The sequence below is a fragment of the Myotis myotis genome, unplaced genomic scaffold (genome assembly GCF_014108235.1).
Source record: "Myotis myotis isolate mMyoMyo1 unplaced genomic scaffold, mMyoMyo1.p scaffold_m19_p_2, whole genome shotgun sequence".
Lineage (NCBI taxonomy): Eukaryota > Metazoa > Chordata > Mammalia > Chiroptera > Vespertilionidae > Myotis > Myotis myotis.
The window spans coordinates 170120469-171253042 of NW_023416324.1; the positions used below are offsets into that span (position 1 = coordinate 170120469).

The 1132574-nt window shown below is 40.3% G+C and overlaps 1 protein-coding gene, 4 long non-coding RNA genes and 1 pseudogene across 15 annotated transcripts; 2 read left to right on the plus strand and 4 right to left on the minus strand.

The window, feature by feature from the left end:
* Window positions 1–98464: 98464 nt before the first annotated feature.
* Window positions 98465–763960, minus strand: LOC118675946 (LIM domain containing preferred translocation partner in lipoma). Of its 9 annotated transcripts, XM_036348971.1 has the most exons (14): window positions 763837–763960; window positions 705257–705380; window positions 689535–689646; window positions 689278–689405; window positions 583901–583949; window positions 525670–525871; window positions 461757–461869; window positions 429993–430115; window positions 349463–350152; window positions 261035–261161; window positions 208727–208896; window positions 111216–111394; window positions 103167–103287; window positions 98466–100289 (listed from the first exon to the last, which is right to left on the minus strand). In XM_036348971.1, the coding sequence occupies exons 6-14, from the start codon at window positions 525860–525862 to the stop codon at window positions 100161–100163; spliced, it is 1845 nt and encodes a 614-aa protein (XP_036204864.1). In that variant the 5' UTR covers window positions 525863–525871; window positions 583901–583949; window positions 689278–689405; window positions 689535–689646; window positions 705257–705380; window positions 763837–763960; the 3' UTR covers window positions 98466–100160. The 9 variants fall into 9 exon arrangements, with proteins under 9 accessions (XP_036204866.1, XP_036204864.1, XP_036204861.1 ...); XM_036348973.1 differs by lacking the exons at window positions 689535–689646; window positions 705257–705380; window positions 763837–763960 and adding exons at window positions 534692–534871; window positions 701306–701472 and having other exon boundaries at window positions 98465–100289; XM_036348968.1 differs by lacking the exon at window positions 689535–689646.
* Window positions 763961–818546: 54586 nt separating this feature from the next.
* Window positions 818547–844240, minus strand: LOC118675746 (annotated as a pseudogene).
* Window positions 844241–886990: 42750 nt separating this feature from the next.
* On the plus strand, window positions 886991–912666 carry LOC118676604. The gene is made up of 3 exons (XR_004974163.1): window positions 886991–887061; window positions 888964–889010; window positions 912132–912666. It is a non-coding gene; the product is annotated as an uncharacterized LOC118676604 (long non-coding RNA).
* A 24736-nt stretch (window positions 912667–937402) lies between these two features.
* LOC118677697 lies at window positions 937403–967884 on the minus strand. 2 transcript variants are annotated; one of them, XR_004974474.1, is made up of 3 exons: window positions 967578–967884; window positions 964397–964450; window positions 937403–940281 (listed from the first exon to the last, which is right to left on the minus strand). It is a non-coding gene; the product is annotated as an uncharacterized LOC118677697 (long non-coding RNA). The 2 variants fall into 2 exon arrangements; XR_004974475.1 differs by lacking the exons at window positions 937403–940281; window positions 964397–964450 and adding exons at window positions 964506–964870; window positions 966552–966763.
* Window positions 967885–1036343: 68459 nt separating this feature from the next.
* Window positions 1036344–1050537, plus strand: LOC118677162. 2 transcript variants are annotated; one of them, XR_004974339.1, is made up of 3 exons: window positions 1036344–1036502; window positions 1037857–1037927; window positions 1050072–1050537. It is a non-coding gene; the product is annotated as an uncharacterized LOC118677162 (long non-coding RNA). The 2 variants fall into 2 exon arrangements; XR_004974340.1 differs by lacking the exon at window positions 1050072–1050537 and adding an exon at window positions 1038273–1038408.
* Window positions 1050538–1066461: 15924 nt separating this feature from the next.
* Window positions 1066462–1093888, minus strand: LOC118676768. The gene is made up of 3 exons (XR_004974216.1): window positions 1091843–1093888; window positions 1074322–1077900; window positions 1066462–1066663 (listed from the first exon to the last, which is right to left on the minus strand). It is a non-coding gene; the product is annotated as an uncharacterized LOC118676768 (long non-coding RNA).
* Between the last annotated feature and the right edge of the window lie 38686 nt (window positions 1093889–1132574).

The following is a 1132574-nucleotide window of genomic DNA, read 5'->3' on the forward strand; positions in this document are numbered from 1 at the left end:
GGCTATTGTTTCACATAAGCAAACCACTATTGAGTAAGCAAACCATGAGAAAAAGAGCAATGAAGCAAGTTTTTGGAATAATTAGAATTAGGAACTTAAACCACACCCCTCTCTCTTTCCATGTCTTTTTATTTTTTTGTTCTTCTCTCTATGTATCATTTCCCTTTTATCTCACTACGAACAATCTTTTTCCACATAATAGGAAGCATAGTTGCCAAGAGTTCTTAAATTTTCCACCAAAAGACAAAACTAACTCTATTTCTCAATTACATTTTAAGAAATACTGGAAATAATTTTGATTAACTAATCTGGTTCGTGACCCACCTTTAGAATAATAAACTGTTTACAGGGAACAAAGCACTCTGATTGGTTAAACTTGAATAATATGCCAATAAACTATGGCCAAAGATGGAATCAGATCGTGGGAAATCATGGTAGGTAAAACTAAAACCAATAGGTTGGAATGGGAGAACAGTTTCCAAAAGAAATGAGTTGTATAGACTAGACATTAATATATGTATCTTTATTAGATGGTTAACTAGGGTGAATAAATTGAAAAAGTGATGATAACAATCATGGTCCAATGGCAGAATTCAGCAATGTATTTCTAACTATTTGAGTAATTTTCCAGAAAGCCAGATGGCCTGGGCCAGATGGATGTTTTCCCATTCACTATTTCTACTCTTAGACAGTTTACTCATCAGGGAGAGTTAGATAAACCAGAACCATTCAATTACATTTCCCAGAGTCCCCTTTGTTATATGAATCTAGGTTATAGAGTTTGCCAATAAGAAAAACTCACATTAGATTTTGAAAGGCAGAAGTGATTTGGAAGGTCAAAGTGGCCACATGGGTGGCCAAGAAGCAAACCACATAGCTAACCAAAAGAATTAACTGGGAACTTTCCTGAAGACTAAAGAGTTACAGTTGTTTCCTGGTGAAATTTTTGTAACTACCCACTATAGGGTTTTAGGCTGTCCCTCTGATATTTTGACTGAAGCTTCCTGATCTTTCCTTTCCCAGGTGACCCCTAATTTCTCTACTAAAATGTTATTGCTATGTTCTACATATTTTATATAAAAATATTATTCTTGCATTACTTAGAATGACTCTGTTCTCCTATACTAAAAGAGACTGGTACAAGTAGAGATTTAGTTAGATACAAGTAAAGAGATTCTAGGCTGGTTGACTATGAATTACTTATAAGGGATTTGGTAAAGAAAAATAACAAGAGAGAAAGAAAATAAGGAGATTTATTGCCCAGTAAAATAATAGAACAAATCTTAACGTCCAACATAAGAGGACACATTTTTCTATAAAATGTTGTGAGTTCATTTCTTTTTCTTGTGCTATGAAGAATCTAAGTGCTATAGTTAGTAACTATAAGATTAAATAATATTAAATTATATATATATATATATATATATATATATATATATATATATATATATATATATATATCAATGGATGTTTTTAACATTGAAATGTGAGGGAGAGAGAACATTTAGAATACTTTAAGAACAATAGAAATTACCCAATCTAAACAACAGAGAAAAATATATTGAAGAAAAAATGAGCAAAGCCTGAAGGGCCTGTGGGAATATAACAAAATATCTAAAGTTTTTGTCATTGAAATTATAGAGGATAAAAAAGGGGCTGGGGCTGAAAAAAGTTCTCGAGGAAATAATGACTGAAAACTTCCCAAATTTCACAAAACAAACACAAAAAGAACACATAAACCTACAGATTCAAGAAGATGAGAAAATCTCAAAGAGGAAGCACCCAAAGAAATTTACATATTGTAGTCACAGTTCTGAAAACTGAAGACAAAGAAAACATATTGAAAGAAGCAAAGGAGAAATCAAATTACACCTATATGAAAAACTCTATTCAAATTACAATGAATTTCTCATCAGAAATCAGAGGCTAGAACAAAGCGGCACAACATGTTTTAACTACTTAAATAAATGTCAATACAGAATTCAATGTCCACTGAAAATATCCTTCAGGAGTGAAAGGGAAATCAAGCTATTCTCAGAAACAAGAAAACTAAGAAAAATTTACCATCAGAAAACCCAATAGAATTTCTAAAAAGTTCTCTAAACATTAAAAAAAGATGACCTTTAAATATCAGAAAGGAAAAAGTACATGGTAAGCAAAAACATAGATACATAAAAATAGATGTTTCTTCTCCTTTGAGTATTCTAAATTATTTTTGACAATTGAAACAAAAATTATAAAACTGTCTGATCTAAATTTAAATGTATGCAGAAAAATATTTTTAAATGTTATATTTTAATTGGGGAAAGTTTAAGAAATAGAAAGGGAAGCAAGATTTGTATACTGAAGTAAAACTGGTAAAATTATACCAGTGAAAAGTGATGTATATGTAATATAAAACCTAAAGCAACCACTAAAACAGCTATACAAAGAGATAATGTTCAAAAGCCTGTAGAAAATCAAAATGGAATTCTAATAAATATTCATGTGGCCCAAAAGATGTCAGGAAAAAGAAAACAGAAACAAAAAACAACAGAATAAACAGAAAACAAGAATAAAATGATAAACTTAAAAGTCAGATATTAATAATTATAGTACATATAAATGATCTAAATAAATGAATTAAAAGACAGAGATTTGCAGAAGAATAAAGTGGTAGAAATCACTCTACCTTATATTAAGGCTTAATATATACCTATAGTAATCATATAGTTTGGTATTGGAGGAGAAAAAGACACAGATCAATGGAATAGGATAGAAAATTCAGAAATCAATTTACAAAAATATACCTGACTGATTTAACAAAGGATCAAAAACAATTCAATTGAAGAAAGACACCCTTTTCAACAAATGGTGCTGGAGTAATTGAATATCCATAAGCATAAATAAATAAATAAATAAATAAATAAATAAATAAATAAACAAGCAAACTTCAACCTAATCCTCATATCTTATACAAAAATTAACTGAACTGTTTCATGGACTTAAATGTAAAATGCAAAACTTTAAAACTTTTATTAAAATAATGGGAAAATGTATTTGGAATCTTAGGTTAGGCAGGAAATCTTCTAATTAACACCAAAAGCATGACCCAAGAAAGGATAAAAATGATAAAGTGAACTCTATCAAAATTACATATCTGTGCTCCAGGAAAAAAACAAAACAAAACAAAAAACAACAACAACAACAAAAAAAAAAACTTTATTAAGGAGATGATAGAACAAGATATAGATTGGAAGGGAATATTTGCAAAACATACATACATACAGAAAAGGAATATGTAGTGAATATATAGCAGTGAATATATAGAAACTCTCTCAAAGCTCAACAGTAAAAATAAGCAAGCAAAAAAAAAAAAAAATACATGAAAGCTGTCCATTTGTCAGTTGCCATTAAAGAAATGTGCATCTATTTATATAAAAGCCTAAGAAACCATCCAACTATTCAATCATTTGATGGGTAGCTATGATGCACACTGACCACTAAGGGGCAGACGCTCAATGTACAGGCATGGAAACATGGAACAGACTAATGAATCTCAGAGAGAAGGAGGGATGGTGGTTGGAAGAGATTAACCAAAGATCTTATATGCATACTAGAGGCCCAGTGCACAGATTCATGCACCGGTGAGGCCCCTCAGCCTGGCCTGCAGGGATCAGGCTGAAACTGGCAGTCTGACATCCCCCAAAGGGTCCCAGATTGTGAGAGGGCACAGGGCCAGGCTGAGGGACCCCACCAGTGCACAAATTTGTGCACCCAGCCTCTAAACCTATATAATAAAAGCGGAGTATGCAAATTGTCCCCTCGACCAAGAATTGTCCAAGAGTTCAACCAGGGGGTGGGGTTGGCTGGGGGAAGGGAGGGAGGTCCCAGCTGGCAGCCGCTAGGGACCATATCAGTTAATACTATAATGCTATATTACTACACACCTATCAGAATGGCTAAAATAAAAAATAGTTACAATACTAAGTGCTGATGAGGCTCCAGAGAAACTGAATCACTTACACATGGCTGGAGGAAATGTGCAATGGTCTAGCTATTCTGGAAACCAGTTTGGTTATTTCTTTAAAAACTAAACATGCAATTACCATAAGAACCAGCAATTTTACTTCTGGGCATTTATCACAAAGAAATGAAGACTTGTATTCATTTGAAAACTTTTAGACAAATGTTTATGTCACTGTATTAGTTTGCCACTATTGTCATAAAAAAGCACTACTAACTGGGTGGTTTAAACAACAAAACTTTATTGTCTCACTAGAGGCCCAGTACATGAAATTCGTACGGGGGGGGGAAGGGGGGTCCCCTCAGCCCAGCCTTCACTCTCTCCATTCTGGGACCCCTCAGGGGATGTTTGACTGCCAGTTTAGGCCTGATCCCGGGGATCAGGCCTAAACTGGCAGTCAGACATCCCTCTCACAATCCTGGTCTGCTGGCTCCTAATCGCTCACCTGCCTGCCTGGCTGATCGCCCCGAACTGCCCACCCCCCCGCTGGCCTGGTTGCCTCACACAGCCTGCTTGTTCAGTCATTTGGTCATTCCTCCCTAACCCCCCTGTCAGCCTGGTAGTAGGAAGCTATCTTGTGAGGGTGTGAGGGTTAATTTGCATATTATCTCTTTATTATATAGAATAGGTTTGAAGTCTTGAAGTGCAAGATCAAAGTATCAGCAGAGTTGTTTGCTTCTGAAGGCAGTGAGAGAGACTCGGTCCCATGCTTCTTGCCTAGCTTTCTGGTGGTTTGCTGGCAATATTTGGTGTTCCTTGACTTGTTGAAGCATCACACAGTCTCTGACTTCATTTTCCCATGGTGTTCTCCCAATGTGCATGTCTGTCCCCACATTTACACTGTTTCTAAGAACACCAGTCATATTGGACCAGGGGCCATCCTAATGACCTCATGTTAACTTGAATACCAATGTAAAGACCCTCTCTGCATAGCCTATCTAATCTAATAAAAGAGAAAGATGGTAATTGGTGTATGACCGCTACCCTTCCCATTGGCTAATCAGGGAGATATGCAAATTAACTGACAGCCAAGATGGCGGCCGGCAGCCAGGCAGCTGATGCAAACAGGGAGGCTTCCTTGCTTCAGTGATGGAGGACTCCAACGTTCCCCGCCTGACTTGCCGGCCTCTCAGCTGCAACTCTAAGCAACTATGTTGCAAATATCAAAGCTAAAAAAACCCAGAAACCTGCTTTACTCAGCTGGGCTTCAGCCAGCCGGACCACAACATTGTATCAAATACAGATGGTAAACATAGGCCAGAAACCTGTTTTCAGCAGCCGAGGCCTCAGAGCTAAAGCTGGCCCAGAATAAAAAAAAAAAAAAAAAAAAAAAAAAGAAAGAAAGAAAAAAAGGAGTGGTTGGGAGCTTCAGTCACCCGTCAGCCTGAAAACAGACCTCAGTCCCCCAGCCAGACTGGCCAGGCACCCCAGTGGGGACTCCCACCCTGATCCAGGACACTCTTCAGGGCAAACTAGCCAGCCCCCACCCGTACACCAGGCCTCTATTCTATATAGTAAAAGGGTAATATGCCTCCCGGCACCGGGATCAGCGTGACAGGGGGCAGCGCCCAAACCCCCTGATCGCCCTGCGGCTCTGTGTGTGACAGGGTGCAGCGCCCTAACCCCCTGATCGGCCCTGCTCTGTGTGTGACAGGGTGCAGTGCCCCACCCCCTGATCAGCCCTACTCTGTGAGTGACAGGGGGGAGCTCCTCAAACCCCTGATCAACCCTGCTCTGTGTGTGACAGGGTACGGAGCCCCAACCCCCCTGATGGGCCCTGCTCTGTGTGTGACAGGGGGCAGGCCCCAACCCCCTGATCCGCCCTGCTCTGTGTGTGACAGGGGGTGGCGCCGCAACTTCCCTATCGACCCTGCCTTGAGTGTGACAGGGGGCGGTGCCCCAATCCCCCAATCGGCCCTACCCTGAGCGTGACTAGGGGTGGCATCGTAACCTCCAGGTCCGCCCTGCACTGTGCATGACAGGGGGCGGTGACCCAACTCCCCAATCGGCCCTGCTCTGAGCCTGACCAGGGGCTGCACCTAGGGATTGGGCCTGCCCTCTGCCACCCGGGAGCAGGCCTAAGCCAGCAGGTTGTTATCTCCCGAGGGGTCCCAGACTGTGAGAGGGCACAGGCCGGGCTGAGGGACCCCCTCTTCTCCCCCGAGTGCACAAATTTTTGTGCACCGGGCCTCTAGTAAAAGGTAAAAGCCTAATATGCTAAGTGTCCGGTTGTCTGGTTGTCTGTTCAACCAAAGAATAATATGCTAATTATATGCTAAGGCCACTCAACTGCTTGCTATGATGTGCACTGACCACTAGGGGGCAGACGCTCCGACTGGTAGGTTAGCTTGCTGCTGGGGTCCAGCTGATCAGGAGTGAGTGAGATGGGCTGGACACACCCTGAAGCCCTCCCATAGTCCCTCCCCAGCTAGCCAACCTCCCACGCCCCTCCCCAGCCCCAAAGGTGCACCATTGGGGTCCCTCAGCCTGGTCTGCACCCTCTCGCAATCCAGGACCCATCAGGGGATGTTGGAGAGCCAGTTTCAGCCCGATCCCGCAAGCCAGGCCAAGGGACCCCACTGGTTCACAAATTCATGCACCATGCCTCTAGTGTAACATATTTTGTGTATCACAAGTTAAGAGTTCAACATATGACCCGGCTGGGTATGGCTCAGTGGTTGAGCATCCACCCAGGAACCAAGAGGTCACTGGTTTGATTTTCAGTCAGGGCACAGATCAGGTTTGTGGGCTTGATCCCCAGTGACGGGCATGTGGGAGGCAGCCAATTGATGATGTTTCTCTCTCATCATTGATGTTTCTATCTTTCTCTCCCTCTCCCTTCCTCTCTCTATAAAAATCAATAAAAAAAACATATTTAAAAAAAGAGTTCAACATATGAATTCTGGTGGGAGGAACACAATTCAATTCAAAGCATATTGAACACAATTGAATTCAGAATATCCATAACCATATGAATATTGAATTGGATTGTGGAATTGAATTATGCTTACCTTTAATTGTAATATCCTATAACTGGAAACAACCCAGATGTCTTTTAACAGGTAAATATTTACTCAAATATTTATTCAGCAATAAAAAGAAAAAAAAAACCTGGTGATATGCAAAAGAAGCTAGATGACTCCCTGAGAAATTATGCTAGCGTTGAGGAGGAATGGGCCAAGAGAGAAGTGGGTATAGCTAATGGACAAATGAAAGGGATCCTTATGATGATGGAATGTTCTGTATCTTGACTATATGAAAGTCAACATCCTGATTGTGATATTGTACTATCATTTTGGATGCTGTTACCAAAAGTAGAAATTAATTAAAGGGTACACAGGATCTCTCTGTATTATTTCTTAGAACTGCATGTCACTTTAAAATTATCTCAAACTTTAAGAATAAATACAATGTTTTAAAAGTCTGTGCTAGTTTTCCCAGATTATAATAATCATATATGACAAAAAATATTTTCAAACTACTCACAATCTAACATTTGGTTGGACTGTTATTTCCAAAAAGATAATGAAGTTACAATACATATGCAACCTAGATAACATCTGGGATCACCTTACACCTTAAAGTATAGATGAGATTGAATCAAACACATCCTTATTCTCATCTCCCTTTCAGTTTTCAATAAAAAAATAGGAAGATATAAGGTAGTGTATAAGGAATATAATCAATAATATTGTAATAACTATATATGATGTCAGATGGATACTAGATTTATTTAGATGATTGTCTCATCCTATATCAGTGATGGCGAACCTATGACACGCGTGTCAGAGGTGACACGCGAACTCATCTTTTTGTTTGAATTTTCTTTGTTAAATGGCATTTAAGTACATAAAATAAATATCAAAAATATAAATCTTTGTTTTACTATGGTTGCAAATATCAAAAAATTTCTATATGTGACCCGGCACCAGAGTTAAGTTAGGGTTTTTCAAAATGCTGACACTCCAAGCTCAAAAGTTTCGCCATCACTGTCCTATATAATAAAAGCCTAATATGCAAATTTACCAAACAGCACAACAACCAGTCACTATGATGTGCACTGACCACCAAGGGGCGGATACTCAATGCAGAAGCTTCCCCCAGCCCACAGGCCCCAGGCCAGCCAAGGTGGGTGCCAGCAGGGGGCCCCCCAATCACCTTGCAGAGGGAGGCAACCAGAGGTGGCAGGGGGTGGGGCTGGCCAGCCACCCAGTGGCAGCAGGCCGGCCAAAGCAGGTGCCAGCAGGAGCCCTGCAATTGCCCCACCAGTCATCCCACAGATTGGCCCTGATCGCTGGCCAGGCCTAGGGACCTTACCCATGCACAAATTTTGTGTACCGAGCCTCTAGTAAGTTATATAAATGTCCAATCACCATAATGTACATCCAAAACTAATATAATATTGTATGTCAAGTATAATAAAAAATTTTAAAAATATATATACACATATTTTTAAAAATGGAAACAATATCCCCAAATTTCTTGCCTGGAGGTAGGAGTAGGAAGAGATTACAGGTACCTATATTTCTGAAATCCTGCTTTGATTGAATCAGTTCCACTTGAGGATCATCTGCCAAATCTACTCATGACATATCCAATGCCCTTTCAGCTTAGCCCCTTCTCTAAAAAACTCTGTTCTCTTGAGATAAGTGTATTCTTAGTATGTCTTGGTGATTATCAAAGGAAGGTAGCCTCAGAGAAAACTACATCATACTAACAAAAATATATTTAAAGTGAACATGGGACTCCTTTGTTCTAGGAAGCCTTCTATTCACTAGATAACCACTGTCTACTTTTCTCTCAAGGTCTTTAACCTTGTGCTACCTTCTAAGATCACATCTTTTTCCTCTTATCCCCTCACTCTTCTCTCCATACTCCTAAATTCCTGTTTGATTTATTTAAAGAACTTTAGCCTTCTCTTGTGTTAACTTGGCTCCTGTAGCCCATGACCTCTGAGTACCACTTTCCTACCAAGAAGCTTGTCAGGAACTTTTCTAAACCCAGATATCCTCTCCCTTAGAGATTTGTTAAACAAATCAATTTATTTTACTTTTTACCACATACATGCTAAATAATATGATCCCAATGGATATAGACTGGCCCTGTATTGAGGAACATACCCAGAGAGAGATAATCAATTAGTCCTGATCTGTTTCTCTGAATCATTTCTAGTATTGGTTTGTTCAAAACTGATTACACTTGGAGAATATTATTTACCACATACATGCTAAATAATATGCTCCCAATGGATATAGACTGGCCCTGTATTGAGGAACATACCCAGAGAGAGGTAATCAATTAGTCCTGATCTGTTTCTCTGAATCATTTCTAGTATTGGTTTGTTCAAAACTGATTCAATAATCATTGCATTAAAAAGAATAACGCTCATGGACAGCACTGTGATGATTGCAGGAGAAGGAGGATGTAGGTAAAAGAGAGTATAGGGGGGATAAATGGCGATGGAAAAATAAAATAAAGAACCATAGATAGGATAGAACATTAAAAAATAATAACACTAATAAGAATCCTTGAGACTTTCTTCCATCTTTCTTATTAAACGAACCCCAATGTTACCTGAGCAGTAAATAATAAACTAAACCCCGGAGGACCAATTAGGATGGCTATTATGAATTGTGCCCCCCCCCCCCGAACTCATATAATAGTGTTTTAAGCCCTATTACTTCAGAATGTAAGTATTTTTGGAGATATGATATTTAAAGAGGTAGTTGAGTTAAAATGAGGTCATTAGGGTAGGCCTTAATCCATTATGGCCAGTGTACTTATAAGATGCAGACAGGCATAGAGGAATGACCTTATGAAGACACAGGTAGCAGACAGTCATCTACAAGCCAATATGAGAGGCCTCAGAGAAAAACAACCCTGCTAACACCCTGATCTTGGACTTCTAGCCTCCAGAATCATAAGAAAATAAATTTCTGCTGTTTAAGTAATCTAGTCTGTGGTACTTTGTAATGGCAGCCTTGGGAAAATAGCATAATGGGTCTAAGTCAACCAAGAAATGCATTTACTTAGTATTTGGCACAATTATTTCTAAAAATTAGATATAATGGGGACCCTTTTTGGTCTTTCAAAAATGCCTCTTATATTGTGCTTCAGATATTATGCTATGAAGAGGTAATGCATGAAACTGTAACAATCATCTTGAAAGCACGAAAGAAAGAAAAATTCTAGGACATTGATCTTGGCCTTTGACATTGTTGAGTTGTTGATCCAACTTAAGAACTGCAAATCTCTGGACATCTTTTTTTTAAGTTTTATTAATAACTCTGAATTGTTTTAATTAATTTAGTAGAGCCAAAAGCATCAAAACTTACACTTTCAAGCATTGCATTAACTCTTTTCATATGACGTCAGTTTGACTCTTTGTCTGAAATCTGGAAGACTCACTGTCAGAGGTAATATTAGTATAGCAATCACAAGAATGAGTTTCATCACATCAGGAAGTTGAGGGAAATGGATAGAGGAACACTAGGAAAATACCATTAAAATATACCTAACATCACTTGGTAGAAATCTCTCTCTAGCCTTTGCATATTAATTCTTTCATTCAAGAAACATTTACTGAGCATGACTGCTTTTACTGTGCTCTGTGCCATCTCCATTGAGATATTGGCTTGTTTATATTTTTTCCTGACTACCATTCAAAATTGTTTATTGTGACCCTGGTTGGTTTGACTCAATCTGCGGGTTCAATTCAGGTCAATGGTGCATACCTCCGTTGCAGGATCATACCTCAGGGCACGTGCGGGAGGCAACCAATCAATGTGTCTCTCTCACTCTGTCTTTCCCCCTCCCTTCCATTCTCTCTAAAAATCAATGGAAAAAATATCCTCAGGTGAGGACTAACCAAAAAAGAAAAATTGTTTATTGTGAATATGGAGATTAAATGTTTTCCTAAGACCCATTCGGCCAACAGAACCAAATGAGTGAGGTAAAACCTGGCCTGTTGCCTTTGGCTCCAAAAAACAGCAAGACACTGTCTCTGCCCCATGCCATGATAGAGAGTCCACCTGTAATAGGAACACCAATGGTCATCCAGACAATACCTAAAGCAACATCAAAAGGCACAGACAGTTGTTAGCCACAGGGGTCTGTGCAGCTGCGCGTCTCGGCTCCAGAAAGCAGCCCACTGGCACAGGCAGCAGTCCAGAGGGCAGTCCAGTTTGAAAGCCTGCTGGCGCCACTGAGACATGGTCAACTGCCACTCTCCCTTAAGCCTTGCTGCTCCAGATGTGGGAGAGCCACTAGCACAATTGGTGGCAAGTTCAATCATCTTTCTGAACTGAGCAATTCATAACTGAAATGAGGAGGGAAAGGTTTTTTTAAACCTAGGGGTTTTTGTTTTTGTGTGTATGTGTGTGATGACAGCCAAGGACTCATTATTTTCCTGCCAGGTGCCAATGACTGAAGAGCCACTTTTGAGGGCGCCAAAGCTACCGTCTCAGTATTGTTGTTGCCCCACTGCAGGGTGGGTAGGGGCTGGCAGTGGGACAGGCTGTGTTTTAATTGGCCTCCTCCTGGAAGGGAAAGAGCCAAACATTTGCGGGATGCTTACTAGAGCCAGTTTCAGAGTAATAAAAGTGCATCTTTGATACACAGAGAGTTTATGTTCTTCATAAAAATGCTAATTGCGATCTTTGCAGAAAGGAGTGGCAAGAATGCTTTTCCCTTCAGCTTTTTAATATGAATATGGTTGTACTATGTGAATGACCTTGTAGTCATTAAAGAGGGGCAAGGCTTAAGTCCTCTCTGCAGCCTTTCAAAACCCACTTCAAGGTTCTACCACTACGAATCTGAGAGCATTCAAGCTCTTTTCATGGAAAATTGGAAAGCAAGCTATTTGTTTCTTTATAAAATTTTTTTCTCTCAATACAAATACACAGGGGGAGCTTAGAATAATTTTTTCCTTCAGTGAGTATGTTTTTCCAAGGTCAATTTGGAGGTTCTTCCTATTTGGCTGAGAAAAACTGGAGCCCTGGTAAGCGCGTTCACAGCCCTCGCTGTGGCTTGGAAACCTTCCCCACCTACAGATGCTACAAGAAGTTGCTGATGTTTTTCCAGGGCCCCACTGTTTGCTCTCTCCATACAGAGAAGGAAGACAGGGTGATGAGTGAGATTTTATTTGTCCTGTGGGATGACTCATTCAGCAAGAGTTTCCGACCCAGAATTCTAGTCTTGCTTTGCTCTATTCATTCCCCCTATACACAGCTATGCCCAGCCCCTTTTATTTTTTTGGTCCTTGGCAGGTTTTCATTCAAAATCTCCTGTTGTCCTCTCCCTCAAATCTCAAAATAATAATAATAATAATAAGACTATTTTTAAAGTTAAATTTCCCTCAATTGCACTCAATTGACTCTGGGAACTAATTTAAAGGGCAGGCATTTTGAAACATGATCAACAAAATAATCAGTTCTGGGTTACATTAAAGAGCATCCTTCCAGACTGAGCCAAGTCTTAAGAGGGAAAATAACTCCTTCAATCCATCCTACCATGAAGAAGGCTCTGTCTCAAATACTTTTTATTGAATATTTCCCAAAATGACACCTTTCTTTCCAATAGGGAGAGTGTGCAGTCTTTCTCAGAACCCAGTCCCATCTTTGGTCCAGCTGCAGGCAGGTGTTACTCAGCAGCTGTGGGTTGCTGTGGTGCTCACAATGTCTCCACAGCAGATGTTGTGCATTCTCAGAAAGGCACAGCATTTTTTTAAAAGAAGTGGTGGTGAGTGGGGTGCTGAAAACATAGTGGACTAACTGGAAAAAAAAACAAAACATCATACCATCTAACCAACTTTCATTGCAGTCATACAAATCCAGGAGAACAAATATTAATGTTTGTGTTCATAAAATCTGATTCCTAATATCTCTATCTTTTCTTCTAATTTATTATAACATATACAAGATACCATTCTTTAACCCTTGTCTTTCTACATCTGCAAATCGGACAAAGAGAAAGAAGAGAGAGAAGTAATATTATTTCATGAAGATGCTGCTGCCCAGCTTTGTAATGCATTGCCCTTTTATTCTAGGTCAATTAATAGTCATATGGAAACTGTCTCCTCTGCATGTTTTAAATCTGACACAACCCAATAGTGACCAAGAATCCAAGTCTAATAGTAGCTTCGGTGGACTTCAGATTACAGGAGACAGGCTCTACCCCAGGCTACAGTGACCAAGATCGGGAGGGACCAGCCAAGTCAAAGATCATGTGCTAGTGAAAGCAAAGGTTTAAACTCAAGGAAGACATGCTACAAACATCAAGTTTAATTCAAGGCTAGTGTCACAGCATTAAGAGTCCACAACCAGATTAATCAGCATTAAACGCTATGATGCTCTCATAAAAGTTTAAAAAGTGAAACGAATGAGTGGGATGAGGGGATAAGGAAGAAGCTGGTGAGCATGTTATACTTCCGTAAGGAGTGGATAGGTCTTCCTAGAAGTATTAATGATAGTATCTCTTCAATTAACCAAGTGAAGGAAGGGTGTAGTGAGCTAAAGAGAGGGTACCACAAGAAGAAGGAACCACATTAGTAAGAGTATGTTGACAATGAACTGCAAAGTGTGCATGAGAAGCACAAGAAACTATGAATGGTGAATGAATGAATGGCTTGAAATGAGTAGGTAATAGCAAAGGGCATTGATGGCATTTGAGAAGGCAAGTGGCACAATTAGATAAATGGGTATAACAATGATCTTGGGAGAGTCAGAGGACTGAGAGATTTGAGACTTCCTCTGTTTTTCTCCTATGGTCACACTAAACATGTCATGTGATAATTAGATTTTTAATGTGTATCTTCCCCTACAAGAGCAGGCACAGATACTTTTTTGTCTTGTCCACTTCTGTATCCCAGAATCAGCTAGATGTCTGGCCTATAAAAAGTATCCAATCACCTAGCCAGCATAGCTCAGTGATTGAGCATTGTCCTATGAACCAAGAGGTCACAGTTCAATTCCCAGTCAGGGCACATGCCTGGGTTATGGGCTTAATTCCCAGTGTGGGGTGTGTGGGAAGCTGCAGATGAATGATTCTCTCTCATCATTGATGTTTCTCTCTCCCTCTTCCTTCCTCTCTGAAATCAATAAAAATATTTTTAAAGTATCCAATAAATTTGTGTGCTGAATGAATGACCATATGAATAAATGGATATGTAAAAGGTAAGGAAACCTGGGGTATTATCCACTAGAATAGAAACAGAGATAGACCCATGCAAGTCTTTATGAAATGTTAAAATCAACAGCACTTGGTAACATTATATTTGAGTCAAAAAAAAAGGGAAGAGTCAAAGGTGACATATTTAGGAAGCAAGTGTCTGAGAGAATAAAGCTGGTTTGGGTGGAGATGGAAGGCCACATTCACTGGAGCCAGAGTGGGACCAAATCCAAATGGAGATGAGGTTGGCTTTGGTCCTATTGAGTTAGGGTAGTGATAGCTATCCTGCTGAAATGTCTAGAAAAGCAGAAAATTCAGCACTGGAGCTCAGAACAAAAGTCAAAGCTAAAGAGAGGTTTGATCATACCTGTTGAGAAGCATCATTAAAGCTGTGGGCAAGGATGAACTTGTCCAGGAGCGAGGGGAGAGAAGAGAAAGCAAACAAAGGATGGTGACAAGATGAGCTGGTGTGTGAAGTTTGAGAATCAGGTCTTGATTTCTTGATCCAGGTGTCTGATCTCTTACCAACCATGGCAACCCAGAAAACAGTACAGATCCCTGTCCTGCCTAGGGAGATGATATACATGTTGCATTGCAGCCATCAACTACAATCACCAGTTCTTGCCTCAACCATTAACATCTTCAGAGCAGCTCAGAAATTGTCACTCAAGGCTTTACATTGCTAACTTATTTTTCCCTCTGATGCTATTTAGTTTCTGATGATGTTATTAAAATAAAAGGAATTTTTTAATGAGCTTGGGAGGGAATCCACTTAACCAAATTATTCCTAAAAGAAATAAAACACATCAAGACTTTTTGCTTTGTGCCATTGCGGGAATATAGGATCCTGCATTGCAAGAACCTTCTTATGTAAATATTTACAAGGTGAATAAAAAAGGAAAGTGGTTTGGGAACCACCAGATGGAATACTACAAGAACAAACTTGAATACTGTCAAAATGGGCTCCACCAAACTACAAGCATCCTCTCAGAAATCCACTGTTGCCTGGGGTGAGCAATGAAGAACAGAGTTAAAGAAAAAAGCAGCTTCTGGCAGCATGTCCCTAGACTCCCATTTCAGCTCATCTCTGAAAATGGAAATTTTGTTTTTCTTAAAATCTTGAAAAACTAATTATAATAAACCCCTTAGTAATATTTATGAATTGATTCATTGTCTATCATTCCTTTATAATCACCTCTACTCTTTCCCCAAGGCCTTAAAAAAATGCTATTTGGGTGTTTAGGAGTCTGTAAGTAGGAGCAGAGCTTGCTCCTAGGTCGCCATCCCCCCTACCAAAGTCCCCAGGGCCAGCCCCTTTGCATTCACTTCTGAGCTTGCAGGGTCTGTTCATGCTGCTACTCATAGGTCTATGATGCTTTTTCAGTTTCCATTTTTCCATCTCCCTTGGGTAGCTTGATTATAAGGAAAGGATCATTAGCAGATATATCAATTATATGATGTTTTTGTAACTGCTCTCCTGCCCTCCCCTCACCTCTCTCTGGGCTCTTCTATGCAATCCTCTTCTAGCTCATAGCACATTTAAAGCAAACTTGGCTCACAATGCACTTTGAAAATAAACCACAAAATAACTTGATTGTAAAAATGTTAGCTGCAAAAGTAATAAATAAGGAAATAAATAAGTGCATAACCATAGAGGCTTGTCTGGCTCCTCGACCCTCTGCCCACGGGGCCCTCTGATGTCTACCCTCACTAGTGGGGCAGCCAGGAAAATGGGAAAGCACCTCATCCTTGCTCAAGGTTCTCTTAGGTGAACCTTACACAGAAATAGATTTTTTAAAATCCCATTGTAAGATAGACAATTCGATGTCTGAGTTATCCAACAATGAAAACAATTTCACAGGGTGAGAGAGGTGGGCTGCTACCCAGATGCCATTTCAGAGCACATAACAAAGGTCAGGCTCTGTGCTTAGATGCTTTCTTGTGACATCTCTTTAGTAAACCTGAGAATTGAATATGACTAGTCCCAATATGAAGATGAGGAAACTGACACCCATCAAGGAGCAAGTAGAGCTTAGACTACAAGATTTCAGAGATGCTATGAAATCTCCTTAATGACTGAAGTGCCGTGGAGGGTTGGGTAGGGGACATAGAGGAGATCTTCGTGATTATTTTTCACTTACTTTCAAGCCTGGCTGTTAAGATGTCTCCATTTTCAAAGATTTGGGGATTAAAACACCAAAGGCTAAGCTCCAGGCTTGCCAAGTTGTTTACTTATTGCTACTTTGAAATCCTGATAGCCCAGAACTCCTCTTTATCAAAAGATCTCTATGGCCAACAGATTCTGCCAAGGGTATAAGCAGTTACAGTCCAATCCAACATGAAATGGGAGGCTGAGAGCTCAGCCTAGAGCTGAATAATAGACTCCAAAATGTTTAATTCAGGGCCCAGAATCCAGTATTCTACAATATTTTGTGCCCAGGACAGGGTTCAGATATTAATAGAAAAGAGATCCACTAATGGTTAATAGTTGTAGAAACAGCAGTATGCTGGGCGCTTTGGCCAGGGTCCCTGCATCACACAACCTTTGAGGCTCCTATTCACACCCTAGTCATAGGAATGGTACCCCTCCCCACTGTTGTTCCCTGCCCAACAGAGCTGCAAAGCCAGTGAGCATAGCCTGTTTCAGGGAGGTGCAAAAAGACCAGAACAAAATAAAAAGAAAACAATAAAAACACCGCCTCAAGTCAAAGTGAACACACAAATGAGGAAGACAGAAGGGCATGCCGGTGACAACTAGGAGTAGGGCAGTTAGAAGTGCAGTGGGTGGACTGAGAATGAAACCACTCGTCAGTTTGTCAGTCTCACATCCATTAATGTCTTTGGTTTTAACAACTCCATAAATAGGAGTTATTATCCCCATTTTTCCAAGTGGATTCAAATGAAAGTGATGACTCTAAAATCTCCAGCTCTTAGGTGGGAAGCCCAGCCCAGAGCCCAAGTCTCTGGGCCCTGCCTCAGGGATTTCCACCACCCCCCGCCCACCACCACATCTGACCTCTCACTGTCATACTGGAAATGCTATGGAAGAGGGACCCACAGCAGCTAGGTGGGAGCTGCTGAAAGACAAAGTTGGGGGGTGGGGGAAAGGCCTTAGGAATGAGGCACAGAGATGATAAGCAGGAGACTGGAAAAGGGGTGTAGGACATAAAAGGGCCCACAGTACTTTTGGATTTATTTAAATTCAAACCAAATTGCTCCTTCTCTAAGATGTAGTATTCCAAATGCTGAAGGTTTATGGTTTAAATACAATTTTTGTAACTCAATCAGGATGGAACTCTTTCTAAAATCAATTATGCATTTGTCTATATTGTAAAAGCATAAACAATATAATCTAGCCTTTGTGGGGGTGGTGGGGACAATAGGCCGCTACTGACTTCACTGAACTCTAATGTAGGATAACATTCTGGAGGACACTCCAAATTTAAAGAACTGCTTGACTTCCATGCTCAGACAGCTGTGATTTTTTTATTCTCTGGGACCTGTCTTGTTTTTCTGTCTCCTCTCTTTTTACCAAGACATTAGCTTTGTACTTCCCTCCATTTTCAGTAGCCTGCCTATGGCAGTCCCTTTTCCACTTCTGATTTGCTGGTTTTGGTCTCATATTTGTAGGTAACCAAATTGATTAGCAGTTTGTATAAACTAAAATTAATCAAGTTCTGAGTGAAGGACTATAGTCCATTGTCAAACTATGTAATATTGGGCATTAAGCTTGAACCATTCGTGTGGCTGTACCCACATTGCTTATTTTCTAGGTTGACTTGTTTTTTTTCAGTGAGTGGCCTTCAAGACCTAACTCAAATAAAACCTCCTTCAGAAAACAGTCCATGAATCCCCCAGCACAAATTACTTCTGTTCTGAACTCCAAAACTACCAGATGTGCCTTGGCAGGGGAAGTTGGGGGTGGGCACCACTGCCTTCCTGGAGTTTGTTGTCAGTGGGGTGCTCCCTCTATTATAATGAAAGTTTAAAGACAGATTTGCATTTTATTTGTCTCAATATCTTCCCCTGACAAGGGCTTTGTCCATAATTAAGACATTAAGAATGTCTTAGAAGAGATTTTATCCTTGTAGAAGGGGCAAATGGGGGGAGGAGACAGGAGAAAAAGTTGGGGGGGAAAGAAGAAAGTGAAGGTAGTAGGGAAGGGGAGGAGAAGGAGAGGTGGGAGAACTTTAGTTCCTTAGTGTCCAGCATTTCCTGAGTCTCTTGCTAGTTTCTGTCCAGTGACTGCCGACAAATATAGCCAACTGCCACCAGAGCTAAGACTGAGGAACACAGGCACCCAAATAAGCTCCCAATCGTGTGCACCAGAAAGGACACCAAAGGTCAGGAGGCCCCGCTGCCTGGAAGCTCGAGGGAGGAGGGAGCAGCCCAGCTGGCAGGAGACAATACACTGCTGTGGCTGTAGGCTCTGCCCTTTCCTGCCTCTCGGCAGCCTGGCTCCATAGCTGAGCTTGTCCTGGAATGAACTCCTCAGAGGCCCTCCTTCTCTCAGACAGGTATTCAAATGAGTAAATGTTTTATTTTAAGAAATTTTGTTTAAAAAAAAAAAAAAAAACTGGTCTCAGAACTTTCTCTGTTCCTCTTGCTCTCATACTCACCAATGCCAGTAAAAGAAAAATAGGCTAGTTTGAAATCAACAAAATCATAGCAATTGCACATTGGTTAGACTCCCAATATAAGTCCTATGAATATGCCTGCTTCGGAACGTTTCACAACCTGTCTTCCTTTAGATTTGTGGTTGAGTGAATTGATACTATTCCTCATGCAACACAGATTCTGATTTATCATAGCATTGTCTCAAGATATGCAGCCTAGTACAACCACATAGAGCATCTGCCCTTTTAAGATCTTGTAGCTTTGATTGAAAAGCCTGCCACGCTGACAGTGCATCTCTGTCATCTTGGCCTTTACAGCACCTATTCTCAACAGCACTTTACTTTTCCTTTAGAGAGCCACCTTCCTACTCTTCATCTGGTTATGAGGAACTGACCTTACTCCTCTACGTTCACTTGTAAAACAAATCCAGGCTTGGCCAATCAGTGTCTCTCACCTGGCTGAGTTAGAGATGGGCACATGCCCCTGTCAGTCTATTGAGTCAATTGTGGAATTTCTGCCAAAATTATGTGGAGATAAAAACAAAAAAAGCACTTTTGGTTAACCTTTTTAAACTGATATAAACATACAGCTGCTAAAAATCACCAAGAAAAAGAAATGCCTGATAGAAAAGCTAACACAGAGAAAAGCATAGCTGATAGAAGAGAAGCATAGTTCTGATTTTCTTACTTGATACTTACAATTATTCAGCTATGCGCCCCAAAGGAGAATTTTTGAAACCTACTTTGAATTGAGTTTCTGTTAGTTTCAACCGAAAGAGTCCTGGTCAATACAAGTGCAGGCTAATGTAATATAAAATTCCTATCTTATAATGCTTAGTTGTTTATAAAGTACCATCATATGCATTATCTCATGTGAATACCATAAAAATTCCAAACATTGGCCATTATCATGCTCCCTATTTAATACATGAGAAAATAGTGGCTTATTTGCCGAGGCACTGATAGCCAGGCAGGAATCTTGGTCTCCTGCTCTAAATCCAGTGACACCCATCCTTGTTTCAAGGAGTTTACAGTCAAGTACCGAAGACAAACTGAGCCTATGTGTAAAGCAAAACAACACAAAACCAGACAGTCCATGCAACCGTGAAATACACCTAATGAGGCAGCATTTGCTTGTCAGTAACCCTGATGGTCCTTAGAGCATCAATGCCTTGTTTGTTGAGAGGAGACAGAGTGCTGAGGCTTGGCCACCATTAGGAGAATGTATGCAGAAAAACAGATTGCACTGTTCATTGTTCAATTTCCCTGTAGAATTTTAAGGCATCTTGGGATATCAGAACCAGAAAGGTCTTCAGAAATCTTCTAGTCCCGTGGTCGGCAAACCGTGGCTCGCGAGCCACATGCGGCTCTTTGGCCCCTTGAGTGTGGCCACGAAGTTTCAATCGCACTGTACGTGTGTGCCTGCACATGGTATTTTGTGGAAGAGCCACACTCAAGGGGCCACAGTTTGCCGACCACTGTTCTAGTCCAATGCCATCTTCTTACAGAGAGAGAATGAAAGAGAGAGAGAGAGAAATAAGAAAAAAATGTCTTATTATTATTTGCCATTCATTGACTTTTAAGTTCCAGGCTCTACTTCAAGCATGTCAAACTTGCAGCCCACGGCCACGTGCGGCTCACAACGAATATTTTTGCGGCCTAGCCAATATAATGGTATGTAAGAAATGTTTTAATAAAAATTTTGTGATTCAATTTTACAATATCCTGTTATACATAATTATTAATAACAAACTACAACATTCGCTAATGACTGATTACTATAGTTGTGTTGCATTCATTTCCCTTATGTGCCTTACACGCAGGCGCACCATTTTTCTCCACTAATACTAGCAGCAAATATTTTAGCAGCCGATTGCCACGTCATTAGTTTTGTATTAACTTGTTTGGTGTGCATAACAGGAAATATTTCGCTTTCGGAGAACAAGAAAAATAGGTTTATTTGCGTTATGCTTATTAATTTGTGTAGTTATTCAGTGTCTGGTAAGTTAATGTTCGAGAAAAATATTAATTTTTATTAAAATGTTCTATTATTTTATGTTAATGATTACTCATTTATTTTAGCCCTTTGTATTCAGTATGTCTCTATCAAAATAAACCTACATTTCTATGAAAATTGAAGCTTTTGTTGTTTTTTTTGTAGCCCACATAAACTTAAACCTTGTTTATTTGGCCCATCTTAGCCTTTGAGTTTGACATGCTTGCTCTACTTTATCTACATTATTGCCAATGTTCCCATAAACATTGCAAGATAAATATTATTTAGACATTATAGAGTTAGAAAACAAAACTCCAAGGTTCTCCCCTCCCCTTTGGTTTCTTTGTACAAATTGAGTTCTTATCTCAAATATCCCTACTTTTCTTATCCAAATGCAAAGTACTTACTTCTAAGAGACCTCAGAAGATTCTTTCCATAGAGACATTTCTATCCTTCCCCATTACTGTATTTTTCCTCCATTCAAGCCACAACCAGCCCTATCAAAGCACTAATAGTTCATTAGACGTAGAGGTCTTTGTTCCCACATTCTAGCTCCCCTCTACCAGACTGTTGGCTTCTTGAGATTAGATTCTATGCTTCATTTGTCTTTGTATACCCAGTGCTCACCACAAGTGCTTATACCGGGGCTGATGAGAGGAGATAAAGAAGAGAAAATAGAGGACACAGGCTTAGACTTAGGGAAATGTCCAAAGTTCTGAGGCTGCAAAAGAACTGAAGAAGGCCAGAATGGAGGTGGAGAAGAACCAGAGTAATATTGGGTCTCAAGAAACACAGGAGAAAAGATTGCCAAAAGGATGCAATGCTGAAGAGAGATAGAAGAGAATGGGACTGGAGAAAAGGTCAGGCCCTGGGTAACCATGCTGGTTTTGCAACCTGCTGGTAATTCCTTGGAGAAAATTATCAGGGGTTTCAGATTTATCGAGAGAAATGCTTTTCTCTGCCAGCAATCTGGAGGATCTATGAGGTTGAGTAATGGTGTAATTACCCTTTTATGTCTGGCTTGCTTAAATGACCTAGGTTGAAAGACCTTCAGGGCATAAGGTTTTCATCTTCTAAGCAAGGATGGGTTGTATCATCTTAGCTCTCATAAGAGGGAAAAAAAAATAAAAATAAAAAAATAAAACACAGCACAGTGATGGTGAAGCCCAGTGTGCCAAGGAAATTAGGATTTAAAACCAAAGTACAAGCAGAACTAATAATGAGCTTCACTGAGTTTAATTAAACCCATAGGTAAGAGATTCTTAATGGATTACTATAAGAAATCTAGAAGCCTAGGAGCTGCTCTCTTAATTTTGGTTGTTATGGTCAGAGAGACAAACCAGGCTCTTCTCCAGAATGGTCTCCTTGACCACTACCAGAGACGCAGTCCTGGGGTAGACTAGCCTTGGATCTGTTTCCAGGAGGAAGAAAAAACAATGAGCCAGAAAAAATCTAATTTTAGTGCTTCTACTTACAGATGTGTGCCAGGTGGGCAAGACATTTCCCCTCTCTGTACCTCCATGAACCTAACTGTGAAGTGGATAGTATACTAACAACTTGCCCACAGGGCTGATGAAGGAATCCAATAAGATACTGGCCTTGAAAATTATTTGTAAACTCTAAAGTGCTGTATCAATACTACAAATTTCCAGCAGTAGAAATAAAAAAAATAGAAATATTTCTAAGGTTTGAAAACCTAGCCCACATAACTCAATCGTTTTTCATTTTTTCCTAATCATTAAGATTCAAGTATCTGCTGATAGGGACTTTTTTTGGAATTCTTTCAATAACCCATTCATTGTTTAGCATATAACTGTTTAGGCACTGACAATATAAAGGAGAGAACAATGGTATTAATGATAATAAATACCCAGTATTTCTTGAGCATTTTCTATGTTCCAGGTTTTATATTAAGCACTTGACATTACAGTAGCAATCCCCTCCCCCCCTTATCCATGGGAAGTGCATTCCAAGACTCCCAATGGATGCTGAAACTGTGGATAATACTGAATCCTACAGATACTGTTTTGTCCTATACACACACTTTTTCACTTGAAGGAAGCACTTTATGGCTTTCCTTTGGCATATTCAAATTTTCAGCATCACTACTCTTGTGCTTTGGGGCCATTATCAAGTAAAACAAGAGTTACCTGAACGCAAGCACTGTGGTACCTCTGATCACTAAGAGGGCTACTAAGGGTCCAACAGGTGGGCAATATGTAGCATTGGAGGCCCTGTACAAAGGGAGGATTCATGTCCCTATTGGGACAAAGCAAGATTTCATCACACTATTCAGAATAACACAAATTTAAAACTTAGGAAATATTTATTTCTAAAATTTTCCATTAAATATTTTTGAATAGAGATTGGTCCCAGGTAACTGGTACTGCAAAAAACAAAACCATGGATAAGTGGGGACAACTATATTGATTCATCTCATCTTTTTAAGGTCACTATGAGGTAGGCATATTTATTTATTTCATGCTACAGAAGAGAAAACTAAGACTTAAAGAGGTTCAGTAATTTGCCTTAAGTCACAAAATAAGTGGCAAAGCCAGGACTGGCATTAGGACCAACCCAAGTTGCCTATCCTTAAACGCTGTACAGTTACCATTGCGCCAGACAGTCACAATGTGGGGGATCCTTACTCTCACAGGACTTACAGACTCACCGAAGATGCAGACAGGCCAACAGGCAACTATAATAACTGCAGCCATGGGGAAGCACCTTGGAAGAACAACCCCTCTCAGAGAATGGGAATATGTGAGTCTGTGCACCAATGCCTGGGAGCCAGGTCTGATGCACAAATTAGTACCTAGCTTTAACCATATGCTTTGAGTACTGAATATTTCCTTCTGAAATATTTATAACCTTTTAGATCTACTCATAATACTACCCCTCACATTTTTATAGATTTTATGATCTGTTTACAAGGTATTTTAAACTTATGATCTCATTTGATCCTTCCAACAGTAATGTGAGTTGGGAGGGCCTGGAACAATTATCCCATTTTCCATATGAGGAAACTGAGGTCCTGAGAGAGAAGGCTCCTGGGCTCAAGTCATCCACTTAGAAAGTGGAAGACCAGAGACTTTAAAGCAGGTTACCAGTCTCAGGTCCAGGTCTCACTGACATCCAAGTTCAAGAAAATATCATCCAGCATCTTGGTCCAGAACCTTTGAGAACTAAATTACTTCTCTGGCCAAACCTGCAAATCTATAATTATAAAAGCATGATATGCTAATTAGATCGGACTTCCTTCTGGACGACCTTCAGGATGAAGCCAGGGCTGGGATGGGAGGGAAGCCCAGGTCCTGGGTGCTAGAGAGAAGCCAGTGCTGGCAGCCAGGGTAAGGAAGGCCTACCCTTGCATGAATTTTGTGCATGGGGCCCCTAGTGTGTTATAAGAGATCTCAGAGTAGGATGTTGAAGTCCTATTACCATAAACATACAATTTTTTAAAGTAAAGCTACATTGTATTTATAGAGTTTCTTTTGTCACTTACTTGTAAACACAGGCTCAGAGTTTAGAGAATTTTGCACCCTTGGGATTGCTTAGCTATTGAATTTGATCATTCCTGACTTTGTCTAATGTTATCATCGAATGTGATCATTTTGGTCATTTTAAAACATTGCTGGTACAGTACAGATCACATAGGGAGGCCTGGCACATGCAAAGCATATCAGTATCAGAAATGAACCATATTTACTTCCTAGAGCAAGGCAAGCCCTCCAAGCAGAGTCTTCCATTGGGCCAGAGCTGAAGAATATCATTAGGGTAGAAAATTGATTTCAAAGCATTATGAAAAAAAGAGTCTTCAGAGACTTTGGACACATTTTCTATCTGCTGAGTATAGTCCATATAGTTTTAAATACCAGAATGAGTTTGGGGTTTTTTTGTTTTGTTTTTTTAAATAATTTCTATGGCTGTTATGCTTTTATTGAAGGGAGGTACAAAATGCATCAATACAAAAGACTGTTTTCCATATTCATTATCGTAGTGATCAGTGCAAATTTAGGAATACACATTGTGTTAAACCTCAAAAACTACAAAGTTTCCTGCAACTTAAAAAATGGAAAGGCTGTTTTACCCACCACCTTTATTAAAGTTCTAAATGGTGTCTGAGGTGGAGGGGAGGGAGACTAAAAGTAATAGAAGGCTTTTTTCAGCTATGGTTTAAGAATTCCAATGAAGTTGTATGGCAAATGACACAGTCAGACTATTAAATTTCCCCCAAAGGCTTTCTAGTTGACAACATCACAAACTTTAAAAGTATTTCTAATACCATATACCAAGGCACATTGAGTGGCTTAAGAGTTTTAAGGCCTGGAAAGCAGCTATATCTGAGGATTTAAAAACATTATAAATTCTCTCCTACAGAGAAACTTTATAAAGTGTAGAAGTGACTTTAAGGATATTGAGAAAAACCCGTTTTCATAAAGCTTCAATAAACACCTTAAGGCACAAATGTTCAAAACGGCCTGTTCACCAAAATGTCACTGCATTATAATTTTAGAGGTAAAGCTACACTGTGCTTGTAGTAAAAGGACATTAAATTTATCCCTAGTTAAAAGCACCAGATGCCAAGCTCAACAAAATAAGTTTCCTCTCTCTCTCTCTCTCTCTCTCTCTCTCTCTCTCTCTCTCTCTCTCTCTCTCTCTCTCTCTCTTTCTCTCTCTCCTTCTTTTCCTTCTTCACCAAAAAGCACCCAGGCATGTAGCCAGGAGAAACTCCACACAGGCAGTTACGTTTATAGCGATTGACACTTAGTAAGGGACAGAAATTGTTACAATTGACTCATGTGTGTCTCAGTGGTTATGAAGGATAAGAAAGTTATGAATGACTGAGTTCTATAGGGAGGTTTGAAAACTATTAATTTAAGGCTCATTCTTCTTTAAATTTTATCCAGTGTGCTTCATATAACCAAGCATCCTTGAGTTTGATCTTGGTTGCTCCTGAATACATCATATAGTTTCTGGGAATAACTAAACTGAACTATGGGCTTTTTTTTTGGAAGTCCATGCTGAAATATATTGTGATCTTATTTATCAAGTTCAATACTTGGATATGTGATCTAAAAAGTATGAATATCTTTATTAGTGACAACAGAGCAGAGAACCGATGTAATTTGTAAAACCCTGGCATATGATGATCACCAGGAGGAGAGGGTGTGGAAAGGAAGGACCAGCCAGTCTGCAATTTGAATGCTTATCTTGAGGATTGAAGGATATCAGGGCAAGCCACTGGACCTCATAACTGTGTAAAAGAGAGCTTCTGAAACCCTTACCCTAATCCCCAATACTATCCTTTGAAAAACACAGCTCTGGTCATGAAACTTAACAGTTTAAGATGCATTCCTTTCCATCTAACTCCTGAGTGGTCTGTGTTCCTCCCTGTTCTCAAGTCAATGAACATGCTATTCCATCTCCTTGGAATGCTCCTCTCAGACTTTTTCCTCCCTGGAAAACTCCTACATCCTGGTACCTGGCAAGCTCACATGTTACCTTCTCTGAGAAATCTTCCCTGACTACCAGCACAGTTAGTTTCTTCTTCTGTGCTCCCTTATCACTGGGCACATGTTGCATTGCAATATTTTACAGGTCTCTCTCCTTCACTACATTAGAATAGAAATCATATATTATATACTAGAGGCTCAGTGCACAAAAATTCATGCACGGGGGGGGGGGGCGTCCCTCACCCCGGCCTGCCCCCTCTCACAGTCCGGGAGCCCTCAGGGGATGTCCTACTGACAGCTGTAGGACATCCCCCAGTCTGGCCTAAGCTTCAGTCTGGCCTCCCTCTGAGGGAGGCAACCAGGCTAATCAGGGGAAGGTGCTGCCCCCATCACCCCGCTGCTGCTGCCACTGCCAGCCACAGTGTCAGTGAGGCCTGATCCCCGGACCTTGCAGCCACTAGGGTTCATGGCTGCCTGAGCCCTGGGCCTCACAGCTGCCTGAGCCCATGGCTGCCTGAGCCCACAGCTCCCTGAGCCCTGACCTCACAGCCACTATGGCTTTATCCAGATGGACATCTGCCCTAATCAGCATATTACCCTTTTATTAGTATAGATTCTCAGTGTCTCACAAAATGACTGCTACATAGCAGGCACTTAAATGTTTGATGGAAAGAAAAAAGGAAGAGCAATATGGAGGAAGGAAGGAAGGGAGAAAAGGGAATGCAGGAGTAAGGAAAAGAAAAAAGAATGCAGGAAGAAATGTAAGAAGGAATGAAAAGAACTTTGGTTTCCCAACTAATCCTACTGTGAAATAGGAATAATCTCAACCCCTCTCCACAAATATGGAGAATCTATATTTGTTTCACAGTCTCTCAATTAAGATGCTCATTTGGATCTAATAAGACATTCATTGATTTTTGGTTTTCTATTGATTCTGAAGAGGCTCCTAGGAAGATTTAATAAGTGTAGAAAAGATAAATAAGTGTACAGGTAATAAACTAGATTACATAAGCAAAACATTACTTAATTACATTCCTATTAATATACTGACTCTGTAATGAATTTCTGAGGTATTTAATTACCAATTTGACAAGATAATCTAGGGGTAGTTAATGATTATACCAGTAAATTGTTTTTTAAAAAAATAACTGACAATTATTAAGTTTCATAACAGACATCAAATTAACTTGCTAAACTGTCTGGTTAAATAGACAGCAGTTAATTATGAGGTACTTACACATGCCTCAAATTTTAATATGCAAGTCTTTTTAATTGTGTAATGTCAAAAGTGTTGTGTAAGGGAACAGTTTACCCACAGGGAACACGCACAGGCCCTGTAATGTGGCCACTGGACAAGCAGGAGTGTGAACTGTAACACTTAGCCTGGTTTGTTTCACTTTTTATCGTGGAACAGAAAAGATAGAACTCCCCAAAAGAGACAAATAATTGTCATACATAGTCGGGTCTGTGGGGCTATTTGAGCGCTCTCTCAGGGGGAACTATGGAGAAACAGCCAGATTGCAAAGGTTTAGGATAATGATGGTAAAATAATGCCACCTTATGAGCATCACCTATGGCTCAGACACGGTGCAGGTGATTTATACAAGCTTTTTATTTTCATGTTCAAAACATAGAATAGCCCATAAATATGCAGGTTTTCCTTGTAATGCTTAGTAGGAAAGGAAGAATAAGAAATCACACCCACCAGGTCACTGAAATGACGTGACTGTAGCTTAAAACGGCAGCCCCAGGCTGCTGGCCACTTCGTCTGGAACCAGACAGTTGCAATAGTCCCAGTGTTGAAGACACAAACCCACTCAACAACCATTTGCTTTTCAGGGACCTAGAGTATGTGTTTTTCACTTTTCCTTTTATTTATTATTTTTAAATTTTTATTGTACTTATTGGGGTGACATTTCTTCATAAAATTATGTAGGTTTCAGGTGTACAATTCTATAACACATCATCTGTATATTGTATTGTATGTTCACCACCCCAGATCAAGTCTCCTTCCATCACCATTTCTCCCCACTTTGCCCTCTTCTATCTCACCCCCACCCCCGACCCCCGGCCCTTTCCCTCTGGTTATCACCATACTATTGTCTGTGTCTATGAGGTTTTTTCTCTTTGCTTAATCTTTCCACCTTTTCACCTAGCCCCCCAGCCCTCCTCCACTCTGTTTTTCAACTCTCCCCCTACCACCCAAACTCTGGTTCCAGAAGACCCCTATCAAAACTCAAGTTTCTTGGGTCCAGCCCCTCCCTGTTAGCTCTCATGCTGCTTTGTGGAGTGGCCACTGGCACAAATTAAACATTGAAGAGAATATTTCTTGGGCTGTATTGAATTAAATTGAATAGGATTGAATGGGATGCCAGGGCATAGAATAGCATGGGGTGGGTGTGATAGGATGAGATTCCATTGGATTCTATCCCATCAGATTGGACTATATTGAACTGAACCTTAGAAAGAAGGAAAACAGACTCCAGAACCTTATGTTACTTTACTACTAGTCCAAGGCACATTCAATGCTGGTGAAGTAGCATGAGAGCCCTGCGAAGTCCTATGTTCCAACCTCAGTACTATCACCAGTTATATGATGTCGGTAAGTTCCTTAACCTTCTTGTGCCTTCCTAAGTAAAGCTAGATAATGGTAGAAACTACTTTAGAGGACATTCAATTAATTAATTTGTGTAAAGTCCTTTGAATAATTCCTGGTACATGCAACTTAAAAATAAATAAATAAATAAATAAATAAATAAATAAATAAAATAATTTTAAAAAATCACCACTTTGAATTGTATTCCACCTTCTTTTCACATATGGTAACACAACACATGCATAGGGAGGCTTATCTCTCTTATTCCCCATCTGGCCAATAAGAAAATTAAAGCTTCTAATAGCAAGTGCAGATCAAGAAGTCAAATAGGACATAAATGGTCAGAGAACTTGAGCCCAGTTCTGTCTTATTTAAGGCTATTTTGAGTTCAGTTGGTACCGTCTTCTTAATGTATCCCTACAGTTTCCATATGTAGTCCTAACAACCGTGTATGCCATTGGTCACCTGATAGGCAAGAATTATGAGATGTCATTGTGATGTTGGAATAGCCTTTATGTTGCCCAGTCTTCAGCAAAGAAAAGCATTCCAGCCTGGATTAAAGTGAACCGTCTGTGTTTGGTGTGACACAAATAGCCCCAGTGAGAAAGTGAGGAAATCTGAATTCTGAATTCTGAATTCACTGACTTTTGTGATATTAACAACTAACATTTGTTGAGAGCTTAATCTGTGCCATGTCCTGCATTTATATCATTTAAACCACACAACAAACCATGGACATTGATACTTTTATTAATTCATTTTGCAGAAGAAGCTGCTGAGGTATAGGGTACATAAGTAACTTGTCCAGCTGCTAGTAAGTGCCATAATAAATGTTATTTGTAGAATGAGGAGAGCAGACCCATATGACCTCAAAGGCACTTTTCAACCCATTCCACCTATAATCAAGTGAGCTCTTGCCTAATCTTCACTCCTCTTGGGGGTAATTCTGTGGTTCTGGGAAACTCTACATAAAACCTCATACATCTCAAGGTCTCCCAGGATACCAAAGTTAGAAAATTGGTGAGTCATTGCATAATGTGGGATTTTCTAATCATTGAAAGAATAAGACATGAGAAATTGGCAAAAAATGAAAATATCAAATCTTCCCAACCCACTGGTTTCACATATACATTTATTACATTTCTAATCATGAGGTTCATTCCATTTTGCATTTTCTTCACTTAATATACTATCATAAATATTTTCCAATAATTATTGCTGATATTGTTCATAATTTTCATTTCATGATTACATAAACAACCAGCCACAACTACCAAATAATATTGGGTGAAAACATCACAATGAAATGATTACTCTGTTACTAAACACTTAGGTAGTTTTGCTGTCTTTATTATTACATATAATGCTGCATGAACATTTTTGCCCAGTTAATTTTTTATCAGTCATATTTTTTCTATAGCATGAACTTCCAGGAAAAAGCTAAGGCAAAGAGCGTGTCCATGTTTGTGGCTCATACACTCTGAAAAGGGAAAGTATAATATTAATAGACCACATATGACCCTGCAGAGTTGAAATCTTAAGACATTGAACAGTGAACCTGGGTCCAGATTTTGAATGAATGTGACTAGATTGCTAAGATGAAGAAACATTAATTTAACAGAGATTTTGAATGCTGAATTCTTGGCACCTGGATCCAAGGCAAAGCTTGCTTACTGTCAAAGAGAAAAGGGTCTGTGAGAAGCTCCTGCAAAAACAAAAAAAAAAAACAAAAAAAAAAACAGACTTCCAACAATAAAAAGAGATATTACAGGAATTTTTAAAAGCTCAAACCCTCAAGAAATTAGCACTTAGGAGACACAAATAAACCAGTTTTCTTGGACCTCACTGTGATATTTTAATCTTCATCATAAAGAATCACCAATGTCAGCTAATCAGAAGAGTTGGTTCAGGCTGGGAATCATATGAATGCATATAATTAACTTGACATTCATTTGCCAGTCAGCAGGCCAAGTCCTTTTTTTAAGCACATATTTTCCAATTCCAGAGTTTCTTCTTGTTTTTCTTGACAAAACCACTCCCATAATGTACCCCCCATTATTTACAGTTTAGGTTGTTTTTGTTTTATCTGTCTGTTTTTGTTTTGCTTGTCTTAATGGACGAAACTTAAAAACTTGCAGAATTCTCCTAGATTTTTTTTTTATCACTTGTATGGATACCTCACCCACAAACTAATTTTAGAGCATCTTATCACTTTGAGCCTTTCCAAAGCAATTAACTTAGTTTTCATTGGAACAACTGTTTTTATTTCCATACTTATACTTCAGCTGTTTGCATAATATTTAAATTATATAATTATATTAAGTAATAAAAGTGACATAAATATGTTTTTTGGGGAAACCAATTAACCCATGGTAAACATACAGCTCAATTAGCGGGAGGAGGTGAGCACCAGGACACTTGAGAGCAGCCTATCAACCATGAGTATTTACTAGTAGTATGCTAAGCCTGTCTGTCAGAATGGAGGGTTTCTGTCAGCTAAGCAGAAGTTGAAGCTACTAAATAATCTTCAACACAAAATAGGAGAGAAGGAGAACTGGGCCCCTGTCCCCTGAGTGCAGAAGCAGTGGATATCTGCTGTTTCTATGTCAACAGGGGGCTAACACACTAAGTCTGACTCAGGAATGAGAGCTAAATGTCAGAGCTTATGTCCTTTACTTTCTTGGAAATCTTATTCCACTGTTAATTTTAACTCAGTGATTTCATCAATTTTGATGTGGTCCTAGATCCTTCGGATGAAATCTAAGGATGTTTTTCTCCAAGACAATGTGCAGATGCATTAACAACTGCATTCCTCTTCAGAGAGCTCATCAATTTTGTGGAGCCTGATCTTTCAGGGTTCCTTTGATACCACATCCAGGATCCCTATTCTAAAAAGGAGGAGTGCTGCTGTAATGAAAACAGTTCCATCATTTGTTATGAATTCTGAGCCAAGATACAATGTGTGCTTGAAAGCCTTATACATTTGAACTAGACAATCCCTTAGAGATCATACCATTTCCCCCCCCCCATTTTATTTATTTTTTTAATTCTATTTATTGTTTAAAGTATCACAAATAGTAGTACATATGTCTCCTTTTTTCCCCACTGACCTTCCTCCAGCCTCTCCTCCCCCTCTACCCGCCCGGCACACGCCCTCACCACCACCACCTCAGTGTCTTGCATCCATTGGTTATGCTTATAATGCATGCATACAAGTCCTTCAGTTAATCACTTACCCCCCACTTCCAACTCTCCTCAGCCTTCCCACTGTAGTTTGACAATCTGTTCAATGCTTCTTTGCCTCTAAGCCTATTTTTGTTCATCAGTTTATAATAGAGACCAGCAGTTTGTCTGAGGTCTTCTATCCATGACATAGTGCTCAAAACCAAACAAATTATGTTTTTATGCTCTATTAGCTTAAAAAAATAACTTCTTTTTAATGGCTAGTGAACAGGATCACAGCTATATTTGAAGCCCAAATATCTGACCAGGCTCCATCTTCCAGATCCACTGGAGGTGAGAGACTCAGGAAGATGTAGGAATTGGATCTTGAACCTAGAGCACCAGCAAAAGGTCTTGGGTTCTACTTCAAGCTTTACTACAAAGTCACTGATGTTGGGGCATTACTTCTATTCATTTGGTCTAAGTTCTCTTGTTTGTGGAATGGATCATTTGACTAGGAAATTTATAAGGTTCATTTCCAATTCCAGAAACAAAGTCTGGTTGTCTTCATTTTCTTCACCTTTTTTCCCTTCAGCACAACCCAGAAATGGTGACCACTAGGGGTCAGACTTGCAAGAAGAAACTGAAGTCTTGATCTTTTTATTTTTTATTTTAACTAGAAGGAAACAAGAGATCTTCTAGCCTAGCAAGTAGTACCACATTTAAACAATTTCAACATGTGAAACTATTATATTTTTAAAGATTTCTAAGAAATAGAGGTTTCACAAGATTCACTTCTAAGAAAGTCCTCATTATATTTAACTTAGGCCTCTCAAATAAAATTTTAATCTATCTCTTATTGTGGTATTTGAGGGAACACTGGTAATCAGTGGCTATTATCCTCTGAGTGAGATAGGCCTTCTTCTGAGCAAGCATCAGTTCATATCTCAGTTGTCATATCTGTAAAATGAGGGTCAAGAATTATATTTACTTTTTCAATAACTAGCACCTTAGTACCTGGCACTGTCCACAGGAAACACAGACATGTGAAAGCCTGTAAGGAGCTTTAATGATCTCTAAGACCTCTGGGGTCAGCTCTAAAGTTCAATTATCTAGTGAGATTACATGCCATTTTTTTTCAATCTTTATTGTTCAGAATATTACAGATGTTCCTCTTTTTTCTCCTATAGCTCCCCTCCACCCAGTTCTCACCATACCCCAGGCCCTCACCTCCTGCCACTGTCCTCATCTATAGGTATAAGATCTTTGTCCAATCTCTTCCTGCACCTTCACACCCCCTCCCCCTTGAGAATTGTCAGTCCACTCCCTTTCCATGCCCCTGATTCTATTACATTCACCAGTTTATTCTGTTCATCAGATTTTTAATTCATTTGATTTTTAGATTCACTTGTTGATAGATATTGTCACTTTGTTCTTCATAATTTTTTATCTTTCCTTTTTTCTTCTTCCTCCTCTTCTTAAAGAATACCCTTCAGCATTTCATATAATACTGGTTTGGTGGTGAACTCCTTTAGCTTTTTCTTGTCTGTGAAGCTCTTTATCTGACCTTCAATTCTAAATGATAGCTTTGCTAGGTAGAGTAATATTTGTTATGGGTTCTTGCTACTTATCACTTTGAATATTTCTTGCCACTCCCTTCTAGCCTGCATAGTTTCTGTTGAGAAATCAGCTGACAGTCATATAGGGTACTCTCTTGTAGGTAATTAACTGTTTTTCTTTTGCTGCTTTTAAGATTCTCTCTTTGTCTTTTGCCCTTGGCATTTTAATTATGATGTGTCTTGGTGTGGTCCTCTTTGGATTCCTCTTGTTTTGGGTTCTCTGTGCTTCCTGCACTTGTAAGTCTATTTCTTTCATCAGGTAGGGGAAGTTTTCTGTCATTATTTCTTCAAATAGGTTATCTTGCTCTCTCTCTTCTTCTGGTACCCCCATAATTCTAAGGTTGGTACACTTGAAGTTGTCCCAGAGGCCCCTTACACTATCTTCATTCATATTTTTGTCTTCTTTTTTTCTTTTGAGCAAAAAGAAAAAAGTTGGGTGTTTTTTGCTTCCTCGTATTTCAAATTTTTGACTTGATCCTTGGGATCCTCTAGTCCAGCCGTGGGCAAACTACAGCCCGTGGGCTGGATCCAGTCCATTTGAAATGAATAAAACTATTGAAAAAAAGACCGTACCCTTTTATGTAATGATGTTTACTTTGAATTTATATTAGTTCACACAAACATTCCATCCATGCTTTTGTTCTGGCCCTCCGGTCCAGTTTAAGAACCCATTGTGGCCCTTGAGTCAAAAAGTTTGCCCACCCCTGCCTAGTCTATTTTTGAATCTCTGTATAGTATTCTTTATTTCAGTCAGTGTATGCTTAATTTCTGACTGGTCCTTTTCCTTTTTTTTTTTTTTTTTTGCATTCTCACTAAGATCCTTGAAGGTCTCACTAAGTTCCTTGGAGATTTCTAGAAGATTCTTGAGTAACCTTATAACTGTGGTTTTGAACTCTCTATTCAGTATTTTGCTTTCTTCCATTTCTTTCACTTGTGATATGTTTCTTTGTCTTCACATTTTGGATGCTTCCCTGTGTTTGTTTCTATGTATTGGGTAGCTGCTAAGTCTCCTTGAATTGATAGTGGCCTTGTGTGGTAGGTGTCCCATAGGGCCCAGTGGCTTGGCCTCCCCAATCACCTGAGGTGGACATTCTTGGTGCACTCCTTTGTGGGCTGTGTGCACAGTCTTGTTGTAGGTAAGCCTTGATTGCTGTTGGTATCACTGGGAGGAATCGACCTCCAGGCCAATTGGCTATGAGGACCAGCTGTGTCTACAATGGAAGAGCTGCTGTGTAGGAGACACCTTTATGGGGCAGGGCTTGCTTCAGTGGGGCTTTGATGCTCACTGAGTCTGTGCCTTGAGTGTGTCACTTATGGATGTGAAGAGTTGTAATCTGCTATGATCTCACACTGACCACCGGGTACACTGGCTCTTGGATCACCAAGGAGGTGCAAAATCAGCCACTGCCTGGGGCCACCCAGCAGGAGCTATAGAGAGATATGCAGATTCCTCCCTTTTGTATCAGGTTTGGAAGTGCCCAGACAAGGCCCAGCTGTGAAACAAGGTAGGCTGCTGCTGTCAGCTTTGGGCCTTCTTTTAGTAGCTTTGGGGCTCCCTGACCCAGCTGCTGCCTGTTTGACAGGTTTTAGGCTGAGGAAGGACAGGCCATTCATATGCAAAAGCTGCTGTGCACAGCTTGGGTGGGGTTATAAATTGAGTGGGGTGGGGTCTCAAGGAATCACCAGGGCAGAAAAAACAGCCCTGGTGATTCCAATCAGCCCTGCACCAGAGAGTTCCCAGCGCAAGAACAATGACCTCCACTGGCACCTCCGTCTGAAATAAAGCCACCCTCGTGTTCCTGCCCCAACACCAGACAGTCCAGTTTCTCCCTGTATGTGTGTGGGTCCCCCAGAGTCTCACCCAGAACTGGAGGTCAGAGCAAGTGGGAGCTTGTATCTCCTTCCCAATTAAAAAAGCAGTGCACCTGGGTGCCAGCCTGTTTTGCACCTCCGCACCTCCTACCAGTCTCAATGAGCTTTCTTCACCTCTCTGGTTGTAGTACTTCCACTCAGCCATCTTTCCCATGGTTCTGGATGATAGTTGATATGTCTTTTAGTTGTAATTTTGATGTGGTTGTGAGAGGCAGCAAGTACAGGTGTTTACCTATGCCACCATCTTGGTTCTCCCCTATTTTCTTAAATAGGGTCTCATTTTTCAGTTTTCAAAATAAGAGAAACATAATAAACATCCCTTAAATCCTCTCACAGATCTATGGCTGCAGGAACCTATGGCTCTGTGTTTTGAGTTATTCTAAGTCTATGGTTTTTCTTTCAGAATTCTTTCTTTCAACCATCTTAATTACCCTTTATACTTCTTCCCCTTAAATCCTGCCCATATTTTAAACCTCTAATAGATCTCTCCTCTAACTATTACTCTCATCCAGAGCTTTCCATCACCACTCATTATTTAGGCTTTTTTTTTTTTATTCAGTAGCACAGACCATATTTGGGCAAAGGGGAAGCCAAGAGACATGCCTGTTGGCTCAGGCAGCACAAGACCCAAGCCCTTTTATCATCCCATAGGAGCTTAGTTTAATTGTTGTTTTATTTTTAAAATATTTTTATGTTTTTAATATTTTAAAAATTCTATACATGCATATAATTTTGAACAATATATTAGTGTATAATCAAGAATAAAATTCCTCATTTTTTCCTCTTGCCCTGATTGCATGTTTTAAAGGTAATACATATTGTGGTGGTTACCCTACCAGATTTTTTTCTGCTTATACACACACACACAATCGTTTTTGTTTTTACCAATTCAGTATTTTCTAGGTGGTATGTGCACCACTCTCTAAAGATAGCTTTCTAGTGGGAACAAACAAACTGTCAGTACATATAGTTACAAGAATAAGTATTGAAAACATTATGTGAGTAAAAGAAGACTTTTACAAGACAAGTGTATACTATATTATTCCATTTATACAAAGTTCTAGAATAGGCCAAACTAATCTACAGTGGAAATAAATAAGAGCAGGGTTTTTCTCTAATTGAGGAAGACAGGGACTGACTGGGAGGAGAAAGGAGAGAACTTTACAGGATAATAATAACGTTATTTATCCTAATGGAGGTTTGGAATATACAGATGTATACATTTGTCAAAACTTGGTAAATATATAAGTAATACTGCATTTTGTTGCATATAAATGTATATTAAAATAAAAAACAGTAAACAAGTATCAAACTCTAACTAATGATATTCATGCTGAAGAATTTAAGAGGAAATATACTGCTGTCTGCAAATTACCTTGAAATACATAAAAACTGTGGATTTATAGATGGTGAAGGAATGATAGATAAGTGATAATACAAGTTCAATAAATGTTAATGGTAGAACCTATAAATGTCTGTTATAAAATTATCTTTGAAATTTTTCACAATAAAATAGAAAAAAAAGAGTGTTTTGAAAACTTTTAAACACATTACATAGAATACTATTATCAACAATAACAATAAGTCCTCACATTATTGGGCCCTTAAGAAACAGTGTGAGGGCAAGAGGCCTAATGCTCTTCCATATATCTTCACAAATTAGTAGCTATATCATTTGGATAGGTTCTAGAAGACCCTCAAGAAATAATAATATATGGGAACACAAGTCAGTGTGCAGATGATGTTTTGTTGAGTTGTACACTTGACACCTGTATGGTTTTGTGAATCAATGTAACCTCAATAAATTCAATAAAATATATAAATAAATAAAAAGATTCTACATATAAGTGAGATCATATAGTAAAAACAGAATAATAATAGCTACAATTAATTGGACACTCTTGCATACTATTAACTTCAAATATATTATGGCACTAAATCCTTTCTCTTTGAAAACTAAGTATCAGTATCCCTATTTTAAGAAAAAGCAAGGATAAGAAGGTTCAGGGTTAAGCAACTAATTCAAAACTCATGGCCAGTGAGTAGCTGTGCCAGGATTAAAACTGGGTCTTACATAACCCCAAGCCCATGTTCTGCTCACTGGAAAACACTGTCACTCACATTGTGCTCCTCCTGGCCTCTGCCTGCTAGTGAGAGCCTTGGACCTTGCATGAAGGAATGCAGGGGATGAGAGAAGAGGAGTCCCCAAAGTTGTTTTGGAACAATCAGTGGAGCAGGTGCCTTGGTCATCTTCACCACCATGGTGAAGGGCTGGGGTTAACTCCAGAAACCCTTGGCATCTCTCAGTGTAAGCTTCAACATGAAGTGGCAAACAGCAGGCTTTAGGAAGGGAGCTAAAGACAGTAAACTCTAAGCCAGCAGTAAAAATCAAATGTGTCCTGATGTGTTGGATCAAAACATGGGAACCTCATGGGCTCCACCCTACCCCCCTCCCCTCCTAACAGCTGCAAATGTTTATTTCTCTAACATCTGGCCAGCCCATGCGTAAACAGAACGAAGGGTCAGCATGCAGAAAGGATCTGAATGCCCCATTTCTCAGCCTCTTAAGGATTTAGTGAAATGGGACAGAGCCTGCATTAAGAAACTCTTCATTTCATTGGGACTTGGGGAACAGTTTCCAAAGGCACTTTAGGATCTTTTACCTTTGAGTTCTTTTTCATTTCATCATAGAAAGATAGTGCTGGGAAGTGGTGAGAGCTCTGGATGGAGAATAGATAACCCAGATTCCAATTTAAGCTCCTCCAGTAACTGCCCATGAACTTTCGGGAATTTTTTTTCTTTCTAGGTCTCACTTTACCATTTGAGTTATATGAGGGTATAGTTCTCTCTAAGGTTTCGTCCATTTTAATCTTCAAAATGTTGGCATAATTTGGTGGCTACCATATTATTTCTCTGTTTATTCAATAAGTATAATAAATTAAGTTTTACCTTGTTTTTCCTCCTAAAGAACATGTATGTTAGGACTAACCTCAGTGCTAAAACTAGAATTCAATCTATCAATTACTACTTCTGTTTAAAAAGCTAATTATTTAACCAGTGTCTTTTTTCTTCAAAATTATAAGCAGATTAAGCATTTTCTGAGCCAAATTTTTCATGTGAAATATATGACTTTGAATTCAAACATATTTAAAATTTTAATACATTTTCATTTCTTAAAAACGAAATTAAAGTAAAAGTCTTGTTTAAAATAAACATGCTATTAGCCTTGATAAATGAAATGCAAATAAAATAATGCATTATGAATTTACAAATGTATCTTGAATGCTAAGGGAAAGAATGTTGACATATTTAGTAGGCACTGGATAGCTGCTGAAAGTTTTTTAACCTAGGGAATAATCAACCTGAGATTAAAAATTGAGTTATTTTAAGAAATTGGTCTTCATAATCCAGCCATTAGGCCTCAAGAAGATGGTAAAATTCATAATTTTGTTCCTATTTCACTAAACCCTATTTCCCCTATTTAAATCCTTTGTTTTTTCATCTCAAGGTGATCTTCTAGGTTGAATTAACAGAGTGAATTATTTCCCCAAATACCAATCAGCAAAATGAGACAAAGAAATAAATTTAAATGAAGAGAATGATAAATGGAGAGGAAACAGAACCTCATGAAATGGGTCCATCTTATTTTGTGCTTGTGGTTAAGTAGGAGTAGCTTAGCATTTTCCTGAGTGGGAACCCATCTCTCAAGGAAACGCAATATTCCTTTCCATCCTTTCAGTGTTCCTATTGGCTCCACTTCCAGGTATTTGAGACTGCTGGGTCATGCTCCAACCCAGCAGAGGGCGCGCTTGGAGCAGAATTGGGGATGGTGGTGGGAACTTGGGAAGACACTCAACCTTCTGCACTGGCGGATAGCTTGGTGTTTGTTATCTGAGCCTTCTGTGCTGACCTAAAAGACAGATCATTGAACCTTCTTGCTTTGCCTTATAGAATTCCACTCATAGTCCAGTTAAACTCTGCTGAAGACCCTGTTTTCCAGCTCTAACTTTCTTCCCATTTCCAATAAAAAAGTGACTAATTTATTTATAGGACATGAGTTTCAGTAATGTGACATCCAAGCCATTGCACAGAAAAGATGCTGAGAACTGAGAAATCAGAAAAAAGGTTAATCAGATAGGTGTGTGTCAGAAATAGTCAAATCAGCTTGAGCAAGATTTCCTGTCTACCTCTCCCTACCTCACCATTTATAAGGAAATTCATACATATTTTAAAAAGTGGTCGCAGATATCATGGACAGAGCCCAAATAATAACATAAAATGAACTAGGAATTGGTAGCAGAAATCCACAAAGGTTTTAAGCCCAAGAATGATGCAATTAAAGCTTAGCAACTGGGTTGCCTAGAAAAAGATTTATTCATTGCAACCCAGAGACTGAGCTTTAGCCAGCAGCAAAAATGAGCACCAAGAAACAGGGCAGGTGTGGCCTCTAGCCTTGGCTCTGAGACTTGGCTTTGTGTCTTGGGCCAAGTCCCTTGGGCAAGTCTCCTTAAGCCTCAGTTTCCTCTGCTCTAAATAATTTATTCCTAGCATCCTAGAATTATAGTTTAAATTTTCTTTAGGCAACCCACGTAGAGCTAGTTAGGGGTAGCTTCATTCAGTCATTATTTAGTTAACATACATGTCCTTCAGGGAGAAGAAGAGATTGTGTCAGGAACTTCCCACCACATCCCTACCCTTATCCATATATGACCTTCACTCATCAGCAGTCAGGGTGTGGTGTGGGGACTATAGGTGAGGGAGAGCACATTAGGTTCTGAGCTGGTTTATGGCCCCCAAAGTGAATTAGTGGAATTTGATCAGCCAACTCTTGTAGATTCTGACTTTTAGGCAAATAGAACACCCGCACTAAAAGAAACTTCAGAGTTCAGCTGCTCTCCCTTATCATTTAGTAAATGCTGAGACACCAATCTGAGGCCACACAACAACTGGTAGAATAAACTTGGATCATAGTGTCCTTATAGGCTAATCACAACTTTCACCAAAAAACCTCCTCAATTGCCAAGTCCATAACTCTATCAGGACTATTTAGATTTTCTCCTTCCAGTTATCATTGGGTCCTTGCACTGCTTACAGATAATCACAATCCCTTCAAATCTTTACACAAAACCACAACTCAAATATAGGAGCATGAAGTCAATGGTTTGAGTGAAAGCTACTTTTAACCATGATGTTCTACAATTTGGATCTTTTACTTCAATTAAAGTTAGGAGGGCTTCAGTCAGTTCACTATTCATAAGTGGACTTATTTCCCCACTTCATATACTAATTTGGTCCAACTTAACCCTTATTTGTTTATTTACTTAGTTATGTAAACCTACTTGGAAAAACTATTTGAGGAAGCTTACAATAAAATACGTAGGTATCTTTAAACCCAACTGTAAAACAGGAGCATACATAATTGCATTAATTATCCCTGAAACTAAGGGAACTATTGAAACCATATATATATATATGATTTTTTAATGATATTTTCTTTTTGGCTATATGAGTTCACCAAGGGATTTCCTGTGTGAGTTTTTACATGAGAGCCATTAAATAACTTACCAGATAATATCCTGATAGCAACTTCATAATAAAGAACCTACTATATGTCAATCTTATAGCAGACCTTGGTAAATGTCTTCTAAGGCAGAGTTCTGAAGACCCAAGCCATGTAGTCTTGGCTGGTAGAAGGCTTCCTGGAAACCTAATATAGGATAGTGTGAGTTCTGAAGCATCTTGAGGAACAGCTGGTTAGCACAAACCTCAATGCAGTCTCCTCAAATATCACTGTCTCAGCCAGGCTAGGAAGTAAAGAGCAGACAAGTCTAGACACAGGTGGCTGAGCAGGCCCTAAAGGGCAGATATACTGTTTTGGGGTCTGAAGAAAGATCTTTGGGCTCTGGATACTCAGGGAGTCCTTCAAACTTGGTTGAGATCATGAGAGTAGTCAAGCATCCTCCCTGAAAGACAAGGCTGCGTGTCTAACAGAGCAGTTATCTCATTCCTACTTCTTCCCCTTACCCAGACACACACACACACACCCATGCAAACTGTTTCCTCAATCTCTTTACTATACAATCAGCACGTGTTAAAGCTATTCAGGGCCATCTTACCCATTTATTTTAGAGACGGAAACTGAGACTCAGATAAAAGGGCACCACCATTTACTTAAGGCCAAACTGAAATGTGACAGACGCCAGCTCCAGAGTCTGCCTCTCCCTCTCATAGATGTGTCTCACTGAAACACACTGCAGATCCTGCCGTGCCCATTCTCAGTCATCTCCATTGATGTTCCATAACCCTCAAGAGAGAACAAAATGTCCTACCCATCATGGAAGCCCTCCATACATTGACCCTGTTTGCTCTCTATTCTGTCTCCCTGTTCCCTTCCTGATGACTTATAGGACTCTTGCTCCCACTCAGACAGACCAGACTCCTCCCACCTGTCTTGAGACTGATTCTCCTTCCCATTTCCAGTTTCTAAAAGGCTGTTCTCAGTGAGTTGAGGTGTCCCAGCAGCTAAAGCAGCAACATAAAATGGCCTCACATACCCTCCTTGTGTGCCTCTCTGGAGAGGCAAAAACACACAGTATATTTTTACTTTTAATGATATTATTTTGTGTAATTACTAAGGCTTCTTAAAGCCTCAGCCCCCTCCTGGGTGGTAGAGATGGCAAATACACCCATTTTATAGGGGAGATGAAGGAAGTGAGACCCAGTGCCGAGAAAGGGCATATGATTCATCCTCCAGAAAGCAAAGCAGTGAGTCAGAAGGAGAAAGAAGACCCAGGCTTCCTGACGCTATGCTCCATTCACAAGGCCAGGCATCCTGCCTGCTGTTATTTCCAAATGCTTGATATCTTTAAAAATAAGTCAACAAACACTCACCCCAATTGGCTTACTTTTCATTACTATGATGCAAAAGGGCAAGGGACTTGTCTTTCCTAACCTCTGAGTTGCACCTAGAATATTAACATAGTTTATAACAAACTAGCTCTCAGCTTTCCAAGTTGTGACCTCCTTCTGAGGCAACTATATAAAAGAAGGTAATTCTGAAGAGTTAGACTTGTCAAAGAAATTAGGCAGAGCCAAAAATCCAGCTGAGGTTGGATATGAGGGCTTCATCCCACAGACCAGGTGACCTTCTCTGGTGTTTGATACCTATTTCCAACAGCCAGCTGCTGTCCTGCTGGGTAGGGGCTGGAAGGATGGGAAGAGCTGAGGTCAACATTCTTGCTGGGTCAGAGCATTTTGCAATCCTGGAAAGGCCTGTCAAAAAGAAAGTGGTCTTTGGGTCCTTCCGCTGTTCTTCCCCAGGGAAGAGGAAGAGGAACAAAGGGTAGCATGCCTCCAGTTTGGTGAAAAGGGGTGGGACCAAAGCCCCAGAGAACTGGGGAAGGGACAGCTCTGCTGTGTTCTTCAAAGCAGGTCATCAGATTTGCCAAATCTCTACTCATTGTGCTAGGTACTTGGATAGAGACCCTAAGTAAGGTGACCATGTAAGTTATCGTTTAAAACATAATACTTCAGGGTGAAAGAGGGAGCTATTAATGGTGACAACCAAGACAACAGAGATAAACTGGGAAGGCAAACCAGACTATAGAGTTGCCTTAGCTTTCAGGGTTGAGACCAATAGCAAAGGGTCCCCTATCCACAGAGAACCCTCTATAAGGATATAATAAGCATAAAGGTGTCATAAGCCAAGGCTGGCTGGTTATTGTGAAACATTATAAAAACAGTTGCAAGGAAGAGTTGAAGGAGAAAGAGATGACATCTAGAAAGGAGAGTTGGCATTTGAGCTGAGTTTTGAGGATTTCAAATGATTTCAATATGTGGCAATGAGATATTTTTAAATCCAGGTGATTTTTTTTTTAAAGCCTCAGCCCAGGCCCAGTGGCAGGGGAGCATGGGGCCTCTATGGGGCATGGTGAGGAGGCAGAACAGGTCTGATGTGGCTGCAGTGGAAGGTGTAGTGAGCCCAGGAAGGGTTGAGGCAGGAAGGGTGCTGATGCCCCGGTTGGACTGGTTCTGATTCTGAACACCGCCAGGAATGAACTGTCCTTTCATAAGTGGAGTTTCACAGACCAACTTTTCCAAGTTGTGACCTCCTTCTGAGGCAACTATATAAAGGAAGGTAATTCTGAAGAGTTAGACTTGTCAAAGAAATTAGGCAGAGCCAAAAATCCAGCTGAGGTTGGATATGAGGGCTTCATCCCACAGACCAGGTGACCTTCTCTGGTGTTTGATACCTATTTTCCAGCAGCCAGCTGCTGTCCTGCTGGGTAGGGACATTTCATTCCTGCCCTTTCTCAACTTCTGTTGAGACTCCCCAGATGTCTAGACTCATGTCGCATAGGTTGCTGTTAGTCTCATCAGGCTGACTAGCTTCCCTACCACAAGTAAATGAGTCTCATTATTTGAGGAACTAAGTACAGGACCTCTTCTAGTTTTAGTACCAAGCACTTTCTCTCTCCATCCAGCTACTGGAGGAGGGGGAAGTGTCTGTTTATCAATCCAGCGGGACTAAACTGCTTAAAGAAGGTGAATTTTAGGGGTTATCCCCTTGTGAATATTCAAACCTCAGAAGCTTCCTGGTAAGACAGCCACTTGTATTCTTATTTTTCAGGAGTACATACAAGTCCAAAGAAAGTTTGGACCTGGGAGCTTTCAGAGGGGTGAAGGTCAAGGTAGGGAGAATATCTCTGACACTGAGCAGAGCTTTGTAGTTTTAAGAGAATTTGACCTGTGGGTCTCACAATTCATTGTTACTGTAGGTCGGGAAGGTGTTATTACTGAGGACATACAAGGGAATTAAAGCACAAATGGGTGACTTATCCAAGGTCACACACAGCAAGTGACAGAGCTCAAGTCTCCTAGAGCTAGGACATGTCCTGGTGTACCAACCACATAGCCTGGTCTCAGAAAGAAGGAAACTAGAGAGAGAAATGGGGGAGAAAAAGGAAGAGGTGGCAGAGCCCAGCCGGAGGATGGCAGGAAGAAGGGGGAGAATTGGAGGAGAGGGATGACAAAACCTTTCACTGTAGTGGGGTCTAGGATGAACCTAGCTAGAACCTTTTCCCTCAATGTTTTCTTCCCCACTCCTTGTTTTTCTCCAGGACCCAGAAAATGGGCCCTAGGCTGTGCGGTATGGAAGGGCTGCTCAGTAATGACTTTCCAGAGGTGCTAGAGTGGCCCTGAGGGGTTGCTGGGCTTTCAAAGGCCACTTGTACTTTGGGACACAGCACAGGGATGGAGGGCCCAGGCCAGGAGAAGGGGCCAGGCCTGCCTTTGGTGCCTAGAAATCAAAGCCGCCAGCCTTGGGCTTTTTCTTCCCTTCACACTGAGGCGCTTTTATTGACGAGATGAAGGGAGGCAGAGCCGGCCTACAGTCCTCGCTTTGCTTTTGGAGGTTAATGACCCAGTTAGCAGCTCTTGGCTGCATTTCCGACATTTTGCAGACATCAAGCCCCGCGTCTCTGCCAAGTACATTCTGTTCCCTGGAGCTCATCCAATGCATCTCGGATTACTATGTAATGCGACAAAGAGGGAGAGGTGGCTGGGAGGGGCCGCGGGGGAGAGGGCGGGGCGAGGGGGCAGGCCGGGAGAGGGCGGGCTGCTGGAGCTGTGGGGCGGGGTCAGGAATATGCCACTCTAAATATAGCTGCCCCCTGAAACGTATTCCCCAAGGTGCCTATTTACTCCTCTGCAGTGGTCCCAAAGTGAGGGCGCAGAGGGTCCTGGTGTTCAGGCAATATTACGTGCAGGAATCCTGAAGTTGAGAGCCATCCCCTGACCCAGGGCGGTGCCGAGGATGACTCCGGGCGAGGAGGGCGGGGCAGGGGAATAACAGGGGGGAGGAGTTAGGGAACTAGGCCCCGCCCAAGGCCCTTTCCTTGCAGAGCCCGCGGCTGCTGCAGCCTACACGCTAATTATAGATGTGAATGGAAAGCCGCAGCTTTTGAATGATTGTGTTGCTCTCGCTGCCTTTGGAGGCTGAGGAGCAGGTGCTGCCCTGCTAGAAGCAAAGTGATTCATTTAAAAGCCCTCTGTCAAGCACGCACACTCACCGAAGTACAGGAATCCTCTAACTCACGCCTACCACTGCCAGTTGGATTCTAAAAATGGTTGGGCCTGGCCAGGACAGAGACTGGGGGTGGTTGGGGGGAAGTAGGGGGATGTCCTATCTTTTTCACACGATCCTTAGAAAAACTCCCTTTGAATGAGCACTCCATGCCTTTGCAACATGTTGGGAAGTAAACAGTATCTTGCTTCACAAATGAAGAAACAGGCTAGGAGAAAAGTTGAGATGTGCTTGGGGTCACATGGTGAATCTGTGCAAAGCTGAGAGAGCCTGGTCTCCTGGCAGCATTGGAACCTGAAGCAAGTTTCACTTCAATAACAGTAATTTGCAGGCATGTATCCTTTGCATGGGAGCAGCTCCCTCCTCTCCTGATTCAGCTCCGCCCCCATCCTCCCTTGTAGCCCCTCTCCCCTCCCACACAGAAAACTTGCTAATGCCAACTGATTCTCATGACTAGGCTCGCCAGTTCCAGACCTGGAAAATGGGTAATGTGAAAACTGTGCCATTTTTCTGTGTTATGTGTGAGTCAATCTGGTGTGCCTCGTGAGCATAATCCTGTTGTGGGGAGGCAGGACCTAGATGTCTCTTCTTCCTCAGCATCTCACATGCACCAAGCATTCATAGTCAGCCAAGTGCTGTCATGAATATTATGACTAATCCAGGCCACACAAGCACAGTAAATGTCTTATACCCAATTTAACAAATTCCTGTAGAAACGGGGTATCAGAGGGGGAAGTGACTTGCTCACAATCATCTGATGATGAGTGGCCAAGTTGGGAGCCAAATCCAGAACTCCCACCCCATTCTGGTCTGTGTTTTGTACTTGTGCCGTGACCTGCAAGGTGAGGAGAGGGTGGAGATGGGGGTGTAAGGATCCACCTGGTCCTGGAGAGGGGTTGCTCTAAGTGATCATGGACTCCTCTCTCCATAGGACTTGGGCCACCGCTCTCACACCTTACCCCCCATCCTAGTCCACAGTGTGAAACTGCAAATGAACAACTGCTGTCTTCTCCAAGGACAGAGTCACCAGTCACGGCTCCTGAGTGCAAATAACTAGGCCAGTCCCACTCAACTCCTGTATCTCTCCACATCCCTTCACCTTTGGTGACCACTCAGGACTTAACTCTACCATCCCCTCAAGATCTCTGCCAGGGAAGCTTGATGCTGCTTCAAGATCTCTGCTTGAAGCAGCATCAAGCACCATGTCGAAAAAAAGAAGGGAGAGGAAGGAATAGATGTGAAGGATAATTTAATTGTTTTTTTTATTTGCCTATTAGAAGCAAGGAATGTATATTAGTCTTTGTAAGTCCCCACCTTACCCAACATATACAGAGTCCAGTTCAATAAACTGAGCATAGCAGACACACAGAAATGTTAAAGAATCATAAAACATTGACATGGCTGAGGAAGTGGGTATATGCGTAGGCCGGCCATTGTCACATCTCTCTGAAGACACAGATGAATGGTTCAAAACATGGACTTTGCAGGTATAAGGCTGGGCTGTGCCCTGATCAGTTACACAATATTGGCAAGTTGCATAATCTCACTAGATTTCAGTTCTCTCATCTGTAAAATGGGCATAAACATACCCTATTGAGGCAGTACTGAGCAGTGCTGGCAGCCTGAGTCAGGAAAGAAGGGAAATGCTCATGTGTGAATGTGTGTCTCTATAGTCACGACATAGTTTGGAAGCCAAATTCAGCTATGGGACTTGGGTAAGTTTTTTAACCTCCATATGCCATAATTTCCTCATGTATTAGATGAGGATAGCATGCATGGCTAACTTATAGAGTTGTGTGAATTAAATAAGTTAGATATAAAGGGTTAGATATAATGCCTGAAACAGAGTAAGTACAAATGACTATTGTTTTTATTTGGAAGTGGATGAATATGGAACAATGTAACATGTGGAAAGTTCTTATCATAATACCTAGCAGAGAGTCAGCACTCAATTAATAACTGTTATTATTACTTCTTCATCTGTAAAGTGGGATTATACTAGTTTCTTTTATACAGGGTTGTTCTGAGGATTCATTTAGATGATATATGTGAGCATTCTCTGTAAAACTATATAGGACTATTCACATGTTTTAAGTTTAACATTGGGGTTTTGATTCAACAAATGTGTTAACTGTGCATGATACTATTTGAAATACAATGATAAATAATATCCATGCTTTCAAGGTGAGGGTAAGTAGATAAGGCCTGGGATGGATATACAAATAACTACATAACACCAGGCAGAGGGTGAAGAGCAACTGGAATAGCACAGCAAACCAAATGCCATGAGACATTAGAGGAGAGCAAGCAGATTCCCTGAGGTAGGGAAAGGAGTTCAGGAATGGCTGCAGCCAGGATAAAGGAACTTGAACAGAGCCTGGAGAAAGGAGTAGGATTTGGACATGTGGAGATTAAAGTGAAAGGCATTCCTGCTAAAGGGAGGTAAGCTAGGATGCCAGGCAGCAGTGTCCTAGGGAGGCGGGGCAAGCCCAGGAGGGCCCTGTGATCCTCACTGATGACCTAGGGGTCAGATGAGCTGGGGATAATCTCGAGATGATGATTCATGGTCAAACTGAAGAATCTCATGTAGCAGAAGTGGTGACAGAGTGGAGGAATGTTTCTCCAGGGCCAGAGCTGAAATGGCAGAAACTAGGGTGTTTTCATAACTCCTTCATAACACCTCTCAGAGTTCATAATTGTGTATTTACTTTTGTGTTTCATTCTTTACATTGACATGTAAGACCATGACAGATGGGAATGACAGTCTTTTCTTCCTTATTTATCCCTAAGGCCTGCCACAGTGATAGGAACATAGAGTAGGAACTTGATAGAAATTTGCTAAGCCAATTAGTGCTTCCTTCATCCCAAGGCCTAAAGGACTACCAAAGTGGTCAAAAGTGGTTAAAAAATCTCCAAGAAGGTTTTTCCTATCTTTGATTTCAGAAAACAGGTGGATTCAAGGTGATGGAAAAGAGTTTAAAATTTACTAAACAGGAGTGCAGAACTTGTCTTTATGATTCCTCAAATATATCTACTTTTTAGAAAATACAATCAGAAAGAACTAAAGAACTGGAAAGGGAAAAGAAGAAACTTGGAGCAGAAACAAAATTCCTTTCTAAATCTCCATCTCTTATTTAGTTACTTTAATTAGCCATCTTCTATTTTTAGTCCACTTTTCCTGAAGGAGGAGGAGGAAGAGGAGGAGGAGGAGAGGAGGAAAGAAAAGAAAGAAGAAAAGGAAAAACAAGAGAAGAAAAGAAGTTACCTAAGGAAGCTATGAGTATAGGCAACTGGTTTTGTTGTCTTCTAAAACCAACTGTGACCTGGATCCCTTCATAGCTCAAGGTGGGAAGGTGGGAAGCAGGAAAGAAATCCAACTGGTTTTGGCTATCAAGGATTTGGGACAAGCAGCTAGCTGATAGAAGAAGCTTTGCCTATCCTCCTATCCTAGTCTTTTAAATTTCAATGCCATTGCTTTTTCTTTATCTCTCTTGGGAAGGCAATTTGGTGCTATTTCTTGATCAGAGGCACAAACTGCCAGGGGTAGAACAAACAGAATCTAGATGTTATCTATCAACACCTTTATGCTATAAATGAGAAAACCAAGGCAAAAGAGAGGGGAAATGAATTACCCAAGGTTGCCCTGCTCATTTGTGGTGGAGAACAGGACCCAAGATTTCTAGTTTCAAATTTCCAAACTCCATGACACCTCCTTTAATGGAGTAATACTTATATTATAACATATCACATCCATATTTCCTTGAACAGAGGGTAGCTCTAAAGGAAGCAGACCTGGGTTTAAGTCCCAGGCCTATTATACACTAGCTGTGTAACTTTAAGCAGGAAGCTGGATCTTCTACAGTAACAATAGCCATCATTGCTGAGCAACTATTTGGTGCCATGGAGTTGAGACTGTTTGGGGACATTTGTAATCAGTGTTTCAGTGGAAACTCAAGCTCATCGTATTACACAAATAGATTTCTGGACACTAAATTCTACATTTTTTCTGAATCCCTACTGTGATCAGTACTACACCAAGTCCTGGTGACACAGAGACTAGATCTCTGTAAGAGACATGGGGTACCTCACTCATCACTGTATATCTGGTACCTACATCTGCTTCTGATACCTACATAGTAGGTGCACGAAATACTTGTTGGTCCAATGAATGATTGAGTAAAATAAGTAACACATGGTTTTACCCAAACAGAACCCTCTGACTGGTGGATGGCATAAAATGGTGCAGTTCTTCCTAACTCAGAGCTGGTGTCTATGCATGTGACCACTGAGGTGCCAAGGGCTCTGTAAGCACTAAGGGGATAGAACAGTAATTTCTGACCTTAGAAATTGGAGAGGCTCTTTCCTCCCCCCAACAGGGCCCTCACATACACATTTCTCATTGCTCCTCTCGGTTCATCTTCAGAGCTGTCTCTTCTAGAGGAGCCTTCCCTGATTCTGTACACGCAAGTTAATATCCCCTCTTCCCTGGGTCATTCTGCCTCATGGCATCTGTTCTTTTTCTTCCAAACATGAAGCATACTTGTTATTAATATTTATTTGTGTACTCATTGGTGTAAAAGTCTATTCCTGCAATAGACTGAAAGCAACAGTGTGTGTCTTATTCATGGCCATCTCCCAACATCTAACACAGCCTGAGGCCCAGGGGTGCAGAGTAAATATTTTTAAATTATTCCTGAAATACATGAATAACTTTTTATAAAGGAAATAGAACTTGTGCAGAACCTTGGAAAAGATTCTGACAAAGAGAGAGACAAGAAGAGAATCCAGGAGGCTGGAGCAACAGAGCCAGAAGCAAAGGAAGAAGAAAAGCACAGACAGGAGTGATTGAAGAGGTTGCTAGGAGCAGACAAGTCTTCCCCACAAACGACATGCCAAGGGATAGCAGTGGGAACCATCAGTGGCTTTTTGAGGAAGAAAAACAAAATCACCAAACTTGGAACTTAGAAAAGTGGCTCAAGAAGCTCTATGAAGAACTGATAGGTGGAAAGAGAAACTGGAGAGAAAGAGATAAATAGGAGCCTCTTAAAGTGATCCATGGAAAAAGTGGTGGGGTCTGACCAAGGCAGTTCTAGTAGAAATGAAAAGAGCGGAGACATGACTACAGGGTGACTGAAGAATTATGTGAGAGGAGAAAAGAAAAGGAAAACTCAGCAAATATCTCAAGTTTCTACCTGGGAACATGGGTGAAGGGACTGGAGCTGTGAGTAGAGATTGCAAATACAGCAGAAGGAGGAGGAGGTTGGGGGTGAAGTAAGAGATTTGATGGGAACATCTGGTGTTTGAGGTGTTGAAGAGTCATCAGTGGGAACTACCAGCAAGAAGAGGGAGATCAGCATTAAGGTGTCATCAAACCTGCTCAGAGTGGATACTGGAGTTGGTGAGCCTTAGAGGAGAACTCCGTGGGACACTTGTCCTTTATTTTCCCTGCAGAGAAGCTCAGTTGGAGCGTCAGACAATAGTCCCAGAAGAGGGGTTTCCAGAATCCTCCAAGGCACTAGAGCCCCATTTCTGCCTCCTTTGCTGTATACTAGGTGGCAGGGGCACACCTGCTTGTCTTTACATTGTTGACACCAATGCAGGCATTGCTTTTGGATACGGAAAAATTGCCTTTCGCCCTTAAAGACCTACTTGACTATCTCTCCTTCTGCTGTGCACTTCAAGCCAGTGCATATAGCCGGCCTAATTCTCTCCCATCCCACACTCCTCCAAGTAGCCTCAGCTAAAATCCCCGTGCCATGAAGAACCCTGTGCCTTCATCAAGGAAATGATGAACTCAAAAGGAAAAAAAAAATCCCACACAGAGCTGGAAAAATTTTTTTCAATAGTAGAAACATTAGCTTTGACTGACAGAAAAATTACCCTCCTAAGAGTTTCCAAACTTAAATAATAAAGAAACGCAGTTAAGTGCCAGACTGGTGTGAAGAAATTTCCCAAGGTGAGGGGTACCACACGGTTATCTGGTCATGACAATAGACAGCACTGTTTATCACCAGTCATGCAAGGTCAGGCCTGGGGAGGGGTGCAGACATGATTTGCTCTCAAGGATTTTTTCCTTGAAAGAGAAAAAGACAAAGGCAGGATGAGAACTCAACCAGCTGCTTCCTTTAGAAGACCTGCTGAGGCAGAACAGCCCCTCACAGATCTGCCAAGAATGGAGCTTTTAAATTACTACTGACAAGGACACAGGGTCAGAAGTTCTTAGAATTGCTTCCTACTTGAGTCAAAGAAGCACTGGGGGAGGAGGGAGGTCTGCTGTAGGGGTGAGTGACTTTGAACACTGGCTTACTTTGAACCCTGGCTTACACTCTGACACTCTGACCCTTTGAGAACTGACTTAGTCTGGAGGTAAAAGGGGGCTACTGCCTACTGACTGACAAACAACATCAGTCATTTGTCCTTTTTGTTGTTGTTAATCATCACCCGAGGATATTCTTTTTCCATTGATTTTTTAGAGAGAATGGAAGGGAGGGGCAGAGAGAGAGACAAATATCAATGTGAGAGAGACATATCGATTAGTTGCCTTCTGCACATGCCTGCAACCAAGGTATGAGGTATGTGCCCTTGACCAGAATCGAACCCGGGACCCTTCAGTCCGTGGGCCAACACTCTAACCACTGATCAAAACTGGCTAGGGCAAGTCATTTGTCTTTTTAATGCCCCAAAATATTTATCTTGGGCCTTTCCCGCATACACATATTATCTTTTCTTCATAACAACCTGAGAAAACTCAGGCAAGGGTCGCCCCGCACTGTGATGCTCAATGAAACTGAGGCCCGGGGAAACCAAGAGGCCTGAAAGTGGCAGAGCGGGTTTTGAACTCGGGCTGTTTCCCATCAGTTTTGCTGCCTCCCTTGGGAAGGAAAAGAATATCAACATCAAAAGTGAGAGAGTTTTGAAATTAGACAAAAATGATGGGCATTTTTTAAAAGGCACTGTTCTAGGAGTTTCACTTATATTGACTCAGTTATTCTTCTCGACAACTATTTTCAGCATCAGGTCACAGGTGAGTGAGCTGAAGCTCAGTGAGATTAACTACTGACCGGAGGTCACATAGGTCACAGGGGCAGAGTCAGCATTTAAAACGGGCAGCTTGACACTGATAGCATGGCACTTGCCACCCATGCTACAGTGCTTCCTGTGACTGTGCATATCAACTTAAAAGATTATATCTTCAGCTTGATTCTGAGATTTGATACTTAGGTTTTTTTCCCCTCTTATCAATATGGAGTGGCTTTCTAGAAAATACATATTTCAATTCATTTTTTTAATATTGCAAATGTGTTTTCCTGTCATTTATAATGATTCAGCTTCTGACAAGCTGATTAATTGAATGTTATTTTTTCTCCTGCATGAACTAGCTACCTTTGCGAAGTTCACACACACCATATAGTTATTTATGGTTTGAAGAAGAACATCATATGTGTAATCTGAAGAATGCTTATGAAAGTTAGACTTCACAGTGAATGATTTGATTTCACTGATTAGGTAATTGGGGAAATGAACAGGTAATTGGGTATTTATAGAAGGAGGTCAGGAGCAGTTTCTGGGAGGGGCCGGTCAAATCCATTCCAGAAACCTTAGCTCAGCCTTTGCCTCCCCTAAAACCACCCCACTGATGGGCAGGAAGGAAATCACTATATCTCATTTGCTTAGGGCTGATTCACCTTTGTCAGGAAAGCTGCACTCTGATCTGATCTACTCTAACACCTCCAAAGGCCCTGCTGTCTCGGACAAAAACCAAACCTCAGCTGGCCTCAAGGGTACTCTACCCTTGCCAGGCTCCAGACCACTTCTCCAGAGCTCCCCTCCCACCACTCTTCAGACCCTGCTCTTCCCCAATCCCTGTCTGAGCCCTTCCTCGCCCAGGGCCTTTGCACAGGCAGGTCCCTTTCATTCTGCCAATGCTCTACTATGTTTTCAGGACTATTTCAACTACACTTTCCCCAATTCAGAATTAATCTTTTCTTACTTGAGTTTCCCGCTGCTAGAGGAATTATACCTCTAGTTTAGCATGGATCTCTGATCCCTTGCATTAAATTGTATGTGTATGTCTGCTCCTTCCACCAGATAAGCCCTTAATGTGTTTTAATATCTATGGTTCTCTGACAGCATTTCAGAGACTTATTCTCAATGTTTTTGTCCAAGTTCCCTGCCTTCAAGAAATAACTGATGTCCTAACCCTCTAAAACTGCTCATCCCTATGACCTTCACCCTGCACCCAAAAAAATTTAAAAATGCTTTATTCTTTCAAATCTTTTTGCAAAGTGAAATTGGTGATATAACTGCATTCAAAAGAGGGGTTGTTCTAAGTAAGCTAAATCCTCATCTATTCTAGTAAGACATTAAATCCCAGTGCAAGCTCTCTGGTTGCCTAGAACAGAGCTTGACAGACACACAAGATGCCTGACACATATTTATTGTGGAATATGGAGGATAAAACAGAAAAAATAATGTTAATAAGCATATTATTTAGAATTGTGGTGATAATCCCAATGAAAACTAGACTAAGGATGATTAGAAGCCATTGCCTATGAGTAAAGTGACTTATGGTGAGAAAGACATGAATCAGGGCACTGTTGCCTTTATTTTATTTTATTTTTTAAATATATTTTATTGACTTTTTTACAGAGAGGAAAGGAGAGGGATAGAGAATTAGAAACATTGATGAGAGAGAAACTTTAATCAGCTGCATTCTGCACACCTCCTACTGGGGATGTGCCTGCAACCAAGGTACATGCCCTTGACCAGAATCGAACCTGGGACCTTTCAGTCCACAGGCCGATTTTCTATCCACTGAGCCAAACCGGTTAGGGCGGGCACTGTTGCCTTTATTATATGCCTTCTGTATTTGAGTTCTGGGAGAGGACAGCCTAATCAAAACTGAAGCCTTTTCTTGGCCTTTCGACCTGCAAACTGCATGCCATCCCCATCTGAAAACTGAAAACCCCCCACTGGGGAGCACAGAGGCCCCAGGTCTGCACCTGTTTGAACCATGTGGCTTTGCTACTTTAATAAAAAGTCAAACATTACATACAGTTTACAAATCAGGCATTTTAGATTCTTTGTGACTTGTGGTCTTTAAGTTGCATAAACAAAGGACTTAAAGCCTCTAGCAAAAGTCCTGTCTTTCATTATCCTCTCTGCAGCCTAGAACAATGAAGCCAAATGGGAGAAATAAGCACACGCCAGCAGGGGACCACACAGCCCTTTCTCCGTGTGCCACACTGTTTCCTTCAGCTTGGGTTGCTCCACCATCTCTCCATCTATGCTCTCATGAACCTGTGTCCCAGCCACCCTCCATCTCCTGCTGTCCATGTTGAGTCTCAGGCCTGCTGAACCCTGGGCAGCACAGCTCTGGTGGAGGGCAGGGGGCGAGTCCTGCCTGTTGGTCTAACAGAAACTCTGATTAGCCTGACTCTGGGACTGAGTGAGGATGGCATTCCATACTGGAAATGACACAACTGAAGCCAAAGATCAAAATAAATGTTTAAGCCTGAACTGAAAGAACAGAGACAAAGGAAGATGTGTGCTCTAGGCAAATGTCCACTGCCAAGTGACACTGGGTCCCTGAACAAGTCAATTCTCTGAACCACGGGAGGCTCCCACAGGAGATGAGGACACCATCCTGCCTCATTGGGTGGCTGGGATGGTCAGAGGAGTTTTAAAAATCTCGGTTTTAAAAATCTACAAGGCGCTGCATATTTTGAAAGATTTTTGTTATACATTGGACTGGAAGGTGGAGGAGAAATTGGTTTTCTCCCTGGCCTGAAACTTTGAGTCACAAAGCGGCTAACTCAGCAGGAATTCTGGGGCAGCAGCTTTGGGGCAGACATGGGGAGGAATTCTGGCCTGTTGCCTCCTGTCCCAGTTGTTACAGCCCAGCACATTGCCCTAGAATAGAATGTATCATATAGATGCAATCTTTAAAGCAAGCTCAGAGGGGCCCACGTGCTGCTCTCCAATCCCTCAGGCAGGACCCAGGGGAGTCCTGCTGACTGTCTAAAACCTGTGTTTTCTCCCCTAGGCTTAACCTTTCAGAACCAGATGCAGAAAATAGGTATTGAGGGCCTTTGTTTCTGGGAAAGATTCAGGACATTTAGCTGAATTCCAACAACCCTGTGAGGCAAATGCTATCATCACTCCATTTTCCAAGATGAGGACTGAAGTTGAGAAAGGTCAAGTGAGTTCCTCAAGCCTACACAGATCCCAGAGCCAGATCTCTGCCTGACTGCCTGGCCTCTGTGGTGATTAGATGTGCGGCTAGGACACCAGTCTGTCTGGCGTCGGAACCCAAGCCTCAGGCTAGATTAGGCCAAAGGTAGGTAGACAACACCACCATCCCCCCTCCCTCCCTGTGAATCATGTTCTCTCTAGGGAGGTTCTAGAGGCTTCCAGGAGGGGTGTCTCAAACTCTTTAACAACAGTGCTGCCAGCCGGGTGGGAGACTGACAGGCTATGCCTTCTCAGGTCTGTTCCTGGCTTCTCTGCTCCAGGGGCCCCTTACAGGGGACTGTTACACCCACAACAAATCCATAGGGGTCCTCCTATGGCAAGGGACCCTCTCCAGGTGGCACACCCATCTCAATCTTACATGGGCTGAGTAGGCATTCCCAGTAAGCCATGGCCACATCTGAGAGCACCCTGGTTCCCTAGAGGTGTCTGGGGACACCTATTATAGGTTCTAGAAGGGGATGGCTTTTGGTCTGTGGTCCAGGAAGGACTCAGGAGAGATGGTTGTCATTCTGGAGGTGGGGCAATCATTATCTCCTCTAAGGCCAGATCTCGGGAGGCCCTGCAATCTTGGTCTCAGAGTGTATTCCATCTTGCTCAGTTCTTGATGAAAATAGGTTCCCTTTCAAGCTTAGAGGATACTTGCTCTATGGCATTGTTAAGGCAGAAATTCCACTGACTCATTGGATCTGAAGATAGCTCTGGAGCCAAGGCTGGATGAACACAGGCCTCCACTGGTGCTGGGCATGGGAGCTCCCAGAGGCCTACCAAGCAGTTCTTATATCCCCCATAAGCTTTGGTTATACTGTTATGGTTATACTTCAGGGCAGCATAGCTGCCTCCAGCTCCCACTCTGAACCACTAGGAGGAATATGGGTCTCAGGGGGCCTCCCAGCTCAGAGCCTCATCCTGCCTCTCTGGCCATGGCCTGAGGCTTCCTGATCTGGGTTTAGGGAGTCAGGCTCTGTTGTTGTAGGAGCTTTATGCACATAGGCCAGCCTGATTCTGATCCTGGGCTGCAGAAAAGCACAAGACTTGGGCCCATTGCCTGCTCAGGACTGCTGTAGGGAAAGATGGGCAGATGCTACTGCTTAGGCTCCTCTGACCGCAGCCTCTTCAGGGAAGAAGCAGGTTGACTTCCCCAGCGCCTGGCAGTGGGCTAGTTGGGATATAATTCTGGTACCTGCATTCTGAAAGGGCAGTTGAATGACTGGGGCAGGAAGGGGTCTTGGCTGGGCCTGTATATACATCCAGGAAAGGGATCTCTAGGGCTGGAAATGGGCAGGATCTCCCCCTCAGCAGAATGAAGGCTGCAGGGTTGGGCACAGTCCCAGAATTTAAGATACTTCAGAATCTGAGGGATCTTGGTGGTTCAGAATGTATGTACCTTCTAGCACCCTATGAAAGGGGAAGGGCTTGGTGTTGCCTGGAACATGCCTGGGCTTGGTTGGAGGGCTGCAGGAGCCTCTTTCTTCCCTAAAGCCTCTGGAAATAAGTCCCCAGGTCTCTTTCTCTGGGCTTTCCTGGCACAGATGGGTTCCTTCTGGCACAAATCCAGGAACTCACAGGTGGAAGGACTAGGTGTGAGAATGTGGTTTAGAGTGGATGTCCTGGCTGACTGAGAGGACATGAATGTTCAAGTTCAGTCAACCCCTTCCTCCTCCACATCCCAACCCTAAAGGCTATGAAAATCCAGACTTGTGGATACAAGCAACTTGTCAGAATATAAGCCTCGTCGAAGGGAGAAGACTGCCAGGCCCGGTGCTAGGTTGGAAAGGCCTTAGGAGGCTCCTGAATGACAAGCAGAACATGGGAGCATGGTTGGGGACAAGCTGTGATCAGAAATTCAGGTAGTTTTGGGGGTTGGGGGACCTGGAGCAGGTATATATTCCCACCATTCCCATGCCTGGGCGAGGCTCAGGGCTAGGTCAGGTCCTGTTAGGGTGGGGAACAGAAAAAGAAAGGATGTTAGCAAGAAGATGGGATCCATTCCAAGAGCTTCTAAAGGCAGGGCCTCAGGCAGAGGAGAAGCAGGTTTGAATCCGGGATCTAAGCACCTGCAGAGGAATGGCAACACCAGGACCCAGGGGGACAAGCTACCAGTCTGGTCCGGTCTCCATTCCCCAGAGCTACTGACCTAGGACTTCTTAATTTCTAACTTACTTTGTTTTCTTACCAGTAGTACCTGTGGCCAGCCTGAGACTTTGCCAGGCCTGTGTGGAATCTGGTACAGGTTACTAGAAGGACCCTAGAAAGTGAGGAGGGGCACTATAGAGCCCAACTCCATTGCTAAATCCCTGTTTGATTTTTAACAAATCCCATCACCTCCTTGGGCCATAGGACTCCAGGTGAGAAATGAGGGTGTAGGGTTACTGCAGGAACGTCCACATTGCTTCTGGGAAGCCCATGGGTCTGAGGAGAGGCCTCCCTGGCTGCCATGAGATCTGATAGAGGGAAGCTCAGAAAGGGAGACAGTAATCTGCTACTCCAATTGCCTAGAGCAGTTCCATTCTTAAGTTTAACATGTTGGGTTTCCATATAAGATTTAGGTGAAGGCACAGCATATAAAGGAATGAAAAGGAAAGGACAAAGGGAATAAAGAATAGAAAAGACAAGAAGACAAGTGAGAGTGCTGGGCTACATGATCTCCAAGCTGCCTCAGTCCTGTTGTTCTCTGACTCACCCGATGCTCCCTGCCCACGTTTTCAAGAACCACTTCTGTTCCTGTCTGCATGCCTCTAATGGAAGGATCCATACATACGCCCAGAAAAAGCCCCTGGTTAGATTTCTTTGCCCAGCTCTGAGGAGCGCTGGCTCAGAGATGGAAGTTGGGGGGTTGATGTGGGCTGGGAGGGAGGAGACCTGAGGCTGAGCTGTTAATCAGCCTCAGAGGTTTGGGCTCCCTACTGCATTGCTTCAGATACACTTCTTCAAGCTAGAAGCCTGCACACTCACACCCAGGCTGCCCCTGAAAGCTGGGCCCACTCTCAGGAGTTGTTTTGATTTTTCAGAAATAAAACTGTTCAATGCCAAACTTTCCCTCTTCAAGAACAACACAGGCAGGGATTTTCGATGTGCTTGGCAGATGAAGGCTCTGGGAGGATCTTTGCCATTTCTGGCCATTGGGATCCACAGGTAGCATCCACACCTGACTCAGTATGTAAGGTTCAAAATTGCTCTTTCTTTTTTTCTAAATGCCTCCCACTCTTACCAAGTCTTTGGGCTTCCTGATATTTTGTAAGTGGTTTTATACTACCATTTCCCATTCTCACTGTGATGTTGTACACCTCTCAATATCCAGCTCACAAATCCAGGAATTCCATAGGGGCTTGGAGATGTGGCAAACCCAGACTGAACTGAGGATTTCCTTCATGTGCACACACACTATGCCCTGAGAGCTCTCTGCTGCTCTCCTACACAAGAGGAGCATTACTTGAAACTACCTGAGAGTGTAGGATAGTGGACTGAGCATCAGTCTGGGGGTCAAGAGAGGAATTCCCTGGAGCAGCACCAAGTGACCCTTTCTTTGTGTGAGCAAGTGAATCACCTCCTCTTTCCAGGCCTGTTTTCTCCTCTGTGAAATGAGGGGGATCCTTCACTCACTCAACCTACATTTATCATGTGCCTGCTCTCTGGTGAAGTGGTTCTCTTTGACCAAAATCACAGCTCAAGTAATGGCATGAAAGAAAGGCATATCAGAAAAATTATCTGGAGATCACCAGGGTCTTGGATGTCTATGCCAGTTTTGCCTCTGTGAAGAAAATGGATTAGACACCTTTTCATCCCTCTAAAAGCTGAAGGAGCAGTTAAGGAGAGCCCTGTGTTGAAGGACAGTCAGCAAATGCTTTGATAACAATTACCCCCCTATGGGGACACAGAAGGCATGTCCCTAGAGTGTGTCCCAGAAGAGGTGACCCCTAGGTTAAATTTTAAAGGCTGAGCCCAAGACAAAGAAGGGAAGGAAGGCAGAGGGAAGAATATGGAAAGGATAGAGTTTGGTGGGTTGGAAAATTTCAAGTAATTCCTTGATGATGAATCATTGTGGAGAGAAGGGAAGAGTAAGTAAGACATTATTAGGTAAATCACATTCCCAGGAGCTTGTGTAGGTCAGACTATGGGGTTTAGTTTTTGTTTTGTTGTTATTTTTCCCCCTTAAGTTCAATAGGAAAACACTGAAATGCAGAGGAATAACCTAATCACATTTGTGTTTTAGCAATCTCACTCTGGCTGGATGGGTGGAGAGGAAAAGAAATGAAAGTAAGGAAGATCACTCAAGAAGCAAAGCCAGTCCTGCCAGCATGGCTCAGTGATTGAGTGTTGACCTATGAACCAGGAGGTCAGAGCACATGCCCGGATTGCAGACTGCAGGCTCAATCCCCAGTGGGGGGCATGCAGGAAGCAGGCAATCAATGATTCTTTCTCATCATTGATGTTTCTATCTCTCTCTCCCTCTCCCTTCTTCTCTGAAGTCAATAAAAACATGTATATTTTTTAAAAAAAGAAGCGAAGCCAGAGGTGATGGTGACCCAAGCAGGATCAGGTGTCATGGGAATAAAGAAGAGGGAAGTGAAATCAAAGTATCATAAGAGCCCCGACTAGATGAGCATTTTCCATTTCTGACTTTCTAGGACTCTACAGCTAAAGAAATCTCTTTGCACGCATTTCACCTCCTGTTTTACCCCCCCCTCCCCCTCCCACACACTCCAAAGTCTGGCTGGCCCCTCCCACTCAAGGCTGGAATAATAGGTGTGGCAGCAGGCCCAGGCGTTCCCGCCATCCTCACCAGCATGTTCTGCTGCCTGAGCAGTTGGCTGCCACCACGAGTGTTAATTGGAGAGACATCTGAAGTGACCAGACTGGTTACGCTGCCGCCATGATAGACACACTCCATCTGCTCTAACAAGTCGCATCTCACTGCACTAGGCCAGCCCGATTTGCTGTGCCCAAGACTTGTTAGAAGTGAGACTCAAAGAAGTTAGATTCACAGGCTTTTGAACTGAATACTACCTCAGAGAATATTGAGTCCTCGCCCTTTGGTTGGATGAGGAGGAAAATAAGGCCCACTCTTGCCCAGGGTTACACTCCAAGCTCATGGCTAGGTCTCCTGACCTGTCCCCTGCCCTCTGTAGGTGGGTGAGGTATGAAGTAAGGAACTGAGCTTCCAGAATCATCAGCTGAGGAACACAGTTCCCTGCAGAAATTTGCTCAAACCATCCACTAATCCATAAGTGACTTAACAACTTTAGGATGGAATGTTGTGCAGTGTCAATCAATTCCTCAGAAAATTTTAATTTAACTGATTCTGTTTTTTAGCTGTAGGGGACTTTAGAAATAGTCTAGCCCAATGGTTTCCTCTCTAGTATTTGCTCATTTGTTTTTGTTTTGTTTTAGTAGCTAAGCCTTTCTCAGATGATGAAATGGCCTCTCAGAAAGGGGAGATCTTGGACAAGATGACATAGTAAATAAGTGGCAAAGTATGATTAGAACCATGCTTGGGACCCCAAGCACATATTTCACATCCATTATTTTATTTGCTCTTCACAACAGCCCCCACTGCCACCCACACCCTGTACCCTCTTGGTAGGGACAGAGAGGAGGGTTCCACAATGAATACATATCTGTCTTATTTCAAGCCCTAGAACCTTCCAGAACAGATTCTTCCCATATTACCTGATTGTTGAAAGGTATTTTTTAATTATTCCCATTCACATATATAGATCCATGTTCACTGTAAAGAATGTTGTACTTATTTCGCAGAAGACAAAGAGAGATGAATTGCCACACAGTCAATAGCGGGAGGGCCAAGACCCAGCTGTCTCCGTGTTTCAACCCCATCCAGGGACCCCCAGTTCCCGTGTAGTTACCACTTGTCTGGAAAGTACCCACACTAGTCGGTTGCCTTTGTGGACTGAATGCCAGTGGTAAATAACAGAGAGCCCCTGTTGCTAAGCTGCAGGATTACAAATAACACTGCAACTTCCTGAATTGTAGTTCATCAACAAGGGAGATGGAAGTTGTTAAAGAGACTAATCTGGGACTTGTAATTAACTGGGAGCAAAAGCCTGTTGAGGAACCAGCAGCAATAGGAGGACCCAGTGAAGAATAGAGGGAAAGCTCCCTTCTGAAATTCAAACACCTTGCAGCCTCATTTGGCCTTCTCTGCTGCCCCACATACTGAGAAGCTGTATACTTCTGGACCAGACCTACAGAAAAAACAAAGGGGAATCTCTGTCCTTGGTCCAAAGGTGTTAATGTCAGCAAGGTCTGCCGTGCAGGTAAGATTGGATGCCAGGGACCTAGGAAATGATCCTGGAAGACCTTAGTAGTCTGTGGGCCCAGAGCACATCCTCCCATCTGAGTGGGAGAGAGAGAGGGCAGGCTGTGAGAGGCTCAGAATTGGGTCAAACCCTTTGCCCCCAGCACTTCCATAATAGGTAAAATTTGGCTAGAGTGATCCTGAGAGGGAGAGAAAATCAGGAGAAAATGCAGCAATAGCAGGGCTATGGTTTTTTATGGAAGGGGGTTTACAAATGCATTATAATTTAGCACATTTTTGATCTTATAATGATTGAGTCACTTGGTAATGACAGCTGCCTGATTCTTGGAAGCAGCTAACAACTCTCCCATGATAATAATAATGATAAAAATAAAAAAATAGCAGCACTAATTATTAGAATAAATATTATATTAAATAACTACAGTTACTTTAAGGCAGCTAATAGACATAAACAGTTTTTAGTCTGCTATATTCTTTACTGCTCATATCACATTTGCTTTTCACAAAACCCATAGGAGGCAGGAATGGCAAGCACACCCATTTTACAGAAGAGAAAACCAAGGCCCAAGACTAGGAGTGGGGCTGTCAAAATTACAGGGTAAACTAGTGGAAGAGCAGGCAGGATTTTTAGGTGGAAGAGTGGGGGAGGAAAGTTTATAATTTGCACCTGCAAAGTCCCAGTGAAGCAGGTCCTGGTTTCTCTTGGGAGGAGATGCATGTTGTACATCCTTCTGGGCAAGGTGACATTGAAAGGCTGCGGTGTTGTGGGGAGTTAAGACTCCCAAGGATCCAGCTGAGATGTGGAATGTGACAAGAGGGATACTTTAAAAGGAGAGATTCTGATCCTGGGGCCCAGCAGAGTGGACAACATTCACTGATGCCTGGGCCTCACTTATGAGATAGAAGCCATAGAACTGATGGAAAGAATTAATAAGTGGCAACATATACACACACCTCTAGCATTGCTCTTTAAATATATATATATACTAGAGGCCCGGTGCACAAAATTTTGTGCACTCGGGGGAGAGGGGGGCCCCTCAGCCCGGCCTGTGCCCTCTCGCAGTCTAGGACACCTCGGGAGATAACAACCTGCTGGCTTAGGCCTGCTCCCGGGTGGCAGAGGGCAGGCCCAATCCCTAGGTGCAGCCCCTGGTCAGGCTAAGAGCAGGGCCGATTGGGGAGTTGCAGCACCTTCCCCTGTCATGCACAGAGCAGGGGGGATTGGGAGGTTGGATGCCACCCTCAGTCACGCTCAGGGTAGGGCCGATTGGGGGGTTGGGGCATCGCCCCCTGTCACACTCAAGGCAGGGTGGATGGGGAGGTTGCAGCGCCACCCCGTCACGCACAGAGCAGGGCCAATCAGGGGGTTGGAGTGATGCCCCCTGTCACGCACAGAGCAGGACCCATCAGGGGGGTTGGGGCTCCGTACCCTGTCACACACAGAGCAGGGTCAATCAGGGGGTTGAGGAGCTCCCCCCTGTCATTCACAGAGTAGGGCCGATAGGGGAGTTGGGGCACCGCCCCCTGTCACACTCAGGGCAGGGCAGATCAGGGGGTTGGGGCTCTGCCCTCTATCACCCACAGAGCAGGGCCGATCAGGGGTTTGGGGCGCCGCCACTGTCACACTCAGGGCAGGGCCGATGGGGAGGTTATGGCTCTACCCTGTCACACACAGAGCAGGGCCCGTGAAGGGGGGGGGTGTTGGGGTGCCGCACCCTGTCACACACAAAGCAGGGCTCATCAGGGGGTTGAGGCACCGCACCCTGTCACACACAGAGCCGCAGGGCGATGAGGGGGTTGGGGAGCTCCCCCCTATCAGGCACAGAGCAGGGCTGATCAGGGGGTTGGGGCACCTTCCCCTGTCACACACAGAGCCTCAGGGCGATCAGGGGGTTTGGGCGCTGCCCCCTGTCATGCTGATCCGGGTGCCGGGAGGCCTCGCGGCTCCGCTGATCCCGGTGCTGGGAGGCATATTACCCTTTTACTATATATTATAGAGGCCTGGTGCATGGGTGGGAGCCGGCTGGTTTGCCCTGAAGGGTGTCTGGATCAGGGTGGGGGTCCCCACTGGGGTGCAGCCTGGGTGAGGGGATGATGGCTGTTTGCAGCTGGTCACACACCCTTCAGGGTAGGGGTCCCCACTGGGGTGTCTGGCCAGTCTGGGTGAGGAGCTGAGGGCTGTTTTCAGGCCAACTGAAGCTCCCAACTGCTCCTTTTTTTCTTTTTCTTTTTTATTCTGGGCCAGGTTTAGCTCTGGCTCCAGCTCTGAGGCCTCTGCTGCTGAAAGCAGGTATCTGGTTTGTTTGTGTTCTATAATCGAAACAATGTATAACTCCAGCTCTGAGATCCTGGCCGGCTGAAAGCAGGTTTCTGGGGTTTTGTTTAGCTTCTATATTTGTTACAATGTTTCTTAAACTGCAAGCTCAGAGGCCGGCAAGGCAGGAGGGGAACGTTGGAGTCCTCCGTCACTGAAGCAAGCAAGCCTCATGTTCGCCTCCAGCTGCCTGGCTGCCAGCGGCCATCTTGGCTGGCAGTTAATTTGCATATCGCTCTGATTAGCCAATGGGAAGGGTAGCAGTCATACGCTAATTACCATGTTTCTCTTTTATTAGATAGGATATGTCTATCTCACAGAGGGAATCGGAGAGAGAGATAGAAACAGCAGTGATGAGCGAGAGTCATTGATTGGGTGCCTCGCGCAGGCTTCCTACTGATGATCGAGTCCCTAGCCCTGGCATGTGCCCTGAACCAGAATCAAACCCAAACCTGTTGGTTCATAAGTTGACACTCAACCACTGAGCCACATTGGCCAAACTAGCATTGCTCTTAAAGGTCACATGAATACCTCGCCCTGTCTATCCCTTCCCTGTGCCAATGTGAGCTACTACTTACCCAGGACTTTATCTTTTTCTTCTCTGGGTCATTGGTGCCAACTTCATTGCTGGCACATAGTCCAATACATGTTGAATTCATGAACACATAAAATAATAGACAAATGTGTGAAGAGCCAGTGATTTTGTGAAGGGGATGCATGGAGTGCAATTCCTACCTGAAATAACTGGCTCCTTCCTGCTCAGAACTTGGTCTGTGGTACCTTCCCTAGACCACTGACATTTATTCCCATGGAAAGTTCAGCAAGAATAAAAACAATGTGGAGTCTGAATGACAAAAGCTTAAATAGCAGCACAAGCCCCAAGGCCCCACTGAGAGGGGCTTCTTACTAAATGCCACTCATATTCCCACATTAGGCCTGGCAGCATTACTAAACCCAAGAAACCAACCACCTAAAATGATTCCCAGGTTCCAGTTCCAGCCCACCTGGCTCACATGTATAGCAATTCCAATCTAGTTCTGGGACTTCACCCAAAAGACCATTTGATTTAAAAATCAAAAGAGGGCATTTGATTTAAATTAAAAGGCACATTATCCACTGACCTGTGCAAAGCCCTGTGTTATATACACAGGTGATAAGCCAACCTGATTGGTTCTTGCTTTCAAGGAGTTGGTATGAAAAACAAGATAGTAGCAGGCAAAAATCATTAATGCTAAATAGAGTATACAAGTTACTCTTTCAGGTTTAACAAATTTAGTGGCTTAAAATGACACAAACTTATTATCATACAGCCCCCAGAGGACAGAAGTTTAAAATAGATTCACAGAGTTCCTTCTCAAGGTCTAGAGGAGAATCTCTTTCCTTACCTTTTCCAGCTTCTGGAAGCCATCTTGGTGCCTCGTCTCTGTCTTCAAAGCCAGCTGTATGGCATCTTCTCTCCCCTCCAACCCCCTGCCTCTCTTTCATAAGGACCCTTGTGGTTACACTGGGCCCACCTGGATAACCTGGAAAATGTTCCCATTTCAAGATCTGCAAAGTTGCTTTTGCCATGTAAGGTAACATGGTCACAGGTTCTGGGGATTACAGCATGAGCATTGTTGGGGCCACTATTTTGTTGACTACATGAAGGAACAATTAGATGCTTCAGGTGCACAGAGAAAGCCATGGTGAATTTCAAGAGGATTAGGAAGTATGTTTTTTGGAAGCAGCATTTGGATTGATCTAGGAGAATAGGTAGGATTTTATAGGACAAGCAGACAGAAAAAGGAGGCAAATAATCTGGTGAGAATGGAATATAAGATATATGTGGGAGGGAGACGAACGATATTGTCTAGGCCAAATTGAGTTGGACTGTGGATTCCACCTGAAACCATGTGTGTTCCTTATGCAAAGATAGACCTCAAACATTTTTGAGAGATGTTTTGTCCTTCTGAAAGATCATTCTAGCAATAGCATGAGGGGTGTACAAGAGAGGCAGGAGGCTAAAGACAAGGTGACCGATTTAAAGTTGTTACAGTAACCAAACCAATGGATGATGACTATAACCATTAGTCACAGGGCTGGAAAAGGGGAAGATTCAGAGACACTAAACAAGTATGTTTGTCAGGATTTGGTAACGAATTATATATAGACGGTGAGAAACTTGGAAGAGACAGAGCTGAAAATGCAGTAACTTAAATTGATACCCTTGTAACCATTGTTAGTTAGGTGAACCATTAGCCAAAATGTATATGGGAAAAGGAGCAGGTGTGGGGAAGAAAGAGGCTGAGTTCAGTTTAGGATAGGCTATTGAATCTAAAGTGCCTGTGGGCTTCCAGGTGGAGGTGCCAGCAGGTAGGTGGAGCTTCAGAAGGGGACCTTAACTGAGAGATCATCTGGCTGCCACCCATTTGTCATAGTTCACATACGTTTTTTAAAATGAGTCACTGGAAATTGTCATCACATGGCAGAAATTTCAGTTCTTAAAATTGCAGAAGGCATGACAAGAAGACCCACCACTAGCCTCAGGCTAGTGATTTCCAGACATGACATTTCGACATGACACAATGAAGGAGCTATTATGGGTGCTGTCTTCAGAGAAACAAGACTAGTGCCCCTGTGTTCCTATGATCAAAGGCAGCCTATGTGGAGCTCAGGCCTGTGAGCCAAGGCAGAGAAGTGTGGGTAAGAAGACAGAGCTCTTTAGGAAGTGGGCTTACTCCCCTCCATATACATGTACATGTTCTAACCAAACTCTCCCTCCACTTCTCCACTTCTATAACTTATTATCACTTCTGATAGTTAGATTGATCTTTCGTCCTTTCCATCAAGGCTCAGCTCAAATGCTACCTCCTCTGGGAAGCTTTCTGTGCTTCATATTAAAGGGAGTAATGCTCTCCTCCTATCATTGGTTGTATTTTATGATTCTCTGCTTATATTATCTATTACTTTGTATTATAATCTGTGTATTTAAGACTTTTCCTCATCCACTTTCTTGAAAGTGCAGATTCTGCCTGATCTATTTCTGTGAGTATGCTAGCACCTTACATAATGCCTTGCACTCTGTCAGTGCTCCATAAATGCAGGATGAATGGATAAAAATGGTCATTTGTGCACTTATATTATTCCCTCTTCTCTCTCCTACTCTTTAATCAGTAGACCTTGTGTGACCTTCTTGTGGGCAAGGGCCAATTCTTACTAAACTTCCAAACCTCCCCTTTCATTTGACTGTAGATCTGTCAATCATTATTGGCCTCAGTTGTCTGGTGACATGTGACTTTCAGCAGAGAGACTTAGAATAATGAAGTCTGGGATTTGACTGTGTTGAATCAGTATGCCATGAGAGCTTAAGGATGGTTTAACCTTGGCCTAGGCTTGAGGGAAGTAAGGTATATTGGACCTGGAATAGAAGAGTATCTGGGCCAGAGGCATGTAGATTTGGTTAAATAGGCAGACATATGGACTCAAAATTCAGAAGGAAAACCAGCAGGGGTCAGTGAGTACAGCAAAGGAAGTTCCAAGTCCTAGATGCTTGGTCAGGGTTGATTTCTGATTAGCTCTGTAACCTTAAGCAAAATTTCCATGACTTACTTCTTCACATCATTTAAGTTTCTAGCTAAGTATCATTTTCTCACAGAGGCCTTCACTGACCATTCAAGCTATAAAAGCAACCCCCCCCCTACACACACACACATACACATGTGTGCAGACACATATTACCTTATTTTTGATTTGTTATAACACCAAGAGAATACATGAAATTATTCATATATTTGTTATATGTTTACTTCCTGCTTCTCCTACTAGAATACAAGCAGGTTGAAGGCAGGATTTCTGCCTGTCTGGTTCATATAAGTATCCCCATATTTAGTGTTTATATTATAGGAACTCAATATTTGTTGAGGATTTAGCTATCTATAAGATAAAGAAAGGTTTGAGAGTAAAAATAGATAATTTCTAAGAAAGTTCTGTCTCTCCTAACTATTATCTTATTTTACAAGTGAGAAACTCAAAGCTCAGAGGGATAGAGTGATTTGCCCAGGGTCACGGAGCTTGGCTGTGGCAGAAATTACAGGTCTCTTGACCCCAAGTCCTCTACTTTCCCATGAGAACTCACTACATCTTAATTAACCTGTAAAATAAATTTCTATACTGTATGAAAACCAGTTGTTTGTAAGACAAATTCTGTAGTCTGCCGTTACTGACTCTTCCATGCTGGCCATACACAGGTGGGCTCACTGAGCCAATTAATTCTATTTGCCAATGCAAGATCAGTTTAATTGTGCCAAAACACTGGGTTGTGAGTCCCAGGGAGAAAGAAACTGTGACCATGGAAGGTAGAATGGTACATAGATAATCACCTACTTTTACCTTTTGCCAAAGAAGTGGAGAAACTGAGGCCAAAACAGGAAGTGACTTCCCAGTTCTCTTAAATTTGGATCTTTAACTCATTGTACCTTGACTATGCAGTGTCCCATGAAGACACAGAGGAAATAAAAACTGTATTTTCTGCTTTAGCAAGGGGTGAGCCTGGTTAGCATTTGCCCCAACCTGGTGGGGAAAGTCTGACTTGATGAGGCAAGAGCCCCTTCTCTCAGGAAGTTGAGAAGTATAAACCTCGATCCCTCAGAGCAAATCCCACAGCAAAGATGCTCTCAGAGTCCAGGGAATTGGAACATCTGTCCCTTGAGGAGTGAGTGTGACAGCCTGACGATAGCCGCACGCTTTCTTTACCTGACCAGGTGGGCAGGAAACAGGCCAGGCCCATCCTTAATCTGAGTGGTGCCCCCAAGGGAGGGCCCACCTCAACAGTCTCAGATCTAGACAACCTCAAGGGGACACCGGTACAGGATTTGATTTTCCCTAAACTCACTGAAAAAGACAAGCTCAAGTTCATCATTTTTTTTCCTCAGTAGAGTGGGGGAATTAAAAGTGATTTCATCTGTGATAGACAAGTGCACAGTGGAACATTACTAGTATTATGTTATCTTTACTTCTAAAGAAATGGACCACTTTATCAACAAACAAGGCAAGAAAATGGTATTTTCTTATTTTTGGTGTTAAATAGTATTTTCTCAGTGCTTCAAGACCAGTATAGACAATCAGCATTTTCTAGTTTATCAAATGTTTTCATAATAATCATATCACTTCACTCTGCTAATAACTCTGTGAGGGAGGCAAACCAGGTACTCACTCATTCACCAGGGCATTACCAGGTGATTATGAAGACTTTACTCTGTGCCAGAAGCTGTGCTAGATGCAGGGAACAAGTGTGAAAAATGTGACAGAAAGGGAAACTGAGGCTCAGGGAGATGAGGTGAATTTGCTAAAGAGTACAGAGCTATTCAGTGAGGGAACTGGAACTCACACCCAGCTCTGCCAGGTGGCTTGGGGCTCTTTCCTTGTCCACACAACCTCACTGCCCATTTCTGCACAAAGAAATTCAAAGTCAGGATCATCCCTTTCCTGTCACTCTCTCCGTCTTCTTTTCTTCTCCTGATTTACATATTGCTAAATGATGAAATTATACAGTACATAATTCCACAGCAACTCTGCTGCTTTAAAAGAAATAGAAATGGAGTAATTAGGCAGAAAGTATTCTCAATTAGGCAGTGGATTCTGTTTCTAACGCAGTAAATGGGGAAGAGATATTTTTTAACTGTCTCTTGAATATATTGCCACGAAATGATTGCCGCCTTAGAGAGCAGCAGGACGGTTCTGAACTGGAATCTTCTGAGATGGCTTCCAAGCAGTATTTTGTATCCCAGTTTCCTGCCTAGTTCTAGGTTTTCAGATTTCAGAGGTAACCTCACGCTTTAGTATCTCTGGCACCGAGATCACCACTTAATTCTTGGTGTCTTCTCCCGTTTTCGTTGCCTGTTTTAAGGTGGGAAATGTGAAAAGGAACATTCAGAGGTCTTGCCAGGATGCTTTAAGCTGGGCAACAGCAGAAAATTATGGCAAGTACTGGGCTTTCCAGGGCTGGTTCTGAATTCCTGACAAGCCACCTTCAAGTGGGGTGTGGCGGGGGAGGATCTGTAGAATTCCACCTCTCCGGGCTTTAGAGAGTTAATGAACATTGGGTAATTCCAACCACATACAAAAATAGTGAGAATGGTGGGAGGTGATGAGAGGTGCTAGCAACAGTACAAGCTACATGGAAAGTTCATTCCCTTCCCTAGGAAAGAATGTTCACTATGTTCAAATCAAGGAAGGGTTGCCATTGGGAGAAAGGGGCAAATTCTGTGGCATCAGAAGATGTAACTGGAATCAGTGGGTAGAAAATCAAGTCAATTAGAGCTTAACATAAAACACGACTTTTTACAGAGTTGTTCAACATTAAAGCTCATAAGAGGGTGAGTTTCTCATCACTGGAAATAATAAAGAAATGGCTCAACAATTATTTAGAAGTGGATTCCAGTTGCTGGTAAAAGTTGAACAATTTGACCTCTTAGGTCTTTTCCAAAGCTGAATTCCATCATTCCAACTGTGGTCACTTTTCTTTTGTAGCAGAAGGAAAAGACCAACACCTAGTACATTTGCAAGGGTACATCTCTGCCCCAAGGAGATTGAGCCCAGATGTACTTTTACAATCTTGGTCTTTCTTCTTTAGCATTACTACTATGCCTTGGGTTAGCACAAACAGCACTTCATTCTGTCTCTGGGCCATAATTTCCAGGAGATTGTTAAAAGGAACCACAAGTCACATTTAGAATGAAGGGAAAGGAGTGGGCCTCATGGCCTCTGTGTCTTTTCATGCAAAATAAAATCTGAAGGGCCCCATATAACTATCCACAGTGGAATACTGGCTTTACTGATACTTTAGTTACTTGGTTGTTTCTTGGAAGACAAATCATTTCTCAGGTGTGGACACCAATTTGGAGGCCACTACTCATTGTTACAAACACCGCTCTTGTGGGTTAGACTGTGTCTTTGCCACAGTGCCCAGTAAAATCTCCCAAGTGTCTTTAATGGATAACCCTCACAAAGCTAAATGGAGTGTATGCCAGACTTTGAGTGAAATAGAAAGCGTAACCAACCCTCTGAAGTTGACACATCTTAATATTTGCATGAAAAGCAGAACTTTTCCTTTGAGTTTCTTGGCAAGGTTCAGTCAGACTTAAGCACATGATAGGAGAAACACCGACAAGAATAATCCTTCACGTGGGCTGTTATTTCAAAACTATGTTAATTAAAAATGTATAAATAACCCCACTTTATGGTTGGTTACAAGACTTCCCAGGAAGGGATTATAGAATCAACCTATGTAAGAACCAAGAGAATCTATGGCAGGGGTGGGGAACATCCAGTCCTCGGGCCACATAAGGCCCACAAAATCATTTGGTCTTGCCCTGCCAAGGCATTAGGGGAGAGTTAATTAAATGTTTGACCAAATATACCAGGCTAATTTTTAAGTTGATAATTTTGTATGGCCCATGAATAATGTTATAAATATCCAAATGGCCCTTGGCAGAAAAAAGCTTCCCCACCCCTGATCTATGGTTTTAGTTCAAATAGTTTAGAGAAATTAGCAATGTGTCTTTTATAGTGAAGTCTTATGTTAAGCCCACTCTATGTAAAAAGAAGTAGATGTAGAGTTACTCTGGTGCCCATAAGTAAGAGGCCAGATATTTGTAGTGAGGAAGCTGGGTTAGGAAGTAACATTTGAAATCATACAATGACAGGATCAAAACTGTGACCTTTGCCTCCTTTGTTGGGGATGCATGAAGGAACTGGTGAAAATGAAAACAAACAGGGAAAGCCCAGTCCTTAGACTCTGTGGAAGCACCTGGCTCTCCAAGTGTGTGAGGACGTAACACCGACTTCAGAATCGTGGGCCCAGCATTCAAACATCTGCGTAAGAAGGAATGCAGAATGGAGCCTCAATCACCAGATTTTAAATGTGAGCTTGTCTGTACTGATGAGAAGATCTTGACAACCAGGGAAGAGCACCTCCCACAGGAAAGGAAGCAGCAACACCCTTAATACCAAGCAATCAACACATGTTCTTTAAGCACCTTCTCTAATAGCACTAATGATACCTTACGTTTGCATTGATCTGTAGTTTTCAAAGGACTTTCACATTCACTGTTTGGTTTGATCTTCACAACAATCCTGTAAATTAGTGGGGACTGGTGTCATTATCCTCATTTTACAGGAGAAGAAACTGAAGCTTGGAGAGGCTAAGTGATGTGACTGGCCAAAGTTAACAAACAGCGGCTCTTGAGTGATAACTCAGCTCTTAAAACTCCCTGTGTAGTTCTCCTTCAACACCATAGTCTCCTGCTGTTTAGGCGGGTATTCTGGAAACAGAAGGGAAGATGTTAAAAATTGTTCTAAACATGAGCAGAGCATAGCTCTGATGTGCTGGGAAGGTTTACACCTCCAAACCAGAGGCTGATATTATTTAAAGGGTATTCATACCACCAAACACAGGCTATCATGAAAGTCATTTCTCCCCTCTTTTTCCTAAATGCTATTAAGGAGAGAATAATGGAAAGCTATCTGGCAGGGGCACTTGACAGCAGGGATTCTGTGAGGTTCATCAATTTTTAAAGTTTATGATCTTCAGTCACATTCTTCCAAAAGGGAATAGAAGATGACATGTCTGATCTTCCTAAGATATCATCCAAAAGAAACATGATTCTTGGACTGGTTGGAGGATATAGACTATGCATTCCAGAAACAATTAGGGAACACATAGATGAAAATATATATGCAAATATATATTTGAAAAATATATATATGAAAATATCATATGCGGGCAAAGCAAATCATTCTTAAATGGAAGTAATGTCTTATAGTTTTGAACAAAGTAATTAATTCACAGTGGTTATGTGTCAGTATTATAAATTTTTATAATGTTATCTGTCATTTATGACTAATTATTAAATTCTATGTACTATAGGGAAGGTTTTGAAGGCTTTAATAATAATAACAAATTCCATATTTTCCTTATACCACACTAGCCTGGCATGTCTGGGAGAGAAATGGCTGGAATTCAGATGTCAGAGGAGCACAACTCAACTCCAGAAAGATCTGAAATAAAGAGGGAAATGCCAAAACAGGAAATTGGATGCAATATTGGAAGCAGATGGATAAGTAGGACCACACATTAGGCAAGATCACCAAATGATGTGCATTTGAGTGGAAATTGAACCAAGCCAGGAGGAAAGAGAGTGTGCACAAGCATCAAAGATCTGCAGTACAGGTAGACACATGGAGGAAGTTGAACCAACATAGCCAATAAAGCAGAAGGGGCAGCTGAGATCTCTGCTGAGCCCGACAACCCTGCAGGGCTCTTTGCTGTCTAGGATTTGATGTGTGATTCCAATTTGACAATGCTCCAATTTTGGGGGGCAACTCTGAGTAACTTGATCAAGGTCATATCGAAAAAGATTTAGGGCTATACATAGGGCCCTGGACTCCACAGATTGTCCCTGTTGTCTGAGGACTCTCAACTCTGCAGAAGACAAGTCACAGAGAGCTCACTCTGATCTAGGATGTGGTGGGGAAGTCTAAACCAAGCCATTTGGTGTGTTGTAGCATTCCCAGCTCTGGTTTAACACAAGCTATGTGTTTCCGCTCACAAACTGGCACTGAGAGCTCATTTACATTTAAATAAGAGGCTTGTTAATGGCAGCAGGAGGACGCTGTCAATGCCAAGCCTGGCTCAGGATTCCTGCCAAGGAGTTTCTAAGAGCATCGCTCTAGGAAACTCCCCCAGAAGAGAAGCAAGCATGCCTTCTCATTAAGACAATTCCACCACAGTGACATTTGCCTCAGAGCGGCAAGCCTTTGGCTGGGCTGGAAGCAAGTTGTGGAATCTTAGAAAGTTATCTGTTGCCAACATAGTGTTTAGTTTGATTTGGCTCCACACACACTCAGAGACCACCTGGCACATGTCGGGTGACCTGGTCAGGAGGACAGCAGGCTCATTTCTGACCTCTGGGCCCTTCAATCATTTGTGGAGGACTGGGTGTTATTAAGAAGCACATTCAGAAGACCATCTTACAACGTAACGAAAGGGAGGGCTTACTCTATTGCCAGACGACTCTTAATATTAGAAGGTTCTTTCTGGCATTAACAGGAAATATATTTGTTGGTTGCAAGGATGGTGTACTCAATGCCTACAGATGCTAAGCAGGTAACGTAGAGGAATGGGGCAGGCAGTTTATAAACTTTCTAAAGCTGTTGGGATTCTGGTAACCTAAAGTATACCTGTTTAGTCTAATGAGGAATGCACTACTTAGCAAGAACTGATCTTGGGTTTTATGAATATGGATCTAGTCCCATGTAGCTTAAAGACTAATGGGGAAGTTAAACAATTAGACAAGAATTACAACACAGTTAATAGGTACGATCACAGGAAATAAAAAGTGCTGCTAGAGCTCATGGGGATGATAGGGATACATTGCTCATAATTTAAAGGTCACAAAGAGGTTGATGTTTAAATTCAAACAAAAGGTTGAGAAGTTACCCAGGCAAAGGTGGGTGGGAGAGAGGGAAAAAGAGGTGCAAAGGCCCGGGGACAAGAGAGAGAGAAAAGAATACTTGAGAAGTTGAGAGTTTAAAATTCAATGGTGTTCTATGTAGCATTGTTTGTAAGATGAAAAAAACAACAACAATTATACATGTAATTTAAGTCTCTGCTGAGTGGATATTTCTTAAGTCCTTCATCCTACTTAGGTCATTCTGACCTGTAATATTTAAACAAGGCTATCTCAGTTTCTCATCTCACATGCAGGCAAAAGCCAATAGCCGCAATCCCAGTACCTCTGGTGGTTCTTGTTTGTCCTAATTGCCTCTGCCTCCCAAATTGGCTTAAATGTCCATCTCCACTCTGTATTTGCACCTGCACCTGCTGCCCCATTTTTGCAATGAACCACTCTGCATAACATAATCCTTCACTCCCCCAGGGCTGTGGCCACAGGCAGTGAGTAAGTTCAAATTTTACTAAGGGTTTGACAATCAAGGGTTGATATTCAACAGGCAACTACTTTTCCCAAGCCCCCTCTCCATTCTAAGCCTCCTTCCATCTACTATCCTTTTCGTGTTCCAGGATCCCTCATTCTTGGCCTCTTTGGCTAACCACCTCTAAGCTATTTCTTTCCTTTATAGTTTTCAAATTCATCTGGCTATCTACTCCTCAATTCTATGCTATCCTAACCAGAGACTCATGAATACAGTCTACTTGGTATCTTACCATGAACAGCACAGAAGAGTATTATTAACTTAAGGTTTCTCTCCTTTTCTTGCTCCCCCAATGATCTTCTTAAGCGGAAGGTTGCAGCATGAGCATTTATTTGCCCATGTATATGCACCATGCCAATCTCTCCATTTTAGAAGGCTAAAGAGCCACAATAATTTTGTTTTAATATTCTTTCTACACTAGAAATAATCTCTGTCATGAAATTGGGGATGAAATAAACCTTGGTACAGCCACACAGTGGAGCACAATTGAGAGGTTAAGTTGATGTAGAATAGGTATCAACAGGGGAAATGTTAAGGATCTATAGTTAAGTAAAAAATGAAAATACAAATTATTATATATTCTTAGAGATCTATTTTAAAATATGATTTTTTTGTATGTATGCAGGAATAAAGACTGGAAAAATGGCTTCACTGGTTGTCTCTAGAGCAGTGATTCTCGCTGGGAGCGATTTTTATCCTAGAGGGCATATAGCAGTATCAACACTTTTTGTTGCCCCAAATGTGGGGACAGTGTGCTAATGGCACCTGGTGAGTAGAGGCCAGGGATGATGTTAAACATCCTACAATGCACAGGACAGTCCTCACAACAAAAGATTCTCCAGCTCAAAATGTCATAATGCTGAGGTTGGTAAATTCTTCTCTAGATGATGTGCTTTGGATACTAAAACTTTTCTTTTGCTTGTTCATATTTTCCTCTTTTTCTACAATGAGCATGCAGTTCATGTGTAGTTATTTTTTAAAAAACACATTAGTGAAGATTTCTAAAAACAATCTGGAGCAAATGCCTATATATTTGCTATGAGATAACTCAGGTGAAAATACTTAGCACAGTGCCTCAGATTTCCTTACCACCAACCTGCCTTTCTCTAAACCCACTCATTTAAATTGGGATGAGGAGAAGGAGGCCCAATACCCCAGAAATAGTAGACGACTCTCTCCCTAGCTGGCTGTGCTTCCAGGCATCTCTACATCACCCCAACCAAGCATCGCATAGTCGTTCCAATGAAATTGCTGTATAACTTTGTCACGTATGTGGTCTCCTAAGGCATCTCGATAGAAGCAGAAGTGGAGCAGGGTCTGCCTAGAAGAGACAGGGTGTCCTGTGCAAACCCAGAGCTCCAGGCTGCTGATCCTACATTCATGGAGTCATGTCTTGGGGATGCTATTGCCTTGGAGAACCTTTGCCAGGGAATGGTTCCTGTGGTAATCAAAGAGTGTTCTCTTGGAAGTTTAATCGCTTGAAGAAGTGGTTTATTACCCCACAGACTCCTGAGCTGTGAACATCAGACCTAATTAGTAACTGAAATAGTGATGATTTAGCACAGCCTCTGCATTTGATGGCTGTGGTTTCTGGGCCACCAATCGAAGTTGAAAAGGAAAAGGCAATCATTTCTGCTATGTAATGAATCCTTCTTCCCAATTCCCAGGGACCTGAAAGACCTTGCGGGGGCTGGCTTTTCCTTTGACCCTAAAACTGGTAGAAACTCAAAGGTTATAGAAATGACTCACACCCTGAGAAAAGTAAATTGTGCAATTGTAAGAGGCTTTGGTCAATATATGTAGGGGCACCGTGCCTTGTCATGAATGCATCTAGCTTTATGCAGTGAAAGAGGCAAAATCTCAGGGAAGAGGAGATTCTCCTGTTTGCCCAGGGATAGCAGGCTTTCTGTGAATGTAGCCTGGGACAGTAACACCTCTGTCACGCGATTGGTTAGAGGACAGGAGAAGCTGAGGCTGCTGTTTAGAACCAAGCCTAGAGATGGAAACTAATTGGGACCATGGGCTGGGAAGAGTTGGATGAAGCAAGGGCTGACATTTTCCCAGGTTTTGGAAAGAGACAAAAAAAAAAAAAAAAACAACAGAGGAGATATTGGGACAGAAAGGCCTGAATTAGACAACTTTAGTTCTCCATTATCCGTTACTGATGTGGGAGAAGGGGCTCTTTGATTTTCCAAAGGCACATTTGATAGGAGTCCTTTCTCTGTGTTCTCTCTTTAAAGACATTCCCAGAGCTTTGGTTCTGCTCATTTCTCCATTTGCTTTCTGAGAGAAGTCATTACCAATCTGTCTCTAGAGATCTTGTCCACATGGAACAGGCTCTGAGTCTCTTTCCATCTCTGCAAACACCACTTGTTTCCCAGACAGCAGAACTAAAAGGAATAGTCTGCAGGGAGGCAGAAGAAACTGCTGGCAACCCAAAGGTGTGAGGACTTGTTTTGGAGAAAACAAAGTTCCTTAAGAAAGAGAGTGTTTACTGTAGCCTGACTGGCTTGGAGGGGATGTCATGGTGACCTAGCAAATCTCAGGACGGGCAGGGAAATTGCTATCTCCTCACTAGACAACAAGGTCCTTCCCAACACCAAGTTGGCTATTCTTTGTTAGTTTCATGAATAAGCCAGGACAACAAAAACAAAACAAAATCCAAGAACAAAAGCCCTTGCTAAACTTAAGGGAAGTCTTGTCCCTATTTCATTTTTTTTCCTCTCTCAAGTAGTTGTGATGTGCAGGAAGTCATTCTGTCCAGACAGAGAAGTGTAACAACAGCCTGGAACTTTTCCATTCTACTGAGTAAAAAAAAAAAAAGAAAGAAAAAAAAAAGTGCTAGAGGAAGTAATATTAGTCAGTACTTAGTCACACTTGAAAACAATGGGATAGTTTAGGTTGGCTTGACATCACACATCTGCATCTGGTTATGGCCAAGATGAAGCCCTTTCAGTTGGCAAATTTTGTCCTGTGTTTGAAGGCAGTTGAGGCCTCCTTCACCCTTATATTACAGTAAAGAATACAAAACGGCTCTTTGCAGCCCCTTAAAGGGACATGGTGTTGCATACAGACTTAGATAGACTTGGGAAGGGGAAAAAGTGGAGTGGAAACTATCTCCACGAGTAAGAACGGACAAGTCCATACTGGTCAATCTTCCTCTGCTGGAGGAGTGTAATTGCCTTCCTCCTCCTTGGCAGCCACACCTCTCAGCCTCTGTTTCCTTTAGGGATAACTCTAGAAAGAGATCAAGTCTTAACCCTTAACATCCAAAAAAGAAACCCTCATTCGCTCATTTCATCCTCCACTTATTACACAGTTATTCAAGGCCTGTTACATACTGGTTCCATGCATACAGAGGTGAGGAGCACATAATTTCCAACCTTCAGAGTTTAATTCAGATGGAAGTTTGACTACAAGAAAAGTACATTTTAGTTTAATATAGTAAGTATCTTAGTATATATCTGCTTAAAGTTTTATGGGCTTACATATAAGAGTGACAAAGAACATTCTGGAAGTTAAGAGAAGAAAATGTCCTCGAGGAGGTTACATGGAGGCTGGGCATTGAAATGTGAGCAGTGTCAAAGGTAAACAAAGCCAGACATTAGTTAAAGCGGATAAACATTTTATTCTGTAACTACTGACAGAAGGGAAAGATCTGAACTCTGTTTCTATTTGTGCAGGGGTGACTGGGCCTTTTAAAGGGAGAATGAAGCAACAGGGACGGGGAGTGGACAGGGGCTCAACTAGAGTCAGGGAAGTGAGAAATTACAAAGAGCGAGTAAAAGGTTGGTCAGTGAATGTGATTACTCCAGCTGTGTCTGCTAGCTGTCAGTCATGAAGTAAGGACTCTGTCCTCCCACAGAGACTGGGCCACAGAGGCCTTGTCATTCCTGATGATGACAATTCAAAGGAATGGCTTTCAGGTTCTTGAGAAGACTCTCCTCGCCTGTAGGAGAGACATACATATACTAGTATAGCTCAAAGGGACAGAGGTTGGTTTTATAATTCTAAGACCTTCTTAGTAAATACTTGAAGGAAGGGAGTCAGGGGCCTATCATCATGTTGTGGGCTAGAACAAAAAATTGTTTTGAGAGCCTTGAGCTTTTATAGACAGGAACTCAAAGGGGGCCTGGGTCCCAGGGATGTGATCTTGGACTGCTAGTAGCCATGAGTAGGTGTGGTTAAGTCTCTTCTTAATACAGGGGTTTGGATGGAATTAACAGCCAGAGTTCTTTTGTAGGGCTCAGTAGGTGCCAGACAGGAAGGGGAAAGGGCAGTCTAAATACAAGGAAGTGAGGACAAAGGCAGGAGAAGTGAGAAGTCATGGTCTGTTTAGCAATGCTGCATGGTTTAATGGCAGGATGTTGGAGGAGGAGTGGGAATAGATGATTCTGGAAAGATAATGCAGACTTCAAGGTCATGCCAAGGAATTTGAATTCAATCCTAGGGGAGATGGGGAAATAGTAATAGTTAGGATCAGGGGAGCAGTGTCCTTTGATTTGTGCCTTGGAAATAGGTGGCCATGGTGGTGCATGGTGTAGAGGTGATGGTGAGGTGGCAAATTCAGAAAAATTGAGACAGGGAGATAATGTGGATTCTGTGAAATGCTTCTCTAAAGAAATGGAAGCCTGGTCAATGGTAGGGTAGACAAAGTGAGAGAGAGATGGATTAAGGAGAAGGAAGGAATAGAATGTGGGCAGTCACTAGATGAGGAAAGAGAGGGGAGAATTTGGGATAAAACTGAGGTATGGGCCTTGGGTAACCCAAAGGACCTTGTTGACATGATCGCCTGGTGTTTGTGTCTTCCTTCTTCCTATATACCTGGATGCTTTTGTTTTAGAATTCTCACCTGTAATCAATTTGCATATTTGTCTTTTTTATACAAATAATATACTGTCTTAATTACTGTAGCTTTATAGGAAGTCTCATCTGCTAAATAAAATTATTCTTCCTTGTTCAAAAATGTCTTGGGTATTTCAGCATTTGCTTTTCCAAGTACATTCTTGAATCAGCTTGTCAAAGTCCATAAAACATTCTAGTGGGATTTAGATTACAATTCCATTCAATTTATGGATCAATTTAGGGAGAATTTACATTTTTATGATATTATTTCCCTACCTTCAAGTATGGTATATCTTTCCATTTATTTAGACCTACTTTAATGTATTTCAGTAAAGTTTATGATTTTCTCCATTGTCTTTTACATTTTAAAAAAAGATATTCTTAAGTACTATATATTTTTGTTAATACTATATATAGTTTATTAGAAATATATTATAAAAGTCTTTGTGGCTCTTACACAGAAAAAAAATGGAATTTTAGTATATTAATATTATAGTTTACAAACGATAAACTTTTTAATGCTCATTATTTGCACATTATCTTGGGTTTTTATGTAAAGTTTTCTATAGTTATAGTATTTATGATTAATGACAGTCTTGTTTCTTATATTACATTCTTTACATATTATAACTACTGGTAAGAGAATATTTAGTATAAACTTGAACAGAAGTGATGATAGTATTCTTCTCTTCTTTATAATGTTTTACCATTTGGGGTGATTTTTCCATAGATAGTCTTCACTCAGTAAGAAAGTTTGTTTCCATTCCTAGTCTCCTAAGGAATTGCTTGCTTTAAAAAAACAAACAAACAAACAAAAAAAAACAACTATAAATTTTTGTATTGTATTATTCTTTTTATGAACCTACTAGAGGCCCAGTGCATGAAAGCTGTGCACTGGGTTGGGGGGGGGGGGTCCCTCAGCCCAGCCTGCACCCTCTTGCAGTCTGGGAGCTCTCGGGGATGTCTGACTGCTGGCTTGCTCACCAGCCATGCGCCCACAGGGGGAGTGTACTAGGGGAGTGCGCTTACCACAAAGGGGCAGCTCCTGCATTGAGCATCTGCCCCCTGGTAGTAAGTGCACACCATAGTGACCGGTTATTCCCCGTTTCAGTTGATTTGCATATTAGCCTTTTATTACATAGGATTGAGATATTATGCTTATTAGACCTTCTTATTTTGTTCTGTAACATGGTGAATTACATTAGTAGATTTTCTAATGTTCAGCTGCCCTTATATTCCTGGGATGAACCCAACCTATTTGGAAATGAAATACATAGTTGCCATTTTCTTTGCTTGCTCCCTGCTACTGCATCATGGTTATTCCTTCTTAGTTTACTTTCATTCTTCCTGAAATATATCTTCTAGAATTTCTTTTAGTTAGTGTCTATGGACATTAAGACCTCTCAGTTTTTGCTCATTTTGAAATGTCTTTATTTGTCATAGAAATGGAAATTATAAATGGAACTCTTTTCCACTCTTTTCTACATTGTTGAAGTCATTGCTATGGTAGCACTGGGCTGAGGTTGGGAACCCAGGACTCATGATCCAGTTTTCTTATTAAATCATTTGTGGCCTTGGGTAAATCCCTCCCTATATCCAAGACTTACTAACCCCCCACAAAATCAGATAAATGCTGTCTAAGGGCCTTTCTAGCTCTGACATTCTATGAATGAAAACAAATGAATGAGTAGTTAAAATACAGAGAACAGAGAGGGCCAAAGAACATAAAATGAGTAATTTCAGAAAAATGGGAAAAGGGAAGGCAAGTTTATAAGTCATATTGCTTTTCTTGTGTACAACTTTCTGGCTGCTGCCCTGATCGCCCCTCAGGAGCGGGGCGGGGGGGGGGGGAGGGTGGAGAAGTCCTCAGGGCAATCAGGGCCAGCAGCCGCCTCTCAGACCCACTGACGGTGCCAAGTGATTGGGACTGGTGCTGGATGCCGGCTGTGGGCGCTGGCAGAGAGTGTGAGTGGGGGCCAGCGCCGGCAGCAGTTATGAGTGCCAGGCGGGACTGCAGCATGCAGGAGCAAGGAATTTTCAGTAACCACCAGAGGCTCACCCCATGACAGCAAAGGGTGCTCCGCCTTGGTCTGGTGCCCTTGCTCACCTGTTCCACCATCCCAACACACATGCCCCCTGGTGGTCAGCACATGTCATAGTGACCGGTTTTTCCTTTGTTCAGTTTATATGCATATTAGCTTTTTATTATATAGGATGTGAGGGTAAAATATCACAAGACTACTAAAAATAATATAACAAAACAGTAATAATATTGAAAGTGCTAAGTTTCTCTCCTATGTGTCTGATTCTTTCTTTTCCAGCCGTTATTTGTATCCATATCTATCAGCTCTACTAGACTATAGGGAAGCAGGAACTGTATGTCTGACTTATATCTTTCCCCTAAGGTGCCTAGCACTGAGCAGATTCTCAGTGTTTGAAAGGTATGCATAGTACAGTTGGAATAAAAGTGAAAAAGTCAGCCAGTTGTTGGTGACAAGAGTAAACACCCATCACCCCCCATCCCTAGGGACCCATTTATTTAGCTCCAGCTTTTAAAAAGAAACATGCTTTACTTTCACAAAGTGGTCAAGTCATGTCAGAACACATCCAACCTTAAGATCTTCTGTGCTAACAGTAGAGGAGAGTGTGTGCCTTCATACTACTATTGGTTTCATATTTGCTTTGAGAGATATTGTTTCTCAGAGGACTGTATGGAAAGCAAATGATACAAAGTAAGTAAAAGTAATAAGTTTATTGAATTTCTAAATATAATAAAGTAGTTGCAGTTCTCTTACAGAAAAAAAGAATGATTTTCATAATTATTCTTATAGAGCATTGGAAAAATATAATTGATAGAAAAAACTGATGGAAGGTAAATAGAAACATATTTTAATATAGTTTGATAATACATAAATACAACAGGAAATACCCAAATCATTTGCTTTTAACAGGTTTTATTCTCTTATTTTCATAAGGAGCCACATAGGTTATTTTGGGTATGTAAGTGATGGTTCATGATGTAGTGGAGAAATAACAAATGGAAATTTACATTTCAGGAATATCAGGTCTTGGTCAGTATTACACATGTGAAAAAGGCATATTCCCTATACATTTTGTGTATGGTTTTCCCTAATTCAGGGAATGTTGGTGATCACAGAGGAGCTGTGACTGCGCTTAGTTGGTGGGGAGTTCTTGCTCTTAGTAGACACATTTAACATAGAGAAAACCTGGCTTCTCCCTGACACCCCCCCCCCCCAACACACACACACACACACTTTTCCTAGATCTATCCAGTTGTAAACACGACTTAACATTTACATAAAATTCTCTTTCATAGCCATGATCATCAGACTGAAACCTGGAGGAAAGCTATGCTCCTCCCCAGTGCATTGTGTTTCCAGAGTTGAAAACCTCTATATCCCATTGTCCCTTCTGACATTGCACAGGGATTTTTGGACAAATGTCTTGCACTAAATTCTGATTTTCTATAAAGTAGAAAATGATTAGTGTTCAAATTGGATAAGGTAAAACAATAAAAGGAACATTAACAGAAGGGCAGGCACTGTTGGTGAAGAGTATCACTCTTTCTCCAAGAAGCCAACTGGTCTCATAAAATGATGACCATTAAAGTAGGGTGAAATCCTGAAATAGTTATCTCTTTCACCCTCATCGCTAGTTTCCAGAGTGGGGCTCCTTATATGGAAAGCAGAATGGTGGCTGCAATAGCATGGAAAGCATCGTCCACAGCTTGGACCCCTGTAATTGTATTTGGTGAAACCTGGTGGGGTAGGAGACAACTTTGTGATTAAGATGTCAAGAGCTTCCTTGGAGAAAGGCTAACTGGAGGTGTCTCACTTTCCCAAAGCAGAGGCCTATTCAAGTGAACCTGGAGCCAACTGACTTAGAAGAAAAGAGAGCGACTTGGCAAGTATAATTTGCCAGCTGGTTGAGTCAGACGACACATTGAGAAAGATCTTTTTTGGAAGCACGTCCTCCCTTAACCCTTTTCCAAATATGGTGGAAACTGTCTACCTTGCCCTAATTACCTGGGCCCTCTCCTATTGTCGCAGCTGTGCTGCTGCTCCATCAACAAAGTCTGCAGTTACAATGTCAGGGGTGGAACTTGGAAAACAAAAGCCATTAAATAACACGTGCTACTCTTTTTAGGAGTCATAGTAAAGATGCTCCAAGGATTTGGCAAGGACATTTGCCCCCCTGAGCCTCCAACCCTCACAGCCAAGACTTTTTCTTTCGTTTTTACTAATGTTAGCCTGAGAGATAGGAGAAGAAATGTGCTGACATTATGAACCCACCGATGCTTAGTTTATAAAACACACATATGACACATATCCTAATACAGGCTCTGGCTCTATTCTCTTCAACAATTTCTTTTTTCCTGACTAAATGTTCCAATTGCATAAAGCATATATTCCCTTGAAGCTGAGTACAAGAAACCTCAGCAATAAGCCAGCATCCAGGAGGATATAAATATAAAGTGGCTGTATCAGCACGGAATTCTCAGGGGATGTGTTTGCAACCCATTTCACGGTGCCACTCGTGAGGGGATATTGGAAATGAGTGACTTTCTTCCATTCGGTAAGGTTTCCTTATCTCAGCACCTACTGTTGCGGATGGTGTGTTTTTGAGGCTGCACAGTAGGGCTCTGGGTATCGTGTGTATTCATACATATGGAGGAATAATGTTTATATTTCTCAGAATAGGCACTTTTTGAAGGCAGTAAATCTAAAAGTAAAGTTAATAGAGCCTATATTTAGGGCTCATCTTCTCACTTTGCTGATGTGTATGCTGAACAGAAGATCACAGATTTGAGTCAGTCTCGCAGAGGCCGGAGTCGGCAAATGGCTATATTCAGAGCTAGGGGAAGTCTTGCCAACTCCACTGTAGCTGTTAAAAGGCAGACTTGGAGAAGGTGCAATCATTTTTCTCAAAGGTGACAGCACAGAAGGGGAAAAGCCTGTGACAGAGCCATGAAAGAAAAGCGTGCATGTGCGGCTCAGGGAAAATGACTGTCCTTGGGCTCTGCATCTTCCTGCGGCGCCTGCTTCATGTCACAGCCTTGCTACTTAGAAGGTTTTTCCCTTCCTTTTCTGGATGCGCATCATAATTGCACATTTTCCCACGAGAGAGAGAGAGCCCAAATCTATGACACTAATGAAAAGGTGAAGTTGCAAAAACAAAACCAAACAAAAAGTCGAAGTAAATAATTGCATAGAAGACATGGTAAAAGCTCAGTGCTACAGTCAGCTGTGAACATTTTGCATCTAAGTTTTCACTTCAGGCACATCAAATCACATGATAATCTTATTCATGTTAAAGAATCAGACAATCTAGTATTATCTTTAATTCCATTTTCTCTTTGATATGTTTCCTGAAAAAGAATGAGGACATAATTCAGATTTTTAGGGGAAAATATTCTGACTTTGTTTAATAAGAAAATAATTTTCGGATAATTTGTTCATCAGCTTTCCCAGGAGAATAAATGGGTAGTATTAGAAAGTAGTTTAAAAATTATTTTGCAAATTATTTCATAATAAACTATTGGTGAAAAGATCTTTCAAAATTTCTCTCATCAAGGATATACCTCACTTGAATTAGAGGCTGGCACCGTCTATACCAGTTTCAATTTTCTACCTTGTGAGGAAGGTGGAAGGCATTTTAACTCTTTTTTTTTTGGCAATTTCACCCTCAAATGTTGATGTACTTGATATTCATCTAAAAACTAAGCAGAGAATATACATAATTAGTAAAATGTAGACACTGCCCACATATCAATTTGTCTTTTACTATTTGAGAGTTAAAATATGAGGTTATTCCTATTGTTGGTATTTAAATTGTAAAACCCCTTTTCATCTCAAAGTCTATGTACAAAGGAGTGAAACTCATTGGCAAATTCATCCTAACCTGGCTTTTCTATTCTTCTACTTCTGGTTTATTATCATTATTAAGTGATCATCAACTGTTACCCAAAGAGAAAAATAAATTGGAAGAAACTAGATCCCCCCCCCCCTCCCGCCGCTTTATATATACGTCCCCAAGGGGGAAAAAAAAAAAGAAAGGAGAAAGGTATCTAAGAAAAACTAGTTCTCCTTATTTCACATTTTCTAAACTAGTTCAGAAACAGAGTTAAATAATTTGATGGGGAAGACATACAGGCTTAATATTTACTCTCTCTTGACAGGGGAAATGGAGTCAGGAAAGCAACTATTAATCCTATGCCTCAGTGCAAAGCAAAGCAGACACTGTACAAAGTGGCAACATAGTAATCACCCAGGAATAGTGCCTTACCCTTTCCCAACAGATAAAAATATAAAAAGTGAATCAAGCAAGAGAGAAATACCTTAGTTTCCAGCCCCATCTCAAATTGCTTTGGAATATTTCAAGAGATAATTGGATCCATAGATAATTTAAATAAATTTTCCTTTTCCTTGTTGGCAGCCACACACACACACAAAAAAAAATGGGTCAGGTCTAGGAATTATTAATTTTCTGGCCTAAAAACCCAAGTGTTTGAAAATAAGATTTCTATTTTGAAGGATCAGCTTTCTTGGAAGATGTGTGTGTGTGTGTGTGTGTTTGTTCATGCACGAGCAAGGGTGTGTGTTTTAAAAAGAACATAATTGTATTTTTACTAAATACAGGGGACTGTAATGTGTAAAATAGAGGAAGAGCATTTTTTATTAATAATTTTCTTTACATTACAGAAAGATAAATCAGAGGCTGTGTCTCCTTTTATATTTTTAAAGGGTGTCTTTTTCATATTCATTGCCTAACTGTCCTGTTATGTCATCTAATAACAGGTCACAGGTTCCACCCAAGAGAGTCTCTTCTCAGGTGAACTCACCCAGATGACTCTGCAAAGTTCTCAAAATGCTTTTTCTATTAATCCACCCCTGGGTGGGGGTGCTCTGTCTACTTCACAAGAACTGTTTTCCAACCCATTAGGCACCTTCCCAAACTCTAAATGTTGTCATCTCAGCCCAGGTTACTACTCTGTTGGCCCGGCAGGCCCCGCCTGTAGTTCCCAGGTGTGAAGAGTGGAAAGAGGTTATGTAGCTTGGCTTCGTTAATCCCTAGGAATAAGCAGACAGATGATGATGCCTGCTTGAAGGATGGCAGACTCGAGGGAGGGAAAATGTCTGGAAAGCTTATTAGACAAGATCACTTTAAAGGTTTCCTGCATTAGATTCAACTCAGATGAAAAAGAATATCTTTCAATCAGAGTCACAGATTTTAACCGAAAGCCAAACAACTCTATGAGAGAAATGGGATGAAACAAAAACCCAAGAGCAGACATTAAAAGGCACAGCCTCCTGAGGGATGCAGATCAAGAAGGACGGCCAGTTGTTGAACTGCCATGTAGGACAGCTTCCAGAACAACACAGAGGCTTCCCAGTGAGCATCCTGGAAACACAGTACCAAATCCCTGCGACAGCATGCACAAGTCACAAAATTACAACAGCCCTTGAAGTCCGGTCTACCCACAGCAAAGGCCAAATCTCAGGATCACCGTCAGTCCCATCATATTTGTTCACAGACTTTTGAAGGTCATGGGTTGCTTGTCTGGTTTGGAAGTGCCTGGGAGAGAATGATATGCATTGTTTACCTTCAGCAGTTTTTCCCTCCGTGGGGCACACATTGTAGCCCACAGGAGAGACACTTGTCTTAAGGATCAAGTCACTTGTGCACTCCCCTGAATTCTAAACTATAGGAACTCGGCTGATGTTCTGAACCTCATAGTCCCCAAGAGCTTTTCAGTTAATGTAAAGTAAACCAACCATCTCTGGGGAAATTTGTGCAGTGTGCTTCCATGCCACAATTGTTTGTTCTTCACGGTGGCCTTTGTTCACTGTCTCCATCACAGTCATTTCCCACAAGATGACACAATATGCTAGCTCTAAGTGGTCTCCTACAGTGCACAAATGGATTTGCCACCTGGGAGCTAAATGGTTTACATGAATTTCCTTGGATGCCCCAGGACAGGAAGTACTTTAGCCTGTGAGAAGTATACACTGTGCCCTGGCACTTTGTGCCATGACAGTGGCCACTGAAGAGAACACCGGACTTGCAAGCCTAGAGTTCGTCCCAAAATTTGCCACTTACCAGCTGCATCGCTCTTGGCAAGTCACTGAACAATTCTGAGCCTCAGCTTTCTCTTCTAGGATAAGGCTATTAATAACCTTCCTCCCAGGGCTGTTTTATGTGCAAAAGAAGTTTGTAAGCTCTCTTAGGAATTATTATTTTAAACCTCAGAATGCCACCCCCAGGTCCTGCCCAGGAGACTGATGACAGGTTCTGCCGACAGGGCTCTCTAATTCAAAACTGGGCTGGAAGGAGCCGCAAGCCTTGTCCGAAAAATGGTATTGAAACTAAATAGCAACCCAGGGCAATAATAAAAGAACTTATACCTTTCTACATAAAACCATAACAGAATAATCATTCTTTTGCCCAGGACTGGCTAGAAGAAATGAGGTTTTACAGAACCACTGTCTTTTGCTTGTGACTTCTCCCGTGTTAAAAGTGAAGATCACCCTGACATTTCCCAACAGTTTAAGGCCAGATACCTAGAGGGTGCTGTTCATGGGACAGTTTCTGGGAAAATCCATACAGCTACATAACAATTGACAGGAAAGTTTGTCTTTCGAAGAAAGAAGTAAAGAACACAATAAAACACTCATGACCTCTAAGCCTGACCCTCATAGCCTGATCCTTCACTATTTTTAAGAATGTTTAAATATTTTTATAAGCTTCAGCTAAGATTCAAAGCTGTTTTTTTTAAACAAGCAATATATTGCCCAAAACAAAATATATATTTTAAATGAAAATGGAGGAAGGAAGCTACATTTTTTTAAACTAAAGATGACTTTTGTGTGGCACCAAGAAAAAGATAAGCCGCAAAAGCTGGTTCTGTTAGAGTCAGGGGGGGACTTGGAACAAAGTGTAAAAGAGGAAATGGAGGACCCTAAAAAGTGATGAGCTCATGGACACAAGTGATGTTTAAGCAGAGCCTGTATTATCATTCAGCAATGAATATATAAGGGAATTTTAACACTAGATGGAATAGGTTGTTGTGGAGTCCTTTCTAATTGTGGACCTAAAAGCCATAGGAAAATAGGGCTGCCTTGCTCACTCTCTTGTGGGGGTCCAAAAGACAGGCATGTTTGCTGCAAGAGTGAAGTATGTAGCTATGAATCAGTTAGAATACACATTTTGTATGTTATAATTAAAGCTGTATAGCTGTAGTACATTTTGGCAACTCATCCTATCTTTCAATTATGAAGAAGTAAAACAGCAAATAAAAAATTGAATTTGGCTTCCTCTATGACCTTTCCTTCCCATTGACCCTGAATATCTGGAAGACTTTTCTCATGTCAGGGTAGTTCCAGAATCCATGATACTTAAAGCAGAGGGTCTTCTCTGAATGTAGCTTCTGCTTCTCTGTTGTTTCTGGTGCCTTAACTATTCTTCCCTCAACTCTAAATCAGTTAATGCATCAATTCAAGATCTCTTACCAGATTTTACTCCTCCATGAGCCTTACTGGGGAGAATTATTCTTCCTGACTTTATCTGACACTCTATTCCTTCCTATGGAGTACCAATGGAACCTGCTGGATCTTATTGCAGTTGTCCTGAATCAAAGTTACTTAGGGGCTAATTCTCTTACAGAGATGATTAAATTAAAGAAATGAGTAAGGACAAATGTAAAGAAAGAATATGAACTCCTAAGGATAGTTGTTAATTGCTCATGTAAGAAAGCTGCTCACTTTGTCTAAAGTGCAACATCTCTGGGTATAAACACTGGAACACAGAAGAATGGAAGTGAATCTCAAAACAAATCAGCCAGTACATATTTATGTTGAACCTATAAAGTATCCAGGAGTCTTTTGCATATTCAGTATGGAAACACCTTATTTTTGAGAAGACAGGAAAAAAAAGGAAAGGGTTGAAGAGACTTAATGAATATTTACCAAGTAGCTTGCTTCTTGTTTTCAGAATGGCTTTGATTTTGGCAACATCAAAACCAGTATAATATATCAAGTTTTGTACATGGGAGCTCTGTCTGATCTAGCATTCTCTCTCCTGGATTTGAGACCTTGGAGGAAATTTCTACATTGACAATCAGTTTTCTTTCAGTGATTCAAATTCCATTTACTTTCAACTCTGAAGAAAGTATTTTCACCTAGCTTGAACCAAACTGATTGCTATGTTCCACTGGATATATTAAAAGAAAGTAAGAAATATCTTTTGGTCCAACTGTTCAGAGGAAAAGCAGAAAGGTAATTGGCCTTGGCATCATGTCAATAAATGTGAGAAAATTGGTGACGTATGATCTGACCTACAGACAAAATTTAGAATTAAACTTGTGTCCATAGCACCAGGGGCGCAGAGTGTTTTCAACAGAAGGAAGAACTTAGTGAAAGAGAGGGACCCAAGGTAGAGAAGGGACTGCGTGGTAGTCCGAGAAGAGGGGGTGTGGACATAGTGCAGGGGAAGAACAAACAAAGAAGACAACAGGGATTGAAATCTTGGGGCCCGTTCCAAGGGAAAGCTGGTCTGTCCGGCAGCGAGCGAACTTGAGGGCGGCTTTCCCTCAGAGGTGCTTGCAGCCGTTACCGGAACACTGAGACGCGCGACTCTGGGCGGAGAATCGGCCATGGCCGCTTTCTCCGCCCTCTGACTCCCTGAGACCCCGCCCCACCCAGACTGCCGCAGAGGCTTTTGCATGTGAATGTACCTAACTGCAGCCGAACCAGGCAGACCTGGAACTTCCAAGAGAAGGCCCAAGGCCCCGCAGCGGCTTGCATTACTTCACAGCTGAGCCTCTTCGTGGCTCCTGCTGTGTGGCCTCAGGCAGAGGCTGAATTAGCACCTCCTTAGATCCAGGAGCCACTGTACCCAGTGGTCAGAGGGGGTCCATCCAGACTGCAACTCCTCAGATCCATAAGGGACGCACTCAGGGAGCAGACTCAGTGAGCACCAAAGCCCCACTGAAGCAAGTCTTGCCCCAGAAGGGTGTCTTCAGCACAGAAGTTCTCCCACTTTAGACACAGCTGATTCTCACAGCCAATTGGCCTGGAGGTCAATTCCTCCCAGTGATTCTACAACAACCAAGGCACCAAGAGTGCACCAAGAGTGTCCACCCCAGGTAACTGGGGAGGCTGAGCTACTGGGCCCTACAGGACACCTGGCGCACAGGGCCACTCTATCAACACAGGGAAGCTGCCAAAATGCGGAGACAAAGAAACAGGTCACAAATGGCAGAAATGGAGGAAAGCAAACGATTGGATATAGAGTTTAAGGCCACGGTTATAAGGTTTTTCAAGAATTTTATGGAAACCGCCGATAAACTTAATGAATCCCTCAATAAGTATAGTGAGACCATGGAGGACATGAAAAAGGACCAACTAGAAATTAAGCATACACTGACTGAAATAAAGAATAATTTACAGAGATCCAGCAGCAGAAAAGAGGATCCCAAGAATCAAGTCAAAGATTTGAAATACAAAGAAACAAAAAATACCCAACCGAAAAAGAAAAAAGAAAAGAGATTCCAAAAATATGAAGATAGTGTAAGGAACCTCTGGGACAACTTCAAGCGTACCAACATCAGAATTATAGGGGTACCAGAAGGAGAGAGAGGGCAAGATATTGAAAACCTTTTTGAAGAAATAATGACAGAAAACTTCCCCTACCTGGTGAAAGAAATGGACTTACAAGTCCAGGAAGCGCAGAGAACCCCAAACAAAAGGAATCCAAGGAGGACCACACCAAGACACATCATAATTAAAATGCCAAGAGCAAAAGATAAAGAGAGAATCTTAAAAGCAGCAAGAGAAAGACAGTCAGTTACCTACAAGGGAGTACCCATACGACTGTCAGCTGATTTCTCAACAGAAACCATGCAGGCCAGAAGAGAGTGGCAAGAAATATTCAAAGTGATGAATAGCAAGAACCTGCAACCAAGATTACTTTATCCAGCAAAGCTATCATTCAGAATAGAAGGTCAGATAAAGAGCTTCACGGATAAGAAAAAGCTAAAGGAGTTCATCACCACCAAACCAGCATTATATGAAATGCTGAAAGGTATTCTTTAAGAAGAGGAAGAAGAAAAAGGAACTCTTACCATTTGCCACAGCATGGATGGAACTTGAGAGCGGATAAATACCACAGAATCTCACTCATTTGTGGAATATAATGAACAACATAAGCTGATGAACAAGGACTGATCCAGAGACGGAGAGGCATTGATTGGACTGTCGGGACTTGGAGGGAAGGTAGGGGAGGGTGGGGGTAAGGGGGAAAGATCAACCAAAGGACTTATATGCAAGCATATAGGCCTAACCAATGGACATGGACAACGGGGGGGGTGAGGGCATGAGCGGGGGTGGGGGGGGTGGGGGGTAGAGGGTAACGTGGGGACAAGGACACATATGTAATATCTTAATCAATAAAAAAAATAAAAAAAAATAAAAAAAAATAAATGTGAGAAAATTGTAACTTATTGATATCTGACCTACAGACAAAGATTTAGAGATTAAACTTGTTTTGCATAGCCCCAGGGCCAGATTTTTGTTCAACATAAGGGAGAACTTTAGTAGAAAAAGTGACCCTAAAGGTAGAATGGACTGCTGTGAGTAGTCTAAGAAAATGTGGGATGTGACATATCAGGGAAAAACAAAACAAAAAAACAACAGAGGAAATTTAAAGACTTAAAGGGTCATGATTCCAAGGGACATGTTGGTCTTAAGAGTCTAGGAACAACGCTGGCATTTGGCGTCAGCTATAGTCCTCTGCACTGGTGTAGGATATAAGATGGCATAGTGACACCAGTCTCATTCTTGGTAGATAATTCTACTCCTGGGGTTGAGAAATGAATTAGAAGCTAAGTTCTGTGCCAATTTGATTGAAAGCATTTGTGGATCCTGAATAAGGCCTCCATTTGGGTATATTAGATAATGTCTATCAGATAAAATGAAGTTGTCTCTTGCCCCTAAATGGATGGGAACCTCGGCAAAGTTAATAAAGACATACAGTAGGGGAATCTAATGCAAGCATCTTAAAGTTTTCCAGAGGAATTAGTATAGGGTTTCCTCCTCTTTAGTGTACATTTTCACTTGTAAATATGAATTTTTATTTATAACAAAGAATGGAAATAGATATATTTATTATTGTGGTTAGAGAGTGCTGTACACTAAATAATTAGAAACAAAGAGCAAAGAGTTTAGTAATTTCTTATAACTTCAAAGGGGGGGGGGTCACTGAGTTTAGTAAAAATGCATATTCTATACAATTTTCCCCAAAATAAGCTACCTGCATGTTGGATAATTACAATCAAGTCACAAATTTTTTGGCACAAGGGGCAGGAAAGTATAATAGAGAAAGGAATAAGTGTCCCTCCTTTCTCTATTGAAGGGAAATATGCTATTTTATATTTAGTTTTCTGTGTTTACAACTAAAAAGAAAACAACTATGAATCAATTATAGTATAGTTGTTAGGCAAGACATTACAGAAAGTAGATGATATGAACAAGAGAACCACAGAAAAAATCCTACTTACTGTGCTCACTAGGTAAGTACATTGGAAAGGGATAAAACATTGTGCGAATACGGAAACCTCTTCCTGCAGAGATGCTCAGCATATAGAGCAGTTTGCCAAAGAATATGTCAGAATATGCATCACCAGCTCTCAGAAAGAGGTGAGCTATGCCCTCCTCTCAGAGGGTATGAGCTATGCCCTCCTCTCAGAGGGGATGAGAGGTCATGCAGTAAACATTTCTGGTGTAGTGATGGCCATGCCATGGGACCTAGCAGCAGCTCTCATTTTACTCTCTTCTGATAGGGGAAAACATATATTAGTAGTCATTGTAATTTTTAAAAACCTCATTAACTTGAAAACACACGTATTTTACCTTCTTAAACAACTGTGATTGCTGATCCCTAAAACGAGTTATAAAAATTCTCAGAATTACACTATGTAAGAACTGTGTTGCCATAGTTTTAATTGTAGACTACCTCTGCTCTCAAATCCCTCCTTCTCCTCCTGAATCCTTCTTTTCTTGGAAATAGGTTAAACAAAACCAAAACCAAAACAACAAAAAAATTTTAACTAGCAACATATACTCACTGGGACTTCTCATTATTTCTTGGCAATTTCATTTATATATTGAATTAAGTATGCATTATGTTTTACTTTCCTCAGAGGTGACCCTCCCCAAAAAGAAAATCAATGCCAACCTTGTGAAAACATGTAGAAAATGGGAGTGAGGATAAAAACAAAAATTGGAAACATAGTCCTAGAATTATAAGTTGTTTTTTTTTTTTTTCACACACACAAACAAAAGGATAAGAGGGCATACTTTTTTAACAAAATACTTCAATGTGAGACACAGATTGTTCTCAGATTGCTTTTATCAACAGACTAAAGGCCAGTAATATGTGTTCTAGGAACAACTCTGGTGCTGACCTACCCTAAGTAAAATATTGTGATTCAACTATTAAGATTAAATACCATTGTCAGGGGCAAAATGCTGATATGTATAAAAATTCCTGAAGGATAATAGTTTTTCCTTGCCTTAAGAAAAATTATCAAGTTTCAGTGGAATAAAATAACATGGCACCACTATAAATATCATTGTTATGTTGGTCAAAAATGCTTTGGATTAAAACAAAAGAATCTTAAGCTAGTCTTAGAATGATTACTTTGCATTTACCTGAGAAAAGAAGGCCAGTCATAAATGAATTTACCAAGAATTCTATGATCTGAGTCCTTGATGAAAGCTCATTAAAATAAAAATCAAAGACTCTATTATCTCATTTTACAAATAAACACAATCTGGAAATATATGCCCCTTTAAAGAAAGGGTTTATGGATGCCACATATATTTTGTGGTAGCCCTTTTCCCTTATTATGATCATAATATCATAAGGACTATAATGCATTGATTTATTTATGAGAATCCCAAGCAGGATAGCATTAATAGGCAGGAGAGAGAGGAGAGAGGCAAGATGGTAAGAGAAGAAGGACAGAAGAAAAAAGGAGAGAGGAAAAGAAGGAACAATTCACTAAGTTGCAGTTTTAATCAGATCATCTTTTAAAGGTTTGAAATTATATGCTAACCAAGCAACAGCCTCATGAGAACACTTTCATTATAGTTATCAGTGAAGTAAATAACTTAACCTGAAATGTTCATGGTTGCACTGTAATAACTCAGAACAAGGATTCTCAACTTGTGCTGTCCACTATTAAATTAAAAAACACACAAACAAACAACAACAAAAAACGATGGCAACTTAAAAAAGTAGATATGCTGAATGGCTGTTAAAGGTCTAAGGTGAAGTCTTGTCTTCATTATCTGACTAAAACCAGAGTAAGACCAAACATAATCACTAACAACATCCAATATATCACCTTGTGGCCATTAAGAATGTTTCCCCAATTTAGGAATCCATAAGGTACTTCCAAGACATAAAAGAGAAAAGAAATACTACTAGCATAGTTTAAGATGAAGAGTTCAGACCTCTCTGGATTTTGTTGGACATTTTTGATGAAGATATCTCTGAGATTTAGGGGTCAATATTTATGTTATAGATGCTTCAGTGGATTATTCTTTTGTAGTGTAAAGATTCTTTAAAAATAAGGCACACATAGATGCTGTTCACTGATTGTCTCCCACGAAAGTGCACCAAAAGAGCAATCTCAGGAAAGGGACTCGAGGAACATTTCGCAGAGGTATATCTTTTTCAGCCTACTGGTTTTCTACAGATGGCTAAAGCAGGGTATGGAACATGCTGTCATATTTCATAACACACATGTACTGTAGCTCGAGGCAACAGATGGACAATCGCTTGTTTAAACTACAAATGTGAAATACTAAGGTAGTATAGCAATATTTCTAGAAATGTATATGGAAAAAAAGTCTTTCCAAGCCAAGAGGACTGGCGAGAGGCTGTGAGGTTACACCAGTGTTTCCCTGATTTTCCTAGCAGCTGCCAGCATTTCCCCAACACCCTTCAGAACTTGATAACAGAGGGATCAGGGGGCCACAGACACAGATTTGACAAGAGTAGCCCAAACCATATCACATAGAAATAACACTGTTATTCCTGGCTGGTTCACATTAACAGGATTTTTACTAACGAGGAAAACTGTGGGAAAGTTGTGTTTTCAGAGCCCTTGCTATGTTCCACAAAACCCTCTACTTCAGCCCTATGGTAGAAGTGCTCTCTTTCTTTCTCTGGACCAAGATAAAAATACTTGTTTAAACATAGTTAGCGTTCTATATACTTTAAGCATCACCGTAAGCATCTCTGAAGGATCTTTCATAGTGAGAACACAGTTACAGTGTTGATAACTCCGCTGCATTAATCAGCATATCCACAATGCAGTAATTTTGATCAGGGAAGTTGCTCCAACAGAAACAATTTGTTAATGAGAAGAAAAAGAACCCACATCTTTGAGCTGCAGAGATTTCCAGCATCTCAAAGCCTTGTTGCTTTATGCTGGAACAATGACTTCTTTTTACATTTTAAAGGCAATTTTGTTTGCATATGGTACTTCCACATTGAGTCAGCAGGAGCTGGAAATCAAGGCAATGAAGAAATCTGGTTTTAAAATGATGTGTACAGCCCATGACAGAGTGGGTTTTTTTCCCTTCTCCCATGTCTCTCACGTTACATAGAATTACAAAATATTTGTGTTCTTGACAATTTTTTAAAACCAGTATATTTTTACCAACTTTCTCTTATAGACTCCATGATATTTTTCTATTATTTTGAATTTAAATGTCAACAATTAAGACAATATATCAAAAGACAATAGAACTATAATCATTAAGGTAATACGATCTTTAAATCTCTGTGATAGGCAACATTTCATGTAACTAAAACAGTAAGGAGTGATTTGACATTGTTTAAACTAAAAGGTTAATAGAAAATATAAGAAAGCAATATAGATCATATATTTAAGAAATCCTGGAATAAAATATTGTAGGATCCTTTCCTTATTATACCTTGTGAAAGAAAAAGAAATCTAAATATTTCTGCTTAAGTATGTGTGCACATTCATTATTATATAAAAGTATAATAAGTCTATATTAAAAAAGATTTACTTTTTAAAAATCTTTGGTAAAGATACTCTGAGGTTATGTGATAAAAACGCACTATAAAGATTGCAAGCAAGCAGTATCCTGTCACGGCCACAGTGATGGGTCTGTGACAGTATTTTCTTCTAACTTTTTTTCTTTGTTGCTTGTAAACATTCAGTTACATAAGGACTTCAATGTAACAAACAAGTAGAATGTTATTGCAATTCATAGTATAAATATTTCATAAATTCTTCCTTTTTTGGCAAAATGTATAATAATATGACTGCTATTCAAGAGATAAAATCCATTTCTTAATAAATTGGGCTCTTTGCTTTGGGCCTAAAGACAGTTTTTCCCAAGCATATCATAGAAAACAAAGTTACTGAAGCAATTCAAACAGATTATATTATCACCCCGATTGTCTAACAGTCAGTGCTCTTTGAGGTCAGCAGCATGGTCTGGGCTTTCATTTGGAAGACAGAAATTCAGAGATACAATCGCTATTGTCTCCATGCTACTCAAAGTGAATCCCATTGTAGTTCACATTATGAGAAATTTAAGATCAAAGATAAGAGCAGTAAGGTAAGGAGAGGACAGTGGTCAAAAACAACTTTAAAAAGATATGATGTTGGAGGTTCTAAAACAAAACTGTTTGGTGACCAAAGCAAATGAGCCACAAATCAACTTGGATGAACTATAGTGACCACAGGCTTAAGAATTTCTTATTGAAAAAAAAAAAAAAGAAAAGAAAGAAAAAAAGAACCATTTTTATGATTATTCTTACTAGAGTAAAATATATTTAATTGGAATTCCTGAGGCATGGGTTGCGATTTAAAACATGCAGAATTTTTTTTTTTTTCATTTCTGTTCTACGTGTTCAAAAAAAAAAAAATCAGACTGAAAAACTGACTCTATTACTTTCGCCGAAACCGGTTTGGCTCAGTGGATAGAGCGTTGGCCTGCGGACTGAGGGGTCCCAGGTTCGATTCCGGTCAAGGGCATGTACCTGGGTTGCGGGCACATCCCCAGTGGGAGATGTGCAGGAGGCGGCTGATCGATGTTTCTCTCCCATCGATGTTTCTAACTCTCTATCCCTCTCCCTTCCTCTCTGTAAAAAATCAATAAAATATATTTAAAAAAAAAAAAATTAAAAAAAAAAAACAAAAAAAAAAAACTGACTCTATTACTTTAAAATCATGAAAAATCTATTTGTGGAATCAGGGAAGGGTACACAGGGGAATGTAACTATATTTGTTATATTTGATTTCTTAAACTGGGTGTTACATATACAGGGACTCATTATATTATTATTTATACTTTTGTGTATATTTAAAATACTTCATAATTTAAAAGTATATACTTGTGGAAGATTTGAAGAAAGGTTTAAGAAATCTCAATCCAAAATATTAATCAGTTTTAAAGACTGCAACCTGCCGTTATTAAGATAGGTATCTCTTCATGAAAGAAACAAGTTAGAACCTAATGAAGTATGGTTCCACAGTCGGCAAGCAAGCATTTCCTGCCCGGCAGAGTTTGAATAAAGATTCCAGGCAGAGACTCTGCATATTTTTAGCACAGAAAGGCAACTATGTTTTTTCAGTGATTGTCTTTGAAAGTGTGGTGAAATGTCACATCAAAAGTCTCCTATGATATGTAATTTCAGTTGCAGAAGGATTAAGAGAATAATGAAACTGTGGTTTCACACTCTTCAAGTTTTCCTGTCTTTTTAAAGTAAACTAGACAAAACTACACAATTTTATTTTGTGTGCCCTGATTAGCAATTACCAGGCAAAAGGACCTGGGCCTGGGGAGCAGGGAACTGAACAGCTCTTTAAAGCTATCTTTCACTAGAGAAAAAAATCAATTTTGGTTGTCATGTTTGAATATTAGAAAAAAAATCAAGATTTCTGATATGAAAAGTAGGACAGTACAGAAAATGTTATATTCTAGAGACAAACAAGTTTGTCTGTAATGTGTCTAGGCGGCAAAGGGGAATCTTCAGATGATATTGTGGGATAATAATGGGCTTTTCAAACTTAACCCCAAATGTTTTTTTCCAGCATATTCTACCTGTAATTTCTTTAGAAAAACATTGAAGTTTGGACCTCTTTTACTAATACCGGTTTTCAAATCAGCCCTGACAACTGGTCACTATAGATTTGGATTTGGATGGTTACAAATGTGGGCTTCTTTTAACCTATCTAATTTACAGCTTAAATTCTTTATAGTCTAACATATAAGTTGTATATTTCCCTCCCTCCCCTGCCAAGGGACATGACCGTTTAGAGCAACAGAAAGATATGATTTTCGATACACAAAGAGAACAACTATCATTTATGATCAGAGGCAACGTGGACATGATAGGATGGAGAGACTTCAAGCCTAAAAGCACCTGTGAGTGGGCAGACTCACCCAGGAAAATCTGTGTGACAGCAAATACCACACTAAAAAAAGCCATTCAACCAGATGAAAAGTGAGACAAACAGAGGGATTAAAGTGTACAGGAATGCAGAAGTGAATGGGATGGAGCATAATCCGTGCAAAAATGTGGAAGTCCTTGGGAACAAAGGCCCATCAAGGTCCTACATAACTAAATGTGAAATGTGTAGTTGGTAAGAACGTTTAAAAAAAAAATCTTACAATCTATGTGTTTCTACAGAAAGGTTCCTACTACATGAAGAACAGAGACCATCCTATAGCTTGAATGCCTTTCTTCTATTTTCCTATTGCTTTTCTTAGTATTCTTCTTCTTCTTCTTCTTCTTCTTTTTTTGGTGTTTTATTCTTCTCAGTACCACCAACTAACCAGATGAACAGGCCACTGAACTTAAAGGTCGGTGCTGGCCTTGGCGGTCAACACTCTGATGCGGGCAGAGTTGCAGGTCTTGCAGAGGATGTGTCCATCCAAAGGGTAGCAGCCTTGGTTATCTCCTTCAGACAGGAGGCCACCACAATCCTAGGAAAATAAAGACAGTTGGAAATGATGCACGTGAACATGAAAACGACATATGTGAAGATCAAGTTCTTTAGCTTACCATTCAAGGCCTCAAGAATGTAGCCACTTTTCTTCCCACTTCACATACCACCAGGCCCCTCCAATCCATCCCCAGTATACAACACAGTATGTCTTAAATAAAATTGAATTAGATATTAAAGATATATAGTAAAATAACTCTCCTAAGGTCAGTTAATAGGAAATACAGGTTCAGGAAGAGAAGGATCCAAACTTATGAGATCTCAGATGGTAGCTTTGTTCCCTAACCCAAATGACAAAACAAGCACAAGAGAAAATAAAACAGATCCCTAACCACTAATTCATTGTTAACTTTTATCATCAGTGGGGGATAAGAAAATGTTTAAAAATCATTTTCTGAACGTGCTGCCCTTTGGAGACCTGGATTCTAGGGGAAAGCCTTGCTCCTCTTTGCTGTATAAATGACTACATGTCCCTTGGGCAAGAAGCCTTCATTGTCACTTCCAGCCTGGATCACAGCTGCTATATATCCTATCTAATAAAATAGAAACATGGTAATTAGCATACGTCTGCTACCCTTCCCATTGGTTAATCAGGGCGATATGCAAATTAACTGCCAGCCAAGATGGCGGCCAGCAGCCAGGCAGCTTGAAACTAACATGAGGCTTGCTTGCTTCAGGGATGGAGGAAACCAACGTTCCCTGCCTGCCTTACCGTCCTCTGAGCTTGCAGTTTGAAACATAGTTACAAATATAGAAGCTAAACAAAACCCCAGAAACCTGCTTTCAGTGAGCCGGGATCTCAGAGCTGGAGTTGATACAGTGTTTCGATTATAGAACACAAACAAACCAGATATCTCCTTTCAGCAGCAGAGGCCTCAGAGCTGGAGTCAGAGCTAAAGCTGGCCCAGAATAAAAAAAAAATAAAGGAGCAGTTGGGAGCTTCAGTCACCTGCCAGCCTGAAAACAGCCCTCAGCCCCTCACCCAGACTGGCCAGGCACCCCATTGGGGACCCCCACCCTGAAGGGTGTGTGAACAGCTGCAAACAGCCATCATCCCCTCACCCAGGCTGGCCAGGCACCTCAGTGGGGACCCCCACCCTGAAGGGTGTGTGACCAGCTGCAAACAGCCATCATCCCCTCATCCAGGTTGGCCAGGCACCCCAGTGGGGACCCCCACCCTGATCCAGGACACCCTTCAGGGCAAACCAGCTGGCCCCCACCCATGCACCAGGCCTCTATCCTATATAGTCAAAGGGTAATATGCCTCCCAGCACCAGGATCAGCAGAGCCTTGAGGCCTCCTGGCACCGGGATCAGTGTGACAGGGGGCAGCGGCCAAACCCCCTGATTGCCCTGCGGCTCTCTGTGTGACAGGGGGCGGGGCCACAACCTCCCTATCTGCCCTGCTCTGTTCGTGACAGGGGAAGGCGCCCCAACCCCCTGATCAGCCCTGCTCTGTGCCTGATAGGGGTGAGCTCCGCAACCCCCTGATTGCCCTGCGGCTCTGTGTGTGACAGCGTGCCCCAACCCTCTGATCGGCCCTGCTCTGTGGGTGATAGAGGGTGGCTCCACAACCCCCCCCCCCCACAGGCCCTGCTCTGTGTGTGATGGGGTAGAGCCATAATCTCCCCATCAGCCCTGCCCTGAGTGTGACAGTGGCGGCGCCCCAACCCCCTGATCGGCCCTGCTCTGTGGGTCATATAGGGCGGCGCCCCAACCCCCTGATTGGCCCTGCTCTGTGTGTGACAGGGGGTGGCGCTGCAACCTCCCAATCGCCCTGCTCTGTGCATGACAGAGGGCGGCGCCCCAACTCCCCTATCGGCCCTACTCTGTGAGTGACGGGGGGAGCTCCCCAACCCTCTGATTGACCCTGCTCTGTGCGTGACAGGGTACGGAGCCCCAACCCCCCTGATGGGCCCTGCTCTGTGCGTGACAGGGGGCAGCGCCCCAACCACCTGATTGGCCCTGCTCTGTGCATGACAGGGGGTGGCGCTGCAACCTCCCAATCGCCCTGCTCTGTGCATGACAGGGGGCGGCGCCCCAACTCCCCAATCGGCCCTGCTCTGAGCCCGACCAGGGGCTGCACCTAAGGATTGGGCCTGCCCTCTGCCGCCCAGGAGCAGGCCTAAGCCAGCAGGTCGTTATCTCCCGAGGGGTCCCAGGCTGCGAGATGGCACAGGCCGGGCTGAGGGACGCCCCCCCTCCCCCCAGAGTGCACAAATTTTTGTGCATCGGGCCTCTAATATATATATATATATATATATATATATATATATATATATATATATATATATTCCTGTTCCTGTGGCACTTTGTGCATAAATCTTCTGTAGCTCTTAGCAGTCACCTGACCTGTGGTATAAAGTGCTCAGTCAGTTCTGGCTAACTTAATGAATCTCCATGACTTTGAACATGAAGTTCCAACCCCTCTTAAAGGAATAAATTTTTATCCTCCTCCATGGGGGACAATGGTGTCTCTGCCTCACAGGAATATCAGAGCCCAAGTGAAAGATTCAATATAGTAACAACAACAACAGCAATAACTTTTCCTACTCACTTAGCACTTTGTATTTGACAGTCTTCTTGAACATGCAATTTTGCATTTTAGTCACACAGCCATGTTTGGGAAAGATAAGAATGAGTCCTTTTAATAGGTGTGGAAATAGAGAAAGAGAGAGGTAAAGTGACTTTTCCAACATCACTAGCATTAAGTGCCTGTGTCAGATCTAAAACCCAAGTCCTTTGAAGACAGGCACTCGGGCTGTCCCAGATTGAATAATTGCTATGTTTATGAAAACCTGGCTCTAGTGGGCCTTTCAACGCCTGCCTTGTAAGATTTGAGGGTGCAGACCACAGACCTCACACCGGTAGCAGTGAACATGGAAATCACGATCCAGAGCCACAATTCGGACAGTCTCCTCCTGGCCGGGGGCTGGCATGATAGGCTCCTTGCATACAGAACATCGAGGGGCAAATTTCCTGAAAACAAAGAGATAATTCTGGTTAGGTACTGAGCATAGACAATGACAAAGAGATAAAACACAAAGATTAAAATAAAAGAATAAAAGGTGTAAATTGAGAGGACATTTGATCTACCATTCTGTGACCTTAAGCAAGTCATTTTCCTTCTTTGGTTCTGCTTCCTCAACTCTAAAATAAAGGACTTAGACTTACTGACTGTTGAGGTCCTTGTAGATCATAAATATTATGATATTGGGTGATGTGGGGGAGTGAGAGTGTGAATTGCTTTTGCATGAGAGCACCTGGGAGCTACTGGCCATTTGGTATGTGGCATGGAATTCACCTGTGAACAGATTCCAAACACACACCCTGGGCTTGGGCAAGATCACCTGAGGGGAAAACATAAGTCCTGGAGGTCCCTACTTGTCTCTGCTATTTGATTCTAGAGTTTTGCATGTGTTCCCCAGACCTGACCAAACTTTCTGAGCTTGATAACTTTGCCTCCTTCCCAGTTATCAGAGCCTCTTCTTTGAAATGTGTCTTGAATTCTAGGAATTAAACCTCAAATGACTATTTTTCAAAATAACAGAGGTTAGTGAGTTTAAATACTCTTTACACCAAACTTACTATGGCCAAGTCTTCATTTCTTACATTTTGCTTATGTTAAACTTTTGTTCGAAAAACAAGAAAGTTATTAAGAAGAATCAGTCCTCTATTCTTAGCCTCTGGGTTGGTCTAGATCAGTGATGGTGAACCTTTTGAGCTCGGCGTGTCAGCATTTTGAAAAATCCTAACTTAACTCTGGTGCCGTGTCACATATAGAAATTTTTTGATATTTGCAACCATAGAAAAACAAAGACTTATATTTTTGATATTTATTTTATATATTTAAATGCCATTTAACAAAGAAAAATCAACCAAAAAAATGAGTTCATGTGTCACCTCTGACATGTGTGTCATAGGTTCACCATCACTGGTCTAGATTGTAATCTTCAGATGTCCAGTGATCTGGACAATGAAACAATTTCTTCTCAAAGTCACTTAAAGGAATGATGTATGGACAGGCATTGATGTACAATGACCTGATGTTGGTCCAGGTATTCATGCAGGACTGGAAAGTTCAAAAGTTTAAGTTTCCAGAATCAGTTTAAAAAGTATAGAATTGCCCTCGCTGATTTGGCTCAGTGGATAGAGCGTCAGCCTGTGGACTGAAAGGTCCCAGGTTCGATTCCCGTCAAGAGCACATGACCAGGCTTCTGGCTTGGTCTCCAGTGGGGGGCATGCAGGAGGCAGCCCGTCAGTGATTCTCTCTCATCATTGATGTTTCTAAAGAGTGTCCCAAAATTCATGCAAGAAGTAATTTTGATAGAAAACACAGGTTTATAATGAAAAATTGTAAACGTTTTATTGATAAAGTATACAGTATCGGGTTATGTATGGAATAGCATATCGGGCAAATGGCCTCCACGGCTTTGCTGGCACATACGCACTCTTTTGTTGAAATTTTCCATGACCGTTTTGCATAAATGTGGCTGAATTTCATTGATACAGTGCTCAATTTCCTCCTTCAAGGTGTAGGTGGTCGTGGGCTTATTGGCATAAACCTTAGACTTCAAAAATCCCCAAAGAAAAAAGTCCAATGGCGTTAAATCGCATGATCAGGGCAGCCAATTCTGACACCAAAACGGGAAATTACATGACCAGGAAATGACTCATGCAGTAATTGAATTGTTTCTCGGGCTGTATGGCATGTGGCACCGTCTTGTTGAAACCACATGTCGTCCACATCCATATCTTCCAATTTAGGCACAAAAAACTGGATTATCATGTTGCAATAGTGAGCACCATTAATTGTTATTGCCTGAGCAGCCGCATTTTCGAAGAAAAATAGTCCGATGATGCCTCTAGCCCAAAATCCGCACTAAACAGTGACACGTTGTGGATGCATTTGTTTTCAACAATCACTCGTGGATTTTCTGAACCCCAAATGTGACAATTTTGTCAATTAACCAAGCCATCAAGATGGAAATGAGCCTCATCAAAATTCAGCCATATTTATGCAAAATGGTCATGGAAAATTTCAACAAAAGAGTACGTATGTGCCAACAAAGCTGTGGAGGCCATTTACCTGATATGCTATTACATACATAACCCTATACTGTATACTTTATGAATCAATAAAAAAGTTACAATTTTTAATTATAAACCTGTGTTTTCTATCAAAATTATTTCTTGCGTGAATTTTGGGACACCCTTTATCTCCCTCTCCCTTTCCCTCTGAAGTCAATCCTATACAATAAAAGGATAATATGCAAATTGACCCTAACAGCAGAATGACTGGGAATGACTGTTAACTATGACACACACTGACCACCAGGGTGCAGACGCTCAATGCAGGAGCTGCCCCCTGGTGGTCAGTGTGCTCCCACAGAGGGAGCTCTACTCAGCCACAAGCCAGGCTGACGGCTGCCAGCACAGTGGTGGTGGTGGGAACCTCTCCCGCCTCCTTTGCAGCTCTAAGGATGTCCAACTACAGCTTAGGCCTGCTCCCCGCTGGCAAGTGGACATCCCTAGAGGGCTGCCAGGCTGCCAGAGGGATGTCTGGTGCCAGCTTAGGCCTGATCCCTCAGGTAGCAGGCCTAAAGCAGGTGGACATCCCCCGAGGGGTCCCAGACTGCGAAAGGGCACAGGCTGGGCTGAGGGACTCCACCGAGTGCACAAATTTTTGTGCACTGGGCCTCTAGTAAAATTATATTAAAAAAAAAAAAAGAAAAACAAGAAAGTTAAAGATTTGTTAAGTTTTGTTATTCTATAATGGATTTTAGCACTTCTGAAGGGTAAGTGTACATGAACACAGAAGCACTTACACCTACATACACATATATGTACAATTTTTGAGGTTAACTGTTGGTGAGGAATTTTAATATTTCTTAATATTGCTTACTATGACTGATAGCCCTAAGAATATTTTTTTTCTCATAACAGATTAATAAGAGGCAAATATCAGCCATATACCCATCTGTATCTGGCATTTAGGGGTGGCATTTGTGAAGGCATGAAATGAGACATGCTTTGAAATAGGTATGAATAAGAAGTGAAAAGATAAAAAAAGAAAAACACTGTGCAACTTTCTTTACTTGTGGCAATGGTTTTAACATTGATGATTTTAAAATTTACTTATTTGTGGTGAGACTTAAAAAGAAAAAATGATAGTAATCTATATTTTGCAGAGCACTTTATGGTTGTCGAAGCATATTTACGTATATTATACTCTATATGTACATATTAATTTTCCTGGCAGCACCCATAAGGCAATCTGCATGGCTGAAATCTAAAAGACATATAAATTAAGCAGTAGATAAATTGATTGCTATGAAAGAATAATTAAAAGGATCATGGTACAACTGCAGCTGTAATCAGGGTTGTTATAATTGGTATTTTACACAAAAAGTTTATACTCAGAGGCAAAAAAAAAATGCTTTGGACTATCTGGTTATTTTTGAATTTGGGTCACCAGTAGCGAAATGAGAAGGCTTCTAGAATCAACTGCAAAATTTCATTTCCCAAACCCATTTGACTATAAATTCTGTAAGGCCAGAAGTATGTCTTGCCCATCACTGTATCCAGGAGCTTTACCCAATTTCCCCCAGTGGGGTTACTTACTCCTCTAGGATGTCTCATTGCATATGCTTATTATAGTAGGAATCATTTGCATATCCTTGGGGACCACTAAATTGTGACCCTCCATAAGACAGGTTGACTGAGTCCCCCAAGACAACCACTGTGACTGGTGCAGAGAGCAGAAATTCAGGCTATATCCAATGAAATGAAGTAGCTGCATTATTTCTCCATAAAAAATATGTTACATGGGCCTTTATGTTCAATCTCAAGGTCCTTCCTTTTTGGAAAAGCATAAACTGTATTCTTACTGAATAATGATTTCTTCCTACCAATTGGCCTCATTTCCATGAACAGAAGAAGTAAAAGCAAGAGGCAGGAAGTGGTTTCTGCAGCCCCCACTCTGTTCATTGGCCAGCGTTTCAAGGACTGTTCTAAATCCCAGGTGGTCTATTTCAAGGTTCAGCTCACTGAGCAGACAATGATAATAAAAAAATATAAATTTGATAACACTTTTGATGGTTAAAATAGCTACCATTTATTGAGTGCTTATTATGTACCAAACCCTGTTAAGCACTTGACCTTGTTTTCTACTGACAGCAATGTTATGAGGAGCTACTTTTATCATTTCTACTTTACAGCCTCCAGAGCCAAGGCTCAGGGAGGGATGGTCTTAATCATTTTGTGTCCTGGCACATTTCTGGCAATCCACAAATGGGTGCTGAGGAAACAAATGGCTCAGTGTAATATGCATGATAAGAAAGCGCAGATTGTGGAATAAAGGCTCAATACAATGAAAGGGTCAGTTAAAGAAGCCTGCTTTTCTGGGCTCACTGTGCTAGCATTGGGAGTACAGGAATAAACTGGGACTGCAGAAATCAGACTGGTGAGGGAGTTCTATCTATTTCTACTTGAGATATATATATATATATATATATATATATATATATATATATATCCTATTATAGTGAAAAAATCATTTACGGTGATTACTATGAAAGTTTATAGATGTGTATGTCCATGCATGTGTATTTTTATCACTAGTCAGACTATGTTGAGTGTTATCTATAGCTAGTAAAGGATACAAAGTGAAATATGGGGATGGGGAGGGATTGAGATCAGAGAAAGCTTCTTAGGGAAATGACAATTAAGTTGTGCCATGAAAGATGGCCATTTAGGTGAAATGGGAAAGTGTGTGTGTGTGTGTGTGTGTGTGTGTGTGTGTGTGTGTGTGTTGGGGATGAGGTACAGTCAGTCTCCCTGGAACTGCATTTGAGCAATCCTCCAAAATGACATATGGGAAAGAGTTTCTATCTAATAGGCTGGAGGACTTGAGCCAAACCTGACTGCAGGTGGTTATGTAGGGGATGTCCCATTAGCAAGGCCTCAGTATTTCACAGGCTTTTACTCAAAGTGCAATCCAAGACCACCTGGATGATTGTCAGAAATGCAGAACCTTAGGGCCCACCCCCAACCTACTCAATTAGAGCCTGCAGCTAATTAGGTCCCTGAGCACCTGGAAGTTTGGGAAGCACTGGTTGTAAGCAGGCAAGATAAATTCTTTCTCATGGGCTTCCTGTATCTCACAGTATCCCCATCCCCAAGCTACAGCCAAGCAAGTCTTCCTTGAATGTAGAGAAGCCTTTCCTAACTCCATACCCTCATTTATTGCCTGGGCTGTCCCTTCTGCTAGGAATCTCCTAGCTTCCCATTAAAAACACTCTTGAAATGCTGCTTCCAGAAGTTGCTCAGAGCCCAGGGCCAATGAATCTCTTCTGACTCTGGCTCAAGCTTTTGCCCATGCCTATCTCCTGGCTCTGAGCCCTTCCAGCCCAATATCACACATATTCTGTACCCTCCTCCTGACGAGCTCCATGCTGACAAGAGGCTTTTCTCTATGTATCTGTGCATTTTCAACTTAGGCAATTTCTCTCCTTGAGCACTTAGTACAGGAATGAACACACAGAAACCTCTGTGTTTACATTTACATTGAATTAAAATACATTTCCTAAAACCTCACAAAGAGAGACCTATTTAGAATGACCAAGAAAAAGCACCCCCCCCCCCGCCAACTATTTGCAGAAGTCTGCACTGCCCTTAAACTACCCTCTACTTAGCCTTGCTGTGCCCTCGCGCCCCCCCCCCCACCCCCGCCCCCACTTCCCGGGTTTGATTTTTTTTTTTTTTTTGGTATATGATTTTATTGATTTTAAAGAGAGAGGAAGGGAGAGGCGAGATAGAGGAGAGAGAGATAGAAACACCCATGAGAGAGAAACATGGATCAGCTTCCTCCTGCACGCCCCCTATGGGAGGTTGAGCCCACAACCCAGGTATGTGTTCTGGCTAGGAATGGAACCAGTGACCTCTTGGTGCCTAAGTCAACACTCAAATACTGAGCCACACAGGCTGGGTGGGGTTGGATTTGTTAGCTGTCTTGTGTTCTAGTATTTTCAAGACTCAGAAACAGAGTTCTGTAAAATTTTCTCATATTTTTCTTTGAGAAACAGGGAAAAATAAAAAAGAAGCTTTCCCCCCCTAAATCATTGCTAATCATACAGACAACCTATTTTTTAAAAATAATTTGTGTTTTAACATACCACTGAATTAGTGGTGGTGGCAGGGAGACAGTTGGGGGCTTGAAATTTTTTTTTTTTTAGTTGCTCAAGTCTGCTTTTCTGGGGCATTCAGACTCACACACTTATGTCACCAGTTGCAAGTCTCTAATTATGCTCCCCAGTCCCTGAAATGAAAGATAAATGCGTAGATACAAACTTCCATTTGTCAGAATTGATTTCCTGTTTTAATCGAGGGTGTAATCTATCATTCTTTTTCGAAACATGTGTGCTCTGATTATATCTACCACTCTTTCTTGGATTAGGGTAAGTCTAAGAAGGAAGAGAAGCAGTGACAGAAACATACTGCCCATTGGTATCTTTTCAGTTCCCTTAAATAGATGCAGGTTTTTTTTTTGTTTTTTTTTTCATGTGTAATTACAAGCTAAAAATATCAATAATGTGAAGTACAATTTATGCTGTGAATGCCCTTTCAAAGTGAGGCCTTCCTTGTCTAATTCAGGTGGAGAATTTCTGCTTTATTTATTTATTTATTTATTCAGCCTCACGTCTTTTGGTGAGGTTTTCGCTTTCTTTGCTACTTGGAAAGCGGTCAGGAAATTCATTTTTAAACTATGAGTCTCAGGTCCCCCAACTGCTTGTGGCAAATACCTCCTGGTTGTTGACAATCAACAGAGCGGTGAAAATGAACCCACAAGACTGCACATCTGGAGGCCCTAGAACGGATAGCCACACTGGTGAGCCATACATACCTCATCTCGTTCAGAGCCTCAGACTGCCTGCCTGGAAAGCCACCGCCCCACAAACATAGTCCAGAAGGGCTCTGCATCTACTGTCTACAAATCACATCTAAGCTTTCACATGGTTCCTAAAAATATGTTAACAAATGTGACCAGCCAACGACCCAACTAACAAAGTGGTGAAATAAAAATAAGCAAAACCTAAAACCATAGAACTTTCATGAAAATCCAAGCTATCATAGAGGAAAGAGGGACCTGCAATGAAAGAATTGTGGAAGTGGGGACATATTTTTCCAGGCCCATGAGTAATTGATCTTGACCTTCAGGCTCTACTTTCTAATCCTCCTCAAAAGACTGCACAGTACTGCATTCATTAGAAAATATCATGGGAAAGAGAAGGCCTGGGTGGGAGAAGAGGTGAGGGGAGGGTATGGATGTGTTGATGGTAGTGTTAAGCTGCCTCTATGTACGTGAGAGGCTTTCATTAGTAAGGACTGAACTATTCTCTGTGTCTTTGCCCCATAGTTTCCTATCTGTTGAGTGGCAGGATGGAGAGAGAACCCTTGGCTCAGAGAGAATCCTGGGCTGTTATAGCTGGAGACCTTAAGATAGGGTCTAGTCTAATGACCAAACCAAAGAGCTCAGAGAAATTGAGCAATTTGTTCAGAGTCACACATGTTGTTCAGGTTTAGGCCAGGGAGGGCTAGCCCAGGGTTCTGCCCTTCTCCAATACAAATCCTCTGTAGCTGAGTGAACTTTCTCACAATTACAGCCACACAAAGATGCAGGGAACAAGCCCCAGGGAAGCTGTGAAGCAGTGGACAGGCTGCCAAGACCACATGGACCGCCTGATACAAATTTCTGCATTGCACGAGGAGGATCAGTAAATTCTTTTGAAGGCCCATCAAATCCTGAGATCCCATAGCTCCAAGAGAAGACTGTGTGGCTCAGGTGCCAGGCAGTGAGAACAGATTCTGAGACTGGCAGGCTGGAGGCAGGAAAAGAGATTGCCTACTTGTGGAAGTCCTCAATGCAGTGGATGAGGCCGCCAGCATCCACGGTGAATGGGATCCCATCCAGGCTACGGTGGCACATCACACAGGTGAAGCAGTGAGGATGGTAGGCCTTCCCGGTGGCTCGGAGAATCCGCTCCAAGATGGGCTTGGAGCACACACTGCACTGCTCCAGGGTATTCTGGAGAGAGAAAGAACAGTGCTGATGATGAGGTGGCCCTTCCACAGTGACTTACAGCACGATGGGCACTGTCACAGGACACACTGGCTTTAATGCTCACCACAGTCAGTACTTTTATAATCTCTATTCTTGAGAGAAGGAAACACAATCAGATGGATCCCATGGTTTTCCTCATGTTATAGAGTGCAGACTTCTTCTGCAAATGTCAAATTTAAAACATGTCTTCTGACTCCTCCCCTTGTCCCTTCCCACTACAGCCAGGTTGATGGCAGACTTTTAGATAAAGGCCCATAGAGGACATATTTCTGGCTTTCTTTCAATAGTGCGATTTTGCCATTGTAGTGCAAAGGCAGCCATAGACGTACATAAGCAAATGGACATCATTGTGTTTTAATAAAGCTTTATATACAAAAGCAGGTGGTGCTCTGGATTTGGCCCATGCTGTAATTTGTTGACCCCTGAACTATCCAACTCAGGTTTTCCACTGGAAGAATGCTTCACTATTACTTCTAACATTTGCTTCATCATCAAAGACCTAGTGGGGTCATCAAGGACCCTAACATTTTCCAGTGTGGTCTGTCTGGTAACAGACTCACAGAGCATGCAGGCTGCTGACCCCAGTCATAGCTCAGCACAACCAATGAGGCCAGTGATCATGAATACTTGATTCAAACATCAACTCCAGTTTAGTACTGTAAGCTCTCAATGGAAATGTTGAACCTAGAGGGGTTCAAGTTTTGAGAGATCAATTAAGAAAGTCAATTTATCTGGCTGAATACATATACTGAGTTTTAAAAATAAATACCCCCCCATAAAGAGGATACCCTTTATTGAGTCAGGCCTCTGAAAAACTGATAAAATTAGCTGTTAACTTTTCATCCTTCCCTAGAACTTCATGTGCTCTTTCCTAACAACCATGTTTCGCATGTAATATGCTATATTCCAACTGAGATGTCTGGACTGAGTCACTGAGTTTACAATCTAGAATAAACCTGGGATGGGTTGCTGATGAGAAAGATGCAGAACTAGAAGGGATATGGAAATTAAGGAGTAACTGCCCTCATACCAGGAGAACCTTTAAATGGCCATTAGGCAAGAAGTACCTGTGGGTAGATAACAAATGTATTAACGTCTCAACTACAGCAATGGTCTCCAATGGGCTTCCTTATTTGCATGTTGCTTCTTTTGTAATACTTCCCTATCCCCAAAGTGACTGCCAGTTTCCTTTCCAAACCACAGATGTAACCAAATAATTTTCCTGTTAGCAAAAACTTATATGGCTCCACAATGTAAAAAGAGCTAGTTCCATATCTGACATTCAACCTCCCTTTCTAGGCTGAGTTCCTTAATGTCCTGGACTTCTTACACACACTCACACCTATGAGAAACTTCCATACTCCTGCGCATTGGCTAATTAACTGCAATTTGCCATATTGACCTTTCGAAGTATGGGTCAGAGGACAACTTTACAGTGAAGCTTTCCTTGATGTCTTCATTTGGAATAAACTGGTTCTTTCTCTCCCCTTCCTGAGCTTTTGTGCCCACAGGGTTCACTTGTATTAAAATTATTTGCACAGATGTCTATTTCCTCAACTAGACTGCAATTGCCTTAAGGGCTAGGACTATGTCTTAAGAATGTATTTCTCTGTCCCATATTACACCTAGTATACTACCTGAAATAAAATCAGCAGGGTGAATGTGTGCTAAAAGAATGAAGGGAGCATATTGTTTACACCTCACCTTGCAGCACACCATTGGCCTGACTCCCCTGACTCAGGAATCTCTCCTAAGATGAATTAGTAAATTCATCACTGTCCTCTCATCAAAGCTGTGGTTGCTGGGGTTTCTGAAATTGCTCAGTATGCCTCTGGTCATAGTCTAAACTCATGGAAATTATCAACCTACCCCCTAACCCCTCCAATTTTAAAGTGGTAAAATTAAAATAGCAGAAAAACATAAGATGAAAGTCTGGAGACAATGATGGTCTGGACAATGAAGGCCTTGCTACTTTTCTATCCTGGTGATCTGAGCTAATGTGGCTGGAAACCATCTTCCTGAGACTTGTGTTTTGTTCCTCTTGTGGGTTTTAACTTTTTAAGTTTTTTTAAGGGCAGCCTGTAATGGAGTTGAACAAACCAGAAAATGCTTGACCAGAAAATGTTATTGTTTGTATTGAGGCTTGGCTGCAAGTTTCAGCCAATTTACTTAAAACCATCATGACCTATAGAAGCACCATTTAAAGGACAAGTAATCTGAACATTTCTTCTATAAAGGCAAAACTGTGTAAAATATGCCTAAAGTGAGACTATTGTGAAATGCCCACATATGAGAAATTAAAGGTTCCAAGAATGTAGCTGTTAGCCTAGACTAGCAAATGGTACTGGAGGACAAATTAACCTTGTCTATTCAGTTCCCTTTACTGTACTCATCTCCTTTCAGTCTTCAATTGGTCCACTAGGACCCTTAGACATATATTCTATTAGAGAAAGGATAAAGACTCTTACAATGTCAGGGAGGAGGGCACTGAGCATTCCTGTAGTCCAAGCCTCTGATTTCAGAGGTGAAAAAACAGACCTGGAGCCCTGATGTAGTTGGACCTGGGCCATGGAGTTCAATAGGGGCAGATGTCGGACTGGCATTGTTCAGAGAGGGATCAGATGAATTCATTATGTAGCAATAGAGAGGGAAAGTTGCTAGATAAAAACTATGAGTTATCCTTCTGGCTTTGTCAACATGCAGCGTACAACCTTGGGTAAACAATTTTTTCTCTCTAGACCCCAGTTTTCTTGTCTGTAAAACAATGATTAATTTTAACTCTGCAATTTTATTACTCTGTGCTACATCATTGTTAACAACAATAGGAAAAGGCCAATGTTTCCAACACTAGCTATATACTAGAAACAACTGGATAACCCCTCGTTTGATATGTGAAAGGAGGGTTCATGTATTAGAATTCTACACTATGTAACATCTACTCTGTCTGGAATTTCACTTGGAATTCCAGAAATTGCTGTTGGTAGAATTTCAAGCACCATAGATGATCTTTGTGTCTTCACAAAGTAGATTAAAATGAAAAGGTTAATAAATAATTTTTAAGAAAGTAAAACAAAAGAAGGTCTTCAAGCAAAAGAGTGGAAGAAGGATGTCACTAAGTATATCTACTCAAATCACATTTGTATGTGGAGTAAGCATGCTGTGATTGATCAATGGCGAGGTAGAAGGGAAGAGCCTACTCCAGCATAAGAACCTTCAAATGCAGGAATGCGTTTCATGAGCTGGCTCTGGATCAGCCTCTGCTGCTCTCCCCACAGCCTCCACCTTCCTGCTGTCATGAGCTTTCTGCCACATCTTTCATAAGCTATGTTCTACAGGCTCAGACTGATTCATATCCTTTCTTTTTTGCCTCGGGAATACCTAGTCATTCTTCAAAGTTAAGCTCAAATGTTACCTCTTCTGTACAGCCTTTCCTAATTTTCCCTCTGCTATCCTCCAAGAAAATAAGTCACTTCTTCCACTCCCATAAGTTTGTATAATGTTTCTCTTATGACACTGAATGTAATGTACTTGATTTAATGGTATGACCAAACTGAGCCCACACCTCCTGTCCCCACCCCCACAACAAGGAGCCATAGACATAGGTTGAGTTTCCTAGGAAGCATTCTCAAACAGAGATTTGCACATGGGAAGTTACTGAAGAGTGTCTTTGAGATCAACACCTGTGGGAGAGTGCAGGAAGTTCCTGAGTAGAGGAGTTGAACTAAGATGCAGCTACAACAAAGGATTCTGAGGGTTCCATGGAATAGTCTGGAGCTGGAATGGCCATGCAGAATTGTTTTTCCTTGAAACTAGGGGATAGAGAACTTACATCACTGCACCTTGAGTGAGGATGAAGTTCCCTTGAGGGTAATTAGCAGAGAAGGACTCAGCTATGAACCATCAACTGCCAACAATCCCAGCATCTGGAGGAATGAGAGCCTCAGTTCTGAAGAGGGATCTGGGCAGTGTATTACAACATCCCCAACAGCAAATATCCTCACCCATGCCTGCATAGTCCATAGCACACAGGAGACAACTGGTAACCAGCTATGACATAAATACCTTATAGTTTACTCTGAATGAAGAGTCTAAATTTTATTCTTTTTAAAATAAAATCTTGGCATTATTTGAAGATTTTAAGGATTTTTATAAATTGTTTTGGGCAGCTACTCCAATGAAAGTATAGTTAAAAAGAAATGATGTTATAGAATAGCAGAAAAAAGCCAAATAAAAAATTAGCTGTTAAGATGCACAGCTTTACACTCTTTTGAGATGATGGCAATATGACTGTGATTAAAAACAAAAAAAGTTAAGTAAAAATAAAAATAAAATCACACAAAAAATCTTGTACACACAACTTCCCAAAGCAACCGTTTTTAGAGATACAATCTGGTTGTATCTTTTCTATCCTTGGATATTGTATAAATAACTTTTCCAATTCACAGTCAGAAGCTGGAAGAATCATCTGAATATAAATGAAGCATATAGGTAGCATAAGCATTAGCTACTAGTAGATTATAAAGAAATAACATTTTTATAGTTTATATATTGCATAGGTATACATGTGTTCAATGTTAAGTATTTTATTTAAAGAGATATAAGTATTTGAAGATTCAGCAAACTCTAAAGTGTTGCCATTTAGAAATGTTAAATTTTTCATTTCATAAAATTAAAATGTAACCTTATATTCAATCTTTATTTTTTTAAGGTAAGAAAGCAATATTGAAACAGGAAAGACTCTTGGAAAGATAAGGGTGACATCTCACATTCTAGATACAGTTTTCTTTTGTTTTTTGGATAAGAATTAAAAAAAAAAAAAAAACAGAGTTAAAGAATACCAAACCTTTAAAAGTCTTTAGCGATTATTCTAGGTCAGGAATTTTCAACTTCTCTCACTTGCCTGTCTTTCCTATAATCCTTTGTTCAGGGAAATAATTTATGAAGGAGACACATACAAAAGAGCCCCAAATCACTTCTGGATGAAGAGTGTGAAAGGATGGAGCTTGTAGGGGATCCATATTGTAAAGTTTATAAATCATGACTCTAGTCCAGTGATGGCGAACTTTTTGAGCTTGGTGTGTCAGCATTTTGAAAAACACTAAATTAACTCTGGTGCCGTGTCACATATAGAAATTTTTTTTAATATTTGCAACCATAGTAAAACAAAGACATATTTTTGATATTTATTTTATATATTTAAATGCCATTTAACAAAGAAAAATCAACCAAAAAAAATGAGTTCGCGTGTCACCTCTGACATGCGTGTCATAGGTTCGCCATCACTGTTCTAGTCTAACCATCAGATTCAAGAAATGAAGAGAAAGAGAAGTAAAAGAGCTAGTGACAGATTTGAGGTTAGAATATAGGTCCCCAATTCTCCATACAATGGAAAATCCTTCTCCCATATCAGACTACCCAGAATTCATATTTCAGTAGACCCAGTCCACATTGCAAATATAAGGCATTCAGATTGACTACTTGCAAGTTACATGCTTACAAATCAAGGGAGGAAACATGTCCGGATCTCAAGACAGTTTGTCTACTGTTCATTTCATTGGTTCTCACAGGAGAAGACAGAAAACTCATTGTTGGATCCCCAGCATCTATAGCAGTGCCCTTGCATAAATTTGACGATCCACAAATATGGGTTTGATAATTAAGTAATAAACTCTGGATAAGTACTTTATATAAAGTAGAATTATTCTATTTAACCATGAAAAAATAATTCTCTAATCCAGATCTTGCCTGTCAACTATCAGGCTAAGAAACTGTAACTCTAGTACATTTCACATTTGTCACATTTGGGGGCCAGGAAAAGCCTCATTTACTTATTCCAGTGCGCTGAATGAATGCCATCATTTTCCACATGAATCATGATGTAAAAAGGGTTGGGAAACACAGCTCCAGGGTAGGTGTTCCCACCAGAACAGCAGTGCGGTACAATGAAAAGAGAACAAGGCTATGATTCAGCAAACCTCCACTGAATTGCCAGTGCCACTATTTAAACTCAAATAATTATATCACCTAACTTAATTTTGGAATACAAATTTATTCCTCATTCTGGTCATCAAAAAGGCTACCTGATGATGGCAGTACTTTAGGGTTTTCTTTGCAGACGAAAACATCATTTTACTTTGATAGTTCTCCCATTGAGCGATGGTACAAAACCTCCTGACAGCTCTGCCTCTCAGTGAGTCATACATGTCTTACTAAAAGTTTCCTTGCACTTTCTGCCCTGGCAGGTGGTACAGTTGGTTGGAATGTCGTCCTGTACACCAAAAGGTAGGGGTTCAGTTCCTGGTCAGGCTGCCTGTTAGGGTGCATACAGGAGACAACCAATCGATGTTTCCCTCTCACATCTTTGTCTCTCCCCTCTCTCTCTTTCCCTCCTCTGTCTTTCTAAAAATGAATACAAAAACATATCTTTAGGTGAGAATAAAAACAAAAAGTTGTCTTGCTCTTTCTCTCTCCAAATGTCCTTCACCTACATCTAAACCTTAATGTTACTTTATACCTGTATCTGTATTTCAAAACAGATAAAAACTAATAACAGTAATCCTCATGTCATCCATTCCTATCATGTTCTAATTAGAATAAAAATTCTTATTCTATAGATGAAAATTCTAATTTTTAAGATAGGAAACATTTTGAGTCAATTTATTAGGTGCCGTTAAACCCTTAAAATATGTATTCTTTTGATGTCATGACCCACACAAGAAAGGACAGTTATGAAACATGTAACAAAATTCAGTAAAAAAAAAACCCTTCACCTTTCTTGTTTTTTTTTTCTTGTTCATTTCCACTAATGTTTTTGAGCCCATCTCTTTGCATCCAATGCTTATATTGCTTCAGCTTTTGATTAAATCCCCTTTAGAGAAACTTTTCATAGGCTTTCTGCTGAGCAGAGCTGCCTGCCCACTATATTTAGCATCGCAGAAAGCTAAGGAGTGGAACAAAGTGTTCAACATCCTGGCAGGTACCGAGGAAGAAAGGACAAAGCACCATCCCAGTCCTCCAAGGTTCCCAGTGTAGTGGGAGAAGTAGACACTGCTATAAATAACTGATCAGAGGCAAAGGGCACAACAAATTGCTGTTCGAGAAGCATGAGTAATGTATGATGGGAACACAGAGGAGAGAGTAATTACTTATGAATGGTGAGGAGCAGGCAATGTGGTAGCATATGATTCTGGGAACCTATTCTAAGTGGGATTTGAATTAGCTTTTGAAAAAAGTGCATCACAACAGTCTTTGAAATTAATGTTGGGTTAGAAGAAGAGTCTTCATTACCCAAGTCCCAGAAATGCCTACATTGAAACAAAATTAATTTCACAGAATATTTTAAGGAAATTAGTATATGGTGCAGCATTGGTGAAGGGGCACTCAACATTGCCAGAGATAAACATCTGTGTCAAACTAACACAAACAAAAACACATGTATGACTATTAAGATGGAATTTAGGAAAAAAAAAAAATCCTTATAGGATTTTGTTTTATTTTAACTAAATAAACTGAAATTAAAATTAAAACATATGTCCTAAAACCACAAGGAAAAAAAAGCCAACAAAAAGGACAAAAAGATCAGGACAATTAGGTCATTTTATTTAATTTTGTAATGAGCTGCAAATCACATTCTTCACAAAGTAAATAATGCCCTGTTGTTTATTCTAAAGAACCTGAGTTGGAATTATGAGCCCAACTTAAGTAAATTTTTAAAAAATTAAATTAAATTAAAGAATTTAGTTTGTCTATACCTCAAAGCTCAGAGAGATGCTCTTTTACCTTAAAATGTATAGCCCTTGTGGTATGCTAATTCTTCTAAAATTCTTCTAAAATTCTTCTAAAGCCAACAAAAAGGACAAAAAGATCAGGACAATTAGGTCATTTTATTTAATTTTGTAATGAGCTGCAAATCACATTCTTCACAAAGTAAATAATGCCCTGTTGTTTATTCTAAAGAACCTGAGTTGGAATTATGAGCTGATGGTGATGAAGGGCTGGGACTTGATGAGTGGGTCAAACCTTCGTGCCGGGAGCAAAATTGCAAGATCACAGCACTTTATTGAGACTATCATGAGAGAAAAAAGAAAAATAAATTCCTTTCCTATTAAGCCAAGTCAGATCATAGATTTGGCTTTACAACATCTCAAGGTACAATTTGTTGGGACTTGTAAAGAACATCTATCATATATGGCAAAAGAATTAGTGATAGATTCAAGAGACCTGGGTGTGAAAATCCAGGAATTTTTTTGACTTATCTGGCCTTGAGTTTCCTCATCTACTAAACAAGAATGAAAATGTCTACAATGCAGTATCATGAGGACTAAATAAGAGCACATATGAAAACAAATGCCCCGTGTCTGGCTGTATAACAAATGTTAGTTTTGGGTAATTCTTCTTACAGATTCAGAGGGGACTAGGACATATATTTAATTAACTTGGCATTTTACTTATCGAATTGAAGTACCATATTTAAGCACTACTTTTCTAATTTTTCTATTTTTTTATTCACCATGTATCATTCTATATTTTACACCTCTATTTTTTCTTTAAATGTTCTTATTGATTTTTAAAGAGAGAGGAAGGGGGAGAGAGACAGAGAGACATTGATGTGAGAAGGTAACATTGATCAGCAACCTCCTGCACGTCCCTTACCAGGTATTGAGCCTGCAACCTAAGCATGTGTCCTGACAAGGATTTATCAAACCATCAACCTTTCCATACATGGGATGATGTCTAACCAACTGAGCAACACCAGCTAGGGCTACATCTCTACTTTTAAAAAATAGATTATTTAAGGAATTCTCTTACGATACTCTGGGACAACTGGATAATGTCATAACAACATGGGCTAATGAATCCTTAGTAATTTTGTGGAAAAGCTGTTCTTAATTCTATGTAAACATTATTATACCTCAAACCCATAGATTTTTAAATTCTTCATAAAAGTAATTTACATGATGTTATACTCTCAAAACAAAAATTGACAGCTTGCTCTGTTAGAGTCTTTAAAGTTTACAAACAGGAACTCATTTAATCTCTACAACAATATTATAGTAGGTAGAAAGATAGAATTCTTATCCACTGAATGGTAGAATTCTTATGTCACATGACTCTAAACATGGTCAGGATTGAAACCTATGTCTTTTAAGTCCAAAGACAACTTGTCCTTGGACTTAGAAGGCATAGGCACATTCTTCTCCACACTGTCTTCCAATTGATAGATTTTTCCTATATCTTTCTATCAAGTTCCATATAATGGCAATTACACTAAATGCAATTATTGATCTTCCGCAAACTGCTATGCCATAACTTTTCACAAATGCATAGTTTGCTTGAGTTTGAAAAGATTATTAAAATCATCTTGTCCGACTCTCTCACCTTATATACTGGGACACTGCATTCAGAGAAGATGATTGCCTAATGTTATAAACTAGTCTAACAGCTGAGTTCAGGACTCAGGTACTCTGGTTTCTATAGTGTTCGTTTCCAAACCCCATACTAGATCCTTTCTGGACCAAAACATCTCTTTGATATTTTAGCTGTGTTAGTAATAAGAATATGACAACTGATGTTGATTAGTTATTAACATAAATATTTATACCAGTGAAAAATCATTAGGCTGAGTATATTTCATTACTTGGGTTTTGGTACTGTCAAAACAAGACTGTCAAAAACTGATAAATATGGAGGCCCTCTGGCCAATAATTCAGAGGAGCTAATCCTATTTTCAGCTTTACTGCATGATATCTTAGGTTCAACTTCCATAATTCCTGCCACTAGAAACTTGTAAGTAGAGGTTTTTAATAGACACTCAAACCACTGTACTGAGGTCACTTTCCAGAGTAGCTGCAATTTCACAGCATCTTGAACAAAATTCCATAATCTGAGTATCAATTTTCTCATCTACACAATGTGACACTAATTATTCAGCCCTGTCTACATCCCAGAATTGGAAAAATTAAATAAGATAAATATAAAATGCACTCTTTAATAATGTAAAGAGATTAAAGATATTGTTATAAAGTCAGTTTCTCTGGGTAAAATTACTATTTCATATGAGGATTGACCTTAATTCTTGGTTCTTGGGTCTCTGGCTCATCAAATGAGCCTACTTTCCTATATTGTTATTGGAAACAGACAATATGAGATGCCCACATAGACATTCACAAGACTATGCATAGTGAGTTTGGGAAAATTTGCGTTGCTGTGTTTTTGGTTTTTTTTCTTTCCTTTTTGTTGTTTTGTTTTCAACAGATACTTTTTCTGTTATATTTTTCTTTGGTTTACATACTTGGAACACCTAATAAGAAATGGAGTCGTCACATTCATTCATTTAGAGTGCATATAGAGAAGTCTCATAGAACATATAGTTTGGCGCAGAAATACTTGGCAGGGTCTATTTTCTTGACTTAACTATAATCAAGGCCCAACTAAGCACCATCTTGACAATGCTTAATCATGATATCTTCAATTAGAGTATACAGGAGGCTCCAGTGGGTAAAACAGCTTACCTTTGGGCCACACTGCTAACTTCAGCATTGTTTTAAACTAGAATTGTTGAAATAAATGTTTGTTGAGACACTGCATGGTATAGTGACAAGGAGAAACAAGCATAAGCCAAGGGTTGTTCTCTTGTCTTGTGAAGACAAGCCACTGGGAATGATGCCTGAGCAAAGCCTTTGCTTCTCTGGCCTAAATTCCTTTGCCTATACAATAAGAGACTTAAGTTAATAGACTTCTTGGTCCCTTGAAGCTCTGTGATTGACTTAGGGACAGAAGTTTGAATAGGGTGGGGCTCTTTGTCTTGTTCACTGTTTCACCCCTAGAGTTCACCCATCAATGACTGGAACATAGAAGAGCTAAATAAAGATTTTTATTTAAGTAAATAAATGAATGACTGGGAATGAATGGTCAAAAGAGTCATCCAATAACACTCTAAATTTCATCATCTTCTTCAGATGGCCTGTTACCACCCTATTTAATTGGTCCCTTCTCCTGATCCAGATTCTATCTCTTTACCCTATTATTGCCTTCATAGTCCTTATCACTATCTGATATCACCTCCTGTACTCAGTTGTTGACATGTTTATTGCTTATCTCCTCACCAGTCTGTTTGAGACACTACTGCATTCACAGCCTCTGGAGCAGTGTTTAACACAAAACAGGCACTTAACAAGTATTTGTTGAATGAAAAATGCAAATAACATCCTACTGCCCAACAAAATTCCCTTCCAATTCTTGGGTTCTTTGATTCTATCGCAGCAGGAGTACATTTGTCCAAATTAAAAAAAAAATGTAGTGCTACACTTTTTTTTTTATCCCTACCTGAGGACATGCTTATAGATTATAGAGAGGGGGGAAGGAAAGAGAAGCAGCTATGTGAGAGAAAAGCATCATACCTGCCCCTACCTGGGATCAAAGCCCCAAACCTAGGTACATGCCTTGACCAGGAATTAAACCTGTAACTCTTCATTGTACTGGATGACACTCCAACCAACTGAGTTACAACAGCCAGGGCAGTGTTACAAATTTTGCTACATGATCTGAAGTTAATCACACAACATAGGTAGGCCAATGCTCTTCATCCAGGGGCAAAACCTAAACCAAGGGTTTAAGCAATGATGATTTAGCTACGTGTATACATAGCAATGACTGACTGCCTGCACATTTCAAATCACAATTAAATCCATTGTGAGTCATCCATTAGAATCAAGATCTGCAAGCAGAGACTAGAAATGTTCCCAGCACCATTTTGCTCACACGTCAGTTCCATTCAGAGTTGTGTGAAACTCAGGCTCTGGCAAGATGTTTATTTCTACCTGGCTTTAGGAATTGCAATTATTTCCTAAGTTATAGCAAGCCACGAGTGGTCTGAGCCAAACAAGTAGGGTCACAGAAGGTCTTTCCTTGTGTTTCTGGGGATGACAGAAAAGCTTGTTTGAACCAAACTTGATCCTCTTTCAGAAGAAAGGGAAAACTTTAAGCTTTTAACTCCTGGGAGTGGCACAGAGAACAGCCAGAGGGTCATGAGTTAACTTCGATTCTATACAGATCAGTTGAACAGATTTGGCAATGACTTGGCTTCGGTTGAAAACAAGCCCTTGTAATTAAACTTCTGCCAGATGCAGACAACAGACAGCACCAAAGCTTAGAAGCGCCATACAGACACGCCAGCATCATGTTGCCACTGTGTAGTTTTTTCTTCGGAGCACAGCACAGTTGATGGGCACAAACACTGGCTCTGGAACCCATTCACAAGACCGTAACCTTCTGCAGCACATAAAGGGAAGTAGGAGAACTTGCCCTCCTTAGACTGTATCTTGGCTGTGAAATATTTTCTGAGACTGGAAATAAAATAATTCCATGTTTTGGTTCCTCTTACCACCCCAGCATGCCCAAAGTGTTTTAAATTAAGTAGGTTTGAAAGGCACAGACAACAAGTACAGGGTTTTCCATCCTGTAGCTGCTGAAAGACAAAGGGGACAGAAAATCCAGATGTTTTCTCTTCGCTGCTGCTAAAGGGTGGTAGGGCTAATTCTTTCACTGTCTCTGGAATGCAAATTTTCTGTCACAGTTTAGCAGTCTTTTTTGGATTTCAGCACAGTGAACTAACACTTTCCTGGATTCCAAGACCTCCAGAGAACCAGATGGATGATAGGATTTGGGAAAAAAAGAACCCACACTACTTGAAAAAGGTATGAATTTCTCACTCTGTATCCAGCCAAAAGCTTTGAAAAGTAGAAGAGTGAAATCACTTAGGTTTGTTCAAATGCATGCCATCCTAGCGTTGTTTGTGGTGGGTAAAAAATAAAAAAAAATCTAAAGTGATTTGATGGTTTAGCGTCTGCGTTCAGTTTAAGCTAGGAAGCACACTTTCACAGGGATGATATGTTTACTATCAAAGGCAGGGAAGATTGTAGATGGAAAGATTACTCAAGAAGAGCATTCTATCTATATGCCTGTGTGCTAAATCCAGTGACTGCTCCCCAATGCCAGACTCTAACTTGACACTCAAGGCTCTTCAGGATATCGCCTTACTTCTTCTTTCCACGAACCTATCCCACCATTCCCCCAACACACAGTCCTCACTCTTATCTACCCAAACAATTTAACACTTCATGCTTGTACGTGCAGGACTTTTCTTCCACTCTTGCCTCTGCCTTGCACATTTTTTCTAAACAACTTAGATGGCTCAACTTTTTTAGGATCCAGGGCATTTGAATGTACCACCTTTACTGGTCATTTCCCTACTCCTCTCTTCTTTCACAGCACTGTCCATAGGTTCATTATAGCAGGGAGCCTGTGTATAATGTTACCTCTTTATATACTATGGGAAATGCTATGACAAAGTACATGTTCCAAGATGATATCACCTATTCCATCCCACATGCTCTTCTTCCTACGTGATCCGGACAGTCCACCAGGAAACGGTGGGGGCCTGGGAGGACATTTGTAATGGCTGCTCAATGGAATGTGGTAGAGATGATATTATATGATTCCTGATGCCACTTATACAATGTGATATGGTTTGCTTGAGACATATACATTTGAAGCCCCGAGTTGCCATGTTAGAAGTTGAGTTATCCTGATGCTGCCAAGTTAGAGAACCTCCAAATTTTAGCTAGGTATATGGCTGCCAAGAAAAAATATTATATGTTTCCATCTTCCCTGAAGCTAAGTTGAGCCATGAGACTGAGTTCCAGCCAAAGAGTTTAAGGTAGAATATAGGTGACCTCAGAGAAAAGGGGTTTTACCTCAGTCCACTGGAATGAAGGAGCAGCCAACTTGGACCCCTTAATAGAAGTCCCATGCTGAGCATGCAGAGGAATACAGGAGACAGGGTCCTAGCCTACTACTCATTGCCCTGGATTTCCTACTTCCTTCAGTGAGAGAGAAATTAACATAGTCTCCTTTCATCACTATTCCAGTCCTCTGTCACTCCATCTGAACCTAAGTCTAATGAATACCTTTGTTTCGTGATTCAAGTCCAGTTATGTCCCTTCTCTGTGCCTCAGTTTTCTTATTTATGTAGCAAAGAGGTGGGCTTAGGTGATATTTAAGGTCCATTTCAAGTCATGCATTCTCTATGACTGAATAAGACATGTCATAAGGAAATGATTCTGAATTGAAAGTAGGATCTTGAAGAGATATCTTCACTCCCATGTTCATTGCAGTGCTAATCACAATAGCCATAATATGGAAACAACCCAAGTGATAACTGGCAGGCAAATGAATAAGGAAAATGTGCATATCTATAATGGAATATAAGCTAGTCTTAAACAAATAAGGAAATCCTGCCATTCACAACAACATGGATGAAATGGGAAGACATATGCTAAATATGTTATAGCAAGCCACTTATTAAGTGAAATAAGTCAGTCAGAGAAGGACAGATATTCATGATTACATAAGGTGTCTAAAATGCTCAAATTCATATAAGCAGAGACTGTGATAGTGGTTTCCAGGAACACAGGGAAGAGGGAAATGGAGACTTGCTATTAATGAGTATCAAGCTTCAGCTATGCCAGATGAGTAAGTTCTAGAGCTCTGCTCTATAACAACCACAGCTAACAATGTGGTATTGTGCATTTGAATTTTTTTAAGAGGCAGATCTCATGTTGTGTTCTTATCACAAAAACAAAGCAAAACAAAAAAACAAACAAATAACCAAATGGACACTCTGTGAGTTTTCAGACATGTTGATTACCTTGATTGTGGTGATGGTATTGTGTGTATTTAATGTGTACTCAAATAATGTACACATTAAATATATGCAGTTCTTTTCATATCAATTATACCTCAATGAAACCGTTAAAGTAAAAAATTAATAATCCAGCCCTAACATTTACAAAATGAAAACAAAAACCTCCTCCCTCCATCAACGTGACACACTAATCTGCTCTTCAAAATCCATGAGTGCTACGTCAATATCAAGGGATGCTACCCCAGAGACGGATTCCTCCACACAGGATGCCAGTATAAATAGCTCTCAAGCAATTGCCTATCACTGCATATTTCAGTGTTATTCCACAGGGTGCAGCACCACCTGGAAACTCATGAGACAGGGCTCGAGGCTTTGATAGTATCCACAAGTCTCAACCCAGACAGAGCGTGTTCTCCCTGTATCATCCCACAGTGGGAATATGCATAAGAATTAGATAAGATTATAAATCTCAAATTATTAGTTATAAAAATGCCCATGGAATCTCATGGGGCAGAGAATAACATTTTATGATTTATGATTTGTTTATTTATAAAAACTCTACATCAGGGCCAGGACTAAGGTGAGGCAAGTGAGGCCCTGAGAGAGCAACATTTAACGAGGTGCCCACTTTCAGGATACTATAAGGGCCTGAGAATAGCCGTCTACGTGGTTCCCAGAAGCCTCACTTTTCTTATCTTAGTTCTGGGCCCTGTTTCTTGTTTTGTATTAACTTTTTTCCCCCCTAAGAAATTCTACCTATTGGTTATAACTCATTTAAAACCCGCATTTTAATACGACCCATTTATTTTACATTGACTGAAATAAGAACTGTTTCTGCAGTCTCCACTGTACAATGCCACTCATGGTTATAAGCTCACAGTAGGCATGCCATGAGTTCCCATTTTCTTACATTTTTTCTTGGTTTCAAGAACAGATATTTGCCTTATAACTTGTTAGAGTTCAAGATAAAGTATATGCAATAGACAATGAAAAAACAAAACAAAAACAAAAACAACACATATGACTGTCCAGGTCATAATGATAAGCTTTTACCCTTTAGCACAGCACTTTCTAACCAACTACTGGCCTACAAGTATATTTTCAAGTGCCTTATCAATATTTTCCAAAGCCTTGAATGACAAAGAGACATACCAGGTACACAGACATCTTTCCAAAACCTTCTATTCCTCCTCTGTTTCTGATTGTATGGGAATCTGACTCACTTATTATGCAAAATAAAATCCCCAGAGTCTTCTTTGACTTCCCTATCTCTCTCTCTCATTCTTTACACATCTAAGCAATCTGCAAGTCCAATCCTTGCCTTTTTCTCCATATCCAGCTTGCAGCCTACTTCAAGGTTTCATCATTTCTGGCAGTAAAATATATACACCAACTCCAGTGAAAGATACTTCTCATTTCTAACTGGTTGTTGCTAGGCAGAAATTGTGAACTCCACTTTTTAGCAGAAACTGAAAATCTAGAATTTTGTTTGAATTCTCTGAAATTTTAAAAGTTTACAGACAATTTGAATTTTTAAAAAATCCTTTAAATATAAAACAAAACACATCCACAGGTATTTAGTCTGAGAGTATCCAGTGTGCAACTTCTTCTTTACTTTAGTTTAGCAACTATGCTACTCTGACAGAGCACACTTCTAAAGCACAGCCAGCATCATATCTCTTCTTTGCCTGGAAACCATAAAAAGCAACCCCCTTCCCCCATGCCTGCACTCCTTGGCAGCATGGTAAGAAGTTCTATAACTTTAATTCTGCTGAACACTCAGCCATTTTTCTTATGTACACTATACTCCGGCCAAATCAGATTGATTGCAGTTTCCTGAATATATCCTACACTTCTCCCCCTTGGCACCTCTCTTCATATTACTCTTCTCACTTAATCTCTAACTGGGCCACTCAGACTCCCGTCATATGTGCCCTATAACCCCTTCCTGAGCTAGTCCCTCTCAGGCAGAATTGATTGCTACCTTTTTTTCCATCCATAAAACAATTGTAGGAATACCCTTCTGTCATTTTTACATGGTGTCTGGTTTTGTGTACATGTTTTTTCTTTAAAAAAAGCTCTTTTTTAAAAAATATATTTTATTGATTTTTTACAGAGAGGAAGGGAGAGGGATAGAGAGTTAGAAACATCAATGAGAGAGAAACATCAATCAGCTGCCCCCTGCACATCTCCCACTGGGGATGTGCCCACAACCAAGGTACATGCCCTTGACTGGAATCGAACCTGGGACCCTTGAGTCCGCAGGCCGACGCTCTATCCACTGAGCCAAACCGGTTAGGGCATTGTGTACATGTTTGTCACCCTATTTGAGCTCCTTGAGATGGGCCCAAGTCTCACCCAACTTTTGCTTCCCCTCGCAGTGTCTGGTACAGAATGGGAGGTGTGCAGTCAGCATTCCTTAACTAACGAATGACAAAATAAAAGCACAAATGAAGTAAGGCTTTAAGTGGAGTCTGTTAGGGTTGACAGTGCGAGTCCTCATTGAGCATGGCTGAAACTATTAGAATTCACAGAGTAAAACTGGGTTTAGAAGACAAAGGGAATAGCCTAGAAGTTTCAGCGATGTTATAACCACTTTCCATATCTGAGGAAAGCAATCATAATAATCATGTAGCATCTATCTCAGATGAGCTCTCCATTCATTGCAGATCTTCTTCACCTTGTGAGTGAATCAGCTTGCTCAAGAGTGAGAGTCAGTCTTTGGCCCAAACAACATATGTAAGAACCCTCCATTCCCATGTCAGTGCTCTGAGTTCCAGAGCCTGCCCCTCCATGGACAGTGTTCTTCTTGTGAAAGGTACACGGCACATCCATATTATGGAGAAAGTTGGCTGTGAGATCTGGTTAGATGTGCTTTTCGCTCATGTTTGATCAAGAAAAACAAAACACAGACACTCCAAACAGTTATCTGAAGAGAGAACCAGTCCAAAATTCTAGATAAATAATGTCCCTTGCAAGTGAAAAGGCACTTTATGGCGTGGACTGTTTTCATAGCTCACTAATCCTCCCTCAAACCCATTGGTTGAATTTTTAATCTCTCTTAAGCTTCTCACCATCTCTTCTTACACGTTCTAGTTATGGGGGATGATTTCCAGATTCTAGGGTTGGCTGAGCCTCAGCTGTAGAATTGGGAGACATATCTCCCTACATAAAGGTCTTATCTCTGCAATGCAGCACAGAGGGCAGTCACCTGATAAACATTCTGATTATGTCCCTCTGGGTCCTTCACTGGAAAATAGCATGCACCAGGCCTTTCAAATATAATTTTCTGGATCGAATCACAATTTGGTAAGATATAAGGCAATAGTGAAAGGTCTCAGAAGCTGTGAGTGTGAAAATGAAGTCTTACACTTCATTTTAGAAGTACCAAAGTTACAGTTGGAAACTTCAGGCCTTACTTTTGATGTTATAAGAGACCTAATGAAAATGACATCTCCAACGTAACTGCATTACCACCTTTATTGAGTTCATACTATATGTGTCATGAATTTTAAATGTGTTATCTAAGATTCTCAAAACAACCTTGAAAAAATATATATTATTCCCACTTTACAGAGAAGAACACTAATACAGGTCAAATGATTTTCTAAAGTTGTTCAATTAGAACATAGCTGGGTCAAGGTTAAAAAAACAAAACTACCCTTTCTGATTCTCTAACTCCATGTTCTTTCCTATTCCATACAGCAAAGGATATACCCAAGAAGATGGATAATAAAAATGATAGATGCTTTGCAAATCCATTTTTGTTTAGAAATGGAATTTTCCACTATAAATAGGCAAATATACCAAGCTCTAAAGTTCCCTGGTATTAAAAATAATTCTATCATTGACTTAAGATAAGCTGGAAAAATATCCTCCTTCACTGATTGACTCCCTCCAGTTCATTTGATGCTAGAGACAGATACTATTTCTGAAAGTGAAGCAAAGTCTGCCCTTTAAAATAAAAAATTCATAGAAAACATTTCCCATAGTGAGAGGGATCATATTTCAAAGGCCATTTCTTCTAAGAATTGTGAAGAGAAGAAAAGGAGGTTTTAAGAAATTGAGTGCTAAAGTAAAATAGACATTGCCAAATGAATAACATTAGCCCAGGACTAGCTGAACTACACATAGTTCAGCACTTTGACTGTCTGGTGCTTAAACTCAGATCACACAAGTACTATGACAGATCAGAAGAAAAGACCTCATGCTAATAGTTTAAAAGCTACCACCAGCGACAATGGTTTGGACATGGGAAGGAGACAGAACAAATTCATAATGTAGTTTTGAAGTGAGATAAAAAATATGATACACCTAATTAGCTTTGCAAAATATAGTATTCCAAGAATTTGACAAATAGGTGAATATTTAAGACCAAATACTTTCTAGGAAATCTTTCTTGCAGCAAGCTCATTGGGCAACATTTCTTCTCCATGCTCCAAGTCTGCAAAAGGGAGTGTGGGGCTTGGACAAGGATAATAACCAGATATATTTTCTTGAATAATTCGATGCCTTGGATACACAGAGATGTAAAAGAGTGAAATTCCAGGATTGACAGAGAAGGATGAGGTATCCAGAGGCCAGAGGAGGGATTTTCAAAGACTCTAGGATGTCTGCAATAAAAGACCCCAGGGATTATCTAGTCCAACCAGACCATTTTACTGATAGAGAAATGAAGGCCTGGTGATGAAGTGGCCTGTTATACTGCAGAGTGAGGGCAAAGCTGCTCTTAGAACCCAAGATTTGGCTCTCAGGCCAGTGTCCCTCCCACACCCACTTAACATTCAGTGAAATGACAGGAATAACTGGAGATTACAATAAGCAAAGGCATGTGCCTAATACTTTGGGTTGGTGTCAGGAGTCCCTAGTGACAAATATCTCAGGCTCTTAGGCCTGAACAGAGATGGATTTGACACAAAGATTCAATACTCATATTTCCATGTTTTTTACTTATCTAAATTCATGATCAAATAAAAAAAAAGAGGAGAATGGATAAACTATCTGGGGTATATTCATGCAATGGTATACTGCTGGATAAAAAGGAACAGATTGCTGATCCAACAGCATGAATGAATGGATGAATCTCAGAACCTGCATGTTGAATGAAAGAAGCTAGATACAAAAATAAATAGTGTATGATTCAATTTATCTGAATCAAAAGAACAGACAGAAATAATTTATGGTGATAGAAGTCAGAAAGGAGTTACCTCTAAGGGTGTCAAGTGGGAATTGGCTGAAAAAAGTCATGAGGGGACTTTCTGGAGTGATATAAACAATTACCAAATCTTATCGTCGATGGGTGCATGTCATTTAGGTGGTACAGCTGGGTTTGATACTCAGGCTCTCTGATTCAATCCTATGGCTTTCTGGCACAACTCCCTCCCCCTTTGCTGTTTATCCAAATAAATAACCCTTTTAGAAGATGTGTTAGCCCACTCTTGTCAATAATTGCCACATTTATTGCTAGTCCTAGAAGTGATGTGTAAAATGTCTGTGGAGCCTAGAACCAGTCATTCTAAGAATAGTCACAAAACAGAGTGATAATACATTTGTATTGAAAAAATACTTTGTCTATACACACAGTATCTTGATAAGAATTGTGCAAACTCCCAGTTCATTCACTAACTATAAAAAATGCAAATTTCTCAGCTTCCTCATCTGTAAATGAGAAGGATTTAGAAAGCTTGAGCTCAAGCAGCTCTGAGAGTTTAGGACTTTATGCCACATGAACACAACGTTAGGCAAGCAAGCTGACCATAAAACCCAGGAATTGAGTCACATGGACCCAATGCCATTTTGTGGGAAGGTACTGAAAAAAATTAACTCTGTAACTGAAACTATTTCAATCTCTGTTCATTTGGGCTCTACTGAAAGTGAAGCAAATAATTTATTAAGTATTAAAAAGCAATAAGCAATATGTACTAATGAAATGTCTTATGAAAACCTAGGTGGTGCATGTAATAGAATCAAGCAGCTCATGGAATCAAGCTGAAAAAATCACCCATGCATTCATTCATGCATTGAACATCTATTGTGTGCAAAGCATAATTATAAGCCCTGTAGGGATAGAGTGAGGAATCAGATCATAGATGCTACCCTTGTCAGGTTGCTTACACAGAAATAAGAATGAACTCCATATAGGATTGGAGAGTTGACAAAACTGAAAAGTCATGGAACACCAAATGCTTATAGTATAAGGCTAGGGCAAATATGACAATCCTAAGACCAGCATCAATTACTGCTATAGAAATATGAACACACAGGAATGTTTTGTGCTTGCCCTCCTCCAAGCCTGTAGACCAAAGAGAATAATCTTTTATGTTAGGCTTAAAGGAACAACATCAAAGAGCTGAAGTCTCAAGATGTGGGAAAGCCAAAGCTTACACAAAGAGAAATCAAAACAGTAGTTCAGCAGTAGAAACTTTTGATACATTTTTTCTTTATTCTCCCCCTTCTTTAAAGAAAATTAAAATAAACATTTCCTAGAGTTTTTAAAAACCTAACATGACCCTATAGTTGTGGACAGAAGTAATATATAAGATTTTACTAAAATAAAAGCATATTGCCTGAAAGCATTTGTTCTAAATCCTGGCAGACAGGTGTTCACACAATATTTAACAAAGCCCTTGTTTCCTTATCAAGGATGCAAAGACACATACACAGGATAAGAAGCACACATGAGACAACTGTAATGGTTTCCCTGCAATGTAAACTATTGTCCTTGTCTGTGAAGAAAGAACAGAAGGCTGGCCCTTGATTAAAGAACTGCCAACTACACTAACAACAAAATTTTTGAAAAAGAAATAAAGAAATTGATCCTGCCCTAGCTGGTTTGCTTAGTGGATAGAGCATCGGCCTGCGAACTAAAGGGTCCCGGGTTCGATTCTGGCCAGGGTACATTTCTGGGTTGTGGGCTCGATCCCCAGTAGGGGGTGTGCAGGAGGCAGCCGATCAATGATTCTCTCTCATCATTGATGTGTCTATCTCTCTCTTCCTCTCCCTTCCACTCTGAAATCAAGAAAAATGTTTTTTTTTTTAAAGAAATTGATCCTACTTTCAATAAAATCAAAAACAATACAATATTTAGGAAAACAATTTAACTAAGGAGCTGAAGATCTATATACAAAAAAGTACAAGGTTATCATGAAAAATATCAAAGAAAACTCAAACAAATGAAAAGGTATCCACATTCATGTATAAGAAGAAATCATATTGTTAAAATGTTGAAATTACCAAAAGCCATCTATAGATTCAATGGAATCCTTTTCAAGATTCCAATGGCATATTTTACAGAAGTAGAAAAAAAAAACACTCCTATAATATATATGGAATCACTAAAGACCCTGAGTAGCCAAAGAAATCCTGAGAAAGAAGAACAAATCATGTGACACCATACTTCCTGATTTCAAGCTACATTATAGAGCTATATCCATCAAAACATTAAGGTTTTGGGGGAAAAAATTCAGAAAAATAGTCCAATGGAACAGTATCAGGAGTCCAGAAATAAACCCAAATGAATACAATCAACTAATATTTGAGAAGGGAACCAAGACTACTCAATGGAGAACAGACAGTTTCTTAAATAAAAGGTGCTAGGATAATTGGATATTTACATGCAAAAGAATGAAATTAGACCCCTATCTTACACCACTCACAAAAGTTAACTCAAAATGGATTAAATATTAAATGTAAGACCTGAAACCATGAAACTCCTAGAAGGAAACATAGAAACAAAGCTCCTTGACATGGGTCTTGGTAATGGTTTTTTAGATATGATGCCTAAAGCACAAGCAACAAAATAAAAATTAACAAGTGGGACTAAGAGGCATGAAACAGAATGATATACCTCAAGGTAGGGCTGGGGAATGATAAGAGATAAACCAAAGAACTTATATACTTATAGGCAAAGCTCATGGACATAGACAATAGGGTAGTGAAGACATGGGGGTGGGGGTAGGGGCTGGGAGTATGGGGACAAAGGGCAAATATCTGTAATACTATCAACAATAAAAAGTTTATTTGAAAAAGAAAAAAAAGTGGACTATAACCAATTTAAACATTTCTGCAAAGCTAAAGAAACCATCAACAAAGTGATAAGATAGCCTATGAAATAGGAAAAAATATTTACAAACCATAGATCTGGTAAGGAGTTAATATTATCTACACTAATAAAAGAGAAACATGGTAATTGGCATACGACCGCTACCCTTCCCATTGGCTAATCAGGGCGATATGCAAATTAACTGTCAGCCAAGATGGCGGCCGACAACCAGGCAGCTTGAAACTAACATGAGGCTTGCTTGCTTCAGTGACGGAGGACTCCAATGTTCCCCGCCTGCCGCTGCAGACCTCTGAGCCTGCAGTTTGAAACATTTTAACCAGCTTTCAGCGAGCTGGGATCTCAGAGCTGGAGTTATACATTGTTTCGAACCGAAACAAACCAGATACCTACTTTCAGCAGCGGAGGCCTAAGAGCTGGAGCCTCAGAGCTAAAGCTGGCCCAGAATAAAAAAAAAAGAAAGAAAAAAAGGAGCAGTTGGGAGCTTCAGTCCCTCACCCAGACTGGCCAGGCACCCCAGTGGGGACCCCCACCCTGAAGGGTGTGTGACCAGCTGCAAACAGCCATCATCCCCTCATCCAGGCTGGCCAGGCACCCCAGTGGGGACCCCAACCCTGATCCAGGACACCCTTCAGGGCAAACCAGCCGGCAACCACCCGTGCACCAGGCCTCTATTCTATATAGTAAAAGGGTAATATGCCTCCCAGCACTGGGATCAGCGGAGCTGAGAGGCCTCCTGGCACCGGGATCAGTGTGACAGGGGGCAGCGCCCAAACCCCCTGATTGCCCTGCGGCTCTGTGTGTGACAGGGGGCAGGGCCACAACCTCCCTATCAGCCCTGCTCTGTTCGTGACAGGTGAAGGCGCCCCAACCCCCTTGATTGGCCCTGCTCTGTGGGTGATAGAGGGCGGCGCCCCAACCCGCCCCCCGTCCCCCTCCACGGGCCCTGCTCTGTGTGTGATGGGGTAGAGCCATAACCTCCCCATCGGCCCTGCCGTGAGTGTGACAGTGGTGGCGCCCCAACCCCCTGATCGGCCCTGCTCTGTGGGTGATAGAGGGCGGCGCCCCAACCCCCTGATCTGCCCTGCTCTGTGTGTGACGGAGGCGGTGTGCCAACTCCCTATTGGCCTTACTCTGTGAGTGACAGGGGGGAGCTCGTTACCCCCCTGATGGGCCCTGCTCTGTGTGTGACAGGGGGGAGCTCCCCAACCCCCTGATGGGCCCTGCTCTGTGCATGACAGGGGGTGGCGCCACAACCTTCCCATCGACTCTGCCTTGAGTGTGACAGGGGGCGGTGCCCCAACCCCCCAATCGGCCCTACCCTGGGCGTGACTGAGGGTGGCATCACAACCTCCCAATCCGCCCTGCTCTGTGCATGACAGGGGGCAGCACCCCAACTCCCCAATCGGCCCTGCTCTGAGCCCAACCAGGGGCTGTACCTAGGGATTGGGCTTGCCCTCTGCCACCCGGGAGCAGGCCTATGCCAGCAGGTCGTTATCTCCCAAGAGGTCCCAGACTGCGAGAGGGCACAGGCCGGGCTGAGGGACCCCTCCCCTACCCCGAGTGCACAAATTTTTGTGCACCGGGCCTCTAGTAAAATATAAAAAGAATTCACACCCCTCAATAGCAAAACAACAAATTACCCAATTTAAAAAATGGGCAACGGACCTAAACAGACATTTTTTCAAAGAAAATATACCAAAAGCCAACAGGTACATGAAAAGATGCTTAATATCACTAGTTATTAGAAAAATGCAAATTAAAACCACAATGAGCTATCAATGCACACCTGTTAGAATGGCTAGCATAAGAACAATAGAGCTAACAAATGCTGGCATGGATGTGGAAATAAAGGAAACCTTGTGTACTGCTGGTGGAAATGTAAATTGGTGCAGCCACAAAAAAATAAATAAAATAAAAACAGTATGGAGGTTCCTAAAAAGATAAAAAAATAGAACTACCATATGACCTAGCAATCCCATTTCTGTGTATATACCCAAAGAAATGAAAATAGAATGTCAAAGAGATACCACATTCACTGCTGCATTATTCACAATAGCCAAGACATGGAAACAACCTAAGTGTCCATTGATGGATGAACAAATAAAAAAGTCCCATTGTATATATACAATAAAATATTGTTCAGCCATTTAAAATGAGGAAATCCTACCATTTGTGACAACATAGATGGACTTGAAAGGCATTATGCTAAGTGAGATAAAATCAGACAGAGAAAGATAAATTCTGTATGATCTCACTTATATGTGGACTCTAAAACAAAAGACAAACCAGAAAAAAATCAGATTTGTGATTAGCTAAGGTGAGGGGTTAGAAGGAGGGAGAATTGGAGGAAGGTGGTCCAAAGTACAAACTTTCAGTAATATGATAAATACGTACTAGGGATGTAGCCTACAACATGATGACTATAGCTAACACTGCTCTATGATATATAAGAAAGGTGTTAAAAGAGTAAATCCTAAGAATTTTCATCAACAGAATTTTTTTTCCTTTCCTCTTGTCTTTTTACTGTATTTTATGAGATGATGGATGTTGGCTGAGTCTATTGTGTATCATTTTACCATATATGTAAATCCAACCATTATGCTGCATGTGTCAAATTTATATAGTGATATATGTTGATTATTTCTCAATAAATTAAAAACAAAACAAAACAAAAACAAACCTATTACCTTATTACATACACCTGGCCCTTTAGATAAACATAGCCACAGCCACCTGCCCACTTAGCACCTCCACTGAGACCCTGTGGGTTAAGCTGTTCCTTACAGCCATGGATGTCTTTTCTTACCATCACTACTGATGGCTGCTGCAGCTACATCTCACTTACCTTTAGATTATTCTCTAGCAGTGTCAGGACATCGTGAATAATCACTTGATCTAACTAACACTGGATTAAGTGTACCACCTTGTAGGCTAAAGGAGGCAACTGATTGATATATGTGTCTGTCATGAAATGAGAACAGGCAAGAAGGAAAACACACTAAGCCTCGTAGGAGTTAGTTCTTCCACAAAACCTTCCCAGGACTCTCAGCAACACAATGCCCCTCTCAGGGCTGAGTGGCTTCCTCTGGGAAACAGGCAGGCTGAAATGAATTCTGTTCAGCTCTATAAACTGTAATACTCATTCATCTATGAACTAGTGAGTCATAATCTATCTGGATTTTGGGAGCTGCCCACACGAATTTTCACTCATCATTGAAATCCTCTCACCCTGTAACCCCAGTGATATGGCAAGATCTAGAATTGCATTATCTAGTCCATGGGAAAAATGTCACCTACTAACATTCATTCATTTATGAAGTAAACAGTCATGGAACAAGAGCTTTCTGCAAGGCCTAGTGCTGGGTGTGGGGGTTAGAATGAACAAAAGGAGTAGTTCTCTGCACTGCAAAAGCTCACCACCTAGTGGGGGAAACTGAGGAATTAAACTGATAAATGAACATTTCAATGGTAAGTTTTATGGTTGGTTAGTGACAATTTCTCCAGGATCAAAGATGAGAAAACAGGTAACTTTCCTCATAAAGAAGGCTGGTAGCATGACTTCGGAGCCACTGCGATGTTGGGCCAGAGGAACTCCAAGGAATCAGGCTCAAATATTTCACGGTAGCACTGAAATTAGCCCTGGACCTCAGGCCCAGAGTAAAACTCAAAAACTAACAAAAAACAAAAGCAAAGCAAAGTCTCCAACCTCCCAAACAAACAAAATCTAAAAACTGAAATCATGGGCAAAAACTATGGTTGATGGAGGATGAAGATACAAAATACCATGCCGACAGCACGATTTGTAGGTTCCTGCCACTTGATACACGACATGTATCATCATGCTGACAAGAGAACAGGGTGTGTACAGACATAAAAATTCAGACCATAGGTAGGAAACATTTTTGTGGGACCAAAATAAAAGGCATTTGGCTGACAGAACAATTTTTAATCTGTTTTTAAAAAGGAGGGGGTTGCGGAGGACTTTGGTTTTAATAATGATATCTTGGTCTTGTTCTTAATGTGGGCAAAACAAATATACAATAAAATAATGATGCTTTGAATAGTAATCTGAGCAGTGCAACAGAAATATAGATATGAAATATATCCTAAAAATACATGTATGAGCCTATTTTTCTCTTCCAAAGGAGGGAAATTGCAATATGTAAATTGTCTATATAAAAGGAATTAACAGTGCTTGCTGGGACATTATCCAATGGACAGATTAAACATTCTCATAATTTCTTGGCCTCTGGAGGATTAACTTATTTCTTCGTGGTTGGTGGTTGGAGAGAGATCTCTAACAAAAATAAATGAATTGGGGCCTGGATTTGTAAGTGAAGACATTTTGCTTAGTGAAATCTTTCATCAGATAAACTGTGAAGGTTCCAGCAGCCCTTACAGAACACAGAGACATGTTCAAACGAGTTTTGCCTGCAGACAGAGGACGCTTATTTCTCTCCCCACATTCTCTTGAACCTTCTTGCATGCAGACGCATAAAAATAGCCAAGCTGTACACTATGCTTGTAGGATCCAGCCCTCCACCTTTGGAAAGGAATTCAAGTTTCAACGCTGTCTTGCTACCACAGGTTTGCTTTGGAGCCTAATTACCAACTTGAGTTTTGATGACAAGGTAACTGGCTCCAGGGGTTTCTTGTTCTTCCCAAACAAAACAAAAACAAATTCCTGAAGCAAGACCTAAAACATAGGATAGTAAGAGAATGAGTGATGCAATTCCAAGCAGGCCAGTCTCCTCCTTATCTCCACATCACCAGCTTCCCTGGAGAGCCTGTCTCCATGATTGTGGACCAGCTTTGACAATATTTACTGACAAGTGGCAGTTATTTTAATAATCATCCTTTGTAATCATTTGCTGATTTGCAGCCAACAACGCTCTCATAGGTGAGACCTCATTTGCTGGCCACAACTCTGAGGAAAGTATGCCGCCCAGGGCTTATTAACTTCTGTTTACACTGCTGCATAGTAGTAAAAGTGGGAATGAGAGATAGTGTTGGACCTGTCACATGAGTCCTTCTCAATCCGCTCTATTTTTTAAATATATATATACATATTTGTTGATTTCAGAGAGGAAGGGTGAAGGGGAGATAGAAACATCAATGATGAGAGTCATTGATCGTCTGCCTTCTGCATGCCCTGCACTAGGGATCAACCCCACAACCAGGGCATGTGTCTTGACTGGTAATTGAACCCTGACCTTCTGGTTCATAGGTTGATGCTCATCTACTGAGCTACACCGGCTGGGCTAGTCTCTCTTTTTATGAAGGAGGAACATGCTGGACTGTTAGCCACTTGGGGCAGTCCAAAAGCCAACAGAGCCAGGACCCTTCACCATCCTAACTGTGAATCATGGCACATCCTAGGCTGTTTCTGCAGGGTGCATTACCCTCGGGAGAGTGGAACTTGACAACGTGCACACCTGTTGAACACTAAAATGGGCTGACCTGTGAAATGGTAGCTGCTGTCACTGAAGATGTTTTAGCAGAAACTTGATCATCACCATCTTGAAAACTGTAAAAGAGATTCCTTTATTGGGTGAGATTTTTCTAAAGAGTATCTTTCTAGAAAATAGTGAAGAGTATTGTATTAGCTTTCAGTTTCTTCCTAACAGTCACAGTGGCTTAAAACAACATATTTATTAGCTTATAATTTCAGAGGGTATACACATGTCTTTGCTGGGTCTTCTGCTCAGAGTCTCACAGACTGCCATCTGGGTGCTAGCTGAGATACATTCTTATCTGGAGGCCGGACTGGGGAAGAAGCTGTTTCCCAAACATATTCAGGTTCTTGGCAGAATGTGTTTCCTTTCAGCTGTATGACCCAGGACCCTGCTTGTTTGTTGGCTGTTACCTGGAGGCCACCCTTAGATCCTAGAAGTAGCCCACAGTTCCCAGGGGCCTTGTTTCATGGGTTTCTCCAACACCATTTCCTAGTCCCTCAAGCCTAGAAGAAGAGTTTTGCACTCCCTTCTGCTGAAATGAACTCAGGCATAATGGACTGTAATTATGGAAGTTACTTCTCAATGCCTTTGCCATCTTCTATTGATTAGAGAAGCCAGTTACTTACCCCCTCTTTCTCCTACCCCTCAAAAAAAAGGGAATTATACAAATAAACACCAAGAGGTGTCACCATAGAGCCCGTCCCCCACAAGAACCTATGTAGAATATCCGAGATTCTTTGTAATGTGCCTTCCAAAGTCTCAGAATAAATATCACACCTTTCCATCCACTGCAACCTCATCAAAATCCAAGAGACACATATTTAACACCATGTTTATGAGACTGGCCTTTGCTGTTCTGAGGGGTGGCAGTGGTAATGCATATCCAGAATGCGTCCCAGCCACACTCTGATGTCAGCCTGTGAGACTGAGCAGAAGCCCTGCAGAGCCATGCACAGAACCTCTGAACCACACGATAGTAAATGTTTGTTGTTTTAAGCTACTGTTTGTTAGTATGGCCTGCAAGAAGAATGCTTCATGAAGGATTAATAGGGCCATACAGCTTGATAGACTATCCTAATACAAGGAGGTGCTGCTTTACTACAGAGAGGGAGAGAGACTGAGAGTCAAAAGACTTGGGTTCTCATTTAGTTCTCCCATGGACTTGCTGTGTGATCAAGGGCAAGCCACATCCAAAATGTTATGAATCTAAAATTAAGTTGAGGAAAACCAGTAAGTGCTGATAGATCTGTCTAACCTGGGTCCTTGCCTGGTCTGTGTAGTGAATATCTAATACCATGCAGGAGGAGTTTGGGTGGGAGGCAGACCCACAGGGTTCTCTGCTTGGCCTCTGGGCTCCCTGCTTAGAAAGCATATCCTTGTCAGATGGTATAGAGAGAGCATGTGCCTGGCTAGAGACCAAAAATATCACTTTAAATCCAGGCAGGTGGAGCTGAGCTGAGGTCTGGCTGCTCAGTCCTAAAAGAATCAGGAATCTTTAGCAGCTGTTGGCATAACTAGTATCAGGGAGCTCCCCTCTTCTCTGAAGTGTGGCCTGAATGGCTTGAGCTCTAATCCTTAACTTTGCTTTCCAGATAGATGTCTAGGTGACTTTATCCAGAGTACTGCATGATCCTTTTACTTTTTACCATGTTGTGGGTTTCAAAGCTATAAGGATGCTGACATGTCTGTGAGGATATATTGCTCAACTCTTTTCTCTCCAACCTTGTCAACTTTGGTGTTCTGGACCAAAATCCATTAAAATATGGAGCTTTTGCCCTAGCCAGTTTGGCTCAGTGGATAGAGCATTGGCCTGCAGGCTGAAGGGTCCCAGGTTCGATTCCGGCCAAGGGCATATGCCCAAGTTGAGGCCTAATTCCCAGTAGCGGGTGTGCAGGAGGCAGCCAATCAATGATTCTCTCTCATCATTGATGTTTCTCTCTCTCTCCCCCTCTCCCTTCCTCTCTGAAATCAATACAGATATATTAAAAAAAAAAAAGGAGCTTTCGCCTGGCACCATCTTCTAGTAGTCCCTTGCACATATGAGGAGCAGAACAGAATGATGATAGAGAAATCTAAGCATCCACACACATATTCTTTTCACATCCAGGCCACAGATATAGACAGTCCTCGGGTTATGTCAGACTCAACGTACATCATTTCATGGTTACATCGCCATCTCCCATTTATTTATTTTTTTTTAAAAAAAGGTTCCATCATTTTGACATATGTACATATGAGCTTTATGTTTTTTATTATTTATTTACCACAAGTAAAGGTCAGGAATTTTTGTCTTTCTTTTATTTATTTTTTATTGTTTCACTTCGTTACTGCTGTGTATGTGCTCCAGTGAGTGACGTAGGTGCTTATGTAGGTGGGTTCCGACTCATGGGGAAATAAGTCGCGCTGTAGGAACTGATCTCCGACGTAACCCGAGGACCTACTGTACTTGCTACAAATACTACCCAATTTAATTTTACAGATTTATTGAGCACCTATCATAAATATATATATATATATCACTATGGAATTCCATAATCTCTACACAACATTTTTTTAAAAATATTATTTTTAATCCTCACCCGAGGATATTTTTTCCACTGATTTTTAGAGAGAGGGAAAGACAGAGAGAAATATTGATGTTAGAGAAACACATCGATTGGTTGCCTCCTGCAAAAGCCCTGACCAGGGCCCAGGTTGGGAGGAGCCTACAACCCAAGTACATGCCTTTGACAGTAATTGAACTCGGGACCCTTCGGTTGCAGGCTGATGCTCTATCCACTAAGCCAAATTGGATAGGGCTCTATAAAACTTTAATATTTCCAAGTTCCCAAAGCATAATTGATTTGTGATGCAACAGTCAGTTCAACAACATTCAGAATAACCATGGGATTTGAATAGGTTCCTAGACTCTGCAAGAAGCCCACAATGTTGAGCCTCTTACTATAACAAGATAGATCAACATGTCACTTAGTATCACTAAATTTTATAAGGTGATATAAAGAGACCTCTGGGGTTTGCTCACTGCAATGAAAGAAACAACCCACTTCACTATTTGTCAAGTGTGTGTTCCTGGGGAGGGGGCTGTTTTTAAATAACATTTAGACTCTGGGGGTTGTGCATACTCTAAAAAGGCTTTTATGAACTTTACCAGCAGTGTCAATGCTTAGATATGCCTGAAAATCCTAAAGAGCTTTTGCTTTTCTGAAGTGTGTGGAAATCACAAGAAATGTTGATTTCTTTCCTTTACATATATCAGTCATATTTTTACAGAGTTTATTCCTGTTTCTGATATGTCCACATAACAATTTATACTTTCCAAAATTTCTTAACATGCCTTTTAATCTTCAAAATATTGTGAGTCAGGGAGGGCAAGAGTTACTTTAATCTTACAGAAGTAAAAACTGAGGATTTAGGCATTTTCCAGGGTCATAGGGTGAGGAAATAGTAAAACTGACATGAGAATGCAGGTCATCCAAGGGCCAAGCATGAACATTTTCAATTCAGTATTGTTGCTTCAGATAACAGGAATTCAGGTGTTGACTCTGCCATTTTTAGCCACGTGTACTTGGAGTTTCACTTCACCTCTCTGAGCTTCTGTTTCCTTATTAGAAAATAATATCTGAAGTGTGTACCTCACACAGTAGTTCTAAAGACTAAATGAGAAATATGCATAAAACTGGGTCTTCTGCTAGAAAGTGTTAAACATTTGTAGAAGGGCATTATTCGTAGAGGTTTAGGGCATGTAGACAGGTTTTGGGAAGGGAGTGTGTGACTCCCACTGGACAGAAAAGGTTAAGATTGTGTAAAGGTGGAATGGAGCTACTGGAAATGGCTGGATCCATTGTGCAGTAAGACAAGGACCATGAGTTTGGAATTCTGTCAGAGGTGGGGAGGAGTGGTGATTAGTAGGGAGGAAGAGGAGGTGGACAGAATGAAGTTCTTTTTCAGATGTGATACAAGAAAGATGAGAATCAGAGAAGGGTTCTAAATATGGGCTTCAATGGAAGGTTATTGGGCTTCGAAAAGGGGCATCCCATCTGTTTCTGATTTAGCATGCAAACAGATTCTCCTATGTGCCAGGCACTCTGGAGAACATAGTGATCAACAAGATGTGGTCCTTGCCTTTAAAAATTCACAGTCTAGCAGGAGAAAGATAAAAATACAGGTATTTTGAGAAAAAAAATGAATATTACAAGTTAAATACTATTACTATATATATATCATATACATATATACACACAACATTTATTATATATGTAATATATAATACAATATAAAGCAATGTATAAATAGTAATACAAACTAACAAGTGTTTATAGGGAACCAGGCCCTATATTAACACTTTACATGTATTAGCTCAATTAATGCCTATAACCACCCAAGAAGACTTAAATTTCCCTTGTGATTCTGTTTTGTTTTTAATATATTTTTTATTGATTTCACAGAGGAAGGGAGAGGGAGAGAGAGAGCTAGAAACACCAGTGATAAGAGAGAATCATTCATCAGCTGCCTCCTGCACTCCCCTTACTTGGGATTGAGCATGCAACCTGGGCATGTGACCTGACCGGAAATCAAACTGTGACCTCATGGTTCATAGGTCGATACTCAATCACTTAGTCACACTGGCCTGGCTCCCTTGTGATTCTTGATACACAGATGATACTGAGGCCCAGTGAGGTCTATTAACTTGCCCAAACAACATGACTGGGAAGGATGAATTTAGGATTCCAAATCCATCTTAAGCTGTCTGACTGCACTGAGACCTATAGCTTCCCCACCACCACCCCATATACCATTTTTCCTCCCAGCTAATTTCTGTCCCAGCATGTACTACCTTCCAATATTCTATATAACTTACCAGTTCTTTTGTTTATTGTCTCCCCATTCAAATGGAAGCTCCAAAAGGGCGGGGATTTTTGCCTATTTTACTTACTGTTGTATCCTCAACAACCAGAATGGTACCTAGGCCATAGTTGTGGTCCGTAATATTTGTTGAAGATACATGAATAAATGTTAAGCTGTCACATTATACTATTCTGCATCTCATAGCTAGGGGGAAGTAGGGCTAGATGGAAACTTTTGAAAGAAGAATCAGATGCACCACAGAAAGGTAGACAAAAAAAAAAAAAAAGGATAAGAGTATGGAAAAAGATTTGCAGGTTCAGAAAGACAGAAAAGCAGGTGGTAGGGAAGCAGTTGGGAGGAACAGGGGTTGTTCGCAGGTCAGTGAGGAGAAGGATGATGAAAGAGATTTACAGTTCACATTCCAGGAGGCACTCAGCTCAGAGCATACTCGAAGAGCTGAATTCACTCACGTAATGCTCTGTTACATAGTTGGAGAAAGGAATCTTTCCCCCACCCTACCATTTGGCTGCTGCCCTCATTTCTTGCTAAAGTGTAGGACCAGCAATATTTTTTTTTCTCTCCCCATTGTGGGAATGTCAGCCAGCTCAACTCCCATTTCCTGTCATGCTGTCCATGACCAGACAGCCTGAACTTCAGCCATTAAGTCTTTCACTATGTTCAAAATTGAGTAAGACTTATCTCCTTACCCAGGTTTCTGATTCAACTGTGCAGAATCACATAAATGATAGAAGTAGTCATGTTTCCTTTTTGTTTGTACTATTTATATTAGCAAAAAAAAAAATAAATGTCAGGGAAGTAGTATGTTTATGTCACTATTATTTTAGTTTTGTTTTAAAAAAAATGCTATGTTGGATGCTAGATATGAGTTACAAGTCCTAGCTCTATTATTCTCTTACTATGTGATCTGGACCATTCACATACCAATCTTAATTTCCTATTTGAAAATGAATATGGTATGACATGGGAGGTAGTGGCTAGATTTCTTGAAATTTCCTGTCAACTCTAATATTCTATTCTATTAAAATTTCTCAAATCTCCTTCAATAGCCTCAGTCAGTGGAACCACTTGCATTGGCATGTATATGTTGTTTTTTTTTCCCTTTTTATTCATTCAGTAAGCATTTTTTAAACAGCTACAGTGTATGAGGAAATAAGCCTGCCCTAAGCCTAATTAGGGAGGGGGCAGAAGAAGATAGATAAAACCTGACCATCTTGAAATTTCATATCTAGTAGTAGAGATAAAGCATATTCAACTAAATCACACAGACAAAACATGATTGAACATATAAGAAAGAAGTAAAGAGATGACAGTAGGAGTTCAGAGGAGAGAACTATCACTTTCAGCCAGGACAATTAGGGCAATACCTTTTCAGGGAAAGAGGTATTTCAATTGGGTGTTAAAGGGTAGGAGATATTCTGCTGGTTGTGGAGGTAATGGTGGAGGCGGAGGTGGTGCTGGTGGTGGTGGTGGTGGTGGAGGTGGTGGTGTTAGAGTAGGAGATGGAGATGGCAGAGGTGGTGGTGATAAAGTTGGAAGTTGTGGTGTTGGAGGTGTTAGAGTTGGAGATGGAGGTGGTGGAGGTGGTGGTGGTAGAGGTAGAGGTGGTGATAGTGGTAATGGGAAAACCTATTGCTAACTAAGAGAGTATAAAGGAGTCAAGGTAGATAGAGTTAGAAGTCATATCATGGAGAACCCAGAACACCAGGTCAAGATATCTAGATAGCACATGATAGATATTATTCACATTGCACATTAAGCCACATTCCTATTTGCCGTCTTTGGCCTATTAAAATGTCTATCCTCAGACACGCTAACTAATAGGGCAGAATTTTCCATATGAGACCTTGAACTAATTACTGATGACAGTTAATGGGACAGGAACGTCTCCAATAAATAAATCTGTAGAAACTAGAGAATAGCCTGTTAGCCCCTCCTACCCAAACCAAACATAAATTGGATGCATTCACAAATGGCAAAAAAAAAAAAAAAAAAAAAAAAAAAAAAAAAAAATCAGTGTATAAGAAAGCTGTTCCCTCTCAGGGCAGCCTGTACACTGGAGAGTCTGCAAGTGCTGGCAAGTGTACTTGTTCTCTCCAGTCAGTTTTCTGGCAGCTTCTTTTGAACCCAAATAAGTGACAGGCTATAGAGTACAAGCTGTACTCCATGTAGAGTGTCACATAAAGACCAGGGTAGGGTAGAGTAGGGTGAGGGCAGAGGCTGAGGGGGGTGGAGAAAGAAAAGAAAGGCTAGGTATGATTATGTCGACAGGTATCCTTGGTAACCACAAAACATCTTGTACATTCTGCTTGAGAGCTCAGTGGCACATGGAGAAAAAACGTGCCCTATTTCTCTCAACATCAATAGCATCGGAACAGGACATCTCTATGCCCCAGTCAAGGTGAGAACAGAGATTTCCAAGGCCCTTAAGCCTCAAGCATCTGGCAAAAGAAACACAAAATGCTGAAGTGAGTGCTTGTGTGTGTGTGTGTGTGTGTGTGTGTGTGTGTGTGTGTGTGGGGGGGGCTGGGGGATAGGAGTGGGTTTGAAGTATAAAGGTGAAGAAAGTTCTCAGGGTGCAAAAGTTCAGGGGGAGATATTGTAAGGTCCCAGAGCATTGGGGTTCACTAGTTCTGAAGGCAGCATCCAATCAACCTAGTTGGGTGGATATCCTACAGGGGAAGGGCTCAACCCAAGTGGCTTACACACTCCAGAGACAGGACATGAAGACACCTATTATCATCCCCAGTTTGGCAGACAAATCGGTTCTGGGGGAGATGGACTTTGTATGTCTACCAATGAGCATATTAGTGTTCTAATAATTATGGCTCAGTCATAGCTAATACTATAAATAGCCAGGGATGTTACTGAGATGTAAGTATATACGTATACATGCATACATGTAAGTGAATATATGTATATGAGTATACATATAAAATGCTCACACACAGTCTCATTTAATCCTTGTCCTAATCCTATTATAGGAACTCTTACTATCCTCATTTTAGATAAGGCAACTAAAACACAGAGAAGTAACTTTGTCGAGACGATCTAAACCAGTATGTGGGGGTTTGAACATAGTCAGTTTCAGAGTCATGCTGGGGGTTGGGGGGAGTTGAAACTGCTATCCGTAAAGAAAAAAAATAGTTTCACATCCTTGTGAGCTCCAGTGTGAGTATGCACACACACACACACACACACACACACACACACACACACACAATACTAAAAAAAAAAAAGTCAGGCACCTCTGCACCTATAAAGAAATGAACCTCAGCCTCAAAAGGGAGCATAGATAGATGGTCACCCTATATGACTTTATCATAATGTAAAAGAATCATTGACGGTATTAATAATCAGTCTAACTTTGGTATATGGTTTTATAGTTCCTGAAGAACTTTCACAGTCAGACATGTACATAGAATGTGGCAGAGTAGCAAACCATGAACAGAAGCAGCAAATGCTTTCTGCTTAATATGTAGCTGCTTCTGGTCAGTTAAGATGACTTTCCGCCAATCCATAATAGCCGCATAGTTCTCAGATGTCCCCTCGCTCCTCATTCCCAGCTCTGCTTCCCCACCCCACTTCAGGCTTACGAAGCGCAGCATGGCATCATCACCTTGGCCTTTGACAGCTACATTCATGAAGGAGACTGGGAGGTTTCATTTTGGAACTCATATGAAGCCACAGACATGTGCCAAAGACAACACTGGACACATGGTGCTTAAGAATGATTCTGATGGAATTCGGAATGAGCATGCCCCCTGATACCACTTCTGCGGTGATGCAGCTGACATGCCATTCAGCACAAAGTAACCACTCCCTGGTGAATGATCTCCTTGTGGTTCAAGGCGAGACAGAGTTCTTTGAGGATTGTATTATTCCCAGCAGCTCACAGAGCAACTTAAAGAGATACCATCCACACTCAAGCAGCCATTCCCAGAACTCTGGAAGGGGCTGTCATTCCAGAGCAGTGAGCTCTGACGAGTCTCTGGAGTGATGAAGTGGTCCTTCTGTGCTGTCAAATATGGTAGCCACTCATTATGTGTGACCACTGAGCATTTGAACATAGCTAGAGAGACTGATAAGTTAAATTTTTAATTTTAAAAATGAAATTTAATTTTTTTTAATTGCTTAAAGTATTACAAAGGGTATTACATATGTGTCTTTTTTTTCCCCCCCGCCCTTGACTATCCCCTGGCCTCCCCCACCCCCCAGCGTCCCATGTCCATTGGTTATGCATATATGCATGCATACAAGTCCTTCGGTTGATCTCTTATACCCCTCCCTCCTGCCCCCCAACTTTCCCCAGCCTTCTCACTGCAGTTTGACAATCTGTTTGAGGCAGCTCTGCCTCTGTATCTATTACTGTTCAAAAGTTTATAATGGTCTCTATTATCCATGAATGAGTGAGATCATGTGGTATTTTTCCTTCATTGACTGGCTTATTTCACTTAGCATAATGCTCTCCAGTTCCATCCATGACGTTGCAAATGGTAAGAGTTCCTTCCTTTTTAGAGCAGCATAGTATTCCATCGTGTAGATGTACCACAGTTTTCTAATCCATTCATCTACTGATGGGCACTTAGGCTGTTTCCAGATCTTAGCTATGGTGAATTGTGCTGCTATGAACATATGGGTGCATATATCCTTTCTGATTGGTGTTTCTGGTTTCCTGGGATATATTCCTAGAAGTGGGATCACAGGGTCAAATGGTAGTTCCATTTGTAGTTTTGTGAGGAAACTCCATACTGTCTTTCATAGTGGCTGCACCAGTCTGCATTCCCACCAGCAGTGCACAAGTGTTCCTTTTCTCCACATCCTCTCCAGCACTTGTCGTTTGTTGATTTGTTGATGATAGCCAGTCTGACAGGTGTGAGATGGTACCTCATTGTTGTTTTGATTTGCATCTCTCGGATGATTAGTGACTTTGAGCATGAAAATTAATTCAAATGAGCTGCATGTGGCTAGAGGCTACCATATTGGACAGTGCAATCCTGGATCACCCAGACCAGCATATTCCTACCATGAGTCATCACATATCCCCAAATGAGTCAATGCATTTTTCAGAGGACAACACTGAGGATACAGGGGATAAATTGCTTGCTCAAAATCACACAGCCATTCCACAGCACAACCAGGATTGCAATATAAACCTCCTGAGTACTCTGATTCTTCTCCCATTAAAACACATAGTTCTGAACTGAGATTATGATACACATAAATAGATTATTGTAAGTCAAATTACAACCATTAAGCTTCTACTTTCTCCCTAAAATTAATGACTTTGGTAGTGGAGTGTACTTAAGATCTAATAGTTTTAAGGATTAGCAACAGAAACAACAAAAACACTGTCACCGAGATTGGGTAGATACACATAGAATATGAGAGTTTATGACTAACAAATAACGGAACTGGCAATTTGAAGACATAATTTGAGGACTCTATATTAAAAATTATTAATAGCATAATTTTTGGACTAGTAAAAGGCCCCATTAGAACCCTTGCCAACTAGCTACAATAATTCCCATAGTACCCTCTGTTATTCTTTGACTTTGCTTAATTTCATTTATTCTTTGCCATTCTATACTAAAACAGTTATAGATTTTCATCAAATCCAAAAGTATTTTGGAGTCATGGGAATGCAAAAAAGCCTCATCAAAACAAACTATTTTAATTTGTTTTACTTGTGTTGTATTAACATTTACAACATAGAAATTGTGTTTGTTTTTTCCTACCCCCAGCCCCCACCCAAATCTGTACCCAATAAAAACTGTTTCCAAATCAGGATGCCAAGTTTCCATTGAAATCCCAATTTATTTTATATCCCTGGGTGAACCCTCCTTAAAACAGAGATTTACACTGAAGCTTGGATGGTCTTACTGTTGCAACAGGGAGATGAAACACCCTGTGGCCATCAGACCCCTCCAAGCCTGGAGGCCCCAGGGGGTGGTGTTGGTTGCGGGGTGGGGTGGGGTGAGGGTGGGTGGAGGGGTGGGGACTGTTTTTGCAAGGCCAGTGATGCTCTCTCTCTGGCTACTAGGGAAAGTTGCTGTGGTCCTGAACACATTTATTCTCACTCATCTCTTCTAGAAAGACTTAAAAATTGCATGTCCCTTTGCCACATTATCTTACTATCCTGGCTTGCTCCTCTCTGCCTTACAGATTGGCCAAGATTCTTAACAGGATGCTGGGAAGGAAGTAATTAAATCACAAATGTCCAAGACAGACCTTTACAGAAAAATACATGCCCTCTAACCTGTGCCCAAGACTTTGTGCAGGATTGCTTCCCTCCTAAAACAGTTATCCCAGGACAAGGTTTACAGTTTTCTGTATATATATATATATATATATATATATATATATATATATATATATATATATATAGAAGGGGATTTACTTTGGAGGGATTTCATATTGACATAAGAAAGAATTTCCTGTACATATGGTTCCCAATTTTAGACACAATACATTCCTGGAAATTTTATCATAAAGCAGATCACCAGAAGGGAAAGCTGTGATTGTGTGTGCTTCTTTCATTCAACAAACATCTACCGAATGCCCACTATTCCCAGGCACAATGGTGAGCTCTGCCCCATTCACATGGCCTAAAAAAATGATCCATGCATCAAAATGGAGAACAGAAGTAAGTGTTCAAACTGGGTCTCAGAACTTTAAAAGTACCCAGGTAATTCTAAAATATGTTCCTTTCAGCCATATTATTTACTTTAAATATACAAGTTCAAAAATTTTATTATAATTATGTCACATTCATTAGAATTGTTGCAACTAAAATCTGAAAACGACAACAAAGAAAAACATCAAAGACTACAGAGAGGAATGAAGGAGAAAACTACCAGAAACCTAAAAAGAAAATTACTATAGCACAGCATTAAATTTAGCCTTGAGCTTCCTGGCAGTCAGTACAAAGAAGGACACTTAACATGAAATAAGAATAATTAATTTCTGTTAAAGAAGCCTAGAACTAAATTCTAAGAGGAAATTATCTTGCACATATAAAAAATGACAGTGACATAGTGAAAAACATCTTTAACACCAGTTTCACACCAAAATACAAAGGGACCTTTTCTTATACTGACTTCCCACAGGGGCCAAAGGTAAGAAAATAAAAGCAAAATTTAAATTATTAGATCTTAATTTCATAAAATCATTTCAGTGGCAAACGGAGCTAAATGGTCTGGACTTAATTATAGGTGACATTGTATTTATTTACAATACCGAAGTTATTCAAGAACATGGAAAACTAAAATGTGTATCTTTTTTTCATTGAACTTCATATCTCAGTTTAATACTTTCTGATATGTAAATTCATCAGGGTTAGAAAATTTAAGTTGGAATATGACAGGGTGTGGGATGCAATGGGGAGAAGCAAACACAAAGAATATAATAATTCATATCAGAAAATATAAAAGTAGGTTTTTGGGGAAGACTCTTCAATGTGAGCTTTTGAGAACTCCTTTCAAATTTTTGCACCAATTAGTCACACAAATTCACAGAGATGTGAATAAAAAGACACACACACACACACACACACACACACACACACAGCATGTGCACTTTGTTATTTTTAGTGATAACTTCCAAAGTATATTTCTAAGCATTTGTGTCAAAATAACTTGATAGTTTCAACTTTGAGTCTGTTCTGGTCTCAGCTGAACACACTCATGTGCACAGAACATACACACAAGTGTGCAGGACAGGAAAAACACACCAAGGGAGGTTAGTAAAAAAGGTCTAAGGAGGAAACATTTTGACCTTTAACACAGAAGCAATGATTTATTAGCCAACAGTACTTAATGTGATGGTTTTAGAAATGTGCTTACCACACTTCCTTGGGAGAATCTGCTGAAAACAAAACTGACCCTATTACACAACAGTGAAATAGCTCTCTAGTCTTGTGGAGGATGCATGAGTAGTTGAAGTCACAGACACTATGTAACCTTTTAAAACCTCTAGTCTGCTTCAAGTTAGGGCAAAGCTTTCTTTTCAGGTAACATATAAATAATACATATATTTTTACAATTTAATGTCTTCAAGCATTTAAATGGATGGTTGGCAGAGTTAGTTGCTTAAAATACAGGTTTGTTCATGCTACCCCAGTGCTCACAAACCTTCCTGGTGACTGCCTGAGGTGAATTCATCATTCAGGGCCTCTCATGAACCAGAACTGAATGATCTTCTATCTTTATTTCTCCTTCTGTCCATTCACATTCCTGTTCCAATAGCTGAATGACCACCATACTTGTGTTGACTTATCCCACCTCTAATTCTTGGCTTGGGCTCTTCAATCTTTTTCCTCCTCCCCAGTCAACATTGTTGGTCCAAGATCCTACTCAGTCTTTAAGACCCAGCTCCCACCTCCTTCATAAAGTATTCCCTGATCACCTAGTTAGGATATATTTCTTTCTCACCCAATTTTATAGTCTATATCTATGCAAATGAAGTGAACAGCAGAACAACCGAACAACCGGTCACTATGAGGTGCGCTGACCACCAAGGGGAGTGTGCAGAACATGGTGGGCATCTGCAGCAGGAGGCAGAGAGTGGAACATGGCGGGCATTGGCCGGTGGGATGGTGGAGCAGGTGAACGGGGGTGCCAGACCAAGGCGGGGAGCCGGTTGCTGTCATCAGGGTGAGCCTCTGGTGGTTACTGAAAATTCTTTGCTCCCACGCACCACAGTCCCGCAGGGCGCTCGCACCCACTGCCAGCGCTGGCCCTGCTCGCACCCACAGACGGCGCTGGAGCCGCTGCTCACACCCGCTGCCAGTGCCTGGCACCGGTCCCTATCACTCAGTACCATTAGTGGGTGCAAACAGTAGCTGCTGGCCCTGATTGCCCCTGAGGGTTTCTCCACCTCCCACTGCTCCTGAGGGGAGATGGAGGCAGCAGCCACTGCTCGCACCCACTGACGGCACAGGACCCACTCTGACGCACTGCTGGTGCTGGCCCCAATCTCTCCTCACTGTCAGCAGGTACAAGTAGGCTGGTGCTATCAGCACCTGGGAGCAGTGACAGCGGGAGAGGGGCTGCAGGCAGACAGGGGACCAGGGGCTGTGGTGGGAGGGACTGGGCGGAGGCTTGGAGGATGGGCCGAGACCCACCCCTATGTCCACTGCAGCTTTGAGGCCCACAGTTCCTTTCAAGTTGCACAAATGTATGCACTTGGCCCCTAGTCTATTATAAAACCCTACAAATTCAGCTTTTTTTATTTTCTACTTAAGTTTTTTGATTCTTCTTAAAAATTCCTATAAGGCAGAGCCTTGTTTTGTGGGTCTCTGTAGCCCCCACAATGAGGCATATATTAAAAATAACAGGGGATTCTAATTGCCACATGTTTTAAAAAATCTATTTGGATTTTTATGACCAGGCCAAGCAAATAGTCATACAGAAATAACAGACGTGGCAAAAAATTTTATAAAGTATACACATACACAAGTAACATGTGTATTGAAACTCTCTACAGATGTGGGAAAACAAAAACTTAAAGTATCATCAACTGAATTCTCTCAACAATTATCATCAGGACAAGTTATCTTTTCCTCTTCCTATACCCAAATCTGGGTTGAAAACAGATACTGACCATAAAAGGCTGGGAAGGAAGCTGGCAGGTGTTATGTGTTTACAAGGAGTCAGTTGATTCACATTTACAATCCAATAGTAACACTACAAGGGGAAGACTTTTTATTTGAAGAAACTGAGCCTCAGAAAGTCAGAAATTTGCCCAAGGCCTCATTGCTAGAAAACAGTATATACCAGTGTTGGCGAACCTAAGACACACGTGTCAGAGGTGATACATGAACTCATTTTTTTGGTTGATTTTTCTTTGTTAAAATGGCATTTAAATATATAAAATAAATATCAAAAATATGTCTTTGTTTTACTATGGTTGCAAATATCAAAAAATTTCTATATGTGACACAGCACCAGAGTTAAGTTAGGATTTTTCAAGATGCTGACACGCGGAGCTCAAAAGGTTCGCCATCACTGGTATATACCATGGTCTGTAGAACCACAAAGTCTATACTCTTTCCACCACACCAAACTTCCCCTCACATGTACACAGGTAAGAACCTAGTGGAAGATTAAAAAGAGAGTAAGTCTCATACAACCCCATTTTTTTTGCAGGGCTTTAGAGGAACACATGCCCAATGGACATGGAGCTACATATTTACCAACCCCAGCGATTGTTGGAGACAAAAGGGAACAAAGAGCTCAAAAGACAATACAGCAATAGAAACTATCAGGGCACTCAGAAGAGTTTGAAAATCATAAATTACAAAAAGCAAAGGAATACTAGGGCATTTAAGTTCTATTCAATCTCCAGCAAGTAGATACAACGCATATTGCTATCACCTATTAAATAGTTCTGTATGATTACACAGATTGTATGTCATTTTTCACAAAAAGCACATGTAGATGAACCAGAAAAATGAAAACAAAAATTAACTAGAAGTCATGAAATTTTGAATTCAGTACAGAAGACCATGAACTTGCAGTAGTATCCTGAGCAAGTCATTTCCTTGGCTCGGTGGTTGTTTTTGTCCATTTGTTCAATAACAGAATTGATTGCATGATTTACAGTACACCCGTTAGTTGTAACATTCTATAAACCTGGGAATACCAACTGAGAGACCTACAAGAACTCACTTTTATGCCGAATATTATTTGATGGGCATCTATTTATGACGCACACTGCTTTCCTACAAGTATTTATTGCTCATTGATGATCCTAAGTTAAGAATCAGAAGAAAGAACAAAAATGTAAACTCTTAAAATAGATGTCTGAATCTGGTGATTCCCTCCCTGCTTTCCTCTGAAGTGGGCCCAGGCATCTCACTGCACTGTAGCATCTGTTTCTTCACTCCGGATTAGGATTTGGAATTTCAGTTTGAATACAAACACAGGATCTGGTGTTCCATTTTTGTTCTATATACAAAGTGAAGTCACAACCATTTCAAATTCAAGCAGAACTCCTTTCCATCCCACAGCCCACAAGAATTCTAACAGGGCTGGGTTTTGTTTTGGGGCAGGGAGTGGCAGTAGCAGCAAAAGTACTTGTAAAATCAAGAAGGTGTGATATGCTGCAGAAAAGGGAGAAACTGCCAGGAGCAGCAAGGAGGGGACAATCTGGCATCTGACTTCAAACAGCTGCCGAAGAGGCATCCAGTTTGTTATATTCATTTGTGTATCGCTACACCACAGAGATTACTGCTTTAGCAGCCCTTTTAAAATCTGAAAATGGGTTTCCCATTCATTCAGAGCTGTGCATTGGCTCAAACTAGCTCTTGTTCAGAAAGGTCGTCTGGCAGGTCATTGCCCTTGTGCAATGGAGTCCGCGTGGAACGTTGATAAAGCTCTGCGAAAACAAGGTAAGTGCTGCTGGGAGGATCTGCAGAACCTCACCAGCATCTACTCCAACACAACCACTCTGGTAGCCAGTGCCCATAGTACACAGTGTTCTTACAAACACTTACAAATAATGAAGAGATGACAGGGAATGGGCCCATTTGCCCTAAAAACTTAATGTGGACTTCTGTATTAGTTTATTTCAAACTTATTTAAAAACAGGCCTGTCTTTTCAAGGAGCCAAATGTTCCCCCCTCGATTATTTCAAAGTGCCTGTTTCCCTGAAAGAAGAAAAAAAGCAAAGGAATAGCAGGCACTGCTTGCTTCCCATTGCTGAGTCTTGAAGGAGAAGAATAAAGAAGAAAAGTAGCTTTTCCTCTATCAGTGAAGTGGCCAATATCAATGTTTTATAAGTAATTTCAATTGTTGCAATAATACTGAGTACTAAGCACTATGCTAAGTGTTGGGGATTACAGAAGATTTTTATAGTATTTAGGAACACAAGATTAGTTATTTCATATAACTTGGTATTGGCTTCCCAAATATATTTAAGTTCTATTCAATCTCCAGCAAGTAGAAACAAAACATTAATTTGTTTGGCACTAATTCCAAATGGCATAGGATTTCAGAGGGGGAGGGAGTAAGTAAGAGAGAAGATCTCAGGAAAGGTTTCATTACTGTTGATTTTAATATATATGGAATGGCGCTAGCCTGTTTTGCTCAATGGTTAGAGCATTGGCCCTCAGGCTGAGGGGTGGGGGGTTCGATTCCAGTTAAGGGCACATACATCAGTTGCAGATTCCATCTCTGCCCTGGTCAGAGCACAACCAATTGATGTGTCTCTCTCACATTGATGTTTCTCTCTCTGTCTCTCCCCCGCCCTTCCACTCTCTCTAAAAATCAATGGGAAAAAATATCTTTGGGTGAGGATTAACAATAACAAAAGAAAATTTAAAATATATGGAACAAAGTATAAGCTCTGCCTGATGTAGAAGGTGGAACAGGGAAAGCAAATCAGAAAAACTGTGCAGCGTAAGAGAAGGAGATGTTTGGTTCTGGCTTAGATAAAAGGAATAAAAGCAATGACTAAGAGGCACAAAAGTATCTATAGAGCATTTTATAATTTACTAATTATAGTTTCTGAATTCCTATCAATTATGTAATTTGAAGACAAGGTCAAGAGTGGGCAGAAAATTTACTCAGTTGAAAAGAAAAAGCTTTTAATAAACTAAAAAATTATATGGGCAGAATATATATATATATATATATATATATATATATATATATATAATTTTTTTTCTTATACAATTTACTTTTGGATTCTCTGAATGATTGAAAATGACACAAGTGATCCAGTGATGTGAAGACCTTCAGTAATGATGTACACCCCCGTGGCTGCATAAGCTTGCCTGCAGCCCACCACTGGACCGAGGCAAAGAAAGCAGTGAGTCTACCCTGAATAGTTGCTAAGGGAACAGCCAGCATTTTATGACATTATGGTCAGATTAGGGGGAAACAGACTGACCTGTAACAATGCCAGGAGAAGACCAGCTGCTTGGAAAATCACAATGATTATCCAAAGTCTTCTTTCAAAATATGCACATAACAACAGAAAATTGAAACCAATACATATGACCATGAAAACAATTGCTTTTTCAACAAATCTATTATGGAGTCCTGGCCTGAACATAAAAGTCAATTATTGCTTGTTCTTCTTCGTCTTTTTTAAAGCAATTAGAATCCCTTGTTATTTTGTCTCATTTGAAGAAATAATCTTAGGCCCAAACTTCTATTATTTTAATCAACATCAGCCAGAAAGGAAAGGAGTCTGTCAAAGTGTTTTAAGAGCAAACCTTTACCTGGCTCTCCTGTCCTCGGACATCTTTGCCCTCCAGTAGTCACAAAACACTCTTGGGAATAGATTTAAAGTCTAATCATGTATGTAGCACATCAGTGTTCTTATGGAAATGCCAAAAAAAATTATTGAGGTGGCCTAGGACTGGCTTGACTACAAGGGATAGGCTTGGGTTTGGAACTAAATCCAAATGGCATAATAAAGTTTTGTTATCTGTATGGTAGATATCAGCATGAAGCGTCGGGGGCACTGAATTCTAGCTTATTGACTAAGTACTTATTTAATGACTGGATCTTCGTAGATGTTTAACACACGTTGGCTGAGGATAATAATAATTAATGTTTATTAAAGCTTTTATTATATGTGAAGTACCAAGTTGGCTGCTTGGCATGTGTTTTCTCTTTTAATTATTACAATTACCCAAAGGGAGGAGGACATATTATCATTGTCCCCATTTTATAGATATGAGCACTGAACCTTGCAGAGGGATAGAGTAACTTGCCCAATACTTCACATCTCTTCTGAGCCCTGCCTCTAACCACTCTACGACATTCCCTCTAAGGCTAAGAGACTAAAGCAATGCAAGGCCCAGCTGCCCATGGTGGGTAACAGATGAATCACATGTTGTTCCTGACAAAGAGCTTACAAAATAGTCAACGTTTAAGTCCGTACATGTGTTTGCATGATAGCAAAATTGAGGGATCGAGATACACACATGTACAGACAACGCTGATCCAACCAGAAAAACTGATACTACAAGACAGCAAAGAGGAATATGGGGAACAACAAAGAGGAATTCTAATCCCACTTGACTTGGTGAGAGCCATTTCATTTATTCAAAGGGAAAATATGGAATCCAGGTGAGGAGGCAGCTAAATATAAGTTGAATGGCTAGAAGTGAATAGAAAAGCTGAATCCTTTACCCCAGAGCCATTTCCAGGAGTGTGGACTTTAATACTGAGAGGGTATAAAAAGAAAGGGGAGAGGAGGTGATAACTGGAGTACTAACAATCTTCACCTCTACTTCTAAGCTGACATATGAATTATATTGGTGAAGTAAGGGGTAAAATTGCTCCCCAGATGCTGATTACTTATTGTGGCTTGTCTTCTCAGCTACTATAACAGTGTATAGTTTTGGGCAACCTTCTCATCTATTCATGCAGAGAGGTAGACCAGATGATCTCTCAACTAAAAGTCCATAGCATCTCCTAAGATGACATTGGGATGAACTGTTCATGGTAGAGACTAAATGAATAGTTTGTTAACCAAATCCCCTTGGTAACCTAATTCCTTTAAAATAAGCCAGATTTTGGTCAAATCTGTAATAGCATTAACCTTGTGAGGCCTGGCAGCTCCAAGGGACAGAGTGTAGCCTTTGTGTGGGATCTAGTATTACATGGCTGGGAGCTTAAAAACGTAAACATAGCTGATAGTTTTTCTGTAAGTTTGGATTCTCTCCTTAATGTACACAATGCTAGCTGAGTCTGTGGACACTGTACTTTTGTCATGGTGATTTATCAGCTACTTTTGAAAGTTGTTCTCATCTATATTAATTTTTTAGTTTTTGAATAGAATATTTTAAATGGTCATACTTCAATTAATATAAATACTTAAATTTCTGGATTTATAGAACTTTACAAAGTTAAGTGTACTCAAATTTAAGTTGATGGGATTGTCTTTTTCAAAAGTTAATTTTAAAAGAATTTTTTTCATTAATTTCTTGAGAGAAAAAATGCCAATGTTGGTTTAAAAAGTGCAACTGGAAGAAGCCTAAAACTCTGCCTCACACATAGAGTTCAAATGTATAAACCAATGAGTACTGATTAAGAATTCATGTTCTGGAGGCACTACTTGGAATTACATTCCCCACTACCTACTAGCATTTTAACTCACCATAACCTACTTTTCTTTTTTACCATCAAGTAAACAATCTGAATGATAGCGCTTTAATAGATCACTGATACAATGAACTAAGACCAGGTGTGCAAAATGCTCAGCACAAACACTAGCACAGAACAAAGCAGGTATTAAGTGATATTACTGAAGAAACCAAAAGGACATGCATGATTGAATGTTGGCATAACTGCAATTAAGTAACTAAGGCATTTGTTAATCTCACTACAGACCAACAAATTCATGCATGTAAGACTATATAAGGAGCATATAATTTCTATTGTTCAAAGACCATTTTTAAACCAAATCATGAAATAATATATATTCTATATAATAAAGAGGTAATATGCTAATTGACCATCACACCCTCACAAGATAGTAGCACCCACAGCCACAAGATGGCAGCGCCCAGTCCCCTCAGCCCTGCCAGCAGTGAATTTTTATGCACTCATTACCTTTTAAAAAAATTCTTACCCAAGGATATGATTATTTCTTTTAGATCATCTGTTCTCAAGGAGCAGGCCTAAGCCAGCAGGTGGGCATCTCCCAAGGGTCCCAGACTGTGAGAGGGCAAAGGCTTGGCTGAGGGGACCCCCTGTGTGCATGGATTTTCAGAACTTACAGATATATATATGTGTATAGCACAGGTCTGTAAGTTCTAGATGTGACTTCTGTTGCCAGGATTGCCTCTTAGAAATTGGAGGAAACAATAAAGAACTTCATAGTGATTCATAAGCTATGTTTTCTATATGGTGACCTACCAGTTCCTCTATTCATTTGGGTTCATTCTCCTCCCCTTAACTTGCCTTCACTGATTGGTACTTTAATTAAATGAAACAACATAAAGGACATTAAAGAAGTATACTTTTCTTTTGACTCAAGCTTGTGCCTGGAACATTAGATATCTGTAGTAAAATGTATTAGATATCTTAAATAATAAAAGCCTAATATGCTAAGTGTCCTGTCATCTCGGTGCTGTTCAACCAATCAAAGCATAATATGCTAATGAGATGCTAAGGCCGCTCAACCGCTTGCTATGATGTGCACTGACCAACAGGGGCACATAGTCGACCGGTCAACCAGTTTCTATGACATGCACTGACCACCAGGGGGCAGATGCTCCTACCAGTAGGTTAGCTTGCTGCTGGGGTCCAGCCAATCGGGACTGAGTGAGACAGCCTGGACATGCCTAATCTCCTGCATCCTTCCTGGCCCCGATTGTGCACCAATAGGGTCCCTTGGCCTGGCCTGAACCCTCTTGCAATCTGGGCTGAGGGGACCCCCCTCCAAGTGCATGAATTTTGTGAACCAGGCCCCTAGTAATATATGAAAATAGTAAAATATAAATAGCTCCTGGGCGAAAGGGAATACAATATTAGAAATTACCTATGAATAAGGAGAAAAATGTCATTTTCGGGTTAGGCCCTTGAATTATTTAATAATTATATCTACAAAGAACACACTAATCTACCCCATCAGTGAACATTTTGGAAACAATTTGCTTGGTTTTTTTAAGTATGAACTTAAAAAAAACTCAATATGCACAAGAGAAAGAGAAAAATAAACACAGATGCGAAAGAAACAAACTGAAATGTGCTTTTTTTAGGCCCTCCTAGTCATCTTTGCAAATTCCTTTAAAGTATGCATTTAGATCTTCTTATGTTCTGATTACATTTACCATTAAAAACATTGGGCAAAACCCCCATTGCTACCATTGTGGAAATGAAGGTTTATGCTAACTGCAAGAAATAAGCTTTCAGACTTCTCTGGTTGCAGGAAGAGTGCTGTTTGCCCACTGGCAGTGCAAGAACCATTAAAAGGAATTGGGAAGCATTGTGATGAAGAATTGTGTAGATGAGAACCACAGAGGAAAAGGAGTAACCACTATTCTTCAGATTTTAATTTATTTCCTGTTGTGTAGATCATCATCTGCCTAAACTACTCTTGATTTTGAAAAATAAGCATATTTACAAAATATTTACTTACAAATATGCCCACCCTTGCCCTTGAATAGGCCAGGAGGAATGTAAGATAATAGCAATTATTTCCTTATTTCCACAGAGATCCACAAAGTATATACACAGGTTTTGTGGAGAATAAAGAGAGGAGTAAGACAGTGTTCAACCACTCAGAGTTTTGAGAGTAGCCAGGAGTTTCCAATGGTACATATCTCAGCAGAGTGTAACCCTGGGCAAGTCCCTGCTCTCTCTGAATCTCAGTTTTCTCATCTGTAAATGAGAGTTTGGGACTCAGTTATTCCTATGGCTCTGCCATTCCTTGCTGGAGAGTTCTAAGATTATTTCTTCCAGGGTAAAAACCAAGATACCTTCAAAAACGCAGGTAAAACCAGACTCTATGTTTCTTTCCTAGTGGAACGACTCTAAGCTGTGAAATCTCAGGAGATGACTGTGAGAAAAAAATCATGTCAGATGTTGATGATGTTGGATAACATTCCTTGAGCACTTAAGATGTGCATGGTGGCACATTACGTATGTTGATATCACAATTATTCACATTTTAGAGAAAGGAAGACTGAGTTTTACCAGCTATTTTGTATAGAATTACAATATAAGCCCAAATCTCCAGATTCCAATTATTTCTATTTAGCTGATATTGATACTACTTTACTTCAAAATGAAAGAGAATTACCTATTTCAGGCAAACAAAAATTAAAAGGGAACTCATTTCCAGCAGACCTATGCTGCAAGAAATGTTACAGGAAGTTCTTGAGGCAGAAGAAATATGATACCAGACAGAAATCTGGATTTACATACACAAAAAATGAAGCATTCTAGATAAGCCTACATAAATAATTTTTTCTTATTTTTAATTTCTCTAAAACTACTTAAGCAAAATATACTGTGTTTACAACATATCTACAAGTCAAAAAATGAGGAACACAAAGGACAGCAAGGAGATTGAGAGTATACGATGGTAAGGTCCTGACACTATAAATATAGGGATATAATACTATTTGAAGGTAGACTCGGATCAATTAAAGACGTATATTGCAAATCAAAGGCATTAAAAGTAAGAGTATAAGTAATAAGCAAATAACAATAAAATTGTGAAAATACACATTCCAGAGAAAGGCAATAAGAAGAGATAGGAAAATTTTTAAAAAGATAATGAATTTTAATCCAGCTATATCAATAAGATACAGTTATAGTCAAAGGATTCTGTAATTGAGTAAGCAGGTAGAAAACCAGTAGAGAAAATTGAGTATTATTATATTGAAAGAAACTTAACCTAATCAACATTTATAGAACACTCAACTCAACAACAGCATACTAATACTTTTGAAATGCATGGAACATTGACCAACATAGACCACATTCTGGGACATAAAAGAGATCTTAACAAATTTAAGAGAACTGAAGTAATTCAAAGTATGTTCACAGACCATAAGGAAATGATCTAGGAGCCATTAATAGGAAGGCATCGAAAAAGAATCTAAGTACCTGGAAATTAAACAATAAACTTCTAAATAACCCATGGGCTCAAAGGAAACCACAGGGAAATTAGAAAGTACCTGGAGTGAAAATCAAAGTACAACATGTTAAAATATGTAGGAGGCAGCTAAAGCAGGGCTTATTAATGAAATGTTTATATTAGAAAAGACAGTAGAGCTCAAATCAATGATTAAAGCTATAACTTTAATGAAATAGAGAAGAGCAAATAATACCCAAAGCAAGACAGAGGAATGAGATAATAGAACAGAAATCAATGAGATTGAGAGCAGAAAAGCAATAGAAAAAACTGTGGAACCAAACGTTGAATCTCTTGAGAAAAAAACTGATAAACTGTATCCACAGTGATTAAGAAAAATTTAGATAAGACATTCTATCTAATAAAAGAGAAACATGGTAATTAGCATACGACCGCTACCCTTCCCATTGGCTAATCAGGGCGATAGGCAAATTAACTGCCAGCCAAGATGGTGGCCGGCAGCCAGGCAGCTTAAAGCGAACATGAGGCTTGCTTGCTTCAGTGACGGAGGACTCCAACGTTCCCCGCCTGCCGCTGCAGGCCTCTGAGCTGCAACTCTAAGCAACTATGTTACAAATATAGAAGCTAAACAAAACCCCAGAAACCTGCTTTAGTCGCCGGGCTTCAGCCAGCAGGATCGCAACATTGTTTCAAGTACAGAAGGTAAACAAAGGCCAGAAACCTGCTTTTAGCAGCGGAGGCCTAAGACCTGGAGCCAAGCCTCAGAGCTAAAGCTGGCCCAGAATAAAAAAGAAAAAAGAAAAAAAGGTGCAGTTGGGAGCTTCAGTCATCCGCCAGCCTGAAAACAGCCCTCAGCCCCTCACCCAGACTGGCCAGGCACCCCAGTGGGGACTCCCACCCTGAAGGGTGTGTGACCAGCTGCAAACAGCCATCATCCCCTCACCCAGGCTGGCCAGGCACCCAGTGGGGACCCCCACCCTGATCCAGGACACCCTTCAGGGCAAACCAGCCGGCCCCCACCCGTGCACCAGGCTTCTATATAGCAAAAGGGTAATAAGCCTCCCAGCACTGGGATCAGCAGAGCCGCGAGACCTCCCGGCACCGGGATCAGCGTGACAGGGGGCAGCGCCCAAACCCCCTGATTGCCCTGCGGCTCTGTGTGTGACAGGCTGTGGTGCCCGAACCCCCTGATTGGCCCTGCTCTGTGGTTGATAGAGGGCGATGGCCCAACCGCCCCCCACGGGCCCTGCTCTGTGTGTGATGGGGTAGAGCCATAACCTCCCCATCGGCCCTTCCCTGAGTGTGACAGGGTGCAGTGCCCCAACCCCCTGATCCGCCCTGCTCTGTGTGTGACAGGGGGGAGCTCCCCAACCCCCTGATTGGCCCTGCTCTGTGCGTGACAGGGGGTGGCGCCGCAACCTCCCCATCGACCCTGCCTTGAGTGTGACAGGGGGCGGTGCCCCAACCCCTCAATCAGCCCTACCCTGAGCATGACTGAGGGTGGCATCACAACCTCCCAATCTCCCTGCTCTGTGCATGACAGGGGGCGGCGCCCCAACTCCCCAATCGGCCCTGCTCTGAGCCCGACCAGGGGCTGCACCTAGGGATTGGGCCTGCCCTCTGCCACCCGGGAGCAGGCCTAAGCCAGCAGGTCATTATCTCCCGAGGGGTCCCATTCTGTGAGAAGGCACAGGCCAGGCTGAGGGACCCTCCCTCCCCCCTGAGTGCACAAATTTTTGTGCACCGGGCCTCTAGTAGATTATAAAGATCATAAAAGGAACAATATAGCAGTACCTTTCTAGGTGAGACAATAATAAAACAATACTGTAAACCACCACTGTGCCTACAAATGCAGCCAGTTAAAATTAAATAGACCATTTTCTTAAGAGATGTAAACTGTTAAAGTTCACTTAAAAATAAATTTGTAGATAAAACCCCTTCTTACAAAAAATTCCAGGTCCAGATGGCTTCACTAGCAAAGTCTGCCAAACACTTAAAGAATAATACCAATTCTTGCAATTTTTTTCAGACTATGAGAGGAGGGAACACTTGTCAACACCTTTTATCACACTAGCATTACCTTGATACCAAATCCAGACAAAGATATTACATAAACAAAAACCCAAAAAACACACACTAAACTACAGTTGACCTTTGAATAATGCAGAGATTAGGGGCACTGACCTTCTCCCCTCCCTGTGCAGTTGAAAATCTCCACATAACTTTGATTCCCCCAAAACTTCAGTCCTCCCTCAACATCTACAGGGAGTAGTTCCAGGACTTTCTCCCACACCAAAATCCTCCAATGCTCAAGTCCCTGCATAAAGTGATGTAGAACAATGTATACAGTTGGCTTTCTGTATCTGTGCATTCCCAACCAGGCACTGAAAATACTGTTTTACATCCTCAGTTAATTGAATTTGCAGATGTAAAACTCGAGGATGCAGAGGGCTGACTGTAAATTTATTGAAAAAAAAAATCTGATAAGTGGACCTGCACAGTTCAAACCCATGTTGTTTAAGGGTTAACTGCATATACCAATAACCCTCATGAGAATAGGTGCAAAAATCCTCAACAAACTTCTAGCAAATTAAATCCAACAATACATATAATGATTAGAAGCCAAGGCTAATACAACATTAAACAATCAATGTCACTCAAAATATTAACAGCCTTTAGAAGAAAAAGATCATTGCCATATCAACTGATGCAGAAAGTCATCTGACAAAATTCAACATCCTTTCATGATTAAAACTCTCATAACTGAGAATAGAAGAGGACTTCCTTACTTGATAAAAGCATCTACTAGTAAAATAAACCTATATTTCACATTATACTTAGTGGCAAAACACTCAATGCTTTCCCCTAAGACTGGGAAAAGGCAAGAATGTCCACTCTCACTACTATGCAACATATCACTGAATGTCCTAACCAGTGCAACAGGGCAAGAAACAAAAAAGGCACAGATCTGAAATAAACAAATGAAAATGTCTCCATTCACAGAGAAAAAACAAATAAGCAAACGAGCAAAAAACACCTCTGGTATTAATAAACTAGTTTAATAAGGTCATAGCATACAGGGACAATATACAAAAAACTCATTGAGATGTTCTATGTTTGCCATTTATAACCTTTCCCCTTCTCTGTGACAATTCTTCATATACAAAATGAGGTCCAACTAGACCATTTTGGTTCCTTGCTTAAAATAAAGTGGAAGCTTAATGTTTCTTTGGTTGAACCTAGATGGTTTAATATTTTGTACTTGAGATTGAGAGAATAATTTCCATTTCTGTCACCAATTTTGTAAATTAGGATAAAGAGTTAAACCTCACATAATATAAGTAATATGCTCCTTAAATGGATCCTTAAAAAGGCCTGCAAGGGTTCTAAAAGACCAGTGCTCTTTGCTATCAGATATCATCTACTGCCACTTCCTAGCTTGCTCACTTCAACGTTACTCTGGACCCTCTGGTGTTATTCCAACTCTGAAGGCACATTCCTGACTTAGAGTCTTTAACACATGACACACTGCCTCACAGTTTTCAATTCAGTGCTCAAAGGTCATCTTCCGGAAAAGTCTACATCCCACTCAATTAAAATTGCATGGTTCCATGTACTGCTTACTCTTTTTTCCACTGCACAGATCACATCAAATATGTTATACTAGAGTCTCAGTGCACAAAACTTTGTGCACTCAGGGGGGTCCCCAGCCCAGCCTCTGCCCTCTCGCAGTCTGGACCCCTCAGGGGATGACTACCTGCTGGCTTAGACCTGCTCCCTGGGGTATAGGGCCTAAGCTGGCTGTCAGACATCCCTCTGGCAGCCCTGGAGCCCTCAGGGGATGTCCACTTGCCAGCGGGGAGCAGGCCTAAGCTGCAGTTGGGCATCCTTAGACTGCTGAGGAGGCGGGAGAGGCTCCCACCACCACCGCTATACTGGCAGCTGGCAGCCTGGCTTGTGGCTGAGCAGAGCTCCCTGTGGGAGTGCACTGACCACCAGGGGGCAGATCTTGCATTGAGCATCTGCCCCCTGGTGGTCAGTGTGTGTCATAGTGACCAGTCATTTCTAGTCATTCTGCTGTTAGGGTCAATTTGCATATTACCCTTTTATTATATAGAAGTGCCTGGCCAGCCTGGGTGAGGGGATGATGGCTGTTTGCAGGCTGGCCACAGCCCCTTCAGTGTCGGGGTCCCCACTGGGGTGCCTGGCCAGCCTGGGTGAGGGGCTGAGGGCTGTTTTTAGGCTGGCCACGGACCCCAGCCACCCAAGCTTCTAGGGGAGGCTGGCTGGAAGCAGGTATCTGGGATTTATTTATCTTCTATAATTGAAACTTTGTTGCCATGAGCGGAGTCCTCAGCTGGCCAGGGCAGGCAGGAAGCTTGGATTCCTCCATCGCCTGGGCAACCAAGCCTCCTGTTTGCTCCAGCTCTGTGGCTGCTGGATGCCATCTTGGTTGGGTTAATTTTCACATAGTCTCTCTGATTGGCTGATGGGCGTGACTTGGGTGTGGCAAAGGTATGGTCAATTAGCCTCTTTTATTAGTGTAGATAATTTACTCTCATGTTAAGTTTATTATTTGTTGTATGTCTTTTCCTGCTAGAAGGTAAGCACCAGAAGGCAGGAATTTCTGCTGTTTTATTCTCTAATGCATTCAAAGACCATGGGATGTCTGCTGAAAGAATTACATAAATAATTGTGAAATGACTGTAGATATCTAAAAATTTTTAAAAGGAATAAAGAAGATTTTTGAGTATGCAAGTGCAAATTATCTTATAATGTTAATACCCACCACTTTCCCATTTAAAAAATCTTTTTTGAATAAGTCTTTGAATAAATCTGTTATAGTAAGTCTTATTTAATGATTAAACTGTTACAAAAAATGTCTTGTAGATGACTGAAGAGATTAGGTCCTTCTTAAAACAACAAACACAGAAGCATTCAAAAGAATGTACTCATCGTACTACCTTTGTATCTAGAGTTATTACTCCATTCTTCTTTCAGAAAGAATGAAAGCCATAGCTATACCTTCTTTTTCGAATCTGAAAAAATTTGAAACTGGAAAATATCAAGTTCATTTTAGAGGAGACTAGAGCTAAAATATCAATGCTGGTCTACGTGACAAGGGAATGCGCTAAAAATAAAATGTTTAATTACCTTAGTGGCTTTTCAAACTAGCAATTCTACTTTTAACACCCTAATAAAGCCAACAGATACTTGCACTGTTCCTCACATTTTTATAAGGTACTATGCTATTCACAAACAGTAAGAACATTCATTATCCTACCAACTCTTCACTAGTCAGGATGACAATGCATGCAATAGTATTCTCATTGAAAGAGAGAAAGAAAATACTGAGGTTCAAAGATGTTAAGAAGATCTGTTCAAGATTTATCACTTAAGAATGGCAAAAGGGACCCTGGCTGGGTTGCTCAGTTGCTTGGCACATTGTCCACACATCAAAGGATTGCGAGTTTGATTCCAGGTCAGGGCACATACTTAGGTTGGGGTTCTATCCCTGACCTGAGAGCATATGGGAGGCAATCCATTGATGCTTCTCTCTCATATTGATGTTTCTCTCTCTCTCTCTCTCTCTCCTTCTAAAAAAAAAAAAAAAAAAAAAAAATCAATAAAAAAACCCCAACATGTCCTTGGGTGAGGATTAAAAAAAAAAGAATGGCAAAGTGAGAAAAGTACACTGCACTAAGAGTCAATACACCAAGAATCTGGGTACTACTCTAGTTGAGATTCACTCTCCATTTACAGATTTGAAAGCTTGATTCAAATTAGCTACCCACAACTCTGGACAACAGATTCATGCTTTGCCTTAAGTTAGCAAAATCCTTGGGTGAATGCATCATCTATAAAGTAAATAACACAATAGATAATAAACAAATAAATAAATGAGCACCAAAATAATCTATAATAATAAAAGCATAATATGCAAATCAACCAAATGGCCGAACAGCAGAACGACTGTCTGAACGCTCTTCCAGAGGACCTTCTGGACAAAGCCACGGCTGCGAGGGCCGAGGCAGCCACCGGGGCTGTGAAGGCCTACTCTTGCATAAATTTCCTGCATCTGGCCTCTAGTGCTAAAGAAACCCTAAGCATTGTCTATAGAGATATGCACACTTCTAGTTTCAAATATATGTTCAAGCTATTGTAAAGAATAAAACACATAATATTAACATATGGAATTTGTAACAATTATCTATCAGCATTTTAAATATATTAACAGTATAGTTGATAGGTTATAAGTATCTGTAATAAAATAGAAACTTAATATTTAATATTTAATCTCTCAGGATTCTTTCTCCCATAAGCAGTTTTTTTTTGTTGTTGTTGTTTTGTTTGTTTGTTTTTTATCTGTCTTTATTCCCAGGAGCCTTATTTAATTAAGCTCAAAGCCTGACATGAAATGCAGGTTAAGGCTGGGTACTTTGCTGAACCATGGTGTGTGTGGTTGTAGTAAGGACTGGGGGTGAGACCATGGAGAGCTCTACCAGTCAGGCACTTCTCCCGACTCAGGGCCTTCTCCAAGGAATCCACAGGCCTCTGTGCTGCAGCTTCAAAATAACCACTGAGAAAATGTTACAACTCATACAAATTCTAATTTATTAATATGCAAAACATGAATAAGCCCACCAATGAAATGCACAAAGGATGTAAATAGGCAAGTGGCTACTAAGTATGTGAAATGATGCTAAACTCACTAAGAATTATAAAAATGTAAAAGAAAACAACGGGATCTTATATTAAGACTAGAGGCCCAGTGCATGACATCTGGTGCATGACATTCGTACACTGGGGGGTGACCTCTCAGCCCAGCCTGTGCTCTCTCGCAGGCCAAGACCCCTCAGGGAATGTCCTTAGCACTGCCGTGGAGGTGGGAGAGGCCCCAGCCACTGCAGCTGTGCTTGTGAGCTGTGAGCCCGGCTTCTGGCTGATTGGTGCTCCCCTTATGGGAGCACACTGACCACCAGGGGGCAGCTCCTGCATTGAGCGTCTGCCCCCTGGTGGTCAGTGTGGGCCATAGTGACCAGTCATTCCACCATTTGGTTGATTTGCATATTAGCCTTTTATTATATAGGATATTTTTACAGAGATTTAAAAGATGAACATCTTCAAGGCTATGGAGAATCAGAAACTCTTTCACACCTTTGAGAAGAATGAACAGGTACCCCTTCTGAATGGCTATTTCAGTAGATATCAAAATGGTAAGATACATATACTTTTGACTCAGCAAGCTTATTCTAAAAATCTATCCTACAGAAGGTCTCAAATGGCAAAACATGGAAATAATGTAAATATTCCATCAGTAGAGAAATGACTAAGTTATGGTTCATGAATATTATGGTATCTTTAAAAAGATAAAAGTAAACCCATATGTGCTATCATTTCAGAAATATTCCAAGTAGCCCTAACCAGTTTGGCTCAGTGGATAGAGCATTGGCCTGTGGACTGAAGGGTCCCAAGTTCGATTCTGGTCAAGGGCATGTACCTTGGTTGCAGGCACATCCCCAGTAGGGGGTGTGCAGGAGGCAGCTGATCCATTTTTCTCTCTCACTGATGTTTCTAACTCTCTATGCTTCTTCCCTTCCTCTCTGTAAAAAATCAATAAAGTATATTTTAAAAAATATTCCAAGCATAACCTGTTACAGGAAAAAGTGAGATATAGAACAATATATGTACTACTGTCTGTGTGCCTACATATATGCACAAATAAGTGTTTGAATTGTATAAACATTCTAGATCCTGAAAATAGATACACAGAACTATTATCAATGGCTTTCTCCAGGAGAGGAATTGAGGAGAATTTCAGTTTTGATTCTAGATATTTTCGTATAATTTGATTTTTCACTAGCAAATAACTTACTTTTATTAATAAAAATCAGCACTCTGTATTGTACAGCATGCTGGCTTTCTACATACAAGTTGCTTGGATGAGGAAATTTAAGCCTAAGTTACAGCTAAGTGCAATAGCATATTCTGAACTCCACTTACATATCTGTTTGCTGATAAACCCTACAAAATGAAGGTGGAATGCACACTTTATGGGAAGTTCAGCACATACACATTCTTAAGACAGAAAATATTAAATACTTCTAACAACGAAAAGAAAAAGGATTTCAACAATAATAAAAAAGAATTTAGTGGCATTAATAAAGAGTGTACTTAAAACAGCAAGTCACTGTTAAAATAGTTAATAGAGTGAAGAGAATATAAAAATGGAAAGCAGTGGATATTGAAGCTTGGAAGTTTTCAGTGACCCCTCTTATCATGCTTCACAACTCTTGAGAAAAATATCTCTCAGAAAAAGTGGATCAGGATACAAGCTCATAAAAAGAGAGGTTTAAATTTTAAGTGGTTTTGTATCTGTTGCAAATATAAAGGTTAAACGGGAATTTCAAAAGCAATCATTCTTTCTGATTAAATTTTTTATCCAAAGATAAAGTAAAATGTTCAAAATAAAGTAAAGACATTATTCACAGGAGATGATGTGAGAGTTAAACATCTGACTGGCTGAGTGGGCCCTCTCATTTATTTATTTTTCTAAGTGAAAGGTGATGTAAAATTGGACTCTTCTTGCTGTGGCAAACTGAATGAAAACCTTTTAAAAGGCAGTTGACTAATTCTGGATTATTTTTATTATTGAGAAGACTTGGCTTACAGTGAAGGGAAAGAAAGCAAAACAACTACACACATGTGGTTGAACTGGCAATTAAATAATTATTCATCACAAATAGTTAATCACCCGTTTAAGGGAAGAGGGTGGAGCCCAAACTGCAGCTGTATCTTACCATAGATAGTGAACAAGAAAATTCACCACCATTTAGAGTTCATAAAAGCTAAGCATGTAGAAGCTGCACAGAGGGGGAAATCTCACTTTTCTTCAGCATCATTCCCTTATTTCTGTCACAGATCTTCCCAGCTTGGGCTTCCCAAGTTATTATAAGTGCTGGCCCAAGTCAATAGATGGCCACGTTACGATCTCACTAATCACTAAAGTGTTCATTGACACCAGGAACTCAATCTTCTCTTTCTCCCACTTCTCCTAGTAGTATTTCAAATCAATGATATCTTATACTTCAGAGGCACAGAAAAGAATGGGAGTCTGTCCAGGGCAGGGAGACCGAGAGAAATGCAGGGAAGCTTAGCACTTACACATTCTGAAGAGAGAAAACATTAAATGCAAACCTAAACTCCGAGGAAAGATGGAATGGACTTGGGAGGTTTGCCTTGCAGAGAAGGTGGTTTATTAGGGGAAAAAAACACTGAGCTTTACTTCTGAATATCTGGGAGAGTAAGTAGACTTTAATTTGTCCCTAGACAGGGATACACTTATGAATTGCATTGTCTATTAACATGGACAACATATTCAGAAGGCTGTGTCCAGAGTACAGGTCCTAGCATCTGACTGCCAGAGTTCAAGTTCCATTTCCCCTGATATCTGTGCCACCTCAGATATCTGTGCCACCTGGGACAAATGTCTCAGCTGCTCTCAGTCTCGGCTTTCTCTTCTATGAAATAGGATGTAACCGAGTGCCCATCTCATGGGATGAAATATACTATATATGTATTCATCGAATATTACAATTATCATTATTACTTCTAACTTTTTTGTCTTTCAAATAAACATTATATATCAACCACAGACATAGAAACATATGCAGAATATAAAGTATTGTTTTATGATTATCTACTATAAGTACGGCCCCAGACCAAAAGTTCTCCTAAAATTGTCCTCATTTATTCCATACCCATGAGATTTTTCCATTCTGCTGGTGAAGAATATAGGATGTTAAGATAGGTTAAGAAATTTGTCCAATAGATAAATGTTTTAATCATATAACTCAATTTGAACTTCATTTTTACTGACCTCAAAACACATACCCTGTAACATGAGCTCCAGGAAACAAATACAAAGATACACTATAGGCCCCTCTCTCAAAAGCTGTCCTTTTAGAGAACATGAGACAGACACATATAAATGCATCATATATGTAAATAAAGATATTCCACATTATAATGTGGGCAGAAGAGGGAGTGATTACTTCTAAATGGTGAGACAAAGAAAGGGAAGCCTCAGGGATAAGAAGGCATTGGAGTTTAGACAAAAAGATGTGGGGAAAGGCATTTCAATGCCTGGCACAGAGAGGCAAATCAGAGGGTCAGAAAGAGTGGGGCTTTTGGGGGAATTCAAAGCAGGTCAGGGAAGCTGCCATGAAGAATGTGTGAAATCAGATGAGACTGGATAAACGGGCCGAAGGCAAAGCTTTGATCTCTCCAACTCTTCTATATCGATAAATCTAGAAGATTCCATGCTTTTAATCTGTAGGAATGAATGTCATTAGGCAGGCTGTACAGGATCAACTGGATTAACTGCACAATGCCTTACTACAATTTTAATCATGATGAATCCAACCCTCTTGCATGGGATGTATTACTATGTACAAATTGTAATATGTGAGATGTATCTGCCTGTGTATGAACAAATTGAGGATGAGCACCTAATAAGTTGACCATAGTTTTTTATTAAATTCATAGCAAAGACAGACTTCATGTCCTGTCAGTTTCTGTCTTTCCTTGCTTTAGGTCATCAAAGCCCACTGTGGTGTTTTCAAGAAAATTAGCTGAAGACAATTCCCTCAAGCAGCTTTTCTATTCAATGAGAAGAAAGTGAAATCAATCCATTTGCTGTCAGGGCAGAGTCTGTGGAGACGGGAGCCTTGATTTCCAATTTTAAAGGTAGTTCAAGTTTTAAAAAGGCAAAGAAAGATCATCTCAGTAGGGAGAAAAAAGGATGAAGAATAAAAGACCTAGCTTGGTCAGAGGAGATTTTTTTTAAGATCATGGAGAAGGGAGAGAACTACAGTTGGATCTGCATGGAAAGCATACTGAACAAGTACTCAGAAGGCTGTAATCCAGACCCATTTCTGGAAATAACCACTGGAAAGTTGCTGATAAGATGGAATTGTCTAGCAGAGGAAAGGCCTAGAAATGTGATTCCAAATCCAACATGTCTTCCCACTAAACCATGTAGCAGAAAAGGCAGACAGGGCCCACATTTGGAGCAGGAGAAACCTTTCTCTCTCCAGCTTGTGTTCATCGCTAAGCCACGTTTCCTTCAAGCTGGTCTGCCTTTCAGCTCTAGAAAACAACAAGAGCTGGAGAGATGTGGGATACATGTGGTGTGGCTCAAAACCACAACACTTAGGGAAAGGTTCTGCCATTCGCTTACTCATGATGTTGCTTCTGTATCCTCCCTATTGCCAAAGACCTTTCAGGAAAAGCCTGTGATGGATGAGTGGTGTGGGAAGTAATGAAATAGCTGGCTTTCCTTTACTTTTGGGAAAAAGGTCAAAATCCTTAGCATGGCTCAAGTCCTTCATGATCTATCTCTGAACACTCGACTCATGCTTCTCCCTCAAACTCTGAGCTCTAACCACAGGGGCCTTCTTTCAGTTCCTCTAATCAGCATGCTCCACTGTCTGCAACGTCTGAACTCCTACTCATTCCTACAGCTCAGTGAAGTAGCACTTCCTCAGGAATGCTTTCTCCACCCCTCTGTCTAGGTCAGGTTCCTTTGTTTTATTTCTTTTAAGACAATACTCTTTTCTTTGCAAACATTCTGTCCATCGGCACTAATAGAACACAAACTCCCTGAGAGCAGACTCCTTGTCTGACTTCGCTCACCTCCACTGATGAGCCAGTCACTGATGTGTGGTGGGTTCCTGACAGAATATTTACTGAGTAACTTAATAAATATTTTCTTCTACAAAAATAAGGTATATCCCCCAATTATGGACTTGGATGAAATAGAGTTTAAATTGTCTAGTTGGGGCAAATTAAATCTTATCTGTTACTCATGATGTTAAAGCAGATGATCAAGACAGAAAACATAGAGAAATAAAATATATTATATAGAAAAAGTATCTTTTACATACTTTGTTAAGTTAAGTAACCCCAAAAGTTTGATTTGGCTAATGCTAGGAAAGTACACTGACTCAAACTGAACTGTGGTGATGATAACGATGATGATGATGATAATGATGATGATGATGAAGGAATGGCAGACACTAGCCAGACACCCATAAAACCACTTCCTCTTCTTTCAGAGTATAGTTACATTTCCAAGCATTCTTTGAAACTGTAGCCAAGTGACTGAGTCCAGCCAATAGAATATAGAAGGAACACAATGCCACATTTCCAGTCTGACCCATAACCCTCCCCCTTCCACCTCATGATATCCTTGATGCCCTTTCCTCATCTGCCCGATGCAGAGAACCCAGCACAGGACTCCCAGGTTCTGTGGAATGCACCTGCCACATATCTAATTAGATTTTATCAGAGAGAAACAAACAATTGTGCCAAGTCACTGAGATTTGGAGGGTTGTTTGCTACAGAAGTTAGCATTAAGTACCCAAAGAAATACATAAGGTAAGACATTAAGAAAAATTACATTTGCCCTAACCGGTTTGGCTCAGTGGATAGAGCGTCGGCCTGCGGACTGAAAGGTCCCAGGTTTGATTCAGGTCAAGGGCATGTACCTTGGTTGCAGGCACATCCCCAGTAGGAGGTGTGCAGGAGGCAGCTGATCGATGTTTATCTCTCATTGATATTTCTAACTCTCTATCCCTCTCCCTTCTGCTCTGTAAAAAAATCAATAAAATATATTTAAAATAAAAGAAAAATTATATTTATTTTTAAGTTATCTTTCTTGATAAAACTCGAGGTGAGAGCCTAACATTAGATTTGATGAATCAAATATTCTTCTAACATGGCTTTTCTACCCAGTTTTACTGCCTCATTTTTTCAGTGGTTGTGGATTCCCAGGGCTGGGCAAGTCCTTGGGGACACTTTGTCCAGCTCCTGCCATGCAGAGAGCTCTTTGTCATCACAGGTCATTAACAGCCTCAGCCCAAGGCCTTCCTAAGACAGAAGATAGGAGGATCCCTTGAGGTAGCTCCTCTCAGCCCGAATTAATGGTTAAAAATGTTTTCTTCTGCTGACTCCCAAATCTCCTCTATGTCCTACTAAATATAAATTGGGAGCAAGATAAGAATGGTGGGGGGTGGGGTAGGGTGACAATTACAGAGTCACAGTTATTGCTATGGTTATAGAATATGCCAGAAATTTTGAGAAAAAGTCTAAATTCACTTGTTATACAGGTAGTTCTTAGGGACTGGGAAATTATCTTCCCTATAAGTGAGTCATTAAAAGTCACACTTTTATGGGATATTTGATTATTTAATGATTTGAATATATTGCCAATGTCTGGGCCTTACTTGCATGTGCACTGACCCGGAATCTCCTAGTTGATAGGTCAAAACTCAACCCCTGAGGCTAGGCTGAGCCTTACTTTTAAGGATTTTAACTTTATTGCTCTAGAGTGGGAACCTGGGCACAAGAATTTAAAAAAAAATATTCTAGTGATTCTAATGTGCAGCCAGAGTTGAGAAACAGGGAAACACATATCTACCTATCAACTATTAATATAATTATCGATATAGGAATATTCCAGGGAATAAAATATAATATTGCTTATAAAGATATCTGTCCAAAACATCCTTAAAGTCAAGCTGAATCCATTTCTTGAAGAAAAGAAAAAATTATCTCTTCTTGTCATGCATTTTACCCACTGAGTATCCTATGATGGAGGCTGGTGAAAGTCTTGGTGAGAAATGCAGGGCTGGAGGTCAGCTAAACCAAGGGCTCATGTCCTGATCCACTCCTCCAAAGGAATGACACCAACAAGTCACTTTATTTATTACATAGGAGGAGCCCAGAGACCCTTTCAGACACGGGATATGTGAACTCCTTGAGGGCAGGGACTAGTGTACCTTGTTACCAGCTCTGTTCTAGCACCTGCAATATTAGCCCCAGCACCATTGTACAAGTACTCCTTAACGGTTTGTTGAAAGATACTGAACCTGGTTGTATGGGAGACCAGAAATGCTGCCCACTTACCCATATGGGAAGGGGATAGCTTCCAAGCGGCCCTGGCTACCATTCACTAATAACAAGCCCAGTCCCCATATAAGCAGGCTTCACTTAAAGGGCAGGGTAGTGGCTACTCTGGCTTCAGAGCATCAGTGAAATTATTGCTTATAGACCTCAGTGGGGTCTCAATTTCACTCTCAGTGCCATGGAAAAGGGAGATTTGATTCCCTTATCTTTATAGTCTCCCTTCTGGATTTCTAAGTTAAAAAGACCCTTCTCCATGCCTCTGACACTGTCTGCTGGCCCTTCTGAAGCTAACAGCCACCACAGCTGGGCTCCCTGTGATGTGGACCAGTGCCCACCAGAGGGACTAGAGGCACACACACTTGCAGTCCCGGGCCCTGACTTTTCCCCTCTAGGGAAGCTTCAAGAAGCTGCTACCCCTACTCTTCATAAAATCTTCCCTTATGCCAAAAAGTGAGGCATTTTAAACTAAATGTAGTCCCACCAGTATTGCAAGCTGTCCATACAGCTGATACTCAAATGCAGTTACCTCATGTATTCCAAAGGTCTTATTCATAGGGTGGGGTGACTGAGCAGAGAAACTCACTTTGATTTTACTTTAGTTCTGATTTCAATATAGGCTATGAGTGTGGGGAAGGAGGGACACATTAATCTGATCTATTCTCCGTTGCCCTTTGCTATTTCTCCTCTGCCTTAGGGTAGGTTTGTTCACTCCTAGAAGGAACCTGAAGATTTTCAGATGGTTTCCACTGCCCAGTCCTGCATCAGTGAAGGTGGTCCTGCCAGAGCAACAGAACCTTTTCCGAAGAAGAGAGAAGGAGCAATGCTGAAATTCTGCCAGTGCAAACATAAATTCTGGTCTCAACACTCTGAAGAAGAGGTTTTCCAACACCCTAAGCAGGCCCTGTTTTTTCCCAGCGGCAGAACGGGAGATGCCCTGTATAGTCTGGGGTGGAGGCAGTAAGCCTGTCCTGTTGGGAGGAAGAAACTTTAGTATGTGGTGCTGCTCCCAAAAGCCATAAATGCTGACTGATACGTGAAGAACCCACCTGACTGGAGATGAAACTAGGAAAACAATCCCCAAACCGTGAACCATTCCAGGACATGTATCTTTTTCCTGGGAAACAAAACTGATTAACTCCCATCCTGTCCTAAAATCTCCGGTAATAGGATATACATGATGAGGCTGCACACCACACTTGGTTCAGGGAACAGCACCAGAGGAAGGCAGTGGGAAGAGAGGCTGGCAGAGAGGCAAAAGAAGGGTGCTGGGCTCATCGGACCTGGGGTCTGTCTTGTCTAGAGCTCATGCATTCAGTACACACTAATTCAGCATATACTGTGTGTGGGGCAGGGGACATACTAGTGTCCTCAATATAAGGAAGGGCAGGAAGTCTCCCTCTCCTCCAAAAGTGGGATACAGAGATTAAACCATAGTGGCAAAAGGAATGGGTGTTAAGAAGGGAGACCCACAGAGTGCTGTGAGCAGCATGGATCAGCAGGACAGTGTGGAGAGGCCAGGGAGGCTCCACGGAGCACCTGAGAAATCAGCTGAGACCTGAAGGATGGGAAGGTGTTAGCCTGGGAGAGAGCGCTCTAGGCAGAGACTGATTATGCAAAAAGGCTGGACTGGAAAACTGAAAGTAGCCCAATATGATTACAGCCCAGAGTGAGGCGACTGGCTGTAAAGATCCCAAAGGCCTGTCTTATCTCAGCCACTTAGTCACAGGAGCTCATGCCTTCAGCACATCCATCGCCTGCTCCATGCCAATGACAAAAGGTCACATAGACAGGGCATATTAAAATATGTTAAGAAGCTTTGCTTTTATATACAGAATAACTAGGGACAGGATGCATTGGGAAGAGGAACCCATTGAAGGGTTTTAAATAGGGAAGCGACATGTGCTTTAAATTTCAGAAAGATGATTCATTCTTCATTTAATTCTTTGCTAAAAGGAGAATACTGTTTGTATATAAAATTAAGAAGGTATTTTGGCAAGTGCCTGACTCCAGGTGGCAAAGGGACCCGAGAGAGCAAAGAGTGGACAGGCGGGCACTCACTCATTTCTCCCAGAGGCAGGACCCCGATCTGCAGAATGAGGCTATTGTTGAGAGGTGGTGGTTAGCCTCTCAGGGTCCAGTCCATCTGAGGCCTACATTCCATGACTGTGGACAGACCGCAAGGGGCAGCAAAGGCCAAAGATTAGTTACCTGCTTTCTATTAGGTTTCAGGGCTGACAGTGGAAATTCTTACTTGCTGAGTGAGATTATTTTTTTTTTAAGTCATCTAAATCTAAAGCTTCTGAAGCATTTTTCTTTTCTTTAAGGTTTTTCTATTTGGGTCAATTAAAATGGGCAAACCAATGAACACCATTGTAGCTCACTAGAATAAGAATAACGGTCTAAGCTAGATGCTAACTTTTCAAATTTATATATCCATTCAAAAATCAAATTGGCACAGAAGAATATAAAATGAAAAGTAAAACTCTTTCCCAGAGATAATTGTCTATGCCTATATATGTGTGTGTGTGTGTGTGTGTGTGTGTGTGTGTGTGTGTGTGTGTGTAGTATGCACATACACATGAACTTTGGAAATGGGTGTTTATGTGTGTGAATGTATGTGTATATGTGTTTATCTTTAAACCCAAGTGAGATTCTTTATGCACTGTTCTGAGCCTTGTGTTTTTCTTAAACTAGTTTTTCTTGGGTATCTTTTATAACACACACAGATTTACCTTATTTTTCAAGTAGCCTCCATGTTTAATGGATAAATTTGTTGTCTTATTTATTTTGTAATTTTATTCAACGAGTCTCTTCACACTGTCACAAAAATGCCACAATGTGTATTCTGGAACAGGCATTGCTGTGCCCTTGTGCAAATTATCAAACAAAACATTACTGTTTGAGATTAAACCATAGTGGCAAAATATGTGTAAAATTAAACTTTTGAACGATAGTACTAAATTTTGTTTCCAAAGGTTGTATCAATTTGTACTCCAATCAAAAGCACATGGGAATAGTATGTTTTCCCACACTTTTGTCAAAAGCAAATGTCACAGCCAGTTTGAGAAGGGAAAGCTGATGTTTTAAGCTGCATTTCTGTAGATAAAAGAAGGTTCATCTTTTCATAGGTTTATTAGCTATTTTCATTGCCTCTTCTATGAATTGCCTATTGATGTCCTAACTCTTTTTTGTCTCATGACTGGCATTTTTACAGATAATTTTCATGAGATCTTTATATGTAATGAAAATTATTGTTTCCACTGTCTATTAATTTTGTTCACATGACCACGTCACTGAGCCTCAGTTTCCAAATGTGTCAGGAAGATGAGGTAGCAGCTGTGAAACCACACTGAGGACTGTAAAGCATCTTATAGACAAGTCTTACGTTTTTACAAAAATTCCTTCCCTGGAGTGTTTCAAATTGCTTCACATGCAAAATCTGGCCACATAGTGGGACAGAATAAGTGTTTACTGACATACAATAAAGACCCTGTAAGAGATCCTGGGTTTCTCTTTGTGATTTAAATGGATGGGCACAGTCCATTAATCACACCAGGCAGCCCCCCGAGTCAATGGAGTCAAGGGGACCCAACTCTCAGACTTCCCAGTTCAATGTACTTTCCACTACACCAGACATTATAATAACGGTCAAAACACAAAACAAAAGATTCACTGTGGGTGAGGTGACATATTAGGCTGAAATAACAACTGAGGTTAGAGGGACCACAGCGCGGGAGGCTCAGCAAGGTCCTCCTGCCAGCAGAGGAGCCACCACAAGAGACTGATGATGCCACAAGTACAGTCAGCAGGTCTAGACCCTGATTCACTCTGGTCTATGCATTGTAGGAGAGAGCTTGAGACAACAACTGAAAAGAGTACTGGCAAGATTCAGAGACAATGGCTACAGGGGTGGAAATCAGGGGCTGTGCAGCAGGGTAATGAAAACTGGAATCATTTACCCAGTACATGATCACTTACCCCATAGCCGCCCCTTCAGTGCTCATGCATATGGCCTTGCAGCCAGTGATCTCATCTTTGTTCAATTTAGTATCATCCATCAGTCAAGAAACATTTATTGAGTACTTACTGTGGTTTGCAATGAGGAACAAAATACCATCCCTGCCCTTAGGGAGAGTTTATAGCTAATGGGGTACATGAGAAGTAAACAGGTAATTTAAATTCTAAGTGTTATGATGTTGGTGGTGGTGGGGAGGGGCGAGCAGAAGATGCTATCACAGAACATAGGGGAAGACAGTTGCAAGAAGCACACTCACTCCTAAGGGGAAAGTGGTGTCTCAATGGAGGCCTGGAGAAGCAGAGTTCTTGGCTCAGCCATAGAGACAGCATTCCCAGAAGGGAAAGTATTTGCCCCAGAGGTAAGGTGACAACCTCCCCATTTTGGAAGCAGGCGTGTATGTCCATGTGCACATGAGCACACTCATGTGTGAGTGTGGGTAAAGTATTACATCAGAAGTTGTTGAGTGAATGGATATAAGGAGAAGGGGAAAGAAGGGAGGGAATCCAGGAAAACTCTTGTGCCTTTGCTGAAAGGACAACCAGGTGGTGACACTCACTGAGCAGGAACACAGAGAGGAGGAGGTTTGACATAGAGAATTGTGGGCTCTGTTTTGAAAGTGTGGAATTTGCGGGCCAGTGAGCCTGTGTATGAAGACTATCTGATAGATACACAGTCTGGAGCTCAGAGAAAGTTCTCAGCAGCAGGTCTGGGCCGCAGAGTTTTCAGCACATGGATGATATCCATAGTCAAGGGAGCAGATAAAAATCACTCAGGAGAGTGTATACAGAGTGAAATAAGAAGAAGGATGAGAGTAGACCCCAGAAAAACACGGGCTGTAAGGAATGAAGAGAAGAAAGGAAAGCTGTGGAGTTGTGAGTAGAGAGGCAGGAGGAAAGCCTACGAGTGTACAGTGTCACAGAAGCCAAATGAAGAAACTGTTACAAGGAGACAGTGTCAACAGCTTTCAATGCTGTAGAGGGCTCAAGAAAGAGAAGGGCTAAAAAGCCCTCAGTGCATTTAGCATCAAAGCAGCCAATGGTGATGTCGAGGAGTGCAGTGTAGTGGAAAGGTGAGGACAGAAGCCGGACTGCCGGGAGCTGAGTTGTAAGTAGGAGGTGAGAGAGCATCAAGAACAGAGCTTATGTGTATGTGTGTGTGTGTGTGTGTGTGTGCATGCATGTATAAGCATGGACATCCACAGATATTTAGATCTTGGCAATTTACTACATGCATAGATTCATGGTCTACTACCACAGCCAAAATACAGAACACATCCCTCCTGATGCCCTTTTATAACCACATCCACTCTCACCTGTTTTTAGCCCCTCACTCTTCCCTTCAAAACTAACCCCTGACAGCCTTTCATCTATCCTCCATTTTTATAAAGCCATTTCAAGAATGTTACATAAATGGAATGATACAGTATGTAACCTTTTGGGAATGGCTTTTACTACTCAGCATAATTCTCGAGATTCATCCAAGTTGCTGTGTAGATCAAAAATTCATTCCTTTTTATTGCTGAATAGTAGTTCAGGAGAAGAAAATTCCACAATTTAGCTATTCACCTGTTGAAGAACATCTGGATTGCTTCTAATTTGGGGCCATATACAAATATAGAAGCTATAAAGAGATTTTTGAGTCGACCTGTCTACATTTCTCTTGGGTAAGTGCCCAGGGGGTCATATTACTTGTAGTTGCATATTTAGTGTGTAAAGAAACTCCCAAACTGTTTTCCAGTATAGCTCTACCATTTTACATTCCTTCCATAAAAGTACAAGTGATCCAGTTTTTCCATATCCTTTCTAGCATTGATATTCAACATCATTGGCCATTAGGGAGATGGCAATTCAATATATATATATATATATATATATATATATATATATATATATATATATATATATATGGCCTGGTGCACAAAAATTTGTGCACACGGGGGGGGGGAGGGGGGTCCCTCAGCCCGGCCTGTGCCCTCTCGCAGTCTGGGACCCCTCGGGAGAAAACAACCTGCTGGCTTAGGCCTGCTCCCAGGTGGCAGAGGGCAGGCCCAATCCCTAGGTGCAGTCCCTGGTCAGGCTCAGAGCAGGGCCGATTGGGGAGTTGGGGCACCGCCCCCTGTCATGCACAGAGCAGGGCAGATCAGGAGGTTGTGATGGCACCCTCAGTCACACTCAGGGTAGGGTCGATGGGGGGTTGGGGCACCGCCCCCTGTCACACTCAAGGCAGGGTCGATGGGGAGGTTGCGGCGCCACCCCCTGTCATGCACAGAGCAGGACCCATCAGGGGGTTGGGGAGCTCCCCCCTGTCACACACAGAGCAGGGCCGATCACGGGGTTGGGGCGCCGCCCTCTATCACCAACAGAGCAGGGCCGATCAGGGGGTTGGGGTGCCGCCACTCTCACACTCAGGGCAGGGCCGATGGGGAAGTCACACACAGAGCCTCAGGGCGATCAGGGGGTTGAGGAGCTCCCCCCCTATCAGGCACAGAGCAGGGCTGATCAGGGGGTTGGGGCGCCTTCCCCTGTCACGAACAGAGCAGGGCGGATAGGGTGGTTGTGGCCCCGCCCCCGGTCACACACAGAGCCGCAGGGCGATCAGGGGGTTTCGGCGCTGCCCCCTGTCACGCTGATCCCAGTGCCGGGAGGCCTCGCGGCTCCGCTGATCCCGGTGCTGGGAGGCATATTACCCTTTTACTATAAAGGATAGAGGCCTGGTGCATGGGTGGGGGCCAGCTGGTTTGCCCTGAAGGGTGTCCTGGATCAGGGTGGGGGTCCCCACTGGGGTTCCTGGCCAGTCTGGGTGAGGGGCTGCGGGCTGTTTTCAGGCTGGTGGGTGACTGAAGCACCCAACTGCTACTTCTTTTCTTTTTCTTTTTTATTCTGGGCCAGGTTTAGCTCTGGCTCCAGCTCTGAGGCCTCTGCTGCTGAAAGCAGGTATCTGGTTTGTTTGGGTTCTATAATCGAAACACTGTATCAACTCCAGCTCTGAGATCCCGGGTGGCTGAAAGCCGGTTTCTGGGGTTTTGTTTAGCTTCTATATTTGTAACAATGTTTCAAACTGCAAGCTCAGAGGCCAGCAAGGCAGGCGAGGAACGTTTGTTTCCTCCATCACTGAAGCAAGCAAGCCTCATGTTAGTTTCAAGCTGCCTGGCTGCTGGCCGCCATCTTGGCTGGCAGTTAATTTGCATATCTCCCTGATTAGCCAATGGGAAGGGTATTGGATGTACGGCTAATTACCATGTTTCTCTTTTATTAGATAGGATATTTGAAAAAACACAATCTGTCTATCAGAATGCCTAATTTTTTTTTTTAAAAAAAGTAACAATAATATCCAGTTATCTATCTGAGACATGATGATATTTTAAAGTTTGGGAGGAAATGAGAGTTATTAAAGTAAAGTAACTTAGAAAAACCAGACAATTTGGGGGTCATAAAAGAGGGAACAAATGAAACAGAGAATCTGATTAAATAGAAAATCAGAAGTCTGGAGATGCCAATAAATTTGGGAGGAGAAATTTGTAGGATGATATGACCATCCCCTGCTGAGATACCAAGTCTCAAATGAACACCAATATTAAACAAAGGTTTTGGAAATATGGGAGTCATAGGTTACAGATATTCTCAGCCAGGTTAGTTGAGGAAGGACTGGTGCAACAGGGGGTCAAGCAGAAGAACAGACAGAATGTGAGGTAAGGAAATGGAGGCAGTATATGTAATAAACAACTTTCTAACATCTAGCTGTGTGGAGAAAACAATAGCTAGAGAGAACTGTGCACTCAGTGGAAGGAAATATAGGCAATGCTAGAACATAACAGCATGCAGGTGAGAAGAAGCCAATCAACAGGGAGAGGCCAAAGATGCAGGATGAAGAACAAGTGCCCTGTGGAGTGAGGGTCCTGAGACAGGGGAGATGGGATCAGCACATTTGTGTAGGCCAACTGGAATTGGATATCTGATGGGCTTTTCTGCTACTACAATAGAGCGGATGGGCACAAAGTTGATGGCAGATGCTGAAGGAGTGTCTTCTAGTGGCCCTTTTCACTGTGAAGAATGGGAAAGTTGTCCCTCGAGGAGAAGGAAGGGGGGATGGGGCACAGTCTGAAATTGGGGCCAAGTGGTAACAGTTGAGTGCAGAGTGTAAGAATGTTGGCCATGAAGTGGGTCAAGGATGGTCACAGTTTATAATGAAATCCATGTGCCTGGCTTTGGGTCAGAGGCTGAGTTCTAGGCACTGCCTTGCAGCCTTCAGGTGCACAGAAATGAGCCAAGTGGCAAGGATGGTTCTGAATGTCATGAGACACTGAGTTTAGATCTTTGCATCTTGATATTTCCGGATGTAAATTTGTATTGTAGGTGAAGCTAAGCACCCTTTAATTGCAAAAGGCATTGACTAGTATTACCATTATTTCCACCTAGGGCACGTGAATACCTATGCTCTCCTCAAGGAGAGAGCATATAGCATGTGGCACCAAAGGATTCATGTACAAACTTTAGGTCCTTTTTTTTTTTCTCCTTCTGTGCTCCGCTTTCATGTTGAAAATATTAATACAGGTCCTTTTATCCACTCCCCCATCCTTTACAGAGTTTTGTCCATCACATCTCTGTTGAGTGGTCAATCTAATCTCTGCCCATTTCCTTCCACTGACAGGATGTTCTTGTTTCACATGACATGCCCAATCTCTTCAGATATCTCTCAAGTGTCCACCTTCTCATTTTTTTAAAAAAAATATGTTTTTATTGATTTTAGAGAGAGAGGAAGGGAGAAGAGATTGAAACATTAATGAGAGAGAGCCATCCACCTGCTGCCTCCTGTACACTCCCTACGAGAGATCTAGCCCACAACCTGTGCATGAGTCTTGACCGGGAATCGAACCTGTGACCTTTTGGTGTATGGGATGATACTCAACCAACATGGCCAGGGCATGCCCGCCTTCCTTTTAATGCAGTACACATTGCTGAAGACTGAATATGTCCCATAAATGGCAGTAGCCTCTGTCCCAAAAAGTTTTATTTGAATTCATAAAACCCTTATAAATGTTGTTATAGCCAATTCACATAAATGAAGAAACTAAAACCTAGTTTACCTCTCCCAGTGGTTTCTGCCCAATAAATGAGTACACACAGGACCAGTGTAACTGCCCTTTCATCAAAAGTTATTCAGTGTTTTCATTGTGGGTCCAGAAGGGCCTTCCAGCATCCAGACTCTTTCTTTAAATACAACTTGAAAAGAGGATTGCTCAATTGCTTTGCAAATGTAACCCATTGCCTAACAGCCGAAAGTGTCTCCTCCATTACTGGAATCGGATGCCCAGTACTGGGATTACTGGAAAGGGATGTTATGATTGAGACACTTAAATAAACTGCAAATTTTTAGGAGCATTCTGGAAGGGAGAGTGGGCTGCCATTTGGTAAGGACATGGATACAGCAAAAGAATGGTGTGATGAGAAAGTGGTGGTGGGGAGGGGGGCAATACTGAGGTGGGTTGGGTCAGAGAGGCATTGAGGATGAAGTGTTTTCACTAGAAGGGAGAAACAAATAGAAGCCTTGGACTTCTATTGCAAGTCCAGAATGAACAGAAACTTGGGCTTTTGTAGGACTGTATCCAACTGGCTAGAGAAATTCACTGGAGTCTAGAAGGCCCAAGTCTGAGCTCTTTTCCTGACTCCATAGCTGATTCATTTGGGAACTTCAACGTCTTCACTGAAGCCTCATTTCTACCATTTGTGCTTGTGGATTTGGATACAAAATGAGCCTCTTGCTGGGAACCCTTAAAGGGGTTCCATTTGTGGCCTCAGTCCTGGCCCTCACTGATTACCCATTCTCACACAGATTTATTTTGGATAGAGAGACTGCAGTGCTCCAACGAAATGCTGAACAGCTCTTGGAAACCCAAAGGATTGCTTTCAAATTTACCAAAAGCCCTTGAATTCGAATAACACCTCTGACAAGGGTATAAACATCCAAGCACTTTCTTGCCTCAAACCATTTACAAATATATCCTATTCAGGCAGAAACCAAGGAGGTGACAAAAAACTGAGCCACTGAGGCTCTGGTCTAAATGACAGGTTAGAGCCACGCCTTGCATTCAAATCCTCTGACCAGCTCTGTGTTCTCAGGCAACTCCTTAAGCACTTAAATCTTGCTTTCCTCATATTAAACACCAAAACAAAGGACTTGACTGTATGCATGCATATAAGCCTAATCAATGGGCACAGACACCAGGGGGATGAGGGTATGAGTGGGGGGTGGGGGGCAGTGGGGGGATAAGGACACATATGTATGTAATACCTTAATCAACAAAGAAAAACAAAACAAAACCAAAAAACCAAAAAACAACAACAACAAAAACAAAAAAAACCCTGCACACCAAACTCAAATTTTGGTTGGAAATGTTTTACAAGTTGGAAAGTGTTCAATAGTTATCATTATTATTGTTCCTTAATTCAACAATTAATGGATATCACCTATAGCAAAACAGTGCTGAGGGCTAAAGGTGCAAAGAAATGAGTAAGTTATCCCTGGATAGCTATGAAACATATAGCTTAATGTAAGCTAGAAAATGATAAATGTCATAAGCCTCATTTCATTGCTGCTTAACATAGATAGAAGAGAATAAGCTCTAATATGCAACCTTACTAGAATTGGGAAATGGGTTATAAATGTTTCCTTCAACTTTAAAACATTCAACAGAACTCAGATATTGTTTTTCTGTTTGTCTTTTTAAAATTTTTATTGATTTTAGAGAGAAAGAGAAAGGGAGAGAGACAGAGGGAGAAGCAAAAATTTTTGTTCCACTTATTTATGCATTCATTGGTTGTCTCTGGTATTTGCCCTGATCAGAGATCAAACTCACAACTTTGGTGTATTGAGACAATGCTCCAACCCACCTAGCTATCTGGCCAGGGCCTTGTTCATCTTTTAAATGAGGTTCTACATTTCCTTTTAGGTCATTTTTTTATTTACTTAAGGAAATTGAAATTCTAAGCGCTGCACTAGAAGAATGATATCAACATAGTGGATAGATCCAGAAGAAAGTGGTCAAGGTGGCAAGAGGCCTGATATCAGCACAGACAATAAGTGGGTGGAGGAATTAGAATTTAGCCAGGATGAGGGAAGATTCAGACAGACGAGAACTTTTTCTAAGTAACTAAAAGGCTTTGAAGTGGAAGACACATTAGCTACCTTCTCAGTGGATGGGGATGAGTAGATATTGCAAGGAAACAGACTTCTGTCCAAAATAAGAAGTAACTTTTTAACCTTTAGAGAATTCAACAAAGAAAAGAGCTGCCTTGAGAGCTAGTGAATTTCCCATCATTGGAATTACCTTACTTAAAGAATACAATGCTGAATCTATTGCAAAACAATTTTGTAACATTCCATTGCAAAAACACTCCTTTTGAAAAGTGAGCAAGCACCCCTCTGTTTTTTTCTTTACTTGGCTAGCCAGGCACAAAATGAAAGGAGACCTCCATATGCCAAGACCCACCCATAGACAGAGAACCAAAGGGCACACATGATAAGTGTGAAGGGGCCTTTCATGTACTACTTGGTGAGCCCCTGCCACCATCAGATCTCTGTGCTCCTGCCCACATTTGATTCCTTCCTGCTTTAATGCTGTTGGTTGTACTAAATGAAATAATTCATTGCCCATAAACTCTGCTTTAAACCCAGTTTTACTTATCAAGGGAATGTGCCTGTAATATACACTTTCTCTAACATCCCTATTTGTTGAGCACATTATCATCAGGTATTTTTTTCAGAAGGGGAAGTGACAAACTACTTCAAACTGCATGAATTTCTATAAGTGCAATAACATTCCTCAGTTTCTAAAGGGTATCTTTTTTTTTTAAGTTGTTATTTGAATTCAAACTCTGGAAACATGTATAATAATCATAATGATCCCATTGAACAGCTTAAATTTAAATTGTGGAGCATTTGAAATACCATGCTGGCAGCACTTTCCATAAATTACCCTCAAATTCAATATATCCCTACACACACACACACACACACATACACCCACACCCACACACACACACACACACCAGTGCCACACTCAAAAATATTTTAAATTATAGTTTCCTTTTCTTGTTCCATTTAAATTGTTATTTGGTTAAATTAGTTCTATAGTGACTGCTTATAAATTTCCATATTATTTTTCAAGAACATAGTTTTGTGGTAGGGATAAATTGTTATTTCCCCTCGGGATAAATGAAGCTTCGCTTTGTGGTAGGGTTCCTGGCTCTGGCTCTGGTGTGAGCCTGTGTTTGTGTTTGAATGCACACATGGGTGTGTGTCTTGGTGTTTAGCAATTCAAGTCTGATTTACTCACTCACCTTGCAATTCACTCTGTATACTACCATTTTTAGGAAACACTAGGAGACTGAATCCAAAGGTCACTTGTGCGAGGAACTGCTCAGCTAGAATCTTTGTAATGAGGTCCTACCTATAGCAGATCGAACTAATTACATTTTTTTGAATTTAATGATTAAAGGAAGCTTTTTTAGACATATGAAAGATTTCATTTTCACTTTATTTCTAGTATCTTTGAAAATTAATATTTGTTCACACAGCTTGCCAATAAGATTTCAAAAACTAAAAATGCCTGTCAATGTGCTGTGATTTATTCTATTTGCAATAAATGGCCCAAATAAAGCAATACAGAATCCAGGCATTGTGCAGCAGAACTCCAAGCTTGTGCAATTCACAAAATTAATCACAACTTTGCTCTGAGGAAAATGTCCCCATAATTTTGAACATATGGGTGTTCTTTGCCACTGAATTGCACTGAAATCTATCCTCTCCAGTGGAAAACAGTTGGAGTGCTTGATATCACTTACAGCATCAATGGAAGAGTAATGATTAGCTACTTGGAAATAATTAGAAACATTTTTACTGATTAAAGGCTGTTTTGATGTGTTAACAGTCCTTAATGAAAGTCACAATTCTGTGATTTAAGAGTATAGTCCATACAAGTACAACCCCTGAGACTGCAAAAGTAGGGCATTAATTGGTGAAAATAGAGTATCATTACTGTATTGAGAATGTGAGTATTGAGAAGCTATCCCATAACATTGTTTATTTTCCTTAAAAATGATTTTTGTTAAAAGGCCAACTGAAATTTGTGGATTAAAGTCTATTATACCCAAGGGACAGCAGAACTCCTCTCCAATGTTCTAGAGGTCAGAGGGAAAAATCAGCATCATTATCAACAAATATTGACTGAATGCCCTGGAATTGTGTGGCCTGTGCAAGGAGCTTCATGGGAGGCAGGGAGACACAGGACATGGGAAGACACTTAATGTCTACTTGAGGAGATAGGACTGTGACATGCTTCAATAAATACCTACAAAATGTGTCCCTCAATCTTGTGTAAGTCTTCCCCAGCCTAACCCTCAAGACAGAATCCTACCCAGTATGCACTTAACATTCTACACATTGGTCTGTTTGTGGTGAGTTTCTTTAAGGATTGGGGACTGTGCCTTTTCCAACTTTGTACCCACTACAATATTTGAAATATAGAGGTGCTCAGGAAAAACTCACTGGATGGATAAATGACTGAAGACCATTTACTAGTTGGTAGGCAACTGAGAAGCAGAGATAAGAAAACCAGACCATAGTCAGAGAATGGATGTCAGATCCTTGTTTTAGTTTCTTAGCTCTGTGGGGGCTATCTTCTTGAGCCTCATTTTTCTCATGTTTAATCCAGAATGACACCTGCCTTGTGGGATTGTTGTGAACATCAAATGAAAAACAACTATAAAAAAGTGCTTTGGGCACATGCATTTAAGTATAAGGTATTATTATGCTAAGCAATTGGTACAGGTGGTAAATGCTAAAAGATATATAATTAACATAGTAGGGAAACAGGTAGATTATTAAGTGGAATTGCCTAATACATCCAACGGTAACTCAGGGAATTGGAAGTTAAGTTATTCTTTTCTGAAAAAGCCTAATTAATCATTCTCTTCCATGTGAAAGTAGAAAATTCACATGACTCTCTTATACATGGAAAAATTACATCTTACTGGGCTTCAGTTTACTAATCTGCCAAAGAGGGGCCTGGGTTAGAGCATCAAAGTCCTTTCTAGCTTCAATGGCATCAGTACTGACTTCACTCAATTCTCTATCAAAATGGATTTAATCTGCCTAGATCTAAAGTACAGCTTCTTTCACAGGTTTTTTTTTGTTTTGTTTTTTGTTTTTTTTCAGAAAAGGAAGGACAGCGACCACTATGGCTTTTTCTTTGGCTGTTATTTCTTATGGTCCCCAGACAAAGTAATGTGACCTTCGTAATGAATCCCATTAAGATGCCAGAGGAAGGTGATGAGTCCAAGATAATCTGACATATATGCAGAAAAACCTATCAATCTGATGATATTTTTAACCTCCTCTGCTTCCAAATTTTCTGCAGAATAATACACACATTTAAGAATGCCTACCCTAGTTGGTTTGGCTCAGTGGATAGAGCATCAGCCTGCAGACTGCAGGGTCTCAGGTTTGATTCCATCAAGGGCACATGCCTGGGTTGCTGGCTCAGTCCCCAGTAGGGGGGGTGCAGGAGGCAGCCGATCAATGACTCTTTCATCATTGATGTTTCTATCTGTCCCTTCCTCTCTGAAATAAAAAATATATATTTTTAAATGCCTGATAAATACTTAGTTACCAACAAGCTGATTTCTTTTTCTTTAATCCCAGAAGTTGTAAAAGAATTCAGCATGAAAAAGAAATGTTTTGAAATTGGGACTGTTCTTTCTTTTCACCCTAACAAATCTATTCCACTTTCAGGGTCTGACTAAATTGCTGCATCATGACCTGGGAGGACTTTCTGGATGCTGGACACCCCCGCCCCCATTGCCAACCTTTCCTCTGAGCTCTCACCTCTGCCCAGGTCTCTCTCCCTGATAGATTTTGGCTTGAATTACAGTTGTGTGCCATGTCTGGAGCTTTTCATTCATCTAAGGGCTCTATGAGAGCATAGCTTGAGTCTCATGCTCTCCTGTGTCTTGATTAGCACTGAACTTAGTCCTTTGTACACAGAAGGTGCTCATTTAATGGCTCTTACAATCAGCAAATAGTTTACTCTTCAGTGAAGAATATCTAAGAGATAAATGTTTAAATGCTCATTTTCCCCAAGGTAATGGAGACAGTAATCACCCAGCTTCCTCAGAAACACCCTGGAGCAAAATCTGAGAGTGCATTTCACAAAAACAACCTTCTTTCTTTTATTTCACTTTGAACTTAATGAATAGTAATGCTTAACCTACCACCTCTTAATGACATTGGCAAGTTGGCGAGGCTTATTGATCCGTGCATGAGGAGTTAATACCGACAGAGGCTTTGATAGCAAGCACTTTACAGGAGAGCACATCGTTACTCCAGCTTTGCTGGAATGACCTGCGGACATTGCCCAGCCAGACTCAGGCCAGTCTGGATTTCTGCCACTTATACCAATTTCCAATTGATCTAATAGGAATGCACAAAAACCCTCTCAAGAACAAAGCCCTTCTCTTTCTTCTGGTCTTAAAATTGCGGTAAGATCTAGTGGGTAAAAGTGTGTCCTTAAAGAAAATTGAAGCAGGGACATACAATGTGTTAAATGTGAATAAGGTCCTACAGAGTGTCTAACAAAATTCTTTAAAGCCATAGGATGATCAATGAACACCTGTTAAATACCTCAATAGATAGCTTCTATACCTAGAAACATAGGATATTCTAATCACTACTTTATTAATCAATGCCAATAATGCATACACAGACCTATGGCCAAAGGGTATAATTCATTGTTATGGACTAAATTGTGCCTGTCCCCAATTCATATATTAAAATCCTAACTCCCAATGTAATAGCATTTGCAGATTGGGCCTTTGGGAGGCAATTAGGTGTACATGAGCTTATGGGGGTGGGGTCCTCACAATGGGGATTTATGCCCTTATAAGAGAGATACCAAAGAGCCTGCTACCTCTCTCCCCATATCATGTGAAGACACTGAGAATGTGACCTTCTGTAAATCAGAAAGAGAGCTCTCACCAGAAACCCACCATCCTCCCATCTACATTTTTGACTGTCAGCCTTCAGAACAAGGAGAACATTTTTTTTTATTGTTTCAGCTACTCAGTCTATGGTATTTTGTTATAGCAGTCTGAGCTGATTATACACTCATCAAAAAAAAATTACTACGTACCACACCCCCCCCCCCCCTCGGTAAGAGATACTACTCTGAGAACTTTAAAAAAAGATATATAGCAAGGTCTGAAGGGTGAATGCAGTAAAGAAAAACAGAAACAGTGAGCTTACTCCTAGGAGCTCACAGTCTATTTACAGGACGGTGAGACCATCTGCCATTGTAACATGGAGAGAGTAATGGGTTAAAATAAGGTGAAGGATAAAACAATGGTATAGATAAAAGCTCTGAGGATGTAGAGGAGGGCATGCTTATCTTCAGTTAGAAGGATATACCTAAGGATTCTCAAAACAGTGGTAACCAAATTGGGACCTGAGGGCTCTAAAACATAAAAAATAAAAAGGGTTGCTGATTAAGAAAAAGTTTTACTGATGACAGGCCATCTGTTAACTTGACTTTACTTAAGAGAAAGGTAGAGGTTGATTTAGAGTGCAGGAGCTCAACATTCTGCTGCTATCCTGGTCTAATTCCTCATTTTCCAAAGCCCTTGGTTTTCTAAGCCTCCTGTCCCATTCAAAGTCATCAGAACATCAGAGAACCTCCACTCAAACTCCCTGGCAAATTTCATCTGCAAGTCAGGTCTGTGTGTTTGACCTTGAGTGCTGCCGCTGGCTTCACTTTCACATCTTGGCCTTCAAACTTTTATGTTTATTTTTCAGCAATAACTGCTCTTAGGCTCCCAGAGCCAAATTCTGTTTGCTTCTTATACACAAGAGTCCCAGATCCAAGGTACATCTAAGGGCCAAGAGTCAACAACAATCTTAGGAGATACTGGGACCTAGAGTGAAACAGGGTTTTCCTACAACCTCCCTTGCCCCACTCCCATAGGTTTATCTATTGAAAAAAGAAAGATGTGACACACACTCCCAACCCAATACAACACCCTCTAAGGGTTTCACATCAGTAAAAGAGAATGTCAAAGACTCAAAGACTATAGAGGGCTAAATCCAATGAGAAGGAGAAACCAAAACCTCGCATGTTTAGGAAAGGCCACATCTATTTGCTGAAGTTCCAGGAAAACTTTTTAAGATTGGTTGATACAGATGATCAAAAGATGGCATTGGGAAGAAGTACAAGGCAGACAGCAGCCTGGGGCACAGACAGAGATGCTGGAAGGTATCAATGTCCAGGAGAAGAGAGTACAGTCTGGCAAATGCTGCAAAAAGCATGCATAGGAGCATATTTTGGGACTTCTTTCGGAAGCTTGGCTGGAAGGACAGATACATGATCTCAGACCTTGGTGTGCACAAGAAACTTTCCCAAAAGTCTTGTGAAAGATGCAAATTTCCTGGCTCCGTGTGCAGAGGTTCTAGGAGTGGTGCAGAACTCCACTTCTCGGATGAGGACTTTGGGATGATTCCAAAGTAGGTGACCTCCTCCATGTTTTGGGAAAACCCAAACTTTCAGAGTCTCATGATTTGCTGCTGCCCCTCAGACTCCAAGCTCTCAAACCAACAGCGTGCAGGTAACATTCCAGAGATGGAAATGCTGACTATTAACTGTCCTATGGTGATTCAAGTTAGACAAAATTCTCCTCTGCAGATTTTGTATGTACATCCATGGGGCCCGGCACTGTGCAGCTACTTACTGCTCAAAGCTCACACACTTTGATTTTTGCCCATCCCTATCAGCCTCTTGGAACCCTCATTTAGCCACAGAAGTAAGACATACTATTCTCATTCTGTTTGTGGGGAAATTTAAGTTAAAAAAAAAAATGAGGTGAATGAAGAATAGTAGCTGGTCAAGTTGGCGACAACCAGATCTAATTTTAAGTTCCATATTTCTTCTTTAAAAATCATTCCCTGCCTCATACCAGGCTGCTTATGCTGAATATATTACCTAGGACTTGAATTTATTTTCAGGTTTATTTTAAAGATCAGTTTTAAAGCATATTCATTCTCTCTCTCTCTCTCTCTCTCTCTCTCTCTCTCTCTCTCTCTCTCTCTCTCTCTCTTCCCTCTTTCCTGCCCCAGCCTTTGTTCTTATAATTGGAAACGATATAAAGGTATGTATGTTTTTCTCTTCTGAGGGTACAGAGCATTCATAAGACCCTACTAACACAGATTCCATGCTGTAGCTGGGAAATTATCATTCCTTTATTCTTTAAGAGATATAAGATACATATGAAAGAAAATGAGGAACAGACTCCTTCCCTATTTTCTTTCTATCCTTTTATCTCTAAAGTAGGAAGTTTACTGAACCACTGCCAACAATTCACTCAGCCTAATGAAGTGTATAAGTAATAGGATTAAATAATCTTAAATCATTATTACAGTGGCCCGATGCTGACATTCATCCAAACTCCGGCAAACACCGAGTGGTGAGTTCATGCTTGATTTAAAAATAAACAAACTAGGGCAGTGGGAAGGTTCTAGCATAAAGTTTCAGAGGCATTTAACCTGGAAATCTGAGACTCCCCATCTTGGTTGGGGCTGAAGCAAACACTGGCCTATTTCTACACTCTCCAACCAAAATTGATGGAATCCAACATTTGCTAGGGATGTTTTTCTGGAGCCTGGAGCCACATATGGTTAAACCTCTTCATGTCAGTCCCAAAGAAAGCAGTTCTTTGAAGGCATCATCAAGGTTTATGGTTTCTATTCCTGTCTCTGCCATTAATAAACCATGTAACCTCAGGCTAATCAGTCAGCTTTCTTGGGCTTTAGTAAGTTTTCTCAGCTATAAATGACGTTTTTGAATTTCTAAGGTTCTTCTAAGACCTTAAAAAACATTCGAATTCTGTGACAACAGAAATTAATGTAAGTTGGAATTGGAACTGGAGGAAAAGTTCATTATGTTTCATTTTCTTCCATTATGTTTTTCTTGGTCTCATTCTTGTGCTGTGCCTGATACTTACAGGTGTGTGTGTCACTATCCTTACCCAGGGCCACCTTGGAGCCTGCAGGATGTGGTGAGCAGTAACTAAGATCACCGAAGTGCTGGGGGCTATTCGGGGGAAAGGGCTAAATAAAAAACATTAGCAAAGGACAGTGCAATAGCTATTCTTCCCCCACCCATACACCTTGCTGTTGGGTAATTATGGGGTGCTAATATGTGGAAGGGAGAGGTGCTTTCCAAAGCATATTCATAACTAAATCATTTTGCTCATGAGTTAATCATCCCTGTAAAATTTTATAGTATTCTTAGACCACTTACACTTTTAAAGGTTTACCTAGGTATTTTGTATTTTTTGTTAATTCCATATGTGTTCTTTTCCTGTTGTATTTTCTAAACCTATATTTAAATTTTTATTTTGTCAGCTTACTAAACTTTTGTTAATCTAACACTTTAGATTTTCTAGAAGAATAATCATATCATCTATAAATATTTATACATCCTAATCTTGTAATACTGAGTGAAAAATTCTCAGAAAAGGGGTATGATACAATACAATTTATTTAAAATTAAGAAACATTATATGCAAACAACACTATATATTTTTAAAATTAGTAGAAAAATATAAATAAATGCATAGATAGAATGTAAAATTAGCATAGTGGTTACCTCTGTACAGAAATTCTGAGCTGGTGATTAAGGATAGAACCTAAAGGATTTCATCTGAATTGTTAATATTTTATTTCTTAAATAATGGATACATAACATTTAATAATATTATGCCTTATATTTGAATCTGTGCTAGAAATATTACATAATAAATTCAAGTGTATATATAAAAAGTCTATTATATAAAAATATCCATATGACTTTTGCTTCCCAATTTCCAAAAGAAAGGCTAGAATGTTCAGAACAATCTATATATATATATAAAAGGCTAGTATGCTAACTGCCCCTCCGCCAGTCTGACTGGTTGCTATGATGCAGACACTCAATAAAGGAGCTTCCGAGCTGCACTGACTCGGCAGCGGTGGTTCTTGGGTGACGCACCCTGAAACCAGAGAGGAGGTATCCTGATTCCTTGCAAGGCCCCATGATTCCACCTTCGGCAGTGACTTATGTTGTTGCTGGGGCACTGTTGGCCCAGAATTTGGATTACTGCCCACTTGCATTTGCGTTTCACATCCTGTATGACAGCAACTTTGCAGAGTGCCCTCTCGCACTTCGGGAACCCCTTGGGGGATGTCAGAGAGCTGGTTTTGGCCCAATCCCCTCAGGCCAGGCCGGGGGACCCAACCTGACAGAGGGACTTGTTCACTTGCAGATGCTGGGGAGGGACCATGGAAGGTTGGCTCCAGGGTGTGTCTGGACCCTCTCACCCAGTCCTGCCTCTCTGGCCACCTTCTAATTAATTTCCTTTTAATGAGGACGAATCTGTGCACCAGCTCTCTAGTATTACTATAATAGTGGTGATTCTGTGCATAACTAATAAGATTTAGGAAGAAGGCTGGCCATTACTTTATTTAATCATATTGAACACTTATTTTTTCTTCTATTTTAGAGTTTTTTTGTGTGTGTTATTGTAATTTTTTTAAAACAAGAATGCATTATAAATTTCATTAAATGCCCTAAAAACTAACTAGTATTTTTAAAATTTGATAAATCAATACAATGAATTATGTTACAAATTCCTAATATTGTCCTAACATTGCCATCATGGAATAACTTGGGATGTTTCATTACGTGAAATTCAATTTGTTAACTTCACTTGGGATTTCTGCATTGGTGAAAGGTTAGTATAGTTATTTTTTGGGGCAAGCTAGATTAGGTATTAATTGGGATTTATAAAATGTTTTGGGAAGCTTATCTTTTTTACTTCTAGGCTTTGAAAGTTGAAACAACGCAGGAATCAGTCCTCTAAAGATCTAAAAAATCCTGTCAATAAAATTTCCTGGTTCTATCTCAGGTAGTATCTCTACATTTCACTCATGCTTTTGAGGTTATTCAAGTTTTCTTCTCCTGTATTTTAGATTTGTACAAAAAATAGCCTCTTTTATATAAAATTCTAGGTGTAATAATTTCAAAATGTGTGAGCTACCTATGCTAAGAACTTCTTTTTTATTCCTAATTTTATCTCATTTTTGTTTCTCTTTTTCTTATTTTCATTGGATGTTTATCTTATTTATTTTTCCAAAGGAACATTTCCTGTACCTAATAATTCTAGTATTTTTTTCCATTTATCAATATGTGCCTTTATTTAACTAATTCCTTCCTCCTTTAAGTAGATTTTGTTGTCCTTTTCTATTGTTTTAGGTTAATATATTTTCACTCTTGTTGCAATTAACGACCCCAGCTTTGCTTGAAGTTCCACTTTGGCTTCACTTGCTTCTCACCATCATGCAGAGCTACCATCATCACTACTTCTAAGAGCTCTTCACCACCGGAGTGTGTTTACTTGTTTACTCATCTATAGATGTGTGATTCTGCCAGCCAAAGTAAGAAATGTCTACCTTTCCCTTTCAGTCTGTGATATGCCATATTTTTTAAATCTTCTATAGATATTAGGAGAAAAGATACAATCTCTTTAGTTATATAAATTAAATCAATCCTATTATTCAACTTCTATAATTGGTTTGTCACAAAGACTGCAAGGAATGTGTTAAAGTTTTATAAAGAATATGGTTTTACCATCTTCATCTCATATTTATATATTTCAATGTAATGGTATTTAATAAAGAGAAGCACAGGACTATTCTTCAGGAACTGTGACCTCTATCTAACCTAATAATAGACAAACATGGTAATTGACCGTACCTTCACTATGCCTCCCATTGGCTAATCTGTGAGATATGCAAATTAACCACCAACAAAGATGGCGGTTAATTTGCAAATGTAGGCACAAAGGGGTGGAGCAAAGACTGAAGGCGTGTCCAGCCAGAGCGAAGGCCTGGGTCCCGGGTATTGGAGGAAAACTGGTGCCATCAGGCAGGGGAAGGGAAGGCCTATTGCATGAATATTTTCATGCAACAGGCCTCTAGTAAAAAAATAATGTTCTTTGTCCTATTTGATAGTTTTTTCTTGAGTTGTACTTTATCTACTATTAATACTGTAGTTAGTAGGTAATAAATATTTTCTTTTGGTCAGAATTTAATGTTACAGCTTTTCCTACTTACTTATTTTTAACTATTAAAAATAAAAACCATTAGTTTTATTGGTTCATTGCTTAGTACCATTGTATTTGCTCTTGATTGTCCCCCACCAACACTTTATTTTAATTAATTTATTTGTCTGCTGGGATATTGAAGTCATTTTTTTCATAAAGGTGATATGCATTCTTTTTGAATGTCCATGAAATATTTAAAAGAAACTATTTCTATAGAAGGCAACACTGTTATGAAACAAAAACAAGTTACTAATTGGTACAGATGGTATGATTCCACTGTGTGTATGTAAACACATGTATAGAGATGTGTCATTATAGCTATAAACATATATCCATACTCACATACATTGAAATAGAAAAGAAGTGTGTGTTAAAAAATATAAGCTGTTATGCTATTGAGATGGGGTAGTTATGCACCTTTGGATATATTTTCAAATTTTTTTCTCCTAGGCATATAATACTTAAAAGGTTTATTTTTATTTATTTATTTATTTATTTATTTATTTATTTATTTATTTATTTTGTGTGTGTGTGTGTGTGTGTGTGTGTGTTTGTTTGTTTGTTTTTTTGGTGTTTTTAATTTCTATTTGAAAGCAGCCCAAGTGCCCATCAGTAGATGAGTAGGTAAAAAGCTGCAGTACATTTACACATTGGAATACTACTCAGCTGTAAAATGAAAGGAATCTTACCGTTTGCGACAGCATGGATGGACCTGTAGAGTATTATGCTAAGTGAAATAAGCCAGTCAGACTGCAAATCCATATGACTTCACTTACATGTGGAATCTAATGAACAAAATAAACTAACAAAGTGGAGACAACTTATAGACAGAGAACAGACTGACAGCTGTCAGGGGGGAGGGGGTTGGAGGCTGCATAAGAAGGGTGAAGAGATTAATCAAAGAGAAAAGAAGACTCATGGACACAGACAACAGTATGTTGACTACCATAAGGAAGGGGGCATTGGGGGCAGGGAGTAAAAGAGGGCATAAGGGGGATAAATTGTGAAGGAAGAAGACTTGACTTGGGGTGGTAAACATACTATATAACATATAGATGATGTACTATAGAACTATAAACCCGAAGCCCATAATTTTACTAACCAATATCACCCTAATAAATTCAATAATAAACAAAAAGATATGCAGAGCCACTGAAGAATTTTAATCTCTGAAATAGCATTGTCAACTGACTAGAAGAATGTCAGTAAGGAGAAATGAAATAAAAATAAAGGTTATATATCTGAATAAAGAATAAATTACGGAGAACCAAGATGGCGGCATAGGTTAACGCCAGAGTTTGCTGCCTTGAACAACTACTTCAAAAGTGAAACTAAAAAACGGAACGGACATCACCCAGAACCACAGGAACGCTGGCTGAGTGGAAGTCCTACAACTAGGAGGAAAGAGAAACGCATACGGACACTCAGAGGAGGCGCGGTGCTGAAGTCAAATTCTGAGGTGCGGAGTGTGTGGAGTGGGCTGGCGGCAGAGGGCCTGGTTGGCATTTTCAATCGGGAGGGAGTCGCAGACTCTGAGCTCCAGATACAGGCGAGTCTTTAGGGACCCAGACTTAAACAGGAGAAGCGGGACTGTCTGGCTTCGGTCAGAGCGAGTGCAACTTTCTCTCCGAGGTTTGCAGCGGGTGCTGGGACTCAGAGAGGCAGAGCCCCTGGGGACAGGACTGAGAGCCGCCATAACAGCTCTCTCTGGCCCACCCTGTTGATCCTGTGCGACCCGCCCCGCCCAAGCCCTGCACACAGGCATTTGCCGGATAGCCTCAGGCAAAGGCTAGATTAGCACCTCCCTAGAGGACAGAAGTTCTCTCACTGCAGACACAGCTGATTCTCATAGCCACTTGGCCTGGAGGTCAAACCCTCCCTGGTATTAGCTACAACAATCAAGGTTTAACTATAAGACTGCGAACAAAGACCACTAGGGGGTGCACCAAGGAAGCATAACAAAATGCGGAGACAAAGAAACAGGACAAACTTGTCAATGGAAGATATAGAGTTCAGAACCACACTTTTAAGGTCTCTCAAGAACTGTTTAGAAGCCGCCGATAAACTTAATGAGATCTACAAGAAAACTAATGAGACCCTCGATGTTATATTGTGGAACCAGCTAGAAATTAAGCATACACGGACTGAAATAACGAATATTATACAGACTCCCGACAGCAGACCAGAGGAGCGCAAGAATCAAGTCAATGATTTGAAATGCGAGGAAGCAAAAAACACCCAACCGGAAAAGCAAAATGAAAAAAGAATCCAAAAATGCGAGGATAGTGTAAGGAGCCTCTGGGACAGCTTCAAGCGTACCAACATCAGAATTATAGGGGTGCCAGAAGATGAGAGAGAGCAAGATATTGAAAACCTATTTGAAGAAATAATGACAGAAAACTTCCCCCACCTGGTGAAAGAAATGGACTTACAGGTCCAAGAAGCGCGGAGAACCCCAAACAAAAGGAATCCAAAGAGGACCACACCAAGACACATCATAATTAAAATGCCAAGAGCAAAAGATATAGAGAGAATCTTAAAAACAGCAAGAGAAAGAAACTCAGTTACCTACAAGGGAATACCCATACGACTGTCAGCTGATTTCTCAACAGAAACTTTGCAGGCCAGAAGGGAGTGGCAAGAAATATTCAAAGTGATGAATACCAAGAACCTATAACCAAGATTACTTTATCCAGCAAAGCTATCATTCAGAAGTAAAGGCCAGATAAAGAGCTTCACTGATAAGGAAAAGCTAAAGGAGTTCATCACCACCAAACCAGGATTATATGAAATGCTGAAAGGTATCCTTTAAGGAGAGGAAGAGGAAGAAAAAGGTAAAGATACAAATTATGAACAACAAATATGCATCTATCAACAAGTGAATCTAAGAATCAAGTGAATAAATAATCTGATGAACAGAATGAACTGGTGATTATAATAGAATCAGGGACATAGAAAGGGAATGGACTGACTATTCCTGGGGGGAAAAGGGGTGTGGGAGATGCGGGAAGAGACTGGACAAAAATCGTGCACCTATGGATGAGGACAGTGGGTGGGGAGTGAGGGCGGAGGGTGGGGCGAGAACTGGGAGGAGGTGAGTTATGGGGGGGGGGAAAGAGGAACAAATGTAATAATCTGAATAATAAAGATTTAATTTAAAAAAAAAGAATAAATTACTACCATATGAATGAATATTCTGAGCTCAGTATTTCTCTAATAAGGCAAAAGCCACATCTATAAAATTCAGTTTGCTTTACCTATATATTTTTTTAACTTGACATTATAGAAAATAGTAATAGAGAAAAATTAATTAGGAAAGAGAAACCTAGTAATAACAAATGATATTTCCAATCACTGTTTGGATATGTGGGAAAAGCTGAACTTGAGAACCAAAGGCCAGCATCAAGTCTCAGATCGGGCACTTATGCTCCATGGAACCGAGCAAGCTGGCCGTTTCCAAAACTCTTACTACTGGAAATGAAGGCGGTTATAATTGTACCTATTTTCTTGGGTCCTTAGAGGATGACACGAGATAAAAGAAAAGTACTTTGTAAAAGTTAAAGCACTACATAAATATTAGTTGTTATGATTATTTTTAACAAAAGAAAATTAAATAAGAGATTTTTGCCTTAAAACCTGAGGCCTTTCAGGGAAAGCCACATGTACAGGTAAATGCTCAAGGAAAGACAGGGACTGATTGCTTTTCATCAGTATAAGTTCAGCACTTCAGATACTGTAATACAGTAAGATATAATCCATGTGGTCATCACCTAAAAGGTTGAAAATGGAAGACTATAGTCACAGGGAGCTATCAGTATGTGCATATTTTTAGGAAGATGAACATTAGTTTCAGGATTTTATGAACCCAGCAATAAAATTAGAAGATCAGTTCCTAATCTTCATTTTGTCTTTTACTTTGAAACTATCAAAATTACTGCAAAATGAGACTAATACTCTCCCCTTTGTCTGTTTCACAAGGTTCTAATAGGTGTGATCATGTACAATAATAGATGCTCAGAAGCTTTGTAAACTGCAAGGAACTATATAAATGGAAGATAAAACTATTCGTAATTGTTAGCATGGTTAAATATCTTAAAATAATAATTGACAATTTTTCATCTTTCTTGAAGCATTCTCTCCCTGTTTCTGGGAGAGTACTTGTGGAGTGACGATGTGAGACACCCAAAGAAAATGCCTTTATACTGGTACTAGAGGCCCAGTGCACAAAATTCCTGCACTTGGAGGGGGTGGGGGGATCCTAAGCTCAGCCTGAACCCTCTCACAGCCCAGGAGCCCTTGGGGGGTGTCTGACTGATGGCATCCTGTGAGGAGTGGGCTAAGCCGTCAATCGGACATCCTTAGTGCTGCCTTGGAGGCGGGAGAGGCTCCCCGCCACCACAGCTACGCTCACCAGCCCTGAGCCCCGGCGTCTGGCTGAGCGGTGCTCCCCCTGTGGGAGTGCACTGACCACCAGGGAGCAGCTCCTGCATTGAGTGTCTGCCCCTTGGTGGTCAGTGCACATCATCGCAACTGGCCAACCAGTTGACTATCTGCCCATCGGCGGTCAGTGCACATCATAGCGAGCAGTTGAGCAGCCTTAGCATACCATTAGCATATTACACTTTGATTGGTTGAATGGCTAACTGGATGACTGGACACTTAGCATACTAGGCTTTTATTATATAGAATGTGTGCATGTGCATGTGTGTGTGATGTGAAAGGAGAGACAGAGACTCCTTGGAGATGAGTGAGCAGAGGTGGGCAATCAAGAAAAGAGAAGGAGGAAAGTTCATGAGGATTTTTCAGACTTTAGTCCGAACTTTCAGTTCATTTGCCAGCACCCACATAAAGTCCTAGCCATAACTGCCTTTAAAACATTTTATTAGATAAAACCTAAGCATAAAAAAAGAACAACTTTCCAGAAGAGGTAGAACACCTACCTCTTAATGTAGGTGGAAAAGATCGAATACTTTAATTGTAGCCATTGAGTGACATAAGGAAGCAAAGGGCCACTCAAGTGTTGGCCACTAATGTGCCAAATTCAGGAAACTCTAAGTGTTTAGTCTCCTGTGGAGTTGGCCTCCTACTTCGGGAGGCCTTTTAATCACTTGGATCTTGACTCTAATAAAAATGTCTACACAACTTCCACTGCTGGAGAGCCAGGAGCTGGGTTCGCTCCACTCTGAGGAAGAGCCCTGGGTGAGGGGAAGACCTTGGCTGCCATTTCATAAACAGGCTTGCTGAGAATCTCTGATGTGCTGTTTGTAGGCACAGACTCCTTGGCTATGCTAAGAACACAGAAACTGTTTGTAAATCTACACTTATGGGTAAACCTGTCTCCTTCAGGGCAGAAGGGCACACAAGTAGGAGGCTCTGTTGCTACTCTTCAGACTTATAACAACATAAAAATATTCTTAAGCAAAGCATGAAAATCTTTGTCCTTCTCACATATGTCTTCATATTTCTTCTATGGCATCTATTTATTTTGGTACTTCCACAGAAACTGCAGCTATGAAATTACCCCAAAGTTAGAGAGTTTCTAAATTGTATCAAATTTGCAGAGGGAAAAAGCAATGACAATAATGCTATTAATCAAATCAAACCCTTATATTAGTAAACAATTTCATGATGTACAAAATAAACCTGCTCATTTCTTCTCTTTGAAGACAGGAAAAAAGTTAGTATTTCCCTTTAATAAATGTAAATACTGGTACTCAGAAATTAAATGACACACCAGGAGAGCAAGGACTAGAACCAATATATTCTATCTTTATCAATTTGCTTCCGAAGGAAGCTTAGTGTTCTTAAATTTAATCCATAAGAATAATCAAAGCTAAGATTTTAAGAGATCTATCACCAAAGTAGAAAAGCATCTCATTGGTTTTGCTAATAATTCTACAAATTAAAATTAAAATACTGCACTCAATAAATTGATTCTAAATAAATATAAACACAAATTTTCAATAGTGAATAGATTATAGTTTAAAATGCAGTCTCATTACTATGATGGTTCTGTAAACTGAAAAATATTTCTGAAGAAATCTAGCAAATGTTCTCCAAATTGCCATAAACTAAGTAATATAAATTAAGAAAGTTATTAAAAATAAAATAATATAAAAATTTTATTTATAGGCATGCTATTAATAATTCCAAGAGATTAGAAAATATCCAATATCATTCTAGTGGCAAATGGCTTGAAAATTTAGTGTGTAAACATATAAAACTAAACAGATAAAAAAGTTAAAAATAATTATTATTAGTCATAGGAAGCGATGTGCATATTTATATGAAGTCAATCAATAGGAAATGCAAAACGAAGCATGTACAGAATGATTAAGAGAATTACAATGCTGTACAGAGTCAAGCTTGTTTCATTATATATATGTATGTGCAAGGATTAAGGATTTAAGAGAATATAGGAAAAGATGAATAATCATTAAAACAAAGTTTCCCTCAAAATTATATAAATGTTTAACTTAAATATGACTTAAAGTTGATGAATTCAGGCAAGAGTAAATTAAGTTTACATTACACTGGTCTCCCCCATAGACTCAAGAGCATCAAACATGGGTGGTCTTTACAGAGAAATGAATAAACTACTATCTTCAATGTTCTGATGCTATCTATTTAAAAAACAAATAAAACAAAACACTGACTGAGGCCTAGGGCCTGGCTCTCTCTGCTTTGTACAGGATGTCTTTCTTTCAGACATTAGTTTCCACCAATGGAATGAGAGGCAATTTGAATGCCATTGCAGGTGTTTGTTCTAAGGGCTTTGGTTCCAAGAGGGATACATGCACGCAGCTTTCCCAGTCCCCATATTTCTAATGTGGCAACTTATTGGACTTATGAAAGTTCAGAAGAAATTAAAATGCTAAAACATCCATGAGGGGCTTGAGGCCTGGGCTGACCTCTGAAATCAATATTGAACAAGGGTCTCTGAATAAATCTTAACTGAACTCTGATAAGAATTCAATTACATTTTACAGTCACCATGGATAAATCTCATTAAAGAAAAATCACGATTAAAGTTTCTGAGGAGGAAGAGAAGTCAAAAGGATAGTAAGAATTTCCATTATTTGAATTCACCCAGGTCTTCGAAGGATGTGCCTGAGTACCTCCCAGGCAGTGTTCATTGTTATAAGCATTGTATAGCATCAGGCAACCAAAGCAAACAGCTGTGGCCTGAAGAATCACCAAGTGCCTACGCCTGGAATGGGAAGAGAAATCTGAGCCTGCACATTGCAGAAACCCATAATTTAGCCAGATTGGACATTTTTTTTTTTTTTTTTGGTTTTATTACATACTCAGGAGAGCAAGCAAAGCATTTAAAATGCTATGTCTGACAGGCTAAAACAATTTCCTAAAGCCTGCTGAATCTCACTGCACATGTAAGGTCCTCACATTCAGACTAAATAGGCCAGAAATCCTGTCAAAATTAACCTCAGAATAGCATGTATTTCACTACCATTCCTTGAGCAAGCCATGTGTGCTTTACAAAGATTGCCTCATTTCATATCCACAAACCTTTGGGGAAAATCCAGAAAGCACTCCATTATATAGATGAGGAAACTGAGGCTTAGAAATATCAGGTAACTCTCCCAAGGAGACAAGACATTAAGTGATAGCACCAAATTGAGACACGTATTCTTTACACCATGTTATATTGTTTCCCAATATCGTTTATATGATTCCTAGCTCATAAGGGACAAAGAAAAACTGAATGAGGCTCATTAAAGTAGCAAGAATCAACAAGGCAGTCCAAAAAGGGATGGAGAAAAGAAACAAGAGCTACAAAATCACAGAAGCCTGTGCTCACTTAGTATAAGGACAAACAGCCATGCATAGATGCTTCTCTAGGCTCTGCTGACGTCACTGTCAGAGCTCACTATGACTAGCATATTTCATAATGGTGGTCCTATGTGAATGTCATTGCGAATGACAGTCTGCACAATCTAATGACAAAGGCAGGGGATTTGTAATTTTCTTTTGTCAACACAGAATTCAAAGGGTGATATTTGAAATATTCTCATTTACTACAGAGGTAAGCTTTTGTTCACTCACTTCCTCTGATATGCAATTGCTCCTTGCAGATCAACAGGACCTTACTGTGTTGGTGTTTATGTTCTGGACAAACTAAAATAGTGTGACGCCTGTAAAAATAAACAAACATACAAACAAAAAACACGGGACTAGGGATGCCAACAACTGAATATAGCCCTGGCTTGGACACTAATGATAGAAGAAGTCACTTTATTCTTCTCTGCTTCTCTGTGTTCTCACTTCTAAAGAGAGGAGTTAGACTAATGATCTTCAAAGTTTGTTTGTTTTTTCCAGCTCCAAAATTGCGTGGCACTATAATGATGCTATATGTGTGTTTAAGTTGTCTTTGGGAAGAAAAAGGAAATAAAATTGAACCTAAAAATGCAAAACAATATTAAATCTTGTAAGATCTTTAACTCGAAGAATCTTTAGATCTGTGCTACAGACTCCAGGGCTGTAATGAGTTAGAGCTGTCAGGTTATGGGAAAGTGCCAACGAGCCAGGTTCTTCTGCAATCAACTTGAAACGTGGGGATCTGCAAAGCTATTTATAACTCGCATTGTCTTGCACCAAAAGCTCCCTTTATGTTGACATTCTTGGGCACTGAGGGCCAAACCATGGCTTTTTTGGGGGTTTGCAAAAAGCACTACTTTTTCCACTAACAAGTGTTCAGCAGACACATTCAAATCATGCAGAAGGATAACAAAGACATTTTCTTTAGGTTAAAAAAAATCTGTTCACCCATTAAATTGCTGTATCATATGATTGCTTAATGTATACATGTGAATAGCCTGGCCCAAAACTAAGATAATGTGACTACGAGTGTTTGTTAGTCACCCATCGATGTGATTAAAGTATAGTTGTCATGTTCTTCAAAAAGACAACATCAACAATTGTTAGCTCAGTCAGCATTACTATTCATGTTCCTTTAAGGTGCGCTATAATAAAGCGTTTCTCAGTGGGCATCATTGAAAACCTCTGGGGATGATAGGTAAGAAATCTTCAGGGTAGAAAAGAGGTGATCCAAAGGACCCAGGAATTTAAAAGTGCATTGACAAGTCCAGAGGCCCTATAACACTTCTCAACAAATACTGACAATTCAGGGTGACACCTAATAAGGAGGGTGTAATGTTGCCACTTGGGAAACTCTCCGATGCTACAAGGGATATCATGATAGCTAGCACATACAAGCTTGAAATCCACACGGTGATGATCTTCCCAGCAGACCACTAAATGAATGGCAGCCCCATCCCAACACACCTTTTCCACATGAACACATGGGAAAAATTAAGATATGCCAATTTACATGCACACATATTGTGAAGTCTGGGCGAAGTCAAGATCTGATGGCAACATTCTATCTGAAGTGAATGGCACTTTGTCAAAGAAGATATCTTTGCAAAGTATCCGAGGATCAATTCTGAACTTACAATGTAGCAGGGCTCACAGTAGGCTTTCTTCTCCATGGCGTAGAAGGGCTGCCCTCGGAGCTTGTTGTTGCAGATGATGCACGTGAAACAATCCACATGGAAGACCTGGTCCATGGCAGTGCATCCTGTCCCTTCCCCAATGACATTTTCCCCACAGCGAGCACAGCGGCCTGAAAGAGAGAAGGGATTGACTGTTAAGAACACACAGAGGAACACTTCAGTCTTGGGATAGAAACCAACACGGGAAAGACAGCAGCTTCATAATGTCTGCAGCAACAGCAATGAGACCACCACTATCGCCATCACCGCCATGAGCAAGATCACCAGGACAGTCACCACTATGCCCTGTAAGGCCAGCAGGATGGGGATTTTACATCCTCCTATAAAATTGAGGAGTTGACTGTCTCAGCCAAAGAGCCCGCAGAAAATGACAGAGTGGAACTCAAGTCGAGGCCAGTGCCCTGACTCTACTCTCACATGGGAGTCTAAGGACAATGGCTCTCGGGATGGTAGGAATAGGTGGGATTGACTAGAAAAGTCTTTCTTCTCAGGGAGTCTGCTTGTCTGGTTAGACTGGGAGGAAATGGGGTCCAAAAACAAACTTCAACTCTTTTCACTAAAGCCCTGGTTGTAAAACCTTTGCATCTAGCTCTTGGTGACAGGCAGGTCAAAAGCCAGGCCCTTTCATTTCCAGACAGCTCTGACTGCCAGAAAGTTCTTTCTCATGTTGAGCTGGAATGCTTGCTCACTCAAATGGCTACCCAGTAGTTCCAGTTCTGTCTTCAGGGGATTCATGAAACAACTCTCCTCTCTTATACTTGACACTCTTTAAAATATTACACTTCAGTTAGTGTTGCCTCCAAGTCTGTTCTTGGGTTGAACATCCTTAAATCCTGCAACAGTTCCACACACTGCAGGGCTTGGGTACCTCATGACCCAGGGTTCTGCAAATTTCCAGCATTCTTAAATGGATGCATGGGGCATCTGGACCACAGATGCACATCAGGTTTAGCTTTAAAATATTCACATTAATTCTTAAATAACAATAAAACATCATTTCAGAGAAATATTTATGTCAGTGAGAGACATTTTGCTGGTTGCAATCTGTCTCTGTATCTGGCTCCATCGTGGGAATCTTGTCAGAGGTCAGATCCACATCCAGGTTCCCATCTCATTCTTTATTTCTTCTAAGTAATTACAGGTCACTGGGGATGTCTGCAAGGATCTGCAGGCATTTATAGGTAAGCTATAGCAAATCTAGTGCTTCATATGTGTCAGGCATTTTCTAGGTGCTTTTTATATGTTAAATCCTTTCATATTCACAACAACCTATGTGATAGGGACAGTTATTATTCCCATTTTACAGATGAGGAAACTTAGTCACAAAATGGTTAACTAACTTCAAACTCAAGCAGTTTAGTTTCAGTCCTTATGGTGTTAACCACTATGTAATCTTGCTTCTGCCTGGTTCTATGAATCAAGATGGAACACAGATCTGACATTATGGAGAAATTTCTCACTGAATGAAGACTGCTTTCAGCACTCCGTCACATTGGATTGACAACCATTTCACACCTAAAAATAGGAGGGCTAAATGTTTCAACTTGGAGAAAAGAGGAGAATATATTTCTAATCCTCTCTAGTTGCATTTGGCCCTGTAAAAAATTTCTTTATATTCTGTTGCAGGATTTGAATGTCTTTACAGTATAGTCCATTATCTCCCTCCTAGAAAATAAAAAATATCAAGTGTTTGAAGAATAGTTAAACCCTTGACAGCTAAGTCATATCCACTATAATTGACATATTATAAAGTCAATATATTATTGACATTTGTCAAAAGGTGTGGCTTTATTTTCAAACTTCTGTTGAAGAGTTAACTTGTACCTATTTTTATTATAAAAATGTATAACCTTAGACGGGCATGTTTAACATTATGGATGTTCATTGACTTTAGTAACCAAAGCAGGTTATTTAAAATAGCACTATTTTTTGTGATTATTCAGAACAAAACACTTAATTGGTTTACTAGAAAGTTCACTGAGCTATGTTTGAAAAAGATGCTAAAATTCTGAGAACTTCATGGTATTATCTGACAACATTTCATTACAGAAAACATATTGAGGATAACAGGCAATCCATAACATCAAATTTTTAAAAAGTCATCATTAGACTTAGTGCTTAAACTCTTCTTTTTCAACTGCTTGTGCGGAAAGATCACATTCATCCCAGCATATACTGATTCTTTTTCTATATATGTTGGAAGCCTGTTCACTAAAATTTACATTGTAATATTAATCTGAAGTAGTATTTATGGTATTATCTTTATTACTATTTTTTCCACCTTCAATGAATCATACTTAAATCACTGACCTCCTTTGGTTGATCTGAAGAAATAAAGCAATACAACAGTAAATAATGAAAAATGTAGCTTAAACATCAGCAGAAAAAAATCATACTAATGACATGAAAATATTCTGGGCTGAATGGCACTATTACTAAACATTGATTTAAAACAATTCAACAGAGGTTTTGTGGCGCATGCGATATTTTTATAATGTGATGAGTATTAAAAGAACTTATATGCATATATGCATAGCCCATGCACAAAGACAATAGTGCAGTTAAGGCCAGGGGTGGAGCAGGAGCTGGGTGGAGTAGGGCAAAGGGTGGAAAAATGGGAGACATTTGTAATACCCTCCACAATAAAAATAAATTTAAAAAAGAGTAAGTTGAATTCCTGAGAAAATTATTTCAAATTTAACAAATTTTAAAGTAGTTAAGTGCAGGTCAAACAAATTATTTTTAATTAATTCCCTTTTAGACATCAAACTGGATTCCCTGATAATCCATCAGGGACTACTAATGATCTCTGGTGGAAAAAAATGCTTTCAATCAGATGTTATCAACTGTTGGTCATGCTGGTCTACAAGGCAGGTAGGGGTAGCAATTATGATCTAGACCACAACCGCCCAAAGGGTAATATCTGGAGTCCAAGAGTCTGGGCCTACAAGGCTGACAGAGAGTCTGAGAACCTGGGGGATATTTCACTGATTAGATGGGAAGATCAGAGCAGAGCCTTGAAGGACCGGCTGCAAAGTAAATGCTGGAATTCTCATTCTATTCAAGACATTCCCCAGGTATCTACTCTTTGTCCAGTACTATATTTGGCTTCCCTGTGACATAAAACAGTGGATCAGACAATATCAGTACCTTTTACAGTCATTAGGGGACTATATAGATTCCACAATCACATGAGAAAGTGTTACATGGGAAAGTGCAGTGGAATGTGGGAGGAAAATCACATCTGAGAAGGTTCAGAAAAGTTTTAGTGGGGAAAGAAGTAATTGAGCCCAACCTTAAAGGATGGAATGTTGACAGGTGGGAATGGAAGAGAAAACTACCACACAAAAACCAAATGCTTATTGAACCCAAAAATTCTGCAGTGATTTGGTGCTGGCATAATGAGGTTTTGTCTTCTCAGCGATGAAAGCCGATGGGCTGAATTCATAAGGAACAATCTTTTCCTTTATATTTTGGAGAATATTCTTCCAGAGTGGGTCAGGCAAATATGCTGGCCCCAGACATGACCAGCTCTGCTGCCTTCAGTATTTTTCCTATTCTTGGGAGAAATCAGGGACACTAGGCTCGAGGGCAGTCAGTCTGGCACCTTTAAAATCACAAGCACAGAAAAAGAGCGAAGAACAAAAATTAAAAATAGCCCTGCACATCAACAGGACAGTAAAGGTGCCCGAATGTTCCCTTTTTACATGGACAAAAACTTTAACCATGGCTTTTAGGGAGGTATTGAGAATGGAAAGAAAGTTCCTCAAGCATAGTGCATTCTTGCTCCTACCGGGGCTCATACTACACATCACTGAAAACATACCGCACTCTTAAAGCCCTTCTTTAAGACAAACATCTCAGCACTTTCAAAGGAAGAAAACCAGGGGAATAGTACAGGACTAGCAGGCATCAGAACATCAAGAAATGATAATTGATTAGGGGCCAGTAGGAATCCCAGGGTCAGGTTCAAATGCAGGGCTGGTATGAGAAGCTTAGCACAGGAACTTAACAAATCCAAGCAACAGTCATACAGCCTGGGGAGAATTTTGTCAGTGAATTAAGTCACCTGAGCAACAACAACAAAAATGAGCTTGTTTATGTATTATTGCTTATTATATATGTTGCTTTATTTCAACTGTGGAGATAGTCGTGAATTCTTCTCACCCATTACTCCTCCTTTTCCTCCCAACTATAGTAACCTCTGCAACCTCTCTGAAATGCTTCCTTCCCAACACAAGCCTGCTATGTAAATTGAGCTTCATTATCTCCCTTGGGCCATTGCAATGGCTTCCTGATTACTCCCTTATCTCTGGTTTACTTCCTCTTATAAATGGAAAGGCTGTATGGAAATCTTAGTACTTGAGCTAAGTCTGGAAGGTTACAGTTTTTGAACAAGTTGTCCTGAGGAATGGCATGGGTAGTGGGTGCTTTTACAAGGCAATCAACAAAGAAGCAAGGAAGGTGGAGTAATGGAATATGTTTTCATATTTAATGGTTCCCACTTTCTCTTTTCATAATATGAATTTATTTCCTTTACACTATGAAAATAAAGTGTTATTTCTTGAGTGATCAATACACCATTAGGCCATATAGATGGTCCTTTGCAAACAATGCTGGGTTTGGAGGTGGGACCAAAAATGTCCATAGCCATTTGGAGAGTTAGTGCTATGGTGATCAGGGGTGACAGACTCCCAAACTCATATATTATTCAATATCAAAAGTAAAACAGTAAATTTATGCAGACATCAAGCCACGTCACATGTGTCTTCATGTCCTCCTTGCTCCTTGATTTATAATAGAAATTTTAGGCACAAGCAAAATTAATATTCTATCTTTAAATATTATAAAGAGCTAAAACTTTACATGCCAATTCTACAACATATCAGCTTTCTCATTAGATACCTTCTAAAATATATTCTGAACAAAGTCCTGCTCCAAAAGTTAAATCAATAAGGTTATATCAGGCCAGGGAATTGATGGTCATGTATACCTAGAAAAAAAGCCTGCCCCAATTTAATATATATATATATATATATATATATATATATATATATATATATATATATAACCACTGGCGTTATTGTCTTAAATCACGAACTCCATTAAGGTGGTTCACAAATTATCTTCCACTGAAGATACAAAAGTATAATAGAACAAGTTTGCTTTCTTTATGTAATAGGTCCATAATGATATTCACTGATGGTTCTAGGCTGATGGCATTTTCTAATGGCCAAAGTTTTTATTTTATAGAACCCTGCAGCCTCAGTGCATATAATAAGCAGTTTTCTTAAAACTTGCTTAAGTTCTAGGACAGTGATCCTCAGTCTTGCCTGTATGTTGGAATCATCTGAAAACTTTTAAAAGAAATACTGATCTCTGGTCTCTAATCCAGAGATTCTGATTTAATTGGTCTGAAGTGGGAGACCTAGGATGAGATTTTTAAAAGCTTCCAGGTGATTCTAATGTTCAGTCAAGTCAAGTTGAGCCACTTTCCAGGAGGTGTCTATTTCTGTGCTACTTGTCAGGAAAACAGCTAACAAGTATCACCCAAATAGGTTTCATCTGCATGCAAAGCAGTGCAGAGGCAGTCTGGTAACAATGAGTTGGCTGGAAAAAAAACAAATTCTGTGGCATTGTAATATACATTTCTTTTCCTCAACAAGAGTCATTTCTCTTATGTCTTAGTTTGAAGAGTTTTCAATGGCTTTCCCCCCAATTGATAACTACATAAACAGAATCTGCTAAATTTTCTCATAAACTATTGACAGTGCTGCGCCAGAGAAAAGCAGTTCATGTGTATTGATTAGAAGCACTACTATGGAACAGGCTTCTTTTGTGTCACAAATGAATTGATAATATGACACTGCTGTGTGGCCTAAGACAATATAGACCCTACAAGAATGTCAACTGACAGCCATGTAAGTAAGGTGTGGCATCACAAATTATATCATGCATCAAATTTAGTCATTACTACTTTCTTGGACTGTCTTTAAACAATGTAGCATTATTTAGCCTCTTATGGTAGTGCTTTTGATTACTATGAATACTTGAATCCTTATCAGATTCTAAAAGCTGGACTATAAGATATATCCAGTTCTGTCACTCTGCTTATTCTATCTATCTATCTATCTATCTATCTATCTATCTATCTATCTATCTATCTATCTAAAGCCAGGGTCCAAAATGACCGAATGGATGACCAAACACCAGAAGTCAGTTCTGCAGTCAGTGCTGGGTCGCCATGGTGACCAGCACTGACTCACTGCTGCAGGTGCAGTGACCCAGCACTGACTGCCAACGGGGCTGCGGATCAGGCCTGGAGAGAGGTCTGAAGAGAGAATCAGGGTCTGATCCGCAGGCTCTGTGGCAGCTGTTGATCAGCCCTTGCCTCTGTCTTTCTCTCTGGACCTCACCAGCAGCCCTGCCTCTCTTTCCAGGCCTCACTAGCAGCAGTGGGGGATGCTGATCATCCCCGCCTCTCTGATCAGGCCTGGAGATAGACCCAGAGATGCTGACTGGCATAGAAACTGACCAATCAGAACCTAATCTGGGGGAACTGTGAGGAGCCAATGGCTGCCTAAGAGGCAGAGCTTTTGATGCTAACTGGCATAGAAGACAAGGAATCAGAACCTAATCTGGGGAAACTGAGAAGGCAGAACCTAAGGTGGGGGCTGAGGAGGGGTTTTAAGGGCAACAGCTGTTTGGCATACGGTGTAAGAAAGTGGTTCAATTTTTTAATGACCAGTTTGGCAGTATGGTGCATATGGCTGGCTATCAGTCCAGATATAGGGATTATGTATTTTTGTCTGCCAAGAGCACCTCCTCCTGCTGAAGAGGCTCCCACCCCCCCAATTTAAGCAATCCTACCCTACATAATCTATATTAATAAAAGGGTAATATGCTAATTAGACTGGGTCAACTGGCCATCTTCTGGACGTCCGACTTCCAGACAAAACCATGGTGGTGGGGGCCAAGGCAGAGGCTGTTAGGGGGCGATCAAGCTGGCAGGGGAGAGCTGTTTGGGGCGAGATTAGGCCAACAGGGGAGGGCAATTAGGGGTGATCAGGCAGGCAGGAAGAGGGGTTAGAAGCAATCAGGCAGGCAGACAGAGGCAGTTAGGGGTGATCAGGCACGCAGGCAGGTGAGTGGTTAGGAGCCAATGGTCCCCGATTGGAGAAGGTGCAAGTTGGGCTAAGGGAACCTCTTGCCCCCCTTCCCCCATGCACAAATTTTGTGCACCGGACCACTAGTATGAATATAACTGCATTCTACTACTACATTATATTATTGCTTAGGTGGGCCATGCAGAAATGCTTGAAGACTCAATGGACATGTGGATAGCAAGGTGAAGGAAGGGGTAGATAGCTGTTCCTCTCTCTCCTTTTTCTATACAGTACACACACACATACACACACACACACGCACGCACATACTTGCAGGATGACAAAGGAAAAGGAGCAATGACTGCTATGGCACTAGGACCAGTGATAGACATGTGAAAAATGGTGAATGAGAAACAATCTAGTGTCTCTTACTTCACTAACAAAGGAGAGACAAATAAGAGAAACATTTGAAATACAAAATAAGAAATTAAGCTAAGGTAAGACAGAAACAACATAAAACAAACCCCCAAAATGACAGAACAGTTCAGGAATGGGTAGACAAAGGCCTGGCCAACAAACCTGATGTTATGGGGGGGGGGGGGTGAGGAACCTATTGTTAAAAGGAAGTCATTATGAAGTCTAACCATGAGGTGACTCATTTATAGATATATATTTGCTTAGGTTGGACCTTCAGGTAAGGAGGTGAATTGGAGGGGGAGTCCCACATAGGGTTGCAACAGCAAGTATGCTTCACTGATTTAAATATACTGCACTTTGAAGAAGTATTGCAAATATATGAAAGAAAACCACTGTACTGTTTTCTGTTCCAGGCACTGTCCTACCCACTCTTCATACATTCTTTCATTTAGCCCCATCAACCTTTATCTATTCTTATTTGATAGATAAGAAACCTGAGGTTAACTGACTTGGCCAAGGTCTCAAAGGTAGAATGAGGTGAGGCTGAGATTAGAACCAGGTCAGACTTGCAAAGACCACCTTCTTAATCAGCATGTTTTTTCCCCTATGAATATATTTTAGTATTCAATCATAACTCTGGTACTTTTAGCATTGTCTAGGAGGGGGGCCCATTCCATCTCCCAGGGCAAAAAGAGCCAGCATTGCATCAGTTCTCCATCATCTTGAGAGGAGGGTCCAGAGTGTGCATCTCTGGTTCTAGACATAAGGAGCTCTTCATTTTGAAGTTGTCCAACACCTGCTGTAGTAGGAGGGAGAAAGTAGAAGGGCCTCTAGTAGATACTTTGTAGCTCTTACCCTCATTGAACTGCATGGACAGGTAGTCAAGACACTTGTTTCATCTGTCCTTTCTACAGAAGCTGAGAAAGGTGACTTCTGTGCAAAGTACTTGTCACAGAATAGAGTCAGTGTGAATTCAGGAGTGCTCAATGAACATCAGGATATGCTTAGAAGAGGAAATCATTATAGGTGAGGGTCCTTCAAAGAAGATCGTGAGCTGTTGAACCTCAAACTCTGGCTTCCCACCAGGAAAGTTTTTAAAAATACTGATGCCCATGATCCACTTGTAGGGATTCCAATTTATTTGGGGTGGGACTCTGCAATAGTGATGTTGATGTGCAGTGGGTTGAGAGCCATTGCTGTAAAGGGAGCTGTGTGTTTATGTGTTCCACATACTGTAGTTTGTCCTGGAATATTCTTAGACATCAATGATGTCTAGAACCAACAGCCCTGGCTGTCTGAGCTACATTCTAGGAAACTACTATTTGTTGGAACTATGTACCTTTGTCCCAAACTTCACTAAACTAATTCACACACACACACACACACACACACACACACACACACGCACACGCACACGCACATGCACACGCACACGCACATGCACACACACACAGTAGGCAGGAAAATCACTTTCTGATGACTTCTATTCTCAGGAAAAGCAGCACAAACAAACCGCAAAACCAGACAACAAGAACAAGAACAAAACAAAAAACAACACTGCTTTGCAGTTTGGGATAATGATAGCCTTTAAACAAAGTTCTATATAATGTGGTGTAACGGCAATCAGACAGAACTGTGGGTGTGAACTCACTAGTTTTGGGAGCCTGAACAAGTTTCCTAAATTTCTGAACCTGAGGTCCCTTGTTTTCAAAACAAGGAAAGGAGACAACTAGACTCCTGGGAGGCCCAGGTGGTCTCAGTGAGTCATTTATCTAGCCATTTTGTCAACCCTTCAAACACACTGAGTCTCTATTCTGTGCCAAGTACTATGCACAGCAGTCACCTTTTCTCCGTTTCTGTAGAAAGGAGAGATGAACAAGTGCCTTGACTACCTGTCCATGAAGTTCAATGCAGGTAACAGCTACAACATATGTACTAGAGACCTTTCTACTTTCTTCCTCAACTACAGCAGGTGTTGGACAACTTCAAAATGTAGAGTTCCCTATGTCTAGGACCAGAGATGTATGCTCTGTCCCCTCCTCTAAAGATGACGGTCAATGTGGGATAATAGAGATAGCTGCATCTGTCAGACAGTTATGTAAGATTTATATTCACCAACATGCTATGCATAGAATTTAGTGCTAGAAATTCAGTTCCAAAGCTGAATATTTCTGTGGCCCCAGAGAGATCATAAAGATCAAGGTATTCAGCACATACTATTTTCCAAACATTGTTTTAAGTATTTGAATGTACTATCCTATAATCTAACAACCCCATAAAGTAGGTCCTTATCATTATCTCTACTGTCCTTGAAGAAATGTCAGGAGATTAAGTAACTTGCCCAAGGCTATAGAGTTAAAAAACTGAAGCTGGAATAGGGGCCCAGACAGTCTGGCTCTAGAGCCCTGCCCTCTAACCTGGCTTATTACTTATCAACTCCAAAAATTCCTGAAAACTCTGGCCTGGCAGGAAGCTTGTGCAAACCTTATCACTTCCCTGACAGGAATATCAGTGTCTGTGTTGGCTAAAGCAAGATTTTTCTTCAAATTAATTTTTATACATGGACAATTTCATATTCCTGCACTTAATTTTTAATCTCTTCTTTTATACTTAAAATTTGTTTCATGATTGATCTGCTGACAGAAAAAAATCAATAACTACGAGTAGTGTTACAACTGCTACTGCAATGATTATTTTTGACTTATGATTTGAATCTGGTGTGTAGTATCTCACATGGGGATTTGTGTTTCCCTCAAGCTCCATGCAAAGCTAAAAATCTTGACATTTCCTGGGTACTTTTACATTTTTGGTGGAAAATCCTAAATGTGTTCTGGTTATTTAAGAGCAAACGTAATACTGAGGTAACTCAAGAGGGTGTTTCTAAAGTCACTGTATTTCAATGCTCCACAATAGCCATGGGCTTCTCCTTATGATGCTAGTAGGCACTCCTTCTATTTACACAGTGCTTTATAATAGACAATGTACTTTCTCACCTGACACTACCAAAAAGAGCAAAATAAAAGTTATAACTAATATTACTTACAATAGCAACAGTGTGGTGAAGGCCTGGGGCAGGGGAGCAAGTGTGGGCTAGAAGGGGTCAATGGAGGGTGGGGGAAGGGAGACATCTGTAATACTTTCAACAATAAAGACAAATTAAAAAAATAAATTTTTGATACATGAAGATGGAGAGCAACTGCAAGTTCATATAAGACATCATTTCCATGTTGTCATTTAAATCTTACAAGAACTAAAAGCTAGATGAGACAATTATCCTCTTTTGACAAATGAGTTAACCTTATGAATGACTTAAAGGGTAAGTAGCAGAGTTGGAATTCAAGCTCAGTTAACCTGGCCCCAGTCTAGTGGACTTTGAGCTAGACCACATGACCTGTGCACCTGACACTGGACCCACAGATGGGTGATGTTCTCACCAATCAGAAGCTCATTAGTCTTATTTGGGTTTTGGTTTTCTATTTTATACTGAAATGGCTGTTATACATTGTTAAGAGAATTTAAAAAGTCCCAGAATATAAGAGCATGTGGAAAACATAGACGGCGTACAGTCCAATCTAATCTACAGATACAAAAGCAACAGCAAGGGAGAGGCAGCACCTCAAGAGCCCATTGCAAGTCAAGAGCAAATATGAGGCCTGAATTCAAGATTGCAGGCTCTCAGTGAGGTGCTCTTTCATCTGCACAGGTGTGCCACCACAGTATTAGTTTCTTCCCACTAGTAGGTGCTGTTGCCTGGGCATGAGGAATTTCTCCCACATAAGGTAAAATTTCATTGCCAATAGGAGTATTGTGTGGAAAACTGTAGTCCGCAAGAATGACTTTTACATGATTCCAGAAGAAGGTTAACTCCGTCATCATCAGAACCAGGGCACCCATCTTATTTCTGTCTAAAACACCCGGCATGTGCTTCTGTCTGTTTTGAAATTCAAAGCAATGGCAGCAGAATGTGGGGTAGTGGGTTTTGCAACATACCTCGGGGCCAGAGAAGGCCAGGCTCTGGTCCCTGTTTGACCAAAGGTGGTCTGAATTTATTTGTTTTGTACATTAGAGTTACATTTAATAGTCACTTGATAGAAGGTTCCTGACTTTATTTTGTTATTTTTAAAGAATAAAAACCCCATTGAATGGAATAAGTAGTAGATTTGTGGTTAGAAGAATTGGGTTTTAGTTCTAGCTGTACTAGATATAAGATCTGTGACTTTAGGAAAGCTACTCCATCCATCTAAGCCAGTTCTAGGTACCTCAATAGTAATACCAGCCCTACTGAACTCAAGGAGCTACTGGGAGGATATATATTATAAAAGTCTATATAATATGTTCATATATATGGTATATAAATAATTTGTGCATATATATAATTACAAATGACAATAAAAATGTAAGGAATTACATCAAGATGTATCACTGTAAATAACATTTATTATGCATATTGATATAAATTACATGCACAATAGAGCAAAAGGTACTTATGTATCTGGGTCTCCTATCCAGAGATTACATTCTAAGGAATACCTATGCAAAATCCACAAGATGGAATGCATTGCTGAATGTGAGTAGATAGATTCTGAGGACCTGAACTCCCTGGAAATACTGGCAGTGCCATTTATCTTCTCAGAGGAGTAGGCAGTTGGATATCATCAATATTTGACAGATGATACTACCACAGACCTTATCGGGGAGACCAAGGCACAGAGCTTTAGATAGCGCAGGCCAATCCCACCCTATGTGTCTGTAAAATCCTCCTCACTAAGCTGCAGTCTGCATTGATTCCATTTCTGGCGCTTGCATAGCAACACTGAGCTCTCTGAGCGCTAAAGTGACGTCTTGGGAACAGTTATTAATACACGTATGTATGCACACAGTATGTGAAAATATGCAAGATTGAAAGTGACTCGTGTATTACTTTTAGGCAATACTTCCCACTGGGAGTATGCTCTGCAAAAATTTCTCTCTCTCTTAAGACGCTTGCACAGTCATCTGCTATCACTTACCAGAATGTTTAGGATAAAAATGGTGTCAATTTTAAGGAAACACACTTCTCAATTTTCTTTGTTAACATCTGAATAAAACATGAGAAGCTTCCAACTTTTCCCTTCTCCCCTTTCATTCACAGAATAAGTCTCTTCACAGTCTTATTTTGTGTGGAGAGGAAACAGTCACCCTTGTTTGCCACCTCCAAATTAGCAGAATTCACTGGGTTTGAAAGGAGAAAATTTAAATTCCACTCTAATAAGTTCCACTAGTTATCATTATTTCTGAGGTACAGCACAATGTTTTATAATAAGAACACAATAAGAAACCATGTTTCTACCTTGTAGGAGCTGATAGCCCTGTGAGATCATGCGAGGTCAGCAGAAGGCATGAACCAGAACATTCTACAGGCAGGATTGGGCTGGGATTGAAGGTACACTTTCTGGACCATGTAAGAGTTTGGAAAAATGACATGTTTCCTTAAGAAGCCATGCACCCAGGTTGGACCTATGCTTTCTATCTCCTTCTATTAAAATAAATACATTGAATCAAGTGCTTTCCTGAAGACCTTCCATTTTCCATTCTAAGATACATGTTATAAAATGAAAAGGCAACTTGAAGTTTAGATTAAGTTTGCCTGAGGGTAAGGAGAATATGCTCAATGGTGATCTTTGGAAAATCCTTCAAGACCCACTTTTTAAAAAATATTTTTATTGATTTCAGAGAGGAAGGGAGAGGGAGAAAGAGATAGAAATATCAATGATAAGAGAGAATAATTGATCGAGTGCCTCCTGCATGCCTCCTACTGGGGATCGAGCCCACAACTTGGACATGTGCCTTGTCTGGGAATTGAATGATTACCTCCTTGTTCATAGGTCGATGCTCAACCACTGAGCCACTCCGCTGGGCATGATCCAATTATTTTTTTTTTTTAAAGACTGTTAAAGTTAAGAAATACAAGCCACAAGGAAACGAAGCAATAGGCATATTCTATTTATGTCAGCAGAGCATTTCTGGGAGATTCCTCTTGTACTAATGTAGTTTCCAGTTTTAGATTATCATATTCAGTAAACACATTTAATTTTTACAGTATGACTAATACCCAAGTGCCTAGTAGCTAGTGAGATAAGTTAAAGACTCTCCCTTCCTAAGGCTTTATAGGAGCTCCCAGAAACCGTGTATATTCACAGAAACTGCACCAAAACAGATAAGCTCAGTAATGGGTTCTTGCATCAGCTCCTGCTACGTGCTTATTTGTAGTCCTGTCTTGAGCAAGAGATAGCACACAGGGGGAATGCAAAGTTGAAGGTCTTTAACAAAAATTTGGACTGTAAACACAGCTTGGCATTATCGGCATTCTGTTAAGTTCAAAGATGAGATAGTTACAACAAATACAGCTTGCTTTATTTCTGAAACAAAACTGTGCACATATTTGTGGCCATACTACTAATTAACCTGTAGATTGTTCCTTTCATCTATCCAGTGTTTTTCTCCTCCCTGTTCCAACATGTTGGGGTTATTTTTTCCCATCTGGAACATAATCAAACTGTTCTCTTCTAGGCACTAGAGAGGAGAATTGTACAAATGATGAAGAGACTGGAGAGACTGACTTGTACAAAAAGATTAAAGGAGCTACATGTGCACATAAAATGAGGCTGAAGGATGACTAAGGAGTGCCATGAAGAAGGGCTAAAAATATTTGAAAAGCGTAAATACCGAGGAATAATTTAGCTTGGGGCAGGTTATATTCAAGGAAAGGAAAGATCACTATTAAAGAAAAATTTTTAAATGTGTAAGATGTTATTCATGGGATATGAGAAAACTGCAGCAGAAGGGTAGTTGAAAAAGCAATGGAATAAGAGTCAGCAGACATGAATTCAGGGGTTGGTTTTACCAGAGATAGCTGTGTGGCTAGAGGAAGGTCATTCAACCAACACGGGCCTCATAGCACTCTTGCAAATTAGAGTGTGAACCAGGATTAGGGATTTGTAAAGTGTCCAAACAAACTGTAAGAGTTCTGAGGATTCAGCTATATTGGATTTTTAAAACAAGTGGAGGGGAGTGCCGATTGATGAGAACCCCTTTATCCGTTTCATTTCTATACCATTAATTTCTTCAGAATAATCTTTCCAGAAAATGATTGACTTAAAAAAGTTAACACAAGAAATATACCAACTTCAAAAGTTTGAAAAAGGTATTGGAGATTGATTTTAGAGCCATTCCTGTTCAACAGACTCCTGACAAGGCAGAGAACTTATTAAAGTTATGCTTTTACAGAATGTTTACTAAGTTCCTCCAAGGGGCAATGTAGCAGTAAGAGAGATATGGAGCTCAAATACAACTTTTAATACAGAATTGCCAAAAATTCATTAATGAATAGAGGAATCCTTCCTCTAGTTCCTTTAAGACTGAAAGTAATTAATCCCCTTTAACATTTACTGAGAGTATCCAACAACCAATTGTTAAGACTCATGATAAATAATGTAGAAGATAAATATTTAAATTAAACAGATATTGAGTGCTTACTGTATGTGAGACACTGTCTGCCAAACTAGGAATCCTCAGTTTACTTCTTAGTGACCCTCAGTGGCGTGTCTTTGTGCACAACCAGCTAACACTGCTATGGGCACAGCCTGACTCCTGCTCCAACCTGCTACCAAAGTAAGCTGTATTGGATCCCAAACCTACTCAGACCATTTGAACTTGTCATTGTAATTATGTAAATTTAAAGAGTAAAAATGTTTTGATAAAATGCTTTGGAAAAGATCCATACATACACCTCACGTAGGAAAAAAGGATACATTGTTCAATTAGGTATAGATAAGCAATTTTAAAATGTTAGGAATATAATTTTAAAAATTGCAAAGCAATCAGCATTCACATTATTCTACAGGTGTCTTTAAGTTCTCACTCTCTAAAAAAACCCCAACTGGAAATTGTAGAGTTACCTTTATAATATTATGCTTTGTAACTCAAGTCAGGCACAAGGACAATAACACTCACTCAAATTTGCCTTGGCCATTTTTTTAAAGTGATAAAATATACATTTTGGTGTTTATTTATAAAAATAAACTTTATTAAGGTATAACTTATGTATAATAAATTCACCCATTTTAACTGTGAATTTTGATAAACTTTAAGAAATTCATATACCCTTGTAACTATCACCATGTTCAAGTTCTACAAGTTTCTTTACCATTCCCCTCAAAAGATTTCCCTTAAACCCCAGAGTCATATCTTTCGCCTAGCCTCAGAAAACCATTGTTTTCTATAGCTATAGATTAAATTTGCCTTTTCTGAGAGTTTATAAAATGCAATTATATAGTACATAGTCTTTTTTGGGTTGGGAGATGGGTCTGGCTCCTCTTACTTAGCACAATGTTTGTGAAGTTTTCCAATGTTGCTGTCCTTGTCAGTAGTTCATTTCCTTATTACTGATGGGTAGTATTCCATTGTAAAAAATAATTTTCCTTTCACTTGTTGATGGACATTTGAGTTGTTTCCAGCTTTGGGCTATTGCAAATAAAGCAGCTATGAACTTTTGGGTAAAGGTCTTAGTGTGGAAAATTTTTCATGTCTCTTGGGTCAATATATGAGAGTAAAAATGCTAAGTCATATGATAAATATATGTCTAACTTTTTAAGACACTATCAATCCATTTTCCAAAGTGGTTGTAGCATTTGACATCCTTACCAGCAGTGCATAACAATTCCACTTGAACCTTCCTCTAGTTAACAATTAGTAATGTCACTCTTTTAAATCTTAGCCATTCTAATCAATGTGCAGAGATGCCTCATGGAGTTTTAATTTGTATTTTTCTGAAGACTAAAGATTTAGAGCATTTTTCATTTGCTTACTGGTACTTGTGCATTTTATTTAGTGAAATGTCCCTTAAAATACTTTGCCTGTTTTTAAATTGAATGGTGTACCCTTTTTTTGTGTTCCAAAAGGTCTCTTTATATTCTGAACACAAGTGCATTGTCATATTCACATATATTGCACTTATTTTCTCCCAGTATATGTCATTTAATTTTTTAAATGGTGTCTTTTAAAAAGCAGAAATTTTAAATTTTTTATATGATCCAATTTGTCTTTTTGGGGGGACTATTTTTTTTTTTTTAAATCTTCTTTAGAAAACATTTGCTTCTCCCAATGTCATAAAGATTTTACAGTATAAGTTTTCTAGGTTAGCTTTAACATTTAGACCTATGATCCAAAATATGTACAAGACCTTTATAGTGATAAATGAAAAGCATTGTTGAGATAAATTAAATAAAAATCTAAATAAAGGGCTAGACATACTATGTTCAGGTATTGGAACTCAGTATTGTTAAGTTGTCATTTCTCCCAATCTGATGTATTAAATGTTTTATTGGTATAAATTGCCAAACTGATTGTAAGATTTATATAGGAACTAGAGGCCCGATGCATGAAATTCATGCAAGGGGCTCAGCCCTTGCAGCCCCGGCCAGCCCTTGCAGCCCTGGCTTCGTCCAAAAGGTCATCTGGATGGTTGTCTGGAATATCATCCAGATGGTTGTTCAGCTGTTTGGTTTAATTAGCATATTAGCTCTTTATTATATAGGATGCAAAACATTAAGTTGAAGCACTTATACTACCTGATACCATGATTTGCTCTACCTGATATCATGATTCCCGAAAGTTCATTATGATTAGCTCTTTGGGCCCAAATGCATTAAAGAAGATTCTATTGTAATTTTTCCTTAAAATTTTGACATATAATGTAAAGGTTTTAGTTCAAATAACATGTTCAGGAAAACACTGTACTTCTTTTACTTATTTCCTCTATTACGACATTAAAAAATAGCATATTTTTTTTCATGGTGCATATCAGTGAAACATACTGATGCCTTTTTATTTATTTTCTTCCTCCAGAAGGGCATTTGTACATATCTTTTCAAATAAATAGATGTTTTGTCTCATATTGTTTATTTTCTAAAAACAGTAATTGTGCCTGGTCATGGAAACTAGGAAGAGGTAGAGAGAGGATATGTAGAGAGGTTTTATATTTTATCTAGAGATCAGAATTAGTTCCTGGTTTTTGATGTTAAACAAACAAGAAAACCCACACACACTTTTTTTCCCTGGCAGGGGAAGATGATAATCATTTTGCAACTCACAAGAATCAAATTTAAAAGTGTTTCATTATGATGAAGTCATCTCTCATGGATCACTACAGAAATATATAAATTTTACAACCTGCTGAGTACATCAAATAAGTGTAACTGTACAATCACAATCTGAAAAGAAAAGACTTCTAAATGGTTCTTGCCCTGCTAATTCAGGTTTCTTTTTCATTTCTTACCATTTATCATGCCTGAAATATTAAAGTTATGAGATCCTAAGGTATAAAGCACTCCTTATAAAGGCAAGTTCTTCACTAGTAAGTGAAAGTAATTTTTCGAACAGTGGAATAAAATATTCATAATGGATTAATGTGAAAGAGTAGAGACACAATGAAATGTAATTTATCTTTATTAAAATTAATGTCAGACATTGGGCTTCAATAGATTTCCTCTAATAGAAAACATGAATGTAGCAAAGCAGAAAACATTGCTTTTTTCTTGCATACCTAAAATGCAAAACATAGTCTGAAGTCCACAGGTGGACCCATTTACTCATTGTTATTATTATGAGCAAATTAAAGTACAGAGCCCATTGGACAACATAGTTCCTTTGCAAAAGCAACATGTAGTGAACTATGGCAACAGAGTAATTGGCTTGATGATGTCTCTGTTAATGTTCACATTAGTTCTCATATACACAACCTGAAGAAAATTGCCTCACAGTCTATTAGCATCTGGGGATACATTTTGACCCTGGCTGGGCATGGATACCAATGCTGATGTCTGTGGACATTCTGCTTGAGAAGCTAAAGGCACATTTTTAAATAATTCTTTAGTATTAACAAACTAAAGCCAATGATGGACACTGTATGATAGTCATTAATTATTTACCTTCATGAAATGCGAGATATAGAAGACCTAACAAGAAATTTTCAGATATTATTACAAAATGGCACTGTTGTATTATTATCAAGCAAGCATAAGGATTACTCCAAATTATGAGTTTTAGCAAGAGATAAAGTTAGCATGACTACAACCCAAAGGGCTATTGCAAATTCTGGTGTTTAGCAGGCTCACAGGTAACACTGTTACATCCATTCAGAACTGATTTATCAAGGGTATTTTGTGACCCCAAGGCAACTAAATCTCATATTTAGTTAGGAGGTAGCTCATTCTCCTGGATGGGAACCAATTTTCAAGAACTTCTAAATTTATTTTGACAATCCTCCTTCCAAACTTTCCCCAGAATTTCATCTCCTAAGGAATTATGCATTGACATACCATTTAAGGTTTCAAGCCCTCCTATACGTCTTCTAAGAACCAGTACAGATCCTACAGTCTTAAAGGGAATTATATGAGTTTCTTTGATGACTTGTTCCTCGAGTGCTTCAAGTTTTCCAATCTCTTTGTCTTTGCTTAAGTTACTTCTACCTTCTTGATGCCCTGCATCCCATTTACACCAATCACAATCATATATTACTGTCCAATGCCTATCTCAAATGCTGCCTTTTCCAAGAAGCTAGATAAGAAATAAGTGGTTTTCTTCTTTCATTCCTTCTTCCTTTTCCCTCTCTCCCTCCCTCAGTCTATCCTCCTTCCTAATTCTCTCTTACTAATGAATAAAACAATGTTTCCTCTTCTGTGAATTCTTGGTCCATTTTTCTAGTGGTTTGTTCATGAAGCTTTTTTTGTACCACCAAATCATAGAAAATGCCCCCATTTTTCATATTAATGTAGAGATATTTTACTCTTTTTTAGGCAAACACATTAATTCATTCTGTGTTACAGGCATTTATCTATTGGCCTCATCTCCTCTGCAAAATCTTGAGAAACTTTTATTGAAAAACTATGCTTACTTATTTATGTATTCCCTGTGAATCCCAACCAATGCCTGATATCAGAAGAACTTCACATACATATATGCAATGGCAAGCCATCATTTTTTAAAATAATTTAAAAAAACTTTACTTAGGACAGCAAGTCTTTGCAAGAAATGAGTTTGATATGTATGCCAGCTAATATTCTCATAGTAAGAGTCAAAAGGTACATCTTTACTTTGTCTATAGGAATTATGTCTTGCTGCTGTCAAATGAAGGAATAAAATTAATTCAACTTTCATAACAGAAGTTAAGTATATGTAGAATCAGAGATCCAACTAAACATTCAAAGTTGGATTAGGGAACACTGGAAAGTTTGGTGTAGCAACTAAGAAACTACCTTTGTAATTAACAGCAGCCCACAATCTATCAAGCTCCTATGTTTGAGAATGAGGATCCATTACACCTATATAAGTATTAACACAGTAAAATAAAGAGCTTTACACTCACCACTAGGGAAGAATAACATTCCCCACATATTCTAAGGCACATTTCTATATTAAAAAGAACAACTTAGAAGTGTAGTTTCTGAAGTCATTCTTTGACTTGTACTTGGTCAAGTCACCTAACCTATCTGGGCAGAAGTCTTCTCACTGTGCAACATGGATATAATTAACCTACTTAGAGTTGCTGTAGGATTGCATATATTAATGCATAAAAATAATGTTGAATAGTACCTAGCACAGCTACAAATGCCATTTTACGGTAATTGTTCTAATTTTTTTTACACAACCAACATAGAAATCTAATATTATTTTGCTTGTGCTTTATTCCGTGATCATAACTCCCCTTCACAACCCGGAGATAAACGTTAACCTAAATCACTGCTTAGCTTTACATATTTTGAACCTCAGAGAATTAATGTCATATTAATTTTTACTTAATGTCATGTTTGCAAAATTTCTTCAGGATGATTTTATCAATGGCAATAGTATATATCACAAAAAAATGTGATTATTGCTTTTGTCAAAGATATACAGATTCATCATAGATCATTTGGAAATAACACTGCTGAGAACTTGTTTCCTATAAATTTTATTTTCTTATAACAACAGATCAAGATAGTTGACTAAGAACATCACTGCATTCTAAGACTCTATTGAAATAAAAGCATACAGTTACCAAACACAATAACAGCAAAAAGAAAGTGAAGGAAAGAGAAAGAGAATGTATGTGGGGGAGGGAGGTCACAACAGACAAAATATTTCAGTTTATGTCTGTACTGAATAAAAGCAAAGGAGAAGAGTTTAAATTAGTGGAACAGGCCACCTCTTACAATAAGGTAGGTTGGAGCTGAGAATGTGGTAAAAAGAAGGCTGATCTGTGGACCATTTAAATAACACAGATTTTTCTCAAGGAATTCCTAGACATGCTGACTTCAATTTCATTCTAAATCACAGGGTTGGAAAAGGCGGGCAAAGCCTTCATCTGCCCCATACCTAGAAGGCACTGCAATATTTCCGAAGGCTACAAATCATTTCAAAAGTCCACGATGAGGATCTGCAGCAATAAACCAGAGCCCAAATCAACCAAAATCACTCTGAGCCCAGCGGTGTCTGGGTGTAGGACTGCCTAAGACCAAAAACACTGCTGAATATTTGCTTCCCCCATGTCACAGCTGAGACTAAGTGGGAAGAGGGAAAATGGCAGCAGTAATTTCTCACTTCTCTTTCAGAAAAATAAAAACAGGTGATCAGTGAGGAGGAGTTCTGAAATTCATCTGCAAGAAATTTAATCTGGGCTGCTTACCTGCCTGCCAGGGTTGGCAGAACCAAGAGTATATTAGGAAGAACTCTTTTGCAAAACATTGACTCATAAAATTGTTGAGGCCAAAGAGACAATTTTAACAAATCTTTCTGGGTTCTAGAATCCAGGTCCTTGACCTTCAATCCAGGTATCTATTTACTCACAACTATCCCTACTTGTTCTTTTGAACATTCTGATTTTGCTAGTTAATTCTATTTCATTTTTTTAAAAAGTATTTCATGGTTATAAAAATAGTACATGTTCATTGTGGATAACTTAAAAATTAACGAAAATTATGGAGAGCCCTGGCCAGTTTGGCTCAATGGATGAACTTTGGCCCCTGGACTGAAGGGTCCCAGGTTTGACACCAGTCAAGGGCACATGCCTGGGGTAGTGGGCTTGATCCCCAGTAGGGGGAGTGCGGGAGGTAGATGATCAATGATTTTCTCTGATCATCATTGATGTTTCTAACTCTCTCTCCCTCTCCATTCCTCTCTGAACTCAATAAAAATATTTTTTTTAAAAAATATGGAGAAATAATGATCATTGAGGAAATCTATATTTTAATTGGATTACTTAAAAACTTTCTATACATATTTTTTACATACCTTTGATCACCCTGAATGCACAAGTTTAACCTATTTTCCCCCAAAAGAGGATTTCTATAAATATATGATGTCCCAAAAAATGTTAGCACTTTAACAACTAATAGCTCAATTTGAAAAATGAAATGTATTTTAATAAACACTGCTTTTATAATTATTCAAAGTATGTGTATACATTTTTTGGGATGTGCTATATATTAAATTCTTCATATTTTATAGTATTTTAATAATATCTCATCACTTGAGATATTAAAACAAGTATTTCTTTATTGTCACTTAGACTATGCATTTGTCATATACATTGTTCCTCAGTAAACATTATTGCAAGTAGATGTTCAAGTTTCTATTTCATTAGGACATGTCTCTTTATATATACATTCATCTGTCTGTTTTTCTGTCTATCTACATTGCAAAACATGAAGCATTTAATGTTCTGACACAATATTGCCAAATAATTTTCCAGAAGGGTGAGGCCAATTTATACTCCCAACAGCTGCAAATAAGAGTAGTTTCTTTACTAATTTCATAGATGAAAAATTTGACTTTGGCTGTTTTAATTTTCATTTCCTACTAAGAATAAAATTTAATTATCCATTTGTATTTACTTGTTTACAAATTATTTACATTGTTTGTTTTTTCTTATTGGGATTTCAACAATTGCATAAAAATTTTTCATGTCATATTGACAATATTTATTGCAATTATTTATCATATTTACTGAAAATAAAATCCCCATTTCTTTCTTAATTTTATCTTTAACACTATTTACATATGAACATATAAAATTTTGTTTACATATTTACATATAAAATTTTTGTTGTCAAATCTATTGATAATTTATTTTCTGATTTTTTTCCTTATTGCTTTATAAGCACAAAGAAAATCCTTCCCCAATACTAGATCAGATCAATATTTATATTTTACTCCAGGCTTATTTTTAATTAGTTAATTTTTAAAGATTAAATTATTTAATCCATCTGTATTGGAAATAGTGTGAATTAAGGAACTTAATATTAAGTTTAATATTATTTTAATATTAAACTTAATATTATTTTAAATTAGCATATAATTTTAGGAGAGGTTTGTGGCTGGTCCTGTCTACCTCTTTTAATCAGGGAGGTAATTCCTATTCTGCTCATCCAAACCAACCATGCAGGGGTGCCCTAAATCATAATCCCCCTAACCCTGCTAAGATAGTTCAATGAATCTCATGTCTACCTTTGCTATCTGGCCATTTGACACCTGTATAGACACACAATGATTTTCCAACTGTTGGTATGTAACCGCATCCTTATATCTGACATAACATTCTGAAAATATTTTGGGCCATTTGTCTTTCTCCATGACTTTAAAATAGATTAGTCCAATACATACAATAGAAATTGTATCACAATAAAGGTGATTTAACTTGGTTAACTCATTCAAGCATTTTGTCTTGTACCTATACTACATTTATTGTTATGTTTTGGGCCATGTAATTGCCTGAAACAAACATAGAATAACTTCTGAAGAATCAGATTAGAAAAGTCAAGATCACTGGGTCAGGGAATGATGATATGGCTTAACGATGAGAATCAGACTCAACAGTATATTTAAATTTCTAAGTATAAATCAGTTGATATATGTTTTAAAAAATAATTCTGCTGATAATCAAAGAATTTAACTATATACGCATATAATTTTCAGGGATGGAATCACTGAAATGCTAGGTCCACATGTAGAGGATAGCATTCTTGAATTCAGGGCACAGGATGACACTGAGCGGCTCCAATTTCAAGAAGGGCTAAATACCTTCAGGCTCTTGACCATATGCTCCCCAAACCTATCAATGTTCCTCCTGGACTCTTTTCAAACTCAGCAAATGCATCCTTTCCACTGAAGTCACTGGGATGGATAACAATCTTCACAGGTCATCTAATCCATGCACCTGCCTTTAGGCAGGGCTGGTCATAAAACCACCCCAGACAGATGCTTCTTTGCTGTTCTCAAAATTCCCCAGGGAAGGTGGTTCCACTGGCTATCACAATAATACATTCCCATGTTGCCCAGTCACCCCTAGGACACCGAATTCTAAGCATTTAGTTAATAGCAGGTGGCAATGAGACAACTCTTTGTCTCTCTCTGAGGAACTGGAAGTTGGCCAAATTAGCCATGGGGCAATTGCCAAAGGGACCCCAAAGCTGCTCTGAGCTTTACAAATATCAATTTAAGTGGGGGTATTTAGTGTTCCCAGCTGTAAAAATACCAAATTCAGTAATAAGCAGGGCAAGTTTTATAATGCTCAGTCAGGAATTTATATGTTAGTAATTAAGTTTAAGGCTTGATTTATTTCTACTTAAAGAATTAGAAAAATTTAAAAAAAAGCACGTTGGAAATAAATTTCTAAATAATTCTTAGATGGAAAAACAACCGAATAAAAATATTCATAATAAATTTAAAAATATATTTCAAAACCTATGGGATACAGATGAAGTCAGAGAAACCTTTATAAATGTGCATGTTTTCATTATTAAAATCAAGAATAAATAAACTAACATACAGATTAAGCTACTATAAAAATGAACAATTAAATAACCTAAAATAAAGTAGAAAGTAGAAATTAATAAAAGCTAAACACTAACAGTAATAAGTTAGAAAACAATCAAATTACACACACACATAAATACCCAAGAAAACTCTTAGGAAAGTTTAGCTAAGGCCGTGGTCGGCAAACTGCGGCTCGCGAGCCACATGCAGCTCTTTGGCCCCTTGAGTGTGGCTCTTCCACAAAATACCACAAAATACCACGTGCGGGCGTGCATGTACAGTGCGATTGAAACTTCGTGGCCCGTGCACAGAAGTTGGTATTTTGTGGAAGCTGCAGTTTGCCAACACTGAGCTAAGGGAAAAACAGGAAGAGTAGACAAAATAAAGAGAAAGATATAAATGTAGACAAAGATATTTTTAAAATTATAAGTGAATAATGTGCCTATGACAACATGCTAACATAATTAAAAATCTTGATGAAATGAATGATTTTCTAGCAAAATATAAACTACCCAATGGATTCATTCCACCAGAAGATAGATGGATAGATAAACAATAGACAAACAAACAAACAAATAAATAAATAAATTTCAGTGACCCAATAATCACAAAGAAATTTTAAAGTGTGCTAAAGATTTATTACTAAAAAAGATGTGGATTTTGTTGTTGTAGTTGTTAATCAAAGATATTTTTCCCAGATTTTTAGAGAGAGGGAGGGATAGAGGGAGGGAGGGAGGGAGGGAGGGAGAGAGAGAGAGAGAGAGAGATTGTCTTGAGAGAGACACATTAATTGATTGGTTGCCTCTGAATTTGCCCAGGCCTGGGCCTTGGATAGACCTGCAACCAAGTTATATACCCTTGACTAGAAATGGAAACCGTGACCCTTAGGTCCATAGGCTGATGCTATAACCACTGAGAAAAACTGCCCAAGGCTTCACTTTTATTTTATGATGAAGAAATATGAATCAGATACCTTATAAATGTTTACCCCTTCTTTTTTCAGTAGGATACTCTTCTATGATCTATATTGATTAGTCTAATGGTCATCATCAGCATTAATATTGCAAGCTGCAGTCTACAGTGGTTCCTAGAAGAAGGGGCTTTTGAAATATAAATGCAAGTGTATCCTTAGAACTATTACAGCACATTGCCTCCTAGCCAGATCTTAGAATAACTTTATTCATTTCTGAATTGTATCACATCTGATTCCCACTGTTTGAAATTAATGTTTCCACTTGGGAGCCTGTTTATTTTCCAATTCTGAAAAATCTATGCTTTGATGAACACATCCTTCACCATAGTATCAGTCACAAGATTCCTCAATTCCCTTTAGTGCCCTCCATGGAGTTTTCTACCAAAACAAATTCTGAAACTCCTGTATTAATTATTTTCAGAAAACAAACTTTCATGAGACTGACTGGAATGGGGTTACAAATATAAAACCTTTCCTCCTGACCACTTCTCTTTACCCATATACTCTTTAACACATATGGTTCCCCTAATCTTTCTTCCCTCTCTCTTCTTCTTTCTTCTAGCACTTTTCTGTAAATAAAAAAGAAGGAAACGAGAGGAGATAGTAGGGAGAATGGAAGGAAACAATGAAGGAAGGGAGGGAGGGAGGAGGGAAGGGAAGAAGGAAGGGAGTAAAGAAGGAAGCACTAAGTCAAGGACTGGGCAAGGATGACCAATGTAGATGGAAACCAGGCTGGGTCTCTAATAACCTATAAACTGAACTGTTCCATATAAAAAGGATTAAGCTTATTTGGGAATCAGCAAATTTGTCAGAATGACCTCTCCCACAGTGGAACTATCAGCACCATAAAAGTTTTAGGCAAATCTCAAGTTTTCCTTTCTCCAATTTTATAATCAAAAGAAATAGCTGATTCTAACAATCAGGCTGTGGGAGGCACCTCCATCAATGTCACAAGGATCAGCATCGCACTGTTACCTCTAGAAAAACTTTGGAAATTTACCAGGAGGGCATTGTGGTTGGCAGCAAAATGATTTCCAAAAGACAATCATCTCCTAATCCCTGGAACCTGTGAATAAGTATGTGACAAAAGGGACTTTTCTGATGTGTTTAAATTAAGATTGTTGAGATAGGGACATTATCTAAGATTACTCAGTTGGGTCCAATCTAATCACAGGGGTGGTTAAAATCAGAGAACCTTTCCTAGCTATGGTCAGGGGGAGACTTGACTATGGAGAAATGGCCAGTGATGATGTGTTGCAGTTTTGAAGATGAAAGAAGGAAGCCAACACATAAAAAATGGGGCAGTCTCTAGAAGTTGGAAAAGGAAATAAAATGGATTATTTCTTGGAACATTCAGAAAGTAATGCAGCCCTGTCAACACCTTGATTTTTAGTCCATAGAGACCCATGCTGAAATTCTGACCTACAACACTAAAAAAAATTATAAATTTGTGTTGTTCTCAGTGACTAAGTTTTTAGTAATTTATTACAGCTGCAATAGAAAACTAATACAGGCATCATAAAGTAATATTGACACAATAATTTATAGTTCATAAAATACTCTCATATAATATCAAACTAGTTTGAGAATGAAGAAGGGAGGAGAATCCATAAAGTATTCTCATTTTTGCCCACCCATGCCCTACATTCTTATCCTTTTGAAAAATGATTTGAAGTATGGTTATAGATGTTACGTCCAGTCATACTTCCTTTCCAAATTTCTCAAATTTACTCTTCTTATTGCTCCTATCTAATGAGTACCAAGATGTCTGTTACCTTGGGGAATTCACTCAGGTCATAACTACCATACACTTTGCAAATAAATGATGCAAAAATGAAATAAGGTTTCCTGCGATAATGGAAAGAACTAGATTTCAGCCTGAGTACTGCACTTTGGTAGTTATGATTTACACTCCTATTTCTCCATGGACATCATTTCCTTCATCAAAAAATGACAGAATTAACCTCAGCAATCCTGAGAAAGAACAAAGTTGCAGGGATATCAAGCTATATTACAAAGCCACTGTTCTCAAAACTGCCTGGTATTGGCACAAGAACAGACGTATAGATCAATGGAACAGAACAGAGAACCCAGAAATCAACCCAAGCCATTCTGCTCAATTAATATTTGACAAAGAAGGTAAGAGCATACAATGGAGTCAAGACAGTCTCTTCAGTAAATGGTATTGGGAAAATTGGACAGATAATGTAAAAAAAAAAAAAGAAACTAGACCACCAACTTACACCATTCACAAAAATAAACTCAAAATAGATAAAAGCTGAATTATTATCCTGATTCATCTGTAACATAAGATGGGAAACCATAAAAATATTAGAAGAATCCATAGGTAGCAAAATATCAGACATATGTCATAGCAATATTTTTACCAAAACAGCTCCTAGGGCAATGAAAACTTAAGGAGAAAATAAACAAATGGGACTACAGTAAAAAAAAAATCAACAAAACAACAAGAAAGACCACTGCATGGGAGAACATATTTGCCAATATTATCACCGATAAGGGTTTAATCTCCAAAATTTATAGGGAGCTCAAACAACTTAACAAAAATAAGATAAACAATCCAATCAAAAAACGGGCAAAGGACCTAAGTAAACACTTTTCGAAAGAGGACATATAGAAGGCCAAGAGACATATGAAAACATGCTCAAAGTCACTAATCATCCAAGAGATGCAAATCAAAATGACAATAAGGTGCCATCTCACACCTGTAAGAATGGCTATCATCACCAAACAACAAATGGCAAGTGCTGGTGAGGTTGTGGGGAAAAAGGACCCTCATGCACTGCTGGTGGGAATGCAGACTGGTGTAGCCACTATGAAAAACAGCATGGAGTTTCCTCAAAATATTAAAAATGGAACTCCTATTTGACCCAGTAATCCCACTTGTAGGAATATAACCCAAGAACCCAGAAACACTAATCAGAAAGGATATATGCACCACTGTGTTCATAGCAGCACAATTTACAATAACTAAGATTTGGAAACAGCCTAAGTGCCCATCAGTAGATGAGTGGATTAGAAAACTGTTGGTACATCTACACAATGGAATACTACACTGCTGTAAAAAAGAGGGAACTCTTACCATTTGCAACATCATGGATGGAACTGGAGAGCATTTTGCTAAGCAAAATAAGCCAGTTCGAGAAAGATCAGTGTCACATGATCTCACTCATTTGTGGAATATAATGAACAAAATAAACTGATAGGTCCAGAGACATAGAAGCATCAAACAGACCATCCAACTTCAGGGGGAATGCAGGATGGAGGAATGTGAGGGGGGCGGGGAGTGATAGATTAACCAAAGGATTTGTATGCATGCATACAAGCATACTCATGGACATAATAATAGGGTTGGTGGTGAGGGCATGTGCTGGGGGGTTGGAAGGAGCCCAGAGAGGTCAATGGGGGAAAAAGGATTCATATGTAATACTTTAAATAATATATATATTTTTAAAAATGACAGAATTAGGAGATGTTTTCAAGGTAATTTCCTCTCTAAACACACATAAATTCTTTTTTTTTAATTTTATTTTTCTATTTAAAGTATTACAAATTGTAGTACATATGTCTCTTTTTTCCCCCCATTGACCTTCCCCCAGCCTCCCCTATTCTCCCTGACACATGCCCTTATCCCCCCCCTCCTCCCCCCAGTGTCTTGTGTCCATTGGTTATGCTTATATGCATGCATACAAGTCCTTTGATCGATCTCTTACCCCCCTCTCCCAATACTCCCCAGCCTTTCTGCTGTAATTTGACAGTCTGTTCAGTGTTTCTATTATCCATAAATGTGTGAGATCATGTGGTATTTTTCTTTCATTGCCTGGCTTATTTCACTTAGCATAATGCTCTCCAGTTCCATCCATGCTGCTGCAAATGGTAAGATTCCCTTCTTTTTTATAGCAGCATAGTATTCCATTCTATAGATGTACCATAGTTTTCTAATCCACTCATCTGCTGATGGGCATTTAGGCTGTTTCCAAATCTTAGCTATTGTAAATTGTGCTGCTATGAACATAGGGGTGCATATATCCTTTCTGATTGGTGTTTCTGTTTTTGGGGGGATATATTCCTAGAAGTGGTATTACTGGGTCAAAATTTAAAAATGGAACTGCCATTTAACACGCATAAATTTTTAAGTAAGCATGAAGAGCTTGAAAAGTTTTCTACCTGATAGTGGGACCAAGATAAACTACACACATACGTACAATGATTTTCTGAAGATCTACTTATATTTTTTTTGAAAATAAAGGCAATCTTTAAATCTATATATCTGTTTTGAAAATGTGGTGGATTATTGAAATGGATGGATTATTAACATAGCTGTATTCAGTAGCAGTAATGCTGATGTGCAAAATTAAAATACACAAAAAGCACACCAAAAATGTAATTGACTTAACTTGCATTTCTGCATACCTAAGCACTTCCTGTTTTGAACTCTGAGAAAAATGACAGCAATACTTTTTTTCTCACACCATAAGTTCCTTGAATCTGTTCTCATGAAATTTCCAGTTCCATTATCCCCTGTGAAGTGGCTTTATAAAATTATCTAGGCTGTTAGTAATGCTATATGGTAATAAAAGTGGTTATCCCCTCTACTTTTTATAAACCATTAATGTGATGCTACCTCTGTTTAACAATAGTCACCCATTCTCACTTTGCACAGAAAAAAATCCTTTCTATGATATATCACACCAGAGTTTTCATCATTGAATGTGATGTTCTCTGCCTGCCCATGCCCCACCACTTTTTCTTCAACTCAGTTTTGCTTCAGTCCCAGAGAAGTTCTTTCAACATCTTACTGTTCCAAAATTCACCGGGTTGTTTTTTTTTTTTGCCTATATTTTTCTGCACATGATATTTCTTCTATACTTGGAAAAATTACCTTCTTCTCTAATGGAAAAATTCTGTTCCTTTCTGAAGATTTTACTCAGATCTCACCCCTTAATGTGGCCACTCACCCCAGGGCCCCCAGACATTCTCTCTCATAGTCATATGTACAGAGCTACTTTATAACATTTACACATGGTAAAATGATTATTATATATTTTTCCTTTACTTAACCTCTAGTAGTCAAGAAGTTTCTTGGGAACAGAGACCTTTGAACTTAATTATTTATAGCCCCTGTCCCCCCAGAAAGGATTTATAGGAACTCTTGATTCATCCCACCTAGGTTAGTGATGGACGTAGAGTAGGCTCTCAATAAATATTTGCTTACCAACCAAAATCATGTACTGTGTCATTACTAGACATACTGACTCACTAAAGAAGAGAGATCACAGAAAACAGATTATTCACCTGCTGAGTTTCACTATTTCTGCTATTTGTTTAGTTATCAAAGAATCAGAAATTGAAAACAGACCAAAATGCTATGTTACCTACAAGTCTACTATTATGAACATGTGTATTCCATACTGATGAGCTGCTACTTAACTAGAAATAAGTGAATATATGTAGAATAGCATAATGTAATGAACGTATTCTCTCTTTACCAACTGACTTGTTATGGGATCTCAGGCAAATCAATGACTCACCTCTGACTCTTCTCCCTGCCCCCCTCCCCCCTTCTAGTCCTCTAGAACGACTGAGGAGAACACAGTGCATTCCACAAAGGCAGTTTTGAAAAATAAGAAAATTGCCTAACAGTGAAAGTCAGAAGATGCAGGTTCTGCATGCACATGTGTATAAATGAGCTGCGATCTTGGGGGAAGTTATCACCACTCTCTGGTTCTCAGTTTTTATAAAAATGATTACTAATTCTCAAACCTCCCTCCACCCCCACTCCCCCCACCCCCCTGGCCCCCAGTTAACACCTGGAGAATATGGCACATTCCATCAGCTAAATTTTCTCAGAGTGATAGCAGTTTCTCAGTGGAGGTGGGACTGGGTTGTGTTAGGATCACAGTCTATGTATAAACAAGGTAGGCACACAAGGGTATGTAGATATAGTGATAAAGCTCCCTCAGGTGTTTCTTAGGCTTCTACATAAGACATAGAAAACTCCCTCCATTGCCCCAAACCTATGATTTTATAATTCTACTCGAGGCCTGCTGAATGAAATACGTGAACAGGTAGGGTCCCTAGGCCTACCAGTGGTCGGCAAACTCATTAGTCAACAGAACCAAATATCAACAGTACAACGATTGAAATTTCTTTTGAGAGCCAAATTTTTTAAACTTAAACTATATAGATAGGTACATTGTTATTAACTTAATTAGGGTATTCCTAAGGCTTAGGAAGAGCCACACTCAAGGGGCCAAAGAGCCGAATGTGGTTCACAAGCTGCAGTTTGCCAACCACGAGCCTAGCCAGCGATCAGGGCCGATCTGCGGGGCAACTGGCGGGCGATCAGGGCCTCCCCCCCCCCACTGGCACCCGCCTTGACTGGCCTGGGACCTGCGGGCTGGGGGCAGTTCCTGCGTTGAGCGTCTGAACCCTGGTGGTCAGTGCGCATCATAGTGACCGGTTGTTCAGCTTTTCGGTCAATTTGCATATTAGGCATTTTTATATAGGATGATTCAGTATTAAGAATGGCACAGAAAGGACGATAGTGCAAAATGCAGACCATCTGCAGAATATAGTTACTAGCTGAGAAAAGTATTCTTATTAAAAACAGACATATATGCTCAGAAAACATGAACTTAGACTTAATTTAGGAGAATCTAGGCTTTGCCTTTTACTGTCTTATCTGTGTGACCATGCACAAGGTCCTGAACTGCCCCTGGATTGAATTTTCTCATCTGTAAAATCCAGATAGGAATGCCTCCCTGAAGTGGGGACGAGGTGTGATCAGCTGTGCAAAGCACTCAGCATGGTCATATTCAATACATGGCTGTCAACAGTTGTGAGGCTAAACTAGTAAAATGTACGTAAATGAAGAAGACATTCCCTGTCTTTAGAGGTTAGGGTTCCACTTCTGGTTTAGAATGTGACATCACTCAGCTCAAGATTGGGCTACCAAACACTTCTGTGAATGAAATGACTATCAACGGTATTTTAATGTGTTTTATATTTACTCAATAACCTCAAAAGATCTAGTTAACATTTTAACATCTTAATAAAAAATTCCAGAAGTTCTTATCTGTGGCCATCATCAGTGATTGGTTTCAAGTTTATGTGTAAACAGGACAAAGCCCAGGTAACTGACATTGAGATGCTTTAATACTTTAAGTACTGTAATAATGTAGTGGACATTTTCTGAAAACTAATTGTGTAACAGGCACTGTTGTATGTAATTTACATGTATTACCATTAACTTATTTAACCTCAAAAATACTAGCATAAATACTATTATAATTATCTCTATTTTCTAATGAGAAAACTGGTACAAAGAGAGGTCAAACTTGCTCAAGGCCACTGTGGCAATGTAGAAATTTAAAGGCAGGAAGTCAGGTCTCAGATCCCAAACTCTGGGCCTCTCTGGTATGGTGGATAATAATAATATCCCTGAAAGAGCTGTAAGAATACCTGAATTCTAGACCTATCTGGGTGACCTTAAATTAGTTACTCCCTTCCTAGGCTCATGGTTTCCCTGTCTAAACAGAGGGATTTGAATTAAATCTAAGGTTCCCCAGCATTAAGAATATCAGAATTATTATCCTGATTCAAATATTGACTATATCTCTCTTTTCTATGACTCTTTAACTCCAACCATCCTGTGATTTGAATGACAAAGATTAGCATCTGAAGGAGTCTCTAACCCCCCCTCCTTTTTTTATATTTACATTTTTAGCTGTTTTTTGTTTTGTTTTGTTTTTCCTGGCATGTGTTATGTTGGCAACACAATCCATTGTGTATACATCTATGTGTTTGTAAATGTTTATGTTGTTATTGCAGTGTATTTCCCTTGTTTAGAAGAAAAAAAATAATTTGTAAAACAAACACAACTAGAAAGGAAACAAAATTAGGCAGACCAGATTTCACCAATAATAGGAACCTCACGGTTGCATTTGTCACACTATTTACAGTGTTATTTCCATCCTCACCATCACTGCAGCACTCATTAGCCCTTCTCCTGCTTAATTTTCTCTGTAGGATATGCCACCATCTGACATACTATATATAATTTAACTTATTTATGTGTTTGTATCTCCTTCTAGAATGTAAGCCAAATGACAGAGGCTTTTTGTCTCCTCCATTCAAGGCTGTTACACCAATGTCTGTAACTGTGACTGCACACAGTAGGTGCTCAATAAGCATTAATGAAGAGGACTAAATTGCTTCTTGATATGGAAGATCTCTGGGGACTGATGGCATGTCACTATTAAACTTCTGTTTTCTCACCTCACTTAATACCATCATCTACCCAAGACAAAAGCCCAAGAATGAGCCTCAAATAATCTCTCTTATTCTTGCTTAAATGTCCCAACATGATTATCTTGGGTTAGGCTCTAATAGGTACCCTTAAACTGATGCAAATGACACCCCAACTGACTTCCAGGGTCCCAAATCCTCTCCTGTTTAACTCCCCCAACCCCCCTTAATAATACCCAGAGTTATTTTTAATTAATATCTATCAGATCATGCTGTTACCTTGTTTAAATCCTTCATGGATCTTCAGGGCCTTCAAAATGGACTCCAAACTCTTTAATAGGAAACCAAAAGCCCCCTTGAACTAACCACTGATCATCCTTTTAGTCTCATTTCCTCTCTTATACACTATTTTCTAGTCATATTGCACATTTTGTAATTCTCTCCTGGTCTCTTTATACCCACTGAATTGTTTGTCTGAAATGCCCTCAAATTGATGCTTTACCTGGAAATTTCCATTAACATTTGGCCCCAACATCAGTTATATTTAAAAACCCCTGTTTCCCCAATTTGCCAATCATAGAAGCCATGCTAACTTCTTTCTTCCCATAGCACTCTTCACCTAACTGTGGGATACATTTGTCATATTAAAATTGAGTTATTTGTAAACACTGTCTCTACTATGTAGACTAATGTTTAATGGCAATGCCTAATGCTGTGCTTGGCCTTCAATAACTATTGAATAAAAAAGTGAAGGAAAAAACAGATGCCATATATTTTTTTAAACCTAGAAATCATTATCCTTCATGTAAAACATGTTTATAAATGAAATCAGATTCCAAACCCTTGCCAACAAACACAAAATTTAGAATTTTCCTAGTCTTACCTAAATAAATCTTGTGGCCTGTCTAGGGTATCTCTTTACTTCGCAAGTGATGGCAATGCTGAGGCCATTCCTTCCACAGGTCTCTTCTTATGTGATCTTCCAAAAAAATCCACCTTGGGCCTAATGTCTCAGTGAGAATGCTGCCATTACAGACAAAGTCGCAATGGCAACTGGATGCACACACCTGAGTTGTATTTCCTTGATCTGCCAGAGAAGAACCAGAAGCAACAGTATCTCCATGTGCCTGTGACCAGAGATGTAGAGGATGAGAGGTTCCAGGAAAGTAGGTATGTGGAGTAGACTGTTCCCAGGATTACTTTAGAAGCACAAGAAAAGTTTTCTTTAAAAACAGGGTGTCACAACAGCTACCTGAAGACACCACACATCCAAAATTAGGAGTGGGAACTAAGTCGAAGAAGCAGTTAATCAGTGTCTGGCTTCCTGAACCACCTTAGTGAAATAAAATGCCAAAATTCACAGATACACTGACACTCCTGCTGATGGCCTAAAATAGCATCAACTTCCGACTTAGCGAGCCAATTGCTAGCTATTGTATTTAACTCTTCTGCCTCAATAGGGTGATCTTATTTTCAAGATGAGTTCCCTTCTCCCTTTCTTATTTCCACTTTGGCACTGAGACAAGACTTTGCTTTTTCTAAGGCTCATTAGACTAGAAGATGCCACTGTGGATGGATTTATGAAAATTAAAAGTAACTATTTCTGTATGTAAAAGAAGACACTGGATTGGGAAAGGGGAAATTCTGGAGATTAGATATGCTAAAATCCCAAGAACTACTTCCCATTCAAGAGGAAACAGAGGAATAGAGATGTGTCTCTTAAATTTTGTTGTTAACAAAACGAGTATTGCATTCAGCTCTTGCCTTATATCACCTGGAGTGTCTCAGGTGGGCACCATTACCTTTGTAGGAGAGTCAAGAGAACATTCCTGAAGACATCTGGTGTAATGAAAACAGAGTGATGGTACACCTGGATTTCTACCTGCTGCCTGGTCAGTGATGGGACCCTTCAATTAGGGAGAACCTAATCAGATTTAAATAATTACCTAAGAGAAGCAGAGGAGAAATGAAATGGGATTTTGCAGAAGAGTAATAAGATAGGCACAGACTCTGTGGGTCCAATCTGCTGCCAGGCCTAGTTAGCTGATGGTCTGCAAGCTATAATCACAGGCACAGTATATGCTGGGGTTAAGAGCCAGGCTTTGGGTTTATATTGAACTTGAAATACTTACTAGACCCTGGGAAAATTATCTGAGTTATTTTCTTTGTTTAAATTCCTCATCTGTGAAAGAATAGTGCCTATTTCATAAGGTTATAGTCAAGAAATATGAATAACACATATAAAACTTATAGTACATGGTATGTGCTCCATAGATACAAATCTTATTTTATACAGAACCATTTGTGGAAATATTTAGGGTGAATTCAGACTAGAGAAAAGTCCTGGTGAAGTGCCATAGAGAGATCTAACACGTCTCCTAGCTCTGCTCCTCATTTTGCTCTTTGGGGAAGAGCTAGACAAGAAAGATATTTCTTCTCAGTGATCTTGCAATAAAATAGGGAGTATAGACATACAAACACATATTTATATGTATATCATAGAGTGTATATATACATATGTGTGTATGCATATATAGAGAAAAATAGAAACCATACAAGTTATGAATAAAATGTAACAAAAAAAATGAGAAATAATTCTGACTTAATTGCAGACTGTGTTCTAGGGTAGATTATAGTGCCTCTGTTGGTACAAAATACTTTTTTTCTTGTTTTAAGCTATATTTGCGAGTAAAGTAGATTATGCATCTGTATCTTGGACCCCAGCAGGACAACATCTTCACTTCATCATTCACATCAATAACCTGAATAAGTTAAATTCAAGGAAGCAGCAATTTCACCCTGGCCAGGGTTCTGTTGCTTTGCTGTCTTCCTACTCCCTACTGCCTGACCAAAGGACCCTAGAATCTGATGTCGTCCCAGCTTATTCAGACTCTGATTGGCCTCTATAGAGGTGACAGGTACATTTCTGAACAGTTTGGGCAATGATTGCATGATAGGTCTCAACCTCTCTATTGGAATGTTTTAACCAAGGGAAATAAAATGAGACAATTCCAGCAGACTACAGACAAAGAGAAAAAAACCAAACAGGTTTTCAACTACCTACAATTATCTGCCTAGTAGTAATGCATCCTTTGTTCTTCTGAAAAACACTCTATTCTGATGATGTAGACACTGAGAGTAAAGCTCTGTGGTAGTTGGTTTTCTTTAATTTTTGTCTTTGCATTTCAGATGAGAAAGTGGGATATGATTCATCCTGCACAATCTGAGTCATTTTTGTCTCTTTTCAATTAGTTCTCCTGCATCCCACATTAAAAAGCAAGAGTAGTTTGCTCAGCAAATGAGAACATTGTGGTATGTCTTTGTGTGTTGCTTTCTCACACACAATGGCTGAAAAACATTTTTTGTATTATCTAATGATATTATACAATAAGAAGAACATAATAAAATAAGTATCAATTCAAATAGAGGCAAGAACCAGAGGGGTTAGTTATTACAGCCTAATCATAAATGGCATAAATCAAATGAGATGCTGCTCTCGGAAGTGATACTAGCATCTCTTAAATTTTTTATCTATTAAGGTTTACGATGCATTTTAACATATATTTATTTAAATTAATTCTCACAATAAGTATATAAAATAAACAGGGATGGTAATTATCTTTTTAAATAGGTGAAATAATAGAAACTCAGGAAGATTAAGAGGTTATATATAATTGCTGGAAGTACAAGTAATTTAATTCAGAAAACCTAACTTCAGAATTTTGTTCTATCTCCTAATCTTTTCTTGGATAAACTGATTTCTCTGGCAACACGATAACTCTCATCTTAAAACTGGTAACCATAGCACATTGCAAATGTCAAATGTCACCGATGTAACACAAAGAAGATATAAGACTTACACTGGGATTTCTTGACTCCCAGTCCAGTGTTTGTGTCACTATGCTATGTAACAAAAGAAAAATTATTTATCTTTATGGTGGTGCTGTATTATCTCCACTAAAGGCCATTATCACATTAATGTTTACCAATATCAATATCACCATCTATGCCAAAGTTGATTTCAGAGAGGTAGGGAGAGGAAGAGAGAGATAGCAACATCAATGATGAGAGAGAATTATTCATTGGCTGCCTCCTGCACACCCCCTACTGGGGATCGAGCCCTCAACTGGGCGTGTGCCCTTGATCAGAATTTAACCCAGGACCCTTCAGTCCCCAGGCCAACACTCTACCCACTGAGCCAAACCGGCTAGAGCCTATTTTGTTTTTATTAACTGACACTTAAAACGCTATTTTAAATGCAAACCTTAAGAAATGAGGACCAGTACTGAACAGAGTATAAAGTGGTCTATGAAATAGAATCCTTGAGTTTCTTTCTCAGTTTTTCTGAGGCACTCTGAAGCAAGTACTGTTGTAATTCTGCATAAGGGAGTTGCTTTCCTATTCATCTACACTTTAAAGAGGAAATATATATATATATATATATATATATATATATATATATATATATGTATTTGAGGTAAGTAAATTAGGCCAAAGCATCCCAGTAGATCATGAAGTCTATTCCTGAGATGAGAGATGAGGTTTATGGAAAAGGGCTGGCCTAAGACATCACAGCAAGTCAGTGGGACAGGGTCAGGCCCAGAATCTGCTCTCTGAATGTTCCATACTTGGCTCTTTCCACCACTGCACTGCCTCTCATATAACATGACAATAGAAATTAGCTCACTGGGTAACCTTAAAGACATCACTTTGCTATTGTATGCATCAAATTGTCTTCTTGTTGACTTATATCCAAATATATCAATATTGTACATATTAAAGGGTTCATGGATGAGTATTTTTTAATTTAAATATAGTATTTAGTTTAATGTCTTTAGGGGGAAAGCAACAAGTGCTTTAACCTATACAATCAAAGTATGAATATTGTTGACATGGATGAAGATAAAGTAGGTTAAAATTAATTTATTTAAACATAAATGTTAGGCAAATGCAAGTATAGAGAGTTTACATATAGGGTAAAACTATGAAGGTGCCCTCTAATGACCAGAGAAAAGGAAGCTCTCAAACTAGAAGATTTCTGACTTTGCCATTATCCTAAGGCTGAATAGGAGAGAAAGAGAGAGGCAGCGGAGGTTAATGTTATCCATTACCACCTGCTTACTGCACCAACTTGGCCTCCCTCAACAAGTCACTCCTACTCAGTGTTTCTGTTCTTTCTTGCTGAATTTTAATAACTGATGCTCACTTCCAGATAGGAGTAGAGCTGGGTCCAGGACTCTCATATATTACAGGATTGATAGAGAAACAAATGAGGACAGAGATAAGAGCTGTGTAGTGCTGTAATAAATCTGGGGGACTTAAATGCAACATGACTGACAACAGATTCATACCTAGGAAGAAGATCAGGATGAGGTCATTAACAGGGACCTGTTTCTGGGACCTCCCAGTTAATTGGCATTGCATCTTCTCAGCTTGTTTTTGTTTAAGAGCACTCACTGTCTTCCTTGAAAATTTTAACCATGGCTAGCTGGTCTCTACTCCCCAGCTATGATGTCTTCACATGGACTCCTCTGGCATTTTATGTCCCACAGGTCAGCTGGTAATAGTGGCAAAAGCCCTTGAATCTAGATGAAAAAGAATGTCTTTTCCATCGCCAGTAATGAAATCTACTTTCCATTAAAACCCTTGGTGCGAGAGGATTTAACAAATGCTTTCTCTTCTAGGTCATGATGGTAACTCATTTCTATTATCTTCCATAGTATACACTACAATGATTGGTGTATAGTAGGCACTCAATAAATATTTGTAGATAAATGAACCCATTTAATTAAAAGAACAACAGATGTCTGCCAAGTAGAACTCCACAGATGTTCAAACAATGGCTTTGCTGACAGTTAATTAAATATGCCTTCTGACAATTCTAATGTCACTTCAAAGTCTGGAAGGAGATGATTATCTGAGTGTTTTAGAGAAAGTTATGGGGAAAGTGCTGGTGGGGGTGAAAAAAGGCGGTTTGGAGGGAAAAGGAGTTGAATTCACAGTTACCAATATTTGTATGTTTAAGATCAGAAAATGCTAATTAGTACGTGTAGGTTGCAGGTCTCAGTTCTCAGTATACAACCATAGATAACCTATGAACTAAGACTTTTTTTTTTTTTCCATACACAATGTGTACCCTACCAGCTCTTTCTCATCCAGAATGTCAAATTTGTTTTCACAGTTGTTAAAGGAATCTCTTCTCTACTTTTCATTCTTTGATAAAGAGAATGACGATCCCAATATAACCAATTAGTGGGTGTCTGCTATTTGTATTAAGACAGGATACACATCAATCCTGGGTGGTGTTTCTTTCACATCTTTGGAGAAACCTAGTGAACTTTCAGAACTGGTTGTTATGTAAAACACATTTAACCCTGGGGAAAGGATGTTTCTTTCAATGTGATTCCCTGCCCATCTGACCCAATTAGATTAGACCAGATGAAAATTGTAGTATTGGGAACCAATGACTACAAATGAACCTCAGACTGGGTGGGGGGGGGGGAGGAGAGGAAATGGGGTTTAGACCTTTAAAATAAAATCGTAACTATGTAACCAATCCATTGACCAATTTCAATCCTGATTTTCACAAAACATGCATGCAAAAGAGATCAAGTCCAAAGGTGTCTATCTAATTTTGATTGAAGTTCAATGAATATATCAAGCATGTTTTAATCTATATAGTTTTCAATACCTTTAAGTGATTAAAAAAAGGAATGAGAAATCAAAAAAGATATATGCACCCCTATGTTCATAGCAGCACAATTTATAATAGCTAAGATTTGGAAACAGCCTAAATACCCATCAGCAGATGAGTGGATTAAAAAACTGTGGTACATCTACATAATGGAATACTATGCTGCTGTAAAAAAAGAAGGAACTCCTACCATTCACAATAGCATAGATCGACATGGAGAGCATTAAGTTAACTGAAATAAGCAAGTTGGAGAAAGATAAATATCACATGATCTCACTCATTTGTGGAATATAATGAACAACATAAACTGATGAACAAAAATAGATCCAGAGGCAGAGAAACATTGAACAGAATGGCAAACCTCAGAGGGAAGGCAGGAAAGGGTTGGGGGAAGGGGTAAAGATCAACCAAAGTGCTTGTATGCATGCATATAAGCATAATCAATGGACACGGACACAAGGAGGGGTGAGGGCATGTGCTGGGGGGGGGGGGCAATGTAGAAAAAGGAGATATATGTAATACCTTAATAAAGAATTTAAGAAAAAGAAATGAGAAAGTCTAAGTTATAATTCATGATTCTGTCACTAATTAGTTCATGAACCTAGAAAACTTACTCATTTTCCATCTCTGAGAGGATTTTCTTAGTCTCTCAAACTTCCTCCAAATCAAATACTTTGTGATTCCATAAAATGCTACATAAATATCTGTTAAGTGAATGAAGTATTTTCCCTTTTTAGTTTACTATAACCCATGTTCTTACATGGAGAAGATGGAATATATGCTCACAACTTCACTTATATGTTCATTCATTAATTAAACAAATAACAAACACCTCCTATAAATCAGGCATTGTTCTAGAACCGAAGACAGAACAGTGAACTACAGAAAGTTATTGCCTTCAATAGGACTTATGTTTGAGTGAGGAAAACAGACAATAAATATTACAAGTAAGTAATTTAACAAGGATAAGAAAAATATATTGAGGATCTCTTTAGTTATTTTTTATTCTATATAATAAAAGCCTAAGCAACTGTTATGGTGAAACAACCAGAATGACTGGTCACTATGATGCGCACTGACCACCAGAGGGTAGACACTCAACACAGGAATGGCAGCGTTCCCACAGCGCATGAGAAGCCGGGCTCATGGCTGGCGAGCTCAGCGGTGGTGGCGGGAGCCTCTCCCACCTCTATGGCAGTGCTAAGGAGCAGCAAGCCAAGCAGTAAGGAGCAGTGAGAAGATAGGTGGTAAGGAGCAAAGGGTCCAGGACTGTGCGAGAGATGTCCAATTGCCAACTTAGGTCCACTCCCCATGGGGAATAGGCCTAAGCTGGCAGGTGGACATCTCAGAGGGGTCCCAGACTGCAAGAGGGTGCAGGCTGTGCTGAGGAACTCCACCTCCCCTGCGCCCCACACACAGTACATTAATTTCATGCACTGGGCCTCTGGCTTGAAAATAAAAGAATTCAGCACAGTATGTAAACATAATTCCTAAGAAGCTACTGATTTTATTTTACTCTTTTTTAAGGCAAAGTTTTTTTTTTGTCCAAGTTTGAATAAGGTGTATCCAGGTCTGGGTTCACCAAAATAGCTGGCCCTCACCTACTTTTTCACCTTTGTGAATAGCCCTGACATTCCTTCCTCCTAGTAGAGGGTAACTATCCTTTATTAGAGTGGAAGTTTGGCTATACAGTTCAAAACACTCCCAGCTATGTGACCTTGAATGAGTCATTTGGGCTTTAGTTTTTAGAAAAATGAAAGGTTGTTCTAGATAGTTTCTAAGATTAAATCTTCTTTATGGCATATTATAAATCTAGGTTTCCAAATCAATGCTTACAAACACCCTATATAGGCAAATTAATTAAAAATTAACATGTGCTAAGATGGAACACATTAAAATGTTTAGGATTATTCATTTAGTGCTATAAACATATATTTCCCTGAGCAAATGCTTTGCCAGAAATCACCACCACAAAAGGAAATATATCTAATGTGTCTCATTAACTAGAAAACATTCTATTCTCATGACCCACAGATATGTTAAACAAAGACCTGCAGAGAGACAAAACCAAGAAATCCATTTTCCCCCAAATCAATAGTCTTTTCTCTATACCACTCATTTTCTAATTTTACTTCTACTGTGGTTTGGGGGTTTTTAACTAATTAGGTCATTTTTCTGCGGGGGGAAAAAAAGACCCTTAAAGGCCTCCGATTCCATCTGTACTAGAGGAAGCTGCTCACCTGGATTCATTTCCTAGTTTGTAATTGACAGGAGCACTCTGGAAACCATTTTATTGACACAAAATAATAAAAATAATAAAATATAAATGACCTAGAACCTCTCAGCTGAGACCCTCTAAGCATTTATCAAAGCAATCACCTTGTCCCTTATACTGATGGAAAAGCTTCAGCACAGGCATGTCGACTGACCTTACAGTCCATGACCAATCCCGCAAGATGGTGCTAGGACAGTACAGTGGGTGGAAAGAGACCCAGATCTGGAGTCAGTAGGCCTGGGCCCCAGTGCAAGTCTGCTGTTTAGAAGACATATGCTTTGTTAGGGTGGTAGTGGCCTTGGAGCATAAGGAGTCTCTTAATCATTCAGATCCTCTGTGTCTTCATATACCAAATGGAAATAAACATACATACTGTGAATTTTGTGGGTCTGCTGTCTAGCTCCAATGATATAAAGAATATAAAAGTGCTTTACAAAGAATTATACAAATGTTAATTATAGTCATATAATAACACTCAAAATCTTGGAGCAGAACTGGAAATTACGTGCAAGAGACTGATTCCCAGGCAAGTTTAGTCATTTAAGACATTGAATATCACAATTGGGCTGTGCTTCCAAAACTGAATTTCACAGTCCATAAGATGATTGCATACTGATCATCACTTCCCCAACAAGGGGTTATCGAACTATGGCCTAGACCAGGGGTGGGCAAACTTTTTGACTCGAGGGCCACAATGGGTTCTTAAACTGGACTCAGAAGAAGGAGCTGCGGCCATGTTTCCCGACGTTGCCATGTTAACACTGCTGCTGGTGAAGGAGCGGAGGGGAAAGCAAGAGAACTCTAAGCTCTTTCGGCTTCGCGGTCCGGATAGAACAGCCGAACGGTGGATCCGGCCCGCGGGCCGTAGTTTGCCCACGGCTGGCCTAGACTCTTCTAAGAATTTGCTTCTGTCTGTTAAAGAAAAGTTAATTCCTTATACTGAATGGAAACTTCTCAGTGTCCCCTAGCTTGTCTTTGGTGCTAACTCTGAAAGCACAATCCATTCCTTTCTCACAGGGCAGTTCTCCAACAGCCAGGGTGCCAGGTTTTCTTTTCTCCATACCTTCAACTGTACTTCAAATGGTGCTTTTCACTCTTCTTAGCATCTCAGTGTAAGTCTTCTAGACATGCTCACTTATTGACTGGTCTTATTAATACAGAAAAGAAATGATTTATCATTCCTGTTGTTTGGGGCACTCAACTTCTTTTTCATGAATATTCATTGGATCTCCATTTGCTCACAATTGCAAAGATAAACAATACCAAATATGGTGAGTTGGTTTCTCAGTAAAGTAATCAGAGATGCCTTTCTTCTTTAAAGGCTTACCAATGACAAGCCGCTGCCACCTCCTATCTTCCACTTTCTGTCCAATTGTCCCCCAAGGCAGTAAAACTTCACTTGCCCTAGAACAAACTACTGGGTATATGCAAATTGTCCCAACATGTCTCACTGACAATACTCAGAGACAAACAAAAACATTATTAGGTAAATGCCAAGTTCTGTGAAGACAATTTACCTAGTGCTCCCTGAATTCTTCAAATAGCTCACTAAACAATTTTAAGACTCATACACTTCAGTTTTCTTTTTAAAAAAGGAATAAGACAACACGTTGTAAACAATGCCAAGATAATTACAGCTTTCTGCTTACAAATAAGTTGGTAGATATTTTCAGTTCATCCTCAGATATATTACACTATCCATTTCTGGAGTTACTGCATTCTAATAGCGCTGTCTTCAGTCTGAGGATCTGTACAGCCAGAACACCATTATTTTGGAGAGAATCATGTCATGGTCACAGACATAGACATGTGGAATCTCTCACATACAAACTGGTATTCTCTTTCAAAATGTAGGAAAGCACAAAACATAGAGGCTCTGGATATATCAATCAACATAGAAAACAGGTAAATGCAAAGAGATGTGTCAAGAATATCTAGATGATAAACTCAATCTTACTTTACATTTAACCCTCAAAACTATCTGAAAAGTATAAGTTCCAATGCTGGCAGCTAGCCCTGTAAGCCCCCCAATTTTCTAGCAATGATACCTTTCTCCCCCATTCATTTTGATAGCTAATTTAAAAATTCTCTCTCCTATGTCATGTTCTGAAATGTACCCTAACTTACAATAATTTATTGTTCATCATCCCTTGTTCTTCTTATGATTTATCCCTGGAATTAAGAGTGCCCTCTAGTATTAACATACTTTTCTAATTGTTCAGAGAAACAGGTGACCCCATGATGCGAGCACTTGAACCAAGGCATGCAGTTTTGCTGCAGATGATTTGGGCTGAAGACCTGCTTCCTGGCTAATTGAACTAGATGTGAGTTTACTCCTAGCTCAACCCTTCTGTTTCCTTTTTTCCTATTACAGGGTAGTGTTTTGAGACCCACTCAAGGACCCTAGTGTCAATGGGAAACTGTTACAGGCAAAACTTAAGCCAAAGTCAATGGAAAACGTTCAGAGCATGAGAGACTTTATCTCCCCTTCAAAGGTAAGAACTCACCCAACTACTGTATTATGGTTAATTCTTTGTGGCATTTACTTAATACTGTAGTGGAGGTCAAAATTTTTTACAAAGATGGAAGAGAAAGACTGTGGAAACACTAAAACTAGTACCTTTTCAGGAAAAAATCATTAAAAAATATACCCAGCTAAGACTTAGTTAAAGGTTCCTGCTTGTAATATTCTATGCAGAACTGACTTGAGAAAACAAGATGAACTGTAGTTATCAGTGATCTGCCTTCTCCCAAGGTCAAGAGCAGGGCTACAGTTTGCTGACATGGTTGCCTGGGAGCTATTAGGAGTGCTATCTTCCTAAAGTATACATCTGGGCATGGTAAAAGCCCATGCTTAGTGCGACATCAGTTAATTCAGGAGTTATAGATAGTTAAACTCTGATGTCAGTGAAATTGAAGTCCAGGCTACAAAACATATAGCCCTGGTCACAGGTGGTCTCTCATTTAAAGATCATGACTTCAGGAGGGAAAAGATGACATGAGGCAGGGATAACCAACTATGGACCAGCTGCAGGAACAACATATGCCATTCTGTAATGGTCATAAACCAGCGAGAACTTGAGATTTAAAAAAAAACAACAAAAAACAAAAACAAAAAAATACCAAAAACAAAGTCTTAATCCTGACACATGTTAGCTAAGTGACCATGAAAACTCACAGAGCCACTCTGAATCTCTGTTACTTCATGTGAAGAATGAAGACATTGTCACCAGGTCAGTCAATCAGACCACAGTTGTGATTAAGCTTTGTAAACTCGTAGAGCTTTAGATATATGTAAGCTTTTGTCATCACCACCATAATAGTTATCATCTCACCATAATATAAAAGTTACGTGGCCTATAGAGTATTAAAAAAATACACAAGAAGGTAATTTCAAAGACCCACAATAGTCATTAAAGTAATCAAGTTTAAAAGGTACAGAAATATGACTCTACCTACTTCTGCAATAATTCATAAATGAATTATCTTAGAAAGGAGTCTAAGATAATTCATTTATGACAGGCTTCAACACATTTTGGGGATAAATAAGATGCCCCATATAGCTATGTAGTAACAGCATCTTTAACTGTTTTAATGTGAAGTTCATTTTACTCTATCTATCTATCTATCATCTATCTATCTATCTATCTATCTATCTATCTATCTATCTACCTATCTATCATCTTGAGTGTTTCAAAGTTGTTTCAGACATCATGACATTGCACCCTAAAACCTTGAACATGTTGCTCCTAAAAATAAGGATATTGTCCTATCTAATCACAATGTCATTACCATAGTCAAGACATTAACATGAACGTATTGTCTCACATAAAGTTCATATTCAAATTTCTCTAACCTTGGCCCAAACAATTATAGTTTTCTTTTTAAATCTAGATTCCAATCAAAACTCATGTCTTGCATTGGTATGGCATGTTGCTTTAATTTCTTTTAACCTAGCATAGTCTCCTCTAACATTGACTTTTTTTCAAGAATTTAGGAAAATTGCCTTAAAGAATGTTATAACAACTGGATTTGTATATTTCCTAAAGGTTGGATTCAAGTTAAATACTTTAGCAAAACTATTACATAGGTATGTTGTATACTTCCTACTATATCATATCAACTGGCACCTGTCAATTTGTCCTAGTATCAGTGATGCTAAATTTCATCATTTGAATTAAGAAGGTTTGCTCCAGACCTCTACATTGTAAAGGTATCTTCTTTGTATATAAGCTACCTGGGAGTTGATATCCCTCACTTAAATTAAAAAAAATGGGGTGGGGCTTCATTGAAACAAAGCAACGTGACCACAGGAGAACCTACTCCATTCACCCATTTACTTTTATTTTGTTTCCCTTCTCTCCCAGGTGCAGCCTGTAATCTAGTAGAAGTTTTTTGACAAGGAAGCACTTAATGACTGCAAATCAACTTTAGTGTCAATGAAAATTTCAGCATTAAATAGGCAAACTGGCTGAAAAAGAAAGTAGGTGATGGGGTTAGGTGGGTTAGTTCTTTTAGGGTGGTACTTGGCAATGTTATTTCTAGCCCAGAATGGAACTTAGGTAAAATTCAGATAGAGGGCAAGAGAGGACTCTTATAAATCTCTCTTGTGTCAGGCCCTTCTACAGACACACTGATATATAGCCATCCTTCCCTCATCTCCAGGCAGACTTATGGACTTTGTCTACTCTCACATAGGCCAGGCAGACCCAACAAAGTGCTGATAATCTGCACTGACATCTTTGCCTTTCTCCTGTCCTTCCCAGGAACTCATGAACCAAGTGAGGGCAGAAATTCTCTTTGCATCTAGATGTCCCTGACAGCCAGCACATCTGCGGGCATGGAAAATTTCTCAGGAAATGTTTAATGTTTAGAGTGGAATAGTAAATGATAGTTTCGTTAACTCATCCTTTGCTTTCTGCTTTTAAGAGGTAGAGCTGACATTCAAATCAAGACATTCTGGCTTTGGAACCCACATTCTTAACCACTATTGACAGAACAGTTCCCACAGCATTTGACCTCAATGTGCAAAGGTTCATTATGTAAGATAAAATCACTAGCCTTTACTCAGGCATTAAAACTACTCTCCACAGTATGGAGGTTTTGCAATTTTTTTTTTTTTTTTTTTTAAACAGAACTACTTTATGACAGAGCAATTCCGATTCTGGGTATATATCCAAGAAAATCTAAAACACTAATTTGGAAGAACATATGCTCTCTTATGTTCATTGCACATTATTTACAATAGATAAGATATGGAAGCAACCCAAGTGCCCGTCAATAGACAAGTACACAAAGAAGATGTGGTACATATATAAATTGCAATATTACTTGGCCATAAAAAAGTATGAAAGCTTACCATTTTCCACAACATGGATAGACATAAATGGTATTATACTAAGTGAAATAAGTCAGACAGTAAAAGACAAGTACTATATAATTTTACTTAGATGTGGAATCTAAAGAACAAAATCAACAAACAAAACAGAAATAGACTCATAGATACAGTGAACAAACTGAGGGTTTCTAGATGAAAGAGGGGTTGTAGGGTAGGTGAAAAAGTGAAGAGATTATGAAGTACAAATTGGTAGTTACAAAATAGTCAAAGGGATGTAAAGTACAGCATAGGGGATATAGTCTATAATATTATAATAACTATGTATGGTGCCAGGTGTTAGAATTATAGAGGGGATAACTTTGTAAATTATATAATTGTCTAACTACTATGATATACACCTCAAACTAATATAAAATAATACTGAATGTCAACTGTAATTAAAAAATTAAATTATAAACACAAAATAATAAAAGTCCTCTCTGTATTGCTCTCAACTTATTTCTCCAATCTTATTTCCCAATATTTATTCCTTCCAACATAGGTGATTCTCTTCACTGGTTTTAAACCCTTCATGTTAAAAATTCCCATAATCAGAAATGACCTCATTTCTATAATGTTATCCCACTTGCAAATCTCTATTAGCATACTTTTAAAGACTTGATTCAAAGGCTAACTACTCCACAAAAGCTTTTCCATTCTTGCCTCAGGATGTCCTTTCTTTTTTCTGAATTCTCAAAGAACTTTGAACTCACTTGTCACTTTTTATCTTGAATTATGATTAAACACCATAACTCTGTGCCCATCCCCTTTTAGACTATAAGCACCTTTAAAGTAAGACTCATGTTTGCCTGTCTCCATATGTCTCTAACATCTAGAAGGATAACTTGCATCTAATAGGTACTTAATGTATGTTTTCCACATAAAGCAAACTTTCCTTGAATAATACTGGCCTCAAGTCGTATTTTGTTCATTCTATCTACTTAAAAGAGAATATCCTCTGTTATTTTCCATCTGTCCAAAGCTGATATTCTCCATGAAACCTTTCTAAATTTCTATCCTAAACCTTTGGAGGTGCCAATATGGTCAAAACCTGAATTGTGGTGATGGCAGTGAAAATGAATACGTAGGTCCAAACCCACCAAATTGCATACATTAAGCATGTGCAGTTTTTTGGTATACCTCAAGAAAGCTGGGGGAAAATCTTTTAGAAATAACAAAATGTATAGACCTGGAGCCTGGATTCTAATCCAGTCACAAAACTGACTAGTTGTTGATATGGGTAGATTACTTAATATTCCTGTGTCTCAATTTCCTAATATGGAAATAGTAATAGCATTTATTTTACAGGGTTATATTTTTTCAATATGGGTTAAATGAGTTAATACATATAAAGTACATAAAATAGTATTGCCATATCATAAACACTCAATAAAAGTTCATCATCATTCCACATTTTTATCATAGTTTATAAAGATCATTTGGTAATGATTATTTACCAATGCATGACATATGTTCTGTTTTTTATAGGAACCTAAATTTAAATCAAGTATTAATTAATTTTAAGGGGCATATCTTGTTTTCTTAAACTATGGGATAACTTGATTATTGAGCATATTTTACATTCAAAGAACATGGCTAAGTGCTTTCTATAAATATTTCATTCAATGTGATAACAGTATAAGCTAACTACTATTTCCATATTAAAGATAAAGCAAAACAAAAACAAATATTTAGAGAGATTAATAAGTTTTGAAGTTGTCTAAGCTAGTAAGTAGTAGAGCTAGGATAGTCTTGAACGTAAATATAATAGTTAATTTATATGTTTCCCAAAGTGATATATATATATATATATATGTGTGTGTATATATATATATATATATATATATATATATACACACACACACACACACACATATATATATATTCATTAACATATTTTTCCTTATGGCTAGGTAGTTTTTGCTATGATATTTGAAGCATATATATTTGGTATTATTATTTTTCATTTTTAATATACTTCAATACAGAGAACATACTTTTCACTTTTAACATGCTTTCTTAAAAAGTTTATCTTATTTCAATATATATCCTTCTTTCACATCAATGACAAGAACATAACATACTTACAGTATATTTTAAAATAAGTAGAGACTTTTTTTTACTGTTTTCCATGCCTTTGTGTTAACCTATATCAACTTATATTTAGCTTTTAGCTATGTTACATTTATTTGGGTTGATGCTGTTTCCATATTATCTTACTAGTATTGAAAGAAATGCCAGACCTTTTCCACTTTGATTTATCAAAGTGGAAAATGGGGCTCAGATGGATGAGGAACATGAGAATATTTGTTAGTCAGCGAGGGGAAGAGAGGGACAGAACCTAAATTCTAAGTCAGCCGTGGGCAAACTACGGCCCATTTGAAATGAATAAAACTATTGAAATAAAAGACCGTACCCTTTTATGTAATGATGTTTACTTTGAATTTATATTAGTTCACACAAACACTCCATCCATGCTTTTGTTCCGGCCTTCTGGTCCAGTTTAAGAACCCATTGTGGCCCTGGAGTCAAAAAGTTTGCCCACCCCTGTACGTTCTCACTATTGTGCTTTTAGCTAAGCTATGCTATCTTCTGATTACAAATAAATGTCATGATTTTCACATCCTAACCCAGTCCACCTACCATGTGGTTTTGAACTGGTGTTTTCTGTTTATTTTTTAATACATAGTCCCCAATAAGAAGGAAATGGGAAGACATGCAAATTGGAAAAACTTGAAGAAGTACAAATTGCCCTGTGCATAGTGCAATTTCCCACCTCGGTGCCTTCCCAATGCCCCCAAATGTCTTTTCTCCATATGTAATTAAAGCAGCACTATTGAACCCTAACAAGTTTGGCTCAGTGGATAGAGCGTCAGCCTGCAGACTCAGGGGTCCCAGGTTCGATTCCAGTCAAGGGCATGTATCTTGGTTGTGGCACATCCCCAATAGGGAGTGTGCAGGAGGTAGATGATCAATGTTTCTCTCTCATCAATGTTTCTAATTCTCTATCCTTCTCCTTTCCTCTCTGTAAAAAATCAATAAAATATATTTTTAAAAAAAGCAGCACTACTGAAAATGAGGTCAACGGGTGGGTGTCTGACTAAGGAATGTTTGTCACCCTGTGATGAGACAAATATAGAGAGTATTTAGAAAAAATTACAGCAATTTAATAGAGTAATTTATCCTTGTTAAGTTTGATAATGGTAAAACGTGGGTCTTCCATTTTGTATTTTTTTAAATTTCATTTTCTTAGTAACTAATTTTAATTATACTCTATAAAAATACTGATCTCCAACAGACTGGGCAGGAGTCTTTCATAACAAAAAAACCTGAGAGGTATGCTTTAGGGTCCAGGTTCAAGTGCCACCAATTCTTCCATAAAGCATTCCTGAAGAACAGAGCTTTTTTTTTTTATTATTTTAATATATTTTATTGATTTTTTACAGAGAGGAAGGGAGAGGGATAGAGAGTTAGAAACATCAATGAGAGAGAAACATCGACCAGCTGCCTCCTGCACACCCACCGGGGATGTGCCCGCAACCAAGGTACATGCCCTTGACCGGAATAGAACCTGGGACCTTTCAGTCCGCAGGCCGACGCTCTATCCACTGAGCCAAACCGGTCAGGGCAATGAATAGAACTTTTAAATTTTTATAACATTTGACCTAAGCAAGCATCTCTCATGCCTCTTAATAATTTTAGCTACATTAGTAATTATTTGTGCTTTTCTTATCTCTTCTGAATAACTACAACCTCTTGGAAGACAAGTTATGTATCCATAACACCTCATAATTGGCATGTAATTCATAAATTCACATTAAATGAATGGACAGATGGATTAATTGTTCATAATTATTCACAGGCTTAGACAGGGGAGAAGTTAAAAAATATATAAAGGGAGCATCCTTTCCTTGAAATTGGATAGGGAAAGGATTGAGAGCACAGAGTTTAGATACTGCGCAATTCCACATTTTGTATATTAATATTTAGACCTGAATACACACAAAAGCCCTATTTCTGCATAATAAAAAGCTAATAAATGATCAAAAATTAAGTTTTAAATCAAATGTATCTCACGAAACTCTGAAGTACCCCTGAGATTTTAGGACAAGCCAAACAGGTATCACATTATGGCAGTCTCTCACAAAGCAACTTCCAGAACACTCAGATGTGTGCACATGGATACCGACTCCAATGGATGCAGACTCTAGTCCTTTACCACTGGAGCTGATAATACTCCTACTTACTAATTAAGGAAAATAGGACAGGACATTTACTTCAGAAGTCAGCTCTGGGACCACTCACCAAAGTATTCGTCGGCAGGTGGATTTTCCATGTCATACAGCATCTTCTTGGTCAGGTGCTCTAGTTCATCTTCAGGGCGGAATGAGGGTGGACTAGCTGGAGGCCCCTTTGATCCCATTTGCCCACTCTGTAAAGCAGAAAACACAAAGTCCTTTAAATGCAATTTAGACATCAACAAAGACAATCCAATCGTGTTCGCACTGTAAAGGAAAGAGCATTGGACACGGCTATTAGGAGACCTGGGTTTTATACCTGGTTTTATCAGTAGTTTTGTGTCTCACCTTGGACACAGCACTTGATTCACATGCATCGTCTATCAGGCTTTAGAAATCCATGTGTACAACACACGCTACTTCATTTAACAATTGCAAGAAGTCACTATGTATCAGTTGTATATTTATCAAAATGATAACTACATAGAGCCTCCCTCTTATGGAGCTTATAGTGAAATAAAATGAGAGACAAAAGCACATCAAAAATGAAAGATAAAGCAACTGTAGAAAGTGCACCATCAGGGTACAAATGCCACCTCTCATATAGCCTGAGAGGAAGAATTCCAGAGCAGAGGTGGCGACACAGACTAGGACATACTCAGCTAAAAGAGGTTCCTCACATTAAAGTGGCATAAGGAGCTCCTGGCACTTGTGTATTTCTGGAATATTTATAATGTTTGAGATAGAAAATGAAACACATCTATTGAATACAGGGGTCCAGAAGGTGAAGGGGCTTGTGTTCCAGTCAAGGAGTTTGAATAATGTTTTTCTTACCAGCACTACAACTAGCTAGATATCAAACGGAGAAGTTAAATCAGTAGCATTGACACTGGGCTGGTGTTTTAATCAGTGGGTGAGCCAGGATTCTAGCAATGCAATGGAATCAAGAGCCATATGAAAGACACTTCAGGTGACCAAGAGTCCAAAGTAAGTGAAGAAAGAAGAAAGACCAGATGTCAGATGTAAATTGCTTTGTGCTGTGTAAGTAAGAGGGCATGTGTTATATTTTCCTTTGCTATATGATGACTTGGACCATTTCCAATATCACACTCCAACATCTTGAATCAAAGTGTTAAAAATAGAAAGACTATTACAGAAGATTTAGAAATGATGATGATGATGTCCACTATGGCTATTGGGCAGAGATGAGAGCAGGGATGTTCTTCCTTTATGTTTACAGATTCTTAAAATGGTTGGCCAAGAGTTTCTCCTGTCCTGAATAGTTTATAAGAATTAGTTCAACAAAACTTGCATGTTCATTCCCCAGTTATCTTCACTGTACTGAAAGATGTACTGATGTGAAAATCCAGTAAAGTACAAATCCATGTACTAATGCTTTATTCTTACCACCAACATTTATTGCAACAACTCCAAGATGGATATTAATTATTTGTGTGATATCTAAGCTATAAAATGCTTTCTAAACATATGTAAAATTGTTAATTGTTACCTATTTGGCCTTTCTTCTTCCATTATTTATCATCCATGTTTTAGGTTTTAAAAAATGTACAGAAAGTTGGAGTGCAGACATGCAAAAGGCTGAAAATGCCAATAATTTTTTACGTTTGTCTCTATCCTTACACCTGGAGTTTTATTTCACTGTTGGACAATTTGGATTGGGGATTCAAAGCAGTGAATAAACTATGACATGGGGCAAGTGACAGAGACTAAAACGAAAGCTACCTGCCAGCATCTGAAGAATCATTACCTCAATTTACTCATTGTGAGGTAAGAAAATTCATACTCAAAAAATTTAGGGTAGGACTAATTATAATAAAGTCAGGACAAGAGCCCATCTTAGAATCACTCATTTATTCAATAGACAATAAATGTTAAACTTAGGGCCTCCTCTACAATGCAAATAATGCCTGCTCAATATAATTGGTGTGAGAATTAAAGGAACTAATATTAATGGTGCTGGCTATTCTAATCTAAATCAACAACTATTAAAGAAAATTTGATAATTCTTGCTTCCTGGTTTAGGGTGGACCCTCAGGGCATAGATACATTTCATCATTGTTTGAGTCTATTATCTGCTTCCCTTTAACCTAAATAAAGGCAGCAAGAATGTCTGTCCTCTATACATCTAAGCAATTCAGATTCTACCCTTAGCACTTAAATTTCAAGTACAGCTCCAATTTCAGAGTACTTAACTTGTCAGCTTTTCACAGATTTTAAGAAAAATCTATCATTTATTTTATTTATATAATTAAAACCTCCTTCCTATTTGCTTGTGATACTGTTTCTGAAATAACACATTTGGAAAGACTGTTTTCTTTGAGATTCTAATCTCATAAAATGCTGATCTTGGATTGCTGGTATTTCTTACTAGGAAATCGAAGTAGAAGAGTGAATAGTATCAGCAGTCTATTCATTGTGGCATAATAATAATTCCTCATATTGTGTGCCCCTTTTCAAGATGCCTGCCTTCATACACATGGTATCTCAAGTGTTTATACAACAGCCCCATGTGATCTGTGGTCCCATTTTATGGATGAAAGAGTTGAGGCTCAGAGAAGATAAGTGATCAACCCTGTGAGAAGTAACACCACTGAAAAACAGTAAGCCCTGACTGAAACCAGATGTGCTGAGTTTGTGTGTTTCTGCTGCACTGTGATGCCACTCGCTGTTCCCATTATCTTCCTCTCCAGGCTCTTCTAACTTTATTATTCTGTAATAACTTGGATTTTTACCTACTGACTCAATTAAGCAAAGATATTTTCAGAGTGGAAGTTTACTGCTAAATAGTGAAACAATAGCACTTCAAAACAAATATAAACAAAGCCTCTAGCCTTTTCTAAGAAAAAGACAGTCTTATAAGTATCAACATTAATCACTATTATGTGTGTTCTTTGAAATGCCTAAAGGTGAAATACATTACATGACCCACAGATGAGAGTTATCGAGAAAGAGATTTTAGAGGACTCCTTTAAAATTCCTTTAACACCTTTTCTAAGAAACTGTAAAGTGCTAAGCACTATCATTATAAAGTCAAATTATTCAGGATTCCTGCTTCTGACAACTCACAGTTTAATAAGAAAGAGACATAAAAAAGGAAAGAGAAAAAGACATGATAATAGGTAGTTACAATAAAGTGCAAATACTAAAACACTGGTATGAATTCAGTGTTCTGAGATGGGAGGAAACTACCAAAAAGCAGAAGTCCTCTTAATTTGATCTTGAAGGATAAATTGGATTTCACCAGATATTAGGTAGGAAGGAAGGAAAGAAGAAAGGAAGGAAGGAAGGAAGGAAGGAAGGAAGGAAGGAAGGAAGGAAGGAAGGAAGGAAGGAAGGAAGGAAGGAAGGATATAAGCAAACATCTCAAACACCAAGGCATTGGAATGATACCTTAAAAATGCTCCAGACACCATGGTATTTATGAGTAATTTAATGGCTAATGTGCTCACCAAAGTCTGTTGCCTCTTCTTTCTGTGCACACAGCTAGACTACATTAGTGACAGCTGTATGAGGTGCAAGAAGGAAGGTGCTGACCCTGTGGGGAGATACCAGCCACTGACCAGAGTGGCCTGTCTTAAACTGTTACAGAAAGGAGACAGGACAGAAATATGTTCAAAGATTAATTGCTTAAAGTGATGGGACAGTGGTTTACATCCTATTTATGTTTTTCTATGTTGTTCTTCTTCTACAGTGAAGCTCTTATAGGAAAAGGGTCACAATCTGCAACTGGTTCTTCTCTTCCTAGGGGCCCAGCTGATTATCATTCCAGGGAGGACTTAATATGAATATTGCAGCTAATTCTGGATCTAGGTAAAAGTAACGGGTTAGAATGTGCAAAAGTGAGGACTGTTTCTGCGAGCAAAACACACATGGGCAGTGCTGCTGGTTGTCAGTGCTGCTCAGCTAGAAGCCGGGTTCATGGCTGGCCAGTGCAACAGTGGTGGCGGGAGCCTCTCTCACCTCCATGGCAGTCGGACATTCCCCGGGGGTCCTGGACTGCGAGAGGGAGCAGACCAGGCTGAGGAACCCCAACTCCCCCAGGGCACCAGGCCTCTACTCCTATATAATAAAAGAGAAACATGCAAATTAACCATCACTCCATAACTCCGTCTCTCCGCTACACCCACCAGCCAATCAGAGCGACTATGCAAATTAACCCAACAAAGATGGTGGTTAATTTGCATACACAGGTGCGAAGCAAAGATTGGTGAATGAAGATGAAGGAAGATGAATGAAGATGGTGGCGGCCACGGAGTTGGAGTGAGCAAGAAGGTTGGGTTGCTCCTGGTGACGGAGGAAGCCAAGCTTCCCACCGGCCCTGGACTCCACTCAAGGAGCTGGAAAAAAAAAAAAAGGGAGGGACTGGGAGCAGCCGGAGCAGAGAAGCCAAGCCTTGCTGCTGCGGCCGGACCAAAGGCCTGGGTCCCGGGTGCCGGAGGAAAACCGGTGCCGGCAGCCAGGGGAAGGAAGGCCTATTGAGTGAATCTTTGTGCAACAGGCCACTAATCTACACTAATAAAAGAGAAACATGTTAATTGGTGTACGACCGCTACCCTTTTCACTGGCTAATCAGCAAGATATGCAAATTAACTGTCAGCCAAGATGGCGGCCGGCAGCCAGGCAGCTTGAAACTAACATGAGGCTTGGTTGCCTCAGTGACGGAGGAAACCAACGTTCCCGCCTGAGGCTGCAGACTTCTGAGCGGGCAGTTTAAGAAACTCTGTAACAAATACCACCCGGCTTCAGCCAGCAGGATGGCAACATTGTAAGCAAAGGCCAGAAACCTAAGAGCTGGAGCCAAGCCTCAAAGCTAAAGCTGGCCCAGAATAAAAAAAGAAAAAAAGAAAAAAAGGAGCGGTTGGGAGCTTCAGTCACCCCCAGCCTGAAAACAGCCCTCAGCCCCTCACCCAGACTGGGCAAGCACCCCAGTGGGGGCCCCCACCCTGATCCAAGACACCCTTCAGGGCAAACCAGCCGGCACCCACCCATGCACCAGGCCTCTACCCTATATAGTAAAAGGGTAATATGCCTCTCGGCACCGGGATCAGCGTTATGGGGGCAGCGCCCAAACCCCCTGATCGCCCTGCGGCTCTGTGTGTGACAGGGGGCAGGGCCACACCTCCCTATCCACCCTGCTCTGTTTGTGACAGGGGAAGGCACCCCAACCCCCTGATCAGTCCTGCTCTGTGCCTGATAGGGGGGAGCTCCCCAACCCCCCCCCCCCCTCCATGGGCCCTGCTCTGTGTGTGATGGGGTAGAGCCATAACCTCCCCATCGGCCCTGCCCTGAGTGTGACAGTGGCGGTGCCCCAACCCCCTGATTGGCCCTGCTCTGTGGGTGATAGAGGGCGGCGCCCCACCCCCTGATTGGCCCTGCTCTGTGGGTGATAGAGGGCGGCGCCCCACCCCCTGATTGGCCCTGCTCTGTGGGTGACAGGGTACAGAGCCCCAACCCCCCTGATGGGCCCTGCTCTATGAGTGACAGGGGGCAGTGCCCCAACCCCCTGATCGACCCTGCTCTGTGAGTGACAGGGGGTGGCGCCACAACCTCCCCATCGACCCTGCCTTGAGTGTGACAGGGGGCGGTGCCCCAACCCCCCAATCAGCCCTACCCTGAGCATGACTGAGGGTGGCATCACAACCTCCCAATCTCCCTGCTCTGTGCATGACAGGGGGCGGCGCCCCAACTCCCCAATCAGCCCTGCTCTGAGCCCGACCAGGGGCTGCACCTAGGGATTGGGCCTGCCCTCTGCCACCCAGGAGCAGGCCTAAGCCAGCAGGTCGTTATCTCCCGAGGGGTCCCATTCTGTGAGAGGGCACAGGCCAGGCTGAGGGACCCTCCCTCCCCCCCGAGTGCACAAATTTTTGTGCACCGGGCCTCTAGTATTTATATAAAACTTCATGGTATTCTTACATAGAACAAGTACACAGACCCATTTATCTCTCTAATCTTAGCTTTGCCTTCAAATTGTCCTATAATTCTGATCTATTCCCCAAACCTTATTATCTTTATACGCAAAATGATGTTTGAAAAGATTCCTTTGATTCTATTCTATCATACTTTTATGTCCATAATATGCAGGAAACATATCATTATAGATTTTTATAGTGAAATCACAGATACTAATATCACGGCCACTTTATAATCTATAAAAAGTCACACTGAGTAAGTGGAAACCTCATTATTAAGAGATTTCCATTTACAAGAGGACTTGAATCACTTGTCAGCATCCTGCGAAACAACCTAGAACTTCATTCAGCATTCTGAATCTGAGTAAGTAGCTGGCAGGTCACAGGTTTCTTCAGCCTACTGAACTTTCACTACATGCAGGGGATGAGATCAAGAACATCCAAGGGTGAACTACTTTCTCCTACCACCACGCTCTTTGGGTGGAGAAAGAAGAATTCCACTGCCCCAACTAGAGAGAAAAGGGAGCATGGTAGATAGCCAGCTAATGTGCAAACAGGGAACACCCCCGGGAGAACACTCACTGCCTTAAGTCTTTGTTATCAACAATGTAACTATCCTATATAATAAAAGGCAAATTGACAGAATGGCAGTCCAACCTGTCTCTAAGACATGCACTGACTACCAGGGAGCAGAAGCTCAATGCAGAAGCTCAATGGTGGTCAAGGCTCTCCCACAGGGGGAACGTTGCTCAGCCAGAAGCCAGGCTCATGTCTGGCGAGTGCAGCAGCGATGGCAGGAACCTCTTCCACCTCCGCAGCAGCGCTAAGGATGTCCGATTAATGGCTTAGGCCTGCTCCCTATAGGGCTCCTGGACTGTAAGAGGGCACAGGCTGGGCTGAGGGACCCCCTCCCCTGAGTGCACGAATTTTGTGCATCAGCCCTCTAGCTTTAATATATGTGGTAACGAGCCATCTTATAAAATGGCTCCCCAAAAGCTCTTGTGAGACTCTGATATTGACCTCAGGGTGAGTCATTTTCACTGGTAAGTCCTTACCTGCTATTGATTTCCTCATTACATAGTGCTGGATAACTTGAACTTACTGCAAATCTGAACCTCGTCAGAAAAGCACAGCCCAGGCAGATAAAATACCTAAAAAAGGTGGCCAAGATATTCAGAAACATTACATGATAATGAATACTCTATCTCTTCGGGTCCCAGAGCTGCTCATTTTTCTTGTCCATTTGTAATGATGTACAAGAGATTCCTCTTTTGGATGGAAATAACTTCAATTATGTGTTCTTGAAAAAAGAAATATGAAAATTATCTTCTTTCAAAAGGTAGAATTAGCCCCATTTTGGAGCTGAAAGCCTGCCAGAAAAAATATATTTCTGATATTTTCACTCCCCCCACCTCCTATTTAACTGTGTCAAGTTTGCAGTTTGCAATTTCCTGAGGTTTCTTCTACTTTGTCTCACTGAATTATCCCACTCTCTCCTCAATGTCTCACTGTCTAATGGAAGGAGCACCTCCTCTGACCAAGGGGAGAAAGTTTGCTGGACATCCTTTCTGCTCCAGGTAAACAGAAGTGGGCCACAGAGAAGGGAGGGACAAGGTAAACCACCTATTAACAATTAGAAACCCATAAGGGAACATTCCCCTCTGCTTCAGGGGAGTAGAACAGCATGCTCTTAGTTCTTCTAATCATAAGTTCCATTTTCTTGGAGAATAAATAGTCAGTGCACAATGAAGACCAAAACTTTTGACTTTAAAAGTTTGATTCTGGCTTTGAAATAGATTCCAATTAGTCTTCAACTTTCAGAAGCTTGATTTTCTTATAACCTCTTTTTCATATTCCCTTTCTCATGCTAGATCTTGATGCCTCTAAATCACCTTTCCTAAGCCAAATTTGCAAGCATAGCCCAAAAGTGATGATTCTAAGTTACAGCATGGCGAAATTGCTGGGTGTTTCTGCAGCCAAGGGAAAATACTGGGTGTCCAGTAAGCGGTCTATAGTGTTTGCACACCAGGGTGCAAAAATGATGTGGGCTGAGCTGAGAGAAAGTGGCCCCTCTCCACACCCACTACTCTCAGTTTCTGTGTGTCAAGGCAGTCTCAAGAATGGTGGGCTTGGAGAATGCTTGTTTCTAGGCCTACTGTCCAGGGAACCAAAGTTCACATTTCACTGCTCCTTCTCTGTTTAATCCCAGGCAGACCCTCCTTAATGGAGAAAGCGGGAAATGGAGAAATGCCCCTGTGGGATGGTAAGATTTCTCTCAGTTTGCTCTCTTTCCATCTTATATTGTCCCTATAAGAAGCTATTTCCACAATACTATAGCTAGAAATTACATGCATTCCCCCTCCCTCCATTAATTAGGCTTTACGCATGTTAGGCATAAGTGATTTGATATCACCAAGGCAAGACAATTACAGGACATTATTTCCATTGGTAGTTTTTACCTCAACAAGACTCAAGAAATAAAAGTTTAAGGAATGTGAAAAAAAATTGTTGTTCAAGCCTATGTTTCCAAACTAAACCAGGTCTTGGTCTTTGCTGTATTAACCAATGTTACCCCAAATAAATTTAATTTTAAAAAGTACATCTGATAATTATCATAATAATAAAAGGCCAGAGGCGTCACAACTGAAACAACCAAATGACTGGTCACCATGAGGTGCATGGAGAACCTCTTGGGCCCTCCCCCCTCCCCCCACCCTCCTCCAAGGTGCCTGCAGCATCTGTGGAGTGTCCCTGGGCACCGGCAGCATCCCCAGAGTGTCATGGGGCTCCAGCAGCATCTGCAGAGTGCGCAAGGTGTCGCGAGGCAGTGGACATGGCCCTGATGGCAGGCTAGGCCTAGGGGACCCTACACTAGTAAATGTATATAAATACACAAGGTGGAGCAAACGCGGGCTCACAGTTGTGAGTATGAGAAACAGAGTTTATGCTTGTATTATTATTTTTTTAATTATTCCTCACCAGTGTCTGGCAATGACTTCCTTTGAGAAGATGCTTCATATTTATTTGGTTGCCTGGAAGGATGGAAAGGGGTAGTGCCTCCAACGTTGGGAAGAAAGGTTTTATCACAAGGCACTGCTTTCTATGCATTGTCCCACAGGAAAGCTATCCTTAACTAGAAGGTCTGCTTTTAATAAAGTTATATCAAGCAGATATCATAGTTTCTTTTACCAAGTTCTGGTCCTAACTGTGGTTCTCATTCACTGGGTTCAAAATGGGGTTTTGCCAGTTCCTTATTTCTAAGTATGTTTTCACCTTTTATTTTTTTTTTTTTTAAATTGCAGTTGACATTCAACATTATTTTATGTTAGCTTCAGGTGTACAGCTATTGAGATTGTCTCACAATCCTTGCCATTATTATGTTTAAAAAGGATGAAATTAAAATAATACACCCAGGAAGAAGATTTGATTTTGCCTGGTGGGAACACAATGCAATATAAAGATCATGTATCATAGAAATGTCCACTTGAAATCTATAGAATCCTATCAACCAATGTTACCCCAAATAAGATTAATTTAAAAAGTATATCTGATAATTACAAATGTATATAAATATACAGGGTGAGGCAAACATGGCTTCACAGTTATGAGTATAAGAAATAGAGTTTATGCTTTTATTATTATTTCTTAATTATTGTATTGTTTTCCATATGAACAACTGTAGACTTACTTTTGCCCCACACTGTATAGGCAAGAATGCCAGTGTGTGTCTGTGTAGGAATAAAAAGCAAATACTAGAAGGAAATATACCAAAAAATAACAGCTCATGTGGACGATGGGGATTATAAATAATTTATATATTTTCTTTATAATTTTAAATGATCTAAATAAAATATAGTCACAAATGGATGACCTTTAAAATGTAATAAATATCAATATAATAAAAGCCTAAGTGTCCATTACAGCAGAAGAACCAGAACAACCGTTCGCTATGATGTGCACTGACCACCAGGGGGCAGAAACTCAATGCAGGAGCTGCCCTCTGGTGGTCAGTGTGCTCCCACAGGGGGAGCATCACAGCCAGAAGCTGGGCTCAGGGCTGGCAAGCGTAGTCACAGCATCAGGAGCCTCTCCCGCCTCTGTGGCAGCACTAAGGAGCAGTGTGCCCAGCGGTAAGGAGCAGCGAGCAGAAGGGAGATAAGGAGCAAAGGGGTCCTGGACTGTGAGAGGCATGTCTGACTGCTGTCTTAAGCACAGGAAGCGGGCCTAAGCTGGCAGTCAGACAACCCCCAAGGGGTCCCAGACTGCAAGAGGGCACAGGCCGGGCTGAGGGAACACCCCCAAACCAGTGCACGGATGCCGTGGACCGGGCCTCTAGTCCATTATAAAACATGGGTTTTCAACCTTTTCTTTGTCATTTTCAGGTTTGAAGCCAGGAGAAAATGATGAACCTGAAGTGAGGACAATTTGATGAAAAACAAACAAACAAACAAACAAAAAACAAAAAATATAGAGGCACCTAGATTTTCAGTCTGATAGGCACTGAAACACTTTCCTACTCTATGAGCTGTTTCTATCTAGTGGGATTGGCAGATGCCTGAACGTGACACCCCACACTGAAATAACATGCAAATCCGTTTTCGGTTTTAATATGCAAATATGATGCTTGGCACATCACTTTCCATGGCTGAGGTAAATTTCTGTTTTTGAGTTTTTCGTGGGAAATGCACACCAGCAAACAAATGGTTAACTCCCCCTATTTCACCTGACACAAGGTGGTTTTCATTTGAGTCAGAAAGGTTCTTGCTCAGAGATCCAAGTCACTTCGGATGCGAAGAGAGGGCATGCTCTTTGTTCAATAGCAATGCCACCTGTAGCAAACAAGTGCTAACTCTCACAGGTGCATTGATCACATTGGATTTCTGGGCTTTGGAGGGGAGGCAGGCAAAGTGTCTAGGTGAGAATAACAGAGAAAACGTTGTTTGTTTGACCTGTGAAAATCTAATCTAAGTGACAACATGGTGAGAAGATTAGCTTCTGGCCCGAGTCAAAGGAAAGTGGTAAAGGTCCTTGTTTCCAGAATATTCCAAAAGTGTAGAAAACTGTGTCCTCTGGTGAAATCCACATTAAATTGTCCACCAATACTAGTAGTGAGGCCTGAAGCCAGTCCTCAAGATATAAGTGAGCTATATCCAGTTCAAGGAATATATAATCCAGTCAGGAAATCAAGGCTCATCAGGGAGGAATGAAGAGCAAAGCAAAAATCCTGACTGTTCATCAGTATGATGATAATCAGTGTGGCTCAGACACTTAAGAGAACAAGATCTCAGGGCAACCTGCTTGGGTTTGGATCCCACCTCTACCACGTACCAATTATGTGACCCAGGGCAAGATCTTTCATTTTACTAAATATTAGTTGCTTAATCTATAAAATGGGGTCAATAGGATTTGACTCATGAGTTGAATGTGATGGTCACATAACCCATTTATTGCCTGCACTGACTGACAAATTACCTTTAAAGATGTATGTAACTATATGCTAGGTTGTGTAAATATCATGTGAACATATCAATGGATGATAGGATACAGTGCAAAGAGGATATACAATGAGCTGAAGCATACCAAACACAGGCCAAGAGGATAAGGGGCTTGAATTAGAACTTGAAAGAATGAGAAAACCTTTCACATTTCTATGCTCCTTTACAGGCAACAGGAACCTTAGCACAACACTCTGACACACTAGGTTTAATTCAATACTTTCTGCAGCATGAGAGCTTTTTTTTTTTTTTTTTTTTTTATTGTATCAGGAAATAAATCAAGTTAGTGGTTTTGTTAAGTGACTTAGCCAAAATCACACTCATAGTAAGTGGCAGAGCCAGGAGCTAAACATGCGTCTTCTGATCCAAGCTCAGTGTTTTTCCACTAATTTACAGCTGCCTTTGTATACTCATCTAGAAATACGAAACTTACATGATTCTATCATAAAGGTTAATCAAGACAGTCAACCTCCCTGATTAAAGCATGATGCTAATTATACCAGAGGCTGGAGACCAATGTGGCCCCTTTTACTTTCAGAAACATTGATTTTGGAGAAATGGAGAAAGCGTGGGCTTCGGAAGCAGAAATGCTGGTTCAAATACCAGGTGATAGCATCAATTTTGCATAACATTTCACAAGTTTTTGAAAACTTCTCTTAGCAATAGTTTTCCCATCTGTACTTGTAAATAGGGTTGGGAGGGTCAACAGGGGAGAGGGACGGTCTCCACCTCAGGGCCATTGTGAGCAAAATCTAAGATGATACATGGAATGTGCTAATATTTAAGAGCGGCTCCTGACTTTTGTCAAATGCTAATTGTCTGTCAAAACCGAGCTAGGAACGTCTTTCAAATGTGGCAGGAAGGTGGGTGAGGGAAAGTGAAGAACTCCGTGCCATTCCTGAGCGCTGTACCAGACAGGGAGAAAGAGCGTGCCCTGATATCAAATCTAAAGACCAGGGACATTGAATAATTCTTACTGATCATCAAAGATGATTCAAATAATAGTAATTCTATTGAGGAAATAATCCTTTTCCATAAACTCTGAAAGAGTAGAAATATATGCGTTCATTTTATACATTTATTGATTTATGTGTATAGAATGAAAAGAAATATATACTGAGTGTACAGAGGGACCAGACAATGTTCAAAATAGTTTAGATTAATTGACTCATTTAATCACCACAGCGGCCCCATCAGGTGGTTGCTACTTTGATTTTACCAATGAGAAAACTGAGGCACAGATATCACCTTGGAAGTAACTAGAAACCTGGGATTTGGATCCAGTTGCCAACTCCAGAAAGTGCACGCTTAACCACCACACAAACAGCCTCAGCCTCTTCATCTATTTGCAATTTTTGTCAGAGGGATTTTATTATCTATCTACTTATAGATTGTAACATTCAGGCAAATTTAATCATATATTAAAGTATGCCAAGCAGCCATAACCGGTTTGGCTCAGTGGATAGAGCATCGGCCTGCGGACTGAAGGGTCCCAGGTTCGATTCCGGTCAAAGGTATGTACCTTGGTTGCAGGCACATCCCCAGTAGGGGGTGTGCAGGAGGCAGCTGATCAATGTTTCTCTCTCACTGATGTTTCTAACTCTCTGTCCCTCTCCCTTACACTCTGAAGATCATTCAGTGGTAGATTAAATCCCTTCGCTAATGAAAAAACAAACAGAGAGTCAAGGAGGGGAACTGCGTTGTCCAAGGTCACCTAGAAAGTGCATATAGAATCAAATCAGGAAAGTAGGTCTAATTCTGAACTAGTTCAGTCCTTTTTCCAACATAAAAGATTCTCTCAAAACAGTGATGCATTCTTGATGCCCTATAAAGTATGCCCATTCTTGGCAACACATTTTGGGAGCTCTAATCTACATTTATGCAGTATTCTGAGATCCTGAGATGGAAGTTGCTATAAAGTGAAAATCATTGCTGTTATTCTTGGCGAGCCCACACAGACTGACAACAGCTGGTACAGATGCGGTCCACAGAGGATTCTGCCAGGCTGGGCTGGTGCCATCCCTGTGTAAATCTCCTTTTCCCCAACTGAGGGCATTTCTTCTCAGTTTATGCAGACTCTGTGAGTTTCTTGTTACAGGTGAGTCCAGAGTCCTCATCAAGCTGGCCTCAACCTCTCCTCTCCCCTTTTGTCTTAATCATTATTTCCTACCACTTATACGTTTCAAAGAGAAATACCTCTTTTACATGGTGATAATTTGCATGATCCAGGGCCTTATGCAATGTCTGGGGATTACAATAATAACATTATGGAGTCACTACTCTGTACAAGTATTATCTCCTTTGACCTCTGGAATCATCCAATCACATACATGCTTTTGCTATCCCACTTTCAGACACAGAGAAACTAAATAACTTGCTCAAAGTCACAGAGCTGGAATAAAAAAGATTTGTATCCAACCACACTGATTCTAGAAACTGATGCCCAAGTGTTAGTAACTAGAGATTAATATCCGAAAGGAAGGGTCCACAGTGTTACTATAACCAGAATGAAATTAGTTTGATATAATTAAGTGTTATGAACACCCAAAAGTATCTAAAGTAAAATCTTTTAAAAAATATATATTTTATTGATATTTTTACAGAGAGGAAGAGAGAGGGACAGAGAATTAGAAACATCGATGAGAGAGAAACATCGATCAGCTGCCTCCTGCACACCCCCCATTAGGGATGTGCCTGCAACCAAGGTACATGCCCTTGACCAGAATCAAACCTGGGACCCTTGAGTCTGCAACCGACGCTCTATCCACTGAGCCAAACTGGTTAGGGCATAAAGTAAAATCTTTTAATAATATCCATAAGAACACAGAGAAAGAGGAAATGGCTCAAATTGGGGAGCTGAAGGGATACTCACAAGAAAAGGTGGCATTTTAATCAGGTCTTGGATGAAGGTGGAATTTAGACATCCACAGATGTAGTAAGAATAACAAGCTAGGAGAAGACCCCAAGAGGTACAAAGAGAATCAAGTTGATCAGTTCTCATCTTTCATTTTAGGTAAGAATATGTGTAACTGACCTCCAGCTCTTATGTGTCCCTCTGTGTTTCTTTGTTTGGATCACTGTCCACATTGCGTATGAAAACGCTACTAATATTTTAGTGAAAGCAAGGGAACTGTGCTGGTACAGTCAACCTGTATGGGAGGCTACGGGAGAAGATGCCTGCATAGCAGCCAGGACCCTGGCACAGCAGGTCAGCGAGTCCAGAGTAAGTTAAACACTACTCACTGAAATGTATGATTTTTGCTGATCTTAAAAAAAAATGACTTTTAATGAGAGGCTGAAGAAAATGGGCATCAAGTGGCTGTGATGAATTCTGATGCTAACACCTCAATGCTTAGAAGAAGGCCAGGGTAGAGGAACATGAGTGCCCTGAGATTTTGTTGACACACGAGGAGTGAGAATCGTGATGGAAGCTGTTTTGGTTTGCTTGTTTGTTCACTTGTTTGTTTTTGCAGGTTCCATAGAGTTATGTGCAGTCTTTCCATAAAATCATGGCTGTAAGTTTCCAGGAGGCCTCTCTGTTTGCTCCTCAGGCATCTACGTTCCAGTGGGTACAAAGCCTGCACTATCATAAAAGCCAGAATAAAAAAAAAATCAATGTGTTTTACTGTCTCTGTATCTTAACCTACAATTTCAGATAGTAAATAGGAGTCAAAGATTTATTTTCCCAACTAAGAAATATATATATATATATATATTATTAGCAGCCTGGTTGTTCTGAGTTCTAGATCACTCTTTGCCATAAATTTGCTGGGTGCTATCTATTAAGTCATTTCACTTCTTGGAGTCTGGTACCCTTAAATGGATATATCTTCAATCTCCTAATATGCATATTTCTTTTGATAGACAATAAGAGTGGGAGAAGTAAACGTACTCAAGTAATTTGTGAACAGCAACATGCATAAAGGGTACACACAAATCATCATCATTATCATCCTTATCATTCTCATCATCATTACAGCTACAATTTATTAAGCCAGGCACCTATTTTAAATATTTCAAATGCACTTCATCCTCTCAACCTTCTGTTGATAGTTATACTTATTGCCCTTATTCAATGATGAAGAAATCACAACAGAGTTTTGGGTAACATGCTCAAAGTATTGCAGCCAGGAGTCAAACATGACTATATTTCATGGCCTTAACTGCTACACCATGTGTGGTATTATGTGTTGCATTGTGGGTATTTGTTTTTTCTTCTTTACTTTCTAAAATTTTGGCTATAGTGGTATGTGCTCTCATACCTGAAATTTAAAATTGTATCTACTGAGCAGGCACAAGGTAGCAGGTACTGCATTAGTCAGGCCTTTGATTACAAAGGTGAGGTTAATTAGAAATGCAAAATACCCCATGGCACAGTAGCTTAAATTGAAGGGTAAATGTGGCTGATAAGTATATTTCTATCCATGTCTATGGAAAAGACATGGATAGAAATATACTGAAGGGTGAAAGAAAGGGTCTTTGATGAAGATAAAAACAGTGATAGGTAACCATAATTACCAACTAAAATGTGCAGGCATTGTACTGAATGGATGTTTTTAAAATTGCATGTAATATCATTAAACCTTCCTCTGTAAATGAATAAACAGAGGCCCAGGAAAGTTAAATAGGTCTCCTAAAGTTTTGCAGGCAGTACAAAAAGAGCCAAGACTAAAATCCAGATCTGTCTGGCTTTAGTGTTTGTGTTCTTAACCGCCAAACTACCTCTAGGAGAGGGAGAATGATGTGGAAGGAGAGAAGAATGCTTTGCCTATTCTCTTATTCCACCTAGTTCTGACTACAGAGATTTTGATGAGCATTTATAGAACTCATATATATTTCACACTGCTATTTATCATCCCTTAAAATGTGTTATTTCTTGTGCTCAAAGGGTACATAGAAAATTTCCAACTTGAAGATGAAACAAACTTGGAATATTTTATTTTGGACATTATACCAATTAAAGGTAAAATTGGGAAATAAATTAAAATTTCTCTTTAAGCAAGTAGAGCAGTTCCTTTGGAAGAAAATAGTATTTTTCACTTCAAAGACTAGTATTACAGAGGCAAACTTAGAGGCTTACTGGTATAGGTTTAGGTTTACCAAGTTCCAACTTCCAAAAAGAAAACCTAACCCACAGCAAACAGCAAGGAGGTCAAGACTGAGATGTCATTACTATAACAAACACTGGATTCAGAAGCCAGAAGATTAGGATTTAAGTCCCAATCTGCCACATACTAGTCACATGGCCTAGCATATGACATATAATCTCACTAGACCTCACTTGCCTATTATGGACCAAATGGTCTCTGCCTACACTCCATGAGGTAGGTTTGAAGATGACTGCCCTTGGGAGTATTATCTAAATTTTTAAGAGTTTGTCAAATGTAAATATCTTGGCTGGAAGACATGACCTATGATGGAATAGGTTTACCTGTGATTAAATGAAGGGGAAGATACACAGTGATTTCACAGGTCAGAGAAGCATATCCGTCTTAGAAATCCCATTCTAAATTTCCTCAGCTCACTCCCTGGGCCAAAACATGAGCTCAGATCTCCTGATATAACATCATGCGCTAAGCAGACAGAGAGTCCTAATATCTTTATCACTGTTTCATGTAATAGCACACCTCTTACAAACAGGTGGCACAAGAAGCTCTATGACTTTGGTCAAGTCACTTTATTCTGTGGGTCTCCATCTCTCCAGTGATTGAATGAATATGGTGAAGGGTACTAATTCCTACCAGAGAGACTTTATTAAGAAGGAGTGAGACAATAGGCTGTGAAAATGCTCTGAGAACAGTAAAAAGTCAAAGGCCAAAGACAGCTGATAACTCCTCTTCAAGCCACTGTGAGGACTCAGGCACTTGCAAAACGATTGATTACACAAGCATAGGCAAATCAACTTCTCCTGCCAAAAACATGTGTTGCCCTTGGTGAAATAATAGCATTTTGGCCAGAGAGGAAATTTCGTCATTTTCTTTGACTTTGATTCTGACTTTTGCAAGATGCTTGATTGGAATTCAGGAACTGAGCATCTAGAACCCAACACAGGCCCTGACCATAGTTCTCAGCCTACAGTAAGCAACTTAATCACTAGTGAGTGGAGAAGGGCTCTGCTAACACCTCCCGACCCTGAGGCACCAGTTCTCTAGCCTGTCGGGTAGCAGAAGAGAATTGAATGCCTCCGACAAGCATGGCACTGTGTTAATAGGAGGCAGGTACTATGGGGCTTAATGAACAGATCACTTAACTGAGGTGAACATAGTGAAAATAATAAAACTAGGATTGTAATCCAGGTTTAACTCTGAAATGTACACTTTTTATCAGTTGAACAAAAGTGCCTGCCCTCCAGGAGCTCACAATCTAGTGGGGAAGTCAGAAAGGCAACTCAATAGACTGTGAGCTCCTTGAGGGCAAGGACCATGTTTTATTCGTTCTTGTATCTTCAGAGTCAAGCATGGTGTTTACCATGCAGAAGGTTCAAAATTAGTGTTTGTTGAATGAATGAACCATAATCTAATGTTTTCCCTCTTAAAATACTAATCATATTATATTACTCTTCTGTGCTCACGCAACTCTGCTGGCTGCTCATTGCCAGTACCATGAGCATTGCTCAAAAGAGTCCTTTGTAGTCCTACCTTCAGAACCTCTACTATAATTCATCCCTTTCCACATCCTCTTTGCACAAACTCCATATCCACCATCCACTATGGCATGCTGTTCAACAAATGTCTATTGAGTGAACAAACAGATAGAGGAAGGGAGAGGTCTGCATATATATGAGCTATGGATACAAGAATGCCTTGTAAACATCAAGGTTAGATCCATTAGGAAGTTTCACAGAAGACAATTGATTTGGGCTATCTACATCTCATCTCAAAGACTAGATGACATTGCATCAGAAAAATTCAATCTTTTTTTTTTTTTTACTATTAATTAGACAAATGACATCAGAACAAAACATTTTTATTTAAATCAGAATATGAACTGTGCCAAATTCTATCTTCTCCTAAGAAGGATATGGGTGTAGGCCAAAAGCCCATCATATGCATTATAGTTTTTCTTCTCCTAAGTACTTAGGGAAAATTAAGTCTCACTTGGCATGCAGTGGCTCTCAGCAAGGTCATGTTCTTCTGCAGTGGTGCTGGGGCAGACAAGGTAAGAACTATATTTTCAAGAGGAAGAAACTTCAGGCATCTTTGAAAAATAAGACAATTGGTTAGCCAGGATAGCATGGGAAAATAAGGGCTTTGGTCAAGAAATCAGAAAGTCAGTGAAAAAGTTGGAGAAATCTCCAAAGTCAGCTCTTCCACCCTTGAAGTCAGCAATAAGTGGACCATGGGTACTTCACGAGGAGGCAAGGGTTCTGCCTCTGTCATACTGTGAGACATCGAGCATCACGCAGTTTGCTCATCTGTAAAATGAGGCAGCTGGAATTGAACTAGATAATCACCTGCAATTTGGAAAGTGAAAATGAGAAAGCATGGAGAAAAGAGATAAGCTGTAACAAAGCATGTAAATCTCAGGACTCATAAGAAAGCCCTCAAATTCCTTCACTATCTTGACAGCAAGCACAGCTAAGAAAATCTCTGTCCTTTCAGAGCCTGACATTGAGCCTCTCACATCAGAGCATATATCTCCCCTCAACACGTGTACACCAGGTGTTTGTGCTATTGCCCAAGCTAAAGTCTTAATGCCCTGGCCTAGTATCTATGAAGATTAGAAGCACTTTTCACATCCTTGATGCTGAGGTCCCCCTCCTGTTTTTCTGTACTGCCTGCAAATGTCACACTGAGATAAGAGATAGGGCAGAAGCAAAGCTTCTGCTAGAGCAGCGATTTTCAACATTTTTCATCTCATGACACACATAAATTAATTACTATAATTCCACGGCACACACAAAAAATATTATTTTTTCCAATCTGACAAAAACAAGAGGTATAATTTTGATTCCTTCACATGGAACTGCTATTGTTCTGTTGGCTGTTGTCATTTTTTTTAATTTTACAATCTAAGGGAAAAGAAGTCAGTGCCCCTGACTAAATAGTTCTTGCGGCACACCGGTTGAAAGTCGCTGAGCTAGATGAATACTTGTTGAGTGTTTTACATTGCTTCTTCTTATGGTCGCGTCCAGAACATTGCCATTTCCTTCCTCCACTTGCCTATTCTCAAAGTCATGGTTTCCCTATCATCACTGCCCATTAGGATCACCAGGGAGCTTAAAAATTAACAATGCCCACCCTCCCGATCCCAACCCAACAACAACTAAATCAGTATCTCTGGGGCTGAAGTTCAGAAATTGGTATGGTTTAAAAGCACCCCAGATAATTCTGATGAACAAATGGTACAAGAACAAGTGCTCGTTAAAACATTGGAAGTTATGCACTATTAACTTCTCTATCTTTTTTTTTTAACTGGCATTTCCTGAGGAATTGTCCATCTGAACTACATGCACAATGCCCATTAGGTGTCTCCCCAGACACAGCTATAAGGGTCAGAGCTGCAAGAGAGGCTGTGGGGACAAGTGAGAGCCACTCACCTTAGTTTAAGGCAGCCTGGAACTTCCTATACCTTCTCTTTATCATCACTGCCTATAGTACAAGCCTGTGGCTACATAAAATAAAATCATTCAGAGGAAAGTCATGTACTTTGACTAACGCGATTCATCCTCAAAGCTTCTTGATATCAGTAATAATAATGGCTGCATTTATTAGGCTCTTATATGCAAGACACTTCGTTAAGTATTTTACATAGACTATTGCATTTAATAACCCCAAAATACTTAGTAGGCAATTATAGTTAATACAGTGAGCACACACGCTCAGTGAGAAGAATGCCTGACACTCTGGCCAGGGCTACTCCAAATCCTGTAAGAGACCCTGACCTAATCCCTATCTTCACAGAGATGGGGGAAGAATTAAGCTCTACATATGTGAAAATTTGACTCCAAGAATAAGGAGTCATCCTTTGATTTTGCTTATGTGCCTGATAATACCCCTACTAAGAGAGGCCTAGATAGAAGTCACACTGTGGGGGGAAAATCAGTGTGGTGGTTAGGGGAGGCAAGAGACTTCAAAAATCTTTAGAGGAATCTCAGTTGGTTACTTACAAAAATGTTTTAAGCATCAGTGCAGGTGGTGATATAAAATGTATTTAAAGGCTCAAGCAACATCTGAAAGAGTGAGCTGTGCAGCTCCCAGGCAGTGGGTCTGTCTTGCTATTTACAAAGTAAGAAGAGGAGCCATGGCTGTGTGAGTGACTGGAGCTGGTGTCAAGGAGTGCTAAGATGCTTTCCTGGGCACTTGGGCCTTCAGTGGGCTTTTTCTTCCTGGCTATCTCTTCTCAGTGGAGACTTATTTTTACCCCAGGAGGGGAAAACCAGAAATCATTTTCTTCAAGAAGAGTAGAGAAGGTTGACCAATGGAGTAAGAAAAGTGTACACAACTCAGAATTCCTTGGTTCTCATGACACAAAAGGTGGAACTGAAGCAAACGGGTTGAATTTGGAAGGTGTCCTTCACCAACAGAGAGGTGAATACTCTAAGGGAAATGGTCCAGCTTGCTTAATGGGGTTCTCGCTCAGAACAGCAGGTTTTAGCAGCTAGTTTCTGGACCTCAAGCAAAGAGCTGCTGTGGACGCAGGCATGCTCTTCCTGCCACAGTGGCCTCAGACCTATAACTGCCCCATCTAATCTAATGTGTCTAAACATTAGGTGAGGCATATGGGCACTTTGCTTGACTTTCAAAGCCCCTCATATCCTGGCAGTAAGCTTTGATTTCCAACTTACCGTCCATTTAGCTATAATTCCTCTTCCAGACCAGTCCACTTACTATTCTCTCAATATAACCACAGAGGCCATTTTCCACTTCAAGGCCACTGCCCATATTGTGGCCACTGTTATGAATGCCAAGAGTCAGATATCCCTGACCATCCTCTGAAGGGTCAGTGCAAATCCTAGTTCAGGTGCCTTGTTCCTTGATCCACTGAGCCCATAACAATTTATTCCTCCTCTTGCCTCTCAGAGTATGGCATAGTGGTAAAGACGACACACACCAGAGCCCATTGCCTGGACCCACTGCTATTGACTATGTGACCTTGGGCAGATTACTTACCCTCTCTGTGCCTCAGCTTCCTCAGTGCAAAGGGTGATAATCATAGTACCCACATTTCCAAGGGCTCTTTTGAATATGATGTGGGTTAATAAAAATGCATAGAACAGCGCTTGACATATAAGTGCAATATAAGTAATTAAAAAACAAAGTACTTCTTCTGAGGCACCAATTATTGCCTAGCCAGTCGAACACTTGATCTAGAGGAGGCAACCAGTAAATGTTCATTGAATTGTGTTGAACTATTGAATAACAATATTGCATTTCTATGATTCTGAGAACTGAATACAAAAAAAAAAAAGAGACTTTGGCTAAGTTTGAGCCCCTTCAATATTCTATAGCAGGGGTGAGGAACATCTGGCCCGCAGGGTATATAAGGCCTGAGAAATCATTTGGTCTGGGTTCCCAAGGCATTAGGGGGCAGGTTAAATAAATGTTTGACCAAATGTAGCAGGTTAATTTTTAAGTTGGTAATTTTGTATGGCCCGGGGATGATGTTATAAATATCCAAATGGTCGTTGGCAGAAAAGAAGGTTCCCCACTCATGTTCTATAGGATGTTCACAATAACGCAGAGAACTAGTCAAAAGGAAATATTTTCTTCTCAGTGTTGTATAATTTTGGCCTCATATTAACATGCCTCGGGGAATAAAATATGTATTTACAAAAAAAATATCTGGTTATGGCATCTTGAGAAGTAATTAAATGACAATAGATTTGGTCTGCTGAGGGTTTTGTTACCAACACCAGGTGTGTGGACAGCTGCTCCCCCAAACAATCTATCCATGAGCCACAGTGAAGGACCTGGCTTATCCAACTTCTGGAATACATACATATCTTAGGAATATGAAAGAACCCAGTAGGCATTAGATTCACTGATATAACTCCACAAGTGCAATAACCATAGGTATTTCATAATGGAAGAAAGCATAGCACTTTCTCCTCTGCCAGCTTTCTCTCCCCCCAAAAGCTCAGCAACTAAGACCCTGGAGATGATTTTTTAAAAATATATTTTATTGATTTTTTTACAGAGACGAAGGGAGAGGGATAGAGAGTTAGAAACATCGATGAGAGAGAAACATCGATCAGCTGCCTCCTGCACACCCCCCACTGGGGATGTGCCCACAACCAAGGTACATGCCCTTGACAAGAATCGAACCTGGGACCCTTCAGTCTGCAGGCCAACACTCTATCCACTGAGCCAAACTGGTTAGGGCTGGAGATGATTTCAGAAATTGTCTAGGTGAATGGTTCTAAATGCAGCTGCCCCTGGAGCTTAACATGTCCATTTTAGAGCTTCAGGGGTTGATTTAAACTTTTAACGAGCTTAAAATTATACAAGCATGTATCTACTATTAGGCTGTTTCTTGTTAGATTATCATCTCAGTACAGTGATATTGGTTATGTCAGGCTATACAGTTTTGATTAGTCAGTGTGTATGTGCCTTTTTCCGATAAAAAAAAAACAAAACAACAACAGAAAAAAAGAGTGCATATTTAGTTAATAAGTACAGGTTGTTTGGCAGAATCTTCAGCACAAGAGGTCCAGATTCTAAAAATAAAATGCGGTTCTCTTGTTGATGAGAAGATTCAGGCTGAGATCCAAATGATGCAACCACTGAGATTTCCTGACTTTAAGTCTATTGTTCCTGTAACTATGTCACAGCTGATACTTCTGACAGTATATGTTCATTGAGTTGTGTGGAAGACTTTGCAGCGATGTGACTGTGTCATTGTGTCTATCTTTGTATTTTATGTGTAATGTCTTCGCATCTATAGAACATGATTTCTTGACTCTCCCAATTTCACTTATACCAGCTTTCTTATTATAGTAGGTTCAACATATAGACAACTAGAAACACCCAAACACAAACAAAAACTACCTACCCACCCTCACACACAACTGTAACTTCCTAACTGAACATTCATTTCCATAAACTTTTTGTAATCAAATTTCAAGGAGCTTTCCCTCATTTTGCGCTTTCTGTCTCCCTGTCAGATTAGGAAATAATCAGGGAATATATATATATGCTAAAAATTCCAGACGGGTGAGGCAGATGGACAGAAAGCAGCAGCTTTCACAAACTGTTTCCCTAGGAAACCAGGCAAAAAGCAGGATTTTGACCAAATATAGAACTGGCCATCAAGATGTGGAAATAGAAACTTTACGTCGTGCACTGGTGGGAAACCCCAACAGCCCATCTCTGCAAACCACAAACAGGAGGTGAAATCAAAGTAGAGGCATGTTTCATTAGGTGCATCCAGTAAGCTTAGAGGTTGTGCACTTTCACAGTGATGATTCCAGGAAGAGACGCACCCGTCGTTCTCTAGTGAGTCTCCTGAGTCATTGATGAGAAAGGGAAAGGGAGAGAAATGAGTCCCACTACCACAGAGAAGCCCAATCAGTGAACTACAGCCTGACTCACGGTCAAGTGCAGAATTAGACTTGTGAGTTTGGACAGAAATCCCTTTGACCTCATTAAGATTTGTCTGAGTGAATATGAAAAGAGGCCTTGGAGTGCTTCTGGGCTACTCACTGCCATTGCCTCAGAGTCAATGACAACATATGACTTAAAATCTCCTTTGTGCAGCTTTCACCAACTCATCCTTACCCAAGTGGACTTTAGATAAAAGCAAATGCTTGTATTTTGATGTAGGATCCTATAAAACTGGACAACACATTCCCCTTCAGAGTCATCCTGTTTTAAGATAAAATAAAACAAACAGGTGCCTGAAAATAGAAAGGGACTGTTGCTACACTTCAATTTTCTGCCAAGTACAATGAGGGCCCCTGGTTCCTTCCATACATTAGGGACATAAGGGGTGTCCTTGCCTGGCTGATATGTGTGTACCACATCTGAGGGCAAAGATAGGGAGAGACTGCATGTGGTGTCTATCTGCTATTTCAGTAAAAAATGATATTTCATTTGAATTTCAAGGTCATTATTGGATATTCAGGACAATTTAGTAATTTGCATGGGTGTTTACTCTGCTTGCCAAAGTTAGCTACAATTAGGGTGAATATAAGCTTTTTGCAGGAACAACCCAGCATAGTCCTATTCCTGAAATGCCTGCTGTCCAGCTTCCTTCAAGTGCTTTGCACTTGCCAGAATAACCATAGCAAACCCTGCTGCAGTTTTCTATGCCTTGGCCTGACCAAGCAACAGCCCTGACAGGCACTGAAGATGGTCAGGGCAGGGAGAGCCTACAAGAAGAATTAACAAGAGGCTGGAAAAGTACAAGCTGAGAGCGGCATAGTGTGCGTGTATGTGCACTGACACATATGACAATAAAGGCAAGAGGGTTGACAAGAAAGACATTTCCTCCAGAAAATCACAAAATCTGTGTTACCATTGGACTAAAAAGTCAGTTTCTTGCGTGCACATTATAAATTTAAATTTGGAAACAAATTTTCCTTGTGTGACATTTCTAGCTTTGCTACTAATATAGCAAATTCCCAGAAGACAAAAAGAATATGAAAATAGAAAATCTGCGTTCAAGTCTTGGTTTGGCCAATAAGTAGAAATGTGACCTTGAGCAGGCTTCAAGGCCTCAGTTTTGCTACCTTCCCCAAGGAGGATATAGTATGGATATTTTGGATATTTACTTCAAAACGTTATGGTGAAGGTCAAATGAGGTAACCTTCATTCACTCATCTAACAAATATTTATTGAGCTTTCCCTCCTTGTCAGGCACTGCTCAAGGAGCCGATGATATAGTTGAGCACTACAATGTCTTTGCCTGTGAAGAGTGTGCATGTGAGAGTGTGTGTGGGAGGACAGGGAGAGAGAGTAAGCAATACACACACACACACAATAAAAAGATACACAGGCATATACACACAATATCAGCATAGTGATCAATGCTATGGAAATAAACACGAAAAACTGTAAATAATAAAGTGGCATAAAAGACAAAAGTATTATTTAACATTATTGCATTAGGGTCTTAGACATATTTCCTTCCTTTTCTTCTCCTCCTCCTCCCTCTCCCCCTCCCCTGCTTTAGGATATGCTTTAGAGTGCAGATCCATAAGGATGCAGATAAATTAGAAGCAGATCCTGTTCTCAAGAAGCATACAAAATGGCATAAGTATAGGGAATTATATAAATGACTACTGTCCTAGGTACATCATGATAAGAGCCACAGAGAACAATAGGACTAATGCCATGAAAATGTTTCCACAGAGAGATCATTATCACCTGGGAGCAAACAGGTATAGGAAGTGCCTCCTAGAGGTGAGTGGAAGAATATGCAGGGCTTTGCGGAGGGGGTGGGTTGTCTCAGCAGAAAGGAAGGAGTAAGCAACAGGAAAATATCCTAACATAGCCTGGTGACTCCTGGTGGTTTCAGGTGTACAATAGAGAAATTAGCCTCGGACAACTGAGCACAGGATCCATCAGCTCCCCCACAGTGGAGAATCTGCCTACTTCATGTTTTTAGCTCCATTTACTCTGTCACACAAAGTCTTCACTTCTGCTGAGAAACTCAGCTCTCCAGATTCCACGTTCTGTCTTAACCAGAGCAAAATAAGATCTGTGTTTCATAATGAGATTTTCCCTAATTTTGAAGTTTCTGGTAACTCTATTGGGCAGTGATGGCGAACCTATGACACGCGTGTCAGAGGTGACACGCAAACTCACTTTTTTGGTTGATTTTTCTTTGTTAAATGGCATTTAAATATATAAAATAAATATAAAAAGTATAAGTCTTTGTTTTACTATGGTTGCAAATATCAAAAAATTTCTATATGTGACACGGCACCAGAGTTAAGTTTGGGTTTTTCAAAATGCTGACACGCGAAGCTTAAGAGGTTCGCCATCACTGCTATAGGGTAACAATGGCACAAGGATCCTTTCAAAGATAATTTCAAGTATAATGATAAGTAAAGGCATCTTCCTCAATTGGGTCTGCAGCTCATCTTACTTCCTAAAGATAGGCTTTCAGGAAAGCCAAGTTTTCCTACAAATTTAAGCAAGTGGTTTTTTTTTTTTTTCTCTTTCTTTGTGCTGTTCAAGTCTGAATGCATCACTGTTATTTCCTATTACTGATTTGGGGATAAGGCTGGGTAGTAAGAAAATGTTCTTCCATTACTGCAGGCATCTGTAATATGAAGTTAGAGAAGTAAGTTATGCTTTTTGGCTTCATTTCAAACACCCTTCTTATTATGAAGGGTGTGAACTGGAAATAAAGATGTCTTCTTTCAATTGAAAGATTATGAGTATTCTTGCTTGATAGTCCAAATAAATGGCTCGAAGCTGCCAACAGTGTGTGGCTTCAAATCAGCTTGTTCTTAGAGCCATAGGGAACTGAGACAATCTGAAATGATCCAATTTAGAAAAACTCCTCTAATTGTTAGGGTTTAAGAACAAAATATTAGCAACCAATCAAACAATATGTTTAAAAGATCATATGCCATGATAAAGTGGGATTTATCTGGGGATGTAAGCTTGGTACAATATCCGCAAATCAATAAATGTGATATATCACATAGAAAATGAAGGCTAAAAAACACATGATCATATCAATAGATGCAAAAAAGCATTTGATAAAATCCAGCACCCATTCATAATAAAAACTCTGCAACAAAATGGGAATAGAAGGAACAGAACATACCTCAATGTAATAAAGGCCATATATGACAAACCCACAACCTATATCATACTCAATGAGCAAAAAGTACAAGCATTTCCCTCAAGATTGAGATCAAGACAGGGATGTCTGCCTTTACCACTCTTATTCACCATAGCTCTGGAAGTCCTAGCCACAAAATCAGACAAGAAGAAGAAATAAAAGTCACTCAAAACTGTCATTATTTGCAGATGATATGATATCGCACATAGAAAACCCTAAAGACTCCACTAAAAGCTACTAGAACTGATAAATGAATTCAGTAAAGTAGCAGAATACAAAATAGATATCCAAAAATCAGTTGCAGTTTTCTACACCAATAATTATCTATCAAAAAGGGAAACTAAAAAACACAATCCCATTCAAAATTGCTTTATAAAAATAAAATACCTATGAATAAATTTAACTAAGGATGTAAAATACCTATATTAGAAAAATTTTAAGATACTGAAGAAATTTAAGAAGATACAAGTAAGTGGAAACATATACCATGCTCACGGATAAGAACACAACATTATTAAAATGTCCATACTATTCAAAACAATCTAGAGTCAAACAATTCCTATCAAGATACCAATGGTCTATTTCACAGAACTAGAACAAATATTCCAGAAATGTATACAAAACTGCAAAAGAATCGGAATAGCAATACTAGTAGTGATCTTGAAAAAGAAGAACAAAGTTGGAGGAATCATGCCACCTGATATTAAACTATACTGCAAAGACATAGTAATCAAAACAGCATTGACTGGCATAAAAACAAACATATAGATCAACGTAACAGATTAGAGAGCCCAGAAATAAACCCACACTTTTAAGGTAAAGATAGTCTATTAAATAAATGGTATTGGGAAATGAACATAAACTGATGAACAAAAATATATCCAGAGACAGGGAAACATCGAACAGACCTTCAAACTTCAAAGAGAAGGCAGGGGAGGGTGGGATAGTGGGTAAGAGATCAACCAAAGGATTTATATGTATGCATATAAGCATAACCAATGGACACAGACCCTGGAGGGGTGAGGCCATGTGCTGGAGGGTGGGTGTGGTAGCAGAGAAATCAATGAGGGAAAAAGGAGACATATGTAATACTTTAAACAATAAAGAATTAAAAAAAAAAAACCACTTAGAATTCACATTGAAAGCACTGGGAAATATGTAGAAAATAAGTTGTTCTTCATTTACATCATGGAATATTAGTTGACCATAAAAAAGAAGGAAATCTTACCTTTTGCAGCAGCATGGATAGACCTGGAGAGTATTATGCTAAGTGAAATAAGCCAATCAGAGAAAGACAAGTACCATATGATTTCATTCATGAATGGAATATAATCTATCTATCTATACTAATAAAAGGGAAATATGCTAATTAGACTGGGAGACTTTCTGGGAGACCTTCCAGACAAAGCCATGGTGGCGGGGCCAAGGCAGAGGCCGTTAGGGGCTATCAGGCCAGAAGAGAAGGGCATTTGGGGGCGAGCAGGCTGGCAGTGGGGGGCAGTTGGGGGCAAGCTGGCCGGCAGGGGGGCGCAGTTGGGGGTGATCAGGCCAACAGAGGGGGTAGTTGGGGGTCATGAGGCCAGCAGGGGAGGGAAGTTGGGGACCATGAGGCCAGCCGGAGAGGGCAGTTGAGGGCCATGAGGTTAAGGGCAAGCAGGCTGGTAAGAGGGGGCAGTTGGGGGTGAGCAGGCAGGCGGTGGGGGACAGTTGGGGGCAGGCCTAAACTAGCAGTTGGACATCCCCTGAGGGGTCCCAGATTGGAGAGGCTGCAGGCCCAGCTGAGGGACACCCCCTCACCCATGCACGAATTTCGCGCACCAGGTCACTAATATATATATAAAAGCCTAAGTGATCGTTCGACTGTTCGACCAGTAGCTATGACACACACTGACCACCAGGGGGCAGATGCTCAATGCACAGGCATGGAAACATGGAACAGACTGATGAATCTCAGAGGGAAGTGGGGAGGGCAAAAAGAGATTAACCAAAGATCTTATATGCATACTAGAGTCCTGATGCATGGATTTGTGCACTGGTGGGGTCCCTTGGCCTGGCCTGTGGGGATCAGGCCAAAACTGGCAGCCTGGAATCCCCCAAGGGGTCCTGGATTATGAGAGGGAGCAGGCCAGGCCCGAGGGACCTCACCTGTGCATGAATCTGTGCACTAGGCCTCTAGTGAATGCAATAAACACAAACAAAATAGAAACAGACTCATTGATACAGAACATATTGACAGCTGTCTGAGGCAAGAGGGATTTCAGGGCTGGGTGAAAAAATTGAAGGGATTAAGAAAAAAATTCATAAACACAGACAACAGCATGGCAATTACTAACCAGAGGGGAAGGAAGTGGAGGGAAGTAGAAAAAGGTATAGGAGGGATAAATTGTGAAGGAATTTCATTTGGGGTGATGAACACACAATACAATATACAATTGATGTATTATAGAATTGTACACCTGAAACCTATAAAATTTTATTAACCGATGTCACTCCAATAAATTCAATTAAAATGAAATAATAAAAAAGAACAAAATTTGAGCAAAAGGTAAGAAAGTATATAGTCATAGTCCAAGTTTCCAATTTCCCTGAGAGTTGGAAAGAGAAAGAAAAAAAAATGTAGATGATGAAGGAGAAGCAGACTCAGCTCTGTGTTTGTAAAATAGTGATAAAACACACACACACACACACACACACACACACAAAAACAAACAAACAAACAAACAAACTCCAGAATAACACAATTCTTTCCTCTGATGGATGCTCCTTTAGTGGCAATAAGGTTTCAATTCAATGCTTATTGACTCATATTCACCAACAATTCTAATGACCATTTTGCGACTACTTCCTCATACCAGAAGAGATTAGACCCAATAAACATTAGAAGGTGGTAGAAAATACTCTGAGAGGCAGTGCAGTGACAGCACAAATGGCAGCTGACAGCCTGAGGGGATAGCCAAGAAAAATTACTGAATTTCAGAATAGCACAATAATACAAGATCATGCTGATGCCCTTGAGTCATCAAGAGGTTTCAAATGCTTAGAATGACTTCTATGGAAGGAAAGAACTATGAAATACATTTTAATTAAGGTTTCATTCAAAGCCATTAAAATTGTTTATTATTATTATTATTATTATTATTATTATTAATATATTATTAATTTTGTCTCTGTTAGAGGAGAAAGCTTAAGCATTATGAAAAAGACAGGTGTAAAGTACAAAGTGACCATACAGAACATCTATATTTATGTGTACAAGAAAGTTCACCAGTTCCCCAGAGAGGCCACACACACACACACACACACACACACACACACACATGTATCCAAAGTATTGGCTAACTAAAGCAAGATAATGACAAAGACTAAAATGCTTTTTGCTTGGCTAGAGTAGTCATAGGAATACCATGAGTTTAAAAATAGGTGAAAGGACACAATCTTAAAGAATGTGCCTTCCATTATACAGAATGAAGCAAAAGTAGGTTTGCAGTTGTGAGTACAGGAAATAGAGTTTATTCTTTTATTTTTTAGAGTTTATTCTTGTATTATTTATTAATTATTGTATTATTTTCCATATGAACAACTGTAAACCTACTTTGCCCAACCCTGTATTCTTGACAGTAAAAAAAAAAAAAAAAAAAAAGTGAACTTTCCATAACTTTTCAAAATTTATACCCACACCTGTGTTATCAAATGCATTTTTTTCCTAACCACCTTCTAAGGTGGACCTTCCATTGATGGCCATTATCTGACTGGTCTGAGCTGTCTATGCAGTTGGTAGTTGGCCCATAATGACAAAGTTGCTGGGTGATGAGTCCTGACTCACTGATTTGCAACTCCATATACCCTCTTCTGCCACCACTATTTCCTTTGTCAGGGGCTCCTCTGTCCAGAGATACCCAAAAGCTCATGTTGTTATTCCTCATGATGGGTTGCCAGTTAAATGCTCACTACTTTCCATGTTTTCTCATTCAATCTTCGGAAAAAAAAAATTATAAGGAAGAGATTATTAATCCCTATTCTTCACATGATGAAACAGTTCCTGGAAAGGTCAAGTTACCTACTTAGATCAGCAGATTTATAATCTAGTAGAGGCCCAGTGCATGAAATTCATGAACAGGTAGGGTTCCTAGGCCTGGCCGGCGATCAGGGACTAACTGGGCCTTCCTTTGCTCCATGCCGCTCCCAAACTACCGAGGGGACAATTTGCACATTAGATATATATATATATATATATATATATATATATATATATATATATATGGATTTGTACTCATTCAGTCTGGCCTTCATTTTGTCCATCTTTCTCTTTCTTCCCACAAAACTCAGGATTTAGCCTTTTTAGTTATCTTTTTCCTTTTAAGAGAACTTGCTAGGCCCTACTCACCTACATATCACTTATTGTATTTAACACAGTACAGTTCATGGGACAATAGTGGTTCAAAGAATATGTTAGCTGAATATATGTATGTGAATAGTGTTAAAATTATAAAATTTGAAACCAGAAAGATTAGGATTTACATCTCTTCCCTGCCATTTATGAGCTTTGTGTACCTGGGCAATTCCTCACAACATTCAGGTGTTCTCTGCTCACTAGTGAGGCAGAAGTATATGACATATTCTGACCAGAAAATAACTAATACTTTCCTTGTTAAGGTCTAATTGATTTCCGCACATTCTTTCGGGTGACCCTTTCAGAAATGTTTTAGGAAGTTTCTCAAAATGCTTAACCTATAAAAAAAAATTGAAGCTATGTATAGCTATACATAATGTAATGTCCTTCAAGGAAAAAAGAGATTTGTTTGTTACACTAATATTTAAGCATCCTCAGCTGCTTGTTCATTCATGCAGAATTGAGGGAAACCAACTGTGAGACAGTACCATCATAGAAACTGACGCTCCAAAAAGAGAAGCCCTGCTGGTTCTGGAACAGAGACTAGAAATATGTGATAGAAGTTATAAAGAAAGACTTAGGAAGTGCTATTTTGTGGAACTTTCCCAATAGCTCCTGAATTCCAGTACATTGGATGAGTAAAGAATGTAGTTGAGAGACTGGCAATTTCCCACAGAATTTGCATGACTGCACGAGGGCCATGTTTAGGCCACTTCAGGGCTACAACTTGTTTCAGACTATCAGGGTCCTCTTGTCATTTCCAAATGGTCAAGCATTTGTCTTCCAGCAAACTACACCAGGGTCACCTAGGTCACAGAGGCAGTCGTGAAAGAGACATTTCTAATATTTAATGATTTTAAACTTCTCTGTGTGCTCTAATTGCCCATTGTATTACATAGACATATATTAACTACTTTAATATGACCAGCTTGGGTACCTGTTCCACTTCTCTAACATTCTTTATGCTGAAATTGTCCTTGTCAATTTGAAGACTCTTCTTAATATGATTTTTGCAAGTGGAAAATCCTGAAAGGTAATCTCCTCATCCCAGAATAGGAATTTCTGATATACCATCTATAACATAGATACAGGAAGATTTTAAAAAAAGCTTTTAAGAGAAACTCATCTTCACATTATCCAACTGTATTCAACAAGTATTTTTCAATAATTTTCAACCTTATCTATCTTCCTTATAAAGTAGATTCAAGGGACATGTCCACTGAAGGAATACCAGAAACTGAAGGGCAATTTATGTCCTATATAAAGCCACAGGTAAATCAACTTTTAAAGTACCCTTAACAATTTTGAAGAGGTGGCTACAAGCCATAATTCACTTAGTAATTAGTATGTAGAAAATAAGAGATGAAGAAAACGGTGGGTTCAAAAAATAACATGGGTGCATTAACTATCTGTTGCTGTATAGCAATGAAAACTTCATGGAATAAACAACATATATTTATTATCTCACAGCTTATGTGGGGCATACGTATAGCCATGGCTTCACTGTATCTTCTGCTTCCGGCTGCAAGGAAGAAATAAGTCTGGGTTGTGGTCTCACTATTAGGCTCAACTGGGGAAGAATGTGCTTTTGAGTTTACATGGTTGTTGGCAACATTCAGTTTCTACAGGCTGCCCTGAACTCCTTGTAACATGGCCATCTCCATATGGCAGCTCCTAACACGTAGTGTGTTTCTTCAAAGTTATCATGGGGAGAGTCTTCACATAGGATGGTGTCACAATCTGATGTAATGTAATTATGTACAAGTAACCATGTATATCCCATCACCTTTGCTTTATTCTATTGGTTAGAAGCAAGTCACAGGCCCTGCCTGTACTAAAGGGGAGTTCCATACACAAAGGCATACATATCAGGAGGTGGGAATAGTTGGGGGCCACTTTAGAGTCTGCATGTCTTCAATGACATTTTCTATCTTCTGATAAACATCTTCTATGCAGCCACATGTCATACATGCAAGAGAGAGGCTTTCATTTTGTGATTGGGAAAGAACTTTAGGTGTTGATATACATTTTATCCTGTCATAATTTGTTTGAAACAGGACGCATATTTTTCTCTTTGTCAAGCACAAAGAGAAGGAATGAAGAAAACCCTTTTGTTGTTGATGTTATTTAAATCCTTTACAATAGAACTCCTACACAGAGTTAGAGAACTCAGGTATTTTTTTGTTTGGTTTGGTTTTTGAGATGGCTTAATCCTCTTCTGAAGTTCAACCTTATACCAAACTTCAGGGCTAATGACCTGTTGTATATCCACCTTAATACACCTAAGAAGTGAGGACACACAGGGTAGACAATTGAAAACACTTGGGAATTAATACAACCTGCCCTTGCTCTCAAGTGTACTTATTTCAATAATTTGATGCATCCTCTCTTACCTAGAGCATTCCACAAATAGAAAAACATACATACAATGATTGGGTTACACCAGAATATGGTAGTGATTACTACCTATTTTTTCTCCAACATGTTACTGTTTCTAATGTTCTCCTCTCTAAAATATTATATTTTTATCTAGTCTATCTCAACATAAAATTTGAATTAGAAATGAGAAAATTTTCACTCCTATTATTCTTCCTATAATAAAAAGAGGGATTTCAATAATAAAAATTTAAATCTGGCTTTCAACTTTAGAGGGAAGAACACAGCAGAGAGATTAAAGTAAAAGCAGGAAAACTGAAAATTAAGAATTCTGAATACATGATTCCAGAGTGTTTTCTGTAACAAGGTCAACCTTGAGCATTTTTTGGAGAAAGAGCATACCTCTCTTGTTGCATATTCAAGTAGTTAATATGTAGGGTGTCACACAAAAATGTATACACACTTTGAATAATTATTAATTCCAATGGGTTAAATTTGAGAAGAAAAGAAACACCAAATTAGATATCAGAAAAACTGTGTATACATTTTGGGGGACATCCTGTTCATTTAATGCATTGGGCAATTAGAGTATGCTAAGAACTTTAAAATCATTAGATGTTAGACTTGAAATATAACTTTATGATCATTCAGCTCAATTCCTTCTCAGGAAGACATTGGGGGCCTGAGAGGTTATATGACTTGCCTAAGTCTAGACAATAACCCGACGGTAGAGCTTAAACTAGAATTATGGTATACTGGCTTTTCGCCTTAGCAAAATTTACCTCTATCATTTCTTGATGTATTGTCCTTCATATACAAACATACATCCATGATCCAAGATATACAGACTTGATGCTATTTCTACAATTTGCTTGAGCATTCTCTTACTCTCCCCTTTCCGGCCCTCCCTCCCTCCTTTTCATCCTCTTTCCTTCCTGTGTTTTTCTATCTCTACCTTTTGAACAGATAAGAAAGTACATGAATAAATATGAAAATTGAGGCTAGCTGTTCATGTCTTACCATTCTTCAGGACTGGTTAACACCACCCACTTCTTCTGTGAGGCCTGTTCAGTGTACCTCAGCCCAGACTGACTAGTGCACTGCCTTGCCTCTATTGATAAATTTAATGTGTGCCATAAGTCTGAACATTTAAGTTATTTAATTGTTTCAATCCTCCCATCATTTTATCTATCATCTGGTAGGACTAGCCTCTGCTTTTCTGTTATGCAAATAAGTAAGCCAAATGTTAAGTAAGTAACAATTGCTGAAAACTATTTCTGGATTATGCCTATGACTTCATAATAATAATGAATTTAAGTAACTCAGGATCAGAATGGCACCAAAAGGTCATTTTGCCAATGACTTACACAATTCTAATATTTCATTCACACACCTCTAGTTGTTAAGGCAGTGTGCATGCTCTGAGGTTGTAAACTTTGAAGTAATGAATATGTCATAACCTCTGAAGGCTCTATGTCTTGCTCCTCTGCATGTGTTTCCAGGAGATGAAAAGAGCACAGACTTTGAACTCAGAGTTGCCTGGGCTCAAAGCTCAACTATGTCACTTATCCTCAGGCAAGATATTTAATATCTCTGGGCTTCAGATTCTATATTGTAAAGTGGAACGGTAATCCACCTTCAGCAGACCTATTGTGAAAATTAAATGAGGAATTGTATAAAAAGAAGCCTAGCCCAATGTCTGTTGGCACTCATTAAAAATTAGTGTCCCTATCTTCCTGTTACTCGGAGCATGCGGTTAATTTACCTGAGCGTGGGCACCACACTGTCAACAAAAACAAGTGAAGTTTACAAGTGAAAAGTTTCCCTATCTAAATTACACTGTGGTGTGCTAAAGTATTTATTAAATGCATTATTGTATACCCAAGGAGGGATGGAGAACAGGGAGGAAAGGCAAGCCATTCCTGCTCTGAATGCAAAGTGAGAAGAGAGAAGGGGAAGAAATTAGCATAAAATAAGGAAAAATTATGCTAGGTATACATAAAAAAGAAGTTAAGAAATAAGGAGTTTAAGAATAGCAGGATGAAAGAGAATTAGGAACTTCAAAGTTGGGAGCTCCTTTGTCTAAAATTGAGAGTGTAAAAGTTTCTAACTACATTTTTTGAAAACGTCTGTATCCCCAGTATCCCGGAATATACTATGTAAACACTATGCAAATATAACTTGTTCAAAACAGGGCAATTCAGTTCTTCCCTACACTATGCACAAATGAGATGCATATAATCTAGGCAATATATTTCACCAGTCATCTCCCGGAAGAATAAAACTATTTTGAAGCAAGAGGAAAACAAACAGAACAAACAAACAAACAAACAAAAAACGATTAACAAAAGCAAAAAAATAAATAAATAGGAAGGCTCTAATTTTCCTTAAGTGATTGGGTGTTGGCCCTGGCCATATTTCAATTTACCTCTCTTCAACCACTCAATCAATAAAACCCATCCTCCAGATACAGCAGAGCACGTTAAGGTTTCACTTATGGAAAAGGAGTAACTTGGTCCTTTTCCTCTTTGTCAAAAGGAGTAAAACAGAATCTATAATGATCAAGATCAGTGGGTTAAAGTAATTCTGCAAAATGGCCTCACCCATAATGTTTCAAAAGACTCAAAGAGAAAATATGAGTTTAATTATCACTGATATTGCTGATACTAACTTAAAATGGGGAAGTATAGAGAAAGTACTATGTCCATTAATTATAGAGCTGTATATTATTAAATAATTTTATAATTATTTAAAAAATTATACCAATGTTAATGTGGGTGAACACAACTTTATCTTTCATTGACTCTCTACAGTTTTGTTTTTTGTTCGTTTGTTTTTTCACATACAGGGCCCTCAGTCATTCAAGAGGTTATGTAAATTGACCAAGCTCAAAGGGGCCCTTAGAATAAAAATTTAAAAAGGGAGCATTCTCTTTTTTAAAAAAAAATATTTTTATTGATTTCAGAGAAGAAGGGAGAGGGAGAGAGAGACAGAAACATCAATGATAGGAGAGAATCATTGATTGGCTGCCTCCTGCATGCCCCACACTGGGGATCGAGCCTTCAACCTGGGCATGTGCCCTGACCAGGAATCGAACCGTGCATGACCTTCTGGTTAATAGGTCGATGCTCAACCACTGAGCCACACCGGCTGGGCAAAGGAGAGCATTCTTTATACTGAATTTGCCCAATTCAAAATGAACTTCTCCTGACTAAAAATAAGCTTTGTCTCACTTGAACCTCCCCAGAGTTGTTTTATTTATATTGCCGTAAGTGTACTCATCACTTGTAAAAATGTTATTTATATTATATTTCCTCTACTTAAACTGATAGATCATGTTGCATATTAGCATCCCAAATGGGACCCCCCCGCAACAAAGGAAGAAGAAAAGCAGTGTTCATTTTACCAAATGGGACTTAAGAAGACAGATTAGAATCCTCAGTGAATGAGCATCGAATGGAAGTAGAATAAATAAATAAATGAATAAATAAATAGAGTGATTAAGCAAAAAATAAATAAAACAAAAAATATTGATTAGTTTTATTCTTGAATATACAACTTCAAAGTTAAATTTTATATAATGAAATATACAGTGATTCATATCTGTGTTGACTCATTTCCTCCACTTTTTTTTACAGGGTCCAGACATTGAGAAGAGTAATCATGCTATTTATTTACCAACAGCTCTGGAACACCCCTACAATGTGTTGTCAAAACAGTAGAGAGAATAAACTTTGTGTGTGTGTGTGTGTGTGTGTGCGTGTGTGTGTGTGTGTGTAAAGAACAAGTCATTCAAGAATAGCGTAGATGCAAACCTTCAAAGGCCTGGAGTAGGTGGGAGGGCAGGGAAATAGCTGCCTGCAATGTCCCCTGTTAGGGAGTAAATTGGCTGAAACAAACAGAAACCAAATGGTAAATGTAAAATTACTCTCTCTTTACCCCCAACAGCACAGATATTAAATCTGAGGAAGCAGCAAAGACAAATATCTTTCTTTCTTTTTTAAAAAATATTTTATTGATTTTTTACAGAGAGGAAGGGAGAGGGATAGAGAGTTAGAAACATTGATGAGAGAGACACATCGATCAGCTGCCTCCTGCACACTCCCTACCGGGGATGTGCCCACAGCCAAGGTACATGCCCTTGAACGGAATCGAACCTGGGACCCTTCAGTCCGCAGGCCGACGCTCTATCCACTGAGCCAAACCAGTCAGGGCAAAGACAAATATCTTTCATACTTCTAACACTTCCTATTGCCATACAACAACAACAACAACACAACTAATCTAGAGTTAAACAAAACTAGATCCTAGAAGACAATGTAACCAAACTCAACAGAATTAGCCCTGGGAAGTGAATGGGGATATGGATGCCCTTCCATTTTTTCCCTTCATATGCTTTTACATTGTTTTCTTTTTTTAACTTTTATAACAATATAAAAATTAAAAACAAAAAGCTCACTCTAAACAGCATTTGGAAAATGGACTGTCATTTCTTACAACCATGAAGGATTCTAATAAACCCGAGTTCTGCCTTCCAGGAATGCAAATAGCTTCCTCATTTCTACTCCTCCCAGTTCTTGCTTAAATTCTTGTACAGTCAGTTCAGTCCCTTGATACCTAAAGCTTGAGCAGGAAAGCAATCAAAATGCAAAAATGAAGATCAATGGAGTATTTTTTAGCAATTATGTTTAAAGAATGTTTTGCACAGAATATATTCTTGTTCTCTGCAGCAAAAGACCACTGAAGAATACTTATTTTTTCATAATTAGATGTCCCACAAATGCAGTAAATGGTGCAAAAGAGCACAATGTTCAGGGCTGTGATTTATGATTAAATAATTAGTTAATATTGTATGTGAATGCTATCTCCAATACTACAGCCATTCTGGACCTGAGGCACTTTATACTTCCATCCAATATGGGGAACTATTACAGTTATTTGTTTAAAATAGACTTCTTGCTTTCAAGAGAGAATGGGTCAACACCTCTACACCAGTGCCATTTAAAAATGAAAATAAGAAACAGCAAAAAAGGTGGTGTTGCAAATGCCTCTTGATTGCTTCTCAATGTCATCTCCTTTATTTACCCCTCCCCACAAACATATACAAACACATGTGTGCGCACACACACATCAGAAAAAAAATCCTGTTTGTTATGGGGCAGATCATCAAACAACTCCTTTGGAAAAAAAAGGTGATACATGGATATTGAAGTTAAATCACTCATTCATGAAGTATTTATTGCACCTGTACATGGAAAAAACCTTATGCTATATACTATGTGGGGAATAAAAATAAGTGACACAGTGAAGTCAGAAGTGTACACATACAGGGACAAGTATATAAGCTTTAGCACAGGGCATCTGGGTGCCATGGCTGTCTTTTAGTGGCTGGGGTTTTATGAACATGCAATGATAACTGATGTAAATAATACTAGATGTAAAATAGTAAGTAGTCTTAACATCTTTAAAAATTCTACAGAAGCTCAAAATAAGAAGGCACTCTGCTAATTGCACATAGAAAAGGTGAGGTCTTTTATTCCCCTCTGTCCCTCCCACCTCACACTCAATTCACTAGCAAATCCTGTCCACACTCCTTTTGAAATATACTCACTACCTAAGCACCTCAGTTGATACCACCTTAGTCAAAGACACAATTCAGCTCATAATCAATCAATCTGTTGTAATAGCCTCTTAATTGTTCTGGTTCTGGCATACAGTCTATTCTCCACAGAACAGCAGGGTTATCCTTTTATCTTCACACTAATTTGAAAAAAAAAAACACCCCTATGTTCACTGAAGCATTATTTACAGTAGCCAAGATATGGAAGCAACCTAGGTGCCCATCAATAGACACATGAATAAAGAAGATGTGTTATATACAGGGTAGGGCAAAAGTAGGTTTACAGTTGTTCATATGAAAAAAATATAATAATAATACAAAATAATCTCTGTTTCATCTACTCAAAACTGTAATCTCTTTTGCCCCACCCTGACACACACACACACACACACACACACACACACACACACACACAATGGAATATTACTGATCAATAAAAGAGAATGAAATCTTGCTATTTACAATATGGATGGACCTATGGACCTAGAGGATCTATACTAAGTGAAATAAGTCAGAATGAGAAAGACAGATACCATATAATTTCACGTATATGTGGAATATAAAAATAAAATAAACAAATAAGACAAAATAGGCTCATAGAAACAGTGATCAAAATGATGGTTGGCAGGGGAGATGCTTTAAAAAGATGAAGGAGAATATAAACAATAATGTAATCAGTTTGTACTGTGACAGGTGATTACTAGGTTTAGTGAGGTAATCACATTGTAAGGTATATAAATGTTGAGTCACTATATTATACACTTGAAACTAATATAACATTGTACATCAACTATGTTTAAATCCAACAAAATGTAAAAAGAATTTAATTCTGCTGTAAAACAAAACAAAACAAAACAAAACAAAACAAAAATTAGGTTAGCTCATGTCACGTCTCAGCTCAAAACCTCCCTATGTTGCCCTCACCGGTTTGGCTCAGTGGATAGAGCATCTGCCTGCGGACTGAAGGGTCCCAGTTTCAATTCCCATCAAGGGCATGTACCTTGGCTGTGGGCACATCCCCAGTAGGGAGTGTGCAGGAGGCAGATGATCGATGTTTCTCTCTCATCAATGTTTCTAACTCTCTATCCCTCTCCCTTCCTCTCTGTAAAAAATTAAAATAAAATAAAATAAAACCTCCCTATGTTTTCTCAACTAATTCAACATAAAATGCGAGTACTCACAATGACTTAAAAGATCCTGCAGTTTCTGGTTCTTGGCTGCCTCTCCTATCTCATTGCCTGCCACTCCCCTCCATCACAACACTCCAGGCACCTGGGCTTTCTTGGGCCTGCATATTTCAAACATGCTTGTGCCTCAGAGCCTTTCACTTCTGTTCCCTCTGCCTGTCATGCTGTTCCCCAGATCCTTCATCCATCCTACAGTTCATTCAAGTCTCAATGTGAATGGCAACAGCCCTTCCACAGTCTAACACACTATATTCCTACTCTATCATCTTGCTCTCTATTTTCCTTTTTATTATTTTAACTAGAGGCCCAGTGCACGAAATTCACGCGGGGGGGGGGGGTCCCCTCAGCCCGACCTACACCCTCTCCAATCTGGGACCCCTCAGGGGATGTCCGACTGCCGGTTTAGGCAGTCGGACATCCCTCTCACAATCCTGGACTGCTGGCTCCTAATCACTCACCTGCCTGCCTTACTGGTCACCCCTAACCACTTTGCCTGCCTGCTTGATCATCCCTAACCCCTCTGCCTGCCTGCCTGATCACCCTAACCACTCTACCACTCTGCCTGCCTGCCTGATCACCCCTACCGCTTCTGCCTCAGCCCCCATCACCATAGCTTTGTCCTGAAGGATGTCCAGAAGACTTCCAGTCTACCTGGTCTAATTAGCATATTACCCTTTTATTAGTGTAGATCATTGAACCCAGTATGCTTCTTATTACTTTTTAATTTTTATTGTCCTTACCTATTTTCTACTTCTCTTGTCAAACTTTCAATATCTAGTGTAAGCTACATAACTATAATACATAAAAGAGGCAGATGCTATATTTTAGGCTGAGTGGTACTTGATCTGAGACTTAAACATCTTAAAAGGTAGAGAGATAAATCCAGGAAGCACGAAATTGTATAGACAAATTTCTGCAGCAGAGACAACTTATGTGCAATATGTGGGGGGAAATAAAATTGGGCTAGTAGGTCAGAAACCTGTAATGGCTGAGAAGTAGCATTGAAGGCCTAGGCCAAAAATGCAACAAAAGACAATTATGGAAGGCTTAGGTTAGCAATGGGAACAGCATTAGTCATGGAAGTGACTAAAATAAAAAGCATGAGGCCATGGGGCACAGCAGTTAAGAATCACTTTTCTTGCCCTAGCTGGTTTGGCTCAGTGGATAGAGCATTGGCCTGTGGATTTAAGGCTCCCAGGTTCAATTCCTGTCAAGGGCACATGCCTGGGTTGCGAGCTCGGTCCAACGTGCAGGAGGCAGCCGATCAGTGATTTCCTCTCATCATTGATGTTTCTATCTCTCTCTCCCTCCCCCTTCCTCTCTGAGATCAATATATATACTTTTTTTTTTAAAAGAATTCCTTTTCTTCACCTTACCTCCCCACCTACCCCTTCTAGCTATCCAGGTTGGAGGCAAAGGAGGCTGCATCCAAAAATAACTATAATTTTCAAGTATGTCTGTGGTCAAAACTTTAGCAACAACCACATGTGCTAAATCCAATAGCAAAAGTATAAAGGAGAAGAGGAAGGAATGTGTGTGCCAACAGGGAGGTGAGTTCAGTTCAACAGGGGATCCCTGTCTCAAAAAATGCCTTTATCTGGAAATGGTTCAAACCCCACTGGTTGGCCTGAAGTAGCCTTGGGTAACAGTGCACATGAATACAAAACTAAAAGTGGAAAGAATAGTGGCTTGAATGATGAGAAACGTGGGTTCTCATCCTAGGTTTTTTATTAAGTAACTAGAGGCCCAGTGCACAAATTCTTCCATGGGTGGGGTCTCTCGGGCTGGCCTGCAGGTATTGGTCCAAAACCAGCTCTCCCACATCCCCTGAGGTGTCACAGATTGCAAGAGGGCACAGACCAGGCTGAGGAACCCCACTGGTGCACAATCAGGGTGGGGAAGGGACCATAGGAGGGCTCCAGAGCGAGTCCAGCCCTTCTTCTCCAGTCCCAATCAGCCGGACCCCAGCAGCAAGCTAACCTACCAGTTGGATCATCTGCCCCCTGGTGGTCAGTGTGCATGATAGCGCCCGGTCAAAAGATCAAATGGACTGTCGGACACTTAACATATTAGACTTTTATTATATAGGATGTTAAACATCTATGCTACCATTGGCAAATCCCTTCCTCAGCCAGACTCTTGCTTTTCTTATCTGTACACAAAACACTCTGGCTAGAAGATTTAGGATATGTCTTTTAGCTTCAAAAATCTGAGATCCCATGTCAAATGCTCTGAGGAGGTATGATTCTCTAACACCTCAGGGTGACATGGAATTTGAAATAGCCTCTTCTGTATCATGATCCCATTGTTTCTGCCCAGTATCAAAAAGCTCCCTACTAACCTTGTCAGTTTCCCCAAAATTACACCTTCAGGCCCTCCTTCTCTACTAGTCTGTATTCCTAGTGCAGGGTGTTACAAATAGTGATCATTCATTAAATATTCATGGCAAGAAAGGATGAATGAAATGTCAGAGTTTTTGAGTAATATAGCAGGTTATATTCATCGAAAAGAATTTCCACAGAAATCTTAGAAGAAGTATTAACAATAAATATCAAGGAACATCACATATTGCTGATCCCATTTTACCTTTGGATATGTCTTAGGAAATTGTCACAGAAAGAGAAAGTAATTGACCCATGGAAAAATAGCCAGTCACTCAGCCATCTCACACTTGTGTGCCACATTGAGATTACGGGCCATAGGCTTGATGCACAGATTCAGGCATCAGAGAGACAAGTACAGCCCGAGGATCTAACTTCCAGTCTTGCCTCTTCTGCTCAGATGCCTAGTAAGGAGGCTGATTACACTGTGGTAATTCTGGAAATGAGTGTCGTTTCACAGTGAAAATTACTTGTTTGTAAGTGATTACATATACTGCACGATCTAAGTCATCTAACTACTCCTTAATATCCAAAAAGTTACACAGTTCACAGAGAAAGCGCACCACTGCGGGCAGCGCTGAGCATAGTCATAGCGTCTGCTATAAACACCTCCCGCCGCCCACTCTGCATCGCACATGGTAGGTGCAAACTAAATGACTTCCCATTGTACATTGTTCATGTCACAGGCACACAATTATAAGAGTTTCCATCTTCAGAGTCAAAAAAAGAGGAAACGGGAAAAACGAATTTAACACATCATCTTTGAGAACAAATGAGGTTACAAATCTACATTTGGGAGAACAGAATCTAGTCCATATGTACCAGATACCATTTTTTTTTTCCAAACTCAAACTCCGGATTTCAAAATGTATACTCCCTCTCTATACTGAGGCGACAGCTTGTCAGAGAAATGTGGCATGCAGCAGCAGGGCTCGCACAGCAGATGGGTAGTATTTTTATACTGGCTTTTAAGTGATAATGTGAGTTTACATAGGGTCATCCTAAATATTGTTCAAGTGCACAGAATGACTCGAGTCACTGTCTAACCTTGAGTAGGCTGTTTTGCTTTCAGATCTTGTCTAAATTTGCTACTGTCAAGGCTTCATCGAGAGAAGTCTATCTTTTCTTTGAAATAGGAGCTGCACAAATCTCTTGGGAACTCGTTTCAGATTTGTCTATATGTTTTAAATTGACTTTAAAAACAGGGTTAGAAAACAGCTAGGAAAACCTCCCTGGTTAACACAGTGCACTAACTCAGTCTCTGTGAAAAGGTCATAAACGATGTATGTCCCAGGAGAAAAACAATAAATATAGCACTGGATGGTGGTTGGGAACCCTAAATTTTAATTTCAGTTCCTCTACTAATTGGCTCCATAGCATCTCTGAGCCTCAATTACCATATTTGAAAGATGCACTTGCCAGTAACTACTGTACAGTGTTGTTAGGGTGGGAGGTGTTAAAGCAAATAAAGCCCCTACCAAGACTTTCAAGATTCAGGTTCTTCCCTTGATGCTTGAGCCTAGTTCACTTCATAATAAAATGGAGGGGATAGTCTTGCTGAGCTTCAATGTCAATTTCAGAAGATTTTATGGATTATAAAACAATCCTATGTAACCAAAACAAAATTTTCATTTTGGTTATTTACAAATAATGCTATATATATAAATTTAAATTCTTTATTGTTTAAAGTATTACATAAGTCTCCCTTTTCTCCCATTGACCTCTCCGGGGCCGCCTCCACCCACTCCAGCACATGTCCTCACCCTGCCCCCATCTGCGTCCATTGGTTATGCTCATAAAAAGCTTCTGCACAGCAAAAGAAAACATCAACAAAACAAGAAAGCCCACTGCGTGGGAGAACATATTTGCCAATGTTATATCTGATAAGGGTTTAATCTCCAAAATTTATAGGGAGATCATACAACTCAACAAAAGGAAGATAAACAATCCAATCAAAAAATGGGCAAAGGACCTAAATAGACACTTTTGAAAGAAGATATACAGAAGGCCAAGAGACATATGAAAACATGCTCAAAGTCACTGATCATCTGAGAGATGCAAATTAAAGGAAAATGAGGTACCATCTCACAACTGTAAGAATGGCTTTCATAAACAAATAAACAAAAGAATCAACAAATCAAGTGCTGGCGAGGATGCAGAGAAAAAGGAAAAAGGAACGCTTTTGCACTGCTGGTGGGAATGCAGACTGGTGCAGCCCCTTCCTTCCTTCCTTCCTTCCTTCCTTCCTTCCTTCCTTCCTTCCTTCCTTCCTTTCTTCCTTCCTTCCTTCCTTCCTTCCTTCCTTCCTTCCTTCCTTCCTTCCTTCCTTCCTTCCTTCCTTCCTTCCCTCCTTCCTTCCTTCTGGTTATTGGTTCCATTTCCTGGAATAACCTTACTAACATACTATTCACAAGAAAAATAAATCTTTGATTAAAAAAATCACTAACACAGAACATAAAACGGAAGATATACATATTTCCTTTGTTTTAAATAACTAGAAGTCTCAATGAGCCAATCAATCTCTCTTCTCTCTCATATGCAGAAATTCTTATTTTATTTTATTTTTTTGCAAATGATAAGGGTAAGTAAAATTTTTAAAAATTATTTTGATCAGGACACTGGGTATATGAAAGTGTTAGAATACATAGAACTTGAACTTCACAGTTGTTTTAATAAAAGCAGAAGTCTTTTGATAGTCAAAAGAATAGGTCAACTTGAAACACCTTATGTGATTTTGTTTGTTCATTCGTTCAAACATGGTTATGAGACCCCTTCTAGGTTTTAAGCACACAGCAGCGTACTGAAAAGAATCAGTAAAAACACCCTCTCACAGAGCTTTATATCTAAGAAAGGTGCTAAGACATACAACTTCAATATGAAGCAGAAAATTAAAACTTCCATTTAAGGAGAATGATTAAAGGCAATAGGAATTTCGAGAAGGGACATTCACTTTTAGCTCAAGGATATGAAAAGGCTTATGGGCAAGATGCCACCTAAAAACTTTTTTTTTTCTACTCTACCCTCCCTGACATTCTGAGTATGGCATGTGGCAATAGGGGGCTTGTAATGGATTTAGTGTGCATACTAGGTAATAACAACGGTAAAAATACTAGAGCCAATTCATTACATACAGTACCTTACAAAATCTTTTGCCTCAAATGCAGTCTTCAAAAAAATCATAGTGAAGACACAAATGACAATTTTTTGCTTTTTGCCACTTAGGATAGCTGTTCTTATTACACCAGAAAAGTGTCATAACCTGAGGTTCTGAATATATATGTAATATTTATCATGTGAACACATGCCACATATAATAGCACCGTACTTGCTACAGTTTTAAGAAGCAATGTGCTTGAGACTTAACATGGAAAAATAGAAAGGGGGACAAAATAAACTTGTTTGAAAGAGTTTATCTTTAATTTATTGGGTGCAAAGAATTTCAGAAGGCAAAATAATATAGCCTCCCATGGAAACATTTCATTTACCTAATAGCTTGAAATCTTACTGAGGATTATCTTGTAGATGAGGCTCCCCCATTACTTTTTGAATTTGCATATTGCATTTAAAGGAAATATAAGCCTTACAGCCAGAGATGCCAGGGCCCCTTAATCATCCAGTACAGAGATGCATGCACAAGAATTTGACATCCAAACACACAGCTTCAATCTCAGATAAAGGTGCCTTCCAGTGATTTTTCATCCTCCCACACCCTAATCCCCTCCGAAACACACACCTTCTCTGTTGTTTTTTCTCCCCTCTTGCTTCTTCTCCTTTCCCTTTGGTTTTTCAGGGAATTTGAACTGTCTTTTGTTCTATTTGATGACACCTTCTGACTTAGCTGCATTTGGTTCAGTTCAGAAGTTCATTAAATTCAGGTAACACACCATTCTTGCAAGCTGACTGATGTTTATTAATGTAACATGTGAAATGGCTAATTCAGCAGAGTGTGAGCCTTTTTTTTTTTTTTTCCCATCACTCAAGATACCTAGAATAATGCAGTGTGCCTGAAATTTATCAGGGAATTTATAATAGTATTTACATGTTTAAAGATTCTTGAAAGTCACATGCTTTTGAGAAATTCAGGGATGTATTCATGGGGCAAAAATAAATCATATATAGGCAACATACTGATTCACGCATCCCTAAATAGCTTTGTTTCTTGTGCCTGTACTGTGAGAAATGGAGAAGGAAAGAAGGGGACAGGGAGAGGCAAAAAGCTCTTTATATGATTAAGCATTGGGTTTTTAACAGTTTTATTATTAACCTTTACATTTAAATAGTGGGTGCAATTTCCAAAGTCTTCCCCCCACCTTACTTGTTATCCCATTAAGCTGGGGTTTTCTACTACGCTTTCTGAAGACTGAAAACAAACATGAATAAAACAAATCTTAATTGATCCATCACTCAGTCACTTACACACTCTCATCAGCAGGAAAGACTCCCAAGTTCAAGTGATAACATAACTGAAACTCACAGAAATGCATTGTACTACCACCTAGAGGGCTCCCCCAAATCTTTATATCTTTTGTGCCTATGCAGCCATAGAGATAAAGATGGTGATAAGAAGCCTAGTGGTGCCATAACACTTCAGAATAAATAAAGCTAGCAAGTTTAACTCAATACAAATTAAAATAACAAGGAGATATACTACATATCTATCAGAATGACCAAAATCCAAAATACTGACAACACCAAATGCTGGCAATGACGTGGAGTAACAGAAACTCTCATTCACTGCTGTGAAATGCTAAATGAAACAGCCATTTTAAGAAAACAGTTTGACAGTTTCTAACAAAAATAAACATACTACCTGATGGGCACTTTAGATACTAGGAGATAATCTTCCTCTTTTGGAGCTCCTACTCCCCAAGGAAGAAACAAACAAATGCCATGTCTGCATAGCTAAGAAAAATTATTTAAATATTGCTACTGTTTCAGATAAGTAGAGGAATGAGCCACTGGTTCTTCCTTCTTTTCCTCTTCTTCTCCCCATCTTTCTGTGGCAACGCTAATAGCAGGTGTCGAAATGTCAGCAAGTGTTTACAAGTTCATTGCAACAATAATCAAAAGTTTTACTTAAGTGTTAATAAAAAGATTAAGCACACACTAAGCATCAAAATATTCTTCTACCTCCCAAGCCTGCCTTCTAGTACTTGAAAGAAAATAAATGAATATAAGCCCTCTCCAAGAAAAAAACAGTTGCTCTAAAGTTGATCTTTTTCACTTAATTGCAAGATACACTATGGATGAGGGAAGCTACACTGCAGTAAATATGGTTGGTCAAACACATATCTGTGTCAATAAAATGAGAAGACAAGTCATGAATACAAATATTTGCAAAAGAAATATCTAATAAAAGTCCATTATCCAAAATATACAAAGAACTCATAAAACTCAACAATAAGAAAATGAACAACTTGATTAAAAATGGGAAAAGATCTGAAGGGATAAATACCTCACCCAAGAAGACATACAGATGGCAAATAGGAATATGAAAATATGCTAAACATCTAAGGTTATTAGGGAAATACAAATTAAAATAACAAGGAGATATACTACATATCTATCAGAATGACCAAAATCCAAAATACTGACAACACCAAATGCTGGCAATGACGTGGAGTAACAGAAACTCTCATTCACTGCTGTGAAATGCTAAATGGAACAGCCATTTTAAGAAAACAGTTTGACAGTTTCTAACAAAAATAAACATACGCCTACCATAAGATCCAACAGTCACACTCCTTGGTATTTACCCAAATGAGTTGAAACCATGTCCACACAAAAACCTGCACATGAGTGTTTATAGCAGATTTTATTCATAATTGCCAAAGCTTGGAAGCAACCAAAATGTCCTTTAGTAGGTTTTCTGTTTGCATATGCGAAAAGAGAATACCATGCTGTTCCATTCATTGTGGGGAAATATAATCTTAGTAGTGGTGACAACCCTGTGATTGTTGGTCTTAGAAGAATTTTCACACATCCTGAGGACAGAGGCAAAGTAAGAAGGTTGGGATATATATATATATATATATATATATATATATATATATATATATACATTAAAGCAAAATATATGAGTTGTGCCATTCCACACTTTCATTTATTCTCACATCTTGATGCCTTAAAAGGCTTAACTATTGTGATCCAGAATAAACTCATTTCTGTTATATGTAAAGTAAAAACACTTCCATAAGAGATGAAGAATGAGGGGAAATGGATTAAGAAAGATAAAGATTTGAGGACTGAAAAGGTTCAATAGATTGCAAAATCCTTTCCAGTTCTCAAATTGTGGGGTGTGTGTGTGTGTGTGTGTGTGTGTGTGTGTGTGTGATTCAATCCATAAACAGAACCAATAATAAACTAATATACTAATAAACAATAATAAAATATTTGTCTTTGCAATGGGTTTCATGCAAGAAACTGATCTTGAGAACCCTTGACAAACTGTAAGAGGTTAGCAAGGATCTGGAGCAATCCTCAGGGAGGGAGGAGCAAGACTGGCTATACTTCTAGACTCTACTGGGACTTATCCTGAAGCTCCCAACTTACCTGTCAGCATGCCAGATTCTTACTAAGTGTAAATAGATCTTTGCAAAACAGCAGAGGAAAAACTAGTTGAATTAATTGATAAATCAAAAACAACAAAAGAATATATTAAAGACAACCCCAGAGTCCTTCCTTCACAAGTTGTGAGAGGCTCAGAAAACTAAGTAGACCAGCTCACTTGATTGTCACACAAAAATGACTCCAGGGCAAGGAGTCCTAATCCTATTTTACAGATGCACAACCAAGGCACTGAGAGAAGATGCAACATGTGAAGATTGCCTAGCTAGAAAGCAGCCAAGTCCAGGTCTCTGGGCTTCATTAATTACATTTTGTCCTCAGTCATATTACAATCATCTCTATACAACAATCAATGAGTCAGAGAAATATATCAAATGCAACCAACTTAATACTGAAGGAAAATTATGCCTGATAACTAGTGGGACATTTTATACCATAAAAAAAATCTATCAAGATTCACTATTTTTTGTTAATACTTAATCTAGACTATATTTGCTAACTAAGCTGAAATGCGGATAGGCTGTTGTTAGTTACTAGTATGTGGTCACTAAGCACCTTCTATTTCCTCAATGTCCAAGTCATTCTCTCATTATTTCTCTGAATCCACTCTTGACACTTCCAAGCCTACGTGCTGTGTGGAAATGGGGTACTAAAGAATTCTCATGGAACTCTTGGCTCAGAAGCAACCATAATCAACCTAAAACACCAAGTGAGCAGACCAGCAGTGAAACCAGAAGCAAGGAAGGGCACTTTCCTGATTTTGGAGAAAGAAGGGCTAATGCCCCCCAAATCAGGAGGCTCTAAAAAGTCAATAAACAGAAGAATGGCATATCTATACCTTTTGTGTTGTTAATCCACAGGTAATGGATAAAATTCATGGATCCACACAGAGAAAACATGCCTTAAACAAGCAAACAAACAAACAAACAACAAACAAACAACAACAACAAAACATGGAGCAGTACAAATGCTAGGGAGAAGTAGCTAAGAGTGGCTTTTGCGAAGCAGGACTGTGAGAGTGAAGAGGGTTGGGGCAGAAAATTGTTTGTTTTATACCTATTAGTCCTATTATACTTGTTAAGCTAAGAGTATGTGTACTTAAATTAAAACACCCACACACACACGACTTGAGAAATATGGAACATTTATCCATGTGTTTGAAGAACAAGAACATTGGTTGCTCATTGATCATCATTGTCACTGTGTTGATTAATAAAGGAATATATCAGATAACCCCAAAGAAGTCAAGGAAATCAGAACTTAGCAGGGATATTAAGACTACACTCATGTAAGCTGTACCATTTTTGTATGCCACTGTTCACTGTTCATCCATTGGGCTATAAGAGGGATTCAATAATGTGCTGGGGCTATGCAGACGAAGAAGTTATTTCTATCTGGGAAGGTGCCACAGAGTTGGTATCTTTGAGCTTAGCTAACCCAGATCTGAAAAAAAAAAAAAGTATTCTTCACAAAATCAATTGGATTAAAGTAGAGGAATGAATGGCAGGGCTTGTAGGCATTGGGCCCAGTTCTTTAGTCTGAGTAAACTGTAGGAACTGTGAATGAATATTGGGAGAAGAGACTGGAGAGTTAATAATAATAATAATGATAATAATAATAATAATAATAATAATAATAAAAAAGTCCATGAGTATCAGTTGGAAAGTCTTGATTCACTAGTAATGGGAAGCTGTTCAAAGCTAAATTAATGATAGCAAAGTGACTAAAGCAAAGTTAAAAAGCATATAAAACATATGGAAACTAGCAGTGAAGCTAAATTTATACTAGCCTGATATAAACTATAAAAATACTGAGAAAAGTCAGGTATAGCAAATAGAATAACGGCAAAAAATTCTAAATTTAAAGTTGCAATAATAGTCACACAATATTTTGCTTTTGTATAGTTTTTCTTACCCAGGTCCAAGTAAAATAACTATTATGAGTGTCTTGTACCCTCTCTTTTGAAGTACACATTCCTTGAGAGCTTTGAGAAACTAATATATCACTATAGTGTTAAGGAGAATGTGCACACTGAAGGGGAAGGAAAAGAAAACAATTGAATTCAGATATGAGATCCTGGAACAACTTAAACCCCTCAAACAATTAGGCAATTAATAAAAAAACTAAAAACTTGCAAAATATCCCATGACAATGGACCAACATGGACTTTATTTGGAAAGCCCTGTGAGAAAGTAAGGATCTGGCATCTTCAAAGGATGTAACAGAATCTCTTTTAAAAGAGCTATTGAATGGATGGCTAGCTTAGAAGCAGGATCATATAGTAGAAAGAGCAAATGATATAATATTGGAAGACATAGATTTGAATTCTCGCTTCATATATTACTGGTTCTGTGATCTTGAGCAAGTCTCCTCTTGAATCCCGTTTCTTCACCTGTTTCCCAGGGCTGTCGTGAACCCCTTGTGATATACTTCCAGTGAATGTGGAATGTCAGTGCTAGTCACTATTCACTACTGTCTCCTCAGGTGAAGAGCTTTTTCATGGAACTTTCATTCCAAATGGAGAACATGAGCTTCATCTGCTCAATATCACAATGCTAGCCAATGAGAAAGCCTTCCGGATTTAACCACCAGAAATAGTTCACCTGTCCGTAGCACATGCTCTGATGTTATTTGCTATATTTGGCAAAAACAGAAGCTTAGCCAGGAGTCCTTGGCAGGTGAGCAAAAAGGTTGTCACTGTTTTCCCCAACACTTGGTTTTGAAATGTAATTGTTTGTTTGCTTTTTTTTGAGTCTACACAATCTGTTTTATGATTTGGGATTTTAAACAATTTGCTATTGCTTCATGGCTTTGAAGACCAGCTTTAAGAAATGGAATCAAGGAGCTGTCACAGACTGTGAGCATTGAAGCAGCCAATATTTGCGACATTGTGAGAGGAAGGAGCACTCAGGTTTGTCTTCAGGACCCTCATCTGGAGGCCTGGCATCGCCTGAGTACTCTTGGCATGGGATGTCTTCTTATTAGTAAAATCAAAGTGTTTTCTAAATGTGACATGTTCACTGCTTACACTTTGAACAAGAAAATATCAACATCACAGGTTGTTTCCCAAAGTCACAGTTTAAAGCTGCATAGAGTAGGTAGTGCCTGAAAAGTTCAGTGCAGTGTCAGCATCATCTAATTTAAATAAACTTGCAGATGAACCAATTCTCTCTAATCTCTAGTAGATATTTTTCTCTAAACTTTGAGAATAACTCATTTGAAATAGAATTTTAGAATCTTCAGGATGAAAACAACCTATTTGGTGATCTGCTTTGTTTGATGACTGAATTCCTGTGAAATCATCCAGACTTTCCAGGGATGGTAATCTCACTACTTTCAAAAGCAATGGAGTCTTCTTTCAGACAGTTATATTTCAGTTTTCCTGTCATTGATCAAATTTATATTTCCTCTATGCACCTTCGACTCATCACTATTATAATGCAATGATTATTAAGCAATTCCCCGAATTCTGTCTACAATTTTGTCTTGTTCAATACTAAAACTCACTTTAAAATTTATTTATCCCTTAAAGCCCAGCAAGACTCTTACCCTTTTCTTAAGCTTCATAGCACTTACTACCAAGTTCTGGGCTTTTTTGTAGGCACTACTGGGAATTGAACCATCTCTTCTGGGCACCTTATTACCTTATAGTTAAGGGAGGAAAAGGCCTATGTTTTAGACCCACATTGATACTAGGTGACTAGAGTGAGTAGATATGTCAATTAAGACTATGGAAGCCCTAACTGGTTTGGCTCAGTAGATAAAGCGTCAGCCTGCGGACTGAAGGGTCCCAGGTTCGATTCCGGTCAAGGGCATGTACCTTGGTTACAGCACAACCCCAGTAGGGGGTATGCAGGAGGCAGCTGATCGATGTTTCTCTCTCATCGATGTTTCTAACTCTCTATCCTTCTCCCTTCCTCTCTGTAAAAAATCAATAAAATATTTTTTTTTAAAAAAGAATCTCTCTTTTTTTAAAAAAAGACTACAGAAATAGTACAGCAGACCCTTCACTGCAAAAGAAAACAGGAGTCTAAGAAAAGCTCATTTTGCATCTTCTATTTATAGTTGACTTTCCGATGGCATACCTACCTTTACTCGATTAATAACTTGTACCATTTTATTTTATACATGTATATGTTTTTCCATAAAATTACCTGGCTTTCCCACCCCACCCCAGGGAACTTTCCTCCTTTTATAGGATGCTGGCCCAACTCCATAAAACTCTTGGATGGAAACTTACATTATTCTATTTTATGCATGTGGCTAGGATTGTTTTCTCTGTGCTGGTGTAACCGAGTGGAAACAATCTTCCTAATTCCTGACTGACTATCGGCATGGCAAGTTAAGGAGGTCTGGAAGTGACCCTGTACTTGTAAGTATGGAATCTCCTGTCCTCAACTACTTACCCAGGAAGGACTGTCTAAGCTATTATAGACCATGCAGACACTCAGCAGGACTGAGAAATATTGACGCACTACACCACTTTGCTGAGTGCAGTGCTTAAACATACAGTTATTTTCAGAAAATTGTGGAAAATTGCTCCATTTAGTACTGACATTGATTTGTGGAAATGGGGAGTTCGTGTGTGTGAATGTGTGTGTATACATTCACAATTCAGAAATATTTGACTGCCTGCATTTTAAGGGTTTTATGGATTTTTACCCTAAAGTATGTAGGAATCTTGAAGTGAAATGTGGCTACATTAATAAAATGTATCATTTTTAAGGCATACTAATAATCAAAGACAGGTATAATCTCCAGAATGTCTTACCTCCTTATGTTTCTTCATATCATTTCCTCTATCAGGAATGCCACTTGCCTAATGCTCCCTACCATACAGACTGAGGTCACTAATCGCCCAAGCTTTGTTGACAAGACCCAATCAACACCACTTTCCTTCTGAACCTCCTCTCAACTACCGAAGATCTTTTATTCTTCATGGAACTTGATACACTCTGCTTTCTATACCCATTTGTGTATTGGTGCAAATCTGTTAGGTTTATATTTGCATAAATCACAATACTTTTGTTTCATGTATATGAGAGATTCACCAGGACACTTTTTATGAATTATTTCCAAAGTATAAAATAGATGTAATGGACATTTTACAAAGCAAGCAATAGAATACCTTCGTGGAGTCTGAGCTCTCAAATGACAGGAGATGCTTATATGGTCATCTCTCACTCCCTTCTACCACCAAGCAGTGATTGCAATCATGGCAAATCACTAACTGAGCTCAGTTTACAAGCCTGAGAACAGATATGACAAGATAAACAATTAAAGATTTGTGAGTGTTACATCTAGATTTACAAGCAGATACCTTCCAACTACTGACTCTCATTTCTTATTTACTAAATAAAGAAATAGACAAGGTCAAAATGCAAAGAAGCAAAAGCCAACAAGGAAAATAAATTTATAACTAAGTGACTGAGTAACTTCATAACTAAGTGACTGAGGAATGTGCACATGATCCTAATTGGTGGCATTGGGGCAGGTGTATTAGAAATACCATGAATGCAAATTCAAAAGTACAGTGCATTTAGCAAAAATATTTTTGCAGACTTCCAATTATCTTTCACCATCAGGCTCCTTCTTCAAGTTGGACCGTCTCTTATAGATGAGTGATTCCAGTCAACAGTTTCTTTGTAACTCATCTGTTTGGAACACAGAAATTCTTCTCTCATAAAAAACAGTAATAATTAGACATTAGCTCCCAAGGCTTAATCCAAAAATTCTATTAAACCAATGATTATGTTAAACATATTTTTTGAACCCAAAATGGAGACATGATCTGAAAAGTTCAAGTACAAAAGAAAAATAATGATGATGATAATAATAATAATAATAATTAAAACTTGCCCAGCCAGGAACTGTTCTAAGAACTTAACATGTGTTCATTTAATTCTGAAAACATCCACATAAGGAGATTTCAAGCTTAGAGATTTTAGGAGAGGTGGTCAAGGTCCAGGGCTATTAAGTTAAATAGCAGGACTGGAATACTGGCAGTCTCGTCCCATAGAGCAAGCTCTATGATCTATTACTTCTGGCTGAGAAAAAATGTACTGAATACTCCAACTTAATTTTTCAAGACGATTCTTGTTGGGGTAAGAATTGGCAGAAGAATCTGTCAATTAACCACGGAGGGGCAAGTGGAGAAAAAGACACTTCCAACACATATTTCCAACAGTGTTAGAAGTTTCCATGGCCCAAGACATAAAGCTAAGAAGAAAATAGAGGTTTGGGATAGGAGATGAAGAGCTTGAATATTTGGAGTTAGGAATCTGGAGGGGAGACAGGCATCTGGAATTGTCCTTGGTAAGGGGAATGAGCATTAGGAAGGACATCTTTGCAACTAGCATTGTTAATAATGGGACTTGGTGAATGGTAGGATTCATCTCACACATATTCCCCTCCCTCTGTCAAAAACTCCATTAACGGAGTAGGGAACTGTGTGATGAGTGGGCACACTTGGTATAGAGGGTCTAAGAGATGATATCTGCAACAAGAACAGGGAAGGGCAGAAGGTAGAGAAATTTCCAAGGAGAGTTGAGAGTAAAAAAGAGTTATATGATAATCTAAAGAGGACACCCATATGTATAAAAGATGGAAGCATATGGAATCCAGACCACTATTATTTCAACTAGCAGCATGTGCAATGCCAGGTGTGCAAAGCATTTCTTGGCAATATCTGAAATAAGCAGGTTACTCTAGTGCAGGCAAAGTAAAGAGCCTTTCTCTCCTTTATTTCAGACCAATTACAAGTTCCAGGGAACATTTGTAGATTTAAGCCAGGGACATTTGACTCAGGGAGGCAGTCCTGTGGCTTTGGAGTAAAATAAAGAAAAGGTCATATCAGATTTTTTGTTGTTGTTATTTATCTGGAAGGCAGCTATGCTCACCACTATACCACCAACGCCAACTATTGTTGTTATTTATAAGCGAAGGAACCTTGAACAACAAACTTAACTGGCCTCAGTTCTTAATAAAATGTAGAAAATTATTATAAGAAACCTCTGTTGTAAAGACCAATGAGATTATGGATGAGATAGTATTTCATAAACTGTGATGCAGTTATTAACATACCAAATTATTTCAAGGTAAGGAAGGTTGAAGTTTCTAGAAATAAAACATTTGTGTCTACCCTTACTCATCTATCAAGGCTTATCTTTTCAGACACAAGTCAAATTTCAATAACCCTGTGATTTCTCTCCCAGAATTCCAGGAAGACAGGCAACTTCTACTCCTTGCCTCCTCTCTGCATCTGAATTCTATGTGCTGTATAGCATTTATCACTGGGAGAAATGTTTGCTGGTTTGCATGACCATCTTCACTAACAGACTGTGAGCTCAGATTGTATTGTATTTGCTTGAATACCCAGCTTTTGGCAGAAATCCTTGAAATATACAATGTCCTCAGAACAAGTTGGATGAAGAAGAGGGGATATTATATTCTATAGATGTTGTCCATCATCTCTTAGTCTAGTTTTATTTTTTTTCTTTCTTTATTTTCAATTGTTCTCAGGTTTATTGACAGAGTTTCAAAACAAAATGTTGTATAACTGAAAAAGATAATTAGGGAAACAAAATCTTTCCCCTCCCCCTCTTTCAGAGATTCATAAGTTTTTCTAGATTGGAAAACCTCTTTTATAAAGAAGCAAACAGTGAATATTGTAGGGTTTATGGGCCATTTCATCTCTGTTGTGGCTAGGCAACTCTGTTGTGTATAGAGAAATCTACTATAGACAACACATAAACAAATGGGCATGATGAGTTTGAGAAACTGTATTTACAAATACTGGTAGAGGACTGGGTATAGCTTTAGTTTGCTGACATCTGTCCTTGATACTTAACTCAAATCTCCTATTTCCAACAGTCCCAAGTCACATAGAGGATTTAAGAAGCTATGTATCAAATGCCCTTTTGCTCTGACGACCAATTCTAAGTTGCAACCAAGTCATTAACACTTGTCTCTCACCTTCTCACAATACCTGGTGTATGTTCATTGAAATACAACCATAGTGACAGAAGATAATAGGAAAGACAGACTATGGAGCTAATGTGCACATCTCTGGGCTATGATGGACAAAAACAGAGGTCCAATCACAATGAGAAGCATCAGGATTAGAAATAATGTCTGTCATATGACCCTACTTTATGCTAGTACAGTGTCTGACATGGAATAATGCACAGTAAACACTCATGGAAAATATGATGAGAAAACACGATGCTCAGTCAGAGTAATCATTCTCAGCAGGGGCTGCCTGTTTATGATTATAATGAAATCACCTTCAAGAAGCTCTCCATGCCGCCCTAACCAGTTTGGCTCAGTAAATAGAGTGTCAGCCTGCAGACTCAAGGGTCCCAGGTTAGATTCCGGTCAAGGGCATGTACTTTGGTTGCGGGCACATCCCCAGTGGGGAGTGTGCAGGAGGCAGCTGATCAATGTTTCTCTCTCATCGATGTTTCTAACTCTCTATCCCTCTCCCTTCCTCTCTGTAAAAAATCATAACATATATTTTTTAAAAAAGTAGCTCTCCATTCTTTTTTCTTTAACTCTTTTATAGGTCCATAACATTTTCTCAGCTGTTTTTGTCTGTATTACTAAATTACATATTACTGCCTAACTAAACTGTGAATCTTCTTCAAGATATAAAATAACATCTGTCATATATAAGGCATGACATTTTGTAGAATAGATAGATGGGGGGATGGATGGATGAATGAATGGATGGAGGCAAAGTACCAGTCATACTGAATTGCCAAGTGAGGAATCTTGCCTGATCTGAAACATGTCATTAGGTGGGAACTTGATTCATGGATAGATAGGTAGGATAGAGAGATGTTAAGAGGTAATAGAGATATAGATATTGAACGAGATGGAAGCCAAATTAATAATGATTCCTTACTAGAGGCCCAGTGCACAAATTTGTGCATGGATGGGGTCTCTCTGGGTGGCCTGCAGGGATTGGGCTGAAATCCACAGTTCAATGCTGCCTTTAGCTCCTACCTGCCACTCCCTCTCAGCCAGCCCCACTGTGCCTGCAGCAGGCTCACTCCCAGTCAGTCCAGATTGGGAGAGGCTCACGTGCCACAGCAGCTCTTGCCAGCCATGAGCCCTGTGTCTGGCGCCCTCCCAAGGGGAGTGGCCTGCAGGTTTGGGCTGAAACTCGCTCTCCAACATCCCCCGAGGGGTCCCGGCTTGTGAGAGGCCAGGCTGAGGGACCCCAATGGTGCACGATCGATTGGCCGGGGAAGGACCACAGGAGAGCTCCAGGGCTGTCTGGCTCATCTCGCTCAGTCAGATCAGCCGGACCCCAGCAGCAAGCTAACCTACCGGTTGGAGCATCTGTCCCCTGGTGGTCATTGAACGTCAGAGTGAGCAGTTGAGCAGCCTTAGCATATCATTACCATATTATGCTTTGATTGGTTGTTCGGTTGTTCTGCTGTTTGGTCTATTTGCATATTACCCTTTTATTATGTAGGATGGCCTAGGCAAATTCCCTCAGGAAAAATTCATCAAAGACTCCTATGTGCTTTCTTGGTAACCTGGTTCATTACATTTAGTTTACAACTTTGGAAATAGCTATTTACATATCTGCCTCCATTCCTCATCTTTGAGCCCCTTGAGGACAGGAATCAGTTGATTAATCTCTATCTTGCTCTGTCTCAGACCCCACTCATTGGAAGGCCAAATAGAGTGAAAGCCTCTATACTATTTGAGGACTAAAGGATTTTGCATGTTTGACAGAGGAATGCAGAGATTTTGCTATCACCTCAGTGCTACTCTTTATTTAAGTCACAATCTCACCTGTAGTTATCACTTCACTGTCTGTGTTATCTCTCCCATATATCTCTGAGAATTCCAGGAAGACAAGCAACTTCTGCTCCATGCCTTCTTTCTAAACTGAATTCTATCTGCTGTATAGCATCTATCATTGGGGAAAGTGTTTGCTGATTTTCATGACCATCATCACTAACAGACTGGAGTTCTGAGTTCTCTTATGGTCAAGGCCAATCTCCTTCGGGCAGGCTGAGATGAAGGCCAGTTTGGTTGCAACTGCTGACACTAGAGAAGCATTAAGTCAAAGTGCCTCAATTGTCATCCAAAACCTGGAGGCCACTCTGGCAAATAACTATATCTCCCTCTTGCAAGGACACTTTTTTTTTTTTTTTTTTTGCATGAGTAGTTACATTGTAACAATAACCAGAGTTAAGCATCATCTTTTACCTGTAAATGGTACTGTCAGAGAGAGCAAGATGCATCTGGAAGCTTAAAGCTATTTTAATTTTAGGGTTTTTGTGAAATGTAAGACTAATCAGTATCTGTTTTTTGTTTGTTTGCTTGCTTGCTTTTTTGCATTTGAAATTTTCTTTTTTGAATTTACTTAAACTATCGAATACCTTCAGTACAAATAAAACATTACTGCTATTAAGCTGAAAATGACCATGACGATAGCATTCTGACAACATAATAGGATGATAAAGCCATCTTGTAGCAAACATTTCATATGCCAGAATTAGAATCAAGCAAATACCCTTTTCTCATACTGAAGCATTCTGGAAGAGGGAAGACCTTGTTAGAGAGAAAGAAAACATAGTGTTTGACATGTGCATCTTAGCTTGGTTATAAGAGCTAAGCAACCAACACAACCTAGCAACACATTGGCCCAAACTGACCAACAATGAAACAGGAAGGAGAGAAAATAAACCTCAGTGCCAGACCCACCTCAAGTGGAAATTTTCTTGGTGCTTGTGCACTGGAACCATCAGTAAACTCTGGAGAAATCTGTCACCCTCAGGAATACTGGAAGCAAATACCCAAATGAGAATACCATGTAGAAAACTATTTCAAGAAGTGTGAGTGTATAGAGAGCAGCAGAGGGAATGGAGCAAGGAGAGACCAGCAAGGAGAGAATAAGGCTTTTCTTGCAATGCGCCAAAGCTGGTGTCTTGATGAAAACTGAGTGAGACCCACCAATCTTCCTTGGTGAGCATTCACTATCTGAAAATAAGGACGCCAGAGGCCAGCCATGAGTAGTAACCAGGATTTAACTTCTCATCCTAATTGTGCATCACTTAAACCCCTGTGAGCTCAATGAATTCCCAAGGGCCTGGGTTCATTTTCTACAGACTGGAAATAAGGCACAATCCTTTGGAAGCATATGCTAGAGGTGAAGAGAACTCACCATCCTTTGTGCAGCCTGCAAATCTCACAAAAATGACACCAATAGTTCATTTTCTCCAAATAATTCTTAGGTAAAGTTTAATCTGAAATCAACTATATCAAGTGCTTAGATCAACTACCTCTATAATGCAGAGTGCTGACTTATTAATGGAACATGAGGGACGTGCAATAAAAATGTTCCTACTTATATAATACTCACTTGTCCATACAAGGCTTTCTCATCGAGTCTCACATTTAAACCTCACAGAGGAAGAGTGAAAGAGACAGGTCAAATATAATCAGTCCCAAAGTCCAAATCAAAACATCGAGGCCCAGTGAGACCAAACGCCTTAATGAAGTCCTGTCTTCTGACCACGAGCCCTGTATGCTGGCCACCAAACCACACAGCTTCCTCCACTGATGCTGCCTGGTCTTTAATTAAGAAAAAGTCACACGTTTAGAGAAGGGAAAAATACGCTAGGGAAGCCAAGGCAGAGCAGAGAGATCATGTCAGGACAGCAGTGATACATTGGGGAAACGACCGGGAGTGACCCTCGGATTGAAAGAATGTGCTTGAGGTGAGCTCAAGTGCTCCTGTGGCCTCTATTAAATGCTTGTGGACAAGGTGGAGGTGGTGTTTGTTCTCAAGCCCCATAATCACCAGACTCATGCGAACACAGGCTCTGTCTCACACCCACACGCCTTTCATTGTCTCTTAAAGATGGCCAAGAGGACATAGACTGGATGGCCAAGAAAGGTTTCTCTTAACCTTGGAAAGGCCTCAGTACTAGCTGTGTCTTAAAGTGTAAACACACTAAATTAAACAAAAACTAAGAAAGGGCAAGAGAAAAGGAGTAAGTGAATCAAGTCTTCTCTTCTGTTTACAGTCCCTCCTGGCAAATATTTGGTTACTAATGAAAGATCCATTCATGAAGCCCTATCTCCCAATCACTTTCAATCACGCTCTGCCCCTTATTTAGATCAGGCCAGGTCTCCTGTTAAAGAAGCAGGGTGCTAGCATCCCAAGGAAGGCAGTGTCCTGCACAGTACAGGGCCTGAGCCATTAAGGTGGGGGCTGGGGAGATGGAGGTACACTATGCTTCTCTCCAGGTGGTTACACAAAAAAGTCCAGAGTAGAAATGAAGAGTTCAAAACAGTAGTCCCAATAGCATAAGAGGAGTCATGAGAGAACAAAAGAAAGTACATATTACAGGAGCCTTCATTATGGACCATGCACTAAGGCAGACACTGTTGGTTATCTTGCTTAATAAAAGGCAACATGCTGCTTGGCACATTTTATTCACAGTGAAGCTCAGAAAGGGGAAGCACCTTGCTAGACAGAAATACCCAGGGAATGAAAATGAGATTTACACTGAGGTCACAATGATTCCAAAGCCTATGGTTGGTCCTTTTATAGTTTCCTGATGATTTCCTGGGTTTATGCAGCTAAGCCTCAGCATAATATGATGTAAAGAGAATGGGTGTTTTATTTCCAGGTCAGAAACTTTTTGGACCTTTTCTGCCAAGTGGGGCCATCTTTTCTAAGGAACATTTCATATCTGGAAATGCTCCAATTCTGTGGAACTCTAGGGGCTTTCTGCACCTAAATGTAGCAAGATAACAGTGGTTTTGAGGCAGTGCACCACAACATACCAGCTTACCCTGAGTAACCCTATTTGGATTCCTTGCCTTTATGAGCAAACATGGGCTTTAGTTGCCTCATTTATAGAACAAAAACAATAACTCTGCCTTATTGAGTTCTATACTCATTTACCTAATTGTTAAAACATTTTCCCCCTGAAAATCTTGTTTATATTCACATTCAATCTTTTGAGACATATATATATTATTATTATTATTATTTAAAATAAATTTCAGGGACCAGCCAGCATGGCTTAGTGGTTGAGCATTGACCTATGAACTAGGAAGTCATGGTTTGATTGCCAGTCAGGGCACATGCCTGGGTTGCAGGCTCAATCCCCAATGTAGGGTGTACAGGAGGCAGCTGATCAATGTTTCTCTCTCATAATTGATGTTTTAATCTCTCTTTCCCTCTCCCTTCCTCTCTGAAATCAATAAAAATTATATTTGAAAAAAATAAAATAAATTTCAGGAATTTCCTTATCTTTTTCTTTGTTGTTGTTAAGGAATGATATTTTCCATTCAGGGCAAAGTGGACCATATAATCCTCTCAAGGAAAAGGAAGCATACAACATATTTCTTCTAACAACCCTTTATAAGTATTTCCTATGAGCAAAGTAAGAAGGGCTCAGCAGGTTTCTCTAAATCTACCCTCAGTTACAAAGGACAGGACCACAATGGAAAACTGATGTTAGAGAGAAGGGCTTCAGGTTCCTACACAGTAGAAACTATTATTGGGCACCTGACATCTAATAAAAAGTGACAGTCCACTCCATTGGTGAACCTACACTGCAAAGACAACATCTGATTTTGAGCCATACATTTCTTAACAGGGTGAGGGCAATAACCTAAATACAGCTAGTCCTCAAAATCATATTAATGAAGAATTATTTAAGGACTAGTGATGGCCACCCAGATGAAGAGAGTGTTGAAGGCATCTGTTAAGTGTTGTCTTCAATATACCAGCAAAAAGGCAAGTGGCCAGGAATGTCTGTTCCTTTCCTTCTCTGTATGACACACCAAGCCACAACCATGTAAAACAGATCTTTAAAACAAGGACATGGTTCAAAAGAGCTGGTTATCCTTCTGTTGAGTGAATTAATCTAAGTTATAATCAGTTTTATGCCATCTATCACCCATATACGTGACATTTTCCCCCAATTGTTTATCCCTTAAGTTAAAGATACCAAAAGACCATAGAGCAAGCCTTACAAATGAAGCCAACATATCCCCAACCCTTAACATTAAAGGTTAATCTCCTGAATGGAGACCTCACCAAACACAGCATGAGGACATTTATTCCATTTCTTACTCTGGCACTGTGTGTGGCTGCAGGAAAGTTGTTGACTACTAAACGCTAACCAAACATCCCATTTTTAGAAGAATTTTTAGCTCCATCTTTATAGTGTCTGGACTTGTAACTACCCATTTCTTGAACATTAAGCCGAGCCACACAAGAAAATTACTACAGTGATAGTATTTCCAGGGCACACTGAGTCACTGTCCAAGGTCTAAAATGGGAAATAAATAATTTTTTGTGAGGATTTGTTGGCACAATGAGAAGGAGGGTACTCCACTGTTGGTGTTCTGTAGGAAGCCTCAGGGTTTAACATGGGGGAAATGCTCCATTTCCCCCAAAAGCAGGCTGTTAGCTTTTTTAAAAAATATATATTTAAACACACACACACACACACACACACACACACACACACACACACACACATACACGCACGCACACACACACACTTCTGGCTTAGGAATAAGAAAGTAAGAGCAGGATCACAGTATCATCAATAATGATCCAGCTTAACTACTATAAAAGCAAAGATGCGGTTTTCTTCTGATGGTAATAGGCCTCCTTGGAAGAATGAATGATCAGAGTCACTCCACCCAGCAACCAGCCAGGAGAGAGGCCAAGGATCAAAGACCTCTAGTTTCAAATCCCAGACCACACAGAAAGAAAAGGGTTTCTATCAGTACAGACCAAGTGTCACAACTATTGTGGGAGGTTGCCTGGTCCCATTCGAATTAACAGAAGCCTGTGTCTATACTTCATGTCGGTCCAAACCCTTTCTTTGCTGCCAACTTTACCAAAAAAAAAAAAAAAAAGAAAAGAAAAAAAAAGAAAACAACCCCAACTGATTATACAGGCAACAGTAATATTCTTGTCTTCACTGTGGCCAACACTATTTTGACTAAGCCTAAGATTCTTTTAAGATCATTGTCCAATAAATACATCTCTACAATTTTGATCTTTTCATAGGTGAAAAGAAAGGAAAGAATAAAAGAAATGAACAAAACTCAAAATACTATTTACTCTCCCAGCAGAGCAGCATGGTGTAAACAAAAATAATAGTTACACTTCTGGGTTCTGAACCTTCACAGTGTTGCCGTAGAAAATAATTTTAATGGTGAACCAGAGTCTTGCAAAACACATACAAAGCCATAATAAAATGAGATACTTATCCTGCTGCTCTGATTAGACCTCTTCCATTCAATAGTTGTAACTAATGACTTGTTTTTCTTTGGGTATTAGGGGCCCTGTTACTTTGCTAAACACAAAAGGTACCTCATTTTGTTTTCCTAGCCATGCTTGTCTCCTATGCTGATGACTGTAATTCAATATTTATGGAATCACATTAAAATAACCTGTAATCCTCTCTATAACCCACTCTCAAATTGTATAAAATAATTCAGAGTACAATAGATTAATGTACACTCCAACGCATTTGTCCTTTCTCTAACCACTTCTAAGTCACAGTCTCTCTCTCACCCATGTGCGCACTTTCTCTCTCTCCCTCTGTCTGGCTAGAGAACACACTGTACTTTGGAGATAATTGACTGTGGAATATGATGATGTTTATTCAAAAACAGGTCACACAGACTGCAATTTGAGAGTCTTCCTTTATCCTCTTTACTTAATATCATCCAAGGGAAATGCATAACACTGTTTCCTGCATATCAGAAATGCGGAGTCTTAATTACTTCTTTAGATTTAACCTACTGAAAAAATCCACGGCAAATGTGCCCTCTCCTCCCTTTAGAATGGCAACATTTAAAAAACTAACTTCAAATTACTCATTTAGAACAAACTGGGATGAGATAGTGTGTGCATTCATATCATCTTAACAGCATGTTCTCCTATTGCAAAAAGAGCACTTTATGGTATTAGACTTTGTTTTCTCAAGAATAACACAAATGGACAGTAATTACTGGGTGGAAAGGTATGGTTGAAAAAAAATAATCTCTGGCTATCAATAATCTCTGCCATTATACAGACATGAAGCCTGGCCTCTGACATGAGGGTAGAGCTTTTTCTCCAGACTGTTGCCAGTCACTGTCATTCTGGCTGATTCCAGTAAAAAATGGGAGTTGTCCAAAAGAGATGCATGGTAAGGCAATGAGAATTCTCTGACCAGAAGTGTGCCTGTGTAAATCTCTTATGCTGAAAAAGAGATACCATATTGAATGGGTTGGATTTTCACCCTTTAAATTTAATTATGTGGAATGTCTTTAGGATCTAGTTTTCAATCAATAATACCATTCAGCATTCATTTCAAAGATCTGGGCCAGACATTAAGACACTGGGTGAAGCATGTGACTAGTAAATGTTTACTGTATACTGGTTAGGTCCTCTGAAATGTGCTAGATAATGAGCTATAAACCTGAAGTTTGGCTAAAAGAAGTTAAGGCATGACTATAATTTATCATTTGACATATCACTGTTGATAATTCTTTTCATTGTATCATACTTATGGTAATTCTTGATTAATATTATGCATGTAGATTTCATAGCATCTTTAGAGCCTTTCATTCTATTATTATTATTTTTCATATTTTTTTATTGATTTCAGAGAGAGGAGAGAGAGAGATAGAAACATCAAAGAGAGAGAAACATTGATTGGCTGCCTCCTGCATGCCCTCTACTGGGGATTGAGTCTGAAGCCCAGGCATATGCCCTGACTGAGAATCGAGCTCTGACTTCTTGGTTCATGGGACAAGGCTCAACCAACTGAGCCACACTGGCCAGGACCTAGGGTCTTTAAAAAAAGAAAGTAGTCCAATCTCCTGTTTTACAAAACTGAGGAAGACAGATAGGTGACTTGTCTAAAATCACTTATGGATTATTAACTGAAGTGAGAGCCCAGCACTCTCGGCCTGGCTTGGTTCTCTAATCCTGTGTCACACACCACTTCATTTTTCAACAGCTTGGCCACTGAAATCCCTCCAACACTGAACTCAAATCAGGTATTAAAACTCACTTAACAAACATCCATTGAGCATTCATGGGGCCATTTAAGAGATTTTAAGTTATATAATAAATCTTCATTATTCCAACGCAAATACACATCATTCTTCCATACTTCAGGGCATCTTTTCATTCCTCACTGCATTATATCACAAGAAGAAGGACTTCTAGATCCTAATATGTCAGAAACAGTACATAGGATGTTGATTTATTGAGGCAGTTCCCTAACCCATGTGGAATGGAACTCCCTAGAGATTCAACCAGTGTTGTCTGCATTTCCTCTTAAGCAAATGTTCAGCCCCCACATGGTTCAGAAAACCTTCTATGAGCATGCCATACTAATCTTACAGTGCCTGTTCTCACAATATTTCTGGGGTAACTAGAACCAAGTGTACTAGTAACCACTTTAGAACAAGCTGTTTTGTGAGATTTACACTTGTAAACTCAAATGAAATGGCTTCAGAAATTCACCCAAACTCTGAGTTTGTCTTGATGCAACTGCAGGCTTCCTATACTGCCCCCTCTCCTGTGCCCTGAAAAGCAAAAGGGAACCGTTTTAATAACCCAGGATGTAAGATCAGAGGCTTCTGAGAGGTCAGAAAAGTTGGAAATCTACTTTTTTCTCTTCCAAATGTCTATGGAATTAATATTGAACACAAAATATATATTTTAAGCATAAAAGTTCAACATGGAATCCATGAAGTTTGTCACAAGGAACAGAATTATTTCAGTCCAGCTATATGTCCTGTGCTATGTCCTACGTTAGGGAGATGGAGTTGTCAAGGAGAAGCAGAAATGAATGCTGTGCAGGAGACGTTTTACTAGTCCCTATACTATGCCTATAGGAACTTCCTAGGCCTTAGTTTCCTCAACTATTTCTTCCCTCATGATATCTTTGTGAGTAGGGGTTCTTTTCCATCTTGGTGTATGCAATACCCAGCACAGGGCTTGGCACATGGTATGTGCCTAAGAAAGGTGTGTGGAACAAATGAAACGAATAGGGCTTGAATTAGATATTATATAAACCCCTCTCCATACTAAAGTTTAGTTTAACCAAGAAAACATCAGGGTCACTTGAATGTCCGAGATAAGGGATGAAAGGACAAAATTTTTGGTTCCAGTATCTGAGGCACTAAGTGCTTCATAGTACTTTCTTTTTATTAAGGTTTATGTAACTACACTTAACATGGAACATTTTCATTTGGCCTTTTGTAGATCCCCCTAAAATAAACCATGTGCAAACAGCTATACTGACTGAAGCAGGTAGTGCAATCAATTCTGGTCTCATCCAGCAAATGCTGTCAATCTGAGAGTTCTATGGCAGACAGAACAAGCCATGTCTAGTACAAAACAAACATTGAAATCAGAAAGTTAAAAGCCTTCAAATTAATTCTCATGACCAAAAGCAAAAGAGTAAAAAGGAATAGCACTCTATTATACTACTAGTATATAACATATTGATGAGGCATGAAAGGTAGACCTGCGATAGTTTGAAGAATTGCTGTATGAATAATATACAGATATATTTTTCAATTACAGTACTGAAATTTTACTTCTAATGTGTTGTTTTGTTTTTTTTTAAATATATTTTATTGATTTTTTACAGAGAGGAAGGGAGAGAGATAGAGAGTAAGAAACATAGAGAGAGAGATATAGAGAGTAAGAAACATAGATCAGCTGCCTCCTGCACACCTCCTACTGGGGATGTGCCTGCAACCCAGGTACATGCCCTTGACCGGAATCGAACCTGGGACCTTTCAGTCCACAGGCCGATGCTCTATCCACTGAGCCAAACCGGTTTTGGCAGAAATTTTACTTCTAAATATTGTTACTGTATTATCTGACACTTGTCAGAAAAGTGATGATTCCTTCATTGCCAGGATTCCCTCACTCCACCTGATTTTATTTTAATATACTCATGCCATTTGATGAAATTATGGGGAGCAAAACTATGTAAGACCTAAATGTGATGAAGAAAAGTGTATTCATTCAATACAAGTGGAAGAGTAGTTTTATCTGTTTTTTTCTTTTTTTTTTTTTTTTTTTGTATTATTCCAAAAAACTCAGTATACAGATAGCCATTCCCACCAGACAGGGATATTAACGGTATTAAACCCTAAAAAACCAGGTACATCAGCAACTGATTCATCATTATCTTTAGTTCTCAAATTACAGTAAAAACAGTACAGAATCCATGGCAAAACCAACATTTATTGAACATGTGCACTATGCAAATAATTGTGTTTCAACAGTTAAGGGGAAGCACTGGCTTCTGTTTAGCTAAGCTGGTGCCTATGTCCTACCAATCATGAAGACATTCTGAATTTTACTACACAGTTCTTTGCCCTCATACATTTCACAAAGCAGGAAATCAGTGACAAAATGCCTCTTTCACAAAGATTAAACTTACCAACAGATCTATGTGACTTGGTAGAATCATGCAAGGACTGAACATTCAAATATCTCTACAGGTTCTGTCACCAGGTCACACTGAGAGATGCTGGGTCAACCACTTGCCTCAGATTGCATATGAAAGAGGCACTTCGCTAGACTTTTCTCCAAGTTCAGGATCGTGGTTACACCCAGACTGTCCTCAAGGGGAAAAAAAAGTCATTGGAATAAACAAAATAAAAAAGCAAATAGGGGATGGGAAAAACAAAGACAACTAAAGAAAGTACTAAATTTCTGGGAAAGTTCAGGACTTTAGAGAGAGAGAGCAAAGGAGAAAGTCATAAGTGGAGCATTAACCTTGCCACCAGATATCATCCTATCTAAAAAAGAGAAACATGGTAATTAGTGTACGACCGCTACCCTTCCCATTGGCTAATCAGGGCGATATGCAAATTAACTGCCAGCCAAGATGGCGGCTGGCAGCCAGGATGCTTGAAACTAACATGAGGCTTGCTTGCTTCAGTGACAAAGGAAACCAACATTTCCCGCCTGCCTTGCCAGCCTCTGAGCCTGCAGTTTGAAACATTGTAATAAATATAGAAGCTAAACAAAACCCCAGAAACCTGCTCTCAGCGAGCCGAGATCTCAGAGCTGGAGTTATACATTGTTTCGATTATAGAACTCAAACAAACCAGATACCTGCTTTCAGAAGCAGAGGCCTCAGAGCTGGAGCCAGAGCTAAAGCTGGCCCAGAATAAAAAAAAAAAGAAAAAAAGGAGTAGTTGGGAGCTTCAGTCACCTGTGAGCCTGAAAACAGCCCTCAGCCCCTCACCCAGAATGGCCAGGCACCCCAGTGGGGAACCCCACCCTGAAGGGTGTGTGACCAGCTGCAAACAGCCATCATCCCCTCACACAGACTGGCCAGGCACCCCAGTGGGGACCCCCACCCTGGTCCAGGACACCCTTCAGGGCAAACCAGCAAGCCCCACTCATGCACCAGGCCTCTATCCTATATAGTAAAAGGGTAATATGCCTCCCAGCACCGGGATCAGTGGAGCCGAGAGGCCTCCTGGCACCAGGATCAGCGTGACAGGGGGCAGCGCCCAAACCCCCTGATCGCCCTGCGGCTCTGTGTGTGACAGGGGGCGAAGCCCCAACCCCCTGATCGGCCCTGCTCTGTGTGTGACAGGGTGCGGTGCCCCAACCTCCCCCCCGCCCACGGGCCCTGCTCTGTGTGTGATGGGGTAGAGCCATAACCTCCCCATCGGCCCTGCCCAGAGTGTGAGAGTGGTGGCGCCCCAACCCCATGATCGGCCCTGCTCTGTGGGTGATAGAGGGCGGCGCCCTAACAACCCCCTTCCCCCACGGGCCCTGCTCTTTGTGTGATGGGGTAGTGCCATAACCTCCCCATCGGCCCTGCCCTGAGTGTGACAGTGGTGGTGCCCCAACCCCCTGATCGGCCCTGCTCTGTGGGTGATAGAGGGTGGAGCCCCAATCCCCTGATTGGCCCTTCTCTGTGTGTGACAGGGGGCGGTGCCCCAACTCCCCTATTGGCCCTACTCTGTGAGTGACAGGGGGGAGCTCCCCAACCCCCTGATGGGCCCTGCTCTGTTCATGACAGGGGGGAGCTCCCCAACCCCCTGATCGACCCTGCTCTGTGCGTGACAGGGGACAGCGCCCCAACCCCCTGATCAACCCTGCTCTGTGCGTGACAGGGGCAGCGCCCCAACCCCCTGATTGGCCCTGCTCTGTGCATGACGGGGTGGCACCGCAACCTCCCCATCGACCCTGCCTTGAGTGTGACAGGGGCCGGTGCCCCAACCCCCCAATCCGCCCTACCCTGAGCGTGACTGAGGGTGGCATTGCAACCTCCTAATCCGCCCTGCTCTGTGAATGACAGGGCGCGGTGCCCCAACCCCCGAATCGGCCCTGCTCTGAGCCCGACCAGGGGCTGCACCTAGGGATTGGGCCTGCCTTCTGCCACCGGGGAGCAGGCCTAAGCCAGTAGGGCGTTATCTTCCGAGGGGTCCCAGACTGCGAGAGGGCACAGGCCGGGCTGAGGGACCCCACTTCTTCCCCGAGTGCACAAATTTTTGTGCACCGGGCCTCTAGTTGAAATATAAAAGGCCATTTGTCCTGGGGTTCACATATTGAAAGATGCCATCTTAGTGAAAAGTTTGTCTGAAGTCTATTTCTGGTAAAGTGGATAAAGCTACCAACTTAAATCCATCAGATGTTGTCACTGAGCTACTTATGAGATCCCAGAACGAAGATGTGATCAGATGCTCAGAACCTTAAGCCATAAAGAGGCATCAAACTCTAAAGGACATTTCTCAAAAGCAATGACGTGGCCACCAAATGAGGGATTTCCTTGAGCTCATTTGTTTTGGCTATGCAACCAAATAAAACTTTAAATGTTATAGGCACAAAAAATGTCATGATGAGGCATAGCTGTATGCAACATCAGCTCTCTGGAATGTCTTCCCTCTTCCCAGTATCACTAATCTCAATCCTAGCCATCAGTTAGGCCAGATCAAATGCCACTTCCTCATAAAGCTTTCCCAATCACTCAGCTGAATGTGACTTCTGAATCATCTGTATAGGTAGTAGACTGCCGGAAGCCGGTCCATCCTTGCTGCTTGACACAGTCGCTGCAGGATAGAAACATCTGCACAGCATATGTTTCAAGGGACCTGGCGTATATAGCATACTGTTCTTAATATGTTTGCTCCCCTTAGCGCTGTGTGTTTTAACCAAGGTCACCTCTCCGAGAAAGGTTGTTTCCCCAGGTAGGGATTTTTCCCTGAAGTTAGGGAGGGGATGAAACTCCTTAACTAAGTGCCAGGCGGGTAGTTAATCACTTTAACTACAAACAATCATGCTTAAGCTACATAATCTTTACTCCCTGGAATGGAGATAAGAAATGCCCTAACCTTTGTAATAGAAATTGACAGGATTAAAATCAACTGGTATAAATAAGGATGTAACAAGACAATAAACACCAGAATCTCTCTGGAGATCCAGACCAGAACTTGGCTGGAGATCCTGGCTAGAGATCCTGGCTAGGCTGCTGATCAACTGAACACTGTCTCCCTGTCCTTCCTTCTTCGCCGACTCTGTCTACGCCTTTGGGAACCCCTGGACCTGCTGGGGTTGGACCCCGGCAGTAGACTGTAACTTTAACAACTTTGGCTATCCCAAACATCATACCCTTGCTGTAGACACTGTATGTGTCTAATTCCTCCAAATGTAGACTCTAAAATATGATGTGCACCAAATAAATGTTTGGGAAAGAGAGAAGGAAGGAAGGGCAGATAAAAAAAGTTGGGACAACTCTTCTCTAACAAGTACCCAGAGTAGCAGAATAACTCAAATATAGATTGACAAATGAAACTTCAGGGATCCCCACTTGCTTTGGCCTCTTCTTAGGTCCTGGGTGGGGCCCAGACATGTGTTCACTGCTGTCTCTTGCCATTCTGACTGTTCTCTGTCACATACTCCTTGAGCAGTGTGGGAATTCTCATAGAAATTTGGGGTTTGGTTAGGGGAAGTTCAGTCAAAGACACATTTAGTTGAGAATAGAGGTATATTATATTTACAAGATTCCTGATCACTATGGCATGTGCATAAGCCATCACCAGTTATCATTGTGTGAGAATGATTTTCTAGAAATGCCCCTGGGCCCATCACCTTCCTAGCTCTAAGAATCAGAGGTATGGAGCCAGAAGTCCTATGACATGAATATGTCCCACAACACCCAGAATATGGATTTTTGCTGGTGGAGAAGAGAAGCAGGTGTGAAATGTATATAGTCAGAAGCAAAGTCAGTTGAACAGTCTACTAATTACCAGATGTATAGAAATATACACACAAAAGATGTTTTCTCTTAGCAGTAATATGCTAAACTATGTACTAGAAGCAATTAAAAATGCACCATTGACTTGATTTTCTTTGTTTAAATATATTTTTATTATTTTTAGTATATTATATTTTTAATATATTGTAAGATTTCAGAGAGGAGAGAGGGTGAGAGAGATAGAAACATCAATGATAAGAGAGAATCATTGATTGGCTGCCTCCTGCATGACCCCTACAGGGTATTGAGCCCGAAACCAGGGCATGTGCCCTTGATAGGAATTCAGGAATTGAACCTTGGACCCTTCAGTCTGCAGACCTATGCTCTATCTACTGAGCCAAACTGGCGAGGGCTTGATTTTATTTTTAAAGCAAATTTCACAAAATAGAATTTACCAATAGCTCACATATTTTTGTAACAGCTTACAAATAAATGTGAATAATTTCCCTAAATTTGATAATCATCTTAAATTTCACAGTTACCAATAAAATGTTGTGTAGATTAAATAAATTTTATCCAAACTTTTAATAATAATCCATTTAAATTGTGTTTTGGCCCTGGCCAGGTATGCCCTTAGTTAAAGCATCATCCTAATATACCAAGGTTGTAGGGTTCGGTCTCCAGTCAGGGAACATACAAGAATCAACCAATAAATGAATAAATGAATGGAATAACAAATTGATGCTTCTCTCTCTCAAGTCAATTTAAAAAAGTAAAATAAAATTAGGTGCATTTGCTTTTATCATTTGAAATATTAATTTTCTTACTTAGTTGCTATAGGATGAATTATGTCATCTCCCAAGATTCATATATTGAAGTACTAATTTCCAGTACCTCAGAAGGTGACTATATTTAAAGATAGGTCCTTCAATGAAACAATTAGGTTAAAATGGGATCATCAGGTTGGGCATAATCCAATATGACTGATGTTCCTATAAGACAAGGAGAGAGAGATAAGGACACAGACACACATAGAGGTAAGACCCAGTGATGACACAAACAAACGATGACCATCTAACAGCTGAAAACAAAGGCCTCAGAAGAAACCAACCCCCCTAACACCTTCATCTCAGACTTCTAGCCTCCAGAACCATTAGAAAAATAAATTTCTGTTGTTTAAGACATCCAGTCAGTGGTACTTTGTTATGGCAGCCCTAGGAAACTAATGCAATAATTTTCTGGTCATAATTTTGTATTTTTTTAAAGAGGTTTCTTGAAAGTTATAAACTTCAAAGCTTTAGATTCCACATTGGAATATATTCACACCCACACCCAAACACACACACAATATTCTCACTATTCACTGTTGGGTGTATTAACTATAGTAGCTAAGGCAATGCCATTTGGCAGAAACCATTACTTTTTATGCATACTTTATTTACAAACACTTTCCATCGTGAACAGTCATTTATATTGCAGTAACTACTAAATGGTGAATAGAATTGAATCATTTAACCAAAAGGTTTATTTGGCTTCTGAGGTTTATGTAACCTTATCCCTGGCAGAGTCATCTACAGATTCATCTCAGATGGAATACTGAAGAATACCTAGAAATGACTAGATCAGCCCAACTCTTTGATGCATTGCCCTGTTTAATGAATTATCTATTTTTAATCTAAATATTTAGCAACTGCAAGGGGCATTCTTCGAACAGAAAAGCTAACAATTGAAATGTGTTTCAGTTCGCATGTTTCATCCTATGGATTTTACAGACAAGAGATACAGATTCCATGATTTATACAATGAAAAATTTGGGAAATGACTTGAGTTCTCTAAAACTGTGTCATCATCTGTAAAAAAGAATAATTATTAATTCTCTGTCCATCTCAATAATTTTTTGAGGACCAAGTTAGACAATAAATAAGAAAATGTATTGCATTAAAATGTTCACTGTTATTTTATAAAAGGCAATGATAAAACACTATCAAATGTAGACAATGAATCATCCTCAACCTCCCAAATTCAGAAAATTATATTAAAGTACTACTTTTGCTGGAAGACCTTGGACAGTCATTCTCTGGGTCTTCATTTCCTGTGAGTGGACAAGATGCTTCCTTAGAAAACCAGTGGTAACACATTAACTTCATATTGGACCACTTAAAAATTTATGAACTCCCCATCACTGAATAAATTTGTTGAGGTAATTATTAGGTTCCAGAAGACTATTGGGAAATTTTGTTTAAATTTCTAGGCCTTGTTTTTTGATTTTAGAAGAGGTTAATACTCAAAATAAAAAATAAAAAAAAAAACAGACTTCTGTTTTTAATAGGGAATGTTAACATTAAGTGTGGATAAAAACATTGAAAAAAGAGGTTATAAAATGGAAACCAAATAACTTCTTCACCTGATAACCTCTTGGTAAAATAGGGGGTCTTTTTAGTTATTATCCATACAGTTAAAAAAAAAGAAAGAAAGAAAAAAAGAAAGCAGCAGCAGCACACATGTAATTGACTCCCTATTAATAGCCTGGTACTAGGACTCATAGAACTGCCACAGAAGGCTGAACAGTCCTGGGCTTTTCACGTGATGAAGTTCACACTTCCATGGCTTTCCAAATAGGGATTTCCAAATAAACTTGGCTTAGGCTCACTCATTAGGAATGCAACTAGATGTTCTACCCAAAGGTTTCAAGAATGACAGTTTTAGGCATTTATTAATTGTATAATCTTCTCAGAGAACAGGCTCATGTAGAATCAATGGCAAATTTAATTAGAAATGGAACATTCATTTTGCCTGACTGTAAACTTTAGATATAAATGGGCTGGATTTTGCAGCATATATTAACATTATCTTTTCCCTTCCCCTTTCCGACCAGATCTTCATAGACATTGCAAATTATACATACAATTACACAAAACAATGTTATTCCAGGCATTTAGCAGCAGTTCAAAATTTAGGTGAAATTATACCACTCTTAGAAAAAAAAGTCAGTGTTCATTTTGCTACAAGTCCTTCCTTCTCACTGGGAGACATTGGGCTGATGCAGTACTTTGAGGAGGTCTTTAGCTTGCCCTGCATCTCTCAAAGCTCAGTAGTACTTTCCTCTCAGAGGTTCAGGTGATGAGTTAGAGTAGACTCTATCTCTTTGACATTCTGCTTAGCTCCAGTCCACAGCCCACTGATCACAATCAGCACACTGCCGGTTGTTTCATTAGTGCCCGGCAGGACAGAGTGATAGATGAAAAATGTAATACATACAGCTTTAAATATTTAACACTCTCATCTATTACTTAGATTTTTAGTTCCTCTCCTTTAGCCTAAACCCTTCAAAATACAGTTACAATCTCTCATGTAGATGTCGCATTTTATAGTCAGAAAGCACCTCCACATTTGTCATCACACTCAACTCAACTTGGAGTTGGGAGCTCAAAGTCAGATTTGATTTGAATACTTTAGTCTTTCTAGAAATGTAGACATTATCAAAATAGATAACACATGGTGTAAAAAGGAGGGCTGGAAAGCTAAGGTAGTGGAGGGTTGGTATGTGGGAATATAAATTTAGGGAAATCATACAAAAAGTGAGTGCTATACACTGGGGAACCTCAAGGCTTCACATCCTTTCCCACATAATTGTTATTTGGATAAAAAGTTATAAGAGGAATGATTCTGTGCTCAGCACTTCCTCATTCCTTTATTAACACATCTTTTCTGAGGACTTACTACTTTCCAGACACTGTGCTTTATAGCAACTAACCAAACAGAAAAATCTCTGCTTCCATGACACATTCTAGGGGGAGAGAAACGAAAAACATCATTGAAATACATGTGAGATGTGATAAATATTACAGGGAAAATGAAGTAAAGTGGGACAAGGGTAAAAGAGCAGAGTAACAAGATGGAATGGGCCTTGGACCAGTAGCTGTGGTGAAAAGTGAATAGATTTTAAATAGACTTCAAAGGTGAAAATGAAGGGACTGGAGGGCTGGAGTCAATGAGGAGTGACTGTTACTGGGAATGGATGGGATTTCTTTCTGAGGCCAGGAAATACCAATGGTTGTACACTCCATAAATGTACTAAAAAAATAATTGTACAATCTACATGGGTTAATTCCATTGTAGATGAATTATAGCTCAATAATTTTGTTACATATTTAAAATATCCAATAAGGTGCATGTTATCATAAAGGGAAAAAAAGTGCAGTAAGAAAAATTTCAGAAGGATTGGGTGAATGATCAAGCTTCTCCAATGAGTTATTAGAAATAAATCTTGTAATCCAAGAAGACTTAATATGAGTTTACCAGGCTGGGAGAAACAGTATGTATGTACCCTTCTGCAAGAAGTAGGTTCATTTTAGGTTTTGATATTTAACTCAAATTCCTACTGACTGTTGCAAAAACCTCCAGCTCACAAATCAGGATCCCCTGGAGAGAAAAAGAATAGCTGAGGAATATTCAAGCAATTTTAAGGAGAATTTGAGTTTTGCAAAGTCCTTCCCATATTTTAGATAAAGGATGGGTAAACTTTTTCTGTAAAGGAGCATGCAGAGAATGTTTTAGGGTTTCAAATACATACCAACTCTGTAGCAACTTCCTCACTTTATTGTTGTAGTGTGAAAGCAGCCAAAGATTATATATAAGCAAGACAGCATGGCTGTGCTTCAATAAAATATCATTGAGGAAGCCAGTCTACCTTCCTGAAATCTTCTCCAGGTCCCTGCAGGGATGACCAGCTTCAGCTGTCCTAGACATTCTGCTTAACTAATGCTTTGTGTCATTTGGATGGACTGGATTACAAATGAGTTCCTCTAATAGAAATTATGAATATCTTTATAGTAACGTTGGGCAAATTAAAAAAAAATGATTGCATGTAGGCACCATGAAAATCAAGTAATACCTAACAGATCCATCAGATCCATAAAGAATGTAACTATCACACTTACACACTCTTCTCCTACAAGTACATAAAAAAATAAACAGGAAGGAGACCTAGTAGATTTAGGGTATAATTATATAATTGTAACTCCTTGACTCTTGAACTCTTGATAAAATGTTGAATAAACCTTGGGTTTCAAATTATATATATATATATATATATATATATAGCCAGTGACTGGAAAACTGTAATGACCAGAACGACCAGTCGCTATGACACTCACTGCAGCCAGTGAACCGCCAGATCTGGGGGTAGGGCCGGTGGCCAACCTCCCACAGCCCCTCCACTGATCACCCCCTACCTCAATAGGGGGCGGGGCCAGCCAGCCAAACTCCTTCAGCCACTCACCCTGGCAGTCCCCACCCCAATCACCTGCCCTATTCCAATATACGCTGGGGTTGACTGGTCAACTTCTTGCAGCCCCTCCCCCTGCCTGGTCCCACCCCAGATCGGCCCCCCCACCCCAATCAGGGGCAGGGCTGGCCTGCCAAACACCCATGGTGCCTCCCCAGGCCGCTGGCCCCCCGCTCAGCTCTCCCACCCCATTAGGGGGAGGGGCAGGCTGGCTGACTGCCCAAAGCCCCTCCCCATGGCCAGTACCACCCCTGATCAGCCCCCACTAACCCTATTGGCCCACAGCCCCTCCCCCCATCCAGCTCCACCCTCGGTGGCCCCCCACCCACAGCCCTTCCCCCCAACCCCCTCCCCCAATCAGGGGCGGGCTTACAAGCCAACCTCCCACAGTCTCCTCCTCCCTATAGGCCTGGCCCCAATCTGCCCCAATTGGGGCCAGGCAGCCAGACCCCATCCATGTAAGAATTCGTGCACTGGGCCTCTAATGTTAAATATAAGTGATGTCCCAGAAATTCAACTATAATGTTATATTCTTTAAACTAGAGAACTGTACAATGAACAAACACATGCAAACACAGAGAGCTGTGAATGGAGGCAAGCGTCATGGAGTGGAAAGAACAGTGAGCTGGCAGTCAAAAGACCTAAGTTTTCAACCTCCTCTGGCATCTCTTATTAGTAGAACAATAGGCAAGTTGCCTCTGGACATGTTATAGAGTTGCCCAGATACATAAAAGCTTTGAGAATTTTGTAAGACATTATAAAAGTGTTACATATTATTCATATATATTTAAAAATGCTATTTAGAAAGTAACCTTATGTAATCAAAACAAAACAAAAAAACTAAATTGTAATTGTATGTTTGAAGAATGTTCCCTGAATTTTGAGGATGAACTAGAACAACCATCATATCATATGCTAAGAGTATATCTAAAAGTTGGATTTCCATAATCCAGAAAACCAAAGAGCTAAAATAACAAGTAAATGTTTATTTCTGGAACAATGGCACTTTTGGAAAGTTAAGTATTTGACTTTCACTATGAGATAATTCCTAATACTCTGTGTGTAAAATCTTTCTCCATTTTTATATTCACCATTAATCATGATACATCAATACTGATCAATCTTCTTTGTCTGCTGGGAAAGAGAACAACTACAGTCTCTCCTCTGAAATAAGTCTGAGCTTTTGTAGATGGCCAAGAAGGAAATGAGGTACTTAAAGGGACATATGCATAAGTTGGGTGGTTGTTTTGTTATAGAACTAAATAAATAAATAAATAAATAAAAAAGCAAAACACTGGTAAATTGAAGTAAGTTCTCTCTGTAAACACAAAAAGTTACATTTTGCTAGAATCATTTGTTTAGTTTTCTAGGAAGGTTAAGGACTTTGGATATTTTTAAATATATAAATCTCTATAAATGACAAGTTGAGTAAAATGCATAAATATTCACAAACATCCTAGTATACTAGGACATCCATCATGATAGTAACTCTTAAATTATGAAAAGAAGAAATCATGATCTTAGACAAAATCAAATAGGCCCTAAGAACTAGTCCTTTCACAGGAACAACTGTGAAACAAAACAAGGATCATAAAATGTTGGCCTTTTCTATTATCAAGAGGCCTTACTTAGGCTAAGGAATAAGCTCCTTTTGGTAACAGTTATTACAACTTTTAAAGATCCTTTACTACTTCTGATCTCACGGGTCTTGAAGCAATGTAGAGAGGAATTGTGGTATAGGAAGAAGTGTTAATTTTCTAATCAAATCTATCACTTGCTAACTATAACTCTTTAGGCCTTGGTTTTCTTATTTCTACATTTCAGGCTTTATAACCTAATGATTCTGAAGGTACCTTCTAGTTTCACTAGGCTGGTCTAGAGAAGTGAAGAGGTAAGGTTTATATTATTTTTCCCAATTTGCATCCTTCAAATTTGTGGGAAACTGTTTCTTCTTCAATCAAGAAGTAAATCTTCCAAACATAGAAAGTTGATGGATAGACTTATCAATAAAGGCAACGAGCAACTGACTCAACAAGCTTTTTCAGATGAAATGACTAGGTAGAAAAGTCTAAGAATTAAAAACAAAGCAAAACTATTAAATTTAGTAGGTCATAAGATACAAGGTCATTATTAAAAAAATTAATTGTATTTCCAAATACTAGTGGTAAGCAATTGTACAAAACTGAATTTAAAAATAGCATTTACAATACCATCCAAAATGTAGAATGCTTAGGGATCATTTAACAACATCTATTCAGAGCTACAATAAATTTTTGAGAGAAATTAATGAAGACATAAATAAAATAAGAGATATATCATGTTCATGGTTTGGAATACTCAATATTGTTAAGATATCAGCTTTTTAAAAATTGACTTACACAATTAATGAAGTCTTAATCAAAATCATAGCAGGTTATTTTGTGGAAAGTAGCAAGCTGATGCTAAAATTTATATGGAATTGGAAAGAATGTAGAATAATCAAAACACTTCAGAAAGAACAAAGATAAAAAATGGACCCTGCCTGACTTCAAAACCTAGTATAAATGTCAGTGATCAAGATAATGTGGCATTGGGCGAAGGACAAATAAATGAGGTAACAAAAAGAATAGAGAGAGTCCAGATAGATCCACACATATATGGTCAATTGATTTTTGTCAGAGGTGTTTAGGTAATTCAATGGGAAAAGAAGAGCCTTTTCAATAAATTTTCATGCTGAAAGAACTAGATATTCCAATGGGAAAAAGTGACCTTAAACTGAAGTGAACCATAACTCTAGTTTGTAGTGTTATACAGTTAAAATAAAGCATAGAGTAAAATGTGTGTGACCATGAGGAGACAAACAGAGCTAAAGAAACAAAAATATAGATGATAAAAGTGATCGAGTTTTAATAGATTAAACATGTCTGCTCTTCAGAAAACAACATTACGGAAATGGAAGTCAATTAACAGCCTAGGAAGAAATATTGGCAATGAATATATCTAAGAACTCTTATTCAGAACATACAATGTACTCTCACAACTCAATAAAAAGAAATAATCCAATTTTAACAAGGGCCAAAAATTTGATGACACTTCACAAAAAAAGATATAAGAATGTCCAATAAGTGGATGAATAATGAGTGCTCCAGATCATTAGTCCAGAAGAAGGATGCAACTATAAGCCATAGTGAGATAGATCTATGCAGCATGAAAGAGCTAAAATTAAGAAGAGTGATAATACCATGATTTGGTGCAAGTAGACATCTCACACACTTGCTAGTGAAAATATGAACTGGTACATTTAGGAAAACAGTTTGAGAGTTTCTTAGGATGTTAAATAGTTACTATATGACCCAGCAATTCCTCTCCTAGTTATTTATCCAAGAGAAATGCAAACTATGTATGTACAAAGACATGTACCTGAATACTCATAGCAGCTTCATTCATAACTCAAAATGGAAAAATAAAAAACACAAATCCCTCACATCCAGAGAATAAACAAAAAGTAGTATATTCTATATACTAAAGAGGTAATATGCAAATTGACCCTCACACCTTCACAAGATGGCTGCCTATGACCAGGTCGGCAGGGTGGGGCAGTTAGGAGAGTATATACTGTATGATCCCATGTAAATAAAATTCAGGAAAGGAACAAAATGACCAATATTAGAAAACAGAATGATTGCCTAGAGCTGAGGGTAAAGGGTCCTAACTACAACAGGGCACCATGTAGCTCTGGGGGTCATTGAAATGTTCTCTATCTTGATTGTGGTAGTGATTTCACAGGCACATACAGTCAAAAGTTTCCTGCCTTATATATTTAAAATGGACACGTTATTGTATATAAATTAAAACTCAAAATGTTGGTTAAAATAGGAATCCACAAATTCCATGAACATTTGGCAAGTGCAAAATATAAAAATGTCACTGTGTACATACAACATACACATAAACATATGTATCCCAGAAGGAAAGTAAAATGTTAGAGCAACAGTGAACTTGAGACATTGTCTTGCTACTATGGGTTCCGAATTGCCAATGTGACAATATTTGTGTTATAGAGCTCACCTTAACTGATTTTGTAAAATACGTTTCAGTTTTGGCATTTTGCTTATTTCTTATTTTAGGAGGACACAGGAAGTTTCTTCAAGCATTTTCATGTTGAATGCATTATGTACTGTGTTAGTTGTTCTGGGGAAACCAGGGTTGTTCAGATATCATCTCTAGCCCATAAATCCCCAAGTCTAATATATGCTGGGGCATAGGTTGGTGGAAGTCAGGTATACAATTGATTCCAGTATAATGAAAGGTGTGAAGACCTCTGCAAGAGAGGGTAAAATACAACTTGCTTTGAGGAAAATGCTTCACAAGAGAGATGGGAACTTTAGTTCGGTCTTACCGGGTCACATTTGAATGTGCAAATATTTTATTTATTTTGGGGAGTTCTGGGGAGGAATTCCATGAAGAGCTCCATGACCAAAATTAGAGATGAGAAACTAGTACAGTGGGGCCTTGACTTACCAGTGTCCCGACTAACAAGTTTTTTGAGATACCAGCTGTCTCTAGGCCGATTTTTTGCATTGAGTTGATAGAGTAATTTGAGTTAACGAGCTCCTTAACAAGCTCCTTAACAAGCTCCTTAACGAGCTCAGTCTCAGAACGAATTAAACTCGTAAGTCAAGGCCCCACTGTAATATAAATTCTTAGCTGGAAGCCTAGATACTTAAAAAAGTAAGATAAAACTGGAAATCCAGGCTGGGGTTTCAACTTATTCCACAAGTTGCTGGGGACTTCTGAAATTTTTTTGTTTGTTTGTTTGTAATATATTTTATTGATTTTTTACAGAGAGGAAGGGAGAGAGATAGAGAGTCAGAAACATCGATGAGAGAGAAACATCGATCAGCTGCCTCCTGCACATCTCCTACTGGGGATATGCCCGCAACCAAGGTGCATGCCCTCGACCGGAATCGAACTTCGGACCTTTCAGTCCGCAGGCCGACACTCTATCCACTGAGCCAAACCGGTTTCGGCAGAAAATTTTTAAAAAGGCAAATAATGACCAAGGCAGAGCTATGCTTAGAAATATTAACCTAGTAGCATTTGTAAAATGAATAGTATGGGGAGAGATTAGAGGTGGACATACCCATTAAGAGGACATTTCAACAGTGCACGTGAGAAATGAGAACTGAACTAGGACAGCCACAGGGGGATTTAGATAAGAAATAGATATGAGATATTGTGAAATTAGGAAGAACCTTGGGACAAATTGTACATGGATGATGAGGAAGAGGAAGCACAGCCCGAAGGCCTCAAGCCTGGGTGCCTGACAGGGATTTAATGGGTGCTTCCCCTCCAAATGTTGATGTCATACATTGCACCACAACTGCCTGAGACTGTTTAAGTGTCTGTTTGTGATGTGGACCATGGTGAGTGATGCCCAGATCCATGGTTTCCCAGGGGGGAAGTACGAGGACAACTTTCAGAAGACCTGGCTTAGAGTTACGGCTTTCCCATAAACTTGAAATATGATCTTAGTTCGGTGACTCTCATCACTGAGCTTTTGAACTCTCATCAGCACAAGAGAGACAGAAACATCTATGTTTAATGCACATAGATTTTGTGAGGTTCACAAAGCACTATGGAAACCGAGAAGCCCTGCATAAAATTACTAATATTACTATCACCAGCTTCCTCAAGCATTCTCATCTCCGCAGTACATGTCTAGGTACTGTCAATTGCCCTGAGGCATATATCCACATCCGTCCTTCTTGCCCTTATATTTCTTCCTTTTCTTTCTCTAATCCCAAAATTGAGAGAGATTTAGCACAGAAATTAACATAAAGATAGTTCTCTTCAAAGTACCACCAATTCTTTGCAATATACCAATATACCATCGGGACTGGGTGAGATGACTGGACATACCCTGGAGCCTCCCCTTGGTCCCTCCCCAGCCCCAATCATGCACCGGTGGGGTCCCTTGGCCTGGCCTGCACCTTCTCGCAATCTGGGAACCCTCAGGGGATGTCAGAGGGCTGGTTTAGGCCTGATCCAGCAGGCCAGGCCTAGGGACCCCACTGGTGCATGAACCCATGCACCGGGCCTCTAGTGTATATATATAGTGTATATACATAGTAAATATATACATATATATATATATATATATATATATATATATATATATATCTTCTCTTTTCCACTTATACACACAGAGTTAAACACTTTAATATTCCTTGAATATCTGAAATGCTACTATATAAACATTCTCAAAGATTTTCTTAATCTTAAAGAATTACAGGTTTTAGGGCCTCTTCAACACTATGAAATATCCCGTTTCAACAAGTAAATGATGAGCAATGATCTGTTTTCAGTCTGAAAGAGCTAACAACAACAACTTTGTTATGTTTACCAAAAGGTAGTTTGTTGTTCTCCAAGGTCTCACCTTCCTGAAAGATTTTTCAAGGACATTTTAATAATAGATGATTTCAGAAGTTAACCTAATCCCCACAATAGATGGGCCTCTAGATCTTTCTGTGGTGTACAGCATCAGTGCCTTTCACGCAGTATGGGGCAAACCGCTGTCTTTTTACCTGACCATAGGCTGACACAGATTAGGTTCAAGACAAGGAAGTGGGTGCCAGAGCTGCCCTGCCACTTTGGACCTAAGAGTGATGACTGCCTCAGATCCTGGCTCTGGGAATTTCATCCAGCTCACCTTCTGAATATTGGAGAAAACACCCATCCCAGGAATGTGAAGATAATGCATAAGACAAGAGTTCCATGGACCACACAACAACATGCAGGTATTAGCTTTTATACTAGTAAAACAGCAAAGAGAAAAGTTTCCTCTATTTCTTTAAGAGGACTGTCAGTGAGAAGGGAACATTTCTCCCGTTTAAAGATTTGCTTATAACAATATTTTTCAAGGAACTCAGCTCAGATGGTGCAGGAAACATATTAGGGTCTACTGTGGTATGCAAATTCACTGCTCAGCACACAGGAACACAAATCTAATCATGATCCCCCAAGTCTCACAGTTTCTGATTGTTTCTCCTTCCTTTCTTCATTCTCTTTTTCACTTTTCTCATTTTTGTTTCTTTTTTTTCTTGTCTTTTTCCTTACCCTCCTTTTCCTCTTCTTTTAAACTGCTCTATGATGTAGGAAAATTAAAGCAGCTCAATGTCAAGAATAGGTAAGTTTTATTTCTTTCATTAAAAAAATTCCTTGCCCTGACAGGTTTGGCTCAGTGGATAGAGAGTCAGCCTGTGGACTGAAGGGTCCCAGGATCAATTCCAGTCAAGGGCATGTAGCTTGGTTGCGGGCACATCCCCAGTGGGGGTGTGCAGGAGGCTCTGACCAATGTTTCTCTCTCATAGATGTTTCTAACTCTCTATCCCTCTCCCTTCTTCTCTGTAAAAAAATCAATAAAATATATTTAAAAAAAATCCTTAATGAGTTAAAGGCCAAATTCCTCAGAATTGTCTCAACATAACAAAAGATCATTTTTGTAAGGCATGAAGGTAAGTTTTCCATCAGTGAGGAAAAATTGGAAAGAAAGGAAAGCCAGTGAAAAGTGAACAGTCCTCACTTGGCAATTATTCAGTCTTTGGAAATTTCCAAGCCCTCTGCAGTCATTAATTAATTAGAGAAGATGATGTTCCACTTTACCCAGGCTAGAAGCGTGACATAAAGAGGTCTAGAGGCTTTCCTCAAGCTGAAAGAGGAATGTCACGGGAGGAACTGGGATTAGACTTAGGAGCTCATTTTTCCAGCCAGTAGTCACACCACTAAGCTAAGCAGAGTCAATACTGGACAATAAGGTCCTCTGTGCACAGGTGCCATTGAATAGGAGCAGTGTTCTGCTCAAAGACTAACTGTGAAAGAGCCCATCCCCTCCGTCACTAGTGCCCCCACAACGCAGAATATATCTGTAGCCTCATCAGCCTCCTTCCCCTTTCACCAAACAAAGACAGATGGCTAAATATCAACCTCTAACCACTCTCCTTAATAATCACAGAGAAAAGTACATGATTTGATTTTCACATTTTTAAAATGCACGATGTAATGTTCAAACACATGACACTATTGAAAAACAAATATTTAAACAAAAAAATTAAATTATGTGGGATTCACTGATATCCAGAAACCATAATAACAGATCATCCTGAATAATTACAAAAAGAAGGAAAATAAAATTTCATGCTTTCTGGTGAGTGGTTAATGAAAGTTCGTTCCATTACCCTGAGTATATTGACCAAGTCCAAATGCTAGTGATGTGGCTGGACCCAGCATCTTAGATCCAGGCTGTATATTGGGCGTTGATTTTTTTCCTGCACCACTGGATTGGTTCCAATGTTGAATGAAGGGGGGCTTTCCAGAGTGCCGATGACATGATGGGAAAACAGGAAACTCAAAGACTAGCTTACCACTTCTCACAAGATTATTCCCTCCAGCTAGACATAGGTCTCAAGCCTGCTTCCCCCAGGTGAGGGTGATAGGATCCTAAAACAACTTTGGGCCTATCACTTTCCATTAGGACCATCCGAAGTCAGGTTGCTTTGGAAGGAGCAAAACTGCATTTAAGACAGTTCAGCCTAAATGTTAGTGTCAATGATCCCAACCCAAAATTTTACTCTTCCATAGGGGAATTTATTGCAGTTGCACTAATGTGAGATAAAGTTGAATAATGCAATTGTTTTCTGACCTGTTTGCTCTGGGAACCAGGAAGGACTAATGTTAATACACTGCAATGTTAACAAAGGGCAAGGCTATCCAGGTTGGCTATTTTGGAGAAACTTTATTTAAAAACCAAACACACAAACAAACTTACTGACATTTATTTTTATAAAGGGATTTTAGAGGGAAAAAAAAAAAAAAAACCTTTCCAAGAGCAATGTTTCCAAAACACTTAACTGGGAAACTTTAAGTTGGAAAACATCATGGCTGGACCAATTTTATGTAAAGGGTATTCATATAAAGGATGCACTTTCGGGGAAGGGTTCTTCTCCTCTAAGGACCCTAGAATTCATTTTGGAGCACCATTAGTAGAGCACATACTTTCATTTGAAAATAGTGGTTTAGTAAACACACGCCTGGGAGAACAAGGACCTGACATTTTTGTTATAATGTTGAAAATGTGAATGAATATGTCTGTAAATTGACAATGTCAAATGTGCTAAGGATTAAAAATATACAGATAGTCCTTCTACCCAAGTTGCTCCCAAATTACCATTCAGCTTCTAACTATTTCTGATTTCTCACAGCTATAAATGAAAGAAAAAGAGGCCGCTGTTCTAACCCGATGGCTAAAACCTAGCTTGGTTTATCCATCTCACTTCTTCAAAGTAATTCCCCATTGGTTCCTCTAGTCATGGTAAAAGGATATATCATCATGCTGGTTCTAGTTATCATGGAAAATCAAAATTGTAGGTGAGTAGGTATGTGTAATATCATATCTTACATATTCAAAGGAAGAAACTTAATGTTTACTTAAAAGACATACATGCTTGCAAGTAAATAAAACAATGAAAAAGATAACTGTCATAAAGGATTTTTTTTTAATTGCCTTATAGAGTTAAAGGCTAGAGAGTAAGATTCTTCTTGCAGGATCTGTAATGTGGATAGACAAGGTGTGATAAGCAAGTGCCATTATACTGCAGCAACCTCTTCCCAAAGGAAATTAGACAAGGTGTCTGCATTACCTTAGATCCCCTTGGCCTCACTTGTCTCCTGGGCTGTTGGCCACTTGTTGTGTCTTAGCAGCCACTGTGGTACCAACTTTCCTTGAGTCTGACCACTGTCTCATAAACTCAACCTGACAGAAGCTCACCTCATGTTTACCCTGCATACTTCTCACTTCCAGACCTGATGATATCCTGTCCTTGTAATGCATGGGGTGCTACAGATTTGTTTGGTGCCCAAGTAAATGCATGTCTAAGTGTGAGGAAGTTTCTGACTCACAGAGAAGCTTGGTTCAAGAGGAGACAAGATAAATCATTTCCCCCATTTTGCCACCATAAAAAAATTACCATGAGTTGTTAGAGTTCATGTGATCTTGTGGTAAATGATCTTTCAAGATTGAACAAGTAGATGCAACAGGTACTAAACAATAGCCATATTGGTAACATAAACCCATATACCTATTGGGACCTCCTTTTCCTACTTCACTCTTGCTTCCCTGGCATTGTAGTTTCTAATTAAATTAAAAGAGCACATACATTTTTTGCCTTAGGCTCTGCTTTCTGGGGAAGGCTGGCCAAGACAGGCGGCCCTTTATTTCTGTCACTATGACAATGAGTATCTTACCTTTGGCTGCAGTGGTGGTGCACAGGGGGCTGGAACAGGATCTGTGATATAGGTCTTCTTGGGACCGGCAACTGGATACATGCCAGTAGGGTGCTGGTTTCCTGTCCCAGAGGGAGTGTACCCTTGTTCCCGTTTCCAGGTATTGGGGTGACCTTGTTGACCATAGGCAGGATCAGAGTCATTTTTGCCTCCATACACAGGCCCTGCTGGGCTATAGGCTTCATAATAGCGACCTTGGTTAGGGCCATATCCATACCCAGGCTCAGGTTGGAGGCCTGGGGGTGGGTTATATGCATAATCCATGCCTCCCCGTGTTGGAGGAGGTGGACCTTGACCAGAAACAGGAACTGGTTGAATGTTATAGCCCTGGTGCCCTGACCCTGGGCTGTAAAATTGTCCTGGTGAAGGGGCAGCCATGTAATGTGAGCTGGGCTGGGCTGACTTCACCTGCACGTTGAAGGTAGGCCTTGAAGGGGTGGATGCTGTAGTGTAGGAGGCTGGGACTGGCTGAGGCTGGGGTTTTAGTGTCCCTATTGGAGCCACAGGAATGGGACCAGCCTGAGGTGCAGGCTGTGGTTTCAATGTAGACTTTTTGGTTGCTGTTAGAGGGGGTTGGTTTGGTATAACCATTCTCTTGTGTCCCGTGACAGGGGTGGAGACTGGAGGAGAGGCTGTTGCACTGGCAGAGCCCTGAAAAGAGAGAGAAAGGAAAAACAAAAACAAAAGACAGACATTATTGCCAATGGAAAATTTTAAAAATATATTAAAAACTTCCAATTATTATTTTTACAGTAACTCCACAAAATACAAATACAGCATGGCTCTTGGCTTCTAAGAGTTCAGAGAAGAAACTAACACAAAATCAGCTGCATTTTTGTGAACTACAAATGGAAAATCCATAAAGGTGGTAAGGGAAACAATGTCATTTACAATAACAAGATAAAAATACTTAGGAATAAACTTAACCGAAGAAGTAAAAGATGTACTTTTGTATTGAAAACGATAAACTGTTGCTTAAATAAATTAAAGAGGACACAAATAAATAGAAAGCTACCTGAGTTCATGGGTTGGAAGACTTTAATAGAGTTAAAATGTTAATACTTCACAGAGTGGTCTACAGATTTATTGGTATAAATACTTTTCAAAATCCCAAAGGTGCCTTTTTTGAAAAAATAAAAAAAATCCCTCCTAAAATTCATATGCAATCTCAAGAAACTCTGCATAGTCCAACATTCTTGACAAAAGAAAACAAAATTGAAGATTTCAAACTGCTCAATCTCAAAACTTATTATACAATTATAATAATCAAAACAGTGTGGTAGTAGCATAAAGACAGATATATAAACCAATGAAATAGAGAATCCAGAAATAAACCTTTGAATGCATGTTAAATTGATTTTTTACAAAAGTGCCAAGACCATAAAATGGGAAGAAAACAGTCCCTTCAATAGATAGTGTAGGGACAATTGGCTATCCACATGCAAAAGAATGAAACTGGATCCTTACTTTACACCACATACAAAAAGAAACTAAAACTTTAGTACTAAACATAACAGTGCAAACTCTAATACTCTTAAAAGAAAACATAGAGAGGTAGCTTCATCACATTAGATTTGGCAATATTTTTTTTCTTATTAAATATGTATAACACCAAAAACACTAACAACAACAAAAAAATATGTTGAACACCATGATCTTAATCAAATTACCCCAACACTTAGTCACCATAGTGCTAAAAGAAGGTAGTAGAGAAAGAAAGCTGGAGGACTGGGCAATGGAAATCAAATTAAATGATTGAATGAATGAATGAATGAATGAATGAATAAATAAATAAATAAATAAATAAATAAATAAATAAATAAATAAATAAATAAATAAATGCAAAGAGGGTGTTGAGAGCAACAAACACTCCAGCACAACCAAGGAGATGCTAAATTTTATATCAAAGAGTAATTTACCAAAGACAACCGAAATGCAGCCGCCTCCTCTTATAGCTTCCTGATGTCTGTTGAATTCATTCCTTCAACTCAGAAATACTGACTATACAACTGAATATTACTCAGACATAAGAAAGACTGAAATCTTACAATTTCCAAGAACATGGATGGATCTAGTGGGTATCATGCTAAGTGAAAGAAGTCAGTCAGAGAAAGACAAATATCATATGATTCCACTTATTGTTGGAATCTAAAGAACAAAATAAGTGAATTAACAAAACAGAAACAGACTCATAGATACAGAGAACAAATTGATAGATGGCAAATGGGAGAGGGGGTGGGGTACTAGATAAAAAAGGTGAAAGGACTAAGAGTACAAATTTGTAGTTACAAAATAGTCATGGGGATGCAAAGTACAGCATAGAGAATAAAGTCAATAACATTGTAGCAACTATATATGGTGCCAGGTGGGTAACAAGACTTATGGGGGGAGTCACTTTGTTAAGTTATATGAATGTTTAACCACAATGCTGTATAATTGAAACTAATATAAATATTCAATGTCAACTGTAATTGAAAAAATAAAATATAACCTTATGTTGTCATCATGAAATTAAAAACAAAAAGAAATACTTACTGAATGCTCTAATGACACAAAGGTGAAAATATCTTCCTTCTGAACTATGGGAGGCTAAAATTATCATGGGAGATAAGTCAAGGTTAGGAAAGCTTGGAGATCCAAACATTTGTCCTCAGGCATTAGTCTATTAGGGATCTGCAAATATGCGAATGATGCAATGTTTTAATTTTGTTCTGAGATACTAAGATTAGATTTGTTGATATAACAAATAAGTGGACACACTCTAATCTTGTTGTTTATTAATTTCCAGGCAAATTCTAGTATGTAGAGGAAGAGAAGATGAAAGACTTAAGATTACTCTATTGTCATTTACTCACACCAAACCGCAAGATATAATAGATGCTGCTAACTGCTAACTGCTTCCTCATCATACACATTCCCTTACTTCATTACTCAAGAATTTCAATTTTGTTCAGGGAGCAATATGCCCACTTAATATACTGCCTAATACAGCTTTGTCAGTAGAAGCTGCCATGTGACATGGTTCTGGCCAATGAGATGCACACTAAACATTTTTGAGAAAACTAGGGTTCTCCTGACATAACCATCAAACCTTCCTACTTTTTTTCTCTTTTCCCCCTTCTTGCCTGGAACATGGATGAGGGGCTGTAAATGATGCACTATCTTGCTCCCACCATCAAATAAAAGTCTATTGATTCAGATATTTAGTGTTTGGGGAAGAGCTTTTTGGAGATCTAGGTTGATTCAGAGATAAAGATTAAAACATTCCCACGGCCATTTGGTTAACATTTCACTTCCAGTGAGAAAGAGAAAAATAACTACTGGCCAGGGAAACTTTAGAAATGAGTCAGGGCATTTTTTTTTTTTTTTTTATTCACAGTGACTAGGGTATGCTATTATCATTAGATGGATGGAGGACAAAACACATCATTGTCAAACTCAAGATAACAATAGTGCCCCTGTTAACATTGATAGACTCTTGGGACACATATCCTCTGGCAAGTAGACTGTGAGTTCCCAGTTGCCAGGAAGGGTCACTGGTCCTCTCTAGAAATTACCCTCTACAACACTCTCTCTTTCCTGGTCCAAATAACTGCTCTCTGCCCTGGTCCCCTTGAGCCTAGAGGAGATGACAACTCTGACTCTGCTAACCCCAGATCATCAGTCCGTCCCTATGACTTTTCTGTGCTTCTAGGTATAGGATGCCTGTATAAATTAACTCCCGAGAGAAGCTAGCTTCAATGTGCCATTATTTTTTATGGGATCCTGACTGTTACAGCTATCTTTCCCACATATTTGTCACAGTTGCTGTTTCCTAGGGCTTTTGCAAATCTAGATTTAGTTCTGTTAAGTTACAGGAGGCTGTGGAATAGAGTTATATGTTTCCCCCTTTTTTAATATTAATCTTTGAAGGGGAAGACTTGCAATTCACATTTGTAATTTAAGCAACCTGAATAGTCTTGTCTTGGTAGAGTGAACTTTACCTTCTGCATAAAGATGGTTGCAATAGTGCACAATGGAAAGAGATACAGTTTTTTTTTTTTTTTTTTTTTAATTAAAAAGCCTACTTAAATGTATATCCAGAAGAAACTCTAAAATCAATACTCGTTTAAGAGGGTCAGGGTTTTTTTAGTCAACCATGTCAGTCTTTAAAAAATGTCAGCATAAAAGACTTGAATTAAAGGGGAGGAATCAAGTTTTACTTTGATGACTCAAGATCAGCAGAAACTCAGAGTTCCTGTTTGGAACACTTAAAAAACCCAACTATAAATGGAGATGGTGACTGAGCAACAGGGCTAGTGACAGGCACTCTCTGCTGCAGCTGTAAGAAGTCTGCCCCCAAAACAGATGCCCCAGAAGTGACAGATTTTGAAAATGAAAATCAATCACCTTCATAAAGTCAACAGCAACAACAAAGGAAGGATTTGTGTAGAACTCAAACTTCAGAAACAACTTTTTCACAAATATCTTTTGCTCTCTTGGTGAACACATATACACTCTCAGTTGCACTGGAACGTGTGTGTGTGTGTGTGTGTGTGTGTGTGTGTGTGTGTGTGTGTGTGTATGTGTGTGTATGTGCGTGCGCACATGCGCGTTCTCATACACACACTATTCAAACATTCCTAAGATCTTTGAAAGAAGGCATCAGGGCACAATTTCAGGAGCCAGTGCTTTCTTCTAGGAAATATCTCACCAGGAGAATTCTCTTCTCTTCTGGGCATAAGAAGTTTTCTCACAACTTGATTATGAATTCTGCTGTGTATGGCATGTTTATGAGTATTTTCTATATCATATATTATGTGTGTGAAAATAGCATATTTAGCTATATTTTTTTCTGTTTCAATTTTATATTCTTTACCTCAGTGGAGGTGGAAGTGGTAAAGAAGAAGAATCATTTTAAAGCATATTTATTTACATTCTTCGTGGTTAAAGAAAGCAGTGGCAACACTTTCTGGGCCCACATAGTCAATTAAATGCATAGTGAGTTTTTTCTACTTATTGGATTAGTTGGCACTTCCAAGTATGTATTTTTTGGCATTTCACTTCTTTTTTGTTTATGCAAGAATCCTTAAAGTCTTTATCATGATTTAACATTTTCATTTTGAAAATCAAGTACTTTTAAATATTAAACTCATATAAATACATGTCTGTGTGTATGGGTATTTTTCCTGAGACTTGAATCTATGTAGCAGTAATTTAATGGGGTTATTTTTCCATTAATTAGTTTTAAATATTTTCAACATGTAAAGGTCTGTGAAGCTACTGCGAGGAGAAGACTATCCCAGGATCAATAGTGCGTCTCTCCCTGTTCCTCAGAAGTTTATGGAGTCGTAGAGGGGCTCATACATAATCAGTAATTGTTGAACTTGCCTTCATTAAGAGGCAGAATTGGTGTGGCCATAAGACAAGAACAGACAAGGGGCCATGTGAGCACCTCTTGTGCTTACTTCTTAGAGCATGTTCTCAACTTCTTTTAAGCCCAAGTCAGTGTATCATCTTACATTCATCCATCTCCATTACCCCTGCCCACCCATCACCTGAACTCACCTGTACAAACAAAAATGCACACACACACACATGCACACACACCCCTAATCTAACCTAACCTAACCTAACCTAACCTAACCTAATCTATATATAACCCCTGATTATTTCTCACTTTATTTTAGCTTTGCTTCTCTCCACTAAATACGGTCCTCATTACCACTACCCTGAGCAATTTATTACCAAGATCCAACCTTACTTCTCTCTTATCTCTCCTCCTTAATACTGCCACGATGATCTAACATGAACACCTGATTGTAGCTGGCTGATGATCAAAATTTGGCAATGACTCTGCCTTGTGTTGAACTCTTTGCTTTTTTTACTTTCCACATACTTTATAAAGATTTTTACAATCAAGCCCTCGCCTCACTCTCCAGCAACATCCACTGTTTCACACCACGCACTCCAGCAATGTTAACCTTACATAGAGAGAAGAATAGATCATGCATGTATGTCTGTACTCATATCTGTCAGCCGGAACCTCCTACTATAGCTTGGGATCCATTCTATACAACTCCTCCATGGTAACCCCATGCTGCTCAAACAGTTGCCTGCATATTCTCCAAGTCTCAGATCGAATAGTGCTTCTTTTGTCATGTCTTTCTTGACTCCCATGGAAGGTTGTTGAAGTTCAATCTATGGTTCTTCACTTATACTCCCAATAGACTTTTTCCATACCTCAAGTACAATAATCAGATGGTGTTTTAATAATTGACTTGTATGTTTTACAACTTGGGAAGAAATCAAGAGGTAAGCGATGAAAAATCAAATTATCATGGTCTTAAACAGAAATATTTATGTTTTGTAATAGAAAATCCAGGGATAGATAATTAAGAACTACTATGTCTTCTCAACAGTGACAGCAGGACTCAGGCTCTTTCTGCCAGAAGTGCTTTTCTAAACTTCCTGTAGAATTGTTACTGATGACATTAGACAACATTCTGCCCAGTGGACACTGAATAATTATACTCTTTATCTGACACAGGGCCTATTCTCTTCTCTCTAGACTCATTCCTTCTAAGAACATGCCATTAACTGAAAAAAATTTCCATTAAGAAGACTCTTTTGAATTTCTATCTCCAAAATTATCTGTATTCTGAATGCTAAGTCCAATATTCAATTATTTCATGTGAGTAACCATATGCCCCATATCCTCTTCAGGCTCAAGATGTTAAAAACTATTCATTGTATTCCTTGGATCTACTTTTCATGCTTTTGTCCTGATTTTCTCATCTAGGTATTGCTCAAATACCAAGATTAGGAATCATTCTTGAGACTCTCCTTCACATCCCATTCAAGTACTCAATCCTGTTGACCCTATTCCCTGTACAGCAAATATTATAATCCTCATATATGCCCACATTTCACTATTCCCACTTCTGCAACCTTATTCTAAGATCTACTACCTCTTACCAGAAATGCTCCAACATTATTCAAATTGGTGTCCCAGTACCTACTCTTATTCCCCTCAGTGAATCCTTCATTCTGTAGCTAGAGTGATTACTTTCAAGTGAAAATCTGATCCCATTACTTTCCTGCTTACAAGTCTTCAAATGATTAGTGGATAATTTAGACTCAATCTATCTCTCCTACCTCTACTTGAGGGTTATATGACTTGTCACTCTCTGACACTGACTTGCTTTAATATCCGGTGTGTCAGGCTCCCTCCCATCGCAGGACTTTATCCAGGTGCTTCCTTACCTCTCTCTGATTTCTATGTCTAGCTAATTCCTAACAATTCCTTAGTTCTCAACCTGAGTATCAGATTCCTCAGTGAACTGTTGCTGAATCCTCTGGCATAGTGAAAATTCTTAACAACTCCCCTTCTGCACAAATCACACTTGTATAGTTCTGTTTTCATAGGGTTAGAGACTGTCCTTTTATTCTGATTCTCCAGTGGCTTTTTAAAATATATATCTTAGAACATAGTGGAGGTGTTCAACAAATATTGTAATGCATTAATCAACGAATAACAGTTTCCCAAGAAAAATGCATTTGTCTTTTCAGATTATAAAGTACAAAATATGAGCTGCTTCATTTGTCCTATTACTTGACAATCAAGAAACTCTGTGATACATTTAATGTATGCTTAATTACAGTAATCTCATTAGTCTCTCCCTCTAAATAGTTTAATGACTTTATGAATGGATTAATAAACTACTCCTTAAGAATTTAAACCAAATTATTTATTCAATAAAAATATTGAAATTTTGCTATGTAGTAGGCGATAAGATAGATTTGTAAAAACTCAGTAAGACAAAGTGAATAAGAATCACTGCACTAGAGGATTCTTAGTTGATTCAATTTTTGATACAAATGTGGTTTATTGAGCAAAAATGCCTTCTACTTAAAAGGGAAATTTTCTAAGGTAAAAGAAGGAGAAAGTATACAAAAACTAAAGCCTTATACATAAACAGCAACATAAAACTCAGATCCCTTTCATTACATTTTGATTTCAGCTAAATAAGGACATGGAAAAATACTTAAGATGTTAAACATAAATATCAAATACAGCATGTCAAATGAAAAATACAGACTGTGAAAGCAATCCTATATGCAATGCAATTGAAATAATATTTCCATATGGAAAAGGAATAAACAAACTATGGAAAGGGAAATGGTGATTTGTTAGAAAATAGGATTATGAGTATTTCATCTTCAGGACCATTGTTTAAAGTTATTTGAACAAAATCTGATGTCCATTTTTCACTTGCAGTTATCTACTTTGTCTATGTATCTTTCGGGCAGGAAACACTAACTAAAATACCTCTTAGTGTTGAAAAAAATGTTTAATAATACCAAACATTAAAAAACATTTACTTTGTGTAAACATTTTGTGTTTATACTTAATCCTTACAAGCAACCTTGAGACAGGAACTATAATTACCTCTATTTTTCAGATGAAGATACTGAATCATAGAGAAATTAAGTCACAGCCCAAGGTTACAGAACAAGCAATTGGCAAATCCAGGATTCAAATCCAGATAGCTGGGCTCCATTGCTTGGGTGTTTTGTTTTGTTTTTTAAAATTCTCTCTCAGGTAAAGAAAGAGTGAAATAGACCACATCTCAAAAAACAAAAAATAAGAGGTCTTCTCAGTTTTTCTATTGTTTTCCTATTTTTAGGAGATGTGCAATCAGGATATGGCTCCAGAAAAAGAATTCTCTCCAGGAAAAAATAAAATGGAGTGAACGGGATAACAGATCTTCCTGTCGCCACCTGGGAAACAGGAATTTCATTTAGGGCATATAAACAGAGTGACAGGGACTGTGTAGAAATGAAGACTTCATACACTGTCTAAACTAAAGACTGAAATATCAATTCAGTGTTCCTCTTCTGACTTTTGTTGCAAACATAAGGTAGCTAAACAAAGGGTTTCTGCAGGCCAAATGTGGTGTGTGAGGTATTCTTTGCAACTTGCATTCTAAGTTAAGCACACCATAAAGCAGAAATATCACCTTGGAGGATGATCAATAAAATTGAAGGGCCGTGCACTAGAATGCAGGAGGAAAAAAAAATCAGGTTTGCCACTGTTTAGAGTAAAGTGACATTGAAAAAGTCACATTACTTCTCTAGATTGACTAGTCGTAGGAAATACAAAGAAGATTTAAAAGTACTGTTATTTTTTTCCTGCTCTTATAATGAAGAGTCTATCTTTTTCTTCAAATTAAAGTCTTTCTATAACCCAGATAAAAGATGAGCTTACTGGATGACACACAGGGTTGAGAGGAGACCACCCACACGCTCCTTGTTCTTCTAATGCTTTCCTTTGTGAAAGAAGACATAATGGCATTCAAAATCCAGTGATTTCAAGAGTAAATCCTCAATATCTGCAATGAGTTTTAATGGCCAATAAGAGCTCATTCACATCTCTAATGATTTATACCATGCAGGTGCCTAATAATCACTGGATAAATGAATGGATAGATTTGGTTTCTCAGTTTCTTCAATAAGCAAAAAAAATGCAAAAACAGCTTACCTAGTTTAGTTGTAATGACATGCATTTCTCATTGGATACTTGTTTTTTGCTTAATAAAAGATTAATTCATCATTTTCTGTAAGCACTTAACTGAAAAATAACTTAATGGTGCCTTCTTGAATCCCCTCACTAATCATCTTCCATAATTCAGTGTTTATTACTAATAGATCCATTTCTCACTGATTTGGGCCACTCGCACTGTCCACTTGATAGATGACCCCAAGAACTAGAAAACAACCTAACAGCTTAAGAGCACAATCTATGGACATACTACTACACATTTAGATAAGTACTTCTCAAATCTGGGCATACCACAGAATCACTTACACGTAAGACTTTACTAATACAAATTAGCTTTCATTTAGGGCATGTAAAATACAAGTTATCTGAGACCCATCCCCTCAGAAAGTGAAATCTTGAAATTAAAAAAGGGACAAATGATTCTTTGTTAAAATCAGACGTGAGAAATATCTTTTGGGTGCCATTGTTAAAGCAGAATAAAGAATACTACCTGGACCCGGTGGCTATGAATAATGGGAGAGGGTCACCCCAATTGTCTTCAAAGGACAATGTTTATGTAATTTAGATTTAGGAAACAAGGTAACACTTGCATGTTTCTATAAACTCCTTATGGGAAATCTGTCTGTGGTTTAATTAAATGATATGCACATAAACATAAAAAAATCCATATATTTTACTACTAGAAATTTAGTCTAAATAAGTAACCACAAATGGCATAAATATTTAGTTTTTAAAAATGTTCGGGCTAACTTCACTTTTTTAAAAATGAAAGACTATAAAAAATTTAAATAATTACATAGAAATTGGTTAAATAAATTATAGTGCATTTATAGAATGGAATACCATGCAACAATTAAAAAACATGTTATTAGCATGCTTTAAAACTATCAACAACCCCACAATTACACTTCCAGGTATATATCAAAAGAACCCAAAGCAGAAACTTAAACAAATGTCAGTACACTCATGCTCATAGCAGCATTTTTCATAATAGCCAAAAGATAGAAGCAACCCAAATATCCCTTGAGGAATGGATAAACAAAATGCTTATTTAGCTTAAAAGAAGAAAGAAATGTTGACACATGCTAAAACATGAATGAACTTTGAAACATTATGCTAACATGAAACAAGCCAGTTACAGAAGAACAGATACTGAATGTTTCCAATTATATAAGGTGCCTGGCATGGCCAAATTCATGAAGACAGTAGAATGTAGGTACCAGAAGGGTGGAAGGAGGGAGAAATGGGAAGTAATTATTTAATGGCTATCCATTTTCATTTTCATAAAAGAAAAGGTTTTGAAGATAAATGGTGGTGATTGTTGCACACCGATGTGAATGTACATAATGTCACTGATCTGTGTCCTAAAAATTTGTTAAGGTGGTGAATTTTGTTATGAATATTTTACCACAAGGAAAGAAGGAAGGAAGGAAGGAAGGAAGGAAGGAAGGAAGGAAGGAAGGAAGGAAGGAAGGAAGAAATTTAGAAAATCAAGAATTTTATATATTTTAAAATCAGTTTAGGAAATGCTGTTTTATATCTGGTAATATATGCATCTCTCTATATCTCTCAGATGCACATACATAAATATATAGCTAGAAAGATTTATTCTCAAACTCATAACAGGTTATTTTAAGGAGGTGATTTTTGGATGTTCTATGTACTTTCCCTGTTTTCCAAAGTTTCTATCTCAACCATATATTACTTTTTGAATCAGAGTAAGATATATATCCTTATATATCTATATATACATATACATATGAATATATATTTAAAATAACATATGAAATATATATATATATTTAAAAATAGCATACACTAAAAATATCGCATTGTAGTATCCCAACTTGTATGTGTGTGTACATAGACAAAAACAGGAAAATATACTAAAACATTAAAAATAAATTTAAAATATTTTAAGAGGTTAAAAATTGCATCAGCTGAGGTAAACAGAATTTTTGTTTTCAACTTAATATTTTTTTGTATTTTCTACATTAAAATGTTACCTCATAAATGGTAGCAGAAAACTGGTTAATGGTTAAAATGATCTCAAAGATTTGCTTTTAAAATTAAAATTACAGGATTTTAATTTGCGCCACTAAGTTTCAAACGCTGCTACCAACACAGGGACTTGTACTAATACACTAATTTTCCATCCTTGATGGACACCTAAATCACACACACACACAGACACACACACACACACACACACACATTCTTGCAAGTCACACACATAGAATTCTTGGGAGAGAGATGCAGGCATAAATATCCATCATCTGTGCATTGGATCAACACTTGCTCACTTCACAGTGCAGAGCTCTGCAAACATGCACTACATGCACCACCACCAGTGAAGGGCTATTCTTAATAGCTTCAGAGGCAGAAACAGCAAAAACTGTATGATCTGGGTTGGCACTGCAGAGCAGTTTTAGTCTTAGAAGTTTTACCATTTAATTAGTTTTGACAACACTTCTGAACAGGTATATGATACTTAGAAGACAAGCAGTTCTGAGGACTACTGAACACACCATGCCAGTATTCCCAGATACTCCCCCTCCTCCCCACTTCTCCCCGAAATAAAATCAAGTCAACTTGGAGCACCAAGATGCCACCTTGAAAGTCCTTATTTCTTGATCCATAATTATGGAACACAAAAACAATGATCCAGGTGTAGCCCTGCACTCACATGTCCATAAAACTAGCATGTCATTGTATTAAAACATGGAAAACCAGCATTTTAAGGAGTATTGCCCCCCCCCCGCCCAATATTTGTTAAATGAGATGGTATGTAATCAATTTTGAACGTGAGAGGTCTTTGAGGCTCTTGTTTATATAAATGCACATACAGCACAGTACACTTAGACCCTAGCATGCATGTGGCTGGCACTGAGTAAAACGCCATTGCAATGAGGCTTAATTCAATTGGAGTGTGTTCTATAATCTAGGCCTGTAATGAGAAAAGAACCTATTTCTACAGCAAGTGACCTCATCCACTGAGTCATCCCCTCAAGGGCCTAGCCACTCTTCTCCAACCAGGCCTGCGGGGGTAGAGAAAAGCACTGAGCTAAACCAAGTAGCTAAGAAATAATACAACACAAATCTTGATTAGATTGTGATAGTACATGTGCATTTTTACATGACTGGTGGCAATGGAGGTGGAAACAATAATTCTGATGAGTAAACTGGCAATGAAGAACCATTAAAATACCCATAACTTATTAATTATTATTATTTTTAATTAGATGGTGGTTGAGGAAATCATAGGTCATTTGATCTGATGAAATGATATACGGCTGGTGTAAATGCATTCAAGGGAAGATGCATTCAAAATAAGTCAATAAAGAAAGGTAAAATAGGAGTGTATATATAGGTATAGCAACAAAAATTTTGTAAACTAGTGATATTTTAAGGAAGTATCTCAAAGACTTACCATAATGTGACTGAATGTTATAAATGTGCCCAGACCATTTTTTCTCTTTCATATTATAGAGACTGTTGATTCTACATCCTAAATACCTTCAATCTTTTCAGTTTTTACTATCATTGCATTAGTACCTTAGTACAGTCTACTATTTCCGGTGCCCTAGTTTATGGCATTTCATATACACATATGCCATGTACATATTATTCCTTTGAAGGTGCCACTACTAGCTTTCTAGTCTCTTCTCCTACTTCCCTCCCATCCACCTTGATGTCCCAGTCATCCTCTGCTTACCCTTCTGGAACACTTTCCAACCTGATTCCACCTCTCAACTACTCAATAGTATCCATCCTTCAGGTTTCACATGAATGACACTCCTGCGAAGCCAGTCCTGATTCTCTATGCCTAGGTGAAATGCCCATCACTGGTGTCCCTTGAACAGACTGTACCTATCTTATGACAACCCATGTCCACTGTTTTGCAATTCCTCCTTTAATGTTCTCTTCCCTTCTAGTTTCATATGGATTCTTTCTTATTCAACATGGTACCCTTAGTGTCTAACAAACAGATACTCCATAAATATTTGTTCAATGAATAAAACTTATTTTGATAATGCATTATTGACAAATTCTATGAGAGATATTTAGTAAAACAATAACTGCCATAGTGGGCTAAAGTATAACTGCCCCACACTCTTCTCCTTCACAGTTTTGAGGAGTCAAACTCTTTCCATATAAGAACTATTTAAGTCAGAAGGTTTTGTAATTTAATCTAATTTAATAAGATATTCTGAGCTAATTTATGTATTTTAGGTTTCTTAGCTGTAGGTAACAGGAAATGTGGTGAGCGTGATTCAGTAGTTTTGGTTGTACTAAAACTACTATCATAGAACCAACTATTCTAATCTATCACTGTTATTCAGAGACTATTAATACAAGGATGGGATCATTTCTCTCAGGAAAATCCTGAATCATGGAAGGGTTTGTAATTGCTGAACAATAGTTAAAGCGTGACCATCTTTGAGACACATACTAAAAAGACTGATCTGGGCAGACAGAGGTATGCACAAAGGAATTTTTGAAAAAGAATAGCTGAAGCTGACTTATTTGTGAATAATTAAAATATATAATAGTCTTACGGAATTGTAGAGGATAAGGGATTAATGGAATCTGAAGACCAAATTTCTACCTGCTCTTCAAGGAACCAAGTGTAAGGAAAGATTCATCTAAAAGACTAAGGCCTTGACAGGTTCAGAATTAGAACCTAGTTTTCTAGACTCTAAGAACAGTGTTCCTGCCATTACAGGCTTGGGAATAAGCCTACAAAAAGGCAACAGACACAGTTTTGTTTTTTTTCAACAAAAATGTACCTCAATATATGAACATCAGGCAGCACTGCATGGAAATCACCAACAAGGATCAATGGGGACAAGTTTGGTTGCTGTGTTTTCATAAAGGAGTTTCCAAAATAGTAGTGGAATTCAGTAAGGGAAGCCACAGTGTGAGCGAGTGACTATATTTGCTTCAGTGGAAACAAACCGACCTTCGTTCACATATTTTCAAAGGAATTTGAGTGACCAAAAGCAAAGTAAAAAAGAAATAGGTGGTAGGTTACAATCCTTAGAGAATTCCATGAGCAAAATTTGCTAAGACTTATCAAATATTTCAAATAAAATATTAAAAGAACACCATGTTTACTGCACATAAACTCATAGCAAAATCATTTAATTCTGGCTAGTTGCTTCTTTTTTTTTTATTGTTTGTTTGTTTCAGAAAGCACACTCATTTTTACATGATCAGGGTATTATTAAGATTTAAATGTGCATCATCCACATTATATACAATATGGGAACAAAGTTTTTCTTCTCCTAACATACTTGTTCTCAGAAATGGAGGTTGTTTGTCCACTTATTGTAGATGGATAAAGAGGCTGAATCACAGAAGGACATAATTTCTAAGGAGAGTGCACTTACGCCACAGAGTAGGAGGAAGGGTAGAAAATGTTTTCATAAAAAGTGACTATTAGGGACAAATAAGAGCTCTATTCACCAAACCTGTACATATCCCTTTATCCTTGTAAAACAAGCTATGAAAGCACATAATGACTAACTGCAGCAAAATTACTCACATTCTAACTTTGCATAATCGCTAAAATGGTTCTGTTTTTTTAACCCTCCCCCTTCAACAATTCTACGCTCTTAATTTTTTTTTTTTTCTACCACAGCACAAATGGTTACAGCAAACGAGTGTACCAGGCACATCTGCTGTTGCAGAAAGAATTCACTCTCCTGTGCCAAATCCACGTCTATCGGAAGAAATAAAAATAAATTGTGAGCAGGTTCAGCAAATGCCCAGATAAATTCTTCAGTGACCACATGGGGTACATTCACTTCTGCTGGTTGGTGTGGCCAGGGAATGGTGAGGTGATGAAGTTGATCTGGAAGCAAAGATTTCTCTCACACCTGTCTTTGTCAATCAATCAGAGTACATAGTGGTGGTAGCTCCCTTCTCTCTCTCTATGGGCAACTATTCATATAACAGGGTTGAGCTTATAACCTCAGAGGTGAAGGAAAATTTGCAAAGTGTTTTGCAATATTTGAATAGTCTGCTTAAAAAAAAAAGCAAAAGCAACAATAGTCAGAGTAAGAATTATCCCCCAAACTACTCCTTGCTATTTTGTCCATTTATGATTTTGAAAGCTTTGTTGATGTGGCCCATTTAATATTTTAGAGCATGCAGTACCATAAATGTGCTAAAATTTAAAAGTAGTAAAAATGTGTTTTCTCTTTTCTAGATAGGCACTGTCAGCTGGAAATTTCAGGATAGCTTGTGGGAGAGACCACCACTATTTTGACCATGACACATGGTGACCCAACTCCATGGATGGAAGAGCAAGGGAATGGAGGGTAGGCAAAGAGAAGGGTATCATCCACCCTACTAAAGTACTTCAACAACAGAGAGGTACAAATGGCTGACAGAGTTCAATCATTTGGGACTCATTCCTCCAGTGGAACTTCCTTCTGAAGGTAAAATGAAGAGTTATTTTATCCTTTGTTCTTTCTTTTATAATTGCAAAATGGCAAACAATAATAGATTCAAGATGAATATTCTTTGGGAAACAATTTAAAGTTGGGACAACAAAGTTTAAAAGTCGAATCAAAACAGCTTCACTTGTGCTGTTCTCTGGGTCGTAATTTACTCTTTGTAAGATTAGGGGATTCAACTGGGAGAACTCAAAGATTCCTGGTAACTTAAAGTGCTAAGGAGCACCTTTTTTTAAAATATATTTTTAATTATTTCAGAGAAGAAGGGAGAGGGAGAGAGAGCTAGAAACATCAACGATGAAAGATAATCATTGATTGGCTGCCTCCTGCATGCCCTTACTGGGGATTGAACCTGCAACCTGGACATGTGTCCTTGACTGGAATCGAACCCAGATCCCTTCAGTCCAGAGGCCAACACTCTATCCCCTAAGCCAAACTGACTAAGACCTAAGGAATACCTTTGAGCTCAGAAAAATTATGACACTTAACATCGTTTGGAATGGCATATAAAGTGAGCCTTCTCATTCTGACACTACTTTCAATACTGACTTTGATAAATCTCAAAATCTATCTTATGCTATAATGTTACATGAACATAGCAGGATATAAACTTGTTCATGTAGCATGATTAGAGTCCAGTATCATAAAACACTTTTGAGTGGTTACTTTTAGGAATATAGGTATTTTGCTCTTTATTTCTTTCTTCATTTCCTTTTGAAAAAAATGAGCATTTACATTTATATTTAAAATAAAATAGCTTTATTTACAGAAAAAAACAATATCTCCAAATATCATTTTCTTTCAGAGAAGACACTGCATTTTCCAAAACCATCTACAAGCAAAGAAATATGATATTAGTTGCCTCTAAATATATGATTTTAGAATTTCTTTTTGAAAAATGGTGTCATTCATACAGTCATCAACCATTAACTGACCACCTTCTAAATACCAGGAATTTTGCCAGCTGCTGGGTAACAAGTTGCCATTCCTGGCCTCAATGAATTCCACTATAGTTGAGGGAAACAGGCAGAAAACCAGTGGAAACTTCTCAGATTCCCAGAAGTCTGGCAAATTCTACTTGGAATACAATGCTCTACTGCAACCCATTCATTTTTTAGACATTGAGCTGAGTTCCAGCCAGCCAAAAAATACTGGCTGAAAAGGCCAAGAACCAGGATCCTTCACTGTACTGTGTAACTACTGGATAAAGTTAGGCAAGTTCCTGTCTTCTTTGTTAGCTCCTTCCCCTTCAGAAAGGGTAAATGTTTCTCCATACCTAACATGGGTAGCAGAATTCAGACTTCTGCTAGCCTCTTCTTCCCCTAATGTACTGTGTAGCTCAAATAAATGCCATCACCTAGGTAATGAGCATGCACTCTCACGTTTTGAGAACTGTTGTTCTAAACAATATAACTCTAGAGCAGGACCATATTCTAATTTTCATTTATTTCTTCTTTCAAAACACTTGAACATGGTAGGACAAAGATTAATCCACAGTAGGAGATCAAAACATCACTGAGGAATGAATGCACGTATGAATGAATATATTCAAGTATAAAGTTGTCCCTCATTTTCTTAAAGTTCTTGTGTGTGTTTGTGTGTGTGTGTGTGTGTGTGCGCACGCGCGCGCGCAAGCACTTTTGATAGGCAGCATTGACTACTGTTGGTGAGAAAAGGGGAACATCACAGGAAAAAAAGGGAAAAATACCACAAATGATCCTAGACATAGTATTAATTTTATTGCTAGATTTCTTTACTCAAAACCCGGGGATACCACCCATTGAGGACAAGCAACAAAAGTAGTCAATAAGATATTTTGCTATTATAAGAAGATAATTCAACTTTGATTGTATCTATTCTTGTGCCACTCATGAGTTTTTAAAATGATGTTTGAACAAAATGGTATCATTGACTGTTTCTCAGAGTGATGAATGAAAGTTCTAGGTGAGCCCTAACATAAGATACTGTTTCTCCAAATAATAATACTCATTGTAGAAATTATGGAATATATTAACAAAAATCAGAAAGAAAATGGAAAACACTCACAATTAAAAATCTTAATAATAATTGCTAAATTTTGGTTAATTCCCAAGTTTTTATTTTCTATGCATTTACATATGTGTGTTTGTGCTTTTGCATGCACACATGGATGATTTGTATGGGTATTGATGTTTAATGTGAATCTCTTTATGTGAATTTTTTAATATTTTTTCTTTTAATATAGCATAGATTACACGTTGTAAAATTCTTTAAAAAAGCTGATTACAGTCTGATAACCAAGTAGTCAATCTGCTTTAACAGATATGAGCACTCAAACACAATAACCTAGTATTTATTATACATATTTAATTGCAAAGCCAGGCTGCAAAACATTAAGATTTCCCCACTCTACTTTCTTCATAAAGCAGTTTGTTTCTGATAACAAAGATCTGAGGAGGTGCAATCAAAATATCAGGCACGCACTTCTAAGCAAAATGTCAACTCCCCACCTACTCACTTCTCATGAATATCAGATGATCTTTCACTCATAATCATGCAATTCAGACCCAAGCCAAATGCCTCAATGTTAAACACTCTGATATCCAATTCCAAAAGCCTTGTTGTCTCACAACATTTGACATTTGAGATGGAGCATCTAAGAGCATTCATTTATCATTATTGTTATCACCATTATTAACATTATGTATTATTATCACATTCTTTCTCTCTCTGTAACAGGTAGATTGTTAGTTAGGAAGCCAAATGCAGAATGAAATGAGGCAAGCTGTGTAGAGGAAATACTATTGAAGGAGAAATATGTTTTTAAAAGATATAAGTGCACTAAATAAGAAGCTACTTAGACAATCAAGGCAAGAAATGACGAAGCCCTAACAAGGGACAAAGTTTGAAGGACAAAGGACCCTAGAGCATTAACTAGAGAGTTTATACCTATACAAATCCTCACCCAACATATGTTTTCCTAGAACCTTTTTACTTTCACAATGATGTTTCCAAATATGCACAGGTATGGAGCAAATGGCTGATTTGAAGGATACAAGAAAATATGCTAGAAATAACCATTGTTAAGACAGACACTAGCAGGGGTGTCAAAACAAAAATAAATTTAGTCATAAAATTAGGCTATGTTAAAGTTGAAGGCCTCAAACCAAGTAATTAAAATTAAGTGACATTATTCACATTTAGTGAACTGTGGCCCCTTTAAAGAAGAGGATGATTTGTTTATTTTAGGATATCCAAGTAGTACAATAATCATGCATATTACTTAGTAGAGAGCTAAACAACTTTTGAGGAAGCACAACAGAAGTCAAAATTCAAAGATATAAGTTTGCCTCTGATTCAGAAAGTTGCCATATGGCTGTGGAGATTCCCATGTGAACCTTCAGGGGGAAGGAGGAAATTACAATAACAAAACCCCCAAATTATACTGTACTTATTTCACATACTTAGTAGACTTTCTCTAAACACTTTAACTAAAATTGGGATTTGGGGTTAGAAAAGAACCACCAATTTAGCGTTGTTAAATAAAGCCCTAAACTTCCAGTGGTGCCAAATCTCACAAATTGAAGGACGTAGAAGTCGTGGGCCATTTAAATAGAACTCAGTTCCAGCAACATGGAGTCTAAGTTTCTACATGCATCTTGGGTTAAAGCTGCCACATTCCTCACCACACCCTAGTATTGTGCAATCAGAGGCTAGGTGTCAACCATCTCTCTCTCCTAGCTGGCACTGAGTCCTTTCCTCTAATGAAGGGTAATATGAAATATTTCTTTTGTAATAACTTGTCTCTTAAAAACAAACAAACAAAATATGGGAGAAAATGTAAATTATACTTAGGTGTCCTCAATGTAAAAAAAGAGAAGCATCTATGAAAAGAGAGAACATAACCTAAATACCATGATAAAACAAACCATGCTTTTGGTGTGCTTCGATCACTTACCTAGATCTGTGATATAGAATTACCCTCGAATAAATACACTGTCATTCTGCACTAAAGGACCAGAGAGGCTATCTAAGTCTATATACAGAGTGCTGTGCAGAGCAATAGAAAGGCCAACAATGATGCAAAAACAAATACTGAGAATAGAAAACAAAATCAGTAAAAATGCTGCAGACAATAGCAACGCCTTTGTATTTTCAAACGGAGCTATACAAGATAAACATTTCATATATTCAATTCAAAATTTACTGTTTTTTAATAAAGTCTACAGTATTTAAAAAGTCCAATAATAAAATATCTGCCAATAGAATTTGTGAAACTGTCATGTTTTATGATTTTATTATTTGCCTTTCAAATATGATCAAGTAAATAGCTTCAATGTATAAAAACTATTTTCAGCCTCACACATTTTTAGCTGTAAAGAAATAATGCAAAATAACTTATCATGGAATCTAGAGTGTTAAAACTATTTCAGAGTATAGTATATATTTTATTGATTTTTTACAGAGAGGAAGGGAGAGAGATAGAGAGCTAGAAACATCGATGAGAAAGAAACATCGATCAGCTGCCTCCTGCACATCCCCCACCGGGGATATGCCTGCAACCAAGGTACATGCCCTTGACCGGAATCGAATCCGGGACCCTTCAGTCCGCAGGCTGACGCTCCATTCACTGAGCCAAACCGGTTTTGGCCAGAGTATAGTATATTTAAAGACGTAAAAGCATTAGAATTTTCAGAATATAACTACTGGTTTATAACCCGCATGAATGTGACACACAAGAAATCATGCAGGTACTGAGAATTTTTTGCAGTTTTCATAGATTCAGATTATATGCGGAAAAACTGTACATGTGTGTAAATATTATATTTATCTAATTACTCATTGATAAAGAATGCCATTTTTATGATAGAAGTAACAGATCTGCTTTCATTTTCCTTTACATAAGGACTTTGTCATTCTTTTGCAAAACTATGGAGAGCTGAATAAGGGAAGGAAACACAAGAGGAACTCACAGATTGCTTAAATGGGCTAAATGTATTTATTTTTGTTCCTCCTAATTTTCTGACCTTTGCCAATGTCCAGAAGTGATAAGGATTGCTGTAAAAAGAAAATAACCCATCATGGACAATCAAAAGTGTCTAAAATAAGACACAGTAAGAAAAATACTCCCCCATAATTAAATAAGAAGCAGGTCACAAGGAACTTGGGTCTTTTGAGTAGGGAGACATTCATCACATCAGTTCCCTGGACTCCAGGGGCTCACATATCAGCAAAAGAGACACAATGCTCTAGTCAATGCCTACAAGGCAACAGTTGATTATACTGAGCAACACGACAAGTGTATTAAGGTTTATATGGAACATTCCCAGACTGGCAGGCAGAGAGGTCCCCAGAGAGGTTCTCTGAGCTGTCCTGTGGGGTGGATAGACTAGAATACAAAGGTGGCCTCCTGTGCTGTGAGCACATGTCTGTCCGCATTTACAGGAGAAGTAGGTGGATTCTGCTCCGAGCACAGGATGTGAGAAGAGGCGCTGACAAAGGGTAGGGAGAACAATGAAGTTTGGGAGGCATTTAATAATAGCTGAGGGCACATTATGAGGTGGTCCTTATCCATGTGCATTACATACAACTGAGAAAGGGGCTGTCATTGTTACCAACTTATAGATGAAGAAACTGAGGTTAGTTTACACTTAGTGAGTTTAAGTAACTGGTCCAAGGTCAGAGAATAATCTAATGTTGGTATTTAGTCTAGACTTTGTGCTTCTGAAGTTGTTTGTTACATTTCTATAGTAAAAGCAAATACAGAAAACAAGGATGCAAAATTAGATTAGGACAGATTGTGAAGGGTAACATCTGCCTTTAATTTCAGTTGACAACTAGCCTGATAAAATTACAGGACAGACATTAGGGCAAAAGAAGGGCAGGAGAGGGACTTGGTACTGAGGAAAAAAAAAATAAAAAAATTAAAAAAATTAAAAAATTGCAAAGAGAACAATTACTCTCTGCAGAGAAAGACTGTTTCATTAAGAGTAAGGACGCACACATCTCCGGTGCAAATTACTTCTGTTTAGCTAAGGGTGACATTTCAGTCTTGAAAAAGGCAGCTTACAGATGTTGTTTTATTAAAGCCCTTATTGTCATGGCTATATCCACTATTCTGTATACACATATGATCGTAGTTTAGAAGATAATTTTTTTTAATATCAATTTTTCCCAATGTGTGATACCATTTAAAATCCTTTCCTCATAGGACATCCAAGGGAATTTAATTATCATGTTAACATATTGAGAAAATTGAAACAACATCACTGATGGCCACAGAACCAGAAGCATGACCTCCCCTTCATTAGGAGCCATCATAGTCCAATGTACTATATGTTTGAGATGAACAGTTTTTGTATTGCTTCAGTTTTTTAGGAGTGAGAGGATGTGGGAACACAAAGTAAATAGGTGATTTGTTCCCTAAACCAGTTAAATAGTAAACCACTGAAAAGGAAAAAAAAAATCTATTTTATTGTAAAGGAAGCAAAATAACACTAGATTCCACAAAATTCCTTGCTAATTTATAGTCCTGAGTACATTGCATCAGATAATTCTGGCCATCAATCTCTTAATTGAAATTCAAATTTAACAGGCACTAAGCACTAATAATCATCTTAAGAAAGGCTGTTTCAAACACACTGCCTTTTTATTAACCTATTATACCAAAATCATGGTAATTTCTTAATAAAGTTATGAAAACAGGCCACATTATTAATTGTATTGCAAATATAATACTTAATTAAAGATACATTATGTTGATAGAATTTAACATATGGTGCTTGGGCTTTGCAAACCATACACAGTAACAACATGGAAATAATCACAATAAATGCCCTCTTGTGTTCCAGTGCTCAGTAGAGTCAACTTTCTTTAGAACCTTTAAGGTCCATTAAAATGTGTGAAAAATGTCTAGGTAGGATGAGGGGAGAAACTTATCAATGACTGTCACATATGACATCACCCAGCATTCTGTGGGCCTATTTCTCTTAGTAGACATAAATAGCTTTTCTATAATCATGTGTTGGTGAAATGGGTGCTGCTCTGTGGACCCTCACACACAATCAACTATTTCTAATTTTTAAAACACACTCTTCAATGACTTCTTAGTTTAATACTAAGTTGTTGTGTGTTTTTAACATAGATGTCTCAAATTTTTCCAGATCCCTTTCTAATGTCACTTAAACATAGTCAATGGTGAACTAACGAGACTTATTTAGTAGTGATTCATAATTTATTGCACTTGTACTATTCCCTGCAGAGCTTTTCTTCTCCACTAAACCACAATCATATCTCATTACCATTGCTTCATGACTGCTTTCTTCGTCTAAATTTTGTCACTGGCATTTAGTTTAAAAAAAATAAAAAGAATTTTCCATAGTTTCTATAGAAACTTTCCTTTTAAAAATGTCAAACCAAAGCCTCTTAACTTCAAAATACTGCTGTCAAATTAAGACAACTAACCTCAACAACAACAGTAAGACAACAATAGCAAAAGAGGGCTCTTTCTTCCAGTTTATGGTATCCCATGTTGCTATGACAAACCTGCACACAGCGACTTCTGTAGGCAGCAATGACCTTGTTTTCTACTTAGAAGTGGAATGTAAAGGATTTCTACACCTCATCCTGCCCCAAGGAGGCACCTCTAGAACTGTAATCTTTTATTATAAGATGCAGTAGGTGACAGCATCCTGAAGATGGATGAAGAAACTGTACAACCACAGTGTTAGCTAGTAATGCTGCACTTTATGTAGATTTATATATGCATATAAGCTTGTGTGTGCGCGCGTATGTGTGCGTGTGTGTGCAAATATTTCACACACATTTAATGAAGGGATAGAAACAATCATGGCGATTCAGATATAAAACAAGTACATTCACATATCTGTATTTTTGCCCCTATGACATTCCTATATAAATATACAGTAATAGCAGGTTTTTAATTATACGGTTCTGATATTTTCAATATCAGAATTTTAAAATCTGGATTTATAGCTTGGGAACAAAAGTGGTGTGTATATCTAAACTTGAGGACTAAGAAGAATGCCAATTCCCCTAGGCTGGTCTGTTCAGAGAGAGGAGGAGGTCTTCTGTTTTCTTTCTGCTTCCTCATAGGGGGCAGTGCTATGGAGTTGTGGGGATCCTAGCTCCGCTGTCCTCCCATGAATCTATTCAGTTGCCAAGGGAATGGCTCAAACTCAGAAGTCAGTCCTCAAAAATAAGGAGGAAGAAGTAAAAGACCAAAACAGTCACATAGCCTGACACACCCTAACATAAAACCATGAAACTCAAGAGTAGAACAATGGAAACAGAAGAGGGTCAAGCCAGTGTATTTTAACAACTCACGAACCTGTGATAGAAACCAGACACTAGAATTTGAAAAGCAGCAAGTTTAATAAATTTCTAACATGTTATTCTATCTATTCAAGGACTCCAAATAATCAAATGACTCACTGGTTCTCTGTGGAATTATAAAAAAGCTAAGTTATGCAATGTGACTTATTTATTCATTTGTTCCTTTAGGTTGCCAGCTGAAATGCATGGTCCCCAAAGAAAAGTTCAATGACATGTTTATTTTCTAGAACTCAGTGGGAACTCTCTACATTTCAAAGTCATTTTTAGAAATAAATAAATAAATAAATAAATAAATAAATAAATAAATAAATAAATACATTTTCAAGCTTTTAACGCAATGATGTTCCATTTCAAAGTTTTTAAAACTGTTATAGAAAGGTTACACGACTGGACTCTTTCAGAGAGTGAGGAATTTATATCACAGAAGGAACTAGACCATCTTTGTGAGTTTTAATGTTAAAAAAAAAAAGCCCTAGCTGGTTTGGCTCGGTGGATAGAGCGTCGGCCTGCGGACTGAAGGGTCCTAGGTTCAATTCCAGTCAAGGGTATGTACTTTGGTTGCAGGCACATCCCCAGTAGGCGGTGTGCAGGAGGCAGATGATCGATGATTCTCTCTCATTGATGTTTCTAACTCTCTCTATCTCTCTCCCTTCCTCTTTGTAAAAAAAAATCAATAAAATATATATTTTTTAAAAAGAAGTTAGTTGAAGAGTTCTGGTGTTGAGAAATAAGATGATGTGGAAAGTATTAAAAAGTAAGACCTAAAGATAGAAATATGAAAGGGGGAAAGAGTGAGGAAGCATGATGTAGAAATGAATAATTTAGATCTAAAACATGAGGAATGTACCTTGCTAATAAATAGGCTTAATTTAAATAAAAAATGTCCTATGATTGCTTTAAGTCATGACCAAATTCATACTCACACAAATAGACCAAAAGTAAAAAATACAACAACACATAAACCTATTTTTTCAAGTCTAAACTGGAAATAGAAGCCTTACTTTTTAAAGAAAAAAATCCCTCATTTAAGTCTTGCTCTTATCAGAGAACCTTCTTTGTCAGTTTTTAACAGCAGATTAATCACTTTCACAACCTACTGAAAAAGTTTTCTGGAAAGCATAACAGCCTGCAAGTGTAAATGACAGTTTTACTTTTCCTACAGCTCAGCTGCCTACAAATTCTCTCTCATCCATGACTCAGCAGGAGGGAAAAGGAGCTAATGAAAAGGACCATGTTTCCTCTTAAAATTTGTGAACTTTTTTCAGTGTGCAGAACTGCTGCTAAAAAAAGAATGAAAGAAAGAAAAAATCCCCCCAAAGCTCCACAGAAAAGTAAAACAGCTCTCCATAAATGTTTGTCAGTTATAGACCTAGAAACTTCCAAGTAATGCTAGAAATAGTTCTGTTGTTTGACCCCACATCTGTGGCTTAATGTTATAATATATTGGGGATTTAGTGAATAGACATTTCTACATTACAATTATAAGGATTTTGGAGGGAGGAAGATGAAAATGTTGCTTTGCTGAAACCAAGATTTCAAAAGGAAAAATAGAAAACATAGAACTTTGTGGTCAAGAGAAGGGACTTGTCCTAGGGCTTTCCCTCCTGGTAAAATACCACTTAATTTGATTGTGTAAACTGTTCTCTAGAAGCAGTCAGGTTCCTAGGGAGCCATTACAGAGGCAGGAGAATTATATGTCATCATACATTTTCTCCTATGGAAGGAAATATGTGAGCACTTTGTTTGAAATGTATGTGAACTAGTGAGACAGTCTCATTTAAAAACATTCATTAAATATTTTCCGAGTGCCTGGTTTTTGCTAGACAATGTGCTAGGCACTGGGCAGCAGGGACAGGGAGCGTAACAAGATGGTCGAAGTCAATAGTCAGTGTCCTCATGGAATTCACAATGCAGGGTGGTGAGTGGGTGATCAAGTGAGGAGGAAGGCTGTAAGGAAGTGAGTGTCTACAGGACAGAGTGGAAAGTGTGGAGACTAGGGAATTCAAGAAGAAGATATGGGAGCACATAGCAACGGCACCTAAACTAAATAAGGGCAGAGGAGGTTGCTAAACATTTCTCAAGGGAATGACATCTAGGTCGAGACATGGCAATACAGGGCACGGACACTGTACCTGGCAGAGAGACTAGAATGTGACTGTCAGGTGGCAGTTCAATGTCTTAAGGGATCTGAGAGTAGTACAGTATGGCTACAGGAAGGAGAAGCAAGAGAAGCTAAAAATGCAAAAAACATCTAAGAGGAAAGTGTTATTACTATTCCTACTTTACTTATGGGAATAACCAACAAAAACCAAATCAAACCCAAACAAATGGCTACTTGTCCAAGACCGCATACTATGTAAGTGAGATTCAAACCCATTTCTGTTTGATTTCCAAGCACATTTTCTTAATCCCTTTGTTATACTACTGGGCTAAAGAGATAAGGTGTTAGACAAGAGAGTAGTACAGTGAGATTTGCATTTTAGGATCAGTTGAGTACATAAATGAAGCAGCTGGCACAAGGGGAGTGGCTGCAAGGAAATCAGTAAGGAAGGTGGTGTAATGCAAAACCAATGTGATATATGTGAGATGATGGTGATCTGAAATTGTTTACACACCGTTGAGATGGGGAGAAGTAGAAAGGTTTGTGAAAGATTTAGGAAGGAAAATTGACAATAAGGGAAAGAAAGGAGTGAGAAATAATACCCAGCTTAGAAATACCCTGGTTTAGGGTGTGACAGCCAGAGTGACAGCCAGAACCAAGAGATTAGGGGATGATAGCAATGTGAAGGGAAAAAAGTATTTTAGTCAAACGGATTAGATGGTGACACCATTCAATTTAACAACACAGGGGTAGAAGAAATTCCAGGGAGAAGTTGATGAATTTATTTTGGACATGTTGAGGCTAAGCTTTCTGTGATATATACAAATGCGTCCAACCAATTAACAGAAAGATCTGGATCTGAAGTGAAAGAAAGCTGGGCAAAACAGGTTTATATAACAACATTACAAGTAGTTGAGGCCACAGAAGTAAGAATCTCCACATCAAGCAAGGGAAGTAGAAGAACAGACTGTAGTAATGAGATCCTCATCACCACCATCAAAGGAAATCAACATTGAAGGAGAGGCAGAAGAGGAGCTAAGGAGATCGCATAGAGTGGAATTGTGCAGAAAAAGGTAGGAAGAAAACCAAGAGATCAAGGCATGTAAAAACCTAGAAATGTTAGCAAGATGTCTGAGTATGCCACAGGTATAAACAGGACAGAAAGATTAAAGTGAAGCACCGGACAAGTCTGAAAGAAAGTCATCAGTGAGAAAAGTGAGCTGAAGTACTGAACCACAGAATCTTAGTGGATAAAAAAAAGAAATACAGATAGGAATTGATGGAAAAAGAGAAATAAAGGTAGTGGAAGGCAAAGATGCTGAGGAAGAATGAGAATACAAGGTTATGTTCAGAGGGAGTTTTTGTTTTATTTTGCTGTTTAATTTTATGATTAATGAACCAAGCAATGATAAGATCCAGGGTATAACCCTGGGGGTGGTGGCTGCAGCTAAGATGAGAATCACAGAAGCTAAGAGTTCCAGGGACTGAGAAGCCAAGGAGTTGAGCTCTGAAATCTCTCAATTAATATTGAAAGCCTGGACTCAGAGAGGGGACAGTGAGCCACTGCCAAGCACTCAAGAAGTGACAGCCAGAACCAAGAGATTAGGGGATGATAGCAATGTGAAGGGAAAAAAGTATTTTAGTCAAATGCTTTCCATCCTGAATATAGGTGTATTACTAAATTGCAACTCAAGTTAAGAATGCAAAAGAAACTATCACCTCTGCTCTTTGTAATTAAGAACTAACACACAGATGTACTTATCTGACAAACACTAGTTCTATCCCCAAGCCAGTGTGCCAGCCTCCTTAGTATATGCCTGAGGTAGAAGACTAGTTTGTCCACATTTACTATACCCTACAGCTATTATCATGTCCAGCCACCATCCCCAAAAATGATGTTGTCATTCTCACAATTCTGCTTTTCCTGTTTCTTACTTCCAAGGGCCCATGACTCCTCTACCACAGATTGATCATCTGTAGAAAATGGCTAGCCTTTTGTGATGGTCAGTTTTCTGTGTCAATTTTCTAGGCTACAGTCCCGTTATTCAAACACTAACCTAGTTATGACTGTGTAGGTATTTTGTGGATCTGATTACAGTCCACAATCAATTAATTTTAAACAAGGGAGATTACCCTAGATCATCCTGGTAGGACTGATGGAAGCTGAACAGCCTTGACAGCAGAGCTCAGGTTTCTTTAAAGGAGAATAAATTTTACCTGTAGACAGTAGTGTCAGTCCCTGCAGTGAAGTTCCAGCCTGCTCTTCCTGACAGCCTACCCTATGGATGCTGGGTTGCCTAGCAAGCCCATACAACCACAGAAGCTAACCCCTTATAATAAATCTTTTAGTATTAATCTCCTATTGGTTCTTATAAAATGCTGACTGATAATATACCTTTGGTAGACAATATCAGTCACACTGGCTGATCTTTGATTTTTGGTAGAAAACAAACCATTCATTAAGGACTGTCAATATTGCTGCAAGACTATACATAGACCATGCTTGCTGCATTATAATTTCCTCCCTAAACACAACTGTAAGGCTGCTCAAGAACACTAGGCATATATCCTCAAGGGCCTTTCAACAGAATGGGGACTTCCTGGGTCCCTTGGAAGGTTTCAGCAGAACCCCCCCAAAAAGGGGAAGAGCAATAACACTATATAGAAAACCACCAAAAATACTGTAATAAGCCATGTAGGAAATAAAGTAATTAACATCATGAAGAGGAAAACAAAAGGATCAAAGTGATACATCCATATTTTGTAGGTTATATCTGCCTATAATTATAACTCAATAATAAATGTTTTGGGTCATATTTTTAAAAATTGGGAATGGAGGAATCTGTTGAGAAAAACAATTTCAGCAGTATTACTCTTATGGGAAATATGGCAAAATGGCATTACTTTGTGGTAAAATAGCTCTCAGTAGATGTCAATTGTATTGAATATTGTATTATAGTTTACATAAACCATAGTTTGAACCTGGGCTCTTAACTGAATAATGTCTTTAAAAGTATCTTTAAATTCAGATTTCTTAACAAAATGGGATCTTAACTAACTAGATGCACTATCTATATATATTTTTTCACTTAAAAAAATGTAACTGCTTTTGTTCACTTTTTAGTTTAGTGTGGTTTAGTTTTTAACACAGAGATGCACATGGGCATGTCCTTTCAGTGTTGGAATAATAGAAAGCACAGAATGTCAGTGATGAAGGGTCTTGGCCTGTCATCCTTATTTTGCACATGAAAACTGAAGTTCCAAGGAAGGTAGGCAACTTTTCCAATATCACAGAGATCAGTTGGAACCAGGTCTAGAATTGCAGGTTTCTCAGCTTTTTGCCAGTGCTCTTTCCACTACACACGGCTGGGTAAGAAAGCTTTAAAACACATCCACATACACACCTCCACATCCCTTGCTTTCTCTACCCTGAGCAAAACCCAGGGGATGCTTTTGGCAGGATTTAGAGATTGTTTTGGCAACTCTCACCACATTCCTGGAATCCATTTGCATATGCTGGTCAGCAGAGCCTGCTTCATTCCCTTTTTGGTATTACTCGGTAAAGGTTAAGTGTATGTGAATTATGATAAGTTTATTTTTATTCTCTCACCACTCTCATTTTTGGGGTAAGTGATCATTGACTACAAGGCACAGGAAATACATTTCACTGAATGATTTTCTAAAATCAAAACTCCATCTGGGCTGGAACTGAGACACACGCAGGGATGATGCTTTATAACACTAATACCAGCTTACACTATTCCTTTCAAAGATGATCAGAATGAGGAAAAGGTCTCCACATTTTTCCTGAAAGTACTTCCCTGGCTGAGTCTTGCATCCCCCAGAATGGAATGTGCTGTGTGCAGCAGGAGGGCAGGCAGCTGGTGATCGCATTGTGACTCAGTGCACCATGGGAGAGGGGGCCAGATGAGGAACCAACTCAGAATCGTAGAACACAAGTCTCAACTAGCAAGTACTAAATGTGGTCTCTAAGATGGACAGATCAAATTGAAAAAGAAAAAAGTGAGAGGATAGACTGCTAAAGTCAGTCTCCCGGAAGGCCATGAGCAATAATATTTCCCCATAAAAAATCCAGAGAGACACACAAACACTTGCCCCCTTCACTCTGAATTAAATTAATATTGTAATAGCTAAAATCAATATGCATAACATGGACTGATGAGGAAAACATTATACAAACAAAGAGATATAAGAAGAGTGGGGGTGGGCCCAGGAAGAGAGAATATAATCCATACCCATTTCAGACATCTGGAGAGAGCAAATAAAGCCTATAAGCTTTAGCTATTAGGACCCACACTCCTGGCTGCTACAAAGCTAACCAACAAAGATCTAGCAAACAACTTAAAAAGAAAGGAAGAGAAATCATGTGGCTGCTGGGAACCATAAATTTCATTCAGATTGGAAGTGGATTACTGTAACCATCAGACTTGCATTTAAGTGTTCTGTTTTCTCTCTCAATCAGGGTGGTCGGGAAGAAGGGTCCCTCTTTTCATTAAAGACTGAAATTAGTGTTAAAAATCATAGGTATACTACAGTTTTGAGATAGGTTCAAGTACCATACTGATACATGGGTGCAAGGACAAGCCAACTCCTCTTAGTAAATTCAGGCTATTTTTCTATGGTTTCTGTTAAAGGTGAAGGTTTTTTCAGTTTGTATTCTGAAAGATGCTGGGCAGTGATGAGAGAGGGTGGGGGGGTTGGGGAGAAGTAGGGGAAAAATAAGGGAGAAAAGGAAAGAAGGGGAACAATTAAGTTTTAAAATTGTCCCTTGTAGATGTTTATTGCTAAAAGGTATTTTATTTTTCAAAATACTATATATATATATATATATATATATATATATATATATATATATATATACTGATAAAATATACACATAATAGATCTATATACATTTATAAAATAATTTATATAAATTAAGATATACATGTAAAACAAAATCAAAGTAGGCTCATTAGAGAAACTTTAAAAATAGGTAGAAAAATATAAGAAAGAAGTCTTATCTCCCAAAACCCCAGGGATAATTCATCCTCACTGAACAGCCCTGGAGCAAGCTATCTTTTGTATCTTTACCTTTTCCTCCTCTATAAAATGGAGCCAAAGATAGAGCTGAGTAAAAGTAGCAGAGATAACAGTAATGCTCCCGGCACAGTGTGTGCTATGTGGAAGGAGTTAACAACATTCTACAGCATTCCAGTTACTATCTAGGGGCGTGAGCTGACAACCAACAAGAACACAGAACGTCATTTCCTCCGGACCAAGCCCTAACTACATTCATTCCATTCTCTTTAAATACTGTGTGTGTAAAGGAAACTCACCAAGTGGTTTGAAGCAAAGCAAATACTTGGTCCATCTGAAGTCTGTGAAGGGCCAAAGAACATCAAAGCTCCATGACTTTCCCTGAACCACGCCTGAATATAACCCAGTGGCCTGGAGTACAATAAGACCCACTCAAACAGAAGACCATGAGCCTTAGCCAGCCAGCTCAGAGCCCTAAATGCAGAGACCATTAGGGGGTGAGGATGCCTACTCAGAAGGCAGGAAGGATCCAATCAGCTTCCTTCCATGAATTCCCCAAATCCAATCAGTCACCCAAAGATGCATTTCTATTATTTTGATGGGGTACCAGAGAATGGTCCCACATGGTTCTAAGAGGCAAGGACAAAGGGTGAGAACTCATTTCTCATCACCCTTCAGTCAAGAAGTCCACGCCATCAGCAAGGCTAATAAAACTGGAGCGATGTTGCTATAATTGTACTGTCATTCTAGCTAGTGAGTTTCCAGGGTAACTATGTTTTCGCTAAGGATAAAATACACCTAGTAACACAAAGATTAAGGGTTTGGGAAGAATCAGCATCCAAGCACAGGTCAAGAATCCAGAGTGAACAGAGCTATACCAAAAGCAAGATAGTTACAGTGGACTGGATTCAAAGCCCCATCCCTGTCACACACTCGCCGTACGATTTCAGAAACACCATTTAACTTCTCTAGGATTTGTTTCCTCACCTGTCAGATGAGAATAACCATGGTATCTTGTCTCAGGGTTGTCACAAAAATAAAACAGGAAATTTAAAAGTCATTTTTACATCTTAAAGCCTGACTATATATTTAGGGGGGAAAACAGTGCTTTGATAGTTGTCCCTATTCAGAGGTCTTGAAAACTAGAAAAATAATTGCTGTTTTCTTTTTAATTTACCACTTTGGAGGAAAGCACCCCAAAAGCTTCTGGAAGGAGCCACAAATGGCTGACACGCCACAGTGTCTCAGGGCTGTGCTCCTGTTATTCCTGCCCCCATGTCCTGATTTCTGGGAATATGCTGCCCTGTCAGAGGCAATTCTGCAAGTCTCAACTGAGAAGAGACAGTCTTCAGGCCACAAATTAAGGATCGGGAAATCATCCTTGCTTAGGGTGTAACAGCTAACTGGAATGTTTCATAGCCATAAATACAGCAGGCCCATTTAGCTGGTTTCCCCTCAGGGAAAAGACTCTGCTGCTGCAAATGTAGAAGTTATGAAGAAAAGGGGGAATTTTCCTTTTGAATAAAAATGGGCCAGAAAAGAAAAACAAGCACTTTGAAAGATGCTTTAATGTATGAATTTCAGGAGGGGGGTTCCTTTTGTTACTATTAGAACGGGTGTCTAAAGGTGAATACCAAGAATTACCTTCAGTTGCAAAACCCATAATGCTGCCCCCACCCCCATGGGAAATTGGGCTAGCAAAGGAGAGAGAACTATATGAATATATGCCTGTGCTCACACTTGCAAAACAACTTCCAGGCAGCAAACAGCAAAGCGGCGAGAAAGACAAAGTTTGAGAACAAGAACAGGCACACACACAAAAAGTTTCTGTGGTCCTAAGATTAAATGCTGAGGCAGGAAGAGATACTATTCTTGAATCAAGTGAGAAAAGATGGTGAAGTGCGATATTAAAATGCAGCACACTGGAATAAGTTTGCCTCTATAAAAACTGCTATGTTCTGTATGTGATTTAAATTAATGCCTATATTTGTTGGAGATAAAATTAAAATGAAGACAAACGGTGCCAACCTATAACGTGTTTGCTGGAGCGATAAATAAGGCAGTGAAAGGTACTTTACATTTCAGTCACATCTATCCGAACTAGGAGCTCGCAGCATTTCAGGAACACTTGTTAATTACATACCACAGAGCTTTGTGAGGCACCCAGACTGTTAGGATACTTGTCTGTTAAAAAGAGACAGGGAGGTTCAATGAACCAGGGCCCTCTGGACGGTGCTGACATGGACACATGGAGATGGAGGCAGCGAGCTTTCCTCTTCTCTTCCCGGTGCCCAAGCTCAGAACATACAGCTCTCTTGTTTCTGTCCCAAACAGACCTCAAATGTCTCGATCTCTGTTTATTAAAACTACCTCTGTGGCCAGCAAGAGTGCTTTGAGCTAGAGAGAAGGGCACTAGTTTTGATATACATTAACAACTCTCCTTTCCCCCTTTACCTTGCAAGAATGTCCCATGAATGATTAAAAATTGTCACATCATTTATCCTCTGCTTGAAAACTTGTCTGAAGTATTGATTAGTGATGCCCTCTCTTCAAATTGATCTCTTTAATCCAGTTCTCCAAATGTCCGCTCTCACCCTCCCCAGCACAAGGCCACCAGCTGATCAGGTGATTTCTGTTATGTGAGTCCTGTTCTCTGAGCCCCACAAACCCAAGGAACACAGTCTTTGTTTAAAGCTATGCCTGATAGGCAATCAGGTTAACTCATATAAGTGAAATCAAACAAGTCTGGGTGTGCATGGATAATTGTCTATTGATAATTGATAATTGGGTTCACTTCTCCTTTTAGATATGTTTGAACTTTTCCAAAATAAAGAGTTCAAGTAAGTCAAAAGGGGGGCATTCATGGAAATGTGGGCAGCACAGCTCCTAGGACAATGCTCCTCCCCAGAGATGCTGTGAATGTGCTGGCCACGGAGGGCTCCTGGATTCTGAGAAGGAGGCTGAAAAAGAAATACAGGGGTCACCTTTTCTGCAAGTCATTTTAGGTTGATCCAGGTGACATTTTATGAAGCCTTAGGAATCACCTAGTCCACTCCCTTTTTTTCCCCCTAGAACAGAAGAATTCACAACTATAATGTACCTTCCTTTTACATTTTAAAAAATGCATTCAAGTCCATTAGAGTTTGATATACATATCATTATAATAGGTGCAAAAATCCCTGGTGCGCAGGAGGCAGAGCACATTCTACCACTCTATGCCTTGATTTCCCACTGAATGAACTTGGGCACGTCATGCCGATATAGCTGCAAGCCAACTGCTCTAGGCTTTTGGTAAATCCAAGGTATTCTTTCAAAGCACTCTACTCAGATTCAGTGCACCTTTGACAATGCACCTACCCCCATTAACCTCAACCCAAATGCTAATTAGAATTGCTAGCATTTACTGAGTGCTTAATGCAATCTCCCAAAAGAAAAGATGCCACTAATTAGAAAATGCATCATCAGTTATACCACTAGAGACAGAAAATTCTGCAATTGAAATTATAGTTCTTTGTTATCTCTTAAAATTGTATTCTAATTCAAAGAAATGTCTTTAAATTATTTAGACATAGTTTTGTTAATCATATGTCACCCCACTTCACATACATAAAAATGATAAGGAAACAAATTAAAGCATTGCTACAGCTTCTTCACATTCAGAGTTCAACCCTTAAACCAGTTTTCAACTGGAAATCATGGGAGCTCTATTTTTCCCCTAATACTGTCCTCTGGACCATCAGGAGTTTTCTAGTCTCCACAGTTTTCATGTAAGCAAGTTTTGATGAGAAGAAAATGTCATAATTGCCATCACAGTAACAGTAATTAGAAATGTTCACGATGTGAAATATGGGTCTCAGAGTGGACAAAATACAAGTATGTGAGACACAGAGTGCTTTACAGACCAGTGCACAGTACTGATTTATTCCACACAACTGCATGAGGATATGCATTATATTTTCATAACCATTTTGAAACCAGGCCTGGAGAGATTGTGCTGCCTGCTGAAGGTCACCCAGCTAGTAAATGAAGGACCTAGGGTTTTTACATCTAAGGTAGTTGACATCTTTAGGGTAACTGCTCTCAGCAACCATGGGGTACGGCTTCTCATACTAGATCAGCTTTCTTTTTTTCTTTTTTACTTTTTTGATAGTGGAGGCACAAGAATTATAAAATATTAGAAAAGTGCTCAAACACTTTAATCTCTTACAACCTATACATTGGGCTATTTATTTTATTTAAGGCAAACCAAAGGGAAATAGACCCTTGCATTACCGCCAACTCTTTGTGTTTTTTTTTTAATTCTTACCTAAGGATATGTTGTTGTTTTTTATTGATTTTATAGGGGAGGGGGAGAGAAATATAAGGAAGGAAGGAGGGAGGGAGCAGAGGGAAAAAAAAGACATTGATTACCTGCCTCCTATACCCATCCTGACTGGGGATCAAACCCCCAACCTAGGTATATGCCCTGACCAGGAATACAACCCGAAAACTTTTGGTGCTCAGGGATGACACTCCAACCAACTGACCCACCTGGTCAGGGCTCCTTTTTGATATAAATAAACAGTTTAGCAGATTGTGCCTCCATCTTGAAAGAATTATTGGAAAAACTTCACATGGGCCTATATCTATTGAAAATACTATGATATATGTACAGTGAACACAGGAATATAACATCTATATCTACACGTACATACATGTGATAGATCTTATAACACATTTTTATCACGTTTAATTTTATGAGTGTCTATGTCTCTAAAAGGATATTAACTCTGGAAAGGCAAAGAATCACCATTATTAACTATTTGAAGACCAAATGTGTGCTTGATCTTATTTTCATGGAGCATGAAATTAGACTTAATCTATGCCCAGAGAGGAAATTCATACTGAACAGGTATAACAATTGCTTTTCTTTTTTTTTTTTCAGCAGCGCTTTATCTCTTCTCCCTTTTTAAGGACAGTTAGCGCTGAACAATTATTTAGGAGGTACAATGCAAACCTTTAAGCGCAGCTCTTTTATACATCAAATGAGTATTATAATTTGCTATAATTCTCTCACCTGATTACATACAGTAGCTATTTAATTCTAGAAGTAATATCTTATACTTTTTTTAGAAGTTGCTTAAATTGCTTAGGAGGAGAATAGTAGGCTCAGTTTCTTTGAAGAGTAATGCAGTGGGAGTGACTGTATAATTTTCTCTACTGGGCTCCCACCCACTATACAATGTTGTCTACCATACCTATTGCTATCCTGTCGAGAGCTCCGGTTAGTCCTATTAACCAGCACGCAGGAAAATGAGGCAGGAGGATTTTATTTTTAACTTGGGATGGAGAGAATAAGAGAAAGACATACTAAGGTTGATCAAGTCTGGTGCATTTGCAAGTTTTATTTCCAGCCATTTTAGATAGGTGTGCTATCGAATAGGTCCAGTGCTTCAGACATTACCCTTACTTGTGTGACAGTACCCTGTATGATACTTTCTGCTTGAGACAAATTGTCCTTTCAGCTACTCCACAGCTGGGCTATTTTATGCTTGGCAATTACTAGGCTATTCTGGATAGGAAATTTTATTTCATTTAAAATTTATGTAGATCTTATTTTCAAAATGCCAAGCATTCCAAATGCTTCATATATACTAGATTTTTATAAACAATTCAATGGCCTCCAGCAGAAAGAAATTTAATACAAGTCTTCAACACATACATCAGGGCTTCTAGGATTCCATTGTCCATACTTGTTTAATAATGTGTCTGTTTATGTGTCTGCTTCTCCAAAACACCGACGGGGAACTCAAGGGTGAGACCTGGGGCAGTCTTACTCATGTGCATATGACCAATGACTGGCATAGAGCCTGGCACTTTCACCCACTCTGCCCCAAACTATGAATAGAGAACATTAATTGCATGCAGATGTTAGAAACTGGAATTTCAAATTAATCTTTAAAGACTGATTACCACGAAAGTATACTCAAGGTTACTTAGAATTGGAGGTGAGGCTGGAGCAACTACAAATGGGTATAAGATTTCTTTTTGGAGTGCAAGAAATGTTCTAAAATAAGATTGGGATAATGGTTGCAAAATCAATGAATCATTATGTTGTAAAAAACAAAACAAAAAACTGTCTGCCCCAAATATCTCTCTTCACCCACCCAATTACTAACTAGCATTTTTTATTGTGCTGTCAGATATCATTTCATATATTTAGGGTTAGGAGCTAGACTGTCTTGACTCAAATGCCAGCTCTGCCTAGCTCTGAGTTATACCTCTCTGAACTATAATCTCTTTACCTGCAAAATTGGTGGCGGTCAGGGGAGATGACAGGCAACCTCGCTGGGCTGCTGTGAGGATCAAGTAAATTAAGAAATAAAACTGACAGTATACTCAATAAATGTGAGTTATATTTCCATATATTTTATTAGATTATAATTTCTTAATATTAAAAATGATTGACCATTGCTGTAAAGGTTTTTGACAAGTAGAATTGTATATAAAAATACTGATAAGTATTTAGATAAGTACTATCCTAAACAATATAGATGACATATCCCTAAGTTTGACTCACCACCCAGGGCTCCTCCAATTCAAGTATATCCAGAGTTATCTTTTCTAAAACTTTCAGTGCTCTAGTCTTCTCCCAAACTGCTGCCCCCACTATCCCTGGCTGCCTACGGGAAGAAGAGCACAATGCATAAATCCATTACATTGTACAGAATCTATTTATAAGCTGCCCTTCCAACCCTCACCTATGTATTCCTTTTAAAAATATATATTTGTATTGATTTCAGAAAGGAAGGGAGAGGGAGACAGAGATAGAACCATCAATGATGAGAGGGAATCATTGATCGGCTGCCTCTTGCACACCCCACACTGGGGATCAAGCCCACAACCCGGGCATGTGCCCTGACCTAGAATCGAACTGTGACCCCCTGGTTTATAGGCCGAATCTCAAAACACTGAGCCATGCAGGCCAGGCTCACCTATGTATTATTTTGGTTATATTCCTTCTCTGTTTCACTTAGCTCATCTGACAAGTACTTCAAATGCCTTACCCAGTTGAAAACACCATCTTTTCCACCTATTTATTTTATGTTAACATGTTGTTTATGTTTTTACTTATTTATTTTTTATTGTTTAAAGTTTTACATATGTCTCCTTTTTCCCCGATTGACCCCACCCCCACCACTCTCACCCCCCAGGGCAAGCCCCCATCGCCCCAGTGTCTGTGTCCATTGGTTATGCTAATATGCATGTATACAAGTCTTTTGGTTGATCTCTAACCTGCCCCCTCTCCTTCCATTTGTCTCTGGATCTATTTTTGTTCATTAGTTTATGTTGATCATTGTATTCCACAAATGAGTGAGATTATGTGATATTTATCTTTCTCCGACTGGATTATTTCAATTAGCATAATGCTCTCCAGTTCCATCCATGCTATTGCAAATGGTAAAAGTCCCTTCTTTTTTATGGTGGTGTAGTATTCCATTGTGTTTTTTTAATCCACACAGTTTTTAATCCACTCATCTGCTGATGGGCACTTAGGCTGTTTCCAAATCTTAGCTATTGTAAAATGTGCTCCTATGAACATAGGGGTGCATATATCCTTTCTGATTGGTGTTCCTGGTTTCTTGGGATCCACCCATTTAGTTCTGCAATTGCAGTTTCTTCTACGTGGATTAACTATAGTCTGCCTCAAAAAGAACTTCCTAAACATCCTTTGTGCCAAACTCAAATGTCACATCCTGCAGGCCTCATTCTAATTTGTAACTTCATAGGAAGACATTCGCATCTCTCCGAAAGGACATATTGACAGTCTCTGTTCTTCAAGCCCAGGAGAAACTGTCCTTTGCACACTAGCCCCCATGCTTTAACCCTGCATGTGGTTTACATGTCTCACCTCTGTGCCTTGGTAACTTTTCTTTCCTCTTCCCTAAACACTCTTTCCTCTGTTTTCCCAATGCAATCAACTTAGCAAACTCCCAATAGGTTTCAAAGACCTCTGAATAGAGATGGCCACTTCTCACCTCTCCAAAGACTGAGCATGTTTTGTGGGCCTGATGTGTTCCCCGAATACTACTGTTGATCTTGAATCTTAGTGCACATTGTGTAAGAGGCTAGATTTTATAAAAATGTTGTCAATCTCTATAACCCCAGCACCTAGAAAGTTCCTGATACATGGCAAATGTTCATAAAATAGTATTGAATAAAATTATTAATGATTCATTTAAAAATAATTTGAGCCAATAAATTATGTGGTAAGTGAATTATACCTCAAAAAAGATCTGAGTTCCCAGTCTGTGCTTTTCACTGTAGTTTGACCTCTCAGTTGTTGGACAAAGGTCTTACATGTTTGCATCCTATTTTGGATCCCAGTACATATAAGATGCTCAGTTATATTAGCTGAGATTTAATAAAAATGGGATGTTATGCTAGATTCTAAGCCATTGAATCACTTTCTACAAGTGACAAATTTATGTGATGCTCCTCAGTAGGTAAATTGATAGTGATATCACAAAACACATAGCTGGGAAATGCATTTATTTCAACATCTATATTTTATTAATAAGGAATAAGGCTCAGTAAAAGAAGTAGATAACCCAAGCTCATGTAGACCCCAAAAGAATGCTTTCTTCCAAATCAATATAATTAATGATGTTTGATTTAGAAAGATTAATCATCACTAAAATCAGACTTAGTGTTATGAGTATGGACCATGCGAGCACCAAATACTGGTGCTAAAAGCTATATTTGGAAATAAGCACATCATCAGTCCCCCCCCCCCCAATATGATCAGATTAAATGGGTGTTGATAATCATGAAAAGAGGAATATAAAAACTCTTGGCTTGATATAAGTTATTATTTGGTGAACTATTTCAAGCCAGAATTGAAATTTCTAAACAGTTGATACCAAGCGAGGCAATACCAAAGAATGACAGAGGTGGAAAAATCACTAACGATTTCTTGTATGGGGCAATTCCATAGACTGAAAAGTTACCACTTAAGGATTCATAGTATTGGAAATTTCCACTTGGAAGATTCTAAGATTTTAGAAACCCTCCAAAATTGACCAAGAGTAAGTCTGTGACTTAACCAGATTATCATTACTGTACAACATTAGAATAATAAATAGGGGAAATGATTTCATATCCTGTTCATCAGCATGTTCATCTAGAAAAAAAGGATAAAATGATCCATGCTCACATTTCTTTCCAGAATGAAAAAACTTCTCTAAAGCACCAAAAAAACACAAGCTTATAAGGTATGGTAAAGAATAGAGAAATCCTTTGCTCCTGAGAGACAAAACTCAGCATCTGTTATCTGAAACCTAAATCCACAGCTATTTCCCTTCCTCTTTTAAGACCATAGGCATCTATTCACCTGGCCCACCCTGGCTCATTCCAGTACCGTAAAGAATCTAAGTCATTCTTGGTGCCAGGCACATGCATTCTTCTGCAAGTACAAATTATCAACTTGATATTGAGGTGGTGCTTCAAAAGCCAAATCCTCAGAGAAGTATTGCCTGACTTCTCAGCAAACATCATTCCAGATACTCCCACCTGCACTTCTTGTCCTGTTTAACTACCTACGTTTGTTTACTGGCATATTGTTTATATCTTTACATTCCCCTAACCTCTCTTCAGCATGTGAGGGCAGACAAAGAAAGAATCTCATCTGCCTTAATTATTATCCCTCATCCCCAGTACCCATAGTTCATACAACATTATAGGACTAAATAACATTTGCAATGGTTAAGACCTGGAAGCAGTGCAAGTGCCCATCAACAAATGAGTGAATAGAAATGCCATGGTGCATTTACACAATGGAATACTACTTGGCTGTAAAAAAGAAGGAAATCTTACCCCTTGCCATAGCATGGATGGACCTGAAGAGCATTATGCTAAGTGAAATAAGGCAGTCAGAGAAAGACAAGGACCATATGATTTCACTTATATGTGGACTCTAATGAACAAAATAGAGATAGACTCATAAATAGAGCAGGCTGAAGCTGTCAGGGGTGGGGGGCTGAGAAGGGGGACTGGATGGATTGAGCAAAAAGAAAAAAAAAGGAAAAAACTCATGGGTATGGAGAACAGTGTAGTGATTGCGGGGGGGGGGGGGAGGAAATAAGGAAGATAAATAGTTATGGAGGAAGACTTGACTAGGGGTGATGAACACACAATACAGTGTATAGATGATGTGTCGTAAAATTGTGCACCTGAAACCTATATTTATTAACCATTGTCACCCCAATTAATTCAATAAAATTTTAAATAAATAAATAAATAAATAAATAAATAAATAAATAAATAAGAGTTAGGTTTGCTTATTTAAGTGATACAGTTGAACCAGTAGGTTTCCTCACTGAAGTGTATGGTGTTCTGAGTTCTAAAAATTCAAATGGAAAATAAAAGTAGAAAGCAGTTTTAAATACTGAACTTCAAGTTTTCTTAATTTGTATCTTCATTGCATTTACATACATAGTTTTCACCCTACCTATTTGCACTCATTTAGTTTTGCCTTTATTTTTTCTTAATCCTTTCATTTATCAGTCTTCTGTTATACATAATGAAACTGGAAGCTATTCTAGGGTGATAGTGTATTTGTGTTTAGATCTACTTTCAGCCATTTTCCACTCTTTACTCTCCTTGCTCTGAGCTTAGTAGGCATTAAATAAAAGTTCCTGACTAATTAAAAGCACAAAAGATATCTGATTTGGCATCATATCCCACAGCATGATATAAACACACACACACACACACACACACACACACACACACACACAGAAAACAAGCATATATTATTGTTAGCATCTTGAAAATAATTAGCAGCAATCTTGGCATCATTTACATAAAGAAAGAATGTGGCTTTTTGAACTAAGCAGAAATAACCGTAGGCTCTGGTAGGGAGTGGAAGAGGAGGCTTCCATGAACAACACATAATACTTTCAGAGATGTGACTGTAATAATACCAAGACTTGTTCATTGAATAGCATGCTTAGATTGATCATAGTTGAAATTAAAACAAATTTTTAAAAATCTGAATTATTTGGTGAGATTATGAGAAACTATAATTAAATTAACATATGAAATATGGCACAGAATAAAATAAGCACAGTCCTCATCAATGCTGATTTTCAAAAGAATATTCCTTTATCTATTAATACCTTAAAGTACAGAACATTTATTTGTAGAGTCTCACTTCCACATATGCAAGTCAAGATGGGATATTCAAAATCAGCTGTGTTAGGTAGGCTGAGGGTTCAGTCTCTGGTCTGGGTCCATATGGGAAGTACCTGAATGATTGATGTTATACTATCTTTCTTTCTCTCCTCTCTCTCTCTCTCTTCCTCTCTCTCTCTCTCTCTCTCTCTCAAATCAATAAGCATATCCTCCTATGAGGATTAAAAAATCAGCTGTGAAATTCTGACACACTTAATTAGAAAAAGCAATCAAGGTATAAGTCCTTTTATGTTATCTTATAAGAGAAAATTAAAAAAAATACAATTGTTTAGTTTTCTAATTGTTCCTTATAAAGATCTTGGCTAATTGAGAACATAAAATTAAATCTTATTCATCCATTTCTCTATCATATAACAAATTCTATTAACTACACTAAAACTTCCTTCCTCAGATACTGGTTAAGTGTTGGAGGATGTCCCAAAAATCCCTTTGTCTTTACACCCTAAGTGACAGTATCCAACACCCCACTCACATCATCTCTTAGTGGCAGGTAGAGATGACTAGCATATTCTGACAGAGAGCTTTTGGTGTCCATGTGTGCAAAAGTTTGAAAGTTTTGTGAGTAAAGACATTTCTATACAATTTCCAATAATACATGTTTATAAAAATAATTTTAATGCATAGTAAAAGTCCCTTTGAGTCATCAAATATTGAATGCTTTGAATTATTTTAATATTAAGTATGTTTTATCCAATATGTTTTTTTGAAGTTTTCCCCCACATTCTATAAGACACAATATGCACATGAAACTGTATTTACGAACAAATAAAAATCCTATCCAGGATTTTTTAAGAACTACTAGAAATATTAGTTTTAAAAGGATAGAAATAGTCACCTAGTGTGGTTCAGTGGTTGAGCATCAACCTATGAACCAGGAGGTTGTGGTTCGATTGCCAGTCAGGGCACATGACTGGGTTGCAGGCTCAATCCCAGGTAGGACGCATGCAGGAGGCACCCAATCAATGATTGTCTCTCCCTCTCCTTCCTCTCTGAAACCAAGAAATAGAATCAAATATTTTAAAAGTTATCAAATGGCAAACTAATATCTCACAATTGTCTTTTAATGAGCTCACTGCTGTATTAATTCTGCTTACCAGAAATTTGTAAAGTGTTTGTGTGTGTTGTTGCTAATTTGTCCTTTTTAAGGACTATTGGCACTTTGAAGGAATGTTTACTCAGACAAGCATTTATTTGCCCTACACTCATAGGCATGTTTGTGTATGAAAGGACATGCTCTGTGAGGAACTCAGCATTAGACAGGACATGATGGAGTAAATAATGTAGAAGTGTCAAGGGAGCCAGTGTCTCTTGCAAGGATTTTATTCTATGAGCTTTGACTAAACTTCTATGGCTGCTAGTTTTTTCATCTGTAAAAAAATAAATAAATAAAAATCAAATACATAAACTATTAGTAATGACAATAAGTCCCGTTATTAATCATGCTCTTATGGGAAGATTTCCATTTTAGATGCTAACTAAATTTCACCAAGACTACACATCAAAACCTAAGCCTTCCTTTTAATGTTTGGATCAGACGAAATGATTATTCTACAAACTCATTTTGAAAATCCGTCAAATAAGTACATGTTCTTGCAGATATGTGAACTAGGCTATGAAGTGATACTACTATTGGAGGCAAGCCCACAGGAGCTTTTGTATAAATTTGACATTAGGAACAGTCATATGGTCCACACTGCCTTTCAGCTAACATGAAACTGGTGAGAGAACTGCCCAACTGAGTTATAGATCAGCAGTTTTTGAAACCACAGTGAAAACTAAGTACTAGTAGAATATGTACCTAGAGTCCAAGGCAGAGGTAGAGGGAAAATGAGAGAAGAACTCGAAATTACAGAATTTGTCAACTTTTAAGTACAGGGGGAGAAATCCCATGTCAGACACCCAGCTCACTCTGAGTTTATAACTTCTACCCCAGTTATTTTTCATGTCCACTCAGAAATATCCACCACCCAGCTACATTCCAGACTTCTCCTCCACTTACCACCATACCACCTCCTGAACATGTTCCCTTATTAATCATATCTCCTTTAGCCATGTGGAGTCTCTTTGTCTTACAAGCCATCAAATCCCTCCATCTGTATCTAAGCCCTGAAACCCTGTTTGGGTATAGCAGCTTGAGACTAGACTCCCCTCTGATCAACACCTTGACATGAAGGGGGAAAGTTCATTCTCTACTCTGAGTTTTCCATGTGGAAGAATCTTCCATGGAGAAACATTTCTGGCATGTCTACGCCTCACCCATTCTTCTCCTGAGGAGGAGCAGTGGTTTTATACTGGGGACTTTGAGGAAAGAAACTGGCAGAAGGATTCAGCCCCTTTCAGAGTTTCACTCATAACCTACTGCCTGCAAACTCACACTTTTCTCTACTTTTTCAGACTCTAATTGTTGGTGGGCAACCGTCTTTTGGGAAAAGCCTGTAGGTGACCAGTGTGGATCAGTATCAGGAGAGAAATCTGTCTCTTCAAGGATAAAACAGTAGCATTTTCCCTTGACCTCAGACTAATGTCAATCATCTAAGGTGATTAGCCATAAGGCTGACATTTTGGTGCTCATCCGTCTGATGCCTCTATTTATCAATGGCTTCTGATGTGGGTAGAGAAGAACAGTACTACTGGTATTTATTGTGTCCCTTAAGGTCACAATTAATACTCAATTAGCCTTGTTCCCTGTTTGTTGTTGTTTTTTGGTTTTTTACCAAGCCTTTGGCTAACTTTTGATGAGCAGTCAATTATATTGTCTTTTTCTTTTTTATTTATTGTTTGGTAGCTGTGAGGTTATGCAGATTCTTGAGAAAGCCAAGAAATAGTGCAGACTGGATCCTGAGATTTTAAGTGGGCCTCAGTGCCATACCATGACCTCTTCATGGATCTCTTTATGTTTATGCCATATCCCAAGTAGCCCATCTAAATGCCCTTAGCTTCACACACTTCCATGCCTCCTTCTCCACTCATTACTTTCCTTCCTACCTTTGAGAAGAGTGACACCATGCAGCATAAAATTTCTCCTTTAGATACTCTCTTATGATCAACCTATTTGTTTGTATAAATGTGTTCTTCCATCCCTGCAGGGACAGACAATCTCTGTGCTAAGCAAATCTTTCTCATCATGTTCTTGGTTCCGGTCCTTGCTGTCTTCTCCAGTACTTTATTCCCTCAGTCATTCTTGTCTCACATTCATCAATATCATCCATGGCTCCCACTTTACAAGTGCCTTCAATGCAGCATTGAAACACAGATCTCACTTTTACTTGGGGTTGGGGAATAGTGGGCACTTGACTGTAGACCTCCTCTTCTCTTAAGCCATCCTTCCCCCTTTTATATAGCAAATTTCGTGAAAAGATAGAAAAACTGAAGCTTGGAGATGCAATCTAAACTCAAAGAAACTTCCACTGCTGGTTAGAGTAATGTCAGGACCAGAAAATAAGTCTCCTGAATGTTTCCTGAGCATGTGGATTTGAAAACTGCATCTTTAGAACCTTTCATTTGGCTGAATTCAAAACTCACTATAAGCCCTGGTCCAGTGACTCAGTTGGTTGAGCATTGTCCCATACACCAAGAGGTTCCAGGTTTGATTCTTAGTCATGGCATATACCCAGGTTTCTTGATCCATGCCAAGAGTGTCCGGGAGGCAGCCTATTGATGCTTCTCTCTCTCCCTCCCTCACTCTAAAATAAATTAAGTTTTGTTTTTTGTGTTTTGTGTTTTTTTTTAAACTCATTATGATAGAGGAGTGCTTAAGAAAAGAACTTCACACAGTTGTTTGTTTTTAATAAATACATTAGCACAGTTTTGTAACTGGTAATTCTGAATTTTTGCCACAACTAATTGGATCAGCAATTGAACCAAAAATTAGATCCATGAGATGTGTTGGAAAAAGAATTCCTTCCCCATTAGTAATGGAGCAGAACCAGCAAAAATAATGAAGTCTATTGCGTTGAACATTACAGTGCAAGGTATATAGAGAAAGAGCAGCTGGTAGCAGAAACAGAATCGAACAAAAAAGCAAGAGATATACAGAGTAATATAAAGAAGCCCTGAAATAGGAGAGGACATTTTCTAGTGAAAATCATGGTGTCCAGTAGAGGACTAAATAAAAATCACTGGCAGGAGGAGCAATAGGAACCAGAAAAAAGGAGAAAAAAAAAGATAACTGAGACAAACGAAGTCCTAGGAATGAAGACCAACTGGACAAAGAAACACTGGGTGTTTACTTTTGAGGGGTGACAAATTCAGGTACTATTGTTGTGTCCTCAATAGTACTATAACTTTCCATGAGGCTGGGTTGTCTGGCCAATGACATGGCTTCTTGAACTTCTTTCCTCCTCTTTGTGTCCTCATCATAAATTCTCACCATGTAAAGTCAGTTAAGGTTAACATTAAATCCACCTTGGCTTTCTAGGACCTGAAAGGGCCTAATGACAACAGACATGAGAAACAATGTCTTTATACTAAAAGAAATTAGACAAATATAATTCTGACCCATGCTGGTATATCATGGATTTAAAAAACAACTAAGCCTTTTAACAGATTAAAAAGAAAATAGTAAGATGGAGATGGATTTTATTTTGTGCCTCTCTGCTTACAACAAATTCTCCATGATTTGGGAAATAGCTGTGAGAACACTCTTCTGCAACCTAAATGCCATACAAGCTGTCCAGATGAGCTCTATTCTCTTTCATCCCATATTTTAAAATTTTAGTTCTTAGTAATTACTTTTATATAAATACAGAGCAACTGGGAAATGTGTAAAGAGGCAGGATAGCCTGGGAGGTAGAATTGACCCTCTGGGCCTTCACATCATATATTCAATTCAGAAAGTTTAATGATATTTTCTTAAAAGCCTGACTGTGTGAAAATACTTGTTTCTTAACAAAGAATAAGCTAAAGGTATTTTTAGTGCATTGTATCATTTGCATTTTTAATTATGACAGGTATTTTTAGTGCATTAAGTACCTTTTTCTATCCAAGTAAAAAGCGTGGTTATTTTAAGTAAACAAAACTGTCACAAGAATGCCCTACTCTTCTTCCCAGTGAGTGCCTCTATCCAAACCACGGTGCCATGGAAAAAAACCTCCCAACATTTACTCTCCTGGCCACAGTGTCTGTTTAGAAAAGTGTCTGGATTAGTCTGAATAACAGATCCCAAAACAACTAAGTAGAAGTTCAGGTCAATGACATGAGCTAATACATGAAAATTCTAACATTTGGAATGGTGGCTGAAACTGACTTTGACAAACCTCAGAATAAAGAAGCAATTCCAATTCTGGACCTTTAATTCTGGATTCAGAAAAACATGAAGATACATGTGCAAGGAAGCTCATTCTATATAATAAAAGCCTAATATGCAAATTGACAAAACTGTAGAAGGACCAGAAGAATGACCTGTCACTATGACGTGCACTGACCACCAGAGGGCAGATGCTCAATGCAGGAGCTGCCCCCAGCAGGCAGGCCCCAGGCCAGCCAAGGCAGGTGACAGCAGGGGCTTCCTGATCATCCCACAGGTTGCAGGTTGCCCTGCAGAGGGAGGCAACTGGCAGCAGGGGGAGGGGCCAGTGAGTGGGTGGCACCAGGCCGGCCAAGGCAGGTGCCAGCAGGCCCCCCCTCCCCCGGGTCGCCCCACCAGTGGCCCCACAGATTGGCCCTGATCACCAGCCAGGCCTAGGGACCTTACCTGTGCATGAATTTTGTGCATTGGGCCTCTAGTTTTAACATAATAAAGAAAAGCTGGAGCTTAGTCTTAATACCCATAAGTGTAGAAGAGGTCCCATGAAGGTGCACTCATACTATGGAGCACTGGATAGGTGTTAAAAACACTATGACCAAAAATCAGTACTACTGTAAGAACTATGTAGCAGGTCTACTGAGTAGTAACTAGACTTTGTAAGTTCCATAAATGTTTGATCACCATGTTTTATACCTAAAATTAATATAATACTATATGTGAACTATAATTGAAAATATATTTTTTAAAAATTTAAAAACCATATGGCAAAGCCCTGTTTACTGAAATAAAAATGTAATACAAAGGGGACATCTGTAATACTTTCAACAATAAAGATAATTATTTTTAAGAGGAAAGAGCAAGTTTGGGATAACAGATAATATTTTACCATGTATATGTAAAATAATCGTTGCCTGTATAACCAGCCATAACCATATATATATATGGAATGGAATGATGCACAACAAACAGACAAGGTAGTAATAACTTTGTGAAAAAATATGGAGTTGGAATGGGGGGGAATAGAGTGGGTAGTGAGGAGGGTCTTTTAAGTTCTATTTGACATATTTCTGATACTGAGACATGTTGTGATAAGATTTTTTTAAATTTTAATGTTTTTATTTATTTTAGAGAGAAAGGAAGGGAGAGAGAGATAGAAATATAAATGGAAGATAATCAACATAGATTGGCTATCTCCTGCACACCCTTCACAGGGGATTGAGCCCAAAACCCAAGCATGTGCCCTGACCAGGCATCAAACCAGTGACCTCTTAGTGCATGGGTCCACACTCAACCACTGAGCCACATCTGCAGGGCGAGAATTTATTCACATACTCCATGCATATATATGTTTCAATAAAGTTAAGAAACAGGATGCCTCCAATATACTGCAGACATATTAGACTGCTGGGAACAACATAGAGTAGTGGAGGGACCACAGGATTCAAAACCCACAGGACCAAGCATGAGGCCCAGCACTATCATTTTAAAAGTCAAATTTGGGTCAACTCATTCAAGGTTGTATGTAATGCTTAGAAAATAGTTTCTGGCCAGGCACACTCACAGACTTGATGTGAGGGTGGAATGAGATATGAACATGGAGTCACTCTACAAATCAACTACTACTGTTATTATTGTTTGAATTGTTTGCTCTCCCTAATTTCCCTGGAGAGAAATGGATGTTTGTGATAATTTGTTTCTAAACTCCTCCATTGTTTTTTCCTCTCTGACTCCCTTCACTAAGGCCTGAAATTTAAACAAACATGAAATGAGGCCGTAGGATTTTATTTTATCTGTCACATGCTGCTGTCACTAAACACACTTGAGATGAGTGGGCTTAGTTCAAACAAAACTGCTTCTTTCCCAAACTCAACAAACACGGAGTGGGGAGGAAAGGAAGCCTGCACTTGAATCGTGCTCAGAGCACCGCACGCTCCATTTCAAGAAGCAGCCCCATCTGGCAGCTGACACAGTAATAAGTTCTTTTAATTGTCAGGTCAGGCAGAGTACAGATCCAGGCTGTCAATTCTTTATTGCAGTTTCATTTTGTTACTGCTCACTCATTTTTTAAAAAGTTATTTTCCTTATTTTTCTATACTAGGAGCCCATGCATGAATTTGTGCGCCTTGAAAGGAACTGTGGGCTGAGAGGCTGCAGTGGGCACAGGGGCTGGTCTTGGCCAATCCTCTGTGCCCCCGCCCGGCCCTTCCCCACCGCGACCACCTGTTACCTGTGTGCTGGCAACCCAGCTCCCACAGCTGCCACTGCCACTTCCACGCACTGACTACGCCAGCCCTGCTAAGGGGCCCACTTGCACTCGCTGATTGTGTAGAGCGGTTTGGGCCAGCCCCAGCAGTGGGTGCAAGCAGAGCCAGCACTGTCAGCGGGTGTGAGTGGCAGCTGCTGCAGCTCTGATCCCCCCTCAGGAACAGGGGGAGGTGGAGAAGCCCTCAGGGGTGATCAGGGGAAGCAGCTACTGTGTGTACCTGCTGACAGTGCTGAGCGATTGGGGCTGGTGCCAGGCACCAGCAGCGGGTGCCAGAGGTGGCTCCGGCACTAGCAGTGGGGGCAAGTCGGGCTGGCGCTGGCAGCAGATGCGAGCACCCGGCGGGACCATGGCATGTGGGAGCAAAGAATTTTCAGTAACCACCAGAGGCTCGCCCCCATGACAACAACCAGCACCCTGCCTTGGTCTAGCACCCCCGCTCACCTGCTCCACCATCCTGCAGTGGCCGATGCCCGCCATGTTCCCCGCTCTGCCACCTGCTGCTGACGTGCACCATGTTCTGTGCACACCCCCTGGTGGTCAGTGCACATCATAGTGATCAGTTGTTTGTCTATTCCACAGTTCGGCCTGTTTGCATATTAACCTTTTATTATATAGGACTAGAGACCTGGTGCACAAAATTCATGTGGGGGGGGGGCTGTCCTTCAGCTTGGCCTGAACCCTTTCCTATCTGGGACCCCTTGGGGGATGTCCAACTGTCGGTTTAGGCCCAATTCAACTGCCCTCCCCTGCAGGCCTGATTGCCCCCAACTGCCCTCTCCTGCAGGCTGGTCACCCCCAACTGCCCTCCCTTGCAGGCCTGGTCGCCCCCAACTACCCTCCCTTACCAGCCTGATCTCCCACAACTGTCCTCCTCTGCCGGCCATCTTGTGGCGGCCACCTTGTGATGACATGAGGGCAGCCATCTTGTGATGGCCATTTGGTGATGATGTCGCATGTGGCGCCAACTAGGCTTTTATTATATAGGACAAGAAAACCTATCTTCCTTCCTGTCTCAGAATCTGAGCAGGCAGCAAGTCAGTGCAACCAGCATTTGCTACTGAGAGCACCACTATTATGAAACTGCTTGCTGTTGGAAATTCAGGAAAGAACGTATAATAAATTCTGTTCTGCAGAAAGTTACAGCCAACAGAGGGGGTAACTCTTACAAGCCAAAATAACACTAGTATTGATCAAAGGTGCTGGCACAATTGATTTCCCCCCATCTTTTTAAAAACATCTTTATTATTGATTTCAGAGAGAGGTAGGGAGGGAGAGAAAGACAGACAGAGAGAAAGAGAAGGAGAGAGGGAGAGAAAGGGAAAGAGGGGGTGAGAGAGAGAGAGAGAGAGAGAGAGAGAGAGAGAGAGAGAGAGAGAAGGAGAGAGAGACGTGGATTTGTGGTTCCACTTATTTGTGAATTTCCCAATCTTTTTATAGAAGTTCCTTCTAAAATGTACATATCCACTCAATCTTGACAGTTTATTTGGTTGCTAAAGTAAAAATAGCAACAAGGAGAAGATCCTGAAAGGGTGTGTGTGTGTGTGTGTGTGTGTGTGTGTGTATGTGTGTGTAGTTCCTCCAAACTGAGGCCAAACTAACCTTCCTTGCAACTATTTATAACCACAACTATCTATTCCCTGCACCATACATTTTCAGTGACGCCCTGATCTCATCAGAACCTACAGTATCAAGGTGCCACATCTTGACTCATGCAGTTTCTACTTTTGAATGTCTTCCTCCTCCAAATGTCAATTGTATTTTAAATATATTTTCTTTTTTTAAAAATATATTTTATTGATTTTTTACAGAATGGAAGGGAGAGGGATAGAGAGTTGGAAACATCGATCAGCCGCCTCCTACACACCTCCTACTGGGGATGTACCCATAACCAAGGTACATGCCCTTGACCAGAATCGAACCTGGCACCCTTCAGTCCACAGGCTGACGCTCTATCCACTGAGCCAAATTAGCCAGGGCTAACAATATTTTCAATAAATAGCTGTGGAATAAGTAAAGCCTCCTAATTTTGCATGCAACTAGCATTTCCTTGCAAGATAATAAATAAATAAATAGGAAATGAAGGACAGTATTTCATTAAATGAGGAAGGAGAATAACATGCTAGACATTTTACCGAGCATTAGAGTTGAAAAGAACCTTAGAAATGGCCCAGTTCAATGCTTTATTAAAGATGAACTAGTTGCTCTGAAAAGCGAAGTGATTTGTCAGTCAAATAATTTGTGGACGATGAGGGTCTGGAATCTGCTCTTCTGCCATTTTAGCCCAATGCTCTTTCTACACCATGCTCTTCACTTACATTTTTTACTAATGGCAGGGCATGTACTGACAAGCTCAATGGATTAGTAAGTATGGGATGGCATTCCATTAGAGAGAGGAAAGAAAATCAGGGTGCTTATTAAAAGAAGTGTGCCTTCTTTGAAACGACTGCCTCTCAGGACAATAACCAAGAAAATGTGCATTCAAGCATCGAGTGGACCTCTCTTCCTGACCACAATGAAAAAATGTGTATGACTAAGCTCTGCAGAGCCCAATGGAACGGTGAATTTAAACACGGGAGTGTAAAGTTCTCTGAGAGTAACAAGGAATTTAAGGTTAGGAATGTATTAGTAAAGGAAGGAAATGTAGGCCTATAAACTTACAAACATACTTGAAAGTTTCATTTCCTTCTCATTTAAGGAAAGGCAGGTTTGTTTCTTTGTTTTTTTTTATTTATTGACTAATGAGCACACAGACATTCTAACTTGATTCGGGAGTCCCATTCACACTCAAACCAAGTCCATGGCATTGGTGTGGAAGGAGCAGGATGCTGCTTGCAGTCTAGCCCTATAGGACTCCTGAGCAAATAAATCATTTTATCTCTCAGCCTGCTTCCTCATGTCTAAAATATGGATAAGAATACCCATCTTCAGGAGTTATTGTGAGAGATCAATAACAAATACGTAAAGATACTCTGTAAACGCTAAAATTTCAGATGAAAATGTTGAATTATCATCGCCAATGAAGGAAGATCAGTCCTCAGAGGGACTCTAGGTCAGCCAGGCTGAGAAATGCTACCTGTGACTATTTCAGGGGTAACAGTGGGAACATATTAACTCTGAAGCCCAGGAAAGGGAAGGAAACACAGAAGAGGATGACCCTCAATCCTTCAGTATCCAGTAAATACAAGCATAAATAAATGATCTCGAACAATTTACGTAGCTCTGGAGAGACCTAAGGGCTGTCGTTTAAATTTGTAGAAGGAAATGACTTGGGTCAAAGATCAGGTTAATCTGAGAGTTAGGACCAAAATTCATGTCTGCTGAATCCTACATTAGATTATGTAGGGGAACATGAAACAAGATAAGCCTGAGAAACACATAAGAAAATCTGGTTAGTGATTTGAGGCCGTATTAAATGGGATGGGATCTTGAGAGATGATTCTAGGCCCTTTCCCCTCCCTTTTTAGGTCAATGGATGACCCCTTGAGAACAGCATAATGCAAAGGAAAACTGGGTGGAACAACAGAGACTAGGGCCTTCTACATGTGAGAAAGGTGTCAGTTTCTGGGTTGAATTCTCTCTGGTAATTCTAGCCATGCCAAAAAGGAAATATAATTTATCCTCTCTTCTTGATGAGGAAATTAGGATCCGGAATGGTTAAATATCCTTCCAGTACTCATCGAGCTGTTAAGTGTTAAACTGAAAGTCTAGGTCACAAACACCAGCATTGAGACCAGGAACTCTCTCTGCTTTGCCAGGTGAATGGCTTATCCACCCCATCACAACCCAGCAGGTGGAAGGGTCTGAGCTGCTGGAAGGAGGAGGTCAGGAGAATTGGCATTCAAAGGAGAGAGGGATGTTTGGGAACAGTGTTACATTTACATTTTTCTGAAATACGTTTCTGTGAGGTGTTTTGATTTTCTCTAATGAGAGATGACGGGGTTATGGGTAGCTTTTGCAAAGTACCTTTTTCAAAGTAAAACTATTTCTCTTTCTGGCACTGGAATGGTAAGAGAATAACAAAATATGCACAAATATAAATGGAGCAGGCCTGGGTGAGGAGTCCGAATGACTTGGCCAATGGATAACTTTGTTAATGAGTTTGAGTGAAACAGTTAAGTCTGTGAACAGAGAAATACAAGAATGGAAACAACACACTCTCTTCAGTTTTCCTTACTCCACTCAGTACTCCACACTCCAACTCCGGGCTTCCTATAACCGGAGCTCTTATTAGGCCATCACCTATAACGCATAAAAAATCAAATTGTATTACTCCCTTTTCATAATGTTCTAAGTCTTTCTCGCTTGGTGCATATTTCACATATCATTTTACACTCTAATGAGATCCTGAATAGGTTACATCACATATACATTTGATAGAATATTTAGGACTCAATTTTCACCATCATTGAACAGCTCTATGCAATTCATATATTCAAAACTGTGTGAATAATCAGGTACTTGTGATCAGGATGGTGGGACAATTAAGAGCTGAAGGTTGGGCCATATGTCATTGGAAAAAATTACTCCACAACCCCAACCAGGAATTCCAGGCTGGTGTGCTATTGCTAGAAGAGACACTGATAATTAGCTCCTTCAGCTGCCATCTGGGGAGATGAAGGCCTAGAGTGGGGCAGGGAAATATTGAATGAAGGTCACATAGATAGACAGGGGTAGACGCAGAGAACATACTAGACCAGATATTTTGTTCCCTAATCCCGATAATACCTTCTTCTCTCCCACTTGAGACAATACGCCAAGATCTTTGTTTTCTCAATAACTCCTCTTTCCCCCATGAATTCAGAATAGAACAAAGGCACTGCTGCTTGGAGAAAAGCAATCATGTACACATGTCTCTCAGTAGACAGAAAGTTAATCAAACACAATCAGTGTAACCCATTGTCCTTTAAATCATTACATTCATTTTTGACCTTCAGGAAACCTGTGGTTTTGCTGTACTTAGCTTTTATTTAGAACAGCAAGTGGGAGGTAAAAATGGCAAAATAACTATGACCTAGCAGTCATGGTAACTCTATTCACTGAATTGTTTTCAAGAATGTTGAGGGTTTGATTCCCACCCGCCCCCCATCTGTCCTCATTTGTTCTGCAAACATCCACTGAATACCTAACCCATACCAAGTACTAATGCTTTAGATACAATGTAAAACCCAGAATGGAAGCACACAAACATCCTTCACAAGTTTCCAGGCTAGTCAGAGAGCAGAATGCATACCGCTGACCATAACCATGATATAGTCCAGAATATGACACATTCCGGAAGAAATATGTGCATCAAGTTCAATGGGGAGGGAGGCGAGTGCTAGGTAAAGGGCGAAGGATGAGAGTGGCAGGTCGATAGTGATTAGTGGCACTACAGGTAGAAAACACTAATGGAGAAAAGACCAGGAGTTGGAAAATCACAGCCTATAAGAGAGGTGTGTAACAAGAGAGAGAGTATGAAATAAATAAATGGCAGCACTATGAAGTAGGAGGATAAGGTATGGTGTTTTTCATAGTTTACTCCAAATTGATTTCAATTTAAGGGAAAGGCTTTTGTTTCTGTGGGAGCACAAAACAAAAACAAACAAACAAACAAACAAACAAAAAAACCAACACAAAACAAAACAAAAAAACCTGAGAAACAAACAAGGGACTTACTGGCCAGGACTGGAGATAATATTTTCTCTATGTAGCAGAACACAAGCATGTGTGCACACACAGTTGCTGCTCTCTGCTCAAGAATATTGATGATATCTATTCCACATTGATAGGTGGGATCTTATACAAGTCAGTTCATTTCTCTGCACCTGTTTGATTTATGACATAAGCTGCTGAAACTGGCCCCTTTCAACTCCCATGTCCTCTGATTTTTGCTTATCGTGTCGTTATAATACTAGAAAAGGGAATACCAGAAAATTCATTCATAAGCACATACTATGGAATTTCTACTATCTAAAAATTATGGCATTAGCAACAATAGGATTTGACTTCCACAATCCATGGCTTCCTTCAGGTGCCTCTTGACTCTTACTCTGACGTGGGAAAATATGATCGCCAATGTCCTGTGGCCGTGGCATAGGCTGCACAGTGTTCTGAGGAAGAACAGGCCAGTGGGAAGAGTGAATATCGCTTCCTGACTAGAAACTTATTCTCAGGAAGCAACTGAGGAGCTAAAGGTATTACCTTTACCAACTAGATTACACCTATGAGAGAAAAGTAAGAAACAGCTGTTGCCATTTTTTTGAACTAGTAAACGAAGGCACAGGAATCGGAGCAGATATGTGCTCATGGTATCTCATCTATCCATAGACACAGCTCTTAAAACACAGCACTCACTGCTGGAGTTGGTGCTTAGTGCATTCCTCCTGGCCCAGTGTTGATTTAGATTTGAAAACCTACTTTAATGACCCAATAAACAGAGTTTTGCTATATGTCAGAGTTGCCGTTTTCCTATATTTCAAAGAAGAGAAAGGATACAAATGTCTCTCTTTTTCTAATTCATGAAAGTACTTCTGAAACTTAAAGGTATCATTATTTGAGCTTCTGGAACTATGAATGAATGGAAAGAATTCAAAATGAGGGTTTATTTTAAGTTCTAGGTATTAAAAAAAAGTATATTAGCTATAGAAATACCTACCAAAGGTCAACTGTTCTGGAAAATAGTTCAGGACTCCTTAGAGGGTTGAGAAAATTACAAGGGTTTATTTGTAAAGTAATGTATAGAGGAAGGGAATGACAGACTTAAAGAATTATTTTAGAAATTAAAAAATCAATTTCTAAAAAGTTCCAGTAATTAAGAGTCTATCCCAGCATTACTACATTGAGTATCAGAACAATCCTGCAGGTGACACCCTGTTCAATCACTGGGACATTCAGATCACTTTAATTTCAAGTATGAAGTGCCCAAAGTGTCGAGCCCTATGTTAAGGTATAAGATAAGTACAGGATATGACTTCTCAGGGAGTATACAATCTAAAGGGGAGAACTTTGTGGAATTACCTAGATTGCAATGTGGTCATTTCATTCCATGATGAGAAAATGCACACACACACACACACACACACACACACACACACACAAACACACAACAAACAAACAAAAAAACCACAAAAACACAACCAATTAAGACTCAACTCTAGAGGGGTATTATATTATTTTAGGATAAGAACAAATTGTAAAGCAAGCTTATTTTTATTAATTTTACTGACTGTTTTATTCTTGATCATTAGAGCTAACATTCATTGGTCATTTACTATGTGACAATTACTGTACTAAGTGTTTATCTCGTTCAATCTTTCCATTAACCTGATAATGTGGATATTATTTCCTCCCAGGCAGTGTAACTCCAGAGGCCTTGTATTTAACCACTAGAGGCCTGGTGCACAAAATTCATGCATTTGGGGGGAGTCCCTCAGTCCGGCCTGCACCCTCTCGCAGTCAAGGAGCCCTCAGAGATGCCCGACTGCTGCAGAGGAGGGAGAGGCTCCTGCCACCATCACTGTGCCTGCCAGCCGTGAGCCCGGCTTCTGGCTAAGAGGTGCTCCCCCTGTGGGGAGCACCAGAGGGCGCTCCTGCATTGAGCGGCTGCCCCCTGGTGGTCAGTGTGCTTCATAGCAACTGGTCGTTCTGCCGTTCGTTCGATTTGCATATTTGCCTTTTATTATATAAATTTATTTAGTATGGGCTCCACCTGGACAAAATAAATGTAAAGAAAATGTGAGCCAACAGCTCAGAAAAATGGTGAGAGCTGTTTTTGTCACTATATCTCCCACGAAAGATCTAAATCCAGGGTTCCATTTTTTAATCATCATGGCGTTTGACCAAACAGTGCAGATAACATGCTCACTCACTTATTCTTGAAACAGTCTTTCTACTTTATTTCTAAACTGTACATCCCTTGATTTTCTTCTGGACCCTGTTCATGACATCCTTAAATGGTTCCTCTGTGTTTCCCAGACATCAAAATATTAGTCTCAGGGCTTAATCCATCACTTTAGATCAGCAGTTCTCAACCTGTGGGTCACGACCTCTTTGGGGGTCGAACGACCCTTTCACAGGGGTCACCAAAGAAAACACACGTATAATTACATGTTGTTTTTGTGATTAATCACTATGCTTTAATTATGTTCAATTTGTAACAATGAAAATACATCCTGCATATAAGATATTTACATTACGATTCATAACAGTAGCAAAATGACAGTTATGAAGTAACAATGAAAATAATTTTATGGTTGGGGTCACCACAACATGAGGAACTGTATTAAAGGGTCGCGGCATTAGGAAGGTTGAGAACCACTGCTTTAGATGATGTCACTCTCACTCAAGATTTTACATTTATATCTGCTAACATCTAAATCTCTATCAATCCAAGACTTTGCCCTCGAACCCTATACTCAAGTATACACCTGTTTATTGAACCACTACTTGGAAGTATAACAGATAGCACAAATTTATCATATCCAAAACCAAATTCCTGATCATGTTTTCTCCTCCCCCGCCCCCCCCCCCCCCCAAAAAAAAGACAAAACTAAATCTCCTGCTCTCCTCCTAACATCTCAGTACATGGCTCCTCAGGATAAAAACTTAGCAGTCATTCTGGAATCTTCCTTTACTCTCATATTCTATATCTAATTTGTCAAAAATCTTGTTGATGCTACCATTAAAATGTATCCAGAACCCACTACTTCTTAGCGTCTGTCATACCTACCATCATTTCTGGTTTGGTTTATTACTATAGCCCACATTCTATTCTCCACAAAACAGCCAAAGTCATCCGTAACATAAGTCTGATCACATGACTTTAAATGTTCCCCATCTCACCCAGAGAAAAAGCCAAAGGCCATATAACAGCCTGCAAGGCCCTTTGTGATTATCAGGGTCTCTGCTCCCTCCTGGACATCTTTTATCACTCCCCTTAAGATTACTTAGCTCACCCAGCTGTTGTGGCTCAGTGGTTGGGCATGAACCCATGAACCAGAAGGTCATGGTTCGATTCCCAGTCAGGACACATGAACAGGTTGCAGGCTGGATCCCCAGTTGGGGGTGTCTAGGGAGCCAGCCAATCAATGATTCTCTCTCATCACTGATGTTTCTATCTCTCTCTCCCTCTCCCTTCCTCTCTCTGAAATCAATAAAAACATTTTAAAAAGAAAAAGCCCTTACCTGCCTGAGATTTCTCCTCAAATATCACCTCCTTTCTAGATCTGCCTTATGTATAGTAGCAACTAGTAGTCCACACAATCCAAAGTACTCTCTCTCTCCTCCTTATCATGCTTAATTTTTCTATAGCACTTAACTCCATCAGATGTAAAAGTTTACTTGTTTACCTGGTTATTATGCTTCTTTACAGAGGAATGGGAAATGTTTGAGGAAATACACTTTGTTTTATTCATAGCTATACCCTCACCCTCTACAAGAGAGCTTGTCACTCAACAAGTGTTCAATACATATTTGTCATAAAATGAATAAATGGCTCCTCTGCTTACTCTTATTGGAGCTCTAGAAATAAGACTCAACTTGAAGGACCTGATAGTGTAAAAGGTAATTCAGCAGCCTAAGCACTTCTAAATGCGGCCTGTTGATTTAGAATCAAAGTAAAATATTATATGTCACCATAGATTTGGACTGTGAGTCATAGACTATTAAACTTGGGAGGCAGCTGTGCTGGACTAGAAACACAGTAACTGGGAGCCAGGAGATGATGGCTCAGTCCTGGCAGTGCCACTGACCTACTGCATGACCTCAGACAAGCAGCTTCATCCTATAGGCTCTCTTATTCATATAAATAAAGAAAATTCACCTCAAATTTTGAATGTTCTATGGTTTGATGTGAATATAACTATCACCCATTCAAAAGACACTCTTTCTGAGTTTTCATAGAGCACATCATTTCACTGTTGTCAACTCTACTTGTAAGATAGGAAAGAAGTCACATTTGAGATTGTGTGCCTTTTCTGAAAAATTATCTCACATTTTTAACATCCAAAGTGGGAGATAGAAGGTTCTTCCCATAGCACCACAGTGGATGTTAGATATTATCAACTACAACATAGAAGAAATAAGTATTCAGGATGCTAAACTCTTCCAGAAAATAAATAATTAAATAAAATTCACACTTGCAAATCAACTTGCAGTTTTCCTTGGAATGTTCTCAACTCCCATTCTTGACATACAATCTCACAGACAGATGTATAGTGATGTGTTTTCTCAAAAGTAGCACAAATGACCTTTAAAAATACACCTCCCTCTTTATTCCCCAGCCTGCAATCCCATGCAGATCAAATCTCACCTGCTATTTTGCATTAACATTGCTGTGGTTCAGATATAATGTAGGCACCTTGATTCTATTTGTGTTAAGAAATCTTCATACTGTGATTCACTCTGTAGAATCCCAGGCGCTGAGGCACTGAACACTTCTCTGACACCATCTCCTTTGAGGCTGACTCCCCTGTAGTGATGTTATAAGACAACATCCTGTGTAGTTGCTTTACCCTGCAACATAGCAGTGTAATTGGAACTGACTGAAAAATAAATTTCAATTTCCCTGTTCTATAAGGAGAATCTTTCAATTTAAGAGGCTTCTTCTATTCACCAGCTCCTACTCTGGCGCGGGGGGGGGGGGGGGGGGGTTGAGGGGGGCTAGAAGGAATTAATGGGGGAGAAAAGGGGACTTATGTAACACTTTCAACAATAAATATTTTTTAATAAAATAATTAATGTTAAAAAAAAGAATCATTCTTGAACAAGCACACGTTAACTTCCCACTCCTACATTAAAGGGGCAGGTAATCAGTGTTGACACTTCCATTAGACTTCCTAGGTCCGTATCTAAGAGATCCAGAGAAAACCAGGAGTTGCTCCTGGGGTGATTATATATGAAGAAGCCACCCATCTCCTCACTCTCCGCTATGTCAGCTCCAAGAGGCATGGATTCATTGTGCTGTTGTTCCAAGAAACAGGCATCTCTTTGTCTTCCTAAGTGCCCCTTGCTATTACCAAGTTCCAGTTTCCAAAATCAGAGGCAACTGTGCCCAATGAAAGTCTTCCTGAACTCTTACCCAACAGGTCACATAGACCCTAAATGGCATTCCCTCAGGCTCCAGGAAAACCATGCAGGGAAAGAGGGCAAAAAAGACCATGGTAAAAAGGAATGTGAACATTAATGATATGTACATGGCATGATAGTGTGTCCCAAGTATGCAGAGTCAAAAAAATAGATTAAGCCCTAACCGGTTTGGCTCAGTGGATAGAGCATCGGCCTGCGGACTCAAGGGTCCCAGGTTCGATTCCGGTCAAGGGCATGTACCTTGGTTGCGGGCACATCCCCAGTAGGGAGTGTGCAGGAGGCAGCTGATGGATGTTTCTCTCTCATAGATGTTTCTAACTCTCTATCCCTCTCCCTCTCTGAAAAAATCAATAAAATATAAAAAAAGGAAAAAAAAATAGATTGAAAAAACAGACAAATTTCCCATAGCAATAAATGTGAAGGTATATTGGGCACAGAGTTACTTATTTCACTATCTGAGCCTCATTATAGATTAAATATCTCTGTGCTAAAAAGAATGGTACAATTCCCTAGTGCCATAGGATAACTTCAGAAGTCTTTTTTTAAAGCATAAAACACACTTCATGATGTGGCTACTTTGTCTCTCCTCACTTATAATTTCAGTTTCTATGCAAAACAATGTGAAATTATTTATATTCCCATAAACAAACTGTGGCCAGTGGATTAATGGGCCCCCACAGACCTCTACACCCTTAATTGCTGGAAGCTGTGAATATGTTAATATACTTAGCAAAAGTAACTTTGCAGTTGTAAGGTTAATTCCTGAAGTGGAGAGATTATCCTGTATTACTTAGGTAGCCCTAACCTGATCACAGGATTTCTTAAAAGTAGAGAACCCAGAATCTTTCCCAACTCTGATGAGAGGAGGCAGGACCCCTACACTCACTGCTTCCTAATAGAGTGTGTTCTCTCCAACCTGAGTGGGCAAATCAGTCCCTGCTCAGGCCTTGCTGTCCTCCTCAGTAGACTGAGGGACTGGATGCAGAAGTTCTGCAAGGACACGTCTCATACTGAAGTGTTGAATAGAGGGAAGCAGAGCCATGCTGCATTTTACAAAGGGCTCTGCCATCAATATTGTCTGTGCCTCTCCTGCTTTCTACATGACATTTTTCCTGCTTTTTAAATTTGAATCAAACTATCCTGATTCTTCTAGAACAAAAGACACAGTGGCTGCTAATTTTCCTATCCCTAGCCCTCCTTTTCTGTCTTTCCTCTCCCTCTTCAACCCAAGAATTTCCTCATTCATTATCCTCATATTCAAGGCAGCAAAACAAGGCAGGCAGAAAAAGTTTAATAAAATGTTTGAACCCAATGGACAAATTCATGGATTAAAAAATGAGCAAGGCCCTAGTGGGTTTGGCTCAGTGGAAAGAGTGTTGGCCTGCGGGCTGAAGGGTCCTGGGTTTGATTCCTATTCAGGGCACATGCCCAGGTTGGAGGCTTGATCCCCAGTAGGGGGCATGTAGGGGGCAGCCAATCAATGATTCTCTCTCATCATTGATGTTTCTATCTCTCTCTCCCTCTCCCTTCCTCTCTGGAATATATATATATATATATATATATATATATATATATATATATATATATATATATATATATATAGTGAGTAAACACTTAAATTCCTGCATGATGATTGATGATAACTCTCCAATTTACTAGGTCAGGCTCCCTCTATCCATTAAATATAACACTTTCAAGACATCTACCATAGGAGCCTGAAGGAGTGTTTTGATACACTGGGGTAGATCCTCCTTCTGAGGTCCTAGGTGGTGTAAGCTATATGTTTTCCTCAAGGAATGACAGCCTCATGGAATGTTTTATGTCAGTACCAGGGGAAGCTGAAGCCCAAGTCCTTACTTGGTGAACTGAATGTAACACAAGGGCAATGGCTTGCCTGAAAAAATCACAAAGCAAGTTAGGAGTACAATTAGTATAAGTGTTTATGTGCTCTGTCTACTGTACCACATTGCTTTCATCATCTTTGGGTTACTTTATCTAGTCCATTATTCTATCATGGTCTGGGCTTTAATCTACAGGAACACATAGTTACTATGTCATAGTAGGACCAGTGGGGAATAATGTGGCTCGCTTCCCACACTAGTCCCACCCTGGGCAGCAAACTGATCATTAGATTTTTCCTGAGAGCTCCAAGGTAGGACAGGAATAATTAACAGTGTAACATGCTGCTTTTCACACTAGAGATGAAGATACCTCAGAGTGACCTCTGGAGTTAGCAAGATGATGCTCAGCAAGGCGCTAGAGCCCCAACATCATTTTCCCAAGCAGATCTGTTTCACTTTAGCCATGTTATATATCAAGCTACCAAGGAAGGGCTCATTTGACCAGAGTTCCCAGGTATGGAGTTCCACTGATGTACTAGAAATAGACAGAAGACATAAATTTAAACACGGAATTGTCTTTTTGTGTGTATGCGTGAAAATTAAGGCAAGTCATTTCACATTCCTGCTCCTCAATTTTGTCATATATCAGATGGTTTGACAACTAATTCATATGTGCTAAATAATACAAGGGACAAAGTTCTATAAATGTGCTTTGTGTGCAGTAAAACACTTCCAAATCATGAGTGTTAGCACATGATGCTGTCACAGACAGGACCAGCAGCTTTAAAAAGAATGCTGGAGGATTGCCCTAGCTGGTTTGGCTCAGTGGCTAGAGTGTCAGCCTGTGGACTGAAGGGACCCGGGTTTGATTCCAGACAAGGGCACATACTCAGGTGCAGGCTCAATCCCCAGTAGAGGGTGTGCAGGAGGTAGCCTAAAAATGATTCCCTCCCATCATTGATGTTTCTCTCTCTCTCTCTCTCCTCTCTCTCTCTCTCTCTCTCTCTCTCTCTCTCTCTCTCTCTCTCTCTCCCCCTTCCTCTCTGAAATATATATATATATATATATATATATTTTAAATAATATTTTTAATTTTTAAATATATTTTTAATATATATAAATATATATATATATATATATATATATATATATATATATGTATTTTTAAAAGGATTCTGGAGGAAAGAAGGCTGGCCCTAATATTCCTAGTGACTATTATTGGTGTGATTTTACTCTTATAAGACACAGGACTTTCTAGCCTCCAACTAGACAGTTTTCAGATGAGTTACTAGCATTGAGGTGTTTGCACTGAGGACAGAGTGATACAGGGATCGCAGAGAAATTTAATAGTGTGTTTGTTGGTTATATGTTGCCAGAGATGCCTGGTATTGAGTCATAATTATGTATAAGGCAGACAGAAACACAGAAGGAGGGAATGGATTTGCAGAAACTTATTTACTTGCCTTCCTTTCTAAGCTTGTTTCACAACACTTGCCCTACATACCCTGAGGTCCAACCAATCCCTTAATATATCTACTTAAATACCAGCACTGAAAAGCCTCCTTTGACCTCAACAGAAGGGGAGTGAAGCATCTTCCTCTATGAATCCATAGCATCTTGTTCAGACATTCATCACTGCATTCATCATGCAGTCCTGTCATCTGTTTACACATCTGTTTCCTACATAAGAAGCTCCTTGTGTGATAGGGAAAGGTAGAAACTACACTCCCCTTGATTTTGATCTGTCATATTTGCATTCATTACAGTCCAAACAATTGCTGGTTGAATAAAGGATATGATTCAATGAATGAATAAATTGAAAAACTTAACACAATCTAGCACATAATTAACTATGATTTTATTATTTCACTACAGAAGATTTTTCTTTAAGAATGAGTTGGAGTCAATGGGAGGCATCATGTGTAACCAGAGGGAAGTATCTGAACATGGAATGATCAGGTCTCTGTTTGTTGAGATGATGAGCTGACATGTTGGAGAGGTCCACAAGATGGAGAGCTGAGGACAGTACCCTGCCAACAGCTAGCTGGAAACTAGGGCGCTCAGTCCAACAACCCAGGAGAATCTGAACCTTGCCAACAACAAACACCTGGGCTTAGAAGTAGAGCATTCCCCAATAAAGCCTTCCAATGAGATGGTAGACTTTGGACCAATGTACCCTGTTTGCAGACTTGTGAGAGACTGTAGAGCAGATGGTCCAGCTGAGCTCTGCCTAGATTCCTGGCCCACAAAAGGTGACAAAGTGTGTGTATTTTTAACACGCTTTAAGCTATTAGGTTTTTAAGCATTTGTTGCACAGCAATAAAGAACTAATACTTCTTACTATGCATTAATAAGGGAAAGCCCCTGAATATTACAAAAAGGAGGAATTCACTGTGAACAGGAGAGCCTTGTCCTTGTGGCCACTACCCGACATCTCTACCCCAGAGGATCAGAAACAGGACATTGTCTTCTTACATTTCCATTCATACCAACAGAAACACAAACCCAACACAATCCAGAGGGCCCTGATAGGAACCTGGAGAATAGTTGTGGAGGAATTTCCCTGAATCAACATGAAATCCAAACAACAAGCAGACATGGAAGGGAAAAAAATCTCTCTAAAATAGACCCAGGCCAATGTGGACTCTCTGTAATTGTTGCCCTATAAGTCAAATATCATTGACACTGAGAATAAGAACCCGCCTCATTTACAAATGGGGACCTGAGGCTTACCTAGAGGAACTGGCTGACTTTAGATGGCCTTTTAATTGCAGAACTGGGAGGAAAATCATTTCTCTTGGCTCAACCCAGATCTTTCCAAAGCAAATGCAAAATAAATAAATAAATAAATAAATAAATAAATAAATAAATAAATAAAATCATTTTAAGCAAAATAGTAAGTCATTTATTTCATTCTTAATAAATGTGACTTGTAGGGTATCTTACAAGTACACATAAAATGTACATTGATACATTTGCAAAACAATGTATCTATATACACACACACATATGTATTCTGATGCATAAATATCTAAAAGACAAGTTCTAATTGCTTATTTTTTTTTAAAAAAGCAGACTAGGGGAGAAATCAATGCAGGAAGGGAATGAAAGGATTCTATGCAACAAGTGACAAGTTTATAATGTACTACTTGCTCCTGAAAATAATTAGAAAAGTCAATATTACCTTAGATGAGTGGAGGAATGATGTAATTATCAAAAAATACTTTATGTTTAATGTGATATTGCATCTGATAACTGGGATGAGTTTGAAAACCACTTGAATAGTGTTTCAACATTTACAAAGTGATTTAATGCAGAGTATGTCATTTACTTTTCACAAAATCATATATGCCAAGCAGAGGATGTAATCATATCGTGAATTAAGAAAATGAGGTTTGTAGAAATAAAACAACTAACAGTTACACTACCAAATATGGCTGAGATAGAACAGGAATTCTAGTTTTCAACATTTAAATGCTTAGTCCAAGAACTGCAGATGCAAATCATTCTCAATTGAACAAAAAACTTACAGATTCTGTCAATTTTCTATGTAACCAGGTGAAGTCATTTCTCTAAGTTAGGGCTTCCTCCTCCAGAAAATGAAATCATTAGACTAGTGTTTGTGGCACTGGCTCAAGCCTTGAGAGTACACAGCGGTAGTGATGAGAAAGGACAAAGAGGAGGTAGCTTACGAAACATTTGACTAGCAGCTTTGAAAGATTCCTAAAGTGTGGTCCCAAAATCAGCACATTTAGGAACTTCTTAGGAATACAAATTCTTGAGCTCCACTGCAGACCTACTGAATCAGAAACTCAAGGAATTAAGCCCATCATTCTCTGCATAGTAAGCTGCCCAGGGCATTATGAACACTCAATTGAACCAACTATAACACAATCATAACTTATGAGTCTTGATTTTTTTTTAAAGCCAACCTAATTCAGCTATCAGAGTAATTACCTTGTAAACCACAGAAATAGGTGCTGACGATTCATGTGTGTGTCAAGACTGGTTATCACTCTAGCTTTGGTTTTAGAGTCCATGCATTAGAAGCCACTGCCATAGCCAAAAGGACTAGACAAAAGCTCAGGAACAGCTAGACCCACACATTTTGAAGTAGTGTAAGAATGATGCCCAGTTTATATGAACTAGATAATCTGTTTCAGAGATTGCACAGCTATCACAGACCAAATTTATATGTCAATCTTATAACAAAAACAGTAACTCACAATTTAAGAATAAGCATCCACGTCCCAAAAATAAAATCTGCTAATGCAAGTATTGCTAACAATATGCCAAACACTGTTCTAAGTGCTTCACACATGGTAACTTATTTATTCCTCATTACAATCCTATGAGGTAGACACCATAATTATCTTTGTTATAAAGATGAAAAATCACAGGTATAAAAAGTTTGAAGTGACTGATTCCAGGTTACACAGTTAGAAAGTAGTACAATAGGAACTTGAACCCAAGGCAATCTGGTCTTAGAATGTATCATTTTGCCACTACAATATACTTTATTTCAAATAATCTTAAACTCCATGAGGTTGGTTCCAAATCATCCTGGGCACCATAGATGTAAGTGCAAATTATCTTTGGTGACTCCCATCAACTTCAACACATTCTTAAAGAAAAATCTTCTATAGTGAAATAATATAAGCACAGAAAGAAAAATCAATATAGATTTCTTTTATACAGAGACAAAGCCATACCAACTCAAAACTCAAATCACCAGGAAGATCATCTCAGTCCTCAAGTCCATGTTACAGATATTGAAATAGACCCAGACCGGTAATGACTACCCCAAGACATCTTGGCCAATCATGGACATTCTGGACCTCTTAAAACACCTTAAATAATTGTTCCTAGAACTCTAATCAAGTTATTTCACTTGCTTGTTTTTAAGAGACACCATGTTTTTGTAAGACGGAAGGAGTAAAGTGGCCTCCTGCTTGACTCTCACACTGTTTCACATATAATCCATCTCAGTGTTCACTCATAGTTCTATTGATATTCATAAAGACCAACTTCTAAGGTCATTGGAGTTGTCAATAACAATCTTAATAAATAAAACATATATATCAGCTATCATGGCTAAGAGCACTGAGTACTCTGAGGCTGAGTAGTTTGCTTTAGGAACAGAGGGAGTCAATTTAGGGATCTGGAATGAAATCAAGGTCTTTGTTATATACTTGCAAGTTTTATATTAGGGAACAGAAAACTCCAAGACCTGTAACCAAGAATGAGAGTACCATGAAATCCTAGCATCACTCAAATCAATCCTCCCATCTGTTGTCTGAATTTTGTTCCCAGTATTATTGCAGAAATTCATTTGGTAATGATGATACTGGTGAAAGCAATAGTAGTTATCGTGTTATCATGTGCAAGATAGTGTATTCACACATTATACACACACTCATTATTTCATGTGGTCCTCATGTCAACTCTGAGATGTGTTATTAACTTAGGTTAATAACTGAGGTTTAAAGAGTTTAAATCACTCACTTGGTAAATGCCAGAGTGTAATTTCAAATGCCTACAATAAAGGAAAACTTGCCATCTTCTAAGGCAACCCACATTGAACTTCAACTGCTCTTACTGTTAGAAAGATAGTCTTTATAGTATATTACTGACTGCCTTTCTCAGCTTCTAAATACTAGACTTTCTTCTGCTCTCTGAAGCTGCATAGAAGTCTTATCCTAGCTGTAGAGATTTCCTATACAATGATAGGAGGCACAAACAGCCTCTATGTCATCCAGGCAAATTTCTACCTCTGCCTCTTCAAGCAACATTCTATATGTTCTTCTTCCCTAGGATGTATATTCTGTGTGGTAACTATCGGTTTGTATTCTCCCAAATGGCTGTAAGCTTTTATAGGGCAGGAGCCATGTACAATTTTATGTATTTCAGGCACACTGCTCAATGCAAGCTTTTCTTTTATTTGAGCTATAATTCACCTACCATAAAAATCCACCCTTTAAAATGTATAACCAGTGGTCCTCAGTATATTCAAGGAATTGTCCAATCCATATTACCATCTAATTCCAGAATATTTTAATTATTTCCAAAATAACTCCTGTATCCATTGGTAGTCACTCCTTATTCTCCCCAATATCCAGTCAGTTGAAACTACTAATCTTTCTGTATCTATGGTTTTGATTATTCATATAAATGAAATCATACAATATTGTGTCTAGTTTCTTTCATAAAGCATAAAGTTTTTTTAAGGATAATCCATGTTATATCATGTATTAGTATTTCACTCCATATTATGGCTAAATAATAATCAATATTATGAATGTAATAGATTCTTTTTATTCATTCATGAAGAGATAGATATTTAGAATGTTCTCCTTTTTGGATATTATGAATAATGCTGGTATACACATTCATGTCCAAGTGTGGACATATGTTTTAATTCTCCTGGGGATGATAGAAATATAATTGGTTGGTCATATAACTCTATCCAAAGGGGCTGCACCATTTTACAACCAGCAAAGTATGACAGTTCCTGCTTCACTGCATTCTTACCAACACATTTTCTTGTCTGTCTTTTTTGTCTTTCTTTTTTATTATAACCATCTTAGTGTATGTGAACGACTATCTCATTGCACTTTCGATTTGACCATTTCTGAGATGAGAAATAATGACAGGCATCTTTTTCTATGCATATTATCCTCTTGCATATCTTGGGAGAAATGTCTATTCAGATCCTTTGTCCATTTTTTAAATTGGATTATCTGTCTTTCTCTTATTGAGTTATGAGTCTTAATATATTCTAGATACAAATCCCTTATCAGATATATGATCTGCAATGCAATCTCCCAATCCCTAGGTTGCTTTTTCACTTTCTTGATGTCATTTGAAACATGGAAGTGTTTAATTTTGAAGTCCTATATACTTTATTTTCCCCCTTTAAATGTTTGTTCTGATGCCAGTACCACACTGCTTGATTCTTCAAGCTTTATAATATGTTTTAAAATTGAGAAGTATGAATATTTGGTTTTCTTTTTCAAGATTGTTTTGGTTATTATGGGTCCTTTAATTTTCCATATGAATTTTAGGATTCACATGAAAATTTCTACAAAGAAAAAAGCTGAAATTCTGATAGGGATTGCTTTTGATCTGTAGATCAATTTGAGGAGCATGTCATCTTAATAATACAATTGACCTCTGAATAACAAGAGGGATAGGGGTGCTAGACACACAGTAAAAAAAAAACCTACATATAACTTTTGACTCACCAAATATTTACTAATAGCCTACTGTTGATTAGAATATTTACTGATAACAAAAACAGTCTTAAAAAAAAAAAAAACAACAAACAATCTATTGGCACATATTTTGTACATGTATTAAACTAAAGAAATGTTACTAAGACAATCATATGGAAGAGAAAATACATTGACAGTATTTATTTTTTTAAATGTGTGTATAAGTGAACCCACACAGTTCAGACCTTGTTATTCACAGTTATTTTTCCATTTATTTAAGTCTTTATATCTTTTAAAATCTCAACAGAGATTTCATGTTCAACTAATAGTCAAATAATAAATAAATAAACAAACTAACTAACTAACCAATGAGAGAATCCAAACATCTCTTGGAAAAACAGATACAATGATCATATTCTTGAATCAAATGCCCTTCACAGAAAGCCACCCTTAACCAGTTTTGACGATACATTGCAATCTTTTTCTCACATCTTCAGCCCTAAGTTCTATTGTCCTGTCTCTTTTCACCATGCGATATGATGGACAATGGCAGAGGGTTGATGGCCTGATTAACAAATTTCCATTCATACCTTTCCTTCTCCAGGAAACTTATTGTAACTCAGCTACAAACAGACCACCCTTATTCACCCTCTTACTTCTCCCCTTGCTGGTTAAAAGGTCTGATTTATAAGTGGATTTCCACTGAGCCAAACCGGTCAGGGCTTATAAGTGGACTTCTCATAAACAAAGTTAAACATCAGAACTTTTAGCCATAATAGGCTGACTGGTGAGAAAATGAGCCCTAAACTTTAGTTACGTAGAATATTAAATCATGCAGAATGCTGTTTATAAAAAAGCATTTCCTAGCTTTGACTCTCTTGGTAAGAGTCAATGCAATATGTCGGCCATTTGGGAAATAAAACTTCACTTTGTGTAGGTGGGGTGGCCAAGAAATCCCAGGAGATTCCATATTGCTAAGAAGCTTAGCATCTCTAACAGTACCTAAGAAGCATCACTTTTCAGTATTATCATGTAAGTAGTACAATATCAAGATGTAATTAGAAAAAAAAAAAATTAAAGACACCTCAGGTAAGGATTTGTGCATCTGACTACTAGTACTTCAAGCTTTCTGAAATACCACATTTCTTAAAAGGAACAAATGAATATTCTCTTTAGCCACTTTAAGGCTTATATTTTATTTATATCACTTAATATGTTGCTTTAATGGATCCATTGTTTACCATCAATATAAACAAAGAATCCATTTAGAATTAAATTCTCTCTCTAAAGAAAAAGTCTTAAGTTTACATAGTTCAAAGGATGTTCAAAGGCACATATGCATGGAAAGTTTATTTCCATTTTAAAAAGCATAAAGTTAGATTTAGGTAATTAGTTTTGAAATGGCTTATAATTGGCATATACTTGTGACATATGAAATACCAGGTCAGGAGGCATCAGAAACCATGTGGTAAAGGAAGGAAGGCATGAATCATAAAAACTCAAAGAGTCAGATGATAATTTTGCAGACTTTTTTCTTTCTGAATAAAGAAAGCATATATCAGTTCCTCAGTCAGGTAACTGTATCCTATCATTGAATCCAATAGTTTATCACATTGATCTTTATATTAGAAAACACTAAGAAACATAAATGGCCCTATCCTTTCAGCTAATGTAGAGGATACAGAAAATAACTTGGTGTTTACTTTTATATTATCCCAACAATATAATGACGGGTATAGCATGGAATTATATCCCAAGATCACTCAACCAAGTATACTGCTTGACAATGCAGACATAAAGATGGAAATTTTAGCTGAATCAGCAGCTACCAATAAGTTGTCCTTACAAAAATTCATCAGCTTCAGCTACACTTATTTTTTAGTGGTGCAAATACATATTAATTATGAAAAATCAGAAAGCAGGTATCCTTTGTCATTCATTAACTCAGTGCCTATCCAGACTGGATTCCCTAGCAGATTCTAAGGTGTGGATACTTACATAATTACTGGATTTGCATGACAACATTTACCTGTTTATTCAGCAAATATAAATTTGCATGTCTCTTGTATGTCAGGAAAGATAAACTTGCCTTCAGAACTTGAGTCTTGTGTTTATCACAATTCCTTCTTTGCTGTTGAAGCTTAAAGCATTACGTACTTTTATAATGTCTCTAGAAGGTATAGTCTGTGAGGTAAAATTATTAGAATTTTTACTGTACATTTGATTCATTTTTGAGTCAGAACAACAAAACACTATCCAATTCCCTTCAGTCTTGAACCCCAATAGGATAGCATAGGTGCACCTTGGAGTTAGAGCCCAGGGACCAAAGGTAAACAAATTCTAACATTTACTGGTACATGGGGTCCTGTCTGCACCTACAACAAAAAACAGCACCTGATGACTCCACAGCAGGATGTGACCAATTTGTAACTTTCATTTCAACAAAAGTCCAGTTTACAGTTTTATAAGGAATATGTGGGCTCAGATTATGAAACATAATGCATAAAGGATTCATATTTATAATTAATATATTCACTGAAAGGAGTGTATATGGCTTTCCTGGTCATTCTGACACTGTGAAAAGAACTATAGCAGTCATATGTCAATGTGATATTTGGTGCGGAGGACAGACTAGTTACTCACCGTGACAAATGGTGATATGTAGGACTGGTTATTAACCACCTCCAACCTTCTGCCTAGAGAGACCTTTGTTATCATCATTATATTTTAATTTGGCTATTTAATTTGGCTATAAAGCATATCAAAGAAATTGGTGTCGAAATGGATAAAACAGTGAATATCTTATCTGAGATATGGCCTTTTTCCTTTAAAACATAATACTCCTATGTATTTGCCATGGTAAAGTCTACTCATCTTATGCAAAAAATATAAATAAATAAAATAAAATGAATAGCAAGATTTGTATTTTATAGTTTATTTGCTACTTAAATTAAAAAAGGGGGGACCATCGGGTTTCAGGCCAAGGCTGCTACCAAAATAGATATTTCAACAGTGGGAGAGGAAGAAAGAAATAGGGAAACCAGTCCTGACAAGAAAGCTCTCTAATTTTGCAAATGTGATGTGTGCTTCTGCATGGACATAGAGCTAATTATTTCTATTAAGATGCTGCTGTAAAATGGAGAAACTCAACAGGCAGCTTTGTGCATTTCTTTTTAAACCAATGCCTGAATCAAATGATTCAGTGCAAGGTAATAGTCATCTCTGAGCCAAGGTCTTGCAAATATATCACAGCTAAAGACTACCACATGGACCATGGCCAGAGTACCACAGAAGACTCCCCCACCCCTCTCCAAGCTTTAGCACAGCTGGCTTCTTTGTGATAGTCAGCAGCAGCTGCCTGCTCAGCTTCCTTCCATGTTACTGCTAGGATCTCACCTACACCACAAACACAGAGCACACTCTTAGACTGGGGCATGTAACATGGACATTTTTGTACCAAACTTTTGTAAATGTCCAATCTAAGGTAGATTTTCAGCTTAAATTTCCACTCTTAAAATGTTACATTCAAAACAAAGGTTTAAATTTATGACACCACATATGACAAACATCATCTTCTAAAAATGGACGGGTATAAATGTTATTGCAATGCAATTATATAGAATCTAAAAATTAATTGCCCTTCATCAAACTCATGGCATGCAACTGTGAGTCAGCTAACCACTCCTCCACCCCCATCTTATTGTTATTTAACTGCTGAAGTTTTTTGGCAGGTCCAGACTAATTCAGAATCACCCATATCTTCTAAACTGGAGCACTGAAAGAATTAGATCTTTTTTTCTTTGACAGTGTTACCTTTGCAAATTTTATTTTACTGTACTCAGTTGGTATCTTAGATGTGAGGTTTCTACAATGTTTCAGCTTTTACCATGGCTCTGGAAGAAAGCTATTAGTAAGCAGAATACATAGACACATTGGCAAATCCATTTTTCCCCAGCAAATCACAATATGGTGCTATATTTTTCCCAGGAAGATACAGGAAGAAGAAGATGACACTATTATCTTTTCAACAACCTAAGACCCAGTTCCTATCTCATTTAGCAAAAACCCAAATAAAGCCAGCAAGATTCAAATCTGCAGGGAGAGTCACATGCATCTCATCACAGTACCCACATGTAGGGGCTTTTACCTCCCAGTTGCTTCTTGTTTGGGTTGCACTGAATAATATGAAATATTAAAAAAATTATTAATTAATCTCCCATGTAGTTGCTCATGACTTTTACAAGCTAGAACAGGGAGCACAAGAGAATAGAAGATCCATGGCACCACAGGACTCCACCCTGATTATGCTGCCTGCAAGCCCTCAGGCCATGTGAATTCCTAATAAAAAGCCTTCCATACAATGCGTACACAACTGAAATAATGTCTCTGGTTGCTTCATAGGTTATTGCTCTGTGAAAGAAACTCAGTGTGGGAGCCCTGGGATTGCAGCTAAAGACATGTACATGTGACCATTTATGTACCCAGTTTCCAAACAGACTGAAAAGTGACAATGCTTTTTAAACGCTTTAAATGAGAAAGAAAAATATTGCATTTAGGAAGTAACCAGCATTCAGAAAAGATAAGCCCCCAGGCCTTCAAAGACCTGAAGCTTTAAAGCAAGCTCCAGACTCAACCTAATAATCCCAAAACAAAATGGGAAGGATTGAGTGAACTATTGCTTAGAGCCAGCATCTTATTTCTTGTAACTCTAAAACAATATAGTATTTCTGCCAAGGGGAATGATTGTAGTGACCATGCCCATTTTAGAAATAAAGGAAAGGGAGCTCAGATTGGTGTGGCATGTAGTTCACACCAATGGAGCTCTTTATAGAGAGGTAATCCCACAGAAGTGAGAAGACAGCACTCTTCTTACTGGCAGACTTGGAATCTAGGCTATTGGACTATGCCCAACCTGATCCTTATCCCTGAGTCTCTCTAAATGTTTTCATACTAGTCTAATGAGGACAGTGAAATTGCATGTGACCAGTTCAAAAGCAGCTTGATTAAAATATTACTAAATTTCCAGAAACACCAAAATAGTGGTATAAAATATCTGAAAGTTTGTCCATGGGCACCAGCTCTGACCCTACCAAACTCACTGTAGGGAAGAAAAGGAAGCTCTGTACTAGTATCAGAAGACCAGAACTCTAGCCCTGGCTCTGCCAAGAAAAGAAAAAACAAAAATAAATGCATGGATTTATCTACTGTCTTCTAAGAAATCAAAAGAATTTCAATCTGATCCCTGTGTAACTCTTCCAGAATATCTAAGCTGAACTTCTAATAACAGATGATGCCACTGGATGGGGTCTAGATATACAGTGACTCAAAGACACCATACTGTCATAAATTTTCTTTATACTTTTGAATTATGATTTGAATTATCTATGTTTTTTAAATTTATTATACTCTTTCATTATGATTCTAAGACATAATTTAGAGAATGTACCACAAAAGAGAAACATTTTGGAATAAACTAATTGAAATGCTAAAAAGACCCCTTCTATGCCTTGGTTGCTGCTATCATCCACAGAGAAGCAGTATGTCTTGTTTCAGGAAAAAAAGGGAAATAAGCAGTACTCTTGTTCCTCATTGAGTAGTGCGTTCTTTCTTTGAGCAAAAACTTTTCTTCCCTAAACATTTGGCTGCATGACCTCAAAGGCCTATCTAAGCTTTCACACTCTATGATCATATTCAGTCTACAACTCATCCCACAACCACCTCCAAACTTCTCACATCTGTTCTTCTAAAAGTACTTCTAAAAGTTCTTTTAGAAGCATAAAAGTTCTTCTAAAAGTACACATTTTAAAATGGGTAGCTCTTTTAGTTTCAAACACTAAGCTATTTTAATTACATAGCTCTGTGTAATGATGCAGGTGTATATTTTTATATTTCCTTTAAAATTTGCTACAGTTGTTTCCCCCAAACCCACTGTAGCCAGAAATACTATCACCGCTAAATCCCGCCTCTTGTATGGGAGTTCTTGGGCATCAAGAGTGCTACATAGGTACTAAGTGCATGTGATTTTATCTGCCTATTCCCTTTGCACATACCCGATACAGCATTTGAACTAACATGTCCTTCAAACAAGACATTCACTTTCAACATTCCTTGATTTTCTCATTACTGTTAGTCTCGCACCTTGAATCCCAAGCCTTTTCCATGACATAGGCTTTTGTACTCATAAACTCAAAGGCTCTCTGCAGTCTTCCTGGACACTTCCCTAGAACAGTACACAGTATAACGCTAATATTCCTATTATTTTTATTTTACAACAATTTCAACATCTGGTGAGTCACATAACAGCTTAAAGTAGCACACTGAAGCCCTTCTGTAGTGGCTTTTGAATTGATTATGTGCTTGTTTCCTCTGTTAAGAGTATGAATTACTCTAGACCAAGGACATGGATCCCCCATAAAGGGATCTCAATAAATGTTAGGTGAATGACTGAAAATGTGAAATTAAGCCACATTTCCCAAGTAAAACTATGAATAAATAAGTGAACAGAACTAAAGCTGGGAAATCTCAGAGTAGAAAATGCTCCTTTTTCCAAAGTTTCCATAAAATCTATCTTCAAGTACTCAGACATTTCTCAAAATTGTCATGTGAATAGAGCTCTTTTGAACCTCTACTGGTACATTCTAGATAGAGTAGGATTTTCCATAGATCGAGCAGTCAAAGTGGCCTTAATAAGGAAGTTCAGAAGTGGGTTCAGGAACACACACAACGCATGCTTAAATAATGAGAAATCATAGACCTACTAGCCTACTTTAAGTAGCCAGGTGATTCAATGAGTTTTATAATATGCTTTGGATCAAAAATAAAAACATCAAAGTTGGGCATTAACATTCTACAGTTCTAGGACTTTTCAAGTACCTTTTAATTACAAGACAACAGACATCATCTTCTTTTAGCACCTATTTTTAATATTTTAGGTGTGTGATTATCACTCTCACAGCATATAATTATGTTAACTAATAAATACTAACATATCTAATTCAGTTCCACCAGAGTTAAGATAACACAGAAGAATGAGTTGTAACTCCCAATTAAATCTTGCTTTCCTAAAGTAGAATGATAAAAATGTTAGACGGGATCACTCTTTAATTTCTGAATGAAATAGACTCATCGAAAGTAGATTTTTACCTCAATTATCCACTTATTCTACTTAAGAATTATCATTATTAATTTTTCTAAACCTTCTGAATGTTTTTCTTTTTATAAGAAAGCCTCTAAGGACATTGTTACTCATATGATTATTTCATAGATTTTTGTCATTGATAAAAATGTTTTTAAAATACTGACATCCCCAATCTGGTTTTAGAACTTAAAACCAAACACAGGAGTAAATTCAGAGTCTAGCTGTGCTCACATTATAGTCCTATGTCCTAAGACAGGTCACTTATCTTCTAAGTCTTAGGTTCCTCCACTCCAGATCTGCATATCATTAATATCAGAGTTTCAGTCTTACTCAAGTGAGAATATATGCTTTACAATCAGTGAAGCACTGTCCAAATATCAGTGATTATTAGTCTGTGTGCACAGTAAGATTGCGCAAACAAAAATGGAGCTTGTAAATAACCCATTAAAATGCAGTGGTTTATGGGAGGTATATGTTAACACAGCCTTAAGGAATGAAGGCTATATTAAGTAGAAGCTCCACAGTATATATTAAGAATTTGGGGGGGGGGGAGGGTGGAATTGAGCAAAAACCCTATTTTTAAAAAGGAGGGGATAATGGACAGGTGACTACAGTGGAAAACTCAGTGGTCTTGCTGTTCTGAGAAATTGAGCTTGAGGCATGTGGAATAGGAAAAATGCTTAACATCAAACACTGGTCCATCAAAGGCTTGCTGGAGAATGTCTCAGATCTGGCCCATCTTCCTGCATCTTTCCAGAACACAGCTTGTTTTCTATGTTCCGTTATAGAAATGAAATCTGGCTTTTTCCTGATTGAGAACCTTCCACTATTCCCCATCTATATAAAAGCCTAAGCAATCATTATGACCAGTTGACCACTCAACCAGTTGCTATGATGCGCACTGACCACCAGAGGACAGATGCTCAACGCAGGAGCTGCCCCTTGGTGATCAGTGAGCTCCCACAGCAGGAGCATTGCTCAGATGACCAAGGGGCACCACGCGCTGGGCTCATGGCTGGCGAGAGCAGCTGCTGTCGCACAAGCCTCTGCTGTCTCTGTGGCAGTGCTACTGAGCAGTGGTGGCAGCAGCAGAGGCAGCAGGCGCAGGGGGGCTGGAATGAGTGGGAGCGGCCTGAAACCAGCAGTCTGACTCCGCCCCCCCCCCCAGGGGTCCCAGTTTGCGAGAGGGCGCAGGCCAGGCTGAGGGAATCCACCATTGTACGAATCCATGCACCAGGCCTCTAATTAAGTATAAAAAGACAAGGCAAAATCTTGCAATTCACATTAATTCTCGCAGCTAGCTGCGTTCTTCATCGACGCACGAGCAAGTGTCGATGATCAATGGACAAGGCAAAATCTTAATCTGGCATTCAAACTTGTCCCCAGGCTATCAGTAGAAAACTTCACAATCCTGTAGATACTTTAAGCATTTAGTGGCCTTGTACTTAACCACCTAGAAACCTGGACCTTTCTCCTCAATGGCTGAGGCTGTTCTCCATTATTGTCTCCATTATTACTAGTCTACCCACCCATCAATCTGAACACATAAGCCTTCTCATAAATCTTCTCAGATTCTGCCACCTTCAAAAGTATGTATCACTCTCTTCTTTATGTTGCTACAATATCCACCATAGTTTATTATTATGGGCCCCTGGGCAATGATAATGGGGTCCTATTTATTTCTCATTCCACAATCCACTTTTCTTCTCCTAACAGTTTTCCTGAAAGACCACAGTATATGCTACAGACCTGCATCTCAAGATGTTTATAGAAATTAAGTGTATGTCCACTACCAACAGATCTGGTGGGGCCAAGAGTAATGATAGCAAAGGAAAAGCTAAGTTCTACTCTAGTGTGTTTTGCTGACAGTCCCATTATATGTCTAGGAAAGGTAATGGGAATATATCTAAAGAAGAAAGCACTGCCACCTTATGTGCAGCCCTGACAGCTGAGAAGCAGGGCTAGATTTTAATTCATGAAAGGAACCATTGTGAACATAGGAGCTGCTGTTCAAGAACTGAAGTAAACTCAGCATGCCATATGCACTGTCACTTAGTCAAGCAAGCATCTCACAAGTCAAACATGCAATGACAATTGTGCCAGTCCAGTGTGTGTGTCTAGAGTTCCATTGGCTGTCTTCTGAGGACAACGAAGCCCTGACATAGATTTCCCACTACCATCTCAAGACCCGAGATTTACAGGAATGATCACTAGCAATGGAAGTTCAGTTTCTGAATGCAGATAGCAAAGTACTATGCAGAAAAAGAGCCAAGCTAACAAAAAACAACAACAAAAATCCCAAACAAACAAATAAATAAATAAACTGATAACAAGGAGCACTAAAAATAGAGATTAATGGCTATCACCAAATTCTGGTGAACGTGAGGAGAAACTGGTATATTCTAACTGCCAACACAAGCTATTCACAACTTTTGGAAAGATAAATAAAGAAAGTGGTCAGATTCCTTAATGTAGAAATCCTAATATTAGGAATCTAAGACAGGGAAGTAACTCTAAAGAAAATACTCATGAACGTGTCCTTCATAGCATTACATACAACAACCAAAAAATGGAAGCTACCTTACACGTACAACATAAGGAATTTCCTTATAGAAGACGTAGCCCTCACTTTAACTTTAACATAATTGTGCTAAATTCTATTTGTTAAGACTATAACAGTGTGTACAAAATATCAACATATCAAAGCCAGAAAATGAAAAGGACAATAGAGTAAGAAGAATTTTAATTTTCAGAAGTTTTTTGTATAATTTTGCTGTATTTTAAAGACAATACTAATTAAATTAAATTTTAAGGATTATGCCTGTTAGAAAACATATGTTGATATTAAATAAAAAGACGACTTAGTCTTAGACCATTGACTGTGAGAAGATTAAAAAAAAAAAAAAAAGGAAGGGCTATGAACAGCAGCTTGTATTTTCAGATCATCATAGAGTCATAGACCATTTGTAACTGGTCATATGGAGACATTCCCGGACAGCTCTTACCTGTGGGGGCCGAGGTTTGTAGGGGGAGCTGCACTCAAGGTCAGCCAAGATGCTAGTCAGTGAGTCAATCTCAGCATCCAGGCTGGAGCGTCTCTCCTCAATGGTCTTGCCTCCCGGATTTCCCTGCCAGAAGCAACACAGACATGTTCAAAAAGGAAATTTCCAGTTTCCATTGATATCTGACTGAATTCAAATTTTCCAAGTTATAGTGTAGCTTTGTCCAAAATGTTCTGAATCTACTCCTGTGCCCCCAACCCTTATAACATTTCAGTGGTGGCCTGAAGTAGAATGATCCCTTTTTGACAAATAAGAACACTGAGAGGTGTAAGGTTATTTTTCTAAGGTCGCACACTTATTTTTTGATGAGTATAAAAGTAAAAATAAGTAAATGTCTCCATCCTGTACTCAAGAAGCGTATCCAACTAGGAAGATAATGCAAGTTCTTTGTGTTCAGAAACCACTGCTTAGAATGATGACATTTTAGTTGGAACAAGAAGGGCAAGGGTGGGAGACTTACAGTCCAGGAAGAGGAATCAGCAGGGGATCCATGTCTGTGTGACAGACAGAGATGGCAAGCCCCAATCAATGAGTCTAAAAAATGAACTAGCATGAGACTGTTCAGGGTTCTGGCCAAGGGGCTGCAGAGGATGCATGTGGCAGTGGCCACTGATCTGAAGTAGGAGCTTTATGGATTTCATATGTCAATGTCCTGTGTTAACAGAAGTTCCAACTTCTACCTGCACTCAGAATCAATAAGAGGTGAGTAGAAGACAATAAAACTGCCACAAGGGCAGCCCCAGGCATTGTGGGAAGGTTCTGGCAGGTAGTTTGCTTAGAGCTTAAGGAAAAAATATAGAAAGTGAGCTGGCTTTAGAATTTGAAAATATGAAGTGAGGTGGCTCTTTCACAAGGTAATTATGATCATGGATTTTCTGGGAGCATCCTTAAGGCTCCATCAAAAAAACAAAATGCATCAGCAGCAAGACCCAATAGAAATAAATTAGGAAGTTATTGTAAACTAATCAACTCTATCAAACTTGTCTAAGGCAGTTAAATATCAGGATAGTGTCTGAAAAGGCATAGAAAAAGCATTAGCCAAGAAACCAGAATATCCTCAGCAACAACAAGATATAGGATACCCTCATAAGCTAGCATTAAACCTTACAGTCCTCCAAGTAAGTTGACCTTTATAGTAAATATGCTGCATTGGGCAATGATAGCATAATAGAATTGTCTATGAACACAACTAGTTTCTTTCCTTCTGGTAGCTTGCTCACCAAACCATCCTCCTTGAGTGCTAAAACTTATTTAAGTATCTGCATTAGACAGCCCTTAGGGGATCTGATACATTAGTCTGTTGTGAATTTAGGCAGCATGAGTTAATCCCTGTGGACTTGATCTAACCCAGGCATACTGACAACACCAAAGTCTATGAAGCTGTGGCCCAGACCCCTTGGAACCAAACCTGATGACTGCTGCCTGCCCCAGGGGCAGCTGGCATCTCTCTCTCCGAGCCCTCTTCAACTATGGCTATGTTTTATCACATTATTGAAAGCAAGTTTCTCTACACTTACTCCTTCTGGATGTATCTGCTTGACTTCTCTATGGCACTCTTACCCCTCACCTGTTTTATTTTTCTCATAGTATCTACCATGATCTAACATTACCTTTTATGTACAATTGTCTATCATCAGTTTCCCCCAGGACAGTGGTCGGCAAACTGCGGCTCGCAAACTACATGCGGCTCTTTGGCCCCTTGAGTGTGGCTCTTCCACAAAATACTGGCTTCTGTGCATGGGCCACGAAGTTTCAATCGCACTGTACATGCGCACCTGCATGTGGTATTTTGTGGTATTTTGTGGAAGAGCCACACTCAAGGAGCCAAAGAACCGCATGTGGCTCGTGAGCCGCAGTTTGTCGACCACGGCCCTAGGAGAATGTAAGCTTCATGGCAGAAAGGACTTCACTTGTTCTGCTCCTTCATGATTCCTCAGAATCTTGCTGAGGGCCTAATCCACGGAAATGTTCAATAAAGATGTTTAAGTAAATAAATAAATAGGTAATGACAGATGCTGGCATAGTGGTCCAGTCAGTAATCCTTTCCATATCAATATTTTTTGGGGGGTAAAAACAGCTAAAGGTACAATGAAAGCAGTGGATGCTCTAGTATAGAGAGTATATATTATATTATATTATATTATATTATTATATTATATTATATTATATTATATTATATTATATTATATTATAAAAAAAATAACCAAATGGCTAAATGTGCATGTGTGTGCATATCTGTGTGTATGTCTGTGCATTTCACACTATATGGCTCAGATATGAAGGTTGCCTTTGAGAAAAATTGGAGATTTTCCTCAGCTCTCTTCCACAGTCAAAAATGAAAAAAAAAAAGAACAAGAAAAGGTAAATAAATAAGTGAAATACCAGGTTGACGATGTTTTCTCGGAGCCTAGATTCTGGGTTTGACCTAACACTATAAAGCCAGAGGGTTGTTTTGAAAGTGCTAATCCCTCTATCAGAAGCAATTTCATCGTTATCCCACTGAGTATTAATAACTATGAAATACTGTGGTATTATTAAGAAGAAAATCTTTTACACATTCTTGTGAATATTCTGACACTGGGTCCTGGTACAAAAAGAAAAGGTAGGATATTATTGTTAAGGAAGACAACTGAGAAATGTGTGAAGCTGTTCTCTTACATGTAAACAAAAACCGTTACGATAAGTAAAAAAATGATAAGTGTATTTCCATATACTCATAGATAGCACAATACATTGGTAAGGGCAGTGGATTGCAGCTTGGTTAAATTCTTTCCTGAGCCCTAGTTTCCTCATCCATAAAACAAGGAGAGTATCACCTGACATACCTAAGACAGAGGGATATTAAAATATTCAGATAAAAATTGGATGAGAAAATACTTTGTAAATTAATAAGTGCTATAATTATAATTTTCATAACTAGCATTAATTACAGCAACCAGTAACTGTAAATTAATATGAATAATAATGCTATTGTTAATTATTCTTCTCCTTAAGGGATGCATCATTCATTAAATGTTCCCTGGGGGAATCAGTAAAGAAACAGCCTTTAATAAGGTCTACAACATCTGTGCTGTAGCAGAAAGTACATCAACTACCCATGTCCCAAGTCACTGGGATATCTAACCACAGAGACTCAAAATCACAGAATTACCCTGATCAATACAATGGAACAAGTAATTATAGTGTGCAACTAGCCTATGCACACAATTGGTATTCAGCCTCTTTATTCTACCATTCCTCTGAGTTGAAACTACTCCCCATTTTTAGTTGCTCACATTAGGTTAATGCAATTTAATAAGTCCAGCCTAATGCTGTGAGATTTTGTACCAATAACCTCTTGTTGCCTTACCTGACCTTCTGAGAAGTGCTTTGCTCCTACATTTATTTCGATTCCCATTATGGATAAGAAGAGGCCTTCTTATCAATATTCAGTCTCTATTTTAGGTCTCAGTTCAAATAACAGATGTCCTCCCAAGTCCCACAAACAGCCCTTCTCTGGAATGCTCATCTAATCTCACAGCACCTCTAGATTCAGGGACTATAACATAGCTACTCCCAATACTTTATACTAGATACCAGAGGCCACAGTCTTATAACCAGCTAACAGAATCCTACACACACATAGTAATGTATCTTTTCCTTAACTCCTCATCCCTATAGCTTACCATTTACCTAAAGGCTAAATGACCTGCTGGAGGCCAAATAACAAGAAGAAAGGTTCTGCTGACTCTTCGCCTAATGCTTTTTCTAGACACCACATAAACTCTTATAGAGTGGTTATTGTAACAACAACAATTCTCATTTTCCAACCATAACTAGAGAGATGCCACTGTCTTGGTCCAGATTCTACCAAAATTCAAAGCCTGATGAAAAGACATGCATGTCAGTCCCAGGAAGCATGACTGAAGGACTGGAAAAATTAAGCAGGGGAAGAGTGAAAGCCAATTCAAATGTGCTGTATTGAACTGGTCATCCACATAGGTAAGTAGGTCTCTATTTTCCTCAAAGCCCTCTGAAGAGTCCTGTGAAATGTGCTTCAGATCTTCCCACTAAGGGGTGAAAGAATAGATTATCCCCGGGCTCCAGTTCTCCATGGACATGTGCTGCCTATGGGATTGTAAGTTCCCTCATACTTGTCCCAAGAAGTGGAGTGGTGGCAGAGACACCCCAGGGCAGAAAGAGAAAGAAAGGTATTGTAGCTGAGGCAAGGTACCACCAGGTCATACCTACACAGAGGTGGTTGCTGTAGCAATGGCTGGTGCATGAAGGTGAGACCAGAGGATAAATGGTGAGGCACAAAAAGTGTCCTTTTACTCACAGCTAGAAACCCACATGAATAAGGCATTCATAAGATATTTTTTTAGAATATAATTATTTTCATTCATTCATTCAATAAATATGTATATGATTAAAGCTCACCAAACCACAATTGGGGCTTCTTATAACTTGGAAATTTATAAGCACTATAAGTGCCACTAGTAGAATTATTGGGTGATGGCATCCCCGTTTGTAAATTCATAGGAACAGAGTTTAAACAAGAGTGCAGAACCAAAATGTATAGTCTGTGAGGCTATTTCCAAGAGTCTGACTTTAGATGGGTCATGTTTTAGCCCACATATTGCTAACCCACTAATTACATGTGACAGTCAAGAACCAGTTATTTATCCATGTTTTATATCCAAATATCTTGTTTAAAAAGAAATTTAACTCACAGAAAAGTTGTGCAAGTAGTAAAATAAACTCTACCCACAAACCCTGTACCCAGATTCATCAATGGCCAACATTCTTTCTCTCTCTCTCTCTCTCTCTCTCTCTCTCTCTCTCTCTCTCTCTCTCTCTCTCTCTCTCCTCTCCATCCCTACCATTCTCTCTCTTAAATTCTTTCTTAAATAACAATCAGAAGGTAGGTATGACCACTCAGAGGAGTTTATTCATTAACCATTTGTAAGGCTATGGGCAAATTCTACAGCTTATATATAAAAGATTCATTTACTATGTATGGTAAGGTTAAAAAGTTAGAAATAACTACCCTTCAATAAAAGAAACTAAAGTAAGGTGATTTAGGTCAAACAGCAAGAGATCTTTACTAACCTGACTCAGATGCAAAGGGACAGAAATGTGGCAAAAAGGGGAAGGGGGCTAGGTGTTTATAATAGCAAAATCTACCCTTTATCAATATATTTAAAGGTATATTCTGTTTGTTAAAGCACTGAAAACATTTGAAAGAAGTTACAGAAACTTCCCTTCCATATACTTCAGCTTGCATCACCTAAGAACACCTAATGCTTTGTTATCATTCACAAATCCAAGAAATTTAACATGGTACAGCATTATCTCATATGCACACATGCTCACATTTCACCAGCAGTCTAAGTAATGTCCTTTTATCTATTGTTATTAATTCCTATCCAGAAGCCAATAAAAGATCATACATTGAGATGACATGTATTTTTGTTCTCTTTGAACGTTAGTCTTTCATGAAACTGACCTAAAAAATATTTATTTAGGCCAGTGTCTTATAAAAAGTTCAATAATCTGGCTTTCCCTGATGATAAGATTCAGATTGAACAAGTATAGCAGGGATATCACAATGCATGATGCTGTCCTTGCCACTTTACTCTATCATGAAGTCCATGATAACAGTTTGGCCCAGTTAGGTGATGTCAACTGTGATGACTTGATTAATGAAGAATCCACTGCATTTCACCATTGTGAATGTGCCCTCCTCCCTTTTACCTCAACAAATTGTCTGTGAGACTCTACCAATATTCTTCGTATCAAGAACCTTTCACCCAATCGTTTTTGCATCCATAGATAATCCTTGCCTGAATTGAATATTGCGTTGGTGGTTGAAAAATTGTGAGAGTACCCACTATTAATGAATGGAAATACATGGATCCTGCTTAGTATAACATTTTGTAGTATTTTGTTGTTGTTGTTGTTGTTGTTAATAATTCATTTCCATTTTGAGGACAGGAAATAGAACTAACTGCAAAGTCTTCTGCTATAAAAACAACACATTAAGAACCTAATGATCAAATCAACCTTGTTAGAAAGTGAGTTCTTGTTCAGGCTATTAAGAAAAACCGTCAAGGGGAATGATCTAATTAATTAAGAACTAATCTCTGCCCTATGAAATTCATATCCAAGAATGAAAGCCAATACCCCGAGTCACATTCAAAATATGTATGACCTTGACCTCATCATCAAAAACTTTGATGAGGTCAATTAATCACAATAACACAGCACAGGAGGGGATTTGAAGAGCCAAAATTTGTACGTGACCACTCAAACCATACCTGAGAAAAAAACCAACTAATCAGAGTGAAAACATGATGTAAGAAGGATTTTTAAACTGTGTTTCACAAAGTTCAAAAATTTCCTCCAGATCCCATGTGTGACACCAAGGGACTATAGGCTTCTACCCAGTCTCTGGCTTCCTTTTGTGATTTCTTATAGGAAAGAAACTTCCCCTGATTGCTTAGGAGTATAAAACTATCTCATCTTAGAGAAGCCTAGAAAGTTACTACCCAAAAGAGTGCATTTTTTTACATATAATTTTTATTTTTTTTCAAAGTTATTATTTAAGCATTCATTAACACAACATGAATTTTGTTTCATTTTTATTTTCTTTTATGGTCAAGAAAGTTCATTATTCTATTTTACCTAATATTAGTTTTAAAGAAACAAACAAACAAAGCTGGTGATAACAAAAAGGATACCAAAAAAAAAAACAAAACTACATTATCTATAAGCAAAAAACTAAGTATGCATCTATTTGTCATTTATCTATTGTCTTTCTATTCTTGAAGAAGCTAGGGAAATAATCAACAATTTTTTTTTTGTTTGTGATAATTTTTATTAAGGTGTCCACCTAAAGCACACTTAACACAATAAGAGTAGTGGAGTCAGACTTAGAAGTGTTTAAAACCTGGATATGACAATCACTTGTTTTGTGACCTTATGCCATTTACCTAAGCTCTCTGAGTCTCAGGTCTGCACACAGTTGTTGAATTATTACACAAATGCATACATATCAAGTACTGTCCACATAATAAGTACTCAATAAATGTTAGCTACTCAATTATTGCCATGACCACAGTCTCAAAAGAAATGCTTTGGCTGATATAGTAAGTCCACTGAGTATATAACCTTTAAAAATATTTTGATTCGAAGTAAAATTCTGAAGCTCGGGCTTCAGTTCATGGATTTCTTGTGCTTCTTCACACGAGTAATGGTGCTAAAAAATTAACTGTGAAGAACATAATTCTAATCAGTGGTTGTTAAACTTTAGCCTAAATGTAAACATCTGGACAAGATGTTAAGACACAGATTACTGGACCCTACCAGGTGTTTCTGATTCCATAACCAGGGGGTGGGAACCTTATTTCTGCCAAGGGTCATTTGGATATTTATAACATCATTTGCTTAATATAATTCACTTAATATAAACTTATATTGCATGAATAAAGCTCTGAGATTTATTGAATTTCAAATCCCACCTGCAGTTGCCTTGGCAGGGCCAGACTAAATAATTTAGAGGGCCTTATATAGCCCATGGGCCAGACATTCCCCACCCCTGCCTAGATTTGATATTTCTAACAAGTTCCCAGGTAATGCTGATAGTGCTGGTCTGAGGATTACACAGAGAGAACCACTGCTTGAAGTAGATTTCTAACACACTGCACATTTAAAAGGGTAAAGGTGTGCACACATCTATGTATGGATGCATATGTAAACAGAAGTGAATTTATGATTTTTTTATTTTAAAAACAACCTATGTTACATGGTTAATGATGCTATGAAAACACCAATAAATAATATGCATAATGGATACGAGAGGTATGAATAAAAATAAACATGGAAACAGTAGCACGGCTATTTAATAAAAACCCCATGCTATATAATAATAATATGAGCACATTCATCACACTAGTTCAGGCAATGTCGAGTTGAGATAGGCAGTGAGAATTTGGTAGTGAGAATTATAGACAGTGTGGTCTTTTTAGCCTAGAAGAAATGTAACTTTATGGAATGAGACTCAATATGTTGGATGAGAAAAAAATGTTTTAGTTCCTGCTGACTTGTGCACTCTCTTTCTCGCTCATCTAGTTGAAGGCTTTACATTTCCAAAACCCAATAATCTATATTATCACATGCACTCTCCCCCAAGGAGGCATTACTGATAACCCAACTGATTTGGTAGATGAATACTCTTTCTCTTTCTTTATGATAGCAAAGTTCATAGAGAAACTCTCTCCTTGGTTCGTGTGAGCGGCTTTTTCACATGCTGCTGTATGAAATAGTTTGTGCTAAGTAGTAGGCAGCCTAAAGTAAGCATGATCCCCAACGTCAAGGAATTTACAGTTTACTGGATAATACTGCTTTCACATCTGCCCAGTGATATCAAATACACCATGTTCTTTACACTCTTTGTAATACCATGTGGAGGATACAGAGATTTAAGCACAAAAAACAATTTTTTCCCTAAGAAGCTTATAATCTAATAGCTGACAGAAATACAATTACACATTTTCAATATGCAAAAAAAAATGGGCTAAAACTCCAGACTCACTGTTGTCTAAGAAGATTCGTTTACCCCACAGGTTACGGGCAATGGAGAAAGGTGCCTCAAAAAGTCATCCTTGGACCAAACACTAGCATTATAAATAGAGATAATGTGTTAACACTTTGAAGTGGGATAATAGCTTGACAACTGGGAATACAGCAATGAATAAACAGAAAATAAGGTAACAACAGGAGACAAAGGGAGTTTTTCATGGTTCTAGTATCCTTAAAGAAAAAAAAAGAACATAAAGATAAAACCTCAACACTGGGCTTAACACATGCCTCAGTATTTTTCCTTCACATTCCCTATCATTCATTCTTTTCAGCCTCAGACATAGTCCCCAAGTTTGACCAACCCACGTCTCTTTAAAGGAAATGGTCCTACCCCCAGCCCTTGTTGCAAAACAAAACGAAACAAAACAAAGCAAAAAAAGAAAAAACAACCCAAAAAACAAAACAAAAACAAAAAACACCACCATGTGCTCCTACTTCAAAACACTGTGACCCACAGAGAAAGGCTAGACACCTGAGGTATGTTCCCCTGAAACAAAAAGATACACTAGGGGAGAAACTAAGATGGCGGCATAGGTAAACACAGGGAAATTGCTGCCTCCCACAACAACTTCAAAAATACAACGAAAATACAAAATGGACATCATCCAGAACTACAGGAAGGCTGGCTGAGTGGAAATTCTACAACTAGAAGGAAAGAAAAGCACACTGAGAGCCAGAGGAGCTGCGGAAGTAAAGTGCAGAAGTACGGAGGCTCGCGCGCACAGAAAGGGGCTGGCACCTGAGGACGCTGCTGTCTTTTTGAATCGGGAGGGAGTCACAAGCTCCCGGCTGCTCTGAACTCTGGTTCCGGGAAGTCTCTTGGGACCCAGGACTCATACAGGGAGAAACTGGACTGTCTGGCAGCAGGCAGAACTCTGAACTTGAGGGTGGCTTTCCCTCAGAGGTGCTTGCAGCAATTATCGGGACACTGAGACCCACGGCCCCTTAGGGCGGGGCTGAAGATCCCCCATAGCTGCTTACTCTGCCCTTTGATTCCCTGAGACCCCGCCCCACCCAGGCTGTGGCTGAGGCTTTTGCATATGAATGCCCCGGCCCTTTGCAACCTGAAAATTACCTAACAAATTGCAGCTGGGCCAGACAGACCCAGAACTTCCAAGAGAAGGCCCAAGGCCCCATAGCAGCTTGCATTGCTTCACAGCTGGGCCTCATCAGGGCACCTCCAAACTCCAAAAAAGGAAGGGGAATCTGCAGTTCTCTTCGTAACTCCTGCCGGGTAACCTCAGGCAGAGGCTAAATTAGCACCTCCTTAGATCCAAGAGCCAGTGTACCCAGTTGTCAGAGGGGGACCATCCAAATTACAACTCCTCAGATCCATAAGGGACACAGTCAGGGGGCAGACTCAGTGAGTACCAAAGCCCCACTGAAGCAAGTCTTGCTCCAGAAGGGTGTCTTCAGCACAGAAGTTCTCCCACTGCAGACACAGCTGATTCTCACTGCCAATTGGCCTGGAGGTCAATTCCTCCCAGTGATCCTACAACAATCAAGGCATAACTACAACAAGAATGTGCACAAAGCCCACAAGGGGGTGCACCAAGAGTGTCCACCTCAGGTAACTGGGGAGGCTGAGCCACTGGGCCCTACAGGACACCTGGCACACAAAACTACTCTACCAACACGGAAGCATAAAAAATGCAGAGACAAAGAAACAGGTCACAAATGACAGAAATGGAGGAAAGCAAATGACTGGATATAGAGTTCAAAACCACGTTTATAAAGTTTTTCAATAATTTTATGGAAACCGCCGATAAATTTAGTGAGACCCTGGAGGATATGAAAAAAAGACCAACTAGAAATTAAGCATACACTGACTGAAATAAAGAATAATATACAGAGATCCAACAGCAGACAAGACGATCCCAAGAATCAAGTCAAAGATTTGAAATACGAAGAAACAAAAAAATACGCAACCGAAAAAGAAAAAAGAAAAAAGATTCCAAAAATATGAAGATAGTATAAGGAGCCTCTGGGACAACTTCAAGCGTACCAACATCAGAATTATAGGGGTGCCAGAAGATGAGAGAGAGCAAGATATTGAAAACCTATTTGAAGAAATAATGACAGAAAACTTCCCCCACCTGGTGAAAGAAATAGACTTACAGGTCCAGGAAGCGCAGAGAACCCCAAACAAAAGGAACCCAAAGAGGACCACACCAAGACACATCATAATTAAAATGCCAAGAGCAAAAGACAAAGAGAGAATCTTAAAAGCAGCAAGAGAAAGACAGTCAGTTACCTACAAGGGAGTACCCATATGACTGTCAGCTGATTTCTCAACAGAAACCATGCAGGCTAGAAGAGAGTGGCAAGAAATATTCAAAGTGATGAATAGCAAGAACCTACAACCAAGATTACTTTATCCAGCAAAGCTATCATTCAGAATAGAAGGTCAGATAAAGAGCTTCACAGATAAGAAAAAGCTAAAGGAGTTCATCACCACCAAACCAGCATTATATGAAATGCTGAAAGGTATTCTTTAAGAAGAGGAAGAAGAAAAAGGAACTCTTACCATTTGCCACAGCATGGATGGAACTGGAGAGCGGATAAATACCACATGATCTCACTCATTTGTGGAATATAATGAACAACATAAACTGATGAATAAGGACTGATCCAGAGACGGAGAGGCATTGATTGGACTGTCGGGCCTTGGAGGGAAGGTAGGGGAGGGTGGGGGTAAGGGGGAAAGATCAACCAAAGGACTTATATGCAAGCATATAGGCCTATCCAATGGACACGGACAATGGGGGGGTGAGGGCATGGGCGGGGGAGGTAGGGGGTAACGTGTGGATAAGGACATATATGTAATATCTTAATCAATAAAAAATATATTAAAAATAAAATAAAATGGGTTTTGTGTTGACAAGAAAATTAAAATAAAAATAAAAAACTGTGGTGCATCTACACAATGGAATACTATGCTGTGGTAAAAAAGAAGGGATTCTTACCGTTTGCAACAGCATGGATGGAACTGGAGAGCATTATGCTAAGTGAAATAAGCCAGTCAGAGAAAGATAAATATCACATGATATCACTCATTTATGGAATATAATGACCGACATAAACTGATGAACAAAAACAGATCCAGAGACAGAGAAGTATCGATCAGATCGTCAAACCTCAGAGGGAAGGTAGGGGAGGGTGGGGGTAAGTGGGAGAGATCAACCAAAGGACTTGTATGTATGCAAATAAGCCTAACCAATGGGCACAGACACCAGGGGGGTGAGGGCATGAGTGTGGGAGGGCGGGGAGCAATGGGGCAATAAGGACACATATGTAACACCTTAACCAATAAAGAAAAAAAAAGAAAAATAAAAAAGATACACTAGGGCAAATAAACCTCCTCTCCTGAAACTGAACTAAGAAATATGTAACAGAACTGTCATGAGGGTGAACTACAATCAGGATAAACCAAAAGGATCATGTTCAAGGTCAATTATTAATAACCAAAACATATAAAGAGATAAGTAGCCAATTATTGGAAAGAGAAGAATAACGGACATACAAACAATAGAGAATTCGGGGACCAGAGAAGGAGGAGAAGAAGGGTGGACGAAAAAGGGAATGAGAAGGAAAGAGAGATGGCCTCGTCCCTGAACCTTCTGCTGCCAGGTCACATCCACGTGGATCCTTATGATAAACTCCTTCATATGGAGCTGCTCAAGGCGCCTCTGTTCCAGTCCTCTTATTCTAGCACAGGACCCTCTCATTCGTCAGCACAAAGCCTGGTGTATGGGACACCATCAGGAAGTGCATGTCCTTTCTGAACCTCAGCTGTTACTTCTATAAAATGAGGTAGATGAAGCTGCCAAGTCTCCTTTTATATTTTAAATCTTCATATTGTATGAGACTATAATTGTATTTCACAACTTGGCCTGCAATCAGACCCAAACTCACTAGAGTTACAAAGAGTCAGAGTTTAAGCCAACTCCGTGGTAAGTAAGGTCAGGTCATAGTTAACATGGTGCTTGAGTACACACAAGCGGCCCTGTTGTTCATTGTTATAGTCGTATAGGAAAGCAAAAAACAACCACAAAAGAAGAAAAAAATTTTCCCTTTTTACTGTGTTTGCTTACCTATTCATTGAAGTACTGCTACTAAATTCTAATCTTTATAAAAAAAAAACCAAAAAAAACCCAAAAAAAAACACACCTATATTGATAAGGTAGCCTCATACAATAAAAATAAAGGTCAATTTGCATAAAAACAGCTACAAAATAGCATGTAATAATACATATATTATTTATCTATCCATCAATAAGAACCTTAAGATTAACCACAATAAGATTAGTGATCTGACAGTAAAATAGACATTTTTAACTAGCAGAACTCTCTGGTTAAAAAAAAAAAAAATCATACATGAAACCCCAATATTTAAAAAGATAAAAACAGCCAGTCTGGTTCAAGTACAAGCCAGCAGAAGCCTAGGATTCCACCTCCCCATTGCCTCCAATAATGTTCCCTGAACAGTTCTATAAAAGATCATTTGAAAATCACTCTCTAATATTATATGAAGCTTAAAGGATTTTTTATTAATATGGATACTATTTTTTTTTTTCAGTTACAGCCACTAACTAGAACCAAATTACTATTTATATTTAGTTTGAGTGATACTTTGGGAGTTGAAAATACAGAAGATATAGAACAGATACTAACAATATAAAATTTGAAATACCCATTTCAAATATAATCACTGATAATGACTTTATAGAGTAGGTTACATTCAGTTATATTGTTTTGAGTGTCACAAGCTGATTAATGGAAATGGAAAAAGATAGGTGAGAGTGGCAACATCCTAGCAAGTAGGCAGGAGGTGAAAAGACCAAAAAATATATATATATATTGGGTCCTATCTCAAAGTCTAAGAAAAGATGAGATATGAAGAAACTACATAAAATGGCAGGCATCATATATTCTAACAATAAAAGATGCATCATATCCTTAACAATCATGAAAAACTGTTCATCGTCTTCTCTTGCTCAAAATTTCTGTTCCAAGACAGTTCTGGGAAATATCCTACGAGCCAGTTACTCCGCCCACTGTACACAGCCTGGGACCCATTACCTCTGGGAATAGGGGAAAAGGAAATCATAGTTTTCTCTGCACTGCCATTATCAACAGAACAGGACCTAAGTTCAGAGAAGCATTTTCTTAAATACATCTCATTGGATTCTCTCAGCAATCCTAGACATCAGTAGGTATTATTATTTCTATTTTATAAAAGAGAATAGCAAGGGTCAAAGAAAAAGAGACTTTTCCAAGTCACTCAGGATTGGAATTTAGGACTCAAACATTTTGCTGCAACATTCTAGCTCTTGCACTTTCCATGACACCAGACTGGACATGCAAAAAGGAAAGGCCTTGCTGTCAAGCATCAAATGAGATTATACAAGCCATTCAGGTTAACGTGAATCATGTCATGGATGTAACTATAGATAAAAGTCAAATTTCAATCCACTCTTTTGCTTTCTCTCTCCCCGTTTAGCAGTTTTCATTCACTGTCACATAAATGTGATCAAATATTCAGGACACATTGATATGAAGGATAGGAATTGGTAAAAAGAAAGAAGAAAGGAAGGGAGGGAGGAAGGGAGAGAGAGAGAGGGAAAATCAGTGGTTTTGTGCCCTGCAAGTGCTTACAGTTGCATTACAGAAGTTAGTTTGTCCACAAATAACCATATTACAGGGCTGACTACAGGCAGGTAAGTGCTAAAGTCTATGAAACATAAGATGTAATGGCTAGCACATGAGAGAGAGGAGAGAGAGAGAGAGAGAGAGAGAGAGAGAGAGAGAGAGAGAGAGAGAGAGAGAGAGAAGGGAGGGAAGCGGGTAGTTAAGTAGAAAAATCAGAGAGAACTCCATAGATGCAGTGAAAATCAAGAAAATCTCAGATGGAGAAAAATATATTTAAGCTATTTATCACTTGAGCATAAAGATATAGGAGGAACAATGCAATGGGCACTAACACTTGGTAAATAACAAGTGTCTCTTTAGATAAAAATAAAGGAAGATCAGGCTCAAAGAGTCAGCTGTGATGGATTATGCAGGTGTACACACCCTAGGCCTAGAAGGATCCTGGCTGGTATCCAGGGTACAGATATCTAAGGGATAAACACAGTCCCCATGACGAAGGAGAGAGTGGGCAGGAGTAATTGTATCTTAGGACTTAATGTTGAATGTAGGAACAAACACATGGTATGAATCACATATATTTTAGGCAGTGCACAGATCATTTACATTAAGAACACTCCTAGCAGAGACTCCTATTTTTATGAAAAAGGTTGCCATTGATAAAAAGTGAGTATAGGACCATATCAGAAAGTAATTGATCCCACCTTCATCAGGAAAACTAGTAAATGTGAATCTACAAGAAAAACATTTCTGCCTTCTATCTTGGGAATACAAATTAACAGTATGCTTTGAAAAGACTATTCTTTCCATAGGTAAAGGCTGAAAAAAAAACTAAAGGAGGAAAGAAATGATGCTGTTACAAGCCTGCCTATTGCCTCAACTTAAAAAGCCTTTCTCTATTCCAGAATTCTATTCATGCCTCATTATGGGATTTCCTTAGAAATGTTTCCTTTTCCATGGAACATTCAAAGTCAAGTGATAAATCAAATGACTACTATTTACTTAGCCATAGTTTAATACCTAGTCTGTGTTAAAGAACCAAGACAAATAACCAAGCAAGAATTAAAACCTGACCTGGTCTTTCTAGTTTTCCTTCCCCCATCTCCCTTATTCCAAGGTGAACTTTGTTCTTTATGATGAATTTCACTGAAACCAGTTCTAGAGGCTCTGTCCCCATCTGTGGTTCAAACTTAAAGTAGGATCTGGTCCCTAGCTGGATTTAAATTAAAAGGATTTAAAACAGTGAGATGTTTGGCCAAGTCATACCCTCTCTCTAGGTTTTATTAACCTACCATGATAGAGGAGAGTGAAAATATAAACCCCACAGGGGCATTGTGGAAACCAGGTGGCATAAGGTCTTGAGAGCCACATGTCCAGACAAAATGCTAAGTGTACAATAAGTCTTTTATAAATGTTGGCTAGCAGTATGTTCTGTAAATGAGAGGTGCATAAGATTTCATACAACGTGAGTTCTAAGACACCCCACAGATATTAGACAAAAAGTCTTGGTTTCAGACTGAGGCTATATTTGGGTGGCTGAAGACAGATCTACAGTTTCCAAGGGAAGCTGAACTTCCTCTGAGGACAGAAGACCACTGATACCTATTCAAAGGGAAAATTCTTTTCTTTATTAAATCATCACCTAAGGATAAGTTTATTGACTTTAGAGGGAGAGAAACATCGATTAATTGCCTCCTGTATATGCTCAGATCAGTGATGGAACCCTCGACCTAGACATGTGTCCTTCCTTGGACTCAAAGCTGCAATTTTTAGTGTAGGGGACAATGCTCCAATCAACTAAGCCACCTGGCCAGGGTTTAAAGGGAAAATTCTTAGTCCTCCTCCCAGATTTACCAAATCTGAAACTTTGGAAGCAGGGCCTAATAATTTGCATTTAACAAGTCCTTCGTCTCTCTCCCAATTCTTTTCTAGACTCAACTTGAAATTTGCTGGCCTAGAATTTGGTTGCCTGGTGTTAATGCAAGGGCTAACAATAACTAGAACAATTTAATTAAAATCCCACAACTCCAAAAGCAAGAAGAAGAATTCTTTACTAATGTATTCTAACCCAGTTCCCGGGGACAGGGAAAATACTTTTCTCCTATTCAACAGTTCTGTGTTCTCACCCACAGTGCCAACAGAGCAAACACAATCTACTTCACTTCTTCTTTGTAGAAATGGCAACGTTTACCACCTCGAAGGGGTGCTGAGAGTTTCTGTTATTGGTGTATATAAATTCTTCTGAGTGTTCTGAAAAATCAACTATAAGTTGGCATTATTCATAGCACCCTGTTGGAGCTTAATACATATTCAATTAAAAACAATGACAATAATACAGCAATATCCAAAAATTAGCATTAATTATAGCAATGTATCATTCTCACCCTGCACCACAATTTTATCTAGGCAGAACTGTTTATGTCTGAAGACTGTATAGTCCCTCCCAGAAATAAGGTGCAATCTTTGCTCAGTGGTATCAACATTTTCTCCGGGAAAAATTCACATCACCCTTGGCTCAGAGTTCTGATTTTTTAGAGAATCTTCTTATTTGGCACACACCAGGACAGAAAGCAAATACCTCTCCCTGGAAGAAAGTCAGGATCCTGAACAGCATCCTGGTCTCCTTCATTTCCCATAGTCCCCCTTCACATGGCCATGGCTACTGTCATGGGTTGTTATTGTTCCTTAATGATAACTAATATAGTGTCAGACTAAGAAAATCCCAAAACTGTCATTGAAACTACTAACACGCAGTAATGTATGTATTTGAATTGGGGGGTTGGCTGTAAGACACTCAGAGAAACTTTTCCCATAGACAGACAGCAGAGAGAGACACTCAGGCAGAAGGAACATCTTAAGCAAAGAACTGTAATGCTCTGTGGCTCTCTATGTATGTAGTTCAGGTTCCGCTTCCTCCAGGGGGCAATAATCTGATCACTAGCCAAGCCATCCACTGACCAAGGAATGTCATAGTTCCTACCCCTGCCTTCTCTGCCCTGACTCTCTCAGCCACCAGAACACATCTTCTGGACTGCATTTTGCTGACTCTGCATGAGCCTTTGACAGGCATAGTTGAGGTTCAGGAATCTGTGCCTAGTGGGTTTGAGGTTTCATCAAGAGGAAAAGAAGGAACTTGTGTGATTTCACTGAGTAACTATTTTCACTACAAAAAAATTCCAATATTTATTTTTCCCCTTTTTGAAATGGCACTGAGGAAACACATGCCAGACTGCTATGAACAGAGCTGTACTTTTCAAACAGTAGCAAGGACTAAATATAGAAAAATGTGATTTGTTCATGATGTATATAACTTCCTTTCCCATTTCCTTTCCCCACCACCCTGAGCCAGTGCACAGAAGTGGTACATGTTGAACCTTTTTCACATTACAACAGCATCAAAAGAGTGTTAAGCCCATGTATAATACAGATTTTCCAGAGAATTCCTATTGCCAAGACAAAAAAAAAAAAAAAATCGATCAATAAATCAATCCACAAATAAGACCTTACTAGTAATATCCCTCAATGAGTTAAAGACTATAAGTGATAAAGGAACATGACCTGTGATCCAGCCTTCAGAGAGTTTCTAAAAGGGGAATGAAGAAGAGGATAATAGAATGAATGCAGACATGAGTCCTAAAACGCCCAGTTGGGGTTGGGCCAGCTCTTCCACTAATTGTGTCACCTTGGGTAAATCACTTAAAAAATCTGCTCCCCTCCCCCATTTCCTCACCACAAGAAAGACTGGCTGGATTAGGATCCTTTCAGATACAAAGCACTATGATTTGTGATGTTAAATGATTTCCACAGGTCTTCCCATGTCACATTATGACTCTAGCTTTATGATAGATAGTTTGGAAGCAATACTAATGTACATGATATAATTATATCAGTCCACCAAAAGACATCTATTAAGTGACAGGAAAATGAAGCATCATTACCTGATTTACCACTAACTGACTCATGGTAGCCTTTACTATGAGCCACATACTACTAGATACTCCATACTCTTCTATCTTAATCAATCCTCAGATTAACTTCCTAAACTATTCCCATTTTTTGCATGTGAAGATAAGTAGTGCAACTGGTGAGCAATAGAGCAGGCTTACTGGCACTAAACCATAGGCTCAGGTCACTGTACCACACTACCCAGTTAATAGAGTCAGGATGCAAAGAAGTTGGGATGAGATGGTAGTATCAGAGGCTCTGAGGACAAAAGTGGATCTCAGTTAGGCTTTTAGAAATGGGAAGGGTTTATGGTCCCTTGAGAAATGGGGATACACCAGGTAACAAGAAAGACACAGGAATATAATATAGGCAGGCTCAAAGAGCCTGGCATGATGGGAAGCCAAGAGTGAGAACATCAGCTCCACAGGAGACTGCAAAGAGCACAGTGGGAGAGAAGGTATGCTTTAAAGGGAGCCAAGGTCATGACCTACTCTAAAAATCATCCAAGAGAGGAAACTTAATGGAGTAGGCAATTAAAAGCCATAGGAAGAAAATAACATTTTTTTGAAGACCAATTGCTTAAAAACATGCAACTGGATTGTGAAAAACAAAAAGCAGAATCAAAGCAATGAGACTATTGTGATATGGAGAAGAAAGGAGCTAGGACAATGAATGGGAAAATGAAGAGGCTAAAGAAAACCTGAGAGCCATTCTTGAACTAAAAAAAATGTCAGATCTTGGCAACAGATATATTGAAATAGCAAGACAATGATCACAGTGTTTAGAATCTAAAAGACTAGATAATACAGTGGTACCTCTAACAGAATGGAAGCCTTAGGGGAATGTGATGAGTAAAATTTGGAACATATTAAATGTGAAGAAAAGAAGGTTTTCCCTGTGGAAAGATCCTATGGAAATGCAACCTAAGTTGTCAAAGGACAACATGGTGCCAAAAGTCATATGAGTAAAAGGTTTTAATAAAGAGATCAAAGTTGCCTCTGTAAGAGTTGTGGCTTCTACTAAGAGAAGACAGAAGGTCAAAAAGAAGAATACTGAGTGGACACCTAAATTTAGGGTCAGGAAAAAAAAAAGAAGAAGAAAGGGGATCTGATAAATAAGAGAGAAAAGAAATGGCTACAGATATAGCACAGGAACCAAGGAAGTTCTGGTAAGTAAAAATTGAAGGAGGAAGTGAGGAGGCTCAAATCATTAAGAGTGTTACCCCCTGAAAGACACAGAAGAGCATGGCTGAAAATATAATAGTCATTAGGTAATCAGAGGAAGTGGTAAACAGGTGCAAGTGCCATTTCAGGGGAGTTAAAATGAGTTAAGTTCATGTTAGGACTGTGGTTTAAATCCCAGTATATAGAGAGAAGTGTGGTGGAGCAGGGGGTTTCCTCGTTTCATGAATCTGTAACTCTATGAAAATTTTTCTCTATAGTTGCCATATCCCACAACTGGTTTTTATTCTCAGTCAGAAGATAATTTCAACAAGCTAAAAAAAAAAGAAAAGAAAAGAAAAGAAAACAATCCTCTTACAAAATGGCTTGATGTAAAATAATAATTAAAATGATGAAGTCTCCTGAATGTGTACAGTGGTTTGCCATATTATTTTTATTCTATTGTTTGATCACCTCTTCATGGAATACCTAAGTTTGAGCCTATCAGGTACTCTATGAAGTTCTGAGACAGGTTTTCAGAATTCAAGACTCTGATTCAGAAGTGTACATACTGTAGTAAGCTATGGTTTATATCAGTACATCTCTATTCAGGGGATAGTTTGTTATTCTCTTTCCAATACACCCAATGCCAGCAAATATAACATTTAGTAGCCATGCAATTATTCATTGCTCTACATATGGGGGAGAGATAACTTTTATAAATAGAATTAAAGCTCAGGAATGTTGAAATAATATTACAAAAATTATTTTTAAGGTAAATCCTTTACTTACTGAGTAAGAAAGTGTTTTGAAATGGGTTTTCACTTGATCATTAAACAACAAACAAAAAACACAGAAGAAAATAATTGGATTATCATACTAGTTCTATGAGAGAAAAAAATGAGATTTGGTTCTTAAGGAAGATCTGCCCCAGATCACATATCATCTTCATGTGTTATGTATAGTTTAAAGCAGAAGGTAAGGTTGTAGGACAGGCAGAGACTATTTTAAGCAATAAAAGACATGGGATGAATGATGGGGAAAGAAGGGAATTTCTGAGCCCCTACTATGTTTCTTTCTTATTTCTTCGGGGTGTGAAAATAAATCCTTTACTTAAAAAAACAAAACAGTAAAATTACACTTCTTATAATATGAATCCTCTCGTTCCTTTGTCACCTAGTCCCTTTTCTAAAAAACTGCCATAGAAACATTTTTTTTCAGCAGGTACCAGCCATTTTACTTTTTTCTGCAATAATAAAAACCGACATCTTTATTAAAGTTTATTGGTAAAATAAATATAAAAATAAGCAAAAATTATATGAATAATTCCAGGTTAAAGATCTTAATGAACTTTCTTATATTTTAAAGCCAAAGCACATCTTTCCAATCTATAAAGATAAAGATAATTAAAAAAAAATAAAACTGAGGGAAATATTGCAATAGAGGATTCTACAACAGAACCCATCAAGAGAGCCCAAAAAGTAAAAGTACTTGGAGACTCCTTGGCTTGATGGCTCACTTGATTGAAATGTCATCCTGCACACCAAAAGTTTTTGGGCTCAAATACTATTCAGGGCACATACCCAGGTTAAGGGTTTGATCTCTGGTAGGGGTGTATGTCTGAGGCAACCAATAGATATTTCTCTCTCACATGGATGTTTCTCTCTCTCTCTCTCTCTCTCTCTCTCTCTCTCTCTCTCTCTCTCTCTCTCTCTCCCTTCCTATGTCTCTAAAAATCAATAAAAACATGTCCTTGTCTGAGAATTAAAAATAAATAAATAAATAACTTGGAGAAGACAGTGACAGATGGTATTTTGTGTCCTTCACTGAAACAGAATATAAAGGCAGCATAACAATAAAGCCATGGTGGCCGAAGAGAAAGAAATGAACTAGCATGACTCAGAAAAAATAGGGTTTCATCCCTGTATGAGATGCTTAATACCATGGAAACAAAGAATATTACTTAACCTCTCAGTTTCATTACCTTCGCTAGGACAAGAAGGAAAATTATCACTACCCTTCTCTGTTCATAAGTTATTTAAAAGCTCAAATGAGATAAAGTAGATGAAAGTATTTTTTTAAATCAATTTTGGAATTTATGGAATTTACAGTGTAAGAGCCTTGGACAAGTCAAATTCACAAAAGCTAATGATACAATAATAATAGTGTAATATTTAAAAGATTGGTATATGTATCACACGGACAAGTATTATTTTATCTATTAGGGGTGCATAAATATTTGACTTTTGAATGAATCAAGTACATTCAGCTATGTCCAGAAAATCTCTCTAAAAATTTGAGGTTCAAAAATAAGTACGAGTTAAATCCTTAGGTTTTTGGTCTTGGCATCTTCTATTCCCTCTTTTATCCTTCTTTCAGAGCAAGTTGTTTTGTGCCCTTATTGAGTGGATTACGTAAATTACAAAGACACTCCAAGATCCGTGAGCCCAACAGGGCATACCAAAACCATGGCATGATGTGCGAGGGGACTGGCAAAGACTATGCTGGAGGTCAGTAGAAGATGATGAGCTCCTTTCCACTGAAGAATTACAAAGAAATCTATCAATGGCCCCTGGCCACTAGCCATGAACACATATTGTTGATGACTTTGGCTGCTTTATGAGAACTTAAAGTCATCTGCCTTTTCTCATTTATAAGGGAATTGATACTAAGCCAAGAGACTTAAAAGTCCCCAAAATGCATTTTGTGTTTGTTTTGGTCCATTTAAAAATAAATCACTGCTTGCCTGACATTTGTTGTGAAGCTAAACAAGTTGCCTTGACTCTTTGGGCCTTTTTTTATTTGTTAAATTACATTTGTGCTTTTCTTATGTGTGAAGATCAAATAAAATACAAAGGATTTTACAATTTATGAATCAATATAAAATTATAAAGAGGTAATATTTTATTACCATGGCATTGCATTTTAAAGCTATAAGAGCTCTAAAAGATGATTTAATTAAATCATTCATTTTGCACAGTAGATTGTGAGAGTATTTCTTTAGCAAAAAGACTTAAAGTCCCCAAGCACACATGAGCAAGGAATGGGATGACTACTGAACTTTAGGAAGGTATCGTGTAAACCAAACGACAGCGATAACTGTGGCAGAGCTCAGCACAGAAACCAACTAGCCCAACAGCAATAGCATCAATAGTAAATATTTACTAAGCCTTAGAATATGTCAGGGACACACACTGTTCTCTATGTGCATTATCTCTTTGAAACCTCAAAGAGCTAGGTACAATAATTATGCCCATTTTACAGATAAGCAAACTGGGGCATGGAAAATTTAATAAGATGGCCACAATCCTGCAGTTAATGAGTGGGGAGCCAGGCATGAACCCAGGCAGTCTAGATCCAGCATGTATAGTGTTAGCCATCATATTCAGCTGTCCCTGAAGCTTGACTTGGCTTACATAATGCAATCATGGAGGACTTTTCTATGCTGGAGCCCTCAAGGGTAGCAGAGTGAACTTGAGATAAATAGCAAAGGGTAGATATACCTGAGCTGACTGCAAGCTGCTACAACAGAAAGGGCGAGGGGCTGGGGAGTCTCTTTGGAAAAGATGTGTGGGATATAACATGAAAGCCAGCCAAAACAGTAGTGAAGTCACATAATGACTTCATCCTTTCTAATAAAAATGACTTTGCCATATTTCCTGACACTCCTGGTGACAGAATCATTAGAGGTAGGGATAAGGAAATAGTGAGGGAGATTCAACCACAGAGGGCTAGCTATGGCCTGCTGCTGCCCTTACTTGGCATATGTGCGGGGCATGAAAAATACAGGCTTTGCTGCCTGCCTGTGGATCCTCACAACTAGTAAATAGCCTTGAGGGCTGGAGTAAAGCTTGCTGGTCTGCTCTTGGCATGTGTATCCAAGAGAAACCCCTTAACTGGCCTGCCTCCCCTAATTACACACAGGGTGAAGACTGCATGCAGATACCTTGAAGCCGCCCTGTATTTAAAGGGCTATATCATCTTGAACCAGATAAAAGATAAAGTGTGGAGTGCAACCTAACTAGGTCTACGGGAAGAGCAGATCTAGAGCCATTGTCAACCACATTTTCTCCAAAAACTCAGGTGGATATTGATTTATAAGTCAAGAGCAGACCATTGCCACAAAAATGCAAACTAAAGAAAAACATTCAATAGGATTCTTCCATAAGATAGAACTATTGAAAAAGAATACAAATATGAAAGAGAAAAAATCCAAAATAGGAGTCCCATAAGGAAGAAAAAAGAAAATAGAAGATTAAATTGCTTCTTCCAAATAATACAAGAAAATGCTTCTTAGCTAAATAAAAATCTGACTTCTCAGCTCAAACAAATTCGTGGAATGCTGAGTAGAAATACTGGTTTGAAGGTAAAGGAACCTGGATCTAGCTACATTGTAGTCAAATTGCTGAATCCCACAAATAAAGCTTACAGGTCAAACAAGAAAAAGATACTAAATTAGAGGAACAAACTGAACTAATAAGCAAAATAGAGATAGAATCAGAAAGCAGGCAAACAGCTCTGGTGAGGAGAGGTGGGTGGGGCTGGGGAGGGATTGAGCAAAAAAGAAAAAAAAATAGAGAAAAAACTCCAAGGACATGGACAACAGTGTGGTGATTGCTGGGGGGGAGGGAGAGAATGGAGGTGGAAGAGGGTATGGGGGATAAAGGTGATGGGGAAAAATAAAATAAAATGAAGAAAATAAAAATTAAATAGTATACCTCAAAAAAAAAAAAAAAAAGAATCAGACTGTCATCTGATTTCTCATGTGGAACACTAAATACTGACTAACCGTATAGACATCTTTGTAGAATATTGATGTAAATTGTAAAGGAACTTTGACCCTAAAATTCTAATTGCAGCCAAACTTATACTTAAATATGAAGGCAAAAATAAGATATACAAGGTGTCAGGGAATATATCACCACATGATAAAAACATTACTAGATGAAAGGCTGTGGAAGAAAACAAAAAACAAAGTGAAGAATGATGATGATGAATTTAAGAAAAAGAAATATTAAACAAGAAAATGCAATATACAAGTAAAAGTTATAGTTCATTAATAATGCAATCATACAATTTAGTGTGAGGAATTATTCTTTAAAAAGAAGTGTCATAATGTTTAAAATATTACAACACATTCACCAAATTGTTTTACTTTATTTTTTACTTTTTAAATATATGTTTTATTTATTTCAGAGAGGAAGAGGGAGAGAGAGACAGAAACATGATGAGAGAGAATCATTGATCTGCTGCCTCCTACACACCCTACACTGGGGATCGAGCCCACAGCTTGGGCATATGTCCTGACCCAGAATTGAACCAGACCTCCTGGCCCATAGGCCAATGCTCAAACACTAAGCCACACTGGCCAGGTTCAACAAATTGCTTTAAATACCACTTTTGATGGCCCAGGAGGAAGAATGTTCAAGTTCTATATAGAATACATATTGGAGATGGGATATATATTCATATCATAATTTTTCCTTGATAGAGGAAACATGTTTCAAAGCATTTAATCTATATTATTTGATTTATTTACATTACTAGAAAAAAAAACATGAATTATTTTAAACATGGAAAATAATATATGTCAGCTTTCAAGAAATCACTAAGATTCTTGCTGGGAGAGGCAAAATGGGATAAAACCTTCCACTGACTTGGGAGACTCAACTGCAGTTTCACTTAACTTTGGGCAAAGAAAATTTTCTGAAATATACAAATATTATTAATCACCCTTATTAAGAAATGGGGGTAATTCAAGAGCTAAAGCAAAGCTAACCTTATTGGTTCTCCCTACATATAGCAGAACTGACCACAACCAGTTTTCCCATGAGACTGACTGCCCGGAAATTAACCAATCTTTCCCTTATAGACAGTGAGCATGCGTCCTAGATTATCTCATGGTGGCAGCATCAATGGTAGTTGAGTTGATAAGGTTGAGTGGGTGTGTGTATGTGTGCTACTTGACAATCAATCCCCCCCCCCAAAAAAAAAAGGTTTGTCTCTTTAAATAAAGGTTTAAAAAATAAGGAAGAGAAACTCTGGTGTTCCATTAAAAAGGTTCCAGTTGCTAAATAAAACACTGGAATAGTCCCTGTCAGCTCTAAGCCTGCTACTTTCAAAGAAGTTTTTATATGTCTAGACACCAAAAATACCCCTTTCTTCTCCACTGAATACCCAATCAGACGATGATTCAGAGTGAAAGACAAACAGGAAAACTTTGACATTCGCTTCTAGAAAGTCACATTGACCAGAACCAGCTACATGCCCACGAACCCACCAGCCCTGTTAAACATACTCTGACCTACATATGTGAACCATAAAAGGAGGAGATAATGGCAAATCAAGCTGCTGCTACTGCTGCTGTTGCCAGGGTCACAAACAACCCCACAAAGTAACTAGGGCTCACTAACCCAATGCCCAAGGGAACAAGGCAAAGGGCCAGGGAAAAACAAGCATCTCCTTTGATATATTTCATGTATCAAGATATTCTTATATTCTCCCTGCACAGAAAGGACAATCCTTTCAGAGTGGAGTCAAGCTTTCACTGAGCATTTCCGTTTTTCTCTGGCAATATTTCACACTACCTCTGTTCTTAGCCTTTGGAACCTGGGCATGCTTCTGTTTTACCCAGCCCCTTCCTTCCTCACCCACTACAAGGTGCAGAAGGGATGACCTCTTTAATAGGATATGTCGACACCATTAAGCAAGTCTTGTTGGCTCTTTCTGTGTCCTCACGAGTGTGGGCCTGAGTTCTCTATGCCTAAAAGTAAAATTCTATCATTCAATACCTATAACCAGAATAGTACTAGACTAAGGGTCATATGTCACACAACACAGATTCCAATGCCAGTTCTCCTAGAATTTAAATAGATTTTTAAGTTATCATTAACACATGAACCATTAAAAGGCTAAGAGGATAAATGATGACCATCCACCATCCACCCTACACATATATAAACTTTGAAATTATTTCACAAGAATAGAAATGAATAAAGAGAGTAGCCAAAGAACATATATGCATAGTCCATGGGCACAGAAAACAGAGTGGTGAAGGCAAGGGGAAGGGATGTAGAGCCTGGGTGGAGGCGGGCAAAAGTGGGAAAAATGGGGGACATCTGTAATAGTATCGATAATAAAAACAATAGTAAAAAAAATTTAAAAAGAATAGAAATGAGTGGGCTTACAAATTTTTGGAGATTGACTTTAAGCGAGACCATAAGTGATTTCAGAATTTTCTCTTCTCTCTTCTCCTTTCAACTAACTTTGGGCATTTCCCCAAGTTCAGTACACAGTTCACAACAGTTCACATCACACTGTTCTCACTCTCTCCTCAGAATAGTCACCTATTTCAGTAGCTTTATTGATCAACTGCTTGGGGACAGACATCAGCTAACTCTCCTGGCTGGATGTACATTCAAATGTGCATTCTTTCCTAAGAGGTTAAGAAGAAAATCTGTGTGAGGAAATCATGAAGGGATAAATTTCTGTTCAATAAAAGAAAATGAATTATCATTTGGAGTAACTAGTTATGAATGGACAAAACAGTCTGTTTTATCAGGTGAAGGGACTGGAGTTATAGTAGCACACATGGCCATCCGGCCTGAATGAATAGAAGAGAAGACATAAACACTGAAGGCATAAAACCACTGGATACTAGGCAAGTAAAAGTAAGCCACAGGACTGAGTCACAATGGGAGAGGCAGAGTTAAACATTGTCAATTGGAGGTCATGAAAAAATAGTGAAGTAGAAATATAAAAAGAGGAAGTTAAATATGGGGCACCTGAACCCAAAGCCATCAGGTATCAGCAGATAAGTCCCCAAGGAGCTCAAGGAAGTGGACCAGACAATCAGAGCTGTCTGCATGGGGTTTCCCACAAGTCAACACATTTTGCCTTATGGTGTGTTAAAAGCACCTCTTGGCAACCAACACAGATCTGGGGATGTCATCCTTATATTTAAAATAGTAACAAAGACCTCAAAAAATGGTCAATTATTCCAGAATAAAGGACAAATTCCACAGCCAGAGATGCAGACTTATCACACTTACTTTGTGTTTCCCCCCTTTGTATTGTTACTCTTATTATGTCATTACTGAACATTCCAATCACCCACCTGAAATTAAGGTCCTATCCAGCCATCAAAGTTCAGTTCAACTGAAATTATTTCCAAAGTTCCTTCCTGTATGTCTCTAGTCAGAGTTAATATAGGTTCCTGACCCTCAACCACAACATAAGACTTAGATTATGCTTTTGATCAAAGCATGATGATTAAGGCATAATTTACCATGAAACACCTTAATTTAGAAGAATATATATATATATATATATATATATATATATATATATATATCCCCAAATTTGATTCAGAGGTGGTAACTGATCCATTTCATCCTTCAACATTGCCTTACCTATAATAGTCACCCATAAGCATTTTACAAAGTTGAAGAAAAAAAAAAATAGGAGATTCTAACAACAGAAGGGGACTTGACTTGAGTTATGGCCTCTAATTCCCTTGCAAACCTGAAATTTTATGACACATTGCCCCCCCCCACCCGTTGAAACTATTCTAAACAATGCTATTACCTGCCAATTGTTGCTGAAATAGAAAGAAATTACCCTAAAGTCATACAGCCCCCTTTGTTCTGTGGCATCAATTCAGAACAAATCTAACAGGCCTACAATTGAAATTCTAGATCCATGATGCCAAGTTCTAAGATTATGATCTCTAATATATGTCCCTGAGTTAGAGAAGGTATTCAATTTATAGCAAATCAATGAAGAACAGTGAATGAATGAAGTGACTGCTAAAAGCACACTCCAAAACTTACAGGCACAGAGGTCAAATTGATCCTGACAGAAACAACCAGAAAATGTCTCATTTATTTTCCAAGACTCATCTTTTTCCATAAAAATGAGAATTGTCAAAACAATAATTCTTCGTGCTAACTATTTATTTGCCCTTTTCAAAGAAAAAGAAAGTTTACAGCAAACATGAGACATTCAGTGAGTCAAGCAGAACTCCATCAGCACCTGGTCGTTCCAAACAGCAGTAGGAAACCCCTTCATCTGAACCTCAGAGCCAGACAGAGGGCTGAAGCAAAACCATGCGCTCAGTGAGAAGAAGAACAAATCCAAGAGTCATGATTTCTCAGATTCATTAAGAGTTCAGTCGGAAACTACATGATCTACACTTTCTTGGTCTCAGTTTTTCCATTTGTACAGAGAGGGAGTCAGTTAGCAAGGACCAGTACTGCAAAAGGCCTTAGCTAGATGGCTGATGCAGGGATGGACTAAATTATCTCTTAGGTCCCTTCCAGATCTGAAAATCTTTTCATTCTTATCATCACACTTAGTAGACATTTGTTTGGCTCCAACCTGAAAATTCGGCTGGAAACATAAACAGACTTCTACAGGAAAACACACATCTACCAGCTATAATTTGGACTTGGCAACAGGAGGTTTCACCATACTGTGAGAGAAAAAATATAAAATTGTGTCTGGGGGCTATATGACTTTAGTGTACATCATAGCTCCTATCTAAAGGGGGATACAGATAGAGCCAGAGTGAGGCCAAGTCACTATCCTGTCCTGTCAATAAACCACAGAAAAGTGCAAACCCATTTCCTTTCTAACGCACCTACAGTCTTGCATATACTCAAGAATTTGCAGGCCTCTCTCTACCAGATTTGTCCTTTTCCATTGGCAAACTCAATTTTATTTTATTTTTTTCATTCATCCTTCTGTTTTGCAGAGAACATAAGCCAACATGGCAACAGGCTTTTTGTTTATTTCCTTCCTTTTTAAAAACAAAGTTGTGGTTTCAGAACAGATATCAGGACAAGGTCCCTACAGAACAAGACTTTTTATAATTTCAGGACTTTTTGAATTTTTCATAATGGAGCACTTTAACAAGGCCTTATTACTATTATTCTTGCTGTCATTATTTTTATATAGTAATAATTATAGCATCAGAATATCTGTAAAGCCACTAGTTTAGAAATTCAAATCCATCTGTATTTCATTTAATTATGAGATGTCGATAGGTTTGCCTTATTTTTAATTATGAAGAAATTGGGACTCGGTGTGACCGGCTCAAAATAGCATAACTGGAATAAGCTGCTCAACTATTATTCAAACACAAGTCTTCTGTCACAAAATCAAACAAACTTAACAGAGAAGATTGACTAAGTGAAGCTTTTAATTGAGTAAATTAAATTTGCAAAGAACCAGCGTCCACAAAATAAGAGCAAAAATATACAAAAGACAAACTTTAAAGCTTTTTCATTTTAATAAAAATGACTACAAAAAGAAAAAGGGAAATTGATCATTTTGTTTCTATTTGCAAGGGATCTCTCTGATGCATAAAATAAATATAAACTTTGTCAGACTCCTGTCCATTACTTGAATATGATCTATTTTTACCAGCTTAAAATAAGATAAGGTATAGGAGTTTGTAACATGTATATCTGAGAATTTTTTTTAATTTGTTTTATTGACTTTTTAGAGAGAGATGAAGGGAGAGGGAGAAAAGATAGAAATACCAATGACAGAGAAACATCAATTGGCTTCCTCCTGCACACCCCAACTGGGATTGAGCTCACAACCCAGACATATGCCCTTATCCAGAATGGAAACAGCAACCTCTTGGTGCATGGGATGAAGCTCAATCCACTGCTCCATGCCAGCTGGGCAGAGGAAAAAAAAAAATTAAGAGTCTTTTGAGATCTAGCCTCCAAACTGAATTGAAGCTTACTGGTTATAACTGGAACTCTTAATTTCAACTGATTAATTAAAAAAAAAAAAAAAGCAACTTCTAGTTCCTAAGATCTAGATATGAAAAATAAACCCTAAAAAAAAAAGAAAATAAGAGAGAAAGAAAGAAAGAAAGAAAGAAAGAAAGAAAGAAAGAAAGAAAGAAAGAAAGAAAGAAAGAAAGAAAGGAAGGAAGGAAGGAAGGAAGGAAGGAAGGAAGGAAGGAAGGAAGGAAGGAAGGAAGGAAGAAATCCAATGGCTACTTCTTGCCTCTCCTACTCTAAGTCCTTCTTTAGGTGTCACCTTACCAGTGAGGTCTTTTTGACCATGTCTGCCCTGGTAGGTTGTATCCCCTATCCTTTCCTCAACCCATAGAATAGATCCGAATCAAATGTACTTTGTATTGTATGTATTTTATTTACTTCTACCTAGTTTTACTAACATAAAGTGTCATGAAAGCAGAACCCTACCTTTTTTGCTATAGAATTCCTAGTGGTATTAGGGTGCTCACACAGATGCACAGAAAATTCACTGAATGAATGCATCATTTCTTCCTCGATCTCCCCCAAACCCAAAATGTAGGAGAAAGAAAGATAGATAACGGACCAAACTATTTAAGGGTTATTTCCTAATGCTTTTCCTCTTTAAAACTTATTGTGAGAAAATTTAAACATATAAAGATAGACCAAATAATAGAATAAACCTCCAGCACCCAAGAATTATCAACTCATAACTAAACTTATTTTTACCTATATTCTCACTAAATCCTTACTCTTATTATTTTGAAACAAATATCAAACACCATTTCATTTCTCCTCAAATATTTCCAATGTTTCTCTAAAAGTTAAGAACTGTTGTGTTTTTTTCTTCACCCTGTCTGGAGTAACCACATCACCCCTAAAAACTAACAATAATTATTTGATCTGTTATTTAGGTTTCCTCCCTGACATGAATAGAAAGCACTTGGCTGCCTAAATGGTGGCAGGTGGTCACCAATGCCCCTATATGATCACAGGCTGAGAACTACTTCTAATATTGCTTCCTACTCTAGCCAGATGCAATCAGCAGTCTCTGGAGCACAACAGTTGTATATAACCAATACACTGTGTAATGTGCATCGTGGACCTCACTCAGAAGAGAAAATCCTAAAGACATTTGCTGCTGCTTTTGCTAGAAAGATACTGCTGACCAATTAGGACCTAGTGACCAACTAGAGCCTTAAAATATCAGCCTTACTCACGTAGAATGCAATATTTGTGAATAAAGAAAAAAAGGCAATAAAAATCTATGGTTGTGTGTCCCCAGGATAATAAGAACATGTGAACTGCTCAAATGACATTCTTAAAACATGACTTTCAGTTTTGAAACAAATGAGTAGGTGAAAGGATTTCTAAGGCTTGGGAATGCAAGCTCTGAGAAGCTTGAGTTGGGTGTTTTGCATTAAGGTGCCTTAGCTTGTTGTGTCATAAAGCTCTCTGTGCGCTCTGGATAAATGTATACCTGCCACAAAAATAATCACTGAATTCATGAGCTTCCTAGCATGGCTTATAAACATGACTTCAACCACAGATCTTACCTGTGCCCTGAAAGAACCTTCATCTAGGGGTGGTGGAGGAGGGAAGTTTCCAGAGACAGATGGAAGAGTACCAGGATCATCTAGAGGTGGAGGTGGGGGTGGAAGAAAATCACCTACAGAAAGAAAACACAAACATGAAGTTACTATAGATGCAATCTTATAAGCACTCTTCAAAACACACATTAGCTGGCATTTTCTGCTTGTAATTGGCATGTCAATTGGCATGATCTTTTGCCTTGCATAACAATTATTCCCTATCCTACTTCTTCTCACTTTAATTAGTAGCCTTAACTTTCTGAAGATTGAGGACCAGATTTGATACTTCTAAGTAACATCAAAGCTACTCTATAGGGGTCAGGTACATTTAACCAGAACAAGGAAGGTCATTGGGGTGGTGGATTATTGAAGTATATAAGACTTGATTTTTACTCACAACAAATTTTCTCTCAAGTAAAGGAGGAAAAAAATAAGTACTCAAGTAAGGATAATAAAAGATGAAATTTATTAAGATGTACAAACAAACTCTCCTGGAAGTTGAGATGAAGGAAAGCTTGTGTCCAGGTAGAGAAATGAAGGTTTACACCGAGCATTTAAATTGTTCCTGAAAATTATAATGTAGAAAATAAGTCCACTCTACACAGAGAGAGGAATAAAGACATAGGGATTTTTTAAAAAAACAAATTTAGACCCTAAGGAACAAAGAGCAAGTAACAATACAGCATAGAGAAATGTAAGATAAACTAGTATGTTACAAAAATTAGAACAGTGACAAAATAAGCTTTTAAGTGTGTTGTACAACCAGCAAAGAACTTGGATTCTATCATGCTTACAATGAGGATCCATCCAAGATTTCTGGAAAGGAAACACTTGGTTGCAATATGATTTACTAAAGACTAATCTAAAAAGTACATGCAAGGCAGATTCTGAAAAACTTGGGATAAGAAATATTGATTTGGAATCTATATGCAGTCCAGGTAGGAAGTAATGAGGCTTTAGGACACTAAGAAACCCCAACATTGTGACCAACAAGCACAGCACATAGAGTTGTTGGAAGAATATGCCTACTCTCTAAGATTTGAGGTGTCAATATATATCCAAGAACTCTGTGGATTCATGGTATAGAATCTTTTTTTTTAATACTCTGCAAGAAATTTTATTAGGAAAAGAAAATGCCCATTAAAATTGTTTTATTTATTTGTCCTTTTCCTTTATATTAAATTTATTGGGGTGACATTGGTTAACATATTTCAGGTGTACAACTCCACAACACATCATCTGTGTACTGTTGTATGTTCACCCAAGTCAAGTCTCCTTCCATCAAAATTTATTCCCCCTATCCCCTGCTCCATCTTTTAAAAATAATATTTTAATGCGCCGGTAGGTGTGGACAGAAGGAGAGAGATATGCACAGTAGGCATAGTCCTAGGAGTCGAATGTGTGAATAGGGTTTGAAGGTCAGGATGGCTGAGTGCATTCGTTCATTTGTTCATTTTACACTCATTTATGAGGCACCTGCTGCATGCAGACTGTGGAAGTCCTGGCCCCTCAGGCTGTACCATCCAGTGAGGAAAGCAGACACATTAGGGAACAGGCAAGAAGCTCTGGGCATATGGGAGCCATCATGATGCAAGAGGAGAGGTCCCCAGCCAGCCTGGAGGAGTCCAGATGCTTCCTGGGGGAGGAGATGTCTGAGCTGATTTTTGAAGTTCAGAGGAGGGAGAATTAGTATAGAAGAAGAGGGGAGATCTCTGTTGGTTCTCAAGCCTAGAGTGATGACAAAGAAAGCAAGAGGTGGGAGTGGGGCAGTGGAGGCAAGAGGCCACAGCCAGGGGAATGGGGACACAAGGAGGGATTGACCCAGACCTGGGCAGGGAGCTAGGTACTCTGGAGGGAGGAGACTATTAAAAAGGGGATATTCCTTTAGAATATTACAAAAGAAATGCATGCATATGGTGAAAAATAATATGTGCCTAAAGAAAGTAGATGACTACAAACACTTAGACCTCATGTAAAAAAATCATATCAACAGAGCCACTTTAAAATGGAGCCAGAGCTGCCATCCAGGAGGAACTGTCTGGCAGGTACTATGCCACAAATTTTCAGAATGTTAAAACAGGGCAAAATAACCTCTGCACTGTGCCTAAAGCAATGCTGTGCCCCAAAGAACTGTTTTCAATGATAACAAGAAAGCAGATATTATGACCACCTACTGATAAGTAGGGCACTGAAAATTTTAAATTGTTTAGAATTAGCATCACTATGTTATGTTATCTGCACCAATAGAAACACATTCCTTCCATTGATGTAATTGTTTCCTTTCCCTTTCTCATAAATACCATTGCCTTCATCTCCTAATTGAAACATTATTTGGGCTTCTGCCTAAAGTATGCTTCCTGAATATCTCAAATAAATACCTGTTGCCATAAATAATAAATAAATAAATAACAATATTTAGATGTGATGGGAAAATTCTTTATTTATAGATAAGTAGCTTTTCTTTACATTTTAGCAATTTAACACTTAGTCGTGGGGCAGCAGTTGCTATCACTCAGTGGGATGCTTTTGGATAGTACCAAAGCATTACAACTTAGATCTTTAGAAAAAGGACAGTCGAAATTGAACAGTGGAAGGATGGTAACTTGGACTGGTTGGTCTGAAACGTTTTTCAAATGGTTCATGTGGGCTCCATTTACCCTGTAAATAATAGTCTAGGGAGCTCTGGTTTCCCACCATATTCAGACTACCAAGCATTCAAACGCTATGTTTATAATACTCTGCTTTTTGATCTCTTGCTATGCACAACATGCTAAGATGTTCATCCACTACCTCTCACTCCTACAAAACTCTCTGATGGTCCTCAAACTTTAGGGTTCATTGGGATCTCTGGAAACTCTTATTCAAACATAGATTACTGGGTCCCACCCCCAGGCTTTCTAATTCAGTAGGTCTGGGGTAGGACCCAATAATTTGCATTTCTAAGAACTTCCCAGGTGATGTTGATGCTAATGGTCATGGGACCACACTTTGAGAAACACTGTATTAGGTAAAAGAAACACATTGTTATTTCTACCTTAAACCCCATAGGATTAGTAAGGATATGTGTCATAAAGAAACATTTCTACTTCTCTTACCCTTCTGAGTGTACTCATTTCAAGAAATACTTTGTTCATAGCCTTATTAGGATTATAAGTCTCATAAACCTTTCTTAACGCCACCCAGTAGTTCTAAACATTGCCTACAAACTAGAGTTAACATTAAAGCTTTTCTATAGACACTGAAGCCAAAACTCCATCTCACCCAATTCAATTAGGATCTTGGGGGGAGGGGAGGGGAGTGGGGAGGAAGAGTCAGATGCCAGTATTCCTTTAAAACTCAGGTGATTCTAGTGTACAACCAGGACCAAGAAACTTGCTTCGCCTTCATTTGGCCAAACACTGCACTAAAAAAATATTATAACACCTATAAAATTGTCACCAACTCCTTTGAAAAGTCATAATAATGTATAAGAAGAATGCACACAATGAGATCTTAAGTGATCAGCAAAGGAGATCAAAGTTGATGGAGACATGACAACCAAATTCTAGTTCACAGCCTAATTTTTAGGTTCAAATGACCTATCCAGACCTATGTCTCCTTTATACCCAACATTAAAAAACATTTCTGAGCATTTTCTTCAACTTCAACAAATCCTATTATGTCACAGAGAACTGTCAGCATTAAACAGGACCAGAACCTAATGACTCTTGGAGGTCATATTACAAAGGTAGAAACAGAGACCCACAAAATCCACATGAGCACTCCAAATTTTCACAGAAAATTAGTCTATGCATACAACAAACTGCCTATCTCTGAGGTGCCTTCCAATTATATTCTTCTTGCCTACAATTCTGTCATAGAAGTAAACAGTGAGGTGAGGTTGATGACTCTCCTGGGAGGGTGAAAAGGAACAGAAAAAAAAAAGAAATATATATATTTAAATAAGTAATTAGTAAACAACATAAATCTAGACTATATATTCTAGGAAAAATTAGGCAGATTTTTAAAAGCTCTACTGATAACTCCATACTAATAACCTGCTTTATTTTGTTCAGTTATAAATTTTGACCAAAGTGTTCAATTCTCCAAGTTTTTGTTTGTTTTTTGTTTGTTTATTTTTTAAACCATCAAAGAGCATCTGTCTTAGATGCTTAGGTGGTAACTCTCCCAGAAAAAAAGCAGCTAAGTAGAATCAGCTGCAGTACCTTCCAACTAACAATGCTAAGCTATAGATCTTCAGGTTAGTGCAGTAACCTAAAATGGAACTCCCAGACCCTGTGTATCACAGGAGCATGAACAAAACAAACAGGCCAGCCAAAAAGAACACAGCATCAGGCAACTGGAGCAGTGCAGTGATACATAAAATCTGAGATAGAAACATTTGGTTTTAGAAGAAGTAGTGTAATCACAGACAGATGTCTACAAACCTGGCTTCCTCTTTACCCTTTTCCTCACCACTAAAAGCCTACCACATGCAAAATACATTTATTCATCAATTACCAGGTTAAATGGTTTACTCAAAGTTCACAGCTAGTGAAATACAGAGTTGGAAATGGATCCTTCCTCTGCTTTGGTGAAAATCTAGAAAGGATCATGCTTAATTTCCTCCAGATCATCCCATATCATTCAGCTATGTTTAATTTATTATTATTATTATTATTATTATTATTATTATTATCATTGGTGCCAGAGGAAGCACCACTAGGCAGTTAAAAGGTGAGTTGGGCAAATAAAGTATTATATCCCTGATTCCCAAATGCTACTTTATGTCAATTTACTTCAAAAATAGCCTGTTATACATACTATTATCTTGAAAAGGGAGTTAGGAAAAAGTCCTGATAACCCAATGTATTTTTCCAAGCTACCCTCTCTAGTGCAGAGGTAAAATGTGAGTGAGCCTGAGAAGCAGATGTGGCTCGCTGGTAGTGCTGAGTTATCACCCACTGCAGTAACCTTAGTAACGTGGATTGGGCATACATGAAGGGCACATGAGTACAGAGCTTTCTATCCCTTCATGAATAAGAGCCCCATTAGAGGAAGAAAGAAATTATAAGAATTTACCAGCAAAGAAGATGGTAGGGTACTGGTTCTGTGTGATTGAAATGGAAAAACGTAAGAGAGCAATTAAGCTCAAATCATCAATTAAAGTCTAGATGCATTTACTATGGTAAAAAGAAAAAGAAAAAAAAAAGCATCATTATCTTTCTTCTTCATTCAAACATCCACAAAAACCTATACACATACATAAGAATTTAGATTGCAGCTCCTTTTCTGCCTCATAATACAGCTCTCCCATAGCATCTCTAAAACTTGACTGCATTTATGGGCTTATGACCACTCTTTCCTGGTTAGAACTGAAGCTTCTAACAAGTAGGACATGAATGTTCAAATCACCAAGGGGATCTGTATGACTTGCAGACTCTGATTCAGCAGGTCTGGAGTGGGCCTTAGTGTACGCATTTCTAACATGCCCCCAATGAGGCGGACAAGGATCCATGCACTCCACTGGGAGCATCAAGACTCTAGGGCTCTCCTGGTTGGTTCTCTAACTTTCTTAAGTGGAGAATTTTTGGTTGTTTAAGAAAAATCTAAACTTTAAGGTAAATGCAAGTGAAATCACTTAGGGGCTCCTCAAATTAAGAATTTAAATTATGAGTGCACAAGAGATTGGGTTGGAACACACACACAAAAGTGAAAAAAAAATTATGGTGAGCAAGTAGTAAACTTTAAATAAAGACAATTTTTTAAAAAAATATATTTCTTTATTGATTTCAGAGAGGAAGGGAGAGGGAGATAGAAAAACTAATGATGAGAGAGAATCATTGATCGGCTGCCTCCTGCACACCCCCACTGGGGATTAAGCCTGCAACCTAGGCATGTGCCCTTGGCTGGAATCGAACCTGGGACCCTTCAGTCCGCAGGCTAACACTCTATCCACTGAGCTAAGCTGGCTAGGGCTAATTTTTTCATTTTCATCAATAGTGACTAAAAGAGAAAAAAAATATGTTTAAAAGAAATGAGTACAAAATTTCAAGCCCCAAAATTTAATATACAAAATCCCAGTTCTTTCCTTAGGAAAAGGCAATGCCACCATCTCAGGTTCAATTTCCTCACCTATTAAATGAAGATAACAATGTTCACTTCAGGGTGTCACTGTATGGATCAAAGCAGTTAAAACAGTGACTTTGAACCTTTTTAACCTCAAAACCATGACAATCTCCCTAAGGTGATTGGTTTATGTCATGGTTAAAGCATTTTTCTCATGGATTAGAGGCTATTCATTACAAAATCAAGTAATTGAAGACTTTATTTACAACTAGAGGCCCAGTGTGCAAAATTGAGCAAGACCCCAGACCCACAGCACCGCAGCAGGAGCGGGACCCCCAGACTCTGCCGCACCGCTGCAGGACCCCAGACCCGCTGTGACACGAGACCCATCAATGCACCTCTGGGTGACTTGTGGTTTGGTCGTTATGGCATTACAGCGCTATGGCCGCAGGCCTTTTGTAATATAGACTAGAGGCCTGGTGCATGAAAATTCATGCATTGGAGGGGGCATCCCTCAGCCTAACCTGCCCCCTTTCACAGTCCAGGAGCCCTTAGGGATGGGAGGCAACCAAGCGATCAGGGTAAGGTGATGCCCCATCACACCTCTGCTGCTGCCACTGCTGGCAGTGCAAGCCTTGGCCTACCCTGGTTACCTGCACCTCGGGCCAGCCCTGGGTGGCTGGGCAGCTGCCATCCGAGGTTTGCCTGCACTTGGGCTGGCCCTGAGTGGCTGGGGGCTGAGGGGACTGAGGACTCCAGAGGCAGGCGTAGAGTGGCTAGGCCCAACCCCAGGTGCGCCTGCCATCCTGGCTGGGCTGAGGGGACTGGGCACCGCCATCTTGTGACTATGGGTGCTGCCACCTTTGAGGGTAGGGACAGTCAATTAGCATATGCCCTCCTTATTGGCTGTGGGTGCCACCATCTTTTGTGATGGTGTGAGGGTCAATTAGCATATTTCCTTTTTATTAGATAGGATTTTACCCTCAAATCTATTTTCAGTTTGCATTAAAACATAAAGACCACCAAGAAAACTACACCAGAAAGTACATTGAATAAAATATTTTAAAATGAAGCATTCAAAGACATATATACATATATTTTGTATCATCATGGAGTATCTTTTAGATGGATTCCCAATAAACTATTAACAGCAAGTTGCCTGTAAGAAAAGTATAACTGTGCAATTGGGAAACAAAAATAGCAGAGAAACTTACTTTTCTTTAGATAAATTTTTAATCTATGGCTATTTTACATTTTTATAATTTTAAAATAACACATACACACAAAACAAAAGAGAAATTTTCAGTACCTAGAAATGTGTCATCTATAAATGTTAAATATAACAAGGTTTTCAAAACCACCAGGAAACACTGGAATATGACAAAGGTCAATAAACCACTGAGGATAAGTCCCATTTAGTGCATGACCTCTGAGTCTTTGCAACCTATTTATTATGCATTGGCTATACCTAAAAATATGAAAAGAATTTCCCTGGTTTACTCAACATGTTTTTCGTATTAGAGATAGGGTAAAGTCCTTCCTTATTCATACAGCCAAAACCTATACACCATCTCAGTGTGAACACAGACCTCTGTCCTAGAGAAGGACTAAACACTATTAATACAGCAGCTCCTGGATTCCCATTTTATTCCTGTTCCCTGAGTGTGCAGCCCCTTTGAGAACTCTCTGGGAAAAGTAACAATTATCAGGGTAAGGCTGGGCATTCCTGGTTTCCTGTCTTCACTGTCATCAAAATAGCAACAGCACATCCTCCCTTAAATGGCACATCTTCATCTGTAAATGAGAAGACATGTGACCCTGACCAAGGAACTTGAATTATTTAGTTCTCACACTAGATATTTTTGGAGTTCAGGTTTTTATTACACATAATTGTATATTAGAAAATGAACATTTCTATTTTTATTTTTTGCTACTTAGCTAAAAAAACAAATTGTTGATTCTGATAATACTTAATTTTCTGAGCAATGGCATTTAAATGAAAGGGCTAAGATTAAAAATAGTGATAAAACACCATATTGATGCCCTAACCTGTTTGGCTCAGTGGATAGAGCATCAGCCTCTGGACTGAAAGGTCCGAGGTTCGGTTCTGGTCAAGGGCATGTACCTTGGTTGTGGGCACATCCCCAGTAGGAGGTGTGCAGGAGGCAGCTGATCGATGTTTCTCTCACATCGATGTTTCTAATTCTCTATCCCTCTCCCTTCCTCTCTGTAAAAAAATCAATAAAATATATTAAAACAAAACAAAACACACCATATTGATGATGGCACAGGAAAACCAGCAGAATATATATATATATATATATATATATATATATATATATAGTCCCCAAAACAATGTTAACGCACTTAACAGCTGATAGCTCAATAGAAGTTTCTTTCTTTTTAGATTTAACCCATTGGAGTTAATAAATTTCAAAGTGTGTATACATTTTTGGGACACCCGGAATATAGGAGTGTTAAAGATAAAACTTTTCTCAAGGAAAATTGGCAACAGGTATCTAATGTCTTAAAAATATGTATACACTTCTATATAATACCACTTTTAATAAATTATCCTATTAAAGAAGTAATTGAAAAGTACACAGAGAAACATGTCAAAGCATCTTTTCCATAATAAAATATAATCAAAATAATCAGAATGTTCCATTGATTAAGTATTGATTATAAATCAATTGCAGTCAGTCAAACACTAGAAAATCGTGCAGTCATTAAAATGATGACATTGATCTAGATCTGGCATCTATTTCTTCACTGACTGAGTGCTTTCTACATGTCAGGCATTATCCTAGTCACTAAAGAGAAGTCAAACTAATTAACTAAATAAAATAAATAAAACAAAAGGTGCTCTTAGAATTTATACTCTATCAGGAGGAGGAGAATACTTAAAAGTAAATTAAAGATACTTAATATAGGTGATACATACTACATAGAAATACAAGGAGGAAGAGCCTGCGAGAGTGGTAGTGGATGCTGCAATTTTAAGGAGAAAGATTGGGAGGTGCTTCACCAAGGTGGCACTGTATTTGAACAAAGACTTCACTCTAGTGAGGGGATGGATCATAGAGTACCTGGAAGCAGAACATGAAAAACTTTCTTATATATTATCATGTGAGGAAAATGGTGGGCTACTGAATGGTGTTTATAACATGGTTCTTTTAAAAAAATATATATAAACCTCTATGCTGACAGTGGTTGTCTACAGCTTATGCAATGAGGAGTTGATTTTTTTTTTTATTCCTTCTCTTTTGGGTTTAATTGTTATACAACGAATGTGAATTACAGGCATGCATTTATTAAAAAATCAAAAGGAAGATGCTTTGAAATGAAGGATAGGATCTACCCAAAACTAGTGTTTAATTTTAATGCACCACTGTATTTACCCAAGCCAAAATGTAATGTTTTCATCATCTTTCTAAATAACATAGCTTAAAATACTCTGAAATTCTCAAATTAAAAGCAAGAAGAATTACTATCCTAAAGGAGATAAAATCTCCCTGAATTTCAAATGGACAATTTCACTCTACATTAACTAATGCAGAATACCCTGGATCTTCATTGAGTTCAACAATCCTCATGTTTAACCACAAATTATGAGTCTGTATCAAGGCAAAACACCTTAGTACATTACATCTAACTATACTCTACTTCTTTATCACACAGTGGTTTCCATTTGCTGAAAAACAAATTCTATTCCTCAGTCAAAAACATTGAAGGATGTTCTAATAATATACATTTAGGACAGTCTGGTTCTACAAATGGACTAAAACCAAATAGTATTTATGAATCCACTAAGTGTCATTTGTCTTACAAAAACATGGTGATTGCTACCCAAAAAACAAACCACATCATTGAATACCAAGTATGGGCATTCAAAATAAATAAAGCAATGAGTTAAGCCTAAGCATCAATCTTCTACCAGCTATTGAGATATCTTCAGCCCAAATACCAAAAAGTGAAATTCTTTTAGTTTAAAATGTAATAGTTAAAAAAAAAAAATCCATGATATGGACAGAAAATGAGGCAATAGTCCATAGTAACAAAAAATCTTAAATCTACCATTGAAAAAGAAACTGGCAAACAAGTATCAATGTGTTGAGAGACTTCCAAAAATACCTCATAATTGGGGGGGGGGGGATGCGGGGAGGAATGGCTGGGGAGAGGTCAATGGGGGGAAAAGGAAATATATGTAAATACTATATGTAATACTTTAAATAATAAAGAATTTTTAAAAAAACCTCATTATTTTAGAGAATGGGCATGGCCTTGGGGTGGCTATTAAGCTTGAGGGAGTGTGATTTTACAATAAAACTTCTTTAAGTAGCTCATTTAACTTATTTCATCACTGCTATATCTAGACAGAGTGAACCATCCTCTGAGGTCTTAAGAGTATTTATTTCCCACAAGTTATCTTAGAAATTCCTTCATATCATCCACGAATTTTAGAGAGTACGATCTTCTCCCGTTCAGGAGAGATGGGAATGGAGGAGGAACAAGAAAATGAAAAAGGGGAAGAAGAGATGGCACATACACAAAATCTCAACATGTTACTCCTTGAATTGCTGAAACATATCTGATTTTTAACTGAGGGTGTGCATCAAAATCTCATGGGGGCACTTTCTACTACTATATACAATTGAGCCTAACTGTACAATTCTTAAATCAGAATGTTTGGAGTTGAGACGTGGACACAAGCATCTTGAGAAGCTTCCTGGATGATGCTGATGAGTAGCCCTGGTTGAGCATCACTGACCTCCATGACAAACAAACTAAGACTGAGGAACTATTCTAGATTAAAGAAGAGAAGGACACACAGCAACTAAAAGCAACCTGTGATTCAGGATAGGAACCTAGATCAGAAAATGGATATGAGTAGGAAAACTGATAGAATCTGAATGAAATCTACATATTAGCAAGTAGTTTTGTGTCAGTATTAATTACCTGGTTTTGGTAATTGTATTGTGATTATGTAAGACATCAACATTTAGTAAACTAGATGAATACTAAATGAGAAGCATTTTTCAACATTTGTGTAAAGTTTTAAATTATTTCAGGATGAATAGTCAAATTTTTTAAATTTTATTTTAAGAAAAAACATCATTGACCAAGCCCAATAACTTTATTTTATAGATGGGGACATTTTCATTGTGGTAAAGTATATAGAGCCATACCAAGAATCCCAAATCTCCTATCTTCTAGTTGAGGACACATTTACCATAGTCCATGGCAGATTCAGTGTGATAAACTGAGACCTCTCTGGAAAGAGGAGGAAAAGTGTTCTGCCACTACAACTTCAGAAGACTATGAAGAAGAGGAGAGGTTCTTACTAAGTAGAGACTTGAAATAGATGATCAGGAGCACATGGTGCATCTTCAACAAAATCCAGGCCGAATGCATCATGGATTGGCCAGTAGTCTTAGCCTGAGGAGTAGCAGCAGTGAAATCCCCAAAAGCTTCCTTTCCCCCACTGCTGGAACCTGCTCCCCTGCCTCAGGAAACTCTTGAGGAAGAGTATGGCTATATGGGACCAGGGACCTTCTGTGATTTCTCCAGTCTTCATCTTTTAGGCACAAATGCCTTCAAATTCTTATCACTGCAAAATTCTTGTTACTATTTATACAAAATGATGCCAACCATTACTCATTCTCCTTCAACCTTGCCATTTCATGGAGCCTGAGGCTTAGCAAATGCACAAATGCTTTAAAAATAATCAGACACTCATTTCATTTTCAAGATGGTTGTTTTTTGGCATGTACTTTTTTTTTTTTTTTCCAAAGGAATACTGGAGCTGACAGGTACTTGCTCTAAAAATTTACTTCACCACCTGCTAGCTGAAATATTGCTTTCATGGATTTATATTGTATTAAAAGGTCACTGGCTGTTTAAGTCTTAAACTGTTTTAATCATTCTAAAAGTCTCTTAACAGTAAGAAAAGGAAGCTCAGAACAAACAGCAGCAGGGACTCTAATTAAAAGGACCAATTCATCTAATTTTATTTGGGGTTAATTATTCAGGATTCACTCTTTGATGTGTAAGGAATAGCAATTAGTAATTTTAGTGATTTGAGAATCAGTGGAGGTGTAATCAGTTAAAATGAGTGAGTGTTTACAACACAAGTTGGTGAATTAGTCTCTCTCAGCTGGAGAACAGGAACATTAGGCTCCAAGAGATCAAGGCTAAGGATTTCAGACCCTAGTAATAACAGTAATTTCAAAATAAAACTCATGTCAGCAGCATCGAGCATTCTGTTTACTCTTAGCTATGGCAAGGCACAGGAGCTTCATGAAATTACCTTTAATCAGATCCCCATCTTTTGCCACTGTCTCCAATCACTTTACTCTATTTGGCTCTTGCCACCATGGTAACCATAAATGCATCACATTAAAAGAAGCAAGTCTAAATGAACATACCATTTATAAGCAACTTGATATCCAGAATAATCATGGTACTCATTTATTTCATGTCTACATCTTTGATTGATGGTGGGGCATCTCCACCTGCGCCTCTATCTGGGTTTGTGCTCAAAAATGAATTTAGATACCCTAACCCACAGACCTGCGTACCTCGTCTTGCATCCTCTATTTTTCTGTTTACTTCATTATAATTTTCCCAATCACAAAGGTTGGGAGAAAATCCTTTTCTCTGTTTTTGCCCCACCCATTGACATAGAGTAGAGCAAGCTATGTTAACTTACACCAAACTATTCAAATCCATTAACTGCTCCTCAATCCATCTCTGCTGCCACCAAAATACTTAATGTCTACATATCTCTCATCTACACTTAAGAAACACCCTAAAACATTTCCAGTCTTACTAATCTAGCCCTTTCCAACTAATTTCATACATTGTTGCCAGATTGAAAACTCCCATTGGCCACCAAATATCCACAACAATCTTGAAAAAGAAGGGCCATTTTGGAGGACTCTCCCCTTCCTGATTTCAAAACTCACCACAAATCAAAACATTCTGGTGCTGGCAAAAGGACAGATATATAGACAAACAAAATAGGATAGAGAGCCCGGAAATGAAACCTCATGCACATGGTCAATTGATTCTATGGCAACAGAAGTTGCTGGAGTCGTAGAGAAAGATGGTTTGGAAATACTAGCCCTTTGATTAAAAACAACAACAAAAAAAAAACCCTGCTCCAGGCTTCCCAAGATGTACCAGGACCTCACGCTACATAGGCAGAATCCTGCAACAGTACGGGTCTCCTATGTGGAAGTGAAGAACAACTCCACAAGCTCAGTTCACCCTCCTGGAATGTTCGGCTGCCTACATTCTTTGGGATTACTGCTGCAAACAGCAACACTGGGAGGTTTGCTCTTCAGAGTACTTGCTTTTCCTAAGCCACCTACCCAATAGTCTGATTGACTAGCTTCCTTGACTCCAAGAATTTGCTCCCTGAACTTTTGCTTCCCTGACTCTAAGAATTTGCTCTGTCAGGACTTTCCTCTCATTTCTTCATATCGGAACCCAAGCTATTCTTGGAGGCCCAGGTCACCTGCCAACTCTACACAGTGTTCCTTGGCTGCCCTTTGACAAAGGCATTTCCATACCTCTGACCCTCTGTAGCATTTTTAGAGTACATTCATAGTGTATCTTGTTGAGAATACAAGAGCCATTTGCCTTACTGTACCCTGTATTCCTGGAGGGCACATATCATATATGTTTCATCACTCTAGCCCAGCAGCAACTCTTCAATGCCTCATAGGACTGAGAAGAAGAGTTAAGAAAATATTTGCCAAGTGGGTATATGGATGAAGTATTGACAACTAAAAGTTGAATCCCTGCCCAATAAATGATTCTTTGAAGGAAGAAACTGAGAAAAGGAGTAGATATAAATTTCAAACTATGTGTATGTATATGGTATGAGAGAGAGAGAGAGAGAGAGAGAGAGAGAGAGAGAGAGAGAGAGAGAGAGAAGGAAGAGAAAGAAAATGGAAGGCTGAAAAAGAGAGACTCAATTGAATTGAATGAACATCCCCATGAGATAAAATCTACAAACAAAACATACTCTTGACTTGAATAGTGACTCAGTTAGGTAACTTAGATGTATAAAAGAAATTGCACTCAGGTATTAAAATACATCACTTCCAGTCACACCTGAACCATTTACTAGCTGTGTGAACTTGGGCAAATCATGAAAATTCTGAACCTTATTTTTTTTCTTTGTAAACGAGAACAACAGCACTTGTCTTTATATTGCCCAGGGTAAATTTAAGAATACTTTTTAAAAACACAATGTCCTACATAAAGTATTTTTATTGTGTGATGATTCTCTATGCGACTTAACCATAAACTTTTCTTCACTTTTAGAAACTCAAATAAAAAATGTAATCATTCACTGAGCATATGCTATAGTCTTAATATGGCTCCTCACATACAGTGGTTCCAAAGAGTTGGGGTAAAGACAAAGAGAGACAAAAAACATAAGAATATAATAAAACAATAGCAAATGAAGTCCTAACCAAATAAATAAATATTGTGCTCTCCCCAGAATGTTTAGAAATCTTGGAAAGAAACCACAGAAGGAGCCCTGGGGTGGCACTAACTTGGCACATCAAGTACTTCTGCAACTGATTAACCCGACATTTCCTTGGGTCTGGGAGTATTACTGGGTCACTTTTTCTTTAATGGACAAACTGTTCTTGAACACTTTGTAAGACATAAACAAGCTATTGTGAATGAATCAATCAAAGAGGACAGTTTTGTCCTCAAAATCCAGTGAATTTGCCAAGTCAAAACAACCACCACCACAACGAGGCAGTCAGACAAACAAGAACATCTCAAAATCCCAATGCCCTTGCTCAGCTCTGGATTTGCTTTGCCAAAGCTACTCTATAAATCCACACCCCCACATCTGCAATGGGCAAATCCCACTCAGTAGCAACTTTCAAAAGGCCTCCAAAATCTATTGGATGCTTATCTTCCATCAACTGATATTTTCTGAATTAGAAGAGAGAATTCAACAAGTAATCTCTTAAAAATCAAGTTCTGTCTCTGGGGAAGCACTCCAAGAAAAACCTCATTCTTTGTATTTCATTCACTTCACTTTCTTTACTCCCTCAGATTAGGAAGTCACGTGATTGAAGACAGTCCCAAACGCAAAGTTTGTGACATGTTCTGGGCAGAAGTTCAGGCACCTTGTTATTTTAGCAGACCTGATCTGGCTGCCCAAAGACATAATTTAGCTGAGTGAGGAACTCGTCCCCTCCCCCTGCTTCATTTGGCCAGCTGCCTGGGAAGGTCTTTCATTCCAAGGCAATGGATTTATTGCTCCCTTTTATTTCTCCAACAGTAGTTCCAGTCCTCTGAATTTCAAGTTCAGTGAGCTCAGCCTTGGCATCCAAGGATCTCATGTCTCATCCTTAAGAGCATTTGTCCCAGGTCTGTTTGCCAAGGACATGGTGGCAGTTCCTTTCCTGGCTCTTAAATCTGCAAAATTATGCTTCTTCTTAAAAGCAGACACATCCCATCACTTGCGTTACCACTCCAAGTCCTATAGGGACTGTCATGGCTTAACTGACACTAATGGTAAACTCACAAAATTATCAGATTAGAAGGGAATTAGAATGGAATAAGAAGCTGTGCTAGACTTCAGGTCAGCAAACAATGGCCAAATTGTCAAATCCATCTCATTTCCTGTTTTTGTAAACAAAGTTTTATTGGAACACAACTACAGTCATTAAAATATAATAATCCATGGCTGCTTTTGTGTTCTGTTGGCAGAATTGAGACTTTCTGACCAGCAAAACCTAAAATACTTTCTGGTGGGACTTACAAAAGTTTGTCAAATCTGATCTAGTCTATAAATTCATTTTATATGTAGAAGAATGTTCAGATTTAGTCTGATTAAACAATGTTCCTATGGAATAAGTGCAATTTTCAAAGCACAGTAACTAGGGCAGTGCTGGGGATATGGTACATATATCCACAATAAATACTAGTTATCTCCAGTGTCTTACAATAAATTTTATGTTCCTTCAAAGTGGAATAGTGCTAAAATTATTTTTTTAAAACAACATTGTTGCTCTTGAGAAATCCATTGTCTAGAGGACAGAAATATAAACAGATAATTTTAACATAGTATTTTGTGCATTAGTTTTCTATTGTTGCTGCAACAAATTACCATACACAATTATTTAAAGCAACAAAAATTTAATATCTTACAGTTCTATAAATAATAAGGCTTTCATGGGTATCAATGTGCTAAGATCAAGGTGTAGGCAGTGTTGCATTCTTTGCAGGAGACGCTAAGGAGAATGCATTTTCTTGCTTTTTAAATTTCTAAAGACTGCCATCACTCCTTGGCTTATGCCCACCTTGTTCCATCTTCAAGGCCATCAAAGTTATTGAGTTCCTTTTCACATCACATTGCCTCAAAGTCTTCTTCTTTCTCCACTGTTCACTTCCAAGGACCCTTGTGATAATGTTGGGCCCACACAGATACTCCAGGATATTACCCTATCTTAACGTGAACTGATTTAGCAAACTTAATTCCATCTGCAACCTAATTCCCCTTTGCTGTTAAACCAACATATTCACAAGTTCTGGAGACTAAGGCAAGGACATCTTGGAGGTGGGGGAGGCGTTAGGGACTACTGTGCTCACCACAGGTGCCATAAAGAAGGGAAGTGTGCACAGTGCTGTAAACCTCAAAGGACAATTCATCAGTACAGGGGCATGGCTAAACAAGAGCAAGAATTCTTTCACAGTACAAATTTTCTGGAGTTTCCCATAATTTTCTAAAAATCCCATCATATTTCAGCATATTTTTTTAATTTAAATAAAAAGGAAGACTAGCAACCTGCCCACACAGAACACAGCCAAGGCCTAGAGAGAGTTAGGCCTTTTGCATCCTTCATCTCTCTTAAGTTCATAAACAGGATGAAATGTGTTAGTGCAGCATTTTTGTGATGGTCTACATGCCAATGCATTAAAAAGTGGGGAAGGGATATTAAAATCTATTTGAGAAAAATAAATGTTATGAGTTCATCAAAAAATGGGAGCATTAGACAGCATATACCTGAGATGATGAAAACATTTAATTTCAAGTATATTTAGCTCTTCAGACAAAAATATAACTGAGACTAAATGGCATCAAACTATGAGCTTTCATAGCTTTTAAGATGTAGAAAACATATGTTTATTTGGGAAAAAACATGAAATGCTTCACAGGAAAATTAATAAATAGAGAGAGAGATAGTGGAATTGCACTTGTAAATCCTGAGTCACAACAGTGAAAAGTATATTGCCTGGCTTGAGAATATGTGCATGCCCAATAAGTGGAATTATGCATGTAGAGGCAAGAAGACTACTTCACGAGAATATCATAACAGAGATATAAGCTTCATTAATTCCAGAAACACAGAAAACGGATTGTAAAGGCCCTTTCAATACTGATAGTTTATGATTCCATGATTCAAAGTACAAGGGCCAATTACTGACAATAACAGACTCAGGTTTCTTTTTAATGGGTATACTCAGAACCCCCACCGCATGCCATGAAGGGACAGTTATCCTAACAGCAAATAGGTGCTTCCCAAGGACAGGATGTAAAAATATTCTCTAGGCAAGATCAGGCAAAAAACAACTTGCAATGCGGATAATACCTCTTCCTGACCTAAACTCTCATGTCTCACTGCCCCATTAAAAATGAAGCTTTTTATATCCAGAATGTCCCCAAAAGCTCTATTCTTTCCACACTCAGGCCATAATTATTCAGAGAACAAAATGGGTGCTCACCTAGGGGTATGAAGGGGAGCACCTAGGCTGTCAATTCTTGCAAATCCTACCCTCTCTTATATCTGTAAACTTGCTTAATGGAAATAGCCTATTCCCTTTGACTTAATAGGTGTAAAGATCTAGTAGAAAGGTTTCAAAATATGTGAGAACTTCCCAAGCTGGCCCTTGTTAACTGAGATGGAGGTGATGCAACAATATTTCTTAAATTAAGGTGTACACATTTCTACCCTTTACAATAAAAACCAAGTAAAATACCAAATTACCAAGACGGAAAATTCCCACCGTAAACAACTAGAGCTACCCAGGAGAGAAAAACAAGACATCCAGTCACAAGAGCTAAATGCCCTCCTGTTAAGAGAAAATATTCACACATTCCCACGCAGAGCTCTTTCCTTGTGAATAGAGCTAAAGGTTAAGGAAATAGTTTGATAGAGACATTATATTACCTAGACAAACTGAACCAGATTATGTTTGTTTATTAGATTGTGGCTTTAGACACATTGTTCATTACTAAGAGCTCTTGACATGAGCAGACACACACATTCTTTGGAATGAAGGCTTTTGTGAGAGTATTTTATGGTACTTAGACTCCTGAAAAGACTTATAAAAGCTGTCACACCAGAGGATTAAACTCAATCTTTGGGGCCACCACATTAGGAGGGTCCAGTTCACTTCACACAGCCTTAACTAGGACATGTGAGCTTTCTTGGACATAACAGCAAGTGGTTCCAACTCATTCTTTGTGGAATTTCTCATGTTACCCCCACCCACAAAGCAAACACCAAATCCTGAGTGCAGATGGATGGAAATGAGAACAGAGAACTCTAGAAATGGAATTCAACTACAGCTCATTTCAAATGTCACTGAAGGGGAAATATACTCTTGGCTTTATTTTTATTTAAATTTCAGTCAGGATCATTTGTAAAATAATAAATGAATTTCCATTCTGATTCCATATTTTCCTAACTGAATAAAAGATCACAGCATCCACTTAGGTTCTTGTTTGTTTTCATTTGCTTGTTTTCAGTGTAAGGGCTTTTGAAGCCTTGATTTGAATCTGAAATTAAACCAGTGTGTAGAATTCAAAGTCTCATTTTAAGCTTTCTTAACATTTAAGGGACACTGAATGGCAATTCATCTCCAACCAGCAGATGTATAAACATGAGAAGGCCACATGTTCCTAGAATCAGAAAAACTTCCAACACTTCATTCAAACACCTGCACCCTTTTTTCTCTAATGTTTAAGGTGTTGGGCTGTGGCATGCCTCTTTATCCCATCAGTTATAAAATAGGTATAATAAGTATTGATCTCTCCTTGTAGGCAATGATTTCTCCACTTTGCTGTTCAAATATTATCAGTGAAATCATTTGTAATCATGATATTACAATGTTTGCTCAATCATCATTATCTTTTAAAGATTATTTGCATTAAAACTTACAGGAACTAATAAACGATACCTCAATACTAGTTTTTCCATTTTCCTAAATCTTTAATTTGTAGAATCAAGTAGATCAACGTTGTACAATGGAACTTTCTACAATTTTGGAAATGTTCTCTATTGTGTCAATATCCACATGTGTAGCTATCAAATGCCTGTTTTTTTTTAAGTTTAATTAATTGAGATTCCAATTCAAATTTGTGACTATAGCAATAGGCCTCGAAGATTTAGACATATTAAACTAAAATAGTTTGTTCCACTTCCATCCCCCCTAAAAGAAGTAACTACTAAAAAAAGAAAATCCAACTTGGCTATCTGATTCAAGATTTCAATAAGTAACTTAGACCATGTCAAAGATTTTAGAGTAAGACCTAAAAACATGAATACACATGTGCATTTCCATTTACATAAATAGAGCAGTACTTTGGGAAGAAGAATTATGCCTTACTGTCCATCAAAACTCCAAATGGGATATGTGTCAAGCACTTACAAATGGGCAATTGTGAATGGGAGCAGTTTTCTTAGCATGTTCTGGTATAATGTAAAGTAAAAGGCAGCACAGTGAAAAGCCCCAGTTGTGTGCTGGCTCTGCCATGGACTTGCTGCAAACCGGGGACAAATCAGTCCACAAGACAGTCCTCATGCTTCATAAGGATGTTATGATGACAAAGTTACAGAAAGAATGTAAAAGTTTCTTATGAAAGCCTAGTATAGCAGAAACCAGTTTGGCTCAGTGGATAGAGCGTTTGCCTGCAGACTAAAAGGTCCCAGGTTCGATTCCGGTCAAGGGCATGTACCTTGGTTGCGAGCACATCCCTGGTGGGGGATGTGCAGGAGGCGGCTGATCGATGTTTCTCTCTCATCGATGTTTCTGACTCTCTGTCTCTCTCCCTTCCTCTCTGTAGAAAATCAATAAAATATATTTTTAAAAAAAGAAAGCCTAGTATAGAACTGGCAATAAACAGAAATTGAATAAAGTTTCCTCTCCATCTCACCATAAGGTTAGATGAGCAAGTGGGTTGCACGGCTGCTAAAGTTTCTACTCAGGTCCTATCCTAGCTATGACTAATTAGCACTTGACTCATGTCCTGTGGCAAAGAGGAGGGAATTTAATAAAATTAAGTTGAGGAGAGCTGGATTCTTGAGAGTCCTTTTTCTTTTTAAAGATATGGTAAAGATGGCTAAAGAAAACTAAAATAAAATTAGCAGTGGAATCATGTTTATATGAAAATAGACAGAAATGAATGGAGCAAAACATTCACGCATACACACTAAATATATAGTAAGAGATAGCAAAATTAATAAATAAAGGTACAATTGGAACAAAAATGAAAATAAACACCCAATAAGGTAATACATACATTCACTTATATAGAAAGCTCACACAAATTGTCTAAATACACTAATACAACAACATGGAATTTTTTTAAAACCAAGTCAATAAAAAGGACACACATGTGATAGAATACACTGTTAGAAACCCTGACAGTGATTTTTCTGAGGACCCCTTACCATTGACATTGCATTAACAACTTCTTTCAACATTTCTTCATAAGATAGGGTGTCAAATACTCTCTCCCTAATCTGGCTGGTTTTCTCTGGATGACAGAGAAAACTATATTACAGTGAAGTGCTCAGAATTAAATACCTCATCTCCCAGTTGAAGTGTGGCTGGAGGAGAGTAAACTTAGACATAAAGGGAACTCCATACCATTAATGGGCACCCCTTGCTCTGTATTGCTAATTCACATCAAGTTTGACGAAGGGGCACACTCCATGTCAGGCATCACCAAGTGGCTCTTTATCATCTTAATCATACTCTGGGTTTTCAACACATTACCAATGTTCTTTTCAAAATAAAAGTTTAGAAATAAAACTTACATATATGGTTTTAGAAACTAAAAATGTGGTTTCTTGAAGTTTTACCATGGTTTATAAATAATAAATTGAAGAATCTGGAATGGTCTATTCCCCCACAGTAGGAATAAAATCAATGCTGATTTGGGGGCAAAGGATTAAGGAGAATGTTGTTCCAATAATAACTGGATGTGGAACAAGTCAATTTTTCTGCAATGAGCAAAGCCAAGTTTTCAAGTCCTACTCTCTCCAGGAGGAAATGTTTAATATGGAGATCATTTGAAGTCTTCAAGGGCTAAAGCAGAGAAAATACTTAAAGGGTTATCTTGTCCTATGGATGACACTGAATCAATCATAGAGAGGTCCTTCTCAAGGGCAGATAGATGACTTGTGAGGAGAGTGTTAAGTAGCTATGATAACTGCATTCCAACCCCAGCCAAGTCTAAGAACTATATACCTTTTGTTTATGAATTTTATGCAGATGCAAAAATAGGAAAGGCAGACATATACAAGAAAGTTGGTGTTAGCATTAGTGAATAGAAAGATGTCTTCAAATGAATGAAGCAATTATTTATTTTCCAAGAATTTTCATCATACTGCAGACAAAACTAAAGTAAAAAATTCTCACAATTAATAATTTATTCAATGTGCAGAAGTGATTTCATCAAACTCTTGCTAAGAAATTGTCAACCATCTCTCCAACTATCTTTCCTTGGTGTAGACATTTCAATTTCAAGCAAAAGCTTCATGAACATAAGACAGTAAAAACTGTTGACAGAGGCAAAATGTGGACATGTAACTGGGGCATTCTTTTGATCTCAAAATGAAGGATCCCAAATGAATAATAAACATATGTTAGTAAGAGGAAAATAAGCATGCACACAATCTAACTCTATTGATAATAATCAGATATTAAAGTTAAGAACTAGGTGGGAAATATTATTAAACTCTATCTATCCCTTGAGACTAAAAATGGCCCATAACAATGGATTCCTAAAATTTCCTTTTCCAGGGTTTTTATTTTAAAAAGTAACTGTACTTAGGAGAACTGTTTTTGGAAAATAGAGCTAATGAAGTAGGTTTTAAGAAAGTCAACACCAAACAGAAAACATAGACATTGAAAAAGGGAACTGGGAACCAGTGCATACATTTTTCTTCCTTCCTCCTATTGATGGAATATTCTGTGAAACCAAGCAATCAGTTGAACTAGTTAGGAAGTTGTGGCCAGTTTGGTTAAGTACCCTATTGTATTTGCCCTCTCTCCTTCTGTGTCTAATCCTTATTTTCCTCCATCCCTGTGTCCCTGGGTCTGCTTCACCTTCCAATTAAGGGCATAGCTTTTGCATCAGGCTCTGTTTTCTCAGTAATCTAGTCTAAAGCTAACAATTTACATCGTACCATACTTGGTTAACAACAACAACAACAAAGAAACAACACTTATATTTCTTATGGGGTTGGGACAAATCACTGTAATAAAAGTATCAGCCCTAACCGGTTTGGCTCAGTGGATAGAGCGTCGGCCTGTGGACTCAAGGGTCCCAGGTTCAATTCCAGTTAAGGGCATGTACCTTGGTTGCAGGCATATCCCCAGTAGGGGTGTGCAGGAGGCAGCTGATCTATGTTTCTCTCTCATTGATGTTTCTAACTCTCTATGCCTCTCTCTTCCTCTCTGTAAAAAATCAATAAAATATATTTTTTTAAAAAAAGTATCAGAGTGTGCTCTTAACCTGAGCTGATTTTAGGACCTTTTCTTACAGTAATTTGTAAAATAAGAGCACGACTTTGCTATAAATAAAATACTAAATGATATCTTAGATAATTAAAGCATGTTAGTTGTTTGGGCTCAGTGCAAAAGGATCACTAATATTAACATAGTTTAAATAAACTCAGACTCATCTGTGATGTCTACCAACCAAATATGCTCCTTAGAGTTTAAACCTTGAAACAATAGCACTTCTACATCCTTACCCCCAAACTAAGCCTAACTCTAAAAATTAGAGAAGGAAAACAAAAGATTGCATTTTTAAATCCCCTCTTCCATAAAACAGTATCCACTCTCATGATCATGCAAAAACCACAGGATCAATATCTTTCAACAGAAGCCTTCTAGCATGTTATTCATGGTTGAGAGAAGTCGTTTAGACACAACAATTAAGATTAAAATTTATAATAGCAGTTAAATGATATGATATGATATCTGTGATTAGTTTCAAAATAATCTTAGATGAGTGAAATGAACAGATATAAAGATGAAACAAGAAAGTCCATAAGTCAAATCATTGCTGAAGCTATATAATATATAAATGGTGGTTCATTATAGAATTCTTGTTACTTCTGTATATGTTTGAATTCTTCCATAATAAAATATTTTAAAATGAAAAGTATGTTTTTTTTTAAAGAGATAATAACAACCTTCACTATTCTAAGGCTAAGAAAGATTATGTTCACTTCATTTCTTTTTTTTAATATATTTTTATTAATTTTTTACAGAGAGGAAGGGAGAGAGATAGAGAGTCAGAAACATCGATGAGAGAGAAACATCGACCAGCTGCCTCCTGCACACCTCCCACTGGGGATGTGCCCGCAACCAAGGTACATGCCCTTGACCAGAATCGAACCTGGGACCTTTCAGTCCTCAGGCTGATGCTCTATCCACTGAGCCAAACCAGTCTTGGCCACGTCATTTCTTAAATGAGGCACTGCCCTCATTTTGTTTTATAAAATAAAAAAAGTAGACAACTCTACAAAATCAAGATAAAGCCCCTCTTCAAGCTAGTCTCAGCCAGTATGTTTAATGTTTCATGTGGCTTGGACATGCCTTAAATCCCAGGTGAATATATTATACGCATACACAATTTAACCCATATCCAAGTTCTTCAATTCTCTTTAAAAACTGAAAAAGGTGCCTAGTGGATGCAAAACTAATAGTAGCACTTGGTTCAGGTTTATTGGAAACTGTTCACACTGGAAATCTAACTTGTGAATGCCTGAGGTAACTGCACAAGTACAATATTTGCATTTGCCTAAGGTAATGAACTAAAAATACAATATCTACTGCTCTGAATATCAGCTCATAGCTGAATACTGATATGCAACACATCAGTGATGCCACTATTAATTGTATAGCACCAATCAAGTGACCTTAAAGGACAAAGGGAATGCTACTAGATTTTAATTCTCAAATCATCCCCAAGGAGTGCCAAGTGTTGGGAGAAGTGGCACTCAAACAATGTGATTCCAAACCTGGGAACAATTCACATGCACAGACTCATCTTAGCGAAGAGCTGGGTTTAACCCTCAGTGGAAAACTCTACCTAGGGAAATTCTAGAATTTTAATGCATTTTTCTCCCTTTAAAAAAGAAAATGTAATTGAAATTAGATTGGCACCCGAAGTCCCAGGATCCTGGTATATGTTTCCTGTGTACTGGAAAATCTATAGAACAAGATGGTGAGTTTAGAGGGGGGACGTGGTAAAGTAGGAAAAGATCTTAATGCCATGCCATCAAACTATGACCTTACTGAAATATCTTTTCTCCCAGATCTCCCATGAACAGTGTTGTCCAGACTCAGTGCAGTCTTCAGCATCTCCTGAGGAGCCCTGCTCCATTGTTTAACAGGATCAAATTCTGGGAAGATTCCATTACTCCAAACCTACCACCTACATGCATTCTGAATGATCACAGAGAAAACAGAATGCCTCTTTCTAATGGATGTCAAATGAGTCTCTTCCAAATGAAAAATTCTGTGATGCCTGTAAATGTCTGCTTTGGATACCAAAATCTGCTGCCAGAGTTTCTAAAGAGTTAAAGCAAATGAAAAAACTGCCTGCTTTTCTGCAAGGAGTAACTCCAACTCTGGCTAGTTACCTCTTTCCCTTTCCTCAAAGGATTCAGTAGCTAACTGATTGCTACATCTTCCATACAGGCATTCTTAAAAGTAATTATAGACTATTATCATGTCACTCCATATACTTTTCTTCCTTCAAATTAGCTCTTTTTCTTATAAATCAACAGGCATTTCCTACGTGCCGGCTCCATTTCTTCAGGTTACTTATTTGCCCAATTTCTTGTTAAACTCAGAAGCCAAGGTTGACTCTACCAAGGACATTGCATCTTTGGAATATCATGGAATATTTTCACACCTATAAGCATATTGATGCACACAAGTCTCCATCCTGACTCCCATATACAAAACCCCATTTAGAATTAACCAACTTTTCAAGTCCAGCACCAAAGTTATGAATCAGCACCATTAAGTCTTGCTGATTTTTTTTCATTCAGTGTATGTTTTTATTCCTTTCTCATAGTAGACACCTGTGTCTCCCTTATGATGTGACCACTTTCTATCTTATAATTGTATCTAAACCTACTTACCTGTAAGCTCCCTGCTCAAGAAAACTATGATTTCTTTACATGTCCCATACAACAGTTTCTTAGATATTTTTGACCATGGTCCAGAATGAAAAATACATTTTGAAATGAGATCAAATATGGACATAAGTACATGAACACATACAGACACACATGCATGAATAACTGAAACAAACGTTTTCCCAAACAATACTGACTCCAACTACATATGAAGTGTTTATGGTAAAACCAGCTCTCTCTGTAAAATGCTGGTCATATCACAACCCATTAATTTGATTTATGACCTACTCTGTAACCCACTTTGGCAACACTCTCAGAGTACATAGTGTACATAGGATTTCTTACATAGTGTCACTAAATGCCAAAAGAGCGAGCCTACAAAAAGAGATTTACTTTTTCACAACAATATTCGTCAACTGCAATTCTCTTTGCTCCCTTAATGAAAAGATTTCCTGTAAAATGTCGGACAAAACTAATATTATCTTTATAGATTAAGCCCGGAGAGCTGGTTTTACCATCTCCAGAGCAGATCACATTCATTTTTTGTCCCCCCAAATTCATCAACATTGTCCTTCTCCAGTCAGTATATTATAATAAATATTTCACTTTAATCCTCATTTTCAAATCAAGTTCACCTATCTACAGTTTACAGCCACAGCTATGTCTTGCATAGAGCAGGTGATTGATAAAATTCTACTGACTTAAATCTCATACATGATGTCAATTATTTCACCAATAAAGGAAACCAAGGATTTGAACACTCTTCCTCTGTGTTTTATTTATTTCAAACATTAATTGAGCCCTACTATCAGGAATGTATAAGCTTAGTGTTCAGCTTCAGGAAAATCACATTTTCCTGGGTTTGTGTAGATTCAATTGTACATGAACCATTTAAGAATCTTTCCAGGAATAGAAATCCAACAATATCAGGTCAATTACTGTTCTTTTCCCTTCTTATCGGTTTCTCTCATGGTAGCACTTTACTCATCCCCAATGTTATTATTAACATTCACTTGAGATTTTATCAGGCTCACAAGTAAAATTTAGTCTATATCAACTGGCCTGAAACCATCCAACTTTATGAATTAACCTACGTTATCTATTAAACTGTCTTCCATTCTGTCTGGCCCTGGAACTCTGATTTTATTCTAGTTCAGGTCTTATAAAGACAAATAGAAAAACAGTGTACCGATAATTTATGTCATCTCAGTTTGTAAAGGATGCTTCTTCTCCAGATGCTCATGACTTGGAGTTGTATTTCCAAAAACATATTGTGAAAACCTTCTAGAGTATAAGATAAGCAGTTAGCTCACCTTTTTGGGCAATACCTAAAATTGGAGTTGTTTTCAAATAATACAAATAAATATTTTATAGGGGAATTATTTCTAGGTAAGAAAGTGTTAGCAATTTGTTTATCTCAAAGTATAAATTTCAGATGTCCACAACTGAGAAATCTTTGAAAAGATTAAAGTCTTGAAACACAAATCAAAGAGATATATTGGTTTTCCACTGTGAAAAGTTACTGAAAATTATCATAGCCCACATTTCTTAAATATTATTAACTGAGAATGTCAGTGGCTTTAGGCTTCTATCTATAACATTGAACAGTATGAGCACTGAAGGATCTCCAATCTACTCTTCTGTGCAGTACGGGCTCAGGAATTCTCCCCACCATCCGAAACCACATTATACAACTTGATACACCAAATGAGAGTAAATGGTAGTAAATGCAGTAGAAGCTGCAGTGTTTCCACTTTTGCCTTGAATCTTATTTTCTCCCCGCAAAATCAGGTGCTGAGATGAACTCAGTGATTCTCAAAGCTGGTTTCACAGAAGGATATGGGAAAATTTTATAAAGTACTAATGTACAGGCTCACAGCAGAATAAATAGATTCGATTCTCTGGACGTTGATTCCTGATAGATGTATTTTATAAAATCTCTAATCCTGATTCTGCAGGATAGTCAGGGCTGATGGCCCAGATGAACTTTGGGGTTTTTCTTGACACTTTCTAAGGTTTCAACCAAAGAGAATTAAGGAGTTAGACCACTCAGGCCACAACTCTCACAAGCTCCCACACTTCAGGAAACCTCTCTAATGCCAACGACTGGAAGAAGGGACACCAAGTCCTCTTCTAATTGGCATGTGGTCACCAGCATCTGAAGTTTAGAAAACAACTATGCAATAGCAGTTCACCCATGCCATCGGCAACACAGCATTTCTAGAATGCCTAGAAATTAGAATTAGAGCTGAAAACATGAAAACAATAAACAAAATATGAAGTCAAAAAAGCAATAAAATCTCTCCAATCCTACTCTAGACAACTCTACCTCATTGCCATTTTAAAAGACATACATTTTAGCAGGAAAAGGTTTATGAAGAAGGTAGAAGGTGAGCTTGTATGTGGAAAATGGCTTAGAATGCAATGCACCAAAGAAAAGTTGACAAGTTTTGGAATAAGCATAGTATTTTAATCAGTCAGTGAGAATTTAAGGAAACTTGGGGAAATGCAGTTAGAAAAGTAGAGTGGGTCTAGATTATTTTAAAAAATAAAAATAACAAATAAAAACAGAAAAAGTGAAAACCAAAAAACCCACATAAGTTTTAGGATGGCATTGTAAAAGCAGTCACTTCAGGAGTTAAAGACAGAGAAGTTAAATGCCATCTTTAGTAACCAACAGGTTACAAAGAATCTTTTACAAAGAGCTGAAATGATCTATGGTCCATTTCATGAGGTGTTGACCCTGACTGCCCACTGGCACAAAGCCTGGAGAGTAGCAGAAAGAGACATATTTGAGAAAAACTAAAAGTGAAACACCACCTGCTACTTTCACTGGTTCATAAAGGCCATGTGAGATTTGAGTGGCAAAAGGAAGCCAAACCTGCAAGCTCACTTCAAATCGTGAGACAAGTCCACTGTGCTTACTAAAGAGAGCTATTCCTAGTCATTTCAGTGGTGCCCCAGAAGCCTTTTTAAAGTGAATATTGTGGACAGGACTCTCCTGAGATTATTAAGTACAAAGCATGTGTGCAAGGCCACTACCTTAAAGCAAAGTATGAGAGAGTAGTTTTTACTGAAAAATAAAAGCATTAGGTGCAAAAGTGGCAGACAACTCCCACTCTCCACCAGATGGGACATGGAATAAGCAAATGAAATAATTCAGTATAAAAAGAGAAGACTGTAAGGATGATGGAACTGACAGCAAATAATCTATTCTGTAACATAAATGGCTGAGGAATTCTTTATCCTCTTACCCTGATGCATGCACTTCTGTGTATATGTACTATTTTTGCATTATATATGTGTTTTTAATAATCTATTCTCCTCTGTTTTAATACATAAAATTCAGAAGTATGAGGACTTTGTTCAGTGCTAATTCCTAGTCCCAGTCCTAAAACAGTATCTGGCACATGATGGGTTCTCAAACATTGCATGAATGAATGAACGAACTACTGTCTTTTTTTCTTTTCTAGCATAAATATATGTTTGCATATTTTCCTTCATAAAATCCTAAAAATAATGTAATTCAGGTATAACAGACATGGTTTCCTGGTTAATCTTAATATATAAAAAGCCAGGGGCCGTCACGACCGAAACAACTGGATGGACAACCGAACAGCAGGCTGCATCAGGTGATAAGGCCAGCAGGAGGGTTAGTGAGGAGCAACCAAATAACTGAACAGCAGGCTGTGTGGGGCGACCAGGCTGGCGGGGGTGGGGAGGGGGGGGGGTAGGTGTTGGGGGGGCAGTAAGGGGAGACCAGGCCGGCATAGGGAAACAGTTGGGGGCGACCAGGTCAGCAGAGGCAGGCAGCTAGGGGCAATCAGGCAGGTGAGCAGTTAGGAGCCAGCAGTCCTGGATTGTGAGAGGGATGTCTGACTGCCGGTTTAGGCCCAATCCCCCGAGGGGTCCCGGATTAGAGAGGATGCAAGCCGGGCTGAGGGACCACCCCCCCCCACCCCCGCACAATTTTCATATACCAGGCTTCTAGTATGTAATAAAAAAAGCAGACACAACCTACTAATGTCAACTGTAGGATTTAGATGCATAGCTAAAGCTATAACTATTTTGTCTATAAATGTGTTTTAATTTCTCAAAACTTACCATATACCTCTTAGCTTTTCAAAGAAAAAAAAAAAAAATATATATATATATATATATATGATATATCCAAATAAAAATAGATATGAAAAGACTGTATTAGAAGAAGGATACAGCTCAACCACATCAGTGCTGTTCTGGATGAAAATAAGTCACCCTTGTAGCTCAAAGTATTGAAATTGTTTAGTGGTTCTCTTCACAAGAAGTGAAAAGTGTTCCAATTCCCAAAGATGAAATTTCCAGGTTGGAACATTTTAATGAAGAGAGGAGGAAAAACACAGATTCTGAACAGGTTTGAGGCAGATTTAAAGGCGTATCTGAAAATTATGCACAGTATCTTCAGGGTGACAAATCTCTACTAAAGTGCATTCTTTATACACATACTGACAAAATTAAGGGCAAACCATCCTTTGCTGAATGAGAGCTTATTAGAAGTGCTAGTGTGTGGGCCAGTGCCTTTTGTTCCCTGGAGAACGCTAAAGCTTGAAAAATACTTTGTTAATGAATCATCTTAGGCTTGCAAAGTTAAAATTTAAGTCAGTAAGATTGATAAATTAAGGTTCTGATGGCAACATGACTCTTTCCTGTCATGCACATGGTAGAGCTATAACAGGAACATGTGTTTCCATCTTAAGGGCTGGGGAGGACTGATACCGGCTGAGACTCTGCATTGCCAATTACGGATGTCAGCAAAAGAAGTTCTGAAGCTCTCTGTGCTGCTGGAGACAACTTAGCAGAGAAAAGTGCATAAAACTCATGCTACCATTTTCTCCTAAGCCAGGGGTAAAATAATAACAGCCTTTCATATCTGTTCAGCAATTACAATTTGCAATTGACTTTTGCAAACAGTATGTCCTTTGAAGTAGAAGTGCCGTCCAATACTGTTTATCCCCATTTGACAAATGGAGAAACCTAGTTCAATAGGATAAGTGAACTCTCCATGTCACTTCCTGCAAGTGATGAAGACAGGCATAAAAAACCAGGCCAGTGTTTTGTTTCTGTATACAATATAGCACTAAACTGCAGGTGCATAGGCAAGGACTGGTCTTCAGCTCTCTCACTTTGTTTATATAATTTTCAATAACTGTCGGGGTCCAACCCCCAGGTCCAGGGGTTCCCAAAGGTGTGGATGGAGTCGGCAAAGAAGGAACAAAACAGAAGCAGCGTTCAGTTGATCTAGCCAGGTTCTGTCTTTATTCTCTTGTTACATCTGTATTTATACCAATTGATTTTAATCCTATCAATTCCATTCCAAAGGTTAGGGCATTTGTTAATCTAGTTCTGTTGAGTTTAATCCTGTCAGGGTTAATCTCTGTGTTTCATTATAAGGGCTATTCCAAGGTCACTGCTCTACTGATAAGCTACAAGGAAGTGACTGAAGGAGATTATCCTACCCAGTAAAGGTTATGTCCTCCCAGCCTTGCTGCTTGCCTTCCCTGGGACTGCCCTGTGTCGGTGGGTCTCCAGGGGTATAAGCTTTGGTGCTTTCCCTGGTGGGCAGGCCCTTGGGGATGTGGGCCCAACAAGTCCCAAATTTATTGCCAACAGTCTTAGTCCAAGTTCTTCATAAGTAGTACATGGCATTTCTGTAATACTAGGGGGTTTCACTAATTTATTCTCTTCCTTAGTCCTGTCAATCCCTAACCTGGGGAAACAACCTTTCTCGGGGATGTGGTCCTGTTTAAAACACATAGTGCTAAGAGGGGTAGCAAACATATGCCATGTACATCAGGTCCCTTGAAACATAAGCTGTGCAGATTTTTCTTCCCTGCAGCGACTGTGTCAAGCAGCAAGAATGGACCGGCTCCTGGCAAATAACAAACAGGGATTTATATTTTTACTAAAGGCCCAGTGCACCAATTTGTACACCAGTGGGGTCCCTTGGCCTGGCCTGTGGGGATTGGGCTGAAACTGGCTCTCTGACATCCCCCAAGAGGGCCTGGATTGTGTGAGAAGGCACAGGCCAGGCCAAGGGACCCCACCGGTGCACAAATCCATGCACCGCACCTCTAGTATGCATATAATATCTTTGGTTAATCTCTTCCCGCCCACCCCACCCTTCCCTCTGAGATTCATCAGTCTTTTCCATGTTTCCATGCCTGTGCAATGAGTATATATATATATATAATAGAGGTCTGGTACACGAAATTCATGCAAAAGCAGACCTTCCTTCCCCCAGCTGCCAGCACCGGGTTCCATCCAGCACCCAGGACCCGGGCTTCCTCACAACCCTGTCTTCATCCAGAAGGTTGTCCGGAAGGATGTCTGGTCTAATTAGCATATTATGTTTTTATTATTATAGATTGTTAAGATACTGGCAAATGAATGAAACATTAAGTGAAGCCCAGTTATAGAAATTGCCTTTTCTTCTCATAGCAAATACTATGGTTCCTTTGTGTGTATGTGAGTCAGTCATAAAAGCATGGAAAATGAAGTTCACGTAATGAAAATCAACTTCAAGTTTGGAGAGGGCAGATCACATTGCCTTGTCCATCTGCCTCTATCCTACCTTTGAAACAGAAAAAAATTCTAATTTCTTAGAATGCTTTTTGTGTTCTCCAAAATGGTCTTACAAATAGACACGTAAACCCTTTCTATATGTTCTTGAGCAAGGACACCCTGGGAGCCAATCAGAGCTCCTCTGGGTTACCTAGGAGCTCTACTGCTTTGTAAAACCAATTCACATTCTCAGGACAAAACAGTAAAAAAGAGGAGGCAGGTTGGCAGAACAGTTTCCATAAAAGGGGGGTTATATAAAAATGCATACACAGAACTTGATTCTTAAGTTTAGAAAATTCCCCACAATGAAAGCATGAATTGAAGTCATGGCCACATAACAATCTGAACAAGAAAAGCAAAAGAAACCTACTTCAGGAAGCACCTCACTTGGCCTCATGCAACAGATTACAGACAGCATGGTGCTGCCAAGGCTCCCCATCCATCACATTAATATATGAACAATGTCAGGCTTTGCAACAAACTATTCACTATCTAAGCATCAGATTCTGGCCAGAAAGACAGAGAGATAGAAGAGTAAGAGAGAGTGGCAGCATGGATAGTTCAGAGAAGGGGTAAAGAAACACAATAATTAGTGGGAAAGGAGAAGAAACAAGAGACACATTTAATCTCACACAGTCACTCTGAGCCCTGACATCAGTGCTCACAACTCCCACTGTCTTTCCATTATGACCCAGTGATTCATGCCCATTACCTATTCACTAAATATACTGTTATTTCCTAAGATCATTCCCATTCAAGAAAAAAATCTACTCTCCAAGATCCAGATGCAATACAGCTCTAGGAAGCTTTACCTAATATCTCTGATCAGAAGTAGTATCTATCTCTCTTCCGTTCCCAAAAAGCTTTGCCTAGTGGTCTGTTATAATTCATTTCACATATTTTAAGTGCCCTCCCATTAAATTATTAGGTTTTGATTATGGAAGTTATGTCTTGTTTCTTTATGAAACTCCAAAGCATCTGGTTGGAATAGAGATTTTTAGTAATATTTCATTAAGTGGAATGCAAATACTAAAAGGCTCCATCTAGTACTGACATCCTGGATTTAGATGTTTGTGTCTATCTCACTTAATCATTTATTCATCCATTCATTAAGGAATCATTTACTAATTGCCTTCCACATATTGTGCATAGACCCATAAGATACCATTGTGCTCCGTGGAGTTAATAGTTGAATATGGGAAAAAGGCCATGATCAAATAAGCACACTCATATGCAATTAGGAACTGTAATAGTATTGCAGTGGATCAAGGAGATCTGAGACCATCCATTCAATTCTCACACTGCACCTTTCAAGGACCAGTTATCAGAACACAGAGCAACTGTGATAAAAATATGAAGAAGAGTGTGAAGGTCCCTAAAGAATGACAAAAGAAGCTTCGTTGTAGTTTTATTAGGAACATAAGCAACATTAAAAAGAAGTGAATGTTCAACTTCAACCTATATGCATGCTTCTAAATTATCTTCTGATATATTCTGATATACACCATGATGAAAGTTCATGTCTGTCTTGGGATTCAGTCCTGGCTCTAGAACAAATGGAGACCATAATCTCTGGTGTAACAACTGGACAAAGTTGGTGTGTAAGTATTCAATGACAGTGGAGCATGAGCACATTTTGAAAAGTACATATTGTTAGTACACAAAAACATGTCAAACCAAAAGCCTGATATATAAACATATGTGCACATATTCATATATGTATGTTTGGAGGGAAGTATATATGCAGTTGTGTTTTTCATTATGTTACAATTTTTTCATCACAGCAATTTTTAGTCATTCTATTGCCCTTCTTTGCACATTTTCTCTGCCAGCAAAAGATGGGCTGGGGAGGTGAGAGGATATCAAGGATAAAGAAAGAACAAATGGCCAAGGACCTGATGATAATGACACTGGTTAACAGAACCTTTGGTGAAATTGGTGTAAGCAATAAGGATAAGGGAAATTCAGAGACTTAACAATACCATGAATTGACATTGAGCGGGAAACGGTAGCATCATAACTGTACTTAATGTTTAGTCAGCAATCACACAAGAATATGACATGTAAACAACTGAAACAGCATATTTACATCTAGTTTCCTGTAGAAAGAAGGCTGATGTGAAATCCTAGACTGCATGTCTCTTCTCTATCAATCACAACGAACTCGGAGAAAATCCTAGAAGGAAATGCCACCGCTTCATGAGCATCAGTAAACTCATTTATTAATGATAACATTCAGTAAATGCTTACTAAGTACCAGACACTATGAAAAGAACTTTCAATATAATGCCTAACCTTCACAATAATCTAGGAAGTAGGAATTGTTATCCGCTTTTTTACAGAAGAGAGCACTGAGTCTCAGAGAAGTTTACTAAATTGTCTAAGATTACATAGCTAGCATTGACTGAACATACTGAACAACTACTATTTATCTGGCAATGTGTTAGGAGGCCAGAAGAAGTGGGGGAAGGACACATCAAAGGGAGGCACCCCTGATCGAGAAATAAGACATACACTGGTTCTACCCAAAGAATTTGCAGAGAAGCGAAGACATAGACATGAATTACTATAATCCAAGACAGAAAAATTTAAGGGCCACAAAAAGTGCACATTTAAGTTCCATATCAATGTTTATGTGTACGTGGGCATGGTGGGTGGGGGAGAGGGAGGGAGCATATGAGATGAATTCCATGCAAAAAAATATTACTGAATTAACATGAATAATTTTATTCTTCACATTACAAATGTCAGTTGGGTTTGATTCCCTTAGGTAAAGCCAAAGGGCTATGTATTCTCTGAGTTTGTTTCCCTTCAGGGTGGGTAATTCAATAATACAGTCAAAGTAAATAGACTGGAAGCTTTCTAAGAGCAAGTACCCTGTCTGTACTGTACCTTCAGTGCTTAAAATTGTGTCTAATACATGGAGTTGCTCAAGACATATGGAATTAAGCATTGAAGGAATGAATGTGTAAGTTTAAAAGTAAAAAAAAAAAATGAATGAATACAGAAACATAAAGCCAAGTGTATACTACTAAGAAGTATAGACCTCACTGGAGTTCATGAACCCCAGTTACCTGACTGCTACACCCCATCCCCAGGGGAAACTGCAAAGATGTGTGCCAGTGCCCTTTTGCTAGACAGCAGGTGGGAGTTCTCAAAACAGAGAGCCCACACTGGTGACCTAATTGGTCAGTGATTTCAAGAATATCAAGAAGCAAAACATGAACTTTTATTTTATTCACCATGGTGGCAGGAAGTACAGACAGAACCACAAAAGCTGTATTATCTAGAACTTTCTTGAGAGCTATAAAATAACTCATTTGCAGAAGTCGTTGATTTTGTACATTGGGACTGTTTGGTGAGATTGAGGAAGCAAATGCTGGTTGACTTCCTGGAGTGAGTCACGGCTGTAACCCCCTTTGATAGTATTAATAGAACTAGGGAAAATTTCCAGGAAACATCAATTACCACAACTACCAAAATAGAAAAGGCAGCCAGTGATTTAATCACTAATCATTAGGGGAGACTACTCCCTTTCTTTATCAGAAAAAGACAACAATAAATCAAACTAATGCATTTTGAAACTAGTTAACAGCATCCTTTCACAGTCTGCAGAGTTATCTTTTAATCCTTCACAAGATTTTGTTTTAGCAAAACCACCATACATACTCAGGGCTATTTACAGCTGAACCAAGGTTCTGAGGTCCAGATTAGAGCTCCAGGAAATAGACAAGTGCATTAAGTGATTTATTCATCCATTCATTACTTCCTTCAAACCTTAAGTTAATAGGCATGTATTGGGCATATATACTATATTCCAGATTCATATTCCCTAAGACTCAAAGAACTAAATAAAAAAGGCAATAGCTACAATAAATGGCTTGACCTCTGCTACTCTTGTGGCTAAATCTCTTTGCTTTGTTTGTAGGTTATACTGACATTGATATTAGAGCTAAGAGATGAGTTCTGTTCTGTAGTTTCAGAAAGTTCTAGGAACCCTGGGGTTAATCAAATAGGACTAACAGCATGAGGAATTTTAATACTACTCTAACAGCAAGCCACACCTGCCTTAATAACTTCATCACCTCACAACCTGACAGCATAGTGCAGTGGCTATATATTCTAGCTCTGGGACCAGATTGCGTGTGTTCAAAGCCTAATTGTGCTATTTAATAACTATATGGCTCAGAGCAACTTATTTTTCTTCTCTCTGCCTCAGTTTCCTCATCCATCAAATGGAAACAAATAATAGCACTATTTCACAAATTATGAGAATTAATTAAATTTGTATACAAGAAAATTTAATTAGGAGATATTCTATCTAATAAAAGAGAAACACAGTTATTGGCGTATGACCGCTACCCTTCCCATTGGCTAATCAGGGTGATATGCAAATTAACTGCCAGCCAAGATGGCGGCCGGCAACCAGGCAGCTTGAAACTAACATGAGGCTTGCTTGCTTCAGTGACAGAGGACTCCAACGTTCCCCGCCTCTGCTGCAGGCCTCTGAGCTGGCAGTTTGAAACATAGTTACAAAAATAGAAGCTAAACAAAACCCCAGAAACCAGCTTTCAGCTAGCGGGGATCTCAGAGCTGGAGTTGATACAGAGTTTCGATTGTAGAACCTAAACAAACCAGATACCTGCTTTCAGGAGCGGAGGCCTAAGAGCTGGAGCCTCAGAGCTAAAGCTGGCTCAGAATAAAAAAAGAAAAAGAAAAAAAGGAGCAGTTGGGAGCTTCAGTCCCAGCCTGAAAACAGCCCTCAGCCCCTCAACCAGACTGGCCAGGCACCCCAGTGGGGACCCCCACCCTGAAGGGTGTGTGACCAGCTGCAAACAGCCATCATCCCCTCATCCAGGCTGGCCAGGCACCACAGTGGGGACCCCCACCCTGATCTGGGACACTCTTCAGGGCAAACCAGCCAGCCCCACCCATGCACCAGGCCTCTATTCTATATAGTAAAAGGGTAATATGCCTCCCAGCACCGGGATCAGCATGACAGGGGGCAGCACCCAAACCCCCTGATCGCCCTGTGGCTCTGTGTGTGACAGGGGGCGGGGCCAAAACCTCCCTATCGGCCCTGCTCTGTTCCTGACAGGGGAAGGCACCCCAAACCCCTGATCGGCCCTACTCTGTGCCTGATGGGGGGAGCTCCCCAACCTCCTGATCGCCCTGCAGCTCTGTGTGTGACAGGGTGCGGTGCCCCAACCCCCCCACCCCACAGGCCCTGCTCTGTGTGTGATGGGGTAGAGCTATAACCTCCCCATCGGCCCTGCCCTGAGTGTGACTGAGGGTGGCATCACAACCTCCCAATCTGCCCTTCTCTGTGCATGACAGGGGGCGGCGCCCCAATTCCCCAATCAGCCTGGCTCTGAGCCCAACCAGGGGCTGCACCTAGGGATTAGGCCTGCCCTCTGCCACCCGGGAGCAGGCCTAAGCCAGCATGTCGTTATCTCCTGAGGGGTCCCAGACTGCAAGAGGGCACAGGCCGGGCTGAGGGACCCCCCCTCCCCCCCTAGTGCACAAATTTTTGTGCACTGGGCCTCTAGTATACATATAATTATTGAAATAGTATCTGAGATATAATTAATACTCAGAAACTGTTACTGTTATTCTCACTGTTATTATCACCACAGTTAGTCTGAGAGCAGAGATTTCCATTACTCTTCAAAGGAAGAGAATCAGTTCCCCTCAGTTGCACAGCCATGACCCTGATCATGTACGCCAACTGATCTCTGTTGACTAGCTCAGGTATGATCCATCACCATGCTCTGCTGTCCTGATTGTAACAAAACTATACAATCCAGCCCCAAAGAATATTTTAATATTCTAATTGGACTGCTTCTCCCTCATTGCAGTTGACTTGCTTCCATTGCCTATTTAAATTCAAGAAGTGTGACCTCCAAGTACTTCACTGCAGCTGTTGTAATTAGTGAAGTCTGAAATTTAATTAAAAAGATATTTGGCAAGTACTAGTAATAAGCTGGTAATAAACATTCCAATTTCTTCAACATACTATCTCCTCAAAAAGCTATTCCGGTGAAGAAGTTCACTATGCTCTCTACCAGAAGCACACTGGAAGTTACCGATCTGACCAGCAATATGGTAATAGTTAAATAAATCCTGGGACATCTACTCCATGAACTATAATGCCATTACTAAATATGATGGGAAAATTCTTATTCTATCACAATAAATTTTAAAAACACAAAATTAAGGTTACACATCAAAACTATAGATGCGCCGAAACCGGTTTGGCTCAGTGGATAGAGTGTCGGCCTGCGGACTGAAAGGTCCCAGGTTCGATTCCGGTCAAGGGCATGTACCTGGGTTGTGGGCATATCCCCAGTAGGAGATGTGCAGGAGGCAGCTGATCTATGTTTCTCTCTCATCGATGTTTCTAACTCTCTATCTCTCTCCCTTCCTCTCTGTAAAAAATCAATAAAATATATTAAAAAAAAAAAAAACTATAGATGCATATTGCTGAAGACTAATTATACATAGAAAATTGGGTTGATGTGTTTCGGTGACAAGATTGTGGATATATTTTTTAAATGAATTTGTTTTCTTGTTCTTATAAAATAGATTGTGCACAATATTAAATGTATGGAAAATTTCATATTTACCTAAGTTCACACACACACAAATATCTAAGGACTGTATAATTGAAATATATTAGAAAATTTCAAGTGTGTAACAGATCTTTCTAAGAGCAGGAACTTTCCTTCTGAAGGAAACACAAGCACTCCCCAGATGACAGCCAAGCATTACCTAGCATGTCACTCAAATGCAGACACTTTGGGACAGAAGCTCTCATATGCCCCTAGTTAGGCCTAACACTTACAGAAGAAGCAACATGCCAAGGTCTCCTTCATCAGCAGCATCAAGTGCTATTTTGGAAGGTTGCTCACATCACAGAGCATCATCTTAATTTCTAATCATTATCATGTGAGCAGCTATATAAACGGCTGAATGAGATGTGGTTGCTAATGCCAAGATTACATCCATAACTCACAGTATGGATCTGGGCTCCAGGCTTCCTGAAAGGGTGGCAGGGTCCTTACCTTTTCCTCTTCTTTGGCCACTCCTTGTATACTTGGAGACCTGTGGACTATGAACCTCGTCCCATGCTTCCATCATAGTCACATGGCTCAATTCCTGGGGAACCACCCCACCCCAACACTGTCTTCTTATCACCCACCATCCCATCATTCACCCCTTAGTGAATTTGTACCTATCCAGCCTTCAGAACCCAGGAATTTTTGACTATCCAGACCTAAAAATAAACATTATTTCTCAAAATTCTTACTGAACTTAAACTCTGGATTATTTTCTAATTGGTTTATTATTTTTTAACATAAAAATAAAAACATTTTGAGCCAAATCTTATTTTTTTATTGTTTTTCCTTAGGCAATTAATAGTACTGGACAAATATTGGGTCCTAGATTAATGTGTGCTTAAAAGAACATTAATAATGCATAGAAGATATCAAAAATCCACAGGAGTTATTTATGAAATACCTGCCCTGTACAATACTGTGGTCAGAACAGGGGACCTGGAAGAGTGAAATCTGTGAGATACTATGTTAAACACATGAGACACAGAATCAAAGGTCTGCTTCTGTGGACTAAGCCCTGAAATACCAGTAACTCCATGCCTCTCAGCCTCAGTTTCTTCATCTAAAATGGAAAGTATTCAAACATATCGTCTGAATGGTACATGAGCAGTGAACTCCCATGATCCACCTGATCTCCCTTAGGTCAGGGGTCAGGAGCCCTATTATTTAGGTCTTGGCAGCCAGACTTTAAAGGTAACACTAGGTGACATCAGTGTCACTCACCTTTAAAGATACTTCAGCTTAGTCATCTTAAAAAATGGGACTAGTAACCCTGCCATTTGCCTATCAAAAAAGAGTTCTGAGGGTCCAATGAAATTACTGTGAATGTGTACTATGAACATAAAATATCATGTAATATTAAGGAATTATATTTACTTTTATCATTGCTAATATTAGGTTTGAGGCAGAGGAAGTACTGGGAGTACAATCTGTGGGATCACTGTTCTAGAAGAGGCCTATGGAGTGAAAGCAAGTCAGTAAATGAATTTCAAGAGAGCACTACATCTTTCTATCTCATAATGCCAATAAGAAGGAAGGCTTTAGAGAATTGGATGGATGAGGAAGATGTGAGAGAGCCCGGAGTCTACTCAAGGTAAGGCCCAAAATGGAAGCGAAATTACAAACACAAACCTCTCAAAATCACTCTGGTTTTTGCATTAATTTTCCTTAGCTGACTTAATCACCAAATCGGTCTTGTTCAAAAAATGACATCACTGATAACATTATTTCCAATATTTCCAATAATTCAAAATATTTCTATGGTTTATAAACTACTAAAAGGTCAAACTAAATTAGTCCTTCTTAAAGGAAAAATAAAGAAAAATATCCAAGCACTTTTGTTATGAAAATATCACAGGTATTCACTTGTGTTTCCTTATGTACTTATTTCTGATTTGGAATAATACCTTGTATTTACATAAGCATGTGTCTCCTAGCAGCAGGGAGTACTATACAGGTATTATTTCATCAAACTTCACCTTATCACTAGGCAGTGGAAAAAAGATTATTATTAAGGGGTCATGTTAGTTGGGAAGGAAAAGAAAACTCATAAAATATAAAAAAACTTCAGAAAGGAAAAAAGTCAAGCATATAAATTCAGTGAGATCAGAAAACCCAACTCAGAGGAGGCAATTAAGACTTTATTCTTCCACTACTGAGAATGTTTAGTCGACCCTGGATGTCCAGACATCATCAACCTCTCCATGGATGAACCCCTTGCTTCCCTCAGAGTCCAGCCCAAAGCTTCCTCCTCCTAAGCTAGTACAGCCTTCAGCCTTTATCTTCCCAGTCACATTATAGAATGTTGCTTCTGCATTTTTGTTTTAATTCTGCTCTAACTGTAGTGTTTAACAAATTGGATATTATTTTGTAATAACTTCAGATATACATGTCTTTACTTCTATACCAAAGTGAGATATCTGAAATGAGGACCTAGGATTCAATATGCGGGGTACACTTTTATTTTTCATTGAAATTATTGGGGTCACATTGGTTAATAAAAGTATATAAGTTTCAGGTGTACAATTCTATAATGCATCACCACTCACAGTCAAGTCTTCTTCCCTCAACAATCTTCCTAATGCAGAGCCTGAAGGGAAATAGGGAAGTTCTTTTTCTAGAACTAAATCTTATAAATAAAGGGACTAGACTGGGTGATTTCTGGGGTCCCTTCCAGCTGTAAATGTCAAGATGTTATAGTCAGAAGGAAGTTATGACATTATCTAATTTAATCCCATTACTAAGCCAGGGGCTCCAAGTGAGAAAAGGATGTGTCCAGGTAGAAGCAAGTCTACTGAGTCTAGCCCAGTGCTCCTTGGCCACTCTTGGGAACCTTTTTAAACTGCTGACAGGCCAAGAGGAATTGCCTCAGGTTTATTCCTAAATTTGAAGTCAATATTTTAGAATTTATCTACTTGATAGATGACAAGAAAATATTTCACTTAAGTAGCCATTATTCTGAACATCATGATGCTGGCCAAGGGCTTTTCACCATGACTGATCTTGCCGCTTGGAATCATTTTAATAAAATTAAAGTGGAATGTAAATGCTGACCCTAGACTAGTGTTTTCCAAACTATGGAAAGAAAGTCATTAATGGGTAATAAAATCAATGTACTGGATCTTCAAAAATTAATTACTAAAACTGAGATAAAATAGAAAACATCATTGTACATCATGTAAAGTAAGAGAATATACTGTTAAGTAAAATTTTCTTTCGTATGTGTGTGTGTGAGAGAATGTGGCTGTCTGTGTGTAAATGGAATTTTATCAATTAAAATTTTATTTCGTACTGAAATTTGTGTCAAAAAAGTTTGAAAGCCACTACTTGGGACCAAAGTCTGTAGTGATAAATATTATACCCATTTTATTGATTTTTTTAATCATAAACAGATGTTGTATCTTATCAAATGCCTTTTTTCGGCATCTATTGGTAAGATCACATGATTTTTATCATTTGCTTTGTTAATATGTTGTATTACATTGATCAGTTGTGTGTGTTGAACCACCCTTGTGCCCCTGGAATGAACCTCATTTGATTGTGATATATAATTTTTTAATACTAGTATATTATTGTATTTGATTTTTAAGTATCTTGTTTAGGATTTTTGTATCTGAATTCATCACAGATATCGGTCTGTAGTTTTCTTCTTTAGTGTTATCCTTGCCAAGTTTTTGTATTAGGGTTATGTTGGCCTCATAAAATATGTTAGTACGTATTATCTATTCTTCTAATGCTTGGAAGAGTTCGAAAAGGCTAAGCACCAAATCTTTGGATGTTTGCTAGAATTCACTAGTGAAGCCATCTGGTCCTGGACTTTCATTTTGGGGGATGTTTTTGATGGTTGTTTCAATTCCCTTATAGTGATAAATATTAAAAGCTAAATGCTAAACAGTTAACAAGCAGAGTGGGTAAAAGCAAGTTTATGATACTAATAATACCAGCTCTAGATTTCACATTCCTGTTCCCTGGGAGAGCAATCTGGACTTCAGTTGAAAGTACTGGGCACAGTTAAGTGACACCACCTCCCTCCCCCTCCACATCCTCTTATACTTTGGACTACCAAGTTCCTGTTTTAGAAAACAAGGATTCTTTGGTCCCTGGCTATAATCTCTCCCCACCCCCCACCCCCCCCCCCCCCGCCCCAAGGGAAACACAAATCAGTCTATAGCAGCTATAAAAAAAATTAAAAAAAAAAAAACAAAAAAACACTCATGTCCCTGAACACTTTCAGTCAACTGTCAGAATATTTTTTATTTCTACTTCCCTGGCTGGATGGCCAGGTTTGAGTAATTTTCTCTTTCTCCAGGGGTTGGTTGCTAAGAGACACTCTATTACTTCCCTTTCTCTTATGACCCTATTACTATGATCAGCAAAGACGGACAGTGTGCAGACAACATCCTGACATGGCTTATACCAAATCGTTGGGCCTCGTTACAAAACGATGGACTTTCTTAACTCTCTCACAACCGTTAGACCAAGATTTCCAAATTTATTTTTTTTTCTTTTACAAGGGTCTGAGTATTTCCCATATTCTTTTTAATGGTGGTCATGATGGATCAACTGTAACCATCATTATAGCAGCCAAGATTCATGTTAAAATACAGATCAAGGTTCCATGCCACCTCCTTACTAGTATTTATAATATTGGTGTGTTTTTTTTATTTCACAGGTAAATACCAAAAAAAAAAAAAAATGTTCTGAGTGCGTCTCTAGCTTGAATAAGGGCAAGGATACAAGAAAACTTTTACATAGCTCCTTAGCCAGAGTCCTCCAGTCTCCCCTCCTTTTTCTGAAGAACACAGTCAAAGTAAGGTTCACAGCTTGATTATTTCTAATTCTACACAGATCTTGGCTGAACACCTAAATGCTCTAGATGCTCAATGGATGTTTTCTGCGTAAATAAATAAAAATGAAAGTTCAAATTAAGCTCTTTTTCCCATCCCTTTAGGCTCCAACCCCCCCCCCCAACACACACACACACACACACACACACACACACACACACACACACACACACTTCAGAAAAAGGAAATATATATAGTAGAAATTCCTTTTTAAAGGTTTGATGCTCTCAAAACAAACTATAAATTTAAAGATGAGTAAATGGAAGAAAGTAACAAAAATTTTGGATCTCTAGCCACTATGTCATCCCTTATACTACCTGGAAGATTCAAATAGTTAGCCTGCAATTCACACATGTATTTATTTTACTCTCCTCCTCACCACAAAGTTAGGTTGGAAGAACTTTCATTGTGACACTCTTCTTACCAGAAGGCCATGTGCATATATAATCTACTGCAAGCAACCAAGACACCATGACCCCAGATACTTCCCCTAATTGATGTCTAAATGTTTATCATTAGAATGTCATGCTTTCAGCTTAAGACTCTGGTTTCTATTAAAAATAGAAGTCCTTCTGGCAAGGTTCCACTTTGTCATACTCTCAAAGATGTAGACCTCTCTCTTAGATAGATGGTTAGATAGCATATAAATTAGCATATCAATATCATGAAATTTGGATTAAGTGACAGCTGGATTCAAATCAAACATTCATTATTTATTAACCATGAAATATCACACAACTTATCCACTATCTTTCTGACCCTCAATTTCATTATTTGAATACTGAAAATATTAATGCCAAATTTCAAATAAAGAAGATATGCCTGGCACAGAGTAGAAACATATAAAATGTTAGGTTCCTCATGAACTATATATAGTGAAGAACATGAACTTACATTTTGTTCTGCTGTAGGGAGCATAATAGCGTAGAATGGAAGAGGTGAGAGGACATAGAGGTGGCAGAAAATGCACTAAAAGCATATAGAATGGAAAGTCTCTGGCCCGTTTCACAGCCTAACTAAATCCATGATATTCTATGGGGACAATGTTACTCCATGCCTTGCAGGAGTAACCAATTTTATGCAATTCCTGTGGCTGAATCACACTTTCCTACAATTTTAGAGTAAGAAGGAAGTGAAGAGATAATATTGTTCAATCACAATATTTTACAATTGGGGAAACCAACCCAGGGTGGTTGGGTGATGTATATGAACCATGAGTGTGCAGGAGAGAAGTATCCATTCTGCTGGACCACATCCGTCATTTAGCTCATGCCATGATTGGTTGCCACCTCTTTTTCAGTGTAGCTAAGGTAGAAATGTCCTTCTGTTCTCCCCTTTCAGTTAAATACCCATGAACACTTCTGAAACTGTATTCAGAACACAAAGTCAAACTTTGTGATAGATCCTAGCTATTAACTAGGAATTATATCTTTATATTGTGTCGGGGAAGAAATAACAGGTGCTGGTAGGGTTGGGTTTATTTCTGAAAACAGGATGTTTGAGGAGCACCTCAAGCATGATGCTCAGATTCTAACTACGAGCCTTTTGCCCAGAGAGTCTCTGTGACTCTAGCATTTTCCTTCCTCTTCTTCCAGGAATGCATTGGTCTACTACCAGCAAGTGTCCTGGCAGCTGTTTCAGAGAAGGAAAATTCCTTGGTAGTCTCCAAAACGGCACAAGTCCTAAGATGCCTCCGTCCTCAACCTTGTACTGACACTCTTCTCTAGGATAAGAAGCAATGTTCCCAATGACAATTTCTGTTTAGAATTGACAATATTTTCATACAGGTTGACTTTTATCTGGGCTATTATCAAATATAGAGGAAACAGCATGAGATAGACTGCTTAGGAATGCCACCAATTCACCACTAGCAAAATATGATGCCTCAAGGGAACTATGGCTATAGTTTTTTTAAACAAGAAAACTATTTAAAATCCAAGAAAACTAAAAGGAAAACAAATAACATTTATATAACAAAAACAAAAAATATAAATTGGGAAAGGGGTGAAGTCAGAGGGTTCAAAATTATCAGTGATAGTATAAAATAAGTCTTTTTAATTTTATTGACCTTATCTACTGGGCTATGAATTGTGCCAAAGTCTTTTCTTATTGCCACAGAAAGATTTTTAGAAGTTCCGGGAGATGATCTTGCAGTGCTTCCTCTCCAGATGTCTATGGGTGTCAAATAATCTACCTTTATTACTCTATGTATTCTTTACATTTTAAATAAACTGAAGGAATAGTAACTCACAAAGGTAAGTATAATTGTGGAATGACTGTTGCCACTTCATCACTTTAATTTATATATATATATATTCTGCACTTTAAGAGTTGTGTTCACTTTTCCAGTTAACCCATGCTCTAAGCCAGTGGTTCTCAACCTTGGCTGCACATTAGAATCACCTAGGAATCTTTTTAAAATCCTGATTTCTAGGCCTCATCCTCCAGAAATTCTGTTTATTTATTTTGGGGTGGGGCCACAACATTAGTAACAAAGAAACAGAATTTCCGGAGGATGAGGCCCAGAAATCAGGATTTTAAAAAGATCCCCAGGTGATTCTAATGTGCAGCCAAGGTTGAAAACCACTGCTCTAAGCAATCTACAACCAGGTAGTGGTGGCAGGTAAGTGCAACATCCAAATTACAAATCACCAGTATAGTCACAGGGAAAGTAGCACATTACCCTTACTTAGAATTAAATTAAATTAAGTTAAAATTAAATAGCTATAAAACAATTTAGACTTACGAACAAGATAAGCCAGGAAAAGTTATTGCAAAAAAAAAAAAATAAATAACCACATAAATGATTCTGATTTTTTAATAATGTAAGGTTTGACTTCACAATTACTCATTCTGAACTCTAGTGTTTCTCATTTGTTTCTTCAAAATTTAGACTTGCTTGGGTTCCAAGAACTCCAATTTAGTTACGCAACTATAAATTCAGTTTAGCTACTTAATCTAATCACAGAAAAGCTCTAAAATTCATTTGTTGATCTTACAACCCTCAAGACTGTATTATTTTCCACTTATAGTGAAGGGGAAAAAGGTATTTTCAAAATGACATACATTATTTTTTTGAAGTCAGCCATTATAATACTATCTAGAACAGTCCTATAAGTGAATGTGATAATCTGTTCTGACATTGGAAAGGAAGTTCTTGGTACTTACACCTTTGTTCAGGAAAAGAAATTCTCTTAGAGAAGTGTGCCATTCTTTATGTGCACTCAATAATGGCCTTATGTTCAGCTCTAGGCCTTAAAAATGAGGCTTTCCAGGACAGACTGAATAAAATAATTAAAAGTCTTAAGAACCTTGCAATGGAACAGTTCAGATTGAAGGAGAGAAGGCGACCCGGTTGAGGAGCTTCTTGTGAGGCATAAAGGCCTCATGCAAGGAGAAGACTTGTTCTTTGCAATCTGCAAGGGCAGAACCAGGACCAAAGGTAGAGTTGGGGAGCAGCAGGTGTTGCCTAAGTATGGGGAAATTACCTTTTAATCCAAAAGGAACATGAGTAACCCTACAAATAAAACATACCCCCATCTCAACCATATATTCAAGTGAAAGCACACTTAAGATTGTCTACAAGTACATACCTGAACCAAGGGGATGGTTACTACATCCTATGTCCCACCAGCAAACTTGAGGGTTGTTACTTTGGTTTTGTTGGTGTTGTATAGATAGAGAAGCCTCATACCTTTTATTAAATTGTGCCTACATATTTTAAGCTTGACTCCTTGAGCCAAAGGGACCTTTTTCCAATAGGTTTTGCTAAGTACTGTTACATGTAAAACTATCAGTTTTTTACTATTAAATTTAAACTGAGCCACTTTAAGAGGCTTCATAATTACTATTTTTTCAATAAATATTTATTGAATGCTCCCTTTGTGCTTCAATCATATTGGGCAATGTGAATTTAATGGTGACCAGCACAGGGTTGCTGCTTTTAAGGCCAAATTATGTAGTTGACAAGGTAACTCTGATGTTGCCTCACTAGAGTAAATGCCTGTTTTATCTGTCTGCTTGCTCTCTACAACTCTTTTCCCAGAGTTTATAACTCGAAAGTGGTGAAGGCAGCGCTCCCATTCAATGAGGACTGGGTCCCGAGTATGGAAATATGATCACATAATTACAGTATTTGTGTTGTGTTCTGTTTCTTCTTTTCCCTTTTTGGAGGGCAGATGCTTACAACTAAACTTTAAGGCTAGAGATTATAAATTTATAAGACTAAGAGATATGCCCATATTTTGAGAAGATGTCAAATCACAATAAAGACAAACTTTCCCCCCAAAAAATCAAAGTTATCCGAAGATAGAAAGGGCAGTTTCAGTTTCCTGCACTAGAAATAGTAAAGAAAAGCTTGACACAACCTTGTGAGAGATGGTATAAACTCAGGTAATCAAGTGAGAGATTGGCCTACCTCAGTAGTTACAAAACTTGGGAAGTGTTTAAAAAACAATGGTGCCCATCTCAGAACAATTATATTAGAACTAGAGGCCCAGTGCATGAATTCGTGCATGGGTGGAGTGTAGTTGGCCCACCCTTATGGGGACCCATTGGGCTGGGCGGAGGTAGGGAGGCAGCGGGAGGAGTGCATTGGTGCCCAGATCAGGCTGGTTGGCTGCTGCAGTGCACATCATAGCCACCGGTCATTCTGGTCATTCTGCCATTCTGGTCGCTATATATATATATATATATATATATATATATATATATATATATATATATTATCTGAGGGTGAGGCTCAAATCTTGGGGTTTATTTTAAGCTCCCTGGGAATTATGGTTATATTCTAGAAAGTTGGTAGATTTTAAGACCTAAAGCAGTGATGGCAAACCATTTGAGCTCAGCGTTTCAGCATTTTGAAAAACCCTAACTTAACTCTGGTGCCCTGTCACATATAGAAATTTTTTGATATTTGCAACCATAGTAAAACAAAGACTTATATTTTTGATATTTATTTTATATATTTAAATGCCATTTAACGAAGAAAAATCAACCCAAAAAATGAGTTCACGTGTCACCTCTGACACGCGTGTCATAGGTTCACCATCACTGACCTAAAGTAAAAGGAAAATGTGATAAGAGACATTGGCATAACCTTTTCCACTTTAGCAGGTCATCAAAGAAATAAGCAAATGGGATAGAACACTGGTTCTACTAAATGAGCCCAAGTTCTAAGGTATGCTCATGAGGAAGAAAGGCCAGGATTATCAATAATGCACTGGATGCAGACAGAGAAAAAGAAAACACATTTTGAAATCACTAAAAACTATTATTCTATCTGGCCCTGCTCTATTGAGTAAGATATGCATTTTAGGTTTTAGATACTCTTATTCTTTTTTTTTCTTTTTAACCAGAAAACTAGTCATAATCTCACCTCTTCCAAAAATGCATTGAGGTTATGAGATGTTTGCAAAATTAACTGGGACTTGGGAAAGACTGACAGGAGAGACTATTTAATGAAATATTACATCGAGATAAAAGCTATGACTTTGGTACTGAACACACTTCTACCAAAAAAAAGGGGGGGGGGGCTGTGAAATAAGTTCATAGAATGTCTATAATTTCCAAGTACCATAACATGCTAACACTAGAAAACAGCCTATATTTAGTACATCAGGTTGTTTTTTAAAATCATCATGCCAATGAATCTTGGGGTTTTTTTTTGTTGTTGTTGTTGCTGTTTTTTTTTTTTTCCCTTCTACTACATCTTTTACATTCCTTCCCAATTACTGATGATTATTGACCAAGACCTTACAACCAATGGGGACAGTGGTTACAGGTTGGCAGAACCTGGGAAAACAAAGGTCCACGTGTACCCATCAGTGGCCTAGAGGAAGAGAAAGGTAAATGGGGAATAGAAAGGTAAATGCATTGGTCAAGGCCAGAGTGAAAGCTGGCATTGGCCCCAAGAGAAAAATGCAGAAGTTCTGTCTCTCAGCCCTTATTGCAAACCACCAGCCATTCTCACTTCCCCTACCAGCAGAGTTGACTTTTGCCAGTGAAGGAAGAAATAGTTTCACAAACAATTAACACAATAAAAAAAAAAAAACAAGGGTGGAGTACTAAGGGATCATAACCAGGGTGGACTGCTTGTTGATTACAAAACCATGACCAGGCTTTAAAAAGAAATTGATGTGTTCCTTCAACATGTTAAAAGTTTAGTTTCCAATAAAATGAAATAGGTAATAATTAATGGTATTGATGTAGTTGAACCTTTTGTCCAGGAGTACCAAAAGCTTCAGAGGATGGAGAGAGGCAAGCATCATATGAAGAGTTAACTTTCACAATATTAAAGCCGCCAATAAGGCTGGACAGAAAAACAAAAGGGAATTTTTCTACAGCCATTTACTGCCATATTAGTATTATTACCATTATATAACACAGTAGCATATGGGGAGCATTAAATGGTGTACTTTCCAAAGAGACTCTGGCCAACTGGGTTAGGCAATGGCCTCCTTGAATCAAAACCTATTGCTCCTGAGGCTTGCCTTATTAAACACAGCGGCAGGCTCCAGTTGAAGAGATGATTCTTCTTTTTTGAAGGGAGGTAGAATAGAGTAATTGCCAGATGTTTGCAATTTTAGCTATAAAAAGATGGCTGCTTTCCATTCCTGAGTATGTTGATTTTTTTTTTCCTTTCTATCCAAGCTATTGTGGTCCACTAAAATAGGCCACTGCACTGATGAATCATCATTCAAAACTGCAATAATGGAAGCAGAACAAATATGACATTTTAAATTCACATATAAGATAAATAAGTAAAAAATATATGAGGGATTGTCATATGCTAAGCAACAGAAAGCATGGTGCAGTATAAAGAACTCGAGAATCTCCTCTTAAGTACTTTCTCCCTGTAGACCCATCCAAGCCATCTCATCACCAAGACTCCATCTGCTCAACTATCAAATGGGGTGAGATCCGGCATAGCTCCCCACCCTTATAGGAAAGAATCTACACTGTATCCATCTCACCTTGCATATGCGCTGGCGTGGGTTGATAGTATGTTTTCACTCTTCTTCAGAGAAGATGCTCAAATATATATGAAGGTGTATCAAAATCACATAGAATGATACAATAGACTATACGCAATATACATTGTATATGCATTATATTTTCTTATATAATTATTAGAACCCCAACTACCATCACTACTAAATACCCAGACATTGCCTCTTAAATTTGGTGACAAGAAAATAGAAAACTGGCTTTATTTAAGCAGCATTAATATAACTGTCTTGGGAGATTGGTGACCTCTTATGCAGGGGATGCTATCTTTCTTAATGAGTGAATTAACCATCTATTTGAGGGTTTGATGACATATAGGCCCTTTCCCTCTAAAAGACATACACATGGACCAAGTTTAAACACAATTTCAGGAAACTGGCTAAATCCCAAGTATGAAGCCCGGAGATGAATGGGACCCCAGATGAAATTCCTAATTTAATTATTTTCCTGTGAAGGCATAATTAATAACATCTCTAAAATTCCTCTGCCATATTTGATACTTTGAAAAATAAAATATTTTTAAATTAATAAAAATAACTAGTTCCTCTATACAGTTTGCTCTACATAATGTTCATTAACATTATCTGTAATAATTAAGTAATAAAAATGCTCGTTCTTATAGAGAAACTATAAACGTGAATGTTTTATTTTTTCCTCATTGATATAGTTTATGTGAAAGTGTCCTTGTGAGAAAGGCATCGTTATGCAAACTCAAAAAAGAATATACCAACACATCATAATTCTAGCAGGGACAAATGTAAGACAACTCAATCCTAAAGTGTCAATTAGTAAAATGCTACCATAAAACAAAAAAGGATAAAACTAAGGTTGTTTTCAAACATGGCCAGCATGAGTTATATTTGAACAATTTTGATTTAAAACTTATGGATTTAGAAATGATGGATTTTGAGTCCCTGAGCTATTGTCCACTCTTTAGTGTTAATAATAACAACAGAATAATGGCAGCTTCCAATGGTTTAGACATCATTTTGTGCCAGATACTGTGCCAATTTATCCACTCAACTTTAAAAACCCTCTGAGGTGCATGTATCTCTATTTTAGCATAAGAACAAGTTGAGAGAGCTAAAGTAGCTTCTTAACCAAGTTAGTCCAAGTTCCTAGAGAATAAGAGGTAAAATCCAAACTTGAACCCAGATCTATCTCATTGCTAGATAGAGTCTTCATGCTTAATCACCGAGTCCCTGGAATCTTCTCTCTTTTATCCTATCAACCTTGTCCTGGCCCCATATAAACTCTGTTCTGAATCCTCTGATGTGTTAAAAATAGAGTCGCTTCACAAACAATTTATAGCTTTATATTGTTAGTTAACTGGTCATTTTCACATGTCACCTTTCTAAATGAAATATAAACTATTTAAGGCTAGCATGTATTTTTACTCTTGTCCTATTTATTATAGAGCCCTGTTCAATAAAAAGGGCATTTGCATGTATCTGAATTGGTCCTAGTAGAGGAAGTAAAGGCAGAGGGTAAGATATGGAAAAGTAAAATCCATCTACCAGGGGCTATAATGAGTGGGCACATATGACATTCCAAGGTCACCTCAAATGATATTTCTAGATAGACTTTATATAACTCAGTGATTTCTTTCCCAGTACATAATTTTTATGAAAGAAACACTTAATAAAACTAAGTTATTACTACAAAAATGAACAGTTCAATAACAAAATTACTGGCAAATTTAAATGTCATTTTGCCCGGCCAGCATGGCTCAGTGGCTGATCGTCAACCTATGAACCAGGAGGTCACGGTTCGATTCCTGGTGAGGGCACATGCCTGGGTTTTGGGCTCGATACCCGGTGTGGGGTGTGCTGGCAGCAGCTGATAAATGATTATCTCTCGTCATTGATGTTTCTATCTCTCTCTCCCTCTCCCTTCCTCTATGAAATCAATATAAATATTTTTTTTATAAAATGTCTTTTAATTTCATCTTAATGTCAATAAATCAGGTTTAAGGAAGATGGCATAATTCACCTGAATTAATGGCTACTTCAAATGGTTATTCCAAAGCTTTCTGAAACAATGTCTTCTTGGTAATGACTTCTAGAGGTTACTTTGGCTATCTTATATGTTAGTCCACCATCCCATACACACCATATATAGATTATTCTAAGTAATTTTCACATGTTACTTGGAGAAAGTCAATTTTTAAATACTTCTGAATGGTAATGATTGGGGGAAATAGTAGTGAGAATTATGTTTACTTTTAATAAAAAAAAAAATAATAGCATTAACATGACATGCAGAGTAGTACTGAGGAAAAGCGCCAGATATGGAGTTAGGAGGCCAAAGTGCAAATCCCAGCTTTGCCCTGTGCTGGTTGTTTCACTCTGGATTATATTCTCTGCAGACTTAGGGTGAGGACATGGGTCTTTTATAGCGTTGCTGAAAATTTAACTTAACAGTAAAGCAGAGTGGACTTCAGATGAAATAAATGAATAAATTCATTAAAAAGTTAATCATAACCTTACAACAATGTTCTGCCAGAAAAACTGTTTTAATAATAGGAATGTCAATAATTAATATTCAGGGATTATTCTATATTCTATATTCACTTAAGGAAAAACATTAAAATTTGTTCAAATGTGACTTCTATATTTATGAGCCTCACCTCAGGTCACCTAAATGTCATATTTTTTATTTGTCTCTAGGAACTATAATAATGTAGGAACTGTAATGTTACAGGATATTGTGGCGATTAAATTAGATATTATGTGGGAAAATGCTTTGAAATCTATTCTCACACACACACACACACACACACACACACATCTTTGTTTCATAATAAAGTCCTTCTTTCATTGCTTCCTGTTTCTCAGGATCACCCCAAACTGGAGAGAAGTTAAGAAAGCAAAACAGAACCAACAAACAAAAATTTCCAGTTGGCTCACATCTCACATTCTTAAGGGGGTGTGTTTGATTAGGTAAGAAGGCTGCTTTGACCTAGTTTTGGGAGAATTGCTTTTTTGAGCTTCTGTTTTTGTCTTAGCATCTGCATATACAGAAACATTTCATTTCAAGCATGATAGATGCTTGAGGGGAAAAGGCATGCTCCTTCTGGCCAGGACCACCACCCGGAAGGTGCTGCTTGCCACTGGTGGGATAAGATTGGTATGTGCTTGCTTTTCGATGCTTCCTCCCTGTAGCTACCCAACTTCCTGGAGCTGTTCTAGAGCTATCTTTCAGAGTACACTGGATGTTTGAGTCCACTCATGGTGAAGTTATTCAGCTCATATTGCAGAGCTACTCCCAGGAGTCCAGTTGCCTAAGGACATCAACAAAGGGCTGCCAAAATGACAAGGGTCAGAACAGGCCCCTTTCCCTACTTTTGCACATGCTGTTTCCTTTGCTTGGTATGTCATGGTGTCCACCGCCCTTTCCTGCGTGGCTAACACTAATTCATTCTCCAAACTCAGCTCAGATGTCTCCTCCTCTGTGCAGCTTTTCCCAATTCCTCCCACATCACTTCATTTTCTTTTATGGCACCTAATTTACAGAATGGGACTTTATAGGCTATGGTGGCTATTATATTTCTAAGTTGACTAGTAGGCTGTCATTTCTGTTTGGAAACAGCAACATACAGAACAATGTAAAGAATGGATAATAAGAGAGAATGCTGGAATGCCAAAGTGCTAGGAGGCTGGAGGTGTCACGTCTCAGGGACCTGTGCCGGGTGCTGTGCTCAGCTGTCCAGTTTCTGACTACAGAAAACTTAAGAAAGGATGATAAAAATATAATACTATGATTTTTTTTTTTCTTTTGCAGCTCCTAAGGTCAACCATTGTTCCAGGGTATGATTTCTTTATATGGTATATTTGCCCAAAGGCTCAGGTGTCAGATTTATTTTTATAATATCCATAATGAATCCATTTATAGATGATTTACATAGGCCTGCCATGACCCAAAATCAGCTGAGATTTCAGGCATCGCTACCTGAAGTTACACAATAGCAAGTGCTCTAAAATGCAGAGGAATTCTAGAATAATCTTTAAAAAGCACACACATCTACTTCTGCTTTTGGATGCTAATTAAAATTCCTTGGGACAACATGCACAGAAAACTGGTGTTTATGATGAAAGCACAGAGGAAAAGCATAGCAACATGAAGGATGATTTCAGTCCCTGAATCTCTACATTGTTTATAGGATAAAAGATGTCTAAGACTTTCAAAGCATAGTTAATAACTAAGCAGAGAGTGAGTACCCATAGGACTTGGAGAAGAAGGTTCTAGGGCATTAAAACACTGGATGCTGGAGTTATTGAAATAACCAAATGGTTCCTGAGCCTTTGTTAATCATTAATCAGAATGATATGGGACTTTTATTTTGGTGCAGGTTCCTAGGGCCATGTCCTGATTCTGATTCTGTACAACAAAGAGGAACCCTAGAAATTGTTGTTGTTGTTTTTCTTTGTTAAATGAATGTTCCCCTAGTTTTTCTGATGAGTGGCCAGCTTTGAAAACGGCTGGTATAAACCATACATTAATAGTGATCTTCAGAACATTATAAAGTGATGAACAAAAACAGACACAGAGGCAAAGAAGCATCAAACAGAACAGACTGTCCAACTACAGCAGGAAGGCTGGGGAGGGTTGGCAGGAGTGGGAGTGGGGGTGAGGGCATGTGCCATGTGCCAGGGGTAGAGGAGGCCAGAGGAAGGTCAATGGGGGAAAAAAGGAGACATATGTACTATTATTTGTAATACTTTAAACAATAAAATATTTTTTTAAAAAAAATAGTGATCTTCAAAGTATAGTGTAGGAAATTTGGTGTGCATGAAGATGGCATGTTGGGACGGAGAAGAAATCATTAGGAAATCTATATGATGTATTGATCTTATTATTATTCAACTTTTTATTTTAAAATACAGACTAAACAGAAATTGTAAAAATAGTACAAAGACTCCCATGTACTGCTCACTCAGCTTCTCCCAATAGCAACATCTGATATAGATATAACACAATATCAAAGCCAGAAAACTGGCATTGCTATATTACTGATAACTAGCCCTTGTTTGGTTTTCATTTTTAACCTGCATTCATTTGAGGGTGTTTATAATCCTTTGCAATTTTATTTCATGTATAGATTCATGTAGCTACCACTACAACCAAGATAGAGAACTGTTCCACCACCACAAAAAGGCTCCCTGTGGCTTTTCCTTGGTTTGAACACCCACTCCCTATCCCTCTCTATTCCCCATTCCTGTCCCCTAGCAACCACTAATCTGTTCTCCCTCTCTAGAGTTTTGTCATTTCAAGAATGTCTTATAAATGGAATCATACAGTATATGTAACCTTTAGATTGACTTATTTTTTTTTATTAAGCATAAGCCCATAAAGTCAAACCAGGCTGTTGCATGCATTAATAATTCATTCATTTTTATTGATGAATAGTAATATTCCATTATATGGATGTACCAGAATTTGTTTAAACATTTACCCATTGAAGGTCATTTGGATTTTTTTTTTTCTATTATTTTGCCATTATAAAAAAGTTGCTATGAACATTCATGTACAGGTTCATGTGTGAAGATAACATTTCATATCTCTGGATTAAAGGTCCAGAAGTATAACTGCTGAATCATATGCTTAGTACATGTTTATTTTGGTAAAAAACTACCAAAGAGTTTTTCAGAATGGTTATCCCATTTTACACATTCCTGCCGCAATGTATGAGTGATCCAGTTTCTCCATATCCTCTCAAAGTGTGTTTTATGATTTTTTTTCCTGTTCTAATAGGTGTGTGGAGATACCTTATTGTGGTTCTATATTTATTTTTATTCTCAAAAAATTAAACTTGATCAGATTTAAAATATTAGGCAACAACAGTATTGCACATTATCCTATATAATAAAAGAGAGAGATGGTAATTAGCCGTAACTTCACTACCTTTCCCATTAGCTAATCAGGGCAATATGAAAATTAACTGCCAACCAAGATGGCAGCCGGCAGCCATAGACTTTAAAATCATCATGCTAAGCGAAATAACCCAGTTGGAGAAAGATAAATATCATCTGATCTCACTTATTTGTGGAATATAATGAACAACATAAACTGATGAACAAAAATAGAGCCAGAGGGGGGGAAAATATACTATAATATAATACAAGTAATCTTATTATTTGCAGATTTTTAATATGTTAGCACAGTTTTGGTAATATTTTTATACTTAAAATCCTCTTATTCTTGAAATATTAATGTTTATGATATGTAATATTGTACATAAGATCATTTTTCTTGAATAATTGGCGTTTATGGCATGAAACATTATCATATTTAAAATCGTTTTCTTGAGATATTATTATTTATTGCATGTAACATTATTATATTACGATTGTTTTTCTTGAAATATTAAGGCTTATTGCATGTAACATTATATTTTAAATCATTTATCTTGAAATTAAAAAAAAACTAAAAAAATATAATTAATAGTACTAACTAATTTTATAAATGAAGGTTTTGTGGAATTGTAAAGTGTCATGCCCAAAGTCAAATGGTTGAAACTGAGGCTTGCATGTAAATGCCCTATTAAGTCAGTGCTGAAACTTGGCCCTTTTGAGTATTAATAAGGCCCATGAATATTTCGTAATCTCTGATGTCACCCAAAGAAACACAAGTTCTTTTCTCTTCAAGAATATGCAATATTAATTCATACAATTAATACCTGACCTTTTAATGAATCAACAGCTAGTCCTTTTGCCCTCTTGAGGCTCTGCAAGTTAAAACTCATGTGCTGCACACCACAGCAATAGATGAGGCTCATGATGCTTACTCGGAACAAAAAATGGGGCAGCCACTCAAGTTCAAGTCCCATTAGAGTTCCCAATGTTTCAATGACTATGTGACTGTCCTCATGACAGTCCATGCATAATTAAAACAAATATCTGAGAAACTTAAATTGTTCTTCTGTGATTGCTGCCAATGTAACAGAACTGTCAGGACACATAAAGAAGACATCTCCCATTTGTTCCTCCAAAGTCACAGTCTAGATTCCCTTTCATGGCAGGGAACAGAGGCTGGGACTCCAAACACTGGAGAGCACACAGCAGGTCTAAATATTTAGGTATCACTGTTCAGAGTTCACAGTTCTCATACATTTTCAACCACTAATTACTCCAGTTTAAAAAAAAAAAAAAAAGCTTTACTAACTATAAGTAGAGAAGCAGCACCAAATTGGCCTGTATGCTCAACATTAAAAATGGTAGGGAAAGTCCATTCCAAATAATGTCGTTAATTACATTGCCAGAGGTGGCCATCCATTTCCCTCATGTTTTAGCTATCTGTTGAGAAAGCACATGCCCTGTCTAACCAGATTACATTACTACACATCACTAATGGCTAATTTCCCACCAAGTATCAATGATCCAGGATTCATTAATTCCTAGGAACCAAGCCTCAATCTGCCTCATCCATGTGAGAGAAAAGAGATACAGTGGAATGAACACAATTAGGAAAGCTAGGGTCTAGACCCAGTTCAGTCCCAAGCTCTTGGGTAACTTTGGGAAGCCATTCTCTTCCCTTCCCTACTGACTTTCCATGTCCAGCAAGTGAAAGAAGTGGACTAGATAGCCTTCAAACTCTTTCTTAGTTCTTCTGCTCAAAGTTTTTGTTCTGAAGACATGGAAAATGGCCTTGGCATGAATGCAGAAAGGAAATAAGCTTGGCTGCCACCTCCATCATAGGAGACTCAGTTGTTTACACTGGTATTTTGTTCTAGTTACTATTCCTACTCCAAACCAGCAATGAGTAGCACCTTCCATTTAATTATTAATGGGTTAATAACATTAGGGTAGCAAAAATGCACATAGAGATCTAGTAAAAATCTCCTTCATTGCCCGAGCCAGTTTTCTCAGTGGTCAAGCCAAGGACTGAAGGCATGGGTTCCATTCTGGGCAAGGACATGTATCTTAATTGCAGGCTTGATCCCCGGCCCCTGGGGTCAGTGCACATGTGGGAGGCAACCAACTGATGTGTCTCTCTCACATAGATGTTTCTCTCTCTCTGTCTCTCCCCCTCTCTTCCACTCTCTTTTAAAAAAAATCAATGGAAAACATATCCTCAGATAAGGATTAACAACAAAAAATAATGATAATAAAGTAATATCTCCTTCATTTAATAGAAGTCACTCCTCCATTCTCATCTGACTTTATAGATCTAGATGAAACAATTGGGCAGAAATTGAAAACGGGTGCCTTATTTATATTATATAGTTATGTAGAAGTTAATATATGTAGGAATAGCATGTGGAAAGAGCAACCATTTTGAAATTAATTTCAAAAAAAGGATCTTGGAATCATAACATAATGGAATGAAAATGAACAAGGCAATCTAGCCTAATCTCCAATAAATGGAACCCTTTAAAATCATCAAGAGTCCTAGATATGAAGAGCAGAGCTTAGCTCTACTATTTTACCAGCTATGTGATTACTGAATAAGTTATTTCACTCCCGGTAGGTTACCGCTCAGTAATATGGCAGTAACATCTATTCCACCTAATTCAGAGAACTGAAGTAAGAATTTTCTTTTGAGAATTGAACGATATCACTATGTAAGCACGGTATGAACTATAAAGAATTGTACAAATATAAAAGTATTATGCTGAAAGGGTCAAATTGAGTCTGTACCCTGCAGATTTACTTTTTCAAAAATCTTAGATTTAAAATGTTTTTAAAAATTTAGAGATTGGAAAAAGTCAACTCCAGGCCACAAGACAACTCCAACTTTACAAACATGCAAACTTCACAAATCCTTCCATATGGTAATCTATCGTAATAAAGGATAAAAAATGACAGGTAAATTTCAAAATCCTCAAGAAAATAATGTATAAGTAAAGTAGGAAATCTCACTTTGTTTGGTAAGAAAGATCTAGGCCCTGTTTTGCCATCAAAGGCTTTGTTTTGGGGATTTTGTTAGTTTGTTTGTTTGCAAATTTGAGGTAGAGATGGCAGAGATTCAGATTATAGAATAAAGAACACTACTGACTAGTACCTTAAAGACCAAAAGAAAAATCACATCATCCTGTTGCCCTCATTAGTCTACAATAGAAGGTGATGAAACAAAACCATACATGCATACCCAAACCATCCCATAAAAATGACAAGGACACTTAACATGGAAAAATCTGTATGAAGAAAAAATTTTATATATATATATATATATATATATATATATATATATATATATATATATATATTCATAAGCACATAGTAGAGGACACAACAAGGCATTTAGGAATTCAGGGGCATTCCAAACAGGGAAGGAGACACAAATTGTTTAAAAAAAAAAAAATCAATGAAAAGTATGCATAAAATAAAAGAACCCTAAGGCCTAAAAAGCTACTAACTGGGGAGAAAAATCACACCCCACTCTTAAGTGTGCCAAAGCCCTTTAGAGAAAGATTATACGCAGAATACTTTATAAAAGAAAATTATAACATATGGTATATAAATATAAGTTGATGTGGAAAAATGTGGGTACTTTTCCACTTTCACAGTCAGAATTAAAAAATGAGAAAGCAAACTCCAGAGATGACAGATATAATAACCAAGGTGAGAAATGTAATTGGTAACTTCAAGGTAGCAGTGATGCAACTCCTGGGCTAAAAAGCTCCAGGAATGAGTAAAGGAGGCTAAAAGTAACTCTAACACTTAGGTTGAGCTGCAGAACCATAAAGCTTAGTAAGTATTTGAGAAGCTAGAACCTGTGCCTGGATAAACAGCTTTATGTTTCTGTGGCTTAACTATCATCTCAAACATAATTGAGTACCTAATATGTGTCAGGCACATTGCTTGGTGCTGTTGGGAGTAAGCCCTGAGTCTGCTAAAGCAGATAGGTTCATACCCAAGTAAGTCAATTAGAAGACACATGAAAAGAATGGCAGGAGATGCCTAAAGAGGTTGTGGCATGGTGAAAAGAGACCTCACTAGAAAATAATACAAGGTCCTGGGTAATGCTGGGCTCAGAGAGTACCTGAGGTCTAGTGCCAACTCAGTCCTGAGCAGGCTGTGCATCTCAGAGCAAATCATGTATACTCTGCACTACCGCTCTCGCATTTACACCAGGAAAAGGTGGACCATGTGACTTCTATTAGTCCTATTCTTTTATATTTTCTATTGCGTTCTTGGAGGTCAATCTCTGCATTAAGCTATAAGTAAAAAGACTTTATGAGACAGAAATTCAGGAGAATGTAAATTAACAGCAAAAGATGGTGAGAGCTGAGGCACAAGACCATGGCACAATCCATTCACCCTGTAAATAAAAACTGTTACCTACTCTCTGGGGATTTCACTAATGGCACAGAACATTCTAAATGGGCAGAAATGAAAAAGAAAATGGATATAAACTTTCAAACGAATAAAAATTTAAGCAAAAATAACATGAATTATAAAAATGTTTTGAGTAACAAAGAATGCACTAACATTTAAATTAAATATAAAGTAAAGCAAATCTTGTACTTCTAACAAATATTATGTCATAATATACAGCAGATGAAGAGATGTAACTGCATTTTAAAAAGTCTGAATATCCATAAACCTTTCCCCGTATTTGTCTTTAAAATGTATGTATGCAAGGGAAACGTTTTTTTTCCTTCACGTATTCAAAAAAGGTTATATTAAAAAGAGAGAGATTGGCAGAATTGCAAGAAAGAATCAAACCTTCAGAAATTAAATGAGACTGAGCTGCTTCGCATGAGGATCTCATATTCCAAACTGTTTATTGTAGGGAAAGAATCACTGAGTGCTGTCTTCATCCATCCAGCCATCCGCCATCCGCCACCCATCCAAATATATACATACATAAGAACATGCAGACATACATTTGACCATACACAATCGTTCCTACTAAAAACACAGTAGCATAATAAGAGCCAAGAGGAACATAAGGACGAGTGAGAAACTATGTCTTGTTGCTTAAATGGGGAAACAAAGCTTGCATTCTCACAAGGAAACAGGAAAGAATCTCTGTCATATGGGGTCCCAGTGCCACATTTGCCATGAATAGGATAAGCAGTGTAGCATGCTGGGTAAGGACAATGGCCTCCTTTCAAAAACTTAGTAGCCATGAAACCATACAGAATGACGTCTCTCCTCTCTAAGCTTACATTTCTTTATGCAAAAAGATACTTACTACATAGGGTTAAAAAGAAGGCAATGGAATGATAATGAAAAAGCACAGTGCCTACAGACTACATTTTCAATGTCTGACAGAGTAAGAGCAAGAGAAATAACCAAAGTAGAAATTTGATAGTCAGAGTAAGACATATGTGGGAACCCAGGGAAGGAAGTGATGATTATTTCTGATCTAGGCCAGGCTTAGACACTTTGGAGAAGGTGATTCAAGTAAGATTTTGATAGGTGATAAAAGGTGTGGAATGGCATGTTACGAAAAAGCAAAGAGCTGAGCTAAGAGAGGCAGAGTATCAGAGATTACACCAGTGTCCCTAGAGAACAAGAGAGATAGTACATGAACCTCACACAGTGCAGTAAAGAAGGTAGAGCAGCTCAAGGCAGGGAGAGTCACCCAAGAGCTAACTCACCGCAATTCATAACATTCAGAGTGAAGAAGGCTAAGGGAGACCATTATATGCAGCTCTCCTCCCTCTCCTGCATGGCATTTATTAGCTGACACTTAATATAGGACCTGCCCCCTATATTGGTTGTGCATCGAATGTCATACCCATACCCACTAAGACTTCCTCACACATTTGTCTTCTACTCGATAAGGGACCCTGTCTTTATTCCTTTCATGTTAGAGGGAGGTCCATTTTAGTTCTCCCCAAAAGTTAGGAGACAAAATAGCAATCCCCCTGGTGAGCAGAACAGGGGAAACATTGAGAAAAATAATAAGAAGAAGAAGAAAGCCAACATATGGCTCTTCTTGGGAGGAGGGATTCTCTTCCAGATCCCATTCCTGAGTTCTGCAATCACTGAAGAACAATGAGGCAAAGAAAACTAGTTCCAGGGAGTCCTGATTAACTGCAAAGCTGCAACCTCCTGCAAGGTCAATGTTACTTCAGGCACTTTGGTGGGGAATAGCAGAGCGCCAAGGGCATTGTTTATTGTTTTTCCACAGAAGCTCTCTGATGGTCTGGACATTGCACTTTCTGGAGAAAAGATGCCGAAAGACCCATAGCCACAGCTCACATGTGCATGCGGGTGACTGGCCTCCCCACCATCTGCCTAAGTACACAGCCCCCCTTATACATCTAGTCATCTGGGCCAGGCTTCTGATTTCAGTCCTAAAATACTAATAGACTAGTAAAGTGTTGACTGGGGGCAGGGAGAGGACTAGAATGAGAAAAGAGAGGCTGAACTCTATCACGGAGTGTGAAAAGATTTCACGCAAAATTGCTGTAACAAAAACACTAATATCATCCAAGAAGGAAGTAAAAACATCCTGGAGAGAATACCATATTTTATTTTTTTTTTGAAAAAGCAGGATGAGGGGAGGGAGGAAAAAATAGAGAAAGGGGGGCTGAATCTTCTTTCACTGCCGCTTCTGTCTCAGCAACCAGAAGTCTAATGTTCTTCTGTTTGTTAGTTATAACACATTCTTTCATGAGTTTGGATGAACTGCTGACATTGATTAGCTAAATGTGGCATCACTTCATCCAAACAATATGGCTTTCTTTGTGCTTCCTATGGGGTTTAGCAGGTTGAATGTGCACATATATATATGCCTAGGATGCTAAGCTCATGCAGATCTCCAAACTCCACTTGATGTTAACTGAATGTACTGCTATTAAAACCCCTAACACAAGGCTTCACTCACATTGCTCAGTGTGTTTCTACACATACAGATCTCACAGAGCTCTCAAGATAACTTTATCCTACAGCAGATTAGAGGAGCAAAAAAAATAGCCAGGGAAGTCAAACCAATTTTAGGTGTCTTATTAGGTTCGCTTCCTGTGGGTTTCTCTTTAGAGTACATGGCAGCAGTTTGAGACACTTGTCCAATGGCAAGGGGGAGAGTCCACTGGGCGGTAGACACATTTCTGCAGCACAATGGGAGGAAGTAGAGAATAATGCAACAGGACAGTGAGTTACAAATGAAGAAAGCAGGGTCCTAGTTTTGGCTCTAGCCTTTACTCATTGTGTAACCATAGCCATATAAGAGGTCTCACTCTCTTTACCCTAAAAGAAGAGTTGGCTTAGATGGTTCCTAGGTGTTCTTAGATGTCAACCAACTATAAGAAACATTACAAATTTTTGAGCTACCTTTATCTGACTCATTGGGCTGTCAATCACTTTTATTATATTGAGCTCTCCCTCCCACTTTGGCTGCCCAACTCTGAAATACCTACACTTACCTTCACCTCCAGGTTGCTTGTATGGGTTGTACTTGGGCTTTGGAGCAACTACTGGTGCAAACTTTTTGGGTGGCTGTTGTGTAGACACTGAAATGCTGGGGGTCCCAAAGGAATGTGTGGTCTCCATCCTTGCAGGCACATGGCCTAGGGGCTCACCAGTACTTTTCGGTGGCAGCCAAGATGGGTGAGACATTGTTGGAACCTGAAATTTAAAAAAAAAAATGCAGTTGTTTTTATGGAAGCATGAAAACGAGGCAACATAGCTTAATTCATTGTTATTTCATTTTAATCTATATTCAATAAAATCTTGAAAAAGCTCTCTGACAAGACAAAAGAAGAGAGAAGATGAAAGAGGGGAAGAAGAAGAGAAGAAAAATTGAGCACTCTGATGAACTAATCTTAAATACCTCTCTTCTAACAGGTACCTATGCTAGTGCCCAGCACTCCTCAGACAATAGCTATAAATAAGAAATAATCCCTAACCTGGAGGAGTTTCTATGGTAAGAGAATCTTATACCAATAAGGTTGAAGAAAGCTTCATTTGTATTAATGATCTATTCAAATAATTATCACACCAATTAAATGGTGATATGTACCTAAATGAGGTGATAAGTTATCTAAGTGAGGATTAAAAAAGTGTTGCTGCAGAAAAAAATAAGATCACTCCTTGCTAGCAACAGAAGGCCTCATTGACTCAGTGACCTTCAGACAGAGCCCAAGTGCTGAGTAGAGGGTGGGCCTGAACAATGTTAGCAAAGTTACATGTACACAGGCTTACATTTAGTGTGGGTAGAGGAGGAATAAGAAAAAGCTAGTAAAAGCTAAAATGTGGAACGGAACCAGAGCACAGCCAGCTTTGCCTGCAAGCTTGAGGAGCTTAAACTTATTGAGGCACTAAGGAACCTCCGAAAGTTTATTCTTGAAACAGGGCATAAAAAGTACTTGGCAAGATACTTTAAAATGGTCCCTCTGGCAGGTGCAATTCTGCCCCCCACCAAGGGGCACTTGGAACTTGGAGGATGAGAACACCATTTGCCACTATGCCTAGGATAGTTACTAGCACTTAGTGGTCAGGGGCCAGAATATTCAATACCTGTAATGCACTGGTCAGCTCCACATGACAAAGAAATGCCCCATGAAGAATTATGCTGAACTGATACCACACTGGACCTTTAAGAAAAACTTAACTAGGAGGGGGACAGACCAGCCTAGACCAGGTACTGTTCTAATCAGATTAAAATTCACAATGTGAAGAAAGGAAAACAATGCCTCTTGTGTCAGAGTGAGCCAATCACCCCTGCAGGCAGCCTGCAAGCTGGGGCTGAGCTCAGCTCAGTGACTGCTGCAGGGGAAGGCTCTCCAAACCTAATTGCAAGAGCTCTCCAGCCCGGGGAGGCCCGGAAGGCACCCTCACCCGCCCCAATCCCAAATCCACCCAGTAATTTATTAATTGAGCTGAATTAATTGAGAGGGCTACATGATTACCTCCAGATGTCTGTAAAGACAACGCGCACTAGAAATGCAGAAAAAAATAAACGCCTCAGCACGTGGCATGGAAATGGAGAGATGGGGTAAACGTGAAAGAAGAGGTACAGTGTTGCCTGGGTTTTAGCATCAGCTGACAAGGGATAAGTGACAAGATCTTGAGCAGCGTCCATGGCCCTATCAGGTGCCTGAGGTACTTCCACTCCCTCAAAATTAAGATAAAAACTCTGTCCTCCTCAACTCCTCCTCCAAGTTTTTATGGCAATAAAAAAAGATAATAATATTAAAGTGCTTTATATATTGTAAAGTGCTATTCAGAAGAAAAAGAGCAAATTGTTGGAGGTATAGTTTTCTCAGTAAAAAGCAATATAACATTGACCTGGCTGGGTGGCTCAGTTGGTTGGAACATCCATCGACCCATACACCAAAAAAGTTGTTGGTTCAATTCCAGGTCAGGGCACCTAGCTAGGTTGAGGGTTTGATTCCTGGTAGGGGCACATACAAGAGGCAACTGATCGATGTTTCTCACATGCATCAATATTTCTCTCTCTCTCTTCCTCTCTCTAAAATCAATAAAAAACATATCCTCAGGTGAGGATTTTTTAAAAAAAGAAAATAACATTAATATCAATGAAAAGGACTTTAAATTGACAATCAAGAGGGTTTTGTTAGTGAATCCAGACACTAGCTTTTCAGTTTGGTTACAGGGCCTTTCTTCCCTCCCTCTACCACCCTCCGCCCCTTGTATCCTGTGTACACGCTGTACACATATACATTTACTAAATGGTGAGTCCCTGAAAAGGGCAGGGAGCATATTTTACAAATTCCTAAATCATCATTGCAAGGCCTAGCACAAAACCAATGTAGAAAAACATCCTTGAACAGCTGGCTTACTCATGGTTGTTAAATTCTAGGTGCATATTTAGAATCATTTGAGATAAGAAAAGAAAACAAAAAAGAAAAGAAGAGAAGAGAAGAAGAGAAGAGAAAGAAGAGAAGAGAAGAGAAGAGAAGAGAAGAGAAGAGAAGAGAAGAGAAGAGAAAACAGAAAAGGAAACAAAAGAAAAGAAAAGAAAAGAAAAGAAAAGAAAAGAAAAGAAAAGAAAAGAAAAGAAAAGAAAAGAAAGAAAAGGAGAAAAGAAAAGAAAAGAAAAGAAAAGAAAAGAAAAGAAAAGAAAAGAAAAGAAAAGAAAAGAAAAGAAAAGAAAAGAAACCAAAACCACATCCATCACTCAGGTTTGAGGAACACTAATTTTGGTTTTTATTTATTTTAATTTTTAAATTGATTCTTGGTCTTCTACTAAAAAGGGATAAAAGAGTCTGTTCTGCTTTCAACATGACTCAAGTGAGTATAAGTGGGGAACAAGTAGAGTAAAATAAAGGTTTGGAAATTTTAATGCACAGTGCACTTTTGTAGTATAAACTTTATTTGTACATTTTTTAATGGGTTAATATTATCCTTGCCACTTCTCTGTAACTCTAAAGATATTTCAAAATGGAAACTTTTAAAAAACGGGTTAATATAGGATGCAATGATTTTAAAAGCAAAGAAGCACATTTCCAGAGCAATCCCACATTGCCAGCTGACTGTGGAATCTTTCTGGGAGAGTGTGAACAATGTAAACTTAAGCATCTATATGGAAACCACTGACTCCACCATCTTTTCTGCCTTCCACAGCACCATCTATTACCCCCACACTGCCCTCCCCATGGAGGCTCCACCTCCTCTGAATGCCAGGGTCTGGCCAAGTCTCTGTTGCAGATGATCTTCACAGCATCTTCTCCTATCATTCTTCAGAATGTCAATAGTGGCCCAGTGACATCATTCCCAGGATTTATAATGAATGTTCATGACCTTGCACTTTGCTCATGCTGTGCTCACTGCTACAATGTCATTTCACAGCCTTTACTTTCTACTGAGCCTTTTTTTTTAAATCTTGACCCAGCTCAAACATCCCTGATGCTATAAAAATTTATCCCCAAAATGAGTAGCTTAATTCTAGGGTGTTCTAGTATTTGTTTCATACTTAGAACAGTCCACACAGAAGCTATTTTTTCACCTGCTGATCTGCTTTAATAAGCTGGAAGCTCCTTAGTGGTCTCACTATACCAGGGCTGCCTGGTTAGGAAGCTCTTATAAAAATATGCTATGCATGAATGGCTAAGTGAATGAATGCTTATCTCCTTGGTTACTCATCCCTTTCTATAATCTATCTCCTTCCTTAACATCCATTAATATATTAATCTCTTTTTTCCTCCCTTAATTTAGCAATATAATGAATCATGTTGCTAGATTTCCAGAAATTGAACCAGCTTTGCACTTCTAGAAAAAAGTCCTATCCAATCTCAGTTGCAGTGTTTTGATGTGTCAATGAATTAAAAGGATATCTTTTACAGATTTTTTGTACATATAATTATAAGATTGTTCTGTTGTGTCTTTCTCTACTTGCTTTACTTATCATTACTAAGTTTAGATATGAGGGTTCCTCACCCTTTTCTATTCTTTATATTAGTTTAATGATGAGAATTAAATGATGTGGTCTTTAAAGGTTTATCAGATTTCATTGTAAAGTCATCTAGATATAACAATTTCTTAAATAATAGATCTTAGTCATATTTCCAATCACTTCTATAATTGTATAGGTGTTATGCATCTTTTAAGGTCATTTCTCAGCACTTATATTCTGCTGGAAATTCTACTAAATCTACTAAATTCTACTAAATCCCTTTCAACCAAGCTAACTCTCTATTAAAAATGATGTCTATCTATGATGCATCATTTAGATCCTGAGCATCACTTCTTACTAGTCCTTAAAGACATAATCCCTGTTCTCCATCCTCCAGTTCAAGTTACACACCCTCTTACTCCACTCCCATGGTACCTGGAATACCACACTGTACCCCATACCCATCACACATCACTCTGCCTCTCGGTTCCTCTGTATCTCAAACTAAATTATTGAATCCTTGAGAGGAGAAGTAATTATCATTCTCCAATCCCAGGGCCTAATACATGATAGGTACTCAAAAACAAATGTCTGTTAATTTAATAAATGAATATATGTATGAGTCTGGCACTGGAGCTTGAGATAAATCAGATTTTCATCCTGTATTCAGGTGAATCAAATTCCATCCTGTTCTCAAGAAGCTTAAAGCCTACCTGAGGCAGATATATTTATATATGTGACAAGAGAAAGACAAAAAAACACAAAGCATACAAAAAAATCAGGGTATTTGAAGCTAGATGGTTCTAAAAGGTAAATGGAGCAACAAGGATAACGCTTGGAAATACAGTGAACTCAAGGAAGAAACAAGGCATTTCTGTGAGGCAAGGAGCAGCCCACTTGTACTAAAATGAGGGGCTCATGAAGAATGCTTAGGGAAAAGGTTTGGAAGATAAAATAAGCTTGTGCATGAAAGGTCTTATATAGAGAAATAAGAAGCTAGAACTTTTATCTTTGAACAGGAATGTAATAAGAGTGAAAATTGAAGGTAAGGAAAGTTAATCCATGCAGGATGGATCCAAGGAAGGCAAAAAAATAGGATAGAGTCTTTATGGCCACAGTTCCAGTCTCAGCTCTGCCAGCATAACCCTCAGTAAGAAACGATACTCATTTGCAAAATGAATGTCAGTAAAGTCCCAATCACCTCTAATATTCTATAGTGTTTTCCTTCTCTGAAATCTTCATTACAGCCCTTCATTTTGACAAATGGGTTTGAGGGAGCCTCACAAGTTTGGTGAAGAAATAAACTAGAACATGTCAGTTGGGGTTTCTTAGCTTCTCAGAGAGACACCCAATGTAAATACAAAGAAGCTGTGGTGAGAGCTAGTTTTGCTGGACCAAAACTTGCCCTGCTCTTACTTCCTCTGGTTCTAGATCAGTTTCACTCTAAGTTTGTAATCATCATGAAAGCAAGAAGTGAAAGGGAAGATCTCCACAGAAGCTCTGAAAATAGACAAACATGAGAAGAGAACAAGAGAGATAGCAGTTCGCTCAGCAAAATGCCTGCTACTTAAGGGAGTCAAGGAGCTGGGGCACCCAACCACTGGTCTTTTAGGAACTGCAGTCAAATGCAAATACATTAAGAAGAACTGAAGAAGTTTCCATTATTAACCTCTCTATTGCTTGTCTGTCTGTTCCTAGTTGTTCAGCAGGTACAAGAACACCACAGACTGACAATAAATAGCAAGTGTTTACTAAGCACTTACTATAGGCTTAGCAATTTTCCAATGGCCACATAATCTTCATAGCCATTATATTATATCATTATCCACATTTACCAGATCTGGAAACTAAGGCTTTAAGAATTAATGTGCTCAAATATCAAAACTAAAGCTTGGGCATAGGTCTTCAACCACAAGTCCATGGTCTTTTACCATGGTCCCACTCTTCTATTTGAAAAACACCACAATCCAAAGGAAGCCATTAGAAACAGACTTTGTTGTTATCTCTATTACTAGTTCCTGAATCTTACTGCCATAATGTCTTCTCTATTCTAGTCCATCAAACTTACACCATCATGAGCCACAGGATTACAAACTGATGAAGACAATAATTTAACCATAAAAAATCAAGGCACAACAGAACACAAAAAACTACAAAAGGCCACATGGTAAACAAGACCCTTCCTCTATAGGTGAGAAAATGCCAGGCCACAGGTAAAGTGACATTAAATACTAAAAAGCTACTAAAACTCTCTAGAGATACCAAGTAACTGTCCTCATTGTTAGTCACATAAATAGAACTAATTAGTATTGGCTCAAGTTTTCCTTCTTTCCTAAAATCAATATTGTACTCTTCTTTAAACATTTACTTAGTTCATCAAAGTTTAAAAACAACCAACCATTACGTGGTATCATCTAACAATAAGTGCTATAAGCTTGAAATAGTGGTTTTCAAAACTGTCTGTATACTAGTCTCACCTGGGGATCTTTATGTATATATTTTCAAGGGCTGAGAATAACTGAATTTGAGCATGTATAATAATCTTTAAATCATGTTGTGTTATCCCCTAAATTTCCATTGGCAGTTAAACCAAGACCTGACTCTTGGTCAGTGTTTGCTGAATAAATGAATGATACTGAAGAAAGACTGAAGATACTGAAGGTATTAATATCACTATTAGTGATAAAAGAAATGAGGGGCTGAGGTATTATATGACTTAAACATCAGAGCTAGTTGATGGCAGACTGAAGTTTAGGATTCATTTCCCTTAGCAACAATTTCATTTAAATAAGCAATTAATATTTAAATAGCACTTTCCTATAACTTTGATTTTTTTCACTATCTTTCCACATTATAGCAAACTATTACCTTCCTAGAATTCCAAAACTGTCCTCTTAACAATCTATTAATATGATACAATGTGTTTCCCTATGTAGGCTACAGCTATCCATCCTTTGCTACATCTTGGTATTCAGCTAAAGGATGCCTGATCTTCCGAATTCAGACTCAGCTTACAGTCTTAGATATGCCATGAGGTCAGAGTTCAACCTTTGTTCTCTATGGTCATAGTGTCCTCCTCTGAAAAGAACACAACACTGAAAATGAAGTGGTGGGTTTAGACGAGTACAATGGCATCTCTACTCACACACTCTTATGATTCCATGAAAGATCCTGACTATAAAACAAGCCGCCCCCTCACCCCCCGCCCAATAAAAACAAAAGACATCCATGGAGATTCCAAATCCTCTCTACTTCTCTTACCTCATCAGTGAGGAAGCACGGCCTTTTGTTTTTTCTTTTTCTTTATTTTTTGTCACCAGTTTCCCTGACTTTTCAATCTGCCCCATTGTGGGAGGGAGTTTAAGATTGATCTCAGAGAGATTACCAAGGTATCACTCAAGATTTATTATGCACGAGTAAATAAGTACTTTAGGCAAATCTTTTCCAAACGATGTAGGTAAGTCCCTACCAGTGTAATTACAAAGCAAATATGCCCTGGCATGTGATGGAACCGTGGGAAGATAACGTTAAAGAATAAGGCAGGCTGAAAATTACACACAATTGTTATTTGAATAGCAAATGTAATCACTCCTGCACTGATGCACCAGGTCAGATGAGAGAGCCAGAAGGGCACACCAGAACCTGCCATGGGCTGAAAATGTCAATGTATTCACTCAATTTCTCTTTCCAGGCAGCTTTGGCACAGCACTGGCTAAGTGCCCCACTCTCTGCATGGACAGCTGGCATTACTCAGAAGGGGTGACTAGAGAACAACTCTACAGAAATGCCAACCCTTTATATAGACTATCTGAGAGACATTTGGAAATACTGGAAAAAGCCCTGGACTTAGATGCAATAAACTTCGGTGCAATTTCTAGCTCAGTCACTAGTTGGCTCTATGATTTTATCCCCTAGACTTCCTTGAACCCCAGTATCTCTTCCTATCTGTAGACTAAACATTAGATGCCTGCTACCATTCCTTCCAACTCCCATGCTCCATGATTCCTCCTACAACTCTGCAAGTTGAGTGAGCTGAGGTTTCTTACAAAAATACCTTACCTTCTAGGAGTCCCACTGACCATGGAGTGTAGAGTGTACAGTGTAGAGTGTAGGATAAGAATCTGCCTTGCACAAAGTAAATATGAGCGCAAGTTAAAGCTAAAGGCACAATCCTCAATAGTGGCAACACTGTTGGTTGCCAACTGCATTTGAAGATCCCAGGTAAACTAAGAAGCATCAAGGGAGAGAAGCATCAGTCCAGACAACTAAACTATTGTCTCTGATAAAGAAGAGAGGCCAAATTAGAGCCATAGCTCCACACTGCACTTACACCTCAGATTCAGAATGTCACATGAAAAGGGAACAATCAGCTCTGACAGGGAAACAATACCAAAAAGACCAGGACTCTCAGGAGAAGGTAAAGGAGAGAATGAAACTAAACCAACGACGAACCAATAGGTCTGTGTGGCCACAGCTCCCATCAGACACGGAAGAGAAAAGACATGATGTCAACAGTCACGACAGGATATTCAATGCCAGGAGGTCATAGAGTCCCAGCTGGGAAAAATCTTAGGAAGTAATTTGTTCCTTCTAATTTGAATATTCAAAAATCAAGATTTAGAGAAGCCAAAGTGGCTTATCAAAGTTAACATAGCAGCTAGTACATATCAGAGGCAGGATTCAAACACAGTTGTTCTTCCAAAAAGTGTTAGCATTGGAAAAATTTCACTAAAAAAGCTAGTAATAGCTTTGATTGTTGGACGACAACTAAAAAGAGTGGGTAAAAGTCACTGAAATGAACAAGGAGTAAAAGTTTCCCTCCCAAAAGAGTCAGCACCCATGTCATTAAAAATAAGCACAGAAACCATGTGTCCCCCAACCTTGCACTGGGTCACATGTAACAACAATGGTTCTACTTGGCTGAGTGACCAAGAAAATGTTTACCCTCTCTAGACCTCAGTTTCTCCAGCTCTAAAATAATATGCATTAAGAGGATGATCTCTCTAACATGGACATTGGCAGCATTTGCTCAGTAGCTCAACCACACTCAGTGGAGTGGATGTTGCTGCTAAGCAGCTGACCAGACATACCAGGCCCAGGCAGAGCAAACAACTCGGAGACTCAAATGCATCTATGAATGAAGGTGTCTCCAGTGATCTCTTCTGCCAGCCTCCTGCGGCCTTTGTCTTTGGTGGCTTCGTCTGATGTGAGCTGTTCCACCACTAAGCCCTCTGTGCAGAGTCCTCCTCTGTGGTGACCTTAAATTTCTCCTACTCACAACAAAAGAAAAAAAAAAAAAAAAAAGAGGATGATCTCTAACATACTTCTTGCAACAACATTTATGCTCCACAGTGGTATGCCTAGTCTGTAGCATGTGCTATGCTTTCAAAAAATGTATTCTGAAGAAGGCTTCTTCTATGTCTCTGATTCTAACAACAGATAATTTTTCTGTAGGAAGCTGAGAGAAAAGGGCAAACAATACCTTGAGCCCTTTTGAGCTCAGCACAACTACTTCTCAAAGTGGAAGTCTGGATTTATAAAGACAAGGTTCCTATTCATAAGGGTTTTAAACTCCTGGTTTATATATTACCCATCCACTAGGATGAAAATGTGACAGTGGGGAAAGTCACCAATGTAATCTCTGATGAGGCCTGGTATTCTCTTTGGTAATATCTAGAATTTTCTCATTCCAAACCCACCGCAAAGAGGGTAAGTCCACAAGGTAATTGCTGCTTGCTTGTCTGCATTCCCCTGACAGCTTGTTCAAACTTGATTTAAAACACACAAACACTGAATTTTAGTTATCTGTTTGCAAGTCTGTTGTGCCCATTAGGGCCATGATATTTCATTAGCACATGAGGGATGTTTTAATAGATTTTAATTTTTAATAATTTTGTTTATATTTTCCTTTATTGTAAATTCATGTTGGTAACCCAGTAAAAGTAAACAAAATAGAAGAAAAATAATTCTATTTTAGATATAAGTTGCAAAAGTAGAAATATTTAATTTTGTCTTCAATGAATAAGTCCACTTTTTTCTTTTTTATCCTCACATGAGGATATTTTTCCATTGATTTTCTTTTTTATTTATTTTTCCTTTATTTTTTAAATCTTTATTTTTGAGAGTATTACAGATGCCCTCCTTATTCTCCCCATTGCTCCCCTCCACCCGGTTCCTACCCCATGCCAGGCTTCCACCACTATACTGTCTGTGCCCATAGGTAAGACCTTTGGTTAATCTCTTTCCACTCCCCAACCCTCTTCCCTCTGAGGTTCACTGCCGGGAGCCGGTCCATCCTTGCTGTTTCAAAGGACCTGGCATATATGGCATACTGTTCTTAATATGTTTGCTCACCTTGGCACTATGTGTTTTAACCAAGGTCTCCTCTCTGAGAAAGGTTGTTTTCCCAGGTAGGGATTTTCCCCTGAAGTTAGGAAGGGAATAAAACCCCTCAACTAAGTGCCAGGCGGGTAATTAATCACTTTAACTATGAACAATCATGCTTAAGCTACATAATCTTTACTCCCTGGAATGGAGATAAGAAATGCCCTAACCTTTGTAATAGAGATTGATAGGATTGAATCAACTGGTATAAATACAGATGTAACAAGACAGCAAGACACAGAACTTAGAACACAGAACTTAGAACACAGAACTTAGAAGACAGAACCTACACACACAACTTAGAAGTCAGAACTTAGAAGACAGAACCTACACAGGACCTAGAGACAGAACTTTGCTGGAGAGAACATGGCAAAAGATCCTGGACTGAACCTGACTACAGAAATTGGCAAGAGAACCTGACTAGACCCTGGTAACTGAACCTGGCTGGAGAACCTGGACAGAACCTGGCTGGAGAACCTAGCAAGAGAACATGGACACAGAACCTGGCTGGAGATCCGAACCAGAACCTCTCTGGAGATCCAGACCAGAACTTGGCTGGAGATCCTGGCTAGAGATCCTGGCTAGGCTGCTGATCAACTGAACGCTGTCTCTGTGTCATTCCTTCTTCGCCGACTCCATCCACACTATTGGGGAACCCTGGACCTGCTGGGGTGGGACCCCAGCAGTTCACCAGTCTGTTTCATGTGTCCATGCCTCTGATTCTATTTTATTTATCAGTTTATTTTGTTCATTAGATTTCTTGTTTGTTTATTTTGATTTTTAGATTCAATTGTTGATAGATATATATTTATTACCATTTTATTGTTCATAATTTTTATCTTTTTTTTCTTCTTCTTCTTCCTCTTCTTAAAGAATACCCTTCAACATTTCATGTAATACTAGTTTGGTAGTGATAGTTAAAGACAAAGAGAATCTTTAAAGCATCAAGAGAAAAGTAGTTAGTTATATACAAGGGAGTGCCCATAGGACTGTCAGCTGATTTCTCAACAGAAATTTTGCAGGACAGAAGGGAGTGGCAAGAAATATTCGAAGTGGTGAATAACAAGAACCTATAACCAAGATTACTCTACCTAGCAAAGCTCTAATTTAGAATTGAGGGTCAGATAAAGAGCTTCCATTAACTCTTAGAAAGACTGGAAGGGAGAGAGAGGGAGAGAGAGAAAATCATCAATGTGAGAGAGACACATCTATTGGTTGCCTCACATATGCTCCTGTACCTGGGTGGAGAAGGAGCCTGTGATGGAGATATGAGCCCTTGCCCATAATCAAACCCAGGACCCTTCAGTCCATGGGCTGATGCTCCACCCACTGAGTCAAACTGGCTAGAGCAAATCAGTCCACTTTTGACAAATCTCAGGCCATATTTATATCTGACAATACTACATGTGACTCTGTGAAGCAATGTTTATTCAGGTAACATAAATTGCTAAGAGCAATCATAACAACAATACATAGAGCTAACTATTATACTTCAGCCTTCTGAACATCATATTGTGCATAAGACTGTCACCTGTCAATTGTGCTGTTTGTACTCTATTGTCACAACAACTGGTCATAAACTAGCTTACAGGCTATGCATAAGAGTTTGGACACTGTAATTTGAATTAATGTTATTGAATTTATGTAATGATATTATTATAAAGTTTCTAATTTAATCTTTGTTTTTCTAATACTTAATTGTCATATTAAATTTTTGTTAAACCCAAAATTTTCTTCATTCTAAGGTTAAAGTATAATGACATTGTTAAATAAAAATGCCCAAATATTAGGAAAATAAAAAGAGAGAAGAGAGACAAATTTTCAACCTTCACGACCATGAGAATAATGGTTTAGAAAACAAAGAAATTCCACTTCATGCATTTTATTTTCTAAAATAAAAAATAAAAAATTGTTTTAACACCAATCCAAGAGCCTGAGAAAGTTCTCAGTATCTGAAATGGTATTAAAAAACAGACAAGCTTCTCATAAGAATGAGTTATAAATTCAAATTATGTAAGAGAAGCTAGTTTTGCAATTTCACATTTAATAGCAAAACAATTGAAACCATTTTTAATGGGTGACCCTTTTCTTAAGTCATATTGGAAGTTGTTCCCTTTTATTTCAAGATTTTGAAACAGAGACAAAAACTATATGCAATGACCAATGGCAGTTGCGTGAAAGCAAGCCAGGCAGTTTCAGATGAGTTTCAGAATGACATCAGTGAATGTTATTCCCTTTTAAATTTATCTCGATGAGTTTGGGTGTTGTACCTTCTGCATTTTTATCAATTATTGGCCACCATGCAAAAACAAACAAACAAACAAAAAAACCAACACAATATGTGAAGAATGTACTGAATTGGCTAATATTCTTGGGAAACAAAACATACACTTACTGTAAACATTTTTAAGGTAGTAGCTAAAGACATCACAGTTACCAATAGAGAAGTTTAATATCCAAATTGTTAATGAAGGTTTTTCTTCTAATGTGGAGCTTAAGTTGACATTTAACCACCATCTATAAGTTTGCTTATACATATCCAATGACCAGGAGCTCATAACTTCATAAGACAGGCCCTTCCATGGCAGAAAAGTTGTAGCTGCTAGAAAGTTATGTGTAGCTGAAACCTGTATTCCCATGAGAATCAGCTTCTGTAAACATAATCCCTCATGTAGAGCTGCTCTCCAGGTATTTAAAATGATTTTTAGTTTCCTATTCAGTTTATTTTCCTGTGTTCTAAGTTTTAAAAAATCCAATTTTTCCTTCTCTTTAACTAGTCTTAGAGCTTTAACACAATAACATAAAATTTAAAATCTCAAACCAATCGTTTTCAAATATTGCTTTAGTACAAAACTGTTTCTTCATGCCAACTCTTCCCCAAAATCCCAAGAATAAAATAGATGAATTGATAAAACAGTTCCTCAGACTTTATTTAAATTTTCATACATTGGCAGACTACTTTTCACTTGTAGGGGATGTACAAAATGCATTACCGTCATCCTAAGGAGATTGATTCCAGGACGCCCCTCAGATACCAAAATCCACAGATGCTCAAGTCCCTTATATAAAAAGGCATAGTATTTGCATATAACCTATGAGCATCCTCCTGTATACTTTAAATATTCTCTGGATTACTTATAATACCTTATATAATGTAAATAACATGTAAGTTTTTGGTATATGTATTGTTTAGGGAATCACGACCAAAATAGTCTGTACATTGTTCAGTACAGGCACAACCTTTGTCGGCCTACCTACAAAGGTACACATCAGCAACAGCACACCTTTTTTAAAATATCTTCCATCTGCCATTGGTTGAAAGGGCGGCTTGTACTCCCCTTGTCTTCCTATGGTGTCTATACTATGAGCCAGGTTGAACATCAGCTGCTCTAAAATGTCAAAGAAGTGATTTTAAGTAAATAAAGAACAAAGATGGTGTCTTTTTTAATTTCCTAGTGCCTACCTAAAGCATAGTCTATCTTATCGTAAATGCCTAGCAAGAGATTATTAGATAAAAGAGAAGGTAAACTCAAGGATTTGGAATACAAAAAGGTAGACTCTGCTTCTGAATCATTTTCGTTCCCATTTCAAATGTGTTCGCTACAGTTCCTTATAATTAAGGTGACCACACATCCAATTTATGCCTGCTGTTTCTGTATGATTATTAACAGTGCCTCTTCTCACTCTCAGAAGTGCCCCAGTTTAGATTATAATGTATATAGTCACTTTACTTATAACACTGTGATAACGAGGTTTTGGTCACTGAATCCAAGAGAATCTTTGCTATGTTCAGGTCCTCTCCCAAAGCCTCCATGTGGCCAAAGATCTCCGGAACATTGAGTTGATACTGCATTCCCTAGCTAGTTTAGCTCAGTGGATAGAGCATCAGCCTGCGGACTGAAGGGTCCCAGTTTCGATTCCAGTCAAGGGTACATGCCTGAGTTGTGAGCTTGATCTCCAGTAGATGTGCAGGAGGCAGCCAATCAATGATTCTCTCTCATCATTGATGTTTCTATCTCTCCTTCCCTCTCTGAAATCAATCAAGATATATTAAAAAACAAAAACAAACAAACAAAACAATAAATACTACTGCAGTTGCTCAGAAGGCAGTGCACTGTGCAGTGAGAAGTAGAGGCTTTGGAGGAGTCCCTGCTCCAGAAGCATATGCTGCCCATGGAGCAAGGATGAATGATTCCACAGGAGAAGAAGGATGTAAGACACAAAAGAAATTGAGCAGAAGCTAATAGCAACTACTCTATATACTCAGTCTCTTTCTCCTGAAGCAGAGAATATTGACTTTTCTAAGAAAATAAGATTGTTTACTTCAAGTATGTCTTTGCCACCTATCCACTCCTGTCTCCTACCTCCATCAGTATCACCAGTGATTGTGTCATGTCTACTTGGTTCCAAGTAGAAGGATAATAGGTTTTGTCTGATTCTTCATTTGGAACAGAAAAATAAGAGAGAGGACAAGAAACAGAAATAAAATGTGTCCAGCTTTTTTCACTATGGTACCAGAGTAAAGGTGGAGAGGACTTACTTATAATTGATTTTCATTTCCAAATAAGTGTTACCAAAGAGTTAACGGAGATGAAGTAAAAATAACTCAATACAGGCCCACAGGCTATATGTCTATTTAAATTATTTTAAATAAACTATTTTATATTTATTTCTACTGCAAATTCTAAATATTTATCCCACAGTGGCTGGGTGGGGGTGGGAGGAGAGCACACAAGATGGAAAGTTGACAGCTCTTGCCAAAGATGGAATTCTCAACAGCACTCATATCATAATATTGCATGTCTCCTTCTAGTACTTTCCAAGATGTTTGAAACCAAAACAGTTTAGAATACTCTCCCAGCTCAGGATCTTCCCTCCTTATGGCATTTTTACTGATAAATAGGAATTCCCCTTAGGGATTCCCTAAAGTAAAGCCGTTGCATTCCCTTCTATTATGTAATTAATTGCACTGGCAAATAGAGATCTAATAGAACAAAATTGTAAATCCGCCCTCAATTTAGTATCTACTACACACACAGCCTTTTTGCAAGACATGTCCAAAATATGAAAACCATAACCCTTACTGGGTTGGATATGGTGGATCAGCACTCAAACTGCCACATTGCAGAAGCTATCTTGCCAGTAGCGTTTGATTCCAGAAGAGATTCTGCCAAAATAAATGTGCTGACTTGAGATTTGGGAGACAAAAGTAAGATGGAAGCCTTGTTCCCACTACTTGGGTTGTTTTCTGCTGGAAGAATGGCCATGGAGAACGGGGATTGTTCTGTATCCACATTCCCACATTCAGTATTCAGCCTTGTGGTTGTCAAGAAATAGCTACAGTAGAGGGAGTAGCTAGATTCATGTCTCATGGTCCAGTTACTACTTTCCCAATTGTGGCTTCTTTATCTCTGGTTCACAAGTACAGTGCTGTATTCACCTGTGTCTTAGCCTCATGATTTCCTGCTGTGCTGATTAGGGAAAAGGTAGTAACTCTGTGTGATTCTGGGATTCATTACTGAAATCTCAGCCTTAAACTTGCTCTATACACTCCTTCCACTTTTTTTTTTTTAAATTACCTAACATTGTGTATTAAATCCTTTCTGCCAAAACTAAAGTGGTTTGTTTCTCATAGCAAAACTATGTCAACATCCTTAAAATATATTTTGCCATGTTATCAACAAGATACAGGTTCAAATAATTCATTGTGCAAGCAAACCCTAAGTGCCTATGCATCTGATCATCATTAGGGATCTGATCCATGCACGGAGACAATGCAGGGCCACCTTCTCAGAGCCCCAAGTCTGGTGGGAAGAGGCAGGCTATGACAAGGAAGTACTAAATGTGAGGGAGCAGGCCAGGAAGAAGCCTCATCATCTGATCTCAACATTCTAGCCTCAGCTCTGTCACTAACTGGCCACATTTTCTTATCAAGAAATCTAGATGGCCCTTCAGTGGTTCTCAACCTTCCTAATGCCATGACTCTTTAATACAGTTGCTCATGTTGTGGTGTCCCCCAACCATAAAATTATTTTCGTTGCTACTTCATAACTGTAATTTTGCTACTGTTATGAATCGTAATGTAAATATCTGATATGCAGGATGTATTTAGGCGACACCTGTGAAAGGGTTGTTCGACCCCCACAGGTTGAGAACTGCTGTGCTTAGCTGGTTTAGCTTAGTGGACAGAATGTCGGCCCTCAGACTGAAGGGTCCAGTATTCAATTCCAGTCAAGGGAATGTACCTCAGTTGCAGGCTCAATCCCTGGCCCTGGTTGGGCACATGCAGGGGGCAACAAGTCAATATGTCTCTCTCACATCAATGGTTCTCTCTCTCTGCCTCAATAGAATAATTCTCTCTAATCATTGATGTGTCTATCTCTCCCTATCCCTTCCTCTATGAAATCAATAAAAATATTTTTTTAAAAAAAAAAAAGAAGGCTAGATGGATAAAAGTCCCATCAAGCTCTAACATTCCACAACACTATGAGTATTTGTACTCAGCAGGGAATTTACTTGGATTCAAGTCCTAACAAAACTTCTTAAAGTTGCAGTTCCCTAAATAAGAAGGTCAGAACCCAAAGGTCACAAAATACACAAACCTCATATAGTTTAAAATAGGAACAGGAATCAGTGACCCCCAAATGTTATGCATTGTGGCAGACTAGAGCTGGATTTTGGAGGGAAATCCAAAATCCAGCAGTCATCATGAAGACCAGAGAACAAACACAGTTTCTCCAGGATCTCTGTCTTTGAAAATGTCTGCCTCACTATCTGATGATAAGGGGAATAGTTACATGTACTGTCTTCTCTGAAAGTACTTAGACAAAGGCCTTTCAGACCTCAACTGGGCCTTAATTTCCTCATTCGTAAAACGGAGGCAATATCTGCTTTGTTTACCTCATAGGTGCTTATGAAGATCTAGGGAAATACCGGACACAAGAGCCTTCTATAAACAGCAGGTGATCTAGATCTAGACTAAATAAGTAAATATATATGTATATATGAAGAAAAGGAAGATTATTAATAAAGGAATTTCAAAGGAAAGCTATGAAGGGTACTTCTCATAGCCCAGCAGCGAAAGGAAATATAAATATAGCAGTGATTTTACAATTTCATAATCTGGGGGAAGAAATTGTGATCAGAATTGTAACAAACAATGATGTCCAAAAGAGAAGAGAAACCAGCCTGGCTCTGTCATAACCATCTCAGTTCCTGTAGCCTACACAACAATGGAAAGACTGCAGGGCGGGGCTAGAGCAGCCTTGGTGACTGTGGAACACCAGGGACCTGGAGACGCTGGACCAAAAAGAGGACATTTCCACCTCAGTAATTATAATCATCCCATAGCATGTGTTCTCTAAGAATTTTTGTGTGACTTTACCACTTTCTCAGTAATATCTCTTGGAAAACAAAAATAACTACCATAACTCAGAAGTGAAACATTACTGATAGTTCTTTGAAGTAATGCACTTGGAGGGTATGAAAGCCAGCTCTAGGCTTGCTCACCTGAATGGACAAAAATACAAAGGCATTTCCAGCCGGCATGGCTCGTGGTTAAGTGTCGACCTATGAGCCAGGAGGTTACAGTTCGATTCCTGATCCGGGCATATGCCAGGATTGTGAACTTGATCCCCAGTGTGGGGCATGCAGGAAGCAGCCAATCAATGATTCTCCTTCATCATTGATGTTTCTGTTTCTCTCTCCCTCTCCCTTCCTCTCTGAAATCAATACAAATATATTTCAAAAAATATAAATATAAAGGGGGATCATGCTCAGATCTGGATTGTAAGACCCAAAGGGTAGACAGACTCAGGTAGTAGTCAGGCAACAACTAACTCTAACAGAGGTGGAGGCAACCTAAGCAGTAGGTTATCACAGCCAAAACCACTCAACACGGAAGCACCCTCAGTCTACTGGCAAGCATCCAGGCTAGGAAGCAGGTAAGATGGAAGCTGAAAATCCAGTCCCAGGCCCCTGGGCACAAGGTCCCAGGAAGGGTACAAGTCAGGAAGCAAAATAGAACCCTCTTGGTCTGCACTGGGTGGGAGTTACCACAGAGGTCTCTAGGGCCTTGAGATATTAGGTAACAAAGAAAGGAAATAAGCTAGATAAATCAACCCTACCTGTAACTCACTGAAGAGAAGAACTCAGTGGCAAACAAAGATAAAAACAAAACACACATGAACAACTGCAATAGCAGTCAGTGAAATGCTGATTAAAACAGCAGTGAAATACAACTTGTCACACAGATTGGCAAAATGCTAAAAGATTAATCAAACTCCCTTTTGGGTTGGATGTTCAGGGAACCTGACACTCACAATAGTGTTTTACCTTCATAAACAGACATGCTCTCCATTTATTTATTAGACATATGACTTGTCTATGGCTAGTTTGTGCAAAGTAACAGAGTTGAGTGGTTGTGACAGAGACCACCTGGCCTTCAAAGCCTAAAATATTCACTACCTGTTCTTTTACTGAAAAATTCTGCACCCTCCAATTCTAAACTAAAAAAAAAAAAAAAAAAAAAAAAAAAAAAAAAAGTTATTGCTACAGATATAATCAATCTGTTCTTTTTTCTTATGCCCTTTGCTAGATTGTTATTTTTTATAACAGGAACTTTCATTCCTACCAGTGTCTATTTTGATACATATTCATGACATAACTCTTTTTCATTAGTGCCTACCAGTTATCCCACAGCCATTGGAATAATGTTACCTTTCAGAATGTTTCCCTTTGGTCCCTTTTCTGCATATTCAATTCTGCACCCAGTTGCTCTGTTTTTGGGTGGGTTGTGTTACTGCACTGGTCTCCATTTAGTCCATCAACAACACTTCACCATTTCAATGAGGACTGCTTTGTAGTGTGCTTGAGCATCTGGCCAGCTGGTCGCTGTTCCTCATTACTCTTGTTTTTCAAATTTCTCTTAGCTATTTTGCCTGTTTTTTATCCAAACAATTTTGGATTTTTTTGCTGTTAATATTCAAGAACAATTGTCTTGCAATTACATAAAATGTAGGAAAAAATAACTACTTAACAACCTTTATATTTTCATTTAGGAAGAAGATGTGTCTTCCAGTTTATTCAAGGGATGCTTCATATGACTCAAAAAGTTCTAGAACCTCTTTATACAAGCCATACACAATTCTCATTAAAAAATTAATTCCTTGTTTTGCTGTGAATAACTTCCAAATGATTGCAAAATATTCATTTTCCACGGCCATATATAAAATATAATTAGAAATGAGACATTAAGAGACATGTTTATCTTCACAATAACCAAAGAGATGCTAATACCAACCCCCCCCCCCCCCCGCAAAAAAAAAAGTATCTAATGCTGGCACAATTGGAAGATAATGACTCATATATTCTTGCTGCAGAACAAAAGAAATATCTCTTTTAGAACACAAGTCATCAGCAGGTTTGGATAACCACAAAATGTTAACCTCTGACCCTGATATTTCAACCCACCAACATCATGTTCAAGATTTTTAATGGATTAAGTTGCATCTATACATAACAACATTAATTATAATAGCAATGTATAAAAATAATGAAATAATAAAGATATGATATAATATATGAAATATTACAGATATCTGAATTGTAATCATTGAAGAATATGCAGCAATATAGAAAATGTTTAATGTATGATGCCAAGTAATAAATAGCACCATGGTAACTTATGCTAATAGCTAAAGTTTAGAAGAGAATACTACACAAAAAATGATAGCTTGCCCCTGTATCGAGGAGGTAGAATTACTGGTGACATTTTTTCTACTAAAGGAGCTTAGCACAATGCTGCAACATTATTTATACATTTTTTTTAAAGCAGAGACCAATTTTTAGGTGCCTTGCAGACCTATAATTTGCAATTCTTTTGCTGTTAAATGGGGAGGAAATGAGGTTCAGGCACATGAATTGATTTTTCAAAGGCCTATATATTGAGTCTTGGGCAGCACTGAGACTAGAACCCAAGTCTCTAGATTTGAGAGGTAGTATTCTTTCCTACAAGACATTCTGTATTGTCATTTTTCTAAGGGCTAACAGACTCTGGGATCATTGTAATATTTTTACATATTATAAATAAGTACATGAAAATAACAATGTTCAATTACTGCCCTAAGGGAGCCATGGCTTTAAAAATCCTATGAAATGCTTTGATGTGCTGGAACTAAACTTCTCATAAAGTCATAAAACCATATATATATATATATATATATATATATATATATATATATCTCTGTGTGTATATGCCTAATATGCAAATTGTCCACTCTGGAGTTCGACCAGGGTGTTTTGTCACTTGCTGTGATGTGCGTTGACCATCAGGGGACAGTGCAAAGAGAAGGAAGGCTCTGGCCAGCAGCCGGGCAGCTGGGGAAGGCAGGCCCGGCAGGCCCCGGCTGGCAGCCAGCAGCTGGAAGGGAGGCCCCAGCCAACAGCCAGAAGGCCCTGATTGGCCCTGATCGTTGGGCAGGCCTAGGGACCCTACCCATGCAAGAATTTCATTCACCAGGCTTGTAGTTTTCTAATAAAGTCATAAAGCAAATTTAGTGCTAAGAATTAACTTAATATAAAGGTAAACTTTGGTATTGCACATTTACTTTAAACCTACAAAATCTCAACTTGCAGTATTATAATTCTAGGGGGGAAAACTCCTTCAAAATTCAAAGCTAATGAGAACTATTTCCTTGACTTTTCTCACTGAAGCCCAACAAGAAATTTGGCAGAAGAGGTGTTTAGATACCTATATACACAATGGATAACCATAATTAGTTCCTGATATTCTATAATGCCTAAAGATAGATAACATTTGGAGCCTACATGTATTCTAATGGCTTTTGAATTTTGAGGGGTTCTAATTAGATCCCAGTGGAGGTAATGGTTAGAAAGGAACAAGGTAAAAGAAATCACCCAATAAAAGACAGTCAAGAATAAATGGTTAACAAGGAAGACAGACAGTGTGTGTATACATATGGTGACGGAAGAACATTTAACTCTAGGTGGTAGGCACACAATGCAATATACAGATGTTGCATTGTACACTTGCAACTTATATAATTTTATTAATCAATGTCATCCCAATAGATTTAGAAATTTTTTATACAAAAAAGAAGAATCGCCTTAGCAGAAAGTTGGAATTTGGGCATTACAAATACAACAAAAAAATGAGTATACTGGCAACTTTCTGAGAGTCTCTACTCAAACTTAATCTTTTCTTATCACAAACTCCTAATATATACTTTTGTAGCGTTAATGTTGACAGTGTCTTAGCCCAACTAGTGCTAGAATTTTCCTGTGAAGATGTCTGTCTCCTCTACCAGATGCAAAGCTCCTTGAGGGTGGTAACTAGTCTTTAATCATCATTTTAAGACAAAGTATCTTACACAGTGCCTGCTGAAGAAAATATATATCTACACTAATAAAAGAGAAACATGGTAATTGGCGTACGACTGCTACCCTTTTCATTGGCTAATCAGCGAGATATGCAAATTAACTGTCAGCCAAGATGGCGGCCGGCAGCCAGGCAGCTTGAAACTAACATGAGGCTTGGTTGCCTCAGTGACGGAGGAAACCAACGTTCCCCGCCTGCGGCTGCAGGCCTCTGAGCGGGCAGTTTAAGAAACATTGTAACAAATACTGCCGGGCTTCAGCCAACAGATTCGCAACATTGTAAGCAAAGGCCAGAAACCTACTTTCAGCAGGGGAGGCCTAAGAGCTGGAGCCAAGCCTCAAGGTAAAGCTGGCCCAGAATAAAAAAAAAAGAAAAAGGAAAAAAGGAGCAGTTGGGAGCTTCAGTCACCCCCAGCCTGAAAACAGCCCTCAGCCCCTCACCCAGACTGGCCAGGGACCCCAGTGGGGACCACCACCCTGATCCAGGACACACTTCAGGGCAAACCAGCCGGCCCCACCCATGCACCAGGCTTCTACCCTATATAGTAAAAGGGTAATATGCCTCCCAGCACTGGGATCAGCGGAGCCGCGAGGCCTCCCGGCACCGGGATCAGCGTGACAGGGGGCAGCACCCAAACCCCCTGATCGGCCCTGCTCTGTGTGTGACAGGGTGTGGCACCCCAACCCCCCCACCCCCCGCCATGGGCCCTGCTCTGTGTGTGACGGGTTAGAGCCATAACCTCCCCATCAGCCCTGCCCTAAGTGTGAGAGTGGTGGCGCCCCAAACCCCTGATCGGCCCTGCTCTGTGGGTGATAGAAGGCGGAGCCCCAACCCCATGATCCGCCCTGCTCTGTGTGTGACAGGGGGCGGTGCCCCAACTCCCCTATCGGCCCTACTCTGTGAGTGACAGGGGGGAGCTCCTCAACCCCCTCATGGGCCCTGCTCTGTGCGTGACAGGGAGGAGCTCCCCAACCCCCTGATGGGCCCTGCTCTGTGCATGACAGGGTACGGAGCCCCAACCCCCCTGATGGGCCCTGCTCTGTGCGTGACAGAGGGTGGCATCGCAACCTCCCGATCTGCCCTGCTCTGTGAATGACAGGGTGTGGCGCCCCAACTCCCCAATCGGCCCTGCTCTGAGCCCGAACAGGGGCTGCACCTAGGGATTGGGCCTGCCCTCTGCCACCCGGGAGCAGGCCTAAGCCAGCAGGTCATTATCTCCTGAGGGGTCCCAGACTGCGAGAGGGCACAGGCCGGGCTCCCCCCCCCCCCCGAGTGCACAAATTTTTGTGCACCGGCCCTCTAGTTATTAAATAAAATGTGTATCTTTTTGTAGCAAACCTTGTTAAGGAGGTGAAGCTAATATAGAGAAAATTGATAATAATACTTACCCAAAAAATTAATTAAAATGGATTCTATCTGTTCATGTTGTCAAAATTCATCACGATAAAACAAACATACTAAAAAATTACACTTATACATGGCAAAATATCTTCTATTTCTGTTATCATTCCTGATTATGTCTAGGAATAAGTGTACCACAACAGGATGAAAAAAGTGTAATTTAAGCCAGAAGAGAATGGGTTTAAATTCAAAAATAGAATCCTCATCAAATTTTAATGTGTCAAAAGTCAGTAATTTCATTCTAAAGACTAATAACAATCCTATATAATAGAGATAATATGCAAATTGACCATAATGCCCTCGCACAAGATGGCCACCCCCATGTGGGCACAAGATGGCCACCACAAGATGGCCAGCTGGGGAGGGCAGTTTGGGGGGACCAGGCCTGCAGGGGAGGGCAGTTAGGGGTGACCAGGCCAGCAGGGAAAGGCAGTTAGAGGGGACCAGGCCTACAGGGGAGGGCAGTTGGGGGTGACTGGGCTGGCAGGGGAGGGCAATTAGGGGGGACCAGGCCTACAGAGAAGGGCAGTTGTGGGGGACTGGGTTGGCAGGGGAAGGAAGCTGGGGGCAATCAGGCTGGCAGGGGAGTGGTTAGGGGGTGATCAGGCTGGCAGGCAAAAGCAGTTAGGGGTAATTAGACAGGCATGCAGGCAAGTAGTTGGGAGCCAGTAGTCCTGGATTGTGAGAGGGATGTACGACTGCCGTGCCTAAACCAGCAGTCGGACATCCACCGAGGGGTCCCAGATTGGAGAGGGTGCAGGCTGGGCTGAGGGACACCGTCCCCCCCCCCCCCCAGTGCACAAATTTCATGCACCAGGCCTCTAGTAACAATAATCATAATAAACAGCAAGAAGACACTAAATACCAGTAAGCATCATTGGAAATATGGGCATCTTTCATGAACAAGCATCCAAACTGACTTGAACCAAATATACATGAACCCTCTCTGAGCCTTCGTGTTCTCTAAGGCAGTTGAACCCTATGCACCTATAGGATTTGAGTGTCAGTAAAAACACTAATGTCATCATTGCCAGGGAAGAGTAATAGTATCAGGAGACTGTTACATGGTGGGAGGACTGCACATATGCAGAGTAAGACACAACAGAGGGGACCAGGGAAGGCAAAAAATAAACTCTTTAAGAAGTTAACATTCCACTAACTTCCAAGAAAAACTCTTAAAAAAATGCTAAAGCAATAACAACAATCCATCCCCCAAAACAAAGCAGAGGAAGAGAAAAAATAAGACCCTAATTAAAATCATGTATGAACATCTAATATACATAACATTCATTGTTTTAGGTACTAAGGAAGCTACACAAGAAGTGTACATAAATTCAGAGGATCTTCCAGTTTACTTGGAGAGTGAAAACAACCATTACTCTATGTAAATGTGGGAAAAGATGGATTTCTTTAAAGAGTCCTTTTAAAAAGCTTTCACATCCAATATCATACTCAAAAAGTAAACACTAACTCTTGAGACAGTCAAGGTAGACAATATTATTAACTTCATTTTACAGGCTTGGAATTTTATGTAGAGAGAAAATCACTCAATCAATCAATCACACAAATAGCCAATCACCAAGTCCAATTCAAACAGATCTATTAATTTATAAATAAATATAAGTTCCATATATTTTGCCACCACTCTTGCAGCATTAGAAAATATCCATGTGACCTGGATGAACACATAATTAAATGACAAAAGGAGATTTATAATTCAGACTAGTGGATACTGCCTAAGTTAGGATCAATTAGCAAGGGTAATCTGGTCAAATAAAACTTGAGGGCGCTGACACATTCTAGAAGAAAAGGAAAAATAAAGGTTTTCTCTCTCTTCAAAAGTTCCTTGTGCCATCTCACCTACTGCTATGCTTTCATTATATTTTGATAGTTCCCAACTCTAGTCCTGGCGTTCCTTCTAAAATCCAGCCTCGAACATCCAGGAATTCATTTGCAAAATTCTCAACTCTGAAAAGTTACCTAAAATAATTCCCATTTTATTCCATACACACACACACACATAAAAGTAGAGCTTCCTTCAGTTGCCTATTTGAAAGAATGGTACCACAAATTGAATATTAGGATCATGCTCTGTACCAAGGAATGACATTGGCTTCTGGTATTTTGCTTTCCCTCAACACTGTTTCATATGTGACAGCTCGGCTGAGAACCTACTAGGATAAAGAGGTGTTGTTGGTCACAGAGGAATAGAATATTCACCAGGTCACCTGACCATAAAACCACTTTAGGAACATTAAAACACTCCATTACTAATAATTACATCTTCGCTCTAAATGAGGTAAGTGTTCAATAACACTTGCTGAAGCAAGACAGGAATGGGAGAAAAGAAATAATAGGAAGAAGGAAGAAGAAAAGGAGACAAGAAAAGAGGGAGGAAAGAGGAGCATCAGTGGTAGAACCAATGGTCAAAAAAAAGCATTTTTCATTTAATTCAGTTTATTTTTATCTCTTACTATATGATTTAAACATTTTTTTATTATTTTTATTTGGGTGATATTGGTTATTAAATTATATAGGTTTCAAGTATAATTTAACTTTTAAAATTGTGTGAAAGTCTTATGATTTGACTTTGGTTTTGTTTGTGTTATTGTCACATGTTGACAGCTGTGTCTTTAATCAGTATTATCTTGGGCACTTTTCACTATTCTTTGGGCTTCCACTATATATTTATTATGATTGACTCTGGGTCAATCAATCCCAGAGTCTAGAAAAGGTAGAACAGAATAATGCAAAGGTCACAAAGTTAAGAATGCAAAACTGTGAAGAGCATGGGCTCTGGCATCAGGCTGCAGGGTGTGAATCTAGATTCTGTCACCGATTAGCTCTGTGACGTTGGGCAAGATGACTTAACTGCCCTAGGACTGAGCTTCCAAATCTGTGAGGATCAGTTATAAAGGTTGATTGATATTTTTTAAAAAAAGCTCATTATTATATAATTGTGTCTTCTTCTTTGGAGGAACATAAACCACTTGAGAATTTTATGCATGTGGTAATGAGGAGGGGATATATTTCCACACAAATCTAGAAAATTGTGCAAACAATTTCAGAAAGCTCACAGACGAGTAATCCTTAATTTAATAGTCCTTGAACCAGATGGCCATTAAAATCCTTCTTCTTGCAAAAGCCTGTGACATGAGCAGTTCAGAAACAGGCAATAAGGGATTCATATAGGCTTCATAGGTCAACTACACTTGGGATACTTATGACTTCCATTTGATTGTCAGAAATCTGTCAAATGAAAATAAGGAACACATTCAAGGCCATGAGTTCAAAGGAAACCTAAACTAAGATTCTGCTATGATTAAATTATGCCCCCCCTAAAATTCATACATTGAAGCCTAACCTCCAATGTAAAGATAGAGATGGGGTCTTTGGGAAGTAATGCGGTTTTGGTGAGTTCTGAGGGTAGGGCCCTGATGATGAAATTAATGCCCATATAAGAAAAGACACCAGAGAGTTGACTCTCTCCCCTTGCCATATGAGCACATAGGGAGATTGTGGCCTTCTACAAGCCAAGAAGAGAGATCTCACCAGAACCTGACTATACTGCCATCCTGATTTCAGACTTTCAGTCTCCAAAACTATGAAAAAAAAAATAGATTTCTGTTGTGCAAGCCACACGATATTAGTATTTTGTTGTGGCAACCCAAACTGACTAATACACACTCTATATGCAAAACAGCACATTAGAGGGTCCTGCAAAGGAAACCAAATGAGCCAAAGTGTCCTATTTCTTCAAGATCTAATAAAATATACATAATGGGCACTATCATGAAAAGGCTGCCTCATCTTAAGTACTGAAGGAATAGCATTTCTAACTATAAACTATAGAAGTTTACTTTTCATACATTTCTAATAATTTAAAAATAATTGTAACAGATAAAAAACATCACCTGTGCTTTTTCTACTGGCTCCACCTAACAAATATAATAAGGAAGAAGCCGTGGAATATGAGGAAATAGTATTTGAAAGTTTTGTGTTCTCAATTTCACATCCTGCTCTCCACTACCAATCTGGGTGACCTTACAGTTTTAATTATCAATTTTTTTTTCAAAATATACAGATTGAGTTATATTACTTTCCTTTCAAAAACATCTATATCCTAAAAAAAATGTTCAAATTATTCCTAATTCCATAATCTGCTACCAAATTATATTTCCAACTACTTTTCCCGTAACATCCCCAAAGGTCCTACTCTGAAGAGCCCTAAAAATGCAGCCCATACTTTCTAAGGAAGGTTATTCTCTTAGCTCACACTAATGCATCATTTCGGGGTAAACGTCCTTGCATTCTCCAGCAATCAAAAACTTACTGATCATGCCACAGCATGGATTAAACTAGAAAATGTTATGGTAAGTGAGTGTAACCAGTCACAAAGGAGCACATATTGTATGATTCCATTTATATAAAACTAGAGGCTCAGTGCACGAAAATTCATGCACTCGCGGGTGGTGGGGTCCCTCAGCCCGGCCTGCACCCTCTCACAATCTGGGACCCCTTGGGTAGGGTTCCTAGGCCTGGCCTGAGATCAGGGCCTATCGGGGCTTTCCTTCCCCCAGCTGCAGGCAGCTGGCCCCACCCCCACCACTGCCACTGCTTGCTTTCTGTGCAGCGCTGACCCCCTCCTCTGCCGTCGGTGGCCTCCCCCTGCAGGTGACAGGCATGGGGTACAATGGCTTGGATGTCTTGGGCCTCCCTCTTTCTTTGCTTTGGGGGAGGACAGGGCCAGCCCTGTGAGGGGCCATTTGCCTACCTGATCACCCCTAACTTCTGGCCTGCCTACTTGATCACCCCTAACCAGTGGTCTGCCTGCCTGATCACCCCTAACCACTTGCTTGGGGGCAGAGCCAGCCCAGCAAGGGGCTGTCTGCCTAGTTGATCACCTTTAACCACTGGCCTACCTGATCGCCCCTAACCACTCTCCCTGCCTGCCTAATTGCCCCTAACTGCTTGCTTGTGAGTGAGACCAACCCTGCAAGGGGCCATCTGCCTACCTGATCACCCCTAACCACTGGTCTGCCTACCTGATTGCCCCTAACCACTCTGCCTGCCTGCCTGATCGCCCCTTGCGGTTTTCTTGGGGGTGGGGCCAGCCCGGCGAGGGGCCATGCTGGTTCTAGTCTCTGGTCGTTCCAGTCATTTTATGGTGGCTGGCCTTTTATTATGTAGGATGTCCAGAATAGGCAACTCTAAAGAGCAGAAAGTAGATTTGTGGCTGCTTGAAAGGAGGTAGGGGGAAAAGAGGACTGAATGCCAGTGGGTACAGGGTTTCTTTATGAGGTGACAAAAATGTTCCAAAATTGATTTTGGTGACAGTTGTGCAATACTGTGAATATATTAAAACCCATAGGATTATAAACTTTATAAGCATTAATTGTAGGATATATGAATTAGGTCTCAATAAAGCTATTATTTTTAAAAAAAGAAAGACAAAAAAAAAAGAAACCTTACCCATCCAACTAAGTTCTTCAACTGGGCTATATAAATTTATCCTCTGCTCTATCAGTTAAAATCCTTCACTTGAGCCCCATCAGAATGTTATTTGTACCTCTGGTTAATATTTCATTCTGGCTGGCAACATAATTATGTTTAGTTATTCCTCTGTCTCCCTCCCACACAAAAGTATGAGTGCTTTCAGAGAAAAACAAACCTGTGTCAGACATTTCCAAGCCTGGAACTCTCTAACCATTTGGTTCTTTTGTGCACAGTAGAAAAATCTGCCCAGTCTTGTCTTAGTGAGTGGAGGGAGGAGAGGACTTAATCCCTCTTGCCCTCCTGCCCTTGAGGAGGCAGTAAGTAACAGCTCTGCCTACATCCTTCTTCTCACCTCTGACAATTCAGTAAAATAATACATGAGAGGCACAACCATGAATATACAAATACACAAAGAACAAAAAGAATACATCTGCTACCATTTGTTACGACCAGACACCCCGATTTCAGCAGAAAGCTCAAGGCATTCATATTAGGGTTTTTCTTCACCAGTTGTTTCTTTGTGTGCTCCATAACAACGGCATGAAAAAATGTTTTTCTTACTAATTAGGTCCGAGGACTTTAGATGTACAATGAAATATACTGAAATTATTTTAATACATTTAGGTAGTAAGGGAAAACAGAAGTTTTTTCTTAAGTCAGTTTACAATTACAAAAACAGGTCATGATACTATGAAATGCACCATTTACAGAGGGGATAGCAAGAAAATATAGTGAAAGGAGTTTTATCATCCAGCCCATTTTGAAAGTTCTTCTTTCTCAGCTTCCACAACAATTGTGCTGAGCACTGATCGTTTTCTACCTATTATGAGAGGGGTCTGTGTTCAAGCCCACTCCCCGGTGCCCGTCGTCACCTGGCTAACTCCACTTCTTTCAGAAAATGTACCTTGCCCCACTAAGTAGGCCAGAAAAAGGAAGAAGTGGTTTAATATTCTCACAATGCCTTGTAGTTTTCCTTTGTGGCACCTCTCACAACCATAATTACGTAATTATCTGTGAAATTATGGGTGGTGGTTGTCACTCCTAGACCAGAAGCCCTGTGTACAATGAGAGGGTTTGTATCTGCCTGGTATCCACACTTCTGGTTAAGGGATCAATACCTGGCCATAGCAGGCACTCATAGTTGTTGATTCAGTTAATGAATTCCCCTCACCAAATTGCCTGATAGTATTAAGTCCTTGACAGCAGGGAGTATGTCTAATTCATTTTGGTATTTCTATTGTGCCTGGCTCAGCAACTGATAGGTTATATCAAATAATTCATATGTAGATAAATGAATAAATGAACTTAATAGCGGATGGGTTATGGGGATTGGAGAGGCTATTCGTGGTGCATTAATGGTAACAGAAGCACCCTGAGTGGATTAGGATTTAAAGGCAACCCTCCAAGAAAGCTGGTCCCAATAAGAGATCTTGGAACAGCACCACACAAAGAAGAAAGACAGTCAGAGATGAAAGATGTCCCTGGATTTATGTCAATTTCCTTGGGCTCCAAGAGTCAATTTTCACCCAATTTCAATGGGTGTGACCCTTTCCCAGATGCAACCGGGTTACAAATCCCATGTTGTATCCAAGCAGAGCCCAAGAAAACCAGGCCTTTAGAAAAATAAATCATGGAAAAGCAAAAAAAACAGAGCCCAAACAGCCAGAAGACTCTTAGAACTCAGCGGCCCTAAGAAAGTCAGAGTGAACATGCCCTTCAGAAAACAAAAGGGCTGCAACATGAAACTTGTCTCCCCTGCAAAGACTTGTCTAGAGTTGCACCATGGCAGCCACCTCAAGGGGTTTTTGATGTGAAAAGGTCATTTTGCCAAACAGAGTTTTGGTAGATGCCAATAGCAGACCTCCTGAGGCGATCAAAGAATCTAAAGTTTAGGCAGGAAACAAACTGTGCACATATAGGAGGACACTACCATGTGCCAAGCCCTGCTTAAGACACTGGAAATGCACATGCCAGTACTGAAAATTTGCAACCAAGAACACAGAAAATTTAACTGTGGAGTTAAATGTCAAGACCACTAAAACCTAAACAGCTAAATGATAATTATTGATGCTGATTTGATGGGGAGTCTGACAATATGGCACACCTCGGATCACTGAGGAGTTCTCCAAATCTACCTAACTGCCATGATTGTGGGGCACTCGGGCAGGGTTTGAATCCTGGCTCCTCCACCACTCTCTCGCTGTGCAGCCTTGGGGAAGTTATAGGCACTCTCTGTGCATATGTGTGTACTCATCTGTAAAATGAAGACCATGATAGCCCTCAGTTAAATGTGAGCTCTAATTAATAATCAGTGGCTAAACCTGTGAGGGGGAAAAAAAACACAAAAACATAAAAAACAGCCCCGCACAAATGCCAGAACAGAAGGCCCTTACATTCAACTGGAATCTGGTGCTTCTTTTACAAAGGGTACCACTCAGGCCCAGGGAAGGGACAGGACCAGAGAGTAAACCACCAGCTGACCCAGGAGAACAGCCAGGCCGGGTGACTCACGCTGACCAGGGCTATTCACTAACCCATGGAGCTGCTGTCAGAATTACGTGAGCTAATGGATGTCCTGTGCCAAAAAATGTACCTGGCTCAAAGGCAGCAGTGTCTATCTGTTTGCTGTGATTATTGATAATAATAATGCCTGGCACATATTTATAGGGTATTTTGTAGTTTCTAAAGCCTTTTTATACCAACTATCTCATTTATTCCACATGACAACGCCAGGATCATGATTGTGCAAGGCCCTATGAAGGAACTGGGTCATATGAGGCTCAGTGAGGTCCCTTCCTTTTCCCAGGATTCCACAGCTAGTGGGCAGAAAAGTGCAGCTCACAACCTATAGTTTCCATCACTGAGTCTAATGCATTTCCCTTCACAAGATACTGCACCTCAGACACAGCTAGCACCAGACTGCAGATTCTGTAGCATCTTTTTCTTTTTCTTTTTTTCAGCATGTATCCTTTGATGGCCAGGATATGTTAATCTGGCATTATAATTCTCTCCCTATAAATATTAAGCTGTTATCATTTTTGCATTAGCATTTCTTTTAAAATTTTTTTCTTTATTGATTAAGGTATTACATATGTATACTTATCCCTCCATTGCCCCCCACACCCCTCACTCATGCCCTCATCCCCCTAGTGTCTGGGTTCATTGGTTAGGCTTCTATGCATGCATACAAGTCCTTTGGTTGATCTCTCCTCCTTACCCCCAACCTCCCCTACCTTCCCCCTCTGAGGTTTGACTGTCTGATCGATGCTTCTCTATCTCTGGATCTGTTTTTGTTCATCAGTTTATGTTGTTAATTATATTCCACAAATGAGTGAGATCATGTGATATTTATCTTTCTCTGCCTGGCTTATTTCACTTAGCATAATGCTCTCCAGTTCCATCCATGCTGTTGCAAATGGTAAGAATGCCTTCTTTTTTACTGCAGCATAGTATGCCATTGTGTAGATGTACCACTATTTTTTAATCCACTCATCTGCTGATGGGCACTTAGGCTGTTTCCAAATTTTAGCTATGGTAAACTGTGCTGCTATGAACATAGGGGTGCATATATCCTTTCTGATTGGTGTTTCTGGTTTCTTGGGATATATTCCTAGGATTGGAATCACTGGGTCAAATGGGAGTTTCATTTTTAATTTTTTGAGGAAACTCCACGCTGTTCTCCACAGTGGTTGCACCAGTCTGCATCCCCACCAGCATTGTACGAGGGTTCCTTTTTCTCCGAATCCTCATCAGCACTTGTTGTTTGTTGATTTGTTGGTGATAACCACTCTGACAGGTGTGAGATGGTACCACATTGTCGTTTTGATTTGCATCTCTCAGATGATTAGTGACTTTGAGCATGTTTTCATATGTCTCTTGGCATTCGTTATGTCCTCTTTCGAAAAGTATCTATTTAGGTCTGTTGCCCATTTTTTGATTGGGTTGTTTATCTTCCTTTTGTTAAGTTGTATGAGTTCCCCGTAAATGTTGGAGATTAAACCCTTATTGTGTAGCATCTTTTAATGGGGAATTTCCCATGATCTGTAACCTATAAAACCATTCTACCTAAAGGAAAAAACTCAGAGGCATAAGAATTTTATTTCGCTTTTGTTACAACAAAACCTGGCAGAAGGAATTTCTTCCTTAGATCTGAGCTTTCTTTCCTGTCTAGGGAGAGATAACCCCCCTGCTAAAGACACAAAAGCAGAGAAAAAAGAGAGGCTGAGGCTGGGAAGAAAGGGGTGGGAAAGAGGAGAAAATAACCACACAATGATAAATAATAAACCACATCCCTCAAACTCCTGGTGATAAGCCAGTTCTTCTGATATAGAAAACTTAACACCTCCTTGCTGTAGTGAACCTCTCAACCTGCCTGAAATAAGACAGAGTGATAAGAGGACCAACACTCTCTTTCCAACATATCTTTTAAGTGAATAAGTTTCTCTCTTTTTTAAAAAAAAATATATTTTTATAGATTTCAGAGAGGAAGGGGGAGAAGGAGAGAGAGAGAGAGAGAGAGAGAGAGAGAGAGAGAGAGAGAGAGAGAGAGGAAGAGAGAGACATCAACGATAAGAAAGAATCATTGATCAATGGTCTCCTGCATGCCCTACACTGGGTATCGAGCCAGCAACCCAAGCATATGCCGCATATGCCTCAGCCTGGAATCAAACCATGACCTTCTAGTTCATAGATCAGCGCTCAACCACTAACCCACACCAGCTGGGCTGTGAATAAGTTTCTCAATTGAACAGCAATAAAAGACTGGCCTGAGGTGGGTCAAGTCGTTCTGGAGAGGAGAGAGCTGAGGGCCTGAGGAGGGCCTCTTTACCTTGAGGGTAAAAGAGTTCATAATTATGTATTTTTTCCTATTGTCTATGTATGTATGTATATATGAGTATATGCATAGATGTAGCTATCTTCCCTGTGACCTAATCAAGAGAAGCAATCAACTCCTTTATTTTTAACAGCATATACAATAAAAAGAGAGAGAGAGAGAGAGAGAGAGAGAGAGAGAGAGAGAGAGAGAGGAGAGAGAGAGAGAGAGAGAGAGAGAGAGAGAGAGAGAGAGAGAGAGGAAGGAAGGAAGGAAGGAAGGAAGGAAGGAAGGAAGGAAGGAAGGAAGAAAGAAAGAAAGAAAGAAAGAAAGAAAGAAAGAAAGAAAGAAAGAAAGAAAGAAAGAAAGAAAGAACTGAACAGGTAAGTAAGAGACATTGGTTTTAGTTCTGGTTTTGTCACTAGCAGAGAGACGTGGAAAGGTTACTAAAGCTTTCCTCGCCTCTATTTTCCCATCTGTCCAGTATGGGCTTGACAAGACGGACAAGGACTCTTCCTGCTTAAAAGAAAAAAAGCAAATATCCTAAATAAACAGAAAAAAAATGACATGATGGTCAAGCCAACTATTTCACAAAAGTTAAAGTAAGTGTTTGTTTCCTCTACAAGCCTTGGTTTTGAATGCAAGAACCATGTCACAGTTTAAAATCACCCATATTCATGGCCTCAATGGTGAAAAAGTCTGCCACCAAAAGCCAACAAAGTTTTGCTTAAAAACAAGTTATTTTCAGGAACAGCTCTCTGCTTTAAAGCCCTAATTCAGAATATTGGTTTTGGCTGGTATAACACTGTCTTCTTTCTGCAATTATTAAGCTCTAAAATTTGAGTGTGTGTGTGTGTGTTTCTCCCAACATCATTTCATTTCAAAAGTGTTTGATCCTGAAATAAACCTGCAATTTTTCCTATGGAGAAGGGAGGGCAGTTGAAGGTTTATAGTTCAGCCCAAATGGCTTTATATTTCACACAAGATTATTATAAGATGATAGATGTGAACCTTAAGAATTTTAAAGTCATGCTATCCAAAGAATGTTCATACAACACAGTCTGGGAAATCATCCATAAAACGGTTCCATTATAAAACAAATTTAACAGAACAGAAAAGAATGTTGTGGTTATTGGTTTACCTATAGGACTTCTGAGAGTTAATCTGGATAAAGATTCATGGAGAATCTTCAAAATGATGTAATCGCAACTGATTCCCAAACTGACTTGACCATTTGTGAAGCTTGTGTTCTGTGGAGCTTACTTTAGAAAATGCTGCCATGAAAATGGCAACAATTTATGACAAGGACATAGCTTTATCCATGACGGCATCCCTGCCCCTGAAAACTAAGTTTTACTATCCACTTAGGAACTTTCATGTTTAACTCTCTTTTTATTTACACCAGATTTTATAATAGATACAACCATATCCAACTAAAAACTTTGACACTCAAAGCAATTCTATTTCTTGAGACTTTCTTATGATACAGGAGCCTCACCCCAGGAGTGCTGCCCTGTCCTTTTGCTACAAACATTGTGATATTAGGCAAAGCTAAGGGGAACTTTTTACCCTTTATCATTTCCTCTCTTTTTATTTCTCCAATTCAGAATCAATTATATTTAAGGCAGAGAGGCAATGAAAAGAGAGTGGGCCGAGAGCTGACAAGGTAATTGAGAATGGATGCTGCCCTGATCCGAGGGAAAGAATGCTATCTGTATACATCAATATTTGTCCTGGGCCTCTGTTTTCTCACATTCAGAATGAGCTAGGTGGATTTCATGGTCACATATCACATGATTCTATGATTTTTGGGGGTTACTCATTGTTATTTCTGAAGGCAATTCCAAGGGTATATCGAGCAAAGGCAGCAATTTAGGAGTCAGTGTTCCTTATGCCAAATGGCACCCCACAAATAGCACTCCTTGGGTAACTCTACTACTTGCAAGTTAATGTTCCAGGGTGTTGGTTAGGACTCCACTCTGGTGTTGGTTAAGACTCCACTTTGCAGCTATGCCATGTAAGATTTGGCCAGCAACCTGCACATGACGGTGTCTCATCAAGACACTTGCTAAAAGGACAGGACATTTAAAAACACCTTGACATGGCAGGGAGCTGAGGCAGGGCAGTCACAGTGTTGAAACACACTGGACAAAGCACCACAGGGCTGCTGGTGGCATCTTGAGTTATAATGACCCTCTCCTACAATAAAGGTGTTTGAACATTCAGATCTATTGACTAGAACACAATGCATTCCAGGAAACACTCTCTTGCCTAACTTCCACCCAGGTTCATTTATTAGGACAGAGAACAAGAGTGATTTCAATATTGGGTCCTAAGAAAAAGAAGAGATACAAAGAGAAAAGCGTCACTTTGACAATAATTTTTAACTTATATCACCCGTTAAAGTGATCTGAGGGTAGAAATAAAGAGCACTCAGTAGCCTTCTTTATAACCCCTACACAAACATCCAATAGTTGCTGCCTTTGTCACTCCTATTCTTCCTCTCTCATACCCAGATATAAAAACAAAACCCTTCTATAAGACATTTGTTAGAATGCACCAGGGGGCTGGCTCTTCTCTCCATTTTTTTTTTTTTTTATACACAGACCTGAAGACTCTGAAAGCCTTACTCACACACTCCCTGGCTTTCCAACTGAGGTCCCACCTGCAATAACAGTGCTCCAAAGGGCCTGGATGGCAAGGGCAGCACGAGGGAAATGTGGAAAAATTAAGTGCAGCTCACACTCTTCACTTAGCCTGGGAAGCCTCTTCCCCTTTCTACCAGTCAAATTCTACCCTGCATTCAGGTTCCAGATCAAAGCCCTCCTCCTCGAGGAAGACTTCCTTCATTTTCTCCACACTTGCTTCTAATCCAACCAAAAATAATGTCTTTCTCCTCTAATGACCGCAAATCCCTTAACTACCCTTCTGAATATTTAGAAATACTACCTAATTAGCTTAACTTTTATGGAGAATGTCTCTAGAGTATTAACTTTCACCAAAGCCACTCTCCCACCCCCCAAAATAATCCCTTGAGGGCAGCAACTGGGTTTGGTTGATGTCTAAGGAAAGAATTCAGACAAGTATACAAATACTTATCATATAGGAGAGACTCTATTAAAGACAAGAAGACAGGAATAGACTAAGGAGTCCAGGCTGGAAATTAAGCAACTCCATATCGAAAGTGTAACCAAGATCTTCACACACAGAACAATACCTTGCCTTAAAAAAAAAAAAAAAAAAAAAAAAAAATGGTGGCAGTTAACATTAACTGAGCATAAACTGAGAGTCAGTCAGAGCCTTAAGTATTGTCCAGGTATTAACTCTTAAAATACCCAAAGTAACCTTTGAGGTAGTACTGTTGTTATGTCCATTAGATAAGAGGATGAGACAAAGGAATTGCAGAGAGCTCATGTAATTTCCTGAAGCAAATAGAAGAGCTGTCTTAAAAATTTAGCCAAAAGACTCTAGCTAGTGTGCCTGCCCATCATGCTCTACTGCTTCTAGCGAAGACTGCTAACATCCTGCAAAAACAAAGAGGGGTGTGGTACTATCTAGAACCCACTCAAAGGAGGGTATTTGCAAAAGGACTCAAGACATGACATCATACAAGATAAGGAAAATGTAAAGACAAACATCACATTCTATAGGTCTGCACCTGCATTCAAGGAAAGGTGAAACTCTGAGACTTTGAAAAGGAAAGACTAAAGCTGTAATCTTTTCTAGTTTACCTGACTTCTGCAACTTAGAACTTTTGCTTTGCATGACAAATGTGGTTGTTACCTTGACTATTAACATTAGAAATGCTTCATGATGATTTAGCCAGCATTTTTCTTCCAGAAAAGGTTAAACACCTTTCAGCAAAGAAATGGATGTGAAAAATCAAACTTAAATGGTCAAAGAGAGCATCTTGTGGCCAATCTTAATGATACTTAACTCTCAGTTGAGGAATTCTGTTGTAAACAAACTCTTGAGTCTGTGCAAAACATATTTAATTTCATGCCCTGCTAATCACAGAGCTGTTAAATTCCCTTTCCCATCAGTTGTGAAAAAAAAGTAGATAGATAATAATTGTAATAATAATTTAAGGAACAGTTGGCCCTCAAACAAAATTTGAGCCTAAATGAATTTTCCCATCTGGAATTAATAATGGAGTGGATGGTGAAATTGCCTGGATTTCATTGATGTAAACTTACATTACATTTTTTTAAGTGTCAAAATGTAAGGCTTTGAACATCAAAAGATTCTCACATGCCTGTCACAGAATGTAAAGTCTACACTGCATTTTCAGACAAGCCTGGCCCCTGATGTTTCATTCCAGCAGATTTTAACAACCTGCTTCCTTTCACTGTGACCTTATCTCCTCTGTCACAATAGGCACTATATGTACGTAAATACGGACTGAAATTGGCATCTAGAGCCTGGAGAAGAGAAGATCAGTATCTTCATTTTGCAAACATGTTGCTTTAATCAATTCAGGGAAGTGAAAAAGAAGCTATCGTTAATGCTGCAAGTCAAAACAAGGCCAAGGAGTAAAGGATGGAGGAGGATTTTAAATATTTGGGGACAAGAGGAAGAGGAGGTCTAAAGGAGAATGGTAGTGAGGGTAGGCCAGCTTTTCAGAAAAGAAAAGCTAATGACCAGGAAAGAAAATTTGAAAGTGGGAGTGGAAAAAAGAAATATCCTGTAAAGAAGGAGGGGACAAATGTACTAAAGGAAATAAAATAAGCAGAGTCAGATGGACCAGAATACCAGTAAGAGAGCTTCAAAGGAGATATTCTCATAATAATTTGTATTGATATTTTTTCCATAACCCCAACTAGAAAACACTATAGGAAATGCCTGGAGTACTAACATAGTGTCTCTGCAAGTGGCAAGTTCCTATCCAAAGTTCATTTGCTGAAATCCTGTCCATTCTCAAATACCACCTACTTGAGGGAGCCCCTCCATTTTGGCCCACACTGAAACCCTCCTCCAGTTCCCACAGCATGCTGTCTATACCTCTCCTTTGTCTAGTTATTTTTTATTGAATTTATTAGGGTCGCATTGGTTAACAAAATTATATAGGTTTCAGGGGTACAATTCAATAAGATATCATCTATGCATTGGATTGTGAGTTCACCACCCAAAGTCAAGTCACCTTCCATCACCAATTATCCCCATTTACCTTCTTCTACCTCCCCCTCACCCCTCTTTCCCTCTGGTAATCACCATACTGTTGTCTGTCTATGAGGTGCAAAACAGCTATTTAGTGTTTGTGTCTCCAATTGAATTATAAACCCCATAAAGAAGAAATTACATTTAACCATCTTTTTATTTCTCAGTGCTAGAGCTAGGCTTTGCATAGTAGGCACTGAAGGAGTGGATATGTTATATTACAAAAACCTAGAAGAGAACACTTCCTTCTCTGGTATTCTTGTTAAAGGAAACAGAATTTTAAGGATTTATAAATTTACCCACTAGCAAACACCTACTAATGACAAGCACTATTAATATTTCATTGCTCTTCTCAAGTATACATCAGAAATTCAGAATATGAGCACAATTTTTATAATCATTATCATAGTCTACCTGAAAAAACAGTACACTATAAATATAACATTGCTTTTCTGACCTGAGCACAGGCTCATGACTGTTGGTGTGAAAATCATTTCCAGGAACCTAAAAGAGCTTTCCTGAAATCGCAGCATCCTTCAGCCCCACCCTTCACTCCACATCTCATTAAAAACCAACAGCACTTCCTTCATGCCTCATCATTAATGATAAAGTGAATGAGTCAACTATACAAAAAAAATAAATAAATAATATACTAGGAACATCATTGTATTTTTATAGTGCTTTATATATCTACTATCTCATTTGCTCTTCCATGAGCTTCTGCCATAAGAGGAAGTAAAATAATTATTTTAGGGATAAGGAAACAACTCCACAAGATGTGATTTGCCCCAAGACACACAGTTCATAAGGGGCTCTGACAAGATGCATACTCAGGATTCGGGATTCTCCATATGTTCATTTACACAAAGTTGCCTCCATAATCTAAAGTGTTTAACCAGGCATAAGAAGTAGATAATGGAGCTGCATAAAGGAAAAGACATCTGATGAAAGAAAGAAAGAAAGAAAGAAAGAAAGAAAGAAAGAAAGAAAGAAAGAAAGAAAGAAAGAAAGAAAGAAAGAAAATGAAAAAAGATAGTTAAATTTCCTGAAAAACAAGGGTCCTGAACTATACTTTAAAGCTGTACTCATCAAAATGAGACCACAAACTGACAGTTTCAGAATCATCTAAGAGTTTGTTAGAAGTACAAATTCTCCCACACTATGTTCTCAGACCTAGTGGACCATAATTTCTGAGAGTAAGGTTCCCCAGATGATTTCAATGCATGGCAAGTTTAAAGAGTGTTGTTTGTAAGTTCAGGGAGGACCTGGCAAAAAATAAGAAAGTAACTGGTACATTCCAGGAGGTGGGAAATTACATTAAAAATAAGTGGCTCAGAATCCAGGAAACTCAAAATATGTCAGCAAAGAAGGTCTAAAACAATGGGCAACAGAGGAGGTACCCTGTTAGTTAAAGGTCTAGTTCTAAAGGTTACCAGGAAGTCACACTGTAGAGCATGCTGAATGCAGACAAAGCAGTGCAACATAAGCACTTGGACTCCAGAGTCACTAAGACCCAAGTTTTGAATATTAAGGAGAGAGAGCATTTATATAATAAAAGACTAATATGCAAATCGACCAAATGGTGGAATGACCAGTCGCTATGACGCACAGTGACCACCAGGGGGAAGATGCTCAACGCAAGGCTGGCGAGTGCAGCAGCAGTGGTGGGAGCATCTCCAGCCTTCACAGCAGTGCAAGCTTAGGCCTGCTCCCCCTGGGGAACTATTAGTCAAACATACCCTGAGGGGTCCTGGACTGTGAGAGGGCCCAGGCTGGGCTGAGGGACAACCCCTCCCCCCCGCCCAACCACCACCAGTGCATAAATCTCATGCACTGGGCCTCTAGTACAGAGATAAAGAATACAATCATCATGCAATTCAGGATTAAAGGTCCCATGGGATTCAAGGGAGAATCTCTTTTATCACCTGGAAGAAGATGAGCTCACCAGACAGGTGGGAAAAGGAACGTGGCAGAGGTCCTAGAGGTAAAACACGATCCACTCTGACCAGTGAGATACCCTGGGAGTCAGCATCCTCATCTACAAAATGGAACTCCCATTTGACCCAGTAATCCCACTGCTAGGAATATATCCTAAGAAATCAGAAACACCAATTAGAAAGGCTATATGCACCCGTATGTTCATAGCAGCACAATTTACAATAGCTAAGATTTGGAAACAGCCTAAGTGCCCATCAGCAGATGAGTGGATTAAAAACCTGTAGTACATCTACACAATGAAATACTATGCTGATGCAAAAAACAAAAACAAAAACAACTCTTACCATTCGCAACAGCATGGATGGGCATGGAGAGCATTATGCTAAGTGAAATAAGCCAGTTAGAGAAAGATAAATATCACATGATCTCACTCATTTGTGGAATATAATGAACAACATAAACTGATGAACAAAAATAGATCCAGAGACAGAGAAGCATCAAACACACTGTCAAACCTTAGAGGGAAGGCAGCGGGGAGCGGGGAGAGGGGGGCTAAGTAATCAACCAAAGGACTTGTATGCATGTATATAAGCATAACCAATGGACACAGACACTAGGGGGGTGAGGGCATGTGCTGAGGGGTAGGGCAGTAGTCGGGGAGAGGTCAATGGGGGAAAAACGAAACATAGGGTAATACTTAAAACCAGCGGTTCTCAACCTGTGGGTCACGACCCCTTTGGCTGTCAATTGACCCTTTCACAGGGGTCGCCTAAGACCATCCTGCATATCAGATATTTACATTACGATTCATAACAGTAGCAACATTACAGTTATTAAGTAGCAACGAAAATAATTTTATGGTTGGGTCACAACATGAGGAACTGTATTTAAAGGGCCAGAAGGTTGAGAACCACTGCTTTAAATAATAAAGAATTAAAAAGAAAAAAAAAAGAAAAAGAAACACATACTGAGTATCCACATCGCTTACAAAATATGCTAACATTTGATTATGACTTAATATAATGTGATTACACATTTTAAAAATGAAAGAAAATAAAAATCCTGACCCAGTCAGTTTATAAGGGGACCTAGTGATGCCTCCTAATACAGTATCCAACCTGGAGGTCAGACACTCAATACATTCCATGGGTTTCTTTTCCATTCAGGCCAAGGCAGGGTAAAAGAAGGAAAGAGGCATTATGCCCTCTCAGGCACTAGCTGGTAAGCTGCTGACTTAAACAATGTTTTATCATAAAATGTTCACAGGGCAGCCTGATAAAGGAGTTCCTGTGGTTGGTAACTCTCACACTTGGACGCATTCCACTTCAAAACCTAAGCCTCCTTCACTTCCTGCTTCTCACTCTTACTTTTTCAGAGGGTCTGCAGGTTCTCAAGTTTATCTTGGGCACAGCTTTCTTTCTAAATGACACATAACAATTTCCACAGGCAAAAGTACTCTAACTTCTTCTTTCAGAACAGGGCTTTTGGTTGCCCTGACAATGGATCCAGTTCTACTCTTAGATGATCTGTTGGAAAGTGGACACAAATCAGTCTAGCTGGTTTGCTGGAGGTCTAAGGAATTTTGTCTTCTAAGATATGTTAACTAGGGTTGCTCATAGGAAAACAAAGACCCAGAGTCAAATGAAAGCAAGCTGATGGCTTTCCCACCAAGCTTCCTAAAAGACATAGCATGCTAATGTACATTGTCAATACCTCAGAGGGTGTCAGAACATGCAGCACTTTCCAGGCTTATATGACCACTCTTTTCAGAGCAGTATCTCCTTGGATTAGTATTCAGGAAAAAAATGAAGGGTCAAAGTATGATATAGGTAACCATCTATTACCCTAGAATCAACTCCTAGAAAGATAGTAAAGATGGTAAAGAATTTTTGGTATGCTTTTTCATCTTCCCATTCACTACCCTACTCACTGTTATCTCCCTTGCCTCTACAAGCCTCTTTTCCTCACCACTCCTCAACGCACACTGTTTTGTAAAGAATTTGCTAAACTAATCAGCACTCAATGAACTAACACGTTATTTTTCAGCACCCTGCATATTAGTAAATCTAATCCATCATCATTCCATTTGCACATCTCCTTTTATCATAATCCCACTCATTCAAGGCCAAGTCTAATGTCACTTTTCCCACAAAGCCTTCCTTGGTCCCCTCCCCTCCATTCCAGTTGAAAATGATCATTCTTTTTACTTCTCTGAACTTTCTCAGTATAAAGTTTCTACTTCCTATTTTATAGTTAGTTGTGTGCCGTCTTGCCTTCCCCAGTTGGTTCACCCTCTCCCCTAATGCTTGCACACCTATCATCTTGTTTCAGCCTCACAACATGCTGGGAGGTAGAGAAAGCAGGAATAATAATACTCATTATCCAGAGACAATGTCACTTACTGGTTAAGAGAGAAGCTGGAGCCAGATTACCTGAGTCCAAGTCCTGGCTTTACCTTTAATGAACCAGGTAATCTCAAGCAAGTTGTATAATGTCTCCAGTTCTCAATTTTTCATCTATGAAATGGTTGTAATAACAGTACCATCCTCAGAAAATGGTTGTGTGGATTAAGTGAGTTAATGATGCAAAATGCTCAGAATACTGTCTAACTCAATAAGCATTTAGTAAAAGTCCAAGGAAGTTTAGAAGTGGCCAGGCCAGAATGTTCAGATTTAGGTCATATTTCTTTCCTCAAGAATGTTACATTTCCATATCACTCATCTATTCAATACATATTTTTGAGCTCATAAATCATCCAGGTGTGACTCCAGGTAACTGGGAAACAAACATTACTGGACAACTGGGAAATAAAGAAGACAGATAGTGAACGTATACACTAGCAAGGAGGAACCGGAGGCAGGAGGAAGTCCTTGCAAAAGTAAGATAACTAAACAAACAAGATCACAAAGTGTTTGTTTGTTTGTTTTGGTTTGTCCTCCTGTCATCCTCTCCATCCCAAGGATCCATTATCCCATTCTACTTTGACCAAAACTATACATAGAATGCTTCCTGGTTGACTTAAAGGTGTACTTCTAGAGTTCAACATTTGTTTAAAATCAATTTCTCCAGGGAATGAGCCAGAAAGAATCCCTAGGTTTTTTCTAATTATCCTGCAAATGTATTTTGGGCCCTCCTTCCTCTACCTCAAAACCCAGGTGCTTCCTCAGTGGCTGACATGTGACTCAATAAAAGAATATTTTGTCTTGGCATTCAACAACCATGTCTAGACTTGCAACATGTTTTTATGTGATTTATTACCAGAGGGACATTTCACTACAAGAAAGTGCCATGCACAAAACTGTTGACCATTTTCTCCCTTCATAATTTCAGCTATTAAAGGAGTTATATAAAACTAATTCCATAATTTAATTCCCGAGGAACTTTGAAAATGATGCTTCTGCATCTATGTAAATAGTCATTCATCCTCTCTCCCATCTTTAAGACACATTTTTTTAGCTATGAGAAACATTTTCTCTAATTTAATTTTATTATATTCAAACTTAAAGGCTTTTCATGTTCCTTGATCATTTGTCATGCATACAATCTCTACCTAGATTTGTAATTCACCTGTTTATCTTCCTATCCCACCATTCTGGGGAATACACACAGAGCTGTGCCCTGCATGGTGAATGAAGGTGGTAATGGTTATGGGTGTCTGAGATGGAGGGAAGCATAAAGGGATGCAATAACTAAAATTCCAAGTGGTGGGTGTCCATCCTCCTTCCCAAACTGGCTGAAACTCTCTAGGTTAAGCAATAGCACTCATATCCTTAACCAAAAGCAGCTGAAATATCTGCCAAAGCTTCTATGCCTCTCTATATCTGTACTTGTTTTTTTAAACATATTTTTAATTGATTTCAGAGAGGAAAGGAGAGAAAGAGAAAGATAGAAACATCAATGATGAGAGAGAATCATGATCAGCTGCCTCCTGCATGCCCCACTTGGGGTTTCAGCCCACTACCCAGGCATGAGCCCTGACCAGAAATCCAACCATGACCTCCTGGTCCATAGGTCAATGTTCAACCCCTGAGTCACACTGGCCAGGCTGTACTTGTTCTAAATAATGGTCTTTGCTGACCTGCAATCGATTAAATTGGAAAGTTTATTAAGACTAAAAAGATGCAAAAGTTAAAATCAGACCTAGATGTGATCTAAGCTGGTGGTACTGCCCTCAGCTCTCATTCTGGAGAATCCTTTGCCACTAAAACAACTTCCATGGAGGCCTCACAAAAGCACAGATAGAACCTGAGGCTGGATTAGCCAAGATCTGTTGCCATGGCAAAAATAAGCCACCAAGTCAGAGAATGCTGACTCTAGATTGTCCAGTACAGTGGTTGTCAATAGGTAGGTAAGCTGGTTGTTTAAGCAGTGGAATCATTTATTTAAATGAAATAGTATATAAAACTAAATTAAAAGAAATGCAAGAGTAGAGTTACTCAGGTGGAAGGTCCCAGAGTTCTCAGGGTTTGCTTTGCACCCCATCATCTGAGTCTGTACATCCACCCAAAACCTTGGGGATCCTTGAAGCCTAAATTTAAAATCACTAATCTAATCTAAGTTCAACATTGACAATTCTTCATAGGAAACTAAGGCCCAAAGATCAACAGTGGTCCATGGACACAGAGACAGTATTAGAGCCATATACATGGTTCCTGTAAGAAACCATGGTGCTTTTTCCAAAATATAACATATTTATGTTTTATGATCCTGCACTTTTAGTAGGATTAAGAAGTTGGTAGAACCAATATGCTAAGCAAAATGTTTAAATGCATCCAAGGTTAAGGAGTGGGCAATGGCAAATAAGGCCATGTGAATTATACCTTGGGAAACCCCACTTGGAGAAATACAAACATCCACTCTATATGTGAAAAGTTTCAAGTGATGGTTATGTAGTCAAAATAACAAAACTACATAGGAGAATTGTTTTTAGTTGTCATACATAAATGTGTCAGGCACAAAATCAAACCACTCTAAAATGATGTGAAACCCATTCAATTCTAAGTACAGAAAAACTCAGCAGCATTTATGTAAGGTGTGGGAGACATGTAACCCAAATGTGTTTCTTGGGTTAGTAACTCAAAGTAGAAATTCACTAAAAAAGTGTGAGAAGCCTACAAGAAAGAGCATTGAGCAAAAAAAACATTGTGCGGCACATTAGATATAATAGTCATATGATTAACAAACTGTCACGTCAAACTTTCCCGCAATGTGGGAATACTTTGACACTTCATATTTTTAAAACTGACATTTTGATTCATTACTGTAAATAGCACGTTGGGTAAAATATTGTGACAAGAAACAGATCATATATATACATATATATGCACTCTATATATTACATGTGAATATTTTCCCTAGCTCTGTAAGACTTTAGAATACAGGAAACTTTTTCTTACAGTGATAGTTTGGGTCAATATGTAAACAGGCTATTGCACTCCTAAACTACCCATTTCTCTTGTAAGTAGGCAGATGGACAATGTTTCCTCATTCCATAGAGAGCCTACGAAGCAGAGGGATCTCAAAAGTGATAAAATGACTTCTAACAAGATTTGGAATACGCCTGCCAGCTCAAGTGAAAGATGTTATAAAACTTGTTTTAATTGAAAGCACCTGAGTTCACAAAATTCATTGCCACCAATATATGTAAAACCTTTCTCGTGTCTTCAGGGGGCTCCCAGTCTACTCAGAAAAGCAGAGACACACATATACAATTCTAAAGTAAGGCCGACTGCTTCAAACATACAACAAGGGTACAAAACGCTGCTATTTTTCCTTTTTCTTTTTTTCCTTTCCTTTAGTGTGTATGGGCATTGCTTATAATAAATAACATGATTTCTCAATCATTGTTCAGAGCAATCTGATTCAATTGAATTAAACAAAGTGTGGGCATAAAAGGGGAATGAAAAAAATTAGAAAGCTTGCAAGAATACCCAGATCCCCAAGACAAACTTTGTTCTCAAAGAATATATAAAGATAGTGTTTGTTCCCCATCTAATACCAAACAGTACAATTTTCCAACTTTTCACTTCACCTACAGTTGTAAAACAAAATATAAAATGTCCATCCTCCTGAATATACAAGTTTCTATTTCAATTTTTTTAAGTAATTCTAAAATTATTATGTACTTTCAAAGTATAGACAACTTTATAAACACACACACACACACACACACACACACACTACGAGAAATAGATTTACAAGCATATTTATCTTATGCGTTTTCTCTCTGGGCGTTATGTCATTATTATTCAACTCATTCTTTTTAAACACCTGGAAAGTTAGATACTGAAAGGAAACATAAGATCTATATATATCAAGATATTGTATTCACTGCAAATAAGCTTTGCTTCTGTACTAAAATTTAAATTAGGTAATGATGTTCTTCCTCAGCATATAATTTAAAAGGAAAAAAAAAAAAAGACTGCTCCACATTTGTGGTTTTCTAGAAAGGATGCAGAAATGCTATCAATCAAACTCCAAATCACATAAAAGTTAGAAAAGTGTAATAGATATTATTTAATGAATATGACAAATCTTGAGGAAAACCTACAAAATATCAATATCAACCAAAATCTAGGCTTTAGCTACAGCACTAAAAAAAAATATTGCATCCTTCTTTGTAATTAAAAAAAAGTGCTCTCATTGTTTTTCTTAGCTAGATGAGTCAATCAATTCATTTAGGGTAGAAGGCTTTGCTCCTGATATGCTGAATGTATCCAGATTTATTTAAAGTTGAAAGAGTCTTATACACTATTCTGAAGTCCATTTCAAACTAAATAATATAGCAAATAAGCAAATTAAAGGATACAGCAGTTTTCCCCCTGACTTACTGGGGCGGGGGGCGAGGGGGGCGGATCAGCACAGCATTGTTCAAAACATTACAATAAGTCACTGTGTGAAACTGAGTCCTTATAATTAATTTTCTAAACTCTGAAGGGGTAGGTTATAACCTTAAAAGATTGGAGACTCCTCAATAGAAGCTGAGCCACTGTTATGGAACCACCCTTCCTTAAGTACTGGGAAGGAGCAGAAGTAACATCATAACATTTGAAGACAGAAGACCCAGATGCAAATAAATCTCCACCATCTATTACTTGAAGTGAATTTGGGCAGCTTACATGACTTTAATTTCTTCATTGCAAAATGAAGATAATACTAGACAGCATACTGAGTTTTATAAAAATTAACTACGATTCTACAAGAAATCTGATGGAATCCAAATTGGTGAGAACACTGTTCCCCAAAATCAAAATTTGCCCATTTTTACTGTCAATTAATAAAAAATTTTAAGAGATCACCTGAATTCAACTCAGTTCAGCTCAATAAAAATTTACTCAATGTTCATCATATGTGAATTAAGACTATGTTAGGTGCCATGATTGAAAGATGGGAGAGGGTGTATGAGGGGAAGTGAAGGAGGGAGCAAGAAAGGAATGGAATATGATCACAATTTCTGCCCCAGGACCCCATAATCTTGTGGATGAGAAAGCATTTCATATATGAACTACCTGAAGAATACATAATACTGTAAAGTAAAATAAATAAATAAATAAATAAATAAATAAACAAACAAACAAACAAACAAAAAGTGGTGCTGACAATGGCTCTTATGGCAGTTTAATGCCCAGTCTTACTTAAGATCAAAAGGGAGCAATAAACATGATTTTGTTTGCCCCTGCTCCTCTGAGCATCTACTTCTCAGTGGCCAATCTGGAATCTGACAGAAAAGACTCTCTGCAGATGGGCACTGCTGAGTGGCGCCCTGGGCATTTACCCTGGACATCAATCGCCCCCACACTACCCCAATAATTGCCTCCTCTGCCCATTCCTAGGGACAGCAATGTGCCCAGACCTGGTTCATCTCCATCCACAGCCTTCCAGGCTGAAAAGGGCCCTTAGGCAGGAATAAGTGTGACAAAGTCTTAACATTTGAGGGCTGGGAATCAGGAGACCTGATATCCTACCCCAGCCTTGTCCCCACTTCACTCTGTGACCTTGAGCAAGTCACTTCCACTCAATGAACTTCAGCAGCTTCACCCATGAAACGAGAGCAAAGGATATTTAAAAGCCCTTCTTGGTCCTAAACATTCAATGCCGGTGCCCTCACCTCCAGCTTCCAACAGTCTCCAAGTGACAACTGAGGGCTCGCCAGTCACACAGCTCCCACAGAGGCACTGACATGACCACATCAATGGTTTCTATTGTGGGGAAGGTCAGGGACTCCTTCAGAAAATAGCTGATCTAAACAGAGCCCAAGGAGTGTCATGGCAACACTGCTCACAAGCTGCCAGAGGTAGGGAGGAAACGCAGCCAATCTGCGTGTGCAGCTGCCACATTTCAGAACAGCACTCAAACCTCGTTAATATCATCTTGCTTAATACTGAGTCCCATAGATCATAAGCTATTTTTACTGTGTATTTAACAGATTTGTGTGTCGCCTTCCCTGCCAGCATTTTCACAGTCTGGGACAGAGGACTCTGCCATCAGAGAGCCTTCAGGACCGAAGGCCACCCAGGGTTAACTCAGGAGAAGGAGGGAAGGGAAGAAGAAAGATGAATAGAAGGAAGAAAAACATACTCAGTGGTGTTGGAGGCTCAGAGGAGGAGGGCGTAAGATGCAATAAAGGTGAGAACAAGCCAATACTACAAACACTCAAGTGTGAGGTCCTCAAGTCCCAGCTCTCCAAAGACTCAGTGCTGAATGTGTAGAGAGAGAGTGGAAGACCTGAGTCCTTTCTTGTACTTGGGTCAATACATGCCCTGCCACCTCAGTTTTGATCACAGCCTCTGCTTGCTTTCCCTGGCCTTCACAATCTTAGAGTCATCACATGGGCTGCTCTGCAGAGCCCTATGCCCACATTTTAGGAGGTAAGCGCATATCCACTACTGTGTGCTCTTCAGAGCATATAGGGAAGGGCTTGTGCTAAATGTCCTGCGTACAACCTGGCTTCCCTCATGTAGGAATGGGAATTCTACCTATAACAACTGATCAAGCTAATCAATGTGAAAGCACCGGTCACATAGTAGATACCCAATAATCGTCTGCTGCTTTCCATCTGTTTCATGCAGCAGTAGAGCCATGTGTACCACCCTCATCCTCAATGGTCTTCATAGAAAGGAGCAACCCAGGCAAGGCCTGCTAAGTGGTGAGCAGGAGCTTGGGCCCCAACCATCCCTTCACTAATTGGTCAGATAGGGGCACCAGTCTCAGACCTGCTGCTATCTGGGCAAGAAAAGTAGGGTAAGTCATTTCTTTCCTTGGAGGGGGTCTCAACTAAACAGATGATTTTCATGTTCCTTTCTAGCTCTGAAAGTCTATAAGCCTGTAAGTCTCATATGCATCTTAAAAACAATCAACAAGCAAGGGGTGGGGGGAAACACCGAAGAACACAGTTATGTGCTTCTTTATTGAGCATGATGTCCAGGGCATTATGCCAGGAGCTAAAGAAAATTCAGAGAAGCAGAGAGTAGTCCTAAGATTCAGAAACCTAATATGTGTATGCAGGAGACAGGGGGAGAGAGGAGGAGAGCAAACATGGAAAGATGGCAATATAAAATAGAGTTTAATTATAAAACAGCGTCCCATGCTAATGCTAAGATTATACTTCAGAGCCCAGGGGTAGAGAGAGAAGACTTCCCTGGGAGGAAGCACATGCGCTAGTCCTCCAGGCAGAAAGGCAAGGCCCACACAGGCAGAAATGAAGCAAGGTGGCATTTCATCAGAGCCAGTCCTCTCCAGAGGAAGATCATCAGTAACTAAGATGATTAAATGTCTTATTTGTTTTATGTCTTAGATCATTTTAGAATTATGTTTCATACATTAAAGGCTAATAATAATGACCATTACAGTAATAACAGTCACCCCAGCCACCCATCATCATAACGCTATGTGGGGCAGTAGGGAGAGCACTGGAATAGGGAACAGGACATTGGGTTCTGGGCCCGGTGCCATTGACACCATCAGCTGCCAGGGTTCAGCCAAATGGCTCACTGGCTGTGGAATAAGAGAGCTTGTAGAATTCCAGTTGGAGCTCTTGAGGCTCCTTGAGAACCAAATTGCTAAAGCTCATGTTTTGCAGATAAAGAGACCAAGGATCACCAGAATATAAGTGATTTCTCTCAAATACACATTTCGGTCATCTATGCCTAGTTCTCTGGATAGAGCTGGTACTCGCCTGCTTCTGGGTCGCACCTCAAGCTGATCCTTACCTGCCAGAGATTTCCACTCGAGTCCCTGTAATATGACATCAAAGTCCATGTAATCATTTCTCAAAGCCAACTCCAGTCTCTGCTTTGTAATATAGCCCCAGGTATAAAGAGTCCCCCAAATTCTCTCACTCACATAGTATAATTACTGAGCTCACATATCACACTGAGTATTGGCTGGCCTGAATCAAATTAACCTCTCACACCTGCCAGCTCCCTCCTTCAATTTCTTAGCAAGCCACCTTGCTTGGTAGGTGCTAAGCAAATGCTTTATTAAGTCAGGTTGTTCTGGAACCTTAGTTTTCTGACACTCAGCCAAGTATCTTAGTTTTCTGACACTCGGCCGCCTCCGATCATCACAAGCCAAAGTGTGTGCAATCCCCAGAGCAGCCAAAACAGTTTCAACTACCTCCAAATCCATCAAGCTATTTATCAGACTGACAAAACGTGTAGCAAGAAAGAAGAGACGTAAAGGAAAGGAGACTAGGAGCAAAGGGCATGTGCTACAAATAGAGTAACAGGAGCACTCGTATTATCATTCCAGTTTTATAGGAAAGAAATGTCCAGTGCAGAGAGTCAATGGCTGGCCCAGGGTCCACTACAGAGCCCCAGTGGGACAAGGAGGTTCAGTTCTGCAGTTAAAAGGGCACTGATTTTCCCCCTTGCAGTAAACTGGCAGATGGAAGTCTCAACACTTAACCATCAGCTGGGCAGGCCCATCCGGTCTACTGCAGAGGGTGAAAGACATCTGCAAAGGAAGAGCATAACAGCCATCTATAGCAGTGATGGTGAACCTTTTGAGCTCGGCGCGTCAGCATTTTGAAAAACCCTAACTTAACTCTGGTGCCGTGTCACATATAGAAATTTTTTGATATTTGCAACCATAGTAAAACAAAGACTTATATTTTTGATATTTATTTTATATATTTAAATGCCATTTAACAAAGAAAAATCAACCAAAAAAATGAGGTCGCGTGTCAACTCTGACATGCCTGTCATAGGTTCGCCAGCACTGATCTATAGCAAAGATTTTATACTGAAGGACACTCAGCCAGTAATGTTGGAGTGAAAGCAGTCAGAAAGATTTAGGAGGCAGACCTGTGTAATTCCAGAGGCAACCCAAAGCACATATCATATGGGAATTAAAACAAAAACAAAAAAAAAAACAAACAAAAAACTTTTAACCCATGAGAACTCAGATGCCAGCACATGCAGCGATGGCCCCAGACAGACAGCAAAGGCATATTGGCACCACTGTAATTTGTCCATTCACCAATATGCTTCCCAAAAAAACACCCATATGCTTTCTTTTAGCTTCCATATGCTTTTTTAGCAAGGAAACTAAAACATTTCATTAGTTTTCAGTAATTAATAATTACTTATTTCACAATAGTCACCCTCATTAAAAAACGAAAATAACTGATTAAGCTGCAGGATCCTGGCTTTCAACTCAAGCTTTTATATATTTTTTTAAAAAAATTCTCCCCCTCTAGGAATTGAGTAATAGAGTAAAACAGCCAGTGTGGAAATATTCACACTACGGAGAATGAAGAGTTATCATACACACAGCCCAGCATTCCTCTCAACTGAGACATCACAGTTTAATGAAAAGAACATGGATTCGGAGCAGAAAGACTTGGGATCCAATCCCAGTTTGACCCCTGGTGAATAGTACTTCTGAGGAAACATAGGGCGTTGAAAAGATAAAGCCCGCTGCATGCCTTCAACCAGCCTTCAAGTATTCCCAGGGAGCAACTTCACAGGATTTCTTCCCACTATCGAAAAGCATGGGTAAGGCATGCCCAGAATGCTGGCAGCATGCCCATCATTGTTGGCAGGCCATGGCCAATAGCCTTGAAATTGATCTGGGGCCTGCAACATTCCTTTTCATACTCTAATGAGCGTATGAACTACCTGGGGATCTTGTCAAAATGCAGATTGAGATTCAGGAGGTTGGGAGTGTGGCCTAAGATCTGCATTTCTAACGAGCTCCCAGTGAGGTGGATATTCCTGGTCTTCAAACCAAATGTTGAGAACCAAGGACCTAAAAAGTATCAAGATAAAGTTAGGAAATGGCATCTATAAAAACAGCACAGCAGTGCCTGTCTCACTATGATGAGGATCATTAATTATATTGCCAACAGTGCTTCTGAGTATTGAACAGCACAAAAGTATTTCACGTATCATAACAACAGTCCTGTCAGTCAAGTATGATTTCCATTTTACAGACAATAAAACTAAGATCCAAAGAAACCAAGTAATGCATGCAAGGTCATGCAGCTTCATATGCTGTTTTCCCAATTCAGGTATATATGCCTGTCTGTGTGAGAATAAGTCAAGAAAGATAGAAAATCAAAACAGTAGATATGATAGTAGAGTGCTGGAATGAAGTCTGGTTCTTGTTCTCCCTCCGTGTCCCCATCTGCAAGATGAAGGTGTTGCCCTGACCATCTCTGAGGCCTCTTCCATCTCTGACACCAACTTGGCTCCCATGTCTCCCACATATACTCACAGTGGGTCGTTAAGCACTGAGCATTAACTTCACACATGTGGCAGTCATTACATCTTGGCACGATCCAATTTCTAGCTGCTCACATCTGCATTTGTGCTGATTTATGCATGGTCAGAAGTCTATCTCTGTTAAAATCCCACACTCAATATAACAGAGAGAAAACAACAAATGTATTCCCCAAGGAATTAAAATTCCAATTCAGCTGATAACTCACCATCTGATCAGGGTAATTTGACCCTTATCACTCTTTGTCACCTCCATCTCTCACTTACAAAAATGGAGGAACTGAAACCACTAACCTGAGAGGAGTTTTTTAAAAAGGAAAAATATGAGTTATTTGTAACACAGTTTATACAACTATCCAACATTTCTGATTCTACATTAAGGTACCAGATAAGCATTTAATTAATTACCTGTCATATAATTGATTTCTAAGGGTTGGAGTATTGTTTCATTGTTCCTATTTGTATTCAGTATTATCTCTGCAGATACTCACATATTTGGGAGCAAATCTAGATTTAAATCCAGACTGTGCTATTTATTAGCTGTATGACTTTGGGCAAATTATTCAACCTCTCTGATCTTAGCTGCTGCATATGAAAAATGGGAAAAATAATTTCTACTTTATGAGATTAAATGAAATAATATATTAAAATGGCTGACATTTAGGATATTGTACGATATAAGGAATTTTAACGAGTGAATGAATGAATGAAGCAAGCAGGATAGGATTTTCAATAGTAAAACATCACTCATCAGTTTAACACAAGTAAAAGGCCAGAGTCATGCTCATAAATAAAGCTGAGACTCAGAGTAGAAAAATATGTGAATTATGGGAAAAATCCCACAACAACAGGAAGTGTATGTTACTCAAATGTCACCTCTGACTTCCCACTCTAAAATTATCTTTTGCTTAACCTAGAACCTAAGTATGGCCTTCAAAAGGTCTACAAAATTGAAAGTATAGACAACATTTTCTAACCTTTTTATAGATTCATATATGAGCTTCCAAATATTCCATAACCCTCTCGCCTACTCCCAAGCACACACACACTCACACATATATGCTTGTGCACGCCCACAGACACACACAACACACACACACACACACACACACACACACACAAGGAACAATGGTATTAGGCAAATACCTTTACAGAAAGGGTAAACTGTCAACTGAGCAAGAAATAATGACTTCCAATTCAGAGAGAGGGGAGCTGAATTCAAGACCAGACTTGGGGGCAAACTTGCTATGGGACTGAGGGCAAAACAGAAATTCATGAAAACCAGAGCTGGGGGAACTTTGTTCTCAGCTATTCTACCCTCCTCCTTCTCCCATCTCATTCATGGAGAAAGTAAGGTTCAAAGGAAGATCATCCTTCACCAAAGTCATATCCAATAAATTATATACAGAATTTGAACTTCACACTCAATGAAATGATTTCCACAGTCTGTATCTTAGTATTAGGAGGACCACGATTAGTGTTTATATCCAGAGGCTTCTACATTATCTTCTAATTAATAGATAATTACTATTCTCTTCTCTGGACCTAGAAATGTCATGAAAACATGAGTTTGGTTTTGGCAACGTTCATTCCAGCTGCTTCTCAGTCCCAGCCCAGTCCCACAAGAGTAAGGCAGAGAGAAAGCCCGAAAGTGAGAGATGCTGTTATTAATCTTGTGTAGCACGGCAACTGGGAATTGCAGGCCTTGAGCTATATTTCTCTCTGTTGGCTATTATTCTCCTGTTCTCTTGATTATTATTCCTTCATCTGTCTTCTCTTTATTGATGTTCCCAACTATGCACAGCAAACAGTCAGCTAAGTGCTCATCCTCAGCTTCCTATCATTCGTTGGATCAGAAAACAGGTGGAGGAAAGAGATCAGGTTATGGAGTAGAGAAACATGGGGAAAGATGATTTATTTTTATTTTTCTAACCAGGAACTTGATGTTACTGGAGGTAGTGGATGGCCAACACATAAATGCCCAATCAATTCAAATGTATAATTACAAGCTCTTTTAGTATGTAAAAGATTCAAAAGCTATATAGAAAAATAACTACTTTCACACAGGGTCTCTTGTAGAGTCATAGAATTTTCCTATGACTTTGGAAAAGTAGCAGCAGAAGGGAGAAAGAAGGGGCTAGGAAGTAACATCACAGATAATAAGACATTTGACTAGAAGCAATGCCTTTATCAACTGGTCCTACTCCATCTGTTGTGAGATGTTGAAATGGGTCCTAGAGAGAAAAAGTGACTTGCCTGAGGGACATGGCCTGAGCTGGGATTAGAATTCGATTCTCATGACTTCTGGTTCACATACCATAACATAAAACATACTGCTTCACTACCCAGAACAATGTTATCGTATCCAGGTAACTACAAAAGATAATTTAATTTAAAACTACTGCCTCTATACCCACCTCAGAAAACAATAACTGATGAATTTGATTTAAGGCAGACTAGGGTTGTTCCATCAAATTGTAATAAACAAGTCACTTTAGCAATATAAACAAGTCCATGAAAATTAATTGGGTATTATTCATCCTTGCTAATAAATCAGACTGTGGAAAACAGGAATAATCAACGGTGTTCAGGAGGCCAGAAGCCGGTTCTTGTTCAAGTACAGATCTTGCCTATTAAAGAACATTGGGTATCAGCTCAAAATAGTAAACAGGGTATACAGTTTCAGATTCCATAAAGTGCAGCTTTAAATAGTCTTGGTTTGGAAATGGGACAGGGAACACACCACAGTCAGTGGATCAACGTTAAGAGCAGAGAAAAACAATGATTATACTCATTAAGTGGGTGCCTGTTGACACATCTACTGTCAAGTCTAATTATTTATTTAAACTGTTATTCTCTCTTCATTACTGCCACTGATACCAATTCTTACCACAAGATTATTTTAAATTCTATAGCAGGTCCCCAAGATATTTCCTTCTCCATTTTCCAAAGGTTATTTGGAAAGGTTTTATCCTCCTCTCCCCACCAGCACCGACCTCCAAAATTCAGAAGATATAAAGAGATGGATAAATGATAGATAGATAGATAGATAGATAGATGATAGATAGATAGATAGATAGATAGATAGATAGATAGATAGATAGATAGAGCAAGATAGATAGATAGGAAATCCCTCTTTCTTATGAGCAATTTTTCCAGGCTTGATTAAACCCCTATTTGTAGTTTCAATATGGGTTTCAGTGAAAAGGAGGATGGCAGTTTACCATTTTTCAAAGCTTATTCTATTAAGCTTATTCTATTAATATTTAACAATTAGCACTTGGAGAAAAGTTAATATAATGTTTGCAGTTTCTAAATGAGTAAGTTAGATCTCTAACAGAGCTATCAAAATCTATTATTACATGTCTACAGCCATTCTTTTTTGATATATTTATCCATGAAAATACATGAAATACATGAGAAAGGAGAGTTTTTCAGGGGTATTTTATGGACTATAGAAGGATTGAATGATGGGCAGGAGCCATTCTTGTATTTTTAGCCACTACCATTTCTTGTAACCCTCTCTTTGCAGTCATGAGAATAAAATTTAACTAACACAAGTGGCTGCTACATCTGATCTAATTATAGAGGAGTTTAGCCACCCATATACCACCCGCCTTATTTGCACATGACATGTTTTTTATTCAATTTTATGGTGAATATTAGCTTTGAAAATCATATTAATGTAAAACCATAATTTCCACTTAATTCTAAATCACTAACTCCTACAAATATGGAGCCATGTTGATAAACTTCAATTCTTTTCAATGTCTATGTAACTAAAGTCATGTTACAAGTTCAAGATCATATAAGATCATGAAAATAACATAACAAAGAAATAAAAATATTAAGCAGAAGCATTTACATTATTTTTATGTTGATATCAGATCTTCCAAAAAGATGCTAGGATACCAATCCTACAGTTAGGAATACCATATTAACTACTGCCCCTCTTTTTGCCTAAGACTTCTAAATGATGTCATAGAACTTGGCAGAGAGAACCTGGAAGTGCAGATATCAGCTAGTTTAGAGGTAGGAAAATATTCACATTCTGAAACTTTTACAACTACCATGCTTCTTTCAATTTTTTTTTATTTTTTTTTTTTTGGAATCCATTTTCTGGACAAACTTGAGAAGAATGTATTCTTCAGGGAAAGGCCAATCTCCTTCACACAGGTCCTTTAAGAGAGTACCATGCAGATATTATGGGTCCTGGATTTCAAGACTCTAACTCATTTTATTATTCCTAGGAATTATGGTTGTTGTAACCTTGGATTATATATTTTTGAGATGTTTTGGGGAGCAGATAAGAGATGGTGATGGACCTAAATAGTAAAGTTTGGTCCTTTTAGAGCCAAATAAAACTGGCAGCAAAATGGAATGAAAAAATGCACTCAAAAAAGGGGCCAGGAGCCTGGCTGGCATGGCTCAGTGGTTGAGCATTGACCTAAGAACCAGAAGGTCATGGTTGAATTCCTAGTCAGTGCACATGCCTAGTTTCAGGCTCTATTCCCAGTATGAGGTGTGCGGGAGACAGCTGATCAATGATTCTCTTTCATCACTGATGTTTCTCTCTCTCTCCCTTCCTCTCTCAAACAACAAAAATACATTTTTTTAAAAAAAATAGGGGCCAGGAAACTAGAGAGAAAGTCCTCCTGTCACATGGTATTGAAGCATACAAGATGACAATAGATAAGAACATTCTAGTACATAGCATATTATAAACACTTAAATACTCATTAAATCAAAATTTTCTGCATGGCCCAGATTTTTGAGCTTTTGGTATTAAACCTTAAGGAGTAAGAATGGAAAGGGGAAATTAAGTCAAGGAGACATAAAAGGAGGGCAGTTCATTGTCTTGATCATTCTTCAGTTTGGGTGCTCATGAAAGACCTTTGTGTTTCTTCTGTTGGGAGTGAAATCAACTTTAAACATTATTGCCTACGATGCCTATTAGCATTTCATAAGCACGAAGCCAATCCTCTCTTACCTCGTAGGATGGTCAGTGGACACAAGCTTCAGCAAACTTCAACACTAGTCTGTAAATGAAAGATTGGGTAAAAATTACTCTTAGGTACTAAGCCATATTTATTTCTAAATAATCATAAACTCTTATATCTACATAGTGGTTTCTTGTTTTGCAAAACATTTTCACATTCGTATTCACATTTCACCCCACACCAACCTGATAAAGAAGCAGGAAGAGATTATTCTACTGACTTCATAGGTGGGGAAACAAAAGCTCACTGAGGGATAGAGAAGATGAGAAGGGAACCAACATCTCTCTCACAATAAACTGCACAAATACCATGTGAAGTGGGTATTATTGTCTTCATTTTATAGATGTGGAAACTGAGTTCAGGAAAGGTAAGTAACTTGCCAAAACTACATAGTACAGTATAGGGCAGGGTATGATTTTGGACCCTCTGGTCTAGTGGTCTTTTTCCTTATACCTCAGTTTCTCCTAATAAATGAGGTTGGGAAAACACAGACTTAACAGCTCATTGACTTGATCTACTAGATTGGTGAAAGGGGGAATAATAAGATAAAACTAACTATTTGACTGACATGAGGAAGTAGGACACACACACACACATGGGATTTAGAGCTAGTCAAACTTGTCTTCCTCTCACCAATGGCCTTAGGCAAGTTACTATCTGAGTGTCAATTTCCTTATATGTAAATGAAGATTATAATATCTGCTTTATAGCCAAAGCTCACTTAAACATTATTTGGAAAATTTTCCTCCATTATTTCATAACAATATATATGGACAGTGGTGATACACACAACTATAATATTTCTTTCTATGAGCCTGTTTTTATGATGAAACAATGATGCTATAAGCGTGATGCTAGAAAATAGCTTTGGGCTGGGTATTCTGTGCCCCTAAAATACTGCAATATTTATCTATGTCAATCTCGCATAGCCTCACCTAACAACAACACAAAGAACTTCTGTTCTAAAAGGCAAAGCCTCAAAATAAAAAATCAAGTGGCTCCTCAGCCCCTAAACTAAGTCAAAGACTGCAGGCATATCTCAAGTCCTTTTAAAGTTTGTGCTTATACAGTGCCTTAGGTTCAGAGAGATGGTGCTTCTAATAAGACTGCAATGAAAGCAGTTGCTTTAATACAATGGATAGATTTACTGAGAATTATAAGACCTCTAGGAAGTTTTTGTAATATATCCCATTTTCATATAAGACTCAAATCAGATTAAGAACAGAACATGGGCCTGGCCAGTGTCTCTCAGTGGTTGAGCATTGGCCTATGCACCAGGAGGTCACTGGTCAGGGCATATGCCCAGGCTGCAGGCTCCATCCCCGGCATGGGACATGCAGGAGGCAGCTGATAGGTGTTGATGTTTCTCTTTCTTAGATGTTTCTATCTCTCCCTCTCTTCCTCTCTCCCTAAAATTCAATAAACATTTTTATTTTTAAAAGAAAGAATAGAACATGATAGATAAGATGCACTACAAAAACTTCTTGTCATATGCCACCAAAATCAAAACATTAATCATGTGGAAAATATTGCATGACTGTTTTTGTTTTTCTTAATGATTTTTAAATTAATTTTTAGAGAAAGAGGAAGGGAGAGGGAGGGAGGGACGGGGAGAGAGAGAGAGAGAGAGGGATTTCAATGTGAAAGGGAGACATTGATCAATTGCCTCCTGCATGTCCCCTATAGGGGACAGAGACTGCAACCTGGGTATGTGCATCAACCAGGAATCGAACTAGCAACCCATCCATGCATAGGATGATGCCCAACCAACCAAGCCCCACCTGCCAGGGTCTGCATGACTGTCTAATCTCAAATAATTGTCATTATAACCCCAATTTTACCAACAAGGAAACCAAATATCAATGATTGCATGGTTAATATGAAACAGATACAAAAATAACCATGTGCCTTGACACGGAAACCAGTAAAGACTCTCCCACTCACAATGCAGCCTCCCATTCGGGAGTGCTCTACTTGTAGGGAAAGGGAAAATGAGTCTCTACCATAGAAAAGTCAATTGTCAAGGCACCAAAACACATTCAGTACTGAGTCCTGCTTCACTGGCAAGTGAAAGGAGAGAGAAAACTTCACATCTGTGGTCTAACCCGAAGGTAACACATTACTGAACTGATGCAGAAGGAGTGTTAGATGCAAGGTTACAATGAACACTTTCTCAGCTCTTGCCAGTGAGGTTTCAAAGATGCAACATCCTTGAGCAAGCTCTCAAAACACAAGCCACAGAAACAACAGAAGTTGACACCATGAAATTTTCAATAAAAGGGACTTCATCAGTAAGTCTCAAGCAGTAGAAAAGCTGAAGCCTTCCAGCTAAGAAGGCTTCACCAGCCCTCATCACATTATTTTAGTATCATGTACCCTCAGGAATTCTTGTTTCCTGATGCAATGGAGTTCTCCACTAGACCCAGAAAGTGATCTGGGACAACTGACAAATCCCATTCTAGCATCTTGGTAATGAGGCCAGTATCCTTTGCTGCCTCTGTGTATTTCATGACTGCTGAACCAGAACCTGGCATGTCTGCATCCTTTGTCAAACCACCCATCCTTTTCCAAGAAAACATGTTCTCATCTCCAAAAGCAATTTCAAGCAAAAAAAGAACCTGTACAATCAATCTCTAACTTACAAAACTTCAACTTATTAATTAGAATTATGCAAAAGCATAACTCACCAAACCTAGTTGGGACTAATATCAAATAATTGATCATTTCTACTACATTTTGGGGAAAATAGGAGGGAATAAATAAAACCAGAGGGGACATGAGAGTGGAAAGAACAAGGATGGAGAATAAAGGGAGAAAAAAGCAGAAAAGAATAGAAGAACATGAGAAAAGAAAAGCACAGAAAGACCTGTTTCAACAAGTTTTTCATAAACCATGATATCTCTTGAATAGACCACTGTATCCTAGGTAATTTTTAATCAATGTTACTCTAGGATGATGATTCTAACATTACGAACAAAAATTCCAACCAATTGGAACTAGATTTGCTGAGACCAATGTAAAGGTACCTCTTAATACTTGCTACTTTATGAGTGCTATATTTCCAATATGAAATATGAGAGAACCTTTAAAACTCCCACTAATCCCAAAAATAGATAGCTCCTCAGCAGTGTGGTCTCAGATGTTCTTTCTGAATAGGGGATGTTATCTTGAAAACAACACTTGCATGAAGATTGAGGACCTGAGTTCTGCTCTTAGCCCTATAATTCCCAAATATTTTTAATTAAAAGTTGCATAAAACATATATTTTTCTGTTTATCTTTTCACAGGTCTTGACCATGGTTATCCCTAAACCACTGTGAAAAGGCCAGAAATTATTTTGTCTAGACTCTGTGCATTTTGGTAAGTTTTATGTGGTTGTAAAGGTGGTGGTGAAAGGATGACTTATACAAAGACTTGTTAATTAAACAATGTCATAATCTTAAATATGATTATTAGGACATCTGTCCCCAAGAGCAATTGAAATGCTAGATTAGGACAAAGGCATTAGATGACAAACATGGAATGTCATCTACTGCCATCATCAAACCCTCTATGAAGAATATATTCAAATGTACTCTCTCACCCGCCACCCTCAGATAATTATCATGAATACGACATATTCCATGGCTTATGAATGATTTGGTTGTCTCATTAAAGTAATGTTTGCCAGTATTTAATTGCTTCCCTACCTAATTTTAATTTCCTCACCTGTCAGCATCTATCAGAGGCACTGAGATCTTCTGACATCCTCGCTGATTGTGTTGAAATTAATCAGATTTTTGAAACGTAAATTGCTTTGGTCTAAAGGTAATGCTCAACTTCTTCATGTGATATTAATAAGGATACTATCAAAAGAACTTATAATCTGGAAATTAAGTAAGAGGTTTGGGAAATCCTAAACAAAAATGTCAGTAGTACCTTAAAAAACAAATAATTCAACAAGTGCTATTGAACATACAGCACTCGCCAGCAATCACTTAGGGGTAAACAGAAGAGAGGAAACATGAAGCTACCTTAGAAAGTTTGGAGAAACAGGTAAAAAATAATTAATTAAGCTGAATTTACCTGGACTTAAGTAGCTGACAATCTGGTCACTCAAAAGGTACATAATGTATTACCAATTGTGACTAGTTATACACATTATGTTCTCACACAGATTAATGATTTTACTCCCACCTCAATCTAGTAAGGTAAATTCGGTGTTATTGTTAGTAATAGTAGCAATATTCCCATTTGATAAGTGACAAGCTGACGAAAAGAGTGGTAAAAAGACTCTTCCCTAGACACCTGTTTTGGGGATCTAAATAAATTCAGAAAACACAGCATGATTACTTTGGAATAAAGAGAGAAAAATTATTTGCAAATCCTTCATACATAATTATTCAGTGCTAATTCTTGTGCTAATATGTATCAGTAAGAGTGCTTAAAACACTCAGGAAACCAAAAAGCACTAAACTGTTCTATAAGAAGTAAATGAAATAATGCATAAAAAGGACTTTGTAATGTGTCCTAACATCATGAGATCATTTTATGTATATACATATTATTATTCCTACTTTGGAATATGGATATATGCATTCATGCAGTAATCACATCCCAAAAGTGAGTCTATAATATCATCACACCTGTTTTTCAGTTATTCTGTTGATTTAAGGCCCTAAACTAAACAGAAAAATAAAAAATGCTGCATGCATGCAACTGTGGGGAGGTTGGGGCAGCAAAGGTAACACATGGAACTTTAGAACCTAGAGGTCAATTTTCACAAAAATGACTTCATAATCAAATGTAACCAAGCTCAGTACAGGTCTTATTTTTCTAGTGGACTCTAAGACCCTACTTAACATTTAAGCATCCCCCCCTGCTGTGAAGGTTTTCCGGATCCAAAAAGATTTGGTGAAGCTGTCTTATAGAAAACTATCACAATGCCTTGTTCCATATCTAGATCACTAAAATTACCACACTGTGTTATCACTTTTATTTGTTTGTATGTTGAAGAGAGAAACCTTGTCTAACTCAGTTTCTTAAATCCAAACCCAAAATCTAGAATATGGTCATTAGTAGGTACTCAAGAAAAAAGTTTATTAAATGAATGCATGAACAAATTTTAAAAAAGCATTCTGTGTAATTCCTGATCAATATTTTGGCAGTAGCAAAACAAAACTGGCAGTGCCAAAAAGGTGTTAGACTGATAGAGTCAGACTTGATCTCTGTTCAACAACCACGGTACTTTTGTTCTGGCTAAGAAAGAATTCAGAGGCAAGACTCAAACTATAAGATAAAGTTTATTTGAAAAGTCACAGAGGTAGGAGATGTGAGTAGTAGAAGAAATGGTCTCAGGAAACCAGAAGTAAAAGCAGGGCCCTTGGAGCTTAGGAAAAAGAAAAAGGCAAGGAAAATGAGGGGAGAGAGAGCCACACTGGGTCCTACATCATGAGGATATCTATCTTGAGGTCTCAAAGGAGGATTCCAATAAAATATCCATCATATTTCCAGTTGTGTCCTTTCAGGGTCTTGGTCTCTACTGATTGGTCAGCACAAGGGCAGGCGGCCATTAGTCAATACAGCTGGTCCAGATCAGCCCTGGTGTTACTTGTCCGGTTTTGCTGCTTTCCTGGGCCTGAAGCTGAAACATGACTGAGGTCTACCGGTATTTAATGAGGGTCAGAACCTCATTGTCCTGGGGGCTTAATGATTAAGGACTATTCTCTGTCTCTGGCCCCCTTGTCCATTCCCCCTCTAAGGGATCTAACTGTCATGACTGGCAACATTCCAGGGGAAGAAAGGTCAGGGAGTGTCCAAATTCCATGACCAGAGATATGAAAGGTCAGGGGATCTAAATTGCATGACCAGAATATGCCAGGGGAAGAAAGATTACCCTAGGGGTAAGATCCTTGGTTTCCCAGTTTTGCCCATTGCTAGACACCAAGGGCTTTTTGCCCAGGTGATCTTCTGTACCTGGCCCATAGTCCTTGCTCTGCTCACGTCTGTCTAACTGACTATCACAAATGCATCTCATATAAGAGGTGCTTGGTAAATGTTGGTTGGATTGAAATTAATTGAATATTTAATTTTCAAAATGTACTGCTCAACTAAATGATTCTAAAAGCTACTTAGTGAGTGGTTCATTGAGGAGTTAAGTAATCTGTAATATCCAGTCATCCTTAACCCATTAAAGGCTGAAAAAATATTTTTCACAGTAATAATAATAAAGGCTGAACTCATGATTTGAAATGGACACAGGAGTTGAGAAAATTTATGCAGAGAAAAACATTACTTGTAAAGAAACCCATGTTAAGTTTGCATTTGAGAAATCAAGGCTTAGAAGACTAAGTAATCAGATCGAGTTCACACACCTCGTAAGCTACTGTGCTAGAATTTATACCACAGCTTTTAGACCCACAAACTCATATTGTTAGTAACTAACAGAGAAAAAAAAAGTGGGCTTGAATGAGGACTTAATAGTTGGATGGCATGATGGCAATCTAGAGAGTGATGTGGGAATAGGGAAGGCATAAAAAACATAAGCATACAAACCTTTTTAATTCCTGGGATGTAAATATAAGAAAAATAATGAAAGATGAAGATAATGGAGGAATTACAGCTATCTTCAAGTATCTAAGGATGTGTCATTTATAAGCCATATTACACATTTGCAAAATATGCAAGCTAGACTATTAGGATCGAGACCATGGAAACTCTAGTTTCAGAGCAATGTAAAGGAAAACTTTAAATCAGAAGCTACCCAGCAGTAGGAAAATTGCTTCACAAAGAACTGGAAGTGTTGAAGTAGAGGCTAAATGGCCATCTGTCGGGGAAGGCATGTGTGACATCCTGGCAGCAGGAGCAAGTCTGCATTAAAAGGCGGACTATCACAGTTGTGTGTTTCAGAGATTTAGCTGCCGGATCTTGATAGATACACAACAGCTCAGATCTCTAGACAAGAACTTGAAGAACACCCTTTGAAGAAGAGACCTTGGGTAAGCATCACCTTCGTTCAATACATCCATGGAGCACCTATAATGCACCAAGCACAGGACAATCCCCATGCTGCAGAAGTTGAGACGAGGAGGCACAAAACAGATTTTGAAGCTTTAAAACAGAACTGCTGCTAGACAATTTGTGGGCACAATAAACAATGAGGAAAAATCGTAACTGTAAGTCTAAGAAAGAAAAGAAGAAATACTAAATGGTTTGCAAATAACTAAAGGCAGGAAACATCAGTTTTGTGGAAAGAAATGGAAGTCACCAAAGGCCTGAGTTTAGGGAAAAGCTAATGCACAGAGAAGATCAAATGTCAAGTCAGAGCTCACTTTTGGGAAACCAAGACAGACATGGAGAAAGAACCAGAAGAATGTTAGAAAATACAGTTTAACACAAAAAGCTCACAGGTGAAAGAAAGCAATCAAATGGTAGATGAAAAAAAAAAATGTGATATTGCAAGAGAACATGCAACTTATTTGAAAATAAGAAAACAATACATTTGATATCCTACAAGCATACTCTCATGGTTTGCCAGATGTAGTCACTTCCACACATCGCAGCCCCTCTCAAGACCCAACCCCCCAAACCTACTCTAAAATAGAAGACAGGTATTAAAGAAAAAATGTAATATCTGGGTCTAGTTCTATTGCTCTTCTCAGCATTCTTTATTATGATTTCACAGTCTGACCAAGTTTTACTGAAGAAAACAGATCACTTAAAATATTAATATATCCAAAAGCAAAATTAAGAGCAATTTTTATTGGGCAGTCTCCCTCCCTCTCATGAGGAAGAAAAAAGAGAAAGGGAGAGAGAAGCTTTAATAGAGAATTGGGGTTAGGGTGTAGTTGGCCAGTAACTTGTAGTTATATGAAAGATAATGTCTGTGTGTACAATTCCATTCCTGTGACTTCTAACTATTCTAGGTGAAGAAGAAAGCGGCTCCTTCAACACAAACTCACTGATTTTACACACACACACACACACACACACACACACACACACACACACAGCTGGAATTCTATTCCAAAAAAAATGAACAAGCAGTCAATTCCTCTGTCCATTTCTTAGTCTTGGCTGAGACAAAGCATTTTCTGTGTAAAAAGGCAGCAGTGGTTACTACTAAAAACAGAAGAGAGAGCAGTGGTGCCATGGTAAGTACAGAGTAGGGAAAATATGCAAAGGGTTTAATATGCAAAAATATATGGAACTCTTTCCAAATAAGTTCAATTTTCACACAAAAAAGTTCAAAAACATCTAGCTTAAAATTCTTAAAACTGAAGCAGAAAATCAAATGGAAAAATAAAAGAAAGAAGAATGCAATAACAAGTGGATTATTGTCCCTGTTAACCCACTAACTAGCTTACGTGTCTTGGGTAGGTCTCTTCCAGTTCTCCTCCCCCATGAATGGTAAATACTGATTAGATCAGTAGTTCTCAATGTCCACAAACATGTGGGGCTGAATGGGAAGGGGTACTCTAAACTTTTCAAGGGTCTGCAAGTTCAGGATACTACTACTAATGTATGATGAGCCTGTTTCAATGTGTTGACATTTACACCAACGGTGCAAAAGCAATAGTAGGAAAAAATGGTTGGAGTTTTAATATACACTGAGTAGCCAGATTATTATGACCACCCCATCAGTACTTCATTGGGCCACCTTTTGCCTTCAATACTGCGGCAATTCTTCTTGGCATTGACTCCATGAGATGTTGAAATGCTCTTCTCAGCATTCTTTATTATGATTTCACAGTCTGACCAAGTTTTACTGAAGAAAACAATGGAAACTGACCAAGTTTTACTGAGATGTTGATGCGAGGAATCTGACACTATGCCTGAAGAATAGCACTGTCCAGTTCTGTGATGGTTGTGAAACCAGCTCCTGATGACTCTTTTAACTTCATCCCACAAATGCTCAGTTGGATTGAGATCTGGTGATTGTGGGGGCCACTTAAGCAAGGTAAAGTCTCCCTCATGTTCTTGAAACCACTCCTGCACAATACGAGCACCGTGGCATGCATGGCACATCGTCTTGTTGGAAGAAGCCATCTCCATTGAGATATGCCATCAACATGATAGGATGAACTTGATCAGCAATGATATTTAGGTATGTTGTGCTATTTAAACGTTTATAATGGTCTGGCCCTCTAGCAACTTCAGTGCGAAATTACAGCTAATTTGCCTACAAACGTCAGGTGGTCATTATAATCTGGCCACTCAGTGTATACCAAGTCAGTGGCACCAAAAATCACTGATAGTAATTGCATTTTTCATCACCAGGCACCCACAGAAAGGTGAGAGCACAAGCTAGTTTCTTAAGACTGTCCTTCAGGCATTAAAAATTATTAGTTTTATTAAATCTCAGTTCTTGATAAATCTCAGATTTATTAAATCTCAGTACACATCTTTTTAATATTCCATGTGATGAAATAGAAAGTATGCATGAAACACTCCTGCTGAATCCCAAACTGCAATGATTATCTCCAAGAAATGCACTTGGATGATTGTTTGAATTAAGAGCTGAGCTATTGCCTTGGCCTGTGTTGCTCAGTGGTTAAAGCATCGGCCCATGCACTGACGGGTACATAGGTTACATTCCTAGTCAAGGGCACATATCTGTGTTTCAGGTTTGATCCCAGGCCCAGGGCGGGGCATGTGCAGGAGGCAACCAAGCAATGTCTCTCTCTCTCTCTCTCTCTCGCTCTCGCTCTCGCTCTCGCTCTCGCTCTCGCTCTCCTCCCTCCTCTCTCTCTCCTTTTCCCCTTCCCTTTCACTCTCTGTAAAAGTCAATGGAAAAAATATCCTCCTGTGCTGATTAACAACAACAACTATAAAAGGAGCTTAGCTATCAGCTCTTTGCATGGAACACCATTTTTGTTTGAAAGAATGACTGACAAAACATGGTCATTCAGACTTTGGTTTTGCTGGATATTTTCTCAAAAATAAAACAAGAGAACCTATTATTTCAAGGATCATTTTTGTTGCCAAGTTTTAAAGTGAAAATTAAAAATTTAAAAATCTTGCATCTACTATTATACACTTCACATCTTCCTGAAACTTAACGTACTTTCTTGATGGAATTAGTAGTCATATCAATTTATATTATTTTCCCATGTTAGAGAATAAAACATGTGAACATTTGGAAGATCTGCATAACTTGATATTTTCCAAATGACCAATGCATGATGTTGCAAAATCATAAGTGGAAATCCATTCAAAGTAATCATTAGACCACTAGATTTTAATAAAAGAGTATACATTTTTTATTGATTTCAGATTTTAACATTAGAAAACTACCATTTGTTAAGCTTTGGTATAGTATCACAGAAAAAAAATCCAGAATTACTTCCTTTTTCCTTACTTTTCCAATCCTTTTTGAAAACCCTTTCTGAATTTTCTTCATAAACTTTAATCAAAACACAACTCACAACCAATTGAAAACAGAAGTGAGAATACAGTTGCCGCTTTTCTCAATAACTTTTTTGGGGGTTTATTTTGGAAAATGTACTATTTTTATTCAAATAGTATGTATTTAATTTCTAACATGCTAAATACCAATAGCTATAATTTACATAAAAAAAATTCCATGTTTAAGAGTGTAAAGAGATCCTGAGATGGAAACACTGGACTAGATGGACTTGTGCATGTCCCCTTCCTGTCTAGTACTAATGTCCTTTGGTGGTTCTAAACCATAGGAAAGACAGAGTGTCTCTACTTTCAAATCCTGCTACCCATTTACCTTTATATAGTTGCAACTTCAGTGAGCATTTGGAAACACTGAGACATCTCTATGATGTCACCATGGAGTAGGTCGTTAGTTAGTCAACAAATATTGTGTGCCTTCTATGGGGCAGGCATTTATTCTTAGGGCACCTGGAGCAGAAGCCAGACTCTGCTACTACTCAAGGTATACTCTTAGGAAAGATGCAAAGTCTCGCTAACCCAGTTTCTTTAATATAAAGTGAGAATGGCAGTGGGACCTACTTATAAGATTATTGTGTAGCTCCAGCAAAATAATCCATTAAAGAGCTTACTATATACACAGTGTCTAGCAGGTACTAAACACTCTTGCTCATTGTTACTAAAACTAGGATGTCTCTTACCATTGTTTGCAATGTACATGAAAGAATTAGATAATTTAACCATATGCTCAAGGGATCAAAATCCATCCCAGATGCCAAAGCACTCAGCTCTGTATAAACTCCAGAGTATTTGTTTCTCACTTCAAGAGAAGAGAATCTGTCTTACCCAACCTCTGAACAAGTTCCCAAACTTTCTGTACTCAAATAAGTAAGCAGTTCATACTCAACATCATTATCAGCACTATGGTGATAGGACAAAGATCCACAGGGAAGTGAAAAATCCAAACCAAGTTTCTGACTAGACAAGAGAGAAGACTTTTACTTTTACTTTGTTTGGGGAAAATCTCTTTATACCACTTCATTTAAAACCCAGACAGAATGAGGTTGGAGAAAAATAAGGATGCTTATTAATACAAAGGACAAAAAAAAGGGCCTCATATTGTTAAGAATAGATTACAAGTAGGGGAGAGATGGTCCTTGATAAATTCTTTGGATTAAATCTAATATAATATTGAGGAATAGATGCATGTACCCTTAACTATAATTTCTTTATGAAAATATAAATGAATTAATCTTTAAACTAGTTATATTGGTAAGGCCAAATTTCATTTTTAAAGAAAAAAAAACATGATGCTGCTTTCATTTCATGTTAATTCATCAAATGTAAGTACAACTATTTCAAGTGCCAATATCTTACTATCCGGAAAAAACTTTTACTGGTGATCTAATAGAATGATGTAAGTTATGCTTCCAGAATAATGTATAGAAATGATCATGCCCCCTTAACAGCACTCGGATCTTCAATCAGGAAATTCAATTTTAGCTGCAAAACTATGTTTTGGCAAAAGTGCAATTGAACTCAGTGTACTTGTCACATTTCTAAATATACTCCAGTCACTATGACAACAAGGGAGACTGATGGATCGCTTAAAAGCGCACGGTATATTTAATTGTCAGCATTTTAAAGTGACTCAAAAAATAATGCTGTGTGATAGGTCTACTCACCATGGTTACTGCAGCTAAGTCCATAATATTAAAAGGTTCAAATACGCACAATGACAATGTGCGTAAGAAAACGTAGTCAGAGGCCTGGTATTTTCAAATACACCAAATGCCAAACTTAAGGCTTTAAGAAAGGACTTGTTCTCATTAAATTGCCACATAACCTCTCTTCCACACCTTCAGGATCTGCATCTGTACCCAAGGTCACTAGAGCAGACCCTTCCTCACATTCCAAAGTCTATTGCTCTCATAGATGAAAGATAAAGATGAACATTCTCCTGGAACATATCTGGAATAGGGAATGAGAGAGATTGTTCTATTCCTCCATGTAGACTAGTTCTCAAATTATAATCTTCTAGGATCCATTCATTCCCTAAACAGCCATTTCCTGAGCATGCACCTCCCCTAGCTGGGCAATCGTCTACATGCTAGGAATATAGTGGCAATAATCAGACATGGTCCCCACCTTTAGAAAACTAACATCCGAAGACAAGAAGAAGATAAAGATACAAATAAATAATCCATTAAAGAGAACAAAATAATCCAGTAAACTCCATTAGAGTTTACTACTTACAGTGCCTAGCATAAACACTCAGCAAATCTTCAACATGATTATTATATCTAAGTTATCTCTCAGCAAAAGTGTTTGCAATAGCCCTAGTCAATTCGGCTCAGTGGATACAGCATCAGCCTGCAGACTGAAGGGTCCCAGGTTCCATTCCTGTCAAAGGCACATGCCCAGGTTGCTGGCTCGATTCCCAGTAGGGGGAGTGCGGGAGTCAGCCAATCAATGATTCTTTCTTATCATTGATGTTTCTATCCCTCTCTCCCTCTCCCTGCCTATCTGAAATTAATAAAAATATGGGTTTTTTTATTTTAAACAAGTGTTTGAAATGTACATAAAGAAAACAAAGGCATATTAACCATTCTCTCAGAGAACCATAAAACAAGATAATAGGAAAAAGTGATGGGGAAGTGAGAGGTATGCTATTTTACCTAGAGATTAAGAAAGATTTCTCTGGGATGACATATGTACTAAGCCTTAGATGATGATTGCAAGGTAGCCATATAGATAATCAAAGGAAAGTCAGGTAGAACAAATTTGGCTTAGATACAAAACAAAAGAAAGGCCATTGTGTCTGTCGCTTACTGAGTGAAGTGGTTAGAGGTGGGAGGTAAAGGAGAAGATGTGACCCATCTGACAGAGCCTTGCAGGCCACAAAAAGGTCTTTCAAATTTTCTAGATACCATGGAAACCACTGTATGGTGGGGGTTTGATATGATCCAACTAACATCCTTAGATCTTTCCATGTGGTATGGAGAAGGGTCACAAGAAAAAAGCATAAAAGTATAGACACCATTTCAGATAGTCTATTGCCAAGTCAAGGTACTGGATGGTGAACTGTATTGATTTACTGTACTCTTACTCCAGTGCTCTTCATGGCCCCTCACCCTTCAACTGCCTCTTGCAAAAGAGGTAATGAGAGCAATCAGAATCAGGAAATATTCTGGAGGCAGAACATATACACACTGGCCAAGATTAGACTGTAAGCAAGGGTGGTAGCATCACACCTAGGCACACAGCATGATGGGAAACATACCCACAGCATGATTCCAAAAGTCTGGGTGGGACTTGAGATGCTACATTTCCACAAGCTACGAGGCTTAATGGTGGTGTTGCTGCTCCATGAACCACACTTTGAGAATTCTACGAGAGTCTGGAGGCAAGAACACCAGTATAGCAGGAGGCAATGAGAGCTTGGGGTAATAACAGGTGAAATAGAGAAAACAGGAAAAATCCAAATGTTGGAGCAAAGAAGAAACTCTTCGAGACTTGAAGACAATCTATAAGTAACAACTAAAAAGAAGAAAGGAGTTAATTTTAAGCTTTTTTTAATGACATTATTCATTATGTAAATAGTTTCTATCTAGTGCAAAGCATTTTCACAAGTACTATTTTCTGTAGCCACAGTTTATCCCTATAAGATAAGGCAAAGTAAAAGTAGATATAGATAGATAATAAATGTGGTTATAGATAATAAAAACAATAATGTCAATCATTTACTAGGAGCTTATTCTGTACCAGGCACATTACAATATATACTGTACACAATTCTGACAACAATCCTATTCCTGTTTCACAGATGACAAAACTGATATTCAGAGACATTATGTAGCTCACCCAAAACACCCTTACTTCAACTAGATGCAAACCCAGAGATGGACCCAAAAGTCCATGATCCTCACCTCCATTCCACCTGAGAAATTGAATCTGTAGAATTAGATGCCCACATGGGACATTCATCCTCAAGTCAGGGTTTCCTTAGGGTCTAACTAAGCTTCAAGACTGCAAGTGTAAAAACTTGATCCATGGACTCTAGTAGCATTGGCGTGAAGGCCCCAAGGTCATGTGGCAAGTCTGTAGCAGAACTGTGACTCATCCCCATACCCTCACAAAACAAACATGGTGAGTTTCTATGGTTATGCTCAGAATCATGTCCACTCCAGTGTTCTTCCATGGACCCATGCTTACCCTCTTAACTTTATTCTGCTTTTACTTTACAACTTTTTCTGCCCGGAAAGCAACTGGCTCTCTACACAGGGATGCATTTAGAGTGAGGATGTGAGAAAGAGGCCCTTGTTTGTGAAGATGCATGGTGAACGGTAGTGGATATTGACAAGGCATCAGTAGATAAGAAAGATGAGCTTAGACATTTCCCCAGCCCAGGAAGTGGGTAAGAAATAAGCCACAAGCTCTTCCTTCTAGTCACCCACACTGTGCTTTCCCAGGATGATTCACAGGTATGGCTCCACGGACCTGACAAAAAGGACCATCATCAGAAAGATAAAAGGATGTTTTTATGCCTGCTCTCTTTTTTTTTTATTTGTTCCTTCTTGAGTAATAACTATTAATTGTGCTATGTGGGCAGTACAGAGATGAGTCTACCGGGAAGCCAGCACAAATCCATCAAGTGCTTTTAGTCCGAGCTTTTTAGAAGCAATTGCTTACCACATTTTCCCTGCTCTTTTTCTAACAGCTAGAATTAAAGTGGATTTTACCACACAATACCCCATTGGCTTCCTCCTCCACCTCCAAAATGAAGACAGAAGATGGCTATTGGTCTATTACTAGCAAAATCACAAAATGTGTGAGAACACCACTTCATTCAGCATTTATAAAGCCCAAGTCTCAGTCCCTGCATAAGTACTCAACTCACATTAACATATGACTACCTTGTGAACTAGATGTTGTCTAATTTGGGCCGATAAAGAAATTAATGCTCAGAGATGATATGTTACTTGTCTAGAATCCACAGCTAGAAAATACAAGAGCCAAGAAGTAAACACAGGTCTTCTGACTTGAAGGCCAACCCTTTTTCCACTTATTACAACTGCCCACTTCCAAGTGTTTCCACAATTTCTGTTCTGCCCTGCAGAAATAATCAAAGCTTCAAATATTTCTTAGAAATAAGGATACATATAACCAAAAGGCCTCTTTCAAAAGGCATTTTCTAAAAATAGTAAGCAATAAAGCCATCATAGATTCTATAAAACTTGCCTCTGACCAATTCAACATGTTCTCTACCATAGTTGGAGTCAGGGATCAGTTATAGTCTACTCTATGCCATGCCTAACCTGGAATCATAAAGGCTCTTGAATTTCCAGCACAGGGCTTTGACCAAATAACATCATCCTACAAAGCCTGCTCCCTCAGCCAGTCCCGGGTATTGTGATAAAGAAGGAAGAATCAGGAGAGTTAGGAGTAATAGAAGACTGAGAACCTGTAAGTCACGTGTTCAAGTTTTACAATAGTTATCAAAGAGGAAAAATGGCTCCAACCCATATTTAAGGATCTGGATCAATAGGAAGCAGATAAAATAAAAGACCCAAATGGGAAGTTAATATAAGTAAGCTTAAACTCATCTTTCATTATGAATCTACACCCTCCCTAGTATAGATAGATCTTGGAAAGAATCAAACAAGAGAACAATAAGAATAATCCAGTCTTCAGGTTCTTAAATATCATATATAAACAAGGTGAGGTGATAAATTAAAATGTGCAAGCAGCATCCTTCCTGGTCTCCCCTCACCAAGAGGTGGTGAGGTTAAGCATTTGGAAAATATTTTTTATCATAAGCAGAACTGACAGGGACACCTGATGAGAATGGTAATTAAATCTAGAAGTAAATAAACACTTGGATCAATGTTCTTTACTTTTGGTGGCTGACTTAAGAAAAAGGGATTCCTTATGAAGGTGGATATTTCTCTCTCCCAACCATAAATACAGGGTAGCTTCACAGGCTTTCACTTTTTTTAAAGTTATTTTGTTTCTCAACAAATGCCAGCTAACCACCTTCTATGTGCTACTTAGTGTGTGGTTTTGAGGAAAGGATGGTAGAAAGAGAAAAGGACACAACCCCTATTTTCAAAGAGCTCAAGTCTGGTACCTATGGCCAAACACAAAATGTTGTGATTTTTTTTTTTTTAAGTCAGCAAGTTATGTTCTCAATTATGAAAATACCAAATGTCAGATTCCTCTCCAGTCCAAGCAATAATGAAAAATGAGCCAATTCTTCTGAATCAGACTTTTTTAATGAAAATTATGACTGTTTAAGCTTTTTTCCTTAATGCCAACATTATTAGAACTCAGAGGAAAACACAAGGTCATTTTATTGTGCTCTATATTCTTCCCAGAAGCTAACCACTGTCCCATAGAAATATAAATGTGAGCCACATATGCAAGTTTAAATTTCCTAGTCACCACATTTAAACAGAATATTAAAAGAAACATATTTTAAAAATATATGCAAAGTATTACCCTTTCAACATGCAGCACTAGCCACATTGCAAGCGCTCAATGGTCACATGTGACTAGTGGCTACCATATGAACAGCACATCTCCATTGTTTCCTCAACCTACATCTCCCAGTAAATGAACACAGCATGACATTTCTTGAAGAAGGGAGATAAGTTTTATAATAGTTAGCAAAATAATGAACCCCCACCGGTATTTCTCTCAAATCTGTAGCTCAAGACCAAGATATAGCAGGACATTGTGATGGCAAATGTCAAAGAGGAAGCATGGCTCTATCCCATATATAAAAGATCAGGAAAACCAAATAAGATCAAGGATTTCTATCAAGAAAATGGCAACTTAGACACTCTACCCATTGGGATACTGATATCATCATATATAGGACCTGAGATTCTTCCCTCAACTCTTTAATGGCTTGAATCAAGGTTGGTTTTCCAACTCTAGTCATCAGTACTTCCTCTTTCCAACCCCACTGTGCATCCTCTGAGTATAATACAGGTAGGTAAAACTTCAGTGAATGTGTAATGCATCAATACATGAAGCTACTAAAAAAAAAAAAAAAAAAAAAAAAAAAAAAAAGAGGTGAGAAAATCTTTATGTTTTCATACCTTTTGGTATTGATCCATGTAGATATGGAAAATTCTGTGTCCTGTCAAATAATAAAGAGCTATCTCTCCCTCATCATTCTCCCTCACTTCTTCCTCCAGGATAAGAGGCAATGATATGGATGACATTCATTAACCCATTAATCCTTCAAAGGGAAGGATTATCTCCTGAAATCATCTGGAAGGATGGGTGAAGTCTATTACTCACTCCTTCCTGCATTCCCTAGTGTTCCATTTCTGTTGGAGATTTGGTTTCTAAGGTAAGCCCCAATTCCTGTGTTTTACACTGGGTAAAAAATACACAAAACTAGCACTGTCACTCAACTCTTTCTTTCAGGCAAACCCAGGGTTAGGACTGGAGGTCAGATCAGAACAAGCCTCAAATGGGCTTCAGATCCAAAGAACATTTTCTAACGGAGCTTTGGGAGCCACCTGCTTTCGGAGTTATGGCCTTACATTAGAATGGGGCCTATAGTTTGAAGTCTAGTCCATGATTATCATAACTAATTTGCAAAGGTGTTTCAACAGTCCCAGACAACAAGTCTTTAGACAAGACTTAAAATAAAAGTGATCAGCAGTGATGTTGATATCCCAGTAATAGGTTGTGTCGATCCCAAGTACTTCCTGATATGAAGCCATGAGAAGGGCTTCGCCTCTATGGTGATCTTCCCAAAAAGCCACAACCCCATTCCAATCATGAGAAAACATCAGATAAATTCAAATTCTGGGACGTTAGATACACTTAAAAAATACTTGCTTGATACACATAAAAAATGTCAAGTTCATAAAACAAAGAAAGGCTGAGAAACCCACAAAAGAAGATTAAGCAGATATGATGACTAAATGCAGAGTAGTGTCCAGAACTGGACTATGGAACAGACAAAGGCATTAGTGGAAAAACTGAGGAAATCTAAAAAAAGTGTGTTTGAATTAATTTTGTTGTACTGATGATAATTTCTTAGATTTGATAAATGTACTTTGGTTATGTAAAATATTAACATTAGAGAAAGCTGTGCAAAAGTATATAAAAAAGCTCTACTATTTTTGTAATTCACCCGTGGATAAAGATTATAGGGAATTGAGCACCCTTAGGCTGCTTCCAGCCAAACCAAAACTCGATCAGGAAAAGAGCTGACAACATTGAACTACAAGAAAAGATATTAAAGTGACTTTTCCCTTTTTGTTGTTCTTATAATAAATTAAAATGCATTTAAATGCATTTGATTAAAAGTTAAAAGTTTCACTGGAAGCTAGAAATTAGCTGAATTAAGCAGACTTTTGAAAACTAAAATAAAAAAAAAATAAAGGAACAGAATGAGAAAGGCCAATTTTGCCAAAAAAGAAATCAGTAATTGCAAAATTTACATTTTTTATAATTATTGAAAATGTTTATTTTGTAGTTGGACTTATAGTATAAGAGAATCATCTTCCCAAACTATGTTTGAAGTTTTCAAAGATTAAACTGGATCAGTTTTACTAAAAAAAAGGAAAAAAAGTCTCTCTCCATCTGTGCTAAGAAGAAAAAGAAGCTTAGCCAACACATTCACAGTGTTTTCAGAAACTCAGCCTATCCAGACCTTTTAGTCCCATCCCAATTGCCTGTGAAACCATAGAAGCTAGCCTAGAAATTTCCTTTTCAAAGAGTCGTGTTACTTTTTTTTTCCCAATTTTTCTTTCAGAAACCAGTTTTCCTTCAACTCAGCTTACCCGATTCACCAAACCAAGCAAAGACTAAAAAAATAAATAAATAAACAAATAAACAAATAAAAGAAATTAAATTCTGCCATCTTCCATAGATAGGTAGATAGATGAATGCATGGATGGATGAATGCATCGATGGATGGGTGGATGGATGGATGGATGGATGGATGGATGGATGGATGGATGGATGGGTGGATGGATGGATGGATGGATGGATGGACAGATAGATAGGCACCAGGTATAAAGGCTGAAATTACATGAGCCCAGTGTGCCAACTGAAGTCCTCTGCTAAAGGAAAATTGCTTTTGGAAACATCTTACTCCTTCTCAAACACTCACCTCTGTAACCAAAATATCAACATATTCACTGAGTATTTTTGTAATCACAGTTTTAGAAAACATGTTTTCCCTTCAACAATAGTGAATGTTACAGAAATCAGATCATGGCACCCAACACTTTCTAGAATCTAGATGTAGAAACAGTGAATTCAAAAGACAAACAGAATTATCCAACTTAGCTTTTTCCTCTCAGAACCCCTCCTAAAAATTCCTTCAGATATTCAAACTTTAAATTTAAAAAGGCCCAAAACACTTTTATTTTTTAAAATACCTTTTCACTGATTTCAGAGAGGAAGGAAGAGGGAAAGAGAGAGACAGAAATATCAATGATGAGAGAGAATCATTGATCGGCTGCCTCTTGCACACCTCCTACTGGGGATCAAGTTTGCAACCCAGGCATGTGCCCTGACTGGGAATCAAACTGTGACCTCCTGGTTCATAGATCGATGCTCAACCACTGTGCCACACAAGCCAAGAAGCCCAAAACAATTTTTAAAAAGCAAAGAAAAGAAAAGGCAAGTTCTGTGAACAAAGTGTCATGTAAATAGCAGGATGTGGAGACAAATAAGACAAGGCTCTTCCTGGCCCTAAGGAGCTTGCTTTGGAACAGTCTCTACCCTCCATGGAGAGTATCTGAAGGGAATCTGGAGGGCTTTTTTTGGAGATGGCTCTTCCCTGAAGATGTTGTTTTCCCTGCAGCCTATTTGTGTCTGCCTGACATCCTACACTCCAGATATACAGGGTCCAAAGCCAGTGCCAGCATTTTTCTAATTGCCTCTTGTGGCCTCTCCATCTCTACTCCACTGCCACATGCCCTGACTCGAGCCTCATAGTCTCTCGCCCGTGATGTTTATTTTCACTTCTCGATTAAAACTTCCAGATCCTGAGATCCTCTCCCCTTTTTTCTGTATGCCGTCCCTTCATGGCAGTGTTATTTTCCTGGTTCAAGGTAGAGCCCATACACAACAGCAATTCAGGCATTATCTTGGTCATTCTTCTGCCTTAACCCTCCCAGTGTTCTCAGCTCTCACACCTACAGTGTTTGATTGTACTCCACTAAATAGAACTTGAAGAGGCTAAGCTATCATCAATGCAAAAATAACTTCAATAATAACGCTCTCAATTTATAGTGGAGAGTTAATGAAGTGTTTCCTTATTCATTACCTCATTTGAGTCCCACCACCCTAGTAAATTAAGGAAAACAGAATTGGATATCCCTTTAACAGAAGAAGAAGCAGAGTTGCAGAGATGAGAAATAACCTCTATCAAGGGCTCACAGGGAACTTTTGGCACTACCCAAATCTCCTCATTCCTGGCCCAGTATTGCATTACCCCATGCACTCAAGGTTCTAGGATCCCCTGCATGAAAAGAAAGAAAGAAAGAGAGAGAGAGAGAGAGAGAGAGAGAGAGAGAGAGAGAGAGAGAGAGAGAGAAAGGAAGGAAGGAAGGAAGGAAGGAAGGAAGGAAGGAAGGAAGGAAGGAAGAAGAAAGAAAGAAAGAAAGAAAGAAAGAAAGAAGAAAGAAAGAAAGAAAGAAAGAAAGAAAGAAAGAAAGAAAGTGTTACATACCAGAAATGGCAAGGAAAAGTCTTTAACTTACACCAGAATTAGACCAGCATTGCTAGTTGACTTAGAAAAGGGAATTAAAAAAAAAAAAAAAAAACTATATATAAAAAAAAAAAAGCTATCCAACTGATTCTGGTAGAGACGATTAGCAGAAATATATTGCAAAGAATGTGGGTGTCCTGGAAGATTCATTGTCATCATCATTATAATTTCTAATCATGCTGTGTGGGCAGGTGTCCGTGTAGCAGAAACATCATTGGAACCCAGATTCACAGTTTCATCAGGAGGCTAGAAACTAAGTTTGCAATTCTTAAACCTCAGAGCCTGAATCACAACTTTCCCCTCAGCGATCAGCAAATATGCAGACTGTGCCTACGCCAAGGGGGGCCTGCACAGGGAGGACATTAAATATCAGGTCCAACCAAAAGTGCTCATGGAAACAAGGTACAGGAGGCTTTCTGGGAGCCTGGAAATACCATCAGATGCAGACAGAAGGCCGCAATTGCAGTCCCACATTATGCCTCTAATTTGCTGAGTAACTTTGAATGAATCATTTGCCTTCTTTGCATTTTTGTTTCCATTCCCATTTAAAAATTGAGAGGTGTTTTTTGTTGTTGTTGTTGTTGTTGTTGTTGTTTTTTAACTTAAACTACTGGTTTTCCAATGAAAATATGGGAGGAGGCCAGGAGGAAAGGCAACCAGCAGCAGGGTTTTGGGCTTCCCCTGGCTCTGCGCCCTCCCCCCACCAGAGCAGGTCTGTTTTTATCATTTCACATTCTGGACTTGGCCCCTCTGCAAGATTTAGTTTTAACAAAGTGTCCAAGTCCACAAAGATTATGGACATGATCTCTGCTAACATTCTGATTCTATGCAAATATGTCTTCCCAGAGTAATCTTTACAAAAATTCCTTCACCCAATGTACTTGATTTAGAGAAAATTGTATTGGTAGAATTGTAATGTGAAGCATGTCAATCTTTTCTTATGCCTCCACATCGGTGGGTACCTAGAGAGAGTGTGCAAGCATGGCAGAGATGAACCAGAGCACCAGGAGGAAATCCACCGCAAATCCCATAATTATGTCACAGAGATTTATTTATTCATACAAAAATATTGATTAAGCACCTGCCCTGTGATAAGCACTATGGTAGCCTTGAAATGAATAAACAAACAAGGCTCTTGTTCCCACGAGGTTTACATTATATCGGGTCTGGCGTCTTCTAAAACTTCACATACTGAAATAACTAAATCGAAATCACTACTAATAAATATGTGGCATAAGCTAAAGCAATCCTTACAGGAAAATTTACACTTTGTTTATGTAAATTAAAAATCAGAAATGAAAATTTGTGAATTAAGAGTCAAGTTCTGATAATCAGAAAACAACAAAATAAACCTAGGCAAAGCACAAGAAATGTATTGTTGAAGATTTTTAAAAGGGAATAAAGAAAGACAAGCCAATAAATAAATAATAAGTCTTTTGCTTTTTTAAATAAATAATAAACCTTTTGCTAAACTAATAAAAAAAGAAGGATAAAAATAAAGCACAAAACTTTAAACAATGTGAAAATAACCAGAAACAGAGGAAATAAAAAGTAGTCAACTCCTTACAAATCAATTTGAAATAGACTTTCTTAAAAATTAAGAAGAGTATCCACAGAAGAGATATAGAAGCAAATTAGCCCAATTACAAAGAATTAATATGTTGTTAAAGAGCAAATACCTCCACCCCTCCAAAAAAGGCATCAGGTCAAGGCAGTTTCATAGGGGAATCCTTTCACATTATTTTAAGGAATAAATCATATAAATACTATTCAAACTAATCCCAACAAGAAAGCTTCCAAATTATTTGTAGGATTTAAGCAAAACACTAACACTAGAACCTGACAATGCATATATACACAACTTTCAAATAATCTCATTTATGATCATTGATGAAAAAATGTTAATAAATCACTGACTTCTAGATTCCAACTACACTAAACAAATAATGCACAAACTATGACCAAGTAGATATTATCTCAGCAACACTAGAATGATTTCATGTTTGAAAAATATATTTATATATTTCTCCAAATTTGTAGAACTGAAGAGAAAAATCTAAGATTTTTTTTTAAATAAAAGAAAGAAAAAGAAACAATGTATGATTATTTCTATAGTTTCCAGAAAGTTATTACATAAACATTTAACAGCCAGTCTCTACTCAAATAAAAATAAGAAAACACTCTCAGAATGGCAATTGATAGTTTTTAAAACAATGTATTTCTCAAACCAAAACCCAGAAAGCTTCCCATTAAAGTCAAGGAAAAGAGGACACTCACTTTATCACTGCTGCTTAATATTTACTCTTCTAGAGGTAATAAAAACTACAATTAAAAGAAAGTTGCAGGAGTTATAGAAACTAGAAAGAAAAAGGTAAAGTGCAGTTGCAGATGAAATGATTACTTAACTAGAGGTGAAAAAAATTAACCTTAAAATTATTCAAATAATGAGAGAATTCAGTAAAGTGGTAGGGTAGAAAATCAATAATCTGAAATCAATAAAACACACACACCCAATTAGTTAGATGTAATGTCAGGTGAATGGAACATAAGGTCCCAAAAGTGATGCAAATTCCTAAGTATTAAACATTTAAGCACTTAAGCATTAATGATTTAATATATAATAAAGGTGTCTTTTCAAATCAGTGTGGGGAAGATAGACTAGTCAATAAATAGTGTTTGGATAGGATGATCTGGAAAATAGCAAAATAGATCCCTACCTCACATTATTTGCCAAAATATCTATAATAATAGAAGCATAATATACTAATTAGACCAGATGTCCTTCTGGATGACCTTCCAGACGAAGCCCGGGCTGCGAGGGAAGCCTGGGTCCTGGATGCCAGAGAGAAGCCAATGCCAGCAGCCAGGAGAAGGGAGGCTTACTCTTGCACGAATTCCGTGCATCGGGCCTCTAATAATATATAATTTCAATGGAACCGTGCTGAGAGAGAGAGAGAGAGAGAGAGAGAGAGAGAGAGAGAGAGAGACACCAGATGAAGTAAAACTGGGGAAAAAAATTTTTTAATAATCACGAAGTAGAGAAGACATTTCTAAGTGTTACATAAAACCCCATAACCATAACACCAAAAGACTGAATTGACTATATAAATTATTTTATTTTAATCTGCACGTTCAAAAGACAAATGCAAAATAGGGGGTTATTGCATCTCTTATCATAGACTAAGGGTTACTTTTAAAAAAACTGCAATAAAACACTATAGAAAAATCCAATAATCCAATAGAAAAGAAGGCAAAGGGCAGTTCACAAAAAGGAAATACAAATGAGTATAGCTTATTTAAAATGATGTTCAAAGTCACTAATGACAACAGAGATGAAAATTAAAACTATGATAGCAAGGTTCTGAAACAGAAATAATCATCTAGATATATGAGAAAAGCAGGATGCAAAATAATGTGTGCAGAATGCTACCCTTCAGGTAAATATTCAACATACACTGGAACATAAAGGAATATAATACATACACATGCTTGTTTATATCCAGTTTCTTTCCAGAAGGGGTTATAAGGAACTGATATATCCTCTGGGTGGGAAAAATTAAACGATGAGACATTGATGGGAGAAAGATTTAGTTTTCATTACACGTCTCTTTGAAACTTTTAAATTTTGTACTATATTTTATGTGGATTATTCAAATTAATTTTTAATTTTCTTTAAAAAAAGGCTAGACAAAGCATCTGTGAGAATGTCAAATGCAGGGGAAGGGAGCCAGCTGGACGGCCCATGACTTTCCAACTCTTTAATTTATTATGGCTTATCAGATTGAGAATGACCAAGATACCCAGATTTGAGGCTTAATGCAGCTACCTATTAGCTTTAACTTTGGGGAAGTTCTTTATTCTTGCAATGTCTCAGTTTTCATAGCTGTGAAACAGGAAGCTAAAATTTACACCTCAACAGATTGTTGTAAAAATTCAATAACATAACATATATAAAGTGCCTAGTTCAAGGTCTAGCAAAGGATATACAGGGATGGGCAAAAGTAGGTTTACACCTGTTCACATGAAAACTAATGATTAATAAATAATAATACAAGAATAAATTCTGTTTCATGTACTCACAACTGTAAACCTACTTTTTCCCACCCCTCTATGTTCAGTAAATGTTAGCTCCCTCTAGTTATGACTCTTCCTAATAATAATTGCTGTTGCTAGTATTACTATTTATTGTTGCTGTTGTTATTATTATTATTATTATTATTATTATTAATATTATGCTATACTGCTTAACCACATACACTCAACCCAACACTCACTCCCAACAGCTCTGGCTTCAACTTCCTGTAGCACTGCCACCACATCCTAAGTCCCCATGAAGCAAAAGTTTAATAAGTAATTACCAATTCTAAACACCAGTCAGGAGAATAACTGGAAAACATCTATTTCAACTCCCACATTTCACTGAAAAATGAGCAGAGGCAGCTATAGTTCAGTGGCTGCCCAAAGGGATGGAAACTCAAGTCAATTGCCTCCATTCCACAAACTTCGCCATATCTCATATGTTGGCAAAGAATGGGCCTCTTTCCCTGAACTTCACTGGCCTCGTACTTTAAAGGTCACCTGGCTTTACTTCCAGAGAGCACATCTCTCAATCAGGCATCCCTGGCCTCACCGCCCTGTGAACAAGAATAGTCCTGGTACACACAAATTCATTGCTTAGGGTTCTCACACACAACAGATGACAAAATCACCCTTCATGCAGTATGACAAAATGCCAACCCCTTCAATATTCCAAAGGGGGAGGAGGGTGTTAATGAAGACTCTATCCTGATAGAAACACGGATCCCTCTAGAACCTGAGACTTAAAAATGGGTGGCTAGAGACAATGCGACCTTTTAGAGCATTGGGCTTTGTTAGTGGTGATGGTGGGGTGAGGTTTCTGTGTGTTTGTTTTATTTTTCTTTATTTCTGTGTTCAGTCTTTGAGAAAGATTCTATTATGGCTGCTATCAATTCTCATTTAAAGAAATAAGGACAATGGTATTAATAATGAAACAAAAGTACTCCTGTTTTACTCTCTGTGGTCTGCAAGCAGTTTCACATTTCATTCAGATCAGAACTCCATGTCTTACTGATGTGAAAGTGTGTGGTTTTTGCGATAGCCAAGTTCTTCTAATATTCAACTTTCTGTTGTTTCTTACTTGCGACTTACAGTAAACGTATCCCAATCTTTCCCCTTTGTCAAAATCAGCCCATTTTCAAAGCAACCAGGCCACCTCCAACATGGCACTTTTCATGAATATCAGACAGACATGAGCCTATTTAGACCCAGTTCATTGTGTTAAACAGTCTGCCCAAACTATGAAACAGATTGCCCAAATTTTATCTTTGGACTCCACAGGATATAACTATTCTGGAGGAGCACAAGTCCTGCCTTTGCTTAACTCCTCTTCCTCCCGATGTCCTCTCAACCTTCATTTTTTACTATATTTGACCAGAGAAATCAGGGATGGTTAATCTATAACTGTCTCGAGAAAGAACATAATTTGTCACCATTCCCTTAATTAATATTAATCCTTACCTGGGATGATGATTAATTAAGAAAAGTCCCTTCATAGGTGCTTAACTATTCTATCAAACCTTGGAAATAAAGGGTTACAAAATTATTCTCCCCAACTATGTATTAGGAGAAACTTAGGCTCAGAAAGGGCAAGTGAATTGTCCAGGAACCCCAGCAATAAGTGGTAAGAACAGGTCCTCAACCCAAGTTTATCATTCTAGAAGAAGGGTGTTTTCTATCCTGCTCTGCCTGGAGCTTGTCTGGATCCTCTGCACATTGCAGGCTCTTAACTGTTTCTTGATGATGCATGATGATCCCATTAGCAAGGCTCCCCATCAGCTCGTACTTGATGGGGTGTGTTTTGATTGTTCAATGCCTGGGCCTAGCAGTGGCTGAGCATTTTCACTATCACCAGGGTCCACCAACTGTCAGATGTGTCACAAGTAATTTATTACCTGTCATTGTTATAGTCCAAAAGTTCCAAATGATTTGTTATTTAGAGGAAAGCACTCCTTCAAGATTATCCCTATGATACTATCATTCACACCTCCATTTACTTTAAGTGGGAGAACAAGAGGCAGAGTTATGGGTCTCCAGTTATTCCTCTTAACCTCAGCCTGCCTTCCCTCAGTCACAGCCCAGAGTGTGTTGTTTTATTAACATTATCCATCGTAAGAGTCTTTGATAAATTTAGGCTGAGAAATACTGCTATAGATGGAAGGGGCAGCATCACTTACAGAAGTTGGCTTTCCTAGAAAGAGAAGAGAATATCTGAATTCCCTGTAGGCTGGTTAAACCTCTACCATCAGTTCTGAATTGGTTCTATGGGCCTTTGTTTGGGTAACAAAACTCAGAATGCCTTGCATATATCCTGATCAATCTCACTAAAAAAGTATGCCCAAACAGAGATAACATGAGTGTGTCACCTATTACTCAATTTATACACACACACACACACACACACACACACACACACACACACACCAGAGTCCAGAAAGGATCCAGTCTAGTACTGCAGGTGACCAAAAGTGTCCCACAGTCCATTTAGTACATGTCAAGACAATTTAGCCTAACATCTAAGAGATAAACAGCAGTATTCTAAGTTTTAATGAAGTCAGCTTGACCATCACTGTTATCAGCTTATCTCATTGGACCAAAATATGCATTATCTGTGTCCCGAGCTACACTGTAAGTTCCCTGTAGTGAAGGATCAATTATTCATTCAAATAAAAATTTACTGAGTAAATACATGTCAGACACTAATCTAGATGGTAGGAATACAGCAAGGAACCAAAAAGACTAAATTCCTACACTCATGGAGTATATAACCTGTGGTGAAGGCAGAAAATTCACAAAGAGGCAACCGAACAGAAAGAAAAAAAATAAAATAAAATGGGGTACAGGAGATAGGGAGAGGGGTTTTTATCTCTATTACTTCTACTCATTAATTTGGAGCTATTTAAAAAAAAAAAAAACATGCCTAGCACCCAACCCAGATATTCTGATTTGTTTAGTTTGGAGCTTTACTTGGGCAACAGTATTTTTAAGGGTATTCCAGTGATTCTAACATAGCATCAGGGTTGAGAACCACAGATATGCTTGCTTTTGAAGGTGAACAGTCTTGGATTTGAAACCCACCTGTTATATATCTTCTGTGGGATCTCAGGAAACATACTTAATCTCTTTGAGCCTCAGTGACCTTATCTGCAAAATGGGATAACAGCAGTAATGCATACCTCTTCGGATTATTAAGAATTAAATGATATATGTAAAATCCATAGCAGAGTGCAGAGCTCATGGAAAGGACTTAGCAAGTGATGGCCATCACCTACCATTACTTTATCACTTTAAAATATGTATGCACAGGAGGTACGAACTGGAGAGCTGCAGGTCAAATCGGGTTCTGTTTTCCATGTACAGTGTGGACTTTTTAATCATATATATATATATATATATATATATATATATATATATATATATATACACATTTGTATTGATTTCAGAGAGGAAGGGAAAGGGAGAGAGAGAGATAGAAATATCAATGATGGGAGAGAATCATTGATTGGCTACCTCCTGCATGTCCCACACTGGGGTAGAGCCCGCAAACTGGGCTGTGCCCAGACCAGGAATTGAACCTGTGACCTCCTGGTCCACAAGTTGATGCTCAACCACTGAACCATGCCAGCTGGGCTACAGTATGGACTTTTTAATTGTTTTGTTGTTGCTTTGAGCCAAAGTGGATATTACTGAGATCATAAGTTGAATTTTTCTTCTTCCCTGAAGAAATACCTCTTACAGCATTTTTAAAATATTTTAATGACCCAAGATTTACAAATTAAAGATTTCACATAAAAATCTGACAAAGAATTCCCATGTGGCAATAATTGATTAGCACCAGACAAGCTTTCCCCTCTTTCAGTGAGAGCTCTCTCAAGCTTTCCATGGCCTGCACCACACCCTGCAGCTCTCTCCCCAAAACAGATGCAGAGACTGTGGCTGAAGACCAGTCCCATTTCATCAGTTCAACTGCACTGTTATCTTTCCCATAGTAAAGAGGAAAACAAAATTTTTCCTGTATCTAAGACTCAAAAGTGAAAAAAGAAAAGCTAGATAAATAGACTTTGTATTTTTTTTAAAAAGCAATAGAAGAATTTATTTGTTGAAGTCAAGGATATTTCTATGTATTAACTTTGCAAATGCAGTGTGTCTATGTTCATACTTTTACATAACTCACATGGATGGCCCTGTGGATGGATGACGTATCATGTCCTGGGCATTGAAATAGGACCTTAGCAAATATTAGCTCCTTTTATCCCACAACTCTTTGAGGTACTTTCCATTATCACCATTCTCGAGGATGAGGAAACTGAACCTTGAAAAGGATAAGCAATGGTCTTGGGTCACATGAATAATAAATGGCAAAGTTAGGTATGGAACCAAAGCTGTCTGACATCAAAGTTGAAATTTGTTCCATCACACTATGTTCCCTCCACCCAGAGACCTAGTTAATTTAATTTAACTATTGAAGAGAACAACAACTAGATGGGAAAATTATTGGAAAGAATACCATTAGTTTAGAACAGTATAGGACAAGCCCTCAAATAACACAATTTCCTTCAATGCCATTTCCTTATAACCTTGATATGTTGTAGGAATTTAATTCTTGTTTATATCAATTAGCCTATAGTAAAATTGGTTTCATTATATGTTGTTTTGCTTAAAAGCACAGTACTTATAGATGACAAGTAAGTGGGGACTTACTGTATATATCTCTCTCTGGCCAATGTACCTACTGACCATTACACAAATAATAAAGGACCCATCCCAATAACTTCTGGCAGCTGTGTCTTTCAGACTTTATGAAACCTGCTCCTCTTTTCCTTTCGTCCTATGTAAAGATAGCTCTACTCTTAAATCTATAGTCAAACAGGTTGCGCAAAGAAGAAAACATTACCATGTACATGTGTGCATGTGTGTTGTGATGTGTTGGCAAAGATGAAAACCAATAACTGAAATGGAAGACCAAGACACATTCAGGCTCATCTCAAACATGTCTCTTTGCTGAAAGATGTCTCTTTCATCTTGTCAGAATTAACCTGCCTCTGGAGTCTAATACAGGTTATTTGCATCTATCTTAGATTTCTCCATCACATTCTGCTTATGTGTTGTGTGTCAATACCCCAACCAAAGAAGAATTCCCTGAAAGAACTATCTTGCATTCGTTCTTATATGCCCACCCCAATGCTAAGCACAAAACAAGGCATAAAGTCAGAGGCAAAATAACAGTAAATTAAGTGAAAAGAGAAGATAACATTAACCATTTTCTAACCATGCTTCTTTAAGCAAATGTATATTTAGTATTCGTACTAATGGAGCTAGGCTTTGTGGGGGTACAGAGATTAAATTTTTTTAAAAAGCTTTGATTCAAGCTGCTCAGCATCTAATGATAGGAACAAATGCACACATAAAACCATAACACAGGAGAAATAAAAATTAAGCCTCCTAAGAGAAATAAAGAAAAAAAGTTCTGGTAATGAGAAAAATGTGCCAGATACAAAATTTCCCAGGATTCTGCTATAATCTTTATTTTAAGTGGTCAGTTAAAATACATCTACCCAAATACATATGCAATTTCTTTGATAATTTACTGACATTTCTTTTTTGAAGTTGCTGACATTTAACAATCAAAAGAGCTGTTAAGAAAGATCTCAGTCATAATGGGGAATGCAACTATTTTTTTTTTATTATTATTTAAGGGAGTGTAAGAGAAAGCATCTTTGTCTTTCAGCAAGTTGGGAAAAGCTTGACTTTTCTGACAATGTAACTATAAAGAAACCTGAGTCAAACGCATAAGAAAGCACAAAATGCTCAAGATATTTTAAGTCTGCAATTATTTGCTGAACACATGCTAACTGCCAGGAAATATGTTAAGCTCTCCAGGGAAACAGAGCTCAGTCTTTATTTGGGGTAACAGTGGGGAACTTGTTCAGAAGATATTAGGATATAATTTCATGATAAGCAGCATAGAAAAGGTATAGGCAAAGATTATGAGATTCAAGGAAAGAAATTATGTAAATTAGAAACTTTATTGATAAATGAGGCATGGCACTATGCAATGAAAACTAAAAACTAAATTGAGTACCTTGGCATTTGCAATATATTCTTAGTTCTGCCAATAATTTGGTGACAGAACTTAAGCAAGTCACTGCCTACAATTCAGATTTGTTTTCTTCATCCTTAAAAAGGAGACATATGGACCAGCCAGCATGGCTCAGTGGTTAAAGGTCGACCTCTGAACCAGGAGGTCATGGTTTGATTCCAGGTCAAGGCACTTGCCTGGGTTGCAGGCTTGATCTCCAGTGTGGGGTGTGCAGGAGGCAGCCGATCAATGATTCTCTCATTGATGTTTCTATTTCTCTATCCCTCTCCCTTCCTCTCTGAAATAAAAATATATATTTTAAAAAATATTTTACACATGGTCTTACCAGTGGTCAGTCTATAAATCCACTACCTTCTGACTGGACTTGCAGCAAGAGAAAGCAAGTTTTCAACTGTGTCATTTCAATCCATTTGCCCTCTTAGATGTTTGTCAACTGAGAGATCCAAAAGCAATAAATCTAGTAGCTACACACAATGTGATATTTTCATCATAATTTACACAACTGACTAACATGCCATTTCCTCCTACAGGGGACATAGAAAGGCAGGCTGATGAGTAGGGTGGATTTCCACCAGGACTCCCTGCCCATTCTGTCATACAGAATATGGGACATTTTTAGGACCAGCTGCCATAGCCAATACTGGTTCTGTTGAGTAAATACTTTATTTCTCATCAGAAATTACCCTAGTCTATCTTTCCAGTGTCATCTCTCACTACTTCTTCTTTTCAAATCTTTATTTTATAAACTAGTATTAGCCAAACTATCTTTCCTGAAACAGAACCTCCACAGAGGGTGCTGGGAATCTGTATTATTAACAGCAAGTGTTTTCAATAATCAGACAAGTCAGGGAAATCCTACTACAGAACAACTGAACTATGCATTATTCACTGGAAATGTCCTGCTTCTTGTCTCTTTTATGTGTGTCTTCTGACTGCATTATGTTTCTTCCATCTCTGGCTGGTGACATTCACTTACCTATCTCTCAGTATCCAGTTAAAACGCCACCTGACTTCACTCTCAAACATATATTTCTTATCTTCTCTATAGGATTATGAGATCTCAAAGAGCACTGAAGGAGTCTGATTCATTAGTTCATTCATTCAACAAATATGTATGGAGTATTTACCCTTTGCCAGGCAGTGCTGTAGGCATTGGTTACATAGCAATGAGCAAAACTAAGTTCACTGCTTTCATGAACATTCTAGTACAGGTGTTGGCAAATCGTGGCTCACAGATCAAATCTTGCTCACTGCATATGTCTGTAAAAGAAAAGTTACTGAAACATAGACACAATCAATTGTTTACATGTTGTCTATGACAAAGTTGAGTATTATACATATTGTCTCACAGAATGACAGCTGTAACAGAGACAACATGGACCACAAAGGCAAAATGTTTACCACTTGTCCCTTTACAGAAGAGTTTGCCGACCCCTGTTCTTGTATTCTCTTCCCACATAACACAGTGCCTGGTAGACAATAGGCAGTTAATATACACTTAAAGCCCGGATGGTGTAGCTAAGTGGCTGAGCATCAACTATGAACTAGGAGGTCATGGTTCGATTCCCGGTCAGGGCACATGCCCGGATTGTGGGCTCGATCCCCAGTGTGGGGACTGTAGGAGGAAGGAGGCAGCCAATCCATGATTCTCTTTCCTCATTGATGTTTCTATCTCTCTCTCCCTCTCCCTTCCTCTCTGAAATCAATAAATATATATTTTTAAAAGAAAAATATATACATAAAGAATAAAATATAGATGGAAATTAAGAATAGAATCACATAAGGCAAGTCCCATGGCAGAACCTCATTTACCCAGTCTCCATCTTTGGCATCTAATTATGCCAAAAGTAATTTCCACCCAGGATAACACATTATTAGCAATGCTACCATTTATAACAATAAAAAGGGAGGTTGTGGCAAGCTTTCAAACCTATGGAAAAGTTAAGAACTAAATAAATTACTGTGTATTCAAAAGTCATTACTATTTCAGGCTCATTTGTGATCCTAACAGCTGGCCTGGCAAAACATATTACAATAGCTGTCTTTTCTGGCTCTCAGAGCTTACAAACGTTTGGAGAGAGTTGTTATGCATTTCACTGGTTTGTTTACCTTCAGAAGATGCATCTAGTAGAGGGGACCTTTGGGTCATTTGGATCAAGCTGACTAATGAGACTCAGGTTAAGTCAAACACAAACACACAGTTGCACAGGAGGAAAACCTCGTTCTGTCAAATACCAAAGTCCAGCTCATGGATTCAAAGTAATATCCATAGCCTAAGAACTGTCTTCTTTATCAAGGCCACGTGCAAACCCTCTCATCTTTTGAGAAAAGAACTAGTAACTGCGCTCTTTGCAGGATCCTTTTCAGAATCTGAGTAACTATAAAATTCAAAGTGGAGAAGAGAGACCCAGTTGAGGTTTTACAAGCCCTGTGCACAGTGTCAGTACGGTTTACTGCAAGAGTAACCATTTCAGAGTCAAACAAGTCCTGATTCCACAAGAGCTGTGCCACTCGTTAACCATGTAAACATGGGCAAGTCACTTAGCTTCTCTGAGCCTCTGCCTCCAATCTGCAGAAAGTGAATAATATAAGACACCTCAAAGAATCAGAATTCGTTCTCAGAATCAGAAGAAAAGAGGTTTTCAGTAACAGTTGGTCTCATTCCTTCCATTTTATCCAAAAACAAGTGCAACACAGGTCCCCACATCTCAAAAATACCTTCGTATGATATATCTGAATTCCCTGAAAATGTTACAGTATATTTTTAAGTCAATAAATTTAGAAAGATTTCATTTGTACATCTTTGATTCTTCCTTAGCCCAAACTTGAAGAAAATTATTTCGCTTCTCAATTTACTACTCAGAAGCTATATAATAGCTCTTGTTTATTCTATCTCCAGGTGGTTGATTTCTAAGAAAACATGGGTTGAAACAACAGTCCTCAAAATGCATTATATTCAGAACATCCTTAAAGAGGCATCATAGAATGGAAAGTCAGGCTGGTTCTAAACATCCCTCTTGGTTTCAAAGTGAAACAAAAATGGTCAAGTTCCAGTCATTTTCACTTTCTCGTTCTTGTGCCCTTGGCCACTATGATTCCCTCTTTAAAATGCAATAAAGAAACTAATATGTTCCCATTAAAATAGTCTTCATTCACTTTACAGGTAGATTGGATAGGTGAATGGACAGATATAGATGACATATGAAGATTTAGAGAGGTAAATGAGAAGGGTAGGAAAGAATGGCCAAAGGAAGATGACTAGAGAGATGGGTGGAAGGATAGATGGGTAGAAGTATGAACAAATAGAGGGATGGGACCTAAGCAAATGTAGCTGACAAGATGCTAAGCAGACACGCAGAAATGCATAGAGAGGCAAAAACATAAATCCATGATGAAAAGATCAACCTCAGGACTGAAATACTAGCATAATTCCTTCTCCTAAATTACTGTTCCTTAAATCTCCATTTTTTAAAAATGCCCAAAGGTCTCTCTTCATCATTATGTCAACACATCCAAATATGTGGTAACTGCAGTATTATGTATGTCTCCAGCAATGGAAAAGACCCTTTGGGCAAAACAAATTTACCACATCCTCCTAATAAGAGAAAATTAAAAGCTTTCCAGAAGGCATAAGGCAACTTATCTAATGCAGTACAGTCATGAGACTACCCATACTATTTTTCAATGTTTCTCTAATTAGTGTTATGTTAATTAAGAGAACTTGGCCCAATGTATTTTTTTACAGTCAGAATTTTCTCTAAATTAACAATTCTATAGGACTAACTTTACCTTAGAACTGAGAACTTAACTAAAAGTGCTACATTCCAGTTTAATACATATTAATTCAAATGAAATAAAATGTCAAATTCCTCTACTACAAAAACTATGTCAAGTGCTCCTGTTTTGTGTGAAAGCAAGATCCCTTCTCTGTAAACAGCACTTAATAATGAAAACAATGGTCAAATATATCACAATGCACCCAAATACATCACATAATGCAACATTATGCAGTGATTAAAATGTATAATTTTAAATAATGTTTAATAAAATGGAAAATAATTACAATATAATACTATGTAAAAAAATGTAAAACTAAATTTGTATAAGGACCACACAGTCCCCTTCTAAAAAAGAATAAAGTGATTATATGTGTAAAATTGCAACAGTGGTTATCTCTGGATGATGGGTTATGGGTGTTTTAGTTTGCCTCTTCGTTTTTTGGGGTTTTTTTTGTTTGCTTGTTTTTGCATTTTAACTCTCTGAAATAGATGTACATAACTTTTATAATTGGAAACCAAAATTTTATTTTAGGAAAAAGACTGGGACCTGTGTTAAGACAATAAATATGAAGGGTTTTTGTTTTGTTTTTCCATGTACGGGATATTTTCATATGCAGTAACTCATCTGATCCATTCAACAGCTCAGAGAGATGGGTTCGAGGATCCCCACCGACAGCCAAGCAGTCAAGATCCTACAGCAAAATAGGATACAGAGGCCCTGACTCAAGGTTCCCTGGTACCCTACTGCCTTCCCTACAATGTCCATTCATTCATCTCAGGAAAAAAATTTTCTTTTTTTAGATGTGTGTGTGTTTTTTTCCCTAAAGGGGTTCAAAAACTCTTTTGCTTTCTTTCCACCTCAAAGTACCAACAACACACATTTTTAGAAAAAAAAAAAGCCTGCACATATAAGCCTACCTGGGCCCCTTGACACCTCTCCCACAGTGGGAGGGGAAGACTCTGTTCAAGAATAACATTTCCTATGGTTGCTATTTCCATAAAAGTATAAAGCCAATTATCCTACGGGACCAGTTGAACCTATTAAGGGGATGTCCAGGCACAACTTAAAAAAGACACAGTCTGATCTAGATAAGGAAATCAGAGATTAAGATTCGAAAGCTGCTTAAGCTGGCAGAATGTGGAGGGAGGTTTAGAGTCAGCATAGATTAAGCACCACAGCTCAAAGGCAGCTGGTCTTGGGATGAGTCACCAGTGCTGCCCTGTGCCTCCCTCCCCAGCCATCAGACAGGTTTTTCCATCAGACTTTACTGATGACATGCTCCCCAGCAAGGTGGTAAGATCAATTCCGCAGTTTTAAAATAGGAAAGATATGACTGAGAAGTCATAACACTGATTCCACAGAGTACGCTCAAAAAAGCCCAGGGAGAGTTGCAATGACGGTAGAAGGAACACGCTTCCATTTCACCTCCGCCAGTGAGCAAACTGTCACAGTCTGTATGTTCTAACTTTTTACAAAAGAGTGAACTGCCTGACAATGATGTGGTTCATTACCAAAGGTATAAGACATAGTCATTATGTAGGGAATATATACAGGAAAAGTGTGGACCTGCTTAGGGTCTGGGGGCAAAAAGAGAAGTTGGGTCTTTGTGGAAAGGTTGGAACCTACTGAATAAGATAGAACCTGATAACAGACCTAAACTTTAGTGGGGCTGAGTTAAGAACCCCTGCCCTTACTCCTCTCCTGTGGAAACTTCTAGAACAGAACCTACAGCATGTATGTGTAGGAACAACAAAAGTATTGCTGGGCAAAATAAACACTCATTATAGGAATGAGCCTGGGGCATAAAAAAAAAAAAAAAAAAAGCATATGGTAAGGACACTGAGCCTTTGTTCCCTCATAGCATCATCCAGCTTCTTCTCCAACTGAGGCCACACCCTTCTGAGACCTACTCACTCTCTTTTCATACTCTGGGTGTGTCTTTTTCATCCAGGAATCAACGGATTAAATGTCTTTTTTGAAAAGTCTTTAAGTACCACAAACCATAAGTAAACTGATACCAGTAGATTTTTAAGCAGGGGCGTCCATCATATTTACCTACAAAGGTTTTCAAGATGCAAAAGCCCAGGCCCACAACCAAAGATTTGGGGATGCAGACTGAAATCTGAATTCTGGTGCAACAATTGTTGTTTGAAGCCATCATCAACATGGGTAATCAAAAGAATCAAAGAAAAGAAAAGCAATGAAGTATCTGGGCTAGTGTTTCCAGGAGGATCAAGAGGGCAGTAAGTAACCTGTGTTCATGGTAGACAACAGGAACAGAAGACTGGAGAACGACCAGGGTAACAGAGAGGTGTCGCCAAGACAACAAGAAAAGAGCAGTGTGAGCGGTCAAAGGTCTCCAGAAAAGACAAACTACTTAGGGGCCCTGGAGTGTGGTAAACAGAGAAATTCTGGCAGGATTTGGGTTTACAGAGATGGGCTTGCACAACGTACTCACGTTAAGAAAGCTAATTAATCAATCTATACAATATATTCAGCTTATTATCTTGAAAAGATGACACTAAGTGAAAGTAGATGAGCATGCCCTCTGCATATTATTGAAAGAACAATAGGCTCTGGAGAAACCCTGAGTTGGAAGGAATTTGTGAAAGGCCCCAAATAAAAGATGTATGGTGCCTCACGGCTACTATAGTTCTATTTCAGATCTTTCAGCCAAAACAAGGAATTGCACATCCCTGATTCCTTTGAATGTCAAAATCAAGTCCAATTCAGTTATCTTGTGAAAACCCATAAGCAAATCTTACTCACTTCAATATGAAATCCCCAATATAAAATGAAGGATTAAGCTGGCTAATCAAAGTATCTTTGGATAATGATCTTTAAGTTTGCTACTGTTTTTTCTTCTATAAAATGGGAATAACAGACTTTCCTCAGCTGTATCTAATAATAAATAATATTCTGGGAAGTTGTTAAGTAATGAAATACCTAGTTCTAATTGCTAAATGAACTACTGACTAACATTTTTTTAAAATATATTTCTTTATTGATTTCAGAGAGGAAGGAGAGGGAGGGAGAGAGAGAAACATCAATGATGAGAGAGAATCATTGATCAGCTGCCTCCTGCATGCCGGCTACTGGGGATGGAGCCTACAACCCTGGCATGTGCCCTTGGCCAGAATCGAACCAGGACCCTTCAGTCCATAGGCCAACATTGTATCCATTGAGTCAAACAGGCTAGGGCTTAACTAACATTTTTAAAATCTAACATATATTCCTTTGTTTTCTGTAAGCAGCATATAGTTCCTAACTACATCATTAGTCTATTCCAGTGGTCAGCAAACTGCAGCTCGTAAGCCACATGCGACTCTTTGGCCCCTTGAGTGTGGCCACGAAGTTTCAATCGCACTGTACATGCGCACCCGCATGTGGTATTTTGTGGAAGAGCCACACTCAAGGGGCCGCAGTTTGCCGACCACTGGTCTATTCAATTCCTGACTTGCAAGAATTCCTTCTGGTTTATCCAAAATTCAAAAGATGAAATTTATTCAACTAGACTCTCCCACCTCTGCTATCACTATGGAACTCATGCCTTTACACCACGGATTTCTTTATCCTGTTGCATTCTCTAAACAGAAGTCTGGGAGAGAAGCAGAATCTGAAATTCACGTGAGATGTCTGAACCCCGCAGTGTTCAACTGTGAAATGGAGACTGATTCTTGCACCACAGTCCTTAACAGGCCCTGTTTACTCCAGTTGGAATTATTTAGTGTCTCCCTCAGTTGGTATTTCCTAAGTGGATTAGCCATCCTGAATGAATTACATCCTTCCCTGCTCAACACACTGTCCCTCACTTCCACAATACGGCCCTGTTCTACCTTCCAGCCTCCTATTTTTTCCCTAAAGGAACCCTGTTGGGATCTGAGTGAGAAATGAGGGCAAGGCTCCTCATAGTGTCAGACATTTCCTTTCTACCTTGCTTTCTGCCTTTTCATCTTGCTCTCCCTCCACCTGTCTCATCCACAGAGGAGGAGGAGGTGAGTTACCCAATTATTGAATTTGGAGAAGGAACTAGGCCTGTGCAACACAGCCCCTTCCTTCCAGCCTTGGGAGTTACTAAGGCTGAATGCATATATGCATTGCTGCTCACTGTAAGGAGTTTTACAGGCACAGTCTCCTATGAGGAAGTTGACACAAGTAGAGTAAATGACTATTCAGGAATGCTGTGTTAGCAAGCCCACTGAGCTAACAGATTTAAAGTCCACTCCCACTCCCGGGAGCAGGCTGGAAGAGGTTAATGGAGGGAAAAGGAGGACCTATGTAATACTTTCAAAAACAATAATACTTTCAACTTAAAAATAAGTAAATAAATAAACAAACAAACACATACATGAATAAAATAAAGTCCATTCTATCACCTACCTTTACCTCCACCTGCCTGGCTGCAGTGTTACTTTCAACTGATTTCTAGATGGGTACCATGGAATGGGAGGCAGAACAGCAAACAGAGCTAAGACTGCAGTTTGGGAGCCAAGGCAGAGGCTAAGTTCAGTCTCAATTAGCCCCTCAAGCCCAGACATTGTCTATTCTAACCACACTAAAAGTACCTATCTTGTGCATGGGTATGTGTGGGCCTTTGCCTTCACCCTCAAGCTACTTTCCCAAACCCTTAGCTCATTCCCCCTACCCTGACTTCCCTAGCCAAGATCACCCAGCCTTCCCAGATGCCTCCAACACAGGGATCTCTACATTCCCTGGATCCTCACAGCTCATTCTCTCTTCCAAGCTTTTGGTCCTTATCATTCTGTAATTATAGACATTTTTTAAGTATAAGACAAATATCTAGGGGAGTCTAAGTTCCTTTGTTGTCAAGGACTGAGCCCCATTGATCCCCATACTCTCCTCCCAACCCTCCTCCATGGGCACAAGTTAACTAACATTGACTGGGAATGTCTATGCTCCAGGCAAGAAACTGTCTTGTTTAATCCTTCCTAGGAAGTAGGTACAGTTATCACCCTCTGAAAGGAACAGGGTCTGTCTTCAGAAAGGCTCTTCATTCCAAGATCTTGTTGTCTCTGGTGTGACAATGGGGATGCTTGTGGACTTGAGGCAAAGAGCAGATGAGAATGGAAAGTGAGACTCAGGAGAGTTAAGTTTATTTCAAAACGGAAGGTTCCACCTTCACTGCCTTGACCTTCACTTACACTGCCCCTGGATTTAAGGAGAAAAAGAATTCTCACTTAAAAAAAAAAAAGGAAGATGAAGAAAATAAAAGTCCACATGGGCACGGCTCCATGAAAGGCCTAATTACTCAATATGAACAAGTCTCCCCATTCCCAATCCTTGCTCTGAAAACAAGGACCTGGATAACTGTGGTTTTGTCAGCAGATGAATAATAAGCCCCGAGGATTGCTAGAATTACAAGGCCCAGACCAGATCCACTCAAATATAGCTGGAAGCTTTCTAGTAACTCTAACCGTGCATGGGGAATGAGCTGCTCAGAGAAGTGAGTCACTTACTGGAATCCGTGCTGCCTGCATTACTCAGCTGATATTAATACACCCACTTGTTCATTAAAGTTTAATTGGAGTTCATGTGAATTGGTTTCACCGGATACTTAATCAAAGAGAAATGTTTGTGTAGGAACTGTTCACATAAAAAGCTCAAAAGCATGACATTCCTTCAGCCTCTACACACTTCCACACAAGTTAGTCAAAGAGGGTGGGACAATGATCATGAAGGAGGAGGGGGAAAGCTATCCAGAAAAACACAAAACAGGAGAAAATGAAAAATCCTGTGTGCAGCACTAGCCCCAGTTCCCTAATTCATCAGCTATAGCCTAAAATCAGCCAGGACTCCAAGGCCAACTCCTAAATAGGAACTTGTTCCTCTCTGGGGTTCGCTAGCAAAGCTGCAGGCCTCCTTTTGCCCTGGGCACCTGTCTTCCAGACGTACATCTTTATTTTTAAAATGGGAGGATAAAGAAATTAACCATCATTCAACATAATCACACATTCCTCTTGTATTGACAAGCAAACCAGGAACACAACTCTAAGCGCCTATTTACGCAATCAGGGCTGTCAGTACCCTGTTATTTCTTATTGAGTATCTCACTGATCAACATTTCTGGAAGTACAAATTTTAAATCTCTTGAAAATAACTGTGCATGAAGTTGGGAGGAAATAGATGTCAAGTTTGGTAGTTCTGGTTGTGTTATCAGGTTTTCCTTAGGCCTGGTCATCATTGTTAAGTACACATGACTTCTTGGCCCAAAACAAGCCAAATGAATTATGTTATAAACTATTTGACCCCTCAGAGATTATAGACTGAAATGCACTCACTTTTAACTAGCTTTATTAAGATAAAACCATATAACATACAATTCACTCATATAAAGTCTAAAATTTAGTCATAATATATTCACAGAGTTGTGCAAATATTGCCACAATCTAATGTACTAGTAAGAACTTTTCATCATACCCAGAAGAAACCCATACCCTTTAGCTGTCAGTCCCTATCCCCCACCCCAGCCCTACCAGCAACCACAAATCCACTTTCTGTCTCTATAGATTTATGGATTTGCCTACTGTGGACGTTTCATATAAATGGAATCATATAAGATGTTGTCTTTTGTGACAGGCTTCTTTCACTTACATAATATGTTCAAGATTCATTCATGTGGTAGCATATATCAGTACTTTATTCCTTTTTCTTGCTGAATAATATTCTTTGTGGGGGTGTCACATTTTCCTTATCCACTCAGCAATCTGCCTTTTAAAAATAAACAGACTCCCATCTACCAAAGAATAGCAAAGCACTTTGCATTCAGCTCCACAGATAATTTGCTTATACCCTCAATGGTCCATTCATGACTATCCCATTACAATTGTGAAGAAAGTGAGGCAATGATAGGGAATTTTCAAATGTGAGAGGAGGGAGCAGAGCCTGTGGTTTGAAGCTATTCTAAAGTCAAATCCCATCGGGATGATCCATGCATGCCTTGTTTCACAGTATATGCAGTGCTCTCCCTGACATGATATAGCTGAACTGTGGCTGCCAAGGAAGGAGCTGTGGTGTCTCATCTCTGACTTCCCAAGGTGCCAAGCGTGCTGGGAATGCACTGAAGAAGCAACCTTTGCAGCCATCTCTCTCTCAAGGAAAACCATCTCTTTCTGCTTCTTAAGAAATGATCCAACTACTTAGTTAAAAGCACCTACTATATACCAGGCACCATCATGGTGATTAATAAGATAGGATGCCTGCCCTACAGGAGTTCAAATGTAGCAGAAGACACCAAACCAACACAAGACTCACCAATGCCAGAAGAAAAAGAATTAAGCATGTGACAGAAACTCAGAGAAGGGACTCTTCAGCCATGCTAGTGATTTCATTCTGGCCTTGTTTGTAGGGTGAATGCTAATTATTACATGAGAAACGTAGAGGGAACATGGACATAGCTATCTGTGTCCTGAAAAGGTACAAGCTGATCTGTATCTGGGGCATAAATCAGGGCCAATTTCAGCACCCACGTCAATAATATCACCAGATGATGTAGATCGAAAAAGAAACCATCAAAGATGGAAAGTCAAGGGGGTCATCTGTCCAAACCGAAACACTTTCTGCCTCCTTCTAAAGCAGCCTGTTCAAGACACTGTCAGCAAACCGGTGATTCACTCAAAAGGAGTCATCTAAGAAACCAAGTGGTGTGAATAAAAGAAATAGACTTCCAAAACACATGTGACCTAACCCACATGCCAGTACATTAAGCTAATAATACATCAGTGGGCTTATTTGGTGCCGTGTGACTAAGGGGCTCCAAGACATTTGCCAAAGAGAACTCAGTCCTTCCCACCTCCAGCAAGCACAGTGTTGACTCTCAGTCATAAGAAGCTCAAAAGCATCTTCCATTCCTCTGTTCTGTATTCTGAGAACACACCTGAGCTTCCAGATAAGGGCACCTTGCAGTCAGAACTAGAGGTCCAACTCATGCTTCTGGTTGTTGGAGTATAAGGACATATAACCCTCTCTCCCCCCTTGGATTCAACTCATGGAACAGATTTGTTTTTCATGCAAACCAATTGACACACTTAATGAGAACTTCTTTCACTTAAGATCTCTACCAGCGTGAAACCCTCTGTAATATACTCATCTAGCCTGCACATCAGTACAAGTGTTCCTCTTCAGATTTCTACAGCAAGTTCGCACATCCTGTTTCCTAATGACCTCATGCAAAAAAGGAATTTTGTGTTCACCTTTCTTATTCATTAAAGCAAGTTTCAGGAAATACTTTGACATTTAATGTTGAAAAACACAATCTGGGTTAACAGAAAGCCCTAGACATTCATTGCTGTTTATACTGGGGGGAGCAGAGGGGAAGGAACAAATTTATTTCAAATTATAGTTAACTTTTTAACCTGTGGAAAGTAAAGGTAAGTGTCTTTGAGATTTATTAAAACTTTATGTAACCTGGGTAGTGCTTGGTAAGAATGAGCTCATTACACTCAAATCAGGTGGCAAAGCAGAAAGCACCCCAAGAGTTAAAGAAAGGTTCAGGGTCTGCAACCATCACTGCTTTAAGAAACTCACTCTATCTCTCTGAACCTCAGTTCCATAGTCTCTAAAAGGGAAATAATAAGCTCTGCCTTGACTACCTCATAGGGAGAGCATAAGATGCACATTAAAAAAAAAGTGTATTTAAGTGCTTTGAAAACCACCAAACCCCATGTACAATGTAAGGTATTATCGTAATGTCTTTTCCTATAAAGACATGTTTAAATGACATGAACAAACACTGTACCTTTCTGTTTCTATTTTGAATAAGCTAAAGAAACACCCCCAAAATCAACACTACCAATTCCAGGAAGCTACACACACACACACACACACACACACATAACACGCCTTGTAAAGGCAATTGTTGTTTAGGACAATAAGCCCAAGATCTAGAAAAATATTCCAGCTTATCCTCAGCAGCACAACTTTAAAATTAAATGTCTCTGAGTGCATTCTTCTTTGTTGAAAGTGTGTGAAATATATGTTAGAGTGTATCACCTTTCACATAATGGTATGCCAAGTGACCACCCCCCTCCTTCCGGTGCAAGGGAAACAGTCCCAGGCAGAGATGGCCCCAGTGTACCAAAGCCTTCTAGAGAGAAGGAAAATGGGAGACAGATCTGAGGAGAGGACCCAGGCACATGCAGACTGAGGAGACAAAACGAAGATGGTACAAACTAATTACAGCCTACAAGCCAACCTTGACCAGCAAACTCACCCTCAGTAGCCACCTGGCACCTCTCTATGAACAAGCTCATCAAGGATGTGGATGCCTTCCCCTCCCCAAACACACCCCATCCTCTGCAGTTAACTCTCTCACTATCCCCTGCAGATGAGTAAGGGTCAAGGATGGAGAAGCCAGGACGTTTCCAAGGTCATCAGTGGCTGTGTAAATACAACTTTCATGTGCAAGGCTAAACTGGTTTGCTGTCCTTGAACAGGCCAGCGGCCTAAAACAGTCCTGCCTGTTCACTTTCTATCTGCTCCCCTTCCTCACTGTAGTACACAGAACAATGAGAGCTAACACACTGCTGTCAGGCACTGTTACTAGTAAACGTGCTGTACATAGACTTTTAACGTAACTTATCTTTTCACAAATTTTACCCTTACAATGACCCTATGAGGTAAGTCCATTTTATAGATGAGGAAATTGAGGTAGGAAACGTGAAGTTTGCCCAAAGTCTGGCTTCTATGGCTGTTCCTAACCACTACCCAAAACTGCCTGTTCACTGGTTACTTGTGACACTGACCGAACACCCACCGTGAACCAGGCACTTTTGGAGAGTCTCACATACATTTTCTGATTTATTTTCACAATGACAGCGAGAGACAGATTTTATTATCCCTAATTCAAAGGAAGGCCGTGAGATTATGAGATCATTTAACTGAGGTTTTTATAAACATAAGAAACGTGAGGATTTGGGCCCCTATCGAATTTTAAGTTTAGTGCTCTTTGTAAACATCCACCAGCTCTTTATCAAGAAATTACACAGTCCTCTACCTGGCCAGTGTCGCTCAGTTGGTTGAACATCATCCCATGTACTGGGAGGTCACTGGTTACATTCTCAGTCAGGGCACATGCCAGGGTTGCAGGCTCGATCCCGAACAGGAGCTTGCAGGAGACAGTCAATCAACGTTTCTATCTCTCTCTCCCTCTCCCTTCCTCTCTATAAAATCAATAAAAACATATTGATCTACTCATCATTAGCATTGTCCACCTACCCATCTATCTATTAATTCATTTTTTGCCAAGTGGTGCAGTAGGAAGAACAGGAGACAGGAAGACCAGAGCGGTTCCATCACTTCCTAGCTATAAGACTTGGGCAAGTTACCCTCTCTGTATGCTTGTTTCCTCAGCTCACCAATGAGAACAAGGATCATAGTACCTGCTACAATCTCATAGTATTCCTATAAAAATTACATGAGATAAAACATGTGAAATACTGACAATGACTGGCACATAATAAGTGCTCAATAAAAATTAATTCCATGAATAAGAGAAACATTGAGATTAAATGGCACAATCTAAGAAAAATTATTACTAGCATTTCTGTCAGATAAAAGCTGCTCAAAGACAAAAATTATGTTCATTTATTGTCAATATCCTCTCTAATAGTCTGAACACATCTTGAGTCAGAGCCCTGTTTGATCTAGTTTGTAAACCCCACAGTGGCCAGCACACCACCTTACATATTAGAGAAGCTCAGAGGCAATGAGCATTTACCAAGGGAAGAAAATCTAAGGTGCTAAGATAACTTTCCTGAAAGCTTAAGAGCTTCAGTTGTACATTCCCGTCCCAAATTTTACCTTTAATTTGGAAATTATCACCCATAATTACACACTAAAAAGCTTCAATTTAATGTTCTTATTTATTTCTAATACATTTCTCAAGAAATAAAGAAAGAGATTTACCAATCTCCTTCCACACTTTTAAATCTTATCTCTGTCTTATCTAAAGATTGCCACATTACTCATGGGACCATGTATTTTGCACTAGGCCCTTCACAGATGGTAATCACAAGTGCTTTTCTGAGTCAGGAGAGAGAGAAAGAGAGAGAGTGAGAGATTGTAAGTGCAAGAAATGGAAGACATTTGATATTAAGAAAAAAATTATATTGCAGAATTACTTCAATGAGGACATCAAAAGAAAACCAGGTGCAAGAGTTCATCATTAAATTTGAGGGGGGAAATGTGTGTCTGTGTGTACAGTGTGTGTGCATACATGTGCATGTGCACACCCATATATGAGAAAGAGGTAGGATGAAAACCAACACAGGGCAGGAGAAAGTACCCACACCAGGATTTGGGGGTGACTGTGTGAAGGGTCACAACGTAGCCACAGGCCTGTGGGCTGGAAGAGCAGATCTCACAGCTGGGCTCTGCCTCATCCTGAAAAAGTCATTTCAACTCAGTCTACTGTTCTCAGAATGGAGCTCTCACTGGACCGGTGTGAGACTTAAGCAACAAAGAGATGCGAAAGTGTTTTGGAAACATCTGTACAAATATAAATGGGCATTACTACCGGTTTATTCCAATGCAGTGCAGAGGGACTTTTGTCTGAGCAACATGCCTCACGAGTGAAATCTATTCCAATCATAGGCTGCTTTCACCAAAGGAAGCAGGGATGCGGACAATTTTGCAGAGAGGCAGTGATTTTTAATTTCTCTATTATTTTCAAAACAAAAAAAGCAAAAATTTTCCCCCACCTTTTGTTTTTCAAAATAAAAATAAATTATAACCCTAACATGCTAATAAATACAGGATAGAACTGTCCTTAAGTAAAAGCTTTTGACAACAAATTGCCTGCACTAACTGCTATTTTACTGCTGATTTTTTTATTGTTGCTTAAGCACAGCAATTATGCTAATAAGCCTAGGAGGATGGTACACCGAGTATTGAATCTGACAGATAAAATACTCAATAAAATGCTAATCTCACCTGAAAATTGGAATCAGACAGCCTTATTAGAATTTATGGATATGGCATCTAAAACACATGTGTGTGTTTTTTAAGATGAATATATATGAAATCAATGTTGTCTCCTAATACAACCTGCCATTTCTAGGCCTCTATATGCTTCAAATTCAAGGTGACAATTGCTCATTGCCTTTGAGTTGTTTCCTGACACAAAAACAGGAGCTCATTGGTCACCTCTGCCACATAAAGAATCGGGCAATAAAGTGTTTTCCTTCCTTCATTCACCTCCCTCCCTCTCTGCCCAACCCTCCCAATCTCCCCAGAAAGGGAAGGTAAGAGCTGTCTGTCTGAACAGAAAGGGAAGGCAGATTTGACAGCAACAAGAACCATTTGTCAAGCCATCTGAGCCATCTGGCTTCTCTCTTCACCTGACAGGAGGAAAGAGGAATGTGTCAGAAAGAACAGGGAATTGAGGATCCAAAGAGCTGGCTTCTCATCTCGATTTTTGCCCTTTCCTCAATGTGCATAAGCATGTGTGCATGAGCATGTATTAGCAATAGGACTTACCCAAGGCCAAAGAGCTAGAAAACATCTTTCATTTGCTATCCTGCAAAGAACTGCAGCTTCCTAAGTAAGGATCTTCTAGACCCCAATGATCAAGTCTCCTTGAGAAGCAAGTCTCCACGTGTTACATTAAAAAAAGGGGCCCAAGCCGCAGTGTCTGAAGAATCAAATGTGATAAGCCAAGGCAGATATGTCAGGTAGGAACCTAAGATTCTGGAAAATGAGCTTCATTTACCTGGCCCCTCCTTCCTGTGTATCCCCAATAGATCTCTGAAATGGTCCAGGCTTTAGTACAAAGACACCAAAATAAGAAAAAACTGGACTGTTCACCACTGTCCTGAGGAATTCGACTGGTTTCCTTTTTTTTTTGCATCAATACATTTACTCTGGGAGGGAGCAAAAAAAGAGAAATCAGCTGCCTGCTCTAAGTAGCAGGAACTAAGGATATCTGAATACTGCAATATCATTTACAAAAAATCTCTCTTCTCATCTCCAGATCAACCCCATGAAGTAGAAAAGAAAAAATCCTACTCTCTAGAACAGCGGTTCTCAACCTGTGGGTCGCGACCCCTTTGGCGGTCGAACAACCCTTTCACAGCGGTAGCCTAAGACCATCCTGGATATCAGATAGTTACATTACGATTCATAACAGTAGCAACATTACAGTTATGAAGTAGCAACGAAAATAATTTTATGGTTGGGTCACAATATGAGGAACTGTATTTAAAGGGCCAGAAGGTTGAGAATCACTGCTCTAGAAGTTGCCATAAGCACGGCAACTGAGGATCAGAGAGGACTTTCTCTTCTGTCCAGGGGACACAGTTTCTGGGGTCGAGAGTTTTGCCCTCTGACTCATTCCAGCCACTGCCAAGCACCACAGATCCTCTGGGTCACGGGCCTGTTGACTCACCCAAAACCCAAATACCCAAGTAACTAGTCACTGCTGGACACAAGGGGCCGTGAACAGGAATCTCAACACCGGCAGCAGCCGCCACACCAAAGACTTTTCCAACCCCTCCAAGGCTTCAAAGAGCGACACCCTTCCAGAAGTTTCTATCTCCCCCTGGGTAGGTCTCAGTCATGGACAAATCAGGCTTGCACTGAATGGTGATATTTGACAAAACTGGACATGATCCCAGAACTCCAATTCACTCTGGAGCCTTGGAAAGTCACTCTCCTCTACAAACCCGTTTCTTCCCCTGTCTCAGTTCATCTTTTCAAGACCAAAGATGTCCTTTGGAGATTAACAGAAGGGAAAAGAGAGCAAAAAGGAGCTCCCAAAATACAAAGAGTTCAACAGAACTTACAAAAAGGCTTCACGGAAGTCCCTTTCTTCCAGCTGATCCTCATAATGCAGGCAAAGCTGAGCTGATTAGTACCCCCATTTTGCAGATGAAGAAATGGCAGCTTGTAAATTCAGAAATTCTCCCAAAATAATAAAGGAGCTACAAGATCTTTATCCCATAGCTGGGGCGGGGGAGGGGGGTAAGGAATGCTGGGAATGGTGGTTAGCACAGGGCAGGGTAGAACCAAGCAATCAGTAGATTCCACAGTCATTTAACCAAATATTCCAAGACCACACCCCGTAAAAGCAGGTGCTAGTATTTCCATTATATAGCGATCGCACCACCCACAGGTGCTGACTGATTCACCACCACCTTCTACTGCTTCACACACATAGAAAATACTGAGTCTGGACTCTGTTTTATCGTTATTGTGCTATGACCAACACTGCGATTTGCAAAACACTACCAAAAGAAGTTTACCAAATGAGAATCATGATCCCCCAATTGTTAGGAGAATAAGTGGAGGCACCAAGGAGTAGATCCTCTTGCCCAGTTCTCATAGGTCTCTAATGGCAGGGCCCCTAACCCTGAAGGCCCTGTTCTTTCCTCTTGACTGGGCCACCTCTGAATTACCAGTGCCACTGTTTCTACAGTAAATAACCAGAGAAGAAAGTCAGCTCTGAACTGAGACATCTCCCAACAGAGTAACGATTCGAGTCATACTTCGAGGAATAATTTCTGGGAAAGCAGAGGAGGTGATGCTATCAAACAGTGAAACTTAAAACTCCTACTCATTACCTGCCTAGGAGGGAGCAGGAAATGGGGCCAAGGTCCTTTCCCTACATGCTCCCCCTGCCCAGTTCTGTCACTCACAGTCATTACTAAACTCAGTACTTCAAGCAAATGAAAGATGTTTTCTAGCTCTTTGGCCTTGGGTAAGTCCCCAGCTTCTTTGGTCCTATTACTTATACACGCTCGTGCGCCCATGCACATGCACATACATAGATACACATACATACACACCAAGGGTCATGCCTTCATTTACCTAGTGGGATGGTGACAATAGAAAGCTTCTATCTTTCCTATCCTGCAAAGAACTGCAGTTATACCCTAGTTATTCATGTAGTGTCTTCAGCCTCTGTACCCAACACTTGAACCAGAACGCTCCACCTCTGCTATGGGCCTTCTAGTTCCCACCTCTCTTCCTCCCCCTCTCCTCAGGCCTCCCTGCCAGACCCCCTTCCTCATCCTCACCTGCCACTGTCCTGGGTTAGGGCAGCTCACCTCCACCCAAGACAAGCTAACTCATCTCTCCATCCCTAATCCCAACCTTCCCCTTCCACTCCAGATTCATCTTTCTCTGGGTGAAACACTGCCAACTCTTCAAAAGCTCTTCATAGAAAAGCTGTAAAAGCCCCTTTCTCCATACTGGCTGCACTTCTCCAAACATGCCATGTATGGTCTTGTGTCCAAAATGCAGCATCTCCTAGACTAGGTCTGTTCTACGGGTCTGGTTCCTAGAGAGAAAGGTTTTGTGCCCAGGATACAGGAAGAAACTGTGGTCATAGAGGGAAGATCCTGTCAGCACCCCCCAGAGCACGCCACCACCCCAGAGAAGCTGGGCAGTGGTGAGTGTGGATCCCTGAGCCAGATGCTGAGACACACCACTGTGCTGGGCCTATTACAAACATCCTCTCATCTTTACAACTTACGTGCAAGCTATATTTAATCCCAATTAAAATCTACTTAAACTGAGACTCAGGTGTAGTAACTCAGCCTCAGTGAATTTATGTAAATCATCCCTAACAGCTACGGGAACTGGGCTCCTAACCAAGGCTATGCAACTTTGCTGGGATACACCAGTGCTGAAAAGTGTCAGGTGTTCTACCACATGCTTTACCTAAATAATCTCAGTGAATTTATACACAACCCTTCCTAATAATTACTAGTGTTCCCATCTTACAGGCCTGGGAACTAAGGCCCCATGTCCCCCAAAATGCCTCTTGCTCTTTTTCTCTTTCCTCTGCATTAGGCATACCCTTTCCAGTTTTTCTGGGCATGAGTCCCTGAAAGCAACCTTCAGCTGCACATACAGAATCTGAGCTGGGAGTCAGAGAAGGTGTTTCACAAGCAGCAATTGAGTTAAGATCCCAACATGATAGTGGAAAGTGGATTTACCGAGCACAACATGTAAGCACAGCCTGACCCTGGACTATTTCCAAAGGTCAGAGTCACAAAATGTGCTCGAATTTCACTCAGTTTCACAAACGCAGCACTTTGGCACTCCCGCCTTCCTTGCAACAGGGAGGATTGCAATTTCTTCTTCAAGAAGGTTACTATCAGAGTCAGAAATTCAGAGGTCATCGTGTAAACCACTTCCTCCTCGTCAAAAGCTAAGCTCTTCTGATAGAAAGAGGATTGATGCTCTGAGACCTGGAGAGCTGGGAAAGAGATGGTACATGCCGACCTACTCTCACCAGGACTGTCTCCAGCATCATAAACAGACACCACCTTTCCCTCTCTGCAGAGGCATAGGATTAAGGGGCCCAGGGGAAAAGATGATAGCTGCTCATAAAAGCTGTATGCTCCAAAACCAGTTCCCAGTGGCCCTTCGAGTTCCTTCAGTTGGCTGTAGTTAACCTCCCAACCCCTCAAGCCTCCCGAGTAATTCAATTTAACTCGCATTCACAGGGTGCCTATAAATACCAGCCACTAAGCTAGGCTCCCAGGCTCAGAGATGCCTGCACTCAGAGGATCAGAGCTCCGAAATAGATACCACTCATTAAAATACAAGGTGGTCTATGAACAAGTTTCTAAAAATGCCAACCATGGAAGAGGGAATGTAGGAGGGGAGAATCTGATTTCAAATGGAGAAGCTGATGTGTCTGGGAAGATGGAATCTGAGCTGCATGTGGAAGGACATTGCCTGAAAGAGCTGGCCAGGAACAATGGCTTTCCACATGGGATGAAGAGTACGAGGATAGGGTGGGTAGGTGGAGTCAGGGAGCGGATAGAAAAGGAGCCTGAAGTTCAATCATGAGGGCACTGGACAGGGTTATCACTTATGACAGTGTTACTGGGAAACCAAGAAAACACACCACAAGGCCCTGACAGAGTCTCTGAGCTCACTGCTCTCAGAGCACCCCACCAAAATTAAAGGTGCCCCTCCATAAGCTCAAGGAATGTGCACAGGTATGCAAGCCAGTCTCCTATCACCCTGCATTCAGGGCAAGGAACCATAGAGAGAGGGCATGAATCACTCAGGCCCACCCAACATGGCCTCCTGAGTCTGGACAATAGTATCACAATGTCCAGGGTTAAAGACAAGGAAACAGAAGACCAAGAAAGTATAGTGGTTAAGATTAACAATTCAGAGCTGGAACTCAGTGGCTGAAGCCTGCTTCTCCAAGGGCCTATAACATCATTGTAAATGCCCCACCACTGAGCCCTTTTTAAACCAAGGACAAGAGATTTAAAAAATAATAAAGGAAGGAATAAGAACAGGGAGGTAGACTGCAAGAGAGGGGGAAAGGGAAGGGAAAGGAAGGGAAAGGGAAGGGAAGGGGAGGGGAGGGAGGGGAGGGGAGGGGAGGGGAGGGGAGGGGAGGGGAGGGGAGGGGAGGGGAGGGGATAATAAAAGTAGAAAGGAAACAAAAAAGAAATGTCTCCCAAAGTCCACAGTAAGAAGAGAGAATGATAAAGGCACCACTCTTCCTGTGGATGTAAGGACAATCAAGTATATGTCAAACATGCCACTATAGTTCCAAGTGACAGTTTCAATTTTGATAGTCCTGGTATTTTTTGAACAAAGAATGTAAACTTGTACAAATAACTTTGAGTTTTTATTAACCAACAAATATATATATGTGTATATATATATATATATATATATATATATATATATATATATGATAAAACTAGATGCATAAATTGTTAGTGATTATCACTTCTTGAAAGAAAAAAGGATGGGGGAGTGGCAAGAGGCATGGTAAGTTGCAAAAGTGGAACTCTCCCCCTCCCTGACTCCTCACCCTTGCAATGTCACTTTGAAGTTTCTCCCATCAAGAGGGATTCTTTTCTTCACCACTTTCTCGGGGCCATAGATTTGTCCATTTCTTATTCCATAGTCCACCTTACATGTCTCCATTTTATCTATAAACATGTAAATTTCTAAATGCTTTACTAAATCCAAAGTTCTCCCTACTAAGAGTAATGATAGCAACATTTATTGAATGCTTAATACTTGGAAAGTGTTGTTTTAAGCACTCCGTATGCATTATTTCATTTAGTCTTAACGGCATCCTTTTTCAGTCCTATAATTAACCCCATTTCATAGAAAAGGAAGCTGAGTCACAGAAATTAAGCAATTTGCCAGAGGTCATGGGCCTGCTAAGCAAGGAACCCTGGATTTAAACCAAGACCTTCTAATTCCAAAACAGGCACTGTCTACACTGTGTCCTGATGTCACTCCAAGCCACCAGCTGGTTAACCCAGACAAAAAGGGAAATAGCCTAGTGACCCTTTTCTGGCTCTTGGTGAACACAGCTTCCTTTCAAAGACCCATAAACCACCCATAAGCCAGTCTGGAACTATACCAGGAATCACAACAAAGTCAGCAGATTCTAGACTCCGGATACCTGGTTTTTTGATAACTAATATCTATTTCCTCATCTCTCACTTCTGGCATTTCTGCTGATTTCCAGGTTTCCTCAAAATTACTGGCAGCAGTTCCACAGTCAACATCAGAAGTGCTCCTCTGTATCCTGAGCTGCAGGATGTGTGGCCCACGAAGTCTGCAATCATTCAGTAGCATTAACTACTCTCTCATAACCTCCTCATCTGTTGTGGGCATCAATTTCATCTTTATGATGTTGACTCTATCCTTGCTAGTTTAAAGACCCCCCCCCCCCCCTTCCATGATGGAGATGACTGACAGAGGCAGAAAACAGACATTTTCTCTTCCTAACCTGGGACATGACATCACCATCCCCTGGTAACAGAAATGCTAGGCATCCCTGCAAATACCTCCCTATCTGGAGCCCATTCTAATCCCACCACTGCCCAGGAGGTAACTGACAATAAAAGGGCATGATTAGTTGCCAATTGTGTCATTGCTCTATAGGCCTGATTAAATTCTTAATTAATTGAATGCTATTTTCCTTCTATACCAAACTCCATGGGCAAATAAATAACTACAAAGAGAACAACACAAGGTCAAGGCAGTAATAAACTATAGCTCCTGGCTCGGGCAGGAAAAAGGAATCATGTGCTAGGGTTACCTGTCATTAAGAACGATTTGGTCACCAGGTGGGGACATACAGTTCCCTATATCAAATTAGAGGAATGATTCAAAGGGGACCAGTTTCAGCTGACAAGAGCAAAAAGAAAATCAATTTCAGGTTGCCAGGACAACTAGACTTTTTCTGCAAGAATAAATTTGATACAGCCTTAAAATCTGACAACTAAATGTTGCCTGGCATTACATCACATCTCTAAAACGTGTGTTGAACCAGTGAGATAATCAAGCCTGCTAATGACTTTCTACAACACTCATAAGATACAGGATTGATGGGCCTGGCTCCAGCCTGACTCTCCTCTAGCAGCTCCACTCACTTTCTCAGTTCTACAGAGAACAAGGAGTATGTGCTTTTAAGATGAATCTGAAGGCATATTGTCATCAGTTAGTCCTTAGATCCTGGAAAAAGGAAGGTGAGTACCCTTTTAATACATATCCCCTAATGGTTTAGATCAGTGGTTCTCAACCTTGGCTGCACATTAGAATCACCTGGGAATCTTTTTAAAATCCTGATTTCTGGGCCTCATCCTCCAGAAATACTGTTTCTTTGTTACGGGGTGGGGCCACAACATTAGTAACAAAGAAACAGAATTTCCGGAGGATGAGGCCCAGAAATCAGGATTTTAAAAAGATTCCCAGGTGATTCTAATGTGCAGCCAAGGTTGAGAACCACTGGTTTAGGTCTATCCCCATATTTTCTGTTCTATAATTCATTGGCTACCCCCTCCAGTGAAAGGGCCCAAAGTCATAGAATTATATATAACAAAATATTCAAGGTCATTACAGCTGGTCGAATGCAGAGTTGGGACTGGAATACAGGCCTTTTGATAATGGCTTCTATGCAGTTTCCTTAAATAGCTGTCACCATTCCACCTCTGCCTTACAAACTCTGGGAGCTAAAGTTAAGTCCACTTGATCTCCTAGTAATCCTCACAAGGCAATGGTCCCAAATGGCCCTATCCCAAGGGCTCATAGTCCTGACCCCCAATCCAATAATATCTGATGAGATGAGCCTTCTCTATGCATTTATGTTCTCAGAAGGCTAAATATCAACTTACCTCCAGGGGCTATTAAAAAAAAAAAAAGAACAGCTAATAAATCACTGGAAAGCACTTTGCAAATGTAAAGTAAAACAAAAATGCTATGCACCAATAATATAAGTGGCCCAGGCTGAGGTTCCCTAGCAAGTGTGATGATATCAGTGGCTATGTAGTGCTACCATTATCCATCAGTAGAGGTAAAGGCCATGCTTCTCCCCAAGCATCACTCTTCTCTCTTAGACTACTCCTAAAGTCAAGTAAGCCTCTAGATCTTATTATAACTTTCTGTATTATGATGGGCACACAGAAACACACTTGCTGTCAATTCATATGGTCATAGGGTCTTTGCTAAGTGTGGAGAAACACTGAGAGGAGATCTGAATCCAACAGACAAATGCAAACTTTCAAGCTGTCCCTAGCTGGTGATAAACCAAGTACCATGAAATACAATGAACCCATTAGAAGGTGCTTGTCAGCAAATTCAGTCTTGAGAACCAATTTAGAATCTGGTCAGAGGTCAGAAGAGTACAGTACACACTTAGGTTCTGGCTACAGGTGCCAATGGGAGAAATAGGTCAGGACAGAACACTCCTTCCAGCCACCTGCATGGTCCTTGGTTCTCATATGCAGAACAAGCAAGGTAAGCAGAGAAGAGCAGGAGAAGAAACCAGGGGTGAGGAGAGTAACTCAGAAATCAGAACTGCTGTCTGAGATATTTGGCTTCTAACTCTGATATTTCCATTACAAGTTGTAAGACATTGGGTTAGTTCCTTAAATTTTTTTAAGCTTCAGTTTCCTTATCCATCTAATAGAAATAATATGCAGAAGTACTGCCTAGGCTGGCTTTGAGGGTTAAATGAAATGAGGTATGAAAAGTAATTTACTCAGTGCCTGACATTTAGTATGTGTGCAGTAAATGTGAGTTATCATGGCAACCATGCATGATCTAAAGAGAGGCTGGGGGGCTATCCAAGCACAAAAAAAGAAGTAAAACCTGAAATTGGAGATTTAGATCATGGGGTGGGGGAAGAAAAGATCTATCCCACAAGCTCTGCTTTCTATCTACTAAGGGGCTATCACTGGTCCCATTCCTAAATGTCTAGTTTACAGGTGGATGACAATAGTCCATGGGTGGCCAGGCACCTGCAAACCTCAGGCTGGAGTGGAAATCTACAGCACTTAGAAATTCAATGACTTGGTCACTGATTTTAATGGCATTTGAACCACTAAATTCTAGGATTGAGTATGAAGCGTGGCTCTAAGATCCTCATCCAAAAGCAAGGAACTGGTTTTCATAGGAGGAAAATGCTCACCAAATTTGAATCAGACTGACCCACACCCAGAACAAAGGAAAGACAGGCCATTCCCTGGATTAATCCTCAAAGGGGAAAGCAGGAACTCTCTGTGAAAACAGAGGGTATCTGGGGAAATGCAGTGTACACAGCCAAATGATGTTTTACTCTGAAACTAATGGTTCAAAGCCAGGAAGGGCCCTGGCTGTTCCACTGTCTCCTTTGGAAAAGGGTGCCAATTTCCACCTCTTGAGAATACCATGTGCCCTGGAAATAAAATAGAGATGACTACAGACTCCTTAAAAGAAATAACAGTTGAAGAAGAAGACAGGAGCTAGAAAGGACTGGATTTAAGCACCAAATAAAAGGACTGAATTAAAGTCTTGCCTAGAAGACTTGCCTATCAGTTTTCATGGTGTCCATTCAGTCCCTCTCCTAATGAAATTTGGAAGGATTAATTCAGAAAGTAAACTTTATCCATAATGAGGATTGCACAGTGACTTGGAGATTAAAGTGCTAATTACAAAATGATGAAAGGCATCAATGTCAACCATTTCACTCTTCCACTGTAAGATCTACCAGAAGTTTCTAGAGCCTGCAAGGTTGTCATTTCTTTCTCTGTCTTTGCCTAATCTTGAGAGACCATTATTATTTATGACGCATGAAGCACTTTCCATCTGCAAAGTGCTTTGGAATCGTTTTTATTAGTTACTCAGCATTCTTAAAGCTAAGCACAGCTAAAGGCTTAGTGGAGGGCAGCAAACCCCATGATCTACATATCCATCACACTCATAGGATCTACACATCCCCTCCCAAAGACTGGACAAGTTGAGTCAAGGGCAGAGAAAGCACTAAAAATGAGAGATTCAATTCAACTCAACACTCACTTATTGAGGCCATGTGGCACTGAGCTAGGTGTTTGGAGTTGCAGCAAGAGGACGCACAGAAATAAATCTGACACAGCTCTTGACCTCAAGGAATTTTTAGTCTAGGGCTATTTGAGAGAACATTATGATCACTTCCAACTTAAAGATTTTGTGGTTCTATGAAAGTATAAACAGGTTTCAAATATCATGTACAGGAACATGTTCCTACATGACTCAAAATTTCAGCAATTGTATAGATATAATTCTAGTCCCAAAACATGGAATCAAAGGGGAAAAGTACAACATGGGCTTATTTCCCGAATTTTCAATTTCCAAAAATCAAGACAGAAGAAATTTTAGGACAAATGAAAGTTAGTAATCTCTCTGGAGAGCAGGTAGCCAACCAAAGAAACCTACTCTAAGAACAAAATATAAATTTAAAAGAAGGGTTTAGTTTTCATAAAAGCACTTAATGGATGCAGAAATAACCATGGGTTAAACTCACACATAGTCTGTGTGTATCTTTAAATATTAAAGGTCACAGTCTTTAGGACAACTATCCTCTGCTATAAGATATCACAGAAATTAATCAAGTACAGTTGGACTTATCACCTGGCAAGAGTATTAGAGAAATGACGAAAGGATGAGGGAAGATGCCGGAAGCCGGTCCATCCTTGCTGCTTGACACAATCGCTGCAGGAAAGAAACATCTGCATAGCATATGTTTCAAGGGACCTGGCGTATATAGCATACTGTTCTTAATATGTTTGCTCTCCTTAGCGCTGTGTGTTTTAACCAAGGTCACCTCTCCAAGAAAAGTTGTTTCCCCAGGTAGGAATTTTTCCCTGAAGTCAGGGAGGGGATGCCTCTCCTAGAAAGGTTGTTTCCCCAGGTAGGAATTTTTCCCTGAAGTTAGGGAGGGGATGAAACTCCTTAACTAAGTGCCAAACTCTAACTACAAACACTTTAACTACAAACAATCATGCTTAAGCTACATAATCTTTACTCCCTGGAATGGAGATAAGAAACGCCCTAACCTTTGTAATAGAAATTGACAGGATTAAAATCAACTGGTATAAATACGGATGTAACAAGACAATAAACAGCAGAACCTCTCTGGAGATCCAGACCAGAACTTGGCTGGAGATCCTGGCTAGAGATCCTGGCTACGCTGCTGCTCAACTGAACGCTGTCTCCGTGTCCTTCCTTCTTCGCCGACTCCGTCTACACCTTTGGGGACCCCTGGACCTGCTGGGGCAGGACCCTGGCAGGAAGATGGGTACTCTACACACATTTTAAAGTCTTTTCCAAAGCTTGATTTATAGTTCACTTCTATTGATCAACAGCTAGCTCAAATTCTGGCAAATATTAAATGTTCAATAATTATAAATTATTGGTTGCCTTAAAGAAATGAAAGCACACATGCAAGGATGAACAGTCAGAAACTAGAAACCCTCAATTCTGTTCTCCGTCGTGGTGTCCTAGTTGATAATTCAGCTGTGAAAGTGAACTGGCTGACACATTACCCCGCTATCGTCAGGACTGATTCACCAAATATTATGGCTCACATGATTCACTACTAATTAAATAACATCCTCTGGGGGGAGAGGGTGCTTGTGTGTGTCTATCCTGTTTCACTGGCTGCTGAAGCTTCACAAGACAGGAAAAAAAGGCTGCCAGAAGAGCACTAGACAAGTCTTTGCTGTGCCATCTCTGTACCACATGACACTGGGAAACCTCTTCACATAAGCTGAACATCACTTTGTTCTTTAGTAAAATGGGGGTAATATTCCATAGCCTTCATGGACCTGCTGTGGGAATCTGATGGGTTAATGGGTGTGAAAAGGGTTAGTTCACTGCAAAGCTTTGTATAAACTTACATCACATATCATTCTCCCCAAATAATCAGTCATGGTCAACAAATTATTACTGTCTAGATGTGGTCTTCTCATAATAGCACCAAGCATTTGCAACCATTAAAAAGTATGCTTTTATAAAAGTATAAGACACATTGTGTTCAGTTTCCCTAAATCTTCCTTATCTATTGGTAGAGGCTATCACAAAACTCCAGAATCCTTCTTCATTTCTTTTCACTTGCACTCCTGACCCAGTAACACTGCCACGTCATCAGATGTGCAGCTTCCTCTTTTTACATGCACACCTACCTCCATGGTACCAAAGAGCTCATGGAGAGCTAAAAGTCAAGATGAGTGCCACACATGGGATGAAAGGCTTCTGCAGCCCCCATTCCCTAAAACTAGAACCACCAGTTAGAACTAGACTGCGAAGGAGTTGAGTGCTGTTCTAAAGAATTTGGTGGTAGCATTATGGTGAGCAGAACTCTGTACAAGTTAATGAGCTTAGACTCTAAGCCTTAGAGTTACTGGAGATACCAACTCAGGGACATATGAGACATGAAGAGACAGTCTGGAGATATATTCAATGTGTGGTTTAAGAGCTAGAAGAGAGCTTCGAGGCCCACTACCACTCCACTGTCCAGAGGGAGAAATGAAAATCCAGAGATTTAAAGTATCTGGACAAAGTCACAAGGAGAGCTCATGGCACAGCTGCCATCAGAACCTATGCCTTTTATATTCTCCTCTTCCTGGAGCAGTCACTTTCTGCTTTATTACTACTTCCCTGCTTCCTTCTTCTCTTCCCAGAACCTGGAGGCTGTGTGGTAGACAGCTCCCAGCAAGGGGCATTGCAGCAAGGAAAGGCACAGTACAGAGTCCTGCATGGTTCTTCAGCCTCACAGGGAGGAAGGAGACTCCTCTGGGCACCTATGGAACCACAGTGGCTTTCCCAGAGCAATATCTTTCCATAGTTGCTCAGTGTGCCGACAGACACAGGCTGCCATCAAGGCATTAAAGCCCAAGGGTTGGAATATTTTGTCAAGGAACAAAGAACCCTCCCTTTAGCTCAGCTGAGAAACTAAAGCCGTGCTTTTAGAAAGGAGAGGGGAGGGGTCGACTTTTGGAAGGAGCAGAAAAATTACCAACTTCTCCAATAAGACTCACATTGTCTGTCAACAATAGACTCCAGAACTCAGGAGGATTAAGAAGAATATTAGGAAGTATTCCTGGTCTCATAAAGTACAAATAACTGCCGTCCTCTCCAGGGTCAGAATTTTGCATTTCAATTTCCTCTTAACCTTCTTAACATCAGTGACAGGCAAGTGACTCACCCAATTACTAACTGGAAAGCCAACACTTCAGTTTCACATCCCTCGTTCCATTTCCTAAGGTGTGAGGAAGCTGTGGGATCTGCCTCCTACTGGTCCCACTTCTCCCACAGAGAAGGTGGAATTTTTAAGAGAAACAGACAATTAACCAGGTCATTACTAGGCTGCCTTTGCTAGGTGCACACCTGTTCCTACAACTCTCCTGGGCATAGCCCTGTGTTTTCTCCAACGACAAAAGGGATAAGCAGAAGGGGGAGACCATGAAGATGCAAGAAAAGCATTCATCTCCATCCTGAGCAAGAAGTTATCTGCTAAGTGAAGGCTAATAATGTGCCCCAAACATAGTTAAGGAAATCACAAAGACAAATGCAAGACCAGGGTTTTATTTTGTCTATTTTTTAAGTTCAAACCACAGAAAGAATGTGGAAGAATTAGAAACTACTTTCTGTGGGGAATTCCACAGGAACTGGAAAATCGAAGGCAAAATTAGAACCAAAAAAAAAAAAAAAAACAAAAAATGCAGAAATAGTCAAGATCTTGACAATCATCAAATCCGGCCCTGCCACTTTGATACTGAAAAACACAGTCCAGAGTTTCACAGCTGGATGGCGGCCGAATTGGGCTGAAAACCCACATACGCTGACTCCAAGAATAATTTCTTAGTCCTCATTCCATGCTAAGAAATTGACTTGAACATTGACTGCAGATTAAACCTACATGCAACTGAAAAGAAAAGAGAAAATAAACTGTTCCCTGTGGCAGATGCTGGGAACACTGGCTTCCTTCTCAAAACTTCACAGTTCATGTTCTGCGGAAGATGGAAACCAAGAGTTCTGTTTTGTCAGTAACGAATGCACATTTCTTAGGAATGCTTTCTATGTCTGGTATTCTCCCTCAACTCCCTCTCCCTGTCTCTCTTTTTGCCATATATGGAACTAAACTCCAATGTCTGGGTCACAGAACTCAGTCCTGGGGTATGAATGCAATGTGGTTTCTGAGTTGTTTGTCTTTACTGGAAATTCAATTAATACATCTAGGAAACATTTACTAAAATGCAAAAGGCAGGGAGAATTGATTCACACCCTGAACTTGGCACAGAGAAAATGATTTTTCTTTCGCTCACCCAAAGGTATGCTAACCAGATTCTGTGGAGAAAGTGACAAGTTTAGCAAATGTGGGAGGCTTTCTTTCTCAAGAGTTTTATATGTGCAAGCTCACACACTCACACAGGTATTGGGAGGTGAGGAGGAGGAGAATTGATCTAACATAAGAGTTACAAAATTGACACAGAAAAAGCAAGACACTGCCAGCTAGCCAATCAGAACATATCTTAGGCATTCATCTTTCTTGCTGTGACTTATTATTTCTTCCTGTGTGTCTGAATTTCAAACTTTTTCAAACTGCATTGCAGAAGCAGAAAATCTCTTTGAAAACAGAAAACAGGAATAACCTGTAATTGTCATTCCAATTTAAAACAAGTGCACGTCATAGTGCCCAGTTGACCAGCTGTTCCAGTTGTTCTGGTCATTCAGTCATAACAGCCGCTTAGGCGCATATATATATATATATATATATATATATATATATATATATATATTTCAATAAACACACTATCTAACATGTAAAACTTCAAAGGATAGGATACAAGAATGACAGGGGGAAATCAAGACCCCAGATATAGAAATGACTCGCCCAATGGCAGACAGTTCAGTAGGATGGAGAACTCATTGTTTCAATGAGAAGCACACAAATCTTAAGAGAACGTAGAATGGACTTCAGAAAGACATTGTGGCCTCCAAGAGTGAAGAAAGAAAACAGCTACCTGTTAGCCCTCCACAGTTTGCTGCACTCACTGTAGCATGTGGTCAACCACGCACTAGTTTTGTTATTTCCAAGAGTGAATTTTTGTCTCCTTGGGCAGACAAAAGGTTGGACAGTATCTGGTACTGGAAAATCCTCTGGAGGCAGACAATCCTGGTTAAACTTTAAGATCCAGCAAGTTTGTATAGTAGAACTTTGAGTAAGTTATCTATCATCTCGATATCTCAAGTAATTCATCTGTAAACTGGACATAATGTCTACCTTATACGGTAGTGGAAAAGATTAAATGGGTTTTTAGTGTATACCTCGCAGTGTTTGACATATAAGTAAGCACTTAATAAACAGTGCCTATTTATAGTGTGCTCACTCATAATTCCTGCTACAAAAAGAATGAATGATTTGGTGCAAAAGCATGAGTCAGGGAACTGAAAGGTCCAAATGCCGGAAATTCTTCTCAGCCTGTGAACTGTGAGCCTACCTGTGATTTACATGTATAAGCTCATTGCTGTCCTTTGCCCCAGAGTTGTCAGAAGGTTCAAATGAGATCTTATCTGGGAACAGCTCTTTGAAAACTGTCTTGCCATGTGAAAATGTAAAGTATGATTATAAAGGTCAGAACCTTCTTTGGGGAAGAGCAAACTGTCATATAAATGTAGATGTTGCATAAATATCAGTGGAAGAATAAGAGAATAAGAATAAGGTTATTTTATATACTAGAGGCCCAATGCATGAAAATTCATGCACTGGAGGGGGAGTCCGTCAGCCCGGCCTGCCCCCAGTCCAGGAGCTCTCAGGGTTGGGAGGCAACCTGGTGATCAGGGGAAGATGATGCCCCATCACACCTCTGCTGCTGCCACTGCCAGCAGCGCAAGCCTCAGCCAGCCCTGGTTACCTGCACCTTGGGCCAGACCTGGGTTGCTGGGCAGCCACCATCCAAGGCTTGCCTGCACCTCGGGCTGGCTCTGGGCACCTGAGGGACTGAGGGTACTGGGGGACTCCAGTGGCAGGCCTTGCTATGTGCCTGCCACCCCAACAGGGCTGAGAGGATTGGGCACCACCATCTTGTGGCTGTGGGCGCTGCCATCTTTGAGGGTGAGGCAATCAATTAGCATATTCCCTCCTTATTGGCTGTAGGTGCTGCCATCTTTGTGATGGTGTGAGGGTCAATTAGCATACCCCCTCTTTATTAGATAGGATTGGGATTTCACATCACTTTTCATGAGGGATGATTTCCACAGAGGAAAAAGGTTTGAAAACCCCAGGGCCCAAAAGGTCTCTCTGTCAAAAGCCATACAGCCAGCTAATGCCTGGAGCACACAGAAGTGTCTCAGAAGAAAGCCTGGGAGTGAAGGGATAAAAAAAAAAAAAAACAATCATTGAATGTTAAGCAAGCTCCAGAGAGCATATGATGCAATTAGAGAGGTCAGCCCTGCCCTCAAAAGGTTGGAAATCTCTAGAAAGATTTGAAAAGCAAGAAGTGAAGGATCATGGCCGCCAGAAGGAGCAGGTGTCTCAGGAGTGGAACTCCTTCAGCTTCTCTCCAGGCTCACCTCTGGGTCTTCACATCAGGGCACTGCCCTCAGGAAGGGTCCCCTGGTTGGTGGGAGGACCTTATGGGAAACAGCTGGAAAGAGGAGAGCACACTTTTATTCTTCTCCTGACCTTTGAGGTGGTGCATTGGCACCTCAGGTAAAAATCCCTCATGGGCAACAGTGGACTTCAGCTCTTCATCCCTCCATCTTTCCAATGCCAAATTGGGATAAGGAGATCGGCACCAACACTCGAGTATTCTGGTGAGCGCGCAGGGAGGACGCTTCAATCTGCTTAGTAACGGCACCAGAAAGTGCCAAATAAGTGAGTCAAGAAATATTTCTGGAAGAGGTATTCAATTGGAATGCTTGGAGAGCCACCCGCATTGCAATAACTCGATCTGTCCTCATCTTTTAGAACACACATGAGCCCAGAATAAAACAGGACTTCACAGCTCCACAGGCAGCCAAATAAATAAATAAACACATAGAAATCTCTCAGTGGCTTACAGAAGTTATTAGTGAGAAAGTTATATGTTCAATGAGGACGCAATTTCATCTCTCTCTCTCTCTTTCTCCCCCCTCCACCCCTCGCTCCCTGGCTCTCTTGCTCTCTCATTTCACATCTTTTCCCAAACCACTTTTGGTAGTGAGCAGTGTGTCATGTTTCCAAGGGAAGCAACGCAGTCTCCTGCGTGGCCGATCCATCTAAAAAACATATCATCTGTCTGTGCGGCAGAAAGCCCAGTTGGAATAAGCAAGTTCTGTGCGTTCAACTAGAAAACACTTCTTGTTCTCACTGTCAAAATAATTCTGTATTAAACTTCTGGGATGTGTGACTAATGTGCTTAGAACCTTTTGGAATGACTGGTTTATTTATTTTAGGGAGGGGAGTGCTGCTGCTGCTGCTGCTGCTGCTGGTGAGGGTGGTGATAGAGAAAGAGGAGGAGGAGGAGGAGGAGGAGGAGGAGGAGGAGGAGGAGGAGGAGGAGGAGGAGGAGGAGGAGGAGGAGGAGGAGAAAAGAAAGGAGAAAGGATGGGAAACACTGAAGAACAGGCCAAGAGTCCACTCAGAGACCTCACATCAGCCCCCAGGAGCCAGTGATGCCACACTTCATTATCAGAAGACTGAGGAGGAACTAAGCCAGGCCGGAAGAGAAAAGACAAGACATATAAAGACAGGCAGTACGCATTTCCCAGACTTACCAGTAAGGTTGCCTCACAGTTCCTAAAAAGACTAGGAAAATTAAAAGTAAAAGCAAAACAACACACACACACACACACACACACACACACACACACACACACACACACAAGTCATCTTATCACAGCTCTTTCGAAACCCATAGCAGCTCCCGGTTTACTGACCAAAAGCCCCAAGTGTGATGGGGTCATGTAACACATCTATGATATGGTACAGATGCCTCCCTTCCACGTACCATCCACATACAGCCTGCGGGTCCACATTCTCTACACATTCTCATGCTTCTGCCGTTCCCTTTGTCTTGAAGATTCATCTTTCCCTTTCTTGCTGATTAAAATCTATCTATCTTTCAAAGCCTAGAACACCACCACCTCCATCTCCACCCCTCACATCTGAGAAACCTTCCTCAGTGGCAGCAAACAGAACACCTTGCCCTCCTAGGTGCTCACTGATTACTTTACAGCAACCATGTCAAACTCGCAGCCCATGGGCCACATGCAACCCACAACGAATATTTTTGTAGCCCAGACAATATAACGACATATAAGAAAGGCTTTAATAAAAATTTCATAACTTAACTTTTATAATATCCTGTTATACATAATTAGTAATAATGAACTACAACATTCGCTAATGACTTATTACTATAATGATGTTGCATTCATTTCCCTTATGCGCAGGCGCACCATTTCTCTCCACTAATACCAGCAGTGAATATTTTACCAGCCGATTGCCACGTCATTAGTCTTGGACTGACTTGTTTGGTGTGTGCAACAGGAAATATTTCGCTTTTGGAGAACAAGAAGAATAGGTTTATTTGCGTTACATTTATTTATTTGTGCAGTTTATTCAGCATCTGGTAAGTTAATGTTCAAGAAAAAATATTAAGTTTTATTAAAATGTTCTATTATTTTATGTTAACGATTACTCATTTATTTCAGCCCTTTGTGTTCAGCATGTCTCTATCAAAATAAACCTAGGCTTCTATGAAAATTGAAGCTTTTGTTTTTTTGCGGCCCACATAAACTTAAACCTTGTTTATTTGGCCCGTGTTACCCTTTAAGTTTGACACACTTGCTCTACAGCCTGCCTCCAGGCACATCTATCCCTGGCCTACCTTCTCTCCCTAGAAACCAGGCCTCCCATAGCACTTATAGTGTGTACAGAGGTGCACACACACACACACACACACACACACACACACACAGCCCTCTGCAATCAGAGGTCCCCTTTTTTTTCTCTCTGGGCATCTCCTATAGTAGTGTGAGGCCTGCAAACACCAAGCTCTCAGTCAATGCACATCCACCATTGAATCTTTGTGCCTGTCACAGCAGTAAACTCCAGAAGGAAAATCCTCAGAAGGAAAAGGCCAGGAATTTGTTTATGCTAAAGAGCTAGAGCCAGCACTTACAAGCTACCCATCTCCCTTCTCAACCCAGTTGTTCAAATCCCCTCTCCTGCTTTTGAGTCAGAGAGTGGGTGAAGGCCAGGACACTAGATGAGGAGGGATGGCAGGAGGGGAGAGTCAAAAAGTGGGTGAAGGCCAGGAGACCAGATGAGGAGGGGTGCCAGGAGGGGAGGCTTCCTAGGGAAAACAGATGAGGTGACCACATTAAAAATCTAAAACACATCATTTATAACCTGGCAAATAACTGTAGGTTGAAATCATCTGTTTACATTATATTTTGTATTATTTTTCATAAAATAACGCAAAAGCTTCTAATCTGTAATACTTATATGAAGAAAGAGAAAAAAGGAAGGAAAAGGAGAGGGGAATGGAGGGGAAGGGAGGGGAGGGGAGAGGGGAGGGGAGGGGAGGGGAGGGGAGGGGAGGGGAGGGGAGGGGAGGAAGAGGAAGGAAGGAAGGAAGGAAGGAAGGAAGGAAGGAAGGAAGGAAGGAAGGAAGGAAGGAAGGAAGGAAGGAATTAACAGAGGTGTTTACAGGTGGAGGAGAGTGATGGAAGAGTGACCAGGACAATGACAAAAGAAAGAGAGTATACTGCTGGTGAGCTTTGGCAGGCACTTTGTCTAAACATCTCTGCAGAGAGTACTTTGGTAAATGGAGCTTTAGAAAACAATTTTCACTTTCCTTCTCCAAACCCCACCTCCCTCCCCCACCTCAGCTCCAACCTCCTAAAGAGGAAAAGGGAAAGTGAGACCCAACTCACTTCACATTTTATACCGCTTAAGGAAAACCATTTCTTGAAGCAAATGCTTTATGGTCCAGAGAATAATCTACTCTCTCATCCCATGTTTCCCTGCTTCTGCAGCTCTCCTCTCCCCCGAGTCTTCTTGCCTTTCTTCAACTTGAAAGTGGTTCTCTGTCCTCAGAACCATCCCTTCTTTCCATTAAAAGTAATAAATGCCCACAACGGTTACCTCTTTATTCATTTGATTATTCATTTTAAATAAAGCTTAATAAGTACCTACTAGCAAACACCTCTTCTCAAATATTCTAGTAGAGGAGACCACACGAACCCACCATAAACTGTGAGGCAAGGTTAATAATGGATGTCATAAGAGAGGCATAGGTGGGGGACCCCTCTAGCCCGGGAAACCATGGTTGCCTCTCTAGATAATGCACTTGGCACACAGCAGACCCTCTATAAAAATCTGTTAAATGAATGAATGAATACATTAATGAATAACAAAAGAAATAGAGGAAGATGCATTTGAGCCCCGCCTTAAATGAATACGTAAGATTTAGACAGAATGAGAGCATGAACATTTTAAAAGTGAAGGTCACAGCGGTACAGAAGCAGGAAAATTAGGGACCATCTCAGAAATGATCAGAAGTCCAGTGCAAAGGGAAATGCTCTCAGTGGCGGAGCTGGAAAGGTATCTATTCAATAAACAAATATAGCACTTCCTATGTAATGGGTTATAACCTAGTCACCAGTACACCTTTACTAATCCTAACTCACTGAATCCCCATAACAACTGTAATCCCATTTCACACATGAGGAAATAAGCATAGAGAGATTCAATAGCTTGCCCAGGTAAGAGTGCCCAGGTGGTGGAGTAGCCTGGCTGCAAAGTCTGGCTCTTAACCACTATGCAATAACATCGCCATATTCTGTCAGTATCAGGGGACAGATCATAGAGGGCCTTAAATGCTAGACAGAGTCTATGCTCTGTTCTATGTGGAAAAAAAAACAACAACTGGGGGCTTTGAGAGCTAAAATAACAGAGTCACATTTAAGGAGAGTGAATGGCTTGCATTTGTGTATAAGACTTATCAGAGCTCATGAATGGATGAGAGACTAACAGATGAATCAACGCCATGCTCACCCCCTGTCCCTTCCCAGCAGTCACACAGGCATAAATCATTGTTTCATTGTTATGTGCATAGTCCAACAGAATGTGCCGTAATTTTTTTCTCCATACACTCAGACCCGGAATTTGATTTTTATATTAGAATGATCTGTTCCCATCTAGTTTCCGGGCCAAGGATTCTGTGGAGCCAGCCACGGAGGGACAGCATGCCTGCAGTCGGCCATGAATGGCCTCTCAGTCCAGCCAGAACACTCCGAGAGGCGGCACTGCACATGTACTGAATAGTCACCAAAATAGCTCAGCTAAAGGACATGGGGGAAAAACGCACTGCTCAGAACTGACGTGTTTTCCTTTTCTCTCCCAACCACTGCTTCTCTGACCTAGTAAGGAGGTATTACTATAGAGTACAAAAAACACTGGACGAGAATTCAGGAGACCTGGTCTGAGTGCTCATTGCCACTTTTTTTATGAACAAGTTCTAGGCCTCAGCTTTTGTATCTGTAAAATAAGAACTTGATGCTCAACTAGAGTGACTGTTCCCGTGTGTGTGTGTGTGTGTGTGTGTGCACGCGCGCGTGCAAGGCAAGTGCATTCTGGTTGATGGTGGATATTTTTTTTAATCTTGAACCTTTTTATTTTTTTATTTTTCTATTTTTGTGTGTTTTTTTGTTTTTTCTTCTTTTCTATTTTAAAATCTTGAATCTTTTAAAGATGTTACATAAAGTGGAGCTGAGAACTTGGTTGAGGAGGGTGAGGGCAGATAAAAATCCTGGGGTCACAGCACCAGGCTTCCACAAATAAAAGGTGCTAGTTGTTATCCACAAAAGGGAAATAACAGATGATCTTCATACTTTCCTGTACATTCTAACTTTCTAGCATGAGCACATATTGTTTGTACCGGTGGGAAAAAAAATGCTATTTTTGATGTTAATTGTATTATTAATTAATTTTAATAACACCCAGACTCATGCTTGCGGGAAATATCGGAGCATCAAGCAGCTCGATAGCAATGTGAGAAGCAGCCTTCTCATTACTGTAAATAAACAGAATGGAGACTGTCATCACCATCTCTGCACTTGGGAGCCCGCCTCACAGCACAAGCCACAAGCAATGCGCTTCCCAGCAGGCTGAGCCCAGAGCCCAGAAGCAGCGTCTTCTGCTCTTATGAATCCTGTCACCTAGCACAGTGTCTGCCCCACTCAAACTGCAGTAGTTCCTGAATTTACAAACAACTGTGCTGAGAACTACAGTAGTAAAAGCAGATAATACCCAATTATAGCCAAAGATCTGATTTTTTCAATCATGAAGCCACACACACACACACACACACACACACACACAAAGTATACATATGTATGTACAAAGATTTTAAGTATTACCACCGGTCTTTTAGAAAATTATGTTTTATGAGTCTGAGAGATCTATATTTATTAGTATAAACTTTAAGCAGGTTGTTGAAAAAGGCACATAATAGGAACGCCTGCAATTATTTGTGCAGGCGTCATGTAAATGCAGTCATCCATGTAAATAGTGTGTGTGCCATGCATCTACACACACACACACACACACACACACACACACACACACGTACATTTATACATATCTACAGTATATATATGCAGAGAGGGACTTTATAAGGTGTTTTTTACAATGATTATCACTGAGTGCATTGGGAGGGGTTTTTTAATTCTCTTTTTAGTACTTTATTCAGTGTTCAAATTCTCCTCAGTACTTTTTTTCATTAAAAAAAAAACTTTTAAAAATAAAAGACAAGAGGAAAAACCAAGATGGCAGCATAGGTAAACACTGGAAATTGTTGCCTCGCACAACCACTTCAAAATTAAAACTAAAAGACAAAACAGACATCATCCAGAACCACAGGAAGGCTGGCTGAGTGGAAAGTCTACAACTAGAAGGAAAGAGAAAAGCACACTGAGACTCAGAGGAGGTGTGGAAGTAAAGTGTAGAGGTAGAGGTGCACGCAGAAATGGCTGGCAACTGAGGACACAGTTGTCTTTTTCAATCAGGAGGGAGTCTCAAGTCTCCAGTTCCGGGCGATTCTCTGGGGACCCAAACTTATACGGAGAGAAACTGGACTGTCTGGCATTGGTCGGAATTCGAGGGTGGCTTTCTCTCAAAGGTGCTTGCAGCGATTACCGGGACACAGAGACACAGGGCCTCTTAGGGTAGACTGAGGATCAGCCATAGCTGTTTGCTCCGCCCTGTTGATTCCCTGAGACCTCACCCCACCCAAACTGTGCACAGAGGCTTTTGCATATGAAAGGCCTGGCCCTTTGCAATCTGAAAATTACATAACAAACTGCACGTGGGTCAGAGAGACCCAGAACGTCCAAAAGAAGGCCCAAGGCCCCACAGCAGCTTGCATTGCTTCACAGCTGGGCCTCATCTAGGCATCTCCAAACCCCAAACAAGGAAGAGGAATCCATAGCTCCTGCTGGGTAGCCTCAGGCAGAGGCTAAATTAGCACCTCCTTAGAGATCCAAGAGCCAGTGGTCAGAGTGGGACCATCCAGATTACAACTCCTCAGATCCATAAGGGACACACTCAGGGGGCAGACTCAGTGAGCACCAAAGCCCCACTGAAGCAAGCCTTGTCCCAGAAGGGTGTCTTCAGCACAGAGGTTCTCCCACTGCAGACACAGCTGATTCTCACAGCCAATTGGCCTGGAGGTCAGTTCCTCCCAGTGATACCTACAACAATCAAGGCTTAACTACAACAAGACTGTGCACAAAGCCCACAAAGGGGTGCACCAAGAGTGTCCACCTCAGGTAATTGGGGAGGCTGAGCCACTGGGCCCTATAGGACACCTAACACAGAAAGCCACTCTATCAACACAGGGAAGCATAAAAAATGCTGAAACAAAGAAACAGGTCACAAATAACAGAAATGGAAGAAAGCAAATGACTGGATATAGAGGTCAAAACCACACTTTTAAGGTTTTTCAACAATTTTCTAGAAACTGCCGATAAATTTAGTGAGTCCTTCAAGAAATCTAGTGAGACCCTCAAGGTTATGAAAAGGACCAACTAGAAATTAAGCCTACACTGACTGAAATAAAGAATATCATACAGAGTTCCAACAGCAGACTAGAGGATCACAAGAATCAAGTCAAAGATTTGAAATACGAAGAAGCAAAAAACACCCAACTGGAAAAACAAAAAGAAAAAAGAATCCAAAAATATGAACACAGTGTAAGGAGCCTCTGGGACAACTTCAAGCATACCAACATCCGAATTATGGGGGTACCAGAAGAAGAGTGAGAGCAAGATATTGAAAACCTATTTGAAGAAATAATGACAGAAAACTTCCCCTACCTGGTGAAAGAAATACACTTACAAGTCCAGGAAGCACAGAGAACCCCAAACAAAAGGAATCCAAAGAAGACCACACCAAGACACATCATAATTAAAATGCCAAGAGCAAAAGACAAAGAGAGAATCTTAAAAGCAGCAAGAGAAAAACAGCCAGTTACCTACAAGGGAGTACCCATATGACTGTCAGCTGATTTCTCAACAGAAACTATGCAGGCCAGAAGGGAGTGGCAAGAAATATTCAAAGTGATACCAAGAACCTACAACCAAGATTACTTTACCCAGCAAAGCTATCATTCAGAACTGAAGGTAAGATAAAGAGCTTCACAGATAAGAAAAAGCTAAAGGAGTTCATCACCACCAAACCAGTATTATATGAAGTGCTGAAAGGTCTCCTTTAAGAGGAAGAAGAAAAAAAAGGTAAAGATACAAATTATGAACAACAAATACACATCTATCAACAAGTGAATCTAAAAATCAAGTGAATAAATAATCTGATAAACAGAATAAACTGGTGAATATAATAGAATCAGGGACATAGAAAGGGAATGGACTGACTATTCTCGGGGGGGAAAGGGGTGTGGGAGGTGCAGGAAGAGACTGGACAAAAATCGTACACCTATGGTTGAGGACAGTGGAGGGGGAGGGTAAGGACAGAGGGTGGGGTGGGAACCGGGTGGAGGGGAGCTATGGGGGGAAAAAAGAGTAACAACTGTAATAATCTGAACAATAAAGATTTAATTTAAAAAAATAATAAAAATAAAAGACAAGATAAAACCTAAAAAGAAGAGATAGTAAAATAAAAATGCACCCAACTTCCCCATGCATTTGCCCAAAAGTTTTCTAAACACAAATCTCACTGCCTGTCCCATCCATATCCAATGTACACATGTCACACTGTGGGAGGGAGACCCTGTTTCTTTTCTGTCAATTAGCTGAAATGCATAACTCCGTATTAAAAAGGACTGTGAGGGCAGTGGGCACATAGACGTGAGGGACTGCTGCTGGCTCAGGACACTTTCCTATAGTGGCAAGCACCCTGGGGGCCTTTCCCAGCAGGTGTTCCTACTCCCACTGCTATGGTCAGGCCTCCCCCTGGACACCTCCCAGCCTGCAGCCCAGAACACCACCACCATACACCAGAAACACTGTCTTTCTCAACACTGGCTCCTCCGATTTCATCTGCGATGTGGCTTCTTCCTTCACACGGCTGTTGTTGAGGCACAGTTACTGAAAAAAGCCTCTAATACAAGCACTTTGTAAATACAAGGTGCTTAATCACAGCACAGCCCATGCAGTCCTTCTTGCAGCTATAGCAATGGTGACATGCCTATTTTGGTCAGGCTTCAGAGACAATATTGATGATGATAATAACAACAACTATAATGAAAACAGCCCACCCACCGGACATCCTGGACCTGCCACCAGTTATTAAAAATACAAAGATCTTTTCTCCAAGCACAAGACACCCTACACCAGTGGTCGGCAAACTGCGGCTCGGCAAACTGTGGCTCGCAGGCCACATGCGGCTCTTTGGCCCCTTGAGTGTGGTGGCTCTTCCACAAAATACCAACTTCTGCGCATAGGCCACGAAGTTTCATGCGTGCCCACTGTATGTGCGTGCCCACACGTGGTATTTTGTGGAAGAGCCACACTCAAGGGGCCAAAGAGCCGCATGTGGCTCGCAAGCCGCAGTTTGCCGACCACTGCCCTACACTATCATCCCCTGTTAAAATAGGACAGGTTTTATTAGTGTTAGACAGCTGGAGGTACTAAAGCTTTTTATTTTCTTCTTTAGCCCTCTGAAATTTTCTGATTTTTCTATGTGAGAATGCATTGCTTTTACACTTCAGAAGGAAAACAGGGAGAGTCACTTTAAAAGACATGGAAACAGCCACTAGGGTAAAGAAGCCAGGCTCTCCTGCCACAAAGTTAGACAGAGCCTTCCTCATGCAGGGGATCTTCTGCAAGTAGGTCACCAATTCCTCTCCAAATGTTCACCAAAGCTACCAATACCTCATGGTTAATGTCAGACAATGACTGAAAGGAACTACTAGTCAAGGGAATACATTTACTCAAAAACACTAGTTGGGGAATGCCTCTAATTCTCCTGGCTCTGCAGGAGACACCAAAATTAAGACGCTTCCCCGCCCTCCCGAAGCCGACAGAAGGAGAACAATTATATACACACTCATAAATAAGAACAGTGTGAGGTGCAATGTAATAAGTTCTAAAAGTGCTCCTGCTTGAAGCAGTGCAGAGTTCTAGGAAAGGAAATGTTATTTCTAGCTGCTGGATGAGGGATGACTTCAGGACAGAGGTAACTTTTCAGCAGGATGAGACCAGGAACAGAGGCAGGAAGGGGGTGGATCCTGGTCCAGGGCACAGGTTAGCTGGCTGAAGTTGGCGGAAGGACAATGAAGAGTGGCCTTAATTCTGGAGAGAAAGGCTGGCATCAGAGGGTGGAGAGAATGCCGACTGCCAGGCTGCGGAGCCTGGGTGTACTGGAGCAAGGGAGTGTCTGTGTATGCAAACTGCATGCCACCTTGAGTATTCCCATTGAGCCATTCTTTTACATGTAGCAGTAAACTAAATTAGTAACCAAAAGGCAAAGAGGCTACAAACAAATATCCTAGCGTACATAAACCACAATATGTTCCAGAGTAAAACCGTTGGAAGTGGTTATGAATAACACCCCCAAACTGGAGAACACATCCCTTCCAGGCTGAAAATTGGGTGGGGATGCGGAGGATGAATTACAAGGGAGGAGGCAAAAGCCATGGCTGTGTCATCTGGTCGTTCCCAGTGATCTAATCCACAGTGGCTCATTCCTCTCCTCTGGGGCCACTGCAGTCAGCATCTGTGTGCATTCCTGTGACACTCTGTCTATGGCCTACACTACCTCAAAAAGCATAAATGCTCCTGGTGAGTAAATTCTAACTTGCAACTCCCAATGGAATGACAACATCAAAGATTGAGAGCTCAATGCAGTCAGGAAAAAAAAGGATACCATATCAACAAAAGAGTGAAGAGAGAGCTTTTCTGCCCCTGAAGCATTCCCTGGCTGGACATTAGAATCCCTGAAATACTTTTTTTTTTTTAAGCTGATTCCCAAGGCCCTACTCCAGCCCATTCTAACGAGAATGTCTAGAGCAGTGATGGCAAACCTTTTGAGCTCGGCGTGCCAGCATTTTGAAAAACCCTAACTTAACTCTGGTGCCGTGTCACATATAGAAATTTTTTGATATTTGCAACCATAGTAAAACAAAGACTTATATTTTTGATATTTATTTTATATATTTAAATGCCATTTAACAAAGAAAAATCAACCAAAAAAAATGAGTTCGTGTGTCACCTCTGACACGCTTGTCATAGGTTCGCCATCATTGGTCTCAAGGGAGCACCCAAGCATAATTATTTAAAAGCTCCCAGGTTCATTTTAACACCCACCCAGGATTGAGAGTCACTGCTGGAATATTGGATAAAATGCTCAAAGGAAAGTGAGATGCCAAATAAGTGAGAACTGACTTACTGTAGTATTCAAGCATCACAGTAATACCTTATCACACACAGGTTCCTTTTCAAGGTCTCTTTCCCTCTGGTGGGAGAGTCTAGGGCAGCGGTTCTCAACCTGTGGGTCGCAACCCCTTTGGCGGTCGAATGACCCTTTCACAGGGGTCGCCTAAGATCATCCTGCATATCAGATATTTACATTACGATTCATAACAGTAACAACATTAGTTATGAAGTAGCAACGAAAATAATTTTATGGTTGGGTCACAACATGAGGAACTGTATTTAAAGGGCCAGAAGGTTGAGGACCACTGGTAGGGGAAGCTCTTCCTATGGGGGTGTCAGGTTCTGCTGGGCTTCTGAGAAGATGTCATGTGATCCCGCATCATAACACAAGTCCAGGACACCTGGGCAGTAGGAGTCAGCACTGGCCCATGCAAGGTTCCATTTACCACTGCAGATGGACAGGTGGGAAGAGGAGAATGTAGTCTCATTTTCCAAACTTCAATGCCATTGCAGTGTGGGGGTGTATGTAGGATATAGGCTCTGCCATTAGGCAAATGCTGGCCCTGCCAATTTCTAAGTGAAATTAGCAAGTCCTTTAATTTCTCTGAACCTAAATTTTCTGGTTTGCAAAGTAGAAATTAGAATACATGCCTAGCATGTTGTTTTTCTTTTAAGATTAGGAATGACGTGTGTGCATAGTTTGGCAGGTGCTCCAGAAATGGCGTGAATACATTATTATTATTATTATTATTATTATTATTATTATCTTTTAATTTAAATTCTTTATTGTTTAAAGTATTACATATGTCTCCTCCCCCCCCCCTCCTTGACTTCTCTCTGCCCATCCACACCCCCAGCACATGCCCTCATCTCCCCCTCCCCACCTCCGATCTGTGTCCGTTGGTTATTATTATTGTTGAGCAAATAAACCAAACTGAAAGTGTCTTCAAAATTGTATTCCATGACCAAACTGCAAACTGAAGACAGGAATGAAAACTACCTGGGGTAGACAACCAATTTCTTATCTCATAAACCAAAAAGAAGTATTATTTACACTTTCAATGTCAACTAAATCCAGCCTGTTCAAACCAAGATGCCAATTTATCTCCCTCAGCCATGCCTCTCAGGAAATATATACTGGCTCAGACTTCAACAGTTGCTAAGCCTTGCCCTTCCTCTTGCACCCCTTACCACAGGCCAGAATAGCAAAGCTGTGCAGGAAAGAGAGGAAACCCAGGATTGCTAGGGCTACTTGGTGCATCAGGAGCACAGCCATCCTCAAGAAGACTGTTGATTTTAGTTACACTCAAAAGTCATTAGCAGTCAGAATACAACTACAATAAATGCAGTCCTAATAGGAGTTTAGCAACAATTCCTCTCATGTGGCAGGCAGTATGGAAATTAAACATCTTAAGCTATGTGTGCCCGGAATCGCTCTAGAGTCAGGCCTGAAAGCCAGAGGTGGAGATGTGGTCAGTTGCTCAGGCTGCACCATCACCTGTAACCTCAGACAGCGAATGCCCTTCACTTCTCCAAACCTTACATTCCCTGTCTTTAATGACATGATCACTTTAGAATCACTGAAGAATTAATGGATGGTGATTATGGAAACCATTTGTAAACAAATTAATGGCACATAAATGTGAGGGATTTATTCCAATCTGACCTTGACACATCTGCATGTTGGCTCCTGGTTTTAAAAAGCATAAAAATCCACCAGTAGATAATGTGTACCCATTACCCATTTTGGTCAAATGCCAAATAGCTGAGTGTTCAAATTAATGTTAAGCCAAAGCCAAGGCTGAAATCTATTACTATCACCATCTGAGCTTCCTTAACATAAGAATAAATATGAAATTTTTCTGTTTTGAAGATATTTTATAATCAATGTTGCTGTCCATGATTTTGGAGGTTTCGTTGATCATGAGATGTTGAGGGGACAAAGTTGGCATTCCCTTTTATCTTCAAAAATAAGAAAAATTCTTAAATAGGCATTTTCTGGAAAGATTCATGGCCTTGAATATACTAAAATAACTGAAACTTAAAAACAATTCTTAATGATTATTCTTGTTAATATTATAGATGTACTATCAATCAATCCTATAATAATTAGAATTATTATTAAATCTAATCTTATAATAATGCCTCTATTATAAGTATGTCTTTATAAATACTTTTAACCAAAAAAGAATATCATGTTCTTCCTAAAGTTACCTAGCTAATGTGTTTTATTAACTAAGATCAAACTAATCTAATACTAATATTATGAATGTATTTCCCTAATTATTTAACTACTCAAAAGTTCTTAATAATTGTTTTAACTATAACATAAATAGCTTAACAGTCACCATTAGATATTATTGCATTTTACTCTTAAAAGATATATCCCTTTACATTTCAGCTGATTTATAGAATTTCAAAGTATAAAGCACTTTAAGAAGAGTCTTCACTAGCCCAGCTCATGTAGCTCAGTGGTTGGAGCATTGACCTATGAACTAGGAAGTCATGGTTCAATTCCCGGTCAGGGCACATTCCTGGATTGCAGGCTCAATCCCCAGTGTGGGGCCTGCAGGAGGCAGGAGGCAGCCGATCCATGATTCTCTCTCCTCGTTGATGTTCCTATTTCTCTCTCCCTCTCCCTTCCTCTCTAAAATCAATAAAAATATATATTTTAAAACATTTTTTAAAAAGAAGATTCTTCACTACAAGTAACATGTAAAAGGTTCATCTATGTTTTAAAGTAAATACCTGAAAATTAATTTAATTTTCCAGATATTAACAAAAAAGTAGTATATGAATCTGCATGACAAATCTTAAATACACATTTGGTTATATTACTAACTAGAGGCTTGGTGCAAGAAATTTGTACCCTGGGGGGGGGGGGGGGAGGTAGGAGTCCCTCAGCCCAGCCTGCACCCTCTCTAATCTGGGACCCCTCGGGGGATGTCCAACTGCTGGTTTAGGACATCCCACTGCCTGTGGGATCAGACATCCCTCTCACAATCCGGAACCACTGGCTCCTAACCAGTCACCTACCTGCCTGCCTAATTGCCTCTAACCGTTTCTGCCTGCCAGCCTGATCACCCCCTAACCGCTCCCCTGCTGGCCTGATTGCCCCTAACTGCCCTCCCTTGCTGGCCCGATTGGCCCCAACTACCCTCCCCTGCAGGTCTGGTCCCCCCCAAATGCCCTCCCCTGCAGGCCTGGTCACCCCCAACTGCCCTCCCCTGCCATCCATCTTGTGATAACATGAGGGTGGCCATCTTGTGATTACATGGGGGTGGCCATCTTGTGACGACGTGGGGGTGGCCATCTTGTGACGACGTGGGGGTGGCCATCTTGTGATGATGTGGGGGGTGGCCATCTTGTGATGCAAGGGCATGAGGGTCAATTTGCATATTACCTCTTTATTATATAGGACGGTTTTATGCTAATATGACAGTAGCCTGTGTGATGTTAGCATCATTGATCATGGACTCAATCACTTCCAGCACAATATCAGAGATGCCTGAAATGCTAAGGAAGTAGGCATCTGGCTCTCTTACCCTTCCAAAGGCTGAGCAGAGATCTAAGCTGAAGAGCAGATTTAGGGCAAACATTAAAGCCAAAGTCCAAGTCAGTGCATCCTTTATAGGTAACTGAAGCACTTCTAGATCTTTAGTGCCTTAGCATGGACACACAACATAGGGCAAAAACTAGAAATGTGAATACTTAGGTATCAAAACTCTCCATGAATCAGACGCCATACTAAGTAAGAACTCACATCCTGCACTGGAGACAAGTATGTACACAGCTAACCACTATGGTGTTCACAGAGGTCCATACTCAGGTGTGCATGGCGGGGGAAGGGTGAGGTGTCAGGAAAGACTTCACAAAATAGGACATCCAAGCCCCAAATGATGTCTGCATGCCCAGAATCTATGAATGAGATAAGGAAGAGTGATGCTCTGAAATGATGTGTCAGGCAGCACAATGTGACAGAAAAAACACAGCTCTCATGGCTTTCAAGACCCAGTTTTGAGTCGCAGTCCTGTTACTACCTCTGTGACGTGGGAGGGTAACATAAAGGCTCTGAGCCTCAGTTTCCTCACCTGTAAAATGAGGCAGCATCTATATGTTGAGTGGGTATTGGAAAGGCTGTAGGAGGTATCTAGTGAAAGCGCCCAGCTTGTCCCCCTCTGTGGATATGGCATTCTCAACCTCTGTGCTTCTTTTCTAGTATGAACCCACACATTCAGTAGACGCATGCAACCAACTAGAGAAAAACCCTGCCCCACGAAATAGTTCACAGCCTCTTTGAAGCAACCAAGAGACTGTCCACATCCCCATCAAAACAGAGAGTACTTTCCCAAGAAGCTAGGACAGGAGTAATACTTGAGTAAGTCACGTAAACATTGTGTAACTTCAAGGTAAGAGTGAGTTGGCATATGGAGGTTTAATCAGAGCTTATCCTTCATGACACAGACGAGACATGTGCTGTGACTCGTGAGTATGACTGAGAAAAACAAGGCCTCCGGGGGTCTGAATATTTAGGGATCTTTTTCTATGAGAGGTCCTGTGGGGAGGTTACACTGCAGGAAAGGCGGGATCCTTAGACAACTGTTGCCCTGGGTGATATTTGATCATTCAGCCACACAAGCCACAACTTTCATCTGAGGAAACGTGTTGAAGGAATTCCACCCACTCTGTCTGATGGGCATGAGTTTTTTGGTGCCCAAAGAGGAAAATGCCTGTGGAGCAGAGCAGAATCCCCTTTCGATCCTATAAACTCTTTGCCCTGATTCTTCCTGCACCACGCAATTCCTCTAACAACAATTCTATTTCCACAGCATTAGAAACACAGCACAGACCTTGGCAAGCCAATTATTGCAAAGCTCTTGCTCCCAGCCATGTACAAAAGTGAAATTACATTGATCCTGAGCTGCCTTGAGTAGCTCACTAATGTTAGCCAATTTCCTCCCCATCCCACCACTGAACCCCAATTTGCTATTTCAAATAAGGGGATGGGGAGTTCCAGGCCCAAAAGATGAGAACCAGATGCAAACTGTGTAACCACACAGTAAAGCAACGCCCTGTCTCATAACTGGCATAAACTTCCAAATGACCATAGATGACACCTACTGAACTAGTAAAATTTCCTAAAACTCTTCCTGCCCTTATAAGGGCAGCTTCCACTGTTTTGGCTCTCGCCTTCTTTTGCAGATTTGGAATGCATCATTTGTAGAGTTTAGCTTCTTAAAAACAGGAGGGCAGATCCAGTTCTAGTGTAATGTCTAGTAACTTAAATTCATCATGCTTATACTGAGCAAAACTCATGTGCACAGAGGGCCCTGAGCAAGACCCTGGAAGTACAAGGGTGAATTAAGGTACATGATGAAGCACAATGATTTTCCTTATAGGCACTAAGTAAAGGTTAACTGTTGAGTATTGCCATATATAATTATACATATTAATTTTAATGTCAAAAGTACAGGATGTATTTAACAATGGAGGACTACTTTATAAAGCAAGACCCAGAACAGCAGCCTACAGTATGCACACATACACACACACAATGGAAACATTATTCACTACTAGAGGCCCGGTGCACAAAATTAGTGCATGGGAGGGGAGGTCCCTCAGCCCGGCCTGCACCCTCTCCAATCTGGGATCCCTCTTGCAATCCAGGACTGCTGGCTCCTAACTGCTCACCTGCCTGCCTGCCTGATCGCCCCTAACCCCTCTGTCTGTCTGCCTGATGGCCCCTAATTGCCTCTGCCTACCTGCCTGATCACCTCTAACTGCCTCTGCCTGCCTGCCTGATGACCCTAACTGCTCTCCCTTGCCAGCCTGATTGCCCCTAACCACTTCTGCCTGCCTGTCTGATGCCCCTAACTACTCTCCCCTGCTGGTCTGATCACCTCTAACTACTCTCCCCTGCCTGCTTGATCATTCCTAACTAACCACTCTCCCCTGTCGGCCTGATCGCCCCTAACCACTCTGCCTTGGCCCCTGCCACCATGGCTCTGTCCTGAAGGATGTTCGGAAGGACATCCAATCTATCTGGTCTAATTAGCATATTATCCTTTTATTAGTATAGACTAGAGGCCCGGTGCACAAAAATTTGTGCACTGGACGGGGGGGATCCCTCAGCCCAGCTTGCCATGTATCACATACTGGGAGCCCTAGGGAATGTCCTACTACCTGCTCCCTGCTCCCCTTGGGGAGCAGGCCTAAGCCACAGTCTGGCCTCCCTTTGTGGGAGTCAACCGGGCTGATCAGGGGAAGGCACCAGCCTCATCACCGCACTGTTGCAGCCACTACCAGTCACCGCAGCCATCAAGGTGTTTTCATCAACATGGACTCCAGTCCCTTTACCATGAAAAAATGACAACTTTCTTTAGGCATTTTCAAGAAGTGTCTTTCATAGGATATGACCTTTCTTTCTTTCTTTCTTTCTTTCTTTCTTTCTTTCTTTCTTTCTTCCTTTCTTTCTCCTCACCTGAGGATATGTTTTCATTGATTTTTAGAGAATGTGGAAGAGAAAGGGAAAGACAAAGAGAAACATCAAAGTGAGAGGAACACTTTGATTGGTTGCCTCCTGCATGAGCCCTGACCTGGGCCCGGGCAGGGAGGAGCCTGCAACCTAGGTACATGCCCTTGGTCAGAATTGAACCCAGAATCTGCTTTGGGCAGGCCGAGGCATTACCCACTGAGCCAAACTGGCTAGGGCAAGATATGACATTTCTTAACCCTCCAGCAGCAGATCTTCCTTTTTTTCTCCAGTAGTGTGGTAAAATAAACCCCTAGATCACCTATTTGGACTCTTATTACCCAAGTTACTAAGAATATTACCAGTGGCATACAGGGAGCTTAACCAATCAGCAGTCAGAAAAGGTGTTTCCTCTGTAGTTCACACCAATTGCCTGTTTTGCCCCTGCCCAGGCCTAAGGCCTCTGGTGAGTCATTAGCCCTGGGCCGGGGCACCCCCAGCTCCCTGCTGCTGTGGCCATCAAGGATCGCTGGCTGGCTCCACCTCGGTTCCCAGCCACCACCACCATCAAGGATCACTGGCTGGTTCCGCTCTGGCCCAGGCCTAAAGCCTCTGGCCAAGGCTTTAGGCCAGGGCCGGGGCACCCCCAGCTCCCTGCTGCCACCATCAAGGATTGCTGGCTGGCTCCGCCCCAGTTAACCGCCGCCATCAACCATCGCTGGCTCAAGGATTGCTGGCTGGCTCCTCCCTGACCCAGGCCTAAAGCCTCAGTCCGTGGCTTGGCGCCTACGTATGCAAATTAACTGCCATCTTGGTTGGCAGTTAATTTGCATATCACCCTGATTAGCCAATGGGAAGCGTGTCAGAGGTATGGTTAATTACCGTATTTGTCTTTTATTAGATTATATAATGTATTCTGGGGTAATAGAATTATAGGCAGTTTTGCAAGGTTTTGTTCCTCATATGTTTTTGTGTTCTCCAAATTTTCTCCAATAAAAATTAATTACTTGTATACTCAAAAAGGGCACCAATAAAATGTTGAAAATAAACAAAGAATACTAATAGCCTCAGATTCCTGAGCTCCCAAAGAGCTCCTGTATTAAACCTAGATATTTGACTTCCAATCCTCACTGAGAAGTGTGTGTGTGTGTAACTGTGTCTGTACACACACACACATGCACAGCCACCTAAGTCCACATGTATGGTTAATAATAAGTAGTCTAAAAGATAGGATCCTGCCCTGGCCAGTGTGTCTAAGTGGTTAGAGAATTTGCCCAAAGGGTCGCAGGTTCAATTCCTGGTCAAGGGCACATACATTGTTTGCAGGTTTGATCCCCACAGTCATGGGAAGTGTGGGAGGCAACCAATCATCTCTCCTCTCTCTCTCTCTATCTCTCTTTCTCTTTCTCTCCCTCTTATCCCTCTAAAAAGCAATGGAAAAAATATCCTTGGGTGAGGATTAACAAAAAATAGTTAAATTCCAGGATCCTTTGTGGGAGCCTTGTTAGGATGAAATGGGGGACAGGGAGGATTGGACAAGTTCCAGGAGATAGGCCATCCTATTTCAGAACAGCTCAAATTGGAATTCATCAGAGCAATTACTGATCAGAACAACTACTCAAAAACAGAAGAAGCTTAGGACAGAAGAAACCAACAGTGGTTTCCAGTACAAGTCCTAAACTGAAAAAGCAGGCAGGTACAGCTCCCAACTGCAGGCATGGGCTTGTGAAGGAGCTGCTTCGCCTAGCGGCAATTCCATGTGCCCGTTCCTGGGCAACAAGCTGCCAATGATTAAATCATGTATTCGATCATGATTCATGATGAAGCCTCACACCTCTAGAGAGGCCAGAAAGTATATATATAATTCTTGGCAAATATGTTTATCTGATTGTTTAGATGAAAAAGGAAGAAGAAACTGCTGTTAAATATATACATTTGTAAGGGGAACCAAACCAGAAATACTGCAACAAGCTAAGGGAGAGTTAACAACTTCAAGCTCAGAAATATTTAATGAGCACCTACTATATGCCAGTCATTGTGCTATTTGTGCTAAAGTAACGAATAAAACAGGCATAGTTCCTGCCTTCACAGAGCTTAACTTTAGAAGAATTTAGGAGAAAAAAATAAAACCAAAAATTATAGATGTGGAATCCTAGTACTATATGATACAATATCACAGCCCTATAAAGTGGACTGTGCAGATCAAAGTGTCAAAGCTATTCATGGGTAAAGGAATTGAAGAGAGACAGGTGTTTGTTCCTGGTCAAATAAATTTGACAAATTACACTGAGAGCTCTGAAGTCCCACAGCAAGGAAACCTCTAACTTTGCTTAAGCTGGCATTTCCCCAATATGTCTGACTACAAAAACTCCCCTTTGCATGAAATACCTATCAACAGATCAGAGAAAACTCAGCTTGCAAAATGCACAATAATGGCTATGCCATCAATATTAAATTATCATCAGTTGAGTTCTTTTTAAGAAGAGAGAAAAGTTCATTATGCTTTTTATAAAAATTAACAAATGTTTAAGTATCTACTCTCAAAGGTAGGAAAACTTATTTATTTTAAATTCTTCATTCCCCAAAATATAGGAGAAAAAGACTTTGGTATATTTCCCAACTTGGCAGAGAATGATGGACCTGTAAAGCCAGCCCCCTAAACCCAAAAACCTCTGGAGTTCCCTTTTCACCCAATGCAGCAATGGGCTGCAAGTAAAAGCACCTTCGCAGTAAGGACATTTGGCAGAAGGGGCACAGTGAGTAACCAGCATGTGACCAGGTGCTAGAGACAAGAGACCAGTCACAGGTGCTCATCAAAAAGGATGTAGACAAGTTATCATCTGTTTCAGGGTGAAGGAGTGGTTACAGATAAGCCTAAAACCCTTCCTTTGTTTTAAACACCTTTTCTGTTAAAAATGTTAATCAATTTGAGAAATGGAAATTGATTTGCAAAAGGAAAAGAGTTCTCAGTTGAAAGTTAGGAGACAGGTTCTAATTTATTTTAAGTCATTATCTACCAGCCGCCGGATCCGTTTGAAATGAATAAAACTTAAAAAAAAAAGAGACTGTACCCTTTTATGTAATGATGTTTACTTTGACTTTATATTAGTTCACACAAACACTCCATCCATGCTTTTGTTCCGGCCCTCAGGTCCAGTTTAAGAACCCATTGTGGCCCTCGAGTCAAAAAGTTTGCTCACCCCTGAGTCAGAACCTCTTTTTCCTCTAATCACCTTGGTCCACTGTTTCCCATCATTCATTCTCCTTCACACCTATAGTCAGGGTGCAGGTTAAAAAGTAACCAACAATCTCAAACCACTGAGGCAAAGAATTTTCTTATTACATACATCGTGTCGGGACACTAGATAACCATTGGAAAAAGATAAAGTTAGATCCATTCATCACAGCAAACACAAGAATAAATTACAAATGATTCAGAGATCTAAACATGAAAAATGAAACTATGCAGGTAGTAGAACATAATAGGAGTGAACATGGTGTTGGGAAATGCTGTATAACTATAACCAAAGTCTAGAAATAATACAAGATTGTTAAATTCGTCAATATAAATATGAAAATTTTTGAATGCAACTTACTCTCAAAAACTTTAGGAAAAAATTACATATATTTTATAAACATTTATTTAAAATTATATATAAACATAATATACCGAGAATGCAAATGAGATAAAATGTTAATAATAAATGAATCTGGGTAAAAGCATATGGATAGTACTTGGACTATTCTTATTCTTGCAACTTTTTATATTTGAAGTCATTTATAATAAAAAAATTAAAGGAAAAAAACACACCGAGAAAGAGAAAGGAAAATAAAAAATGTAGTAACTAAGAATTAATTCCATTGTCTAATAGTATTTTAAAATAATAAATTAAGCCCAAGCTACTTCATTCCATATAATATTATGTGTACATATATTCCATAGCTACACAAAAAACGTTGTATATTTTAATTTCACAACATGAAAAAATATTCCATGAACAACACCTAAGATGCTCAAAGGCCACAGTGGATCTGTAACCAGGGCTACAATTACAAAATTTGTAGGTCAGTTTGAGCCTCTGAAATTACAGTTCATCACAGTTGCAATCCGAGTACTATTCCCCTTTTAGAGAGCAAGTTTAAAGTCAGAAGATGAACTATATCTAACAAGGTTATAGGTAGCATCAATATTTAAAACTTTATCTTCAGTGGCCTTTGAGGTTAAATATCACCAATCGGATGGAGGTGGGGACCAGGGAGCACTCTAATCAGAATATGGTTTCGGTCACATGGGTTGCCTTCAATTAAACACCTGAACTTCCCAGCAGAAGGAAAAATTAGAGAGCCAGTGAATCAGGCCTTGAAGTTTCCTTCCTGGAAAAGTTTGGAGAGGAATATAAAAAGAGATATGAAGATTAGACATTATCAGGTCAAGAACCATCAACCCAATGGAACTTGATGTTTAAACTGAAACAGGTAAAATGCTCAGCCCTGTGATTCCAAAACAGACTCTGCTGACTAGAAAAAATAAAAAAAAAGAAATATATATATATATATATATATATATATATATATATATATATAAAAAATTTAAAATTATACTGCAGCTGAATACTAGGTATTGTTCTCTTCCAAAAAGCATTAAAATAGAAAGGTCAGTTAGCTTAAATGGTATTTTATTGCACATACTTTTAAAAGGCCCTGAACAATTAAAGCAATGAAATATATTCCCTGCTATCATTTTTAAACATTCTCAGAAGCATAAAAAGAAGGCAAGTCTCAACATAAAAAGATTAACTCATTCTCTTCCTTACACAATATTTATTTCATGGCCCCACAGAAATTAGGAGCCTTTTCAGTACAGTGCCCAGTGAATTCATGTGATTTAGGTGAAATTCTTGGTTGTCCAGCAGTTTTCACTCAGGTGTCAAGGAGATGAAAGCCCAGAGGACAGCCCAAGGAGTCAGATGCAACCAAGATTCCACCAAAAATCTAGATTAGATCAGTGGTTCTCCCAGAAGCTTTAAAATAAAACTGAAGCTCTGGCCTCACCCAAAGACACTGTGATTCAGGTGATTTTAATAGGTGGACAAGTTTGTAAACCACTAGACTAGAAGATTCTTAACTTCTTTGCAGCTCCTAATTTCTAGAAAAAGCTTCAGCCATCTGCTGTTTCACAGTGTCCTTAGACTGACACTGATAACATCATTTTATTTCTCTCCCTGATTCAGTTTTCACAACAACAACAAAAATATGACAAACCAATTTCAGCAGTCTATAAAAAACTAATAAATTTTAAAGCACTTTACATATGTGAACATCAGTTTTTATCACCTTTCCTATATAATATGTAACACTATTCCTTAGCTTTGCAAAGATATTTATCTCTTACAAACTAGTCAATAAATAGTTTAAGGCTCTAAAAATAGCCCCAACCTTTTTTTACCCATCAAAGTAACTGACAACTAGTACCTTGGTTGTGGGTTTTAGTTGCTCACAGAATCATAAAACCCAGGATAGGAAGACCTCTCCAGAGGTCGTCTGGACAACCTATATGCAGAAAAGAGGTCATTACCCCATTTCACAGATGGGTCAAGAGAGGTTTTTCTGCTCAAGTGATTTGAGCTTAGTCACACTCATCTCAGCACTCCACACGAACATGCGTTTCCAATTTCTGATGATCAGAGGCTTTCTTGCTGGACCATCAAATATAGGCTGAATAAAGTTCCCATTCTAGTTCATCTGGGTGACTTGAGATAGCCAGAGTTCCCTCTCCTGGGCTTAGTCCACTGTCTCTAGCAAAGGAAGCTGAGATGCCATAACCTCATACCTGAGGCTGTAAAAAGTTCATGAAAAGCCTTAGATGTCAGTAAATGTGTTAAGAACTCTGAGCAAGATACTTAGTGCAAGAGGGAAAGAATTCCCTATAATAAAATTTCAAAACCTGAGTTTGGGAAGTGAGAAGGGGCAGAGGATATTAATCACAAACAAATTAGTGCAATGAATTGCAGGGAGTCTGCTTCCTTGCAGGGTGGAAGGCTGAAAGTTACCAAGGCTTATGGTTATAAAGATTTATGGGTCATCGTTCCCATTCAAAGGGCAAGAAAATAAAGTAGATGCCTAGAAATATCTGCCTTTCCCAAAGCCCTCAGGTACCATGGAGTTAATGTTAATTAAAAAAATAAAAAAGAGTTGTGGAGATCATCTTGTTCTACAATCTCACTTTGGAAATAATGAGATTATAGGGGACAAAGAACTTGCTCAAGATGACAAAACGATTAAGAAACACTTAGATCATCCAAGGGACATTCTAATAGAAACCCTCTCTTCCAGTCAGACTACTTTATGGTATCAGGCAAAAAATAAAATGAAAAACTCTGAAAATTTATTTCAACAATTATAGTCAAGAAATGGTAATCTTTTTGTTTTCCTGCTATAGTAAGAAGCTTTCGTGGACAATGAAGAGTAGTAGGGTAGCATGATATGTTTACCATTATATAATTTTTAAAAAAGCAGGCACACCCAAAAACAAAGTTATTTTGATCCACACACACAAAAATGTGGCAGTTGGAGAAGGAAACATGCTGTGTTATTTGATTAGTAAGTTTACTTTGCAGTATTCATTGTTTGGGTAGCATTATTACCAAGCTGGCTGAAAGGCAGCAAGGAGGCCGAAGGCAGTGGAATGAAATTAAAGTCCACAGACATGTACTGAGCATTTTCTCTGTAGATGGCTCTGGGCCAGAACCCTGTAGAACACAATAATTATGAGAAAACACTAGCCCTGCCTACAAACTGTTTAAGATCAAATGAGACAGAATTATGCAAACAATTTATACTAATTCAAGCCTTGAATGATGAACTCAAAGAAAAGAAAGAAAGAAAAAATGACACTAGCAACAGACCAAGGATGAGAGATAAACAATCACTAACACAGCCAAGGAAAGGGATCTGTATATGACAGACAGGGAGGCATTCAGGAGGAGCAAGTACCCACCCACCCCCCCTGGTGCTCCATCACAGACCCAAGAGTGCTCTATGACCTCTTTCAGCTGGGTTTTCCAAAGATACCCAATGTGACCAACCTAAACAATTTATATCTAAGTGTACCTTCCCTGCTCCAGATCCATCTCCACTTCTCTTCAAAACAATTCAACAAATAGCAGTTGATTGCACACTGCATCCAAAGCCTTGGGCTGGGCACTTGGTGAAAGGAAGAAACTCAATAAACAAGGTCCATGACCTCAAGGAACTCAGGACCTGGTGAGGAAATAGAGAATCATCCGTCCACCATGCATTCACTCAACTGACATTTATTGGACATATACTATATATCAGTTACCAATGAACATGCTGAGGCTTCAAAAATAAGCAGGACACAGCTGAGTCCACAATACAGGGCAGAAGACGAATCTAATACCCAGAAGGTGTTGTGCAGTGTGGTTAGGCCAAAGGAAAGGTATGTGCACCTGAAGCTTCAAAAGAAGGAGGTGGGGTATCATGAATGACATGGAAAGGTCACTTCTACAACTAATAATTATACTTCTTACCTCAAGGAAGAAGGAATTAGGTGTTTAACAAAATGCCTCCCTGTCTGTCACATACTGAGCCCTTTGGTTGACTACACATGTGCAACACACCATGAGATGGCCTCCTAGGAGTATTCTGGGCCTTGTGGGCAGAGTAGAATATTTTCTCAATGCTTTGATGACTCACAGACCAACCAGTGAATCAGAGCTGGAGAAACCTTAGAGAAGGTCCCACATGATGAGGAGCAGAAGGAAATAGGACTGGAACCCAGAACTCCAGACCCTTAGAGCTGCTTCTCCCCAAGCCCACCCTGCATCCTGTAGGGCTGTGAATGAGCTGGCCATCCCAGGATGGCTACCAGTGGGGTGAGGAACAATTTCAGCAGGAGGCTGAGAGAATGGTTAAGAGGTTCTCACCTCGGCAACGTGGACTTTTTGTTATTGCTGTCTGGAGGAGGCACGTTTGTTTGTAAACATAACACTCCTAAATGAAAAGCCATCACCAGACTGCCTACAGCTATATATAAAAAGATATGGACCTGAGCTCAGATTAGTGTTCGAATGAACATTCTGGTTAACTTCCTTCTTCCAGTGGAAAAAAAGCAAAGGCCCAGAGAGACTGAGGTCACTCTGCCCAGTCACACCACAGTTAGATGGTAGCACCTGAAGGACAGTCAAGCACTAAAATGCTCCCAGCTTAGTGGCCTATGACTCATTCTCACAGCCCACATTTTCGGTCCACTCAAGATTGACAGGCACCAGGAGGACAAGGATCGTGCCAAAAGGATACATTGTGTAGTGCAGAGACAGATCATAAGAAACTAAGAAATAAAGGAAGAGAGAGGCAGAAACTATTTCACAACTCTTTTCTCAAAAGTTTCTCAAAAGTCCTACCCTCATCCTGCCTTCTGCAACACCACCCCGGGTCCCTCGATGTTTGCTCTCTACTTAAACTGCCCCAAGTCGCACCGTTTCTCTATCATCATCCACCAGCAAAAGTGGGAAAGGACTGCCAATTTCTTATGAATCCTTGAGATTTTCTTTATGAGTCATAGAAAACTGAAATAACTTGGGGGGGCGGGGCGGCTTTAGAAAGAAACATAATTTTAAATCAGTTCCCACTGATTTGTTTCTCTGTCTGGTATAACTCCTGAAGACAGGAAAAATTACATTTCTAGAGCTGCCGCAAAAATGGGAGTTTGTGTTAGGTTGTGTCAGTTGTCACCATGGCATTTCTTGTTAGGATTTTTCTTCCTGTCATTTTTTTTTTGTTATATTAATTACAGTTTGATCAGTGTAGGAGTTATTATGAATCCATGGGACTTTCCTAACCAGATTGTTTTGGCATTTTTAAAGTCACTCACATTTGGGACCTAAACAATATGGCAAGTATCTCTTTTTCTCTCTCTTTTATACTTAAATTCACAACAAAGGAGCCATCTGTTCTCTCTCTGAAAACATCGGCCTTGTTTTCATTTTTCCGTTAATAATAATGTCTCAGACTTATAGCATGTCTCTCTCCAACTTGCTTATTAAAGCATTTTGTAGATATTGTCTCATTCATCGTCAACATTACCCCCATAAACTGGGAGAAAAGTGAAGTGTTTGTCAATTTTCAATGAGATAAGTGACTACTGGATGTTTAACAAATTTGGCACAAATGAGTGCATAATGATGAAGGGGCCTGGCATCATCTAGCCTGGCTCAAGGTTTCACATACAGATGTAAAAGGGGGACCTGGGAAGGAGAAGCCACTCGTGTTCTATTGGTGAAGTTAGGTCTCCACCCCTGCCTGTAAACCGTGAAGGTAAGAACCGCATCTTACACATTTCTGTATCTTTGGGACCTGATATGTAAAAAGTGCTCATTGAAACATTTGTTGAATAAATGCAAATGCTTGTGATAGTTTCACAGGTGGTGTGGCGGAGCTGGGGTCAGAGCTTAGCTCTCTTGCCTTCTTATTTTATGTGCTACTTTTTTAAATATAGTTTTATTGACTTTAGAGAAAGGAAGTAAAAGGAAGAGGGAGATAGAAACATCAATGATGAGAGAGATCATTGATCGGCTGCCTTTTGCATACCCCCCTACTGGGGACTGAGCCTCCAACCTGGGCATGTGCCTTGACCGGGAATTCAACCGTGACCTCCTGGTTCATAGGTGGATGCTCAACCACTGAGCCATGCCAGCCAGGCTCATGTGCTATTTTTAATTACACTATATATTCCTGAAAGCAAGAAGAATAGAGACACCCTGAAAATGGTGTTGGGAGTGTCTCTAAGCAGACATTTGTGGAACAAATCCAGCAGGAATCCCTGAGTGTGGCCACCGGCCATGCTGAAACTTAACCCAGGTTGAGGCTGACTCTCTAAAAGCTCTGCATTCCTCATGTGTTCAGTGTATTTGGGGATTTGGTGGAGCAGTTCCTTATTGTTACCCGACTTGAAGAAATGATACCGAAGGATGGCATGTCTCCATAACACCCCGGAGCCCAATAAGAGAGCATCCACTACTCCACAATTTACCCTCGTTACTCAACTGTAACTAGAGAGCACACACTAGTCTGGAGATCATGAAATCCACCAGCCTTGAGTTTTCCAATGAGCAGAGAGGTCACTGAAATAAACACTTTTTTTTCCATGTGCCTTGTTGGAAATCAGCAACCCATTTGGCATGTTTTTCCTATTTTCAGAATATCTTATACCCCGCTACTAGTCCTTGAAGCTAAAGGAAAAATAAATTGTTGTTAAAAAAGCAAGTTAAGTGTGGGATTCTGTCATCTGAATTGCTTCTCTAGTAGTAGTTCCAACTAAGTCAACAACTCCCTAAAAATTCTTCAAAAATAGGTTGTATACACAAGGAGGCTGGAGGTCTGAAGATAGTACTTTTTTAAGAAAAAAAAAAAATCATAGAGCCAAAGAGAACTCAAGTACATTATAATGCATTCTCCCATAAAGTATATTAATTACATATATGAACAGGAAACAAACTAGTTAAAAAATACAATTCAAAAAGTCAGCACAAAAGGGACATTCAGACCATCCTGATTATTTTGTTTTTTCAAAGGGGGAGGTGGGTGAGGATGATGGAAAAGTAGAAGAAAACATGAGGAACAAGTCGGGAGACACATAAACCCGCTGTCTAGGGACACAGAGGCTGCCACTGGTGTCTGGGATTGTCAGCACATGGTGGGAAGCACTTACATCAAGCCGTGTGCATAAGCAGGAGAAACAGACAGCATGTACTCAGGGCACACACCTGCAGGGAGGCCCCCTGCACAGAGAGCAGACGCACAGGCTGAGTTCATGCAAGATCCACACGCCTTTCCTCATTCCCCACTCCCTGCTCCCAGCGGCCTTCAGAATCAAGGCTGTCCAGGGCCATTGCGGCCACTGCTCAGAATGGTAACCCTCTCCCAATATGTTCCTGACCAAAGGTTACCCTCTTCATACATATCGATTTTCCTGTTCTCAGGATACCTCCAAAAATGTCACCTTGGACTCTGCATGCCCTATCATTCAGCACCTTAATGTTTCACACTTGAAAGTGAAAGGGTCCTACATTTATGAACATATAAAAGAAACACAAGATGTTACTTAACTGGCCTTGCTTTCCAAGCCTTACTTCTTCAGAGGATCATTTGTAAGCTAGCCATTGGGGGCAGTCTGTTAACTAAGTGTTCACTTGATGTCTGGTTATGTGTCTGTCATGTCTGCAAGGACACAGAAGCCCTGGCCAGGGTCCTCCTGACAAAACAGGTCTGAGGAAGGAACTCCAAAGAAGGCAGACACTCCATCTCACCAGCAGACACTCCGTCTCACCGGAGCAGCCCTACCAGCTAAGTAGGACATACGATTTGATAGTGATGACTGGTACTTCTCCAAATAAAAGTTTCTTTCAAAGGATATTGCTGGTCTAAAATTCTAACTACTCAAAGTTGAGTGATTTGGGGCTAGGCTCCCAATCACTCTGAACATCAGTTTCTCTTTCTACAAAATAGAGCAGTCAGTTCAGTAAGTTTTAGACTTCCTACTGGCTCAAAAATGCTGTGTCTAATTATGAAGTTCCTACTGCCAAGTGATCTGCCCCTCTCCCTCTTAGTTTGTTCATTTCCATTCCTCTCTCTCTCTCTCTCTCTCTCTCTCTCTCTCTCTCTCTCTCTCTCACACACACACACACACACACACACACACACACACACTCACCTTCTCCAGACCACCACCTTGGAAGGCAAGCTGCAAGCAATCCCTATCCACATTCCCCATCACTGCTTCTCTGCTTGAGATTTGACACCAATTTTTTTAAATTAGTTTATGAGATAAAAATGAGATACACAAACACCACTTACACACAGACCTCACCTTGAGATTAGATCCTCTGTGCATTCCAGCAGCTTCTCCATTGTCCAGGCCACAGAGGCAGGCATCTGCCAGGGTCCCAGCTGCTCAAGTCCAATGGCCACTTCCTACTCTCTGAGACCTTGAACAAGTCATTTTACCTCTCTGGACCTCAGTTTCCCTAACCATAAAATAAAGTGTTTGAGATAAAATAAATGCCAAAGTATCTACCAATTAAGTCTTCTCACTCTAGAGCTCTGAAATGTCATTAGAAACCAAAGCAAAAAGTTACCTAAGCCCTCTATCTCCTATTGGTGTTTACCTACAGGGTCCCAGATAAATGGAAGTAACCTTTTGCATGATCTTGTACAACAAATAATAAAAGCACATTAATAGGGGCAAATACTTCTAATTTGTATTTGTTTATTTGTTTATTTCCAGGCTAAAGAAGTTGCAGGCAGCACCTGCCAGTTGTTCTGGAGAGTCCATAATGCACGCCCCCCACCCCCAATCTTTTTTTTCACAATGGGCCAGAAGTTCAGAAACTATAAAGATGAAAGTAGGAAACCACACAGTAGAAATATGGAGCCTGAAATATTGAGAAAATAATTTACAGAAATAATATCCCTCTTTAAAACCATTAAGATATTAAGAAGGGCTCACATAAAGTAAAAATTAAATTGAGCACAGAAAAGACTGATTTGCCTAGGATCCCTTTCAGCCGTGTCATCATGTTTCTATTTGTTGCCCTCAACTGACATGGTTGGTCATTTGTTTTGTTTTAAATAAAATGGGGAAGCAACAAATATATTAAATTCATCTGCAAAAAAAACCCCATATTTGCATGCGGAAAACAAATAAGTGGGTGCCTGAATGGGTGGTTAGGCATGCAATTGCCCATCTGCACCCAGGGCTCCAGCCTCCCTGCAGGTGTGCTATCTCCATTATGGAAGGCAGGCGACACACAGGAGGGAAACCAGTACCCTCCAAAACTGGACCTGCTTTGAGCTGACCCCCAGTACTGTCCCATCCCCCATCTACTGCCTCTGTATCTTAAAGCTAAAAACAAGAAATAGTTTATGTCATCCTTTTGTCAAATTTCTGGGGATTCTTTAAGACACAAAGACTTTTTTTTTTTTTCTGAGCATCTTCAATGTGTACTCAACAAATATTTACTGCTGCAACTATTTTTATGAGCGTGGGTAACCTCCTCTCCCATACCATTCACCATGGCCACTGCATTCCCACCACACTGGCTGCTTCACTTTTCTGGAATATACCCAGCATGCTTCTGCCTCGGGGCCTTTGCAATATTTTTCTCTCGGCCTAAAACATCCTCCCTCCTCTTATCTCATGTTCACTGCCTCATTTCACTGCCTCATCAGGTTCCTGCTCAAGTGCACTCTTCTCAGTAAGACCTTCTCAGACCAATGAATTTAAATCTGTGTCCTCCCTATCCTCTGTGCCTTTAACCTGCTTTATTCTTCTGAAAATAGGTTACAATCTAAACATTATATATTTACTCATATATTTGAAGGTTTGCTTGATTCTGTTCAAGATTCTATTCCCACAGTAGGTGCTCAATAAACAGTTGTTAATGAGTCATCATTATCATTTGCAAACCACTACACTAGGCACCCAGGGTCCTCTTATGGAATAAAGATATGCTTAATGCTCTTAAGAAGCTTCTACAATCTAGTGGAAGAGGAAGACTAAAAGTCTGCTTATACAGCAGAGCACAGTGACATGAATATTCTAGGACGCATACACAAAGCACTCGGACGGTAGAGAAAAAGCAAATCGTTGACTATAGGATTGAGGGCAGCAAACAGACAGAATTCTCTGGAAGTATCTTTTTAAAAAGCACAGAAACCATCCTCAAAAATATATCCAGTACAAAGACATCCTCAGCTAGCCTACTTTCCTTCATCAATAATGCTAAATGGGACAAAAGATTGCCCAAGATAAGTCAGCATTTATGTGTGCCAAGACCATGGAGAAAGGAAGAGTCACTTTCATCTATAAAGCCTTCATTTAAAAAAGGAAATTATTTAAATGCACACAGAATGTGCCTTCTGAGAATTTCAGACTCTGCAGACAGGGAGGACCTTAAAGGACAAGCAGTCCAACTTCTTATTCCCTCTACAAGAAAACGTCAGTATCAGCCTCTACCTGCAAAGACAGAGTCTGTGTCCCCTTCCATGGCAGAGTCCTACTCTGCTCCTGTCTCCTCCATCCTCTTTCTCTCTTCTCCGCTCTAACCACCTCCAGTTTATTTTTCATCACTCAAAGTGCTGTCTACCATCCTAGACTACTGCCCTCTTCCTTTCTCTCCTCTGTCTGTCTCTTCCACTATTCTAGAACTTTTCTATTTTTCTTTTCTTTTTTTCTGTTTTTCAGCTGTGCTCTGCTGAGAACTAAACCTTTTGTCTGGGGTAGAGGAGGAGCACAGAGTATCCAAAGATTCATGCGTTAACTCCATGAGCCCTAACCCAATAACACCCTGGTAGAGTCAACTAACTTCATGACCTTGACTTCAAAATGCCATCCTTGACATAAATTAGAACAGTGCAAACATTATAACTCTTTGGAAACAAAGAAAATACAGAGATGAAAGGCATCTCCCGACCCCTCTCCACCTCAAAAACATACAAAATTTGGGGAGCCTTGTGTATCTAATAGACCGTGACCCCTTTAGTACTATTAGTATTTCCCAGCTTTTCAACTCCCATAGCCAGGCTACATGAATAAATGTGAAATTAGAATAGTTTTTAACTATCTCTATACCTGAGAATTGGATTCTAGCCACTACTTGCTATGTGACCTTGGGCAAGACATTTAATGTCAGCAAATCAAAGCATCCCAAAAAAATAAAGGAAAAAGAGATCTCTAAATATCTAATCCAAAAATAGCCAAGAGACCCCTTGTATGCCTCCACTCTCTCTTCCCTTCCTCACCCGCAGCCATTATAAATATTGCTAAATGATCATCGACTCTTTCTTAGTCAGTCAGGATACAGCTTCAGAATCCTTCTCAACACAGCACCTCAAGGAGTCACTACTAAAATACTTTATGGCCACATTAAATGAAATCCACACCACCCATCCGTCAGATAAAAAAATTTGAAACACAAAGATGGGCCATGATCTCCTCATATCTCAGTGTTAGGAGCAGAACCAGAGCTACAAAGGCCCTTTCCCCTTAGTCTCCTAAGTTAGTCTCCTCTTCTAATGCTTATGTTCTGTGACTATTCCTTGGAGTGGGGAAAGGGAGCTTGCTATTGTATGAAGTTGTAAGAAATAGAGATAAAGGTTTCCTAAGTAGAGGCAGAAGCTTAAAAAAAGGTGTGGAGGTAGACTAGAGGAACATTGGAGCTGGCCTGAAGAAGTTTGTTATCTGTAGGAACCAGTGCACTATCACCATTTTTAGCAGAAGAAAATTCAGGATCAGGGAAGCATTTCCAGTAGAAGGAACAGCATGAGCAAAGGAATGGTGAGGACTGCCATGTGCTGAGAGGACCCTATAGACTGCTGAGCAGAGAGCAGTGGCCATCACAGAGGCCATAGACAGAGGAAGGGGAAAGGGAATGAAGATGATGACAAGATAAGATTAGAAGAATCAACCAAAGTCTTTGTGGTGTTTTAAATACTGATTTTTTAGAATTGATTTAAAGCCCTCAAGACTCATAAATGGGAAAAGAAGGTAAGAGAGAAGTGGAGGAAAAGTAAAAAAAAATATATCTCCATATTCAATGGGAAAAAAAAAATACTTGCTATAAAATGTATTACAGGAACACTTTCATTATGTAAAAGCCTATTTTGTTTTCATGTCATTCTTAGATTACATCATAAAGTGGCTACAGCCGTCTTGTACCGTATAATAAATAAATCACTAGCTTAATTCTAGAATGAGCCAGAGCCCTAGACTTAAGTGGAAAATATTAGATCATTTTTAATAACTGATATAACTCAAGCCAGTCACCATTGAAGTAGAGTGAGGTGATGTCATCCTAAAGAAGTCCAAAGAGAAGCCAAGGAGGGTCAGCCCTGGCCAGGTCTCAGAGAAGCTTCCACTTAGAAAAGAACAGGAGGCTGGTAGTGTTGTGCCCAGAATTCAAAGTTCCCAAGACCCCCAGGGAGCCAGTCAGTCCGATGCAAAAGCAAAGAGTCATTTATTTCAAACCTAGGTTTGGCTCCCCTGCCACACTCACCGATGCAACGGTAAGCTCCAGTGGCCGAGAGAGAGAGACGCCTGATGGGACAGGGGGTTTTAAAGGGGGGGTGGAGTGAGGGCAGGAGAGGGGACTGTGGGCCCCACTGATTGGCCAGGCGCAAGTCGGTCATAGTGATGGCGTGCACTTCCCTTGATTATTATTGGTTAGTCCAGAGAAATCCTGGGTGTGGCTAGTAGCGGCTTCTTCCCGTGAGGAAGCACATGGTACCGTCCCAAAATGGAGGACCCAAGGCAAGATGGAGGGCGCACCTGGCTCTGTCCCAAGATGGAGGACCCAAGGCAAGATGGAGGGTGCAGTCCTTGCCCGGCTCCTGCTGCTGCCACTCAAACTCGCCACAAGGCAGGATGGCCCTCCCGCACAGCCCCGCAGCTGGCCTGCGGGCAGACTGGGACTCCAGCGCGTCTGGGTGGCACAGGCCCAGCAAACGGGGTGCGGCCGGTGGAGTGGCCCAGCTCTGGAGGAGCGGCATCCGCTCGGAGCAGGCCCGTCCATGGGGCCGGTGCACTGCAGCATGGCGGCCTCCCCGAGCTAGGGCACGCGCGCCACTGCGCTGCCGCCGCTGCTGCCCTGGGCCCGGTCCGGGGGGCAGCGGGCGGGTGGCAGCCCACGCCGAGCTCCCGCCGTGGGCTGGGGAGCCAATGCCCCCCCCATGGGGCCCAGCGGCTGGCCCACGCAGGCCCCGGCCACCCCCGACCGGGCCCCAAGGGCAGCATGGACCCCCGGCCCCAGCGCGGGCAAGCGGGGAGCCGACCACGGGGGAAGGGAGGGAAGAGCCAGGCAGTGAGGCCTTCCGCTCCCATGACCTCCCCCGCAGTCGGTCGCCGCCCGGCCCCACCCCACAGCCCGCCGCCGGCCACCACGCAGCCGGTCGGGACACTCGGACCCGCTCGGGGAGGCCAGCGGCCGCGGAGGGATCCCAGAGCCCACCGGCCAGACTCCTCCTCCCGCACCGCCCGGAGAGGCGGGCGGCGCGCCTTTCACTAGCAGTATACTAGACCATTTTATCATGAAAACCAACACTTACTTTTCAAGTAGAAATGCCCAAGAGGCCTTCCTCATGAAATATCATGCATGAATATTTTATTCCCAGAAGTACTATTTTTTTAAATACCAGAAAATGTGAGCATATTATGTCTGTATTCATGTCTTAGGAGCAAAACTGTAAATGTTAAGGCTTTTAGTTACTCAGGAAAACATGAAATCAGGGTGACATATGCAAATGCTACAGGTCTGGTCCAAGCCAAGGGACAGTGTAGAATGGGGACTTGGAGATAATGACCTAACAGAGAAAAGAACTGAAGGGATTTTTAGCAGGTACAGATATGAAGGAGACCAAAAACTTAACATTTAATGGCCACCAACTGCATACTTAGTACCCTCTCAGGGTACTATATATATATATAATGATGCTTTGTGAGCAAAAAAGGATCCTGAAGAAGGTGCTATTTGCCCCATTTTTTAAGTGTGGAAACCAGTTTTAAAAAATAATTAAGTGACTTAAGTGAGATTACACAGTTAACACATGATAGTCTTCCTACTCCAAATTTTGCTTTACCCTCTTGTCTTCAACCAACTAAAACTATGTACAATGGACTTTCAATAAAAATCAAATAATTGATAAGAAACACCTTGAAAGCACTAAAACTATAAAAAATATTGAAAGGGGTCATGGAAAGGGGAATAGTATTACATTCTGGCCAGTGACCATCTCAACGGCCAAAGCTGGCTTTCCTTATGTTGGCAGTAAGGCTCCTAATGAGCTTGACCACCATTTTAAGTCTCCATTGCCATTGATTTTTTTAGGAATGTTAAGGTGGATTCTAAGGGAGCCTGTCATCTTATATAAAATGTACTGCCAATCTTGGTTTGATAAAAACTATTTTGGTAGGGGAAAAAGATGGATATTCTGGAAAAGAACTTTCTGCCAAACAGAAGGTATTGGGTGAGGTTTTATATCTGATTCTGTCAGTCTCACAGTAATAATGTTGTGTATTGGCTCACTGTTCTCAATACAATTGTTCTTCATAGCTGCAGAGACATGCTATCAGAGCCAAGTAATACTGATTTATGCAACTTTTCAGGAAAAAGCAAGACCCAACAGGAGATGTAGACCCTGAAATTTACCTAGCGGGAAAACATGAAGGCTCAAGACTCCAAATTTTAACCTGTTTTCCCCAATTTCTTCCTGGGACAGGATGGAGGTTGCAAAACACAGAGAAAGCATGCCTGGAAGTTATATGGACTGATAATGAAGCATACACTGTGTGGAGAGGTAGAAGGGAAGCATTGGGCCAGAGTCAGAGGAGCCTTTGATGGTTGTTCCATGGCTACTAATGCTCTGTGGCCCAAGAAGAGGGTGTCCCCTCTTCAGATCTTGGTGTCTCACTTGTACAGTAAAGACCTCAAGCGAGAACATTCAAAAATTTTTACCAAAGAAGCTCTAACTGTGAAGGAAAGTGAAAATGTAGAGGTATGGGAGCATAGCATTACTAGTAATTGAAAACTTGTGTTTTTCCTCTGAAAACCATGCTTATTTTGTACTCTATATATCAATGTTTCTATTAGGACTTTAAATGGCGTTTCATCCAAAAGTCTTCAAGTGCAATTGATTCACAGAGGTGTGCTGAGTTCATTCAGTGGTTCCATGGAACTCCTACACTCACCTTAGAGAATGACCGTAACTTAGGCAGCTCCTAAGCTGGCCCCATATAAATGCACACCTGCTACTCATACCCTTGTGCAATCACTCTCCTTGAGTTTGGTTGGCTGGATTGACTGACTTGCTTCTAGCAAATAGAATGACGCACAGGGAACAATGTGTCACTTCCAGGATTAGATTACAAAAGGCTTTGGCTTGCATGCCTTGCTCACTCACTCTGAGGGAAGCCAGCTGCCATGTTGAGAGCTGCCCTATGGGGAGGCCCACATGGCAAGAAACTGAAGGTGGCCTCCAGCCAACTATCAGTAACTGAGGCCCGAAGTCCAACAACCAGTGAGTAACTGAATATTGCCCACAGCTCTATCAGTTTGGTAAGCATCCCTCCACCTCCTTCCTCATTGAGCCTTCGAAAGAGACAGTAAGTCCACAGACACGCAGACTGCAACCTCTGAGAGACACCTTGAGGCACCCGTCTAAGCTGCTCCGATTCCTGACACAGAAACTGTGAGATAATAAGTTTTTTTTTTGTTGTTTTAAGGTGCTAAATTTGGGGTAATTTGTTATGCATCAATAGATAATAAAGACAGTATCCAAGTTTGAGATTATTTTAATGGCCCCTACCAACTCCACCACTTCTCATGAGGCCTGGGCAGTAGACTATAAAAGATTCACTGTCAAAACTCTCAAAAAGGAACCTTTGTGCCCCAGAATGCAGAGATGCTGTCTAGTTTAGAAACACAGATGCAAGCATGCTCTGGCCACGGAGGTGGCCATGGAAATGTCTGTGCAGTTCAAAGTCAACAGACACATCCAGCTACAGTCCATTGGTCAGAATGAACTAGAGCCAGAACCACACATGCAAGATGAGAGACTCCTTCCTGCCCAGCTGTATTCTGCTATCCAATAAATCCATCCTTAGAATCTGCTCAGCCTAGTGAGCCAAACTATAGCCACAGGCCCAACCTTCCAACCCCCTGGGCTTATGTCATAAGGCTCCATGGCTCACTGAGAACTTCTGAGAGCAGATTCCCTCCTCCTGAAAACCTTTCCCAATGGTCTCAATTATTTCGACTCTCCCAACCTTTCACATAAGCCCCATGAGATCCGAGCCTATAAATCACTTACCTTGATTTTCCAAGCACCTAATGTGAGGCCTGAAACATATGTGGTGATTTCTGAATGTGTGTTATAAACAATACTTCTCTAAGGTATATTTCACTGTCTTTCTCTCTAACTAGACTGTAAGCTTCTTGAGGTCAGGGACTGTGCCTATTTCACTGTGATGTCCTGAGGTTCACTGACTTCCAGACAAACACGGAGATCAGGGCAGAGAACAAGCATACTTTCTGTGAACATGGGTAGATACTTGGCAGCAATCTACAAAGGACTCTTGAGGCTCTCCATCAATTCAGCATCAGACCCTTTCTATTGCACAGTAACCTAATGAAAATTCCTCTGACCCCCACAGCCCTCCTCAAAGTACAGGTGTCTGCACTCTCCTCAGGTCAGGCAATAGAAGAATGTGAAATTAAAAGGCAGAAAGCAAGAAAGAGAGAAAGAGAGCTCTTCCTTTTACTTTCATGGACAGCAAAGACCTCATACAAGACATCTCCGGGCTAGAAAAGAACAAAAAGTCTCAGGAGGCTGAATGGTTCCCTGCTCAGACCCAGCAAGTCCTTTTGCAATTTTTGAAGCAATAACATAGAAGCAGCGAAAGGTGACCAAGCAGATGGTCACACATGCCCAAAAAACCACCTGACCAAGTAATTGTAGGGAGCCAAGACATTCACCTCTCAAAGTCAAGTGGAAGTGACCAATGTTTTGCTTTCGGCAGAGACTACTACCTGATTATTCTGAGAACCAAAGAGGAAATATTAAAACTGAAAGCCCTTGGCTATCGTCAACAATTATACACTAGTATCAACAGAGGAAAATAATTTCCTTCCTGACTCCCACTGGGCCAGTCACGCCTGGAGCAGAAGGTGTGATTAGCTAATCAAACAAAGCAAGAGCCAACCTGTTAGACTGTAGTTTCTAGGGTTTTTCTCAAGCACTGATGCTTCATCTCTGATCTACCTTGTTCCACCTCCTACTGTCTAGAACAAAAATAAATATGGGAAGTAATAATGATACACTATTTCATGTCGATATCAACCTCCATCATTGAGCAAGATTGCAGATCTAACTCCTTTCCAATACTGAGAACACATCAGTGCCTATCCAGCCTTGGTGATGATGGTGGTGCAGGGTTAGACAAAAGGACATACATTGAGCATGTCCTATGTACCAGGTAGGGCACTGGGGGTTACACGTTAGATCGCCTTATTTTTCTGTATGTTCAAGATGAGTCTTTAAACTAAAAAATGAAACAAAAGGATTAACCTGTCGTGTATGGGACACACCTTATAGTTTACAAAACAGGTTAGCATTTATCGACCCATTTGATCTAAACAAACATGAGAGGTAGACAGGGCAATGATTATTATTCCTAATTCTCAGATCAGGGAAATGAAGGCAGAGGGACCTTGTTCTTTTAGGGTTGCACATCTAATCATTGTAAGACCTTCTGATACCCCCTCCCATAATATTTGTTGCCTTTTTATGAACTCACAAACTTTTTTAAGCCATAGTGGTCCCAAAAGCCTTTTTCTGTCCAGTCATTTCTTCACCCTCATAAAACCATGCAGTCCAGCCTCACCTGTGCTAGAACTCCTAAAATACTTCAACAGAGAACTGGCCAGTGCCTGAGGGACCACCCATAGGGAAAGGAACACTCACTGCCTTTGGATTTCTTCTTTCTCTCCATGAAAATGCATTGTGCACCGACCATGTGCCAGACATCCCACGAGACTCTGGGGAAAACTCATGAACAAGAGATGCTGTCTCTCGTTTGACTGGGTTTTCTAGCCTTAAAGCCATAAAGTTCTCCAGGCTCTCATTCCTGTAACAGTTCCTGGTGGGCTATCACTTCCGGTCCTCTCAGCATCCTCATGAGGACAGTCCCGTTGGCTCAAGTCCCTTTCAGAGGATGAGGTGAGGACTAAAGTCTGACACTCTAGGGGAGCTCTGAATGGAGGCTGATAGTCACTCACATAGCTTTAGTCCTCTCTCCGCTTCCTAATAGCACCCAGATGTTCTTTTGAGGGACCACCACATCGCACTGTGTAGCTGCCATGAGGTCGGGGAGGTATTGTTTCAATATTCAGAGCAGAGCCTCAGGTCATACATGCCAATTAGCACAGTGTCCTCCTTGTGGCCTCAGTGACTGGTGCAGAGGAATGCAATTACCCAAGTCTATGGGGATATGGCAAACAGGGCTCTCTTTCCCCAAATGGCAAGTGAGCAGCCGTCTCTTGACCATGAGGTGAAACATCCTGACAATGAAGCCAACACATAGAAGAGGGCAGAACAAGGAGCACAGCATAGATACAACTGTGCCTGCTCAAACTAGGCCTGATGCCCACATTACCTCTAAACTTGCTGGTTTCCAGCAGGGGACCCTCCCTCCCCCAACTTGATTCTAGATAACATTCTGTTCAATGCAGCTTAAGGCTGCATCAGTGAGGACAAAAGCCACTGTTGGCTCATAAATTAGCTTACAAACAAAAATTCCTTTTGTCTCTTTCAGCTCACTCCTGTTTAGGTACTCTCTCCCACTCTACCATTGCAAACTAGATTTTTTTTTTTTTTTATCCAAATGCAAGGCTTCATATTCATCACAATTTAATTTCTAACACTGAAAAAAATTTCAGAAAATAGAACAGGTAACAAAGATCCACATTGGATGCTTAAAAAGTATGCTTGGGATGAAGCTTTCAAAATCATGCTTGAAAATTTTAACAGGCTACACTCTTTAAAAGTCAAAGCCATGGTGTCCAGCCTTTTATCTTATGCAGATCCATAGGCGTAGAAATTCTGTTGTTCTTTTAAGATACATTGATGAAGAAAAAAAGGGCAATGAAATGTAACTGTAAACTGAGCCACACTTTTAAATAAAGTTAGGTTTTATCAATCACAACAGCATCTGCTTTGTTTGGAAAAACTACATCATAAGCATGGTAAGCCATATTATGTAGTCAGTATAAAGTCAGTGGTTGGGGCACAGACAGATTGACCCTCAAGATGGAGACCACAGATCTAGAATTCTAAATAGAAGCCTGTCCCAGAATTCCCCAGCTACTTGCCTCAAGTCTCCCCACAGCCCAGCGTAGCCCACAGTATTAATTCTTCCTACCACCCCTCTTTTCTAGAACATAATGTTCTATTCTACCCTCTAAACACAGAGGAATTCCAAAACACAAGGGAAATCTTACTTTACTTGGTCACCAGTACCCTTTCTGAATGTGCAACAGGATTCGAACTCAGACCCTTTAACACATAGTGTTCAACCTTTTGCTTAAGCAAAGTTAGCCTCCCCTACCTGAACAGATTGTTGTGAAAATAAGATGAAATCACAGAAGAAGCACCATATAAAGGGGTTTAAAAAAAAAACACTCAATAATATTACTTTCTTTCATCACAGATGTCCATAAAACTGGTCATTGACATTTTCATTTTGGTCTTTCAATTTCAAGAACACTTTCCTCCATGCCAAAGGAGAAAGAAGGAAGCAATACAATTATCAGCCACCGGAAATCATCATTTCTCCAAATTTTCTTCCAGTCTCTCTTCAAGCCAACTTCTAAGAGCTGAGTCCTGCCTTTTCTTTGCCACACATTTTATTAGCATTATTATATTCCATCCATTGCCAATGAAATTAGCTTAAGAAAAAAAGAAAGAACATGTTGGTTCTCCTCTAGTTCTTTGTCCATGTTAATTATTAGTGTCATGCTTTCCTTAAATGGAAAACACTGATTTTTAAAACATGCACATTGATTATAAAAAGGAAAAGTTTTCTTTTCTGCATAGGACTTACCAATTGAAGAAGAAATTCCTTCCCTCCAATAAGTGTTCAGTTTAGGAAAAGCCCTAAACTTAGAATCAGGTGAGTGGATTCTGTCTTCAGTTCTGTTGCTGAGCCTCAGTGATCCCACCTATGGAAAACTGGAGAAGAAGGTTGCTCATGAATTTCTAGGATCTTAGCAGCTTTAGAACTTCCAGGTTTATGAACTCACTGACCAGGCAATAGTGAGAAGGATGCCAGGCTTGAAACCCACAAATCTAGTGGCTCACCTCTATTCCTCCTAAGCTCCTGGCACTTGTATTTCACTAATTTGTCTCAGAATGGTGGAGAAAGAGAATGCCAGTCCCCCAGTGTTCATCCTCAGCTCTCCTAGGAAAATAGCTTCATGGTAATATCACAGATGAAAGAGACAGATCAATTAGTTAGATACATGTTAGGTAGGCAAGAAAAAAAGTTAATAGCAAAATCTGAACTACAACAAATAAAAAGAAACAAGGGATATGAGTTTGGAGACACATTTCTAACTATAGGAGCAAGCAAGCCCTCTGAACCTTGATTCCCTTGCCTGAAAAGTAAGAGCAAGTGAATAGCAGAGAGCTAGACAATCTTGACACTTGCCAGGAAATCCTCATTACAGGTTTCATTTAATTAAGAGCTATTACTATTTGCTAAGAATGATGCAATATATATTCCAACACACACAGATGCCGAAGCAGCTGGCTGCTTTAAATGTGTCTTTTATATGCAGGAGAGATCCACATACTAGAAAAACTACTAATCCTATGTTCATTGTCATCATTTTAGATATTATTAAATCAATCATACAATTGTTTCATGTATATTTTCTCATTCAGTCTTCAAATATCCATATAAGATCAAAGTTGCAGGATCGTAATAAAATAACCCACATCAACTCTCCCACTGACAGGAGGAGAAGCTGGGGCCAGAGCAAGGAGGTGGCCACTACAGGACCCCACCATGAGTGCCAGACAATCCAGGGCTCCAGTCCAGGGCTTGTCCACTAGACCCAGTGACCGCCACTTTGACAGAGGGTAGGGAGACTCATTGGGCAAAGGGACTGTCCATTGGTCACATAATAGGCTTTGGAGCACAATCCCGAGTCCCATACTCAAGTCTCTGAACACCTGCTTCAAAGCTCTCAGAGTACAGCCCAACAGCAGAAAGAATTAAGTTAGACAACAGCATACTAGTAATCAAGATAGCCCAACACAGCAATGAGTTTTCTGAGAACTAGTGGTTTTCAAGAACATTAGAATTCTCAAAGCCATTCCACTGAAATGAGAGAAAGGCATAATTTCAAACTTGCTGAGGAATGAAGAATGAGGAGGCCAGTACTGGACCTGTGGACAGCACGGTCATACAGAAAACAAAAGACAGCCTCCACCACAAGGCCCAGGAAACCTAAGCTTCTCCTTGCAGAGGGAGATATAAATCAGAGCAGTTTCTACAACTGCCACAACTGGTGTCTGAGTTCCCAGATTTCTATTCCCTGAAAGGTAAGGCTCTCCAACCTTGGCCCTCAGGCAACCTCTCACACACTTGCCAGCTTCCCTCAAATGCACAAATGAAAGTGGCCTCACTTTTCCATAGTCAACTTCTCTTTTAATATTTTTTTTTCCATAATGAGAACAAGTAGCTTTGCTGAAGAAGGGCTGTGAAATGATTGAAGTTCTCATGCAAACAAACCATTAACAGAGTTCAAATGCAATTTAAATTACCAGTTGTTAAAGTGCTCCTCAATTTCGTGGTAAGTTTCCAAGGAGAATTACATGCTATATACTATTTAATTGGTTGTTTTCTATTTTTTAACATCCATTTATCCCCACCACCACCCTTATATTTCAGAAGTGTCTATAAAAGCTTCCCTTTAAAAAATTATATATTATTGAATAGATTAAATCTAAAGATTGAAAAGTATCAAAGAAACAGCTGCAGAATTAGGCCGCTCAGCAAAATTGATGGTTTTGACACCATAAATCATGTAGAAATTTTAAATCTTAGGAGTCATCTTGTAGTACCAGATGAAGACACTGAGACCCCTAACAGGAAAAGGAAAGGTTGACTCAAAGTTCTCTCACTGGTCAGTGACAGAATCAAGATGAGAACCATGGCTCCTAACTCCCAACCCTGTGCCTTCTCTTCCCACCACCACATGGTTGGAGGAGATGATGGGAAATAGTCAATGAATTTTCCACCCATAAAAGAAAATACAAAGTCCTCTTCAAACACTCCTGACCTCAAAATCAGAGGTGGAGAAAGGCAAATACCTTCTAAAAAAAAGGAGAAAAAAAGAAGTAAAGGCTGATGAATGAGTGCATTCAAAGGAGTTCAAAATGAGCAGATTCTTTGAAGGAAAAGTCAAGACACTCATCTAGCTTCATTAATCAAGTATGAGACATTGAGACTGCCAATGTCCACTGCTTTATCCAGCCTGGAATGAGGGCCTGCCCCTGGAGTGAGAGGATAAAGGATAAACAAAGTCAAGCAGGACTTGTCACATCTGTAGATAGAAAGGATTTCTGGAGGTCATTGTAAGTTCAGGATGAAGTTCAAAGCTTGATATTAGATTTATGTAAGTTCTACTTTCTCTAAGCTCGAGTTTCCCTGCCTGCAAAACTGGGCTATTACCCATCAGGGAGATTGTAATCATGTCCTGGGATTCCATATCCAGCATGCACAAAGTCTGCATTAGAACCTTGACTGCTAAAGTTTTTATAATGTCTCAAAGCAGATGGTTCTGCCATTCTAATTATATGAACTATAACTGAGTCTTACAAGCATGTATGTTCCCTAAGTGTGTTAGATGCCATATATCCCCTGACTATAAATTCATTTCTTTTTCATTCAATAAAATAAAATAAAACAAGTGAATGAAAACAAACATCCAAGCATTTCCCTTCAAAGGAAAACTTTGGGGAACTATTTTAAAATGGCCCTCAAACCCAGTTTATGAACTGTACAGAAGGAAAAAAAATCCCAATTTAATGTCCAGAACCTCACTTAACCTGTCCACCAACCTTATAAAAAAGATTTCCCAATTATCCATTGGGGAAACTAAGGTCAGGGAGATTAGGCAAGGTTTCAGGACTAGGGAACATGAAAGCCAGTACTTGAACCCTAGTCTTTGAAGAGTAGGAAATGGTAAAGCCAGTACTTGAACCCTGGTCTTCTAAATAAAGCTCCATGGCACAGGTTTTATTACTTTGCACTTGCAACCTTACTATGTGCAGCTATTCTACTACATGTACCAAAAAAAACAAACAAAACAAAACAAAAAACTCTTCTGCTATTTTTACATTTTGAGGAGGAGCTTTGGGATAAAAAAGTAAAAGCTTAACTTTCAACCCCCCCCCCCCCCAAAAAAAAAGTTAATATTAGAAGCAGATAGATCCCTCCTGAATTCTACCTTCCTGTTATGTTCTTAGAGCCCAGGCTCTAAGCAGACATCTGCCCAGTATATGGGACAACAGGCCTGAGAAAGGTTACCAATGAGTTGATATCAGGCCAATTCCAAGAAAGAATTCAAATAATTGGACTCATGATGAAACAAATCACCAATAACGATAGTATGTGCTTCTGAACACCACTCAGATGCAAGTGTTAGCTAACAGGATGTCATGTGCCCCACATTCAGAGATGCACAAAACAGACGCCTGCTAGCACCTCTTGTCCTTAGGAAGGCAGAGTGCATGGACCTAGCAGGTGTAGGCACTTAGGCATGCTTTGCGCTCTCAAAGAGCTCATAACCTAACTGGAGACCTGTTTGAATACACACAACAAAAAGAAAACTGTGCAAAGCACAAGTACATGCAACGTTGTTTGGAGGGTCTGGAAGAGCACTGCAGATGACTTCTAAACTGAGCCTGAACACCCAAGAGGATTTCCACGTATGAGGGGGAGGAAATAGGCCCAGAGAACACGATGTGCTAAGGCCTTAAGGAGGACAAGTTCAGGGAGTTCTTGGGGAAAGTGACTAATCTGATGAGGCCAGTGGCAGCGCACATGGAGGGATGCAGCAGGACATGAGGATGGAAAAGAATGTTGCGGCCAGAACATGGAGGACCTGTGTGCCAGGCCAAAATACTTGGATCTTGAGACTCATGGATATGGCACTTTGAGAAATGACTCAGGAGAAAGTTAAATGGTAGTACTATCTTTTTAAGAATGGAATTGCCTTTCCATGGTCAGCGCTCAAGCATAGCAATGGCAGAAGTTTTTAAAGGAGCTTCCTCTGAAAGGCCCCACCCACAGAGAAGTCAGAAGAGTAGGTGGCTCTCAGAGTTATCCCAAATGTCCCAAACCTGCAACTCCATGGACCCTTTCCTCTCCTCTAGAAGTCTCACCCATGGAAGACCCAGGAAAGAAACTAAGTATCATGTTCCAAGCAGGATTTCCACTCTACCTTGAGGCTTAGGGAAATGCCAGCACTGCCCAACTTGGCAAATGGGAAGAACCGGCTGAACATAGGCTCTAGCCTCTTTCCTGTCACTGAAGTGGCAGGAGCCAGAGGCCTATCCACCAAGTACTGCATGTGTCCAAAGCTCCATACCTCAAAGCTTCCAGCCAGGCCTGGCACTGTGTGACTGGAACCTTCCACTAGGAATGAGCCTGCACTCATGTCACCAGTTAAATTATGTGGAATCCCTTCCTTTAAAGGAGCCTTTGCAGCAGATCCCATATGTCAAAGACACAGGCAAGATGTGATTCCCTTCCTGCCTTTCAGGAACTCCCAGTCTGGAAGGAGATAAAATATCAACAGAGTAGGAGATGGCAAGTGCCTTAGAGGAAGCACAGATAACAACACAATCCTCATTATAATCCTATGACTTGGTGTGATTATTTATACCCATTTGACAGATGAGAAAACTTAGGCTCAATCAGGTTAACTACCTTGATAGATCACATAGCTTGGAAGTATCAGAGCCAAAATTTGAATCCAGATCCTATGCTCATAAGCACCATAGAGATTCTCTATTGCCTCAGAGCCCATTGCGCGGTGAGTTAGCAGATGAAAGAACTGACAGATCACTTCCAGTGTGGGGGATTGTGGATGGTGGGGAGTATGGACAGTGAGGAGCAGATGATCAGACATTACTTCAGTCAGAAAGTATGATCTGTGCAGAAGTGTATAGGAGCAGCTGGGTGTCTATCTTTTAAGTGGGAGAGGTCCTCTCCGGCTAAAGGAACAGCATGAGCTAAAGCATGATGGTGAGAAAATGCAGGGTATTGTGAGGAAGGGCAGGGAATGTGGCTGACTTAGGGATGAGTGAGCAAGAGCATCAAGGAAGTTCATGGTCTGGATATGATGGGCTCTGGATTCCAGGGTCAAGAGTTTCTATTTAATGAAAAAAATACTAGGAAAATTTATAAATCACAAAATAAACATAGAGTCAGAAATGTACAGCTAAATATATTAGGAAAATAATAAATGTTTCAAAGCAGAACTATGGTATGGTTTCAGCTTGGGATTCTGGGCTCCTGTGTTAAGGCCATGTAGTAACTTTTCAGAACCTGGACCAAAATCAAGAATAGCAGGCCTTCAAAAAAAAAAAAAAAAAAAAAGAATAGCAGGCCTTCAGATCCTTCCAGGTCAAAAGACAGAGGGGCACTGTTCGCTGGCAATGACTTTGGGAGTTAGGACTTCTATACCTATTTTGTAGATCCTGATCTTCTTGAGAAGAGTCCCTACAGGTCAATAAAGAAATCCCATCCCCTAGCTGGAGCATAAGTACCCCTCGTTGGTAAGCAGAGCATAGAGAACAGGATGGGAGTTGTAGAATCAAAAGACCTGCATTTGATTCTTGGAATCTCCACAAATTAACTAGAAAATCCTTTTAAGAAAGGCACAGTTTCCTCATTTGTAAAACAAAAATGATCAAACTTATATAGCTAGATCCTTGTGAGGATTAACAATTTACTCATGAGATCAAATATAAAAATTTGTGTTTCTACATGCAGGCTGACATGTTAAGAATGGGTGCTCCCCCTGAAAGCCACTGTGTTGATAGGGGTAGGAGAAAACTGGCCTCATCCTCCTGGTGAAAATCTAAATCTGGAGTTGTCGACAATTTTTTCCCCCTGTTGAAAATTGAGCTGTATTCCCCAGGCAAGTCATTACATCTTTTGTGCCAAATTGTTTTCATCTTTTAAATGACCCAGTAATCCCACTTTGGGCAATATACAACAGGGAATAATCCAAAAGGAAAAAAGAAGGCAATTTGTTCGTAGATGTTATTCATGGTGCTATTTCTAGTTCTTTATATATCCCTCTATTACAGCACTTATCTCTCTGTGCTGTAATTATCCACTCCCCTTCCAAATGCCTCCAAATTATCTTTGAATCAATCCTCAGCACCTAGCACAATGACTGGCATACAGTAAGAACTCAATAAATGTTTGTTGACTAAATGAATGAAAGAAAAATTTTAAAGAAATTCAAATGAGTAAAAACAAAACACTGTTTTTAAGAGATGAAATGAAGAATCTTTAAAAAACTGGTATCTATAGATGGCAAACTATTTGAAGAGGAGTGAGTGAAGAAGCCTAAGGATTGAATTTCAGATGATTTAATTTATAATCTCTGAGCATCTCCAGGCTTAGGCTGAATGTAGTACAAGATTAATAAGAGACACCCAGGGGCATGAGGTTACATGGTGGCCAGAACACAGGGCTCTATCTTGGATTCTCACTACCTTACGTTGACTGAATCGCCTAACTTCTCTGAGACCAGTTTATCCACTGAAAGGGAGAGCAGTTACTGGAAAGCCCAGCACATTAAAAGGAATTACATGGAGCAGGCAGGGGCCAGCGAGTGTAAATTCACTTGTAAATGAAAGAGGAGGGCTGGGAGGTGCCCTTGGATGGGGGTCCTCAAGCCAAGGTAGGGCTTTGAAGCCCTAGTTCTTCTGGGCACCTACTAAGCCTTCTAGGCCCATCTTACAGGTTGGTTGGTCCAAGGCTCCTCACCAGGGAGTTCACTGGAGGCAGAAATCTCTACAAGAACAGACGACACATCAAGGAAAAACACTAAGTTAAATATGGCCCATAAAGTCAACATCACTCTGAATGTCCCGTATTCTTGGTGGGAAAGAATGCTTTGTACAAATACCCAGGGAGAGCAAAGGAAGTGGCCTGTTCTACTGGGCTTATTTTGGGGCATTCCAGCAGCTCTCAGCCAGGAAGTCAGAGGCAGGAAGCCACTGCCCTCCATTCATTGGCCAGACGCTCCAGGTTAGAAACCAAAGCAGGGAGCACAGACTCCTTATTCCGGATCAGCTTCAAGTCTGTGCGGCCCTCCCTGCACATGTTTTCACCTCCATCAGGGTATCCCAGAATCCTGCTCATTGAGCTTGACACTTCTCAGAAGGATACTGTCCTTGACATCTTGAAGACAATCCCCCCAAAACATGACATGAACTCATCCCCTTCTCTCTGACCCCACTTCTACCACCCTAATAAAAATAACTGGATGATTGCCAGAGTCTCCTCCTAACTTTCTTTCTTCTACTCTTGCCCCCACCATGAAATCCATTTCCCCTTACAGCAGCCAGAAAGATACTGGTAAAACATAATTAGATGCTTCCATCACACTTAAACACAGGTCCCAACCTCCATTCTAGCTTACTAACACCTACCAGCCCCTCTCCGTTCTTATCTCAGCTTTTCCCTCCTGTAGCCCACTATCTCCTAGCTCACTGGGCTCCTCGGTTCCTCAAACACAAAACCATTCTCACTCTGCGATCTTTGCATTGACCGTGCCTTTTGCCTACAATGCTATTCCCCTGACTTTTACTGATCTGGCTCCTTGTCACTCAGATCTCAGCTTAAACAATCACCTCCAAGAGCCCTTCCTCCACTCCCTCAGTCAAAGCACCCAGGGTGAATCCTCCTAAGTGTTCCTTATCATTCTCTCCTATTTATGTGTTTGTTTATTATCTGCCTCCTCCACATACCCCTACTGGAATGCAAGTGCCCAGGATCAGTGTTTCTAGTGTCTTTTTCTTCATTCTAAACTCAGTGCTGGATCAGTGCCCAGAACAATACAGGCACACAAGTGGGAATCCAATAGAGATTTAATAAAACTAGACAAATGCATGCCACGAATGAAAGAAATCTTACAGACTGCTGAAGGGCAAGTAGCCCAGGCCTGTGGCTAACACCCTGGGCTAGGAGTCAGGCATGGATAATGAATGCTTGCACTCTGTAGCTGTAGGCATGTGGGCAAGTTTGCCCACTTCTCTAGACCTTAAATTTCTCAAGCAAAATGGGGATGACAGGACCTGTCTTGTGGGAGTGCTGGAAGAATTGAAAGAGATAAATCATGTAGAGTGCCCAGCACAGAGCTCAGCACAGAAGAAATGTTCACTGTCATTGCCAACAATCCCACCTTCCAGGTAGCAAAACTGAGACTCAGAAAGGGGCAAGCATCACCGCTGGAGTTAGACACTGAGTGAGTAGCAGAGCCAGGTCAGAAACGCACATCTTCAGTCTCTGTCCTCAGATCAGCTGTTCCTGTGACATAATTACAAAACTCCTTGATATCATATCTCTGGTTTACATATTTCACCTCGCTTCAGAAAGTATCTAAAGTACCTGACGGCCGAAACCGGTTTGGCTCAGTGGATAGAGCGTCGGCCTGCGGACTGAAAGGTCCCAGGTTCGATTCCGGTCAAGGGCATGTACCTGGGTTGCAGGCACATCCCCAGTGGGAGATGTGCAGGAGGCAGCTGATCGATGTTTCTCTCTCATCGATGTTTCTAACTTTCTGTCTCTCTCCCTTCCTCTCTGTGAAAAATCAATAAAATATATTTTTTAAAAAAATAAAAAATAAAGTACCTGACAAAAGATACACATAGCCCATGTCTTTTTTTTTAAGTGAAAAAACTATGGGATGAGAGAAGCAGATGGAAAAATAAGGTGAAGAAAGGGGACAAAAAATAGGAGCCATAAGTCTCATGCTATTTGTTACAAGCAGGTTTCAGATTTGGTCCTCAGATTCCCAGAAGCCAATGCAAAACCAGAAAATACCTGGGGAGATTCGTTTAGAACACCTGGCTATTAAAATGTCACAGCAATGTGTGAAAAGGTGCCACTCTCCAGTTGAGAACCCATTATCTGCTTCCTCCTGACCACACTGCTGGGTTCAAATCCCAGTTCCACTACTGAGGGCATGACCTTGGGCAATCTACTTAAATCCTCGAAGCCTCAGGTTCTTCCTTCATAACAGAGGTTAAAAAAATACCGTACCTAAGTGTATAAAAAACGAGGTATATACATACAAGGGAATATCATCTGTCCTTTAAAAAGAAGGAAATTCTGATACATGCTACAATATGAACATTGAGGATATTATTCTGAGTGAAGTAAGCCATTTCACTAAGGGATCAGCACTATATGATTCCACTTATTTGAGATACCTAGCGTAGTCAAACTCTGAGAAAGAGAAGGTAGAAGAGTGGCTGTCAGGGAGTGGCAGGAGGAGAGAATGAGGAGTTAATGTTTCAATGGATACAGAGTTTTGCAAGATGAAAAGTGCTCTGGAGATATTGGTTGCATAACAGGTGACAGACTTAAGACTACTGAGCTGTACACTTCAAATGGTTAAGATGTAAATGCTATGTGTATTTTACCAAAATTAAAAATAACTTTTTGTAAAGTATATACTCATAGGTAGCTGTAGTAGTGACTATATGATTTAGGTCAAGTGCTTAGCACCAAGCTTGGCACCAGGAAGCAAGCAATTTATATCAGTTCTTATTAATAGGAGTAGCATTCACATGGGTACTACCGACTCTAACCTTGTAGTACCCCTGTCCATCAGCACCACAGCAGGAAAACATCACGAGCCTTAATGCTTTAAGGCAGCCTCCTTCCACATGTGAGCAAGGCCATCAATCCCCACCCTGCCACAGGCTATGCAGGAGAAGACAGGTTGCATATAGATACCTGGGGGATCTGCTCAAGTCCTGCCACCCCAGAGCTTCAGAGCAGCTTAGAAAATTGTTTTCCCTATTTTCAACGCTGACCAGAACAAAGGGAGGTCTCAGAGCACTTTCCTTGCTCTATTAAAATCTGCCACACAATGCCACTAGCATCAAAGTGTTTCCCCAAAACACATCTCCATCATCTTCCCTGCATTGGAGCAAGCCCCCACCCCCACCCTAAGTTGATCGGAAACTGAACAGACCACAAAGAGTTACTCATTATGGTATCTGGTGCACTGTATTGGGGCGGTGCCCTCTTGGTCTGTTGAATGCTGCCACTGCACCAAAGAAGGCTAAAAGTCTGTGTGTGTGTGTGTGTGTGTGTGTGTGTGTGTGTGTGTGTGTCCACGCGCGCGTGCGCTTAAAATCTATTCAGAATCAGAGCTCACTTTTGAATGTGAGGGAATAACACTCCAGAATTCTTGCAGCTTCAAGAATAGCAATAGAGTCTTAGATGGAAAGCCCTGCTCGACTTCTTTCAAGGCCCGTTCACAATTTCCACTGACACAGATAAAACTGAAATAAAGGGCTCCACTATTTAGTTCTGCCTTTTGGAAAAGCTATCATCCCCTTTCAGAAAAGAAAAAGATATAGGCAGCAAAGCAGATCAGAAGGTAGCAGTTCACATTCAAACAGCATTCACATGATCAAAAGCAGGGAAAGAGAAGTAGAAACCAAAGAGGTGGGAGAGGGGAGTAAAATACAAAACAAATTCTGGTATCTAAGTCCATGTAACATGATTGAAAGATATCTGAACTGGGAAAATGTGTTCTATTTCTCACCAATTAGATCAGTAAATGTGGGCAATTCTGGCATCTCTGCATCTCAATATTCTCAGCTGCAAAATGGGCATGTTCTCGGCCTTTGCCTGAAGGAAGAGCTTACGTACAGTGGAAGCAAGAATGAACAGAGTGAGAAGATCTGTGTTCTAATCCTAACTAATTAACCATGTACCTGCACAGCAAAAGAGCTGCGCACTTTGGGCCTCCATGTCCATTGTCCTGCTATAAAATGAGACAGATCAACTAAATAATCTCTAAGTGTCCTTCCATCTCTGACAGTCCATCAAAAAACACACAAATGGCCCGAGCTGGTTTGGCTCAGTGGATAGAGCGTCAGCCTGTGGACTGAAGGATCCCAGGTTCTATTCTGGTCAAGGGCACATGCCCTGGTTGTGGGCTCGATCCCCAGTAGGGGGCAGGCAGGAGGCAGCCCATCAATTATACTCTCTCATCATTGATGTTTCTATCTCTCTCTCCCACTCCCATCCTCTCTGAAATCAATAAAAATATATATTAAGTAAAAAACACAAATGTCGCCGAAACCGGTTTGGCTCAGTGGATAGAGTGTCGGCCTGCAGACTGAAGGGTCCCAGGTTTGATTCCGGTCAAGGGCATGTACCTTGGTTGTGGGCACATCCCCAGTAGGAGATGTGCAGGAGGCAGCTGATCGATGTTTCTCTCTCATCGATGTTTCTAACTCTCTATCTCTCTCCCTTCCTCTCTGTAAAAAATCAATAATATATATATATATATATATATTAATAATAATTTAAAAAATGAGAAAAAAAAACCCACAAATGTCCTGCAAACCAGATATTTTTCAGACTGTGGATGCTGTGCAGATGCCACTAGTACATACTAGTAAGTCCAACCATAGCCCTGCTTTTCAAGCTAAAACTATCCTTGCCCACGCATCCCCAAACATCCCTTCTGGCTTGTTGCTTTAGCCCTAGCAATCAGACAGACATCACTCCCAAATTATCTTTCTACCCAATTCAAGCTAGGCCTCAGGTGGGAAAAAATATCTCTAAATTTTCTATACACAAATAGAATTTTTTCTCAAGCAGAGCCTCGTTCTAAATCCCACTGTGAGGAGTACTCCCCTGGGAAAGCAGCTGTCCACACCCCAAATTAAAGCTACAGTGCTCCCAGTAACAAGTCCCATCGCCCGGCAAGCAAGCCAGCTGTCAGGGCTATAAACCCAGGGTCTGGGAGCAGAAATGCCATTTGCTCTGGCAATAATGATGTACTCACGCGATGTCAGGCAGCTGGCCCTCCGCTGGCTCTCACTCCCTCTCACACACCCAGAGTCCTATTGCAAGGAGGTGATCCCAAGGCCAGAGGGGAACAGCACTGAGACATTCTCTTCTCTGCTTCCAGAACAAGGGGCAAAGGAATGGAGGGGAGGGATGGGGGAAGTGGGGGAGGGGAGAGACTTGGTTTCTGGAAACAAGAATTCAAATCCTGCTTCTCCTAAACCCTGAGTCACCTCCTTCTCTTCCAATAGATCAGTGTGGTGGGTAAACATTTCCATATATGGGGAAGCAGGCTGGAGGATGTCAGAAAAATCGCCCTTCTGTCCTCTGGCACTTGAAGAACATGCCCCACTTAAGACAGAATTCCTTACTCGGAGTAAATGTTTAACCCCAAAAGAAGTGGAGTCTAAACTGTCCCACATGCTCCACCACCCAAACAAGGGAGGGACTAGTTTGAAAGTCTATAAGCTCACCTTAGGAATGGGGTCATGGGAGAATACAACTACATTTATGAAGTCACTCTGTTAATTCAGGGTAAGGGGAGGTATCTGGTGGGATTCACCTGAAGAGGTCACCAAGAATCCATCTGCAGTTTTTTTAATGACAGGTGAGTCTAAAACAATCCCCACTCTTGGAGCCCAATCCCTGACTCTCTTGGGCAGAGAATTCTCCTGGGAACTTAGTTTTGCATGAGTTCTTCATAGGATAGATACCAGGTGGGAAGACCCAGAACAAAACCAGACTTTCAGGGTTTGGGGGATGGGGAGTTCGAAATAGGAGTGTGGAATGCCCCATTTAACTTGTAAGGTTAATTCCAATCTGAAGTTCCTGAGTAGTGTTCAATGACTAAATTGGACCAGTGAAGTCAGTCAGGAATGAATGTGGTCTAAAATAACTCCAGACTAATTTAGAGGAGGAGAAAGGAGAGAGAAAAGAGATGCTGGGGGAAATAACGAGATGGGTAAAGAGGGGTCTGCTCAGCAAAAGGAATCCATATCTCAGCTTCCTAGTGATTCTATTTCTTAGCGTGATTTTGTTCTGCTGTTGGTTGTAAAGGCTTATATAGGTCAGATGAGCCATTTTTCAGAATTACCACCCACTTCCTAGCTTTTGGACCTGCACCATGAGGCTACTTGTTCTCATCCCAAGAGAATCTTCTAGCAATAAACAGCACTGGTCAGGGAGCAAGAGGACCCAAGCCCTAAATCCAGATCAGTCACTTCTTAAAACCTGGGACAAATCAGTTCTCCTCTTGTAGCTTATATGGTTTCACCTACAAACTGGGTAGCTATCCCAAGATTGTCCAACTATGAGTTCTGAAAGCAGCTTCTACTTGGTCTAGACAAATAGTCTTGACACATTTATGTTGATTACTTGTTTTTGCAAGGATGCCTCAAGTGCCTGAAAATTTGCAGACATTTCTTATTTGTCGCCATGTTGAATAAATGGACACAAACATAAGTGACTATGAAATGATAAGGAAAGGATCAGAGAACCTTCCACTACATGCCAAAACCAGAACTCAGCACAGAAGTCTCACCACTGCCATACTCCCAGGAGGTCCCAGAGGCAGGCCTGAAGAGGGTAAAGAGATGGCCTTCATTTGTTACTAGACCAGCCATCAGACCCAGTGGTTCTTATAGAAAGATTGTCATCCTGTGAGGATCTCAAAGTCCCTTCCAATATTGCCACAGGAATGTTTTAGCAGATGAACGAGATATTCCATGAAAAGTAGTTGCCCATGGATAGCCTGGGAATTCTAAAAACCAAGGACCAAGGAGAGAGCTACAGGGATAGATATGAAAACCAGAATGATAGAGTCTCTACCGTCCATTTTGCAAATAGCATTTAGAGATCAGTTTCCACATCCACAAAGGGGTCCTTCGTTCCTTAATGCATGTGTGCCTCTCTTCCTCTTATGTCTTAACCACTGACAACCAGTGGACCTTGGATCTCACAAGAAGAAGACCATTGGCCACTGAGCCGATGCCCTTCTCCCCCATTAATGAATCCCTGTGATCTCTGGTGAGGTGGAGAACATCTCCTACACAACACCTCCTGCAGCTGCAAATTCTGTCTTTCCAATAAAAAGTTCTTCCTTATATAGAAACAAAATCTGGCTCCCTATGAAGCTATCCCAGGCCTTATCCCTCAGTTACTCTGGCTGTTTCCTGACCATATCACACTGCTAGCTTCTAATGCGTCTGTTGCCAACTTGAAATCCATCCTTCTGGGGTTTTCCAGTAAGTGTTACTGTTCTACATATATACTGCTGGCCTTATGGATTCACAAGATGTACCCTTCTAAATCCCAGTCATTGAGAAATGGGAGAAGTTAGGTCTTCCAGGCCAGTTCCTCATCTACCTCTACCTCATCACCATGCCACATTCCTGTCCTCCATGGACAAAGCTTGGGATCCCATTCCCACCTCCCCACTCCTGCTCTCCAGTCCTGCCAGATCTAAAACTGTCTCCAAGATGCAAGACTGTTCCAAGGAACATGGAGAGAGCGCTCTGTATAAAAAATAGAGTCTTCCCAACTCAAGTGCTCTCGTGGCCTGCAGGCAGGACAGTAAGGACAGTCTTGCCCATCGAGGGTCTGGGAGTTTGTTCGTGACCCCTGACAACCCCAGCATCATTCTAGAATGTGCTGTCTTCACAAAAGGGGGTAAGATTTCTTTTCTGTCACAGTTCATGGCACTACTTGGATTTCAGGTACAAGTAGTGACAATGCCTCACATTGGAAGCACGCTTTATGGGTTAGTAACTGCTTTCCCAGATAGTCTCATCTAATCCCTCTAGCCGTTACCCCTGGAGGGAGTCTTCTACCTAATTTAGTTATAGGGAAACTGTCAAGCAGAGGTATTAAGTATATTTCCAAGGTCACAGCAAGAGTAAGTACCCAAAAGAACACTAGTTTAGTAGTTAGACTGTTCAAGATTCCAGGTGCACTTCTGGTAGCTGTACGATCTCTAAATAACAGTTTAAGCTTTCGCAAACCTTGGTTTCTACACCTGAAAATTGGAGATTAACACAGACCCTCTGTCTACCTCTCAGGTCAGTTATGAGTATCAAATGAGATAATGTGAGTGAAAGCCCTCTGGAGAAAGGGAAGGCAGTACAAAGTGTAAGGGATCATTGTGTGATTACTTGTAAATGACTGTGCATTCCATTACAAATTCAAAAAGCAGTGAGGTCATTCTCAAGACAAAGAAACATTAAGGCTCTGGAATTGCAGGGCAATAATCTGATGTTCTACAGGTTATGTCTATATACTACTCCCTCTTGCAGTTGAAGGTCAGCAGTAACTGTCAAGTTTCCAACTGCCAAGTCACACAAGTTTACAGGAATGCTCAAGACAAACGCTCCCTTTTCAGCTATAAGCAAATGCCAGGCCCAAAGGAGATAATAGAAATGGACGTTTGGGAGACCCCTGAGATTCTCAGTTCCGGAAACGTGACCTGCAGTGTTTTCCTTGGAGTTGTTAGAAACACAGGCTCCAGTTTCTCTGCAAGACGCCCGTGGGGAAATAAGCATGCAGTAAGGAGCTACTGACCAGAGAGCACTGAGGGAGCTCCCAAGCACAAATTCAGGGGAACAGGATATTTCAAGTTGCAGATACAAAAGATAAATTTGAACCCATTAAAAACCTCCCCAGCCCAGCTGGTGTTGCTCAGTGGTTGAGGATCGACCTATGAACTGGAGAGTCGAGGTTCAATTCCCAGGCCAGGACACATCCCAGGTTTTGGGCTAGACCCCCAGGAGAGGGCAGCTGATCAATGATTCTCTCTCATCATTAATGTTTCTCTCTCTCCCTTGCCCCTCTGAAATCAATAAAAATATTAAATAAATAAATAAGCAAATTAATTAATTAATTAATAAAAACCTCCCAGCCACTCCTTAAGATTTGAGACAAAATTTTAAGGCAGGGAAGAGGCCCATTTACATACCAGAGGTCCTGCTGCAGGTCACCTGGGAGCCAGAGGGCACCCGAGAAGATCTAGAGTGCAGCAACTGGTCTGGCTTCCTTCAGTCCTCTCCCAACACGCTAGTCATCAGGATTCTCTTCAATTTCTGCAAAGATCCAAGTCATCAATGTCATTATGGAGGGGCCGGATTTTCCCCAGAAAGCCATTCCCAAGGCAGTTGAACACACAGCTCAATGATGATTGTTTTCTGCTTTGCATTTTGTCATCTGTTTTCTGTGCTCAACACTGGAGAGAAGCACTGACTAAATTAATTTGTGACACAGATGTGTGAGCACTAGTGGCAGAGGTGGACAGTCGGGTGCAAACAGAGATAACTCAGAAAGGTCAACTGAAGCCCATACCATAATTGTTGCGGGCCAAGGTGTTACAGTCTGTTGTTTTGTTTTGTTTTTAACACTATTAGAGTGTATTTCTAAAAGTAGAGTGGTTTTATTTGAGACGCAAAATTCCAATTACACCATTGATGGGTGTAAAAAATAGTACCTTTGGGTCCTCACTGCCAAATACTAATAATAACAATAACCACTAAAATTGAATGAGTGTTTATTCTGGGCTGAGCATTGTACTAAGCAGGTTGCATACATTATGCCATTTAATCCCATCAACAACCCAGTGAGCTGATCAGTCTCATTTACACATTACAGATGAGAAAGGAAGACTTAAAGGAAAAGTAAACTGGCCAGTTCCAGAGAGAGTACGTGGAAAGGCCAGAATTAACTAACTCACAGGGCAAGCAACTCCTAACCTTTCCCATTGTCCAGCCTCTCTCTATATTCCATTTATTGGAGATGATAACATCCTCGTGTAACTATCACACATGATGATCATATATAACAAACATAACCATGTTCAAAACAACATTTGACAAAAGTCCTTATTTCTTTCTGCCTCCTCACCAGACCCGTGACATCAGAAACCCTGCCTGTGTTCCCGGCACTGTGTACACAGTAAACACTCAATAATCACAGGTATTCAGTTAGACAATGTGTTTGCAGGGTGGGCCAGGAAACTAATCTCTGTGAGGTTCCCAAGGTCCAAAAGGGAGACATAGCCAAGCTGAAAGATACAGGTCAAGTATCGTGCACATGGGGTAACCTGAAGCTTCTGACGGAAGCTTCTCAGAAGCCGCCTGACCCTTGAACCTGCAGCCAGGTGCTCCCGAGGCCTCAGAGTGAAGTGCACAAAAAGCACATCTCCTTGAAAAAGGGGAAACGTTCTGGGACCCCTGGCAACTATGACTTTTACCAAGCCACTTTCATTGCAGTAAAAAGACGAACTAGGCTAGAACAATGAGTTTCAAACTTTCCTTTCCCTAACAACAGAGCCTTTTTTGGTTTTTTTCAATGATATGTTTTGCAAATGCTCACCTTGTAAATAACAGTCTCAGCCTGGGCTCCAGAAGTCCCCTTCCCTGCTATTCTCTCATCATTTGTCATCTCCCACACCCATCACCCAGCCCAACCCCAAAGCCACTCCTGGAGTCTCCCAGGCTTGAGGAGCAGAGCTTGAAAACCTCCAGCCTTCTGAGGTCTTCATAGCACATTCTGGCTCTGATTCCTATAACCTCCAAGGTCTGAGACATACCTCTGGAATAAGCAGCTCTGCATTTTTATCAGTGAAATGGGCAATCTGTAGTGTAACAGGGAAGAAAGAATTCTCAAACTAGAAATCTTGGATTATAGTCTATTTAGGACCTGTGTTCTCGCAAGCGAGTTATTTAAATCTCGCTAAACCTCAGTTTTTCTTGTCTATAAAATGGGAAATAATAATGCTATCAACCAAATTAGGTTTTTATGAGAATTAACTTATTGAATATGTATATACACAAGCTGCTTAGGAGAATATTACAGTAAATACTGTGCTATAATCGCCCCATCTATAAATGTATCTAAGTCCACAGATGGAAAAGTATGCAGCACTGTGTCCATGGCAAAGGAGATGCTCAATAAGTGACAGAGGCCCATCTTGTTCCTTCCGTGCTCTCATGGACATTTTCAACTTGAACAAACCTAGATAGCTATAAAGAGCCAGAAGGACGAACACCTTTTGTGTCCCAAATTACCTAGAGCTCATCTTTAAAATCTTACAGCTTGTCTCTAGGACCTTTGAGATTCATGGCCATCTGGGCTTCCAAGAATGTCAGCCAACACAGTCAAGCGGGTATAGAGGTACAGAAAGTGAGTTTGAGAAAACCACTGATCCAGATAATTGGCACTGGAGAGAGTATTAGATGTGACATCCTCCCAGCTTCCACATCGACCAACCAAGCAGCCTGAGAAATTCCACCTGTTCTCTAAGTCTTGATTTCTCTATTTGTGAAATAGCGGTAAGAACCCTATCTTCCATCTCCCCGTGATGATGAGCAAAACCAAGGAGTTGATGGGTTTGAAAACTTCCCAGCTCTATACTTATATAAAATATTATCATTTTTATTATAACCTTAAGTAAAAAGTTGAACCATTGCAAAAAAACAAACAAAAAACACTTAGGATGTGCCAAAAACTTGGGAATCACCCTATTTTGAGGCCTTTGCTCCAACTGCAAGATTCCTTGTTTCTTGCCTGACTTTTACCTCAGGCTCCCTGCACATCCTGAAGGTGCTGCAAGGTTGACCCCATTTCATCACAGCTTTCCCAGCTGACTTCTCACCAGTGTTCTGAACTGCACAAAAAATAATGTGCAGCTGTGTTCGAGCCAGCACTCAGGGGCTCCAGGAGGGGCCCCAACCCGTCTTTCCCAGCGAACTCTCCCATCATATTGCTACATGAGTCCCTGGCTTCAGGCAAGAATATATCCCCAACTCCTCACAACTCCAAGGTTTGACCATGTTTTCCCTCAGGGCTGTACCTCCAAATCTGAGCACAAAATCTCCTCACTGTGCAGTGGGGAAGTGGACTCTTCAGAAGGGTTCTGTGATTGGGGTGAACTCAGCAGTGTCTTCAGTGCTCCAATCCTTTTCTAAAGATGGCCCCAATGATTACTGGTCCATAAAAGTGAACATCAGGAATAAAAGGAAATATTTCTGTATTTCTTTGTAGTCAACAAAGCTTTCATTGTCCCACCTTTTGGAATGCTGACTGCCACATCTGACCAAGACAGCCATTCTACAGATGAGAAACCTGAGGGTTCATGGCAGAGTAAGAAGCTGAGCCAGCAGCCCAGTCCACATGACACACTTCATCAGCAGCAGAGTGCCCTGAAAACCTGCCGTAAGAGGTGCCCTGGGCAAGTCACTGTCCTTCTCTGAGACATACAATGAGGACTCTGGGGCGATCCCACAAACGTACACACCTCTTTCTCTCTCCTGAAAGATTTCAGAAATGAAACCTTAGAGAGGAACTAACAAGGAAATGCTTGCATTTGTGTTTGGTCAGTTCCAACCCAAGCTTTCCTTCCCAACCTCCAAAGCCCATCCCATCAGAAGGACGAGGCACTGACCCCAATGCCAAAAAGCCACCAAGACTCTACAGGCTGACACAGGGGACACTGCCGTGTGATAGCATCACCATGCAGAACAGCAAGCTGCTCCCTCAGAATAACTGCAGTCACGGTCACAACACATGAACCTTGTCAGCAAATTGCTGGTTTGATTGGCAATTTTTAATAAGCTTATGAGGCAAGGGCATTAATGCGGATGGGACAGTATGCACCTGACATGCCTTGTGGCCTGTGGGCTCCACGAGGGAGGACAATAAAAGAAACCCTCTTTTCTTCAAGATCCTTGAGACAGTAGCTTCTCTCTTTACAGTGAAGGCAACTAGGACTGCTGCCTGACCACAGCACTTTCATTTGGATGTGGAGACAGTATCTGCATAGCAGGCTGCCACGCCCTCTCCTGGAATTCTCCTTAAGTCTAAATGTTGACTGCTAGGTTATCCCAGGACCACAGGATTCCCACCTGGCAAAACTCAGGTACCAACTAGTCCACTTGCTGTAAACAACTTGCTTGGGGCATTCATTCATTCATTCAGAAAGCACCCGAAGTTCACTGACGCACAGCGAGAAGATAAGGCTGGGTTTCTGCTTCCAAGGACCCTGTACCAATATCTTAAAGTGGCTTCCCAGTGGCAACACAGTAAGTCCAAGTGCTTAATCTAATATCTCAAGTTTCTGAATAACACAGAGTCTGTTCCACTATAAACTCCTTCCCACTGCCACTCAGCATACATCCTCTGCGTATTCAGACTGAACTCTTAACTCCCATGTTCTCGTACTTGACCTACTTCCCCTCCCCATCCTGAGATCCCAGATAGATATCCTATACATCCTTCCAGGCCATTGGCAGTTCTCAACAGGAACAAAATTGCTCTTTGAAGAAAGACAGTTATTTCTGCATTGTCTCATGTGTTACAGGATGTCTAGCATCTCTGGCCCTGAGCACTGCATGGCAATGGTGGTCTGGCCTCCAGCATTGAGACAAAAACAAAAAACACACTCCACCACATTTGTAAATACCTGTTAAAGAGATGTTACTGCCTCCAATGGTGAATTACCTGACCACTGTCACTCAGCATGAAACCTCCCTTGCTTCTCAGTCCAGTCAGAATAATCTCCCTTCTCTGAATTTGCTTAGCCTGCTGTCTAGGACACCAATCATGACCTTCATTGTACTATTCTTACGATGAACTTGACTTATTCCCTTCTCCAGTGAGGGCTCCCAGTGGAAGAACCCATGACTGACCTTTGCCCAAAGTGCCAAATCTAGACCCGAGTCAGGCTTACAGTAAGCATTTAAGAAACATTTGTGACCAAATTATATAAACAGAACAACTGTCCAAGGCATAACTCCCTATAGAAGATTAAACTGAACTAAAAAACTACAAGTCAACCATTGTTGTCAAAACTTAAAAAATAAAGAGGGGGAGGGGGGCGGTGGGGAACGAGAGAGTAGGAGATATCTATAATACTATCAACAATAAAAAATACATTTTTTAAAAACATCAAAAACAGAATTTGGATAAATGGCCTGCCTTTTCAGGATACTGAGTATATTAATGTTATGTATTTTATGTAAATAAAAAAAATATTAAGTAGACTATCATACCTAACTAATGGCCCAGTGCACAGACTCGTGCACATTCACAAGAAATTAGAAGAAATATTTTAATATCGCTATTCGCCCTTTCTCTGTAATAGAAGTGTCAACCAAATTCACGATCGAAACACACATATGTGATTGGCGCCAGCGAGAGTTTTATATGTATCATGCATGCACGAGTCAATGTTTATTTTTTAATTGCCAGCGCACGTCATATGTACTGGCTGGTCAGTCGGACGGATAGGCAAACATACAGTCAGTCACTTAGCCTTTTATATATATTTATATAGAGAGATAGATAATATTAAAGTACTATAATTAATGGTGCATATTAAGTATTTTGGAGTAATTTTGGACACATTCTCTCAATTGGCTCAATGAGAGCTCCTTCCCCCCTCTAAAGTGCCCTACTGCATGGCAGAAGTAGACTGCTAAAAACTACATTTCCCATGCTCCCTCGAAACTAGTAAATCAGATTCCAGCAATTAGATGTACTCAAGTGAGACTTAGAAGGTGAATGTGGAGCTAATTCACCCTGCTGCTATTCCTAGTGGCAACCAACTTTGTGGAACCCTAAGAGTTAAAAAGGCCGCTCTACTGGACAATACAGTGTTCCGCCACCAACTCTGAGGATGCTGAGAAAAAGTTTGAGAGGCCTCCACAGTGGCTTCCTAATGTCTTTATCCCTGATTGTGGCTTCAGAACAAATTCTTCAACTCAATAGTTCCAGATGTAGCCTCCTGGCTCCCAGGGCTCCATCCCTCCCAACAATGTTGTTGGTATTTTTTCCCCCTGATTTAATGCATTTCCACTTAAATTGTGTGAGACGTCTTTCCTGCACTTAATCCTGATAGATGGAAGAGAGAAAATAAAAGACAATAGATCAATTAACTGATCATCCATTCCTCCACTGATTGATCTCCTCAAGTAAAAACCTACATCCGTCTATACCTAGGACCCTCCCATGCCTCTGTGAAGGGAAAGTATTTCACTTTACAATAATGGGCCACACAAACCTAAGCGACCATAAGGGACTAGTGGTACATGTCGTAAGCTAATCAGAACTACACAAACTAGCTTGTGGTCAACATAAATTCGAAAGCATGTAACAGAAAACCTGGGTATAGTGCAAATACTAGCTCTTTCCTGAGAATTTCTTGCTTGACCTCTTTCTTTTCCAGATTTGCCCCTGAACACTTCAGTACCTCAAAAGCATGCCAGCTGCACACCTAGCACATCTGCTCTGCGCAGCCCCACAGAGTCAGCCTCCAGAAATGCCTGCTCCTGTCCTTATTTCCTTGTTTGTAAAACAGTGTTAGTGATCGTACCTTCTTCATAGGTTTGTTTAAAAGATTAGATTAATCATCATGAATAAAGCAGCCACAGCAGTGACTGGCACAGAGTGAGTGCTTGCTAAGTGTCACCTAGTGTGTAAACCAAGGAGCAATCTTAGGGCACAGGCATATGCACTATTTTACAAATGAGGAAACTGAGACTCGGAGAATTTATATAACTTGCCCAAGGTCAGCTGCCTCGTAAGCAAGGGGTGGAGACAGGATCCAAATCCAGCTCCATTGCCTGCCTTCCACAAAACCCGAAGCTCTTTGCTCTTCAGCATCCTGCCTGCTGATATGCACACCTAATGGAAAAATATATTAAACTGGAGGAGAAAAACAGCCCAGACAGAATGGGGCTGTACCTTGGGAGCTCTCTGGGCATCACAGGATGATAAGGCCAATGTCATAAGCCCTGCCCTTCAGCACAGTCAGCTCCTGTGGGTAAAATTAGCTCAGCTCTGCTCCAGTCCCGCCTGGAGCCCCAGGCAAAACTCACTCTGGGCACAGCATAACCTCATCTGACCTCAGTCCCAGGAAGGGTCCCTCATGAACCTCATTAGGGCCTGAGATGACTCATTTTGCTCCTTTCTGTCTCTGGCTGCTGAGGTCACCTCTCTGCTATTCAGAAAGGCAGCTCCAAAGGAGAAGTAAAGATGAAAATACAAGCAACATTCTGAATTCCTTTCCTCCAGGACCATTCATCAGAAAGGATGGGGAGCCTGCTGCCATGACAGCTGTGTACGGGGGAAGCAGGCTTCCCTGCATTAGATAACCCAGCTCAAGACCACAGACAGGCACCAGCACAATGGACTCCTGAGCTTTCCCTCCTTATTTTACTCTGGGGATGATAGTACTCTGTGTCCTGTAGAGCTAGCCCACTGGTGATGACCACCAGGCTCTTCTCCACATCCTTAGAACCAGATTTAAAGGGGAGCTCAAATGCCATTTCTCCTGGAGCTACCTACCATCCCTACCTAGCTAGAATTTCCACCCCAAATTCCAAAATGCCTTATCTATACCCCTTATTATTTGTCATTTATTTGCTCAACAAATATCTCTTGCACACCTATTTTGGACTTGAGGATACAGAAATGGAAGGGATGACTGTTGCCCTCGGGAAATAGAACCAACTTCAATAAATAGCTGAACATGAGAGGGGAGTTTTAGGGGTCAGAGGTGTATTCTAAGCAGAGGTGATGTCAGAGAAAAAAGTATTGAAAGGCACCTGAGAACTATCCTGATAAGATTGGGAAAGGAGCAATGTTTCAATAAGGGAAGAATATGTCATGGAAGCTACAAAGAATGGATTTTACTATGGGTGAGGAAATTCTTGACCTATGACCCAGGAGGTCACGGTTCGATTCCCGGTCAGGACACATGCCCGGGTTGCAGACTCCATCCCTAGTAGGGGCATGCAGGAGGCAGCCAAATCAATGATTCTCTGTCATCATTGATGTTTCTATTCCCCTCTCCCTTTCCCTCCCTCTCTGAAATCAATAAGAACATATTTTTAAATTTTTTTAATAAATTAAAATCTTCCCCACTCCACACAATGGTAATGATTATTTAGTTTCATTCCACTTTTTGAGCAGGATACACAGAAATATTTTGGGGATTAGGAAGGTGTGAAACTGAAATAAGAATTCCTAGGGGCACAATTGCCAAGTGGAGAGAAAAAATTAAGATGATCAATTTGTTTCTTTTGCTGATCAGAGTCACTAAAAATATATCTGATTTTTAGCCTCTTTCAAAACTGCAGCTAACATACCAGAGATAAATGAGCTCATATCACCATACAGCACCCCAATTTTGGCAGGGAAGAAACAAAGAGTATGTGGATGCCCAGAGATTGGTGGCCAGCATCCTTGCCCACGGGGATATGATACATGAGGGTACAGCAGAGCTTTAAACCCTGTTGGTCAGAAACCAAATCTTTGGTTGTTTCTTTTTATGTGAGCCAAATTAAAACCAAATTAAAAAGTACCCACCTACTGACCCAACCAGATAAAACTATGGATACACAGGCTGCAGGCTACAATACCAGGAAGAAATTTAAAAATAGATAAACTCAGCTGCAAATTTTCTTTACTCCAAACTCTGTGGAGGTTGTTTGTTTGTTTGTTTTTCAGAGATGAAGAGAGAGAGAGAGAGAGAGAGAGAGAGAGAGAGAGAGAGAGAGAGAGAGAGAGAAACATCAATGATAAAAGAGAATCATTGATTGGCTGCTTCCTGCATGCCCCCCACTGAGGATAGAACCCACAACCCAGGCATGTGCCCTGACCAGGAATCAAACCATGACCTCCTGGTTCACAAGTCAATACTCAAACACTTAATCATGCTGGCCGGGTCATCTCTGTTCTTCTAGCAAAAGATAAGTTATTGCTGCACTAGGTATTCCTGAGCAGCATATTTTCCAGAGTGAAGTTCATGTGTCAAAGTAGGCATCACGACCAGTCTCCACCAGACCAAGCATGTGAACATGTCACCCCTCAGTGCCTCACCACACACAGCAGAAGTCAGACTGTGCCTCCACTGGCTAGGTCTTGAAGAAAACCAGAATGCTCTAACATATGACAGTATGTAATATCTTAAATGGCAGCAGAAGGCAGGGCCAGTGTAGAAAATGTTGCTGCTGCTATTTAGCAAACACTCATAGGGCACTTGTTATATGCTCAGCAATTTTCTAAGCACTTTACAAATATTAATTAATTTAACCTTTCCAACAGTGCTTATGAAATAGGTACATTTATCATTATCCCCATTTTACTGATGAGGAAACTGAGGCACAAATAAACACAGAGCAAGACAGTGGCAGAGCCGGGAATTGAATCTAGGCAATCTGGCTCTGTGCTCTTGACTGCCATGCTACACTGCCTCTCACTTGATTTTGTTTGTCTTCCCTGTGTTTATTGTTGGGGGAGGAGAACCAAAACACAAACATTCACGTCCAGTAAGAAATAGGAAGGGCATACAGACAGACACTCTGTCTTCGGCATGACTGACACAGTCTCTCCCTAAAGTCAAGTTACATGAGAAGCCAAATCACAATGGGAACCATGGTATTGACTTACTCTGAGAAAGTCCTGTCACAAACCAGAAATACCCAGCATCCATGTGATCAGCACATTCTCTGTCACCACCAGGATGGTCTCACAAGACTGAAAGTCAAGTCAAAGGCTCAGAACAGACAGACTGAAGCAGCCACCTCCCCACGTATAGCCTTGCTGAAGGGCCTGGAAGGCACTGAAGCTTCCTGAGTCCTGCCAACACGTGGAGCAAGGACTCTGGTCCCCATTTTGCAGAAAAGGATACTGATGCCTCCTGTTTTTGTTACAAGCTGCACTGCTGTGCAAAGAAAGCACCCTGCTCCTCATGGTTGTAACTAAATTCATGGGATATAGAGGGGACATAGTATAGATATGGAATGTTTAGGCCTTGCAGTCAGACAAACCCGAGATCAAATCCTGTCCCCGCCATTGTGTGACACTGTGCAAGTCACATCCTGAGCTCTGATTTCTTCACCTGCAGGGAGAGGGAAGAATACAACTCCCTACCTCAGGGGTTACTGGGAGATTAGAGACAATACTAACAAACTGCCTAACACCTGGCACATTGCAGTTATATAAATAAAAGTAAAAGTTGCCTGCTTGCCCCACTCGGGATCTTTTCCCTTCCCTTGTGGGATGGGTAATATGGATGTGATCTCCCTTTCTCCCCTGCTCTTTCAATGGTACCATTGTGCTTACAGTCCCCTGAACACAAAAATCCCTTCACCCAACCAAGTCAAATTCTCTGATATTTCACATATTAATGCTCTTGGCCAGGTTCTCCCTTTTTTTCCAGAAAGTGCTTTACCAAACTCCTATTCATCTTACAAAACCCCACTCAAGCAGCACTGACCCCATGATGCCTTTCCAATCATTCCCTCCTCTGTGCCTTATGTGCACATCAGTTATTACACTAAGAACACTGAAAGATAAATGAAAAACCACATGCAAGGTTCATATATACCAGTACAGAGAGGTATGAAACAGGGATTGCTAAAATACTTAAATATGCCTTTGACCTTTGGTAAACAGCTTCTCTCCCAAGGCCCCAAGTGTCTTCACACCACCACAATTTTCCAAGCTCCTCCATTAGGACCCCCTGAACTTCCCCACAATCCAACAATGAAAAGGTTCTCCCTGGCAAAGCTGGTGTCCCTTCAGTACAGGGTATTATACACATTTAAATATCACCTCTGTCTACATGAATAATTGATATGCATACTTTTTGGAACAGGACAGATATTCATTACTGGATAGGATGCTCTTTGAGGGCACACAGCTTCTCAGCATCCCAGTCCCTCCACCCAGGGCAAGCTCACGGCAAATGCTGAATTGATTCACAATGTCTCCTATCCTTCTCCCTTCTCAGCCATGACCTGGCATATAATAGGCCTTCAATAAGTATTTGCTGACCAACAGCCCCACTGTGTGCAAATGTAAAGTCAAACCTAGTTTGACTCCCACCTCCCCTGGCTACTCAATCCATCTTTCTGACCCTAGTCCATCCTCACCCCCTTCCAATGACAGGACCTAGAGACGAGCCCTTTGCTCCACACACCCAATGTTTTCTCAGTGCTGACAAGTGCAATCCAAATTCTCCAGAGATTGTTATGGAAGGGGGAGCGGGGGGCACACAGGAGGTTCTCATTGTGGTCTAGGAATATAGGAAGATGTTTCCTCAAAACACACAAAATGCCGTAGTTAAATATAAAAACTTCTCCTTTTAAAAGTTAACCAAAGCTGTTAAAGTAAAAAAAAAAAAACTTCTTGTATTTTTATAACCTACTGAGGCTTTAAAAACAGCTGCACACCCAAATGATTCACTCCCTCTTCCCTCCCCATCCAGTGAAGTGGGAAGGATAGCGTTTACTTTCCTGGATATTAATGATGGGGAGGTGACTACTCCCAGTAGCACAGTTGGTTTACATCACAGCCAGGCCTAAATTCTAGCCTCAAGAATCTGGTGTCCTCGAGTCAGCTCACCTCATTTACACACCAGCATATGGACTAGGATGTAAAACCCACCATGTAACCCTGTCACTCGCTATTCCCTGATGCTGCTGTCTTCTCCAGGGTAGCACTTTCCACCCTCTGAGAGTGTGGGTTTGTTTACTTTGTTCTCTGTCTCGCTCCTTCGTAGACTGCGAGCAATATGAGGTCCTGACTTTACCTGTCTCCTTCATCTCCACATCCCCAGCACCCAGAACACAGCACACATAATTAACTTTGAAAAGGAAAGGGGATTTGGAGTCAGACCCAACAATGACTCCTTCCATCCTTAGCTACCAGGAGCCTACCCATGGACAAAATAACTAACCCTCTCTAATTAATTTATTCATTCTTAAAATCCAAATAATAATAGCTATTTTTAATGTGTTTTGGAGAAATTAAAAAAATAATACTTGTCCATACAAAATAAGCAGCCAATAAATGCCTGCTTGTTCCTTTTTCTACCAGTTCCCAGCTGTGTTTCCTTCACCAGCCACCCACCCCCAAATGGCTTCTTCTCCTATCAATCACCTCTCCTTGCCTGCAGCACTTGGGACCACAAATATGCCCTTCTCCTTCTCTGACTGTCAACCCTCCCACAGACCCCTTCCGAGACAGGTGTCTACAACTGGGACTCATGCAGAGCGCCCACCTGAAGTCAACCACATTTTCATGTCTGCCCAGCTTTGCCCTACTTCCCAGCAAGAACAAAGCAGGTGACGCAGGTAGTGACTCAGCAAGGCCTTCCTTTTTTTTTTTCCAAGTCATCTTAAACATGGGACATAACCTAAAATCATGAACTCACCGAGTTCAGTTCTGAACAGTCTACAAAGCCCAGTTCATCACACCCAGCTTTCTGTTTTGATAGATATGGAATCTGTGTTCTAGAGACTGGCAATGTCTTAGCCAAAAACAAACTCCCACATATCCCCCAAAGATCAGAAACAGCAGCATGGTTCCAATTATATCCTAAGAAAGGGCACTGGCTTGCCTTATGTCTCAGAACTTAAATTATTTCTGATTCCATTCCAGGCTAATATATTCTCCCCATTACTAAATATTCTGTATCATTCTATATTACAGAAAATTTCTGCAAGTTCAATGAAGTACAATTTACACACTAGAAATAAATTTGCAAATGTTTTAAATTATAAGGGATGAAATAAGAAAAGAGCAATGGACTAGAAGCGAGGAGTTATGGAGTCTAGACTTGGCTCTCCCACTAACTACTAATGTGACCTTGAGTGAATCCTTCTCCCCACCAGGTCACCTTTTTCTCAGAGTAAAAAATGGGGCTGTTGGACCAGAGTCTCTCCAAGTTGCAATAAGCTGTGTCTATGTGTCTCATCATCACCTTCAATACAATATTATCAACCACTATCCAAAATAATTAGACTGTGAATCATAAAGCTCATAATTTTCCCATAGTGCAGATGGGTCTATATCCTTTAGCATGGGATTAGTGTCCATCAATGAATTGCAACGCTTTTCAGAGACAAGGGCCCCATTTATGCAATCATGTCACACAGACTTTGTAAAGAGCATAGAGTAAATGTTGCCAGACTGATGAAGTTTTATAGTAATGCAATGCTATATAAGGTGACAATAGGACAGTGTTTTCATTATATCAAAATGTAGACTTCCCACTTCGGTGGATTTTTTCACAGTGATCCTTTTGTTCTAATAATCCTTCCATCGCTCAAACCCCTGCCTTATAAATTATGTGTAGAATTAGTTGTAGATCTTACAGGATATTCTTAATGGGAATACCTCTTTAATAATTTTAGAATAATTCTGATTTTTTCAACAATCCCTGAGAGACAAATCCAGTGAACAAGAGAGGTGATCCAGTTGGAAGTGATCATGTCAAAAATAATTGGCAAAAAAAATTTACTACATAAAATTTCGGGGTGAGCATAAGTTTCAGAGCTTCGGCTGACCCCAGAGGCTCACTTAACAAGAGGGATACTCAATGGATTTCTAGACAGTACCAAGTTTGCAGTAAGTCACACTATCACTTCCTAAAGCTGCCAAGAAAACTCAAGGTGTGGGTTCTCCTGTTTCCTACTGCTCCTTTCCAAAAAAAAAAATAATTAATAAAAAATGTCAGGCAATCCAAGCACAGTCATTGGAATATATCTTCAAAGAAGATAACACAGGTTTTCCCATTTTCTTTCCCTAGTAAGCACTCATAAAATAAATTAATGTAAAAGACCTTGTGCAGTAAAATGTTCATAACAGTGTTATTTATAAGAGCAGATAATCGACAATCCATACTCAAATTTTAAAAATAGTATTCCACACAATGGAATATTTGAGTGGCCATTAAAAATATGACAATTATAAAATAATCTGGAATTGTTTATGAATATTCAATGGAGAAAAAAGAGCAAACAAAACTGGCTAGTAAGAATATGCATAAGGAAAGATTGGTGAACAACATCTTAAATATATACCTTCTTTTGAATAATGATGATAGCCAACAGCTTAACAGCATGACTCAGGACTCCTCCATGAGAGTCTGGAAATATCTGTGGAACTATGATAACGATATAGTGGTTTAAATAGAACAAGGCAATCAGAAACTCCAGAAAAAAACAAAGACTGTATGAGAAAGCAGGAACCAAATTTAAAACCAGTCCAAAATAAAAGTTTGATGGAGCTTCAATAAGAAATATACATTACAAACAGGCAATAGAAAAATTAGAAAGACAGGTTATAGTAGAAAATACTTAATTTTCTTGTCCCAACCAAAAGGAAAAAATACAACCTTAAATTCTAATACACACACACACACACACACACACACACACACATAGAGATGTTATTTAGTTATTATAGAACTAAAACAAACAAAACCTATGATAATTTTGTACAATTAGAGGAGAATTAGAAAGATCTGTTACATTGCAATGCTAAGGGAAAGTTCAGTCCCCTGTAAATGGCTTAAAGGTGGTGACCTCAGAGGCCTAGAAAGGAAATGAAACCACAGCACATGAGTTAGCCCAGTGTTGAGCAATATTTACCTAGAAATCATCATGTAAATGTTGATTGTTTTCAGCTTTTAAAATCAACCCACTGAGCAGAAGACTCAGTTATGGTTACAAAACGTTATACAACTGCATGTATACATGTATTCATTATAAACACTGGAGATGCAAAACGTAACTTAAAATATAACTGACAAACTGTAAGAGAAGAAGTGGAAGAGGAACCCCAACACCTTTCCCTCACAGAAAGATGAGTGAAGAGATACTGCCAAAGTTTACATAACAAAAAAAAATGGAGATTTGTGCACATTATGTTAACTTATAAAAGAAACTAACAGAGTAAATCAATCATGTAACTGTCAAAAATTGGGAAGGGAGATGAGAAATACCAGTGGGTGTGAAGACGTAGTCTTTGGCTATCATAAAAGTCAACACACATATATAAAACTAACAACTCAAAAACTAAAGATATAAGGGCATTATTAGAAATACAATAATAACCACTCGAAGAATTAAAAACAAAAAGCAGTTACAAGTAGGGAATGGAACTGGGGTGGGGAGAGATGGGACAAGAACTTCTTGGTGTGTGTTTTTTATAAATACTTTTTTGTATTTTTTTATTTTATTTTTATTATGAGCATTTCTTTTAACATTCTTTAAAATTTAAAAGAAAATAATATTTCCAAGGAAAATGGAATAGTTGCAAATAACATGATGGAGAGGTCACAAAAGTCAAATATGAACAGGCTTTCTTGGGAAAACCATCACAAAAATGTCACTCTCACGAGAGTCCCCTTTTAAGTTACTTTGTCCCTTTTTAAAAACTCCCCTCTTCTGCTTATCTCCCCACTCAAGCTCTTTAACTCTCTCCTGACATCTTCCTATAAAATCTTGAACATTCTATGCCCCTCAACTCTCTTCGCTGCCTTCCAAATAAAGAGCAGTCCCTAATGAAAACTCGGAAATATAAAGAATCCCTGAGGAAACCCTAAAATCAACAGACAGCTCAGGCTGCAGTCCTGTGGCCCAGAAGCGCACCCAGGCAGGAGGCTGGAGCTATAATTAGCTGCTTCTGGGCAGACAACAAGGACTCCTGTTCCCTGGAAAGGAGGTAATTAAAGGAGGCAGTTTTAGGCCTGAGGTGGTAAGTCTCAAGGAACTGTGGCTCCAGGCGATCCCAACCTGCACACTGAATGAGGAAATAGGAACCCGCAGGCCTGACCCTCCATTCCTGAACCGTTTCTAATTCTCCTCTCTGGTTTCTAAAGCCAGGGGAATGCCAGGCCTCGCCCGATCATTTCTTTCTTCAGTCCCCTAGGACCCTTTACTGGGCAGCCACTGTATACCAGGCATTGTGCTTGGTGCCACAAGGACAGAGGAGAATCGGACTGAACCCTGCCCTCATGGAGCTGACAGGCTAGACGGGCGTATAGAGAACTCCCAGCTCCCAGCTCCCAGCACAGGGAAGAAGTGACCCACATCAGGAAAGAAGGAAAGGAGGCAGCTGTCTGCTGGGAGGCCTGGGAGCACCTCCTGGAAGGTATGCAGAGGTGGACCCTGAGCATAGAACTGATATGAACATGTGAAGGTGAAGTGGCTTTCTAGAAAGTAGAAATGACAAGAGCAAAGTCAGCAAACTGGGGGTGTGTTGAAGGAAAGGAGCGTCGCGCACTGTGGATAAACAAGGGCAGGTAAAGATCATTTTTCATGACCCTCCTTTACAGATGCCTTCCACATACCATCACAAACTCTTTTTTTTTTCTTTTTTTTTTCTTACAAACTCGTATTAGACACACTCTCCAATCCCTACAACCACTCTATAGGGTAAGAATATGCCCCCGCCCCCCATTTGACAGATGAAGAATCTGAAGCACAGCCCAGAGAAACAGCATTCGCAAGGTCACAGAGCCATCAGGTAACTGCACCAACTCAAAGTCAGGCCTTTTTTAAAATATATTTGTATTAATTTCAGAGAGGAAGGGAGAGGGAGAGAAAGATAGAAACATCAATGCTGAGAGAGAATCATTGTTTAGCTGCCTCCTGCACACCCCACACTGGGGATCGAGCCTGCAACTGGGCATGTGCCCTGACCAGGAATCAAACCAAAACCTCCTGGTTCATAGGCGGACGCTCAACCACTGAGCCACACCATCCGGGCTCAATCCTTCTTGTATACACATGAAGTCCTGGCCCTTTACTTGGTCATCATGGCATCTGAACCAAGATTAGTACTGGGATTCATTACTTAAATATAGCTGTGCACTGCATGCCTTGGCCCATGTTTGTAAGTTTGTGACACATTAGTAAGTGTTCACCTGATTACCAGTTACCCAGATACTCCCATGAGAATTTTCCATGAATTCTTCAAAACTTTCCAGCTCATGAATGTAAGGGTACTTGTCAGGCATGCTCTCACCCATCCTTAGCAGCCTCATACCATCATAAGAGGTAACTTACACTGGGGATAAGCATTTGAAGGCAGACGAGAGAAGTCCTTTACTCATACATCTGGCAAATATTGTATTGAGCAATTAGCTGGCACAGGCACCATGCTGGGTTAAGTGCCTGGAGATAGAACTGAATAACAACTGCGGGTTGCCCTCAAAATATTCAGCCTATGGCCGGGTAATATTCCATTGTGCAAATGGACAGCAGTGTTTTTATCCATTTGTCTATTGATGGGCACTTGGGTTGCTTCCATAGCTTGGCTATTGTAAATTAACGCTGCCATAAACATTCTTTCAAATTTGTGTTTTGGGCTTCTTCGGGTATACGCCCAGAAATGGAACCCCTGGGTGATAAAGCAAAATCTTACCATTTGCGAAAGCATGGATGGACCTAGAGGATATTATGCTAAGCAAAAAAAAAGTCAATGAGAGGAAGTCAAGTACTCTATGATTTCACTTATGTGTAGAGTCCAAAAAGCAATATAAATGAATGAACAAAAAACTGAAACAGACACATAGACACAGAGAACAGACTGATGGTTGCCAGAGGGGAGAGGGATTGGGGGACTGGGTGTAAAAGGTGAAGGGATTGAAAAGTACAGATTGGTAGTTACAAATATTCACGGTGATATAAAGTGCAGCATAGGGAATATAGTCAACAATATTGTAATAACTATGTATAGTTCCAGTTGGGCACTGAAAATACCAAGGGGGATACTTTGTAAAGCATATGATTGTCTAACCACTATGCTGTGTACCTGAAACTAATACAAAACAAACTTGAATGTAAACTGTAATTGAAAAAAATGTTTAAATTAAAAGAAATATTTGGCCTATTAAGAGGGCATGGACCAGAAAATTATTAAACAAATGTTAGAACATTAAAACCATGCCACGCAGTCCTCATTCCCAGTCTCCTCACCAGCAGCCATGTGTATTTCCCATAAGCCAGCATTCCTGGGCTGCTGTGACAAAACACTGAAACTCTTCAATGTTCTCAGCACTGCAGCCAGCTGGAAGTGGTGGGAGAAAGATAAAATACCTGATAAGTCAGTAATACGCAGTGGAATCTATTTCACGCTGAAGGAGGGGGCAAAAGATAGAGATAAAAGGGAACTTTTTTCCAAGAGCTTCGAGTCACTACTCTTCCTAAGCTTCCAATTACTAGAAGGTACCAGACGGAGCAACAGAGACCAAAGTACTGGGAATTTCCCAGCACTTTCTGGCTCCACACACCAAGGCACGGAATCCAGTTCTGCCAGCTTTGTCAAGATCATGGAGAGCAAAGAGATAGGCGGACCTTCCACATCTCAAGCCTAGAGATAAGCAAATCCCATCCGTGCCTTTATCTACAGTTTCCTCTTCCTGGCAGACCCCTTGCCCGCACTTCCCAGCTCACTTCTGCTTCTCTTTAGAGGTCAGCTCTGCTAGCTCCAGCCACAGTAGCCACACAGCAAATGCTTATGGAATTAGACAAGGCATCCCTGCTTTCTCCACCACTCTGCAAAAAAATAAAATAAAATAAAAAATAAATGGTGTAACAGCTTCCTATTAACTTTTAAGAAGTCCAAGAGACTCACTCCAACTCCTTATCATCTACAGTCCTGCACAGTAGGGCCCGGCCTGCCTTCCCAGTGCACTGCCCAGTGCGCTCAACCTGAGGGAGTCAATCATCCTTCAAAGCTCAGTTTAACTCCAACATTTATTTTAAATGCACAATTCCCTGCTCAGAGAACCCCTTCCCCCTTCTTCTAAGCTCCCAAGGCACACTTCTGTCACTTTGATAGTTTACCTTTTCATGGGCACATGTTCTCCCACCTATTGGATGGGGAGCTCCCTATGGGCAAGTCCTCACGCCTAGGACACCTCCAGAGCCTAACAGTCATGGCGCACCATAGTTGCTTGGAAACCATGGAAGTACAGTTCTCATGGCTGGAGGTAGGCTATACAAAATGAAAAACCAGAGCCTCACCAGTGCCCAATCCATACTTTTTTTTTTTATCTAATGTGCTTTTTATTGTTTTGTGACCAGTTCCTCTAGTTAGATTCACATCTTGGCCAGTCAGATCCCCCATCTGACAGTCTTCCACCAAGAGGTACAGGATCTTTCTTTGAACACCTTCAATGACCAGAAATCTTCCACCACTTGATGCAATCTACCTGATTTTTGGATAGCTCTTATCATATATTCTTAAATACTGAGTTCACTCTATTTCCATGGGCTTTTTGGTTAAATCTCTAGGAGTGGCAGGTGAGTGGGGGTGAGCACAGGGCCAGCTGGGGAAGTAGTGGAGCAGACAGCTGAGATCTCAAGTTCAAAATCAAACAGAACTGGGTTCACACACCAGCCTTCCATTTTGGAAAAGGCATCAAACCTCCCTAGGGATCTCCTGGCTATAGAGGAGGACCAGAAATATAACTCAGGCAGAGTGTCCGGCATTTTGAGCACTCAATAAATGGCAGCTAGCAAGGTAATTAGCTCTATTCCTGTCCCCCATTCCAGCTTGCCACGTAATCAGAGTGCTGATCACACCCCTGGCCTCTCTCTGATATCCGTACACCCCGTCCATAGGATGTTTTTGCAGAGCCTCAGCCAACATCCCATTCTATTTGCTGCTGGTTGGCAAGACTGGAAGCAAGAGCTAACCAGGCTTCCCATCCAAAGCCCTGGCACTGAGGGGACAGTGGAAAAACAGAGAAGTGCAGATTCTTTGGCTACTGCCTGCAAGGGTGCTGCCACCACTCTGCCAAGGTGACGGAGGACACCAGATGCCCCAGCAGCTGCCTCAATCACTGGGAGCTGTCGACATGGCTCAAGCCTCTCCAATCACAGCCCCAAAAAAACAGACAACAGGAAGGAGGGCAAAGGTGGGGAGGGAAAGAAAGACATAGCGCGTGATGCAGTGCTGCTCTCTACAGCCTGGCTGCCAAGTCACTCGCCACACTGTGACACGTCTGCCTCAGAGCACCAAGGACAGGGGTGCAGCCTCTTCACCCAGTTCCACTTCCTACCCATCACTGCAGGTTACAAGCAGCTCTGGGTGCTAGAAGTCTGTCCCTGGGCAAAAGACCTGGGATCCAGCCCTGGCTGTGCATGAAACCCTCTGTGACCTTGGGGGGCTGAGTGACCTCTTGGAGCCTCACTTTCTTCATCTGTACAACAGGATACTGGCCTAGACTGCAGGATCTTTCACCAGGGATGCCTGTCAGCAATTTTTTTCTAACTACCTGTGACCAGTCCTATCTCTCAGAGATTCCAAATCAGAACTGGGGGCAGTGGGGCATGCATATATTTTTTTAAATTACCTGGCTATTTCTGAAGGTTACGAATCATCAGACTTAAGGACTCCTGTGCCCCTTCAGTTGAGGCCACTATGCTTCACCTTAGAGCAGTGAAAGAGTCGAACGACCCTTTCACAGGGGTCGCCTAAATACATCCTGCATATCAGATATTTACATTACGATTCATAACAGTAGCAAAATTACACTTATGAAGTAGCAACGAAAATAATTTTATGGTTGGGGGTCACCACAACATGAGGAACTGTGTTAAAGGGTAGCGGCATTAGGAAGGTTGAGAACCACTGCCTTAGAGCCTGGCACACAACAGGTACTAAATAAATGTTTGCAGAGATTAATAAGACTCGAAAAAGAGACATCTCAGCATATGTTCAAAATGAAACGTGCTTTAAATTCTGTATCAGAGGCATAGCCCACGGTCCATGAGCATCCCAGCAAGAAGCCATTTATAATACTTGGACAGCATGAAGCAGAAAAAGATGAGGAACAGTGAGGAGGTAGATACCCTGTGGAGGAGAAAAATTACAAAATAGGATGTATGGCTTGGTCCCGCTTGGAGGCTCTGACAGGTCAGCAAACTACATATGTATGACCCACTAGCCAGGATATTGTTTATATCTATGAGTTTAAAAAGAAAAAGAATATGTGATAGAGACCGTATAAGATCTGCAAAGCCCAAAATATTTACTATCTGGCCTTTACAAAAAAAAATGTTTGCTGATTCCTGGGCTAGAAAGATAGAGCGATGCACAGATACAATTATACACCAAATTTCATGTTGGTTATTGCAAGTGGCTACAAGTGGTTTTTATTTTCTTCTCTGTATGTTCCTAATTTTCTTCAGTGACCATGAGTTCTTTATAAATTAAGATTGCAAAAATGTCTTTCCCTTTGAGCAAGCCATTTCATGTCCAAATAATTTATCTTAGAAATAATCAGAGATGGGCACTGGGAGCAACTAAGATGGCGGCATAGGTAAACACCGGGAAATTATCGCCTCACACAACAATTGAAAATTACCGCAAAGGACTGAGCAAACATCATCCAGAACAACAGGAAGGCTGGCTGAGTGTAAATTCCACAACTAGAAGGAAAGAAAAGCACGCTGAGAGCCAGAGGCGCTGCGGAGGTGAAGTGCAGAGGTACGGCGGCGCGCGCGCGGGAGGAAAGGGGGTAGCACCTGAGGACGCGGCTGACTTTTTGAGTCACAAGCTCCTGACTGCTCTGAACTCCGGTTCCGGGAAGTCTCTGGGGACCCAGGACTCATACGGGGAGAGGCTGGTCTGTCCGGCAGCAAGCGAACTTGAGGGCGGCTTTCCCTCAGAGGTGCTTGCAGCCGTTACCGGAACACTGAGACGCGCGACTCCGGGCGGAGAATCGGCCATGGCTGCTTTCTCCGCCCTCTGACTCCCTGAGACCCCGCCCCACCCAGGCTGCCGCAGAGGCTTTTGCATGTGAATGTACCTAACTGCAGCCTAACCAGGCACACCTGGAACTTCCAAGAGAAGGCCCAAGGCCCCGCAGCGGCTTGCATTGCTTCACAGCTGAGCCTCTTCGTGGCTCCTGCTGTGTGGCCTCAGGCAGAGGCTGAATTAGCACCTCCTTAGATCCAGGAGCCACTGTACCCAGTGGTCAGAGGGGGTCCATCCAGACTGCAACTCCTCAGATCCATAAGGGACGCACTCAGGGAGCAGACTCAGTGAGCACCAAAGCCCCACTGAAGCAAGTCTTGCCCCAGAAGGGTGTCTTCAGCACAGAAGTTCTCCCACTTTAGACACAGCTGATTCTCACAGCCAATTGGCCTGGAGGTCAATTCCTCCCAGTGATTCTACAACAACCAAGGCACCAAGAGTGCACCAAGAGTGTCCACCCCAGGTAACTGGGGAGGCTGAGCTACTGGGCCCTACAGGACACCTGGCGCACAGGGCCACTCTATCAACACAGGGAAGCTGCCAAAATGCGGAGACAAAGAAACAGGTCACAAATGGCAGAAATGGAGGAAAGCAAACGATTGGATATAGAGTTTAAGGCCACGGTTATAAGGTTTTTCAAGAATTTTATGGAAACCGCCGATAAATTTAATGAATCCCTCAATAAGTATAGGGAGACCATGGAGGACATGAAAAAGGACCAACTAGAAATTAAGCATACACTGACTGAAATAAAGAATAATTTACAGAGATCCAGCAGCAGAAAAGAGGATCCCAAGAATCAAGTCAAAGATTTGAAATACAAAGAAACAAAAAATACCCAACCGAAAAAGAAAAAAGAAAAGAGATTCCAAAAATATGAAGATAGTGTAAGGAACCTCTGGGACAACTTCAAGCGTACCAACATCAGAATTATAGGGGTACCAGAAGGAGAGAGAGGGCAAGATATTGAAAACCTTTTTGAAGAAATAATGACAGAAAACTTCCCCTACCTGGTGAAAGAAATGGACTTACAAGTCCAGGAAGCGCAGAGAACCCCAAACAAAAGGAATCCAAAGAGGACCACACCAAGACACATCATAATTAAAATGCCAAGAGCAAAAGATAAAGAGAGAATCTTAAAAGCAGCAAGAGAAAGACAGTCAGTTACCTACAAGGGAGTACCCATACGACTGTCAGCTGATTTCTCAACAGAAACCATGCAGGCCAGAAGAGACTGGCAAGAAATATTCAAAGTGATGAATAGCAAGAACCTGCAACCAAGATTACTTTATCCAGCAAAGCTATCATTCAGAATAGAAGGTCAGATAAAGAGCTTCACGGATAAGAAAAAGCTAAAGGAGTTCATCACCACCAAACCAGCATTATATGAAATGCTGAAAGGTATTCTTTAAGAAGAGGAAGAAGAAAAAGGAACTCTTACCATTTGCCACAGCATGGATGGAACCTGAGAGCGGATAAATACCACAGGATCTCACTCATTTGTGGAATATAATGAACAACATAAGCTGATGAACAAGGACTGATCCAGAGACGGAGAGGCATTGATTGGACTGTCGGGACTTGGAGGGAAGGTAGGGGAGGGTGGGGGTAAGGGGGAAAGATCAACCAAAGGACTTATATGCAAGCATATAGGCCTAATCAATGGACATGGACAACGGGGGGGTGAGGGCATGAGCGGGGGTGGGAGGGGTGGGGGGTAGAGGGTAACGTGGGGACAAAGACACATATGTAATATCTTAATCAATAAAAAAATATATTAAAAAAAAAAAAAGAAATAATCAGAGATGCAAATAAATAATTTGGTAAAAAGGTGTTCATCACAGTGCAATTTACGATGATGAAAAATTAGAAACTCAAATGTCAGCTATCAAAGTAGATGATTAAAAATTATTGTATATTCTTTTTTTAAAAAATATATAGTATTTTCTTTTTCTTTTTTTAAAATATTTTATTGATTTTTTACAGAGAGGAAGGAAGAGGGATAGAGAGTTAGAAACATCGATGAGAGAGAAACATCGATCAGCTGCCTCCTGCACACCTCCTACTGGGGATGTGCCCACAACCAAGGTACATGCCCTTGACCAGAATCGAACCTGGGACGTTTCAGTCCACAGGCGGATGCTCTATCCACTGAGCCAAACCGGTTAGGGCTATTGTATATTCTTAAGATGGAATAATATAGTCATCAAAAACAACATGTATGGGCCTCGCTGGTGTGGCTCAATTGGTTGGAGTGTCATTCCATACACCAAAAAGTGGCAGGTTCAATTCCCGGTTAAGGCACATACCCAGGTTGCATGCTCAATCCTTGGTCAGGGAATGTGTGGGAGGCAACCAATGGATGTTTTTCTCTCACATTGATGTGTGTGTTTTTTCTCTCCCACCCCTGCCCCCCCCCCCCTCCCTTTTTCCTTCCCTCCATCCCTTCCTTCTCTAAGATCAATTTTAAAAAAGCTACATGTATGAAGAAATCTCAGTGCCATGAGAAAGTGCTCCTGCTCTACTGTTTGGTGAAATGGCAACACACAAAAAAATGTATATACAGGCTGAAACCGGTTTGGCTCAGTGGATAGGGCGTCGGCCTGCGGACTGAAAGGTCCCGGGTTCGATTCCGGTCAAGGGCATGTACCTGGGTTGCGGGCACTTCCCCAGTGGGGGATGTGCAGGAGGCAGCTGATCGATGTTTCTCATCGATATTTCCAACTCTCTATCTCTCTCCCTTCCTCTCTGTAAAAAATCAATAAAATATATATTTAAAAAAATGTGTATACAGAAAGACAACAAGTCAGTAAAATGTAAATGCACCGAAAAGTAATGAAAGAAACTACTCAAGAATATTAAAATTATAAACAGTGTTTGTATCTAAATAGTAGATTTATGACTGATTCTCATTTCCTTCTTTATTTGGTTCTGTGTATTTGAAATATTTTATTATGAGCATGTACTACTCTTAAAATAGCACACATACTGTATTAAGATTTGGGTTTGTTTTTGCTTTCACTTCTTCCTGAGGGATTGAGAGGAAGTTCAAGAGGAGGAGACAACTGTGCTGTATTTTGAGGGATGAACAGGCTTTAGCCAGAGAAAAACAAAGGACCCTCGGGCCAACAGGAAATCACGTGCTAAGACTCACAGGCGCGCAAGATGATCTGACTAGTAAAACACTCAGGGTAGCTGAAGCATAGAGTGTGAATGGCAGGGAGGTGATGGCAGGGTGAGGGTGTACATGGGAAACGATTTTACCCTTTCGCATGGGAGATGGTGGGGAAGAAGGCAGGAGGAGAGATACTTCCCTTAAAGCAGAATCAGGGATCGTGCTGAACAAGAGAACAGATAAATATCTTCCACTCAGTTCCACACACAAAACAGTTTTCTTTTTCTCTTACCAGGGTTATACGTATATTTGTGCCTAGAAATTTGATTAATTGGGAAATCAAGCCAACACATTCTTATTGCCCCAAGCATTACTAGAGAGCCATTCTGACCTCCTCCTAAAACTGGACCCAACAATCCCCTATGTTGCTTCACAGGTTACTTCTGATCATCAGGCACAAGTGCCAGGCAAAGGGGAGCAAGGCCTGATGGACCCAAGACAGGATGAGGCTGAGTATAAGAGGAAGAAAGGGAAGAAAGCCTCACACATGGGGGGCAGGGGGACGAGGTAAGACAGAGCCAGGATGGTGGCTTCTCCAGCCGGAGGTCATGATCTTGGAGGAGAGAAGAGGATGCAGAGAGGCTGTGCTGAAGTCCCCTTCACGCTGGATTCCTGGCAGAATGAGAATGTGCTTCCTGTAAATCAGGAGGAATGCTGCTGGCAGGAGGCACTCAGACCTGCTCAAGAGGACTTTAAATGGAAATATGAGAGCAAGCGAGAAACCTCTAAGTGCTGAACAATGAATGCATCGGGCAAACAAATATGTCCCAGATACAGGCACTACAGAAGGGCTGGGGCTCTAGACTAGCACGAGAAACCAAGAGAGAGAGAGGCCAGCCTGGATAGCCCTTCAAGTCCCCCGTGGCCCTGGAACCAAAACAGAAAATGAGCTGCAGAGCTGAGGCCAGAGCCTGGGAGGAGGAGATCACAGTGCTACCACGGAGGAGTGCCTGTCAGAGGTTATGCATAAGTGGGAGAGGGAGGTTCCCTCTGAAGGAAGAAGCAACCTAGAAGGAGGCTGTCATGGAGGGTTCAGCACAGGCTTCAGTGGCGGCCAAGTCAAGAGCATGGGGATCAGCATGCTTCCATGATTCACAGGGAATGGAGAGAATTGAAGCTGATAAGGGCTCACATCAAGGCTCTCAAAAATGTCTCTCTCTTTCTTTCTTGGTGGCCAAACATGTCTGTATGTCTAGAGAGCCAGCAAGCTGCAGCCCTGCTGGTGGGACACTTCCTCCGCATATTGTGCATACACACCTTTACAACAATACTTCACCCACTGTCCAATTTGGTCTGCATGTCTATTTACTGTGCAGACCACAACCTCCTAGATGCCGACATAGTACACTATTCAACTTATTCTCCCAGACCCTGAAATGATAAGCGATGAACATGAAGACCACAAATGTCCATGCTGTGTAAGTCAGGTACAACTCTCTTTCCGCAAAAGGAAAAATGTCTAACAAACTCTCAGTAACTGACCAACAGTATGGCCCACAGTTAAGGGACCCATAGAGATAAGTGATCATCAGGGGTTTAATTCTAACCAAAGAAGAGCAATTGGATGCAGGGCAGAAGACAAGCACTGGAAGATTGACACTATTGTTTTTAGTTATGATCTAAAGAAAGGGAGATTCTAGGACATTGGAAAAGAAAACAGTAGCCAGAAACCAGAAAGGTACTCAGAGTAGACCCTGGGTAACAGAGGAAAGAGATCAATGAAAGTGTGTGGAAAAAACATGAGTGATAGGCCTACCTAAGGTACAGCATGAGCAGGGGAGCTAGGACTGCCAGAGAGAGGGGAGGAGGAGCTGAAAAAAGGGGACTGTGGGACTCGCTAAGGACAGACTTCCCAATGTGTCTCTTTCTTCCCATCTGTGAAATGAGCCAAATCCCTGAGTCTCTCCAACCACACACAGGCTAGGAAGTGAGGAGAGCGCCTGGACACCCTGGGAGCTCCATCCACTGACTTGACACTTCTGTCCAAATGAGACCACAGGAGCCTGGCTCTCCTCACAATGGTGATCTGAGGGTGCTCCTGTGTCCACCCCATTGGAGCTCCCAGGGCCACCCATGCCAGAGATTATGAAAGGAAAAGACTGCACTGAATTGACCCTGCTCAGCAACATTTTTATGGACTCTTATACACTATGCACTTGTCACACAGTCCCATCCTCCCAGCATCCTTGACCCTCCACAGGTAGCAGACCTCACAGTCTTCCCCAGGATGACTTCTCTGACTCCTGTGGGCAGCTCCACTTCCCTCGTTCTTTTCCACTATCCCTCATTCTTCTCCAGCTCTTTGATGCTTCCCTGTAATGTGAACGCCATGCACTTCTCTGATATTTCGTAACCAGGAAGTGCCTTCCCAGCAACCAGCAAGGTGTGCTGGCACTTCAATCCTTAATAGATAACATCAGCATTCCCACTTTACAGATGAGAAAACTGAGGCTTGTGAAAGACCTTATCTCCATCTTCCCCAGGACCACCCCAACATGTAGCCAGGCCTCTCCCAGTTCCTGAACCAATCAAGAAAGATACAGCAATCATATCCAGTCTTTTCTAATCTAATATCTTTGCTGCTGAATAAACCCGGTAACCAAGGTGCCAAGGACAATCCTAGGTTTTCATAATATCACTGTCTTTCACCCTTTTGTGCTGGTCCAGAGTGAAGAACCATGAATGTGTCCCAAGGCTTCAGTCCAAAGCAGATGCCATCATCCTGGCCAGACTCCTCAGCCATATGCCAATGCTAGCACCCACCTCACTTTAACCAGCCTTCCCTCCCAGGTCAGGAAGCTCTCCAGTGGTGGGGACTACGAGTTCTCACCTGCACTATAAGCATGACCCTCTCTGGGCTGGCTGACCCAGTCAACCATCACTGGTCTACCCCCAGGCCTGCTATCCCTTCCAACAACAAGCTTTGGGTCACCCAGCCCCTTCTACTGGCCTCCTCCTCTTCAGATCCGTTCCCTGTCAACCCCAAACTTGCACCTGGTAAACAGGTTTGCCCCTTTTCCCAACTTCCATCCTTCCATTTATTCGTTATGTTCTTCTATTACTAGACAAGTTGATCTGCTTCAAATGATACCTCAGAGAGGTCAGGTGACTTGCCCAAGACCACACAACTAATAAGTGGCAGAGCTGGGTCTCAAACCCAGCTTTCCTAATTCCAAGCCATGTGTTTGTTCCACTAATTCCCAATTACTTTCCACTGCAAACTCAGGAAGCCACCTATGCATGAGAGGGTGGGGACCACATCCTATTCTCTTTAGTAATTATTACAACAAGGGCTAACAATCAGGAAGTAAGCACTGAGGACCAGGTACACACTAAGCACTTTATCTTCAGCCTTAGGAGGTGTTACTGTCCTCATTTTCAGGTGAGAAAATGAAAAAGTAATTTACTCAAGGTCTGACTAACTAAAGCCCATGCTTGCAGACTACCACAGTGCTACAACACCTCTAGTTCAAATGCAATTCCAAGTGCACGCAGTGATCAAAATTATGGGTTAACTGAATAAAAAAATGTAGTTGGAGACAACCAAATGCAAGGTGCTGGAAAATAAATTTGAGACCAGATCAGGTAAAGCTGATGAATGCTAGCTATCATTCTGCAGTAAAACTAAAAGTAATATTGTTCTTAGACAATCTCCAGTAACAGTGAGCAACAAATTGTAAGTCAAAATTCCTGCTTTGACTCTAGCTTTGCTCTTGACAGCTGTGTGACTCTGGGCAAGTCCTTCCCACTGTCCTTGATCTCATTTCCCTATCTGTAACAAACAAGCAAACCAACAGCTGCACTAGATCGTGGTTCTCATGAATATTGACACCACCCATGAGCTTGTCAGAAATTCAAATTCATGATCAGAATCTCTGAGAAGGGGCCCAGAAAACCCTCCAGGGTGACTCTGGTGCTCCTTCAAGCTTGAGAACCACTAGATTAGATGATCTCTATGATCCTCCAAGCTCTGTCCCTCTGAGAACCTTAAGTTTCCTCAGCGTAGCATCATCAAACTCCTCCCAGCTTTGCTCCTCCGATATTGATCAAGCATGAACTTCTGGCTCTCTCATCTGGCCATGTCTGACACTTCCTCCTGTGATTAATATAGAAGGCCCCAAGGAACGAACAGTCTATTCTACTGCACTACTTTTTTCCATTTACCACCTCAGCGGTAAGCATTCTGTCACTATATTAAAAAATAAAATAAAGACATTAGCAAGGAAGTCACACCATGAGCACTGTAGCATTCTGGCACCATCTTAAAAAAAAAGAAAATAAAAGAGGGTTTATCCTGGAAGCAAGTCAGTAAGGAACTGCCATATAATCTAAGACGGTACCTTTCCAAGCCCAGCTACCTCTTTAGTACAAACCAGCTGAAGGAACAAGAGAGCATTTGCTTTGTACTCCAATGACATGTTTAAATGAAACAAACCATTTCATCCTTAGTCCTTGTATGTCCAAAAAAAAAAAATTCCAGATAAACCTTATAAGAATGAAAACTCATCCCAAAGAATACTATTTTCTCTGTGCAAACTATCTACAAATAGACTGTTCATTGCTGCAAACCTGAAATAATACCTGAAAGTCTAGTGTGGAATATGAAAGAATTAATGAGCAAATGAATAAATGAATGAATGAATGAGAACCTTCCCAGTGCTGCTACGAGGATGTGTATAGATGAGCAAGTTAAAATCCTATTCTAAAGGAACTAAGTTTGAAGTTAGTGTGGGCGATGTCAAAACTGTCCACCCATCCATGCGTCCAAGCAACTGCCCATTCATTCAACAAGTGTTCACTGTGCATCTGCCAGATTCCAGGCAGGAATGAGTGTCTGAAAGAAGTTAAAAGCCCAAAATAAGAAAGGCACATAGATAACTATATAAAGTGGAAAGTGCTCAGTTCCATGCAAGCACTACAAGATAAAGGGCCATTAATTATTTCTTGCTGAGGGGCAAAGTGTGGAAATCAAGGTCAGCTTCATGGAGGAGGTGCTGTGAACCCTGAAGATCAATTTGGATTTAAACAGGTGATGGTGTCAGGGAACAGCAATCAGAATGAGGAAATGTGACTAAGGCAGGAATGAGAGAAGACAATGAAAATGAGGTTCCAAAAGTCAGCTGGTCCCATGAATGGCAAGATAAAAGCAATAATAAGAGGAGACAGTAAATAGATCAGTGGTTGCCAGGGGTTGGAGTGGAGGAGGGAGGCATGAACAGGCGAATGACAGAGGATTTTTAGGACAGTGGAAATACTCTGTATGACATGATGATAAATATATGTCATTATACATTCGTCAAAACCCACAGACTGTACAACACCGAAAGTGAACCCTAATGTAAACTATGGATTTTGGGTGATAATAATCAAATGTGACAAATGTACCATTCTGGTAGGAGATGTTGATAACGGAGGAGGCTCTGCATGTTCAGGGGCAGAAAGTATATGAGAAATCTCTACACCTGTCTCTCAATTTTGCTGTGAACCTAAAACTATTCTTAAAAAAAAAAATCAAGTCTTTAAAATTAACAAATAATTTTTAAGAATATACAGAGTTTACTTCTCTGGGGTTCTGCCACTGCCTTCACTGCCATCAGCATCTTCCTCCATCCATCTCCTGGCACTGTACCCCATGCTGTGCACCTGCTTGCTGTATCTGGCTCCCCAGTTCCCATGCCTTCTCAGCTGCTCCTCCACGTCCTCCTCCTGGTGTCAGTGCCTGTCACAGGCTTAACTGTACTTACTATGCCACATCTTTACTGTTTTCTGTAATTTATAAAACACAAACTGCTCACAAGTTTATATTTTCAATTCCTTAAGAAGTTTTTGGATCCAATCTGTGTGAAAATTGGTATTGTATGATAAAAGCCTCCATGAGTAAACACAGGGTATATCCTGCTTATTAGAAACCCAAACACTGGTTCCTTTCCTGAGCCTCACAGATTTCGTCATGAATGATTGTTCTTGGTTTTGCATCAATTCATCCCAGTCTTGAAATAAGTTCTAAGGATAAGTTTCCCAATATCCAAGGCTTCTTTTCTCAACCCTTTACTGAGAACCTATGCTATGCTCAAATTAAGCACCTTGGCTCACTTAACTTCCCCCAAAACTGTGGTGCTTTGTGAGCAATGGGTACTGTGAGGTATCACTGACCACTGAACTCACATTACAGATAAGAAAAACTGATAAGGAGAATAGCAGAAGAGCCAGAAGCCAAACCCAGTTCTTTCAGAGTTCCTGACTGCTGCCAGGCATCCACTCAACAATAAAAACAGGATCAGGACACTTCCACCATTCAATTCTATATATACTAGCGGCCCAGTGCACAGATTCATGCACATTGAAAGGAAATTAATTAGAAGAAATATTTTAATATCGCTATTCACCCTTTCTCTATTATAGAAGTGTCAGAGATGAAAGAAAATTAGTAAAATGTATATGAAAATATATAAATTGATTAATAAATAAACAATAACAACATGATATAACAACAAATACATGATATAAAAACAAAAATATGATATAAAACAACATTGATAAAAACAATGACTGATAAATTGATTAAACTTATTCTAATATTTCCCTGTATACCACATTAAGAGTAAAAACACTTTCAGAGTGTTTAATTTCCCTTGTGATGAAGTATTTACGTCTTTAACTTTAACGTGACACACTGTTCGAACTCAAGAGAAAGCAAAATATAACTGAACATGTCTGAAAACGGGTTCAGGTAGAAATATTCCTATTCTGTTTAGAGTTTGTCCTTATGATTTATTAATAGTCATCACAAATGCTGGCATCACAGGAAACTGTCTTCGAATTAATTTAAATGGGAGGCCAGTGTCAGACGGGGACAAATCAATTCTTGGAATCAGAACAACCTCTCCTTCTGCAGATCCTGTTAATACTTCAGCTTTGATTATGTTAATATTATCATAATCTTGTGATAATAAATTTAGTACCATTACAAAGACCCCATTTACTATTAAGATTTCTCAGTAGTATAATGATTAAACCTACTTTCAATTTTAATTTATGACACAGCATTCCCAAAGGAGTAATACTATTAAGAAATTCAATGGGAAAATTTTCCTTGTTGGCATTATCCATGGAATCAATGGAATCATCAATGCACGAGTCATTGTTTATATTTAAATTGCCAGTGTGAGTCATATGTACTGGCCAGTAGGTTGGTCCAATGGTAGGAGAGACGTATGGTCAATCACTTAGCCTTTTATATATATACTGGAGGCCTGATGCACAAAATTCATGCATGGGGGGTGTCCCACAGCCCAGCCTGCACCCTCTCCAATCCAGGTTCCCTCAAGGGATGTCTGAATGCCAGTTTAGGCTTTATCCTTGTGTCCGGCAGCCGGACATCCCTCTCAGAATCCGGGACTGCTGGCTCCTAACCGCTCACGTGCCTGCCTGCCTGATCACCCCTAACCTTTCTGCCTGCCAGCCTGATCGCTCCTAACTGCTTTCCTGCTGGCCTGGTCACCCCTAACTGCTCACTCTTGCTGGCCTGGTCACCCCTAACCACCTCTGCCTCAGCACTCATCACTGTGGCTTTGTCTGGAAGGACTTCCAGATGGATGTCTGGAAGATGTCTGGTCTAATTAGCATATTACTCTTTTATTAGTATACACTAGTGGCCTGGTGCATGAAATTTGTGCACATTAAAAGGGAATTAAATGCCCTAGCTGGTTTGGCTCAGTGGATAGAGCATCAGCCTGCAGACTGAAGGGCCCCAAGTTCGATTCTGGTCCAGGGCACATGCCCGGGTTGTGGGCTTGATCCTCACTAGGGGGCATGCAGGAGGAGGCCCATCAGTGATTCTCCCTTATCATTGTTGTTTCTAGCTCTCTCTCCCTCTCCCTTCCTCTCTGAAATCAATAAAGACATATATATATTTTTTTTAAAAAAGGGAGTTAATTAGAGGAAATATTTTAATATTGCTATTTGCCTTTTCTCTATAATAGAAGTGTCAGAGCTGAAAGAAAATTAGTGAAATGTATATGAAAATCTCCCTCCTGTCAGAGTCTGGGGCACACTACAGGACCCAGAGTCAAGTCCCTTCCCACCTGCATGCACCTCAAAATTGTGCTAGACACAGACCCAGCTGGCCCCACTCCCATCAAGCCCTGCAGGGTGGGGAGTGCAGCCTCAGGTCCCCCCACCCGGGAGCAATGGCACGAGGGCGCAAGGGCATGATGACCATTTGCATATTAGCTCTCTATTATATAGGATAGGTATATAGATATCTATCTATATATATATGACCACCTGATGTTTGTAGGCAAATTAGCTATAATTTGGTACTGAAGTTGCTAGAGGGCCAACCATTATAAATAGGGAAGCAGGTTGCTTACCACAACAATAGAAGTGATTTTTTTTCTTAAGATATGGGTAAACAATGTGATTTAACAACATTTGAACGTGGGATATATATATATATATATATATATATATACTCTCTGAGTGGCCAGATCATTATGACCACCTGACGTTTGTAGGCAAATTAGCCGTACACTGCATCGTATGGGATATGGAAACCAAAGGCCTGTTCGAACACCTTTGCTGTCTCCAGTTACCAAGATAGAACATCTCCAATTTGCACAGGAACACAAGGATTGGACAGTTGAGCATTAAAAAAAAAGTCATGTGGTCCGATGAATCACGTTTCCAGTTGCATCATGCAGATGGCAGAGTGAGAATTGGGCAGAAACAGCATGAAAGCATGCACCCCCCATGCATGAGTACAACCCTTCAAGCTGGTGGGGGCAGTGTTATGGTTTGGGGCATGTTTTCCTGGCATGATTTGGGCCCTTTAATTCATGTGCAACAATGTCTGAATAGCACAACATACCTAAGTATCGTTGCTGATCAAGTTCATCCTATCACATTGATGGTGTATCCCAATGGAGATGGCTTCTTCCAATAAGACAATGCGCCATGCCACGGTGCTTGTATTGTGCAGGAGTGGTTTCAAGAACACGAGGGAGACTTTACCTTGCTTAGGTGGCCCCCACAATCACCAGATCTCAATCCAATTGAGCATTTGTGGGATGAAGTTAAAAGAGCCATCAGGCAGCTGGTTCCACAACCATCAAATCTCACAGAACTGGACAGTGCTATTCATCAGGCATGGTGTCAGATTCCTCGCATCGCCTTTCAACATCTTGTGGAGTCAATGCCAAGAAGAATCACCGCAGTATTGAAGGCAAAAGGTGGCCCAACGAAGTACTGATGGGGTGGTTAGAATAATCTGGCCACTCATCATAATATATATCCCACATTCAAAGGCCGTTAAATCGCATTGTTTACCCATATCTTTAGAAAAAAATCACTTCTACTGTCGTGGTAAACAACCTGCTTCCCTATTTATAATGGTCTGGCCCTCTAGCAACCTCAGCGTGAGATTATAGCTAATTTGCCTATAAACGTCAGGTGGTCATAATAATCTGGACACTCAGTGTATATGTATTATTGATTTCAGAGAGAAAGGGAGAGGGAGAAAGAGATAGAAATATTAATGATGAAAGAGAGTCATTGATCGGCTGCTTCCTTCACACCCCCTACTAGGAATTGAGCCTGCAACCCGAGCTTCTGCCATGACCGTGAATTGAACCATAATCTCTTGGTTCATAGGTTGATGCTCAACCACTAAGCCACACTGGCCAGGCCCATTCTATTCTTTTTTTTACCTTCTCTGGGCTTCCAGCTTCACCCAGCATTGTGATTCCCCATTTGAGGGCCTCATTCTCCTCCCCAGAAAACAAAGAGGCTGGATTGCAGTGATTTTTAAGCCCTGCTTTGCCAGAGCCCCTTCCAAAAAAAAGAAAAACAGAGAAGTGCAAGAAAAGTGGGTCCTGTCCTGTCCCACTTCATCCACAGCCACTTCAGCTTATTCATTTTACATTATAGATTGTAACAGGCTTCTCTATAAAGAATCTTTCCCCAGCTATTACAAAAAATGAGAGTTTTAAAGTCATGGAAATATAATAACTAAATTTTATTCTCATCCAACATATATTTATAGAGCACCTATTCCGTACCAGGTGCTGTGCTGGGAGATGAGGATACAATGAGAAAAAGGCATGCATGGCCCCTGAACTCAGGGAGCTCCTATTCTGGTGAGGGAGACAGACTGTAGAATTACAGTGTGGTAAGTGCTAGTAAAATGGAGAGTACTAGAGAGACACAATGGAGGAGAAACAAGCCAGCTTTGGGGTAGGGATCTGGAGTGGAGGGGAAGAAGCTGCCAAGTTTCAAGGCTGACTAGAAGCAATCAGTCAGAGGAACCAATGTGGAACCCTGGACTGGATCCTGGAAAAGAAAGAGGGCGTTAATGGAAAAACTGATGAAACCCAAATAGAGTCTAGAGTTTAGATGACAGCAATGTACCAATGTCAGTTTCTTAGTTTTCACAAATGTACCATGGTAATATAAGATGTCAAGAATGAGGGAAACTGGGTGAGGGGTGTACGGAAATTCTCTGTACAATCTTTACCAACTTTTCTGTAAATCTAAAATTATTCCAAAATTAAAAGTTTCTTCAAAGAGATGACCAAAAGAGCACACTCATCTCCAGGATCTTTTCACAATGTTCTGACTCTATGAAGATAGCACATAGTAACAGCAGCTAATATTAAATAGGGCTTATCATGTGTCAGGCTTGGTTCTAAGGGCTTGCTATGTATTAACTCATCTAATCCTCATAACAAGGAGATAGGTAATTTTCTTATCCCCATTTTATAGAGAAGGCAATAGGGGCCTAAAGAAATTAACAAGCTGAGGTATTAAATGGTAGAGCCAGGATGCAATCTAGCTCCAGAGCCCAGGTCCTTAAGAACTGTACATTTATATCAAAGCTTTCAAAATGTTTCTGGATTTTTCAGGCAGGCATATGTAACTGGGGAAATCCAAAGGATTAATCACAAAGGCTGAAAGGCATTATGTTTAATACAAAGAAAAAGAAACAAAAGGACTCTCAAGGTAAATTCCTAACTTTTGAAAATCTTAACTGGAGTGGAACCAAACCTCAATACCAATGGCCCCTCCGCATGTGGACGGTATCTCTGGTGGGGCTGTGTCCTGTGCTCTCTGCCACATCACTCTTGAAGAGTTGTACCACCAGCCCATATTATGCCCTCTGGTCTGCCCTGTAGCCAGGATGCCTGCTGATATCTTCATCCCTGAATTGTCTGTCCAAGTATATGATGAAAAGAAGCACATGGGCTGCCTTTTCAAGGTCTTCAAAATAAGCTTAAGTTTTCCAGTGACTAATGTTCCCAGGTGCTCTAGAATCTATGCAGAGAACCTAGCAAAATCCTTCTCTCTGATGTATCATGTTCCTCACTGACTGCAGTTCCCACCATGTCAAAAAGAAGTCAGAAAGCTTTTCACCTCCAATATGGGATCCTTAAGGGCAAGACTTGGCCTCATTCATTGAATAATATTTATTCAATAAAGAAACAGTTCTGAAGAACATGCAGTCTCCTAAAAAGATGTGCAATGAACCAGCACGGACACTCCCTGTTCTGCACCACCATTCTAGCCATTTATTTTCAGAAGGCTCCAGAGTACACACCCTCCATAGGCAGGGCCAGAAGGGAAAAAGGAATCCTCAAGAGATAGGGGAATGGGAAAGGAAAATTTTCAGTAGGAAGAGTGTAAGCAAAGAGATAAGCTTGAGTGGCAGAGGAGATGGAGATATGACCAAAAATAACAGACAATATAAAGAAAATGAGTCCAAAAGGAGGCTGGGTACAGAAGAACCAGTTTTCATTGAATGTCCACTATGCATGGACATGGTGTTTTGCTCATTGCACACTTCCTCATATTGCCAGGCTCAAAGATATGTGGCTGATCAAACAATCCTGATTGAATCCAGCTTATGTTGATTTAGCAAATGTTAACACTCAACATTTTTAGTTGAAAGGTCCCTAAGAGTACATAGCCTACACCTAACATTTCATAAATAGATGAGCTCAGACAGGGGAAAAACTTGTGTCCAGAAAGAGAACCGAGATCTCCCCATTCCTTGCCTGTGCTCTTTTCTGCACAGAGATGGATAACAAGGTGGATACTGAAAGAACACAGCCTGGAGTCACAATTCCTATGGTATGGTAGACCAGATAAATAGATTATCCTCCATTTCACCTAGTATGTTCTATCTGCTGATTACTGCTAAAGAGGAGAAAACTAGTAACACTATTTTAAGTAAAGTAAATGACTTTTCAGGAAGACTATAAAAGGGTAGTCTGCCTTACATGAAAAGATTGATACAGGTGGATGAGAATGATTTATCAGAAAATGTGAAGGCAGGGAAGGAGGAAAGGTGGAGAAAATGGTGTGTTATGGAGTAAATGGAAACTAGACCTGCCAGAATTAAGCCATTCACCAAGGAGCCAAGACCCACTCTGAAAAGAGATTATGATTGACAAGGCCTGAGGCCTTGCCCCAGACGAGTCAGAATGCCTTACAGAAGTGAGTGAGTCAGTAGATGGGCAGTCACTCTGTTGGAACAAGGCCTAAAGCTGAGTTCTGCACCAAAAAGCCTGCCGCCTCTTATCTATCCAGATTTACGCTAAATGAAAATTGGTCTACGTTGTATCCATGTGTTATGGTATCTCAACTCAATCAGTCATGTCAAAATTTCATGGTTGTTTTATTCCCAGTGACTCTTTGGCAATCCTCCATGCCTCTCTCATACAAACTCTCTCACACATAGGCCCAGCTCTCTTCCTTGAGGAAAACCGGCTCTGATTCCACACACTCAACCCCAGGCAGAAGTTTCTATGTCTGAAGTCACTCATTTTATCTGCATACCTTTCATACCAATTAGAACTTCCAACCCTGAAACAGTCACTAAGATGTATGCCTGAGTACCCCTCCGAGGCTGAGATGCTGGTAGACTGGATCCATAGTTCACAGAAGCTTCTCCTAAAGTACATGGGAACACTAAACCCAATAAATGTCCTGGGGAGGAGGGGGTGTTCGGGGGCGGGGATAAGTCTATGATCAAATGACTTTGGGAAATAAACCTCTTAGAAGGTCACAATGTGCATTCGTTTACTGAAGGCTCAGAAAAATCTAATGTTAAAAATACCCATTTAAGTTTTGAAGATGGCAGGATAGGTAAACACCTGTACTCACCCACAACTACATCAAAATTACAACTAAAATCCAGAACAACCATCATCCAGAATCACTGGAAAGCTGGCTGAATGGAAGTCCTACAACAAGAGAAGTAGAAAAGAAAGCACACTAAGACTGGTAGGAGGTGCGGAGGCACGGAACAGGCTGGTCCAGCACCCATGTGTGGCCAGAGACCCCCAGCCCAGAGTCCCAGAGCTGGGGAAAAAGTGCCCCTACGCACAGTAAGAACTATGAGCTGTAAAAACCAGTGTAGATAGGAGCTCGGTAACACGGAAGCTGCTGGAGACCCAGCTGTTCCTCTTAAAAGGACAGTACCATGAACTGAACTTACAATGCCCTGCTTCCTCTGAGCTCCAGCACCAGAGCGAAGCTTTGGGGGACACAGACACATACGGGGAAGAACTAGATTGTCTGGCATCGGGCAGGAACTCAAGGGCAGCTTTCTCCCAGAAAGAGGTGCTTGCAGGGATCATGGTTCCTATGCTGGGACCTCCCGGTCTCAGGGCTGACTCACAGCCATTTCTGTTTGCTCTGCCCTGGTGATTCCCTAAGACCCTGCCTCATCCAATTTATAACCCCACCCAAACTGTGTGCAGCAGCTTTTGCAAACAAGCTCCAGCTGGGTCAGGGAGCCCCAAACCTATCAACAAAAGGCCCAAGATCCGGCACCTGCACCAGTTTGCCTTGCTTCACAGCTGGGCCTCATCTGGGCACTTCCAAACCTGATACAAAGAGGAGGAATCTTCAGATCTCTCTGTAGCTCTTGCTGGGTGGCCCCAGGCAGTGGCTGACTTTGCACCTCCCTGGAGACCCAAGAGCCAGTGTATCCAGTGGTCAATGTCAGACACTAACACAGGGATGGGCAAACTTTTTGACTCAAGGGCCACAATGGGTTCTTAAACTGGACCGGAGAGCCGGAACAAAAGCATGGATGGAGTGTTTGTGTGAACTAATATAAATTCAAAGTAAACATCATGGAAAAAGAGTGATATTCAGGAGAACCAAGATGGCGGCATAGGTTAACGCCGGAGTTTGCTGCCTTGAACAACTACTTCAAAAGTGAAACTAAAAGACGGAACGGACATCACCCCGAACCACAGGAACGCTGGCTGAGTGGAAGTCCTACAACTAGGAGGAAAGAGAAACGCATACGGACACTCAGAGGAGGTGCAGTGCTGAAGTCAAATTCTGAGGTGCGGAGTTCGCGGAGCGGGCTGGCGGCGGAGGGCGCGGTTGGCGTTTTCAATCGGGAGGGAGTCGCAGACTCTGAGCTCCAGATACAGGCGAGTCTTTAGGGACCCAGACTCAAACGGGAGAAGTGGGACTGTCTGGCTTCGGTCAGAGCGAGTGCAGCTTTCTCTCTGAGCTTTGCAGGGGGTGCTGGGACTCAGAGAGGCAGAGCCCCTGGGGACAGGACTGAGAGTAGCCATAACTGCTCTCTCCGGCCCACCCTGTTGATCCTGTGCGACCCGCCCCGCCCAAGCCCTGCACAGAGGCTTTTGCCGGATAGCCTCAGGCAAACGCCAGATTAGCACCTCCCTAGAGAACAGAAGTTCTCTCATGCAGACACAGCTGATTCTCATAGCCACTTGGCCTGGAGGTCAAACCCTCCCTGGTATTAGCTACAACAATCAAGGTTTATAGGACTGCGCACAAAGACCACTAGGGGGTGCACCAAGGAAGCATAACAAAATGCGGAGACAAAGAAACAGGACAAAATTGTCAATGGAAGATATAGAGTTCAGAACCACACTTTTAAAGTCTCTCAAGAACTGTTTAGAAGCCGCCGATAAACTTAATGAGATCTACAAGAAAACTAATGAGACCCTCGATGTTATATTGGGGAACCAACTAGAAATTAAGCATACACTGACTGAAATAACGAATATTATACAGACTCCCGACAGCAGACCAGAGGAGCGCAAGAATCAAGTCAATGATTTGAAATGCGAGGAAGCAAAAAACACCCAACCGGAAAAGCAAAATGAAAAAAGAATCCAAAAATGCGAGGATAGTGTAAGGAGCCTCTGGGACAGCTTCAAGCGTACCAACATCAGAATTATAGGGGTGCCAGAAGATGAGAGAGAGCAAGATATTGAAAACCTATTTGAAGAAATAATGACAGAAAACTTCCCCCACCTGGTAAAAGAAATGGACTTACAGGTCCAAGAAGCGCGGAGAACCCCAAACAAAAGGAATCCAAAGAAGACCACACCAAGACACATCATAATTAAAATGCCAAGAGCAAAAGATAAAGAGAGAATCTTAAAAACAGCAAGAGAAAGAAACTCAGTTACCTACAAGGGAATACCCATACGACTGTCAGCTGATTTCTCAACAGAAACTTTGCAGGCCAGAAGGGAGTGGCAAGAAATATTCAAAGTGATGAATACCAACAACCTACAACCAAGATTACTTTATCCAGCAAAGCTATCATTCGGAGTTGAAGGTCAGATAAACAGCTTCACAGATAAGAAAAAGCTAAAGGAGTTCATCACCACCAAACCAGGATTATATGAAATGCTGAAAGGTATCCTTTAAGAAGAGGAAGAGGAAGAAAAAGGTAAAGATACAAATTATGAACAACAAATATGCATCTATCAACAAGTGAATCTAAGAATCAAGTGAATAAATAATCTGATGAACAGAATGAACTGGTGATTATAATAGAATCAGGGACATAGAAAGGGAATGGACTGACTATTCTTGGGGGGAAAGGGGTTTGGGAGATGCGGGAAGAGACTGGACAAAAATCGTGCACCTATGGATGAGGACAGTGGGTGGGGAGTGAGGGCGGAGGGTGGGGCGGGAACTGGGAGGAGAGGAGTTATGGGGAGGAAAAAAGAGGTACAAATGTAATAATCTGAACAATAAAGATTTAATTAAAAAAAAAAAAGTAAACATCATTACATAAAAGGGTACGGTCTTTTTTTTTTTTTTTTTTTAGTTTTATTCATTTCAAACGGGCCGGATCCGACCCGTGGGCCATAGTTTGCCCACGGCTGAACTAACAGATTACAACTCTACACATCTATAAGTGACACTCAAAGGGCAGACTCAGTGAGCACCAAAGCCCCACTGAAGCAAGTCCTGCTCCATAGGGGTGTCTCCTGCACAGCAGCTCTACCACTGTAGTCGCAGCTGGTCCTCACAGTCAATTGGCCTGGATGTCAATTCCTCTCAGTGACACCAACAGCAATCAACTCTCAACTGCAACAAGACTGTGCTCACAGCCCACAAAAGGGTGCACCTAGAGCTCTCACCTCAGGTGACTGGGGAGGCTGAGCCACTGGGCCCTATAGAACACCTACTACACTCTACCAACCTTCACTCTACCAACTCAAGGAGACATAGCAGCTTTACCCAATATATAGAAACAAACACAGGGAAGCAGCCAAAATGTGGAAACAAAGAAACATGTCACAAAGTTTAAAAATGGAAGAAAGGAAATTACTGCATATAGAGTTCAAAACCATGGTTATAATGACACTCAAGAATCTTCTAGAAACCTCAAAAGAAAAAAATGGAAAAGAACCAGTCAGAAAATAATCATACACTGACTGAAATAAAGAATAATATACAGGGATTGAATGGTAGAGTAGACAATTCTGAGAATCAAGTCAACAATTTGAAATACAAGGAAGCAAAAAACACCCCACCAGAAAAACAAAAAGAAAAGAGAATCCAAAACTATGAAGATAGTGTAAGGAGCCTCTAGGGCAACTTAAAGTGTACCAACATTCACATTATGTGTGTGTGTGTGGCGGCGGGGGGGGGGGGGGGGGGGGGGGCGGGGGGGGGGGGGGGGGGGGGGGGGGGGGAGAAGAAGAGAGAGAGCAAAATATTGAAAACCTATTTGAAGAAATAGTGACAGAAAACTTCTCCTACCTGGTGAAAGAAAGAGAGTTATAAGTCCAGGAAGCACAGAGAGCCCCAAACAAGAGGAACCCAACAGGAACCACAACAAAACACATCATAATTAAAATGCCAAGGGCTAAAGACAAATAGAGAATCTTAAAAAACAGCAAGAGAAAAGCAGTTAGTTACCTACAAGGGAATACCCATCAGCTGATTTCAACAAAAACTATGCAGGCCAGAAGAGAGTGGTAAGAAATATTCCAAGTGATGAATAGCAAGGACCTACAGCCAAGATTACTCTACCCAGCAAAGCTATCATTTAAAATTGAAGGTCAGGCCCTAACCGGTTTGGCTCAGTGGATAGAGCATCTGCCTGCGGACTCAAGAGTCCAAGGTTTGATTTTGGTCAAGGGCATGCACCTTGGTTGTGGCACATCCCCAGTGGGGAGTGTGCAGGAGGCAGCTCATCGATGTTTCTCTCTCATCGATGTCTCTAACTTTCTATCTCTCTCCCTCCTCTCTGTAAAAAATCAATAAAATATATTTAAAAAAAATAAAAAAATAAAAAAATAAAATTGAAGGTCAGATAAAGAGCTTCACAGACAAGAAAAAGCTAAAGGAGCTCATCACCACCAAATCAGTATTATATGAAATGTTGATGTGTATTCTTTAAGAAGAGGAAGGAGAAGAAAAAAGATTTTAAAAAATGGCAACAAATACACACTATTAACAATTGAATCTAAAAATCAAAATAAACGAATAAGAAATCTAATGAACAGAATAAACTGGTGAGTAAAATAGAATCAGAGGCATAGAAATGGAAGAGACTGATGATTCTCACAGGGAAGAGGAATGGGGGGGGTGTGCAGGAAGAGATTAAACAAAGTACATATATGCATTACCAATAGACACAGACAGTAAGGTGACAAAGGCCTGGGGTGGAGCGGTAACTGGGTGGAGGGGGGAAAAAGAGAGACATCTGTAATAATCTCAACAATAAAGGTGTTTTTTTTTAAAGCCCATTTAATTTTGTTTAACTTGAACTTTTCCAAACTCACTTGGTTATAGGACCTTCTTGCCATAGGACATTTCTAACATTTTGGAAAACACTATCTTAAGAATCACAGCATTTAAGGAACTTTAGTGCTCCTACAGCTGCACCTTATCCAATATTGCAACTACCGTACCTCTCATACTTGTCTTCCATAAGAGCAAGGACCTTTGTCCAAATCATGATGGTATCCCTGGCACTCAGCAAAATACCTTACAAACTTTAGTCCAATAAGTGTGTTAGGTGAATGAATTAATTCAATTTTTTCATATCTTAAGATGAAAGAATAATGATAAATATGTCAGCATGACCTCCTCTATATATTCTTAAGTGTTTAAAAGAATGTCTTACACAAAAAATGTGCTCAATAATTCTTGAAGAATGTAATGCAATGCAATGGAACAGAAATTTCTCAGCTATGCCCAAAGCCAGAAGCTCCCCTAGCACTATGAACTCCTGCCTCTTCAACTCCTTCACCCAAGTTGAGTGTCAACCAGAAGAAAATGAAGATGACAAATCAGAAGAGTAAAGCCAAGAGTAAACCTAAGGCCCTTTGGGGTGGTGCTTGCAAACTGATGGCAATAAACAAGACCTGTCTGCATCGTATTTAGACTTAATAAGATAGTTTGCTGACTGTTAATTAAATGCTCAGTGGTTGTTACCAACCGTGGTGATTAACTTAATTTTGAATTAAATAAGCAATAAATGCTTAACTGAAGTTCTATTAAATTTTACCCAGCAAGTAAGGAATATGAGGCTCCTAATTGACTTTAAACTAGTTATGGCAAGTTAGTTGAATTTTTATTACCTGAGGATAACTGCCGTATTAAATCTAAATTGACTATTTTATTTGATAAGAGAAATGTGTCTCCTGTTCTTCCCATTTACCAAAAACGTGTCCAAGAAGGTTCACAGTTGGATCAGAATTGTTTTGTTTTCTAGTCCTGTTTTAAAAATAAGTTTATTCATTTAAGAATGAATAAATGTAAGAGGCAAAGAGGTCTAGGAAGGAGTTCTCTATGAGACTAAAAACCAGATAATTGCCCTAGGTGGTTTGGCTCAGTGGATAGAGCATTGGACTATAGACTGAAGGGTGCCAGGTTTGATTTTGGTCAAAGGCATATGCCTGTGTTGCAGGCTTGATCCCCAGTTGGGGGCATGCAGGAGACAGCAGATCAATGATTCTCTCTCTTCATTATTGATGTTTCTATCTCTCTCTCCCTCTCCCTTCCTCTCTGAAATCAATAAAAAAAATATGTTTTTTTTAAAAAAAAGGTAGTCATATTTTCTAAATCGGGACTCTGCTTTCTCAATATAGATATGGGTTGGAGATGTTTAGACATCACTATTCAGAACTTCCCAGGATGTTTCCCATAGTTTAAAAGGCTACTAATACAAAACATTTTAAGTCACAGTTACTGTTCAAATAAATGGTTGGTTCTGCTACAAAACAAGCTGTATGACCCCAGTCCGTGGTCGGCAAACTGCGGCTCGCGAGCCACATGCGGCTCTTCGGCCCCTTGAGTGTGGCTCTTCCACAAAATACCCACTTCTGCATATGGGCCACGAAGTTTCAATCACACTGTACATGTGTGCCCGCACGTGGTATTTTGTGGAAGAGCCACACTCAAGGAGCCGAAGAGCCGCATGTGGCTCGCAAGCTGCAGTTTGCCGACCACTGCCCTAGGTAATTAACCTCATTCTTCCAGGTCTCAGCTACCACCCATGTTAAATGAGGAGGTTGAACTGGAGATCCCTGACTTTATTCATTTTTTTCTTTGTAGTATGTATGGCCCCTGGAATATTAGCTGGCACACATAATCAGTGCTCAATAAACATTGACCAAAAAAATGAGTTAATACATAAATAAAGTTTAGGCAACTCAAAACACTAAGCATGTTTAGTCCTTTCATAACAAGCTTCCCCTGCCCAGACCATTTTTAAATACTGCCACTTGACAATTCACACAAGGGGAAACAAACCTTAACCATTTCTTGGGAATTACTTTTAGTAATTAAAGAATGTAAATTAAAACTATAATGAAATAGCATTGCTTACATATTAATTTAGCAAAGACAACTACAAGTCATAAAGTTAAGTCCTGGGGAAGTCACAGAGAAAAAGTAGACTCACGCATTGCGAATGACTGCAAATTAGAAGTCTTTCTGGAGTATGTATGGCAACTGGTATGAAAAGTAATAGAAATATCTTATATCTTTGAGCCTACAATGCTCCTTTGAAAGAAGTTAAAACTTACTTAACCTGCCAATAAACATTGACTTAAGGTCTACTATTTGTCATACTCTATGGCAAAATACAAGGACAAGGATGTGATTGTATTATCATCTGGTGGGTTGACAAAGAGCAAAGAGGACAGAGATAACATTTTTTAGCAGAACCACACGGAAGGCACTATGATCCCCTTTTATACATGATGAATTGGAGATTCCAAGAGGTTAAGTAATCGTATACACAAATGCAAAGTTATTACACGTGTTTAACTGTAAAGCACTAACAAGTGGCAGAGCCATGATTTGAACCTAAACCTGTCTGGCCCGCCAAACCATATGCATTTTCTACTACATCCCTGAGGAAATTAACATACATATTCAGATAACCGTATAATACAAAGGATAAAATGATAGCCACTGTTTGGAAAAGTGAAAGTGCCAAAGAAATAATTGTCTTTAGAAAATAATTAAGAAGGAAGAAAAAGGTATTTGTCCTCTTATATTTATCATTGCATTTTTTAACATGTTGAAATCGTATTTAATTGTTTTTAAAAAATAAAGCTATCCTAGAATGCACATGGGTAAAGTTTAAATCAGGATTTATCAATTTCAAAAAGTATTTAGTTATGAAAAAAATAAATATAAAATCCTAACAGCTTCTTTTGTAACAATATCAAGTAGAAGGCAACATCATACACAGAAAAGCAGACATGCACTTTTGGGGATGAATTCAAGAAGGGGTATTCAAGTAAAAGAGTCTTTCTTTGTTTGCTTATTCATTTGTTTAATGAAGTTGAGTAAATATATTCTAAGTAAGTCCTTTCCTGTAGTGTTTTGATAAGAGACTGATTAATGTTCAGAGGAGTTCATTTAGGATTTCTCATTACTAAAGATATTCTTAAAACTAAAGATGTCATTTATTACTTCATTTATAGTATTCATTCATACGTTTACCCAACATATGAATTTAGCATTTATTAAATATGTAAGAACATATCAGGATCCACAGTGAATCTTAAGGATATGAATCTGAACAAAAGTAAGGTCCTGTCTTGGGGATCTTTCCAGGCTCATACAAGGAGGAATATGAAATTGTGCTAATAGAAAACTCAAGTTGAAGTCCTGGGCAAGTCACTTAATCTTTCTCAGCCTCACATTCCTGATCAGTAAAACTTAGACAATATTAATCAGTACTCACAGGACTATTGTGAGGATTTACCTGTATGTGTAGGAAAACACATGATCAATTGTAAAGCACTATAAAAATGGCAACTGGCAGAAAGTGCCATGACTATATTGTTGGATTCCATGTTGAGCAGGTTCATGCAGGCTGGCCTAGACCATATGATCTCCTTGGTAAGTGGCACCAAAATAGTGGCTCCACACAACTCCACATGAACTTTACTTCACCATTCTTAGTACCTAATCATCCATTTTTAACACTCTCTGCCTTTTGCCCAATTTTGCTATGGACTTTGCATGTGTCACTGCTCAGAGTCTGGGTTTACTCTTGTTTAAATGAGAATAGGTGACCTCTAATCTACCTCTGAAATGCTCCCCATATCCATTTCCTCATCCCTAATTCAGCTTCGCTTTATCTCTTGGCTGAGCTATAGTACATCTCACCATCTCCCATACCCTCCCCTCAATCCATCCAGCATACTATAACCAGTTATTTTCCTAAAGCATAGATCCAATCACCCCACTTCCCTATTTGATGCTTCTTTCATAGTTCAGGCTCAACTCCTCAATGCAGCAATCAAGGCCTTTATCAGTCTAAGTCCCAACCTCAACTCCAAGGCCTCTCTACTAGGCAGTCATCCCCATGGACTCCAACTTTTCAAACCACCATGCACTTTCTCGCCTCTGTGTCTCTGTCCATGGTATTTCCTACCTTATCTTCTTCTGACCCACCAAATTCCCACTCTTCCTTCAAGATTCAATGACAGTCATTTCATTTGTGAAGTTTCTCCCAGATTCCTAGTTAGTCACCTTTCAATTAGAGTCAACAGATATTTGCACATATACCTCTTTTATTTTTATTTCTATGAGTTTATTTGAGCCAAACTGTCATTGCCAGAATGCAAAATGTCAATGAATTGAGAAAATGCTCCAGAGAATGGCAGTTTTATGTATTTTATACATTAGAATCAAAGGAGGAGACATAAGGAGGGATTACATGAAATTCATTGGTGGTAGATTAAGGAGGCAGGATAAAGCAAAACAGGGAAATCTCTGAGATTGGATAAAGATTAAAATGCAGAGCCCAGCCAGCATGGCTCAGTGGTTGAGCATTGACCTATGGACCACAGTTCGATTCCTGGTCAGACATATGCCCAGGTTGCAGGCTCGATCCCACCTGTGGGGCATGCAGGAGGCAGTGAATCAATGATTCTCTCTCATCACTAATGTTTCTATTTTTCTCTCCTTCTCCCTTCTTCTCTAAAATCAATAAAAATATAAAAAGAAATAAAATCAAATATGATAAAATGGAGAGATACATACTTCTTTTTCATTGGTGGGTATAGGATAGCACATACTTTTACAAACTATATTGATTTAAAAGATCGCCTGAAGGTAGGAACCGCATGCCCCAAATCCAGACTAGATTTCCACTCAGTCATTTACAAGTACCCATGGCACATGGTATTGTATAAATAAGCACAGGATTCTGTCAAATAGATGGACAAATGTATCTTCAGGGTTCTGTTCAGCTGCCATTACTGGAACCCTATTCTCCAAGTAAAGCTGCTAGGCTGTGGCCAAGAAGACAGATTTCCAGGTTGGAAATGAGCAAGACTACTGGAAAACTGACCTAACTTTCACCTCGTTCTAAGAAAAGGTGCTGCTTACCCTCCCGGTCACTGCAGAGTTTGCCTTTCCCATGAGTCACGGTATACCCCACCCTCAGTGTGGCAACTCCCTACTGCAGTTCCTAAAAATGATTATTATTCATACCAAACAAGACAGAAGCTCCAGGTGCCTTTGTTTTGTTTTGTTTTTTTCTTCCTGGGAACTAAACAAGTACCATATTCAGTGGAAACTCATCAGAAAGAATGAGATTATTCTGTGACCTCTTGGCACAGAATTTGGTACCACATTGGGGTATTACAGTTAGAGATCTTTACCAACATAGGCCACTGATGGAAAACAATAGATTCAAAAAGCCAGCTAATATACACACATGGACAGAAACTCAATCTTATTTCTTAACTCTTAATAGCCAAAACAATTTTAGCTGCCCCAGTGCATCTTGGACTAAACCTTCCTGTCCTTCAGTGTCCAACCCATGGCCCAGCACTTCCAACAAGCTTCTGCACATGTTCCAGTGGACTTACCCACTCCAGAAATCCTTCATTTATACTACTCTGGTGGCACTTTCTTATATTTTAAACATTATTAACATGTTTTATCAAATCTAATAAATTAACTCTAAGTGCCTACAACCTAGACATCCATTTCAAACATCCGCAAAGTTTACCTTTATGAATGTAGTTCATTGAACATACATTTCTTGAGCGCCTAACATCTCCTCTAACAAAAACAGTATACGTGCGCTGAGTCCTTATCTTAGGCCTGGCCTTAAGTATATTACTTACACTACCTTACTCAATATCCACCTACAAGTAAGGTGACCATATAATTTATCCTCCAAATCGTAACAACTCTGAGGATAAAAGGGGACACTATCAATACTACACCAGGACACAGGCAGAAACTAGGGCTGTCCTGGGAAAACCAAAAAGAACAGTCCCTCTACTTCTTAAGCACATAATGTTGCTACAGCCATTTTTATAGATAAGGAAAGAAAGGCTAATATTGAGGAGAGGAAACCCTTAAATGCAAATGTGATTTCCTAAATATGCCAACAAACTCACAGTACGTTCGCTCAGCCATGTTCTCCTAATAGGGAAGGTCCTCTATGTCCCAGAGCCTCTGCTACGTGGGGGCTGAGCTGCTGGTTCATGGCCTGAGTAACTAAGGAATGCTGACAATGACTGTGGTAGACAAGGTGATCATACTGGAGTGGAAGGAGGCCAAAGCACAGTTCTTAAATGTCAGTAAAATAGCCCTGTCTTGTCCAAAACCTTTGCTTAGGTGCCCAATGAAAGCTTCCCACACACGTTTCTGAAGAAGACCTGACACCAATCCTCAGAACCAGTGTCTCATTTGAACTACATGGGGATTTGATGTGAGGCCATGACACAAGCAATTGCTGTAGTAGAAGCAAACCCCGCAGACTGGAAAACACAACACAAACAAAATCCAAGAGAGTGGGATGTGCCAGTGGGAGAAGGGACACAGCACAGCCACTCACTGGTGACGGACGATCTCTGCACAGATAAGAACGCCTATGAACACCTGTGCACACACCTCATATTCTCAACAGTAGTGTCCTCATTAATGAGATGTCTTACTAAGAATTAGTAAGTCAGTAAACCAAATCGTGCCTGTGACCAGCCCAGGGAGCACAGCTAGGATACGAACTTGGACCAATCTGGGTCTAGATCCCAGGGTATCCACCAGAAGGGTAAGGTGCCATCACTGTGTGATAGGCACCATGCCAGGCACCAGGAATTGCCACATTATGTACTACATTACCTTTTAAAAAGCCCCTTGATGCATATGTCTCTGGTTCTCACAAATACACTGTGATGTACCATATGACCTCTGTGTGAAGGGAACTGAAACTCAGGATTATTCTGGAATTTGCTTAAGATCACAGGGCTAGTGGGTGGCTCAAACACAGGTCTTTGTTTTTCCTATACCAAAAACCATTGGTGATGATACTGGTAGAGAAAACAGCATAAGCAAATGATAGCATGGTAAAGCCCAGACCCTCAGGATTCTGGAGTCTCCAAAACAATTCTCAGTTTTCTTCCAAAGTCACAGACACAGGCAGCTAAGGTTACTAATTAGCACACAAAAACCAGGGCTGTCCGGGGAAAACCAGAAAGAACAGTCCCCCTATCTCTTAAGCATGTACTGTGCTACAGTCATTTTTATAGACAAGAAAAGGGAGGTTAGCCCTGACTGGTTTGGCTCAGTGGATAGAGTGTCAGCTTACGGACTCAAGGATCCCAGGTTTGATTCCGGTCAACGGCATGTACCTTGGTTGCGGGCACATACCCAGTAGGGAGTATGCAGGAGGGAGCTGATCGATGTTTCTCTCTCATCGATGTTTCTAACTCTCTATCCTTCTCCCTTCCTCTCTGTAAAAAATCAATAAAATATATTTTAAAAAAAGAAAGAAAAGAAAAGGGAGGTTAACATTGAGGAGAGGAATCCCTTAATATCCAAATGTGTTCTCCTAAAAATGCCAACAAGGTAAAATAATAGCAATGGTTTTTGCCTGTGTATGGGGCTTGCTAAGGACTTTCACATCCATTTCTCATGCTCACTTATGGAAGAAATGAAGACACAGGACAGGCGCTTTTGAGACACGAGTCTGATTTTCCCTCTGCCACTTCAGGCCAGGCACCCTGTGGGAAGGCTTCTTCTCCCCTGAATGCTTGCCCACACTCAGAGACAAGACTGATCCTGCTGACACATCTCCTGGACTGCAGCTGGGAACTGGATAATAAAAAACAATTGTAAAATGTATTCGCCACATAAAAAGTGCTATGAAGGCTATGAAATACTAATGGATTCTGTGAGATGGTTTGTGATGGGCAGGTTTAAGAGGGAAGGAAAAAAACAGGAGGATAGGGTCCTATACTGGCAAGCAAAAATACTTAGAAATAAAAGGAGAAAAAGGAGAGTGCCAGGGGTGGGGGTGGGACTGTCACAAGCAAGGAGCCTGGGAGTTATCAAGGAATCAGAAGCTTGGTTCTTGTAAGCAAGCCACAGGCATAAATGGAAGTAAAAGAAACAGATTCCCAAACCACACATAAACTCAAACTGAACCATCTTAATCACTTTGTTTTCCAAATGCAAAAGCACAAGATTCAAGCCTAGTAACAATGAGCTCTTAAGTCAGCGGTTCTCAACGTGTGGGTCGCGACCCCTTTGGGGGTCGAACGACCCTTCCACAGGGGTCGCCTAAATACATCCTGCATATCAGATATTTATATTACGATTCATAACAGTAGCAAAATTACAGTTATGAAGCAGCAACGAAAGTAATTTTACGGTCGGGGGTCACCACAACATGAGGAACTGTATTAAAGGGTCGTGGCATTAGGAAGGTTGAGAACCACTGTCTTAAGTTTTATCCCCTCCCAAATTCTCCTAGGCAAAGCCCCTGGGGTGGGGGTGGGTGGAGAAGGAATGTGTCAGGCCAGGCTCAGCAGAAACAGAATCAAAAACACCTTTGAAAGAGAGCTGGCCACAGCCCAATTCCAGCTCAGCTGTCAAAGATGTAACAGAGCAAGTCTGTTCCTTTCCCTGGGGCCTCAGTTTCCTCTCCACTGCAATAAGGAAGCAGGTCTCTCTGGCCACCACCACCCAGCCTGCACTTCTAAGGCAGAAACTGGCTGCCAGCTTGCTGGTTCTCCTACTGCCTACAACCTTTGGTCACATAAAACAGTTTTCCCAGCCAAGGCTGATAAGCTAGCAAATAATTAGAAGGACAAGAGTAAGAGCTAAGCTGCCTAATATGATTCTAATAGCAAACAGCTTCCAGAATCCCTTTTTCCCTCTCTGCTCTGCTGAGCTGATACAATTCCAGTATCTCCTGCCCTGGAACATTTCAGCAGCCTTCTGAGCAGGCCCCTGCCTGGGGTGTTAACCTGCTACCATTTGTCACCAGACCTCTCTGAAGCTCAGGGGCAGCAAGGCCCTCCTTTGCTGTAACAGTAACAATAGCCCTCCTGCCCTCCTTAAACCCCTGCCATCATCCTTAGGTATCCTATCAGCCTTTATAATCTAATCCTCGGTGCCATCTTACAGTGATCTCCAAGCACACCCTTCTATTTTGCAAGCACCCTTAGGCCTCAGGGTTATGCATGTATATCAAGGCCTCTATGCCTGGAATGCTCTTCCATACCATTCACCATATGAACTCTTGCTCTCTCTTCAAAACCCTTCCAGATGCTGGTCACTCCATTCTTAGTGCTCCCATTAGCCCTTTGTTCATCACTCTATTAAGGCCTTACCATGTTCTATTTCAATCTCTCTCTTATGCTGGAATCAAAACCCTCGAAAACAGACCCTTGTCTTTGTAAGCCAGTATTCAGCATTTCTGACTAGCATATGGTGATCACTCAGTACACATGTGTGGAAATCAATACAAGAGGTTGAGCTAGATGAATGGCAGAAGGGGCAGAAAGTCCAGGAATGGCTTCATGGCACAAAGTGGGTTTGGGCTTTGAATTTAATGGATCATAAGTTTACAGCAAGCAGAGAGAATGGACAGGCCAGAAACTATAAGGACTAGGCTGGTGATGAAAGAATATGAAACTATGACTTTCCAACATAGTTTGGATAAATAATATGATTATGGGCACTGGAAAACAGCATATGCAAAGGCATGGATAAGAAAACAGAGGAATGTTCAAAGACAACAGAACCACCTGTCTGTGTGAGAGAAAACTGAAAGAGCAGTTTCAACTGAAATTTCTCTTAGGATAACTAGTTTAAAGACCCAACACAGAACTCCTAACCTTGACCCGGACAGTGGGACTGCCCAATGCCATCTGTGGCAGGTAGAGCATAAGTCAGTGATGGCGAACCTATGACACTCATTTTTTTGATTGATTTTTCTTTGTTAAATGGCATTTGAATATATAAAATAAATATCAAAAATATAAGTCTTTGTTTTACTATGGTTGCAAATATCAAAAAATTTCTATATGTGACACAGCACCAGAGTTAAGTTAGGGTTTTTCAAAATGCTGACACGCCGAGCTCAAAAGATTCGCCATCACTGGCATAGGCGAATCTCAATGGAGCCCTGTGCCCACAAGCCCAAAACAATCCCTTTCTCCACCTAACAAATATTTCCAGAATGCCTAACATGTGCCAGGCACTCTTCTGGCTACTGGGAACATGACCATTAACAAAGGTATCCTTGGGATCCTCATGAAAATTATTTTAAAGTGGAGTGGAGACAAAAACAAGCAAACATATAAGGTCAAGTGATGATTCATGCTTACACTGTTTCAGTTCATTTATTTCACAAAAATATACTAAACATCTTCAGAGCACCAGAAATGATAGGGATTCTAAGATGAGAAAATCAAGTAAGTAAACTTTGCTGGATGACATTCTTGGGGTCTCTCCCCAGAAAATAGCTGCATCTGTGAATCTTTAAAATGCAAATGACCCACCTGAGGCAGGTAGGCCACAGGGAAGCATTTGAGTCCTGAACCTGCTTTTCTTGGAAGAAGAGGTCAGCATGACATAGGGAGGGCAGGATCCAACAAGAACTATTTGGCTCAACTCCAGAGGACATCTAGCATTTTCCAAGGAAATATAGGTCATAGGCAATGACTAAGGTCAAGACACTCCATCAAATCCTTATCACCTTAGTACTATAGTTAATACTATGTACTATAGTTAATAATTCTATGATATATATGAAAGTTAGAGTAAATCCCAAGAGTTCTCATTACAAAGAAAATTTGTTGTCTTTTTTTGCTTTTTATTTATTTTGTATCTATATGAGATGATGAATGCTAACTAAACTTACAGTGGTAATCATTTCACAACATATGTAAGTCAAACCATTATGCTGTACACCTTAAACTTATACTAGTACAGTGATGTATGTCAATTATATCTCAGTAAAACTAGGGGAAGGGGGTACATAATCCTTATCACTACAGAGGAGAAGAGAGGAGGGGGGTAATATTGTAGGGGGAGGGGTTGCAGATAATTTGCTAGAGAGGCTCTCACTTCTCCAGTTAGGTTTGGGGAGAGAAAACACCCAAAGGGTAGAGGGAAAGGTAACATCTTAAGAGAGGGAACGGTGGAGCACTAGTGTGGAATTGAGAAGACTCCTCACCCTTGATGGTAAACCCCCGATTATGATCCCACCAGCGCTCAATAGATGTATACTGAATTAAATTCCAAGGAAGAACACTGAAAATCAATGTTGATTTGAATTTTTCATTCTGTAGAGGCATAAAAGAGTGGTGACGAGGCTATAGATCAGGCAAAGGTTGGAAACTGGGCCATGTCACTTAGTAGTGGTGTAACCTTATTTAACTGAACTCATCATCTCATCTGCGAAATGAAACTAAAATCATAAAACCAACTTCAATAAATCGGCATGAGAATTCCGTAAGCACATGTTAAGCACTCAGATTTTCAAAGTTATATTCTTATTACTATTATGGTTAAGAAAGAACGATAGGAAGATTAACATTTTCTAGCCTCAATTCTGTGGCTTAAATGCTTCCAAGCATGAATCCCATTGACACTCTGGCCACCCACTCACCCTATTGGTGGAAAGTCAGAAGAGATGAAGGCCTCAAGGATACAGCTGTGTCCTTTCTCATTTCTGTGATCTGCATTAGGAAAGCACTGGCCATTTCCTCCACGCCTCCAGATGACCTAGAGACAACCCACAACACACTTCCATTCCCTCTTCCCTTCCTCTCACCCTCAGGTTCTCTGTCTCACACACACCTTCAAGCCCCAGATTTCCACCTGGATAGGCGCTTCCTCCATACAGCAAACTGTACCTTCCCTTCCTCACCTCAGTTTCTTCCAGCAAGGCACAGACAGCCTTCCAAGCCTTGTTCCAAGAAGAGTCCCCACCCACCAATGCACACACAAAGCTAAGACTCCTAATTACTGCCCAAGGTCAAAGTCTCAGGTTCACTCAACCAATTACTTAAATGTGTTACTATGCTTCCTGCATTACTATCCAAATACCTCTTCCCAGAGATGGTTTCAGAGGTCCTGCCCAGGCTTGTTCTCATGTGAATCTCTAGAGTGCTGGTTAAGGGCCCCTACAGCCTACAAGGTAAAGTTAAATCTCCTTAGAAAAAAAATAAAAGTCCCCCGCTTTCTCCAATTCCCACAGCCCACTTCATGCTAGCCATTCAAAATACAGCCTCAAGAATAAACGTTCCCAATCCACCTCACAGATTGAGGCTTACCTGTCCTTCCTCCACTTGGACAACTCTTCAGACACCACTCCCGCCGTGCTGGCTTCCCTTAAATGGACCCTCCTCAGTGCAGAGCAGCCAAAACATACCCGGAAAACAGCATGCGCATGCGCATGTACACCCGTGGTCTTCAAGAAATCCTGTCCTCCTCATCTTTATACTCCCAGGGCCAGCCAGTTCCTGGTTTGCAGTGGGTAGGCTCCTGAACTTGTATGCTTCCTGCACTGTTCATCTCCTTTATGTAAAAATAGCCGTGTGTTTCATCCTCTGATTTTACCATGTTACCTGGCACCTTCTATCCCTCTGTCCATTTTCCATTAAATGCAACAAATTTCAGGGCTAAAGGGGCTTCCCAGTACATTCCAGTGAGTTACACCTTCCCAGTGAGTTACACTCTGCCCTTGGCCAAAAACTCATCATCATCACAGCATTTGAAACCATAGTTCTGAAATCATATCTGATCTGACTATTCCACAGTTCTCCCAATAATCCATGTGAGTTCCACAGCAGGGTAAAGTCACACATTAACACCAAGAGTCAAAGTTCTGGGTTGTCATTTTGAGCACATTTCTAATTAGCTGGGTGACCTTGGGCAAGAGTTACCATGGAGATGACAGTGTCACCAGGCCTAGTTCTCAGGGGATTTTTGAGATGAAAATGGAATATCTGATGGGAAAGTGTTTTATATAAAGTGCCAAACACTGTACATTCATACAGGATATGCTTAACAACTTTTATCAAATCTAAACCATTGACTGTAAGATGTACCATCAACTTAGAATGAAAAAATTGCTCAACTATGACACATCTATGATTATAAGACAGCCCAATTTCAGCGATATTAAAATTTGAAAAAAAAAAATGTACTTTAGAACTGATGAAATACAACTTATTTGTCTCTAAAATACAGGCACTTGTTATAAAATCTTCATATTTGCCAATGGCACATAATAGGTTCTCAGTAATATATGTCAAGTAAGTGAGTGAACACCCAATGATAATATTCATAGGCCAAATTATTGCCTCTCTCTAGAAATGGGCAGCAGAAGGTTTTCCAGTGCCAGTACCTCCCCTCTCAGTCATGTCCCAACCTGCTCAAAACCCTCAAATGATGACTTCACGTCATATCCAAACTCCCAAGCCTGGCATTTTTAAGGCCCTTCATAATCAAGCCTCCTTTCCCACCAACCACAGGCTGGAACTCTGCCCCAGAGTGATGACCTCACCACCAGAATATGTCACTCCAAGGGTCCTAATCAGTCCTAGCCATAGTAACCAGCTCAGCAGCTCAGCTTCTCCTCCCTCTACCCATCCCCAAAGCCAACTCTAGGCTGGCCAGCTGCTTACAGTGAGCATGACCCTGCGGGACTGCCTAACCCAGCAGTTCTCAACCTATGGGTCACGACCCCTTTGGCGGTCAAAAGACCCTTTCACAGTGGTCGCCTAAGACCATCCTGCATATCAGATATTTACATTATGATTCATAACAGTAGCAACATTACAGTTATGAAGTAGCAACGAAAATAATTTTATGGTTGGGTCACAACATGAGGAACTGTATTTAAAGGACCAGAAGGTTGAGAACCACTGGTAACCCAAAGGTCCCAGGCCTACACCCTACCTTTCAAGCAGCTAACCCCAACTACTTCTCTTCCACCTAGAGTGTACATTCCGGACTGTAAAGGCCTGGGCATTGGAGTTGAGGGGCAGTCCTACAAAGATTCAATGCAAGACACACTTCCTTTTAACAGTCCCCAGTGCTAGCAGGAACCCTGGAAGGAGAAATGCTGGTCATGGAGTAGAGTAAATCCTATTGGAGATATTGCGCCCCCTCCCGCATCATCCACCATTATTCACTGTAGCACCGACTTTCTCTGGCCCTTCATTTTTATTTCCCCATCTGTAAGAGTGAGGCAGGGTGAGGATTGGGAAGGGGGAAAAGGAGGTAGTAGCTTCCTTTCACTCCACTTAAAGGCTTTCTTAAAATGCACAAGTGCTGAGAGAGGTAAGCCATTAAGTCACTGACACCTGAGTAAGAACAAGTTTTACTGGAAGGCAAGCAATTTAGAAAAGGGGAGAGGGTAGAAGGAGAAAGAGAATTGGAGATAAAGTTAAGTGAGTCTGGTATTAGAAAAGTAACTCAGAGAGGCCCCTAAATTTTTGCATTTTGTGTTGAGGGCTGGGAGGCAGTGGATCCCTGGGGAAGGAAGCCTAGGAGATATCTTTCTGGTCTCCATAGCACACCAAAGTCCCAAAGACATTGCTCTGTCAGAGTACCTGGTCACAAGTCCACCGATCTCAAGCACTCTCCCTCCAACCCCATGCCCTCAACACAGTAACATTTACAGTTTCAGCTCTACTCTCCACATTTTATTTAGTATTCTTTGGTCTACAGCCCACCCCCACCTGCCCCCAACATCCCACCAGCCCCAGCCCCACCCCCCACCCTACCCCCACTCCTGCGCAAATGACCTCCCTCCATGTCACTGGCTAGCTTCAGAAAACTCCCATCCTTCAAAAAGCCCCGATCAAAGGGCCATCATTGTCCGCTCTCCAGGGACCAGGAAATCAAACTCCTTTTCCTGAGCCCATTAAAAGATTATCCACGCCTTTCCCCCAGCACTCAGCACTTTATGTCTAGGGTCAGGTTCGGCTCCTCGGTGGTCTGAGCGCTCTCTGAGGGCAAGAACTGGGCCTTATCTGACTCTCCAACCTAAAAACCCACCAATGCCCTCTGGCACACAGTGGGTCCTGGAGAAATGCTGGAGAACGGAAATGAGGAATTGGGAGCCATTTATTTTCATTACAGTCGGCCTTTAGTGACTGACTTCTGGGGAGGCCCTCCTTCTCCCTGGACCTCAGTTGCCCCAACTGTAAAATGGGGGCTTGGATAACTGTATCCCTAGGCCCCTTGCATGGTGACAACTGGGATTCCGCGAAAGCTCTAAGCAGCTGGGTGTGGCCCCGCCCCCTGCGCGCCCAGAAAGGCCCAGGCTGGGGTCACACAGGGAAGGGCTCCGACCCCGCCCAGACCGCGATCTGAGCTTCCCGAAAAACTCCGGGTCCCCCTTCAATGGCGTGTACCCCGTGATTGCACCGCGGCTGGCACTTCCGCACCGCGGGCCCTTCGGCCGGGGCAGGGCGCACACTCCACACCCTGCGCCCGCGCGGCTGCCACCCCAGAGGCGCTCGCGGCGGGGGAGGCTGGGGGTTCCCGAGGCACCGGCGGGCGGAGGGTGAGGGGGAAGGAAGGAGGATTTGCAACAATACCTCTGGGAGGAGGCAGCCGGGGCAGCGGCGGTGGCGGCGGCGGCTGGAGGCGGAGGCTAAGGCGTAGGAGGAGGTGCCCAGGCACTCCCCCTCCCATTGTCCCCAGCCCCGGACAGGCCCGGCCCCGCGCCCCGCAGCGTGTCCCGCGCCCCGGATCGTGCTACCAGCCCTTACCTTGCAGCGCCCGGCTGTCCCCCTGCTCGCTAAAGCTACTTATCCCGGGAAAGCTCGCGCGGGGCCCGGGAGCGAACCCACAGACAAAAAGTGAAACTTCGGCAGGGCTGGAGCGACTGCTGGTTGGTGCCTTTCCCCCTCCTTCCTTCCCACCGTCCCCACCCCCTCCCCTCGGTCTCCCGTGCGGTGCCCTGAGAGCTGGAAGCTGACGTCAGGGGCCTGAATTCCTGACTTTGCCTGCACGCATTTGTCCATGTAAGGTATGGGAAGGCGGGTGCCCGGGAGCCGCGCGGCGCTGCCTGCTGGGGGAGGGGGCGCCCGCGGCGGGCAGGGGCTGTGCCAAAAGGTGGGCGCACAGCGGACATTTTATTTCCTGGAAATGAGAGGAGGGGACGTAGGGATTCGGGGAGCTCTCAGAGGAGGAAGAGAAAGGAGGTGTGGAGGCTTTGCCCGCACTGGAGGAAGAGGAAGAAGATGTAGAAGGAGGAAGCGGCCGAGTCGAGGGGCTGTTTGAGAAATGGGAGAACGTGCATCTGCCCTTAAAGGCGCCAACTTAGGGCGCTCAGTCTGAGCAGCAGAGATCCTGCTCAGATTCCTTCCGAGATCTGGGTCCTGAGTCTCTCCCTGGATTCCCAATAGGACTCCTAACGTACAGGAGGTCGGAGCTGGCTAAGACCAACTTCCAATCTGTCCACTTCCCACGTGAGAAAACTGACGCTCTCCGAAGAGAAATGACTTGTGCAGAGTCACACACGCCACCGACCCAGGCGCGGGACCTGGGTGTTCAAACTCACAATCCCAGTTCCCTCCTCCTGTCAGAGCCCCGACTTCCTCCTTCCCACAGAGATAGAACCAGGTTAGATGTTAGCGGGCCACGCAGACCACCCAATGAAGAGAATTCCAACTCCCTTTGGCCCGGAATCAGTTCCTGGAAGGTCTGATTGACAACCCTGGAGAACAATGACGTTGCTTCAAGGCCACTTCCTCTGTCCTAGACTCAAAAAAAGGAACCCCTGGAGTTTAGCGTTTATTTTACAGCCTGGTCCTGAAGCCCAGAAACTTTTTTCTGTGCTTATATCTCCAAAAAGAAATCAGCGAACTGGGTGAACTGATTTGAATAAAAGCAAGCCTGTTCTTGGAAAGTTAGAGTTGAATTTTCCCCTCTGACATTTGTAAATGTGCGCACTCATGGAAACCACCATTTACTATGCCAAGGAGTTATAATGTGCAGCAGCCATTGCCTGGGAGGTGGTCCAAGGCTGGGGACTTTGTTTCCTTGTATTTCTATCCTATTGATATCTACAATAATAATCCCTCACTTTGGCACATCATTAAAGCAGTTTATCAAAGCTTCATGTTAGCTAGGACAAAGCATAGTCCCCCTTTTACATTTGAGTGAAAAGGTAAAGTGACTTGCCCAACACAAGCACCTAAACTCACCTCCACCCATCCAAGTCACCTGACTAATCCCAGGATGTTTCCACCAAACAGGAGACCCTGACCTCCAGCAGGACTTAATTCCTATTCATGAATGTTGAGAGTACACTGAGTTGCCTATACATGAAACTTCCAAAACTTGGTTCTAATGGGATTTGGTGGAATTTTTTGACCAAGAATTAAAGAAATTAAAGTAGAAACTTATATTATTGCACTTAACGTCTATTTAACGCCTTCCTTATGCAAGCTCTTTGAATTCCTGAGTTCAAATTGCTTAATCTCTCTTCCTCTCAAGTTCTCACCTACACGTACAAAAATAGGAAGATAGTAGCCGAGAGATAAGGTCAAGAGTATCTAGTCCATGCAATAATGAAATAGTTTTCTTTTTGCAACTAACATAATTTGAAATTTTTTTTAAAAAAATGAACTCTTTGTTATGGGGCTCTAAAAAGATCATAACTTATTCCAACACAATTCTACCTTCAACATTTCAGCAAACCCATATTCTAAGGGGTAGTGTTTACTATGAAAAACACCTGGTATCACACAAAGTAAGAATGGATTTACCCAAAGCTCATCGGATATAACAGGACTTGACCAGCATTTCTTTTTATTTCCCCCATTAACCCACTTATAAAGAATAATAGAGTTCTAATGAGGATTAATAAGATTTAATAAGATATAATTAGAGTCATTCATTTCCTCCATCATACACATTATAAGAGTGCTGTGTTGGATCCAGAAATGCTACTAATTATGTTGAAACTGTTATATGGCTGTGTTGGGGAAGATCACTGTGTTTCTCCTCCTGAAATATTTATGAATTACCCAGGTGGGCATGGTGTTAGCATAAGCATTATATAAAGTTAATCACAAAAGATGATTTCAACTCATGAAGCACTCACCAGGAGTATAAGAGGTAAAGTCATAAATTGGATGCTTGGCAAACTACATGCAGAGTTGTCATCAATGCAAGATCAAATCAAAAGGCTCATTGTCATTTGCTGATCTGGTTTCTTTTGGATTCTCACTTTTCTCAGCATCGCTATTAAAACCTGCTGTGTGCAGGGGCTTTGGAAAGAAGGGAAGGGTGTGTAAACTTGCAGACTCAATGCTAAAAAAAATACAGATTTATAAATTGGAAGACTAACAGAAGCACAGAATTTCAGGTGGGGCAGAGGTTATGTATTCCGATGATTACACATGGTAGCCTAAAGGCCTACAGAAGCATTCTGACTGGTCCAGTGATAGCACACAAAACTTTGAGGAAGGCCTGGCTGTGGTCCCACCATGCCCTTGCATCCATTATAGCCTCTTACCCAAAGGCCCTTGTGTAGCTCAAGTCAATCTTTTCTTTGTGTCTCTGATATGCCAGGCAATATTCTAAAGATTGTTCATATGCTTTTCATTTAATCCTCACAAAGCCCTTCTGAGGTTGGCATTATCACTTTCTCTATTTTGGCCATGAGGAAAGTAAAGCCCAGAGAGGTTAAGTGGTTTGCTCTTATGCCAGAGCTAGTAAATGGGTAAGCTGAGATTCCCCCTGAGCCTAGGCAACCTGGTGCTTTGCTCACTCACTGCTGAGTGACCATCTGGTCTCAGTTGGAACACTCTGATGTGCAGAACTCATAATCTCCAACAGCTGACCAAGGAGAAAAGATATGAAGAGGCTACTGGAGAAAAAAGGACAAGGTTAGGCATGGAAGATAAACATCAACATGATGTTGCCTCTCCATGCTTAACACCCATCAGGCCACACTCCTTAATGTGGTTTGCACAGCCCTTCAGATTGTCTGCCAGTCCTTTACATGTACTTACCCTCCAGCCAAATGAAATTCTAGTGGTTTCCCAAACATATCTTACCTGTTCATGCTTATCTGCCTTTACACAGGTTCTTCTTTCTTCCAGGAGCCCTCTTCCTTCTCTCTCCACCAGGCAACCCTTACCTAACCTCTTCAGATTCCCCTTAAATAATGCCTCTTTTGAGAGGCCTTCTAGCCCCTACAGACATATTACTCCTACAGAGTGCTACCATTACTCTGCTTATCTCAATCCATATGACTCTGACTAGTGTCATTGGTTACCTTGTCTTTCTCTGCTACTGGACTGAGAATCTAATTTATCTCTTAGTCCTTAACACAGGGCTTGCATTGATCATTGCAGACACTCAATTGTTTCTCCTCCTCCCCTCCTCTTCCATCTCCTTCTCCTCCTCCTCCTCCTCCTTCTCCACCTTTTAAATCTTTATTGTTGAAAGTATTACATTTGTCTTCTCCTTTTTCTTCCCCTTCTCCTTCCCCTCCTCCCCCTCCTCTTTCTCTTAAACCTCCTCCCTCTTCTTCCTGTCAAAGGCTGAGGAAGATGCAGAGAGTATAAGGCCCAGGCATTTAAATAAAATCACTTAACGTCTTCAAGAGATGAGTCCTAGATGTAATAAGACCAATGGGAAGGAAAAAGAAGAGTCAGAGGGGCCTAACCATTTGGAATTAGAACCAGGATTGGCATGGGGAGACAAAGGAGAGGAAGGTTTGTAGTCCTTTCCTTGCCCTAAAACTGCTGTGTGAACTCATGGCAAGTCACCTCCTCTCTGATCTCGTTTTCTTTATCCATAGAATTAGGTTCTTAGATTTGATATTCTCCAACACTTTCCCAGCTCTTTGATTTGATGCTTCTTTCAACCTGTTGACCAAATTCATCTTCCTAAAGAATAGCATGCCACATTATGTTCTGTTCTAGGCCTTCTCACATTTATAAATTTTATAAATTATCTAAGGATATAATCTACACTAATAAAAGACAAACAAGCAAATTGACCATACCTTTGCTACACTTTAAGCCACACCCACCAGCCAATCAGAGCAACTATATGCAAATTAACCCAACCAAGATGGCGGCTGGCAGCCATGGAGCTGGAGCAAGCAGGAGGCTTGGTTGCCAGTGATGGAGGAAGCCAAGGTTCCCGCCTGTCGCGGCCAGCTCTGAGCTCCAATCAAGGCAACAAAGTTTCAATTATAGAAGATAAATAAACCCCAGATACCTGCTTTCAGCCGGCCATAGCCACGGAGCTGGAGCTAGCAGTAGGCTTGGGTTGCCCCTGGCAATGGAGGAAGCCAAGCTTCCCGCCCTGCCCTGGCCAGCTCTGAGCTCCACTCAAGGCTACAAAGTTTCAATTATAGAAGGTAAATAAATCCCAGAATAAAAAAAGAAAAGAAAAAAGGAGAGGCTGGGAGCTTCTGTCTCTGGGGGGCATAGCCAGCCTGAAAACGGCTCTCAGCCCCTCACCCAGACTGGCCAGGCACCCCAGTGGGGACCCCCAACCCTAAAGGGAGTGTGGCCAGCCTGAAAACATCCATCAGCCCCTCACCCAGGCTGGCCAGGTACTCCAGGGGGGACCCTCACCCTGAAGGGGGTGTGACCAGCTGCAAACAGCCATCAACCCCTCACCCAGGCTGGCCAGGCACCCCAGCGGGACCCCCACCCTGATCCAGAACACCCTTCAGGGAAAACCAGCCAGCCCCCACCCATGCACCAGGCCTCTATCCTATATAATAAAAGGGTAATATGCAAATGGACCCTAACAGCATAACGACTGGGAATGACTGGTCACTATAACACACAATGACCACCAGGGGGCAGATGCTCAATGCAGGAGTTGCCTCCTGGTGGTCAGTGCGCTCCCACAGGGGAAGTTCTGCTCAGCCACAAGCCAGGCTGATGGCTGCCAGCACAGCGGTGGTGGTGGGAACCTCTCCCGCATCTTCAGCAACAATAAGGATGTCCGACTGCAGCTTAGGTCTGCTCCCTGCTGGTAAGTGGACATCCCCTGAGGGCTGCCGGGCTGCCAGAGGGATGTCTGACTGCCAGTGTGGGCCCGATCCCCCAGGGAGCGGGCCTAAGTCAGCAGGTGGACATCCTCCAAGGGGTCCCAGACTGCAAGAGGGCATAGGCCTGGCTGAGGGACCCACCTGAGTGCACAAATTTTTGTGTACTGGGCCTCTAGTTCTTCTATAAAAGTAGACACAAAATTAAACCAGTGGTTATTTTGCAGTTTTATATTAAATAAATTCTTTAAAAAAAAATACCCAGGATTATTTTTCAGGAAGAACTAAGCACAGGTGACAGTTTTAATATTTGATGTGCCTTTCTCTATAGTTGAGCTTATTTCTCTTCCCAAGATTATTGTACTAGTTTGTGATGCAAACATGACCTCTGGCCTAGTCAGATAAGCATCAATCTTTTGTAAAGACAGGAAAACTTGATATGATAAACACTAGTGGTAGAATTTTATTAAATGCAGCATTAAAAATAATGAAGCAGTTTGCAAAAGGTGTATTTACTCTCTGTTCTGCACAACTCATTGTACCACGGGGAAAAGATGATCTCAATGTAAAAAGAACACATTAGCACTCTACCCAAATGAATATTTTCTCTCTTTTTTGAATACTAAGTCTTTTCTTGAGGGGAAAATGGTGTCACAAACTACTTTCTTTATCACTTTATAGGAATTAAACCAATGGGGATAAATGATAACTTGTATCTGCCTCTGTGTTTCTGCACAATTTTACCAAGTTTTTAAACTTAGTTTTCAGCCAGTGGCTGTAGATTCATCACTGTTTCATTTTAACTTATCATAGAATCAGGTTATCTGAATGTACTAGTATTTTGTCCTTTCCCAACTCAGCCACCTGTGCAAGTCTGCTGACTTTTGACCTCAGGTAAGCCCAAACAAAGAAGAGCTGTGACTGTGCTTGGAAGCCAATGAACTTTCACAGGTCAGGCAGTTCAGTCTAACCAAGGGCCAGTCTTTGGTATCAGAAATGTTGACGGATGGAGCTTTAATCCTTCTTGGGTCGACTACCAATGAAAAGTTTCAGAGAGGCTCAAACACAAAGGGAGACAATTTATACACCCTTTTTATTTTAACAACAAGTATCAATAATGTACCTAGTAATGGTATTAGGCCTAGGAATACAGTGTTGAGAAAAGTACAAGTATCTATCCTACTTGCTAACACAAAGATAGTAGTTGACCCTTGAACAACACAGGTGCTAACCCTCACATGGTGTAAAACCCATGTATAACTTTTGACTAAACCAAAACTTAACTAGTAATAGCCTACTATTGACCAGAAGCATTACAATAAAATAAACAGTAGATTAACACATATTTTGTATGTCATATGTATTATATACCGTATTCTTACAAAAAGTAAGCTAGAGGGAAAATATTATTAAGAAATTTATAAGAAAGATAAAATACTTTTATAATATTGTACTTACTTATTGAGAACAATCCATGTATAAGTGGACCCACACAGTTCAAACCCATGATGTCCAAGGGTCAACTATACATTGTTAAGTAGAAACAACAGATTCAAAATAGAGTCACTTGTAGTAAACCTCACTGAGACTTAACACATAACTTAATTGCAGTTGCAGTCTCTCCCAGTAGTGGAATTTTATTTATTTTAAATATATTTTTTTATTTTTAAATTAGTAGACATACATTATTATATTAGTTTCAGATGTATACCCAGTGACTAGACTTTATATAACTTAGCAAGTTATCACCCTGATAAATCTCACACCCATCTGACACTATACATAATTATTAGAGTATTATTAACTATATTCCCTATGTTATACTTTACATCCCCATGACTATTCAGTAGTAACCAATTTTTACCTCTTAAACCTGTCATCTCTTTCACCCATACTCCTAAATCCCCTCTCATCCGGCAACTGTCAAAATGTTCTCTGTATCTTTGAGTCTATTTCTGTTCTGATTGTTCATTTATTTTGTTTTATAGATTCAATTATTGATAGATATGTATTTATTGCCATTTCATTGTTCATATTTAATTTATTTTTTTAACCCTCACCTGAGGATAAGGTTTTATTGTTTGAGAGAGAAAGAGAGAGAAACATCAATTGGTTGCCTCCCGTACACACGGGGACAGGAGATTAAACCTGCAACATAGGTATGTGTCTTGACCAGGAATCAAACCCACAACCTTTGGGGGTATGGAACAATGCTCCAACCAACTGAGCCACACGACTTATGGGTCATATTTTTGATCGTTTGATCTTTCAGTTTTCTTCCTTCTTTTTAAAGAAGACCCGTTATTTAACATTTTATACAATACTAGTTTGGTGGTAATGAACTCCTTTAGCTTTTTCTTATCTGGGAAGCTCTTTACCTCTCCTTCAATTCTAAATGATAGCTTTGCTGGGTAGAGTAATCTTGGTTATAACTCTTTGCTTTTCATCACTTTGAATATTTCGTGCCAATCCCTTTTGGCCTGCAAAGTTTCTGTTGAGAAACCAGCTGATAGTCTTATAGCAGCTCCCTTATAGGTAAATAAGTGCTTTTCTCTTTCTGATTTTAAGATTTTCTCTGTGTCTTTAACCTCTTGCATTTTGATTATGTTGTATTTTGGTGTGACCCTCTTTGGTTTCATCTTGTTTGAGCCTCTCTGTGCTTCCTAGGCTTGTATGTCTATTTTCTTTACCAGGTTAGGGAACTTTTCTGTCATTATTTTTTCTTCTCTCTCTTCCCCTTCTGGGACCTCCATGATGTGAATGTTGGTACACTTGAAGTTTTCCCAAGGTTCCTTACATTATCCTATTTTTTTTTTTGGATTTTTTAAATATATAAATGTATTGATTTCAGAGGGGAAGGGAGAGGGACAGAGAGAGAGAAACATCAATGATGAGAGAGAATCATTGATTGTTTGCCTCTTGTATGCCCCACACTGAGGATTGAGCCCACAACCCAGGCAAGTGCCCTGACTGGGAAACAAATCGTGACCTCCTGGTTCATAAGTCAATGCTCAACCACTGAGCCATGCAGGCCAGGCTTGAATTCTTTTTTTATTTTTGCTCTTCTGATTGGGTGTTTTTTGCTTCCTTATATTCCAAATGGCTGATTTGATTATTAGCTTCATCTACTCTACTGTTGATTCCCTCCCTGTAAATTTTTCTTCAATTCACTTAGTGTATTCTTCATTTCTGACTAGTCCCTTTTTTTATGTTGTTAGGGTAATCACTAAATTTACTGAGTATCCTTATAATCCTTATAACCAGTGTTTTGAACTCTGCATCTAGTAGATTGCTTGTCTCCATTTTTAAATTTTATTTTTATTTTTGGAATTTTGTTCTTTTCTTTCATTTGGGATGTGATTCTTTGTCTCCTCATTTTTGCAGACTCCCTGTGTTTGTTTTTCTGTATTAGGTAGAGCTGCAACATCCCCCAGGCTTGGTAGAGTGGCCTAATAAAGTAGGTGTTCTGTAGGGTCCAGTGGCCTAGCTTCTCCAAATACCCAAGTGGGGCACTGGAGGTATGCCCCCTACGTGGGTTGTGTACACCATCTTATTGTAGTTGAGCCTTGATTGCTGTTAGCACATCAATGGCAGAGATTTACTCCCAGGCCAGTCAGCTTGCAAGGACTAGCTGTGATCAGCAACCAACAACAACCATGGTAGAGGAGCAACTGTGCATAGGCCCACACCACAGGGTAGGTCTTACTTCATTGGGCCTCTGGTGTCCAATGAGTGTGTCACTTCCCTTTGAGTGCGTCATTTGTGGAGGTGGTTGGGTGGTGATATTTTGACATGATTTGAAGCTGTCCACTGGGTTTGCTGGCTCTGGGGTCTCTCAAGAGGTGCATCCCAAGATCAGCCACTGCCTGTGTTCTGCCTGGGACCACCCAGTGTGAGCTACAAAATGATTTGCAGATGGCCGCTACTTGTGCTCAGCTTGAAGGTGCCCAGGTGAGGCCAAACTGTGATCCTAGGCCAACTGCTGCTAGTTCTGGGCCTGAGGCCACTTATCAAGAGGTATGGAGCACACTGAGGCCAGATGCTGCTTGTTTGAGAGATTTTTGGAAAATCTGAAGAATGAGCCAAAACGGGACATTTATTCATATGGAAAAGCCACTGGAAACAGCATGGGTGGGCCTGAAAGTTGGGTGGCCTGGGGTTTTAGGGAATCACCAGTGTGGGCAAATGGTGTGAGCCAGGTTGATGGAGTTTCAGTTTAGGGCACCTACGTGCCGGCTCTGTGCTGGGAGAACTCATCAAAGGAACCATGGCCTCACCCAGCACTTCTGTCTTGGAGAAGGCTTCCCCATCCCCCAGCTCTCATCCCCAAAGCCAGACAATTCAAATCCTCTCCATATGTCTCTGGTGCTTTTCAAGCTACTTCCCCAGTGCTGGAGCTCAGAAGGTGTGAGTCGGAGTAGGTCTGTGTGCAGGTCTTTTAAGAGGAATTGCGTGGGACTCCAGTAGCCCTCTGTCTCACTCTACCTCAATCCTTGTTGGTTTTATTAGCCAGAAGTTATAGGGAATTGTCTTCCTGGCACTGGAACCGTGGGCTGGGGGCCTGGTATGGAGCTGGAACCCTTTGCTCCTCAGTAGTCAAGACATCCCTCCTGATTTTTATCTGCCACATGTTGGTGTGGGACCAGCCTGTTCCATGTCTTTGCCCCTCCTACCAGTCTTGATTTTGCTTCATCTTTCATTCCCTAGTCTTAGGACATCCATTCAGCCAGATTTCAGGTGGTCTGAATGATGGTTCTGTAGTTTGTAATTTTGATGTGGTTGTCAGATGAAGTGAGTACTGTGTCTACCTAAGCCACCATCTTAACCTGAAGTTCCCAAGAGTGGAATTTTAAACCATTCAGTCTGGAATTTCCTCAACATTAGCGAGGTAATCTGCCTGATAAGACCTCCTGCCTCCCCCTAAGCCTTCGGAAGGTGACCTTGTCTCAAATAACCTATTTCTTTAACCTCCTTGTCCTACCCTCGTTCTGCCAAAATAACCTTCCATTTTGTATAACACCTTGGAGCTCCCTTCTACTTATTAGATGAGATGCTGCTTGATTTATGAATTATTTAATAAAGTCAATTAGATTTTCAAATTTACTTGCTTAAATTTTTGTTCTTTAACAATAGCAAACTAACTCCAAGGGAAAGGGTTTGTAAGATATAGCTTGGCTAAGGCCTCTCAAAAGACCACTGGGTGGACTAGATCAACTACTTCAGCTGCAAGTCTCCTTTGATGGTTATGGAGCAGCAACAGTGAGCCTGAAAATACACCCCAGGGCCAGATGGAGGAACACAAGCATGGAACAGAGCTTTTGTTTTCACACAATAGCAGCAGGTGGGAAAGGATGATGTGCAAGGGATCAATGTCTGCCTTGGTCATTGTGACCTTACTGGCTCCTTTAGGAAGCTGTGCAGAGTTGTGTGACTGCTGAGGAAGGTCTGGTAGGTCTTGGTAATTTAGGCATCTGGGGACAGGCTTTAGGATGTGCTTCGCTCATTTATGGCTGCAATGCACAGCCTCATCCACTCCTGAACAATTACAGCAGATATCAGGACAAAAGAGGGTATCTCTGCCCAACAATAGAGATTTGATTAGATTTATTCAGGATAGGCAAAAGTAGTTTTACAGTTGTGAATACATGAAACAGTTTATTCTTGTATTATTACTTATTAATTATTGAATTATTTTTCCATACAAACATCTGTAACACTACTTTTGCTCCACTCTGTGTTTCCAACTACAGTTTTAGGTGAATGAAAAGACATCCATAATATATATTTTGACAGCTTAATTGAAATATAATTTATATGCCACAAAATTTATTCATTTTAAGCAAATATGTGATTTTTAATAAATTTATAGAATTGCATTGTCATCACTGTATTCTAATATTAGAAAAGTTCCATCATGTAAATGTTCCCATTTACATTTAGTCATTCCTCATTCTTAGCTGCAGCTCCAGGCAACGACTATTCTACTTTCTGTTTCTTGATTTGCATATTCAGGACATTTCATATAAATGGAATCCTACTATGTGTGAACTTTTGCATCTGGCTTTTTTTTCACTTCAGATAATGTTTTCAAGGATCATCCATGTTGTAGTATGCTATTTTTATGGTCAAATAACATTTGAGTATATGGATATACTGTTTTTCTGTTTATTCAGTCATCACAGTCATCAAGTATTGATTATTTGGATTATTTGAACTTTGGAGTTAAATGGTTTGTGGTAAGATATATTTTGAAATATTTCATGAGATTTTTACCCTTACTTCTAATGTGTAGCCCTTTCCTCACCCTATTAGCTTAAGACATACTGTGTTCCTTCATTCCCAGAGAAAGGACGGGGTAGATGTCAAGTTGAATGCAATTAAGTTTTTCCTACTTTGCAGAATAAATTAAATATTAATTGGAAATTCCCAATTATAGATAATTTTCAAATTTTTATGTATTGTTTTTGAGTTGTGAACTAAAATCAATATCCTCTATAGGTTATCCAGCCTTTATTTGAGAACCCTTATATTCAAAATGACTCTAATTTTAACATGCCTCAGTCCTCCATTCCCTACACCTTCCTGCTTCCACCAACTTCCTGGTCCCAACCCAGGGTCATTTTTTACTTCTCTCTCTCCCCAATTCCTCTTTTCACTCAGTTGTCAAATCTAGCCAATATTGCCCTAAAAAGTCATTAAAGTGCAGTCTCATCATTTTATACATTTAACATTCACAAATTCAGCATGAGTGCAGAGAGAAGAGAGAGGTGACAATGTAAGTGCCACCAGTGTTCCTCTCCACCAGGGTTCTGTGAGCAGGACACAGAAAATGTGAACCTTCCGTACATAGTGATTCTCCCAATCTCTGCCTGCATTCTATAGTGTGCTCTGTCACCCCCCTGATTCTGTCATTTTAAGATACCCGCTTTAAAAAAATTCAGCATGGCCCCCAGTTAAAAGCTAGCTGTTTCTTTTGGTGCTCAAGCAATAAACATCAATTAGTCCCAAGCTGGAGGAAAAATGGGCTGTGCTTGGCTCCAACATAAGTATTTTTCTAAGATAATTTCAAGTAAAAATTACCTTATTGTATATACTTTTATTTTAATCACTAACACTAACATTAGATGGGGTTCAACTGATCACCAGGAAAATTCAAATGCATTTTGAATGCACAATGTTAGCACAATTCTACAAAAATAAACTTGAATAAAAATGGATATACATAGAGAACCATAGTTCATGCTTGCATTCCTAAAATGATTTTTTAAGCCAAAGGGGCTGGTGCTTTCACCTTCCATTTGAAATTTGCAGAGTCCCAGTCGGGCATCTGGTATTATCTCATCTGTCAGGTTGACTTATAGAGTACCATATAACCTTAACATCACACCTAAGATCTTGATCCCCTCTAGTTCCAGACCCCTATGTGGATGCAGCTGTGTAACTTGAGGATCAGACACCTGCAGGGCACAGAGAAGGCTCTGGCTAAATATTCAACTTCCTTTTAGCAGGCTAGTTTTTTTATAAGACTAGTTTCTCTGTGCCTACAACACATGGCATAACAGACAGGCAGGGAAAACCTTCAGGATATCCTGAGCAGAAACGAAAGCAATGAGAATGGCTTTGGTGGCATTTTCAAATTCCAAGTGAGATAGGACACATTTCTTTAGGTTCCCAATACCATACATAGATGAAGCACAGCAGAGGATGCTCAGGCTAGGAGTTAAGAGACTTGGGTCATTATACCAACTCTGCTAATAAAGGTATAATCCTGAACAACTCATTTCCTCTGCCAGGGCTCCAGTCAGTCATTCATTCACCTACTGAATAGAGATTTACTGTCTCACATTTCTCTATATCTTTATGGTATAGATTCAATAACATAATGAATGTAAAAGCACTTTGCAAACTGTAAATACTATGGAACTATTGTTACTGGAGTTTATAATTCCAACACTGCTTTTTCCTACTTCCTCTCAACCTTTTCAACACCACTTTCAAAGTTAGCCTCCAGTGTTTTCTCATGCTCTATTTGGCCCTTAATTTGTCAATATTTTTTAAATATATTTTTATTGATTTCAGAGAGAAAGGGAGAGAGAGGTAGAAACATCAATGATGAGAATCATTGCCTGCCTCCTGCATGCCCCCTACTGGGAATCAAGCCTGCAACCCGGGCATGTGCCCTGACCTGGAATCAAGCCATGACCTCCTGGTTCATAGGTCAATGCTCAACCACTGCGCCATACCGGCAGGGCTTAATTTGTCAATATTGATAACAGTGGATGTACTAAACCACAAACTGACTCAAATGTAATATATATTGAACTTTGATTTCCCCAAATAGAGAATGGATAAAAGGACATTCTAGGATCAAACTCTTAAATGGAAGATTACTCAACTGATGTCTAAATACTCTAAGTGGTTCTAAGGGAAAAAAGAAGTGGTTGCTGCATTGTGATGATGGCTGAATCTCCAATTAAATTATTTAAGGCACATGATATTGACATTTTATTCCTACCTCAGATTATAATTAAAGGATTATGCTTGATCACCATGGCAGAGGTAGGAGGAAGAAACAGATTTGATTTTGTTTCCTTCTATTTTATTTTTTAAATCTTTATTATTGAAAGTATTATCCATCCCCCTTTTTCCCCACTGACCCCTTCTAGCAAGGCCCCAGCCTCTGCCCCAGGCCTTCACCACCCTATAGTCTGTGTCCTTGCGTTATGCATATATGCATACAAGTTCTTTGATCTCTTCCCATCCATCCACTCACCCCACCTTCCCTCTGAGATTGGACAGTCTATTCCATGCTTCTATGTCTCTGATGTTTCCTTCTATTTTAAATTGACTAATTATTACACTACAAAAATAATCTCAATCACAATGTCTCCCATTGCATGTGCCCACTTAACCAAAAGGCAAGTAGCATTTGTTGGGGTAAAGAATAAAGAGGATCAAAATTTCTGGGCAGTTTATCTGTCCCTGTCACTAACTCAGTGCTTACTGTTTGACTATGAGATGATAATCTTTCATACTCAGTTTGTCCTTCTAGGGAATGGGTATAATACCAGAAGCTTTCCCTGACACACAACTTCCTATCTGAAATCAAAGTGTACAAAAAAACTATTAGTAATCTGGCAAATGGGAGTTGCTAGGTAAGTAGGATGCTTGTATGTGGCACTTGTCCTGGACAATCCAAACTTATGCCTATTGTCTCGGGGGAATTATTAATAACACTGTCTTGCACTCTCAAAAGTGACCCAATTTGGACAATTGACTTTTTTTTGTCCTGTACAGCACAAGGAATCTTCAAGTAAACATTAATTGAGTACTTACTGATGTGGAAGCACCTGAGCATGAATTTACCTAAAGCAGTCATGGATTCTACTCTAAATAGACAAAGTTCATATGCGGTGTACAAATATTTTACACAAAGTTGCAAGTCTCTTTTAAGGTGTGTGCATGTTCAGGATTGGGAAGAAATTATTTATAATTATTCTTGTATTCTTTCATAAATATTTTCAAGTACCTACTACAAGGCAAGTATTAGGGATACAACAGAGAATAAGACATAGACAAAGGGGTTACGAGAGGCTAGTTGGGGTTCTAATCAAGGGAGCACATAGGAGGGGCACAAAGGCTTTGGGTTGGAGAAGGACAGAGGAAGATTTGCTGAAAGAAACAATAGGTAAGATGAGATCTGAGAGAAGAGTAGGCATTAGTTAGGTGAAGCAATGTAGGGCAAGAAGGAGTGTTCTAGGGAAAGGATCCAGCATAAGCAAAGACTGAGAATTGTGAGATCATGGTAGGATCAGGGAATTAAAAATAGTTCATTATGGCTTGAGAATGGAATGTGGGGAGAATAAGAAAAGATGAGCATATAAGGGAGGAAGCAATGGAGCTAGAAAAACTTAGACCAATGTGGAGAGGGGCCATAATTCGGAGAAAGGAATGGAAAAGCATTAGTGTATAGCAGAGCAGCAGGCAATCTATCCTAGACATTGATGGCTTTATCCAAAGTCCACACAGAAATTTTGAGCAAGGGATGGGCTGCCCAGAGCTGTGCTCAGGATGGTTGTTCTAAGCTGTGGGGCTGGGAGTGTGCAAGTTCACTGGTCCCCCTTAGCCTGCCTCATCACCTGTAGGTTAACCTGCATGTGTATACAAGTGTATACATTTAGAAATCACTGAATCCCATCCTCCAACATAATATCTGAGGAAACTGAACCTCTGGGCAAGGTTTGTACCTTACAGAGTACTTCGTAGCTATCTCTTTCCCCATCAGACCTCTATTTCTACTTTCTCAGAGCTAGGAATTCCCAGCTCAATGAACAGACCTGCATAGAATGAAAGCCTGAAGACACCAGGGGTTAGGCCAGAAATGGAGGGTGACATCCAGCTGTCTTCTCAGATTGGGTGTGATGAGGACCCAGGTAGACAGAGAAGAATCAAGGGTCTACCATACCAGATGACCACTCATATGAAGAATGGTATGCAGACATTAAGACCACTGGGGAGCTATTCAAAAGATATTCATTGTATCATACAGCATTTTTAGTTGTAAGAAGTGAGTTAGACCCTGACAATAAAAACCAAAAACTACATTTATTAAACAGATGTTGAGGAGCTTCTACAGTCTACTTTGAGACCAAATAATAGGTTCAAAAGCTATACAATCAGGAGTGATGCTATTTAATCTTTCCCACGGTGAATGCCAAAGCCACAACTGGCCTGTATCACTGGATCCCCGGCACTAGCTGCTGGCGTTAGAACTGCCACCATGTTGCCTCTGGGGCCTGGAATTGGCCAGTCTGCTCTGCTTCCTTGAATCACTATGTAGTCCATGGCTGGTGCAAATACATGGAACTGGCAGAGCCTACTCCACATTCTAATTGTAAGGAGGAGTGAGAAATTAAGTCTCTGTCATTTTCAGCTTTTATATGGAAGACAATCTTTGCTTCATAAAATGGGAGATTGTCCAAGGGTGAAGGAGAAGATTCAGATGCTGAGATGCAAAAAGAATAACAAATGTTCATTACACTACAAAGCAAGGGACATGAGAACATTACCCTGGAAATGCAAAGGAAAAACAACCTCCTGGATGTGATTAACCTGAGGAAACAGAAGAAAATATTAAGAAGTTTTTGGCATTCTCTAAAAGTTTAAAGGCAATGCCTTTTTGAAACAAAAATATAAGTAACAAAGAGAGAATCCAATATGAAAAGACAATAGAATAACTATCATGGGAAATAGGCAAAATAGGAAATGTTTAAAAGAAATTTAGAAAGTGCAGTAGCAGAATTATCATGCACATTGGGGGTAAGAAGTGAGAGCAGAAATAACCTGGAAAAATCCAGTCTATGATAAAGAGGATAAACTCGAACCTCTTCTAGATTACAGAGAAAAGCCTAAAGAGATTAAAATAAAAAGAGAAAATTATCTATGTAAGGCAGGGGTCAGAAACAGATTCATAGGTAATTCCTATGCAATGTTACCATCTGAAAAACATTGATTGAACACATACTCTACAGACCAAAAACAGAGCTAATCTAAGAACCCAAGAAAGTCAAGTGATGGCTTCAATGATGGACAGAATGCTCTGTGAACTGTTAATGGAACCCCCACCTTGTTGGGAGGTCCCTGAGGAGCATGGTTAAGATCACCATGATTGAACAGGTGTGACCTGCCTCTGTAAGAACATGGAGGTTGATGCCCTCTGGTAGCAGCATCTGGATCAAAGGTTCCCTTTTATCCCTTTCACTGTGGCCTTTTCTCTTATGAGATTAACTAGAGGTCCCATGCACAAAAATTTGTGCAGGCAGGGTGGGGGGGGGGAGGGAAGGCATCCCTCAGCCTGGCCTGCCCCCCCTCACAGTCCAGGAGTGCTCAGGGGATGTCCTTCTGACAGCTAGGTCCGCTCTCTGCTCCCTCTGCAGGAGATGACTGAGAGATCAGAGGAAGGCACCACCCCCATCACCCCACTGCTGCTGCCACTGCTGGCCCTTGGCCCCTGCTTCTTAGCGCTGGCCCCACCCCACCCCCACAGGTGGGTGGGGGGCAATCTGGGGCCAGGCTAGCTGTGGGAGGGGCTGTGGGAGGTTGAGGCACAGCAGGTTGCACCCTGTCCAGCCTCTGCGGAGGCATGGCACTGGGACCAGCTCAAGCTGTGCCTTTGTGGTTGCCTCTGTGGAAGGGGCAACACTGGAACCAGGATCATGCAGCCCACTCTCCCACTGTCTCTGCATAAGGGGCTGCGGTGCTGGACCAGCCGGTGCCACGGCCTCTCTGGTGCCGAGGTATCTCCTGTGCCACCTCTGCAGAAGAAGCCGTGGTGCTGGACTGGCCTGCGTGGAGGAATCTCCCATGACAACTCTGGTAAAGTGGCATGGCCTTTCCCTCTCCCATGGTGCTGGGCTCTCTCTCAGCCTTTGTGAAAGGGGCCACGGTGCTGGACTGGCCTGCACCACAGCCTCTCCTGCACTGCTGGCCCTCGGCCCTTGCAATTGCTGTGGCTTTGTCTGGAAGGATGTCCAGCCTACTTAGCATATTACCTTTTTATTAGTATAGATACTATACTTGAACATAAAAATTTATCTTGTTGGACTAATTTCTCACATGAGACTTAATACTAGAGGCCTGATGCATGAAATTCGTGCAAGGAACTCGGCCCTCACAGCCATGGTGGCTTGCCTCAACCCTCCCAGCTCTGGCTTTGTCCAGAAGGTTGTCCAGAAGGATGTCTGGTCTTATTAGCATATTATGCTTTTATTATTATAGATAACTGAGATAACCAATTAAGTATGATTAAAACAATGTTTCTTTTAAAAATCAAAATAGCTGTGTCTGTTAAAAATATGTAGCACAGTACTACACAGTAGAAAGTATTTCCTTTAAAATCTTTTTTAAAAAATCTTTATATTGTTTAAGTTCTCTTGAATGAGTGATAAACATAGATTTCTAAAGATAAACTTTAACAAAATCTTTTCTATCATCATGAGGTTACCCAAACAGCAAAGCAAATCATAATTTATATGTGAAATTATCCCCAAGCCTTCCTTTCCAGCATTATCTCTCACTGTTCCCTTCCTACACCCTGTATTCTAACAAACCTACCTCATGCTTTTCTATCTCAGTGCCTTTGCTCACTAAGAAATTCACCTCCCCCAGCCTACCAAAAAGATCTGTGGGTGTAAATTTAATATCTCCTCAAAACCAGTTCAGGAGATACCTTCTCCAGGAAGACTTTCCTGACAGAACCATTGGTATTCTAACCCTCCTTCAACTCTCTGGCTATCTCTCAGGTGTTTAACACTTTATATCTCATTTATATATATATAAAAAGGCAGTGACCATGATGACTGAAACAACCGTTCAACCAGTCACCATGTGGTGCTATCTTAGAGGCATAGACACAGGTAAAGTCTATGAGTGAACTAAGAATGAACAAGACAAATGTTTGCTTTCACGGAGCTCACACTGTAAGGTTAGGTCAGGGATAAGAATTAAAAATTGTCACCAGCACAGACCTAAGGTGCTGCTTCTCAGAGCGGCCAAAGATACACCCAGTAGTGGACTGGGGGTGTGACTGAAGGGCTGGTGTTGACGTGAAGGCAGGGCCATTCTGGATGTCCCAGAGGAGCCAATGGCTGCCTAGGAGGCAGAGCTTTTGATGCTGACTGGCATAGAAACCAACCAATCAGTACCTAATCTGGGTGAACTGCAAAGGCAGAACCTAAGGTGGGGGCTGAGGAAGGGTTTTAAGGTCAATAGCTGTTTGGTGTAAAGTGTAAGAAAGTGGTTCCATTTTTCAATAACCAGTTTGGCAGTATAGTGCATACAGCTGGCTATCAGTCCAGATATAGGTGTTATGTATTTTTGTCTGCACAGAGCATCTCCTCCTGATGACAAAAGCTCCCCCGCCTCATTTAAGCAATCCTATCCTATATAATCTATCTATACTAATAAAAGGGTAATATGCTAATTAGATCAGGTCGACTGGCCATTTTCCAGATTTCCAATTTTCTTCCTGGACAAAGCCATGGTGGTGCAGGCCGAGGCAGAGGCAGTTAGGGACAATCAGGCCAGCAGGGGAGGGCAGTTGGGGGCAACCAGGCCTGCAGGGGAGGGCCTTTGGGGGTGACCAGGCTGGCAGGGGAGGGCCGTTGGCATTAGGCAGGCAGGCAGGTGAGTGGTTAGGAGCCAGTGGTCCTGGATTTCGAGAGGGATGTCTGCAGGGATTGGGCCTAAACCAGCAGTTGGACATCCCCTGAGGGGTCCCAGATTGGAGAAGGTACAGGCCAGGCTGAGGGACACCCCCTCTGTGCACGAATTTAGTGCACCAGGCCTCTAGAATTATTATATTAGTAGTAATAATAGTAGTGGCAGTAGCAGTAATATTCTAATGTCTTTGTTGTACTGTGAGCATTTGAGTCCTTTTGGAAGTTTAAAAATACCTTGATTAGAGTTAAGTATCAGTAGGTGATTGTTTAGTGAATGATTAACAATTTGTCCTAACAGTTGAAACAGATCCAAAAAATTGTGGAAACATTATGCCATTTCTTCTCTGATTTTTTTACCAGCTGTTAAGCAATGCTTTGAATTTGGTTAGTAGAGCAACCCAATTTAAGTATCAATAGCTTTTTAAGCTTGGCAAATAGAACCAAGAAAATACTTAAGTGTTCCCTTTTGAAAAACACCAAAAGAACATGGTATCTTTCTTTATTTAGAACAACTTACTATCATACCCTGGGCAACTGCTTCCTGGGCTCCAGAGGAAGTTGGCTCTAAAATTAGAAGAAATGAGTTTGGATTAAGACCTCTCTAAGGCCCCTTTCAAATTTAGCCTTCTCTAATCCTAAAATGATTGGCTTTTAGGGACTTCAGTTGCTATGTTCAATCTGATGCCTTCTTGATACTCACATCATCTATTCTCTGCTCTTGTATTATTTTTTTTTCTTTCCAGAACAACCTAAAACCAAAGGCTTTCTCCCTAATGGTTTGCTTTCTCAAGTGGAGACATGCCTTCCGCAAGCTGTCCCAATTGACCTTTCTCCTAGCTGCCAGTGCATGGGCCCCCATGACTCAGCAATCCGAGCCTCTGAAGGAGCCTGTCATCATGACAATCAACAATAAAATTTCCTCACACACTAGTTCTAAGTTAGGCAAGTACCATTTCCTTTACAATATGTATCTCCAGCTCCAACTAAATAACCACATTTTAATACATTCAGTGGAAATGTTATTGATAATCTATTATGTACACTGTTATACCTGGTAAACTTTGGATTATGCATAACACACAATCTATCATAATCTAGACAACTAACATTTCTTTCCAATTTTATGTTTATGGGTGGTTTCCACATATCTGTGTAATATATTGTCCCCTAGAATGCATAACAGTGATTGTTGAATTGACTTTCAAATGTGTTGTAGTTAAGAAGTATCAAGAGAGCCTGCTTTGTTGTGGCCAACACCAAGCAGGGTCCAATAGCCTGCATGGCTGCATGGATAGAGACGGGGGCCTTCCATTTTGCTATTCAATCATAGGTGATCAGTTAGTATATCCATACAACATCTCAAACACCCAAGTTCTAATCAAAATTTTCTCTCTATCCAGTCTTTCTAGATTTCTACATCCCCAGCCAGAAATGTCTTCCCCTTTCTGAATACCCATAGAGACTTTTCCTATATATTATCTATTATATTTTAATTTTTATTATATTTTTAAATTTGTCATTATATTTTTTCTTCCTCTTCATGTTTTATATGTGATACTACTCTGTAATTATAAAAAGCCTCATGGTTCATACCAGTATGTGGAGCCAGGGACATCTGTGTTAAGGGCAGGAACTGTATGCATAAGTCACATGCCCCTTGAAACACAGTAGACCATAGTGGATAGGATCCCAGGTGCTGGCATGTCAGGCTTCCCAGGTTCACATTCCAGCTCTGCCACTTACAAGGTAGGCCTTTGGCAAGTCACCTAATCACTGTGAATTTAATGTACAAATGGGGATGGAACAGTACCTGTCTCCTAGGCTTATTATGAGCTTAAATGAGTCGACATGTATAAGTACTAAGAGTGCCTGGAACTTGGTATGTGCTCTGTGTGTCAGCTGGTATAGTCTCCTATGACACTCTGTGCCCAGGAGCTGCTTTGTGACTAAATATGTAAAACCACCCACAAACAATCCTATTGCTGTGTAGCACAGCCACATGCATAGTCAATAACATATTTCTCAGGGGCTTTAGGGGAATGAATTGATTTAGTCTAATAAATCAGAGCCCTCTGGATCTTTCCAAATCATATTACTAGTACATACATGATTTCATTTTTATGTTTTTACAGCAGTTAACCACTTTCTTCTTTCTGTGACAAAGTTCATTCATGGACCATGTCATTGTTGTCAGCAGGCAACAAGCACAGGGCATTTCTGAAGGCTTCATGGGTTCAACCATGCCATGGGTGGAGAGTCCCCCAGCAGAGGAACGTTCATGGCTCATTTTCCAGTGACATGCGACAAACTGGAATCCTAATAGATGCCTCAGTGAGTGAGGTGAGTGAGTGCACAGGCCAGACATGAGAAGCTGTGGGCAAGTTAGGCTTTATGGCAATAGAGACAAATGAAGGACTCAGATTACTTTTTATTTTCTCTACAGCTTGTATGTATTCTGGTTCCCAAACTGCATTTTTCACACACCATACCTTGTTTAAGTATCAGAGACTAAGAAATCCAAATGTAATACCTTTAAGCAAAAACCAGCATTGGTTAGCATGGTTGCAAAGATGGCCACAATAATCTCACCTATCCCTTTATGCACACGCCTTTGCACTGTCACTTTATCATTCTTCCATGGGAAGGTGGAATCCACTTATCTATCGTTTGAATCCAGGCTAGCCTTGTGATTTTGACCAATAGAAGAATACAACAGAAATAATATTCTGCAACTTCTGAACCTAGGGTTCAAGAAGACATGCAGCATCAGCTCTTATTATCTCTTTCTGGGTTTACAACTCAACAGCACATGAAAAAGCCTAAGCTAGTCTACAAGGTGCTGGAGACCCACAGCCTGACTAAAAGCCAGCACTAATCAGCTCCAGGTGGACCTTCCAATGGACTGTAGCTGCATGAGTATAACCAGGCAAGTTCATCAGAATGATCACCCCGCTAAGCCCAGTCCAAATTACTAACCATGAGAATTGTGAGCTAATAAATGACTATTTTAGGCCACTAAATATTGAACTGGTTTGTCACGCAGCAAAGACTAACTGACACATAATAGCACATGTCACTGAAAGAAAAATCTGCACTTTAGTTCAGTGAAGATATTTGGACTTTTGGCAAGTCTCCTGGACCTTTTAAAAGGAGTCTGAAATGAATATGATCATAATAAGAGGATAGGCGCAAGCTCACTACGGAGAAAAAAAGTAAGTAATGGGTGGTTCCAAGGGGTAGAGTTTTCACTGCAGAAGCTCTGTTTTTCTGGTGGGGATGAGTTTAAGTACATACTGAATTTATAATGAATTGGCTGTTCAAAATGATTCAGAATAATCTTTACATTTAGAATCCAGTTTATAGGTTATCAAATATTTTCAACTATAATATGTCTTATGGCTTGGAATAAAAAACTTGTTAAAGCTTACTAGGGCCATACATTCAGGGGTTTTCAAACTTGGCATCACCAAGGTAGAAGTGACCTGGGGGCTGTTATCTAAACCTTCCCTTTTATCATTGTTAAATATTATTGGCCCAACTGAGATTTGATTTGAAGAAAGAATTCAGTGGCTACAAATAAGCGTAATGACACTCACGTAGCACAAACATCTCACAGACAGAAACTAAAGTGAATAACCAGTCACGCCCACCCACCTAAACACACATGAACTCCTATCTCCAGACTTCCTTACCACAGATTTTACAGCTCCAATGTAATCTCCATTTTCCACAGACGAGGGAATTGGGCTCAGAACTTGGGCTCAGAACTTGCTTGAGATCCTTGAGGCTGGGCAAGGCTCTAACACAACTTCACTGAGACTAAACCCAGATCTTTCACCCTTGCCAATAATGTTTGGGAACTGGTAACTCTGTTGGGCTAAAGCTCAGCCACAGGAAAATTATACACTATATAGTATGTATAATTGCCCACCTGTTATGGTCACCAGAAACCAAGATTTATGATTAAATTTTAGAGAGTGAACTAGCCTATATTTTAACATTTTTGTAGAAACCCTTTGCCCTAATGTTAGAAAAGCAATGGCTCTCTTCCTCCAGCAATCCACAGAAGAGGAACAAACTTGTCCTTGTGACCCCAGAGATATAGAAGTAGAATCAAAGTTGGAAGTAGCAGGAGGTAGGTTGTAGCTTACAGTTTAAAATAAAATGCTTTAACAAAAACAAAACAAAATAACCTAATTGCTGTGACATTTGTTCTGCCCAGTTGCCAGCGTGGCTCAGTGGTTGAGCGTCGACCTATGAAGCAGGAGGTCATGGTTCGATCTCTGGTCAGGGCACATTCCCGGGTTGAGGGCTCAATCCCCAGTGTGGGGCATGTAGGAGCAGCCGATCTATGATTCTCTATCCTATTGATATTGCAATTTCTCTCTTCCTCTCCCTCTCTGGAATCAAATATATATATATGACATTTGTTGTAGTTAGTCTGGCACTTGAAATTCACCAGTCCTTCAGATGGGCACATTACTTTCCCAAAAAATATTTATAGTAGGGTCTGCAAGGGTCTAGAATATCCGTGGCCAAATATCTTTCATACTGGGGAGACAGGCCTCTACAAGAGGAAAAGTCTCCTTGTGATTTTGTTTATTTCACTTCTCTCATACATGCCAGTGTAGGAAGAAGTGAGGTGGAAAAGAGACAGAAAATGAAGATCCTTCAGGGAACACCAGGCACTGGGCTAGGGGCTTTGTAAACGTTATCTTATTTAATCTTCCTGATAACCATAGAGACAGTGAGTTCTATTCTGTCTATTTTGCAGACAGGTAATCCAAAGCTCTGAGAGGCTAACTTGTCCACAGTCACATTGCTAAAAGGGATAAGCTGGCTCTAAAAGCCCAATTTTCACCCCAGCAGCCCCATAGGAAGGTTTGGGTGAGAGTAGTGCAATTTCTTTACTGGAGTTTAAAAGAATGATGCATTAGTAATCTTTAGCCACTTAATCTGTGTCATACACACAAACTCTCACCACCTCAGGAAGCCCCAATGAAGGGAAAACTGTTCTAATTCAGTGGAAAGCCCACTGGGTTGACCAAATGCCCTTCTCCACTCTGAGTCTGCCCACTTGTAAATGGGATTTGGACTATTTGCTTCCTTAGGTCCTATTTCTAGCTCTGAAAAATTTTCCATGGGCTCAGTCAAAGAAAGTATTACCTGAGTAATATGTGTTAAGGAAATTCTTTCAATTGCAGAGAATCCCTATTTCTGCAAGTTTTAATTTTAAACTTTTTTTTTTTTTTCACATGCCTACTTGGTAAGAGTACAAGGTGTTAGAGCGGGAACCTTTATTTATTCCCAGGGTGTTTTGGCATAAGCAGGACCTGCAGTGAGAGCTTCCTCCACTCAGGAGCCTCACAGACACCTCTTCAAGGGGCAGGAACAGAGTCCTACTCAGCCTTTGCTGAGAAGGTAGCGCCTGCTAGATAGAACCGGAGGTGACAAGGAATGGGGTGGGAGACAGCTGGGAAGAGCACAACATTAAACATCAAGAGATGCTGTTCTAGCGTGGGACCCAACTCAAAAGTGTGATGTTGGGCAGGACACGGTTCTTTCAGGCCTCCAGTTTCTCAGGTCTAAAAGGGGGTACTCGGACTGAAAGATGGTTAAGGAACCTATTAGATGGTCTGTGCATAATTGTGTAACTTTATTCACTGGTTCTAAACTTTAGTCCTTTAGAGTTAGATTTGAAAATATGCCTTTTGGACCCTCTTTCAGCTTTATAGATTATTGTGAGCTAGTCTAGTCCACCTAGGAGTTAGCTGCCCTGTGGATTATCTGATTCAAGATTCAAACTCTAGGAACAGAATCAGATTTTGTTCTTTATAGAGGAAAAAGGCATTATTGAGAATTAGAGGCCCAGTGCACAAAATTCATGCACTGAGGGGGGGGGGTGTCCCTCAACCCAGCCTGCACCATCTCTAGCCTGGAACCCCTTGGGGGATGTCCGACTGCCAATTTAGGGATCAGGCCTAAACTGGCAGTCGGACATCCCTCTAACAATCTGGGACTGCTGGTTCCCAATTGCTCGCCTGCCTGCCTGATGGCCCCCTAACCACTCCCTGCCAGCCTGATCAATACCTAACTACTCCCCTGCCAGCCCAATTGCGCCCAACTGCCCTCCCCTGCCAGCCTAGTCACCCCCAACTGCCCTCCCCTGCCGGCAATCTTGTGACCACATGGGCATGGCCATCTTGTGACCACATGGGGGTGGCCATTTTGTGCAAGGGTGTGACAGTCAATTTGTATATTACCTCTTTATTATATAGGATATGTGAAGAACCAACTGGAAAGCAACTAGAATTAGATAAGAATAGCTCTGAGGAGATTACCCATTGATCACAGAGGGGCTCACTGCCCCTCACACACATTCTAGATTGATCTAGATATAACTGAGTCTTAAGGAGACCAGAGAAAGCTGCTACCCTCAGCCCTTCTTTCAGTCCTTCCCTTTGGTGCTCAGCCCAAGTCCTGAGTTTCCCAGCCTGAGAGCCTTCAGTGTGTCACAGCCAGCTGAGAGGCACAGCTGGGCAGGACCAGAGGTGTCTAGCACTTGGAAAGCATTTTCATTCAACCTGTTAAGAGGTTGTAGTCCATTTTCCTGCCAAGTCTAAGAATCCTTCCAGAGTGTCCCTGACAAATGGTTGCTCCCTTTTTGTTTCAACTTTTCCAGCAACTAGAAACACATTGCTTCAAATGTGGCAGCTGGTCCCATTCTCAGACAGCAATTAGTTGGAAAGCAATACCACTATAGCAGTGTCTCCATAACTGGGTAAAGGATGTCATTCTATCCCATTCACTTGTATCAAGCTCCCTAAGGAAGGATTTAATTAAGAACTTCAGAACAAATGAAAATTGTTGGCTGGAAGTAACATAAACAGACTGGTTATCTCATGTGAAAGGATACTATATTGAAGGGATATTGGAGAACCACAAACTAAGTGGGAAGCTAAAAGAATGAGCCTGGGCAATACGCAGATGTACAGTCAAGGTCATAAGTCAGAACAGTTTAGTTCACATGTAGGTGCTTTTATCTGCCTGACCTACAAATGTTTCCTCCATCTGCTCCTCATTCACTAAAGATTCAATGTTCTGGGTGAAAGTAGGTGATTGGCTAACTTCAAGTCATGTGGTTCAGACTTAGGGAATTTATGTCAGCCCTTCTTCTAAAGAGGTGACCATAAAGCTTTTGCCATTGAACTCTCTGAGCACATATATGTATACTAGAGGCCTGATTCACAAAGATTCATGCAAGAATGGACCTTCCTTCCCCTGGCTGCCAGCACCCCCTTTGCTCCAACTTTTTGCCTTCACTCTGGCCTGGAGCCACCTTTCTGCCTTCGTTCAGGCCTGGAGCTGCCTCTCCGCCTTTCCACGCTGCTCAGAGACCCAGAGCAACTAGGACAGTGTGGAATTCCTGCACCACTGCCATGGCAACAATGCAATTGCCCCACCCGCTCAGAGCCTGTGTATGCAAATTAACCTGCCATCTTTGTTGGGTTAATTTGCATACTCACTTCTGATTGGCTGGTGGGCATTATGAAGGTATGGCCAATTTGCATTTTTCTCTTTTATTAGTGTAGATGCCTTACCTTTTTGTAACCTCATTGTGCCTTGTGCTGATGAAGTGCTCACCACCTGTCTCCATAGAGATACATAGTCCTCCTCCAAAAGACTATTTTGAAACGGTGAAGAAATGAATCCTGCCACCAAATCCAGTTGTACCTTGCAGCTTATTAATTCCATATAGAACTTTACCTTTCTATTACCTGCCCTAAAACACACCAGTATCACTTAGTGAACCTTTAAATTGGTTCTTTAAAACAGTAATGCAATCAGGCTCCTCATTTGATTTATGCACAAAAACTGGCAGACAGGCTGAAAGGAAAAATGTGAATCACAGTTTAAGTAGATGCTTTTCAACTGCTCTATAAGACAAACAGATGTATTAATTAACACATACTTTAGGGCATGTTTTTTACTTAAATGAAGGAAGGAGAACAGAATATCATCTCACCTGAAGCAATAAGAAAGATTTGAACTTTGACCCCAGAAACAAAATGTCATCTTGTTTTCAAAAATGCCTGATTCTTAGAACAATGAATCAGGGGCTTAGAGTGGGGCTCTGAAGGCCTGAACAGGCTGGAGAAATGATCTCTGGATTTATGTAACAAGGAAGCTGTTGTCTAAGAGGCATAGAAGAAGTACACTACAGCCTTAGTAATGTGGGGGAAAGCCTTGAAACACAGATACATCTGAATAAATCCAGTAGTCATAGAGCTAAGACATTTATAAAGGTCTTTAGAAACACAAGTGTGCTCTTATGTGGCCAGAACCTAAGTATAATAAGATTTAGACTGAGGGTAGAGGTGAAATTCTGGGTGTACATGGTATTATGTTAAGTGTTATGGAGATACTAGAAATGACTGGGTCCAAAAAAAAAAAAAAAAAAGACAGGGTCTCTGCCTTGTAGATTTGAAGGGATCACACAGGCACAGGCATAAATTTTATGTAGTACTAGAGGCCTGGTTGGGGGTCCCTCAGCCTGTGCCCTCTCGCAGTCCGGGAGCATTCGGGTAATGTTGGACTGATGGCTTAGGCCTGGAGGGAGTGGGCCTAAGCCGTCAGTCAGACATCCTTAGCACTGCCATGGAGGTGGGAGAGGCTCCCACCACCACCATTGCACTCGCCAGCCATAAGCCCGGCTTCTGGCTGAGCAGCACATGCCCTGTGGGAACGCACTGACCACCAGGGGGCAGCACTTGCATTGAGTGTCTGCCCCCTGGTGGTCAGTGCTCGTCACAGCGACTGGTCATTCTGCTGTTTGGTCAATTTGCATATTAGCCTTTTATTATATAGGATCTTTTCTCATTATGGTAAATCAGTGTGTATATTTTATTTTTAAATATTTGTGTTCCCTGTCAATACGGGAGACACGCTAATTTTATGTTTATTGATTTTTAGAGAGAGAGGAAAGGAAAGGGAAAGAGAGAGAGAGAGAGAGAGAGAGAAACATCAATGTGAGAATGAAACATCGATCAGCTGCCTCCTGCACATTCCCTACCTGGGATCAAGGGTGCAACTCAGGCATGCTTCCTGAACAGGAACCAAACAGGCAACCTTTCAGTGCCAGGAATACACCCAACCAACTGAGCCACCCCACCCAGGGCTGGTGCTTTATTTTCACTAAAGGAAAAGAAGAACACTTTTCCTTAGAATGATGATCATGTAGCACTTTCTTCCTAAACTTCTTTGGCATCCAGCCCCACACATCTTGGGTAATTATTTGTAGGTAGATCTTATCTTATTGGACTTGGGCATGAGAAAAAGACTATGTCCCATTCCTTTCTTTTTCTTTTTCCCACAATGCTTGCCTAGCACATAGAAGATTTTCAGTGAGTGTATGCTGAATGAATGAATCATGAAACAAAGTAAAGAAGACATAGGGCTTCTTGTAGTCTAGGAAGAATTCTACCAGATCACTCTAGACAAACTGTGTGAAACCTGGAAGGTAAAGTCATGTCTCTGGGACTTTCCTATAAAATGAACAGGAAACGTGTTGGCTAGAGTGGGGATGGTAAATAAGTTTCACTTTACATACCTGCTAAGATTGGTAGTGGCTGAATTGAACTCTGATTTGAGAAGAATTTGAAGGCCACATCTGGGCTTTGCCAAGAAGAGACCTGTGATCGATTAGCGGTGCCTCATGGGCACTGGAGTAGCAAGTGGTTGCAAGTGTTATCTCTCAGTCACAAGATGTGTGCATCTAGGATCTTTTCACTGTTACTCAAATCGGGAGCTTCAATGCGAAAGTAAGATAGACATGACCAAGGAGACTGTCAACTTCTCTGGGCTCTTAGATTGGAGGCTCTTTTTGGCCAGATTACACACTTCTTTCATGGGCGGCAGGTTGTTGCAGGACATTTTGAATCTTCTATGCATCTGATAACCCATATGCTCTGCTCACCTCTAGGCTGTTGTATTTGCTTTGCTTTAGAGAATGAGGAAGTAAATTAATTTGTAAAAGAATAACATTAACAGAATGTCAAAGGTAAGGGGGAGTCATTCTCAGCCCTTCCATGTAAATATCTTCTACCCCTCCAGACAGTTCCCTCAGAAACTCATGTTTATCAAGTACACAAGTGAAACTGAGCAGGGAGAACTATGAGATTGTCTGGATTTCCAAATGCAGACTGATGAATCCTGATGTGCCTACTAACAACCACATCACATGCCTGTTTTAGATATAGCTCTCAAGGTTTTACCCTAGAAAAAAATGAGTCAAAATCTTGATTCAGGAGGAATATTTATGCTAAAAAATTTCCAAGATGATTCTGACAGGAAGTCAGGATTGGAAAGCACTGTTTTTGATGGCTGAGTCATAGTCTAAAAATCACAGTCTAAAAGTCTCTGTAAACAGTGAACAAACAAGATAAAGTGTCAGAGACAAGTGTAAATTCCTCAACTTTACATAACAAGAACTGGAAAAACCTAAGCTGGCCAGCATGTGTAATAAATCTCTGGTATTTGTGTGAATGTAAGCTCAGGATGAACTAACTCTGAGACATAGCCTCCCAAAATGGTCACAGTGATATTAGGCTGAATGCATACCCACAGGAGATCCAAAGCAGGATAGGAGATTAACCTTTCTTAGTTTGTACTCTCAGAAGACAACAGGATTATGTTCTTGATTTAATAGTAACAAATGTTACATTTAGTAGTAGTATTTAGTAGCAGTAATATTTTTTTATGGAGCACTTCATCATTTACAGGCTTTCTATGTCCATTTTAAATATATTTTTATTGGGCTAGAGAAACCAAGATGGCGGCATAGGTTAACACCGGAGATTGCTGCCTTGAACAACCACTTCAGATATATAACTAAAGGACAGAACGGACATCATCCAGAACCACAGGAAGGCTGGCTGAGTGGAAATTCTACAACTAGGAGAAAAGAGAATATCATACCCAGACTCAGAGGAGGCGCAGTGCTGAAGTGAAATACTCAGGTGCGGAGTGCGCGAGTGAAGCGGGCTGGCAGCGAGGGCGCGGTTGTTGTTTTCAATCGGGAGGGAGTTTCAGACTCTGTGCTCCAGATCCGGGCGAGTCTCTAGGGACCCAGACTCAAACGTGAGAAGCGAGACTGTCTGGCTTTGGTCGGAACTCGAAGGCAGCTTTCTCTCCGAGGTTTGCAGCGGTTGCTGGGACTCTGAGAGGCAGAGCCCCTAGGGACGGAACTGAGAGCCCCCATAACTGCTCTCTCCAGCCCGCCCTGTAGATCCCCGGGGACCCGCCCCGCCCAAGCCCTGCCCAGAGCCATCTGCCAGATAGCCTCAGGCAAATGCTAGATTAGCACCGCCCTAGAGATCCAGCACAGAAGCTCTCCCACTGCAGACACAGCTGACTCTCATAGCCAGTTAGCCTAGAGGTCAAATCACCCCCGGTATTGCCGACAACAATCAAGGCTTAATTACAACAAGACTGCGCACAAAGACCACTAGGGGGTGCACCAAGAAAAGATAAAAAAATGCGGAGACAAAGAAACAGGACGCAAATGTCAGAAATGGAAGCTATAGAGCTCAAAACCACACTTTTAAGGTCTCTCAAGAACTGTCTAGAAGCTGCCGATAAACTTAGTACGGTCCTCGAAAAGACTGGTGAGACCGCCGATAAATGTAGTGAGATCCTCAAGAAATCTAATGAGACCCTCGATGTTGTGATAAAGAACCAACTAGAAATTAAGCATACACTGACTGAAATAAAGAATATTATACAGACACCCAACAGCAGACCAGAGGAGCGCAAGAATCAAGTCAAAGATTCGAAACGTGAAGAAGCAAAAAACAACCAACTGGAAAAGCAAAATGAAAAAAGAATCCAAAAATACTAAGATAGTGTAAGGAGCCTCTGGGACAGCTTCAAGCGTACCAACATCAGAATTATATGGGTGCCAGAAGTTGAGAGAGAGCAAGATATTGAAAACCTATTTGAAGAAATAATGACAGAAAACTTCCCCCACCTAGTGAAAGAAATAGACTTACAGGTCCAGGAAGCGCAGAGAACCCTAAACAAAAGGAATCCAAAGAGGACCACACCAAGACACATCATAATTAAAATGCCAAGAGCAAAAGACAAAGAGAGAATCTTAAAAGCAGCAAGAGAAAGAAACCCAGTTACCTACAAGGGAATACCCATACGACTGTCAGCTGATTTCTCAACAGAAACTTTGCAGGCCAGGAGGGAATGGCAAGAAATATTCAAAGTGATGAATACCAAGAACCTACAAACAAGATTACTTTATCCAGCAAAGCTATCATTCAGAACTGAAGGTCAGATAAAGAGTTTCACAGACAAGAAAAAGCTAAAGGAGTTCATTACCACCAAACCAGTATTATATGAAATGCTGAAAGGTATCCTTTAAGAAGAGGAAGAAGAAGAAAAAGGTAAAGATACAAATTATGAACAACAAATATGCATCTATCAACAAGTGAATCTAAGAATCAAGTGAATAAATAATCTGGTGATCATAATAGAATCAGGGACATAGAAAGGGAATGGACTGACTATTCTTGGGGGGGAAAGGGGTGTGGGAGATGCGGGAAGAGACTGAACAAAAATCGTGCACCTATGGATGAGGACAGTGGGTGGGGAGTGAGGATGGAGGGTGGGGCGGGAACTGGGAGGAGGGGAGTTATGGGGGGAAAAAAGAGGAACAAATGTAATAATCTGAACAATAAAGATTTAATTAAAAAAATAAAAAAATAAAAAATAAATAAAATGAATAAATAAATAAATAAATAAATAAATAAATAAATAAATAAATATATTTTTATTGATTTCAGAGAGGAAGGGAGACAGACAGAGTGATAAAAACATCAATGATGAGAGAGAATGATTGATTAGATGCCTCCTGCAAGCCCCACACTGGTTATCTAGTCTGCAACCAGTGCATGTGCTCTTATCGGGAATTGAACCGTGGCCTTTAGGTTTATAGGTCGGTGCTCAACCACTGCACCATGCCAGCCAGGCCTGTGTCCATTTTATTTATTCTAAATAAAAAGTTCAGTCCAGCTTTGTGGATGGAATATAGTCATTGGTGGATATACGACTCAAACCTAGGTCTTTTATCAATAATTTCCATGTTATCATTGACAATTTGAAGAATTTACAGACCAGGAGACTAAGATAGATGAAAACCATTCTCATTAGAAGAAAGAGTTAAGGCCTTTCCTGTTGCCTCCAAAGTCTGGTGGGTTTCCATGGGAAAAGAGAGAACAGGCTTGCCATAGGAGGCCTCAGAGGACAGACCTGGCCAGTGGTAGAAGTCACAGGGAGACAGACCCAATATACTTATTTTTTTCAAAGTTCTCTAAGATGCAATACGCTGTCTTCAGGCAGAGGCTGGAAAACTCTTTATCAGGAATGTCCAGGTAAGAAGTTGGGACTTGGTGACTTCAGAGGTCCTAGAAGGGACCCTGGGTTGGTGTGAAACCCAGGACCATACAATTTTTTGATGATCAAGGTTATAAGAACAGCTCATCTGGAAGTAGAAATTATGAGGGAGAATGGTTACCTCAGGTGTGGAAGCTTCCACTCTGTGCCCAATTGGCCAAGAATCTCCTCCCTTTGCCCTTTGACCTATATTGGAGAACCCATGTGTTAGGCTGAGCTGAAACACTGAGGGCAGCCTGATTTCCCTTATGCTTTAGGCAATCACAGCCTCTTTCCTTTTACAGCTGTTTGATGACTGTGATTTAGTTCTTGAGCCACGAATTCCCAGAGCTAGAAGACACTTACAGGCCATTTGGTCCAACCTGCTTACCTTGTAGATGGGAAAGCAGAAAATAAAATATGTGACTCGAATCACAAATACCATTACATATTAGGATTGGAAGAGAATTTTAGAAAACCTCTGATCATGCCCCTTAATTATCCAGAGACCCGAGAAGGGGAGTGATTGCCTATGATCACAAAGACAGTTAAGGCATGGTTATGGCAGTCCCTTATCTCTCAACATGGTGCTCTTGTTGGTTACACATCCCACCTCCTGCTTTTCAATGAGGATCTGTTCTTCCTATCTGTCCCACTAGAGGCAATGCCTTCAATCATAGGATGGCGAGTGGCTAGAGCTGCCATCCCTATCATGCACAGCACCACCTTCACTCCATGCTGGGCCTTGGGAAGGTGCAACCTTAGCATGGCTACAGGCAGAGTTCTCTAAGCATGCAGGAAAGTAGTATAAATGTTTTATAAACTGTCACATCACTGAGGTTTCAAGTAAACAGACTACACATTTTGGGGGTAATTCTACCTACTAATCCTTCCCTGGTTTAGTTTTGTGTGTATTTGGGTATTGGAGACCAGAGTTGGTATTATGGATAGAACATAGAACTTGGAATAGAATAGAATTATTCCTTATAATAGCTGAGAATTTTTTAATGAAGTGAGTAGAGAAATAGCATTTGGCAATTTTCTCCTCCCTCCCCGCCTCCCTTCCCCTGCCCCTGCTCCTTCCCTCTTTTTCTTCTTTTCTTCCTTTCTTTCCTTCATCTTCCAACTCTGGGCTGCAGGTGTTTATCAAATGAGCAATGAGTGTCCTCACTCTAAGAGCTAGTGTTTATCTCTCTAGGATGTAAGGATGCCCTGTTCTGCCTTTCAGCCTCTTCATCCATCCAAGAACACAACTCTAGAGAATACAATGCAGACACTTTCCTTTGGGAAAGTCTATACCCAAGGCCAGTGCAAAATCCCTCTTAAGTATAACTAGCAAACTCATTTTTTTCTGAAGTTATTGTTGCTGCAAGGCTTAACATTTGTAGTAACAAATACCAGAGGTTACCAAATGCCTGTCCTGTCTGTTTCAAAATTCCTCTTTGCAATTGTTCACTGCTCTGAGAAATTTTCCTTCCTCCACTGGAATTTTCCATTGAGTACTCTACCTAAAGGTGAATTTTTCTAGTGAGGAAATTTGAATATCCCATTTGCAGGGTTTTGTTTTTTTTTTAATTATGACTATGTTTGCCATTTTTAGCTGGAAAAAAATTCACAAACCAGAAGACCCAACTCTCTCACATCTAAGTGACCATCTATGGGAAGAAAAAAAAAAAAAAAAACCAACAAACATACAAAAAACACAGGTTTCCCCAGATGTACTCAAGAAAGAAGTATTTGTCACCTGCTGAGAGAATGGAATGAATGTGAAAAAGCAGGGGCCCCCTTTTGATGGAGGACCTGGGCTCATCCACTATTTCTCCTCCTTATAACCTAGATTGCCATTTACAAGCTGTGTAGCCTTGAGTAAGTGACTTAACCTTTCTGTAACTCACTTATGGATAAGACTTCTGCAGACTGCATACTAGCAAGTCTTGTGAGGAATAAATGAGTTGCTGGATATAAAGCATAATGAGAAGGTTTCCCTGATAACAGAAGAGTGAAGCAGCGGCCTGGAGATTGGAGTGAGGTGTGTGTGTGTGTGAGACAGGGTAAGGATAAGAGAGGGCATCTGATCTGACCAGGTATAAAGAGCAGGTAGGCAGGAGGAGGTCAGGCTTGGACAGACCTGCTTGGGAACATCAAGCTTAACTGAGGCTGCATCAGAAAGCTGGACTCCCTCTTCCCAAATGAAAAGTGGAATTCACAACTGGGAGTAGGGGATGGGGTCAATTAAAATTTTAGAAATTAAGCCATATAACAAATTTCCAGAATTCAAAAGAGCATTAGCCTGGAAGATAGGAGATCTCGACTTTGTCTCAGCATGCTAGTAACTACTATTTAACTGCAGGGAGGTAACAATTTTTATATGGCTTAGTTTCCCTGTTGCTCAATAAAAGAAGAGGGGCTAGATTGCTAGAATATCTCTGGTTTCTAATTTGTGAGCATTCTCCTTAGTACTTAATAAGAAGAGAAAAGGATTATTCTGAATTGTAATAAAAGAAAGGTAGATTGAAAGAAAGAGAGAAAGAAAGAAAGAAAGAAAGAAAGAAAGAAAGAAAGAAAGAAAGAAAGAAAGAAAGCCTTAAGATTTGCTAGAGCTAATGAACTCTGCACTATTTCTAGCAATTCCTGGCAAATGTTTCATAACAGTAGCAGCTTACTTACCCCTTATGAAATATTTGTAGAAAAGGAGGTACAGATTGTAAGCAGGAAGACACTCAAGATGTTGAATATCTTTGAATGTCTGATAAGGAAAGGAAAATGGGGAAATGGCATTTGATGTTAATTTATTCACTCAGTAAACACATGTCAAGTGCACACTATAGCCTGTGCACCAGCCCACATGAATATCACTTGCTTTTGGGTCTTCAAGAAGTCACAAGTTAGAATAGGAGACAGACACGTAATAAAAAACAATCCACTCTATAGACTTAGTAAAACAAGAGCTGAAGAAATAAAGAATTTGTCCTAACTGGGTGATTAGGAAAGGCTTCATACCAGGTGACATTGAACCAGGCCTTAATGAGTAAGGTTGTGATAGATTTTGAATGAGAAAAAGGGGGCATTCCAGGCTGAGTTAATGACATGAATAAAGGATTGCAAATGGGAAAGTCTGGGTTTTTTTGTTTGTTTGTTTGCTTGTTTGTTTGTTTTAGGGCATGGAGCTAGCCCATGTTGCTGAAACAGAAGCCTGGGAGATCTGAGAGAATGGACTAAGAAGGTAGAATTTGTCTGTTTTGTTTTTGTTTTCATTGTAATTGACTTTCCTAATGGTTCTTAGTAGAGGATTTTACCCAACATTCCTTTGAGGGACAAAGAACCATTAATAAGATGCTTGGGAAGATGATGTCAATGTTTAGTAACCCAGCTAATGTGTGATCTGCATGTTTGGAGTTCAGAGGCACATGGAAATTGCTGATATTCTTAAGAAATAGATCTTGGCTTTTATTCTTTGGCTTGTTATTAATAGTAAGAAGTCTAGTATGCTCAGGATGACAGATTGGGAACTCAGTGATTGTGGTTTGGGCATTTGGAGAAGTCAATTGATATTTCTAGGTCTCATTACATGGCCTCACCTGCAGTGAGTTAAGGGGTAATTTTTAAAAATAAAGATTCTGTGACCACATATTCAAAGCTCATCTTACTCACAAACCAACTCTGTGACCTTAGGCCCAATCAACTGATCTTTGTTTTCTTAGCTTCTTCCTCAGAAAACTGTGGGGGTGCTACAGTGCGCTGAGTCACTGTGGGCGGCCCATGGTAGAGGTATGAGGAGCAAAGGTGCAGAAGTCATGCGCAAGGGTTTCAGGGAGGTGCTTCAGATAACTCAGGTAGATCTTGTGCTTGCATAGACCTGCATATAGGCCTGCTCTCCTCACTCTAAGAGTAGCTATAGAACTGCCTGTGCATAGCAGGGGAATTAAATGAGGTCATCAACATGTAATAAAAACTATAATAAGACTATAAAAATGTGAGTATATGTGATTATTTTAAAATTAGTTAACAAGCACACACATGGAATATATATAATCAAAATACAAGTTTAGCCCTGCCTGGTTTGGCTCAGTGGATAGAGTGTTGGCCTGCAGACTGAGGGGTCCCGGGTTCAGATCCAGTCAAGGGCGTGTACCTTGGTTGCAGGCACATCCCCAGTAGGGGGTGTGCAGGAGGCGGCTGATGGGTGTTTCTCTCTCATCGATGTTTCTGACTCTCTATCCCTCTCCCTTCCTCTCTGTAAAAAATCAATAAAATATATATTTTTTAAAAAATACAAGTTTACTAGCCAAAACACATATATTTAGTACAAAATTCACCTATAGTGCAACAATCAGAAAAATCTAGGATGGGAGATTGGAAGGAGTATAAAACTTTTCTTGAATTATTTAAGATGCAAAAGCATGTGCCCAGGTCTAGTTTAAGACCTAGGTTGGATAACACTTTAGAAACTGTCCCTTCCACATGAAGACTGAGCACAGAGCAGGCCAGGCTTCTGGGAAGATCCACTCTCCCTTAGAGCAGTTCTCAAGTTTGAAAGGTTTTTTTTTCTTGTGTGGAGCCAGTTTGTTCCCTTGACTATTGAAATTTCAGTAGTTCAGAAATGGAAGAACCCTTGCAGTTCACTTAAGTTCACCCCATAGAATGCAGAAACACCTTCTACAACCCAGCTCCTTGCCTGGGGGTCTCCTGGTCTCTACCAGATTAATTTCCCTTATCAATTTCTCAGTGCTCCAGAAGAAACCCATGCTGTTAGTGAACAGGTCTACTTGTTAAAAATGATGGGATTCTATTTTGGGCCATGGTCCTGGTTCTCTGAGACCGTATTAACTCTGTGGCCTGAGGCCCAATTAATCAATATTTGAATCCTTAACATTACAAAGCAAGTCTGATCTGCCTTTGATTTGTTTATCCTTCAACCTTCAAACACATGGAATGCCAGAATTATCTGCTTTGTTTTCCAGCTAATTATCCCCAGTTGTTTTAGGCATTCTGCAGTTCACCCTCTTCTCAAAATCTTTCTTCGTGTTGGGTCATATTCTCCTCTCCTTGACCTACATTTTGAGGAGTGTTGAATTTATCATTCACCTTTAACTTGAGATATATATAAAATTCTCTATGGATAAGCCTTGGCTAATTATGCTACTTGATATTTACATCTATGGTAAGGGTATCAGAAGGGGAGAATCATTGCCTGAATTACTATGATAAGAATTTAGGTGGGATACTGACATTTAGTGAGGGGTCATATGCTTCTATGAGTACAAAGCAGAAGACATAGATATCAGCAAATAGATAATCTTGGGTCTGCTACTTAACCTTCCTGTGCCTTGTTTTATTTCAACTCTTAAGATATGGATAATATCATCCTCTATATAGGACTGTTTTGAGGGTCAGATAAGGTACTACGTGACAGTGCCTGGCTTATGGAAACTGTTCCATAAACATTATATGAAGTCAAGTAAAGTAGAATTGAAATTCAGTTATGACCCTTAAATTACAGAAGTTGACATGAATGTTCAGGATTAAATGAATTCTCTGACAGAAGAAGAGTAAATAATTATTACACAAGATGGGGGGAAGACTGCTTATGCTCTAAATAAATATCAGAGTACCATACAAATATCAGAAGGCTTTATGTAGAGAAAGCAAAAATTAAAAATCAGCATAAGTTAAATACTATTTACTGATACATTATTATCAAAATTCCATAGGGCTTGTTTACAATTCTTTGTCTCAACTCTGTAACTTAAGCAAGACCATATACCCGGAGTCTTAGTCTTCTAGTGTGCAAAATCTAGATGTTTGGAAGAAGTTATCTCTAGTACCCCATCCAGCTCTAAAATTCTCAGACTCTAGAATTTTTAACTCAATGTAGAAACTCTTGGATTAAAAAACAACAATAAAGAACCCCAAACCCACTGCATTTATGTGCAATGAGCATTAGGAAATGCTACGGAAGAGCTATCTCAATATGGGTCACTAGGCATCAGAAAGGATATTACTGTAAGGGTGGGGTGCAGGGATGTGGGGGTGTGAATAGCTTTTTTCAATTCCCATTGAAGACAAAAGCAAGTGCACTTAAATTACATAAGGGAGGTCTTTCCATATACCTGGGGTGTGTAACCCAAAAATAGTTACCAAAGAAAGCTTGGGAAATCAGGTCCTTAGAAACAGCCGAGCAAAAGGTTTCTGCAAATGGCTCTGTGAAGGTCTTTCCAACTCATCGGCTCTCAGGCACACCTATATGCTAGGTGGGCTGTCGTGCCCCCTCGCAGCTCTGTATCCTGACCTGGTTCTGGTTCCCCTCATTTCCACTCAGTGTTACTAGGGAGTGTGACTCAGAGCCGAAGGGGTGTGCTAGATTCCTAGTTGCTCAATGTTTTATTACTAGCAATTAGGTGACATTGTGTGGTGCTAATGTGCTTTACAATGAGTTTTATTAGCTGCTTCTTGTAATTATTTTGAAGCACATTTGCTATTTCACCATTTTTTAAAATGGGAATGTTGACACCCAGAAAGATGAGAATACATTCAGACATGGCACTGAAATACATAACCTCCCAGGCTTGAGCCTTTAACTTGGTCTTATATCCATGTTACATAGTAAGTCCTATTAAGTCCTAATAGTTCCCTATTTAACAAACATGAAAACTGAAACATGAGGGTATGAGCGGGAGGAAGTGGATAATCTGCATACCAGAGGACTTTCCCGTGCATATCCCAGAGATAGAAAGGGAATATAGGCAGTCCAGCTGAATGCTGTGAACATTTAGTGTCATCAGAATCATTGTGATAGAGGTAAACATGGTCTTTGGCCTGTGCCCAGGTGTGTGAGCTGGGTGCCTAGGACCATGGAACTGTGGGAATATGTTCAACACACTCTTCCTTGACAAACCCAGAGTGGCTAAGGAAAAGATGTGATGCAGGACTGGTATTCAGAGAACCTGGGCTTCAGTCCTAGCAATGCTGTTAAACTTGCTGTGGGAATTTTGGCAAGTCCCTTCCTTTCTCTGTGCGGAGGCAAGTCTGCCTACAGGTGTTGGGGAGCAGGAGTTGTGATCAGTTCTTTGGTGAACAGCCTCTTTCTGCTCCCATGGCACTGAGTGATGTGTGGATGCTTCCATGGCCAGCTGCTGTTGCAAGGTGGGTCTCACAGCATCTGAAGGATCATGAGTATTAGCATCATTCAGGGTTGTCTGAGCACATCCGGCACCACCAGGCCTGGCAATGACATGTACAGAGTGGGTATTCAGCAAGTGTCTGTTATAGGAATGCATTGGGCTCAGCTATGGGCAACAGATACCTGAAAAACAATGGTTTGGACAGGATAGAAGTTTATTGCTCTACCACTGTGGTATAGAATAATGGCCTCACAAAAGATGTCCATGTCCTAACTCAATCCTGAACCTATGAATATTTTAGGTTGCTTGGAAAAGGGGCATTGAGGAGGCAGGTGGGGTTAAGCTTGCTAATAAACTGACTTTAAAATCTGGAGGTAATCCTGTATTAGCTAGGTGGGCCTAAAGTAATCTCAAGGATCCTTAAAGGAGGAAGAGGGAATCTGAAGAAAGAATTAGAGTCATGGCAGCATGAGAAGGATTGGTACAACTGTGTTGGCTTTAAAGGTAGAAGAGACCTTGATCCAAGGAATGTGGGCAGCTTCATAAACTGGCAAAGACAGGGAAACATATTTTCCCTTAAGCCTCCAAAAGAGGATCTACCCTGCAGATATTCTGATCTTAGATCAGTGAGATCCCTGTCAGAATTCTGATTTACAGGACTGTAAGATATAAAAAAAAAAAAAATTGTGCCATTTTAAGCCATTAAGTTAGTGATAATTTGTTAAAGCAGAAATTAGAAACTAATACAAATTACCTAAAAAACATCTGAGTTAGGCAGCCTAAGATAGGGAGCTAGAGTCCCATGGATCAGAGACATAGATTCCTTCTCTCTTGTTGCTCTACTGATTTGCCTTCATGTGCAAGTTCACCCAAAGGACTAAGATGGCTGCTGTGGGAGCTCTAGCCATTACATCTGCAGTCTGAGTAGGAGAAAGGAGATGAAAAGAGGAAAAGTGTTCCCCCTAAGCAGAGTTTCTGGAAGTCACACATACATCTGCTGACTTCTCACTGATGAAGACTTAGTCATATAGGCACACCAAGCTGCAGGAGAGGCTGGGAAATTCAGCTGACTGATTTTGTGCTCTGTCAGAAACCAGGGTAGTTATTAAATAGGAGACACTGGGTACATTATAATGGCAGTCTCTCTCTCTCTCTCTCTCTCTCTCTCTCTCTCTCTCTCTCTCTTGTTTTTTATAACTTTTTAAAATATATATTTTTATTGATTTCAGAGAGGAAGGGAGAAGGAGGGAGAGAGAGATAGAAACATCAATGATGAGAGAAAATCATTGATCAGCTGCCTCCTACACACCCCCTACTAGGATTGCCTGCAACCCAGGCATGTGCCCTGACTGGGAATTGAACCTGGGATCCTTCAGTCCACAGGCCAATGCTCTATCCACTGAGTCAAACCAGATAGGGCTAAAACAGGTTTTTTAAGGATCTGAGTTCTACTCTCAAAACCTGACTTTGATGCGCAGTGAAAAAGCACGTGATGGCCAGTGTGTCATTTACCTGTCTCCAAACCTTTCTTCTTGTCCTAACACAAACTCTTCAGCATTCCTCTCCACTTAGCTGCCTTTGAGAGCTTATCACTCTCTACCTTGACTGCCTCTGTCTTTGTTCAGGCAGAGGCACAGCACCTCTTGTCTGGATTTCCTCTAAAGCATAAGGTGCTTTGTTGAGATAGATGAAGGAGGTATAATTATTCCCAACAAAGAATGAATCAGAATCATTCTGAATAAGAAGTTCAAGTGTGTGTGTCTGTGGGGAGTTCAACACATTTTGGTAAAGCTACTAAAGTGGTTCTAATAAGAACCAGAGGTCTGGTGCATGAAATTCGTGCACTGGGGTGGGGGTGGGGGGGGTGGTGTCCTTCAGCCCAGCCTGCACCCTCTCCAATCTGGGACCGCTCGGGGGATGTCCAACTGCCTGATTAGGCCCGATAAACTGGCAGTCGGATATCCTTCTCATAATCCGGGAATGCTGGCTCCCAACCACTCACCGGCCTGCCTGCCTGATTGCCCCTAACCACTTCTGCCTGCCAGCCTGATCACCCCCTAACCACTCCCCTGCCAGCCTGATCAATGCCTAACTGCTCCCCTGCCAGCCTGATTGCCCCCAACTGCCCTCCCCTGCAGGACTGGTTGCCCCTAACTGCCCTCCCCTGCTGGCCTGGTTACCCCCCACTGCCCTCCCCTGCAGGCCTAGTCGCCCCCAACTGCCCTCCCCTGCTGACCAGGTCCCCTTAACTGTCCTCCCTCTAGTCCTGGTTGCTTCCAACTGCCCTCCCCTGCAGGCCTAGACGCCCCCAACTGCCCTCCCCTACTGGTCTGGTCCCTCTAACTGTCCTCTCTGCAGGCCTGGTCACTCCCAACTCCCCTCCCCTGGAGGCCTGGTCACCCCCAACTTCTCTCCCCTGCTGGCCTGGTCCCCCACCCCAACTGCCCTCCCCTGCAAGCCTGGTTGCCCCTAACAGTTCCCCTGCCAGCCTGGTTGCCCCTATTTCCTTCCCCTGCTGGCCTGGTCTCCCCCAACTGCCCTCCCCTGCAGGCCTGGTCCCCCTAACTGTCCTCCCTGCAGGCCTGGTCGCTCCCAACTGCCCTCCCCTACAGGCCTGAACCCCCCCAACTGCCCTCCCCTGCAGGTCTGCCCCCCCCACCCCCCTCTCCTGCAGGCCTGATCGCCCACAACTGCCCTCCCTTGCCGGCCATCTTGTGGCAGCCATCTTTGCCCACATGGTGGTAGCCATCTTGTTCGAGGGTGTGATGGTCAATTTGCATATTACCTCTTTATTATATAGGATGCCTTCTTACCCCCATCTTCTGCCCCTGCTCCAGATGAGAGTTAAACAGTTACTTTTGATCTTGTGTACAAGTTATTTGTGTGTGTGCCTTTCTCTGCCCTCCTAGACTAAACCCTTAGAGTACTGGATTGTGTCTAACTCCTCTCTGTACTTCTAGCCTCTGGCAACTTGGACGTGTCTCACATTCAAGAAGTGAAAGACAGACGAATGAGATGCTAGGGTGGAGTGCATGCTGTAAATTAGGAAACATTGTTTTCTTCTTTTGCCCAGAGCCAAGGAATATTTAGAAAGCCCAACCTCTTGCCTCTGTGAGAGAGTGCACTTTTGATAAAGAGAATGCTTGCTTATATATATATTTTTTTAAAGTTTCAGAGCAAAGGCCAAATGTTTCATAAAGCGAGCAGATGGGCTCTACAGGTAGGGTTCACAGACTGCCCGGGATGCTTTCAACTGCCTGCACTCAAATTGGTGCTAGGGGCTACTGTCTCGCTCGTCTTGCCTCATTAGAAGGGCTTTCTCTTTCTAAGATGTGCTTCAGGAAAAGAAGAGAGAGAAATGAAGGGGAGAAAAAAGGACAGCTGCTAATTCGCCACTGGAGGGACACGGGTCTAAAGATGAAGAATGTCGCTGAAGAACTGACGGATCCATCTGACCTTTTATCTCTCTTTATGACTACTCCACACTCCCCTGTTAAGCTTCATTTCCTAGTAGGATCCTTCCAGAGAAAGGAGCTTGCCTTTCTTTCGCCTCCCCTAAGCTTGCAAAGGCATTTCTGATCTCTTTAGTTCCATGTAGCTGAGCAGGGCCACGACCTCTCTCTTTCCTGCTGCTCTGAGGAAGAACTGAAAGCAGAGAAGGTGACAGGCAGGTGAACCTTCCTTACAGTGGAAGTGGGGAGTGCTTTGTCCAGATTAGCATCCCAGAGAGTTTCAGGCTCTCCTCCCTGATTCTGGCCTCACTCTGGTTCACAGAGACAGCCTGAATCAGATGCAGTGGGCGTGCAGGGAAGGGAGGGAGAAATAGTATTGTAGGGAGTTACCATTCCACACAATGAGAGGGCAGAGGAAGGGTGGCAACACTATAAGTAACAATAAATAGTGGATAATCCCAAATCCGCATACATAAACATTTTTGGAAGCCGTGCACAGAACTGGCTGGGACTCTGAAAGAAATTGGCTTGGGAAAAAACATTGTTACTGATTTTCCCCAAAGTGGGTGAGTAAAAATTTACCCAGTTGTTTGGACAAATATAATTGTGTCACTGTAATATTCTTTCTACTTCCTCCTGCTGAAAGAACACTTAATTTGAGGTTGTTTGGCTGTTGGTGCATTGGTTTTAAACTCAACTCCTTCCACCTCTCCACGCCCCAGGGAATAACACAGTTACAAGGCAGCTCAAAGCAAGCCAAAAGGAGCTGTGATCTGCTCCAGGAGCTCTGGCCACACCATGAATTATTGGGTACCCTGGACCTTTCTCTTTTAAGTCATTAACAAGTGGAGGAAATGTCTAGTTTTTAAAACTGTAGCTTAGACTCTGGCCAGTGCAAATGTGTAGACAATGTCAAATTAACAACAAAATCATCCCCTTCTCATGGGGATATGATGAGGTGGCAAAAGTAGGACTTTCCTAGAGAAATGACTCAACAGCGACATTTGGCCAGGGAGATGTATATGCACCACACAGACACCGCTCCTCCAGCAAAGGTTGTTAGAGGCGTGCTCTAACAGAAACACAGGACTCTCAGAAGAACCTACAAGAAACCCTCTATCTTGTCTATGGACATACACCAAGCCTGGAGTGACTTCTCATTAGGAGATGAGGGATGAGAAAAAGCCCCAATACGGGCTCTTTTAAAAAATTCTATTATGCAAAAGAAGGAAAACAGTGCACTCATGATGTTGAAAGAAGACACACATTTGGAAAGACTTATGGTGGCACACAAGTCTGAAGTTGTTCCTGATATGCAGCCTTCTTTTTATTTAAAAAAAAAAATAGATTTTTATTGATTTCAGAGAGGAAGGGAGAGGGAGAGAGAGATAGAAACAACAATGATGATGATCGAGCCTGCAACCTGGGCATGTGCCCTGACCAGGAATTGAATCGTGACCTCCTGATTCATAGGTCAATGTTCAATCACTGAGCCACACTGGCTGGGCAGATATGCAACCTTCTTGCATATAGCTGCAAAATCTGGAGCCAGCCCCTGCAGAGAGTAAAATCACATGAGTTGGAATGTAGCTGCTTTCACTGGACAAGTGCCTTGCTCTTGAAGCTGTAGGTGCCCTTCATCTTCAGTCTTGCCTCAGCACGGACCCAATATTCATGGTCCAAGATGGTGGCCAGAATTCCAACCATCATGTTAACCTTCCAGAAAACATAAAAATGGTTACTGAGCTGGTCATTACTAAGTGATACTGATTACTCAATAAGTGGGACCACACATCTAAGCAGCCTTAGAAACTGTGTTTAAAGCTAATCCATTCATGGGGGGGAGAAAAGAGGAGTTCATTTCCCTGCTTATGTTGCCCATTGGTTAGAAGATTACTCCACAGAAAGTTTAATTCCCTGCACTTCTAGCCTGTGCATGCATATTTTTGTATACTGACCTGGTCCTGCAGCAGTGTTAATAAGAAAGTCCCGGGATAGGAGATAGGTAGTGTTTAGTGTGAACAAGAGATTGTCAATTTGAACCTATGTAGTTCACCAGAATCTACATAAAACTGAAACAAGAAACATGTGAGTCCAAGGGGATCTGCCCTGGTACAAGGGGTGGACTGTATTAGACATCTACTATGCACTCCCTGCATATCTGTTCTTTGTCTTTATTATCTTCTTCCCATACTACAATAGGATATAATCTTTGTAAGAAATAGATGTTCTCAGTTTTGTTTTGTTTTTCTTTTTATGAGGGGAGATAAATTTCAAGCAGTCAGCTCTTCTTCAGGATGATCTTGAAGCCATAATTGAGACTTATTATATTTCTCTTTAACTAGTCTTTCTGAATTTTTCTCTCCTTGGCCAGTACTTCAGCTGGTCTGGTTTGTACGCCCAGTGGAGTGACCAGTTACATATCTCACTTTAACGTCACAATATAATCTCCAGCCACACTCATGCTACCACTGGCTTAGTTCAGATCTGCTTCTTCTCTTTTTTTTTTTTTTTTTTTTTTTTTTGCTATAGCAATGAGCTTTTAACTGATCTCTCAAGCTTTGATATCTTCAACTCTCCATTTCATACACACATCTATTACTAGGTGAAAATTTTACAAAACTACAGCCTGGTCTATATGATCACACACACACACACACACACACACACACACACACACACACACACACAAATGGCTCCCTCTTGTATCTGACTTTTTTAGTTGCACATTTAAGACCCTTGTTTATGATCTGACCCCTACTGGATTCCCCAGCACTACCTCCTCTTTCAGCACTCTATCTAATCCTATCTTCTCTAATCCCAGGCACCTACTCTGATTCTATGCTTTCCTGCTATCATGCCCTTTCTCATGCTTTTCTTATCACACGTGTGCATATTCAAACTCTACTTATCTTCCAAAACCCAACACAATGAAGACACTTACTAAAGTGGGGACTGAAGGATAGAGTCAGTTAGAAATTGAGGAGAAGACATCCAGGGCCATCCCAAGGCAAGAAGGGAGGTTGGTCAATAGCCAGTTTAGGCATCCCTTGCTGGGTATCCTACTCTCTCTAACACCTTAATCATAGTGCTCTTCTTTTGAATTTTTTTTAACACACTTTCTCTGGTTTTGATACATCATTCATTACGTAGGTCAAAGTCTTCAGAAGGACCCACAGATTTAATGCTACAATTAAGTATGCAGTATTTTAGACTAACAGGATAAAAATAATTTCTGCGAATTCTTTGATTTATAAGGGAAATCACACAATTAGACTCTCATGCTTAATTGACTATATCACCTTTGTTCTATTTTTTTACAGACCAACTCAATAAAGATATTTGAAAGGCTTTACATACATTTGAGAGACTTTATTAGAATTTTTCATGAGAGCATATTCAACAAACTAGCAACAATTAGATTAGCTAGTATATTCTAGGCACTGTAACAGTGGTTAATAAGACACACACTTTGCCACTAAGGGCATAAACAGTAGTCAATAAAACAGACAAGTGAGTAGGAAGTTAAAAATAACAGGAAAAATTGTTCTATGGGACTATTTAGGTGGCCGGTAAGGGGATGGGAATGTGTGACACCTGGATAGGGAATTAGAAATAATGACAGGCAAGTTGTGTCAGTCTAAAAGTAGGCCTCTGTGTCAATCATTTTTTCCTTTCTTTCTTTAGTCATTATTCAGTTATTCACTTTTGTTTCTTTGTATTGCACACCTATGGCAGGATAGGGACTGTGGCAGGTGATTCAACTTTCATTTCCAAACCTTTTATTCCTAATCACCTTCAAACAACGGTGGCCATTTGACCCAGTTCTAGCCAATAAGGTTAAAGTGTAAAATTGCTGTAGGGGGTCCCAAAAATATTTTTATTCCTTCACATAGATGCCAACATTTTCCTTTCCTCGTTCTTTTCACTGGATTACATGTATGATGGTTGTAGCTTCAGCAGCCAGTATGTAACCATGAGGAAAAAGCCCAGGCAATTTCATCTTAATAGAACTGTAGTGACTTCATCAAGCCACTAATGACATGAGCAACTATTACTTCTGTATATTTTATGAGAAAAATAAACTTCCATTTGTTTAAGTCATTGTAGTTAAATTTTCTGTTACTTGCAACTGAAAGCATTCTTAACAAAGTTAGGAGTGTGCTTTGGGCCAGGCCTTTTTTTGGTGAGATCTTAATAAAGTCGCCTGTTGCAAACAGTTTAAAGGATGAGACCCCACCACAAAGGAGCAGGTGATGTCATCTCTCCAGTTGCTCCTCTTGGTGAATGAGGCAGAAAGATTTATAATTGGGAGACTGGGACAAGAGTTATAGGTGTCTGCTTCCCCTGTCTTAGCGCTGCCGTATATTTCTTTAATGAAGTGTGAGACCAGAACTCCATAAATTCACATAGTAACAGCAGTGGGCAGCAGCTCGTCAGAGGAGCTATTCAGGGAGCACAGCATCACTCTTTGCGTATTGGAGAACTTCACAGCTGGTTAAAAATAGGCTTGGAGAGAAGTCGCTTTTAGACCACAGCTCATTTTGGATTTCTCTGGAGCCCCATTCTGGGCCACAGTGTATTTCCTTTTTCTTTTCGGTCGAGTAAAAGCGCCCAGGTGGTTCAGAGACAATACATGAATGGTTATCTTTAGGTCTGTTGTGCACTGAAAGCAGAACTAGGGAGAAATAACAGGACCCCCTGGGGACATGGAGCGTTACAGCTTCAAGTGCCAACACCGAATGAGCCTTTACTATGGGCCAGGCTTTGGGCTTTAAATCCTCAGAACAAGCCTTTGAGAAAAATACTAGTAATCACCTCGTTTCTCTGATGAGGAACAGGAGGTTCAGACCAGATCAGCAATTTATTTCAGGTCTCACAGCTAGGAAGTAGCAGGACCAGGTCTGTCGGATTTCATTCAGAGCCTGTTCTCTTAGCCTCCACTCATGCTGGTTAGGCAGGCTTTCTGCATCACTTCATTTGGATCCCTTGTGAAGAAGACAGGGCAGGGAGACAACCCATTTTACAGAGGAGAAAACTGATGGCCAGTGAAATGATTTGCCCAGGTCAAGCAATCCATGCACAGTAAAACTAGCACTGGAACCACACTTTCTGACTCTTGAGTTCTCTGCTCTTCCAGTACAAGGTGAGTGCTCAAGGTGCTTAGTTCTGAGAGAACATTCTGCATTTTTGTGGGTTGACTTTTGAGAGTAAAAAGCAGGCCCTGTATCAAGAAACCAAATATCCTGATTTATTCAGTGTCTCTTGATAAGGTCCTCTGTTGTATTATATTTGGTACTGTCATTTAAAATTCCAAATATAATATCGTTTTCACTGTTAATTTAACAGCCCTTCAAAATAATGGGAGGAGAGTGAGCTGGAAGGGCCAGACTCTTTAATAGGGACTGCTAATTTTACTGATAGAGCTAGCAAAATATCTCTTTGAACATTCAAATTATTCAGCGAGAAGGAAGCTGAGAATTAGCTAGCTGATAAGGGGCAGGAATAGGTATTGTACATGTGAATATTATTTTAAACACCTGAGTTTTGAAAAATAAAAGTGGTCTGCCCACATTTTCAAGCACAGTGGTAATCAAAAAAGAGCTCCATGGAGGTAATAATAACTTGCATTTAAATGTGGCTTGTCTCTGAAGAGCTCCAAGCACTCTATAATCATTTCCTGATTATGTTTTTCAAAACGTCCTGATTCAAAAAGTTACAAAGTTTATATCTTAGCAGTCTGGCCTCAGTTTCCTCTGGGAATTTGACATGAAAAAGCAGGCTCTTGTCTAAACTCAGTGCCCAAACCTTCCCCACTCTCTCCACCCACTCCTTCCCTTCTCCCCAGGCACCTGTCCTTGTCTTTCTACTACCCTGATAGCTGTTTTTTTGGTTTTTTTTTTCTTTCTAGATCTAACTGGTTGCTCTCACAACATAGAACCATACAATATTTTAATTAGAAGAGTTTCACTCCAGTGAGCTGGAGGCAGAGCAAATAGTTGCAGGTGAGGTTGGGGGAGGGTCCCTTTAGTCAGAGTGGTTCCATTTTTATCTGCTTTTATACATTGGCGATCTGCATGAGATTTTATCTTTAAAAAGGATTCTTGCTGGAGTGTTTTGTTTTATTTTGTTTTGTTTTTAATTGAATCGGCCAGTCCAGTCTAACCCCTTCATTTTGCTGATGGAAAAACTGATGCCCTGAGCAGGTGAGGAACTTGTTCAAGGTGCCACTCCAGCTGTTCGGTGGCCCATCTGTCCTTGAGTCCTGGTCTCCGGGTGCCAGTCTGGGGCACATGGCAGACCACCAAATTGCTTCACCCACAACTGTCATTTTCACTGACATAACCCCAGTCCCACGTATTGACCCACAGTTTGCGCTCACACCTAGTGTGGTTTGAATGCTCCTAATAGAACAAAATCTATTTCTTTCTTAGAGTTAAAAGGACTCATTTTACTGGGGAACATCAGACTGGACTGTGCAGGAAGGAACAGGTAGAATTAGTATGTGCCATTTTCACCTAGTCCCAAAATGCTTCTCCACCTCAACTAGGTCATGAAGAAAAAAAGTGCAAGTACAAACTCACATATATTTATATAGCTACTGCCTTCCAGTGAGCGCAAAGCGTGCGCGCGCATGTGCGCGCGCGCGCACACACACACGCACACACACACACACGCACACTTTATTCCATATCAGTTTTCCTAGGGTGAAATAAGGGCAGTTGTTACCAATCTCATTTTGTAGTAAGAAAATCAAGGCACAGAATAAACTGATCTTAACTCAGATCATGGCCTGAATTGGAGGTCTTGGCATAAGAATGTCTAAACATTTTTTCTGTCCTATTGTGCTTGAGAAGCAGTGTATGGGAAGTTGAGGACTCAAGCTCTAGACCTGTGTTGGGCTGTGACCTTGGGCAAGTGCTTCACCCTCTGAGCCTCATATGGCAAATGGATAGAAGAGTGGGTGTTGGCTCTTTCCTCTCTATGACTTCTTTCCTTATACTGAAAGTTATGTGTGGAGAGGTTAAAAGGAGCAGGGCTGAGTCTGGAGCAGCTCACCTGGATGGGATGTGGCTGCCCCTGGCATCCCTAAGCCTGGGTATTCAGCCCTTGTGTGTAGTGGGCATTCTGTGGTGTAGTTTTCTTGGGGCCTGGTTCAGAAAATATATCAAGGGTTGGGGCTGCTCCATTAAGGGAATCCAAGTCTCAGATGCTGCTACATAATTAATCCTGGGGCTGACAGTGAGAATGGGGTGTGTTTATGTGTGCTGGGAGGAGTTGGGTTGGGGAGGAGTGTTCAGTGGGTGGTATGTAATGGGCCCAAACTCTAGGGCATGAAGTTGTCTGAGAGATTCTGCTGATAGAGGCTTGCCACCCTGGCTTCAAGAAGGTGAGCCAGGAGCAGTATGAGGGACCCTACCCAGAAGTACCCTGGGAGATAGTAATTTTGAGCTACTCTTAGTTTAGTTCCCCTTCACTATCCCCAGAATATTAGCTACCCTGACCCTACTCAAAAGAAGATATACAAGTAACCAATAAACACAAGAGAAGATGCTCAATATTACTAAATAGGAAAATGCAAATACAAAGTGATACCACTTCCCACTCACCATAATGGCTATAATTCTAAAAAATGAAAAATACAAGTGTTGGCAAGGATGAGGAGAAATGGAATCCTCGTATGTAGCTAGTGGAAATGTAAAATGGTGCAGCAACCATGCAAAAACAGTTTGATGATTTCTCAACAAGTTAAACAGAATTCATATGATCCAACAATTCCACTCTTACATATATACCCAAGAGAGTTGAATACAGGGACTCAGATACTTGTACAACAATGTCCATAGCTGCATTATTGACAATAGCCAAAATATAGAAAAACCAAATGTCCATCAATAGATAAATGAATAAACAAATTGTAGTGTATACCTATAATAGAGTATTATTCAGCCATAAAAAAGAAAGAACTACTGTAGCTTTAGAATCATGCATCAGATAAGATCAGATTAGATTAAGATTAGAATGAGAAAGAGAGCCCTAGCTTGTTTGGTTTAGTGGATAGAGTGTCAGCCTGCAGACTGAGGGGTTCAGGGTTCAATCTAGTTAAGGGCACATGCCTGGGTTTCGGGCTCAGTCCCCAGTGGGGGGCAGCCGATAAATGATTCTCTCTCATTGTTGATATTTCTATCTCTCTTTCCCTCCCTTCCTCTCTGAAATCAATAACACACACACACACACACAAAACAAAAAAAGAAAAAGAAAAAGGAAAAGAGAGAGAACAACACCTGACCCTAACATTTGTGAAGTCTAAGGTTAGTGTACAAAAACTGAAGCTCTTGGCTTGTAGCTTGCCTTTTCTTTTTCCCACTCCTGCTTGCTAATGTCTTATAAGTGACTGACATGTATGCATGTGACTCCAGCCTCATGACAAAGATCCATCCACACCCAATCAATCCCTACCCCAGCTCATGTCTGCACCCTGCACACAGCTGCCCCTTGGCCCAGGGCTATCCATACTAGCATCAGGGTTTGTCTTCCATCGACGGACCTGGGGAAGCAAGGTCCTAGAGGTGGGTTTAGGGCCATGTGGGCAGTGAATTCTGGAGTTCTGGGTTCAGAGAGGGTGGCCTAGAAGCTGAAGATGTCTCTGTGTGGGCATGTCTCCTAGGCACTTTGGAGAGGAGAACACCTGAGCCTAGGGGCTCAAAAGTGCGAGGTCCCGCTGGTCAGGGGCCTGGGTGCTCTAGTCTAGAGCAGGACCAAAAGGAACTATGATTTATCAAGCCAGGCCATGGAAGGCACTTCTTGTTTATTTGATTCTTATCATAATCTGAGAAAGTATTACTTGCCTCATTTTACAGATGGGACCCAGGAAAGTAAAGTGAGTTATTTAAGGCCACACAGTGAGTAAGAGGCAGTGATTCCACCATCTGTGCTCTTTTAGAGACTGTGTTTTTCAAAAGGTGTGTTTTCCACAGGACAACTGAAGAAGGCACCAGAAAATTCTAAGAATGCTTTGTAGATAGAGGTGGTATTTTTTGCCACCAGAAGCCAGGCCATACCGAATGCTAGTTAGGCTCTTGTCCTCATATTTGCTTCGAGTGTCTTTTTTTAAAATTCTTATCTGAGGATATGTTTTTAATAATTTTTAAAAGGAAGAACAGAGAGAGAAACATTGATGTGAAAAAGAAACATCGATTGTTTGCCTTATATACTCCTCGACCAGGAATCGAACCCCGCAACCTTTTGGTGCATGGGACGATGCTCCAGCTAAGATACCAGGCCAGGGCTCACTTTCAGTGTCTTTTGCAGGCTTCCTCTGCTTGCTGGCCCTCCTCCCCCAGCAGTCCAGGTTGACAGTCTGACAGTGAGTTGCAGTGCAGCCACATCTGTCTGGGACCACACAGCCTTCTGTCTAAACACTCACATTCAGCACAGCTGTGCAAAAGTCACCCTTGAGTTCTCTGGTAAACAATGCAGGGTGGTTGCCTTGGTATCTTTCCATCCCTCTCAGTCTCTTAGGAGATTATCCACATCATAGTACAGAGCTGAGAAACCTCTGAGCAGCACAGTGAGATGAACTAAACCAGAACTTCCCTTGTTTCTTATAAGAAGAATTTCCCATTCTCTTAAGGTGCCTTGGTTTCCTTGTTTGGAAACAGGGCAGGTAGGTACTAACATCATAGCCTGAAATGCTTTAAAATGTCTTCTTGTTGTTGCTGTTTAAATAATCAGAGCTGTTCAAGCTTGGAAGGGGAGAATGGCTTACCTGGGAGGTAGTGAGTTCCCCCAAACTGTGGATTTTTAAACAGATGACAAAAGACTTGGCAATGGTGTGTGGAAGATCTAAGAACTAACTGACCTCTTAAGTATTTTTTTTTCGCTTTATGACTAAATTATAAATATTCTTCATTATGAAAGAAGAGAAATTGTGTTAAGTACCACGAAGAGGCACAAGTTGGGTCCTTATAAAGATATCATGTAGAAAAGAGGTTGTTTCTGACTTGGGGAGTGGGAGGAGGCTTTATGGAAGGGATGTCATCTGAATCTGGCCTGGGAAATGGCTAGAAGTTGATGAGAAAAACAGCAGGACCAAAGGTGTGAGGGGTGGGGCAGCAATGCATTAGGACCATTTGTATAGTTAAATGCAATTAGTTTATTCTTTTGGAAATGTGATGTAGAAAGTGGAAAATATTGCTGATTTGGTAACTTGAAGTTAAATGAGAAGATGGAAGGTCTTTTAGTGTAAGACAGTTGTACTTTATTCTGAAAAACAGGAGAAATTATCAGTTTATTTTCTTGCTTGATTTTTAAGCAAAAGAGCAATATAATAGTCCTTAATGCTATTCACTGAATATTTTGGGGTCCACACCTTCTGAATACATTATAGGATCACAGGTCCTGGCCACTTGTGGGTGGGGCCATGAGATCAGTTCTGCCTAATGAGCTATGAGCTTTTGACACCTCCAGGCAAGCACTTAATCATCAATGTGAGACCAGAGACTCTCCTCTCTTCTACAGCTTCAGCGATGCTTCTGACTATGGCTGGTTCATCACCCTGGGTCTCAGAGTGGATAAAATAACGATATAAAGCTGAATCCTCAGGTGCCAAAGATGGACTTGGACTGAGAGTGAGAAATAAGCCTTTGCTGTTTAAGTCCAAGGAATGTTGGGTTTCTCTGTTGTTGTAGCATAGCCTAACCCAGTGGTTGGCAAACTGCGGCTCGCAAGCCACATGTGGCTCTTTGGCCCCTTGAGTGTGGCTCTTCCACAAAATACCGACTTCTGCGCTTGGGCCAAAAAGTTTCAATCACATTGTACATGCACGCCTGCACGTGGTATTTTGTGGAAGAGCCACACTCAAGGGGCCAAAGAGCCGCATGTAGCTCGTGAGCCGCAGTTTGCCAATCACTGGCCTAACCTATCCTGGCTGATACAAGTAACAAGGTCAGGCTTGTATTTTAGGAGTATTAAGCTTGCTGTGGTATGCAAGATAGATTGTCTTTAGGAATGATTGGAGGCAGGAAGAAGAGTAAGGGGAGAGTGCAATAGGCCAAACAAGGGATCATGAACATGTGAGAGAGGCCAGTGGGGAGAGGCCAGGGAGATGGAGAGGAAGGCAACTTTAAAAACAGAGTAGTCACAGGACCTGGCAAACAATTAGATTTATGGCAGACAGATTTTTTGTAATAATAGTAGTATGGTTTATTAAGCTGGGTCTTAGTACAGGTGCTGGGGCTTGCCCATGATGCTCTTGATGTACAAAGCCCTAACATTCTGCCAGTTCTTTCTGAGCAATGACACCAGGAAATTGACAGTTAAGTGGATGTTGTACACAGCTCATCATCTGTCATCTTCACATGGCCCACAGCAATTGCCAGACACAGCACCCTCTTCACCTGGAACTTAATTGTGGATTTCACCTCATTGACTTTGGCCACCATGTTCTCATTGTGGCTCAACAAGGAAGGGAGCTTGCCTGCCTTATTCAGGCCTAGGCCCAGGATTTATGGGATCTGCTTGCTCAGAGACTCTGAAGCCAAAAAGGCATCATACTTCTTGGCCAGCTTCTTGACCAGTTTCTTATTCTTTTTGAGTTTCTTCAGCCTCCCGATGTCCATGTGGGAGATGTCCACAGCCTTGGCCTCATCACAGTGCTGCTGGGCCCCCAGAACACATACAGAGAACTTGGGCGGGAGAGTGGACTTAAGCTTGACAGTGCATTTGTCCTTGTGAAGGTCATAGTTCTTCAGGCTGATCTGCAGCTCCACCATCTTCAAAAGCTTCCAGTGCTTGTGCTGGTTCCCATGCAGGAACCAGCATGTACAGGGTGTTGTGGGAGACTTTGCTACTTATGGTTCTTCACGCTGCAACAACCAAAAAAGACTCTGCAGACAGATTTTTGATTACTTTCAGTGTCCCACTCGGGTACAACAAGCAGGATTGCCTAAAAACATCCCTGGAATCCATTCCGGATTGCCTGAACAATTAATTATTTGGGATCAGAGGCTCCCACTTCTCCCAGCAGGAGGCGTTGCACCCAAATTCAGCTTCTGATGAGACTTGGCATAGGTTTCCTCTTTCAGCTAGGGGGGTCTGCTTCTGAACCCAACTTCCTGTGGTCCCTAGGATTCACAGGCACATTAGAGAGTAAGCTTTCTTAGGTAGCTCCTATAAATATCAAAATTCAGTGGCATATAAAAGCCAGAAAGTTGAGCACCCATGCAATCCAGTCTCCCGTACCCCCAATGCATGCTCTCAAGTGTGACCTTTAAAAGGAAACAGGCAGCTATGCCAGATCTAGCAGGGTGTCCTCACCCATAACAAAGTAAGAGATTGGTCCACATGCCTTCTGCTGCTGTCCTTTACTTTGTCAGCTTTCCTAGTACACCCGGCTCTGTAACCCACAGCATGTCCTGAGCTCTGTTGCATGTTGACAACAAAGGGACTCATCATGCATAGCCACCACGGTACAGATTCACTGTACAGCTCCTCAGACTAGGGAGATGGGAGAAGAGCCATGCAGAGGGCCTGGCAGATGTGCCCTGGGCCCCAAGTCAAACAGGAAGACTGTGAAACCCCAGATCAGAGTGAAACACAGTGCCTCAAGTGCAAAGGTAGCAGTCCTCTGAGATGTATATTCCACTCCACGCTGGTAAAAAATTGTTTGATTGAGTTTAATAAATAACAATTTTTTTGAAAAGTGGGTCAATATTGTTCATTTACTTCCATTTTCCACTCCATCACAGAGCTCCTGGAGGGATTCTCTAAGATCACAAAGACCTGTGAGCTGGTCTTTGGGGCTCAGAGCAGGCTTATTGGATAATGCTTGAAATGGTAAGCAAAGCCCCAGCCCATGTCTCTAAAATCTCTGGGCCCTGCCATATAATTGAAGCATAGTGTATTTATGTTAAAAACAGTAAAACACACTTGAGCCATTTAAAATATGAGGTGGTATTTTTGTTTGAGTTTAAGGTGGCACATGGGTACTTAAAGAAAACATAAGATGAAGGTATTGATAAAGCACTTTTGCAGAATTTCTCAAAGTAATTTATAGGTATTTTCAAGAACTTCAAGGTTCTTTGTAATGCTAATTTCACTGCAAAATGAGAGCCTTCCTCTGCCTTTCACTTGAGTTTTCATTATCACTATACTTAGGGCTGTCAGTCTGAGAAAGTGGTTTAGGGCTCATGCCAGAGTTGATGAAGGAGAAAGAAGAAAGAAGAGAGATTTTCCTGTGGCAAATGGGAGAGAGCTGGAGACCAGACAGGAGGAAAGGGACAGAGAGGCTGTATTTGCACAAGTAACAGAGAAATGGCTTGAGGTTTGTTACCTCAGTGGTAAGTGATGAAAAGGGAAGGCTTGGTAAATGCAAGATCCCTTGAGGGGGAAAAAGCCTTGTGGGAAAGTCAAACCCATCCAGTCACAAAATGTCCTCTACTAGAGAGTGGGACAAACCAAAGCCTGCGTGTGGTTGTGTGCCACAGCTGGCATGTATATGGTAGCTGACACGCTGGAGTGTGTATCTTGGTAACCACAGTAGCAGCAGCGTGTATGAGGTTAAAAATCAGGACAGTTACGTTCTTGCCCTGACTTTTACAGTAATTCACTAAATGCACAATGGGTGCCCGCTGTGAGGCAGGCCCCATGATAGGTGCTGGAGGATGGAGAGTGAGGCCAACATCTTGAGGAGCTTGGGTCTGATGAGGAAGCCAGCTGCCCCACCTGCTGTGTTCTGTGGTTGTGTCACTAACCTCTCTGGAGAGTGTGGCTTATGTCTCTAGGGAAGTGGACTCCCTACACTTAACCCAGGATTGTGTTGACTTATTTATCCGGCCACCAGCGGTGCTGGACCTTTAGAGGCCTCTCCCGTGTCCAATGCCTTGATTGCTAGGTTTACACTGAGCCAAGAGCAGGCTTGAAAGGGGAGGAAGTGGACAGGTGCACAGGTCTTGGCCCCACTTCCAAAATAGCCCATTAGAGAAGTCACTTTGGTTCTCTCCCACCAGGGAGGGGTGCAGAGAGTCCAGGGGTATCCCACTGAAGGAGCCATCAGAATGGAAAGTAGGGAAAAGGTCTTCCACGCCCAACAGACATATGGTAGGGCCACTTATTCTAGCCCACCACTGTCTTATCAATTCCCACGTGGATAATAGTCCTCTAAACTGGATAGAAAATGAGACCATAACATACAAACAGTGATGAATGCACCCCAATCTCAACACATTCCAGTGGGAAAGAAATAATTAAATGCTGACTGAAAGATTGCTCTAGTATCTACCTGGTCTCAGATTATTATAAACATATACAAATGATATTTGCTAACTTAATTGAAAATGTAAAAGATTATCTGTTTGCATGTCCAGTTCTAATTATTTTTGCTTATAATAAAACTGAGCACCAAAGTTCCTCTAAGCTGAAATAGATGGAAGCTTTGACATGATCAATAAAAGAAACTTAGCCACAAAATGTCCTCAAGCTGTTGGAGCATAAACCTCAACTGATATTGTGTGTCAGTTATAATTTGCTTCTACTTATCCATCAGTATCTTCTCCAACTAAATATAAGTGTGTGTGAAGAATAGTCGCAGGTACAGGCAGGCAGTGGGGTCTCTAGCATTATTGAGAATCACTGACCTGTGCAATATCTGTTCAAAAGTTTTGATTTCTCCCATGAGGTACTTTTCATATCTTATTTTGATCGCTGAATGCAAATGAGCCTCAGTAAATCCTTCCTCACCTGTGTTCTTTGCATGGTGTTGCAACTGTGTCTGTTTATTACAGATTATTAACAAATACACAGCCCAGTTTAGAACTATACAAATCAACTGCATTAGGGCAGTTACCCCTGAAAAAATATTTGAAGGTAAAACCAGGCCCATTTTTAATTGTAGCTCTGTTAATTTTTGGCTTTCTATAATTATTACGATGGTAACAATGTGTAGTTCAATGGTAAGAACACCAACTTGAGAATGGAGTTTGTGTCCAGGCTGTACCTCTTATTAACTCTTGGGTCTGGGCAGTCACTCCCTCTGACCTTAGGGAACTTGGGATAAGCATCCTTTCCAGGTCTATCTTTCTGGCCTACTGAGGGGCTTAGAGGACAAAAGAGATGTGGTAGTTCTTGATGAGATCATCCAAATTTGAGAGGAGGAGCATGACTCTGTTTAGAAGAGTCAGGGAGAACAAGGGGGACACACTTGGCCTGTCCTAGGACATGCACAGACCCTGAAAGCTCTTAGGTAAAGTTACTTTGGCTGTTGTTTCAGAATGTTGTCTCATTGTTTGGTTACAGAATGATCATATACTAGTATGATGGCAATCCCCCCTTGACTTATTAGGTGCCTCATACTTCTTGACTATATTTAATTCAAAGAGCACTGATTAAGTGCCATCCACCAATGCCTCCATTAAGTACCACCAGATACTGTTGTAAGGGACACAGGATTGGGGAAGAAACGTTCTTACAGCACACAGTAATTCTAATGAAGGGCAGAGGGCCAATAGGCTTTTAGAGCAGCACAGTCTCTTCAGTGAAGGAGAGCTCAATTCCCCTGGTGGTGAGTTAGAGGGATGCTGGTAGAAAAAGTGGGATTTAAGCAGTCCTTAAAGGGTCTGACACAAGTGTCTAGTCCATATTTCCCGGGGGAAATGGACAAAAGAATCACTTTCAGCAGCATGGTTAGCTAAACCAGCCCTGGCTAGCAAACTTCCTGTCGTCTTTCCTCTTCTTCATGTTTGAATGCCCAGGGTTCCGCAGAGGACCAGCACATATGGGCACTGAGCAAATGTCACGGAGGAAATTACTGAGCAAAATCATATTGTGTTTGGGGTGTATTTGGGTGGGTCAGATGCAAAAGAAAGGGAGTTCACCTTGTTCCAAGATTTGGCCAGTTCACTTTCCTTCTTTTCTCATCAGGAACCTGGAGAGGCACATCTGATATGCCTTACAGGCTCATGAGCAGGTTGCTGCCTAGGAGGGAGGTCTCTGGAATTGACTGACAATAAGCAGCCAAGAATAAAGAAACTTCTTGGAAGCATGCTGGGGATGATAATGACTATCATAAGGGAGAATGGGGAGAGACTCATAGGGAACAGCTATTACTATTCTTTCAGGAAACTAACCTGAACACTAATACTAGAATAAAAGAAAAAGGTGATTAACAGGGGTAATGACTGTGTTGAGGAAAGCATCCTAGGGCACTTTTCTATAACAAGGTTAATTATCTTCATAGATAACCAGAATATTAAGATTATCGGGAGCGGGGGAACTGCTGATGTTTAATCTGTAATTATTGATGGCATGTTAATGAGTTGATTGGCCCAAAGGCTTAGCATGAAGAGCTCAATGTGGAATAACAGAAGGTGGGTTTAGCCAATCCTTGAGTTACTGCCCTGCAATTACCAGGTGGTCCGTGCTTTTTGTTTTAGCAGAGACGGTGTCTGAGAAGCAGGCAGGGGTTTGCAGGCACAATGATCGTTCTTTTGGGGGAGTCTCTGAAAGGTGTAGACAATGATGTAAAAAAGTAGCCTATGCCTACATCCTCACCCACCTGCAGGACTAATTTTGTCTTTGTTTTGGCTGCTAGTGGAGTCTTTCAGCTGCAAGTCTCTCTTGCATAAAGTGTGATGTTTTATAAGTATGTAAAACACTTCTGGATATTTGGATTAGTTCTGTCCAGTTTGCAAGAGTTAGAGGAAATGTGGTTGTTTTTTTTTTATTTGTTTGTTTGTTTTTATCTAAGGTTTTGGGAGTTGAATGGAATGGAGAAATTAAGAGCAAAGCCTCTTCGTGGCTGTACAGCTGGGCCTCAGGCTGTAGAAAGAGTTTGCTGCTATTCTACAAACAACCATCATGACTTCTGGCCATGCGGTAATCTACAGAGGACCATCAAGTCACTCTGATTCCTATGCCTCAACTTGTCCTTGTTCCCAGTACTTCCTCTGCAGTGGCCACTGACCCCTTCACTCTACTTTTTCCCTATGTCATGGCTTCTCTGTCTGGCATGTCTGCACATTCCTAGGTCTCTGACAGTCTCCTGCACCAATTTATTGTCCCCACTTGTGTTTGTACTTCTATGCGGCCCACAGGATCTCTGTTGGCAGGATTGGCTTCACGGGTGTGCAAACTGTCCAGTCTCACAGCACAATGCCCTGTGCTCAGAAGAGTCCAGTACTTGGTTTAGTTTTCTCCTCTGGAAAGACTCTTAGAAGTATTACACCTTCAAAAAAAAAAAAAAAGCATGCATTACATGGTAATTTGTTATCTGCTTGTTTGTCTGTCTTGTCTAATACACTGTTAGCTCCTGGAGAGCAAGAAGGAAATCTTGTTCATCTCTATGTCCTTGGCACCTAGCACAATGTCTAGCATATAGTAGGTGCTCACTAAATATCTGTGGAATTAAAAAAAAAAAAAAGCCCACAGTTGGTTGGTAGCCCTGCAACTATAAACAAAGACTCCCATCTCTACATCTTGGGCTTACATAACTGTGCCAAAATATGCAAATGAGTTTTCAATTGGCAGCTCTTATAGAGACTATTATCTGTAATGTCATTTTGGAAGCAGGTTTCTAAACTAGCAAAATTACACCTGCTGCTCACCTCTTTCTTCTACATTTCCAGCTGGACAGACACTGCTCATAGGATGATGAGGGCTCAAAAGCATTCAGTGGTTTAGTATGGACCGTGCTGGGGCATAAGTTGCAATCAAAGAAAAAACAAAACAAAACAAAGACAATTCCAGTTTGGGAAGGCTGGAAAAGGAAAGAAAGTTGTGGAATATAGAAAGTGGCCATTCTTCTCTTTCTCCAGGCTTCTTGGTTTCTGTCATAGTGTGACTTAGAGTAATTTATGTAACTGCAATGGAATTTATCAATAAAATAATAAAATTCATCAGTAAAATTTCTATTCTCCACCTCGTGGTGTCTTAATAGGCACAAATTTGGAAATTCTTATAAAAATGTTTTGTAAAATTTGTAAAGCTTGATGCTCAGATAAAGGTCTGTTATTACCAGATATACTTATCACACATGTGACTTTCCATGAAGCTTCTTTGCTAAATTTTAGCCAGCTTGACTATCCCAACTGAACATTGGTTCCTAAAGTAAAAGTAAAGATTTTTGGCCATCACAAAAACCCAGAAGTGCCTTTATTCACATGAAAATGTGGATTGTAAGCAGGCCTTTTGTCTTTGAGGAGCACAAGTGTTATCAATTTTGATTCTTGCACCTTGTAGAAGTTGTATGCTGCTCTGGCTTCCTCACCAACCCCACTTCACATAAAATTAAAACAGATTTACTTATGATCTCATGCATAAGTACCAGGCATAAGGGATAATGTAAGATATCCTTATCTGAAGTCTTAAGAGAAAAACCAACACCAACATAAATAATTATAGCTTAAGACAGAGCACAAAAGAAGTAACAACAATGGCCCTCTACAACTTTGAAGAGGAGGAATTACATCCCATTGGAAGGCTGAGGAATGATTCATGGAGTCTATCTCCAAGTCCTATGGTTCTTGGGTACAGTCCCTTTATTAAGAGAAAAGTCCTCCAATGTTCTTATGGAGCTTGTGGACCAGTATGGACAATGCTTCTTTAGGACTCTTTCTTTCTCTGAACCTGGCAATAGCACTGTCAGATAGTTTCAGTGGCACTCTCCCTGTGAGGCCCAGAGCTGTGTACAGCTGAAGTTTAAAATGCTTGGCCTTCTAGAATCTTGGTTGGGGAGCCCTAGGCAAGCCCCTTAGACTCTAAGTTTTCTCACCTGGAAAATGGACATAGTCATACTTACTTCAAAGGAATGTTGCAACATTTAATTGTTATTTTCAAAATCTTCTGAGATTTACAGATGAAAGACCTTGGAGAAGAACACAACCTAATTATTATACAGGAATTAATCCCTTCATCAGCCTTTGGGAGTTCTTTGTTTAATCTGTATCCTCATTGGGGGTCACTGGACTGTATTTCCAGCAAAACATTCTTAAAGGGAGAAACAAGTAGTTCTTGGTTTTCTGGTCTCTCTCTGAGATTTTCTCAGTTCAACATCATCTCTAGACCACTACCTTATCTCATCTTTCCCCCCACTGTATGGCAAAGGTCTCGCTTCTTTACCCCACGTCAGTGGTCAGCATGCTGTGAGTGAGAAGAAGCTGACTCATTAGTAGTAAGTTAACTTCAAAGACTCACTGTTTTCTGCTTTTTGAGCTTTGGAAAAACTATCATGCCCAGTCTGGGATATCAATGACAGCTTTTTAGCCCCTAGGAAAACAAATCTCCCTTGTCTGGAATCTGATACTCTTCATCTCTTCATTCTGAAAATGAGATGGATGTTCTTGGCCTGTGATTTCATAGTGGGAAGAGTGGGACCCCACTGAAGTCTGAGGGTTTCCTTTGATTTCGTCACTGATTTGTTTCTCTCAGCCTTTCCTTTCTTTAGATTCCTCAACTATAAAATGAATATAATAATTCTGCTATTGATATTATAAAATATTCATCCTGAGGAGTTAATGAGATCAGGTAATTGAAAGCACTTTGCAAACTGTAAAGGATGTGTAGATACACAGAAGTGAGGCAGAGTATTACATGATCTGCAATACAGACATTAGTGGATAGAGCCAATGCTCATAGAAACAGATTTGGAATGAGAAGTAAAGTCATTAATATCAGCCCGTGGCTCCAAGATTGCTGAAAGAATCTCCTCTACAAATTCTCTGTCTCTTGATTATTTGGCCTCTGAACATCTCCAGTAATTGGGAGCTCACTACCTAATGATGCATTCTATTTCACACTTGGAAACTTCTCACTGTTAGAAAATTCTTTCTCTAGCTGAAATGACATCAACCTGTCATTTTCAGAACTGGCTTGTAATTCAGTTCCTGGCTTCACATAAAAAAACCCAACCCTCCTTCCCTGTAATGGCCCTTCAGATTTGTGAAATCAAGGATCATGTAGCTCCTAGGTCCTTTCATTACCAATTAAAAGTTTCCAGTTTCTTTAATTTCCTCATGACACTGTTTCCTGGCTTTTCACCATTTCAGAGGTAGGATTGGTGAATTGCCCAACAAATGTGGGGAACAGAGCCCTAGAACCAGCAATAGAGCAGGGTAGGAATGGTTGGATCCTTGTGTACTTAATTTTACAAGGAACAGCATGGCAAGGACGTTTTTATCACAGACTACAGCTCTGTATTTCAGCACCCAAAACTCTCAGTGCCTTGCACACAGTCGGAGCGAATGAATAAATAGTGTGATTGAATACAGGCAGTGAAAGCTTTGTTGTCCATCATAGATATGCATATTCATTCCTCCAGAATATTGTGAGTCTTTTATATCATGAAGGAGGGACAGGACAGCTTTTAATATCTTTTTCAATCCTGAGCTATACTGAATCTCTCCAAAGTTCTATCTTGGGTCTCATACTTCAGATGCACTGACAAAATGACATATGAGGGCAAAAGGGAGAGTAGTTCAGATAGGGTGCCATCCTAAGATCTCTCCTACTGCTATTTGTAGCTTTTTCCCATACTGTCTTGTAGTGACAAAACTTTGGGGCTAGAACAGAAATTAGTTCCCAAAACATTCAGGAAAAAGTGGGGACTGAGTCACAAATCCAAGTGGAAAAGACATCGGATGTCAGCCAATCCAATGCAGCATCTGATGACTGATCTCCTTTACAGCATCAGATTCCAACTTGGTTACTATTTACTGAGCAGCTTCAATGTGCCAGGCACTTTGCTAAATGCCTTTACATATAATCTCTCAGTTAACCCTACCTTCTATGTGATGAGAAAGGTATTACACTTTCCCAGAGAGAGAGAGGTGACATCAACAACAGTGACCTGCAGTGAGTTTTCTCCTGGTCTTCCAAGAGAGAATATTTCATCCATTCATCAAGAAACATCTATGAAGCCATCAGCAGTGGTTCCACAAATCTGGATTCTTTTAAGCCTATGGAGTCATTATAAGAGAATCTCTGAATCCATATGTGTGCTCAAAATTGTTTACAGACAGCAAAGTACAGGCATATTTTACTCACATGTACTTGCATTTCTTAAGTGTATGTGGGTGTTGCTATGATTAATAAAATATAATTTAAAAACCATGCTGTTTTTGTCATATATTTTATCAGTCATCAGAATTTTTTATTTATATACATTATGTTTTGAGCAATTTTAGGTTTACAGGAAAGTTGATGGAAAGTACAGCAAGTTCCCATACACTCTTTGCCTTCTTCTCCCTAAGTTTCCCTATTATTAGCTTCTTGCATTAATGTGGCATATTTGTTATAGCTAATGAACCAATAGGGATACATTATTGTTAACTAAAGCCCATAGTTCACTTTAGGGTTTACTCTTTGTGTTGTACATTTTGTGGGTTTTGACAAATGTATAATGACATGTATCCATCATTATAGTATCATATAGCATAGTTTTACTGCCGTAAAAATCCCCTGTGCTCCACCAATTCATACCTTTTTTCCTCTCCCTGATCCACTGACCATTTTGTTATTTCTACTAGAGGCCTCGTGCATGAAAATTTGTGCACTTGTGTGTGTGTGGGGGGGGAATCTCTCAGCCCAGCCTGACCCCTCTCACAGTCTGGGAGCCCTCAGAGGATGTCCTACTGATGGCTTAGGTCCCCTCCCGGGTGGGTGGGGGGAGCAAGCCTAAGCCTCAGTCTGGCCTCCCTCTGCAGGAGGCCACCAGGCTGATCAGGGGAAGGGGCCACCCCACATTATCGGGCTGCTGCTGCCACTGCCGGCCATGGTGGCTGTGAGGCCTGAGCCCTGGGCCTTGCAGCCACCTGGGCTCACGGCTGCCTGAGCCCACAGCTGCCTGAGCCCCAGTCCTCACAGGCACTGTGGCTTTGTCTGGATGGATGTCCAGATGGATGTCAGAAAGACGTCTGCCCTAATCAGCATATTACCCTTTTATTAGTATAGATATTTTTGGCTATTCCAAAATGGTATACAGTTGGAATCATGTAATATGATGCCTTTCAGATTGACTTCTTTCATTTAGCAATATGCATTTAAGGTTCCTCTGTTTTTTGTCTGTCTGTTTGTTTTTTCCATGGCTTGATAGCTCATGTCTTTTTTTTTTTTTTTTTTTATCACAAAAGTATTTCATTGTATGAATATACCATAGTTTGTTGATCTATTTTCCTATTGAAGGAGATTTTGGTTGCTTCCAGCTTTTAGCAATTATGAAAAAGGTTGCTGTAAACATCCACATACAGATGTTTGTATAGACATGTTTTCAACTCATCTGGGAAAATACCAAGAAATGATTGCTTGCTTGTGTAGTAAAAGGATATCTGTTTTTGTCAGAAATCATCAAACTCTCTTCCAAAGTGGCTATACCTTTTTGCATTTCCACCACAATGGATTTTGTGGTTCTTCTTTATACCCTCATCAGCATTTGGTGTTCTCAGTGCTCTGGATTTTGGCCATTTTAATAGGTGTATTGTTTTTTCAATTTAAAATTTTCTACTGACATATGTTGTTAAACATCTTTTCATGTGCTTATTTACCATATATGTAGCTTCTTTGGTAATAAAAATGTACAGTAATCAAGATAGTGTGGCACTGGCAAAAGAATAAACAAATAGTTGACTATATTTGTATGAATCTATTTCTGGGCTCTCTCTTCTATTCCATTAGTCTAATGATCTATTTGCACATCTTTTCATGTGCTTTTTACCATATATGTAGCTTCTTCTGAGGTGTTTGTTCAGATTATTTGCCCATTTTTAAATAAATTTTTTTGTTAGTTCTAATTGTTGAGTTTTAAGAGTCTTTTATCAGACATATGTTAAGTGAATATTTCATCCCAGTGTGTGGCTTATCTTTTCATTCTCTTAACAGTGTCCTTCACAAAATAGAAGTTTTTAATTTTAATAAAGTCCCACTTATCAAATGTTTTTCTTTCATGGAATGTGCTTTCTGTTGTTGTTTTTAGTCATCACCAAACCCAAGGTCACTAATATTTTCCCCTATGTTATCTTCTAGTAGTTTGGTATTATATTTAGGTCTATGACCCAGAATTGAGTTAATTTTTTGTAAGATATAAAATCTGTCTAGATTCATTATTTTTTTTCTTTGCATGTGAATGTCCAGGTATACCAGCACCATTTGTTGAAGACTATGCTTTTTTCATTGAATCGTCCTTGCTTCTTTGTCAAAGATCAGTTGGCTATATTTGTGTGAGCTATTTCTGGGCTCTGTCTTCTATTCCATTGGTCTATTTGACTATTCTTTTGCCAGTGCCACACTGACTTGATTACTGTAAGTTTATATATAGTATGCCTAGCAGCTGAATAGTGTCAGTCTTCCAACTTTGTTCGTCTTTAATATTGTGTTGATTACTCTGGTTCTTTCATCTTCCCATATGAACTTTAGAATCACTTTGTTGATATTTACAAAGTAACTTGTTGAAATGAATAATCCCTTACTTGAGATTGCATTGACTTGATAGAACAAGTTGAGAACAACTGATATCTTGACAATATTTTCTAATTCATGTACATGAAATATCTCTCCATTTATTTAGATCTTCTTTAATGTCATCAGAGTTTTGTAGTTTTTCTCATATAGAGCTCATATATACTTTGTGAAATTTATACCTAAATATTTCAGGTTTTTGATGCTAATGTAAATGGTATCATTAAATTTTAAAAGTTTAACTAGTATTAATTGGGAGGTCTGTGATATTTTTTAGGTTAAAATGTGGTCTGCATAACCCAAAAGATGAAAAACTGCTGGCATACGTGATGTTGGACATGAAGTAATTAACACTAGGGCTCTGAGCTCCTGCTGTTAGAAGGGTGTCTAATGGTATTACTGTGGCAATGTCATGGTACACTGGAAAAAGAAATCTTATTTGCCACTCAGACTTTAAGAATGAAATAACTTTTTCTATCCAAAAAAAAGTTTAAAACTCTTATCCCTTGCCATAGACCTTATAGAGAGAAAAGGACAATAAATAGCTTGTATAGAGGGTGCAGGTTAGAGGAATGAGAGCTGTGGCATCACCCAACTACATATCTTTTTAAACTAGCAGAGTAATTAGCTCACATTACTCATAGGATAAAGGTAAAAATTCTTACCTTAACCTACAAGCCTATAATGGCCTGACCTCTGTCAACCTCTTAAACCCATATTATCCCTCCTCTACTCGACCACTCTGGCCTTACACGTCCTTTTCTTTGCCTCACTTCTTCCATGGGGCCTTTGCATATGCTGGTTTTTTTTTTTTCCCCTCTTTAGCAAGGTCAGGTATCAATCACTTCTTCGTTCCTCCCAGGACAGGTCTCTGCAAGCACTGCACTCCTCTGAGCACTTCCACAGAGTGATGTTACATCTATGTATGTGATTAGATGATTACAAGACTGTAAGTTCCATGAGAAAAGGCACTGTGTCTGTTTTGCTCACCATTATGGTGTCAATGTTGTCGAGTGAATGGATGAATGATAGGATAGCTACAGAATCATGAACTATATATGTTTCTCATCGGATTGTATGGGACCACTCAATGAATCATTTTATTTTCCTCTAGGGCTTTTCTAGGTCAGATGGCACATATAGATACCTGGTATGAATGGGTTTTTCTACCCAAACACCATAATCAATATTCTGGTTCCTAGAGCAGTGGACACTGAGTTAATAGCCATCTTTACAGAGTGTTTGCTTATTGAGGCTTATAGTGGTTTGGGTAAACATTGATTAGATTTTATAAAAATGTTTATTTAGCAAACATTTATTAAATACTCACTTCTGCCATGCACTGTGTTAAATGAGAGCCATGTGTGGCACTATTCAGCCATGGTCTCCATTCTGGAAGACTGGTGTTATATTGGGGGCAGGATGCCCATCAATTCCATGTCACACTGAGTGGTTAGGGTGGAGTCATAATGGGGCTGTAAACTGTTGGCTGTAAGTCAGTCTGCATGGTTGTTTTGGCTGTACATTCTTTCTGAAATTTTTGGATCCAAAGGCAGGTCCTGCATGTTTTGTCCCCTACTGTCTCATACCTGGCTTGGAATTTCTTGTGTTTCCACTGCCTGTTTGGTCCTTAGGTACATATTGTTTGTGACCCCAGGTTGAATTCATTCCTTCTCTGGGGTCAGTGGCTGGCCAGAAAAAAGGTCTGCTTTTCACATTCCTATTTTGTACAAGGAACTGTGGGAGCCACACAGCTGGATCACACAGGCCTTGATGAAGAACTCACAGTCACAGTCAAGGAAGTGACATAAAATCCCAGAGTGTTTACAAAAGCAGCTGTGAGGAGACCAGTGACTGGAACACATGCTTCTGACCTGTGTGTTTGGGGTCCTGTGCCTAGCATCGTGGAGCATGGGAGAAGGTAAGGCAAAAGCAACTATAAGCACACTTATCTTGTCCTTAGTGAATTTAGGATCTGTTGCTGTGTGATCCTCGGCAAGTTACTTCCACTTCACATCTTTGAGTCTCAGTTACTGTAACTATAAATGTGACGTGATATTAGGTTGCAAAAGGGTTGTTGTGAGGTTTAAGACAAGAATGCATATAAAACTGCTTAGCTTAATGCTTTATATAGAAGAGACAATCAATGATTGCTGCATCTGAATCCTGTTTCACAGGAACCTCTACACAGACTATTGCAGAATATATTTTGGCAACTCTTGGGTCCACCTTTCATCAGAAGCCTCAGTAGGGGATCAGGCAATCCTCTTCCTTGCCCAGCCATCGGCTGCATAGAACATCCTGTGCTGGCCTCAGGCCTGACCATGTGACCTCTTCTCCTTCTTGGCTGTTCCCACTGGCAAGCCATGAATAGCGAGAGAGGCACCCTTCATGGTGCTGAGAGCTTTTCCAAAAGAGCCCAGAGGGAAAAATGTTCTGTGTTTTTGCAAAGCCTGACCCTCTTCTGCAGCCAATTCTGGTGGAGATACAGAGAACCTGATTGTTTTATGTTCTTCAGGTCCCCTCCATTGGTGGCCATTTAAACCCTTCTTTGACACCATGAATGAAATTCTTCAAAGAGTCAGTATCCGACAATCTCAGCTCCCAGTGGTCACAGGAGCAGAAAGAGTTTCAGGTTTATAGATTCAGAATGTCAGAGTAGGAAGGTGTCCCAAGCTTATTTGTCCAACTCTCACAGTTTACAGCTATGGAAATTGAGGCTCCAAAAGACATAGCTAGTGAGAGACCTCGCTCTCCTGCCTTCCAGTCTTGGGCTTCCCCCATGACACCATGCTGCCTTCCAGGTATGGAAAGGAGCACTGGGCTTGGATGTGAGTGTGTGGGTCCACTAGTACCAGTTATTACAAGTGATCAAACAACAAAGGTAACACAAAAATAATAATATATGTGTAGGAGGGACTTTTTAACTTGTGTAACTGAGACTTCCAGGAGAACATCTGGTTTGGCAATGTTCTTGTGATCTGGTTTTGCTCTCTCCATCTCACAGGTGCTCTCCTTTTTTATATTACCTCCCTTGTAAGACTCTCTTTTCCCTCCAGAAGTCTGTCAGAAGTTTCCAGGGCTGAATCCTTTCAGGATCATGTACTCTGAGAAAATATGAAAGTTCTCTGTCCCACCTTTCTCTGCAAAAATGTCAAGGTTCACTCTGATTGAGTTTCTTGTATCACGTGCCCTGCTGTAAACCAATCAGTGGGACTGGAGTCTGCAATGAGCTAATTGACATAGAACTGGGCTATGGGCTCCATCCGATGCCTGGGAGTGGGGCCCACTCGGACCCTGTGGGTTGAGAGTGGGGTGCTACTACAAAAGGGAAGTAAAGCTCAGTCCATAAATGAAAAATCCTTCGTGCCTCAACAGTGTTCTCATGGCTGACATTAAACTTAATTGTTTCTTAGATTTATCAAATCTTCCATCTCCTCAGATAAGAGAGTGTTTTGCTCTCTAGCAAATAGTGCAGTTGTGACAGTAGAAATTAACTCAGAAAATACTACAGAACTTCCGTGGGTGAAGTTGAGGTCTGGGGTTTAGATAACATAACATTCTACTGTTGATCAACTAACCCAGATCTTGTTATGCTCAGGCTTTTATTAAATAAAAAATGAGACAAGCAAACAAATATAAACTAAAACCAACCAACCAACAAACAAAAACTCAAAGCCTAATCTTTCAGATTTCAGAGAAAGTCCAACTAAACATATTTCAACATAAGGTTGGGACTATTGTAGCTATATGAGATTTGTTAGTGCTTGGGAATATGTAGCCCACTTCACTGAGCATCAGGTTATTCATCTTTTTTTCCTTATTGATTAAGATATTACATATGTGTCCTTATTCCCCCATTGCCCCCCCACCCCCCATTGACCTCTCACCCCCCACCCCCACTCATGCCCTCACCCCCCTGGTGTCTGTGTCCATTGGCTAGGCTTATATGCATGCATACAAGTCCTTTGGTTGATCTGCCCCCCTTACCCCCACCCTCCCCTACCTTCCCTCTGAGGTTTGATGGTCTGATTGATTCTTCTCTGTCTCTGAATCTGTTTTTGTTCATCAGTTTATATTGTTCATTATATTCCACAAATGAGTGAGATAATGTGATATTTATCTTTCTCTGACGGGCTTATTTTGCTTAGCATAATGCTCTGGAGAGCATTCCATCCATGCTAAAAAGAATTCCTTCTTTTTTACTGCAGCGTAGTATTCCATTGTGTAGATGTGCCACAGTTTTTTTTTTTAATTAAATCTTTATTATTCAGATTATTACAGTTGTTCCTCTTTTATCCCCCCATAGCTCCCCTCCACCTGGTTCCCACACCACCCTCAGTCCTTACCGCCCCCCCCACATTGTCCTCATCCATAGGTGTACAATTTTTGTCCAGTCTCTTCCCGCACCCCCCACACCGCGTTTCCCCCCGAGAATAGTCAGTCCATTCCCTTTCTATGCCCCTGATTCTATTATATTCACCAATTTATTCTGTTCATCAGATTTTTTATTCACTTGATTTTTAGATTCACTTGTTGACAGATGTGTATTTGTTGTTCATAATTTATATCTCTACCTTTTTCTTCTTCCTCTTCTTAAAGGATACCTTTCAGCATTTCATATAATACTGGTTTGGTGGTGATGAACTCCTTTAGCTTTTTCTTATCTGTAAAGCTCTTTATCTGACCTTCAATTCTGAATGATAGCTTTGCTGGTTAAAGTAATCTTGGTTGTAGGTTCTTGCTATTCATCACTTTGAATATTTCTTGCCACTCCCTTCTGGCCTGCATAGTTTCTGTTGAGAAATCAGCTGACAATCGTGTGGGTACTCCCTTGTAGGTAACTGACTGTTTTTCTCTTGCTGTTTTAAGATTCTCTCTTTGTCTTTTGCTCTTGGCATTTTAATTATGATGTGTCTTGGTGTGGTCCTCTTTGGATTCCTTTTGTTTGGGGTTCTCTGTGCTTCCTGGACTTGTAAGTCTATTTCTTTCACCGGGTAGGGGAAGTTTTCTGTCATTATTTCTTCAAATAGGATTTTAATATCTTGCTCTCTCTCTTCTTCTGGCACCACCATAATTCGGATGTTGGTACGCTTGAAGTTGTCCCAGAGGATCCTTAAACTATCTTCATATTTTTGGATTTGTTCTTCTTTTTGTTTTTCCAGTTGGGTGTTTTTTGCTTCTTCGTCTTTCAAATCTTTGACTCGATTCTTGCGATCCTCTAGTCTGCTGTTCGAACTCTGTATAATATTCTTTATTTCAGTCAGTGTAAGCTTAATTTCTAATTGCTCCTTTTTCATATCCTCAGGGGTTTCACTAGATTTCTTGAGGGACTCACTCAATTTATCGGCAGTTTCTAAGAAATTCTTGAAAAACCTTATAAGTGTGGTTTTGAACTCTATATCCTCTATATCCGATGCTTTCCTCCATTTCTGTCATTTGTGACCTGTTTCTTTGTCTCTGCATTTTTTATGCTTCCCTGTGTTGATAGAATGACTTTCTGTGCTAGGTGTCCTATAGGGCCCAGTGGCTCAGCTTCCCCAAATACCTCAGGTGGACACTCTTGGTGCACCCCTTTGTGTGCTGGGTGCACAATCTTGTTGTAGTTAAGCCTTGATTGTTGTAGGTATCACTGGGAGGAATTGACCTCCAGGCCAATTGGCTGTGTGAATCAGCTGTGTCTACGGTGGGAGGACTTCTGTGCTGGAGACACCCTTATGGGGCAAGACTTGCTTCATTGGGGCTTTGGTGCTCACTGAGTCTGCCCCCTGAGTGTGCCCCTTATGGATCTGAGGCATTGTAATCTGGATGGTCCCACTCTGACCACTGGGTACACTGTCTCTTGGATCTCTAAGGAGGTGCTAATTTAGCCTCTACCTGAGGCTACCCAGCAGGAGCTATGGAGAGGTCTCCAGATTCCTCTTCCTTGTTTGGGGTTTGGAGGTGCCTAGATGAGGCCCAGCTGTGAAGCAATGCAAGCTGCTGTGGGGCCTTGGGCCTTCTTTTGGAAGTTCTGGGTCTCTCTGACCCAGCTGCAGTTTGTTAGGTAATTTTCAGATTGCAAAGGGCCAGGCCTTTCATATGCAAAAGCCTCTGTGCACAGCTTGGGTGGGGCGGGGTCTCAGGGAATCAACAGGGCAGAGCAAGCAGCTATGACTGATTCTCAGTCCTGCCCTAAGAAGTCCGAGGTCTCAGTGTCCCAGTAATTACTGCAAGCACCTCTGAGAGAAAGCCAACCTCAAGTTCCGACCGATGCCACACAGTCCAGTTTCTCCCCGTTTGAGTCTGGGTCCCCAGAGACTCACCTGAAACTGTAGTTCAGAGCAGCCAGGAGCTTGAGACTCCCTTTTGATTGAAAAAGACAACCGTGTCCTCAGTTGTCAACCCTTTTCAAGTGTGCCTCCATACTTCTGCACTTTACTTCTGCACCTCCTCTGAGTCTCAGTGTACTTTTCTCTTTCCTTGTAGTTGTAGAATTTCCACTCAGCCAGCCTTCCTATGGTTCTGGATGATGTCTCTTTTGTCTTTTAGTTGTAGTTTTGAAGTGGTTGTGCGAGGCAGGAATTTCCAGTGTTTACCTATGCCGTCACCTTGGTTTCTCTCCTGTACCACAGTTTTTTAATCCACTCATCTACTGATGGGCATTTAGGCTGTTTCCAAATCTTAGCTATGGCAAATTGTGCTGCTATGAACATAGGGGTGCATATGTCATTTCTGATTGGCGTTTCTAGTTTCTTGGGATATATTTATAAAAGTCAAGTAATATCTAATACTTGCATAGAACTAAGAATTTATGAAGAGCTTTTACAAACTTTATCATCATTATTATTTTTAAAATATATTTAATGATTTTAGAGAGGAAGAGAGAGGGAGAGAGACACAGAAACATCAATGATGAGAGAGAATCATTGATCGGCTGCCTCCTGCATGCCCCTCACTGGGGATTGAGCCTGAAATCTAGGCATATGCCCTTGACTGGAACCAAACCTGGGACCCTTCAGTCCACAGGCAGATGCTCTATCCATTGAGCCAAACCAGCCAGGGCTTTATCATCATTATTATCAATCCTCACCTGAGAGAGGAAAAGAAAGAGGAGAGAGAGAGAGAGAGAGAGAGAGAGAGAGAGAGAGAGAGAGAGAGAGAGAGAGAGACATTAATGTGGTAAAGAAACATCAATCAGTTGCCTTCTGCTGGTGCCATAACCTTTTGGTGCACAGGATAACACTCAACAAACTGAGCTACTCTGACTGGGCATTATGAAATACTTTTATAATAACTATTTCATAAATGGGACAAAGGCAAATTACTGCCTATCCTCATTCTACAGAAAGGAAAGTGAGGCTCAGAGAGGTTGAGCAACTTGTCAGAGGCCATTCACCTTGTCAGTGATAGGTCTAAGGTGCCAAACCAGATCCTTTGACCACAGAGGTCTTTATTTTTCAATAATTTTAAAGGGAAATATATTTGAAATGCAAATTAACATCAACAATGCATATTATTTTGGGTATCAGATTGGGGGGATATTAAAAGGACTGATGACATCACAGGTTTAAGAAAATAGGACTTTCCATAAACTATTGGTTGGTATAGAAATCAGTACAATATCTTTAGGGTCAAATCTGGCACTTACCGTTTTGAATTCACATACAACATTGTGCATGTGAGTCTCTGTGTGTGTGTGTGTTGTGTGTTTCTAAAGAGGCACATACAAAAATGTTCATTGCAGCAATATTTGTAACAGAGAAAAGATAGTCATTTGCAGGAGAATGGTATAATTGTGGTGTAGCAATATGATGAAATGCCAAGGAAGACAGTACATTGAGGACAGCTAACATGGCTAAATCTGCACCACATGTTAAGTTAAAAACATTGTAGAACAATTTATACAACATCAGTCCATTTATATAAGGTACAAACTGCAAAACAAATCAAGGTGTTTCCATATGTATATATCATTAGTTGCATAGAGTGAAGAGCTAAAATAATACTGATAAGCAGACAGTGGGAGTGGGGTGTGTGGACAAGGAAGAGCAGGATTGTGAGTTAGCAGGGAGTAGGAATTGGGATCAGGAGGGGATCCAACAGATATTTGCTTTTAGATATTTGGAATTTTTTGCAGTAAAAATATATTTACATTCTACTTGTTCTATCTAATAAAAGAGAAACATGGTAATTAGCATACAACCGCTACCCTTCCCATTGGCTAATCAGGGTGATATGCAAGTTAACTGCCAGCCAAGATGGTGGCCGGCAGCCAGGCAGCTTGAAACTAACATGAGGCTTGCTTGCTTCAGAGACAGAGGAAACCAACATTCCCCGCCTGCCTTGCTGGCCTTTGAGCCTGCAGTTTGAAACATTGTAACAAATACAGCAGCTAAACAAAACCCCAGAAACCTGCTTTCAGTGAGCCGGGATCTCAGAGCTGGAGTTACACATTGTTTCGATTATAGAACCCAAACAAACCAGATACCTGCTTTCAGCAGCAGAGGCCTCAGAGCTGGAGCCAGAGCTAAAGCTAGCCCAGAATGAAAAAAAAAGAAAAAAAGGAGCAATTGGGACCTTCAGTCACCCGCCAACCTGAAAACAGCCCTCAGCCCCTCACCCAGACTGGCCAGGCACCCCAGTGGGAACCCCCACCCTGAAGGGTGTGTGACCAGCTGCAAACAGCCATCATCTCCTCACCCAGGCTGGCCAGGCACCCCAGTGGGGACCCCCACCCTGATCCAGGACACCCTTCAGGGAAAACCAGCCAGCCCCACCCATGCACCAGGCCTCTATCCTATATAGTAAAAGGGTAGTATGCCTCCCATCACCGGGATCAGCGTGACAGGGGGCAGCGCCCAAACCTCCTGATCTCCCTGAGGCTCTGTTCGTGACAGGGGAAGGTGCCCCAACCTCCTGATCAGCCCTGCTCTGTGCCTGATACGGGGGAGCTTCCCAACCCCCTGATCGGCCCTGCTCTGTGTGTGACAGGGTAGAGCCATAACCTCCTCATCAGCCCTGCCCTGAGTGTGACAGTGGCGGCGCTCCAACCCCCTGATCGGCCCTGCTCTGTGAGTGACGGGGGGAGCTCCTCAACCCCCTGATGGGCCCTGCTCTGTGTATGACAGGGGGGAGCTCCCCAACCCCCTGATCGACCCTGCTCTGTGAGTGACAGGATAAGGAGCCCCAACCCCCCTGATGGGCCCTGCTCTGTGCATGACAGGGGGTGGCGCCGCGACCTTCCCATTGACCCTGCCTTGAGTGTGACAGAGGGCGGTGCCCCAACCCCCCAATTGGCCCTACCCTGAGCATGACTGAGGGTGGCATCACAACCTCCCAAGCTGCCCTGCCCTGTGCATGACAGGGGGTGGTGCCCCAACTCCTCAATCAGCCCTGTTCTGAGCCCAACCAGGGGCTGCACCTAGGGATTGGGCCTGCCCTCTGCCACCCTGGAGCAGGCCTAAGCCAGCAGGGCGTTATCTCCTGAGGGGTCCCAGACTGCAAGAGGGCACAGGCTAGGCTGAGGAACGCCCCCCCCCCCCCCCCCCCCGCAAGTGCACAAATTTTTGTGCACCGGGCCTCTAGTAAAATTATAATATTCAAATATAAAATGATGTGAGTTTCTTATGAAAAGATAGTAATTTAAATTAAGAAATGTTTTATTGGTAGCTGAGTTTAGAGGGGAAAATTGCTAACTCCTTTCCAAGTTTTCTGATCATAACAAAAACCTTATCAAAAACCTTCTCAGTACCAGGTAGCCTTCAACCCTTTGATACATTTGCAGATCTATAGAACTTCAATGCTAAAAAGTACTTAGAGATCACTGATATTCATCTACAGAGAGGCATGCATTGGGGCCTAGAATCCAGTTACTTTCCTAGTGCTTTTCCAGATGACCCTTCGGGGAGTCAGGTATGGGTCACATGCCTGGGACTCTCAAAGCCTCAGGTTTTCCCTCTATAGAGAGCTTCCTTCTCTGTGTTCTTATAAAGATTAAATCAGCCAATGATTATGAAATTAGTAGGGAGCTGTCAATCATAATAAAAATGTTAGAGAGTGATGTCATTGCTCTTGTTTCCATTTTTCTGAGCCTCAAAGTTAAAACGATTTGCCCAAGGACATGTGGCTGCAGGACAATTTTAGCTCAGCCTTTGTCACAGTCCTGGTGGCGCTTTCCAATAATGGTCATATCACCTTGTCCACAAATGGTGCCTGTGCCTGTTTTTCCTATTAGGTGTAGTGCTGTGTGAAGTCAAAGACAAGATCCCAGTCATTTTCTTTTCTAACATCTAATATGTAGCAGGAATGTGAGTTATGCACAATACTTTCTGGACTCAGCTTCTCTTTCTCTAAATGAAGAGTGTGGGCTAAATTGCTAATATTATTTTCAGCAGCGGAGGTTTGTGACTTTTAGGATCTAAGTCTTTCTTCTCAACAACATTCTTTCTCTTTAACCAGATGGTCAACTCCCCTGACATCCTCCAAAGCTTGGGAATTGCAGCTGGATGAGATGCTACAGGATCAGCCAGGCCTTCCATGTGCAGGAAGAGAGGAGGTTTCTGTAGGAACCTTAACTGTGGTGTCCTTGGCTGATGCGGACTTGGAAGTAATAATACCTTGTGTTTACATAGCTTCTTGCTTCTGAGGAGCTCAAAGGGCTTCCCAGACATTATCTCACTGTTTCTAATTATCATATCCTGGCACACCTGGCACCAATGGGTTAAGTGGTTTTTCCCACAACCATCTGGTGGCAAAATCAGTATCAGGACTCAGGTCTCCAGACCTCTGGCCTTCCAGCCTCCTCATTGCATCATGCAGCTTTCAGGATCAGTGACCTGTCTCCTGGGGAAAAGACAATTTACCATCACTGTTGAAAGGGTTTGAGACACCTGCTGGGGAGTCCTGGGAGAAAGGACTCTTCTTTCCTGCCCAGGCTCATGATGCTGATGACACATAAACTGATGATAGAGAAAAATTTGAACATGGTGTGACTCATTATCCTCTGGAAGAATCTGTCAATCCATCAGGAGACGTTTATCAATGCCAGAGTGAAATATCTGAGGACACTGGCAGCCTGGTGCTGTGGCCTCATAGACTTAGTAGGCATAGTGCTTTAGTCACAGAACATCAGAAACCTTAGCTGGAAATCCAGTCCATCTTTTAATTATCTCCTAAGTGCTGAAATTAACATTATGGAGGTGCGAAAAAAGATGTGGCCTTATAGTCAGGAGATCAGGATTTCATTCAAGTATTATATATTACTAGGGGCTCGGTGCACGGAATTCGTGCACTGTGTGTGTGTGTGTGTGGGGGGGAGTGTCCCTCAGCCCAGCCTGTCCCCTCTCACATACTGGGAGCCCTCAGGCATTGACCCCCATTACCCTCCGATCACCTGATCGGCCCCTTGCCTAGGCCTGACGCCTCCGCCAGAGGTGTCAGGCTTGGACAGGGCACCCCCATCTCCCCCCGATCATTGGCTCTGACCCCCGCCCAGGCCTGAGGCCTCTGGCCCAGGAATCATGCCTGGGCAGGGGACCCCCATCTCCCCCCGATCATTGGCTCTGACCCCCAGCCCAAGCCTGACGCCTCTGACCCAGGCTTCAGGCCTGGGCAAGGGGGCCATCATATTCCTCCAATCCCCGGCTCCGCCCCCCGCCCAGGCCTCATGCCTCGGCCAGAGGAGTTGACCCTCATCACCCTCCGATCACCAATCACCGGATCAGCCCCTTGACCAGGCCTGAGGCCTCTGGCAGAGGTGTCAGGCCTGGGCAGGGGATCCCCAGCTCTCCGTGGTTGCAGGCTCCTCCCCTGCCCAGGCCTAACGCCTCTGGCCTAGGCGTCCGGCCGGGGCAGTGGGGACCCGCAGTGGCAGCGGGGGGCGCCGCGATTGCACGGGCTCCGCCCCTGCCCCTGCAGGATGCCTCTGGCTGAGGCGTCCGGCTTGGGCAGCGGGGACCCGCAGCTGCAGCGGCCTGGGATAGTGGGCTCCGCTTTAGGCCCAGGCAAGGGACCCCTAGCTCCTGGGACTGCCAGCTTCGACCATGCCCAGCTCCCATCGCTGGCTCCACCCCTACTTCCTGCTATCACTGGCCAGGGCGGCAAAGGCGCCTGGTTCTTCGATCATGGCTGGGGGGCAGGGCAAAGGTGGCCCCAGGGCCGCCTTTGCCCTGCCCCCCACCTCTCAGCTCCCCCCTGGGTTTCCGATCACTGTCAGTGGCAGGGGGCTTCTTCCTGCTTTCCCTTTCGCCTCCCTGCATTGTGCCTACATATGCAAATTAGCCGCCATCTTTGTTGGCAGTTAACTGCCATCTCAGTTGGCAGTTAATTTGCATATAGCCCTGATTAGCCAATGAAAAGGGTAGCGCCATACGCCAATTACCTTTTTTCTCTTTTATTAGTGTAGATTATTATGTATTATATATGCCATGTACTACTGGGAAAATTACTAAATCTCTCTGCTTTTCACTTTCTCCATTCATGAAAATGGGTAACAACTGCTTCATCATTTTAGTAAAAAAGAACAAAGAAGAGACAATCTAGCCAGTCATGGTTTTCTAAACATCTGGGATATTTGATCATGTCAGGGAATATTCAAAGCCGTAGTGGTATCAACTTTAACACAGATTTGGGGAAAAGCACTTTTATATTAAAATAAGCACAAATGTATTATAAAACAGCAAGGTAAAATCGAATAGATTTAAAAAATAAATTTCACCTTGCCCCAGAGGTGGAGGGGCATGGTTGGCCCTGTACCTCCAAGTCCCACAGCGTAGAATTTCACTTTCTCTGCCATTGGATGCTGTTAGGGATACTTGGTGGAGAAGGTTGAGAAGTGTTGGTCTAAATGGTCAATTCCTTTGATTTTTCTGAGTTATAGTTTTACATCAATTTTGGTCACTTAGGTGGTATTGCAGCAGTTGTCAACCTGTGGGTCGCGAGCCCTTTGGCGGTCTAAAGACCCTTTCACAGGAGTCCCCTAAGACCACCCTGCATATCAGATATTTACATTACAATTCATAACAGTAGCAACATTACAGCTATGAAGTAGCAACGAAAATATTTTATGATTGGGTCACAACAGGAGGAACTGTATTTAAAGGGCCAGAAGGTTGAGAACAACTGGCTTAGGGACTTGTAGCAATAACTTCACAACTTTTAAAAAATATTGTGTCCTCAGATTGTATCAAGTGTCAATATTTTAAATGGCTTTGTGAAGAATGATTCTGTATTGCCTGCAAAATCGCTGTTGAATATAGGGTTCGTTGTGTTACGTAGTGTCCTCCTATATAAGAATGCAGGTGATAAAACTCTCCCTCAACTTTTCTGCCAAGTAGAAGATTGTCTCCTCTGAAAAATAGGTATTTGTACTTTTGATCACATAATAAAAGGCAAGTAACTCACCACTCTTCTATTTTAGCTTTGGCAGTCAGGAGACTGGGTGCTGTGTTATTCTCATGTTTAGTAGAAGTCGTATCTGAGATTCCTGGCATGATTATCTCCTTTCTTTCATACAGTGGCAGGTCTGTATATTTAGCCATCTGGTGTTTTTACTATAAGCCTTCTCCAGTTTTTTGTTTTTGTTTTTGTAGAAAGAGCTAGGGTATCAATGATAAGGAAGCCAATTCTGAGATAGCTTTATTTGAAGCAAGTGGAAGAAGTGCTAAGATTCACATTTAAAATATAAAATCAAACTCCTCCAGAGGGGAGGCCTGAGGCAAGCTTGGGAAGGAGCCTGGGTTTGCCTGGAGGCTTTTGCAGTGACAACTCCTTCTTAGGAAGAGCATCACCACTTAGGGGCCCACTCTTCTTCCCAAGTATTCTGGAAGGTGGGGAGGAGTGGGATATGGAGGCAGAACATCAATTCTACCTCTCACCTCTGGACCAAGCCCCAGTCCTAGGGTGTGCACCCTGGGACTATGAGCTTCTCTGGTACACAAGTTCATGGGCCCCATGGACTTCTTGCTTTGTGGGGAAGGCTGGGGGTGGGCCCACTAAGGCCTAGGCCTAGAGCAGCAGTGATGGTTGCTTGGGTCAACTATTATCTGGCAACCCTTGGGCTTAGAAAGACTGCCCTTGTCATCAAAACCAACCTTCTCTGTGTCCCTTTTAGTCATGGGATCCTGGAGTATTGAAGCTGGAAGTGATTATGAGAACCAACTGCCCAACTTCTCATTTTAAAGATGGAAATATGGAGGACTAGAGAGGCAATTAACTGGCTCAAATTCCTTTAATTGGATTCTAAATATCTGTACCAAGTCTTCCAAGGATGGGGGTAGAGTAAGGAGGTGGAGAGAGATTTACAATATTACATAATGTTGATAGCATAGCCAGATCCACTGGGTTTAATACATCTGTGATTATAAATTCTTAGAGGTTAGTGGATAAACAAGGTGTGAGAGCCCTAACTGGTTTAGCTCAGTGGATAGAGTGTCAGCCTCTGGACTGAAAGGTCCCAGGTTCAACTCCAGTCAATGGCATGTACCTTGGTTGGGGGCACATCCTGAGTAGGGGATGTGCAGGAGGCAGCTGATTGATGTTTCTAACTCTCAATCCCTCTCCCTTCCTCTCTGTAAAAAATCAATAAAATATATTACAAACAAACAAACAAACAACAACAACAAAAACAAGGTGTGAGAAATGAAAGGTGGGAGGAGAAAAAAAATTTGTATCCAACTTCCACTGCCAGAAAAAGTATTTTTCTCCCTTGGACATATTGTCTTTACTCAAATGCGCTATTGCACAGCAGAGATAAAAAAAATTAATAGCTTTGTTTCCTGTGATCTCTTTATCAGCCAAAGTACAGGACTATGGCTCTCAGTTATTTTAATGGAAAAATGGAGGTTGTATTATCAGGTGATATGGCTGTGTGAGGCATTATTTTATTCTTTTATCTTCCTTGTTCAAAGTGAGGCGTTCTAGCACCGATTAATGAATAGAGCTACCATGACTGTGATGTTCCCTGTGCCTGATCTCACTCCACCTCCCTTCCCCGCCCCCCATAATTTCTTTTTTAAAAATATGTTTTTATTGATTTCAGAGAGGAGGGGAGAGGGAGAAAGATAGAAACATCAATGATGAGAGAGAACCATGGATCGGTTGCCTTCAACATGCCCCCTATTGGGGATGGAGCCTTCAACACAGGCATGTGCCCCTGACTGGAATCAAACCCAGGACCCTTCAGTTCATAGGCTGATGCTCTATTCACTGACCAAAACCAGCTAGGGACTCACTCCACCTTTTAAGATAACTGTGACAGGTGAGAGAGGGGCAGCTGATAACAGCACAGATCCCAGGGAAGGCTATGATGGCTGGGGTCCTTGTCCTCCAGGTAGCTTGAGGGCTTTGCAGACTCAATCACATGGCCCAAGTAACCAGCATTGCAGAATCTTTTATGGCTTCTTCGGGAGAATTTATTCAGCAAGCACTAACTGGTGATTTCTGATGTTCCCAGTGTAATATTTGATAGGAAGGGGAAAAATGAGTCATGCCGGTTCCTGCTGCCCTAGGGAACCTCATGCTGACAGAGGGTTGCAAGTTTGATCACTCGGGAAGGACGCTTAGTCACATCCTCCTTCTCTGGGCTTCCAAAGTACATCCACCTATCTGTATCCGGGCTTCTGTCACATTGTGTGTTCATTTATTTTTCTGCATGTCTGTTTTTTCCTCTGTTAGAATGTGTATTCCTCTGGGGCAGAGACCAAATCTTAGACATGGTCTCAGGTTCATCTTTAGTGCCCAGCTGAAGCAATCAATATTTGTGCACTAAACTAATGTGTGAGCAAGTTCATTGATTTATTCATTCATTTATTCTCCAATGTCTATTGTTAATTTCTATTATATAACACTATCTATAATCAGGCCTGTTACTAATATCAGAGGTTTTTTAAAAGGAGTAGCTTTGCTATGAGTGTCAAGTATGGCTTATGAAAAGGACAAAGGAACCACCTGACTCAGCTCTCTTGTCATTCTTGCAAAGACCCTTGACTTTTCATCCTCCATGAGCCCTAACAGTGATTCAGAACTGGTGGTGGACAAGAGAGACCCCTTGGATATTGTAAAATGAATGCTGACCACCAGTGGGGCAGGCTGGATTCTCTGCCCCAGTTCTGCCACTCTTAGAATGGTAACTGAGTCTCAATTACTTCATCTGAGAAATGGTGATAATATAACACTCTCATCTTCTTCACAAGGTTTTTGCAAGAGTCAAATGAAAATGGTTGGAGATGATAAAATTACACCAGGGAAAGCAAAAATCATTTTAAAAAATAAAGCAGCTCTCTCTTCACCTACCCTAAGACCCTTCATGTGCTTTGGAAAAAGCTCCCCCTGTTGCATACCCTATGCCATCCTTTGCATTTATGGAAAATATTTCTTCCATTTATTATAATACAGAGTCTGGTGGAGTGGTTTTGCAAGCAATGGGACCAAATCCCCAAACTGCCATCATATGACAGCATCCACATTCCATTAGGAGCTCACAGGTAGCTCAAGGAAGAGTGCATCCCCAGCAAGGGCTTTCTTCAGGGATTTTACAGTTACTCACTAAAAGTTCAATGAAACAATTGCCATTGGCTAAAAAGCCAATGAAAATCCTCCAGGCTTGCATGACTCAGACCCAGGAGAGGCTCAGTTTATGTTAAAATCAAGGGATATGCTGAATGAAGCAAGGCAAGAGATAAAGACAGCATTTGTCAAAATGCAATTCCAGACTCCTCCTCTCACTCCTATGGAGAGAGAATTGAAATACTGATGATGTTTCCTTTCATCTGGTTGGAGTCCTAAATCCCTGGGTCCTGAGAATGACTCTGCAGGGATGATCTTGGACAAGTCCTTGATATATTCAGTTTTCCAGGCTCTTACCTTTCAAATGAGGAGGTTGATTAATGCTCAAGGTCCCAGCTCACTTTTACATTTTGCAATTCTATGATCTCCAACTGTTTTATGACTTCTGGATATTCGAAAGTAAATTTATAAGCATGTGGTTCTTGTCTTATGATTCTTCCAATGTACCTGTCTGGGTGGCCTGAGCTCCTATCTCCATATGAGGCCCCACATATACATTAGCAGGGCCTGGGGGACCAACAGCAGCAGCTCTACTCCTCCAGGGCCTGACACCACATTAGTCCTGTCCCCTGTTGGACCAGGAGACAGAAATTGGGTTCTAGTCTAAAACAACTGTGACTCACTTAATCCCTTCAAGGCCTGTCTCTGGGAACTCTCTTTTATGAAGCTTTCTGTTATATGAAGTTTCTTTCAGAAGATTCTGTCCTTCCTCTGCCCTACTTTTTGTGGTCCTATCAGTCTGTGACAGTGGTGGGAGCTGGCAAACCCATTTGGCTTCCCGTAGATCACAGGAGAGTTTTGTACATGGCAGGTACTCAATAAATGCGAATCAGTGCCCTAAGGAATTTAAAACTAGATTTGAGTTACATAAAAGTTTGAATGGTACTGATGCAACACTTACATTTCTATAATTTCTGTGGTGCTTGGTTAATGATTCCCAACCAGGAATCTGTGGAGATCTGTTAAGGTAGCAATGAGGGTGAGGGCAGAGTAGATAGAATTATTTGGTTGCAAGTGACAAAAGTCCAACTCATATTGGCTAAAACAAAAAAGGGGTATTACTGGGAGTAAAGCTGACTTCTGGTTTGACAACCAAGGCTCTTGAGCTGTTGTTAGCTTCTGCTCTCCAACTCTCACTTTTGCTTCTTCCTGTGTTGGTCCTATGCTCAGGCACACTCCTTGTGGTGGCAATATGGCTGGTAGCAACCCAAGGAAAATGGAAACCCACTTATTCCACAACATTTTCAAAAGAGTGCTGGGCTATCTCTCAAAGGTCATTGTAGTTAACAATCCCTGGAGCTGGAGGAGTGTGTACCTAAAGGACAAGTGGGCCAGAACTGTGAACAGAAGAAGGGAATTGATGCTCAAGACAAAACTGACAAAGTGCATCTTCAAAATTCTGCAGTGTTTTAAAAAGCCTAACAGAAATAGTCCATTTACTAATGTTAAGGACATAGAAGCTAATGAACATATCATTTTTTTTTTGCCTTTGTCTCAATTTATGTCAGTTCAGTTTGGAACACTGGATATCTCTTGTTGACCAGAAGCTCTTTGCCTCATAAAGAATTCAAAGGGAAATTAATTTCTGGTGTATCCCATTTAACAGTGCTGATTCATGTTAATCCTAATTTCTATGAAATTATTTCTTTAAAATATATCTTTTTCATACAAAACATATCATAAATATTTCCACTTGGTATTGGAGGGCTAGTGTATTGTCTCAGCCAATAGGAACTGAATAAACTTGAATGTACTCATTCAGCCAATAATCATTACTGACCTACACCGCAGGTGGCTCTTAGTCAACGGGCATGCCAACTGTGTTTCTGAGAAATGAGGAAATTAAGTGTCTTTGGTAACCTGTGTTTTCCCTGCTGGGACCCTCTTTTCCTGCCATATATGTTGTGTCTGGAAAGCAGCTTTACCACCTACACCTGAAAGGGTATGGGAGTATAATTTCTGAAGGAAGATGAAGAAACAAAGTTGAGTAACTCACTGAAGCTTAAAATGCAAAACTTAAGAGGCCTTCAGAGAAAGGGTCCAGAGTCAAGATGTGGAAGCAATTAGTCCATTGCGGAAGTCTTTTGACTTTAGGGAGACTTGGTGAGCACACCTGAGCCCAAAGGGGAAGAACTCATAATTATAGGTAGGAGAAGCCAGGGCCAGAACAAGTCATAGCTTGTGGGCATTGGGTAATCTAGTGCCCCGGAGAACCAGAGGCTAGGATCAAGCTCTGTTGGGCCAACCTACAGCAGATGGCTCTCCAATTTTGAGGATTTGCAAATGTTAAAGAAAAATTATAATTGCTTTATATAATCATTAGACAATGTAAAGAAAAAAAAAGGGAGGGCCACTTCTGCTGCTTTGCATCCTTTATCTTTTAAGGAACTCACTCTCTTTTTAGGTTTTGTTTATCCTGTGAAGTTCAATTTAATTAATCTGGAGCATCATCCTGGGCATGTGATGGGTTCCAGGTCTGAGGCAGGAATAGGGTCTAGTGAACGAGGCACTTCCTAGACATTCCTGCCCCAGGACAGACAGTGGGTTGGGACCTGCATTTGTGAAGAGGAAAGTAAGTCAGAGAGCACACTGTGGATGCGGGGAGGAATGGCAGGGAGTCCCTGATTCCCTCCACGCTTCACACTGAGCTCTGAGTGAATGAGCTCCTGTATTTCAGTTAAATGCTGAAGCATGTGGCTCGTGTGGGCTACTGAAGTAATCCTGAGTAAGGCAGGGACTCAGGCCATACCAAGTGATAAAATCTCTATTGTTTGAATTGGGAAGAGATCTCAGAGATGATCCTTGTCAAATGTCCTCATTCCAGGCACAGGGAAATTGAGGCCCAAAGAAAAGAGAAAGATTTGCCTCCAGCTGCCAGGGTTTTGGGATGTTTGTTTCACCATCAGGACCAACCAGGAGTGCTGGTTAAAATGCTGACTCTTAGGCGCCATCCCAAACCTATGAGGTAGATGCTTTGGAAATGGACCCAGGAATCTACATTTAGGAAGTTATCCAGATGATTCCTAGACTCTGCAAGTTTGAGAAGCACTGGTCTAAGGATCCAGAACTGGTTTGTGATCGGCTGTGCAGTAGGGTTCCTGAGTCCAGACTTCAGGCTCTCTCTCTGACACTGGAGGACTGTAGGAGATGGTGACTGTGGAGAAAGTCAGAACCAGGAGGGTGAATGGAGAGCTAAGAAAGGTGAGGTTTTATTTCTAATTCCTTCTGCAGTTTGAGTAGGCCTGGTGGCATCTTTTCAGACTAGATGTTAAGACATTGAACAAATGATTCTTGTGTACCTGTCAGGCATCATGATGTTTAACTGTATGTGCCTTGAATCCCTATTACTTTCTAAACTCCAGCTGATCAATTGACAGATGAAGAACCTCACACAAATTCTCTCTCTGTTTTTAAAAGTTAATAGCCTCTCTCCAGTCTCCAATCCTTTGCATGTAACAGATGAGCAGATTGGCATGCATCCTTCTATGGCTTTCACATCTCAGACAAACTTAAGTTGCTAAAAACCGCAAGAAATGATCTCTAAATCTTAAATACAGAGATGAAATGAGAAGAATCAGTTCTTTTTGCTGGTTTTAAAATGACTTAGTCTCTACTTTGCATTAAAATGTCATTTACCTCTTGTTATAAATCGGTGTGTATTGTCTTATATTTCATTATGTGAAGACTTTTAGCATTTTAAGCCAGGATTCCTTTGGGATGTCCTAGGACCAATATAACTAGAGACTAATTACTAAAATTTTATTTTTTTAATTATAAAAAGTTAATAAATAGTTCATGAAGTTACTAATAAAGACCAAAACAAAGGAATAAAATGGGTATTCTCTTTAAAAACTCAGCTTGTACGTAATATATGTTTCTATAGAACATTTGACTGAGCTTTAAGGCAGGGAGCTGATACTGGCTCTGCTCTAAATATGCTGTGTGAACTTGAACAAAGCACCACCCTTCTCTGGACCTCAGTTTCCCTCTACATAGAACAAGAGGGTCAGACAGGTGATTTTGGAAGACTTTTTCAGCTCTGAAAGTTTCAGGGTAAAGTAACAAGGGGTTATGAAATGTCCCACAGTGTGGGAGGGAACAAATATGTCATGATTTTGTTCCAGTATAATCTGTTTCACATTTAGTATAGTCCAACCTGTGATGGGTCCTCTGTGGAACACAGATGACTCACTTCCTGTCCTAAATGGATCTTCTCTGAAGGGTGGAACAGATCCTTCCTTCAGATATCAAACCAGCCAAGGGGGGTCGAGTCTATGGGCCTTTGGCCAAATTCTGCATGTTCTTGATCTATGTCAAATTAAACCTGATATTTGCGTGCACATGAGCCCACGCACGCGCGCACACACACACACACACACACACACACACACACACACACAGTTAAAAACACAGCAGTTTAGAAGGTAGATGTTCCTGAAAAGTGTGCTCATCAAGTTTTCATAAACACAATCACATTTGACATTAAGTAGAGTAGTTGGCAATTGAAATGAAGATTAGGGTGAAAATTTTTATAAGGTGACAGATCTTTTTTGTGTAATTTGGAACGCTGGAGAAGCCTAGTATATTTCCACTTCTTCCAGGGAGTCGCCCCAGACTACTGCTGACTGTTGGTGCCTTCATTTATCTGTCTCTCCACTGAATTCTACTCTACTTTAAGAACTGGACCAACATAATAAGGTATAAAAATACACTCTTAAAGCCACAGACTCCTAAAATGTTAGAGACCAAAGACATCTCCTCATGTCACCTTTATCATTTGCTCATTCATTAATTCAACAAATATTTAGTTAATGTTTTCTATGTGTTAAGCACTGTGCTAGGTTGAAGATATAGGGCAAAAACAAAGCATAAAAGATTTCTACACTCATGGAATTTATATTTTGTGTGTGTGAGGAGGGGCAAGCCATAAATAAGTAAACAAGGTGTGACAATTGGCAGGTTGATGGAATGGGGAATTACTTTAGACAGGATAGGCAGAGAAGATTTCCGTAAGGATGTAACATTTAAACAAGTTTCTGAAGAATGAGAAGGAGCTAATCATGGCAAATGTGTAGGGCTGGAGACAAGAAATAACTGGTAGAAACTGATGGTGAGGAAGAGCTGAGAGATTTAGAGACCAGGCTGGGGGAGAGGGTGTAAAAGGGGCTGGAATAGGGTTATTGTAACAGGAGGCTGGAATTTGGATAAGTTAAGATAAATTTTGAAGGTGAATAAACAAGGCTTGTTTCTGGATTTAAAAAGGGTGTTGAACCAGTGTGGCTCAGTGGTTGAGCATCAACCTATGAACCAGGAGGTCACAGTTTGATTCCTGGTCAGGCACATGCCCAGGTTGTAGGCTCGATTCCCATGATTCTCTCTCATCATTGATGTTTTTCTCTCTCTCTCTCTCTTCCTTTCTGAAATCAATAAAATCATATTTAAAAAAGGGGTGGTGAGAAATAGGAAGGAATCAAGAGTAACTCCTCTTTTAACATGAGAACTGGGTGAAAGGTTATTTATTGAGATGGGAAGATTGGGGAAATACAATATAGTTTTGGAAGGAAATCCAATAAACTTATTTTAGATGTAGTGAATTTGATATTTTTATTGGACATTCAAACAGAGATTTTGAATAAGGTACTGATTCTTCTTGAAAGGCCCTCTAATTATTTCAAAAGTGTTAGCTTTATCTCTTATCTCTTGACCTAGACCAAAATGCCTCTGAAGGTAGGCATGGCTTAAATTTTATATTTATTCTGTCTTCTCCATAGAAATCAAAGTGAGAGAAAAGTAGCAAAATCTTTATATTCCCACATTCTAGAATTAGATAGACCTGCTATGTTGAGTCTGCTTATACTGGCTCAGAAGATCCAATTGCTAAAATTTCAGAAATGTCATGAGCAGTTGTTAAACCATTTTTGCATTTATTTATGGTGGGAGTATTTACACAGTGAATTTGGCAAACTCTGCAAATCAAGACTTCTTTCTGTAGAGAGTCTGGTTACCAGTACATCAAAGTAAGTCCCAGAGTCACCAACTCAAATGACCTGTGAAGAAATGAAGATAACATTTATAAGTGATTTTTCTAGGTCTAGAAGCATTTCTTCTAATCAAATATCAAAGCATGCTGGTCCCTGTCTTGACTAAAATGAATTCTTAATTAAATCCAGAAACTTAAAGTTCTCAATCTAATATATATATACATGCAGGTTATTACAAAACATTCATTTCCCCTCTCATCCCTCTCATAAATGTTTTTAAATGTGCATGATAAAAAAAGCCATGATGGCCGAAACCGGTTTGGCTCAGTGGATAGAGCGTCGGCCTGCGGACTGAGGGGTCCCAGGTTCGATTCCGATCAGGGGCATGTACCTGGGTTGCGGGCATATCCCCAGTGGGAGATGTGCAGGAGGCAGCTGATCGATGTTTCTCTCTCATCGATGTTTCTAACTCTCTATCTCTCTCCCTTCCTCTCTGTAAAAAATCAATAAAATATATTAAAAAAAAAAAAGCCATGATGGACATCTTGAATTCATACAGTCTGCCTCAATATGAACCCAATTGTTCACCTCTAATTACGGAGACATGTATCCCCTCTAAAATAGTTAAGCTCTAAGATGTCAGTTGTCATTCATAATTCCAGTCCAGTTTTGTTAGATCTTATGCTTTTTCAAGCGAAGCCAGGAATCTGGGTTTTAATGAGAAAATTCCCAGCTGTTGAAAGTTGAGTTAAAGTTTTAAAAAAAGCACCATGGGCCAAACAAAACACTTTCACAAAGTTTCACTGGGCCCAAGGGCCACCAGTGTACAACTCAATATGAAGTTCTTGTTCATGGTCATTCATCTGGGGATGAGAGAGGGCCTTCAGAATATGCCAGAAATCAACTTTCCTGTCAACCCTGCATGTGGAAGCCACATCACATTTATTTTTATCAAGAAACGTTGTTTAAGTGACATATGTTATACCCTAGCATGGTGAAGCAAATCTATCACAGGTATATTTGTTTCTCTGGCTTGGTATGAGATCCTCTAGATGCACCAAGACTGCATCTTTTTATCTTCTAATAATGTAACACTAAAAACACAAATAGGAGCTTGCTATGCAAAGAGCCATGGAGACATTTTGCCCAGTCTATTGAAGAAACTGGTGCCCAAAGAGAAATCACTTGACCTAGTCCTCAATAGTGAATTAGTGACGAGTTGGGACTAGAACCCAGATATTTAAATGACAGATCCTAGGGCTTATAAGGACCTATGGTTCTCAGGAAATATTCACTGAATTAATGAGTACATGAAACAATAATGTAAGAAGGAATGTGTGAATGAGTAAGCACAATCTTAAATCATCAACTGGTTTATGGAACACAATTTAAAGTAAGAACCATGTGAATTGGGACTTGGTTTTAGCTCTTCCACTAACTACTATGTTACCTTCAGCATGTCTTTTATCCTCTCTGGTCCTTAACTTTCTTATCTATAAGTTGTCTTGTCTCTCAGTGTTGTTTAAAAAATCATAAACTAGTATAACAAAAATTATTGAGTATTATATTCCAACCATTGGTCTAAATACATGAGTTTTGAGAATACTTATAATAGTTCTATAAAGTGAGCACTATTTTTACCACCTTTATTTTGTAGATGAAGAAACTGATACACAATATTATAACTAATCTGGCCAAGTTCATACAGTTTGCAAGAAAACAGTGAATGATATTTGAAGCTAGGCATTTTATTCTGGAATTATAATAGCAATAAAAGTGCAACAAAAATAAGAGGATGGCACGAATGTATGAACACAACACTTTTGGGAAGCTCAGGGCTGTGGCACTCCTACTGCTCTTAAAAAATGATGCTCAAAGTTGAGACTTTTTTCCCCTCTATTTGACACTGTAGGATTGATGTTAAAATAACTTTGAGAATTGGATTAAGTGACCTCTGAAGGACCATTTATTTATTTATTTATTTGAGAGAGAGAAAAACATCAATTTGTTGTTCCACTTATTTATGCATTCATTGGTTGATTCTTGTATATGTCTTGACTGGGGATCAAAGCCCCAAACTTGGTGTATTAGGGACAACACTCTAACCAACTGAGCTACTCAACCATGGCCTGAAGGACCTTTTAGATTAATTTAGAAATCTGCCTTTTAGTTCTGTATCTTCTTTGGGTAATCTTGACAGATCCTATCTATGTATACAATGGAGTTGAACACATTAAAAGTTCTTGCAACTCTGATAGTCAAAGGTTTTATAGAGACTTTAATAAGAAGCTAACAAGAGTCAGGATTCTTTTTAATTGCATATTACAAAAACCTAACTTAAACTAACCTAAACCAAAGAGGGAATATATTAGCTCAGTAACAGAAAAGCTGAATTGTAGCCTTGCTTTATACATGGCTTTATCCAGGGTCTCAGATAACATAGGTTTTTTTTCTTTCCAGTTCTCTCCATGTATGAGTAGGATAGTCACCTAAGACTTGCACTCTATCAACTAAGTAAACCCGATGGGGAAAAACAATTCTCTAAAACCAGAAAGTTCATGGTGAGGAATTGGATTGACTTGCTTTGGTCTAATATTCACCTTCATTCTGGCCTTCATCTTTATATGGGGACCAGACCCAAGAAATAGGTTTGCCTCTTTGGTTATGTAGGAAGAGTCTATCTTATGCATAATACTTGGATGGGTTTTCCACTGAATAAGAACTTTCTGTATGAGAAGAAAGAGAGAGGGTGTGGGTAAGCAGAAACACAGCAGTCAACTCCAACCAGCTGCACTTCCCACACAAAAGGAAGACTGACAGAATTGGTATCCTGTGTCTGAACCTTCATCTCAGAATCACAAATTGTGCTATTGGCCCTCCGTATTAGGAATGAGTCATTGCTACATATTTCTTTTCCTCCATCTTCAGGGCCATTTGGACTCAAACAGTGACATCAATGCATATCATGGAATTGTTATTTTGTCTTATAGTTACGGTTCCTTAGAAAAATATATGCAATGATGATCGCAGCACAGGCAATAAATTAGGACATAAATGATTAGGCTTTGAGCAATGTTTTCCAGAACTGTATTAAATTGTGAGGATTCAGCCAATTAGGCAACTTGGCTAATGCCTCTAATCTAACTCAACACCCCTAGTGTGTACTGGAGAGGGTGACCAGCCTTTTGCTTCTTTTGGCTGGCACAAGTAGTTACTTATGCTAATCAGCAGTAGGGAAACAGGAAGAAGGCAAAGGGATAGGAAATATCTACCAGCAATATGTAATGACAAAACCTCTTCTGGGCAGTGACTCCTCTGAGACTAATGAACAGAAAAGAATTTGGTCAGCCCTCTACTCAAAAACATCTACACCTACACTTTGTATACTCACAACTTGTTAGAGCTGGAAGGATGTTTAGACGTTACCTAATCCAACTCTTTTATTTCAGAGATAAAAAAAAAACAAAAAACGGAGGCCCAGATTGAGGAAATAACTTGGTCAAGGTAGTGGTGCAGGAGAGAACCAAGATGGCGGCATAGGTTAACGCTGGAGTTTGCTGCTTTGAACAACTACTTCAAAAGTGAAACCAAAAAACGGAAGGGACATCACCCAGAACCACAGGAACGCTGCCTGAGTGGAAGTCCTACAACTAGGAGGAAAGAGAAACGCATACGGACACTCAGAGGAGGCGCAGTGCTGAAGTCAAATTCTGAGGTGCGGAGTGCGCGAGCAGGCTGGCGGCGGAGGGCGCGGTTGGCGTTTTCAATCCGGAGGGAGTCGCAGACTCTGAGCTCCAGATCCGGGCGAGTCTTTAGGGACCCAGACTCAAACGGGAGAAGCGGGACTGTCTGGCTTCGGTCAGAGCGAGTGCAGCTTTCTCTCTGAGCTTTGCAGCGGGTGCTGGGACTCAGAGAGGCAGAGCCCCTGGGGACAGGACTGAGAGCCGCCATAACTGCTCTCTCTGGCAAACCCTGTTGATCCTGTGCGACCCGCCCCGCCCAAGCCCTGCACACAGGCATTTGCCGGATAGCCTCAGGCAAACGCCAGATTAGCACCTCCCTAGAGGACAGAAGTTCTCTCACTGCTGACACAGCTGATTCTCATAGCCACTTGGCCTGGAGGTCAAACCCTCCCTGGAATTAGCTACAACAATCAAGATTTAACTATAAGACTGTGAACAAAGACCACTAGGGGGTGCACCAAGGAAGCATAACAAAATGCGGAGACAAAGAAACAGGACAAAATTGTCAATGGAAGATATAGAGTTCAGAACCACACTTTTAAGGTCTCTCAAGAACTGTTTAGAAGCCGTCGATAAACTTAATGAGATCTACAAGAAAACTAATAAGACCCTCGATCTTATATTGGGGAACCAACTAGAAATTAAGCATACACGGACTGAAATAACGAATATTATACAGACTCCCGACAGCAGACCAGAGGAGCGCAAGAATCAAGTCAATGATTTGAAATGCGAGGAAGCAAAAAACACCCAACCGGAAAAGCAAAATGAAAAAAGAATCCAAAAATGCGAGGATAGTGTAAGGAGCCTCTGGGACAGCTTCAAGCGTACCAACATCAGAATTATAGGGGTGCCAGAAGATGAGAGAGAGCAAGATATTGAAAACCTATTTGAAGAAATAATGACAGAAAACTTCCCCCACCTGGTGAAAGAAATGGACTTACAGGTCCAAGAAGCGCGGAGAACCCCAAACAAAAGGAATCCAAAGAGGACCACACCAAGACACATCATAATTAAAATACCAAGAGCAAAAGATAAAGAGAGAATCTTAAAAACAGCAAGAGAAAGAAACTCAGTTACCTACAAGGGAATACCCATACGACTGTCAGCTGATTTCTCAACAGAAACTTTGCAGGCCAGAAGGGAGTCAAGAAATATTCAAAGTGATGAATACCAAGAACCTACAACCAAGATTACTTTATCCAGCAAAGCTATCATTCAGAATTGAAGGTCAGATAAAGAGCTTCACAGATAAGGAAAAGCTAAAGGAGTTCATCACCACCAAACCAGGATTATATGAAATGCTGAAAGGTATCCTTTAAGAAGGGGAAGAGGAAGAAAAAGGTAAAGATACAAATTATGAACAACAAATATGCATCTATCAACAAGTGAATCTAAGAATCAAGTGAATAAATAATCTGATGAACAGAATGAACTGTTGATTATAATAGAATCAGGGACATAGAAAGGGAATGGACTGACTATTCCTGGGGGGGAAAAGGGTGTGGGAGATGCGGGAAGAGACTGGACAAAAATCGTGCACCTATGGATGAGGACAGTGGGTGGGGAGTGAGGGCGGAGGGTGGGGCGGGAACTGGGAGGAGGGGAGTTATGGGGGGAAAAAAAAGAGGAACAAATGTAATAATCTGAACAATAAAGATTTAATTAAAAAAATAAAAAATAAATAAAAAAATAAAAAAGGTAGTGGTGCAAAGGAGTAGCTGAACCTGAACTTAATCCTAAATTAAGTTCATTATAGATTTTCCAACTGCTCATTCCTGTGTGGCAAGCTCCCTTTGGCTGTGCCCTCAGGGCTCTGATAGACATTTGGAATTACAGAAGCTTCGCTGATGAAGAAACTGAATTTAATTTAATCTACACTGGAAGTTCAAGGAAGAGAAATAACAAGTGGCCATTGCAATGCCTTAGACTTAAATATTTTCCACTTTTACTTCTCTAAGCTAAAGAAAGGAAGTAATAGCTTGAGGCTTCTCAATGTTAGAAAATAAAAAAGTAATTCATGAGTCTTTGAAAGGTGGCGAATGGATATATGTTATGTATGTTTGTGTTTAGTGAATATTGAAAGAGTGCTAAAGGAGAAATTTGGGTAAATTCTACTTGGTTGTGGGTCTTAATGGGTAATCTCGGAAAACTCATTCTCTCTGGGTATTGGTTTCCTTATCTGATTTTTAAGTTGCTGGTCAAGCTTTAGGGGGTCCAAAAAAATTTCTATGCTTTGAATGTCATTGTTATGGATAGAAAAGAAACTTTTTGGATGAAAGGTGGTTGCCCTAAAGCCAGTCTTTGCAAAATAAGTTCCCTCTTTACTAATCTGGCCCAATGAAATAAGCACAGGGCTAAGAGTCTAGGACAGTGATGGCGAACCTTTTAAGCTCGGCGTGTCAGCATTTTGAAAAACCCTAACTTAACTCTGGTACCGTGTCACATATAGAAATTTTTTGATATTTGCAACCATAGTAAAACAAAATTTATATTTTAATATTTATTTTATATATTTAAATGCCATTTAACAAAGAAAAATCAACCAAAAAAATGAGTTCACATGTCACCTCTGACATGTGTGTCATAGATTCGCCATCACTGGTCTAGGACATGGCTTTGTTTCTCTTTGCTCCATGACTTTGGGCAAGTCCTTGACTTTTTCTAGGCCTTTAAAAAAGTCTCTAAGATGGGATTTACACCTTTGCATTCTTGCCTCACAGGGCTGTTACATGGAGATAAAGGATGTAGAAATGCTTTATGATATGCAGGCTCTTTTATATATAAGGGAAGGGCAAAAGTAGGTTTACAGCTGCATTGTGGCATTCTTTTGAGTTAACAGAGCTATTGTAATAATCATAACCTGCATGTCTTTTTCCATATGAACAACTGCAAACCTACTTTTTCTCTTGGTGAATGAGAATAATGTAGAAACAACCTGTAGAGCCAAATTTCAATGTGGCCAAGATGACACTGAAGGAGCTGTAATTTATTTTTCACAGGGTCATTTTGTTTTCCTACTAATAGTGCAAGTTGAAACAGAGCTAAATAAAATGCCCATATTTTCATTTTGCCTGAAACAGTCCTATTTGCCGTGATCATCCTAATGCAATTACTAATAATACATGTTATCACGTTCAAAAGTATTTCTTTTTGGCATTAAATTAAATTGTTATCCCTAAACTTAAATATCACTATATTCAACCTCTTCATTTTACATATTAGGAAATAGAGGCTCAGAGAAGAGAAATGACTTCCTAATTCACACAGAGCTTTCCCAAAGTCTGGACTTGACAAACACTTCCTTCTACCTGAAAAAAAAGGGTAGGAGAATATGGGGTAAGAGAATGTCTCCCTTTATCCATTCTCCAGCTTCTTGAAGCAATTGCTTAACAAGACCAGTGCCACTTTTCCCTTGGTTTCCTGGAAAGTGATCAGCTATAGTGCGTCTGCCAGTGGCCATGGGAGATGGAGCAAACATTATAGGACCCTGGAAATGAAAGCTTTTTTTTTTCCCCTTCTGTACCCAGAAGAAAAACACCAATGGAAGAACCTCTGTCTATTAATAGTTATCCCTTATTCAGACACATTTTATTATCACTCCTAAATCACTTTCATATCCATCATCTCAATTTATCTAATTCTTACTGACTTTGGAAATGGTCTTGGAGGCACCTTATTCCCATTTTGTAGCTGAGAAAAACAAGATCTACAAAGACAGTTGATTTGCTTTTGGTTTCATAGTAAGTTGAGCCAGAGTTGGGAACAGAGTTTAATCTCAGATCCCCTGGCCCAGGATTCCTTCTACTTATTATCCTATCTTCCTACAGGGTCTGCCCTTAGGCATCTTCTAGGAGAAAAATCATTATAATAAGGCCTTTTTGGTATTCAAGTAACTAAACTTCTTGGATGGAGCCCAAGGCAGACCCATTTTATATCTTGAATTTGACTCTGTGGCAAATAGTGTTAGAACATGGTTCATGATCAACTGTGAGCTTTGTTCTACAATAATTTCTGAGAAGATGAGTATGTAGATTGAGAACAGGGTATTTCATTCTGGAGTAAGATTTTTCTGTTTTAAAATTGTTGCTAGGATCATGGGGAATAGAGTTTCACAACAGTAACTAACTGTGCTGTGCTTGCAAATCAGTGACCCAATAATTTGCAAAAATCCCCATTTCAGAGAGATTTGTTCTGGTGGAGACTGAAATTCTTTATTTGTAACTTGACACATCCCAGACCCATAAGAAGTCAGCTTGACAAGAGATGCTGCTATATCCATCATCACTCTGCCTTAGGGAGGCAACTATGTGGGTGTGAGTGCTTTGGTGGCAAGAGTCAGGGACTTAGGCATGATCCTGATTCTGTGTGTGACTCATGTGATATTAAAAAGCCACTTTTCATTTTTTTTGGTTATTGGAAACTTCTTCCCAGTTGATCTAATAGGAAGACATGGGCTTTAAATCAGGCAGAACAAGATTTAAATCCTATGTTCTCTACTGATTAGCTGTGTGATTTGAAGAAGTTAGTTGAGCTCACTGAGCCTCATTTTCCTCAAAAGGGGATAAAAATAGTCCTGCTTTAACTCATAGAAACATAGAACTCAGAGACCAAAGGGATGGTTGCCATGTGGGAGAGGGTGGAGGAAGGGTGAAAAAGTGAAGAGGAATATAGTCAATAATCTTGTGATAATTTTGCCTGGTAACAGATGGTCACTAGAATTAGCGGGATGATCACATTGTAAGGTGTTAAAATGTCAAATCACTATATCGTACACCCAAAACTAATATAACCCATATAGGATTGTATACCAACTATCCTATCTAATAAAAGAGAAACATGGTAATTAGCCATACATCCACTACCCTTCCCATTGGCTAATCAGGGCGATATGCAAATTAACTGCCAGCCAGGAGGGCGGCCGACAGCCAAGCAGCTTGAAGCTAACATGAGGCTTGCTTGCTTCAGTGACGGAGGACTCCAACGTTCCCCATCTGCCGCTGCCGGCCTCTGAGCTTGCAGTTTGAAACATTGTTACAAATATAGAAGCTAAACAAAACCCCAGAAACCTGCTTTCAGCCAGAGATCTCAGAGCTGGAGTTGAAACAGTGTTTCGATTAGAGAACCCAAACAAACCAGATACCTGCTTTCAGCAGCAGAGGCCTCAGAGCTGGAGTCAGAGCTAAAGCTGGCCCAGAATTAAAAAGAAAAAGAAAAAAAGGAGCAGTTGGGAGCTTCAGTCACCCTCCAGCCTGAAAACAGCCCTCAGCCCCTCACCCTGACTGGCCAGGCACCCCAGTGGGGACCCCCACCCTAAAGGGTGTGTGACCTGGGGTTTTGTTTAGCTTCTATATTTGTAACAATGTTTCAAACTGCAAGCTCAGAGGCTGGCAGCGGCAGGCGGGGAACGTTGGAGTCCTCCGTCACTGAAGCAAGCAAGCCTCATGTTTGCTTCAAGCTGCCTGGCTGCCGGCCACCATCTTGGCTGGCAATTAATTTGCATATCGCCCTGATTAGCCAATGGGAAGGGTAGCGGATGTATGGCTAATTACCATGTTTCTCTTTTATTAGATAGGATATTAGAAACACCTATATGCCAATAAAGTGGACAATATCGATGAAATGGACAAATTCCTAGAAACATACAAACTTCCAAAACTGTATCAGGAAGAATCAGAAATCCGGAATAGACATATTGCAACTAATGAGATTAAAACAATAATAATAATAAAAAACTTCCAACAAACAAAATTCTTGGACCAAATTGCTTCATAGGTGAATTTTACCAAACATTCAAAGAACTAACACTTATCCTTCTCAAATTATTCAAAAAAATTCAAGAGGAAAAACTGCCAAATTCATTTTATGAGTCCAGCATTATCCTAATTCAAAACCAGATAAGGTTGAATAAAGAATATTATAGGCCAATATTCATGATGAACATAGATGTTAAAATCCTCAAAAAATATTAGCAAACTGAATCCATATATACATTAAAAAGATCATATACCATGATGAAGTGGGATTTATTCTGGAGATGCAATGTTGGTACAATATGTGCAAATCAAGAAATATGATACACCACATAAGCAAAATGAAGGATAAAAACCACACAATCATATTAATAGATGCAGATAAAACATTTTATAAAATCCCATACCCACTTATGATAAAAACTCTCAGCAAAATAGGAATAGAGGGAATACATCTTAATGTAACAAAGGCCATATATAACAAACCCACAGAAAACATCATACTCAAGGGGCAAAAACTACAAGCATTTTCCTTAAGATTAGGAACAAGACAGGGATATCTGCTTTCACCACTCTTATGCAACACTACAGGACCGGTGCATGAAAATTCATGCACTGGAGAGGGGGAGTTCCTCAGCCCAGCCTGCCTGCTCTCACAGTCCAGGAGCCCTCAGGGGCAGAAGGTGACCTGGAGATCTGGGGAAGGCGACACCCCCATCACACCTCTGCTGCTGCCACTACTGGCAGCACAAGCCTCAGACAGCCCTGGTTACCTGCACTTCAGGCCAGCCCTGTGCCACAGGCTGGCCCTGGGTGGCTGGGCAGCTGCCATGCACAGCTTGCCTGAACCTCAGTCAGTGGGGGGTGCAGGAGGACCTGAGGCCCCAGCAGAGCTGAGGGGACTCTGGTGGCAGGCGTGTGGAGCAGCCAGCCCTGCCCCAACTGTGGGTGCTGCCATCTGGTGATGGTGTGATAGTTAATTTGCATAATACCTCTTTAATATATAGGACTAGAAGCCTGGTGCATGAAATCCATGTACTCAGGGAGGTCCCTCAGCCTGGACTGCACCCTCTCACAGTCTGGGAGCCCTCAGAGGATGTCTAATTGAAGGGGAGCATGCCTAAGACATCAGTTGGACATCCTTAGCACTGCCGCAAAGGCAGGAGAGGCTCCTGCCACCACTGCTGTCCTAGCCAGCCGTGAGCCTGGTTTCTGGCTGAGCGGTGCTCCCCCTGTGGGAACACACTGACCACCAGGGGGCTACTCCTGCATTGAGCATCTGCCCCCTGGTGGTCAGTGCGCATCATAGAGACAGGTCGTTTCACCATTCGGTCAATTTGCATATTGGCTTTTATTATATAGGATAATACTGGAAGTCCTAGCAACAACAATCAGACAAGAATAAAAGATAGCCCTGACCGGTTTGGCTCAGTGGATAGAGCGTCGGCCTGTGGACTCAAGGGTCCCAGGTTTGATTCTGGTCAAGGGCATGCACCTTGGTTGCGGGCATATCCCCAGTAGGGGGTGTGCAGGAGGCAGCTGATTGATGTTTCTCTCTCATCGATGTTTCTAACTCTCTATCCCTCTCCTTTCCTCTCTGTAAAAAATCAATAAAATACATTTTTAAAAAAAGAATAAAAGATAAAAGGCATTCAAATTGGAAAGAAGTAAAACTGTCATTATTTGTAGATGACATGATACTGTATATAGATAACCCTAAAGATTCCACCAAAAAACTACTAGAACTGATAAATGAATTCAATAAAGTAGCAGGATACAATGTAAATATCCAAATATCAATTGCAGTTTTATACACTAATAATAAATTATTAGAAAGGGAAACTAAGAAAACAATCCCATTCACAATTACATAAAAAATAACAATAAAAACCCCACATAGGAATAAATTAAACTAGGGATGTAAAAGACCTGTAATTAGAAAATTATAAGACACTGAAGAAAGAAATTGAAGAAGATGCAAATAAGTGGAAGCATAAATACCATGTTCATAAATAGGAAGAATTAACATCATTAAAATACCCATACTATTGAAAGGAATCTATAAATTCAATGCAACTCCTATCAAGATATCAATGGCATATTTCACAGAACTAGAACAAATACTCCAAAAAATTATTTGGAACTGCAGAAGACCCTGAATAGCCACAGCAATCTTGAGGAAGAAGAATAAAGTTGGAGGAATCATGCTACCTGCTATTAAACAATACTACAAGGCCACAGTTATCAAACAGCATGGTACTAGCAGTAAAACTGACATATAGATCAATGGAACAAAATACAGAACCCAGAAATAATGCTATATAATAAAAGGCTAATATGCAAATTGTTCCCTTGACCAGTACTTCGACTGGGAGTTCAACCAGGGGTGGGGCCAGCCAGCCAACTGCCTGGGGCCCCTTCCCCCGACTGCCCTCACCCCCGATCAGCCACACCCCCCGACCCTGATCAGGGGCTGGGCTGGCCCACCAACCACCTACGGCCCTTCCCCTGGCCAGCCTGGCCCAATTAGCCCAGATCAGGCAGGCTGGCTGGACCCCACGCATGCATGAATTTGTGCACTGGGCCTCTAGTCAATTAGTATTTGACAAAGGAGGCAAAAACATGCAATGGGGTAAAAATAGTCTATTCAATAAATGGGGTTGGGAAAATTGGACAGATATGTGCAAAAAAAAAAAATAAGGAAAAGGAAAAAAGAAAGAAAGAAAGAAAGAAAGAAAGAAAGAAAGAAAGTAAACCACATTCTTACACCATGCACAAGAATACACTCAAGCCTGACTGGCATGGCTCAGTGGTTGAGCATCAACCTATGAACCAGGAGGTCATGTTTTGATTCCCAGACAAGGCACATGCCCAAGTTGCAGGCTTGATTCCCAGTGTGGGATGGGGGGGCCATGTAGGAGGCAGATGATCAATGATTCTTATCATTGATGTTTTTATCTCTCTCTCTCCCTCTCCTTTCCTTACTGAAATCAATACAAATATTTTTAAAAGAATACATTCAAATGGATTAAAGACATAAATGTTAGACTTGAAACCATAAAAGTCTTAGAAGAAAACGTAGGCAGTGAAATCTCAGACATTTCTTGTAGCAATATTTTTTTTCTAATATATTGCCGCAGGCAAGGGAAACAAAAGAAAAAATAAACAAATGGAACTACATAAAAAATAAATAGTTTTGCACAGCAAATGAAACCATCAACAAAATGAAAATACCCCCACTGAATGGGAGACTATATTTGCCAGTGATACATCTAATAAGAGATTAATATCCAAAATTTATAAATTATACAACTCAACACCAAAAACAAGCAATCTAATTGAAAAATGGACAAAGGACCTGAAGAGAGCCTTCTCCAAAGAAGACATACAGATGGCCAACAGACATTGAAAATATGCACAATATCATTAGTCATCAGAGAAATGCAAATGAAAACCCCATGAGATATCACCTCAAGCCTGTCAGAATATCTATCATCAATAAATCAACAAATAATGAGTGTTGGTTAGGTTGTGGAGTAAAGAAAAACCCTTGTGCACTGTTGGTGGAAATGCAGATTGGTGCAGCCACTGTGGAAAGCAGTATGCAGTCCCCTCAAAAAAGAAAACTGCCTTATGACCCATCTATTCCACTTCTGGGAATATATCAAAAGGAACCCAAAACACTACTTTGAAAGAATATATGCACCTCTATATTCATTGCAGAGTTATTTACAATAGCCAAGATTTGGAAGCAGCCCAAATGCCCATCAGTAGATGAGTAATAAAAAAGCTATGGGACATTAACACAATGGAATACTTTTCACCTATAAAAAAGAAAGAAATCTTACCTTTTCCACAGCATGAATGGACCTAAAGAATATTATGCTAAGTGAAATAAGCCTCTCAAAGAAAGACAACTATCACATTATTTTACTTTATGTGGAATCTAATGAACAAAATAAATAGGCTAAATAGAAACAGACTCATAAGTACAGAGATTAGACTGGTAGCTGTCAGAAGGGAGAGGGGTGGAGGGCTCGTGAAAAAGGTAAAGGGATTAAGTAAAAAAAAAAAAAAGGAACAGTAATATCTTAGTGATAGATGTTAAGCACTTGAGGGGTTGCAGTGAGCCCAGAATTCAGGATACTGAACTTGGCAGACAGGAAAAGGCGTTATGATAATGTACAAAGGGTAGAATTGGGGGTGGAGGGCAGCATGATATGATTGTTGCCCTTTACAAGTGCACAGCACTTTATAGTTTACACAGTGTTTGCTGATCAGTTGTCTCTTTTGAGCTTGCCCAGTATTGTACATTCAGGCATTTCATGAAGCACTGATTCCGTGCTGGTTCTGTGGTAGAGCTCAGGATATAAAAAGGAAGAGAGACCATTTGATCCTCAAGGGGACCACTCAATATCTAATAAAGGAAAAGGCTTGTACACAAATCATTGCAATTGCAAAACAGAAAGGCTGTAGGAGAGGTGCATGCGAATGAAGAGGAGAGAAGAGAGAGGGGATTCCTTTTCCCTGGGGGAAGGAAAGAAGGCATATTTAGGGTAAGGGGGCCCTGCAGGCATTTCACGGGGTCATTCCACATGCACAGCCCTGGCAGCCTAAGAAAGAAAGCATGAGTGAGGGGAAGGGTTTAGGGAACCAACCATGGGGTAGCAAATAGAGGTAAGGCTATGAAAGGAGCCAGACTAGGAAGGGCTTTGAATGCAATGCAAAGAATTTGGACTTCTTGGCAATTAGATCTCTGTTTTCCAGGTGGGGAAACAGGCTCATAGAAGTTGGGAACTTCGCTGAAACTTCATGCACAGGTAAAGCAATTGCAGGGCTGGTGAACCCTGCATCCTGCTGCTCTTTCTGCTACCCTGTGCTGCCTCCAGCAGGCCTGAGCAGAACCAGGCCCTCTCTGGGAGAGGCCTCTGGGCTGTTTATCCTGCTCAGTGGGGCTGGCTCTGGCAGGGACTGGAAGTGGGTGGGGTGGGGGCCCTGGAAGAGAGGAGGGGCCTGACAACAAGGGCTACATTCAAGGCCTGCACTGGAGCTGGGCGAGGAGAATGGAAAGCTACAGTCTGTCGGAGCGTCCAGCCTTGGCAAGGCCATCGGGGCCTTATAAGGAAATGTTGTTCTCTCCCAGCCAGTGGGGCTGGGACAGAGCCCTGTGCCCACAGGACAGAGCTGCCCTTGTGGTGGTAGGCTGGGGTGCCAACGCCCCTCCGCTGTGAGCAGGAATCTCAATGGGCCACTTCTGCAGGCTCAGCATTCCCTCTCAGCCCCAGTGTGCCTGCAGCCCCCACCCCTTGTTGCCCTCCCGCTCCCCAATGGCTTGGGATGATTGGAGGAGAGGAAAAACACAAAACAAAACAAAGATTTGGCAAGATTCCAGGCCTTGCTTCTGTCTGATGCCAAATTACCCAGAAAACAGGCTCCAGTCAAATTCTCCCTTTTCCCTGAAGGGTTCATGAGTAAAGGGATCTCTCTTTGCCACCCTTTCCTACCCTGCACCCTTGTCTTCTGGTGATCATAGAGCTCCCAGCCTGGGCCTTGTGTGCTACAGGCAGGCAGCACATGAGACAGTGGGGAGGAGGAAACCTTGTGCTGGTGTCTGAGGGAGGGGCCACTGGAGCACTCCCAGGAGAAGGACGCCTCTGTTCAGAAGCCTTACCTGTGCCAGGCAGGCCAGAGGAGCTGAGAGGCTCCAGAGTACAGAGGAAAAACACAGCCGGCCCAGAAGGCAGCAGACAGCGCTCCCTGGGAAAGGCCGGGCAGCATTAGTCAGCTCCTGGAAGGAGTGCCCTTCCACAGCGTGCCATGAGTGTGATTTAAAGCACTGATCCCCAAGGGATCTCCCTGAACCTGAGATTGGGGGTAGGAGCAGAAAAGATGCTTAGTGTGGACTTTTTGCTTTGCCTATTCATAGACTCCTAGACGCATAAAACCCTGGAGCTACAAGAAAACAGGTCAGCCAGCTCAGCTCTGCACCTAAAGCAAACTTGGCAGCCAGCAGCCAGCAGCCAGCCTGTGCTCTCCCAGTGACCATGAACTCTGTCCCTCACTTTAGTCCTTCCAATACCCACAGGTGACCCCCTGTGTGTCAGCCATTGTGAACTATCCTGAGGGTACCATCCAGAGCAAAGCTATGAGAAGCACAAATGAACAAAATATGAAGGAGAAAGTTGTGAACCCCAAGAAAATAACAGAGGAAATGCTTTAAGAGATGAGATAGAGAAATTCCTCTTCACTAGGTGTGCAGAGCAAAGGACAAGTGATGGTGTTGTTAAAAAGATGACATTGGGGTGAAAAAAAAGCCAAGAGTTCAAAAATGACATTTTGAGAGCTTGGAAAATGGGGAACTGTTTCTGGGGGGAGGGACTGGCATGAGCAGGGGCGGAAAGCAGCATGGGGCTTGCTTGATCCCTACTCATGCACAGTTGGGAAAGAGGAAGACGGGGTTGGACATGGGTTAGCACTGGATTTTGGAAGCACTGAATGCCAGAGAGAAGAGGAGATTCAAGTAAGGTTTTGCGTGTCTGAGAGAGATGATCACTGCTGTGATCTGGTAGCAGGTGCAGGAAGAATTAAAAAAAGAGGCATCCTTCCTCCATTTCAGTGACATTAAGAAAGTGTTCCTTCCCTAAGCAGCTCTGGTGGGTTCTACCTCACTTCCCAGGGTCTAGAAGCCTAGCTCTCCATATGGACACCTTGACCCCAGGATTTAAGTGCCACTGGGTCTTGGAGATGCTTTTTGAACAACCAGCAACTATCCCTTAGGAATTTGAATAATCAGCAACTGTCCCTTAGGAAATGATCAAGATTGGGTGCTTTTCTTTGCACCTCGAGGCTTTTTGTACACAATTCATTCTGTTCAGATGGGCTAAAGAAACCCAATCTTCAGTCTTTTTAGCAGAAGGTTATCAAAAAGCACCCGGGGTTGAAAGGCAAAGGCAGAGTTAGGCCTTTGTTAGGCATCCACGGTTCACACACCTGCGCTTGCCCCTTGCTGTTAACAGACCCATGACCTCCTCCTTGGTTTTCTCCTCTACTGCTTCCTTCCCCTTTTCCAAAGCTTGCTCCCATTGTAGTACCACCACGCCAGGGGCACGAGGCCTTTGCAGAGTGCCTTGGCAGGAGCGCAGGAACACCCAAGGCGCTCTCCGGCATAGCAGGTGTTCTGGTCCTGTTTTCCGTCAGTCAGGCTAAACTTGGTCCACTGCCCAGCATGGCTGTCTCTGCAGCAAGATCCTGAGGGACTTGAGCTTGATCCTCACCTGGTTCCTGCCTCATGGCCATGAGGGAGGAATCCGAGGAGCATCCCACCAACTTTTTCTTCCTCCACAGTGCAAACCCTGACCCTTCAAGCCACAAAGGTACAATCTTGGGCATGGAGGAACTGGTGGCTCCCTTGCCCCTCCAATAGTTAGGATTCAGTTTGGATTTGGAGGAGATAAAAATGAATTTCTTTATTTTCTTTTAAGGCATATGCGAGCATGTTTATGGTGAGACATTATCTTCAGTCTGAAGAGTGAATTTCAAATAGCAAACTCATGATGGCTGGGGTCCTGTTCTGTGAAGCAGGAGTTGTCTTGGTGCCCCTTAATTTTTACCACCACCTAATTGTCTACTAGCCTCAGTCTCCAATTCAGAGAAGTATCATTAGCAAATCTCTGCAGATTTTCAATGTATTTAATTTTACATAACTGTTCAGTCATTATTTACCCATTTATTTGGTTTGGTAATGAGTGTTTCAAAAAAAAAATAGAAAAGTAGAAAGGGAAAGCAATAAAAATCTTCCTCTTCCTCTTTCCCCATTTATCCTGTTGTCCTCCCCAAAACAGCCTCTGCTCCCATTTTCTTGTGGATCCTTCTCCGTGATGCTTTTATGGAAATAATTACTAAGGGCTTTCCTCATCTAGTAGACATAGCTCATTCAGAAGAATGAAAATGTGTTCAGACAAAATTCTCCAGGTCAGTTGCTCTCCCAGGTTCGCCTACTCAGGATGCTGAAACCTGATTCCAGATGTCAGGTAGCACTCACCTGATCCACGTGTCTATGGAGCAATCCCTTATGTCCTTTAGCCCAGCCCTTTATGCCGACATGCTGAGGACACCTGAACACCCTCTCCAGAATGAGATTTCAATGCCATCCTCTGCATGGCTGTGTAGAAAATGAATTTTGCCGAGACTCTACTGTGAGCTCTAGTGCCAAATTAGGAAGGATCTGGGTATCTGGCATCCACGTGGGTAGGACTAAAGGAAGAGTCCCTGTGGTGTTAGCATCCTTTTCTCTGGGCTATATTCCTCTGGTTCTTCATGGCCTTATCTGCACTGAAATGCCCACCACTTGTTCTAGACCTCTAGCTACTGATCACAGAGAAATTATAGCTTGTGCTTGCTCACCCTGGGACCTGGGCCCCACTGGCCCTGATGTTCACTGCTCCCCTGGAGCACTGTCTTGTACACCGAGGTTGCTGTGGCTGCTTTTTTTCAGTGAGGATCAGGATTCATCAGTCCTGGCAGCTCTGGTCTCTGCATACTGACTGCTGGGAAGGGTTTTAAAGTCTTTGGATGGGAAGAATCTCTTCCTGATCAGAGTCCAAACTGAAAATGCATCCTCCATTTGCAATTACAGTGATATCTCCAGTGCAGTGTCATTAAACATCTCCCAAACCACAGTAGTCTGGGACTTCTAGCCCAATGTCATGTGAGGTTTCCTTACAGAAAGATCTACATGGTAAGGGAGGTAGGAACAAGTCAGCACAAACAGAACTATAAATATCTTTATAGAGACAGATGCATGAAATCTAACTGAGTGGGGGAAACAGATGTAGATGAACAGCTGGATAAGACTACAGGTTTAAACCTATTGAAATACTAAGAAGGTGATATAAAAGATAATATTAAAGAAAAAGTTTCTCATGGTTCTTTTATCTTTTGCAGCATTTTTTATTTTTTCGTAGGCCCTTCAATCTTCTTGTTCATATACAAAGCACATTTTAACATAGCTGCAATCTTGTCACAAATGCAATTCACAGTTCTTGCTTAATATTGTAAGCACTTGCCATATTGCTCCAATCTTTATTTTATGGCTGCAGAAATGTCATTGTGGTGATTTACAAGATAATTGCAACCTATTGTTGCAATTTTATGTCTCCAGCTGCTTAGTGTTACGGATAATTTTGTAAGGAACATCTCTGGATGTTTAGCTTTGTGATTCTGTTGATTTCCTTAGGATCAGATTCAAGAAGGAAGATGAGTTGGCCAAGGGGTGCAGAGCCCCTTATGAGGAGCAGCATTCCCACTGGTACAAAGCTACATGTGTCTAAGCCTAATACTGATCTTATTAGCTTGGTGCTCTAAGTCAGTAAATAGCACATCACCTGGCAACTGAGCAGAAGAGCCGAGGTTTTATTAGGCCCCGAGGGAGACCTGTTACTCTACAAGTTTTCTACTTTGCAGCAGAATATTCATGGGTGCCTTTCTCAGGTCTTCCACTGAGCAAAGGTTGTTCATTTGCGGCTGCCATATAAAGGCCTCTGGACCAACAGTCAAAAGGAGCAACAGTGAACCAGTGTGGAGATCCCAGTTCTTCTACTGTGGCTGCAAGGGTGAGGGTTGCATGGGGTAAAGGCATGCAAGTCACTGTATTCTTGCAGTGAGAACACTGTGACTCTCATCAGTGGCACAACCCTTGTGGCACATGTCCAGTTATGTGAAACCCAGATGTCAGTTGAGGCCCTTGGATATCTGATTAAAATTGACCCAAGCCCCAATGCCAAGCCTTGTGAGAGCCTTGAATCCATAGTCCAGTTTCCATGAATGTGTGGGTTATCACGCCTCACTCAGCCTCATGCTCTTTTGTCTCAGTGTTCTGCCTGGTTCTGCCCCCACATCAATTCAAGGAGCAAAGCTCCATTCCTTCCTCAGTTGTCACAGAAATTCACCTGCATCCAAGCTTCTGTGAGTTTGGTAACTTTACTGAAGATGGAGGGTCTCAAGGAGGAATCTCACTATAGACTGGGCAGCCTTTGGTTTGTTTCACTTTAGTATGGTTCATTTTATGTTATGTGGCTTTCGCTTCAATTTTTTAAAAAGAAAAGTCAATCCAAAAAACAAACAAACATGACCAGGTGTGGATTTACTCTCCCTGCCCTTGCTCTATCCATCCTTTCCTGGCTGTGGGCCATGATGCTCCCTCACTGTACCCAGAATGAAAATGTGCAGGCTCAGTTCTCAATTCTGTCTTGTACTAGCTGTGTGGCCTTATGTGGTTTATGCCTCTCTCTGGACCTCAACTTCCAAATCTGCAAGATGAAGTGATTGTTTCAGATTTTATCTAAATTCCCTCCTGGGTTGGCCCTCAGGGATCCTGAGGGCAGAAAGAGGATGAAATTCAATGAGAAAAAGGAGGCATTCTCTGTTTCCTTTGAACCTTTCTCTTCTGGGCTAGTGGATGGCAGTGGCTTTTAATTTCCTCTGTCTCCAGGCATGAGGGAAATAGTAACCCAGAAACAGCTTTGGCTCTTGACCTGGCTGGCACCGCTGGGCTCCCACCGTGCTTCACTGAGCAACGTGAGCCCCTTGGTAATTCTATTAAGCAGCCAGGGCAGTGAGTCATTCAATACCACCCAAACACCTCCCTACCGTGTCCTGGCCAGGAGTTGAGCCCAAGCACTGAGACTTGACCTGCAGCAACATTCTAAACATAAACTGGGGCTTTCAACTGGGTTGTGACTTGAAGACCCAACATGCCTAAATCAGTGTCCAGTCATGCCCAACTTGTGCTCATTCATTCACTTGTTACACCTTTACTGAACCCCTGTGACATCTCGGGCAGTGTGTTGAGCCTCAGGGAGATGTGGACATATCATAGCCTCTGTCTTCAAGGAACTCAATGTCTCCTGGGAGAGATAGACTTGTAAACAGGAGGAAAATGGAGTGAAATAAAGGTGTGAAACAGGACAATAAGCCGTCCTGAGGAGAGCAGCATCACCTCTTCGATGGAGAATGTAGGACTTGGGTGGAGGGTCAAGGAACAAATGACTTTGCCAATGAAGTGGCACCTGAGCTAGGCTGAAGGATAACAGGGGCTCCATGTTCCAGTGGTGCTCCAAGAAAGTGTGACTTTTAAAGTGGAATGCCTGAGTGAGAAGAAGTGTTTATCACTGTCAATGTTTAGAATTGCCAGAGTAAGGTGACAATAAAAAGAAAGCCACATTGTAGTTTTATTACTGATTTAAAATTCCTACAAACTATGCATCCCCTTATTGTCTAGACCAGTGGTGGGCAAACTCATTAGTCAACAGAGCCAAATATCAACAGTACAACGATTGAAATTTCTTTCGAGAGCCAAATTTTTAAAACTTAAACTATATAGGTAGGTACATTGTTATTAACTTAATTAGGGTACTCCTAAGGCTTAGGAAGAGCCACACTCAAAGGGCCAAAGAGCCGCATGTGGCTCGCGAGCCTCAGTTTGCCAACCATGGGTCTAGGTTAGCGTCTCCCCACTACTGCCCAAGCACACAAGGTGGGAAATGACATTTGAAGCAGCAGGTGCAGCATGTGCCCAAAGCACAGAAGTATGAGACTTCAGATGCATTAATGCAATGGCAAGCAATTTGGTACGATGGGCCATGGGATATTTGGGGAAAGAGAGTTGGGGAAGAACAGAAAATAGAATCTAATTTCTTGAGGGCCCACTTCTTTTATTTTTTCTTAATATGTTTTTATTGATTTTAGAGAGAGAGGAAGGGAAAGGGAGAGAGAGAAATATTGATCAGCTGCCTCCTGCATGCCCCCCACCAAGGATCAAGGCTACAACCTGGGCATGTGCCCTGACTGGGAATCAAACCAGTGACCTCTAGGTGCATGGGACAATGTTCAATCCATGAGCCACACAGGCTGGGAAAGGGCCCATTTCTTGAGTATGAAGTCTGGGTTCATTCTAGAAGGCATCGGGGAGCCATAGATGGTGGTAAGCAGGAGCATTATGTAGTTAATTCTGTTGTTGATGGAGCACTTGTACAACTGATGAAGGATAGGATGGGGAGGAGTTTGGAGGAAGGATACTGGTCAGGAGGCCTCTCATCTGGGAGAGAGAGGATAGAAATTATACCAAAGCTGAGTCATGAGGGTGGAAAGCAGAGGATGGCTTAGAGTCTGATTGCAGAAAGGGATGGGAGAAGGAAGATTAAATGATGATACCTACTTCCTGTCTCCTGCAAATGTCAGCATTGGAGGGATGTTTAGGGCCACCTGCTCAACTGTCTTTGTGGTCCAGAGAAATGCACATGCTTGTGAGTTGGTGGCAGAGTCAGCACAGAATCCCAGTTTCTTAAATCCCCAGCCAGTTAGGGCTTTATTTTCTACTGTGGCCACCCTTCTTTGGCCTCAACTCTACCCTCCAACCTATCTCCGCTGGCTGATCATTGCGCTGGGCAGAGGAGGCCTTCATTCCTGCCTTAGAACTGTCCACCCTCTCCCACCCCCCAACAGAGTGACTTTGAGGAAGACCTTCTCTTCTTTGAGTGTCTTCTCATCCCCAAATCAAAGGCTTGCAAATATAGGGCTTCTCCATTTTTTTTTTCTCTTGCTTTCTGGATTTGACTTTTTATTTTGCTACAGTCCATTGCCACTTCCTCTTGCCTTACATTAGGCACGCTTCACTCATTTATACTAGTACATATCCACCTGGAACGGAGGGCATTGGTGCCTCTGTACACCTGGCCTACATCTCCTCCGAAGTCTCTTTGTCTTGTCTCCAGCAGTCGGGGCTTGTCTGTGACGAGGAGACCCTCTTTCAGAGGTACACTCTTGGGGCAGGGCCACTGACCCTTCTCTGGCTCAGAAAGGCTGCCCTTTCTCTTTCCTTGCTCCCCCGTCATTCTCTGCCTGTAGAGCAAACTCACTGAACACAGGTGGGTACTATGGATCTCTCATTGTAGTTGCTGGACCCAGGTGCAGCTCTGACCATGCTCTTTCAGGAGGAAACAGCTCTGGGCCTGTGATCTGTGTGCACAGGGTACTCTGCATGGAAGAGCTCACCTTGTTTGCTCTCTGGGGCATGGCAGTCTCTTGGGTCTGGTACCTTACGGGAAGCTCTCAAGGACACAAAGAGGTTCAGGTGATTTTCCCCATCCCACCATTCCCCTTCCCCTCCTGTTCTCCTTTCCCAAGTCGCAGGAGATGACAGTCCTAGTTTAGAACTGTCACCCCAATAATGATGAAAACTACCTTCCTTGTGACAGCATGGATGGATCTAGAGGGTATTGTGCTAAGTGAAATAAGTCAGTCAGAGAAAGACAAATACCATATGATTTAATTATGTGTGGAATCTAAAGAACAACATAAATGAACAAACTCAATAGAAACAGACTAATAGATACAGAAAACAGACTGATGGTTGCTAGAGGGGAGGGGTTGGAGGGTTTGGGTGGGTGAAAAAGGATTAAGAAGTACAAATCGGTAGTTATAAAATAGTCACAGGGATGTAAAGTACAGCATAGGGAACAAAGTCAATAATGTTGTAATAACTATGTACAGTGCCAGATGGGTAATGGAAATATAGGGAAAAACACTTTGTAATGCATGTGCTTGTCTAACAATATTCTGAAACTAATACATAATAATATTCAATGTAAACTGTAATTGAAAAAAAAAAAATCCTTCTTAGAATTCCTGATGATTGATCCCCTCAGAACATAGCAAATCCCTCCCTGGAAAGATAATCTTCTTGAGTGTATGAAAAAAGTAATATATTCTACTCCCATTCAACTTCTTTCTTTTTTGCATGTTATCACACCTCTATGTCATTTAGTTGCCATATTCTTAGGATGTGGTGCCTCAGATATGCAAAAATATCAGGTATGGGTTGATTAACTTTTGCAACAAACAAGCCAGAAATACCAGTGGCCTAACACAAAGGAAGTTAATTTCTTCCTTACATGACCGGTCCCAGGTTCCTTCTAACTTGGATCTCCACCATCTCTTCACAGTGGGGCCGGGGGGGTGGAGGGGCTCTCCCTCCTGCTGGCCAATGGAGAAGAGAGGGAAGAGAAAGCACAGAGAGAGAGCTGTGCCTGGAAGAGACATGTGCCCTCCACTCTCATTCCACTGGTGCGAACAAGTGATATGGTCTCATCTCACACTAACCTGAACTGGGAAATATAGTGCCTAGCTGGGCTGTTGACCCTTGAAAACACTATGCGGTCCAGGTGGGTGGGTCCATCTAGAGGGCAGCAGGCCATCTCTGCTGCACCAGAGTAACTCTTCCATCTCTCACTGCTGAGCTTCCAGTGTGGGGACATGGCAGAGGCTGAGAATGAAGACTCCTATTGCTTCTAACTGGTAAGCAGTGTTTCCCAAAATTTCAGTTCTGTAAAACCACTTTTGAGATGTTGGCTTTATCTGCATAAGACCTGTACTATAATTGACTTAATACTCTTTAAATTGATTCACTCTTTAACTTAGTTTCACCTGAATAAATAATATCTGGAAAATTATGGTTTTAATGTCTAATTATATTTTTCTTAATATTATCCAAAATAAATGGATAATTATTCCAATAAAAATATTGGCATATATAGCACCCCAAATATTTGCACACACATGAGTGATATACATTGCACAGTTTTGGAAATACTATGATTGAACCTGTATCAAGCACTCCATCATCTGGCTCCTGCCTTTCTCTCTGAACTCATGTTTTGCCCCTTTCATAGGCCTTTTTGTTTCTCAAAACTGCCAAGCACATTCCCACCCCAGGCACTTTCACTGGCTGCCAGAAACACTTCCCCCACATCTTGACATGTCTGGCTCTTTATAAACATTAACATCTTAGCTCAGATGGCTCCTCCACAGGGAACCACCTAGTCTAGCTTCTCCTAGACACTCCACTTCATAGCACCCTGCAAGTCACTCCTCACTTTAGCCCTTTCAAAGTACTTTACAAGATCTGACATGGTCTGTTTGTTTGCTGATTTATCTATTGTTTCTCTGTGCTCAGTAAAATGTAAACTCTGTAGAAGCAAGAATCTTATCTATTCTCTGTACTCCACTTTCCCAGTACTTTGCACAGGGCCTGGCATACATATATGCTCCATAAATACTTGTTAAGTAAATAAAATAGACACATAGGTCACTAGTCAAATGAAGATTAAAATAAAATATCAGCTGTTTGGTAATCCCTCATATGCATCTGGTCAACTGCTGGAGAAGGCAGCTGGAGGTGAGGCACTCTGGGGGTTTCAACTCTATTTCTGTACTTCACAGGTACACAGGCCACCTGCCTTAGTCACCCAGTCACTGGTAGAGAAGATGGACAAGGGAAAGCTGGAAGGCAAGACCCACTTCTAGAAGACTCTTGCAGCAAGGAAGCAAGAGGTGAGGAGAGAACAGGCCAAGGAGCAACCATTTGTGCTTGGGCTCACAAGCAGCTATGGTGGCTGAGAGCCCGCCCACAGGGAGCACGTGGTCCAGAGGCTGTCAGCCTCTACCAGATTGGCTCCTGCTCTTCCTCACTGAGGGGTCATGAGGGCTGGAGATGGGGTGGAGTAAAAGTAAGGGATATTGAAAAACCTGAGAGTATCCAATTTACACCTTGAAGTAGGAAATGAAAACTGGGAAGGTGAGTGAGGTCCCTTATTTATGAAGAAGGTGGACATGGTTTTCCTCACAAAAGGAATCTCTCCATAAAAGAAACCCAAAATGAGAGAAAAGATGAATGTTCTCCATCTCCCCTTCTCTCCAGAAAGAAATTTGTCAGGGTGCTATGATGCACTTCCCTGACCCCCTTCAGAACTGAGGCACTCGTTACTGCCACTCAGTACTGCTGGGATCATCACTGAGACTCTTCCCAGAAATTGTCCTAGGCCCGTGATGAGCAAACTGCAGCTTGCGAGCCACATGCAGCTCTTTGGGCCCTTGAGTGTGGCTCTTCCTAAGCCTTAGGAGTGCCCTAATTAAGTTAATAACAATGTACCTACCTATATAGTTTAAGTTTAAAAAATTTGGCTCTCAAAAGAAATTTCAATCGTTGTGCTGTTGATATTTGGCTCTGTTGACTAATGAATTTGCCGACCACTGTGACTAGGCTAAAGCAATCTACCTTACTCAAGGTAACAGCCTCACCCTAGGGATGGTTCACCTTCAATGTCTAGACTATGTGGCACACAAAGGCCTCACCCCTTTTGTCCTCTATTGAGGACAATTCTGAAGGGCGATGCCTGCTCAAGACCAACCTTGTCTGGTTTGCAGCCCTGCTTCCTTCACATTCCAAATGAACTCTCTGCCTAAAAAGTCCTATCTTGGAGTCTGTTTTCCAGGGAACCCTAAGACAACATATGTAAGATCCTAATTGGCTGTATCCTCCACAATCAGTTGCCATATTGCCTAGGTGAGAACCAATTGCTCATCAAAGCCTTTTATTAGATTTGCTTCCAGTACTTGAAGTTGAGACTAGCCATATTCAATTAAATGACATGTTGATGTACTTGAAAGAATTGTGGGTTCTCTGTTAAAACTATTCAAGACAATAATGGTTAAAAGTAAAGGAAGGCAATAAAAATAGTTAAAGTAATATTTGTATAGCAGTTGACATTTTCCCAATCTGTTTCACATGAAGCACTGGGCCCTGTTTAAGTGCTGCTCTATTTGCTCAGCTCCACCTGTTCCCCTGAGTCCTCAATATGCTCTAGGGAGGGCTCCTGACTCTCCTACCACTGCCAGTTTTCTCAGATATCACCAACCTCTATCACACCAGGGTTTGGCTCCAACATGGCCTCCACCACGCTCAATGCATGGGAGCTACACTGTAGCAACTCCAGTGTCTAGGACCAACCAGACAGGACCATGCAAGCTTGCCTCCACTGTTTCAAGATTCAGATTATGAGTCAGATCTTGAATCCCGAGGGGCTACCCAGAGGAGCAGGGTGATGCCATCTGGAAGTCCAGGGAAGTTCATTCTCCATGGGGTGAAGTTGGATCATTGAGAGACAGGAATTGGAAGGAAAGTGACATGATTGTTACACCCTCACTGTTACTCACTTCACTTTAGCCAGTGAAGACAGATCCCCTCCATGACAAAATAATGAACACAGACCACAGGTTTCATCAGGTCTATCTAAAGACATCTCACGAAACGGAGCACTGGTTGCATTTTCTGGAAATACTGTGGCCAGTATGGTGCTCACTTTTTTTAACTTCTCCCCACTCCTTTCTGCCTCCCTTCCCTTTCCCACTCACTCCTGCTGCCAGGGTCCAGCCCCAGCAGGTCCAGGGGTTCCCCATAGGTGAGGACGGAGTCGGCGAAGAAGGAATGACACGGAGACAGCGTTCAGTTGATCAGCAGCCTAGCCAGGATCTCTAGCCAGGATGTCCAGCCAAGTTCTGGTCTGGATCTCCAGCGAAGTTCTGCTTAGGATCTCCAGTGAAGTTCTGGTTTGGATTTCCAGCCAGGTTCTGTGTCCATGTTCTCTTGCTAGGTTCTCCAGCCAGGTTCTGTCCAAGTTCTCCAGCCAGGTTCAGTCACCAGGTTCTAGTCAGGTTCTCTTGCCAATTTCTGTAGTCAGGTTCAGTCCAGGATCTTTTGCCATGTTCTCTCGCTAGGTTCTGTCTCTAGGTTCTGAAGTCAGTTTCTGTCCAGGAACTTTTGCCATGTTCTCTCCAGCGAAGTTCTTCTGTCTCTAGAGAACATTCTGTGTAGGTTCTGTGCCTAGGTTCTGTCTCTCTTGGTTCCGTATTCTAAGTTCTGTCTTGCTGTCTTGTTGCATCTGTATTTATACCAGTTGATTCAATCCTATCAATCTCTATTACAAAGGTTAGGGCGTTTCTTATCTTCATTCCAGGGAGTAAAGATTATGTAGCTTAAGCACGATTGTTCGTAGTTAAAGTGATTAATTACCCGCCTGGCACTTAGTTAAGAGGTTTTATTCCCTCCCTAACTTCAGGGGAAAATCCCTACCTGGGGAAACAACCTTTCTCAGAGAGGAGACCTTGGTTAAAACACATAGTGCCAAGAAGGTGAGCAAACATATTAAGAACAGTATGCCATATATGCCAGGTCCTTTGAAACAGCAAGGATGGACCGGATCCCGGCATCCTGCGACCTTGAGATTACAATCATCCAAAGAAAGCAACAGCATGTAAGCTTTATGTAAAGTTTGCTTCATGTGATTTTTCCTAGACAATCCAGATGAAGACACAGCCATCAGCTTATTTGACTGATTTTCACAAGAAGTCATTCTCTGGTGGTAGGAATTAGTAATACTGTCATTTTTCAGTCGAGTAAACTAGAGATAAAATGAACTACCCAGGACCAAAGCTACAGTGAAGGTCATAGATCATCACTCAGCCTACTTGTTCTGGCTCCAGTGTGGGCGGGGGTTTTTTTACACTTGAATATAAAATTTCATCAAGAGTTATATCAAGAAATTTAATTATTTCTTTTCCTGGTACCTGGAGGTGGGAGTGGGGGTAGAAATTGCTAGAAAGGAGATTGAAAACTTCCTGAAAGGAGGCAGATGAATTGAGATGAGAGGCCCATTGACTCCTGCAAACTTTCACTTTCCACAATTTCACAATCAAATGTGTACTGTTAGGACAGAGGAGAGCAAAGAGAAGATTATTTTCAGGTATATTCTTTTCCTAGGGGTGCTTTAACAAATTACCACCATCTGGATGTCTTAAAACAATCGAAATGTATTCTTTCACAGTTCTGATGCTAAATTCTCTAATCAAGGTGCTGGGTGAGCCATGCTCCTTCTGGAGGCTACAAGGGAAAACCTGAGCGGTATTTCTTCCGGTTTCTGGTGGTTGTCTGCAATCTTTGATTTCTTGGTCACATCTCTCTCTGCCCAGTCTTCATAAGGCCTTTTGCCTGTGTATCTGCGTTATCTTCCTTCGCCTTTCTCTTATGAGGACACTTGTGATGGCATTTAGGGCCCTCTTGGAAAATCCAGGGCAATCTCTTCATCTCAATATGCTTAGTTTAATTACATTTGCAAAGACTTTTTCCCCCCAAAAGGAAACATTTATAAATTCCAGGCATTAGGGCTTGATATATTTGGGTTGCTATTATTGAATCCACCACACTACTAGTATATAATAAGCTTCTTTGCCTGGAGACATTTGAGTCTACTCAAAGATGCTTAGGAACAGTTCTGAGTGTTCCTTTACATTACACTATCTGTCTTATCAGCTGGTTCCCAGGGGGAGTAGTCTGGGTAGTAGAGGTAGCTAAAGCCAAGCTTTCTGTTTATCCAGCAGTAAGCTAGAAGGGGCCCTAGGGTGGAATTTGCTTCACCCGCCCACCCAGCCTCAGGTATGGGAGGTCTCTTACATGTTGTCAGATGGGACATGATTTCCCCATTGCTGGGACCACAGAGGACACTGGACTGCATTGCCTGTGTTTGAATTTTCAGTTGCCACGAAATCACCCTGATCCAATATTTATATTTTGCAGAACTATCTCATGGCATGTTTTGGAGGAAAGAATCCTCCTAATCACAAATATTTGCAGTACTTGACCTTGTTGCACTTTGGCCAGTGATGTTGAAAAACGGATCATGTGTACCACTGTGGTACCCTACAGACATGCCTGCATGAACAATTTACTGATTGCTATTTTCTCAGGCCCTTATGAAGATTACAGAGTGCTGAAGGGAAGCCAGATCAAGCTGTGACTGACTGAGGGTCAGATGCCATGCCAAGATGTCTTAGCAAATACCATCTTTCTTCTCCTGTTTATTCTTAGGCAGCTTCCTCTCTCCATTTTCTTCAGAAGCTTCACCTAATTTTATTAATTACCTTTCTTCAAGTTTCCTACCAAGTTCCCAAGTCCTTGCTTCCAGCAGGCAATATCACTTCTAGTTTCTAAAAATATCGAGTCAACTCAATTTTTTCTCTATACCCCTCCTTCATCCAACATCTGCAAACCTACCTTCATACCCACCCTTTCTGTTTTCTCTCTGTCTTAGGGCCATTCAAAGTTAGATCTTCCAGTGACACGAGGTTTACTCTTTTTTATGTCCTACAGGCCTTCTTTCCATCAATTGGTCCCTCCCTACCCCTTTAATAACAGTTTTATTAAGCTACAATTTACATATTTCAAACTTCTCCCTGTAAAGTATAAAATTTGTTAATATACTGATACAGTTTTACATTAATCACCACTATCTAATTATAGAATATTTTCATCATCACAAAATAAACCTGACACTCATTAGCAATCTATCCTTATTCCCATTCTCATTATTTCTGGATTATCCACTTTATTCCATTGAGCTATATGTCTAGTTGATGTCAGTACACACTATCTTAATTACTGTAGCCTTATAGTAAGTTTTGAAATCGGGACATGTGAGTCCTTCAATTTAGTTCTTTTTCAAGATTGTTTTGGTTATTCTGGGTCTTTTGCATTTCCATATGGACATTGGGATGAACTGCTAGTTTCTGTAAAATACATAGCTGAAATATTGACAGGGGTTTGTGGGTCAGTTTGGGGAGGATTATCTTAAAATTCAGTCCTTTGATCTATGAACATGGGATGTTTTTCATTTATTTATATCTACTTTACTTTCTTTTAACAATGTTTTGAGGTTTTTAATAAGAAAACAAATCTTGTACTTTTTTGTTAAATTTATGCCTAAGTATTTCAACCTTTTAATAGCATTGTAAATGCAATTGTTTTTTGTTTCATTTTAAAATTTTTCATTACTAGTGTATAAAATACATAATTGATTTTTGTGTATTGATTTTATACCCTGCATCTTGCTGAATGTATTAGTTATAATAGTATTTTTGTAGATTACTTAGGGTTTTCTATATACAAGACCATATCATCTCTGACTAGAGGTAATATTACATCTTCTTTTTAGTCTGAACGTGTTTGTTTTTCTTGTCTGATTGATCTGGCTAAAATCTCTAATATGACAACACTGAATACGAGTTGGTAGTGGATGTTCTTATCTTATTCCTCATGTTAAGAAGGAAGCTGCCGTCTTTGACCATTAAGTATAATGCTGGCTGTGGGTTTCCATAGATGTCCTATACCAGGTTAAGGAAGTTTCCTTTTATTCCTAACTTGTTGACTGTTGGTGTGTTGTTGTTTTTTTAATCATGATATTTTGTTGGATTCTGTCAAATGCTTTTTTGTGTATATTGAAATGATCATTTGCTTTTTTCTTTTGTCTATTAATATGGTGCATTGATTTTCATGTTGGACCAAATTTCCACACCTAAGATAAATCCCATTTGTTCATGTTGTATAATCCTTGTTATATGTTGTTAGAGTTCCTCTTTCTTTCATATTTTTCACTATTGATTTATTTTCTTTATTTCATAAACATGCTCAAATTTCTTTTATAATAGCAGAGAACCAAACAAACTTACCTCAGGGCCCTATGCCCCATCTTTCTTCTAACATTCAAGCTTTTGAAAGGGTTCTTCTCTTTTTAGCTCAATAACAAGTAATAACTTTATCAAATGAAACTGCTTTCATTAAAAATCATGAAGGAATTTCTAACTAAGTGGTCTGTGAACACTTTTTAGTCCTTACTTTAAGGGACTTATATAGTATTCTACAGTTTTCTGCCTCCTTCTTTGAAACTTTCACATCCATAGTTTTCTTTTTTATCATAGCCTCTATGATGAAGTGTCTATTCAAATCTCTTGTCTCTTTTTAAAAATTGGGTTTTCTTATGGTTGAATTTTGAAAATTCCTTATATGTTCTAGATACAAGCCCTTTGTCAGATATGTGATTTGAAACTATATTTTTCCAGTCTTAATACCTTATCTTTTATTTTCTTAACAGTATCATTTATAGAGGAAAGGTTTTAAAATTTGTATGATGTCTAATCCATTTTTTTCTTTTATGTATAATGTTTTTAGTACCATGATTAAGAAATCTATGCCTAAATGTAAGTTATGAAAGTATTTGCCTTCCAAAAGTTTTATAGTTTTGTATTTTATATTTATACTAGAGGCCTAGTGCACGAATTCGTGCACAGGTGGGGTCCCTCAGCCTGACTGGCAATTGGAGTGACTGGGGCTGTCTCACCCAGTCACCATCAGTGTGATGGGGCTGACCAGGTTGGGGGAGGGACCGTGGGAGGTTGGCCGGCCGCAGAAGGTTGATTGTGGGAGCTCACTGACCACCAAGGGGCAGCTCCTCCATTGAGCATCTGCCCCCTGGTGGTCAGTGCATGTCATAGCTACCAGTCATTTGGTCATTCGGTTGCTTAGGCTTTTGTATATATAGATCTGTGGTTCATTTTAAATAAATTGTTTTCTATTAGGTGTGTGATTTAGGTTGAAGTTGTCCATATATGTGCATATAGATGTTCAATGGTTTCAACATATTTTTTGAAAAATCAATTGATCAGAGATGTGTGAGTCTATTTATATTCTCTGTTCCAATGTTCTATGTGTCTACCCTTTTGCCAGTATCATACTGAATACTTTACAGTGGGTCTGGAAATCAGGAAGAGTAAATCCTTCACTTTATTCTTCTTTTTAAAGTTTGTTTTGTTTATTCTAATTTCTTTGCCTTTCCATATAAACGTTGGAATCAGTTTCTTTATATCTACAAAAACCAACCAACCCCCCCCCCCAAAAAAAAAAAAAAATCCTTGATGGGATTTCGACTGGAATTTAATTATTTCTATATATAAGTTCATAAAGAAGTGACACTGTAACTGTATTGAGCCTTCCAACACATGAGCATGGTATATATCTTTGTTTGCACTGAAATGGTAATAAAACTTTTATGATTGAATTACGATGTTTTCTTTTTGCTTATTTGCATCCTTTGAAAATGTCATACTTTTAAAATGTTTGTTATCTTTTATTTAAAAATGGAAGGGCCTTTCATTAGGCATTAGGCAGAGCAGATCAGGAGAAAAGTAAAACTGAAGATTAGAGATGCCCATCGTGGTGAGCTGGGCGTAGACCCGACTGCCAGTGGGGTGAGGAGTTCCAGTAGATAGACATGGCATCTGGTGAGTATGGTGAGAAGTGGCTATTGTTCAGGATCAGGAGTTATCAGGAAGAGGTGGAGGTTCCAGCAGAAAGTCAGCCAGTGGTGACCATGGCCACATGCCTCAGGGTCTGAGCATCATAAGAGGTCAGGAATCAGGGTCCTAGTTACTGGGATTCATGAGGGGGGGGGGGGAAATCAGTCTCTAGTGGGAGTGGAAGTAGTTAGTAAGAGACCTGGGTTGGGTAGCAAGTGCTCCAGATACTATAATTGAAGTGCACACCGGGATCTGTGGAAGAAAATCCAAGTGTGATCCAAGTGTAGATTCAGTATCACTGTGAGAGGATTGGCCAGGTGTGTTAATTCTGAGTCTTTTGAGAATTTGGACTAAGGTCTCTAAAATTTTAACTGACAAAGCCCTAAAGTGGTCTTAGTAATGGTACAGTATTGATCCTGAAGGTGAAATTCAAGTGGCCTCAGTTGTGAGAAGAAGAGGAATGTTGGGGTAGAAAGCCAGGTGGAGCATTGCTTAGTCACCCAACATCCACAACATGAAAGGCATTCTTACTGTTATTGCCACAGTCCACAGTAATGCTGTCTACTTCTGGAATGAGCAAATAGTATGCCTACACACGCTTGAACATACCCACCCATTCACACATGCATGTGCTCATGTACACATGCATGGGTGGTTGCACAGGAGGAATGGTGAGCACTGGCCAACTGCCAGCTGGGAAACCCATGGTAATACTGAGCCTCGGGCACTGGGAGCCCCATGGATCAGTTCACAAGGCAGCAGCTAAACATCAAAGAGTGTCGGAATTGTTCCAGAACTGGGGGAAAGGGTAGCTGTAACCCTGAGGTCTTGTGACACCAGAGAATAAATTGATGCATTTCCTTGGGATTGAAAGAAACTCTAGGTGGTATTTGAACAACTGAGCCTAAGGACACAATGAATTGGCCAATGAGGGAAAGGGGAATAATAAAAAATATATAATAGCTAGTGCTTGATTTAGATAGCAATATGAGTGTAGTTACATTTTTTCAAAAGGACTGGGGATCAGCACCTTCTTTTCAGCATCTAAGAGCAAAGAGACAGCCAATTTCTTGAATTTGAACTTGCTTATTATAATCCCTTATCATAAACCATCATTCTTTATGTATTGATTTCTAGCCAACGATTAACCAGATGTGAACTTAGAGCCTTGATAATCGCCAGGGAACTCATTCAACGGAGGGATGCCTGCTAATTTATGAACAAAGCAGGTATTTACAGACCCCTTCAGCCTCAGGTGAGTACTTTTCCATCCAGGTGGCAAAAGAAGTAACAAAACAGTGCTCCTATGGGCCCTGAATGTGAGCTTGTGAGCTTGTGCTGACCATCTGGAAGGGTGAGAAGGTCTAGACCTAATGGGAGATGATTCAATGCCAAAATTGTGAGAACAACCACCTGCTTTGAAGGGTTGAATTCAATGCCTATGTCCCCACATAATAGGATTACTAATAATATTGCCATTCATCGATGTATACATTATACTTTAAAATTTTTTATATCCATTATCATGACAACTTTTTCTGTATGATTATGTTTATAAAGTTGAAATATGCACTAAACTATATAGTTTAGAGGTGCAAGCTTAAGTAGTGAAACTATATAGAAAATGAAGGAGATTATAATAATGTCAAGAGAATGGTGACTGGGGAGGAGGCAGAAAGTATGATTGGGAAGGGGAATATACAGACCTTCTGGGATGCTGGCCATGTTCTATTTCTTCACTTGGGTGGGGCTGACACAGAAATTCACTTTGCAATAATTTGATCTGTACGTTTACTACTTAAGCACTTTGTGCATGAGTGTATGTTTTATTTTACACACATCAAATGAACAACAACAAAAAAGAAAAGAAAATAAGTTCCTTCTTTTGTGTTATTCCAACCATGATTGGTTGTTAGTTATGGAAATTTTAGGCAACAGATGGCGAACACTATGCAATAAATAATGTGTGACTGTCTTGGAGGTATTTAAAATAAATTGACCTTTCATATCCTTTATTTTAAAAATATCAATCTATATATACATATATATATAGTCCCAGTCTGAGAGTTCCACCAATGGGATAAGGGACTTGCTCAAGGTCATCAACTAAAGTCACAGTTAGAACTTGATCTCAGGTGTTCTGGCTCCACACCTAATGCTCTTGAGTGATGATACTAATATTCCATTCCCAGCTTTAAAAATTCCACAAATGTCTTTACTTCAAATGCAATTGGAGAACTGTCCATTGATTATCAAACTTTCTTTAAAAGATGAATAATTGGTGCTGAACTAGTTAGAAACGTCAAAGAAAGTGTCACTTAGCTTTGTTGAGTTAAGTCAGTAGGAAAGATGTGCCTGATTTCCTAGTAACAACAGCATCTTGAAAAGTAAAATATTTTACATGTAAGATTCAATTTCATTATAATGTGTTTGTACACCTTATATATAATGCCCATTGTTAAACATTTAGAAAAATTCAGGAGAGATGAGGAAGGAAATAAAATCTACCCACAATCCCAGCTTTCACAGATGTTAAATTTGTTATGTCTCTAATCTATATTTCCTTATATGTATTTGCAAAATTAGTGTCTTAAAAATACAGATTTGATTTGAGGTGAAACTTGCTTTAAAAAAATCTTAACAATAGATTGTGAATATTTTTTCATATTCAAAATTTTTCTGTAACATATTGTTAAGGCCTATGTAATATAGCATGGTATAAATGAATGTGTTTTAAAAAATGTACCATTTTTGTTGGCTATTTGTTTTTCCCCCAATTATGGCTATTATAAATACTGTCATAATAAGCTCTTTTTTTGGTAAATAAATCTTTACACATACCCAGTATTATTTCCTTAGAATAAATTCGTAGAAGTGAAGTTATTGGGGCTGGGTCCAAGGGTATGCACATTTTAAAGGCTTTTGCTATATTTTCCAAATTGCCTTTCAGATAAATTGTCTCAATTTATGCTCCCACAGGAGAATATAAAAGAGTTTCCCCAAGCCATGCTAATGCTAGATATTCTAATTTGAAGTGTAATTAAAAAAAAGATTTTGTTTACTAGTAAATTTTCATTTTTATGTGTTTTTTTTAGCCCTCATGTTGATTTGATTCCGTTAGTCCTTCAAGTAAAATTGTATGTTATCTCTCCTATAGGAGTCCTGATAATCAAACATGAATCACAGGACTGAGATACCTCACATGTACGTACACATTTAAAAACTTCCACTTAAAACATGAAGGGAATCAATTGTTAAAGAAAAGGGGAACTGAATCACTTATTTACCTAACTAAACACATTCACATATTGTTAAATACCTAATGATTATTCCAAGAAATGGGAAGTCAAAACAAGCCCAGTGTATCAATTTACCAAATTCAACAAACTCATTGGCAATGTGCTTACAAGACCCTATGGGGGACAGCAATCATGAATAGATTAGACAGCCCATTAGCTTATGAAAAGAGTTGTCAATGCAATCATAATCTATTTGCCTGAATTTCACTGGCATTTTTTTCTGAGTTTATGGTGATGGAAAGCTATTTCCACATTCCTACACAGGCACTCAGCAGAACAATGGACAGGTTAAATCCTAATAAAACAAATATTGCTATGATGCAAATCTTTCTCTAACTGAAAGAATTTTGGGCCCCAGGTGGAATTCCATTTATTTGAAATATTTTTTCATATGATAAAATCCAAACACAGCAAAATAATCAGAACAATGCACTGGCCTACATTCTACCGGGATTTGACATTAGTGATAGCTTGATTAATAAGGCTTTTGGAAAGAAATCTCCTTTGATTAAAACATCAGCCTGGAGGAGAGCAGTATGCTTTGTTATTTCAGAACTCTTGAGGGTGGAACTAAGGTCAATGGGTGAAGTAACAGAGAATCTGATTATAAATATAATAAGGAATAGATTTCTAACCATCAGAGTTGCACCAAGAAAGGTTGCTTTTTGAGGCAGAAAATGCCTTTTTCCCCTTTAAGGTCCACCCTTCCCACTGGAGAAATAGATAAGAATGTAGAAGAGGTGTTTCCTTTATTGTGAGGCCCAAGGTCTGGGTTGTTAGAGGGGATCCCATAGACATAGTTGGGGTGGGTTGCTCTACCAGGCAACAAAAAACATGAGAAATTCCAAGTTAATATTTTTCAAGTGACTTATTATTATTTTGAAAGTATATTAATCAAATACAAATTGCATAGGTGAGGGCCATCATCAGTGAGTTAGGACAAGTGTCAGATTAGATGATTTACCCAAATCTCAAAAGCATATATTTCTGTCTCACAGAAGCTTCACTGAGAGCCATATGGTTCTCCAAGGCAGCTCCCTTTCAATCTGGACTTAAAGATTCATCCACTTTAATGTACCTCCTCAGTCTCAATATATGACTTATAGGGTCTCTGTGGCAAGGAAAAAGAAAGCATGAACAACTCACATACACTCTTCTAGGCATCTACATATGTCACTTCTGGGCATTGTCTATTGGTCAGAACTAGTCACATGGTCCATTTTAGCTGCAAAGGAGAGTGGGGAATACAGTATTCCTGTGTCCTTAGGAAAAGAAGTGAAATGTGTCTTGGGAACTTATAGCATTACCTTTGGCCAAGGTGTTCACTGGCTTTCTTTACTTTTATATCATACCTTGAAAATATGTGAACTTTGTTCCATTATAGAACAAACTATACATGACTTTTGCCTTACCACATAAATAACTGATTTCATCTAGTTTTAGTTTGATTTCATGTAGTTTCTTCACAATTGCAAAAAAGGTTTGTCTTGTCCGAGAACTTGGGGGTATGTATTCTCCATATCCTCTCTCCCTCTTTTTTAAAAAATATATTTTTAATGATTTCAGAGAGGAAGGGAGAGGGGAGAGAGATAGAAACAGCAATGATGAGAGAGAATCATTGATCGGCTGCCTCATGCATGCCCCCTACTAGGGATGGGATCAAGCCCGCAACCCAGGCATGTGCCCTTGACCAGAATTGAACTTTGCACCCTTCAGTCCGCAGGCTGATGTTCTATTCACTTAGCCAAACTCACTAGGGCTCCATACTTTCTCTCTTGATACTGTATTCATTTGGAGTAGGCTTATTAAATACGGTTTCTGAGCCTCTAATATAGTTCTAACAATTTTCTGACTTTAAGCTCTGGATTCCTTAGTAGTGGGCCTCCTAAAGAGAAGTATAGTAGTTTGCTAGGGCTGTGGTAACAAAGTGCCACAAACTGGGAAGCTTGAATAGCAGAAATGTATTGTCTCACAGTTCTGGAGGCTAGAAGTCCAAGATTAAAGTGGTCCTTGTGAGGGCTAAGGGGAAGAATTGGTTGCATACCTCTCTCCTAGATTCTGGTGATTTGTTGGTAGTCTTTGGTATTCCTTGGCTTGAAGAAGTATCTCCCTAATCTATGCCTTTATCCTCATACGGACTTCTGCTTGCTTGTGTGTGTTTCTGTGTCCAAACTTCTCCTTTCCTAAAAGGACACCAGTCATATTTTGTTAAGGGCCACTCTCATTTTAACTTGATAACCTCTGAAGAGACCCTATAAATTCACATTTTGAGGCAAGAGACCTGAGTTTAGATCCACTTTTTTTTTTTTTTGAGTCTTTGTGTTTTAATCTGTAAGAAGAGGTGGGTGGGCTGGTGAACTTTGAAGTTCTAGCCCAGCCGTGGGCAAACTATGGCCCGCGGGCCGGATCCAGCCTGTTTGAAATGAATAAAACTATTGAAAAAAAAAGACCGTACCCTTTTATGTAATGATGTTTACTTTGAATTTATATTAGTTCACACAAACACTCCATCCATGCTTTTGTTCTGGCCCTCCGGTCCAGTTTAAGAACCCATTGTGGCCCTCAAGTCAAAAAGTTTGCCCACCCCTGTTCTAGCCTGCGCTCTGAGCCTCTGTTATACATCTGGCAATGCTATCTACACTAATAAAAGAGAAACATGCAAATTAGCCATCACTCCATCACTCTGCCACTCAGCGACACCCACCAGCCAATCAGAGCAACTATGCAAATTAACCCAACAAAGATGGTGGTTAATTTGCATACACAGGCATGGAGCAAAGACTGAGGATGACTGAAGATGGCTGTGGCCATTGAGCTGGAGCTAGCAGGAGGCTTGGGTTGCTCCTGGTGATGGAGGAAGCCAAGCTTCCCGAGGCCTTGTACTCCGCTCAAGGAGTGGCTGGGGGCCTGGGTCGCCAGGGGCAGCCCAGGCTTTTATTCCACCCTGGGCTCCACTGGAGGAGCTGGAAAAAAAAAAAGGAGGGGCTGGGAGCAGCGGGAGCGAAGAAGCCAAGCCTTGCTGCTGAGGCTAGACCAAAGGCCTGGGTCCCAGGTGCCAGAGGAAAACCAGTGGCAGGAGCCAGGGGAAGGAAGGCTTATTGCACGAATCTTTGTGCAATGGGCCACTAGTGAGACATAAAGGCATAATGATGGAAGAACTCTTGAGTAGAAGGAACTATGGCCTTTCTGGATTCCTAATCTCCTACCAAAGCACAATATAAATATAGGGAAAAGAGGCCTCACATTGTGGTTCCTGTGCTGTGGGTCTCATTCTGGCAGGCAGGCTTGAATGCAGGCTTCCTCTCTATCTCCCTCACACACATATACATATATGAATTCAGCTTGATTTTTAGCTAGAGGAGGGAGATACTTTTAATAGCCGAGTGGGTTTTTTTTATCTCCTCTTTTTGTTTTCCTGGAAAAAGATGAAATCATCCATTTATTTTGGACCAATTACAAGCACTAGAAAGCACAGGAGGAACAGAAAGCTTGGTCACAAATAAATATACACTGGGGGCGGGGAGGGGAATGGAGGAAACTGTTATTGATTGGCCTTGTAAAATCTACTGCTGAATCAATAGCAATTTCTGGAAATGCCAGACATTTATTTTGTGTGGCTTGAGCAGCAGAGAGAATAATAAACATACTTATGAAGTGGATCTCTTGACACTATTTCCTTGAGCCCCTTATAATAACACATATGCATACTGGGGATGATAGCCATACAAGACATAGTGAGTTGCCCACCCCCAACATCTCCTCTGTGTTGGACATGGCATTGGAACACCTTTCTATTAAAGAAACAGAGATGATCCATCCACATGAAGATATGAAAGATGTATCCTCATCAGCTATGCAAAGGTAGGCCTGGGTCTGTTCTGATGTTCAGGGAAGAAAATCAGATGCTGAAAATGTTGGACCCTCCCTGGTCATTCTGAATTTCTAGACCTGTTCTCTCATCCATACTTCACACAGTCTCTCTCAGAGCTCCATTCATTGTTTCTTTCTAACAATGGGCAGCTTAATATGAGTGGATGGTCCCTCACCCCACCCTTCATTCTCAGCTAGTACCTCTCCTTATTCCCTGTGCAAGGGCATTTGATAACCTTGCTAGGGCTGTTAGGCATAAGAAAAAACTCAGGAGTGTTTCAGGAATAGGGAAGTTGCTCAGTCAGTGTGCCTCAGTATAGTAAAAATAGCCACCATTTATTGAGTACTTATGTGCTGTGTACTTGAACCATGACCTCATTTATTTTTCACAAAAGCCTTTATTACTATTCTTAAAAAAAAAAAAAATTGGTGGGTATACTGAGCTTCATTAAGGTTAGATAAGTTACCCAAAATCAAGACTGAGCTAGATTTGGACTCAGATTTTATATTCTAGATTCTAGATCCTATATTTTATATTCTTTCTAATTTGTTTTTGCCAGCTTGATTTGTAACTGGGATTGTGAGAGGTGAAGTCATAATATGCAGAGGGCCTTGTATTCCTGCTGAAGGCATGTCAACAGTATTCCTGTGCAATAGGCAATGTATGAAGGTTTCTTTGAAAATATAGTGCAATCAGAGTTACAGTTTTAAAATATTTTTATTGATTTTTAGAGAAAGAGGACAGGAGAGGGATAGAGAGATAGAAACATCAATGATGAGAGAGAATTACTGATCAGCTGCCTCCTGCACTCAACCCTAGTGGGGATTGAGCCTGCAACCCACGCATGTACCCTGACTGGGAATTGAATTGTGACCTCCTGGTTCCTGGGTCAGCTCTCAACTGCCGAGCCACATAAGCAGGGCCAGAGTTACATTTTAGGGAGATCATTTTAGTGCTTGAATTTAAGATGGTAGAGAAACACACAGGCTTGGAAGCCATATAAAAGGATACAGCAGCACACATGATAGGAGGCAAGAGGCTCAGACTAGAAGAAGAAAAATGGAATCACCAAGAGGTGGCTCTTGACTGTCACAAGAGTGGAAAATGTTTCTCCTTCTTCCCACTTTGTTTTATCTCCATCTATGCCTCCCTTCCTAGACACTTTACCTTCTCTTATTTTGAGATAGTGGGAGGATTCCCTGGAGAATATTTATTCCCAGATTGGCCTCAAAGTCAATCTCAATGATATTGTTGGACACAAATGCCTGCTGAGCTGGGAATAGATGGAGATCACTTTTCCATCCTGTTTCCTTAATACATCTCCATTTAGTATGGTGCTGCTAAGGAGAATTTGAACTACTAGTTTAGATGATGGGAGGTGTTCTTTCTGTAAATTGTTAAATTTCCAGAACCCTGGCTGTGTCCCATCTTTTCATAATGAACCTGTGGTTTTGTGAGACAGTCTTATGGCTCTGAAAGCCACAGTATGTTTTTCCCTTGAAATCTGACTTGGTGCTGAGATTGACTCTTTCCCTCCAACTACTCAGCTATCTTCAGAGTCTAAGTCAATCCCCAGTTCAAGATCAGGTCCTGGAAAATAGCTTCCTAACTACCTGAAGATAGAAGATCAAGGGACGTCTTGGATAGAATATTATGTGAGGAGCCCTGTGAGTTAATTTTTCAGATGTTCTTCGTGCAGGTATTTTGTGCCATACCCTGTGTCAGGACCTAGGAAGGTAGTCAAGAAAAATCATACAGATTTAATTTCTCAAAAAGCTCACAGTCCAGTTGTGCCATAAGTTCAAGTTCACAAATAACCTCTATACAAGGTAGTATTCAGTCCATACCACGAAACTTCCACAGACAGTGTAGGCCAGGTGAGCTCAAAGGGAAATGGAAAAGATAGCAGTTTTTGAGTGGCCCTTGAATGAGAAATAAAACATTTTTAAAACTTTGGGGTATTCGGGAGAATGAAAATAGCAATATGAGGCAGTGAGAAAGCACAGTGTGTGAAGAATCCCAGAGAGGAATCCAATTCACCGAGATCCCAGTTCACTGGGATTCACAGAGCCGGTTGAAGGGAGAAGAAAGAGATTGAAGAGGTGGGTTAGAGTTAGAAAAGACCTTAAACACTAGGCTGATGCAACAACTCTACACACAATAATTTGACACCCAGAATGAAATGGAGCAATTTCTAAAAGCTATCACAATTTATATATAATTTAAATGTCTCTATAATTACTAAGAAAAATGCCTTCATAGTTTTTAAAAATTTTAGAAAAGAAATCTCCAGGCCCAGATGGTTTCACTGAAGAAAACTTTCAAACATTTAAGAAAGAATTAACACCATTTTTACACAACCCCCAGAAGACAGAAGAGGAAACAATACTCAATTCATTTTATAAAGATAGTATTACCCTGATAATAAAACTAGACAAAGTATGAATAGAGAACACTGTAAACTAGACTAACATCCCTCATGAATATGGAAGCAAAATCTTAAAAAGAATAGAATGGAACAAAATAGAACAAAATATAAAATAGAATTTAACAATTATGAAAATAATTATGCACTATGACAAAGTAGAGTTTATTTCAAAGATGCAAGGTTAGTTCAATATTAAAAAATTAATTAATGCTAATCTACCATATTCAATGCTAAAGAAGAAAAACCACATAGTCATATCAGTCAATGCAGAAAAAGTGCTTGACAAAATTAACACTCATTTATGATAGAAACTCTCAGAAATCTAGGATTACAGGAAAATTTCCTCAACTTGATAAAGACCATCTACAAAAACCCTATAGCTACTATTATATTTAACTAGAGGCCCAGTGCATGGATTTGTGCATGGCGCAGGGTGGGGGGCATTGCTCAGTATAGCCTATGGGGATCTGGCTGAAATCAGCATCCAACATCCCCTGAGGGCTATAGTAGTGCATGAAGTGGCAGGCAGCTGGGGAGGAGCCACTCCCGCTCATCCTGGCCTCACTCATCCCAGTTAGCTGAGCATCTATCCATCTCACCACTCCCCCCCCCCCCCCCCGAATCTTCCACTGCTGTCCCTTGTATCTCCTGGTCTGCTGTACCCAGCTATGGAGAAGTGAGTCCCTAGGGTGGAGTTCCTGCAGCCTTGCTTGGGGTGCAGTCTGAGACTCGGAGAAGTGGGGTGAGTGCCTGGCTCAGGGCAGACCAAGGAGTCACAGTATCTGCGCAGCAAGGCTGCCCACTTCATGCACTATCCTGCAAGTCCTGGGGTGGCTATGGTCTGATAGAGGAGGCGGGCACTAGGGACAGAGTTTGTGGTCTCTTTTTTCTCTCTGTCCATCCCTGAGTTCCAGCTGCCTGGGGAGGATGTGGCTGAAGGGGTTGATGGGGGTCGGGGTGCCACACCTCTGGAGCAATGTCTGGGGAGCAGTGGGATTTGGGCCAATGGCTCGGCCTCCCAATATGAACTGCAGCTCAGCCCCACCCACTTGTGATCTTTTATAGATTCAATCGCCTGGTTCTCTTTTTGTTTGTCCAGGTTGACTACCCCTTGGTGGTCAGTGCACATCATAGCAACTGGTCAACTGGCTTAGGCTTTTTATATATAGACTAGAGTCCCAGTACACAAAATTCATGCACTGGGGTGGGGGGGAGGGTGTCCCTCAGCCCAGCCTGCACCCTCTCCAATCTGGGACCCCTCTGTGGATATCTGACTGCCGGTTTAGGCCTGATCACTGTAGGATCAGGCCTAAACCGGCAGTCGGACATCCCTCTTACAATCCAGACTGCTCGCTCCCAACTACTCACATGCCTGACTGCCTGATTGCCCCTAACTACTTCTACCTGACAGTCTGATCACCCCTTAACCAACCCCCTGTCAGCCTGATCAATGCCTAACTGCTCCCCTGCCAGCCTGGTCCCCCTCAACTGCCCTCCCCTGCCAGCCATCTTGTGGCAGCCATCTTGTGTGAGGGTGTGACAGTCAATTTACATATTACCTCTTTATTATCTAGGATGGTGACACACTGAATTCTTTTCCCTCACATCAAGAATGAGGCAAGGATGTCTACTCTCACCTCTTTTATTCTTAAACTTGGAACTTCTAGCCAATATAATAAGTCAAGAAAAGGAAATAAAAATAATAAAAATCAGAAATTAAGAAATAAAGTTGTTCCTATTTATAAATAAAATTATTATCTACATAGAAAATTACAAGAAATCTAAAACACACACAACCTCTTGGCACTAATAAATCAGTTCAGCAAAGTTACAGGATACAAAATAAACACACAAAAATTTATTGTATTTCTATGTACATAGACATAAAAAATGCCACTTCTGCTCAAAAAAATTTAAATGTTTAAATGTAAATGCAACAAAAACGTGTGCAGGATTTGTACCTAAAAACAACAAAATATTAAGGAAAGAAATCAATGAGATCTAAATAAATGGAAAGATGTACCATTTTTGTTCATTGACTGAAAGACTGAACATAGTTGTATTATTTCCCCATTTCTGCTTTAAAAAATTACCACAGACTTAGTGGCTTACACTAAATGAAAATCAAATTTTTGGCAGTTCTATATTTCTAAAGTCTAATATGAAATCCAAGTGTTTCTGGTTCTTTCTGGATACTCTGAGAGGAAAATCTACTTCCTAGCCTTTTCAGCTTCTAGAAGCCACCTGCATTCCTTGATATATGGATCCTTTTCTATTTCAAAGCCAGCAGTGTAGTACCTTTCAATCTTATTCTGACCTCTGCTTACATAGTCATATGTTCCTTTCTCTGACTCTGACCCTCCTACCTCCTTTGCATAAAGACCTTGTGGTTACATTGGACCCACCTGGATAATTCACAAGAACCTTCCCCTTTCCAGGTCCTTAGCTTAATCACATTGGCAAAGTCACTTTTGTCAGATAAAGTAACTTTTTCACAGTTTCCAGGGATTAGGATTTAGAAATCTTTGAGGGTCCATTATTCTACCACGTTAGTAAAGCTGTCAAATTTCCCTAAACTGATGTACAGATTTATCACAATTTCTCTCAAAAATCACAGTAGATTTTTGGTAGGCATCAACAAGATTATTCTAAAATTTATATGGAAAGGCAAAGAAACTTGAATAGCTAAAACAATTTTGAAAAAGAAGAATAAAGTAGGAGGAACTTGTCTACCTGATTTCAAAACATATTATACAGCTACAACAAGCAAGACTGTGTGGTATTTGCAGAGAAATATACTCATAAATCAATGCAACAGAATAAGAGCCCAGAAATAGACACAAACAAATATTTCCATCTGTTTTGGACAAAGGTGCGAAAGCCCTTGGGGTGATAGAAATATTCTCTATCTTGACTGTATTAACATCAATATATTGATTATATATTATACTATCATTTTACAAGATGTTAACACTGGATAAAGAGTACACAGGCTCTCTCTGTGTTATTTCTTACAACTACATATGAATCTACAAATACCTAAAGGTAAAAAAGTTTAATAAAAAAGTAGTTCAAAGGAGATTCAAACTAGGATGGTGATAGTGGTGGTAGGGGTGTTTTCAAGGGGAGGTGGTGGAGAAAGGCATGAATGAAACAATGTAAAAAGCTTTTAGCTATTCTTATTCCCCAACCTTGGTCATGATATGTCTAGTTTGACTGTGTTGTTCACTTGTCACTGAGTGACAGAGCATCTCTTGTTTGCTCACTTACTTGATAAAAAGAATGGCGAGGGACTTCTTCACCTAGTGTCCATTGTTGACTTGGAGTATGTCCTGCTCTGATCTATTTCAGTGGCTTCTGGAGAAAAATCAAAGAGACAGTCATTGAAGGCTTTGAAGGGCCGAACTATCTCTCATTGATTCCACTATCAATGCTTAGAGAAAACACACAAGAAATTTTCTGAAACTCTCCAAGGCAGCAGGGAAGTGGTAGTGGAAGCAGGATGGGCATGAATTGTATAATACAAGCATGCCTGTTAAGCCCATAGCATTAATACAGTGAAAGAACAAAAAGTGAAGAAACACTGACTTCCAGAATGAGTGTGAGGTTATTCTGTTCATTCTCCTTCATACCATGTCTGTGTCTACACACATACTCCACCTTCTGGGATGAGTCAAGCTCAGAACATGGGTATTATAGACCTCTGAATTAGGGAAGGAGCTTTTGCAGAGTTGATCTGATAGCTTGATGTTCAGTTCCTGGGAAGGTTTGGAGGACAAAGGTTCTGGAGGGTTTTGTCCTGCTTTCAACCTGTAGCCTAAGCAAAAGGAGGCCTGATAAATCTTAGTGTCCCAGCTCACAGGAATCTGACTAAGGTCTGGGGCCCAGGCCCAAGCTTGTGATGGTAAGTGGCTCCTCTGCCTGACTTTGCTGTTCCACGGCTCCCTCAGGAAGCAGCATGATCTTGGCTTGAGGGTTTGGATCCTGGATCCAGATTCCTGATAGGGAAGGAGAGGGTTATCAGCCCCATTTACATGCTTTTGTTATTGTTTTGTTTTATTTTGAATTTTACCCCTTTGTTTTGCTTTATTTTAGTTTTGTCTTTGATTGTTTGTTTGGTTTGCTTTTGGTTTTGAGTAAATGACAGCAGATTCTCTAAGTGTTTATAATGGTCTATATGCTCTAACCCCAAACTCTACCCCTTATATCTTCCCCCTTTCTCCCTCTAGTCCAGCCACACCTGACTCCTTACTGTTCTTTCCACATAGCAGGAAAGTACTACCTAAGAGATTGTTTCTTTTGCTGACTCCCCCCATCCCATATATCCATGTCTCAGGTCTTGACTTAAATGTCACACTTTAGGAAGATTGTCACTGAACATCCTATGTAAAATTGTATCACTCTCCCCTCAACACTTCTTATAACCTTCTCTGTGTTTTTTTTTATTTTATTTTATTCTTCAAGGCACTTGTAGCCATGTAACTCTCTAACATATACTGTATGTTAGTGTCTGAGTTCCTCAATGAGAATGTAGGCTTTCTGAAGGCAGAGCTCTTTGTCTGTTTTGTTCACTAATAAATGTATCTAGAACAGAACCTGGCATACAGTAGGCAGTTAATAAATATTTAATAAATGAATGAATGGAATGAGGGAGTGAATAAAATTCTTCCTGGTGCTATGTAGGACATATGTATATATAATTTTAATATATTAAATATACTATTACTGTAATGATTATTAAATATAGCAATATTTATGTTTCTATTTATTATTTATTAAAACCTACGGCTTTGATAAGAACCTTGAACTGGAGTTTGAAGAGTTGGAGTCACTTCTGGCTTCTTCAAAACCGATCTAATGGGAAAAGCATTTCATCTCCTTGCCTTGATATCAACATTTGTGAAATAGGTGTAATATTTCCTGTGTACCTCATAGGATTATCATGAGAATCTAGTAAACTATTAGACAGTGATGTGTAAAAATGAAAAGCAAGTCAACACACTCAAACCTCTGCAAGGTTAAAACACTGGTATATTAATGTTTAGTTATCATGTAATGAAGGAATTCAGAAAGTGACCTTACTTATCCGAATGGTGATAGAAGCGCATAATATGACCGGAGTATTCTGTAGGACTTACTCTTCCCAAGATACTGTGAGGTTCTCTGAGAAACTTATCTTTTGAAACCTGAGTGTTATTTGGGAGCTTATCAGGAGTGTTTCATGAGGGAAAAGGAGAGCAGAGGCCAGCGTGTCATGGAATATTCCTCCCTTTCTTCCATTCCCTCAAGCCCTGTGCTGTTGCATTTCTTGCTGTGTATTATTGACAGAGGAAATGCTGATTCATGGGTCTGAGTTACAGGAAACCTTGTTTCCTGGTGGAGAAACAAGACGGGTGTTGCTGCCAGCAGGCTTCTCTGCCAGTTTCTGCCACATGCCCTTCTCTTGGGCCTGCACCCAGACCGCCTGAGAAGGGGTAGAGCCAACGTGGGCTTAACCAGTGAGGTCACCTTCTCTTGGAACTGAATTAAGCAAAGGCTCCACACTGTGCTTCTCGAGGCCCTTCGGCTGTGACCCCACGATACCTTTCCAGCTCATTTCCCACCACTCCCTTCTTGCACCCTGTGTTGTGGCCACACATGACCACACCCAGTTCTTTTTGAACACCTTGTATTTTCCAATCTCCATGCCTTGGCTCATGACGTGCCCTGCCTGGAATGGCCCCTGACCCAGTGTCGGCTCATTGAAATCCTACCCATGCTTCAATTCTGCTCAGCTGCTACCTGCTCTGGGTAGCCTGAATTCCTTCCACTTATTTTTATTCTTTTTAGTAGGAGTGTTTTCAAATATGCACAAAAGTAGATGAGCTGTATGATAATCTGCTATGTGCCCACCTCCCAGCTTCAACACTTACTTGAGTTCTCTTAAATAACACTTAATGCCTCCTTCTTTGAGTTCTACAATAGCTGTTATGTTTTTGCTTAACCCATATTTACTAAATTGAATGGGAAGAAGATGAATTAGTGGATTTAAAATGCTCTGTTTACTCACCTCTCACACTGAGGAAACTGAGGCCCAGAGAAGTGAATTGATTGCTAAATGTCAAAAGACAGGTCATGACAAGCTGAGACCAGATAATTCTGAAGAGCCTCACAGTCTAATTGGGAGGCATGGATAATACACTCATAACAAGTACATACTACTGGGTCTTGAGTAATATAGGAGTTCAGGTTAAGTGATTAGTAAGTGTGTGTTGAATGAAGAAATTAATCTTCTCTCCAATTGATTAATAAAGATGGCATCTCAAGCTTGGCACTGAGCAGCCTCCTGGTCCTCTCCATTTTATAATCTGATGTCAACATGCTAAGGATATTGGAGGTACGGAATATAATATAATATATGTCACCTAATCTATAATAATAAAAGCATAATATGCAAATTGACCAAATGACTGAACAGCAGAACAACCGTCTGGACAACCCTTGAGTTGACCACCCTATGACACGCACTGGTGCCAGGCCAGCCAAGGCAGGTGCAATGCAATTGGTTGGAAGGCCTTGCCATCACCCCACAATCGCCCCACAGAGGTAATCAATGGGGGGGGGGTCCATGACAGATTGCTCCACAGAGGGAGGCCCAGGACAGCCAAGCAATCATACCCCACACCTGTCACCCACAGAGGGAGGCAACCAGTGGTGGGGGAGGGGGGACAGTGCTGCACAGATGGCAAGCAGTGGCAGCAGTGGGGGTGGGGCCAGCTGCTGGCAGTTAGGGGAAGGAAAGCCCTGATAGGCCCTGATTGCTAGCCAGGCCTAAGAATCCTACTCAAGGGGTCTGGATTGCATGAGGGTGCAGGCCAGGCTGAGGGACACCCCCCCACCCCTATGCACAAATTTTGTGCACCAGGCCTCTAGTTAATTATAAAGGCTAATAAGAGTTAGTGAAAAGTTAAACTGATAAATATTTTATAGTGAATTTTGTGCTATTTCTAAATGGAAGAGAGAGTAGGTATTCTGTATGTGAAGATCCTAACTGCTCCTGAGTTATCTTGAACTAGAAGGCAAAAAGAAAAATTGAGGGAGTCTTAAATTGGGTGATTTGGAATACTTGTGCATTAGATAATTTGGGAGGAAGGCATGAAGAAAAAGTGTGGAAAGACAAAACAAAAAATAAAAGACTGTAGGGGAATAATGACAAATTTTCAGGTTGATCCAGAACTGCCTCAAATCTAGATTTTGGAAGTACAGCAAGAGGTTAGCTAGTTGTCTAGTCCAAGGTGCCTGGATTTACTATATCAAATAAAAGGAGGGATCTGGTCATCAGCTAAGAAGCTATTGCTAGAGAGGTGGAGAATAGAAAATGTGTATGGGTTTTCTTCATAAAATAGAGTAAAAACATAATTTGAGATCCTTTCCTTGAAAAAATATATTTTGAATCAGATTTTTTTCTCAGGGTCACATATAATCAGTGCCTGACCACTGTATTTCCTTGGTTTGGTGACATGGGTGGAGGGGAGAGAGATGCAGGGGCTCCAAACAGGTGTCTACCAGGCACTTTGTCTGCACTGTCTCATTGGCCCGTTAAAATGCTGGCAGTCACACCAACACTGAGGTCACAAAGAGGTTCTGAGGTTCACTAAAGTGCTGGGCAGAATGTGATTTGTAAGCTGTGAAGTTTCTCATTAAAATTGTGACATCTATTATTGCTGGAAGCACAGTCGTAGTAGTCCGATGATAGGAGATGTTGCCTTGAAGGCAAAGGGGGAGAATAAGAAGGAGACAGAGAAGGGTTTTTTAGAATGGTGGGCTCACATTTCACATTTTAGTGTGGGTCAAAGACCTGGGTAAGGAGAACGTAGGGGAGAATTCTGGAACTTCAGCCCCCTCCCTGCATTTGTCACTCTTCATGTCTCTGTGAAGACTATCACTAAAGGTGTAAAAATGAAAACCTGTGGCCTGTCTGACTGTTTTAGAGGTGGCAAGTCAAGGGGTGGGTATATGGGAAGAAGTGGGGTAGTGAGAAATGCTTTACATTCTGTACATAGTCTGGAATTGTGAAGAGGGGGAAATGCGTAGACTTAATGGATCCTGTGGAGAGGAAAGAGAATTTAAGGTTTAGCAGGCAGAAGAATGGAGTATTTCCATCTGGGCTATGGGAATCCTTTCAAATACAGGCAAGAATAAAGAACTGCTAAAAGGGGACCCATGATAGAGGCACCACAATAGATAGGATTCCCTCATAGCAGGTGGTGATCTGCCTTCTAAAATCCATGGGAACACATTTCCTCATAAGGAAAAATATTCCTCCCTCCACCCCACCACACACAGTCTCACCCACCTGTTCATTTACTTGATGAGTCTTTTTTCCAGGGGATGTAAAGCTAAGTGTGGCCCTAAGTCAACATTACACACTTCAAATGTGGTCCTTGGTACAGCAAATCTGAATTTAACACCATCGAGGGGCAGGCCACTTCCTCAGGCCTCTGATGTAGACACATTGGAACAGGATTCAAATTGCTTACCCCTCAGCAACCTTGTGTAGTTTAAAGCATTCACAGAAAATAAGGAAAGGCAGGGCTTCCTTTTTCTCCTGTAAAGGAGTCATCTTCTTCCATACCCTCTTTGCTACTGGATCACAGTATTTCCAAGACAGAAGCCGGAGTGGTGTGAAGGGCATAGTCATGTAGATCCTCAGATTTCCATCAGAGAGCGCAGGTGAAGGCCTGGACCCCTGGAACCTACATCACCAGGAGAGCCCAGCAGGAAGAAAAGGTTTGGGCTGGGCTGAGCAGACCTCATTAGTGATGGGGTTAATCTTGAGGTTAATGTATATTCATTAGATTTTTTTTTTCCTGGTGTCATGTTTCCATTCCTGAGCTGAGAGTTGTTCTGTAGACTTTGCTGTGGATTTAGCTGCATTTTCACTGAAATGCAAGGCCAATCTGTGTACATGAAAACATTCTGAGGTCTTCTCTTTAAAGGGCTTCACTTGAGTGCTTGGGTCAGATGATCAGGCACAGAGAAGGTTCAGAAAGAATGAAAGGTCCGCACTGATGTGCCTGTAAATGTTTAACAGTGTTTCAGGGGAAGGAGCCCTAGCATAGGGTTTGCTGATTTCTATGGTGTAAACGTCCAACTGTGGCTGATTTCAAGCTACCAACATGATGGTCTCTGAGTGTGGAGGTGGGAAGATATGCCAAGGACCAACTTGTATGAGATGGTAGGCGTTGGTCCAGCATTCCCCCAGCCAGCAGTCAGAACAGACATAGCAGAGCTTCCCCAGAGGAGCAGGAGGAATTGGAATTCGGAGACCAGATGAGGCCATTAGGCGGGTGTCAGTGTGGGCAGTGACAGCAATGCATGAAGACAAGCAGGAGATGACAGGCCAGGTGGTAGTCAGCATCAAGCCAGCCATAATAAATGATTACCCAAAGAAAAAGAGCTATTGTTCACTGAGCAATAGTATGTGACAAACTCTGTCTGCATTGTCACTCACTCTCACAGCACCTCTGTCAGGGTCTTTTTATCCCTATTTTACAGATGAGGAAATCGGGGCACAGAGAGAGAAAATGTTGGCCATGTAAGAAGTGGTGGATTGAGAATTCAAATCTCAGGTCTATTTCTTTTATACCATCCAATGGGAGGGAGACTGGGAGCAAGCCTGACAGGTTATGTGGCTGCTGGTGGCTAACTCTGATTCCTGAGAGGGCTGACAGCTTTGTAGAAATAAGGGCAATATTAGATTATGAAACCAGAAATTCAGTACCAGGGACAAGATGAGTCACTGGACTTAGTGTGCAAGGTCAGAAAGGGTCAGAAAGGGATAGATTTGATAGTGGGACACAGCAAAAACCTTCATCCCTGGAGTCGAGCTGAATATTAAATTGGGAATTCTCTGCAGGTCAGCCAATGAGGGTATCAAGCACTAAGTCCTTATCTGGGCTCCTGAGGAAGGACCCTATGGAGGGTGACTGTGTACATCTGGTTTATATCAATATGCTATCTACAGTACTTCAAAATTGTAACACAGTCTATGGAAGCTAACTTGCTAGAACCATCTTATGAGGTATATTCTATTATTATTATTCTCATTTTAAGTCATGGAGAAGATAGGTCACCTTTCTTTTTTTTTTTTTTTTTTTTTTTTTTTTTTTTTATCCCCCCGCCCTAGACAGTCCCCTAGCCTCCCCTATCCCCCAATGTCTTATGTCCACTGGTTATGCTTATATGCATGCATACAAGTCCTTTAGTTGATCTCTTACCCCCCTACCTCCTGCCCCGCAACCCATCCCGGCCTTCCTGCTACAGTTTGACAATCTGTTTGAGGCAGCTCTGCCTCTGTATCTATTATTGTTCAAAAGTTTATAATGGTCTCTATTATCCATGAATGAGTGAGATCATGTGGTATTTTTCCTTCATTGACTGGCTTATTTCACTTAGCATAATGCTCTCCAGTTCCATCAGGTCACCTTTCTAATAAGTATCAGAAGCAAGATTTGAACCTCAGACACTCGCCAGAGCTGAAACTTCCGTTATTAGAGCAAACCATATAAAATGGTCTTCCTTTTAGGCCTTTTAGGTTGAATATTGGTAATTCCACATCATGTTATTTTGACCCTCTAGTACTGAGAATGTCCTAGAAATAAACAGATCTTGCTGCTCCAGTGAGCAGACCCAGTGATTGATCTCAACTGCATTGTGGTGTCCTGTCTATTTGTCATATGTGATAACAGCAGTGATTTTTTCAGGAACAAAAAGGGGATACATGTGTGAGATGTTCAAACCTACAGAAATTACCTGGTCTCCCTTCAGGTAATGGACACTGGAGCGGATTTAGGAAGGTATTGCCCACACTGGTGAGTGGCGTATAGGAAACCAGCATGGTTCTGGGACATGGTGTTGAATCAATGGTGAACAAAGATCTGATGCCTGTGTAAGATTTCACACTGAGATTACAAAATAATCTGGCTCTCCCCTGGTGCGTATACCAATCACCAATTCAACCTCTTGGCAGAGGGTTAACATTTTGGATCAGAGTAAATGTTGGCAGAGCAAATGGTGCTGAGGTGGACAAGTCAGCCTTTGCCCCAATTGTTCCTCCACTGGCTGAGCCAGATGACTTCAGGAACACCGCTTACACCTCTGGGACCTCTGCTCAGCAGGAAGGCTTACTAGTATTCTTCCCAGCTTTCTCTCTAGATAGTTAAAAGGATTTTAACACCTCAGAGAAAGCAAGTTTTGTGAGCTGAGTTAGAAAAAAAAAAACAACATCCCACATTGTTTGAGGTAGGAAACAAAAGGTTTAATCTGGTAGGAAAAAGAGGGAGGCAACATGGCGACTAGTTTGGAGGTCTGGAAAGGTTCACTATCAGTGAGATAGTGGGTGGCTCAAAGGGGAGAGTGACAAAGCACTCCTGACACTCTGCCCAAATCTGGCACAGTGCCTGAATTTCTGTCAAAGCCGCATCCTAGGGCCTCTCTGCTCTCTGACTCAGGGCCGGCACCTGCTGCTCGGGGTGATTACTGCCAGTGGCCACCACCACAGCTGTGGGTTTCCTGCCCCTGCCTGCCCTGGGCCTCTCATAGCCTCATTCCTCCCGGCCTCCTCCCCTGTCCTCTTACTGGAACAACTGTGTATAATCCCCTCTCCCCTTACTTCCCCCTTCCCCAGCACACCCACCTGCCCCTCCTGATTCTGTGCCAGCAGCTGGTAACTGCACAGTGCCAAATCAAACAGATGTGGGTGGTATTGGCCGGCACGTGTAAGCAGACTCTCTGACAACCCTGAACCTGACCAGGGCTCTCTCTCAACTGCTTGAAGGCTGGACGGGCTCTATACAGACAAGTGGTCAGATTCCATTGCCGTTGACTCTCTGTGTTCCCTCCTTGTCCTCCAGACATTCTTTTTATTTCTCTCTGTTCAGCACCTCTTTCCCTTCTTTGTTGCTTGTTTGTGTGTGTGTAATGTTTTGTTTTAATTCTTCCTCATTAATCAACCTTTTAAGGATAACATTGAAAAAAGAAGACAAAACATGACCTTTTAAAATAGGTTTTAAAGTTCAAGTTCTCCAGATTCATAAAAGACATCACAACAGGCCAGAAATTAGCTGGTAAAAGAATAACAGCTGGTCCCCTTCACCGCAGCCCAAGCCCAGGATCTTAAAGATGTCACTTCCTTCCTTCCTTTCTTAGTCAGTGGCATACAAAATTCAAGGTAATTCTCAGAAGTAGGTGCCCTTGCAAGCAAGTGTCTTTGATTTTTATGTTCAATTGGCTAATTCTACTCCCTCCTGCCTATCTGTCTAAGTGGGGATGAGTTGAGAACAACAGCAATTAAGCTCTGAAATCACACTGAAAATAAAATCAGCAGGTCTAGTATCATAACACGGAGATTGCTCAGTGTTTTTTATTTCTTTAAATATATTTTTTTATCGATTTCAGATGAGGAAGGGAGAGGGAGAGAGAGATAGAAACATCAATGATGAGAATCATTGATCTGCTGCCTTCTGCACGCACCCTACTGGGGATTGATCCCACAACCAGGGCATATGCCCTTGACTGGAATCGAACCCGGGAGACCTTCAGTACACAGGCGGACGCTCTATCCACTGGGAGATTGCTCCGTGTTTTTTTTTTTATTGCTTAAAGTATTACAAAGAGTATTACATATGTCTTCTTCTTCCCCGACCCCTTGACATTCCCCCGGCCCCCCCTAACCCCCAGTGTCTTATGTCCATTGGTTATGCTTATATGCATGCATACAAGTCCTTCGGTTGATATCTTACCCACCCTTCCCGCCCCCCAACCCTTCCCAGCCTTCCCGCTGTAGTTTGACAATCTGTTTGATGCTGCTCTGCCTCTGTATCTATTTTTGTTCATCAGTTTATAATGGTCTTTAATATCCATAAATGTGTGAGATCATGTGGTATTTTTCTTTCATTGACTGGCTTATTTCACTTAGCATAATGCTCTCCAGTTCCATCCATGCTGTTGCAAATGGTAAGAATTCCTTCTTTTTTACAGCAGCATAGTATCCCATTGTGTATATGTACCATAGTTTTCTAATCCATTCATCTGCTGATGGGCACTTAGGCTGTTTCCAGATCTTCATTATGGTAAATTGTGCTGCTATGAACATAGGTATGCATATATCCTTTCTAATTGGTGTTTCTGGTTTCTTGGGATATATTCCTAGAAGTGGGATCACTGGGTCAAATAGGAGTTCCATTTTTAACTTTTTGAGGAAACTCCATATTGTCTTCCATAGTGGCTGCACCAGTCTGCATTCCCACCAGCAGTGTTCCCTTTTCTCCTCATCCTCTCCAGCACTTGTCGTTTGTGGATTTGTTGATGATAACCATTCTGACAGGTGTGAGATGGTACCTCATTGTTGTTTTGATTTGCATCTCTCGGATGATTAGTGACTTTGAGCATGTTTTCATATGTCTCTTGGCTTTCTGAATGTCCTCTTTTGAAAGTGTCTATTTAGGTCCTTTGCTCATTTTTTGATTGGGTTGTTTATCTTCCTTTTGTTAAGTCGTATGAGTTCCCTACAAATGTTGGAGATTAAACCCTTATCAGTGATAACATTGGCAAATATGTTCTCCCATGCAGTGGGCTTTCTTGTTGTTTTGTTGATGGTTTATTTTGCTGTGCAGAAGCTTTTTATTTTGATGTAGTCCCATTTGTTTATTTTCTCTTTAGTTTCCAATGCCCTAGGAGCTATATCAGTGAAGAAATTGCGTTGGCATATGTCTGAGATTTTGTTGTCTTTGGATTCCTCTAGTATTTTTATGGTTTCCTGTCTTACATTTAAGTCCTTTATCCATTTTGAGTTTATTTTTGTAACACCAAGAAATCTATGGCATTTCTATACACCAATAGTGAACTTACAGAAAGAGAGACTAAAAAAGCAATCCCATTTACCATCACACCAAAAAAATTAAGATACCTAGGAATAAACCTAACTAGAGAGGTAAAAGACCTCTACTCAGAAAACTACCGAACGTTGAAAAAAGAGATAGAGGAAGACATAAACAGATGGAAGAACATTCCATGTTTATGGATTGGTAGAATCAACATCATTAAAATGTCCATACTACCCAAAGCAATCTATAAATTCAACGTACTTCCCATTAAAATGCCAACAGCATATTTCACAGACCTAGAACGAACTCTCCAAAAATTCATCTGGAATTAAAAAAGACCCCAAAAAGCTGCAGCAATCCTGAGAAAGAACAAAGTAGGTGGGATCTCAATACCAGATATCAAGCTGTATTACAAAGCCACTTTTCTCAAAACTGCCTGGTTCTGGCACAAAAACAGACATAGAGATCAATGGAATAGAATAGAGAATCCAGAAATTGACCCAAACCAATATGCTCAATTAATAGTTGACAAAGGAGGCAAGAACATACAATGGAGTCAAGACAGTCTCTTCAATAAATGGTGTTGGGAAAATTGGACAGATACATGCTCTGTGTTTTAATGTACATTTTTTTCTTATATGTATAAGAAGAGAAACAGCTTGCATTCTACATAGCTTCTAGCAAAAAACAAACAAAACAAAAAACAAAAACACACAGTAACAACACAAAAAACAAAAAAACCTGTCCCAACAGAAAGAAAAAACAACAAAATAAATTTAATAATCCATACAGATTATTTTTTTCAAAATAATGGTCTTAAATGTTGATAATGGTTAGTATCTACCTGAATGTCTCAAAATTTCCCAGACATACATGCCTTTCACATTTGTCAATTGAATAGAAAATGCAAGATTACTGAATCAGCCCTTGGGTAGGTTTCTGTATATGGCTTAGGAGGATGTCAACATTTAAGAAATATTAAATTATAATAATGTGTTTCTCATTTTGCCCAGACTTCCAGGAAACTCTGAGATGAATCTGATGCTTAACCCAACGATTATATTAGCTCTTGCCATTTCTTTTGCCTAAGTATAAATTTATGGTTCTCTTTTTATACCTTAGTGTACATTCTTTTATTTGACAAATAGTCTAAAATTCTTTTTGAGAAAAAGGATGTATACTAAGTAAGGGGAACCCATAAAAATGACTTTGATAGCCACTCTTTTCACAGATCACATAATTCACACCCAAGACTCAATCCAACTTATTTCTCATGGGGGGATTCTTGGTTGTACAGAGTTGCTGTGAATGCGGGTGAGATTCTGTTATAAATGTAATCAATAAATGTTATTTGTGAAAAAAAAAATGACATACTGATGATGATCCATGCCATTTCACTTTTTACCTTTAATTAGTTATTTATGTACTTAGTGTAAGGGCCTCATTAGACTAAATTTTCTGAGGGTAGAGCCAGACCTTCTGTGTCCCTGTGTCTCCCAGGTAGTGGGTGCTAAGTAAGATTCTGTTGAATAAATACAGCCTCGGGGTTAATTTTAGAGGCAATAGGATGAGGTTTCCTTCCCCCCTTTTTCATCCCTTTCCTTCTATGCCTTCCTCAGAGTAGAATCTATTGATGTAATCTTTGCACTCAGGCAGCTCTGAGCTAATATATGGGGCCACTTCTACGGGGCTGGATGAGAAATCATTTTCTTCTCTTTTCCCTCTGAAGCCCATCATAAATATTTTTTTCTTTCTCTACAGTATTCTCTCCCTGTTCCTGCATAATACCCAGTAATGTTCTCCTACATAAATAATAACCACTTATATTTACATAAGCATGGGTAACATTGGCACATTCTTTCCCAAAAGGATTTGAAATGGACATCTTAGAGGATTTTTACATTTTACAGAGCACTCTCAGATGCCGCTGCCGCTGTTATCATGTAATATTTATTGCGTACTTACCAGGTGTCAGGCTCTAGGCAAAGGCTTTTTGTACACTATCTCATTTAGTCCTTACAGTAATCCTAGGGCAGAGCTACTGATAGCTCTTTCAATCTGAGGAAGCTGCAAGGCTCTGGAATTTGCCCAAAGAAGCACAGGCAAGAGGGAGCAGGACTGAGATTTGAACCTTGAGCTCCAGCTATCAAACCCAGACTCCTAGCCTCTAAATACAGATAATCCCTTTGGGTCATGATTTCAACCTAGTGAGACAGGCAACGTGGGGTAATGAACTCTGCTGCACACATGAGAGGAAAGAGGAAGCACAATGCTGATTGAATGCTGGAGATGTTCGGGGCAATATACTTTACTCAAAGTGACCCGTTCTGTCCCTCCAGTCATCCTACTGTATTCTACAGTATCTGTATCTCAGACGAGGGAACAGGAGATGTGAGTGTTCAGTTAACTTGCATAGCCACTGGAGCCAGAAGGCAGGATTTCACCCTGGGTCTGTTTGGCTCTAAAGTCCTTCTTTTTTCCACTGTACACGTGGAGAAACTGGCTCAAGTTCACATGATGGGTTACGGAAAAACAACACTGAGTTCATATTCCAACTAGAGTTTGTTCAACTGCCCTTTTTAGGTTCTAATGTCCTTCTGGGGTCAAAAAGTGCAGTGTCTGCCTTGCTCTTGGGGGCGCGGGGAGGATATCTTATTATGACTTGACAAGGTGAATGCAATTGAATTTCCATCTCATTCAGAGCAGAGAGAGAATAGCTTTGGGAACGAGGCTAGTTTGAAACAAGGGTTCCCGAGGCTAATTAAAAACTAGGCTGGAGCTGTGCTTTTCATTCCTTAAGAATGTTCGACCTCATTAAATAGAAAAAAAGCAAGTGGAATTTTCTGATTTTTTTTCTTTCAGGTTCTGCACGGGGCAAGGACTCTAAGGGCGTGAGACATATATCTACGGCTTCCAGTCCACATGTGTTATAAACAACATTGCTGTGGTAATAAAGACCTAACCTTCTCAGGTGCTGATCACCCTGGCAGGATTGTAACTTGGTAAAGTAGACACACAAGAACATCATACCCACTGCTTCAGGCTCCCAGGCCCCTGCACAGACTCCTCCTGTTGCCACAGGGATGTGGAGACAGTAGACAAATGGTTGGTCTTCATAAAGTCCTCCCTTGGGCTCTTTCACAGACACCTGGAGTGGCCTGGGCACAGGGGTCCAGCCAGAGGAAACAGAAAATTTTACACTTTCTTTATGGCCTGCGGATGAAACAGAAGAGTCTGAAACATTGTTCTAGTGCTCAGACTTAGAGTGCACAGTGGCCCGCAGTGAGCCCGGGGCTACCTGCTCAAGCCACAGAAACGCCTGGGACTGCGGAGACAAAAGAGCAGGCTGGCAGAGGCTTTCAACTGGAAAGCTTCAGGTTTTGAATTAAAACCCTCCATGTACGGGGCCTCCTGGATGCCACGCACTGCGCCAATAGCTTTGCATATATTATATCTAATCTTTCCAGCCACCTTCCAAGTTGATTACTCCCCTCATTCTAGAACTGAAGAAGCAGAGGCTCCAGCTGTGATCTTTTTTGTCATGGTTCTTGGTTCTGGCTTAGTTCATTGAGCACAAGCAAAGGAATCCTAGTTTTGCAAAGCACAGAACTGGAAGGGATGTTAGAGATCATGGTCTACCTTCTGAGGATAATGATAAAAAAATAAATCCAAAGCCATAAGTGTAAATTAATTTGCTCAAACACACACAGCAGAGTGGATGCCTCTCCACCGGGTCTCTGGAATTGCAGTACGGACCTGTCTTTTCTTCTCCATTTAGCAGCAGGGGAACACAGAGATGAAATCGCTGTCTGGGATGAATGGAACAGATGTCAAGGCCTGCTTCAGTTCTGTCCCTAAGCAATGATCACTGTAGACATGGCAGTTTTCAAAGGGCTTTTCACTTGATCACCTCAACGTCTCTTAAAAATGAGGGAAAGGGAAGTTATGCAGTTCTGGAAGAAAAATTAACTTGCCAATGATGAGCATAGACATGTATGTCTAAAATGGTTTAAGCGCTTCAGAAGAAAGGTGCAGTGGGAAGTAAACTGCTTTGGTATTTTCTTCTTTTCACTGTCCTGTGATCCTATGTGTCACATATACCGTTAAAACTTCCCTTCAACTTTGTGATGGGTTTGCTTCTCTTGCTTCTTGATTTTTTCTCAAAATTCCTTGGAGTCCCAGTGGAAAGCTCCTTTAGAAAAGTCCCTGTCTTATCTCACAAAGTTTCTAGAGCATGTGTAGTCTATGTTTACTGCCATAAACACCACTCTCTTTGAGCCACACACAGGATTATCCAGACTCTAGCATCTTGGAACTGAGAAGGCGTTCTAAGTGCTGGGATCTGGTGTTTCAGCAGGTACAGGATAGTTAAGAAGCAGTAGAGCTGAAACAGATCATAGAGGCTATTTCAAATTATTATTTCCTGAATCAAATCCTACCTGTTCTTCATTTGACCAATGACCTTCAGAAATTCTCAGACAGTAAACCTGCTAGTAGAGTGATGGGGACATCTGCCAGGGCACAGAATAAGTAGTTTAGATGTTTGGTTCTACCTTTTACTTGGAATGTTCTTTATGAGCCAGTTTTATTTATGATAAGTGAATAAAATAATGGATGAACCCATGTTTTTAAATTAAATGAAATACAAAATTTACACACATTCGAGCTAGTCTTAGTCATTTTCCCTACATGTCAGCCACTGAATGGCTTGCTGGGCCCTGAATATGTCATGATATTGCCCACTTAAAATTATATTAACTTTTTCAATTTGCTATCAGTGCTTTACACTCTTATAAAAAAAGGTTGTAAACTTTGAAGTTAAACCTTCACATGTAGTTTCCTACTTACATTCAAAACCCCACTATAAGTTAAATGGGAAAGGGACCTTTATTCCCATTTTGCAGGTGAGGGAACGTAGGCAAATGCAGGTGATGTTACCGGCTCATGGTGACATTAGTGTCTTAGACACAGGGAATAATGGGTCTCCTGAATTACAGTCCAGAATCCTTCCTCTATACTATATAGGATAAGTGCCCAAACTCTCCCAGATTTGGAATATATGTTTAGCCACTAATGCTTTCTCTCAAGATGAAAAACAAAACAAAAACAATAATACCTGGCTGTTGCTTGCCACACCAAGGTAAGGACCACATACCTCAAGTGCACCCCTCCCTCCCTGCCTTGGCTCATTTTGTTCCTTCTGCTGGGAATGCCCTTTCCTCCCTTCTCCCAATAATCAAGTCCTCTTAATTTTGTTTAAGGCCAATTTAAATCATACATACTCTACACACATTCTCCAATTAACTTCTTTTTTTATATCTTCGTGGTGCCTTGCAGACCTTTGCTACAGCACGCTAGTGGGCACTATGTCATAGCCAAGTGTTTCTCATGAAATCGCAGAGGAAAGAGAACTTGGTGACCAACTAGACAGAAAGCTTGTTGAAATCTAGAATAAGGTCTTTGGTTTTATATATTTATCAGTTAATGCAGTGCCTGGAATATAGCAGTTGTAAAGGGGCTGAAAATTAGGCTAGTCCTAAAAAGAAACAAGGTAACAGGAAAAGAGTAATGTAGTAGAAATGGAAACCAGGATCCCATCCTTCAGATTTCCAAGTGGACTATGGATAACTTCCCCCAGTTCTGTGTATCTATACTAATAATAGAGGAATATGCAAATTGTCCAGGACGCCGCCACAGTAACAGTAATGACCAAACAGCAGGCTGCGTGGGATGACCAGGTTAGCAGGGGGGTTAGTGAGGGACAACCAAATGACTGAATAGCAGGCTGCTTAGGGTGACCAGGCCAGCAGGGGGGTTAGTGAGGGATAACCAAATGACTGAACAAGCAGGCTGCGTGGGGCATCCAGGCCAGCAGCGGGGTGGTTGGGGGTGACCAGGCTGGCAGGGGGGGGCAGTTAGGGGTTACCAGGCTGGCAGAGGGGGGAAGGTGGGGGCAACCAGGCCAGCAGGGGGGAAGTTGGGGGTGACCAGGCTGGCAGGGGGGCAGTAAGGGGTGACCAGGCTGGTGGGGGGAAATTAGGGGCAACAAGGCCAGCGGGGGGCAGTTGGGGATGACCAGACTGGTAGGGGGGAACAGTAAAGGGTGACCAGGCCAAGGGGCAGGCAGTTAAGGGTGACCAGGCTGGCAGGGGGGACAGTTAGGAGCAATCAGGCAGACAGGCAGGTGAGCAGTTAGGAGCCAGCAGTCCTGGATTGTGAGAGAGATGTCTGACTGCTGGTTTAGGCCCGATCACTGGGATTGGGCCTAAACTGGCAGTTGGACATCCCCCGAGGGGTCCTGGATTGAAGAGGGTGCAGGCTGGGCTGAGGGGACACCCCCTGCATGAATTTTGTGCACTGGGCCTCTAGTCTAATCATAAATGCTCTGAGGCTGGGGGACTCTTGGAACCCCTTTTGAGATGGGTTTACCAGCAGTTCCTATTCTGAGTGAGCGTGACTTCCCATAACTAATGCTTTGAGAGTGGAATGCTGGTGTCCCATCTACTGCTGCCTTAGCCCAGAGCTTTCCTTCTAAGTGTCAAAAACAACTTTAGATGGAAAAAATGAATTGACCAGGGGTTAGAAATCCATGAGTTCCAGAATAACATCAGTTTAGTAATGATTCATCTTACTTCATTGTTAATTTTGCAATTAAGCAAGAGTACTTTATATGCCTGAGTGGCCCATGGATTGTATCTTAATCAAATTAATGTGTCTATAACATAAAATGGATTCAGTGTGCAACTATTAGAATGATAAATGATGCAAAGCCCAAGTTTTCTGTCTCCTTTCTCTCTCCTCTCCCCACAAAACCCTCCAACACAAAAGGTCAACTGCCTGAGAGCCTGTTGTTTTGATAACTGCCATGAGATTCTATTGGTTAGAAATGTGAGAAGGCTGGCTACCTCCCCTCAACCCACTTCAAACCAACTGTATGTGTGTGTGACAGTGTGTGTGCAAGTTTGGATGAAAAAAAAATGTGGTTAATTCTTCTTGTTGTGCACTTCCTGCCACTGACATTTGTTGCTGCTGCTGTGTAATGAGGTTGAGGCTGAGTAGGAGAATGGGATGCAGATGACCTATATATTTATTCCTCAATTATGACTACCTTTCTCAACTACTATTCTCAGAAAACCTGGAAAGTAGAAGAAGGTCGTCAGGGAAACTAGCTAGACTTTGCATTTCCCTGAAGCAAACCCCTAGGTCTGTAGGGCATCTTAGTGGATAAGAAAAATTTAGAAGTATGATTTTGCTTAATAAAAGGACATGCATTTTAATATTACAAGTCAGAAATAATGGCTTGCCGGGAGCCGGTCCATGCTTGCTGTTTCAAGGGACCTGGCATATATGGCATACTGTTCTTAATATGTTTGCTCACCTTCTTGGCACTATGTGTTTTAACCAAGGTCCCTGAGAAAGGTTGTTTCCCCAGGTAGGGATTTTCCCCTGAAGTTAGGGAGGGAATAAAACCTCTTAACTAAGTGCCAGGCGGGTAATTAATCACTTTAACTATGAACAATCATGCTTAAGCTACATAATCTTTACTCCCTGGAATGGAGATAAGAAACGCCCTAACCTTTGGAATAGAGATTGATAGGATTGGAATCAACTGGTATAAATACAGATGTAAGAAGACAGAACTTAGAACACAGAACTCAGAAGGCAGAACCTACACACAGAACTTAGGAGACAGAACTGAGAAGACAGAACCTACACAGAACCTAGAGACAGAAGAGCTTCGCTGGAGAGAACATGGCAAAAGATCCTGGACAGAAACTGGCAACAGAACCTAGAGACAGAACCTAGCCAGAGAACCTGGCTGAAGAACCTAGAGACAGAACCTGGCTACAGAACCTGGATAGAACATGGCAAGAGAACCTGACTAGAACCTGGTGACTGAACCTGGCTGAAGATCCTGGACAGAACCTGGCTGGAGAACCTAGCGAGGGAACATGGCTACAGAACCTGGCTGGAGAACCTAGCTGGAGAACCTAGCAAGAGAACATGGACACAGAACCTGGCTGGAGATCCTAACCAGAACTTTGCTGGAGATCTTCAACAGAACTTGGCTGGAGATCCTGGCTGGAGATCCTGGCTAGGCTGCTGATCAACTGAACACTGTCTCCATGTCCTTCCTTCTTCGCCGACTCCATCCACGCCTTTGGGGACCCCTGGACCCGCTGGGGTTGGACCCCGGCAATGGCATTTAAAAAAAGTATTTGTGGTTTGAGTCAAAGATTATGACTTAAGTTTTTCTGGACTCTATTAATCAACTTCTATAGGGACTTCAGCAATAGTTTTTAAACTTATTCAATCCATTTTTCACAATGAGTGGGGTAATTTTTTAAAAAGTTAATCAGAACACATGTCTTCCCTGTTTAAAACCCTTCAATGACTTCCCATTGCACTTAGCACTTAGAATAAAGCTCAAAGTTCTTGCCATGGTTTAGAAGACCCTACATAATAATGTTCCCTGCCTGGGCCTCTGGACTTCTCTTTTACCCTGCCCTCCTTGCTACATTGGCTGCTTGCTTTCCAGTCTCAGGGCCTTTACACAGGTTGTTCTTGCTGCCTGCTTGCCCCTCTACTTCTTTCTTGGCAGACAGCATAATATCACCTCTTTTAGACAGGACTTCCCTGACCCACTGATCTAAATTATGCCACTTCTTCTGCTATGTTTCCTCATACTTCCCTATGATTTGCCTCTCACTGTTTTATCACAAGTTGTAATTTTATATTTTTCTGTACATAATTTTATTTGATGTCCGTTTACTCATTAGCCCATAGCTTTACATCTGCTTTGTTTGCCACTATACCTAGTTCTTGGCATATAATGGAGCCTAATTAATAATCATTGAAAGAGTGGATAACCTATTAACTTTCTTAATACTTAAAATTCTTTAACCACAAAATGGCAATAGTCATCGATATTCATTTTTATAATTATTTTACACTGAACTTTCAGATGTGAGGATACTGGTTGGACATGGAAGGAATGTGAAACCGGGTGTTTTAATTTTTGTTTTTTCCTTTGGCTCATGTAGTAGGGATTAGACACAGCCCTGATTTTTCAACCCATACCACACAAGAGTAGCTACACCATTGCCTCATCTCCTTTGGTCACTGTCTATGCCTTTAACAAGCCAGGTAAATCAGAGGTGACAAGTTAAGTCAACAGTTCAAGACTCACTTCTTCTCACCACTTGTCCTTTCTTCGTTGTTGTTCTGTTTTTTACCACTCATACTTTCTATAGGAGTTTCTTGTTTTCTGAATAACCTCAGAGACCTTTAAAAGAGATGTTCAAAAGCTGTTGAAGACAGTAAGTGCAAAATGCCACTGTTCCCCGAATCTTTTCTCAGAAAGCTCTATGTCCAGCCCCTCTGCTTTGGCCTCCCTCTCCCTTCATCCCTCCTGGTCCTGAGATGCCAGATCCTGGATTGTCTCCAGTGTGTCCCCGCAGAACCTATGGCTCTGGTTTCCTTCTACCCTCAAATTTCCTCCAGGGGTGAAACAGGAACTTGAGAGAAGGTAAGAATAAAAGGAATCAAAAGGAACTACATGTCTTCAGGAACTCCAGTGAATAGTTCTGAACTTCAATTTATTTATAAAATGTGGTTTTAAAATATCAACATTTCAGGGCATTTAAAACTAAATTAAATTGCATATGTAACAGCATTTTTACAATGTCTGATACTCTATGCTCAATAAATGTCAACTTATCATTAATCTATCACTTTCCCTTCTTCCTGTTCTCTTTTGGCCACTCCAGAAACCATGGGATTCCTACAGCCCAGGATGGTAGGACAGTATCATTACAGTTTGTTCACCTGGTTGTTAAGAGAGTGGGAAAGTGGGTTGAGCGTAGAAAATTAATTAGTTAGGAACATAAACCTCACATTGAATTTTCCTACATAGCTCTGTATTTGTGTTAGATTTCAGCTTCTAAAATTCAACTATGTGGAATTCAATCTCCCCCACTCATTCAAACTACCAATCCAGTGAACAAAGCCAAGTAAATGGGCAACTTGGAAAGATGCTTACAGAAAATCAAGGATCTACCTTGGCCAATATGATGCCCATCTGGAAGACACGACTAGACTGGCAACATTTAGAAGGGGTTTCCAGCTGTTTCTCTCCCATGCTGCGTGCCTTCTAATAGAACCGGTTTTGGGCTCTGCTGTCTTTTATTCCCTGTGTCTGCTCTGCATAACTCTGCTAAGGTTCTCAGGCTAGGAGAGAGCTTCCATATTTCTGTCAGACTCATCTTCTGGGATTTCTACTCCTTGAAAGGTGCAAACTTATAATCAAAGAGTTGGCGAATTTGAGTTGGAAGATCTGAGTTCATGTGCCAGCTATTCCATTTACAGTAGTGTGCCCACTACCAGTCACTTTTCCTGTCTGTGCCAGGTAAATGAAGGAAAATGGCATCTACCTCACAGAGTTATTAGAAGAAATTGTGTAAGACATTGAAGAGTGCCTGGTGCTTGGTCAACAATGAAGGCCAGCTGTCTCCCTATCTTGCCCTGGCTCCCCATAACACCAAGTCCTGTGTTGTCCAAGGAGCCTGGCAAACATCAGGGATTATGAAGAAGATAAAGGGGGGGAGATTTCAGGTGGAAATGGTCTCAGGGACTTTAAGATGAAGGTAAGGAGTTCTCTTTATCAGGTTGATTTTGTACATGGAGGAATTTTATCTTTAGAACATGAACCAAAGTTTGATTGTGCAGGATTGGAGCCTAGAAATAAAATTAAAGCTCTAGACAATTTTTCTAGTCTGGATTTATGGTGCTTTTCCAAAATACACCTGAAATTTCAGAGGAAGAATTCCATTTCAAGAAACACACACACACACACACACACACACACACACACACACACACACACACACCTTGCCTCTTGCTAAAGGTGGTTTTTTCAGCAAAGGAACAGGAGCATTAAGGTTTATCAGTTAAAAGACTCATGTTATGTTCATATTAGAGCAAATAAGAGAAATGCCCAGTCTATTGCTGTTAACTTTCAACAGAGTTGACAAAACATTAAATAAGTAATATCAATAAATTGAGCAAGTGCTCTCAGAGAGGTAGCACACGGTGTCCTGAGAATACATAGCAGGTGTGTTTAGCCTAGTTTTGGTGGGGAGGTTGTGAGGGTGGGAGAGGTGTGGTCAGGGAAGGCTTCCTGGAGGAGTGACACTTAAATTGAGATCTGAAGCTGAGTAGAGGAAATCCACATACAGAGAGTCAGAAGAGTTCCAGGTAGAGAAATCAGTATATGCAAAGGCCCCAGGGGAAGGAGCATTAAGCAAGGTAGAGGGCTGAAGGAAGTTTGGATGGGATGGAGTAGAGGGTAGGAGGTGGGGATTAGTGAGAGAAAGAGGCAGGATCCAGCTCATGAACATACTGGGAAGTCAAGAATGTGCTTTGCTCTAAGAGTGATCATAACCAGCAATACTGACAGGAAGGTGGGGAATTTGTAGACACATGTCAAGCAAGAGCTGAAGGTGGCCTGGACTCAGGCAATGATGATGGGAAAAGGAGAGACAAGGAAGGACCAAGAGATGGACTTGAAAATGGGTTGGATATGGGGAGCTCGAGGAGAGAGGACGTATCAAAGATGCTATCCAGGAATTCAGCTCTGGGTGAGGTTCAGTGCGAAGGTAATTCAGAGCAAGTGGCAGGTATTGGCAAAGAAGGGTTCAGTTTCATGTGTGAGCTAGGTTGGGGGATTTAGTTTGTAGACAAGAGCTAAGACAGAGATCAAGATTTGGGGTTATTTGCATGTAGATCATTGTTTCTCAAATTACATTCTAGGTACCATCTGCATCAGACATTCCTGCAGCATTGGATGAACAGAGATTACTGGAGAAGCTGGGATAACTGCTAGAGAGTTAAATACAGAGCTAAGCAAAAGTAAACTTACAGTTGTGAGCACATGAAACAGTTTATTCTTGCATTATTATTTATTTTAATTATTGTATTATTTTTCATACAAATAACTGTACACCTACTTTTGTCCACCACTGTATTTTGCCAGTGAAATAAAAACAGAGAATAAAGACTTGACCATTCTTTTCAAATAAGTGGCACTTGAAGTAATGGTGTCTGTATATTCCTGGTGTTGGGGTGATGGCAAAACTTCTGGAGAAGTGGGAAGGGTTTCTTTTCTTTTTTCTTTTTCTCTCCTCTTCTTACCATCCATTCCCCACTCCTTTGCCCCCAGCATACTCTAATTTTTTTTGGAGGGGGGGGGGTGGGGAAGGAGAAATGGTACAAATGAGGCCCAGCCCCCCACTTTTTTCTTTCTTTTATTCTTCTTTTTTAGTCTAATTCGGGACAGAAAAAAACTTTCAACAAAAGGACAGATGTCATCTGCTTTGTCTTTTGTGGTGGTTTTATTTTATTTTATTTTAAATAAATTCTCCTGCAGATGAGGCTCATTTAAACATAATGAAGAGGCAACAAAAGAGCTCGCACAGAGGCGCTTCACATTGGCCTGGACTCAGGGGAGGGAGGCCAAACAAGGAGCTGTCCTGTCCATTTGGCTCCCCCCCTGGAGGGCCCCAGCAGCTGCATTTCAGATGCAAGTGGGAGATGAGGGTGGATGACTGGGGAGGGGAGTGGAAATGCCCAGGAAGCTGACGTGCAGGTGTTGAGGATTCCAGACATCGCTGCCACCACAGGCACTGAAAACACAGTGCTCAGAGACAGAGTGGGCTTGAGAGCGCTTGCGCAGAGGGCTTAAGTGGCCCCGCAGCTGCACCGGACAATCCTTTTCATAGCCATCAATAGGCCCTGTATTGAAAATATGAGAGCCAGCAAATGGCGCATTCAGGGGAAGGAAACGCTTTGGAAATGGAACAAACACCAGGCTAAAGGGGCTTCCCCGTGGCTGCACTCATTATTTAAATCCACGTACATGCATAACACAGATATTCGATACATAACACCAGCATTTTGAAGCTGGAAGGAATCCACGAATCGTCAAGTCCATCCCTTTCATTCTGTAGATGAGAAAATGTGTGCAGGGGGCTCCGTGATTTGCCCTACGTCCCACAGCAGGTGAATTTAGCTATGCAATAGTTTTGCTTAAGGTTGATGACAATCTCTTGCACTATGTCTGGCCCATAGTATGCACTCAATACATATATGGATTTGAATCTTCCCTTTATATTTGAAAACATATTTGAAAATATATTCCTTTTTCCTTAGAGACAGAATCTGGTGTCTGCCAATTATTCCAACTATTAATCCTACATGTTTGCCTTGTGTCTGTGTTTATGAGGCACATTCATGTGCATTATTAGCTCATTACATCTTGGTAATCCCCATGTAAGAAAGGTAAGCAGGGCCACTAGTCCCATTTAGTAGATGAAAAAACTGAGGCTCAGGGAGATCAAATAAATTTACCAGAGAGAACTGGAAGATGAATTCAGGTCTGCTCATGCCAGTATACTGGCAGGAGCTGTTCAGCGAGGGGCAGGATGATGATGGAGGTCAGAGGAGCACCTGCCTCCCCTGCTCAAAGATGCTGTGGTTTGCTGCATAAATCTCCAGATTTGCAGACAGACGACTCAACACTCTGTGGGTGTGTGACTGCGTGGGTGATACTGGGAGGTACGGGGATCATGGAGACAGTGACATGGGGGAGGTGAGATTGTGTGGGTGGTTTCCTTTGCACAGATGTGTCACCCTCTATGCCTGCCAGAGGACTGTGACAATGCCTGAGAGTGCTCACAAATAAGTACCAATGTGGGTGGCAATATCCATGACTGTGCTGGGACATGGCCAGAGTCCTGGCCTGATGTGGCAAGGGTCCTGGGTTTCTGGACCCTTATGTAGAACACTGTCTTTGAGCAGTTCTGTTAATAGTTAATCAAAACTATTGAGACCAGCCATTTTGCAGTGTGGGTGAACCCACCATCCAACTCCTTCCTTGGGAGAAATAACTCAGCAATATCTCCTACTAATGAGTGGGCCTGGAGTGTGAGCTGTATATTGGAAGGATATATATAGTATCTGAGGCTGGTAGAGTTGTAAGGTACCTGGATCAGATACTTATTTATGGGTGAAAACACTGAGGCTCAGGGAACAAAAGTGGTTATTTATTACTTCATGTTTGTCTTTGACATTTTATTTATTCAAAGAATATTTGTTTAGCAGGTATTGAAGGACTTGCCTTCAAAGGTCTCCCAGTCCAGTGAAGAGAGACATCTATAAACAAGAAGACACAATGCCAATGGGTGCTTAATAAGAGGGACCATGTTTCAAGAAAACTCAGAGAAGGAGCTACTAACTAATTTCTGGGTGTCTGAGAAGGCCACACATCAGAGATGATAATTGAACTGAATCTGGGAAAATAAACACTTTTTTTCCAAAGGCAGAGAAGTGCTTACCTGTGCGATGTTCACAGACCCAGAGGTGGAAAGAGTGGGGGCTGGCTGGAATCTAGGGTGTGTCTCTGTACATATGAGTTAGTGGGGCAGGGTTAGCAGGTGAAAACAGAAGGTGAGTGGACCCTGGATCATAAAGGGGTCTGGACTATTTCCTGGAGGAACTGGGAAAGCATTGAAATATGTTAAGCAGGATGATAAAAAGATTTATAAATGAGATTTGAATATATCATTCTGCAGACAGTCTGAAAAATGGACTGGAGAGAGACTAGAGACAAGGAGACCAGTTAGAAGATGCCCAAAATTCATAGTAAATGATAATGAGGCCTGGCCAGTCAGCTACAGAGAGGAAGGAGAGAAGGAACTCAATGTGAGAAATTAAGGAACAGGAATTGACATGGATAACAGAGTGATGGGGATTCCAGGTGAAGCAGGGGACCAAATGTGTCAGGTCCTAGGTTGAGTGATTGGGTAGATGGTAGTACAGTCCATCAAAACAACTAAGGGAGGCAGGTAGGGAGGGCATTATATGTTCAGTTTTGAACTTGTTGCATGTGCAATATTTGGGGATGCCAAATTGGTGGTGTGGGTTAAGCAGACAGTCTGGAGCCCAAGAGAGAGGCCAAGGTTGGAATTCAGGTGGCTATAAGGATTAGAACCCATGCACACTGATTTCGGTAATGTGGAATACTTTTTAAAACAAGTTCATCCAAAGTGATATTCAAATATGTTTCAGTAGTTGGGCTGAAAGCCTGTGGAAGGCAAAAGGATGACCAACAATTACTTTGAAAGGTCACCCTCGCCTGGCAGGGAGTTCATCATGAAGCAAGGTGGAGGATGTCCTGGGAAAGCCCTCAAGCCCCTGCTGGTCTGCACCATGTCAGGGTCAGGAACCCACCAGGGCTAAATCCATTTATCTTGGAGCCTTTCTTCATCAGTTATAGTGTTCACTCATTTCCTCTGCATCCCCCATGCCTTTCCCACCACCACCTCTTCACCTTAGTCATTAGAGCTGAGTCATCTTTTGAGCCTATTTCTGTCACCTTCTCTTCATCAAAATTGAAAGGCTTGGGGCAGGAGGCACTGGGCATAGGTATTGCCATCTGCTGGCCAAATGGAAACAAGGGAAGGGTCCAAGACTTTGGGTTCCAATCCCTTTACTATTGTTTGCTTCCCAGGGTGTGAAGGAGTGAGGGGAGGCAGTCTCTGTGACTCCTGGAAGGAAGAGAGAGAAAAGTAACTGAAATGGATGGAGTATCTCCAAAATACCAGGCAAATGCCAGATGTGTTGACATTCACTCCCCATCAGAATGGCCTTAGAGCAATGGCATTATTGTCAGATGGGGAACATAAGGCTCATGAGGCTGAATCAATTTACACAAGGTCACATAGCAGATATGTATGAATTATTTCAAAGCTCACACTATTTCCACTACATTGCTTGCATCCCTACATAATTTCTGGGGGAGGGTGGCATTCAGTCAATTCATGGTTGAGTAACCTGCTATATGCAAAACACTGTGCCAGAAGTACTTAATAAAAGCATCCTGCTCTGGAGAGGCTCAACATCTTATGCTGGAAACCCTTGATCCTTTGATTCATCCACTCAATATTATCTGAGCACCACCTGTGAATTGAGCCCACCCAGGGACTATGGAGACAGATGACCAAGGGTCTCAGTCCTGGTATGTGGTCACACCGATCACAGGATATAGGGATAACGTAGAGGAAGATATTTAATATTCTGTAAAGAGCTCAAGGGAAGCTTCTCAGAGTTACTTTTAAACTGACATTGAAGGTTGAGGCTGTTATAGACAAAAAATCTGGGGAAGGGAAGCCAGGGATGTAGGATCTGTAAGCACAAGGCATTGAAAAAGAACAGGAAATGTCAAGGGAGAGTAGCAAAAGTTGGCAGATGGGTGGGCAGCTGTTGGGAGGTGGAAACAAACTTTTAAAGACTGACTAACAAGAGATTTGAGCCTGTGTGTATTCTTCTGTTGACCCATAAGCTCATTATTGCATTTACTCCCTTTATTGCTTCCTTTGTACCAGATGCTGGGCTCAGGGCTTGGGGGTACAATGGATAGTATAAAGCAGGGACAGTCCCTGTCAACAAGGAGGATAGAGACTCATATCCGATGGTCACAATTCAATGGATGTTTGCAAATGTGTTAAAAAGAAGAAGAAATTGGTGTGAGAGACCATGGAATAAGAAGACATTTTGGGGCAGGGGGTGAGGGTGGTAAGAAAGGGCCTTTTTGAAGAAATAGTACTTAAGCTGAATCTGAAAAAATGAATAGGAGTAATTGGACAGTGCGTGGGCGCACGTGTGTGTATGAGTGGGTATGTGTTGAGTGAGTGGTAGAGATGGGGGCAAGAAATACTGCCCAAGAAGGATGGCATTAACTAAGAGGAGACAGATGACATATCAGGCATTCTAGCAAAATGACAATGCAGGATGGTCTGGAAAGCTGGTGGCACCTTGTTGGGGTTACTGTAGTCACACCCTTGTGGGCATCCTGGGAAATAGCAGCTGAGTCTTGGGTCTTCAGGATTTCCACTCCTGGGTTTTGCTCTGTAATAACAAGAGCTTCATGTCTCAGCATCTTCATCTATAGAGTGGAATAGAACACACCTATGTACCTTTCAGAATACTACTACTACTAAGAAATGACAAAATACAAGTTGTTTATAGACATTCATTCAAGGATGAACACTTTGGAGTTGATGCAAAAAGTCAGAAAAGAGCTCCAGAGTGTTAATTAAATACACACATGCACACACAGCCTGGGTCTTACTCCCATCAGCCTCTCTTAGACAAGTATGGTTTTCACTTCCACATCTACTTACCTCTAAATGAAGAGGAGGACTTTGCAGAAATGCACAGCACTGAGACCACCACTGTGCTTTTGGGATGCTCCTGAAAATGGAAAGTTGCTTTCATTTTCCTTCATTTCTAGTACTTTTTTTTTTTCTTTCTGGGCTACAAAGGCACTTCAGTTTGGAGCTAGAGCACTTGAGACACAAGAATTTGTGTCTGAGCTGGGAGTAGAACCCATATTTCCATAGCACCGAACTGCCATATTCTAAGAGCTGAAGCCCTGGCAGAATTTTCCAGTTTGTTATACAAGAGCCTAAGAATGCTTAGACTATGCAACCTTCAGAGATAAATTAGATAATGTGTGTATGTTATTCAATAAGTTCCCATTCCTGAGAGCTTGAAGGACAGTGACAGTCCTCAGAATGCCAGTGGGCATTGGCCTCCAGCCTCTGTTCTGCCACATATTGGCTGTGTGACCTTGGACACAGTCACTTCCCCAAGCTGAGGCCTTATTTTTCCCATCTCCAAAACAAGGTGATAAGTCCAGGAGTTCTGAGTCTTTTTCGGGGCGGGGGGGGTGGGGCGTGGGGGGTGGGAGGACTTGAATCTCTCAAAGAAAGACACTGAGTAGTATTTAACCTGGTTTTATATCACTGATTATCTATGTTTGTTGTTTGGAAGGGCCCTCTCTTTTTCATGATACTGTCTGGTCCCCTAAACCCAAGTTGCAAATAAGTTTTCTCCAAAACACCTTTAATACCCTCATGGTATGGATGGCTTCTACATAATTTCAAGATTTTCTGTTGATAAGGGCCCAGTGAGTCTGTAGTGATGCCAAATTAAGTTTGATTTATAATGCAGGCAGTGCGGTGATCGATCAGGGTAAGCCAAGGGAAAGGTGATGGATGGCATGATTAGGAATAGGTGGGGTAGGTATGGGCACATTGGTTTGATCCAAACAACCAGAATTAAAGCTTCCCCTTCACCCTATCATCCAATGCTCTCCTTCCTGGTTCCTAACTGAAAATGTACTTCTCTGAAAGTTAACCGTTTGCTTGTTAAACTTGATAACTTAAAAAAAAAAAACATATTTAGAATTATATATGTGCCTACACATACACACATACCTAAATTCATATCCTATTATTTGATTCCTATATATCTCCTGATTTTGGTATATCTTTGATTCCTGGGGAAGGTGCAGACCAGAAAAAGAAAGTGGCAGAAACCGTAATATTATAAGAAAACCCAGTATTTTAGAGTTTTATTATCTCCCCTATACCAAGGACTTGTAGGAAATAAGAAAGTAGACTTTGTTCTCTCAACTTGATCAGGACAACCCCAAACTCATATTTGTCTTTGGATGCTCATGATAATCCTGTGAGGTGCATAAGCCTGGGAAGCTTGGAAGTTCACCCAGCTAGCGTGTTTCAACACTAGAACTCAAATGCTGCCTTAAAAAAGTAATGTATAATTGCATAGCTCTCTAATTATGCACATATTAATATGATTGTGTAGATGAGGATACAGGCTCCATAGCTAATCTCAAAGTATCCTCTGGTTTGTGATTGATTTGATCTGGCTCTACGGAGGACTTGGACAGGTTTCCATCACATAGTGGTGCTTCTTTTTGCTCCATTATGAGGGTCACCACTCTGGTGAGATAGTTTTAGTCACGGCTTGCATGTCTGTCATTCTTTGTCCCTTTGAAAACCCATTTCATGGTCCAGTAGAGCAGACTTTCAACCAATAGCACTTTGACTTGGTGGCTTCAAAGGGTGTTGCTACTCTCGTGCCATTTTCAGGTTGGGTTGGGGCAGTAATGCTTAACAGTCTGGTAGCTAAATTAGAAACAACAAAAACACAGCAGTCAGGTTTGGCCCAATACACTAACGATTCCCCAGCCTCATGCTACGAGTGGAATAGGTGGAAGGGGGTGGATGGGTTTGCGATTCTTCCATGGAATTCCTACCTTGTTCTTCTACAGCCAGACAGGGCAAGAAAACCCATTTAGCCATGGACCAAAATAATAACATATTATTAAAAACTTGTGATTTGTAGACCACCTTTCAAAGCTCAATGCTGACAGGCTGGAAATATACTAAAGTAATTAATTCTAAAATTCTCCCCAAAGACAAACCTTTTCACCAAAGGTTTGGGTTGGCTTAATGTCTAGAGTATGTGCTATTTGAGTTTTTCTTCCAAACATTAATGACGTTATACATCTGACTCTAACCTCTAGAGCGCAGTGTCCTCAGAAATTGAGTATACTAACTTGTGTCTGTCCCCTTTCCAGGTTAGCCCTTGCATGAGTGCCCCACTGTGACAAGGCAGTGGGCTTTCAGAGTTCAGTACCTGCAGATGCTCCAACCAGAACAGCATGGTTTGCGGTTCACCTCAGGACAATGCAAATTGAGCTATGCATTTACTGTAATTCTAATCAGATGACTCTAAAATTGGAAGAACACCAGTGGTATTCTGTCTTTGGAGTCTTCTACATTAAGCAACTGAATAAGGGCCAGGGACCTTTGCTTGTCCCAAATGCAGGTCCTGATAGAGACTTTGGGATCTGGATTCTATGTTCCATTTTGTAATAAGGTCAAGTTCTTTCTTCTCGGCAAGATTCTAAATTAGTCTGGAATGGGCAATCATTTCCCTTCTATTCTCAGTAAATTCTGGCCCACTGCTCTTCTAATAGTGAAGAACAAATGAAAAAAACAAAGTATGAGTTCGTGTATGCGTGTGTGGAAGTTGTCTGTTAATATGCTTGACAACAGTTACTGAACATTTTAGGTAAACATTTCCAAGTCTAGATCATAATCCTATGTGGTATTGGTTGTCTAAAATAGCAAGAACAATAATCCGAATTTCTTAATCTCTCTGGTTACCTCAATTAGTGACAGAAAAAAACAACAACACATTAAAGACAGAAGTTTTGAGAAACCAGTTTGTGGTAGGAACTTTGCAAAATATTGTGTGGCTTTCGGAAATGTAGAAATGAATCAGACCTAGACCTTGACCTTGAAGGATTCATAATTTAGAGCAAATCAGGTAAATCGGGCTCTTAAAAATCATAACCCAAGCTAGAAAGTGCAGGGCCTATGGCATTGGGATTTTGAGGAAGGAAAGATTATTCTTTGGTGGGAAGATCTGGTCTGGCTTCTTGGAGGAGGTGAATTTTGAGCCAAACTTCAAAGAATGGGAGGGATTGGTTCAGGGAAAAAACAGGGCGAGGGGAAGAGATCATTGCAGGGGCAAAGGTGAGAGGGGAAGTGTCAGGGTGAGTTTTGTCTTCAGGAATGTAGCATAAGGACTTTACTACCAGGGTCAAGAATCTGGGTCATATTCTTTGTATCAGTGTTTCTCAAAGTTTATGTGCAGATTCCTGGGGATCTTATTATAATACATTTTCTGATGCAGTAAGTTTGAGGTGGGGGCCTGAAATTCTGCATTTCTAATAAACTGCCAGGTGCTGCTGATACTGCTGGTCTGTGGACCACTTTGGGCAACAGGGACTCACTGAGGATTTCATTTTATTTTTTGTTAATCCTCACCCGAGGATATTTTCCATTGATTTTTAGACAGAGTGGAAGAGAGGGAGGGAGGGAGGGACCTTGTCGCACACACCCCGAACAGGGACAGGGATCGATCCTGCAACCTAGGTATGTGCCCTTGACTGGAATTTAACTTGGGACCCTTCAGTCCACAGACCAACACTCTATCCACTGAGTCAAGCTAGATAGAGCTCACTGAGGATTTTAAACAGTAGAGAGGGAATTCCAGCTATAACCAGCAGTATGTGTCCCTTTGATATTCCGAGGTTGCGCGCGCACACACACACACACACACACACACACACACACACACACACAACTGGTACAGCAAGTAGAATTCGTGTAAGCATTGCTTTATAGCTTTCTTTCCTTGGTTGTACTGACTCACATAAAAAATCTAGTTCCTGGGAAAAAGTCGACAAGGGACAGAAAGATGGTGAAGACCTGGATTCTAGAAATCAGATACAACACAAACCACAATGTAAATACTGTTTTGGTTTCAGAAATGTTTTCTTCATTTAAACTGCTTATTGAAGGGCAGCTGATGAGAGCTTTTGTATTTGAAAGTGATTTCAATACTGTGCCTCTAACTTGGTAATTAATGTAATGTTACAAGATGCTAATACTTTAATTGTACTATGGAGGAAGAACCAGAATTAGAATTAGAAGATCCGACTGTAAGTCCTGCAACCTTTCTAGGCCTCACATGAACTTCCTCATCTAGAACAAGAGAGAATAACCCTTTCACTGGCTAACTCTCAGTTCTTCATAACAATAAAAATGAGCAAATGGTTATGAAAGGTCTTTGTAGACTGAGAAAGGCCATGTCAGTGAAGTACCTTGCAGGTAAAGTGCCTTGCAGGTGTAATGGCCAACTCTTATTACTGCTGACAATAGTCTTTTTTTCTGCTCCTGGATATTGCTGACGGAATGACTGAGCAACTATGGGGAGGAGCTTGTTTCAGCCTCCGGAGCAAGGTCCCAGGTAATGTGGTGTGAGAGATCCTCCTGTGGATGTTACTTCCCCTAGGCAGGATGCACCTGGGGCCGGTGGGTCAGACTCACCCTTGCATCTGGCTGTGCAGCTTCCTTTAATCTCTGGGGAGGTATGACAGCAGCAGCATTGTCGCGCAAAGCACCCTTTGCTGGTAACCTGTGGGGCCAGACTTAGGTGCCTGTGAGCTGTTTCCCGAGTTATGTCCTGCGTTCTCTGCTGCCCTCTCTCCAGAGTGGGTAATAATTAATAGCAGGTAGTGATAGCTGTTAGGTAAGGGAAGAGTCCAGAGCATTAGGGCATCAAGGTTTAACAGGAAAGAGGCAAGACTCTAAAACAGTCTTTTGGCAAGATAGAGAGGAGGGTAAACAGGTGGCAGTAAGGGTGTGTGGGAGACAAGAAGATAACTCCTGAGAGCCAAATCTGCATAGTCAGTAACCTGGACCACAAAGCACACTTTTAGGAGGAATCTCCTGCATTTCACACTTGGAAGCATTGCGTGTTCTTAAAACAAGCATTAGAAATAACCAGGTGCACATGAGGAAACTGAGGTATTTGGTGGTAAGGGGCTTGCCCTGGTCACTCCGAGTGAATAAAAGGCCCTAAGGTGAATGCCAAGGTCTCCTCATTCCCTCTCTAGGTCGTGGGAGAAGGGCCATTCTTTTTGCCTTTCCTGGCCTCAGTTTCTTACTTTGGAAGATGAGGAGCCTGAAAGGGCTATTTTCTCCTTTCTATACCCACCCAGATCATATATGTGATGAGTCCCAAGGACCCAGGTTTCCATCTGGGCCCAGAGTGTCCCCCCATCCTGGTCACACTCCTGGGAATCTGCAATGATGCTCCACCCCCCTTCCGGATGCACTTTCACAAGAGGAAATCAATAGATTCTTCAAGCTGTGGGACCACAGGATGATGTCTGGGCCTATTTTGTCAACCTGGTGGCTCTGGTGAGGGAAGTTGCATGAGTCATTGTTGGCCAGAAATGTAAATTTGGCCTGAGGCTTTCCTTGCAGCAAAATTTAGGTCATTAATAATAGTGAATGTCTGGACAGCACGTTACAGTTACAAAGCACTTTACATACCTCATTTGTTTATCACAACTATTCAGAGATGTGTTATTGTTATGCCTATTTTACAGATGAGGAAAATAGACTGTGGAGGTATGCTCACTTTCCCACAGAGACAGGAAGTGTGAGTGGCAGACCTGGGACTTAGTTCACTCTAATCCATGCTCTCCGCACCACTTCTCTTTGTATCAAGCTTCTTATTGCCTACTCAGCTTCTGGAAGGAAACAAAAGCAAAAAAGTTCAATGTGCTCAGGGTCATTTATATGAAGGTCCTGTTCTGAAGAAGGGATAATTGCAGCATCAGTGGGGATATGACAATCTTGGTGACGGGTCCTGGAACAGACTTATGGACTAACCACCGTTGTCCACCACCTTGCCTCTTTCATCTTCTGTTCCTCAGACAGAAGCCCAAGCTGCTGATTCCCAAACCACACAATTATAGTAGCAAATAAGGTCTTTTTTTTCTATTTTGTAAATTATGAAACGTAATCTAAATGTGTAAAAATAGGATGGTGAGGGCTATAACAAATACCCATTGTGTTAAACTTCCTTGCTGTTAGCCAAATATTTCCAATTCTTTCTACTTCTGAACTCATGGTAAAAGTATACTTCTAGATGCCCTTAAGCAAGGTAGACCACATGACTACTTGGGGCAATTAGTTGAGAGAGGAGGTGACTTGTGCCACTTCTAGGCTGGAGCCTGTAATTTCTCTTTCCCTCTGGCATAGCCAGCAGCACAGAGGTGGTGGCTGCTCTCTCAGCCTTGGTCCCTGAGTGACAACAAGAAGCAAAGCCCCTCTGCTGACCCACCACTTATGACTAAAAAAACCAAACTTTTGTTTGAAGTCACTGAGATTCATGGTGTTGGTTACTGCAACAAAACCTAACCTGTTCTGACCTTTACATTCATATTCCCACCACCCTGACTTTTAAGGTTAACATTTCCTTATACCTGCTTCAGCTTTTTAAAGAAACACACTTTACCAAAAACAACTGAGACCCTTTGTAGCTCCCCTCTTTCCTTTTTCTCCAGAATGACTAACACCCCAAAGATGAGATGCCTCTGTCCTGTCCATATTTAGTTATAAGTATATGTCCAAAATAATACATAGTGTCATTTCATGTTTCTAAAATTGGCATGAGTGATATAATATTGATTCATTCTGCAAATTGTTTTTCTCATCAATATTGTTTTTGGTGTAATGATATTGTTACATTAGTTTTAGTTTATTCATATTAACTTATATGTCATATACTTTTTAATGAAGGTGTCACAATTTATTAAGCATTTCTTTACCATTGGGTTTTTACATTTCTTTTCCCTCTTATAAACAATGATGAACTGAATATCCTTGTATAAAGCTGTTTGTGCACAGATTTTCCTCAGTTGTATACCTGTGAATGGGATTGCTGTGATATAAGGTCTGAGTATCTTCAAATTTAGTACATATTGCCAAATTTATCTCCAAAGAGGTTGAACCCATCTGCAGTCCTATCATTAGTGTGTTTGTGCTTTGCTATTGCTCCATATCTTCATATAAACATTTCATATTGTCAGACTTTACACATTTTCGCCATTCTGACAGGTATGAAATGGAATCTCTTAGTGTTAAAATTTGCATCTCATTGATTATTAGTGAAGTTGAGCAGCTTTCCATATGCCAAGGGTCATTTACTTTTCTGTGATTGGCATGCTCATATAGTCTGCCAATGTCTTTCTATTGCTTTTTCTTCTTATGGAGGCATAGAATCCCCTCTCCATGTATTCTGGGTATTAATCATTTGCCAGTTACATAACTTGTACTGCTTCTGTGACTTGCTTTTAACTTTGTTCATTGCTCTGTTCTCATTCACTTGCAAGCCACTGGCTGCTGGCTTTTGCACACACTTGATTTTCAGATCTCAGCAAGTACATGGTGAAAAGGGCTTGGGGGTATATTTTGAAAATCTGATGGGAATGTATGTTCCCTAACTCTATCTATAGTGGGCTAAGAAATGTGTTCTTACAAGAGACTCTGTGAAGCACCTATTTTGCTTACTCAAGGATCTCATTTGCTAATATAATTATGTGGTGAAAGCAACAGAACCAGGTGTAAGTGGAAAAAACCTTAGTCACTAAGGGTTGTTTGGGCTGCTCCCTGCTGAACATCAGGGGTGACTGGTTTCTCTCTGCCATGGTGGATTCTGGTGTGATGTGCCTGGCTGTTTTGACATTTGTAGACACAACATATGTGGGAGGACACCTGAGAGCAATTTTGTAATCCAATGGTCTCTTCTCTCCTTACACACACCTCAGAGAGTCTTCACAGGGTGTGATGATGGGAAGGCAGGGACATATTCACTGGAAGGTAGGAAAAAACAGTATCTTGAAAATGCTTTTAGGTTTCCAATGGGGAGAGTCACATAAAAGCTTTGTTTACTCTCAGTGCCTCAGCTAACCCCAAGAGAAAAACTTTAGCTTAGGACAGGAAGCTCAGAACACCCAAAAGGATGACTGTATGGCTTAGGACTATTTGTGTCTGCCTCTTACATTTCCCTCCATGGTATCCCCCAGAAGGCCGGGCTATGCTGATGCTCTCAGGGAGCCTATAGCTATCATTACTCCCTAGGAAATCAACAAGTCTGGCGGAAACTGAGCTCTGGGATCAATTATGCTGATAAAATTACAAAGGAAAGGGGTGAATCAGAAGTGTCATGGCTTAGGAACTACTTGCTAAAGAAATACTTGATGTTCTCAAGTGGAACCCAGTGGCCCCAGGGGAGGTGACCCTGGATGTCTGGTTGACCACCCAAAGCTGGGCCTGAGGAGTCAGGACACACCTTCTGTTCCAGTTGACTCCCTTGAATGGCACATTTTTTCTCACTCACGATCCTCTTCCCTTCAAAGAGAATTCATTAAACCCCACAATGCATGGGCACTGGGGCAGGTGTTGTACTGGCCCATTAGGTGGACACAGGCCACTACCCCAGGGAGCATGCCAAATGAGGTGGAGGATGGCAGCTGAGACCTGTTGACATCTCTCATGATTATTCTGAAGCACTTTCTATAAACCCTTCAGCCATTTCAGACTATTTGTGTGTGGTTCCAGCACATCCCCTTGCATTAGTTCACTCTGTTCCCTTTGCCTGGAATGCTTTTCCACATTGCTCAATACACTAAAATTCAAGCCCAGGCAGAACTGACCGTTCTGAATTCCATGTGTCCCCATAGCACTTTGTATCATTGTTGATACATTGAACAATATTGAACATACCACTTTTTATCAGAACCATATGCTTATGTGTTTATCTCCCCTAAGGGACTCTGGCTTACTCACCTTTGTGTCCCCAGAAAGAATTTAACACGTGCCCAGAAAATGTGTGCCCAAGTAATGCAGCAAGGGACACATTTATCTGATTATACCTTGTGGCATGACTAGATGCAGTCACATCTCTTTGAGTTTTTAGTTTCCTTCTCTATAAAATGGGAGGTGGGAGGACACATAAAAAAAAAGTGGTCTCTAAGAGTTATTCTGGCTGGCTCTGATGCCTATGATTTTAAACTACGGTCTTCCAGTAAAAAGCTAAGAGTTCCTCATAACTTTTTAAAAGACCAGGGTGATGTTTTTATTTACATGTATTAAAGGGCCTAGTATTTCCTTCCTACCTCTAGTGTGTCACCTTTTAAAAATGTTTTTATTGACTTTAGAGAGAGAGGAAAGTAGAGGGAGAGAAAGAGAGATAAAAACATCAATGATGAGAGAGAATCATTGACTGGCTTCCTCCTGCACACCTGCTACTGGAGATTGAGTCCACAACCCCAGCATGTGCCCTGACCCAAAATCGAACCATGACCTCCTGGTTCAAGGGTCAATGCTCAACCACTGAACCACACTGGCCGAGCTAGTCTGTCACCTTCAAAAAAGTGTATTATTTAGCATTTTGAAAATTCTCTGACTAAAGTTTCAAGAGGTTTATGGAATTCCTTCATTATAAGAAGTGTGTAAATTTTATCTTCCCTGGGGAATAAAATTGTTGAACTAATTGATTCTTTGAAAGGAATTGCTGACTGTATTTTCTGATGCCCTTGGCCAGTCTGAAAGTGTATAGAAGAGGGTCATTGTGTAGCTGTGTGTGTTACCCAGCATCTCTTCTCATTGACATGGGACGTCCCACATATACTGTGTCCAGTGGCACCTGTCCCATGAGTCCCATCCTTTTACATCACTGTTACATCACTGCCCCTGGAGTTACAGGTTTGGGATTTCCTGCCTGGGTATAATTGAGTTTCCCTCATATTCTGAGAACACTTTTACAAGATGTTAATAATGCATACCTGTGATCTTCATAACCAGCCTGTAAGGTGAGGAACAACAGAGGTTATGATTGACCTATTTTGAACACTGGACTAAGACTCAGAGAGGTGAAGTGACTTGCACAAGGCCACATGGCTAAGATCTTCGGAGACTAGAGAGCTCTATTTATTCTCCACTATTCTAAATTTCATTGATGCCTTTGAAAATGGTTCAGGTTGCTGCTTTATGGACTGGCTGATCTGAAGCCTATTATCTGGTGAAACCAGAGGCAGGCAAATTTTATAAGAAAGATGGGGTTCTAACCCTCTACTAATTTTGTGGAGCCAAGTGGCTGTATTCATTAGTAAAGAGGGAAGTCAGATTAGTTAGAACTGTCTATATGGTGGTTTCAATCATTAGCATCTCACAATTCCAGTAAGTGAGTTGTTGAGGCCTGAATAGGGCCTCCCTTTGAAAGCTTGAGGAGTCCAAGATGCAGGGCACAGTGTGTGTGTGTGTGTGTGTGTGTGTGTGTGTGTGTGTGTGTGTGTGTATGAAATGGAGGGGGTTAGAGGGCATCCCAGAGCACAAGGTCAGAATGCCCTCCCTTTAATTCTCCAAACCCAGCTCAGAGGAAGCACAGCTTATTAGTGCACCTCTCCGAGGCTCAGCTTCTGTATCTATGGAGATGATAACTCCTCCTCAGCTACCTCTCAGGATGCTTGTGAGGGTCACATATTATGATGGCCAAGACAGTGCTCTGGAAATAAAAAGTGCTCGCAAAAATCAGGCAGTATCATTTTTACTCTTGTTATTACCCTTCTTTAGCTATGAGTGGTCTCAGTGGAAGGAAGGAAGGAAACCCAGCACCTTGTTCTTTTCCTAAGCGTGGCTCTCAGAAACATTATGCAAGAGAACACTGAGCTGCAAAGTGTGAATAAGCATGGTTCCTGCCCTACCTATGTGTCAGAACACTGATCAGGATTAAATAATGATGTAAGGACTTTCAAAATTATAAGAATGCTTTTATTATTACATATTCTTCTCCTTCAAAGGTTAAAGGCACCCCTAAATAAGCTGAAAGAAATTTACCCAAACGCTGTGTGCTGCTATTTATGTTGGGGCCTTGCCTCATCTCGGGAGTGAAGAGTTCCCCTTGGCTGCGAAGTAGGAAAGGGTCTGGGTTGCAACTGGTCCCTCATGCATTTCAGGTGCTCTGTTTGAGTGAATGGCTCTAGCTTTCTATAACCACATGTAAGCTTCTGACCCCCTTGGCTCCAACTGGGCCCTGAGGATCAATTTCCATTCTGAAGAGGGATTGTTGTTGTTTTCTCTTTTGTACCTGGAGAAAAATAGTTACCACCATAGATTGCAAAGAAAACCTCCAATTCAGGAGCCTAGAATTGTTTAAGTGGACAGGGCTCAACCTTAAATTAATAATGACAAGTGAAAACATATACTTTTTGTTTCCGAAGAAAAGTAGAGGCAGTTTATAATATGGAACATACACTGAAGATATTAAATTGTAAATCAACAATTAGAGCCAAAAGATGGCAAGAAAGCAATATGCTAGTTAAAAGGCTTAGTATAGTTATTGTAATTGAGCATGAAATATAACTCTGAGCTTCCTGGCAGGCAGGGCAAAAAAGTAAATATGGTGACTTACATTATTTTCTTTTTCTGATTGAAGGGAGTGTTCTTATGGTTCAGATTTTATTTTTTTGGTACTAAATTTTTAAAAGGAATTTAATACTGAGTAACCTCAAAGGTAATGCATATGTCTTTAGCAAGAATTTCATATCCAACACAGGAAATTTCTTGTATTACCATCTTGTTCTCCTTTTTGAACTCCAGGCTCATATTAACAACTGACTAAATTTCTTCACCTAGATATTTTAGACTCACTTCAAACTTAACATATTCAAAACTGAACTTGTTAATTTCTTTCTGAAATTACTTCATCCCCCTGTGTTCATTATCTCAGTTATAGCCTCACATATACCAGCTGCCAGAAAAAAAAATCTCAGGTTGTCCCGGTGATTTCCCCCCCTACTTCCAACCCATACTCAATCAATTCTGAAGACTCTGTCTCTTCGATTTTCTTTTAATCCCTCTTCTCCTCTCCACCTTCATTACCACTATCTTTAGTCAAGGCCTCATCATCCCCCACCTGGGCTATTGCAAGGGCTTCTTAACTTGCCTTCACGTTCTTTCAACCTGTTCTCCACACTGCCTCTCTGATCTCTAAAAAATTGCAAATCCAACCTTTCTGAAAACCTCCCAAAGGCTACCCATCACCTTTATGGTGAAATCTAAACTCCTGACTTAGCAAAGTGAGATGTTTCACCTGCTTATTTTGCAGCCTTGTCTGCTGACACACCTCTTACAGACTTTCTACCACAAGCACACATCATTGTTCCTGCCTCTATGCTTTTCACAGGTTATTCCTTCACCCTCAAAACTCTTTCTCCTTTGCAAACCTGGTGTCCTTCATTCTGGGAAGCTTTTCTCTTTTCTCATCTTTTAACACCCACCACAGTTAGGTTCTTTTCTCCTGTATCCCTTGGCTCCTGGGTATGTCTCAGTTATACTTATTACATGGTACTGTAACTATTTTCTTAGTTTCTGTCTCCTCCAAGAATATTAACTCTTTAGAGACAGAAACGGAATCTCACTCATTCTAGGTATCCACCTCTACACATGTGCCGGACACCGTTGGAGTCTGATAAGTATTTGTTGCCAAATGAGGAGAAGAAAAGACAGAACACTGTTTACATGGCCCAGTGAGGTCTAGCATAGGATGTGCTGACTTGTGGATCGACAGAACTTTCCCTTTAAGATATCTGGAGGTGTGGGGTGGGTAGAGAGCGCTTTAGGTAAACCTCTCTGAAATCATCATTCTGATAGCAGACAGCAAATGGTTTTGCTCTTTACAAAGACTTCAGTGGCTGAATTTCTGTTCACCTGGCCAGGCAAATCTGTATACCTTGATGATCTGTGTGGGGGCAGATGGGTAGAGGCAATAGTATTACATTAAAAGAAGGAAGAAGCCTGGCCCAGGAAGTGTATTATAAGGGTATTTCCCTGCACACCCAGGGTTTCCCTCAATAAGTATTGCTTTTATCAAGGACCTGGCAGCACATCAATAAAGAATACCTTTGGGGTCAATGGTGGAGGGGGGGACATATATAATACTTTCAACAATAAAGATAAAAAAGAATCCCTTCCTTGCTCCACTCCACCAAGTCACCCCTGTCAGACCCCTGCTTCCAAGGTGGCCTCAGCATTGGCTGGAGATATTTTTCAGACAGGCCCCATTTCCTAGTCCTGCAGTAGCACTATTACAGCTCTAGATTGACAGAGCTCAGGCTCAATTTTGTTTTTATCTTTTACAAGCCATTTGGTGTAAAGGTTTGTGAGCACAAGCAGTTTCCAATGCCCCCAGGCCCAGTACCATGGAGTCACATTGCCCCACAGGCCCTGGAGGCCATTCTCTTCAAGTCACACAGGCTCCGCCTGAAGGCAGTTCTACTTGCATTCCAGTGAGAGGATAGGAGCTCCTGTGCAGGCTTGGCCCGTGCTGCATAGATTGATCAGTATTATGAATAATAGTATCCAGTAATCAATTTTAGAAGTAAATATTAAACAATCAAAGCCAAATAAAACTTTGCTGTTCTCAAAAGTCTTGCACTTGCATTCCTTTCTTTGATCTTACAATAGCTCTGTCAGGCACACAAACATGCTGTTCCCATTTTATAGATGTAGAAACAGAGACCCAGAGAAGGCAGGTGACTTCTGTAAGTTCACATAGATGGATTGCTGATAGTCGAGCCCAGGTTTTCTGGCTCCATTTTCATGCTGTGTTCCATTCCACCTTGCTTGCTCATCTCTGGTGTCAGCAGAAGTGGAAACTGAGAGAAGAACATTACGAGGATGATTACTAGGGCTCAACCATGTCCATGAAGATATTTGCAATTATGATTTTCTATACAAATGCTAAGTACAAGTTTAAGTAAGAGTTCCCATTTCTGAATTATTGGAGTACAGACACTGTGGCTGTATGTGAAAGCTCCAGTCCCATGTATCATGGAGGTTTCTGAAGTCCTTTATACCAACCTCAGCCTTTAGCAGCATTTCCGAGGAGTGCTGGAGCTGGCTCACACTCATTAGTGAGAACCAGTTGTGGGCATCTTTTCCTCACTTTCTGTTTTAGTGTTGTCACATTGGTAGCTTAAAATCAGACATGGTACAAGAATTTACATCATGGAAATCAGCAAATGCTACAGTTCAGGGCTCTTTTGTCCCAGAGAACCAGTGCACTACTGCTTACAGCTAACAGTGACTGGCACAAACTAAGAGTTCAGAAGTTCTCCTGTGTCATCTGCATGGGACCATCTTCAGTGTTGATTTTGCCTCTAACCACAAGTCATACCCCATTCACGGGGCCATGTCATTCCTTAAATAGGACACTCTTTTCATCAGAGCTTGCAAAATCAGATGGATGGGTTTCTACTAATAGCCTCTCATATCTGTGTAGTTTGCAAAGTGTTTTCACATCCCTCATCATTTTGAGCTATGTGTAGTCAGTGGGGCAGATCCCTTCCCCTCTTGATAGAAGATCTGAGAAGTGATATGACCATTCCCAGGGTCACAAGCCTAACAAGTGGCAAACAGGGGCTTGGACTGGGTCTTCCACATCCTTGTTCTGTGTTCCTTCCCTTTGTAGCAGGCCCCCTCCTTCATTTAGGACAAATGTAATACCTGCAGTTCAGGTTATTGTCTGAGCATAGAGAAGGGACACACCTACTAGTAGTATTTGTCTTAGCCCGACAGAAAAGGTCAGACATGTTAACTTAGGCATATCTACAAACAACTGTTAGCCCCACTTTACTGATCCCCTGCATAGAAAGGAGTCTACTTTCACTCCCTCACTGCCCTTGGTCGTCTCTTTGATTCCTTTAAAAACTTTTAGGGGGATGTTGTATCTTTGGGTCCTGCTGTATGTCCTTCCCTGAGCAGGAATTTGGAGCCTCCTGAGTGACCCACATTAATGTCCAGCTTCCCCTCTTGCACAATTCCTAGCTTCTCTATGGCCTGGCAATGGAATTATTGATTGTAAGCATTTCACAACACATTTTCAAAACATGCCGAAGGTCAAGAACTAGTGACTCATGGGCAGTCACATTTCTTTCTGCCTTGGCCCCTCAGTTACATTGGTGAAGTTGGTTACTGGAAGTCATTGAAGAAAAGGAGGTAAAAGTTAACTGTCAACCCTGGCCAGCAGGATTATTCAGTGACTTGAAAATATGACTTAATCTTCTATCTAGTGATTGATTTGCTGAATGACTTTGGTTTTTAATACCGAATCTCTTGAAAAATAAGATGCTAATGAAAGGATTTCAGTGCTGATTTTGCCACCAACTTGTCCCAGAGTCCCAGAGTCCCAGAGTCCCTGAGAGGTACTCAAGTGAAAAAAAAAAAAAGCTTAGGTGATATCTGGGGGGAACTTTGCTGCTCTGAAAGCCTCTGATTCTTTGTCAGTCCTTTAGACAATGAATACATTACCCCCATCCAGTATTGTAGGTAATTATTTACTTCTCTCCTGAAGCCAGCAAGAGCGCCCTGAGGTTCAGTGTAGGAGAATGCCTCAGAGTACAGTATCAGAGAGACTTCCAGACCAGGAGGCAAGGGTTCTGGGTAAACTTGAAACTTTGCTACCTATGCTTTGAATGCACTAAAAAATTGCTAGGACCTGTTAGAGCCTCAGTTTCCTTATCTGTAAAATGTAGACAGTGATAATTTATTTTAAAAGGATGTTTCAAAGATTAAGTGAACTTCATGTGTGTAATTTTTTTCTTTTTTTTTTTGGTACAAACATTAATGCATGGAAATTCCCACAGTATGCTTCTACACGGGCTAGTTGAAAGTTCTGGGGGAAAAGAATATTAAGGCGATATATATTTTTTCCTGAAATAATTTTTTCTCATCCCCCAAAATAATCTAAATTATATTATTAAAGTTTCCTACTGCCTTTTAAGGAAAAATCATGGAACTGGAAATTTGTTAATAGTTTTTTTTGTAGGTTTTTATACTTTACCCTAAAGGTCATTTAATTGTAGTACAATATAATCACAGAAATAAGAAGTGTGATGACATCCAAGTGATCAGAGGTGTCTGCACCTCCTTTACTCACCAGCATAGCCCCCTCCGCACATCTGTACTGCATATTCACCCTCCCCAAGCTGATGTGGGCAGCACTGCTCCCCTTACTCCTGGCTAGAAAAGGAGCCGGTGAAAAAGGAAGCAAATTCAGGTTTGTAAAGCACATCTGGGTGAGGAAAGGCAAGCACATGTTTCGACTTGACAAAAATTGCTTTTGTCCCTTCCCCACTTTGTCCTCTCATCAGTACATGTCAGAACGTATAGATACTTTGGCAGTCACTGCTCTCATCTCTTCACTCTACAAAAGAACAATCAAAGTCTGAGAGCTGAGAAATGACTTAGCCAGAGTCCCACAGGCAGCTTGGGCAGAATCAGAAATCAAGCATTGGTCTCTTGACTTCTCCTGTCTTCTCTATCCATTGCACTGGATGTGGAGAGAACCCAAAGATCCTAGTTGAATATCTTGGGTTTCTGGTTTTCAAGGACAGTTTTATGATTAGCAGCAATAATGCCTCAAAGGCTGTGGTAGCTAGCTTGACAGAACTCATAAAATAAACATTTATCACAGAACACATGTCACCAAACACCTGCAAGATCTGAGCATTGGCACCAAAGCTGCTTTCATTGTCAAAGAAAAGAGTGGAGACGGGGAAGAACTTGGCTGAACAAAGCTGGCAGACTTTTTACTAGAGGTAAATTTCTGGAGGAACAAGAACACATTTCTAAAGGATTTCAATTTTTTTAAAATGTGATCGGTTGAGTTTAGTAGTTAAAGAAGTAAAGGGCATCGAGTATTGCCTGGTGCATAAGGCCTTCTCCATACAGGTCCTTTCTATCTCCCTTGGTCACAGAGTTTTGAAAGCCTCAAGTTGGGCAGGCTCAGTGGTTACCCAGAGCAATGCCTGAAGTTGCTGGTTTCCAGCTAGACTCCCATATAAACATACCAAAGCACTTGTGGTTCTCACTGGAATCTCTTCTCATTAGTAGAACACCACCAAAGTCAAAGAGACACAGGCCATTTGGTTTTCAATCTGAGTCCATTCATTCAAAGTGGATTCTTTGGCCTATTTTGTAGGTCAATGTACATCAACAAAATGGTACAGTTGCCAAATACATGGTCACTTCCCTTTGGCTACCCATAATTTTTAAACTGTTGACATCTGTTCATTTATTTACTCACTAGTGGCCTGGTACACAAAATTCGTGCATGGGGCAGGTTGTCCCTCAGCTTGGCCTGCACCCTTTCCAATTTGAGACCCCTGGGGGATGTCCAACTGATGGTTTAGGCTCAATCCCACCACGGGGATCGGGCCTAACTGGCAGTTGGACATCCCACTCATAATCCGGGACTGTTGGCTCCTAACCACTTGCCTGTCTGCCTGCCTGATCACCCCTAACCACCTCTGCCTGCCGGCCTGATTGCTCCCAACTGCCCTCCCCTGCCAGCTGGGTTGGCCCTAACTACCTTCCCCTGCCAGCCTGGTTGCCCCTAACTGCCCTCCTCTGCAAGCCTGATCACCCCCAACTTCCTCTCCCCCGCCCGCCAGCCTGCTCACCTCCAACTGCCTTCCCCTGCCGGTGCTTCAGCCCCGCCACCATGGCTTTGTTTGGAAGGATGTCCAGAAGGTCTCCTGGAAGGTCTCTAGGTCTAATTAGCATATTACCCTTTTATTAGTATAGATTTAATAATAGTTATTGGGAGAGCATTGGACTAAAAACCTGTTGCACTTGCAGGTGTAACAAGCTTTCTGAACCTCAGTTTCTTCACTTGTAAGATACTATTTATTTTCTGCTTTGCAGACCTCACCTGCTTATTGTGAGCATCAAATGAATAAAACACTGTTTAAACTCTAAAGCCTGCAAGCATGTGAAGGATTGTTGCTACTGCTTTGTGCCCAATAGTGTGCTAAGCACAGGTGGGTTACAAAAAAATTGGAAAGTTGGTCCCTACACTCCGGGAACTTATAGCCCTGTGTTGGGAAACCAAGACACACCCAAATGAAACAGATATGTAGCACCTCGAGGCTGTGTCTACTATTTACATGATGGGTAAAGACTGAGAATTCTAGTAGTGCAGAGAAAGGAGAGATCATTAACAGGCTGGAGAAGTGAGGAATGGCTCCTGGAGGAGGTAAGGGTTGAGTTGGTAATGAAGTAGAGATTATAAAGTAGGTTTTTATGGGTGTGGCATAGCTGAGTCAACTAGTGGATGGTTTTCTTGGTAGATAATCTACTTGTCAAGCTGGAGTTATGGATTTAAGAATTTGAGGAGAAATATAAGAAAGAAAATGTCAGAGCAGTTTTTAGGCCAATGATAGGTTCTGATGAAATGATTTGGAAGGACTCATGTATAGGATGGACTGAGATGTAGGAGGAAAAAGGGCTGCTGCGGAGGAGTCCAAGCTGGGGGTAATGTGGTCCTGGCCCAGACCAATGGGAAAGATAAGGAAAAAAATACATGCAAGTGAAAGATAGTTCTGTTTGTAGGGAGTGAACAAGTTTTATTAACCCTTGATCCACTATTGGTATCTAAACTTTGAAATTTAAGTTAAATTGAGCAACGAAGGAAAAAATAGGGGTCATCTTTCTATGCATATTGAAGCATTTGAGAAAACCCAAATTGATCTCACAGAGTCTATTTTTCAATAAAAAAGGAATTGAAGTTGCTGGCTGACCCATAAAATGAGGGTTTTCAGAGTAGGACAAAACCATAAAGGTTACCTGGTCACATGAATGACCAATTTGAGAATTTCTGCTCCAATATGCCCACCAAGTGCTCATCCATCCTCTTTAGCCTCTCTAGTGATGAGAGCTCACTACCACTGGAGGAAGGCTATCCCTTGGTTATATATCTTGATAGTGTCACCATTTTTATTTTCACTTTTTGTAAATCTTAAACTCCTCTTTCATCTTCTTTATTCAGCCATTTAATTAAAGATGCAGGTCCTGTCTTCCTGAGTTTTCCTTAACATCCTCACTTATAAATTCCCTTTTACCTTGAGTAAGTAAAGTGCAAAATAAAGTTTCATCATTTCCATTTTTATTTATCACTTGACCCAAAGACAAGAGAGTTCAATTCTAAACCTTACAGAAAAAAATAAAATGAAATAAAGGAAACACACACACACACACACACACACACACACACACAAAACCAGAAAAGACTTGTGGGATTCTTATACTTTGTCTTTATTTCAACCAGGGATTTTTTTGCCCTTGGACAAAAGTCAGGTCTCATTAACCTGTGAAATAGGTGTTTTCATCTCTTTCTTTTTATTAACTGACTAGCTGGATATCTTTCCAGGGATTTGGTGTCTGAAAGCAAATTCAGTGGGAAAGTTTGACTAGATTCAGAATGGTCCTGCCAAACAGCCAAGAAGAGTAGGAGAAGTCAGGTCATCCAGAGAGGCAGTAAAAATAAGGCTGTACTGTACATTTGGACTGGGGAAGCTTCAGTCTAAATTTTAAGCATTTCATTTCATCAGTCAGTAGCAGTTGATTTAAAAAAAATAAAACCAAAATATATTAATAATAATAGTAATAATAATAATAATAGACAACCAGGAAATCATGAAACTTCTTAACTGATTCAGAAGGAAGGATATTTTTATACACACCATTGTAGTAGGATGATCTTTTATTATTGCCTATGCAAATTATATAACCATGTCTGTTCCAGGCTATATTGCAGAAAAACTTTAGCACTTTAAACGTTTAGGGTAGAAAGGATAATCTTTAACAGATCATAGAAAATGCTCCATCAGATCAAAACAAACAAGCAAACAAATAGAAGCAGGTCAGTTTTCCCTTTTTGGCACTGTGCAGGACCATATGCTACCAGAGTAGAGAATTTAAAAATAGCCTGTCACACAGCTCACAGAGTAGCCCTGGGACATGCTGGGGGTGGGAAGGATTGCCTCACACTTAATAATAGTGACACTTCACATTTATACCAACCTCTTCTCAAAGAGTATTTTTCAGTTATTTTATTTTCCTTTTTTTTAAAAAATCAAATCTTCCTGATGTCTCTGTTAGTTGAGCAGGAGGTGGTACAATTCTTCCCACTTTACAGAGATGACTGAGGTATTGAAAGGTAAAGTCACTAACTCAGGATTACAGAGTGACTCAGGGATCCATCCTGTGCTGTTCAAAACACAGTGGGCTGCCAAGTGCAGCAATATCCTGGGGCTGTGAGAGCCACGAGTTCATAGGATGTTGCACAAAAAAGAAAAAGTTGCTTCCCATCATTTCCGTTTTGAAATGCACTTGCCTCTTTCATTTTAAGCATTTCATATGTTTCTAATGTTAAGGGCAATTTGTTAGAAGCCACAGTGACCTATATTTGCAGACTAAGTTCCATAGTCACAATAACAAGGTAATTTTTCACATCTCCGTAACTCCTTACACCTGAGATGGTTTTACATACTGCTGTCTCACAAGATCTAGGTAACAAGCTGTCATTTAGGCAGGGCCAGAGTTATGATGCGAGGGAAAAAAAGCTCAGGGTGTGAGGGAACTTTCTCACCTGGTTGGTAAAACAGACACTGACCAAAACCCACCTCTTCTCTCTGCAGGTCTGGGCTGTTTTCCTGCTGTCTCCTAGGTCTCCTAGGTCTAAGCAATGTGGTGCTACTTGATGCAGAGTGTCTGTTACTAGGAAAAATGTCTTCTCTGTGCTCGGGGGAGACTCTTCCACCAACAGCTTCTAATTAGTTGCATAACCGGAAGGGTGAATTCTATATGTGGCAAAAACCAGGAGAAGTCAGTAATAAGTTCCTTTTTCAGGGGAACAAAAAAAAAAAAAAAACTCTTGGCATACCGATGGTCCAGGACTCAGCCGTGGGCAAACTATGGCCCGCGGGCCGGATCCGGCCCGTTTGAAATGAATAAAACTAAAAAAAAAAAAAGACCGTACCCTTTTATGTAATGATGTTTACTTTGAATTTATATTAGTTCACACAAACACTCCGTCCATGCTTTTGTTCCGGCCCTCCAGTCCAGTTTAAGAACCCATTGTGGCCCTCGAGTCAAAAAGTTTGCCCACCCCTGGTCCAGGTGGACAATTTGGAGATGTGTGGGGCCCTCTGAGGTATTGCTGGTTAGCTTTAACTCCTTTTCTGACCCAAACTCCCTCTGCTCTGTACCATACCCACTCTTCTTCCAACACCCTGAATTCCTGTGCTTTCCCATTCATTGGGCAAAAGCTCCATCCTGGTGAAATGAATGATCCTCTCTCACCTCAATTGTTTGCACTTGAGCAGCAGAATGCTGTTAACGTTGTAGACCATGCTGACCATTCACTTTAAATTTATGACCACAACCCTCAAATGGACACTGCCAGAGAGCCCTGCAACACTTCTAGAAAACTTGATTTTTCAATCTCTGGATCTTTCACTCCTTCAACTCCCTCCTCAATGCTTTGTCCTCTTATATCCCCCAGGATGACGACCCTCCTTCCTTACAATCAGAGGAAAATAATTCCATCTTTCCAACACCGGCTTCTTTACTCCCCTGCATCTGTGCCCCATACGCTGCCTCCTTCCTGTTACAGTGGCTGCAGTTTCATGGTTTCTACGACTGACCTTTCCAATTGTCCTCCAGAGTCTCTCCTTTCACTTACTTCTCCTTTGCAGCATCATTTTTTCTTGTTCTCTTACATGCATCCGATCAACATTCAAGTATGCCTTTATAACAACCAGTAAAATACAACTCTCCCTTAATCCTACACATCCCTTCAGCTGCCACCCCTTTCTTTCATGCCTTCATAAAAATCTGCAAAAGTAAGATCTACATTGCTGTCCTCTGCTTCTTCAGTCCCATCAACTCTGCTTCACTTTTCTTTGGATCCTATCCCTCCACTTAAACAGCCCTTTATTAATGATGTCCATGTTTTCAGAGCAAAGTGTACTCAATTTAATGGACTATTATTTAGTAGAATTCAGCATGGTTTATCTTTCCTACTTTTTTAAATGTCTTTTTCTCTTGCCTTCTGTGATTCCACACTAACCCGGTTTACTCTTGCCTTCCTATCTCTTTGTCTGACTCTTTCTCCTCTTTGTCAGATTTTCGAGGTTCTTGTCTTTATTTATTGTCTTTTTGCACTCTTCCTAGGTGAATTCATTGAGTTCCATAGCTTTCCTATACCATTTATATGCAGACTTGAGGCCTGGTGCATGAATTCATGCATGGGTGGGGTCCCTTTGGGTGGCCTGTAGGGATCAAGCCGAAACCCACAGTCCAATGCCACCTGCAGCTCCTACCTACCTGTTGCTCCCACTCATCCCAGCCCACTGTGCCTACTGTGGGCTCGTTCCCAATCAGTCCTGATCGGGAGAGGCTCGCGCTCCCGCAGCAGCACTCACCAGTCATGAGCCCTGCATCCGGTGCCCTCCCAAGGGGAGTGGCCTGTGGGATCGGGCTGAAACTGGCTCTCCAATATCCCCCAAGGTGTCCCAGATTGCGAGAGGGCACAGCCCAGGCCGAGGGACCCTACCAGTGCACAATTGGGGCTGGAGAGGACTGCGGGAGGGCTCCAGAGCGTGTCTGGCCCATCTCACTCAGTCCTGGTTGTCAGGACCCCAGCAGCAAGCTAACCTATGGGTGGAAGCATCTGCCCCCTGGTGGTCAGTGAATCTCATAGCGAGCAGTTGAGCAGCCTTAGCATATCATTAGCATATTATGATTTGATTTGTTGTTTGGTTGTTCTGCCATTCGGTCTATTTGCATATTACCCTTTTATTATATAGGATAACTCCACATCTCTACCTCCATCTGATCTCTCCCTTGAGCTCCAGAGTTGATAACTCTAATTATGTTTGAAATATCTAATGGTCCTTTCACACAAGCCATGACCCAAACCAAACAATTGATTTACCCCTACCACACCGCCTATTCCTCCTCTCTAAGTCTTTCCTGTCATGATAAGTGGTACTGAGCCTTTTAGTTATTTGTTCATAGCAAATAACTAAGTGATTCTGTGTGTGTGTTTTTCATTTCCCTCAAACCACATGTTTGAACATATGTCAATTTAGAATATTTTTCATCATCTCCACTGCTGAACATCTTATTCCAACTATCATCATGTTCTTCCTATCCAGACTTTTGCCCCCATAGTCAGCTTTTCATGCAGTAGCCAGAATGATGCTTCTAAAATCATAAATTATAATGCCACTTCTTGGCTGAATAATCTCACCATGAACTAGAAAACTCTGAAGGGCTTGGCCCCTGACTACCTGTCTAACATCATCTTCCTCTACTGTTAGCCTTGTCCACAGAGTTCATTGGTCTTTTAATCCCTCAAACTTGCAGATACTTTCCAATCAGAGGACCTTTGCACTTGCTTTCCTGTTTGAATATTCTTCCAGATTTCTAATAGTGTTTCATCTTGTCAATCAGACCTCAGAACAAATGTCATATCCTTAGAACAAATTCACCTGGCCAATGTTGCTAAGGTATTCTCCAAGATCAAATAAATATCACATCTCCACCCACCTCCATGGACAAGTGTTTTTCCTTAGTTTTATTTTGGTGAATTATACCCTCAACTTTTATAGTGAATCAGTATAAAAATGGACATTGAAATGTGTGGCTACACTCTCTCTTGTGGTTTCTGAGGACATTATTTGCCATGTCACGCAATAACCTTTTCTGTAAAGCCCCAAATGAGAAATTCTTTTAGGTCTTAGTGCTAGAAAAGCTTTGCTTCCCTTGAGGAAATGATAATGACACAATTGACTTTATTTTGTTTTTCTTCACTTCTTTTCTTTCTTTCTCTCTCTCTCTCTCTCTCTCTCTCTCTCTCTCTCTCTCTCTCCCACTCTCTCTTTTGATTGACTAACACAAAGATCAGAGTCAAAATTTTGGCTGAAGTATTGAAAATCTGTGGGAATATAATTACTTGTCTACTAGATAGCTTGTCTAATAGAACTTCCTACAGTTATGGAAATATTCTGTATCTGCAATGTCTTATAAGTAGCCACTAGCCACATGTGGCTACTGAATGCTTAAAATGTGGCTAGTGAATCTGAAGAACTAATTTTTAAATTATATTTAACTAGTGGCCTGGTGCACAAAATTCATTTGGGGCGGGGGGGTGTTGCCTCAGCCCAGCCTGCACCTTCTCTAATTGGGGACCCCTTGGGGGATGTTTGACTGCCGGTTTAAGCCTGATCCCTAAACTGGAAGTCGGACATCCTTCTAGCAAACTGGGACCACTAGCTCCTAACTGCTCACCTGCCTGCCTACCTGATCACCACTAACTGCCTCTGTCTGCCTACCTGATTGCCCCTAACCCCTCTGCCTGCCTTCCTGATTGCCCCCAACCTCTCTGACTGCCTGCCTGATCATCCCTAACTGCCTCTGCCTGCCTGCCTGATTACCCCTAACTGCCCTCCCCTGCTGGCCTGGTTGCCTCCAACTGCCCTCCCCTGCTGGCCTGATCTCACCTCCAATGGCCCTCCTCTGCCAGCCTGATCACCCCTAACTGCCTCTGCCTGCCTGATCGCCCCTAACTGCCCTCTCCTGCTGGCCTGATCTCACCCAAAACGGCCCTCCCCTACTGGCCTGATCTTGCCCCCAACTGCCCTCTCTTCCTCGGCCCCCACCACCATGGCTTTGTCCAGAAGGAAGTCGGACATCCGGAAGATGGCTGGTCGACCCGGTCTAATTAGCATATTACCCTTTTATTAGTATAGATAGATTATATAGGATAGGATTGCTTAATGGGGGGAGGGAGCCTTTTTCATCAGGAGGAGATGCTCTTGGCAGACAAAAATACATAATCCCGGAGAAACCAAGATGGCGGCATAGGTAAACACTTGAAATTGCTGCCTCGCACAACCACTTCAAAAATACAACTAAAAGACAAAATGGACATCATCCAGAACCACAGGGAGGCTGGCTGAGTGGAAAGTCTACAACTAGACGGAAAGAGAAAAGCACACTGAGACTCAGAGGAGGTGCGGAAGTAAAGTGCAGAGGTATGGAGGCGCATGCAGAAAGGGCTGGCAACTGAGGACTCAGTTGTCTTTTTCAATCAGGAGGGAGTCTCAAGCTCCTGGCTGATCTGAACTCCAGTTCCAGGCAAGTCTCTTGGCACCCAGACTCATACGGGGAGAAACTGGACTGTCTGGCACCAGGCGGAAATCGAGGGCAGCTTTCTCTCAGAAATGCTTGTAGCGATTATTGCGGGCCACTGAGACCCGGGACCTCTTAGGGCAGGACTGAGCTTTAGCCGTAGCTGTTTGCTCCGCCCTGCTTATTCCCTGAGACCCCACCCCACCCAAACTGTGGCAGAGGCTTTTGCATATGAATGACCTGGTTCTTTGCAATCTACAATTATCTAACAAACTCCACCTGGGTCAGAGAGACCCAGAACGTCCAAAAGGATGCCCAAGGCCCCACAGCAGCTTGCATTGCTTCACAGCTGGGCCTCATCTGGGCACCTGAAAATCCCAAACAAAGAAGAGGAATCTGAAGATCTCTCCATAGCTCCTGCTGGGTAGCCTCAGGCAGAGGCTAAATTAGCACCTCCTTAGAGATCAAAGTGCCAGTGTACCCAGTAGTCAGAGTGGGACCATCCAGATTGCAACTCCTCAGATCCATAAGGGACACACTCAGGGGGCAGACTCAGTGAGCACCAAAGCCCCAATGAAGCAAGTCTTGCCCCATAAGGGTGTCTTCAGCACAGAAGTTCTCCCACTTCAGACACAGCTGATTCTCACAGCCAATTGGCCTGGAGGTCAATTCCTCCCAGTGATACCTACAACAATCACGGCTTACCTACAACAAGATTGTGCACAAAGGGGGTTCACCAAAAGTGTCCACCTCAGGTAATTGGGGAGGCTGAGCTATTGGGCCCTATAGGACACCTAGCACAGAAAGCCACTCTATCAACACAGAGAAGCAGCCAAAATGTGGAGACAAAGAAACAGGTCACAAATGACAGAAATGGAGGAAAGCGAACGACTGGATATAGAGTTCAAAACCACGGTTATAATGCTTTTCAATAATTTTCTAGAAACCGCTGATAAATTTAGTGAGACCCTCAATAAGTCTAGTGCAGTGATAGCGAAACTATGACACGCATGTCAGAGGTGACACGAGAACTCATTTTTTTGGTTGATTTTTCTTTTTTAAATGGCATTTAAATATATAAAATAAATATCAAAAATATAAGTCTTTGTTTTATTATGGTTGCAAATATCAAAAAATTTCTATATGTGACATAGCACCAGAGTTAAGTTTGGGTTTTTCAAAATGTTGACACGCCGAGCTCAAAAGGTTCGCCATCACTGGTCTAGTGAGACCCTCGAGGATATGAAAAAGGACCAACTAGAAATTAAGCATACACTGACTGAAATAAAGAATATTATACAGAGATCCAACAGCAGACTAGAGGATTGCAAGAATCAAGTCAAAGATTTGAAGTACGAAGAAGTAAAAAACACCCAACCGGAAAAACAGAAAGAAAAAAGAATCCAAAAATATGAAGATAGTGTAAGGAGCCTCTGGGACAACTTCAAGCATACCAACATCCGAATTATGGGGGTGCTGGAAGAAGAGAGAGAGCAAGATATTAAAAACCTATTTGAAGAAATAATAACAGAAAACTTCCCCTACCTGGTGAAAGAAATAGACTTACAAGTCCAGGAAGCACAGAGAACCGCAAGCAAAAGAAATCCAAAGAGGACCACACCAAGACACATCATAATAAAATGCCAAGAGCAAAAGACAAAGAGAGAATCTTAAAAGCAGCAAGAGAAAAACAGCTAGTTACCTACAAGGGAGTACCCATACGATTGTCAGCTGATTTCTCAACAGAAACTATGCAGGCCAGAAGGGAGTGGCAAGAAATATTCAAAGTGATGAATAGCAAGAACCTACAACCAAGATTACTTTACCCAGCAAAGCTATCATTCAGAATTGAAGGTCAGATAAAGAGCTTCACAGATAAGAAAAAGCTAAAGGAGTTCATCACCACCAAACCAGTATTATATGAAATGCTGAAAGGTATTCTTTAAGAAGAGGAGGAAGAAGAAAAAGGTAAAGATACAAATTATGAACAATAAATACACATCTATCAACAAGTGAATCTAAAAATCAAGTGAATAAAAAACCTGATGAACAGAATAAACTGATGAATATAATATGATCAGGGGCATAGAAAGGGAGTGGACTGACAATTCTCTGGGGGAAAGGGGTGTGGGGGGTGCGGGAAGAGACTGGACAAAAATCATACACCTATGGATGAGGACAGTTGGGGGTGGGGTAAGGGCAGAGGGTGGTGTGGGAACTGGGTGGAGGGAAGCTATGGGGGGTAAAAAGAGGAACAACTGTAATAATCTGAACAATAAAGATTTAAAAAAAAATACATAATCCCTATATCTGTACTGATAGCCAGCCATATGCACTATACTGCCAAACCGGTCATTAAAAAATTGAACTGCTTTCTTACACCTTACACCAAACAGCTGTTGCCCTTCAAACCCCTCCTCAGCCCCCACCTTAGGTTCTGCCTTCGCAGTTCATCCAGATTAGGTTCTGATTGGTCGGTTTCTATGCCAGTCAGCACCAAAAGCTCCTAGGCAGCCATTGGCTCCTTGTACTTCCCCCAGATTTGGTTCTGATTGGTTGGTTTCTATGCCAGTCAGCATCTCTGGGCCTATCTCTGGACTTGATCAGAGAGGTGGGGCTGATCAGCAGTCCCCGTGAAGGCCCAGAGAGTAACAGGCACAGCTGCTTGCGAAGCCCGGAGAGAAAGAGAGAGGCAATAGCTGATCAACAGCTGCCATAGAGTCTGCGGATCAGACCTTGCCTCTCTTTTTGGACCTCTCCCTGGACCTGATCCACAGCCCCCTCAGCAGTCAGTCCTGGGCCACAGCAACCCAGCACTGACTGGAGGACTGACTTCTGGTTGGTTGAGGCTTCAGTCGTTAGGGACCCTGGGTTTTTATATATTAGGATTATAAATAACTCACATTTAAGCCTAGTGGCTACCACACTGGCCAAATGTCTAGCCACTGTACCTATTCCCTCACTTTCTAAAGCCTAGGAAGTTGGCCCTATGCTGCCTACTTGGAATCTGAGGCAAACCTTCAGGAGGTCACCTCCTTCATGACCATGCCTGAGAGGGTAACTGGTAAACCAATTGAAAACGTAGAGGAATAGTTCTATCTTCAATACATCATCAGGAAAGGATAGTCTACCCTAAATATTGATGATTTAGGTGTTACTATTTTTAAAAACACAGAATGATGTGTTTTTCCTTGTATTATATAAAAGCACAGGACTGAAATGAGAGGACTTGAGTTCTTAGTCCCAGCTCTGTTACTAAGTAGCTGTGTGACTTTGATCAAGTCAATGGTTCCTTTTCTCTCAAATGAGAGGATTGGACCAAATGGCCTTTAATTTCTTGCCTCACACTAGCCATAATAATAATAGCAACATTTACTGAGTCCTTAGAATGTGCTGAGGTACAATATTGTATTTAGTTATATGGAGGTTGAGGATATTGCTTCCATTTTTAAAAGAGAAGACACTGAGCTTTCATGTTTCCCAAGGACACAGAGTTGGCAAATGGTGGACTCTCTGTCTGAATCTCTTTGTTCTGGTGTCAGGACCCACCTTTTTTACCTGTTCTGCCCTCTCTAGAATGTTTTTTACATAGGCCAGAAAACCACTGTTTTTCTGCTCAAGAAGTTGTTTTAATTGTTTCAACCAAAACTTCCCAGCAGGCCCAAATATTGTCTCCCCAGCTCTTAAAGGGCCAGGAGGGGCCCAGTACAGTCAGAATGAATAGTTTGGTTGCCACCAGGCAAGAGCAACCTTGTTTATTTGTCCAGTATGCCATATAAATAGTATCACTTTCTAAGTATGCCATGATATGAAAGATGCTGGAAGCATGTGGGCTTAGACATATGTCATGAGTCACTACCCGGGTTTATCTTGGACTTTTCACAAGTTACACCACACACATTTCAAAAGATTCTATCCTGAGGGGATGCTTTATCCCACAAATCTCAATCCTCATTCCCTGAGAGTGGGGTATCTCAGTCATCCTTAGATCTCCAAAATGCCCATCTCAGCAACGGGCTCTGAGCTAATCCTCAGTAAAGAAGTTATTTTGTTATACACTAGTGTCCCTATGTTGGTTAGAATCCTAGGAAGTTAGAGCCAGGAAGAGCTTTAGAAATTATAAGTACAACCCAAAGGCTATAAAGGATCTTATCAAGGTCAATATCAAAGTTGGAAGTAAAACTCTGCTCTCTCTCATGCCCAGTCCAGGGCCTCCCTCATCTCCCCTTTCCAATTGTCCCCCACACATTCCCTCCATGACCCACCCAACTGATAGTCAGACTACTTCTTTGGATGATAAGGCAGAGAAAACATAACTGAAATTTCATCTCGCTTCTGCAGATATCAGAAGCAATGGAGCCCTAGTAGTATCTCCCCTGGCTCCATCAAAGGCCACAAACCCATCAGAACTATCCAGCCCAGCCTGAACCACCCAGAGAGCCACATGCCTAAAGGCTGCAGCAGTGCTTAGGAAAGTGAGAGGAAGTGGAAACGTGTCAGCAGAGGGCTCAAAGCAACGGGTTCACCACCGGAAAAAAAAATAAAAATAAACATGCTCAGAAATAGTGTAACTGATATGCAAAGAAGATCAAAACAAGGGTTTTAAAATACCTTGTCTGCTTTAGAGGAGGTGAGGGTGGTAAATGAAGCAAGATTACAAAAGTATGTTGGGGAGGTGGGGGTTAGAGGGGTGGTTCTCTGCAGCCTGCCAGGCCATGGGAGCTTGGGACCCAAGAGTATTTCAGATGAAAATGTGGAAGGTGGAAATTTTCATGGGTAGCTCAGAGGCAGACATAGATTCAGGAGCAAGAACCCCAGAGTCTCTCAGCCCCAAAGTCCTCCATGCCTATCCCTCTTGCTATTCCCTGAGATTCTGCCCCATTTGGACATTTGTCCCAGGGCAGGGCATTACAGATCAGACAAGCCAGCAGTGGAAGCACTCAGGAATCCATCCAACTGGCTACACTTCAAGACTCAAGTAGTAGTTTGGAACCAATGTTCCAGGGTTAAGGGCAGGGGCTTAGTAAACTCATGGAAGAGAAATTACCCAGTTTTGTAAAGTGCAATTCCCTTTCCTTTCAGTGTTTTGAACAACTTCAGAAATGCTCTCTCTTTAAAAGAACAGTTTTCTTTTGAAACATGTTCCTGAAATGGGAAACCAAAAGGCTAGTGATGACCATGCTGACTGTTTTTAGCCTCCTCCTGCCAATTTAACCATCCCTAATAATAGCTCAAGGATCATGGGACATTCCCAGCATCAGAGGACCATCAGTCAACAGCATATATACAAAAGGGAGCATTCACTCCTCTATGGATCTAGGGGATCTCACGGATTTTAGCAGAGGAAGAATGGGGGTGGAAAGGTGTGGGCGACCTGGGATTTGGAAATTAACCATCCCCCATCTGGTCCAGCATTTACACTTACAAAGCACATTTACATTTATTATCCAGTGAGATAGACTAGGCAGGGGCATTTATTCACATTTGCCAGTTGAAAAAACTGAGGCTCCGGTATAAGATGGTACAGGGACACCTCCACTAGTGACCCAAAGTGTTGGCACTCTACTCCCAGTGCTGCATGTTCACAATAGGGTCTGAGGAGCCAGATATGGGTATCAGGCCTCTTTGCTTTGAACTGGAGTCATCCCTCTCCACTCCATTCTCCTCCTCCCCACTCTCCTCTTCCTATAAATGAAGGAGGGCACATTTAATAGTTTAATGGCAAAATAGACATGTTTCACTTTTGATCCAACATGTTTTGATGGTTTCTTGGTTAGGCATGATAAGGCAAGTCTTACACCACACTCTTCTTGAACCTGACATCGTAGAAAAACACCAATAGATGCATATGATGACCATTTCCTGACATGCAAAGCCCAGCCCTGGAGTGAGATGGGAAACTGCAGGTAGAGTCTGCCTTCAATTCCTGCTGATGCAGGTTTGCTCTCTCAGCTCAGAGAATAGTGTGCTTGACAGGCTGTGGAATATCACAGGGGAGAATTCACTGTGGGCTGAAGGTGTCCAGGGGAGACTTTACTGAAGCTGCATCTTGAAGGGTAATTAAGAGTTGAAGTGTGGGGAGGTCTAGGGAAGCAACAGGATGAAGGCCTAAAAGTTTAAAAAGTGCATGGGAAATTGTAGGAAATTCACATAGACACATCAGGCTGAAGCCATGGAAATAATTTTGGGAAACACTTTGGAGTCACACTGGAAGACCCTTCAAAGACCAGCTGAATCACTGGAATTGTACTCTGCAGGCATTTAGGGGTCTCCAAAGCTTTGTGAATGCAAATAGTCTCAAAAGAAGGATGTTCTAGAAAGCTCCATTTAGCTGTGTATGGAAGATGGATAAAAAGGAGAGCTGGGAGAAGGAAGATCATAAGAAGCACTGGACTTGGAGTGCTTTCTAGCTATACAAACTCGATCAGATCAGTCCCAGATAGATGCATAAACATATATAATTATCTCCTCTTTAATGTGAACACCTGCTCTGCATATCCTTCAGGGAGGTCTTGGACATCACATGCAGTGAAGTTAAAATGCTTTGTAAACTATAAAACTGCAGAACAAACATGAGAGATAATAACCGAGGCTGGCGAGATGCCATGGAAGCATGAGTTGGTTGGTGGCCCTGAGGATGAGTGGTATGGGGGGAGGTTGAGTGAATAGTAAGCCTCCATTTGGTGGCATCTTCTCTCTGGGGTGATATCTTGTTTTTTCTCTGGTACTTGCTGTGTCACCTGGCACAGACTGGGGCTAGCAGAAGACGAAGACATGTCGAGCTGGTAGTAAAGGGTCAAAGAAATCCCCCAGGTCTCTAGTAAGTTTCTCAAGGGAAAGAAAAAACACACAAAGCTAGCTTTTCAATCTTGAACTAGAAATAAAAATAAACACTTGAGATACTGTTTTGGAGAGTTGCTGAGTAATTGTGAAGGACAAGGAAGAGTCAGTTTGCACAAGGTGATAGCTCAATGGCAAGATCTTGCCAGTGGAGGTGTTTGGGAAGGTGCAAGCAGAAGTCAGTTCTGCTGTTCTCAGGGGCTGCTCATTGGAAGGCAGGCCTTGGTATCTTGGATAAGAAGTTAATACAAATGAGTAGGGTGAAAATTGCTGATACTGATACTAGGTTAAGAGGGTTGGGAGAGAACCATCTGGGCTTGCAGCCAACCCTTGGCTTCTAGTAGAAACATTTCATAACCTCCTCCTTTCTTCATGGGTTATGTACTTGGATTAAATAGCCAGTGGGGGAATTTTGGGGCCATGGACAGTGTACTGGACTGAGATCCAGGCCTTGCTCTAACACTGCCCAGTCATGTGACCCTTCCCCTGGGGCCAGGTTAGATAAGACTGCATGATTCCTGGGGCTCCCTGCAGATCTAGACTTCTGAGAAGTAGGGGACAGGCCAGGTTGTCTTTTTAGGTTGGAATTCAGAGAGGAAAGCTACTGTGAGTGAACTGACCTACAGCCTAGAGCGTCTGTGTCCTGTGACCAAGCTTCAGCTCTGGCCACGGCAGCAACATGGGAATTTCAAAAGAGTTCAGCTTGGGGCAGAGACAAACTGTGCGCTTGCCAATCAAGGCTTGTGTCTCAGATAAACCAGAAAGCTGAAACCCCTCTGAGTTCATCTTTATCAAGCTGTGGAGTTCCATGTAACTTGGAGGAGAATGCCCCTAATCAATTCCATATACAGGGACAGCATCTTCTCTTTGAGCCCGGGAGAGCATAAGCCACAGGTTATTCCACTCCCACTCCCATTTTTCTTCCCCAGGTCTCAGGAAACAGGATCTATTTCTTTCTATTCTTCCATTTCCCAAGTAGATTCTCAGTGATAAGTGATAAATGCAGCTCTCTCTCTCTCTCTCTCTCTCTCTCTCTCTCTCTCTCTCTCTCTCTCTCTCTCCCCATGTTCTTTCTGGTGACTAAGAATAGCTTTGGGAAGTAGGGTGTTGGGGTATGAAGGGAAAGTTCATAGAGCTGACCAGTTGGTCCCTCTGGCTTCCCAGACTGTGCTGTGCCTACAATGAGCAGCTCTGTCTCATCTCTGAAGAGGGACCCATTATTCCTGAGTAGCTCAGAGTCACCACCTATGTTCTCTGGTCTTTCCTAGAGGGTCCACAGGAGCATCCAAATGAAATAAACCTTTAGTGAGCATCTACCAAATGCCAGAATCAATTTTTAAATGAGACAAAAGATTCAGAGGTGGGTCTGTCACAGGCTCTGCTTCCAATGAGGAAGACAGGATAAGTGGGAAAACCACTACAATAACATGGAGAATATGGGAGTGCCCACAAGTACAGGGAGACTTCAAAAAGAGAAGAAAGGGAGCTGTGTGGAAGAGATAACTTGAGATAGAACAATGATCAACATTATCATCATTATTATGGTTATTATTATAGCTAACTTTCATTGAGCCCCTTGTGTAGTATCTTAGTTTCTCTTTAGGAAAGTCCTTCCCTTTTAGATAGCATCATTTAGTAAAGAACATGAGGCTCAGAGAGGTTAAGTAACTTTCTCAAGGCCACCCAGCTAGTAAATGAGTAGAACCCATGGTTTCCATGGAGGTATGGATGTGAGGACAGCTTGGAGTGGAAAAGCAGAGCTCAATTTTGATGGAGTAGGGGAGCTGTGAGCAATAAGACCAGTGTGACTTGAGGGTTAGTGAGGAGTTTGACTTTGTCCTAGAGGCTGCAGGGAGACTGGGAGTGTTGGAGCAGGGCAATGGTATAATGAGAAACTGGCTTTTGGAGTGGTCCTTTAGCAGTGAGTGCACATGGACTGCATGGAGGCAGGGGGGTGGGCTGAGAGACTGGAGTAGAAAATTATAGTGATGAGGGCTTGAGTTATCATGATAGCGGGAAAGAGAGAAGCAACCTTAGTCTGACTACCTGCCCCCCTGCCCTTAGAATTAAAGGTACAACAAACAGAGAATGAGGTGTAGAACAACAGCCTGTACTCTGGTTCCATGGGTGTCTGGGGAGCTTTCCTGTCACCCAAGTCTTATGTCTGGCACCAGTGTGGGGCTGGCACCTTCCTCATCTTTAGCAAGCAGTGTATCCTTTTAATTAGAACTCTTTGTACATGTCCATTTCATACCCTTTCTCCATCACTCTTCTCCCCAAAGCAGTAGAACCAAATTAATTAGAGTTATTTTAATGGAATCAGGATCTGAAAGAGAATACCTGGGTGGAACCAAGAGGAGAGTCTCTGAGTCTTCAGGCACCTTCAAGAGATCCAACAGGAGGTGGATCAGAGAGAGACAGAGAGGGAGAGGGAGAGATGGAGGCATGCAGAGTGATGCCTCAGTGCAGTGATGTCTGACAGAAGCCCAAGGACACTGCCAGTGGGCACACTCTCTATTTCTAAGTTCCCAAGGAGCCTCCTGCAATGACTTCGGCTGAGGCCACGACATAAAGGAGAGCTGCAAAGGTTTCTGCCTCAGTTAAGTTTAACTGCTGTGATCAAGCTCTTGATACTTCCAAAGAGCTGCTTTGATGTCTCAGAGAGCAGCACAGGGTGGCATTTCCAGATCTAACTTTCCCAGTAACGAATGCCAACACCATGATAGTGGAATAAAGGGCCCCTAGTAACCATTTAATGCAATCTGTGGGTGCCCAGAAGGAATGTAACTAACTGAGACTCACACAATCTCCTCTCTTCTTGGTTTATTTACTTTAAAATAGTGCTTGTTGCCTGGCCGGTGTGGCTCAGTGGTTGAGCGTCGACCTATGAACCAGGAGGTCATGGTTGGGTTCCCAGTCAGGGCACATGCCCGGGTTGTCAGCTCGATCCCTAGTGGAGGGTGTGCAGGAGGCAGCTGATCAATGAGATCAATGATTCTCTCTCATTATTGATATTTCTATCTCTCTCTCCCTCTCCCTTACTCTCCAAAATAAAATATATTTAAAAGTAAATAAAATAAAATAGTGCTTGTTATGTGCCAGGTACTGTTGTAACCACTTTGCAATTTATTAACTTACTAGAGGCCCGGTGCACAAAAATTTGTGCACTGGCAGGGGGGGTGTCCCTCAGCCCCACTTGTGCCCTCTCACAGTCTGGGACCCCTTGGGGGATAATGACCTGCTGGCTTAGGCCCACTTCTGGGTGGCAGAGGGCAGGCCCAATCCCTAGGTGCCTGCCCCACAGCCCCTAGTCAGGCTCAGAGCAGGGCTGATATAGGCATGTAACTAACTGAGACTCACACAATCTCCTCTCTTCTTGGTTTATTTACTTTAAAATAGTGTTTGTAAAATAGCAGGGCAGGCGGATCGGGAGGTTGCGATGCAACCCCCAGTCATGCTCAAGGTAGGGCCAATTGGGAGGTTGGGGCACCGCCCCCTGTCACACTCAAGGTAGGGCTGATGAGGAGGTTGTGGCACCACCCCCTGTCAAGCACAGAGCAGGGTCGATGGGGGGTGGGGGGTTGGGGCGCCGCCTCCTGTCACCCACAGAGGGGGACCAATCGGAGGGTTTGGGCTCTGCCCCCTGTCACGCACAGAGCAGGGCCGAACCAGGAGTTAGGGTGCTGCCCTCTGTCATGCACAGAGCAGGGCTGATCTGGGGGTTGTGGCGCCGCCCCCTGTCATGCTTATCCAGGTGTCAGAAGGCCTCTCTGCTCCATTGATCCTGGGGTGTGAGGCGCGGCTCCGCTTGACGCCTGTGCTAGGAGGCCTCTTGGCTCCGTGGCTTCGGAGCAGTTTGGCTTTGCTCCACCACTTGGAGACTGCGTATGCAAATTAACTGTCATCTTTGTTGGCGGTTAATTTGCATATTGCCCTGATTAGCCAATGGGAAGCGTAGCAGAGGTATGGTTAATTACCATTTTGTCTTTTATTAGATAGGATTCAATGCTCAGAACAATCATTATAAGGTATCTTTACCCCATTTTACTGATAAGGAAACTGAGGCACAGTGACTTGAAGTTGACCAAGGCTTAGGGTGATTAGTAGAAATAGGATTGAGCCCAGGCAGTTGGGCTACAGGGTCCAAACTCTGAACCCCTACACTCTGTTACTCTTTATTCTACAAAAAAAAAAAAAAAAAAAAAAAAAATGGAGATGAGAGCAAATCATTTCTAAAGTTACACCAAGCTCTAACACTTTGTGATTCAGTGGAATCAGTAAGTGGGTAGGGTTTAGGCTGTGAGTAATCAGTGGGCTGTTAGATATGTTCTGGTGTGACACAAATACTTGGTGCCTGTTAATTTCACTGAGCCCAGTATTGGCATGCCACCACCCCAGCTGTGAATTGGTGGGTGTGCTGACCCATTATGGAGCCCCAGATCTTCACATCAGGAACCCACATATTCTGCACCTATTTGTAAACCTCTAGTCAATGGAATTATAAAAGCAATGCTCAATCCAAGCAAAGAAGTAAGATGAGGAAGTAACTGTCAAGATTTGGGCTGCGGGGGTACAGTGATTCAGCAAAATAAGGACAGGAGGATATACTTGATCTTAAGTGCTTGCTGTGGAGGTAGGCCAGAAGCTTCAGTTTCCTCAGCAAGGAGGTGAGGAAGATGATTGGTTGTTGGCAATGAGGTTACTTGAGTGGAAGAAATATAACCTTTCTAGTGGCCCAAATGAGAAAGCCTCTGTATGGTAATACAATCTCAAATTTCCTAGTTTGTTTAAACATTCAAATGGGATATAGCTAAATTCACATTGTGGATTTCCCAGTGGGAAAGTAGCAGTAGCATGGAAAGAACATTGGCCTGGTACTGAGACATCTAAGTTCCCACCCTGGATCAGCTCCCAACTAGGTGAGAGGCAGTAGATGAATCACATCCCACCTTGGCCTCAGTTTATCTATAATAACAGTGACTATTTGTTGAGCACTTGGTTTGCTAGGAACAGTTCTCAGAGTTTGACACGTATAACCCTATCTTATTCTTATAGTGGACCCATGAGGGAGGCACTATCATTATTGCTGTGACTCTGAGGAAGAAAAGGAGGATTAGAGAAGTGAAAGAAATTTACCCAAGGTCACACACTAAGAAGTGGAGCTGGGATTGCTCCCACGTTGCCTAACTACCTTCAATGTTCTGAGACACAATATTGTACTCTCTGTATCTTTATAGAGAGAGGGTTGGGCTCTCTGGATGTACCGCGTACAATCTTATTTAGGATATTTGTGGTGAAGATGGTCCTGTCAAAAGCAGTAAATAGTTTTGCTCAGCAATGGGCTCTGGATTGAGCCAGTCTTTGCTAACACATTTGTTTTCAGTGAAGTAGCTTCCACCCACCTCCTCTGGAAAGTCAGCTCTATATTCCTAGTGTGCCCGACATGTAGTCGGTGCTCAATGTATTTGTTGAACAAATGTATGGAAAACCAATTGAAATTGGAAGAGCAGAGGAGCAGCTGAAGCGATGGGAAATACAAGAGAAGCAGAACAGAATTAGCTCAGTGGAGTGTGAGCTGGTCCAGGTTGGCTGAAAGCTAAAGATCTTTAGCTTTTAAGTGTTGAGATTTTTGCTTTCCAATCCAAAGCTGCAATGTGGCATGTGATCTCCTTATAATGAACTCTCCGTTGAGGAGCCCACATATAGAAATGTCTGCTTAAGTCTACCCCATAGGGTCTGGCTGCTAAAGAAGGGCCTGGAAAGAGGAGGGTCCAATTCCACCAGCTCTCAGGGAGGCCTTGGCAAGCCTATCAGCCTCCTTTGGCGGGGTTTCCCTCCTGCATCCAATTCTTTCCCAACCCTTTATATCCTCATCCAAGCTTTCTTTCCTTCATAGGGAGCATATAAAGCTCTGGTCTTTTCTGCCACCACCTGTCTATCACAACTTACCTGTCCTGTGTCCTGTGCCCTCAAGATCCTGTCCTCTGCTAAGTGACATTTATCCTGTTAACATAAAAATAAAAAGACCTTTCAAAGTAAGAGGTTAATAATCATTTATTTGAGATCAATACTAGTAAGTATAGCTACTTGGGAATCATTAATTCAGACAGAGCCCAAATAATGTTCTGATTTAGAGACAAATGCAATGGGTATTTATGAGAAGGGGCTGGGGAACAATCACATCTCTAGAAAGAAGGCATTTCCATTGATGCAGACAACATAACATAGTGATGCTAATTCTAAACAATGTTTTAATTTTTAGTCCAATAGTCATTAGTTCAGTAATCATAATGACTGCTTTCTGGTTATCTTTCCAAACAATTCTTCTGTTAGGCACAAGGTTGCTTAGGCTGTGTTTTAACGTTCCAGAGATTTGAGGTATAAGACATGCAAGGCAGTTCTTCTGGCATGGCAGCTCCAGTTCTATTTTTTTTTAAATTGATTTCAGAGAGGAAGGAAGAGGGAGAGAGAGATAGAAACATCAATGATGAGAGAGAATAATTAATGGGCTGCCTCCTGCACTCCCCACACTGGGGATCAAGCCTGAAACCCGGGCATGTGCCTTAACCAGGAATCAAATCATGATCTCCTGTTCAATGCTCAACCCTTGAGCCACACCAGCCGGGCTCCAGCTCTATTTCTAAGTGACTCCATTTATATTATTTTTGCAGTCTTCAGCTACTCTGATGAACACACCTGCTGGAGAACTGTTGGGTATTTATGTGCTTTTTCCTGACAAAATATTCACACTGTACCATGCCCTTGACATCATAGTTAATGATGGGACTTTTCATCACTGCAATAGATTTATGGGGGGAAATTTTTATTGATTACAATCACAATAGCCACCGATACAGTGGACAAAACACTTCCTTGTCTTCCATTTCATTGGACTGTCATGTGCAAAGGCAGGTAAGGGGCTCTATGGGACTGAGAGAAGACCTGTGTGGCCCCAGCTCTGCCACTACAGTGGGTTTTCTCAGTTTCTTCTTTTTACATGAGAGAGGTTGATGAGAAAAGAATAGATCCTCTTTGACTTTAAACTTTCTCAAATCTAGGTATTAGGAACTGTGTTTTACAGAGAGCAAATGAGATTTAGTTGGTTTGGCCTGTCTGGAATCCACAGCCTACTTACATGGCTTCCTTATGTGGCATTCCTATGTGGCTCCCCAGTATAAAAGTGCCACCTGTCTTGGGACAGGCAGTACAGGGGTTATTATTATACTCATTTCGCAGACAATGACATAGAGCAAGCATGTCAAACTCGTGGCCCGAGGGGCACATGCAGCCCACAATGTATATTTTTGTGGCCCAGCCAATATAATGATATGTAAGAAATGTTTTAATAAAAATTTCATAACTTAATTTTTACAATATCCTGTTACACATAATTATTAATAACAAACTACAACATTCACTAATGACTGATTACTATAATCGTGTTGCATTCATTTCCCTTACTCGCCTTACGCACAGGCGCACCATTTCTCTCCATTAATACTAGCAGCGAATATTTTAGCAGCCGATTGCCACATCATTGGACTGACTTATTTGGTATGCGCAATAGGAAATATTTCACTTTCAGAGAACAAGAAAAATAGTTTTATTTTGCTTTACTCTTATTAATTTGTGCAGTTATTTGGTGTCTGGTAAGTTAATGTTCAAGAAAAAATATTAATTTTTATTAAAATGTTCTATTATTTTATGTTAATGATCACTCATGTATTTCAGCCCTTTGTATTCAGCATGTCTCTATTGAAATAAACCTACATTTCTATGAAAATTGAAGCTTTTGTTTTTTGCTGCCCACATAAACTTAAACCTTGTTTATTTGGCCCATGTTAGCCTTTGAGCTTGACATGCTTGACTTAGAGACTCAGAGGAGCCAAACTGGTTAGGATGAGAGAGATTAAATGAATTGTCCAAGGTCACACAAAGCAAGATGGAGGAACTGGGATTTAAACCCAGACCCCAGGATGGCCAATCTTGCCTTTGTGGTTAGCAGGTTTTTCCTGAGACCTGGGACCAAATTGGCTCCCAGAGAGCTGCAGCTGGGCTCTGGGGTGACTCCACTCTTGAGAGGACAGGGCTACCACTTACTTACCCCTCAAATTCTAGCCCCTCAGACTCAATGCCACGCCATCCTCCACCAACTTCTTGGCTATTGTAGCTATGAGTAGCTATGTGCTGGGTGTTCTCTGTTTGACCCTTCAAGTCCACTCTTCCTCCTTCTCTTCTTTTCTCTCCAGAAGATTGACCTTAATGGAGACCAGTAGGTTCCCAGCCCTCTGGCTTCTGGTTGGATTCAACCTGGCACTGATAGGTGATTGGAGGGTGGGAGAATGAAAGAGTGAGGATATTTCTTCTTGTAGTACCCTCTCTACTGGCTGTAGGTTAGCCCTCTTCTAGTTTACAGTTACCAGGTTTTGGAATCTGCCTCTCCCTTTGCCCTTTTAGGCCCAGGATTGATAACAGTTCTCAGCTGTTGTTAGCCTTAGGGTGCATCACCATCTCTTTTATTTTAAAATATGTTTTTATTGATTTGAGGGAGAGAGAGATAGAAACAGCAATGATGAGAGAGAATCATTGATTGGCTGCCTCCTGCATGCCCCCTACTGGGGATCAAGCCCACAACCCAAACATGTGCCCTGACTGGGAATCAAACTGTTACCTCCTGTTTCATGGTCAACACTCAACCAACTGAGCCACACTGGCTGAGCATCACCATCTCTTGGTTTTCCTTAACCTGCCCATGCTTTTGTAAATTATCCTTTAGTTAATCTCTCTTTGGTCACTCTCTTTTGAGTGTGTCCTCTGCTTTCTCCCATAATCATGACTGGTCTGTGCTGTCTCATTCTTCCTCATCTCTAGTCTTCTTCTTTTTAAAAGCATCTATAGTCCCAGGACTTTTATCATGAAGATTTACAGATATCTTGCAATGTTTAACCAAAACAATAAAACCAAGCCTGAGGAAAAAGCAAAAGGTTGGGGTTGCATGGAAGTGTGGTAAAATACATGAAGTTTGAACCTAGAGAGAGAAGCCCCAAGTTTGACACTTAGTAGCTCTGTCATCTTACCAAGCCACGTGGCCCTTCCATTAAATAGAAATAGGAATACTTTTTTGCCTTACCTTTCTCCTGAACCTCTTGGGAAGATCAAATGAGGCGATGTCAGTGGAAGTACTCTATAAATGATGAAGCATTTTCTGAGCATTAGGTGTTAACTGTTGTTTTTATCATGCAGGGCAATTGGACAAAATCCTCAAAAGGCCATGTGCTACATTTTCCAGTGCACTCAGATTTCCCTGTCACTTCTATGCCTCTTGGATTAGAAGACCTGGCATTTGTGGAATCCAAGATTAACATCCAGGATGGCTTGGCCAAGCATGGGACACATGAGCGTAGCTAAAAATATCTTTGACCTCAATGAGAGCATCTCAATCCTGAAAGGGGTGGGTCTGAGGGACAGGGAGCTTATGTGAGGAAAATTACTTCCATCCTTCATCATCTGGGGTTAGGAGAGGGCAGGGAGAAGATGGCTGTCACAGGACCATCTTTTATAAGAACTAATAGGAGCATAGTTTCTCTCTCTCTCTCTCTCTCTCTCTCTCTCTCTCTCTCTCTCTCTCTCTCTCTCTCCCTTCTGTGTGTTTGGGTGGTGGATGGGGTGGGGAGGATTTTTCTGAACCTCTTGTACTTTTCTGTTAGAGTGAGGCTATTCCTTAAACCTCTTCTTTATGGCCAAGCCTCTTAGGAATTTTCCCAGACTGCCCTGTGATGATAATAGACAGCTACAGCCAGAGGGAGGTAAGAAGGAGGTAATCCTAGATCTTGGTGTGGAGTTGAATGCAGAAGTTGACCTCAATTCAGAAGAGGATAATCTAATCCAGGAGCCTTGGCTCAATATCTCCAGATAGGGAGTGATGAGGCTCATAGTTTCTCTATCCTAAGAGTCAATGGTTTTCAAACATAATCTTAGAGCTCTAGACCCTTGCTACTTAGTGTGGTCCATGGATTATCAGCATGGATTCAATAGCAACCAGAAGATTGTTAGATATGCAGAATTTCAGGACCCACCCAGACTTCTAATAAATCAGAATCTGCATTTTAACTATATTTACTATGCACATCAAAGTTTTATTAACACTGTTATAGAATCCCTCCAAAGTACCTGAGAGGTCACTAAAAGTGCTCTCCATAAGGGGTGCCCCATAAGGCATGACATTTGAAAAAAAAGTTCCATTTCCATTAAAAGATCAGCTCATTAAAAAATCAAACAGAAAAAGATTGAAATCAAAGTGGTCTTTCCCTTCCTTTGTTAGAAAAAATGTTTTCCTGATGTTAGGACCCTGCTCCCTCTCTCTCCTTGGGGGCCAGGCCCCCCACTGTCCTTTTCTATCAGCTCTGCTATGATGCCCAGCATGAGCCTGGAACAGGGGAAGCTCCATAAAAGAGGGGCTGTGTCAGGAGACTAGTGGAACATCAGGCTGATTTCCCAGCCCTCTCAGAGGGTCTAGACTTGACAAGGCTGTCTGGTGAGGCACAGATGACAAAAAAAGGAGCTTGTCATAACCTGGGAATTTAGGACTCAGCATGGTTCTTTGAAAGGGGAGGGCAGAATGGTGTGGAGGTTCCTTCTCTGTAGGTGGGATTATGCAAGGAGCTTGGTGTTTGTTGTATGAAGAACAGCCTGGCAGGAGCTGAGAAGAGATAAGTCCGCTTCCAGCTGGGATCTGGGCAAAGCCCATGGCAGCAGGTTTTCAGGATTTCCAGAGGGAGTGCTTGGCGGCCTGGCCCACAGCAATATCTTTCCAGTCTCAGTTTGTTACAGCTATAAATATCCGTGATTTGCATTCTCTTCACATCCTACCTTGAAGGAGCTCAACACAGTCTGCTATTGATTCCCTCTGCTCCATCCCCACATGAGACTCATGTAGGCAATGTCCATGGCTTCCATTGTACAGAAGGGGAAACTAAGGCTCTAAGAAGCCACACAAGGGCACCACCTATATCTCGGCTGATTTGGCACTGGCACTCTGGGAAGAAATAAGTGCCTTAGCGCAGCCTCAAAGTCCTTTGAACATCAGCCCCAGACTTTCTGGCCTGAATTCCAGCCCCTTCTCATCCTGCATCCTACCCTCAGCTTAGATCCTGCTTGCCTCTCCTGAATGCACTGGCCTTCTAGTTGTGCGGACATGTTTCCTGCTCCACTCTGCCACCTCGACACCTCCAGACATACCTCTGTGTCTCTCTCTGGTAGCATGACTGTCCTCCTTTGATGGGAGCTATCTGGCAATGTGTCTCCCACCACCCCACGCCTTCAACCAGCCTTCAAAATCCTGATGGCAGAGGTGTGTTTCAGCTGTTGGTGGTAGCACAATGCCCTCCTCAGAAATACTTGTATAATAATGAATGAACCAAAAGACAGAAACATACGCACAGAGAGTCTGTACTTCATAGATTCTTCTGGGTGAAAAGAACACACCATTGGACAGTTCTCTTTGCAGGGGCCCATGCAGAAAACATTTGGAGCAGAAGCTGCTCCTTCCTATTAAAAAATCTCCCTGGGGTTTAGAGAGGTGTTAGGCACAAACCTGCCATGAGCTTGTGACTCAACATACTTGAGTTATCTGAGTCTCGGGTTTTTGTTCGTTTGTTTTTTAACCTGAAAATGAGGATACTGAGATTATTTACAACTAGGGTTGTTACGAAGATCAAATAAGGCAAGGCACATGTAAAATGTTTAATGGAGCATTGGAACCTCAAAGCCCTTGATACTTGTCAGCTACTGACTAATAGGAAAAAGCTTTCCTCCTTCTCCTATTCTGGAGCCCTCTTATGCCTGAGGAAGGAGAAAGAAGTTTGATAGGCAATCCCCAATTTGGAACTGAGTCTTTCATTTCAGGACATGAATGCTCTGGGTCTTAGAAAAATGCTTATCTAGGATTCTAAACACAATGTTTCAAAGAAATAGAATATGATCCAGCCCACATTAAGTTCTCCCTTAGTTCCAATTATCTAACTCTTCACCAATAATTCAGGAAGTAAATAAGTCCAGCTTCTGGGCTCGTGTTTCCATTCTGGCTTCAGTTTGGAGAGCTAGGATATAGGGCAGAAAAAGAACTGGCCTGGGATCGTCAGGACCTGGGTTTGTCCTCTGAACTCACCTTGTGACCACGGAGCATCTATTCCCTCTTTTTGTGCCTCAGTTTCCTCATCTGTCAAATAAGGAGACTGGATTAGAATCTTCATACCACCAATCACCTTACTAGTAGATCTATTGTGGAAAATAGGGACCCCCCACAGCCTCCGTTCATTAGGCATCTACATTCCTCTTTCTTCTCTGCATATCTACCTATCCTAATGAGTGGGGTCTGAGTTAAATGAGAATAAGCCTATGAAATTGTGTTTTACATATTCAAAGTAGGTACATACTCACCCTATTCTAGCTTTACAGCTCAATGGAGGCAGATAGATGGATGTCATAATCCTTATTTTATAGACCTCAAAACTGAGTCCCAGAGAAAGAAGGCTGAAATCACTTTGGTCAGTAGAGGCAAAGCCAACAGGCCTTCGCAATCTCATTTCTGATTTTCTCTGCCAGTGACTCCTAGGACTGGTGATGGTTATACTACTGGGCTGGTTAGATCCCCAGATCCCTTCCTGGTAGCTCCCCATATCCCCAGCCTATGCTTTCTTAGTCTTCACTTCACTTTCCAGTAAGAGAGGGACATGGTGGAAATGACTCAAGTGTGCATACACAGGATGAAGTCAGATGAGGGCTCTACCCCTTTGCCACTTCCTCCCCCATCCTGTGCTAACATCCTCGTCCAGGTTTCACCTTTTGACTGAACTGTGTTGTAAAGGCACAGGAGATTTAGAAATGTTGTTCTCCGAGTACATAGATGAAGATTGCTGAGGACAGAGACAGCGCAAGGGAGCAACGGAGGCCACGCGTGACAGTGAGACTTTCGAGCTGCATGGTTGAGTTGCTTTGATGAGTTGACGACAAGTAATTGGGCAGAAAGTCATGCACCTGGAAGATAAAAAGATAAGCTTCCAAAGTGGGGGCAGGGAATGTAGTATGAAGCCTGCAATGAAAATGGTTATATGAATTTTTGAGGAGAATTAGTCAAGGAGATTTGAAGGAATTTAGGCAACTCTTGAAATATTTCTCATACCCATCTCTTTCTCCCATTTTCACTGCTACAGCCCTCTCACTTCTCACTCAGAAGGTTGAAAATGTCTCTCAACTGGTCATCCTGCTTCAGTCCCCTCCTGGTATGATCCATCCCCACATGGATGTCAACCTAACTTTTGAGCCATATTCCTCAGTACTTCATCTGAGCATGCAGTGCTGCAGCCCAGTGAACTATTCACTCTTTCTAGTCCTGTACTTTTCCACCTCTGGGCATTGCTGTAGTTTTTTTCCTTCTGCCTGACTGTCCCTGTGAGTGCAAATCCAGCTTCATTCTTTCAGGTCCACTGCAATTCCACCTGCCCTCTGACATCTTTCCTGGTCCTGCCTCTCCTCTCTCTGGGGGAATGAGCTCTCACACCTCTGAGTATATTTAATACCTAGTGGATCTATCTCCTCTTTAGGGCTTTTATTGCCATCTCCCTGGTATTGTAATGATTTCTGTGCATGTCTTATCTCCCTTACTAGACTGGGATCACCTTGCAGTCAGGAAAGCGATTGATTTCAAGTTTGTGTCCCTTAGTGTCTTGGTTGCTATTTAGTTATTTGATCAATTAGTAAAAACATAAGTAAATGAGTACTTGTTGGGATAGGAGACAGAAGAGCTCTTGCACTTGAGCTTCAAGTAAAACCAAAATTAAACTGACGATGCCATTTTGAGACATGTTTAAATGGAAATGCAAATAAATACATTCAAAAGAAGGTGGGTCAAAAAGAAAAGATCCTTGGCACAGGAATGCAACCCAGGGGACCGAGAAGGTAGGTATGAGGGAAAAGATAGTGTTTGTCTTATTCCTGGTAATAGGAACAGTCAACAGAAGCTGGAAAAAGCTTCTTAGGGTGGGACCAGATGAATCATAGGGCCTCCACTTAACCCTTAAACGGCGCCAAATGTTTTCCCCATGGTAGAAACCATAGGAAAGAATGCCTGGCATAATCATGGGCATCAAGAAGTATTGAATTCATCCACATTTAGTATTTACCTTGAGCCAGGTAAATATCAGCATGGACAAGACTCAGTCATTGCTCCCAAAGAGTTTGATCCATTTGGAAAAAGATGATATGGTTCCAAATCATCGAGACAAGGTGTTCTGTCAAAAGTCTGGGTACGAATGCATGAAACAAGTGCCATGGAATGATGGAAGAGGCAATAAGTGAAGGAGGGAGGGGCAGAGACAAAAATGAGGGAGGACATATGGAGAACATGTTGAGAAACAGGCTTTAAGAATGGGCCTGATTTCCACCAGTTTCCAGGAGTTGTCTGTGAAGAGGCATCCCTGTATAAGATAAAGTTGTCCAAGGAAGGCAAACCTGCCTGGGTCAGTGCACATGGGAGACTGTTGTTCCCAGTTAGGCAGCAAAGCTGGCATATTTTTTCACTAAGACCAAAGGGTATTGACTGACCAGTGTTTATATAGTAGAATGACTTAAAGAGGCCACACTGTTTTATGTGTGTCCCTCTGTCTGTATGTATATGTGTGGCGAATACAAACGCTGAACAGAACTATAAAATAGAAAACCTTACTGATAAGTAAAAACCAATTTCTCCTTATCCAAATCTAGTCCTACCTGTGCACAAGAAATGTGGGATTGCCGAAACCGGTTTGGCTCAGTGGATAGAGCGTTGGCCTGCGGACTGAAGGGTCCCAGGTTCGATTCCGGTCAAAGGCATGTACCTGGGTTGCGGGCATATCCCCAGTGGGAGATGTGCAGGAGGCAGCTGATCGATGTTTCTCTCTCATCGATGTTTCTAACTCCCTATCTCTCTCCCTTCCTCTCTGTAAAAAATCAATAAAATATATTTAAAAAAAAAAAGAAAGAAAAAAAGAAATGTGGGATTGAGTCCCTAAGCCAGGAAGGTTTGGAAAGAAAGCTGCATATTGACTGCTCTTGGCTTAGGGAAAGTGAAAGGCTTAAAAGAACGTGAAGAAGGAGGACCTTTTCACTTTTTTATTCATATCCTCATCTGCATAGGTAAATAGGAGTGGTCAGTAGTGCAGGACGAGGCAGCTGTGGCTGCACAGCTGCATGGAGAGGCTCTGAGAGGCAGTGGTGGGGAGTCCCCGGGGCCAGTCTGGGCTCCATGGCCCTCTCTGTTTGGGGCTGGGTGGAAGAAAAGAGGGACTAATGTAAGGAGATTGTCAGAGAGGAAAAGGGCCCTGGTGCCATTTTGACTAACTCCTCTATTTTACACGTAGGGTAACTGAAGTCAAGAGGGCCAATGTGCTAGTCCATGATCACCTAGTCAGTGACTTTTAGGACCTTGGCTAGAACTCACATCTCCTGACTTGAGAGCTAGTGCTTGCTGCCTCCTGTCCCTTTGCAAGACTGGGGTGGAGAAGAGGAACAGACAAGAAAAATGACTAGGGCTAAAGAGCCCCTGGCTCCCCCACAAAACCCTGGCACTCGTTTCCCACCAGCTGTCCTCTGCAAGTCAGCTGCCTTTATTCCACTCATGTTCCAAGCCACCATCCTCCCAGGGCCACAGGAAATTCAGGGGGAATATGTCTTCCATAAGAAAGACATTCACAATGCTCATGGAACTTATAAGCTGTTTTTATTTGTTTTTAAGTTTAGTGGAATCCTTTTAAATCTCTTTAATGGTGCTTTCGTGGGCAGAAAATTTAGTCACCAATTATATCTGAAGATTTTGAATGGCAAAAAGATGAGCAATAAATTTATATTTGTTTAACAAATTTTGCTTTATGTTTCAAAGAGATTAAACCCAATTTTATTTTAGATTTTCAAGGTAATTAAGCTGAGAGTCAGCTGTGCTCTGCTGAGAAGAGCACCAACCTTGACAGCAGAAAACCTGGCCGCAAACAACTTTGCTGTTTCCTCATCTTTCTTTTCCTTTTTTTTTTTTTTACTTTTTTCCCCCCTTTATTGAATAAGATATTACAAATGTGTTCTTATCCCCCCAATGTCCCCTCATCCCCCCAATCCTGCCCTCACCCTGACCCCCTGTTGTCCATATCCATCACTTATGCTTATATGCATGCATACAAGTCCTTTGGTTGATCTTTCCCCCTCACCTCCACCATCCCCTGCCTTCCCTCTGAGTTTTGAGCATCTGATTGATGCTTCTCTGACTCTACATCTGTTTTTGTTCATAGGTTTATGTTCATTATAATCCACAAATGAGTGAGAGCATGTGATATTTATCTTTCTCTGACTAACTTATTTCACTTAGTATAATGCTCTCCAGCTCCATCCATGCTGTTGCATAGTATACCATTGTGTACATGTGCCACTGTTTTTTAACCCATTCATCTGCTGATGGGCACTTAGGCTGATTCCAAATCTTAGCAATTGTAAATTGTGCTGCTATGAACATAGGGATGCATATATCTTTCTGATTGGTGTTTCTGGTTTTTTGGGATATATTCCTAGAAGTGGAATCACTGGATCAAATGGAAGTTCCATTTTTAGTTTTTTGAGGAAACTCCATACTGTTCTCCACAGTGGCTGCACCAGTTCGCATTCCCACCAGCAGTGAACAAGGGTTCCTTTTTCTCTGCATCCTTGCCAGTATTTGTCATTTGTTGATTTGTTGATAATAGCCATTCTGACAGGTGTGAGATGGTACCTCATTGTCGTTTTGATTTGCATCTCTTGGATGATTAGTGACTTTGAGCATGTTTTCATATGTCTCTCAGCCTTATGTATGTCCTCTTTCAAAAAGTGTCTGTTTAGGTCCGTTGCCCATTCCTCACCTTTATTTTACTTTTGTCAAGTCAGTTTATCTCTCTGAGCCTCAATATTCTCATCCTTAAAGTGGGCATAGTAATAACTTAGTAATATTCACAATCTTAATAGTAATAATTTATTTAAATTAATTTAACTCGTAGATATTGAGCCCCTGTTATGTGCCAGGTGATGTTCTGGAGACAGAATCTTAAGACAGCTGAAATCCTTGCTTCCTCAGAGTTTATATTATAGGAGCAATTAAAGGTGATAACACGTATTACTGAGTTTAGTTTAGCACTGTGTCCGGCATGTAATGGCTGCTTAATAAATTATAAAGTTTGAAATTTCACAGCACTGGGTGCTGGGAGAGCTGTTCTAGTTTTAGTTGTGCCATTAAGCAGCTGGGAGACTTTGGGAATCTCTGGATACCTGAGTGCACTTGCCCTTTGTCTAGTGTGACTTTCTTCAGCCCAAATGCTTGGGGACCTTCCTATGTTCATAGTTCTCATAGGGTTTTCACAGACAGAAAATGCCTTTGCTCAAGTAACTCTCATTCATGTAGGGATAAGACCAGCTCATTGGCCCTACACTTGTCTATTAAATGGTCCTTGTGTTAGTTTCAAGATCTGAAACTACATTTCTAAATGTTCTTTTTGTTAGTTGCTTGCTTTCTACTTGTTAACTTTTCTCTGGCTATTAGTAAGCATTTCTCTGGCTATTAGTAGCTGAAAATGAACAAGAATCTGATGAAATCTTCTCTGTTCTAAGATGAACCTGCTATCATAGGGGAATAGGGGTAGAGGAGTTAGTGACCAATAATCATGGTCAATGAAATTTCCACCTAGTTGTTCTGGTCCATCTTAAGGGACTAGTAAATTGCCTTCCAGGGATGGTGTATTGAAGGGAGTTTCTGAAGTGGATATGGATCTCAGAACCACCACTGGTTAACTAAGTCCAAGACAGAAAATCAAGGACAGAAGGGAGAATAAACACTATTTTGTTCTACCTCTTTTTCTTGCAGTTAAGATAAATATGGTTTATTATTCACAATAGCCAGACATGGAAAAGCATCCTTAGTGTCCATCAATGAATGCATGGAAAAAAAGACGTAAATGTATGTACACATACACACAAACACACTGGTATATTTTTCAGTCATAAGAAAGAAGAAATCATTCCATTTGTGATGAAATGGATGGATTTTGAGAGAATTAGACTAAGTGAAGTAAGTCAGTCAGAGAAAGACAAATACTATATAATCTCACTTATATGTGGAATTTTAAAAAGCCAATCTCATAAAATCAGACTAGAATGTGGTTACCAAGGATCAGAGTGTGGGTAAGAGAGGAGAGGTTGGTCAAAGAGTACAAGCTTCTAGTTATATGATGAACCAGTTTTGAAGATATAATGTACAGCATAGTGATTATAGTTAATAATACTGTATTATATACTTGAAAGTTGCTAAGAGCATAGATCTTAAATGTTCTCATCACAAAAAAGAAGTGGTAATTATGTGACATGATACAGGTATTAGTTTATGCTATGGTGGTAATAATTTTGCAGCATATAAGAGTATCAAATAAAACAAAAAGGAGTGTATGTGGGGTGGAGGGTGAATTTAGTATGGGACATTCTGATTATAAATTGCTTTCTGGACATGAAAATAAAGATATCCAAAGGCAATTGGAAAATGATTCTGAAGTTTAAGCTGAATGGATGTGTAAAAAATAAACAAACCCAGAAACTGTGGTCCAGAAATGTGAGGGCCCTGCCCTCTAATATTTATTTGCTGATTAGTGGCAGATACAGTGGATTTCATACAAAAATATAGAACCTGATAGAACCTAGGTCTCCTGATTTCCAGTCAAATATTTATTTCATTAGCCCTCTCAACGCTGGAAATGCCACATTATACTCCTCTTTTAAAATTTGGAAAGTCCACCTATGCAATTTCTGTCTAAATATGATTCTGTTCATGATATCGACTTCAGTAAACAGGAGTGATAGGATTTAAATATCTGATGGGATATAGAAAGGACATCTTCAGATTTGTTGTGTGGAATCTCAAAGGCAGATATAGAGCCAAAGTTGATGTACTAAATGGAAATAAGTTTTGTTTAAACCTAAGAAAAAAACTTTCTGACATGCACAGATGTCAGCAAGCGGAATGATCTGCCTTGGGAAAGTGAGCTTTTTGCCAATGGAGGTGACCAAATAGATGCCATGAGGGAGTAGTTTGGGCCAGGTGACCTTTAAGGCCCCACATATCCTTAATAAACAACTTAGAATTTATGAGTATTTATGGCATTTAAATAATCAATTTTTAAACCCATTTGTGCATCTGCACTCTCAGGCAGTTACTATGGCTAGGGCTTATTAAGTTTACTATCTACTATGTAAAGTATTACTTCCTTTCATTTGCAACCTTTGGGGTAAGAGGAGGTTGAGATAGTTTTGTTTTTCGGAGACTTGCTGATTAAGTACACAGTTCCATTCTAGCAAACATTGTCATATCTCCTTTCAGCTTTCTCTCTTTTGATTGAGGAAATCTAATTTTGTTAAGTCTATCTTTATACCAACAAGCTCCATCATATTGGTGATTTGAATAGTTCTCTGTCACTCCCCATGTCCCCAGCACGTCTGATTTCTTCTTGAAGTTCCATGAATAGAACTACCACACTTTTTCCAAAGCCCTGCTTTCATTTGAATATGGGATAATGCTTTTCATCTGATGAATTCCAGTCTTCCCATGAGTGTCTAACCTTAAGCAGCTACTGGAGTTCAGATTTGTTAAAGCTGATTTCAGTTTTTTCCCTGCCACTTATTAGCTGTGTTACCTTGGACAAGTCACTCATTTTCCTTTGTAAAATGGAAAAAATAGTCGTTAAGAGACTCAAAGAAGAGAAGATCCATGCAAGTGGCCTGCATGGTACCTGTTATAGAGTCTATGCTCAATGCCTCTTTATGGAAGTGAAATGAAATAAATTTAAATGCATTTCCTGAGTTGTGACATTTTAGACTCCATCTATATATTTAAAAGCCTAAGTGACCTTTACAACTGAATGACCAGAATGACCAGAACGACCAATTGACCAGTCGCTATGATGCACACTGACCACCAGGAGGCAGACGCTCAATGCAGGAGCTGCCCCCTCATGGCCAGTGCGCTCCTGTAACCAACCTCCAGCGGCCAGCCAACCTCTTGCAGTCCCTTCCCCGAGCCCCCCCCCCCCCCCCCGGCTGGTCCCTCCCCGGCTAGTCAGGCAACCTCCTGCAGTCTCTCCCCTCATCCCTACCCCTGGCCAGCAGGCCCCCATGGGCCTAGCCCCAATCGGGACTGGGAAAGATGGCCCCAAATTCATGCACTGGGCCTCTAGCTGTTTACAAATAGAGATAAAATATAGTTGTTTACAAATAGAGATAAGGCATAAGGTACATGATCCCACTCCTTATATTTACTCCAAGAGTATTGCTTTATATTTGCCCAAACTGAAGCTCAGTTGTTACATGTCTCCACTCATTCTCCTGACATTTAAAGTCAAAGGACTCCAGCTTGAATCCTTTCTCTGTGATTTATTGATTCTACTATTTTGGTTCTTAATATCTTTAATTCCATTTCCTCAGTGATGACATTGAGATAATAGAAATACTTGATGTAGAAACACAGGCTTTGAACCCAAGTAGACTCGAGATTCATATCCTAGCTCCATCAAATTGCAGCTTTGTGACCTTGAGCAAGTTGCTTAACCTTGCTCAGTTACCTAGTATACAAAAAGAAAAGGGAACACCCACATTAGACAGTAATTGTCATAATTTGTGAGACATCTATGCATAGCATCTAATACAACTCCAGTTCTACAGCATCTAATACAGCTCCTGGTCACACACAGCAGGTTCTCAACAATTAGTTGTGTTCCTCCCTATGTCAGGGAGTTGTCCAGATTCGTTGTAATTTCTGAATAGGTGTGAAGATAGAAGTTGTTGTTTTTGTAGTATATCTTTATCCAGAAGCAATGTTGTGTTGTGTAAAGAGCATTGGAATTGGAGTTCAACTAGGATTCAAGTGATATAAACACTGGAAAGAAATTTTGCTCCCAAAAGTGTAGGCACCTCATCTCAAACAAGAATGATAAACCTGTCTCTGCTTACTTCCCAGGCGTACCTTGCACATCTGATGAAATACTAATGGTGAAATCATTAAGATCATTTTAAAGTGAAGCACCATGATGAGTAGAAATGTTCAGTGACATTTGCAAAATAGAGGTTTCACTACTTTGTATTTCTTCTATGTCTTTTATTAAAATTCTGGGTGCTTTCTGATTTCTGGAGATCTCTTTGTTAACATTCTCTTTTTGAGGGAGCTGGAACAATATTATCATATTACTTCCATGATCCTTGTGAAAGATGACATAGTGCCATGCCAACCAATTCTGATTCAAGCTGTTCTTTGATGTAAAATTCCAGTCTTGAATCAACGAAAATTTGAAAGTATCATGTTTCAATAGTCACCTACTTAGACCTTAGCCCTAGCCTCTTAGAGAACATTGACTTGTTAAAATCCTTCTGGTTTTTCTCCCTTAATAGGTTATGTTTGTTACATATCCATGATCCCACTCCTTATTATGACTTCCAGACATGGCAGTGAGATTTAGTAGCTTATACTTCCTAGGTAGCCCTTCACATGGGTGGAAAACCCATTGACAGTGTGACATTCCCTCTGGTGCAGTGATCATGTATAATGACAGGATGTTCCATCTGGACAAGAGCATCACATTTCTACACATGACTTACTCCAGGATTCTGGGGTAAATGCCATCTGGTTCAGGTGATTTATTTGTTTAAGTGTGTCCATTCCATTTAGTTGAGGAAGGGGTGGGAGTACATTGCATGGAGCCCTGACTTGAGTAGCAGGAGATATAACCTTTTGCCCAAAATATGCTACTAATTGGCTGGATAAACATGAGCAAGTCATTTATTTATGTGGCTCATCACCCCCATCAGAGTCTTACAGGGATTGGATGAGATGGTCTCTAATGTAGCCTCCAGGTTTGTCATTTTGCGATTCTAAAATATGCTGTCATTCATAGTTCTTCCTGGCAAGATTCTTGAGGGGCAAAGCTGAAGTAGCTGAAACATCTAATAACACATCTCCCTTGTCTTACCAGCACTCCAAAGTTTCTTTTCAAATAAACTCTAGGTGAATTGAACATTCCTAATGAAGCACACTAGGCTCTGTGGAACTCAGCAACTAGAATGGCAACTTAGGTCATACAAGAGCCCAAAGGAGATAGCGGAAAATCATTTGTATTGATTTTCTATTAGTCAAGTGAATTGCAAAAATACCCACAGATGCAATTTAGAGAAAAAAATAAAAAGGGGAAAGGATTGCCCTGCTTACCATAGTGCTGGCATTGGAAGAACATCTTTATTAGGACCTTGTGCATAAGAAAGGAACTTTAATTAGACAGTCTACTAAGTTCCAGCCTGATGGCATTCTCTGGCTTTGTGACCTTGAGCAGGTATATCTTTCTTTGAGTCTTTAGTTCCTCCACCTGATAATGAGCGTCTCGGGCTAAGGTGTTTCTCAAAGCGTAACATGCGTGTAAATCATCTAGCGATCCTACTAAAATGCAGATCTGATTTTGTAAGTCTGGATTTTGTGAGCCCTCAGATTCTGCAGTTCTACCAAGCTCTTCAAAGCTGTTGCTGCTGCTGATGGTCCTTTACTCATTGAGAAGCAGGGGACCAGATAATTTTTAAGGTCCTTTTAGGCTATGAACACTTCATGATTCAAATAGTCCCCAATACTAGGTTGGAAACAGAACAGGAAGACCTGTCTAGGTGGTATACCATCTATATTAAAACTCCCGTTTGTTTTAGAAAGGTTTAAGAATAGAATTCCTAAGTCTAGGCTTAAGCAAGAAGATGGGAACTGATGGGGCTATTTGCTCTGAAGCCTGAGACAGTCTGAATAGGTGTTGATGCTTGAAAGGAAGGGAGCAGTATGAGGCAGAAAGTTTGCTTGAGGCAGGTAGCAAAGTCAGGGAACAACCATCCACAGAAACCACAGGTGATGGAGTTGGAGATGGTCATAGAAATGTAATAAAGAGCTTAATGCTAATTCCATAACAACGCATGATTGGCCCTGTGTTTTATAGATATAATCTCCTGTACCTCACAGCATTCCCGCAGAGTTGCAGAGGGACAGTAGAGCTCTCCCCAATCAGCAAAAGCAACTAGGTGAAGAGAAAGTAGGGGCCTAGGCTGAGAACACGGACAGAGGGACACCTCTAGGATCCAGTAGGGAGCCTTGGCTCTGACATCCCGTTGAGGAGCCTGGAGCCTAGCGCAAGTCTGCATACGTGTGGGTATAACCTGCTGAGGCTCTCCCCATATCACCCCTTTGGAGCCGCCAGTGGGCAGGGGAGTGGGGGAAGGAAAGTGCCTCAGCAGAATCTGTTTCACTTCCTGCCTGGAACAGAGTCATTATATAAATATCAACCTCAGCAGCTGCTACTCTCACCCCTCTTCTCGCTATTACTCCTGAGTCCCAGCTCATGGGCAGGGCGTCTGCAGCCTCTCACTTTCCCCTGGTCACAGAGCCTTTGCACCAGGCTGGCCAGGTGGGTGCCTGGGGCAGAAATGAATCACAACCTCTCTCTGGCCCTCCAGCCAGCCATGTCCAGTGGCCCTTGCCTCACTGAGCAGGGGAGGTTGTCCTGACCAGTGGGCCACATTAATCAAATTAAACCTCATTTACAGACGTGTCAGGCAGCCAGCCCATCTATAGAGACCACAGAATGCACTGTCAGCCCTCGTGCTGAGGAACATGGGACATGAAAATGCATGTATATTTTCTTCTGTGAAATGAACTAAAATCATCAACACTTTCAAAAGTGTTTTAAGTCAGGAAAGCAGTGTAGTATGGTATAAAGAACAGTCTCAAATAAAAGATCAAAAAATGGGTTCATGTCTCCACTCCACTATAAATGGGTAAAATCTTCTACTAATCTTCAGACATAAGAAACTCCCCTTTGAACATTGGCTCATTTTTTGCTTACTTATTTTATTTCTGAAGATAACATTTAAAAATAAATAAATATAAAAATCTCAGACATGTACATGGAATCTCCATGGCCCTCAATTTTTAAAATGATGACCTGTGCCCTGGTTCTCTTCCAGGGTTATTAGAAGGGACATACAAGATGTGTGATATGTATGTGAGATGTGTGAGGTGGGTGAAACACACATGTAATAGTGTGTGCCCATGTGCATGTGTATGTATCTGTCTGTGTGTATAACAGAGGTTAGCAAATTAAAAGCTTTTTATCTCAAACTATTTTAATTGCTCATCTCTTAACAATGTTATAGCCATAGCCATCTTAGAGACAGGAAATCTTGATAGGCAAAGCCTGGTGAAATGGCTTCGCTGGGCCTCAGAACAGTCAATGTAAAGCAGTGCTTGGAATCTCAACATCAAATGTCATAAAATTATGCTCATTCTTGATCTACTTGACCTACTTTTGACCTGACTAGATATTTGTGTTTTATTATTAAATGTCAAAGACAGGTTACTAAGCATTTGTTCAGTATGAATCCATTAAACAAGAAAAAAACTTTAAAAAATGAAATTTCACTAAAATATTAACTACTGGTAATCTCTAGATGGTGATATTTTGGGTGGTTTAAATTTCTCTGTGTTTTTAGAATTATTTTTATTTTTGAATCATCCATGTTTGATGTAATAAGCATTAGAGAAATTTCCCCCTTAAACAACATAAAGGTTCATTTTTCCTCTTCCCTTAAACACACCTCGGAGGTGTCAAATGAAGGGAAATCAAAGGTGAGAGAGCTGAAGTAGGTTGCCATGTGTCTAAACAGATTGAGAGTGTAGAGTTACTTTTTTACAAAAAAAAATCCATTTCCCAACAGTGATTCGTTGATTCCCATGTTTGTCAATCTTTCATTCATTTATCCATCCCATCATCATTTATTCACTTGGTTATCAAATGGTGATTGGATTAGTTGTACAGCATAGAGGAAAGCATAATCTAGCTATCAGAACACTGAGGTTCAAGATCTGCTACCAACTCCATAGCACTGAGTAGGAAATGAGTTTCTGTGAAGTCAAAACACTACGTCATCAGTGAAAGAAATACAGGTAAGTCATCTAGAACCTGTCTTCTGGAGAAGTTTCACTCGGTAGTTGGCTGGCTTAATGCCAAGTCTGGCATGGAAAGAATCTCTGATAACCAGAACCCATGAAGCCTGGGTTCTAGGGGAGTCTGAGCTGCTGGCATGCTGTGACTATGAGCCTCTCAATTTCACACTCTGACCCTTGTTTTTTATATCTATCCAATTAGGAATTATTAAGCTTGATTATCTCCAAGTCACCCTCCTGCTTGGGCATTCTATGAAATGACTGAAATCAGGAAAAATTCGAAACATGTGAAGATATCCATCATGAATCAGTATGCATCATGTACCGGTTTCTGTTTGTATAGCAAGAGCATGACAACATTTAGGCAGGTGATTGGCATCCCGCAGAGCAGGTCCTGGGCCTGTCCAGGTGGGTCTTATGCTGGATCTCTGCTTCCATCACTTCAGGAGAGACACGGAGAGTGAACTCTTCTACAAGATGACTGGGAACCCAGTCATGATGGGCATTGACTATCTGCAACACCCTTTGGTCATGTTTGTGAGCTATTTCTCAAACCTTAATAGGAAATGAATCTGAATGGGGGAGGGAGAAAGTATGAGCAGTGAGGAGTCCCAGTTTGGTAATCTGGATTCCAGGGTCTAGGGCCAGCTAGGGTAGCAACTGAGCAGTGCCATTCATTTATTTATTCATTCATTTATTCAGGAAGCATTTATAGACCACCTACTATGTCTGTTAGGCATTGGGCTAGCTAGACATTTGAGAAAGTAAGATGAGAGGACATAGGTTACTAGGTTCTGTGTTTCCTGAAAGCAAGTGACTTGTCCATATTTCTCCAGAACCTGATCATGACCCGGGTGAGAGACACATAAATGAGTAGGATCTTTGGACAAGTAATTTCCTTTCCTGAACTCAGTGTTCTCATTTGTAAAATGGTTTTGGAGGATTGGACTTAATGATCTTCAAAATCCCTTCTAAGTTGGGTGTGCTATTCTGTTGTTACATGACCAGGTGTCCTGCAGTGTGAAAGCTTTGCATACAGCGATGGAGCAAAGGTTACAGAACAATCTGCAGCAGAGGTGAAATGAAACCGCAAAGCCTCAGGGGAGTGTGAGAGGCCAGCACTGCAAATCCCTTTCACCCAAGATGGCTGTGAGACGAAGCCTGGTCCAGAAATACTAATAGGTGTCCTTAGGCACTGCAGGAACAGCAGCCAGGCTCTGGGGTTCTGTGGGCTCTCCCCTTGGAGCAGGGATGACACTTATCTGGCAACATGCTGGATAGTGTCACAGCCAGCCCAGGAATCCAGACTGGGAGCCACATGTTGTAGCTGAACACATTCTAGACACAGAACTAGAATCTCTGAGTTTCTGTCACAGTCCCCCCTTCCCCCTGCTTTTACCCGTGTCACCAAAAGTGTCCGGGGATGGCAATACCTACCTCGCATATTACTGCAGTGATTCAATGTGAAAATACATATGAAAGATCTTCAGAAACTCTGAAGTGCTTTAGACATGGAAAATAGAGTTAATAATTGTGGAGGAGGGAGAAACAAAAGGGTGCCTTAAAGAATGAATAGGCACCACCTAAGTGCCAGGCACTGAAATAAGCACTTCATAAAAACCAACTCATTTAAATCTCATGACATGAGGGAGGGGCTATGATTTTTCCCAGTCTACAGATGAGAAAACCGAGTCCCTGGGAGTTTAAGTAACTTGGTCAGGACCACCTCACTAATAAGTGACAAAACCAGGACTCACACCAAAGGAGGTGGGCTACAGAATCTGTGCTCTAACCAGTGTATCCTTCTGCCTCCCTGCAAGAAAAATGTTTCCTAATCCAAGCTAACTTCAGCCAATAAACATAGCCTGAGAGCCAGACAGGATTCTGAGCACATGATGATGGAGACACATGGCTCAAGCAAATGAGGAAATACTCAAAAGAATAAGAAAATAGATACCACAGATATGGCTGGAATGGAATAAAGACAAATGTGGAGATGGAAAAGGTGAGGAGGGTGCCATGAACAGTCCAGACAACTAGGTAGTGGATAAAGTGTAGTTCAAGGTGAAACTGAAAGGTGGGGCATCAGAGCCCGATGATGAAGGATCTTGAGCTCCAGGCAAAAGTGATGGGGGCTTAGCCTGGAGTTGATAGAAAACTATGAAGGGTTTAGAGCAGGTGAGTAGTGCACCAAAAGTGGAATTTTAAGAGAGTTAAACTAATAAAGTAGAAGAAAAGCCATTCCCCTTGGACCAGCTCTATTACTACCATAACCTGTGGTCTGGTAAAAATAAAGTTAAATGAAAGTTAATTTTTCCTTGTCATGGAAAAAAGTGAAGAAATTTCAGGGATTTAATATATCATTGATTCTCAAAGTGGTAAAAAATGGAAAGGTAGTCCCAGAAGATTGAGTTGAAGAAATCTCAGGATTTTCGTGTCCCCATCCCATGCCTGACTCTCCCCACTTCATTGTTGGAATGCTGGCCTTGCCTCTGGTGGATGCCTCAGTGATAGTGAATGCTCACCCCTTCAGCAGCCTGCCATCCTCGAACAGCTGTTATTGCTAGAATGAGTGTTTGTTCTTTCCTTTCCTGTCTTTTTTAACTAGAAGTGTTTAGCACTGTTTTACTCCAATCTAAGAATGTCTGTATTTCAGTGTACCATGTTGGTAACCCACAGGCCTGAAACTTGTCCCAGCTGTCAACAAGTGAACTTTGTGGGGGTCCAAAATGACTGGATCCAGGGGGCTTAAGACCCTCAGACGAGACAGACTTAGCTGGGTTAGGGAAGGCAGTTTAGCCAGGTGGGTGAGACACAGGGCTTAAGAGGCGGGAGTGAAGAAGAACCTACTTTCTCTGTGGCCTCTTCAGCCAAAGGCCAAGAGCAGGGCTTCAGGAATAAGTTTTCTAGTCAAGAAATTGGTGAAGTGCCCAAAATGAATCTGAACTCTCATTTCTTTTAAGAAGCCTCTACTTCTTTTAAATGAATGACTGGGAATCCTCACAGATTGTTCCTGCAACCAAGGCCTACTGAGCACTCAGACTCGAAAGTTAGCACTAGGGAGCAGCTGACATTAGAGGGGTATGTGAACCTGTGAACTTTTGGCTTAAAAGTAAGAGTTCAACTCTCCCCAGTTCTCTCTGGTGTTGCAATGTTGGCCAAGGGTGGCTGCTGCGCTCTGCTTACGACCGGAAACCCCAAATTGGGTTTTTGTCTATCTGGTTGAGGAACCTTCCCCAGCTCCACCTCCAGATGTTCCATGGGGGTTTGAGGTGTAGTGGAGGAGTTAACGGAGCCTGGTGTCTGACAGAGGTGAGTAGGTGCCCCTGGGGCAGGCCTGAGCATGCAAGAGAGAGCTGGGGGTGGGAGTGTCCCAGCCCGCTTCTGTAACGGGGGTGCCGCAGACAGCTACAGGTCGCTTTAGACAGAGGGAAAATGCTACTGTCATCAGAAGATAGAGGTTTCCCCATCTTCTCTCTGAGAAAGTTTGGAGGCTGTTTCTTTTTCAGCAAACTGCCAAGTTTTCCCCCACATCAGTAATATTTCAATGACTTTTACTAACTTGCTTGTCTGCTTTTTAATAAGCAGGGTTTTGCATTGATGGTACATGTGCAAGGTCTGACCTTTTCATAGGAAAAAACATTCATAACCAAAGCCTATATATAGAAGCTTAAGACTGGAGCAGATAAAGATATAGGTCATATGACTTTTTTGTGTGTGAAGCATAATGCAAGAGGGATGCAATAGACAATGCAAACTTATGAAATACAGCCACTGACATGAGCCTTCCTAGTATTTATCAAAGGCTTTAAATAATCACTTTGTTTTCTACTAGGAATTATAATGCCACCTTCTATCCCTGAACACAGGATTCTCCCCCTACTGGGAATTATAATGCCACCTTCTACCCCTGAACACTTGATTCTCCCCTTACCCCTCACAAGGGAAATTTACTTCGTTTAAAAATGCATTTTTCTATCTAGTTAACTTTTAATTATTCTTATTAAAGCAAAGAATAGGTGCCATAAAAATTATTCAATAAGCACATATTTTAAATAATATGTTAAGTAATCAAAAATCTGATATGTGTCACTAACAGAGGAAAACATTTCCCCAGGCTCATCATTACCTAGGTGAACATGAACCAGATTCCTCAGAATTCAAGGCTAACACGACCTGGACATTGCCTGCCTTTCCAACAATTGCTCAGCACCTGTTTTTTACACATTTTGTTCCACCAAATTCATATACTTATACCTCCATGTTCCTTTATCTTTGCATTTTCCCTGTACTCTCTCATCTTGGGAAACCCTTTCCTGGACACCTCTGCATGTCCAAGTCTATTTTGAAATATATGGCACCACGCACATCACCTCCATGAATCCCTCCCTTGTCTGCCCTTCCTAAACTCTGTCTTTTTATGAGCTGATCACACGTGTTCTGGTCTTGTATCCCATTCTGCCAGACCATGAACTCTTTGAAAGCAGGGCAAGAGTAATGTTTGAGGCAATCTGTGTCCTCACCCCATAGCACCTAACACCAGAGACAACATACAATAGGAAACAACTACAAATACATTCCTGCAAAATGTTTGAGTGAATGAATTTGACTTTTAAATGTACTAATAGTGGGTTGTTGATACACTAATAGTTAAATGCACTAATATGGATAGCTACTGCTAAGCATTAGCTCATTTAAGTATCACTAATAAACCATGAAGTTTTTATTGCATCACCTTCAACAGCTGGAAAAAAACTGACACTTGAAACAGTTTAAAATCTTACCCCATGCCACACAGATAGGGCATAGGAAGAATGACAGGACAGAACTCAAACTCAGATCTGTTTGGCCCCAGGGTTGGCTGGGAGCTGATTTGTTCCAGCTTACAATAATTGATTATTAATATATCATGAATTTTGTAAACTGTTTCAAAAGTACAGCCATTATTAAAAATCAAATCATGTAAATATATAAATAAGTTATATTAAAAATGGTAATACACATTCAAAACTGACCTCTTGATTCATAGGCCAACACACTCAACCACTGAGCCACACCAGCTGGGCCACTCCTCCCCTTTAAACCCAGTTGCTAAACATTTATCAGCATACCAGTAGTTTGGCCCTAAAGCCAGGCAGTATTTCAATAGGTTAAGGCTTTGGACTCAAGACACACACAGGCTCCTTTATTTCTAGACTTAACTTTTACTAAATAGAATCTAGCTTTGGATGATCACAGATAAGTTGCTCCCTGATGATAGAAAATTGACTTTTACAAGGTTCCTTTGGTCTTCAGGGTTGGAGTGAAAGTAATGCTTAGTTGTTATTTTATGCTTATGCACATATATCCTAAACCTCAAATTTAAATATGCTCTTCATCACATCTTATACATAGGAATATATGATGAATCTATTGTAGAATAAAATGGGAATTCCAAAACATGGATATAAATTTATTTCCCCAAATTTACATTAATATAATAACCTTTTGTTATATCTACAAACTCTCAGACCCTGGATTTCATGCCCACACTATGTATCCTATATGTGGTCTCATGAAATGAGTCCTGAACTTTGAATCAGAGGTTATGGGTTTCAGTGCTAGTTCTTTACCCCAAGAGCAGGCAAGTTAACATTGCTGGGCCTCAGTTTCCTCATCTTTCCATTGAGGAGTCTGGCCTACTTCTACTTCTAAATGACTCCACATGATGCTTCTCTTCTCTAGGACTCAGTTTATACTTCTGTAAATAGCACCTCGTGTTGGGGTGGAGTTAAATCACACCTGATGTCCTTGGCAGCTCCATGTGCAAAGCCACATTTTCTACCATATGTGTCATTCCTATCAGATGCCATCATCATCCTTTACCCCCGGAAAAATGCCAGGTAACCCGCTGAAGGCCAGGAACTCAGGTGCCAAGAGTGGATTTGAAGCTGGAGGAGCTTTTCTGGCCTGGAGCTCTAACTGCCACAAGGCAGGCTGCCACAGCCCTCAAAACAAAGGGAAATGCGTGGGTGGAAGGAGCGCCTCTGCTGTTTTCTTTAAATGGTATAGAAGACTAAAGAAGTGAAGGTGAAATATCTGCACCGAAGTTTTGATTTGACACTCCAGTTGGGTGTGCACTGAGGAGGGAGGGGGGGAAAGAAGGTGCAAGACCCAAGACAGGTGATACCTTCCATTGGACTGAGGAGATAGAGGAGTGGTATAGGTAAGTAAGGAAAGGATTTCGCAGGCGAGTCTGGTGTAAGTCTCGGGGTGGGCAGAACACAGGTGCTCAGATGGAACATCTCCCTCTGACCCTTATCTATTGATCCAGAACCTGTAGCTCATTTATATCTTTATGGAAAATCAAAAAGTGTTAACTCCTCATCTATATCTTCATCCGCATCCTCAGCCATACATGCCCACAGGCTTTTCAGGTTACACATACTTTGGCATCCAAGGTCTCATTTGACCCACAAAACAACTCTGTGAAATGGGAATTAATTACTACTTGGATTTTTCAGTGGAACAATAGGAGGTTCAAAAGGGAACCACCATTGTTCCAGACCCCTTTGGTGTAGAGCTGAGACTGGAACTGAGCTCATTCTTTTGACTCTAAGATTGGTGCACTTACCAGCACCCAAATGACCTTTACTTGATGATGTCAAGACTATTCGCTGAAATGAAAATTTTCTGAGCTGCCACTCATTCGAGGACTCACAGAACCACACTAGAGAAAGAAGGAGTGAGTAGTACATGCATAGCCTCAGTAAATGTTAGAAGTGGAGGGGACCCTGGAAGTGGCCAGGACATCCTCTTAGCCCATCCCTTTAATCGTCAAGTGGGGGAAATGTCCAAAGCCATGTACAGAGTCAGGATCAAAGCTGGAACTTTGCCTGCCTGCCACTGCCATCTGCTCAGACACTGTCTGTTTTTGCTGGCTTTTTAGCTACAAGCAACATGAAGAGATCATAACTACTATAAAACCCTTGACTATCACTCTGAGGACAATGTAACATTTGCTACCAGCATGGATAGGGACTGAGGAACCCTGGATGGAGGGAGGCCAATGTGCTTCAATCTCAGCTGTCATTCTGCATGTGATCCATCCTGTGCCAGCGATTGGATTTATGGCTGGTGAGAACAGTGATTCATACTCATTTGACACCAACCAGCTAATTTATCCTGCCATGGCTGAGTAGGTAGAAATGTTTAGTATGTGATCAAAAATAGAGACCCCCTGTCATCCACTTTCTTACAGTCAGTTTTGCCTAAGCCTGAGGACTTTCTCAAACCCGAGTCAGACTTACCCAAAATATAACCAGATAGGCTTCATTTTAGGAATCACTGACTTGTAACCCCGTCATAAAGGCTAGTGAAATATAACAGGAAAAGGTGTCTCATTTAGGAGTCTGTTACCACTTGTTTTATCAAGTTAATTTGTCAACTCATCTCTTCTCTCTGAGCCACATTGTCCCCTTCTGCCAAATAAGAGGGTCAAAGCAAGTAATCTCTGGAGCATTGTCTGTTTTAATGGGCTCCTTATAAGTTCACATCTTTATCAGAGGCATCTTGCTACCTCCCAGTTTGTTTGTTTTGTTTGTTGTTGTTGTTTTTGTTTGTTTGTTTTTTTGGTATGGTCTTGTTTGCTTTCGGGGTGAGGTTTGGCTTATATTCTCTTAGGTTTCCACTCTGTTTCTAAAAGGATGAACTCCTTGAAAGTCAAGATGAACTCTATCAACATGACTTAAGCTTTCAGCATTGCAAGTATTTCTTTTGAAACTTACTTTCCAGGCCAGATGGAGAGGCCACCCATCATAACCATTCAATAGGTGAGGATGAATTTAGAGAAAAAACCTGCAAGACTAAAAACAAATGGGATGTTTTATTTTGAAAGTCACACATAGTTGTCTCAAGATTCAGCTGACTTTGACCCTGGAAATCTGGCTGTAAAACTTTTCTAACATGATTGTGAAAACCCAAGTCTGAATCTTGAATCTTTTCATTCATTTGCTTAAGTGCCTATGCAGTCCTGGAACTTGGTATAGCTGTAGAAAAACAAGGATAATTTTAATACCACTCATAAGGAACTTAGAGTCTTACAGAGATGACTTGGCACATGCACGGATTACTGTAGTTTAAAGCAGTGGCTTTAATACCGTGAGAAAGTTCTGGGCTGTTAGAGGACAGTGAGATTCCAGCTCAGTGAAAGTGTTGCCCAGAGGAAACACTTCAGTCTTGATGTCATCTTTAGTCTTTGATGGTGGTCAGGCAGGATTTTAATTCAGTGTTAATGAGCCAGAGATTGGGGAGTTTACTTCTCTGTGATTAGGTTTTGTTTTCTTCATCTATGGAATGAGATAATCATAATGTCAACCTCATAGACTTGCTGTGAGTAATATGTGAATTCCTATGTATTAAAGCTTTTAGGAAAGTTCCTGGGACATTCTAACTGCTCAAAAATATCAATGACTGTTTATTCTTAACATCAGAATGAAATGAACCCAAAGTTTCTTGCAGTCTTTAAAGAGAGATCCATGGAGGGAAGAACCATACTCACTGAATTTCTTTGTATGAAACAGGGAAATCTACTCAAGGCTTCACAGGGGTCCGTGCTGTGTAGCTCACAAGTGTGCTCTCACTTTCTCTCCCTTTCCCCCACAACTTGTCTTTCTCTGTTTCTCAATCTCAAACACACACACACACACACACACACACACACACACACACACACACACACACTTGTTTCTCTCCATAGAAGCTGGACTGTTTATCAAAAACCCCAGGTGTAGGAGTATTTCAAATGATTTTTGGAAGCAAAAATAATTTCAGAGATAATAGGCATCAAGTCTGTGGGTGTGCAATACAAACATTAAGCAAACTCATGTAGAAATCTTTACATTTAAGAGAGGTGGGTTTTCATTTTTGTTGCTTTTTTTCCCAAAAGCATCATCTTTTATGTGGTTTGAAAATGATCTTTCCCCTGGAAATTAAACATCACAACATACAACACAGAGATATAGCTGGTTAATTGTATGAAGGGCTCCGTCTCTTTTGAGCGAGGTTTCATCCTCTTTCAGGCATGGTAGCCTACAGAATAAATTTGCTTTGAGTCATATATTTTACATAAACCAAAGAGGTTACCCCTAAGATGAACCGTCTGGCTTATTGTTCTCCACCCCCACCGCGTCCCACACACCATTATAGGAAGGCATCAGCAGTTTCAAAACTTGAACTTTCTCTTCAAATGTCTTTACTTGAACCAAGCAGGATTTCTACATTAAAATATAATCTAATTGTCACTGTGTCAGTTCTAATGAATGATTATGGTATGTTGTCCTTTTAGATGTAAAGGTAATGTGATAATATTTCTCACTACCATGAGTGTGGCAAAGAGTGAGGAAAAGTTTGACCTCTTGGATCCTGTTGTGATTTTTGTCTCACTCTGTTCACATTGTGAATAAGCACAAGCATTTGCTTGATTGATGAGCAAGATTAGGGGTTTTGGAGCTCATCTATTTAACTCAACAGCTCTTCCATTTTACAGATGGAGGAAGTGAGGGCCAAAGAGACAAAGTGACTTGCCTAAGGTCATGCAGGGGCTAGAACATAGGACTTCTGAGTTACAGTCCAGGATTCTAACAATAGAACAAAAGATTAAGATGCTAGCTCATAACCACAGCCTCAAAAACATCAGCATTCTCATAAATTGTAATGACGTGATACAATGATATCTGACCTGAAATGGTTGGTATAGATCTAAATGAGATAATGACTGTGAAACATTCATACAAAATCTTAAAGCATTAGCTAGATGGTTGACAAAGACTATAGGACATTTATTCACGTTAATAAAAAAATTAGAATTATTATTTTTGAAATTTTGTTCTTGCAAATAAAATAAAATTCCTGAGGCCATTTGAAATGATGTTTATCTACATGCCTTCTTTAAGCCTGAAGTTTCCTTTGCATGGTTCAGTACTAAGACTTTTCCTGTCATTCCAGAATGAGAAATACTTTGTCTCAGTCCAATGTACCACTAGCAATCTTCAACCAAGCACAAATGAGACTAGGATCAAAAGCAGAAACACTACACTAAAGTTTAAGATGGTATATGCTGACTCAAACCAGGGTAGGAAGTGTAATCTCTGAGTAGAGGATGTCCAATCAAATAAGAAAATAATATATTTGGCACCACAAAACCTTCCCCTCTAGAGCTGACTGGAAGACTGGAAGAGATGACTGGAGGTTAAGTCACAAGGTATGTTGGCCTCAAGAATGGAAGTACACGCTGCTAATGGAACTTTTCAGATATGGATTTAAGACAAGTAGAATCACCAGTGAGATTGGCAGACATATTTCATGCTTGGAAGCAGGATCAGGCTTGTTTGGAGCCAACCTCAGTAGGAAGTTCCCACGAGACAGAGTGTAGCTCAGAACTTTCTTACTATCTAAAGCAGGGGTCCTCAAACTACGGCCTGCGGGCCACATGCAAATACAAATATTGTATTTATTCCCATTTTGTTTTTTTACTTCAAAATAAGATATGTGCAGTGTGCATAGGAATTTGTTCATAGTTGTTGTTTTCTTTAAACTATAGTCCAGCCCTCCAACGGTCTGAGGGACAGTGAACTGGCCCCCTATTTAAAAACTTTGAGGACCCATGATCTAAACTGTTAGAATGTGGGTCCAGGCTGCCTATGAGATAGTGAGCTCCTCTCCCCAGAAGTTGTTAGATAGAGACTGTGGAAGGTATGCTAGTGGGGGAAGGATCAAGCACAGAAGAACTGGAGACTGAATAAAGTCCCCTGTGGTTTGCCACCCTCCTGAGAGTCTCTCTGAGAGTCTAGGCTTCCTTTCTCCAAAAAGGAGAGATCCTGGTAGAGCCATGAGAGTCAGAATGACAATAGGCAGAATGGAAAATCCTTGGGTGGCCTCACCTTTCTTCTCCCATAAGAGGAGGAGGATGGAATCCTGCCCTCAGAGAAATGAAAGGGCAGCACAGCCCTAGCTGATTTGGCTCAGTTGATAGAGTATGGGCCTGCAGACTGAAGGGTCCCAGGTTTGATTCCTGTCAAGGGCACATGCCTGGGTTGAGGGCTCCATCCCAGTAGAGGGCATGCAGGAGGCAGCCAATCAATGATTCTCTCTTATCATTGATGTTTCTATCTCTCTCTCCCTCTCCCTTCCTCTCTGAAATCAATTTTAAAATAAAAGAGTTCATTGAAAAAAAAAGGCAGCACATTTTCAAGGCAATAAAAGGAGCTGCCTCTAGTCCAGTGATGGCGAACCTATGACACGCGGGTCAGAGGTGACACGCGAACTCATTTTTTTTGGTTGATTTTTCTTTGTTAAATGGTATTTAAAAATATAAAACAAATATAAGTCTTTGTTTTACTATGGTTGCAAATATAAAAAAATTTCTATATGTGACACGGCACCAGAGTTAAGATAGGGTTTTTCAAAATGCTGGCACGCCGAGCTCAAAAGTTTCGCCATCACTGCTCTAGTCCTATATTCAGGAAGCATGCAGAAATCATTGCTTTCAGACACACAATGGGTTTTTTGTTTTTGTTTTGGGCAAAAGGCTTTGTGGCTGAAGTACTGTGATTTGGACTGTGCGGCAGAATTGCACAGTGCTAGGCGGTGCTGGGTTGGGAGGACCAACCTCCATGGCCCAGCAAACTCAGCACTGGCATGGGGTGCGGTGGAGGGGTGGTGCTGCTGCGTTGAGACACCAAGGGATCATCAGAGAGGACCCCACTGTTTATCAAAATGGGCTTCATGGAATACTGATTGCTTGAGGTGCATGTTCTAGGGCCAACTTAGAGGAATGTGGCACATCCACAGTCCTCTCCCCTTGTCGATTTGCATGCAAAGCTATGAGAAGGGCTAGAGCAAAGCAACCTGTTTCATTTTGAATAATTCTGTTCTGCTCTCACTTTTGGCCATAGTAACCATTTTTACCTAATACTACTGCCATCCTGGAGGCTGATGTTCCACAATAAATCCTTTGGGTGACATTTTTGGGTAAATGCCATGGATGACTAATATTCACTTACACAGGGACCCAAAGAATGTCAGAACTGAAAGCAACACCAAATTTAATGTCATTCCTCTATTTTTTAAAATATATTTTTATTGATTTCGAAGAGGAAGGGAGAGGGAGAGAGAGATAGAAATATCAATGATGAGAAAGAATCATTAATTGGCTGCCTCCTGCATGTCCCACACTGGGGATTGAGCCTGCAACCTGGGCATGTGCCCTTGACTGGAATCGAAGCCAGGACCTTTCCATCCACAGGCTGATGCTCTATCCACTGAGCCAAGTCAGCTAGGGCATCATTTCTCTATTTTTTAAAATAACAAATGCAGAAGTGTGGAAGGGATGTTAAAAATTATTGACCAACAGCCATTAACCCTGACCTAAAGAACATGAAATTTTAACATATCAGCAAATGAATGTGTAATACTTAGTCATAGATTCTGTTGTAATATTATATTACCTATAAGGTTGTATGGGAGTTACACAAAATCTGGGACTTGGAATCAATAGAACTGGCTTCTAACCTGAGGTGTCTGGCTTTTCCGCCATCGCTGCTTGGGCCCATCATTCCACTTTTATTAGCACTGGTGCTCCTTTGTCAGCTGGGGAGAATAATGCTTGTCTGGCTGATTGCACAAGTTCTGGGGATAGTCAAGGGAGAGAAAGGATGTGACTGCGGTTTATAAATTGTAAGGTACTATATAAATGATAGAGATCTTTGTTCCTCCTAATATGTGATGCTACGGCTGGCATCAGAGGATGTGTGTATTTTCCAGTGTTTCATAAGAGTGGTTTGCATGAATCTCTCCACAGTCTATCTTTTAACCACTTTGGCTGGGTGAGTTAACCTGTTATCTCAGTATGGAAGCTCTCTGCAAAGTCAATTGCCCCCCGAATGGGGACATTGAATTGATGACCTTACACTCACAGGGCCAAGCAGACTCGAAAGGGAAGGGAAGAAATTTATGGGTAAGGCAAACCCTCGGCGGAATTTGGGATATTTGCCTCCTCATTCTTATGAACACCCCTGAAAAAAAAAAAACCAAAAAAAAAGGCTTTCCAATTCTGTGTTGTCAGGACGAGAGAGAGAGAGAGAGAGAGAGAGAGAGAGAGAGAGAGAGAGAGAGAGAGAATAACAACATCACCAAAAGAAAGGAGAGTGAAAGAGAGAATGATTCAGAGGATGAAGCTTTATCTGTGGAATGTTATTGATGATCTGAGTGTAGTGTGAGAGCTTAAGTGAAATGAATTGGTGGTTTCAGTTCCGGATATGGTATGCAAAGACGAAAATCACTCTTTGAAATTCAGAGCTTCCTCGGCTGGCTGTGCTTCAGGAAGCCACACGCCTAAAGCTGAGCGTGGAAACCAACTAATTTCTAGCCCTTTCAGATTGGCCTCTCCAGCCCCCAGACTGTGGGCAGGATCTGAGGCCTAATGGGAAACCAGAATTGGGTCTGGCCAAGCCCGGAGAAGGAGATCAGAGAGAAGGTTGTCAGATGCACGTCTCTTTTAGGGTGCTTGGCCTCCACAAAGTACCACAGGCAGTGGACCTTCTGGTCAAATTATCCCCGAAGCTTTTCAGCTTGCAGTTGGTGGTATGTGGGTGGCCTGAAATAGGAGAAAACAAATTCAGTGCTTACCTTATTTTCAGAGTCACATTAAAGCAGGTTGGCTGACTGACCCACTTGGGGCTATACCCTGAGGCTCTGAGTATAAAAGTATGTGTGTTCACACCAACAAGCCCTTGAAGCAGTGAACAGCTCTTCTTGACTATCCACCAATCTGTGGATTTGGTATCCTTTGTGTCACTCGGGTATTAAGGAGCCCTAGGAAAGATATTTTAAATAACTTAGAAGAAAAAAATGTTAGAGATCACATTTTCCCCTTACACCTCAAACAGAGTTACCCTTGATGTGTCAGTTAAACTGAGGCATGTCACCCCATGACAGGAAGGAGCCTGGATCTTCTAAAAGTTACCATTTCTAAGCTTGACCCTTTAGACCCTAAATTAGTGGTCTGCAGACTTTCTGCAGACCATCTCAGCAACTACTAAGATGTCCTTTTGCTTCAATTTTATCAACACATTAAAAATAAACAACCTGTTTAAGGATAATGAGAATGTTAGATTAAATGAGAATTCAGTGAGAGACAAGATAGTATTAGGGGGTTGGGGACCAACAAAAATTTGGCTTAGGCTCACAAGATCTGAGTTCACTAACTCTATGACCTCTGGCAAGACACTTAATCTCTCTAAACCTCACTTTGCTCATCTGTAAAGTATGAACAGTGTTTACAAAAGAAGAGCACATATTTAAAAACATTTACCTTATAAATGGTAAGGACTATGCAAAGGTTCAGAGTTATTACTCCATATAAGCTTTTAAATGTTAATGATTAATTTGTGTTCGAAGTGAAATTTCAGACTTCATCATAGAATAAGTATTAATCTTCCAAATTTTTCATCTGGAGAGCACTAATGAAACATATTAGCCCACATTATTAATTTTTTTGCATGCCACTTTCAAAAACTATTCAAAGAAACTTAGAGAGATAACAGCATCATTAAAAAAGGAGACATAGCCGAAACCGGTTTGGCTCAGTGGATAGAGCGTCGGCCTGCGGACTGAAAGGTCCCAGGTTCGATTCCGGTCAAGGGCATGTACCTTGGTTGCGGGCACATCCCCAGTGGGGAGTGTCCAGGAGGCAGCTGGTCGATGTTTCTCTCTCATCGATGTTTCTAACTCTCTATATCTCTCCTTTCCTCTCTGTAAAAACTCAATAAAATATATTAAAAAAAATAAAATATTAAAAAAAAGGAGACATATATAATACTCTTTGTAATACTTTAAGCAATAAAACAAAATTTAAAATAAAAAACACAGATAAAAGATTAAGACCCAGTCATGAAAGATAAGGATAGTGAGGAGGAATATAACTCAGAATCAGAATAATTTTAATAAAACCTATATTCTGATTTGAACTTCCCAGTAGTTTAGTCAAAAAGGGAAATGCCTTTATAGCACAGTCTTTTTCATCTAGCAAAGGAAGAGTAGCTATTGTATGGATCGGGAGTTGGGGGAAGTGGGTTCCAAATTCTTCCTGTGTTTAAACTCCACAAGAGATGTCACATGGGCATCTTTATTTATGGGGTATCAAAAAATAAAATGGGCAGGATCTTCAAGAGGAGATGTAGCAAAGTTAGGGTTCTAGTCTAACCACTAGGCAATATTTCCCACTGTGAATCAGTGCCTATCTTCCAAAAACAAACAAATAGCAAGATGATTAATAGAAGGAGCAGGCTGCCTTTAAAAATTAGGGCAGTGAAATCACAGTGTTTGCCCCTGGCTGGGGTGTGCCGCTGGCTGGGTACTCATGCAGGCAGTCACCATTTATTAGGGAAGCCAAGCAGGCAAGGTAATCTGCAAGGTGCCTTGCACAAGGTCAGTTGGTGTCTCTGAAACCGAGTCTGCATTCTGAGTTCCTTAATATGATTTTTTAGGTCACAATGTTCTAGGCAAAACTCCCTGTTGATGTACATCGCTCATGCAAGATTTAGATCACCTCTTTTCGGGCAGAGCTCCATGGAAACACCGCCCATGATTTCTGAAATGGAATCTGATTGGGTCCCCATAATGCCCAGCTATAGTGGACAGTGATCTCTGTAGTTGACACATTGCTGGACAGTTAGCAAACCTGTGACTACTAGGATCTAGTCATTATAAGCTATTATTCCTTTAATGCTACAGTAAATTCCTGTTTACCTAAAATGGCTAGGGAATGGGATATTCTGGGCAATGGGAAATTCTGGTTTGTCTGGTTATTATCTATATCATTTGCTGATTCTTGGCTTCTAAAAAAATACATTACAACACACTTTGCTAAACACTAAAATCATACACTGGTATGACTGAAGCTTCCTTTGATAATTCATAAGATACTTCAGGATCTACTAGCATTCAATCCTGTCATTGAGAAGGTCCCCTTATTTTCTGGGATCCTGGGTGGAAATGTAGAAGTTGTGGAAACTTGGGCCACATCTGTAGTAACTCCCAACGGGGCTATTGGAATTGCTGTTGCAGTTTAGTTGAGTTATTTCATCCTGGATATCAGTTTCTTGGCAAGTGAAATAATAAACATATCAGCATAGTATCTGGTAAGTTATTGTTTTACCATCACCACCCCCCACCCCCAAGAACATCGGAATGAAAAGAAAAGAATCCAACTCACTTAGTTGGCTAGTTTAACATCTGAACAAATTCAATGCATAATCCAATTCATTAGTTCTGGCAAGGACCACAGAAATAACATGCTTAATTTCATTTTTATATATAAAAAAAAACTGAGGCCGGGAGAGGGAGTACAACTCTGCTATGTCTTGTGGCTGTGATGGGTTAGAATTGGTGTCTCCTGGGGCCAAGGTCAAGGCTCTTCTTAGCAGTCTGAGTCCTGCAAGATGCAATTCTGCATAGCAGGGAGTGAACAGAAAGATGGAGGACAAATGTCCCCTCCGAGCAGAGACTCTAGGAACTCACCATTATCACTACTGTTTGAAGGTAATCAAAATCCCCTTCTGTAGAAGGGCCTTGGTCAGCCTCTGAAACTGTTTGTGATGTAAAGGACTAATGAAGTCCCCAGGATCCAGTCAAAATGAAAACTTTTCAAAAAATAGCAAATAGCCATACAACTCCCCACTCCTGTAAGAGTAACTACAAAAAGCCACCAGATGGGATTAAATTCCTAGCACCTTTCTTTGTGTTTGCCTATATTTTGAAGCTTAATTCATTCCTATCTCTGCCTTTTGGGTACTTTCAAAGGTAAGTCTGTACCCACTTAACTTCCAAATTAATTTATGGTCAACTCCTCCTTGTGTAGAAAGGGGAAGAAGGAAATGAATGGTTTTAATGCTGACTGCATTTTTAAAAGGCAGGACTCAGTCTCCTAAAATTGAGTTGCTTTGTTGGTTTAGAAGAATTTTCTTTTTCTTAGCTTCAAATTCTGACTTGTCTCTTTTCTTTTTCTCATTCTCTGTGCTCTTACTCTTGCCTTTGATCATGGGTCTGGAAACTTGCTGTTTCCACATGAGAAACTTCAGAGGGCTGAAATCTCTACTGCCTTCCATAGAGAAGGAGGAAATCTCACATGGGACCAACCCAAGGGCCTGAGGGCCTCAACTCCTACTAGTTACTGTTTCCAGAAGGATACTTTTGCTATCTGGCTTTCTATATCACAGGAAATTTCTTAGAGACTTCTTTCTCTCTCTCTCTCTCTCTCTCTCTCTCTCTCTCTCTCTCTCTCTCTCTCTTTCTCTCTCTCTCTCTCTCTCCATATTATTCTAATATTTTATGTAAAAGCCTTATGTTGATTATAGGTAGATAACTGATCACAGAATCTCCTAGAAAGGGATTATAGAGGTCATGTGTCCAACCCTCTAAAAGGCTTGAGAGACATCACTACCAAGCCCATTCTGACAGTGGTCAAGTAGATAAGAAAGGGAAGGAGTCAGAGTAAAGCTCTCCATGGTGTCTACTCATTCCCTCCCAGGATCGTCCAGTGAGCTCCATTGCCTACAGGATGCATTCTAAACCTTGGAGATGGCACTCAAAGGTCGGGACAAAGCCTGGCAAAAATTGACACCGGGGCATGACTGGTGTTGCTCAGTGGTTGAACATTGACCCATGAGAGCAAGAGATCATGGTTCGATTCCTGGTCAGGTCAAATGCCTGGGTTTTGGGCTCAGTCCCCAGTAGGGGGTGTGTAGGAGGCAGTAGATCAATGATTCTCTCCCATCATTGATGTTTCTGTCTCTCTCTCCCTCTCCCTTCTTCTCTCTGAAATGAATAAAAACATATTTTTAAAAAATTGACATTGTGTAAATGTTGTTCAAATAAATAACGAGAAAGATCTCTAAGACCTAGCTGACCCCTCTGTCCCAGCTCTTCCAAAGTGGTGCGAAATCCCCCTTCCTTCTCTTTACACCCTCTATTGTAGTCAAACACACTGCCTGCCTTCTCCCACTGCCCTATACCCCACCCCTCCATGCCCTCATTCAAGATCTTTTCCTACTGACACAGTCAGTGACATTTTTGTTAGTTGAATACACTCCGAGCTGAAGTGCTCCCTCCTTCCTTCTCCAATCTACCAACCTTCATCCACTTGGACTTTCCTTGTTGTTCCATGAGGAACTCAACTCTATCATCTGAGTATATTACTAATCTCTCTCACTAGATTCTGAACTCCTTGAGACCAAGATCCATTCCATGCTTCTCTGGATTCTCCATAGCACCTAACAGGGAGCAGGACATGTGGCTGGCATCAGAATAGGCCCTCTGGCTTTAATTCACTCTCAGGTCACCTTCTTCTGGAAGCTGATAGAAAGGGAATGGTAGCCTCACTCTTTTCTCCTCCATCAAAGGCTGAGTTAGGACTTTTAGAGTTAGGACTTATTTCCACTCTAACCTCTGACTTAAATCTACACAAGTCTATCCTGAAAAACCACACCTGCAGATTATGCAGTAAGCAAAAGTGGCCACTGGAGCTATGTAACATAGCGGTACATTCACGCCTGTCCAGGTCCTCACAGGACCCTGGAAATTTACAGGAATGTATAGCTGTGCTGTTACTGAACCGGCTGGAAACCTGTTTTGCTTGAGGCTTCTTCTCTCAGCAGGTACGTTGGGATATTGTGAGTGTTGCCAACTGGGACAGGAGGACAGCAATCCATGCCCAGGTTTTATTTATCCCAGTGCAGCAGGGCTCCATGGGCTTTTTGATCCTTAATCATGAACCTGAGAGCCCTTTAGTTCTCTCAAGCAGTCAAGCCAAGAAGGCTCTCTGATTCCAATGGCAATAACCAGTCATGATTTATGTACTCCCGGAACCTGGACCATCAGAGATAGAGGTAACCTTAAAAATCACCCTGTCTCATTCTTCATTTCACAAATGACAAACCAGATCAGAGTTGCCTTACTTTTATTTATTTTTATTTTTTAAAGTATATTTTTATTGATTTCAGAGAGGAAGGCAGAGGGAGAGAGAGAAACAGCAATGATGAGAGAATCATCGATCAGCTACCTCCTGCACACACCCTACTGGGGATCGAGCTGCAACCCAGGCATGTGCCCTGACTGGGAATCAAACCATGACCTCTTGGGTCAATGCTCCACCACTGAGCCATACCCAGCTGGGCTGGATTGCCTTGCTTCTAAAATTAGGGGGTAAACTGTATTCATTCATTTATTAACCCACCCATCCTTTCATCCAGTGATCTATCAACTAATTCATTTGCTAAATATTCACTAACAGTAGGCTTCCAGCCTGTGCTTGGCTCTGGATATAGAAACATGACTAAGACATGGTCCCTGCTTGCTACACACACAAACGCACACATCTATCTATGATTCAATGTGATGTATTGTAATGCAAGTGTGAAAAAAGCATGTTATGAGCACCCAGAAGGCAGTAACTAAGCTTCTCTGCTTGGAATAGTGAGAGAAAGATTTAAGAAGAGGTGACAGTCACACGAAACTTTAAAGGAAGGAAAAGAGCTCAGTAAACAAAGAGGGAGTGAGGGGATCAAAGAGAGAGGGTGGCCTCAGGAGAGTGTGCAGCATGCCGTGAGAACAGTGAGCCTCCAGCAGACTCTGGAGAAGGCTGGGTGGGGAGAGGTGTGGGACATGTGCTATGGCTGGGGTGAAGGTGGTGTGGAAGCTTGTTGTAGATATCTCAATAGCTGTGCCAAGTACTTGAGCTCTACTGTGAGGCAACATGGAGCTTCACGAAGATTTCCAAGTAGAGCAGTGTCACATCAAATTTACATTTTCTTAAGCTTTCTTTAGCCACAGTAAGAGACAGAGCCCACTGCTGAGGGGGGATGATGCAATACTTCTACAATAATAAAGGCAGCCAGTGAACTGTCAAACATATAAATCAGATCATGTTGCAACTTTGCTTACGACCTTCCATCCTTGTCCCCACCTGTTTACTCTTCATCACAAATTCCTGTTGTACCCCTATGTTCATAGCAGCACAATTCACCATAGCTAAGATCTGGAAACAGCCTAAGTGCCCATCAGTAGATGAATGGATTAGAAAACTGTGGAACATCTACACGATGGAATACTATGCTGCAGTAAAAAGGAAGGAACTCTTACCATTTGCAACAGCATGGATGGAACTGGAGAGCATTATGCTAAGTGAAATAAGCCAGTCAATGAAGGAAAAATACCACATGATCTCACTCATTCATGGATAATAGAGACCAGTATAAACTTTTGAACAATAATAGATACAGAGGCAGAGCTGCCTCAAACAGATTGTCAAACTGCAGCGGGAAGGCCGGGGAGGGTTGGGGGGCAGGAGGGAGGGGGGTAAGAGATCAACCAAAGGACTTGTATGCATGTATATAAGCATAACCAATGGACATAAGACACTGGGGGATAGGGGAGGCTAGGGGACTGTCAAGGGCGGGGGGCGGGGGGAAGGACACATATGTAATACCCTTTGTGATACTTTCAGCAATAAAAAAAAAATTCCTGTTGATTTTTTATAATAGTACTCATTACTGTATTAAATCACCTTATTTATTTATTTGCCTGTGCTCATCTGTCTCCAATCCTAAATTAATGAGTGCACCATTAGAGCTGGAGCTATGCATGTCTTACGCACACCATTGTATCTCCAGGCTCAGTACAGCACCTGGGACATAACAGGTGCCCACAAAGAGCTTCCAGAATGATTGATGAGACCTTGACCTCGGGAAGTGATAATGAGAATGGAGAGGAAATGGCTTTTAAAGGCAGAAAAACAGAGCCTCTCTTCCAAGGTTCATTATGCAATTAATGAGTGGATGGTAGCTGGTCTTCGGAAGATGAGGTTATACTCTTAACGGACTGAATTTATTACCCACATCTGAGAATTTTTATGACAGTCAACCCTGTCTTTTCTCTTGCCTTCTTTACTTCACATGTTTCCACAAATTACTCATCTCCAGAATGTAAACTTCCCAGCTCTTTTAGTTTGTGCTTCTATCTTCTAGCTCCAGTTCTGCCACCAGCTGGCTGTGGGGCCAACGGGTCACTTTTTTCAGAGCCTCAGTTTCCTTCACTGTAAAATGATCATGTTAGCTCTGGACCTAAAGATGCTTTCTAACTTACATGCTAGGAATCTCAAATTTCCCTAGCTAGGGCAAGAGTTCTCTGTTTTCATTTTTTTTTTTTTTTAAAGAACACAAACAATAATTTTATACAAAAAAAAGCCCATAAAAGCAATTTTTATGATTCTCTGTTGTCCCTTTCAATTTCTAGCCCTAAGTATTTTTAGAGCCATAATCAGAGCACATGTACAATTTTGCATTCCCCTTTTATCCTTGAACATCATTTGTTATGTGCCTTTCATGTTGCCACAGTCTTTCCATTTATCATTTTAATGGCTACATAATTTTCCATGGAGTTAATATATCATAAATTATTTAACCATTCCCAAATTGTTAAGAATTTGGATTCTTTCCAGGTTTTGATATTTTAAAGAACGTTGAACATACAGGCATACAGGTTTTTTTTTCTTCTTTTTAAGAGTTATTTTCCTTAGGGTAAATCTCTAGGTGTGGGATTATTAGATGAGTTTTATGGCTCTTGAAAAGTATTGCCAAATGTCTCTCCAAAAGGCTCATTTCAATTTGTATTCAATTTGCATTCCATGTACTAGTGTGCCAGTTTCACAGAATCCTTGCCAGTCTGTTTTTAAAAATCAATATCCTTTATTTTCTCAAGTTCAACTTGTATGACATGAGGCTTCCTGGTTGTTGCTGTACTGAAATTATCCTCAGTCAGGCTACAGTTTCAATATAGCTCTTGGCAAATAGAGGCATTCAATAGCCATTATTGTTATTATTATAAAAAGGGAGCTCTCAGGAGGGCCTAGCATGCTTGCCCTACTCTCTCATACAACTTTTTTCTACTATTGTCTTCAGTTCAACTTACTGTGTAGATACTTACCTTTCCCTGCAATGTTTCCTCCAATTAAAGTGCCAACAAGCATACTCTATTTCTAAGTGGCCAACGTTCCTTAGGCTTAGAACCTGTGGGCCAAGCTCCCTCCCTTGCTGATTCTCTCTTCCCTTCTATTTCTTGTCAAGAGAAGGTCCTCACTCGATTCCCATGCCAATGTCCTTTCCCAAAGCTGCTTTTTAGTTCATCTGAAGTCTTACTCCACATAATTCGCTTCCCTTATTCCTCATCTTCCCCTAGGTAGCCCTTTGGTTATCTGAAAATATTGATCATTTCCCTGGTGGGTATTTATGTCTCCAAGTTAGATATCTCATTTTAAAGATATCCTATTCAAGTTTTAAATTTCTCACTCTCCTCTGAGTGAGTTGCAGCCTGCAAAGTTCTCCCTGTAAGTGCTGAGCCTATTTATTTATTAAAACTTACTGAACATCTTCCAAGTGACAAGAGGAATATGAAGAGGAATAAGACCTTAATTCCTGCCCTCTACATGCACAGAGCCCAGTGGGTCATAGAGGAGCACAAGCCTCCCAGGTTTTAACCTTAGAGAACTCTTAGGCCACAGCCTGGTGAGTTGGTCAGGTATGGCACCATTAAGAACATCTGATGGTCCTTTGTATAACCAACCTTGAATGTGCTTCATTGGTAAAATGAGGACTGATGTGCTAAGAAGAGGCTACCATATCACATTTGGTAGAAATGTCATAGCTTTTCAGAGCCTGAATCTCTGAAGCTTAGACCATGAGAAGAGTTTTAAGAATTGTAGTGGATTATCACCCACCAAGCAGAGCTGATCCAGGGCCATGCCTATGATGGAAGTTAAAACACCTAGACATCTGCCTAAGTGAATCTGCTGGCTATTCAGGAAAGTGATGAAAGTCTAAGGAAAGCCAGTTTCCTAGGTAGGAAGAAAGGGAGCCTACTATTAGCCAGCAGAGAGATGATCTGAGAAAATTCCAGTGCTGTTCTGCCACTGTTGGGTGACTGGGCTATGTTACTTAACTTCTCTGAAACTCAGTTTCTTCAGCTATAGAAATGGGTAGGGCTGGACTATTTGATTTGTAATATCCCTTCCAACTCTGATAATCTGTGATCCACAGAACAGCAGATCCTGATTTGTCCCTCTCAATGACTTTCCTCATCCTCCCTCACCAATCCCAGAAAAGCTCAGGAAAAAAAGGTGACCTCATCGGTCACTGGACAGATGTTGGAGAGTCTGTTGGGATTCCATGACCTCTGCAGCTACTATGGTGATCATACCCAGTTGCAGCTAAGATTTGTTGCTGGCAGGATTTGTACCTCACTTAGCAAGCCTGGTGCTATAGCTGCTGCCTCTTACTTCCTCTCATTAAGGAAAACTACCATCTTATTTTGTTTTGTTTTCTCCGCATGTTTTGAGTTTGCTGCTTCCCAGCTCTTGTTATTAGAACAGACATAATTAATAACTCCTGGCACACAGAGCAGCCAGATTGGACAATCTGCCTTTTGCTTTCTCGAACTGTCTTCTGAGCAATCTGCGAATCTGAATTTATAACCTGGACTCCATACAATGGATTGTTTTGTAATTCCCAGAAAGAATCAGGAACTCACCACATTGCCAACTTGAAAAAATAAACTTCTCTTTGTAGCTCATAGTGGAAGCTGTATCCAACCTCTTCAGTTAAGAACTGAAAACAACATGTAGTCTTATTCTTTCTTAAACCTCTCTTGGGAAGATGATTCTATAGATTTCTTTTGGTCATTGTTCCAGAAATTCCCATGCTGGGTCATAGGGAATGGATTCATAAGTTCTAACTAACTCACTCAACTTCTGTGGCAGCTTAGACCCATTTCCTTAGTAGATATTAAGAACGAAGATTCATCATTCTCTTTTGAATTTTCTTGTAATTGCAGAAAATTGTTAAGGACCTTATGAGTGTCCTCTATTTTTACCTTAAGCAATCACAATTCCTTGGAGTTTTCCACTTCAGCAAACATCCAAAAACATCGGGAGTTTCTATTCCTGTCATTTGAACTCTTGTTAATTTGTCCATGTTTGTTTAAATTGATAGAATATAATTTGGACAAATGTGATCATGTAATGATAGTCAAGGAGCTAATACTTTTTTTCTTGGTATTGTGTCTTGAGAGACACAAATTTGAATAAAATAAGATTTCTGCTCTCAAATATCTTACAGTTCATTATCATAGTAATTATATACAGGGATGACATTTGTTGAATTATAACAGTAAATTTGCCTGCACATGGGATCTCCTGGGGGAGCTTGAGGAACTATTGATGGCTATATCCCATCCCCAGAGATTTGGGATGTGTTCTTGGCTTTGGAAGCTTAAAAGGCCCCCAGGTAATTCTAATGCATAAACCACTTTGGGGACCCCTGGTATAGACAAAGAACTGGGAAACACAAAAGAGAAAAAAAGACATTTTATTAGAGAAATTGAGGAAGTTTTCAAGGGAGAGTTTAGTAGTTTACTATGAAATTGTATTGAAGATTCAATTGAACAGTGAGAACTGTGTCACTGGCTTTGAGGGCATGCAGATTGGAATTTGAACCTCAGCCCTGTCTCTTAGTGGCTATGTGTTGGGTGAATTACTTACCTTTTCAGAGAGACTGTATGAGCAAGAGCACAGAGAATCTAGATGAATGTAGGACACATAAAAGTAGTGGGAGGTAAGGAGAGAGTTGGGGGGGGGGGGGGTGTAAATTTCCCTGCTGTGTGAAGGTAGGGATTTGCAAGAGGGCAGGCTCAGAAAAGACAGAGAGAAAGTGGTGGATGAAGTAGATATCATAGGGGATAGACTTTTCCTAATGCCCAAAATATCTCTCTTCTCCATCCAACTCTCTCACCCAAATCAAAGCCAGTTCAATTGCATTTCTGTTATGACCTAGAATACAAACCAAGAAAATATGGCTAAAGAGCCAGGCCATCATAATCTTATGAACAACTGATTCTCATGAGCAGAGTATATATAGTAGCCTCTTCATCGGCTGCTTCTAATGTTCTCTGTTACTCAAGCCTTTTGATATTCCCCATGAGAAGAAAAAGAAATTATGTAAAAAATCCTATCAAATACATGATGATGAAATGTTGACAGAATTAGAAGTTGAGAATGAAGAAAAGAAGGCTGAAATAAAATACCTTCATTTTGAATAAACCCAGATCTGCCCAAGTTAGCATTAATTGTTTTTAATGGTTTCATTGTAAGGTTTGTTTAAATAACAAGTGGTTATTACAATGAGAATGGTAGTTCCCTAAATTCTGTCATGAGGCCCAAGACAGGTCTGAAAGAAAATAAACCTACATTTTCAAATGAAGAACTAGTTTTGTTAGAGTATACTGATGAATCTCAATGAGAATGTCTTATGTACTGCAAATGATTGGAGAAAGAAGCTATAGACATTTTGCAAAATAGAATCAAGTCATTGAAACACAACTAGGAATGGCTTTGAAGTTCATCTTTTCCAACTTTCCAGGTGTACAGGGGAGATGGAGGTCCGGAGTGATACGGTAGGTTGTATAAGTTCACACAGGCAAGTGGCTGATGAGAAGAGAAGGGAAATCAGGAATTTTGCCTCCAAGAGATAAATGTACCATAAAAAAAAAAAGATTTTTTGGCTTTTCAAAAAGTTTTTGTTGTTGTTGTTGTTTGTTTGTTTTTTGAGTGATAGGTTATTTTACAACCACTGAACCTTGACGCACACTTATATTATGGCCACAGGATTCTGAGTACATTTTGCAAATCAACCTGATTCTTGAATCTAACCTACTCTATCACTACAACTTTCTTTTATCTGTTTTTCTTTTTCATTTATTGCATCAATTTTATTTTGGTATATTGGAAGCATTAGTACACACTGTCTTAATTCCTTTGTGGGACAAGGTAGAGCAAAATGATGCGTATCTTCATTCCATTTGTACCATTTCTAACCATATAAGAGAAATTGTATTTATTGATATCCACTATGTGTTTACATACATTATTTTATTTTAATTCTCTCAAAATCACCATGAGGTATTATCTTCATTTTATGTGGAGAAACTGAGTCCCATAGAATTGGTTAAATCCAAGTCTGACTGACTTCACTGCTCATGTTCCTTTGCCTACATTGGATAAATCTCTGAATATATTTATTGCCCTGGAGTGGGACAGCTGCCCAAAGTCCACTGAATGGCCTGAATGCACTGTTTTCCCATAATGCTTTGCTGCCTTATTCTTTAGAAGTGCCTAATTATTTCACTCAGCAAAACTTCAAGTCTTATTCAAACAACTGGCTTCCAAAGAATTGGACATTTTTCCTGTTTTTAATGTTGAGGAAAGAAACCCAACAGCTATTATTCATTTCTACTTTACAAGAACAAAAATAATCATATTAAGATGTCAAAAATAAATTTTAAAAGTGCAAATGTGGGAGAAAGGCACCTCCTGTCTGGGATAATCCAAAGAAATGTAAATAGACTCATGTGTATTCTTTGTGTGAAATGTAGTGGCTACAATTCAAATTAAGATGTCAACAGGACATTTATAAGAATGAGCTGGGGATAAACACAGATTGCGAAATAAGTGCACAAAGTCACTTAAGTGAGAAGCACACTCTGTGGTTGAGAATCTGCAATACCCTGTTCCTACCATCAGTGCTGACCCTGTAGGGACTCCCTCTCACCACTACTTCTATTGAGCAGATTGGAGTACCTTCCCTGCACCCAGCCCTGCACCAGATGTTACAAAAGAGCAAGGACACTAGTTTTGTCCTTAGGGAGCACCAATACTGTTTGTGAATATGACTTTGATTTTAGTGAGCCAAGCTTATGCCCAAGAGACTACTAGAGCTTATTTACCAGGCAGGCTAAGTTTCTGGGTTGAATAAAGTGACACTGTGAATTTGGACTACAGTAAATTCTCTCTGATGGAGCTTGAGGGACCTCAGACACATTAATCTAAACCTTCATTTTATATAGAGAGTTTCCAGGGAGGCTTAGGGAGAGGAGGGGCTGGCCCAGGGCAATACACTTAATTTATGGTAATAATCTTGACTATTTGTTTCATACCAGATCCTGTGCTACACACTTTGCATATCTAATTTCTTAAGTAATCTATGACAATGCTGTGAGCTAGTTATTAATTCCATTTAGAGTTAAGAAAACTAAGGTATTGAGTTGGAGGCTGTTTGCCTGAGATCACACAGTGAGTATAGTAGAGGTAGATTTGAATGCCAGTACATCTCCCTGCAAAGTCCATCTTCCTTTTAACCATTGAACACAGAGCTGGGACTGGTGTCCACAGCCCAGTTTACTTTGGCGCGATGCTTCCTTTAGCATATAGAATCTTTTTGACTATATTCAATGATTCATTTGCTATGTATTTTTCTGAGGGCCCACTATGAGCTAGACCCTGGAGGATATAAAAATTTAATAAGTGCAGTCTCTTAACCTTCTGGATCTTAAAGTATAATAAAGTGACTGACACTAGAAAAGGAAAATTACAGCGGTGAGTGTTATTATGGAGATATAAACAAGTGCTGTGGGAGCTCAGGTACAGCAAATAGTTCTGCCTGGAAGGAATAAGGGCCTCTTGGCGATGGTGAAATGTGAGCTGGGTCATGAAATATGACTGAGTTTTACAGTCAGAGAAGGGAAGAAGTACATGCCAGAAAAGGGGAATAGCATGTGCAAAAACCCACAGCTGTGAAAGACATTGGTTTGGGGTAAGAAGTTTAGGATGACCATGTGCATTGAAGAGGTTGAAGATAAAGCTTGGCATCAGATTGTGAAGGGTGTGCCTCCACCAAGGAATTTTGTCTCAATTCTATAGGCAATGGATCATAGATAGGATTCCTAAGCAAGAGACAGTCTTGTTTAGATTGCTTTTAAAGCAGATAACCCAAGGAAACATGAAAGACAGAGAACAAATCTGTCGTTCTGCTGAAAATGAATGAGAACTTGAGCCAAGGCATTGTGGATGGTGAGGCATGGTGGATGAGAGGTATTTGTTTCTAAAGTAAAGCTCCTAAGGTTTGATGACTGGCATGTGGAGGGGGAGGAAAGTGTTTGAAAATGACCTGGTGATTTCTAGCTTTAGAGATGTGGATGTGAATGCTATTAACCAGGGCTGAACACAAAGGAAATGGAGCAGGTTTAGTAAAGCTAGGGTAACAGGTGTGGGGAAATGAATTCTCTTTTGAGCATGTTGTTTTAAGCTTCTGCAAAAACACACCCTAGAGATATGAGATGTGAAGGCAAATGTGATTGGGAGAAGAGTAGGGCCTGGAGATGGAGATTCAGGAGACTTCAGGATATTTATGGTGCTTAAAACTCTAGAAACAAGTATATCCCCAGGGAGATGTGCAAGGTAGGTATAGATGAAGGTGCAAGGTGAGACGTGAGCATACACCATGGGCCCTTTTCAGATCCAGAGCCCCTTATACAGACAAGGCCCTCAGAGTAGGTTCTCATTGAAATCACCCTCGAGTGGGACGTGGACAAATAGCTCATTGCATACTTACTGCAAAGTCTCTAATTTCAAAAAAATATTCTAAAAGTATTAACCCATTTTCCATTTATTGAGAGCATAGTGCCTGGCAGCGCATGGAGCGATAAGTCAGACACAGTCTCTGTCGTCAAGGAGTTTCTGTCTAATACCTGGGGCAGCTTAACAGCAAATTAAACAGAAAGTGTGAAAGTGCTTAGGAGGGTACCTGATTTAATAGGTAAGAAGGTATTTTCATTTAAAAAATGATATACTTAAGTAACTGAGAGAAGGCATAAAGGTGGTTCTGAGGAAGAGGAGATTCCCAGATTTAGTTAGAGGCAAAAGGAAGGCTTCTTAGAAGAGGTGGAGTATAGGCATGAAGCATGGGTAGGTCTTGAGCAGGCAGAGGTGGCAGCTGTTGGGGACGGGGACACGTTTTAGATGGAGAGAATTTACCTGATAAGCAATTGTGTTTACAGGTGGAACCAACAATGAGGGCAGTTCAGTGTCTCATGCCCTATAGCAAGAACTGAGATTCATGTCAAACATTAGATTCCCAGGGCTGAGTGACCATAAGCAACGCTAGCTCCCAAGCAGGTCAGAGGACTCTGGGCACCTCTTTCCACCCTCCCCCTCCGCCCCCCCCCTCACCCCCCGATCCTGACTCATTATGGGACCAAACTGTTTTAGTGCTTCATTTCACTTGGTCAAACCAAGGCGATTTGAATACACCTGCCCGATGAGGGTGGCCGTTGTGATGGGCAGGGAGCGCTTCCTAATTGTGGTCCTGTGGCCTAAGCCCCACGTGAAGGCTCTTGGCGGTCTCACTCAAATGAGGTGGGGGCCGGCTGACTGCTCAGCCACACTTGGAGGATGCCTTGCTTATTCAGTCTCAGTAGTCATCTGGTCTGTTTTAGAAGTTGTAGATTTCAGAAGGTTGGTGCTTCTCTTTTTAAAAGGTGAAGGGAGAGGGGGAGGTGCGGTGAAGTGGAGTGCCACCTGCCACTCTCCCATCCCTAAGAACTACCTCCAACCCCTCCTCTTCACCAAATTAGATGCATTTGAAATGCAGAGCAAATGGCCTCATCCAAAGGAAGAAGATAGGAGAAACAAAAACAGTAAGAGCTATAAAATATCATCATGTACCTGGATGGGTCAGTGTCCTTTCACACAAAGTGAATTTCTTGGAACTCCTACTTCAAAGAGCAAAGGGCTTCCTTTTTGATCAGCAAGGGCACAGCTTTCAATTTGTCCTCTCCATTCAGGGCTCTGTTCTTACCAACCACACCTGCAGGGTGGTCAAGAAACCACAGAACCCTGAGAAGTGTTATAATGACATTGTCCCCAGAGACTGTGAGACAGGTGGGGTCAGTGTTTTAAATACAACAATTAGAGGTGTGGACCAGTTTGAATTCTTTTGGTCTCAGGGCAGCTGATGAAGATGATGATGATGATGAATGTCATCAATAACTTTTTGGAGTAGTGAGTCATACTGCTACAAAGCACTTTCACCTTTATTGACTCATTTTCTCTAAAAAACACACTGGCGATCCTAGTTACCTTCAGAGTCTCCCCCAAAGATAAACTACCACCTCTAGTAAAATGGACTCAAGTGTAGATTCATTATTTAGAGATGCACGTGGTGGAACTTTTGGGATTTGCATGCGGTCTTGCCCTTACCAGCTGGGTGACCTTGGACAAATCATTTCAAACCTCCTAGACTTAGCTTCTTCATATGTAAAATGTGTTAATAATAACTGTCTCAGAGGGTTATTGTACGGATTTCAATGGCTTCATGTAAATAAAAAAGAACAGTATAAACTCTAAAGCATTATGCAAATATTAATTACCACCTATACAAGGGTAAGCTATTTGCAAAAATGAATGCAAATATAGTTTTGAGATGGGGCTATGATGTGCCTGACAGAGCACTTTGCTTGGAATCAGAAGATAGAAGTTCTATTTTGGCTCTTACAGGTCAAGTGGTAGTGAGTGTGGCTTTCAGATAGGCAAACACAGCCATGCAAGTGATACATTTACCAGTAAAAAACGGCTGCCATCATCCACCTGTCACCTTGTCACCTGTATTAGCTGAGCGAAGGCCCCAAACAAAGGTACCCATATCCAAATTTCAGAAACTGCGAATATGTTGCCTTACATGGTAAGGGACCTTGTCGATGTGATTAAGTTAAGGATCTTGAGACAGGAAAATTATCCTGTATTATCTGGATGTGCCCAATGTAATCACAAAGGTCTTTATAATAGGGATGAGGGAGAGTCAGGGTCAGAGTGATGGCTATGTGACAATGGAAGCAGACATTGGAGTGATGCTCTTTGAAGATAGATGAAGCGACCACAATTCAAAGAACACAAGAGTAGCCTTTAGAAGCTGAAAAAGGCAAGGAAACAAATTCCCCTTTCGAGCCTCCAGATGAACCCTCTCTGTTGACATCTTGACTTTAAAGCCCAGAAAAACTAAACTTTGAATTTCTGCCTTCCAGAACTATAAGATAATAGTTTTGTGTTCTTTAAAGCCATCCATTTTGTGATAATTTGTTCCAGCAGCAATAGGAAAATCATACATCATCTCTACTTTAAGCTCCCCAGCCCCTAATCACTTGGTTTCCTGTTTTTTCCCTTCCAACCTGTACCCAACTTCTGAGCAGGCTAGTGGGCTCTGCTCAAGTCTCCCTCCACCTCTTCCTTTCTTCAGCAAGCCAGCCTGCAGGTCACCCATTACAGGGATTTATAATGAATCAGTTAATCGGTTCCATGCCTCGAGTTCACTGGAGGTCTTCTTGAGGCACTCTGGCTCAGGAAATGCAGCTTAAATTTGAGCAAGTCACTGAAAACTCCACAGAGTCTCTATTTCCTTATCTGTCATTTGGGAATAAAATTTATTGCCATGTCTACCTTGAAGGGTGGTTGGAGGACTTAAGAGAAATGATAGCAATGAAAGCTCTTTGCCACCTATAAAATGCTCCCGTGTGAACTCCTGTTATGACCAGCATCATTATTTTAGAAACAGAATTCTAGCTCAATCTCTTCTTTACTCAACATATATGTTGTGGTGAATGACAAAGGAAATGACTTTGATTCTAGACAAAGGAAAAAGTATTTGTAAGGAGATTATCCAGTTGAGCATTGGATTTTGGACATCTGGATTATCCATGAACATGGATTTCTCACTTTCAATGCAGACATAAAATACTTTTTTTTTTGCTTAAAGTATTACAAAGGGTATTACATATGTGTCCTTTTTTTCCCTCGCCCTTGACAGTCCCCTAGCAAAATATTTTTTTTTAAATCCAGCAAAATATTTTTATTTAAATTAAATAATCTGTCAATAATATTACCCATTTGGAGGTGGTGAAGTGGGACACATTTCATTTGCCTTTCTCTTTGTGGAACTAAAAATAGAAATGACACTTTCCTACTCAGTAACAGGGTCATCTGAAAACAGGAGCTTTTAAGACATCTTTTGGCCACAAGGTTGTCAGAAGCAGAGGAGCTCTGCATTACTGCAAACCCTTGCTGGTTGCATCTTGCCACTGAGAAATGGAAATCCCCAATAGCATGGGCTCTTTCTCAAACATTAAAACCACAATTTACCTAAAACTCACCTTTCACACTTAGAATGGTTTATGCAACATAACCTCACTAACCTTCTGTAACTTCATTAGGATCAGAGACCATCAGCAACCTTCTGGTAAATTTTATCAGAAGAGCAGAGAATATTAGAATGCAAGGGATAGAAGTTAATGGAAAGTAAATAACGTTTATCAACCATTTACTTGAAGATGTAATACTATACTTTTCCATACATACTCTATAATTTATTTCTATTTTAAAGATGTGGAGGCTGGGGATTAGAAAGATTAAGTGACTTTCCAGAACATCATAGTAGAACATGGTAGAGCTGGCTTTCCACACCACTCCTTGTTCAATCCTTTACAAATGAAGAAAAGTGAGAGGATTTAATTGCTCCAAAGTCACATATTTACTTAGTGCCCCTGTTACTTCTAAAATTCACTGAATAATTGGTCTGGATTCTCCCCTTTGAAACAGCCCCAAAGCTCTCAAAGTCCTTGCAAACCCAAGAGATACTCCAGGGTGTTCTTTCATGGCTCCCAGATTTAGTACTTCTCAGGTATATAACCTGGGGTTCTGTGTGTTGAGGCCCATGGCTTTCCCATGGGAGGTTGAAGTCCATTCCTAAACTCTTTGCCAGGTTCCTCTTCCATGATGACCAGCACCCACTGGCAGTAGTAAGCAGAGCTTTTGTAAAATTTCCCCTCATGCCCAATGCAAAGGGTAAAACAAATATTGTCTTTGAAGCCACAATATTGGAGGTGAAGACTCAACTTTGTTATTACCTCCATTTGCACTTGTGGGTCAATCAGGAGTGGGATAGATACCCACAAAGGTCTGGATTTTTCACTTTCAGGAGATCAGTTTAATGGGGTTGGTTAAAATCTTCAATATAGGAGGTTAGTAAAGGAAAGTTCTAAGTCAAAGTGGATTCAAAACAATTCAGCACCTCTTCCTGACAGGGTTACCTCATGTTCCTTTCAGAGTGATGGTACAAGGATGTAATAGTCTGAACCTCTAACAAATTGGGAGAGATAAAGATAGAGGGGCAGTAGGAGAAATGGAGCACTCTCTTACAAAATAAGTATGGGCTGTAAGTGGAGAGACAAATAAAGCAGATTAACCCAAATATTTCATGGGATTGTACTGACAAGGGCCAGGTTCCAAAAAGCTGATCTGGACTCTGTTTCTAACTGAATAAGGTGCTCCTTGGGCCTACCTAAGTCATCCAAGCTCTCTGGGTATCAGTTTTCTCAACTGGACAAAAGAAATCTTCACAGCTACCTCACAAAGTTGTTGTAAAGTTTAAAATGAGACAGTGCATGTGAATGTCTTCAGGAAAATGTGAAGTGTTGTACAATGATCTGTAGAGACCTTGCAGATTGTCTTATTGGTGATAATTTTAATTCCCCCTTTCCTATGGTAGGAAACAAGGTCTGAGATGTCATGACCTTCCTAAGAGCATCCATATTATAGGTGAGAGCTGGGGAATATGGCTATTAACAAACAGCAGAAGAAAAGAGCACACTTGAGTGTTTTCCCCATACTAGAGATTCCCCACATGCGTCTGTGCTGTTGTAACCAGACTGACAGCAGAGTGGGGAAAGGGGCATGTTTTAGTTGCTATTGCTAGAAACAAAGCACCCGCAAACTTGGTGGTTTTAACTGTGGATCATGAGTTTGGGAGGGGCTAGACTGGGCATTTCTGGGTCAGGGGCCTCTTATGTGGTTGCAAACAGTGGCTGGAGCTGGAAGAGTGGGGAAGGGGTACTGGAGTAGCTGGGAGCCGGCCGGGAATCTCTGAGGGTCCCCCCATGGGATCCCTCTGTGTGGACCACTTTGGGCTTTCTCACAACATGGCAGCCTCAGGGTCAGTGGACTGCTTACTTGATAGCTCAGGGCTCCATGTTAACAAGGAGAAACCCCTATCATGACCCTTTGTAATCACACAGCCTCATTTGCACCGCATTGAAATGATTACAAGGGAGTCACAACTCCACTCAGATTCAAAAGGAAACCTAGACCCCACCTTCCCATGAGAGGAGTGGTGAGTTTCTAGAAGAGCATGTTATATGAGACGAGACTCTTGCAGTCATCCTCAAAATATGCAGTCTTCCCAGGCAGAAAAGCTGCCATATTATCTAAAGGAAGATCAAGGGTCTCAAACCCTGGAAAGAGGGGACAGTTATTTCTGTACCAAGGATGTTAGTTATGAAACACAGTCTTTAATTGACAGATGTCCCCTGGAGAAAAAAGCCTGACAAAATTACCAGCACCATCCAATCCTTTATAAAGGAGTGGCCTAAACTGGCCATGGGATGGGGGCACATTGGAGAAAGATCCAAAATTATAATCTGGAAGATCTATCAGTTTGGTGAAAAGTTAACAGAAAAAAAAATGTTTGTAAATGCAAGCAGAAAGAGAGTCATCTTGTCTGAAAACCTTCACAAGCTCAGGTTTAGTTATCTTGGAAAGTCCCTATCCTCCCCTGAAAATTGGCAGATTCTGAATCGAAATGAAAGACCCATTCCTACTCAATTATCCTTCAATAAAGCTATTTTAAAAAAGGAATATTAATTTATCAGGTTGCACTTTATTTTTTGAAATTTATTGATTTTTAACTGACATGTACCTTATGCAAACATATTTTCTGAGGCAAACAAACCACGAGGAGAGTGCCAACAAGCAAGAGCCACACATTCAACATAAAAGGGACTGAATAGGGTGGTAAAGGATTATCAAGTGTGGCCTGGGACTAGAACCCTGGGCCCAGGTTTCTGGATTATAGGGTTCGAGGTTCTGTGTGAGAGATCATGCTTAAATCCTGCTGTGTATATGACCTGGTTTAAACCTTGCTCCAAGTATATGGTTATTGGTGAGAGGCTGCCTTGGGTCTTTTCAGGAAGTAAAAGAAATGATGTATGTGAAGAACTTGGCATGTGATGAGCATTCAGAAAAGTGCATTATTGATGTTAGTAGGTTGTGTTTTATTATAATTTAATATTAACATTAAAGTACAGATAATGACTTCCTGTTTACAAATTACTTTGATATTTTCATAACATTTAATTATCATAATAAATTTACAGAATGTAATTATTGTGCTCCTCCCCCCCCCCCCAAAAAAAAGAAACTTATAGATTAGGAGGTTGACTTACTTACCTGGAATCTCTTAAATAATAAATTGCAGATTTGGGATTTGGAGCTAGATTACCAGCCCAAAGCTACCCCTTTCCACCCTACCATGCTGTTTCTTTATTAAATTGCCAAGTGACCTTGTGCAAGCATTCCACGTCCCATCCCCTATCTGGCCTCTGATTTCTACATCTGCAAAGTGAGAAGAATTAAATCATGCCTAAGGTCCCATCCAGGTCCCAGTGTCTCTGATTAAAAGCGTATGTTCAGGAATAATGGTGCCTGCTTGCTTCCGAGCTCCTTGTACATACTGGAGCCCGGGCTCAGAGGGGGCCCAGAGCCTGGAGCTGCGCCTAAATCTCAGGCCTGGCTTGGCGTTCATCATGGTATCTGACTGCCAAAAGGACAGAATTCTCTAGAGGACCTGAGTCAAATCTGGCCAGCTTCAGATGGCCTTAAATTATCCTCTGACCTCGAACTTCTGATTATCTGAATCTTATTTTTTTTAAAGGCTTAGAAATGACCATTCTATCTCTCTGGAGACCCACTTTTCTTACTTTCATTATGTTCCTCCAACAACAGGGAATGGGAACTGGGAGACAGGCAATCCTTATGTAATTTTTGCCTCTGCTGCTGTCTTGCTAGTGACCCTGGGCAAGTCCCATCAAAAGCAGAGTGATCAATAAGGGCTCTCCTGTCCCAAGGCTTTGTGAAGTCATGTGGCTTCGTCTTGAGGAAGAAATGGAAGATCTAGATTTTGTGTGTTTTTAAGATAAGAAACCTATCGGATTTTCTAATAACAATGTCTGATATTCAGGGCTGGTCCACTTCAATTGCCCTTTTAAAAACAGCTCTTCTACTATATGGCAAAGGGAATAAGTGAGGAAAATACTTTCTGTATCTGGCCCCAAGAGAAGCTGTAAGTCTGGAAGGTAATGTTAGGTTTAAAGCATAATTCTTTTTTGCTCGGCATACCTCCTTCCCCATTTTAGCTGGAATTTGAAGTGACTCAAAAGTCACTGAGAAAGTAAGCTTCCAAGCTATGTTGGAGGGAGCCTTTCTGCACATTGACTCCGCGTTGCTTCTCCTGGGTCAAGTGCCTTGTTCAGTTCTCACTCATCATGTACCTTCATTCTGCAGACAGAGACTCAGGGAGGAGATCCATCTGCCCAAGAGAAGGGCTTTCATGCTCGGGGAGTGTTGTGCTGGGCTCTGCAGAAGCATAGGCTGAGGGGCAACTTCTCCTCTAGCCTCAATGCCCCCAAAGTTAAGGAGTTTAGTTTTGGTTTCATTTTGCCAGAGAGAGGGAAGAAAGAGCTGATTTGATCCTTGCCTGATGCACTACCAGAGCCGAGGCTCTCAGTCCCTTTTCCAGTAGCCTTCTGCTCGCTGCCAGCAGTCCCAGAGGATAAGGAAAAAGGCAATTTCGACAGCATTGGGACAGCAATTGCACAATTCACCACAAGGTCACAGGGGAGCTTGGAAGGGGAGATTCTACCATGTGGGGCAATAGATAAAATGCTGACCTAGGTTCTGGTCACCACTGTGCCATCAACACAATGGGTTGACCTTAGGCAAGTTGTTGAACCTCTCTGTAAGCCTCCTTTATCTCACCTGTAAAAAAAAAAAAAAAAAAAAAAAAAAAAAAAAAAAAAAAAAAAAAAAAAAAAGGAAGTGGGATGCTTTGTAGAATAAAAAGTATCAAATTTGAAAAGTACCTTTGAGATCATTCAATCCAACCTATTTATTTTATACAATTGGAAACTGAGGACTAGAGGTAGAGAGCAACTTGTCTAATGTGACATGGCAGGTAAATAGCAGGGTCATTTCTAGAAGACAAGACCCCTTCTTCCTCTTCTAGATGACCTCCAAGGTTCTCCCCAGCTTCAGGAGCCTATCACTCTAAAATCATGGTCCCCAGCAGCTCTGGCTGCTACCTTTGGGCCTAGTCTTGTATTGGTCACTATCTGCTTCCTTTAGGACTCTTGATGATACATTGTGTCCAGCTACTTTACTCATTATAGAGTTCTTCAAATCCATGTGAAGCCAGGAAAATGATATGCTCAGCAAAGATTCTGGCAGGCCTGTTGTAATGCTTGTATTAGTCTGGGCTCATTTCAGTCAAACCTTCAGACAAGGTATTGGGCAAGGGTATAGTCAGCTTGGCAGTTTTCACTTGTATGTAGACCAAGACATTGCAGTAGTCACCAAGAGAACCAATATTCTAAGTCAACTTGGCCCCTGAATCACTTTGTGACTGTGGACATGCTTCATCTCTTTCTCAAGCCTCAGTTTCCCCATATTTAAAACAAGTTGATTGAACTTCATAATCCATAAGGTATATTTCAGCTTTGACATTTCATAGAATATTGCCCAATCTTTTTATTCCTTAGGGAATTTTGCTTAGGAACTAGGAAGATGATCTTTGCCACAGGAAGTTTGGGAATGCTTGCAGGCCTTAGGATTATAAAGCAAATATTAGAAAATAAACACAAGGATATTATGTTGTTCTGTGCTTTTGGCTCATATTTTCAAAGTTTTGTATCAAATTTTCATAGCCTAGCCACATTTTAATTTTCATGTGCAGAAAGACAAAAGGGGAGATAGGAATAACATTGGTATGAAGATTAGCCACATCCTATCAAAATATTGCTGTACTTGATTATATTTGGTGGGGACATGATTGGATCTTCAGCTTCATAAACATATATTTTGCCTTTACAGTGCATGCCCCCCAGGGAGTTCAGACATGAATATAAATACAAACACAAAGTATGATATGTTAAAGTCAATAGAAAATACCTTAGAGTGGTAAGAGATCATGAACTATTTGAAGGTATTAGGAAAGTCTTCATGGAAGAGTTTGCATTTGAGGTTGGTTTGGGGAAAGAAATGGTGATGAGAAGTAAGAGGAGGCCAATCAGAAGAAATGCTATGAACAAAGGAAAGACAATGAAGTTTGGTAACTAGTGAATGGGTAGTGTGTTTGGCAAGAGTACAGGCTATGAAATAGTGGGAAAGAAAACTAGTTATATTTAAATGTTACTCTGACTAGTACGTTAATTCTTTTTTTAAAAAAAAAAAACTTATCTTTACTGTTGAAAGTATTACAGATATCCCCGTTTTTCTCCATCAACCACCTCCATCCTGCACTCACCTCCCCCTCCCAGACCTTCTTCAGACTATTGTCTGTGTCTATGGATTATGCATATATGCATATAAGTTCTTTAGTTGATCTCTTCTTGTCCCCCCTCTCCCCTTCCCTCTGGGATTCCTCAGTCTGTTTCATGCTTCTATGTTTCTGGATCTATTTTGTTCATCAGTTTATTTTGTTTATTGGATTTCACATATGAGTGAGATCATGTGTAACTTGTCTTTCTCTGACTGGCTTATTACATTAATTCTTTAAGGACAAAAATTCTTTGTTCAAATCATCTTTGTATCCCTATCAAAAGTGACACATAATCATCTGTCCAAAATTGTTTAATGAAAAAAATAAATTATATTATGTGGTACTTTTTCCTCCAAATCATCAATATACTGTGTAGATATAACTATGTCTTAGAATCTCAAAAGTCAAGTTGAATGCAATACTTATCCTGTTGACTGTCATCATTATGAAGTGCCATCCCTTGGTCCTGTAAATGTAAGTAGGTGATTTCACCTGGGGAAGGCAGGTGACTTACGAGTTTAATTCGTTCTGAGACCGAGCTTGTTAAGGAGCTTGTTAAGGAGCTCGTTAACTCAAATTACTCTGTCAACTCAATGCAAAAAATCGGCCGAGAGACAGCTGGTATCTCAAAAAACTTGTTAGTCGGGACACTTGTAAGTCAAGGCCCCACTGTATTTATCAACTTCTAACAGTTAAAATGTGATGTGTATAGGACATGTACAAAATACTGAATTCTGCAACTCAGATGCAGAAATAATGCCGTCAACCGTGGCCTTCTGCAATGGCTTATGGAGCTGCTTCTAGGGACAATAGAGCAAAGGAGATCCTAGAAAACACCTGTGAGTTGTAATAAATGAAATCTCCTAAGAAAATGCATTAATAAATATCCATTGAGTGTTTGTCACTTAGTAATGTAGTAGCCAGGCTGCTTCAGAAAGTATTTTTAAAAATCTGGACTTTTCTATATCTTGACTATGGTAGTTGATAACAAGCTCACACATGTGATAACATTGTACAGAACTAAATATATTCACAAATGGGAGATATAACTAAGGAGAATTATATCAATGTCAAATCTTGGTTGTGACATTGTACTATGGTTTTGAAAGATGTTATCATTGGGTGAAATTGGGTAAAGGGCACACAAGATCTCTCTGTATTATTTCTTATTCCTGCATGTGAATCTATAAATATCTCAGTAATTTTTTAATTTATAAAAATGGGGCTCAGGTAAGTTCAATGGTGAATTCTACAACACATTTAAAGAAGAAATTGTATCAATTCTCTACAGTCTCTCCCAGGAGATTGAAGCAGAAGGGATATTTCTTAACTCACTCTATGAGGCCAACTTCACCTCAGTATCAAAACCAATATCAATGACAAAGAAAAGGCAAATTATGACCAATAATAACTTTAACAAACATAGATGCAAAGAACCTTAACAAAATATTTGTAAATCGACTTCAAAAATGTATAAAAAGAATGATATAATTAACCAAGTGGTATTTATTTCAGGTGTTCAAGACTTGTTCAATATTAAAAAATAAATTAATGTAATTCAACATAATAAAAGGCTATATTCAACACCCATTCATGATCAAAACTCTCAGCAATCTAGGAATAGAGGGGAACTTCCTTAACTTGATAAACAATGTCTACAAACATCTACAGCTAACATCATACTTTGTGAAGAGAAACACAAAGTTTTACCACTAAGATTAGGAACAAACCTGAAACACTCATCAGAAAGAATATATGCACCCCTATGTTTATAGAAGCACAATTTACAATAGCTAAGATTTGGAAACAGCCCAAGTGCCCATCAGCAGATGAGTGGATAAAAAAGCTGTGGTATATTTATACAATGGAATACTATGTGGCAGTTAAAAAGAAGGAACTCTTTTACCATTTGCAACAGCATGAATGGACCTGGAGAGTATTATGCTAAGTAAAATAAACCAGTAAGAGAAAGGTAAGTATCACATGATCTTACTCATTTGTGGACTCTAATGAACAATATAACCTGATGAACAAAAATAGATTCAGAGGCATAGAATCATAGAACAGGCTGACAAATTTCAGAGGAAGGTGGGGATGGGGGTGGGTGGGGAAATATTAACCAGGGAACTTATATGCATACTAGGGGCCCACTGCCAGGTGGGGTCCCTCGGCCTGGCTTAGGAGGGATTGTGCAGGGTGGAGGGGATCATGAGAATAAAAAATAAATAAAGGGAACATCTGTAATACTTTTAACAGTAAAGATAAATTTTTAATAAAGAACAAATGGGGGGAAATGGCTATAAGTTTTTAAAGTTTATTTTAAGTTAAAAGGTTATTCCATTTTTATGTGTTTAAAATAAATTTTAAAAAAGATTAGGAACAAAGCAAGGATGTACTTTCTTACCACTGCTTTTTAATATCATACTGGAAGTCCTTGTTAATGCAGTAAGACATGAAAGTAAATAAAATGTGTACAGATTGGGAAGAAAGACATAAAACACTCTTTGTTCTCAGTTGACATTATTGTTTATGTAGAAGTTTTGAAAAAATCATTAACAATAATAAAAAAGTCTTGGAACTAATAAGTAATTATAGGAAAGTTGCTGGATACAAGATTAATTTGACAACTCAATCACTTCTCTATGTGCCAGTAATGAACAAGTAAAATTTGAAGTTAAAAACACTATTATTTACATTGGCATTCCAAAAAATATGAAATGCTTAGGCATAAACCTAAAAAATATGTACAAGATCTATATGAACAAAACAACAAAACTCTAATGTAAGATATTTAGATAGTCCATGTTTATGGGCAGTAAGACCCAATATTATCAAGATGCTCAATCTTCCCAATTTGATCTACAGATTCCATATAACCCCAATCAAATTTCCAGGAAGTTATTTTGTGGATATTGATAAACCAATTCTAACATTTATATGGAGGATCAAAAGGCTCAGAATATCCAACTCAAATTAAAGGAGAAGGACTGATACTACCCAACTTCAAGACTTACTCTAAAACTATGGTAATTGAGATAATGTGGTATTGGTAAAAGAATAGACACATAGATCAATAGAAGAGAATAGAAAGCCCAGAAATAGATCCTCATAAATATACTCAGTTGATCTTTTGCAAAGTAGCAAAGGCAATACGATGGAGCAAAGATAGTTTTTTCAATAAATGGTGCTGGGACAAATGGACATCCATATGCGAAAATAATGAATATAGATACAGACTTTATACCTTTCATAAATTTTAACTCAAAATGGACCATAGGCCTAAATGTAAAGTGTAAAACTCTAAGAAAATAATAATAGGAGAAAATTTAAATGACCTTGGGTATCTCGATGACTTTTTAGATACAACAAAAAATGATCAACCAAAGACATGATCAGTGAAAAAAAATAATTGAAGTTGGACTTCATTTATATTAAAAACATCTGCTCTGTGAAAGACAAAGTCAAGAGAATGAGAAGACAAGTCACAGAATAAAAGAAACTATTCACAAAAGACATATCTTTGATAAAGCATTGCTATCCAAAATATACCCAAAAAACCCCTCAAAAATAAGAAAACAAACTAATAAATTAAAAAATGGGCAAAAGACCTGAACAAACCCTTTGCCAAAAAAGATATACAAAATGGCAAGTAAGTATATGAAAAATTGCTTCACATCATATGTCATCAGGGAATTGAAAGATAAAACAATAAACTCCCACTACATACCCTAATAGAATGGCTGAAATTCAAAACACTGACAATAAATGCTAATGAGGATGTAGAACAAGCATGTCAAACTCATGGCCCGTGGGCCACATGTGGCCCACATGAATATTTTTGCAACTCAGCCAATATAATGGTATATAAGAAACATTTTAATAAAAATTTCGTAACTTAATTTTTACAATATCCTATTATACGTAATTGTTAATAACAAACTACAATGTTCGCTAATGACTGATTATTTTAATCGTGTTACATTCATTTCCCTCACATGCCTTGCGTGCATGTGCACCATTTCTCTCCACTAATACTAGCAGCAAATATTTTAGCAGCCGATTGCTACGTCATTAGTCTTGTGCTGACTTGTTTGGTGTGCACAACAGGAAATATTTTGCTTTCTGATAACAAGAAAAATAGGTTTATTTGCATTACACTTATTAATATATCCAGTTATTCAGTGTCTGGTAAATTAATGTTCAAGAAAAAAATATTAATTTTTATTAAAATGTTCTATTATTTTATGTTAATGATTACTCATTTATTTCAGCCCTTTGTATTCAGCATGTCTCTATCAAAATCAACCTACGTTTCTATGAAAATTGAAGCTTTTGTTTTTTTGCAGCTCATATAAACTTAAACCTTGTTTATCTGGCCCGTGTTAGCCTTTGAGTTTGACATGCTTGATGTAGAATGAAAGGAATTCTCATTCTTTATTGGTAGAAATGTAAAATGGTAGAGCCTCTTTGGAAGATAATTTGGCGGTTTTTTACAACCCACTAGATCTAATATACAAAAGTGTATTAGAACTTCTATTTTTGTAACTTTAGAGATAATTATAGATTCACTGGAAGTTGCAGAAACAAAATTAAAGGAGACCCCATTGTGGCCTTCACTTACTGTTAGAATCTTGTATAACTATACTTCAGTAACAAAAGAAAGAAATCAACATTGGTATAGTCCATAGAACTTGTTCATATTTTCCCAATTTTTACTTACACTTATTTGTGTGTTTGTATATATATGCAACTTTTTTACATGTGTAAATTTGTGTAACCACCAAGAACTTCTATTTTTATATTTTAAATATAAAAAAAGAAAGAAAATGTTACCAATGTTTAATAAGTGGATGGCACTGCTACCCACATTGGTGTCTATATATCCATGAGACAATTGCATCCTTGTTACATACCTGAGATGTCCTGAAGAGAGGAAGGGGAGCTGAATGACTGGCCAATCACATTCATTCTTTCTTAGGCTGTCAATGTATTGTGACATTCTTAAGTTTGCATGCGTCCCATCAAGTGTATCTATGGAATATATTATTCAGTTTCAATAAACTAGCCTTTTCAGAGTGAACTTAAATGAGTTAAAATGATTTCTGCCTTAAAAGATTTCGACAAGCAGTAGATTGAAGAAAATACCTATTCTGAAAGCACAACCAAACAAGGAAATGGAAGAACTTACCCTTCTACTCCTGGTAAAAAAAACAAACAAAAAACTCTCTCATAGTGACATTTCAAGGAACATGCAGTAACTAAACAACTAACCTGAGCTGATAGAAAGTCAACAAAAAATAATTGAAATGATCAAAAATATATATTTATTTAAATGGATTTTAAAACATCTTTCCATTTCTTGTTCACAATGTGCAGGTATATTGTGTCATGAGACTTACATTGTATCAATGATGGAATGAGTCATCATGATTTGGAAGAAATCTTGAACATTATGGCCAACCTTTATAAAACTTTTAATGATGTTCAAAATCACGTGACACTGAAGACGAGACAAAATGCTCGCCATTAAAGAAACACTTATTATTCCTCCTACAATGTAGCAGCAAACTAAAGTGCAATCCTTTGCTCACTTATTGTCTGTGAGACCTTAGGTTTAACATTATGTCTCCCCACAGAGCTCTGTTGGGGAACCAAGGAAGGAAAAGATGTGAAGGTGCTCTGTAAATGCTAAAGCTCTGTGCTAATAAGATATTATGAGTATTAATTATTTTACCATAAAATTTCAGAAGAAAATTAATTCTACAGAAATGTTATTATTTCATAGGCAACATTTGAATCTCAGATGAGGACTTTTTTGGTTTACTGCTTGGAGAAATAATTCTTTGAGGCTGAAATGTATATTCAAAAGTAGTAGCATGATGGAGAGTCTCCAGACCTGGATTTCAGTGCTGACTTACTACTGTTGTGACCTTGGTTCAGATACTTAATCTTCCCAAGCACCTATTTTCTCATTTGTAAAGGCAACTAATAAATAACCCATCTCATAAAACTCATTGTGAGAATTGAAGGAAAGACAATATACACTGAGTGGCCAGATCATTATGACCACCTGACGTTTGTAGGCAAATTAGCCATACACTGCATTGTATGGGATATGGAAGCCACGGGCCTGTTCGAACACCTTTGCTGTCTGCAGTTACCAAGATAAAACATCTCCAATTCACACAGGAACACAAGGATTGGACAGTAGAGCATTGGAAAAAAGTCATGTGGTCCAATGAATGACGTTTCCAGTTGCATCATGCAGATGGCAGAGTGAGAATTTGGAGGAAACAGCATGAAAGCATGCACTCCACATGCATGAGTACAACTCTTCAAGCTGGTGAGGGCAGTGTTATGGTTTGGGGCATGTTTTCCTGGCATGATTTGGGCCCTTTAATTCGTGTGGAACAACGTCTGAATAGCACAACATACCTAAGTATCATTGCTGATCAAGTTCATCCTATCATGTTGATGGCGTATCCCAATGGAGATGGCTTCTTCCAACAAGACAATGTGCCATGCCACGGTGTTCATATTGTGCAGGAGTGGTTTCAAGAACATGAGGGAGACTTTACCTTGCTTAGGTGGCCCCCACAATCACCAGATCTCAATCCAATTGAGCATTTGGGGACAAAGTTAAAAGAGCCATCAGGCAGCTGGTTCCACAACCATCAAATCTCACAGAACTGGACAGCGCTATTCATCAGGAATGGTGTCAGATTCCTCGCATCACCTTTCAACATCTCATGGAGTCAATGCCAAGAAGAATCGCTCAACGAAGCACTGATGGGGTGGTAATAGTAATCTGGCCACTCAGTGTGTGTGCGTGCGCGTGTGTGTGTGTCCCACGTTCAAAGGCTGTTAAATCACATCGTTTGCCCATATCTTTAGAAAAATATCACTTCTACTGTTGTGGTAAACAACCTGCTTCCCTATTTATAATGGTCTGGCCCTCTAGCAAGTTCAGCACAAAATTATAGCTAATTTGCCTACAAACGTCAGGTGGTCATAATAATCTGGCCACTCAGTGTATGTAAAGAACTGGGCACAGTACCTGGCACAATGCAGGTCCTCCCTCACTTTTAGACTGCCCCTAAAAAACATATCCTTGCAGAAAGCCTCTGTGTTCCTGGCATTATGTTTATTTCTTGTTCTCCTAGCTCTCCAGAATTTTCTTAGAGGACTCAATTGAATACCCGAACTTCTTCAGAAAACTTCCAACATTTAATAGTTTTCTTCTTGTAGTAGATACTTAATAAGAGCTTATTGGATGAGTGGTTGAAGTTAATGATCTCTAACAGGGAGCAAATTTGAGGCCTCAGGCCAAGGAGCTTTGATCTAAGGATTTCAGACACTGGCTGCCACTGAAGGATCATTAGAGTACTCTCCTCTCCTGAGCCTTTAGTGTAAGAATTCCTTTGATGTGTAGAGAGCCCTACAGTTTCCAAAGCACTTACACGTGTATCATCCTATTTGATCCACACAACAAACTTTTCAGTTACTGAGGCAGGTATTCCTAAAGAGAAGCCTGAGGCCCAAATAGCGTGTTCTATTTGGCCAGCAGAGAACATAATAGTGGTAACACTTACCATTTTCTGAGCCCATGCTTTGTATCAGGCACTTTATGCAAATTATTTTATGCAGTCCTCAGAGAAATCTTTGACTCCATTCTTATTGCTGCTTTAAAAACAACCCCAAAACTTAGTGGCATAAAACAGTTTTTAGCATGAACACAGATTCTATGGGTTAGAGATTCAGAAAGGTCACAAAAGAGACAGCTTGTTTCTGCTCCATGATGTCTGGGACCTTGGCTGGAAGATGCAAAGGCAGAGGGGTTCAACAGCTGGGGACTGAAAGCATCTGGAGACATCACCAGTCACATGTCTGGCAGTGGCTACAGTCTGCCTACTGGGATGCGAAGACCTATCTGTGGCCTCTATTTGTGGCCTGGGTTTCCTCATGGTGGTCTCAGGTATTTGAATTTCTTATTTGAAGGCTCAGTGCTCCAAAATCAATTGTTCCATAAAAATAAAGATAGAAGCTAGGTCACCTTTTGTGACCTAGATCTAAAGTCATATTGTTTTTTGGTGTGTTTTTTTTTTCTTGCTTCACTCTATTCATTTAGCAAGTCACCAGTCCACTTGTATTCCAGGGAAGGGACACAGATCCACTTTTTGAGGGAAGAGAGCTCAGGTGGGAGGGCAGATGTTGCTGTGACCACCTTTGAAAAATACAACCTGCTACACTCCTCAAAGTATTTAGGAAGGAAATCAAAACCCTGTGAGATTGAGAGACTTATCCAAAGTCCCATAGCTCATACGCATCTCACCCAGGAGTTAGGATTTCAAAATCTAAGGTAAACACTGATCACAGTCATAACTACCTTGCAAGTCCTTTAATTTGTTGATAAAATACAGTATATGTGGCTTGGCGTAAGCAACAGATTCTGGTGTATCATCTCAAGTTCACTGGAGTGCATCCACTAACTTAATGAAATTATGGACAGAATCATGCACCATTCAAAATTGTTCTCTCATTTTTCAGTGTTAACATTTAAAACCCCATAGTTTTGATGCATTTTAAAGGGTACATCCAGGACTGATTCAAGTCAGTCTGACTTTAGAGCCCAAGCTCTTCCATAGTACCACCCCTAGAAATCACCTCTGAGAGATGGGGAAAGAGAGCAGTTCCAGGCCCACCCAGGCTGGCCCTACTCACACAGAATCAGGACTGTTGCAATCCAGATTTGATTTGCAGGCTCTGTCACTGGCTTTACCTGTCTAAACTATTCCCTGTTAAAGCTACAGTTATTCCTGAGCATCTGGATAATCACACTCTCCCTGCCCACTGATCTCTCCCTCCAGGCCTTCAGAGAATAGGAAGAAGGGGAACGAAGATTTGGTAATGAGTGAAATGTCAACAGGTAAGGATATAAAGGCGCTGCAGATAGACTGAGCAGCATGAGCAGACGGGGGGTGGGAGACTGCAGGAAGTATTAAGGGATTAGAGAACATGTGGAGCTGTTTTGCCAGGGAAAGATCACTGAGGTCTGATAATACCCAAGCACAGACTTAATTCTAAAGATAATGAAGTAGGGAAAGTAATCTGGTCAGCTTTGCAATTTAGCAGTAACATTCTGGAGGCAGTATGGAGAACAGCAGAGGAGGGTGGAGCTTAGGTAAGGAGGCTGGTGAGGAAACTACTGCTGCACGAGAAGCAAATGCCTGCCTCTGCCTAAGGTTATGGTGTCTGAGCATGGAGATTTAGGGTCTTTGCCCATGATCTTTATAACTGGTTTGGTACCAGTTTTGTTGTTGTTAATCCTCACCCAAGGATATTTTTCCATTGATTTTTAGAGAGAGTGGAAAGGAGGGGAGAGACAGAAAGAGAAATATCAATGTGAGAGAGACACATCGATGATTGGTTACCTCCTGGAGGCACCCCAAGCAGGGCCAAGGATCAAGCCTGCAACCGAGGTAGGTGCCCTTGACCAGAATCAAACCTGGGACCCTTCAGTCCGTAGGCGATGCTCTACCCACTGAGACAACTGGCTAGGGCTAGTACCAATATTTAAGGAACTAGGCAGACCTCGGGGCTAATGGAGCAAATGGCCAAAAAAATGCATGACTCAAACATCTTGTGCTCAGAGAAATCTCCACTTCCAGGGTCTCAGTGCCTGAAGTCTCCCATTTGAATTATTTCTCTTAGATCTCAGGGACTTAGCACTGGATAAATCATAATCCTTGTTTCATGTGTGGCAGTATTGTATCTATATACTTAGTTGACCTAATGTAATAAGCATTCATGAGTGACATTCAACGTGAAAATAAGGACTTTGAGAGTAACTTGGCCACATCTACAACTGTGGTATTCCCCTACTCCACCCCTGGCTCCCCAACCCAAAGGAACAACCATCATAAATCTTGTATTCATTATTCCTTAGCTTTCCTTTTTAAATAGTTTTAGCTCATCATATGTATTCCTTAAAAGTATATTTTATTAATATTTTAATATCATAAAAAGAATATGATGCACAAATAACTTTGATATTTATACTTTTTAATTAATATTATATATTGTGAAGACTTGTCCATATTGTTTATTGTAGTTGTCATTTATTTAATTTGAATATGCCATAGTTAATTTATCAACTGCCCTATTAATAGGAATTTTGTGTGTTGATATGTATAGTAGTACTATAAACATTCTTATCTGCATTTTCTTTTTTTAAAATATATACATTTTTAATATATCTTATTGATTTTTTACAGAGAGGAAGGGAGAGGGATAGAGAGTTAGAAACATCGATGAAGGAGAAACATCAATCAGCTGCCTCCTACACACCCCCCACTGGGGATGTGCCCGCAACCAAGGTGATATGCCCTTGACTGGAATCGAACCTGGGACCCTTCAGTCCGCAGGCCGACGCTCTATCTGCTGAGCCAAACCTGTTAGGGCTAAACTATATTTTTATTGATTGCAGAGAGGAAGGGAGAGGGAGAGAGAGAAACATCAATGATTAGAGAGAATCATTGATCAGTTGCCTCCTGCAAGCCCCACACTGGGGATTGAGCCTGCAACCCGGGCATATGCCCTGACCAGGAATCAAACCATGACCTCCTGGTTCATAGGTCAACGCTCAGCCACTGAGCCACGTGGGCCAGGCTGCAATTTCTGGTATACATATGCGAAGGTTTTTCTTAAACATAATCATAGAAATAGACTTGCATATAGGGTCCATAAAGTTTAATTTTACAAGAGAATATCAAGCTGTTTTTCTAAGAGGTTTTATAAACTCCTGTTCCAGCCATGACTAACCTCACCAAAAACAACTATGAAAGTCGGTCAAAGAAATCACATTATCTTAAAATAATGGTAATTTTCTTTCTTTCTTTTCAATTCTTAAGCCTCTAATTTCTTTCTCTTTTCCTATTGTATTATCAATATTTAGCTTATATAGTGAATTATGCTTATAGATTTTCTAATGTTAAAATTATCCTTAGCTACCTGGGGAAAGCCCAGTGTGATATATGATCATTCTGATGCACTACCGGATTTGGTTTACTAAAGCTCTCTGTAGGATTTTCACATCTATAGCAATAAGTGGCATAGTATGTAATTATTTTTCTTACAGCTTTTTGCTAGTTTTGTTGTTAAGGTTGTGATCTTCATATTATCTGAAAATATTATGTTGAGACCTGCTTTATTTTCTTCCACTTGCCTGAATAATTATTTTTCATCCTTTTATTTTCATCTTGTGCATGTATGTTGCTTTAGTATTTGTCTAGAGAATAGCAAATATCTGGTTATTATTTTTTATTTGGTAAGTTAGCTCATTTTTATCTATAGTAGTTATTCACATATTAGGACTTTCTTCTACTCAGTTTATTATTTCAATTTATCATATTGTTTCTTTGTTTTTTATTCCTCTGTTTATTATTTTATTTTAATTTAATTTATTTTTATATATTTTTTAGTCCTCACCCAAGGATATTTTTCCATTGATTTTTAGAGGGAGGGGAAGAGAGAGGGAAAAACAGAGAAATGTCAATGTGAAAGAAACACATCATTGATTGGTTGCCTCCTGCAGGAGCCCCGACCAGGGCCCAGGCTGGGGAGGATCCTGCAACCGAGGTATGTGCTCTTGATCAGAATCAAACTTGGGACCCTTTGGTTTGAAGGCTGATGCTTTATCTACTGAGCCAAACCGGCTAGGGCTTCTGTTTATTATTTTAAAGTTGACTATGTCTTCTCACATGTAAGACAAAGACATTAATATTATCTGATGTCCCCTGGCCTTCCTCTGCTTCATCATAGACTTCTAATCTTGTTTTTTACGTATATTCTTTTGCTTTCTCTTTGCTTTGGTCTCAGTTATTTTTTAATAAAACAACAACTTTACAAAGATATTTTATCACTTTTACTTCACATATTTCTTCCATCATCTCTTAGATTTGTTTCTTATATATGAGTATGTTATTAAAACATTTTTTATATATGGATCTTTGCATGGCAAATATTCTGAAAGTCGGATCTCTTAAGAGTATTTTAATATATCTTTAACTTGAATGAAAGTTTAGCTGGATATGAAATTCTATACATTCAAAATTTTGAAAATACTTCTCTTTCTGCCTTACATTCTTGAATACTGCTGAAAAATTTGATATCAATATTACTCATATTCCTTTTTAAGTGATCTTCTTTCTTTCTCTATGCAAATTTTTAATGTCTTACCTTATTGTCGATATTCTTAAATTTCAACATACTATACATTTTTTTTTAAAATATATTTTATTGATTTTTTACAGAGAGGAAGGGAGAGAGATAGAGAGTTAGAAACATCGATGAGCGAGAAACATCGATCAGCTGCCTCCTGCACATCTCCTACTGGGGATGTGCCCGCAACCCAGGTACATGCCCTTGACCGGAATCGAACCTGGGACCTTTCAGTCCGCAGGCCGACGCTCTATCCACTGAGCCAAACCGGCTTCGGCAGATACTATACATTTAGGAGTATGATTTCTCTTATCTTTTCTTTTTTGCTGTCTATGATTCCTTTTGATTTGAAGCATTCTATCTTTCATTAATTCTGTAGTAATTACCTCCATTATTTCTTCAAATATTTCCTTCTCTCCTTTTCTATCTATCTTTATTTTTTTTCTCGGACTAATTTTGCCTTTTATACCTTAACTTTCATATATTTTTTTTATTTTTAAACTAACTTTCTGCTAAGAATTCCTCAATCTGATCCCCCAGTTCACTGTGCATTCCTCAGGCAAATTCTTTCCACTAATTACTATCTATTGTGTTTATTATCACAACTATTACAGTTTCATATTTAACATTTTTACTTGATTCCTTTTATGGTTTCTTGTTTTCATTTTATATTGCTAATATCATCCCTCTTTTTTAAGTATAAAAAATTAAATTAATTCTTTAAAATATATGTAAGTCTTTGATCTGTCAGTTCTAATACCTCTGGTTCCATGGAATTATAACTCAGTTTGTTGTTTTTCTTTGAAAATATTAGTGCTTCCATTTTTACCCATGAGTTTCCATTCCTCTGAGGTTATGGTTAGTCTGTACAGCAGTGCTGATGGTGTAAAGACTGAAGGCCAGATCTCGATCTGCATTGACACCAGCATGTTCAAATGAGGATAGAGGATGAAACTCTAGTGGAAGGTTCTAGGCATCAGGAAACCAGAGTTAATCACTCCTCACCACACCTAATTTGAATATGCCTAACAGCTCCTCAAATGTGTTCTTTACTTTAGGATGAATTAGTATCTATAAGAGGAGATTGTGATCCACCAACCCTGGGGGTTTAGAAGGAAAAAGTAGGCCAGTGACCACCTTAGACCAATCCATCTTTGTGTACTTTCCCCACCTCCAATCAGGTGCAGGGCTTCTACACTGCTTAGTTCTACACTTGAGATGTATTTTGTTCAAGAGATGTAAGCTCTGGCCCTGTCTGTTCTAAGGCAGTGGGGGTGGGAATGGAGGTGAGATAAAGACCCTAAGAAGCAACAGCTCCTTGTTTTATCCTGACACAGCAGCCTGGATACCCTCTGCCTTAAGTGGGCCGTTCCAGTCACACGTACATGCCAGAGAAAAACAGCTTCTGTCCCTCCAAGGGGGTCTCATAGCTTTCTCCGTAACTTAATATTTTTCCTCTGTAGTTCCTCTGAGTTGATCTCAGGGGAAGAAACCGGTATGTCAGGCTAGTTCAGCATCTTCTTAGGAACCCTACTTGATTTTTCCTTTTTACAGGTCACATACTGTCTTTCTGTCTTCCTTTAACACACAGGTATCTTTGGGGTGGTAGCACACAGTACTGGTTGAGTAGGTGGACTGGGTCAGTGCTTCCCCTGGGCTGGGAGAAGGGGCAGTATGTAGAGACAGTGGAAGCATACTGAGCAGGAGTCAGGCCTGGACTGTGTTCCCTTTCAGTCATTGATTGCTGTGTTGCCTTCCACAAGTCTTTTCACTTCCCTGGTCTCAGTGTCCTCTTCTAAAAAGTGAAGTTAATAATAACACTGACGTCACTGGGCTGACACAAGAATCAAGTGAGAAATTGGATGTGAAAGGGCTCTTTGTAAATTGTAACGTGAGGTGATTTTATTGATCATCTGGAGACAGGGAAAGAAGTCTTGGGCTAGGCAAAAACTCACTTTGCCAGCCTCAGAATTTTACTAAATGTTGGCCCTGCTAAAAAAGCCTGATGCAACTGAACATTCTCTTATTATAGAAAATGACGAATCTGTGTTTGATGCCAGAGTTGTCACATTCTTCCAAGAGTGCAGACTTTTATGGGCCCCTGGAAACTCTGCCGGGGACTATTTCTGAGGATGGGAACATTGTGCCTTGTTGGCAAAAGTAATTAAACCGAGGCCACTTGTGGTCATTGAAGAATCTGGGTCTGCCTTTGCAACAGTGGGGGCACAGTATCAGATCTTGTCCTCTGATGTTTGCTGATTTGGATACACCGCTCCTGTTAAACTTGGTGCCTTTAGCTTCCTTGTTTGATGAGGGTTTTTTTCCAGTCTAGTGAGGTGAGTGAGAAGTGAGAGAAGAGGATGGAGCAGGTCCAAATCAAAGACAAGTAGCAGAGGTAGACATAAATAAGAATAATGTGTTCTCTCTGGGAATTTATACAAGGACAAGGCTAATGAGACTTTGTTTTCAATTACTTAAAATGTAGTCTGTCATTGAAAAGATGATGTAATGGCTTTAAAACAAGCCAGAATCCTACACCATATTCAATTCTTTGGTGTTAGCTTTTCTTATTTTTTTTTTTTTAACTTACATTCTTATCTATTTCTTGTCTTCCTCATCATGCATGCATAATGCAAATTTCATTTTGTGGCCTGATTTTTTTTTTTTTTTACTTAACATTATATAATAAACATTTTCTTTTTAAAGTTTGTATTTTAATGACTAGATAATATAATTTTTGACAATGTTTTATAATTAATAAAACTATTCCTCTATTTTGAGACATTTGAATTGTCTTTGATATTTTTGGTTTATTTGTTTGATTGCTTTTTGCTAGTATATTGAGTGGCATTGTGTACATTTTGCATATTTTTATTTTTGTTTTTGTTATTGTTAAATTGTTACCTTTGTATAAATTCTAAAATTCCTATGAGTGGGATGACCGGGGAAATATGCCTGGGCAGCTTTATGACTCTTGCATACTATTGTGTATTTGTGTGTGTGTGTGTGTTATTTTAAAATGCCATTATCCCTTTTAACCACAACTCTTTCAAGCATTGACTATTTGCTAAAGTCTTTTTTTACTTTTATAAAAACCGTACTTCAAATTTGTTTTCATTTGTACTTCTCTGCTTAACAGCAAAGTTTAATGTTTTCATGTGTTTTTGTCTAGATCATGATATTAAAATTAAAATTAAGCTGCCATAAATTTTCAGAAATTTTTGAAACCCTCCCAAAATGTTCCCCCAAAGAAATTCAAATTTCCAAACTAATAATATATATATATTTTTGTGGCCCAAGCAAAGAGAAGTGTCAAGTTAATTTGTCTTTGGTTTATTGATTGAGTGCCTTTCTTGTGTAAGTCAAATCCTGTCAGGAAAGTTTTAAGGAATATTGAAAGTAAGACACGGACATTACCCGGCCCCCCTCCCAAAAGTTTACATTCCAGTGGAGCTATGACCATATGATTGACCATGATTAAAAAATTGCTAAATGTTGTAACAAAAGAACAGAACCAGAGCTACAGGGATTCTGAGAATAGAGATAATATTTCTAATTTGAGTGAAGGAATGTGAGGAGTCAGAAAAGGCTTCTGAGGAAATTCCAGTTGAGTTGAATGAATGGGATCTGAGGTAGGGTCTATTTCATGGCAGTGAGGGAAGTGAGTTGTAGGGATATTTTGCCTATTTTACATGAGAGATCCTTAGATTTGTAACCAAGTCTTCTAAGTTATAACCATTCTTCTCCAGGTGGCAAATGAAGTGAGTCAGGGATGATCAACTCATGGTCACCAAGTCACATGGAAGAGAAAGGTTTCCACGTACATATAATAATAATAATAAGTATAATAAATAATAATAAAGATTTCCACATAAGTATAATAATAATTAATAAATAATTAATATAAATAATAATTATTTATAATAATAAATAATTTTGTTTTATGAAGAAAACAAAAAGGGGCCAATCTCAATTGTCTCCACAATATTAAAATTATACTGTGCATTTTGAAAGGCCTAAAATTTACAATGAAGCTCAGTGCTTCCTAAACCCTTCCATGACATAGCACACAAAGAAACTAATAATATCTCTTTATTGTACTGCCATGCATCCCTTAATGACTAGGATACGTTCTGAGAAATTTTGTCATTGTGTGAATGCTTAGGGACGATGGTGAACAAAACAACATGAGATTAAATCAAGCACAAGAGAAATGATACAATCAAGAGATGCAGTAACATGAGATGTATGAGGCTGCTGCCAGTGTAACAGGCATACTGTTACATAGCAAAAAAAATTTGTAAGTAGAAAGAGTACACTATAAAATGTGATGAAAAGTATACCATGCTGAATACATAAACCAGTAACATGTTTATGATCATTGTCAACTATTATACACTGTACATAATTGTATGTGCTATATTTCTATATGACTGGCAACACAGTAGGTTTGTTTACACCAACATCACCACAGACACATGAGTAATGCATTGTACTATGATGTTAGGACAGCTACCAGGTGGTAGGAATTTTTAGCGCCTTTATAACCTATGGGACACCATTGTATATGTGGTTCGATGCTGACCAAAACATCATTATGTAGCACATTACTGTACTGGGGTAAAGAGACAATGCTGCTTATTATTAGAGGCAACTGGCCCAGAACTCTGGCTGTCCCAAGTCCAGAAGTCTGAAAGGTTCAATTTCTGGGCATTCTTGGAATCTATTGGGCAAACACCAGGTGAAAAGTTTTGCAGGCAAATAAAGATGATTAATAAGCATAGTTACTAGATTGATCCTGCATGATAAGTAATCAATGCATTGGGCATTGAGATTGGTAAAGAAAAAAGGAAGAAATAAAATTTATTATTTTTTTTTATTGATCCTACCTTGACCAGGCTTTCTACTATGAGATGGAGAAATTTTTATTATTGCACAGAAAGTAACATAATAGAACCCTGGAATTCTAGTTATAGTAGTCCAATTAGGAAAGCATCCAGAGTCAGGAAATTTACCTATGATATACATTATGTGACTGGCTGATGAGAATGATATTTTGCATTAATCCAGTGAGCTCATTCCAAGCAGGTAGAAAGGTAGCCAGTAGATATTTTAGGATTTTCATTCAATAAATACAGTAATGCAGTCTAAGTATTTGTTCATTTTTGAAATCCTGTCTTGTTCTAAAAATGGTTTCAACTAGTCGGGTACATTAGTCACACAAGGATTTAATAGTTTAAAGGCTGAAAGTTTAGAAAGCAATTTAAAAGAAGGTTTTGAATAATAGGAAAAAGTAGATTTACATGAATACTTTTTTAAAAAGTTACACAATTGAGTGCAGAACTCTTGTGGAAAAATTCCTGAAAACCTTTATTGCACCAGCATGCTTATTATTGTATTAAAAATTCTAGCAGCTGTGCTTTTCTTCTAAATTAAGAAAATTTAGAAAGCAATATCATGAGCTAATGCTACATCAAAGTGGCATGTTTCAGCACTTCAATGTCATGTGTTGCCAGAATCGAGTTTTCCAGGAGACCTGGCTCAGCCCACTCCTCTTGGAGGCAGATGTTGGAGTGGTCACTCCAGGCCAGAGAAGTCAGCATTTCTTGGTTCTCCTTCCAGATTGTGGTGAGGCCCTGGATGCCCTTTATCCCACCTCAGTTTCTCTGGTGAGGCCTTTTGCCATGTGAAGGGGTTGTGGTCAAATGGAAATATTTGAAAGGTTGCCACGTGGAAGAGGGATTTAGGCCCATTCTGCATGGTCCCAGAGGATAGAACTAGGATTAAAGAGATGGTAGCTGCTGCAGAGAGGTGGATTTGGATGCTAAGTAAAGTTGAACTGAAAGGAAAAGTAAGTCTCCTTACAACTACCTCTTCCTAGGACAACCACTTCATCTAAGCTATTTAATTTATTTATTCAATTTGCCAACTCATGACATAAATATTATTAAATTTTCAAACTAGGAGACTGAGATTCAGAGAGAGTAACTAACACCACTACTGACGATGCCTAAATTAGACGTGGATCATGGTGAGACTTAAACTTGATCAAGTGTATGAAATTAGTGTATGGAATTAACCACTGAGTTGCACTCTCTGAAAAAAAATGGAGTGTGAGGGGGGCAGGAATCTCAAAATCAAACATTATTTAAAATGTAACAAGTTACTATGGAATTTTTGAATGGTCAAGATAAGCCTAAAATGTAAAGGCAAAGATTTAAGACTGGATGTGGGCATACCAGCCTAGACAACACACCCACACCTATGACCTGTGTGGAAGGATACTCCTCCTGGGGAAAACCCAACCATTTGGCTGGAGACAGATCCCAAGGAAATAGCTGGTGAGCTGACCACCAGCACTGAGGTTGGTTTTAAATCAAGAAGCTATCATCTTTCCTTTGAAAATCTTCCTAATAAATAGAACTGTCCCAGACAGAACTGGCAGCTTTGGAAGATGGTGAGACCCTTGCTCTTGGGGCTGTTCAGACATAGCCTGGATGTGTATATGTGGAGATGGAGAAAGATCAAGATTTGAAGACCCTGAGGTCTCTTCCAATCTCTTCCAAGTTATCTGACCTAAAATATTAATGAAAGGAAGGAAAAGGAGACATGTTTGAAAAAATTAGAAGAGATCAAGTTCTATAACAGACTCAGGTTTCTATACATTTCTGTACATGCAGAGTCAGGACTAAGGCCATGGCCTGCTCAAAATGTCTGCAGATAACAAACAATGTTAGCCATGACACTCATGTTTTAAAGAAAGAATCCCTGGCAATAGGAGAAGGAATCTTCCTGCTCAACCTTTGTCAAGGAAGAGACCTTCCTTACACCACATTGTAGAAGAATGGACATTTATGACTTAAAACCAATAAGGTCCAGAGAAAGGACATAATTTTCCCAGTGTCAGTCCTCCAGCAAAGTCAGCCTCTGCAGAGGAACGCAGGTCTCCCAACTCCCAAGTTTAGGGAGGTTCTTTCCACTAAGCAGCACTGCCTTTTCATCTCTATTTTTTTAAAAAATTTTATTAAATTTATTGAGGTAACATTGGTTAATAAGTTTATATAGGTTTCCAGTGCACAGTTCTTTAACACATCACCTGTATATTGCATTGTGTGCTCACTACTCAAAGTCAAGTCTTCCTTCACCATGTATTTGACCCCCTTTATCCTATCCTATCTCTTCCCAACTCCCTTTACCTTTGGCAAACATCATACTATTGTCTGTCTATGAGTCTTTGTTGCTTTCTGTTTTATATCCCACACATGAGTGAAATCATATGTTTCTTGATTTTTTCCATCTGACTTATTTCACTTGAGAATATCATCTCCATTCTTGGTGAGGATCTTACTTTGCCCCAGGCTGTGAGCTCTGTGAGGGCAGGATTTATCTCTCACACCTCTCTCATTTATAACTGCCTCCCACACCCACACTCCCAATGGGAGGTTCTTCATCAATCTTTGGGATCCCTACTTTCCTAATTCTATTTTCATTATTCTCATTTACCAACCTAAGGTACTCAGCTTGCCTAAACATACAAGTTGGAAATAGAAATATAAATTGTCTGAGAGATCATCTAATTTTAACCCCGGCATTTCATAGACGAGAAAACAGGAACTCAGAAGTAAGTTGGTGTCTTAGACACTGATCAACATTGTGTAAAATGCCTATTAATGTGTGCTAGCCTATGAAAACCTGGCCACAAAGCATGGAGTATGGAGGGCCTGGTGGCTGAGCATGAGAAACAGGAGCTGAGACCGGATTCCTGGGTTCTGGTGATATATCATACTGATTCACAGGCAGATGTTGAATCATTTCTGGGCTTCGGTTTCTCTAGTGATACGAGGGGGTGAGTGTTTTGCACATTTCTTCTCTAGGGATTGGTGTGGTGATAGCAGGCCAGCACTTGGGGAACTTTGGAGAGCCCTTCCCCTACCCTCAGGAGCTGGAGGCACTGGGGCATGTTTGGTACAGCCCTGCAGAATGCTCTGCCTATGAGCTCAGAGAAACTGAGGGGTGAAGGTGGGGGAAACTCCATGCTCCCACTGTTTCTAAGTTTGATGTTGTAGTAATGAAAACAGATTTGGTCTGGCAGGTGCCATGTCTAAGTGACATTCCCTGAGTGAGTCACCTCCTTTGGGGAAACTCCCTTCGCCTGAACTTTCTCCTGGAGGGCAGGGACCTTGATTTGCTGTTCTGGATACAGTGCCCAGCTTCCCCCAGGCACTTAACCATGATGTTTGTGTTGTGTGTTTTCCTCCCACAGGGCCATTTTATAGTAAGGATAGACCATGGATGGCTGGTTCCATTTTCTCAGGTTATAAGAGTGTGTGGTCATCCACTCCTTTTGCAAAGGATTTGAGTCTATTCTGAAGGTTAGTGAGACAGCTGCAACTTCTCTGCTGCAACAAGGAGAATCCCAGACCATGAGGCAGTAGGAAGACTATTTAACCAGGAGTCAGGATGCCTAATCTGAGTCCTGGCTCTCTTCTGGGAGGTGAGTCATGGACATCTGTAGCACTTTAGGGTTTAAAAATTATGCACATACCTGATTTTATATAGGCTTTATGATAGCGTTCAGCACATGGCATTGTATCACCATTCAATACCATTTTGTGGAGAAAGACAAGTGAATCTCGAGAAGTTTAAGAGACTTCTGGGTCCCAGGCATAAAAGGCAGATCTGGACATTGATGTCTTGTCAACATCAGAGCTTCTTCCCATAAATGTTTGCTTTATAGCCCAGGGTCCAGGTTTTCTCTCTACAAACAAGGGTATTGAAAGATCTCTACCATCCTGTCAAATTCTGACATTCTGTGGTTCTGTGGATTGGGTCATGTGCATCTTCTCTCTAATACTGTATCCTTAGCACCTGAGTTTAAAATAATATTGCTATGCTGTGAGACATAGAGAGATATCAGGGGGAAAAGTGACACGATCACCTTCAGAGGGTGAAGTCATAGAGTGAGAAGAAAATTGGTTTGGAGCCAGAGAAAGGCAGCAAGAAATCTTGTCTCTTCTATTTATTAGCAGTGAGACTTTGAACAGACAACTAAACCTCTCTGAGCCTCTGCTTCCTCTCCACAGTTTTCAAATGAGGGCAATGGCACTGATTTTTCAGGTGGATGGTTATAAAGATCACATGAAATCCTATATAATAAAAGCATAGTATGCAAATTGTCCCCTCGACCAGGAGTTAGTCGGGGAGTTCGACCAAGGGTTGGGGCCGGCTGGGGCAAGGGAGGGAGGCCCTGGCCAGTGGCAGTGGCAGTGGCAGGTGACTGGGAGAAGGGAGGGAGGCCCCAGCAGTGGCAGGTGGCTGGAGGAAGGGAAGGAGACTACAGCTGTCAGCCAGCAGTCGCTAGGGACCCTACCAGTGCATGAATTTCATGCACTGGACCTCTAGTTGTTTTATAAAAGCTGATCCACTTATTACCTCTAGGCAAGTAGTAGTACTTATTAAAAGTTAGTCTCCATCCCTTACTTTTGACTGGTGGATATGAATGTCCAACTTGCCAACAACAAATATCTACTTAATTCCAGGTGCTTGTGACAGTATAGGTTGTATCTGCTGAAAAGGTGTTTAAGACCCCTGGCACATCTATCCACTGGAGTGTGGCCAGGGGCAAAGTACACTAAATATGCATTATTTGGTTGGAGGTGTAAGTGGATGGACACAACTAGAAGTGCCCTGTATATTAAAAATAATTTTAAGAACCCTTGTTTACCTTACATCCTGTAAATTATGCTTATTGGTCCATAAAATAGCCATGTTTACTTTGATATTAAAACTGCTTAAAACAGTACCTGAAATGTAACAAGTGCTCAATAAATATTTAGTGGGCAAGTGAATTAACTTGTGAATGAAAAATAATGTTTTAAAGTGTTTGCCATCAGGCAAAATGAATGTTCAGGGAAGATCCATCATACTTAACAGTAGCCTCCAGGATCTTGCTGTATAACCCTGAATCCTCACCCCAAGGGACATGAACCCCACAGAGATTTATCCTTTTATTCTACAGTTGATACATCTGGTAAAGTAATAAATGTAATAATGTAAAGTAATAAATGCTGAGTTTGTCTAAAACCCAGGTGTCCTGAGCCCCACCCCAGGCTCATATCACTGCAACCCACTACTTTGCCCTCAAGTTTCTGCATCGTCATGCTTTTAGCTTCTCTACAATGTCTGCTTCTTTGGTTCCTCCATCTACAATACTAAAGGTTAGAATTAAACTTTCCTTGGGCCGTGCTTTGCTAGGGCTGTGTTACCCAATTTTGACAAATACTCTAACCATGGCTGTTTTCAGTATCCTGCTTGAATGGTCCTATTTGTGAAGGACTTTATGACTGTTTGGTTCTTTCTCTTATTTTGTCTCTAGAGTGTTTAAGGAGCATTTGGGGGTTTTCCAGGTAAATTTCAAATCTGACCTTGTTTCTAAAGAAAGGAAAGTGAGTTCTAGAGTGAAGAATGTCTCTGTCAGATGTAGTCCCTAGAATGACAACCTGAGCTCTCTAATTTGCTCCTTTCAGGGACCTGTAAGCATACCAGTTTGCCTGCTTAGGCACTGTCTCCTTAAAGACCAATCTAAGAAATCTTTCAGAGACATCCAGTTTTGCTAACCTGGCTGCTACCTTTCCCAAGGTATTCTCTTCTCACTGTAGCAAACATTCCCTCTTTCTTCCTTTCACCACCCTTCCCACCCTCCCCTGGAACTCTTCCTCTGCCCAACATTTCCCTGGCTGTCAGAACTTGCTTCCTGTCAGTTGCATTTGCCTAAGCCTAGATACACCCCAGTGCAGTATCCTGACAAAACAATGTGTTGTGGTGATGCAACAGCCCAAAGTGTCAAAATAATTAGGTAATTAAAACAGGGGAAGGTCAGGGTTTCCTCTGTCTGGAACGACGAACACAATCACAAAGAGAAAAGCTAAACATGGAAGCCAATTGTACATCCCCCTGTCTCCATTGATCCCAAAGCCTGGTACCTACAATGGATCTTTTAAGGAAACCAGAATAAAAACCCAACTGATTTAGAAGGCGTGGCAAGTTTGAACACCAAGGAATAGAACATTTTTAAGGTTTCAACACACTCCTTTTCTTCCTTGTTTGTTTTTACACCAGCCCCACCCTAAGTTCCTGCTGGTGCAATGGCCCCAGATAGTGGCTCAATGCCATGGATGGGACATTGCTCAAAGTGGGCTGTGGGTGCTTAGGGCAAGTCTCTTCCCAGGAAACCAAGTCCTCAAGATCATCCTCCCTTGGCTTTTATTTGTTCATTCATCAACACTCAAGACTTTTTAAGAGCCTGCTATATCTTAGGCATTGTGCTTGGTGCTTTGTTGGGGGTTAGGGGCGGGGAAAATTCAGAGCTTAATAGGAAATGACCTCTGTTCCACTGGAGCTCACTCTCTAGTGAGAAAGGTGGACATATAGAATAACATCGTAGTCTGCTGTGATGATGGGGCTCTAACTTAGGGCTGAAGGAAGTTCTAGAGGCCCAGAGAAAGCTGTGACCAACCCCATGTGGGGAATCTAGGAACAAGTGACTAAGGAGGTGACATTTGAATTCTAACCTGAAGGATGACTAAGGCTTCTCCAGACGGGTAGGAGGAAACTGCATTCTAGTTAGAGGAACAGTACATTCAAAGTGGGAGGGATGAAATATTGTATTGTTTTCTGAGAATATGGAGTTCATAGAAGCTAAACATAAAGCTATGTTGGAGGAAGGCATGGCACTTTTGTCATTCAGGATCCGGTACTCAGAGCTGGCATAGCCAGACCTATGACCAAAACTATCTGCCCTCAGATCTTCGTATCTTTTGCCCTATGTCCTTGAAACAAAAGACAACTGTGTCTGGATGCTGTGAAAGGTGGAAACTGCATCAGAGAACAGGGAGGATTTCAATGGTTAAGGCACTTAGGAAAAAGAAATTAAACAACTTGTCAATTCCTTCCTCTCAGATAGCATAAATGTCATAGATCCTTGATAAGAAAGTAGTGCTAAATGTCCATTTTCTTTGTTCTAATTAATGACTCTCCAGCTAGTTCTGAATTAGCAAGGATTTCCAACAGTTATGCATGGCAGCTGAGGAACACTTTTGCAAAATTAAACAATTTATTTTACTCTTAAATTTGTATATATGTAGGCTGAGACATAATCCATATGACCAGGGTGATACAGATTCAGCTAAGTGAGCATTAAAAACTGGCATCATAAATAGTTTAACTTTCTAAAAATATGAATAGGATTTCATTAAATTTTAAACAGTATTTACTTAAAATTTTGTAACTATTAATTATAACCTATTTTCAGTTCCCTTTTAAATTTTAATTAATAATCTTTGCTATCCAAAATATTTTTGAAGCAATATTTTTTAAATTATATCGAAAGTAGTTTAAATTTTTGAATTTTTATATTTGTTTTCATTTATATTTTAATGAAAATATGTTCCAATTTTATACATGTTGAATACAGTTAACTATTTGTTTTATAATCCTTCAGATCAGCACTGTCCAGTAGAACTTTCTGCTGGGATGGAAATATTCTATGTCTGTGCTGCCAATGGTAATCACTGGGCATGCAGATACTGAGCTTGTGAAATATGGCTACTGTGACTGAGGAACTTTTATTTTTTATTAAATTTTGATTGATTTAAATTTAACTATACACATGTGGCTACTGGCTATTCTATTGGGTGGCACATTTTTAGATTACTGAAAATAACAATCTAGATAATAATATAAATAGAATTTCTTTCTGAGAACTAGAGAAATAGGATTCCTGAAAGATAGAAACTGTGTCTTTAAGGATGGAGAAGGGGTGCTTTTGTTGTGATGATTCCCTTCTTATTGTTGACTTTCATAGTTATTGAGAACATAGATTACTAATATTCTGTCAGCTCAAATATGTCTAGGTTTTCCAATTGTTAAGATGTTTAGTGGGCTAACTCCCTGGACTAATTGACAAAGGAAACCTGGGAAAGACAGGTGGTATCTGGGTGTCTGGGAAACATTGGAAAACAAGACCAGGAGTTTTCCTTACTTGGATCCCTTAAACATAGTCTCCCTGAATTTTAAGGTCTCATAAATTTTTGAAGGGCATTTAAATCCACATATTCATAATCTTTCCACTCTTCATATATAGGCATCTCTTTTGCATGAGGTGTCTGATGAAGGAAAGGACTCAAAAGGTCTACCTGTCAAGGGAAATTACATCTCCATCCATATCCATATCTATATCTGTAGCTACTTGCCCAAAGTCTTTCTGACTTTCAAATATGCAATTTAAAACTTGTTATCAATGAAAAAATCTAGACTAGACCTATCTTTGAAGGTGAGGACATATAAAGGAGCAAATCAAATGTTTAGTATCTCTGAAATGACTGCTAGGTGCAACATACCATTTGTTAAGGTGTTTTTCTTTTAGTTATCTGATTAACATAAAATTTTATATTATAAAAGAACATAATACCATGATTATGGAATAAAAAACCACCCACAAATTTACTATCTTTATAAATCACGTATTTCCATTTTTCCCGTCTTTTCCAAAAATGTGTATTTCTCAGAGTATTAGACATGCAGCACAAATATAACTTTGCATTCTAATGTTTTTCATAAGCATCACACAATGAGCAATTCCAATGTAGTCTTTATAATAACATAGCTAAATGGCTTCAAAATAGTACATTTGTGAATATATTGTCATTTATATCAGCATCTCAAAATTACATTATATCTAATTCACTTTTGTATCAGCATTCCAAATTTACGTTTTATCCAGTTTACTCTTCCTTTGGCTACTTTTCTGTTGTTCCTTTTCCTGGTCTTGGACTATTTTCTTAGAATAAATTTCCAGTAGTGGAATTGTTGGTTCAGAAGAGATGAGAACTTGGTAAAATTGTGAGTTATTATCCTCTCTAATTTATTTACTTTTGATCACATTTAAATCCCTTATTTAAGCAAACTAACTTATTAGTTCACCAACTCACTAACTAGCTCAATGTCTCAGTTTCCTGATTTGTTGTTCTCTTCACATCCAACTGGTTCACAGAGTTGCTCCTTCCTGACAATGAGCCTTATAATTGTTCCTTCCTGTCAATGAACCTCTAGTTCACACTTCTTTACACAAATAAGTTGCAGTGATAATTTTTGCCCTGAAGCGTGATCACTTCAGAGAGCTGTTGTCTAGCTTTAAGGAATTCCCATCTGCAAAAGTGTCCATGAGACACAGTTTCAGTGATTGTGAAAGGAACTTACTGATAAGCCAGGTAAAGACTGGGATCCTGGCCATCTGCTCTTTCTGTTTCTTACCAATTAAATCTCTGCCAAGACACCTTGGGCTCTGCCACCAACCTGTCCTACCAGCTCTTGCCAAAGTGCAGGCAACCATGTGAACATGGGCATGAGCATTCACTGTACACCCACTCTGGCTAGAACTGGCCTAGATCCCATAAGGGACTCCTTGGACACTAAGATGCAATCTTTACCCTCAAGAACCTAGTAGACTGAAGAGATAAGATATATATACTTTAAGAATATGGCTGAGGTTCTATGATTCTATAGAGGTTTAGAAGATATGAATAATATCATAGACCCTAAGTTGGGCCTAGAAGGACAGATAGAATAGAAAGGGCATAAAGGAGTATAGAGGGCATTTAGTTTGGAGACATTAATTTCTTCATCATTCAGTTGATAATCATCTATTACATACCAGGCCCTGAGCTAGGTTCTGAGGAAACAGATGAGTTAAATAACATCCCAGTTCTTCAGGAGATCACAATACTGTGGGAGACATACTCATAACAAAATCATCACCATGGTGTAATGCACACTATCACAGAGGAATTGATAAAACATTGTTAATGCAATGGCCATATCTGCCTGTCTCGCAGAGGAAACTTCCCTCCAACCAAAAAGATTTGTCATATTTTATGAAGATCACATGAATAAAATGGGAGATAGCTGTAGCAAAGTGGAAAGAAGAATCTGCTTAAAAGAACCTGGTGTTTATTTGACTCTGCTACTTTCCACCTATGTTATTGTGACCAGGTTCCTCAAAAGCTCTGGGCCTCTGTTTTGTCATGTGTAAAATGGAGAACACAATACTTCTGCAGGGACTGAAGGAAGATTGAAAGAGAAAGAAGTTAATAAAGGGCCAAGTAAAAGAAGTTATCATCACCATCATCAACAACAACACTGAAAACACATATGAAAGCACTTTGGAAACTCTCTAGCCCAGTATAAATGAGCAAAGTTATTGGTGTGATGACTTAATAGTTACCACAATTTACCTGTCCTCATCATCCAAGCTCTTGGTTACATCTGGACACAAAAGGATGTGGCTATAAATAAATGGGGTTTACTTCTGGCACTCACCACATCTTTTTTCTTTGGGTAAATCCCACCTTGGAAAGTCTCAGAATGTTAACTTTGCATTTTTAAGTTCTCCTGAACATGGTTATGAACATTTTCTTTTCTTTAAGGAAATTAAATCATGTAGAGTCCACTAAACCTAAGACTGTTTAAAATGCATGGAGAGTTGGCTACATGCCTGGGGTTCACCTATTCATCCAGGCATTACTATACAGGCCATTTATTTCATAATTTCTCACGAGAAGCTGTGGCAATAGCCAGAGAAGACACAGGTGACAGATGAGTCAAAGAGACAGGGTGACTCAGAGATAACCATCTCAGCCCCACCCCCAGCCCCCAACTGTCATTCTTAAGCTTTCTAGATTCCACAGAGATTTATACCTTTGTTTGGATATTGCTTCAAGGAGATTAAAGGATCTGTATTCCTGGAAGCCTCTTTTTCTGTTTCTTTCCTGGGGCTCTTCAGACCATGCTCCAATTCATTCCTTTGTAATGAGAACAACTCAGATTCCTTGAGAATTTATTCTATGCCAAGAATTGTACTCTGTCTTTTACACTCATCATCTAATTTACTCCTCATATCATCACACAGGTACAATAGTTATCCACTCTTTACAGATGAAGAAACTGTAGAATAAAGAAAGTAAGTAACGAGCAAAGGTAAGTCCAAGAATACCTGGTAGAGCTGAACCTAGATTGTCTAACTCCAGAGCCCATGCCTTTGACCGTTCTATAATTTTGCCTTCATCAGATAGGAAAGCCTAGAACCACCAAGCTGTCACCTCAATTGTGAATCAACGTTGAGTACTGTCTTAGGGTGGGCTTCTTGTAAAATAAGAACTGTGGAGGAGAAGAAATCAGCTGAAGGAAGTTCTAGGCAGCCTTCTTCCTTGGTGGGCAGTTGAGAACACCTGGCTCAGGGAACATGTCCTACATAGCTCCGACTGGTGGTTTGAGAAGGTCTGTGGTTTACCGTAGTAGGAAGAGAGAACAACATTTTTGGAAGAGGAAGAGCCAAGCTGTTCAATGAGTCGCTTCCAGACTCCACCAGCCTGTATTCCTTGCACCACACTTAATTTAACCTTGAGAAAAATGTGAGGAAGTTTATCATCACATACATAGCTCTGATCATGTCTTTCACTGCTGAAAAGCCTCCAGTATGATTTGGAATGGCCCCGATCAGCAGTCTCCCAACTTCTCTGAATACAATGCCCCACAGGTATAAAAGATTTGTCTGGGAAGCCAAATAGATACATAATACGTGTGTGTAAAACCATGCTATTGCAGACATTATAAAAATAAATAAAAAATAGAAATTATAAGAGAAAAGATAAATATAAAATAAAGAATACTTTAAAATGTTTGCTAATCTTCATAACAGCATACTATCTTTTCTACTACCTCAAGACATAGTCAACACTCTTACCAAAGTTTATCATTAATAATAGTGAATGTAAACCCATATTTCAAGCATTCTTCCTGAGAAATATTTTTGTTGTACTGCTTGTTATATCTGATTAGGTCATCATTGGCTTTAGCCCCTGAAATGTAGCCAGTGGAAAGCCAGGAATAGGAGAAAAGTCAGCTCTGCCTTTTTCTTGTTCGTTTGTATTTGTTATAAGTATTATTCTCAATCCAAAGGTTCTTTGAAGGAATATTTTAAAACTACTTGTCTATTCTGTGAGGCTTTATTTACTTAAATCTAAGTAACCAATCCATAAATCCAAGACACTCACTAAATGAGAATGGCAGTCTAGGTACCTCGTGGACTCTCTGGGGCAAAGAATCTTCGATCCTTCAGAATAACCTCAGTTGGAGATGTGGCATGAAATTATTGGATATGGGGATCCAAGGAATGAGGGATAGAATTTATATATGAATTAATAGGAGTGTATATAATAAATAATAGGAATTTTAAAAAATGTTTTATGTAAATAAAAGTAAATGTAAATAAAGAGTCTAGTATGATTTGCACACCCTCCTGAGAGAATGCACTTTTGGGGGAAAACCCCTTCTCTACCAAGATTTGATTCCTTCACCTTCTAAGATCAGTGACCTACTTCTTTAGCCGTACCGCCAACCATCAACAACCCCTCCCACTCTCATGATTACCCATACACTGCACTATACAAACAAACACATAGGATTGGTCAGATTTCTCTGAAAACTTTCTTCGCTTGGGCCTTTGTTCATACTGTTCCCTCTGCTTGAAACACCCATGCTTTTCATTGTTATCTTTTGACAATTTTACTCTTAATTGAGGCTCACCTCAGGCTCAATCTCCTGAGTGAAATAATAACAATATCAACTAACATTTGTTGACCTCCTACTACCTGAGGGATTCAGCATTATCTTCACAACAATTCTAGGGGATCTGTACTATTATAAGAAAGCTGGGGGAAAGAGAACTGCCCAAAGCCACACAGTTTCGGGGAGACAGGGAACCAAACCCATGGAGACCTGAAATTCCTACACTCTATCACTGTATGTGTGTTTCAATTTAATTTTATTTGTTTGAACTGGTAAAGCCTTCACTAAAGCCTCCCTCTCCTCCTTTTAGTGAGGAGATGGAATTAGTTACTCCCTTCTTGAGTTTCCACAGAAGCTTGTTTGTCAATTTCATGTAGTACTTTTTTTCATTCTGACATATATTGCTATTATATGTGCACATCTCTCATATCCCAACTATACTGTGAGCTCTTCAGACAAGGGACTACTTTGGATTCTTCACAGCGCATAGGAGAGAATGTGTAAATATGGTCATCAAATGAATGAATTAAAGGTCCTAGGTTGGATATAATTTTTTAAATTTATTGTTGAAAGTACTATACATGTCTCCTTTGTTTTCCCCATTGACCTCCTCCTCCGAACTCTTGCCCCCTTCCCAGGCTTTCACCGAACTATTGTCTGTGTCCATGACTTAACTTGTTATTTTCCTTGTGGTCTGAGATGCAAACTACAAAGGTATATGGGTGTGGGCCTATGCTATATTACAAAGATTGCAATATTTATAAAAATACTGGAGTTATACTCTTTAATATATATTGACTGGTTGATAGAGACTCAAACTTATATTTATATAATCTAAATTTTAAAAAAACTGAGACCAATAAAAAGCCATCACCTTACAAACTACCATTGAACATCTTAGATTACTAGAGAAGGATATGGGGGCAGGTCATTCTAAAGTTGACAATAGTTAATGCAGTTTAGAGAAGAAACTGTAGCTCATTTAATCCTGAAAATAACATACCCACAACACACAGCAGTTTAAGAATTTTTCCTTTTTTCATTTTACTGATTCAGAAATTGAGACTTATAGCCAAGAAATGGCAGAGCCCATACACAAACCCAGACTTTTGGACTCATATACTTTAATCTTTGGTCACTCTTTTCCTCAACACAAAATGAATCCTAGAATGTCAGACATTTGAGCTATCAGAAACTCTTTACCTTGGGCATAGAATAAATAGCCTTATTTTGGTGTTTTTGAAATTCTGCTCTGGAGAAGCCTGCTGTCTTGAGGATTGTGCATGGCAGGGAGGGACTAGGTGATTCTAATCCCTGGATGACTAAACAGAATCCCAGTCCATCTGTGATAAATATCCCTTCCAAAGGCCACAGGTGTGTACAACAGACTGTGTGTCTTTCTTTTCCACCTCAGTGCTAAAACCATCATAGAAGCCTTTCATCCTTTGCTCAATTAATCCTTCATTTTTTATTTTTTTATTAATGTTTTACTGCATCTTTCTGTGGAGTAAAACAGCAGCACTCTGATAAGCTGTATAGTAAAATGGACTGGCTTTATGTACCTACTGGAGGCAAGGAAGCCAGACCAAGGGCTTCTTTCCTTGTCCTCAAAGGCTGGAGGGAACAAAGGCAAAACCCAATGACTGAACGCCACCTATACCACCTTCCTTGAACATGGTATCAATACCTGGACAGCAGCAACTATAGGGTTCCTTGAAGAGAAGGCCATGGAAGCCACCTTCAAGTACATTCTATTTTTAAAAAGGGGGTGTAAGTGAGGGGGTGTAAGCTAGGTTTACTTTGGTGAGTCCCTAGAAGAAAAATTAAAAGCAAGCAGCTACCTATTCCTTATAAGGCTGAGCTTTCTGATAGAAACATACAGCAAAAAAATGTGCTACCTTCTGGAATAGTGAGCTTGCTGTCATTGGAAGCATTCAAGCAGAGGCTGGACCATCCCTCCTTGAGAGTAGTGTATAGAGCATATATTTAGAGAGTAGATGGTTTGGCTAGATAAATGCTAAAATACCCCTCTGAGCAATGGCATTTTGTGTTCCTCTAAATATTTCACACTTGAATGCCTTAGGACAGTGGTCAGCAAACTGCGACCCCTTGAGTGTGGCTCTTCCACAAAATACCACGTGCGGAAGCGCATGTACAGTGTGATTGAAACTTCGTGGCCACACTCAAGGGGCCAAAGAGCAGCATGTGGCTCGTGAGCCACAGTTTGCCAACCACTGCCTTAGGAGATATATTCAGACAAAGCTCATCTGTTCTGTAATACTTGGCTACGGTACAACGCCTGCTGCCTGGTCACAGAGCATTTCATAGGCAGCTGTTACCACCCCTATTTCAGAAATGTGGTGAAAAGGGAATTCAGAGACAGGTGAGGGGCCTGCCACCACATGAGCAGGTGGGAAGAGGCCCCCAGCTCCGGAGCTGTCTAATGCCTGCACACTTCTCAACTGGATCTTAAATCAGTGGTTGTCAACCATGTGCAGTGATCCCACCACCCCTGGGAACTCCTAGAGTTTTCCCCTTCTAGTTTATAAAGTCACACAATTCCAGTGTTTGAGTCTTTGAAGTCACAGAGTCAAGCTCTCTGGGATCCACAGGAAAGCAATGTTTCCCACTGGCTCTAACTGAGAACTAGAAAGTGGAATGAGCTCCATGGAATCCAAAGGAATTCTGTCTGGGCCCGGGGAGAAACAGGACAAAGGTCACAACCACATCTTCTGCCAGCTTTTTCTGAGGAAGCCAGTCTTCATGGAGGGAAAGGGCTGAGTTCCAGGAGTAGGAAAAACAATATAGTTTGTTAAGATTGCAAGCTCTTGGAGCAACAATAAACAATAATGACACAGTTTTAGGAATCTTTCTCTGGAAAGGTCTCCGTATTTCACAGATGGGGAAGCAACAGGATCTATGAGAAAGCAACGAACTGGTAATCAGAAAATCTGTGCCACCACTGTCTTGCTGTGTGACCTCAGCATAATACTTAACCTCTCTGAGTCCTGGTTTCCTTACAAGGATGACAATTTGCACCTAGGCTTGATTAGAGGGTCAGATGAGATCATGAATGTGAAGCACTTTGTAGCTGGTAGCATTAGACAAATGGGAAGGGTTAATATGATTGTGCCTGCTTTATATACTTTTCCTGAAGTGAGTTGATGTTATTGCTACAGTATCCTCTATTTCCAGGAAATCAAGAGACAGAGATGTGAAGTGACTTGGGTGCCTGGACTAAAAGATGAAGTCTCCCTACTTCACCATGCCTGACCATGGCCTGGTACTTTCTCTCCTTCTGAGAATGATACTATTACATAACTGTTTGGGGAAGCCCCCAGACCAAGGACACTTCCTTCTGCCCAGCTGTGTGAGACATTCTTGGGTGGAATCGGGAAGATGGCCACTTTCACATCAACTGGGGAGGCCCAAGACCTACCTTTCTTCTCCCACACTCTCACTGCCCACACCCTGCTCTTCATGTGGTCTCTGCTATTGAGCAAAGGGTGAATGAGGGAAGTAATCTCTGGTCTCTCTCTGGTTCTCTGCCTCAAAGACTGTCCCAGCCATCATCTACCCTACACCCCTGTCCCCAAAGCACTTCCTTTTGCTTCTCCATCAGTGTGGCCTCTTCTGTGAAGTTCTCTAACCATGGGTTTCCCCAACACCTCCTCTCTATCAACAGGCTGCCCCTCATCATCACCTTCATCTCAGAAAATGAGACAAAAAAGACATTCAAGTGACTCATCAGTCCACATAGCAGGAGCAGAAGCAGAGAGAGTGAGTTTGTAGGTCCAGATGAGGATTTCTGCAGGCCTCTTGACTGTTTCACAAGATCTACTGAGATTCATGACAGATAAGACATAAAAAGCTGAGTGGTGCCATGTTGTCTCCAACAGCAGCCAGTTTGAAAGTGCAGTGTGATTGCCACCTCCCCAAAACGCAGGGCAGCTCCTGCCTCTTGTGCTCAGCTGTGGCTCAGTGGCTGGCTAGCCAGTCTCAGGACAGTGGCCTACATAGTCAGCACCACTGAGCCTCAGCCACTTTCCTGGCCCAGGGCCCCTCCAGGCCTCCAAGCCACTCTCCATGGGTCTGATGCCCACTCCATTCAAGCACCTGGATATACAACTGTGTCTGAGCAAGGAGACAAGGGGGTCCCAGCCCATCGGCAGCACTGGGCTTGGCAATGCTCAAATTCAATGCTTTTGGGCTATCTGGAGGCCTGCTAGACAAAAGGTTCTTCCCAATGGAGTGTGCATAATGAGGGAGAGTCAATGGGTGGGCCTGACCTTTCAATCCACCAGAAGCTCTGCTCTAATCCACTTTGCATATGGGCATCTGTTTGAGGTTTCAGTGGGGGATGACGGGTGGGCGATCAGAGTTCACTTCAATTACAAACAAAAGAGCAAAACAACTTTGAAAGCCCCCATTGATCTAGCCCAGTGTTTCTCAAACTTGAGCATGCCTCAGATCTCTGGAGGGCTAGAAAAAACATGTATGGATGGGCCCCTCCTCAGAGTTGCTGATTCAGCATTTCGGACTGGGGCTAGTATTCTATATTTCTGGTCCCAAGGGATCCTAGTGTTGCTGTTCTGGGGACAAATTTTAAGAACCACTGATCTAACTCAAAATTTCCCTTCAGAGCAAGGGAAGGTGATTTTTCCAAGGTACCTTGGCAAGTTAGAGATGAACTAGACTAGAACCCCAGTCTCTGGCAGCCCCTCTCTCCACTTCCCACCCTAGCCCTGCCCTGTCCAGGGCTTTTCCATCACACCTGGTCACCTGTTCCAGGCCTTCCCTGAGCTTGTAAGTTAGATAGCATGTATCTCATTTTCATCCACGGGTTACTTGGATTTTTCTGGTTGATGGACTGGCCTAGCCCACATCCTCCAGTGTGCCATCCTGCCAGACCTCCCTCACACACACACACACACACACACACACACAAGCAAACGGGCCCCCACCTCACAGCTGTGAGGTGATGGGAAGCTAAGAGCCTGGCAGAGAGGTAACTCAGGCCTGGGCTTTTGGGCTTTATCCCAGGGACAGTGAAAAAAGAGAGAATTCCAGAGCCCAAGCTCAGTGAAACAGTCTCTCATTTTGGGAAGTTGCATGGTACCCCCAGGTTATCACGATGCTTGCTTCCTATAACCTCACTTCATTCATTATTAAGCCTTCCACAATCTCATTCTTTTATTTTATTTTATTTTATCCAATACATCCTGATTGAGTCCTAGATCCCGGGACACAGAAAGATAGGTTCTAGCCTGCCTTCAAGGACTTCACAGTCAGGGAGGAAAATAAGCCCAGACAAGTTACCACCTTGTGATGGAAAAAGAAGGGAGTGCCTCAGAAGGTGAGCAGTGAAAGAGAGGAATGGGGAGGGTTTCATCAGGTAGATGGGAAGATGTTAACTGACAAGGAGCATGGGCTTGGGGCAAGGAGGACATAGTCAGTGTAAGGATTAAATAATAAGAAACATCTATTGACTACTCACTGTACACAAATTGCTTTCCATACTTCTTTTGTCTTCACAACCAACCTTACAGGAGGTACCATTATTAAATCTTCACTTACAAATGAAGAAACTGAAGCTCAGAGAAGTTATTCAACTTACCCAAGGCAACACAGCTACCAAACTTATATTTTCTGATCTCTTAACTACTTAACCATCTTACTGCTCTCAGCTAGTGTCTGTTTGGAGGGCAGTGAGGAGTAAGTTTACTGAAGCACTGGACAGGTGTGGGAGTAGTAGGAATGCAGTGGGAAAGATAGGGTGGGGCTTTGTTTTTTCAGGGGCTTGACTGCCAGGGTGAGTCATTCGAACCTAAGTCAGGAGGCTTTGGGGACTACTGAAGGGTTTGAGCAAGAGAGGGACACATGGCACAACTGTGTTTTAGGGAAATTCCTCTGACAGCAGTGAGCAGATTGGGTTGGAGAGGGGAGCCATTGGTGATCAGAGACCTCACTGGAGGCTACTGCAAAATTTCAGAAGCAAGAAAATGAGGGCCTGGCTTAGAGCAGAGTGGCAGGTAGGATGTACCAAAGGCAGATGCTCTTCTCACCACTGATATTGCAAATATTTTCTGACCTTGACCACATGCTTTACTTATATTAACTTATTTAATTCATTGAATCCTAAGAGTGGCTTTTATATCAGATTCCTTCCCTTTTGACATTTTCCCCCTCCTTTATCTTGACTGATGGGTCCTGGAGCCTGGCAGTTTTCCAGTTTGGTGACCAGGACCTAAAACTTCTTCCTTGAATATTGATGAATCATGGGCTAAGACAATTCAGGGTCAAGAAAGCACGATCAGTCCAGCTGGTGAGCACAGTGGTTAGCATCAACCCATGAACCAAGAGGTTACTGGTTCAATTCCTGTTCAAGCCACAAGCCTGGTTTTCAGGCTTGAACTCCAATAGGGTGCATGCAGGAGGCAGCCAATCAGCGATGTTTCTCTCTCATCAATGTTTCTATCTCTTTATCCCTTTCCCTCCCCCTCTCTCTAAAAATCAATAAAAACATATATTCTAAAAAAAATGAATTATGATTAATCTCAGAACTATTTATTTTCCCCATTTGATAGCTAAGGAAGCTGAGAACTGGGCAGGATAAGTAATTTGTCCTCTCTAGGCAGCCACAGAAGCTGGACCAGAAAAAGAACATCTTTTCTCTGCCTACACCATGCTCCTGCCCTCCTGCTTCTGGGCCAGGCTGGAGGCCCTGCAGCTGTGGTGGCTGCCAGATGGCATCTCAGTCACCAGGCTGGAGGGCGCCTGAGGACGCTGTGGTCAGCCCCAGGTGGGCAGCCCATCTACCACACTGACACTGTGGGCACGGAGCAGAGGGCCTGAGTGAAGGGAGCACGTGCGGTGGAAAGGGCAAGAATGTTGGTGACTCACGCACTTTGTAGTGTTCACAGCTGCTCAGGGGGCATCCCAGCTTGGATCAGGCAGCTGCCATCTCCACTTTGTCAGAGAGTCATGCTTGGCCCAAGAAGCCATCACAGTAAGAGCAGAAGAGAGAAAATTGGGCTGTAAACGGGTAGCACTGGGCAGAAGAGATAGTAGCTAGTTGTGCGTTAGAGAATCTCAGCTCCACTCCCAGCTCTGCTCTTGCTCTTTCCAATGGTATCACCTTAGGCATGCTGTCACCTGAAGCTGATGAGCCTCACTCTTCTCATCTGTTTGTGGTACTATAATCTTTGCCTGCCCTATCTTGCAGGTATGGAGAGTGACCAGTAGCCTAATGAATTTAAAAAAAAACAAACTTTTTTGCAAGTCTAGAGGGTTCTACACATATATATGTATACTAGTGGCCCATTGCATGAAGCCTTCTTCACTTTCTGCCCTAACTGCTGTGCAGTGTTACCGTGGGCTAATGGCTGCCACCTTCCACCACAAACCTGGACGACATCCAATGGCAGGTAAAAATATTCCTTCCTTCAACAAATGGTCAGAGGAGCCTCTGGAAGAAACATGAAGTGTGCAGCATCACTGAGGCCCACTTGCCCTGCCATTGCCTTGTTTTGGGGATTGGTCACCCTCTTGGCTCTTCTTCCCTCAACTGCCCCTTTCTATGCTTCCCAATGCTGTCTGTTGATGGACTGGGAGTTCTGGTCTAGAATCACAGAAGAGCACAGCATTTCAGCTGAAGGAAATTCAAAAATCACCCCTTTTTTCTAAGCAGTAGAACCTTCTCTCCCCTTCTCCCCTCAAACAAACCTGAAACTAGATTCCTAGTATATCAGGTAGACAATGCAAAGTGCCTTTGGTTGAAGAAGGGTTAGGGGGCTTAGTTTAGTTTCCCCTTCCTCCCCACTCTCAGTGGTGTGGAGGCCAAGCTACCAATCCCATAAGCCCCTAATTTATTTAAGCCTTTTCATTTTAGAAGTGATGTTTGCTGAAGCCTAGAGGCTTATCCCAATTCACTCAGTGAGTCAAAAGAAGAGGCCAGTCTAGGACCATGGTTTCCTGATATTCAGTTCAGGATGTATCTAGTATCCATATCCAAATTCCCCAAAGCTTACAGCATGGGTGAGATACATAGTAAATACTCAGAAAATCCATGTTAAATGTCATTGACCTCAATTAAAAAAAGAGGTTCTGGTGCTCTTAGGCTCCAATTTAACTGCTGGCCCCTGCATCATTGGTTGGCATTAGATGCTTTGAGGCCTCCTTTTTTTTTGTAATGCTTTTTTACCACAGACCAACAAAGTGATGATAGAGAGGATTGGTAGGAGGACTTTAGGATTCTACCCTTTCTGTTGATTGTAATTGGGAAAATAAGTCAGACAATTTGGTTCAAACCCTAACCCTACTAAATCAAACATCTATTATAGTGTGTGACCACTTACTAACCCTCTCTGAACTTTATTTTTCTTATCTGAAAAATGGGGACAAATATTACTTAGCTCACTCAATAGCTCATTCATTTGTTCCTTCAACCAACATCATAGGAGGTACCCTATGTGTTAAGAGTTCATTGCAGTGAAGAGAGATATGGCCCCTGTCCTTATGAAGCTCACCCTTAACAAGGAAAACTATTCCAGTTTAATGTTATACCCTGTGATAATACAGGATAGAGGAAGTGCTGGGTACTGAAGGGACCTGGGCTAGGAAAACATAGGCTTGGGCTGAATCTTGAAGGGGAAGAGTTTTCCAGGTGAAGAATGGACTAAGAATGTGAAAATGTTGAGAGAACATAAGGAATCCAAAAAATGTTTCATCATATGGATACCTTTGTCTAAAGACCTGGATAGAAGAAAGCATGTGGTGAGGATTTACTAGTATAAGATAATGAGATAGTATATGTAGACAAATGTATCACATAAGTGCCTGGCACATAGTAGGTGCTCAGGAAATGCCACTTGTCCCCCACTGTTTTTTTTAACACATATCCTATAGATTTTATTTTCTCAAATCTTAGACCAGAGATGTAGGCATAGTATTGAAAAGTATAGCTCTAAATTTACTGAAATTCATGTTCTCATTTATGATCTTCTAAACAAGGCATAGTTATTTATCAGGAAGGCATAGGTTTAATTTTTTCAAATACATGGAAAAAATTATTATAAATATATTTATGTGCATGTATTTTTTAAAAAATTTCTTGTATGAAACAACCATCTTTTCTTATCTACAAGAAGAATTTATTACCTTTTGACTTCAGATTTTAGTGAACACAAATGTCAGTGTTTGTTCTATAACTTCTAATTATCTCCATACACCTTCTACTCTTTGGTCATTGCAGGCTTTTCACATCAGAATTCTTGGCTCACCTGGAAACTAGACTTCAGAAGCTTTAATAAGCAGCAACTACAGAAAACTCACTCGGGTTATTCTGTTAAAAACAAGAATGAGAGCAACAACCTCCAATGCATGCGCTTTCATTTTTCTTGGAGTTTTCAAAATTATACATGTACCAACAGAAAATACATCCCTTCTTTCTTTAAGCCATGGTGGCTTATGTTGCACATCTTAACTGATTCATTGTCTGGTAACAGGATACCAATGTAAACAGAGATAAGAGCATGTAGAAAAATCAGAAAAGAATGTAATGTCATTTAATATTTTCTCAAGATGTACATGTCTGCACTGAATATTCTTCCTTTCTTTCCTTTTTTGAAATATAACATCTTCCTAATAATAACTTCTATCTGTCCAGTAATTTGCCAATTAAAATGGCCATCCTTATTTTTTCTTCACAGCATACTACAAGGACAGTAGTTCTTATTTTTATCATCATTTTCATTTTGCTATGACACAGACTCATCCAAGGTTGTATAGATTGTGAGTGACTAAATAAATACTCCAAATTCTGGCTTTAATTTGTCACCCCATGTTTCTTTGCCCATTATCTTCACCCAGACAGTCTCTAAGGTCTCTTTGAGCTCTGAAAGAATAAAGTAAAAGCTTCATGAGGAGATAGAAAGCCCCTTTGGTTCAGCATTCTATCCCCATTATTATGTGCATGTCTGCAAAGTCCAAGGTGCTTGGTTTTTGTTGTTTTTCATTTGCAACAACATGGATGGGTCTTGAGAGTATTATGCTAAGTGAAATAAGTCAGGTGGAAAATGACAAAAAAGTATCATCTTTATCACTCATGTATGATATAAAACAAGAAGCAACAACCAAATAAAATAAAATAAACTCATAGATATAGACTACATATTGGTGGTTACCAAGGGGCAAGGAAGTGGGGAGAGATGAAGTGGATAAAGGGGGTCAAATATACGTGGAAGGAAACTAGTCCTCAGATGGGTTTGGGACCTTGTTTTTTATTAAATTGAAGTCTATGTCCTGAATCTCTTTTATAGCCTCAGGAATGAATGCTAAAGTGATTAATTATTGAGTGGTACTAAGCAACTGCTACCCATGAAGATGATGAACTAAACCCATTATGAGACCCAAGGATATAGTATGATATATAGCTGTGCCACTGCCACAAATAGCACTCATGGATAAGGTGCAGATTATATCACATGCAAACATCACCATTGCTGGTGATGGGAGGAGCGGGAAGAAGGCAAGTGGGATATCCCCTGACTTCCATTTGTGTATCTTCCTTTCCCTAAAGGCATCACTACCGGATGCTGGAACTTTGAAGGTTTCTTATAATTTGGTCTGAAAAATTCACTGGGTTTTTCCAATCTGTTAGTACTTCCTCTTTAAAGCTTAGCTTCTCAAATTGGTAAGCATTTAATTTCAGTTACAAAATTAGTTAATTATTGGTATGACATATTAAGCTGATAATTTACCAATGAACAACCAGTTATAATTTGCACAACATTTTTCACAAGACAACTATTTTTATAGAGGAGGAAGGAAGATCAAGAGAGCTAAGTGTTTTGCCTTAGATCACACAGCAAATAATGTATAATGTTAAATTCAGGCCTTCTAACTCAAGATACTCAAGTCATTCCATTATGACACTTTCAATGTAACACAGATACTATCTACTAAAGAATGAATTAGAAAATGGTTACAAAAAAACAAGGAAGCCTATTTGCTCCTACTCAGGATCCTTCCTTTCTTCATGATGAATTTTATCAACACGACCTACTTTTCCCCACTATGCCTTCAGGAATTCTTTCTTTCTAGGTCTGCAGTAGCCAGTGGTGGTTGTAGTGATATCTGTGAATTCTCAGGGTGGAGTCAGAGGACCTCTCTTTTGAGAATTTTGCCTTCTTGTCATCTTCATGAGAATGTTCTTTAGACATGTACCCTCAGCACATAAAAAAATTGAGCTCAGCATATTCTCCCCAAACTTCTCTTTCTTCTAGGTCAGCTCTGTTTTGTCATGCTCATCCACTTAGATGCCTACATTAGTAACCCAGACATCATCCTAAACTCCTTTCCCCCAGTTTCCTTCTTTCACCATGTATTCCTTCAGACTGGTTGATTTCTTTTTCTCTAAAGTCTTTCTTTAGTCTGTGTCTACTTTATGACCCTAATGCCACTTTTAAGTCCCCATCATATCCCATTTGGGTGTCTGCAATGATCTTCTAACTGGTCTTCCACTGTTACCTCTATAACATGAAAAGTTTGATGTTTGACCTTGCTCCATACAGAGTGGAAGGAACAGGCCAGGGCCCATGTAAAATGCTCTACCACCCTTTCCAAGAACAGGCAAGTAGACAATGCCAGCGTGTGTGTTTGTCTTCACTTGCCGACTTCCTCTCCACCCTGCTCTGTTCACATTTTTCTTCAGAGAAACCACACTGTTGAACAACAGATGGACATTCTAAACTAGGACTCTGTGCCTGGTCAATAGATAACGGCATTCTGGCCTAGACCAGAGGAAAGATCACAGAAGGCAGCACCTAAAAGGAAGTGGACATGACCTCAAAACACACATTACAGCCTCCTGCTCAGCAGAGGCTGGGGCTCTCCCTGGGCAGTTCTCAGCAGATATGCACAAAACATTTGCCTGCAGCTCTCTTAGGGAGCTCACGGTCTGCTCTGAATCTTTGCTTTTCTTGCTCGGTTCACAGTCTCCTGCTCTTTGAGAGCCAGTACATAGTGACAGCCAAAAGACTCCTGATGACCATGGCTAACTGTCTTTATTTCTTGGAGTCTCTTTTCCCACCTGTTAAATGAGGATAGTGACCTACACCAAACTCACCTTTTGGTCACAGTGAGAAATGAGAATCTCACAACATACTGAGGTTGATGCTTGACAGGGCTGAGGATATTGGTTTTGGAGTCAGAAAAACTGGGGTTAGGTCCAAGCTGAGCTACTTTATGTCTAATCCAGGCTCAGCCAGTAAGCCTCTCTGAATGTTAGTGTCTTCATCTTGGCTCATGCAGGCAAGAAAACCCCTGTAAATTATAAAGCACAATGTATATATAGTATGATGATATTTTTATAGTGTATATGGGACACTTTCTGGAGTTTTATGTCACTCCAGGGTTCCCTTAACAGCCCTCCTTCTCTATTCATCGGTACTCATTGGGAGTCTGCTGTTTGGGACTCATCACACTAAGCCGCTTGACCCTACCTGCTGGGGAAGAGCATGTGCCTGGTGTACATGTTACCCAGGGCTGAAAACTCCCAGTGGAAGGGATTCTGGCTTGTGTGGAGATGTTCTCTTGCTGTAGATAGTCTGATCCAAACAACAGTTAAGTATAAATCATGCAGGGACCACAAGATGAAACAGGTTCTTCCAGGGCGGAATCACTTAATAGTATATCTGGGATTGCCTGTTTTTATGTGAGTATCCTCACATGTGTGTTTCAGTGTGTCTCTCTGTGTGTGTGTGTGTGTGTGTGTGTGTGTGTGTGTGTGTGTGTGTGTTTGAAGATCAGACAGTAATGACCTATCTTTGAGACATTTAGGCTCTTCAGCCAAGTCAACCATGTCTTCAATGTAGGTAGGGGTGAGTAGAAAGAATACTGCGCTGCCATCATAAGGCCTGGGCTTCATCCTGACCCTACTAATCTGGGCCCAGTCACATCACTTACCTCATTTTCTCCTTCTGGAGAGCTCAACCCACCTCACAGAAGTCTGCATGGGTCACAGTGAGTGTTAAGGAGCAGATAGCCCTCTGTGAAACTGGGAGAGTCCCCTCTTGCTACATGGATGCTGCAGCACAAGGAAGGCTGTATTCCCAAAAGCCAGGATCCATTTCTACTCGTGGTACCGCTGGCAACAGCTGCTATGGGAAAGATTTGCTTCCACAACTTTTAGTAAGTGTGCCACACAGAGGCTCACTGAATATAGGCAGTGATATGGCTAAGACTCTTGAATGTTTATGGATTAAAACTAAAGACATGTTTAAGAAAACTGGTTTAAAATTGTTGATATTGTAACAAACAAACAAACAAACAAAGACAAAAATGAATGCCAAGGAGTCAAGCTTTACCTAGTTATGAGGATAAACCAGGAGAAATAATGCTAGACCTGGGTTTAGGGAGCCTATGATCTCTTCCACTCTCCCCAGTTTGGCTTGTAAGCTCCCTGAGAACCAGGTCATGTTTTGCTCATAACTGTATCTCACTGTGCTTGGCACATACAAGGGTGCTGTTTGAAGTATGCGCTTGTTGGCGTATTGACATGACAACATGTTCACAATATATCATAGTGGGTTACAAAAACATTATGAACAATATGTATATATTTCCATGGTAAAAAGGTTGGAAAGATATTAGTATTGTTATAATAACAGCTTTATTTTTGCATATATTACATGTTACTTTAATTTTCTTTTTAAAATTTTCATTCCATAACTTTCTACATATATTAGATGTAGAATGTATAATAAAAAAGCTTATAATGTATATATAAATAAATATATAACTATATTTTAGATATCTCCAGTTTTACAGTAAACTACAAAAATAGAGATTTGAGGGTTTAAAAAAAATAAAGTGTTAATTCATATAAAAATAAAAATGTTTGCAAAAATTGGCATCCAGAAGCAGTAATGGAGGCTATTTTTGTTCCCAGTAGTGCGCAAAGCTCAGTTCAGTGTAAGATACTAACACATAGCAGGAACTAGAAAAGCCTTCATACTTTCTACCTGTTCATTGCAATCAAATTGAAAACAACTCAAATTCTCAAAAATAGAGATCTGGATCACCAAACCACAGGATATCTATACTTTGGATCATTAAAGTGCTTTAAAGACATTTTTTAGTTTTAAAAGTTCAAGTATGCACATTATGGTATTTTATAGAAATACTTATGTAAAAGAATGCTAACTTGTCTGTAAATACTTATAATTCTGAGAAAACTCATGTTTATTAAGACTAAAATCCAAACAATGTAAAATAGAACTGTCCTTTATTTTTTGTAGAATTCCCTCATTTTATAATTTTTATAAATACAAAGTAGGAAATAGTGAATACCTATACAACAGTAATTAAAATGATTTCTAAAGGTCTTTGGAATTCCAGAAAATTATAAGCAAAATGTAATAGATTAGCAAGTACCCATATACTACACTGTGGCTAGGAGTGTAAATAGACCTAAGTTTCCTGAAGCATGACTTGGAAATATATATGTCAAATTTTAAAAGTGTCATTTCCTTAGTTCTACCAGTTCCATTTAAGAATTTAATTCAGGAATAATCAGAGACCCAGAGACATTCATCTCACTATTATTTGTGATGGGGGAGGGGCGGGGAAAGAGGAGTTACCAAAATGTCCAACAGTAAGAAATGGGTTGAATGGATATACCAATGAATGAAATAATTAGGCAGCCATTAAAAACATCTCATGGAGGAGTATTTAGTATTACCAAAAAAGTTTTATTAAATAGAACATGCCATATAATAACATTTTTTAAAAAAGAGACATGGAAGAATATAAACCAATACATTGACAAACGTTGTTTCTGGGGCACATTTATGCTGGGCTTCTTTTCAAGTTGGCTATTATCAGGGGAGAATTGGAGGAGGATATATTTTCTCAGAGCCTCACTTTCCTCATCTGTAAAATGAAAAGTTGGACTAGATCAATCCAGAGGTCCCCTCCAAGTCTGGTCCTGAATGCAAGCCCTGAATTCAAATATTATAAACATGTCTTGTGGTTTGGTTCATGTGGAACATGTACATAATATCAATACGGACATTCATGACGTATTGGATGTCATGAGGTTTTTTTCCTCTTGTGGGGATAGTGGAACTCTTCAAGTTGTACAGATTCTAGATCTTTACCTGTGCCTCCTCCCATGTCCTAGAAGAGCAATAAAGGCAATTGAACTAACAGTGTAGCAATTAATTTTTGTTTCTTTCCATTTTTTTCTACAGATTTTAATTTCTTTTTCAATTTTTCTTTCTTTTGTGTGTGTGTGTGTGTGTGTGTGTGTGTGTGTGTGTGTGTCACACACAAGATAGAAGCCATAAATTCCCCTATATCCCTCTAGATAATGGAATAAAAAACACCCAACTTCACATTGAACACAAGACTCTACTGCCCAAGATACTCTGGTTTGAAATCCAAACTTGAATTTTTATTCTAATTTGATATCTAAAAATTGGCAACCAAATTAAAAATTAAATGAGTTCAAGTTTATATTTATGACATATAAAAGGAAAGTTTTATATGTAACATTTCATTGTTACATATAAAAAGTGAAATGTTAAACACTAATTGCATGCCTGGCACCTGTGTGGGAATTCTGCCCTCCCAGCCAGGCTCAACCCCTAAATTCAGAGAGACTCATGGGATAGAGAGGACTCGAACCAGGGTGGGGTATCAGCTGGGCCGGGGAGAAAAGCAGGCTCATCCGGTGGTGCTGCATCATAGTGTTTATTGCTCTCAGAGAGGATGCTGATGGCTTTCAGGTGATGCATACTTGGTGAGAAAGCAGGTCTCTTGTCCACTATCAAGGCCTTGACTATGGACTATTTATAATCTCACCTTGTAGTCCTGGAAGAATGGCAAGCAAGAGACAATAGGATCCTAGGTACCAAAGCTTCATCAAACCTTCATCAACTTTGTAGAAAACTCATTTTCTTCTCAAATGAAACAGATGAATCATTCATTCATTCATTCATTCATTCTAGTGCCAGGATTTGGTCACAGATGAGACCTGCTCTTTGGAGAACTCATTGCAGGGAGGACCAGAGTGCTGGCTCTGGACCAGGCTGCCTGGTTTTGAATCCTGGTTTTTCCCTTCCTAGTTGTGAAAGCATGGACAAAATCAGTTAACCTTTCTGGTCCCCAGTTGTCTCATCTATGAAATGGAAATAATCACAACACAAATGAGTGCTGCCTGGCCCAAAGTAAGCATGCATATTAATCATTAAAATACAGCACAGGTGTTTTGCACACTTTAACAGAAGTATATGGCCACAAATAATTAATGTTGGGGAGTTACAAAGGATTCCTGATCAGTTAGGGTTCCATCAAAGAAGCACCACCACTACATAGGATATAAAATCAGAGATTCGGCCCTAACCGGTTTGGCTCAGTGGATAGAGCGTCGGCGTGCGGACTCAAGGGTCCCAGGTTCGATTCTGGTCATGGGCATGTACCTTGGTTGTGGGCACATCCCCAGTAGGAGGTGTGCAGGAGGCAGCTGATCAATGTTTCCCTCTCATCGATGTTTCTAACTCTCTATCCCTCTCCCTTCCTCTCTGTAAAAAATTAAAATAAAAATAAAGTCAGAGATTCATCATTGGGGCTCAGTCCTCACAATTGTAGGCATTAGCTAATTAGTCTATGTGAGACTGTTGCCTCAGAGTTTGGTGCAGGACTTGGAGTTAGAGGGGCAGGGAATTGGGAAGGAAATAGGTATGGCCAAACTGAAGCCCATTTCTGACTCTCACTGCTCCCAAGTCAGAGTGTTAGTGACCTGCAGGCATTCCCCTTGCTGGTCAAGGATTCAGAGAAAATGCAAGGGGAGATCTGGTAGAAACTAAAGGAGCTGAGGGCTCCAAAATAGGTAGATCAGGGACAACAAAGGTAAGACACCACAGCACACTATGTCCCACACCAATCTCTAAATCTTAAAACATAGTGGCTTTACTTCCATATTCCAAATATTGTGAAAAATGTCTCTTGTGGCCAACACTACTCTGCAGGAAAGGGGAGTCTGGGAAACATAGTTCCAGCTTACCTAAATTGACCTGGAACAAATCCACTATAGTTCTACAGAGGAAATGATGAAATTGGTTCTGAAAGAGTATTTGCCACAAGAAGAAAGGGAAAGGATATTCCAGACCCAGTGAAAATAATGTGCAGAAAATAAAAGGTCTGGTGTGTTCAGGACATCCATAGTGGTTGCAACATAAGGTGTTTTTCTTACAAAGCCACGGAATCAGTCCAATATAATCATGAGCCACTGTAGCTTGAAGAAGTACAGATCTATCTACTTATTGGGTCTAATTTTTCACTTTTAAAAAAAGAGACTTCTTTTTCTAATGTCTTTACCACTATCTAGGCAATTAGACAACAGCATTGAAAGGAAATGAACCTGGGTTTTGTCTCAGCCTTGCCCCACACTCTATGGGTGACCTTGGACAATCCTTTCACCCTCTAACCTCAGTAACCTCATCTCTAGGGATTTGAATTGAAGTGATAGCCAAGTCTCTAGAGTCACTTTAAACTTTAACATTCTCTGTTTTGTTTTGTTTTTGTTTTGGGGCTTTTTTTTGGGGGGGGAGGGGGACGTGGTGTTGGTTTTTTTGTTCTTTGGAAATTACTAGGAGAATAAAAGGGCACAGCAATTATCACTGTGGTAAAAGCCCAAACAGAAAATGTAGGACCCTTTGTCATATCACTTGACTTTTAGCTCTAGGTTCTGGAGGCAGGCAGCCTCTTGTGGTTGTTCCTGGAGTCTAAACCTGGTCTACGTTATGTGACCAAAGCCAGATTAAGGCTAATTTATATTTGTCATAGTAGCACTAGCCTTGCAGTGTGCTGGAAGCATCTAAAGCTGTCAACAAATGTTGCATGAATGAATTTGTGGCATCTGGTCCCAAATGTTCCATAGGTTTGGGGACAGTGTATGTGCCACTTTGAGGAGACCCTACCAGCGGTTCTCAACCTGTGGGTCGCGACCATCGGAAAACACTTATAACATATCAGATATTTACATTACGATTCATAACAGTAGCAAAATTACAGTTATGAAGGAGCAATGAAAATAATTTTATGATTGGGGGTCACCATAACATGAGGAACTGTATTAAAGGGTCGCGGCATTAGGAAGGTTGAGAACCACTGCCCCTCTTAAGCAGCGGTTCTCAACCCTGACTGCACATTAGAATCACCTGGGAATCTTTTTAAAATCCTGATTTCTGGGCCTCATCCTCTGAGGAAATTCTGTTTCTTTGTTATGGGGTGGGGCCACAGCATTAGTAACAAAGAAACAGAATTTCCAGAGGATGAGGCCCAGAAATCAGGATTTTAAAAAGATTCCCAGGTGATTCTAATGTGCAGCCAAGGTTGAGAACCACTGAAGGGAGACTCTGAATAGGAAATAGGTTCTTCAAATTCACTGTAATCTTGTCCTGTGTCCCTGGGAGGATTACAGGATAGAATAACTATGGAGGGAGCCAGGACAAAACCCTGCTACATGTTTAAAGTAACATGAATTCTAAACAAAGAAACAGCCAGCTGGCCTTTACACCTGTGCATATATTAATAAATAGCTCTGATTGGAATATTTCTAGATGTAGGTATACCGTCTCTCAAAATTATTGGGGAAAGTCAGATATTGTCCCACATTCTTTGCCTATTTTCAGAGATGTTCAAATGCTGATGCCCAAGGAAGACAGGTGCTGGACTTTGTGGAACCAAATAAAATGCTGATATATTTCATTTCTGTCCATTATGGAAAAACAATATTGCTAAAATACAATAGGTCTGTATTCTATGGATGCAACTTGAAACTGCGGAAAATGTGGACTTTGGAGCCAGGAAACATAGCTTCAAATCTGGGCATTCCTGATTAAGAGTTGCATATACTAAGCAAATTATTTCATCTCTGAGCCTCAGTGCTTTATTTTGATAAAAAGGAATGAACATACTAATTTATTAAAGATCTCAAGTAAAAATAGTATATATAACTAGTGGTGAGTGCTCAATAAATATTATTTATTTTCCTTATATACCTCAAAAAGTAAAAATATCTTATTTCTGAGTTTTCCTAATGCTATTTGTATGTTATTAGTTTATTTGTTGGGTTACATGCTTGCCCTTGCAAGCAGACAAGTGATATCAGTCACAATTGCTTAAGGAAAAAGAAACTGTGGGAAAAATAAAACTGAATACATTATTTTTTTGCACAGGAGTCAATTTCTAGCTTCATACAATCACGTTCTATGCAGGAAAGGGCTCTGAGCCTTGTTTTCTAGACCCACAGGCCATGAAAGCTGAAAGGTTCTTAGAGGCTGACAAAGCCATTCCATGGATGGGGAAACTGAGGCTCGGAAAGGGGAGTGAGTTGCCCAAGATCTGTTCATGGTAAGAAATAGTGTGAGAAAGGGAATTGAAGTCTTCTGATTCCTCGTCCAGTAATAGCATGTTGCCTCAGAGTCTTCTCTGATTCATCACTGGAATCTTGGAAAATTTCCTGTTCTCTGTCTACCAGTCTTCCCACAAAACAAAAGGCGGCAAAGATAACTCACAATCCATACCTCACAGAGAAGGCCCAGGCTGCAATGAGTTCAGCTCCCTGGACTATTAATTATTCATAAAAAACACCTAAATATTACAAGGGAGCTGCTTTGTAATTGTCAGATGGAAGGGTCCTTTTTCCATGGGGGTGGGAGAATTGATGGTTGAGTCCTTGATGTGTTGAATAACCTGGAATAAATCACTTACCCTCTCTCAGCTCCATTACACTTAGCTGTAAACAAAGGAATATGGTCCAAAGTCTAATTAAGCTTCCTTCTAGCCCTACTAGTCTAACTTTCTATCAGTTACTTCATATAAAGACCCAATCATGAGATGACTAACTACACTTCCCAATGCAGGGACCTAGAGCAACTTAGAATCACCACTAGGAAAATAAAAGCTAATGGGAATTAAATTAAAAGTAGGAAAAGAATATATATTTCTTTTTAAGCACTGTTTATCTGGTCTATAATCCTAATTATGTAAGAACACACTAAGACCTCTTAATCTTTAATAAGATTTCTAAGTAATGTTTCAGAAGTATTTCAGGCTTCTCCTTTCTCTTCTTTCTCCGGGCAAATGTGGACTTAATCTAAGGACATGTATTGATAGGCAGTGATTTAAAAAACAACAACAACAACAAAAAACAGGGTAAGTGGATCCAGATCAGGACTTGGGACCAGGTTTTTACTTTATTTAATTCCCTCTTGCATTATGAAAGGATGGAGAGAGCCACCAGCCCTGTTCAGAGAATTGGGGTGGGGGGGGGGGGCGGCTGGGATGGGGTGGGTGGGTTGTCACTGGCCAGCTAGGAAAGCCTTGGCCTTGCTTATTCCACTTTGAGCCTCGGTTTCTTTCTGTATAAGAAAAGGGGGTTGAATTAGATGCTCTCTAAACTTCATTTAAGAGCTAAAATATTAGGCTTGCCTGGGTTTTTAGGGCAGAGTTGCCAAATTAAGCTTCTCTTTGTCTCACAGCCCAAAGATCTCCATTTCTTCTCCCTATAGGACCCCAGTACCGCGATTCTGTTTAATTCATTTACAGCTGAAATCTGTTTCCTTGCAATGAGTATATGCATTTTCATAATTTTATAAAAGCTTTCAATCAATAAAGCCAAAGGTATTCCTCAAGGAGTTGCAATTAAAGAAGCAAAAATGTTAGGGATTGGTGATAGAAAGGGAGTCAGGGGAGGGGGGGACTGTGGTTTCCCTTGAAATCCTACCAAGTGCAAGCAGCCATGGCTCTGGTACCCTGAAACTGCTGAGTTGACAATGCCTTAATGACACCTGTTCTCTCTAACCTCAGTTTTGTATGTTCTTACAAGGAATCCTTCATCTGTGAAGACAGGTACAAATTGATGTATCAATAGAGACTTCTTTTAAATATAAGCCTAATGAGTTCACTCTCATTTTAGATGGCTTGGAAAGTAATCTGTGGATGAAATAGTTAAAATTTCACTGGCTTGAGATGTGTATCAGGCAAAACTCCCCTGAACGTTTGAGGAGTGAACATGCAAACATAGATGGGCAAAATTCTTTAGGTTCAAAGGCTAATTTGGGAAAAGAACCCAAAAAGTTGAGATGCTTAAAAGCTGAAGCTTATCTGACTTATTTGGGCTGGGGTTGGGAGAAGGCAGAGGCATTCATGGAGAAGACAGAACGTGATATGTGTTCTCACTTCACCGTTGTTCTCACTTTGCTGTTGCTTTAATGCTTATGTGTATTTTGATGGGAAATGTAATCCACATATTTTGAATCCTTTGCACTTAAACCTATGGAGGTGCTGGTTGGTGAGCGTGGCCCAGATGACCAGGTGGCTGCTAAAGAATTGGAAATCCTTGAAGCAGAATTTCATCAAAGCATGGAGATCAGTCCTCTCCCCAAGTGCAGGCAGAGAATGAGACAAAAATAGGGGGGGTCAGGGGGGCAAGCAAAGGGACCTGACGGGATATGGTCTGTGACCCCATATAGAGGTTGGAGGACTGTACAGGAAAGCCTGAAGTTGGGATTAGAAAACTGGAGCTTGAATCTCTTTAGCAACCATAGTTTCCTCCCTTTTAAAATGGACATTTTGATCAACAATTCTCACTCCTTGTGGTTGTGAAAATTAAATGAAATAATGCTTATGAAAGTTCATGGTTCTGCCCTTGGCACAAAATAGACACTGGATAAATATTTTATTATTGCTTTTAAGTCCAATGCAAATTCTTGTTTCTTTATGTGTTTCCAGAACTGGTTTACCCTGTCTCCCACCCACAAACCCTAGTGTCACCCTGAAAGCGGCAAGAAGTGCACTCTCTCTGGAAAACAATATAAATTGGCTCACATATTTTTTTTCATACTAACAGCATGATTTCAAAACACTTGAAAAAACCAGAGCCAAAGCAAATTCCTTTTCCACGCCAACCCCACACAAACTTTTTAAACCTTGGAAATCAGACAAGAGAGAGAGAGAGCAAAGAGAAAAAGCCCAGCCTTCCATTGCTTCACATCATATATATCGAGTTCATTTCACAAACACAAGGTGCACAGTCAGAAGTGCCTTGGGCAAAGTTTGTACCTTCTTGAATTCTGACTTTTGTTTACCAAGGTAATAAACCAGTTCTCTGCTGCCCCAGGTGTAAAGCTATTATGAAAAGGCATATTTGTATTTCACCCCGCCTCAGAGGTACGGTATGTGGGACATCCTGCACTGTAAGAGCAGCCGGGACTTAGTATTTACAGAGAGAGGCACCTGAGGGCGGAGGGCAGTGTCGTCTGTCCAGCTGGGAAAGGCTGAGCCCCAGCAGACCTGGCCATCTCACCTTTCTCTTCCTCTTCATCCACCTGCCTCTTGGACACCAGCACTCACCCTCTTTGCCTTGGCAAATAGCCCAGCCTGCAGGCGACCCTCTGGGCAGACTTTCCTGCTTCTATTTAGACAAGTTACATCCTCTTCTCTGGCTTTTTGTCCTAAGTTTTCCTACTAACCCAATGCGGATACACTTTGTACAGCCAGAATAGAGTAGATAAATACCGCACCTGCAGAAACTTTTGCTCCAATCCCGGGTCTGGAAATCTCCATGGCCTTTCTTCCACCTCCTTCACACAGTCTGTCACACACCAATGGGTTATCTGAGGCCTGGGATGGGTGGGAGGAAACTTTCACCCAAATCTCTGACTGAGCGAAATGGCCTGGAACCCACTCTAAATCATCTACTGAAATCTTGGCACGGGAAGGAGGAAAGAATGTATGGAAAAGGGCAGACTGAGAACGCCAAGGCCGTTAGCCTGGGCCAGTGGGAGAACTGCTGGGGTGACTATGCCTCTGGGCAAGTCTGGCAGACCAGCCAGAAACTTGCACTAAGACACTCGGCTGCATGACACAGGCAATTCTCTCAGTCATTATCAGACCTTGGCTAGAAGTGGCGCCTCCCTTTTATCTTCTGGAAGATGATTCTAGTTTCTTCAGTTTCTTCAGAACTTTGGGTTCCCTACTAGGTGCAGCAGCTTGAGCCAGCAGCTAAGGCAGCATAGGCACTCCATAAATACTTTCAAACAATTTATTAATTCCAGCTTTGTTGCTTGACAAAGATCTTGAGCAAAATAACTTCTATGAACTCAGATTCATCATCTGTAAAATGGGAATCATAATAGTAATTTCCTTTCAGAGTTTTTATAAGGATCAGGTGAAGAGCCCTGTGTAAACTCTAAATTGTTGCACAAACATTGCTACTTACAGCAATGTCGAACTCCTCCTTAGACCCACGCTTCTAGACCATGCTTTGTCAATCACGGTCTCCCTCATGCTGCCTGGAAACTCAGTATGAAACACACCCACTGAATCTACAAAGGTTTAGGGTCAATGGAAGGCAATAAGAGCACAGAGATTAATATAACCCTTTCCTTAGGGAGCTTAGTAGGAGAATGAGGATAAGAAACAAATATCCCATCATTGAATGCATAATTACTGAGAGCTTAATATTTAATCATTCAATAACTATTGAGGGCCAATTATGGACAAGGCATTGGGAATTCTTGGCTGAGAATTGTTTCAGTTAGGGTAGGCTAATATCATGACTCAACACAAAACATATTTATTTTTCATTACATAACAGTGCAAGATAGGTATGTAGGTTGCTGGGGCAACTCTCCTTCATCTAGTCATTCAAGAGCCTAGGTTCCTTTTGTCTTGTGCCTCTATCATCCCTGAGGGCCTTGTCATCATCTGGCAGGAAGAAGAAAGCATGCAGCAGTGTGCATGAGAGGTGTTCACAACCAGGCCTGGAAGCAACACTAGAGATTTCCACTCGTGTGCCATTAGGCAAAGCTCTGTTACACCCAACTAGAAAGGAATATGGAATGAGCCTTATTGTGTTTCCAAGAAGAAGAAACAGATTTTGGTGGACATCTAACCAACTTTACAATAATATAACAAGTAACAAGACAGGATCCCTACCTTCAAGGAGCTTAGAGTTCTAGGAAGGTTATGATAAACAAACATACAATGAAGATAATTTCAGCTAATAGCAGGTTCTCTGAAGAAAATAAAACAGGGGAATGTGATGGTGGCTCTGGGTGAGAGGGCCTATTTTAGATGGTAGATAGGGTTATCTGAGCAAATGACAGTGGATCTGAGACTGGAATGAAAAAAAAAAGTGATCAGTGACGGGAGAGGCAAGGGATGGAGAGTCCAGTAAAAATACAAGTGCCCCAAGATGGGACTTGCCTGTCAAGGTGAGAACAGAGCAAAGGCCACGGTGGTGGGGGTTCTGTGAATAATGGGGAGAACGTTATAAATAAGGCCAGAGAAGTTGGGAAAGGGCTTCAAAGCCATGGTAAAAAACAATTGGGTAAACAAGTTTCAAGATTCATGGTGATTGATATAGAAAGGAGATATCTGCAGATCTTCGGCTCACACTTCCTCAAATCAATTCACTGCTTTTCCCCAGCTCTGTTCTGTTCTGTACTGTAGGAGGGCTGACCCTGTGTATCCCAAGATCCTATGTCAGCTGTCTTCCAGCTGGTAACAGCCAACGGGAGGCACTGGCAGAAGATTGGAAGGTAAGAGAAAGGGAGAAGGAGGGTACCTCTCTCTCTCTCTTTCCCTTTCTTCCTCAGGCAGCTTCTACAGCAGGGCTCTGTCCCTTCATGGCTCCAGCTCCTACTATACAGGCCCTTCATGGACTAGGTTCCACTTGGTGACCTTCTGTCTTTGTCCCTCTAGTTCAGCCTGGTAGCAACCCTTGCTATTGCTAATGGTTGGACTGGCTTCCCAATTTCAATCACCTGTGTGGCCAATAACCTGAATTAGATTTCCTGTGACACTTAGAGTGGCTTCCATTTCCCTGGTTGGACCCTGATGATGATGGATAGGTACAAGGTACAAACCACATACCATGGGAATGTTCCCTCAGTCCCTGGTACCAGGCCTGGCATATGGCAAGTCCACAGTGTCTGTCTTGTTTTGTTTTTTACAGAGAGAGAGTGTGGAAGGCAAAGTACATAGAAACATCAATATGAGAGAGACACATCGATTGGTTGCCTCCTGCCCGCTCCCTGACCAGGGCTAGGGATTGAGCCTGCAACCGAGATACATTCCCTTGACTGGAATCAAACCCGGGACCCTTCAGTCCACAGGTTGATGCTCCATGAACTGAGCCAAACCAGCTTGTTCTCGAGGTTAGAGTTCAAATGTGTCCTATTGGCCTAAAACCAAGGAATCTCTAGGAAAGATCTGTTTTCATGCCTTTTCCAGATTGTAGAGACTGCCCACATTCCTTGGTTCATGCCCTCTTCCTCCATCTTCAAAGCCAACAATGGCAGATCACGTTTCTCACAATGCCACCACTCTGGTTCTGACTCTTCTGCTTCTCTTTTTTCTATTTCAGACATTTGTGATTACACTGGGGCCACAGGGTAACCTAGATGGCTAATCTCTATTTTTTTTTAAGGTCAGTTGATTAGCCAGTTTAATTCCATCTGCAATCTAAACTCCCCTCTCCCCACAGGATATAATATATTCACAGGTTCTGAGGATTAGCATGTGGACATCCTTGGGGAGTCACTATTCTGCCTGCAGCAGTGACTAACAGAGCACATACATCAAAATGGGGAGAGGGCGGTTATAGAGACTTGCTACAGGAAACAGTAGCTTGGGGCACTCTACTGCACACAGTAAGAACTCCATGTCTGTGAACTAAGATGAGGGGCTATCGTACTCTGGGGAGAACATTTGTGTCCTCTGGTTCGGGGAGTCTCTCCAGAGAAGCTTGAAGCATGGCTTGCTGTTGGAAACCCCTCTGAGTGTGCTCTTGCCTGCCATGTCTGGGATGCAATGCTGGGATGCAGCTCCTGTTAATCTCTCACCCAGGATGGCACGTAGATTTCTTGTTTTCTCAGAGAAAGGTTCATTTCAGAGTGGGGAGTGGGTGAAGGCAAACTGTTGGATGAAGCACATGAGGCCCATCAGTTCCAATTCAGGGACAACTGGAGTTGATGCAGGCATGCCATCCAAATATAATCAAACGCCTCCTGTTGCCAGACGACATGCTATTCAGTGGGGGATGGTGGGGGTTGTTGTGAATCCGAGATGCCTTCTGTAACTTTATCAGATGGGTACTGGGAGGAAAGAGAGGGAAATTCACTTTACTGGTAAATAAACTTCCAAACTGTAGCAAATTCCACAATAAGTGGGGGTGGGGGTGGGGAGGGCAGGGCATGCTCAGAGTGGCAGGATTTGTGACAGTGTAAACCCATGGGCAGCAGACAGCACCAGATCCCAAGGAAAATCTTGGGATCCACTCCCCCACTTGTGTGTGTGTGGAGTGGGTGGGGTAGAGAAATGAGTCTGAAGAGGATAGAGTTTAGGTAAGTAGAGAAAAGCTTTCTCTCTTTTGAACTACATTTTATGGAAATGACTTTCTTTAAACTGCTTCATTGGAACTGGAGTTCCACCACCCACTCTTCTCATCTCCTAGACCAGCACCCAAGGACAGAACAAGGTGAGAAAGACTGCCAGGCCTGATCTGGGAAAAAGGAGCCTGCCTTTAGGGACATTGGTCTGGGGTTAATGTCTTAGTCACTACAACCCAAAGGCATGCAGACTCTGATTTCAAGTTCTGAGCTTCTTGAACCACTGTGGGGTACTGTGAACATCTCAGGGAAATCTTTTGGACAGTAACCTGTTAAGGGATTGCATCTTAGTTGAGTCCTTCCAACTACCTTTGTCATTGGGAATGCTGTGTCATTCTGGTTATGTAACTTGGCTAGAGGTAGTATAATTGTATATTTTATCAGCACAGAGATGTTACATTAGGGACATTTCTCATTCTTGTAGACAATTTTTGGTTCCTGAGAACCTTGAAGGATTAATGGCTATTAACTCACTCAAAAAATGTTTAGCAGTAGACATAGGACTCCTCTCCAAGGATATATGGGAGGCAAGAGCTGGAGAGAAGCTGACTTTGATGCTTTCAAACTTTGTACCTTATGTATCTGTTATTTATTCGAAAAATAAATATATTATAAAATATACAGAATCATTATGATCTCAACTATATACAATCAGCAGGTAGAACAAGGGAACTACAATAAAATTTAATAGCACTCAACTTACTCTGATGATATTATTTGTCTTACCTATGATACCTCTGCATATCTTCTATGCCAGTGATGGTGAACCTTTTGAGCTTGGCGTGTCAGCATTTTGAAAAACCCTAACTTAACTCTGGTGCTGTGTCACATATAGAAATTTTTTGATATTTGCAACCATGGTAAAACAAAGGCTTATATTTTTGATATTTATTTCATATATTTAAATGCCATTTAACAAAGAAAAATCAACCAAAAAAATGAGTTCGCGTGTCACCTCTGACACGTGTATCAGAGGTTCGCCATCACTGTTCTATGCCTTCCTCAATGAGCAATATAAAAGATATTTTCTGGGAATGTGTCCATGCAGCATCCACTTACTCCACTGCCATTTTATTACTCAAAGATATTTTCAATGATTTAAAAGTTGCATTTTTTAAACAATCAAGGAAGCAGTATTTCTTATGCCACTGCTACATTAATCTATAGCTCAGGCTCAAACTGATAAGATAGTCCCCGCCCCTATGGCTTTTCCAGTTTCTTTTCAGTTTGCCAGTGAGTGGGCTGCATCTCTAAGTCTGATTCGTGGATCTCCTGTTGTTCACTCAGTCATAGTGAAACGCTGTGCATATGTCACCCTTCGTGACTGCTAGGTTTCGGTTCAGTTAACCTCCCTGTTATCACTGTCATCTCCACCGTCATTCAGCACTGTCTCACATTGTCAGCCAGCAAGCTTTTCTCAGTTCAGTGCCATAGGAGTTTTTAAGCACTTGCAACCTTTGACCATGTGCTGTGGGCGTGTGGAGGTGAATCCAAACTGTTCGGCTCCCTGAGATACTTCTTCTCTGAAGGGAGAGCGTATATATGGAGTTAGCTTTGTCTGGAGCTAGAAAGCCGTGAGGGCTGTAAAAACTATCATGACATATTATGACTGTCAGATGGGAGAAACAGGAAATGAGTGCTTCAAGGAGGAAACCTTCCTTCCTTCGATTCTCCTGAGTTCTTCGCCTGTGCTTCCTCTCTGGTCTTTATCACAGTCTGCAGTGTGTCATGTCCTTATCTCAGTCTTTTTTATTGCCTACTGTGGCCCGGGTGAGTGCCATAGTGCAACAGAGATACCAACAAAATGCTACAGAGCTTGGAGGAAGCTGAGATTAATTTCATTCTGGAGGCAGAATTTGTAGAGGAGCTAACATTTGATCAGACTTAAGGGATTGATGACATTTAGATAGCAGAGACAGAAGACAGAATAACTTAGAGGAAGAGCAGGGCAATGAGGATGGGGTTGCTGTGTAGGGATGAACTTATCTAAACTTTAGAGGCCACATTTGTAACGTGAAGTGGACTCTGAGGCTCAGAGAGGTTAAGCAGTATGATGAAGGTCACACAGCTTGTCAGAGGTTGCTGCCAACATCAAGTAGCACATGGAATAGTAGGGCTAATGTTTATATAGCACCCACTGGGTGCCCATGCTCACATAGCTAGTAAGGAGTAGAGCCATGGTACGTGCTCAGGGCTCAGAAGTGAAGGCCTTAGCCACTATTCTATATCACCCTCAAAGGATAAGAAAAATGGCCCATATACCAAAGCATTCCATTATTCCTTATAACTTGAACCTGTCCCTTGAACCCCAAATGTTGTTGATCTTAAATTCTAGGTTGTTTCTGAGCTAATTAAGCTTCCCAGATAATCACCAGCCTGTTGACCTGGTACCTAGTCTGCTTGCTAAGATGTTACTCTAGGGGTGAACTTTCCCACAACTGGAGAATTTAGTTCAAACCTTGGACCCAGCTTGATTTGGCTTGGCCTAAGGCATTGGGAGAGCTGCCTACTCTAGGCCTGACTGTGGCTGTAAGCAGAGCTCCTTGACTCCAGGCAGCATGCAGAAACCTCTCTCAGTTCTGAATTTCTACGATGGGGAAAGACATGAGCCACATAGGCATCTTCCAGGTTGATAACCTTGTTGAAGAAAGAATCAGCGTAGGGCCAAGTTACGGCCAGGTATGTGAACAGCCAAATGGGACATTCTTGCCATTGCCCAATACCATGATGCCTTTTTTTTTTTCAGGAGACCTTTCATTATTACTGGAAAAATGCTAACTCCTGGCCTAATAGAAATCAAGTCTTGGAACTGGCACTATGGCAGTGTTCCCTGAGAATGTTCTCCATTATTTGTTTTCATTACTGCCGTGGTGGTACCTTCAATGTCACCATTACTGCTCTTGACAGAAAAATGATCTAGGAATAAAGTTCCTTTCTATGCTCTTCCAGGGGGAAAAAATAAACACTTTAGAGTGATAACATGCTATTTGTTTGTGCGTTTTAGTTCACAGTACTTTCACATATTGCACTTTCAGTCTTCCTAACAAACTTTTGGTTGTGTGTGTGGTGGTGGGAGGATGGGAGGAAGGTTCATGGAGGAGAAGCATTACTTTCTTTGGATTCATGGGGACTCTGAGGCTCAGAAAGGTTAAGCGGTATGATGAACATCACACAGCCTGTCAGTGATAATATAGGGACACAGATGCCAGTTTCCTGCCTCCAGACCCTATGCACTTCTCACATTTCTGAACTCCCAGAAACATGGTCCTTAGAATTGGAGAGAAGTCTCTTAGCCTGATGTCCACACCCTCCCAACTTCACCCTTAGCTATATTATTCTAAGCAAGCATGTCAAACTTGCAGACCACGGGCCTCATGTAGCCCACAATGTATATTTTTGCAGCCCAGCCAAAGCAGTATGTAAGATATGTTTTAATAAAAAAAGAAATTTTGTAACTTAATTTTTATAATATCCTGTTATACATAATTATTAATAACGACCTATAATGTTCGCTAATGACTGATTACTATAATCGTGTTCCATTCATTTCCCTTATAGACTTTACACGCAGGCACACCATTTCTCTCCACTAATACTAGCAGCGAATATTTTAGCAGCCAATTGCCATTTCATTAGTCTTGGACTGGCTTGTTTAGTGTGCACAACAGGAAATATTTTGCTTTCAGAGAACAAAAAAAATAGGTTTATTTGCGTTAAGCTTATTAATTTGTGCAGTTATTCAGTGTCTGGTAAGTTAATGTTCAAGAAAAAATATTAATTTTTATTAAAATGTCTACTATTTTATGTTAATGATTACTCATTTATTTTAGCCCTTTGTATTCAGCATGTCTCTATCAAAATAAACCTACGTTTCTATGAAAATTAAAGCTTCTGTTTTTTTTGTGGCCCACATAAACCTAAACCTTGTTTATTTGGCCCTTTACCTTTGAGTTTGACATGCTTGTTCTAAGGAATTTGTCAGTTTCTTTTGGGAATGCAACTCAGGGCTCAGGCTCCACAGGGAGTAGATTTTGCCCCCAGAGAACAAACAATTAGCAATGTCTGGAGACATTTTAGATTGTTACAACTAGGGAGAGGGAAGTGGATGGTACCTGCATCTAGTTTGTAGAAATCAGAGATGGTGGAAAACATCATATAATGCACAGGAGAGCCCACTGTAACAAAGAATTATCCAGCCTAACACATTAACAGAGCCGAGGGTGGGAAGCCCTGGATTTGATTAAAGGAAAAAAACTCTTCAATTCCCAGATTCCCATGAACATAGAGGGTTTTCCACGAATGTCTTCTTTTTCAAAACAATTATAGACAAAATGCATGCATTTTTCTCCTCTGACCATAATGATGATCTGCCAACTATGTCAGAACTCAAAGGGGAAATGAGGCCCAGAAAAAAAGAGGTAACTGCTCAGGGTCACCCAGCTAATGTGTGACAGGGAAGGAACAGCCGGTTCTCCTGCCCCACCTTGAAAGCATTTTCTATTTCATGATGCTACATTCCCCTGCTCACTAGCTCTGCTTTGAGCCATTTTCTGACTCACTGACTTAACAAATGTTGTGATCTGAATATGCTTGCTAACACAGACCTGCTTACTGAGTATCCAATACAGAATGAGGAGGCGTGAAACAACCTAATGGATCTGAGAAGAACCTCCTTGATTCTGCCTCATTTCCCTTTCCGTCCTCAGGGTCCTCAGACCCAGGCCCTTAGCACAGATGCTGGGCAGAGGGACTTGTCCTCTCTCCTTAGGAGACAGGAGCTCAAAGATCTCTCCTGGAAACGAAACTGATACCACCTATACCCTCAGATTTCCTTGCAGGAGGTATATTACCGAAAATACCTAATTTTCTTGGAACTGATAGGTTTTCTTTCTCTTGATTTTTCATAGCTGGTTCTGTTTGTTTTTCACTCAGCCAGTCAGTGAAACTGGGTTGGTCAGTGAAACTTTCTAAGGACTGTAGGTTTCACTTTCAGGGTCTGAAAGTTTAGGTTTGGGCTTTCAAAAGCCTTCACAAAGACAATTGCGTGTTCAGCATTCTAGGCCAAGAGTGAATTTAAAACTGCAGGAACACAAAAAAAGCTTAGTTTTTATTGAGTAGATTGATTTATACAAAATGTTTATTTAACACGTGCTCTGTATTAGACTCTGCAATGGCAATAGAGATACAGCCCCGAGCAAGACCAAATGTTTCCTTCCCTTGATTCCTTACAGCCTGGCTGGGAAAGTTAGTCAATAAATAGCTCCCTTCTCCCCCCTGCTGCATCCCCTCCAAAAAAAAAACAAAACAAAACAAAAAAACAAAAAAAAACAAAAAAAAACAAAAAACAAGCAAACAAACAAAAAAACCAGCCTTTATTTATTCTCTTATGAAAATACTCTCAGCTTTTTTTCTTTGTCAAATTTCTTTTCAGTCTTCAAGGGTAAAATCAAATGCCAATCCATTAAAAAAAAACTTTTAGAGCCCTAACCGGTTTGGCTCAGTGGATAGAGCGTCGGCCTGTGGACTGAAAGGTCCCAGATTCGATTCCGGTCAAGGACTGTGAGCCTGCAATGTTTCTCTCTCATAGGTGTTTCTAACTCTTTATCTCTTTCCCTTCCTCTCTGTAAAAAATCAATAAAATATGTTTTAAAAAAACTTTTAGATATCTCCCTAGACAATCAGGAAATGCTTGTTAAGTATATCTTCAAACTCTTTTCCAAATGGCTACAAAATCGTTCAGCATTTATTGTGGCTTCTTGTAGGGAAGCAACGTAGTCTGGCTGTTAAGAGATACCTGTGTTCAAATATAAATTATATTATGTACCTACTGGTGCCTTGGGCAGATTACTTAGCCTCTCTCTGAGTCCAGTTTCCTGGTCTGCTGTGAGGACATAATAAAGCCTCCACAGTACCTATCATGTGGCAACTATTCAGTATGGATGAGCCTAACTGCCAGACACTAGGCTCTGTAATGTGGAGGATCCAAAAACCCAAGTGACATGGGCACTTCTTCCTAGGAGGTCATAATATAAGGGTAGACAGCAAGGTCACAAAATGTCTGCAGAAGAGAGTCCACACATTTGCTATAAGAAGTATTTGAGATCAGACAAAAATTAATTCTGAATAAGTGAACCTGATTCTATGCAAAGTTCTTTGAATGAATAGAATTTAAACTAGACTTTGAAGAGAGGACAGGGTCCTCCAGGCAAATCCTGGCAGGCAGGGGAGTAGGGAAATGTGTGTTGGGTATTCTCAGGAGAGGATGTGGCTTACCCAAAAGCAGTGAGTATAAGAGTACTGGGTATGGTCAGGCAGTTGTGTACATAAAGAGTGGGGTTCTAGAGGTCAAGTGAAGGGTGAGAGGAAGAAGTTTTGTGATTGAAATGAGATGGAATAAGGGGTGATTAGCAGAGTTAATTGGAAAAGTAGACCCAAATTCTTAAAGGCTTTGAATGCCTAATATAAAGATTTGGACTTCCCCTTGAAGGCAAAAGGCTCCCAAGGTATCTTTCCTACTTAGAAGGATGATGCAAGCCAATCACATCTCTGCCATCAAGAAGCTCACAGTTTAGTCAATGAGAGACAAGTGGAGAATGATTGCTAAGACAATGTAATGAATGAGATGCAAGAACCATGAAAGAATAAAGTGCTATGAGGTGCAGAAGAGAAAGCATCTAAGGAGGAAGCCTTTGTGAGAAGAAAGGAAGAAACCTAATACTGAGTGTTCCCCCACCATTGCAGTCCCACACTGTATTATACTAACCCTTTAATTTTGTAGCTCTTCCTCTCTGGACTGTTAGTTCCTAAGGGTCCAGATACAGTGAGTATCTACATTAAACAAACTTTCAAAAATGTTGCTTAAAATGAAATATTGGCGATAACTCTGGGCATAGCATGTACAGTGGATTGGGAAGGAAGACTATTGAGGCTGGAAAACCACTTAAGGAGTTTCTACATTAGCTCAACTGAGAGTTGGTGAGGCTGGAAAAAGAGCAGTGGATTGGGCATGGAAGGGATGAGATGGATCAGAGATAGACACAGAGGAAGAAAAAACATCAGGAACTGATTGAAGATAAAATGGATGAGAGAAGAGGTGGGGTCAGAATGTATACAAGATGTAGAATCAAGGTTCTCAGCAGAATAATTATGCCATCAACCTATCAACCCAGAGCAGAAGGGCTCAAATCACATGGACACAATACAAGTGGGAATTCAATGAATACTTGTGGAAAGAATGGATGGATGGATGGATGGATGGATGGATGGATGGATGGATAGGTGGGTGGGTGGATGGATGGGTCTTCAACATTAATCTGGGAATTATGGAATTATGGACTCGTTTATTAATAAAACTGAAGGGGAGTTTATTTATCATCAACCTTCTCATTCTATATATGAGTGAAATGAGGTAAGATGGGGGAACCGAGTGCTTTTGATCACACAGCTCCTAAGTGATAAATTTAGGGCATGAAATTAAATATCTGGATGCCTAGGCTAGTGTTCTTTCCAGTATGTTATATTTTCTTCAATTCTTAAAAAGAATTTCAGAGGAAATGGTATGCATGAATATCATATCCCACTTGTAATTTTTTTAAACTAAAAGCGACATTGGAATTTCATTTCCGTTTCGCTGATTAAAATAGGAATTCTGAAAGTCATGAATATTGATCAAGGAGTCCTTGCCTTTGGGGCCAAATTCTTCCAGTGGCTGTTACCTTCTACAATCCCATCTCCCCAGACATTCTTCTCTGGCCCACCCAGATCCACAACTTGCAGCTGAAAAATATGGGGTGTTCCTTGGTGAACATGTGTGGGAAAAAGGCTAGCACCATTCTGAAGGCACTTCCAAGAGTACCTTCATCACTTTGCAAATGTGATAATGACTTTTAGATAGCTACCTGGTAATTTAATCAATCAATATCTATGAGGCACAACTCTAAAACAGCTACAGTTTTCCTTACATCACAACAAAAAAATCCTATTTGTTTTCCCCAATTTTTATGTATTGAGTGCCTCTGGTGTGCTCCTCAACACACTAATTGTCATGGAGGAAGAGATGATAAAAGAAGTTTAAGATATGATCCCTTTTTTAATGGGTGTGAGGATACTCATGAGGAGAGGAGACTCATATGGAAGAAAAAAATCACAATAATTTATGCTGTAATAACCGTCTCTCTTTGGTAACTTTCAGGCATTAAACAACTAATAGAGTGAGAGAATCTCAAACTCAGAAGCTCAACACTTCACATTTCTTTTAGGAATTTAAGGATGATGTCAGCATCCTAGCCTATATAGGTTATCAGTCTCTGATGTCAGAGAACTACTTTCTCACTTTCTTGTCTCCCAGGGACAGTATTATGGTGGGCTAATGAATCAACTAATTAAATGTAATGTTGTGAAGCTGACTGCTAGGAGAAGGGATATTACACCTAGCCTGGGAAGAGCTACCCAGAGCCTCCTTACCTCTGTTCTCTCTTCTCTCTAATTCCTCTCCCACACTGAACCTGTTGATCAAAGCTATACTCACATCATGCCAGGCATCGTCCTTAATATTTTCTGTGCATTACCTCATTGTCTCATTACCTCATTGTCTAGTGACAGCAGATTTGGAATCTTGGTGCCATCATTGCCAACACTGAGGTGTGTGTTATTAGACAACTGATCATTCTCTCTATTCCCTTTCTTCATCTCTGTAAACGATGAGGCAGTTCCAGAGGGAGAGCAAGTGTGGAAGAGGCACTCCCATGTCAATGGCCTGTTACAGTGTGAACTAACCTTTATAAAAAAAGTGATATAGCCCTAGCCAGTTTTGCTCAGTGGATAGAACATCCACCTGGGGGCTGAAAGATCCCAGGTTCGATTCTGGTCAAGGGCACATGCCAGGTTGCAGTCTCGATCCCCAGTAGGAGCCATGCAGGAGGCAACCAATCAATGATTCTCTCTCATCATTGATGTTTCTATCTCCCTCTCCCTCTCCCTTCCTCTCTAAAATCAATAAAAATATTTTTTTAAAAAAAGAAATGATGTAATTCCCAGTAAGATTTAGAATGTGCATAGTCTTTGATTTAACAACCTAATTCTGGGAATCTAGCCTATAGAAATAATAACAAGAGTACAGAAGGGTGCATGTGCAAGGATGTCTGTGGCAGCATCATTTGTAAAAGCACACAGGTGAAATCATCATAAATGGCTATCAACAGAAAAATAGCTAGACACTTATGTTATATCTAGTCTATGGACTAGAATGCATATGAGTTATGAAGTTGGAAGTTTTTTTCACAATATATTTTTAAATAAAAAACAGATCAGTATGTAAGGCATAATTTCTTTTCCATAAATATGTGTGTGAGTGTACATGTATATCTATGTAGAGAGATATATATTTGATTTAACTTAGGAAACTAAGTTGACTGATAAATGCTAACAGACTAAACGAAGAAACTTTAACTTCATTATGTAATTTTTTAAAAACTTCGTAAGGTCAATGTTTAATTTTTTGTCCTTTTAGAACTTTTTAAATACAAACTCACATCTGCCTTCTAGGGAGGAGGATCTGGGTAAACAGGAGGCCCTTTCCTTCTTGGATTGCTTACCATCACCAAGAGGAGGCCTAACAGCAAATCTACCGTGTCGGGGGCAGTCAGAGGGATGAAGACTTAAGATGAGAAGAAAGACAGAGAAAACCTACTGAGAAGGTAGGAGGTTTGGGCCACCACAGGAGGTAAATAAATCAATGAAAATATCCTAGTAGGTCTCTTATGAGAAAAGGACTAACATATTTGGTTCGAAATTATTGGAGTTGCTGTCATGTCCTTTCCTCTGTGTCCAACCCCAGGCATCCTCCAACAAAGTCTACTTCACACACATACACTCACATACAAAATTTAAAAAATAAAATAATGACAAAGATGGCTTTCATCATCTCTAAGCTCCCTTCTGACTAAAATGCTGGTGACTTTGTACCCTTATAATGTCTGTCCTCACCTGGCCCACCTCCACCCCACCCTCATTTCTCCCAGGCTGCCTGTCCCACCATTCATCCTCCAGATGAGCCCTGCATTCCTACACCTTCCAGCTCTTCTCTGTGCCTCTCTTGGTCTAGGATCCCTCTACTTTCTCTGCCTCAAGGGCCCTATACAACCATTAAAGCTGTGCTCAAATGTGCCCTTCCTAAAAATCTTGCTTGTCCTCAAAGCAGAATTAATTAACACTCCCCTCTGAGCTCCTTCTGTTACATTGGGTAGAGGAAATAGTGTTGCCATCACTCTCCCCCCACAGCCCAAATGTGTTTGCTTATCTCCGTGTCCTCAGCTTCTAACACAGTGTCCCACACATTGTAGATGCTCAAAAATTATTGGTAAATACTGAATTGATGAATGAATGAATCCAGCTTTTGTCTAGCTTTGATTTCAAAGTCCTTCCTGACACTGAAGCTGAAATCTTTCTCCCTATAAAATGCATCTAGTGGTCCAAGATCTATGGGAACATTCTGCTCTAGATGCCTCTTGCTCTGCCCACAAACATGTCTCAGGGTCATTCCATCAGTTGTATATACCAGGCTGTGCTGGTCCCTGGAGTGTTCTTGAAGCCTGTTCAGATTCATAAGGTCCAGTTTTTCCAGGCTGAGGGGTGACATCTAACTGAGTTTGGGCCAGGGCCTGCCAGAGAGGTGGTATCTGGGCCAGGGGAGGTGACACTGGCACAGAAAGAGCGTTTTTCTCCAAGTAAAAGGCTGATTTTGCCTTGCGGGTAATGGCCCTTTAATAGCATAAGGATCTTGTGAAAGTCCTTGGCCTGGCCTGTCTGGGCACTGAGAACTGGCAGTGCCAGTCCTGGCATAGAAAAGCCCCACCCAAGTTCATTGATCTGTTTCTATCCTCTGACAGACCCTGAGCAGGAGTCAGCACATTTCCTTTGTGTACAGATTTTCCCTGTGCCAGGCTCACAAAGACAGTTACCTGAGCTGAGAAGGTCAGGCAGACTTTGAGTTGTCCATGTCTTGTGTGTGTACCCACATGCCTTCATTGCTACCCCACTTCTCTTTTCTCTCTCCAAATGTTTCTCTTATTTTCTTTCTAGTTCTGTTTTTCTTTCTTGATGTCTGTGCCTTTCTCTTTGTCTCATTTCAACCTTCCTTCCTTCCTTCCTTCCTTCCTTCCTTCCTTCCTTCCTTCCTTCCTTCCTTCCTTCCTCCCTGCTTTCCTCTCTTGCTTCCTATGTTTATTTCTTCTCAGTCTTTCTTAACTTCTGTCTCTCATTCTTACACCCTGAGTTTAGACTCTTCCTCATTGTCCTGTCCACAAGGACTTCCTTTCCCTCCTCATCTTCATGCCATCTTCTCTTCACCAGCATTGCAGAAGCCTCCCCTTTGCTCTTCTGCCTGCACTGTTGGAAGGAAGTCAGATGACTTTTTGTATTATCTCCCCCACCTTCTCCTCCAAGCCTCTGAGCAAAGAGGCCACACAGTCTCCCACTCTACTCAAAAATTGTTTGAGGTACCACCCCTGGCGCCTGACCCTTACCAGGATTCTCTTCCAAGGGTCAGGTTGACCAATGCTGATACACAGAGAACAAACCTGGGCCCCTGGCCAAGCCAGAGGGAGGTTGGCTCTAGGATGCCTCAAGCTGAGAAGGGCAACCCAAAGAGCAGTTCTTACTCTCCCCCACCCCCATTTTCTAAGTCTGGGCAGGGTATCTCTGCGTACTCTGGCCACCTCTGGGTGGTCATGAATAAGTGCTTTGAATTTACAGCCATAAAGATGTAAGGAGATCTGCCCATTCTATAGTCTTTCCTAATTCCTCATAAAAGTTGAAATGAAGGCCCCTGCTAAGCTTATCACCACTCTGAGGGGCTTCTAGGACATGGTGTGGATACAGATGAAGTGTCTCTTCCATTAATTTATTAAATTAACATAATTGAGCAGTAGCATCTCTGGGTTTGGGAACTGAGATACAAAATGTTTCTAGTTCTCAAAGACATTATGACTTAACAGAAGACATGGATCAGTACTCAGGCAAATTAGAAAAGCTTGGATAATTGCCAAGGACAGTATGGATAAGGTGTTGGAATATAAACAGACTAGCATATGTAAAGATACAAAAGAAGACATTTGAGTCCTTAATTTTTGCAGAAAACAGCAATAAAAGAACATTTGTGTACAGTAGTCTCCCCCCTTATCTGTAGGAGTTACATTCCAAAACACCCAATGACAGTACTGAACCAATATATGCCATGGGTTTCCCTATACATGCATACCTATGCTGAAGTTTAATTTATAAATTAAAGTAGGAAATTTCACAGATAGATTTGTTCTTACCATAAATCTTGGACCTAACATACAGTTTTTTCTTTCTTTATTAACTTGAGAACTTTCACTTTTTCACTGAAAGGAAGCACTTTACAGATTCTCTTTGGCATATCTGACTTGCCAGCATCATTACTCTATTGCTTTGGGGCCATTATTAAGTAAAATAGGGGTTACCTAAACACAAGAACTGGGATACCAGGATAGTCAATCTGATAACCAAGATGGCTACTGAGTGACTAATGGATGGGCAGTGTATGCATCATGGAAACACCGGACAAAGGAATGTTTCACACCCCAAACAGGACTGAGTGGGACAGAGGGAAATTTTATCATGCTATTCAGAATAACATACAATTTAAACTTTATGAATTGTTTACTTGTGAAATTTTCCACTTAATATTTTCGGACTGAAGTTGACCACAGGTAACTGAAACTATGGAAAGCAAAACTGTGAATAAAGGGGGACTGACTACTGTATATGCAAAATGCTCAGGAGAACTGTTACTAATTATAATGGGGGGGGGGAAGTATGAAAAAAATGAGCAAAGTATTAACAAAAACTAATGGTCAAAGATTTGACTTGCTTTCTACCTCCACAAAACTCTGATATTTTTATTTGAAGTTGATATATGTTCATCAGTCCTGATTCCCCTTAAGCCCTGATTCCAGATCAGACATACTGCAGACAGAAGAAGAAAGACATGGTAGAAAGAGGATTTAGAACCAAGAGGTTGAATCATAGTTGTCTTTAAAATGCCACTTTGAACAAATCCCTTTTATGTTAGCCTTTATTCCAAGGCTCCATCAACATTAAAAGTGATGTTGTTTCCCAGATGGATAGCCAACTGGTGGGTTCTGTCATGACCCTGCAACTGAATCTTCTGTGTCCTCCATTATCAGTCCCGAATTCCTAAAGCAACAGTATTTTGGGGGAGAAAATGTGGGGTATATTTTCACACATTTTATAAATGAGGAATAGAAAAATATTTGAGTCCTACACCTCACCCCCAACCTACCATTCACCACATCTTTCCAGTCAAGTAGATGGAAAGAGGCAGATAAAAGGCTTGAGTTATATCTTAAAAACAAACAAAAACAAAAAACTGTGTGGAATGAAGCAAGAAGATAAGCCAGTTCAGCTCCTAATTTTAAGATTGGGGAAAATTAGGCCCATAAAGAAGAGTGGCTTAGCCAAGTTCACATAGCAAGTTCGTGATACAGCTAGAACTCAGAGCCCTGCGGAGCCAGCTGCCAGGGCTCTGTATTACACTCAGTGTGTCCACATCCCTGCCTCAGTTCCCCAGGTGCCCTATGACCAGTTTCTCTCCCCATTCTGATACCTGTTGTCCGCAGTAAGGCTCCATCCTTCACAGAGATAGCCCATATCCTACAGAGCACATCAGGGCCACTTCAAAGTGTGTCTTGGTGAGTTCATGAGATCTGTCACCCTTCTTCCAGGTGGGACATTGAGGCTTTCTGCAACAGGCAGGTGTCCCATTGGCAAACACCAGCATAGTTTCATGGAAGTGGGTTTCTGCTGACAGTCTTGAGCCATAGCAAATTCACTTCTTGCCTATACAGAGAATGGGTGAGGTACAATATAGAGGTAGGGTAGAGGTGATGGAGACCTACTTATTTCTTTGCTAGAGGACATACACACTTCCAATTTCAACCAGGACAACATGCATAGAATCACAATCCTCCCTCCTAACCCTCAGGAAAGAAAACTGATTCTTTATCCATAGAAATAACATGATTGACATCGGGAAGGGTGAGAGGAAGTCAGCTTTGTGGGCATTTATATAAATAATAATTTTCCACTGGGAGCTGTGAACTCTCCTTGTCTTTTCTATTTTTAAATGTTAATTGCTTCTAATTTTGTTTACATAGGCGGAGCTAATGAGAACATAACCATTGAACTTAACATTTCTGGTTTTGGACACTTGTGATTTATTTTTGCACACATGCACCAAATTAATGCTAATTATTTTAAAGGATCAGGGTTTCTATTCCAAGAGGGATGACGACAGAATGTCAGTTTGCAGTCTCTAAGCATAATGTCCCAATTATCAATGCATTCCAGACCAGAATGGACTTGGCACCTTCTAGAAGGGATTTGGCTGCACTTTTATCAGCAAGTCCATGGACGTAGTTTTATTAAAACTTGCTTTCTAGTAACTGCTGAGTATGCCTATACTTTCTTCTGTCTCAAGGGCTTTTTAGTGCCATATAAAAATTCCAAATACCCACTTTTCCATATCCAGGTACAATACTTCTCTCATAGAGTGTTTTTGATCTTTTTGGTGGAAGATAAATGTTACTTCTGTGAAATTCCTAGAGTTTGTTGCTAAGTCTTTCCTCAAAGCACTCTCTACATTGTATTGAAATTATTTATTCACCTCTTATCTCCTTTGTGCTTATAAGCCTCTTTGTGACAATATCTTATCTGAGTTATCTTTGTCCCCACTGCATGTTAAACTTCTCCTGTGCCTTGTATATATTATTAAGTGCTTTGTGCATTGATTTAATTGAGGATTTTTATACCTAATATTCTACCTGCCCCAATAAGATTTTAAGGAAGGTTTAAATAAATGTATATGAAACAAAAGAATAAATACATCTACACACAAAAAATGACCAAAGTCTATAATAAATTGTATTAATAATCTGACTTATCTGAATAAGCCAAAATTTAACTCATACCTAGAAAAAAAAAAAACCCAAAGGTCTGTGCTGTGAGAGATGGTTGGAGAATAGTGACAAAGGATTTAAAACTTGACCCTTCCACCAAAGGAACCAAAACTTCACATAGGATATTTCCTCAACACAAATATTAAGATGAGCACAGCAGATGAAAACCACCCCACTGGTGGAAAGGGGTCACTGACTACATTGAATGAATGTGGAGCATGTAGTGGCCAAGGAGATATGGCCACAGAAGAAAACCAGTAAACAGGTCCATCATAATTTGTTCTTATACCATTCACTTATTCACCCAACAAACTTTTATTGAGAAGCTTGATGTCAAGCACTATGGAAAGGTGAAAATGAACTCTTTAGACCAGAGGTCAGCAAACTAACCCAATGGGCCAAATCTGGCTCACCATCTGTTTTTATGAATGAAGTCTTATTAGAATACAGTCATGCCCATTCATTTATATATTGTCTAAGGTAATTTTTTTTCTCTACAACTTCAGAGTTGAGTAGTTCTGACAGAGACTCAATGTCCTACAAAGAGTCAGAGAGAGGGAGGAGCTAACAATGATAAGATTTCTCTTGAGAAACTGGGCAGAAAGTAGAGCTACTCTCTGGTATTGTGATTCCTCCAACTTTGTTCTTCTTTCTCAGGATTGCTGTGGCTATTCCGGGTCTTTTTTTATTCCAGATGAATTTTTGGAGAGTTTTTTCTAGACCTTTGAAGTATGCCATTGGTATTTTAATGGGGACTGCATTGAATCTATAGATTGCTTTGGGTAGTATGGACATTTTAACGATGTTGATTCTACAAATCCATGGACATGGTATGTTCTTCCATTTGTTTATGTCTTCCTCTATCTCTTTTTTCAATGTCCTGTAGTTTTTCGAGTACAGGTCTCATACATACTTAGTTAAGTTTACTCCTATGTATCTTAATTTTTTTGGTGCAATGGTAAATGGAATTTTTTTGTTTGTTTCTCTTTCTATGAATTCATTATTGGTATATAAAAATGCCATAGGTTTCTGGGTGTTAATTTTGTATCCTGCTACATTGCCGAATTCATTTATTAGGTCTAGTAGTTTTTTGATGGAGTCTTTGGGGTTTCCTATGTATAGAATCATGTCATCTGTGAATAAGGACAGTTTTACTTCTTCTTTTCCAATTTGGATGCCTTTTATTTCTTCTACTTGTCTGATCACTATGGCTAGCACTTCCAGTATTATATTGAACAGGAGTAGTGAAAATGGGCACCCTGTTTTGTTCCTGTTCTTAGGGGAAATGAGTTTGGTTTTTGCCCATTGAGTATGATGTTGGTTGTAGGTTTGCCATATAATGCTTTTATTATGTTGAGGTATGATCCCTCTATTTACATTTTGCAGAGAGTTTTTATCAAGAAAGGGTGTTGGGTTTTGTCAAATGCTTCTTCTGCATCGATTGATATGATTATGTGATTTTTGTCTCTCAGTTTGTTTATGTGATGTATCGCATTTATTGATTTGCGGATATTGTACCATCCTTGCATCCCCAGAATAAATCCCACTTGGTCATAGTGTATGATCTTTCTATGTAATGCTGAATCCGACTTGCTAGAATTTTGTTGAGAATTTTATCATCTATGTTCATCAAAGATATTGGCCTGTAGTTATATTTTTTTTGTGTGTGGTGTCTTTATCTGGTTAAAGGGATTAGGGTAATGCTGGCTTCATAGAAGGAGCTTGGAAGTGTGCCTTCCTCTTGAATTTTTTGGGATAGTCTGAGGAGGACAGGTTTTAGTTCTTTGAATGCTTGGTAGAACTCCCTTGTAAAGCCTTCTAGACCTGGGCTTTTGTTTGCTGGAAGATTTTTTATCACTGCTTAACTTCTTCAGTAGTTATCGGCATATTCAGATTTTTGATTCTTCTTGATTGGGTTTTGGGAGCTAGTATTTTTCTAAGAATATGTCCATTTCATATAGGTTGTCCATTTTGTTGGAATAGAGTTGTTCATAGTATTTTTCATAATTGTTTGTATTTCTGTGGGATCAGTTGTTACTTCACCTTTTTCATTTCTGATTTTGTTTATTTGGGATCTCTCTCTTTGCTTCTTGGTGACCCTGGCTAGAGGTTCATCAATCTTGTTTATCCTTTCAAAGAACCAGCTCTTGGTTTTGTTGATCTGTTGTATTTTTGTTGTTGTTTTTTACCTCTATGTCCTCTTTCTCCACTCTGATCTTTTTTTATTAGTTGCTTCCTTCTGCTTATGCTGAGCTTTTCTTGTTGCTCTCTTTCTAACTCTTTGAGTTATAGGGTTAGATAATTTATTACCATTTATTTCTTGTTTTTTTGAAGTAGGCCTGCAGAGCTATGAACTTCCTTCTCAAGACTGCTTTCACTGTGTCCCATAGATTTTTGATTGTTGTGTTTTCATTGTTGTCTGTTGCCATGTGGCTTTTTATTTCTTCTTTGATCTCTTTGGTAACACAATCATTATTTAATAGCACACTATTTAGCCTCCAGATGTTTGATTTTTTTTCATTGTTTTTATTTTAGTTGATTTCTAGTTTTATGCCATTGTGATCTGAGAAGATGCTTGATATGATTTCTATCTTCTTGAATTTGAAGAGACTTTGCCTGTGTCCCAATATGTGGTGTATCTTTGAAAATGACCCATGTGCACTTGAGAAGAATGTATATTCTGTGACTTCGGGGTGAAATGTTCTGAAGATGTCAATTAATTCCATCTGATCTAGTGAGGCATTTAGGATTGATGTTTCTTTGCTGATTTTTTGTTTAGAGGATTTATCCAGTGGTGTTAGTGGGGTATTAAATTCCCCTACTATGACTGTATTGCTGTCAATATTTCCCTTGATATCCTCCAGAACTTATTTTTTTTATGTATTTGGGTGCTCCTGCATTGGGTGCATATATGTTTACCAGAGTTAATATCTTCTTGTTGAATTGTTCCCTTTAGTATTATGAAGTGGCCTTCCTTATCTCTTGTCATGGCCTTCACTTTGAGGTCTAATTTGTCAGATATAAGTATTGCTACCCCAGCTTTTTTTTTCATTTGCATTTGCCTGAAAAACCTTTTCCATCCCTTCACCATCAGGTTGTGTGAGTCCTTTGTTCAGAGGTGGGTTTCTGTAGACAGAAGATATATGGGTCATGTTTTCTTATCCACTCAGCTAATCTATGTCCTTTGATTGGGGCATTTGATCCATTTACATTTAAAGTTATTATTGATAGGTACTTGTTTGTTGCCATTTTTATTCTTTATCCCCACGTTCCTTCTTCCCTTCCTATTTCTTCTTTTTACAGCAGTCCCTTTAGCGTTGCTTGCATTGCTGGTTTGGTGGTCATAAACTTCCTTAGTCCTTTTTTGTTTTTGAAACTCCTGACTTCACCCTCAACTTTGATTGATAGCCTTGCTGGGTACAGTATTCTTGGATTCAAACCCTTGCTTTGCATCACTTTGTATATTTCATCCCATTCCCTTCTGGCTTGATGTGTTTCCATTGAGAAATCAGTGGATAGTCTGATGGGAGATTCTTTGTAAGTAAGTTTCTGTGTCTCTCTCTGGCAGCCTTTAAGATTCTTACTTTGTCATTGGTGTTTGCTAATTTAATTATAATGTGTCTTGATGTTGGTCTTTTTGGGTTGATCTTGTTTGAGACTCTGTGAGCTTCTTGGACTTTGTGAGTTTTTTCTTCTTCCCAATATCAAGGAAGTTTTCTGTCATTATTTCTTCAAATAGGTTTCCTATGCCTTGCTCAGTTTCCTCTCCTTCTGGGACCCCTATTATGTGGATATTGTTTCATTTCGAGTTGTCCCAAAGTTCCCTTAGGCTCTCCTCCTGTGTTTTTTTTTGTTTGTTTGTTTGTTTGTTTTGTTTTATAATATATTTTATTGGTTTTTTACAGAGAGGAAGGGAGAGGGATAGAGAGTTAGAAACATCGATGAGAGAGAAGCATAGATCAGCTGCCTCCTGCACACCCCCTACTGGGGATATGCCTGCAACCAAGGTACATGCCCTTGACTGGAATCGAACCTGGGACCCTTCAGTCCACAGGCTGATGCTCTATCCAGTGAGCCAAACCAGCTAGGCTCTCCTCCTGTTTTTTAAGCTATACTACCAATCCATGGTTCTCAAAACTGTCTGGTACTGGCACAAGAACAGACATATAGACCTATGGAACAAAACAGACAACCCAGAAATCGACCCAAGCCATTATGCTCAATTAATATTTGACAAAGGAGGCAAGAGCATACACTGGAGTCAAACAGTCTCTCAATAAATGGTGCTGGGAAATTTTGTCAAATACATGCAAAAAAATGAAACTAGATCACCAACTTACACCATACACAAAAACAAACTCAAAATGGCTAAAGGACTTAAATGTAAGATGGGAAACCATAAATATCTTACAAGACTTCATAGTCAGCAAAATAACAGACATATGTCATAGCAATATCTTTACAGACACAGCTCCTAGGGCAATGGAGACTAAGGAGAAAATAAACAAATGGGACTACATCAAAATAAATAGCTTCTTCATAGCGAAAGAAACCATCAACAAAATAATATGCATGGGGAAACATATTTGCCAATGATATTTCAGATAAAGGTTTAATCTCCAAAATTTACAGAGAACTCATACAACTTAACAAAAGGAAGATAAACGATCCAATCAAAAAATGGGCAAAGGGCCTAAATAGACACTTTTTTAAAGAGGACATTCAGAAAGCCCAGAGACATATGAAAACATGCTCAAAGTCACTAATAAACCAAGAGATGCAAATCAAAACAACAATGAAATACCATCTCACACCTGTCAGAATGGCTATCATCAACAAATCAACAAATGACAAGTATTGAGAAAAAGGAACCCTCTTTCACTGCTGGTGGGAATGCAGACTGGTGCAGCCACTGTGGAAGACAGTATGGAGTTTTCTCAAGTTAAAAAAGGAACTCCCATTTGAACCAGTAATCCCACTTCTAGGAATATATCCCAAGAAACCAGAAACACCAATCAGAAAGGATATATGCACCCCTATGTTTATAGCAGCACAATTTATAATAGCTAAGATTTGGAAACAGCCTAAGTGCCCATCAGCAGATAAATAGATTAAAAAACTGTGGTACATCTACATAATGGAATACTATGTCACTATAAAAAAGAAGGATTTTTTACCATTTGCAGCAGCATGGATAGAACTGGAGAGCATTATGCTAAGCAAAATAAGCCAGTCGGAGAAAGATAAATATCACATGATTTCACTCATATGTGGGATATGATAATCAACATAATTTGATGAACAAGAATAGATCCAGACAAATGGCAGGGGAGGAAGGGGTTAGAGTGCAACCAAATGATTTGTATGCATGCATATTAGCATAACCAATGGACACAGACGTTGGGGTGGTGGGGGCTTGCCAGGCTTGGGAATGGCTAGAGGGCGGAGGAGGGGGTGTGGCAAGCAGGAAAAAAGGAGACATATGTAAAGCTTTAGACAATAAATTTTTAAAAATGCCAAAAAAAAGAAAGAAAGTAAAGCTCATCTCTGAGATGGGAAACACATAAGAAATAAACACTTTAGAAGAAGGAAAAATATTCGCTCAATTTGGGACATGCTGAATTTGAGGTGCATATGAGAGACTTTACAAGGAAGTTAAATATGTGGGTTTGAATCTTGGGTGGGTAATCCAGTCTAACAATCTGATATTGGGAGTCATTAGAATCCAGAGAGTAATTAAAACCACTAGAATAAGTAAAATTTCTGAGAGAGAGTATTTAAAGTGAGAAAAGAAAAGGGTCAAAGGAAAAAAGTAAAAAGCCTGATGAATGCCAGCACTTAATAGAAGAACAGAGCTCAGGTACTCCTTGAAAGAGACTGAGAAAGAACATCCAGGAAGATAGGAAGAAAACCAGCACAGTTTAATGTCACAGAGCCAAGGGACATGATCTAGCAAGGGCAAGAGTTTCAAATAATTAGAAAATGTCTATTGCAATAAAGATTAAAGAAAAGATATAGCTAGGGCAAATTTACTACTGATTTCATGACAGCAGCTCCAGTAGAATGGTGAGAGCAGGAACAAGACTGCAGTGAGCCGAACCAGGAATGGGAGGTGAGGAAGTAGAGACCTATAGAGCATATGTGAAGGAATTTGGGTAGGTCAGACAGCTGCTGATAGTCATTAGAGGGAGGTTTCTTTTCTGTCTTTGTCATTTTTTTTTTTAATGAGGAGAGATTTGGTCATGCTTAAATATTACTTAGGAGGAAGCAAGGATCACATTTGAATAAGTCACCAGGAAAATTTTGTTTCTGGAGAAAACTTCACAAGTTTTGTCCCCTTAGAAAGAGAAAATCCAGTAACCCAATGTGTTCTCTTTTTGTATTTAGTTTCCAAGAAGCTTAGAATTGAATTCAGTTCCCCTTAGATGTCTGGTAGTATTTACAGCCACTTCCTTCATCTGCTTTCTGTTCTGTTTTAAATCTCAATATCTTATTTTTTAAGGAATAATTACCATGAGAAGTTTATAAGGCACTTTCATACTTGAGAACTCACAGCATCCATCCTCTGTTCAGCACAAATTTAATGAGTGCCTGCTGTGACCATACACTTTGCACCATGCAATAGACACAATGATGAGTAAGACAACACAGTTGCTACTTTTACAATCTAGTTCAGGAGACTAGACATTAATGGAATTATTATACTGATAATTACAACTGTGGTAAGTGGAGGAAAAGAAAGTACTGGAAGCCTCAAAACTCTGAGGGGTCAGGAAAAGTATCCTTGAGACTGAAGGATGAAAGAGACTCGGAGATAGCTAGGGTAACATCCAGTCAGAATAAAATCTGCTCTGTGGAAACCCTGTAAATCAAGCATGTCAAACTCGCAACCTGTGGGCCGCATGCAGCCCACAACAAATATTTTTGTGTCCCAGCCAATATAACATTATGTAAGAAACATTTTAATAAAAATTTCGTAAATTAATTTTTACAACATCCTGGTATACGTAGTTATTAATAACGAACTACAATGTTCGCTAATGACTGATTACTATAATCATGTTCCATTCATTTCCCTTATACGCTTGCATGCAAGCACACCATTTCTCTCCACTAATACTAGCAGCGAATATTTTAGCAGCCGATTGCCATGTCATTAATCTTGGACTGACTTGTTTGGTGTGCACAACAGGAAATATTTCGCTTTTGGAGAACAAGAAAAATAGGTTTATTTGCATTACACTTACTAATTTGTGCAGTTATTCAGTGTTGGGTAAATTAATGTTCAAGAAAAAATATTAATTTTTATTAAAATGTTCAATTATTTTATGTTAATGATTACTCATTTATTTCAGCCTTGTAGTCAGCATTTCTTTATCAAAATCAACCTATGTTTCTATGAAAATTGAAGCTTTTTTTGCGACCCACATAAACTTAAACCTTGTTTATTTGGCCTGTGTTAGCCTATGAGTTTGACATGCCTGCTGAAAGTGATCATTCAGCTCCTGCCTGGACACTTGCATAGATGGGAACCAGTGCTGCATTTTTGAACAGTGATAAAAGTCAAAATAGAGCAGAATTTGGCTCATATAGCTTCTGCCAAGAGTTCTGTACCTTGAGTCTACACAGATAAGCTTAATTCTCTCTACCATGGCTTTTCACAGCTGGAAGATAGCAGCCATAAGCTCCCCATACACATGTTTATAGATAGATCTGTTCTCTCACAGTTAAAAACAGGTTTTCCAATTGTTTTTTGTTGTTGCCCAATGATGTCACACTTAAAGAGACTTCTACTTGTTTGCAAATACTCATTCTTAGCTTCTTCTACAGAAATACAACTCCTTGTTCTCTTGTACAGAATTGTTATCTAGATACCTGGCTGTCCAGAAAGAAACACACACACACACACACACACACACACACACACACACACACACACCTACATTTTTCAACTTCTATTGCAGCTAGGTGCAGCAGATTACAATGTTTAACAATAAGCTCTCATGAAAGGAGGAGAGGGGCAGGGGAAGCTCTGATTTGTAAAATTTCCCAATGTCAGTGGTGTTAATTCTCCCATGGCTGATTTCAAGCTACCAACATGATTCACTGAATGTGAAGTTGGGAGGCAATGTACAGAGTGGGCTCTCACATGCCTTAGGAGTGGACTCCAGCATGCCACTGGCAAGGGGGGACCATAAGATTAAGTTCTCAATGGGATGTGAGTGGAAGCAATGTGTATAACTGCCCGATTGTGCCTTAAGTGGAAGTGGGGACTTCCACTTTCCCTTTTCCTCCTTCCAGTGGTCTAGAATACAGACCGGATGGAGAATCCATTTATACCATGTAGATAGGGCATCATTCAGAGACGGTGGAGCAACAAGATAGGATGAGCCTGGCTTCCAAATATTTTAGAGATGACTTACTAGCCCTAGTTTCCTAGTGGGTGATATTTTTTTATATAAACAAGAAAGAAATTTCTAACTTGTTTCAGACATTATTATTTTGAGTCTCTGTTAGAACAACTGAAATCGTATTCCAACTGATAGAGTCATCCATCACAAAATGGCCATCAGACCACTGCTCTAACATCATGCAAAATGCTGCTAATTTCAAGCCACAGTGTAAATAAATGAAATAGACACCGTCCCTTCTCTAGAGATCACAGCCCAGACCACAGCTGCATGTAATCAATTTGTATCAGGCAAGGTAAGAGGTCATGAGTGTTCTAAGCAGTGCAGATGGTCAACTACACAGATTTAAAGGAGGGGATGATGATGATGATGATGATGATGATGATGATGATATAGAAAAAGAAGGATGATGATGAGGAGGAGGCAATATATAAACTCAACCTTCAAAGATGGTTAGAATTTTGACAGGTAGAGCTTTTCAGGAAGAGTGATTGTACTTTTCATTCAGATTTTAGATTCCAATCATTCTGAAAATGTGATCCTGCAGAAAATCTCTACACTGCTATTTTTCTTCTTTAATAGAATGAATTAATATTGTAAAACTATGACAAAAATGTTTTAAATATTTAAGAGAATCAATTGTTTTCAGAGTCTCTGATCCCCCATTTACAAAGAAGCCCTTGATTTGCTCATTTCAAAGCTTTTGGCGGATTAATTAAAGCATTCCTCTAAGTGCTTTCCTAAGCAGTGCTTTCTGGGTTTATTTTGAATTGCTAAAGGTGCATAAAGACACTAAAACTTCATTCCTTTAAAAAAAAATCTGTGATTCAAACTTTTCATTAATACAAACAGACCTCTCTTCCCATTAATTTTACTTAAGGAAAGGAATGAAGTCTTGTGTTTCCTTTTTATTACTTCACAGTGCCCAGTATAGCAGTGAGCACAAGAGAAGCTCTCAGTAAATATTTATCAGTCTGAATGGGAGTTACAGAATTTGAGACAATGGAGGAGAATGTTGGGAAAGTAGGGTGAGGAAGGGACTGCTTAAATGGCCTAGAGATGTAAAGGAAATGTCTTCCATGTGCATAGTAAAGACTTAAGAATGAGCCAGCAGATCCTAATAGCAAAGCCCCACTCTCCTCTTCCCTTCATTTCACAGGTTAGAAAATAGAGGCCCTATAGAAAAAGGGCCTTGACTCCTGGAATTGGGTCTAGCTCATCCTTGTTTCCAATTTTTTTCAAAGTTGTATTATAAACGTAATACAAAGAATACTATGCATTTTTTGACATTCAACTTCACACTGTGTCTCTTCCTCAGAAAATGAATGCATGCATACACATAAATAGGAACAAAGTCATATATTGAAATTCCAAGGCTTAAAAATGTAACTTCTTTTTGTAAAGGAACAAAAACATTAAAGATTGGGGGTTCTCCTAGCCCATCAGAACATCCAGGTCAGGGGTCCTCAAACTACTACCTGCAGGCCACATGCAAATACAAATACTGTATTTGTTTCCATTTTGTTTTTTTACTTCAAAATAAGATATGTGCAGTGTGCATAGGAATTTGTTCATAGTTTGTTTTTTTTTAAACTATAGTTCGGTCCTCCAACGGTCTGAGGGACAGTGAACTGGCCCCCTGTTTAAAAAGTTTGAGGACCCCTGATACAGGTGTTATCTGCTTAGCTTATCCCTCTCTTTAGAGTTAGATAAACTCTAAAGTTTAGAGTTGGACACAAGCCAGGGAGGCAGATTCCTATAGAAAAAGCAATCAGAACAGAAGAACTAGAATTCCCAAGGGGCTGTGTGAGGCTAGAGAAAGGGGATCAAGGAACCAAGATGGTACAGTCAGGCAGCATAGAGAACAGCCCGTTCTTCTTAGCTGCTGAGAGAAGACTGGGTGGGGTTCCTCATAGGAGCAGCCACAATGATATACTTGAGCCCCTCTAACATATCAGCAACAAATTATATTTATAATGGAAAACTTATTATGGAGGAGGCAGGACTGAGACTTATTATGCAGGTCTAAGCTTAGTAACTTTTATGTAATTTGGACATTTTATCTCCCTTTTGAGTCTCTGTCTCTACATCAACACAGTGGGATCTCTTCCATGTCTAGCAACCTGTGCTGCTTTCATATGTAAAAATAACAATATTCATTCTGAGAGAATTTCAATTTTTCTGATTGAACTATATTCTACTTTACCATTAACTACTATAGAGCCTTCAGAATTATTTTCTTTTGCTTCTATTGTTTAACAATTGGCAAAATTATTCAGCTCTCAACCTTTTTAATGATTCAAGTCATATGCAAACCAAGTGAAGTGATAGAGAATACTACTTTATTTTTAACAGTTGGAAGGAAAATTTGTCAATAATTACGTGCATTATTCTAGAGAGGTAGAAACAGTCATCTAACTTTGCATTGAGTTTACATTTTCCTGAGCTCTCCCATAATTCAAGTGTTTAAAGATAAGTTGTCCTTAAAGTTGGCCTAGAGAATTCTCTTTATTTGGAGCAAACAGTACAGACAATTATGGTCCAAGCCACAATCATTTTAGGCTTAAACTCTTGGAATAGCCTATTAATCCACCTCCCTTCATCTTTTCACCTATACCCCTTCTCTCTGCCCACCCACCAAGTCTACTCTTACCTCACAGCCATGGTGATCCATTCAAAACCTGAGTCAGATCATGTGACACATTCTGCTCAGAAAAAAAGTTCCAGTGACTATTAGTCTCACTCAGAGTCAGAGCCACGTTCCATTTAGTCTCTGTAGGACCCAACAGGCTCTCCTGCATCCTGGCAGACCTCATCTCCTACTGTTTCCCCTCATGAACTCTGCTCCAGTCACCGGACCTCCTTGCTTTTCCCAGTATACCCAAGCATCTTCCACAACAAGTCCTATTTAAATGATGCTCCATCTGGAACACTCTTCTTCCAATTGGCAACACCACGCCTTCCTTCCTTCAGATCTTGGCTCAAATCTCATTTATACTAAATAGTAACCTTCTGCCCTTATTGCTCTTTATCTTCTTTCTTCTAATGTAGTCTTCTGTATAGTGTTTTGCACCCTGTTATATTTTCTAACTGTGTCTTTCTTGACTCTTTCTTCCCACTAGACTGTAAGTTCACTGGATTGACAGAATTTTTTCTGTTGTATTCATTCATTCTTATAATTGTAGTGCTTCTAATGGAGGTGGCATACAGTAGGCATTCAGTAAACACTTATTAAATGAATATTCATAATGAGCTACTTTTTTCATATGTTCAGTATTTTGTTTTATTGAGCAACGTGTACTCTCTCTAAAAGAACAATTCATATTAAGTAAAAATTATTTTTTCTAAGATATAAAAACAATGACCACAAAAAATATCTAAGTCCCTCTGAGATCATTACCAAGAATGGCAAATTTCAGTGTACTATATGGAAAGACAGAGTGAGCAGTCAACTAAAAAAAGTTCAGGAGTCTTGAAGACCCAGAACTTCTATCCTGTCATACATTATGGGGCCATTTCTACCAAGTTGTGGAGCATGTACAAGTAAACAATGTTTTTCTTATGTCTTGGTAAACTTAACTTTATAGTTGCTATGCAACTATGTCCTCCATGACAATGACTATACTGATGTGAAGATCTTTCTGTAGATTGTAAATCCATCATACCTTGATTCTATGCGTGTTAACCTGATCAGATGGCTTGGGCTCAGGCAGGCAGTATTCCTGTTAAGCAGACTGAGCCATCAGGAAGTACCAGAGATACACACAGAGAAAGAGTGCCTGGAACAGGGCTCAAATCCTCCATAGAAAATTTCAAATCTGAGTTCAACCGCTTCACACTGGGTGGATTAACAAAAGCCAGTTAACTTCCCCAGACCATAGTCTTTTCTTCTGCAAAATATTAACCACAAACAATTCCTGTTTTACCATCTCATGACATGAAATAACCAGGGTGAGAATTTCTCAAACTATATAGGACTCCATGCAAACTGCTCAATGGATGACTAAATGCCATTACCTGGGACCTCTGGCTGATTCCTGGGAAGATGGTTGGGCATGTTTAGGTAAACAAGCAGATAAGTGGATTAAAAAACTGTGGTACATCTACACAATGGAATACTATGCCACTATAAAAAAGAAGGAATTTTTACCATTAGTAACAGCATAGATGGAACTGGAGAGCATTATTCTAAGTGAAATAAGCCAGTTGGAGAAAGATGACTATCACATGATCTCACTCATATGTGGGATATAATGATCAACATAATTTGATGAACAAGAATAAATCCAGAGACAAATGGCAGGGGAGGGAGGGCAGTTAGAGAGCAACCAAAGGACTTGTTATGCATCCATATTAGCATAACCAATGGACACAGACACTGGGGCACTGGGGGCTTGCCCAGGGTGGGAATGGCTGGGGGAAGAGGGTCAATCGGGGAAAAAGGAGACATATGTAAAACTTCAGACAATAAAAAAAATTATAAAAAACAAACAAACACACAATTGCACCTTAGTCCTGCCCATCACCAAGACACTGAAACTAAGGAAGGGAGAAATCCAGTTTTATGGTATCTGATTTTAGGTGCTATTCTTAGGGATTTGTTCATTCATCCAACAACACATCTATTGAAAACCTACTCTGATGTAAGGAATTGAGCCTCAGATTTTGTGGAATAGATTTGAATGCAATCCAACTCTTGTTCTTAAGGAGCTCACACAGAATAATGGAGAAGACCACACACACACCCAAAAAACCTCTAATGGACAGAAAAAGGAATTTGTCAAAAGAAAGACCTCTGGAATGAAATCCATTCACATGGCCTTTGGCAGTCATTCCAGTTCTCTGGGCTTTAGTTTACTTCTCTGCAAAGTATAATAATCACAGGGTGATTGTCAGAATCAAGATGGGCTATTATTTTGTTTAGGTGCTTTATAAATGTGAATTGCCATCCAAGAGTCATTCCTTCTTTTCTGTCTCCTTCTTACTTCCTTCTCTCCCTCCTTTTTCTTCTTCTTCTTTCTTAATCATATATGTGTATTTATTCCAATACTGCCAGCAGTATGGGAGAGCAGCAGGTCATCCACAAAAATCTGCTCTGCAGCCCCCCATAAGTCAACTGCTTATATAGGGTAGGACAAGGATTACATGAGGAAGTAGGAGGGTGGGACTCCATTTTTGGGGCAACAAGGTTGTTAATATTTCCATGATAATAAGCAGTTCTTAAATGAGAATGGTTCCAAGGTTGATTCCCATGTCCAAGGTTGACCCCAGGTCTTGGGGACATGCAACTCCTAGCCAAGAATGGCAACTCCTGGCCAGGTCAGGATATCCTTTCTTTAACCAACATAAGGCAATTGTGGTTAACAGAGCATGATTAATATTTCCCATAACCATAGATAGTCCCCAATATTCTATTTTTGCCCCTAATATTTCCCGACTGCTATTTCTATTATCTCATATCTATGAGATTAGTTTTAGATGAAAAGTCTCATCCTGCTGGACTCCAACTGCTTCTGCCTTGAAAGCAGTTTGCAGGGATGGAATGCAGGATGGATTACACCAAATGGAGGATCATGGATATATGTTCTATCAATCAAGAATTGTCAGAAAGATTAAAATAACACATTCCTTTAAATTCCTCACAACCATGGTTATGCTGCAACAGCAAATAATCTATTGCTGCCCGATTTTCTAGAACTGCCTCCCTGACCTGGCTCAGCTCTTGATTTTTCCCACTTATAGCCCTGGAGGTGGCATTCAGGGCTTTTACCATGCTACAAGCCAGCCAGGTCACTCTACATCAAGAGAGCCTACCATTACCAGCATAACAGAAATGGTCAAAGCAATATATTCAGCAGGTGGAGATCGTCATTGCAGTCCAGTGCCACAGCCTTGAGAAAGTCTCTTTTGGTTGAGACCCTGTAATGTTTCTGAGGCAAAAAGACTGTTGGTCATCATAAGGATGCTGTTAGCAGGTACCCCCAATGCTGTTAGCAGGGATAAATAGTTACCCCACATATCAGAAGCCAACCAGCCAGAAGCTTACTATGTCCATTACTATAAGGGAAGGTGAAATTATCAGAACAATTCATATTGTAGTTAGTAGATAATGAAAGACAATAACTAGAACATTCAGTAACGTCAGACATTTGCCACAGGGAACTACTGCAGTGACCTTTAGAGGAAACATCCCTGCATCCTTTTCCCAGACAGTGGGTCCCAACATATAAAGGTCCCTGTATTTGACTTCAAAAAATGAATGGAATAATTCTATATATTATCAATAGGTGTCCCAACTCCTACTCAGCAAAATTGAAAGGTCAGTTCTACACAGGTTCCTCCACTGCCAGCTTCGGAGCAATTGGAGTGATGGGAAGCTTGTCTCAGCGTCCCATCCATTTTTCCTCTGGTTGGCCCATCATCCTTACTCTGATCAGGTCTAGCTGCCTACCACATCCCCTCAAGGATCTTGGCTTTGAATTCTTTCAGAAAAAAAGGGGTGCAGAGTCTCTTCTGTAACCTCTTCATGCTGAGGAGGGACAAAGTTTTTCCTTCAGAGCCAAGAGATCCTTACTCTTTGTCAGAGGGATGATGAGGCTTAGTCATGGAAGAAGGGAGCAATGGTGTCTAGAGGTGGTATTCCCTGAGTGTGAGTAGGGCTTGTAACCTGCTAGAGACAAACTGTTATAAAATTTAGTATTATTGGGCAAAAGTTAGAACAGCAAGAATGATAAATGGCTGGTGGAAGGAAATGACATTTCATTTCCAATAATTTCCTATTGAAACACAATTTTTCTCCCCCAAATCACCCTCATTTTTATTAAGGACAATTTGGCCTGATTGTTTACATGAACACAATAGGAATAACATTTGATCACATAGGCTATTTTTAAAAAATATGCTTTGCTAGACTCTCATGATCAAGCTTTAATTAATCCTGCAGGGCAAAGAAGCTGAGCCACCAAGCTGCCATCAGGTGTGCCTACAATACTTATAGATGGGAGAATTCCTCAAGTTGAGGTCTCCAATGATGTCTTGAGATTCCTTCCTTGCCATCTCTCAGGAAAGCAACCTTTGTTCCTTACCTAGAAAGACTGCCATGAACCCTGTGACCAAGCAACGTACCAGACTATTTCTCCAAGCACTCATATTGGCTCCAAAATTAGCTTTCATTCCTTAAACCTTCCTTGTGACATCCAGCGTGTGGGCATGTCTCTCTCAGACATGACATTCCAGTCAGTCTTGGTTAATATAGACACAATTGGGAACAAGTCTTATTGAATTCATGTAAAGAAACGTATTACCACTTATTAAGAATTGTCAAATTCTGGAGGGACAGGTAGGAAGAAAAATACAAAATTTACTAAATTGCTTTAAAATGCTTCCTTATATCTGAAAAACAAAAGTTTAAGAATCATCAATACTTTCAACAAAAGTTACAAAAGCTATATAATTATTTTCCATTCATTCAGCCCCATAATCAAATTTTTGTTTCTCCTGATTTTTCCCGCCAGTCCTTCTATAAATCCAGATACTTTATAGAATAATACAAATGACATGGACTCTTGTCCTTTCTGCAAAACACAATATTCCAGGATAACAATTAGAGCTATAAATGAAAGCATAATATAGTTGTCATTATTATTTGACAAGGCTTCCCATGTACTTCTCAAGTACACAATGGGGGAAAAAGGAGACATATGTACTACTATTTGTAATACTTTAAACAATAAAAAATAAAATAATAGATCCAGAGACAAATTGTAGGGGAGGGTGGGGGGTTAGAGAGCAACCAAAGGATTTGTATATATGCTTGCTCAGGGTGGGAATGGCTAAGGGGGAGGAGGAGCAGAGGGATCATCTTGGGGAAAAAGAGACATATGTAAAATTTTAGACAATAAAAAAAAGATTTTTAGTGGATTTAACCCTTGCCTGACTGGAAATACTTTTTTTCTAGTTTGTTGATATACATAAGATGTAGAGTACAATTAAGGGGAATAATGACCTTTATTTCCTAAGGGTTTACATATAATGAGAAAGGGGATGAAATTGTTTAGATATAAAATGTAAAGTGCTCAATATTTCAAATCAATTAGCATTTAAGAACCATATAAACATACCTACAATTTCTGGTATCATCCATTTCATATTCTCTTTCTCCAGCCAAACTTCAATTCCCTGGAATTTATAATAGTCTTAAACAAACCTTAGCGATCAGATTATTTGATGACTTTCTTTTGTTTGTTTGTTTGTTTGTTTGTTTGTTTCTCAGATGGTGAATTGAGGCTCAGCAAGGAGAGGAATCTGACCAAGGTCATGCTATTCAATTAGCAACAAAAGAATCTAGAATTCAGATTTCCTGGTTCACATTCCATCCCCCCGCCTCACCCCCACCCCCTTTGTGCCAGAATGAAGGTCCAATGGGCTGGGTAGCTACAGGCTCTTATTCTTTCTATAAGCTCTCCCCTTTTATCTTTATCTTGGTTAGAACATCCTCACTCTTCCTCCTCACCCACCCCACAAAAACTGACTTTCTGCATCGCTGACAACCAAGACTCTTAAACCTTCAAAACCACAAAGACAAAGCAGGACTCATGAATAGCTGGGCATCATGCTCCCTGTGCTCCATGCTTATGTCCCCTCAGTAAGGACCATCTTACTTAATCTTTATAAAAAATCAAAGAGGTATCATTATTCAGTTGGCTAATCTTACAGACTAACCAACTGAATCCTCAAAGCACTGTTTCACTTACCCCCAAGTCACAGCTAAAAAGTAGTAGGGCCAGGATTTACATCTGATCCAGTGTCAGAGCAGCTGATTACTGCTTTATTGCCCCTGACCTTGGAAAAGAGAACCCAGTGGTTTAACTGAATACCCAGAAGACAATTGAATCTTACCTCTTCAACTGGAGGAGAAGGCACTGTGATCCTGGATTGTTGAACATTTCTGAATCCTCAACCACATACTATGCAGTGAGAACTAGGGCAAGTAACTTTACTGCCACTCAGGTAGGATAGGTAATAAAACACTGTTGTCTTCTTAACAAATATTACAGAATACATATTATGAGCCAGAGACTGGTCTAGATACACTCTATTCTCCATCATCTCATTCAATTATCAAGAAGTATGTACCTTCATTATCTCCATTTTATAGATGAGGAAACTAAACCTTAAAGCATCTAAGTAACTTGACTGAGGTCACACACCTGTTAAGTAAAAGAGGCAAGTTTTTATAAGTGTACATGGCGTATCTGATATTACTTTATACCACATCTGTCAAAATAAAACTTTTAAAAACTCTTGAGTGGCCTGCAATCAAGGTATCCAGTACAGTAGAACATAGGCAACATGTTAAAAGTTCACCAGTGAGAGTGTGTGTGTGTGTGTGTGTGTGTGTGTGTGTGTGTGTGAGAGAGAGAGAGAGAGAGAGAGAGGCGGGGGTATGGGAAATAGACAGAAAAGCATAAGAAAATTTAAGCTAAAGAAATCCACTGTAATTGACCATAAAAGGTACCTCTGTACTTCCTTACACAGAGACTTATAGGCTTACCAGCTAATTCATTGACCAACAAATAATTGAGCACTTACTGTGTGCAAGGACAAGTGTTCAAGTCTAGAGAATGCAGAAAACATAGTCACAGAGCCTCCTTCATGGACCTCACAAACTCCTGGATACATTGTCAGATAAATGCACTTAAAATTTGTGTGTGTGTGTGTGTGTGTGTGTGTGTGTGTGTGTGTGTGTGCCACTTAAGTAAATTTCCTCAAGGGTGTGCTGAAAATTGCCCTTTTATACACTGCTTAAGGAAATAAATAAGAGTGTCTAACTTCATGAAATATGAGAATAGGTTTTGGAGAAGAAGAGGTGAGTTACTTAAATTGGTCAAGACATTGAGAAATAAGATACTTTTATCATTAGTGGAACTTTGAGCTCTTTGCAAATTTTTTTTTTTTTAAATCCAATGTCCTGAAAGCTAAATAAAGCAAACTGTGCCTTTAATTCCCCAAGGTTCAGATTAAGAGCTCAACTCTTCCATGGAGGACAAGAGAGACTGGATTTCCATTATAAATAACCCCAGAGTTCAGTCAATAACAATTTCTTTTGAAGCCCTTTAAGAAGCCTGGGATGAGGCCAGAAGAAAGGTACCCACTAGGCCAGGCCAAGAGAGCAGGAAAAAAATCTATAGCTGATTTCATTTTACAGAACACTTATTGCTGTAAGTCACAGCAAAAGAAAGTGGTCAGCAGGGGCAAAAGTAACCCCTGACTTGAGGCTCCTGTCTTCAAAATTTCTCTTCCCCGCCACTCAGCATGGCCTTGACTTCCCTTTTGCATCTTTGCATTCTTCTACCTCGGAGAGCAGAAATTCTTTGAATTAGTAGCCATGCTATTCACATCCCAGTCCATCCAATTAACAGCTCTTGCCACTGGGAGGTTATCTTATGTCCATGTGAGTTGCTTCATCTCCTCATGTGGCCTACTTCATAGGGCTACTCAGATGACATGACAGATGTTAAAGTATATCGGGAAGTAATCTAATTTCCCAGACATGAAGGAATAAATAACTTAAAATTTCAAAGGTCTGAATATAGGCCCCTATACTCACCCACTGTTAAAAACAAAAATGAAACCAGTGAATGATGCACATACATCCACAAATACCCACCTGTCTACAAAGAGTAGAATCCAAACTCCATGGTTTTCAAGGTCCTCCCCAAGATATTTCCAACCTTTTCTTTAGGATAGAGAGAGACTTTATCCTTCTTACGTCTTTCATAATTCTGATAAATTAATTGTCCAATGACTCAAGAGCCCATTATATGGGCTTGTTCTTTAATACCTCCATTTATTTATTGGGCTATTTCCACCTCCTGGAAAGCCTCTCCCCTACGTGACTATATGTCCAAACCTGCTTAATGCAGCCTCCTCCAGAAAGGATGCCTTCTCTGACTTTTTTCTGTTTTAAGTCATCTCTACCAAATCTGAGCACCCCTAGCATTTTTATTTGTACCTCATATTTGAATAACATATATTCTCTTGAGTTTTTTGGTTTCTTGAGAAGAATGATCATGTCTAATTCCTCTTTGTTTCACTTACCATGGAAATAATAATAGTTAATTGGTGAGATTTATTGAGCACTTAATATATATGATCTTCTTGAATCCTCATAGCTAAGGACATTAATACAGATACTTTTTCTCATTTTGTAGATTAAGAACTAGGGGCCCAGAGATATTTAGAAAGTTGCCCAAGCTATTAAGTGGCGAAGTCAATTTAGAAACCAGAGATTTCTAGTTTAAATCTATGGTTTTTAACATCCATGCCTCCACTTATTATATGTTCTTATCATAGAAAGTACTAAATAAATGCTTTTGACTGAACGAACAAATTTATGAATGAAGAAAGTGTAAGTCTTTAAGCATGAATATTCCCATCCCATGCACAGAACTTCACATTCCCTCAGGCAGTAGCCACTCAATGAATATTTGCTGAGTTAATAAGTAGAGGGATTAGTACTAGAACAGACTCAGAGATTGCTGAGTCTAGAACGCTCTCAAAGGGGAGCCATTCACTCATTCGTTCAACATTTATTCATCATTCATTCATTTATTCTTTCAACACATATTAAAAGGCTGCTATGTACTGAAGAAATGGTATAGAAATAAAAAATAAACCAGACATGAGACCTAGTTTTTTGGAGCTTACATTTCAGTAAAAGGAGAATTGGTGTTTTTTAAGTCTAAGGAAGAGCAGACATTGGCAGAGTGAAGATAATTCAAACTTAGGGACTGGCCAACAAAACAATCAGAGGTGAGAAGTAAGGTAACTTTGATGCTGAACATAAAGAAAGCTCCCCTTAAAGAGGAAATTAACTCAGCAAGAATAACTGGATGACTCACCCATCAAAATAGGAAGCTCTTTCTGGTAAGGAAGATGGTGGCATTGAGGTGGCAGAAACCACGGAGATCCTGCTCAAACACTTACCACAGTAGACTTCACCCTCGCTGATTGGGTTACTGCCTGTGTGGAGGCGAGGGGCGGGGAGAACCTGCTCACTGGCCGGGGCTCAATAGAGGCAGTGCAGCATTGCAGTGGAAGATCCCTTGCTCTTGGAGTCACTGCTTCATTCTGAGCAAAGGCTCCCTCCCACAGAAGCTCTGCAAACCTGGGCATATAAAAATGTGAATAACAATTTCTCTTTACTGAGTTGTGAAGGTCAAAAATTTAATACCTGTAAGTGCAGAGAACAATGCCTAGCTTATAGGAAGCACTCACTAAAGGTTAGCTATTTTTATTGTGCTTCTATCATTGACTCTAATTGTATGTTTGAACTGAAGAATCCCCAGTGAATTTTATTTTTTTTTTTTTTTTTTTTTAAAGCGTCTTTTTTTTTTTTTTTTTTTAAATATATTTTATTGATTTTTTACAGAGAGGAAGGGAGAGAGATAGAGAGTTAGAAACATCGATGAGAGAGAATCATCGATCAGCTGTCTCCTGCACATCTCCCACTGGGGATATGCCCGCAACCCAGGCACATGCCCCTGACCGGAATCGAACCCGGGACCTCTCAGTCCGCAGGCCGACGCTCTATCCACTGAGCCAAACCGGTTTCGGCTCCAGTGAATTTTAGAAGAGAGAATGCTTATATTTCACTTGGCTAAGAAATAGGAGTATAAATCATACGTCTTGCATCTTATAACAACTTTACTTATAAGATGACAGTTCTTCCATCAATTTGGGGACTGACTTCTCTAAACTGCCATATAATTGTCCTCTGCAGCAGAACTGCCAAGTGGATCATGATGTTCCATGTTTGTGGACTTGCATCCAAGTCTTGGAGCAGCAATAAAATGATTCTGCTAAAATCACAGTCACATTTTCTTTCACTTTACCAGACCATTGCACCTAAAAATAACCCATGATCTATTTTGGAGATATATATATATATATATATATATATATATATATATATATATATGCTACTGTAACCTAGAATGTAGATGTTTCTTTATTATGGCAAATACTGTTTTAATCCATCTATTTATTTTCTATTTAAAACATAGAACTATACATCTTTAAAATATATATATTAGAGAAGAATTTATGCAAGAGTTTATAACCAGATGCTGGATCTACCTCTATTGCAAAAAAGTTCTGATTTTTAATTTTGCAGATAGTTTTTAACATAAATATGTTTTAATACAAACAACAGTTTTAAAAATTATGACTAGTGAATAAATATTCTCAAAATGTTGTATTTATTTATTTACTTATTTATGTTTACATATTAAACATTGCAAGTTACCACAAGATGCTAGGATCTTACTTTGCCTTGTTTTCTGTAAAATGCATTAAATATGAAGGACACACCAATAAATGAGGGAGATACTTCCCCAAATTACTGTTACTAAATTGAATAGTCAAGGAATTTCAAAAGAAATATCTAGTTTATTATACACCAGCATCAATTATCTAAAATGTTTAAGGCTTGATGGGCAGGACATGGAATAAGTTTGAGATCATCTAGAGAAGGTGGTGGCTATGAGGAAAATACATAAGATTTGGAGCCAGAAGATTGGGCTCCACACTGACCATGTGTCTTGTGAGCCTCACTTTATTGCCCTAAAAAACAATCATAATAACACTAACCTCATAGAGTTGTTGGAAGGATTAGAGATAATAAGGTATGTAAAGTGCCTGGAACATAGTAGATGCTCCATAACTTTCAGTTCTTATGATAGGAATTATTTTTATATATTCTCATACAGATATAATCAGATGGTGTTTGTCGTGTATTTATTTGTTGTGTATTGACATTTTAAAAGTCATGTTAGCAGTCCTCACTAGCAACATCATGAGGTTGCTGCATGGGAAGGCAGGAGAGACTGGGTCATTCCTCTATTCCATAAAAGTTTCTATAGCTCCTTTATAGAACATTACTCTCTTCCATACTCGCCATATCATCATTAATAACGAAGAGTAGAACACATACTAGTAGTAGGGAGACCTATGATTTAGTCCTGACTCCATCTCTAAAGGGCTCTGTGACCTTGGATCAGTTGTTCCTTCTCTCTGCACTTTAGTTTTTTACTTTTAAGATGAGGAAATCAGAAAAGAGTTCCTCTGGAAATATTTCAGTTCTAAAATTATATTAAGTACACAAATTTATAATTTTTTTACTAAGGCATGGGTTCAAGAAAAAGAAAACTTGTAGAAATCATTAAAATGATGGGAGAGATTAACTGTCCATTTTGTGTCTAAGGAGTGATAGTGACCTGATTTTCACATGTTCTCTTAAAAGCTAAAATCAAAGTAAATCAGATCAAGTTCCTTTTCCTGTGACGAAGCCTCATCATCAATATTTAAAATTGTCATTCGTAAATATTTCTCTAGTCCTGACAATAGATGTACACTATGTGCAGCATACAATTTTTTCTGTTTGCTCTACTGACAAAGGACTTACATATAGGTTGAGATTTAGTGTATAGTCTGTGGTCATGGACTCTGTTTGCATTCATTGAGGTCACCAACCACACATAGTCCCAAATATTTTTGGTAAGTGCTATTTTGCCATAAAATATCCCTTCCTATCTTTGAATCAATAAATAAGTTCAAGTTTAGATCATCCAGCTTCTAAATCTGATCAACCATGGAATGGGCCACTGGAAGGCAGAGAGTTTCTACCCTTGGAGATATCTAAAAAGGAGTTTGATGAACACTCTTTTAGGGATGTTATGTCAGAGGTTCAGATATGGAGTAATCTCTAAAGTCCTTCTGAACCCAACACTTTTATAATTTTCTGGTTCTACCTATTTTTACAAGGGCAACTCTGAAAATGCGGGTGATCGGTTTTATCTTTATCTTTAAAAAATAAGTTGTTCAACTCTGTTGAAGAAGAGAAAGGAGCCAACTCTTCACATGGGCTTATTGACTCTTAATATTAAAGATAACCAATATTACAGGATTCTAAGCCATTGGGTTCTGGGTAATGCATTTCAATGGAATATGAATGGTAACATTATGAAAAATAGTTCAGTAGAGGTAATTGACATTCCCAGACCTGGGCTTTGGCAAACAGGAGCAGGCAAGATGAAGTTTCTGGTATTTGCTGTTGGTACTTGAAAATTCTTTTCCTGCCTACTTCTCTTTGGATCCTCTGAGAATCCCTGGACTTGGCTTGGCTTGTGCCCAGTTTTGTGCCCATGGTCCAAAGGATTGTCTAAAGTTTCATACAGTTTTTCTCTTGGCATGCTGCCTGGCAGCCTGTTCCAACTCAGAAGTTAAAAGTTTGCACTTCCTTAAAATGTAGTATTTCCCAACTGAACCTGCATCAATCAACCGAATAGTGTAATTACTCATGCACTGCTCAAAGCTCAACACTGGCTAATGATCGCTAACTTTGTCCTATACCAGGGTTATTGATCCTGATCAATCTGAGAATTGACCACTTGAAAGGAGGTGCACAGGAAGATCTAAAATGCAACAGGGAGAACACCGTGTCAAATTGCCATAATCGTGCAAGAGACAGCATTTGCAGAATCTGTCCAGACCTGGTAAGGTGTTTGAATCTCTGTTTGAACTGTGGGGTGTGGAGGGTGACTTGAGAATTAAAGAATGTCATGGAAAAGGAACTATTAAAGAGGATTCCTGCCCTAATTCTCTTATTGGGCTCTTTAAAAGGCCTATTCACCCCCACTCCACCCTACCCCTGCCTCAGTTTTCTGATTCCCACTATTCATCTTGGCATTGTCTTGGTTTGCTGATGGGATTAAGGAAAATCCTATCCAATGCTGGTAGGCAGGACTGCTTGCTCTGTGGGTCAAGAAGTGTTTGGAAACTATAGGAGTCACCCTAGCTTCAGGTGGAACCCCTAGACTGAGAAGAGGGGCCTATCCCTGAAGGATTGTTAATGTAAGGTAGGGTCTCAAGGCCTGCCTCCCTCGCTCTAGGGTATCTTTTAGGAACCACAAATGGGTGGTAACACCACTAGTTGGAGTACAGGACTCATGTTTCTGCTCCTGCCTGCTCCCTATCAGAGGGTCTTTAACCTTCTATATTATAAGAAAACTATTTGGCTCTAAACAAAAATGTAAGTCTCATTAACCGTCCTCTATCCAAAGAATACAGCAGTATCTCTGTCTTCATATGCTTTCTTCTCTTCTTTCCTCACTGTTTTCCTTTTTGATTGTTTAGGTTATAGCACATGTTCAAACAGGGAATTTAAGGGTTTTGAATGTGTCGGTGAAAAAAGGGAATTGATACTGGCCATTGGGTGAATGGCGACATCAAAGAGAAGCCCACGTTCTGTTCCCTGTAGTGTGGCTGGGATTTTTTACTCCAAGAAGCGGATTAAACAACAGAGCTTTCCAGGAAAAGATTGACCTTTTTTTTTTTTTTTTTTTTCCCTCTCTCTTTCTATCTTCCTTCCCAATCCATTCAGAAATATAAGCATTTGATACCTGGAAACCAATTTCATTTTGTGGAGAGGACTAATGCTATTGAGAACTAATTATAAAATTATAATTCATAAAAATAATAATATCCAAATGTTTTTATACCCTTGGTGTTGATCCTCTGAACAACACAGCAGGGGCTGAAAGTTCAAATATAAACATTATCCCAATTTTTTCATGGAGTAAACGAGGGCCAGAAAGTGAAGTGCTTTACCCAGGGTCATGGACTGGTTAGACAGAAGCATCAAAACATAGCCACTTTTCTGACTTTAGGCCTAGTCTATGTTTTTTAATACCTTGCTGCCTCTTCCCACACAATAATCCCTTAAGATTACAGTTAGAGTTGGGTTCATGGAGTTACTAAGGGAACTAAGAAAAATGGAGCTTTAAAATTATCATATTCTCATGTTTCTCTGTGCAGTGTCTGAGTATCAAAGAAAAGAATTCTTTTTAAAAAATAATATTAAAATTGCTTTGAAAATTACTGATCCATGATTACTTGATCAATGCCAACCAGACCAAAAAAAAATCCTGATATTAAAACCCACTTTTTAAAATTTTTTTCTTGGTTCATTACTTGTCTTAGCTGGGTGGCCAGCTATGTGGTAGGATGATTTTCTGGGAGCAATGGCCGGTGATGAGGGTTCTGTTGAGATCCAAGAAGCAGCTCTAGAAAGGTACCTATCTGTTATCACTGACAAGGATGAAATATAGAGCACAGGTCAGACTGGTCAGCACTGCACAAGAGATTTGTGTAGCTGAGTCTTGACTGCTTGATCACCACCAGCATCACAGGACTAGTAGAAAGAGAAGTAATGATTGTTGATCAGAAGCGGGATCTGCTGCCATGAGAAGTCCAGGGTCTTGAAAATAACTAACCAATTTGGGAAACATTTTCCAGTTCCTACTAAATGAGGGCAAGATTAAAGGGCCCATTCTCCCCTTCTCTCCTCCACTCTCAAGCTTCATGAAATCAGCCTTGGGAGGGACCTTGAAGAGATGAGGTCTGGTGGTGACTACGCTCAGGCAGGATGTGAAATCCCTGCTTCTCCCCGTTTATCAAATGGGGAGTTGGACTACATGGCTTTCAAGATTCCCACGCCTGACATTCTTTGATTCTATCTAGAATATCAGATTCCAGTCTGACTGTGCTTAACCAAGAATGCCAAATGATGCCCAGCTTTCTTATCTCTGGTTTGCCTTTCTCACCAAGGTTGCCAGGATGACAGTGGGCAGGAACAGTCCATCTTTCCCCATGGGATTAGAGGCCTCACTCTGATCACCTAGCTGCTAGGTCCTAGCATACCCCCACGCCACCCGCCCGAATTCTTCCCTCTGCCAATGACCCGAGGCTCTGAGAAATAAAACACATACTAGTAGACACAATAGGAAACCCCTTATTGGAAGGGTTCTCACTTTAGAGAGAAGACAAGAGAGACACTGGGAGTGTGGGACCCAGTCACTTCCTGAGTTGGGCCTGGATGCCAGCTCAGGCATCCTGACACCCTAGTTGAGGGCCTATTCTACAGCAGCATCAGACTGTATGTTTCTTTCTTTAAGCTCTCACATGAATAAGATAGCATCTTCTGTTCATGACTTTCAGAATCCAGAAAATTAAATCTCCTAACGTTAATCAAGTGATTATCTACACTGAACTACTATTTTAACCCCTTCTACCTTGTCTCTTCCCTATAAATAGTTTTATAACTGCAAGTGCTTCCAAAACATTATCTTAAGTTTTTATAGAGAAAAAAAGGGGTTAGGTGAAGTAAGAAATAAGTAAGACCAAAACTTAACAATAAGTAAGAACAATGAAATAATTTCTAATTTGATACCTGTTTAGTATACAAAATTAGAAAGCCAGTAAATGAAAGTAAAAATAAAACCTGTCATTATCCCATCATTCAGAAATGTCCACTGTGAACATTTGGTTTCTTTCATATATATACACATATTTACTATTAGTGCTTTTTCATTGGTATTTCAAATGGGTTATGAGGACTCGTCACTGCATACCTTTGGTCTTTTATTAGTTGTGTATATCTAATTCCTATTATTTCATATCACTTAAGTGGTTTTCTTCCTAGTTGAATCCTGATTGATAGCATGTTGCTGAAACTCCTAAAGACATGTCAGTTCTGAATTTTGGTATCGGGTTCCCCTCCAGGATATATTCCAGAAAAGACTTTTAAAGCATTGGGCAGTATGCTCCAAAACAGCTCTAGGGTTTTAAAAAAGTCAGCCATTGACTATTACATTTTAACATTTATTGAACATATGCTACATGTGTCAGACATTGTGCTAGTGATAGTACATGTATTTTATTATTTAATCCTAACTCCCTGGGGTAAGCATGTCATTGTTCCCATAATACAGATGAGGGAAAGTTGGCCTTTAGGGAAGTTACATGGCCCAAATTTGCATAACTAATAAGTGGTCCAGTCATGATTCAAATCCAGGCAGTTTGGTTTCAGAGTCTACAACCTGGATTCAAAGTTGTCACTTGCTAACACACCAAGCTGGAGAGGCCTCACTTCTTGGTAGGAGGGCATGGTCTTAGTGCAGTCACTTGTACTATGGAAATAAATAACCCTGTGGGATGAGTCCTGCTGAAAAAGACAACAGGTGTGCTGGAATGAGCACTGGTCTCGGAGTCAAACAGACAGGCTCCAGTCCTCCTGTGCTGGCATGCTAGCCATGTGAGCCTGGACATGTCACTTCCCAGTCTGAGCATTATGCTCTCATCTATGAAAGGGGAATAGTATCATCAGTCTTAGAGGTCATGGTGAGGATGAAGAATGATAACATGTAAATGTACCTGGCATGTTTCCAGGCTTATAGTAGATGCTAATAATAGAGTTTAGTTGAATCTGAACCTGAGCAGAAAGTTTCAAATTGAAACCTGGTTTTGAGTCTTGGATTGACCACTTGGCATGTGATTTTGAACAAGGTACTGGGGCCTTTCTAGGCCCAAGTTCCTCATCTTTCCTGGAGGTAGTTGGGCTAGAATCTCTACCATCCTGTCTCAAATTCTGGGCCTTCAGCTGGTCTCAAGAGGAAGGAATGTGGCAGGTAGTAGCTTCTCCTCTCAAATAAGTCTGAAAATGGTCAAAATTATCAGAATGCAGTGTTTTGCCTTGTCTCCTCTGCCCCATGGAGGTTCTTGACTAGATATAAGCACTGGAGCCTTCTGAAATGTCTGAGGTGTGATTATGAAAATCACAAATATTTCTTAGAAAAAGGGGGTGAGGCCTTTCAGTGGCAGGTGCTGTTGCTTTTATTAGCTCTTCTAGGAAAGGAGCGGTCACAGCTACATAGGTTTCCCAACAATGAAAGAAAATAAGTCCTTGACTTGCTCCAAAGAATCCAATTGGGAAATCACAAAGCCAGATGATTTCTTGGGTCCCCCATGCTCACTTACATTGTGATTCAGCTGTAAGACACCTGTTGTATTTTAACTAAAGGGCTCCTAGATGCTAAGACCTGTGGGGAGTGGAGAGTGACTTGATTCTCACTCTAAAGGTGCCTCTAGTCTGCCTTCATCAAGGAACCATAAACCCAGGGTTGAAGGGGATAGACAAGTTTTGTTAGAATTTCACAGAAAGGATAAACAAGGTTTTCTCCTTTGTCCCTGGCCACTCCTCATTCACCTGGCTGGGGCTTTCTCCTCTCCAAACCGCTAACCCAGAGAGGCCCAAGGCTCCGCCATTGGACCACTTCTCATCCCATGCTCATTCCCTGGGGATCTTCCTCAGTTTCACAGTTTCAATAAAATCTTAACACTGACAACTCTTACATTTCTGTCTTCAGTTTAGATTTCTCTCTGTAATGTCAGACCCAGAAACCCAGCTGACTGCTCAGTTGTCTCCCTTTGACTGTTGGCTTCTTTAACTGAACACTTCTAAATTAGAGTTCCTAAGGTGCCCTCAACTCCTTCAAATGGGTTTCACCTGCAGCCTTTCCTTTTGGACAAATAACAATACCATGAGTTATAGTTGCTCAGGCCTAAGAACTTGGAACCATGATTGACTCCTGTTTCTCCACAACCTACATCTAAACTACTAGGCCCTGCCTTAAAAATATAGAGAATCTGAACACTACTCACCATTTCTGAGTCCAAGCTACCATCATCTCTCTCCAGAATTATTATAATAGCTTTCTAAATAGTGTCTATGCTCCTGCATTGCCCATCTCAACAGAGCAGTCAGAGGGATTCTGTGAAAATAAATTTTCAATCCTGTCCAAACTCTCAATGGTTTTCCATCTCATCCAGAGTAATAGCAAGTTCATCCATTGACCAATGTGGTGTATACAATGCACTCCGCTTTCCTCTCCATCCTCTCCCACTGCTCTGCCCTCCTTCACTCCATGCTACTAACTACACCAACCTCCTCACTGCTCCTCAAACACACCAGGCATGCTCTGGCTCAGGGTCCTGGTGTGTATAGTTCCCTCTGTCCGGTTCTCCAAACCAGGAAATCCAAATGTTTCTCTCCTCCACCTCTTCTCAGTCTGTAATGTAACCTCAGTGACACCTTCCCTGGCATCCTATCTCACATTGCATCCTTCCCCCTCACACGTATCCTCTCTGCCCTGCTTTTTCCCTTTTTAGCATTTATTATAATAAAAACTACTGTATGCATTTACTTTCCAGTGTATTTTCTGCTTTTCCCTGCTAGAAGGAAACTACAAAGAGCAGGGGAGCACAGGGCCTGGCATTCAGTAAATGTTAGTTGAAGAAATTGGGGAGGGGGCGGGTTTGCCCAGGAGCCCGTTGCAGCTACGCTCTGAACCAGAGGACCTGAGAGACCAGAGGCAGGGAAAGGAGTGCTCAGGAGAGAGGGCCACTGAGCCAAGGCTGAGTGGGGTCCAGTGGAGACAGGGAGGGCCAGAATAACTGACTCATGTTCTCCATCCACCTTTACCTTCCTATTTTATTTCTTCCAGAATACCCATTGTCTGTCTTTTAGTATGTAGCAAAAATCCCAAGGCTGCTTAGATATTAGAAAGCTCATGGATGAAATTCAGAGTCAAAGACTCTGAATCTAGCAGTGTATTCCTGGACTAGCCACTTAACCTCTAACCTCTGCTTGCTCATCTGTCAAAGATGGATAACAATACTGGCTTGTGTTCTCGTGGACTGTGGTGAAGATCGGATGAGTAACAGATGAGAAAGTGCCTCACATTCCAAAAGCTGGGCAATCGTAGTGGGGATTAGCGAAGTGCAGGAGAGTGTTGCTGCAATAATTACTCTGACTCACATGTAGGTTACCTACCTCACTGCCAATGAAAGGGGAAAAGGGTGTTCCAAATTGGTGACTAACTCAGAAATCTTTCATCTTGGCTTTTTAGTATGGGAGGGACACAGGAGGAGAGATTGGAAGGTGTACTTTCCTGAGGATGTGGCTAGTGTCCAAATAAGGTGCTGTTTATTCCATGTGCACCAGGTTCTGGGGATTACTTCTTCTCCTTTCATCCCTACTGACATTTGTCAGTTGGTTATTATTATCTCTTTCTTTAGAGATAAGAAAACTGAGGCTCAGAGAGATTAAGTAAGTTGCCCAGAGTCACACAGGTATTTGGTGTCAGAGTCAAAAACCAGCTTTGTTTTAAGAGTCTGTGCTCTTTCCATAGGATTCCTTTTCAGTGACTTATGCAATTAATCCCACAGCTGACAGTGAATAATACACACATCTACCATCAGAGGCCCAGGCAGATAACAGACTCTGAACTATTAAACATAATTCTAAAAGTAAAATGGAAGGTGTGTGCCACCTGTGAACCCAAACCCTTTTCTAGACTACTGGCCTGTGCTATGAATGGCTTCTCATGGCAGTACACAACAAAAATTTAGAAGAAACCAAGATTTTGAGCTAAATGTTTCATACGAGCCTAAGAATAATATAGCTGTAAGCAATGCCCACTGGTCTTTCTAAGCATCAGGAAAAAAACGTTTAAAAGCAGTGGTATAAGAAATGATCTGACTTCTGGAAGATTAGCAATCCCAGTCTAGATTTTAACAGGTGACACTGTAGCAACTCACCTGTTGTCTGCCACACTAAAGGGCTTAATCAGTGTTCACTGAATGTATGTATGTATCTCTATGTGTACCATATGTACAACATATAGGGTAATGGATTTGGTGTGTGGTAATAATGGATGTAAATTCATTTGGATAAAGGATAGAGGTGGATGGATCTGAACCCATAGATTGGAGAAATGCTAACAAACAAAAAAAAGCCTGTAACAGGAGACTTACAGAATACTTGCTTTAAAAATCTATGCACAAAAAAGTTTATTGAGCACCTACTAGGGGCTGGTGGAAAGAAATGGGAGGCACATTTCTTTACATTGGCCTAAGACAGTGGTCGGCAAACTCATTAGTCAACAGAGCCAAATATCAACAGTACAACAATTGAAATTTCTTTTGAGAGCCAAATTTTTTAAACTTAAACTATATAGGTAGGCACATTGTTCTTAACTTAATTAGGGTACTCCTAAGCTGGCCTTTGCTAAAAACGTCCTCAATCTGATTGAGATGCATTGCTGAGGTCGACCCCTTCCTACTCTCCCATCCTCAACTCGTGCATGAATCGCGTGCGCCTCGCCCACGCTACTTATCCCACCCCCGCCTGTGCAGCGTCTCCCCTTGCCTGACTGACCGACACCCCCCCACTTCTTCTAACACCACTTCTTCAAAATAGACTAGCCCAGGCCGAAAACCGACTTCTGAGCATGGGCCACGAAGTTTCAATCGCACTGTACGTGTGTGCCCGCACGTGGTATTTTGTGGAAGAGCCACACTCAAGGGGCCAACGAGCCGCGGTTTGCCGACCACTGGCCTAAGGTAACCATAAGAAACATTTATAGATGATTTTAAATTAGTGATTTTTATAGGTAAGAACTACTCGTACTTGGAGACAAAGGAGGGAGGAACATTTTCCCTTTGATGCCAAGCACCAATTACAGTGTTTGGAGAGAAAGCGATCTGAGTCACTGAGCCATTTTATTTTTATTATTTATTTGTTTATTTTTATTGATTTTAGAAAGTAAAGGAGATGGGGAGAGAGATAGAAACATCAATGATGAGAGAGAATTATTGATCAGCTGCCTCCTGCATGGTCCCCACTGGGGATTGAGCCCACAACCTAGGCATGTGCCCTTAACTGGAATCGAACCTGGGACCTTTCTGTCGGCAGGCTGATTCTCTATCTACTGAGTCAAACCAGCTAGGGCCATTTTAGACTGCAAAGTTCAGCTGTGTAAAGCAGGATTACACAGAGATTCATAGATAGGCTTTGAAAAAATAAGAACAACCCCCTCTCTAGCTACCACTGCGAGGAAACCCTGAAAACGGAGTTCAAGAGCATGGGCTTTGGGTTTGACTCCCCCATATCTGCTTCTTAGTTCTTTGATCTCAGGGAGACTATTTCCATTCACTTTGGGTGGTGAGTACACAATAGAGTGTACAGATATCATACTATAAAATTGTATACCTGAAATATATATATTTAACCAGTGCCTGCTGGTCTTTTTAAGCATCGAAGTATTTTAAAAGCAGTGTTTGTTTTTTTAAAAAAAATCACCCCTCCCCCCAAAAAAAGAAAAAGAAGCAGTGGTATCAGAAAAGACATGATTTTGTGATGGTTAATAATCATTGTGACTGCACATGCACGATAAATGTAATAAAAAATAAAATAAAAATAAGATTGGGTTGTAAGGGGCTCAGCAGAGCAGCAGGCTCATAGCGGCTCTCAGTCTTTTATTCCTCCCCCAACCCTCAAACACCTCCTGAGCCTCTAACTTCCTCTGCACTGGCATCCTTGGGCAAGGCACTTACTGCCTTCTTTCTTCTCACCCATCACATTCAGCAATTGGACTATATGATCTCTATGGTTTTGTTACATGAGTCTAACTATCTAGTCCTATTTCTTATCAGATGGCTAGGGTAGCTGGACAATATATCAAACAGTCTACTTTCTACACTTTATGTTAACAAGCTATTTACTGTGTCTTACTGCATTTAATCCTGAGAAAATTCAACTGAAGGTAATGGTTGTTTTCCCCTGAGCAAACCAAGGCAAGAGGCACAGAGAGGAATCATCCTAGACCTCTGGTTTGACATTCAGCTTTCAGGGAAGATTCTTTTGAAAGGCTTAACAACAGCATTAAAAAAAATGAGACCCTTCGTTATACCCTTGGCCTTGAAAATCAAGTGGAAAACTTCCCCATTTTCACTCCATCCATTCTCCCACTTCTTGCACTAAAAGCTTTAGTCATCTTTTTGGTTGCCTCTTTTGAATGTTCCCATTTCAGGCTGAGGTTATGTCTCTGCTAAGAGCCTTAATCAAATCTGCAAGGCACAGGACTGAACAGAGTCTTCCATACCTGGTTCCCAGACTGGACATGCACAAACAAAGCTGATGATCAAACAAAGCTGATGCCCCTGCTGCCTGAGGCCATGGGGTTCCCTATGAATTTTTACCGGCTCTTGCCTGATTATCTTTCTTCCCCATTTGACATACTTGTCACTGGATTTATGGTAGAGCCAACCTCTTTTTCTAGCCACTGATTTATAGCCCCCCTAAAGGGCCTAGAACTATGCCCTACACAGCAGGCACTCACTGAACTAGAGATAGCATTGCCAACCAGTGCAGCCCCTGATTGCATCGAATATTTCAGCAATTGCACCAAATTGCTGGGCACCCTTAAATATTTGGTCAGCCCTATTCCCACCCTTTCTCTCATAGATTCACAAAGCCCAGTTTTGGCAAACTCCTTATAATACAATTAAATTTTGGGAAACTGAAGCCAGGTTTCATATTCAAATGTTGACTTCAACCACATGGGAAAGGTTGGCCAAATGCAGGAATGACTGGAGGATTTTGGCAAAGAGATTAATTGGGATTTTCCATTCTCAGAGATGCTGCATGAGCTAATGCACAGGTAACACTCTGTCTTCAGGGGCTCCTAGAGACCAAAGAGTGGACAAAGCATGAGACTGAAAACCACATGCCTCGTAGGGAATCATTAATATTCTCAAAAAAAAAATTAAGTAGTGGAAGAATTGAACTGTTTCTTCTTTGAAATGCAACACCACCTACCTCTCTAAGTATTGTGGTGATGCAATTGAACATACATGAATAGGCTAGCACAGGGCCTTGTTCAGAATAGACAGCAATGACTGTATGCAGTTGTTAATACTACAACCTGGGGAAAGGCGCTTGTGTGAAGTTGAACAACCAGGTTTTGAACCTCACTTTGCAGTTAAGTAGCCCAGCTGATGCTTTCCTAATCTGGGTTCTAAGTTCCTATCTTTCGAATTGGAACAATAATTGTGGCATACTTCACAGGGTCACCATGAGAAACATAATAAAGAATGTATATGGAAAGTCTAGTCCAGATCCAGGCACATAGAAGGTGCCCTATTCATAACTTTTGTAGCTACATATTGGTAAGAACTGAAAAGGTCAATATATTATTTTATTCCATGTAAAACACCCAACCAAATGGGTGACAAAATAAGGAAATATAGTTGAATATATTGTTTCTCCAACCTTTTCAATTCCTAACCCCTAGAATCTTACAATACTCCTCCATTTTCTTACTGAACCTTCAGGTTTCAGAGTTGAGAAGAGAAGTATAATGTTCCTAGAGTAGTTGAGGAGACAAGTATTATACAAGGAAATCCACAGATGAGTAAACAAGGGCAAGATTGGGGGGGAAAGTAAGCCAGGCAGAGGAAGCAGAGGTGAAATAACCATAAAGAAGTAAAACCAAGACATATTCAGGGACTTGAAGGAAGCCATTGTGGCACATGTAGAGACAGTGTAGAAGATGAAATTGGGGGTGGGGGGTCGGAAGCTAGACCATGCAGGAATTTAGACCTTTGTGCTGATACAGAAATCTGACTAGTCTCCTACCAACTCTACATCTGCCAATGTCTTTACTTCTTTAGCTCCCAATTTTGCTATCTATTGAGAAATTAGTTTGGACTGGAGTATTTCTGAGGACAATTCCACCTTTACTGTTTTTTTTTAAATTCTATTTCTCCTAGCTTCAAATACTACCTGTAGTTTGAGGAATCAAATTTGTCTCTAAACCAGACTTCTCTTGCAAGTTCAGGTCTTGAATATCCAACTGCCTTCATCTATCTCAAAAACATCAAGTTCAAAATTGAGTTCTTGCTTTCCATCAACTGCCCCCTAGAAGCTTTTCCCCAACAGTGTTTCTAATTCAGTAAATAGAAGCACATCCACCTCGTTGCTCAAACCAGAAATGTGGGATTTATTCTTAATACCCATTTCCCTTCACCACCCCCTCCTGCTCATTCTAATATGGCTTTCAATCTTGTTGACTCCACCTTCAAATATGTCTCGAATCTCTCCATACCTCACCCCCTGCCCTGCCACCTCCCTAGTCCAAGTTACTTTCATCTCTCACCAGGACTCCTACTTTTAACTCTTTCTAATTCATCTCCCATACAATAGCTGGGGTTCTTTTCTTAAAATATAAACCAGATCATGTCATAACCCTGCCTACAAACCTTAACTGACCTCTCTATACACTTAGAATAAACTCTAAATTCCTGCAACTTGCTCCCAATCTCTTTCCATGTATATCTCAACATTTGGGGATCCACTCAGCATTTGTGGCAGAGACAGGAAGCATAGATTCAGGGATTCTCTTAGCAAGTTGAAATTAGCCCAGGGCTTCCTATCATTCAGACCTTTGGTAGAAAGTTATCCTATTTCCTTATTTTAGTAACTATAGAAATCTACCTTGTTGATCCTAGAAAATGGCTCTGATAAATTGGGACACTGTCTACACCTTTTGCTAAGACTCAAGTTAGCTCAAAACAAATGATTCTTTTTCCCCATTTGGGTACAGAGGAAGGGTGTGGAAGGCCTAAGGTAGAAAGAGGAAAAAGAGGAAGAGGTGTCAAAAAGGAGGATCTAATACTGGATTTCAGTTCCCACTACTGGGAAATGGTTCATTTCCAATTCTGCATTTCAAGAACAAAAAGACTTTATGATTATATTTTTCATTTTCTTTGGATCAGTATGAATCCTTAGCAGTAATTTATGTCCTCCTATAGTTAAAGGGTTAAGATATTTTGGGAAGTGAAATAACCATATTTAAGGATGGTTACAAAGTCAGGACAGGGCATTTCAAATACATTGTTCCCCAGATAGAATCTGAGTCACAGAATCTGTAATCTGTTCTGGAACAACCTGATGGCTTTACTTAACTGTGATAGTTTGCTCATTAGTTTATCCATTCATTCAACATTCAGCAGCCACTTTGAACTGTGCATTGTAAATTTCAAAGTGTTTTTCCCTCCATTGCACTTGATTCTTATGAGAATCCTGTGATAGAGTCCCTTAACAGAAATTATTATTTTGGAGAACAAGAAACTGAGAACCACAGAAGTTAGTCAGTTGTGGAACTTAAACTGGAACCCAGATCATCAGATTTTACATCAAATTCTCTTTCAGTTCTACCTACTTTAATCAACATATTCTAAGTGAGTACCATGCTTTGGATAGAAGTCAAAGAAAACAAAAATCAAATATTCTTGTCCTTGAGGAGCTTCTAGTCTATCAAAGAAAAGCAGAGATCAAGGCAGGGATGTAGATTGGAGATAAGTACAGGGGTCCTTCCTTGGAGAGTGCTGAAGAGTCTGGTGTAGAAAATTATGGTAGGAGATGAGACTGGAAAGAAGTTTGGGGGATTAAAGTGCTTGATTTATTGATTCACCATCATCAAGTCTTCTCAATATACCTTCCCAAATGATGGCCTTCATTAATGTCATTATTAATCTTTTTCTGTCCCATTTTCTTTTCAGCATTTTGCTGGCATTTTAGTGCCAGTGCCTCCAAAGGGTAGTGTTGTTCATAGCAACTTGATGTTTAGACATTAAAAGCTGCCAGACAATTGTAGATTGCCGAAATCTTATCTGGAAGTTTTATGCATGTGCCATTATGTGTAACTCATCCTTGCCTGACCATAAAAAGGAAATGGTCACAACTCCTGGTACATAAGTTCAACCCTGAGGCAGGTTGGGCCTTGGTGACTAGCATGCTGTGGAAACTGCTCTGAATGCAGGGCTGGCACCTGGAGATATCATCTGGCAGTGTGTTACCCCAAAGTCTGGAATACCTAGAGAGTTGGGATGAACTTGAGCTTAGTTGGATAGGCATCAGGAGCTATTAAGTGTCTAGCTCATGTTAGGGATGGTGTTGTGTTCTGGAGTCTATGCTGTGGGCTGTGGAAAAATATGAGGCTGGGTGATCTGTCTGTTCCTGATAGAACTTGCTAGAAGATATAAAAATCAGGGTCCAGACAAAGCTCTGGCCTGCAGGTTGAGCCAAACTAGTGATGGTGGCGGTGGGGAGAGCTGAGGCTCTAACTGTGCTCCAGGCTCTTGTGGATCTTCCTGCATCATGTATTGGGTGTTACTGGATGGTACATCAAGATGGCTGTGTTATATATAACCTGTTCTAATTAATACTGGATGAAAAACCCCGAGGTTGAGCCTGCTCAGGAAGGGAATCAGTGCCTCGCACTGATATTGGCATGGGATGTAGGACACTGCATGTGAGAAGAAGCTGTAGTATTTTATTGGGCTCAGAATCAGGATATTTGGGGCCCACTCCTGGCTCAGTACTCACCCCAAACAAGTTGCAGCACCTTTCTGGGCCCTTTGTTTCCTCAGTAAACTGTGTGCCCCCAGAAGTCAGGATCCCCTACTATGTTTGTTTGTTTCCCCAACATCTAGCACAGTGTTTATCCCACACAAAAACTGCCAATGAACCATGTGTTGAATGATGAATGAGTGAGTGAATAGAGAAAGCTGAGCATGAAGAATTAGTCAGTGGCTTAAGGGAAGAGGTGCTTATCCGAACCATGGTCCTTACCCTCACCCCCTAGATTTTGATGTCTACTCCCATGCCCTTTGTTGAGGAATAGTGATTCAAATAATGTATAATCCCCCAAAGTTCCTAACAGTCTTATGAGTCTCTGAAGAAATAAACATTGATATAGTTTATTTTTACATTGTTTTCCTTAGCATTCATTAGTCAAATGTGTTATAAGAATAGAAAACAAATCTCCTGGAGCCCCAGAAGGAGCCAATGAAGGTCTATCTACGAGGAGAGCTACTGGGTGGGTTCACAGAGACAGTGAAGAAACCAGGAAACCCTTTGACATTTGCAAATGCTGTGAAACACCAACAAACAAGATAAGCATACTAAAACCAATGGGGAGGTGGAAACAGATCAAAGATTTACAGGATTTGTTTAATCTCATTATGGTCAATATGCTCAAAAAGGGTGATGTTTTGTTGGAGTGGAGACAAGTGTCTCCCAGAGTGAAAGGTCTTCTCCAAGAGTGAGTGGGCAGTTCTCACTTTTGCTCTATGCCCTAAAGATGTGGGAAGTTTTGACTTTAGGTCAAACATCCAAAACTCTAAATTAGAGAACTAATTGTTTGCATGTAAAAGCTTTCACCGAGGGCTCTTCCATCTATTGAGGGTGAGCTTGTGAGATATACTAGTATATCAAATTAATATATGAACTTTACACAATTTGGAATATAAAGAAAAAATAAAGGAGAAAAATATTCAACCATAATCCTACAACCCTAAAATAGCCATTATAAATATTTTTTTGTTAATTGTGTACTCCTGTGTATGTATATCCAGTCTAATTTCTATGAAGAGTATTGTTAAACAGTTATGAATACACTACTTACATATATGTCATATATATATATATATATATATATATATATATATATATATCCTACTTCTTTTCACTTCACCTGTTACCATAAGTATTTTCCAATTCCAATTTTTAAAAATTAGTTGTATTATAATTTATTTAACTATTTTCCACCCAACATCCTTTCCCCCAAATGAATCATGATGGGACGTATAGGTTGTTGAAAATTTTTGTTGTTAGATAGAATACTTGAATGCATATATATTCATTCAAAGATACTTTTCCCTATATGTTGAACTGTGCCTTGAAGATAGATTCCTAGAAGTAAAATTACTGGGTCAATGGGCATTACTATATTTATGACTCTTGAAATACATGACCAAATAGATTACTGAGTCATGCTAACTGAAATGGTGTATGAGAGGATTCAGTCTCACTGCATTTCACCAAGAATTATTTACATGTCAGCCTCCATAGTAAATAAAAGGGTTGATTCACAGATCTTATAACCACTTGGTAGAGAAGCTGACAGAAGTGGGAAAAGAAGGGAATGGGAAAGAAGGAAAAGATACTGGAAACTCAAGTGCAGCATTCGAACTAGACACCATTGATAACTGACAATTGGTTAGAAATTAATGAAGCACTTCTAAAATAATGTAGTGTATCAAGGTAATAGCAGTCCTCAGTTTACTGAAGTGAAGACTGAAGCAAAATAAATAACTCAGGATGGACTGGTTGATGGGAATTAACTCTACCACTCATTTGCTGGGTGATCTTTGCAAACCATTA

Excerpts from the sequence above, each read along its gene's own strand:
- LOC118675946 (XM_036348973.1), bottom strand. The coding sequence starts at position 525,862 with ATGTCTCACCCATCTTGGCTGCCACCGAAAAGTACTGGTGAGCCCCTA. Across the intron at positions 430,116-461,756 it reads AAGGTTCTTTCAGGGCACAG|GGAAATCCGGGAGGCAAGAC; the intron begins GTAAGATCTGTG and ends TGCTTCTGGCAG. Across the intron at positions 103,288-111,215 it reads TGCATTGAGGACTTCCACAA|GAAATTTGCCCCTCGATGTT; the intron begins GTAGGCAATCTC and ends CTTTGTTTTCAG.